The 1000139-nt window shown below is 51.5% G+C and overlaps 3 protein-coding genes, 4 long non-coding RNA genes and 1 other non-coding gene across 23 annotated transcripts; 6 read left to right on the top strand and 2 right to left on the bottom strand.

The window, feature by feature from the left end:
* Nucleotides 1-3538: 3538 nt before the first annotated feature.
* On the bottom strand, nt 3539-51448 carry CLN8 (CLN8 transmembrane ER and ERGIC protein). 8 transcript variants are annotated; one of them, XM_045451682.1, is made up of 4 exons: nt 51337-51448; nt 37825-38495; nt 35891-36024; nt 31097-31245 (listed from the first exon to the last, which is right to left on the bottom strand). In XM_045451682.1, exons 2-4 carry the CDS (start codon nt 38365-38367, stop codon nt 31212-31214), a joined length of 711 nt encoding a protein of 236 aa, XP_045307638.1. In that variant the 5' UTR covers nt 38368-38495; nt 51337-51448; the 3' UTR covers nt 31097-31211. The 8 variants fall into 8 exon arrangements, with proteins under 8 accessions (XP_045307579.1, XP_045307600.1, XP_045307590.1 ...); XM_045451623.1 differs by lacking the exons at nt 31097-31245; nt 35891-36024 and adding an exon at nt 3539-5108; XM_045451644.1 differs by lacking the exons at nt 31097-31245; nt 35891-36024; nt 51337-51448 and adding exons at nt 3539-5108; nt 45216-45303.
* Nucleotides 45721-52173, top strand: LOC123584148. The gene is made up of 2 exons (XR_006705192.1): nt 45721-45959; nt 51369-52173. It is a non-coding gene; the product is annotated as an uncharacterized LOC123584148 (long non-coding RNA).
* A 2423-nt stretch (nt 52174-54596) lies between these two features.
* LOC123584031 lies at nt 54597-70394 on the top strand. Its single transcript, XR_006705124.1, has 4 exons — nt 54597-54857; nt 65610-65691; nt 68935-69099; nt 70288-70394. It is a non-coding gene; the product is annotated as an uncharacterized LOC123584031 (long non-coding RNA).
* A 25-nt stretch (nt 70395-70419) lies between these two features.
* LOC123584027 lies at nt 70420-71263 on the top strand. The gene is made up of 2 exons (XR_006705121.1): nt 70420-70534; nt 70711-71263. It is a non-coding gene; the product is annotated as an uncharacterized LOC123584027 (long non-coding RNA).
* DLGAP2 (DLG associated protein 2) lies at nt 71066-857357 on the bottom strand. Of its 9 annotated transcripts, XM_045451288.1 has the most exons (16): nt 857149-857355; nt 757291-757396; nt 670230-670284; nt 416114-416146; nt 238672-238737; nt 187490-188559; nt 175503-175714; nt 138083-138230; nt 128216-128435; nt 101749-102098; nt 100725-100766; nt 94656-94741; nt 91978-92393; nt 82015-82106; nt 75775-75927; nt 71066-72316 (listed from the first exon to the last, which is right to left on the bottom strand). In XM_045451288.1, exons 2-16 carry the CDS (start codon nt 757303-757305, stop codon nt 72098-72100), a joined length of 3177 nt encoding a protein of 1058 aa, XP_045307244.1. In that variant the 5' UTR covers nt 757306-757396; nt 857149-857355; the 3' UTR covers nt 71066-72097. The 9 variants fall into 9 exon arrangements, with proteins under 9 accessions (XP_045307244.1, XP_045307236.1, XP_045307275.1 ...); XM_045451280.1 differs by lacking the exon at nt 757291-757396 and having other exon boundaries at nt 857149-857356; XM_045451319.1 differs by lacking the exons at nt 100725-100766; nt 757291-757396 and having other exon boundaries at nt 857149-857357.
* On the top strand, nt 239136-249048 carry LOC123584034. The gene is made up of 2 exons (XR_006705127.1): nt 239136-240676; nt 246506-249048. It is a non-coding gene; the product is annotated as an uncharacterized LOC123584034 (long non-coding RNA).
* On the top strand, nt 428867-428951 carry TRNAQ-UUG. The gene has a single exon. It is a non-coding gene; the product is annotated as a tRNA-Gln (tRNA).
* Nucleotides 857358-862872: 5515 nt separating the features above from the next.
* Nucleotides 862873-919298, top strand: ERICH1 (glutamate rich 1). The gene is made up of 6 exons (XM_045451078.1): nt 862873-862977; nt 883967-884113; nt 892169-892321; nt 911486-912000; nt 914187-914382; nt 918772-919298. Exons 1-6 carry the CDS (start codon nt 862956-862958, stop codon nt 918837-918839), a joined length of 1101 nt encoding a protein of 366 aa, XP_045307034.1. The 5' UTR covers nt 862873-862955; the 3' UTR covers nt 918840-919298.
* The last annotated feature ends 80841 nt before the right edge of the window (nt 919299-1000139 follow it).

Here is a 1000139-nt window from a genome sequence, read left to right as displayed (position 1 = left end):
TGTCCTCCCCCAAGCACCCATAGACAGTGCTCGCGTGGGCCGGGTCGTGGGCAGGACCCCTCAAATCACCTGGCCCTTCACGAGGATCCTTGGGCTGTGCACGCAGGTGCGGGGGCAGGACCCCCCCCCCCCCCCCATACAGACACCTGTCCTTCTTGAGGACCCTTGGGCTGTGCCTGGGCAGGGCCCCTGGGCCACAGACCACCCCCCAGAGCACCGCCCCTTCCTTCCAGTACTGGTCCAGCCTGCAGGGCTGTCCTGGCCCCTCAGGAGGTCAGCTGCTCTCAGACCCGCCAGGGCTTGGGCCTTAGGAAATGCAGCGAGTTCACACGTTTCCCAGCCAATTTTCAGAGGCAAGGAGTAGTGCTCTGAGAGACACAAGTGCGCCTTCTGCTTCCGCCCCCCAATGCACAGCGCGTCCTAGGCTTTCCAGCCTTCGCAGACTTTGAGTCCATCTGTGGTGGAAAACGGGCGCACGCTGGGTTCCGCAGGGAAGCGTCCAGCCTGGACAGGAAGGTCGCCCCCGTGCTGTTGGACTTGTTAACCAGCGGCGCCTGTTTCATCATTTACAAAGAAACCACTATGGTTACCATGACCACTGAAGGGAGGAACTGGGGACCCAGATGGCTTTAACCAGACTACGAAGAAACCCAACTCGCGGCTGGAGGATGTTCCCTGGTACACGGGCCTCACAGGTAGCACGGGTGTTCTTGTTTTTCCAAGACCTGGGCTCCTCCCCTCTCCTGCCCAAATCCCTGAACCCCAGAAGCGATTTAAGGTCGGGATTTTACAGCTGCCAGACATCTCAGAGATCTCTGGCCCCACTCACTTGGCTTAGAGAATAAAACCAAGCAGCTAATTGTCATAATTAATTGAAACATTAAGTGCCCCTACAGCTTGGCTGCTCTAAGTTCATTCGCTGACAGTTTTGACTAATGTAAATCACGGTCCTAACACACAGAGACTGTGGTGATTAGGAAGTAAACAATAGTAGGTCAGGCAATATTTTAGCAATATTTACTTTTTTAATGTTTCTTTATATTTGAGAGAGAGACAGGCTAGGGTGTGAGCGGGAGAGGGGCAGGGAGAGAGGGAGACACAGAATCCCAAGCAGGCTCCAGGCTCCGAGCTGTCAGCACAGAGCCTGACGTGGGGCTCAAACCCACGAACTGTGAGATCATGACCTGAGCCGAAGTCAGACACTCAACCGAATGAGCCACCCAGGCGCCCCTAGCAATATTTATTATTAGCATTTGCTCGTTTTGTAGAATAGGCTGAGCTATTTTTAAATCCTATTTCAGACCTGTCTTACTGCACGCTCTGAAGATACTGGCGCCTGAATCAATGAAAAAACATATTTCCTGTCAGTGAATTAATAACAGAAAAATATTATAATGTCTGTATTCCTAGGGTTCTTTCAGGACCTTACTCAAAGGTCTTCTACCCAGACAATTACCTTATTGGTCATGGTGAACAGACGTTAAAAGATGAACTAAATTAGTTTAGTTTGCCACACAGCAAGAAAATCCTGATGCTTGTTATGTTTCCGGATCAAGAAGGCCAGCAGTAAGAGGGAGATAGTAGCATGTATAGAATAAACAAAGGATCTGGAGTCCATTTGGGGGATGCTATTCTGGTTTCTGACACTGAGAAAATCCTGTGACTTACACAGTCTCTAACCATATAAAAATGTGACTAATAATATCTACATCACAGCTCAGAAGCTTAAAGGGAGAACTTGGGGTGCCAGCGTGGCTCAGTCGGTGAAGTGTCTCTTGATTTCGGCTCGGGTCATGATCCCAGGTGGTGGGATGGAGCCCCGCATTGGGCTCTGTGCTGAGCATGGGGTCAACTTGGGATTCTCTCTCTCTCTCCCTCTGCTCCCCCCCCCTTTCCTTCTCAAAATAAATGAACATTTAAAAGGGGGAACTCTACAAAAAGGCACTGGGATGTCTGGCAAGAGCAGGTGCTCAGTAAGTCATAAAAATTATTTGGGTCTATTTCTTTCCCCAGAAGAATGAAAACATATTGAATCAACATTTCTAATAGATGGCTCACAAGCTTACTTTCAAAAACTTAAGGACAATCACAAAGCTACTATTGTGTCATATTTCACTCGGAAATTGTGTTCAGGGACCTATGAGGACAATGTAGTAGTCCTGTCGTAACTAGCAGTACGGATTGGAGTTTCCCATTTCCAAATGGTGGTGTTGACACTGTAGCTCGGGGCCGCCAGAAAGGGCATGTGGGGGTGGGGGGGGGGACCACAGGGCAATGCGCCCGGCGGGGCTGGGTCAGGCGGAACTCTGATTTAAGGCTCCAATCCTTCTAGCTAGCTCATTCCAGTGTTCCTCACAGATGTATTGCCATTTTCTGTGAGCCCTGATATGGAAAAGGTTGCGAATTTCCACTGAGATTTCTTCTTTGACCTTTAGTATATTTAGAAAACTTCGGTTTAATTTTTAAACATTGAGAGACTTTTTGGTTTTCTTTTCATTATGACTAAGGCTTAACTCCCCTGTGGTCTGAGCATATAATCTATATAATTTCAGTGTTTTCAAGCTTGTAGACTTGCTTCATGGCTCTGCGTATATAGTCTATTTTGGTAAATGCTCTATGAGCACTTGAAAAGAATGTATTCTGCGTGTATTATGTAATGTTCTATACGTGTCAGTTAGGTCATATTTGTTACCAATTTCCGGTCTGCTTTTTCTATCAGATATTAAGAAAGGTGTATTGAAATCTTCAAACGTGCTATTCTATTCAACATTGTATTGGAGAATCTACCCAGTGTTATAAGGTAAGAAAAACAAAAAGTATGAAGAGAGGAAAAACTTGATTATTGACAGATAATATGATTGTTTCCACAGAAAATCCAAAGTAATGTGCAAATAAACTGTTAGAATTAAAAGGGGAATGGAGACATTTGAGATGGATCATAGCCTTAAACTATAAAGTTTCTGGGGAAAAATGTAGAAAATATCCATCTTAGGGTAGAACACAAAATGCACTTACCATTTAAAAGGATTCAATGGGGGGCGCCTGGGTGGCGCAGTCGGTTGAGCGTCCGACTTCAGCCAGGTCACGATCTCGCGGTCCGGGAGTTCGAGCCCCGCGTCAGGCTCTGGGCTGATGGCTCAGAGCCTGGAGCCTGTTTCCGATTCTGTGTCTCCCTCTCTCTCTGCCCCTCCCCTGTTCATGCTCTGTCTCTCTCTGTCCCAAAAATAAATAAACGTTGAAAAAAAAAATTAAAAAAAAATAAAAATAAAAGGATTCAATGGGACTTCATACAAATGTGACATTTATCTCATGATCATTAAGAAAATGGAAAGGCAATGGAGCGCCCGGGTGGCGCAGTCGGTTGGGCGTCCAGCTTCGTTTCAGGTCATGATGTCACGGTCTGTGAGTTCGAGCCCCGCGTCGGGCTCTGTGCTGACAGCTGAGAGCCTGCAGCCGGCTTCAGAATGTGTGTCTCCCTCGCTCTCTGCCCCTCCCCCACTTGTACTGTGTCTCTCCAAAAAATAAGTATACAAATAAATATTAGGATCAATTTTAATAAAAAAGAAAATGGAAAGCCACAGCCTGGAAGTTAAGATGTGCAATATACATACTGAATTCCTACACATCAGCAATAAAAAGACAGTCTATTCAAAAATGACTATTTCACAGAAGATTTACTGATGACCAAGAAGAACCAGAAAGGGTACTCAACAGTGTAACTTTCAGGAAAATCCAAATTAAAACCACAATGAGATACCATCACACCCATGCAAGGACAGCGAAAATCAGACTGACCATAGCAAGTGTCAGTGAGGACAGTGAGCAGCGGGGACAATCGTGTCTGCCGAGTTCTCCAGGGACAGAATAGATGGGAGACACATCTGCAGAGTCAGAGGCTGTCCTCAGGCCAGGGGGCCCCGACAGCTGCCTCACAGCCTGCCCTCGGGACTGCTGACTCCCGGTCATCCTGACACCCCGCCAGCCAAGTGCCTACAGCCAGTCTCTTCATGTGTCTCCTAGTGCCTGTCCCTGCCCCTGCCTATGGGCGGGGTTCCTGGGCATGTTCCTCAACTCAAGTTGGCGGCCACTGCTCTGGGCGGGAGGACAGAGCAGGCTTTGGAACCAGACCGCCCAGGCTCAATCTCTGCTACCTCCCAGCTGGGTGACCTTGACATGTTCTGGACTTCACTAAGCCTCAGTGTTCTCCGTGTACGCAGGCTTATTCTCGGTCCCCAGCGTGGGAGGCCCTTGGGAGTGAAGATTAACTGTGGCCGTGGGCACAGACCTGCCCACACTGCCCAGAGCTAGGAGTTCTAGTGTTTGCTAACGGTTATGTCAGTGGTCAGGGGACAACGTGGTGTGATGGGAGAGTAGTCAACCAGGGGGATCAGAGCCGGTGCCACCGGCAAGGACCAGGAGAAGCCTGGGGGTGGCCGACATCGCTGCAGGGAGCTTGCTAGGGCAACGCCAGGGTCTGATGTGGAACAGACGCAGAGGACACACTGCTGGTTTAAGGACAGCTCCCTCCGGCGCCCAGGCTGTGCTCCGCTAACTGAAGTCTTGGGCCACCAGTGCTCCTGTGTGTCTGCTTCTTCCCCTGCAGGCTCTGAGCCACGGGGGTGCTCCCGCTTCTCCTGGGCCTCCCGACACCGAACACAGGGCCCGACAGACGCCACTTGTTCAGTCAGCGTGCGTGCGACAGTATACCGATACCCTACGTGTCCCACGTTCTGTCCACAGCCCCACCTCCTTCCATCCCCTCCAGCCACCCCTCCTCCCAGGCCGGCCCCTCCCAAGCCGTGTCCCAGGGACACTGCTCCCCACTGTGTTTGTGCCCAGTCCCCCACAGGCACTCCGACCCTTGCTAGCCGTGCCTGGCACGCGATGGGTACGCGGGACCCACTGGGGGACAGTCCGGCCCGTGTGGGCCACCAGAGGATGCACCAGGCTGATAAGAAGGGGCTGTAGATGAACTTGGGGCAGCCACTCCTGGTGAAGCACATCCCGATCCCTGAGGACAGAGTCAAAGACACATAGTGAGGCGGACCGCTTTGCAAACCATGCACGGTTCCTTTCCAGTCAACTGATCGCTGTGTCTTTATAAAGTTCTGAAAGTAAAATGAAAACAAGCAACTAGGTTAACACACACACCGTTCAAGAATCGGCCAGGATTGGCTTCTAGGCGGTCCTAGTGGGGGAGGGAGGCTGTGCTCACTTTCCTGACTGTGGTGATGGTTTCACAAGTGCGCACGGACGTCCAAACTCACTAAATTGTAACTTTGATTGCACACAGTTTATCGTACGTCAGCTATCCCTCGACAAAGCTGTTAGACGCAGATCAGCGAGAGCTGGGAGCAGCCTGGCCTGAGACCCCTTGGCTTAGGTCTCACACACAGCAGGTGTGCCCTCTCTTGATTTTCCTGGGGACTCCAGTTCCTGTGCCCACATGTTGGACGGAGTTGGGTTTTAGGGTCAGATGGTCATAAACGTTTTCCCACTGATGTGGCGGCCCAGTAGAACACCGGGGGGCCGGCGGTGTGGGGTGTCGACAAGCCCTGCCTCAGGACTACACCATGATTGCACAGATGGCAGGATGGCAGGCGTCCCTGGCCTCCACCTGCTGAACGCCCCACACTCACAACAGGACATTGCCCGCCTAGCTCCAAGGTTCTCTCTAGCGGCCGTTCTCTCCTTGAGTTGGTGTTGGGGAACTTTCTGCTGCTTTTGCTCCGGGAAGCTGCCTCTAGGGCATTTGGAGGTTACTGGTCTTTGCAAATTGGCATTGCATATGTCCATGGCCCACGGAACATGTTTGCAAAACTTAATTGGAGGAGACAGTGAGGAGACAGAGCCAGATGCAAAAGATGGGCCAATGGCTAGGTGGCAGGTCTCCCGATGAGGTCCCCAGTGAGGCTGGTGGGGAAATGCCCGGCACCTGTTTCCCACAGGACGGGGTCTGCCCTCCTAGCTGCAGACCTGGAAGACCTAGAACAAATTCTTTTGCTCAAAACCGTCTGTCCTCCCGTGCACAGATGACCAATGGGGCGCGTGTGTGGACGGGCTAACTGGGCCCGGATCCCGTCAGCTGCGCCACCCATGCATGTTGGCCAGTGGAAGACGGCCGTCAGGAGAGCAGGAGAAGGGAGATGGTCACGTGGACCCCCCAGCGGGGACGTGGCCTTCTCTCCGCATGCCCTTCGCAGTGCTGGCCCCACACAGCGGCACTTCCCACCCCGCCCACCGGTGCCCCCTTGGATGGATGGCGGGCCAAGTGGATGACTTGTGGGGGGAGGGGAGGAGAAAAGGGACAAGAAGCCCAGCGGAGGGTGGAGGGGCCTGGCGAAGCTGGGGGTAACACTGCCCCTCTGTTTCAGACGGGTCGCTAGAATCTCGTGGGGAGAAGGAAGCATTGTTCCAGGCGGGGAACAGGAACGTTTTTGTTCCCAGAGAACTTGCAACAACGACTAAGCTGTTTTCTTGCTTTGCGCTACGTCCAGTGGAGGAGAGGCCGGGGGTGGGGGGTGGGGGGGGGCTCTCAGGACAGCAGGCGGCTCCATGTCCAGACCCCTGCGGCACCGGGGAGGGGCCGGTCACATGCCACGCGTCCATCTAAACGCTCCAGGTGGCTCCTGGCTCCTGCGGGGCTGACCTCGCAGTCCTGAAACCCATCCGCAGGGCCGTGCCCCTCCTCACGCAGTGCGCACGGACCGCGCAAGCTCTTTCCCTCCCCCACGCCCTTCCTCGTCCTCCCTCCCCCACCTCCAGACCAAGCCTCTGGAAGAACAGTTCCAAGCTGGAGGGGCTGGAGCTGGCAAGGAATGTTGAAGAAGGGAAAGAAGAAGAAGACTCCTGTGGATGATCTAGAAGGTTCTTTTCTGTTCCGGGAGCCATGGTTCTGCCCACAGCAAGCTGCGGTTCTCAGTGCTGCCGAGTGTAGGAGTCATCCGTGCCTAGCGAGACACACGGCCGGGACAGGCCTGCGCCCCAAAGCTGTCCCCTTGGCCTGAGGCCCTCCATTAGTGGGAAGCAGGGCATCTTGTGCCCCAACCATGCGCACTCATACTGATTCTGTGGTCACCCCGGTCCCCGGTGCCGTCTGAGGGCCGTCCGGAGAAGCACAGGGAGAGCGTGGTGCTGTGTGAGCCGGGACAGAGGAGGCCAGGCCGTGGTGCCCGCCACGGGCTCCGGGAATTCAGTGCCAGGAGGCCGCTGAGCGCAGAGGAGAGACAGCCGTACCCACGGCAGAGGCTACGGGAAGCGTGGCTGGAGCGATCCCACGCCTCGCAAGAGTGTGCTCCCCGGGTCCCTCGGGTGCAAGCCGCACCGCCCATGGATGCAGAGTTTCCTTCCACCAGGTTCACGGACGCTCCCTCCACGGTGACTCCTTCTTCCAGCAACCGCATGGGGCTGACCGGCACCTTCCCTCTCCTCCCATCTTATCCAGGAGTCCTGAGGCTGGGGGGTGACCTCGCTCCGCCCCTTCCCATCCACACGCAGGACATGTAGTCCTTGGCTCTGACCCGGGACAAGGTGCCCCTGCTCCTGCCCAACCCCATCTTGGCGACTCTGTTCCCCAGAGTTCAGCCTTGTAGTCTGGCTCTATTTCAACACACCAAACAGGCCAATCCTCCTGACCCCACTTACCCTCACTCAAACTTGCAGACGCACAGCGAGGGCAGGCGGGGTGCAGCCCAGCTCCCCAGGGCCCTTCTGGAAGGCAGAACCCAACCGAGGATGTGTTCTCATTCCCAGCTGCCCTGTCTGCTCCCCCACCTTTTCCGACGTGGTTTTTGTTACACTTCTGCGATGTAATTTTTAAAAAGCGTTCATGTATCTGCTCCCGATTCCTGACACAGAGCTCCAAAATTCCTTGCACTCTCCTGGGTGGTAGGAACACATTTGTTCCAATGAGGTGACCCGGCATAGCATCAGGGCAGGGGCTGGTCAGCGGCAACACGGGGCCACGATCTGGGCCCTCCAGCCCCACCCCCACATCCCGAGGAGGGGACAGGGGCCCGACACTGGGCTAACGACCATCATGTCTATGTGAGGAAGCCCCCATAAAATAGTGTCTCCCACTAGTGGGGGGCTCGGGGAGTTTCCGGGCGGGTGTACGTGTTACGTGCTGAGAGGGTGATGCCCTCCCCACCCCCACCCCGGCCACGAGGACAGGAGCTCCCAGGGGCCCTCCCAGACCTCAGCCCACGTGCCTCTTCATCTGGCCATTGGTCAGCACCCTTTGCCATCCAGGTAAGTAGCATCTTTATGACAGAACAAACCAGTGCGCACAAGGGGTTTCCTGAGTTCTCGAGCCGCTGGGGCAAGTGACTGAAAGCCTAGGCGGGGGGTGTGAGAACCACGCGGGTCAGAAGCACAGGACAGGATGGAGCCCTTTAGCCGGGGGATGTGACACTGAACGCCAACAGGCTGTAGGACCCCGGGCTGATGCTGGGAGAACTGGCTGGTGCAGGGACTCCACGCGTGTGGTGTCCCAAGTGCTGGGAGTAGAACGTTGTCCTTTGACATCCCTCTGCCGAAGCATCCCCCAGGGACACCTCGGGGTGCCACGCTCCCCCTCACGGTTTGTCTTCCTCTCTCTACTACAAAGCAATTCTCCCTCTGCCACGGCCACGGCCCTGCGCCCTCCTGAGTCAGGCTTCCCCAGACCTGCCCTCCCCTGGCGCGCGTCCCCCGACCTGGGCGGAGCCTCCGAGATCGCCAGCCCGGGGGGTTCCAGGAGCGCCTTCCTTCTGAGCGCGCTCCAGTCCATCCGCACGCGGCCAGCCTTCATGCAGAGCACGCGTGATCTGACCCGACTCCCAGCTACCCGCGGGGCTCCCCCTGCTTCCAGCACATTCAAGCCGGGGTTCTGCCTCGTAGAGATGCGAGGTTACGGGATTAACAGAGGCTTAGGCAGGAGGGAGGCGGTCTGTTGCTGTTCCCGTCTCCGGTGTTTATCCGCAGGCTGGAGACCAAGGGAGACTTGACTGGGGTAGCGCCTCACACTGCGTTTTAGGTATCGCCATTATTCAAAAGCTTGTCCCTGAAAGAGGTATTTCTCGCAGATTTCTGGGATGCGGGTCATTTCAGGGCAGCAAGGCAGTGGTTGATGAGACTTTGATCAAACCGACCCAAGGGAGGTGGTGTTCGAGCTGGCCAAACAGTCTCACCTGGGCCGATGGCTGCCTCTCATCCCACCTGCTCCAGAAGGTTCAGCTCCTGGGCCAACCCTCCAGCCGGCAGGTGGACAACCCCAACCCACCACCTTCCCAGGACGGCTTCCGCTCCCCCAGAGGGACCCCTGTGGCTGAGGAGTCATTTCCCCAATGACCCGAGGACTCCCTCATTCCCGTGCGCCTCTCTTCACTCTGCTTGTGACCCTCTGGCCCTATTCTAACTTAATTAAAACGAGGTGGGGGCTCCCGGCTGGCTCAGTCCATAGAGCATGCGACTCTTGACTTGTGAGTTCAAGCCCCACATTGGATGTAGAGATTACTTAAATAAATCTTTAAAAAAAAAGAAATACAATGAGGTGTGAGATTGAGAATGCGGTGAAGTCTCCAATACCAAGTGCCGACAAGTCCGTGGAGAAGGTAGGATGGTCACACGTGATTACAGGAGCCCAAACAGTCCATTTAACCCGCAGCACTGGGTGCGGTCTGTCACACATCACGCCTACACTCACCGCCGACCCAGGATTGCCACTCTTGGTGCTTACCCCAGCTAAATAAAAATGTGTGTGCACAAAAGTCTTATAGAAGAATTAGCCTGGAAGCTTTCTTCCAGAGAGCCCCCGGGTAGAGACAACCCATCCATAGGTGAGCAGATAAACAGATCTATCTGGTTATATTCAGACAACGGCACGATACTCAGTAATAAAAAAGAACAGTATTGATAAATCTCCAAACATTATGCCAGACGAAAGAGGTCAGACATGCGGGAATGTGTCTTCCCACTGACACGAAGCTCTAAACGGCTGACGTGGCCCGGGGGAGCCGGTGAGTTGTCTGGGGAGACATAAGAAAATCTGGGGTGAAGGCGGTGTTGTCTGTCGTGGTTGGGGGGGCGCATACATGGCATATGCATTTTTCTCAACTCATCTGGCTGTTAAGTGAAAACGGGTACGTTAATTTTATAGCAGGTAAATTGTACCTCAAGATGGTTCATTTTTTTTTAATTTTTTTAATGTTTATTTATTTTTGAGACAGAGAGAGACAGAGCATGAATGGGGGAGGGTCAGAGAGAGGGAGACACAGAATCCGAAACAGGCTCCAGGCTCTGAGCTGTCAGCACAGAGCCTGATGTGGGGCTTGAACTCACGGACCGCGAGATCATGACCTGAGCCGAAGTCGGCCGCTTAACCGACTGAGCCACCCAGGCACCCCAAGATGGTTCATTTTTAAGTTGAGTGGATGACACAGAAAAGAGGTACAGTTGGAAGAGTTTTACATAAACACTGAGTTTTAAATTGTCTTTCTTTTTCCTGCTTTCAGATTCTCAAAGCACGATCCTTTGTTTCTCTCTAGTTAAACCTACATCTTTTGGGGCATCAACATTTAATGTAAATTTTAAATAATTTTACAGTCAGTTCTATTATTTTCTATCACTTTTTAAAGTTTTTTTTAAAATGTTTATTTATGGGGCGCCTGGGTGGCGCAGTCGGTTAAGCGTCCGACTTCAGCCAGGTCACGATCTCGCGGTCCGTGAGTTCGAGCCCCGCGTCAGGCTCTGGGCTGATGGCTCGGAGCCTGGAGCCTGTTTCCGATTCTGTGTCTCCCTCTCTCTCTGACCCTCCCCCGTTCATGCTCTGTCTCTCTCTGTCCCAAAAATAAATAAACGTTGAAAAATAAAATAAAATAAAATACAATAAAATAAAATGTTTATTTATTTTGAGAGAGAGAGAGAGAGGCAGAGAGGGAGAGGGAGAGAATCCCAAGCAGGCTCCTCCCTGTCAGCAAGGAGCCCAACTGGGGGCTCGAACTCACAAACTGCGAGATCATGACCTAAGCCGAAATCAAGAGTCGGGCGCTTAACCGACTGAGCCACCAACGTAAAAAGTGAGCCGATGCGTCACAAGCCGCCTTCACAACAGGGCAGCCAGCGCCCTGGTGACTGCCCGCGATCGCCCTGCTGCCACCAGGACCATCAGCTTCCCCGCCTTGACCCCGAGTCAGACCTTTCAGTTAACTCTGATCACTTTGGTTTTTTTTTTCAGTTTTCATCTAATTGTCCCCCAGATTATTTCTGGCTGTGTTGTTTAACAAGCGGGCTACCGGGAAGCTTCTCTGAGACACAAACAGCCCCGCCCTTCCTGGCGCTGAGAGCTGGGCCCTGCAGGGTTAGGTCCGGCCAACATGTGGAGCATTTGTAGATATGACTCAGCTATGGTCACGACATTGTTGTTTTAATCCCTTTTCTTCCTTCCTTCCCAAGTGATACTTAGACAAGACGGCTATGTTGGGGAAGATAAGCAACAATGACGTCTGAGGGGAAAATGGTACCGTTTTCTAAAATCTCCTAAGCAGTTCTTCTTCTGAAGACAGACATTATTAATTGAAATAACAGGCCAATTAAACAGCATTCGTAAGAAGCAACATCCCGCAGTAATAAAACATGCATTTGGCTGCAAAGGTGTTCGCCTTTGTCTTAGCCATGCTTCAACTCGCTGGATGACTGTGTAAAACGTTTAACTCCCGGGGTCTGTGGGCTGGGTTACATTACCTCCAAGTCCCCACCCGTCTACAGTAATGGGCAGATCACAGGTTTGATTACACAGAATTCTGCTGTTTTGACCGTCTGCCATTCGTTCCACATTAGGCACCGCGTAGGTTTATTTCTACTAAGAAACAGAACAGATCAGTACCTCCTTTGGGACCCCTTCCCTCCCAGTGGTAACTGAAGTTACCTAATGTTGTATTTGTCATTCCTTTGCTTTAGTTTATTGCTTTTTTTTTAACTTTTTAAAATGTTTATTTACTTTTGAAGGGGGGTGGGGGAGAGGCAGAGAGAGAGAGAGACACAGAATCTGAAACAGGATCCAGGCTCCTAGCAGTCAGCACAGAGCCCGACACGGGGCTCAAACTCATGAGCCGTGAGATCATGACCCAAGCTGAAGTCAGACGCTTAACCCACTGAGCCACCCAGGTGCCCCTGAACCCTGTCATACAGTTTAAACACACTGAGATGTTTTCATCACATGGCCGGGCTCAGGATTACGCAGTATCGTGTTTCTTACATCATTTAATATTGGAAAGAAAGGATAAAATGGTATCTTTCCCATCACAAAGTTGACCGACGCGTTGGTGCTGAGATTTCACAGGGACCAGAACTGATCCCCAGTCTGGCCTCCCTCACCCCCCACGACTGGGTTTTCCTCGGAGCGCCATCAAGTTCTGATGAGAGGCAAATCACTTAGCCGACATCCTCAATGCGTCCACAACCACAGTATCTGTTATCTTATGAATTACCTGTCAGAAAACAGGGCCTGAGGAACCGAAATACTGGAGGAGAAAGGGAGGTTGCCTTGAGCAGAACAGCTCAGTCCTCCAGGCGCTAAGCAGGCCCGCTTTCGGTATAAGGCCGGCAAGAAAGCAGTACGAAGGAAGCAGGCATCTTTTTTAATGTTTCTTTATTTTTGAGAGAGACAGAGACAGAGAGAGGGAGACCCAGAATCCAAAGCAGGCTCCAGGCTCTGAGCTGTCAGCACAGAGCCTGACGTGGGGCCCGAACCCACGAACCGTGAGATCATGACCCGAGCCGAAGTGGGCCGCTTAACCAACTGAGCCCCCCAGGTGCCCCGTCTTTATTGTTTTAATTACCAGTCCTTCGGGCCCTCTCTCAATCTCTCATATACTGCTTAGATTTGCGTGTTCTAGGTATTGTACACAAACATGTATTTTCCTGAGACTTTCTTTGTTATCCTACACGCAGTTCACTCATTTTCACTACTTTGCAAAAATTAAGTTCTGAATACATCTTACGTGACCCCCAGGGGGCGGGCGTTCTGGACACGCTTCCGCGGACGTTCACGTGCGTGTCTGCCTTCCCTCGGAGGATGGACGCCCAGGACCGGAGATGCTGGCTCACAGGGCACACACATCTTCAGTGTCACTAGGTGACCCAATCCCTTCGCAAACAGATGCACCAACAGAAACTCCCGCCAGCTGTGCTTAGCCTCCTGGGGTAATTTTTTTTTTTTTTCCTATTTCATACAAGTGTAAATGCCTTTTAGCAGATTAAGGAAGTTCACTTTCACCCCCACATGCCGGGAGTTTTTACTATTAATGGGGTTTGAATTTTACGAAGTGTCTTCCCTGTAGTTATTGAACGAGCATGCGGTTTTTCTAGTGGGGATGCAAAAGTAATAGATTTTCAGGGCGCCTGGGTGGCTCAGTCGGTTAAGCGTCTGACTCTTGATTTGGGGTCAGGTCGTGATCTCATGGTTCATGAGTTCCAGCCCCACGTGGGGCTCCCTGCTGATGGTGCAGAGCCTAATTGGGATTCTCTCCCTCCCTTTCTCTGCCCCTCCCTCGCTCATGCACTCTCTCTCAAAAATAAATAAATAAACTTTAAAAAAAGTAATAGATTTTCTAAATGTTAACAATCCTGGCTTCCTAGGATAAAGGATTGCTAGATTCATTTGCCTGATTGTCTCAGGGATTTTTTTAAATCTAGGTTGATGAGATTGGAATTTCGTTTCTCACACGGTTCTTATCAAGTCTAACCTCATAAAATACATGGATTCTGTCCACTCTCTGGGACAGTTTAAAATTCGAATTCTCCCCAGGGCACCTGGGTGGCTCAGTGGGTTAAGCATCTGACTTCGGCTCAGGTCATGTGAGTTCAAGCCCCGCGTGGGGCTCTGTGCTGACAGCTCAGAGCCTGGAGCCTGTTTCGGATTCTGGGTCTCCCTCTCTGCTCCTCCTCTGCTTGTGCTCTGTCTCTCTCTGTCTCTCAAAAATAAATACATGTACAAAAAAAAAAAAAATTGAATTCTCTCTTCCTTGAATATTTGGTAGAACCAGTCCACGAAACCGACTGGAGCTTCTATTTTCTTGCCAGAAATTTTTACTTACTCAACTTTTTAAATGCCATTTGGGGGGCGCCTGGGTGGCGCAGTCGGTTAAACGTCCGACTTCAGCCAGGTCACGATCTCGCGGTCCGTGAGTTCGAGCCCCGCGTCAGGCTCTGGGCTGATGGCTCAGAGCCTGGAGCCTGTTTCCGATTCTGTGTCTCCCTCTCTCTCTGCCCCTCCCCCGTTCATGCTCTGTCTCTCTCTGTCCCAAAAATAAATAAAACGTTGAAAAAAAAATTTAAAAAAATAAATAAATAAATAAATAAATAAATGCCGTTTGGACTTTCAGGTCTTGTCAATTTCCTTCAGTCAGTATTCCCAAGTTAGATTTTTTTTTTTTTTGAGGAATGTATCCACTGATTCTAGGACTGTAGAGCTACTTATGATGTGGTCCTGTTATGGTTTTAATCTCTGCCACGTGCACAGGCTTAGCCCCGCTTGTCATGCCCGCGTTGGTCTTCTACTGCTCCTGTGATACAGGATCACACAGTGAGTCTGAAAACAACACAAATTTAGTGCCTTATACCTCTGTGGGTCAGACTGCAATACGGCTCTGGCAGAGACACGATCAAGATGGTAGAGGGCTGTGTCCCTTCCCGGGGACTCCGGGGACAAGATCTGCCTCTCGCTGTGTGCAGCTTTAGAGGTCATCCGCATTCCCCGGCCCGATGCCCTCCCTCCAGCCTCAGAGCCAATGGCAGTGAGCAGGGTCCCCATCACACCGCCTAACTCCAAACACTTCTCCTCCCTCGGCCAAGACTAAGGACACTGGAGAATACTTTAGGCCAGGATAACATCTCCATCTCAAGGTCCTTGCCTTAATCACATCTGCAAAGTCCCTATTGCCATGTGACGTCACGGAGTCCCCAGCTCTGGGGATTAGGACATGGACACTTCGGGAGAGCCTAATTGTGCTACCACAATGTCTGAGATTATTTATTTATGCCTTCTCCCTGGCTCCCTGGCCCACCTCTCTCTCACTTTTCCTTTGATCGGTTTTGCCGGGGACTTTCATTTTTTTAGTCTCTTTGTGTTCCGTCTCTGTGGTGTTATTATTTTTCACTTTATTAATTTCCACCCTCTCATTTTTCTTTTCTCCCTTCTCTTTACTTTTGGGATGTTCTGTCATTCTATTTCTAATTAGCTGACGTTGTAGAGCCAATAATCTTGCCCCCCCCCCCTTTCTTTCTAGTTAAAGCACATAAAGGTACACACATCCCTGGAATTACTGCTTTAACTGCATTTCACGCTTTTTAAAACAATTTTTTTTCAATGTTTATTTTTGAGAGACAGAGACAGAGTGTGAACGGAAAAAGGGCACAGGGAGAGGGAGACACAAAATCCGAAGCAGGCTCCAGGCTCTGGGCTGTCAGCAGAGCCCAACACGGGGCTCAAACTCACGAACCACAAAATCATGACCTGAGCTGAAGTCAGCCGCTTAGCCCACTGACCCACCCAGGAGGCCTTGTTTTGGTTTGTTTTTTAAGAGAGAGAGAGTGCTCAAGAAGGGGAGGGGCAGGGGCGCCTGGGTGGCTCAGTCGGTTAGGTGACCAACTTCAGCTCAGGTCATGATCTCACAGTTCGTGAGTTCGAGCCCCACGTCGGGCTCTGTGCTGACAGCTCAGAGCCTGGAGCCTGTTTCAGATTCTGTGTCTCCCTCTCTCTCTGACCCTCCCCCGTTCATGCTCTGTCTCTGTCTCAAAAATAAACGTTAAAAAAAAAATTTTTTTTTAAAAGAAGGGGAGGGGCAGAGGGAGAGAGACAGAATCCTAAGCAGGCTCCAAGCTGTCCGTGCAGAGCCCGACTCAGGGCTCGATCCCAGGAGCGGTGAGATCCTGACCTGTTGACATCAAGAGTCAGATGCTCAACCAACGAGCCCCCCAGGCCGCATGCAGGCAGGTGCATGTTCTCACACCATCTCCTCACCCTGCACATTGTTCTCTTGCACACACAGACCTCATGCCCGGTAGACAACACTCAAAAACAGCTGTTGCTCAAGTTGGGGGGCGGGGGCGGCCCCACCCGCAAACACACCCACAGAAATCACAGCTCAGCCACAAGTGGCTGGTGGTGAACCCAGCATAGGGTGCACCCCTGCAGTACCTGGTCCTGAGGGCCAGGGGGCAGCACACTCCGCCTGCGCAGGAGCTCTGCACAAGACTTCAGCCTTCCAGGCCAGAAGACAGCTAACTCCCTGCGGTACACAAAGGGTAGGACAAAATCTCAGAAACTCAGAACTAATCTACACGATAAAGAGTTCAGTTTCTGGAGCAGTGATACTCCGGGAGAAGGGGAAACACGTACGTTTTTAGGTAGTAATTATCTTCATCCTAAAGCAGATCAATAACTTCGTCTTTATAAGAAAGGAGAAATTATTGTTCTAAACACTTCAACGCATCAACCGCACGTGGCTTGAGCGGGGTCTGGGTGACTCGGGCCTCCAGGCCCTCACCTGGAGGCCCCTCCTGCACAATCCTGACAGCCCTTACCACTGTCCCCGGGCACCCTGCTCAACTGGGGGGGGGGGGGGGGGTTGCTGCTCACGGTCCTATACCTGCCCTGTCTGTACCCAGGAGACAGAGGCGGGATGGGGTGCTGGTCACGGTGCATCACCTGCACTGTGGGTGCCCAAGAGCGCAGGGGACACCCTTCTAAAGTTGGGGGGCTGCCTGTGGTCCTTTTCCTGGGCTGTCTGTGCCAGGGGACACCAGCACTTCGCTCCAATGGGGGCCTGCGTGCGGTCCTCTAACTGCGTCGTTCCTGGGGAACAAGCGACACCTGGAGCTCTACACGCCCCGTCCCGCAAATCTTCGGGGGGGCGGGCCGCCCGGAGTTCACGGATCGGTGGGAGTTCTGGGGGCCCGCCCTTCAAGGACCCCGGCCTTCCACCCTGGCCCGCAGTCAGCACGCCGCCTCTCCCCTGGAGCCACAGCATCCCTCTCCCCAGGTACCCCGCCCGCGCCCCCAGCCCGCGCTGGCCACCAAACTCGGACCCCGCCCCCTCCGCCTGGGGACCCCAGCCTCCCCACCCCGGGCCCGCATTCATGTCCCCGCCCCAGGACCCCCGCCCCAGGATCCCCGCCTCTCCTGGCCCGGAGCCGCACTCACCTGGCAGGTGCCAGAACTTGCCCTGGGTCTGAGAGCCTCTCCAGCCGCCCAGCCTCAGCGAGCTAATTGCGCGCCCCGGCCCCGCCCCCAGGGCGGGACCACCTCCACGCCGCGATTGGCCGGCCCAGCCGGGGCCGGGTGCCCATTGGCTGACCGTTCTCGCCGCGCCCCGCCCCCGCCTCGGCACCGCCCAGTGGCGGCCGGCTCTGCCCGGGACTACCAGCCCAACGACCTGCCGGCTGCGCACGCGTGATCTGGGGGACGCGCCGAGGCTCACCCGAAACCACACCTGTCCTTCCTGAGGGTCCTTGTGCTGCGCAAGCCCAGGCGGGGGCCCTGAACGGGACGCCACCCCCCAGGGACACTGGCCCTTCCTGAGGACCCTTGGGCTGTGCACGCGGGGGCAGGACCCCCCCCCCCTCCTAACTCACCCTCACCCCGCCCCACACACCTGTCCTTCCCCAAGCACCCAAAGACAGTGCACGCGTGGGCCGGGTCGTGGGCAGGACCCCCAAGTCACCTGGCCCTTCACGAGGTCCCTTGGGCTGTGCACGCAGGTGCGGGGGCAAGACCCCCACCCCCCTATACAGACACCTGTCCTTCTTGAGGACCCTTGGGCTGTGCCTGGGCAGGGCCCCTGGGCCACAGACCACCCCCCAGAGCACCGCCCCCAGCCCGATGAAGAATGAGATTCAACAGTGAATTGTCTTTCAGGCCTGGAATCAAATTTGTCTTTTAAGACTGTGATTTTTGTGGTTTTAAACTTGCCTGTTTCAGACATGTAAACATCATCAGTGCATAGAAACACTGGTCTCTGGGTACAACGGCCTGCTCAGGGGAAGGGAGGGGATCCACCTCATGAAAGGAAACTAAATAACCAGAAGCCCCTGTCTAGACACATCCAGGTACCACATGGTACTTTTATGCTACTCGAAACAGTAATCATCAAAGCTTTTCCTACTGGCCCCAAGATCTCTTGAAAAAATTTCCAAGGAATTCACACTGTACCTTTCCTGCCTCTTCTAGTTTTAAAAACTGACATAGTGTTGTGAAATAAAATATATAGAAAATTCATGAATCGTAAATCGAATGCAAACGTAACCAGATAAGAAATTGGAACGTTGGTGGCAGGCAGCACAGACGCATCAGCTCCCACTCTCATCCCAACCTTCTCCCGACTGGGGCATTACTTTCATTTGCAAGCTAACCACAGCCTTGCCTCATGTTCTGACAAAGTCCCAGAGCCAGAGAACACAGATCCGCTCAACTGATTTTATTTCTTTATTTTTTTAAGTTTATTTTGAGAGAGGGAGAGAGTGTGGGGGAAGGGCAGAAAGAGAGAATCCCAAGCAGGCTCCACACTGTCAGCACGGAGCCCGACAGGGGGCTCCATCCCATGAACCGTGAGATCACATGACCTCAGTCCAAATCAAGAGTTGGACTCTTAACCGACTGAGCCGCCCAGGCGCCCCCCAGAGGTGACTTTTAAAGCTCATTTGGGGGCACCTGGGTGGCTCAGTCAGTTGAGCAGCTGACTTCGGCTCAGGTCATGATCTCTCGGTCCGTGAGTTCAAGCCCCGCGTCGGGCTCTGTGCTGACAGCTCAGAGCCTGGAGCCTGTTTCAGATTCTGTGTCTCCCTCTCTCTCTCCCTCCCCCATTCATGCTCTGTCTCTCTCTGTCTCAAAAATAAATAAACACTAAAAAAATAAAAAAAAAAAATAAAGCTCATTTGTGTGGTGTTTGGAAAGAAATGTAAAATTAAGTAAAAAGAAAGTGTCAGTTGCCTGACACTAAAAAAATATAAAACAGGCAACAGTAAAGGTGAATTCAAGGTATTTCAGAAAAGTTTCCCAATGAATTCAAAGTCATCTTGCCAAGGCCAACCCACAGATGGGTACACCTGTTATATATATAATATTTCATATAATACATAAATAATATATCCATTCAGATTTGCATATGCAATAATGAAATGCGTTTTCTCTTTTTGCTCTATATGGACCTCCTCCACAAGAGATGATGAAAGGTTAGAGCTGCACTTTTAGAATATAGTAAGAATGTCATGTTCTCTTTTTTTTTTTTTAAGTTTTTAAAAAATTTTATTTATTTTGAGTCAGAAAGCATGAGTGGTGGAGGGGCAGAGAGAGAGGGAGACATGGAACCTGAAGCAGACTCCAGGCTCTGAGCTGTCAGCACACAGCCTGACATGGGGCTTGAACCCATGAACCGAGAGATCATGACCTGAGCCAAAGTTGGTTGCTTAACCGACTGAGCCACCTGGGCGCCCTGTCTTATTATCTCATTAGAGTCAAAAGACAATCTCCATTTTAAAAGTAAATGCAAACAGCAAAGCCAGAAAGTTAGATGGAGGGGGTTGCCATTGTTTTCCGGCCTCCGGGGGGAATCTCTCATGTAAGATTACTTTCTCCCGTGACTTTCTAATAGAATTCCATTAAACCCTCTGAAAACACGTTCGTGACTTTGGTTGTGTGGATTTTCAGGCCACTTCATTCCCGACATTCTGATTCTCTGAAGTGCTGGCTGTCACCTTAAACTAAGAGCTAATTTTGGGGAGGGGAGTGGACGTAAAACACTGTCCTCAAGGGCCACACTCCAACCTCGCACACTCATGGCGGGCAATCAGCATGTCTGGGCTGATGTATTCCTGTAGCCAGTCTCATTTCTAGAACCTAGTTCTGAGTCAAAGGGTGGCAGCACCTTCCTCTTGAATTCTGAACTGCCAGAAAGTCTCCACGGGATGGGACGCATCACCGCACGACGGGCCCCCGAATGCTCTGTCCTCAGAAAGCCACTGGCAGGAAGGCCAGTCCAGCAGTGTGACCTGCGTCCTGATGCACTGGGGCTTCCCAGGTGGTCCTCGAGCGCTGCCCAGAACTCAGAGGCAGCTCGGGCTGGCCATCCTCCTTCCTCCCCCTTCCTTCTGGTCCACAGCCCTTCCCGAGTGGGAGGAGGCCGCGGGCGCCCAGGGCACCGGACTAGGCCACTGGCACCGCATGTGGGGATCCAGACCCCTCCTTGGACGGTGAGGAGACAGTGACCCAGACGGGAACCGTGCAGATACGGGCCAAGTGAGGAGCAGGGTGAAGCCCGCTGGTGCATCAGAGCATACAGAGGGCAGTCCCAGGGGGCACAGTGAACCCACTACCTGCACCTGACATCACCCGGCCTGAGGGCCCCTCCCTGACACCTGCCACCCGCCCTTCGCTGAGCCTCCTCCTTTGTCTGTCTGTCCCTGCTGGACCACGCAGGTGTCCTACGGGGCGTGCTCTCTGCTGGGTGCGGAGGGCAGAGGCCACAGAGTTTCTACACCACAGCCACAATGCTAGGGCCGCTGTTCCCTTTCCTGATTCAGATGCTGCTTACAAGAGAGCATTTGCTTTGTAAAAATTCACTATTAGGTCACAATTATTGTCCTTATCTTCCCTGTTTAATGGGAAAGGAAACCAGGGCTTGGGGAGGTTGAATAATTTGCCTGAGGGGGGAGAAAGAAAAACGATGTCACTATTAGAATCACCGCTGTTTACACATGAAGAGGAGAAGCCTCAGTAAGTCCATGCAGCCAGCGAGGGGCCTCTGCTGAGGTCTGTGCACAACGCCTGACAGGCTCGTAATCTAGGAACAGAGGGTCATGTTCATCCCCGGGCTTTCCATATTAAAGAAAGCGTTCGTGGGCTTGACTGGATGGTGAGCATCTGAGACACGGGGCTCCCTTTCCCTAATTGTACACTTTTGAAGAAAGCTGTGGATTTCATATTGAAATACGTATGCCTGTGGTTTCTATTGTTTTCCAAGCTCTGAGAAAACGGGGCAGCCCTAACATTGACATAATTGAGTCACCTGTGATGCCTGGCGATTGGGAAGGATGTGCAGACATTACAGAGGTGAGGCCCGATACTGAACGAGGACCCCGCACTCCGCAGTACTCGAGTGTGACGACATCTAAAGCTCACGGGACGCTATCCAGCACCTGTTGTTTTCACATCCTGGGTAGTTCTGGGCACGGGCTGCCCCTGTGATTGGCAGGACGGGAAAGTAGACCTTACACTGCAGTCTGGGCCCCCACAGCACGGGGCCACACTGTTCTGAAAGGAGGAACAGCGGACAGCACCTGTGAGCACCAGCGCCAGGGTCCCTCGAGGTCGGAGCAGCTGGCTCCTGATTCATCTGCGGGCGGGCTGATGGCCTTACATGGGCCCCTGGCGTCCCCGGGGCCCTGGGAAGTCGGCAGGCAGGGCAAGCAACCGTCAGGCCAGAGGGCAGACTGCAAACCTGAACGGGAAGGGCCAGCTCCCGGAGCGACCTGGCCCAGGGGAAGGCAATGTTGACGGGGCCTCTGCAGAAGGAGCCCCCAGGGTGCAGAGGGCAACCTGGCCTGTGGCACAGGAGGACCCTCCACCAGGGCAGAGGTTTGTGGGGGGAGCAGGGCACGGGATACTGATGCCCAGGGCCGAGGAGGGTGCTGGCTGCGGCGTGGACTTGCTTTTTTTCTTTTCTTTTTTTTTTTTAAGGTTTATGTATTTATTTTGAGAGAGCTAGAGCGGGGGAGGGGCAGAGAGAGAGGGAGAGAGCGAATCCCAGGCAGGCTCCACACTCAGCACAGAGCCAGATGTGGGGCTTGAATTCATGAACCGTGAGATCATGACCTGAGCCAAAACCAGGAGTTGGGCGCTTAATGGACCACGCCACCCAGGCGCCCCTACATTTTACATTTTAAGCATGATTTCATTTATCAGAACTCCTTGGTACACGGGGACCATGGGAGACAAGAAAGAGGATGGTCACCATGGGGTTATATGCACAGCCACAGTTACCCCCAAAGCCCTCTTAAAATTTGAACTTGAGTTTTCTCCTTTGAGTCACTTAAAAAACTTGCTGAGACCTCTATGCAAATGAAGTTGGAAGCTTAGATGAAATGAATACTTTTCTGGAAAAAAAATTTACCAAAATCAACCCCGAAAGAGCTACAAGGCTTAAAGGGACCAATTCCATAAAAGAAACTCAGATATTCATCAGGGAGCTACCCCCCCCCCCCAAAAAGCACCAAGATGGCTTCATGAGAGAGCTCTACCGAACGGTCAGAGGCCAGCTCACCTAACACCTCTCACGATACAACATACATGCCCGTGGTTCTTCATTGACACGTCATCTATCATTGCCAGCACACCGGAAACTATCTAAGGCCCGAGCATGGGTGATGACAGAACGAAGGATAATTGACATGTAGGTCGTGTGGAGAAGTGATACGGGGCTTTCTGGATGTAACGCATCCAGGAAAAGAGTAAGTGTCTGTGCAGTAGGAAAGAAGGGACAATAAGAAAACATATGCATGTGCCTACCTCTGATGTACAGATAAACCACATCCCGGGGACACAGGGTGCCTACTGATGAGTGCGGTCTCTTCTGGGTGATGACAGTGTTGTAAAGTGGACTGTGGTGATGGCTTCACAGCCCTGTGAATACCAAAACCCGCCAAACCGTACGCTTTAAGATTTTATTTGCTTACGTATTTATTTTGAGAGAGAGTGTGTGCGTATGTGCAAATGGGGGAGGGATAGAGAGAGAGAGAATCCCAAACAGGCTCTGAGCTGTCACCACAGAGCCCGACGCAGGGCTCAAACCCATGAACCGTGAGATCATGACCTGAGCTAAAGTCGGACGCTTAACTGACCGAGCCCCCGAGGCGCCCCATCACATCTTGATTTCTAAGTACCAACCCCAGTGAAGAAAACCAGGGTCCTTGGAGAGATGGCTGAATCCAATACAGGGACGATACGGAGAAGGGACATCCTGTTGCAACAGAAAATAAGGACGCACTCAAAAGCAATGATGGGGCAAAGGAAAGGACCCTGGGACCAGTGCGAGGGGCTCCCCCTCACAATCTGGGGCAATCTGAGCATCAGAAGGTACACGGAGAACAGTGCATTGTAAATTACCGTGAATAAACTCATAGCACAAAGAAGCCATGAGCCCATGTTGATCATGAACACAAGATGGGAAGAAGGTTAGTCTCTTCTTCGAGACGGATTTCTGGCAAAGGACTACAGAAGGAACAATGGTGTCAGGAGATTAACAGTCTGCAACCATCACGGTAAAAGTGGACTCGGGAGAGCAAGCATCGCATTGGCATCAGTGGACAGTAAAGCCAGAGCGAGAGGCGGTGCCGTGGAGATACAGGACACACACGGTCCCGACCCATCCCCGCACGTCACCTGAGACAAGGAGGGCGAGATACGACGTGTGTGGCGCAGCCCAGACAACACCGTGATCGGGTGACCAAAATTAACGCTACCAACAAGGGGCCGACCGGTGCCTCCGGACCCGATGTGCCAGAAGGACAGCAACATGTACGTGTTTCCCAGCCAGAAAGGTCTGGTCCGATCCTGACATCAGACCAACCCGCACGGAGGCGTCCTCTAACATAAATGCCTGCCGGTCCTCACAAATACCAATGTCGTTAAGGACGGGAGCAGGCCGAGCGGCCAGCAGAGCCGTGTCCCCGGCCGTGTCCCCAGCCAGGAGGGGTGGCGGGAGAGGGCATGTGGGGGCAGCTGGCAAGGCCAGGATGCGAACGGCAGATCCCTAAAATGCGTTCACTGTGCTGAGCATCCTGGGGGCCTCTACGGCGGTCACTTCAGACCAGACCCCTATTCTGAGGAATATCGCACCCTGCAGCGTGGGGCTGAGGGCTGTGTGGTGAGGCAGGGAGGAGGGACAGCACACAGCATTTCCCCAACTTTTGTGTAAGTCTGAAATTCGTTCGAATTAGAAAGTTAAAAATAAACATGAGGGGAGCCTGGGTGGCGCAGTCGGTTAAGCGTCCGACTTCAGCCAGGTCACGATCTCGCGGTCCGTGGGTTCGAGCCCCGCGTCGGGCTCTGGGCTGATGACTCAGAGCCTGGAGCCTGTTTCCGATTCTGTGTCTCCCTCTCTCTCTGCCCCTCCCCCGTTCATGCTCTGTCTCTCTCTGTCCCAAAAATAAATAAACGTTGAAAAAAAAAAAAAATAAACATGAACTGAGTAACACACGTGAAACAAAAAAGCTTCTTTCTGGAACCGTGGCGTTGGGACGAGGGGCTCAGGCGCAGGGCGCCTGCCGTCTCTCCTCCTGTCAACAGGGATGATTTTGAGAAAGGTCTACAGTCTCACACTGGAAATGTCTTCCCACGAGGGCTGATTACACCTGTTCGCTCGAGCCCCAGATGAAGTCCAGACACACGGGTATGGACACTCTGAAGGTTAACGCGTGAGCAGTGTCCCCTGGCTGACCCGCTCTATCGGGACGGCAGCTCTGGGGCTGACACAGCATGTCTGTCTCACCTGACATGTGATCCGGACGCAGGTGGCCCGGGGCCGTACAGCAGCGAGAGGCCACAGGGCTGTCTGTCCCGCCGTCCCTGGTCCGCGTGCCTGTCCCCTCTGTGACAAGGGCAGGTGCTCCTGTGGGATCATGACTGCACTTGAGGCCAGCAGGAGGCAGGAAAGGGGCGAAGGGCCTCTGCTCTCGGGGCTCGTGTTCACCTGGGAGGGAAATGCCCAGACTGAGGTTCACGGGGACGGGGACAACCCACAGTCTCTATGACGGACTCTGAAATCAGAATGTAGAAAATCGCTTTTGATGAGTGAGGTATGTTTCTGAGCTTTATTTTTTTTAAGTGACTCCATGTTTTAGATCTGACATACTCAAGCAATCACCAGAAGACGTAAAATGGGGGTCCTAGCGTGGTGGGCCTCCAAGTTTCTAACCTCGGCTATCTACACACAAAGTGCCCCTGGCCCCAACGTTGTGCACTCTGGGTTTGCTCGGCATGGAAATAAAATCTCTGGGGTGGACCAAACGGGCTCAGGAATTTCTTGGGCAAGAACCGAGGGTTATCTTAATATAAACAAGTGAAACTGTGGCTGAAACGTGCCACCTGACGATGCTGGTTTTGCTTTTTATAGATTTTTGCAAGTGGGCAAGGTAAATACTGAGAAAGTTACAAGGTGCTGTAAACGTTTTCCATGTTATGGGTCAGCAGGCAATTCTGAGATTGAAGGCGTTGACATGGAATAACTGAGGACTCTAACTCTGGCTTAATTTTTTACGTCTCTCGGCTGCTTCGGGGCTGCAGACACGAACCACTAATGTTGACGGGAGGCCCAAGCGTCTAGGTCAGCTCTGGCTGCTGTGACCGATCACTGGGGACCAGGAGGCTGCAGTCCAAGGTCATGGTGCTGGCAGACTCCGTGCCTGCTGGGACCACTGCCTGTCTTCCCCTGTACCCTCACCTGGTGAGAGCAGGGGAGGGTGTCAGAAGGTCTATGGAAAGACGTAACCACTGCCGGGTGACCTGTGAGCTGGGCGCTCGGAGGCTCCTCGCCCCCACCCTTGCCCTTGGATGTGGGTTTTGCTTCCCTCCTGCTCCAGGGACACAGCCTGAGAGAACAACGCGGTGTGGTAACAGCTGTACAGTAGGCATACGTGACCAGACCCACTTAAGGCCCCTCTCGATAGAAACTTAAGACCTGGCTGGAGGGAGCCCGAGTGGCCTGCCTCTGTCCTTGGTCTCTCTTGCGCTCCTCGTACGGGTGGCGGACTTGGGTGGCACCCGGGAGGGTCCCGAGGGAGGCTGGTCTCTTGACTCTTCAATAAGCGTCCTACTCCCATCACGGAGGCTCTGCCCCGGTCACCTCCAAATGCCATCGCATTGGGGGTTCGGGCTTCACGCAGACATGCTCCGCAACACGAAGGCTTCCACGGCACGGAGTGAACACCACCCGGTACAAAACAGCACGGCGCTAACGCCAAGAGCTACACAGTGAGCAGAGGCCTGCACTCCCCTGGCGGGGCTCCCAGGGCGGAGGTGAGGCTCCCATCTCGTCCAACGGTGTCTCCGCGAGGCCAGGCGCCTGTGCTCGGGGCTCCGCGCTGTCCTCAGAAGGAACGGAGCGGCGTCTTTCACCTCCACGCTGGCACTCGGGCAACGCGAAAGGAAGGCTACCAGACCCTGGATACCTGGGAGTCGGTTCCAGAACATTCTGTGTTCTGAGTCAGTAGGAGGAAGAAAACAGAGATTCCCCAATTCCTCCCATCGCTGTATTCTAGTCAAGCTGAAAAGAGCACATATCACGTGTGTTTTAGTTCCTGACGAAGGGGAAACTTATTTAAAAGGAGAAATCCTGAACCAGCAAGCTTTCCCATTAGAGCAAAACAGATTGAGCAAAGACAGAGGTGAGGTGATTCACCAGAGTCTGGGGACCCTTAACGTGTACTCACCCTTAGGTGGGCGGCACCCTCACCGTTAGAAACCAGTCTGCGGGCGGCAGGCATCGGCCCGCATGTGCGCCCTCCGTGTGCACAGCCGCACCCCTCCTGCCAGCACAGGAGCTCCAGGAGTTCGGTGTGGCAGGGACAGAGCAGGGTGAGCGCGCAGCGGGCACCGGGTTCAGGAGCCCTGAGGACGGAGGTGTTCGGATCCCCGACACCAGGGGCGGCCCTCTGACTGGGGGCCGGCCCCACTCACCCCTGCAACCTCCTCCTGGGAGGCTGGGGGGTCACGTGCATCTGAAAGCAGTTCTAACAGGTGCCGCGTCCCTGCCTCACTGGGAATGGGAGGCTACGGGGTCAGGAAGGGACCGAGAAGTCCCCAGGACACGTGACGGTGACCTGTAGGTCAGGGCCATCCTGACATCTGACCGCATGAAGGGAGGATGACGCAGGTTTCTCCGTTTTGCTGTTGTCTGTTCGAGGGCTCAATGGAATAGGGAAGGTTTTTATCTGCTCGAGGGCTCACACGATGGAATAAGGGAAAGTTTTTCGCCTTGCAAAACACTTAGATTTTTTTTTTTTTTCAACGTTTATTTATTTTTGGGACAGAGAGAGACAGAGCATGAACGGGGGAGGGGCAGAGAGAGAGGGAGACACAGAATCGGAAACAGGCTCCAGGCTCCGAGCCATCAGCCCAGAGCCCGACGCGGGGCTCGAACTCACGGACCGCGAGATCGTGACCTGGCTGAAGTTGGACGCTTAACCGACTGCGCCACCCAGGCGCCCCGCAAAACACTTAGATTTAACACGATTTCCGTGTGCCATGAAGCAAGCTGACACAGACACACTGAAACCAACACCCATGAGGCAGAGAGAAGGCTCGGGGACCCTGACGGGTGCCGCCCCCGGGGCCTCCACGGGCTCCGGGAAGCAGGAGACCCTCTCGCAGCTGAGCCAGCTTTCGTGACGGGTTCCCCACCAAGAATGTCCCCTAGGGCCACCGGCCTTGCCAGGTACCTCCGAGCTACCTCCCAACCCTGCCCTTCCCACGAAGATCCGCCACGACCCGTCCCGCAAGCTGGTGAGCCCTTCTCGTCCACATCGGGCTTTGTCCCCTCCCTGGCTCCCTGTGGCCGAGCGGCTGGCCCACACCAGGCACCGCGGGGACATGCAGTCAGCCGTGGACGGACACACACAAGGACAGCGTGAACACGGGACAGGGCTCCATCAGGGGCTGTCCTACGCTCTGAGCGGACCGCACGTCGACGAGCCTCGGCTCTGACACCAGAGGAGTGAGCCCCAGTACGGGGAAGGCTGTGTCCCAGCCCGTCACCTACCAGCAAGAAGGCAGCCTCCGGGACTCAGGTGCCTGGCGTAAATAGGACCACCGGCACAGGGTCGTTCGCGCAGGGACGGTGAGAAGCTGCAGGTCACTCAGCACAGCACCCAGCACAGGGCAATGGTTGCCGGCTGCGGGGAGACCCTGGGGTCTGAGGAGAGAGGAAGGGGGCGGGGGCTCGGCCTCCCGGCCTGCAGGGTCCTGGGAACACACACTAGCAGGGCCGGAGCCGTCTTCCTTCCACAGAGAAGACGCTCGCTGGCCCACTGTCCTTCCCTCCTGCCACCCCTCGGCCAAAGCCGTTCTGAAGAACACGGCCTGTGCACAGAGAAATGTGTCTACGCCAAAGCACGGAGTGTGGTGACAGGCGATAATTGATAGTACTTAACCTCCCCACGGGCCACGCTGGAGGGCACAGCTGGCTCCTGCCTCCGACACCTGCGGCAGGTGAGTCCAGGCTGCTGCGGCCAGATCTTCCCATTTCTCGAGGTTCCAGGATTTCTTTTTTAAGGTTATTATTTTTTTTATTAAAAAATATTTTGTTTTAATGTTTATTCATTTTTCGAGAGAGAGAGAGAGAGAGAGAGAGAGAGAGACACAGAGCGTGAGCAGGGGAGGGGAAGAGAGAGAGGGAGACACAGAATCCGAAGCAAGCTCCAGGCTCTGAGATACCAACACAGAGCCTGATGCGGGACCTCAACTCACAAACTGTGAATCGTGACCTGGGCCCAAACTGGAATCACCCAGGCGCCCCAGTTTTTTTATTATTTTTAAAGAATCTTTTACTTATTTTTGAGACACAGGGAGAGAGGGGACGGGGGGGGGGGCACAGAGCGGGGGAGGACAGAGGGTCTGAAGCAGGCTCTGTGCTGACAGCAGAGAGCCCGACGTGGGGCTCGAACTCACCGACCGTGAGATCGTGACCGGAGCTGAAGTCAGACAATCGACAGAGCCACCCAGGCGCCCTGAGATTCCAGAATTTCTGGCTGCTACGTGCACTCCCCCTGTCCAGCGCCCACCCGCCCTCTCTGCAGACGGCGTGGGAGTCACACGGGGCTCCCCCGCTGCACGTCCAGCTGCGGATGCCTGTGTCCTGGCAGCCTTGAGCCACGCCACAGCCGGTGCCGGGTGGCCTGGCCTGGCGCGGAGCCCGGAAAGCTCCCTACAACCCGGAAGGCCCCACCAGCCCCTGGGCAATAAAGGTGTGTGGGTCCTGGATCAACAGGGTTCAAGAAGCCTCTCCTACGCACACACCTGCCTTGCTGCTCCTTGTGGGAAGTCCCTGGTCAGAGGGAGCACGAATGTGCGTGCGGGCCAAGCTCTCGTGCTATCTGGTCCTTCCCTCTCCACACACGACTACTGCGTCGTTATAAAGACGTGGGGTGTAAGGGGGGAGCCCTGGGAAGGTCAAATCCTGATGTGGGTCACGTAAAAAGTAAGCCAAATATTTCGTACTTTAACCTGAAGTGTGAACAGACATGGGTCATCACCCGGTGTCTCCAAGACAAGCGACTCACACCGACCAAACAGTATGGAGAGACAAGAACGGACATCCTTTTGGGTCCATAAACGTAAGTTATTTTATTAAGCTTCTGTGCCATCGGAAGACACCAGCTACGTCTGTTCCACAAGAAGGGCGGGGGCCGCAGGATCGTGAGTTAGTCATCTTTGCGGGGACGCGGTTTGCGGGGTACCTTTGAGGCTTCAATCACTCCTTACGAGGAGATAAACGGGTGTTACGGATCTTGACCTAAGCATAAAGCCGAAGCAGCAGTAACCAAGATTGCCGCCGTGAGCGCCCTGTCACTTACACACGAGTTGGACGTTTCCGTGACCAATTGACACATGTTTTTTGCAAAGACGTCAAAGAGGCTTTCAAAAAAATAAATAAACAAACCTAATTTTAATTGCACACCCCAGGCCAGAATCAAATGTCTGTACGTGTGTCCCCCACTGCCCACAGTAGGGCGGTCCCCTGAAACCTCTCGTGAGCTGGCATGACCCCCTTTGCAGCACTTTGCTGTTACACAAGACCTACTGGGTGCCTGTTCTCGTGGACTAAAGGAAGTTGGGGCGGGGGGGACCCTCACTTTCACAGGAGAGGCCGTTACTCAGCGGACACATCTCTGCTAACAGTGGAGGCACGCACCTAAGTGAGCTTTGGAAGCGGGGGGCCCCGGACGTCCCCGCACACGTGCTAGGCTGGTGCCCGCCTTCCCGAGGAGGGGGCAGGTGAAGGCGGCATGCTTGCCCCCCCAGCTCGCAGGGCAGAGCGCCCAGTGCCCGGCCCTGAAACCCTCAGGAACGCCAGCCACGGAACGAGGGTCTGGTTGGGAAGCACACCGGCAACTCGGTCCGTTGAAAACGGCTCTAAAATCCAGACAGGTCTGATTACCGAACATTTACCTTATTTTACCAAGTGACCAAGAGAGTGTGAATACACGCTTCTGGTTTTACTGGAGATCCCCTGCTGCGCGACCCCACAGCCTGCACTGGAGCACACGCACCCACCAGGCTGGCTCCGTCCCCCAAGGGGGGGAGGGTCACTCCTGCACGGGACCCGCCCGCGGCTTCGCCACCAGATGGCGCGACCGCAGCCAGGCTGGCCTCTCCATCCACGGAGATTCTAACAAGGGGCCCAAACAGGACCCCTTCTGTCCGAGGACAGTGCCCTGCGGCTAAGAAGGTCACCACCACCAGATAGGACACACAAACTGCTGACCGTGTGACCGGACAGACCGGATGCTGACGGCCACAGCGGCGGGGGAGGGGGGGGCGGGGGAGGGTTGCTGATGCCAAGTCACGCCCGGCACTGGGAGCGCTCCCTCCTCCTGCACAGGTGGCCCGGCCGCCGCCGCAACACCCTCCCTGATGGTCGACAGGGCCGCACACGGTTAGGCGTGCAGGAGCAAACCACAGCAGGCGACAGGGTCGCGACGGCAAAAATGTGCCCCCAGAGGCAAAGCGGGGCTTTGCACACCCTGTGAGGGAAATCAGCACAGTCCGTGTGACTCGGAAAGAGCGCCGGGGACAGCGCGGTCCCTGCCTCACTCCGCGGGAGTCTGCGGCGGGGACCTCACGGAGTCCGTGGACAGCAGCCGCTGCGCCCCGGGGCCCTGGGCTCCGAGCGGCTACTGCCCCTTCTTCTGCGGCACCTGGCCATTGGCCCCCGCGGGCCGCCCGCCTCCGGGCTCCGGCTGCGCGAAGTTCCAGTCCACCGGGGTCAGGAGCTGCTGTGTCTTCTTATGGGTCCAGTAGGGGTTGAGGACAAGCGTGAGCAGACCCAGCCCCACGAGGAACAGCGCCAGGTGCGGAGGGTGCAGGCTGCTGCGCAGGCCGTCCCAGTGCCAGAAGCACACCCACCACATGTGGTAGGTGAGCACCATGCGGCAGTGGAACATGTGGATCATCAGCCACTGGTTCAGCTTCCAGAACAGGGAGTCGGAGCAGCCGGCCTGCGGGACAGAGCACACGCGTCAGGACACGGCCACCCACATGTCACGCCCACCACGAATTCACCACCTGGGTGCGCCCAGCCCCCGTGCCCGCGACAGCCGTGCCCCCCCTCCCCCGCTCCCCCTCCCGGGGGCATCGCCCCGGAGCAACGCCACCCGTCCACGGCCCGTCCGCGCCCGGATTCCTGCTCCCAGGAGCCAAGGCCAGACCTGTTTCCGGTCTCACTTCGGTCTCCTTTCTAACCCTGAGTCACACACACTGGCCGCCAGCAAGCCCTGGGAGAAGGGCCTCTGGGGACAGGGAGGCTGAGGATGATATACACTTACCTCCTGGTTTGCTCTTGGGTCCTTTACCCCCGGAGCCCACGGACGCAGGCACAAGGGGACTTTCGTTACAATTACTCTAACTTTACACTAAAACCAGTTTCTAAGATTTGTAGCCAAAACCGAACAGAGAACTTGAAGGTGGCCCATCAGATCCTGGACACGAAGGCGGGACCTGGCCAGCACCAGGCCATGCCGGTGCCGGGACGGTGGGCGCCCAGCCAGGTGACAGAGGACATCCAGCACCCCCGCATCCCCGCACCCCTCAGACCTTCCACACACCAGCTTCTCCGACCTCGCCTCCGTTGACCCCAAGCTGCACAATCTCCCTCGGGAGCTCCGGGCCACAGGTGGCCCCTCCCCGGGTGGGGACACTGTGTTGCTTCTGCACAAGGAAAGTCAGCAGTTTGAGGCAGAGAGGCCCCGAGAGCAGGCAGCAGAAACGACCTCAGGAAAGGGATCAGGCTTTACTTGAGCCACATCTGCCGAACCCTGAGGAGGATGCAAACCAATTTCCAAGAGTGAGTCTGTTTTTAAAAAACAGGAAAGGAATCCTAACTCTGAGGTCATAAAAGTGTCATCACGGCTCGGACAAAGGAAAAGGAGACTCCGTGGAAATGACGACTTAGGACAAAGAAAGTGAGAAAGACAAGAAATTTCCTTGCTGTCTGAGATACGGTGAGCTTGGCCCAAAACTAACGCCACAAGAAATGTGAATGGCCTCCTACTTTCAGATCAGACACACCCAGGCATGTTTTCTAGCACTGCTAAGAGTTAAGTTAGGCGTAAACAGCGCCCAGAGGAACATTCTATTTATTCCGGCAGAGTTTAAATTTCCTCTAGGTGTAGAGGAAAGCACCTACGGGAAGAGGAGGAGAGAAAAGAATCCGACAGACTGGGAGCCCCGTGGAGGCTCTAGCAGACCGTCCGTCCGCAGGCACGTGGGTTCTTGAGGCCGGAGCCTCGGGCCTCCCGCAGACAGCCTCCCTGCCTCAGTCTCCAAGTGGTGAGTCTTCGCTCGCCACTAAAAGCGGTCTTCTTAAGTCATGAATACTCGTATCACAAACACGAACTCTTCCCCATGGAATAATTAGGTGACGTTTGGAAAGCTCGAAGCTGGGGGACCGAGCGTTCTTTGGCATTCCTCAGTGTCACGAGGTGACGGAGCTCCGAGAAAAGCCGGGGACAGGAACGAGCTCTGTGACAACGCACACAGAGAGGGCTTTGTGCGGCCCCGGCTCCCGGCGGTGAGCACCGCACAGGACACAAGCACGACAGCGACGGTTTCTACCTCACCCACCTCGCGTCACGGGCCGGTGTGTCCTAGATGAACCGTATCACCCAGTGTGCGAGTCCCGTGTGAGTCCAAACCACACTGCGGAATCCCAGCCGAGCGGGAGACGCTAAGAACGGGCCCCTGCTTTTGAGATAGAAACCCGTCTTACACGACGGTGACGTTTTCGGTCTTGATTCACACCCTTCAGTGTGTCATCAAATCAGACCTGGATGGTGGGCAGATTCTTGAACAGGACGCCCAACCGTGCGTGAATTTGGCAACTTTATTAAAAGCTAAAAGGATTTCCACACGTCAGGCGGCACATACATACAGCAGCGTGTGAACTGCAAGGAAACAGCTAGAGTTTCTGACCTAAGCTACCGCGTTTTAGGGCACAGTTCTGTCGCTGGGACCTGCTTGCTCCGTAGAGTCGACACAGCGAATGGTGTTGAGAAGCGACCACACCAAGACCCCCTTCTCCATCCTGCGTACACAGCGCCCGGCAAACCGCAGAGACCGCAGAAAACGGCCCAAACCAGGCCTGTCGCCCGCGCCCCCCCACGGCTGGAGTCCGCCTTCTTCGTGGGGATGCTGGGGACCGGAGGCCGGGCCTCCCGGCACACCTGAGGAGGGAGACACCTGGAGACCCCCAGCAGCCCTGCTCCAGGCGGGGCACAAACAGGTCTGGAAAGACACCGTGAAGCCGTTCGACACCGACCGCCCGAGCACAGGAAAGAGAAAGATTTTCATGTCTTCTTTTCAAGAGCATCCTCCAAAAAATGACAAAAATTTGACGTAGCTAATAATCTATCTTCTCGGAACACGCGAATCACAGCCCAAGCTCGCGCGTCTTGTGGGCTGTGGTGCCGGTCACCACGGGGCACGGTGTCCCAGCGCACGGACAGACGCGGCTCCTTTCGGGGCTCCTTCCCGGGGCTTTCTTCCAGCCACGTCTGCTGTGAAGCCTGGTGTTCTCATGTGTGAGGGGGCAGAGAAGACAGGACGGCTGGGCCACCGCCTGTCTGACCCGCACACCCTCCGTCCACACCCGGCCACGACGCCACCGGTGCCGTGCTCACAGCCAGAGGGCACAGGGAAGCGTCCGCCCTGCCCTCCGTCCTCAGGAGGCCCCGCTCCGTGGGGAGGACACCCACGAGGGCAGCGCCGAAAAGCCACGTGGCGTGAGTGGGCGGGTCCCAAGTCACAGCACCTTACCTAAAATGACCCACACCCGGACCAGCGGCTTCCATGACCGTTCAGAGCTCGGCTGAGTTGAAACGCTCCTTCACTTCATTAACGGTTTCCAGCTTCCCCCCAGATCACTCCTGTCCGAGGACCTCACGCCATCCCCAAGCCTCCCATCCACAAGCAGCTGTCCAGGTGCTTAAACCGCCCGGCTGCTGTAGCGCCCCACACACCTGCCCCGGTTCACCTGCCAGCCCGGCCCCCTGTCCCCCTGCATGGCACCTGCCCCTCTATTGCCACGTCCTCCTGTGGCACCGGTGGGGCGGCCCTGGGGGACGACGGGACTGCTGGGCACGTGGCCAGGTAAGTATGAACAGTCTGCACCCTTACACTGCTAATTCCCTTCCGGTGTGCGTACAGCATCGACCCCCAAGGACCCTGAAGGCAGTGTGGTGTTTCCTACTTCTCTGTTTTCTCCCAAAGCTTACCACAGTGTGCAGGAGTGACACAACCCATGTGTGCTGACTGCAGTAGACGTTTACAAAACAAAAAGCTGTATTTCAAGTTTCACGTAAAACAGGCTGTGAACGTGTCATACGAGATGGCCAGAATCTGTGCCAGGGTAGAATTCTAAGAGTTTAACCTGAACATCTTGATCTCAGAATAAGAATCAAGATGTAGACAGACGACACACATCTTTTAAAAACACGCTTTTAAAAACATAAAGGAAACAAATACACAGATAACAATTCCAGGTCCTAAACAACCTTATTCAGAAACAAAAACACGAGAAAACCATCCCGATGTGTGACAGCCGCCAGTGAGACGGCGGGCAGGAAGCCTGGATCCGCCCTCCCCACAGACACTGATTTAGCAACCATTCACACACACGGTCCCTCCGTGAGAAATGCGACACTGATGGAGAGGCCCCTGTGCAGGAGAGCCCACACTCGCCGCGGCCGGGAGGGGCACTCAGGGCACCCTCCCGCACCACACGATCGGGAAGAGACCCCAGAGGAGGAAGGAGCTGCGGCACGCGCCCAGCACCCCAACTTTTTCGAGGGGCTCCCAGAGGACTGGCCTCGAGCTCGCTGGTCCTGGAGTTCTGACAGTCCGGCAGAGCCCGGCTGCCCATGGGGAGCAGCGGCAATGGCTTGGGTGGTCGACCCCACAGCAGTCTGCTCTGCCCCAGAGCCTGGGGCCAGGCTGACCCGCGGGGTCGTGTCCCGTGTGAGGAGTGTGTGCAGCCTGGAGAGGTGCCCTCCTGGTCTAATGCACAGACAGCAACGGAGCTGGGAGCGGGACCAGGCAAGGGAGCTCTGAACCAAGGAACAAGGAGAACCCTCCAAAAGCACCCCCTGGTGAGACGGGACTAAAGGGTTTACGTGACAGAGAATTACACACAACTATCACGAAGATGCTCACTGAAGTCACGAGAACAACATGCACGACCACAAGCGAGAATTTCAAGCCAGACAGAAGAATGTTTAAAAACAAGTACTAGACAGAAATCAAGGAGCTGAGAACACGGTGAAGAACAGAAAAGTTCACTAGAAAGTTTACCAAAGTGATCTACAGATGTAACGCCATCCCTACCAGAATCGCGATGCTTTTTTACAGAAACAGAAAAAACAATTCTCAAATTCACAGGAAACCACAAAAGACCGCAAATAGTCATGTCACTCTTGAGAAAAAAGAACAACGATGAAGGCATCACACTTCCTGATTTCAAACTCTATCTCAAAGCTAATCAAAGTTGCCCGGCACTGACACGCAGTCCGATGGAACAGAACGCAGAGCCCAGAGAGAAATCCACCAGGTATGGTCAGTCCATTTCTGACAACGGGACAAGGGCAGTACCTTCGACAGGTGCTGCTGGGGAGACTGGACAGCCACGTGCAAAGGAACGAAATGGGACCACGTTCCCACACCAGACACAAAAGGCAAGTCAGAATGGACTCGAGTCTTAAAAATAAGACCCAAAGCTGAGACTCCTGGAAGAAAACATGGGGGAAAAACCTTCATGACGCTGGTCTTGGCAATGATTTCATGGATAGACACCAAGGGCAGGCAACAGAAATAAAAACAAACAACCGGGGCTGCATGAAACGAATATCCTGCTTTAAGCAAAGGAAACGCTCACTGGGGTGAAAACACAACCTACAAAGTGGGAGAAAATATCCGTGAACCACATAACTGATAACAGATTAGTCTTCAACATACATAAAGAACCACAACTCGATCGTAAAAAACAAAAAAAATCAGATTCAAAAAATGGCCTAAGGACTTGAACCGTTTTCCAGAGAGGCCAACAGCTGTATGAAAAGATGCTCAGCATCACTCGGAACCTGGACCCACAGGGAGGAGCCGCCTCGCACCTGTCAGGACGGCTTTCGTCAAGCACACGAGACAAGTGTTGGTGAGGGTGTGGAGAGACAGGAAGCCTCGCAGTGTGGGGAGAGTGAAGATGGGGCAGCCGCTGTGGAAAATGGTTCGGAGGTTTTATTTTCTAACACCGAGCTACCTTATGATCCAGCAGACCCACTTCTGAGTAGTTTTCCAAAATGACCGAAATCACGATCTCGAAGAGCTGTTAACTCCTTCCCTGTGACACACAACAGCTAAGACACATAGACAACCGCAGCGCCCGCGGCAGGCGCACGACACGGAAAGTGTGCTGTACACACAGAACGGAAAACTGTTCAGCCTGAAAAAAGGAGATTCTTTGATATGCAACGTGGATGAGCCTTGAGGACATGATGCTCAGAGTGGCGAGCCCGTCACAGAAGGACAAACACGGCATGGTTCCACGATACGAGTTACCTACAATGGTCAAACTCACAGATCAGTGTGGAATGCCGGGCGCCCGGGGCTGGAGGAGGGCGGCAGGGAGCTACTTATCACCAGACATGAAGTGTCGGCCACGCAACGGGAGACAAGCTCAAAAGAGCTGCAATAATACCGTTACCTAAAAACTGGTTAAAAGGGTAGATCTCAAGTGTTAACATAAGATGAGATAAACATTTCAGAAAGATGTGTGTATTCACATATACACTTTTGGACCTTGTTTCAAAAACATTTGAAAGAAAGAAAAACAAAATCATGTTTTCTGGGGCTTACAGAATACGATCAGCTCAGATCCACTGTTTTATTATGGAGCCAGAAGCTTAAAACATTTGTTTAAAATTAGCAGGGGCACCTGGGTGACTCAGTCGGTTAAGCCTCCGACTTTGGCTTAGGTCATGTCAGAGTGCGTGGGTTCAAGCCCCATGTCGGGCTCTGTGCTGACAGCTCGGAGCCCGGAGCCTGCTTTGGATTCTGGATTCTGAGTCTCCCTCTCTCTCTGCCCCTCTCCCACTTGTGCTGTCTCTCTCTCCCTCTCTCAAAAATAAATGGCATTAAAAACATTGTTTTAATAAAATAAAATAAAATAAAATTAGTGACATGGAAGGGCGCCCGGTGGCTCAGTCGGTTAAGCGTCTGACTCTTGGTTTCTGCTCAGGTTGTGATCTCACGGTTCGTCGGGCTCTGCTCTGACAGCGTGGAGCCTGCTTGAGATTCTCTCTCCCTCTCTCTCAAAATAAATAAATGTTAAAAAAATTAGTAACACGGAATTCAACAAAATGAGCGGTTACTGTGGACGCCATGACCTGGTCTGGCGGGGACCCCGAGCGTGGCGCACAGGGAAGCCGTGGCACGGACGCGAGACGGGAAGGGGGCCCTGCCCGGCTCCCCGGGTCGTGCTGACGAGGGCAGAGAGGACAGGTGAGCCCCACGCCCGCGGAAACACTCACCTTCAGGAGCATCCAGGAAACGCAGGTGAAGGGGGTGCTGACCTCCAGGAGCAGCGTGATCATGGCCAGGTAGTGGCCGGCTCTGAGGTTGACCACCGAGCCGAGAAAGCCCAGGAAGGCAAAGAGGTGGTGGACGACCAGAAACCAGTCAAACGTCCGGAAGAGCACGTTGGACACGTGAACCGCGACGTTTTCAAAGAGAAAGAATCCCGTTGCCGTCGCCACGTGAAACCAGCACCAGTTCTGCTGGCCGCGCGCCTTATCGGCCTGGAGCACGGGGTCCGCCAGCAAGGCCCACAGGCCCGCGGCCGTGCTCTGAACGCCAAAGACCGCGCGGGTGGCCGCCAGGTTCCAGAAGACCTTCTCTCTGGCCACCAGGGAGCGGTAGGTGGCATTCAGGGAGGATGACAGCTGGTGGCAGACGACGAAGACGCCCACGTAGAAGACGAAGCCGGCGACCACGAGCGTCGAGCGGATCTTCCAGGACGTGTAGTCCAGGTCGAAAATGCTCCCTGCTGTGCCGCCATCGCTCACGTGAGTCATCGTCCTAGGTGCGGGGGATTAAAGGCGTCCCAGGACCAATGCAGGGCTCGGGCGCCCACGCCGCGTCTCGTCCCACGAGGCACCGTCCGTGCAGGTGCGTCTGGGCTCGTCATGTATTCGTCTCCGACCTGAAGAAGGAAGACAGGCTCACATGTGTGGACGGGATGGGGGCCCCCCCACTTCTCTGCTCCTGCAGGACACACACAGTGCTGGGAGAGGGAGTGTCACGAGCCCTCTGTCCTCATGTGCTTGCAGACAGGCAGGCAGGCAGGCATGCGCATGGACACACACACACACACACACACACACACACACACACACACGAAGCAGGGAAGCGCCACCGGCAGCACCTGAGGAGGAAAGGAGAGGGCATGGGAGCCGGGAGGTGGGGCGGCAGCAGTGGTGAGACTGATGGCACACACCATCCGGGACTCTGCCGCGGGGACGCCCTGCTCACAGCCTGGGTCACACTCCACGGGGTGAGACACTTAGGCAACCACACCGGGATATGCTTTGTGAAAGCTTCTCACACCCCCCAGGGACAGCCCTGCCCTGCCCTCTACAGGCTGCACACAGTACTGTGCAGGGTACACGCCCCGGCCGGGCTGCGGGCAGACTTCACACTGCGCTCGCTCTCGGCATGCAGAAATCACTGTCGGGAGCACAGGAGCAGGGGCGGCTGTGTAGATGGGCTGCAGTAATGTCTGGCACACAGAAGGTGTTTGCAGGACTCAGCACAAGGATTATCATCGCCCGTCACATCAGGGTCCTTATAAACCAGAGGAAAACCCAAGTCCCCAGTTCTAGTCTGTTAACCTGCCTATGGCGTGAAGCCCGTCCACCCTCCCATCTGAAGCCAGTGCAGGGCCTGGATGGGAAAGGGACGAGGCCACCCGTGTGTGCCTATCCCCGCCCTGGACACCGGGAAGGACAGCGTGTCCCGCTCAGGCAGGGGGCTATGCCGAGTCCTTGCCGGAGGAAACCCACCTCCCACCCTGGACCACATCAGCTCTCAAATGCAAGGTGGGAATTCTGATTCCAACCGTGGAAAACATCCCCCACGCTCGGTACGTAAAGACACAAAGGAGGGTGTGGGCATCGCTTACCACTGCCCCGTTTCCAAATCCTTTTCTCCCACACCAGCGGCTGCTACACTCAGAGAAGATATTACGAACGTACTTACCCACTCAAACAGTAAGTGCAATTGAAATAACCCAATATTTTCTCTGTAACAATGTAAAAACAAAACTTCATTCTTTGCCCAGAAATAAAAAACAAAAAAATATTTCTTCTTTTCACAACCGGCCCATTTGCTGTTGCTGACCTCAAGTCCGGCAGAGTTTGGAGACTAAGAGGAACTTCTGGCTGGATTTCCAATACATTTAAGGACCTTCCCGCCTCCACGTTAGAAGACGGCTGTCATACGTTTTATACTAGTTAGCGCGACAGACTGCACTGTGGTGACCGCTAGAGGAAGGTCACCAAAACCCGTGCTCCTGCCCTTCACATGCGTCCCCGCAGAGTCTGAGCACCGTGCTCCCAGGACGGGGTCGGGTGGTGGCTCTTGACCTGCCCCCCGCCCCACCCGACGGCCCTCCTGCACAGGCAGCTGTTTGAAAGCCCAGCCCGTGTCCCTCACCTCTGGGCTCCTGCTGGCGCTGGGTCCTCTAAGAGTCCTTTCCCCACCCGGCCCCACCTGTCAGCCCTTATCTTTCCGATCTCGGCATCAATGCCTTTTCCTCCAGAAGCCCCCTCTGGAAGCCCGGCCTCCACGAGACAAGCAGCTCTCTGTGGGCGGGGCCGGGCCACCTGCCTGCCGCTGTGCCCCCACCGCCTGATACGGCGCCTGGCACAGAGGACGTGCCCAGGAAACACTTGTTGAATATATGCTCCCGTGGTCACATTTACTTAAGTTTGGACGCGTTGTCTGTGAAGCTGCCAAGGCCAGATTCTCGAGTCCTCAGAACAGGAGGAAGGGACCTCTGAAGCGTTCTGTGTCAGCCTCGCAGCGCGGGACCCCAATGTGCAGGAGGGAACCCCAGATCAGGTGCTAGCAAAGCGGCCAGAGTCCCCCCTGGGTCCCCTCCTGCCCACACCTTCCACATCCCACAGCCCTGCAGGGGGCTCACCAGACAGGGCACCTCCTCAGGAGCGGAGGGCTCTCCCACCCACATCTGGGCAACAAGAAGCAGGGCTGGGCAGGGGCCACGGTGCGTTCCAGCTGTCCATCCTTGCGGAGGTCACCATGTCTAGCTGAACTGCGGGCTGTGAGCCCAGAGCCACAGCTGTCCATTTGTGACTATTCGGCGAAAAGAGCTCCTCTGCCCAAACAGTCACGGTGACCACTGTCGGGACGTAGAAGCACTAGCTCCTTTAACCCAAACCACAGAGGCACCTTTTCTAACTACTGAACTCGTGGATTTGATAATGGTCCTGTAATCAAAGGCAAAGATCACAGAAGCATTTGTCTTCCTACTTCTGAGTGAACCAAGCTCTATGGCAGGCTGGCTCTTTGTGGGTATGAATCGATTCAGGGAGGAAAGACAAAAGCACACACGTACACACACGTCCCCCCGGGAGTCCCGAGTCTGCGCCATCGCCCGTGCCCGTGCCCAGGAGTGCTCTGTATCGGACAGGACTGAAGGCGCCGAGGGGGCTGCGCTGGCCGCTTCACGGACTCGTTCTCTGCTCCTGTGATTCACACACCCCCAAACACACGTACCAGTGCACATGCACACAGGTCCGGTCTAATAGAGGACAGGCTGGCGAGAGCGCCTGGGCGTCTGTGTGCTGGTGTGTCGCGTTTATTCCCCCACACGCTCCGACATCGTAAAAACCTTCCTGGCTGCCCAGCCAGGCCAGCCCATTCTTGAGAGCAAAGCAGGGACCTAACCCATCAGAGCCCTGCCTCCCCATCCAGCCCCTGCTCCTGGAGGCACTACTGCTCTGCCTTGACCGTCCCAGGGTCCACCAAAGCCCACCGAAATCATTCAAGTGAGCCAGCCCTCGCATTCATGCTGACCTGCTTGCCTTTCCCATGGAAACCCCAACAAAGGCTGCAGCCTAAACCTTGTCCTGTCTCCTGACCGGTACTTCCCCATGGGGCCCAGCATGGGGCGGGCAGGGCCCGTCTCCAGGGCCCACGAGTGTGATAACCCTGGTTCTCCTGAGCCTCTGCTCTGTGTCCGCTGGTGCCCACACCTGTCTCATAAAAGCACACAGAACAATCTGGTTCTGGAGAGTACCTCCTAACCCCACAAGGGTGGGGGAGGCTGAAGTTTACAGGTGCAGGTCAACTTCCTGCAGAGATTTCCAGGGTTGGGTAGAAAGGAAGCCTCACCTCCAAGCACGTGATGGTAACCATTACAAGAGTCACCCTGCACAAAACTGTAAACTCTGCTAAACTATGGACTCCCCCGAAGACTTCTTGTACTCTTCCACGAGCCAGTCACGAGGTCTGGGTGACAGTTCCCATTTTGCCACAGTTGCGTGAGTATGCTCTTAGCCAAGGCTCCCAGCTTCTGTGGCTCCTCTGCCCGGGCCTCTAAGCCTCAGGCTCGGCCCACTGGTGAGCCAGGACAAGTGCCGTATCAGGAAGCTTGGGCTCAGGATCGAGGGACCCCAGGGTGCCACGGCCAAAGGAACAAGAACGGTGGAATCCGACCCTGGTTCCACTATTTAGGGCCATGCTTGGCCCGTTTCTGAGTGTGAGAATAAAAAATCTACATAAATGCGGGAGAGTGGGCATTGGGTACTAACAGGAGGCACCTACCACGTGCCAGGCATGGTCACCGATTCAGACTGCACTGGCGTGTGACCAGACGGCCCTCAGAGCCCCGGCCCGTGGTGCACAATCAATCGCCTGCGGTGTCTCTTCCACGCGCGTGGGAGATGCCTGTGACTGGGTCCACCTCCAGATTCTGCCTTTACGGCCCCGGAGGGATGGCCACGCTTGCGTATTTCCTAAGCACGCGGGTGCCCCGAGGCAGGTGCGGAGCCGCTGAACTGGCATGACCTCCGCTCCCCATCTGGTTGTGAAAACCCAGGAAATCTCAGGTGGGGTGGCCCGGTCTCTTCCTTCTTCCAAACAAGGTCAGCGGAACTCAAAGGCAGCACACAGCGGCAGTGGCTTTAAACGTGAGCCACACACAATCCAAGAAAAGCTGATTATCCTGCTGGAAAGAAATGCTCAAAGCAAGCCACTGTGAGTCTCTCTTTTCTACTGCCCCTCCCTTGACGCTCCTGCCCCCCACCAAGCAGCATAGGGACAAGGGGGTCCTGAGGGTCTGGGAGGGGACGGCCTCAGTGTGCCTCCAGGGTGGAGACGTGCACCGTCCCGGGTAAAGGGAACGGAAAAGCGGAGGTTCTGAGACAGGGATCCGCTCACCAAACTCACAGTCCTCTGGAGGATGGTAGGACACAGGCCCGTTCCTGGGTCCACATGTTTCAGAACCACACGCTTGAGTCGCTGACAGTAAGACCACGTGAGGCAAGGACGGAGGCGCAAGGCTCCTGAGGAGGCCCAAGTAAGGCGGCCGGGGGCGGGCCAGCTCTCCACGTGGGTGATGGGAAACTGGCTGCCAGGGCTCAGAAATCCGAGAAAAAACACTGTCCTTTAAGGTACACCACAGAGGGGTGCCTGGGGGGCTCAGGCGGCTAAGCGTCGGACACTTGATTTCGGCTCAGGTCACGATCTCGCAGTTCACAGGATCGAGCCCCGCATCTGGCTCTGTGCTGACAGTGCAGAGCCTGCTTGGGATTCTCTCTCTTTGCCCCTCCTCCCCTCACTCTCTTTCTCTCAAAATAAATAAACTTAAAAATTATTTTAAAGTACACCATGGAAAACACGAGGAGCCTTCTAGACCTTTTTGAGGACAGTATCATATATATACATACGAATATATATTAAAAAATAAAAACAGCTGCAGACAGTAGTTAAGAGTCAGACATCGAAACAAAACAGGAGAGCGGAGCTGAGACAGACGGGTGCCAGCAAGGCAGTGCAGACAGGGTGGGGCCGACCTCCAGTTCTCCTGTCTTTCCCTGGCCTGTCACCCTGCTCACACCCCTCTGAGATGGCACAGAGGACACTAGGGTCACCACTGTCCCATTGCCACACGCCCGCCTCCCAGACTGGAGGGCTCCTTTCTGGGGCCTGAAGTCTAGAGGGTGGTCACAGCTGGAAGTCCCTGTTCCCTCTCGGGGACGGCGGAGGCCCAACAGCTCACCTCAGGCTTTGTTTCCATCTGGAAAGCGTCCAAGTCCAGGTGGCTGAGGAGCTGTGGGGGCCGGGGGGGAGGCACTGGTTCCTAGAGAGGGGCCCAGGGTCCCCCACCCAACTCTCTGCAGCTGTTTTCTTTTGGAAAAAAAATCTACCTACAAACCTCGTCTTTCTAAGATTCGCTGGTTTCAATGGATGCATTGCGCTGGGCCAGCCATTTTTTAAAAATTTAACAAGCATTAGTTTCAGGGCCACAGTGTGACATGTCAGCCCTGTCTCCAGGGATGGGACTCCATGGCCACCAGGACGCTGAGAACTCCATCTGACGCCCACTGAAGAGTTCACCGGGGGCTAAATTGCTAAACTGCCAAATACTAGCAGTTCTGTATTTGGCTACGATAATTGATCCAAAACTTGGAAATGAGGAAGGGTGTATGCTTTCTACATCATGCTGGATGACTGCTTAACAAACCTCGTGAGGATCACTTGACTTGGGAGGTAACTGTCACCCTTTCTTGGGGACCAGCCATTTCAGTCAGAGAAGTTAGAGGTTAAACCATGACACTGATAAGGGGCTATCCTCCCCTTTAGGCCCCAGGAAGAGATAGTGCGCGGTTGTGGTTTCAGTGGGCCCAGACACTCACCACTGCCCTGCCTCACCCGGCACGCCTCTCCGACCCTTTCATTCACTCGTTTTTGAACCGGCTTTTCATCCTGCTGGGTCCACAGTCAAGGAGACCAAAGTCACCTGACACGTGTTCCCTGTCTGTGTGAGACCCATGTGTGTATCACTTTGAGAATGATGGTTTGGTCGTGTGTAAAAATGTTTCTTCCAAAATCAAAAGAAATTCAGACTCCAGGAACAGAACAAAATTCAGAAAATCTGACCAAGCATATAAATACAAAAATAAAACCCTGTAATCCTCCAAGCCAGCTCCAGGCCGCATTACTATTTTCGATTCAATCGATTCACTAAATATAAGCTCTTACTAATTTTTCCCCTAAAAAAGGACCGGGGAAACATACTGCCTGGCGCCTGCTCCTTTCCCGTCCACAATTCTGCCTGCAAAGTTATGTCTCCCCCGCACGGAGACCACCCCGCAGGGTGCACCGGCCCATCCAGCGCCCCGTCAGGCTTCCCGTTTCTCACAGCTCCCCACTGCCAGGCAGTGCACGTGGTCCAGGCCTCCCGGAGACCCCAGCACAGGCGCAGCTCCAGTGTTTAGGGACAGGAAGCGCTCGGCGAGAACGCACAGCGAGCGGGCCCTGGGAGCTGCCTGAGGAAGGCTCACAGTCGCGCCCTGCTGCTTCCCGAGCTCCGCGGCTCCCCAGCACAGGCTCCCCTGCACAAGCACAGGGCTGCCCCGCACAAACACCGGGCTCCCCCGCACAGGGCTCCCCCGCACAGGGCTCCCCTGCACAAACACAGGGCTCACCTGCAAGCCGGGCGGCCGGAGCCCAGCGCAGCGCATCTCCGCCCCCGCCCAAGCCGGGACCTCGCTCCCGGCCACGCCGTAGGGGAGCGCAGGCCCCGCCCCGACGGAGAGGACGCCCACCCCGTCCACGCGGCCCCCGCCCCTGCCCGTGCGCCCACCCGCCCACCATCCTCCCTCATCCCGGCACTCACCGCACGGCCGCCGTCACGACCTCGCCGCAAACACGGCTGCGCATGCGCACGTCCGGTGGGCGGGGCCTATCGCGGGGCCGAACGGAACCACGGGCGCGGGGGCGGGGCCTAGCGCGGACCGGACGGAACCGCGGGGCGGGGGCGGGGCTTAGCGCGGGGCTGAACGGAACCAGGGGCTCGGGGGCGGGGCCTAGCGCGGACCTAACGGAACCGCGGGGCGGGGGCGAGGCCTAGCGCGGAACCGAACGGAACCGCGGGGGCGGAGCCTAGCGCGAACCGGACGGAACCGCGGGATGGGGGCGGGGCCTAGCGCGGGACCGAAAGGAACCAGGGGCGCGGGGCGGGGCCTAACACGGACCTAACGGAACCGCGGGGCGGGGGCGAGGCCTAGCGCGGGACCGAACGGAACCGCGGGGGCGGAGCCTAGCGCGAACCGGACGGAACCGCGGGATGGGGGCGGGGCCTAGCGCGGGACCGAACGGAACCAGGGGCGCGGGGCGGGGCCTAACGCGGACCTAACGGAACCGCGGAGGCGGGGCCATGGGGGCGCGGACCTGGCTCCCACTTGCGGCCCCTGCCCTGCCTGCCCTGTACTCTAGGTTGTGCGCAGACCCTCGCCGCCCTCGTCACGCCCCAGGCTGACCCCGGGAGAGCAGCGGCTGTCTGAGGAAAGGGACCGTCTGACAGACCCCACCGTCGCGGGGGTGCTGGGTCCCCGCAACGTCTTTGTGCCCACCGCCCACGGTAGGGCCCCGGGGATCGCGCACTGCAGAGACAAGCCCGCGGAGCCCCCAACCCCCACCGGGACCTCACGGAGACCCCATGGAGCCCCCCCCCTGAAAATTCACGGAGACCCCACGGAGACCCCATGGAGCTCCCCCCCACCCCGGGGACCCCACCGAGTCCCCTCGGACCCCCCACTGAGTCCCCGCGGAGCCACACCCCCCCCCCCGGGGACCCCACCGCGACCCCAAGGAGCCCCCCCCCTGGGATTTCACGGAGACCCCACACAACCCCCACTGGGACCCCTCCCCCGAAGGCCCCCTCCCCTCCCCCGGAAGCCCAGGGATGCAGCTCACAGCTGGGCCGCAGCTGGAGGCCCCAGCTCCACACCAGCCACACCGGGGTGACTCAGCAATCAGAGGCTTGGAAATGGGGAACATTCAGATAGTTTCACTTCCCAACCGTGGCCTTTGGCGAACAGGGACTTCTCTCGACCCTAGTTTCTGGTCTGCAAAGTCCGTAAGACTGCCCCACTGAGTGGCCTGTCCCGACTGTCACTCCTCCTCTGTGTGTGGTTTTGTAAACCCCTGGAGGCAAACCTTGGGCACACGGTGTTAAAGTCATCCCCTGGGAACTCCTTATCTTCCGGAGAAAGCGGTTGTTTTAGTCTCCCCAGGACCCTGGTTGCTTATGGTGGCTTGTGGTTTCCAGAGCCCCTCTGGGCATGTGATGGATATCCAGCAGGCCCCCTCTCCTGGCGGTGTGCCCCCCACATCACCTCATCACCTGGGCTCCTGGCCCTCAGAATCTGCTTCTGTGAAACGGAAACTAGGACAGCATCCACTCGGAATACTGCCCAGGGAACTAGATGTTATGATGGGAACAGTGGTTGGCATTATATTGGCATTCAGTGCCTGCTACTTAGTCATACAAAGTCATTAACTGTAGGAACTGCCAACTGGGTGTCAAACTCCCCTGTCCTTATCTTCACTGTCCAGGTGAGGCAGCCTCCAGAACGAAGACTTCCGTGGGAAAGGCAAACCTTGCCGGCCTTGCCTGTGCCCCTAGTTTCTCCCATAGTTCAAGAACCAGCCCACAGAAGACAGAGCCCAGGGGCTTAGAATTGGGGGTTTGGTTTTTGAGTGAAGATGGCCAGGCAGCCTGGCCTTGTGTAAACCCCCTGGCTTTGGACCCAGACAGCCCTGGCCTCCGGGACCACCAGCTTCGAGAAGTTGGCGTGCAGCCTCTCAACCCCTGAGCTCTGTTGGAAAATGTGGGAACAGCACCTGGTAGGGGGCTCTGAGGTCTCCAGGGGCACTGACTCATCTGGACACAGCTCCAGGTCAGCACGCAGTAGGGCCCTTGCCCCTGAATATTCCCCTGAAGCCTTTTCTTCCTTAACCACATCTACCACCGCCGGACACTTTGTGTTTTTATGTGTTTGTTTCAATAATTTTTTGTTTTCTGTGTCTTTCAACTAAAATGTGCCCTGCATGAAGAGGGACTTGGCCCTGCTCCCTCTTTTTTTTTTTTTTTTTAACCGTTTATTTTGAGAGAGTGGGGGGGGGGGGAGGGACAGAGAGAGGGAGAGAGAATCCCAAGCAAGCTTTGTGCTATCAGCAGGAAGCCAGACGTGGGGCTCAGTCTCATGAACCCTGAGATCATGACCTGAGCCCAAATCAAGAGTCAGACGCTTAACCCACTGAGCCAGGCGCCAGGCGCCACCCCACCCCCCACTCCCTAGAACATCCTCAGTGACCAGTGACTGCCGACTTGTGAAAAGCCATTTAACCCGCACCCACATGCCTGCACCCATCCAGCCTCCTACATGAGAGGCCCTCAAAAACTTTATTGAACTAAGAATATGACAGATCCTGAGTCACACGCTTTTGTTTTGTTTATTTTCCCTTCCCTGAGATGTGCTGAAGGTAACCACTGCCCATGTACATCTGGGGCCAATGTGGGGATAAAGTGAGGCGTTTTAACTGTGAATGTTCTTTGAAAGTAAGGTATCAGAAGATCAGTCTAGACCTTCAGCACATCAGGAAGACGGTTTCCATTCCCATTCAGGTTTTCAAGTTCAGCGCTTTTTTTCTGGTGTGTGCCACCTTGCTTTAGGTGAAACCCTGGTCCTGAGTGTCACATAAAAATGTAGCTATAGGGCACCTGGTGGCTCAGTGGGTTGAGCATCTGACTTCGGCTCAGGTCATGATCTCATGGTTCGTGTGGTCCAGCCCCGCATCGGGCCCTGTGCTGACAGCTCGGAGCCTGGAGCTGCTTCGCATTCTGTGTCTCCCTCGCTCTCTGCCCCTCCCCTGCCTGTGCTTTGTCTCTCTCTCTCCCTCAAAAATAAGTAAAGATTAAAAAACTTGTTTTACATGTAGTTGTAGTGGTGACTGTGCGCTGGTGCGGTGTGCGGCCTCTCGGGGCGCCTCCCTTTCCTCGCCCTCAGTGCCACCTTATGAATACAGAGCTGAGGCTCGTAGAAACCAAGCGACAACTTGCTCAGTCAGTCTCATAGGCAGAAACCGCCTCAGCTAGAATTTAAATGTTCAAGGACTGTGCCTTTCCACTCTGCCCTCTTTGATGCATCGTGGTAAGATCAGTCATTTGGAAAACAATCCAGGGACAGCCAGTAACAACCTGGTGCAACTCAGAAGACAGACGGCACTGCAGCCTTATTTCTGCTCACAGGGGACCCGCGGGACTGTCCTCCCGGTGAGGCCACAGGGATCCACAGACTGTCTTCCTACTGAGGCCCCTGTGGGCCCAAGCGGGTCACCGGCCCCTCCCTCCAGCAGATGCCACAACATATCTGCTGTGTGTGACACAGCCTGGCAGGTGCTTTCCGGAAATGGTTCATTCACAACCATTTGGCTGGCCTGGCACGTCCTGGGATGCGCGTAGGCATATTCTCGCACTTCCTAGGTGAGAAAGCCAGGGCTCCGGTGTGGTAAGGTCAAGGAACCTGTCCCCTCCCCTCAGCTGCTGAAAGATGAGGCTGACTTTTGAAATTCAAGGCCATGAGGTGTTTGGAGGCAATTGAAACTGATTTTTTGGGGGCGGTGGGTAGGACAGTTTTAATATTACCTTTCCTTTCTGATCGTGTAAGCAATAAGGCTCATTGCTTGCTTAAGAACAAGACAAATTTTTAAAAGACCTTAATTAGCGGGGGTGGGGTGGGTGCAGTGAGATTTCTCCTCTTCTTTTTTCTTTCCTTTTTTTTTTATTTTTTATGCTCACTTCTTTTTGCAACAGAGTGCAAGTGGGGGAGGGGCAGAGAGAGAGGGAGACACAGAATCTGAAGCAGGCTCCAGGCCCTGAGCTGTCAGCACACAGAGCCCGACGAGGGGTTCGAACCCATGAACCGTGAGATCATGACCTGAACAGAAGTTGGACGCTTAACCTACTGAGCCACCCAGGTGCCCCTCTGGTTATTTCTCGGTAAGAACCAAGAAATAAGTGGACAGGCTGTCATGGGGGGAGGGGGAGCTTTCCCCTTTTAAATCCCTGTATTTGTTACCAGAGAACACAGTTAGCTGAGGAGGAGAGATATTCCAAACATTTTAGGGGTGCCTGGGTGGCTCAGATGGTTGAGTGTCCCACTTCAGCTCAGGTCATGATCTCACGGTTTGTGGGTTCGAGCCCCTCGTCAGGCTCTGTGCTGACAGCTGGGAGCCTGCTTCAGATTCTGGGTCTCTGTTTTTCTCTGCCCCTCTCCTGCTCATGGTCTGTCTCTCTCTCTCTCTCAAAACTAAATAAATATTAAAAAAAATTTTTAATACATTGGACCCCAGTTCACGATCTGCAGACCACAGATCAGAAACGAACACGGGATTCTCTGGACACCTGCACTGCCAATGAGGAGGTTCTTGGCCCCGCTGTGATGGAGACGCTCCCTGACCTGCTCTCCTGGGGCTCCTCTTACCCTCAAGGCCCCGACCTTGGGGCTCTGCCCTTGCACGTTCCGTCCAGTTGTGGCAAAATCCCTACCCTTGACACATCTCCTCAGCCTGCTTTGGCAAGAATGCTGTTGGGCTGGTCCGGCGGGAATGCCCCAGCATGAGGCTTCCCACCCACCGGCACCCCAACACGCACCCACCTCGGCTATAACCCACTTTTCCTTGTGGTGGACTTGCCCACTACCCCGTCCCCTACTGCAAAGCCCACCGCGGGGACACTGCATCAATGGCGGTAGTTTCCTGAATAATGCCTGTGTCAGCACTCTTCAACAAGTGTCACGAGGAACATTTCTTCAACAATTATGGCAAAATGAAAGCTTCTTAGAAAGAAAAAAAAAATGCCAGAGAAGAATGCATTCTTTTGGAATCATTCCTGCCTATATGAGTATTCACTGCATCTGACTCTTTTCTGAAAAGTATGTGTTTGAACCACAAACCATGGTTTTGATGGCTCACGTCCAAGATTTTCAGAGGGCCCTGAACTGGGGTCCCTTTGCTTGGGCTGGTGTTGCGACCTGGGAAGGTGGGAGTGACCTTTCTGAGCCACAAACCTACAAGGCTGGAATTCATCTCAAGTGTCTGGGAACATCAAGGCTTCTGCTCCGTGAGTGTCAGCTGAGCCAGGGCGGGGCTCTCTCTGCAGGACAGGATGATCTGGAAGCCGAGGGCTGTGATTATCTTGGCCCAGAAAGAACCATGAGTCTCGGTTGGCCAAACACACAACCAAAACAACCAGCGTTTAAAAAAGTGCCTCGATAAGAGTGTGTTTGTTCAAGGACCAGGAAGCCAGGCTGTTCCAGAGCGGCCCTGCCCAAGCCGAGCCCGGGCTAGCCGACCCCTCCTGGGGGGCACAGGGGGCGCGTGGGACACTTGGGTCTTCGCAGCCGGTGGGGGTGGGACTGAGGCCCTTCCGGGGCAGAGGCTGCTGCACCCACAGACACAGAACAGCGCCCACAACGAAGGCAGGCAGTAATGCAGAGGCTCAGAAACCCTCACCAACTTCGAACTCACAGGAGCCCAGGCTGCGGTGTGCTAAGCGAGCCTTCCCCCCCCCCTCCCCCCCGCCGCAGGTCTGCCCGGTTCCATCCCCTGGAAAGGGGGGCAGAAGGGGCTCATCCACTGAAGGAAGTGGTGCGGCCTTGAGGAATGTTTAAGTCAGAGCCGCAGAGACAGGATCCCTGCGATCCCTTGGGATTTTTTTGTTTTACCTCAGGTACTAGTTTGGGAACAGACTCACAGGCTCAAAAGTCACCCTCTCCCCCGCCCTCCCCCCCCCCCCCAGCACAAAGTATAATGCGACGCACAAATCAAATATCTAGGCACAGAAAAGGAAATGCGAGGCAGTGTGTTTCGACGGTCAGGTCGAACGTGACACGGCAGGCAGATCCCCACAGCAGGTGGGCCCTTCTCGAACCCGCCGCACAGTGAGAACTTACCTGAGTGTTCTTTCTGCTCTACCTCCCGGCAGGTGCACATTTACAGGGAGAGGCAGGTGCCGCCAGAAGCCACCGGCAGGAATCAGGAAACACTCCCCCGGTTCCCGTCTCCCTGTGATAAGTCACAGCCCTCGTAAAGGAGCCGGACCCGGGCCTCAGGCTCGCCCCTTCACGTCTGTTTGCAGGCCCCCAGGAACCAGACGACCTTCCGTCTTCTCTGGTGCTGGCTGCTCAGTGGCCCGGCGCACGGCCTCCTCTGACGGTGACAATTACAGGTCTGAGTCACTGCGGGCGGAACACGATGTCTATAGGGCTCCCGCTGGCTGGGGCTGTCCACCCTCACCCCTGAGGGAAGCTGGTGCGGGGACCTCGTGCTCACACCCGAGCCTTCGGGCAAACCTGGCCGTCAGGAGCCTACCAGCCAGACCGGCCACACCAGGGTCTGACCTGAGCCAAAGCGGTGCTCGGCCATGACTCTGGAGTTGGGGGTCACATGTCTCCACCAGGAGTACGGCCGGACCTTCATTTCGGCACACCGGCCAAGAGGGCCGTCTGCTCTTTTCTGCCAATAAACATTACCCGTGGAAGTCACTTAGCTCTGACTCCCAGGCGTCCGGGAGCCAAATTCTTGCTATTACACAACCTACTGATAGGAGATAACAAAGCGGTACGTGCTGGAGTTTACAGATAGCAGGAAAACAGAGATTACTCTTGGGGCGGTTACTACCTGCAGAAAGCAACTACCCACATATATAACGCTTTTGTTCATGACGCGTGCTTTATAAACATTATTTTACTGGAGTACGTGCTCAAAGAAGATTAAAGTAAATAAACAAACATGACTGTTTCTCTCCGCCTTGACACATTTTAAAGGGGCAGAGGCATTGCTCTAAAATAGAATGTGTTCCCGGGGTGCCCGGGGGGGGGGTTCAGTCGGTTAAGCATCTGGCTGTTGATTTCCACTCAGGTCACAATGTCACAGTTTATGAGTTTGAGCCCCGTGTCGAGCTCTGTGCTGACAGTGTGGAGCCTGTTTGGGATTTTCTCTCTCTCTCTCTCTCTCTCAAAATAAACATAAAAAAACAAAAACAAAAACAAAAAACGTGTTCTCAACTGAGAAACTAAATCTCGGTTTAAATCGTTATGTCTGTGTGGTTTGTGTATCAATCCTGTGTTTTGCTTTCTATGTTTTAGGATGCTTTGATATGTGGGGGCCTCCCTGATGTCACGGGGACTGCATCCCCTAGGGTGGTGATGACACCCCACCCACCCGCCTGCTTTCTCTGGCTCTCAGCCGTGGGGCTCTGACCCCCGGGGCAGCCCCTGTACCCAGAGGAACTGAAATTACTCAGACCTGCCAGTCCCCGGTATGGTCAGCTGTCCCCTTGCCGGCTCAGTCCCTCCTACGAAAACCACAGTAAGGCTTCCCCCCTCACTTCTTCTGCCCCTGACCGACCCCGGGGCCTCCAGGGGGGTGACCTCGTGGGACCTGCCCTGCCTCCTGTGTCCAGGAATCTGCGACCTTCAGCTGCTTCCTTCATGACGATCACTTCCTGCCTGCGTGTCTCACGAGGCCTGCGTCCAGCAGATCCCGGGCATACACCCTCCGCTCAGTTGTGTACCTCCATTTCCAGAAGAACCCAACAGTTCTTTCAGCCCGGTTGAAAACTAACAAAAAACCAAAGACCAAAAGTCGCCTGAAAACAGAACGCAGCTGACAGCAGCAGGAACAAAACAGTGAGTTTACAAGGTGTCTGTGTTTAAAATCCTCGTGGGTAAGAAGATGTTGGGAGACCGATGCTGCTTTCTCTACGTGGCGTCCGAGGCTCAGAGCTGAGGGCCCGATGGTTTGCGGGGCCCACAGTCTGAGGTGGATAAGAACATCTGAAGTCAGCTCCCCAAGGGCTTTGCTAAGAGACAGCAGCCCCCCCCCCCCCCCCCCCCCCCCCCGACAGGAAGGCATGCGGGCCCGTCCCTTGCCTGCCCTGCGCCCTCCTGGTGTTCCCCGACGTGAAGCCATTCGCTGGCCAACAGAGTCTCCGTCGGTGTAGACGGCACCGGAGGCATCTTTGAATTGCGGGGCCCCGCCCGCCTGCCAGAGAGTCGTCGAGGCGGCCGGCCTCGGAGGTGGCCGGTGCCCCAGAGTCGGAAGGGACCCGGCGCGGGTCAGCCGGAAAGACGGCCGCAAGGCTGCCGGGCTCCCTTTCTCTGGCGCTCAGAGGCTGCGACAGACACCTGACCGCACAGGCCGCCCTGTGACACTGCCCAGTCCTTCCCGCCAGCAATGCCAGACCTGAGGGCGGGCTCTTCCAGGAGGAAACGGGCAAGCTTTGTGTCCGGAACGAGCACTCTCGGGGCATTTAGGTTTGTCTTCTGTGCCGCCGGCACTGTCCACAGGAACCTGGTCCACACGGGACCTCACTGTCAGCAGGGCCACTAACACTGGACTTTCTCGGCTGAGTGTCTTCCGCTCCACGTTTTCGACCGGCATTAAGGCGCGTGGGGTGCAGGCTGGCGGCTCTCTCCTGTATCATGCGGTCACACTGTCACCTATAGGTGTCCCGGGCACCGAGGCCCTAGATCAACACCCTGTGTTACAAGAGACGCGGGCCCCAGAGGGACAGTCCCCGGGACACGTTGACCGGAGCCACAGAGAAGCGGCTGGGGCCAGTCGGGAACGTGGGACACTGGGCGGGACAAGCCAGCGAGCCGGGAGTGAGGAAAAGGTGTCCGGCGTCCGTGGAGGTCACAACGGCCCAGCGTGCTGCGTGAACCCCGGCCTGCCGTGACCAACGCAGAGCGCCCGTCTTCCCGGGACTTCCGCTGATCTTCCTGGGCGGTAGGGGGCGTGGTGAGGTACAGGAACGGTCACTCACGGGAGAAATGGGCGGAGTCGAGTCGAGAGTCCATAGCGCCTGCGCCAAGGCTCAGCGGCCTGGGCGGGGCGCGAGCGTGGCCACGAGCGTGGGCGCGAGGGCTGCTGGGTGACTAGCCGAGGTGACGACGGCCGGTCGTCTGGAGCTGTGGGTCTTCGTCTTCTCGTTTAAAATCCTGTTCTGTGCACTTAGCCGCCCTCAGTCGGCGGGAAAACGTACTTGACCGCGAAACCGTTCTCGCAACGCCCGCTCGCAGGGTGCCCCTCGGGCTCCCGAAGACGAGCCAGAGCGGAGGTGACGGAGACGGCGCGGCTCCTCTGTGCGCAGGCTCCGGGCCGGCGCGGGACTTGTCTGCCTCGGTTCCTTCTCCTGGACACGGGGCCAGCGACCTTCCTGCCACTACGCTGCAACCAGGCGGCCCACGGTGCGGCCACTTTGGGTTGCTAAATATCTAGATACTTCCGGCCCGCATTGCCAGGTCCACTAGGCATCCCCGCCGTCCGGTAAGTACCGTCGCGCTGCCTGGCGGCCGAGTCTTCTGCGTGTGGCCCCCCTCACCTCCCGGCCCCGCCGTGGGATCCGTCAAGCTAGAACTTTCCACGAGCCAAGCCCTTGGGACGGCGCCTGCCACCGGATGAACACTCGGTAAGCGTTTGCGACTAGTCGTAAGTGTCTCATTTTTCCAGAAGATTCAATGCGCAGTCTCTGTTTGTTTTATGTTAAAAGAGTAGGCAGGTCAATGTTGAAGTAATTAAGTTCTTAACTGAAGTGCGTAATTAAATATTAATTGAAAAGAAGAGTAGACAAGGTCTGTGAGACGTTCAGGTCTCTGTGCCCCGCGCTGACATGTTACTTGCAAATTCAGGGGGAGAAAGAAAGTTCTTGGAAAGGGGAGCCTGCGTGCAAATGAGTGTGCAGGTTAATCAGGTGGGCCCGTTGCGGGCCACCTGGGGCTGTCACCGTCTGTTTCAAATCCAGGCACGTAGCTCCTTAACGAGGACTTTGGTGAGAGGCGTTAGATTCTCAAGGGCATTTGCAGGGACCCAGCAGGAGATTTGTGGAGCCCAGGAGGCCGCCCTGGAGGCGGGGTGCAGCGGGAGAGGCGGCTGGGGGGCCTGGGTGGGGGGGTCAGGGAGGGCAGGAGGGGCACCGCGGGGCCCCAGGACAAGGGTCCTTCCTAGTTGAGGCTCATCACCGCGAACTGAATCCTGTGAGGTAAGCACTGGGGAATTTAAACACTGGATTGTAAGCTCTGTGTGAAGACGTCTTGAGGCCTGAGAACTGACATGGTGGCAGTGTTGGGGGGGGTCCCTAAGGCACCATGTCCCACTGGTGCCTGGGCCCACCTGTATCCATCTAACAGGCACCTAGTTAGGCCGACCCTGGAGTGGAAGTATGGAATGACCTGGCGTCTTCTTAGCCGCCCGCCCCGCGACAGCTCCCAGTCCAGGAGCAAAAAAGAGGGGTCCCCTCCACCCATGTTGTCCCAGGGAGGTTTCCAGGGACTGAATGTCTGCATCCTCCCCCAAGGTGATGGGACGGTGCCAGGAGGTGGGGCCCTGGCAGGTGATCAGGCCTCGAGGCGGGGGGCCTCATGAGGGGATTAGCATCCTTAGCTCTCTCCCCGCGTCTGCTGTGCCACGGCCCCGTGGGCACCGGGAGGAGACTTCTCACCACACACGGGCTCTGCTGGCACCCGGATGTCCACCTTCCGCCTCCAGAACTGTGAGGAGTGCCTGTGGTCTAAGCCTGCGGCTGTGGTTTTCTTTGCTATGGACGCCCGGTTGGACTAAGACACAGGCGTCCCGGTCATATATGTGCATCTGTTTCTGTAATGACACGGGCGCTGTGTGCGTGACGCATATTTACGGGAGCTCCGAGGAATGACGTGTACAGGCCGCTAGCAAGTGTTGGGGCTGGGCTCAGGCTGGCGGTGCTCGGGGCTGGGCTCTGATGCACAACCTGTGCCTTCCCACGCCCCGGGTCTGGAGGACCTGGCCCCTCATAACTGGGACGCTTGGGACAACAGAAATGTGTTTTCTTGAATCCTGGAGGCTGGACGTCCGAGGTGGGGGTGAGGGCAGGACCGGTTCCCTCTGGAGGTGCTGGAAGGATCTGCTCCGGTCACTCTCCCCGCTTCTGGTGGTTCCCTTCACGTGCCGGCTCCCCACGTGCGTGCCTGCCCGCTGCGCTGACTCCAGATTCCCCTTCGTACAAGGAGAGCTGGCATCCTCCACTCGGAGCCACACTGATGGCCTCGTGTTACCTTGACTACCTCTGTGAAGACCCTATTTCCATAGAAGGTCACATTCTGAGGTCCTGGGGGTCACGACTCCCAACGTACCTGGCTTGGGGGTTGGGCACCTGAAGGGATCCCCCCCTGAGTCCACAACCCATCTCTTAATGGCTAATTCCACTAACTCGTCACTAGATGATGCTCGAGGGTAGGTTTCTTATCCGAAAGACTAGCTTTACCACTGAATTTTCATAGTTGTAGACATTTGGCAAGTTTTAGAAGCATCATTACTGGGTTTCAGTTGTATGAGTTCACCTCCGAGACATTTAACTGACACCGTGTCCTTGGGATATACAGAATTTATACAAATTTAGGGAAGTTTCTATTCTTGGGATTTGTACGTGACATAAAATACACTTTATAAATGCATTTTGATGCACGTTGATACCGGTTGTTGGTATGTATCTGGGCAGTACGTGGTACGTGTCCACAGGGCCCCCCCTGTGCGCGCTTACTCGGGAATATAGCAACAGCCCCAGGAGGGAGCCAGGTGGGAGGGCAGGGAGGGCCAGTGACTCACAGGTCACAAGCCCGGGGGTGGAGCAGAGGAGGAGGGGGGCTGAGCACGCAGTCCTCACAGTCACTGTGCCTGTATTTACTGTGGGGGGAGGGGGGGGACTGGCTGGTAATTCCTACAGATTCAGGCAGAAAGCTTTGTAATAAGTCAGAGAAAACGAGATGCATACCAACTTCAGGGAACACAATGAGGGGCTTGTCCTGTCCCCTGCCCCGCCCCCCCCCCAGTTCACCTTGGCAACCTGATTCTCTTCTTACTTCTCTTTGTTTGGGGGGGTGGGGAGTAAAAACAAGCAAGTGTAGAAACAGAACCTTCCTGAGAACTCAGGGTGCAGGAGGCAGGGGTCCTGGGGGTCCTTCCCCTCAGGACAGGGGAGGGAACCTCCAGATCCCACATGCTAGGGAGGCCCTGGGGAAACTCAGTGTGGCAAGGGCACAGCTCGGCATCGGCCAGGCCCAAATTCCAGGGGGGCAGGACCCTCCGTCCTGCATAGGCATGCCTCATCCAGCCATCCGGCTCTGGTTGCTGTGACAAATCCCACAGACAGACAGGAAGTCCTTGTGGGGCTCTGCTTAGGACAGCAAGGCACCTGGCGTGGAGAGCAGGGGGTCGTGCACGGGCAGAGAAGACACCCCGGAGTTTGGATGATGACAGGTAGGGTGGCCATGGTCACCCTTGTGAAATGTTGGGACCTGGGGAAATCGGGTGTGGCTGGCTTTGTCTCCGTGCTGCAAAAGCATTCGGTCGGACGGAGTTGTTTGTCACGTTCTTGCACTGCAAAATGTGAACGATCAGAACCTTAAGATTTAAACATCCTTAGGCATTCAAAATAAGGACCAGAAGCCACAGACGACATGTGGACTGTCACCTCAGCATTCTGTCACCCAGCAAACCACCAGAAGTGAACAGACACCAGTTTCAGAACTCAGGGTCTCAGGGTAGAAACTTGCAGCTGTGAGATAAGTCAGCCCTCGGGAGGTGGGGGCGGGGGGCCTGAAATCGGGATTCGTCAAGATCCACATGGGAGTGAAAACGCGGTATCTGTCTTTCTCTGCTTGACTTATATCAGCCTCCAGTTCCATCCACGTTGTGGCAAAGGGCAGGATTTCATCTTTCTCGTTGCAAATGGTATTCCCTGTTTATATAAACCACTCATCGGTGATGGACATTTGAGAAACTCACCAGAAGACCATGGGGGAAGGGGAAAGAGTAGTTCAAACAGAGGGGGGCGGCTAACCATTTAAGAGAATGTTGAACACTGAGAACAGACTGAGGGTCGATGGGGGGTGGGGGTGGGTGGGCGATGGGCACTGGGTGTCGTATGGAAGCGATGAGTCCCGGGAATCTACTCCTGAGGCCAAGAGCACACTGTCTACACTCCATGTTAGCTAACTTGATGATAAATTCTACGTATAAAAATAAAATAAAATGTAAAAATAAATAAATAAAGTGAAACCGGAGGACATGAAAATGCATGTGCCCTCAAAAACACAGAACTTACAGATTGAGACGCTGTTTTCCCATAAATGCCTGCTTGACAGGAAGCCGAGGTAATACTAGAATTTTCTCGAGTGACCCTAGTGGGGCTGGTGTCACCAGATAAGCTGAATTGAGCTTTTGTTTGTGTGACTGCGGTGGTTTTGTCGGCTGGGGGAGGTTTCTGGGCTGGTCTTCATTTGTTTAGATTTTAACACTCTGGGTGAACTCTCCCCTCCGGACACTCGCTGCCGCTCACGGCCCCAAGTCCCCATGGCCTCGCCTGCGGCTGGTGTCCCGGTGGCAAGTCCCTGCTGTTCCCAAAGACACTCCTCCTTTTGACAGTTCCGCTTGGTTTGCGTCACTTTCAAGGTCAATTGAGTATAGTCAGCAATAGTCTATGGTAGTCTTAACATTCGCTAAGAGGGAAGACAATTTCTCGTCACATGTGACACTTTTGTAGTACCGAACTTAACGGTGGCCATCCCGTCACAACTGGGCACGTAGTAAGTCCTTCCGCCTGATATACCCAACCTGCAACGTCACATGTCCACCTCAGCTCGATTAAGAAGAAAAATTCGGGAGACGGAAACTCATCCCTCCCGTTACTGTCTTCATGATGGCTCACCTCTGTGCTTGGATCTCTACCTGGGCGGCCTCAGATTTAAGTATCAGCATCAATGGTTCAACTTGTCTCCATCACTGCTGCCCATCTCAGGACGTGGGTCTTTACGGGGAAGAGAGTTTTCCATCCTGGAAAGAACCTGTGCGTTTCATTTTCTAGGTCACAGAGCCCTCCTGCAGATGTTTACCAAGTGCCTTCTGTGTGCCAGGCTGGTGCCCAGTGACCCTGAGGGGCTCTTCCTAAGGATTTTCCTTCCTGGCCCATTATGGGGACGTGTTCATGCTTGGGGCTCACTTCCCTGGGCAGGGGAAGAGCTGGGCCCCTGGGGGGGAAACCTGAGGCCCTGGGTGGGGGTGGGGAGCTGGGCCTCTGGGGGAGGAGATCTGAGTCCATGGGGAGGAGACCCGAGTCCCAGGGTGGGGGGAGCTGGGCCCCTGGAGAGGAGACCTGAGTCTCAGGGCAGGGGTGGGGGAAGCTGGGCCCCTGGGGAGGAGACCTGAGTTCCTGGGCCCCTGGGGAGGAGACCTGAGTCACTTGGGGGGGGGGTGCTGGGCCCCTGGGGGGAAACCTGAGGCCCTGGGTGGGGGTGGGGAGCTGGGCCTCTGGGGGAGGAGATCTGAGTCCATGGGGAGGAGACCCGAGTCCCTGAGTGGGGAGCTGGGCCCCTGGGGAGGAGACCTGAGTCTCTGGTGGGGGGGGAGCTGGGCCCCTGGGGGGAGAGACCTGAGTCCCAGGGTGGGGGGAGCTGGGCCCCTGGGGAGGAGACCTGAGTCACTTGGGGGGGGGGGTGCTGGGCCCCTGGAGAGGAGACCTGAGTCCCTGTGGGGGGTGCTGGGCTCCTGGGGGGGAGACCTGAGTCCCTGGGGGGCCAGCTTGGCCCCTGGGGTGAGACCTGAGTCTCTCAGGTGGGGGGGGAGCTGGGCCCCTGGGAAGGAGACCTGAGTCCCTGAGGGGGGCAGCTGGGCTCCTGGGCAGGGGGGCGGGGGGTAGACCTGAGTTCCTGGGGGGTGAGCTGGCCCCCTGGGGAGGAGACCTGAGTCCCTTGTGGGTGGAGCTTGGCACCTGAGCGGGGGGAAGTCCCTGAGTCCGTGAGTGGGGGAAGCCTGGCCACTTGGGGGGATACCTGAGTCCCTGGGGCGGGGGGAGCTGGGCCCCTGGGGGGGAGACCTGAGTCCCTGAAGGGGAGGAGCTGGGCCGTTGGGAGGGACACCTGAGTCCCTGGCGGGGGACAGCTGGGCTTGCCCTCACTCAGCTTTGGCAAGTTTACTTCGAGGTGCAACACAATTCCCTACGAGGTGTATTGTTCCCCTGTCATAAGAACAAAGCAACTGAATGAAACCTAGGATGCTCCATTGACCTCCTGCTTGAGTCCAAGCCCAAGGCAGGGGCCAGTGTGAACCAGATGATGTTTACCGTTTCCATCGTGTGCATGCAGGTAACCAGGTAACTGGCTTCTGCCTCCCTCCCACGCTTCTCTCCCCCTTCCCTTTCTTTCTCTTGTGTGTAGCACGTTTAAAAGGTGTGAAACAGGAAAGTGGACTGGGAATAATGAAATTGTGTGTTGAAACGAGAATTAAATCTGTAATTATATAACCCGTGAGAGCTACTATGGAAAACTTCCCACGCTCCCCATTGGTGCCTGATTGATTGATCCTCATGGTCTACACCTCCCGACACAGAGCTTCCTGCCAGGGATGCTCGTCATGTCTTGTTGGGCTCATGGCCGTGGAGGAGCGTCTGTGCAGAGGACCCACGTACAGTGACATGCGTCTGTCCACCCGCCAGCAGCAGTTGGCAAGTATTTTGCAAACACAAAAATACCTGGCCAGAGACAGCAATTATTGGTTGATTTTAACTAGGGATTAAAATAAAGAGTCATCACTTCCCGGTCCATTTGTGATGCCAATTTTCTTCCTGAGTCATACCCTGTGGGTGAGTTCAAAGGAGGATTGCTAGTTACAGAACAGAATAATTGCTCTGTGTTCCCAGGGCCGCTGTCATTTTGTGACGGCTTGTGTCAAACTGCTCACGGTTTCAAGTACAGTGTTGTCTGGCCGATTCCTTGAACAAAAATCCACGTGTCCAAACAGCATTGACTCTGTGTGTTTGTTAACTTAAAAATCGGTGTTTAACGATGGTACTTACAGTTGTCACCGTCGGCGGCCAGAGCCGAGTCTGCGAGGAACCAGCTCCCAAACGCCACCCTCTGTGCCAGGAGCTCAGGGCCCCAGCGGTCTCCACCGCGTGGATTCTGATGAGTCCAGTTTCTTTTGCCTGAAGCCAAAATGTCCCCGGGCAACTATAACAAAAGCTGTTTTACTTTGGAAACAAAGTTGTCGCTCAAGTGTGGCGGCCACTTGCGGCTCCTTGTTAATGCCTGAATCTGCACAACACATTTGCCACGTGTCCATTACTTACTTCAAATGAAGGCTCCCTGTTCAATTTCTTTTATTCTCTTTTCTTTTTTTATACTTTTTCAAAAATGTTTATTTTTGAGAGAGAGAGAGACAGAGCATGAGCAGGGGAGGGGCACAGAGAGGGGGAGACACAGAATCTGAAGCAGGCTCCAGGCTCCGAGCTGTCAGCCCAGAGCCCGACACGGGGCTCGAACCCACAGACCGTGAGATCATGACCTGAGCCGAAGTCGACGCTCAACGGATTGAGCCACCCAGGCACCCCAATTTCTTCCTGGTTATCCTGGTGACAGCAGGCTGGCACTCTACAACCGGGTGTGTCCAGGGAATTGTTGGCCTCAAAAGCCCAATCTATATCTCACGTCTGGAAGCTTCCAACAGTCATGTTTCAAATGCAGAAGGAGAGTCTTTCTCAGGGACATTGCTCACTGAAGATCAAGGCAAAAGCCTCTAGTATTTCGGTTTGTTTGCACTATGTCATGAAACCAACGTTTTCTTTGAGTGCAATTGGCCATTTTGGGATGTCTCATAAGTTTTTACCAAATTACAGCCAGATCTCATTAGTGAGTGTAAGATCACTGGGAAAGGGTAGGGGAGGATTTAGCAGATGCCTGGGAAGATTCATTAGGGTTAGATTCCAATGTTAATGAAGGAAAGTCACCTTGGAGTCGGTCCCCATGGGGGCTCACCAGCTCTGGGCAGGCTGACCTGGGGTGCACCCAGCACCTGGGGTGCCTCCCTCCATGTGGCTGGGGTCACAGCGGCAGGGACAGACGCCGCGCTGGCAGCGAGTGCAGTGAGGAACCACACAGAGCGCGGGGCTTCGAGGCAGAGACGGGCAGTGTGGAGAGAGGGTGATCTCTCACTGGGCGTGGGCACCTACGGTCTCTGCAATTTCAGAACAAAATCTCGCAGCTGGCAGGGAAAGACATCCTCTGGGGACTCTTCCCCCTCTGCCCCTGTGTTTGCCAGGTGTGAGAGCCATTTCTCAGGCTGACGCTGGCTGTCGGCAACCCTGAGGAGCAGGTCAGGTCTCCCCCTGGACCAAGAGCAGGTCTTCCTGCTCTCTGTACCTGAGGGCCCCCAAGTGCAGGGATCCCCAGCCGTGCTGCAAACACAGAGCGTGCACGGCCTCGGCCCCCACGGCAGCTCACGGGCCCCTGGGAAGTCGACGGTATGAAGGTTTTCTGATTCCAGGTTCCTACCTTTGACCAGCATGAATGCAGCAGTAACAGGCCGGCTCGTTAGCTTATACGTAAAATAAGAACATCTATGACTTTTCACAGACCAACGACACTACTGTAGTTGAACATAAGTGTGAAATCACAACTCTCTCAACCGCGGTATCTCCAGCAGTGCCCAGGACCTAAGTCGTGTTCTACAAATATGTAGCGAGTCAGTGAACGGCGGATAGGGACACAGAAGACTTAGGTCCCTTCATTCACCCAGATGCTCACCGATAAGTGTGTGTAAGAATACTGTGAGCATGTGGTCACTGTCACATGCTTTTTTTTGGGAGCGGGAGCCAGAGATGGAGGATGTCAATATATTTCTTGTGCTCAGAAAGCTCACAGTCTGATCTCAGGCCAGTGAACAGGTGCATTCTGCTTATGTGGCATATGATGATGGATTAGATGCAAGGTTGAGCACCGTTTTGGGAAAAGAGAGAAGAAAGTGATCAGCTCACTTGGGAAGCATGACGGTGGCCGTCCAAGGAGATGGCTGGGGTCATGTGAAAGTGTGGCAGGAGTCTGTTAAGTCCATGGAGGCGAGGTCCCAGGGCAGAGCTGTGACACTGAATGCTGCAAGAATTTGAAACTGCTGGTGATTGTCCCAGCGGGAGCCCCGGAGATGGGAAGGCATTCGATGATGGAGAGTCCCACCAATGTGAAGAGAAGTCTTCGGATGTTTCAACCAGGAGCCGCCCTTGGGGGATCTGGATCATAGAGACAGCATTTCGGCAGGTGACAGGGAACAGCCCAGTGGGACACGGCGGGAGCATGCGGAGAGGGGGTCCTGGAGGACTGTGTGACTGGTCTGACGGGAGCCAGAGGGAGGGACGCCGGCCATCAGCGCTGCAGAGTGGTGTCCCCGGTGCTTCCGGACAGGGGTCTGTGTTGGGAGAGACAGGGGAAGGCTGGTCGGGGAGGCTGGAGGAAGGGGCTGGGGGGCCGCAGGGTCCCGAGGGATCACTGGTGTTTTGCATGCCAGTGGGGTGTCTGTCACAGGGGCTGGGACAGGACACGGAGGTGCGTGTTTCAAGCATGGCCTGCATGGCCACTGAATCTCGGCTTTGCAAAGTGTGTTGCTTGTAGAAAATTGAATTTTTCACACTCTACGTTGTCAAAGCCCATAGCGGTGTAATGAGATCACGTGCAAATGGACTTTCATTGGCACTGGACTCTAATTGTTCAGAGAAAATCCATCTAGTCCGTTTGAAACCACAGCAGTCCCATGGTGCGCTCCCAGGAACTCGAGGTGGCGTCATTTGGCGGGATGCCAAAGTTTGAAGTCGTGTCTTCCGAAATCATCGCTTCTTTCCTGGTACAACATCTGTGCGATGCTCTTTGCCATAATTGGGAGTCAAGTAACAATTCTCTGAACATACTAAGTGATGCTAACTTAAGAGCTCACGAAACAAAAATAAAAATAAAGAGCAGAAATCTTTCCAATGTCCTGATTTTCAAAAGGCAACTTGTTTAAAATCTCACATAACAGAAAGCAAGTCGAAAACATCCAAATGGTTGCCTCTGACTTTTCCAATCGCCGCTTCTTGTTTCGAGGGTGGTGTTGTTTCTAGTCAATGGGCTGTTTGGGGGGTGCGTTGCGGCTTCTAGGGAGGCCGAGGGGACCAGCCGAGTTCTCACCATCACCCCACCCGCTTCCCTTCCTTTGTATTGGGCTGACTTCTGGGAAAACAGCGTTAAACCACTGTTTAACTGTTAGACTGTTAAACGATTCGTGTGGATCGAAGTGCAGTTTTCAGTCTAATGCCAAGTAAGTGAAAACTTTCACCGAAGCATTTTGGGACTAAAACGCATATATACACAGGAAGCCTCCTTTTTGCTCTTGACAAGTGTTATAGAAACAGGGCAAGTGGAGAACTGAAGTATTAGGTGTGTGCCTTTCTTTTAGAAATGGCTTCTCTGAACAGAAAACTGCTGTAAATGGTGGCGGTTGCCCAGTGAGTTCCGCGGGAAGGGCCCTGTGTGGAGTCAGCCCCATCTCACCCAGCTCCACGTGCTGCCACAGGGTTCCTCCACTGATTGTCACACGCACGGGGTTGCGGGGGGCGGGGGGGGGAGGTTTGACTCAGCGCCATCACCTCACCTACCAACCTCAGCGACCAGGGCAGGGAGAGGGAAGGAAACGGTGCTGAGCATGGTCCCCAGTGACCCCAGGGGCAGGGGTGCCAAGCTGTCCTTCCCCGGGACCTCCGCATGTGCTTCCTTGGGGCTCGGAGGGGCAGACTCGAGAAGGAAGCCCAGGCACGTCTGACCACGCAGGCAGAGGGGAACTGGTGCCTGACCAGCATGGGGGACGGCCCGCTCCACCCCAAGAGACAGAGCACACTGCATCTCTGGCACTGGCTGCTTGGTGGCGGCCAGGGTCTCCTCCAGGCAGGCCTCCACCATTCCAAGCGGGGCCCCCACTCTTCCGGGGTGGGGGGCTGAGTCACTGCAGACACAGCACCCGGCCTCTCTCATGGAAGCCTGGGTCTGAGACTCAGCATCATGACCTAACAACAACGTGTCTCTTCTCGTTGCAACTCAAGAGAGTCTAAAACAACCATTAACTAAATACCGTAGTATTTATTAATTTTAAACTCATTTCAATCTGTGCCATTTTTGCATACATATGAAATCTGTAGCCTTAATAAGTGTCCATTTCTTCTTAGTAGATAGAGAAATCGAGGCTAGTTCAACAATGAAATATATAATGGGGGAAGGGTGCCCTTGTCTGTGATAAAACTCTTTGGTCTGTATCATTTTTTTCTGAGTTTAAAGTAACACGAGAATTCACTCCAATAAAAAGTAAACATTGCTTTTCTCAAAAAATTTAATAGCAGAACTATTTACAAGAGGTGGACATCAGCAATACAGAGATCAAATGAGAGAGGCCTCATCAGAGGGGAGTCGATGGAGAAAACGGTGGGCACGTTTTCCTTATAATCGGCTGAGCGTGGGGAAAAAAAAGTCACGAACAAAGAGAACTCAAATAATGCAACCTGGTGGCGTCTGAAAGAAATGACCAACATCCTGATACGTTATTGACAAGAAGCAAGACGAGGCGGTGACGGACCGCGGGCCGTACGTTCCCGTCGGGTATTCTGCATGCTACTAAACAGAATTTGTCAAAAGAACCATAAAAGCATGAGAGAGAGAAGTACGTAACAGAGCTGGATCCCAGTGAGGTGTAACTTTGCACAGAGCTGAATATTTGGCACTCTGCTCATCCTCGCTGATATGGTTTCATATGTATATATATTTATATATATATGTGTGTATATATATATATATTTATATACTTTTTAAAACTTGAACTAAACAGCTAGTTTCCTGGTTCTCACGTTCCTTGAACTTCTATAGGAGGCATTGAATTTAGTCCTTAGGCCACCCCTGGGTATTTTGGCACGTAACATGGAGCTGGGTATGTGAACTGGTCTCTAGACAGGAAGGACCTGTACAAGAGGAAAGTGGCTTAGCGATCGGAAATCTGAGTTCAAAAGTAGCCTAGGATTGTTTACTACTTGTGGGGGAAACCTTTGAATTCAGCAAACCAGTTATAAGGTGGAGGGAGGGAGACACATGCTGAGCCCTTTTACCGTGATGTGGTCCTAACGCTGGGATGGCAGGGGCGGGGCGTGGGCGTGAGTTGGGGGAAAACCAAAGAATGGTGAGTGGCGTCCATAAAGGACCACAGACAGCCTCTGAGCTCCCTTCACGTGTGTTGGCCAAAGCACAGAGCACACCGTCTACTGGCAAGAGAGAGATTTGTACTTAAATTGGCACAAGAAACCGGGCCGACGTCGTTCGTCATGACCCCTCCCCCACTGAGTACGTGAAAGCTTGGACTCCCAAGCCTTTCAGGTTCGGAATAAGCACCCATGATGAAGAGTCACATAAAATCTAAGAAAGTAGGGCGGTAAGCCTCTGTTACCTTAGTTGGTGTATGTACAAAATCTCTTTAAAAAGTCCTGGTGGAGTAGGTAACTAACGTTTCCTCTGCAAAGAAGTCATCTGTCACGTGTTTACACTGAAACTTGAAATAATTTCTTCTCACGCTGGATAGAAATGCGAGGGTTAGGGTTAGCGATTCATAAAGTTACGGACACGTTGCAATGTTGCAGGGATGAAAAGATGGGTGTTTCTTGGAGCGTTCCCATGGACCACTTCCGCCTTCTCTGAAGCCTGAGCTAGAACAATCACAAAGAGTTGGAATCAGAGGGGCAGATGTCGCAAACCTTCAGCAATTTCGGTCAGTCTGTCTGATTCCATTCTTGATGTGCTCCCAAATTGTGTTCCTTCACCCCTTGAACACTGGGCTTGATAGCCATCCATGCATCTAAGATGCCGCTGACCTTAAGTAATGGCGAAGACATTGCCTAATTCTGGGCGGCATCTGGTTCTCTGAGATATTTATGAACGGACCTGACTTTTGCCAGCGTCCCACACCTGGTGGGGAGGACTGTTGGCCAGAGGGCCCTGGGCCTCATCTTGAGCGGTAATTCAGGCTTTTGCCACCAGTCCGCAAGGAGCTTGGAGGACTTTGGAGCCCACATGACATTGATTTTCATAATCTGTCTGCGAGTGAGACAAGAGACAGGAGGAAACAGACGTGAAGTGAAGTCTGGCTGATGTATGACTGGGAGCCAGGTTGTTTGATGGGTCAGCTAGTGATTTTCCAAAACATTGTGCGGCCACTCTGTGCTGACGGGCGTGTTGTCAGGCGTGTGGAAGGGTACCTCTCCTCCAACACTCGGTCACCTTCCCTGCCTTACTGCGACCGTCAGCACAGCACAGGGGACCCGATGTAACAGACACGGGAGGGGTTCGGAGTGAAGCAGTATGCCCAATGCTTCAGCCAAGCAGTTGAGCGTGTTCCCACTCAGCGGACCACATCCCCGATCTCTTCTGCTTGTGGTTTTCTGATCTGTTTTCAAGTTTTGGCATCCTGTATTCAACCCAAACTTTCAAAGGGTAAACAGATATGCAAATGAAAACAAAAGAGAACCCTCGCGAAGTTCCAAGGGCGTGTGGCTTGGAGACCACAGTCTGCAACTACCTGATTAGTGTGTTAAATTTGCAGTAAAAAAAAAAAAAAAAAAAAAGAAAAAATCAGTGGTCTTGAGAAGAAAGGAGGCGTCTGGGAAAGCAGCAAGGAGTACACAGAAACGTGTCGAATTTGGCTTGAGGCAAGTTTCTGGGGGGACCAGACTCAACACTTGTTGACTTGTTGGCAGGACTGTTCTGGTTTTCAGCAGTGGGGGGTCAGACGCCGCACGCAGGTGCCCTCCCACGTGGGCACACTCAAGTGGGACATGCCCCATTCATACGCTTCCTGCTGACACCACTGAGATGTCGGGGGGCCTCTCTCACGAACAGCAGCCCAGCCACTCTGTGCAGCCTGGGGACGCGCCAGCTCCCAGGCTGACTCCAAACAGCAGCACCCGACCTCCTGCCCAGTGAAGGTTCTGGTAACACGCTGGCTGCCCTTCCCAGCAAAAACCCAACTCGGTGTGGGCTGGTGGTCCTCTAAGAGGCTCCACGGGCCACACGAGGTCCGGTCTGGCTGTACCGGCCTTCTGGCAAAGACCATGACCCCTCTCACCCCTTCCTACTCGCCAGCAAGAGGTCTGGCCCAGAGCAGACAGCGGTTCTGACGGGCGAACACACAGTCACCACAGGAACCTTGGCCAACGGCTGCCGGGTGACGACTTTCCGGAAAGTCCGTGCTGGGTGGGGCTGGGGTGGGGTGTCTGGCACCCCTACTGTGGAAGTACGCAGCCTGGGGTCTTTTGACTGGCGTGCAGGGACCGTGTTGAGAAAGGCAAACATCTAGAGGACACAACGCCAGGGCAACGATCGCGGCCCGTACGTCTGAGTACCCCCTTTGTTGCCTTCCCGCTCTAAGTCTGGCTTCTCCACGGGAGCCAGTGGGGGGGGGAGCCCCCCCCACTGGGGAGGTCACTGACTTCGTGGCTATGTCTTTGTGTTTGCTTTTTTAAACAGGGAGCCTTAGGTGTGATTATTTTCTCTAACGGTACACTTTTCTATTTAATGCTAGAAGTCTTTAGTATTGATCTTGAGGTGAACACATCAACGTTTCCTTTTAAACAAAAGTGTAAATTTTTGGTATCCTACAACAGTTCCATTCTTTATCCGCTGTTCTAGGGCAGTCCTACACGTTTGCGGAGAGGAAGTGGTAATAACCGTTACCGGTGACAACGCAGACGGTGCACGCGACGACGACAGACGAGGATGGGGGAGAGGAGTTATGTGCAAAGTGCTCTTGTTCCCAAGCGACATTCACCTGCTCGGGCTTCGTGGAACTTACGGGTCCTGTTTATCATACTTGTGTTTTGATTCTGAAAGTTAAACTAAAGCCTTCAGCGTGGCGATGCTGCCGTGAGCAAAACGCTGTGTCAGCTCGTGTCTCAACAGTTACGCGGTGTCTTCGGGGAAGAACGCTGTCCGATCTGAGCGTCTCCAGCATACGCAAAATCTCTTACTGAAACTATCTCCATAACGTGGTGAGACGGCCACACTACAGGTCTGTGGTGCGTATCTGCCAGAAGTGCCAGAAATAAGTTGGTTTGATTGACTAACACAAGTATTATAAACAGTTTTATTTTTCGTTACATGTACAATATGTAAACATGGCTTATCTGCATTTCACGGTGGGATGTCGCCTGTGTGAGAAGTGAAAATATTGCACTGAGTCATGGTGGCAGGTGACACTGCCTGGGGGCCGGCGGCAGGCCCTGGCTGTGTGTCACATGACCTTCTTTGGGACTCGGTGGACCGGACAGGGGTTCGTACGCACCCCCCACTGCGAATCGGTGGCCACTGTCACGTTTAGCTACAGGTTAATCTGCTCACCTAGGGGTGGTTCAGGCCAAAACTTTTGGGGGATTTTAAGATAAAAATGAGTATACAAAACATTAAAAAAAAAATCCAAATTCAGTGAACACTTTCATTCAAGTCAGGGTCAGAGAAGCTGGGATCTAGAATAGTTGTTGTCTAATCTTAGAATTTGTTGTTAGACGTTTTGTACAAGCTGCAGGAAATGAGGTAAAATGCATCAGTGGCCAGTAGATTTACATGTGTCAGCAGGTCTGGGCGCGTATGTGCATTTTACATTTCCTCTCCCTAAGGGGTCTACACTGACTTTGCTTTTCTGTGGCTATTTCTAAAGAGCAGTTCATCTTAAATAATACATCATTTTTAAAGTCTAAAATGCCAATACTTGCAAATACATTTGTAACATAGTATAGTGAGTATAGGAAGAAGTGTTGTTACTGTATACTACTCAGGATTTAAATATTTATTTAGGTAGAAAAAATGCTTTGAATACTCTGGGGAAATAGGATTCATTTATAGAAGAATATTTCAGGGAATTTTTTTTTTTTTTGCATTTTTCAAGGATATACATTCGTACTGATTTTTGCTTCCAAATATATTTTAAGGCTGTTTGGTAAAATATACCAGATATGAGGCTCAATTTACAGGGTTTTGTTCTTACAGGGAATTCTTAACTACTCAGCTTTAAAAAAGTAAGACTTGGAAGGCCAACATGCTTTAGTATCAACTGTGCTCCAGTGAACCCCATGCTTGGTTGGATGGAGAGTATGAGGAAAAGAAAACACTGCAGGCCGAAGCAGCACCCCCGGGGGATGACCTCACTGGATGTCCTGCTGGTGTCACCAGGCTGCAGGGGGACCTGGGGGCATGACAGTGCCCGTCAAGCTGAGGAAACAAAGTGCCAGAGGAGGTAAGCCAGGGCCGCTCTGCCAGCCGAGTACACGGTACCTCTCCGGGCGGCCGGAAGGCCCGTGTTTGGGGAGGAAACACCTGTCCCCAGGTGCCATCCTGTTTTCATCTTGCGTTACAGTGGGGACTCCGAGTTTGGGATCCGAGGGAGAGACTTGACGGGCTCTTCTTCTGCAGACGCGTCTGGACAGGGACACAGGAAAGCGATGCTAGGATGACGGTCACTGCGTCTAAGCGTGATTGTACAAGTGGAAAGCCTTTTCATTCGAATCCTTCCTGCTTTGCTCTGGTGCCAGTCAGAATCCTGAAACCTAATTACTTTTCTCAGAGTCCACAGCTGGAAATCACCACATGTGACCTTTTTTTTTTTGTCATGTCTAAAACAGGCAAGAAATATATTCTTGACTTTAGCGATACTGCATAGGACAAAAGAATTCTGGAAAAATACAAATGTAAGCTACATTTCTTCTTTACCATTTAAGCTGAGAGATACCACTCACATTCATATTTCTTAAACTTTTTACATCACAACTGTCATTTTAAACAAGCAAACTTTTTTTTTTTTTTAAGGATACCCTGGAAAGTCAACTGATAGAGCAGTTTGAGAATATATATACATCCATAAAAAAAAAATCACAGGTGCATAAATGGGGACACTTACAGACAAGACTGTGTGTGGTGGAAGTTATGAAGGAAGAAAACATACGATGACTCTTTCATCGGAATAAGGGCGATTATTTTTCTCTTTACATGCCTGCTACAGGCCAGCCAGCCTTCTGTAAGACTCCAACCCTTTTCATGTGTCACTCCCTTGGGTGAATGAACACTCAGCTTATTTTGGGACTGTTAGATGCTGTGCCGGAGATTTCTATCGGGTTCAGACTTGTGACCCACCCCTCCCTCCCCCCGCCGTGTGTTTCTGGAGAACCGCATGGCAGGGAGTCGGGTGGCTGGAGAGATGGCTTCTCATAAACTCTGCACAAGGACCCTGGCGACAGGGGCCGGCTAGACTTGGGGGGCAGGGGGAGGCGCCCCCAGGTGACAGGGGGTGGTGGGGGTCTTTCTTGCCTGCACTTCGAGCTGAAGCAGTTTCCACTGGGGTGTCTGGTGAGTGGCAAGATGCACCCGTATCTAGTTATTTGTTAGTCTTGCCTCGAATTGTCACACGCTTTATAAAAATATAAATAACAAAAATGTGAGCTGGGCTCCATCTCGAGAGGTGTTTCCTGTGATCCTCTGAGAACAGAGCGGATCAGGGAGGTGTCCCCACGCCTAGCTGGCACAGCTGACCGCGGGTCAGACCATTGGAGGGGAGGAGGAGGGGGAGGAGGAGGAGGAAGGGGAGGGGAATGGGGAAGGAGGAGGGGGGAAGAGGAAGGGGGGGAGGAGGGAGGAGGAGCTCTGGCTGGGGCTCCGCGCACGGCAGAAATGAACGCATTCCGGTGCGTCTATGGCACAGAGAACACAACAGGGTGTATTCGGTGGAGAAACGAGACTAAAATTAGCGGGTGGGTGAGAAACTGTACACGCATCTTGTTAAAAAGAAAAGAGGGCGAAGGTGCCCCTAGAGCCGCGTCTGGGCCTCCGGGATGTAGATCTCTATGCTGTCTGCGCGCTCCGAGGCCGAATTCTGGCGGAAGGAGGCGGCCCGCTTGGCAGCCATGAGCCGCCTCCGGGCTTCTTGACGCTGTCTGTCCGGCAGGTCCAGGGACTTTTCTCTCGTGACAGGAAATTTCCCTCTGGGGGGCTTCTTTGGTATTGGAGGGGGGACCTTTCTTTCTTCCTGAAAAGGATCACAGGTCAAAATTGGGGACATCAGAGGGGAACGGTGCCAGTCCATGGGCCTGGTCTCTGCGCAGGGTGACCGCAAACTGCCCGGGACACCACCCCAGTGCCTGACCGGCCTGGCCCCACGCCCCCAACAGTGGCCTTGCCACCTGCCTGCTGGACACCGTGACTTCCCCCACACCCTCCAGGGCAGGGAGAGGGGCTAGGTGACAGCCTTACACATAAGGAACCAAGTCCCACACGGTAACATGGAATGTGTCCTTGGTTTCAAGCTTATTTTCGTGCTGTTGCTAGATTTTTGCCATCTCTGAGCATTGGCAAATATTCACAATTTCAGTCCTTGGGTATCCCAGGTATTTTGGAAGGTGTCACTTGATATCCCTGTCATATGCTACAGACTTTTCAGCAGACTCCGGATTCTAAGGACCTTCATGGAAACCATCTTACATGGGGGACCTATTAGCCAAATTTCCTGTTATGGGCCTAAAACCCCTTGACATTGACTAGATAGATGATAGATTAGATAGATAGGTAAATAGATAGATACATACATAAATATATACATAGATACATAGATATGCTGGCTGGCTGGATGGATAGATAGATAGATATGGTGGATGGGTGGATGGATAGACAGATAGGCAGATAGATATGCTGGATGGATGGATGGACAGACTGACAGATTTGGTGGATGGATGCATAGGTAGATGATAGATAATAGATGATAGATAATATAGATATGATGGATGGATAGATAGATACATAGATATGCTGGATGGATGGATGGATAGACAGATATGGATGGATGGACAGATAGATGGATAAGCAGATATGATGGATGGATAGACATGGATGGATGGATAGATAAACAGATATGATGGATGGACATATATGATGGACAGATTTGGTGGATGGATGGGTAGATGATAATAGATTAGATGATACATATATGAATGGATGGATAGATATGATGGATGAATAGATATGGATGGATGGATAGATGGACAGATATGGATAGATGGACAGATATGGATGGATGGGCAGATATGGATGGATGGATAGATAAACAGATATGATGGATGGACAAATAGATCTGATGGATGGACAGACAGATATGGGTGGATGGATGGATAGGTAGATGATAATAGGTTAGATGATAGATAATAGATATATAGATATGGATGGACAGTAGATAGGTAATAGATATGATGGATGGATGGGTGGACAGACTGACAGATTTGGTGGATGGATGGAAAGGTAGATGATAGATAATAGATAGATGATAGATCATAGACACATAGATATGATGGATGGACAGTAGATAATAGATATGATGGATGGATGGACGGACAGACAGATTTTTCACCTGCTTGGTAAAAACATGCAAGTAATTACTTCTGACCTTTAGCTCATATTCTTAAATAAGTCACAAAAGTAGGTGTAGGCCTTTTCCAGAAGGCTAAATCACACAGTTCTGCAGCAGATGTAATATATAATGTTATATTGCGTCTTTACTGTTTTGGTGAAAGGTCTGTGTCCCCAGCCCTGCCGTGTTATTTAACGTGCATCCTAACTAACAAAGCTGGACCCAACATGGACTGCCCTTCCCAGTGGGTGATGACAGGGCCCTGCATAGCCGACTACCTCCTTCCCAGGGAAGGATGCCTGGCAGAAGGCGCTGGAACCTTTCCTTTCCTGGGCAGGGATCCAGTTGTTGGGGGAAAACCGCACCCCTGTGTCTCCCTTCAGCCTCTGCAAACATGCAAATGGGCCAGACGTGCTAGGACATTGTGGGGAAGGCACAGCTTGGGCAGACACGTGTGGCAGAACCCCACCCACTGGTTTTGGCAGGAAGGTTGTTTTGGTGTCTGACACTTTATTCCCATGGCTTATTTTTAAATGACTTGGCCAGAAGCAATGACTTCTTACTCTTTGGCAGGCATCCACAACAGTAGGGTAATGGGCTTGTTCAAGATTTCATTCAGCTCTTTCAAAAGTTAGTTCCTAAGTTAAGCACATGACTGTATCTACCTACCTATTCTTTTCTCTTTAATTGGTAGCCCCTGAAGTGTGGGGCTGTAAGCAATACACAGGGGCAATTCTTGTGGGAGTCTCCTGTTTAAAGGGACTCCTGGCCTCCAGGTGTCCTGTGGTAGGAGAAGGTTGACCAGGTGGCCTTGAGGATCGACAGGGTAGAGTGGCTCCTAAGCACACGGCCTGGGGCCTCAGCGGTGTGAAAGAACAGTTCATGTCTGCAGTGGGGTGTATACCCTCGGCAAGTGGATGGATAGATGGATGGATGGATAGATAGTGTGTACCCTCAGCAAAAGGCTGTCTTAATTTTGAGGACCATTCTCTCTGCATACCTTAGGTAGAAGGGGTCGTATTAGTTGTCAATTACTGAAGAATGAAAAATAGGAGGCATCATCACAGGTCTCTGGGATGGTTAAACGGGTTCTATTTTTAGTATTTTATTAGAATGGCATTTTCATTGGCGATCTTAGGATCTCCTTCCCTACAAAACCAGACCATAGATAGAACTTGCTAATGTACCATTTATGGCTTACAGACAGCCTACACCTTCCCACTCCCCTCTGCCCCGTCGTCTAGTAAAGAGGGGGTGTGACAGTCATCTGCAGTGGCATCTATGACATCGAGCCCAGAACTCCACCGACACAGTCAGTGGCACCTTTGGAGGAAGATTGAGGATGGCAGTGATGGCTTTTGTTCTAAATATCTATGTAGACATTTTCCGCTATATAGTAACACCACTGCCCTAAAGTGTGTTGGATTAATTTCATCATTTTATTTGAATCGATAATGTCTACCTAGAAGTTCAGATTATGATTACTTAGAGCGTCCTTCAAATGTGTTAGGAAGTCAGTGTATTTGTTGCTGATTCGGACCTACCTGTTAGCCCTACTCTGGATGGTATCTGAAGGGGAGAAAGATCACAGGCTCAAATTTAATGGAACCTTTCAGCCTATTTAAGGGCGAAGGCTGAGAGATCTACAGGAAGTCTAAGTAGAGCCCACAGTGTGTCTTCATCCTCCACTGAAGATAAACCACCAGAAAGTTAATCTGAATGGGTAGTTACTGTAACCAGACCTCACGCCTTCCTTGTGGAGAATCATTTCTGTATAATCCAGACACAGGTTTGATGAAGGCACAGGGTAGGTCCCTGTAAGGAATGAGACTCTCGTCTCCATGTGATTTTCCGTTCGTGTCCCAGAGATACGGCAGAAGGACCTGTTACCTGTACCCACCGCTGGCGGCGTGCGTCCCACGTCAGCTTATCGCCGGCTCCGCATGCAAGCATCTGCACACCTGATCGTGCGTTGCCGACTGGAGACCATGAGGCACGACACAAAGGAGCACCTGCCGCGTTAGGGTTAGGCCCCGGGGGCCCATGGGGAGCAGCGCATGGGGGGCGCGCGGCCCGGGCAGGGTTACCTTTCTCTCCGGAGACTCTATTATCTTCCAGTCTTTGAGCTTCAGCTGGTGCAGCTCGTCGAACTTCATGCTGACGTCCTCGACGGAGAGCTGCAGCATGTCCCAGTAGCCCGCCAGGTCCTGGGACGTGGGCCTCGGCATGGCGCTGGGGTCCTGAGAACACACGGGCAGAACTCAGAGCCATGAACACCCCCAGCTGGCCCAGGGCTCAGGGGGTGGGGGCCCCGCTCCTTCCTGCAGATGCTTTTCAAGGAACCAGATTGGGGGGAAGCCTGAAAAATTCATGCTCTGACAAAACATTCCAGAAAGCCCACGAAGGGCCGCCGACAGTTAACGCATTTGCCGACGGTTAGAGAATGTGCAAAGGCTGCATGATGAGTGACTCCCAACTCTGTGACGGTCTGGAAAAGACACTGTGGGGACAGCAAAAAGATCAGTGGTTGCCAGAGGTCCAGGCGGGGGGATGGATGGACAGAGCATAGGACTCTTAACGGCAGTGAAACCACCCTGCAGAATTCCATGATAGTGGCTACATGTCACTATACGTGTGCCCAAAACCAGACCATGCGCGACAGCAGAAGTGCCCTGATGTGGACCCTGGATGCTGGGTGATGACGCGTGTCGATGCGGGGTCACGGATCGTGTGAAATGCACCTGCTGTTGGGATGTTGATGGTGCATGTGGTGCCACAGGGTGGGTGGGAACTCTGTACCTTCCCTTCAATTTTGCCACAAGCCTAAAACTGCTCCGAAAACATAAAGTCTGTTCAAGAAAATACACTTGGTGCATTCACTCACTGTTTTGTTTTGAAGAGGCTTTCTTAGACCTTGAAAACGGTGGCAAATATTACAGTTTTCAAATGCTTGGCCATTCCTAAAAGCAATAGGGCTGCTGTGGTTTCCGTCTCCCTGTGGGCTGTTCTGCAGCCGGGTGCCTGGGACAGGGACAGGGACAGGGAGGTGGCCATGAGCTTGGGCTTGGAGCCAGGTCTGTTTCTGTTAATTCCAATGCCGTGTATTTTTATTTTTATTTTTATTTTTTTGTGTGTGTTTGTTTATTTCTAACAGAGAGTGAGCAGGGGAGGGGCAGAGAGAGGGAAACACAGAATCTGAAACAGGTTCCAGGCTCTGAGCTATCAGCGCAGAGCCCGACCTGGGCATCCAACCCACGAACTGTGAGATCACGACCTGAGCCCAAGTCCGACACTCAACTGACAGAGCCCCCCAGGCACCCCCCCCCCCCCCGTGCATTTACTTTGCTCCCATGTAGAGGGAGGACGACTTTTATGAAGTCAATTTTACGAAGGTACAGAAAGCTCGCCGACTAGTCCCTGAGCTTAGAAGAGCAGACAATGCCACGGAGCCACAAACTGGCAGTCCGTGAGCTGCGTGTGGCCCAGAGACCTGCTCTGCTCCACACACACGGTGCCCCGCATGCACACGGTTTCAGTGTGTTGCCTACGGTTAAAATCAGGTGACTTCCCAAGGTCCGAGGGCACCTGCCCAGCCCCTTCCCGCACCACCTGTGGCTGGCGAGGGACCGCAGCCCTGGGTCAGACTCTACCTGCCTGGGTCTGCATCCCTGGGGGTGAGCGAATGGGCTTTTCTACATGTGGTTCCTTTGATGCAGTGTGAGGCCATCTCAGATTAAACAGAGACATTTCTGTGAATTCGCTTAAAACGTGCAGCTTTCAGCCCACTCCGTTGCTCACGTTAAGCACAACGTGGACTTGTGTTTGCTTTGTTTCAACTCGCTTTAAACCGCGGCTTAGTCCGCCGGGGCCGCTAGATGAGCCCCAGGGACTGGGCGTTTGCTGCTGGCAGCTCTGGAGGCTGGCCTCACGGCCACGTGCCGGTGGGGGCGCGTTCTGGGGGGCCGCTCCTCCAGCTGGGGGACTCTGGCTGTGTCCTCATGGGGAGGAAGCGGCTGGGGGCTCCCCTGGGTCTCTCTTACAGGGACCCTGACCCCATTTGCCAGGACTCGGCCAGAGGCACCACCTCCTAATGGCATCACGTTGGGGGGTGGGGGGCCAACGTGGTTTTTGGGGGGGGACGCACACATGCAGTGGTTTGACATCCACCTCAAAACGATCACTTTGGGGCCCAATCCCACCTGCCCCGTGCGACCAGCCGGTGGCCTGTGCTGAGCGAAGGCCAGAGGGAAGAGAGTCGCTGCCCCCAGAGGATCCGTGTCCTCTATTCTGTTTTGGGGGGTGGCTCCATCTGGTCCACTAGGCCATCGGATCCCGGGATGTTTATGAGATTGTTTCTAAACGTCAGCGGTGAGCGCCGCCCCTCCCCCAGCAAAGTGGCACGGTGACATCCCTGGTGAATCACTGCCACTGAGAGTTCGCGAGACTTGCTGGCCCGGCCATCGGAGGTCCCCGTGACATGGGCGCTGCTTGTCCCAGGCTCCGGGGGAGTGTCCTGGGAAGGGCTCCAAGGGCTGGGGAGCCCTGGGGGGGCACGGGGGTGGTGGGACTGGCTCCGAGTAGGTGTGAGTGGCACTCAGACCTGGCGATGCGGTGCAGTGGGCCCAGGTGGCCCGTGTGCGCCCGCAGGTTCACGGGCAGATCCTCCCATCGCTCTTTGCATCCTTGTTACCCCGTGAGGACCCATAGGTCCTTGCCTTGCATGCGGTTCACCCGAAACATCTGGATAGGACCCAGCGGGTCCTCTAGGGTCTTTCCTTTGACTTTGAACTGGTTGGGCTGCACCTGAACCTCCCAGCAGCTGCCAAAGCTTCTCTGAGCTGCCAGCACACATACCTGCTTCATCCCAGCACCTCTCTCTGGTCTCAGACACCCCGGCCCCTACTCGCTCCAGCACCTCCCAGGGGCTCAGACACCCCCCCCCCCCGCCACTTCAGCACCTCCCTCCAGTCTCAGATACCCCTCCCCCCAATTCTCTCCAGCACCTCTCTCTGGTCTCAGACACACCCCCCCACTCTACTCCAGCACCTCCCTCCAGGCTCAGACACCACACCCCCCTCACTCCAGCACCTCCCTCGGGTCTCAGACACCCCCCCCCCTTCACTCCAGCACCTCCCTCCAGTCTCAGACAACCCCCCTCTTCATTCCAGCACCTCCCTCGGGTCTCAGACACCCCCCCCTTCACTCCAGCACCTCCCTCCAGGCTCGGACACCACACCCCCCTCACTCCAGCACCTCCCTCGGGTCTCAGACACCCCCCCCCTTCACTCCAGCACCTCCCTCCAGGCTCGGACACCACACCCCCCTCACTCCAGCACCTCCCTCGGGTCTCAGACACCCCCCCTTCACTCCAGCACCTCCCTCCAGTCTCAGACAACCCCCCCCCTTCACTCCAGCACCTCCCTCCAGGCTCGGACACCACACCCCCCTCACTCCAGCACCTCCCTCGGGTCTCAGACACCCCCCCTTCACTCCAGCACCTCCCTCCAGTCTCAGACAACCCCCCTCTTCATTCCAGCACCTCCCTCTGGTCTCAGCACTCCTCCCCACTCTTCACTCCAGCACCTCCCTCTGGTCTCAGACACCCTGCCCCCTTCATTCCAGCACCTCCCTCTGGTCTCAGACAACCTGCCCCCCCCAATTCTCTCCAGCACCTCCTTGTGGTCTCAGACACCCTCCCCCCACTTCACTCCATCACCTCCCTCCGGTCTCAGACACTCTCCCCCCCTCTTCACTCCAGCACCTCCCTCTGGTCTCAGACACCCCCCCCTTCACTCCAGCACCTCCCTCTAGTCTCTGACACCCCCCACCCCACTTCGCTCCAGCACCTCCCTCTGGTCTCAGACAACCTGCCCCCCCCAATTCTCTCCAGCACCTCCCTCTGGTCTCAGACACCCCCCCACCCCACTTCGCTCCAGTACCTCCCTCTGGTCTCAGACCTGCTCCCCAATTCTCTCTTATGGTCTCAGACACCCCACCCCCCCAATTCTCTCCAGCACCTCCCTCCAGTCTCAGACACCCCCCCCCTACACTTCTCTCCAGCACCTCCCTCTGGTCTCAGACACCCCGCTCCCCCCCACTTTGCCTCAGCACCTCCCTCTGGCTGGTCTCAGACTCCCCCGCCCCCCATTCCCCCCCACCTCCGCTGAAACAAAGCCTGCAGATATTTGTTGTGCTTTTGTCCAGTTCTAGATAGATGCCAAAGAAAAGAAAGCAGCGACACCACATATTTCGAAAGGATTATTCTCTTACAGTTGGGATAAAGTGCAATCTGACACGTGTAAGAAGCATCAAAAATATTCGGGTGGGTCATTTAAAAATCCAACGTCAGCTGCTTCTGGGAGCGAGGACACGGGCATTGCATGAGCTTGAACAAAATCTGTACGTTTTTACTGCATGTGGCGGGTGCTTTAGATAAGGGGTTCCTAAAGATCGTGACCACCGGTGCTTAACCCGACTCAGTGTGACAGAGGGTAGGGAGCCCTGCAGCGGCCTGCATCCACTCCTTCAGGGACAGTAGTCAAAGAGATGTGACACAGGAGGCAGGAGCACGCTTGCCCAACATGGTAACTGAGCGTCTCACGGCTCTATGTTCCTTCCAAGGAGCCCTAAACCATTCGGTTCCCCCATTTTTTTAAATTAAAAAATGTTTATTTTTGAGAGAGCACGAGCTGGGGAGGGGCAGAGAGAGAGAGAATGACGCAGGTGCCTCCTTCTGCCAGCACAGAGCCCGACTCAGGACTCAAACTCACAAACCTGGAGATCATGACCTGAGCCGAAATCAAGAGTCGGACGCTCGGGGCGCCTGGGTGGTGCAGTCGGTTAAGCGTCCGACTTCAGCTCAGGTCACGATCTCGCGGTCCGTGAGTTCGAGCCCCGCGTCAGGCTCTGGGCTGATGGCTCAGAGCCTGGAGCCTGTTTCCGATTCTGTGTCTCCCTCTCTCTCTGCCCCTCCCCCGTTCATGCTCTGTCTCTCTCTGTCTCAAAAATAAATAAAACGTTAAAAAAAAAATTAAAAAAAAAAAAAAAAAGAGTCGGACGCTCAACCAACTGAGCCCCCAGGTGCCCCTGTGTCCCCCTTGTTAAGTGATGGTTATAATTTCATGTCACAGGCGACATGGTGGTCACTTTACACATTTCGTGCTGAACTTCAGTGGGGTTAACTGGAAAATATTAGAGAAAACGTACTTTTTAACGACCCTACTTAAAAGGGATGATTTGGCAGCTCTAGTGCTATGCTTCCTCTGATGTGTAAGAACATTCTGTAAATTCACTTCTTGTTGCAATTAAAAAACAAAACAAAACAAAGTCAAATCACCAAGCACCATGGTTACCACAGGCCTAGGACAGACTTGCATTTTTTTAAGGTTTACTTATTTATTGTGTGTGTGTGTGTGTGTGTGTGTGTGTGTGTGTGTGTGTGTGTGAGAGAGAGAGAGAGAGAGAGACAGAGACAGAGACAGAGACTGTAAGGGGGAAGGACAGATTGAGAATTGCAAGCAGGCTCTGCACCGTTAGGGCAGAGCCCGACAGGGGACTCGAACTCATGAACCATGAGATCACGACCTGAGCCGAAATCAAGAGTCAGACACTTAACCGCCTGAGCCACCCAGGTGCCCCCAGACCTACTTGTATTTTAAGGAACTGTTTGCTCTGAAAATGAATGCATGCATTTATAAAAGAGCCTATGCAGTAATGTGAATACTCTTTAGTTATTTCTAGAAGTGATATTAAGCAGATGCTTCGTTCAGTCACAAAGGAAAGTGTGTGTGTGTGTGTGTGTGTGTGTGTGTGTGTGTGTGTGTTTATACAGAAATGCGGCAAATATGCACACCTAAGTATTTACAAACATATGCCCAGGCTTTCCTTCTCTTTGATTCCCAGGAAGATCAGAGCCAAGTTTTAATGCCAACTGTGTTACCCGGTGCATTCATTTCGCTGCTACGGAACATGCAACCCAATTACCCTACACTCCCTGCTGAATCTCTTTAACTGCAGCCGTTTCTGCCTGAGTCAAGCCGCCTCCCACCACGGCCTGCATCGGTGACACCTGGGTGACACCTGTCATCACACCTGCTCACCTCCCACCTGCCTCGTAAGCCTGGAGGGGGATTGGCCCAGAGCTCCGCCAGTGTCCTACAGGTCGGGGGCTATCTTTCCACACCCCCCTCCCTGGCCCCCGCGCTGTGGCCCTTTCTCTGGGCTGCAGCACAGTGACTCCCATTCACTTACTGGGCTGCAAACTCACAGAATGTGAGACGGCCACTGAGCATGCCCTGAGGAACCGGGTTACCTGGGGGTCTGCTCACCATGTTCTGTTGGCACAGCCAATAGAACTGCTGGAATTTCTGGGACATCAGAAGCTGTGCACTCCCCACGGCACTCCGGATCTTCCCGAGAACTGTGAACCAGAAGAAAACCAGCTTGAGACCCGGTCAGTTGAAAAACAGAAGCAGAAGCATTACACAAAGGGAGCAAACTCCAAAAGGTGGGGGCCGCTCCTCCTTTTCCGGAAGATTAAAACCTTGAATTTATTGTGCAGAATATGTCCACTGATGGAAGTTCTTTTCCAATCTGTTCCGTTTCTTTTTTTTTCCTTTTTAAAAAATGCTTATTTATTGGGGCACCTGGGTGGCTCAGTTGGTTAAGCACCTGACTCTTGCTTTCGGCTCAGGTCATGATCTCACAGTTCATGAATTTGAGCCCCGTGTCAGGTTCTGTGCTGGTGTGGAGCCTGCCTAGGATTCTCTCTCCCTCTCTCTCTCTCTCTCTGTCCCTCCCCTGCTTGCTCTCTCACTTTGCACAATAAATAAATAGAGTGAGAGAGCAAGCAGGGGAGGGACAGACGGAGAGAGAGAATCCCAAGCAGGCTCTGTGCTGTCAGCACAGAGCCTGACACGGGGCTCGATCCCACAACCCTGGGATCATGACCTGGGGTGAAATCAAGAGTCTGACGCTCCCCTGACTGAGCCACCCAGGCGCCCTGGCCTGTTCCTTTTCTGATTTTTGAGGGAAACTCAAGGAATACTACATAGTATCAACGATTAGGAGATGACTCTTCAGTGTTAGGAAGAACTAACTTCGGAAAGACAGTCTATACTGCAGGAGGTTTTCCTGTTTGTGGCATCAGGACACTTTTATCATGACGCTCACACGAGCTAGAAGATGATGCAGAAGGATGAATACAAAGACGTTAAGTACTTATTTTTTTTTTTTCAACTTATTTTTTACGGATGCCCGAAGATGAAGGTGTTAATTCCCAGTTTCTAGAAAATCACAGTGACATCAGTTATCGCGTTCAAGTCCCGCGAACAGTGTTTCAGGACTGCTGGTGGCCCCGGGGCGGTGCTCTGAGAGCATCTCCCACAGGAATGCAGGGGACGTGACGGTCTCCCTGCCTCGTGCTCGGTCCACGGCTCCCGCCACCGGCCGCCACCTGTCACCACAACAGGCTCACATCACGGACGTCCGTGGTGATGATGTCCCTCCCACTCCTGCGCTCCCACTGTGATGTGGCCTGAAGTTGACAAATGATTTCTAAGTTGTGGGACTTGAATTAATCAAGCGGCACTTTGTAAAAAGGTGACAGTGGTTTTGTCAACGGAAAGGACTCCTATTAGCAAAGGGCAGGAGCGACCACTTGGGACGGACAGTCGGCAAACAGAAGACTTGGTGTGTGAAACGGGGGGGCCCTGCCGCAGTCCTGTAACCTCCAGGCGCCTCGCCGGCCCGCCCCCCCTCTCACACCCAGTCCATGTAGGTGGCAGCACCACCAAGATTTTGGAGATAATAGCTGTGCTAGATCCCACTCGCAGGCCTCTCAACAGCACTTAGGAGCCCGCCGGAACACGTTTCCCGCTGCTGGACCTGGGCCCGGGGACCTCTACGTTTCGTTTGCCTAGGAGACGAAAGAGAAGTTATTCCCTCGGTTTACACGGATCCACCCGTCTGGGCTGGAGCAGATCGTTCCCTCCCTCTCGCTTTTGTCGTCTCTCTGGCTCTCTCGCAGACTCACAGGACACGGGCAGCGAGGGGCCGACCAAGGCATCTCCTCGGGGTTTGAAAGGGAAGACAGTGGTGGGAGCTTATATTCACTGACAGCAGGTGGCAGGTGGCTAGGGAAGGGGGTGTTTCGCCTTAGCCGGAGATTTGCCCATCGGGGACGAGGAGGAAAGAAACCCCCCCCCACATGTGTTTATGCGGATTTATCTACATCAGGACATTTCTGTGCTGGAGGTTTGTCTAAAGAAGAGGGGACCATGGGGCGCCTGGGTGGCGCAGTTGGTTGAGCGTCCGACTTCAGCCAGGTCACGATCTCGCGGTCCGTGAGTTCGAGCCCCGCATCGGGCTCTGGGCTGATGGCTCAGAGCCTGGAGCCTGTTTCCGATTCTGTGTCTCCCTCTCTCTCTGCCCCTCCCCCGTTCATGCTCTGTCTCTCTCTGTCCCAAAAATAAATAAACGTTGAAAAAAAAATTAAAAAAAAAAAAAAAAAAAAAAAAAGGGGACCAGCACTCCAGCCCACGGTATTGTCCTGACTCAGTTCCTCAGGGGCACCCGGGGTCCCTGGGGCACGCTCCACCATCGGGGCCTCGCAAGTGTCCACAGAGGCGGAAACTGAGGTCCACATTCCCGCACGGTTCCCCAAACGGTAGTGATTGTAACAGGCGCTTCCAAACCAGAGGCTGTGAGACTCACTCAGTGCGCGCTAGAGACAGGCATCGAAGATTCTGACACCCCGACAGCCAGGCCGCACAGGTGCCGTGTCCCCTTCCCTCGGGCTTGCTCTGGAGGAGACAGTCACAGACCAGAGCTGGGAAGGGCCTCAGTGCCCATGTGATGAAATGCCGTGAGGCTGTGGACGCAGATGTCCCACAGGTAAACCCACGGACGTGCCTGGGACACGTTGCAGCGTGTGGGTCAGTCAGCTTCGGGGCGAAGCACAGGGTCCGTTTGCTGAAGCACGAGGACCTGGGGTCCTGCACAGCGTGTTCCGACAGTGACTTTCTCCGGGGTAACACGACGAGCCAAAACACTGTCTAATTAAATTTGTCTGACTTTCTCATCTGTGTACAAGGAACTCAGATTGCCGACTGCCGCTCCCCAGGGTTTTGTTGTTAACGATCTCACACATACAGAAGATCTAAAGAAAAGCATCCGCATCACTTAGAGTCAGTGAGTAACAGTTTGTCACGTGCCTATGTTTGCTTTTCTGAGCCATCTGACAATAAGCCATAGCCCGCCTGTCACCTGCCATCGCCCTGGGCAACCACACTCTCCTTATCCTTCCTAAAGAGTGAGTAATTCCCTCACACAACTAATTCTGCACTGTTTCCAGAATTTTTTTCTTAAGCAGGCTCCACGTCCAGCATAGAGCCCAACAGGGGGTCTGAACTCACGACCCTGAGATCAAGACCTGAGCTGAGATCAAGAGTCGGACGCCTAACTGGCTGAGCCACCCAGGCGCCCTTGCTTCTAGGATATTAAAGAGGAGTTGAACACATGTGGCTTCCCATAGAAGCGAAGACATTGGATAACACTTTGGCCTCCCTTCAGACTTAAAAGTATCGTCATGCGTCTTGCTACCTGGGCCCACCCGTCTTCTGCAAATCCATTTCCAAGAGGGGCTTGCCCACTTCCAAGGTGGGTGCCCACACCCACCTCCTTGACCTGATCTGCCGGGCAGCACGGGAGGAGGAAGCTGGCACCAGGGAGGGGAGGGTGCCCGGGTTCAGGACTGAGTGCCCTGGGGACGGGGGGGGGGGGGGTTGGGCAGGCGTGGGACAAGGCAGGACACAGTGTCTCCCGGGAGGGGTGAGAGCATCCATTCACAGTTGGATCCCCCAAACTGAACACGTCTCTCTGGCTCTGGTCTCACCGCCACCGAGTGGAGGAATGATCTTGAAATGTTGAAGTTCCACCTGTGAACCCCTATCACCTGCAGGACCGATGAGAACATTTAAAGAGACTTGTTTTGAGCGAGCTGTGGCTGCAGGAATAGAAAGAAGCGGTGGGTCCGTGTGCACTCACTGCTCCCTCGGCGGCTAATTACAAGTCAATCCGTTTCACGCAATTTCAAGTCTTAATTCCCAGCTTTCACGGTCTTCTTAAAACGTGATTCAACAGAAGTATTAACGTAAAGCACTTCACTGTAGAATCTTTAGCACATCGTGGAGAGATGGGGTCATACCTTGGTGCTGGTTTAGTGTAGTGAAGAGATAAAGGGCGTATGTGGATTCTTGCTCGGGAGAGTTGGCGGATGTCAAAGAGCAGCTCGCGACGTGATTGCTAACGTGCTCACGGCAGGAGCGCCGGGCGCTTCGGTGGGCCGATGCTCTATCCAGTGCCTTTAATGCAAATAGCGTCCCATACGGCAATGAAATTGAAGTGAAAAATTCAATTTATTCTCTTCCTCTGTCCTTCCCTGATGTTGTCCTAGTTTGGACACTTTCCTTCAAGAGCTACCGATAAGGGCTAATGCTCATCAGAATGCAAATTTACAAAGAACCTTGTATGACGTTTGCCTCTGACGTGCATGGAAATGTGATGAGCTCACTTGCTCCCGTTAAGTTACTTTTCAGTCTACTACAATTTCCAATTCTTGCAAATTCTGGTATGACATGCCAGCAGAACATTCACATGATCCTTTTCTTTCAAAATTTGAGGTGGGTTTTTGTAGAATTTGCAGGTAGTTTGAAATGATCATTTGAATATTTATTCCTCCCTGGTCTCTGGGATCTTCCGTGACTGAGGTCGTGGAGTGGGTGTCGGAAAATCACTGCCCCCACAGGTGTGTCCCCCTGTAAGGTCTCAGCGTTACTGTTTTCATATTTATTGAGCACACGTTTCTGGTTTTTTTTTGAAATCGTATACTTAGTATTTAAAAGTTATTTAAAGAACAAACTGATGAATGGAAAAGTATAATCTCCAGATTAACAGTAGATCACAGTCAACTATAGAATCTAGCATCATTCTCTGTGGATTTGAAAACAAGATTTTTCTTTTTCTTTTTTTTTAAATATAATTTATTGTCGGGATACCTGGGAGGCTCTGTTGGTTCAGTGTCTGACTTCGGCTCAGGTCATGATCTCACAGTTGGTGGGTTCGAGCCCCAGGTTGGGCTCTGTGCTGACAGCTCGGAGCCCAGAGCCTGCTTCAGGTTCTGTCTTCCCCGCTCTCTCTGCCCCTCCCCTGCTTGCAGTCTGCCTCTCTCTCTCTCTCTCTCTCTCTCTCAAAAATAAGAATTAAAAAATATATATACCTTATTGTCAAGTTAGCTAACATGCAGTGTATACAGTGTGTTCTTGGCTTCAGAGGTACAGTCCCATGATTCATTACTTTGGAGCGCACGTTTCGTGTCCATCCAGTTTCACGTGGCTGTGTGGCGCCTGGGATGTGTGGGACCTCCCTGTAGGCGCCTGCCCATGGCAGCAAGGACCTGGACACCGGTCAGAAGGCCGGGAGCAGCGGCTGTCCACCGAGCTGTATGGTGGGCAGGTCCCCAAGGTGCACGTGGCATCTGCCCCCCTCAGGGCCATCTCCCTTATAGCTGATACTTGTCTGTTCTCTTCTCTGTGGCTGTGTGGCATCCCGGCAAACTGAGGACTGCAGGGCCCATGTCCTCCTCAGCCCCGTGTCGTGCTCTCGTGGGGTAGCTCTGAGCAATCTCTCTTCTTCCCTGTGCCTGCCACACTGTCTACGAGCCAGGCGTCGTCCCATCCAGGGATCACGGCCGGAGTCCCGGGGGTTACCCCCCGTCTTCTGGGGTGGAAAGCAGGTCCTCAGATGAGGAAATCGCTGAAGCCCCACCCGCAGCCCCGGGAGTCTGTGCCTCCACACGTCTGACCCAGCGGTGTTTAGATTATCAGCTAATTGGGCAGAGTTGTTTTGGGCAAGAGAACCTGTCAACACCTGTCCGAAGACCCTACCGTTGAGTCCCTCGTGTGGCCCATGTCTCTGTGGACCTACTGAATGAAACTTGGTAGCTTTGCAACAATTGCTTTTACTCAAGAAAAACACCTTATTTGCTTTGTTTCACTTTATGCCATTTACCCGTTGGGCTTAATGTAACGGATACAAAAGTCCCCAAACGCCAGCACAGGAATGGTTTACATTCCCTCGGGAACGTATCTTTGAATGATTTAACAACAGGAAGCCTGCCTGAACACGACTTAACTAAACCAGTATTTATTTGGGCTCATGATACTTTTTATTAATCATAGAGGGCTGAACGGATCTAACTTCGCTCAATCGGTTCAATGAGCTGTGATTATAAAATTACAGTTTTGGGAAGAAATTATTTCGTGTGATGGAAATTTCAATATTTGGAGCTCAGAGTTCTGGCTTAATGAACCACTTAACCTAATCTTTACTTTTTAAAGGGTGCCATCAGCAATAACCCTATACTTGTTCTTAAAATCAGGGCAAGAACCACAGGTTATCTTTCCTGTTACAAATTATTAGGGAAATATCTGAACGTGATTAATAGGGTGCCAGTTTTAGGTGCAAAGTGTACAGAGGAGACACATAATAAATGTGTCCTCTTTGTCCGCAAGAAGATCAGGGCGTCTGGGCAACTTCGGTAAAGAAATTAAGAAACCCACAAGGAGCAGATCCAGTGGATCTGTTCTCTGTTCTCTGCATCCAAGTCCCGCAGCAGAGCAGTCATCTTAAGTCATTACAGAGTCCTGGGAAAACCGCACACAACCCACATCGGTAGACGGTATCTATAGAACGGGGAGCGCCCAGGGCACTCCCAGCCCCTAAGTGCCACCGAGGACCTGGAACTCTAGAGGATCCGGAACTCTAGAGCATTCTAGATGCCATGGTCTTACGAGGCGCGAGGGGGAGCGGGACTGTCCCTGTTTATGAAGACTGCTCCTCTCTTCCCCCGCTCCATCCCCTCTTTCTTTGTCTCCCCTGCAGAGCACATAGGGCTGGGCGCTGCTGGGGGATAATAAACGTATCAGACATGATCACTGCAGCGGGGCGCTGAAGGCCTCCCATGACAGCAGACGGACAGAGCTTTGGGAAAACACAGGGACTGTCCTGTCCTCCAAGAAGAAACACTCGTCCCAGGGTGTGGAGGTGACGGAGCAAAGGGGCTCCTTCCCGCAGGCAGGTGCACGGTCCACGTCAAAGCAAAGGTCTTCTTACAGAGTCTTGGGACAGGGGCTCCTGTGCCACCGCCCTCCCTCTGCCCCCTCTGCTGCTCAGCCAAATCCAACTGCCCCTCGAGGCCCTGCACCATGCCACCTTCTCCATGAAGCATCTTGGAATCTCCCCACTCGACAGCATCTTATACCTCTGAGTTTCTAACGCACCTGCCTGCCTGTCTCCTACTACACATGATGTTTCCCACTCGCGATAGTCTTGTCCTGGTCTCACTTCTCCATCCGAGGTAACTGCAGTCTGGGTCTACACTGTACCCTGGTCACTCTCCACTAGCCTACGTTCTGTGCGGTGGTGCTTGGCTCACGGCACGTATCTGGTAAATATCCGTAGGGTGTTTACGTTAATGACACAGTCCAAGAAGAAGGCCCCAGAGGTTCAAAGCAGGCTTTAAAAAAAGGTGTTTAGGAAACGCAATTGAAGGGCAGGAGAAAGTCACCTTCTGCCATGGTTTGCTGGAGAATGTGCTCTCCAACCGAAATCTAAATATTGTGTATCCTGAGATGATGTAATCTTACAGTTGATTCGGGTCATTGCAGGCCATCAAACTGACTTTCGTATATGGTGCCCTTATGGCACTCTTCCCAGAATTTTCTGGAATGTCTCCTATGACAAGACAGTCATGACTTACTGCGATGCTGTTTCGGTGCTGAAGCCTTTTTTAACTGTCGGATCTTTCGTGTTTAGTTTGAGAAAGAACTTGTGCCCTTTTTTCTTTGCTCTCCTAATCTCCAGTGGCTTATTAAGGATACCCCAGGTCTGTATTTTATCAGCTCAGGAGTTCTCTCTGAGGATAAATGGGTGTCCCGGCCAAAACGGACCAGAATGAAGCGAATGGCCAAGGATGGGACTCAGCACTTTATAAGACACAGAAGAAGATGATCCCCGAGAATACAGATGGGAAGGACGCAATGTAGGGAGGAAGTTTCCAGTAAAAGAATATCGTGATTTAAGAAATTCAGCCAGCACAGCCCTGAAACACAGCTCTTGACAGGAGATGCCCTGACTCTGACACCTCATTCCACCTCTTTACTCTGTGGGACCTGGGGAAAGAGAGTGACCCCGAGCCTTGGTTTACTTTGATAATGGAGACGATGCTCTCTACCCACCACCCACGGTGAGCCCTTGACGAGGTACGTGAAGAACTTAGCGTAAGATTTGGCACAGGATACGTGCTCGTACGTGCTCGTACGCCTTCGTATGTGCTGGCTTAGAGATTTCTTCCTTTAAAAAATACCCGTTTTAAAGCTGATTCTTGGAAAATAATGACTGGGTTAAAAGGACACATGAAATATGGGAAATTCGGATAAGGGAGCTCTTGTGCTGGACCACCTTACAAACATCAGTGGCTGGTGACCCTGGTTGCTCTGCACACAAAGGGAAGCCAGAACTTCTAGGATGTGTCCTGAGGGTGCAGATTCGGAAGATGACAGGATAAAATTGGCGGACGCTCTGTGGAGCTAAGACTGACAACTGTTACCGCTGCGTCTTCCTCCCGTCTCCTCCTCCGCGGTGCTCCGCTGCGGAGCCACGGGACGGGACGGGGGACGTGCGTCCTGACTGACCACCCGGCAGGTCTGTGTGCCCCAGGCCCTGCAAGAACTCACGCCGAGCAACACACACACACAGTGGGGACGGCAGCCCGGCCCCGATTTCCCACCAACACGCACAATTTAGTTTTCCTGTGTCTTTGGGAGAACGACTGTAAGTCCCTGTGACGAGAAAAACAATTTTGCCAAGCCGACGCACATACCAACGAGTGAGAACAACGTGCGGGAAGTAAGCGAGTTTTCAGTACCACAATTGTGAGCAAGCCCTCCACTGAATGTGCCCCAAGCAGACAACAGATTGGGACAAACGCACGGGGACGGTGCGAGACACCAGCGGCCAGAGCCGGCCAGGGAGCAGGTTCAAATGGCTCACCCTGGCAATGCTTCCTCCAAAATACTCAGGGTCTGATGGCGGCCCAGGTAAACAACATGTGGACTTGGATGACTCAGAGAGAAATGTGGGGGAAGGAATTAGTGATTTAAGGGCAATCTCTCTCTTTCCTCATAGGTTAGCACCATAAGTTCTAACAACTAGAGATCCATACACCAATTATTTTCTTGGCTTCTAGGATCCCAGGGCCATTTTACTCTGTACGTTATGTGAAGTCCATATAATTTCATCACTGCATTTCCATTTCTAGATTACTGACGCATTCTATTACGGCAGCCATCTAGACATGTAACGCCAGGGCACAATTCCCAAGGACGTCAGCAATCTTTTTGAACTTGAGAATTTGTGGCGACCTAGCAAATGTACCAAGGAATTCATAGAAAGTGAACAACCACTTTAAAGACAGCATGATTTGTCGAGTCAAGACACTCAGAAATGCCTTTGAGAAACTGTACTGTGCTAAAGACCAGGGGTTCGTTCTAAGTACGTTGCAATTATTCTCATGGTAATCTTGTTCTAAAAACAAAGATGGCGGGTACTTGCTTGGAAGTCACATGCAGTGATTTGTGAAGGAGGCTGCTCTGACAATCCTCAAGATAGGGTTCTTCAGGGAAATGGGGAGGAGGTGGGCAAAAAGGGACGCTGTCCCTTCCTGCACAGAGAGGCAGAGACCCATCTGAGCCATTAAGGGTTGGAGCAGATCTGCTCTGCGGACCCTCATTCAGGAAGGTCAGATCTGCGCGCGGCACTGCGATGGGAACGCACCGTCATGGGGCCGGTTCAATCTCCTATTCGTCTCCAACTTCTCTTTGGCATAAAGCCAACTCCACTCCATGTAAACACGGGACAGGAAGGACTCTAGAAAACACTCAGAGTGCTCCACGTGGAGAGAGCTAGCACGTGGAACACGAGATTAAGGATGCTAACACCACCACAATCAGCACCACCGGGCTCACGACCTAACAAAACCCAGGAGGAGCCCCTGGAACATGTTACCGGTTGCTTTTCTGTTCGTTCTCTTGTCTGTTCTCTTGGAATTGAGTGGGATGCAGTTTCAATTTGCCCAAGTATCAAAGGACATTCCCACATTAATGCTGGCACCTGCCCGTTCATGCTACTGCCCAGGGACGGGGTTAAGAAGCCACTGGAGGCTGTGCTCTTACTTTCCTCCGAGAGGTCATTCTCCTCTGCCTCTCTCTCCATGTCCTTACACCAGCCTTCCATCCTCTTGGTCTCCGTGTGTAGCAGCTTCACAAACCACGAGCCGTCCCTGCGGCACGGAGACATCCTCCCGGTGTCTGCCGTCTCGACGCACGGCTCCAGCCAGGGCTCGGGAGGGGGCAGGGTGGCAGTGTCCACGGGCGCCCTGTAGTCCTCTCTGTAACTAAAGACCCCCTGGGTCCGGACAGTCCTGACTGCCCCGTACTGGGTGGGCGTGCTGGGCTCCGAGTGCCGCTGGAAGGCGGGACCAAACTGCAGGCCCTTGTCCTCCATGGTGACGCGTCCCGGGAAGCCCTCCAGCTCCAAGTCTGCTTGGACGGCGGCTGTCACGCTGTTCGAGCGCTTAAAACGTCCATGTCTGTGGAGGCGGGAAGGAAGAAAAACGAAAGGCTTTCTGAGATGACTTTCTGTGGCACACCTACGGCGAGCTCGCACACAGCACTCCTGCGATGCAGCGAGCCAGCGGCTCAAGGGAAGGTGAGCGTTTTCACCTCTACTGCCGCTGCTCTGGGGTCCCAGCTATGAAAGCACATTGGGTTTCGCTCATAAGCAACCTCTGACGTGCACCCACGTCTCAGTGCCTACGTAATGCCCACTTAAGACGTAAGTGTACTGTAGGGCACAGTGAGGAGAGTGGCCCGTGAGACCCCCCTGCCTTGGAACAGTGACCTCCCTTTGCAAATCCGCCACAAGTTTACGAACTCCCGTGTGTTGCATGCAGGTAAAAGTAAGGCCGCATTGCTTCTTTGATATAAATAACTTCTGTACCCTCTGACTTCTGGGGACACATTTCAGGACGTGAGTTTCTCCTCCTTTCTGAATATCTTAATATCGTCTTCATTAAGTCTTTTATGCAAAATAATGAATCTGAGCTCTGACTTTAGCAGGTGTTTGAAAAACATTTTCATCGTATGTATTTGGAGGCCACCCATGCCTGCACAGCCAATTACCGAAATGATGGGTAGGAAAGGGCTTGTAATTGGAGTCCAGACATTGCTGGGTGAGAACTCTGTGTGTGTGTGTGGGGGGGGGGTACATCCACACTGTACCCTAACTAAACATTCTGGCTTCTCCCCATTTGAACCTGCAGATGGCAATAGCTGTGAGAGCAGCTGGTTAATGAATGTGCCACTTACTTTCTTTGCTGGAGGCAAACAAGAGAGCAAGCCAGGGATGGGACGGAAGGCAGCAAGCCCAGATTCCCCAGTGCAGAAGCCGTCCAGCCTCTGAGAGGTTTATTGGGAGCCTGGGAAGCCATTAGTTTGTGGTCTGAATATCTCCGCAATCAAAACCTTTATGGGTTGGGTCCTAAAACCCTCCAATGAGAATGTCACCCAGGACCTTACCAGCTAGATGTGAACAGAAGTTGCAGATGTAATGATGCTCTCATTAAAATTCATTTTTATGAAATTTATACGATATGTTATTTTAAATACAAAAGAATCATCCTGTTCTTGTTGCAAAGTAACACTATCCTAATAGACATCTCTTAGTCTGTAGTTGAAGTCATGGTGGCTAAGGTCTTAAACATCTTTCCTTCTCTCTCTTTCTTTTCCTTTTGACATTATTAGGTGAGAAGGCATGCATCTGGTCGACCCTCAGGCTGATGTGCTCTTCCTTTGGGTGAAGAACTTGGCTTTCAGAGCTGTCAGATTTCATAGGCAGTAAATTACTTTAGAAAGAATTATTCCCTTGCTTCTTGCAAAAACAAGACACAGGCAGATGCTAATTCATACTTGAACGACATATTGAAAAATATAAATATATGACCCTGTTTCCACGAGAGGCATGAATTGTTGATGGTCAGCATGATCTAGGTGTGTGCAGTCAGGTTTCTAACAGATGGTTCCTGCTGGGGAACCTCATATCCCTAACAGATCCTTCCTGCTGGGAACCTCGTATCCCTAAAAGACCGTTCCTGCTGGGGACATCCTATCCCTAACAGATCGTTCTTGCTGGAGACCTAATATCCCTAACAGGTTGTTCCTGCTGGGGACCTCGTATGCCTAACAGATCACTCCTTCCTGCTGGGGAACCTCGTATCCCTAACAGGTTGTTCCTGCTGGGGACCTTGCATCCCTAACAGATGGTCCCTGCTGGGGACCTAGCATCCCTAACAGATGGTCCCTGCTGGGGACTCGCATCCCTAACAGATGGTTCCTGCTGGGGACCTCGCATCCCTAACAGATCATTCCTGCTGGGGACCTCATATTCCTAACAGATCACTGCTTCCTGCTGGGAACCTCGCATCCCTAACAGATCGTTCCTGCTGGGGACCTTGCAACCCTAACAGATGGTCCCTGCTGGGGACCTCGTATCCCTAACAGATTGTTCCTGCTGGGGACCTCGTATTCCTAACAGATCACTCCTTCCTGCTGGGGAACCTCGTATCCCTAACAGGTCATTCCTGCTGGGGACCTTGCATCCGTAACAGATGGTTCCTGCTGGGAACCTCGCGTCCCTAACAGATGGTTCCTGCTGGGGACCTCACATCCCTGACAGATCGTTCCTGCTGGGGACCTCGTATTCCTAACAGATCACTCCTTCCTGCTGGGGAACCTCGTATCCCTAACAGGTCGTTCCTGCTGCGGACCTTGTATGTTTCAAAGGGGCTGATTACCTCTTCTCATCTTCCACCTGGACGCCGACAGAGTGGTATTCCCGCAGGCCTCGGCTCTCCGTGTCCGAATCTGTGGCTGTTTCCACCTAGTATAACACAGAACATCTTATTTTAGAACCACGACAGGGGACCTGGGTGAGGGACTGTTTTTTGTGTGTGTTCATTTGCTGTAATTAATTGCACATGTAATTAATACAGAGTTGCACTTGACTCAGTAAAAATCACAGAGAGAGGGAAATGCATTGTACTGGTGTAATTACATTGCTACTGCGTTTCATCAAAGTTTACATGACTCCTTGAACTCAGCGTTGTGCTCTGATCTCTTAAACCTATGCAAATACAACTGCTTAGCTCAGCTAAGGCAAGAAAGAGGCTTTGTTGGGTTGCATTATTATAGGGCTGAAAAGCTCCTATCACACCCTACAGTGGAGAAAGTAAGTACAGCACGAACCAGAGAGAGCTTGCGACAACATAAGCAATTTAATGGAAGTATACTGGTGGCGGTATCCACATACAAAAACACACGGAAAGGACTTTCAGTGTGTACCGGGGACACTGAGGCAACGTCTCCGACTGTTCCCACTGCAGGTGTCTCTTGTTTGCTACCCGGACTGTGTGCAGCAAGGCCATGTCAGAACACAGCAGAGACTGCATTTCCCACGGAGTCCTGATCGTGGTTCTCCTTGCCAAAATCTCTCCCAAACCCAGAAAGCATTTCAGGACCACGAGCAGGGACACACGAGGGAACTCTGAGACACTCCGTTTTGTGGAAAACAACAACAACAACAACAACGACAAAAACCTCTCGGTGCGAAAAGTCTGTGAAACCAAAGGTTAGTTTAATCGTAAATATTATCCTGGCTACTCAAACATCCCTTTCCTTTTTCCCAGAAAAGATTACTTCCTATATCAGTAGGATTTTGACCCCAATCTAAAATGCCACAGCTAAGTTGTAAAACACATTTTTTTTCTTAAAAGTATTAATGATTGCCACAAGGGTAAGATATAACCCATTAAACAAACAATTGTGACATTCTCTTCTGTGATGATGAGAGACTGTCGTTGTAATTTGTGGCTGTCCTGTGGCTGAGCTCATACCATCGAGGGCCAACTCAATTTGTGGCAAAGAGAAATGATCTTGATAGCTGATACTTGTTTTAGGCTTACCCCGCACCAGGCACTGTGCTAAGAGCATAGGAAGCATTATTGCATGGAGTGCCCACGATACTCCTGCTGTTACTTCCTGCCACACTGGACAGCTGAGAATCAGAGAAGGTGAGAAACTTGCCCAGGGGTGCACAGCTCACTAGGGTAGAAGGAGGGTTTACACCTGAGTCTCTCTGACTGTAGCACCAGGCTCTTCCTAATTGTTTGCGGCCGGAATAAATCTGGCCGCGTGAAGACTCTGGCACCCCCAAGAATCACCGAGAACACCCCCTCTTACTGCTGGAGTCCCGAACACGTGCACACAGGTCGCACCTCCTTTGTGTCGCGTGGTTTGACATGGGGTGACCCCTGGGGGAGGGACACTGTTGAATCAAAATCCTATCCCCGCTGCCGTCTCTCCTTCCGTCTCCAGTTTTAAGGGGGTCATGGCTTTGATGAAGTTCACCTTCCTGGTCGTGGAGACTGTTACCACTATTATCTCACACAAAGGATCACAATAAAAATTAAAGTATTTGGAACGTCGTCCCCGTCAGAGCAAACAGAGCTGCCTTGTGTCTTATCTGCTTGCTATTCCGTTTTATGAACACGACCTAATTTATCTGTAATCAGTCTTCGCTGGAGGGATAATGTGCTTATTTCTAGTTTTCTGCCATTATTTATGCTGCTGCTATAGATATGGGTGTGCACGTGTGTGTGTGCTTTTGTGACTATTTTCACAGCACAGGCGATTTCTGGGTCAAAGGTATTACTATGCTTGACGATTTGGGTCGATGTCGTCGAATGTGACAGACTCATAATATGGGGGAGATCACTGCGTACATATACTTTTAGAAAGACTTTTGTAATGGAAAGAGCACAGGGTTTTATCACCAAGATGTTCAGAATATTTGCCTCACTTCTACTTTAGGATTTTGGTCTCCCAAATTACCTTACTCTGGCAAACGTGTGAGGCGTTCATCGTAGCGGTAGGTAGAAGGTGAAACACAGCGGGTAGTCATGGAGGAGAACGGTGACATGGGGTCGGGTATGATTTGCTCAAGACACGGAACGCTATGCAGTTGCAACACGGAAGATGCTTATGGTCCAAGGCACACTAGCAAGTGGCATGAACGGTACAGTCGGGAGCTGTGTGCGTACACACGAAACACGCACATATTCACGGGCATGTGAACACGTTGCATAAGTGACTAACGCATACAACCAGACAAGAAGACATTTTCTCCCCTTGTCCCGTCTGCACATCCCCTCTGCTGGACCCCTCTTAACGTTCCTAGCAAATGAGGAGACTACAGCTTCTGGAGTCAGGTTCTGCTACTGCCTGGCCCTGTGACCCTCCGGTGAGTCTCTTAGATTTGGTTGAATCTCTTCTTCCTCGTCTCAAAGATGAGGGGACATCGGACACTTCATTTAATTGTAAAACGCCACAGGAAGCCAGAGTCACGTGTGTCTGCCCACAGCAAGTGTTAACGCTCTGTCTTCGCACCTCACCTGTTAACAGTCAGGTGTGTATGATATGGACATTAAATTTGAGGAATTTCACAGATTTACAGTGGTTGTCACGTGTAACTTTCTTGAGGGAGAAACAGAGTTATCCCTATTTTCAGAAGGTAAAGGCTGAGGGGGATGGTAAAATCATGTATCGCCCGGATGAGCTAAATATTTATCCATTTTGGAAATCCTGGGACCAGAGACCCTTGTATAGATGGAAAAAAAAGCAAATTTAGGACACAGAAAAGGAATTACTACTTTACACAGTGGGAAGGAAATGAAAGGAATGTCTTCCCAAGAGGAGACTCTGGCTAGAAGGGTCGAGTGATCTTAAAAGGTTTGAGAACTATAGACCGATGTTCATTTTCACAAGACGGGCCACGGACTAGGCTTCCAGAGGAAAGCTGTATTTTAAGCGAACTCTTTCTGAAGGGCTCCCTGAGGCACGGGGACAGACGCCTCCCCAGTCACCGCAGTGGGTGGCGAGTGCCGTCACAGAAGACCGTCCTGGCTCTGCGCACCCCGCAGCGGCTCTCCCTGCGTGAGGCCAGAGCACTGGGAGCGGAGCCGTGTGCCGTGGGGAGAGGCAGGGAGGGGGGCTTCTGAATACGGTCCATGCTGTTGCGTGCGTGCGTGCGTGTGCACGTGGGACTGTGTCCGTGTGTGTGTGTGACTGCGCGAGTGTAGCGTGCACGTGCAGGCGTCTGTGTGTGCGTCCACATGCCTGGCTGCACACGGGAGCACACACGTGTACGTGTGACCGTGTGTGCTCCAGCAGGTGCACAGTGCGTCTATGTGAACACACACGCACGAGCGTGCACACAGCACATGCACGAGCATGCTTGCACGTGTGTGTGTGGGTATGAACACGTGTGAGTGTGCGCGTGTGAGGGGTGAGCCCACGGTGCGTGCGTGTGTTGCGTGTGCATGCAGGTGTGTGCAGACACGTAAGCACAAGTGTACACAGGAGTGTGTGTGTGTGAGCGTCCAGGCACACACGTGTGAGCATGTGTATGTCGGGGGGTGAGCTGGACGGGAGGCGGCCCCCGTGTGCCCTGGCCCCCGTCTCCTGCACGTAGGGGTTCGTGGGGAGTCAGCTGACGAGCTGCTGTCTGAGCCCCGCTTCCCAGGACCCAAGAGAAGGGTCCAGGCAGGCAGCCGGAACCGCCGTGGGCCGCGGCTCCAAAGGCGCGTCTTCGGCGGCTAAACGCAGGTCGCTTCCGCTCTGCCTTGGAGACCTGGCGCGCGGCTGGGCAGGCGCACGGTGGCTGTGTCTCCCTCGGGGACCTGTTCCACGTCCAAGAGGGAAACGTGGTCTGCCGGCCTGCCTGCTGGGAGAGGCTCAGCGCAGCTCTGAGAGCAGGTGGCGGTGGGGGGGGGGGGGGGGCTTGCGGGGACGTGCGGCGGCTCAGGCTGGCGAGGGAGAAGTCCGCGTCGGCGGGCAGACCCGCGCTCGCTCAGCCGGACGTTTGAGTGCAGTAACGAGGGGCCCGCATCGACGCCTCCGTCCAGTCCCACAACCCGGGGCTGCAACAGACCGTCACTGCTCGCGCGTCCGGCCGGGACAGCCGAGGCAGGGGGCCTGCGCGTGGAGCCGAGCCGTGGCGTCCGGGGACAGGAGACACCTTGCGAGGACTCACAGACACAGACGCAGACGCACAAGCAAAGAAACCCCGCGGTGCCGGACCAGTTACAGACGCGAACGGAAGGGGAACACGAGGGCGAGAGGCACGCGTCACCGTCGAGTGAGGGGAAGGGGGGCGGGGCGTCACGGCACCGCCTCTCACGCGGCCAACGCTGAGGAAGGCCTGGGGTCCCTCCCCCAAACCCGCAGAAACGGCGGGAAGGCGTCGTGCGCTGTGCGTCGTCTGGTGTCCTCGTGCAGACGAGAGCCCGCCGTGGTTGTGGGAGCGTGGTCGGCGGTCAGGCGGGCCTCCCCCAGGGAGCCGGGCCGAGCGTGTGCGACGCGAGCCACCGTCCTCTACGGGCGACGGGACACACCGGGGCGGACTGTGCTCGTGCACGCGAGTCGCAGGAACCGAGCCCGGTCAGGCTCGCAGAGGGCACCGTGCGGCCCTTCCCTCGTTCCTCCCGCAACGCCCCCCTCCGTCCTTTGAGGCTCACGGCCGTGTACCCGGAGGCAGGTCCCGGACCCCCGAGCCTCAGTCTCCCCGTCGGTAACTTGGACGTGGTAACAACAGCTCCCGGGGGTATGAGGTGACAACGGGCACGTACTGGGGAGCCAGGGGCACGGCGGTGTCCCGAGCTGCGCCTTCACAGCGCGGCCGGCCGGCCGCTCCTCCGTGCCCTCGGGGGTCTGTGGGGTCTTGCCCCCGCTTAAGTGGCCCCCTCGGCCCGTTTCCTCATGCCTTCCTCTTTGAGTGAGCTGCCTCCGCTCCCACCTGTCACTTCTTTGACTTATTTACGCTACGACGGGTTTCTGTGACGACGTGTCCTCTTGGCTCCTCCGTTCTTTGGTCTGACAACTGCCAGGTTACAGGCTCACAGGATATTGTGCATTTTTTCTGCCACAAAACAGAGCTGAGTCCAGCACACGCGCGCACTCACACTGGTTCTCACGGACCACTCGGCCACCGTCACCCGCGCGCCACTTATCCGACATTTACCGAGCACTTGCTATGTGCCAGGCGCTGTGCTAGGCGCTGGGGTGTGAAGAGGGGGAGGGGCAGCCCTCCCAGACACGCGCTCCGGGGGCAGCTCCAGGAAAGGCTTCTGGGGAGGGGTTTACGCGGGAACGCGGGAAGCAGAGAGTGGTGGCAGCGGGAGGAAGGACGTTCCCGCAGAGGAAAGGCGTGCTTGCGAGAAGCACGAAGGGCCACGGGGCAAGTAAAAGTGTGGGGACTTCTGGGGGGGGGGTGAGGCGGAGGCGGAGGCGGGAGGGGGCACTGCCGAGCGGCCGGGTGACCGAACGCGACACGTGTTCCTGCTCTTAGCAGACAGTGTCAGAGGCCAACATGCCCCTCCTTGTCCACGGCTGGCGTGGGCAGCCAGTTGGAAGCCGGTGGCAGGGGAGAAGGCCAGAGGGTGCATGGGCGCCCGGGGGTGTGGAGTCAGCCTCCTTAACTCGGGGACTGCACACGTCTTCCCTGGAGACGTGACTTCAGAGCCAGGACGGCCAGGGACCCCGGAGCCCCACGTCCCGCTGCTGTGGCCCCGGCAAGCCCGTCGACTGCGGCATTACCGGCCTGGTTTGAGCCTCATCTTTGCCCTCATCAAAGTGGCGTTAATTGCACATCACTGGGGAGGCGGTCAGTGGGGAGCATCTAGCATAGCGCCTGGCATATAGAATCAGGACAGAGAGAGGTGACAGAGCGTTTGTATGAATAATCCAAAACAGGGAGAGAAAATAAAAATTCATGCGTACTTGGCTTTGGAGTATATCTTGGTACTTACATCTGACCTTGGGTATGGCTGATGTTCTGGGAATTCAGAATCCTAAACAAAACAATGAAGCCACAGTGTGGAGACCTGGTTCAGACGACCTAGTCGAGCGGGCGGTCTCCCCAGCCTGCTCTCCCGTGTCCCCGGGATGCCCGACACGTCGTGCCCCCTCATGCCAGTGCCTGGCACGCGCGGCCCCCGGTCGGGGCTCCGTTCACCCTCTCCCTGGCGGCCAGGAAGTCCTGATTTTACAACTTCCGGCTGCACACAGGCCGAATGGAGGCGAACTGCGCTTGTAGAGCCTCGCCGTGCGGCAGAATCTTGTGGGGAGAGTCGCCGAGGCAAGACAGGGTCGGCGTGAGGGTGACCTGTGCCCCTGACTGAAAGGGGGCTCCTGGGTCCTCACCACGTGCCTCCCGCCCCCTGCCCGGAGACCGCGGCACCCTGTGCAGGCAGCGCGTCAGGATCTCGGGTGGGAATTGGGGCCTCGGGGTGCCGTGATCCCTCGGTGGTCTGAAACTACGGGCCTGGCTTTGCCTCCCCCACTACAGGCCCAGAGCGCCCCACGGCCGGCGCACAAGCGCCTTCTGGGGGCCGTGACCGGAGCAGCTGTGGGCTCGCCTCAGTCTTTCTTCCTTTTACCGTTTTATTCCCAATGCCCTTTCCCCCCACTTAAGTGTTTGGCCAAAAGACTGAAAGGCTTTCAAAATACCAGGGTCCACCAAAAATACCATCCTTCCGAAGCATCAAAATGAGCTGTCTGCACACTCTCTAAGCGGCCGGTGGCCCCGAGAAATTGCCCTGGGGGGTGGGGGGCCCAGGGTGGCAGGGGCGGGTGTGAGGCGGGGCCCCAGCTGCCCCCCAGGGGGGGGCCGCCTGGCTGCAGACTTGCAGGCTGCGGACAAGCTGGGCCCGGCTCTCGCGTCGGCGGCCCTCAGAGGCCACGCTCCCCGCCAGGGCCCCAGGGCGGCCGGGCGCCATGTGTTTGTCTACGCTATTCTCAGAGCCCGCTGAGCAGGCGGCAGAGAGAGTCTACCTGGATCCCGATGGAGGAGCGCCGGCTCTTGAGGAAGTCCTCCGCCTTGGACACCAGGACGGCCTTGTCGCTGGTCCGCGTGGAGCCGCTCTGGCCCTCGGCAGCGAGGCGCTGGGCCGCGGCCGTCTCCAGGGCGAGGCTCATGGCCTTGTTGCTGTCCAGACTGTCCGTGGAGTTGTAGAGGCCGCGGCCATCCTGGGGCCACGGGGACGCCCTCTGGGCGCGGCTGTCCTGGTAGGCGTCCTGGGTGGACTCCGTGCTACTCTGCGCCGTCACCGAGATCAGGGGCTTGGACGTGGTGCGCGGGGGCACGGGCGGCGGAGTCTTCTTGTAATTCGCGTACGACACGGCTGCGAGGGAAATCAGAGTCCCATCAGCAGAAGCACCTTCCCCTCCCCCGCCCGGAAACCAGGTCCCCCGTCCGCCCCCCTATGACCCGCCGGGCCTTTCGGAACCGTGGCCTAACAAGTAGCGCAAACCGTGGCGGGAACCGCGTGCTCACCGAGTCCGCACAGATACACTCGTAACAGAGGAAAAGGGTGAAGCCCCCCAAAATGCAACAATGGCGACCGGACTAAGGGAGTTCTGACTCAGCAGGACAGACGGCGAGCATCGTGGGCAATGCTCGTGTCTTCGCGCCCCGCTAAGAGGCACGACACGCTAAATTATGTCCAGATGAAGGAGGAATGTACTTCAAAGAAAACCTGTAAACGGAAAAAAATTTAGAAGCACAGAAAACCTTCGCCAGGTCATCACCGAGGGAAAGCGTGGCTGACTGTTCCCTCCTCCGCTTCTGTGTTTGAGGAATGTTTGTGATGAGCAAGTCCTATTCTTCCAACGGACACGAATGTGATCTGAGAAGCTTGCTCCCTGTAAGGACATGCTTACTGGGAGTAAGCATAGGCGTCGGCGGAGAAGGGACACCGGGATCCCAGATCAACCCCCGGCCCAAGCCTCGCTCGCGTGTGTGCCCCTCGCCAGCCGCCCGTCTCCCCCTGTCCTTCACATCGGGCTTCTCCGCCCCCAGCCACAGTCAATCCACCGAAGAATACAGACGCATCTGGATGTGGAGTTACATTAAATGTCTCTGAACTCATTAGACACCTTTGCCGGGCTCAGCGTGTTACTTATTTTTCAAGTGACGACGAACTAGTCCTTTTTCACACGAACGTGTTTTCCATTACAGCTGATGATTTTCCTTTTTTAATTAAAAAAGCAGTTTAATTTTTGAGAGACAGAGACAGAGTATGAGCAGGGGAGGGGCAGAGAGAGCTGGAGACACAGAATCTGAAGCAGGCTCCAGACTCTAAGCTGTCAGCACGGAGCCTGACGTGGGGCTCGAACTCACGAACCGTGAGACCATGACCTGAGCCGAAGTCGGACGCTCAGCCGACTGAGCCACCCAGGCACCCTGATGATTCTTCTTTATGTGGAAAGAAGAGCCCACAGAAGTGCTTCTGAAACAGACTCCTTCACCACGGTGCAGTGCAAAAATGCACGCACGCGGTCCATAGGCAGGTGAGGGCTGCTGTGTGCCCGGCCGCATGTGCATGGGAGCATCTCCTGGGGGGCACTTGGCATCCCCCCCAGGGGGGAGAAGACTGGGCAAGTTTCACCTACGATTTTCAGAAGCTGTCCCGAGTCACCGTCCTGCTGCGGCACTTGGGAGCACAGGATTTCCCCTGTTCTGTTCCTGAGGATTTCAATGCCCTTCCCTGTTCCCTATCCTCTCCCCCAATTACTGCTTAATCTGTGTTAATGGGTTTTCCTAATAAATAAAACCTCAGATGTCATTCCAAATAAAAGTCGGCAAATGACAAAATAAAGCGAGTTTGTCACGTCAGGATGATCTGAGTTTAAAGGCATCAAAACTGCACGTGAAAATTTATGAAACGGACACATTTTTAAACGAATGCATCAAAAGAGACTCTGGAAGGTAGGGAACAGATGGAGGGAGACGGTTTTTGGAAACACAGGCTTTGAACTCTGTCTACACAGAGGAGCATCTAAAATCACCTTTCTTATTTTAAAGATTTCCCCACTGATGTGGATCAAGCTCTAAAGGAAGATTATTGAACACGGACCATACTCGAGGCGTTATTCTAGGAGATTCAGACACGCACGCAATACGGTTCCTGAGCTCAAACACAAACTGCCTGACGTGTTGAATATAAGGGTGCGGGCCTCGGGGGTGGAGGCTGTTGGTGCCTTCTCTGTGCCGCTGGGCACCGTTCCCTGTCCCGGGACATCCCTCGCATCTCGTGTCCTGGGCTCACCTCTGCGGAACCCCTGCCTTCCCTGGAGGGCTTGGACATCCTCCTCCGGGAGTGTCCCGCCCTTGCTGTCAAAGTGGCTGAAGTGGCTAGGTTGGTGGCAGAGGGCTCGGTCTCCATCGGATCTCAGGGAATCACAAGGGCGCTCGCCCCTGCACCTACCCACTGACGTGTGGTGGGTCTGCTTGGGTCTCTGCCTGTGAGACGCTCACTGCAGCCGCCTGCCCTCTCCCGCCCTCCTGTTCCTTCTCTTCCTCTCTGGCTCCCACGGCTTCCCTGTCACTAAACTTCAGAGGCCACCAAGCCCTTGCTCTGCTGGACTTTACCTCCTTCCCCACTCACCAGCCGCCTCTCAGCCCCACGCTCCTGAACCCTGCGTGGCTCCCTCTCGGGTCTGTAGGGATCCACAGGAGGGTCTCTATGGGACTCACCGCAGGTCAGCGGGCAGGTACCTGCCGAGGGCACCGTGGGCCACGGTGGGGCTGCTGCCGGGGAAATCCACAGAAGTGGGCCCGCTGGCCCCACGGGCTGCGGTGTTCAACCTCAGAGCTGCTAGGAAGCCCCTTCCCCCCCCCCCACCCCCGCCCCCAGCTCTGGCCCCGCCCTGCAGTCTCAAGGGAACCCTCTGTGTGCGGGTACCCCCGCCTTGGCTGGCCCTCCCCCCGCTTCCTGGCCGCCCTCTTTAGAGGCTTCTGCAACAGGTGGTCGGCGACAGATGCCTGGGTTCGGACCCCAGTGCAGCCTGCTAGCGGCCGGTGGGACATTTGGCAACAGCAATTTCAACAAAATCTCGCGCATCTGCCAAGTGGGGATAAAGCAGCCCCTGCGCTGTGATTTGTTTCGAGGATAAAATGTGTGAGCACACTGATGGCACCTCGACCGGCCTGCGCCCATGTGTGCGGTCCTCTGTCCCACAGTGTCTGCCTCCTCCCGGAGCCAGCCCGTGCCCCGCCCTTCTCCGTCCTGACCTTCCGCGACCTAAACTTTTGTTCTTGATCCTTAAACAGCCCACTTGAAAGGGTCCATCTCCCCTTGGGAGATCACATCCAGCCTTTGTCTTTACCGTGTCCTCCTGTGTCGCTGCACCTCCCCACCCCCTCACCTGCACCATCTCTGCCCCCCTCACCTGCACCTTCCCCACCCACCGCCCCCCTCACCTGTACCTTCCCCGCCCCCCTCACCTGCACCATCTCCGCCCCCCTCACCTGCACCATCTCCGCCCCCCTCACCTGCACCTTCCCCACCCACCGCCCCCCTCACCTGTACCTTCCCCGCCCCCCTCACCTGCACCTTCCCCACCCACCGCCCCCCTCACCTGTACCTTCCCCGCCCCCCTCACCTGCACCTTCCCCACCCACCGCCCCCCTCACCTGTACCTTCCCCGCCCCCCTCACCTGCACCTTCCCCACCTACCGCCCCTCTCACCTGTACCTTCCCCACCCCCCTCACCTGCACCTTCCCCACCCACCGCCCCCCTCACCTGTACCTTCCCCGCCCCCCTCACCTGCACCTTCCCCACCCACCGCCCCCCTCACCTGTACCTTCCCCGCCCCCCTCACCTGCACCTTCCCCACCCACCGCCCCCCTCACCTGTACCTTCCCCGCCCCCCTCACCTGTACCTTCCCCGCCCCCCTCACCTGCACCTTCCCCACCTACCGCCCCTCTCACCTGTACCTTCCCCACCCCCCTCACCTGCACCTTCCCCACCCACCGCCCCCCTCACCTGTACCTTCCCCGCCCCCCTCACCTGCACCTTCCCCACCTACCGCCCCTCTCACCTGTACCTTCCCCGCCCCCCTCACCTGCACCTTCCCCACCCACTGCCCCCCTCACCTGTACCTTCCCCGCCCCCCTCACCTGCACCTTCCCCACCTACCGCCCCTCTCACCTGTACCTTCCCCGCCCCCCTCACCTGCACCTTCCCCACCCACTGCCCCCCTCACCTGTACCTTCCCCGCCCCCCTCACCTGCACCTCCCCCACCTGCCGCCCCTCTCACCTGTACCTTCCCCGCCCCCCTCACCTGCACCTTCCCCGCCCCCCTCACCTGCACCTTCCCCGCCCCCCTCACCTGTACCTTCCCCGCCCCCCTCACCTGCACCTTCCCCGCCCCCCTCACCTGCACCTTCCCCACCCACCGCCCCCCTCACCTGCACCTTCCCCGCGCCCTCACCTGTACCTTCCCCGCCCCCCTCACCTGCACCTTCCCCGCCCCCCTCACCTGTACCTTCCCCGCCCCCCTCACCTGTACCTTCCCCGCCCCCCTCACCTGCACCTTCCCCGCCCCCTCACCTGTACCTTCCCCACCCAACGCCCCCCTCACCTGTACCTTCCCCGCCCCCCTCACCTGCACCTTCCCCACCCACCGCCCCCCTCACCTGTACCTTCCCCACCCCCCTCACCTGCACCTTCCCCACCCACCGCCCCCCTCACCTGTACCTTCCCCGCCCCCCTCACCTGCACCTTCCCCGCCCCCCTCACCTGTACCTTCCCCACCCACCGCCCCCCTCACCTGCACATTCCCCGCCCCCCTCACCTGCACCTTCCCCACCCACCACCCCCCTCACCTGCACCTTCCCCGCCCCCCTCACCTGCACCTTCCCCGCCCCCCTCACCTGTACCTTCCCCACCCACCGCCCCCCTCACCTGTACCTTCCCCGCCCCCCTCACCTGTACCTTCCCCGCCCCCCTCACCTGCACCTTCCCCGCCCCCCTCACCTGTACCTTCCCCACCCCCCTCACTGCTTCAAGGGCCTCCAAGGACAGCATGCAAAGGCCCACTTCCAAGTCCCCAAGCCTGTGACTGTGTTGAGCCCCATTTCCCCTCTCACATTTACTGTTGGATGACTTCATCCTGTTTCTCCAACACGGCGACACATCCCCTTCCTGGCTTCAACTGTTGCCCCTGAGTGGCCCCAAAGTCACACCCTCCGGAGCTGCAGCTCCCATTATGGACGGGGACAGCTTCTGGCCTGCGGCCCAGTTCTCTCAGACTCAGCACTCAACTCTCTCTGTGGCTCATCTTGCGCAAGGGCACCCCTTGGGTTTGTCCTCCAGACGGGACAGTGATCCTCCCTGGCCCCAAGCCAGTCTCGTGCAAGCTTCCTCACTGACGTCTGTGAACGGACCCTGGTCTGCTCCCCTGGCTTCGCTCCCGCGCTCTTGAGTCCTGAGTGCCCCATCCTTCCTCCTCGTGGCTGTTGCTGGCCTCAGTGATCACCACCCTCTCCGGCCCATCAGTCCTCTGGACCACACACGTGGATGCTCCACAGACATCGCTGCGGGTGCCCCACGTGGCGCCTGTCTCTCTCAGGCTCTCGCCTCCTTCCTTTTATTTCCATCTTGTGTCTCATACGGGAGGCCTTCCCTGGGCCTCTCCTGACTCTCAGGCCCAGGAAATCTCCGTCTCGGCCATCCTGGCCCCAGGCCTACATCCATGGCAGCATTTCTTTGGGCGAATGGTAGATACCAGACTCTGAACTTGTTTGCTCCGGGGAGACGTGTGGTACCTGTGATGCCTGGGGCCATGCCTGGCACGTAACTGGGCCTGGAGGAGCTTATGGAAGAATCCCATAGCTTTAGGACATGGCCATGGTCGCTGGGGAGAAGACATGGCCGAGGTCCCGGGAACTGTGGGGTCCCTCCCCCATCACCAGGGGCTACGTGGTTTCAGAACAGGTGAACTGCAACAAGTGAAACGAAAACCGCAGAAGACCCACCTTCTTCACGAAGCTTATTTTTGGCGATGGAAAAACAAGCTACGGACATGTTTGTGCTTCTCAAACATTAACACAGAGGAAAATAACTTCTGCCGTCGATAAACTTAATTTACACATACCGTACAGGTCCACGGAGGGGAAACACCAGTGGGTTCTGAGAGGAGCAAGGCCCCAGGGCACAGAGAGGCTTGGCCGGAAATCACTTTGAACATCTGGAGGAGTTAAGCTGTGAGATGCAGAATCCCCAAAGCTGTGTCGGGTTGGAAATCCCCGCTGACCCCGCTGACCCAGGAGGAGGCATGAGGGGGCCTGAGAGTCAGGGGCGTGAGGGAGGGAAGAGCAGGCAGGCCTCCTCCCGCCCAAGGAGCACGGGGTATGAGGACTGCCTGCGCTCACAGGGCGATCAGCAGGCAGCATCTGGGAGAAGGGCTCCAGGAAGCGGTCCTGGGGCAGGTTTTTAGCACAAGGGCAAAAGGGCGGAGGTCTGAGTGGGCAGGAAAGGAAGACACTAGTGAATACACTGGCATTCGGGGCGGGACCCCAGGCCCGGGGGAAATGGAGAGTCAGAGCAGCTGGACAGCACCCTCAGCAGACGTCTCCATTTTCTACCTGATGCTGTTGGCGGACGCAGGGCTCAGATGGGACCCGGTCAGATCTGCTAACGGCCAAGGCCCCTGCAGGGAGACCCTGGGGGAGCCCGGCCACCAGGCCTCGGCAGCTGACGCTTGCTCCGGTCTCTGACGGATCACAGCTCGCTCTGGAGGCCGGCGGCACCCACTCTCCTCGGGAGAGCGTGCCGTCCTATGTCAGCGAGCCGCTCCACTCTGGCAGCCACAGGGTCCTGGACCAGGGGTACGGATGCATCAGCCCAGGGGAGGCTGGAGAGGGGCCAGGCTGTGCTTGTCTAACCGTCTGAGCGGAACCGAGGTGCAGCGGAAATGTGCAGAGGCGGGCGCCTCGCCCTGTTCTCGGTTCCATCCATCACCACGCGTTCAGCCGCAGCCGCCTGGCAGTGCTCCGCACGGACCACAGGTGCATGGTGAGCAAGGGCCGTGCCCTGAGGATTCAGATTTGGGGACTCTCAGGTCCCCATGTTAGACACTTCCGTGTGTTAGCCAGGGCGCTCTGCTGGGGCGGCCTGGCCTCCGCTCTCTGCCAGGGACGTGCTTGATGGTGTCACAACTGGGTGGGCACGGGAGGCCTGCTGGCATGTAGCAGGCAGAGGCCAGAAGAGCCCCCCCCCCCCCACCAGCTGTGAATGCCATGGTGCTGGGGCTGCAAGTCATCTCCTGCTTCCCAGCGGGTCTCCTGTGCTCGTCCGTGAGATGAAGGGACGCGCGTGTGGGTGGCTCATCAGGCGAGAGCTCGTCATCTCCTTCTACTTGGTTACCCGTGGTGGCAATCCCGCTTCTTCCCAACCTGGATGAGGATTCAGAGTGCACTCCTTGTCCTTGAGGAATTGAGGCGGCCCAGTGAAACATCGGTTTCTCACGAAGCTTCTCTTCCTACTACTTCATAACGTTGACGTTTCAGGGTACTAAGTGCGGCATATACACACGAATAAGAGAACTGAGCGGGTGAGAGCGTGAGGAAGGCTCCCTGACGGACCATTTCGTGTGACAACACGGACACTGGGTCCTTGCTTCCACGCTGACCCGCCCGGCATTGTCCACCTTCTGCAAGGACAGTCTGTCTGTAATGCCCTGTCCCCAGACTGCACCGGGCCGGCAGAAGGTAAGCACGGCCCCCGGGGCTCTGCGTGACACTCAAAGCACACAGGTGGCTGTGCTGTGGCTCCCGGGTGCAAATGCTGACTGAAGAATTGTCCTGACCTGGCGGTAGCGGGGTAACGATGAAGGACAACAGAGAAACACAGGACTGCGGTTCACAGGCGACGTCGGCTGTGACACGGGCACACTTGTCCTCGCCACGCTGGCAGGAGCTGGAAGGTGCTCAAGAAATCCCCAAACTGGCCATGTTCTGCTGCCGTGTCCATCTCGTGGCGCTCAAGGACCGTGACACCCTGGGGCCACGTTCTGTTGCCGTGTCCATCTCGTGGCGCTCAGGGACCGTGACACCCCGGGGCCACATTCTGCTGCCGTGTCCATCTCGTGGCGCTCAGGGACCGTGACACCCCGGGGCCACATTCTGCTGCCGTGTCCATCTCGTGGCGCTCATGGACCGTGACACCCTGGGGCCACGTTCTGTTGCCGTGTCCATCTTGTGGTGCTCAAGGACCGTGACAGCCTGGGGCCACGTTCTGTTGCCGTGTCCAATTCATGGCGCTCAGGGACCGTGACACCCTGGGGCCACGTTCTGCTGCCGTGTCCATCTCGTGGCGCTCAAGGACCGTGACACCCTGGGGTCAGGCACCACGGAAAGATCCACCCAGGGCGTGGGAGCACAGCCACTCCTGGAACCCACTTCCAGCCTGGCCGCTAAATGGTCACAGTCATCCTCAGACACGTCCTTAACCCTACCCCCAGATGACGAGTCTCCCAAACGCATTGAGTGCCATTTGGCAAACCAACTGGACCTCCCGTGTGGGTGGCCTGTAAATAAAAACGAAGTTCCGGAGTGTTTTAACGTATGTCCACGACCACAGGAAAACCTCACGTCGCACCTTCCCACCTCATGATGCTACAGGGGGTGATACGAATTCTCGAACGGGTTTCTGTGTAAAGGTGCGCAGGTGAGCAACACGCTCCGTTGAGACGCTGGCTAAGGCTGGGCAGTTCTTCCCAGCCTGCATAAGGACCGGGGGCTGCACCCAAGAGCGACTTTCTCTGGGTGGCCAGAGAGAGTTTACGCCGTCTTCACACTGTGTCGTGTGCCCGCACGCGGTTTGAACGGCCGCTGCGGCGGAGGCGTGGTTCGGCGCCATCAGCGCGGTGTGTGTGGAGCAGCGGACCGCGGAGCCGGCTCGCTGGCCGCCGGAGAGGCTCTGGATCGGCTTCGGCGAGTCACATTCTGAGCGCGTCTGGAAGACTCGCGTTCCTCCGCTCGTCAGCACAGCCGACTACCGGGGTGTTCGTTAGGGCTGCTCTCGTCTCCTAGTAAACACCGCAGGAAGTATGTCCAATCTGACGCTTTTCCTGTTGCTTAAAAAAAAAAAATCAACTGCTTCCAAGATAATCACGCATTTTCCCTGTCAGACCACCGAGTTAATTGTGTAACAACAGAGTCAGCTTGAGGTGTTCTATGGATGCTGGGCCCAAGGACACCCCGAAAGCTGGGCCGGGGCAGGGGGTGCAGAGACCTTGCAGTTCCTTCTGTGTGGGCACCGAGGTCACGTGCATTCCAGGCATCGTTTGAGCGGCCGTACTGTCAGATTCAAGGTTCCAGTGAACACTGAGCTTGAGCCTAAGACTCTGGCACCTCCGTGCTCACCATCAAATTGAAGGGAAGGGCAAAAAGACACAGTCGGCACCAGAGCCTCGCGGAAGCCTGAGGACAGACTGACCCCGGGGTGACAGGGAGGGCTTTCCGGAGGAGATGGGCTTGGGTGGGGTCTTGGCGGAAGGACAGAGCAGGCCACGTGGGAAAGGCACAGCAGGTGCGCCCCGAGGGTGTGCGTTCCCCTGCGTGGACTCTCAGTGTTCGATACTGGAAGCCGTGTGGAGTGGAATCAGAATCAGTGGGTCAGGAGTTACCGATAAAACTGCTCTCATTTAAAAGGTACTCTACAGGGGTGGGGTGGGGAAAATGGGTGATGGGCGCTGAGGAGGGCACTTGTTGGGACGAGCACTGGGTGTTGTATGTAAGCGACGAGTCCCGGGAATCTACACTGTCTACGCTGTATGTTAGCCAACTTGACAATAAATTATACTAAAAAATAAATAAATAAAAGGTACTCTACGGTTTACTGTGGCTCTCCCCAGTGGTCTGGAGGCTCTCACTCAGGGGACAAATTGACTAATTACATTAGTTTTCTAGGGATACTATCTTGTTCCTTTTCAAGTGTCAGAGTTTTCTTTGAATTATTTATTTCCAGGGGAAAATATCAAATGGCCATTCTACTGTTCTTTCTTCCCCCAAATGGAAAAAAAAATGTGCTTTAACGTTCATACACTTGCCTTGATACACTTTAGTATTTTATTTTATTTTATTTTTTTTAATTTTTTTTTTCAACGTTTATTTATTTTTGGGACAGAGAGAGACAGAGCATGAACGGGGGAGGGGCAGAGAGAGAGGGAGACACAGAATCGGAAACAGGCTCCAGGCTCTGAGCCATCAGCCCAGAGCCCAACGCGGGGCTCGAACTCACGGACCGCAAGATCGTGACCTGGCTGAAGTCGGACGCTTAACCGACTGCGCCACCCAGGCGCCCCACACTTTAGTATTTTAGTATCTTGACGTAGTAATGCGGTCCTGGCTGGTGATGCTCATAGCTGGGTACCCTAAACTCGCGGTGGCCGAGCAGTTACAGAATCTTGGGACTCATAGACGAGGACACACCGGCATCTCTCCCACCAAGATTTCTGCAAAGGGAAATTCCGTTTCTAGCTTCCGTTCCGGTCTACTAGAGCTGAACTAACTCTTCCTTGCTTCTGACATACAGTTGGGTAACCGTGTGATCTTGGACAAGTTAAATTCTCTCGTCCTCAGCCTGCTCATCTGTGAAAGGGACTACTCAGGATGTCTCCTTTTGTGCTGTTGTGGGGATGGAAACACACAGAAGGCACGTGCAGACGAAAGCGGCCAGAAAGGGCGGCCGTTGTAGCGTCCGTGCTCAGCGGACAGAAACAAGTGCTAACAGCCACCGCGAACTGGGTGCCATCCCTGCTTTCTCTGCAGATTGTTACCAAGTGTCCATACGGATATTCAGGAGATCTGACCAGGGGTGTGCGCCCGCAAGCAGCCACAGCTGGGGGAGGGGGCTGCAGCAACACCACGCTGAGCACTTCACTTCTCACGCAGGCTTCCTGAAACCTCGCCAGGTAGGCGGCATTTGTCTTCCCATCTCCCAGATGAGAACACAGAGGTAGGTTCCAATGGGTTGAATCGCTTCCCCGAGGTGAGCCAGGAAGCCGGTGGCAGAACTGGGAGAGAAGTCCCCCTCCAGTTACTGGCGGTAACGAGCCTTTTTTCTTTCTCGGACCACGTACAGAGCCGTCTGATTTCTCACGGCTTGATCTGATTTTATTCCTCCACAGTGCATGGAAGCCCACTGGCATCCTTGCCCATCGCAAAGGGGACTGGGAGAATCATTTATTGTTTCAGCAAGAATTTCCTCTTAATTTAGTCAGTTCCAAATTTTCGAAAAAAAAAATCAAAACACGTTTGGCATCGGAAGACATTGTAGATTGTCTTCCCACTCCGTGATGCAGATTGTTTGGAGGGACTGTTAACTAATGGGGTTAAGACCCAGACAGAGGAAATTAATTGTAATTATCTCTCAATTCTTCAAGTGATGGGAACCAGTGAAAACTATTTTTGGGAAGAAGGCCTCTTGTATTTCCTTCATCGCCTAATGAGAGATTTCCGTGGTTCACGGGAAGTTCGGAGGGGATGCCGAGAACGTTAGAGCGTCCACATCACAGTAGCGTGGGAGCACAGCCACGCGCAGTTGTTTCTGCCCTCCGGCCAGTCACCCTTCTGGCAGAGCACGCAGGTGTGGCCTCCTATTCAGAACTGAGCACGGGAAAGTTTCGCTCCCTGGTCTAGCTGAGTAACAGTGGTGTTTAATGACTGTCCCGTCTCAGCACCGACCGGCCATCTGGATAGAGGGAGATGATGCTGTCATTCTGCTGGCACGTGATTTGCGGTCACAGGGCTGGGACAGCAGGTGCCACTGCCGGCCGAGAGACCCAAGCCCAGCCAGCTCAGACCACAGCGTTCTTTGCTGCTTGAATGTGAATAGGAAAAAAAAAAAAAAAATCCTTGAACGCATATGAAAAGATTTCTGTTTGCACAAAGTTTTTGTGGAAATAGCTCACATTTGATAAACTTTTACTAAGCCTACACAGTATTATTATTGTTGATGTGGATCACTGTGTCTAATCTTCCTGAAGTCCTAGGAAGTGGGAACGGGTTGGCAGCTGTCAGCCCCACAGATAGTCAGTAGATCCCCGCGGCCTCGCTGCTGGACTTTGTGAGCAGCCATAGCGAGGGGGGCGTCTGCCACCCTCTGGGACCTGCTCCGCGAAAGTGCCCATGGTGACTGCCTGCCAGAACATCACTTCCCCCAGGACATCTAGGATGGTTACCGGAGGACCCGGGGAATGTTCTGGGGGAATAATTCAGGATCTGAGGAACCCACACCCCCACGCAGAAGAGACACATGCGCTGGTGGGACGTTGTTAAGCCCCTGAAAATACTTATACTTGTCCACGTGATTCCTTTCTAAGGGCGCCATGAGAAACCCAACACAGACTTAATAGAAATAAATGGTACTTAATGTTTTGAGAATAACAAATACTGTATAAATTAATATCATATGAGGAAACAGATTTAGAAATACATTTAAAAACTTGCAGGCACCCAGATATCAGACTTATTATCACATGTTAGTACGGAAGTCAATGAGATTTGCATTTTAAGGCATAAGATAGGCCTTTCGTGTGCATTTTCAAAGTCCCTACAGCCGCTCCTAGTGGTTCTATACCCATATGCGTGTTCCCCCAGAGGGTCCTGAATGGGAAGTTCAGTATTCAGAACAATAAGTTGCTTTTATATTCCTGGTTAATTGAATGCTTTTTAATTTTATAAGTTAAAAATTACCTATCAGTCATGAGCTTTGGGTAAATAAAACTGCAGTACATACAATATTTTAGGTAAATAAAGTAATATTGAGACAGAATTTTTTAAAAATGGAAGTAAATCAGTGTTTTCATTGCTACATCGATCTGCTGTAGTGACAAAGATTTGTTGGTACCTACGATCTTGTGGGCTAGAACCGTGTGTCCTAAATGGTGTGTCGCAGTGAGAATTAGAAGCTTGGAAATATCGTCGAAGATTTAAAATGATCATCGGATCATGTTACTTTACCGTCAAGAATTACAATAAATAATTAAAGAAACAATCTTAGCCACTCAAGAAAAACATTCAATTATTCAGCTGGATAGTCTGGGGATAATAATCGACTCTGTTCCGTGTGTGGGAATACACAATTAGAATATACTCACCGGAGCTAATAATTATTAATTATGGGCATTGTTACCTATCATTTTCTATATGTATGTCAGGCAAACCTTAAATACAACTGAAAACTGAAAATTTAATTTAGCAATACAATTCTGCTGAATTCTCTGCCAACAGAGAAAGGTTTCCAAACAACCACAGAAGATTTATTTAAATATAAGTGACCAAGTAAGAATTTTGAAATAAAAATGAAATGATTACTTAACTTAGTATCTTAAGGTATCTGAAGACCTGACTAGTCTATTCTTTTAAAAAATTGAGTTCAGGCATGATGTCCTTTTGTGTTTAAAAGCCTGTCATGGATTTCTTTCACCACATGCATAACACTCTGAAAATCTGTGGTTGTTGTTCAAGTGGCTTCCTAAGTATAGGGAGAGAGGTCACTATATATGTTTTCTAATCCAATCACCCGGTTAGTTGGGTTTTGCTCATGTCCCAGAGATCAGGTGAGTTGGTGAGAGTCACCCCCAGACGCGGGGGGCCGGGGAAGGAGGCTGCCCTGAAGTGCCTCCCCTCCCGAGTGCACCGTGCCAACACAGGCCTCTGTGCCACGCAGAAGAGGCTAACCACCTGATTTAATATGGAAGGAGCCATGCATATAATTTCAGTAAAATTCCATTAAATGCAAGTAGTGAGGCCTGATGGAGATTGCCTCGGGTGGACTTGTTCTTCCTGCTTAGAGGTGAATAAACGAGGCGTGTAAAAATGTACTTTCCCAGATACATTTGGGGTTGAGTTAACCTCATTTGGAAACCCTTTCAAAAGGGACTGCCCAGAGCCCTGGGTGTAAACGGCGGTTAGCAGGGAGGAGAGGGCAGCGGCTGCGGTGCTGACCCTGGCAGGTGGCGGGGGGGAGGGGCATGCCCACCACACCTGTGTCCGCAGACTCCTGGCTTCCCTCTCGGGCGGCCACATGAGAAAGGCTGCGTGCCAGCCTGCTGCGTCCAACAGCACAGCCACTAGCCACTTTTAAGTGACCTAACTTCTTAGGGCGCCTGAGTGCCTCAGTCGGTTAAGCATGTGACTTCGGCTCAGGTCATGATCTCAAGGTGCCTGAGTTCAAGCCCCTTGTTGGGCTCTGTGCTGTCAGCTCGGTTACCGGACCCTGCCCCAGACAGCACAGCTTCGGGACATGCACACTGGGCTAGAAGATTTTCGCCCCGCAAAGTCACGTGAGTATGCGTGCAGCTATCTGTTCAACAGATGACTTGAAGCAAACGAAATCGGTCATCAAGATGTGCCCTTAGGTCTTCAAAGTGTTGGCTTAGCAAATCTCTGGAAGGAGAATCTGGGGAAAACACCTTCCCGTTGAGGTCCGCTCATGAAGGAGATGCCCTACACTGTGGTGTGGCTGCTGAGTCATCTCAAATGTGGATACATCGTGACTCCAAACACATGCCTACTGACCCACCCACACCTGGCGTCCCCCACACCGTTTCCGAATGCAAGCCAGGCAGGCCATTTGCAAGCCAAAAAGGAAATTTAGAAATTAGCTTTCTATCGTGTAAAGCACAAATACGTAATCAAGATGAAGTATATCCCACACGGCAAGCAGCACCAGTCTGTCCGAACGTAATAGCCACACTTAAACTCACCGCCCTCCGTTAATTAGAGCTTCAAAGATAACAGCATAAAAAGAATCACAGCAATCAAGTCCATGAATGTCTAAATGAGAGTCTGGATGTTGGAGAAACTAAACTTTGAAGGCGAAAGATTCAACATAAAAGATGAAAGCTATTTTGACACTTTAATTAATGTCAGTCTCCAAACATAAGTGTAAATCCAACAGGACGCAGAAGCCATATCCACACCCACAGACAGCGGTTTCCCTGAAGTTACCAAAATGATGTGGGCCGCCCAAGTTCTGGGGCAACGTTGATGGGCTGGCAGTGAAGACATCTATTTCAAAAGTGTTAATTGGCAAGAAATTATAGTCTAACCAGCACTTAACGTCTCGTAGACAGGAACATAGTGATGACAGCCGTGTCACTGTCCAAGGCACTTCCTGTGTTCGTTTTAAATATTTAAAATTCACATTACATAATGAGAACTTGGATTTTCCGCAGAAAATGTGTGTGTATTCATTTCCACTTGGGACGTTTAATTGTGAAAGCCGTCTACATTAAAGTCGCACCGGCATGACATTTTTACTGTCAAAATTTGGAGAGCGGGGAGAGATTCTCAGACGGCGTTTTGTTTGACGGTGAAATCGTGGCTTTTCACACCTGCACGTGGAAACAATGGTGTGTGGCTGACGGCCTATCTCAGTTAACATGCCCAGAGGCGCTGCTGTCTCTGTTCAAGGAAAAGGAAACGACCTTCCATGAAAAAGTTACTAAACCGATAAGGCAAATGCCATCTGCAAGCGTAAAAATAATACCTGACTTGTGACTTGCTCACACTTGTGGGTGCTCAGTGAACACGTGCTAAACACTGCCCGCTTCCCCCCAGAACGGTTCGGTAAGAAAGTCGGAAGGCCCCCACTGCATAGGTAGGGGTGACATACTCACAACCTCAAGGTGACTGTAAGGAAATACGGTCATCCATCCTGAAACACGGGCCAGGCATCGACAAGTGCCTTCTGTGCTTGTCTCGTTGACAGTGAACGGTCAGATGGCCGATGTCGGCCGTGCCAATAAACCAGAGCTCCCCGGCCAGGGAGCTTCTTCGTGAGCTTCCCAGCTGCTGAAATCCATCGGCAGCATTGGTGTGAGCTAGCCGAGCACGCACGGCGCGTGCGGCCAGAGAGCTGGCGGGGCACAGGGCACTGAGGGGGATGGTGAGCTCTGTCGCCTGAGCCGGACCTCTGTCCGGCGGCTCTGTCCGGGGGAACAGAGTCTGGGGGCTCTGTTCTGGCACCACCGTCAGGAGCCCAGGGGCTTCAGGGCGTCCCAGTCGCCCGACAGACTCACAGACCCGGTGCAAGGAACACGGACGGTGCAAACACGAGGTTGTGTGCGAGCCGGTCAATGAAATGCCTGCTCCAAATCGGCCCTGGTACCGGTGCCCTGGAGAGCACAACGGAGGGGTGCCTGGCACAGCCATCTGGCGTCTGCAGGACAGCACGTCCTCCACGGCCCCACGGTGAAGGCACATGGAGAGGAAGGCTGGCATGGAAACTGCCGGAGGAGTCGTCAGGGAGCACGGCCTCCAGACGAGGGCACGGAAGGGAAGGTGTGCAGGGGCCCGAGTGGCGAGGTGCTGAGCTTTCCGGAAACTGCTCCTAACACTTCCTCTGTTTGCCGGCTGACTCCCGTCCCTGTGTCCCCCTCGTGTGTTATCCCTCACTAAGGAGAATAACCTGACCTTGCCTTCTGGAACTGGAGAAGCAGTGATGCGATTCTGGGGTGAACCCCAGAGACGTCCTCCAGGGGAACCCAGGCAGGGGGCTTCTGTCACGACTGTCCCTGACGTGGACACGTCACCTGCAACACGCCAGCTGTCAGGACACTACAGAACAGACTGTGTCCCCCCGTCCCTGCTCTCCTGGTGGCTGCGCTCTCCCAGGGGCGGGGGTGATACGCCGAACCAAAGCAACATTACAAACATACATTAGATTCTAAGGTCACAGACATGACGTCTCCAGACGGGCTCCAAGTGCAACTTCATTAAAATGTTGGAAAACACCACACTGTGTATAAAACCTGGCCTAGTTTTCTGCCTAAACTTAGCGTGCAGTTTAATAGTCCATTAGCACCAGGTGAGTGCAATTATTAAAAAAAAAATGAGAAGCACAAACGTCTCTAAATTCCACACCTGCCTGTTAATGAATGCAAGGCTAGAAACAAGACCACCTTAATTCTCGAAGGAGGAGGGGAGATGAGCGGGCTAATGGGGCCAGACAAAACACAGCCCCCCAGCCCCGGAGGAGGCCTTTTCGGGGAGGCCAGGCTCCCCAAGCGGCCTGTCAACGCTGTCTTGCACCAGGTGAGGGGCTGACTGAGCGTGAAACCCAAGCTCTCCCGCAGCCTGACAGCCCCCCAGAGAAGCAGTCACCCCCCATACTCTCCCCCTGGGGGCCGTGCACCTGTTCGCAGTGAAGAGGGACAGCAGGGCCACCTGTGGAGCCCCCGGAGGCCAGGGCCCCGGGCTGGAGAGGGACAGCTGTGCAGACCACGTTCACGAGGAACTGTGTCCCGCCTGCCACGTGCTGTGGTTCCTGCTGCTTCCACCTTCTGGGCAAGCGTCCCAGCTGGGGCTTCCTGGCCTACACTGTCCCCAGGGCTCTGCCTCTCTGGGGAGGCACTGGAGCCCTGACTGGTGGCCCGGGGGAGCTGGGTTCCCTGACCCAGGGCTTGAGCCGGGCTGAAACTGCCGTTCACACGACACGGAGGGTTCTGGCTCCACTGATGTGGCCACACTCCTCTCTTTTGGACCAGGGGATGCCCATGAAGACGTGCCACATGAGGCTAACGGGCTCCAAGAGTCTCAGCCGCACGCTGGTGCCCTAGGCTCCCGGCCCTTCTGAGAGGGCAGAGGTTGGGGATTCGAGCGTCTGCAGAGTCTGATGACCTTCGTAACCCAGAACGTGGACCTCGGGCTGTACACTGGAGATCGTGAATGCCTTTCCACGTTAGCACCGTTCCCCCAAACACTGGCCACGTGATCCCGAAGTCATGCTGAGTGTGGATTTTCCCGCTGGGGATGCGCGTCTGAAGCAGCAGTATCAGTCCCAACATCTGTACGTCCGCCTGCACCTCTGCAGACGCAGACTCCCTGAGGATCTCTCGAAAGCACACAGTGTCTGCCCCTTGCACAGCCCCAAATGCCAAAGTACCTCATCTTTTTTTAGTGCCATTTTCCAGAAGGTAGGTCTTTTAGGAGTACCCTTCCAGAGACAACCAAATCTGAGGGTGCAAGAAGGAGCAGGAGGGAGCAGGTTCCTGTGTCCTCACAGTTAGGATCTAAGATCCAAGCTCATGCTGCAAATCTTCAGAGAAGCATTCGACTCTTCCATGAATCATAGAACCTTTTTAGATCACTTAATACTTATCACGAGCAAGGACTGAATGCCGTGCAGCCAGTGTTGGTGGCGAAGTTCTGAACACGATCATTATCCTTCCGTCTGCCCACGAGTCTGGACTGTCTCGCTCTGCTTCACCTTCTGTCTCCTTGCACCGCACGAACCACCTCTCCGGTATGTTGCACAAGTTAGACACGAGGTAAATCCTTGTGGGTTTGATTCAGCTGCTGGTGTGACTGATCGGACGGAAGCCAGCGAATGGCCTCCTGGAACCGGTACGCTGGCCAAGAAAGCGCCAGGTCTCCAGTATAGACGGAGACAGTTTCCAGAAGACCCGAACACCGGAAATGGAACCCTCTGGGTCTTCTCCGCGTGTGGTTGCTGCTGGGGCCGTCAGCGGCCCTGTAGGTGCCCACGCCAGCACGGGGCTTCCCTTTGATCCGCTGATGAGTCTTTTCCTTCTGGGTGTCTTCCTTACACTCCTGAGAGCACCTGATCCGATCGATCACTTCAAACCTCCTATCTCTTTCCTCCGCAGCATCCAAAACACCACAATGGAGCCACAGAGGCATAAATATTCCCCGGGATCAATCCGGGGCCTTTCCAGCCCTTCTGTTCATCACTGATATTTAAGAGGCGCAGCCTGGTCCTAGATCCTCATGGCTGTGTCAGGAGGAAATACGGCAATGTGATGAAACATCGTCAAGGGGAATGCTCTACGCACGGGGGCGTGTTTCCTGTCTTCCGTTCGACGACTTCCTCACCACGTGTCTCCACAGAGGCACAAATCTCACGATCCAAGTCCTTACGCCTAAACCCAGTTCACCGTGTGTGTGTGTCTGTGTGTGTGCAGCACTCTACATTTTCAGCATCTGAACAACAGTTCACAGAGTAAACTCAAAAATAATCCACCTCATTCAACCTTTCCTCCAAACTGGGGACCATTAAAAAGAGCAAACATACCCTGTGTGGCCTGATCCCACTACTAGAAATAGGTGATAGGCAGCTAACACTCGCAGAGTTTTGAATGGCTCTGGAATCTTCCTGAAGGCAAAAGGAAGTTAGTGATGGAATTTTTTCTTCACTTAGAAAAATTTTTTGACATATGTGTGTTTCCCTTTTGGCCATCTGGAACTTTAGAGAAAGGTGGTTCCCTCAAATTCGGTTCACATGCCTGAGTAATTCTTACTGTGCAGGGTCACAGGCAGTGTTCTGTACTTAGGGGGCCATGGAGGGCCCGTTCTCAGAGGTGTCAGATGTCGTCTGAGGAAGGAGTCACCAGCACGGCTGCCCATCCTGGAGAGGCCTCTGCTTAGGCCTGCTCTGCACAGTAATCTTTAGGGTATAACTTGCTTGTCTCTCTCCTACAGTCCTTCCCACCACAAACCAGCTCGGGGTTCCACTTCTTGGGGGTTTTGTTGGGGGAAGCCAGCTCCAGGGTAACCTTGGCCTGATTTCTGTGACAGCCTCGATTCAACAGGGAGAGTGCCTGGGGGTCTGGGTGGCGAGGCACGAGAGCAGAGGCTCGGAGGAGGGCAGTGGGAGCCGGGGAGGGGCCCCCGTGGGCCTCTGGGCAGCCGCAGTCCTGACGAGGCCCCGTGAAATCCACGAGACTCGAGGGGCCCCCTCTGCAGGGACACGGGGATCTTGATCAGCTGGCACCGGGATCCCAAGGGCCTTGCTGCCTTGTGGGAGCCGTGCCATTGTTTCGGCCCCGGGCTCACCCCAAAATGACGGGGGCTGTGTTTCTTGGTGTGTCAGGCATGAGGGTGAGGCGCTCAGAACTGGGGTTGGATTTATTTAAGAAAATAAATGACCGTATTACTCCTTGCACGTCTGTGTCGTAGATGGTCGAATCATATGTCACACAGACCATCTAGAGGATGTGTGGGTGCCTGTCAACTGGGGCTGCCCACAGAAGCAGATCTAAAAGAAAAAGACCCATCTAGATGTTGGAGGTAATAGCCAAGTTCATGGGGGGAGGGCTTAAATATTGAATTTAAAATATTAAGTCAGTGCAAACTGTTCATGTAAATGGATTTAAATATTTTATAAGCTGGAGATTCTTAAGTCCATTATTTATGCATTCAGCAAATATCCATGGAGTCCTGTGCCGCATGGGGGTAGATGAGGAGATTGGGGGGCCCTAAATTCACCTGGACAGTCTCCCCAAGGGCCTCCAGCACAGGCGTGGCCTTCGGTCAGTCCTGGGAAGTACATAAACTAAAGATAAATGATGGCCTGTAACTGAGTTTGTGACTGCTTCGGGCAGGATGTCCCAGCTCGTCAGTACCAGTGCTGTTGGAAATAATAATGGGATTTGTGGTTGCCAGCTGGTGTCATTGGAGCCTCTGGGTTGAGCCGGAGACGCCTCTGTGACCGGCTCACCGTGACACAGCCCCGCCACGAGCAAAGCGTGGGCTTCCCATGCCACGGTGCTTTGCTGCCACACTGGGGGTGATATGACACCCGGGACGAGGCATGTCCTGTGAGACCAGCAGTGTCGGGGGGAAGAAACCCACCCCTGAGACTCTTTAGGGTCCATGTTGTTACCCTGGTGTTGGGTGTGACACAGCCGAGGGAAAAGCTGTCCCGCGAGGATAATCTGTGTGAGTCCGACAAATCCCTCCAGCCAAGGAACATGCAGGGTGATTCTCGTGTGATGCATGCAAGCCCTTCTACGTGTGGACCCTGTTCTGGATGTTTCTGACAGCACGTCTGACCACTCCTAACAGGTGCCTGCTCTCATAGCCCCTACGTTTTAGGAGCGTAAGACAACACACAAACAAAAAGCTCTGACAGCAATTATCTACAAGAAAACCAACGACTACAAATATGGAAAACTGAGCATATCTGGCCTCGCTGCTGTGGGGAGAGACACCCCACCGTGACGCCTGGCGGTCAGAGCGCGTCACACCCACTGTGACGCGTGGTGGCCAGAGCAGGGCGCCCGACCTTCCCGCGAGCTCTGACCCCTCAGCAGCGCAGTGCCCATTGACTCCTTTTCAAGATAATGTTTTAACCCCAGAACATAAAATGCAGAGAATTAAAAAGCCTACGCGGAAATACAGTCGTCAGAGTTACCGAACCTTTGCGGTAACGTGCGCACCGGTGCAGTAACGAGACTGGCGTCAGGACTAACAACTGCTGGGATTTCAAAGCCTGATGAACGCAAAGGATGTGTTGAGACAGCGCCAAGAACTGAGGGCTGTCGCCGTCTGAGTCCCGTGCTGACCAAGTCACGGGGAGGTGGGTGTGTTGGTGTGTAACCGAGGGGACTCCTCCAGTCAGAGGTTAGTAAAGATAGAGACCCGCTACTTAACCCACCTACGTTCACTCAGCCTCGAGTCTTGAATGTATTAGGAACGCTTCGGGCCCTGGCCTCCACGTGGGACATCAGCTCTGGAACAAGTGGCCACCAACAGAGCGACAGGGCGCGGCCGCCTTCCTCCTCCCAGTGTGGACACATCCGGGAGAGCGCGACGGATGCTGTGTCCCTGGGACCACACGCCTTCAACCCCGCAGACCTCTGCAGCCCCGACCGCCCGCGCTGGGCGAGCCCCACAGGCTGAGGCTGTGTGCCTTCTGAGCGTCGGGTCGCTTCTGAAGCTTGACCTCTCTCTCCCTTCCCTGCGGGCTCATCCAGCACTCACCCCCGCTTCTCCTTTTTAAACTGGAGCTTCATGTGCCTTCTGGCTCTCTCTGCTCCTGACAGGCCTGGCTGACTAGCCCCCTCGCGTGGCACGCAGTCCTGGTGGCCGGGACCCGATCTCAGGCCCCGGTGTGCACAGCCAGGCGGGATTTCCTTGGCTGCCTGGCGCCCACGGCCGCGGGGAGAGTGTGGGCTCTGGAAGGTAGCAAACATTCGCGCCCCGTCCGAGCCTCGGCCAGACTTTCCCACGGGGAGCCCGTTGTCCTGGAGGCCAGCTCCCTGTAGCCGCGTAACACCTGTCACCTGGATATTTCTGAAATTAATGGGGTTTTTAACACTTTTGGATACCTGTTTATGTCACAAATGTAGCTTCTGGACATCCGTGACACCTTTCACTTTATTATTTTATTTTTTACAGTCTATTTATTTATTTTGAGAGAGAGTGAGAGGGAGAGAGACAATCCCTGTGCTGTCAGCACAGAGCCCCACTCGGGGCTTGATCCCATGAACCAAGATCACGACCTGAGCCAATATCAAGGGTCGGACACTTAACTGACATAGCTACCCGGGCTCCCTGACACCTTTCATTTTAACGAACCCTCCCCTGTCCCCAGCCATGAGGACAACAGTTTCTGATTTAGCTTTTTAGCATCTAAGTCGTGTGCCAGAGTGAAGGGCTGTTGGTGAAAACCCTCTGAGCTACCAGTCTGACCATTTTAACTAGGGAGCCACAGAAGTACGCTGGGAGCCCACTGTATGGGCTGGGGCTGTGTGAGAAAAAGAACCGCAAAGGGAGGTCCATGTACGTTCACCCAGAGATTTGGCGTAAGGAGCCGGCTCACGCAGTATGGGGGCTGACCAGACCCAGGGTGTGCAGGGAGAGTCAGCATGCTGGCGCCCCGGGAGAGTGGGTGCCGCGCTGGCCTGAAGCTGGGGGGCCAGAGACCCAGCAACAGTCCACGTATCAGTTCAAGTTTCCAGGGAGCAAAAAGCTGATTCCCCAATGTGAAGACAGTCAGGCAGGAGGAATTCTCTCTTACTCATGGGCGGGTCAGCTCTTCATTCTAGACAGGCCTTCAACTGATTGGATGTGGCCCACCCGGAGGGCCCTCTGCTTTCTCTGTCTACCGATTCAAATGTTCACTCAGCAGAAAACAAAAAACAAAAAACACACCCTCACAGAAGCACCTACCCCACACCTCCAGATGTCCACATCTAATCTCTGGGACCGTAACTACGTTACCTTACACGCCACCCTTGGGTCGTGTGGGGCCCGATGGCATCGCAGGCCCTTACGTGAGGGAGGCAAGGGTGCCAGAGTCCGAGAAGGAGACGCGGTGGGTGACGGAAATGGGCCATGTGGCTGGGGGCGTATTGGGAAGGCGGTCAGACCCTAGAAGCCAGGACATCTTGGAAGCAGATTCTTACATGCCCCCCTGAGGGACAGGTTATTATTGAAATATAAACAACAGGATAAAAATAAATTTATGGCTGTTTCCTCTGTTCATGCTTTGTATGGATTTTCCCTTTGTTTTAATGACTTCTGGAATCAGCTGTGACACTTGTTGAAAGAACTTTTGACCCAGAGAAAAATCATTATAATCTAATATCATAGCATTTTCCTCCATAATATCAATGACACGCTCTCCCTAGAAAAGTTGGGTGACATGCATATTTAGACAAGTAAATCTTTCTGATAAATCATTTCACCGACGAGAAAGAAACCATGTGTGAAATGAAATTTAGATGTTTTGAAAACCACTCCGTTTAAGGACAGGACACTAATCGATAGGTGTATTCCTTATAATGAAAGACAGTGCAGGAGAAACGTGGTCCACGCCTATCGGGGGTCCCTGGACAGCACAGGAACGGACTCTGTTTCTGCTGAATCTCCACGTGCCTTTAAGGGCCGAGGGAGAAAACAGGTGACATCCAGTCACTCCTAGCCAGCCACCCATTCCTGGTGGCACCCACCTGTCAGTGTTTAAAATAGAATGTCTGACACATATTTTCACATTCTTAATAAACCTTTCATGCACATATTTGATCTTAATGGCTACTAGATGCATATTAAAATCACACGTTCATCCTTGTTCAAGGGGACATAGCCTCATGACAGCAGCTTCCACTTTTCAAGCCGCAAAAAGAAACATATTTAAATACATATTTAAATACATCTGAGACTTCCAAATAATCACTGTGAATGATTTTGAAAATAGCTTGTTTTGGAATTATTTTCAAGAGAGTTTTAGAACCATAAAAGAAAATCAATTTGTCAAAATAATCTGTCTCTCTCTCTCCACACACACACACACACCTACCCATGTAACTAGGAAATGTCAACGTTGCTCTACGATCTTCTAACAATTTTAATATAAAACGACTGAGATCACATTTTGCCTCGAAGATTCAGACACGAAGCTCTGAATCAGATCGGAAGCTTAGCGGGCGTTTACATCCTGTGTCGTTGGATGGTTTTCCCCCAAACTTTTGTATTTCTATGATGTTGCAGGTAAGGATTTTTCATTCATCTTATTAACCAGACAACTGCTGCACACCCTCTCAATTCTATCTGGGAAGTGAGATTATCAATATACGCAGTGTGGGGCACCTGGGTGGCTCAGTTGGTTGAGTGACCAACTTCGGCTCAGGTCATGATCTCACGGTCTGTGAGTTTGAGCCCCGCGTCGGGCTCTGTGCTGACAGCCCGGAGCCTGGAGCCTGGAGCCGGCTTTGGATTCTGTGTCTCCCTCTATCTCTCTGCCCCTCCCCTACTCATGCTCTGTCTCTCTCTGTCTCAGAAATAAATAAACATAAAAAAATTAAAAAAAATATATGCAGTGCTTAGGGTAAAACCGGAAATGGTGGAATAATGATCCCTTTTCCGTGTCTGCAGAATGAGATTCCCAGCAGGTCACCTGTTTCTCAGACCCTTCCCCAAGTCTGCACCCTGTCCCCTCTGGCCTGGAGGAGATCTTGGCTCAATAACTAGGCCAAGGTCTGGTAGAAACTCTGGAGGGAAGTATGTTTTGGGACTTATTTGGTGCGTACATTTTGGGAACTCAACAACATATTCGGGAAAATGACACAAATCAGAATTTTAGTGTGAGTTCTGCACGGGTTCTTGCGTGATCTCTATGAAAACTGTCTTATTTTTATTCTCCCATAACGACAAACACGATAAAGTCATTTTCTGCCAGGTAATTATCGTTTCAAAGCATTTCTGAAGACCGTGAAAGGGCCTGTCACTTGCTTATACGAGACATTCAACAAATATTGGCGAGTAGATCAGTAAAGATCTCCAAAAGTGTACTTTTTAAAGTGCAGTGCTTGTGAAGTTCATTACCTCCCTAAGTTCCTAATGTGGCCATTTCCCACAAAGGCCACGGTGTAGGGGGTGCTCCATGACCTCGCTGCAGGGTGTCACAGACTTCCTAAGATACAGGGCACCTAGGAGGAGGCCCGGAGGCTCAGCCCCACCACCCACAGGCCCCATCACAGTGGCACATCTGTGACAGATGTCACACGGGGCATGCCCATGGCACTGCCCTATCATCTCCACAGAGTTGTGCTTTGGGGACGCAGCACCCCACGGTCCTGTGCGCCTCTTCCGAACACCCCAAGGCTTCACGGTCAAGAAGTGTCACCAACCCTCCACTTGGGTGCCCCCGGCCACACAAGAAGATCACTGAGGACCCACACACACATGCCCTTCGATAAATTATTCACAGCTGCTTCCGAAATCTGGGAGTCAGCAAGTCGACAAGCCTGAGGTGCTCGAGGGCCGGCATCCTGAAACAAGGCTGGGTCCAGGGTGTCCTTTCCCGTCTGCTGCTAGCCAACCACGTGCTGTCCTCTCCTGAGTGGCAGGACGGTGGGGATGCCCCTCCCTGAGCTGCCGCAGCCCGCCCTCCTCCTCACCCTGCTCCTCGTCACCACCACGCCCCCACAGCTCTCTTCTCAGACTGTCCCCTCCCTGCTCCGACAGTGTTCAGATGACCTCGCTCCCCAGCTCTGCCCGTTTCGGACTTTCTCCGCTTGGCCTTTATGTGGGGCTCGGCGAACGTTCATTGATTGCTGTGTTTTATGGTTTCTCCAGGCCATGTATATTCATTATGTTACAGAAACAGTAACAGCGCAGGGAAATCCTGGGCGCTGATATTTCCTGTAGGTGGTAAATTTTCAAAGGGGTGGATATGGTTTTCCAAAAGAATGGAAGCAAACTGTGACACTGAAGGGGACGATTAGTGAATTTACATGAAGGAAGGATCTGCTCCAAGTGGTGAATCATGTTTATGGATCTGCCCACCAGGCGGCACTCAGACGGGAGGAGAAGGTGAGGGAGCCCCGGAGTCACTGCACGTCTGCTCGAGTTTTACTGCAATCTATTAAACCTTGGTATTTAAAGCACAGCCACTTTCTAAATGTCAGCGCTTAAACTTTTTTTCCTGCAGAAAACTTTACAGAAGTTATACCTGATTATTCGCAAGAACTTTGAGACCTAAGAGATTGCATTCTGAGAAAAGGAAAGGTTATCGACAAAAGAAGTGTTTCAAAAGACCGTTGCAAATAGGAAAATGGGACAAATGCAATTTGGGAAAGTTACCAAACGTTCGGAGAGTGTATTGCGTGTGCGGCGAAGGTGGGCCTGCTCCTCTCGGATGGAGACCGCACCCCTGCATGGTTCTCACCAGGAAGGTGGAAAGGGCGGCTTTACCTGCTGTGGACCTGACAGTTGGGGTGGTGTTGGAGGGCGTCATCACGGGAATACATTCGTCGTCCTGGGAGTAACCAGCTTGGATGGCTCGGAGGTAACTGTGGCTGCGCGTCCGGAAGCATCCGGGAAGGTCCAGGGCGTCCATGGCCTGGGACTCGACTTCACTGAAGACAGATTCACACACCGACTCGAACTGCCCGTTCATCTCTGCCTCGCTCATCTGGAACAAGAATGCACAGGTGATGGCGAGATGTGGCCAGGGCACGGGAGAAAAAGAAAGAACAAAACTCACCCTGACCTTGAGGTACTGTCTCTTCAGCAGAGTTAATTTGAACTTGGCCTTGGGGCTCCATTAAGCTGAGGGAAGGGCTTTTACTGGGTTATTTCTCACAAACACTAAGAAAAATGTCACTTCTGAGAGGTTACTGAAATTCTGAGGGCCCCTGAGGGTGGCTGAAAGGGTGGCCTGCTGGAACCGCCCAGGACAGAAGACAGGACGCGGGTGGAGCTCGGCACCTGGGCGGTCAGTGAGCGCACGCCGCTGGTCCCCACTCCGTCCCGACCCCGGTGCCTCTGTCACCATTCCAGGCTGCCCATGGCCCAGCAACTCTAGGAGCTGAGCCTGCCTCTATGCATCGTCGTGGAAACCAAGCACACATCTGGCAGGAAGCCCATCTCCTTCTCCCCAGGGGAGCAGCAGGACCGCGGGTCCAGGAGAGACAGACACGGCCAGCGGGCTGTCCATCGCTTCGTCACCAGCCTGTGCCATGTGTGTCCTGCCCGTGCTGCTGCTCGGCCTGGGATGTTAGGAGACTCACTTCCTTTGACAATTTAGCAGGTGAAGTAATAGTTTTCACGCCTGCAATTTAATTTCCAGGTATAGAGTCACCCTGGGAACCTGAAAGGTCCAAATGTGTTAAGAAAACATCGAGGCTTTGGACAGGCGCGGGATTGCAGGTGCTGGGCACACAGGGGCACGCCCATTGGGTTGGCTAGAGAGACTTTGCACGGGGTCAGGGAGCGCTAGCAGGGACACACTTTTCCTGCCATTCCTAGGTAGTGATCCTTGTGCGTATCCCAAGAGCCAAACCTACAGGCTTCATCTGGGTGCCCAGTGAAGGGAGGTGTGCAGGAGAGCCAGGATGAAGAGAACAGGGTGCAGAGCAGATGAGACGTTAGGAAAGAAAAGCTTAACGGCTTAGCCACTCGTCGGTGAGGACGGGAGGCTCACGGGCCCGCGGGCAGGGCTCTCGGGGTGGGTCACGTGTTAGGCTGAAAGGGACGTTGATAAATGAGCCCTCCCCGGCTACTCCTCGGGGGAATCACGCGTGGGTTAGCACGTGTGCACGGGCGGGAGGCTTGCTGGTGAAGTCCCCGTGCACTGGCCGGGGCTGGGAGGGGAGGCTCAGTGCACAGGGAGGCGGCGAGGGCTGAGGGGGCACCCTGTGGCCTCTGCTGTCCCTCCAGATCGGTCCCCGGCCCGTCCCTCCTGCCCTGGGTGTTGGGAGGGGCCCACGCCGCCCGGGACGTCTGCCCTGCTTCTCAGGTGGCTTCTCCATGCCCAGCACCCCCTGCTGTCATCGTCCTGCCTCTGTCCTGCACCTGCTGTGTCCGCCTCTCACACCCCAATGTCCCAATGTGCTATCCCACTGCCGGGAAGGCCACCCACGACTTCCAGAACACCCTGCGTGATGCTCACAGATAAAGACACCAGCTCAGTACCTGTGCTCTGTTTGCAGGGTGAAAGCGGGTGAGAGAAGCTGATCTCCCCTCCAACAGGAAGGAAAACCTGCTTTCTTCCAGAATCTCTAACTGCAGACCTGGACGTGGCCCTGCCTGGCACCACGTGGGGCTCCTGACATGCTGGGAAACGGCCCCCTTCACAGAGCGAGCATAACCCTCTCTGGTTCTGGAGATGGCGGAGGAAAGTGTGTGTGTGTGTGTGTGTGTGTCGGGGGGGAGGAAGGCAGGCCGGCTGCCTGGCCCCCAGTGTGAGGAGGAGAATCTCTGGGTCGCCTCGACAGAAAAGACCAGAGGAAGGTTTCTGAAGTTGGAGAGGGGCAGACAGATCAGGGTCAGGACAAAGCACGACACTCCCATCGTGACAGCCTCACGTTCCCAGTGACGAAGCTTGTGGGACACATGCCTGCTGGGTTGAAACGTGACATTTTCTGACTACACATTTCTTACACTCTGTTTTCCCTTATGGGGAATTATATCAAGAAGCCTCAGATCGTTTCATGCCATTTATGTCAAAGACCCACATCAGACAGCCTGAAAAGGCCAAACCCTGAGTGATGGCGCCAGCGTCCCCAGCACCCTGGCCGCGGGGTTTCGCGGACCCCCTCCTGCAAACCCACCGTGGGCCAGGAGCTCTGTCCTTGAGGCAGGACACCATCACACCTGCTCGTGCATCTTAAAGGCTAAAATCTCAGCGAGGACCACTTGGCTAGTACTTACAGCTACAGAAGCACATCCGTGAGGTTCTAGAAATGAAGGTGACTCATTTCTCCCAGACAAATAGAAGTCGTTGAGAAGGATCTCAAGACTTGGTCCCGAGAGGCCCTGAAATGCTCTGTCCTCTGAGAGCTGATGCGTTCACCGAGCCTGAGGGGGACTGGGAAAAGTGGGTGTCGTTTTACGTTGGGACTCAAACCACGGCTTGGTCCCCGGGAATCCCAGGAGGGTGCCAAGCCAGTGGGATAAAAGCTGTGGAAAACCATCAGTGTGGCCTGAGGCTTCCTCTGTCTCCCTTTGTGAACCATGAACTCAGAACACAACCGGGCCTGCTTTTGGAACATGTGGGCACGGAACAGCCAAAGCGGGGCAAGCTGGGGAAGTGGGGGTGACAGGGTGACTGTCCAGTCTGTGGCAGAGCCGGGGGTGCGCTCTGCAGAGGTCATGACAGATGGCGGGCAGACATGGCCCCACACGTGGCCGCCGAGGAAAACAGGGTGGCGGTTCTTCCAGAGATTACACGTGGAACCGCTGTGGTCCAGTGAGGCCACTTCGGGACATTTACCCACAGGAACCGAAAGCAGGAACTGGGGAGGACATATGCTTGTAAACCCACACTCACATGGTGGACTGTTATTGTGATGTGGACGGACCGCGAGGCACTTGCCGGGGGAAAGAAGCCAGTCGTGTACAAGGAAAGACGCCGGGCGAGTCCGCTGGCTGGAGGTCCAGGGGACTCACGTCCACAGAGGCACGGAGGTGGTGGCACCGGGGACACCGGCCAGTGTTTGGCAGGGACAGAGTCTGCATTCTGCCAGACGGAAGAGGTCTGGAGATGGACGGTGAGGGGCACTGTCCGAGCATGTGACACCACTGACCTGCACACTGAGACACGGTCAAGATGGAAAGTTCTGTCTCGGATATTTTACCACAATTTTTAAGAATTTCCTTTAAGAAGGAAGCCATCAGAGTGCCAGAGGTTTTTAAAGACGAAGAGAGAAAAGGGGGCCACAAGACAGTGGCGTGGCTGGAAGATGTGGGGAAGGCAAGTGTGCTTCCTCAGCCAGGATGCAGAGGTCCCAGCGATCCCACCACACCGGACCCCAGCACCACCTGCAAGTTCTAGGACACGCCGGACCCCCAGCACCACCTGCCAGCTCTAGGACGCGCTGGACCCCAGCCCCACCTGCAAGTTCTAGGACAGGCCGGACCCCCAGCACCACCTGCAAGTTCTAGGACAGGCCGGACCCCCAGCACCACCTGCAAGTTCTAGGACACAATGGATGCCCAGCACCACCTGCAAGTTCTAGGACAGGCTGGAACCCAGCATCATCTGCCAGCTCAGGGACACGCCGGACCCCCAGCACCACCTGCCAGCTCTCGGATACGCCGGACCCCCAGCACCACCTGCAAGTTCCAGGACAGGCCGGACCCCCAGCACCACCTGCCAGCTCTCAGATACACCGGACCCCCAGCACCACCTGCTAGCTCTAGGATACGCTGGACCTCCAGCACCACCTGAAAGTTCTAGAACAGGCCGGACCCCCAGCACCACCTGCCAGCTCTCGGATACGCCGGACCCCCAGCACCACCTGCAAGTTCTAGGACACGCCGGACCCCCAGCACCACCTGCAAGTTCCAGGACACGCCGGACCCCCAGCACCACCTGCCAGCTCTCGGATACGCCGGACCCCCAGCACCACCTGCAAGTTCTAGGACAGGACGGACCCCCAGCACCACCTGCAAGTTCCAGGACAGGCCGGACCCCCAGCACCACCTGCCAGCTCTCAGATACACCGGACCCCCAGCACCACCTGCTAGCTCTAGGATACGCTGCACCCCCAGCACCACCTGAAAGTTCTAGAACAGGCCGGACCCCCAGCACCACCTGCCAGCTTTAGGATACGCTGGACCCCCAGCACCACCTGCAAGTTCTAGGACACGCTGGACCCCCAGCACCACCTGCCAGCTCCAGGACCCTTCTTCGGCCAGGATGCAGAGGTCCCAGCATCCCCGCCACGCCAGACCCCAGCACCACCTGCCAGCTCTCGGATATGCCGGACCCCCAGCACCACCTGCAAGTTCTAGGACATGCCGGACCCCCAGCACCACCTGCAAGTTCCAGGACACGCCGGACCCCCAGCACCACCTGCCAGCTCTCGGATACGCCGGACCCCCAGCACCACCTGCAAGTTCTAGGACACAATGGACGCCAAGCACCACCTGCAAGTTCTAGGACACAATGGATGCCAAGCACCACCTGCAAGTTCTAGGACAGGCTGGAACCCAGCATCATCTGCCAGCTCAGGGACACGCCGGACCCCCAGCACCACCTGCCAGCTCCAGGACCCTCCCTCGGCCAGGATGCAGAGGTCCCAGCGTCCCTGCCACGCCAGACCCCAGCACCACCTGCCAGCTCTAGGACATGCCGGACCCCCAGAACCACCTGCAAGTTCTAGGGCACGCCGGACCCCCAGCACCACCTGCAAGTTCTAGGACAGGCCGGACCCCCAGCACCACCTGCCAGCTCTCAGATACACCGGACCCCCAGCACCACCTGCTAGCTCTAGGATACGCTGGACCCCCAGCACCACCTGAAAGTTCTAGAACAGGCCGGACCCCCAGCACCACCTGCCAGCTTTAGGATACGCTGGACCCCCAGCACCACCTGCAAGTTCTAGGACACGCTGGACCCCCAGCACCACCTGCCAGCTCCAGGACCCTTCTTCGGCCAGGATGCAGAGGTCCCAGCATCCCCGCCACGCCAGACCCCAGCACCACCTGCCAGCTCTCGGATATGCCGGACCCCCAGCACCACCTGCAAGTTCCAGGACACGCCGGACCCCCAGCACCACCTGCAAGTTCTAGGACACGCCAGACCCCTAGCACCGCCTGCCAGTTCCAAGAAACAGAATTACCCTGATGGTGGACGCACTGAAACAAAGCAAATGTGCAGCCTGAGCAGTGATGAGCTCAGGAGGCTGGGAGGGCATCAGAGCCGCCCCGAAGGTGAGAACAGCTGGGGGTGGGGGGAGAGTGTGGCAGGTCCCCACTGGCTGGAGGCTGTGATTTCACTCCCGCTGAGGTGCCCTTCCTGCACTGCAGCTCGGCTGTGCCTCCCCACGTGTGCCTTCCGTCTGCAGTGAGGGGCCAGGGGGAGGTCTGGGGACCCACTTCACAGCCTGAGGATGAGGAGGGATGTGTCCTTGCAGCTTGCTTGGAGGGGGCTGGGACCCATAAGGAGCGCCCGACCCCAGGAGTGCCAGCATGTGCGGGCAGTGGGCATCTGCATGGCTTTGTGACCCCTCCAGGTGGGACACAGGCCTTCCACATGGGGTGTGGGAAGATGACAAGGTGACACAGGAAAGGAGGCTGCTCGGTGTGGTGGGGATGGAGGGGATGGGAGGGTGGCACAGAGCACGGGGCTGGGGTGCCGTCTGCTCGTCTCCATGGGTGGCCGTGGGACATGCCAGGTGTAGACACGAACCCCTGGTCTGCCCTGGCTGTCAGACAGGTGACTGCTGCGAGACCCAGGGCCTCCCTCGCTGCTGTGTGTCCCCAAGTCTCTGTGCAGCCGGGAAGCAGCTCAGTTCATGTGGCTGGGGACTGCGTCTGCCAGGAAACCACAAGGTCGGGCCCTGCTGGGTGGCCCTGGGTGACAGTCACTGGCAGAGCTCATCACACTGATGGGGACCACACCGCCAGCACACTATCATTTACCAGATGGTGGAGGACTAGGTGGTCTTCAAGCCTATTGCTCCCCGTGCATTTCTGGGAAATGGAGAACGTGGTCATTCTTCCGGGTAAGGTCTAGACCCAGCCGGACAGACATTACATGTGGTGGGGGTACAACCAACAAGCCCACTGTGTTCTCTGAAACCACAGGGATGTCATGCTGAGAATAAGAACAGCGCTGGGGTCCCCTGTCCGATGGGCTGACAAACTGGTGAACCCCAGGGAGATAAGGAAAGGCCAGGGAAGGGTCGGCGCCGAAGCGACGGCCCAGACGGCTCAGGCACACAGCGCGTCTGCACCCAGGTGGCCTGTGTCATGCCGACGCCTCCCGAAACGCAACATGTCAATGTGCGTTTCTAGCGTTTTCAGTGAGATTCCTCCAGGTAAGAACTCTCATAGTTAAAAACAAATTCCATCCCTCAAGCTGGTCACTGGGCAGGTGTAACCGCACGTGTACTATTACCGTCCTGGACGCTCACCGCCGGCAACCCCAGGGCATCATCCCAGACCCTCCAAACGCCTACATGGACTCTTCCCCAGTTCATGAGCTCAGAGAAGCCGGACCTGAGCTCAAAGACTCAAGCTCAACTCACAGCATGGCTCAGAGATAAGCAAGTCTCACAGGGGCTCAGTTAGACTTTTAATTTCATGTTTGCTGCTCGAGAGACGTTGAGTATTAAAGATGATGGGTGAACTTCTGCAGCTTGGCAACCAAGCCAAGTGTCTCAGGGACACGAGGGGTTCACCAGAGGCAGCACCCCAAAGCCATCGTCCTCGGTTACTGGGAACTGCCTCTTCCTCCTTGACTTGGAATGCACTGGCCAGGGTCGGACACACAATGACTATAGATCGGTTCCCACGTGTGAAACGGCCCCACCCACCACCAGGATGCCGGGAGTATCTTAAGGAACTATATGCTTTTTTCAGAATTAAAACGGGAGCGCAATTTAAAGTCCTATCCTAGAACTCAGCAATCGGAATCAAAGTCATCAGAGTCCGTAAAACAACCAACTGGTCTACTATTGCTATTATTTACAACGACGAATCTTTTCAGATACAGAAAGGTGTGAGAGTGTGTTTTTTTTTTTACCGACGTATTTTTGGAAATCCCAGCTTGGGTTCACCAAAAACACACATACTTGAGGGTAGTACATGGCTTATGTGTCTGGAAAATAATGATGAGGAGCCCCAGGGAAAGTGTTTCATAGGAATGTCTGAAGAGGTATGGTGTGCGTTCAACTGGAATCTGTTTGTTGAGAGCAAGTGAAAACAGAGAGAAAGCGGAATCAGACCGATAAACATGGAGAACAAACATGGTTGCTGGGGATGGGGGATGGGGGATGAGGAGGGGGGCTGGGCAAAATGGATGAAGGGGGCGGCAGGTGGGAGCAAATGAGTCACAGGAATAACAGGCATGGTGGGGGGGGGAGGTCATCACATTGTACCAGCAACATAACAGGACACATGGTGAGCTCCGCACAGTGTGTGAGAGTCAAATCACTATGTGTAGCCTGAATCTAAGGTAACATCCTGTTGACTGCACTCCAGAAAGGAAGGAAGGAAGGAGGAAGGAAGGAAGAAAGGAAGGAAAAGAAAGGAAGGAAGGAGGAAGGAAGGAAGGAGGGAAGGAAGGAAGGGAGGAAGGAAGAAGAAGAAAAAGAAGAAGAAGAAGAAGAAAGGAAGGAGGGAAGGAAGGAAGGAAGGAAGGAGGAAGGAAGGAGGAAGGAAAATGAAGAAGGAAGGAGGGAGGGAGGGAGGGAGGAAGGAAGGAAGGAAGGAAGGAAGGAAGGAGGAAGGAAAAGGAAGAAGGAAGGAGGGAGGGAGGGAGGAAGGAAGGAAGGAAAGGAAGGAAGGAAGGAAGGAAGGAAGGAAGGAAGAAGAAGGAAGAAGAAGGAAGGAAAAGAAAGGAAGGAAGAAGGAAGGAAGGAGGAAGGAAGGAAGGGAGAGAAAGGAAGGAAGGAAGGAGGAAGGAAGGAAGGAGGAAAGAGAAAGACAAAGCGTCTGCAGTGCAAACCTGGCCCTGCTGCAAACCTCGTGGGTCGCGTGTGACTCTGAGGCCCTACTTTGGCGACGCGGCTGCTGGAGGCGGAAAGGCCGCTGGCCTCTCAGGACAGGTGTGCGGGCGTGGGGAAGGGTGCCCCTGGGCACAGCCGCTCTCTTTAGCTACCACCTCCCGCCGTCACCTTGGGCTTGACTCTGAAATGGGGTGTGTCCCCGATCAAGTCGATAATTACAGTAGTCTAGTTGCTGTCCATCTGCTGTCGTTACTGCTGTTTTCATTATTATTAGCAGGGGCATTTGAGTTGGGACCATGGCATGACCCTCTGTCCCGGTTCGCCCAGGGTCGGGGCCCGGGGCTAAGGCCGGCACGGCCCCGGTGTGCAGACTCAGGAACGGTCCTTTCCTTGTCATGAGGGGACAAAGGGTCACTGGAATTCTCTCTGCGGAGGATGGAGACCTCATCCTGTGTTTGAGGAGGAATCGCGTCTGAGCTGATTAACGGCTAAGGTCTTTCTTTCTTCGGTTGCAGGACAGGAAAAACCCGGACAGGGTAGGAGAAGAGGTCCGGAGCACGGCTTTCGGACGAGACAACAAACGGCAAGATGAGCAGGCTCTTGCTTTACGAGGCAGCGACAGCCTGGGCAAGAGAGTCTTCGGCTCTCTCGAGGCCCCGGCGAGCCGCCGGAAGCCCGCGGCACGATCCGTGAGCAGGAGGGACCGCGTACTTACTGCCACTGCTACCGTGATCCTGCGGTGGCACTGAGGGCGTCACTTGCTGAGGACTCAGCACGCACCCCTGTCGGTGCAGCGATGCCCAGCACCCTCCAGCCACCGCCCCGCGCGCCGTGCGAGCTGGACTGCCTCTCCCTACCGCCCTGGGTGGCCGCCTTACTCTCCCCACCGACGGGAAAGAAGTTCGCAATGGTTAAGGGACTGCACGGGCTACGGGTGTCAGGGGCAGCAGGCCGCCCTCTCGGCGCCCACCCTGCAGCGAGCGGAAGGAGGCATGTGGTGGAGCCCTCAAAAACTCCGGCACCGCTTTTAACGGCAGCTGAAACCAGTAAGCAACCTGTTTCGTCAAAACTTAGACATGCAATTCCTAGCGATTCTCCAGCACACGGCTCATCTTGCTCTGGCGCGTTCTTCGCACAGCTCAAAGCAGGGCGGGAACGCCTGTGGGGTCCCTGACTCGCCGGCAGCCACACCCGCCGTTCACCCGGGGCCACGGATCCCACCGGGGCCGCGTGTGAAGCCGGGCATGGTCCTCTGAGCCCGACAGACACGACTCTGGGGGCACCAAGCACCCCCCCACCACTTTCACCTCTTCTTACTGGACCCCCAGCGTCCACGGTGGAGGCCAGCACAGACAGCCTGACTGTCATGGCCCTGCCCCACGCGTGTCAGCGGGGAAGCCGCCTGGGGAGAGGACAGTCTGAGCTGAGGCAGCCGAGGCGCCACCCCTTACACAGAGGAGGCCGGCGTAGAGGGCGTGGAGAACCGAGTCTCACAGGGTCCCCACGTCTGCAGCCAGACGATGCCAGGCAGGAACGTCACCTGCGCTCGCTGCCTTCCTCTGACACGGGCGGGGCCGCCGTCCCCCGAGCAGGCGACTGCCGTGAGGACGTGGCCTCAGAGACCGGACCCGAGGGAGAGGGGACGGAGAGGGTTCCCAACCTGGCTCACACAGCTGGCCTGACTCAGGGTGCTGACGGCTCTCATGTAGCTCTGGTTCCGGGAGCGGAATTTCGGGGAGTTGTACTTGGCAGAGGGGTCCAGGCTGTGGGCAGCAGACACGTCCCTTGTGGCTTGCAGGTAGCTCTGGCTAAAAGAGAAAAAGAAATGAAGAGAAAGGCGTTCCGTGAGCATGCACCGAAGGGGGAGAGCAGGTGAGGGGCGTTCCAGCCACCGCCGAGCGGCTGTTAGAAAATTTCCAGCCACGTGTTTGTCTTTTCACGGACAGCTTGGTCTTAGGTTCAGCTACAGAAGTAATGGCGGGGAGGGGGTGGTGCTATTTACAAAGCTTCTTGGAAAGCTGGCTTTTTGTGGCCAGGTAGGGAAGTCCGGATCGTTCCACACAAACGAAACAGGGCGCTGGAAAGCACTGGAACCGTTCACACAGCACAACGGCGGACCTGGCTCCTGAATTTAAGCCCAAACCCTGAGAGTCTCATAAAAATCATGTGAGCTTCTGGCAACTGTACGCATTCGGAAAAATAAAGTTAAAAATGAGGCCAGCCTTCCGTTTTCGCTTGTGCAACGTCGTCCAGACTCTGGGATGGGAGGACAGAAAGAGCAGACTGAGAAGTCAACTGCGTCTCATTATCCTAATGGTCATCTTCCTCCAAATGCTCCTAAAAATCAATGTTCTCTGATCCCCTTTCTTGCTCTTTTCTAAAATGTTAAAAGTATGGGAAGACCGTGAGGGCGTCTGGCAGATGGAAAGGTCGGCTTAGCTTAAACTCCTGGCCAACTGAATTCCCTTTCTTTCAAGTTCTGTTGACAATCTTTCCATAATAAAAACTCAATTTATCTGAGCAAACACTGGAGTAGTAAGAAGGGAATCAGCCGTTCTCCTTTGCTGTGCTGGGTCACACCGGGACACTCGACAGCGCCAGCACACCTGTCTGCATGTAAACCTGTACCCAAATACTGGATTGCCAGAGTCTGGCTCCGTGGCCGGTTAAAGTAAGCGCCTTGCCGTTCAGAGCAAATTCCAGATGCAATTTGTTTTCTCTCTGATTTACTTCTTTCTTTGAAAATGGGACAGCAGACAAGGGCTTGGGCTCGGTGACACGTGCAGATTAAACAAAGCCCATTTATTACAGATTTGAAGTCGTTATTTCTGCTAAAATCAATAACGCTCTTTTATATATAAATAGAATACAATTTATATTACGAATTATTATTATGGTGATTTTTGCTTTAAAACCAGGCGTGTAACATTCCAGCTCCCTTCGCTCAAAACAAAGCAGACAGAGAAGGAAACTGGCATAAGGCAGGTCTGGTGTGGGCACATTGACAGGGACAGCGGCTCCGCCTGGACGCCTCGTGTGACCCCCCTGCTTCAGCCTGGGGATCCACACCCACACCAGGGCGGGCGCCGGGCCTGACCACCAGGAAGACGGGTGAGCAAACCCCCACGTGTGGCCACCCGCTGTGGATGTGGCAGGGAAGTGGCCAGAGTCCGTGGGAGCGGCAAAAAGCCAACAGACGGCAGCCAGGACTGTGTGGGGGCGAGAGGGCCGGGCCCCCTCATCAGTGTTTGTGTGTGTGTGCTGTCCCGCGTCCTGTGTGTGCGTGTGGGCACAGCCTCTGCGCAAACCCCTCACTTAGGCTCCTGGCCTCACTTCTGACTCTGCAAAAATGCAAGCGTTCTGCATTTCTCCCTCCTTCTGTTTCCTTGACATGGCTCATTTCACACCTTGCATTTCTCACTTTCTCCCTATAGGCTAGCTCTCCCCTGTGACTGGCACGACCACCTCGCATGGTGACATCCTCGGGTCTCAGAGCCCCTAAAGAAGGATTGGGGTCTGTCTCTGAATCGGCGCTTTTAGCCCATGCCGGGCGCCGTGAGTGAACACGTGTCCTCGGAATGAGAGCAGATGACCCTTTTGGTGGCTTTTGGATGGCACTCACACATGATTTGGTATATGTTGCGATTCTATGTTTCAAACACGTTTTCTAATTCCCGTGACCTCTCTCTTCCCAAACCGGGCATGCCACTTAGAGAAAAGTTGCCATTGTAGAACGCTGAACACATTCTTTTTTTTTCTTTTGAACAGTGACTCACAATAGTTACCACTGGCTGCATGCTCTTGTGCTGTGATCGTTCCACATTGTAAAAACGGGACACGGCGTGGCTGGAGTAGGCTCACACAGAGCGCATGGCCCAGCCAGACTCTGTGCATGCAGTCTGGCTCCAGAATTCATGCCTTCAGCCCCAAGATCACAGCTACGGAGTCATAGAGGCAGAGAGCCCCAAAAGCATGGTCCTCCATTACTGGAGGACCAACTTCAGCCTCATTAGGCTTAATAGAATATTTTTATTTTTTTTTAAATTTTTTAACGTTTATTTATTTCTGAGACAGAGAGAGACAGAGCATGAACGGGGGAGGGTCAGAGAGAGAGGGAGACACAGAATCTGAAACAAGCTCCAGGCTCTGAGCTGTCAGCATAGAGCCCGACGCGGGGCTCGAACTCACAGACAGTGAGATCGTGACCTGAGCCAAAGTCATGGATGCTTAACCAACTGAGCCACCCAGGCGCCCCAATAGAATATTTTTAATTTTTTTTCATGTTTATTTATTTTTGACAGAGAGAGGGGGGGGGGCAGAGACAAAGCGTGAGTGGGGGAGGGGCAGAGGGAGAGGGAGACACAGAATCGGAAGCAGGCTCCAGGCTCCGGGCTGTCGGCACAGAGCCTGACGTGGGGCTCGAACCCACGAACCGTGAGGTCATGACCTGAAGTCGGATGCTTATCTGACTGAGCCACCGAGGCGCCCCTTGAATTTTGTTTTTATTGTAACGGTTTAGCATTTTATGAAACAGTGTCCCGAGGACCAGCTGTCTTTGTAAATCACAGACCCGGAGGCTGAAAAGCAGGAATCAAGACTAAGAGGCGCAGTTGGGGTTAGAAGCCAGCATCACGTGTCTTCTGCACAGGACATACCAAGATCCCCAGGAACCCTGACTCCAGGACGTTCCCGTTCCTCCCTAGAAACCATCCTCGGGAATCCTATAGCATTTTGAAACCCCCTCGAAGCCCCTTGGTTACTTCCTCAAATCGACAGTTTCTACCTTGGGACGCTCGTTGTCAGGGGTAGAGGTTATTTTCACGCATAGGTTGGCAGCAGCTGAGGAAATGTTAAAAGGAAACTATAAAAAGTTTTCCAGAATAACATGGAGGTATTTCTTCCAGTTCTTTCCCTTCCAAACTACACCCACACTGCACAGTCTTGTGTGCACAGGCACCAGGGAGGCCCGTGTTGGAAGGCTGCGAGAGGGACGGTGACCGCACAGCGGGGAGGAGGCTTCTAGAATTCCCACGTCTCCCTTCCTGCCCGCGGCCATTCTGGGCCCATGGGCTGCATCCCAGGCTGACAAGCCTCTTCTGCGACCTCAGATGCTTGAAACACAGGCTCACAGAACGAAATATATGCTAACCAGGCCTCTGCTTTCAGCTGCGTAGATCCATATAAACAGACTCGAAAATGTAGCCAAAATAAACCACCCCTTCACGTTGGTCTCCTTAGGAAAGTGGTGAAGACTGATTCAGACTGCATGAGGGAGAAATAGAAGGAAGCCATTTTATCCGTCCTGAACGTGTCCCCTCCACGCGCAGAGGGCATCGCTCCACGCTATGAAGAGCTGCGTGGTGCTTCTGTGGTCGTGGATTCATTCTCCTGCTTGGGGCACAGTGTCCGCTGATTATTCGTCTGAGGGGCAGAGAGGTGGAACAGGAGTGAGCCCCAAGGCCGGAGGGTGACGCGGAGCAAGGTCACCGGTCACCACAGGGGAGCAGGGATGGAGAGGAAGGGCCTCCTGGGCGTCAGGGAGCCAGCGAGGCCGAGGCGAGGAGACCAGGCTCTGGGGGCGGCTCTCAGCGCAATCAGGGGTCACAGAGGCCACCGGGGAAATGACTTCGGTGGATTTGGGGCAGAAACTGACCATAGCAAAGACAAGAAAGTGATAGTGTAAGTGGCCATTTCAAACAAGTTGTTGGATTTGTCCATACGGACGACAGCGCCGGGGTCATCTGAGAAAAGTCGTGAGTTCTGGGGGGACGGGTCCACGTGTTTTGGGGAGGTGAGAAGATGCTGTGGGAAGGACACTCGGGCGGGGGGAGGCAAGAGAGGCCCCCGTGTGAACACAGCTCTGCCTGGGAGCTGGGCCCGGGGCAGGGGGCGGAGGCTGGGGGCGGAAGCTGGCCTGTGTTCCCTTTGTTCAACCCCTGCTCCCACGTCCCCAACGATGGGCTCCCAAATCCCGGGAGACGGGCTCCCGCGTCCCCTCAGACGGGCTTCCGTCCGAGTCCTGTCCCCAAGGAGGACAGGCCCCCGTGTCCCTGCGGACGGTCCCTGCTCAGGGAGCGTCTACAAGGTGAGGATCAGGACCTAATGCACAGCGTTCACTGAACAGTGAGGATGTTCTCCACGGTAGGCTGAGAGTGGGGCCCTCACCTGGCGAGCGCCTGGTTAACAGACGTCGCGTTGAATCTGTCCCTCAGGAGGCCTGGACGCGGCCAGGGGGGCCCAGAGTGGCGGCTCTCCATTGGCTTCCAGGGGGTCTGGTGAGGGTGTCTCCTGGGGGCGGGGGCAGCTGATAGGGGAGGGGCTGCCCGGATGGGACCCCATTTTTCCATGTGAGATTTTGCCTCACGTGAACATTTCAACTGTTTGAACAGTTCCGACAGGAAGAAAAAGATTTTTTTCCCTCTAAAATGGAAATCGTAGAACAGAAGTAGAAATACCCACTACGTTTCTATTAGCGGAAGCAGAGTCGATACACAGCAAGATGCACGGGTCTCAAATACAACCTGGGCAAGTTCTGCCTGCCCCCTGGGATCTTGGGTCCCCACCCCTCCTCGTTTAAGCCCCTGTGGCGGCACTGAAGCGCTATCTCCCCAAAGCTGTGCTTCTCATTCCCGCGGTGACCATTTGGGGATCTTCTCTTGCGACGGGACTTTTCAGCATTCCTATTTTAAAAATTGGGTCACTTGGTTCACGTTTTTGTTTTGTGGGGGCTCTTCCTACATCGGGCATTCAGCGCCCTTGTCAGATACGAACGCCAGACGTTTTCCTTCGCTCTGGGGCTGGCCTCATCCAGTTTTTCACCGGTGTCTTCGGACGAGCACAGGTCTCACACCTGCCGGTGAGATCCACTCTCTGGCCACACCGATGTAATCTCTTTGAGTGGTTCTTAACCGAGGGAGTTTCCCCCTCCCGGGGGACAATGTCTGGGGAAAGTTTGGGTCGCCACCACTCGGGGCAGGGGCATGTAATGGCAGCAGCCAGAGAGGAGGCTGCACGTCCAGCAGGAGCACAGAAGGCTCCCGAGGAAAGAGTCGCCTGGCCCCAAATATCAGTAGTGCTGTGGCCGAGAAACCCCGTTGTACTCTTGCTCCAAATCACACTGTCTTCCAACCAACGACAGCCTCAGCCGCACGTCCCTCAAGGGCACACTGCACAGTCACCACAGTAGACTATACTTGGGGCCACGAAACAACATGAACTCACGCTTAGCCCGATGGAGACGCCAAAATAATTTCGGACGTGTGTGTGGTAGCTCTGCCTGCTAAGAGGGACCAGCAATGAGCCCAGGGAGCGCCTGCCTCTTGGCCTCCAAACACCGTTCCCTACAAGGGGAGGGGGTCCTTGAAGAGGTGCTGTGTTCTGCGTCTGGACTGGGACAAAAAGCCAAGAACATGAGTTGTCCAGTTTTGTTCTTTGTCAACATTGTCTGGCTCTTCCCACCTTGTTTGCATTTTGATGTATATTTGAGAATTTTCCTGTCAGTTTGTCCAGGAGCAGTGTTTGTGGTTTCCGGGGTAGAGATTCGATGACGCTGTTGAGATATTTAAAACCCTTTTACAAATAACAAGTGTTGGCGAGGATGTAGAAAAAAGGAAGACCTTATACATTGCTGGTGGGGACATAAGCTGGCGTGGCTGCTCTGGAAAACAGCATGGAGGCTCCTCAGAAAACCAAAATGCAACTACCATAAGATCCCATAATTCCACTACTGGGTATTTACCCAAAGAAACTGAAAACACGAATTTCAGGAATACATGCACCTCTGTGTTTACTGCAGTATTATTTACAATAGCCAAGACAAGGAAGCGACCTAAGTGTCCGTCAATAGGTGACCAGATAAAGAAGATGTGTCTCTCTCTCTCTCTCTCTCTCACACACACACACACACACACACACACAGACATGAAAAAGTATGAAATCTTGCCACTTAGACAACAGGACTAGGATATTACGTTAAATGAAATAAGGCAGATAGAGAAAGACAGCTAGCACATGATTTCCTGCATAGGTGGAGGAATCTCAATAAAAAACAAATAAACAAACAAAAAACAGAAATAGACTCTTACACACAGAGAACAGCTGCTTGTTGCCAGAGAGGAGGGTGGCAGGTGAATGAACAACGACTTTGGCTCAGGTCATGATCTCACGGTTCGTGAGTTTGAGCCCCATATCGGGCTCTGTGCTGACAGCTGGGAATCTGGAGCCTGCTTTGGATTCTGTGTCTCCCACTGTCTGTGCCCCTCCCCTGCTCACACTCTGTCTCTCTCTCTCTCAAAAGTAAAATAAATTAAAAAAAAAAAAATCCGTGTATAAGGGGATCTGCATGGTTCAAACCCATGTTGTTTCAGGGTCAGCTGTATATATTTGTAGCAGATATACAACATATTCCAGAATTTAGAACTGCTTTCTGTAGGAGAGCCAGTTCTCGAGGACTCTTACTCATTAAGTCTTGTTTTTGAAAATTATGTGGTCATGGTGGCATTTGTCCTTTGTCTGGCTCACTAACATCCCAATTATTCCGTTGTTATTCGTTTAGGGAATTCATGACTGTGAGAGGCAGTCTGGCTCCTGTCACGGGACCAAACAGACCCCCTCAGGCTGCGGTGTGGACACATGGCCCACGTTCCTTCAGTGAGATGCGTTTTCCAGAGACTCGAGGTGACGGCTAGAGGGAGCCCACGCTGTTGATGGCGCACGAGTTTACCGAGCAGCTGTGGCAGCGGTTCCCGTCACTGTCCTCGTCCCGCCCAGCGGTGTCAGCTGTGAGGTCTCGCACAAGGGGTTGGAAATGACCGTCTTCACGAAACTACTTGGTGAGGCTCATTCCCCTGGTGCAGAGCCTTGGAGCTGGGCTGCTTGCCCTCTGGAGATTTGCAGAGATGTCCCACGCTCTTTTCAGAAACTTCCTTTCTGCTTAGAGCCCACTTTCGGCATATGTAGGGTGTCCTGCGAGAGTGTGCACACGCTCGTACGAGCACCCCGTGCGACACTGGAGCCTTGCAGCCTGGGCGGTAAGTGCTCAGAGTGACCCCTGAGGCCACACCCGCATTTACAGGGAACGGTGTCTGTAAGGTCTTCTGGGTCTGCCACAAGTCTCCCTCAGGTTCATTTTTACTGAATGATGCTTTAAGTGTTTTTTTTTTTTTTAATTTTTTTTTAACGTTTATTTATTTTTGAGACAGAGAGAGACAGAGCATGAACGGGGGAGGGTCAGAGAGAGAGGGAGACACAGAATCTGAAAGAGGCTCCAGGCTCCGAGCTCTCAGCACAGAGCCCGACGCCGGGCTCGAATTCATGGACCGCGAGATCATGACCTGAGCCAAAGTCGGACGCTCAACCGACGGAGCCACCCAGGCGCCCCCTTTTGGTTTTAATTTTTTTTTAACGTTTATTTATTTTTGCGACAGAGTTTAAGTCTTTAAACTGGTCTTACTGCCAATATTTGTAATAGAAATTGTGGAGTATAGCCAGAATAAAAGGTATCAACTTAATTCCTGGACATTTAACATTTCTGAGGTTATTTTTTAAATTCAATCTGCTGGCGTCCTTCCCTATAATTTACTTTTCTAAAGAGACACAAAATTGAGGCCAGTATTAGTGAACTTCTATAAAGAGTTGACATCAACAGAGAGGAACCCAGAGGCACGGAAGTCAACATCACGGAATGAAGTAAACCCTCTAAAAAGGTTTTCTCCGGCATTAAAATGCTTTCCCCAAATATGTTCATCCATCAAAATGAGTCATTCATCTAACAAACATTCACCGGGCGCCTGTCACAGAAACAAGGTGATTGAATCATTTCCCCCCTGTCCTCAAGGAGCCCAGATGCCACACATAAATTTTAATGGAGTTCGATTTTCTGAAGGATGTATTTAAAGAGACCCGATGTCCTCCTGAAAATCTTGCCTTTCTCCTACTTAAATTGCTTTAGAGTTCAACTTCTGAAATGTATTTTTAAAAAATGTTTGTTTATTTTTGAGAGAGACAGAGCAGGGGAGGAGCAGAGAGAGAGGGAGACACAGAATCCAAAGCAGGCTCCAGGCTCTGAGCTGTCAGCACAGAGCCTGACGTGGGGCCCAAACTTGTGAACTGTGAGGTCACAACCTGAGCCGAAGTTGGACGCTTAACCGACTGAGCGACCGAGGCGCCCCTGAAATGTATTTTAAAGAGAAAGTGGCAAGGTTGTGCAGAGAACTACAAATTAGGTTGCACTCTAAGAAAAGCAGAGAGGTTAAAGAATCAGAGAATGATCAGTATGAAGGAAAAGCTCCATTAATCACTTATCTCCCATGTTATGATTATCAATATATCAATATCGACAGATGTAAATGTGTCAAGATAAACGAAAAAAATCTGCTCTTATTACAAAATTATCTGTCTGTAAACTTTCAGAGATTAAAGTAATGAATATAAATAAGAAAAGTTCTTTTTTAAAAAAAAATTTTTTTTCAACGTTTATTTATTTTTGGGACAGAGAGAGACAGAGCATGAACGGGGGAGGGGCAGAGAGAGAGGGAGACACAGAATCGGAAACAGGCTCCAGGCTCCGAGCCATCAGCCCAGAGCCCGACGTGGGGCTCGAACTCACGGACCGCGAGATCGTGACCTGAGCCGAAGTCGGACGCTTAACCGACTGCGCCACCCAGGCGCCCCGAAAAGTTCTTAAATAAGGGCTCATTTTTACATAACTATATGAACGATTTACAAGTCTAGCGTAATACGTATGGAATACATTGAAACTTTGTATCCTGAAATACTGAATGCGGTGCAGCCACTTTATTTTATTTTATTTATTTTTTTATTTAAAAAAAAAAATTTTTTTTTCAATGTTTATTTATTTTTGGGACAGAGAGAGACAGAGCATGAACGGGGGAGGGGCAGAGAGAGAGGGAGACACAGAATCGGAAACAGGCTCCAGGCTCTGAGCCATCAGCCCAGAGCCCGACGCGGGGCTCGAACTCCCGGACCGCGAGATCGTGACCTGGCTGAAGTTGGACGCTTAACCGACTGCGCCACCCAGGCGCCCCTGCAGCCACTTTAAAAATGGTCTGGAAGTTCCTCAAGAGGTGAAATGCGATTCCACGTGTTCCAGAAATTTTACTTCCAGGCACGTGTCTAAAAGAAGTGAGAACGTGTCCACCCAAAAGCTTGTCCGGGGATTCATAGCGGAATCACTCATCACATCCCTGAGTGGAAGGGAAGCCGACCCAAACGTCCGTGATCGGCGGACGGGTGCTCACGGCGTATCTGCACCACGGGCATCACTCAGCCATAAAAGGAGACGAGACACGGACAGACTCTACCTGTTCATAGGCGTGAACCTTAAAAACACGATGCTCAGTGCAGGGAGCCAGACACGAAAGGCCACATATCACACGATCACATTTATAGGAAACTCCCAGGCCGGGCAAACCCAGAGGCAGAAAGCCGATGGGCAGTTGTTCGGGGCCGGGCGAGTGACTGCCAGTGGGTACGGGGTTTCCATTTGGTGTGAAGAAACATTCTAGAATTGATCGGAAGACACACAACTCTGAATATACTAAAAGCTATTGAGCTGTGTGCTTTGAACGGAGGAACTGTGAAGTGTATAAATTGTATCTTCATAAAGCTGCTAGAAATCAGATATGAAAAGTACTGTATTAAGTTTCACATAATTTGTAAATTGAAGTGAAACGTGTGTCCATCGTGAGGATGTGGAAGGAATTTGCAAAAACCAACTGAGATCCCACGGGGGCCTTTGGGTCGTAGGCTCTCAGCAGCGCTCAGAGGAGACGCGGTGCAGTCAGCAGTGAAAAGGAACCTTCCACAAACGCTTCTGCTGTCCTTGATGCTGGATAGGACTCTCCGAGGAAGGTGTGACAATCAACCTTGTTTCATAAAGGGGTCTCGATGGAGGGGTGACAGGTTGTCTACAGGTCGCAGAGCTGTGATTCAGCGAGATTCAGGGACAAAGATCTCAACACCCCCCAAGTGTACGTATGTTACTTTGTATCATATATAAGCATTTCAAACAGTTGCAAAGGATTGTTACAACCACTTGATAAGTTAACAGCCGAGATGCACAAAAAAGCTGTGGGCGGTCTGTTTCCAGAACAGAGAGCTGCCTCTGCGGGGCTGTCACTGGCTTTGGGGTCTCGTGCACCATCTCCCCGTTAGAAATCAGAACGTGAAGTCATCCGGGGCCCTGGGTTTGCAGGGGGAGGGGATGGCCACTGATACGCGCAGAGCATAAAAGCCTTAAATTGCTAAATAAAGAGTCCTGTACCAAAGGGACATTTTAGGCAGGCAAAGATGGGGAGAGTTTGCAGAGCTAGTGTAAAAAGTATGGGCTGGTCTCAATAGATGGTCAAATTCGGGCATTCGGGAGAAATTCTCGCCGCCGTCCACTTTCGGTCGTGAACAAGGAAAACTCGGGAATGTGGCGACAGTCTCGCTTCTCAGGGATGTCCTAAATCCCACCCTCTGAAAGGAACAGTAGTTCACCATCCACAGGAAGGGGGGACAGAAATGCCAATTAAGTGTTTCTACCAGCTTCCCCTTAAGTTACTCAGCTCCCTTAAAGAGGGAGGGGATAGATGTTGAGAAGAGCAGATTTGAAGCCTCAAGACCTGGGTCTCAAGTCTGAATTCCATTCGTGTGCGTCCGTGCAGTGGGGGGCCGGGCAGGCCACGAGTGTCCTCCACATAGACTGTCTTCCTTTGGCAATGAGGCCAAGGGCTGCGCCTTACTTCAGGGGCTCGCTCCGAGGGTCCTGTGAATTCGGGCAGGGCAGGTGCCTTCCCCGGGGCAGAGCAGGGAGGCTCGCTGCTGTGTGACACTCCCCTGCCCACTGCTGTTACTGGGGCTTCTGAAGACACATGTGGCCCCGCGATGCTCATCCTAACCAGGTCACAAGACCCCCACGGCAGTGCTGGGCGAATGCTGAGCTCAGGGCCTAAACAGACAACTACTCTGTGCCCGGGTCCTTTCATTGGTGTTCCTTCTTCTTCACCTTCTTCTATGTTTGGGCTTTTCTTTAAAAAAAAAATTTTTTTTAATGTTTTTATTTATTTTTGAGACAGAGAGAGACAGAGCATGAGCAGGGGAGGGGCAGAGAGAGGGGGAGACACAGAATCCGAAGCGGGCTCCAGGCTCTGAGCTGTTGGCACAGAGCCTGACGCGGGGCTCGAACTCATGAACCACGAGATCATGACTGGAGCCGAAGTCGGACGCTTAACTCACTGAGCCCCCCAGGCGCCCCATGAGATTTTCTTTTGAAACCAAGGAAGTAGGTTTTCTTTTTATAAAAATTTCCGACAGTTACTGGTTGATATTTAAAGGCTGGTGTCAAGGCAACGAGAACACATCCATTCAGTGGTTTTGCAAATGTTAACCTACACCAAAATCCCCTGGGTGCTTGTGATAATGCACATTCCTAGATCACGTTCCCGGAGACGGGTTTAGAATGCCTAATAAACAAACTAGGTGGTTCTGTCCCAGGTGGTCTGTGGACCAGACCACAGTTGAGAAACACACATCTGCTTGGATAGAGAGATAGGGGACCCCACCGAAGCACCTTTCGAAGAATCTGGATTTGTATCCATTTCATCCACAGACAATAAAGCCACTCATGAGGCGTCTTTCCTGTGGTGTTAGGAGGCAGGGTCCGTATGTGCATCAAGACCTATGATGCATTTGCAGCACGTTATAGACCATGTTTCCTAGAAAAGAAGCCTCCAGACGTAGGCACTGGCCACGGGAGAGTAGAGTCAACGGCGTCTGGAAAAGCACGACGCAAGCTTTGGTTACTCGTCCTCAGGCACGTGTTCTGTGCCCCCTTCACTGCGGGCACCGAGAACCGGCCGCACAGCTACGGGGTGGCCGACATCAGTCACGACGGAGACGTGGATCGGGGGCCGCCCCCGGACGTCCCGAGTCGGGATAGAGAGGCAGGATCGGGAACACTTCTCTCCAGGGGGACCTGCCTCGAGGAATTTGCACTGGGCCTCACCAGACGTCAAACAGCCGCATACTGAGCAGCAGCATCCTGCCCGGAGAACACCGGGACACTGCAGAGGCTGGCTCAGAAGTGCCCTGAGCCTCCCGCAGGCCGGGTCCCGCCGACAAACAGTCACCAAGACCGGAAACACCGATGCTGGGCTCTGCACCGGGCACGGCGCCCCACCCCCCGACGTCACTGGGCGCCCCAGGCAGACCTCACTCCGCACAGGCCAGGATGTCAGGGCGAGCCACTCAGAGAGGCCCCTCCCACTCGGGTACTGAATGGGCCGTGCTTTCCAGACACGAGATTTCTGAGTCCCCGCAAGATAACGCAAACGTTCGGAAGAAGCCTGACGGGGAGGACGAAAGGAACAGTGCCGGCCAGGCCGACCGGCTGATGTGGCTTATAAGCAATAATGGCTACACTAGTGATTCATCACAGGAAAACACATCAGTGAATACATTTAATGGACGCATCACCATCAGTTAGCTCGTTGCCCGTTTATTTAACTACTACTTACAGAGCAACTACAGTATGCGTGTCAGTGACCCCGGCACCTGGGAGACAGAGGACGCGGGGCCGGCATGCGTGGGGTTCACGTGACCCAGGCACCTGGGAGACAGAGGACGCGGGGCTGGCGCGCACGGGGCTCACACTCCTGCAGTCAAAGTCAGCTGACCAACAACGAACGCTAACTGGTTCGGATGTGATGACCACGGAAAAGTCAGAGCCTCGGGCAAGCAGGCCTCCGTGATGCAGTGGACAGAAGGAAGTAGGATACGGCCACCCGGAGGATCACGGAAAATCGGAAGCTCCCTGGTGACGAAAGCACAGTGGCCCGCGGCCTGGGAGCCCGGGTCCTTCAGGTTCAGGGTCCCTCTCCGGACACCGGGTTCTGGAATACACAGGGCGGCTCCGGAGAGAGAGCATGGTCGCCAGGGCCGCGGAGGCCAACAGGCCAGGTGAAGGGAGCACATCGGGCCCCGCAGGGACTCAGCTCAGGTTCACGAGCAGGAGCCCCGGGCCCCTAAAAGGTCCCTGTCGTGCCCGGTCAGTCCACAGCCCCTCCCTCCCCGGCCTGTGTCCTCAACCCGCATCTCAGCCTCTCCCCGCTCTGCGTGCCCCGGGCGTTTCCCGTCGCCCGACCTGAACTCCCACCCTCCCAGTGAGACCCTGGGTCCTCATCTGGCCCATCCGTGAGCGACTGAGTCCACACCTGCCCCTCGGAAGACGTGGCACCGGATGCTGTCCCGGGTCTCCCCGCCCACCGCTCCCGCCACCAGGCTCCCCTCTCCATCCGGAATCCCCTCGCCTCTCCGCCCACCGCCACCGGCTCCCCACTCTCCTTCCACCAACCACCTCCCGCCCAGTCTCCACCCCCACCTTCCTCGTGGCTGGAAACGACCACTTCTTCTCTTGTCTTGAGACTTCAGCCCAACCCTCCCTCACAGCAGCACCCATCCCCCGGCCCGCAGCACCTTCTCTGTCGGTCCTCAGCAAAGGCTTCCTCACCATGTGACACGCATCCTGAGTAATTATCCCTCAAACGCTGTTAAAATGGACCCAGATTATGCTGCTCTTGTGCTCAAAGCTTGGGGCCTCCCCTGTCCCTGTAAGTCATACACACTAGAGTTAGAACGATGTGACTTTGGGGCTCGCCCTGCTCTCCTTCCCCACGCTCCTTGCCTCCCGTATCCCCACCTCCCCCTCTGGCTGCTGCTTCTCCTGATTCTGAGGTTTGTTGCTGCCCCAGGCCATTGGCTCCCTTTCCCTCTGCCAGGACCTCCCTCCCCCGCAATATGCATGGCTGGCTCCCTTGTCAGACGCCCCCAGGCTTCACGCGGGATCTCCCGACCGTGCTGTTTTCCGCGGCGCCCCCCCCCCACCCCCGCACACGCCCCACGCCGTTCGTTCGCGGCCCGCCTGACCCCCACCTCGGCTCGTGCCTGCCCCACGGCCCACGGCACCTTCTAATGCACCGCCCACTCCCCTCTCTCATCGCTGCTTTGCTGTCACCCCTGCCGCCTGTCTGCCTGGGCTAGAGCCAGAACCAGCGGGGCCGGGGCTCCTGCCCGTTGTGTTCGTGACATTGGAAAGGTGGCTGACACACAACGGGAGTGCACGAGCCGTCTGCTGACTGAATGTACGAATCAACACGTTGCTGCCATCAATGGAGAAACGATGTCTCTCTCTACCGCGGTCACCAAGCTGGACGGCGTCAGCCTGGACTGGCTGGGGGCCGTCCCGCCACAGCCCGGGGACAGTCTGAACGAAGCAACACCGAGCACAGCAGAGCGGACACGCTGAGCTGACAGTGACATTGTCCGAACCTCCGTGGACTCGGGCTTGCCTCCACACCCAGCCCCGGACCTCTGGTCTCACCCGCCAGTCAATCCCCTACGTTCCTCGAGGCCTTCGCATCGGAAACCAAGGATTCTGGATAACGTACGGTCTCTAAGCAGTGGTTTGCAAACGGATGGCCGAAGTTTTGCAGAAGAGCCCAATTTCAGTGACTTGTGTCAGCCACGCTGTGTCACTAATCCTAAGTGTCAACACGATCTGATGCTTTTTCTAACAAACGGCATTTTGCTCCTTACGCTGCAAAGGGTCACTCGACAGGCACTTACTGAGCATCTAATACACGTTAGGAACGGCGCTGGGCATTCACATTGTGTCTATTCACCGGCTCACTTCCTGGTTTCTTCAACAAGTATTTATCAAATGCTATGTGGCCCGCATTGTCTCGGGACTGAGGGAAGTGGCAGGACGACCCAGAAGGGCTGGTCAGGGACAGACAGACCATCATCAAACAAGAAAGTAGCAAACAGGGCTAATGACCGAAAAGGCAAGTAAGGTTTCATGCAAAGTGATGCATTTGGGGACGAGGAAAAGTCTCACCGAATACATGCCAGTAAGCTGAGAGCTCAGTACAAATCAGCTACGCAGACAGGAGAGGAGCCGTTTCAGCGAAGGAACCAGCAGGTAGCAGGTCCACAGACTCTACCTGGGCGTAAGGGTTGCACGTTTGAAGGAATTAGGGACCAGAGTGGCCAGTAGGCAGGGCTTGATAACATGCACATTCGGGGCAAGTCAAAGGCTCTGTTTCACCCCGAATGTGGTGAGCCTGGGTTACAGGGCTTTCGGCAGAGCAGTGGTGGGGTCTGACGTGTGTTTAAAAAGACCACTCGCTGCGGTGTGGAGACGGGCTGCAGCTGATCAAGGTCGGAAGCAGGGAGGCCAGGCAGCTGAGAGGTGCTGCCACGGTCCAGCTCAAAAGCAGGGCTGGGGGAGTGCGCTCTCGGTGGGGGGGAGCGGGTGCTCAGGACCTAGCCCTGGCTGGACGCAGCGGGCAGGGACAGAGCAGCGTCCAGAAGCACTCGGAGGACCATGCCAAGACTTAAACTGTATTCGTTGCTATATTGGGGGCATTTATTCTTTAGTTTTATTACACTGCGGTCAGAGAATGTGACCCGTATGTTTCTATTTCTTGCAAATGATTGAGCTAAAAAATAAAAATGTAAGTTTTCTAACTCCTTATTTTGCAATAGTTTAGACCACAAAAAAGCACCACAAATATGGCAGTGTTACCTTATACTCTTTACCAGCTTTCCTTAATGTTAGCATCTTAAGTAATCAGAGTACAATGAGACATACAGAGCGGACTAAAGTTAGTGCAACACGCTTAGCTACACAGCAGACTTGTCAGAACTGTAGATTTTCCCACTGATCTTTCTATGGTCCACGGTCCGGTCCAGGATTCCATGTTGCATTTGGTTGTCCTGGCCTCTTACCACCTCCCACCTGTGACGACTCCCCCGGATTCCATCGCCCGGATGCTCTGGAAAACTACTCGTCACTTACTTTCGAAAAGGCCCCTTTGCCGGGCTGTGTGCTGTCTCCCGTGGCCACCTGGCGGTAATGCCTTTAGGGCAAGAATTCCACACAGTGATGTTCAGCTTTCTCACATACGCAGGGTCCACGGCATCACCGAGCCTTAGAGGTTGGATGGGAACCTGCCTAGGTCCAGGAGGGGCCGCCGGGTTTCTCCCCAGTGGCATGTCTACTGCTCCCTTTGCGATGAGCATGCACACAGGATACAGATGCTCTGAGACTACGCGAACGCGCTACTCTTCAGCTCGCTGCGGCTCGTGTGTTGGGACTCGCGCTGCGTCAGTTAAACGCACGGTGCGGGCCTAGTGGTGATTTTCGGCCCCTGTTCCTTCTGCCCTAAGTATTGTGCTTCCAGGAAGAAATGCCCAGCTTCCCCAATTGATTAGTCAATAATTTATTAATGTCAGCATGGACTCAATGAGCTGTGGATCACAACTCAGTATCATTAACCCTTGTCTTGCTGCTTAAATTGCCCCAGGCGTGGCCACTGGCGGCTCCCTCTCTTTGACCTGCCCCCATCCTGCATTGAGTGCTCCTTTACTCTCTGAATCCACTTGATATCCCACCCGGTTTTGCATCTTCTCTGTCCAGGACCGGGGTCAAACATTTCTCCAAAGAACACAGGTTCCTGTTACTGGAGCCTGGTTGTTAGACATCGGGACCTGGGTGCTGCGTACTCCCCTCTCCAGGCACGTGGCTGCTTCCAGACCCTCAGCTGATGGAACACAGACGGCGAGGGTGTGCACTGAGCCGCGGGCAGACACACATGAGCACGTACTTCCCTATCTCCCTGGCTGTGTACGTGCAGGAATTAAAAAGTTCATACCACTGTCTCTGATTCCAATGAAACGCCCCACGCCCGTTTCAAATATTCACCTTTGCTCATTTGTGACCTGGTTCTCTGGCAACGACACACGTACATCTCATCATCCGTCACGTGCTTCGTTATCTGTTCGACCCTAGCACTCACCCACCGTGGCCGGAACCGCTAACCCACGTGCCTGTGGGGAACAAAGGCTCTAAGTGGGTCCGGAATCTGTAGGCTCCTCTGTCTCTAGCCTCGCAGCAGGCAGTCTCTGGCTGGTTCCTGCGCCTCCCCCCGAGCCATCGGCTTTGTCACTCTTCCACTTCTCATAACCTCATCTGCTTCTGTTTGCATTCCATTCTGGGTCCTTGTTGATTTCAGCGAAGCGTTTATCGCTTGGGGTACGTGAGTCATCAGCACGGCTCTACAAATCGGGGCTACCGACAGGTGTGTCCCTGGAGGAGTGCGGGGTCCCCCATCATCCCCACTGGCCGTTTCTGCTCCTCCTTCTCTCCACCACCTCCGGGGGAGGGGGGGTGGACTACTGTGTCCTGTGCCATGATGGGGGACCGCGAACGTGGCACATTGGGAACCCAGAGTTATTTCAGGGCCAAGCGGAATTGAGACGCTTATCCGGCATCTCCATGGAACCATCCCCAGGCAATTTCATTTCAAGTCTGGAACCCAGATAGAAGCGAGAGGTCATTAGGAAAATGTGGGAGAAGCAGCCCAAGATGGTATCTGCGGCCATGCACGTGCATATGGTCATGCGGAAGATTACAGACAGACATGGGAGCGAGGGGCGCCGACGGAGCCCCCGGGCCCTCGGTACTTACAGATCCAGCAAGACGAACGGGTGGAAAGCAGATCAACATCATTCAAGCCGGAGGCTTCATTTGTGCAGAAGAGGGGCGGTTATGTAACACCGAGCCGTGGGAGAAATCCTCCCGTTCAAGCAGGGGGAGAGAAGTAGGGGCACACGGAGACCCGCAGGGGCCGTGGGCAGCTGCCCGTGCGGGGAGGGACCAGGGACCAGGACCCCCAGAGGAGGAGCCCCGGGGGGAGCCAGCGGAGCCCAAACGGCTCGGCACCCCGGCTCGTGTGCTGCGAGCGACGGGGGGAGTGAGGCTGTTCTCTTCACGTGGGAAGAAATGCACCCCTGTCAACACGTGTCCTGTCTCCACTTCCCTGCCCCTGCCGCCCGACAGACGCGTCCCTTCCGTGGGCGTCTGGACGGGCTGACCGCACTCCAGCCTCTCCTGTCTGCCGTCCCCACGGCCACGCCGGCCGCCTCCTGCTGGCTCCGCGCTCCTCCCAGCCTCGTGGGTGACTCCTTCCCGAAAGGTCCATCCCGGCTCAGTCTGCCCCTGGCCCGTCTCCGTGCTGCCTCAGCACCGTCCAGCACGCTCCCCCGGGGACCTTCTCCTCCTGCGGCTGCAGGGGCCCCGTGGCTCCCGGCTCCGGGGCGCTCTCCGCACGCCTCAGCCACGGTCTCCTCTTCCATGTCTCCGGACAGTCCCTGGCAGGCGGTGTTCTCGCTGCCTCCCGCCTCTGCTCCTCATGTTCCTGCTGGGCCTGTGCACCACCCACGTGAATCCATCCCGTAGCTCTTTTCGTGATTTCCCGGTGCACATCTCTGGCCACGTCTGCCGGGACAGGCTACGTGATGTTGCAGCAACCGCTCCAAATAAAAACGGCTTATTCTCACTCACTCCCACATGCCCACCGCAAGCCATCTGGGGACTCTGCTCTATGCCATCCTTTCTCTGGGACGCAGGCTCATGGAATTGCCACTACCCAGAAACTGCCGGTCACCTGGCAGAGGGAAAGACGGTCCTGGGTGTGGGGGGCTGTCAGGTTCATCGAGATGTGACTTGCATCACTTCCACTCAGACTCATTGGCCGTAACTCGATCACATGGCCCTTTAGCCGGAAGGGCAAACGGAGCGCGTCCTCCCCCGCCCGGACCCAGAGGGTGGCAGGTGTTCAGTCGGCAGCGCTGGACCTGGTGGGTCCGGGCCAGGATGACCCATCTGCGACCTCTCTCCTCCCTGGTCGGCAGGACCGTGGACGCCGCTCGTCTCGGGCGTTTCATTTTCATTCACTTATTTTTAATTTTTGAAACTACTCTTACTAACTTATGTTTTGAGAGAGAGGGAGCAAGTTGGAGAGAGGCAGAGAGGGAGGGAGAACCCCGGGCAGGCTCCGTGCAGCCCGCGCAGAGCCCGACTCGGCTCCCGAGCCCACGAACCGTGAGATCGTGACCTGAGCCGAAACCAAGAGTCAGACGCTCGCCCGACTGAGCCCCCAGGCGCCCCTCAGCCACTTGAAACTCGATGTGCCCGAAGCAGGACCGAGCATGTGTGCTCGGCTGTCCCTCCCGTCCCACCCACCAGGGGCACCTCCGGTCCTGCCCAGGTGACAGTCCTCGGGGCCTCCTTTGCTGGCTCCTTTGGGGGACTGTGCACTCACCATGTCTTGGCCGGTCCCACCCCCCAAATGTCTGCCGCATCCCACCCGTGGTCTCTATCTCTACCGCTGCGGCTGCCACAGCCCCCTTTCGTGACTGACGCTTCCTCGTACCCATGAAGTCAAAGAGCTCTTTCCAGAATAGAACTCTCCTGGTCTACTTGAGAGTTTTCAGGGGCTCTGTATGACCTTCAGGGAAAAAAAATTAAGAAAATTATCAGTCTAACACACAAGAGTTCTGCAACACAAAGTTATGGGAACCACAGCACTCTACCAAGGGCTCCCCGGTACTAACAGCAATAACCCCACGTGACCGGCCCCAGGTAAGATTTCCTTAGAAGCAACTCAGGCCCTCAGATATCATGTGAAGCACTACTCTGTGTCAGGACTATTAAGACCCCTTCTCTGCCCTCGAGGGTGAAGTCTGCCGAGCGAGGCAAGCGGACGGCCAGGCGGTTCCCCGCGATGCTCCCTGTGGCGGATCACGTCCCGTCCTTTCGGCAACAGCCACCTGCCTCGGGATTCACCGGGTACCCCCGAGATTACGCGGTGCTTCAGCAGAGAAACCGTGTTTCCGTGCTTTCCCCCTCCATCTTCTTTTTTGACTGTTGGTTTTATAGGCTGAATACCTGATTACCTACCGCTCTATAAAGAGGGATATGCTACTTAACTGCTAGATGTGAGTCCGTCCGAAATGAGAGTAACTGTGTAACAGTTACAAGAGTGTAACTGTGCCCTGTAAGGTATGACAGGTGCTGTGGCGGGCGGTTACGGGGGACAGCACAAAGCAGTGAGAGCACAACGCCCTCCCGCTTGGGGAGGGGGTTGTCATTTAATCAGGAAGCGGACGAGAGCACAAATGAAAGTGAGAACCCCGGGGCGCCTGGGGGCTCCGTCAGCTGAGCGTCTGACTCTTGATCTCGGCTCAGGCTGGCGGGTTCAAGCCCCGTGTCGGGCTCTGCACTGACGCTGGGAAGCCTGCTTGGGATTCTCTCTCTCCCCCTCTCTGCCCCTCCCCCATGTGTGCGCACGCACGTGGCCTCTCTCTTTCTTTGAAAACAAATAAATAAACTTTATTAAGAACCCCAACATTAAATGTGCAGGAAGATGGCCTGTGACAGCCCTTACTGTGGGAACTTTCCAGTCCTTAGAAGTCACCCCACGATGGAATGGGGCCCCGGGGGCATCTGGGGTGGAAAAGCCGGCTTTCCACAGCTCCCCTGGCGGACACCCGGACGGGACTCTGAGACCCGGGGGCAGGTCTGTACGAGGCGCAGCAGTGTGAGCAAAATCCTAGAGCAGCGAGGACCTCCTTGAGCGGACAGACGGGGGGAGATGGGAGGACGCAGCGTGTTCCAGGGAAGCAAGTGCATTTCGGGCCGTCACTGACGCACGAAGATTCGAGAAGGCGGTGGGGAGCAGCACGGGAAGATTGTTCAGGGTGTTCGTGATCCGGGCGGAGATTACTGAACGCAGGGCAGCGGGAAGCAGCAGAGAGGTCTGGCCCGGAAGCAGCTGCCGGCGTGCCCCTGACCCTGCAGCCACCGGAGCTGGGCGCCTGCCACACCTGGGCGCGGGCAAGAGCTGGGGCTCAGAAGAAGGGTCCCAAGCAAACACAGGGTTTGCTTTGTGAATATTTGCAGTGTTCACAGTAAAAGCGGGTGTCCGCTGGGAGAAAGCTGGAGAACGGTCCAGGAGGAGATGTGCTGGACTTCCCGGCCTATTCGAACACGGCCTCCCGTCCTCCCACCACCCGGCTAGCTGGTGGGGCTGGGGGGTGGGGGTCACCACGAGAGCCTGTCGCTTTTGACCGTGTCCTTTTCTGGATATGTTTGCCTCATGTTGCAACCTTCTAGTCTGCATCAGAATTATTTATGTAGAGGCAAAAAGCATGAACTCCAGAATCGCAAGTATTCACACAGTCAGATAGATGGTCCCCCCTCTGCTGGGGACTGGGGAGTGTCCCTCCTCTTCCTGAGGAGCCAGGATGCTTCGGGGGCATGATGCGGGGCCAGAGAGGGGTGGCGGCTGGAGCACCGGTCTGCACCCCCCGCTTTGCTACAGTGATCACGTGCAGGTCAAGCGGGCACTCAGGGTGTCTGGCTCTGAGCCATTTTATCCTTACTGTCCCCCCATGGGGCAGGATCTGAGGACGCTGTGGGAGGTGGTGCTGGGCAGGAAGAGGGGAAAGTGGGTCGTGTCTCCCATGCTGGACGAGGAAGGAAGGAGCAGACGGGCTCGGGATCCTCCAAGGAGTGACAGGTGCACCAGCCAGCAGGCCAGCTGTAAGGGAAGTGACAACCAGCAGATGGGGTCCTTCCATCTTGATGGGGCAGGTAAGGGACCTCTCCCCCTTCCTCCTTCCTTCCACCCCACGGCCAGGGGGCCAGTGTTGGAAGAGCCAAGTGGGGGGCAGCATGTGCGGGGAGGCCCCCATGCTCTCTGCCCTGTCCCTGCAGGCTCCTAGCTTGCCCAGGGTGAGGGGAAGAAAAGAGCCCCAAACCGGAGAATAGGTGGAAATTTCAAAAGAAGGAAGACCGTTGGTGTCCAATGCCTGTGTGTTTAGGGACCATGCTCAGGTGGCCTCAGCCTGCCCGCTGCTGGGAATAGGGGGCAGGGTGGGTCCCACGCACAGCGGGGCCAGAAGCTATGAAACATCCCACGATTACAGCCCAGTGTTTTGAGGACCCTTTGACGCCCCCCCCCAAGACTAGAGTCATGTCTCTTTTGCTTGAGGAGTGGTGGAAAGGGACAGGTCCTGGAGCCCCGAGTGGTGTGAGTGGAGGGGGGGGGGCTCAGGGACGTGCAGGGCAGAGCGAGTCACTGAGGCGGGACGGAGAAGGACCAGGGTCCATCAGCAGGACACTCATTACATGGGTGGGATCTCGGCGGAGCCAAGGGGCAGAGGAGAATTTGGGCAGCTGGTCTCTTCAAGAAGGATGATAAAGTCAGTTAAATATCAAACTCACTTCTGTGTGCCATGTGAATTTCTCCTTGTTTTAGGCACAGTTATTGTGTTTGAAACGAGTCACAGCCAAGGCCTGTGTTAGTTGATTTACACGCAAATCGCTGAGGGAGAGAGAGGAGACCCAGCTGAGCGGTTCGGACCTCGGTGCTGGAAGGCACAATCGCAGAGCTCACCCGGAGAGAGAAAAACCGCTCCGTGTTTGGCCAAAGACGCCAGCATGGAAAAGTAACGGGGGACGGAAATAACTTTCAGAAACAGCGTGTGGCAGTCTCCAATCCGGTCAGCGCTATTTTACGCGTATTTCCTCATCTTGACTACGTGAGGGTGGCCTCTGTCACGAGTGCGACCGCGTCCCCCCCACAGATGGACTGAAGTCCATACCCCCCGTCCCGCAGGGCACGCGACCACATTTGAAAATAGGGTCGTCCTGGATGTAGTCAGCGAGGACGGGATCGTGGGGCGGACCCCCCCTCCAGTATGAACGGTGTCCTTTAAGAAGAGGAGAGACCACGCAAGAGGGAGGCGGCGGCTGGAGTGATGTGGCCCCAAGCCAAGGAGCATCTGGGCCACCCACCGGGAGCAGACGCGGGAGACGCAAACCCTAGATGCTCTGGGGGGGGGCCCGGCCCCGCCCACACCTTGAGTTGGGCCTTCCAGCCTTGGGACCCGTGAGAGGATGAAGCTCTCCTGTGTTAAGCCGCTCAGGGTGTGGTGCTGTGTGAAGGCAGTGTCACAACTCGGCAACTCACTCTGGCTTCTGACCGTTTGGAGGATGAGAAGTCTGAGGTCAAGTCCAAGTCCGAACGTGCAGGCCTGGCGTCTGGTGAGGGACCGGCTCATACGTGACCGTCTTGCCGTGCCCCCACGTGGAAGGGGCGAGGGGCCTCGGCAGCGTTCCTTGAGAAGGACGCTAATCCATTCCAGAGGGCTCGATCCTCGTGACCTCGTCACCTCCTCGAGGCCCCACCTCCTGACACCATCACCTTGGGGTTAGGATCCAACCTGTGGACTTGGGGCCCGCAGACACGCAGTCCGTTGCAGACAGCCCCTCGAGAAATAAAACAGAGGGTGCGCCCCACATGTAAACAGCGAGGCTGGAATCAGCGGGGATCTTCGAGAGCCTCGGTTTAGAAATGCTTGAGGTGCAGCTCGCTGGTGTCCCTCCATCAGAGACAGAGGGGCCCCGGCGACACCGACAGACCCCAACCACTCCCAACGGCCAGCGCGTCACAGGCATCCTTGTCCCACAAGCCTCTTAAAACTGCAGACACGCAACGTGTGGGAATACCGCTGGGAATAATCTCATTTCTGTGGCTTCAACACACGCACAGTTCCGTTTCCACTCATAGCTGAATGTCTAATAAAGCCGTTGAGCATAGATTTATTACTATGGTAACTTTACAACACAAGAATAATTTGCTTTTAAATGCAGTATTATTATGGGAACAACAACACTGAGAGATTATGAGGGCCTTAAACACAATGAAATAGTTTTCAGGATCTTTTCTTACGTCAACACTAACATATACTTTTGCAAATCATTTAAAAAGTATTTAAATGAAAATAAAATTCAGCCACAAAACCACCACCCAGGGGTGATCATTACTAACATTTTGGTGGCTTTCTGTATTCGATTTCTATTGCTTGCCTGGTTACTTGGCTAGGCTGTGGTGCCCGGGTATTTGGTGAAATAGTAGTCGGGGCACCTGGGTGGCTCAGGTCATGATCTCATGGTCTGTGAGTTCGAGCCCTGCGTCGGGCTCTGTGCCGACAGCTCACAGCCTGGAGCCTGTTTCAGATTCTGCGTCTCCCTCTCTCTCTGTGACCCTCCCCTGTTCACGCTCTGTCTCTCTCTTCTTCAAAAAAATAAATAAACGTTAAAAAAAATAATAATAAATAGAAAGAAATACTAGTCTACGTGGTGAAGTGAAGGCATTTTTTAGATGTGATTAACATTTAAGTCAGTAGACTTTGAGTAAAGCGGATTGCTCTCCATAATGGGGGTGGGCCTCAGCCAATCAGCTGTAGGTCTTAGGAGAAAAGACTGACCTCCTCAAGGAAGAGAGATTCTGCCTCCGCACTGTCTTCTCAGTTGGGCTGAAGTACCAGCTCTTCCCTCGACCTCCAGCCTGCCAGTTTGCTCTGCAGAATTCAGACTTGCTCACCTCCAGATTCACGTGAGCTAATTCCATAAAATCGGTCTCTCTCACTACACATGCACACGCACACGCCCTGTTGGTTCTGTTTCTCTGGACGATCCTGGCTAATAACTGCATAACACATTCTCACAAACTTAGTGGCTTCAGGCAACCCTCACGTGTTAGCTCACGTTACAATTGTAGGTCGAGTCTGGCACACGCGACGGGTTCTCCGCTCACGGTATCAGAGTCTGGCATCAAGGAGCCAGACACCCTGAGCTCTCATCCGGACGCTCTGGAAAGAACCCAGGTCCACGCTTACTCAGGTTGTTGGCAGAAGGCTGCTCCTTGTGGTTGCGGGAAGGGGGTCCGCTCTCTTTTCTGGCTGTTGGCCAAAGACTGTCCTCCCTGAGAGGCCGCCTCGGGTTCTTTCCGGGCGGACCCCTCTGAGCCACGAATGGCCCGTCCAATCTTTCTCGTGTATCAGATCTCTGGCTTCCCTTCCTGCCACCAGCCAGAGAAAACTGCTATGAGGTCCAGCCTCGGGGATCAGGTCCGTTTGCCAGATAAAGTCACGTGGCCGAGGGAGGGCTACGTCATGGTACGCACTGGCCACCCACACTCACAGGGAAAGGACGATACACAGAAGAGGGTCAGCTTGGACTTTTGCACACCACATAATCTTCGCAGAGTTTGCTATGACTTTTCCAATGTTGGAGTCTCAGAAATTTTATAAACATAATACCATAACCATTTTGTTACACAATGACAAATTCTTTGTAAACATTTATAATTGGTGACAAATAAGTATCATTTTGCACGTTAATGGATATTTCCTGTTTCTAATTAATTCTTCACTACAAATAATAGCAAACAATTGGAATTTCTTCTAGGATTTCCTTTTGTTGTGATTAACCCTTTTATTGAAATTTGACTATTTCTTTAGGGTTCCATTAAGTGGAATTGATATAAATGTTTTTGATATACATTGCCAAATTTCTCAGCTTCAAACATTTTTATTCTAATGTAAAGTTATTTCAAAAGCAATTTAGTTCCTCAAAATCTCACTTTCTTAGCTCTGTGAAAATTATGTCTGTAATTATTAATTATTTAGTTTCAGGTGCCTCATTAATGTCCTGGTGATACATCTGTTTATTCATTTACTCGATAATTATCATATTTATATACTCAGTCTTCAGCACATACCAATTTATTATATGAATAAATGAACGAATTCATATGTTATGTATCATGCACCAAAGAAGGCAATGAATTCCAAAGAAGAAATTCTCTTTACCACATTGGGGCAGTTATACAGAGTGAGACTTCCTGCGGCTTCAAGTTTAGTATTGGGTTTCATGTTGTTTAATGTTGCCCCCACACCTTACAGACTTGCCTCTGCTCTTTTCTCCTTATTCAGCATGTTCTCTGGAAACAGCCCTTCAGCAGCTGATCGATTCTGAGTTATTAACAGAAATGCTCTCTGACTTGTCACAGGAGCACGACGGATGCTTCTGCGCTGCTAGACATTTTGAAGTCTACAAAAGTGAAGAGAGTTACTCGCGTTCAGAGAACAATGCTTTCAACACCCTTCGCTGATCGAAGGGGAACAATTCTCTGTCCATTATGCTGTCAGAGCTCTGTCACAAGCCGAGAGATGAACTGAGAGAATGTTTGAGTTCCTGAGCAGGAAGGCACACACGAAAGCTAGACGAACAGCAGAAAAGTGCACGAAAATAGCTCATGAGTAGACCGGAGAGTGCATAAGTGCATTTTGCAGCTTTGAGAGTTAGTGGGAATGACTTGACTTTTTGGAAAGTTGAGAGCTCATATAATCAGAAATGGGAAAAATGGCGGAAAAAGGAAAGACGATAACATTTTATCTCTATCTCTAAATCTAGTTTCCTGCCAAAAGGGCTAAGAAGGAAAAGTGACTAAAATTAAAGAACATCCTAAATTATAAAAGTTTGAAAAAGTAATTAAAAGGAAGAAAAAGACTTAATAGTGGCTCTCTTTATCTAGTAAGTGTATCTTTCTTTCAGTTAATTCACTCGGTCCTGATCAAAGTGGGGATCAGAACAAAGCTGCAGAGTATCTATAAAGTAGTGAAAATGAAAGAGTCACATATCAAGGTATACGAGATGCAGCAAAAGACACACTGTTAGGAATATTCGTAGTCTTATTAAACACTTATTACTAAATAGGCATTCAGCTGAAAAATGAGAGAAATAATGAAATGGATCTAAGGAGACAAAAAGGAAAAAAATCAACAAAAGCATAAATTAATGAATCAGAAAACAGGAAAGCTACAGAAAATTGATAAACCAAAGCAAGAGCTGATTGGACAACCCGGCCCTTACAACATTCTCCAGCTGCATCCCAGATGCCCACCTTCTGTTCTCAAGATGACCCCTAATATTGACAATGCAGCCTAAATTGTTTTCCCAATAAGCCAATCCATAAGAATATTCTAAGACCCTTATTTCCTGACGTTTCTAGAGATGCATGGATTGGCAATGGACCTCCACAAAGGCGCCAGTATTTGACATAAGGCGACGGTCTAAATTGGGAGATTCTCAAGGTATTCTTCGGAAGTCTGATCTTTTAATGTGCTGTTGAATTCTCTTTGTTAGCATTTTGTTGAGGATTTTACATTAATATTCATCAGCGATTTCGGCCTGTAGTTTTTTTGTTTTGTTTTTAGTTTCTTTGTCTGGCTTTGGTATCAGGGTAGTGTTGCCCACAGAGAATGAGCTTATAAGTATCTCTCAGTATTCTGGTTTTTGGATTGGTATTTCAGGTGTTTCTGAGATAGTGTTCTGATGTGGTTTTAGAGAAACGCAATAGGGCAGTGTCAGCACAATGACTACCCCTCAGGACTGTGCAGACGTAGATATTTAAACTATTCATAGACTAAGGGCACCAGTAAATGTAAAAGCTAATTTGGAGTTACTGCCATTCTAGTCAGATTCTCCGTAGCCATACTGTGAGGATGCAGGTTCAGAGGCACACAGGTCCCAGGGGATCCCCCCGTGGTGCCATCCCGGCAGCAAGCAGGTGACACCCTCACTCACAGTTACCTTTTCTCTGCACACTACATGCAGGAATGAAAACCCAGAGGCAGTTCCATATATATATATATACACACACATATACACATTATACATTATACGTATACATTATATGTGCATATATACATTTATGTGCACACAAGAATGTCCGGACAGGGTGTGATTGTCAGAAATGGCTACTCCCCAAGGCACGGGAATGTGAGAGAGAGAATGCCGTTCTACTTCATATAATTCTGTCTTGGGGTAGCTTGTTACAAGGAGTACAAATAATTTTGCAATTCAAAAAATCAATTTAGTAACTTAATTAATGGATTGATGGTGTACTCTGAGGCTGGCCCCCGGACCACACAGACACCACTCTCGTCTGGGTCGTGAAGCTTCAGTGTCCCCGGCTTCTCGAGACACAGGCCACTATGAGTGTTTCTCACTGCAGAGGACCACCCAGACCTGCCTTCCTTGTCCGCATCTGCAGTGGCATAAGCAAAATTTGGTTAAGCAGAATTCTGTGTTTTGTAGATTATGGATTTAAATGTGTGGTTCCCCATAAAAGGGCTGGACAAGCCCTGTGCTGCAGCCCACTGGGCTGATGGTCCTCACGGGTTTTCATGAGCAAAAGGAGGCGGGGTCGTAGGAACAGTACTAGTTGGTGTAGGCTGCAAACCAGCTCTCGGAGTCAAACACTAGAAATACAGGAGGAGTAGACGGAATAAACAAAACATGAAATTTTAAGGAGGAACTTTTCACTTGCCTTTCCTTTTACCTAGTTCTTGATTTGACTTTAAAAACATCAAAACAACAGGAAGAGAATCAGAATGAGACCAGAGTCAGTGTGTGTGCTGAAAACCCAAGAGATGAAATCAGGTAAAGCTGGGAACGTACTAGACAAACATAAAATAGGTGAGGATGTGTGAGGCCGGGTCCTTGTTCTGCACGTGAAATGGAGAACTAGAAACGAGCAGCGAAGCTGAGCGCGCCCACCTTCCCCCCCCCCCCCCCCCGGACAGTGGGGTCACTCCCCTCCTGGGTGGGGACCTGGGGGGCACGGCGCCCCCTGGCGAGAGAGGCTGTAGGCTGCCTGGGAGCCAGGAGGCGGGACTCAGGAGAGCAGTGCCCCACAGACGCAGAGCTCCCGGGTTCCTCCAGCTGAAGGGAAGGAACGGAGCCACCAGCCCATAGGTGGCAGTGGAAACCGCGACAGAGGGTGCTTTCTCCGTGGGAGCACATGGTGTCCTGTTAACGGAAGAGGCACAGCTTTAAGGTGTGCGACATTCTCCAGGAGGCTGGCATCTGGTCCCTTCCTGGACTACTGGAAGAGTGTAAGGATCTGGGTGGGCGTGAATCAGCTTTACACACATCTTGCCAACTGAGGATCTTCATTTTTAGAATCTGGACAAACGATTCCTTTGACGGTGCCCTGAGAGCCGCTCTGTAATTAAGCTGATGAGCGAGGATTCCTCACAAGCGGCTCCTGAGGCGTTGGCTTAGCTCACTCACTCTGTGCACGGAGCAACGGCAAGGAGACCTGACGCTTCTCTTGCCCTCACGAGCACACGAGTGGCGGGGGCAGCAAGCGAGCGTGTGGCAGCGGTAAGCACGGGGCACCAAGGGAGCACCCTGCAGGGGCGCCTAACCCGGGGAGACTCCCCAGAGGAGGTGATCCTGAGCTGGGCACTGAAGCATGAGCAAGAGCCCAGGACTGCTGGGGCCCGTGGTGCATTCGGGGACTCTGAGTGGTTCCGGAGGGCCGGAACGTAGACCCAGGAGTTCGGGCCCAGTGGGAAGTGAGGCCTCACAGGCTGTCCCGGGGCTGGACCACGAAGCATCTGCCATGGGACTCGGCTACGTTAACCGGGTGCACGCAGCATCCGAGCTAGAAAGCGGAGGGGGAGGACGGCGCGGGGAATGGGAAGACGGGCTTCCGGGCTGCTGTTTGAGACGTGCCAGGAGCTGAGCGGTCTGAAGGAGACTTTGAGCCCAAATCCAAAACGGGGTCCCAGGATCAGGAAACAGAAAACGCCAAGACTCACGGTGCTGGTGGGAATGAGGGGAGCGGTTTGAGAGACCCCCGGTCACTCTCTCTAGATGGGTTCTGAATATTCCGAACACCCCGTGACTTCTTTTTTTTTCTTTTTAATTTTTTTAACGTTTTATTTATTTTTGAGACAGAGAGAGACAGAGCATGAACGGGGGAGGGTCAGAGAGAGGGAGACACAGAATCGGAAACAGGCTCCAGGCTCTGAGCTGTCAGCACAGAGCCCGACGCGGGGCTCGAACCCACGGACCACGAGATCATGACCTGAGCCGAAGTCGGACGCTTAACCGACTGAGCCACCCGGGCGCCCCTCGTGACTTCTTTCAAAGGTTTCTCGGGTGGGCTCCGCTGTGTCTCAGAAGGGGGCCCGACCCCTCCCCAGTAGCCCAGTGATATCACCGTTTGTCACGGGCCAGTGGATTCTGGGAGACTCACAGAGCAATTAGCCAGCTGACCCACATGACCAGGTTACTGTATGTTTGGGAAAAGGTAGCTTTTCCCAGGCTGATGAGCCGGAAAGGACACCCGAGCCCATCTTCGGAGGCAGGCCACCGGGCGGGCAGGTTCTCTTCCGCCCCTCCCCCAGGTCTCCTCACCCCACCATCAGCCAAGGGGGCGTGAGCAGGGGTCATCTCACACCTCAAGTCGCCCGGACACAAACCCCTCAGAAAAAGGCAGTGAGGCTGCCGTCCATTCGTCCTCTTCCTGTCCCAGAAGAAAGTCCGTTTGTCACCCCAGAGGAACTGCTTGCACAGACTCCGTGTTGGTTCTCCCACTTTTGGTTCAGCCGCCGGGTCTGCGGGTGCCTCCGTTTTGTGTGCAGCTCTGTGCGTTTTGGCAGATCGTGGAGTCACGGCGGGGACACGGAGCTCTTCCTTTCTCTGAGGGTTGCAAGTGTCTGCCATTGTCATAAGACTTCATGCGCCCGGCTCAATGACCTCCCTTCAATATTTCTCGTGCTACTTGTCTGTTGGCAACGGTTTTCCAGCTTTGGTTCTTATAACATAGCCCTTATTTCACTTCCACTCATGAAAGCCATTTTTCTTTTCTTTTTCTTCTTATTTTGAGAGAGAGAGAGAGAGCATGAGTAGGGAGGGGCAGAGAGAGAGAGAGAGAGAGAGAGGGAGAGAGAGAATCCCAAGCAGGCTCTGCGCCATCAGGACAGAGCCCAATGTGAGGCTTGAACTCCCGAAACCGTGAGATCGTGACCTGAGCCGAAGTCAAGAGTCAGACACTTGGCTGACTGAACCAGCTGGGTGCCCCATGAGAGACATTTCTCAGTCTAGAATTCTGGCTGACGGTTTTTTTGTTTGTTTGTTTTGTTTTGTTTTTTTCCCCGTGCTTTAAAGATGTCACTTCCTTGTTTCCCGGCTCCAGTAACTTGTGGTGAAAAGTCTGCCCCAAGTTTTTTTCCTCTGTATGTAGCGGCTTTTATTTTTCTGCAGCTTTCCTCAAGCTTTTCTCTGTCTCCTTGGTTTCTGCTAGTTTGAGTACGATGTCTGCATACACGTGTGGAGTTTGGTTTCTTGTATTTCTCTTTCTCGAGATTTTCTGAGGTTCTCCAATCTGGGATTTGTGTCACTATTTGTGGGCACTCTTGGGACGTGCTCGCCTTCCTCGGTTGCTCCCAGGGTTCCGATCCTGCGTGTGCGAGAGTGTCAGGTATTTTCCCCACAGGCTCCGGAATGTTCTTTTCTGCTTTTTCGCCCACTCTTTTCCCCTCTGAGCTTCTGTTCGGTAAATTCTGGGGACCTATCTTCAAACTCCCGGATTGGTTACTCAGTTACGTTATGTCCACTGATGAGTTCGTCGGCAAGACGCCTTCTTTCTGACACGATGTTTATTTGCAGTATTTGTCTGCCTCTTCCTAGCACTTTTCATCCCTCACCCTCTTCCCCTGGGTCTTTTGTTATGTTAACCAAGCATTTTGAGGTTCTGATAGCTTCACTGTCTCTAAATTCTCTGGGTGGCTCTGCGTCTTGAGGGTGGGTGTTGTTGTACTTTGTCTAAATTCTGGGGGATGCCGGCCACCATATGCACAATGGCAGAAACAGAGGTGAGTAGGGTTCGCGTTTGGGAGCGGACATACCTCGTATTCTGCCAGGTGAGATCCGGCCACCACTGCCTTTGTCTCGGGGTGAGGGCTGGATGTCCCCGCCGCCACGTGCCTGGGCCACTGACAGGGCTTCTATCCAGCTGTCCTCCCTCCCACTGTTTGCTATCCTGTGATGATGGCAGGGGGACGTTCACCGTGTGGAACAGGGGGCCACTAGAAGCCCTGCGTGTCTAATGCAGGGAGGGGGAGTGCTTTCCGGGGCCCCCGCCACCCCTGCAGCAGCTGCACCCTGCCCCGGTCTTGTCTGGGGAGCCTTTCCTGGCCCTCCTGGTGGAAGGACGGCTATTCTGCTCTTGGATGAGGATGTGAGCCAGGACTGTGGGCGGAGGGTTTTTCCGCTATCTTTCCCCTGCGTGTTTGCCCACACCCCCTCTGGCAGCTTACGGCCTTGTGCCACAGGAAGCTGCGGTCCAGCCAGGGACCCCAGGGTTCTACGTGTTCCCCGAAGGTGGGGAACCGCACAGCTGCTCCAGCGGGTGGGGTGAGGGGCTCTCCCATTTCCAGCCCTGTTCCCAACGGCGGAGGGCTGTTGAGAAGAGCGGGGGGCTGTGCACTCCCCGTGGCCCGGGGGTTCCCGTGGATCCACACGAGCAGCTGTGAGCAGCTGCTGACGCTCAGGCCGACACGGCCTCACGAGACACAGCTTGCCAACCCAGTCCCTGCCGGAGGGGCCTGAACCTCCCCAGCTCTGTGGATGGTGGTCTTGCAGGGGTCCCGGCTTTCCTCTAGATGTCAGGGTGGCACGGATGGACTTTCCCTCGTGCCTACGTCCGAGGCGGGACTGGGACTCCGTTCACCTGCGACCCCCCCACGCCGCTTTTCCCATTGAAGGATTAAATGGACATCCTTCTATGCGAATCTGTAGAGACACCTCGCTATGCTGACTGGCTGGCTACCTAGTATCCTGCCATACGGATGAGACAGTTCAGTTCACCTTCTCCTTTTATTTAAGATGCGTCTCATACACTGTTGAGCAGAGCGCACACTTGCATGAGTGATGGCATTAACGCCAAGCAGGGAAGATGGGCACCAGGCTGTTCTCCTGCCCCCACGGCGTCTACTTCCTTCCCTCCGTCCTTAGACATAAACTGTCTTCATTAGTTTCTTATGTATTCTTTCATTGTTTCCTTATGTAATATAAACCTATAGGAATTTCATTCTTCTCCATATTTATTATACAGGAAGTGCGTGTTTTATAACGTGCTACACTTTGCTTTCTAAAATTTATACAACCTGTATCTTGCCACATCAGTACGTGCAAGTCTGACTCATGTTTACGGCTGCATAATGTTCTAGTATATTCTATAAACGGCATTCTAGTGTTGGTATATCTATTACTCAGTCAGTCCGATAGCAGTGGACTGTGGGTTAAACTTTTATGCCCTAACAGCGTTATAAGGAATAGTTTTGCACACATCACTCCTTACAGGAGCGGGTGAGTCAGGGGACAAGTTCTCCAAACTGGGGCCCAATCCCTACTGATGGGTGTTTAGGTGGTTTATAGTTTCTTACGAAGACCTACGATGAAATAGTGAACATCACTGTATTTTTGTACATCTTTGTGTGCTTTTCAGGAATTTCTTTAGAATGTGTCTTTAGATTTCTAGTTTCAAATGGTATGCTAAAATACGCTCTGGAAAGTTTTAGTGATTTCTAAGGTATGTGAATAATCTTTTCCTGGCTTTACCCATATTTACATCATGGTGTTTATTTTTTCTCATTAATTTGTAAGGCATCTCTATGTATTAAGAACACAAGTGTGACACTTAAATGGCAAAACATTTCCCCAGGTTTTAATTATTGTTTCACCTTCACGATGATACTTTTAATTTGTTGGTAGGTTTGTTCACTTTGACTATGAGTCAGTTGTTAATACTATGAATTCAAATCTGTCATTTTCTTGTGGTTTCTCACTGTGGAATAATGTTTGGATACGTCTTCTCCATCTGAAAGTCATAAAACATTCACACACACACATACACGCATACGTGTGTAAGTGTGCACACACACGATACACACCCACATACACGCATAAGATTCTTATGCTTATACCTCATATCCACCTGGGCTTATCTTTATGTATAAAGTAGTTCTTGAAATAAGTCCTTTCTCCATAAATTTAAAATGCTACCCTCCTGAGAGAGGACTCAGAGATGTTCAAAATTATAAGAGCTTTGACTTCTCAATTCAACTAACCAGAAAAGAAAAAAGAAACAACTTAAATACAACTTAAGAACTATCAATGTTGCTTCACAGTCTGGGTGTAGAATAGACCAGAATAGGGACGCTCTATTTGTGGTAAGGGACCGCATATCAGATTAAGTGGACGCAAACGATCCTCGCGGGACCGGGGGCGTCCCCAGGGCTCAGGGCAGGTCCCCAGGAACCACAGGCAGTGGGCACAGGGGTGAGGTGAGGGACAGGTTAATGTTCTCCAGGACGCGGGTCCGCTAATCTGGGGGTCCCCGGCCACCGCTGCTCTTAGGATTCCACACGTTCCTTTGTCCGCTTTCCCGTGACACCCGCTGGTCTCTGGGCGCGTGATCCTGCCATCCACAGGCAAACACTCTCACTCTGGGTGTGGGGTTAAAGCTACTACCTTCATTTTAAACCTGTGGGGGGCACTTCTGTGACATTCGTCACCTCACTTCTCTGAGTCGGGGGTTCTGAGTAGATAGTTGAGCTTTTGTGATGCCACTTAAAATGGCAAGAAATGAAATCACGCCAAAATCTATAAAATTCTAAACAAATGCAACATGGGCGAAGATGCTGCTAGGCAGTGACAGCAATCACTTAATGGATGTGCGTCCCAGTAACAGAACTTCTACAGAAGACGGACTCACGGGGCCTCCACGGACGTGGCAAATCCACAGAGGGCTCCTATCGGGCACGGCACCCTGGGGTCACCTCGCCACACCGCCCTCCTTGTCTTGTTTGCTCCAGGGCCGTGCCAGATGAGGGGAGAGAATCATCCGCACGCTTATGCACGGAACTCAGCTCGGTGCCCCGGCGCTTACTGGAAGCCTGGATGGGGGGACGGAGTGTGGGCAAGTGCACCCCAACCGCCAGGTTATCTCTGTGGCAGTGCGGGTGGCGCCGTGGGGGCCGAGGGCGGAGGTCGGGCTAAGTCCGGAAGAGGGTCAGCGGCTAGGCACCACTGATGACTCATTCCCCCAACTTCTACCGGGGCGGACGTGGCTCAGGCGCTCAGGAACCGGCCGTGCGTGAACGCCCAGCCTGACTTCCACCTGTGGACGGTCCACACCTGGATTGTGATGTCAGGCGGCCTCGGCCCCTTCATGGCTCTTGGGTTTTGGAGGGAATTTTGACTGTTTTGGGTCACGGTGCGGGTTTTACAAATGTAAACTCCTCACGCTGTCTGGTGGGCACCCAGTACCAGACCCCGGGCGGTCTCCACCCGCGGGAGAATGAGGTGGTCTCAGGTCCCGAGGACAAATCCACGGTGGACACGCAGAAGGTCGGGGGAGGGCTAGTCCCCGGGGGCCGGCACGGCAAAGGGGAGGAAAGTCATTAACACGAAAATAAAGTTCATAATTCTGAACACGACCTGATCCCCGCCCACCATTAAAACACAGCCTGCCTTTCTTTTTCTTTCCTGTGGTTTGCTTTAAACGTATGCAATCATGGTATGAATCACAAACTTTCCAAATGCCAGCCCACGCCAGTGGCCACGTGCCCAGTGGTTCAGAGCCCCCAGACCGTGCGTGACTGCCCCCAGCTTGAGCCCCCAGAACTGCTCAGCACAGCGGTTGCCTGTGTGAGTCCTGATGCTTCACGATCATCAAACGTGACCCGAAGCAGCCCAGGGAAACAGCTGGTCGGCTCCCTGCCCTGCTGCGGAGGCCGGCCAGGTTTGCGCCTGGCTCCACGGCGTCTTAAGTCCTGAGGACAGCTTTCCAGTAATGGCGCTGCCTGACTGTGTCTTTGCTTATGCACGCCTCCCTTCCCCGGCGTCCCTCCAGCACATCGGTGCTCGCCCCAAGCTTGTCCCCGACACACCCGACAGTCTTCTCTGTGTGAGGCAGAGCGGAGATCCGCGTGGAGTGAGACAGGCACTCCACTTCCCGTCCGGCATTCCCAACATGGTCACTGACTTCAACCGAACCAGGTCGCAAAGATGTGGTTTGCGCTGGTGAAGTGTGAGATGTGGCTGCAGCTTACGGTTTGATTGTGCACCCTGCACGCTGACGTTAGTGATGAGCTGCGGGGGCTGGGAGGTGACCAGCTGTTTTGCTGGTCACCACGTGCACCAGGCACGGGCAGGGACGACACAGAGATCACACCTCAGTCTGGGGCTTCGTCCCCATGCTCACGGGTTGTGGTGAACGACTCTGCAACACCAGCAAGACACAAAGAAGTGGGTCCCCGGGTGCCGAACCTTCACGTGGGAAACCTACAGCTCGCAGGAGGAGGAGCCAGACAGCTGAGCCTTGAGTAGCACGGGTCTGAACTGCGTGGGTCCCCTTCTGCGTGGATTTTTTCCAATAGATACAGTGCAGCACAGTAAATGTATTTTCTCTTGCTTAGGGTTTTCTTTTTTAAATTCGTTAATTTTTTTAACATTTACTTATTTTTGAGAAAGAGACAGAATGCAAGCGGGCGTGAGGCAGAGAGAGAGGGAGACACAGAATCCGAAGCAGGCTCCAGGCTCCGAGCTGTCAGCACAGAGCCCGACGTGGGGCTCGAACCCACCAACCGTGAGATCATGACCTGAGCTGAAGTCGGACGCTCAACCTACTGAGCCACCCAGGTGCCCCGCTTAGGATTTTCTTAATAACATTTTCCTCTAGCTTATTTTATCATAGGAACACGGTATATTGTACATACATCATATAAATTATGTGTTAATTGACTACTTATGTTATTGGTAAAGCTTCCAGCCAACAGTAGGCTATTAGTAGTTAAGCTTTTGGGGGAGTCAAAAGTCGTACGCAGACTTTCGACTGCCAAGGGGTCAGCGAATCCAAAAGCCCATGTTGCCCAAGGGTCAAATGTGCATCCAAACTTAGCTGCTGGGACTGGACAGACAGAGCAAGGCGAGTGGTAAGGGCCATGTTTTGCACAGTTCATATGAATACCTCTTTCCCGCATAGTTTCCCCTGCTTATATTTTGAAAATCAGTTAAATTTATCAGCCATCTATGTTTGGACAGTATCATAAAGCATATGCTATTGTACTTGTGAAAGTCATACAGGTTCTGTCCCCTCCCCCGCAAACAGAAAGGTTGCCTACAAACGCACTTACAAAGTTTCAGCCGACAGCACAGCCCCTATCGTGATTTTCACACACAGACCACACGTGTGCACACAAATACGCTCCTGGAAAACCAACCCGCCATCACCTGAGAACACAGGATGGATCACACTGGCTATGACAGTGGCTTTAGGATTAACTGACGTAGAAATCACCCAAGTAAATGACCAAACGTATGGCTTTTAAAAGAACTAAACAAAACATTTTTTGAAGGTCTTGAAACTGGTGGCCATCCATCTAACATTCGCAACTCAGAAATGTGAAGGTGGCCACGACGGGCCCACGGCCGGACAGGGAAGCGGGGGAGGAGGGCTTACGTTTGGAGATCTGCCAGTGGCCTCGGTCCGATGGGCTTGAGCAGGGGCTCTGGCCGCACGGCCGCCGTGGGCGACGTCTTGGGGCTGGAGTCGGACTCCGCACTCTCCTCGTCGCCCATGGCTTTGATGTAGCTCCCACTCCTCATTCTCCGGCAGGGGATCTCCTCGTCCTTGCCGCCCGTGGGGCACCCCCCCCACTCGTCCTGAGGCACCTAGGGGAGAACAGACACACGCATGCGTCAGGGGCTCTTCGCGGGGGACAGATGCTCTGTGAATTCTGGAAGACACGCCTCGTATGGCCGCTTGTCACTGAGAGCGGGGCGCGTGAGGACACGTGCTTCCTGGAGCTGAGCCCTAAGGACATGAATGGACAATTGTTGCCTTTCCCCATTAAAAGGCTGATACACAGACACGGAAAAAGTGAGGGCGCATGAGGAACGGCGGAGGAGAGGAAAGCACTTGGAATCCCAGCACCCAGAAAACAACACTGCTTACATGTCAGATTTACTTCCTTTTGGCACAAAAGGAAATCGAAATCGTGTTGAGCAGGCTGGGGGGCACAGAGGCCTCCGGGATATGGAGGACAAGGAAGACTAGAGGGCGGCACAGAGCCGCATTCCTGGGGTTCGCCCCGGGTGCGGGTACAGGAGCCCGTGAGGCTGGAGGTCGAGGGGCGTCGGCATGTGGGATCCTCGTGCTCGCTCACAGACCCGACAGGCCCCACACGCGCCGCCAACTCCAGGCTCTGGGCCCGGCCCGGAGATGGGAGGGCAGGCGGGCACCTTGGGACCCACCTGCCACACCTGGGACCCGAGCACCTCCCTCCGCAAGCAGCGAGGTCCCAGCACCACGGGCGCATCTGCTCCGTGTCGCCAGGGTCGGGCGCTCCTCACCGTTCACCCCGCTTGGTCAAGCACCCTGCCGGCTACTGCGTACCAGCTCGGAAAAGCAGCGCGTTCGGGGGAAAGCGCCTTATTCAGTTCCTTCAAACACCTGACCGTGGCATCGCTCCAGCACATGACGTCTAGCACAGAGAGCCCAGGACAGGACAGCGGCCAGGACCACAGCTCCCCCACGGTCCCTGTAAACTCTGCAGGCGCGGGCATCTGGACAGCCCCGGGGGCGATGGCATACATGGGTCCCGTCTGCACATTTGTTTTTCTCAAACAGCACGTTCCCGAACCGGCTCAGGTACACGGGAAGCTTGTGGAACCACGGCAGGAGCACGAGCGGAGCAGACCCAGACGCTGTGACGAGGGGCGGCTCCAGCAGAAACTTCCAGGTCGTCAGGTCCTCACTCAGCTCTGACCGCACGGCGCTCTGTGGCTGGGGGACTCACACGGGCCAGTCCCTGCGGCTGCAGAACAGCAGTTGGCCGGGTGGCCTCAACAGCCTTTCCAGGGAGCGTCACTAAGCTCCTGTGTGCAGGGCCCCACACGGTGCAGACGGGCATGAGACCATGTCCACAGACCAAGACAGCCGAAGATCTCGGCCTGTTCACGCTCTCTGGCCCAGCAAGTGGCTTCTGTGGAGGTGGCCGCGGACCGTCAGATTCGGTGCCAGGGCTGGTGAATTAGCCACTATGGGAAAGGAGGAAACACAGAGGCATCCCGTGGGAAGCGGCTTCGGTGTGTACCACAATCATACAATGCCTACTTCAGCCCCCAAGATAACTGTGCAGAGGAACGTGTATTCAGCCATGGAAAGAGGTTCACGGGGGAGAAAGAAAGCAGGTTTTAAAATACAGTCTGCACTCAATTTTTTTTATACTTTATAAATAGATACGTCTGCATCATGCATGGAGACACAGCTGGCAGAATGTGGAGTGGGGGTCATCCCTGGGAGAGCGATTATGGGCTCCTCAGTTCTCTTCCTTCTGGTATTTTCCAGATTGACCACTTGGAACATATACTGCAGTTACAACAGAAAATAAACTTATTTTTAATTCAAGAAAAAAAATCGGTCCTCACGGCCCCTGGGTGGCTCAGTCGTTAAGCATCCAACTTCAGCTCAGGTCGTGATCTTGCGGTTTGTGAGTTCAAGCCCCACGTCGGGGTCACTGCTGACAGCTCGGAGCCTAGAGCCTACTTCAGATGCTGTGTCTCCCTCTCTCTGCCTCTCCCCCGCTTACGTTCTCCCTCCCTCTCTCAAAAAATATATACAAAAATCTTTCCAGTATGTTATAGCATCAAACACCTGCACCAGGTGCACAAGAGTGGCCAAATGTCCAGCCACAAACATCACACACCTCTGTGGTTTCCGGCGAGTGAATGCACAGATGGCTGTCTCCTGACAACAGCCACCAGCCTCTGCAAATCCGAAGGTCACTTGCCGCGTCCAGTGACCATCCTCCACCCGCATATGACGAGGAGCAAGGTTGATCATTTCTGAGTAGGTGTTTTCCTGTGGCTGACCTTAGGAGCCTCCTGTTTTTGCTGCAAGGATACTTCAGCTCCGCGTATTAAAATACATCCTCCCTTCCTTCCAAGCAGTAAGACACGGGTGAAAGGGCCCAGGGCTCTGAACAATGTTCCCTTTCAGGTGTTGAAATCAAGGAAGAAAAACAGCATCGAACGCTGTGTGTCCTGCAGGGAAATGTCTTCTTCATTCAGTCGACAAGTTTTTTGTTTTAAATGTGTACCAAGTACTTTAGCCAATGGGGATATCGTTGAGAGCAAGACAGTTGGGCTTCCGAACCCCGGATTTCCACTGTACAGGACTACAGCTCTACGTGGGGGTGGCCTCCGGGGGCCATCATGGAAACATGGGACAGTTGTGACCGTCACACACTTGGAGAGCATCACAGCATCCCAGGGCCAGAGATGCTAGTTTTGGGGAAGCACGAAGCAATCTCACCCAGTGAAGACCGGGCTCACGTCCTGTATGACTCTGAATGTCTCTTCCCATCTAGTTACTTAAGCCTTGAATCTAACCCTGTGTGGTATATACATCAAAGGGGTTTTGTGAGTGTGTGTGCGTGTGTTTGCAATTTTAATGAACAATGAATTCTTCAGGACTGCAAGCAACCAGGTAAATCAAGGGAAGGGAGAGCTTTGGTTTGATGTTTCACCAAGAATTTTTTACCATTTCCAAAATCCCCGCCAGGTGGGCGAATCCGGTGTCTTTATAAGTGCCCCCACCGGTCTAACCGGTAGCCCTAAATTCCGGTGAATCTGCAGCCAGGAAGGAACATGCTTCCCAGCACTCCAGTCTGAACAGCGCTTGCCATTAGAATTCACTCTTTCTGATGAAAGTGATCCTCCCTTTATTTCTGTCACGTTAGCGTTTGGGCACTTAAAGACATGCGTGTCTCAAGTAGTGTGTGTAGATCACAGTGTGTAAGTTCAGTTTACAACAGTCGAGGGGACATTATGAAACTTGTTATAAGTGGGACACTTGTTTTGCTGAGTTCGTGAGCCATCGTTACGGACAGGAAAGCTGTTTGAACGATTACACGGATGCGTCATCAGTGCAAGGAGCGTGCAGAGAAGGTGGGGAGGTCATCACGATGGGTGCAGGGAGTGGTGCAGGCGGACCCCCTGCTTGGTCACCAGCCCGGGGGAGAGAGCGGGCAGCTGAGCATCCCAGGTCCCTCTGCCTCGTGCCATCTGGTCACACGGATGCTTCTCAGCTGGAGGTCCCTCTGGGACATTCGGCAACATCCGGAGACAGGTTTCTGTCTCCAAAATGGTGGCACTGCTGGCGGCCGGTGGGCAGAGGCCAGGGATGCTGCCCAACGTCCAGGTGCACGGGCCACCGCACAAGAGAGACAGCTGTCCAGCCCGGCATCGGCCCACCGTCAGCCGCGGAGAAAATCTGGAGGCCAGGGTGCTGCCTGTGCTGGGCCACGTGCATCCTGCCAGGCGAGGCAGGGGCGAGGCAGCCCGGATCAGCCCCGGGACCCGGGTCTCCTTAGCGTGGCTGGGGACTGCCTTTTCGTTGGCTCACTCCTGTATGTCCATTTACCCTGTGCGCCACCGTTCAGTTGCTGAGTTCATTTTCTTCAGGCCACCGCGGTTTCCGTTTCCTTTGCCGAGACCAGGACAGACGACGGACAGAAGCCAGACACGGCCGGGAGTCCTGGGCCACTGGCCAGACTCCGGCCCGCCTGTAATCATGCTGCCCCGAGGGCTGGGCTCAGCACCCCCTCGCTCACTTGGTGAATTCCCTGCTGCCGCCTGCAGGCCACCCTTCCGGACGCCCTGTCCCGGGAAACACGCGGGCCGGGCCGGGGGAGGCCCATGCCCGCGGGTAGGGAAGCAGAACAGAGAGGGACCTCACCGCACGGAGGTGCCCGATGGCACCGCACGAACAGTCTCGCCTTTGAACCCGAGGAGCCTGAGACCCCCGGGCCCTCCCACTCAGGCATGACTGCTCTTTGACTTCCTGCTGGAAACGCCACAGTGGCCACGCGTCACGTGGGTGACGTCACTCCTAGCTGCAAACCTGGATGAAACAGAATGTTCGCTCAGGCCGCGGCGTAGGCTAACGACCCACGATCTTCAAGGGGCTCGTGCTTTACTGTCAAATCTAACCGCAAACTCTGACCAACACAAAATCAGCCTCAGGGCCGGCAAACACTTGAAACCCCAACTTCCTCCCACGAAGAATTCATCTCAACAGACATTTCCTGAAAGCTGTCACTGTGGGACGGGACAATTCCAGGTACGAAGGCTGATGTCCTGCCGTGGGACCCGGTGCTGGTGGCCGTTCTGTAGGCCTGTTACTCATTATTCCTGCCCCAAGGGTGGCTGGAATGGTGCTTGGCTCTTTCCGGCTTGGGCTCTGGGGTCGTCAGGACTCTGCCTCCTAGGGGTCCCGCCTCCAGGTTCCGTCTCCCCAGACCTGCCCGGGGTGGGGTCTCCTGTCATGCGGCAGGCAGCACCCCCACAGCCCCGTGAAGAAGCCCTCCAGGTGAACCCTTCGCAGGGGATGCTGTTGCTCCCAGACTCGCCAGCCTGGTCATGGGGACACTGCACAGGACAGGAGTGACACAGCCTGCCTAGAAACTGCCACATGCGTGAGGAGATGCGACCTCTTGGGGGAGTGGGCCAGGAAGCACATGAAACCCCGTAAGAGGCAGGGGATGGCGAGGGGCTGGGAGAAGGACCAGCCGTTTCCACCAGGACGAGGGGGCAACAGATACGAGCACAGGGCGCACGTCACCAGGGACACAGCAGCTCAGCAGGTGCAAAAGTGGCCCGAACAACCGAAATTTCTGTGTGGCTGCAATGCCAAGCCGTTTCCTGTGGTGATGGGTCGCTGGGGACAGCCTTGGGGGGGAACCGGTTGTAGGGGCAGTCACGTGACCCCAGCGGCCCTACAGTCCCTGAAGCTCCTGTGGACGGTCCCAGGCAGATCACGTGCTGCCCACGTGTGGACAACACCCAGGAGCTACTCTAAGTGAGCCCACTGATGGGGGGCCGCAGGGAGATCCAGAACCGAAAGGCATGACCTCTCTGGCCCTTTCAAGACTGTGCGTTCACGTCCAAAGTGGCTTCGGGCACGCCTCCCGGCCTGGTATTTCATTCCAGCCTTGGCAATGAGACGGCTGCCTTGGAGTGACCATGACCTAAGGTCTTGAGCAGGTCCCTGGCCAGGTTCCCAGACTGGAACCTGCCTCCGGCACCGTGGTGTGCACACACTGAGGGCAGAGTAGCTGAGCGTGGGCTCCTCCCGCCGGCCACACCAGCTGTGCTCCTACTAGAACCGAAGGGCCTTCCGTGAAGCCTGTGGGAATAGCCGCTTTCATGAGGAGGCAGGAGTCCAGCGAGAACATGGGGTCAGGGGCTCGCCCACCCTCCGGTGCTGGGATCAGCCTCCTCTTGCTCAGGGGACACCGGGCAGCTTCCTTTCATGGTTTCCAAGTGTCCTCCGCGATGTCACGGGACAGGTGCACCTCTTGCCCAGGCGCGAGGTTTCTGTGCCGCATCAGGGCCCGGCCGCAGGGGGAGGGCGGTCTGCCGACTCCAAGCCTGCAGCCTGTTGGGCACCCGGGTCACAGACAGCCGAGCAGACGAGCACAGACCGAGGGGCAGACCGGCACGGGGTGTGGGAGTCAGGCAGGAAGGAGACACACACACGGTCGGCAGCCGCTGGGGAAGGGGGTCCGGGGCGGGCAAGTCCTGAAGGAGCGTGCACGGCCCCCGGCCCTGAGTTACAACAGACCCTTCGCCTCCGATCGTGTGGAAGCCGATGGCTGGTAGTGAGACTCCTTTCAGATGCTTGATGAAGAAACAATAAACGGGCTCTCTTTGGAAAAAGACGGGTGGTTTCTCTAGACCCCGTAACAGGACCCGGAAACAAATGCAATTGGGAAACGTGGCATTAAAAATTTTTTTTTAATGTTTGTTTATTTTTGAGAGACAGAGAGAGACAGAGTGTGAGCAGGGAAGGGGCAGAGAGAGAGGGAGACACAGAATCGGAAGCAGGCTCCAGGCTCCGGGCCGTCGGCACAGAGCCCGTATCCGTGAACTGCGAGATCACGACCTGAGCCAAAGTCGGACGCTCAACCGACTGAGCCACCCAGGCGCCCCACGGGAAACGTAGCATTTTTAAGAGGCACTTTTGTGTGCATGCTTGCTCCTCCCGCTGAACTTTTGCCGGGAGGCCAGACCCCCAGAGCCCGGGGGAGGGAGTGTGAGGTGCTCCCCGGCCGTGTGCAGACGACTTCACTTCATTCTGCCGCGACTTTTCCCTGGTGGCTTCCCAACACATCAATATGGAAGCGCTTCCTGTGTAGACGCCAGACACCGTGGCCGCCAGATCTCCGAGGCCACCGATTCACCAGGAGGGACCCACAGGCCGGGTGAAGACACCCAAGAGGGGAGACAGGGGGCGGGAGGGGGAGCCTGGGAGGGGAGGGGCGGTGGGGACGCTGCAGCCATGGGTCAGGGGCCACGGAGCCACGGGCAGGCCAGGCCCACATTCCTGCCGGGGAAGGCAGGTGCGCCTGCCGTGACTGCCCTCCCCCAGGCACCTCCCCCTTCGCGCACGGAGAACTCCCTGAGCTCAGGGCTGCTGTCAGCCCCCAGTCAGCGTGACATTCATTAAAAGTTTGACCTTAGGTGCTTTGTCTGCAGAGGTAGAAAAGACGAAAACATCTGTTTCAGAGCATAAAATGCATCCCAATTTTCTTTCAGTCCTGCCTATTGTCTGCTTCGACCGACTCAGAAACACAAAGAGCCTTCCTCTGGCACGAACTCGGCGTCCGTACGGACCGAAGGTGGAGGAAAACGCAGCTCCCTCTCTCAGCTCCACGTCTGCCTAGTTTTCGGGGGAACGAACGTGAGCAGAACTTATAAGCGCGTATTCCTCCCTTCTTGTCTCCTAAGTTTTATTCTGCAGGGTCTGCAGACACATTCCTCCTCTTCCCCAGCTGTGGCTGGGAACGAAACCTGGGCTCACAAGGGTCCACAGATTCACGTGTCCACAGGAAACGTAGTACAGTCGGCAGGGGGAGACCTGTGTGAGGGCTGGACGTGGGTCCGTGACGTCCCGGGACAGCAGGACAGACAGCCTGGGGAGACAGGGGCATCGCTTGTGAGGTCACCGCCATATTCGCCAGAGTGACCCACAGTGACGGAGCAGATGATGGCGGGACAGGAAGGAAGTGCTGAGCTGCGTCCTCCAGAGGGCGCTGTCCCCGCCCTGGGCTCACCTCTGCTGTAGCACAGGTGTGGGTCTGTGCACCGAGACACAACTTCTTGAGGTCCTGGTCCTCCTCACCACCCGCCACACATCTGTGTCAGGACCGCGTATCCCAGGGGTCTAGAACTTGGCCAGGGCAGCCCCTGCTCACCTTCACCCCTGAGGCACCGGCTGCACTGGGGAAGCTCTGGGAGGGAAGGGGGAGGACGGCTGAGGAGTGGGTTGCATGAGCACATGAGCAGAGGGACCACAGGAGCCCGAGGGGGGGACAGACGGGCACCTGCACCGACACCGTGAAGCTGGTGCAGACGGAACCAGACCGAGGGACGCCGCTCCTCCAGAGCTGGTTCCTCAACAACACGCACGCACACACACACACGCACACACACATGCACACACACACCCACATACACACGCACATACATACATGCACTTTAAGGAAAGAGAGAGAAAATGGAGAAGGAAACAATGGGCTTTAAAGAGACAGATGAACCGGTTTCCACGTAGCCCCTTATCTGGATCCAGACCCAAACCGTTAAAAAGAAATCGGGAGCAATGGGGACAGTTGAGTACTGAGCACACGTGTGAAGCTAGCACGCGATCGGTATTTCCTGATGTCTGAGGACAGTATTGCAGTTACGCTTCTAAAGACACAGCCCGTATCTTCTGGTGTGGATCCTTCACAGGCGAGTGCAGGAACGGGTCCTTGGGATGCGGGCATTTCCTTCCATCCGCGCGGGCGGGCGAGGGGTGTGGACGGGACAAGACCCTCTGGGAACCCACCTCCCTGAAGGGAGGTAGTGAGCATACAGGGGTCACTCTATTACACTCCTGCCTTTACAGGGGCTTCGTATTTTCCATAATGAAAACAAATTAAAACCAGCAGCTGGCGGACAGAGAAAGGATGTTTGGTCAAGGGCAGGAAGAACCCAGGGTGTGAAGCACCACAGAGGACGTGTGGCAGGAGACGTGTCCCGGAAAGGGGCAGTTTTCGGAGGCAGACACCCGGGGGCCCACACACCGGAGACACAGCTTCACGGTGAAGTGTCCAGGAAGCCGCAGAGAGAAGAGCGGGAGACTTTGCATTTCCAGCAGGGGCCGGCACGAACCCTGAGTCTGTTTGTCACGTTCCTTTAGACGGGCAGGTAAGACTCGTACGTCATACAGGACTGGGGCTTGCTAACCACAAGCAAAGCTGAAGTCTCTCCCACGGCTCTACAAACAACATCTCACCCCGCTACCAACTCGTGTCTTCGAGTCAATCTGCGTGAAAGTGACTTGTTAGCATTTCCTTTCAAAACAGAACCGCTGGCTTTTAGACAGTGTGCCAGGGTGGCATCTTTGCAGCCACCTGCATCCTGGAAAGGCCCACAGTCGTCCACCTGCTCCGTGAGTCCACTGCCCGGTGACTCAGCTAGTGTCCACCAGCGTCCCTCATTCTAGGGGTCGGGTCTCTCCAGGCGCACAAGGGACTGGGAGGGGAACACCGTCCCGTCCCCACCCAAGACAACTCTCCCCGTTCTGAGCTCTGCTAAGGGCACCGGCGGCCGGTAAGAGGGATTGGGAGGCATCTGTAGAGGAAGCAGGCGCCTCCTCATTGTAAGCGTGCTCAGGGATGGTGTCAGGAGGAGGCAGACACTCAGGGACGTCACAGAAGCATCCCACCGTGAGCGGCTCTCGCCCTTCGCCCCGTTCACTTGTGTGTGTGTCTTTGCCCGCCCCGGACATAGGCCCAGAGGCCGCCCCGGAGGAGCAGATACGTGTTCCGGGCACGCCCAGTGGTGCTTTAAGGCTCAGACACACTCCAGTTGGGAGAAGTCGGGGGGCCCTGCTGGCTGCAGGCCACCTTCCAGGGAGGGAACAGACCAGGGGCTGATGTGCTTTGTCGTTGGGGCCACATCCTCCAGCCCTGGAGGCACCAAAGGAGTGGCCCACCGCGCTTGGGGCTGAGGACTGACAGGGGTGGCATTGGGAGGGCCTCAGAGGCCAGCCCACCGCGCTCGGGGCCGAGGACTGACGGGAGGGGGGATAGGGGGTGGCATTGGGAGGGCCCCAGAGGCCAGCCCACCGCGCTCGGGGCCGAGGACTGACAGGAGGGGGGGAGGAGGGGGTGGCACTGGGAGGGCCTCAGAGGCCAGCTCACCGCGTTTGGGGCCGAGGACTGATGGTGGGGGGGCATTGGGAGGGCCTCAGAGGCCAGCCTACCACGCTTGGGGCTGAAGACTGATGGGGGGGGGGGCATTGGGAGGGGCTCAGAGGCCAGCCCACCACGCTTGGGGCCGAAGACTGATTGGGGGGGGGAGGGCATTGGGAGGGCCTCAGAGGCCAGCCCACCACGCTTGGGGCCGAAGACTGATGGGGGGGGCACTGGGAGGGCCTCAGAGGCCAGCCCACCGCGCTTGGGGCCGAGGACTGATGGGGGGGGGCACTGGGAGGGCCTCAGAGGCCAGCCCACCGCGCTCGGGGCCGAGGACTGACAGGAGGGGGGGAGGAGGGGGTGGCACTGGGAGGGCCTCAGAGGCCAGCTCACCACGTTTGGGGCCGAGGACTGATGGGGGGGGGGCACTGGGAGGGCCTCAGAGGCCAGCCCACCGCGCTTGGGGCTGAGGACTGATGGGGGGGGGCATTGGGAGGGCCTCAGAGGCCAGCCCACCGCGCTCGGGGCCGAGGACTGATGGGGGGGGCACTGGGAGGGCCTCAGAGGCCAGCCCACCGCGCTTGGGGCCGAGGACTGACAGAGGGGGGTGAGGGGGCGCCCTGGGAGGGCCTCAGAGGCCAGCTCACCGCGCCTGGGGCCGAGGACTGACGGAGGGGGGTGAGGGGGCGCCCTGGGAGGGCCTCAGAGGCCAGCTCACCGCGCCTGGGGCCGAGGACTGACGGAGGGGGGTGAGGGGGCGCCCTGGGAGGGCCTCAGAGGCCAGCTCACCGCGTTTAGGGCCGAGGACTGATGGTGGGGGGGCACTGGGAGGGCCTCAGAGGCCAGCCCACCACGCTTGGGGCTGAGGACTGATGGAGGTGGGGGGGGCACTGGGAGGGCCCCAGAGGCCAGCCCACCGCGTTTGGGGCCGAGGACTGACGGGGGCGGGGGCACTGGGAGGGCCTCAGAGGCCAGCCCACCGCACTTGGGGCCGAGGACTGGCGGAGGGGGGTGAGGGGGCGCACTGGGAGGGCCTCAGAGGCCAGCCCACCGCGCTTGGGGCCAAGGACTGATGGCGGGGGGCATTGGGAGGGCCTCAGAGGCCAGCCTACCACGCTTGGGGCCGAAGACTGATTGGGGGGAGCATTGGGAGGGGCTCAGAGGCCAGCCCACCGCGTTTGGGGCCGAGGACTGACGGGGGCGGGGGCACTGGGAGGGCCTCAGAGGCCAGCCCACCGCGCTTGGGGCCGAGGACTGATGGGGGGGGGCACTGGGAGGGCCTCAGAGGCCAGCCCACCGCGCTCGGGGCCGAGGACTGACAGGAGGGGGGGAGGAGGGGGTGGCACTGGGAGGGCCTCAGAGGCCAGCTCACCACGTTTGGGGCCGAGGACTGATGGGGGGGGGGCACTGGGAGGGCCTCAGAGGCCAGCCCACCGCGCTTGGGGCTGAGGACTGATGGGGGGGGGGCATTGGGAGGGCCTCAGAGGCCAGCCCACCGCGCTCGGGGCCGAGGACTGATGGGGGGGGCACTGGGAGGGCCTCAGAGGCCAGCCCACCGCGCTTGGGGCCGAGGACTGACAGAGGGGGGTGAGGGGGCGCCCTGGGAGGGCCTCAGAGGCCAGCTCACCGCGCCTGGGGCCGAGGACTGACGGAGGGGGGTGAGGGGGCGCCCTGGGAGGGCCTCAGAGGCCAGCTCACCGCGTTTAGGGCCGAGGACTGATGGTGGGGGGGCACTGGGAGGGCCTCAGAGGCCAGCCCACCACGCTTGGGGCTGAGGACTGATGGAGGTGGGGGGGGCACTGGGAGGGCCCCAGAGGCCAGCTCACCGCGTTTGGGGCCGAGGACTGACGGGGGCGGGGGCACTGGGAGGGCCTCAGAGGCCAGCCCACCGCACTTGGGGCCGAGGACTGGCGGAGGGGGGTGAGGGGGCGCACTGGGAGGGCCTCAGAGGCCAGCCCACCGCGCTTGGGGCCAAGGACTGATGGCGGGGGGCATTGGGAGGGCCTCAGAGGCCAGCCTACCACGCTTGGGGCCGAAGACTGATTGGGGGGAGCATTGGGAGGGGCTCAGAGGCCAGCCCACCGCGTTTGGGGCCGAGGACTGACGGGGGCGGGGGCACTGGGAGGGCCTCAGAGGCCAGCCCGCCGCCCGCGACTGCCTGTCTGCGAGACCGTGCCGGGAGGCGGCCCGGACCCCTTACCTGCAGGTAGTGGCACGGCCTCAGGGCGGGCTTGGCGTCCTGGGGGAGCAGAGGCTTGTCCAGGTTCAGCGAGCTCTTGCGGTAGGCCTCCTTGGCCTGGCTCACGGTGAGCGTGGACCAGGAGCTCCGCTTCATGTACTTGGTGTCGGGCGTCACGGTCAGGCCCTCGCAGGCCGAGCACTTGACGTCGCTGTTGCTCTTGGACGTCTTCAGGGACAGGTCCCCGAAGGGGCCCGGGAGCACCTCGGGGTAGCAGTGGGAGACGTGGCCCACGTGGTGCCTGTTGACCACGCTGGACGTGTGGCAGGTGCTGTCGCTGTCCAGGTTGTCGTCGGAGCTCCACCAGCTGCTGGCGCCCGACCGCGGCTTGCCGTCGGGCTTCCGCTCCTTGCTTTTACTCCTCTTGCCGTGCCTGGGGTGGTGGGTGTGGTGGTGGTCCTCCGCCCGGCCGTCGCCCTTGGTCCCGTTGACGTGGCCTTTGGAGGGGCCCTCGAGCGAGTGCGACTTGGTGAAGAGTTTCTGCACGGAGTGCACGAGGTGCCGTATCCTGCCCGGGCTCTCGCCGCGCTGCCCCGCGGCCGCGGACGTCCTCTGGTACTGCAGCGTGTGGAACCCGTCCCTGTGCAGCGGCCCCTGCTTCTCGAACTGGTCCAGGAGGTTGGCGGGGATGCGGTTGGCCCTGGCGCCGGCGTGCGGCACGGCGCAGTCGTCTCTCGCGTCGTAGTGGGAGCTGTAGTGCATCCGGGGGAAGGTGCTGCTGGACACGTGGTCGCCCAGCACCACGGGCATCATCATGCACTCCGAGTGCACGGAGCTGCCGGGGGAGCAGCGGTGGTGGTCCAGGGGGCAGCCGTCCACCGGGCTGAGCAGGTAGGGCTGCCTGGCCTCCTGCACGTGGTGCAGGTGGTCGTGCGCGCGCTCGCAGTCCTCGGGGCCCGCGAGGCCGCAGGTGTGGGCGGAGCACAGCGGGGCTGGGGCCCGGCCCCCCGGCAGCCCCTTCATGTTCCTGGGAGCCGGCGAGTACCTTCCCTCATTGAAGTGCTGCGTCGGGGACCATGAGTACTGCTGGTCTGTTGAGAGAACACACAGAGCCGTTTCAGCCGCCACCCTCACTGACGTGCTGGAAGAGTCAGTTAACGGGCACCCCACGCGGTCCTCAGGGGTCAGTGTTGGGCACTGGAGAGGGGAATCATTTTTCCCTATACGCCGACTGCTCCAAAGTAGGAGCCTATTAAGGAGCACGAACTCTCAGGGCACCCGGTGGCTCAGTCGGTTAAGCGTCCAACTTTGGCTCAGGTCGTGATCTCGCAGTTCGTGGGTTCAAGCCCCGTATCGGACCCTGTGCTGACAGCTCAGAGCCTGGAGCCTGCTTCGGATTCTGTGTTTCCCTCTCTCTCTGCCCCTCCCCTGCTCGCACTCTCTCTCTCTCTCTCTCTCTCAAAAATAAATGAACATTAAAAAAAAAAAGAAGCATAAACTCTGGTTATCCCTAAATATAGTTCTACAACCACAAGTATGTATTGTGCGAGATTCATTGGGTCTCTGGACAGCAAGACTTTGTGCTATTAAACAAATCAACAATTTGGGGGCAAAATGAGTTACATTTCAATTAGATTTGAGTATTGTGGTTCAGTTTCAGAAGTTTCAAAAGTAACATTTGCTATTTAATTAGCAATATTGCTCAGTAAGCTCATGTGATATGCACTCATGCATCAATCCTGAAGGGTCTAAAGCCACGTCCTTGCGGCTCAGGGGGAGAAGAGGTGGCTTTCTCGAGGCCATCTGTCTGTGTCAAAGCAGGACTAACACAGGATGTCCTAATTTTCATGTCAGATACTTGCCTTTCAACTGTAAGATTCTACCCAGGACAGAAAAGCATGGTTTGTTTATGTGAGATGCAATATTGTGCACAGGTAAGTCCTAAGGAGTCATCCCTCAGAGGGGGCTGGCTTTGTTTTCAGGCAGGTGGCTACGTGCTGTGGACATGAGTCCGGACACTGAACCGTTCAGGTTCAGGCCCCAGCTCTGCCACCACGTGGTGTGTGACTCCACAGGCCGGTGAGGCGGGCCAGCCACACTCACTGTGCTTCTGTTTGCTCCGTGTGACGGGAGACAAGACGTTGGCAAAGCAACAGGCAGGGCCTCAGGAGGAGGGCACTCTCTGGTGCCATCCATTGTCGGTGTTGTAATTATCGTCCTTTTACACGCTCTTGGGTCAGCATCTACAAAGTTCTGGGTTTATTAAATCTAAGTGATTGGATTCCAGGATTCCTCAGAGAAGCCTCTCCTTCACCCCTGCTTCCTACTGACTCAGTGTTTCTGCTTCAGACTCAGTTCAGAGCTTGCTTCCAGAGGTCTCCAAACAGATGCAACAATAGACTCTGTTACAATATATGACATACATATATGCATATCTGGTATACAATATGCATGTTATAGATGGGAAATAAAGACTATTATAGTAATATCCATACATTATGTATAGTTCATGTATACATATATAACATGCATATGTGGTATAAATATGCACATAACCTATGTATGAAATACAAACTCTATTACAATATATAATATGCATATATAGTATGCATATACAATGAACCTGTCTATACATAATATATGTATATAATGTAGATATATCACACATACAAGAAATATAGACTCTATTACAATATACAATATGCATATACAGTATGTATATATAATGCATATACCCATATATAATATATATATATTGCATGTAATATCCATATGCAGGAAAGAGAGTCTAGTATATTATATGCATATATGGTATGTATATATAATACATACATCTATATGATATGCACATATACTAATATGCATATAATATATGCACGAAAACAGACTAGTATATAATATGCATACACAGTATGTATAATGTCCATATACATGTATATAAATGTATATGTAATATATGGAGGAAATACACTGTTACAGGATATAATAGCGTATATGTCAAGTATCTCTAATACATATATCCATATATGATATATAGCATATAATATTCATACAATATATGCAGGAAATAGTCTAGTATATCACATGCATATATGGTATGCATATATAATACATATATCTATATGTGGCATATACAAATAATATTTAATACGCATATAATTTATGCAGGAAATAGATCCTACTATAAAATATGCACATACAGTGTACATAACATATCCATTTATATGTATATAACGTGTATGTAATACATGCAGGAGACACAGACTATCGCAGTGCGTAATGTGCATATATAGCATGTATACGTAAAACACGTATCCACATGCACACATACGCTACATAATATGCATATAATAGAAGCAGGAGACACAGACGGAAGCTGTCTGTCACGGGAACAGGTGGGAAGGGCGTGAGAATGAGCACCGAGCAGAGAGACACTGTGGGATAAGCCCAGACAGGATCTGAGGGCCCCAGCCTCCTCGTCCCACTGGGGGTGCCCAGACAGCTCTCTGTCCTGGGACAACGGAGACCAGCTGGCTCCCTGGATGGGCCTGGGCTGTGTCCCTCTCCACAGCCCCTGCCACCTTCCCCACAAGGACATCAGGGTGCAGGGACCGCTCAGGCTGCCGTGTCACGACACTCGACCCCGGGGTGGCCGGGCGCCTTCTGCTGGCTGTCCCGGAAAGGCTCTCAGGGGCTGGGAAGCCCCGGAGGCAGACCTGCTGGCTCTCTCCCGGCCGTGCCCTCCAGGGCTGGCACTTGCTCCCGCCTCCTCCCTGCCCTGGCTCAGACCCTGAGTGCCCGTCGCCAGCCAGAGCCACAGCAGCGGCCTCCTGCCTGCCTCCCCTCCCCTTGTCCTCATTCCTTCCCTCGCTTGCCCGTGCACATGCCAGCCCGCTCCTCCCTGCTCAGCGGCTCCCGGCTTACTGCTGAGTCCTCACTCGTCAGCCTGTATCCAAGCGGCCCCGGGGACGGCCTGCTCGGGGGATGGCCGTGTGCCAGCCCGGAGCGCGTGCCGGAGGCCATTGCTGACCGGGTGGGCTGGCCAGGCCCTCCCTCCCGCCCCTCATTGTCGGTGAGGCATGCTGCTTTAACCAAATGCAACAACCCCTATTTCTGGCCATTGTTCTGTGGGCTCCTTCCCAGGCAGCATGCACTCTGCAAGAGCCCCACAGTCCAGGCAACCCCGGGGGAGGCGGTCCCGCTGTGTGTCGTCCTGGAGGCAGGACAAGACTCGGGCTTCCGCGAGGCACCTGCGCGCCGCTCCCTCAGGGAGGAAGCTGTCTGCTGTCCCCTTGCTCCCGCGCTGGCCCAGCCCCCTCCCGGGGCTGCTCCAGCCTCAGGCCAGACCAGTCAGCCCGCCCCGCCCACCCGTCCCGTCCCCGTCCCTGTCCTTGTCCTGGCAGCTCCTCACCTGGGAGGTGCCACCTGCAGCCTGGGGTCAGGGACACCCGACAGCAGACGCCAAACAGACATTCGGGGCAATTGTGGGAAATAGGAAAGAAACCTAAGAGATGCCAGTCGTCTCCTACATCATTTCTGACCAATTCTTCTGGTGACTGACGTAAGGAAGCATCCTCCCCTGCGAACATCTGCCAAGTGCCTGGTCCCAGACATGGATTCAAAATGTCCCCTCTGCAGGCTCTGGACCGCCACCTGTCCAGGCCAGCTAGACGCGGACACATCCTACAAGGCAGAGGCACAATCTCGCAGATCCTGAAGGAGTCGGGGCATGACTTACCCTACTGGGAGCGACGGACAGCGGCCGGGACCGGACGCTGAGCAGGGGCGGGGCTGTCTCCTAGGAAGGGCAGCACAGGGGCTTCTCCTGCACGTCCTCCGGAGCAGGGACCCCTTGTCTCCAAAGAGAGCCTGACCTCACTGGTGTGAGGGGCGCCACCGCCTCATGGGAGTGTCTGCCCTGGTAGAGCTCCTGGGCGCCTTCCTTTCTCAACAGCCAAATTATAACCAGAGCACTTTAATATATTAGGAGAGGATCGTGTAGATTATATTATGTTTTAATATAATTAAAAGCAAGTTTTCAAAGGAAATTCAATATCCAGCTGATAAATAGCAAAACTATGTGCTGTAATCTAGACTTTACAGCAGCATAAAGTTGTCATCCTATTATCTTTTGCTTTATTTTTCCATTAACGTGTAATTTAATACAATTCTAATCTTCCTCTATATTAAAAAGCACAACCATTATGGCTCCACTCACGTATCCTATTTCTGCCTCACGTTCGGCCCAGAAGCTACATTATGAATGTGGCCACATGAAAGATCAGTACAAAAGATAAAAGTTCAGCCGTAATGAACTGAATTTGATTATGTAACACGTCGGTACACATTCTCATCTCTGCTCTTCGGGACTCAGTGCCTTGACGTAGGCATGGAAACTGACGCACTGCCTGGTAAAAATAATATCACTCCCAACGACAAACAACAAAACAATGTTCTGTAAACAATGGCGATTCTAAAACGTGCATTAGAGACCTATATTACAGGTTGTTGTTGTCTTAAGTCTCTGGAACACGGAAGAGACACTCGGGGGCTGGCAGTCTCTCTGTGCTAAGTGAGGTAACAGACACAGAACTTGGGGGCACCTTAGCTCCCTCATTGCCCGCTACTCGCTGCACCATATTTCGTTCTGAGGCAAGAGAAAGCGGCGGTCTAATCCTCCTTATCCATTAGCTGTCTCCCCAAATTCAAACTACAGGGTAAAGGCACATTTTACTGTGGGATTTCACAAGACTGGTGGTATTCTAATCTGAAAAAGTATGTTTTGAGTGTAGGGATAAAAACTTTAAAAAATACGCACGCTGTCTCTGGGTGCGGGCACCCTGTGCAGGGAGCCAGCGCTTTTCACACGCAGCTGAGGAAGCCCAGGCTGGAAGGACAGGTGGGGAAGGTCGCTGAGGTCGTACAGGCACGCAGACCTGCACGTACACGCAGCGTGCGCACAGCTCCAGGTGGCCTGCTGCCAGCACCAGCTGCCCCCAGGTGGGGGAAGGCACTGGGTGAGGGCCCCATGGGCCCTTTCTCATTAAACCGGCTGCTGGTTGCACGCCAAGCCCAGGCGTGAGCCAGCCAGGCTGGGCACACGTTGCGGCGACGGGCTCAGGCCCGAGTCTTGGAGAACGCGCGGAACCGCCCCTGCACCCCAGCCCTGGAGGCAGGCACCCCTCCCCGAGGTCCCGCCGCACTGAGGACACCAGCTGTGTCTCCCGGGGGCCTGAAGCTCACCGACTCAGGTGAGGTGCCTGCCTGCCTTTCGTCTGATTTTATTCCATGTGCCCACCGGGCAGACGTGTTTCCCCGTCATCGTCACCGCACTTGCCGTGCACCCGAAAAGGAACATCCTCACTAAAGGCAGAAGCTAAGAGTAAAGAGCAGCCCGCACAAGATGACACCAAACAATACGGACTTGGTGAGCGGGCTGTGGAGCCGCTTGCCGAAAAGCGAAATATTCTGCTATCGTGTATTTTTCCCACACCAGTTCCGCTTACCATCGTGTCTTCTGCCCCCGTGCAGAGCTGTGAGGTGCCCCCACTCCGTCCCTGGGGTTGCCCTGGCTCCCTTTCTCTTCTCTGCTGCCTTCACCCCTTACACACCCACCCATCCTTCCTGCTGAGGCACCTGCCTCAGCCTCCTTCTCTCGTAAGTCTTCAGGCCCACGGTCTCATCTGCATCCGTCGGGACCTCACAACATACGCATGAGCTGGGGGGTGTGATAAGAAACAGCCATGTGAACCTACTCCTGTATCTACCACGTGAAGGTAGGAAAGATGTCTCCCGCCATATGTTAAGAGGACCCTACCTGAACCCCCATCAACAAAGGGTTTCCTCAAAAATTTAACAAAAGAGTACAACGTAAGTATGTGGACCACCGCAAAACGCGGCGGGAGGAGTCCGTGATGCTCTGGACCAATGGACAGGTGTCCCTTATTCGTGGAATGACTTAGCACGGTGAAGGTGGAGACACTTCCCGAACTGATGTGCAGACTCCACACAACCCCTATCAAAATCACAGTTGGCTTCTTTGTAGAAATTCAAAAGCCGACCCTAAAATTCATACAGATGGAAAAAGAAAACTATGTGTGAAGCTAGAGGTAGGAAGGAGATAGTAAAGCTTAGAGCAGAGATAAATGAAATGACGGAGGGAATCGACGAAACCAGAAGTTGGTTCTTTGAAGAGACCGATAAAGTGACAAGCCTTTGGCTGGAATGGAAGAGAGACCGCTCGAATGACTAAAATCAGAAATGAAACTGGGGAGTTACCTCTGATGACATAAATAAAAAGGATTATGATACTATGACAACTTACACTAAAAAACAGACAACGTAGATGAAATGGGTGAATTCATGGAAATACACAAATGATTTCCAGAAGAATCAGAAAATCCGATCAGACCAATAACAATAAGGAGACTCAATCAGGAATCAAAACCTCCCAACAAAGAAAAAGCCCAGGACCCGATGGCTTCACTGGTGAATTCTGCCAAACATTTAAAGAAAAATTAATGCCAATTCTTCCCAAACTCTTCCAAAAAGTTGAAGAGGTGGGAACACTTTCTAGCTCGTTCTATGAGGCCAGCATAACCTGATATGGAAGCCAGATCAACGTATCATGAGGACAGAAAATTACAGACCAATATCTTTTATAAACACAGATGCAAGCATCCTCAACAAAATCTAGCAAACCTACCCAGCAGTGTATTCCAAGTATCATACACCATGACCAAGGGGATTTATCCCGGGAATGCAAAAGAGGTTCAACATAGAAAAATCAACATATTACAAGAGAGTAATAGGACCAAAGCAAAAACACGTGACCAACTCAACTCAAATTCAGAAAAGGCATTTGGGAAAATCAAGCAACCTCTCACGGTAAGAACACTCAGAAAACTAGGAACATAAGGGAATTTACTCAATGTGATAAAAGCATTTATGAAAAACTCAGTTAACATACTCAGTGGTGTAAGACTGAAAGCTTTTGCCCTAAGATCAGCACAAGACAAGGGCTTCTGCTCTTGGTGTTGCTATTCAACCCTGAACAGGAAGTTCTCACCAGGGCAATTAGATAAGAAAAAGAAATAAGAGACATCCTAATAAGAAAAGGAGATGTATCTATCTCTATTTGCAGATGACATATTCCTAGAGAGAGAAAATCCCAGAGAATCCATAAGAAAGCTATTTGAGCTAATAAACAAATTCACCAAAGTTGCAGGTTACGTGATCAAAGCGTGCAAGTCAGTTATGTGTCTACATCTCAGCCACGAACAAACCAACAATGAAATTAGTTGAGCAATTCCATTGACAGTAATGTCTTCGAGAATCAAATGGTCAGGACTACATTTAACTGAGGAGGTGAGACATTTGTATCTCAAAAACTAGAAAACATCTCTGAAAGAAATTAAAGATTTAGATAAATGGTGGGGCACCCAGGTGGCTCAGTCAGTTGAGCATCTGACTTCGGCTCAGGTCACGATCTCGTGGTCTGTGAGTTCGAGCCCCGCGCCAGGCTCTGTGCTGACAGCTCGAAACCTGGAGCCTGCTTCGGATTCTGTGTCTCCCTCTCTCCCTGCCCCTCCCCCACTCATGCTCTGTCTCTCTCTCTCTCTCAAAAATAGACATTAAAAAAAAGACAGATAAATGGAAAGACATCCTGTGTTCATGGATTAGATGACTTTCAATACTACCCAAAGTCACCTACAGACTCAACATGATGCCTTCAAAATTCCTGCTGGCTTTTTTGCAGAAGTGGAAAAAAATCAGTCCTCAAATTCATGTGGAGATGCAGTGGGTCCCAAACATCCAAAACAATTTGCAAAGCAAGAAGGAAGTCGGAGGGCTCAAAGGTCCTGTTCCAAAACTTACTACAAAGCTATGGTAACGAAAACGGTGTGGCACTATCCCAGGGATATACATATAGGCCCATGGAAGAGCGTTGAGCGTCCAGACATGAAACCACACATCTGTGGCCAGTTCAGTTCTGATAAGAGCGCTAACACTGTTAAAAGAATAGCCTCTTTTATAAATGGTTCTGGGATAACCCAGTGGCCACGTGCAAAAGAACAAAGCTGCACCCCTTATACTATATGCAAAAATGAACTCAGAATGGATCAGAGAACTAAAAGTAAGGAATAAAAGCATACAACTCTTTAAAGAGAAAATGCACATCTCTCCTTGGTCATGTGAATTAGAAGAGGTTTCCAGACATGCCATCCAAAGTCCAGGAAACAAAGAAAAAGACAAAATGGATTTCCTAAAATTAAAAACTTCTTGCTTTAAAGCAAACTACCAGGAGAGTGAAGAAACAACCCACAGAATGGGGAAGATTCTTGCAAATATGCATCTGATAAGGAAATTATATGTAGAGTATATATAGAGAACACTTACATCTCAGTTATAAAAAAGGCAAATAATATCCAAATAAAAATGGGCACAGTTGCTGAACAGATATTTCCCTGAAGAAGATACGTAAATGGGGGGCTCATTTGGTTAAGCAACCAACTTTGGCTCAGGTCATGATTTCATGATTCGTGGGGTTGAGCCCCGCATTGGGCTCTGTGCTGATAGCTCGGGGTCTGGAGCTGCTTCAGATCCTGTGTCTCCTTTCCTCTCAGTTCATCCCCCTGCTTGTGCTTTGTCTCTCTCTCAAAAATAAAGAAGATACCTAAGTGGCCAATAAGTATGTGAAAAGATGCTCAACGTCATTAACCATCAGGGAAACGGAGCTGAAACCAGTGAGATACCCTTCACACACACCAGGATGTCTGTAACAGATGGACGGGAACAAGGGTTTCGAAGCACACAGGGAGGTAAAACCTGACACACCACTGGAGAGGGGAGAACGTGAAATGGTGCAGCTGCTGTGGAAAAGTCTGGCAGTTCCTTACATGACCCAGGGATCCAACCTGCAGGCACACGCCCAACAGAGATGTAGTAAGCCTGTGTCCCCAAAGCTTGTGGACTTCTGTTCTCAGCAGCACTGTCCACAACACAGCCCCAAAGTGGAAACAACCCGACTGTCTATCACCTGATGAATACACAAAGGGCCGTATCCATTCAGTGGAATGTTAGGAGGCAATAGAAACCAAGGACTGAAACATAATCCCATTTCTGTGCAGCGTCCAGGACAGACAGGTCCTCAGGGACAGACAGCAGCTTGTTGCCGGTCAGGGGCTGGGACAGGGAGGATGGGGAGTCACTGCTAAGGGTATGGGCACTAAAAATGCTCTCAGTGGATGGCACTGATGGTTGCATACGTCTGTAAGTACGCCGAAAACCGCACGTGGATGGGCAAAGTGTACAATGTGTGTACGTCCCCACAAAGCACATCATGAATAAACACCTATAATGGGAGGAGACATAAACAAAAACATGAAGTTGAACACATTCAAACTTTAATTTACAAAATTTTCTCCGTGTGTTAGAACCCAGCAAAAAAAAAAAACCCTGCTTAGTGAAATTTAGGGAAGCAGTAAGCTTGTTGGTTTGCTCCTTAATGGCTTCTGTCTAGGGCACAACACGTGTGGTCGAAACCGTCAGGCTCAGAGGCAAACTTGGGGCTCAGTGCAAAGGTCCTGAGCATGTTCACATGCATCCGCCTTTGTCCCCCGTCTTTGCCTTCCCGGATCACGTGTCGTGATCACATTTCTGTTCTGTCAGGATATTTTACGTGGTTTGGTTATTCACTGTTCTGTCTTCTTACAAAATCAGACAAATCTGATGACGATGGTTCAAGTTGTGCAGTGAATGGTAGCTTTTTGGTGCATCGGGAGCCCCCTGCTTGGGGACCGTAGGGGGCACATCGGGGCAGCCCGTCTGGGGACCGTGGGGGTCACATTGGGGCAGCCTGTCTTGGGACCGTGGGGGGCGCATTGGGGCCCCCTGCCTGGGGACCGTGGGGGGAGGCGCATCGGGGCAGCCTGGCCGGGACTCCGTAGGCTTCACTGAGTCTCCTGCGGGGACAGCAGCCAGCACCTGTCCTGGGACACTCACATCCCTCACATAGCAAGGCTCTGCCTTTATCCACCCAAGATTCAAAGGTCTGGACACCAAGGCTTCACACCAGAGTCACTTGGGGAGCATTTCAAGGGCAAATTTCCGGGCGCAGTCCCAGGCGTGGTGAGACTTCATCTCAGGATGTGGGTCATCAACCTGCAAATACCTCCGTGGCCCTCGGGTCCGTGCCCCTCACTGCTGATTTGTCACGCGCGGCATCATGTTGCCCAGCTGGCCTCCCGTCTCTCCAAGTCGCTCCCCGTAGTTAGTAGAGTCCCTGTGGCCACCGTGGTGCATCCTCCTTGGTGTCGGGCCAGCCGGTGACTGTAGAAGTGAGCGACACTTGACCACACGCTGTGAGCACTCGTGTCCTCCCAGGGGTGGGGGCCGCTTGTGCATCTTGCCGGATGCCAGGCACACTCGTGTCCTCCCGCACGTTCCCAGCCTGCCATCGCTCAGGAGAACTCCTCGTCTTCAAGCGCTCTGAGCCCCTTTGAAGGAAAGGTTCTGCAGGAAAGGCCTTGCTGCGTCCTGTGAGGCCCTGGGCTGAGTTCAGTGGAAAGCATCCGGCTGAAGCACTTCTCTTCACTTCCTGTGCTTTCCTTCTTTAGATGTCCTTTTAAAAAGATCCTAGTGTTGTAACATCAGGGCTCCCGCTGGAAGAAACCCTCCACGTTTGTGCGGTTTCACACCATTTTCAAAAGCATGAGTGTGTTACCCACAAATGGTTCCAGCGTGGCGGTATCTCTCAGTTCCACAAGCGAGCACAGAGGGAGGCCCTGGGAGGAGGCACGTGGCTATAGCGTGTGGCCGCTGCCTGACCGGGCTCTGCAGCTTCTGACACGAGGCCGCCCAAGCGCGTAGAGTCAGTCAGAGGCTGTTCTTGCCACCGCACGGCGTGGCCTGCCGGATCGTCATGGGGTCCCCACCGCCCCCTCTGCAGATGAAAGGCTCGGGGACAGCACCCAGTCAGTGTGTGCAGAGGCCGCTGAAGGGTTTGCACACCCCACCTCGTTCTCGCACTGCTGGTGAGGTTCTGCCCGTCGGCACACAGCGCGAAGGACCTGCTGGGAAGCACGTGCTGTGGGGTGGTGGACAAGACCGTGGGGACAAGGGAACAGGCCCCATGCGCCTCGGTGGTGACAGGTACTGGGAAAGTCAGGTGGGCTTGCTGGGAGGCCCCGTGGGGCAGAGCCTGGGTGAGGCGTGTGCAGGCCGGCCAGCGTGGGGTTCCCCGGGGACTTGCTCCACTTCCAATAGATCGGGAGGTCTCGGGGGCAGGAAGTGGCCGGAGAGCCATAGGTTGAAGGGATCTCTGTACTGTGAGCGTAGACAGGGCGTCTGGGGCCAAGGCGGGGAATCAGGAGGGGACTTCGCGGGGATTCCGGCGCTGGTGCCAGTGGCTTCCACCACGTCTCCCCGACGGGATGGTGACAAGCAGTGCTGTGCACTGAGTGTCCCCCAGACTCACAGGGCAGGGCCCCAGCCCCCGTGGGACTGTGTGGACACAGGGCCTGGAGGAGGAGACGGAGGCTGAGTGCGGTCCCGGGCGGGCGCGCTCACAGGAAGGGACCCGGCGCGGGCTCTCCACCCGTGAGGACACAGCCGGACGAGGATGCGAGTCTGCCGGCACCTGGACCGTGGACGTCCAGCCTCCAGTGTGTGAGGGACGAGCCTGTGGCTTGAGCCGGTGTGTGTGGTGTTCCGTCTCAACAGTCCGAGGGACAGAGACGAGCAGTCAGTATGGACATGAGTGCAGCGCGTCCTGTGTGGACAATGCTTCTTCCACGACACAGTCTGACCCGCAGAGCAGCCCTCGTGTGGTAGCCGTCAGCACCAGCTCTTCCAAACAAGGAAAACGGGGTCAGGGGGCAAATGGCTTGCCCAAGGTCAAACAGCCCCAAAGCAGGACCCCAGCAGGACTCAAAAGACTGCCGTGTCCCCTCTGAGGTTTGCTTGGGTTCTAGGTACAACCACATTATGACCCCTGGGGCTCTAGGTATAACTATGTTATGATCACTGTGATTCTAGGTACTACTATATTGTGGCCCTTGGGGTTCTAGATATGACTATACTGCAGCCCCCTGGGGTTCTAGGTATGACTACATTGTGGCCTCTGGGGTTCTAGATATGACTATATTGCAGCCCCCTGGGGTTCTAGGTATGGTGACATTGTGGCCCCTGGGGTTCTAGATATGACTATACTGAAGCCTCCTGGGGTTCTAGGTATGACTACATTGTGGCCCCTGGGGTTCTAGGTACAACCACATTATGACCCCTGGGGCTCTAGGTATAACTATGTTATGATCACTGTGATTCTAGGTACTACTACATTGTGGCCCCTGGGGTTCTAGATATGACTATACTGCAGCCCCCTGGGGTTCTAGGTATGACTACATTGTGGCCCCTGGGGTTCTAGATATGACTACATTGTGGCCCCTGGGGTTCTAGGTATGATGACATTGTGGTCCCTGGGGTTCTAGGTATGACTATACTGCAGCCCCCTGGGGTTCTAGGCATGATGACATTGTGGCCCCTGGGGTTCTAGGTATGACTACATTGTGGCCCCTGGGGTTCTAGATATGACTATACTGTACCCCCTCTGGGGTTCTAGGTATGATTACATTGTGGCCCCTGGGGTTCTAGGCATGGGTACATTATGACCCCTGGGGTTCTAGGTACGACTGCATTGTGGCCCCTGTCGATGGGATGGTTCTCAGTCCACAAACTGTGCGGTCTGCGATCCGAGGAACGGCCCCTGTTTCAAGTGTGCGGTCCCTCCAGTCACCACATGGTCGGGTCTCCTTCTCTCACCAGCCCCTCCCTAGACAGCTGGAACGATCGTCTGCAGGGCTGTGACTGGCTCAGAGGCCCACTCCCACCCCCTTTACATGGAGTTCACCAAGGGCCCTGGAGAAGGTCACTGTTTTTAGTTCCGGAGGGTCTCTTTGGACACATGCTGCTTGTCGCTAAACAAACACACAGTGAGGGTCAGCTCCTATCCTGGGGCTAAAAGATGAGCGACCCCTTCCACAACAGGGGCTGCACAGTGGGGAGGCTGTCGTGCTGCACACCGAAGCAGCCACCGGAGCCTGAAGCTTCGTCCCTGTGACAGCTGTAGGTGACTGTCATCCTCGTTCCCTGGGGGACACATCCAGGGCCTTCCTCTCACCGGGAAGTAGGCTGAATTATGACGGCAAACCCCATTCCTAGAAAAGCAGGTCACAGAGCTCAGAAAGATAAGCCGTGGGGCCTCCTGGCCCCCAAGGAGGAAGAAGGGCGACCACACCACCTCCCCAGCTCAGGACGCGCACCTGCACAGCATGAGTGTGTCAGCCTTCGGCTCCTCTCGGATGTTTTATCTTATCACACAGCCACCCGGCCGAGGGGCCGAGTCTCACAGAAACCAGCCCAGGGACCTAAAAGGAATTTAACATGCTTTTCTTTCCCCTGCACTCAACTCTGGTCGGGTTTCAGGGACTTCCGTGTTTGTGAGATGTGTCTGGAGGTTAGATCGGGCCAAGTGTTGCTGAGGCGTGACGGGGGGATACACCGATCGCAGCAAGGAGTTTGGGGTGCGTCGCAGAGATGTGAGTTGGCTAGGGTGCGTATTGGGGTGGATCTTGAAGGAGATAAAAGCAAGAGAGACTTGAGGGTGAACAGCAGGCAGACGGGCAGGAAAGGAAGAAGGGACGAGAGAGGGGAGCAGCCACGGAGGCGGCCAAGTGCGTTGCTGGCAATAGCGATGCTCCTGGCTCCCCGGGAGCGGCTGCAGGCCTGGCGTCCCACCGCCCAACCTCCACCCCTCTGAGCTGCAGCTGTTGAGGCCACGGTGCCTGAGTCCCAGCCGCAGCGAACCCCTCTCTTTCCTCCACTGCCCCTGTGCCCACTGCACGGTTTCTCAGAGCTTAGCCGCCTGGCCTGCCAAGACCCTACCCTTTACAAGGTCCTCTGCTCCCCCAACCCCCGGGTGCCCTGAACTCTCCCACAAAAACTCAGTCTGTGCCTTCTCCACACAGGAAAGAATGCTCTAGCTGCGCCTTTCTACCCACTCATCGTGCCCCACCCACCGGTCCTCACACGCACACGCCGTGCATTCAGTGTCTGCAGTGCACCATGCTGGTGTCAGGGGTCAGGTGTTGGGAAGGAAGCAGATGAGACAGTCCCTGTTCTGAAGAGGCAAGGTCTGAAACTCATGGTCTAGTGGGAGAGACAAGCATGGGGACCAATCACTGGGGCAGAGCGCGTTCTGTGCACAGAGAGGCGTGTGTGGTACAGGCAAGCGTCAGGGGCAAGAGGGCCAGGGGGCGGGCTGGGAGGTGATGCTGGGGGAGGGAGATGGGGGTGGGCCGGGAGGTGATGCTGGGGTGAGGGAGATGGGGGCGGGCCGGGAGGTGATGCTGGGGCAAGGGAGATGGGGGAGGGCTGGGAGGTAATGCTGGGGTGGGAGGGCCAGGGGGCGGGCTGGGAGATGATGCTGGGGCGAGGGAGACGGGGGTGGGCTAGGAAGTGATGCTGGGGCGGGAGGGTCGGGAGGCGGGCCGGGAGGTGATGCTGGGGTGAGGGAGATGGAGGCGGGCTGGGAGGTGATGTTGGGGTGAGGGAGACGGGGACGGGCTGGGAGGTGATGCTGGGGTGAGGGAGATGGGGGCGGGCTGGGAGGTGATGCTGGGGGAGGGATATTGGGGCGGGCCAGAAGGTGATGCTGGGGTGAGGGAGACGGGGACAGGCCGGGAGGTGATGTTGGGGCGAGGGAGATGGGGGCGGGCTAGGAAGTGATGCTGGGGCGGGAGGGTCGGGAGGCAGGCCGGGAGGTGATGCTGGGGCGAGGGAGACGGGGGCGGGCCGGGAGGTGATGCTGGGGCGAGGGAGATGGGGGCGGGCCGGGAGGTGATGCTGGGGCGGGAGGGATGGGGGCAGGACGGGAGGGAGGTGATGCTGGGCAGGAGGGATAGGGGCAGCTGGGAGGTGATGCTGGGGCGGGAGGGACAGGATCCTCGCCTGTAGCCCTTGCAGTCCTGTCCTGCCTGCCCACCTCCTGGGTGAATCCGTCATCTCCCAGTCAAGTGCCAACAGTGGTCTGACTTGCAACCCCATGGGAACACGGACAGGCTCAGCCACCTGCCACCTCGGTGTGTGGAGTGGAGGTGATGAGCATTTTCAGGACTCAGCTCCTCTCCAACACTGTGACTGTCTTGTTCAGGTGATAAAACAACGGTTTTGTACAATCGCGTCAAGGAATAGCGTCGGAAGCACACCTTAGAAATAACCCCAAATTTGCTAAAGTAAAACCGAATCTCTGGCGTATTCTCCGCATCACACATATTTGGACGAGAGCTTGAGACAACGTGTGTGTCCAGCAGGCACGCCTACCTGGCCTGGTGACCTATGCACATGCCATTATCCTGCACCACAAACCCTGTATCCCGGTGGTCCTTCAGAGGAGGGGGATCGAGGATGGCTCCTGGTCCATCGCGGGACCATGTGCATTGGCGACGGAGGGAGAAAGTGCATCCTCTTCCTTGGGGAATTTGAAATCCAGACACTCAGGGACAGTGGTGCAGGAACAGCAGAGAGGGGAACGCCTCAGCTGTCACATGGGATGACCAGGGCCCAGGGCACGATGACCAGAGTCACAGGGGCCCCACCTGCAGCTGGTTGTAGAGGCTCCCACTCTGCCTGAATGTTCTGGTCACAAGCAGCAGTCAGGCTGATGCTGGCAGGTCGCCATGCACCTGTCCACCAAACCGCCCCTGCAGGCGGCCCACGGCACCTGTCCCCTGCAACCAGAGAGGGCTCAGAGCGGGACCACGTGGGGACAGAGGCGCACACTTCACCAGATGGAGCCACGTGGCCAATTTGGAAATGGAATTGATGGAAGGAGGACTGAATCCACTCAGACCACAGTCTCACTGTTGACTCTTGTCACTGGTTCCACACTGTTGAGTACACACAAAAACAAACCAGACGCTAGGGATTTAACTTGGCTCCTTGACCAGCAGTAACAGTAGCATGATCAATACTCCGTAAGACGCACAAGTAGCTTTTTCGTTGTTGTTCTGACTCCCACTGATTCCACGCAGCGTATGTAGGTTCTAGTTTAAAAGGAAGGCTGCACACAGACGCCTCCGATGTGACATGTGGATGTGAGCTCTGGGATCCAGGCTCAGTGCTCCCGTCTTTAGCTCTTTCACAGATTTTCATCATATTTTCGATGAAGCATTTACGGTGAAGACATTTGCAGCTTGATTGCACTTAATTACCAAGTGACTTCTTATTTATGGGCCAAATAAATAGCTTTTAAACCCATCTTGAGTCTATCATTCACAAACAACGGCTTCTAAAGCACCGAAGAAGATCTCTATTAGTTGTAAACCTAATCCCGTTATTCAAGAAGCCAAGTCATTTCTGGCACTTTCTGTCCTACAACATCTGCCTTGTGAAATACATGGTTAGCCTCACAAAGCAGTTATAATTTTTTCCCAAATCTCTTTCTTCTAAATTTCCTTTGGTACAAACCAGAGAGACTCCTTGATAAATAAATCTTTCTTACCTTCTCTATAGGTGATTATCTCATAGGTTTGCTTTGACAGAAATTTATAACCTGTCACAAGCGTCTGTTGCCAATTCCCAAATGCAAACCTCAGAGTCTTGTAGAAGAATGATTGTTCTATGATTTTTGAGAATCGTTTCATGAGCAAACATAATTTTCAAATAGGAACTCACAGTAATTTTTAAAGTAGTATCAATGATGACTTTCACATTTTATGAACTTGAAGTTTAATGAAAGTTAAGTTAATTTTAATATTTTAGGTGATGGAAACTCATATTTCATCATTTTATAAACATTTTAATCTATATATTTTTTATATATTTATTTTTTATTTATATACATATTTATATATTTATTTAAGGGGGAGAGAAAGACAGAGAGAGAGAACAAGTAGGGGAGAGAGACGGAGAGAGAGCAAGTAGGCGAGAGAGAGAGAGAACAAGCTGGGGAGAGAGACAAAGAGAGAGAATCCCAAGCAGGCCCCATGCTCCGCGTGGAGTCTGACGCGGGGCTCGATCCCATGAACCATGAGATCATGACCGGAGCCAGAGTTGGATGCCCAACTAACTGAGCCACCCAGGCGCCCCAACATTTTAATTTAAAATCCATGCTACCTGGGCACCTGGGTGGCTCAGTCGGTTGAGCATCCGACTTCGGCTCAGGTCATGATCTCACGGTTCGTGAGTTTGACCTCCGTGTCGGGCACTGCGCTGACACTTAGAGCCTGGAGCCTGCTTCGGATTCTGTGTCGCCCTCTGTCTCTGCCCCTCCCCTGCTTGCTCTCTGTCTCTCTCTCTCTCAAAAATAAATTAAAAAAAAAAGCAAACTTAAAGTCAACATATTTCTGCACATTTCTTTGAATCAAACAGGTCTGTCAAGAATCAACATAAGCTGTTATAGTTAAGACGTGGTAACGTGAATCCCTTACTACTTGAGGGCGCTTATAAATGAGCATGACCTCCTGAGAAATGAGTGAGCCAAGTCTCAGAAGGCACAGAAGTCTTTATCCCTGTAGCCAGGTAATTAGAGTTTCGGTGTTCTATGTACAGAACAGTCTGGAACGCAGAAACCACTTTTGCGTGAGGATGTCTCTGGCAGTATTAGAAAACCAATCTCTCCTTTGCTTGTTTATTTATATGCTGACATGTTCCAATAAGGACTTGGCTTGATTTATAAATACAAATGAGAAAGTAAGGTAAATAAAAATTAAATATAAAGCGTAGGGACAAAGCACAGACTGCCCCCAAGATGGGCCACTTTGGCACGATCATGATGGTGAGTTAAAGGCGATGAAACCCCAGCACGTTCAGGAAAAGCTCTTCCCCTCGGAGCCCACCGCCTAGACTTACGCTAGAAAGCCTGACCCCGGAGGAGAGCTATTAATAACAGACTCCTCTTTACCTAAGAAACCTCTCTGCACAACAGGGCCACCTTCGTTCTCCAAACCCCTCCTCTGACCTTCCTGCTCATGGCCTTCCTCCCCTTTGTAGCCCCACAGGATGTCACAGAAGTGTCACGTTGTCTGAGGAATTTGGAATTCTGGCTGTCTTTGGAATGTCCATGTCTGCGTGGATTCCCCACCCGTGGCTCTCACACCTGATTTTCTCCTGTTCGTCTGTGTCATGTCCACATGACTCTTGGTCAGCTGGAAGGACCCAGGTAGGGACAGGACATTTTTGCTTCATGACAGAAGCGAGAGAAAGAGGCGTGGAATGGTATGAAGCCGGAAGGGAGGCTCATGACTCCCGTGAATTAGCTACAGGCGGTTCTCACACCCACGCAAGGGGAGGGACAAACCTGAAGCGTCCATAGGCTCAAGATGCATTGGTCACAAAAGTGCAATTTCAAAATCAAAAGAGAATTTCCCTCTCTGTGTCTCCTGAGAGAACATTTTCTAGCTGTATTGAGAAACAACTGACATATCACCTTGCGTAAGTTTAGGGTATCCCACACGATCTGGTAAAATGAAAACAATTTCATAGACACAAAAATACAAATCGCTAACAAAAGGTTTTAACCTCACAAGCAACTTTAACCACCAAACTATATGAATAACATAGATCCAGGCACAAAACAAATGAGCCAAGGAAAAAAAGAGAGCGTGGCAAACCACTAAACAGACTCCTAACTCCAGAGAACGCTGGTGGTCACCAGAGGGGAGGTGGGTGGGGGACGGGGGTTATTACCCAGCATGCTAACTAACTGAAATGTAAATAAAAACCTAATTAAAAAAGGAAGCACAGATGTTTCACCAAGAAATTTACCCAAAAAGGAGGATGGGCTCTTCTCAACATCACCAGGTCAAGAGTATGAGAACATATGCACACACACCCGCACCCTACCCACACACTCCCATACCGTAGACCACACACACACACACACACACACACTCTCTCTCTCTCTCTCTCTCTCTCTCTCTCTCAAAAACAAAAAGAATAATTGGAATAAACTTCCAAGTGAAACGTGTCGGAAAACAAATGCTGGTCCCTAACCAGCTATACTGTAATGCAACGATGTCCTTCCGAGTGGGCACGTTTCTACCTCCCGGATGGTAGGCCCCGTGGGTGTGCGGTGAGGAAAGGCCCCCCTGCCCTGAATGCTCACCGCTGCCGTCCGGGGAGGGACACCTGTGCTCGCAGGACACCATCGTTAACAAGCGCCACAGCGGTTTCTACACTGGCCAGGCAATTCTTGGACATGCTTCCTGTCTGCTCAAGGCACAAGTATTTGCGGGTTTTCCACACAAGCTCGTCTGGATGCATTTAAATGCTCGGCAAGCCCGCGCGGCTGGAACGTGCCCGGGCCCCCACCTTCCTTGTGAGAACGCTTGGGGACTCGCATAGCACATTCTGGGTAAGAAATGTTGGACTTAGTACTTCTTGTCAATGCAAATTTATCTCGGCATTAGATGAACACCTTGGGCTCTACCCTGTTGTGTTTCTTCCAAAGCCTGGGGTCCATTTCATTGCCCACCACTGAGAAAGCCGACAGAGTGGAGCGCATAACAGAAGTGATTTTCTGCCATCAAACTTTTATGAAAGCCGGGAAAGTTAAGTCGCACGAACACTGGAGGGCATGGTGGGATCGAGAGTGTGTGAAGACTCTTTCTGAGCCTGGAAGTGACCTAAGAAATTCAAGCTTCTGTTCGTCTGCTTCTTTTAAACATTTATTATTTTTGAGAGACAAAGAGACAGAGCATGAGTGGGGGAGGGGCAGGGAGAGAGGGAGGCACAGAATCCGAAGCAGGCTCCAGGCTCCGAGCTGTCGGCACAGAGCCCGACGCAGGACTCGAACCCACACACCGTGAGATCATGACCTGAGCTGAAGTCAGACACTTACCTGACTGAGCCACCCAGGCGCCCCAGTCTACTTTCTTAAATGGAGGCCACATCCTGCCCTCTTCCAGGAGACCACAGGCCACTCCCCTCCTGGTTTTCTGCCCCTCTTCTCTGCCTCCTCCTCCATCTGACGGGAAGCCTTGCTTGTATCCCTTGCTCTCAGACCCTGTGGGGCTCCCTGCTGCCCAGAGGACGAAGGCCCACAACGGAATCTGTGCATGCTCCCCCATCTTCTGGAAGATTCTTTCCTGCCCTCCTGGCTCAGTTGGCTCCTACTGCCCTTTCCATCTCTGATGGCTGCCTCCCGGCTGACCTCTGCCGAGCTGCACAACTCGCCCTCCTCAGAACGCCTGCGGGTCTTTACATGCCTCCCACTCTGGTGGCTTCGAGCAGATTTCTCTCACTGCAGACTTCTGAGGGAGAAGCAAAGCATCAAGGGTGCAGGTGCCCCATCCAGGACCACTTGGCCATTGCACTTTTGCTTTGATGGAGGTAGTGATTCAATTCATACTGGTCACTCCGGTGAGACTATGAGCCCCATCAGGACGAGGGTACCTGTGACAAATTCTCTCCTTTCCAGACCCCGTGAGGCCAGCCCGCGCCTCTGCCCATGAGGCATTGCCCCCCCGACTGTAAAGATGTGAACAAGCAGGGACAGAGGCTCCAACAGCCCAAGGCCACACCCCTAAGGGACCCCAGCACCCAAAGTGCCTGCCTGAGAAAGTCCAGCTCCAAAAAACTGCCCATGTGTCCAGTAGCACCTGGGGACACCCATTTCCTAGCCTTGGTGGCAGGAGCCTGACTGCTAGGAGCCCCATCAGCAAACCCACCAGGGAGCCCGTACACCTGCCCTCCTTGAACCCACCCTCCCTGCACCTGCCTACCAACACCTGTCCTCAGGCACTGCCCTCCCTGCACCTGTCCTCTGGCACCTGTTCTCCCTGCACCTGCCGTCCCAGCACCTGCCCTCCCTGCACCTGCCCTCCCAGCACCTGCCCTTTCCCTGCTCTGTCTGCATCCCCAACTACCATTCCTGAATGCCTTCAGGAAGGAGACGGTGCTCCATCATCTGCCCACAGGCTCTTTGGTGACAGAAGCTTTCACTTAAAAAATTGGCTGTTGGGTTGAGTAGTGTTGCGAAAGTGCAGCAGAGAGGAAGGTATTACAGAGAAGGAGTGGCGCTAGGTCATGGCCGCGGCTCAGGCAGGGTCAGGTTTCTCGTTCCCTGGGGAGGGCATGGGAAGGGACTAAGCACAGAGGGGGTCCAGGGAGGGGATGCTCTGAGGCCACAGCCCTGAGTGGGCCTGCTAAAGGAGCCTCATGGAGGGGGGGATGTGTGCAAAAGAACACAGGGTTCTCTTCCAGCTCCCTCAGTACAGACCCAACTGTGTCCCCCAGTCCGCATACAGGAACCCCGATTTCTAGCATGTCCCAATGTGGCTCTATCTGGAGACAAGGCCTCCACACAGGGGATTACGTTCAGACGAGGCGGCTGGGGTGACACTATTCCCTTAGGAGTGGTGTCCTCATAAGAGATTAGGACACAGACACGCACAGCAGGGCCACCACATGAGGACACGGGGAGAGACATGTCTACAGGGCAAGGAGAGAGGACTTGGGAGAACTGGCCCTGCCCACACCTGGATCTCAGACTTCCCGCCTCCAGGACTGGGAGAAAATAAGCTGCTGGTCCCTGGTCTGGTTACGGTGGTTCGGGCAGGAGCCATTCTCCGGCAGGTGGCAGGCGTGCAGGTGTGGGGAGGGCAGGTGCCAGAGGACAGGTGCAGCGAAGGCAGGTGACAGGAGTGCAGGTGCGGGAAGGGCAGGTGCAGGGAGGGCAGATGCTGGAAGGGCAGGTGCGGGAAGGGCAGGTGCAGGGAGGGCAGATGCTGGAAGGGCAAGTGCAGGAAGGGCAGGTGCGGGGAGGGCAGGTGCGGGAAGGGCAGGTGCGGGGAGGGCAGGCGCGGGGAGGGCAGGCGCGGGAAGGGCAGGCGCGGGGAGGGCAGGCGCGGGGAGGGCAGGTGCTGGGAGGGCAGGCGCGGGGAGGGCAGGTGCTGGGAGGGCAGGTGCGGGGAGGGCAGGTGCTGGAAGGGCAGGTGCAGGGAGGGCAGGTGCTGGGAGGGCAGGTGCGGGGAGGGCAGGTGCTGGAAGGGCAGGTGCAGGGAGGGCAGGTGCTGGAAGGGCAGGTGCGGGGAGGGCAGGTGCGGGGAGGGCAGGTGCAGGGAGGGCAGGTGCAGGGAGGGCAGGTGCGGGGAGGGCAGGTGCAGGGAGGGCAGGTGCAGGGAGGGCAGGTGCGGGAAGGGCAGGTGCAGGGAGGGCAGGTGCGGGAAGGGCAGGTGCAGGGAGGGCAGGTGCCATTCAGTTCTTGAACTATCATAGGCATCTGACGACACTCGGAACCACTTTCTCGCCCTTGTACCCGTGGCGTGAACCCAGCGGTGCCTGATGCCTCCACTGCCCGGTGAAGAGTCTGCCAGCAAGAAGCCACTGTGGGTCACCCTCCTCATGCCAGGCTCAGACAGGCCTGGGATGCGAGGCTGAGAACAACCCTATCCTTCAGCGGTTTCCCCGTTACAACTCACTCTGACTCTTCTGCATGGGTTCTGGGATCCAGAACACAGATGCCACCACACTCTGAAATTGACAAACCGGGTTGTTCCATCGTGAGTGTTTGCGGGCTCTCAGACCACAGCGTCCCCGGGGATGGAGGCCGGCTCTCAGCCTCGAGCGTGTGTTCATTCTCCTGACGGCGCCACGGTGTGGACTCCCGTGAGCCCTGATCTAGGGGCCATTCGCCCTGATTCACAAGCGAAATTCAGGTCAGTTCCTGATTTCAGTCAGCGCACTCCCCAGATTTGTCTCACATCCCTATTATGTGTAAGAACTGCTGGGAGGTGGGGGTGGGCCCCCGGGGGGCTTATCTTTCCAGCGCAGATGTGGGCAGGGGGAGGGGGCGTGCGGGAGCACTCTGATCCAAGGGTGTCAGGCCAAATCCAATAAAAAGACCGAGGGCCCACCAGAACTCAGACCACCCGGGTCCTGCCCTGCACACCCGCACGCCTCCAGGGTTTGGAGCAGAGTCTGAACAAAATCGAGGCTTCTGCCTCAGGCTTGTGCGGATGGGCTGGCACTGAGGAGTCCTCCCCATTTCTGACGGCGGCTGTCTGCCGTGCAATTTGCGGGACGGCCCCAAGACTGCCTGGGACTGTGGGGGGGCATACACCCCCATCTGTGTTGTGAGGCAAGGAAAGGACGTGGAGGCAGGTGGAGGGTGGAAAGCGGCTACGGGCCGGTGATGGCCACGAGTGGGGCACCTGCAGTCCATCCCTGCACGGGCTCCCGGCTCCCTCCGTGCATGGAAAGCAGGAGAAGCACTGCTTCAGATGTTTGCTGCAGGGTTATGTCTCGCGGCATGGTCCCCTGGCAGCACCACAGACTCTGGGCACCGACCGACCGGGACAGGCGACCTTGGACGCACAGCCCCTCCCCCAACTATTTTACAGAAGGAAGCTCCAAGGTCTGGGAAGGTCGTCTTCAAGGCCATCCTGCTGGAGTCTGGCCTGGCCGGACTGGACACCAATGCTGGCCACTCTTTGGCCAGAGGTCTTTGCACCCCACCCGTCTGGAGTCTGGTGGTCGCGGTGAATACTGGACGCAAGAAGGCGAAGGCGTCCCCTCTGTAGTGCACACGACTATCCCCTAGTCTTTGTCCCAGGATTTGGGACATCGCATTTTCTCACACAAGACAATCAGGGAGAAGAAAAGGGCACTGTTGGCTAGCCAACCTCATTTATCTGCTCGGGAAGCACTCGGTGCCATAGAATTTGAAAGTGTTTTGAATTATAGTCCAAAAAAGTAATTTCCAACTCCTACTTTTGCTCGCTCACTTTTTTTTCCCTTTCTGCTAAAACAGCAGCTTCTGCGTTAAGCCTCTGTGTTTCACTGGCTACAAACCAAACACTACCTGTAATCTTAATGGTAGCCATGCTGGGAAGGCACTGGTGTCCCCACCGCCCTGATGACAACGCTAGGGGATAAGAGGGATAGATAAGAGACTCACTGATGGCCGCATGGCCATAAAGTCACAGGCACAAATCTTAACTCAAGATCCGTGACCACGGTTCTGATAGGGGTTCTTGGCAGCCGGCACGAGACCCACAAATATTTTCCAGCTGAACAAATGGTAGGTCCCCAAGCCACAACTGCCGTGATACCCGATCTGCTCCCCACCTGCCTCTGAGCCCACCAACCCAATGTGGTCAGCTGTCCCGTGTGTGCAGGGGCTCCAGCTCACTCTGGGGGGAACTGGGCACACTGAGGAGGCCGGTACAACGCAGTCTCCTGGAAGAGACGACCGGCCCATCCCTGGAGATCCCGTGCCGTGGAAGCACGGTGAGTGCACGGCAGATGGCATGCAGCCCGGCCGGCATTAGCATCCCACGGCTGTGAGCGGCACTCTGTGAAATGCTCTATGTTCACCCGCTTGGTAAATTCCACCTGAGCTATCACCCTGCACCTTAGAGCATATCGGTGGTTCCGGGAGTCTTGTGATGTCCCTGTAGTGTGTCTGCACTGTCCCATCGTCCTGCCTCTGCCGTGGACCTCCTGCAGCCCCTGCTGGGGTCCCCACTGCCAGCGGCCACCGCGCCCCGGCCATGGCGGGCATCACGGCCGGCGTCCTCTCCCCAAAGCACAGCTCCGATATTACCAGTCCTTCAAAGGAGGGACAAACCAACTCCAAGGTCTCTGAATTGTTTCAGTGTAAAACCCAGACTCTCCGGGCAGACAAAGCCCTTTGGAATCTGTCCTCAAGGACTTTCTTCCACATTTCTGGGGCTTCCTTCGGTTCAACCTACCCCCTGCTCCTCCTCAGGCAGGGCCCTGGAGTCCTGACCACTGGCGGTGCTTTCTCTCTTCCTTGTGTTCCAGAGCCTTCTCTATGCCTGGTCCCCACCGCCCCCACGTCTGAATGTCCGAGTCCTTCTGTCAGTCTCCTGTGGACACTGGGGCAAATCATGGCAGATGCAGGTCCTTATTAAAACAGCATTAGACTTCTGGTTCCTGGCCTGGCCAGCGAGAGCCTGGAGGTACACACTCCACCTTCACAACAAGCAACCAGCTGAGCGAACTCAAAGTCCACAGCTCCCCAGACGCAGCAGAGGACCAGGGGCACAAGGCAGACCACGGCTCCCCAAACTGCAGATGCACACAGGAGGAGACAGAGAATCAGCCTCACTGGGCAGAAACCAGTGCCCAATGGGAGATCCTAACCTGTCGGTGGGAAATTACTGGAGGCTCAGCGGGAAGGAGTCTGAGAATTAAGAACTCTGGGGGAGCCACTGTCAGGGCCCCACACACTTCGGTGGGCTACACCTGTAGGAGCCCCACCAGGCTCTCACGGCGAAGCCTGGAGAAAGGTCCTGTGTGATTCCAGAGGGGGGAGAGGAAAAATGGCCATTCTGAAATATTCCAGAGCACTCTTCCTCTTAACAAGGCCTCCCTCAGGGGAAACTAGTGAACCAGAGCTAACTTACTTCGGTTTTATCAGAGCCTAACTGACCTAGGAGAAGGGAAACACTGACCCCAGCCCCTGCTGGCAGTTTTGTTCCACCCGAGTGTGGAAACAGAAGCAGTGTGAGGTCACAGCCAGGGGCACAGGTTCACTGGAAGCCTGAGACCTATTCACAGGCCCACAGAATGCCTCCCCTCCCCACACCAAGGGGCTCCTGCATATCAGGGACAAAACCAGTCATCACAGGACATTATAATCTCTGATGCCCACAGCTTCAGCAAACAGTAAACACAGCCCAGCTGCCGGTGAAAAAAATATGAAAACTCACACTGAAGACTTTTACTAAGTACATCATGTCCAGCTTCCAGGGAAAAACTGCAAGGCATCCTTAGAGACAACACAGTCTGAAAAGACTCAGAACATCAGGACCAGGGTCAGACATGGCAGGAAGGTTGGGATGATCATACTGGGAATTTAAACAACTAGATTAATATGCTAAGGGCTCCGATGGACGAAGTGGACAGTATGCAAGAGCAGATGGGTAATATCAGCAGGGGACAGAAGCTTTCAGACAGAATCTAAAAGAAGCACCAGAAAAAAAAAAAAACCCAAAAACGCTGTAACAGAAATTAGGAATGTCTTTGATCGGCTCGTCAAGTAACTAGATGCAGCTGAAGACAGAATCAGTACACTTGAAGAAGCGTCGATAGAAACTTCCAAAATTGAAATGTAGAAATGAAAAAAAAAAAATTTAAGAGGCAGAGCAGAATACCCAAGAACAGAGAGACAATTACAAAAGGTGTAAAATGCTCATCACGGGAATACCAGAGAAGGAGAAAGAAAGGAACTGAAGAAATATTTGAAGCAATAACGGCTGAGAATTTCCCCAAATTAATGATGTACAGCCAGAACAACAAGGAGGATAAATGCCAAAAATCTACTCATAGACACATCGTATTCCAACACTGGAAATCAAAGAGTGTGAAAATTTTAAATAAGCAGTAGGGAAAAACCCTTCCATAGAGAAGCAAGGGTAAGAATTGCATTGGACTATTCTTGAGAAATCTCGTGTGCAACTAGAGAGTGGAGTGAGATATTTAAAGGGTTAGAAGAAAAACAAAGAACCCCATTCACATACAATTCTATGATCAGTAAAATGAGAAGTAAGATAAGGGCTTTCTCAGACAAAAATTGAGGGGACTGGTTGCCAATAGACCTGTGTTGCAGGAAATTTTAAAAGAAATCCTTCAGAAAGAAGGAAAACGACATGGATGAGAAACTCATTCTAACAACGGAAACGTCATTTGAAGATGAGTAAATAAAGGCATAATAAAATCAGTTTTGAATTCATAAGTGATCTAGCAGACAACAGTTTGCTCGGAATAATAATAGCAACAAAGTACTCAGCGCTCACAGCTTACGAGTACGTGAAAGGCAGGACATGAGGGTAGGACAGGCACTGGGAACACTCTTGTGAGGCATGTGTCTTGCACGTGAAGCAGCACGGTGCTCCCTGGAAGGAGACTTGGATTTCTTGTAAATGGATATTGCAAACTTTTTAACAAAACAAGAAAGGAAGCACAGTTGATATGCTAAAGAAGGAGAGAAAATGGAATCATAAAATATTGAGTTAAAACCAGAAAAGGCAGAAAAACAGGGGAAGACTAAAAGAAAGAGAAAAGGCAAAATAGATAACAGTAACAAATATAGTAGAGAGCAATCCAACTATGCCAGTAATCACTGTAAATATCAATGGTACATGTGGCACTGGGGGGCTCAGTCGGTTAAGCATTCTACTTTCAATTTTGTTTCAGGTTATGATCTCTCTAGCTCTCGCTCTCAAAAACAAACAAATAAATAAATAAATAAATAAATGGTATAAATATGCTAATTAAAAGACAGATTGTCAGAATGGATAGAAAACAAACCCCAACTGGTATATTGTCTACAAAAAACTCACTTTATATTAAACGTAAATATAAACAGGTTACAAATAAAGGGATGGAGAAAGAAATACCATGCTAATACTGATAAGAAAGAAAGCTGTCTTAGGGGCACCTGGGTAGTTCAGCCAGTTGAGCATCTGACTCTTGATTTCGGCTCAGGTCATGATCTCATGGTCCATGGGATGGAATCCTGAATTGGGCTCTGCACTGACAGTGTACAGCCTGCTTGGGATTCTCTCTTTCCCCCTCTCTCTGCCCCTCCCCTGCTCGCACCTGTGCTCTCGCTCTCTCTCAAAATAAATAAATAAACTTTGAAAAAAAGAGAAAGCTGTATTAACTGTGTTAATTTCAGACAAAGTAAATTTTCAGAGATAATGAGGGCCATTACATAATAAAAAAGGAGTCAATCCTCCAAGAAGACATAACAATTCTTTACATGTATGCGCTTAACAACAGAACATTCAAAACACACAAGACAGAAACAGATAAATTCACTATTACAGTTGCAGACTGCAACACCTCTCTGTCAGAAATGAACAGATCTAACAGGCAAAAAATCATAAGGGCATGGTTGAATTGAACAACTCTCTCACTCAGTCTTCTGGATCTAATAAGCATCTGTAGGCTAATTCATTTAACAACAGCAGAATACATACTCTTCTCTAGCTCAAAGAGAACATTCATCAAGACAGATCATATTCTGAGCCATAAACTAAACTTAATAGAAATCATACAAAATATAATCTGAAACAATGGGATCTAACTAGAAATCAATCAGTCAACCGATCAATAATTACTTACCTGGAGATTATACAACATACTTCTAAATAACACAGATCAAAAAAAAAAAACCCCTCAAAACAATTTTATAAGTATTTTGAAATAAATGAAAATACAAATCAACATTTACAGACCATAGCAAAAACAGTGCTCAGAGGAATGGTCATAGCATTGCATATATTAGAAAAGATATGAGATCTAAACTCAGTAATCCAAGCTTCCACTTTTGGCAACTGGATAAAGAAAGGAAATTTAAGTATAATGTAAAATCAAAGAAATTATAAAAATTAGAGCAGAGAAATGAAAGGGAAAGTGGGAAATAAGATAAAATCAATGAAACCAAAAGGTGACTCTTTGAAAAATCTATAAAATCAATAAACTTCTAGTCTTTTTCACTAAGAAAAAAAGAATACACAATGTGATACCATCAGAAGTGAAAAATGGGGCCATCATTACCATGGATATTGAAAAGAGAGAAAAAGAAAATTACAACTTTAAACCCACAATTCAATAACCTGGATAAAAATGGACTAATTCCTTGAAACATATAGTCTACTAAAACTCACACAAAGAGAAATAGATAATCTCAATAAACCTTTATTTATTAAAGAAATTGAATCGGTAATTAATAACCTTTTAAACAGAAAGCACCAAGCTCAGGTGAGTTCACTGGAGAATCCTACCAAACATGTGAGGAACAAATTATACCAATTCTGTACAATCTCCTCCAAATCAATATAATCAGTGAATATACTCCCTTAAACCTTCTATGAGGTTAGTGTTACGTAATATCAAAACCAAAGACATTACGAAAAAAGGAAAACTACAGGTCAATATCTCTCATGAATCTAGATCAACAAAATATTAGCAACTTGCACCCAATAATGTATAAAAAGGTTTGTACACCATGACCAAGTGGCATTGATTCCAAATAAGCAAAATGGATTCAAAATTTTAAAATCAATGAATGTACTCTATCACATGAAAAGGTTAATGAAGAAAAGTCATATGATCATATCAACAGATGCAGAAAAAGCGTTTGACAGAATCCAACATCCATTTATGGAAAAAGGAAACTTTCACCTCGTGGTAGAAAGCACTGGCTGATCACCTGCAGCTGTCATCATACTTACTGGTGAAGAACAAGTTGTTTCCCAGCTAAGATCAGAAACAAGGCAAGGGTGTTCCCTCTTAGCACCCCTGCTTACCACCGCACCGGACGTCCTGGCTAAAGCAATAAGACAAGAAAAAGAAGTAGAACATATACAGACTTGGAGGAAAGAAACAAAATTCTCATCGTTTACAGATGACATGACTATTTATATGGAAAATCCAAAAGAATCAATAAAAGATTCTTGGAACTAATTAATCGTAGCAACATTGCAGAGTTCAAGGTCAACATACAAAAGTTAACTGCTCTATTACTTTTTTAAACATTTTTTAAAGTTTATTTATTTATTTTGAGGGAGAGAGAGAAAGTGCATGAAAGCACACACATGAGCAGGAGAGGGGCAGAGAGAGAGGAAGAGAGAGAATCCCAAGCAGGCTCTGCACTGTCAGCATGGAGCCTGATGCAGGACTCCAACTCATGAACTGTGAGATCATGACCTGAACCAAAATCAAGAGTTGGATGCTTAACCAACTGAACCACTCAGGTGCCCCTTAACTGCTTTCTCGTTGGCCAGCAGTGAGTGATTAAATTTGAAATTAAAAACACAAAGCCATTTACATTGGTGCCAAAATCTGAAAGAAGTATACATCTGACAGAATCTGTGCAAGTTCTGTATCAGCAGAACTATACAATTCCGATGAAAGAAGTCAAAGAAGATGTGAAAAATGAAGAGATATTCCACGTATATGGATTTGAAGACTCAATATGGTCAAGACATCAGTCTCTCCCAACTTGATCTATAGATTCAAAGCAATCCTAATTATACTCCTGGCAGGTTATTTCATGGATATTGACAAACGGATTCTAAAGTTCATATGGAGAGACAAAAGACTGGTACAGCCAATACAGTACTAAAGAAAAGGCAATGGAGAGTGACATTACATGCCATCACACCCCACTACAAAGCCACAGTCATCAGGACGCTGAGGTCTAGCACTCCAGCTGCTCTGAAGGGTTAACTTGCTTCAAGTGAACACACTCCTCCCTCGCAGTAACAACTCATTTACTCTCTGTGAGGTTATCAGACCAGTGGCCTTGAGGCAGAGAAGGACCAGAATGTTCCCAGGCTGCAGAAGCCAGCAGGACCGTTTGAAGCCGCCTCCGCCTGATTAGCCCAGCAAGTTTTTAGCAAAATGTTTTTCTTTTTGTAGGTCACACAAATGACTTTACTAACCTCTCTTTGTTCATCTGTAGACGTGGCCCTCCTTTGCAGAGAGAACAGAGTCCTCCTGTCCATCATGAACCAGGAACCACACCCCCTCACACAACCCTCTCGCACCAAGAAAACGTTTGCAGCTGGCAACCGTGGAATCTGCATGAAATGGAGGAAAGTTGTAGACCCCTGCATTCCCTTTGCTGATTAACTGCCCTAAACCCCTTTACAAACCCCTGGGCCAGGCAGAGACCTCGGGGTTGGCTTTTGGACAAGAGTCTGTCTTCTTCCCAGGTGGCCGGCCTCCTGAAGAAAGCTCATATTCCTTTCCAACCAAAACTCGCCTCTTGAGTATTGGCGTTTTGAGTGATGGGCAGTTGAACTGGGGTTCGGTGACAGTATTGATGAAAGAAGAGACAAATAGATCAATGGAACAGAATAGAGAGCCCAGAAATAGACCCAAATAAACAGTCATTTAACCTTGGCAAAGAAGAACAGGCAATTCAATGGAGAAAGGACAGTTTTTTTGTTTTCTGTTTTTGTTTTTGAAATGGTGTCAGAATAACTAGATATCCATATGTTAAAAAAAAAAAAAGGTGAATCTGGATATAGACCTTACATGTTTCACCAAAATTAACTGAAACTAGATTAGATCACAGACCTAAATGTAAAGCATCAAACTATAAAGTCCTTAGATGATAACAGAAGACAAGGTAGGTGAGCCTGTGTTTGACAATGAGTGTTTAGACGCAACACCAAAAAGCATGATCCATGAAAGAAGAAAAAATGGATTGGGTAGATTTAATTAATATTAAAACCTTATTCATTATTCTTAAAACTTGGAGGCAACCAAGGTGAATGGATCAACATCTGGGCAGCGGAATATTATCATTGAGTGACAAAAGACACGCGCCCTGGGGCCACACAAGGACACAAGGACAGGCGGGAACATCAGATGCGTATCACTAAGTTAAAGAAGCCAGTATAATAAGGCTGTGCAACAGGATTGCAATTATATGACATCCCAGAAAAAGGCAAAACTATAGCAACGGCCCCACGATTGGGGTTTCCAGGCTTGGTGGGGGAGGGAGGACTTCCAGAGCAGCGAGAACGCACATGTGATGGTGGGCAGATGACACCAGACGTCTGCCGAGATGCACAGAATACACACCACCAAGAGCGGGCATGAGCTCAAACCACGGGCTTCAGCCAAGGATACAGGGTCCACACCGGCTCATCAACTGTAACACGTTCCACACTAATGCAAGATGGAGCAATGGGGGAAACTGCGGTGGGGGACTCTATACTTTGTCTGACTTTTAAATCCACCTAAAATTGCTCAACGTGATAAAACTTACTAACTGAAAACAAGCCCCTCTCCCCAAAACCAACACACACATTCATCTCAGCAGTGGAGCCCAGAAGTCTGACAGATTTCGGGGGTAAAACAAGATGTCGGCAGCACTGGGCTCCTTGGGACAATGGTTTTCCAGCATCAAAGGCTAGCTGCATTCCGGGTTCCCAGACACAACTCCGTCTTCAAGGCTGGCAGTGGCTGGCTATGTTCCTCATATCACTTCTCTCTATTTGGACCCTTCTGTCCCCCAGGGACCTTTATGACCACACTGGGCCCACCTCATGGTCCAGGACAATCGCCTAACTTTAAAGTCTGCTGATGAGCAACCTTAAAACCCCTATCCGCGTAACCTGACGTGTTTGCAGGTTCTGAGGACAGGACAGGGATGTCTCTGCAGCTGTCATGCTGCTGGCCATGTCACTGTCACATCATTGTTTCCACTTACTTGCAAACACTTTCTATGTCCCTCTATCCCTGCATGACCTCCTCATGCCACAATTCTTCATTGACACGTTTATGTCCCTCCCTCCACCCTGAGCCTCAAGGGAAGGGTCTGGCCCTTGTTTGGCCACAGTATATGACTAATCGGCACATGAATTGCCAACGCATTCAGACGTGGCCAAAGGGTTTCCTTGCATAAATCCCATACATGTTCATAAGATTTGCAGCATCTTGCTGCGCGTCCGAGAAAATCCAGGACAGAAGACACCAGATCGTTTCCCTGTGTATTTGCCTGGTGCCCAGGTGTCACAGAGGCACAGCATGACGGGGATGGTCCAAACCCAACCTGAAGCACTGGACTCGAGTCTGGGATCTTGGTGCCAGCCCAGCTCAGCCCCCACCCCCGATCTGTGTAAGAACGACCTGTCATGCAGGCCAAGGGAGTAAGCAGGCATCCTGGCAGCTCCCAGGACCTGCTCCTCTAGCCTGAGAGGCAGGCAAGGCATCCCACAAGCCACATGCAGAGCATCTTGACAGTGAGTCTGCTCGAGGTAAGGCTGGCATATGAAACACGGGGAGTGAGGCAGGGACTCAGCAAAGGCAGAGTGAGGACCCAGTGGCATCCCTGGCACAGAGGACTCAGGGCGGGCCTCTCTGGCCACAGACTCCACTTAAACATGAAATTAAAATATCGAGCCAGAAAGAGACTTCAGCAACCTTTCCAACTTCAAAACTCAGGGTCCCTGAATCCCGAGCCTGCCTCGCCCACTCCAGAAATTGGGTTAATGAACCTCGTCACGCACGACACCAGAATTGAGCCACCAAGTCCACCTGGAGCCATTGTTCGGCTGGCCAAGCGTAGGTCTTGAGATTTGAAACAAAGATTTCCATATAGACAAGGATTCTATTTTTGACAGTTTGGTTTTTGGGCGTAAGATGGAAACAAGCCGCCGAAAGCTAAGTTAACTTCTGCGTTCTTTAGTTTACTGGAAATCTGCTGTCCACACGTCACAGGGGATCTGCTCTGGACCTGGGACAGCTGAGAGACGGATCTTACCATTTAAACGTCCACATCCCTTCCCCAGACGGTGAGCCTCGTCACAGCAGGAACACGTGCTGTTTGTCTTGGCTGCTGTCGCCCGAGTGCCTGGCAGCTGGTACAGAACTGAATGGCTTTCAGATGCAGGTGACCTTCCAGCCACGGTTGGTCTTGTTTGAGTGATTCTAAGTACGTGGTGATCGTCCAGCACCGGAAGTATGTACATGCACACACACACACGTGCACACACACATACATACAATAACTAAAAATTATCTTTCGTAGTCAAAAGAGGTGACTAGAATAAATACGGCTCACTTTGGCCTAATTTGGTCCTCAGGGCTGCTGCAGAATTCACATGTGATTGTGACAATATTTGGAAATTAAGAAAAGGAAGGCTCAGAGATTCAATAACTTACTTAAATCCATGATAGACAGCAGGGAGAGATCAAATGTCTATTATCTGACCCCAGATCCACTGGAAACCCTAATGCTTCCAAGAGCCCTGGGTCCACACCATGGCTCGGTCATTTATTAGCTGATCCGTTCGTTGACAATTCACTTGACTGTTTGAGACTCAGTTTCTGTATTAGAAAACGGAATACTACCCACAGCTGTCATGAGTCTCCAGGGCAGTGACAGAGCCTGTCAGCTCTATTCCACGTACCTTGTGTATGTATAGCACCAAAACGCGCATTGCGTGATAATTCGCACTTTCCTTTTACAACGCGTAGTTTAAAAGTCCATTTTAAGCACATACTTGTCTGCCACACCAAAGAACACACAATCTGAAGACAAAAGCAAACCCCCAACCCCCCAGAGCTAATATCCTCTATCCCAGTAAATACGAATGAAGCAGACAGATCTCATTATGAGCAGAACGCGATCTGGGACAGTGGCCCATCCTGCTCAGGCCGAGCGTCAGCAAACTTGATTTCCTGCCCCAGAGGAAGACTAAGGGCTGAGGACAAGTCACATGAGGACGTAACACTCAATATTCCAGACACGTCCACGGGACCGCCCCGCGTCAGCACTGTCTGAGATACAGCAGCCTCTAATCTGGCAGCCGCTATCGGCAGTCATCACTTCTAAATTTCTCCACAGATGTCATTTTGACAAAACAGTCCACAAATCCGCCTGGAGTGAAATTCAGTTAGTGTGTTGTTACCAATGACAGGCATTCATTCTGGCAATTTCCACGCCACGGCACGGTCATTTCATGTAGTGCTCCCCGAGTCCACGTCTGGGCTCCACCCCTGCCTCAGGGACACATCAGAAGGCCAAGGCTTATTTTTGAAAACGAAACACATACGCGCATCTGTGGCTCCCAGAGCAACAGGTGGACGGGCCCGGACTGCTTGCCGCGTCTGCGCTCCTGACGACGCGAGTGTGAGCGCATTGGCTGCAGGTTGGCACGGCCCCGCCCCGGGACCCACAGCTCCCACCCCGGGCCGGGTCGCTTCAGCAGGTGCATGTGCGCACGAGGACAGGGAGAAGATCTGAGTGTCTCTGCAAGAGCAGCCGGGATTTCACCTTACATTTGGTTGAGAGGGCACAGGCCAGGCGGGAGGGGCTCCCTGCCCCGGGTGGGGGGGGCAGCTTGTGTGCTCCATGGAGGGGCTCCCTGCCTGGGGGGTGGGCAGCTTGTGTGCTCTGGGGAGGGGCTCCCTGCCTTGGGGCAGCTTGTGTGACCTAGGGGATGGGCTCCCTGCCCGGGGCGGGGGGGGGGGGGGGGGGAAGCTTGTGTGCTCCAGGGAGGGGCTCCCTGCCTGGGGGGTGGGCAGCTTGTGTGCTCTGGGGAGGGGCTCCCTGCCTGGGGGTAGGCAGCTTATGTGCTCTGGGGAGGGGCTCCCTGCCCGGGGTGGGGGGGGGCAGCTTGTGTGCTCCATGGAGGGGCTCCCTGCCTGGGGGGGGCAGCTTGTGTGCTCCAGGGAGGGGTTCCCTGCCTTGGGGCAGCTTGTGTGACCTAGGGGATGGGCTCCCTGCCCGGGGCGGGGGGGGGGGGGAAGCTTGTGTGCTCCAGGGAGGGGCTCCCTGCCTGGGGGGTGGGCAGCTTGTGTGCTCTGGGGAGGGGCTCCCTGCCTGGGGGTAGGCAGCTTATGTGCTCTGGGGAGGGGCTCCCTGCCCGGGGTGGGGGGGGGCAGCTTGTGTGCTCCATGGAGGGGCTCCCTGCCTGGGGGGGGCAGCTTGTGTGCTCCAGGGAGGGGCTCTCTGCCTTGGGGCAGCTTGTGTGACCTAGGGGAGGGGCTCCCTGCCCAGGGTGGGGGGGAAGCTTGTGTGCTCCAGGGAGGGGCTCCCTGCCTGGGTGGGGGGCAGCTTGTATGGTCCAGGGAGGGACTCCCTCGCCCATCGCTGCAGCCGTGGCTCCACTCTGGGTGTCCTCCCTGGCTTTCGGCCCTCACGGCCAAGGTTGGGACCTCCTAACACGCCGTCCTGTTCTCTTTCCTAACCTCCAACCCCCACAGAGCCTTCTCCCTGGCCGCCTACCGCTACAAACTGGGTGTGTGTCCCGAGTCACATGTTAAATCCTCACCCCAATGAGAGTGCTGACCTCGGGCGGTGTCTACCTGGAGAGGAATGTGGTCTGTCCCTGCTCCTCACAAGAAACCACCTGCGCCGCGTGCTCTCAGCAGGGTCTCTCTCGCAGTAAATGGAGGGAAGGCACCATGCAGCACCGACTTCCGTGCCTCTGGTGAGTCATTAGTCACCCACACAGGTACATGACCCAGGCCCTCTCCAAGGCTTTCAGCGTTGACCTCTCCCCTGCTGGATCCACGTCAGGCGTCACCTTCCCCACCTTTGAAACCCCGGCTGACAGAGGGCTGCGGAGAAGAGAAGTCACACGCTCCCAACAGGGCCTGGAATGCAGATGTGCCTGGGAAGTGGGCACACAGATTCCGTGCACACTCCCACCCGAACCACGTTTTCAGTAGTCACTTGAATATCAACGCTTCGTACGCTGTCCTGTTAGACTCTTCCATACAGCACAAGCTGCTTCCCCTGTCCTCTTGGTCTGGTTACAACCCAACTACATTTTCCATAATTTCATGGAGTCTTAAAAATGGAGTTTCAGCTACACTTGCAGATTCTTTACCAGGAGTAAGAGAAGGCAGAAAGCTCATAAATGCCATTTAAAAATACCTAGGCTGCTCAGAATTCACTTCATTCTGTAGGCTGGAGGTGGCCTCCTGGGAAGACTGGCGAGCGAAGAAAACATACGAGGGATGAATGTAAAATCCGGGGAGGAGAGGACATTTTCTGCTGCACGGAGCATCTCATCTGAGACTCGCGGCGGGCACTGTATCCCTTCCAATGCCTCCCACCTCCCTGCCGGCTGCCTCATTAGGTGCTGGGTCTCATGCCTCCCTGACGCCGTGCACACGGCCGTGTGTGCTCTCAGCAGACGCCCGCCCGGCTCTGCTCTGCACGGAGGCGCTCCGATGCCTGTTAGTTAAGGCAAACCTAAATGCTCTGCATGGCCTAAAACAACCATTCTGAAAGGAGCTGGAAAGAATACACAGAGTTCTTTGCATCTTTTGGCTCAAAATCTACATAGCGTTTTGTGGAGGCGCCCGGGTGGCTCAGTCGGTTAAGCGGCCAACTTCAGCTCAGGTCGTGATCTTGGGGTTCATGGGTGAGCCCCGCATCGGGCTCTGTGCTGACAGCTGGGAGCCTGGAGCCTGCTTTGGACTCTGTCTCCCTCTCTCTCTGCCCCTCCCCCACTCAGACTCTGTCTCTCTCTCTCTCTCAAAAATAAAAAACATTAAAAAAAATTGTGTTCTGTGCATAGCAGGGCTTTAATAAATACTTGAATGAGCAAATGCATGGCTGGGTGGCTGGGTGGCTGGATGAACAAACGAACGAAGGAACGAATGAGTGAACAATGGATCCTTGAGCCTTCCGGTCACGTTTGTAGCGTGAGACATCCCGCCAGGTTTATTTCCATGCCGTCTTGGGAGTGGGATCCTTTCTACGACTTCCTATGGATCTGTGATGGTTTACTGATAACTGAGGAGCGGGGTACACTTGGGGATCTCTACGTGAGGAGGGCTGTAGCACCTGGGAGGGGAGGGGTGGCTCCCACGGCTCCCTGAAGGCTTGCATGTGCCAGGGGCTAGGGTGCACACAGACGGCCCCTGTGACAACACTCCCTCCTACACTGCTGTAGTCCGGGAACACACAGGCGTGCATTTCCACCGTGACTCTACACAGGCCGGGCCCGGCCCACGGGGACCCCTGAGACGCCCCACATTCTCAGCAAGGAGGGCATGGCCACACGCCAGGTCCCAGGCCAGAATTCCCAGCACCGGAAGCACCGGAGACATGTGGATGTCACTTTTCTCCAGGAATGTGGGCGATGTTCACACGGTTTGTCCGACTAGACTTCAGATCAGTGAGGAAGAGGTGTGAGGGCTGGGGACCTGTGCCGGGCGGGTGCTCCCAGGCGTCCGTCATCGGTGGGTTTCCAGAACCCTCTCCCAGGAGGACTGCTCCACTGGACACACAGCCCTGTGCTCTGTTGTTCGTTGTTCCTGGCCTGCAGCGTGGGCATTTTGCTTTGCTGCCAGCTGTTGCCTGCGCTCAAGAGTATGTCCCGGGCTTCGGGACTCTGATTTCCTCATACCAGACATGAAAGTATCAAGGCGCCAAGGCTTAAGAGAGAATCACCACACACTCATGGCTGAAGCAGATACGCTTTCACCTCCGTCCCTAATACCTCTCGTAATTTATATCACAATTTGTGGGAACAGCGACATTTAATTTCATTGGTGACATCCTGCTTAGGAAATGATGTCAAATAAATAACTTTGATTACATTGTCGGGGTGAGTATAACACGATTCCTGGGTTACTCTTGAGTTTGGAGGGTGTTATTTTGTTAAGACCTTCTGTGTATAAGCGCATAGTCCTCTCCTATAACGTAACGATGTGTTTCGCGTCTGTTTGCGAGCAGCTGGCCGTCCGCTACACGTGTAACGAGTTTTTCTGCGGTGTCTGGACCCAGTGCTCTTCCCACTGGGAGCCTGGGGACCACCGGGTGCGTGCGTGAGTCTGGGGCCTCTGCCCTGCCTGCGTGGGCTGGCACCAAACAGGTCTGAGGGGCCCTGATGCAAGGGAGCTGCCTACAATGTCATTAGCTAAACATTTAATGCGAATTATAGCCAGTACTCATTTTATATCAAATGTATGATTTGAAACATTCATGTTTTTTATTCTACCCCAATAAGACTTGGGCCACATCGCTTCTGTTTTTATTACTAAACAGATTTCGAGGTCCTGTTCTGCCTGTGGACACACTGCCGTGACCACGGCCACCCTCCCCATGGAAGGTCTGTGTCCACATGGACGTGTATGTTTCAGTTCCACATCGCAGTGAAGAGGGCACACTTGTACGAGAGGAAGGCTGGGCCCTGAATTAACTGGTGGCCTGGGTAACAGGTGCAGAGAGGACGAATAAGTGTGGAGGAGGCTTCTACAGATTAAAGGGGGGAACTCCCCTTGCTGACATCAGAAAGGCGTGCAGGTCTCCAGAGAAGACGTCCAGATGGCCAACGCACAGATGAAAAGATGTTTAACATCACTCACCATCAGGGAAATGCAAATCAAAACCACAATGAGACATCACCTCACACATGTCAGAACGGCTAAAATCAACAACACAACTGGTGAGGATGTGGAGAAAGGGGAACCCTCTTACACCGTTGGTGGGAATGCAGACTGGTGCAGCCACTCTGGAAACAGTGTGGAGGTTCCTCAAAAAGTTAAAGATAGAGCTAACCTATGACCCAGCAATTGCACTACTAGGGATTTATCCAAAGACTACAAAATACTGATTCAAAGGCATACATGCACCCTGATGTTTAGAGCAGCATTATCTACAGTGGCCAATGGAAAGAACCCAAGTGTCCATTGACCGATGAATGGCTAAAGAAAATGTGGTGTACATACAACGGAATACTACTCAGCCATCCAAAAGAATGAAGTCTTGCCATTTGCAAGGACATGGTTGGATCTAGAGCGTATTATGCTAAGTGAAGTAAGTCAGAAAAGACAAATACCACAGGATTTCACTCACATGAGAAAGTTAAGAAAAAACCAGCAAAGGGGAAAAAAGAGAAGAGAGGCAAACCAAGAAACAGACCCTTAGCTATAGAGAACACACTGATGTTGTATCACCAGAGGGAGGTTGGTGGGGGGATGGGGGATATAGGTGATGGGGATGAAGGAGTGCAGTCGAGGGGAGCCTGGTGGCTCAGGAGGCTGAGCGCCCGACTTCGGCTCAGGTCACGATCTCACGGTTCGTGGGTTCGAGCCCTGCGTCGGGCTCTGTGCCGACAGCTTGGAGACTGGAGCCTGCTTCAGATCCTGTGTCTCCCCCTCTCTCTGCCTCTCCCCTGCTCATGCTCTGTCTCTCTCAAAAATAAGTAAACATTAAAAAAAATAGGAGTGCACTTGCTCTGATGAGCACTGGCTGATCTACGGAAGGGACGAATCACTGTATGTACACCTGACTCAAATACAATACCGTAGTGGCATTAACATAAAAACGTAATAAAACGGAGTGCAGGCCAGTTAAGCAAATGGACATACGCTCATGTGCATGCTAGCCCGTGCTTATTCGAAGTGCAATTTGTTACTATTTACCTAACACTTAATTCCATCTCAGGTGTCAAATGCACGGTATGCCTTGTGTTCGAGTATTCGGTACACGGGGCCAGACGTGAGGTCTGTGACACATGGGGTCCTCCTCAGGGAAGCGGGACCCAAGCTGCGGGATGACCTCACCAGGCTCGGCTCCGTTCGGACAGAGTGGCTGCTCCTCACCTGCACGGAGACTGGCAATCAGGCAGCTTGGCCAGGAGGCCGACCCTGTCGCCCGAGGGGCGGGGAGCGTGGGCAGCAGGTGCGTGGAGACAGTCCCTTCCTGTCCCGCGTCTCCCGCACTTCTCTGTCCTCTGACCTGCCAAGCGGCTGGCACCCCCTCACTCTTGAAGCCACCACCACAGCCATCCGGAGTTGGTAAAATGCCCCGAACCTCGTGCATCCTCTGCTTCTCCTCTTTCTCACGCTGCCAGGTTCCCCAGCTGCCTAACATTTGGTCAGGTGACCCCCGACAGTGGACCTTTCATACACTGGGTCCCGGAAGCCGTGCTTCACCACCACAGGCTAACCTCCACGGGAACCGGGGAGATTCCGCCGTTCTCCAGACCAGCCCGCCCCACTGCCACCGGGTTCCCCCACCCAAGGACTCACACCTCCTGGAAGCTCCTTGCCTTCAGTCCCAAGCACATTTCCAGCACGCAAGCACTCCTAGGCGTCACGTGCACTCAAAGAGGCAAACCTCCCACCCGAAAAAAAGCCTTCAGAATCTGAAAACAATCCCAGAAGTCCACGTCTCTGTTACTGAAACTTGCAAATGAATTTAGTACTCGTGGAAATCCTGTTCTGAAATGGCAGCAAGGAAAGCCCGGGGCCTGCCCGGAGCGTCTCGCCCGTCCTCCCTGTGTGTGATCCCTGCATCCCCCCGGATTTCCCAAACTCATTCTTTTTTTTCTTTTTTTTTTTAATTTTTTTTTTTCAACGTTTATTTATTTTTGGGACAGAGGGAGACAGAGCATGAACGGGGGAGGGGCAGAGAGAGAGGGAGACACAGAATCGGAAGCAGGCTCCAGGCTCTGAGCCATCAGCCCAGAGCCCGACGCGGGGCTCGAACTCACGGACCGCGAGATCGTGACCTGGCTGAAGTCGGACGCTTAACCGACTGCACCACCCAGGCGCCCCTCCCAAACTCATTCTTTAATACCCGGGTTTGGTTTAATAGCAATGAACATTGCAATAATAAGAATTATGGTAGAAGCTAATATTCATCGAACACTTACTGTGATAAATCTTGCTAAGGTCATCAGATTGAATCTTTACCATCTTTTAATCTGTTATGAGGTAGGAAATAGTCTTACTAGCTGCCCCTTTTCTTTAAAAAAATAAACAAACAAGTATTTAAGGGATCAAAGTCACAGGGAAAAGAGGCGAATTGCCTGGGCACTGGGGTCGGCCCTCAGAGCCTGCCTCGGTATCCCCGCCCCACAGGGCCTCTCGTTCCCAAAAACTACATGTGGCGCAAACGTAACATCCTCTCTTTCTACCACCCTGGTTTTATGCAAGACAGTCTTTCGGTGGCTGAACTTTTTGCAAAAAAAAGTTTTGTAAAAACAAGATGTTTTATACCGGAACCTAATACATACACACACACACACACACACCCACACACACACGGTTTCCTTAAGTGATAGTTGCCCTTATTGTGTCTGATGTGCGTTGATTCTGTTCATTCTACACGTTCCATACATTCCTGTCCCTTTTTCTTTTTCAGTTAAAAATTACCGATGAGGGGCGCCTGGGGGGCTCAGTTGGTTGAGGGTCCGACTTCGGCTCAGGTCACGATCTCACTGTCCGTGAGTTCGAGCCCCACGTCGGGCTCTGTGCTGACAGCTCGGAGCCTGGAGCCTGCTTCGGATTCTGTGTCTCCCCCTCTCTCTGTCCCATCCCCACTCATGCTCTGTCTCTCAAAAATAAATAAACATTAGAAAAAATTTAAAAATTGCCAGTGCACTTGAATTCATGGCCTATCAGCGCATTGCAAGCCACTGTTTAAAAACCAGTGTTGAGTCAATATAGATGAGGAGACACAGGAAATGAAGCGAAAATCTCTCACTGAATTAGGAAAAGGTCAGACGAGCCACATCTTCCTTCATTAAACACCACGTCTGCCACCTTATCTCTGCCCTCCTGATCTATTTCCACCCACGATCACTTCACTTGGTGCGAGGCCATCACACGTGGATTTTAGACGTTGCTGGCCCGAGGTGCTATTACGGAGAAAGTGGTGTCTCGGAAGGCGCAGCTCTGAAAGGTGAGCTGAAGGCTTCTGCGTGTTGTTGCTTCCATTCGCAAGCGTGTGCACACGTGTGAGCATGTGTGTGCTGTGCAAATACACGTATGCAAGTAGCTCGCTTCCTTATGGATTCTCTGTGGGAGGGACCTGCTGGGCAGGCTGTGGCAGAGCCTCAGGGAGGGAGGTGGGGGGCTGGCCCCCCATGAGTCTGGAGGTCCAGACGGGGGTGGAGGGGCCCCCCACGAGTCCAGCCGGGTGTCCGGAAGCGAGGCCCCTGTGGGGAGCGTGGGCGGGGCTGCTGTCCAGTCTGGCTGTCTCTGCACCTCTGGTCGGGCGCCAGCCCCCTCTCCTCCCTCACATCCCCGGTCCCTGGTGCCCACTACACGTGCTTCTGGGGATCATGAGGCCAGAGTCCAACACGATTCTGCTTTTGCCGTTAGCCTCATGTTCGGATGCTTATTTTATTTAGGAGTTCATCTAGCTACTTTTTGATTAGTACTTTGTGGGATTTTTTTTTAAATGACTTCAAAGCTAAAATAGAATCTTGTGAGTGAAGTGCGTCCTTGTCTTCTAATAGAAACCCCCGGTTTCGGTGCAGTGCAGGGGCAGGACAGCGGTTCCCAGGGAGGGAGGCTGGGCCCCCAGGTGGCATCTGGCGATGGCTGCAGAGAGCATCTTGGATGGCCACACATGGGCCTGGGCATGTGTGGGGCGTCTCATGTGCAGGGACGCAGATGCCGGGACACAGCGGCCTCCCCGTGGGGGAGTGTGACTTCCTGGTGTGGGTGACATCGTCTCAACGGCCGTGGGCACGTCGCGACCCTCAGGCCCTCTGAGGCCATAAGGTTGGAGACAGCGTCTTCCCTGTGAGGGTGACATCGTCTCAATGGCCGTGGGCACGTCGCGACCCTCAGGCCCTCTGAGGCCGTGAGGTTGGGGACAGCGTCTTCCTGGTCTGGGTGACATCGTCTCAACGGCCGTGGGCACGTCGTGACCCTCAGGCCCTCTGAGGCCGTGAGGTCGGGGACAGCGTCTTCCTGGTCTGGGTGACATCGTTTCAACGGCATGGGCACGTCGTGACCCTCAGGCCCTCTGAGGCCGTAAGGCCGGGGACAGCGCCTTCCTGGTGCGGGTGACATCGTCTCAACGGCCGTGGGCTCGTCGCGACCCTCAGGCCCTCTGAGGCCGTAAGGCCGGGGACAGCGTCTTCCTGGTGTGGGTGACATCGTCTCAACGGCCGTGGGCACGTCGTGACCCTCAGGCCCTCTGAGGCCGTAAGGCCAGGGACAGCGCCTTCCTGGTGTGGGTGACATCGTCTCAACGGCCGTGGGCATGTTGCAACCCTCAGGCCCTCTGAGGCCGTGAGGCCGGGGACAGTGTATTCCTGGTGTGGGTGACATCATGTCAACGGCATGGGCACGTCGCGACCCTCAGGCCCTCTGAGGCTGTAAGGCCGGGGACAGCATCTTCCTGGTGTGGGTGACATCGTCTCAACGGCCGTGGGCTTGTCGCGACCCTCAGGCCCTCTGAGGCCGTAAGGCCAGGGACAGCGTCTTCCTGGTGTGGGTGACATCGTCTCAACGGCCATGGGCACGTCGCGACCCTCAGGCCCTCTGAGGCCATGAGGTTGGGGACAGCGTCTTCCCTGTGTGGGTGACATCGTCTCAATGGCCATGGGCACGTCGCGACCCTCAGGCCCTCTGAGGCCGTGAGGTTGGGGACAGCGTCTTCCTGGTGTGGGTGACATCATGTCAACGGCATGGGCACGTCGCGACCCTCAGGCCCTCTGAGGCCGTGAGGTCGGGGACAGCGTCTTCCTGGTCTGGGTGACATCGTCTCAACGGCCGTGGGCACGTCGTGACCCTCAGGCCCTCTGAGGCTGTGAGGTCGGTGACAGCGTCTTCCTGGTCTGGGTGACATCGTTTCAACGGCATGGGCACGTCGTGACCCTCAGGCCCTCTGAGGCCGTAAGGCCAGGGACAGCGCCTTCCTGGTGTGGGTGACATCGTCTCAACGGCCGTGGGCACGTCGCGACCCTCAGGCCCTCTGAGGCCGTGAGGCCGGGGACAGCGTATTCCTGGTGTGGGTGAGGCTTACACGCCATGCGCCCTGCTGAGTGCAGTGCATCTCTGCGGGATGGACACCTGACCTCACAGCTGTGCTTCACTGACTCTCGCCTTCCAGAAGGAGCCCCACCCGCACAGGCCGGTGCTGGGATCCTAATCAGGGCACACTTTTTCTACTCGGGTTCTTTACCCGTTCACACGCTGATGTGTTTTACGCCCCAAGGGCGGCTGTCGGATTTCGAAGTCAGTGTCGAGAGCGGGCTCATGCTTTGCTCCCGGATCAGGAGGGCTGAGTGGCAGGTGCACGCGCGGCCTGTCCTCCGGTGGCCCCGCCCCACACGGCTGCTGAGCTCAGGCCTGGCTGCGTGGCTTCTCTCTCACCTTCTTCACCCTCCTCTCTGGTTCTTTGCTCTGCACTAGTTTGACACCTGTTGCATTTTTTAGGGAACGTTGTCAGTGCCTCTCTAGCTGTACTGAACTCACTTTCTTTAGCCTATACAGCAGCCTGGTTTCTTTTTTTTCTAACTCCTCCACCGAGTGGAGCTAAGTCAGGGAGCTTGGTGGTCGTCTGCATGGACGTGGGAGCACCCTACGGGGCAGAAAACACTGAACTTTGTCACTTGAATGGATGAATGAATGAATGAATGAATGAAGGCTGCTACAGTCTGAATGTCTGCATCCCCCAAAATGTATACATTGATGGCACTGGGAGGGGGTCCTTGAGGCGGTGGTTAGCTCATGAGAGATTAGTGCCCTTATTTAAGACACCCCAGAAAGCCCCCTCACCCCCCCGGCTGGGGACTCACAGGAAGACGGAGTCTATGAGCCAGGAAGGACCCTCACCAGACCCCAAATCCCCAGCACCTTGATCTTGGACTTAAGCCTGCAGAGCAGGGAGATATAAATGCTGCTGTTTACAAGCCACACAGACCGCGGTCATTTGTTACCGTGGCCTGAACAAGCTAGGACAAAGGCATGTGTGCATGGAAGCATGAATGAGTCAATAAAGATTTGCTGCTTGAGGAAGGGGGCTGGCCCGGGGAAAAGATACTGTAATTCACTTGGTAACAACCAGGCTCGGAAATTGTGCAAGTTAAAAATTGATATTTAGGGGAAAAGCTAGGGAATGCAATTCAGAAATTTAGATGTAAATTCCTAACATCCTAATTTCCACAAATAATAAATATTAGCAATTTTAAAACTGATTTTGGTTTCTTTGTATAGAAATAAAGTTTTAACATGAAATGGTTATATAGTCTTTTGGATGCTCTCTTGACTGATGTTTAACCTTTCCCCCTGTCCTGCTGCATGTGATGGTAACTGTGGATGTCACACCCTGGGGAGGATTCTTGCCCCTGTGGCCTCTGGGCTCCCACGGGTACTGGTGTGTGGGGGTGAAGGACAAGGGGAGGACAGGGAAGGGTGCAGAGAGGGCTTCACAGCGCTTAGGGTGCAGCAAATGAACACACTGTCACTGCACAGAAACATGGCACCATTTCCACTATTTCTAGAAACTTCTAGGAACTTCCCTTAAGGAAATAAGTGTGGATGTCCATCCAGTTACAAAGCTACATGTCTACAAGATGACCAGGGGTGTTTATAAAAGGACACAAAATATAAATCTCTAAAAAGGGAGTTTAAAAAAAAAAAAAAAAACCATTTTCCTTTAGAAAGAGAGAGCAAGCATGTAAGTGGGGGAGGGGCAGAGAGCGAGAGAGGGAGAGAGAGAATCCCTAGCAGTCTCTGTGATGTCACTGCAGAGCCCGACCCGGGGCTCCCTCCCACGACCCTGACATCATGACCGGAGCCAAAATCCAGAGTAGGACGCTCAACTCACTGAGCCACCCGGGCGCCCCATCTAAAAAAGGGAGTTCTTTGAAAATAAGTTTTGTGTAATTAAATACTGTGTGACGTGCATGTGGTTAAATGGTGTGCAGACCAGAAATGATAACGGGGGGGTGGCACTAGACAAGACTATATCCCCACATATGCACCTGCCCCACAGAAGGCTGTGTCGGTAATTATTGCTTCGACATTCAAGTACTTTTTCAAATTGCACAGTGCACCCCTTTTCCTTGTGTCGTGTTGCATATAATACGTACCTACTCTTCTTTGATCATTGAATCTCGCTTTTTAAAAAAAATTTCACTTTGCGGCTGACTTACCAGCGTAACATCTAGGCCAATACTGCAGTCCTCATAAATGCTTATAAACTGGCAAGTCTCTACAACTGATTTAAATATAACGTTCAAGAGAACGGTGTCACGAAAATGACCGGCAGAGACAGCAATCTGATCTCACTGTGTCTGAAGGTCTTCCCTCAAACCCTTTCCCTGGGAGAAGTGGGCTCTTCTCTCGTAGTCATTGAGAAGGTGCTAAATCAATTCACTTTTACCGCTGACTTCAGATTAATTCTAAAGCAACCTGCTTTATCTTCCTACTTCCATACGCTGCATTATGTGAGCTCTGCAGCACGCATGCACCCTTAACGGGGCTCAGGAGGAGCCGGAGCCGATTCTCCTATTTCTTTACCAAATTGTCTGTCATGAAGGACAATTTTAGGATTTGCAATGAGTGCCGCTCGCCCCTCCTGTAACCTCACCGCTGCCCGGTTGTAGCCCGAGCTGCCCTGAGGAGCGGCCACACGTTTCGGAAACGATACGTCCTCCTTCCACAGCCACGGCCGTTAACGTGGATGTGGGGCAGGAGAATGGGAGAGCCGTGTGTTCAAGACAGAAGACCTGTAAAGACCCATCTGCTTCAGGGGCTACAGGCAGAGGGGATTTGAAAAAAAGAAAAAGTCTACGAGTTGGCATTTGTTCCTGATCAGCGACTCTAGCAGCAGTGGGAACGTGACTCAGCCCTTCCCCCCTTCCTCCCGCTGAGCCGCCCTAGCTGCCTTCCTTGCTGTCGAGTAGAGTATCGTTTGTGCCCTTGACACCAGCGTTCCCTGCCCCGGGCCACACTCGAGTCACGCAGGGAACCCTCAGAGGCAACCACGCATCGGAACGTCCCGGCGCGGGACCGGGTCTGCATATTTCTAAATACTCCCCAGGTGGCTCCGGCTAGTGAGAACCACGGTGGACACCCAGTGTTTCCGTGAACGGGCTGAGAAGGATGGCCGGACCCACTGGTGCATGTCCCCGACCGGGGCCACCTCCGCGTGGGTCCAAGTCACGCCACGCCTGCTCGTTCAGCACCCCGCGTGGGAAAACTGGATGTGTGTCTGCGAGCTCCTTGTGGCCGACGCTCCCCAGATCCTCATCTTTCTTTCCGCCTCTAAAATCCAACTGTCTTGACACGCTTGTAATTGTCATCCCCTCACGGCCAGACCGCACAAGCAGCTCACCGAACACTTTCTGTCCCTAAACAGTACGGAGGTTCCTCAGAACAAACTTAGATTGCAGCAATTCTAAAAGACAAAGGCAAGGTCCTGAAGACATCCTGTGCGTCTGACAGCATCACGCATCGTGGCCTAGAGGTGGAGGTAACACACGTGTCCATTAAGGGATGAAGGGGCACACTGGCTGTGGCCGAGTCATACGACGGAGTATTACGCAGCCTTAACGAGGAGGGAAGTTCTGTCACGTGCTACGATATGGCCGAATCCTGAGGGCATTCTACAGAGCGAAAGAAGTCAGTCACAGAGCAACAGACACTGCATGACCCCGCTCAGACCGGGAATCTAAAGTAGTCAAACTCACAGAAGCAGAGAGGAGGATGGGGTGGGGGGGGGGGGGGGCGGGAAGTACCTGCTCCTGGGTGCGGAGTTGGGTTTGGGAAGATGGAAGGAGATCTGGGGACGGGTGACAATCACCCTGTCGGGTGACTGTGAATGTATTCCACGTCCCCGAACACACACATTGAAAAGGGGTCAAAACGATGAATTTTACGCCGTGCGTATTTTACCAACACGACAAAATACCTTGTGTCTGTACAGCGCAGCCCATGTCATGCTGCCAGCGAGACGCTCTGACCCCTTCAATCCCTGTACTTACCTCTCTGCGCTCCGTTCGCGTGACCAGGAACGTATTTAAACTCCCCGTCTGGGACTCGGCAGTAAGAACACGGTGGGACCTGTGCTTCCGGTGTGATCCCCGCAAGCTTTTGGCTTTGTGCCGCTGCTTGGTCATCTACGCCCCTCCGGGACGCCGTCCCGTGTTACACGAGGCCCAGCGTGCCGTGATTTAGCCGAGAAAAGGCGTCTCCCCCAAGGTGGACCAGCTCTCAGGGATGCGCCCTGGCTCTCCCCTGAGTTCCTCCTGGCCGCTGACTGTCGGCACCAAATCCCTGCCGGCCACAAAATGTGGCTTAAAGACGCACACCCCTCCTCCGTTCTGGCCCACGTCCCCTGTTCTGAGGCGGTCACAGAAAGGAACCGGCACCACAGGCACATGGTGATCTAAAGACGTCCAGACACAGCACGAGTGCAGGTGAACCGCCAAAGTCCCAGTGACACAAAAGTTGACGGAATCATACATTCACCGGACGCCTCTTTACACCTGCTTCCTGGTGATTGCTCGGGGTGATGGAGAGCGCCACCGAGTGGAACAAAAAATAATGCACGCCCATCCACACGAGCCAGTTCGCTCTCTAGTAAGAAGTAAAGATAACCTGGTTTGCATATTTCTGAGTAAAGAAAGGCTTGTTTAGAATGGCAAGTTAGAAGTAAATTTTGAACTTGATCACAGTGGAAAATAGTTACTCTTTTACAACTAAATCTGTATTTATAATCTCATTGAAAAGAAAAATTTTTTTGCTTCTGATTTTCTTTAAAATTTTCTTTTAATACTTATTATTGAGAGAGAGAGACAGAGTGTGACCAGGGAAGGGGCACAGAGAGAGGGAGACACAGAATCGGGAGCAGGCTCCAGGCTCTGAGCTGTCAGCACAGAGCCCAACGCGGGGCTCGAACACACAAACCACGAGTTCATGACTTGAGCCAAAGTCGGACACTTAACCGACTGAGCCACCCAGGTACCCCTAATTTTCTTTAAAAGAAATCACAAATGGCCTCTTTGACTTTCCAATATTATTCTTTAAGCCAATCAAACGGGCAATAGATTCACTGGCTAAAGGTCTGAAATAAATTAGGAAAAATTCAAATTCAAGCATAAACCATCCTTATGTTCCATAATTCAGCCCCGAGGGCTGTGACAGCCCAGGACCATCGGTGACCTGGGAGAACACCTTGGCATCTTTTAGGCCATCGCACAGCGTGGGGCAGACATCATGGAGCCACGGGTAGGGCGTATTTTCTCACTTGCTGTTGGATGTTGAATTTATTCAACACTCCACATGTCTTACAGAAATACTGGCTCCTTTTCATGTAAGCATGATCCACGTCAAGTGACGATGGCCAAAGAGAGCACTGGCTCGATTGTGTCTGTGATGTGGCATAAAAAGAAAATCTCCACGGGAAATACGCTGTGACGGTAATTTGGAGCTTACGGGCAACAGGGCACATGCCATACTCAGTCAGCATCCACACCCTGGTGCACGCTGGGCTGGCCCGCAGTAATCTGCTGTCTCAAATGGGGTGAAAGAGCTCGTAAGAACCATAAATGAGGAGCTCTTCCCTTCCTTAGATCCACTGAGAGCAAGTTCTAGTCACAAGGGAGCAAAGGCGAGAGGTGCCATCTCACACACATATCAATGATGCCAACAGCTTGATGATTATTAATAATAGTTAGCTGCCTCAGCGATTCATCTGTGGTGATTTGGAGCAAACGTGTTCTCACCTACAGCTTCTGTAATGTTTACAAGCTATTTAAAATGTTCACCACATCTTACTCCGTTCTTGAAATTAGGACGCGCAAAGTCACACGCTTGCTTAACCCGTTTTTGCGGTGGGGATCCCGTCTGTGAGGTGCAGAGCGCCACCCGGCCCGGGGCGTGCCCGCCGTGTCTGATCTGTGCAGTCACCGGGGCCGAGCTGTGTACTCTACCTAGATCCTCCTCTGCCGGCCCCGGAAAGCTGATGCCCGGCTGGACCAGGTCCCCGCCCTCTTCCTCTGCAAGAGAGAGAGAGAGTCACTCTTTAATACATTTCAGGAGTAGATGGCAGTTAGCTCAGCGCGTCCCCAACACGCCGCACCCCCAATGCCCAAACACGAGAGATTCGCGCCTCTTTGCTCCAAGGGCACTGCTCAGAGGCCCCTGCCAAGCTGTAACCTTGGCACGGGCACCCCCTCTATGAACACAGCACTGGAACGTGGTGCATGGCTGTCCCGTGCAGGTGTCCACCCGGGCAGGGCGTCCGTGAGTCTCCGCTATACCCTGGGTTTAATAAATAACAGATAAGAAGTCTGAGCTCTTCTGCAGATTTATTAGACTTCGTCTGCAGAGTCGGCCACACTCTGCTTCCATCCCCCCCCAACCCCCCGCCACCTCCAGCCCCTTGAATCCTGGGTGAGCGTTGCACTGCCCAGGATGACACTACCTCTCTTGTCCATAAAGTTCTACACTGAGGCTCCTTCAGCAATATTCAAAGCCTGCAGTTACCGTGTTCACGCCTAACGTTAGTTAATCTTAAGGTCGACATCCCAAACATGAAATCTGTCTCCTTCTGTTGGGAGAACATGTCAGGTCACTGGCACTGATTTCAGTTGCTCAGTGGCATATACTGCAAAAGCAGACAGCATGTGCCTGCAGTGACATCATCACGTGGGGGTAAAAAGTCTTGGGGGTCATCTAGCACTGCCCTTCCTGCCCAGATGGGATGGCAGGGCCAGGGAGATGCAGGGACCGGGGTTCTTTACCCAGCTGGCCCCTGGGGCACCAGATTAGAGCAGTCTGTTGCCCTAGCCTCCACCTGGGTTGCCCTAGCCTCCACCCGGACCCCCACACCCAGTCAGAGGTGAGAGGCATAGCTGGCTAATCTCCATACGGAGACAGGCAGCTTCAGGCGAGGGCTCTTCTGGCAATACATTACGTATGTAGTAAATACATACTTTGGCACATATCCCATAAATATAATTTTTCCACGTGCACTTATGCAGGCTTCCGGTGTTCATGAGTAAGTTTTAAGGCAAATAAATATTCCACGCTTAGATCCTGCTAGTAATATTAAATATGGTTAACCATGCTGTTGCCTGCAGAAGGATTCATTCTAGTACATTGTGATCAAACCCACATGGGCTGTCACCATCTTCAGTTCAGCAAATCAGCATTTTCCGTAAGTTTCCAGGACGTTAAGAAAGGCAGATGCAAGGCTGGCAATGAGAGATGGTCCCGAGGCGACGGGCACTTCTCACACAAACCTGCAGTGGAATTTCATGTTATGGGATCTTCCGGCCATTGCTTTAAAAGTGACATGTGTCATACTTTTGTATATGAGTAGTGTGTGAACTGGGTCAATCAAGTATTTACAAGACAGCTCATTAAAGTCATTTAACGTGATTCGACCACGCCCCATTTTCCCACAGCAGCAGCCACTTTGCGCACTTTGGAGCTGTGTCTTCCTGCTCGTGACTGGTCTGCTCCAGAGCTGGCCCGTCAGATGACCACGTTAGGTATAACATTAGACCAGACACGGCTGTGCCTTCGTCTCTTTAGAACTAGAATGCAACAGAATGCACACTTCTAATTAAATACAGTTGCCATGGCGACCGTGGTCACGCAGCCCGGGCGGCCAACTTGCAAGCAGTCTGCATTAGTTGGGGAAGAATGGAATTAGGAGAATAAACCAAAACAGCCAGCCTCCGCCTGCAGACCTCGTTCGCCTTAGCTCAGACACACACGTACACAGCAGAAAGCAACAAAGGGCAAGCTTCCGCGGAACGGACTGGAAGGGTGAGTGGACGCTGAGCCGGCTGTGGAAGTCAAACGCACGAGAGGCCGGCCTGCAAACACACCAAGCACACGCAGGCCGCCGACAGAAAGCTCACAAAGCTTTAGCCGCAGCTGAACACGGGCCTGTCGCATTATTTCGAGAACATTCCCCGGATGACGGTGAGTGGGTTTGAAGGTTGGTCCTGACTTTTTTTTTTTTTTAACATTTATTTATTTTTAAGAGAGTGAGAGCACGAGCAGGGGAGGAACAGAGAGGGAGACACAGAATCTGAAGCAGGCTCCAGGCTCTGAGCTGTCGGCACAGAGCCCGACTCGGGGCTCGAACTCACAGACCCCGAGATCATGACCTGAGCCGAAGTCGGGCGCTCAACTGACTGAGCCACCCAGCGCCCCAGTCGGTCCTGACTTTTAAAGGTGGGAATGATTAACTGCCGATTTTGCCTCTGCTCTTGTCCTTTATCAGACCAAAATTGAACAAGGCCTAGAAGCAGGTTAACCAGGCGAACCCTTCACAGTTAGAAAACTAGGATACGGGTTGGGGGTAAATGCATTCAAGCTTTCTGGCTCTGGTTTGCCTCCTAGCTGATAAGGCTTCGCTTCAAGTGTGTGTGGGCACAAGCAGTGGCTCCGTCCCGCCTCACCCAACCAGGCCTTGTCTTTCAGCTTAAATGTGTTTTCACCGTATCCGCACCATCTCCCAGCCGGAACCTGACCCAGACAGCAGTGCCGCGGAGATGCGCGGGCAGTGCCTGTGTGCCCGCCACCCTGCCGTCCCCAGCATCTACCCTGGGCGCCATCGGATGTGTGACGGACGAGCTAAGGGGGGCGGGCCACACCGTCCTGCTCGGACACCCGCTTTGACGGGCCTTGGCTTCGATCCCTGGGCCCGATCCAGGGACACCTGCACGCACATTCTCTCGGGGATCTTTCTTCTGGCCCCGTCCGTGCTCGGGAAGGGAACCTTCTGCCTCACCAATGTCACTAAGGCAAATGTCACCTGAGAAAGAATCATGGGCAGCGTGTTGGGCCAGCGGCTCTGCTTGCTCTGCACCGACCTTCTGAACCTGGTGGCCGTGGGCCGCCTTGGCCCAGCGTCCTGGCTTTGTGCCTTCCGCGGCCAGGAGGGGCCGGAGCGGCACACGCGGCAAGAGTGAGAGTGGTACTCAGTGCTAGAAACGAAATGCCCATCTGACATCAAGTGAAAATGTCCATCGCGGTTTCTTAGCAAAAACAGAAATGTGCCATAGACTGAAAAGTTTTAGAAGCCCTCCATCGACATATTTACACGCATGTAATGAAGTCGGTCTTCACTGCCATGACCCCTGAAGGGACACCCGTAACTTGGGGCTGTGAGCCTACAACCTCTCTGACTAGACTCACCTCATGACTTATTTTTCTGTCATCCTGAAACCCAGATCAGTGCCATCTGACACGGGACCCAGTTTCTGCTGCCCACCTTGGGGCGAATCGTAATCAGGCCTTTGTGTGACCCTGTGTCAGTCACGCTTCTCCAGAGCCAACACTTAATTCTGCGTGCACGAGGCGTGTGTCTAAGATGAGCACCCCACGCGCTTGGGTGCGGCCACTGACGCAACGCGACACGGGCACGTTCCCTCACGTCCCTGGGATCACCTGCGGACAAGGGAGGGGTCTGAGATCATTGGGGGTGACACTCAGTAAAACACAGGGCATCATGGCCATTCCATCAGGCATCATGGCTTCTACCCCCCAGTCACCGCAGGAGTGGTGTCAGCACCGTAAGACTTGCTGGAAGGGAAACTGAGGCAGCACAGCATCTGCCCACAGCCAGTCCTCACAAGCAAGGTCAACTGCTCGTAGCATGGACATTTTCCAACAAGGAACATGAGGCCCAGAGAGGCTGAGTACGTGACCTGAGGACACACAGCCCCCGGCATCTCCGACTGGTTCTGCTCTCTCTGTCATGTCTCTGGGTCCCTTCATGCCTCCGCCATGACCTGTGTCTGATTCAGAGGGGCTTCTGCGCTGACCTTCCTCAAGAGGAAGCCCACTGTCTTGAACTGGTATTGGAATGAGGTAACCCCCCTGAACAAAGGGGCTGAAGAGGTGAGAGAGATGATTCTGGGCGGGTGAGGGACACTTAGGCTCAAGGGTGCCCAGGGAGACAAACTTCAAGAAGTCCAACATTCACGGAAGTCGGTGGACACCTGCTCATTTCTGTTACGATGGATGCAGAAATCGGGGTCTGGGGAGGGTGGGTGATGTCCCTGGAGAGTCCCGTTGAGCCCAGCCTCTGGCTCTGCAGTTCAGGGATCTCTCAGGCCGCGGCGTGGGGGCAGCTGGTTGGAGGCGTGAGCCATGAGTGACCCTTCATTTCATAAAGACCTGACCTGTGAATTCTTACTGTGAGGCTCAGAAAAGACACATGCGTTCAAACTCTGGGTTTTAAACCCGTGTAAGCACAGGTACAAATTACACCTTTGGGGAAGGGAATAGTTGTCTCTGAATCATGCTAACTCGGAATCTACAATAAGGAACAGGAAAGGCTTCAAAACAGTAGGTAGAAGGGAAAACAATGTTTGTATATGAAAAGGGAAATTGCTCATAAGAAAATATTGGATTTCTCCGCATAAAGGAATCCAATACTGCATTACCTCATAAACAACAAGGAAACAAAATACCACGTTTTTATCCACTGTGCTTGGCACTCTGCCCCATCTCCCACTCCGTGCAGTGTGTGTGTGTGTGTGTGTGTGTGTGTGTGTGTGTGTGTGTGAGCCCTGCAGCTCCCCAGTGGCGGCGGGAGGGCAGACGTGTGTCCTGACCAAGCTGACAAAGGCCCAGAGCAGTGAAGCAACCCTCCTGTCCTCACCAGAACCGTGACTCCATGCTACATGTTGGAGCACAGCCCTTTGGTGGGACAGCCTCATTCCCAAGTGTGACCCATGCAGAACCCCAAACTACAGAGCAGCACTGGGGTGGGAAGCACGTGAGGAGGGCTGTCCGCTTCTGAGCCCTCTGCGCTGAGGCCCACGAGGCTCCTCTGCACAACCACAGGGTTGAAGGGCACATGTGGCAGCCCAAGAGCAGCCAGACATTGGAAGCTGACTTCATCTGAGTGTCTGAAGAAGACATTCACTTTCTTTTATTGCAGGGACAGGAGGCTTTGCTCTGATGGGAGTGGAATCGGAAGACGTGCTGTTATGTCTAGGTTTCAAACTCTGGCTCATGTCCCCAAAGGCCATGCGTTGCCCCCACACTGTGCTCAGCTGACCCCAGGTCTTCCCTTGGGGTCAGCCCCACTACAGGGCTGTTCTGTTCCTTCTGCAGCCCAGGGGCCCATCCCAGCTCACAGAGGCCTTGTCCAAGTCATGGGGCGCCTTGCCCTCGGGTACTGCTGCCTCTGTCCATCCAGAGCCTGCAAACTTGTGCTCTCTCACTGTCTGCCCCCCCCCCCGCCTTCTCCACCCCACCAGTGTCAGCCTCCCTCCGGAACGCCACCCGCGCATTGATTAAGGGATGGGGCCAGGCGAGGAGGCCGGCGGTCAAGTCAATGAGTCTCCCTGTGAAGCTGAGTTTCCTGGCCATGTGGCTGCGGTCAGGAAACTCCTCATAGACAGAAAGGGCACAGCACAGGGCCTCGCAGAGTCACTGGTGTTACTGGCACGGGCGCAGTGACACCCCAGAGTGCGAGGCGGCCCCAGGCTTCAGGCATGACAATTGGCAGCTGCTTCTAGGACCCCGTGAGCTCCACTGAGAAAGTGAAGTAACCACAAAGTTCAGCAATCCAACAGTCCGCCCAGTTTCCAGAGTCTTCCAGTCTTTAAAAGTTTACTTTAAAAAAAGCATACTCAAGCCTACATTTTAGCCGTTTCCCTAATGACAGGATTTGAAGGCTGCTGAAATTAAGAATTCATTTCTGCTCTGTTAGGACAAAGACACTGATTAGCCCGAATGCTCGCTTCCCCTTCTTCCATTCACAGCTGTGCCATCAGCCGCTACCATAGTGATTACTAATGGCTTTTCTTTGAAAGCCATAGAAATGCTCACGATTTTATTTTGGACCAAGGATCAAGTCTCAGCAGAAGCTGCCCCTAAAGTCTGCAGAATTTTCACTAATAGTTACATGTCACCTAAGTCAGGCTAAGAGAACAACTCAAAGTCACTAACAAGGCAACCCCAACTCTGCCCGGGATAATAAAGGCTCTCAAAGCAGGAGGCAGCTGAGCAGGCCTTGTGTGGGTATTAGCACTCACAGCCCTGGCTTTCAGGCCTGGAGGCTTATCAAGTTAAGTTCACCACAACCCCACCACCGTGCACTCACATAAATCACAAGACCATCTTCCAAGGAGTTCAGTTACGACCAACTACAACATCCACTTAACGTTTGCATTTCCCTGGACTTGGGGGGAAAGATTTAAAAATGCTGAAGTGAAAAGCAGACTGTTTCTTATTTAAATATCTGAAGGCTTTGAGATGAAACTATACCTGTCTGCTGTGAAAGTTGAACATTACTCACTTCAAAAGTGACGTTAATTATGTTTTATATAGTATGTTTGAAGTCTACATTCCAAATGCATGCGGAGTTAAACCTTTTGCACCACCTTCTGTATTTAATAAGGTTTTATGCCAAAGTTTGCATGAAGATTTGTCCATCATGTTTAAACTGGAAATATTGTTTTATAGACAGAGTGGGGGGCATTTTTACAAAGCCTAGAAAAACCTGGCCTTCCTCCCTCAGGTTATTGCTGCCCATACCTACATTACATGAAAGTCTCAGAGACCAGCATGAACACTGTGGGGACCAAAACTTGTTCTTTGTCTCTGACGGGCAGCTCATTCTGACGCTGGCTCATGAGGAGTCCCTAGCCAGGGCCGCCGCGTAATATACAGGACCCCCCGTTACATTTGAATTTCAGATAATCAAAGGGTAATTTTTTTTGTTGTTCTGTCCCATGCAGTATCTGTTGTTTATCTGACACTCAACTTTACCAGGGCACTCTGTGCTTGCATCTGCTAAATCTTGGCTTGATTCCCCCGAGGGGCTTGTAGGAGATGCTCAGCTAATTCCTATACTTGTAACTATTGAGACGGTCAGCTTCTTTATCCAACCAGTAGCCCTGGCTGTGGGACTCACAGCTAACTTACTGAGGGCCACTTATTAACCCACTGAGCCGGCGGGGCCACCCTAGCTCCAATGAACATCAGTACCGCTGTCGCCCTCATTATCTTCGCCACCTCGTTTTACCAACAACCCTGGCATTTGCTGTGGCCTGAATTCCAACCTATGTCCTCACCCTATTAGTAAGTCCATACTACATAACAACATGTAATGACCCACCAAACCCATGCACACCACAGAGTTAACCCAAGTCCATGACCACTCACAGGAGCCCTTTCAGCTGCTCTAATGACTTCAGGACTGGCAGGATGATTCCACCTCAACTCAACGTCACCATTGAGTCTGGGATTAACAACCTATCTATTAACCCTAAATCAACGATGACGAGATATCATCTGAGAAAGTACATTCCAAGGCCCGGGCGGGTTCATTTCATGGCACCAGGGGCCGGTCTGGTGGGCAGGCATGGTTGAGAACCACTAACTTAGTGGAATGAACAAAAGTAATTCATCCAAGGCCCTGTTCCCACCCTTTCCTTCTCCAACTAAAGCCAACAGAGCTGGCATCCAACCCCCCACAGGTCAGCTGTGGCCAGCGTTCCTGGGCTGCAGGGATACCCAGCCCAGCCCCAAAGTGTGCAGGTGCTCCCGGAATTATTGGCCTCGTGTGAAGCTGGGGAAGGGGATCCTCTGCCTGTTACCACCTCCTCTCCCTCTCTTTGTTACACCACCAGCTGTCGGGAGAGGAGTTTTCTAGGCATTTTAACATTAAAAGAAGCCATGATATTAACTTCCAAACACTCTTAGATTGTGTATTTGGCATGTTGTCTTAATCTTCGATACCGGGTGACTATCTGGTGTCTCGCTTTGCCTGTTCACCCCCCGTAGGATGACTTCCACGCCAGCTGGAATGTGCTGTGATGTGCAGGAGGGGTGAGCAAGGGGTCTTTGCCCTGGGTTTTGCACGAGGGACCGCAGGGAAGCAGTGACACTCGTTTCTTCTCTAAAAACCTCGGCAGCCTTGGCTTTTGGGTATCTGATTGCAGCAGAACGGTTCACTATGGCACAAAGTGTAGACCGTTAGAGACCTTGCAAGTACTTGAGAGATTCCTGATGTAACGCTTGCGGGAGAAGCATTGCGCAAACCCAGTGTCCTTCGAGGTCCCCGCTTTGCTCAGAGGGCAGACTGGAGGCAATTTACCATGATGCTGATTGGGACCGTCGCTGACTGGAGGGATGACAATAGTGGCATTCTGTCGTCCTCTAAACCTCCTGGGCTTTCCAGATCTCGTCCACCAGCCTGCAGTCTTTTATACGTACGAAAGAAAGGATAAAGATAGTTGCTGTTCCACAGTCTCTGGTAAAGCCTACGTCTGAATTTCTCTTTGTTCACTGGAACGAGATGGTCTGGACTGAGGACGGCAAGGCAACAATACACAGCTTCTGTCCTCCTCCGTCAAGCACCGGTGTCTACTCAGTGCCGTCCTTCGTGCGTGCGGTGGGAGAATCAGTGCTCAGGAAGACGCCCACAGAGAGCGAGCCACTGGTCCGCTCGGCTGGCCGGTCTGTCTCTGAGCATCTGCCACGTGTGGCCGTGGAGCTGGCAGCTCGTGTGGCTCCTGTCGCCACAGCTCTCTGAGGTGCCGGCCCACGGTTCGGCACAGAAAACTGCTTTCCAGATATTTACAGTTTGTAGGTAATGTGAAAAAGGAGTAGTTTTGTGTGTTTTCTTACCTTCTGTCTGCAACACACACGTAGGGCGTCCTGGCATCTAAGGCAGCAGCTTTTGAGCACAACTCTGAGAATGGGTGCGCCCGGGCTCCCTGCAGACCCTGAACACAGTGCGGGGTGGGGGTGGGGGGGAGCAGAGATGCCTCACACTGTGCATCGGCTCAGCCTGTGGCACCTGCCCCTCGAGCTCCTTTCCAAGAAAGGGGTGAGGTGGTAGTTGCACGGATGGCATGCCCGTGGTCCCTCACCCACCCCAGACTGGAAATCCAGGCCCCCAGCCCCTGGCGCCCCTTTCGCCCGTTTATCTCAGACAGTCAGCCTGCTGTCTCACTCACTCTCTGCCTGCAGTTACCTTGCCTTAGAAGAGGGTGCTTGTTACCTGAACACGGAAATGAGGAGGGTGATCTTTTGGGGTTTTCAGTAACTAATCTAAAACCCTATAAGGCACGGCTGACATTTAACATTGTATTAGCTTCAGACCCACAACGTAGCGAGTCAATATTTGCACGCGTGGCCACGTGGTGGCCACGGTAAGCCCCGTTAGCAGTCGTGTCACCGCACGCCGTTGCAGAAGTTCTTTCGTGAGATGAGCACTCGTACGAGGTGCTCTCTTAGCGACTTTCAGACACGCGACACGGTGTGACTGCCCACGGTCACGGCGCCGTGCCCGCGATACCTCAGCTAGAACAATCTCACGACCACTCTGTGTGAGTGCAGAGACCAGACAGTCCCCACCTTTCTCTCTGGCTCTGAGTCCCCCCTCCCTGTGCTGCATGCCAGCATCAGCCACCTGTCTGTCAGCCTGAAGCCATGCAGACACTTGGGAAAATACTGGGGAGACAAGTGGGTACTGGCACTACCTCTCCCTGGCTTCTGTGCTGTTCTTAGGCGTTCATGTGCCCACAGCCTTCAGTATCATCCTTAGGAAATTCCTTTCTGGAATCGAAATCCGGGCTCAGAAAAGAGCTATGCCCAACTCGTTCATACTAAAATGTAAATGGATGCCAGGAAGCCTTCCCTGAATGCTTGCTCTGCATGCAGTTCTGCCTGTGGGAAGCACCAGGAATTGTGTCCTTCCCCAGAGCCACCGGGCGTTGAGTGTAGCCTGTGATGCAGTGGCCTCGAGTCTTCAGCCACTTCCACCCCACCCCACCCCGCACAACAGCCACGTGAGGCCTGGGCCCTTCGGGAAGTCCTCCCCCTGCCAGAGGACCAAATACCTCTAACCGCATCATGTGCTAGTCCTACATTATTAACATTCCCCCAAAGCATCACTGAAGAGATGATATTTTCATGCGTACTCTTTCACCGAACTGAGTATTTTCCGTCAGCATTGCTGCCTCCTTGTTATGTACGAACACAGCACCTGTGGACCTTTGGGGCCGGAAATTCCCACCCAGCAGACACCTGCTGACTGACACTGAGAGCTCGGGGCCACGGTCTGGAGGAAACTCACACAAAAGCATGACTTCTCTACAGTGAAGGGAGTTCAGAACCCGCTGATGCACCAGCGGGCGTCCTTCACGTGGGCACGGGACGGTCGGACTTCACCGGGAGAATCACCGTAAAAAATGCACTGTCAACTCCAGTAACGGTTCATGATTTATTATGTTTCGTTGTTACAAAGACTTGAATAAACCCATAATTGCATGTACAATTTATTATATAAATCTATACATTAAAATATTTCATAGCCAAAATGTCATATTTATTTTTATTTTCTGAAAGAAAGCAATTTCAAAGGTTTGATTTGTGGGTGGTTGTTTCGGACCCCGAATCTTTGTAAATACCCGCTTTCAGGACTACTTAGCCATAAAACTGAACTTTGATCTACAGCCCCAGGCCTAGCCGTTGTTCACTATCCCTCTGGGTATTAATAAAAGTGAACACCGTTTGTTAAAACATGAAGATGAGACGGGTCACCTATTACTCGCTGACAAACTGTGCCGAGGGCATCGTTCCTCCTGTCCGAATACATCCCGCGTCACGGGGATTAGCAGGCGGCCTCTACCACACCACCGAGGTGGCAACTCGTTGTCAAAGCCTCGGCTTCCGGATCGGTTCCGGTTTAGCAAACTCTGTGGCCCCTGACCTGGGACTAGGCACAGAAGGACGGGGTCACGCTGTGGCGGCCTGGTCACCCAGTGTCATTCAATCACCCAAACGGCCGGTCCTACGGGCTCCCCGGCGGCACCAGGCAAGTGGGGCAGCGCCGACAGCCGCCGGGTCCGTCTGTCCCCTGGTAGCGCATCCCAGATCAGCTGCCACAAATGCGCGTGTTCTGACACCGTGCCGTGGAGGGACGGTGCTCACACGGCGGGCTCACGGGCAGCGTGTCTGCCTCAGCAGTTTATGTCCTCTAATGGGAATCTGGAACACGACAGGCTTCCTCCCCCGAGGCACGGAAACCTCAGGAGCTCAAAGGCTGAGCAGCCAGCAGACCTGAGGTTTCTGTCTTCCACCTCGGGGACTTGAAGCTCCACCCGCCTGGGTCCAGGTGTGCAGTCCGCACTCCCACCTGGGGGCACGGCTTCCCGGCCCCTGTGGGGTGAGCGCAAACCTGCCCAATCAGGAGGGAGCACATCCCAGCCTCCATGACCGGGGTGAGTAAGCTGAGCCTCGGTCCCCTGTCTGTAAGATGGGGGCAACATGAATGTCAAAGGGGTGTGTGATTTTTATTTTTATTTTTTTAGTTTATTTATTTTAGAAAGAGAAAGAGAGAGGCAGAGTATGAGCCGGGGGGCGGGGGTGCAGAGAGAGAGGGGGACATAGAATCGGAAAAGCCCCAGGCTCCGCCGAGCTGTCAGCACAGAACCCGACGCGGGGCTTGAACCCACGAACCGTGAGATCATGACCTGAGCCGAAGTCAGGCGCTTAATAACGGCAGACTGAGGCACCTCAAAGAGATGAAGTGAGAAAAACCTACATAACATACCCGAGCAGAGTACGCGACACTAACGCACCCTCAACGTTCTGCCTTCTCCATGAAAATCCAAACAGCTCCCGGGAGAGGCTATGCCCGCGTCCCTTCCCTTCCAGCATGACAGCTGAGCCACCGAGGGAGGTCTCGGGCCACAGCACGGGGTCTGGGTAGTGAGGACCAGGGGACGCTGGAGGAGCAAACAGGGAGCAGAGATCCTGAAGATAAAGACTGTGTATTTGCTGATTTTCTACAAGACGCTCGAGCCTTTAAAGGCTCACTCTGTCCCTTCATCTGCGAAATGGGCCAGTGTTTCAGACCATACCCGTCCGTCAGGAGTTGAACGTGGGTGCTTTCAAGAAGGACCAGGGACGTCCCAGCCCCTCTGCCCTTGGGACACGGGACCGCTGCCAGGTTTCGTTAGCTGTCTCCACCAAAAAAGCGTTTACTCATACAATCTCCCACTCAGCTACATGCTGTCCTTCTCTTCTCCTCTGAGGTGGCGGGGTCCTTGTATCTCTCCACCACTCTCCCGCAAACTCTCGAGAGGTGTGACCGCTCTAGGACACGGGTTCTGCACTTGAGGAACAGCCGCGTCCTGCCTGTGCTTTAAGGCGCAAGACCTCAGGAAAAGTCTGTGATTCATTCGCTGTGTTTATACTGCAGAGCAGGTCTGGCTAATCAACCTGATCTAAATTATACTAAAAAGGCTTATGATTAACTGTCCAGATGAGAGAAAAGGAGGACAAAAATAAGTTTTCACTTACTTTACAAAAATAAGGATAATGGGGCCACTGCGTTACAATCGTCCCAATTTCAAGCTCCTTTCTAAAGCCTCCCGGCAAGGCATAGTCTTCAGTGTCCACATAACCCCTACGGCTCCAGACACGAGACTGTGGGAGCGTCTGGGGTCAATGTATAACGTCCGCCCCAACTTACTCTGTGTCACCAACACTCGGCATACCATTTCCTTAAGGACACGGCAGCCGTGGCGGCAAAATACAGTTGCGACGGGGCAGACGTCATCCAGGGTGCGCGGTGAATCGTGAAGGGGACCCACCTGCTTTCTGGTGCAGGGAGAGTCTGGGTGCAGTCTGCAGACCGGGGGTGAGTGCCAGAGTCTCGGAAACCACACCACCCTCCGTTACTGCCCCGCTCCTCAGATGTATGGCCAGGTGGGGCTGGGCTCACTTGCCATCGATCTCCTGGGAGAGGTTATGGACCAACAACACCATGAATGTTTTTGCATCAAACCGACGGTCCCTTGAGAAAGAAGTCCCATCAGCGCACAGCTCATGTCTGCGTCTGTGTTACCAGCCGGGGTGTGCATGAGGCCCCAAAGACCCCCAGACGCCTCACATGTGCATGGAGGGCTCCGTGACCCCCAATCACTTCACATCTGCACGGAAGGCTCTATGGCCCCCAAGCCCCTTGTATCTGCACAGAGGGCCCCGTGACCCCCGATCACCTCACGTCTGCACGGAGGGCCCGACGACCCCCAAACACCTCACGCCTGCACGGAGGGCCCCACGACCCCAATCGCTGAAAGTCCTCTGAGTTTCTGGACTGGGCTCTCCACTACCACCCAATGGTCTGCCCTCAGATAAGAAATGCACGTTCCACGAAATACGGCCGAAGTCCTCTGGCTTAGGGACACGGCCTACCATGTGTAGGGCTAAGCCACCAGACTTTGAGTTTCTTCCAAGCGTCTCTGGGCAGTGAAGATCTACACAACTCATTTTGGAGCCTTCCAGTAATCACCACCGGACTTTCCGTTTCAGACCTGCGAGTGCTGAATTCAGGAGCTCGTGAGGGCTGGCCGGGCCGGGCCAGGGCGAGGCTGCAGGGGTAATGCTGGGGCATGGAGACGCTGTAAGAGCTGTAACGGTGGCAAACGTTGCCAGGCAGCTGGTTCCGAGGCCCACGGTGTCCGTCAGGGACCCCCGTGTCTGCTCTCCGTGTGGCCTCCGCGCTGCCTAGGCCCAGACGCTCCAGGGACCGGGCCTCCCCCTCCTCCTCTCCTTCCGGTGCCCTCCTCACCACGCCAGCCGCCGAACTGGGCACAGCCTCTGCTCCCCATGTGGCGCCAGCTCCGTACGCAGGCATGTGGACGCCGACCTTTCCTTTAAAGGAAGGATCTTAGTTCTGATCGCTGGTAACAATTGCTGCTTTTGAATCTAACAGGCACTACTCAGTGAACGATCTTGAGCAAATGATGTTTTCTAGACCCACAGACACGTCCCGCTCCGTGACGGCGTGTGGGAACTCTCTGGCCTCTCTGTGTCCGTCCTCTGGAGAAGTCCCTGCACGCCCACCCCCCGGCCTCCCAGAGGAAAGGGGGGCGCCCGGTGCACACGGCCTCCCGGCGGGCGTGCGGAACTCTGAAAATGTGCAGGCGGCCCATCCACGTGTGGCTGGAGTTCTGCCCGTGGTGGCCCCTCCCCCACTCGGGTGGCGCGGGTCCAATGTGATTCGTTTCCAAGTTCCGGTGCGTCATTTCCTCCTGAAAACCCTCTGAGATTCCCACAAATGTGCAAGTCCCCAGGTCATCACACACGAAGCTTGCCCCCTACTGATGCCTTGGAAACGCCCCAGGCAAGGAGCCACCCTCCTCGCTGGTCCCTGTGCCCCAGGCTCTGCAGGCTGGATGGGAGGCTGGCTGTCCCTGCAGGTGCCGGGGACCCACTGGAGCCAGAGCCAGGAGGGAGGGGGGTGTGGATGCAGGAACCCAGGCCAGCTGCTGGGGGACAGATGGTCCCAAAGGTGCCTCACTCCTCTGCTGGGTGACCATCCCCGGTTTCGTCCACACACTGGAGGGTGTGTGGCCGTGTGGTGGCTTCCAGGAGCCATGGGGCTGGGAGGAAGCCCGGACAAGGCAGGCAGACCCCAGGTGACTTGGCCGTCGGAGTTAAGTACGGAAGCGTTAATCTCGTGGAGCCCTCCTTATTAACTACAAGATACTTTATGGGGCTACTGTGAGCTGTTGTGAGAATCATAAAAAATGATATAAATCGCTTAATAGAGCAGACATTCCATAGACTCTACCATTATATCTATAAATTCTTTAAACAGTAACGCAACGAGTTTCAGCACGTGCCAAACTACCTTTTAGATATAAAAACTTCATAAATGAAGCACCAAAACCAGGGTTGAGAACCACAAACATCATGCAGGTTCCTAACAGATACTAATAACTGACGGTAACGAGCCTCAGTTTGGGCGTGTCTACAGGAAGAGGGGAAGCTGGAGCCCAGCTGATGCTCGGCACACGGAGGCGCCCTAAGATGAGTGTAATTCTCTGGGCCAGCTGAAGAGTTGAAGCCTTTAAAATTCATCTTCTAAGAGTTTAGTGCCTTACAAATAAAATCCTGTAAAACGTAATCTAGTTTTGACCTTTCTTCCTAAGATTTTTCTGGAAGAAGTCTTTGCCAGTGGAAAGAAAAGGATATTTCCCGTCAGGCCTGATGCGGGAAGGGCCTCGCCACCCACTCAGCTGCTCGTGTGCTCGCGCGCCTGTGCACGGACGGTGTGGGAACGCAAGGACACTAGACCCCGGGCGGGTTGGAACACACCGCTCGGCTTTTTAACAACAACTCTCTTATTTGGCAAACCGTTTATAAATGATGCTACGGGCAGCCACAGCACCAGCTGACCTGGGTATTCACTTCAACAACTATCTTCTCTCCTGGTTTAAGTCGTTTCAGAGCAAGGGGTAAGAATGCATTTGCCCCGTCCCTGTTTGTGCATAGTTACTGCTCTGTAGTAACACGTAGCTGAACACAACGGGGGGATGACATCCGTCTCCTGGTCTCTGCCCAGGAAGCACGGGGCAAATTCACCTAAGTCACGTGCCGGCTCGAGAGCCAGAAAGCCCTACATTTTGAAGACTTGGAAACCCCCGCCCCACGTCACGGGGCTTCTCCCATGATCGAACGGTCAGCAGGGAGAGACGCGGGCTTGGCACGGTTTTGCTAAATGTGCAAGTTAAGTGCCTGCTCACCGCAGAGCGTCCTTGGGAAATTACCGTCCCCACACCAGCACAACCCAGTTTAGACAGGGACCCGAGATACTTCCACAATAAATCCCAAGCAAATAAGGACAGCTTCCAAGCCTTCCTTCCAACCAAAGTTCTGCCGTCTGCACCACCTGACTGCAGAGCACCACGGAGCGCAGACACCCATCAGCGTGGGCCGTGGGAGCTGTGGATGAGGCCCCAGGAAGAGACTCTCGCAGAACCAGTGACTGTCTCCATCTCAGGGCTGGCCAACCCGGCACATGATTGGAAGGATGAGGGGGACAGAAATCAATGATTTACCAAAACGATGATACTGTTCGTGGCTTTCAAGAATCAATACGCGGTGGAAGGCACAGCTTTCACTTTTGCTTCATGAAGCACGTCCCCATGGAGTCAACTCTGTCCCCACCCCTTTAACGATGGGTCTGCTTTTCGGTCACCCGTTTACAGTTCCTTAATGGCTCGCGGTGCCTCAGAGTTCTTGCATGCGGGTGGCAAATCCTATCAGCTACTCAGGGCAAAGCTTCCTCCTGCAAAAATGTGTTTTCGTCCAGAAAACAGCTGGGGCACAGGTGATCTGAGCAGGGGCTAATTATCACTCGGACCAGCTTCTTATTACATGTGCCCCTTACAACTCCCATTTGTGGTTTTTGGTGACTGAGCAAAGCTTAGGAAGTCCCTTCGGTCTGTGAAACGGAACCTCATTTTAGACCCATTGACTCTGACACCGCGGTCACCCAGGTCACCGGGAAGAACCCTCCCACTTACGGGCGCCCACCTCACCGGGAGCATCACTGGTCTGACTTCCCCTTGGGTTCTTGGGGCCATGACTTGGTACTACAGGTCCTGGGAGGTCATGGAATTCATCGTCCCAGCGTCATTTGTGGATGCGGGTCAGTACGTATCGTCTGGAGGGTCTGCTCTGTGAGTCCTATTTGGGCTACAGTGCGTCTGATGCGTCTGACGCTCGATTTCGCACCGTGCCGAAGCTGTCCTTCCTTCATCTGTACCTGGATAGCAACTCATCTGTGCTGAGGAAGATGGAGGGAGGAGGGATCAGGCCTTCCTGGTCAGCCACGTAACCGGGCAGGATGCACGTACGTGGACAGAGAAACAGAGTGAGCAGTCTTGAGGCGGAAGTGGCCAGGGATGGTGGGCAGCTGAGGGCTCACCCAGGCAAGCTAGGAGTCAAAGCCGTGGTCTCAATGTCTTGAAGAACCTTTGAAAATCTTCTAGAAACCACTCGCTGAGAAAACAGGCTGCGCCTGCACACGTCACATCTCACATGAGCTGAGGAGGGTCTCACAGCTTGCTAACCCCTGCTTGTATCCTCCAGGATGCAAATCCCCAGGGGAGGGAGGCCTGGAAACCGCTCCCAGGATGCCACCTGGAGCCCCCGGCAGAACAGGAAGTACACGCTGTCGGCCCTGAGTCTGTGAACCCGTCATAATCCACATACGTAAACGTGAGAAAGGAAACGTCAGGGTGGGAAACGAGCCAGCTGTTTGGGGTCCACGGCCCCCCGTGCACATCGGTACACGGGTAAAGTGTGAGACACCGGATACCAGGTCAGACGGGTGCTTGGGACAGACTGCTGTGGGCCCTGGCGCTCCAGCTTTCAAGCCGTGTGTCTGAGCCAGAATTTCAACACAAGAGCCCCACTCCTCAGTTTAAGAGCAAGTGGGGTAGGGGATCTCACGGGGGATGTTTACAGACGGGGGTGGGGGTTAGAACAGTGTGTGGGTTCACGTGCAGCAGGAATGTGGGGGGCAGCCAGCGTCCCCCAGAATACCCGCCATCCACACACTTACCACAAAGTGGTCAGGGGAGCGGCATTTCTGCTACATCTGTCTGGTATTTTATGTTGTGTTTGTACCTGTCGCTCGGTCCAAATACCCAATCTAAGCAGATAGGCTGGGTCTCCGGTCATGCCTCCCGTGGGCAGATACGTATGCGTCCTGCCCCTCAGGCATGAAGATCTGGGAACCCCTTTCTCCACCCCACACCTCCTCCAAGGAACCTGCCCAGTGGAACGAACCAAATCCTCCTAGAGGCAACAGGCTATCAGTCTAGTACACGCAGGAGGAAAAAGGCAAACTCTGCATACAGCAGGTGCTCTATTCTGCACGAATTACCTAAGACTAAGCCAGTGTTCATGTATATTGGCTTCCTGAGCACCACCAGAAGCAAGCACATTACGATGCATAGTGTCACTTAGGAAACATGGGCAAGTAAGTTGGGTGAGAACACACAGCCTTACGAATAGGGTCCTCCTCAAAGGCACGTCAGTGGGAGGCAGACTGACTTCTCTGGAGTGTCACTCGGAGAGTAACGAGAACAAATCTGCACCAGGGGAGGGATCAGGAGGAAGCGTGTGATCAAAACACCAAGGCTGGTCTCCGTGGAAATTAGCTGGACTCAGCCAAATACACGTGCTGGCTCAGCTAAACTATACAAAATTAAGGAGGCCATAAGGGAGTAGATCAGGGGACATTCTGAAAGCACAGAGGACAGAAGGCCAATTATTCACATTATAAGAGTAGATTTGTCTCTCCATATGGGGTTTACTTCTATTTCAATTTTTTTTAACATTTGTTTATTTTTGAGAGAGAAAGACAGAGACAGAGCATGAAAAGGGGAGGGGCAGAGAGAGAGAGAGGGAGAGAGAGACAGAGCATGAGTGGGGGAGAGTCAGAGAGAGAGAGGGAGACGCAGAATCTGAAGCAGGTTCCAGGCTCCAAGCTGTCAGCACAGAGCCCCACACGGGGCTCGATCCCACGAACCGTGAGATCGTGACCTGAGCCGAAGTCGGACGCTCAACCGACTGAGCCACCCAGGCGCCCCTCTCGATATGGGTTTAAATGTGTAAGGGGATATTATTAGGATTGCACTGTTTTTCTCACATGGGTGTGTTTGTAAGTAAGGCTTCAGGATGATTTTTAACGAGCACCTGAATGTCTCCTCAAAACCTCACGATAACGAACCAGAAGCATCTTATCCCAAGACACAAAGGCACAGCGTGCACTCACGGGAGCGTGTCCCGCCGCGAAGGTCGTGAGAATGGCTGTGGCACAGAATGGATGATGCTGCGGTGTGTTCTTTAGATGCTGCTCGCGCTGCCCCCGCCCGTCACAGCTGGAACCGAGCGGCGACACCCCCTTTTGAAGAATGCTTTGGGCCCCTAGTGCTTCCATTATTCCAAAGGAAGATCGACCAGCTCTGTTGACTGCGAGATCAGACTTTGGAAGAGTAACTACAGACAATATTTTTCTTTTTAATGAAGAAAAGGGACTGCTGAGATTTTCTGCAGAAAAACAAAAGGAACCTGCAAATTGAATCTTTCCACTTGGTTAGCAAAAGTAAAAGTTCTATAAATCACACTCTAGAAATATCATCAAATAGTGGGTGAAAGTAATTCATTTTGGGAAACATTTCCTTGACTTCCCGGTGCCAGCGGAAGGCCACCCCCCGTTCTTCCATCGGACAAGAGGGTGCTCTGGACGTACCCCTGCCTGGCTTGCTGGGGTGGATTGGAGATGGCCGGGAGCCCGGCAGAGACTCGGGACGGGCAGAGACTGTTCAGGACTCGGGCGTGGGGGTCCCGCAGCGGAGCGGATGGGAACTCACCCCTGCCCTCTGTCGATCCACCTAGAATATCCAGCAATCCATCGGTGGCGCTCCTTTCACACAGAAGGCTGGGGCAACAAGGACTCCCGTCACTGACTCACCCTCGATACGCTCTGCTTTGCACAGACAGGACATTTACTTGTCGGGAATAAAGCAGCATCAGGCTAACCTATATGATTTCTCGGAGATGCCACCGAGTTCGCCGAAACCGACTCTCTGAGTTAAATGCATTCGGCCACAGGAAGCCACTGTTTATTGACAACTAAGGGGGGTGCGTGTAGTAGACGGACAGACCAATTTGTACTCAGTGAGTTTATACTCTGGTAGCAGGATGAGGCCGGGACGGCGGCACCCGACACAGAGCTTCACTGTGTTACCAGGGCACAGATACGGTGTGACGACACACGTCTCCAAGTATGTAAACATGTCTGACGGGCTTCGTGCTGCTGAGGGAATTTCTGAGTCACAAAAGAGATCATCCAGACTTTGTGTGGGTCTGGGTAAGTGGAGAGCAGGTGCCCCAGGGCCCCTCTCCGAGGGCTCACTCGCAGCCTCGGTCCTGAGATGCTCTCCAATGGGCTGTTTTTAAAACTGCGGCCAGTGACCCCCTAGTGCACGTTCAATTCTGTGGCCTGTGGCCAGAACTGTGTTTAGAAGCAGAGCACAGAGCAGGGCAGGGAGGAACAGAGGGTCCCTCGTGTAGTGAAGGCGACTGTTGTTTGCGGAACTATTCCCCTCTGTTCTGGGGACACAGGTGTCCTGTGAGCTGGCCCCTGCTGGTGTTCTGGGTCCTCGGGGAACAGGCGTCTCTTAGCATGCGCTGCAGACCAAAAAGCTTAAAGGCTGGGGCAGCTCCGAGAACACGGGTTAGGTGCCCATCACGCAGGGTGGCCTCCAGCCCGGTTCGGGGGTCCCTGAGGGGCGCGTGCAGACGCTGCGCCCAGTTCTGCACCCAGAATAAAAGCGGCTCCTATTTCAAAGACATCCGTGAATCAAGTCCACTATACTCAACACGTGGCTGTGACCCCACTTAACACGGGAAGAAACCTGCAGTCTGGAGAGAGTGGTGACGCAGACAATTGTCAGGGGCAACCTGGCCCCAAGCGTGGCCCTCCTCCTGTGCCACAGGCCGAACCCTGAGCAGTCTCTTCCCGTTCCCGGGGCCTCTGTTGGCTTCTCTGGGCCCCGACCATGAGGCGAACCACTTCTCTGCTTCCCTGGCCAAGAATACAGTGCGTATGCGTTCCCTTATTTTTGAGGAAATTATCGGGAGGAATAACACGGTTTCTTGAGCATAAGATCGTCAAGGCGTAATCCGCGCAGAGAGCAGCGCACACAACAAAGTCACCGAAAGCACTGTGATTGGGACAGGGTGCCCTCGATCACCCCAAGAAGTCCCTGGGCCCCCGCACTGACCTGCAGCCCCCGGCCAGCACGGATCTGGTTTCACCTTTTAAAGATTGCAACATAGATGGGACTGCACGGCGTGCGCCTTTGAGTCTGGCTTCTTCTACCACGTGCGTGAGGCCACGGCCACGCGTGTGAGGCTCACGCTGCTGTTGTGCGTGTCCCACGCTCCCTCCTCTCTGTGGCCGTGCAGGATTCTGCCGTGTGGACAGACCCCAGCTTGTTAGCCACTTGCCCAGTGAGGGACACATGGGTGTTTCCAGATTTTAGCTGTTACGAATAAAGCTGTTATAAGCTTGTGTATCACGGATGTCACGTGGACCCAGTTTTCACTGGGTCAGGGAGGCACCCAGGAGAGAAAATGCTGGGCCGTGTGCAACATGTGTGCTTGGCTTTTACCGGACCGACTCCAGACGTGGCTGCCGCACGACGTGCTCCACGAGCGGTCAAGCTGCCCCCACTTGGTGGCGACGCATCCTAAGAGGCTGGGACGAGCGTTCCTTTTCGAGGAGAATCTTAAACCGTTGGGCACCTTTCAGGTGGCTTTCAAGACGTGGTCACTAGTCCCACATTTGCCTGATGCCATGGGAGCCCCTGGCTTGTTTCTGGAACGGCCTTACAGACACGCATGAAGCTGAGAACCCGTGAGCCGGCCTGACCCAAACCTGGGGGTGGCCGGGCGCTAACACTGCTGTGAAGGACGCGGCTCGAGGCAGCAGCAGAGTATTCGTGCTTCCCCTCTCGTCAAATCCGCACTGCATGCTGTGTGCTTCTCAGGTGTGTGCATGTCAGGTGTATGAGTCAGGTGCTGCTCTGCCCTCAAGGATGAAAAGCAGTGAGCACAGACACGGTCTCCGTACTGCTGGTGGCCTCTGCCGTGGCTGGTGGTCCCAGCAGGAGAAAGCAGGGTGGCTCCTGGAGATGGCCTCCAGCCACAAGCTGGCTGTCCTGCCCTACCTTCTGTCCCATTGTTCTTGGAAGCAGGGCCAGCCTGGCCGGGGTCCTGGGGAAGCTGAGAGCCTGTGTGTGGCTTTCTGCAGAGTCTTCAGCTGGACCCTGACCCACCTCTGCCCCCTGTAGACAACACGTGTTGGGCCTCACAACTCCGACACCTTGCACGACGGAAACAACTGTTTCGATTATGCGTCCTGCCATCCTGCGTGATGGGATCACTTCTTAGCCTCTAGGACACCATCCCCAAGACGGCGTCCTTTCTGCCTCAGCAGCTGGGTCTGACCTTATTCTCCCTATTTTTGCTGCATCTGCTCTAAAAAATAAAGTTAGAGAGGTTCTAATAACGTGTAAGTCAGGCGACGCCGTTCCTTGCTGAAGACAAATACCAGATATCCCAAGTGATGTCCAGTGATCGCGGGGCTGACCTCCCCCATCTGCACCTGCTACCCCCCCCACCTCACCCTCTAACCCACCTCCAGGCTGGCGCCCTCTTGGGGCACAGCTCCGCCCCAGGTCCCCACGCGGCTGCTTGTGGGGTCTTCTGCCCACCAGCTGCCCGTGGCCGGGTCACCCGCCTACAACCACGCTCAGCTCTGTGCTTCTGCGGTCCTCTCCATGCACCCCACTGCACAGACCGGCTGTGGGTTTGCTCCTCCCGTCCCTCGTATGGCTCCTGCCCTAAACTATAACTTGCCATGAAAGCAGGGAGTTTTTAAAGTCTTTTGTTCCCTGTGTTACGTTCGGGTTCTGGCACAGAGCGGCTTGCAAGTACACGCTTGTGAAATGAAGTTTTAATGAAGGAGTTCACAATGTGGAGCTGGACACAAATGTGGGTAAAGTGGCAAATCTCCAGAGAAGCTCATTCAACCGTCACAACCGGTGAGGCAGAGGAAGAAGGGGAGGGCTGGACAGTTGGATTCGCTCACGTTCACTGAGCTGTAAACCACAGAGGCTGAATTTGGACCCGGAGGTGACAGGCACACGGGGGTCACCTGAAGCCCCCGGCTTTCCCCTGAGCATGTCACCTGTCACATCTTGCCGCTCTGAATGAATCCCTTCCCGTCCAGAGGAAGAGGCTTCTTGGTCTTCGTAGAAGGGACGGGGAGGACTTAAGGCTGGGGTGGGGCTTCGGGCTCACCTCGTCATGGGGGGCAGGGGTCGGCCGCGGTGTCCGTGCGGGGGGGAATGCAGCCTCCAGCGAGGTCCTCCGACCAGGCGCTCTACGCCCTCTGGGGACACGCGCTGGGGACATGGGTCAGGAAGCGGCAGAGGCCTCGCAGAAGGAGGGGATGGCCGCCAGCTGCTTTTGTCACAGGACACTAGGACACTAGAGTGGAGCTGAAGCTAGTGAAAATGGCAGATGGTGCTGGAAGGTTAGTCACTTCTGCTTTGATTCTGCCAAGCTTTTTATTCCACCTCTGGAGGATTTGTCAGGCATCAAATATTTTAGAGAAAGCAGAAGAAGCTACCGACCGATACATGCGCCTCCGTTCGCTACCAATCCACTGCTTTGGCCACCTCTAAGCTACTCTTCAGAGATAGGAAGGAGGGGACACACGACAAAATATTACGTTTCAGCAGAGGTGATATTAAAAGTATTTGTCAAGTGTTATGTCACAGCCGCGGCCGCTTAGAACGAACTCCAAGTCCCGCGGGGGTGGATGTGGGTGGGAGGAACCAATGAGGTCATCTTGGGGAAGCGTGGGGGACGGAGTGGACTTGGGACAACATCGCCGCAGAGAGACCCAGCCCACCGCAGGAGCTGAACAGCACATGCAGCCATGAGCTCTGCCTTTCAGTAACCAGCTACGACGCAGTTTCTTAGGATTCCTTACTGGGGCGATGCCTAGGGAAATAATCGCGGGCCGTCCCTTACGGAGCAGGGTCACAGATGACGTCTCTGGCTCGTTCCTCATGCACAGCAGCCATGCTTCGATGGGGCCTATTGTGGGTTAGTCTTATTCAGGGCAACAAATCTTAAGTGTAGTTCAGTCTAGAACTCCCGAGTAGATGCCTCGGACCCTGAGCCCAGCCCAGGGGGCGGAGCGGAGCCTGAGAGCATGCGAGGGAACCTTGCTGCGGACCCTGCAGTGACAGAAGTCAGAGGTCTTCTGAGGGCGGTCAACCTGGACGACAAAAAGATGAGGCGAAAGCCCCAGTAGCAGGCATGAGCCCCGGGTGCTGTCCATTAGTCCTGAATAGAAACGGTTTGCTGTATGTGGGCGGCCGTGCTCCTGTCTCCTGACAGGGGAGGCGGGCTCTGCAGCCATGCTGGTGGGAACCCTGTGATGCATCCTTCGTTCGTGGACGGTTTTTCCGTCCAGCCACCAGGCTGTGTGTCTGGAGCCGGCGAAGCTGTCGGGGGCACGGCTCTCCCGTCCTGTGCAGGGCTGCTCACGAGGGCAGGGCTGTGTGCCTCGTCCTCACATCCCGGAGCCTGACGTGCAGGACGTGCTCTCTCCCTCGGAGGATGTCACAGCGGTCGCCGTGCCCCCCGGGACCCTCACGTCTGACCTCGGTCTTTGCAGATGCGGTGAAGTTCAGATAAGGAAGGGGCCCCAAGTGCAGTGACTGGTGTCCTGACACGGAGAGAGATTTGCACAGAGACACAGGGAAAGGCCGCATGAGCAGCAGGGGGGACCAGGGGACCGGAGGACACGTCTGTGAGCCAAGTGACGCCGAGGACTCTGTAGCCACCAAGAGCCGGATTCTCCCTAGAGACATCAGAGGGGGCCGGCTCTGCTAACACCCAAGTTTGGAGCTTGTAGCTTCTGGACTGTGGGAGAACAAAGTCCCTGTTCAGGGCACCACTTCAGTCACTTGTCACGAAGGCCCCAGGAAGCAGATCCTGCCATGAGGGCGCTGGTCCTGGAACACCGGTCTTCCTGGGGTCCCTTTGCAGGACCGAGACCACACTAGGGTCCTGACCTGTTGGGATGAGGCATCTAAGGCTCATCTAAGGTTCAAAAGATCCACATCGCTTGAACGGATGTGGTGATTCTCAGAACCTACCGAGAGTGCTAGAGAAACACGGGACCAGCCCGCATTTACCTGCCATTCTGACCCTGGGTTGACTCCTCGGGCCAATTATCTCTGAAGGCAGCTCTGCAAGGGGTCGAGCAGTGAGCCAAAGCAGCCACCACTCAGCACCTCAAAGAAGCATGTGGGCAGTACGTTCTCTCTTGGGGGGAGGGTGGGCGCAGGTGCCGGAAAGATTAGCGTTCCTCCAGCTGGGTAATGATTTCCAATAATTTTTAACAGCAGGATTCTGATTGTGGTGGCTCTGAGGCCTCAGCACCACATTAGGTCTACACTACCGAACGGAACCCTGGGGCTCCACGGAACACACTTTGAGAACCATGGCAGTGTCCCCTCTCTGCCTCTTGACAGTGAGCTACACAGAGCACCACCCCCCCCCCCCGCCCCCTGCCCAAGCCCATTCTGTCAGGAATTCAGAGAACGTCAGGGCATGTGCATACGCAGGCCACATGTGGCACTGGGCCTAGGACGGAATCCCTGGGCCTGGGCTTGTCTGTGAGCGGGAGCGACGGTGAACAGGTGAATAGAAGGCCAGCACCCACGCCTGTCTGGGGCTCCAGAAGCATCCCGAGCAAGATGCGGTGACGTGGGTGGCTGGGGCAGGGAGGAGGGGAGGTGAGGAGTGTGGACAATGGCAGGTGGGGCCACAGAAAGGAGGTGTGGGGGTCTCAGGAGCAGGTGCATGGGTTGGGGGTCGGCTTGCAGAGCTGGGTGGAGCTTCGGCTGTGCAGACCAGGCTGCAGAGGGGCCTGGGGTCTGTTAAGTGGGGGAAGCGCTGAGGTCACACCTGGCTGAGGAGGCCAAGTTCAAGGGAAGGAGAAATCCAGGAACCCATTACAAGGTCCCCACACAGCCCTCCTCCTCAGCCGGACGGTATCTCTGCTCTTCCCTTTGGACCCAGAGCCCATCTCTCACTTGTTGCTGCAGAGTGTTAGACCAGCCCAGGGTACCCCCAGTTGACATAAGCTTCAAAATGTCTAGACTTCTCGTCACCCTGTAGAAATCAGTGGGAACGTGAGCAGATGCAGCCTCTACGGAAAGCAGCACGGAGCTTCCTCAGAGATCCGAAAGCAGGAGGACCGCGTGACCCAGGACTCCACTTCTGAGTATTCGGCCGAAGGAAACAAAATCAGTATTTAGGAGAGACATCTGCCCCCCATGTCCACAGCATGTCAGTCACAAGAGCCAAGACACCAGGCCCACCTAGGCGTCCGTCGACGGAGGGACTGGAATGGAATGGGATGGCATTCGGCCATAAGAAGAAGGAAATCCCGCTGTTCCAACAACATGGATGGACCTTCAGGGCGTGAAGCTGAGTGAAGTAAGGCAGACAAACACAATTCTTGGTGACCTTACTAATACGTGGGATCTAAATTAGCAGAATTCAGGGCGCCTGGGGGCTCAGTCAGTTAAGTATCTGACTCTTGATTTCGGCTCCGGTCATGACCTCACCGTTCATCGACTCAAGATACATACACACACATGTGTGTTTCTGACTGGTTTTCCATAGAACTCAAAAAGTGTGCTCCAGCTTAAATCGAAACGTGATAAAACACGGGTGGCTGATTACCAGAAAAGCAACTTAAGCCAGATGGTGTAAGGAAACTCTACCTTTTTTTTCTTTTTTTCTTTTCTTTTCTTTTCTTTTCTTTTCTTTTCTTTTCTTTTCTTTTCTTTTCTTTTCTTTTCTCTTTTCTTTTCTCTCTTCTTTCCTTCCTTCCTTCCTTCCTCCCTTCCTCCCTTCCTCCCTTCCTCCCTTCCTTCCTTGTTGTAAAGCATCCTCTAACATCTTCCCCTGAAATTCTTGCTTAAAAGCCATCAATTATTTTATACTATAATTGTCATCTCTCTGCTATTTCTGCCATTAGGCTTGGACGTCTCCCTTAAAGGCCTGGAAAGTATGAGCTCTGGTAGCATGCTGTTGCAGGTTCCAAAGCTTGAGTCGTGGTGTGCATGTGTTTGGGGTGAAGAAAACAGGGGTGCTGTGAATGTTCCAGGAAGCCCACTGGCCCCTTCCTGGAACCCCCTCCCCCACTGGCCCCAGCCCCATCCCCTTCCTCAGTCTCTGGGGACAGGGACACCACAGAATTATTCAATTGTTAAATAACTGCTCAATTACTGTTCTGAGAAGGTGGCTCTCACTGACACTCAGCGGCATCTATACCGACTCACTGTTTTCCTGTATGACACTGGGGTGTCTCTAATTATCACACGGCCTGAAAGAGTTTTTACTATTTCCTCACAACAGCCACCAGAAGTACCCCTGTGTCCCTGGGATGATAACAGCCCCTCTGGAATTCCGAGGTCACAAAATGGAAAGAAAAAAATCGCAAGAACTTGGTGAAACAGCTCCAATCGTGGCATCAGACCCATCGCTGAGGACGTGTCTCTTGCTTCTGCCTGCTTTCCCCTCCTCATCCTGGGTGTTCCAGATGTCCCCGTGAGGGGCTGTCTCAGCGGGGTAGGTGCTCACACCAGGCTGGCTGCTGTCACACTCACTGCAACACTCATTGGAATGCCAGCAACACTTGCTGGGAAACACAAGCAGACTTGGGCATCCGATGTGACGTGACGCCTCGCGGGTCCAGGTCCTGGACTGGGGCTAAGACTCCTGCACCCACCCAGGTGGTGCCCAGACCACCCCCGTCCCCAGATGGTCACTGGGGGCAGGAGCATCAGCAGGGCTGGCCGGGACCTCTGTGACCCGGCACGGGACGGAGGAGCAGCATGGCGGGCTCCCAGAGGGTCCCGGGGACCACAGCCATCTTTTGGATGTGGAAGAATGACACTGGCACTTGTCTTCACGCGTGGCTTTTACAGAACACACAACATAGCAGTTCCTACTGCGTGTTGCCGTTAATGAATAAAACCAGGTGGGGCCTCACATTGAGTCTGTGGTCCACTGGACTGTTACTGTCGCTTAGAATTTCTCGTGTGACAGGATGAGGCGCAACACCGGTTTGAGTCATTGGCCGGGAAGTACCATTTTCTTCTTGGATCAGTCCTTTGACAATAAAATGGATCTTATAAATCCTATGCCGCTGGGCCCGTGGGGCAGGGGGCCTGGCGTGTGTCACGGAGATAAGGTTTCTCCGGAAAGTGGCCCAGCCGCTCGCCCGCCGGCCATCGCTCAGTCCTGCTGCCTCCAGCTCCCTGGGCACCTGTTGCCAAGCAACCCATCCTGCCGGAGCCAGTCCTAGGGGCTGGACCACGGCAGAGGAGGAATTAAGTTAATTTATAGCTGCCTGATACAACAACAGCAGGTGAAAACTGTTTTCTTTCCAACATGGACTCGGCCGGCTCCCTTCCTCCTCCTTCACCAAGTTCACCCAGCGGGTCACTGTTCTAGTTCATGGAGACAGAAAGCAAGAGCGGGTTTCCAATTTCGATTCTTTCCCAAATATTGCCTTGCCTTTCATGTTCTACAGAGCGTGTTTTCTGTGTCCCTGCGAGCTCGAAGACTCGTGTGGAAAGTCTAGTGAATGAGAAAACACACTGGCTATCCAGTTCCCGGGGAGGGGGGCTCGCTGCAGCCCCCGCCAGAAAGCGGATTGTCCGATTTAAAAAGCTGATGCTTTACTCTTCACTGCACCTCACATTCGCCAGGAGACGCTACCACACAAGGGTTTCATCGCTTTACAGTTGGGAAAAGGCCGCCCGAACCCAACGTGTTAAAAGAGGGAGGGAAATTATCTACAGACTCTAGACAAAGGAGTAAGACTCATCATCCCCCTAAGTTAAGAACCCGACATCGAGTCCCCTCTTGTACAGTGCAGAGCCGGGGCGGGGCGGGGGGAGGGGTGCTCCAAATTTCGGGACCCTGCTCGCCTTGTCGGCGAAACTCTGTCCTCTTAATCCTTAGGGGCTGCTGTGAGGAGAATGTAAAACAAGACAGAGCCCTCACGAGGGTGCAGGTCAATATTTGTTTCAGTCCCTTTTTTCAACTGAAAAATTAAAAAGCCCATTCATATCTGCTTAAAAAAATCAGAACTTGAAGTGTGGTTTCTTCGCACGAATTCAGTTAGAAGCCACCTGGCTACTGGGAGATAGGTGTGGTGTGTTTGGGTAAGTGTCCTCAGATAGAAAGTAACTGTAAGTGGACGGACTCTGCTCTTACACGCATGGCTCTGGGTTTCCAGGGAGCAGCGACAGGGAAAGACGCCCAGACCGTGGGAACCGCCTCAGGTTGGGGTTAGAAGGTTCTGGAGGGTCTGCACCACTCCTGCCACCCCCTGGTCGCCTGGGACCCGCACCACTCCCCCACCGTCTGGTTCCCTATCAGACGCCCCCCCCCCCCCCCCCGCAAAGAACCAGGGGGTGACAGTGCTTACTGACTTCAGGCCACAAACGCGAACACGTGTCGAGATACTAAACCTCTCTCGGCACTTTCTGCCCCCCCCCCCCCCATTAAGGAAACAAAAGAATTTAAAATGCCAACAGAGAGGCACTCACTGAAACAAGCAGATTCTGTCAGGGTGATAGGCTTGTCTAGACGCGATTAATCAACTTCACAAATAATACATGCTTGGTATTGACAGCTAATTGCTAATGGAGGGCAGAGATGAGCCCAAGTCCAATGAGGCTCTCCTGACAATGACAAACAAGTGTTCTCAGAACAGAACATCTTTCAGGGATACCTGGGCTGCGATATTAATTACGGATAACGAAGATCATGCCTTCAAAAGAGGAACGAGATCTGGTGACCAGCGACAGTCTCCCAGCACTTACAACACGGAGTCTCAGCAGAGCACGGTGACCTGGCCCGCGTGTGCCTGAGGCAGTGGGGTCTCTCTGGGGCACAGTCTGCTGGGAGGGGGCCGGCCCGTGTCACAGGGCCCGGGTGCACTGCAGACCTGAAGACGGCTCTCTCCCTCCCCTCTGCCTGGGAGTCCCTTCCAAGCGCCCCTCTCTCCTCCCTCTTCGTGCCTGGGGCTCAAGAAGCCAGCCAGGTGCCCTTGCTAGCCTGCACACCAGCGTCACGTCTGTGGGGCTGAGTGAAAACCCTGCCTTCCCATGAAACACACCCGTGACCTGGAGCCCTGACACGCAGCGTCCGGGCCCGTCCGGGTACGTTGTGCAGGAGAGTCTGAGCTTGCTTAGAGACTGGCGGGAAGTCACAGGCTGGCACACCGCTTTGCAGAAAGGGCTCCACCGGTGCCCAGATGCCCAACCGCTGTCTGCACTGCCACCTGGCAGACCTCGTCGGAACGTTCTGGGTTGAGCCACGGGACGCGGCTGCTGCAGAAGGTTAGAAACAGCGGGATATCGGCTACCTCATCCGGCTCAACACAATGAAAATCAAGTATAATACACATGGGAGTGACTCTCCCCTAAAGCCACAGAACAGATTTTCCAAACTCTGGGAAAACACTCTGTCACTTAGGACAGTAAGCTCACCTGAATGACAAGGTTACTAAAAATTCAAAAATTCTCTACCTTTCGAAGCCATTCTAGGAAGAGCGCCCAGGACTTATTAAGACCGGAGAACAGAGCAAGTGTCCAGGACTGCCCAGCTGTGCCACTGAGTTTAGAGCCATTGCCTGAGCGAGAGAATCGCGCGTGCGCTCGAGAACGGGACTCAGGACGCAGTGACAGACGGGGAGGCCGGCCAGGCTGCAGGGGTCGGCCGTGTATCGCCGTCACCGGGACAGACGGAGGAAGAGTGAGCCCTCAGGACGGAGACATGGGGTGCTGAGGGACTGCGAAGTCGGCTGCTCGCTAAGGCAGCTAAACTTCACGTTAGCAGCGAAGGCAAAACTGGCAAGTAAGCTCGGAGTGGAGCACCTGTACGGAAGATGCCATTTTTAGTAAATATCGGATATCAGTTTACTGCAAAGCGAGGCTGCTCGAAGCTCTGTTTGCAGGGGACCATCTGTCCCGTCAGAACGGAGGCTTTGAGTTGCTGCCATTGGCTTTGCCTATTAGTATTCAGAACGGTTCTCGCAGCTACTAATTAAGGATCCAAACCTATGTTTCTAGGAGACAGGGCACACGGAATCACGGGCGGGACCACATCTCTCGTTCCGTTTTCTCTCTTCGTGGCAGAGGCAGCCCACACGAGACGCAGAGTACCACGTCAGAACCGGAACCGGGAGCTCGAAGCTCTGGTTTTCTCGCTGCAACTATTCTCGGGGCTCCCGGCCCGTGACCGTTTTTATGGGCTGGAACTATAACTTGAGGGCAAGCTTTTGGATTTAGATTAAAAAAAAAAAAAAAAGTAAATAAGCAAAACGAATAAAACGGGGCATAAAAGAACGCAGGAAAAGTGCCTGATGGAACATACTTAACCTGCTTGTACACAGGACGCCCCTAAGAATCTGGCAACTCCACCGACATGAGAATTTCTACATGTTCCCAGGGCTCAAGAAACCAAGACCACAGTTTACATACAGCTGGGGGGGATCCAAGGCCTCTGGGCAGAAGGAAGTGGGGGCTGAGCGTAGACACCTGTCAACACACCCTGCCCGGCACCCAGACTCCTCCAGCCTGACCCACAAATTCCTGACGTTCAGACACACCCGTATCGGGCAACTTTTAGGCCCATACGCACTCTGGATCATCGCATGATTTGTCTCATTTTTATTTTGAAACAATGTGATTTATGTTTCTTTGATGGCACTATTTTTTTTTAATTAAAAAGCATACTTTGCTGAAAAACAGTGATGCTTCTGGCAATAATTTTGAAAGTAGTTTTGACCATTAAACCAGCCATTTCCAAGAGTAGACCGTAACAATCCCAATCGAGAGACCCTTATTTACAAGCAACAAAGTAGACGCTGAAGTCAGCCCGAACAGTTACATGACCCCGAAGACACTTTGCTGTACCACCCGCCAGACGCTTTTCCTTTAGAAAGACTGACAGAACTTCAGTCACGTTGAAAAGGGCAAAATGAGCATCAGCCGCTCGGCAGCTGGGAGGAAGCCTGCATATGGAAATGTTTCCCTCTAGCCTGCAACAGTGTCTCCGATAAAAAGACACACCCTTCAGGGTAGCGGAGTGGCTGCTGGCACATGGTGCTTCTACGAGATGAGAAAGCTTCCTATTTGCAAAATACTGCGGAGTCTACAGCTTTCTTGGGAAGGGCCTGTTCCAAAAGCCATCAGGTTGTTTCCAAATGAAATGCAAGCTTCATCCCTGGAAAACTGCTAGGAAAAACTACTTCGGTCAACAGCAGCCTCCTCACAATAAAGCCGAAGAGTTACAGTCAATACAGAGCGTTGTTCCTGTTTTACGGTTGGGGACCAGTAACAGATCTGAAGGCCTCTGGTCTCTAAGGGAGCCTTCGAGCTGGCACCCAGGGGGGGGCCATGAACCAGACAAACCCGCCACCTGCCTTCCTGGCACTGACTGTTCACCTGGGACACTCAGACCCAACAAGAAGTAGTGAGGGGTGCCCGGCGGGCTCAGTCCGTAGAACACTCGACTCTTGGTGTCAGGGTCCTGAGTTCAAGACCCGCCCACTGGGCCTGGAGCCTACTTAAAATAAAAGATACTAAGGTGGGTTTCACTAGGAGGATATTTTGCACACTCACTCGGCAACTCTCCAGGTGAGTCTGCTTAGGCTAGGGGTGCAGAAATGCTTCCTTGGGGAAGTGACATTTAATGAGACAAGAAATGGGTTCTGTGCTGTGGGGGGAGGGATGGCCCAGGCAGCGCACGGGTCGGGGGGAGTGGGACACAAGGGCTCAATCCATCCCAAGACTGCCGGTGAGGAGGGAGGCAGGTTGCAGGGAGGGGTGTGTCTTGGGAGGAAGACGTGAGTGGTCATATTATTCTAGCACCTAACTCCTCTGTGCACCTGTAATCAGGCCTCAGTATGACTGTCCACAGACTCACATCTTGTTTTCAGCTCTTTTCCCCAAATATGGGATCACAGCAGGCAAAAGAGGGGTCTGGGTGTGGGGTTACCTTGGCTCTTTGCCCGCCACCCTCCCCTGTCACTTGTGGGGTTGGATGCGCACGGGCCGTGGAAACCGGCTCTCCGCACGCCGAGCCTCCACAGGCAGCCCTGCCCCTGCCAGTGTCCTCACCCCTGTGCCCTCCGCCTCTCACCGCTGCCCACTGTCCTGACCAGGCTGGCAGCCAGGAGCTGAGCACGGCACAGTGCCTGGGGGCTCACCCTGCGACAGTGTCCCTCCTGCATCCGAGGACCCGAGCTTCTGCACATACACGCCTTCAGGCTGCACCTGGAGGCACGTCTCTGCGTCCAGTTCAGAACCCTCCTTCCCCAGACTCGGACTACGCGAGAGTAGTCACTGAGGCCTGTGCTTGCTTTTTCCTTTAAGTTCGTTTGCTTATTTTGAGAGAGAGAGAGAGAGAGAGAAAATCCCCAGCAGGCTCCGCACTGTCAGCACAGAACCCAACAAGGGGCTCAATCCCAGGCACTGTGAGATCGTGGTCTGAGCTGACATCAAGAGTCGGAGGCTCACCTGACCGAGCCCCCCACGCACCCCGTGATGGCTGTGTTTTCTGAACACCTAGCGGCTCCAGAGAGGGGCAGCCCCCGGCGGTCCTGGTGCAGCTTCTGTGACCAGGAACACCCAGTGCCCCCGGGACCGGGGGACCGGGGGACCAGGGCCAGGACGGGTCCACCGTGGACCGCTGGCTTCTGACCGTGCTCCGCTCACTCTTCTCACTGTGTTCCCGTGACCGCGGGCCTGCTCCTCGCTGCGCGCCCCAGAACGGGGCCAGCCCGCCAAACCCACGGCCAACACCGTGGAGACGAGGTGCAGTGAAAGCCGCCCGCCCGCGTTTGGACAGGATCCACCTCCTGGAGCCCAGACACGTGTAGGCGCTTCATCTGAGAAAGATCCGGTGTCCGTGAAGTGGATGCTCCCCCGGGCACATCCCCACGCCCCCGGCGCAAAGCCCGCGACGCTCTGCCGCTGCGTCTGACGCTCCTGGTGCTGAGTTGGGTTCACTTCACAACTGGGGCTGAAAGCCAGCAGGACTGTCCCCGGGGGCGAACAGCCAGCCCCCGTCCTCCTGAGACGAAGGAAGCGATGTTTTGAAGGCAAAGAAAATCTTTGCCTTCGGCGCACCTAGCAAAAGGAGGTTTTGTTCTAGTCTAAAAGGAAACGAAGGCAGCAAATCCCCTCTGAAGACCACCCTGTCTTCCATTACGCGGCTCAGGACACGGGCCCCAGGTCCTCGTGGCGGAGATGCTGCCGACGACCCTGAACAAGGTGTCCCGCTCACGCCTCTTTGGCGATGTGTTTTTCACACACACACACGTTCGCGATGCGCACACACGCATGCACACACGTGCACGCGCACATATGCACACACACACACGTGTCAACACTTGGTTTATAAAGAAGACTCCAATCCTCTCCCCAGCCGGGAATGTCAGACCCGCCCGTTTTCAGGAAGTTTCCACGCTTTTGTCACTCTGCAGGTTCAACTCTGAATCTGCCACTCGACAGTGGCAACTTCTGCTTCTGTTTCTCACACGCGTCTCACTGCCCAGCGTGACACGTCTCCAGACCATGTCTCAGACACTGGATGAGGCATCTGGCTTTTTGTTTCCACACATGCCCAAATTCCAAGACGTATAAACACTCCCAAAGACAAAAATATCTTAACGCATCTGAATATCCCGTCTCTATGGAGACTGGAATCAAAGTGAGCTGTCTAATGAGAGGGTTTTTTTGGTTTGTTTTTGTTTTTTTTTTTAATAATTTGAGCCTGGTGCTTTACAGTTTTGGAGCGGGCTGAAATGTCTGCAAGCCGCTTATGGTTACGAACACATACTGCTAATACGGAATCACATATTGTAATGAGAGTGGTTGCTGACAGCTAATCTCCATTGCTGTGCCCTCACTGACCCTCCCAAATGCTCTGATTACATAGTCAGGTGGTGGTTTCAAACCTGTGTGCTCTGAGAAAGTTTCGTTCCTTCTCAGGCCTGGACATGATGCTACGGTGGGTCAGGTGGGGGCCACAGACACAGCTGAGATTATGCTTGCTCCTTCCCAGGGGGACCCAAGAGATGTCCTATGAAGTGTCACTCAGTTCGGGCTGCCGATGGTGGCCCTCTGGAATAATCCACCTAATTTCTGGGTCTTTCATTCAGAACACATAGCCATTTTCAAAGCAATCACACACGCAGGCTGGTGTACATTCAATTTTGTCACTCACGTTACAGGCAGTCAGACTGACCTGATGAGAACCCAGTTAGAAGAGTGGGTTTCATTAAGACCCGTGCTCTCTCGGGGCTGAGTGTGGGGGGGACACAGGGAGGGCCGTCTTCACGGTGGAAGGTACCACAGTCTCTGTCACACACGGACGGTACTCACACAACGCCTGCATGTGTTTGTCTCCGGGTCTCCGGTCTCGCGGACCTGGAGCCTCCCCGCGCGGTCCCACGTCTAAGCTCAGCCACAGACGACTCACGACTGCCCTCAGTTCCCCGAGGTAGCGGGGCGCTGCCCATCCACGCCCATGCCCACGCAGGCCTCGCTGCAGACGCCTGCACACATCGGTCCGGCCTCAGCGGCTCGGCCCCAGGCTCATCCCAGACAGGACCTCCGACTTGTGGCTGGCCTGCCTCCGTCTGGCAGCTTCCAACACCGTACGATGTGCGACTGTGTCTTTTCTCCGAACGGCGGACGCCCATGCCTCCCTCACCTTTGAAAGCCGTGCCCAAGCACGCTGCCTGGCAGGTTTTGAATCTCTACAATCTGTGGCACACACAGACATGGGCACCCACTGAAAATACATCCAGCCACCCCCTCCTTGTACCAAAACTGGTTCTCAAACCTGAATGGGTCCCCTCATCAGGGAGTCTGACTCAGAGGGATGGGAGATGGCCCGTGAACCTGTATTTCCAAGATGCTCACAGGTGATACTACAGTTGCTGGTCTAATGGTCTAAGGGAAACACCTTGAGAACCACTGACTCTAAACCAGGGCTCAGACCTGCTGCCGTGACCACAGCTCGGCCTCCAGCTCAGAATCGGCAGCTTAGAATCAGCAGTGCCTTTGCTGGGACCGTCCCTTGTCTCCTGCCTTCTAGTTTGTCTCAATGCGCCAGATGCAGGGGCCACTGGGGCAAAATTAGTTCCAGATTCTGCATGCTGCTGGGTGAGTCATAATGGGATGCTATGAACCCAGCTCCCCCTGCAGAGGGCTCATGTGACTCCCTGTACAGAGGGCCTGTCTGACCCGCATGCCATGCGGAACTGGCCTCCCTCCTCCAGCTCAGCCATTGTGGGGGTGCTGGGGGACAGATGTGGAAACGGAGGCGCAGGTGCGGGATTGAGCTCCCGTACTCCCTGGCCCTGGTGGAGGCTGCCTCGGGTTTGGTCCGGGGGAGCCTACGTGGTAAGACTTTCAGACCCGAGGGGCTCCCCGCCGACAGGGGCACGTGAGCGCGCCTGTGGCTCCTTCCGTCAGGAGGCCGGAGCCTTTGCAGAAAACAGGACACGGTGAGCGCGTGACTCGGGTGTTTCGTCACCACTAGGGTCAGCCTGCAGCGAGTGGGTTTCGGCGGTCTGTCATGCTTGTTTACACCGCCAAGACATACATAATCCTGGATGGCAGACGGTGTTGGCTGGAGCCCCTCCGCGTCCCCAAACCAGGGCTCTCAGGCCAGGGTGGTGGGGATGATAAATTCAGGGAGGCCTGGGCTGCTGTCACAGAGTGGCCCGCAGGTAGGTGACGGGTCCCCGTGGTCAGGTGTCCCTGGAGGTCAGTCATGGACTTGGCAGGGGGGAGGGGCAGTTCTGGAGCTGATGTCAAACTCTGGATGTTCTCCACGACGGGGATTAAGGAAGCATCAGTATTACTGACGCAGAAAATCTAATCTCGAAAGGGCTCCAACTTGTATATAAAATCATGTTTCAATAACTTCACCTCAGATGATAAGGACCCAGGACTCAAAACAACAAACAGATTACTTCGCAGACACTGCGCTAAGCACATACTGTTTATCCCACTTGATCCTCAAGGCAACCATGAGTGCGCTTCTGTTCTTGTTCTGGTTTTGTTGAATTTAGGACTAAAAAGATTATGAAACGTCGGTCCCTTCCCCCAGGTGGAAAGTGACGGAGGGGGACACCCTGAGGCCCTCCCGGATGCACTGGGACACGCAGGGGGGTGGGGAGCAGCGCGGGTTCGGAGCCAGCCCTCCCGGGTGTGGCTCGGGGTGGGGGGGGGGCAGGCAGGCGGTCAGCGCCCCCATGCTGAGTCCAGGCAGGACCAACGTTGCTCAGTTACGCCTGAGGTCAGGTGAAGAAAAGGCAAACGGTGATCTGCTTGTTCTTGCGCCCTTCAGATGAATAATTTCGATTCTGAGGTTAAGTCCTTCTTACTCACGGGAAGCGTTCAAAAGGAGTCAAACAACGCAGTCTAAGGAGAACAGGCACGTCGACCGGCTGTGTTTATCTAAACCCGAGTAAACAACGCTCTCAGAGTGACAAGCTTCCCCTCCTCTGGGTCAGCACATGTTCTCTAACCTCCACGGGGATTCAGCAAATCTCACGAGAAAAAGCCCCAGGGCCTCTCTTTCGCTCCACGTGATGCGTGGGGCGCCGTGAGGCTGGGGGTGGTGAGGTTGACAGCAACCTGGAGACGCTGGTCCGTGCCTTCCTCGTACCGTGACTGCCCCTCGGCTGCGTGGGACAGAAGAGCCTGCCGGCGGGCAGCGTGCCCCTCGCCATAAAGCCCACCAGCCACAGGAAAAATGTACGACAGAAGGGGAACCGGTGTCTGTGGGCCGGTCTCACCTGGATGACCTTACAAGTGCGAGGAGGAAAGAAGTGATGTGAGGTCAGCTCCACAGGAGCTCCGCAGGAAGAATGGCCTATGAACTCCGCTTCTCCAACAGGAACTCAGAAACACCAGCTCCTCAGACATCTCAACAACCAGCCTGCTCAGTCCTTCTGTCAGCCAATTCCCAGCACACACAACTGAGCGCAGCGTCCTAGGACCAAACAGCGGGTGGAGTAGAGACAGCCCGGAAAGCGCAGTGGTTAAGGGCTTTGAGTCAGATGTGACTTGAAAGGATAGCTCCTCCGTTCATCAGCCACCTAAACTTGCAGCTCTGTCTCTGAGCGCTACCTTCGCTGGATGTAGAATATTGACCATCACTAAACTTACTTTGATGGGTGATCAAAAAAATTAAAAGAAATAATGCACATAAAGTACTGCGTATGAACTGTTAAATGAGTGTTGGGTATTAAGATCATCAGTGATTTAGAAAGGTTATCTTTAAAAAAAATTTTTTTTAACATTTATTTATTTCTTTGAGACAGAGAGAGACAGAGCATGAATGGGGGAGGGTCAGAGAGAGAGAGGGAGACACAGAATCGGAAGCAGGCTCCAGGCTCCGGGCTGTTGGCACAGAGCCCGACGCGGGGCTCGAACTCACAGACCGTGAGATCATGACCGGAGCCGAAGTTGGACGCTCAACCAACTGAGCTATCCAGGAGCCCCAGAAAGGTTATCTTTTATAACCAATGTCCACTTCCTGGCATAAATGACAACCAGTGCAAAGCTTTTATGTATATGAATATACAAAGGCTAAGATAAAGATTTAGCAAAATATTAACAGTGGTTATCTCTGGGATGTGGGAATTTGAGCAAACTTTTTGCTTTTTTTTTTTTCAAATTAAAAAAGAAATCCACAGAGACAATGGGAAGTAGTCTGTAATTCACAGACACTGGATCTTTCACATCAAATTCACAACATGAAGGTATGATGAGCTTTCAAATAGAGAAGGAAATTACACAAACATAAATCAGCACTTTAGCTTAAAAATCATGAGAACATGTTTTACTAAGCAATTTTTAAAGGACTGGTTATTACAGTGTTTCTTTTAAAATAAAAATTATTTTTTTACTTTACTAGTTCCAACACTCTTTCTTCTATTTTCTTAAATAGCATTTTTTTTTCTGTCTCTCAAGCTTTTGAACATGTGAGCATAAAGACACAAACATCAGAGGAGGGAAAATTTTTCTTTGCTGTTCAGCTGCAGTGACAGCTGGCATCCTCATACAGCTTCATTTTGTAGCATTTTCCTCATCCCAGAAACTTGGTACATCCATTATTTAGAACTGCAGTGTCAGATAATTTTAGCGAGAGAGAACCATCAGTAGGAAAGACAAAGTGTGGAAGGGAAAACAGGCACCAAGATAAGGATGGACATGAGGAAGTGCTCCCTAATGACTCTGAGGAAGATGGACATGAGGAGGTGCTCCCCAATGGCCCTGATGAGGACGGGAATGAGGAAGTGCTCCCAAATGACCCTATGAGGATGGGCATGAGGAAGTGCTCCCTGTGGCCCCGATGGAGGTGGAGATGAGGAAGTGCTCCTAGATGACCCTAGGAGGATGGACATGATGAAGAGGTCCTGGAAGTCCCCGTGAGGATGGACATGAGGAGATGCTCCCGAATGGCCCTGATGAGGATGGGCATGAGTAAGTGCTCCCTAATGACTCTGAGGAAGATGGACATGAGGAGGTGCTCCTGAATGGCCCTGATGAGGATGGGCATGAGTAAGTGCTCCCTAAGGACTCTATGAGGATGGGCATGAGGAAGTGCTCCTAGATGACCCAATGAGGATGGACATGAGGAGGCGCTCCCTAATGACTCTATGAGGATAGGCATGAGGAAGTGCTCCCTGATGGCCCTGATGAGGATGGGCATGAGGAGGTGCTCCCTAATGACCCTATGAGGATGGGCATGAGGAAGTGCTCCCTGATGGCTCTGATGAGGATGGGCATGAGGAGGTGCTCCCTAATGACCCTACGAAGATGGGCATGAGGAAGTGTTCCCTGATGCCCCTGATGAGGATGGGCATGAGGAGGCGCTCCCTAATGACTCTATGAGGATAGGCATGAGGAAGTGCTCCTAGATGACCCAATGAGAATGGACATGAGGAGGTGCTCCTGAATGACCCTATGAAGATGGGCATGAGGAAGTGCTCCCTGATGGCCCTGATGAGGATGGGCATGAGGAGGTGCTCCCTAATGACCCTATGAGGATGGACATGAGGAGGCGCTCCCGAATGACTCTATGAGGATAGGCATGAGGAAGTGCTCCCTGATGGCCCTGATGAGGATGGGCATGAGGAGGCGCTCCCTAATGACTCTATGAGGATAGGCATGAGGAAGTGCTCCTAGATGACCCAATGAGAATGGACATGAGGAGATGCTCCTGAATGACCCTATGAAGATGGGCATGAGGAAGTGCTCCCTGATGGCCCTGATGAGGATGGGCATGAGGAGGTGCTCCCTAAAGACCCTATGAGGATGGGCATGAGGAATTGCTCCCAGATAGCCTCTGTTAACCCAAAGGGTGAGTACAATAGCCTTAACCACCCCTACTTCGGTGGGTCTTTCCAGCCCAGCATGCCTGCATCATGCCATTAGATCTTCATGACGACTTTGTAGATGAGGTGTTATGTCTGAGCAGCTTTCACATGAGAGCTGGCTGGGCTCGGGGCTTCTCACAGTAGGAGCCTTCACAGTGAGGCCCGAGCAGGGTTGCTGAGTACGTATCCATGCGAGTGTTCCCTGTTTCCACCGTAGACTGAACACCTTTCCCTTTCAAAGTGCTGTTCCAGGACCTCACAAGCACTGCCCGGGGGCTTGTTAGAAATGCAGAGTGTGACTCAGCCCCAAGGGCTCAAGGCCCAGACTCTGCCTCGACAAGAGCAAAACACGAGGAGCGCTGCTACAAGCGTGGGGCCCGCCCCAGATCCATGCACGGGCCGTGCTTTTCCTTTGCCGCCTTTCCTGGTCAGTCTTCCCGAAATGCCGAACTCCACACGGGCTTTGTCAGTTTCAGTCCCCCTGGAAGCCTGGCCTGCATCTGTTCTGTGAAACCCTCTCTGATCATTCAGGCTGAGCCATCCAACCCACCTCAGCGCCCTGACGCACCTCGCTCGTGGCACCGCTCGTCACACTGCTCATTATACTGGCTCGCAGCCCTGGCTGCACCTGAGAACCATCTGGGAGCTTCGAACACCGTCTGGGCCTGACCCCATCTCAGACCTGTCCACTGGAATCTGGGCTGAGGGCAGACCCCCATCCGCGTGAAAACCTCCCGGTGCTTCTCAGGCTCAGCCTGGGCTCTGAGCATCCCACTCCACTTCAGGGCTGGGATGACTCATTTACTTTCCCTGTAGGGCAGTCGGGAGAGGGGAGGGGCAGGAATGATTACCACCCCAGGACAAAGGCAGAGCCAGACCACCCTGGGAGTGGGGGCCCTGTCTGTGCTGAGACCCACAAGATCTCTGCTCCATTTTCAGTCCACATATCAGCTTGTGAACAGGAGGAGGCACTCTCTGAGGGCACACACCCTGTTCTGTTCCCACCTTTGATGCCCAGCACCTACCATGATGTTTGAGGTTAGTGGACACTCCAAAGATATCCGAGCGGTTTACACAAGGCAGCACACTTGTAAGTCAGGTGCACAGAACCCCGGCTTGCCCTGTGCCCCTCCCCCCATCTTTCCCTTACTATCTCAGGGTCATGAACGCAATGCACTCAGCCTGAAAGCTAGTGATTGGGAACAGTAACAGTAACGGAGAAAGTTGCATCTCTAAAAACAGATTTAAAAAGAACAGCAAAGAAATGTCCAGGTTTTCAAGACAGATGCTCAGAAGTTTATTATTTAAATGTACTTCCTTTGAGCCACAGTGTTTATTTGAGCTTGTGAGTATTAGCGGTCTGGAGGGTGACCGTGAGGGGAGTCCACAGGGCGTGGGGTAAACACACAGGAAAGGAGACTGTCACTCAAATCACGGCGTCATGGGCCTGAAACGTGAGAAGGAACACCCACATAAGGGTGACAGTGGAGACAGGACGGAGGGCTTCTCAACACGCTGATGACGGGGCTCTTTGAACTCAAGAGGGAAGGCGCAGTGCCAACATAGAAATGATGCCAGATGAAGGATGTCAAGCAAAACACGAAGAAGGAAGGCATTAAATATGCAAACGGTTGAGACACCGATCTCCGAAGATAGGAAACCCCACGATTTCCCTTTAAATAACGTAAGGATTTGATAGTGTTGTGGCTCACGGCTGAACCCTCGAATACAGCCTGAGCGTCCACTGACACGGGCGTGGCTGAGCCTGCTGTGTCCCGGCCCCACTGCCGGAGGGGATGGGGATCCCGCAGATGACACAGGGTGGGGGGGTGCGAGGGGCCGTGCCCTCCCCAGCCCCCCGCACACTGCGTGGGCACAACCATCACAGGCACGGGGAAAGTCACAGGACTGTCAGAAGTCCGTCAGCCATGCAACTGGCCCACACCTCCATTTGATTGAAAATGATCAAGATAGGCTTTTGCATTGAATTAGTGCCACTCCTCCCTGATCTGACCTCAACACTTTAGTCGGGCTCCCTGTGTTGCAGAAAGAGATGCAGTGATATGAAAAGAAATTCGTAACACAGTGAGCAGTTACATTTGGAGCAGAGAAGAATGTTGGACGCTTACATATGTGTGTGGGAGGGAGTGGGGGCGGGAAGAAGGACACCCAGCGTCCACCACGGTCATCTCTCGGAGGCGGCGTTACGTTTTAGTATCTTGCCTATAATGACCGTGAATTGCTGTTGTGACATGAGAAAAGCTCTAAGTTACTTTGTAAAGTTTAGAGCTACCCGTATATCTGCAGTATTAAGATGATAATGTCATTCATGGTTGTCTAGCAGAGAGAAATGCACGAAGTGTTAAATAAATGGTCAAGAGGTTACTTGACATGACAGAAGAGTAACTTCCACCAATGCAAGTGTTGCTTTCAAACACTACCCCCCCCCCCGGGCCTTCATTTTAATGGAAAGAGCCTTAGGCATATCTGTCTGATAAAAATAACCAGATGCAGGATGGTCTGGGTTAGTGGTATCATAACAATCACTGAACCAGTCAATAGCACACAGATCAATGTGTTGATAAATCACCTCTTTGAGGAAGCTGAGAAAAAGCCACATGTCCATCCACAGTCCCGGTAAGAAAGTTCCCACGTGTGGACAGCTCCCCACAGAAACCGGCCAGGTAGTGAAAGCCCGCTTTCGCCATACGTTATAAACTCGGGAAGCCAACTTCAGCTACGACAGTGACCGCGGACGGGAGTTTCACTTTGCACGAGGTCTTAAGTAAATCAGTGTCTGACAGAGCAGACACTTGATGGCAACGGAGGCGAGAGGACATTTATATTATTTAATCAGCGCAGATGTTCAGAAAGGTGGTAATTTTATGCAATTTTATAATACAATGGTAAATAGCATATCCATAATTAAATCTCTAGAACTTATGAACATTCAGAATGCATTTTAATGAAGAGATTAGCACTAAATAAATACTACACATCAATTATATTAATGCATCTTTTCATCCAAGCTTTACTTCCTCAAAACTTTGTTTTTTGGAGCTTGATTTTTATTCTCAGATTACATTCTAATATAGAATTTTCTGTTCTTTTCACATGCTTAAACTGTAACCACGGAATATTTCATTTTTCTGCATAAGCCCCAACCATTTGGCTACAAAATCACAGTGCTGGGAAGCTTGTAGTGTAGACTTAGTGCTTTTACATTCGGCTCCTTTTATATGAGGTATTTCAGAAGGCACTCCCCCAACCCGGGCACAACCATAGCCATTTATTTATTTATTTAAAAAATTTTTTAGTGTTTACTTATGTCTGAGAGAGAGAGAGAGAGAGAGAGAAAGAGACAGAGATAGAGAGACAGAGAGAGAGAGCATGAGTGGAGGAGGGCAGAGAGAGAGGAAGACACAGAATCTGGGGCAGGCTCCAGGCTCTGAGCTGTCAGCACAGAGCCCAACACGGGTCTCAGACTCACAAACCACGAGATCATAACCTCAGCCAAAGTCAACAGTTAACCTACTGAGCCACCCAGGCGTCCCTGTAGCCATTTAAAACGTCTAGTTATGTGAACAGTTATCAACATCTGTGCTATAAAAGAGTACTAAGCACTTCGATGAATTCTTCAGTTAGAAGCATATTGAAAGAACTACCCATCACTATAAATCGATGACTGCCTAATACCAAATCTACAGAAATGGGTTTGTTGGTTGTACAAACGAGACGAGATCTCGCACAACCATGGGAAGTGTCCAGCCCCCCCAGGACCACAGAGGGAGCAGCCCCTCTCCCCGGTCCAGTCCATGTCGACGGGTTCAGCCACCTGTTTATTAGGAATGGCTCATGAGCCTCTCTGTTTCTGCTGTTTCCCCCACTTTGGTCCTACATTATTCTCGTGGGAAATTCACGCAGTGTCACGTTGGTATAGCTACCAAGTTTCTTTCCCCCTGTTCTCCTTTCCTTCCTGCTGAGGGGCTTCTAGTACTTTCTGCATGGAGGCCAGCCCCACACACAGTTAAGCAAGGCTGTGTGCCATGTAGCTGGTTTCTACGCATACTTTGGAAAAGCTGAATGCAAATTCAGGGCAGAGTATATTTATAGAGAGAGTATATTTGGTCGGGTAAGCCCCCTTACCCTCAATCAGTTAAGCCCCCCAATCTAAAGTTAGATTAAATGGGCCTCAAGCACAGAATTTAAAAGTGTGCTAAAAGGGAAACTCAACTCAAAATAGGAACCCACTTTATACCACAATTTGGGATGCTGTTTTTAATCTATATGGTGGGGGGAGTTGTCCTAGGGTTTTTCCCCCTTACTCTAACAGACTTTTCCTTCTTCGCTTGAAGAGACGGAAAATCCAATTTGCCACTTCCGAGAACAATGACGGGAGAGGCAGCTTTGCTCGTGGTTGAGAACCAGCTCTGAGCCACGTGCTGGTCTCCATCCCAGCCCCAACGACCAGGTGTTCCATCCACAGTCGCGTGACCAACCTCAGTTTCCCCATCTGTTCCAAACAAGAAGTCTGTGCAGCTTACACTTTCTTTAAAAAACTGTTTCAGGGGCACTTGGGTGGCTCAGTCGGTTAACCATCCGACTTTGGCTCAGGTCATGATCTCGTAGTTTGTGGATTTGAGCCCTGTGTTGGGCTCTGTGCTGACGGCTCAGAGCCTGGAGCCTGCTTTGGATTCTGTGTCTCCCTCTCTCCCTGCTCCTCCCTTGCTCATGCTCTCTGTCTCTCTCTCTCTCAAAAATAAATAAACATTAGAAACAGGCGCAAGGAGGGGCGCCTGGGTGGCTCATTCTGTTACACGTCCAACTCTCGGTTTCAGCTCTGGTCACGATCACATGGTTCGTGACTTTGAGCGCCAAGTCAGACTCTGCACTGACAGCGCGGAGCCTCCTTCGGATTCTCTCTCTCTCTCTCTCTCTCTTTCTCTCTCTCTCTGCCTCTCCCCTGCTCATGCTGTCTGTCTCTTTCTCTCAAAATAAATAATAAAAATAAAACAAAGAAAATTAAAAAAGTAAAAAACTGTTTTAGTACCTGACCCTGGCCCACATGTCAATAAATTATCGGAGATGATGTTGTGAAGTTTCCCGACTGGCTCAGGTAACCATTACCCACTCAACCCTCTTGCTGTCTCCACCTAAACCGGCCCTTCCTTTAGAACCAGGGATGATTAAAAAAATTTTTTTAACGTTTATTTATTATTGAGAGACAGAGCATGAGCATGGGAGGGGCAGACAGAGGAGGAGACACAGAATCTGAAGCAGGTTCCAGGCTCTGAGCTGTCAGCACAGAGCGCAACACGGGGTTTGAACCCATGAACCATGAGACCATGACCTGAGCCAAAGTCTGACGCTTAACTGACTGAGATACCCAGGGGCCCCTAACCAGTGGTGGCTTTTAAGTGGCTGACTGTGCTGGAACAAAGCGTCCCTATTTTCATGTTTGTATTTAACAATTGTGAAAATGATGCTGTTTCTGAAAAGGAAAATTAATATTAGGGTATCAGTATCAGACCCCGCTCAAATCCTGGCTAGACTGGGCTCATGAAACACTCGTGAGCCATGGTTCCCATGGCAACAAGCAACATATTTTTAGCGAAAGCGGTTCCTTCCCATTCTCTGAAAGAATCTCCGGACAGCACTGCCCCGTTAACGCTCATCCACACAGAACACTTCTCATTTCCTCCTTCGTTGCTAGTTTCACTAAAATATTTTCTACATAATTAGTTCTTTTTAAAAGGACAAATTAGGGGCGCCTGGGTGGCGCAGTCGGTTAAGCGTCCGACTTCAGCCAGGTCACGATCTCGCGGTCCGTGAGTTCGAGCCCCGCGTCAGGCTCTGGGCTGATGGCTCAGAGCCTGGAGCCTGTTTCCGATTCTGTGTCTCCCTCTCTCTCTGCCCCTCCCCCGTTCATGCTCTGTCTCTCTCTGTCCCAAAAATAAATAAACGTTGAAAAAAAATTAAAAAAAAAATAAAAATAAAAGGACAAATTATTTGGCTGAAAGTGAGTGGTGAATCACCACTTACATGTATGCATAGTGAGTTTGCTTCACAAACCACCGCTCGATGGGCCTTGAAACCGACGGTTAGGGTAGGATGACAATGTTATGTTTTTAGGAGAGCTCTCTCGGCGGTCCATGAAAATGGCCTCCTGACTACAGCAGGGGATCCAGGAGGGTGACACAAAAATGCCAGCTGTAACTGGTCTTATGGTTTTAATTCTCAGAGACAGAAAGACTAACATTCTTCCTTGCGGTAACGAAAGGGCTGGGCCACAGAGCCCAAGCTGCGGGGGGGGGGGGGCAGGGGGGGGGAGGACAGAGAGAAACATGCATGAAAATACGTATCAACCCCGTCAGCCAGGGCTTCTCCCCCTGCACGCAGGGCTCAGATGGGCCCCTTCCTCCCGGGGCCTGGTGGGAGGGGCATAGTGGTATCCAAGGACAAAACAAGTATTTTCAGAGGGGAAACACTTAGCTCATAATTTGGCAGATACTCTGCACAAAATAGGTATTTTAACCCAAGCTTCTTTCCCCACATCCAGCAAAAATGCCCCTTTTCCATGTACGAGTGGGGTGCACATGCACCAGAGGAGCTGACACGTACCCGGCGCTGCGTACCCCCCCACACATCTATTCCTGGCAAGCGGGCAGCCCCCACCCACTGTGGGCTCGAGCCCCACCTCTCAGGAACTCGATGAGCTCACACAGCGAATGGGCAGAACCTGGGGCCTGGACTCAAATGTCCTGACCCTGCGTCACGCCTGTTTCTAGATAAGAGACTTGAAGGGCAGTGGGTCGCTAAGTCAGAAACGGCCTGAACGCCTCGTAACAGGCAGGAAGACGGGGGCGGACGTGGTCCTTCCATGTTGGCAGCGCTGACGTCTTAGAGGAAGAGGAAAGGCTACTTCCTGCCTGTGCGTCTGGACACAGCACATCAGGACGCCCCTGGTGGCGGCTGAAGTGGGCATGGGCGGGCGCCTCTCCCCGCCGCTGGAGCCTCTTGGTGATCGGGATGCCCGTGGGACGCTCCATGATCCACACAACTCACGCTTATAGAACATTTTCTATCTGTCATATGCCTTCCCTTGAATTTACCGAGCAGTGTTTTCTGCGGCCCCGGGACGGATGTGGGCCAGAGCCCTGAGCCCTCTGCCGTGCACAGAGATGGACGCTGGGGTAGGTTCCGAGCTCCCGCCTGACGTGGAGCCCTCCCCACATCTAGTCTAGTTTCTCTGACCACCCATCCTGGCAACTCTCTGGAGACTGATAATTTTCTAGGGAAGCTAAATGCACTGTGCTCAGAGACACCCTAGAATGTTCCATGTTCACCAAGAGAAAACAGGCCCAAAGAGCAGTACCAGTGAGCTGCTGAGGTCTGACTAATCCCCCAGAGCCAGCAGAGATGGGCACATCCCACGCTCCCCACGGGGTGGCCCCTCCCCCAGAGCAGACTCCCCACAGGTGCTGGCTCTCCAACGGTCTGCAAAAAATGTTTATTAGGGGGGAATGGATGGGCCCCATTTCCTTTTCTTCTCTCAGATAATATTTACATAAAGGATCTTGGTTTGTGGTTTTGACAGAGGTATTATTCTCTCTGTTTTTGAGTACTTTAAGTCCCCTGGGGATGGAAGGAACATTTGTTAAACCAGATTCCATATGCGTGGAGAAGTTACAACAAATAAACAGACATTTATGTAGTTTAATAAAACCCGGATTCCTACAAATCCGACCTTCTACCATGCAGGACCCCAGCATTCCGGTGCCTGTGTTCCCGGATCTAAGAAGCCGGGCTTCATGCATCTATCTCTTTACTGTAGCGTCTAGGACCTAATGGGGATCAGTGGGTTGCCGAAAGCATGTTTGTGGACACAGGAAAATTGCCAGATCAGATGGTCTGCTGGTCTCGCTACCCAGTGTTCGGTAATTTTGCCATATTGATTATGACTGAGTTTCAAACATGCCATCTAACGGATACTCCTGGGCTGGCTCACCCAACGGTGCAATTCGTTCACTCCAACCAACAAGCCGGCAAGAGCCAAAGCAACCCTACAAGCTCAGCGACAAGTCCCTTTGCAAAGGTTTATTTCCAAAACATGTTGTTATTCAAGCACTCAGCCGTCTGTGCGTAAGGAGGTCACCAATTGTTCGTGCCCTGCCACGGATCACGTGCATTCTGCGACCCACCGTGTTTTACCCCAAGTGGTGGCTGGGCTAGTCTGGGAGCAGATCATTTGGAGAGGACTCCCAGATGGGTTCTGTCACCAAAATTACAGGAGGTGTCTTCAGTGATTTATTTTCAAGGCAAACTCCCTGGAGAGCTCATGGAACGCAGCAAGCCCAGCAAATTTTCCAGAGGAGATGTGAGCTGGCTATTACAGCCCTCCTTTATCTGCTGGGTTCTGACGCATCACAAGCGGAACACGTGGTCAGCCAAGGTAGTCCCAAGGCGTGCTGTCAGTCATCTTCCCACTGCCCCTTGACCGAACGCAGAACAGAGAAAGGGCCGTCGGGGTCCCAGATGTGGGAGTCCAGAGGTCTGGCTGGGTGCCGCCTCCTATGGGGCCACGATCCCTCTAGGTGGAAATGCTGGGACTGAGGCCGTGGCCCTCTGGATCTTCCACGAGGTTCTGCACCTGCGCTCACCGTTCCCACGAACACACGTCTGCCTTCACCTGTCTTCCCTACACTCCCGGCCTCAGCCTGAGCAGGGGGTCTAAGCTTCGGGACCTGATGGCTCAGGGTCCCAACACGGAACGGGACCAGTCAGCTCCCTCTGAACCCAGCTTAACCAAAACACACTTGGAGGGGAATTACGTGTGCTCCCTGGGCTGACAGCCCAGGTGTTTATTTCCAGAAGTTCATAGCATGCAAATACGACAGACGTAGAAATGAACAGCTTTGTATAAGTGCTTCCAATGTGAACTTTTCAAATGCATTTTTACTATTAATAAAAAAAAAATCCTGACTTCCTAGAAACAAAAATAAAGAGATAGTTTCCTAAATTCAATACCCAATGCACTTTAGACCATACCCCATCCTGTCCCCCTACCCCCTACCCCCGGCAACAATTTTGGTGGCCGTTGGATGAGAATATGCCCCATGAACCTTTACGGGACAATTATAAATAAACATTTAGACAAAACTGCACTTTCCTTGGCTGGACCAATGTCCTGACTCTTCACCCCTCTGACTCAAGTTGGTGTCTCCTCGTCTCTACCTCTTTGTTAAGGCACGCAGCATTTCTGGAACGCAAACACAGTCTCTCAGATTAAATTTGGCAGCTGCTTTTGCAGAGAAAGGGAAGCGAATCAATGCAGAATTTTAAATGCTATGATCTTGATCTTGGCAACTGGCCTTCGCAAATTGTTGACTCCAGTGGAATATGGAGGGGGAAAAAAAAAGCAGAAACACCTGTTCCCATAATGAGTATGTGGTGAAACAGCACCAGATGGTCCAAACGTCGTGTCCCAGCCCCCATGATGACTGTGCTGGTGACTAGCCAGCGCGAGGCCGCTGCCACTGGCCGCCGACTCGGGGCTGGATGCTGCCTCAACGCAGCCTTCGGAAGACGTTATCTCCATTCGCACCAGCTCCAAGGAAGGCAGATTAGGCGAGCGCCTGATGTCCCCGCGAATGTGGACAGGGACCAGAAACCCACCGTGCGCCAGGCAGGAGTCAGACCCAGCTGCCAGCCCCATCCCGTGAGCGGCGTGGTGGCCCAGAGGTACCTTCCGGGGGGGAGCCTGACCAGCTCTGCCTTCAGAGGGACAGCCTGTATGTGATGGGCTGGAAACACCTTTCTTCTGCCTCTGTTTCCACCCCTCTTCGTACTAATGTTACCATGGGCTCATGGACGGAGTCGCTTGCCTGGCAGATGGGGTTCACACCCAGCAGGGGGGTCCCACCTATGAGGCATGCAGTCAAGGAATAACGAAATCAAACTCTTACTCTGCTCATTACTAAAAAGTTAAATTTAGTGATTGTTCAGCCTTTAAAAATTTTTTAAAAATGTTTTAGAGCTTAAACACCATGATTCTAATCCTGTGTGAGACTGACACGAGATGTATTTTTATTCCCGGCCTGTAACACCTCCAGGGCAGCTCCCTTCAGTGATCTACACACTGAGAGCAAGCATTTCCTGGAGCTTTGGGAACAGAGACCTTTGCGTGGCATTCTGTGGTTTACAGGTTCACCTCTAGATTTGTCTAGAATATCTCCCTTGCCCCTCGTGGTGAGCGGGGCGGCCACACTGGCTTCAGGCTACAGAGGCAACAGCTGGGGTGAGCGGCCAACACAGGCTTGCGAGCCCCAAGGGTGGCAATCCGCGGAGGCAGGATGGGAAGCTGGCACTTGTCAGAATCATCCATTAATCCTCAGCCCGAATATGTAAGAAGTTTCTGTTCCTTTCTTGGCTGACTGTTGTCTTTTATTTTAAAAACTAATAGCTTTTTTTTAATGTTATTTTTTGTAACTCTTTATTTTTATTTCGGAGGGAGGGAGGGAGAGAGGGAGAGGGAGAGGGAGAGGGAGAGAGAGAGAGAGAGAGAATGAGAACAAGCAGAGGAGGGGCAGGGAGAGAGGGAGACACACATTCTGAAGCAGGCTTCAGGCTCCGAGCTGTCAGCACAGAGCACGACACGGGGCTCGAACTCACGAACCCTGAGATCATGACCTGAGTTGAAGTTGGACGCTTAACCAACTGAGCCACCCAGGTGCCCCTAAACAGCTTTTTAATAACCATTAAGTTTTTTTTTTTTTTGATACGACAGTTTAAAGCTGTTTCTGAGTAGAAACAAATCATGATAAGAAAAATACATCAAATGATTAACTTTAGTTTTTCTTCAGCACATTATGGGAGGCAGGCTGCCCTCTTTTCTTGATCTCATAGATGATCACGTACTGAGAGCCACAGTCCAATGCTCGCATTAAGCACTGACGTTCTGAGGCCGGGAGGTGCTCTGGGCTGGTGGGAGGCACCAGCCACGAAACACGTGGGACACCAGCAGCCCCAGGCTCCTTCCACCAGGAGACTTCCCACTTCCCACAAAGGGGAGCCTGGGTGGCTCAGTGGGTTCAGTGTCAGACTTCGGCTCAGGTCATGATCTCATGGTCTGTGACTTTGAGCCCCGTGTTGGGCTGTGTGCTGACAGTTCAGAGCCTGGAGCCTGCTTCGGATTCTGTGTCTCCCTCTCTCTCTGCCCCGCCCCCGCTCATGCGCTGTCTCTCTCTCTCTCTCTCTCTCTCCCAGAAATTAAAAACAAAACAAAACAAAAAACAAGTTCAGCGTCCTCTGCCTCTTACGGTTCCACCCAAACTAGCCACACAAGAGACGTCTGCCTGGGCTCCTTGTGTTCGAGAAAGCACACGTATGTTCACATACATGGCATAAACACGCTATATTCCTCCAGTAAAAGTAATGAAGGCTCTTAATATTTAAAACGTATTGTGATTTTATTAGTTGTAGCAAGAATGATTTCTAATGCTTATTTCCAATGCAATTAAAATCGAAGCAAAGGAATCTCGGGCCACTGATGACACAGGGGATTAAACTCTCTTTGCAGAGAACGCCCTCTTCAAAGTGTGACCAAGAACCTGTTGAGGAGTCATGAGATGATCCCACCAGGCAGGTCCTACCGCCGTCGCTCAGTCTGCCTTACTGTAACGTGATCGTGCTCGCCAAGTACGGGTTGTATCTTCCCACGTACGTTGTCTGTCCGCCCATTTGTTCTCATTCCACGGCGCGGTGTGCCGCACAGCTGAGAATCATCTAGAAGGGCGTAAAGAACACATCTGACACGTGTTCTGATGCAGTGGGCAGGGAGTGGTGCACAGGACGGAGACGTAGACAGCACTCCGTCATCACAGTCATGCTGGCCGACAGACCAGAGCTTCGTGATTCCAGCCACTGAAAAGAGGGTCATTACGTCATGTGATAGAGGTGCTAATTATCGCCACAATGTCCATCGCCACGATTAACAAGGGCACCAAATTAACATGTCCGATACCGCAAATGAGCATAATGTTCCATGTCAAACGTATCTCAGTAAAAATAAATAAACAGATAAAATGGACTCTGAGCATATACTTCTGACTCCATAAGTAAGGGGTGGGGGGGGGGTCACTGAGGCTGAGTTATGGGAGTATTGCTTGAATTTTTTTTTTTTTTTTTTTTTTTTTTTAGTGAACATGAAAACGCTGCTGTTCTGCCTTAGAGGGAGTGTCCCAGGGAGGAGGCATTGCCTACTTTCCCTTTATGGAGGGAACACATGACAGACTGAACCGGTTGGGAGAAAACTCAGGAGGAGGACTCCGCTCTGCGTTGACGCCTGCTGTGTGCGGCTGCACACCCGTGTGACCTGTGCCAACAGCCTGGTTTTAACCACATCCATCTACTACACACTGGGGCATTTTTCTCTAGTCATCTCTGTGGCTACAGACGATTGCCTTCAGGAAGCATTTTCTAGTAAGCTGTTATTGTAGGAGCATTTCACAAAAGGGCAGCGTTCAGCATCACGGACTCATCTGCTTGCACGTTATCAATAAATCAATGCAGCCCTTCATTCTATCCACACTCCCCATACACTCAGTACCTCACTTCCCCAGTATCTTGCCAAGTCCTGAAATCACAGAAACGAATAAGACTCCGTCCAGGACCCCGTGAGTGCACAGTGGGGACCATCAGGGGTGCCTGGGTCTCAGTTAAACAAGAGGAGGGTCAGGCTGGGCAGGTGCTGGCCCTGGGGAGCGAGTGACAGCCCCCAGGGAGCTTCTGGATGGCAGCCCTCAGCGCCTGGCATTGGGGCAGGTAATACACCTGTAGCACAGGCACCCACTCGTCTCCTGTTTATAAAGCTTTGCTCTGATGCATTTTCTGTGCCCAGCCATCTTTCCCTTCCCGAGATAACCGCCCCCCCCCCCCCGCGGTCAAGAGTGATCACCATGAGAAAACTAAGACTACTCCTATGTATTGCATAGACACCCTTATTTTATCCTATACCACAGTTTTCTAACATCTGGCTATTTCCCATCTGTGATCACAGATAAAACGAATTGGTAATCTTCTTCCCTTGTCTTGTCCTCGGCTTGTTTTGGTGCCAAGAAAATACTACTCATAACATTGGCTAGCTTTTCCTTTTTTAGTATTTTCTAAAATATTTGCCTTCAGCTTTCCTTCCTTTTCTATTTATATTTTTCGCCTCCCTCCCCACCTTTCTCTGCCCCCCTTAGTCTCTCTAAGAAGATGGGAGTTGGGGTGCCTGGGAGGCTTAGTCAGTTGCGCGTCCAACTTCGGCTCAGGTCATGATCTCACGGTTCATGGGTTTGAGTCCCGCTTCAGGCTCTGTGCTGACAGCTCGGAGCCTGGAGCCTGCTTTGGATTCTGTGTCTCCCTCTCTCTCTGCTCCTCTCCTGCTCGCACTCTGTCTGTCTGTCTCTCTCTCTCTCAAAAATAAATAAACGTTAAAAAAAAAGAAGTGGGAGATGCAATTTTTAAATGATGGATCCACTTACAGATAACCGGTTTATTTGGTTTCTCAATTTATTCTTGAGCCAATTTTATTTTTTTAATTGTCCTTTTTATCTAGATTTTAAAATTTATTATCATGGAATTACTCGTGTTGTATTAGGATTTTTTGAAAAACTGGATTTTTAAATTTTCCTGATTTATCTTGATCAATTCTGATAGAGATTTTTCTATTTTCAAGCAACCAGCCATTTCTGCTTTCCATTTTGATTTCGTTTTTCTTTGATCTTGATCATTTTCTATTTAGTGCAGCACTGTGACCCTTTTCCTAGCTCATTTCACTCTTTATATAACTCATTTACTTTTCAGTATCCTTGTCATTTTTCAATAAATGCATCTACGGAGTTTTAAAATTACAATCTAAGTACCGTTTTTAGTTCTGTCCCCACAAATGCTGATATTAGTGTGTGTGATGTTATTTACTCCAAGTATTTCATAATATTCATTGTGGTGTCATCAAGTCATGAATTACAGAGATATTTCCTTCTGGCATCTGATTGTTCCTAAATGTACAGATGTTTGTTCGTGTTATGGTTTCTAATTTAATCGCATTACATTTAAAGCAAGTAGCTTCATCATATTCATTCTTTAAAATGTTTGTGGTTGACTTCTGTAAATGCTGCACGTGTGCTTGAAAATATTTATTCTCTATCTGTCGAGACACAGTTACATTACCTCTGTCACTGCATTCTTCAGATAATTTATATCCTCATTACTTTTATTTTGGTCAGCTGGAGCTACTTGTTTCTAGAAAATATGTTAAAATCTATGAATGTAGACTTGTCAATTTCTTTTTTCTTGCTTTTTTCTTGATTTTTTTGTGATATTTCAAGTATAATGAAAGGTTGAGTTTTTGTATAGCTGACACTATTATTATTTCACAATAAGTGATTTTCTACGTAGACATGAAAGTTTAGATGGGGGTTGCCTGGCTGGCTCAGTCAGATGAGCGTCCGACTCTTGGTTTTGGCTCAGGTCACAATCTTACGGTTTGTGAGTTTGAGCCCCACATCGGGCTCTGTGCTGACAGCATGGGAGCCTACTTGGGATTCTCAATCTCTCTCTGCCCCGCCCCCCCCCAAAAACAAATAAACTTTAAAAAAAGGTAAGTTTCGATGGGAAGTAATTTCTCTTCAATACTGGGAGCTCTGACCTCAACCATTCTTGCAGGACTCCATCGTGGGTCTGAGCCTTATGCCTGGGGAGACTGAATTTCCAGCCGATGGTAAGAGTTGCTCTTGGTGTTGGACAGCCTTGAGCTTAACTACAGGCTGTTCAGGTTGGCATTCTGGTCCTTGCTGGTCGTAGCTGCAGGTTCCGTCTAGTGACAGAGGATGTCTCCTGGTTACTTCCCGGCCACCACTCTCTGGCCGCTGCTTCCTTGTCATTTCCAGGAATCTTTTCTTCTGGGATTCCTGCTCTACATACGGATGAGTCTCTAAATGTCTCCTCCTTATTTCTTGGTCTCTGTCCGTGCTTTCCACTATATTCTGGTCAACAACTCAGAATTTCCTCCCCACACAGATCGAGGGTCCAGAGTTTACCCTGCCTAGTGCATTATTTTTAAGTTTCAGTGACCATATTTTAAAAGTATTTGCTTCCTCATTTTTCATGAACATCTGCTCTCGATTCCTATCTTTTCCCTTGTCATTTGGATGGATAGGTATCCTTCTTCTCTTTTCTTTGTTTTACTTCCATGTGGCTTTTGGCCGGATGTATTCTAAAACCATCCTGTGATTGTCCTGTGACTTGAGGGCACCTGCAGGGCATTTCTCTTCCGTTGGTGAGTCTGCCCGCTCACCACCCCCCTCCCACCTCCCTGTCCTATGGCCCCACGGTGCTTCCTCCCGGGACCTTCATCTGACAGGCTGCCCCTCACCAAGGTGGCCTCAAGCTGTTGGAATGAGGCCATCGACGCCTGGCGTTCAGCTCGGAGGCCAGGCATTTGCTGATCCTGTCTGGAGGAACCCGCCTTAGCTGTGTCTGCTATGTTCCGTTTCTCGGTCTGTGTTCTCTCCAGGTTTTGGACACGGGTCTAGGTTGGCGCCTTGGCTCGCATCCATGTTCCTTGCCACGCCCTGAACTTCTGGCTGAGCTCCCGTGCCTTGGGTCTGCACTGCAGGAGTCCCCTGGCCTTGTCCCCCGCCGTTAGCGCACTAGGGGGTTATCTTCCATGTGTTCATGGAGACTCTTATCCCCATTCAATAGTCCACAAAGGCCACTTTCCAACACGGGGCAGGAACCCCGGCTTGCCGTCTACACAGCCCCTTGTGTTCAGGTGATGCTTCAGGTGTAGAGACATCCCCCTCGGGTGCCCCCAGGGTCTGCCAACATCTCATGGTAACACTGCACATCTACAGCTTCCTGGGTCCTGGCAGGGGCGCGCCCACTGACCAGTGTCACCACACTCAGGAAAGAGCCACGCGTGCTGTCCCCAGCAGATGTTTCTCCCTCCCTCAGTTTGCCAGCCAGGCTCACTGGTTCCGATACTGCCTGAAAACCCAGGTAACGTTCTGACACTTATGAAGTTTCCAGGGGATGACAGCCAGACAGTTAATGCAAGGCCACATTCCCACCTACCAGGGAACAGGGATTTGCTCGTCCTCTATGGACAGGGGGCACAGCTGAGCCATCACATTCTTTTTTTTTTTTTTTTTTAATTTTTTTTTTTCAACGTTTATTTATTTTTGGGACAGAGAGAGACAGAGCATGAACGGGGGAGGGGCAGAGAGAGAGGGAGACACAGAATCGGAAACAGGCTCCAGGCTCTGAGCCATCAGCCCAGAGCCCGACACGGGGCTCGAACTCACGGACCGCGAGATCGTGACCTGGCTGAAGTCGGACGCTCAACCGACTGCGCCACCCAGGCGCCCCATGAGCCATCACATTCTTTAATACACACACATGTACAAGCTTTCACTGACATCGGTTCAAAGGCTGAATTCACAACGTCGTCACATCCAAAGCTACGCGGTTATGTATAATTTATATTACCTTGTTCAGTGCCAAAATACAATTAAAAAATTAAGTACCTTATTTTTCAAAGTGCTGTAAAGACTGTGGAAAACAGTAGGGACATTCCTCAAATTATTAAACAGAACTGCCATGGGATCCAGCAATCCCACTTCTGGGCATTCGTTCGAAGGAAATGGAAACACGAACCCCTGTGTTGACGGCAGTGTATTCACAGCAGTTGGTATGGGGACACAGCCTCAGTGTCTGCCGATGGATGCGTGCACAGATAAGAGGACACTTACACGTGGGCTATTACGCAGGTATAAAGGACTCTATCTGTGACAACATGGATGGACCTTGATGGCCTTATGCTGAGTGAAGGAAGACAGACAGACAAAGACTGCACAGCCTCACTTATATGGGGAATCTACGAAGGTCAACCTGATACAAACAGGGAGTGATGTGGTTGCCAGGGGCTGGGGAAGGGGACTGGGCAGGTGTTGACCGCTACGAGCTCGCAGCTGGAGATAAGTGAGTCCTGAGAATGAGCGCACAGCATGATTACGGTCAACAACACTGTCTGATGAACGTCATCGTTGCCAAGGGACTGGGTCTCCATTGTTCCCAGCACAAGAGAGAACTGATGATTATAGGATGTGATGGAGGTGTTAGCTAACTCCGTGGTGGTGATCATACCGTAACATATAAACCTGCCAAATCAGCACGCTGGACACCTTAAACTGACATAATGTTATATGTCAATGCATCTCATTAAAAATACACAAATAAATGCTTTAGTTTGCAAAGTGCTACACAAGTTTACTAAGAACTGAACATTCAAATATTATTTTAAAGTTTACTTATTTTTGAGACAGAGAGAGAGACAGCGTGAGCAGAGGAGGGCCAGAGGGAGGGAGACACAGAATCTGAAGCAGGCCCCAGGCTCCCAGCTGTCAGCAGAGCCTGATGGGCTCAAACTCACAAACGCTGAGATCATGACCTGAGCCAAAGTCAGACGCTTAGCCGACTGAGCCTTTAAATGTGGTAAACTACACATCACATTCCAGTTACCATCTCGCCCATTTTTAAGCGTCCAGTTCAGCGGCATTAAGTCAGAGTCATGCTGTGAGACCATCACCACCGTCTGCCTCTGGGACCTTCCCATCTTCCCAAACTGAAGCTCTGTCCCCACTGGACACTCCCCCACCCCTACGCCTAGCCCAGTGCCCACTGTCCCCGTCCTGTCTCCGTGGATGTGGCTGCTCTAGGGACCACCCGTAAGTAGAAACACACAGTGCTTGTCTCTGTGTGTCTGGATTCTTTTCCTCAGCATTGAGTTGTCAGGTCCATCCCTGCTGTAGTAGGTGTTAGAATTTCCTTCCTTTTTGAGGCTGGCTAACATTCTCCCGTGTGGATATAAAGGACTGACCATTTTAATTTTCATTATTTCCCTTGGAAATCACAAGCACCCTCTATCTCACAGTGTCAGTATGTTCTGGCTGAAGGAAAACGATGTAGGGGTCTAATACGGCCCCAAGCACTAAAAGGTACTCAGTACATACGTGTTAGTAAAATTTGTGGTCCCCTTTAAATTAGGAATTAGAACACAGAGAAAAGAAAAGGCCTCCCTAGGCTTTAACATACTTCTTACCTGTGTCAGACAATCAGCCTAAGAATAGCTAAATGCCCCCAATTCTCTACATTTGGTCAAAGAGAGAAATACTTAAAAGCTACACTACATTTCCTCTCCAGGGGCTTCTGGGCACCTGTCACCCTCCTGGACATGCACATGGGGTGGTTGCTGCCATAAAGTAGATCGTTGACGGGAAAAGCTCTGTCCAGTTGGCTACTTAATGTGTTTTTTAATTGTCTGGCTATTATTTTTGTTGAACTCATTGAAATCACGGTGTTTACAGCAAAAGCATGTCTATTTTCCAAAACTTCTTGGTCATTTCAGGTGAGTTTGGATGCGTTAGATTCTTGTCTTCCTAACCCTCACTCTGGGGAGCATCACGTACATGCAGATCTAACTTTTGCAGAGATTAATTTAGGATCAACGATAATCGCTCAACAACCAGAAATAGCTCAAACGGCGTGGCTCCTTGCTCCTGCGCCAGCTCTGCCCATCCTCCCCGCCCCCGCTCCGTCCTCCAGAGCATCTCGCACACTCAGTGCCTGCGAATGCGGTCTACAAGAGACCAACGGGGAGAAGCAGGTGCCACCCACCTCCACTACGTGAATTCATGGTCAGTCGGCTCGGGGTTAGCACTCCGAGACGGTTTCGGAGCCGAGACGTGGACGCTGACATGTCCCAGGGCAGGGAAGCCGATAAAGGAAGGAAGGAGCAGTCAGCCGTCAGTGCCATGGTTATCAGTCGTGTATGGGCACAGGGGTGGCCAAAAAAGCAGGTCCCATCCCTCACCCACCCCAAGGTGGGGGTCCCCAGGGATGGGCACCCCCAGGAGCTCCATCTCATGTACAGACACCCTGGGGAAAGGAAGTGACAGAATGCACCTGTTGACATGAAAACATTAAATCTCTGTCGATCGAACTCAAAAACACACGTTAAACCACCAACTTGCCACCTTGGCATTAGCTGTTGACATTTATGGACTCGTTCACTGTCCCGAAAACAGATCTCCCTCTCCCCCAAAAGACACAATGAATCTATGTTGTTAGGGTCGTCTGTCCCAAACATTTCATCTTTTTTTGTGTCTCAAACTCTTGCCAGGAGGGTCACTGGTTTCGGTGTGCTATGATGTTGCTGTAGTTACCCACATGCTTAGGCAATTTCCAGCTCTCCCTAGAGATGGCCATCTGCTCATCCTTCATCCACAGGGGGCACGGCGTAGCCATCCACATTCTTTAACACATACACACGTACAAGCTTTCACTGACATCTGTTCAAGGACCGCGTGCCCTCTGGGGTTCTCTGTAACTGTACCACTCATATTACAACAAGCTCTCTCAATTTCTTGTCTTATAAAATATATAATAGTACTTTCAGCTGGCATTATCTGGAAATGAGATCTTCCTCAAAAGGGACCTTACCACATGAATAAAGCAAATACTATAAATCAAGGAATCAAAAATTCAGAATTCAAAATCTTTGTATCTACAAAAAAAGGAAAGGTTCTTCTTAACAGTCAGAAGCTGGCTAATAAATCTAGAGGAAATGGCCCAAGTAGAACAATCGCCATTTTCCAAAACAAGTGTAATAACCGAATCAGGCAAGGACCTGCATGGAAATGCACAGGGAGGTAAACCATCACCCCGCGTGTTATTTACTGACTGAAGATGGGGAGACACCCCTTTGCGATGGAGAGATCAGTCACTCACACTCTGATGAGAAAGTTTATCATCACCTGTAGTGAAACCACGCGCCACATGTGCCTCGAAATGGGATGTGATATGAGGGACGCTGTATCCCCCAAAGAAGACTTCTTGCCAAGTGGCCTAACGTGAATCTACCCCAGACATACTCTCTCCATTCATGGGCCTCTCTCGTTCCTTTTCCTTCCCATCGGCCTTCCCGTCCAAGGGTGATAGCGGTTTCGATGCAGATCCCTCAGATGCTGTGGCCTCACCCGGTCCTCCCCGGCCTCCGTGTGGCCCTGGTGGCCCTGCAGGTCTACACTCTGCTCCAGGACCTCTCCGGCTCCCTAGCAGCCCCACGTCTCTGTCCCCATGGCAGTCACCACTAACCTCCATCATGCTCCTCAGTGGTGGGCCGTGCCCCGATGTTCTGCAGTGACCTTGCCCCACAAACTTACAAGTTACCTCCTCCAGGAGGCCCCAGCTTCACAAGATCTGGGGGCCCGGCCCTGTCCATGGTCCTGAGCTCTGTGTACGTCTAGGGCCACGGCTGGTTCCCTTCGGGGCGCAGCGGAGTCCCTGCCTGGCGCCTGGAGGGTCATCGGTCCATGTGTTCAGGAGCAAGGGGAGCCAGCTGCCCCACCTCCTGCAATGTCATTCCAGTTCCTGCAAGGGTGTGCTGTCATGGATGGAACAGCCCCAGCGCAGCATTTCACAAACCTAGTTGGGCTCACTCTGCCTTCCAGCCGCTCATTGCATCACATGTCTGCTGACTCGACACTGTCACTCACCTGACTCCCAGACAGCGGAGTGTGCGTGTAATCCCTTGGCATTTCTCATGTTTGAGCACATTTCTGGGCTGAACTGTTTCTTCAGCTTTCCCCCAATTGATGATGGAACACGTGCCCCCACAGTTCTGGCCATGTGCACATTTCCTGAGTTCCCTGGAAACTTAACGAGCACTTACTGTATACTCCACAACGTGGGGCAGTGAGCACACACCAGCCCACACCCTTCCAGCCACAGGTGATTCAGGCCCTCAAAGCCCCCCTAATACCTGGGGACCCTTCCACCACCCGCCCCTCTCCTCCCAGAGGAAGTCTTTTTCAAACACTTCTCTGTCTTCATGGAATCAAGACACAGATTTGTGTTATGTCTATAAAGACAGAATTGGAGTTTCTCTGAAATTATTTGATCCATACTCAGTCACAGACGTCACTGTTTTTCTTTCTAAACACTCATCCATCACCTGTGTCCTTGAAAGTCTGGTTGTAGAATTCTGCCTGCAATAAACAAGGATTGCACCAGAACATAATGGATTGTTGGAATCCATTTCTTTCCTGTGTTGAAAACCAGAATGGTATTTCCTACCCTAGGTCTTCTGGCATCTTTTCTATTTTCCAAAACTTCTCAAGAATTACTGCCAGCATGTTAGCGATCATATATGCAAGTGCCTTCGCTTCCCTGAGACGGAGTTCATCTGGGACTGCAAATTTAAACTAATTTAGTGCAATTATGTTCTCACCCATCCCAGACTTCATTTCTCTCCTCAAATATGCGTGCTACCCTTTTTGTCAGAAGATCACTCTTCTTGACAGAGAAAATGGATTTAAATAGATTTGAATAGATGTGCTTTCTCTTTGCCATGCCTCAGCAAGAGCAGCAGACCCAAGCGTCTCTATCCCCTTGTGTCAGATTTCCAGAAGTCAGCAAAGCCTCATCTTTGTGCACCGCTCTGATTCCAGCCTCTCTGGTCTCAATGTCAGGTGTGCGGGTGGGTCTGCCCAAAGTTCATCTCCAGGAAAGTCCCAGCTGCTGTCACGGTGCTGATGTCGAGCGCTGAGCAGGTGGTCTCTGATGGAGTCTGTGTGTGGGGTGGGCAGTGGACTGAAGGAGACTGTGGCCGCAGGACTGTGGGTATCAGTGAAACCACCCCTCAGCTATAGCCACCCACAATTCTGCCCTTGAATCCTGGGAAAGAAAGGGCACAGGAAAAGCAAAAAGAGCCACATTCCAACACTTGGTGGGGAAAGGTACTGGGACATGCCAGGAAAGCGCCGCGTGGCTCAGTGCACGGGGCCTCCACTGGGCCCCCCTGAGGGTAGGGGAGCAGCCCCCACCACAGCCTCAGCAGACGCCGTGCTGGTGGCTTTGGAGAACCCTGTAGTTTGTTGTTGGAGCCACAGGAAGCCTGCTTCCTATAGATGGGAAGTCTCTCCTTCCAAGTGGCCTTGCAACCTCCGGAAACTCCATCAAACCTCAGCTCTGCCACCTGAAAACCGCGGGGGGCAGGGGGGTTCCTACTTACCCTATCGGGGTGTTCTGAGGATTACATGGAATAATGAACGCAACCTTACCGTCAGCTCCTGGTACATATTAGGGGTTCGGTAAATGTCAGCCATCATAACTGCTAATATTTTTATATGCCACATTTATTGTATGTACTAAATCTATATGCTTGCCTCTTGGTCACCATTAATCTCTATTCTGCCTTTTTAGTGAACTCAGTCTATGGAAATACAATTTTCATAATATTCGCAGCTCTAACAGGTGAAGTTTTACCCACCTTCAGTGGAGTACTGTGACATCATAGTAAGACTGAAAGTATAGCATGAAACTGATCCTCTCTTTCAAGCCTTGTTGGCCTCTGTATTAATGCTGTGTAGACTGCTCAGGTGTTCTTATTCTGGGAGTCGTAAGATTTGATGTTGATTGATGAACTGCGGTCAAAACTATATTCTAAACACAGCTGCCAGATGCTAATACGTGCACGACATAGACACATATTTTTCTGTTTAAAAAGCACTGGATAAAAGCTCCAAGATGAGTGAATGGCAGGCCGTGTCCCCAGATTATCACAGACCGTATTATACGGCACGAACTAGCTCTCTCCCAGGGAGAAGGAACCAGGTTCCTTCCTCATGAGCCACGGCATTCAGACGTCTGAAATGCACGCTTTGTTATTTTGCCATGTTTGGGTTGCCACTTTTTGGAGGGGCTTCCATTTTCTCTCGTGTACTCTCCTGAGCTGGACAGGGTGTGAGAGAGCACACATCCTCCTCAGGGGAGTGATCGCCCATAAGAAAAGAATCTTTCCCTTTGGAAGCTGACATCCAGGCTGGCCTTAAGGCAGCCACTCAACTCACTAAAACCAAGATGGCAAAGTTCTCTGCTGGTGACAAAGAGAGCACACAGCATGGAGCTGTGGGAAGAGTACCGGCAGCTCTAGACCCAGATGTGTGGGAGGCTTCAATCAAGGAAGACGCGGGGAGGGCCCTGTTAACCAGATTAACAAAGAACCAAAGCAAGCAAGTGATATTTGGGAAACAGCAAGCGGTATAATTTGGTTAGAATAAAGGGTGTTTTGGTAGAAAGGAATGCAGTTGGAAGGACAGATTGAACCCAGAAAGTTTTGAGTTCAAGGCGAAGGTACCTAGCTAAATATAGAACTTAATAATTTTTATATATTCAGGATATACTACTGATAACTTACACGGTTCTGAATCGGGAAGGGATGTGCATGAAATTGTAGTTCAGGATATTTTACATAGAATGAATTGGGATGGAAAGAAATTCAAAATGTTGAGATGGATTGGGATGCTTACACATGATGGGGGCGGGGGGGGAAATGATCTTAAAAAGGTTAACAGAAATAGATTTATTTTTTTCAGGTTCATTTACTTAAAACACTGTGAAAGAAGACTTAACTCACGGGATTTGGAGCTTGACAGGAAGAGGGAAGTCAACAGGACCATCCATCAAGCTACGTGACTGGAAAAATAATTACTTTTCCAAAAAATCCTAGAATAAAATCCACTCACTGTATTTCTAAAAATGACCCAAGAATGTTCTAGAACTTAATAGTTTTCAGGTGTCACACCATTTAAAGGGAGTTTATATAACTTTTTAACGCCACATAACCTAACAAATGACTTAGCTATACCTACTGGATATCCATTTCTTCAATATCCAGCAGTGGAGACCTTACACAATAATTGGCCAACCAAGATCACAACTTCTGAAGATGGATTTCAGGCAGAATATGGTGCACGTGGCTGCATGACTGGAGAGGCTTCAATTACCGGTGGAACAGACTTTGGATTGTCCCTGCTAATGAGGTCGCAGTATTCTTGGGGGCATCTGATGCTGCACTGCCCACACCTGGACTCAACTGAACACATTCTCCCCACCCCCTGAACACACGATGATCTCAGACACTGTATTCTTCACTTCACGACAGATGAGTGTGAGTGGTAGCTACGCTTGAAAATGTAATATTTGGTGAGAACACAGGCTCCTGGTGTTCAAACTTATGGGCTGCGAACCTCTGAATTCTTGCCAGGAAGGATGAGGCAGTAATTGAATCCTTCAAATGCATTAGCTGCACGTGGGTGGACCTTGATCGATTTCTCTGAAACTGTTCCAGGACGCCCAGGGGTCTGTTCAAAGGCCTCCTTGGGTTCCTCTGCACAGACCCTTGCCAAGTGCATGTGGTGGGCGGCTGCCCCACCGAGCAAGGGGAGGTGGGCCGCCAAGCCAACATCATTTCTGCTCTGTTTCATCCACCCTACATTTCTTTCCTCTTCTCCTGCTGTCTCCCTTTTTCTGCTTTCTCTCCTCCCTTCTGATTATGTCCATGCATTTACACCTATAGTTTGTCTGCCGCACTGACCCTGGCCAAGGGACCGTGTTCTAAGCCTTCACGGCAGAAGGACAGAAGGACGTGAAGCCAGAGACAAGTTTTGCTCACCTACCTGCACCCCAGATTTCTGTACCAGCACTAAGGCAGCGATAATAATGCTCGATGCAGGGTTTTGGAGGAATGAAGGGAGGAAAGGTGGGCAGAGCATTTGCACCGAGCAGATGACAGGTATGAAGTGCATGTGTCTCTCCCCTGCTCCCCCCGGGGTTCCTTGGTTAAGCTAGCATCATGGACGTGAGAGGGGGATGGGGACGTGATCTTCTGTGGCATAAACTGCATGGAGCTCTCCAATGGCAGCCCCAACAATGGCAGTCCCTGGAGTCCTGCGGCATCAGAGCCGGGCGGCTCTCTAACCAAGCAAACCTATTACTTGGAACAAAAGCACATGCTTTATAACTCCACGAGCATTTGCACTAACAGGCTTTGTGCAGGGATGGATTCATGTTCACACTTCGGAATAAATACCTGAAGGGAGACAGGACGTGCAGAAAGCGAGCCTAGGGCTGCCTGTTTGCAGAACAAAACCCAGCTGCTAGAAATGTTCGTTGTATGCACACGTCTGACCGGGACGCTGCCAAGTTTTTAATTCCTCTTTCGCTTATCAAGCTGCCTGACAGGTGCTTGACTTAACTGCAGTGCTGTTTGTCTCTCTGTCCACATTTTCACAGAACGGGGCGGGTGGGGGACGGAGACGATCTTCTCGACCTTGGGAGGAGCATCCGGTGTTGCTGGAGCTCCGTCTCCTCATCCACAGGACACCAGTGACAGAATCCGACTCTGTGACCTCATGGGAGGATCACAGGTAGGAGAGAGTGCACTACACCACACGAGCGTGGTATCCGGTACAGTGTCGCTGCCCTCAAGACGCCTGAGACCACATGGGCACAGAGAAGAAGGCATTAAGCACAAACTCATCAGTTTCCATGGAGGTCATGATGAGAACCTAGGAAATGCCATGCCTGGCCAAGTGGGTAACCATCGTGCATCCAGCATGGGCGTGGGAGGGTCATTTGGGTACAATACGGCTGATGTTCAAAGGGAGCATCTGAAATAATTTGAAAAGAACCAATAGTCCATCTGGCTTCCATTATGCAATGTCCATGCTATATCTACCACGTAAAAAACATCTCAAACTCCTTTGAAGTTATTTTTACTTTGAACCTTTACCACATTTGTGGGACATCGTTTCAATCCCGCTGAAAGATCACACAGCACCCCATCCACACTACTTCCCCTTTTTGCTCAGCCCATCTTCCCAATGTAAGCCCATTCCTCTTAGCTGCTTCTCAACAGACAACTCCTTCCAACACTGAATATTTTGGTTTTCTTTCTCTGACCGGCGTTAACTGGCTTTACAGAACCTTGCAAGAACATCTGTTCCCAACAGAGGATATGGCAATGTTTTCAGATACGTCACCAAGTTTTCTTCATGGTGCCCATATTTGGTGGAGCCTTTTGATTATCTGCTTTAAATCATAGCATCCTATCGGTTGGTGCCTTTGGGGAATGGCTTATTGTGACTTAAGGTTCTTTTTGGAAAACAGTGACAAACACAAACTCGTCGTTAGTGACTATATAGTTGCAGGCGTGCAACCTGCAGGCGTGTCCTGCCCCAGCCTCCTCCCCGAGTCCTCTGGACGCACTCACACAGCCTCATGAGAACCTCATGTGATCTACCTGTACTGTCTCCATTGTCTGCACCAGACAAGAACTCCAGCGTTGGAGACTTTGTGGTGCCTTCCTAATTCAAGATGATTTATAAAAGATAGTGAATGCAGTCACTGATTACTGGGGATTTGAGTCCCTGTTTTATAATTTCTCCATCCAGAGAAGGGCCTTGAGACATTTCATAGTTCCTGACTTCAAGACAGTATTTTTGTGTGATAAACATTTGTTTTCATCTCCACTATAACTATACTTGACAGATTTAGTGGGAAATAGTCAACAGCTCCTTTGAGAATCTAAATAAAATATGCATAATGATTTTTGTTGGCCCTTATATTTACCTGAGTCATCTTGGAAAAATCTTATTTCCATGTTATTTCCCTCCTTCTGATAGGTTAACCTCATTTATATCACAATGAAAAGGCATTCCTACCTACGTCTTTCTCCTTTACACCCATCCATTTATTCATTCTTTTTATGGTTCTTCTCTTATTTGCTTTATTTATTTCCAAATGCTATTCGCAAGTAGGCAACAGCAGAGGTACTGAACACAGCAAAGGGCGGCAAAGATAAAGAAGACTTGCCATTAATTTGAAGAAGCCACAGTCTAGGGAAGAAGACAGATGGGTGAATGGGACCCAATGTCATAGACGCTCAATCGAGCAAGGAGACCGACGGGGGGTCAAGCACAGGACCAAGCAACCACACAGGAAGGGCAAGGACTTTCCCGGAAGCACAGCTTTGAGGTAGCTGTTGGAATTTCCCCAGTTGGGGAGAGGGAATTCATGGGATGGAAACAGCATGAAGTCCTGTGCATTTGAGACACATGGGTCGTATAGGGGGTGTTGGGACGTGGGAAGGGGGTATTAGAGCCTGAAACTTAGGGTTTTCTCTCATGTGCCCAAGAATTGAACCAAGGATTCAGTAGTTACCTGTGTGAACTCATTTGGTCTTCACCAGGAACCCTGAGGAAGGATCACTTAGCAGCATTTCCCAGATTAGGACACTGAGGCAGAGAGAGGTGGGGGGACTTCACCCGGAAACTCACAGCTGGTCAGAGATTGCCCGGGATGTGCAACACCAACCGAGGAAATGTCTTGTCCACTTGACAGGTCAAGAGCAGCACACCAGCACAACAGAGAGCTGAGATGTAGGCGAGGTTCCCAGAACCCTCCAGAACCTCCAGGTCTACCGAAGATGGACAGGAAGAGCTGACGACAGAGGGAGGGTTAAAAGAGACGGTGGTGGATGGGGCCAGGGAGGATGTGGCCTAACGGGGAGTTCACAGCAGAGTCTAGGCCGGCTCCCTGGGAAGCAGGGCAGGACACAGGCGAGATCGGGGGCAGGGAGCACGGCCTCCCCGAGGATGTGTGCGGGAACACAGCAGGTGGCTTCACAGAGAGGGCAAGGTCTCACCAGGACACAGGCCCCGGATGTGCCGCAGGCAAGCCCGGCCCCTGCACGTGGCCTGCGAGAACGTGGACATGACAAGAAGCAGGTAGCACTGAGGTGGCCACGCACACAGCACACTTCGGTGCCTGAGGATATGGTCTGTCAGGACACAAACACATCTCACGGGTTAGGAGGGCAGAGCCCGTCGCATAGGGCTTAGCTTGTAGCATTCTGTGAAATTCAAGTTCCAGAAAGTTGATGAAAATAATTCTGGAAGCTGCTTAAACGGAAGCAGGTGCAGCCCCCTAAGGTGTGCTACGGGCACCGTTGGAGGTGTAGCACAAGGTTCAAAGCAGGAAGGAGGTCAGAGGTGTGGTGCACAAGGCCAAGGTGAGGGCCTTGCCAGCCTTCCACAGCCCTGGGGTCTGGTACTGGTCACCTTGTGTGACCCTCCAAGGCTGGTGGAGGGGAAATAACTGGGCCAAATTTCCAGAGTCATTAAGTGCTGGCTCCAGGGGTCAGCCCATTGTCACCTGGCCTCCGGTCACCTTAAGGGTCACTGTTTTCTTTTTCTGTAGTTTCAAGTAGAAAGCCTGTATTCATGAACACTAAAATTCACTGCCTTTGAAACCATGTAAACGCTCTGATTTTTGGATTATACCTGTTTTCTGAAAGCTATAATAGTATACACTTTGGCTATCGTGCACGGTTACTGTACGTGGTTGAAACACATGATGGGCACTGATTTTTCAATCAAATGCTGGAAATTGGCCGAGATGCTTCTCGTGGGCCGGCACTGGGTGGCAGGCCTTCAGTATATGTTTCTCACGGCTCGGGTCACGCTTGGCACACGTCTGCCATGCTGAAGGTCGGCAAACAACAGCTTCGTGTAGCTGCTGAACCAGATTAATTCATGATAGCATAGAATTACAACAAGATAATTATTAAAACACCTTAAAATAATTATTTCTACGTCTCTGCTAGCACTGACTGTTCCTTCCAGGAAAACACTGCTTAGGACAAGAAATGAAGAAACCGGCTGGAGAACGCGTGCCCGGAGGCATGGGAGGAGTGGGGGCATCTTGGCAAAGCCCTGAATAAAATACAGGTGGGCTGCAAATGAGCAGCTCTTGGTCTGTGTTCCTGCAGGCAGGTGGTCAATGCTGATGCTATGGGTACCGCGGGGTGTGACCTCTTCTTGTTTACGAGATATGCAGGGCGTTTACAAAGGCGACTTGGCGAAATTCATCCCAGCGAGAGAGCTGACTCAACACCTGACTTACAGCACGTCCGGAGCCGACCGGCTCGGGAAATGCGGCATTCTGCGGAGACGCGCCCCCAGGAAGGCATCCTTCAGCCATCTCGTAAACTGCAGGACGTTAAAGTAAGTCATTTCCACAGAGGTAGTTGGCGGGGGCGGGGAGAAAATAAAGAGGATGCCCCTGTTCTGTGTCTCCCTCTCTCTCTGCCCTCCCCTGCTCACACTGTCTCTGTCTCTCAAGAATAATAAAACGTTAACCAATTTAAAAAAAGAAGATGCACCTAAATAAATAGTATAAAGGGATAAAAGTTGAGCAACCCCTGAAACACACCGTATTTGCTTCGCCGTGACCTCTTTCACCAAGAGGCTGGCCGGACCACAACACAGCGCTCTCGTGGTTTGTTTTCTGTGTCCCTCCTATCGGTACCCTCATGGCCACCTCCCTCCATGGGCAAGGACTCTGTGCCGCCCTGATGCAAGCAAGATTCTGACAAACCCCCAAGGACAGTCACTGGGTGAGGCTCCCGGTCTCCACCGGACGGCGTGTCCTCTGTGTGTCGCAGTCTGAGTCATCCGGACCGAGCGATGTCTGGCTCACAGAAAAGACAGATTTCTTAGCTGGCCATGGTCTGCACGCTGGGTGACAGGCACACAGAAAGAGGTCCCTGCACACCTGACTTGTGCCTCTGCCTTCTGGAGCCAGCACCGCCGAGTTTCTGAAATGGGTCTTTATTCTGGATCTCAAGCTATCCCAGACAAACAGGTGCGCGTGATAATGACCCTTCAGATGGGAAAAATGCTCCCCGTGGTAGGGGGGTGCTGGATAGCATTCCAGGGGGGGACTGAATTCTGGAAATGAGACCGTGGATTTAGTTTTCAGACAACTGGCTGATGCTTTGCCAATAGACACAAATAAAATGTCCACCTTCGCACACCAGTGACCCTGAGAGACCAGGAGGCCGTCAGAGTCAGCACTGGGACCCATGGCTGCCACTCACTGCACTCAGAGCCTTTACAATCTTAGCACGAAGACGGCCAATCTGGCCGTCTAGTTAACACAGCAAAGTGGCCACAGCGCACAGATGAATGGCTGCTCCGTGTTAGCCTCCCGGGATAGGCTGACCAGCATTTCCTGGCTTTGGTTTCACTGGAAAGTGAAATCACATGGATGTTTACAACCTAATGATGGAAGGTCGTCACGTGTCTGAGATGCACTTGCAAACTCGTAAATGAAAAATGTCGGCTCTTCTAGGCAACAGGTTTAAGACTTTAAGATGCTGAAAGGTCAAAAGTGTTCATGTCTCTGCCTGAAAACACTGACGTCACAATGGAAAGCAGCAGCCTTGTCACCAGGACCCTACGACTAGAGGAGAAGCCACCAATGCCCTCATTATATCATACCCGGGGCCAGAATAGTGGGGAGAACAGATGGGGAGATCACAGTCCTGGAGACCGGAGGGAAGCCTAGGGTGTGGGACAGGCTTATCAGCCAAAGAGATCGTGGATATGTTCCCAAGGGCAAGTGGAAGCCATCAGGAGCTCTTAAGAGGGAAGGAACCTATCCTGGTTACCAGGAGGGAGAGCTGACTTTGAAAATGGCATTAAGGAAAACTGCATCTGGGCTGGATGGTGAGGCAGATTCTGTATGAGCACAAGGGTTCCTGGATGAAAACTTTATCGGCTCGGGAAAGAAAGGGTGAATTGGAGAATTGTCTGGATTGTAATAAAGAGCAGCCATTCTACGGGGGCATGACTTGCTCCCCTGGGCACATCTGGCTGTACTGGAGATGGTCTGGACTGTCATTTAGTGGGTGGGGTCCAGGCCCTCTGTCAAACAGCCAACACACCAGGCAGGACGGCCCTTCCCTCACCAACACAGAACTATCCGGTCCAAATGTTAGTGAAGCCACTGTTAAGAAGCCCTGAAATAGACTACTCAGTACCCAGCAAGCCCGCTGCCAATCATTTCGGATGACAACAGTAATAGTACCAGGAGATTCTGACAAGCCCAAATGCCTTACTCTTCCATATTTGCAACAAGACCAGTCTGTCTGCATTTTGGAGAAATTATTGTGCAAAAAGGGGCTTATTTAACGAACATGCAAGCCCCATTCAGATGCACACGTGTGTCCACTTTGACCGCATCACATCAGGGACGCCCAGTGGCACCAACCACATTCGTCCACAGTGCAGAGCAGGATGCACGCGGCTCACTTCTGCGCAATTACGGGGCCCGAGTGCAGCCTATCTCCTCAAATGGAAAGTGCTGACCAAGTCACTTGCTGAGTCCCCAGAGCCGCAGAGAAAACCTACCAGTTCATTAGCCGGGCTGTGCGACTCTCAACTCTCAATGCCACATAAGATGACAATTAAAATGCAAAGATATTATGAAAATAATCGGTCGATTTTAGGCAATCTGGGACAAGGACTATTTGCTTTCACTGCATTGCCCCCTCACATGTGGCAACAAAGCACAGGGGGATAACGCTGCTGAAGAGAAGGGCCAGACGCGGTAGGGTCAGCAGGGGGAGTCTGGATTCCCGCTACCCAACAGCAGATGGGAGCCAGCGGGGGCTCCTAGTGCCGTGAGCTGTCGCCTCCTGAGAACACAGAGGAAAAGCAGAGCCCGCAGACCTATGTCTCTACAAATCCAGTCCCAGATCTGACCGATGATGGCATGATTTGTCTCCTTGCCCCCCCCTCAAAGGCTACGGGGTCAGCGAGCCAGGTGTCCCCACCAGTGGGTGCGGGCAGCCTGGCCTGGGGTCAAGAGCCTGCCTTCCAGACCCTTCCACACTTCTGGCTTTAGTGCCTGTCCTGTGGAGACGCAGAGGCCTCAATAAGACTACAAGCATCACTCTTCATGCTCCCAGACCCACTGTCTGTGTTTTCCCAAAGACCTCAGTGTTGGTGCAATCTGTGAGCCATTTTCCTCACAAATACCCAGGGCTGCACTGGCCCCTCACGGCCCTCTGAGGTGGACGTGTGACGGGCGTGGAAGAGTGGGTAATGCGGCCACTGCATCTGCTGGTAGAAAGGTTACTTCCAAACTAGACCAGCTGGCTTGAGAAGGGTCTTCAGGTCAATCCAGGAAAAGAAATTCCTCTACTACGCGAGCTCCTTAAATAATGCAGTGAAAGAAAGAGCAGAAAACACGCCAGCAGAACCACCCCCAGATGCCATTTCTGACTTCATCACCTTCCCTCCTATGGGGCGTGGCGTCTGGACCTGTGGACGGCAGCGGCTCCGCGAGACTGGGCGCAGACCCTGTGCAGGGCAAGTTCTGACCGCCGGCAACGCGGGCACTGCTCTCGTGCGGGGTCAGGGCCCGCACTACCACTGTCCTTGGTGCCCTTCCTTCTCCGTGCCTCTGTGACTTGTGACTCATGGTGCCTGCACTTGCATTCCACCCTGGAATCCCGGATGAAATACACATCTCTGCCCACAGGGAAACTGGCCGCCTACGTCTACACTCGCACTACCTCTAACCCTTTGTGCATTTGATGCCACGCCTAAACGTCTCTCGTTCCCTCTGCTCCAAACCTTTAATATGGTCCCACCGCCCAACCTTGAAACTCAGAGCAGACAGCCTTGGGTTCACAGCCCCAGACAACCGGGCCCCCCGGACAGCTCAGGAGTTCGGTCCCGGACAACCAGGCCCCCCGGACACCTCTGATTTTCTCTCTCCCAGTTTCCCAACGTGAACATCCCAATCTAGTCGGTGGAAATTCTCGTTGTCCCCAGACGTTCCTGCCCTAAACGTTCTTCCTGCTCTTGGAAGGTGTTCCCTTTTATCCTGATTATGCCTAATGCAGCTGTTTTTCAAGGTCTAGTGTAAGTTGACCTGTGGGTGCTGCTCCACATACTCCAGCTGCAGCAACGGGGCCCTTTGGTGTCCTCTTAAACATTTGCTGCCAGTCCACCCACCACAAAGCGCCTACTATCTGCCACCTGCCTTCCTAGTTGTGTTTAAATCTGTCCCCTAGGTCCCGGCTACATTGGCCATTTATGAGGACAGGGATGTTGTTGTAGATTTCTATCTCTCTTACAAAGAACAGTATGTTTACGTTCACTATGGGCTCAGTCTGTTGCTGATAGCTTTGGATAATAGGTTTGTAAAAGGGGTTAGGGTTTAACCCTGCCTCTTGACCTCTAAGGCCAAGTGTCAACATCCCTGATCACCACATCCAGACAAGAGCCCCCGGACGTGGAGGGTGGTCACGGAGAGGAGGTGAAAAGGTGGGCAAGAATGCAATTAAAGGGCAGAAACCCAGTTCCCTCGGCTAGCGAGGGGCGGAGTGAGTCCGATGCCCGCGCAGAGGAAGGAGCACAGTTCAGACAAATCATAATCTTGTAATTGCAGTGCAAAACGCAGAGGTCCCAGGACGAACAGCAGGGTCTGAGGTGGGCTCGCAAATAACAGTTTAAGTTCATGGCCAGCTGCTTCGTGGTAAGCCTCCACACAAATACATTTATTTTGTCCGGTGGATAGGATCAGAACAAATAAAACCACAATTATTCTAATAGATAAAAGGAGATTACGTGTAGGGTTTGATAAAGGAAGTGAGACGCCATCACAGCACGCAGGTGATGGCACATCATCTGCACCTGCTACAGGAGTGGGGGGGTGCGGGGGGGGGATGCCTGTGTCTGGTTTGTCACCCACGTGACTACTTGTAGCACAGAGTGTTCCAGATTAAATTGGCTGACATCTCTGTAGCCCACTTACTGATTCTGGAATAGCTTTTCCTTTAAACTACATACTCCACAAAGGGTACCCTGAGCCCCGATGCAAGTGGCTGCTTGTCCGTTCCTGCTTTGAAACATTTTTAGGCAAAGTCAGTCTGGGTTTGCTCTGTGCTTAGTCTAAAACGCTGTGGCTTTGTTGCCAATGCCTTAGGGCTGTCCCTGCCTTCCACGACTTAGTGCCCAATTCTGTGTGCTCCCTCACTCTCTACCTGAGTGCAAAGTGGGTTAGTGTCTTTTGGCAATGATGATCAAGGTTCCTGATTTCCAGAAAATGATGCCACCCAGAGGGCATAGCTGCTTTTAACCCCCAGGGGACCTCCACTCTGCTCTTGGCCTGCCCGGTAAACGCAGACCCCCTGCTATCCTGCTGTTAACTAAAGGCAGGCCTGGAAAGCTGGCATCCACGGAGAGTGTTCTGGCAGAGAACATGTCCTTGTCTCTCTGCTGTGCCCACTCTCCACACTCTTAGGCCTCAAGGCCACACTCTGCAGTCACTCGAGGTTTCCTCTCCCAGTGGATGAGGCCAGCTCAGATAAAAGCTAATGGACCACACAGACCAGAGTCACTAGCAGTCTGAGCCTCTGAGCCCTCACCGTCCTTCATGCCGTCTCCCTGTCCATCTGTGTCCCTGCGTCCACCCTGCCTCACACACTGAGACTCCAAGTGATGACCTCTCCCTTCTTTTTCCTTTTTTTTTTTAATGATTTATTTATTTTTGTGAGACAGAGACAGAGACAGAGTTTGAGCAGGGGAGGGGCAGAGAGAGAAGGAGACACAGAATCTGAGCAGGCTCCAGGCTCTGAGCTGTCAGCACAGAACCCGATGTGGGGCTGAACTCACGAACCACGAGATCATAAACTGAGCTGAAGTCGGATGCGTAAGCGACTGAGCCCCCCAGGCACCCTATGATGGCCTCTTCCTTCCGCAGTCTTCCTTCTGTGGATCCTTCCCATGCCTCACCCACCAGTGCCCCTCTTCCGCTGCGTCCTGTCTGAGAGGAGGCCACCTTCCAACCACTGTTCTCCCCCTGAGGTCCGGCTTTCCAATAAAAATGTTCACACTCTAATCCACCACGAGAAAAGCATCTCCTCCCATCACCCCTCCCTCGTGTTCCAGTGAGAGTTCTTGCCCACCGCGCACCCTGACTTCTCACAACCCAGCAACCTGGAAACCACAGACGCCCAGACCCTCTCCCCGAGGGTGCCTGCCTGGCCTCCTGGGCTCCACCATCATCTCTGGGCTGGCGGCCTCCCTTTACGTTTCTGCTCAGCTGGACTCCTGACCTGGCTGGGCCCCAGAGCTCGCGTGCAAAGCAGCCTGCTGCGCGATATGTATGGATCTGCTTGAATGTGCCCTCAGTGGCTCCTTACAAAGCTTGCTCCCTCCCCAGGTTCTTACTGCAGCGAAAGGTCAGACCCTCTGCCCAGGTGCCCAGTGAAAAACTGGCACTCTTCCCCACCCCCACTCCCGAGCCATTTCCAGCCAGCCACCAAGCAACTCCAGCTGAAACCCACTGACTTTTGTCCTTTCTTCCTTCCTTCCGACATTCAATCAGATAGCCCGTCTTTAAAAAACAATTCTGGGGGGCGCCTGGGTGGCGCAGTCGGTTAAGCGTCCGACTTCAGCCAGGTCACGATCTCGCGGTCCGTGAGTTCGGGCCCCGCGTCGGGCTCTGGGCTGATGGCTCAGAGCCTGGAGCCTGTTTCCGATTCTGTGTCTCCCTCTCTCCCTGCCCCTCCCCCGTTCATGCTCTGTCTCTCTCTGTCCCAAAAATAAATAAACGTTGAAAAAAAAAATGCTTTAAAAAACAATTCTGGTAAAAGCTACCACTTGACCACTGAGCACACAGCGCGGTGGTATCAAGTACATTTGTGATGTTGCGCAACTACCACCACCGATTCTGGAACTTTCCCATCTCCCCAAACTGAAATCCCGCACCCGTTAAATCAGATATCCAGTACTGATTTTTCTAATACGTTTCTTGCAGATATTTTAAAAAATTTTAATTTTTATTTACTTTTGAGAGAGTGAGAGAGCATGAGCAGGGGAGGGGCAGAGAGAGGGGGAGACACAGAATCCGAAACAGGCTCCAGGCTCTGAGCTGTCAGCACAGCTGAGATCATGACCTGAGACCAAATTGGGACACTCAACTGACTGAGCCCCCAGGAGCCCCCCAGATATTTCAAACCCACCCCTTTCACTCTATTCCCAGTCCCACTTGCCAAGGTCTAGGTGTTCCCACTGTCTTCAAATTTATTTCAATTTTTTCTAATAAAGACTGCATCTTTATAATATCTTGATATGTAAAGTTTTATGGAAACCAAATACCAAAACTCTTATTAAGAAAATTTGCAACCCTGGGCCCTGCCCTATTCTCGTTGTGAACACTCTGTCCAAAAGCAGCTACTGTCAACTCTCCCAGCTGTTTTCCTTAATATTATCCTCTTTATTTATAGCAACCATGATTAGAACACTATTTTGGTATAATTAAATGTTAGCCTTTGAGCTACATCTGTAATACCTACTATACCTACTTTCCTCTTCTCCATTTTTCCAATATCCCAACATTTGTTAAAATCAATTTAAAAATTTTTTCATGTTTAATCATTTTTGAGAGAGGGAGAGAGACAGAGTATGAGCTGGGAGGGGGAGACATAGAATTTGAAGCAGGCTCCCGGCTCTAGGCTGTCAGCACAGAGCCCGACGTGGGGCTCAAACTCACAAATGATGAGATCGTGACCTGAGCCAGAGTCAGGTGCTTAACTGAGCCACCCAGGTGCCTCCAAATCAATATTTAGCATAAACATTATTTCTAGGTAAACACTGTTCACAGATAACTTGTATAATAAGCTAATATTACATTTCCTTTGTTAAGAAACTTTTTGCTTTCCCTGGAGTTATTAATTACTTTTCAATGTGTGGAATTTCTAGGTTCCTCTTATTAACACAGTCCCAAATTCTCAACATAATCATAATTTCCTCTCCATGAATATGGTCAAACCAATCTAAACACCCACCAGATGTTTCTCTTTATCTCTTTAGATCCCACCTTCTTGCTTTCTCTGCATCAGATGCTGTGTGAACTTTCCTCCACTATCCTGAGCATCACCTTTGCCCTTGCCCATGTGGAATCTTGTCTCTAGGGTTCCCAGACTTGCCTGTTCATTGCTTTCCTGTCCCATTTTTGGATCATCACATGTTCTGACTCTTCTTCAGAGCCTGTACAACAGAAAAGACACTTTGGAAGTTTTGCATGGCTGAGTGTTTTATTCTGCTCTTACACCGGGCAGGTAGTTGTTCTGGGTATAGAATTCTGGACTTGATCTCCTTCTCCTCAGAACATGGAAAGCAATTGTGCATATTCTTCCAGCTGCTGGTATCACCCTTGAGGAGCATGTTGTCATTTTGTGTATTCACCTGTCTTTTTTTGCCAAAACCACGTGGGCCCCTCTGTTTATGCCCAGTGCACAGAAATCTCTTGGTTGGCATAGGTCTGTATTTCTTTCATTGTTCAGGAAAGCTGATATGCCATTTAAATCTGGAAACACATATATTTTGGGTCTGGTCATTTTTCTAGAATTTTTTTTTGGGGGGTGGGTATAAGTTCCTGCTCTGTTTTCTCCATAGTCCCTTAAGAACTTTCTGGTCATATATTGGAGTTGCTGGAAAGATACTGTACGCATGTTGTCTTTTTATTCTTCAATTATTTTGTCTTATCCTACTTTTCAGGAATTTATATTTCAATTTTATCTTCCAAATCTTATGTAGATTAAACCATATTTTTTGCAATCGTATATTTAATTCATAGGAGTTCTTGCACATTCATGAATATTCCTTTTTCATAGCATCCTGTTCATGTTTGAGGATTTTTCCATCATTCTGAGTTGTGGTGTTTGTTAGTGTTGCTCTGCAATTTCAGTTACTCTTAATTGTTTCAGTTTCTGTTTCAGGCTCACTCAGTTCATTAGAGGCTTTTCTCAAATATGTGGTGGGAGCTACAAGCTGACTGCAGTAAGCGTTGGAGCCACAGGCACCGAGCAGTTTCCACCGGGTCTGCAGCCGGTCAGTCGGGAGTCCCTGGAACCTCAACTGAGGATGGGAAGGTGCTGGCCTGCTTGTGCGCCAGGAGAAGGGGGCTGGGCAAGGCTGGCTCACAGCACAGCTCTTCTCCTGATTCCTTTTGTTACCATGGAATGCTCTGCTCCTCCTGCCCCAACCCTGCTCGTCTGCAGAACCCGGATCTTGGGCAGATTATTCAGCCGCTGCAGGCCGGGCAGGGCCTCGCTCCTGAGCGAGCTGGGATGTGGGGTCCAGCTGCTGTTTGCCGACATCCCCATCCTCCTGGCTGCCTGCTATCTTCCATTCTGGAGTCTTCCAAGGGAGAACGTCCCCCAGGTTTGAATCCCTGGCTTCTTGTCCATTTCCCTCTGCTGGCTTAGCATTGATCCTGCCGCCCACATCTGCTAATTCCCACTGACCTGCTTCCCTCCTTCCAAACTGCCGTCATCCCCACGGATGGAGCAGGGATCCACGTGTGTATGAAAGGCACACACTTGGCCCCCTTGCACACCTGAGCTACATCACTTGCAGCCAAACTCATTTTCTCATGGGTTGGTTTAAAATGCAAATCAAGGAGCTTCTCATTTTTGGGTCAGAATCCTCTAAAAATGCCCCATGTGTTCAGGATACACCTGAACCTTCCTCTCATCAGCCCCCATGCCCTGCTCCACACACCCTCACCCTGCCTGAAACTCCCTCCTCTCCTCTCTCACCCCTGGGTGGGGGCAACGGTCTCCCACTTCCCTCCCTGAGCAGCATGAATGTCTTCTCCTGGAAACCCTTTCCCGACCTCTGTCCAGCTTGGAAATCCCTCTGGGCACCATAGCGGAGACCCTTCCTTCTATTTCCCGGGGCCCTCAGGAGACCACAGCTCTCGGACAAGCAGGCCAGGGGAGCATTTATTGTCTGGTACTTTCAGTTTCCACCATAATGTCAGATGTACAGGAAGCCTCACTGGAGTGTTTTGAATGAATAGATGAAGTTTTTAGTTGCTGTTGGCTTTGCTCCTTCTTTAGTCCCACTGACGTGGCCTCCTGCAAAGATGGCTTTTGAGGACTTGCATTTGGACATCCTACTCTTGCTGGGAATCGAGGGCAGGGGCTGTAAGAACCTTCCCCCAAACCAGCTGCAGTGTTTATTCTAAGAACAGATGGAGGGGGTTTCTGATAACATGGGGCTGTTTCTCTCTCATGAATTCTGTGTAGGAAATTTCCTTATGCCTCAGAGTCAAGAAAACCTTTGTTTCTGTTGAAGAACCGCCATGCTTTTTATGAGAAGAGGCCGTAAACAGTTTGTGATTAAGGGTCGGGCCGCCCCTCTCCTGTGCCCTCAGACTGAACCGCTGTCATATCCGGTTAAACCCTCCTGCCCTGTCCACATACCCACTTCCTCTCTCCCAACTCTATCCTTTGTAGTGTATCAGTCCCATGACCAGTGAGAATGTTCTTCCTCTACGCTGCCTCAAGTGGTCTGTGTGATGAGGTAGACAGGAGGCGTTGCAAATGCTGAGGCAGGCCTCCCTCCAGGGCCTCCAAAGCCAAGTCTGGTGGGACCCCGGCCTCTGTAAGGGTTGGGGTCTCACGTGATGACACACGATGTGGATTCCTGCCGGGGTCTGATGCTTCTGAACTTGAATGTGAAATAGCAAAACAAAAGCAAGGTTGCAAACCTCACCCCTTCCCAAGGACAGGGCTGTGGGCACTGGTTCTCACGGCTCCAGTGTGGGGAGCGGGCCCCCGCACGCAGTCCTCGTGGGGGACAGGGGCAGATGAGGACACCAGCCCCAGCCCTGCCATCCGCACTCACACAGCCAGGCTTGTAGCCACGAACCCTACTCTTCCCCAAACAACAAGACCCAGGAAAGGCCACTTCATCTGACGTTCACGGGTCCATAGGTGGTGGTAGTCATGGTCACATGTCCCTTTTCACAAATACAGACTCGGAACACTAGTTTAAGGATTCTGATCTAGTCCTTTTATTAATTAACACCTGGATCAGAGTATTTTCTTTCCCAACATCTGAAAGCGCCAGCGAATGGCAAAGACCCTTTCCCCTCTGTTCACACATCTCCTCACCACGTGCAGACGCTGGGTCTCGACACAGACCGGGCCCCTCTTGTGTTATGAACATGTTACATCAGAACCACCCCCTGCCCATCAGAATCTGTCGTCAGAGGCAGCAGCCGCTAATGGGCTCTGTCATCCGTGAAGAATAAATAGATTTATTAGTTTACTCAGCTGGAAAATGCTTGCCGGGAACTGCCAATGGCCATCTGACCACGAATTTAACTCCTACTTCCTGCCGCCACGAAGCCAATATAGGTTCAGAGACTGAGTAGCACCCAGCACAAAGGAGGGGCGGGAGAGAGCACTATTTTTTTTTTTTTAAAGGAAAGCATTTGGCAATTACTGTAATATAATTTGATATAAAGCTATTTAATTTCCTCTGGAAAATCAAACCTCCCAGACATCAACCTGAGGAAGGCTACCAGAGCCTGGGGACCAAGGTAGACAGCGGGGACCCAGGTCTGGGGGGAAAGGCCCACGGACCCCACGTGGAGCAGACCCACACCCGTGTGACACCCGCACCTGCGTGACGGAGGGGCGGGGCGGGGCGAGGCCCATCCCATTGTCTAGAGCAGCACTATTGTTTGAATAGTTTTTCCACATTTGAGAGTTTTAAGTACTTTATTCCCTAAACCACTCAGTAAGCACTTCATTATTTTTTCAAAATAAAAATAGCCTATTTTTATGGCTACAAAATCCATGAGTATACATGATAAAATAACTAAGTCTGCTAAAATACCAAAAACATGTCACAATCTCACAAACTAAATATGGCATGGCTCATGCTGTGATTAACACTCTTCTGTTTTATGTATATATAGATGTTTAGATTCATGTTTTACATAAACAACACCACATATGCTTTTCTATCAGATTAACATAATATCATGAGTGTAATTTCTTATCGATTAGAGTCTCCCTCGTCTCTCCACACAAACACATGTGTGAACACACACATCCCACATACATATGTCCCTCCATAATTTCAACTGCCCACAAAGAAGCTTTACTTTTTTGGAAAAACTGAAGTTTATTTAGTTAATCCTCTTTGATGGGACATCCACAATGCCATCTAATTTTTTGCTATTATAAAAATAAACTCGGGGTGCCTGGGTGGCTCAGTCGGTTGAGCGTCCAACTTCGGCTCAAGTCATGATCTCACAGTTCGTGAGTTCCAGCCCTGTGTGGAGCTCTGTGCTGAAAGCTCAGAGTCTGGAGCCTGCTTCGGATTCTGTGTCTCCCTCTCTCTCTGCCCCTCCCCCACTCATGCTTTCTCTCTCTCTCTCTCTCTCTCTCTCTCTCTCTCTCTCTCTGAAAAATAAATGTTAAAAAATAAAAAATAAACTCGGGGGCGCTCAGTCGGTTGGGCAGCTCACTACAGGTCAGGTCATGATCTCGTGGTCTATGAGTTCGAGCCCCACGTTGGGCTCTGTCCTCAGAGCTCAGAGCCTGGAGCCTACTTCTGATTCTGTGTCTCCCTCTCTCTCTGCCCCTTCCCTGCTTGCTCTCTGTCTCTGTCTCTGTCTCTGTCTGTCTCAAAAATAATAAAGAATAAAAAAGTTAAAAAAAAAAAACCTCTACCTATTTCTGTACATGCATCTATGTATATTTGTTTTTTCCGGATTCCATAAATATATATGTGATGCTTCTTTGTATTATACTATTCTAAGAGTTGGACTGCAGAGGCGAACAAGAAATTTGTATTTTGCATTTCCTCATCATACATTTTTTAATGTTTATCTATTTGTTTTGATATATATAGACACAGTGTGAGAGCAGGGGAGGGGCACAGAGAGAGGGAGAGACAAGCAGGCTCCACACTGTCAGCGCAGAGCCCGACGCAGGGCTCCCTGCCCCATCTAAACCTGGTCACCTCTCACAGCCCCCCTCCAGGACCATCACACTGGGGGTTACAGGCATGTTCAGGGCACACACGTTCAGTATATCACAAACAAGATCACTAAATATGGACAAAAATCACATCTTGGTAAGGTGGATGTGGGCAGATGTGTCTCCAAAGGGAACACAAACTTGCCGCAGACACCCAGGCTGCACGTGATCCCCGACGGGGTCTCCGGACGAGGCCCTGAGACAATGGATGCTGTCTGCTGGGCTGCAGGCTGGGATCTGAGAGCCACAGGCGCCCCGAGCCCCCCACCCTGCAGCCAGCGGACGCGTCGGTGCATGGACCTCTCCGGGAGCGGGTAAGCCCCCCAGCCCCCACTGTGCCCCACCTTCATGACCGCAAGCTTGCTCTGTGGGATGTACTCAGACCGCGTGATTGCTAAATCAAATGGAAGTCACTGCTGACGCTCAGACGGGCACAGCAAACTGTCTCCTTAAAGGGGTGTCTGTGTGCAGACCACGTCCCCTGATGTGTCACGGGAAGCCCTCCCACAGCACAGAGGAAAATCTCCAGGAAAACCACAAGGACAAACACAAATCTGGTCCTAAAATACAATTAAAATCTGCACCCCACTATTACCACGCGTGCATTACCATTTCAGTTTACGGGTAACTGCGTGCTTCTTCCACAGAAACGTTTAATAGCCTACTCAGAATAGCCGGGAAGAACGTTTCCATTAGGCTCCTATGGTTCCACACCAAAGAAGAAAACACACATCAAGGAATTCCTATGCTGGAACAGATTCTGACTTGGTCATCTCGACCTCCGTGTTCACTTGGGACAAAGTACGGTCTCTAGTGCGATGCAATAAATACGAAATGCATCATAAAAATATAAGAAATACTGTCCTCTAGCTCCTCCCACCTGCCCCACCCGTCGTCCGCGAAAGCGTTCAGACACTTAGAAGGTAAAGACGTCTGGCTTCAACACTAGCCCTCCACTAACAGCTCTGGGACTTGAAACCTACAGAACTTCTCTCTCTCTCTCTCTCTTTTTTTTTTTTTTTTTTTTTTTTTTTTTACAAAGTGCTTCTGGGATGTCACGGGCAGAAGCCAGGGAGGCTCCTGGACATGCTCCAGGGCGTGGACAGCCGCCACACGGAGCACTCGCCACCCCGTGTCAGAGCACGGAGCTGAAAGCCTGTTCCAGAGCGTCCGTCCCCCCACCGCCAGGAGAGGGCCGTGCGCGGGGCAGGGGTGCGTCGGCTTTGCTCACCTGCAGAGACAGCACCAAACCGATGCGTATAGAATGGCCAGGGCTCCCCCACTGGTCCTCCTGTCCAGACTTTCTGTCTGGAAAACCTATCTTCAACAGGGAAAACGGACCGTTTCAAGTGCAAAACGAACCCCATCGCTATGTTACTTAACCCTCGGTGCTCACTGCCGGGAGTGCTGTTTGCCAAGTGGGGTCCCCGGACCAGCAGCACCAGCATCAGCGGGGAACGAGCTGGCCGCTGAGGCCCCTCCCCTGAAGCACAGGGTCTGGAGACAAGGGCAGGGCCAGCCGTGTGCCACATCACACCCTTCCAGTGATTCTGATGCTCACGGGAGTCTGAGGACCTCTCACTGGAGGCAAGGGCTAGACCCCGATGTCTGTCTCCTCCCTGCCACCGTGTGGTTCCCGCCACGTGTTCTAACGTCAAGGGCCCACGTAGCACGATGCCTTTCTGCCCTGCGTGTGCTGTGCTCTCTGCCTGAAATAGTCCTGCTTTTTTTCTTCTTAGGGAATCCCACCTTTCTTTAAAGAGTGACCCCAAAAAACGATTGCTCTTTCTTCTAATTTCTTGTATTTTGCTTTGCTCTAACATGCTAAAGTGAAGGCACAAAGGAAAACCACATAGGGTCAAAATTACTTTTGTAAGTCCTCTACCCTGGCACCCGACATGCAGGCTCCCAATGTAATTCAGGCAGTCAGATGACAGACACGCATCTACAGGTAGATATTTAGATTTAGAGGTGGATACATAGACATGACAGGTACAGACACACACGTGGCGCTCTCCATGAGTCTGCCTCTCTGGGAAGGACGGACACAGGAAAGGATGAAGGGAAGGAGAGATGAAGACTTCAATAAATATCAAGTTTAATCGGGCGGCTTTTCCTATTTAGCAGCTATATCTATTCACGATCTATCGTGCACAAAAAATATTAAAAAGAACCACTCACCTGAAGTATTTAGGAAACGCACAGCAAATGAGCCCTAGCAGACGGTTATTATAATTTTTAGTTGGAAGAAGGGACGGTGGAGGCTGCTGGCGGGGGGCCAGGTCCTGGAGCTCCCGCAGCTGTGGCCAGGTCACCCAGCAGCTCCCCTCCTCGCCAGGGGTCACACTGCCTCACCTGCAGGGTCAAGGGGCTGCACCAGCGAGCTTACTTGTAGGTTACACGCCAAGTCTATGTTTGGAAGAAACTCTTCCCTGCTGTCACCTGCTTCCTTTTCAGAGCTAAGTGGCACTTTCGAGGCAATACTGTGCTCTGTCACCAAGCTGTGCGATTCTCTGGGGCTCGGTTTTCTCAAACAGAAATGCAGAATGTCTTATGAGTTGGTGTGACGATGGCACGATCCACAATAAAGCATTCAGAGTATTGGAAATAAAGTCTAGAGAGTAAGAACAAACACCCGCTTCCCTTTTCCTAACCTGGCGGTGACCCATCAGCTGCGGACTCCACACGCAGTTGCATTCTTCCCGCGCGGAGCCCTGAGACCGCCTGTTAGCAATGATTTATTCACCTCAAATTTCAACATCCAATCTTATTACCATCAAATTTAAGAAAACACACAAGATCTTTAAACTCCTCCTTTTCCGAGCAAGCCACACTAAGTGGAAGAATAATGGAGTTCAGCTGAAGAGATTTCCAATTAGGAAACCAAACTCCCGCGGAATCTTAACCCTGTGGTGGCCGGGCAGCGGACGTTTGGGCAGAACATCAGCCTGAACCATCTCGCCCGTGCTTCCCGGGTTTCTGCTGTGAGTCCAGGAAACGCACAGTGGGACCCGGCCAGCATTTCAGGCCGGGGACAGGAGGTCAATGAGCAGTCCCCAGGGGCTGCTGCAAAAGCAAGAATTAAGTCAGTTCCGCTTGGTGCCTAAAGGTCACCTGGTAGATGTTGCACCGCTCTGGGCACGGGACAGACAGAGAGAAAAGCACGCCTTCGTTCTCCCTCAGGAGCTGACGCACACAGTAGGGAGACAGGAAATGCACGTACAACAACTAGAAATAAGGTAAGTCAGTGCGTAAGCCAACTTTGCTTCAGAGGACAATTGTGGCAATAATAAAGTGAGAGACGGGGCTGATGTGCGGTGCTGGCCCCTGGCAGCGTGCATGAGCATTCAGACTAATTCGCTTAATCTCAGAACAATCCCATGTCCTGGGCCACTCGCCTTAGCCCCATTGTAAAGGCAGGGAAGCCGAGGAACGGAGCGCTTCAGTAGCTCGCAAAGGCCAAGCAGCTGCTGGCGGGCAGAGCCTGGGTGCCAGCTCTGTGCGCCTAGCTTACGAATGTGCGGCAAAGACAGACACAAGAACAGACGGAGACGGAGGTATCCTGCGGGAACGACCCAGGGACAGATGCGCTCCGGACGGCGTCCACGCCTCGCTCCACGCGCCTGCTGTCTGCGTCCCTTCTGCCACAGCCACCAGCGATGGCCCGAGGCCGCTTTTCCTCTTTTTAATCTTTACCGTTCATATTTTTAGCCAAGCAAAGAGGAATAAACATGTGGCTTATTCCTTGAGTAAAGACATTTACTGTTACTAGAAGGGGAAGGAGAATTCCTCAGCACCACAAGTTTGTGACTGCATGAAGGGGAAGGTCCCTGGGGAGGGGGTTCTGCCAGGCCCAGCTGGTGGCAAGCCCCGGGGAGCCCACCCACCCATAGCGTTGGGGTGACGCGTGTGCGCTGACTCGGCAGGGCCTGTCAGGGCCGGCTCGCCTAGAGGCCTCACCTGTTTTCTGGTAAGGGACCGAGCTCGCCGGCTATGCTCTGGATGGCAGTACTGAGAATGGGAGGGGGAATTCAGGGCAAGTTTGGGGTCAGCTCCAGGCAAAGCTTTCCACTCGGACAGCCCGGAGAGGGGCTGCTCCAGGACTGTGCTCATCACCCTGGAAACGGCCAACAGGCCCGGACCCAGATTTGGAAAGGATGTTGCCCAACTGGCAAACCCAAGGGGAAAACTGGGCGCAGAGAGCGCTACGGCCCCTCCACCCTGAGGGCCAGGGTCTCATTCTCCACGTCTGGTCCTCCGCTCCCCCTCCCATTACCATCTTTGGTCTATGATGTGTGTGCACCTTTCTCCCTGTTCTGTTCTGCCTTATGATTTCACTTCTGTCCTGTTTGTTTCTCTCGTGCTTCTTCACTTTGGGAAGTCAGGTCTTACACCTTCCTCCGGGCACAGAGTACCCGAGCGTGGATCACATGCCCTGTGAGAGCGCGTCGCTCAGTAAATGGGGTTAAAGGGACGCGGCGGGTCGAGTGTCAAGTTCCCTCCGCAGACCTGTGGTCGGCTGTGTGCTGGGTCTGAGCCTCGGGACCTGGTCTCCCCTCTGGCTCATGTCTTGACCTCGTCCAACCGCCCGTTGTGGACACCTAAATGTCCGGACGACCAGGGCACTTTCTTCCGTCACTGCCTGATCCGTGCAGATGCCGGCGTTAGAGGGGCTCAGAGCATGCCGGACTTTGTGTGGCCGGGGAGAGGCTGGGAGAGGCGTTAGGACATAACGGCGCAGAGACGGGAGCGGGCCTGCGGGAGGGCAGGGGTCAGATAAGGGAACAGGTGCTGCACACAGTCAGCCCAAGAAGAACACGCCAGCGCGATGCGGCTCCATGCGGTGTCGGCACTCCTGCAGGGAAGCCCGATGCCAGACAGAACAGACGGGGGGAGAAAAGACACCACAGCCTTAACCAGCTGCCACGGACTGAACCGAGTCCCCACCATCCACAAGTCAGGGCCCCAACCCCCAGGACCTCAGAATGTGACTATATTTGGCTTTTAAAGAGGCGATTCAGGAAAAATGAGGTCACTAGAGTGGTCCTAATCCATTAGGACTGGTGTCCTCATCCAAGAGATGGTGAAGGAACAGACATGCCCAGGAAGACTGCCGTGTGAGGAGACGAGGAGTGAGGGCGTCTGCATGGCAAGGAGGGAGGACTCGGGAGAAGCTGGCCCCGCCCACACCTGGGTCCCAGACTTCCCGCCCCTAAGACGTGAGAGATGACGGCCTGTGGGAGGTCCTGCACAGCCAGCCCCTCAGGCAAAGTAACACACCACCTGGCACACTTGGATGAGAATCCATGTTACTTTTTGGGTGTTGGAGGTGGGGTTCTGGATCGTCAACGAGCCTTCCTAGCAATCAGCCAGTTTCCACTGTCCATGCAGGCAGGGGCTCCGTGTGTAGGACCCACCTCAGTACCTATCACAGGTTCCCCGTGCTGGGTTCTCTGTGCACGTGGCTCCGTGCTCGGAAGCCCCTAGGATGTCTCAGGGGCCAGTGCCCAGGGAATGAGTGGGTAAAGCACCTGCAGAAGCCACATGAAAGGGAAGGGCAGCTGGAGCCTCTGTAGGAAAAAAGAAAGAAGACACAGAAGGAGCAGATGCGTCCTGGCCAAGGGAAGTTTATCCAAACGCTGAAAAGGAGCCTCGGGCCCCAGGGCCGGACACACCAGCACGGGCTGCCAGGGGCGTTGATTTGGACTCCCTAAATAATATGTAGTCGCGCCACAGCTTCTCACGTGGTTTATGCGACATTAAAAAGAAAGGTACGTGTGAGCTCACAGGAAAGATGAATAGGTTAACGAACATTGCATTCGTCTTGAAAGATTTACCTGTTTTCAATCATTAACTGTCCCCCAAACAGGCCCATGCTTACTACAGGGAGGGCTAGAGTGGATGCCACGTGTCACATCCTCCTTGGCCGTTCACAAAGGACGCCTCGGGAGAGCTGGCGGGACTCAGGTGCCAGCACGTGGACGCTGGTCTGCAGTCCCGCCCCAAACCTGCCCGACCAGAACTTCAGTTGGACCAGAGCCTGAGGTGAGGTTTGCACATGGAAACGGCAGGGAAATAACCAGCGACACAGAACACTGCCACCCCCTCCCGACGGCCCCCACCCTGGGCTCCAGGCTGCTCACGCTCCTGGTGGAAGAAACCAGAGAACATCGGGACGGACACATCTCCTTCCCGCACCTGGCTTCTCTGCCTCCTCCCTCTCCTCCGAGCACTTTATAAATAATTTACGTACAGACGTGGGCTCAGCAACTTGGCATTTCTGATGGAAACTTGACATTTAATCTCGATATGCTGTAAATACTTGCACAAGTGAGCGGTCATCTGAATCACAGCGAAGAATGCATAAATCACGGCCCATGTTGTTTCTTTTTTTTAAATTGGTGTTGAATGAGATATTCATTAAACCCTCTTTGCTACGGGACTAAGGTTTAGCATAGTTTCCGAGCACAGCAACAAAAAACCTACCTTCCAAAATGCTTTTTATTAGCAATGTGTGAGTTACCTACACCTTTCTGGACTGTTTCCTAAAAAATGCTTATTTATTCATTTGAGAGAGAGAGAAAGCAGGAGAAAGGCAGAGAGAGGGGCAGAGAGAGAATCCCAAACAGGCTCTACACGGTCAGCACGGAGCCCAGCATGGGGCTCGATCCCACAACCGTGAGATGGTGACCTGAGCCGAAATCAAGAGTCACCCAGGGGCCCCGCCTTTCTGGACATTTTAAGACTGCAAGAGCAGCTGGGGGAGGGGAAGAGTGGCAGTGATCCTACCTTCCCGGGTCACTCCCTGCCTGCAGGTGGGCCTGGACGTTGGGGACCCAGGCTGGCCGGGGCTCTGAGCCTGACGTGAGGTTCAGTGAGTCCCGAAGCCCCAGAACAGGCATGCTGATTTTTTGTGTTACTGGTTGATCTGCAAATTTTCCCAGGCAGTAACATGTTTTCAACAGATTCTTAAAGAAGCTTGGGATCCAGTAGAGAATCCAAGAGAATGGTCTTTAGACTTCAGCTCCTGGAGGGAACGTCTGAGCTCACGCACTCTGTGTGGCACTGGTGACGGAGTCTCACACGCGAGGACCCCACAGCGGCCGCATCCTCACACATCGGCTGTACAGCCACCCCCTCGTTCCTTAGGAAACCGTTTATCAAAGTGTGGCTCACAGTTAATCGATCCCACTGGTAACTAGGTTCCACGGTCCAGCGAGCATGTGGGGGATTAAGTTACATAAATTTCGGTGATTTACTATCGAATCTCGACCATCTCGAAGACTCAACCCAAACCTGATTATTTTGTTCCTATTCGCAGGTGTGTGCTACAGGAACCTGGGAGGCAGTGGGAGCCTCGGGTGAACGTCGGTCTGCCCTCCAGGCTGTCGGGAACCCAGGGCCCTTCCCTCCTAACTTCTTGCCTCCCTGGTCTTCAGTCCTGTTTTGGCTGAATCCAGTGGTCCCCAACTCCCTGCACATGCCACTGGGTCACTGCTCTTGCCCCGTCCTGTGCCTGGAGCGTCTCTATGCCCACACACACCTCACCGGCCCACTCTCTTCACCTCCTCCAGGCAGCCTTCCCTGATTTCTCCTCCTGCAGGCTGGGTTCTGTCTACCTGCAGAACACCGTGAGCATTGTTCCACCACGACAGGCCCTCGCCAATGCCTACTGACCAGTCGCCGGGCACACAGCCCCCTCGGGAGTGTGAGTCCCTGAGGACGGGACACGAGGCTCACATCTCTATCCCGTGGCACTGACCCTGCTACACGTTAGGTGGCAAATATTTTATGAGGAAATAAACGTGAATATTGACAATTCAGGAAATGACTTTTTTAAAAAAGAAAAGAAAACAGGAAACTTCTAAACAGTGTGCGAGCTTCATGGATTCCCGGAGCGGGATGCCCTGGTCAGGCCAGCCCTCAGGCGGACTCGAGTTCACGGGCCGCTCTCACGCGGACGCAGGCACACAGCTGCTGCACAATGTCTCGGCCGCATCCCACACGAAGCTCTCGTCCCGCGTCGCGCACGTGGGGCTCCTGCAGCCCATTCCTCCTCCTGGACAAACATCTATCCTGGGCTCCATCCGAGCCCCTGCCCCGCGTGCGGTCTCCTCGGCATTCCGGCGGAGCGTGCACCTGTCCCCGTGTGCCTGACCGTGGCTCTTCCTCCCGTGGCCTCCTGCAGTCTGTGCTAATTCAGGAATGCTGGTGGCGGTGGCTCTGGCTGCGGGGACTGGAGGGTGATTCTGCTGGTGTGGCTGGGGGTGTGTGCACGCTCAGTGTTCAGGTCAGCGCTGTTCATCGACAGAACGCTCAGGTGGCGGGCTAGGATTGGCCACGGTTGTTTCAGCGGGGGCGGGCCTCCTGCACACGCACGGGCGCCTGTTCGGTGGTGTGCACTTTCTCCCCGAAGACGGGGAATGCATGCGGCCCGCCCCTGCCTGGTCCCCAGGGCCCCCCACCAGTGCCTGGATGAAGGGGCAGGACTTCTGTCTGTGCGGGGAAGGGTCTCATCTATCAGACCCCAGGCTGCGGACCAGAAGGAGCTATCCAAGCCAGCGGTCATCTCCCCTCAGCTTGACCAACCTCTAGACAGGCGTCTTCCTGACACTGGCCCCCGACTCCCGGTTCTCAGAACCTTCACTTTACACACTTGTCATTGGCGACCTCTCCCCTGTGACACGGGACGGCCATCCCTCGGAAAGGCGCCCCTCGCAGAGATGGGGGCGGCAAGCAGCCCAGTCTCGGCCGACACCTGCCATCCTGCAGGGACCAGAAAGCCCACTTCCCTCGGCTGCAGCCAGGGGTGGGGGCAGGAGGAGCCTTTGTCCCTGTGCGGCCCACTCCCTCCCAGCCTGTGGCACAGCCTCGCCCAGTCTGCCTCTGACAGCTCCTGCCGGCCTCATGCAGCTGCCTGCACGACTCTAGGGGGCAGTGCAGTGGCCGTGACGCAGAGACGGAAGTTCCCTGGCAGGCGCCTGAGCTCCGTGGCCGTGGCCTTCCTGCCATTCCCCGCCTGCGGAGCTTCTCGGGGTGATGTGCTCAGTGCCGCAATCCCACGGTGAAACCCACCCACGTCTCCCACTAAGATTTGTTCCCGTGAAAAGAGGCATCACTGGGGAAAATATCTGGGAGGGCAAGACAGCACTCGGTCCCCTTTCCCACCCTTTCCCGCAGGTCCAGAGAGGGCAGCTGTGAGGGACAGAGGGAGGCCCGCTGTCCGAGGACGGTGAGGCTGTTGCCCGGGGCCCAGGCCCCCTGCCCTGTCACCTAGCCTGCTTTCCTCCCTGTGGGGAAGGCTGGAAACCGGTGGGCTGGCAGCCAGCCGTACCTGCTGACGGGATGTGTTCAGCTCACACAGCATTTCTTCTAATGAAATTCTTGCCAACGTCTAAAAATGAGAAGATTTCAGACAGAAACCAGATTTCTGGCTTCTCCAATGCTTACAGGATCTGGCAGCGTGGAGCCTGAATCTGGGTGGGGCCCGGGCCATCCCTCTGGGTGCCGGCCCATCCGCCGGGCCTCTGCGGTCCCCCCTCCCCAGATGCGAGAAGGTGGCACCATAAAGAGAGTTTGGAAATGAGAAGAAAAGTGAGACTCCTTATGTATACTTTCAAATTTCACACTGAATTATTAGAAATTTAGCAACTCACGGGATCATGTTTCTGAGACTGAAAGGAATACTCTTGAAAGAGCTCATTGCTTTGCTCAAGACGAAGGTTTTAGCTTCCGGACTGGAGACACAACCCGGCAGAGGACAGACTTGAATTATTTCAGCGTTGGGCGGCACCGTGAGGAAGCAGGTTCCCAGAAAGCCAAGGCCGCACCTGTGCTAGCCTGACGTTAGACCCGCCATCAAGGGACGCACCCACCGTAAGGGCGCACCGGCCAGACCGGCTGCCACCCATCTGCGGGGATTCCGACACGGAACGGGGATGACCAGGAGCCCAGCGCGCTGATGGGGCAGCTCCCGAGGAACTCCAGACCCTGCGATGCCACAGTGACTGCACTCACACTCCGACAAAGCCGAGCTCAGAGACATTGGGAGCTTTGCCTCAGGTCGTGGGGCACAGCTGGAGCGTCCAAACCCAGGTCACCTGCTTTGAGGGCAGGACACCGCCTTCTCCGTGCAGCCTGGCCCGCGGACGCACACGCAGCCACGGTCTGCAGCCTCGGGCCGGCCTCACGCCTGTCACAGTGCACGGTCTGGTGGTGGGTCTTCTTCCTAATTCTTCCAAACTTCAGCTGGGACGCTGAACCTGGCCACAGAAGCCGAGAACAGCCCACCCACCCGCTTCCTACCTGCGCCTCCCTACGGAGCGCGAAGGAGGCAGGAAGAACAAGAGACCTCCAAAAAGGCGAAGGAGGAGTTGCCTGCCTTCACACTCACGTGTCAAGAAATTACTCCTTGGAAAAACAGTGCGCTTTTAAGAATTTTATTTGAAGAGGCAAATTCTGGCAGAATACTCCGTCTTGCATTAGATTTCTTGATACGAGTTCAGTCACAAACTAAGTTGGCTCCCACCCGTGCCTTCCACAGAGAAGATGCTTAACGCATATTGATTAACCCGAGAAATCTGAGGAGCGGATGCAGGCAGCCTCTAGACTGATTTCCAGTTCTGTGTATTGAGTCAAGAATACGAAGCCAAGGAACGAAGTTCGTTGGATACCATTCACCTGAAACAATGGTGACCACACAGAAGCTGCAGGATGTCTGCGTGTCACAGAGCCGGGCGGGCGTCAACGGAGCTGCGCACTAAACAAATCTTGACGATCACAGCAGAAGAAACATCGGGAGAAACACAATCTTCAAAGACAACGCATAGGTTTCTTATTGTTTCACCTTTAGAGACTGAAGGAAATCTGTGTCCTTTCATATAATCTGAAGTAAAGGCACAGACAGGTCTTGGCACTCGGAAGCCTTGCCTGGGGACAGTGGGATCCACCAACGTCAGCCCAGAGAGTCGGCCCCCTGTCCTTCAGACGCCGCCCCCTCAGAACAGCCACTCCCGGGCAGTCGGCGGGTCGACGCGTCGGAGTGCGCGTGAGGCGCTGGCAGGACCTGTCATCAATCTTGCTTAGCATGTCCCCGGGGAACTTCTCTGCCCCATTACTAGTATGAACCCGGGTTCCGGCCCGAGACACAGGGGACCACGCATGCTGACTGACGGAGGGGCAGACGGACGGCCTCCTGCCTGTTCTCAGGGTGAGGTTTTCAATCTGCCCATTTTTTTTTTTTAATTTTTTTTAACGTTTTATTTATTTTTGAGACAGAGAGAGACAGAGCATGAACGGGGGAGGGTCAGAGAGAGGGAGACACAGAATCTGAGGCTCCAGGCTCTGAGCTGTCAGCACAGAGCCCGACGCGGGGCTCGAACTCACGGACCGCGAGATCATGGCCTGAGCCGAAGTCGGACGCTTAACCGACCGAGCCACCCAGGCGTCCCTCAATCTGCCCGTTTCTCGTTGCTGCACGTGCCCGCCGCCCTTCGAGGCACAGCTTGTGCGTGTGCAACACGTGTGATTGGTGGGAGACACGAGGACGCCCTCCTGTCCGCTGGGGCCGGCCCGCACCGCGCCAGACTCGCACAGGAGTATGGGCTGTGAGGCTGAGAGCGGTGCCAAAGCCGTCCTCTCTGCCAGTCACTGGCCGTGTGTCACGGGCCTGCATGCACGGTTCCACACTGACAGCACGTCTCTGCCCGGCCCCCACACAGGAGAGAAACAAGTCAGCTATGGTCCAGGGACTGTCTAAGCGGGAGAAGGTCATCTGGGTCCCCTTCCTGACACACACACCTACACACCTGGCAGTCCGTGCCATCGGCAGCGGTGGGAGTTGCGGGGATGGCCTGGAGCCCTGCTGGGTCCTCAGCCCTGCCCTCCACGGCCTCTGCCACACCAGACCCCCTGGGAAGCCGCCAGCTTCGCCCCCCCGCCATGCCCTTGAACGGCACGCCCCCCCTTCCCCCCCCCCCCGCCATTCCCTGAACGGCACGCCCCCCCACCCAGGGATCTCCAGAACCTCCCCTCCCACCCTCTGCCTATGCTTCCTGCCTCCCGGTGGGGAACCTGTCAGCAAGGGTGACTAACAGTAATGTGTATGCTGGATGGAAGTGGATGGGAGGGGGGTGGGGAGACAGGAGGATGGGCAGGATGGACAGGCTGGGGGAGGACAGGAGGGCAAGGAGGGAGGGCCAGCGGGCTCCCTCACACTGAGCAGTGCACAGTATTAGGAAGCCACTGAAGTCACTGATAAAAACGGGATCGAGTCATTTAAATCATGACCACAGAGGCAAAGCCCAAAGGCATTTTCAGTAACAAACTGGGGGGGGGGGGCACTTTATCTTCATTCAGCACTCCCCGGACTTTTGCTGGGAATGCAGATTCCTGGCCCGCCCCAGACCCACCGAGGGGAAGTTCTGCGGGGCCCTGCATGCGATGCCGCAGCACCAGGAAAGCCAGGGCCCTGCTGGCCCGGCTCTGCCCTCTCATGTGCAGTGAGGAGGAACCCCGTCTCCGCTTGGATCTGGCGCCTGCGTGGGACCCCCCCCCCCCCCACCGCCGGCCCGCCAGCCCCCCCAGGCGGCCTCGTCCCTCAGGTGCGTGGCATGAGCACACGGGCCTGACGGGAGTCTGCACGCGGACCCCCAGCCCTGCACGGTGAGGGGAGCGTGAGCCTTGCCTGGGGACACACTGCCCGTCACCACTTCCTGCACAGCTACGACCTTCGGGTTGGACCTCTAGCCCCCACCGCAGAGACACCCAAGTGCTTTTCTGGCTCCGGCGCCGCATCAGACATACTCCCAACAGAGGCTGCTTCTGGGGAAGGAGGAGCCGGACGGATTTAATGAAAGCGCGAGATCTTCGTGGAATTCTGAACAAACCCTCCGAAGCATTCCTTTACACTCCATTTTACTGCACCTGTCTCCGTCCTTCTATCTTGTATTTGAAAAGCGACTTAAAAAACAGGTCAGTGTGTGTTGTACGTGTGTGTAAGTTATGTGTGTGCAGTCGTGTGCGCGTTTATGTGCACACGTGTGCACGGGTGCACTTGTGCGTAGCCGTGTGCACACGTGTGTGTGCACGTGTCCTCCCTCTCTTATTTGGGCTGTGGTCTCCACCACGTTTGAGTGACCCCCCTCCCCAGAGGGTCAGCATCCCGGGCCCGCACACACTGCCCGTCTTCTCCCTCCCCCACTGACTGGCTGTGCCCTAGGGTTTTAACCACGGAGCAGAACCACACGGCTGACACGAGTCGCCCCGAAGCCGCGACCCGGTTTGCGCCCAGGTCCCGTGTGCAGGGGCGTGCGCTCCCTTCGGAGAGGCACCTGAGTGTCTCCTGGTGCTTCTGAGTCCAAGAACCTGAACTGCAAAGTTCCCACGCGCCGTGCTGGGCAAACAGCTGCCACGGGCGGCTGCGAGCACGGCGTGTGGGCGCCAGGCCGGTGCTAGGAAGCTGTCCTCGAACAGACAGAGGTCGGGGCCAGGAAGCGCCGGGCTCTACCGCTCGGGAGCTGGGGTGGGAGCCGAGGACTGGCTCACATCTTCTCCGTGAGACCTGAAGACAGTCAAAGACCAGAGTTGGTCTTTTCTTGCAGCTATGTGAGAGTTTATCAGGTGTGCTCTCAGGGGGGACACAGGATGCTTTCTCCACTCACTCAACAGCAAGGCCGCTGAGAGGTGGAGCCTCTGCTGTGACGGATACTTGGCTATTATCACTCTTGCCAGTAGCTGGAACAGTGAAGGTGACCAGGCCGTGAAGGACTAATGACAATCACTGTGACCGCTGTGACAGCAAGCTCAGAAGGTCTGACCCCGGCAGATCCCCCAGGAAGGGGCTGCGTGATTCCGTGGGTGCACGGTGGGCATGGCCACGACCCTCCGGTCCACAAGCCCGACTGCTCTCACCCCAGGAGAATGTCTGCCAAAGCTCGCTCCTTCTCAGAGGACCACTCGCATCCCACGCCCCACACCCCAGAGAACATGCGAGGCCACGCCCAGACTGGTGGGCCCCGGGGCTCCAATGGGGACAATGCGTCTGCCTGTCCCCCAGGCCACCGGTCGGGGCACATCTCATTGCCCTCAGACGACATTCCCCTATATACTTGTTTGGATTGCCCATTTTTGTTAATGCCACGAATCAAACTCAGGTTGTACAGGAAGCTCTCACTGTGAGATACCAAAAGGAATGACTATGTCCTTCATCAGATCTGGGCTCAGGACCCCGTCGCCCCACCGGCTCCCAGCCCCGGCACATCCCACCGGCGTTCGCTCCGTGCGTGTATGCCGAGTGAGGCGCAGAGGCCGGGGAGGGTTACAGGCGGCACCTCTGTTTGGACGTCCCTTACTGTTACCCGTTCTCTGCCGTTCCAGTCCGCCCCTCACCTTCTGTTTCCAGCACTCGCCGTGTTCACGGGGCTGACGCCTGGGCCCTCCACACCCTGCCCGGCCTGCCTGGTGCCGCGTGCCCTGTGCGGGGCCGTGAGGACTGACGCCCCGCTGCAGGTTTCAGGCCCCTCGTGAGGCCACGGCAGGAGCCGGAGGCATAGATACAGCTGGAACCTGGAGCCCTGGGGAGACGGTCCCTGCTGACTGCTCAGCTACGATCCCCCTGAAACCTTCTCTCTCAGTTTCAGACGCCTTTTTTTCTCTCTTTTTGTATTGATATTTTGAACTTAATAAGGTTTCAAAATCTAGAAAAAGAGACTTTGTTTCACTGCCTGTGAACATCCAGTCTCTGAGGCAAGCAGATGAACGTGTCTGTGTCACCTAAAATAATTTTGTTTTCGTCTTAAACTACACACGTGGGCTTGGACGGACAGACAGATCACCTCCTCCAACCTCCCTGGGGACAACCTCTGTGAGGGCTGGTGCTGCGTTACAACATGGGTTCTCTCCGCACAAACCACACGTGGTTTCACACAAATGCGATCACATGGTCATAATTCTTTCTACTAAAAACTTCAATGTACATGTTTCCACCCTATTCCGCGTCCATCTACAACATCATCATGGTGGCTGTGCTGGATGTCATAATATTTTCTTTTACTTTGCGTGCTGAGAGAACTTCCTTTTATGGAAGATTTCTAGAACTAGAATTTGGGGGTCAAGTCAAATGAACATTTTTAGGGCTTCTGATACATAATTGTCCTCCAGAAGGCAGCATCAATATTCATCCTCCATAAAAACTGATGGCCGCTGTCATGCAAAAACCTAACAGTATGATAAGTAGCAACAAAAACTTTTTTTCTAGTTTTTTTTTTCAATTTCTACTTATTTTGTTGCTAAGAATACTGACATTTTTTTCATAAGCTTATTAAAGCTGTACTTTGTGAAATAATTGTTCATTCCTTTGTTGATAATATTACCTCGTGTTTCCCAAACTGAACTGAGATATTGTTTCCTAAAGTTTTTATGAAAATACGTTGCAAATATTTTTCCCATTGTGTTTCTGTCTTTTAATCTTGTTTATGACTTTTTTGACCTATAGAAATTCGATTCTCATGTTAAGTCAATTATTTGTATTCATGAAAACCCCAGTGTTCAGTTTCACATTCATAAAGGCTAACCCCAAGAGTTGCCTCAAGTTTATCATAGTGCTTTTGTGTGTACATGCCTAACGGAAACCTCTCCGTGTGCCAAAGGTAGGCGATAACTACAGAAAGCCAGATTGTGCGTGAAGCTCACAGACACACTGGGGACACATGTCCTTTTTGTCCCTGACAGGAGGGCGCTGGGCAGCACCACACACTTCCCAAGGCAGCTCACACCACAATGGGACAACGGCAGAGGCCAGGAGGCTCCCTGTCCACGGGGCAATTCCCACACCCTGCTCCAGGTCAGAGCTCTCCACCACGCGGGGTCTCCCAGCCCTGCTGGGGGTTGGGCGGGATGCGGGACAGCGTTCCTGCCACCCAGCTGAGATCCCATCCCCGGGATATCCTAGCCCTCCACGTCCTCCTCTCCCCGAGACCCTGTCCACCTCTCCGCGGAACTGGTTCCTAAGGTAGGGAGATGGAAAGCTGCACAGATGGTAACATGTCAGGGCCAGGGTGTGGCAGGTAGGGGCGTGCGGGGGAACTTGCGTCCAGGGTCCAGCGAGGGGACCACAGACTGGGCAGAGGACTCGTACAGGAAGGACCTGCAGAGAAGGTCGCTGGACCAGGGTCAGGGTTTGGATCCTCATCCCAGCCACAGAACAGAGAGCGGTGGAAACTTCTACCTTCCTGGAGCGACAGAATTGCTAGTGAATTGTTATAACATGCGTGAGTCTGAATGATACTCCAACAAACATTTAAGAACATGAACATCACAGTGGAGGTACCAGGATCCATCTGGGTGGAGAACCTTCAGGAAGAAAGGGAAACAGGGCACCAGGAGCACAGTCCCCCTGCGGAGAGACCGTCCTAGGCTGGGAAGCCGTTTGCACCAGGTACGGGGATCACGGGCGCATACTTGGAGAATTTCCCGTCTGTTCCCTCACTCGCAGCTCTGCTGTGAATGTGCGTGCTCGAAGGAAAGCCACTTCCCTGGGACATCACACCAGCTGCTCTGATGGCTGATGCATGTCCAGTAAACCCAGACAGATGGTGGGGAAGGTGGAGACGGGGTGGTGAGATGGGGCAAGAATAACCACCCTGCCCTCCAGCCCTCACAAAGCCTCCTTTACTAACAGACAAATGGCCCACAAAGAGCTTACAGTTTCAGTGAGAACCTGAGTCAAGCTGTGTGGCCGGGGGTGGGGGCTGCGTCGGGAGGGCCAGGGAACCACAGAGCAGAGCAGAAAGGGCCAGGCACAGGGCACCCTCCAGAGAGGAACCGCGGCAGAAAGCACAGCCTCCAGGAGCCGCGTCCTGGTCCTTGACCGCACATCACAAGAGCACAAGGAGGCTGCGCGTGCCGTTGATTTCTCCCTGTGTTTTAAGAACCAGCTGGGTTTACACATTCAAAGCAATCGTTGCCACTTTACAAAGGAACCGTTTTCGATACGAAAGCCACATTTTCCCCATTTATATTCACTTTAAGATAATATGTGTTTTGGTTGCTGGCAAAAAAAAAAAAAAATACATCTATAGGCAATTGTGTTTGGAATAGTATACAACTATGTAAAGAATTACAATTTAATGGGTCTATGGAATTTATAATAGAGCGATACAAAGTTTTGAAATGGTCAAGGTGTGTCCTGACTTTATGCTCCTGTCTACGGCATCTGTGGAGCCACGGCCCAGGGTACTCCGCGTGAATGCAGACGTGGGCAAGAGGCTGAGCACGCGGTCCCTACAGCAGCCCTATTTCCTTAACTTCTAGTTCACAAACCCCAACTATCTTAGGGTTGAGGTTTAATATTTAAAGGCACAGCATACGGTGTCGTCACATTCTGCGGATGCCACATCGGTGTGAGGTGACTGGACGGAAGAGGGCACCACTGGACGCGTCAGCCCTTAAAAATGGTGCCTCTAGGGATGCCTGGGGGCTCAGTCGATTGAGCGTCCGGCTTCGGCCCAGGTCACGATCTCACAGTTCGTGGGCTCGAGCTCCGCGTCAGGCTCTGTTGCAGACAGCTCAGAGCCTGGAGCCTGCTTCCGATTCTGTGTCTCCCTCTCTCCGCCCCTCCCTCATTCATGCTCTGTCTCTCTCTCTTTCAAAAATAAATACGCATTAAAATTTTTTTAAATAAATAAAAATAAAAACGGCTACTCTGGTCGGAGTGGTGCTTCCTTCAGGTGGCCTCACGGGAGTGAAGCATCACATAACCGCTTTCCGTTACATCTCATTACGGGTTCCAGAAACAGTAAATGAACACCAATGCTATGTCTCCTATTTCCACCTATTCTTAAGCCAGGTGACAGACCTTGGCAGTCATCTTCCAGGGCAATTCAGGGTAAATGCAGAGGCTCACCCAGAGATGGCTCCACAGATCCCGGAAGAAGGGGCAGGGGGCCGGGGGCACCAGCAGAGAGGCGGTGTAGGGAGAAGTTGGCACGTGCCCGCGGGACAGAAACCCGCAGCGCCCATGGGCTGTGCTCAGAGCCTCTCAGGTCCTTCTGCAGCCACTGTGTGTGCATGGCGGCTGAGACCGCGGACCTGGCCCGTCTGCAGGACGCACGACGGGAGCAAGGACGGCCCAGGCTGGAAGCTGCCCCCAGAGGCGGCCCACGTGTGCAGGCGGTCGGGAGCACGTGCCCTCTCCACACCCAGCTTCCTTCCTGGAGGGCTGTAACCGCCACGAGGCCAAGTGCACTGTGAACATGCTCTCTTCATTTCACTGCATCCTCTGTAGGGATGACAGCATCATTATACCAGCAATAACCAAGAGGCTCGGGAAAGCCAAATACTTTTCATTTGAGGCACCTGTCTGGTTCCGAGGCCTATGGCCCTAACCATCACGCTGTCTGCCTCTTTATGAAATGGAAATTATCATCTGTCCACTCTACTTCCCAGGATTATTGTGCACAGATCAAATGAGCTAATGCACATGGAGAGCTATGAAAGCCACAAATTATATAAATGCAAAGTGCTATGTTTTAGCTACAATTCTACCACTAAGGGAAAATATGCATTTGTTATGTTTTTATAATGTTTATCTATTTTGAGAAGAGTGAGCGGGCACGTGAGTCAGGGAGGGGCAGAGAGAGAGGAGAGAGAGAGAGAGAATCCCATGACCTGGGGATCAAGAGTCAGATGCTCAACTGACTGAGCCATCCAGGTGCCCTGGAAAATATACACTGAAAAATAATCAGGTTAAAAATGCATAATCTGTTTTCTTGAAATAGTTGAGAGAGCTTGTCATGTCAAAATGTATAAAACAGGAGACTTCATATAAAAAAAATGGAAGTACTGCCAGAAACTACTTTCAAGGAAGGGAGAGACACTTTGATCTGGGTGAAATGTTTTTTATAATTTTGAACTAAATGTAACCTCTTTAGATTTTAGCAGCCCAAAGGAGGGGAAACTATATAATGTAGTTTTCTGTGGCTGATGAAAGAAATCTAACAAGTGTATCTGTAGAAGAAAAACAGAACAAGCTGACAGTCTGCTCGGGAGGAATCGTACCTGCATGCCCAAGGAAGGGGTGCCAAGCATTCCCCCAAATTCCATTTCATATAAAGCACACTGAACCCCAGCGAGTTCCCTTGGTGTAAACATGGCATCAAAACTCAATCACTCGGGGCGCCTGGGGGCTCAGTCAGTTCAACGTCCGACTTCGGCTCAGGCCATGATCTAGTGGTTGGTTTCGGAGTTCAGGCCCCACGTCGAGCTCTGTGCCGACAGCTCAGAGCCTGGAGCCCGCTTTGGATTGTGTCTCCCTCTCTCTCTGCCCCTGCCCCGCTCATGCTCTGTCTCTGTCTCTCTCTCTCAACATGAGAAAACAATATAAAAAAACTTAACGGCTCATTTTCAGGGGCAGCTAAGCTAAGTTCTCACAGCGAGGATCTCTTCAAAGAGCTAGGTAAAATGTGCCTCTAAATTGTTCTCTGCAAATCAAATCGGGAAGCCGCTAAATGTGATTACTCAGAGGTGAGCCCTCTTAGGATGTCTGATGTGCTGAGTCATCTGAACCAAGAACACATCCTCGACTACAACATGTAACCCAACAGAGAGCCCGGCCTTCATTCTTTGGTCTCTTCTTTATTCATTCAACAAATGTTTGCCCTGCGCCTGCTTTGAACCAGATGGCAAGCTGTGCAGAGATGCACACAGACCCAGGAGCCCTCAAGATGGATGGCTGTGACAGCCCAGCCAAGGTCACGGTGTGGAAGGAAGAAGAGTCGCTAACGGGTACGAAACAGACACTCGGTCTCTGGCATGCGCTGCCTCACTGCATCCTCAGGACAACCTCATGAAGGAAGCGTGAGTGTTCCCATCCTACAAATGAGGAAACTGAGGCACAGCATGGTTTGGTAAGTTGCTCAAGGTCCAGCAGGCCAGTAACGTGCTCAGGGTCCAGCCACTAGTGGGTCCTGAAAGTCTGAGTGCAGAATGCAGACTTTGAGCTGCACTGGAGCCCGGGAGAGAGGGCGGGCTCAGCTCTGTCTCTGTGGTGACAGGAAGAGCTTCCCGGAGAGGATGTCAGCTGTCCCTGAAGGACAGATAGCTGCGCCCCAGGCATTCACACAACGTGAGGGGAATGTGGGCTGGCACATGGGGAGAGTAGATATCAGAACGGAGCACAAGGTGTGAAGGGCTGAAAATGTCAGGAGCCCCCATGGTGAGGGGGAGGTGGCTGGGCCGTGCTGAGGCCAGATTTGTGCATTTCAGGAGCAGCCCATCAAAGTCCCCTATGTAACGGGAGCCAACGTAGGGTTATCAATGTCTTATTTTGTTAAGGAATAAAATAAAAACAAAACCACCATTTTTATATTAATATTATAAAATATATAAAAATGTGGAAAGGAAATAATCTCAAAATAAAGACCAATCCTTTAACATGAATGCATTGAGCATTTTGTTTTTTAAATCTTACCCCATGATTGCATCAAAGAGAACGAAATACTTGTGAATAAGTTTTACCAAGGAGGTGGAAGACTTGTATTCTGAAAACTGTAAGACTTTGAAATAAATTGAAGACAACACGAATAAATGGAAAGATATTCCATGCTCATGGTCTGGAAGAATTAATATTGTGGAAGTGTCAATACTACCCAAGACAGTCTACAGATTCAATGTAATTACTTTGAAAATATCAAGTCGTTTTCACTGAATTAAAACAAAGAATCCTAAAATTTGTATGGAACCATAAAAGACCCCGAAGAGCCAAAACAATCTTGAGAATTAAAAACAAAACTGGAGGCGTCACAATTCCGGACTTCAAGCTGTGTGACAAAGCTGCAGTGATCGAAACGGTATGGAACTGGCACAAAAACAGATACCTAGATCAATGGGACAGAATACAGAGCCCAGAAAGAAACCCATATTTATATGGTCAAGTAATCTGACAAAGGAGCAAAGAATATCCAATGGGAAAGAGTCTCTTCAATGACCGGTGTTGGGAAAACTGGACAGCAATGTGCCAGAGAATGACCCTGGAGCAGTCAAGGTCCACCACCCACAAGAACAAACTTGAAGTGGATTAAAGACATGAATGTAAGACCCGAAACTATTAAAGTCCTAGAAGAAAACACAGGCAATAAGCTCTGTGACTTCAGTTTCAGCAACATGCTTCTGGACCAGTCTCCTCAGGCAGAGGCAAGTGAATCTCAAATTAACAAGTGGGACCTCTCCAAACTCAAAGCTTCTGCCCAGCAGAGGAACCATCAACAAAGGGAAAATAATGAGAGAAGATAATTGCAACACATACATCCAAATAAAGATAAATAATCAAAATATGTAAAGAACTTAGAACACTTACTGGTCAAAAATCAGTCCAATTTAAAAATGGGCAGAGGACATGAACAGACACTTTTCCAAAGAAGACCTCCAGATGCAACAGACCCATGACAAGATACTCAACATCACTCATCATCAAGGAAACACAAATCAAAACCACACTGAGATACCACCTCACACCTGTCAGAGTGGCTACAATTAACAACTCAGGAAACAACAGATGCTAGCGAGGGAGTGGAGAAAGGGGAACCCTCTTGCACTGTTGGTGGGAACGCAAACTGGTGTGGCCGCTCTGGAGAACAGCAAGGAGGTTTCTCAAAAAGTTAAAAATAGAGCTACCAGTATGATCCTGTAATTCTACTTCTGGGTATTTATTTGAAGAAAATGAAAGCCCCAATTTGAAAACGCACATGCGCCCCTATGCACAGTACAGCAGTATCTACAATATCAAAGCTGTGGAAGCAGCCTGAGTGCCCACCAGCAGATGAATGGGTAAAGGAGATGTGGTGTGTGTGCAGTGGAATCTTGTCCAGTCATAAGGAAGAGACCAATCCTGCCATTGTGACAACACGGATGGACCTAGTGGGTATGGTGCTCAGAGAAAGACAAAGACCATCTGTTGCCATCTGCATACGGAATCCAAAAAAACAAAGGAACAAACAAAACAGACACAAAAAGTAATGCAAACACAGGGAGCAAACTGGTGGTTCCCAGAGGGGAGGCGGGCACAGAGGGGGTGAAATCAGTGACGGGGGTGAAGAGCTACAAAGTTCCAGCTACGACATAAGCAAATCATGGGGGTGGAAAGTCCAGCACAGGGAACATGATCAGCAATACTGTAATCACCTCGTGTGGTGACAAGACAGTGACGGAACTTTCTGTGGGCATAATTTCATAAAGTACATGAGTACTGAACCACTGTGATGTGCACCTGAAACTACCAGGATATCCTACGTCCGTTACATGTCCGTAAAAAACCAATCACTCAGTCTCCCCACAGCGCCCTGGTTTCTGCATCTGCTACAGGCCGGTGAAAGCTTTGTTACAGGTGGCCCAGGTCCCGACCGGGGCCGGACGCTGCTGCTGGAAGCAATGTGCCGTGCAGGGGAGTGAGGGGCTCATCGAAACTGGATTGCTGTCGTGAGCCGGACTGTGGCCCCTGAACTCATGTGTGGAAGCTCTCACCGCAGGACCTCGGAACGAGACTATTTGCAGACGGAGCCTTGACAGAGGTGACTTAGGTCAGAGGAGGCTGTTCACGTGGCCCCAGTCCAACTGCTGTCCTTCTATGAAGAGGAGGAGGCTCAGCACACTGAGAGACCAAGGACACATGAGGACGAAGGAAAGACCAAGTGAGGACACAGGGCAGGAGGTGTCCACTCGCCCAGGAGAGAGGCCCCAGGAGGACTCAAGCCCGCCCACGCCAGGGTCCCCGACTTCCCGCCATGGGAGTAAATGTCTGTTGTCTAAACCACCCAGTCCATCGTCTTAGCCCATTCGGGTGGCCAGACACACACCACAAACAGGGGAGCTCATAAACAGGGGCATCACAGGGCTGGAGGCTGGGAATCCCACCTCAGGTGCTGGCACGTTCCCTGTCTGCGGAGACTTGCCTTCCGGGTCACGGATGGGGTCTCCTCCTTGTCTTCAAGTGGGGCGGGGGCGGGGGGCAGCTGAGGGAGCTCCGTGGGGCTCTTACAGAAGCACTAAACCCACCATGAGGGCTCCAGCCTCATGATGTTATCATGTCCCAGAGGCCCGAGCTCCTTTGACCATCACATTGGGGTTAGATTCCAACATACGAATGGGGGGCCACGGGGTCAGTTCACGGCATGTGGCACTTCATCATGGCAGCCTGGAAACTAACGTGGCCAACCCACGTAACGTAAGTAACTGCAGCTGTGACAAGAGGAGAGCACATGTGGTCCCAATGAGCTCCCTTGTTCCTTGTTCCTATGGTCACCACTGCCAGACACAGGAGCCAGCACCTCTAACGCCCCATGACTAGCGCTTCCTCATTCACGTGACTTTTGCAGGAACCGAATGACATAAAAATGGACATGTGCTGAAACACGCGGGAAACGTTTCTAAATACAAGGTCGCTTGTCCCTACCGTGTTGCCCTCACTCCGGCCACGGCCTGCAGGGAGCTACGGACGCTGACCGGCTGGGAAACGGTACTTGTGCCAAGCAGGGTGAGGCATGTGAACACATGTAGAGCTGGAACCCAGTCCCTTGGCCATGAGCTTGAGGACGAAGCACATGATTTTGTGCCCAGTGCACAGAGAGACCTCAAACAGCAGTTCCCCTCTCCCCCACAGCATCCAACACCCCTCTTCGGGCACAGCTGCTCATAAAACATAGATGTGCCGAAATCCTTGCCTTGGGATAAGCCAGGCATGTGGTGGGTGTTCAGTAAGGGGTTAACTTGGCAGGTCCGGGAGCTCCAACCCCACATGCTCCAGAGAAAGGCGTGGCCCTTTACGGCTCCTGGGAGTCAGCCTCTGAGCCCTTGAAACGTCCTGCCCGGTCAGAGCGTCTGTGTTTATCTGGGACTGGGCTGCACTAGATCCTTGATGCTGACAGTGTGATTTATGGTGAATGCCTATTTTTGTTTGTCTGGGCCCCGGGCCACGCGGTGCCTGTTTGACCTCTGCGGCTGGAGGTGGGGTATCTGGGTCAGTCACATGAGTGCCCCACGCCTTCGTTACCGGCCCCCCAGCAAAGCCCCGCACACGAGCCGGGTGAGCCCCCATGGGCAGTACGCTGTACGTGTCCCTCAGGGCTGGTGCTGGACAGTTATGTGCCGTGGCTGCACCGGCCCCCCCGTGTCATCTGGACTCTGCCCTGTGCAGAGTCTAACGGTTACCCTTTTGCTGATAAAACGTAACTATGCACCTAACAGTTTTTCTGGGTCCTTCTAGAGAATCATTGAACCTGAGGGTGGTCCTAGGACACGTGAATAATAAATACGCTATCATCGACCAAGAACTGGTCAAGGTCTATGTCTCAGTTCAAGGAACATGAGGAAAAAGAAGAAAAGCGAATGTGGTAAGAACAGATTTCTCAATACTCTGTGAGCTCCTCAGTGTGAATGCGTGCCAAAACCTGACATTTAAAGGAAAAGAAGGAGCAGCTGGGCCCTCAGCACCTGTTTTCCCATCTCAATTTCAGAGCTAAGGCGGCACTTAGGAAGTAGCTCAGGATAAATGCATACAGGAGGAAAGAGTCGCGAACGGTATTTACACTATTGCTGTCCCTTCATCCACGGAGGAGAAATGCCACATACAGAGTGGATGACACTCGCTGGCATTTCAACAAATATGATGTGTGTTACAGGCTCGCTAATTTCCACCGTGAAGCTCCATTTGGTCACTTCGGCTAATGAGAGGACAGGGAAATAAAGCTAGAGAGGAGCGACCTCGTCTCAAAGTTCAGCGTTCCTCAGTGATGAGGCGCTGGCTGAAATTCTAGCACAGCCTGGAATCCACCTTTCTGTACTTGTACATATCAGGAAGCAAACCTAATGCTGAAGCTCCAAACATGCCAGCCTATCTGAAAAAAAAAAAAAATGCAACACAAAACCACAATAGAAAAAACAAAAAACCCCTGAAAACTCAATTTCATTTCACTCATCAACGCCTGAAAATCACATACCAGGTAGTGTGGTCCTCAGTCACAGTCCCAACTTCCGAGCAGGATTATCTTTTATCTTTTTTTTTTTAATGTTTATTTATTTTTGAGACAGAGAGAGACAGAGCATGAACGGGGGAGGGGCAGAGTGAGAGGGAGACACAGAATCGGAAGCAGGCTCCAGGCTCTGAGCCGTCAGCCCAGAGCCCGACGCGGGGCTCGAACTCACGGACCGCGAGATCATGATCTGAGCCAAAGTCAGACTCTCAACCGACTGAGCCACCCGGGCGCCCGTCTTTTATTTTTTTTAAGTGAGAATTGTGAATATGTACAGTGTACAACATGACGTTCTGAGGGCCGCACACAGCAGAATGATTCCCGCGGCCAAACGAATTGATGGCTCCTGTCCTCACGGTCAACTGCGTGCGTCCTGAGAGCACCTGAGGTCCGCTCTCCCGCTAAGTTCCGGTATTCAATACAGTATTGTTCACCATGGTCACCGTGCCCTGCAGGAGGTCCGGGACTGACTCCTCCCCCACGGCTTTGCCCCCTTTGGCCAGCGCCCCCCCCCCCCCCCGTCATCACTGTTCTATGCTCTGTCTCCATGTATCCGGCGCTTTCAGAATCCACATGTCAGTGAGATCCTGCAGCTTTTTTCCTTCTTTGAGTGACGTATCTCACTCAGCATAAGGTTCTCCGGGTTCATCCGTATTGTTGCAAATGGCTAGATTTCTTTTTTATGGCTGGGTAATATTCCATTTTATATAACCGTTTCTTGTCTTTGACCACTTGCTTTTCTCCATTCAGGCAGGAACGTGTTTTCTTCTGTCCCTGCCCAGTCTGTGAAAGCAGGGACCACCTTGGCGGACACTTAGTGAGTTGTGGGATCCATTTGTCCCACCTCGTGTTGCCATCTTGAGTCCGTAAAGGAGCCCGATGGCTGCACGACGGGCCCACAGGACCGTCCACCAAATACTCACTGAGCACCGACAACATGCCGGGTGCGTGCTGGGCTGTAGGGAAATGGGAAAAGACCCTCGTCCTCCCCCCGCCCATCCCAAGCTTGCATCCTGTCTGAAAGAAATTGGGACGCTGATGGGGAACCAGGTAGCTAGGTGGGCGAGTACTAATTTTTAAAATTTATATTGGGAGAGCTAGAGATCCTCGTAGGTGGAGCTGAGCCACGTCTGCTCTTGACCCCATGCTTCCGCTGCCCCAAATCAACCCGTGAGTGTGAGGTCTGGCCTTCAGCCCCTGCTCTGGCTGACCTCCTGGAGCGCCTCACTCACAATGGCTGCACTTTCTGCCGATGCTTCTCCTTTGTGGTCTCAGCTCCCTTTCACAGGCAGTGAGGTCACCGAGTAGGACCAAACAATTTTACGAAAGTTAATTAATTGCAAGGATCAGTTTGGTTAAGAGAAAATGCTCACAAAACTGTGTAACTTATCATTATTTCGTTGTTGCTACTCCCAGCGCTCGCCATGCAAAGGGCCACGCATTTTCAGCCCAGCTCCCAGCACGTCCGAGTCCTTCCTGCATGACGCTGGCCTTGCCACTGCCTCAGTCCACGCCCGCAGCGTGCAGTATTATTCCAGGACCACCTCAGTGAACAACCCCAAGGGAGGACAGCCACAGCATGTTAGTAAATGGCCCCTGGTTAGCACACCTTGTTCATGTACCCTGAAGCGGTTACAAGATGAGCCCCTGAGGGCCACCCTGATTCACCTTTGCTTCTCTGGGAGTTCTCCTGGTCAAGCCTGGGCTATCGGATGGCCTGTGTGTCCATATTTACCTGCAAGCTTCTGGGAATGAGCACACGGCACAAATTCTTTTAAAAGGTCAGCGAGACTGATACTCATTCTCCCTGTCTGCGCTTTCTGAGATACACTTTAACTAATACAGCAAGCCTATCCTGTTTGCAGAGCTGCTGACAGCAGAATCCTATTTAATACACCTATGTGTATTGCAGAGAAGAGTGATTCAGGAAGACAGTGTTCAATTACAATTTGGCTACAAAGTATTTTTGCGTAAGAACAATCTAACAAAATCAAATGTACTGTAAAACGAAAACGTGCCAAAAGAATTAAACAGAGCTCTCCTGGAAAATGCTCGTGGATGCAAAAGGCATTTAATTTTTTACATAAAAAGGAGAATATTAAAAACTTACTTTGTAAACACCTCTGGATGTTATCGCGTCTGCACCTCAGGAGTCTGGGTGCTTTTCCATCGTTACTTTAAACCAGCTAACGTGACACTGCTTATGCAGCTTCCTGCAAATACATAATCTGTCACTGAATCATGGGATCCCAGAAGATAAAAAATAGGTTCTACTTTTTATCGATTATCACAACCTCTTCTACAGAATTCCTTCCAACAGTGCTGAGAGATTAAGTTCCATATTTTCCAAAGCACTGAGCCAAAGAGGCACATGCTCGTGGGGAAGAGCACTCTGAGCTCAGGCTCACTGTATTCACCGCGTCCCCATCACCTGTGGATGGCCTTGTCACTTAACCCCCTGAGACTCAGGATTCTCATACACCAAGGGAAGGTGACAGCGTCTTCCTCCTAAGGTCATGAGAAGCATTAGAAGAGATAATGCGTGCGAAGCTCCTCTTCGGGGTTCTGTACCAGTGAAACAGACAAAGTTGTGTGCGCTGAGCCCTGAAGAGTACACGTGTCTTCATGAAGCCTGGCTCATGGCAGGGGCCTCCACGCAGAGCTGACATTCTAGAGCTGATCCCTGAAAGACTCCTTTCACCAAACTCTCCAGGTCCCTTGAGGCCGGTGTCCAGAGCACCTTCTTGTCCTGTTTCCGACGCGGATGGAATGGCTGCCTCGTCCTGATATCTCGGTGCTCCCCTTATCACGTCCTCGTGGGACGGACCCTGTAGTGTGGTCTATTGAGGTGTCCAGGCCCCCGGCTGGAGTGGATGCTCTTCATGCTGCACGGATGTCAGATTTTACTCCGTTTGCTTGGCCTTTGGTCCGTTTGTTTAGATTTCTTGAATCGGGATACAATGAACGTGTTACAAGCTGCGCTCCTTCAGGGTGTGCGATTCAGCAGTTTTAGTATATTCCCGAAGCTGTGCTAACGACCGCTGTGTGGGTCGAGCATGTCTGCATTGACCCTAAGGTAGCTCTGCACCTGTTACCCATTACCCCTCACCCAGCCTGCCCCAGACCCTGAGGGGTTCGTCGGTCTCATCTAAATGGAACCACACACTTTGTAGACTCTCAGGCCTGGCTTCCTGCTCTCGGCAAAAGATTTTCAGTGTTCGTCCACGGTGTCACGTGACTAAGAACCCCGGTCCTTCCTTGGCTGAACAGCATTTCGTTGTGTGGATATGCCTCATCTGTTCATCTGTTCGCCAGTCCATGGTGTTTGAGTGTTCCCACTTCGTGGCTGCTACAAAAAACTACAAATACCGCGTTCGTGCACAGACATGTTTCAATTCTGTTGCGCGTGTACCTAGACTTGGAGTTGCCCAGTGACAGCAGCCCCGTGTCTGACTTTCCGAGGAATCGCCACACTGCTCTTCGAGGTGCCTGCATCACCCTGCATTCTGGTCAGAATGTGGGCGAGGCCTCCGGTTCCTCCCCGTCACCGTTTGTTGCTGTGTTTGCAATCACAGCCACGCTAGGTGAGCGTGAAACCGTGCCTCGCGGTTCTGACTCGGATCTCTCCGATGACCGATCACGCTGACCTTGTTTGCACGTGCCCGCTGGTCATTCGTGTATCTTCTTTTCGAGAAATGTTTATTTCAATTCTCTGTCCACTTCTAAAGTGGGCGGTCTTTCTTGTTGGGTTGTATAGCTCTTTATATATCCTAGATAAAGGGTCTCCACCATATACCGTTTGCAAATATTTCCTACATTCCATGGGTTACCTTTTCATGTTCCTGATGGATGATGTCCTTGGAAGCACAGATTTTAATTCTGAATCTTTGTTTTTTGTGTGTCTGTGTCATTGGTCATATTTAAGAAATCATGGCCTATCCATGGTCACAAAAGTTGACAGCTACTTTTTCTCACAGGAGTTTTCTAGTTTTCTCTCTTAGATTTAGATCTCTGATCCATTTTGAGTTAATTCTGGCATACAGTGTGAGGTAGGCCCCGTTTGCCCCCACACACCTGACAATACTTCATACAGGGCCAGCACACCGGAGTTGCTCATTCTTGTTGGTTGAATAAACGTGCGTGCATGAAAACAGAAAGACGCACAGAGTCAGTTTTTATGAGATCTGTGATGTGTTTTAAATAGCTTCACCGACTTAGGTTTTTGAGAGTTTACAACAGAAAACACACGTATCCAAATTTACTGTTGATGCATAATTGCGTTTCCTCCCGGTAAGCCGGTCCATAAGTGCACCGGCGCTGATGAGACGCTTGCTTAGCACCGGACAGAAGAAGCTTCCTCTGATGATCCAGCCTCACAGACGCCCTTGAGGGAGGTGATGTCACTCCCATCTTCTGGGTGGCGGGGAAGGGAAGTTGAAGAACTTCCTCCGTGCCTTAAAAGTCGAACACATACCCAGGCGTCTCTGGCAACAAGGGCAGGAACAAAAGGCTGCTCTCTTGCTAAGCCCTTGTCATCTTCTCAAATCCCTCCGTCCTGAAGCCGAGGGCGAGTGTTCGCAACCTCATGCCCGGAACCAGGGAAACCCGCGTTCACCACGGGCACGGGACTGAACGGCCTTGAACACACGGACGGCAGGAGAAAGGAGTCTGAGAGGCGATCAGCCTAAACGCCAGCGATGCTTGGGACGGTGGCCTGCGCCAGGCAGGGGGCTGTCCCCTCCTGTGGGCACCGGTCACAGCCCCGTCATCTGTGAGCGCAGCTCCCCCCAGGGGTGTGCACTGGGCACGTGGCAGCCCCAGGGCCCGAGACACACGGAGAGACCCCAGGGCTCGTTCTAGGGGGCGGCGTCACGGGGGAGGGTCTGGGCACACAGCAGCTGGAAGTGGAAGTGTCGAAATCAAGTGGTCCGAAGGCGGTTTTATCCTGGAAGGAATTCGCATTGAGAATCCTTCGCATCTCTGCTGCTTTCGGTCTACACGGTTTCAGTTTAATGGTGTATCGTCTCCTGGAGGACAAGCCAAAGGCGCCTTTCAGTTTGTGGTGAGGTAGGAGGTGACCTGAGAGATGGGAGGTGACCTGTGAAGTAGGAGGTGACCTGTGAGACAGGGTGACCTCTGAGGTAGGAGGACCTGTGAGGTAGGAGGTGACCTGTGAGGTAGGAGGTGACCTGTGAAGTAGGAGGTGACCTGTGAGACGGGGTGACCTCTGAGGTAGGAGGACCTGTGAGATGGGAGGTGACCTGTGAGACGGGAGGTGACCTGTGAGGTAGGAGGTGACCTGAGAGGTAGGAGGTGACCTGTGAGACGGGAGGTGACCTGTGAAGTAGGAGGTGACCTGTGAGGTAGGAGGTGACCTGAGAGACAGGAGGTGACCTGTGAGACGGGAGGTGACCTGAGAGACGGGAGGTGACCTGAGAGACAGGAGGTGACCTGAGAGGTAGGAGGTGACCTGTGAGACGGGAGGTGACCTGAGAGACAGGAGGTGACCTGTGAGACGGGAGGTGACCTGAGAGACGGGAGGTGACCTGAGAGACAGGAGGTGACCTGAGAGGTAGGAGGTGACCTGTGAGACGGGAGGTGACCTGAGAGACAGGAGGTGACCTGTGAGACGGGAGGTGACCTGAGAGACGGGAGGTGACCTGAGAGACAGGAGGTGACCTGAGAGGTAGGAGGTGACCTGTGAGACGGGAGGTGACCTGAGAGACGGGAGGTGACCTGAGAGACGGGAGGTGACCTGAGAGACAGGAGGTGACCTGAGAGGTAGGAGGTGACCTGTGAGACGGGAGGTGACCTGAGAGGTGGGAGGTGACCTGTGAAGTAGGAGGTGACCTGTGAGACAGGGTGACCTCTGAGGTAGGAGGACCTGTGAGATGGGAGGTGACCTGAGAGGTAGGAGGTGACCTGTGAGGTAGGAGGTGACCTGTGAGATGGGAGGTGACCTGTGAGGTACGAGGTGACCTGAGAGATAGGAGGTGACCTGTGAGGTAGGACGTGACCTGAGAGGTGGGAGGTGACCTGTGAAGTAGGAGGTGACCTGTGAGACAGGGTGACCTCTGAGGTAGGAGGACCTGTGAGGTAGGAGGTGACCTGTGAGGTAGGAGGTGACCTGTGAGACGGGGTGACCTCTGAGGTAGGAGGACCTGTGAGATGGGAGGTGACCTGTGAGACGGGAGGTGACCTGTGCTTTCCTCCTGGTGCAGTTCCCTCCAGAAAGGGGGTGAGACAGCGCAGCCCAGCGAGCTCCCGTCGCAGCGCGGTGAGGACGGCAGGGGACGGGAGGGGACGGGAGGGGACGGGAGGGGACGGGAGGGGCGGGGAGCCTCTCCAGCTCCACCCAGGCCTACCTCCCCCGCCCACCTGCTCGTACTCACCACCCTGGCCCCGCATTTTGCCTTCAGCTCTTCTCTGCAACTTCTGTCTCCACGCACACGAGTGGAAGCCGGACCCGCCTCTCAAGCCACAGCCGCCGCCCAGACGGGACCCGCAGCCCGCCCGGCCGCCTGGACCGCTGGTGCGGGACCCCGGAGGCCTGCCGTTACGTACGATGACGAGGATCCCTTCAGATCGGAGGAACCCGTCCCCCTTGTCTGGGGTTCACGCCCTGGGAGTTATTCCCGGGACTCCCTCGTTGGCCGCGAAGAGCTCCCTCTGAGCGACAGACGAGTCACCTGCTGCGGTTTCACCTACGACTCACCCAGGAGCCAGCACACGCCTGGGCGCGTCACCCGAAAATGCCGGGGGCTACTGGAAATGATGCCTCTCCCTGCACCCACGCCGGCCGGGTGCCGTGGCTCTGCTGACCGCCACCAGGGCTGCAGGCTTTGCGGGTCTCTAACCCTGTCGTGGAGCGGGCCCAGCCGTGCTCCCAGGGCGTGGCACCAAAGCTACTGACACCAAAAACACTTTTTCTCGTGACGGACGAATGAGTGGATAGACGGGGAACTCAACGTGCCTCCTGGGCCAGACTGACTCCCGTGTCTTCCGCAGTGAGGTGTCGCGACAGCAACAGACCACGGCCTCCCCTTCCTGCCGCGGCGACTGTCAGGACCAGGTAGGTCTCTGGTTTCCCGCGAGGCTGCTGGCCTTTGTCATAAAGTCCCCTCCCCCCCATGTTACGTTGGGCACACGATGGAAACGTGGTGGTTTCTGAAAATTGTTGTTCTCTAGGAGAGCTTTTAACATTTAAGTGCAAATAATATTTAAAAGAAAGGGAGAGCAAAATTTACATTCCCATTCGGGAGAGGCCGTGCTATTTTCCCCATTTCCACTATGTTTCTGGAACTAAGGCAAGGCAAAGGCAAGGAAAACAGAACTAAAAAGAAAACGAAGCAGGGGCGGCTGGGTGGCGCAGTCGGTGAAGCGTCCGACTTCAGCCAGGTCACGATCTCGCGGTCCGGGAGTTCGAGCCCCGCGTCGGGCTCTGGGCTGATGGCTCAGAGCCTGGAGCCTGTTTCCGATTCTGTGTCTCCCTCTCTCTCTGCCCCTCCCCCGTTCATGCTCTGTCTCTCTCTGTCCCAAAAATAAATAAACGTTGAAAAAAAAATTAAAAAAAAAAAAAGAAAACGAAGCAAACCGAAGAAAGCAGCGGTGAGGCGCATTACCGGCCAGGTGGCCGTGGCTTTGTCACTCCCGGGGCCTGTTAAAAAGGGGACCGCAGGCCCCAAGCAGTGCTACGTACCCCGAGTTTCCAAACCAGGGGGGGATGCTCCATTCCTGTTCCACGCGCAGCTGCAGCCCCTCCCCAACCCCTTGCCAAGCGCAGTCTTCCCGGGTCGGTCGGGACCCTTACTCGGCCCACTGAGTCTGCCCGTGGGTCCCCACCGTCCTGCAAAGCTTGGTGAGGTCACCACAGGGCAAGACCCCTTGCTCCTCCCCGAGGGGCAGCATGTGAGCCCGGAACATTTTCTCTTGCTAATGACTTTCCTGCACCCCCCCCCCCCCGCCACTGCCCCGGCCCCGTAAAAGCCTTCCGCTTGGTAGTCCCGGAGCCCCTCACATGTTAGCTGGGGGCTGCCAATTCATGAACCACGCATAAAGCCGGCTCCGTTTGTGAGGTTTTTTGTAATTTAATGACTGGAGGGTGAAGGGCACTCCTCACATGGCTGCGGACAGGAGTCAAAGCTTCTTCACCTCCCGGGCATGTCCCTGAATTTTCTAGCAATTGCACATTACTCGCATTTTACACACTTGAGAGAAGAGCTCGGAGTGCTGGTGGGCCCCAATCCTAGGTCCCCACACTTCTTCCCAAGGGCCGGGTGCAAGAAAGCACTTAGTGCACAGCCTCGGGAACACTGTGGCCCCGCCCGTCAACCCTCCCCTGGGGCTCAGGAGGCGCGGCCATCACCACTGTCACCATCTCCCTCCTCTGCCGCCAGCCCTTGACCCCAGCAGCCACCGGCTACCACGCCCTGACCCCCGAGGACTGGCCGGGACCCCCACGAACAGCTCGTTCTCAGCGCAGCCCCATCAGTGCTGGGCGGTCAGTGACCCCTCCATGTCGGGATGGCCGCACGAGGCTCTGGAAAGCTTCAGTGAGTTGCTCAGGGTCATTTTTTTTTTTAATTAAAACCATGTTTTTCTGACTGTAGAATCTACACTTTTTAATGACACTACAAATTTTGACCCTGCAAGAAGATAAGAGAGACAGTATCCCTACGAAGCGAGCGGATGCCAGCACCTAGTGGCGCGTAAAGAGGAGCGACAGCCCATCACCCTCCACATCAGCTTTGAGGCCACCGTGGCCATCACCTCCTTCAGGGGCTGGCCCAGAGGTCTCCGTGTCATGCCTGCAGGGTCCCGGGCTGCTCCCGACCCTGAGAGGTGCAGAGGCGGGGGGCGGGGGGCGGTGGTGGGGTAGCTGCTGGGGGCACAGGGCCCCATGGGGACTGTCAGCCAGTGACAGGATGGGCTGGACCGAGTGCAATCTCCCCTCCCTGGGCATACTTGGCCTGGAGAAGCGTCCAGAATAAAGGCATCCGACAGGAAGCTGTCCACACAGCAGACGTCTGCCTGACTCTGCACCTGTCGCTGGAAACTATGTGTCCCCACTGTCTTCCTTCTCCCACCTCCCTCTCCCCAGAGGGACGAGCACCTCAGAGCTCAGCTGATTCTCTGTTCCCACACCAATACTGAGCCGGTGTCTTCAAAAGAAGTCTGGATAATAAGACCAGCAGTGACATGCTTGGAGTCCGTCCTTTGATGCTGGGAACACGTCCTCCAAGAGGAGCGGGAGTCATCCCGACTTCATCCCCCGGGCACGGAGGCAGAAGGGCTCGGTGCCCTCAGGATCTGGGATCTGGCTTCTGGAATCGTCCCGGAGCACGGGGGCAGAAGAGCCGGATCGCAGGACAGGAGACCGGCAGCATGGCTCGGGGTTCAGGGGTCACTTTATCAGGTGACGTTTCTTCCCCAGAGGCTTGTTCATCCAGAGCTCGTGTGGGACTCTCCCGGCAGCTACACTCCTGCTCCTGACGATGCTCTGTGTGCATCAGTCACTTGAGGTTCCCTCCTTCTGGGAGCCTGAGTAAGAAATCATGTTCTGTGGGTCACCTTTGACTTTCAGGAGTACTGGGTTTTCCTTCTTTCTCTAGTCTACTTTCTGCTGAGCACTTACCCTAATTTCTATAACACCGGCACCGTCTTCTCCAGGACCCTGGGCCCCATCGGCAGCAAGCACACAGAGTTCGTGTCCCCGTGTACATGTTTACGTGTGCTCGGTCCACTCTGGGCTCTCCCTCAGGGGCCCGGGGTGACGCTGCGGGAAAAAGACCAAGCCTCGTCCTCAGAGGAGCGTGACCCACGGCCTGGCTCCCTCCTATTTCCTTTCTTTTCTTTCCATTGCTCCAGTTTTCTGATCTGAAACTGGTTTTATTTCACTGCAAGAAATCCTTTCTGGAACAAGACAGGATGAAAACAAAGGGGGCAACAGAGCACACAAGGAACCCCGGGGCTCGCGAGCATGGCGCGTGCCCTCCAGCGGGCACCGCGTCTCCCTCCTGGTTGCTCGGCAACTGCTCCTTCTACTCCGTCTACCAGGCTCCTGCTCATCCACCGAGACGTGCCGTGAGCGTCTCGCTCTGCCACACCTTCTGTCCCCGGAGGTCAGGTCTCGCCTTCTGGGTTCTTATGGCCCCGGGCACACCTCTCTGTGACAGCACGTTTTAGGCGGCATCATGACGGTTCACTGACCACCTGTGTCTCCAGGTGAAGCACCACATCCTCTCCGCTCTGGCCCTCCGGGTGTCCCATTAAGGTGGGTCAGAGGGGCCACACGCACACGACAACTGCTTGTCCGTGCCCGAGAAATCCACAAGTCCTCTGGGCGAGGGGCTCCCACGCACAGACACGTCATTGTGTGGTCCCGAGGACTGGCTGTTCCTTCAGATTTGCCCCACGTGGGAGACACCTCAGCACTAGCCAGAATCTACCCGGAAGCTCAGAAGATTTCTGCCTTTTCAAAGTTGAGTGAAGCATCTGCGAAGTCTGGGTCCTGGGACTCCATCTGATGGGGGCGTGGGGGTGGGAGGGGCAAGCCAATGCCCTACAGCAAAGCGGGGAGAAGGCTGAGGGCACAGGAGACACAGGGAGGCACAGGACAGGAAGGGACATGGGACAGGAGGGGACACGGGGAGGCACAAGAGTAGACAAGATGGGACAGAGAATCAAGGAGGAGAAGGCAGAGAAGCGAGAAGGGGGCGCAGTTCGCGAGGCATCTTTAGCGCCCTTTTTCTCTCCAACCTGTGAACACACGGTCCGTTTCAGACCACTGCTCCCCGGCAGTGAGGGCATCGGCTCTGGTCCGGAGGCAGAACAGGCAGGAAGCAAGGGCGCCGAGGAAGCCACAGATTTCAGACTGCACATGACGTGGACGAGTCTGTAGGAAGCAGCCTTAGGGGACTCGGCGCCATGTCTCACACACACGTGTCCGCACGCTTTCTCACCGGAAAGCCACTTTCTGGCCGTACTTTTAAAGACTGAGCACAGGGGCGCCTGGGTGGCGCAGTCAGTTAAGCGTCCGACTTCAGCCAGGTCACGATCTCGCGGTCCGTGAGTTCGAGCCCCGCGTCGGGCTCTGGGCTGACGGCTCAGAGCCTGGAGCCTGTTTCCGATTCTGTGTCTCCCTCTCTCTCTGACCCTCCCCCGTTCATGCTCTGTCTCTCTCTGTCCCAAAAATAAATAAATGGTGAAAAAAAAAAAAATTTAAAAAAAAAAAAAAAAAAAAAGACTGAGCACAGCAATCGAGTAAAAATGGCGAACTCACGGCCGCCTGCGTGCCATGTCCTCAGACAAAATGTGATTTTATCCCCGGAAAGTCTCCACATTTGGAGGCAGAGTTTGCAGATGTGGTCGAGGGGGCGGGAGGTGAAGGAAGGGCGCCTGGTGAGTCCTGAGTCCTGCCGGTGTGAGCGGCTCGGCGGCTCCGCGGCTTTCTCAGCCGAAACGACGTGAGTTTGCAGCTGGAAAGCTGCCGGCTTTTCTCATGGGCAAACTCTTCCTTTGGTTCAGCTGGGTGGCTTGTAAGGCAGCCCGTGGGAATTTGCAGAGCAACACCACGGAGCCCCGTCCTCCGACCCTGGCACCATGCTCAGCGAAGTCGCCTCCCGCAGGTGTGGCTCCCTAGGCGGGCACGGGCCACAGGTGCCGGGGCCGGCGTGGCGCACAGGACACCCATGCCGAAGGTGCCTCGGGACGCGGCCTCAACCCACGGGCCCCCGGGCCCCCTTCACAGAAGGAACCGTTTCCGGCGGTCGTGCTGACTGCTCACTGACAGCACGCCAGCCTCTGCAGCTTCCACAGCCCCGGGGGGCCAAGTTCTCGGACGGGAGGCGGGAGGACTGGGTCCCGTGTCGCCCACGTGGCTGTGGAGTCTGGGCTGGGAGGTCCTCACTCTGGTCTCCCCTGCTCTCAAAGGGAGTCCAGGCTGACCTCGGCTGGGGCGGGAGGGGCGCCCGAGCCTGGATTTATGCTGAGGGCCACAGACGTGGTTCACGTTCCCCTGCAGTGCTGCGAACACGCCCGCTCTCCAGCCTGGCAGCCTCGCCTCCTGCCTGTTCCACCTCACGACGTCACGATGTCCACTCCGTGGCGGGTCCCCGACGGGGCTGATGACACATCTGGACGGCAGGTAGGCCGTGGGGGCATCACGCAGGGAGGAAGAGAGGCCCCACCCGCGGCTGGAAGACGAGGCAGGCGGGAAACCCCTGCGCACAGACGATGCCCTGCGCGCTCCGGGACCCCAGTGTGCACGCCTGGCTCCCTTCTGACGCCCGGGCCAGGCGGTGAAGCCACAGGTGGCCGTGCCGTATCGTGGGAGGTCAGCCTGGCTGTGCTTTCCTGGTCCAAGCAGAGACATGTGAGCACGCGTGTTCATGTGTGGACGTGCTCGTGCCCTGACACACGCACACGCTCCTACATGCATCTAAGTAGCGCCACGCCCGCCGGTCACGTTTCCACATGCTGCGCCAGCGTGCCCACGGAAGAGTCTCTCCTGGTGAATGGTTACTGAAGCCACGATGTTTCATCTGCTGGGAAGCCTTCCTGTGGCTTTTACAGCAATTCTCTCCGTATGGCGGCACGTGTCCAGGGCTCACCGCCCTTTCTCTGTCCCCGTAAAAACCTGAGCGCCCTGTCCTGACCCCAACCCTGTCTTCCCTGACGCAATGCCTTCCTCTTTCTGAGGCCGCCAGGAAAAATACACAAAAAGGCTTTCTTTGTTGGGTGGCTCCGGGGTCCCGGGCAGAGGGAGGGAGCTTCTAGCACGTTCCTGCCCCCATGAAAGTTCTCCGTAACAGTGCGCTGACTGACTGAGGGTCTTCTCCGCCCACGCTCACTGGGTCTGCAAGGGCTGAATACTGTGTGTGGACAGCACCACCAGGATGCCGGGTCTGCTGGGATTCGGGAGGCCAGGCCCCCCGCGATTCCAGGGCTCTGTGTCCTGGGTCTGCACAGTCCGCATCTTAAACACACACCTTTGTCCCGTGACGTTAGCCAGAGTTTTGTTCCAACACAAATGCAACTGCATGACCCTTCCCCCCACCTCCCGCTGGGTGCCCCCCTTGGCTGTGTGTGTCCCTGCCCTTCCCATCTGGGCCGCAGGGCATGCTTCCGGCAGCCCCTACTGGTCAGGCTAGCTGTCCCCTCACGTGGCTGTGACTTTCCTAGAACACACACTCTATGCAGGAATTTGGATGAAGGTCCGCCGCTCTCTCAGGCAGGAGCCTCCACGGGCAGGGACCACGGCTCCTGTGCATCCCGTGTCCTCGGGACCTCCCGGGATGCATCTGCTCAAGAGCAGGATGGGAACACTCACGGCAGCACAAGCTCGGCGCACGTGATCTGCCGGCACTGCCGTGAGCCATGGCCTCAGGAGCCCCGGCCAGGGACCTGCTTCATGAATCCGTGGCAGTGGACACCCCTTATTTATATAAAGTGGCCATGCGTGGAGCGATCGTGGGGAGCACAGCCGTGCTCCGATTGTGTGTGAAGTGCCCACTGCCCGGACCCTCATCACGGACTCACTCCGAGTGGCTCCCTTTACCACCTCTCGCCTTCTCCCCAGAGACCTCACCACTCTGTGCAGCCAAAATGGACATTTTCCCCCAGATTCAGCCCTGAGTCTGCACACCCTTCTCATCTGCAACAGTTGAGGATTTGTCCAAAGAACGCGGCACTGCCGTGACTTTGCCCAATACCCTATGGGAGCCCCTGCCGGTCCCCAGAGTCTGGCCGCGCCCCTAGCGGGCCCACACCTGCGCCTCAGGCCAGCCTCAGAGGCCCCTGGGGCCCACACACAAAGGCTGGGTTCTTGGAATTGATTTTGACTCCTTGTTTCTTATTTCCAAGCAATTTCATCAAGTTCAACAGATTTAACCCAAAATTAATACCTCAACTTTTTAAATTATTTTTTAAACATTTATTTAGTTTCGACAGGGAGAGAAACAGAGCATGAGCAGGGGAGGGGCACAGAGAGAGAGGGAGACACAGAATCCAAAGCAGGCGTGGGGCTCAAACTCATGGATCTGTGATCATGACCTGAGCCGAAGTCAGATACTTAACCACCCAGGTGCCCCAATACCTCAACTTATTCACAAAATTGATTTTAATATTCCACGTTCCTTTCCATTGCAACCCAGATTACTGCATTCTGCTTTTTAAAAACAGCTCACCGGGGTGCGGCTGATCTATGCAAGACTGTGCGTATTTAATACACCCGCTGTGATGAGTTTGGTCACAGGTGTCTGCCCGTGAAGGCATCGCAGCAACCGAGGGAACAGACACCCCCCCATCACCTCCTCAAGTCTCCTCGTGTCCCTGTGCTTCGCAAGAGCGTGTGCGCACGCGTGTGCACACGCCTGTGTGCAGTAAGAGATGCTCACATGACACCCGCCCTCCTAACGAGAGTTAAGTGCCCAACACGACACTGTTGCCCACGGGCTCCACGCTGTGCGGCCAGCCCGGAGCCCCTTCGTCCTGCGTGACTAACGTCCAGCTCACTAGCTTTTCGTGCATCGCCCCCCGCCCCTGTGACATCCAAACTGGGCCTCTTGTTCAGACCCAGTCATATGTGGCTCGGAGCCAGGGCTGCCGATGGTGATTGTGGGGAGGGCAGGGCCTGTGGGGACAGGCATCTGGGGCACAGACACACGCAGATCCCCTCCCGCTCAAGGAGGCAGGGGAGAGCCCGGGACGTGCACAAGGAGGGCTCGGCATGAGGCTAAATAAAAGCTACCAGGAAACACTGGCGGCTCTCGGGCCCTGCGTGGTCCGACCCGCTCTCCCAGAGGGCACTGCGGTGGCCCAGGAACGCAGCTGCAGATCCCTGCACCTGCCAGGATGTGATCTGGAAGGTTCCAGAATATTCTGTGACTTCTTTCACGTTAGCTCTGCGTATGGAGACCTGTCTGCTTAAGAGGAGCAGACACCCACTCCTTGAAGGGGTCTCTGTCTACACAGGAGGCATGCTGGGGAATGACCTCAGAGGTGCCTTTGCACCGAGTAAGATGTGACACAACAGCCCCCACGTTCCTGCAGCTGCACTTGACTCAAAGGGCAGTGGGTGTTGCTGCTGGGTGACGGGTGCTTTGGGAAGGAAGGCACTGCTGGGGGTCCTTTTAGGAAAACAGCAACAAGGCTGCCTGATCTCGCCCACGTCTGGCAATTTTCTCCAACCCCAGCTGCTGGCTGCACCAGGCACGGAGCTGGCGTCTTTCTGCAGCCACGGATTCACGCCTGGCCACGAACAGCCCTGGGCTGTGGCGAGCCCTGAGACGGTCACTGGTCCATGCTGCTCAGGGCGTGACAGTGAACAGACTGTCTTACCAAGCACCTCCGGTGCTGTGACAGCAAGGACTTTAAATGCAAGCAGGGTTCACGAACGTGGCAGGACCACGGACATCCCCGGCCACCAGAAAAGGCTCCAGGGGGAAAGAGGAATTGAGAGTTCACTGAGAACGTCGAGGGACGAAGGCAAACTCAACGTGGGAAGAGGAGGAGCAAATACACTGCGGGCGGCAAGCTTACAGAAAGCACCGCTGTGCCTGTCACTGGGTTATGAACAAGTGTGTGATTATCCACCAAGTGGTGAGCCAGCCACGGTGAAGAACAGCTATTCCAGGAGGGGCTCCCTGCAAACGGGCTCCCATCCTGATTCCCAAGTCCCAGGGGTCAGTGTTGTGCACTGGTGCCCGCTGGCTGCCCAAGCACGACCGTGTCCCTAACTAGTCAGAGACGCATCTCCCCCTGGAGACACGTCACTTCACAAGCCAACTGTGGCCGCAAATGGCCACAAGGACCTCCAGACATGGCATGGAATAAAGTCGCTTCAGGAGAGCCTGTTCTGGCCACGGGAGAACGAGTTGGACACCAGATGGATTAGACCAAGAGGGGAGGTGGCCATGTTCTAGAGCAAGATCACCTCCTTTCTCAAACTCACAAGAAAACGGTCCTTGGGGAGAATACATTTACTCGGCAGAAGCCTTTGTAATCTGGGGGAAAATAATGAGGATGAGACAACATACCCACGTTCTCCAGGCACTGGTGGGTGCCTCCTAAGTTCCAGACATCGTTTCGGGTGCTGAGAACACGGCAGCGGAAAAAGTAACCCCTGTCCTTTCATGAAACTACCATTCCAATAAGGAATTTAGAAAATTAGCTATGCACCTGCTTGAATATGTGTATGTGTGTGTACACACGCCTGTGTGTACAGGTGACCCCGGAATAACCAACCGCCCTCACCGTGCACTCAAAAATCCACATACAACTTCCGACTCTCCCCAGACTCAACCACTAATAGCCTGCTGTTGACTGGAAGCCTGACCAGTCGATAACCAAGTTGATTAACACAAACGTTGTGTGTCGCAGGTATCACATATCGTACTCTCACAATAAAGTAAGAGAGACAGAGGAAAATGTTACTAAGACAATCCTATTAAGGAAGAGAAAATGCATTCATAGTACTGAACTGCATTTATCAAAAAAAACCCTGGATGTAACCAGACCCGCATACTTCAAACCCGTGTTGTTCAAGGGTGAATTGATCCCATTTGCAAGATGGGATCGTTTCCACAAAGGCAAATAAGGCAGAGTGGCTTCACTGCCCTAAAAATCGCCAACACTCTGCCAGTTCCTCCTTTCCCCCCACACCAGGGGCATCACTGATGTTCTCACTGCCTCCATAGTTTTATTTTTTCCAGGATGTCATGGGGTTGCAATCATACAGTATGTGGCCTTCTCAGAGTGGCTTTTTTCACTCAGTGATACGCATTTAAGTTTCCTTCATGTCTTTTCATGGCTTGATGGCTCGCTTCCTTTTAGCTCTGAAGGATGTTCTACCGTCTGGATAAACCAGTTTATTTACCACTCACTTACTGAAGGGCATCCTGGTTGCTTCCAAATTTTGGAGTTCTGGATAAAGCTGCAGGTTTTGTTTGGACATGGGTTTCGGCTCCTTTGGGTAAACACCAAGGCACATGCTCCTCAGTCACTGGTAAGACTATTCTAGCTTTGTGAGAAACCACCCAGTGCCTTCTCAAGTGGCCGCGCCGTTCTGCAACCCCGCCAGCGGTGGGAGTCCCCGTTGCCCCACATCCTGGCCAGCACTTCATGGGTTCCGGATACTGTTTGCTTTGACGCGTGCGAGCTCTGAGAGGCATGCTGACATCAAGCAAAGACCAGGGGTAGACTGCAGGATGTATGTGCTTGGGGCTCGAGGGGACATTTAAGAATCAGTTAAAGAATCATCAACGTATACCCTTCATTTAAGGCTACGAGAAGGATGGGGTGGCCCGGAAAGTAAGTGCAAATCCAGGAAAGGTCCAAGGATGCAGCTCTGGGCACCAACACATTTAGAAGCTGCAAAGACAAAGAGGCCCTGGGAAGGAAACTACAAATACGCAGCCGGTGATGTGAGAAGGGAAGAGACCACCATGCGGGTGGTGGTCCCACTGCGGTCTGGCTGTGACCACCGAGCGACTGCTTGCGGGGAGGCGAGGGGCAGGTCAGTGGCAGTGGGGAGGGAGGCCCCGAGAGCCGCATCACTGCGGAGAGAGGGCCAGTGCACCAGGCGCTAATCTCTGCACGGAGAGGGAGAGGGCGGGCCTACAACATCAGCCACATGCTGTGGCCACTGAGGCAGGTCCCAGCCTCGAGGGGCTGGGGCTTTGTGTTGTTATCTGCTTTAAGAGGGGCTGTGATATTCGGAGGGACTCTGTCATCTTCCAGGCCTACTTGGTAGGAGACACACGGGAGAAAAGACAGCCTCAAGTTAACAGGGCTCACGGGGGTGCTAACTCGGGTTCCAGGAGGTGCCAGCAGCCGCTTGGCTGGTGCAGGATCTACACTCTGCCCACGACCCCCAAATCCTCTCTGTTGCTCAAATGTGACCCCCTCTCCTTACTCCCCTGACGTCCCCAGGACCTGGCACAGAACTGGCCTAGAGGAGACATTCAGTGAACACCTGCTCAACTGGCATTCCCTGGAGCCCCAGAGTAGACCCTGCTAGGTCTTCAATACACGCGCACGTACGTGCACTTTTAGGAAGGACAGAAATGTAAGATTTCATAATCATTATACGTTGGTCTAAAATGAACTTTCAAAAATAGAGCTGGCTTAATCCAACTGATTTATAGACATTAAAAAGAGAGTATTGATTCTAAAATGAAATACCATTTAATCTCAATTGGCAAGGATTTTTGGAGACTGGGGCATTCTGGCATACTTCCGTGACTAGTTAAGAGCTAACTTCTTAAGGGAATTCCAGAAATTAAAAGTATCTTTAAAGACTGACTAGAAGAACCTTCTTCTTCATTTTCTTTTCTTCCATAATCTGCAAAGGTTTCTCTATCCCTTGAGCCCTTGGGGCTGATCTGGGCTCACTCTGGGCTGGAGACTGGCAATCCAACTTCATCACATCACTAGAGTCCCACTCCTTCACCCTTCTCGGGACTTTTCCTCTGGCCTTCTTGCTTGCGTATTTAGCCACGTCACCACAGACGTGGGTTTTCTAGCTGTCCCGCTGTGCTGCCTCTAAGCCTGAGAGGCCACCTTTCATGCAAATCTGCAGCAAACCTACCAAGCCACTCCAAGTATTAATGTTTAGATAACCAGACACTTCATCCTTTATTGTATCTAATTTCCCAAAAGCCTCCAGGAGGCTTCTCAGCCAAATCACTCAAGTGTTCACGGCAAATATCTATTTTCTATGTTTCCAAGAAATGTCTCGAGAACACGAAAATCCAAATATTCAACTAGTATTCTGACATTTCCATTGTGTTTTCCATTATCATGGGACATTTATTTTATTTTGTTGGTGTTCTGTCTTTTCCAATAGTTTTTAAGAAGACGGAACGATAGTGATCATTCAAGTTACAAAGGAAATATGCTAATTATAAAAGGTTATCATAGCAAAAGAGTCTCCTGTTCCCCCATAAAAGTCTAAAGGGTCTGCTATATCCTATGCACATCTCAGGTTCCTAACCAGAAATCCCCGTATTTATGTATAGTCTAGGTAAGGACACGCACAATTAAGAAAAACCTGCAGAATGGATGTTTGCAATTTTAACAACCAAATAGCATCTTAAAAATCTTGCATTCATGCAAACAGGCATGAATATAAGGTGTGATCACACTAAAAAAATACATAAAAAATTATCTTGTACAGAATGCACCATTCTTTAATTTTTTTTTCAACGTTTATTTATTTTTGGGACAGAGAGAGACAGAGCATGAACGGGGGAGGGGCAGAGAGAGAGGGAGACACAGAATCAGAAACAGGCTCCAGGCTCTCAGCCATCAGCCCAGAGCCTGACGCGGGGCTCGAACTCACGGACCGCGAGATTGTGACCTGGCTGAAGTCAGACGCTTCACCGACTGCGCCACCCAGGCGCCCCCAGAATGCACCATTCTTACCAGGCCATAATTTGCAGGGCTAAGAGCAGAATGAAAACGGAGGTCCCCTTGTTCAAACAGCACGAGTGCAGCCTTAAACCAAGCACAGAGCCCTCCTGAGTGTGAGGCCCTTTGCACCGATGGAATGCCAATGACTGTGGGCCAGTGTCCTGGGGATTGGGGCATGTCCTAAAGGAAGATGCCTCCTCCAGCATAAGAGACCCCACCAAAGAGATAAACTTCACCTCCTGCAGGTAGTCTGATTCAAAATGATCAAGCCAGAAGTCTTAGGCTGGTCGGCAGCAAATTTGTTATTATCCTACTAACTGAAGTCATGTAAATTTATTACTAGTTCTAACCTATGCTCAAAAACAATGGATATAGGACTTTCAAATAAGGTTCAAGATAATTTCTACTGGAATTCAGTGATTTTTCTGTTGCTAACAATGGTCCCATGGTGAGGGGAATGTTTCCTTTTACTTCAAACACGAGCATGGCCATCTCTCCGCATCCAGATTACTTTTATGTATGCATAAGAGCAGGTTATACTGAAATATCTCATTTTCTATAATCATGTATTATAGCTACTTTGTAAACACATTCATTCAAATTTGTTGTATTTTTTCTTTTTATTTTCTTGGGGTTTTTTTTTTAACTGATGAATTTGCTTTGCCTAAAGCTTTTATATCAAATTAATTCAATTTTATGATATATTTCGTTTGCTTTTTAGTTACCAGAATTTACTGAAAAACACTTTCAGATTTTGCTTACCTAGTGCTGCTATTATGTTAGAGGGTGTCATGTACCATTGTATTTCTTGTCTTTGTGGCCAATATTTCCCGGTTGGTATACACTGAATGTTTGCGTCTCCCTGCAAATTCATACGTTGAAACCGAACCCCCAAGGTGATAGGTGATTTGGGAAGAGATGAGGTCATGAGGGTGGAGTCCCATGATGGATTTGTGCCCTTGTCAGAGACCCCAGAGAGCTCCCAGCCCCTCCCAGAGGCAGAGGTCCTCACCAGACCCTGGATCCCCTGAGCCCTGATCTCAGACATCCAGCCCCCAGAACCAGGAGAAGTAAATGTCTGTGGGATACAAGCCACGCAGTGTGTGATATTCTGTTATGGCAGCTCACATGGATTGAAACCAGTGTTTCGGGATTTTTATTTTTTTCTCTGTGTGAATAGACAATTAGAGTCTTAAGTCTAGGTGGTCCTCCTGAACTTCAGCTACCTCAAACAACACGTAAGTGAGGAAAGCACGTCTATGCACAACACGTCTCGAGACCCACTTCCAGTATGGGTGATGGAAATTATCCTCCAGACAGGGATGTGTCTGAGGTGGCACCCAGAGGCTGTGCCATCGCTACGGAAACCAGCAGCCCTCCCCCCTCCCCCTGCCAGGCGCCAGCCAGCCTCCAACAGGCTTAAGTTGCTGAGCATCCTATGGATGCAAACCTTTCCAGGGGACTTAGCGACAGTCCGTTCGATGTTCTCATGTGTTCCTCCGCTTCATTTATTTACCCACCCCTGCAAATATTTAAATTTTTCAAGAAGGTCAAGTTCAGTTACTCTGATCGATTTTTCACAAACTATAAGCTGGTGATAAGCAAGTGAGTTGGTGCTATTCAGCCAGTAAGACAAGAGAATAAATGATGACTTTTGCATAAATAGGGATTTTGCACTGGAGGCAGCACCGCACCATGTAAAGTTAAAGAAACCGAGTCGGTTTGGGGCAACGTTTCCACTGTTCTGGCAGAAAGAAAACACACAGGCGTATATTGTAAAATTTCAGCCATTCTGCACTGAAGTTAAATGCTCTCTTATTTCCATGTAAAACTGTGATGTACAGCGTAAAGAAGGTTGGTAAAGTTCACGCTGATGGTTACAATTTACATTTTTCTTTACTCGGGATGACATTACAGAGCAAATAAACAAAACCACGACTGAGGAGACGGGGAGGAAATGAAAGCCTTCATATTTTAATAGCACTTCTTCCTGATTATTGAACAAGGGCCCGTATTTTCGTTCTGCACCAGGCCCTGCAGATTCGGTCTCTGGCCCAAGGAGCAGCTGACATTCTCATGGGCCTACAGCTCCCTGGGAAGATGGGGATCTGCCTGTAACTTGTACTGGTAGGTGTTACAAATTGGCAGGATTGGGCTTTTGTGGCGGAATGTGTCTGGGCAGCTGAGTCTACAGGGAATCTTTGGGGAAGACTGCAGGAGCCTGGGATAACCCCAGCACGGTAATTTCACACTTCACCTTTCTCAAGGGAACAGATCGGAGTTTGGCCATGTTTCGAGGGCAAGGCGGACCTCCCTAGACTGCTACCCACTTTGCAGATGCCACTGCCCACAAGCACAACGAGCAGCGGGTGCAAACCCTTGGTGGAGCGGCTCTGTGCAGGTTCCCTTTCTGTCTTCTTAACCGTGTGGGGAGAGGCCCCTGTTTTACCCCAAATTTGAAAGAAATGTTAATAAGATTTAACTTATGCTGGGCTACCAATTTGTATATGAAGTCTGTAAAATACAATAAATTCATCAAGCATCCCACATCTTGAAACCGCAGAAGATCACGAAAGCTCACGTAAATAACAGCTCCCGCATTTCCCGCAGCAGCCTGGCTGCGGTGTGGCGGGGCCCACACCAAGGACCAGTACCGCTGGAGGCTGGAGAATGCCCGGCGTGAGGCAGAAGGCCGCATAAAGGGTGGTCCCCTCTGTAAGTGCCTGGGCCCTGCCCTGGGAAGGAAGTCAGCTCCTCACTGTGCTGGGCTGTTGGGCAAGGTTTTGTTTTAGGTACTGAAGTGCCTTCTTCCCTCTTCATTGGTATCTTTGGGAGAAAGACAGGGAAAGAGCAGTGCACCTGCCCCAGCATCTGGTCCCTGTCGGCTCTCAATGAGTAAAGGGCCAACACTTGACTAAGACTCATGCAGTACAAAGAAGGAGGAATTAACCTCCAAAAAGGAAGTTTTGATTGGGTGACACTTTTTGTTCCCCTTATCAGACGATCTGGGGAAAAAAGCTTTTATGGAAAATGTACATAACACGGTGCCTCAGACAACTGTACATTTGGAGCGATATGGTAATGACCTAAGATCATCTCAGAAGAGCCTGCTCGCTGTGGACACTGAATTATGCAAATGTGAGTTGTGGAATAATTACCGACAGTGATGGAGACATAAAATCATATTCAGCTTGAAAAGGGCAAATGGACCAGCAATCCAGTTTGCTTCCGATTTTGTAAAGTCGGAGCAGGGCTGGGTTTATAATACATGCAAACACCACGGCACAGAACCCACGTGTGCTCTTGGGGATAAGCGGTCGGTGGATGCACCGAGACTCTGCTGTTACTGACTTACAAACATCGACTGGGTGTTACTGAGCCCAGACAGTGGTTTGTTCTGATTTAGAAAACAATAAATAATGCTCAAAAGCAGTTCAAGAGCAAAGGATACATATTCAAAGTACAGAGACCACAGTCATGTCTTGCCTCCCTCAATTAACACTTCTCATTTGATGAACCCAAGAACCCCAAAGATTAGACATCATTTCCAATCTCTCCTGTTGGATATTATGGCAAATATGTACTTTACTTGATAAATAAAACTGAATCCATCCACCTTAAGGAAACATCAAGTCCTTACTCTACTGAAACCACCCTGCAGTGCTTTCTAGAAAGATGCACAGCAGAAATAATAAAATAATTATGAAAATCATCATCATCATCATCATCATCATCATCATCATGAAAAGCTGTCTGCTCAAGATAGGTGTGATTAGGAAATGAACCAGGACGTGAAACCTCTTTCTCCCTGAGGAGCTCTAAGGCATCCGAGATGTCAGACAGCAGCCTGATCATCACAGCAGACGTGGTGTGCTGGGTTTCATGGACAACTTTGTGATTGCTCTAGGAAGCAAATGAAGATGAAAATATGATAGTCCAAACCCTTTGGGATGCAGCAAAGGCAGTCCTAAGAGGAAAATACATTGCAATCGAAGCCAATCTCAAGAAACAAGAAAAATTCCAAATAAAAAATCTAACAGCACACCTAAAGGAACTAGAAGCACGACAGCAAAGAAACACCAAAGCCAGCAGAAGAAGAGAATAAATATTAGAGCAGAAATAAACAGCATAGAATAAAAAAAAAACAAAAAAAAAAAAAAAAACCAGAACAGATCAATGAATCTAAGAGCTGGTTTTATGAAAAAAATAAAATTGATAACCCCCTAGCCAGACTTCTCAAAAAGAAAAACCCAAAGAGATAAAATCACAAATGAAAGAAGAGAAACCAACATCACAGAAACATGAACAATTATTAGAGAATACTATGCAAAATTATATGCCAGCAATCTGGACAACCTGGAAGAAATGGACAAATTCCTAGACACCCACAGACTACCAAAACTCAAACAGGAAGAAATAGAAAATTTGAACAGACCCATAACCAGCGAAGAAACTGAATCAGTTACAAAAATCTCCCAACAAATAAAGAGTCCTGGGCCAGATACCTTCCCGGGGGAATTCTACCAAACATTTAAAGCAGAGTTAATACCTATCCTTCTCAAGCGTTTCCAAAAAAAGAGAAACAGAAGGAAAGCTTCCAGACTCATTCTATGAAGCCAGAATTACCTTGATTCCAAAACCGGACAGAGACCCCACTAAAAAGGAGAACTACAGGCCAACATCTCTGATGAACATGGATGCAAAAATTCTCAACAAGATACAAGCAAATCGAATTCAACAGTATATCAAAAGAATTATTCACCATGATCAAATGGGATTCACTCCTGGGCTACAGGGCTGGTTCAATATTTGCAAATCAAACAATGTGATACATCACATTAATAAAAGAGAGGATAAGAACCATATGATCCGGTCAATAGATGCAGAAAAAGCATTTGACAAAATTCAGCATCCTTTCTTAATAAAAACCCTCAAGAAAGTCGGGATAGAAAGAACATACTTAAACATCATAAAAGCCATTTATGAAAAGCCCACAGCTAATATCATCCTCAATGGGGAAAAACTGAGAGCTTTCCCCCTGAGATCAGGAACACGACAGGGATGTCCATTCTCACTGCTGCTGTTTAACATAGTATTGGAAGTACTAGCCTCAGCAATCAGACAACAAAATGAAGTAAAACACATCCAAATTGGCAAATAAGAAGTGAAACTTTCAGTTTTCACAGACGACACAATACTCTACATGGAAAACCCGAAAGACTCCACCAAAAGGTTGCTAGAACTGATACATGAATTCAGCAAACTCTCCGGGTACAAAATCAATGTACAGAAATCAGTTGCATTTCTATACACCAATAATGAAGCAACAGAAAGAGAAATCAAGAAATTGATTCCATTTACAATTGTACCAAAAACCGTAAAATATCTAGGAATAAACCTAACCAAAGATGTAAAAGATCTGTATGCTGAAAACTACATAAAACTTATGAGAGAAATTAAAGAAGACAGAAAGAAATGGAAAAACATTACATGCTCATAGATTGGAAGAACAAATATTGTTAAAATGTCAATACTACCCGAAACAATCCACCATTCAATGCAATCCCAATCAAAATTGCACTGGCATTCTTCTCAAAGCTAGAACGAACAATCCTAAAGTTTGAATGGAACCACAAATAAAGACCCCCGAATGGCCAAAGTTATGTTGAGAAAGAAAACCAAAGCAGGAGGCATCACATTCCCAGACCTACTACAAAGTTGTAATCATCAAGACAGTATGGTATCGGCACAAAAACAGACATACAGACCAATGGGATAGAATGAATTGGACCCACAAATGTATGGCCAATTAATCTTTGATAAGGCAGGAAAGAGTATCTGATGGAAAATTGAGAGTCTCTTTAGCAAATGGCACTGAGAGGACTGGACAGCCCCATGCAGAAGAATGAAACTAGACCACTTTCTTACACCATTCACAAAAATAAACCCAAAATGGATGAAGGACCTGAATGTGAGACAAGAAACCATCAAAACCCTAGAGGAAAATACAGGCAACAACCTCTTTGACCTCAGCCACAGCAATTTCTTGCTCAACATGTCTCTGAAGGCAAGGGAAATAAAAGCAAAAATGAACTACTGGGGCTCCGTCAAGATAAAAAGCTTCTGTACTGCAAAGGAAATAATCAACAAAACTAAAAGGCAACGGACAGAATGGGAGAAGATATTTTTAAATAATGTATCAGATAAAGGGTTAGTATCCAAAATCTATAAAGAACTTACCAAACTCAACACCCAAAAATCAAATAATCCAGTGAAGAAAAGGGCAGAAGACAGGAATAGACACTTTTCCAAAGAAGACATCCAGATGGCTAACAGACACATGAAAAGATGCTCAACGTCACTCCTCATCAGGGAAATACAAATCAAAACCACACTGAGATACCACCTCACACTGGTCAGAGTGGCTAAAATTAATAACTCAGGAAACAACAGATGTTGGCAAGGATGGGGAGATATGGGAACCCTCTTGCATTGTTGGTTGGAATGCAAACTGGTGCAGCCACTCTGGAAAACAGTGTGGAGGTTCCTCAGAAAATTAAAAATAGAACTTCCCTGTGACCCAGCAATAGCATTGCTAGGTATTTATCCAAGGGATACAGGAGTGCTGATTCATAGGGGCACTTGTACCCCAATGTTAATAGCAGCACTCTCAACAATAGCCAAATTATGGAAAGAGCCTAAATGTCCATCAACTGAGGAATGGATAAAGTAGATGTGGTTTATATACACAATGGAATACTACTTGGCAGTGAGAAAGAATGAAATCCTGCCATTTGCAGCAATGTGGATGGAACAGGAGGGTATTATGCTGAATGAACTAAGTCAGTCAGAGAAGGACAGGTACCATATGTTTTCACTCATATGTGTAACAGAAGACCAGGGGAAGGGGGAAAAACAGTTACAAACAGAGAGGGAGGGAGGCAAACCATAAAAGACTCTTAAATACAGAGAACACACTGAGGGCTGATGCCGGGAGGTGGGTAGGGGAAGGGCTAAATGGATGATGGGCACTGAGGAGGGTACTTGTTGGGATGAGCACTGAGTGTTGTATGTAAGTGATGAATCGTGGGAATCTACTCCCAAAGCCAAGAGCATACTGTCTCCACTGTGCGTTAGCTACCTTGATGACAATAAATTTCACACAAAAAAGAAAGACAATGGCACCCAGAAGACAGTTTCAGAAAAAGAACATCAGGGTGGCATGATAGCACCCCTACCCCCAGCCCACACTGCATCTGTGTCCTCGGCATAACCGATGCGGTACTGAGGCTCACCTGCCCCATGCAGATGGACCAGGACAGTCAAAAGGGGCACAGAGCACAGGTGTATGGGCCCCCCCCCCCCCGAGGGATGAAGCTGTGTTCAATAGTCTAAAAGGGGGGTCCTGGGTGGCTCAAAGCATCCAACTTTGGCTCAGGTCATGATCCCACGGTTTGTGAATGTGAGTCCCACATCGGGCTCTTTGCCGACAGCTCAGAGCCTGGAGTCTACAATGTTTTTAGTTTAACACAAGCAATATTTAACAAGTACCTATTGTGTGCAGCATGGAGGGGACAATGTTTTTTTCATATTTGTTTTTTTTTAAGAATGCTACATTGCAACATTCAAGGAATTCCTAGTCTCCAGGGAGCTCTCCCCGTGAGGCCCCACGTGGCTGTTTTTCTGGCATGAAAAGCCGATCCTCCCTCCAGATCACATGTTACTGGCTTTCCAGTTGCCTGGGTCTCCAGTTCTCATGTTTGTACAGACAATTAAACTGGAGTAAACTGGGGCGCTTGGGTGGCTCAGTCAGTTGAGAGTCTGACTTTGGCTCAGGTCATGATCTCACGGTCGTGAGTTCGAGCCCCGCATCGGGCTCTGCGCTGACAGCTCAGAGCCTGGAGCCTGCTTCGGATTCTGTGTCTCCCTCTCTCCCTGCCCCTCTCCTGCTTGTGTGCACATGCTCTCTCTCTCTCTCTCTCTCTCTCTCTCTCTGTCTCTCTGTCTCTCAAAAATAAATAAACGTTAAAAAAAATAAATAAAATGGACTAAAGTTACATTCAAGGCAAGCCATTTGGTTTTCCTTTAAAAAGTGATAAATGTTGACATTAATTGCTAGATGGAGTCGGCCTTGCAGGCTCAGGCTGCATTTTGGTGACAGGAGAGCCACTTCCCGCAGCAGAGGCTCCGGAAGAACGAGGTCATGGGCAGCTCTCACGCACTGGGTGAGTATGGCGGGTGACAGGACTGGAGAATCAGCCAAGTGCCGTTGACAGCAAACCCAGAAAAGTGAGAGCAAAGTGATAACCCCATGTTCCTGGTCCGTCTAACCCCCAAACCGCTGTCAGGTTGTTGCTCTGGTTTCCGGAAATCAAAGACTGACAGGAGACTGACCACGAGTTACCAGAAAACAAACAGTAGAAAGGATGGGCACTTCCAGCCTCCTGTGTGGAGGCCCCAGTTTTAAAGGGGTGGCTTTCTCTGGTGCTGGCGGTGACCCCGGCTAGTTCCCGACTTGCTTCAGGGAGTTCCGCTCATCTCCAAACGTTACCCACCGCAGGTGCTGCGTTTCCGACACACAGCTCACAGGATCTGGAAAATGGCCCGGGGAAGCCATATTCCACAGCAGTGCAGGAAGGCATCGCTGCTGCCTGCAGCTGCCCCGGGAAGCCCGCCTTCCACGTGGCGTGCCTCGTCCTTGGCAGGATCCACAGGAGACAAAAAAGTAACCGTCTTTTTCTTCAACAGGCTTGGAATTTACCTGGAGAAGTCCAGGGGACACTTGGAAGTTGACGGCAAGTTCAGCCATCACCGGAACCATGATGTTGTTCCCCAGAAATACAGGGCATGGCGGTCAGAGTCAGGGGCAGAGGCAGGCTGGACCCTGACCGCCGAGCGTCGGCTGCTCTCCTGAGCTGTGCTGGGTGCCCTGAGGGATGCTGTTCACTCCCTCAACACTGAGTAAAGTCAGGAGGTGGTCTTGGAGGATTCAAGCCAGAAAAGGGAAATTATGAAAAGACAGCAAAGCAGCCGAGATCTCCCCGAATGTGCAAAAAGATGTGATTTTTGAAGGAGAATCCCTCAAATTATCAGACAACGGAAGGATCTACAGCGTCCTGATTTTGACAGATTAAAAAAATGTATGACTCGTGAGTTTCTACCACTCCAAAATGTAACCCTTGAAGGCAAAAAGCTGCATAAGGTCACTTCAAGGCTGAAAAATGAACTTGGCCTTCAGTGTGAGGAGAAGGTCTCTATTTCCTAAGGGTTATTCAGCAAACATATCGCACATGGTTAACTTACTAAGAATTACATTACAATAGGTGATCAAAAAGCTTGTGTTGCTACAAATTCTAAAGCAAATAAATGTGTTTCTTACATTACATTTTCTTGTTCTTATTTAATTTTTAAAGTCTATAAACAAATAGCTAAGTTTTACCATCTGATGTGGGAAAGCTACATTTCGGCAGTTTCAGGAAATGAGGTGGATTAGGAGCCCTTCTCTGATGTAACGAAGGAACCGGAGGGAACAAATCATTATTTGAGCTTAAACTTCAGCGCCGACTGACCCCGGGCTTTGCCCTCTGTGTTCCCATCCTCTGATCGGAAAATACTTTGCCTCTTGGGGGACTGGCCAGTCAGGCCAAGCCACCACACTGTGGGAGGGACCAGGTGCACCCGTGACCCCTTCCTGAGGGCCTGTCTGCCCAGGATCCCCCCTCCTCCCCACTGTAACACGACGGCTTTACTCAATTCCATCTTTCTTCAATTCTAGTAATGTTTTGCTTTACATGTGTTAAGACTGTTTGGTGCACATATTTTTTAAATTATTATAATTTCCTGGTGAATTGACACTTTCATCAATATATAAATACCCTTTCTCCCTCATTTCTTCCATTACTGTGTTTGTGTTTATTATTTGATTTTTTTTTTGTAGTGAATCATTTTGATTTCTCTTTAATTTTCTTTTGTGTATATATTTGTAGATATTTTCTTTGTGGATATATGTAGGGTGTTAGGGCTACATTTACCATCTTAAAAGGTAATAACAGTCCAGGTCAAATTGATACAAAATTGACTTCAATGGCATGCCAAAAAGTTCTCGTCTCCTTCTTGTTGGTTTTCACAAATTAGACCTTCAATAACATCGATTTGTAATTAGCTTTCATGTAATTGTCTTTAATCACTGTAGGAGACAAAAAATGGAGTTACGAGCCATCCGTATGATAGGTCAGCTTTCATATTTACTTGTATATTGACATTCCCTGGTGATCTGTTTCTTCATATGCTTTGAGTTACGGTCCCCACCCTTGTGTCTACTGGATCTCCCGCAGTATTTCTTGTAGGACAGGTCTTGTGGTATCAAACTCTCTCATTTGTTGCTTGTATGCAACTGCTTCATTTTGTCCTCCTTTTGGAGGGCAGGTTTAGTGGATACAGACTTTCCATGTGACACTCTTCTCCCAGCACTTTACATATCATCCCCTGCCCTTCTGCCACACGGTCTCTGATTAGAAGGTGGGTGATAAGCTCTCACAAGTCCTTTGCAGGAGATGAGTCGCTCCTCTTCTGTTTTCAACATTTTATTTTGTTTTTTTGTCTTTCAGTGGTTTAATTGTAGTGTGTGTCTGCGTGGGTCTCTTTGTGTTTAACCTACTTGGAGTTCATTAATCTTAGGTTTGTAGATTTTTTTTCCCTCCAGAATTTGTTTATTATAATTTCTATCCATTAATATTCTCGTTGTGTTCATATACTGTCTTGCCAATTGCCTTTAGCTCTTTGAGAATATTTAAGACAATTGTTTTAAAAATCTTTGTCAGTAACTCCAACGTCGGGGCTTTCTAAGGATCTTTTCTTTCCATTTACTCTGGGGCTTTGAATGGGTAATATGTTTCTGCTTCTTTGTAGGCGTTGATTTTTTGTTGAAAACCGGACATTTGAAGGTTATGATGTAACTCTGAAAAGCTTTCTCCAGGGTTGGCTGCTTTTTCTTTCTTTTGAAGGCTACAGTAGTCTAGTTGGTAACTTTAACGACTTTTATAAGGACTGTCTTCTTCGTGGTGTGTGGTCACTAGAGTCTCTGCTTCAGCTTTGTGTTCAGCTAGTATTTGACAGACACTTCCTGGAGTGACAGGAGCTAACAAACAAAAAACCAAAATGCTAACAAACAAAAGCACTTTCCCCAGCCTTTGCAGGTGTTCTCTGTGCTAGGGCACCCTTCACCACTTGGACAGGGCTGACATGAGCCTGAAGCGAACATTTATAGTCTCCGTAGGTCTTTCATGAACATATGTATTGATCTGAGTACACATGGGGCTTTCTAAACTCTCCATTAAAGATGGGTGTCGTGTGTGTGTGTGTGTGTGTGTGTGTGTGTGTGTGTGGTGGTAAAATACACATAGTGTAAGGTCTGGTGAGCGCGTGGGGTGAGGACAAATAACACTTCCACAAATATTTTTTAAATTAAATTAAATTAGTAATAATTATTTTTAAGTTAATTGAATTTAATTTTTTTCCATTTTAAAGGTTTAATTAATTAAATTAAGTTTTTTACCGTTTTAAAGTCGCCCTCTGCTTGATTCAGCTTGCCTGATAAGCACTAAGCTTGCTGTAAAAGTCTGACTATTTTGTGAGGTTCCATTTACTTTGCTGTTTCCACAGGTAGGCAGGTGCTAGGAGCTGTCACCAGTTCCTGTCACCAGTGTGCATCTTAAACTTCCCTTCAGAGAAACTACATCAGCCACGGGGGGAAGTATCTCAGGCCTTCAGCCTGGTGCCTTAGAAATATTTAGATCTTTGTCAATTGGATGGGGGGGAAAGCACCTCGTAAAAACTTCTCTTTCATCGTTAAAAAGCCGGAGTATCTCTTCATACGTAGAAATCATGGCTACAAATCAATACAGTGAGATATGCACCACTCAGCAATCTAGCTAAGCGCAGTGAATGTACAAAGACAATCACGGAGCCTGGGGCAGGGTGTGCTGTCGCACCTGCCTCATACACCGGTGACTCTAACGTGGGCAGGGGGTGTGGGCGCAGGAGGGAGACCCAAGGGCAGGAAAGGGCTCTCGCAGGCACTGGGCACAGCCTACACAGAACGGGAGAAGTCCCCCTGAGGCAGGGGCACGTGAGGAGCCGGGTGAGTATTATTTAGACTCACAGCTCATTCTTTCAGCCCTGTTTCATCTGACTTCTACTGACTTCTTTGACTAGAAATTTTAAAGGGTGGATTAGGGCAGAGTCACTGTCTGTGGCAACTGCCTCCCACTCCAGCTGAGAACCAGTGTGCAGAGTCATAACATGAGGTAAGGGGGTGTCCTTACCGCAGAGGCTACTTTCTCCGAGATACAGAAAGGAAGGTCTCAGTGTCTCTTGAGACAGCAGGGGACGCACCCGCAGGACACGGTCCCCTATGTCCTCTGGCGAACTGGACTTCCAGTGTCTGAGGTCAAACCAGTGACCTCTTCAGGCCCGTTGTTGCAGCCTCGAGTGTGGTTAGGGTTTGCATGCCGTCGCCCTCATGAAGGGTCTGAGCTGCCACCTGAGTGCTTTAAAACTGCAATTATCCTTGGAAGTAACTTGTAAACGCTCATGACATGACTCACCAGCAAACAGTTTGATCTAATGACTGTGCCCCAGTGACACGGCAGCTATTGGCCATAGAAGCGAGAAAAGACACAGAACGATCTCTGAGCCAGTGAAGAAGACCAAGTTCCGGGATAATTTGCTAACTTCCTGGTCATGATCAAGAAAACTGAATTTAGAAGTTAAAAACTCTATTAAATAGCAGTTCTGAACACCACTTAATTGCACGCTGCTTCGCCAGGATCTGGGAAGAGTCTGAGGAAAACAACACGCTCTCTTTAGAGGAACACAAGCAGAGTTTGCGACGTGCTCACAGAGAACCCCACGTGACAGCGCTGCCCGTGGCCAGTCACTCGGGCCACGGTACACGCCAGACACACGGACGTTCTTTCATGCAAATCTTGTACGGTACCCATTTCCGGAGAGGAAGCTGAGGCCTAGGGAGGTGAAGGGCCAGCAGAACTTGTCAAGGGCACAGACGGAATCTTGGCCGGTTCTTGCTGAGGCCCCTGCCGCTGTTTCAAACAAAGTTATTCGGTTATATTATAGGCTTACCCACCAGGAAAATCTTGAGGGCCCACTATTTTAAGTAAAGCGTGAAATAAACATACGATTTGCATGAACTCACAGGGCAACGCTGAAGGGCTGAGCCTCACGACATCAGAGAAGCAACGGCTACTGTGTCCTGAGACCGCCGAGGCCTGGGCCCCTCACACCTCCTCAGATACACAGATTCTGTTCTCATTTTTTAAAAATTTTTTTAAGGTTTATTCATTTTTCAGAGACAGAGCGTGAGCGCGGTAGGGGCAGAGAGAGAGGGAGGCACAGAGTCTGAAACAGGCTCCAGGCTCTGAGCTGTCCGCACAGAGCCCAACGCGGGGCTCGAACCCATGAACGGTGAGATCAAGACCGGAACTGAAGTCAGACGCTTCACTGACTGAGCCACCTGGGCGCCCCTGTTGTCATTTTTTTTTTTTAATTTTTTTTTTTAACGTTTATTTATTTTTGAGACAGGGAGAGACACAGCATGAACGGGGGAGGGGCAGAGAGAGAGGGAGACACAGAATCGGAAGCAGGCTCCAGGCCCCGAGCCATCAGCCCAGAGCCTGACGCGGGGCTCGAACTCGCAGACCGCGAGATCGTGACCTGAGCTGAAGTCGGACGCTTCACCGACTGAGCCACCTGGGTGCCCCTGTTGTCCTTTTTAAGGAAGGACACTAAGCGCAGGGTCGTTAGATCCCTTGCCGCGGCTACCTCGCCGACTGGGAAGCCGCAGGGCAAGCTTAAACCCCAGGCTGTCCGGCTCCAGAGTCCAGGCACTTCCACCTGGCCGGCGTCCCACGGCGTCAGCCTGGCTGGGACTGGAAAGGACACGGTGTACCCTTGGGCTCACCCCTACGGCAGAGCGCCTGCCACGTTCCACCCTCTGTCTCACCGCTGAAACGGAGGACACCGCTGAGGACCCCCCACATACGTGTTCTGTCATAACTGCCCGGCTCACACGCGTCTTCCTTCAGGTGGGTCTGTGTGTGACTGTCACCTCGCGCCCATCTCTGCGTGAACGACATACGACTGCATCAAATGTGATTCCGGGGCTGTGCCTTTCCAGCGTGTGCTTGTGGTGCCGGGGGTGCTCCGTGTCTGTTGGTTAGTACCGACGTGATCCACAGAATACTGGTGCACACGTATAGGCCCCAGCGTTACGTGGCTTTCAGTAGCTCATTCCCCTTGAACTGACATAACATCTTGCTTCCTTATCTCTCCTGAAGCTCTGTTGCTCTGTTAGAATTATTTAAAGACTTAAAAAAGATTTAAAGTATAGTCATACGGAGTTAAATTACTTTATTGAATTAAGAAAAGAACATGTGCCACTGGTCCCTTCCCTTGCTCTATTTTATTCTTCCTTTTTTTTTTCTTTAACATTTTTTAAGTTCATTCATTTTGAGAGAAAAAGCACGTGCAGGGGGGCGGAGAGAGAGAGAGAGGGAGAGACAGAGAATCCCAAGCGGGCTCTGTGCCGTCAGCACAGAGCCCAACGTGGGGCTCGATCCCACAAACTGTGAGATCAGGACCTGAGCCGAGTCAAGAGTCAGACATTTCACTGACTGAGCCCCCCAGGCGGCCCCTTTCCTTCTTTACAACAAAAGCAGGTCATTAACGTTCTCGGTTGTTAGTGAACTACCACTGTGCTCCTCTTCCTCAGATGTTCTACTTCAGCCACGAGCTCTTCGTTGTTTGGTTTCGGTGCAGATGTGTTGTCGTTATTTTAAAAACCCTATTTACTACTTTCTCTGTGAGGAAAAGCCCAGGAACCTCAAATTTCTCCCCTATTGCATCATGAACAAAGGTCTGCCTACGGGAGTGACCCTTATCCCTGCCCAGTCCTGACGCGCACCTGCCACGGCGGGTGGGGCCCGCGGGCGCCAGCGCTGTGTGATCCGCCAGCCCGCGGCCCCGCTGACCCCTCTGGCAGGGCCCAGTGGCCGACCCTGCGCAGACACGTCCTCCTTCCTGTCTCGGATACACTGACGCCACAGAGGTGGCCTTTCTCTGGGCTTCAGCTACAATTTCAGGAACGTGAAAATGGCCTCTGCATGGAACACACACACGAAAACTTCTCTCGATTCCACCTGCTGAACTTTGATAAGTTGCTGCGCAGTCTGAGCGGTGAAGGCATCCGCTGGGAGTTGTCTCTCTCCTCGCAAAGGGCTAATGGCCACTTTCTTTCAGAGTGCGTTAGCTCTTGTCTCTATTTAGTGGGCTCACAGACATGCCTTGGAATCCCAACCTCTCAACTTCTGTGCGGTTCTAGTGAAGGAAAGAGGCCATTGGGGAGGGTCAGCAGACGTGCCTTACGGGACAGTCGGGGCAGACCGTGAGCGCCGGAGATAGGGCTTAAGGAGCCCACGGAAGAAACAATCCCAAACCCCAGAGACTGGGCAGGAGAGCAGAGTGGCCTGGCCCTGGGGGTCTCCCTTCTCCTGGGGTTCCTGCCTGTGCTGGGAGTCACCACTACGTGCTGTCTGTGGCCGTCTGTGTTTAAAAGCAGAGAAGCACTTTCCTCCCCGTTAAGAAAAAGTTGGGCCTTGTAAAGGGAAAAATAAATCCCTAAAGCTAATGAATCCTACAAGGGACTAAATACCAAGCGTAAAGATCCGGACACTTAGCCGTTGAACACACTTTGTTGTTCAGGTCACGGGTCCTTCCCCTTCACGTGAAACCCTGACCTTCCTTTTCATTCCACGGGCTGCCCCCTCCTCAGGGACGTGTGCTCCCCGCTGAAGGTAGAGCCAACTGACCGTCATTTAGTTACAAGAGGAACATTCTCTAGCCCAGCACAGAGACAGCAATGACAGAATTCAAAGGACATGGACACCTTATGTTGAGTTTACTAAAAGCATGGCAGAAATGAACTAACTATAGTCAGAAGGTCTGGGGACAGATGATCAGGAGTATAGTCTATGAAGGTGGGTCGATGTCAGTGGGGTTTCCTGGGGTGTGCGGCCCTGGGGATGGTTGGGAAGAGCACAGGCTTTGTGGTGACACCTGCCCGGGGCCCCGGGACCCACAGCCACTGGTGCCTTTGGAACGGGACGGCGTCACTGTGTACTTTTGTAGGACCGTGATGAGCAGAGGAGGAGCTCACTCACGGAAAATGTTTAACCCAGGCTCTGGCAAGTGCCCCACCAGGAGAGCTGTGCCCCCTGCTCTCTCCCCTGCGTGCACACACACGTCTGTGTAAGTTGTGGGAGACAGTGTTGAGGAAAGACTACGTGGCCGTTACTTAACAAAAGGAATTGTTCAGCTTTGGTGAGGTGTAACTGAAACACACGACACTGTACGTGCGAAACGTGGGCATTCCGATGAGTGTGGGTATGTCTACACCCCTCCAGAAGTGTCCTTGTGTTTTTGTAAGTTTGTGTTTGTCTTGGTGACAGCACATGAGGAGATCTCTCCCGCTAATATATTTTATTGACAATGCGCGGACAGTGTTGTCGGCTGCAGGTGCTCTGCTGCTCAGCCGGCCCCTCAAGGACCCACCCATCTTGCCAACAGAGCTTTGGACCATGGAGCTGCCCCTTCCTCTCCAGCAGCCCCCAGCAGCCACCCTAGTTGTCATTAATTCCTTGCAAACTATGGTTTAATGATGACCTAACTGTTTAGACCAACGCGGGAGGCTTTGCTAAAACACCCTTTCCGTCCCTTCCCAGCCTTCCCCGGGGCAGCGCCGTAGCCATTCAGCAGACGGGTGTCTGAGCAAGACTGGCTTCCGTGGGGCCAGACGCACCGATCCAGGAAGGACACAGCTCTGGCTCTCTGCTGATGCGGGAAGGGACCAGGCGAGACGGGAACACACACAGTGCGATATCCCAATCAGACGGCTCTTTCTGCCTCCTCTGTAGTCCGTGGCATTCGTTTGTGATAAGGGGGCATCTTCCAGGTCCTGGCTTACACTCCACATGCTCCCCGGCATAGGCAGAGGTGTGTGGACCAGGATGGAAGGCAGATCGCTGTGACAGCAGCACAAACAGAAAGCCAGCACCGCTGTCAAGCATGGGACTCCCCTGGTGGCTCTGCAGACATCTGGACTGTCACTGTCAGTGAAGGCTTTGATGAGAAAGAAAGGTGGAAAGAAAGAAAGATTGCAAAGCTTGCTCATCTGCATAAGAGCACAGCCTGGAGAAGAGAGCAGGGTCTACTGGGAAAAAATGCAGAGGCTTTCCAGCCTGAGAGAGCAGTGGGGAGGTGGGGACCCCCGTGGGAGGGGGTGCAGAGCTGCATTCAGTGGGCAGGCAGCATGGCCGGGGGCTGTGGGCCCCCTCCTGGAACTGGAGCACATCAGGGGCAGGACCAAGCCCAGGAAAGCCACTGAGCTGGGTCCGTGTCGCAAGTACACCTGTCCCGCCTCCCCTCACACCTCGATGGGGATGAAATCGCGCGGGAAACAAAACCACACCAGAATTTACTGCTGGGGTTGTAGGGCCTCCTCCCCCTGTCACCTTCTGTTTCCCCAAATTTGAGGCCTGTGCTGTCCATGGTGTGACCCCAGAACGGAGCAGACTCTCCTGGTCAGCACTCAGTAAATATCTGTTGTATAAATGAGTGGTAGTCACCTTTCTTGTACCCTGGGCCAGTGCTGGCAGCTAGGGTTCTGGACACCAGGCAGAACCGTCCAGAGACAGCTCCCTTTTCTTACAAAAATTTCCCCTGCTCCCCACTCTTACATTTAGTGAGCAAATATGTGTTGTGTGCTGACAACGTGCCAGACTGAACAGGATGGAGGTACCTCCACCTGTCAGTCAGTCTCTGGTGCAGCTGGAACAGGGCTCTGTGTTTTCCAGACATTTGGTGGTGGCAAGGCACGGTGAAGACCCTGTGAGTCATGTGGCAGGTGCGGAGCCCTGTCTCAGCAAATGCCAGTGGAGGGGGAGCACTCTCAGTGGCAGGAGTCCAACACAAGGTCCTGACTACCTTCAAAGGCCCAGATATTGCCCATGCAGGGGCCAGCTCGTGTACAGGTTATGGAGGTATTGCTATTGAAGGCTGCAAGGGACTCTTCATATATTGATGACTAACCTCAATGTAGCCAATGTGGAGACGGGGGTTTCGGGGGGTAATTGGGGTTAAGGGAAGCCAGGAGCGTGGGGTCCTGATCAGATTAGCATTGGTGCCCCATAGGAAGAGGCACAAACCATCAATCTCTCTCTGTCTCTGCCTGGTGAGGACACAGACGAGGTGCCCTCTGCAAACCAGGAAGAGTCCCCACCAGGAACTGAGTCAGCCGACTCCAGGATCTCTGGCTCCGGGATCTCTGGTTCCGGGATGGCCGGCTCCGGGATCTCGGACGCCCAGCCCCTGAGCTGTGAGGAATATGGGTCCCTCTCTGGTGTTGTGTTAGGGCAGCTGAGCGAAGACCAAAGTCATCTGAACAGCCAGGACATTTTTACTTACACAAGAAGGTCTCTCTAGACCAATTCTTGACCTACTTTCACAGCGCAGCCCAGCGGGAAATGCAGATCATTGTAATTATGATGTCATTCTGGTTCCATAAGGACTTTTCTTCTGAGGGCCTCACATTATTTAAAAAAATATTAGGTAGGAAATAGCGTTATTACTCCTAATTCACAACCAGCATCGGAAGACAGGCTTTCAAGTAAACATCCTAGTAGGAACAAAGCTGTTGGTCGCTGAGGGAAAGGTAAAATCTAATCCTTAGAACGGCGGTTTTGTTATTATGGAGTACTTCCCCATATGCTTTTTGAGGCTAAACTGGTGTAGTTTTGTGTTCCGCCAGTGGGGTCAGAGGCAGGCCAAGCATGTCTGAGCCCCAACACCCTGTGGGGCCCATGGTGGCACACAGCCTCCCACTCTGCACTTTGCAGCCACCAGGCCATCTACCCCACACCACGGAAGGATCACGGGACGCATCCTTTGGATGAATCCAAAGGGCGCTGATTCATCAGGTGCTTTCTTTTTAAAGCAGGAGTGAAAAGGCTGTTCTTTGTTCACAGGATTTGTCGGAGTTAAGCATTCAGTAAGACTTCACACAGACTGTGAGACCAGCCTGCATGCTGCTCCCGGCATATGTTTACTTATGTAGAATCTCAAAAAGAATTGAATACAATGCACGCTTGGCAAGAGAGGCCACGGCGAAGATTAGCAGACGTTCAGATGTGCACATAGACAGAGGCTGAGAAACGTCCGATGAGGACGCCTGCCTCTGACCTTGACCATCACTGAGGAAATGTTCCTGGAAGGTACAGAGTGCGTGCAGTCAGAATTCCACAGGAGGTTGCAGGTGCCTAGGAAATCTCTCCCAAGCACACGCTGGGACGCATTCGTGTTTGTAACGCTGCAGCTGAGGCTCTTGGAAAGGACTCAAGGTAGCCCGAGACCGCAAAGCTAACGTGCGTTCAGGAGAAGCGTCGGATGTCACGGACATTTTCCCTCAGGCTCTCGCTCATTGAGGGTCCCAGCCCAGCTGCAGTGTAGGGCAGAAGCCACAGGTCCACGGCCAGCTTATGTTGGCCAGAACCCCATGCCCCAGGCGTATCCTTGGGGAAACTGATACTTACAGGAAAGGTGTAAAACCCTTGTGCTAACAGCAGACGAAAAAAAAACCCCAAAACCAAAAAATCCCACAAAAGGCAGATACGTTTCCAAGGATTTCGTTAAGTCATGGGGTAACCTTCAAAAGCCTGGGCCCACTCCTCTGCAGGGCTCTGCCTACCAGCCAAATTGGGATATTTCTCAGCTAGCCCATAGGCACATTGTGATGCGTCCTTAATTAAGGCTCCTAAAATGGTTTTAAATTCCCAGGTGGGTACGTGGAAAAGGTGTGTAACTGATGGATTTTGCTTTAAGCAAAACGGCACACCTCTCTTCTTGTCCTTGGAATAAAGGCGTCAGCACACGGAGGTGCCAGGACGGCCCTTCTGCAGAGTCACCTGCCATCAGATCGATGCCTGCGCCAGAATAAAGGCGGTGCGCCATGACAAGGCTTTTTCCCCACTATTTTCAACAGACTTAACTGTCTTTTGCAAAAACATTTCAGTCCTTGGGAGATGTGTATGTGTGCGTGTATTAAAAATGTGCACGTATACATATATATGAATATCGATCTATGCCATACACACACACAGATGTGTACAGAGGTCACTTTTAAACACAGTAAACAGGCAAAGCAAAACACATGTGGTCTGCACCATAACGCTCCAGAAAGCACCCACAGGGTAATAAACTCTTCACCTCGGGTGTTTGGTTAAATGCAGTAATAACGGCCCCCACAGTTTCTAGGAACGGGAAGGAAAACAGGTGTTCAAGAGCTCACCCATATAAACGACTCACACACCAAAATATCTTCTGCAAAATCAGCTAGTCCAGGGAAAGTGCCTCGGAGACTCACAGACCGTGGGCGGAAGCTGATGCGGCCTGCAGGTGGCGGGTCAGCCCCTGGGGGCAGAGTGTCTGTGTGCAAGGACCATAGGAAGGTGGCACACCGCCTCCCCTGCAGGGCCACCCTGGGCCACCATTGCCCCATTCCCTCTAGTCCCCTGGGGCCAAACCACCGGTGTTTACCATTGCTTGGGGGCACAGTGATGCGTGCCACTTCCCGGCCGAGGTGGCCAGGACCCAGCGTGACTTTACTCCCGGGCAGAATGGTTGCCGGAGGAGAAGACCCCCAAGGCCACGCGGCGGATGGCAAGGCCCCGTGTGCCCGGCTTGGGGGCTATGTGCTCTGAGGCCCATCAGGACCCGGCCTCTGTCATCTTCTGCACGTGGCTTCTGAGGTCACCGTGTGTGCCTCCATCTTGCCAACAGGCGGGAACCACACAGACAGAGGGTTTGTGGGAGGTCACGCACCGGCTTGGTGGTGCCGTGTCACTGCCAGGGCTGGCTGCGGGGAGGCTGGGGACAGGGAGGACGAGAAGGGAGTCCGGCGGCCAGCTGGCCGGCCTCTGCCTGCTGTCTGACCCTCCAAATCTCTGGTTTGAGGTCTGCCTTTCCCAACCATTCCTTTCACTTGTGTGTACTAACATCTCCCTCCAATAGCTTTGGTTGTTGGGTTCTTCCCTCTCACATGGATTAAGTTAACTGTGTCCTGGTAAAGTCTCCATGTATGTCCTACTCAATGTATAAATTACATATTGCTGCATAAACTACTCCAAAGCTTAGTGACTGAAAATAAAATGAAACTTCTATTATCTCGCACACACACATACGCACACAAGTACTTCAGTAGGGTGGCCTTGTATTTTAAAAATTTGGTGACAGATAGTAAACAGCTTCTCTACTCTCTTAGTTTTAAAAATTCAAGTCGACATTGACCCAGTGGCTTCTGTGTTCCGGGCATCACGCGGGCGGAGGTGAAATGCACATCCCTCCCAGCTACACTTACAGCCAGTACGCAACAAGTGAAAATGTCTTTGGCACAAGGTCCCATTTACTCATCGGAAAAATGGGGAAACAGCTCCCAGAAGGAGACGCCATAGCAACATCACGGCGGTTGTGGACGACAAAGGAGGATGGGAGACACAGCTGAAGTGAAGAGGGTGTTTCCTGCCACCAGGAGACACAGCTCACTAACCCGAGCGTGCAGTGGGCGGCCTGTGGGCCCTGCCGTGCGCGTGGCAGGAGGGGATGGGTGCTGACCCGAGGGGTGGCCGGCTCCTCCGTGTTGCTCCGTGTGGACCCCGGGGAGCGGGACGAGGCAGGGAATTCTCCTCCTCCCCCTGGCGGGGCGGCCCTGGGGTAGCAGGCATGGGAAATTCCTCTTGTCTGAGCCGGGGTTAGCAGCCACGGAGGTGACGACAAAAAAATTCAGCACAAGATAAAACGGATAAACACGTACATTATTTCAGGAAAGATTCCAGACCCGATGGGAGATAATGGGGAAAGTCCCTGCACCATCAATGCTGCTGAGATAAAAAGCACATAATGCAAGAGAAGGCAGGAAGCGAGGAAGGAAAACCAGGGAGAGGTCTGTCCTGTGGGAGAGAGGTCTGTCTGTCCTGGGAGAGTGGTCTGTCTGTCCTATGGGGGGGGGGGTCTGTCTGTCCCGGTGGGGGGGGCGTCTGTCCATCCCAGGGGAGAGAGAAGTCTGTTTGTCCCGGGGAAGAGAGAGGTCTGTTTGTCCCGGGGGGAAAGAGAGAGGGGTCTGTCTGTCCCGGGGTCAATACGAGGCTGGAGGACAAGCCAGGAGGACGGGTGGTTCTCTCTGTGGCAAAGGGGCGCCCTGAATAAGTTAATGCCACTGAACTGCACACTGACAGTCAAAATGGTAAATTTCATGTCTCGTGTATTTTGTCACAATAAAAGAAACTGATACCATTTCTCTTTGCCTGCAACTTTTTGTGTGCTGATAACAAGCCATTCAGGCCGGAGCATGAGCTCGAAATCTTGTGAGTCCACACTATAAACCTTAATCTCAGGAAACACAGGAAAGCAGACAGGAGAGAATGACCTCCGACCCCAGAGCTCTCCAGCCTTCCCGTCTCCCACCCGCGCCCCCCTTCGTCCCGCATCAGCACCTGCCGGTGAATGCTGGCTGCATGTGACTTTTCCCCTCCCTTAACAACTAACTGTGACCCATTATAAAGGGTTTAGAGCCTCGCATGGTTACCATATTCAGAGAGAGGTGAAAAACTTTTGAAGAGAAGGAAAGTCTGGGAAGTAGTTTTGTGGGACGGGGGGAGCAGAGATTGACTGGTCAGACAGTCCTAACTCAACCCGTTATCAGTAGTGACAAAAGGCGTGTGCTTGGCAAAATGTTAACTGCTTCTGAGTCTCGCTCTCCTCGTCTATAAAGTGGGGACGATAATATTCAACTAGCGGTGTGTTTTTAAGTGGCAATCAAAGAATTCAAAAGCAAAAAGCTGAAGACAGTACCAGATGTGGTAGACGTGAACTCTACTGTGTGAGTAATAACGTGGAACACCAGTGGTCTAAATGTACAAAGTAAAAGACAGAGGTTGTCTGAGCGGATCACGAAACAAGACCTGATCATATGCTGCCCACAAGAAACCCATTTTAAATACAAAGACACAGATAGACTCAAAGTAAACAGATGGAGAAAAATACACCATGGTAACAAAACGCAAAGAAAGCAGCCAGTCGGAGGGACTTCAGAGCAGGAAGGTCATGAGGGAAGAAGGGCATTCCAGAATTCTCCAAGAAGACACGGCGTTCCCTCATGCACACATCTAACAACAGGACTCTGTCGCTCTCTCGGAGGCAGAAACCGATACAATTGCCAAGAAAAGTAGATCGGCCCCCGATTCTAGTGGGACACTTGAACACCCCTCTATCAGAGACGCTCCACAGGCAGAAAATCAGTGAGGACACAGTCGACTCCACAACACCCTCCATCGAGGGGATCTCACTGGCATCTCTGGGCCACTTCACCCAAGACAGTGGGGTACACCTTGTCCCCCCCATCACACTGACCACGACAACCCCCATTCCGAGCCGTAAGACACATCCTGACAGGCTGAGGTGAGAAATGGAGCTGAGCACATGCAGAAGCCCACCCACAGCCTTCCTTCCAAGGCTTTCCGCAGCTTTCTTGTCTCCATGGCTTCTTTTCACTAGATCCGCCTAATTAAATCTGCTCTGGGGAGGTATGTGGCCACTCAGATTAAACAGCCGTTGTCTCCTGTTTCCCCCAGTTTCTGTATCTCAGGTAGGAGTGAATTCCCAACATGAACCATGTCAGTGAACTATTATGATTGGGACCCTAAAATCCGGCCATAGAACACTTCCCCTGCTCCCACCCCATCTGGCTCGGTCCCTGTATTAGGTGTTATTATGTCACATCTTCTCTCCCCCAGAATCTATCATGTCATCTTTCTTGGGTATCACAGATGGTCAAGAAATATGTAACTGAATAAAACCACTTTAAAACCATCTCACCTCTCTCAGGCGAGAGGCTCCCAAGTTACGCTTGCTACTGAAACTGGAATACGGATTCGGAGCTCTTCCCTCGGGTCCTCGGTCAGCACACGGCACAGGCGTGATGCCCTGAAACCACCAGGGTGGGCACACTCTGCTGGGGTCTCCTGATCTCGTGAAATCTTAGCTCAGGCAGGTACTTTTGTAAGAACGCTGCATGAGGGGGACTTGGAAGTCTGTCCTGAGGCATCAGGAGGCGGGGTGTATGAATAGAAATCCGGGCAAACCCCACACGAGCAGGTGCTCCCAGGGTGTACTGGGAATGGGGTGACGTGACAAAGATCGGCCGTGGACACACACTCTGACTTTAAGTCCACAGGCATAAAAATGGTGAAGTATGACCTTACGGCTCTCAAAATAAATAACTACATAAATAAATAGTTTGTATTCGATGCCGTCCCACATGCACGGGGGCCTCCAGGGTGTAGAGAGGGTAACCTTGTGAAAGAGGCAGGCTCAGCCGCTTGCAGCCGTAACAGCAGAGTTAAAATGGCAACTCCAAGTCTCAAACCCAAATCACCATTTGTCAAAAATATGACTTTTACATGTCATAATATGCTAATGACTTTTATTTCTTCCAACTCGTTAAAAAAGGAGATGTTTCCATCTTTAACAATTCTATGGCAAACGTACTGCTCTCTTCACCTCACCAGTCTTCCCCTGCTTCCCAACAAATCTTAGCTCCTAACACCAGTTACTAAGACACACACACACACACACACTCGGATCCAGAAACGAGCTCCATTCAGGCCAGGAATGGTCGGGATCTCACCTCCAGGAGCCTGCCGAAGGGCGTTTGCGTCACTTGTACCAGAGCAGAGCAAGAGCGGCTGTAGGTCAATGTCAAAGAGAGAATGATTCAAAAGGAATTTTGTTTTCCTTGGAGGCTTTTTTTTTTTTTAAATTCAGCAACTCTAATGCATAGATGGCTAGAATTTTCTAAGTCCAGATCTTCATGTTGAAAATCTTACATGATTTTCCAAAAAAGAACCCAACAAGCAGCAAAATTCATCTGAATGTTAAAGAACAGTGAACATCCTACAAGATCTACCCCTCCCTACACTAAGAGAGCTGTATGTGCACACACACGTGCACACGCATGCATGCACACGCACACACGCACATGTGCGTGCACACGCACACACACGCACACACGCACGTACACGCACTCACATGCACACAAGTGCACGCGCACATATGCACATGCAGGAATGCACTTGTGTGCATGTGCACATTCACACACACACGTGTACACACACTCACACAAATGCACACAAATGCACACACATGCAGTCACACGCGCATACATACACATGCACACCCACACACGTGCACACTCACAAATGCACTTGTGTATGCGTGCACACTCGCACGTGCACACGTACACATTCATGTGCACACATGCACACTCACACATGTGCGTGCACACACATGTGCATACTGAACCCAAACACAGGCAAACAATGTGTCAGGCTATTAGTCCACATTTTATGACCAACGTTTCTAAGTAATTTACTGAGGTTACTAAGTGTCTCAATCAGTCACCAAGGGTTAATGGAAACACAGGCCCCCATTGTGAGCATTCGATAGTCGTGTCGGAGTGGAGAACGAATGGTTTTCCCCCAGAACGTGTTTGTGTGAACCAGGGCACCTTCATCATATTGCCTACGGCCCCTGGAGTCCACCGGAAAGGGGACAAGCCGGGAGACTCGGGGAGGTGTCACGGCGCACAGAGGATGCGCCCTGTGAGGGACGGACGTCAGGCTTCTGAGACACGGTCACGTTCGCGCAGGACTGCACGCGGCCCCTCACCCGCGAATGCAGCCCAGGACCGGTGGGCCTTCACCGGCGAGGGGATGGAAACAGAAGGCCGGCGACCCTTACTGAACACCTGCAACCACGGCCCCCCACCCACGCGGCTGCTTTCCTCCAGCTCAGAGAAGAGGAGACAGACTGGGAGCCCAGCTCTCCCAAGCGATGCCGCTGGGCAGACGTTTGAGCCCTGAGCCTCTCCCTAAACCTTTTTGACTCTGACTCCTACCTACGGTTTGCTGACACATAAAAATAACACGAGCCGACAAGTAAAAAACGGGAATGTCTAGGGCACATTTATCGCATCTCACTTCTTTAAAAAAGTTCCTGTTTACAAGTTTATTCTTCTCTGTTTTAAAAAAGCAACGAATCAGAGAATTGTGTCCTCAGAAAGGTAGGTCTTGTTGATGTCACGGGACACTTGGCCGTGGTTCACCAGCAGTACTGAGGTACCAGATATTTACGTCGCAAAGTCAAAGCCAGTCTCCTATCATCTCTAGGACGATTTCTACTTATAAGCGTGTTCCAGTATCTTGTTTTAAAGTTTATTTATTCATTTTGACAGAGCGTGCACAGGTGTGTGTACAAGTAGGAGAGGGGCAGAGAGACAGAATCCCAAGCATACTCCTTGGGCACAGAGCCCAACGCAGGGCTCGAACTCATGAACTGTGAGATCGTGACCTGAACTGAAACAGAGAGACAACCCACTGTGCCACCCAGGTGCCCCTCAAGTATCTTCTTTAAAAAAAAAAATTAATGTTTATTTTTGAGACAAAGAGAGAGAGCATGAGCAGGGGAGAGGAAGAGAGAGAGAGGGAGACACAGAATGGGAAGCAGGCTCCAGGCTCTGAGCTGTCAGCCCAGAGCCCACCATGGGCTTGAACCTACAAACCACAAGATCATGACCTGGGCCGAAGCTGGACTCTCAGCTGAGCCACCAAGGCGTCCCATCCCTCAAATATCTTCTTAAAGTGACTCTAAATGCACAATGTTACATTCATCCGTTAGTGTCGTTTTGAAATATGATTGAACTTACTGAGAAAAATGAATCACGAAACGTTGTTTAAAAATACACATATCAGCTGCTTTCCAACTATGAATACTGAGACAAACCATTCAGATGGTAGATGTCAAGAAGTTTCACCTAACAATACTTTTTTCATCTATTTCTATTCTTATCCCACTACGGAAACTACTGAAAATGTGATCGATGAAACAGAACACAGACATCTACTTTGAAAACATAAGTTCTCATGACAAAATTTCAGGGGGAAACTGCCTTATCTGGTAGAATCTGTGCCATACATAACTGTAGCAAAATTTTGGCAAAACACCAAAAGCAAGATAAAGCAATCTGCAGGTCATTAAGTCCTGGGACTCTGGGCAGAGAGATGCACAGGCAGAGATTAATAGAAGCGTGGAAGGTCAGGAAGAAAAGGACAGAGTTTTCTTGAGAAAAGGGGAGACTTTCTTGAGAGAAGGAGAGGAACGAGCAGACACAAATAGGGGTGAGTTGATATTCCTTCACTGGCATCAGGACATTATTTCATCTTGGAGCAAATCCCTTCTTTGTACTGACGCAGCGAACGGTACCAGGATGGGTTCGGTGAGCCTCATTATACCGAGAGGATCATTTTAATGGGCTTCTTTGAAGCAATTCAGAAAATCTCCCCTCGAGTGCCAGCCTACAATGGGCCGCTCATGTGACCACTAGCAGCCACGACACCATTTGTCCTGGGGACAGGGCATTTCACGGCTTAACTGAAGAAGCCGTGTATTCAGAATGCATGCAGTAAAACTGCTGGTCTGAGGTCTGGGCAACAGCAGACTTTAAATAGTATTTCCTGTGACCAGAAAGGCCACAAACCAGTTACAGAAAGTTTAGGATATATGAAGGAGGAGGAGGAAAGCACAGGAACGTAGAGCTCTGTTTTACGTTCGCATCTATGTACCTTCTCTATGGGATGGCTTTGTGGCGCTCGCAAACAGGTGCTCACTGCAGCTCGCCCCGCAGTCTTCGAAACGTAACGCATCACATCACAAGGCTGCAGAGGATTTCGTCACATGGGAGATACGTGGTTCAATAGCATCCCCTTACTGTCAGACTTAAGGCCGTTTCCAAGTGTTTGCTTGTATAAAGTAAGTTGCAAAACAAGCCGGTATGGGAGCTTTTGCTAAATTTTTACTTATTTTCACAGAGGGAGTCTCAGGATTAGAATTATAAGACCACAGTGTACAGGCATTTTCAAGATGATGGTTAGGTAATAAGAGAATTTGTTACTAAAAAAAAAAAAAGTTGAATATTCAATAAAAGTTTTATCAGTATCATCACTATTCCTTTTTGGAATTAAAAAAGAAAAAAGAAAAAAGAAAAAAACAAAACAAAACACAACCCCTGGGGCACCTGGGTGGCTCAGTCACGAAGTTGGTGTCCAACTTCGGCTCAGGTCATGATCTTGCAGTTCATGAATTCAAGCCTCGCATCAAGCTTTGTGCTGACAGCTGTGAGCCTGGAGCCTGCTTCGGATTCTGTGTATCTATCTCTCTCTTCCCCGCCCCCGCTTATACTCTCTTTTTCTCTTTCAAAAATAAATATTTAAAAAAATTTTTTAGGGGCGCCTGGGTGGCGCAGTCGGTTAAGCGTCCGACTTCAGCCAGGTCACGATCTCGCGGTCCGTGAGTTCGAGCCCCGCGTCGGGCTCTGGGCTGACGGCTCGGAGCCTGGAGCCTGTTTCCGATTCTGTGTCTCCCTCTCTCTCTGCCCCTCCTCCGTTCATGCTCTGTCTCTCTCTGTCCCAAAAATAAATAAACGTTGAAAAAAAAAATTTTTTTTAAAAACACCTAGCACAAAACCAGAAATCAGAACAAAGCAAAACAGCATCTGGGCTGAAATAAACTGCCTTTTGCGGCCACCAAATAATTCATGTTTTTAGTAGAAAGGAAGATACGTTAATATTTTATTTTAAAATAACTTGTATTCTGTAAATAAAAACAAACATGTTTTACTCAAAAAAAATCATGCCTTCTCTTTTGTACAGTGAAAGGTCTGGGGCTCTGGGAAGGGAAGCAGACCAGATGATAGATCCAGGGCGACAGGTGCGGAACCCTGTGTCTGTCTGGAACCTTGCAGCCCTGGTGTGCTCACCAGTGACCACCTTTAGGGACCCTCTTGTCTTTCTCAGGTTTCTCCAAGGGAAGGTCAAAGCAAAGAGTGACAGAAACAGAACCTCTTCTATGCCTCTACTACCGTTTCACCCCGTGGACTCCTGGGACAGCCTGGGGAGGGGGCTTCTCCCAGGTCGGTCTTCCTTGTGGTCTCATCTGTATGTGGACACAAGGGGTGCTCACAACTGCTCAGCCCTGGGATGTACCTCTGTTCTTGGATGCCGGCTCAGCCCTGTGGCCCACCTTGTGTGGGGGCTGACGGGTGATAGTCTGCAGCCGGGACGGGAGGGCTGGGAGGGGGTGCAGGGGGGACTGAGCATCAAGCCGGGAGCTGTCTGGGAGTCTAAAGGATGAGGAACCATTCAAGATCACGATGATGGGAAAAGCCAATGTATATACTGCCTTTGCCATAAACTAGGGACAGACGCAGTTGGCTCAAAACCCAAATCCAAGACTTGGCAAGTGTGTGCTTTCTGGGGGTTGCTAAGTCAGCACTGCTTAGCCATTATAGTATGCAGACTAACTGGGAAAAAAATTTGTTTTTTATATTTATATCTATTTGGACTATTACTCTGTGTCGGGCATTACGATAAGGACTTTACGCACATGGTCTCATTTGACGCTGACAACACTTGGAGCTGGGGACTGTTACTGTCCCACGTTTACAGGGAAAAGTCAGCAAGGCCAGGCCTTGCCCAAGGTCACAGAGCTATCCGTAGGCCTCCCTTCCATGTCCCATGGGCTCCCCAGGCCTCCCTGCCACGTCCCACAGGCTCCAAACCTAAACTCCCCTGACAGCTTCGAAACATAAAGGCAATGGATCTGTTCCTGAGACAACCACACACAAAACTAGGAACGTGATTATAGGGTAGACTTCACTTCAAGACACCCTGAGGATGTCCTCGACAGTTCACTTAAGGATCTTGAGACTACCACTGACATCTGCAGACGTGAAGGTGGCACGAAGACCTGACCCCAAGCCGCCCTCTGGCCCTGTCGCCCAAACGCCCCTACGCCCAGCCAAGGACCACACCCGGGTGCTCCTTTCTCCTCGGTGTCTGTGACTCGTGGTTGACTCCGCAGTTTCTATCCCTTCTCCGCTGAACAAGATCCTCATCGCTCACCACAGGCATCAAGTGTCACTTCTGCCAGGAAGTTTGTTGTTTAATCTTTCAGCTACAATCAACCCTCCTTCCTTTATATGCCTCCTAAATATCACCTTCTCTTATTAAATCCCTTCCAGTCTAAACATGTAGAATGGGTGTTTTGTTTTTTGTGCTGTTGGTTTGCTTGGTTCAGGGAAAATCAATCTATTAACTAAATGGATATAAATAAACATTGTGACACAGGCAGGTGTCTTGATTCTTCCCAGTTAAATACTAACGGGTCACTCTCGACCACAAGCAAAGAGATGGGAAGGGGACAGGAGCGTAGACAGATTGCAAGCTCAGAGCACTGCGGCTTTCAAGTCAGTAGCCGCAGACCTCACTGATATTTGATCCAGAAAACTGGCTGGCAGACGGGAACCCCTGGAGGGGTCTAAACTGGCTGTAAGCAACTACCAGAGGTAGTCATGCCCACTGTGGAATCAGAAAGAAGACTCACATACAGAGGAGTCAGAAACCGCTGAGCCCTGCGTGCCTGTCAAGGTCACTAAACCATAAGCTTCCCAAAGCAGAGAAGTTCTGTTCAGGCTGTTTCTTGACCCTGGCACGGTGGACAGAATCTAGGTGGCGCTGGGTGTCTCCACATTCTGGGGGTCATGCCTCCGTGGGACTCCCTCCTCTTGCAGGCAGGACGTGGCCCTAAGCAAGGCCACGGTGTCATTCTTGTGACCGGGTCCCTTAGGAGGACCGTCAGAGGCTCTAGGCTCTCTGGCCCCACTGTGGGCTTCGAGGAACACCACGGCCCCAGGAATCCTGCCACCAAGCTCAGTGACCCTGGGAGCGGGCGCCCACTGACACAAGCTGACGAGTGAGAACACTGCCCTGGCCAACACCTTTCCTGAGGTCTGGTGGAGATCCAGCTAAGCTATGCCCAGACTCCTGACTCACAGAAATTGTGACATACTAAATGTGTGTCCTTTTAAGGCATGTGTCTGCAGTAATTTTTCATGCAGCCCAAAGCTAATATTCCTAGAATTCCAATTTCCCTCCAAAAGCATGCTCTCTATATACTCATTAGGACCCTGCTTCTCTCTTGACTCAAGGTTCTCAACATGTCTAACTTTTCCTATGTTTTGATCAGTTCAGTTAGGACGGGCCTCACGTTTATAGGTCTACACGTTCACACAGACAAAAGCGCAGAGTAGATCTTCACCGACAGCAGGTATAAAATTCTATAAACTGAAATTGAGTTGAAGAACATTCTAGAGCACAGAATCAGTGAGTTGGCCAATCCTAGTATCCAGATAATCAAAGGACTTTCAAGTTGTTTTCACAAATCGCTTTTGAGATAGGGAATTTCTAATTAAAAATTGCTACAGTCTGGCTGTCAAACCACAGAGATGTCACACATCTCTTACTGCAATTACACGCAAGTCCCAATTAGGAAAGTATCTGCTTTTCCAGGCTTATTGAGATCTAATTGACAGGTAAGAATGTGTAAGTTTAAGCTGTGCAGACGGTGATTTGACACACGTAGGTACTGCAGCATCATCACAGCCAACATTCACCACCTCACGGTTGCCTTTTTTCCTCTTTGTGACCAGGTCTACTCTCTTAGCAACTTTCAAGTAGGTAATGCCGTATTTTAAGGCGCACTCATCAGGCTGAACACTTGAGCCCCGGGACTCGCTTGTATTATAACTGCAACATTTCCCAGCCCCTCCCCTGCAACCACCATCTACTGTTGATGAGTTAGGCTTTCCTAGATTCCAAATGTAAGTGGGATCGTACAGTACTCAGCGTTCTCTGACTTACGTCACTTAGCATAATGCCCTCGGGGTCAATCCATGTTGCCAAAATGGCAGGACTCCCTTCTTTTCTGTGACTGAATAATATACATAATGCACACATATAAAATAGCATCTTTATCCATTCATCTAACAGTGGACACTTAGGTTGTTTTGCTATCTTCCCTCTTGTGAATAAGGCCTCAGTGATCATGGGGACGCAGGTGTCTTTTTAAGTTAGTGTTTTCATTTCCTTAGATAAATACCCAGAAGTGAATTTGCTGGATCCTATGCTAGTTCTGTTTTTGTTTTTCTGAGGAACCTCCACACTGTTCAGAGCGGCCGCACCAGTTTGCCTCCCCACCATCAGGGCAAGAGGGTTCCCCTTTGTCCACATCCTCGCCAACACCCGTTGTTTCTGGTGTTTTTGATGCTAGCCATTCTGACAGGTGTGAGGCAGAATCTCATTGTGGTTCTGATCAGTATCTCCCTGATGATCGGTGATGCCGAGCATCTTTTCATGTGTCTGTTGTCCAACTGGACGTTTTCTTTGGAAAAAATGTCTGTTCAGGTCCTCTGCTCATTTTTCATTTCAACTGTTGATTTTTTTTGGCCATTGAGTTATAGAAACTCTTTACATATGCTGGATATTAGCCCCTTATCAGATATGTGGCTTGCACATACGCCCTCCTACTCTGCAGCTTGCTTCATCATTGTGCTGATGGTTTCCTTTCCTCTACAGAAGCTTTTTAGTTTGATGTGGTCCCACTCGTTGATTTTTGCTTCTGTTGCTTGTTTTGCAAATTTATGTAGTTAAAATTGATTCCCTGTGGTGAACAAAGTTTACTTCTTCACAACTGTTGTTAATTTTCTAGATGCTCTTTCTCCCGGTGTGAACAGGAAGAAATCACGTCTGCACAGCGGGCATGGGTTCATCGATGTGAAGGGCACTTCTGCGTTAATAGATCTCCTCCGAGAAGACTGGAAAGTGCCCGTCTTTTACTCAAATGAATGACTGAGGCATTTTCATGGCTTTATGCCTCTCATTATCCAAGGGCTCTTCATCACATGACTTATGTATCCCATGTTATAACCACGTGTACATAAAATATAAACATAAAATTGACTGTACCAGTGATTAGGGAGAGAGTAAGATGAAGCTTTTTCCCTTATATACAATCAGCTATACAGGGATCTCTTTTCTCCCATAAACCCTTGGTTTGACTACAGAAATATATCATCTTTATTAAAATCTGAATTTTAAAGATTCATGAAGTTACTGACAGCACTAGTAAGCAAATAAAATGGCATGAGGATCTCTCTTTTTTTTTAAGTTAGCATAAGGATTTAATTGCACTGGAATTCATGTATTCTTCCTGGCATTTATTCCTTCTGCCAACAGCACATAAAGTAATTGAGTATTGACCACATTCAGGATTACGTAGGTGGCCTGAAGAGCAGAGTCTCAGGAGTTCAGCGCATCGCGGTCAAGGATCACACCTCTCACCTCTGCTCTCTCAGTCACACAACTATAAGGCTCCAAGAGGTCATGCTTCTTTTTTATTTCTGTACATAAATAAATTGAGAGCCCTGAGGATTAAGTGTCTTGTGCAAGGTCATCCTTCCCTTTGGTGGCAGAGAAAGAACTAGAACACAGCACCTGCTCTGCTTGAGTGTGGCTCCTGTGAGAGACCTGGTGTGGGTATCTTCCAGAATGACCATGTCTCCTGCATTCTGGAACTGAAAAAGGCCATTCAAAATGACTGTTGACTAAGACAAATTATGAATCGTCATTGGTTTGTTCTGCAAGCAGTTTGATGAGTTCCCAACCCTGTCAACCTCCCAACACCCAGTTCAGAACCACATTAAATTAACTGAGATTCAAGAGAATTTTTCCCACACAATTTTTTATAACCCACCAGACATCTCTATTTGACTTTCTTTCTGTATTATTGGCCCCGGCAGCTTGGGGAGATGCTCACCTTAAATGAATTTGAGGCAGGGGACAAGGGTTGGGAGCAAACTGACCCTGACCACTGATTTGATGTGACCCCAGTGAGTTAGCTCTGCTGGTTCCTGTCCCTGAGTATTACAATGGTACACCCTGCCTGGAAGGCCCCCACACTTGGATACCTTTCACTACTGAGTTGAAGATTCACCTCTCTTATAATAATTTTTTATGATTCACCTGCTACCTGATAAAGCTGGCCATTCCCTTTGGACACTAAAAATCTACAATGGTATATACTTATTTTATATATTTCTTGATATATGGATTTTTTTCCTACAAAATCTCCCTACTCCATTACTTTCTGTATCCCTAGTGCTTAGTATAAAGTCTAGTGAAAACAGGTTGTCTGGATACCTGCAAAATAATAATAATAATAATAATAATAATAATAATACAAATTAAAGTTCCCAAACATTTGGTGAGGTGATCATATTTGCACAGATAAGTCTTCCCCTTCAGGATGGAAAGGAAATATATGATATGAATCACTCCTGTGTTCCAAAGATTCATTAAGAAAGCAACCACACTTTGAATTAACAATTATATTTCTATGACGTCTAGAATTTACCCCAAGGAAATAATCATGAATGAGCATACAGATAAAGCTATGAATATATTCATGAAGGTATAATTTATATTCATAAAAAGATTAGAAACAGCTTACATTTTCATTAAAAGGGAATTAATCCAATAAATCACAGTGGACCAAGACAATGGAATAATACATAACCACTAAAAATGATATTTAGAAGCATATTTAATGTTATGGAATAGAGTTCACAATTCATAGCCAAGCAAAAATGCAGATAATAAGGAAAGATGTGTGGTATGATTCAGTAAACAAATACATCCATTCCTTGGCTAGGACATTCCTGAAAACCCTGCTACAAAGTGAAAAGCCATAAAAAGAAAACTTAATTTTATTCATTTTAATGAGCTAAAATTATATCTTCTTCCAATCCAAGGTATACAAATAATTTTCACCTATAGAAAAACGTAACAATTAAAGGATCCAAACAAGTTTATGTTTGTCATAAATACTACAAAGTAAACCAACAAAATTGTGCCACAAAATGTGAGTGACACAGCTTGCTACATTCAACAATGTGGCCTTGCTGTGAGGGTGTGAGGGCATGCTTCTGTGGAAGGCGAGAGAATGTCAGAGAACCAAGCATCTGATATGCAACGTTTGGGCTCCCAGTTTTCCAGCACCTAAGATGCACTTAAATTACAGCAAGAGAAACATGTTCAGGGCAAAATGAAGGACCAACATGTGTCAACAACACGGTCACACAGCAAGGTGAAGGGTCACAGCAAAGTGACCTCGGCACCCCTCCCTTCTCAGGATGCCCCAGCAAAGCTGGGCAGGCTCGCCGAGACGTGGCATGTGGGTCAGATCTGATCCACAAGCCACTGTCTGACCGTTACCGCTCCGAGTGAACCGACGTGTTAGTCCAAACTCTGATGTTGAAATATCACTTCTCTTAGTGTTTTGGGGGTGAAAAAGCAGTTGCATGATTTTTTTTTTTAGAAGCCGTCAGAAAGAGATGCCACATTTCAAGAGCCACGGTGGTGGATGGTTGTTAATCAGAGTGTCGAAGTAAGAAGTCTGTGAATGCACACAGAGGAGAAGCCCGAACACACCGGGTCCCGGGGGCAGTCAGATGATGGATGGTTTCTGTTTTCATTTCCCCTGGTTATATTTTATTGTTCTCTTTTGTAATAAGGCCAAAATAAAATGATGAGAAAAATAAAAAAACAGCATTTATATACGACAGATCTAAATTGATGGATGCTTCTAAAGAGTAATATTGATTTTTTACAAAAAGCATATTTTATTTTAGTCCTTCTACAGTTCTCTAAAAATCTTTATTCTATATGGAATTTCCTTTGCTCTTCTCTTTTTGGATTGGGGGTGAAGCCCCAGAATGGCAGTCATCCACTCTGACCCTTTCTTTAGGAACTTACCATCAGCAGAGGCTTTGCATGACCTTTCTGGCCTCATGTCTCCATAAATATCTGACAAGGAAACATAATTTCATCCACACGAAAATGATGCTCTGATGACTTTCACGGTGCATGGAATTTAGAGTCTCACAGAATCGAATCGGCGCTACTGTCCAGGCATCTCGGTGAGCATGATGTCCGCACGCTCCCTGCGGCATCTGGGGCACAGATCTATCACGCTGTTGCTTTTCTTGTTCCACATTTTCTGCCACAAGCTACAAAGTGTGCTTGCTTCTACCTGCTCCATGAGCTAGCACTCTGACTTGCAGCTGGCACTTTGCCTTTCGGAACCCATTTACTTACTGAAAACTGAGGGGTTTGGACCACGTGATCTTGAAGGCCCCCCCTCTCCCCCATCCTTAATACCATGACCAAATTATGTGTGTATGTATCACACCGCAGCTGCTTCTGTGTGATTCAGAAACATATCAGAGCCTGGTGTTGTAGTCAGAGGCCTCCAGATTCAGGTCTGATCTCTCACAGGTTCATGTAAGACTGAGCTGGCAACTTTACTGATGTATTTATGATGGCAAGTAAGAAGTAAACAGAGAGGAGCAAATCAAATAGGTGGGCATTCTGACCACGATACAGCAGACAGCACCCAGTCGTGGCTGCTACAGTTATCATTGCTGTAGAAGGAAGGAGTCATGGAAAATATTTAATAGAAGTTTTCTAATGAAGAAATTAAAGAAATACAGAGAATTTTTAAGTTAGAAAATTAAGAGCAAGGGAGTTACTTCTCTGCTCTTGTCAGGAGCCTGAATATTTGGTGTAAATTCTTAGTTTTAATTGAGCTGAATCACTGTTTTAAAAAATAAAAGTGGGCGCCTAGGTGGCTCAGTCGGGTCAGCCTCCGACATCAGCTTAGGTCATGACCTCACGGTCTGTGGGTTCGAGCCCCGCGTCGGGCTCTGGGCTGACAGCTCAGGGACTGGAGCCTGCTTCAGATTCTGTGTCTCCCTCTCTCTCTCTGCTCCTCCCCTGCTTTCTCTCTCTCTCTCTGTCAAGAATAAACAAACATCATAAATAAATAAATAAATAAATAAATAAATAAATAAATAAATGTAAAAACAACTACCTCAGAAAATAAATCCAAAGACACTCATCGTATGTTTTATGTGTTTACAGATGTTGCGCTATTCCTGTTTACATGAGCGTGTGTGTGTGTGTGCGCACGCGCGCGCGTGCATGTTCAGCACGCTGACATCTGGGGAAAGAACTGTTCACTTTTAATCTACTCTCTTACATAAATTAAAACATAATTCAGAAATGCACTCTCCATAAATGTAAAAACACACGTAACTCATGTGGAGCGGGAAGTGACGAGCAGGACTATCATGCTGGGGCACCACAGCCTAGTACGTGACTTTGTCTCTCATGCTTGAGAGCTGGCTGCTGACTGACGGGTTCCCAGCTGATTTCCAAACCAGAAGTTGTCCTTATAAGTTGCTGCCCTAAACCGGAAGTTGTACTGATAAGCATGTGCCCCGAAACAGAAGTTGCACTGATTAGTATCTGGCCCACAGTCCAAGGTCAGAGCAGCCTCTCAGTCTCACACAAAGGTATTAACAATTCGTCGCAAGTTTCCCACTTGGAATCACATCCATGTCTCTCCAGCCTCATCTTTGAACAGAACCCCGTCTCCCTCACTGGGGATTCTACAGCACGTCTATCTTAATTTCGCATGCGGTATACATCCCAGCTCAGTACAAACAGCTTCTGAGTGGACACCTTCACACTGGCTGGAGAACCTGGATTAAAGTCACACGCAGACCGATGCCTTTGCGCAGCGGACTCCAGCGTCCATGCAAAGCTAGGGTGCCTCCGGAAAGGACGGCGGAGCCACGGCGAGGCTGCGAGGCCAGCACGTCACCGCTCTCCCGCGCCACCTGCCCGCTTCCGTCTGCGCTTGTATCCACCCGTGGTGGCTGGATGGGCCGGTCCTCCACCTCAGGTGTAAACCTAGGTAAGTGGCACCAGGTATACTTAAAGCCAGAAGACCAGTCGAGCAAGATCAAGATGGGACACCGTCCAGGACCCCGTGTGTCGCCACAAGCTGCGGCGCAGTGTGACACGGGAGCCCCTGATCAGTGCCTCACGCTCCCCAGGCAAGCACTGGGCAGGTTGGTGACTGCACAATCCAGGGAGCTTCCTGTTGCTGCCTGTTAGTCCTCGCCCGATTCCTCGGAACCGGAGTTAATCAGGATTTGGTGTTAGGGTGAAGTCCCGTCTCTAAACTCACCCAACTGTACCATCCGGCCTGGCAAGTCCCTTCCATGCATGCGCTGCCCACCCCCCCCCCCCCCGCCCCCGCCTCCGCAGCTCTCCGGAGCTGTCATCTACTCACTCTTATCATAAGGGCTGGCCCTGAGTAGGAATCCAGAAGCAGAACCAAGGTCACTTCCCAGGGGCCAGGTGGATTTTGTCAGAGACGAAACCTGTAGCACTGAAACGCTGATAAACTGTGATTGTTCCTTCCAGGTTTCGCTGGAAAGAGCAAGAGAGCTGTTCTTTTTACCTTTTCATGGTCCCAAATCTCCTTGAGAAATTGACAAAAATGGTGTACCCTTTTGTCCCTAAGGAATTTACAGACACTTCCAAAAGTTCTGCATATAGTTGTGGGCTTGTGACAGGCCTATGGCTCCTGGTCTGTCTTTAAGAGATGCAGGAAAAAAAATCTGCAGGGAGACATGGAAAGTCGCCCCCCCCCCAAACCTGAGTCCCACAGACCCCTCAAACCTCAACACCAAGCTTCCCAAGCCTTGTCTTCTTCTGGGGTCCAGCTCATCATTTATTTCAGACACTTTTCCCACATCCAGCGCTCATCATTTGATGACTCCTTCCCACAGTGACATCATTTACTTCTTCTCCGACACTACTCTAACACAAAGTTTAAAATGGTATGGGATTTATACGACGCGCATGCCTTTCTTTCTCCACTAGACGTCATTGGTCTGAAGCCCTCGTCACCTGGCTCACCTCCCTCACACATCAGACACTCTCCGTATATTGATCTACGTGAACTTAGCGCTTCAATGGCAAAACCTGGGAGGAAATGCTAATCGCACACATATGATACATCTTACATTGTATCTTAAACTGGGATGTTTCAGTAGCATCTGTCATCACATTAACTTTCCTTTTTTCGCCTTGCAATACCTAAGCAACTATTTTAGAATTTGGGAAAATGGAGAATACCAACATCGTTATAATTTCATTGTTCAAGAGCAGTAAGACGCGTGTCTGTTGGAAGAGCCATCTTAGGTCAGCTTTCTGTATATAAGCCACTCAAATTTGTCAGCAGCAACGTGGAATCCATGTCAACGCTCTGGAACACTCCTCAATGTTGGTTTAGTTTGTCCCTCTAAGGACTGCTCTTAATTATATTCCCAAGAATTCCCACCGAATCATCCCCACAAAGACTCAAAATAAAATTTACATTTTGCTCAGGAGTCCTGAGCAATTTCTCAAGGCAAATCGTGACCCTGTTCTCTCTTCCTTCCAGTCGCCTCCCCCCGTATACCTCTCCCAGTTCAAGCACTCGTGACGGCAACGCTGAAGGGCTGGTACAAGGTCCACCCGCGTGTGAAGATTCTCCACTTCTCTCTCCAGGCTTTAACAGAACCAGGATAATGCACCTGGGAAGTACCTACTCTGCACAATTCCCTGTGCTCTGGTCAGCGAGTCAGTGGTGTGTTAGCCTGACCGCGAGTTCACAATCTCCTCTGTGCTCCCACTACCTGCCAGGCACTAATGCAGACACTGCAGGTACAGTGACGTACCTATCGGCTGTGGGCTCTTAGTTTCCAACTGGGATGAGAAACTGTCATTGCAGACAGACAAGAAAGGTTTCTACAGCTATGTCTCACAAGACTCCTAAAACGTGAAAGACAAAAAAAGAGCCCTCCCTCTCTCTTCTGTTCTCTCCTTACCCCAAAGTCCCTCTTTGCCTTCTGAGCCAAAGAAGCCTGGATGGAAATCATTCATATGCAAAGTCTGACTGCATGCGAGAACCACTTTTCGCAAGACCGCACTGATTATCATTATGGCTACAATGCCACTACCGGTGTGCTTGTAACTATTACGACTATCGTTTTAATTCTTACGTTTTCTTTAGATGCATAGCCGGGCACGTCCCCGATACCTAGGATAGTAATGCCTGGCGGACACCAATGCAAACCACAGAAATGGAATCAACAACTGAACAAAGAAGTAAGCAGCAAAATACAGCACACGCCTCCCTGAGTCCCCACTCTGCACCAGGCACTATGCTCAACACTGTCATTTTCAGAACGGCCTTGAGATGAGGGTACCGTCTTACCCACCCTATACACGAGGACTTCAGACTCTGTGACGTTACATGATTTGTTCAAGGTCTGCAGGTTCTAAGGGGAGACAGCAAGATTTGCACGAAAATCTGTTTAGTTCTAGTTCTGTCTTCTTAACGTATGGTCTTCTTTAACCTCTTCACACATTTGCATTTGTACATTTCTCACTCGTTCATTTAATTGATAACTTTTTACTCCGGTAGCAGGTAATCTGCCAAAATTAACCACCGCGGACTTTGCAAAGATGTGGGGGAGGAACGTGAGTGGGCATAACGGGACATGGCTCATCCCTCAACACAATTTTGAAAGACTGGTTCCCATCTGCCTTGTTCGCGTCACGTCTAATAATAAAACACAGAGTTTCGCTAAACAGCAGGTCAATGATGCACAGCGTCATGGAAACCAACTTGTGCGTATGCAGAGCACCCAGAAAATAGCAGCCAGCCTCTGAAGGCAGACTTCACTGTGCAGGCATACACACATGTGCAGACACACAACCGTAAGACGCGGAGCGTTTCCGGGTCAGAACTCGTGCCCACGGGGTTGAGTGCTACTGAAAGCCCACACTCCGAATTAACAACAAATGCTGGGACAGGGGCTCCTGGTTCCTGCCGACTCCCTTTCTACCAGACTCAGAGCCTCGATCTCTTCCCAGAAACTCAGTAACCTTAGATAGAAGGCAGGAGTCCACATAGTAGACATGTATTTCAAGACTATGTGTTAGAGCAAAAGCAGTGATTTTGTATCTTATTAGTCGATAAAGTCTTGACAATGAATAACGTATGCACTGAGGTGCCACACTGTGTGTCCACCTTTCCATACATTTCTAGCCTGACAGATGTGTTCTGACAAGTGTGACTTCTCCCGACCAAAGTCACCTTGCACGTACATCCAAGTAGTTGGTTCCCAGTCCTGTGCATCCGGCATCCCGGCCCACACGCCGCCGCCCATGTTGGGGAGTCGAGGCCCGCATAATTTATAAACTGTAAAACCACTCTTGCTCCCCAGAGGAAGGCTTTGTATGAGGCTCCGCTGTGAGCTGAGCTCAGAGGGGACGAGGGCCTGTCTAAGGGAGAAACGGGGAAAGTCCATCATCTGTGGCATGTTTACAGGTGAGGCTGTTCCTGAAAACTCTCCCCAACCCAGAAACACATGGGTTTTAAGATCTGCAAGTCCTTCCACACGTGTCATTTCACGTGAGCCCCTCAACAACCCCACCAAGAAAGAACTTCGGCTCATTTCTTTTCAGAAAAAGGAGTCCTAGACCCAGCTTGCTTTTGTGCTTCCCAGACCGCTGCCGGCCTTGCCACGGTGACCTCATCCTGGGCAAGCACCCTGCCCACGCCTGTGGGCCCTCAAAGCACGGGGCTGACGTCCAGACCCACAGTGAGCCCTGGGCCATCGGATGGGAGGCTGGGTGGGGGGGGGGGGGGGCGCACACTAACTGCATGTCGGACATTCCCCTCCGAGGCTGGCACACGGAGGCCGATGCTGCAAAATCCCCAGGCATTTATGATTCATGCGTAGCTAATGAGATGCAACAATCAGAGAGGAAAGCGAAATTAGGAATACATATCACTAACCATAACAAGGGCTTTCGGAGAAAATGGTTTCTCCTTTCTGTCAGCCACTTAAAAAGATGCGTGCTATCTAAAACCCAGTCACGTGTATGAGCTAGAACACGGGTGTGTGCAAGAGAGGTCGCCGGCCTGACCTGGGGCTCACATCCCCTCCTTTGGAGACGCTGCGGACAGACAGGCTGGGTGACAGCCTGCCCAGCAGGAAGTGAGTCGGAGGTCCCAGAAGTTGAGGCCTGGTTGTATCAAGGGTCAGGACCCCTCTCAGGCCGACAGCAGGGCCGCACTGCAGAAGGGCGCATCTACACGGGCCGTTGGCCCACGAAGCTCTCCCAGCCCGCAGGCGCAAGGCACACAGATGCCTGCTTGTCCGTGGGCCGTGGTGGTACCCGCCAACCCAGAACGAGCCTCCCCACAGCATCCCCACCATGTCTGCCAGGGGCTAGCCTAAAGCACGCGGTTAGCCACTAGGGGAAAACGAGTAATATGTGGAGATAATCTAACCTCTGTGTGGACATGTCGTTATCGGGACCGGGAGCCACTCAGCCTCTCATTCCTGGAGCTCCAGGAGCCGCAAGGGCTCTCGGGGACACGGGGCTCGAGGCAGACCAACCCAAGACACCGCGTGTAGGGTATTTCATGCCCACATCATGAGAGCACGGACGAGACTCAAATCTGACACCAAACTCTTCCTTTCCAACAGGCAACATCCCAACGTGGAAGATGAACGGCGGACCCTGTCCTCGTGTGAAATTTCTCTCGCTAGCCCTTCTCCGGAACTGAAGACGACCCCCTTTCAATTCCAGGGGGCCCCAGTCGGCTCGTCCTCTACGTCGGCTGCACACGTTCCATCTGTACTTTCTGTTCCGAACGTGCTTCAAAATGCGGCCAATAGTCATGAGTTTAGCAACAGGAAAATAGACAGTACTTTGCCTAAACATACTAAATCTGCAACCTGATATTTAAATTGGTCGGTGACCAGAAAGATAGAGCATTTACTTATTCCTTGAGCACACTAATGAGGTAAAAGTGCTTCAGCGCCAGCTGAATGCCTGAATCTCAGATATTGAATAATCTAAAAAAAATAGAAATGTGCAAATTAGGGTTCATTTGTGCATTTTATATCATTCTGCATAAATGCATAATTGTGACCGAGTCTCAGACACCAGATGGTCTATGTAACTCATCCCCACGTTCACTCTATTTTATCATATTTAGTAGCTGTGGCTTCACCTCTGATTCTAAGCGCGGCTGACAAAACTGCCTCCGTTGGTAATGAGACCAGATATCGGAGTGGTCAGTTTTATGCATTTGGCTCAGAAACACACAACTGTGAAGTGCACCCCCGGCTGTGGAGATGAGAACGACACGGCCCCTCTGCTCGTGGTGCCCCGTCACAGGCCCAAGGCACATCAGGCTCTGACAGGCATCCGTGGAGAAGGACCGTGTACGGAGCATAAGACGAGGCACAACAGAGGGTGTCTGATGGGAAGGACGCGGGGCTTATCGCAGATGGTGCTGGGGCTGACCTTCAAGTCTGCTCCTGGACTTCTCTGTCTTTAATAAAAAGTATCACGTGTCCCCTCTCCCCCCCATCCATGCAAACCCTAACTTCTGCTAAGATAACAAACGTAGGCCACTCCTCGTGTCTTTTTCCATGTTCGCCTCACACATGCTCACGCACACACATATGCACACGTACAGATATATATAGGCACACATGCCCACACACACAGACACACACACACACGTGCATGCTCCCCACACACTACTCTCCTTCCTCTGCCCACTGCACTGCAGAAACTCCTTCCACGTCCAGAATGAACTCACGGAGCCCTAAGTCCCCAGGTAGGGACCCAAAAACGGGTATGTGTTACCTGTCACAAACATGGGTGGAAAGGCACATTGTGGCATGTTTGAAAGACTCTGCATGTGGAGTGCACGCAGCGCACGATGAGGGATTCTGACAGCATCTGAAGCAGGAGAAATACAGTCTGACACGGGCTTTGGGAGCAGATGTTCACAGCTGGCTATAAACGCTGAGAGGGGAGTCTGGGTTCTCTGAGCGCTTGGAGACCCAGTGAGGGGACAGCAGAGACGCTGCTTCCTCCTTCACACCGTCCGCACCAAGAGAACGTGCTCCAAGTGAATCTGTGTCCATCTAGAAACCAAAAGGATCCTACATTTCTGCAAATACTTCCAATAAAAGCATGGTTGGTTGCATAAACACCTGCGGAAACAGTCACAAGTGTAGGAGAACTGTGGCTGAACAAGAGTAAACTTCCTGAACGCGGCAGGAACCCCTTGGCAGACAGTAGGCGGCGTTCCCAATCAGGGTGCCTGGGCCACAGGACCCCCTGTGAGTGCTCGTCTGCTCTCCCCTGGGTGATCAGCCCCCCAGCACGACCCTGTGCACGGAGACAAGGGCTCTACTACTGGGGTTTGGGTTTGTCACCTTCTCCTGGCAATCCCCAATTTATTTCATTGTTTTGCTTTCCATATTTTGAATCTATTCTAAAGCAGATGATTGAGCTTTTTGGAGTATCTTTTTTATTAATTTTTTTTAACTGTTCATTCATTTTTGAGAGAGAGAAAGGGACAGAGTGTGAGCAGGGGAGGGGCAAGAGAGAGAGGGAGATACAATCTGAAGCAGGCTCCAGGCTCTGAGCTGTCAGCACAGAGCCCGATGCGGGGCTCGAACTCACAAACCGCGAGATCACGACCTGAGCCGAAGTTAGACACTTAACTGACTGAGCCACCCAGGTGCCCTGGAGTGGGTATCCTTTTATCAGTAAGTAGTGACTTTATTTAAATCCTGGGTCATTTCCATCTTGTGTTTTGTGGTATCAGAGCCTTTTTCCTTCTGTCTCTCCTCTCCTCTTTTATATTCCACTTTATACTGAGCATGTGGTGTTTTTCTGACCCCCGTTGATTTTCTCAGCAACTTTCAGGTGTTACCCAAAGCCATCCGGCATCCGTGATGATGAGGAGAAGCCCCCTGGGAGTCTCTGCAGTGTAAGTCCTGTAAGTCATCTATACATTCTCTTCGGGGACATTTAAGACTATTTGTCTCTGATACTCCAAAGTTTCACTTCATTGGATGTGCACGTGTTTCTATTTGCCTGGTTTAGCATTGGAAGTCTTCGGATCACAAAGGCACAACGAATTTCTTCAGTCCTAAAAAAAAGTCTCGGCCTTCCCTTAAGAACAATGCCTGTCCTGTCGTCTTCATTCTCTTTAATTTCTCATTCAACTGCAGACGCGTGTTTGGTTTCTCAGGCATCTTCAATCTCGTTTCCTATCACCCTTTATGTTTTTATGTGACGTTCTGGGTAATACCTTTACCTCTGTTTTCTGGTTTGCTCATTCTCTGTTCAGCTCTGTCTAATCTGCTTTACAATAGACAGACACAGCAGTGAGTTTAAATGGCATTTCTTGTCTTTAGATATGCTGTTTGTTCTTTCATCGTTTTGTTGTACTAGGTAGTCATTTTCTCAGGACTTCTGTTCCTTTTCGAAACCTGGTTAGTAATTGAAACACAGCCAGTATCTGTACAAGCCCACCCTTCTATCCGGTGTTCTCATCCCCTTAAGCTCTCTTTATGTGGGTTAAAATCGTTTTTTGTATGCTTGTTTATCTAAAGTGGGTTTTTTGGTTTGTTTTTAGGAAAGGGGGAGTCCCATGTTGTCAACGATTCCGTAGATAATTTGTGATTTTGATCCCACCGCGGCTCTCAGGTTCTGACAGAACCGTAACCGATTTGGGAACGATTTTCACATCTATTTCACCAAGCGGCCTTCTGTGGCACACAGGCGCGGGGGCTCAGATCTCACGCCCACGCCTGGAGTGTGCATTCCTTGCTGGTAACTTTATACTCTTCCCATGACCCTGGAACCGTGCTGGGCTTCCTCTATGCCTTCTAGGTCAGGGTTCTCTAGTCTTCTCTCACACGGGGAAACCTGTTGAGATTCTGCAGTTTCACTCCGGGGCAGGGTCCCAGCACCTGCACCCCACACCTGCCAGGCTGTTCTGCCTCCACCCATGCCAGCACCCACTTTGGCTTTTATTTCTCAGGGGCTACTGCGGCTTGAGTCTTGCCTCTCCTCTGGTTTAAAAGTGTTTCTTATCTGGGGCCCAGAGCTTTGCCTGCCTCCACTCAAGCTCAGGTGCACACCCAAAGCAGCTCTGGCCTGCTGCACAGTTTGGTGTGTTTACGGCATGACGAGAAGAGCTCCTGCCACCCTCCATCCTAACCTGGCGAGACCAACAGTTTTCCTTCTTGTATCCTCAACAGTATGTTCTGATTTGTACTAAAACACTAACCATTCGAAGGTCCCAGAACACAGATCGGCTGGAATGGAATTCTGTTTTCTCTCAAAAACCAGTTGAATTCTTCGGTTCCTAAGCAACGCTAATTTTTTCTCCAGTGCCTGGCACATGTTCAGAACTTACTAAATGCTGGTTATCTTCCACAAACCTCCAAGAATAGCAATCAGAAAAGACCATTTTTACCCAAAGCATACAATTAAAGAGGTCTGATCTGCACACGAGACAGGGCAGCAGCTACAGGTGAGGTGCTGACGCGCTCGGCTTCCGTGAGCGCAGAGGTGGGGCCAAAACATTTCTTTTCAAACCTACGATGCCCAGGCCTTGAAAAGCAGCCTTCCTATTTTTCTCCAATTGTTGAGAGATCCCAAAATCTTAGGAAGATATCTACTCAATTACAGCGCAAAAACAGAATGGAAGTTTTACGGTGTTTGGAGTCATCTGGGAGGCAAATCTTCAACACTTATATTAAAAAATCAAGAACAGGGGCGCCTGGGTGGCTCAGTCGGTTGAGCGTCCGACTTCAGCTCAGGTCATGATCTCACAGCTCGTGAGTTCGAGCCCCACGTCGGGCTCTGTGCTGACAGCTCAAAGCCCGGAGCCTGCATTGGATTCTGTGTCTCCCTCTCTCTCTGCCCCTAACCCACTCGCATTCTGTCTGTCTCTCTCAAAAATAAAATAAACATTTAAAAATAAATAAACAAATACAAAATCAAGAACAGAATGCTAGTAAATCCAGGAAACACTTTCTACTTTTTCTTTGTCATGAGTGAGGAAGAGAAGAGGTGGCTTGGGTTCTGATGAGGGAGCCTGTGGTGGATGGAGGACAAAGTACAAGCTAGGCCCACCACCCCCACAGGTGGGATGTGTGTGACATTCCTCAGGCTCTCCTCGCTGCCCAGGGACAAAGGAGAGGAAAGAAAGCAAAGGACAAACCGACAGAGATCACAGGCAGGCAGGACGCGGGTCTCCACAGTTTACAAATATCTTAGTAAATCACAAGAAAAAGGCAATCTGATCAACAGCCTCATCTCCAGAAACCTACAGACTCAGTTTCCTGGAGCCCCAACATCACCCTCCATAGTGATGTGGAAACAAAGGCAGAAGGAAATGGCAGATAAAACTAAATGTCCTTATAACCTGCAGCCCATTGATAGATACTCGGGGGCCGGCAGAGCAAAATGTTTCTCCAGGAACTTAGCATGTCTTAATGCTAATCTCTGCTGGAGGGAAAACAACCTTAGCTTGACAATAACTAGGCATCTGGGATCCTGGGAGTCTTCTATAATGTGTGAAAATCTCATTGCAAACTTCCCCTGGACTTTATTTCCATTAGTATATAACCAGCCTCTCTTCAGCGTCCCAGGGCAGCTCTTCCTGTCCACAGGTCCTGTCCCTGTGCTTTAATAAAATCACCATTCTGCATCACAAATGTCTTCAAGAATTCTTTCTCTGGACCCCATCACCCCACCATCACCCCAAAACCTCATCAGGTTCCTTCTATTCGTAGTGAGATATAATAGTCTGTATGTCTATCCAAAATTCTAAAAGCAGTATGCAATTTGTGTCCTGAAATGATCAAAGTAGAAAACAAAACAGATTTTAAAAGAAAGTCTCTTATTTTGTGGGGTTTTTTTTTTTTTTTTTGAACTTGAATTTTGCTCTGGGACCAGAATTTTTATAAACAACATTTTCCAAATAATCTACTATATATCGATGCCTCCATAAATGGTCTCCTTTGGCTCTTAGGGCAAGTATCGCTAAAAGTCTTTCAGGCTAAAACCCATCCAAACGTTTGTGTAGCATTATTCCTTTGCACCAAATTTACATTAAGTAGCTCAATTTATTCCTTAGTTTTAATTGGGTTAAGTAATGTACATGGAAGGCACTGTTATTCCATTGCAGGGGTCTCTAATCAGTCTTCCTCAACCCTTGTAGGCACCATTATCTGTCTTCCCATATCAGAAAATCTATTTGCTAGGAGAGCAAATTGAAGCATAAAAAAGTAAACAAACAGGCGTGTCCAGGAATTGACGTCTGTGGTTCTAGGAAACGTTCCCTGTGGTCTGGTTAAAAAGCAAGTGTTATCATGTGTCCGTCAATAAAGTCTGAAAGGATCATATACTCTTCAAGTATTTTCCTGCATCAAACTGATGGGTTGTATCACACGAGGCCCTCTGTCATGTCATGCTTACAGCATCAACACAGACCAACCGCGTGATCTTGCCAGTTAAAGTGCAGTCACTCCCGTGTCTAAAGACAGCAGGAACCACTCAGAACACGATACAAATCGGGACAGTCTTACTACTCAAGGACTATCGCTAACTATTATAACAAGAATGCCCTTAGCAGATTCTAAACGTTGTTGTTTTTTTAAATCGGTCTCTAGTGTGGCCAAACACTATGGTCACCGTCTCCCCGCCCATGGCACGGTGAGTCTGGCTGAGTCAGGAGCCCCTCCACCTTCTCGCAGCCCCTCCTTGCAGCTTTCAGACTTGAACTGTCTGTATATTCTTGGTAGGAAGAAAGATACCCACAAGTAACAAGAAATTCCATTAAACATTTTCCTGTTGAGAACATAGTCATCCAAATTTCAGAAACCTTGCAAGGTAGAAAGTATAAGCAAATTTGCATACTGAAATTGTGGTCTACATTTCATGTACAATTACAAACGTATGTTCTCTGAGAAACAGGGATCCCCAATCGTGGCATCCTCAGGTCTCCAGGACCCCATAAACTTTGTTCCTAGTCTGGCAGCCTGACAGATATGATCATCTGAGACAATGCTAATTATTCAATCTGAACCCAAAGAACTAGCTTCCTCCAAGAGAACTCATCATTAAAATGCAAATAGGTGTTTCCCACTTCACTGGTTTAGCAGAGAAAGACTGTTAACAGCCTTCTGACAAGAAAGAGAGAAGCTTAATGAGTTGATGCCTTAACCTCGCGGACGGAATGAGCGCAGTGCACCCCGATCCGACTGCGTTCTGCACCAGCCTCCGGCTCTGATCCTCTCTGTGCAACAGCCTTTATGAGTTAACTCATAGAAGCTGCAAGAAACTACGGAACAAAAAAACTGATTTCGGATTCCACTCACTGCACTCAGGCAGCTCTCAGACTAATTACTTAAACGATTTAGAAATGTATGAATATGCATGATAGCGCCTTGCCTTTCAAAAAGTAAAGCCCAGCTGAGACCATGCCATCAAATCTTCCCTCCCTTTCTCTGATCCACGGATACCGTGCTTGCCTATCTGAGACGCTGATGGGCTGCAGAGACTGGGCTCCCAGAGGAGAAGGGGACAGGCGGCAGCCTGTCCCATGGCCCCACAGGCTCGGCCTCAGCCTCCCTGCCCCTCAGTCTCCTGGGGTTGGACAACTGGGGTTGTTCTTTGAGTAAAGCAGGTCTCGTTTCACATCTACAGCTGGAGCTGCCCCCAGACTAAGGGCATATCTCTTCCCTCTTCTCCCGACATCGTGACACCTTGGGTGTGCATGGACAATGTCTGTAATGTGGACGTGAGGCAACAGCAGGCTGCTGGGGGCACAGCGGCGACTGTCCAGGACGGGCAGACACAGGGCTGATGTCGGACAGGGTGGGGCTGGGACGCTCCAGGTGAAGGACCCCACCCCAGCCCGCAGTGCCGAAGGCCCCGGCGTGGAGGTCAGCCCCGGGGTCCCACGACCGGGGCGTCCACAGAAACACACAGACACCTATCCCTGAGCGAGGACTCCCACCTGGATTCAACCGCACCCTCCCACGTGAGCTCTACCGATTTGTGGCAACCGAAATCTGCTCTCTCAGGACAGCGCGAAGCAGCAAAGAGCTGAAGACCACAGGACGCACACAGACCGCAGACGACAGACACTGTGAACAGGGCCAAGCAGACGAGAAAGCATGATGCGGCGTGGACAAGCCACGAGGTACAGCTCTCTTATGTCTCAGGGTTTCTCCAGAGCACGGAGCACGCGGAAAACGTTCAGCAAAAAGCGCGTATGTTGGGAGTGGGCAAAGGGAGTGCACAGGGAGCAGTCGCGTGACACGCACGTTCCCGGCGTGGGAAAGCCAACAGAAATTGTACAAGGAGAAGGAATAGAATCTCCGAATGCCGGAAGGACACAGACACGCTGGAGAACGTTGTCGGCACCCACCACACCCTCAGCACCTGGGAGAGGGGTCCTGGGAGAGCAGTCAGGAGGCAGCCGCTCTCATCAGGAACCTGCCCCGGAGGGCCCTCTGCGACCCCCGACTCTGACGCCCGACTCTTCTGTGACCCTGGAAACACCAGGGGTCCAAAGTCGCGTGTTTTCTGTAACAGTGACTCTTAAGACTTTACACTTTAACTCGGTGCACTTTGTCATGGCCGTATCCGTGCGTAAGAAATTCCATAAACAACACAGCAAGAACTCTGAAAACTTAGCCATATCTCAACCACAAAACTGAAGAAACAAGAGTGTTGGATGGAATTTCCAAGTTAACCCAATATTCACTTTTTTTTTTCAGCTTGTGGGTAAAAATCTTCCCAGTGAGTATGACTACACTTACATAGCTCCGTGCACTTATCACGGTCACTTTGGGGTCGTGGACATACTTCAGAGGCCATCGTGAGGCTTCTGCAGTGCGCCAAGCGAGAAGTTACTGCTCTGACCCCGGAAATCAATCCCTGATGAGGTCAAAGCCCCCATTAGCGGAGGTCCTGTGCTGACCACATTTTATTTTTTATGATGACACTGAAAAATGTGACAGATTTTGGCCTTAACAATTTTGGAAGGTAGTTAAATCATATAACCAGGAGCTCTACTTTGAAAAGTATTGTAGACACATAAAATTCAAATTATCATACATTGTTTAATATCGCTGATCACCAGCAAAGTTCATGCTGTGTCTCTCAGGTTTAGTCACTAATACTAAGGAATGGTTTTCTGAGGTCCTATTTCCTAGGAGGCTCATCAGGACTTTTGCTAATATATCGAAAGCCAAGAAATACGTATTTCTAATGCTGGCATTTATTACCCGGAGAAACCGGATGAAAATCTCTAAATCCAAAACAAAAAGGAAAAATGCTGTAATTTGGCCGTGATTCCACTTTCCTAGGGAAATTACCTCCTCCCTACCCTCATCCCATACACCACACAGATGATTTTATCCATTTTCCATCAAACACCTTGAAGAATGCTTCCAATTTGTAACGCGCGCTTGGGCGCGCCTCACCGCCGTCTGTCACCGTCCAACACAACATATGAGCCACCGTGGAGCCCCCGCCATGCCCGCGGGAGGCAGGGGTGGTCAGGACGAGTACACTCACCTTCTGGCTCCCCGCAGAGGGTGCACTGGGATTCTGCAAACAGAAGAGAGAGAGAGAGAGAGGCCGTTACTGAGGGGTCTCCAGCTGGCGCCACAGGTTGAACGACACAGCAATGACAGAACCGCCCGCTGGAGAGACGGGTGCCGTCCAGCTGCTTCCACCTGCCTCACAGGCATGGGTGGCCATCTCCACGCCCACAGCCAGCACGGCTCCCGCACCTGAGCAAACTCCGTTTTAGAGAAACTACCGTAGCAAATACTTCGTATGTTACATTTTAGCAGAATACCGATCTCTCTTTGTCATATGCACATGCACACATTAAACATGTTTTCATGACTGTGTATGACTCAACACAAATCACTTAGCTGAAGTAAATGTTATGTTGTATCACCTAATTTAACATCTAAACCTTTACTATGATTACAACTCTCGTATCTGCTTCCAGGCACACACAATTATGAGCAAAAGGATGACACTATATCTCAGTAAAAACACGAAGCCTAGAAGCACTGAGTGTCCTCACTGAGCAGGACCATGCCTCTGCGTCAGGCCCTGCAAAACACACCAAGACACTTGGGGGTTGCGGCATTCACGTAGGGAAATGACCGTAACAAACACAATACAGTAAATGTAGGTGCAAATGGCTATAAGATATTTGTCTTTTGGAGGAAGAGGTCAGACTTTGGCTCCAGGTCACTGTCCACCTTCCTGAGTAACTCTGGGCAGGTGACTCACCCCCGTGGCTCCAGAATGGGGACACTGGTATCCTCCACGCAGGGACGGGAGGGCTGAGTGACAAATGCGTTCATTCAGCCCATCAGGCACCGGGCACTCGGGGGAATGTGGCCTCCTTCCACTCCAACCCCAAGGAGCAGCAAAGAGCTCATGGAAGAGACCGTCTGGGCCGAGTCGTGAAGGACACGTAGGATTTTCAGTAGAGAGGAATATAGCACAAGAGCATCCAAGTCAGAGGACAGGCTTGGGAGAAGGCAGACGGCCAGTGACAAGTGACAAGTCTGGCTGCAGGACAGGACAGGGCTGGCGGGCATCAGCATCAGATAAGTGGGGAGGAGACAGTTTGGGAAGGGAACTGAAAGTCATAAAAGGAGCGGAGAGGTTTTGTTTTTTTTTTTCTTTTAATGTAAAATGAGAAGCCTGGAATGGTTTCTGAAGTGGGGAGTGTGGTGTGTTCATCAGTCTGTGGTAGGACCACCTTGGTGGCCAGGACAGGCTGGGCGGGGACAAGTGAGGGAGTCCAGAAAACGGGGGAGCCAGAGTGTTCAACGGAGAGGCCACAACTAGGTGCAGGGGCCTCGCTCCCTCGGACACCACGCCAAGGTCTAGAAGCACACAGACGTGGGCTCAGGACTTAGGCCTAGGGTTAGGACACAGGGCAGCTGGCACAGCACTGAGGCCACATCCCTGCAGCCACAGGAGCGGACGCCAGTGATCGATGCAGAGATAAGCAATGAATTCACAGCACCACCGATCGGGGATCCACAGGAAACAGGAAGTAGGGACCTCTTGCCCAGTGCCCAGCGACACCCCAGGAGCATCACTCAAATCTCAAAAGCCAGGCCCCCCTTGCACAGCGCTATCTGCCTTCTCCGTGGCGCACCATGGCTATGATGCCGAGCACACCCCAGATGATGCTGGAGACCCCTTGTTGCCTCCCCTGTGGGTGAGCTGCCTGCACTAAGGGACCTTTTCCTGGCCACATGATGACACAGGAGCCTGATGTCCCCCGGCCCCGGCTCTCCTCACGGTGACAGGATAGACAGAAATGGAACTTCTCCTGGGGCCTCTGGGAGGCATGTGTGTCTATGGGGGAGAAAGAGGTGATGGCTCAGGTCTCCCTAGTAGACCAAGGAGCTGGGGAAGGGGACCAGGGAGGCGGGCAGCCTGGGGCCAAGGGCAGCCGTGAGTTCAGAGCCACTCACATGGGAGAGCCAGATTTACCTCTCAGCCCAGCCTCAGCCAAGACCTCTGTCCACCCTTCCTTCCCCTACAAGAGACCGGAACTCAACACCAGGCTGCTCAAGTAGGACGTAGTTCAGACACTGGCATCCCCACTCATCCCGAAGTGCTAATCTGATCCAGGAATATAGGATTTCTCAGTACATCTAATCCCCACCACAGGTCAGGTGTCAGAATTATCCACCAAGTTCAAGGCACAGTGATCACACAATAATGATCAGAGCACAGTAACTGACAGTGAATTCAATTCTGTGAATCAAAGATCACCAGGCGCCTGGGGAAGCATGTCAGTTTGACCACGGGCAACATTAACTTCTCCAGAGTCCAAGGCTTAAGCAAATGCCATTTTGGAGTTCATCATTAATGCATCTAGGCCTTATCCTTAAAAAAATTATTTCCAGCAAGATCACAGGTAAGAAACCGTCATCCTCTGTGTTCTAAGCCCAGGCAGGACACAACGTGACTAACTCGTCACTCTTTGGTATAGTCCAACTATTTCCTGTAAAGCTCTGTCGTGGGCCTTCTGCCGCGAGCTGCAGGGACTGTTAGCAGGGTGGTGAGGCCTTCCATTTGTCTGTGACAAACGCATCCCTGGGGGACCCACTGCCACACTGATGAGAACGACCCCAGGGAGCACCGGAAATTCCATGTGCCCCGAGTCTCAAGCACAGGTTTTCACGTGAGGGAACCAGCCAGCCTGTGTGTGGAAGGCGGCTGGGGCCCAGTGCTGTTCCCCACTTTACATGGATCATAGACATCATCATCCTCCCAATCAGGAAGATATTCCAAGATGACAATTTAAGCTGAGACCAGTGACCCCTGTCAATGGTGGCCTGTTGACCTCATCATAATGACATTTCCTCCTAAGTCCCTGACCGTCAGGGCACCAGACTCTCCCCTCCCTAAGTGCCCTGGGAGCTGACTGTCCGGAAACCCAAGGACAGCAGGCCTGCCCAGCACTGGGGACTCTACCTGGACTCACGCAAAGCACAGTGAACATACACGTTACAACCATTTTTTCTGCCGGAAATGCACTGGGGAAGTTTCACAGAAAGGTGAGCTGTTTGATGAGCTTAAGTATTTACCCAACGTGGGTGGGAGGGAGGAGCATGTGATCTACGCCAACCTGTCTTCCCTCAGGAACACCCATTAAAAAAAGAGACACAATGTAGAAGGGAATTAAACTGGATACACTGTGAATTCATCATCATTAGTACAGAGTCTCATTTAAATTAGGAGAAGACTACACTAACTTATGCTAATTGACATAAGATAGAGAAATCTGCCTGATGATCTTATGTGCCCATAATCTATACCTGAACCAGACGCAGCCCTGGAAGGATCGGCGTATTCCCCAAACTACAAAACATGAACCGTGAAAGCCTAACCCGCTCTTGCTTTGGCATAATCTTCCCAAAGTGAGGGACGGCTACGTCTCCCGTGTGAGTCCGTAAGGCATTTTACGTGTGGAGGTTACTCTAAATTGCTACACGTGTTTTCAGAGCGGTGGCTTTCAGTGTAAGTGTGAAACATGCACACATGTAGGGTCTCTCCCGCTGTGGGCTGGACAGCGTGGGTGGTGCTGGCCGTGGGCTGGGCGGTGTGGGTGGTGCTGGCCGTGGGCTGGACAGTGTGGGTGGTGCTGGCCGTGGGCTGGACGGTGTGGGTGGTGCTGGCCGTGGGCTGGGCGGTGTGGGTGGTGCTGGCCGTGGGCTGGACAGTGTGGGTGTTGCTGGCCGTGGGCTGGGCGGTGTGGGTGGTGCTGGCCGTGGGCTGGGTGGTGTGGGTGGTGCTGGCCGTGGGCTGGACAGTGTGGGTGTTGCTGGCCATGGGCTGGGCGGTGTGGGTGGTGCTGCCATGGGCGGTGTAGGTGGTGCTGGCCGTGGGCTGGGCGGTGTAGGTGGTGCTGGCCATGGGCTGGGCGGTGTGGGTGGTGCTGCCATGGGTGGTGTGGGTGGTGCTGGCCGTGGGCTGGACAGTGTGGGTGTTGCTGGCCGTGGGCTGGGCGGTGTGGGTGGTGCTGGCCGTGGGCTGGGTGGTGTGGGTGGTGCTGGCCGTGGGCTGGACAGTGTGGGTGGTGCTGGCCGTGGGCTGGGCGGTGTGGGTGGTGCTGGCCGTGGGCTGGGTGGTGTGGGTGGTGCTGGCCGTGGGCTGGACAGTGTGGGTGGTGCTGGCCGTGGGCTGGGCGGTGTGGGTGGTGCTGCCATGGGTGGTGTGGGTGGTGCTGGCCGTGGGCTGGGCGGTATGGGTGGGGCTGGCCGTGGGCTGTGCGGTGTGGCTGGACAGGGGACAGCAGACCCAGGTTGGCAGCGGGAAGGCAGGCAGGGGCAGTGGAGGGCCCGGCGTTGGGCTGCTGTGCCAACTGTATTTTTTTTTTTAAATGTTTGTTTATTTTTCAGAGAGAGAGAGACAGAGTGTGAGTGGGGGAGGGGCAGAGAGAGAGGGAGACACAGAATCCGAAGCAGGCTCCAGGCTCTGAGCGGTCAGCACAGAACCCGATGCGGGGCTCGAACTCACAGACTGTGAGATCATGACCTGAGCCGAAGTTGGACGCTCAACCGACTGAGCCACCCGGGCGCCCCTGTGCCAACTGTATTAATTTGCCGCTCCTCACATACTCCCCTGCCTCCCTCCAGCTGGGGCCGTGACTAACAGGGGCCAAGACCTCGCAGCTTATGTCTGTCCTCCCGAGTCTCAAAGCTGCAGGAGACCCCATGGCTCTCATCCCGGGGAAATGCTGTAGCACAGGGGCCACCAGAGGTGGAGTGCGAAGCCATCCTCTGGATGGGGGGTGGGGAGCGAGTCAGACCTGCGGGCACCACGCGGGCAGAGCAGCACTGTCACCACTAGTGCCCCCCAAACACGCACACAGTGTGAACACCCTCCACAAAGATCACATGAACAGGATCACCCGTCCACACGCTTAATGGGACCGGGACATGGAACTCTATGATTTCACGGCTATGTGATAATATGATGGCACAACAGCTCAAGTAACCTATTCATCTGCCAAGGAACAGCTTAACTGGGTCACGACCATTGACACCAGGGGTCTTAGGAGCTAAAATGGGAATATCTCAAACATTCAAAAGTAAAAAGAGGAAAGCATAGAATATCATATCTCATTTCCATTTTTGAAAGCGTGTTAATATTTTTCAACATGTAGAGAGCCTACTGTGTGCCAGGGCTGCTGATACGCACTGAAAATGCTGTTATGATACACTGGGTGCTGTACACGGATAAATGCAGAGCAAAGCCGAGAATGACAAACAGTGGATTTATATCAGATGATTTCTAGGGATATGTGGCAACAGGAGTGAAAGTATGGGTTACGGACAAGGAGTATAACCTGAAGCTCTCAGCAAACTTAGGCTAACTTTTCATTTGAAAAGCATTTTAAAAATGCAAACAGGTTAAGTATAAAGGAAAAAAAAATTTGTGGCACAAATCCAGTCCCTAAATATTAGCTGTTAGTATGACAATCATCTGAGTTTGCCCTCGTTCCAATTTCAAAATAAACAGGACACGATTACACTATCTAGGAGAGTAATAGATTCTATTCCAAGGGTGTTCCAAAAGTAAATGGGATAATCATGAAGATGCCTTATCCCCAAACCTAGCACACGGTGATCAGTCACCAAATGTTAGCAGTTCAGTAAGAATGTTCACTGATCATTTTTCTACAAAGATAAGAATCACCTCACGTGGGCAGACACTGACGATAGGAGCCAGTTACGATACTGTAAGAGCTGTGCCTGAGGGAGGAGAAATGTAGCAATGCACATGTAGCCCCGGAAGATGGGAGCACTTGCAGGGACAGCAAGAGCGACCGGGGCTTTGAAGGATCAGTAGGAGTTCTCTAGGTGAGGTGTGGCCCTCTTGGGAAAGGAGTCTGCATACGCGTCTGGGGAAGGAAATTATGCAAGTTCTATTTCTAACCATTTTCAAAGTGTTCCATTAAGCAGAATATTGTTCCATGCTATCTCTTTCTCATCTCTTAATGTGCACCCCCGTTAAATCTTCAATACTTGAGAAACACGAGAAGAAATCCCACGAGAAGCCATGTAGCTGGGCCACAAGCTGGCTGCACGTATGCCCCGCTGTTAAGTGGTGACTGGAGGGTAGGACCATTCACTCAATCAAATAATTGAATGTCAACAGAATTCCAATGAGATTTTATTATACAAAATTTAAAAATGTGAAGGCAAACCCAGAAATCAGTAGCTTTAATAAAGCAATAGGCCATAGGGAACAAAATATAAAGTCCACGGACAGATGTCTGGAAGCCCCTGTTTGCTGGTCATCGACCTCTCTCCACTCTGGATCCGTCATAACACATACGATCACAACTTCAGGATAGCGCTAATGTGGGATGCTCACATATCTCCAAGGACGCCTCCCTCCGTCCCTCCCCTCTCCCTGAGGACACAGTTGTGACCAGAACAGCAAACGGCTGTGTGGAGCACTGGACCGTCCACAACTGTGGGAGCGGCAGGCACTCAGCAGGCACTCGGCAGGGCCAGGAGGCCCTCCAGCTGCCTCTGACCTGAGTCACCTGTGAGTGCCTGCTATTGCCCCTCCCGTTTCCAGCCGTCATGTCCCTAAATGTCATCTTTGACTCCGGAATGCTTCTGGGGAGCTGATTCACCTTCAGAGTAAGTTTGACTTAGGAAAGTTAAATAATCGACTGGGATCTCTGAGCAAAACCAGGGTCCCGACATCACTTGCTGGGATGCACGCTCACTGCCGGCAGAGGTACGCCGGGGTGAAGACTGAGCTGCAGAGTAAATGGCTTGTCTGCAAATAATCCAAGGGTCACTCCGTTCTGTGCCAATTTTACCTACGAAATTTCAAGCTCCTCATGACTCCGATCTTATTAACTCCTGTGACAACTACATGTAAATACCAGCATTATTATTTCTTTCATTCAGTCAGGAAAAGAGAAGTCTAAAGAAATGAAGTCACGGGCCAGCCATGCAGGCAAGTTAATAGCCAGGACCAGCAACTTATTTCAATTTATTTGTGTGAATTGCTCCTGAAATACATCCATGGCACCCACGAATGCTGAACATGATGTGCTCTTGGCATTTCCGTTCTCGCCAACAAAACATGCACAAGCCGATCTCCCCGTTAAATCAGCCGCTGTCCCTGCAACCACATGAAGGAAGCTTGTGTCGAACCTGATTTCTGGTTCCCAAGGATGTACCCCAGTACAGTGACTGTGACATCACAGCCAATACAATGGACGGCTCTCCTAAAAGCTAATGCCCCCAGGGTCCTGCTCTCGGTCCACTGGTGCCTCATCTTCCGTGGCCTCTTTGGGGGAGCTCCCCAAATTCATGGCTCAACTGCCACTCCCTTATGCCAACAGCCTTCCCCGAGCCCAGATCTGCAGACCCCAGGCCCAGCAGCGGCCGCTGAGACCCACCGTTCGGGCAGAGACGCCCCCCGCCCCTCAGTCTGGGCCTGAGCAACCCGGCGTTTGCCTTTCCCCCGTATTCAACCATACCCACCACATACAGCGCCATGTCCCCAGCGTCCAAGTTCTCACTCTTGCCCAGCACACCACGGCCTCCCAATGGGCTGTTCCTGTGGATCTCCAGGGGTTCTCACAGTGCACGGAGGGTCTGTGCTCCCTCACTTCATATGCTAAGATCCTAGCCCCCAAGCTCAGCTTACTGGGCACAATGTCTTCACGACTCGTCCACGTGTAGCCTGTGAGTGAATTTCCTTCCTGTTTAAGGCTGACTAATGTTCTACTGCAGGGACAAGCCACTATTTGTCTAACCGCTTGCCCATCCTTGGACCTCTGAATCACTTCCACCTTCTGGCTACTGTCAGTAATGCTGCCGCGAACATAGTGTACCAGGGTCTGGGTCCTTGCTTTCATTTGTTCTGTCCGTATACTCAAAAGTGGGGTTGCTGGGTCATATGTGCAATGGACTCATTGTCTATGTCTCCACCCCTGCCGCCCCCTAAATTCATATGCTGAAATCTTACCTGCAAGGTGATGGTATTAGGAGGCCAGCCCTTTGGAAGGTGATGAGGTCATGAGGGTGGAGACCCCACGATGGGATCAGTGCTCTTATCAAAGAGACTCCAGGGCTCCCCTCCCTCTTCCAAGTGAGGACACCCCGGAAGAGGTCCTCACCAGGAGCTGACCTCACTGGCATCTGGTCCCAGACTCCCAGCCTCTGAAACTATGGGAAAACACATTTCTGATGCTGATAAGCCCCCCAGTGTGCCGTACTTTGTTATAGCATCCCGAACGAAGAGAGTCCTTCATATTGCCACTAAAGTGAGCCATCAAAAGTGCAGATGATTCTACCACAGATAATATGACCCATGAGTGACCTTCTCTGCATGATGACGCCAAGCTGATCCTGCCTGTTGCACAAGCCCAAACTGTAAGAACCACGTAAATCCTACCAATTAAATCTGCAACATGTGAAGACAGATGGACTGGTTGTTTGGCCTTGTTTTATTTTGTACAGATTTTACTTTTTAGAGCCTGTTTTAGTTTCACAGCCAAACTGAATGAAAGGTGCAGAGACTTCCCTTAAGTCCCTGCCTCCCCCGCCGACACAGCCTCCCCCTCCACCAGCGTCCCCGCCAGACAGTGCATTTGTTACAGCTGATGAGCCCACACGGACACGTCATCACCCAGATTCTGCAATTTACATCAGGGTCCCTCTTGGTGTCGTACATTCTACGGGTTTGGACAAACGCACCATGTCTTGTATCTGCCGTTACAGGATCCTACACAGTAGATTCACTGCCCTAAAAACCTTCTGGATGCACAGGTTTTCACTCAACCTGGAGAGTATGTTTGGGTCCCTAGCGGTCAGTATCTCAAGACTTCACTATCTCATCATGATCCACATAGTTAATCAAGGCTAAAATATAGGTATAGTTTTTGATGATTTCCTTTCCCTCCTACATCCAATTAATCATTAGTTCTCTCAAATTGTAACTCCAAAATTCACCATGAACCCACTCCCTGCCTCCATCCTAACTGCCAAGACCATGTACCAGAGCTACCCGACATGCCCTCCACCGGGGTGAGCCTGCTGGGTGCTCCTAGGTCCAGCCTGGTGTCCAGCATGGCAACTCCACAGCGTAAGTCAGACCATGCTGCACCCTCTGAGAGCCCTCTGGTGGGTCCCCCTCACACTTAAGAAAACAGCTAAAGTTCTCCCAGTGCCTGAGAGGTTCTGACCCCTGTTCCTTCTGACATCGGCACTGGCTACAAGGCTCTGTCCTCAACGTACTGGTGGCCAGGAGGACTTGTATCTGATGTTCTCTCTCAGGAATGTTCTTCCTTCAGACCTTACCACAGGGCTGCCCCCTCTGCTCTGAGAAATTCATCCTTAACAAACTCCTCTGCTGTTGTCTCTATCCAGTGCCCTATCTCATGTTCATCCTCAAACTCATTACTGATTTATTTGTGCATCTGGTTAAAGACTTGACATTCATCTCTTTCCCACCCAACAGAATGCAAACACAATGAGAGCATGATTCTTGTTTACTGTGTTCCTCTATCACCAGATCTAAAATAGTTCCTGTCACACAACAGATACTCGATGAATGTGTGTTAAATAAATCACAACACTCACGATTCTTATCACCATGAGGAGTTTCATCACCAAAATGCACAAAATGTACATAATAATATGTACCAGGATCCATTAGCCAGCAGCAAAGGTGGTACCCTTTGCAGTATCTCGGGCAGGACACAAGTACCCGTTATGCCCCACATTAGAAGATGTGCCAGGTATGGGTACGAGGTAAAACAGGAGGGTGGGAGCCATTGGAACAAACATGGCAATGGACCAGCTGCCACGTGTGATAAGAGACAGAACTGGGTGAGGCAGCACCCACTGAGAGGCCACTCGGTCTGGCCAATATGTGACATCCCAGAACCAATATATGCCACACTGACTGCTCGGCATCTCTGCTGGGAACTCTGCCCCCTACCCCGAGGACCAGCCTCATGGAACGCAGCCCTGGCTGGCAGTTGCCACCAGTGCACCAGGCAGAAGCACTAGTTTCTGCTTCTTCCTTTTGGATCATGAAGTTCTTTACGTGTGAATATGTGGCTGAAGTGGTGTTCTCTCCCCTCTAGACTGGGGGTGTCCAGAGGCCAAGGCTGGGTCTCCCCAGAACTTGTACCCAGATAGGTTTCAGCATCAGAGCAGTCTTTGAACACAATTCCCCCTCTGAAAAGGAAGTGTCCCTAAGATTTACATTGTACTATAAATAATTCCAACTATAAGTAATGTCAACATTATCTTGTCAACATCTCTTACACATTTTGTGCCATACTGACTACATTCACACGAATGTATAGTCATTTGCCTACTATTTCCATAGGGATCTCATTATAAATATACAAATACATGTATAGATACATATAGATATATAAATATTCAACCACAAATGTAAATACATAAAAACATACATAAGCATATGCATGCTTCTATTTATATGCCTCACACACACATCAGCACAGATATAAGACTCATACGCAGAAGTATGTGTGTGCAGTGTGTATCCTTCCAATGTGGCATGGCATGTCCACAGGTGCTCATGTTTTTAAAAATAAGCATTCATATTCCATATATATTTCTGATAATCATACACAGAGAATAAGTATTAGCCTCAGAGGACTTGGCCTAATTTATTATCGCCAAGTTCACGTAAATCCATACAAAATGACAAAAATACCACACAGTCTGCAATACTGGGATGACATAAGTAAACCCAGGACAAGAGCCTTATCAAAGCCCCATGGGTAATGGAAGGTCCAAGATTGCTTCAGGGCTAACTTTCACTTCCACAAGCCATAAATATTTCCACTAGAGCCTTTTGTATCAAATATCCTTTCCCTGGCATCAGTATGTCCTTGGTTTGTTCAAAAAGTGTCAGCAAAATATCACTTATTTTTAAGCCTCTTTCTTTGTTCGTGGCAAGGTATTCACTTATCATAGCAGGATTCACGAGAGTTGATACGCACGGCGTTATTTAGTACCATGGACAGCGGCTGTTATTTATTTGACATGTCTGGGATCATTACTCACACTGCTGTACAGAAAGAACTCCGCTGTAAAATTTAAAACAATATTCGCTAGGTAGTGGCTGTCATACTTTAATTTTACTTGAATTTGTATTTTCTATGTTTTGACCCATCATAACCTATTTCTTTTCCATTTATGTCACTTGTAGGCAGTGGATGAAGTTGAAAGGCAGTTACACCTACCTGACAAAGTATAGGGTCTTTACAAATGTTTTTGAATTTATCTTGAATTTATTTTTCGAAGAGAGTAAGTCCTTGTGATAGTTCAGACTATATGAAGTATTACCTTGAGTTGGAGCCAAACACAGCTACAGTGGAAGCTTGGTCTCCAAGTCTGAAAGTGATTTAAAATATGGACTCCTAAACTCATACTTTATGATGAAATCCTGTCTAGAACAGCAGCAGTGACCCCCGAATTCAGAAGGTCAGCTGAGGTGAAATGTGGCTAAGAGATTCATCAAGATTTTGGCAGCCGTGGACAAGTTGTATTAGTAGAAAGGCATGGAGAGTATTGAGGGATGAAAACCTGAAAAGCAGTAATGTAGCCGAAAGCATCAACTCAGTTTCTCATGGTCCCGAGCGGAACTGTTATAGGTGAGAAACTCATTTATACAGTTCCAGATTTGGCTGACAGCTTCTAGAACTCTTCCAGATTTAGGATAATTTCTCTCCTTAATTTATCAATTTTGGGATGCCTGGGTGGCTCAATTGGTTAAGCCTCCTACTTGGTTTCAGCTCAGGTCATGATCTCATGATTTCATGAGTTTGAACCCTGCACTGGGCTCTGTGCTGACAGTGCAGAGTCTGCTTGGGATTCTCTCTCTCCCTCTTTCTGGCCTTCCTCTGCTCACACTGTCTCTCTGAAAATAAATAAACTTAAAAATATTTTTAAATTATTGATTTTATTTGGGCGAATTATACACATCCTGAACATGAAAGTGACCAAATTTAACAGGGTGACTACAAAGTGTTTAGAAGACACAGACAGGGACCCTATCCATAACACATTTACTATATTTATGGAGACAAATGTGCTCATTTGAGTTGAAAGGCAGTCATTGATAGTACACAAATAACAGGAACAAAATTCAACACAAAATTTTAATGCGAAAGTTAAAAGTGTCATTACTCCTCTGCTCTGACCTGTCAGGAGACCGATTTCCTAAATTATAACAGCCTTCACTTCTCAGCGAGGAATAGAAGGCACCTCTCCCACCCTCCGCTAGGCTGCACTACACCCACCCAGGACCACACAGCCCTCTCACATCAAGCCAGGCTGTTGTGTAGCCCTGGGTCTTTGCACACTGCATCATTCATGAGTGCGTCCTTCTGCCCTTGTCTGGCAAATGACTACTCCTCCTTTTTCCTTAGTGATTTTTAGAAATAACAGCTCTGGGAGTGCCTGGTGGCTCAGTCAGTTAAGTGCTGACACTTGGTTTCAGTTCAGGTCCAAGCTCATGGTTCACAAGTTTGAGCCCCGCATCAGGATTTGCAATGACAGTGTGGAGCCTGCTTGAGATATTCTCTCTCTCTCTCTCTCTCTCTCTCTCTCTTTTTCCTACTTCTCTGCTTGCTTTCTGTGTCTCTCTCTCAAAATAAATATATAAACTTAAAAAATACAAATAAAAAAATAACAGCTCTTTTCAGATACCACTTACATACCATACAATTCACCCATTTAATGTGTACAATTCAAGGGCACCTGGGTGGCTCAGTCGGTTGAGCGTCCGACTTTGGCTCAGGTCATGATCTCATGGTTCGTGGGTTCGAGTCCCACCTCGGGCTCTCTGCTGACAGCTCAGAGCCTGGAGCCTGTTTCGGATTCTGTGTCTCCCTCTCTCTCTGCCCCTCCCCTGCTCATGCCCTGTCTCTCAAAAATGAATAAACATTTAAAAAATAATAATAAAATAAAGTGTACAATTCAGTGGCTTTCAGCATATTCACAGAGATGTGAGACCATTGCCACAATCAATCTGAGAACATTTCCATCCTCTACCCTTTAGCAGTCCACCTCCGGTCCTCATCTTCTCAGCCCCCGGAAACCACTCTGCTAATTTCTGTATATATTTGCCCATTCTGAACAATTTATGTGACTGGAATCCTATATGCTTATAATATGTGACCAACTTCACTTAGCAAGATGCTTTCAAGGTTTATTCTGCTATATAGCATGTGTCATACTTCCTTTTGATCATTAAATAATATTCCAATGTATGGATATTCATCATTTATTTACCCATTTCTTGGTTGTTGGATACTTGGGTTGTTTGCACTTTTTGACTCTTATGAATAATGCCCCTCTAAATATTCATGTTCAAGTTTTTGAGTGGACTTATGTTTCACTTCTCTTGGATATACACCAAGGAATGGAATTTCTGGTCATATGGTAACTCTATGTTTAGCATTTTGAGGAAACACCAAACTGTTTTCACAAGTGGCTACACCATTTTACATTCCCAAACAATAGTAGAGTGTGAGGGTTCCAATTTCTCCATTGTCTGGCCAACACTTGTTACTAGCTATCTCTGATGAAAGCCACCCTAATGGGTGTGAAATAGTATCCCAATGTGGCTTTGATTTGCATTTCTCTGACATACAGTGATGTTGTACCCCTTTCCTTGTACTTATAGGCTGTCTGTATGCCTTCTTCAGAGAAATATCTATTCAAAGTCCTTTGTTCATTCTTTTATTTTTTATTTATTTATTTTTTTAATTTTTTTTTTCAACATTTATTTATTTTTGGGACAGAGAGAGACAGAGTATGAACGGGGGAGGGGCAGAGAGAGAGGGAGACACAGAATCGGAAACAGGCTCCAGGCTCTGAGCCATCAGCCCAGAGCCCGACGCGGGGCTCGAACTCACGGACCGCGAGATCGTGACCTGGCTGAAGTCGGACGCTTAACCGACTGCGCCACCCAGGCGCCCCCTTTGTTCATTCTTTTATTGGCTTATTTGTCTTTTTAATATTGAGTTGTATATATTATATGATTTGCAAACATTTTCCCTATTCTGTGGGTTTTCTTTTCACTTTCTTGATGGTGACCTCTGAAACATTTTTAATTTTAATGAAGTTCAATTAGTCGTTTTGTTGCTTGTGCTTTTGGTTCCCTAAGAAACCATTACTTTATCTTCTTAAAACTTTTATTTATTTATTTTTAGAACGAGCATGCACACACACACAAGTGGGGGAGGGGCAGGGAGACAGGGAGAATCTTTAGCAGGCTGCATGCTCAGCACAGAGCCTGATGTGAGGCTTGATCAAGAGATTAAGAGTCAGATGCTCAATCATTACTTAATCTAAAAGCTCAAAGATTTGTGTTCATTTTATAATTTTGGCTCTTACGTTGAAATCTTTGCTGCATTTTACTTTAATTTTTACATATGATGTGAGGTAAGGGCCCAACCTTATTCCTTTGTGTGAGGATATTCAGCACCATTTGCTGAAATTCTATTCATTCTTTAAGATGCATTGTAAATGTCAATCCTTTCAGGAAGTTAGCTGTAGGGCTCCATAATGAATTAAATGGCTCCTTCTCTGTGCTTCTGCAGCAACTTTTGTAATACTTGAGTCTCATTAGAATCGTCTCTCTCCCTCAGGAGATTATATATACACACACACACACACACACACACAAATTGTATACATATGTATAAGTATATATAATTGTATAATGAATATACATGATTATATATGTATGTGTGTATACATATATGTACACACACACATACATACATACATACGTATGTACATATATGTACACACACACACATATATATACATACGTACGCACAGCCTTTAGTGCACATCTACAATCCACGTTACGCAATGTTAAGTGAAAATGGCCTATGATGCATCATTTGTACAATGATTATTTGAGCCCCCGGCTACAGTGTCCAACACGGGCTGCGAACTGGAGTACAGAGTCAGTTGTGCAGAAGACGCATATGTGCACGAATAAATCCACCCTGTACCTGCATCATGTCCTCTGAAACAAGAACGAGCCTCCAGCATATAGGCAAGCCTAAAGATGGCTGGGCACATCTGAAGCAGAGCTTGAACCAGGAAGGGCAGGCAGGGTCACATTCTAGGGGCCTAATCGGCTTGCTTAATTTGCTTAATAAAAGAATAAGTCCCAGGGGTGGGGCTCCACCCTCGGGGACAATGAAGCTACTCAGGGGTGTTAAGCAAGGCTGCTACATAAACAAACTTGTGTTTCAGAAAGACTTCTGTGGTAGCAGGTGGATGAGCATCTGGGAGAAGGTGCAGAGGTAAGACAGTGACTGCTGAGGGCTCCTGGAAGACAGGAGGAAAGCAGCGATCGTGGGACGGAAGGCCCCACACAAGTAGGCTGTGGAATACGAGGAAATAATGCCCAATTGGTTTGTTTTAAATCCCACTGAGGAAAGTAACAGGGCCACACAGGGAAAATCCAACGAGTGATGCCGTTACCCAACTTCTCAAATTAATGTGAGGAAAGTGGAAAGTAACTGATTTCATGACTTATCATGAGAGGGAACCAGAAACCTGAGATGGGAATGAGCAGCTCTCAACAACAGAATCACCATCAGAGAAAACAACTGCAGGGAAGAACAGAAAAAAACAGGAGGAGCGCGGTCAGTTCCTGGTCCAGCAAACGCTGGGCGTGTGCACAGGCCTCCTCGCCAGATGGGGCGTTGGGCGCTCCCTCTGAGAAACATGGGTACCTCTGGGTCCTTCTTCCCAGGGTGGTGGCTGCCAGCCCCCACCCCCGCCCCCCACCTCTCTGACCACCTGTGTTCCTCTTCTCAAGGTCCAAGACTTGAAAGTCCCCAAGTCACGTGGCCAGCCAGTGCCCAGTCTGCTTTGCCCCAAAGCCAATGCTCCCAGCTGGGGCTCTTTGTCCTCCACAATCCAGTCCCCATATCTCATGACTCAATGTAGAGTCCTGGGCAGCTCAGCAGTGGAAACGGCCATAGTCTGCAAGGATGTGGGTTTATGGGTATTTGTGGAAAGGGACGTAGTGCAGCTTTAGTAAAATATACAGGTGCCAAGGCCTGGCAGAATCCCATTTCCTCCCCACAAAAGCTCTGCCGGCCAGTGGGTTCCCACTTTGTGAAACTCAGCACAGAGTGTATCTGTGTTAGGGTTTGGAGGCTCCCACCTGCTCCCCGCTCATTGGTCGCCCCCTCTTCATTTAGTGCGAAGATTGTGAGAGCCCACCGTGAGGCAGGCCCCACGCTGAGTCGCTGAGTGCGAGGAGCCCATGTCCGTGGAGGAGGGAACATGTACGCACAATGAAATACAGTAATGGAAAGTGGAAAATAGGGTTAAGAATGCTGGAGTTTGCCTGGGGACAGGTCAGGAACACGTTTGCAGAGAGCAGAATGCTTGAGATGATATTGAACCAGCCGGGGAGATTTTCCTTCCTTCCTTCCTTCCTTCCTTCCTTCCTTCCTTCCTTCCCTCCCTCCCTCATTCATTCATTCACTCATTCATCCATTCATTGCAGGTTTCTCTCCCCCACACCCAGGGCTTCCCTTCAAGTAAGGGAGGCATGTATTAATCAGGGAGTCCCAAGGACAAATGTAACATGCCACCTGTGGTCAGTGCGCCCAAGGAAAGCTGCACAAGACCGGAAAGCTAGGACCTACCTCTCTAAGTGAGGGCAGCGCCTTTGAGCAAATGACCTTGAGCAATGTTTAGAAGGAAACAGAATGAGGAGGCATTCCAGAGGAGGAATGTTCTCTAGTCTACAGGTGATGTCGGCCACACAGGCCCGTCCCCACCGTGTGGATGGGAGACAGACAGGTGATACAGGGAGCCGACGTTCCGGCTACAAGGTCAGGGCCATGCCCCTAGCTGGCGACCTCATCTGGGCACCAGTGCCTCCTCCAATCTGTGGACAGTAGGCTTCACGGCCCCTCTCCTAGCCCGCCAAGCCTCCTCTCTGCCCGTCTCCTCCACCCACCTCCCAACACAGAGCCTCTTCCCCTCAGTACCTCAGTGCCCAGAGCTCTGCCAGCAAATTGGATAAACTAATTAGTGCTTCCATGTTAATTAATTTTCCGTTGTTTATATAAGCTATGAGATTTCTGTTCTTGTGTTGGTCCCTTTAGGTAAGTTTATCTACAAATAAATTAAATCCCATTACACCAAATCACACTGAAATGCCAATCATCAAAGCAAGTCTTAAATGCACATCTTTCCCCACAGAACTCTCAGAGATAATCTCGTATCATAAAGAAACATTTACAACAGAGGTAATGCTCATAATTGATGTATACTGTCATATTAAAACTTCAAAAACATTTATTAGAAAAGTCACTTGAACAGTGTGACAGCTGTATTTTTCTCTGTATTTCTAGGTTGTGAAAATTGAATCACCAGATTTAACAGTGTAGGTAGCACTGAACTATAAAATTAAATAAGGACAATCTGAATGTTTCCAGGATTGATTACTTTTTTTTTTTTTTACCACCTACATATTTTTTGCTGACCTGAAATCTAAATCACATTCATGCTCTGAGAAATTAAAATTATGCAGTTAGTACAAGTCATTTCCGTTAGTTAAGATGAAGCCCATTACAAATGACTAAGCCCAATGCAGAGCTAAAGATTTTAGGAGCTGACTGTTCCCCACCCAGGATGGAAGTGCATCAGAGGACCCCCAGATGAACCAGATTCTACTTCCTGCAGTGTTCACGTAGGTGGGCATCGGCAGGGACCACCTGTAATGACTCCAAGGAAGAAATGAGGGGTCTCCTAAACCCAGTATTATATTAACAGAACATTAAAAAGTGTCCACACTGCACCTGCTATAGACATTGTGCCCTTACTCACTCAAGAACATACACAGAGCCCCAGGCCAAAGATCTCTTCATTCTGGGTTAATTCTCACCATCTCACACTTTATGTCAAAGTTAAGTAAAAAACCAAATTCATTAGCAGTCCCAAAATCAAATTCAGATCGAGGGATATAATTTTAAGCCTTGTTTTCAAACCATTCTCTGACATGGGATTTTAGAATTGGAATCAAGATTGAACTATGGCCTTCAAAGCTCACATGTTGAAACCCTAACTTCCCCACCCCCTCCCTGCCACACCTCAGACCAGGACTTTATTTGGAAATAGGGTCACTGCAGATGGAATTAGTGAAGTTACAGCGAGGTCATTCCAGGGTCCCTACTCCAGTATGACTGGTGTCCTTATACAGAGGGGATACGTGGACACAGAGGTACAGACAGGAGAATGCCGTGTGAAGATCTGCTCAAGCCAGGGGACCGCCAGGGCAAGGAAGGCCTGTGATGGACCCTCCTGTGGCTCAGCAGGAGCTGCCGCTGACCCCTGGGTTAGACTTCTGGGCTTAGAATGTGACGCAACAGGTCTCTGCAGTCTGAGCCCCCAGGTCCATGGTACTTTGGTACAGCAGCCCCAGGGAACCAATACTCCGCCTATGACCAGGCCCATGTAGTACCTTCCCCTTGGAAGGAGGGGAGAGCCCCTTTTCACTCAGTTTTTCTCAACCATTTTAGGCTCTATAGTAATGAAGAATTTCTCTCTGACGTTTTGTCTTTGAAAACATGTAGATGTTCATTTGGGAGTTTCAATAGTGTCATCAGCGCGCACCAACTGATCAATCACATTAGAATCACCCCAGTGGAGGCCCTTGGGGCATATTGAGTCCCTCGTTTCACAGGGATGATTTTTATAGTTCACATGCATCCGTAGGACACCGTCTTGTAGAGGACACAGAGCACATAGCTTATGCCGCAGTCCTGTGGGTTAACACAGCACTTTTCACATCTCCGGTTTGTAACATACTTTGTCAAGTAGGAAGTGAGATCCTTAAGGCGACCTTATGTTCTCCCTATTTTCCTTTAGTTGCTTAGAAAGCCACTGGACAGGTACTCAGTAAGCTCTTGTTGACAAGATCATCTGTTAATAACCATAAACTGGAGCAAAATTAGAGTAGAGCCTTCAGACATGGGCTTCAGAAGTTCCGAGGCTGAGTCCTGCCTCAATGACTTCCTAACCTCAGGTTCTCTTAAACGCAACCCAGATGCTTTGTGACCCCGCTGCTACCCACCCTGCACTGTTTTACACTGAGCTCAGTCACACAGCCCCCCACCCAGGGTCTCCTGGAGATCCTGATGTTACGCAGGACATTCCAGTAATTAATGACACAGTCACAGGGCCTGTTTTCATGGGACCACAGCTTACCCCATTAAACGGAGGACTCCTTCAAGCAGAGGCAAGACCAGATCTACTTTTGTAAATATACCACGTGGCACAGGGTGAGCCAAACATGCAACAAAAGTTAGTGGAACACATACAAAACTCACACAGCAGTATTCACAGCATGTGGCTCACCAGGGCCAAAAAGAAGACACAGCTCAAATGCCCATTACTCGATAGATGGACAAACACAATTGAGAATATCCATACAGTGAAATCGCATTCAGGCATGAAAAGAATGAAGTTCTGATACATGTTACAGCATGCATAGACCTGGGAAGCACTGTGCTGGGTGAAGGGTGCACAAAATGTTGACCACTAGTCCCGTAGCATTCACTTTATCTGAAACGTCCAGAGCAGACAAATTTGTGGACACACGGAGCACAACAGTGGTTGTCCAGGGCCAGTGAACGGTGGGCGTGGAATAGGAAGTGATGCTTAATGGGCCTATGCCCCCAAGATTTCTTCTGTGGGGGACAAAAACGTGCTAAAACTAAGTAGGGGTGGTGATGGTTTCACAACCCTATAAATACACTAAAAAACTCATTAAAATGTATGCTTTCAAAGGGTAAGTTATATGGTTTGCTAATTACATCTCAATAAAGCCGTTCAAAAACGTTAGTGGAAAAAAGAACAGATGAGTGAGTGGCCTCAGGTAAGTTCCTGAACATGCTGCATAAATTCTTTCTCGAAGAGCGATCATCTCCACTTTACAGGAGTTTTGAGAGAGGAAAATGAAATGCTATATATGGCAGCACCTTGTAAATGAAACACCCAATAGACACAAATATCCGTAATCAATTGTAAAGGAACGAATTATGCCTGAACATCACAGTCCCCACCTTATTACACCTCATACCAGCCCACTAACAATCCAGCCTCGGACATGCAATTCAAGGGACAAGACCAGTTGGGGCAAGGTCAGGTGACCCAGAGAAGACCATGCTTTCCTCTTCGCCACCCACAGGTCAATGTGGCAGTCACGACCATGAGAGGGTTGCAGAAAAGCCCAGAAATTAAGAGCCCGAGAGAAGGGAGCAGAGGAGTGTTCACAGCTGGCAGAGAAAGTCAGGTTCCAGGGGCAGGGCTCCTCAGAGTCCTTAAGGAGAGGAAGGACATCCCAACGTAAAGGCCAAGCCACCAAGCTCCGGCCTGGAGTGCCCATTCCTGATGCTAGCTCCTCACTTCGGTGGACCGGCTCCCACAGCCTGGCAGCCCCTGGAGGTCAAAATGGGACGCCTTATCTAGTTGACTGGTCAGCCACCACCACCTGTAAAAGTGACGATGCTGCATTGTAAATGTCCTAAATAAGCATTCTGGACTCTCCTTCAAACCGAAGAAAAAGTAATTCAAAATTCTGATTCCTTGCTTCTGTAGATACTTTCCAATTCCTATAGCAGTCCTTTTGTATATAACGTAATGCAGACTAGGAACGGAATGAGGGTTTGGATTAAAGACTGGACTTCATGTCCCTCTGTAGCTACCCCAACAGCTTTAGGCTCACAAACAAGCTGTTACGACACACTGGGTCTCAGAGCCCTTGTCTTTAAAATAAAGGTAGTGGTCAGTCAGAGTGCTTAAAATTAACAGCTCCGGAAACAACAGATGCTGGTGAGGATGTGGAGATACGGGAACCCTCTTGCACTGTTGGTGGGAATGCAAACTGGTGCAGCTGCTCTGGAAAACAGTATGGAGGGTCCTCAAAAAATTAAAAATAGAACTATCCTATGACCCAGCAATAGCACTACTAGGGATTTATCCAAAGGATATAGGAGTACTGATTCACAGGGGCGCACGTATCCCAATATTTATAGCAGTACTTTCAACAATAGCCTAATTATGGAAAGAGGCTGAATGTCCATCAGCTGGTGAATGGATAAAGAAGATGTGGTTTACATATACAATGGAAAACTACCTGGCAATGAGAAAGAATGAAATCCTGCCATTTGCAGCAACGTGGATGGAACTGGAGGGTATTCTGCTAAGTGAAATAAGTCAGTCAGTCAGAGAAAGACAGATATCAAATGTTTTCACTCATATGTGGAATGTGAGAAACTTAACAGAAGACCATGGGGGAGAGGAAGAAGAAAAAAATAGTTACAAACAGAGAGGGAGGGAGGCAAACCCTCAGAGACTCTTAAATGCAGAGAACACACTGAAGGTGGACGGGGGGTGGGGGAGACGGGAAAGTGGGTGATGGGCACTGAGGAGGGCGCCTGTGGGGACGAGCACTGGGTGTTGTATGTAAGCGATAAACCAAGGGAATCTACCCCAAAACCAAGAGCACACTTTACACACTTGACAATATTAGCCACCTTGACAAAAAAATAAAATAAAATAAAATAAAATAAAATAAAATAAAATAAAATAAAATAAAATAATATAAAGGTAATGGTGATTACATGTCACAAAGTCAGCTTTCTGGGGGATTACGGGGGATAGCTGTACTGAGATATAATCACATATCACACAGTTTACTCAATTTAAAATGTACAACTTGAGGGTTCTGGGTATATTCATAGATACATGCAACTGTGACCACCATCAATTTTCGGACATTTTCATCACATCCCAAAGAAACCCCATGCCTTTTAGCAGTCACCCCTCCCAACTTCCTTATCCCCTCAACTGTGGGCAACCACTCATCTACTTTCTATGAACATTTGCCTATTCTGGGCATTTTATAGGAATAGAATCCTATAACATGTGGTTTCTGTGTCTGGCTTCTTTCAATGAATGTAAAGTTTTCAAGGTTCATCCTTGTAGTGTGTGTTCAAATCCCATTCCTTGTTATTGCTGAAAACTATTCCATAGTAGGAACAGTGCAATGTATTAATCCATTCACCCGTCAGCTAGTTGATGGCCATCGGGGCTGTTTCCACACTTTGGCTATTATTAGTAACACTGCTTTGAATATTTGCATGTAAGTCTTGTGTGGACATTTATCTTGGGTACATACCTACGAGGGGAAGGATGAGCCACATACTAACTCTGCGTTCGGTCACCTGAGGAACCGCCAGACTGTTTTCCACAGTGGCCGCACCATTTTGCATTCCCCTCAGCAGTTTACAAGCGCCTGATTTCTCCATGTCTTTGCCAACACTCGGTGTTGTCCGTCTGCCTTTAGTATGGACACCGCGGAGGGTGTGAAGTGGCGCCTCATGGCTGTGCTAGTCTGCGTGTTCCTGACGATGAATGGCGGCGAGCACCTTTCCATGTGCTTCTTGGCATCTGTGTATCTTCTTCAGAGCGAGAACTTTTAAAAACTGAATTGGAGGAGGTCTGTACATACTCTAGATAAACCCTTGTTAGATGACGTGCAAATATGTCCTACCACTCTGCAGGTTGTCCTTTCCTTTCTTGATGGTGCCCTTTGAAACACAAGGTTTTGAGAATATTTGGTGAATTCCAATTTATCTTCTTTTCTCGTTGCCAATTGAGCTTTTGGTGTAACCTCAAAGAGAGCATCGCCTGTTCCAAGGTTGTGAAGATTTGCCTCTGTTTTATTAATAGTTTCAGCTATTAATCTTTAAAATTTGATTCCTTTTGAGTTACTAATTTTTGCATATGGTGTAGAGGAGAGATTTTGCATGGGGATGTCCAGTTGTCCCAGCACTATTTGTTGGAAACATTATCCTTTCTCCACTGAATTGTCTTGGTGCCCTTGTTGAAAAGCAACAGATCATAATTGTGAGGGTTTATTTCTGGGCTGTCGATTCTGTTCCAATGATTTATATGTCAGTCCTTCTGCCAGAACTGTACTATCTTGATTACTATAGATCTGCAGTAAGTTTTGAAATCAGAAAGTGTGAGAACTTACCAATTCTTTTTTTCAAGGCCATTTTGGCTGCTCTGAATCACCAAGTGAATTTTAGGATCGGTGCATCAATTTCTGGGGAAGAAAATCAGCCGGGATCTTAATAAGGATTTGTTAAACTTGTAGACCAATTTGGGAAATACTGCCAGCTTAACAACATCAAGTGTATTGATCTGGTCCATGAACTTAGCATGCCTTTCCATTAATTTAATCTTTAATTTCCTTCCACGATAGTTTATAAGTTGTCACAGTATAAATTCTGTACTAATTTCATTACATTTTGCTCATTGTTGGCTTGTTCATGGGAAGTCTACATAAATGAAATTAATTTTTGTAAATTGATTTTGTTTCCTGTAGCCCTGCTGAACTCAGTCATTATTTCTAATATTTTTTAGGGGATTATTAATGTAATCTCTCTCTTTCTTATAGGTCTATTCAGATTTTCTATTTCTCACTGAGTCAGTTTTGGTAGTATGTGTTTAGGAATTCATCTCTTTCTGCTAACTGATATTTACTGGCTTACAATTGTTTATAGTACTGTCTTAAAATTCTTAAGTTTCCTTTTTTTTAAATTGAGGTGAAATTCACGTAACATAAAGCTAACCGGAACAATCCAGTGGCATTTAGCACGTCCACAAGGCTGTGTAGCACCACCGCTGTTTGGCTCCAAACATTTTTATCGTTTCTGTCAGAATATCCTCACATATTCTGGATGCTACCTTGTAATTTTTTTCTTTCTGGAGGTTGGTTGTAATGTCTCTTTATTCACTCTGGATTTTAATAATTTGAGTCGTCTCTCTTTTCTTTCTTCAACAGTTAGCTAAAAGCTTAACAGTTTTGTTGATCTTCTCAAAGAACAAAGTTTTGCTTTCATAGACTTTCTCTATTGTTTTTCTCTTCTGTATTTCATTAGTTTCTGCTCTATTATTACACGGGGTTTTTGGGAGGGTGAAGTGAAACCCTAGATGTAAAGAGGCCTTAAAAAATGAACTTGTGGGGTGCCTGGGTGGGTCAGTTGGTTGGGTGTCCGACTTCAGCTCAGGTCATGACCTCACAACTCGTGAGTTCGAGCCCCGCGTCAGACTCTGTGCTGATAGCTCAGAGCCTGGAGCCTGCTTTGAATTCTGTGTCTCCCTCTCTCTCTGCCCTTCCCCCCCCTCATGCTCTGCCCCTCTCTGTCAAAAATAAATAAACATTAAAAAAAATTTTTTTAAATAATAAAAAAATGAACTTGTGTATAAATATTTATTAATTCATTAACTTCTTATTGGACACTTTGTACCTGCCAGGCAGACTGTGTCTTAGGTACTCAGGATATGGCAGAGAAAATTCACTCCAGACTGCAGTACTCACAGCAATACTCAGATGTACTGCTTATGTGGAAGAACTCTGCCTTATCCATCTTTACACGCTTTCTCCCTGGCCCCTGGGAAATGCTCCATGAATGCCGGGCAAATGCCAACAGGAAAGTAAGATAAGGTATTGGAGAGTAGAAACCCTATTTTAATTATCCTTGTAATCTAAACTCTGCCCACCGTCATGCCTCAAACATATCACCCTAAAACGACCATTTTGATTGGTTAATTTGGATCTGCCCTCATATTAATTAACAGTAAGGAGACATAAAACAAGAAGAAATCAAAGCTGACAAAGTCATATAGTTAAGGTTAAGAAAATATTCTGAGTGTTTAAAAAAAATTTTTTTTAACGTTTATTTATTTTTGAGAGAGACAGAGCCTGAGCAGGGGAGGGAAAGAGAGAGAGGGAGACACAGAATCCGAAACAGGATCCAGGCTCTGAGCTGTCAGCACAGAGCCCCACACGGGGCTCAAACCCATGAACCATGAGATCATGACCTGAGCTTCCTGAAGTCGGAAGCTTAACCGACTGAGTCGCCCCACCCCCTGCCCCGTGCCCCCTGAGTGTTTTTAATGACAAGGACTATGCAACTTCTTTCCTAGCTCATATGTTGCTCACCAGAAATGAGCATACAGTTGGTGCTCAATCAGTATCTGCCTATTGTTCAACCGATTTTGTTCTTAGAATTCCAGCAGGTAACTGTCCTGCCCCAGTTAGGGAAAATTAAACCATCATCTCAAAACCCTCCATAATGACAGCAGGGGATAACTTAACCATTTGGGGGGGGGGGGTTCCCTTTGCAAAACAATGTCCTTCCATTTGGAAAGTCTTACTGTGGGAACCAGATAAACCAGTGTCACTGACTCTATGCAGCCATCTCTGGTGTTTGAGCCACACTGAATTTTAATAAATCATATTTTAAAATGGTATCAGCCTGTCAAGAAGCAGTTAATAAACATTATTTTAACTTGGACTTCTCTCCTGCTTACAATAAGAAAGGGGAAGCAAGGATCAGCAATTCTGGTCATACTATTTTTTTCAAGCAGCCCTTATTATGCAATGATTTTTTTTCTTCAATGCTTTAAACTTTCACTAGTAGTCTGGTAAAGGAAAGAGAAATGTCATCCACCCACTAATTGGTTCAAACTCATCCTTTTCCTTCCCACCCTCTAGTCACTGCTTAAAAAACGCAGAGGTATTATCCTGTTATGTCTCACTGTAAAGTGACAAACAGCACCTTTGGTTGAAAAAAACGTATCCTCTTTACCTTGATTTTTCATTACCTTCCATCAACCAAGACAGAACAGAATTTATCCTCTAATCATGTTACCACTGCTTACATCATACTGTTTACTTTATATCCAATTCAGGGAAAATATGAGCGTTTTGGTGGGGAAGACAGGATGATCTATGCACGACGGCAAGACAGAAGGTGATAGCTGGTAATGTGAAATTACACACTGCAGTTTAAGGAGGGAATTGAATTAAAAAAATGTTATCGGTGGTTCCATAACAATTAGGACAGAAGCCTAATTCACTCAAGGGGTGATGTGCCTTTCCAGAATGCCAAGGCTTCCAGGAGGAGGCGAAAACATGGCTGCTTATAATTATCACTCGTCCTTTGGGGTAATTGCGACTTTTTTCATGCAATACCTGAAAACTCCAATCTGACAAGGCTGGGCGCCCTTTCTCGATCCCCATGGATGGATAGAAGTCTGAGACGCACACACCCATCTACTCATGCTCCTTAAGACCAGAAAAAAACAGTGAAGAAACTCCCTTCCCAAATGAGAAGGAAATCACCCTCTGCGAAGGAATAGCACCAGGGTGCTACATGTGACACAGGCTCCTTCCAGGACACCATCCTTGGCGTGTGTGTTCCCACACACATCAACCTACTCATGTACACATATGCATCGTGTGGGGTCCCATCAGGGATGGCAACCTGTCAAGAGGACAGCATCACATTAACTCAAAGTTCTGCTCTCCCCTCACGAATTCTTTGTCTTGATTCCCACTTAGGTGTCGTGATCCCGTTCTTCTCACTAAAACTGAGATACGCTGTTCTTGATTTCCTTCCACTCTGCCTCTTTGCCCCACGTTTTTATTCATGGTACCCACTGTTTCCTACACCGGCACGGCCCTCTGGGTTTCGCCTACGTCCACGGAGCACAGCAGGCAGCAGAATGTGGGGGCGAGGCTTCCACGTGTGGATTGCACGGCGACTCTAAGTGTGAGCTCTAGTGGGTTGTAGTCGGAGGAGATGTGCGTGTGCCCCAGTTAAGTTCAGATATGGCCACGCACATGGAAACAACAACGGCACCAGATGGTTCTTAATTCATTAGAGAATATTGTGTGTAATTCAAGGCTAATTAGAGGGTCTCGATAGTAGCAAGAATAGCAAATATTTATGCACGTATCCACTGCAGAGATGTCTCGAAAGCCTCCCGGACGTGTGCTAAGGACCAGGTATGCAGCCCTGAGTGAAGACGCCGTGCCCTCGCTGACGTGGGGCGCGAGGCCTGGCTGCAGGTGCAGACATAAGGAGGACCCCACAGACCTACGAGTATCTGGAAGCGGAGGAAAAGGTGAGGAATGAGTGAAGAGGGGGCCGGGTAAGGGGACAGTGGAGCCCCCAGGATCAGATTCCCAGGTGGCTCTCTGCCTCACTTCTCTGCAGAGCAGACATGGCAGAGTATTAATAGGGCAGGTGGCAATGGAGCCCACGTGACGTCCCAGCATGTCCTCCACAGCGCCGGTCCACATGACGCCGCTGGTTCTCCTAGTACAGCCACCATTCCCTCTCAGGAGCAGCCTGGCTGGGGGGACAGAGGATGCCACCACCAGCCCCAGATGCTGGCTCATGTTAGGATGCACCCCGACCCCGAGACGCTGGCTCATGGTAGGCACTGGATACACAGTGTTTATCGCCACTACTCTCACTCAGATTGGTCAGGAAAAGCTTCAGGACATTTAAAACAAACATTGAGAGCTGGGTGAGCTGGGGCTGGGGGAAGTGGTGGTGAGGAGGGCAGGCAGGGGCAGGGAGGAAGGGGGTCTGGAGAAAGCACAGAGGACCAAGGGGTCCCTGGCAGCCTGTGTGGAAGCCGTGTGCCTTCCAGCTGCGGCCGCGGCAGGGGGCTCGAGAGGGCAGCAGGAGATAGGGTAGACAGGAGACCAGGAACGATGTTCGTGGGGCGGGGCGGGGGGACGCCATCTCCCAGGGAACACAGATGGGCCAGCAGGGCAGGTGAGGCACGTGTACAGTCCGGAGACTGAGCGTTTGCTCTGTGCTCATTCTCCCCGCCAGCAAGGATCCCAGAGCTGACTCAGGGACAGGCAGGGGCTCAGCCAACCCAGGGCTGTGGGAATGACTGGCCTCAGAGTCCAAGGTCACCGCAAGAAAGCTGAGAGTCACAGGCACACTTACGGTAGTGTTCTCAGGGGTGAGGGGAGACATCATTCCCGTACCATTTAAAGTGCACAACACAGGGGAATTCGCCTGGGACACTGGCTCACCACGGCTACCAAAACCTGAGGACCGCATCACGAGAAACTTACATACCAATCTTACTCACAGATACAAATTCCTAAGTAGGATAGAAGCAACAGAAATTTACTGATACATAAAATTAGTAATGCCACTAACACAATGGTGATTTACTCTGGGGAACTCAGAAAGCAATATTAGGGAAATGACGAATGTCATTATTTTCATAAGTTAATAGCAGGATACGGCAGATTATCACTGCAATGCAGAGCAAAAAGATATTTGACAAGGTTTAACTTGCAAAATTGATCAAAACTTCTATGAAAACCAAACAGATATAAGTTCCTTAAATGAGCTTCAAAATCTATTATAAAGTAATGATCATGAAGCCTGCTGGTTATATGTAGATATGAATCCATTTATGTAACAAACCAGTAAACGCTACGTCAGCTGGATAGTTAGTATCATTCAGTAAACAAAAAGGATGCAAAACCATTACTCAGATGAAACGATCTTCTTTCTAGAAAAATCAAGAGATCTCAGAAAAAAATGAATAGTTTATTAAGGTGCTGAGTACACACTGTTGGGTGGCTTCCCAAATTCCTACCGTGAAACAAATGAGACAATTTAAAGGAAAATATTCTAGCACAAGAGCAACAACAATACATTATAAACAGGAGTAACCTTCCAGTGGTTTCAGATGAAAAGTTGAGCAAACTGAGAGACACAAGGTATGGGAGGGAAGAGTACAGGCTGTATGTGTGGTCCTTCTCAAGGGTTAGGAATTGAGAACTTTGATCAAAATGCCAACTACAGGAAAAGGATAGGTCTGGACAAAATGACACTGGAAAAGTAGAGACCTCAGAAAATGTCTTAAAAGAAATGCAATCAGGTGTGGCATTCCATGCTGGCTGGCACTTGTCCTTTACAGCCCAGCTCTAGGTGACTTCTCCAGGCAGCCCTCCATGATCGCACCCTGCCTCTGCCTCTAAACCATACGGGGAGGCACATGGTCACGGAGATTCTGCCCATCTCATGTCCTTAGAGCCAGCACCCTGTGGCTCAAAAATGTCCGGTACAAGCTGACCAGACACTGAACCAATCTTTGTCAAGTGAATGAATGAGGTGAAAATGTGAAGGATGGTATTGTTTGCCATACAGTCTGAGATGCCTGTTTTCATGCTCCCTGGGTGTCAACCAGAGAGAAAGGGGGCTTTCTTATTCTGCCTCTGCGGAGGAAGCAACATTCCCCAGCGGCACGTTCTACTGGCACTGAAATCTGCTGCAGATCCCTTCCCTCCCTGAGGTGGTGGCAGGGACCCAGACGCCCCAGAAATGACTTCTAGTTTCTAAAAGACGGTCATCGAGGGGCGCCTGGGTGGCGCAGTCGGTTAGGCGTCCGACTTCAGCCAGGTCACGATCTCGCGGTCCGGGAGTTCGAGCCCCGCGTCGGGCTCTGGGCTGATGGCTCGGAGCCTGGAGCCTGTTTCCGATTCTGTGTCTCCCTCTCTCTCTGCCCCTCCCCCGTTCATGCTCTGTCTCTCTCTGTCCCAAAAATAAAAAAAATAAAAATAAAAAAATAAAAGACGGTCATCGAGACACAGTTCCTGTGAATTTTGAGCATACGTCATTGTGCTCATTCCACTGCCTTCGTATTTTCGCACCGTCTCTCAGTCATCATACCCCTAAGTCCAAGCTCTTTTATATATGCAGAAAATAACTACCGCCCGCCCTGCGGTTTGCTCCAGGGCTGTGAGTCAGGTGCACAGCGGAGCAAACCAGGCTTCCTCTGAGCAGCCTATGGGGCCTGGTCTACTGCGAGAGATGAACACTGATGAACTGAAGTGGTAACTTACGAGCACATCACCAAGCTGTGTACGTATCCCGAAAACAGCAATTTGGATAGGAGAGTAATTTACATCGTGGTTACAGAATTTTTTACGAGTTTTTGATCTGCTTCCAACCCTAACAGCTCTAGGTTATAAAGTAAAATCCTTTTTTTTGCGATGCAAAGATCCTTTATACTGTTGTTCTCTCTTTTCAGCTTTATTGAGATATAATTGAGGGTAGAACTTTTCTATTCAGCTATTGTATAGAAAACCAAAAGAGCCCAATGGGGGTGTTTATCACCACTGGGAAACCCCTTCTCCTGTCCCACTGACCAGATTTTTCGCTTTCTAGATTGTTGTCTGCACTGCCGCCCGTCGGGGCCCTCAAGGGGAGAAGCCAGTGGATGTGGGCCCAGCCGTGCAGGAGCGGGGGTTCACTGAGAATGCGTGCAAAGTGAGCAAACACTCCTGTGTAAGACCCAGCTTCTCATAACCCCACTCCTACCCAGGACATAGAGGAATCATCAGTGTATATTCTACTCTGTTCTGTTCACTTTTGTAATCTCAACACTTCCGTGTCCTCACTGATCTCAAATAACCCACCTGCCCACTGTCTTCCTATTCCTGTTTTAGGAGCCGGCCAAGGGTCTCAGTTCTAAGACATGCCCGTGCTGGGTCCTGTACGGTTTTAAGGTCTGGTGCCGGCGGGTGGCCGAGGCTCCGCGAACAGTCTTCTGGATTCCCAGGCTGGTTCTGGGGGTCAGGCAGCCACGTGCGGTCCCGTCATGACTGTGACACACGGCCCGCCCTCCCTCCCTCCCTCCCCAACAATTTATTCTATTTTTCAATCTCATGAGGTGACCACCCATCTGGGGAGAAGGGGGCTCCCTTTTCTTCCTGTTTTCCCCCCACAAAACACGATGCCACATTCAGCTCACACGTGCGCGTGTGCGGGCAGAGTGAGCCTTCAGGGAAGGGAGAGAGGCTCCAGAGGGAAGTGGAACATTCACACCAGTGAGCGTGGCCCCAGGCCCTGGAACGAGACGCGCCCCTGCCCATGGAGGGTCTCGCTTGGTGGTAAAGGAGCCAGCCATGCACACAGAGCATCCCCGCACGACCCAGCACGTGCTGTGCCCACCCACACGCGACACTGCGGGTCCCACCGAGTCTCTCGAGATTAAGCCTCAGCTAGACATTGAAGGATGGGGACAACTAGCTCCCCGAACAATACAAGACGTTTTCCAGGCATGAAAGATAAACCCGACTAAAGCACAGACATGTGAAGATAACGTGGTGCGTGTGGGGAGAGATGGGCAGTTGCGTGGGGGTTGCAAAACGGGCACAGGAAAGGATAAACCGGAGAAGTAGCTCGGGAGGCGTTTTATACCGTGCTCAAAGCTGGGACCTCAGCCTACATACTTAACATTGCTTTCTCTGGCACACTTGAGGGGGTTTAGGACGACACCTCCTGCGCCGCCCGCGTCCCCGCCAGGAGTGGGGACGCACAGAGGGGCTGGGAGGTGGCTGACGTGGCGCTTGGGGCGACGCAGACGGACCTCGCCAATCTGCGCGTCCCTGGGGAGGCAGCTCTATCCTCCCCAGGAACCTGCCTGAAGTCACCGACCCAGGATCTGCGGCACTGGCAGTGACCGCACAGGACTCTTCGTTTTAACACGTACACTCGATTTGAAGTGTACTTGGTCTCCGTGTGAACCTGGGAGTTCTTCCTGCACTGTTTCTGTCACAGACTTTTATACTTCCCTTGAATAAACTCCACGTGCATTAAATCCACCCCCCTCTCTCCAATGAAGGTTGGTCAGAAAATCTGTCTTGAGGCGCGCCCGGGTGGCTCAGTCGGTTAAGCGTCCGACTTCCGCTCAGGTCATGATCTCGCGGTTCGTGGGTTCGAGCCCCGCGTGGGGCTCTGTGCTGACGGCTCGGAGCCTGGAGCCTGCTTCGGAATCTGTGTCTCCCTCTCTCTCTCTGCCTGTCCCTGCTTGTGCTCTCTCTTCCAAAATAACTAAACATTAAAACAAATTTTTTTTAAAGAATGTTGTAAATCCTCATGCATTAAAGTGCATATATGTTTAACACAACGCCAAAGTAAGAAAGTAGGTAAGATATACATGGGACAGTCATAGTGGAACCTGAAAAAATGAGTATCTCGACGATGGTTATAAACGATTATTGTTGTTTAATGTTTTTTCCTTGTTGGTGATTTTTAAAATTTTTCTCTGCAATGAACTTTGTATGAAAACAAGTAGAGCTGAGTGTCCCGGACACTGATGTCCCTGAAGGGAGATAAGCCGGCCCTAAGTCCACAGGGAGAGGGTGCGTCTGAAGCTCTTTCAGGACCCGCCCCGACCTCACCCTGCACGGGTCCTTTGCAACAATCTAACCATGAGTTTCAGTGAATTATCAAATCCAAGGGACACGGCGGCCTCCATATCTGCAGCCAGCCAGGGGCAAGCTCAGGGGACTGGGAGCCTGGAGTGTGGCAGCCTCGTGGGGACCACGCCCTTCCGCCCGCGGAGTCAGCCATGTGTCTGCCAGGTCGGTGCTGAAACCAGACCGTGGCGCGTGCAGCCGGGCTGGGGTGGAGACACAGCGAGAGCTTCGTGGAAAGTCCGAGGAGCGTGTGGCCAGCCGTGTGGGCTCACAAGGTGGAGGAGGAACAGGTCCTTAGAGACAGGAAGGTGAGCCCCGATGGCCACTGGCCGGGAGTTCAGGGCGCACCCCTTCAGCATGAAGTAGGCAGATTCAGGAAGTAAGTAGGCCCAGTTAAGCGTGAATTTCAGATAAACCACAAACAAGTTTGTAGTGGGAATCTTTCCCATGCACACTTGGGACCTAACACTAAAATGCCACGCGTTTACCTGAAATTCAAAGCACACCAGCATCCTGCGTGGAACGGGACGGCCTTCCACGGCGGGCTTGCCCTCGCCCCGCGGCATCCGCTCCCCACCATTTTGCTCCCAGGTGAACACAGGGCAACGTGGCGCCCCCGCCTCAGAGGGGCTGCTGGTCCCTCCCGGAGCGTCCTAACCAGTGCCTGCGGTTCCCCAGCTTTGCGGGACCACTCACAGGCCTGACCTCTCAGGCGGACAGCCACGTCAGTTGTAAAATAAGGACACCTGTAAAAAGCTGCTTCCCTGAGCCCTGCCCGCACCCCCAGGCCCGTGCAGCCCCCGGCTGCCTCCTCGGCGCAGCCCCAGCTCTGCGGATGGCACCCCCAAGCCTGTCCAGTGCCTGTCGCGCCCTCGTGGTCAAGCATACTGAATGGTCACCAGTCGTCTTTCCTGCGCTTGTGATTTTAAAATGCTTCTGTCCAGGATACGGTGAGGTCAGCATCTACCGTGGGCCACCACACGCCACAGGCCACGTGCAAGGCTCCGCCAGGCACTGATGGGCACAGCCGCCACGTGGTCTGGGTCCCGGCAACCCATTTCCACGGCACAGGAGGCCCGAGCTCAAGAAGCACACGCAGCCTGTCCACACGGAGCCTGGAGCCCGAGCGAGCCTGCGTCCGAGGTCAGAGCCGGGGCCTCGAGGGGAGGCCGCCTCCTGCTCCCAACTCTGCCAGCAAAACCCAGGAAAGAGCTCGGTGGGCGTCTCCCTTCCTTTCTAAGTTTATTTACTTATTTATTTAGAGACAGACAGAGGGTGGGGGAGGGGCAGAGAGCATCCCAAACAGGCTCCACACTCAGCACGGGACCCCATGTGGGCTTGATCCCACGAGCTGTGACATCATGACCTGAGCCTGAAAAGACGCACAACAAATACGCTGTGACCGTGACAACAAATACAAACGACAACGCCATATTACAATTGTGGATGCAAACAGATAAACACCACAGATGGACACTCCCATGGGTTGGGGTGGGAGGGATCCTCGCTAATTACTTCTCTCTCTTTAGTTTAAAATTGTGAATTATTGCTACGATGCTGGCCTCACTTGGATGATCATGTGGGGAGAATGGAAGCATTTCAGGGAGGGGATCTACTCTCCCGAGGGAGGAAGCCCCGGACACCCACCCGCAGGGGAGGGTCACCAACGAGCAGCCATCTGCCTCCCCGGAGATGTTCCCAGGGAGGGACACCACACCCTCTCGGGACCCGCCGTGGACGGGGGCACAGACCTTGCTCTTTGTGAGAAACACACAGTTGACAGAAATGTGACCCGAGGGTCAGCCCTAACCTAGCCTTCTAGCACCGGCGACCCAGTCAGTGAGCACCCCCACCCCCACGACGCACAGTCCCTAGGATTTCAGTCATTGGTCTGCGCACACTGAGTGTCACTGTGTGTATGGTGGGGGTGGGGGTGGGGGGCGTATTTTACTCGGGATGGAAAGTCCGGCCCCCTTCTCCGGGTACCACCTCCTCCCCTCTCTAGACCTGCGTCCCATAGCTGGGCTGTGGCCTGAGCAAGTGGAAAGACGCGGGCTTTGGTGCAGGCAGCCCGTGCCTGTCTCTGCTTGCTACAGGACGCAGCCTGCTCGTCCTGGGCGAGGGAGCCCAGCAGCACGTCCAGCACAGCTCCCTGGGCGGCTACGACGTCAGGCTCTTGAGACAACACTCCTCCGTGGACGCCGTCCCCACCTCTTCCACGCACGGGGCCGTGAAGCCCTGGGAGCACGGCGGCCTGAGTGTCCCAGGGCCACAGCCCCAGATGAGTCCACAAGGAGCTGGGCGCCATTTCTGCGGAAGGACGTAGCCAGAGTGGCTCCCGTGAACCAAAATGTGAGCGTTCGGACGGTGTGCAGCTGCCGCTGAGCGGCCGCCTTCCCTCCCCTCCCGTGACAGCAGCGCCCAAGGGCAGAGGGCAAGTGACAAGAGGAAGGACTTCCCTGAGCAAGCCCCACACGGCGACCCCGGTGTCTGGACTCGGACAGCGGAGCACGCTGGGCACCAGGCACGCGGCTCAGTGCAGGGCCCTAGGGGACGGCTGGCCCCCGGGACCAGGGGCAGATCCACGGAGCCTAAATCCCGTCACCTCCCACCCCTAGAACCGCCTCCAGAACCACAAGACACGCGTTCATAAGACGAGGACACAGGACTGACTGCTGTCGTGACACCACACCGGACTTTTGGGGAGCACTTCACAGTTTATAAAGGCCTTTAGACCGAAACGGTAAACAGAACGGCACCAGGCAGGGGGAGGCCTCATTGTCAAAACTTTGCATTTACTAGGGCAGAAATTGATTATTAGTTCACTGGATTTAATCAGAGTTTCGGAAGCTGACCCGAGAAATACCAATTGGACCCCTGCATATACTCTGTGCCTGCACACAGCAGGGCGCTGCATCCACCGTGATACTGACGCACCCACTCCCGCCTTCCTCAAGTTTAACACCTAGGGAGGAAGCAGCCGAGAAACCATGAACCACCCCTGAGTGAGAGTTTGGGGCATGGCGGCCCTGGCAGAGGGAAGGCCCAGGGTGCAGCAGTCCCGACAAGGACGAAGGAGCAGGTGTGCCACCAAGGGAGGCCCTGTCCTGGGGAAGGGACGAGCACGTGTAAGAAGCCCCAGGCAGGAAAAGGCGTGCCGTGCTCAGGGTCCAGAGCGAGGCCAGGGAGCAGGAGCCTCAAGGAGAAGCGGAGACCTGGAGCAGAGCAGACGGGCAGGCGGGGGGCCTGGTGGCCAGCCCTCCAGGCGTCGCCAGAGAGGGAACCAGGTGATCACCCCCACCCGGGACCCTGAGCGCTGCCCAGGGACAGTCAACCACAAACCGTGGCCCCTACGCACCTGTGCGTCTGCCCCTCACTCACGGGCCGCCGCCCCCTTCCCCACCACCCCCCGGAATCGTCAGAAGCTCAGTCAACACCGCTCTGTCCCCACTGCGCTTACAGGACTTCCGGCTCTCCTGGGCACCCTGGCTGAGACAGCAGACGGACTTCTAGCTCCCACGTGCCAACAAGTCCCCAGGGCCACCCCTCCTGTTGGAAGGGAAAAGGACCGATTTCGTCGGTCCTCCTGAGGTGAGCCCAAGCTCTCCATGGCCGCCCAGAGTCGAGTCACAGCACAGCCAGGCTCCCCCTCCCCAGTCCAAAGGACTCGATTTGAAACCAGAGACTCTGAAAACCTGTTCACAGCCTGATGATGCCTCTGTCAGCTGCTCACGGCCTGGCCTCCCGAGGACCTGGCGGGATCCCACATGTGGCTCACCACCGGAAGCGGTGGCTTCTCCACGAGGACCCCACCTGGCCTGTGGGAGGGGTCTGGTGGCCGCAGAGGGTCTTCCTGATCCCCAAGTCTCCCACCCCAACTGCCGAGTGCACGATTCCCACGGCGTTCGGGTCTGTTCTGGCAGATTCTGCACTTCGGGATCCATCCGTTCCTCCAGCAGCCGAGGCCGTCACAACTGTCAGCCCCACGGGGATGTCAACCCCACTCTGCCCCGGTAGGGATGCACCTCGACGCTAGCCGCCACAGGGATGCCTGCCGTGGCAAGTCTTTGGACACATCTTCACGCCCACAAGTCACAGGAAGAATAAAAGCACTCCCCTTAGGCATGAACGGTGGGATGCGTCAGGGTGTCTCCCCGGGACCAGGGTGTCAGCCGGTGACATGCTGGTGGGCCCGTGGCTCGGTGGCCGGGAAGCACACGAAGTCCAGCGACATCCTGATGTGGACAGCACACGGCAGACCCTGCAGGCTGCAGTCACGGGCCTGTCTCACCCACGAGTGACAGGAGCTGCCAGACGGCCCCCTTCTTCCTGCTGGAGGACCACCTCAATCTGCTGCTCCCTGTTGTGGGCAACATGGCCCTCGTCGGCTCTGAGACGAGGTCCAGGCTTTGGGAGGGCTGGTGCCCAAGGCCATGTACACTGTAGTTCAGTCTCGTAAACCCAAACTTCTCTTTCTCCTCTGTGCCCACAGACCCTCTCATCCTGCCTCGTCTCCCACCCGGCTGTCTCCCCACCTCATGCGCTCACAGCCCCCTGTTTTGCTGGGCGAAGTCAGGTCTTGCCCAAGGGCAGGGGAGTGTCTTGTACAGAGTTTATGGGACCAGCCACACTGCGTGCTGGCAGCCCGCACATCGTTCAGGACCCAGAACCACAAACAGATATGAGGTACAGGATATAACGTTACATAAACGTGTATACATATATGTGCGTGTATATATAGTATACACACACACACACACATACACACACACACACAGGAAGCTACCTCTACCGCATCTGTGCATACACATGATGCACGTATACAGTAAGCTAACTGTACCGCATTTGTGCATACCCACAGGATGTATATCACATGCTGGATGGTGTGTATATATACAATATATACACATATAATACATATATGCACATACACATATACCTTTTATGTACATATCTTTGTTCTGTTTTCCCACAGGTAAAAACTAAAGTCAACTACATAAAGTAACTTGCTCAGTGTTGTTGAAATAACCCATGAAATTTCACTTTATTCCAAGGTCCACAGCATTGTTGTTCCTTCTTTATTCCCAAATACTGCATTGCTCCCACACACCGGCTCCACAGTTGTCCCTCCCGTGTAGTTCTGGTCCAGACTCTGTATTACAGTATTTTTAATCTCTCATTATATCGGATAGTGAAGAACACACAGCGGAAGCTAATCAAAATATGTTGAGATATTCTCTAATAAATGTTATTAGCTTCCTTGCTATCCAGTGCTGATCCCCAGATCAGCAGCACTGCCATCAACTAGGGAACATTCTAGAAATTCAGAATCTGCATTGCACTGGAAACACAGTAGGTCCTACCTCAGACCTACTAAGTCAGAATCTGCATTTTAACGAAATCCCTAGGTGATTCATAAGCAAGTAGAAGTTTGAGAAGCAGTGATCTAACTTATATTTTTAGTTAAAACAAAACCTTTTTCAAAGGCGACCAATTTTTTGAAAATGTTCATTTTGATAGAGAGAGAGAAAGAGAAAATATGGACACCGACAGGGAAGGGCCAGAGAGAGGAACCCAAGCAGGCTCCAGCTCAGCACAGAGCCCCCCTGCAGGACTCGATCTGGGGAACCACGAGATCGTGACCTGAGCCAAAATCAAGAGTCGGACGCTTAACTGACTGAGCCACCCAGGCACCCCAAGTTGACCAGTTGTTTGACCCTTCCTGGCAGGCCTGCGGGCAAGTGAGGACATCACTGAGGTCAACATATCCACTCCTGGCACGAGTGAGTGGCAGGTCCGGTCTCTGTTCAGCCGGCTCCCTGCACGGGGAAGGTGGGGGGACAAGGAGCTAACTGTTGGGTGAAGCTGGTGATGTGAGGATTAGAGTGATGTTTCCTTACTGCGAAGAGAACAGCAGCCATCTGTAGATAGGAAAGGGACAGAAAAAGGGATTTCTGTAATCTTGACTCTTGGCTCGGTTCTCCACTCCTCCTTTGATGTAAATACAACTCCATGTGAAGGTAGGGGCGTGTTCCAAGGACACAGTACACGGAGGAGTGGGGGAAACCCCGGTAGAGGACACCCTGTAGACACGTCTCTGCAGGGGCCACTGGGAAGGGCGTTCCTACTCAGGACGCGAGAAACACGGAACGGGGAGTTCAGAAAGGCCTTTCTTCCTTGAAATCTCAAAACCTCAGGATGAGACATCTTACAGGTTCCAAAACAGAGGTACGGACAGTTGCATCACTGAATGACACACACGGATACGTGTAAATATATTCGAAGTGTAAGGCATGCGTGTGCTCCAAGGGCCCGCTGACCAGTACTCCTCCCGACCACAGTACCTGACACCGAGTCAGTTACCCAGAGGGGACAGTTGTGGCTCCAGGAAAGTCAGGGGCTGACCCCACACCACAAGCCCCACACCCCACATCTGCAGCGTCACCTGGATGCTGAGTGCATCCTTTACTGCCCACCTATGGAAGGCTTTGGGAAAGGATTTCCACCTTTGCCTGGAATCTCCCCCAAGAATGAATAAATCCAAGAAAGCAAAGGCCACCCTTGCTGATAGGATCCGGGAAGTCCCAGCCTTCCCGACCTTACAGATCTGGTAGAAAGATGGGGATTCTCCCAGCTCTGGGCGGGGGGCTGTGTCCGCTGGAAAGGGGTCACACACAGCCCCACTGCGGTCCATAACGGCCCCGAGACCAGGAGAAGCAGCATCTGGCTCCTGGTGGATCCTGATCGCCTCCTGAAGGGACAGCAGGCCCAGTGGGAGGTGTGGGAGCAGAGGGGACAGGCCGTGTGGGCACAGTGAGGGCAGCAGGCAGACCAGGGCAGGAAAGGAGGCCGCCAGCATGGTTCTGGGGCCACTGGAGACCACCCCTCGTGTGGGCCTGGTGGGGCGCGTGGGCAGTGGTGTTGGTGGACACGGGTGCACGTGGAGGCAGCAGTGGGCAGGGCACACTGGCCACTCACAGGTTCTCCACGAGGCACGGGAGCTGTTGTCCTAGGACCGCAGCCCATTGGGCTCATGCAGGGGCTTGGCTGCCCGGACGCACGTGCAGGACATGGTGGGAGGGACCAGCGATGCTCTCCCATCCAGGGCATCGTTGTGCGTGCCTCGGCCCTGAGAGCTGTGGGCATGAGCCTCGGACCCCCACCTCCTACAGCCTGTCACCACCTCCAGTCCGGCTACTTCCCGGGGAAGCTGCACATTTCCCAGCGCCGGGAATCCCTATGCATTCAATCAGTAGGTTTGGAATACATTTCCTGAAAAGCAAATTTGGTGTGTCTGACATTTCCCTCTCCCTCTGAAGGAAACATCACAACTTCCCACGATCAGTAAACCCCAATTCAAGATGTTAGGTTGAATCTTGCCCGACAGGTCCCAGCTTCCAGCCCTTTACTAACACCGCTCTCCATGTCTTCCTGCTTTCCCCCAGACACTGAGTTCAGGTTTCTCCCCCGTGATTATGTGGTACTTACGCCGGCCAACACCATCACTGCTGCCTTCCACGGGCTGTCAATCACCATGTGGGGCTGCATATGTGTCCCCACCTGGGCCCTGGGGTCCGCGGGACCAGGTGCCTCTGGAGCTTCCACAGCCATGAGCCTCTGAGCACACCCAGGATACGGTGTGTGAGGGACCAGAGAATAAGGGGGAAACCTTCCGGTAACATTAGTGGGCAAGCATGAGGCCCATGACGGCAGGGATGCAGGGAGGTGCCCTTCCTCCCACTCATGGAGCACTGTAGAAATGTGCTCCCTCCTATGGGCCAGAAGGCACGTGAGCGCATACCCAGAGACGGGCCCGACGCCCATAACCAACCAGCCAGGAGATGCTGACTTCTTTCCTTTCAGGGATGTGGCTCCTAGAGTCAACACCGCACACAACACTGAGCACCGGCGAGGGTGTGCAGCCACAGGGACCCCACTCCCTGCTGGTGGGAATGCAAGATGGTGCGAACGCCCTGGAAGACAGGCTGGTGCTTTCTTGCAAAACTAAACATACAACCCTGGTATTTACCCAAAAGACTAGAAAACTTACGTCCACACAAAATCTCGCACACGAATGTTTACATAGTTGCCAAAACTTGGATGCAACCAAGGTGCCCTTCAGTGGTTGATGGATAAATAACTTGTGGTCCATACAGACAATGCAATATTATTCAGCCCTAAAAAGAAAAGAGCCTTCAAGCCATGAACAGCCGTGGAAGAACCTTACATGAGTCTTACCAAGTGAAAGAAGGCAGACCGAAAAGGCTACTCACTGTATGGTTCTAACTCTATGACCTTCTGGAAAGAATAAAACTACACAGACAGCAAAAAGAGGAGTGGTTTCCAGGGGCCGAGGATGGGGAGTGCGAACCCACAGAACGTACGACACCAAGAGGGCCCTGATGGAGACTGTGGACTCTGGGCGATGACGACATCATCAGTTGTAACAAACGCACCGTCTGGTGGGGGTGCTGGTGGAGGGGGAGGCTGTGCGTGCCGGGGGGTGGGGGAGGGTATGAGAAATCTCTGTACCTTCTTCTCGATTTTGCTATGAATCTAAAACCGCCTGAAAAAAATTTTTAAAAAATGCACTGACTGTACAAGGTAAGAATAAACACAAGAAGTCCCCTCATCACACCCTCCCTTGGGCGGATGGACAGTGAGACAGAGCGGGAGGGAACAGGCTTGCCAAGGCCCCCAGGGCAGAGCTGGGGTCACCGGCCCTGCCAGGGCCCTGCCAGGGCCCTGCGCTCACAAGCACTCTGATGACAGAGCTCCTGGTTGCACCTGCTGCAAGGTCTTCAAGGCGAACTGAACATGGGAGGCAGTTGGTGCACCTGCCTCTCCTGACACGGAATCGGTCCCTTGCACGTAGGAAATTTTAAGACCACCTAAAGGTCCTCGTGCTGCGGCCAGGTCAGCTGAAGCCTTTGGCGTCTACCATTTACTCCCCACAGCAGGAAGCCAGGCTTTACTTCCGTTATTTAAAAGGAAAAATGTTTTATTACATCCGAGGGGTGCCTAAAAGTTATCGGATTCCGGGTTTTTGTGTCTCCACCGGCACCATGAAGACCCATTGGTTCTGTGCTGAACACCAGGTGAGTGTGACGGACACCGGGCCAGTGCACAGGTGTACCCACTAGAAAGGAGACGGGCATCCTGGGCGTCCCGAGATGGCATCTGTAGACAGCTGACCCCCAGGGCAGCCGGACAGCTCCAAGGGTTGCAGAGCACCCCCAGAGGGGGAAGGCAGAACCACCCAGGCAGGTGTGAAGTCAGGAAATTTAAGAGGCTGGATGATGAACCACTAAATCCCACGGCCCTCAGGAAGGAGGACACTGAAGGTAAGCCGTCTGGAGAGCAGGAAGCAATGAGCGGGGGCTCAGCGTGAGCGCGGAGGCGGTCAGGCTGACTTGACCTCTCCCTCTGGGATGGGGTCTTCGGGGCCCGCCTCCCCGGAGCTCATCTGCCTCCCTGCATGACGCCAGACATCAGCCTGTAGGCAGACACGAGGGGGTGATGGCTGGGATGATTAATTGTGCTTCTTCTGGCTCGGTTAAGGGTAAAGGACACAGAATCATCATAACCCAGACCTAGGAAGGTGCAGGACCAAAGAGGAAAACCACTGCCCAGATCTGGCTGTGGTAAGTCCACGGTCTTCCAGGGAACTCTTCTGGGGAAAGGGGCCACGTGTGGGGACCCAGGGGACACAGACCAGCACTTGGTCACTCCTGTGTGTCAGCATTCAGAAAACCCTGGTGGCACAGGAAAGTGGATTCAGTAATACTGAATGACCACTTGGGGTGTTTGCACAAGTAAGTACCACAGAGGGTCTCGACACACGGGAAGAGCTTGTGTGAGAAGGGGCTTCACTGAGGCTAAAGAGAACACAATTCACATGCCTGCAGGGTTCCCATGTGCACGGCCATGGCAAAGGGGGATGGTCACAGGCTCCCCTAACGAGTGGTTCTCAGGGAAACAGACCGAATGAAACAGTTTCCTATGAATCCCCTCTAAATCCCTGCCAGAGACCCAGCAGTTAGGGCTGGCTGACTGTTGTTTTCTGTTTTTCTGGTATTTCATCAGGGTGAACCTCACAATGTCTCTTGGGATTACCAGAGCGCCTAGCGCAGCATCTTAAGCTATAACAAAAAGACGGGAGTTACTCCTTTCTTTGCCATTTCAACTGTAAAAATACGTTTAAGCCAAACATCATGGATCTGGTTAATCCTTCCTTCCCATGTGTCCTGGGGATGCCTTAGTCTGCCCTTCAGAGTGGGGCGTCCAGCTCTGACTCCTCAGTGGGGACCCCACGGGGCTCTGAGAGCAGCGGGTCAGACAATCTGGCCCCGACTGTGCATGGATACAACATACGTCCCTTATTAGCAGCAGGGGGTGGTGAGTTCATGATTATGAGGCCGTAATGAGCTTACAAAACATCCTTAAATGTAGCGCATCTTAAAACTCAGTCCTAATTTAGGATTAGAGATTGAATTATGCCTTTAAGAATGAAAATGGCAGCGTCTACTTAACAGACACGTTTCCAGGCCGGCGCCATTCAAGCCAAAACCACCACCCGGGTGCAGCTCATGTCAGACGCGCCGAGCACAGCCTCAGGACACCTAGAGGCGGCCCAGGACACAGCGATGGGGAGACAGCAGCTGCCACAGGTGGGCATCCAGGACCTCACACAGGACAGGTGCCTGCGTGGGTCCTGAGGGCCCCAAGTGTCCTGGGATATTTACTCCAGACGAAGGCCCAGCTCAGCAAGGGGGTGGGAGGGGCTGACTGTGGCTCAGGGCGGGTGGGCCGAGCCGCCTCTGCTCCGGGTCTGGTCCTAACCCGGAGGTGGGATTCGGCAGTGGGGGTGGGCGGTGCAGGGGAAAGGGGAAGCCGAGGGCAGGCGCTGCAGGGCTCTGCAGGAAAGGCGAACCCTGGCAGGGACGGGGACCAGGATGGAACGGACGGGGGTCCACACTCCCACTGGACCTGGCTGCCTTTCTGATGGCTCAGCCCCAGACCCTGGACCAAGGTCATCACTGGCATTTGCTCTCAGCTGGTTCTCACTTGTATGGAATGTTAAAGGAGGAGGAGAGCCCCCAGTGGGATTTGTTCAAACCTTCTACCCGCACGAAGCCAGCTGTGGGTTCCAGCTGTGGCTACAGCCATTCTATTGGTCTCTTTCTGGTTCCACAGCTATGGCAACAAATGCTCCAAAAAATAATTTGGGTCACAGGATTTGTGGCTATTTCTCCCCCAGCTTCACACCTCCTCTGACCAGGACCCCACCCCAGGGCATCTAGGGCAGTCGTTTGCAAGCACAGAAACCAGCCCGTCTACCCTGATGAACCTGTCCTATGCTTATGAACACCATCCATCCACCACCACCTGCTGACGGTGAACTCAAGAGCCGTCTGTTCCTTGGCACGTCCTGCCTCCTGGTGGGATCTCCCAGCAGCAGAAGGACAAGCACAGGGCGTGGCTCGCATGGACCTCGACAGAAAGCCAGCTCCCATCAGCATGACACGTGACTCCAGCAGTCCATGGCAGTGGCACTTGGAGAGCAGGCCCAGGAGGCCGCCAGACTGTGTGAAGGTGTGCAGGGCAGCGGAATGGGGAGGCAGGGGCGCGGGTCCACTGTGACCTTCCATGTGTTTCCGCATCAGCCTCCACATTCTCTTCTGCACCGCGAGCGTGGATCTTCTTTGTCCCCCACTCGCTCCCCCGCCCTCTGTGACTTGGGCCCGGGGTCACCGCATGCTCGTCAGCAGTCCACCGACCTGGTGGCAGGAGGCTACAGGCTGGAGGCTGGGAGTGACCTCCCTGTGCTGCAGGACAGCTGTGCCTGAGTCTCCCCACAATGAGAACTTCGTTGGGGGCCGGGTGACAGCTAATTGTAATTGTCAACATAACTGAGCCATAGGGGGCCCAGCCATTTGGTCAAACATTTTGGGTGTGTCTGTGAATGTGTTTTGGGGTTAACGTTTAAATCAGTGGGCTGTGCATCAAGCCAACTGCCATCCCCAGGATAGGTGGGCCCTGTCCAACCAGTTGAAGGCCTGAAGAGAACCAAAGAATTCCCCCATCTGACCGCCTTTGAAGAGGGGCTCAGCTCCTCCAGCATCTACGGCAGCCCGCCAGCCTTCAGAGTCGAACGGGGACATCGGCTCTGCTGGACCTAGACTTGCCAGCCTCCGTAACCATGTGAGCCCACTCCTGTACATAGATTCCTGAGGTCTCTCGCCATGGGCTCCCCAGCACTGCTCCTTTCCCCGTGCCTCCCATGATCCTGCTGCTGCTGACCTCTGGGTGCCTGAGCATCCCGCTGGCCCCACATCCTCCTCCAAGCGGTCGCTTCCCTGAGGTCGGGTCCCTTACTGGGACAGGACCCTGGCAGGTAAACATCATGCCCCTGCCATGCCCGTGCCATTAGTGCAGTGCCGCGGAGCTCCACATGCGGCTACTGGGTGGAACTGAGCCGCACCATCGCTCGGAGCCGAGGGCTGGCACAAAGGTGCACTCGGCAAAGATGCGCACGGATGGAAAACAACGCTGAGGGCACTGTTCTCTCTGAGTCCTCCCGAGGCTCTGGTCCCGCACAGGCAGGAAGCGTTACAACAACAAAAGCACTGCATTCTGAGCCCAGGCGCCCTGATCTCCTGCATCTCTAGACAGACCCAGGTTGTGAAGGTCAAGTGTGCAGGCTTCCCCGAGGGGCCAGCACGACATCTGCATCCACGGCCTCACTGAAGGGGATGCTGTGGAGGCCCCTGCACGTGGCACGGCCCCCCAGGTCTGAGAGGGTGAGTGCCCCGAACGTGTCCGCCCGGCAGACCCGAGGACGGCCACGTGACTCCAGCAACACTGTCCCCGAGGAGCGAGAGTCCAGATGGATAGTTTTATGATGAATGAGCATCCTGGTAGGAATGGAAGCACAGTGAATCATTTGAACATCCACTGGCTACTGTCCTTGAGGACAGGAAATGAAAAGCATCGTTTTAACAAGCACCAAAGATAAACTAGGAGGGAGGCATAGGCCGCGCTCAACGATAAATACAAGCAGGAGCAAGAGACCAGAAACGTGTGAAAAACACTCACTGCAAATGGAAGGAAAGACACCAGGGGAACACAAGGAAGGCAGAGCTGCGGCCAGTGTAGATGGCTAGCTGCACAGCCTGCCGGGTTCCTCGGCCTTCCTGGCACAGAGCGCTGCTCACCGGACTCCTCCAGACCGTCCCAACTTCCCCGACCGCTTCCAGGAACCGACCGCGTATGAACCAAAGAACCTGTAGTGCCACTAAAGACCAAGTGCCACGGAGGAAGGAGGAGACTGGGCCCTGCTGGCCTCGATACCACGAGTTTTCCAGGACTTCCTGTTTCCTCTTCACCGACTCTCCACCACACCCACCTTCCTCACACAGAGCGCTTGGCGCTTCCGTGTCTTGGCTACGAAGAGCCGTCGCCACACGCGGAAGGTTCCCCACCAGAACGCACTGTTGTTCACTGCAAAAGATGGGATCGCCTTCCGGCACTAATCTGACCGAGGTCAGTCTGGGTCATGAAGACGCTTCTCCCAAGACCTCATGACCTTTCCAAGCCAACCGTGAGTCTTCAGACATGGCGGCCTGACAAACAGCTGACCATCTGAAGACCACTCCCGCATCTTTCCATACCTTGACTCTGCCATATGCGTACCTTTTCTGCGTTCCTGTACCTCGGCTTTCATCCAAAATTTTAATACAATGTCTACTCGTTTATAACATGTCCTCACTTTTATTTTTCTCGTAAGAGAACAAGAAATCGCTACACAAATAAATGGCGAAAATATATTACAAAGGAAGAGCGTAACCTGCTCAAATATTGCTATATGCTTATTTATTCATTAAAGCAGGTTCCTAAATGGTATCTGTTCAGCCGTGCTTTTAATTATTCCTACTCGGAGTGAAGACATTAAAATTTTATTTCTAGAAAATTACTCAATAGTCCAGAATGCTTTCCAGTAATTCAGACTATTGTGTGTATAAGTATTTAAAGTTTTCTATAACTGCTTTAGAAAAGAGTCTTACTATTTCCGGTGGCTTTGCAGTGCTCCTAATGACTGGAACGTCATCTTTATTCTGTCCCCTGACATGCTGTGAAAAGTGGCAGGAGCAGATCTGCAACAGCTCCAACGATTAGCCCGTTTCCGGCACAGGCGTATGTGGAGAGCTGAGTCCAAACACGTGTTTCCACCTGCTGAGCTGCTGGGCACCACCAGCGTACCCACTTCTTTTCTGTACCCCACCTTCCAAAGAAAGGACACGGGGTGAACAGGCACTGAGTGCTGGGCGAGGCAGACGTGCCCACCGCCACCCATGATGTCACAGCAGGAGCCCTGATGTCACAGCAGGAGATGTGATGTCACAGCGGGAGCCGTGATGTCACAGCGGGAGATGTGATGTCAGAGCGAGCCCAGCGATGTCACGTGTACTGCGGTGGCCGCCATGTGGAACCCGGGCCCGATCTGCTCTGAGCAGCAGCTATGGATCTAAACGCGCTCTGGCCACCGACAGCCCCATGCAGTCAGTAAGCCGCCTCTGTCCTGTGGGCCTCGCCTTTCTCAGGGGAAAACAGGGATCGCGGTGTCTACCAGGCGGCGCTGGAGTGAGGATTAAAGGAGAAACCACACAAAGGGCTTCATGCCGCGTCCAGGCCCGGAGATCGTCCGTGGCGGCAGCAACAAATGCTCCAAGCGGAAAACTACAGCCATTAGCAGGATTCGTAGATTTAAAGCAACAAAATAAAAATACAGCAACAGCAAAACTGTCTGAAACATGGTTGAAGGAGACAACGTTTTCTGCAGCTATTTCCACCGTATTCTTTGGCAACACGGGTGTGCCGAGGGGTGGCCCTGAGGCCTCGGCAGACACTGCCTCCACGCTCCATGTTCCTGCGCCCCGGGTCCCCATCATTCCCTTAGCTGGGCTCACACTGCCTGCAAATAACTGAACCGAAGGTCCCCGTTGAGCCCCAGTGGCCAGCAGAGTAATTTTTATCCATACTTAAGCCAATCAATTGTCCGTAAGTGGATTAATCAGATAGAAAAGGCAGACCTCCAGTGAAATCACTTTGCAACACTCAACGGTAACCAGGCTGTGCTTTTCCCACGTGACTGTGTGTCCAGGAGGCTTGGCCTTGAAAGCACAGCCTAGAAGTACAGCAATGGCTCTGAGAGCCCCCGTAGGGACCTGGAGGGGCTGTGGGGGAGGGGAAGGGCAGGCAGGGGCAGCCGTGAAGCCATCTTCCTCCCTCCCGACACACCTCCACCTCTGCTCTGTCCAGTCCCTTAGACGACTACTCCTTCTGGTCCCTTGCAGGGATGACAGCCCAGTTCTGTATGATGCACTTTGCACCTCAATCTCATGTCCTTCTCACTGGCAAGGTCACGGCCTCATGGTTTTGGAGGGAGGACCAGGGTGCACTTTCCTACTGTGACTTGTCCTCCCTTGTGCATCTCTGCCATGCACCATGGGTCTGTGTCCCCAAAACTCTTAGGTTGAACCCTCATCCCCAGGGTGATGGTACTGAAACTGGGGGACCCTTGAGGGTGATGTGGTCATGAGGGTGGGGACCCCACAGGATCCCTGCCCCTCCTCCGCAGGAGGACACAGCGAGAAGATGCCCTCGTGAACCAGGAAGAGACGTCACGAGACACCACACGGCTGGCGCCTTGATCCCGGACGCCTGGCCTCCAGAAGCGCAGGATTCATCCCTGCTGTAGATGGGCTGCCGGGCCTACGGCACTGGGTGTGCGCGGCCGGCCATCTGTTCTCGCCCGAGGGGCACGGGCGGCAGGGGGGTGCTGCCTCACTCGCTCCTGGGGAGCTCCCCGACTGCCACTTGCTGGCTGGGGCTGCGGCCGCCCTGTGCACCTGCACCTCTCCCATCTCCACTCATGGCTGGTGGGAGTCCCGTCCTCGCCTGGAGCCAGTCGGTGGGAGACGGTGTGTCACTGCCTCTGTGCGGGAGTGCGTGCTACCCCCCCAGCCGGCTTCTTGCCCTGTCCCCCTCTCCCACATATCTCTTCTCCCAACAGCTCTGGCCCAAACCGAGCCTGGGCAGAGAACAGGTGCCACCCCCACCACAGAGTCCGAGTCCTGAGTCTCCCTTCCCCCAGCTCCCCATCCCGCCTGACGCTGTCTCCTCCTGAACAAGGCATAGGGCCTGGGATGAGTGGAGGGGAGCAGAAGGGAGGGGAGGGGGCCTCAGTGGCTCAGCTGCTGCTGCCACCTCCCCCCGGGGTCTCTGTTCGCAGAGCAAACCTTCCCATCTGCTCTGGGCCACCCAGCGAACCGGGCTTTGTGCCCACGGGCTGTGACCCTGGCCGCAAGGTGTGACTTTGCGGATCCTGGGGCAGAGCTGAGGGCTGGGGGCAGTGCACACAGAGCTTGACCCCTCCAGCCTCTGTTCCCGCTGGCCGGCTGTGCCCCTCGTGAGTGTCCCAGGCCAGGTCAGGGCACCACCCTCCAGAGTGTGGTGGCACAAGTTCCCCAGAGCCCCGGCACTGAGGCTGCAGGCATCGCTTCAAAACAACAGGAAGTGTCCCCGGGCTGGTTTTAAGTCAGACGACAAACTGGACGCTTATAAAAAAGCCTTTTCCCTTTCAGGGTGATGGGCAGTTCACGGGGTTGGATGGGGGACGTGCTCACTAAAATAAGTCAACCCGTCCAGATGCGCATGTGAAGGTACACGAGTTTGTGCGTGTGCGGCCTGCGTGAGCATGTACACGCACACACGCACACAGACAGCCAGGCATGCACGTTCCCAAAGCTGACATCCGTGTCTTCGTGGAGGTTCTGGGGACACGTTTCCGCCCTGGCAGCTCATCCAGACCAGCCGCTGAGCAACATACTAAGCAGAGTCCGGGGTCCGGCCACCTCACCTCTGGGACCCCGCCTGGACAGAGGATGGCAGGTGGGCACTCTGCTCTCAGACACTCCCGTCAGGGGTCCCTGTGCTCCCAGAAGCCCCCGGGCTCACTCCAGCGCCCGTGTGGTCCTGGCCATCTGTCCGTCCATCTTGACCATCAGCACCACCAGGTCCACTCTCAGACACGACACATCGGGCTCGGGGTATAGGAGCTGCTTCTCCCACGGCTGGGAGGCTTGTGGTTTTGTTTGTGTGTTCCCACCCTTCAGCTGTTCCAGAATTCCAGAAATTCCAGCCATCCCCTGGACGAGCGCGTCTCAGACTGTGGACCAGTGTCACCGGGAGCCTGCTAGGCGCCTGTTCCTGGGACCCCTCCACACTCCTGGGCCTCCCCCTGGAAGGAGGTGGCGCTGCTGGTCAAAGACACCCGGAGGAGAAACTTCTGGAGTTTCCGGGTCGGACTGTGCGTTACAAGGATTCATAGGTTAAATCCCTGCCAGCCGCCTACTGAGCCAAGCTGCACCGAGAGCAGGTGCTCTCTGCCCCGGGTCAGAGGAAGAACAATCAAACCAGCAGAGCAGCAAACGAGTGCAGTCGCCCCATGGAACCCAGTCCACTGACTCGTGCTAAGCAGTTCCGGGGCTCAGGACACGCACGACGGTGAGAAGCGCCTGACCCGCATGCCTGCCTCTCCAGCCCCAGCGACTCTCACACGCAAACACAAGGGGGGCTCTGGAGCTCTTCCCAAGGCCGGCTTGTTGTCCGTGAGGGGATGGGCAGGGCCCCACCCAGAAGTGGGTTCTAGACGGTTCTGTCATCCCTGCAGCTGCCCCCCAGTGGGGCCTTCCGAGGGATGAGGGCTCATCAAGGAGGTGCCTGCAATCAAGAACAAATCAACTCCCCAAACTCGTCTTTTGGCAAGACGTCCCACGATTTAGAAATCAGCCCTGGAGTTAAATCCAGCGCCGCGAGATCCAAGCGCGATGAGCCTCAAAAGCCTGGCGGTGGTTCTAAATTCCGTCTCCACACCCAGTGCAGACTGTGGGGTCATGGTGGTGAGCCGCAGCCCAGGCTCGGTCTCCAGGGCGGCCACACCGGAGGGAGGTGAGATTCTGCCCTAGAGGGCAGCCTCCCAGGGTCCCCAGGTCACCCTGGTTGTCAGGACTGCTCCCCAGAGCTGCCCCTGCTGGGAACCTCAGGAATGTGAGGTTGCTGTATGCAGACAGGCCTGAAATTCCCCCAAGGGGGTGGCAGGGGGACAGGGCACAGATGGTGGGAGACACATGACCTCTGCCAGACCCCAGCCTCCTTCCTCAGGAGACCTTAGACCTCCTGGGTGGAGCAGAGGAGCCCAGGAAGGCTTGGAGGCATGAGGCTTTCACGGGCAAAGAGCTTGGAGCAGAGGCCCGGGGCTCGCGGGCATCGTGGTGGGGGGGGGGGGGGTCTCCAGAGCGTGGCCTGCACAAGTCAGCCCCGGGGAAGGGCAGGCCGCGTTCGGCCATCCTGTCACCAGGACACATCGGCCACCTGTTTCCCATAAGCTCATGTCTACCCAGCATGTGACATAAGGGCACGTGGCTGCATGTGTTTCCATCAGCACCCCCGCTCTGGGGCCTCTCCAGCATGACCTCAGGGGGGTTCCTCCTCCCCAGGGCATAGATGCGCATCCCCTCTGTGCCTCCCTGTCTACTGCCCTCCAGCGCTATCATCCGCATATCCCCCCGCCGCGTGACGGTGCCTGTGTCGGCCAAACAGCAAACTCAGCACTATCAGGTGAGCAGCCCACCCACGCCTTGGGCGCCACAGAGGGACGTCACCGCCCACCTGGACCACCACGCAGGGACGTCACCGCCCGCCTGGACCGCCACGCAGGGACGTCACCGCCCGCCTGGACCGCCACGCAGGGACGTCACCGCCCGCCTGGACCGCCATGCAGGGACGTCACCGTCCGCCTGGACCGCCACGCAGGGATGTCACCGTCCGCCTGGACCGCCACGCAGGGACGTCATCATCCGCCTGGACCGTCACACAGGGGCGTCACCGTCCACTGGGACCACCACGCAGGGATGTCACTGGCCACATGGGCTGTTGCACAGCCCCTCAGTACCTCCTGCATTCAAGGGTCATCCAATCTGATTCTACACACACAAGGACATACACAGATTCTCCATCTGTGTCAAGCTCCGTGATGCAGAAGACACGGTCCAGGCCGGAGGGGGGAGTACAACACAGCACGAGGCGTTTGGGGTCTACTTTCGCAGCTGAGGAACCACAGGGGAAAGGGCCAGCCTCACATAAGTCGGGAGGCAGAGCCGTGTCCCTCAAATTCCTACATTGGAGCCCTAAACCTAGCACCTCCCTAAGTGACTAGATGGAAGGAAGGCTTTTAAATGGGGTTAAGGTAAAAGGGGGCCGTTGGAAGGCCCCAACCCGACTGTGCTGTCCCCGCAGGAGGAGGTGAGGACACAGAAAGGCAGAGGGACAACCACGCGAGGACACAGGACACACCATGCCTGCAGGGCACCAAGAGGCCTCAGGAGGAACCGGTTGGCCCACACGCGGATCTCAGGCTTCCCACTGCCAGGACGTGACAGGTGCAGGTCTGGGATTTAAGCCACCCATGTGGGGTCTCTGCTACGGCGGCCGAGCTGACAGAGATGCGCATCATAGGAGAGGAAGACGCTCCCTTTCTCCCCTGGCCTGCTCTTCCCTGCTCTCCTTTCTTCCTCTGCTCACGTCACTGACACCCTTGCGTTTCACGTTTTATATTCTCCTAATATTCACTTTCCTCGTCAAATTGTGACTCCACGAAAACAGTTGCTTTTGGGGAGTGGAGCCACAGCCCTCGGCCTGGAGCAGCTCGTGGCCCACTTGTAAGAGCTGACACAGCCCCGTGAACAAGTCAATGAGAACGGGACACTTTTCCGTCTAGGACACACCTTCACCCCGTGACACTCAGAGCACCAGGTGACTGAAAGCCGGGTCCGTGCTTGCTGCTGTGTCTGGGAGCCAACCACCACACTCGGGCTGCCACTCTGCCCTTCGGCCCACAGCCCGGGAGATGAGGTTTTGCTGGCGGGACGCACTCACAGCAGCCCTCTGCGACCTCCAGAACACGAGACTGCTTTCCCTTTCCAAAACCTGCCTCTGCCATTCAAATCAAAGTCTGCACAGAGGGCTGTGCTCCAAAGGTCCACCCATTCTGGCACCAGGGACAAGCCCTGGAAATCCAGTCCACTGTAAGCAGATGCTTCTGCCTGTCTGGGCGAACAGCCTGTGCTGAGGGACCACCACGAGGGGAGTGTCATGCCGTCGGGAAAACAGCTACCGCTGCAAATGTGTGTGTGCGTGTGCACACGCTGTCCTCTGTGCAGATGCACCGCACGCACGTGCACACACACTCAAGGAAACTGAGCCCGTTACAAAAGAATTTGAGATAATTTACAAAACCAACAAAGCAATGCTGAGACCCACTATCTAAAAGGTGACCAACAGCACAGAACGGTTACGAAGAGGAAGAAGTGACAGGGCCCTTACTCAGCAGCGACGCCTCAGTCATGAGGAGACGGCGAGGGCAGGGCCTCACCTTCAAACTTTCTCCTATTGTGAGAGCTTCTTCACACCAGGTTAGCTGAGGCTCCCACAGATGCCTGGTGGAAAAGTCCAGAAATGGAAGCAAATATTAATCAGGCTGGAATGAAACATGCTTGTGCTTTATGGGAGAATCAGAAATGCTAAAAGCTTCCCTGAGCCTATTGGACTCATTTGGAAGCATTTTCACTGAATGACACGCGTCCCTTCAAACCTGACGTGGCGGTCCTCGGGACAGCAGGAAGGGTCAGACGTGGGCACCTCCCATAATTAAAATGTAAGCAAAACACACCCGCCTCTAACATCTGACAAGATGCCTGTCAAAAAGTAGAATCGAATCCTTTGGAAGAGATTTTACAAATGTTTTTCTAGAAATGCCTTAAGAAGAGTTATTTCTTTTGAGATTGCTGTCAATTATAAAATAAGCCAAGTCCTAGGGATGTAAGGTGACTCTGTTGATCCCACCATACTGCATAGTTGAAAGTGGTGAAGAGAGTCAATCTCAAAAGTTCTCATCACAAGAAAACGACGTGTGACTACGTGTGGTGATGGATGTGAACCAGGTTTACTGTGGACACCGTTTTGTAACACATACAAAGAGCGAATCATTCTGTGGCATGCCTGAAATTAGTCTAATTCTATATATCAATCGTACCTCAATAAGAAAAAGAATTACTTCTTAAGAAGGTACTGTATGACTCAGATATGTAGAAAGCATTTTTCTTAGTGCGATACTTAAAAAAAAAAAAAAGCTTTCTGTCCTTATATGCCAGGCAGCCCTAGGATTTATTAAGGCTTCCCTTTAAAAAACACTTCACAACGTTTTTATTAATGATATAACTCTGCACATATCAATATAATAAATAAATAAATCCATACGCTCTGATGCTATCCTTCAACCCTAGGTGATCGCATACATTTTACCGCCGTCACACTTGGTAGAAACACCGTATCTGAGGTGCGCTCTTGCTGCTTTGTGGAAGCTCACTTGGACGGGTACCTCACAGGCAGAGGCAAAGGGAGAACCACGGGCTGTGGACCCATCTCGAAAGCCCAGGCTGAGTGAGGGACGTCTTCCCTGTGAACGCTTCTCCTCAGCCCTCACCATTCTGGTGCGTGTGCTACGGCTGACACTTCCGTGGGCACCTGCCAAAGGTACCAGCAAGGTGCACGCGTCTGGCTGCGGTTTGCTGGCTCACGACACGGTGGCGCTCCCCACCGTGGCTCCAACGGGAGAGGGAGGGATGCGGAACTCCACAGATAAAGACCTCTGGAACTTTCCCCACATAAGGACACAGGAAGGCCCCGTACACGGAGAAGGGACAGCCTCGTGCAGCACGTGGGGCAGCGCAAGACCAGAAGCCACGGACGCCCTAACGTCTGGGCGGGTGACAACCCCACGGCAACAAGGACAGAAAATAACCACCAAGTGCAAGGTGAGCACGTGCAGAGAATGAGTGCATTCCGGGACAGTCACCCTTCACAGTGGTGGCCCGGAGCCAGAAAGGGCAAACATAATTATACAAGAGGATTCTTTGAGAAGCAGAGGATTCTAAGTTATAGGTCTAAGTCGTTCTATTTTGTTTCTAGCAGGATAAAACAGCACCTACTGGGGCAAGACCCTGCACCTGCCTCTAGGAGTTTGTTGGCCCACGGGGCAGACCAGACAGAGCCCCCGTGAGCTCTGGGATGTGTCCTTCTCAACACAGCCACGCCAGCGGCCAGCAGCAGGGCACTGTGACACACGTGGTCTCCTGCACAGAGGAAGGAGGCCCGGGGCAGGATCTGGAGGACCTCCTGGAAGATGTTAGCCCTGGCCCCACTCTGCCCATCTCCCTGCCTCCGCACATGCTCCCCTGCCTTCTGGTTAACCACTCACCATTCAAAGCCCAGGCAGATGGCCTTGACCTCGCACCTACAGCCTCCATCTGTCCCCTGCCCTCGGGCTGCATGACATTCTGGCTCGTCTCCTTACATGTCTGTCTCCCTGTTGGACACGGGTCCCGAAGGGGTTTGTCGCTTGGTCACAATGGTCCCCTCACCTCATCAAGTCAGACCGGAAAAGAGCTTGTGGGATTTTTAAGTTGCCTCTAGATTATTAAAAGTGTAAATCCTGAACCCTAAAATGTTAGTTCTATGCCAAGGACCAACAAATAGCATTGCCTACATCATCTGAAGCAACTGCTCAGACTCTAGACTCCGTTTCAGGATCCCAATCCTCTCGCCTTGAAAAAAGCAGCTGGCAGGATGGGACAGATGACAACCCCTCCCTGCGATTATTTCCAGTCTCTCTTGTCTGCGGTTTTTGCCACCCACAGTCCCTTGCTCTGTGGCTGCTGCTCCTATCCACCTGAGAGGAAGCATCCAGGAAGAGTCAAGATGCTCCTTCCCACTCGTAAGGGAGGACGTTTATCAAACAAGGTGTGGGCACTGAGCCAGGCCCTGCGCATCTCGCCCAGTTCCCATTTTCACTCCTTAGACCCCATCACACAGTGATACTGCTGTCAACCACCGTCCCGTCTCACAGACAAAGATGCTCCGGCTCCAGGATGGGCGGGCAGGCGGCCTGGCCAGCACCCCTGAGCACAGGCACGCGATGACGCCCCGCAGGGGGGAGTCCGGCCGCTCTGCATCCCAGAAGCATCCGGGCAGCTGTGTCCCAGACACCTGCCTGACACAGCACGTGGGAGCATCCTTGTACGGCAGCGAAGTTGGCCGTGGCCACAAACCGTGGAGGGAGGTCTGTCCCGTCGTTTGCACGCCCAGACTGCCAGACACGGCGCCGTCACACGGCATCACCACGCGTGCCTGAATGACCACAACCACCGCTTCCTCATTACTGGAGGTAAAAGCTTCCGCTGGTCTTTTTCTAACGGCTGCAGATTGCAGTGAATGAGCGCAAATGAGCGGGACGTGACGTCGTCTGTGTGCGGAACGGGGTCAGAAACTGTGAGGTGCCCGCTGGGGCTCTGGGACGAATCGTCCCCTTCCCCCAATCTCTGATAGGCTGACCGTCCTGGGTAAACGTTCCCATCTTAACTCCTAGCTACGGGCCTGTCTCACCTGTGCTCACCTTGGGAGTTCCCGTCCCCACCACAGGCTGTTGGGTGTCCGAACGCTCGTGCGTGCCACCCTCACTTAACGCTGGCAGAAACTTCTGCTCAGGTTTGAATCCTGTGTGAAATGAATTCACACAGTTGAGAATACCTTGACACGTGACCCACAGGAGACTATCCGTGTGACTGAGCATATTTGGTGCCATCTATCCTTGGAGGTCTGTGATTTCGCTGACCGTTTGGAGTGACAAGTTAGTGGTTCCGAAGGAGGTCCCATCCTGACGACGTGGCAGGGGACACCCCCAGGCCTTTCTTCACGGCACGACACGGAAATGTCCTTCCCGACGCTGACGGCTCAGACACCGTACCAACAAATTACGGCCCAACTGCTTGCCAAACGGGGAAGCAACATATACTTAACTCCCTCGGGCTTGCTTGTAGGGTGAGTCACTGGGCCTGTTGGGAGGTGCTGTGAAATTTCACGAGGCCTCCAATGCTGTTATTATCGTCCCTGTTTTACATGCAGTTACCACGTGGCCTGTGCTATTCTGGTGACACGATGGCATCTTCAAAGTTCCTAAAGAGCTACCCCTGCGGCTGCATCTTGACACAGCTGCTGAGAATAACTGCCTTGCACACCGAGACCACGACCCCCCAAAACCCACTCCTGTTTTCTTGACTGTGGCCGGAGCTTGCTCTGTTTGATTTGGGAACAGGCTGAGAATGAAAGGAAGACACACAACGTCTCTCGAGTACCACGTGGTATCTGGGGCAAACTTCTAAGATGCTGGGCTGCGGGCCGCGGGGTGGGTGCCGCAGGCAGGCGTGGAGGCTGGAGGAGGAGTCACGTCCAACATCACAGGAAGACTGGGATCAAGGGCAGTCCGGGGACCCTGCGGCTTGCTCCTCAGAGAACCTCCAAGACGACGTCGACCCCTTAGGGCCAGTGCAGGGGACGACTTTCAAAACTGCCCTGCAGACATGCTCACGGCAATTCCCCCGGGACTTTCCTTCTCCCTCAGGGTTATTGTGAAGCTCCAACAGCTAAGTCTGTGGGCGCTGCTCTAAGGCCCACATACTGGTTACAGTGCGTGTGGCCGAGAGCATGACCGCGTGCACAAAAAGGTGATGGAGAAGCACCCCAAAACTCCTTCTTGACATGGTCACACTTCTGCCACTGCAGATTGTGATAATAACAAGGAGCTACGTTTGCTACTCCAAGAGCCCCCATATTTTCCAGATGCTCTGACATCACGGAACCCGTGTGAATAATCGCCACGCCACGTGCTCCGTGGCCAGGCACTGCCCTCAATGCCTCGGACACATCGATCCATTTTAATCTTGACACCAGCCCTGCCAACGTGCCCTCCCCAAACCTTCCATCTGACAGATGCAGACACTGAGTCACGGAGGGCAGTGGTCCGGGAGGTCACCCAGCTGAGAGGTGGCCACGGCAGGACTTGACCCCAGACGGTGGTCTCCAGGGTCCCAGCGCTCAGCCGCCAGACCCTCGTCAGCACAGGGAAATGGGAAAGCAAGTGCTGGGGTGGGGACCCGCATCCGGGGGCCATGGTTGAGGGCAGGTCCAGATGGAGCCAGGACTCCGTGCTGTCTGGTTCCGGAGCACTGTCCATGGCTGGCTTGAGCCTGTCTGTGACTATTTAAACTATGCACTGGGTCTCGTGGCATTTCCTCATGAGCTAGTTGCTGATTTTTCTCCCATGTATCTTGTATTCTACTGCTTTTCCCTGTGGTTTGGTGTTTTGTTTCCACCATCCTATTCTATTGAAATAGGGATCCCGTAAGTGACCGACAGACGTCGGGATGTTCCCCTCACGATCGAACAACCTCTATATCAAAAGACTCTCACAGCCACTCAAGTGTCCTGTCTGCCCGCGTTTAATGGAAACGTTTGATCTTACGTTCGTGGCACCGCTGGGAGTCACCCGTGTCTGCGGGAGACCTAGTGTTGCTGGAAACGCCGTGGCGCCGAGAACGACTCAGGATGACGGCACTGAGAGAAACTCAGCGTCTCACAAAGCCGCGCACTCACTGACCCGCACCCCGTGGTCTGGCAGACAGAGCCTCAGAGGCCCCTGTGAACTGAACCACATCACAGGAAGCCACCTCTCGCAGGTTTGTGTAAGGACACGTGAAGTAAGAGGACGGCAGACAGAGTGTGGCTCACAGGAGGCGCTCGGCAAACTGCAGCCACCACTGTGATGACGGACGGCAGCGCCCTGGTGTTTTCCTGGGAAACCAGGTCGCTTCGGGACCCGCTGGGCCAAGCCCTTCGCTCTGCTCTGGCTCCAGACAGACGTTTACCTCCTTTCCACAGCGTACAGGGCTCTTGGTGATGTGAGGGGGACACGCGTAACTCCTGCAGGGGATTCTGGCGCACAGGGAAAGGCCCAGTGCGTTTGGATTCAGAGGGAAGAGCCTGGGTCTGTGTCTGCCTCCTCCACGCTCAGCTCTAGGATTTGGGGCCAAGCAGGCAACTTCCGCGACGGCACGAGCACGTGTCTAAACGGAGCAGGGCCTGGAGCTTGGCCAGCACTCACCACCGTGGGGTGTCTGTGGCGTCACGCGGCCCTGCCTCTCTCCCAGACTTCGCTCGTGCCATCTCTGCTCCTGCACCGTGCTGTCTGTCCCTTCTATACTGTATCCACTCAGCCCCTCTCACTGCCTCCAAGGACTGTGCAGCCCACCCCCAGCCTAGGGCCCAGCTGGAAAGTCCTCACTTACTCTCCAAGACTCAGTCAACCCTGCTCTAGAAAATGCTCATGCACGACATCCCCCCCACCAACTGCCCAGAAGGAGGGGGACACTTCTCCCCATGTGTCCCGCGGGCTCCAGGGGGCAGTGGTTTCGGCCACACCATCTGGTCCTGCGTCCCACACAGCAGCCTCTGCTCAGACAGCCCTGAGCGGTAAGGGAGAGAGAGCCCAGCTGAGACATGACAGCACGACGTCCCATGAGCTCTCACACTCGGGGTCACATTCATCGTGCCATCCACCTCTGCCAGCCGTGCCCATTTTCACGGGGTCTCCCATGTTGAACGAAGGAACCTCAAATGCCTCGTATCTTAATATATGATGTCATCACTAGTTTATCTTGAGATTTAAATTTTCAAGGACACATTCTAGTATAGTTTTAGGTTGTGGAGTGAGTGATACACGCCTCACAGGCTCCTGGATAGCGTGGCGAGGTGGCGCAGCTTCAAACGAAACGCAAACACACTCCATTTCAGTTCGATGCCCGCCACATAACAGTGACGTGAAAAATAGCAAAGTGACATGAATTAGATGCTCTTATTTCTACTTTATGAGTAAATAAGTAAAGGCCCGGAGACGTGAAATAAATTCACCCAAGGTCACACAGCTAATAAATGGCAGGGCCAGGACTCCTGTCTCCTGGAAGGCTCGCAAACGTTCCCTGTTCTGTGCGTCTGTTAATAATGATGCCATAGCGTGAACAGGGACTGAGTGCAATTTGCTCTTCCTACCTCACAGGGGGCCCAGGGCCTCACTGCAAACCCTCCCTCGGCGTGCCGCCACTCCCCCCCCCCCCCCCGCGTGTTGTTTACTGTTTTGTGTACGACAGGAAGGTACCAGCGGCCTCTGCCTCCATAGGCTGCTGCCATCGCTAAATCAGGAGTATATTTTTAGCACTTGGAATCCGTTCTGGTGCATAAACGTTGACAACTGTTTTCAGCAGTGTGCTGTGTAGACCAGTGGAGCCCACTAATTAGATCAAATGTTCCTATCAGGAAACACACTTGCACACACACACCAAACACCAACCAATCTGCGATCTAAAAATAAATCATTGGGCAGGTTACAAATTGGCCATCTTGGCCATTATAATTATTTTCTTTGACCTGTGAATTAAGACGGCTCTGGAGTCCCTGCTCTGCCGAAACCCCACATCTTGTGTGGCTTTCGCCCTGGGGAGCCCTCCGTCCTAAGCCCCACAGGTGCTCCTTGCTGGGTCCCCAGACCACAGCCACTCAGCCAGCACTCTTCCACGTCCACCACAGACGTCGTGTCTGCCCCCATCTCCACTTGTCTCTTCAAGGACATCAAGCCTGAACGCTCCCTGTAGCCTCACTGCCCCTGCCCCGGGCGGAGCCCGGGCTCCTTGCACCGACACCTGACCATGGCCACCGCGAGCTCCGTTTCTCTCCAGTCGCACCCTGGCAGGTGCACCAGAGAAGTCCTGCACCTGTGCACTCACTGATCCCGAACGTTCCTGAGCCATGACCTTTCCTACTTTGCTAATGCTGTTCCCACCAGTCTGTGAAACCCACTCTCCCCTTCCACCCTGCCCAGGGTCACTGCTCTTGGGACTGAAATTGTCTCTGTCTCTGGCACACGCTGAAAGCACATCACATGCTCCGTGGCTGGGATCACTGATTTCCATCTTACTCGGCTTCTAATATTATACACATTACTTTTCCCAACAGACTGTAAGATCCACGAAGATAGGAACTTGACCCTGAAACATTTCTTTAAATTTCTTTAAAAACAAAATACTGTCTCATATATACAAAGTGTTCCCAAAATGTCTTTTTCCCCAAAATAATAAGACAAATGACCTAAGAACATCTACAGGAGGCCTGCAGGTTGGTTACCTGGGACGAGCTGGGTCAGGAGCTCGGGGAACTAGCGTGGGTTTGGACAATGATCAGCTGTATCCTAAGGACTGTGATGGACTGTGGTCACATCACATGACACAGCCACATTTATACGTGTGGGGATGTCATGTGGCTAAATACTAAAGCACCATGGTGTTTCTGGATTCCAACTCAGCACACTTTAATTTGGGGCTACGCCAATGTGCACCCTGTATTAGTAACGCTGTTACACATTTCTAGAACCAAACCAGAAACCTGAACTTCTCTTCATTCATGCCTAGCCCACCCACTAAACCTCCTCAGCAATCATCACCTGGGCAGAGCATCTGGAGACTGGGGTCCAGCTTGTCCATAGGACAAGGTCTTCAGTCTTCCCTCCTGATGGTTGACTGAGTTGTCAACTCAACTGAGGCACGGGGAACCCAGACGTGTGGTAAAACACCCCGTGGGTGTGTCTGTGATGGTGTTTTTACATTAACATTGGATAGGTAGACTGCGCAAAGCAGACTGTCCTTCCTAACATGGGTGGGCCTCGTCCAATCAGATGAAGGCCTGAAAAGCACAAAAAGGCTGAGCCTCTCTCCAGTAAGAGAATTTGCCCTGCCCACCAGCCTTCAGACTGACGCTGCACCATCGGCTGTCCTGGGGCTCCAGCTTGGCGACTCACCTTGCAGATCTTGGAGCTGCCTCCCTCCATAATCGTGTGAGCCAAGCCCTTAGAATAAACCTCCTTCTAAATATATACACTTGCATGCCCTATGGCTCTGTTTCTCTGGAGAACTCGGACTCGCATGCTACTCCACGGCTCAGAGAACTCAGCAGACACGTCCATTCTCATAAACAGTCGGCTCTACAGTAATGACTTGTCTGCTGCCATCTTCCTGCACACCAGCTCTCAGATCCGGGTCAAAGCCTTGTTTTCCTCTCTCAGCACCCATGCGGAGCCAGCATCCGACACACACGGTTGTGCAACGGGCAGCTGCCTAAGCAACCAGAAGCCTCTGAGAGCAAGGACTGTGTCCTATAGACAACAGTCCTCTCACATTGTTCTAGCTGGCCCTCAAATACCTGCTTCCCCAGCTGCTCTCCCCCAGCATCACCGGCGAGCTGGTTCAGGAAGGCCAGCCAGGGAGCCGGGAGCCGATGCCACGCGTTCCAAGTGCCCGCCTCCCAGCCTGGCCGCTCCCCCACAGTGTTACTCCCTTCCCGCCGGGCAGAAGGCCAGCCTGGCTGGAGGCGGCTGGCGTGGTGTTGTGACCTGCACAGCACCACTCTGCTCCCCCTTGAGCTCTGCCTTGTGTGGCAGCAAGACCCCAGTGGCCTGTAGGGAGGGGGAAATGCCCACCCTGCCAAGCAACAGCCATGAAGTGAGGGCAACGGCAGCCTCCTGCTCAAGTCAGCGTCCAGGAGCTCAGCGGTCTAACTGATGCTGTGTGTGTGAGGAGGACACTCCGTTCCATTTGCCACAAACAATCAGGGGACCTCAAGGGACTAATGTCAGGTGCCCTTCTTGCACATTTGTATCCAGAACAGGGGGATTCACACACGCTTACACGGTACCTGGAACAGGACCGTGGGAGGTCACCTCCGTGAGCAAGGCACTAAGGGCACATAACCTAGCATTGCACGTGCAGAGTGCCACACAGAAATGCTTCTGAAGATCAGCTCCTCGCCCAGCACAACCCAGCAGGGGGATGACTCTCCCTCCCCCACCTCTGGCCCCCAGGATGCATTCATGAACTTGCAGCCATGGAACTCCTTCCTGTCCTTCAGCCACATTCTTCCACAGTACCTACATTCACCTAAAACGTGAACTTGTATCAACTCATCGCACACGAGGAACAGGAGAAATACGCTTTGGGTTGCACAGGAAGTGCCAGAGTCATGGGCCACCACGCGGCCAGGAGGAGGCAGAACCGAGTGGCCACAGTCCCTCCACATCGGCCCATGGCACTCCGGCCACGACCCGTCAGCAGCTTCCTGCTGAGGACGCGCTTTCCAGAGCTGCGGCCCATCTTCATGGAAGCAACGGGCTTCCTCCCTTCAACGTGAGTGTTTTCGCACCGTGCATCCTCGGGACCGGGTGATGTGATGTAGCTTTCATTCATCTCACTGCAGACCACGAAAACAGTAGTAGGACGCCTCCCGCATGCACCTGCGCTAAGTGAAGGCTCGCTTGGGGAATCACAGCCGGCTCATCCGTGGTGACCAGAAGGCCCACGCCGGGGTTTCTGGAGTGTAGACAAGCTTGGCACCATGACTAGTGTGTGTGTTGTGGGCACAAGCACAGCCAGTATCTGAGCACTTTGCTGGATGTAAACTACATACCACTAAACAGAGTACATTTGGCTTTACAAGAGAAATGTATCATAATTTCTGTGCTCATTAGTTTGGAAACAATGAAGGACATTTATGTCACTGGGAAGGCATATCTGTTTTGATTTGATTATTCAACTTATGGAACTGATAGGAACATAATCTCAATACTCAATAACCCTTTGTGAGTATTTCTCCATTCAAATCAAAACAAACGACGTGATTCTTCACTTTTATTTTGAGAGAGTGCATGAGTGCAGGATGGACAGAGAGGTAAAAGGGAGAGAGAGAATCCCAAGTGGGCTTGGCACCATCAGCACAGAGCCCGACACGGAGCTCAATGTCACAAACCATGATGACGTCATGACCGGAGTCGAGTCGGGCACTTAACCGACTGAGCTACTAGGCGCTCCGTGATGTTTTCACTTTTTTTTTCTTAATGTTTATTATTTATTTTTGAGAGAGACAGAGCACGAGCAGGGGAGGGGCAGAGAGAGAGGGAGACACAGAATCTGAAGCAGGCTCCAGCCTCCCAGCTGTCAGCACAGAGCCCGACGCGGGGCTCAAACTCACGAACCGCGAGATCGTGACAGAAGCCGAAGTCGGGCGCTCAACCAACTGAGCCACCCGGGTGCCCCTCTTTTCGCTTTAATTGGCTAGTAACAAGCACCAAATATCGTAGTTGCATTTCCTCAAACAAGAATCCAATCTGTATTTCTAAGGGGATGCTTCAATTTTCCATCCACCAGTCACCGTTTTCACATACTGATGTGTGCGCAACAGCCAGAATTGCACGTGGAGGGATCCTTAGCCTATTTATTCTTGGCGATCGCAGGGTGCACATTTAAGGGCATGCTACAGACCCAAAAATACTTTTCGCATTCAGCTGAGAAAATTTCATACGCACACTTACATTGTATAAAACTATTACGACTGCCTAAGTGTATGCTAACGTAGTAACTGGCATTCTGGTATCATTTCATGTATTTTAATAAAGCAAACTCTGCTGCAAGAGACACAGGAAAGCAGAATTATTGAAGACGATCCTGCATAAGCACCTTGGAGAGTTAATTACACAATACTGTATTTATTTCACCTTCCTGAATTAAGGAGAAAATATATTTTTAATATTAATAATACCAAATGAATACTGATAGGATAGTAAAGGTGCAGAACTCATTCTGTCAGGGGACTCCTATGCAGCACCGAGACTTGCAGAATCTTGTTTAGAATCAGGGGAAGGTGTGAAGAATGAGCTGTGGAGTCCTTGGAAACAACAGGCCATGTCTTCTCACCAGAGCTACCAATTGACGTATTCCCTCAGGTGTTACGTGCTCCACGAGGCCTGGCAGGAGAGGATCTCTCTGGAAAGCTGGGTTCCCATCCTGACGCCGGGTGTACCTTCTCTGAAATATTAAGTGATCACGGCAACAAGGATATGCATTGCCTTTTGCTTTCTTTGGTCATTCAGGGGATTAAGAGAAATTAAGTATAATAAAACACTCTAGGCTCTTTGGCACAATACCAAGGTATAGAAAAGTCACCTGATATTACTTTTTACCACCAGTTTAAGCCTGTATTAAACTTAACTCCTGACATAAACTGGCAGTTTTATTCAGAGGCTCAGAACAAATCTATAGGGACATCTGGCAGGTGAAACGGAGACCTAAGAGCAGGCAGGCATGTCTGCAGGAGCAGAGGCTGGCTCGGGCAGTGCAGACCACCCCTCCTAATATAAGGAGCAGTGCCAGGGGACTCTGGAGGGCTGGGCAAGCGGGGAACTTCCTGTTTCTCTTGTAGCTAAGGACCAAGTGCTGACAAGGGTACACCGTGACCCAGGGTCTTTCCCAGAATTAACAAAGCAGGGTCACAATAGGATTCTTGGTCACAGTGGAGAAAACTCACAAGCCTGAAGTTGCAAAGTGTCCCATTTTGTACCTTTCCCCAAAACGATTTGAGGAAGTTGGATGGCAACTTAATTCGTGTTTAGAATCAGGGCAAATGACGTGGTCCTTAAAACTCTACCTGGAGAAGAACAAAGGCAATGCCCAAGCCTACATAAGTGTTTGTCTCTCTCTAAATGCCACACGAAACCCCACGCTGTTCTGGTCTAACCCCATCACTAACTGGTCTGCACGTCTGGCTACGTCAGGAAGGGCCTCCACACCAAAGCAATGGCACAAAGGCAAAGTGAATGGGCATCTGCCTGTGAATCCACTCGACCTGATGGAGGCTCACCCTCTGCAGGCCACCAGCTGCTCTAGGGATGGGCAGGGTTGTCCTAATGGGAAAAGGGTGATCACAGTCCTTGATGGCAAATGCCAGGAAGTGGCAACTCTGTGAATTACCTCTGAGAAATCACCTGGGCATGCACTCCTGGGCAAACCATCTCCCCCAAATTCACCTTCTGTCGCCTCCGAGCAGCCCTCTGGGGTTCACGATCCTCTCCAGTGAGGCCCTGGATCCCTACTTCGGTACGCACCCCCGATGCTGATATTCGCTGGTCCCTTCGCTGGCATGTGGCCCACGTGCCCTGTGATGAGATGCCCGGGCCCCAAACCCTAACCACAGCCCCTCACATACAGACATTTCCCTTCAAGATGCAAATCACCGAAGCATCAGGTAAGCCTCTAAGGGCTTTATCCGTTTTCTCTCTTTGAGACTTAAATGTAATGGAAATAAACGTTGGCCAGGAGGAAAGGCACAAAGAAACAAAGCCAATATTTGCCAATAAACTGCCAATATTTGACATCACCATCCTGCGTCCAGAAGTGCGTGGCCACGGGCACGGACTTCGCTTTGCATGGATATCGGGGGAGAGTGAGGCTGCCTCCTGGCGACAGATGGTACAGCTTGGCCAGGAGAGCATGTATTTCTCTATCTGGACCTGATAAAACACCGAGGTTTGCCGATGTAATTCCTCCCCGGAGCAAAAAATACTCCAGTAACATACGGAGAACAGATAAATAAATATGTGGCTTTGGCAAAGGATCCAAACTAAAGTGCATTTGTGGGACACGAGGCATCCAAACAGCTGAGCTAGGGGAGAAGATCTAAATGCACCCATTCAAACTCTTAACTCACTGAGCAAAGATCATTCACAGGACCGGGGCGTTTAGACGAAATAGACATACATATAGTTACCAGATGATAAAGGACATTTTCAATGCTCCAATGTTTGTGGGCCCTGCTCCTGGGCTCCCACGGAAGCCAAACTCCAACATTTACCAAGGTCAACATGACTCGGCAAAACGTCCAGGCACGGGCTCCACTGGTGCCCTGAGCACATACCGTGCATCCGCTTCGTTAAAGAAAATAACCAAAATGGAGCGTTCTGAACACATAAGGTAAGGAAAAGGAAGACATTTCCCAGGGTCCGTAGGATTAAAGCACACAGTCCTGCAAATACTAGAAATGGAAGGACTGCAACTTTCCCAAACACCCTTTGTGTAATGATTTTTAACCTTTTCTGGAAAAAACTGTATCCCCCTACACCAATTATTCCCTTTCTGAAGCACTCTCCTCCTTGTGACGGTTGTCTTCTGGGCAGCTGTCCTGATGGGCTCAGAAGGAAGTCCCTTCTGTCCTTTTAGAAATTCTAAAAGGTTTGTTTTTCATCAACACAGATGTAATTACTTATATGTAATCACATGTGATTATGTATTGGACTATTACATTATATAGATTATATGTGATATAATCCTACATGTAATTACATACTATTTACATACAACTAGGTCATCAGACTAGGTTGACTATATTGCTATACGCCTAGGAAAGTAAGATTATAAAACCGTTAATACAAGGTCAGCATAGTCTCCAGGGCTGACTCCTCCTAGTTTCTACAGCCTGCCCACCACGTGTGTGAACCTGACCTGCGAGTAGGTCCAAGAACCCGCCAGGTGGCGCCCTGCTGGTCAGCTTTGGAGATGCTTGGCCGCATGTGGTTCTGCCCCGCGTCTGGTCTTCCTGCCCCTGGTATCTCATAAGGATGTGGGTGAACGTGGCCACCATATCCATCCCAGCTCAGGGAGCCCAAACGGGACTGGGGTGACTGTCACACACCCCACTTTCTGTCCTGCTCTGCACGTAGGCATCACAGACACCTCCGGGCCATGTGTCCTTACTACTCTCAGCTTCCAGCCCCTCGAAGCAGCCCCAGAGGAACCAGAAGGGACACAGAGTTTTACAGGGTCTGAGCTCTGATTATGTCACTAAACCAGTTACCTTCACGAGGACCCTGGGAGGGCAGCATCTCGGAGAACCATCCCTTCCAGCTAGAATGGCTTATCGCTTCATCCGTCCATCTGCGCCTTAAATACTCGGAGCAGTGTGCAGAGCGTGACCTCACGGCTCGCAGTCCGGAAGACACGCTGAAACCAGCTCCCCTGGGGTGATGCGTCCTGGTGGGCTCTCCCACACGGCCCCACTCACAGCTGTGCCGGCGGGAGCCCGCCACACGCCCATGTCCGCACGATAGCCCGCGTGGATGCCGTGTTTGCAGGGATAAAGGCTGGAAACATGGTCTGAGGCTAAGCTTGTCTACACCCGAAGTCCACGTGCCTCACAGGCCACCACACGCTCAATGACCGTAATTCCCGGCTCCCGTCAGCACAAAATCCGGGGAGGACGGCACATACCGTTCAGCACGACCTCAAGGTGGACCCAGTGCCAGGTTCTCAAAGGTGCCCAGCTTTAGCCACACACACGGTCTCCGAGAGCTTGACAAAACGAAGTCACGGCAAAACACGGGGATGGATGTACTACCAGCACCGTCTAGATCTCTCAGTCCCCCCTCACCCCTGCATTGAGGGACTCACAACCAGACTATCAAGTCCCCGCTCTTTACGGGAGCCTAAGTGACACATGACATGCCACTGTTATTGCCACGAGTACATCAGGTGATCAAATTAAGTTTGATAATAGACTTTTCTTCTGTAAGTGAAGCCCGTTTTCACCCCCAAATACAACGCTAATGCGATTTTTACAGCTGTTGCTGTTCACCCAGGTCCCTGGGGAGACGTGCCACAGAGACTCGCAGAAGCCACGCCCCACACGCACACGCACGCCTGGGTCTGTCTTGACACGCCAGGGCTGAGCCTCACTCTGCTTCTGCAGTTTAAAAAAGTCAAGGACACAAAAACATTTCCATGCTCATCCTAGGTTGCCAGTAAGTAATTTATGGCCCGTGGCCTAAGTGTCATTACAGAAATTTCCATAGTCAACAAAACAGATTCTCTGAGACCTACAGGCAGGAGGTGTTGAGCAGGTTATATGGGGGGGCGAGGGGGGGCCTTGATTGAGTTCATGAATTTATTTTTGTGCTTTAATCTGAACTGTCTACTGTTATCTGGCTACTCTGTGGAGAAAACAATGCAATTTCTGTTCCCAGGGAAAAGAGAGACATTGATGTACTGGTCCCCACAACAAGGGTGGGTGGGCAGCAGGGCTCTGAGCGCCACCTCCTGTGAGCGGCCACAGCCTAGTGTCCCGCCCGTCACCCACGAGGGCCCCCTGCCGGCTGCGCACCTAGAGGAAAGGGGACAGCGCGCCGGGTCTCCCTGATGTGTGGAGAGTCCGCACCCCCCCCCCAGCCCACCGCCGCCCCGAGAATGCACTTCTTCCTCACGTTGTCCCGTCCCCCTAGATTTCTGGAAAACCTGGTTCCCGATCAGCCTTCCACGTAGCTCAGGGCCCACTGGGTCTCCCTGACCCGGGGCCACTGTGGTATTCCGACTGCAACTCTGACCCCATGCGGCCGAGGAACGTCTCCTGCACCAGCGCGTCCCTCGAGACGGGTGCCCCGTAACCGGCCCACCGCAGACACACACTCCATACCCGACCTGGCGCCCCAGCCCCGCATGGCGGACGGCGGAGGTCTGTCAGGTGAACGGACAGAAGCCTGGGAGCCAGCAGCTGCAGACGTCCCTGGACCAGGAATTCAGTCACTTTGCACAGCAAGTGCCCTGAAGAATGCCACCACCATACTTACAAGGTAAGCTTAAATTATGTCCCGTGTACTTTTAGGTTATCAACTCAGCGTGGGTCATTTAGAATCATCTAAGACCAAGGAAACAAGGTCGAGCTTCATGTGGAGGACGCCCGGGGACTGCACTGTGCTCGAACGCCAGTCACGCAGCCCGGCTGGCTGAGAGCCGGGCCTGTGCCCTCTGCTGCCCGGCTGGGGCCGTCTTGCTCTGCCGCTCCCCACGATGGCCCGGCAACGGCACGTGTGCGTCTCCGTCCGCGGCCAACACTGCGGTGGCCAGAATGACTGGAGGAAAATGGATGGGAGCAATCGCTTTCGAGTGCCTGTGTGTGTCCGACTCCAGCAACCCACGTGTGTGTTCCAGCTCCTGAGATCTCTGGCTTATGATCAGTCTCCTGGAACCAAAACCTTCGAGTGATAGCTCCCGGCATAATCGACGTACATCAGGAGGCTTTCACAAATGCTTCTTCTTTTCTTCAAAACTCAGAAGCTGCTTAAATACCATCATCCATTCATGGAAAGTGAGGAAACCATCCTGATCATGACCGGAGACGTTTTGTTTTTGACCTGAAAGATTGCACTGCCGTATGATATCCTGGAACCTAGTGTTCCCAGAAAAGATAAAATAATGAAACCAGACACCAGCAAACGGGAGCAATGTTTCTTGTGAGTGTTCTCGCGGTCTATGAGAACGCCAAGGCAAGCCATAGCGTGAGGCGGTTCCCCCCGCCAGACGAGACACTCTCCTGTGAAGTCTTCCCCCCACTGCACATTCAGAGATGGGAAAAGCCAACAGTCAGAGGGTGAACCACATGGTGAACTCCAAAATCAAACTGGCCCCGGGCACAGGGCCGGGTTCGGGCCGAAGAGCAGGTCTACAGGCAGGGGCCCTATGAGGGGCAAAAGCTGGTGACCTCGCCTCCAGCCCGGCCCCCTGCGGGGAAGAAGGTGGGGATACAGGCCGTGCTTTAATCCAAACAAGTCCTGGGAAGGGTGCCAGGGACCCCGGGCAGCTGCCTGACCAACAAAACTGCGGGGTGCCCTCCTCAGACGAAGCCCAGACAACAGGGGGTTCATTAATTACCTGGGGAAATCCCTCGGGAACGTCTTCTCCCGGACTGGCCAGAAGGAGAAAACCCACAAGGACAAACCCCAGGACAACAGTCACAGGCTTGCCCGATACAGTAGGTTGCCATCTACAAAGCAGAAGAAGTGTTAAACTTTCCTGAAAAAAATTCACTTTCTAAAATGTAACAGAGGGAGATACGGCATTTTAGAACTGAAAACCACACAAGAAAAATCAAAGTAATAAGAGCTAGAAGTTGTGAAAATCCGTCTTTTTTAAATAAAAAATATTCACGATATTGTTTGTAAAATTTGCGTAGGAAATAACTTCGCTAGAAACATAATTTTGACAAATAAAAGTGAGAACTTTAAATGAATGAAAGTCCTGGGGTGCCTGGGTGGCTCAGTCGGTTGAACATCCGACTTCGGCTCAGGTCATGATCTCACAGCTCGTGGGTTCGAGCCCCGCGTCAGGCTCCGTGCTGACAGCTCAGAGTCTGGAGCCTGCTTTGGATTCTGTGTCTCCCTCTCCCTCTGACCCTACCCGGCTCACGCTCTGTCTCTCAAAAATAAATAAACATTAAAAAAGACAAAAATGAAAGTACTATTTAGTGCCAACGTACAGCATCTAAGTGATCCCATTAGGGCAGGGCTCACGTCCTATTTCCTGCGCTGAGACAGTACCCGGCGACAAGGATGCACTTGAATAAACACCTGATGAATGAATTACTGAGTTAATTTAATTAGCACAATGCAGTTCAGGCCAATAACAAGTGAACAGACGGACTCTATGAGAGTTCACAGTGGCTGTGCTCTAAGTCCTGAGCCCACAGCACACCCGGTCAGAAGGTTCTGGGTCCCATTGGCTGCGGCCGAAGGAGGAGGCCCCCACAAGAGGAGCTGGGGCGCAGAGAAGAGTGGAAATCAGCCCGTCCAGACTGCTCCTTGCACACCTTTGTGCGAACCCTGCAGGCCCAAGGGTTTGTCAGGCTGAGGATTTGCAGCTTTGTCCTTCCAGAAGCCAGGGATGGGTTAAAGCAGAGGGCAGGCTGGTTCTGCCCGGGGTGGGGAGGTCCCACTTCTCCCCACCTCCACCGCACCTGCACTGTATTCTGGCCACCAGGAGTCGGAATGAAAACCTTTACAAGATACGTGGTGGAGATGCGCAGACTTGGGACCTAGCTTTCAGGTCGTGTTGTGGGCAGACATGCGTGGGTCATTTCCTTCCCTTCCCCTCCCTTCATCCTAACGTCCAAGTCCCTCTGTCACTCAGGCCCTAAAAGATGCCCCATGGACAATTTGGCAGGACCCACGGCCCCCTGTCACCTGGGCTGGCTCTGTCTGTGGAGACCCCTCCCACGGGGCTGTGCCCAGCTTCTCCACACATACAGGAGAAGCTTGGGTGGTTGGAGTTCTGGGCTCCCACAGAGGACGTGGCTCCAGGGGCCAGTGGGGATGGAGTTCCTGGGGGAAGCATCTTGTGAAAGGACAGCACAGAGTAGTAGCTGATGAAGTGAGGGTGGGACGGAGCTGAGGTCCGTTCGGGGCGTGCAGCACAGACAGCACCAGTGCAGAGCAGATCCGAAGCCTTCCTGGCTGTCGTCCGTCTGAGCCTCGTCTGCAGGAGCACTGATCCCCTACTCACCCGGCCACTGAGGGACAGAAGGTGGAGTAACCCTGCACCTGGGGAGGCCACGTCACTTTCACAGATGGCATGAGATGTGCATGGTCTGTTCTGTGTCCCCCGCCAGGCCCTCCTGCTGCCCGCTTCTGGCACTCCCTGCTCACAGAGCGCCCTCCACCGGGACCACTCCACACATCGGGGTCACCCTGCATCCCGAGTACGTAACTCCCGCTCACATCTGGAGCTCGCCCCCACGGGGCAAAGTGCCCAGGCGGCTGTACAGAGACCCGGCCCTGGGAAGTATTACGGGACTGGCCCTGGGGAGGGCGAAGAGGCAGCAACGTCACTTGAGATTCTCCGGTTCCAAAAGTTTAGTATCTGACACTTTGATCCCAATGGTAAGAGATCAGACCACTGATACCACGAAATCTGCCATCAGCACTTTCCAGAGGCCGCCACAGGTCCATGTCAGCACCCAAGTGAGAAATTCTGGCTCGTGGGCTCCACTTTGGCAGATACTGTGCATAATTCAGCCGTACAAACCACACTCAGACCGTTACGTCAGAATCAGGTGCTTCTGCACAGATGTTCGTTTCCTAAGCTACATTATGTCTCTAATGTCACAAAATAGAAAAGAAGTAACACGCTAGAAAGTCACTGTAAGCTTCGTGAGCCCTAACACGGGGCTGAAATGTGTGTACCCTCATATTTCAGATTTATACTAAATATCGCATATGATCGTGAGATTATTGTATGGTTTCTATTCTGAAACTTTTAAAACTCACTTAATCTTTCCTGTATTGCGGGTTTCCTTTCCTAATAACACAGGTGAGTGAGTCACGTATTTTTCTTCAGTAAAGAGGAAAGTGATCGCTGTAATCGATTGGTTTTCCATCGATGAAAACACAGCTCCTCTCCCTGATGTTAAGGCATCTCCACCGTGGTTGTGGGCGTTTCGGCCATGGCTGGATTTACAGCCGTGGCAAATGACGCCCGCCCTTGACAGACAAGCTGCTGTACAGATGCTCTTCCCCCAGAGCGGACGACCCGCAGCCTCCTCTCCGCTCTGCCCCTGTCACCCGTGCCACCCCCGACACGCGGAAACTGTGGCGTTAGCTCAGGCACCGCAAATGCTGCCTCCCGCCTTGCCCTGGGGCGCGGGGTCAGCACCTGCAGGGCAGGCCGGCCCCATCACAGTCTCGCGTACCTGCCTGCGTGTCTGCCCACAGGCTGGCACCCCGGAAGCATTGACGTTCGGCTCCCTGCAGAACAGTTTGCCCGTGGGCAGCACCATGTTGGCACAGGGCTGGCTGGTGGGTTTTTCAATGTGGATTTGAAAGTGTTTCCACAAGGGGGTTGGTCCTTCCGTGTGTCCACACCCTGACCCTACCAACCTCACGCTGAGGCCACCTGCACCGTCTCTAGCAGTTTTGTGGGTGTTCCTGCTTCTGGATCCTATTACGGACAATCTCTGATCGTTAAGCTGAGAGGCTCGGCAGAACTGACAGCCATGACCCCACCGGCCACCCACGCCCCAGCAGCACCTAGTGCGTGCCGGCTGCATCTCAGGCCCCGGGCATGTGACGTCACTTCGTACATCTATGAATCAGCTACTGGTCCCTCCACAAGCCCATCTCTGCACAACGGGGGACACAGGTGTGCTGACAAATGGCCATCGTGCCGACCATGTGTCGAGCTAAGACCTGATTTATTATTACTGACAATTTATAACCACCACCATAAAACTAACCCTGTCCTCCCAGGCCAAGTAGAACCCCGATCACTTCCTTGAATGCCATCAGTAAGATACCGGGTAGAGATAAACCCATCAGATATTCTATAGTTATAGAATATCTGATACCCCAAGTGAGAATCCTAATACCGTTGTCTATTTTTGTGATAACACTGGGGAAAAAAAATAACGTGTCAAGTGAAAAACCTGGGGTGTTATTCAACTTACCTGGTTGGTGGAATGAAATTCAAAAACAAACGTGACCAAAATGGAAACAAAATCAAGGCTGGTCCTCAAGACTGTGGAGAAAGTCAAGCCTCCGTGCTTCCCAGAGAGGTTTTGTCGTGAGAAGCCCCAGGGCTGTGTGTGGCTTTGTGCTTTGAAATCTGTGCCACGCTGACTTCGAGCCTCTCACAGCCCCGTGGCGGGCCTTCTTCAGCACAGACTGAGGCAAAAACTCACGATGCCAGGTGGAGAGCCACCGTGGCTTCTGGAATCTCTCTGTGTAAGAACTAAGTTGTTGCCTCAAAACTCATAAGCTGAGGAGTGTAAGATCCAAAGCAAAACACATACGTACTGTATCCTTCTCGGTTTATAATACAAAACAATCACAAAAGATTCCCCTGCTGGAAAAGAAATCTCCAAGGCCGGACAAGATCTCTCATGTCCACTTCCCAGAAAACCTGGAGGCACGGCCCAGCTCCTCCTTGGCCTGGACCCCGGAGGGTGGCTGCCCCGTGGTCATGCACAGAACAGGGGCTTGGTGAATCTGGTGAGGGGAATGGCCATCATCGGACTCCCCAGAGCACGGGGGAACCACTCTGGTGTGTCAGGAAGGGTTCCCTCCAAGGTGACACACGTCTGAGTGAGTGCTTGGTACAACCGCCACCCCCCAAGTGACAGCCTCCATCTATGCAGCCACATGGTGCTCGATGGCAGGAGAGGGCGCAGGGCTCCCGGGGGCTGGCTGCACTGCGTCCGGCCACAGGAGGTGGAGGCTGTCTTGTGGTCAGGCCCACGGGGAGCCCTGCCTCTGTTATCATCACAACAGACACAACGTGAGAGGCACGCCATTCACTTTTACACACTTCCACACTCACACAATGCGCTTGAAGACTTTCCAAGTACAGAGGCCCCATCTGGGGCCAATGGCCCCTGACGCCTTCACAAGGGAAGGGTGGCGCCCTCAGTCCCACTAGTCCCACTGTGAAGTGACACGGGGCATCTCAGGTCCAGTGACCCACAGAGAGGCCCGCAGAAACTGCCGGGGCCGGGACACTGCTCACTCCTGTCTGAGGTCATCAGAAACCAGAGGGAAAGGCTTCACTCGTTTGCTGAATGCTTCACTAGAATTTCCAATTCATGACTGAAATCGTGTACGCACAGCTCGGTACAGCTGTACTGACCACGTGTACGATGACAATGTATTTAAAGTGGACAAAGGATATTCCCAGTCCCATCTTGGAGGACTATGGATGCTCGTGAGTAAGCCATTTCCTTCACTCAACCCTAGATGGGACACTGACCATGCAGGAGCTTGCTGGGTATGAGTGCTTTAATTATCACCTACAACTTACTAAAAACTCGGATAAGGAGAAACGCTGAGTCACGTAAGCTCTGCACACAATAAATTCTTGATAACTTTGTGCTGATTGGTTTGCTGGCAAGTGACACATCCCAGGAACCGAGACACGTTCTCCTTCTCACAGAACAAACCAATTCTGGAAATAAACAATCTCCTTAAAAACTACTTCATTTGGGGTGCCTGGGTGGCTCAGTCAGTCAAGCATCTGACTTCGGCTCAGGTCATGATCTCGCGGTCCGTGGGTTCGAGCCCCATGTCGGGCTCTGTGCTGACAGCTCAGAGCCTGAAGCCTGCTTCAGATTCTGTCTCCCTCTCCCTCTGCACCACCCCCCCCCCACCAGCTCATGTTCAGTCTCTCTCTATCTCACATACACACAAAAATAAACGTTAAAAAATTTGTTTTTAATGGTATCTTTTGTTTTAATTTTCATTTCTCTGGCTGCTCAACATTTCAAGGTATTAAAACTCACTCTCAGGGTGCCTGGGTGGCTCAGTCGATTGAGCATCTGACTTCAGCTCAAGTCATGATCTCACAGATTGTGAGTTCAAGCCCCACATTGGGCTCTGGGCTGACAGCCTGGAGCCTGGAGCCTGCCTCAGACTCTGTGTCTCCCTCTCTCTCTGCCCCTCCCCTACTTGCTCTCTCTCTCTCTCTCTCTCAAAAATAAATAAACATTTAAAAAAAAAAAACCCAACACCTTCATTATTCCTGATACCTTTTCTTCACAAAGTTTACCTGTGACATTTTCTTTAAAGGGCAAAAGAATAAGAGACATTCGAGAAACATAAAGTGACCATTTCATTTCACAGATGGAATAAAAACCAAGAACAATAAAAAAGTCCAATTTACAATAGTTTCACAAGTAAATTTAGGGAACCCCGACATGTTCTGTGCTCTTGATATTGGATATCTTTTTAAAAGTCATACACGTCCCTTGAAGGTATAAATGACAGGTCTACGTCCTTCCCCCGGAGGGTCCCGGCACTGGCTGCCTCTCCCGGAACAGACCGCTCGCACCAGTGCCAACACCTGCCCGCTCCCTCACGCGCACAGACACACAGACAGGAACACGGCCTCCGTGGAGAGTCCCGTACCTTTAAACAGGGTCAGTCCGCGCAGGTTGCCCTTGATTTTAGTTAGCTTCAGCTCCATGGGGCAGGCCAGACTTTCCGCTCATGTCCTCTGTTAAATGGGAAGGAAACGTTCCACTACAGTGACCCCTAAAGTGATTGATACACAAGAAAATAAACTTTACAGTTGTCGGCGTGGACCACATCATGACACACTTTCAGGGGCTGGTGTGATTCTGAGCCACTGGCCCCCACGCGGCTGCTCACGCGTGCAGGGGCACAGGGCAGTGCCACCGCCCTCCGTGGCATCGGCCAGTACCAGGCACCAGGGACGGGCTGTGGCTTTAAGCAACTTGGCAAAGAAACGGAGTGACTTCTATAGAAAGCCAATCTTTAAATTGTTGTTGTCCAAAGTCACGAAAAGAGCAATTTCTACGTGTGAAAATGTATTTCTCGAGTAGCTCATACCTATCCCCTGAAATGTATAATCACATATGAAAGCAACCAATTACCCAAAGCAACCAGGGTGTGGTGGTATCACTTGTAAATCAAGTATCAATTAAAAGTTGGCATTCTCAAGCACAAATAAAACATTCGACACACGTTATCAGGGTCACAACGGGTTACACACACACGCGTCACGCACACACGTGTACGCGTGCATACACGCACACGATGTCATGGGGCACCTGCTTTCTGCTCAGTGTCATGCAGCCTGGCACGGCCAGTCTCGTGCAGCGCCTCATGTTTTAAATTCCAAAATGTTGGCGGCAGCCACAAAATAATCATATGGCTTGCGACTGGGGACTCAGACTGACCAAGCATGGCGTTAGCAGCTCGGTGCCAACAGCGCGCTGGGACGCAGCAGCAGCACAGCCCGTTAGGAGGAAAAGGACACAGACTGAGTCGGAGCGAGTGTTTGAGCCACGGTCCTGCAGCTCCATCCTGGGTGAGCTTGGATGGCAATTTAATTTCTTTAGCGTCCAGCGTCCTCACCTGTAGAAGGGGAACCTATCCCCGTGCTGGAACCTATCTCCCCTGAAGACCGAAAAATGTGGAGGATAACGTTTCACCCCCCAGAAAACCGAATGAGACTGAACTTAAAGGCACCTAACAGAGGCCCGGGACCCTCCACTCGCTAATAAATAGGAGGCCCCGCGTCCCTTCTTTGATAGAAATGTGGTTTTACGGGACGTGTCTCGGTTACGAAAGGCCACGCACGTGCTGGCAGCTGGTACTCTCTGCGATGCCGTTGTGTCACCTTTACTAAGAACCTGTCATTTAGCACCTTTGCCAAAGAGAACCGGCCTCTGGGAACGGCCGACACAGATGTGGTGAGCGCGCGTCAGCCCCGCCCCAAGGGCCGAGGTTCACAGCAGAGCCAGCAACCTCTCTGCGACCTCCACGAGAGTTACTCTGAAGCGAAGATTGGTCAGTGGGGCCTGGGAGCGAGTGGAAGCAAACTGTAGACCTAAGGGGTTGACAGCGCACCAAGTTGGGATGCCTGGTTTCCGATCATGACCCCAAAAGTGACACTGAATCTCTCTAGACACACCGCGTCCTCGAGGGTGGGGCCCACGGCCATCTCAGAGATTTCTCTAGGAGCTGGTGGGTGTCAGCGGAACCACCAACCGACCTCACAACCGCACTACGCTGTTGGACGCGGGCGGTTCATCGTGTGGATGCACCGAGTGTGAACGTTCACTGGGCACGCAGTGCCGGCTGGTTCTCCTGCCCCCGTGTGTGTGGCCTGGGCCCGTCACAGACCCAGGAAGACCTTATTTTTTGCTACTCTCAGTAAATCCAAAAGCCCCGGAAAGACTGAAGGATAAGCAAAGTGTGTCAACACGTACTTGAGTAACTGAATGCCACCAAGGTCTTCCGCAAAGCCTCACAGACAGGCCAGAGCAGCATCTGGGTGCGGCCACAGCCGGGCCTGGACAGGGTCCGGGAGGTGAGAACCCGGGAAAGGCTGTCAAGTTGGCTGACGATGACAGAACAACTGGCCCACTCGGGACCTGGAGTGAACACTGTGACCTTCCTGAGACTCAGCGTCTCCGTGCTGAGGATGGCAAGCGGGAGGCCTGGTCTACCAGCACGCTGTGGCTTCACGTCTACACCGTGTGGCTCTGAAGGAGGCGCCGCGGTGAGATGGTCCCGGCCTCTCTCAGCAGCACTAAAGCTGGGGTGCAAGGACCAGATCTCAGGACTCGGGGGCAACGTTTTCTCCGAAGAACATGGGATAAATGAGCTCTACCGCGGTGCCGTGGGGAAAAGAAATGTGCTTTGGAAGTTGGTACACCTGCCCTCTGCTCCTGGCTCTGCTGGTCACTGTCTATGCAACTGGAAAAGTTACTGCTTTTCACCAGTTACAACATGGAGACGAGCCCACGCAAGCCATGGAGCCAATGTCAGGATAGAGGACATTAAGGTGTAGCGCGCAGGCCAGTGATTGACTCAGGGTGGGGACTGGTCCAGAACACATGGAGGCACGTGTGGATGCCGCCTGTGCCCTCCTGGGAGGAACCCCACGCAAGGAGCATCCTCCATGGCCACTCTGGTCTTCTCAGTTAGGCAGGGCCGAGTGGGGAAGGGGAACAGACACGGAGCCCCTAGAACTCGCGGGAACCTGGTGAGGTCAGCTCCCAGGGCCCTGCACAGCAGGGCTCCCCTGGTGCCAAGTAGGATCACAGGATGGAGATGTCAAGGAGGGGCGCTGTTTCCCGGCGTCCGCCTGGATGCTCCTTCTGGTGGAGGCTCCAAAGACAGCCCTTCACACCCGCACGGCCGCCCCCTTCAGAGAGGGCTCGGCTATTTTAGGAGTGTGACTCACTGAATGGAAGACGAGTAGTCAGGGCTACAGACGGCGAAGAACCGCAGCTGGGGAAACAGCCCCGGGCCATGCGAGCTTCCGGAACCAGGGCGTGGGAAGGCCACAGACTGCGGCTTCCCCAAGTTTCTCCCCATCGGGATGTGGCCAAGGGGACAGCCCCAGCAAAGGACTCAGGGGCCTGTGTCGGCTTCCAGGACGTGATCCTTCACGGCCACACCCTTGGCCACCACCTCTGTGTCCTCTAGTCCCTGCCATGTCTCTCACGTGCCCCAGCCACCTGGCCCAAATGTAGAAAGGAGAGGACTGAATGCAGGAGACAGAAGGGGGAGGAGGAGACAGAGAAAGCAGGAGGAAGCAGGGGAGGTGGGAGGGAAGGGACAAGGTATGTGCAAGGGGGCCGTGGTAACCCAGCACGGAGACCCCCAAAAGGGGCCATGCGTGTGAGATCGTGACTGGGACAGGAGGCACAGAGACGTCAAGAGGTGTCTTATGGAGCCAGAAATGACCCTCTGAATGGCCTCTGCAGAGCCGGCGACCTCTGAATGGACTTTGTTGCATGGCTGGGTGGCTAATTCTGTGAACACAGGGGTCTTCGAGGGAAGCCTGGCAATGTGGCTGTGTGCGGGCCATGTGGGCCATGCGGGCTATGTGCACACGAGTCGACGTGCAGGAGGCACCGGGGTGAACAGGGTGCCGGCCAACTTCACTACGTCTTATGGTTAGCAACGGAGACGGCCACAGACCTAACGTGACCCTCAAGATGCACGTTGACACCTGACTCCCCCGTGTGCCGGCGCTGGGAGAGGGGCCTCTGGGAGAGGATGAGGGTGGGGCCCCCGTGACAGGACCCCACAGCCCCCGGCCCCGCCTCCACGTGAGGACACAGTGAGAAGACGGGGTGCGTGAACCAGACACGGAATCTGCCGGCGCCTCCGTGTCGGGCGTCCAGCCCCCAGACCGCGGAGAAGCACGCGTTGTTGAAGCCACCCATCTGGGCTGTTACAAGACTGGGCTCGAGGGCCGAGCCTCGGAGATGCTGGTGGGCACGCGGTGCGCGCGGGAAAACGGTGAGTGACAGCACCTGTCGAAGGCAGCCTGGCACGTGGACGGAGGCAGACGGTGTGGATGGCGGGGTGAGAGGAGAAGACAGCGGGCAGGCCAGCGGGTCTGGAGCTGAAGCAGCTCCAAATCCAGGTGGAGGTGCTGGCTTTGTCCTCGGGCCGTGACAGGGGCCACGGCCAGGCACCGAGGTTGGAGACACGTCTCATCCGTGCCTACGAGGAGCTAATAACAGGGCCGCGACAGTAGGAGAGCAGGTGAGCTCACCCGGGAGCAAAAGCAGAGGCTGAGAACATATCGCCAGGGAGCAGCTCTGCGCAGGGGACAGAGGCGGAGAGAAATACGGGACAGCACAAGCCGTGCAGGGTCACAAATACTGCACCCTGACGAGGAGGGATAGTCCGTGGAGACCCAAAGGGGTGGACGCCGGAAGAGTCTCCAGATTGGCCAGAACCTCCCAGATGACCAAACGGAGGCAGCTCTCACAAGCAAGACAGAGCGCCAGGTCAGGGTCAGACAGGAAGGTGAGGCAGAGAGCTCACTTGGGGACCGGCTTAGGGACAGCCAGCCTCCTGCCGTCCCACCTTCGTCCTGAGCCCTGATGGCCCTGCCACAGAGCCAACTCCGCCTCGGCTGTGGGGAGATGCTCCCAGGTGCACAGGGCCCCCACACGCGACGAAGCCTCCACGGGAGTGTGTTAGCAACAGAGCCCCTCTGAGCGGCCCGGGAGACGGACCGTCACATCCCAGGGAATCGTAGGAGCCGGCGTTACACGGCCATTCTTAAAACTGGATTCCGCGAACTTGCAACCAAATACACTACGTTTAAACAGAGGTAACAAACCCTCACACTCACACCCCCTCGTTACTCCGCATTTTACTGCTGGCCGCACCCCGCGGCTGTGTACCCCAGTGTGCCCATCTGTGCCCGAGCCGGTGCTCAGGGAGGCCGTGCTGTTGGCCGGAAAGCGGCAAGGGCGGGAGTGTTTACACCACAGAAAACGGGCAGAGTCGGGGCTTTCTCCATCATGGAGACACTTGCTCCGGGCACGGGGACCCGAGGCCCGTGCAGCTCTGTGGCCAGCAGGGAGCTCAGGGGACGCTAGGAGACACAGCCAAGTTTAAATTCCGCTTGTCACACAGGGATTTTACAGCCTGAAAAGCAAGGCCTCCTGGCGGGGTGTCTAACCGCCTGCCACGCAGAGGTCCCACCGGGTCCCAGGGATGCCTGGCCAGGCCCAGGGACTCGGTGCTGCTTCCTTCCTTCTCTGCTGATTTCAGCCCCGCTTGGAGGTGGTTGCCTAGCAACCTGCCTACACCGCAGTGCAAATCCAGTGCCTTAAATAAACTCCTGCAATACGTGCTTTTTTGGAAAGTTCCGCTGGACGTTTTTAGAATGATTTGCCTACGGTTTCTGAATGACATCACGGGTGCTGTAGGAAGTGCAGGTAATGGTACCCGCTCTGTCTCTGGTCTGAAAAAGCCTGGAAGGCCACCCCATCACTTGTCCTCACCGGCCTCACCCGGCAAAAGCCCGGTGACCTCCTGGGGAGACAATGTCCCAGGGAGGCTGCAGCAGGGCCAGGGGAAGAGTCAGGGGGGGCTGAGGACAATCTGCTGGTGCACGCGTTCGCTCCCATGTTCTCAGGACATGTGCTGGAAGCCAGGACACTGACCCGGGACCGGCAGAGCACACACTTGGGGTGCACGTGGCCGGTGCATCTCCCGAATGTTTAGCCAAGGGGGCTCCCCAGGGGCAGGCCTGGGGCAGAGCCCGGGGGTGTCAGGAAGGGCACCCAAGCCACAGGACACGGGGTACCCATGAGCAGAGTCGCGAGGGCTGGACTCTGCTAGAGAGTAACAGGCTGTTGAAGGGCCGCGGTGGCCGCCGCGTACAGAGACCCGTTGTGAGAAAGCCCAGTGGGCTTGCCTTTCTCCCAGTGTGTCAAACTAGCCATCTGGGGCCTTGGTAGGTCAGCAAGCTTCCCCAGAACCTGATGAAAACACCTCCCTCCTCTGCCCTCCCGTGGATGTTGAGACCTAATAAGAACGAGCACTCTGCGACCTTGAGAGAAGGAAAGCCAGTCCTCCAGGGCAAACGACGTGGGCTCTGTTTCCACATGTGATGGGGGGACATCCTAATGTCCCTCAGAGACGTTGAGGACAAAGAATACACACCCTTAGTGTCACCATTACAAGGTTCTGGCAGCACCGGAGGAAGGCGCTATGGGGCAGCGTTGCCCAGAGCTAGATGCCCCGGTGAGAAGTTCCCAGGAGGCCAGTGCTGGGCAGGGGCCCCGGGGAGCAGAGCCCTTGCCTGCCCACAGGCAAGGGCACCTCCTGGAGGGGCTGCATGGGTGCCATGGCAAAAGACACTCTGTCACTGACTCTCTGTCCACCTGCATGGACCCAGCTGTCTGAGCGTCGGGAACGCTGTCTCCTCCCCATGCAGGGCCCCTCGACGGGGCTGGGGGCCCTGTGTGGAGCTCCCGAGTGGGGTCGGCACCTCGGGTAAGGGCCAGAAGTGCTCCACTGAGGGGGGACAGCCTGGGCTGTGGCACCCACCATGCACCCACACAACCCAAAGCCAAAGCTGGCAGGACCTGGTAACCACCAATCATGACGTCAAGGGATAGGGGAATCCTGGCTTGTCCTACCTACAAAACTGCATGGAAGGGAGGCCGCTGTTCCAGAGATAAGACACGGAGGTGGGGGGGAGGGCGCGACAGGCAAGGAAAATCTCGAGTCTGCCTTCAGACACATCAAATCCCACGTATGGCACCCAGAGGAGAGGTACCAACAGCAAGGGCACAATCGCACTTCACTCCTCAAGCCACGTGCCAGGGACAGAGCGGCAGGAATCCCAGAGCAGACCCTGAGGAGCTGACTCTGCTCACAGAAGCTGAGAGACCAGATGGGGGCCAGGAACTGCCTCATCGCCCCATGTGCTGTGCCCTCCTGCTTGGCCACATAGGCCCAATGCGGAGACAAGCTCTAGTCTTGCAGAAGAAAAATGACATTTCCAGGTGCCCGAGCCGCAGAGGGCAGCTGTGCGACCAGGTTCTAGGCAGTGGGGAGTAAATACAGCAGTGTGTGGAATGTTCCAGAAGTGATCAGAGGCGAGGATGTGCCATCGGGGACATGGATGCAGTGACCACAGCTTGGCCACATCCTGGCCCACTGGGGCCACATGGATGAGGGCCACTCCCTCAGGCAGCAGCACAATCAGTGTCCACGAACAACTAACTCGCCCAGCCTGGGGCGTGTGAGTGTAAAACTCGATGCCTTCGCTACTGTTAAAATGAGTTTTCCCTCACAGCCAGCTAGTAAGGGCAGCCGGTTTGACATGCGTCCCTAGATTCTACGTGTACGGATGAAAGCCCCTTAGTGATAAAGTGCGTACCTAGATTCACCACGTACAAGTGAAAGCACGTTGGCTTAGTGCTTCTGACATCACAGCATCCGACAACCAAGAATGAATTACAGAAACAGTGATTATTTCTATCTCTGAGAAACAGAGAACTGACATCAAACCTGCTAGGCACTGCCACATACGCTCTGAAAATGTCTTCCAGTCAGGGAACAAATACCAGGGTCCTAGTCATCCACCCAGGGGACTCTGGGCCTCTGGATCTCAGGAGACACTTTCCCGGAAGATTTGTGTACGCAGCGATACAAATTAGAGCAGTCCAAGGTATATGTGTGCGTGTGAATGCCTATGTGCACGTGTGTGAAAGCAGGAACGAGCATGTGCATGTGTGTGGGTGTGCGCTGTGTGCATTAAGTGCGTGCAAGAGTGTATGTGAGTGTGGGTGCATACGTGCATGAGTGTGCAGGTGTGTGTGCATGCGGGCAGGCATGCATGTGAGTGTGCACATGTGATAGCGTGCATACATATGTGCACGTGAGTGCGCATGTGTGAGTATGCATTATGTGTGTGCATGTGTGTAAGTATCAGTGTGTGAGTGTGTGTGTGTGTGTGTGACTGGAGCGCTCACCCTATTGGGTGGTCATCTAGAGGCCGGCGTGGCCCCGGGCAGTCTTGGCCTCAGCGCCTACACCCATTCTGTACGGGAATGGAGAGTAGCCAACCCCCCACTCCTTGTAGCTCATGTGGGGCCGCATTGCTGGGCTTGGAAAGAGGCAGGTTTGACAAATGATGGAAATCACCATGAGGAATCGCCTGACAATCTTGGAGAGGCAAGATTCATGTCTCCAAAACAAACTAAATTCAGTTGAAAAATGCTCCGTTTGTACAAGAATGTCAGAAGAGACTGGAAGACCCCAGGCGGCACTCAGGAAACACCTGGAAACCCACTGAAGATGCAAGCCGAGCTCTCAGGATGGCACAAGCACCCCGCACGCAGCACTCCTCACGGGCCAGGGGCCACAAGTACCCACGTGATTCTTCGCGGAAAAGACGAAAGGCTGTGACTTTCCATGACAACATTCATTCAGACCTCCAGACCTCCTCCCGTGGTCAGAAACTTCTGAATCCCAGCGGGCTTGCTGGACGTAATAGGAACGGTCATGGAACTGTCCTTCCATGGAGGCAGAGAACCCCCCACGGGTGGAAATGCGTCTGCGTACCTGGGGCTGCCTTACACACTCACCCCACCTTGACGTGATTCAACTCTATCAAAGGTGGCCAACCCTGACCCGAAGGGGAAGCATTCACACTAGGGGCGATCCACAACCAGGTGGCATATTGGCGCCCTTTGAACAAATCCATTCTTAAGTGTCATAAACGCAGAGTAATTGGGCCCATGTAAAGGTAGGGCATGCCCAAGTACAGCTTTGATGACCTCTGTTTACGCGTCAGAAGCAGAGGGAGAGCAGGACCAGCTTCTCTTTGGACAGAAGTCTACTGACCCGGCTTACCTTCAGCAAAAGCTGAATATTCTAAATATCTACATGATCCTAAATATGTCCTCGTATTAGACAGGACCAGTTCTAATGTCACTTATTGGCCTTTCTGCGGGAGTGTGTTCAGCTTTATGCACCAACAGGGGGAAATTCTGATTTCATCTGCCTTCTTTACCTATGATCTCCATGCCATTCACGTGTTCTCACCGCCACCCAAGCATCTGTCGCTGAACCAGTGCCTATCTTCCTCCTGGCACTGCGACCATCCTGCTCCCGTCACTGGCATTTTCTGCACGCATCACATCAGAGGGAACCAGGCAAAACTGCTCGAGCAGAATTTTCGCATGCTGATGTTCCCGGCCTTCCTGAGGGGGACACATGCCGCTCTGGGGGCACCCACCCTTTTCTTTTTTTTTTTTTTTTTTTTTTCAACGTTTATTTATTTTTGGGACAGAGAGAGACAGAGCATGAACGGGGGAGGGGCAGAGAGAGAGGGAGACACAGAATCAGAAACAGGCTCCAGGCTCTGAGCCATCAGCCCAGAGCCTGACGCGGGGCTCGAACTCACGGACCGCGAGATCGTGACCTGGCTGAAGTCGGACGCTTAACCGACTGCGCCACCCAGGCGCCCCGGGGGCACCCACCTTTAAGAAGCGTCATGAAATGTGGCAAAGAGCAAGAAAGCTGACAGGAAGCGGGGAAAGACTGCATGTGGAAGAGCGATCAAGTGTACGCTTCGGAACAGCAAGCTCCAGTCAGGCAGACCCAGCAAGTGAAGCAAACCACTGCTCACGTCCACGGAGGACCCGCTGGTGTCACAACGAAATAGAGGAGAATGGCAGCTGTGATTCAAGCCCCGCAAGTGTAACACAAAGGCTAATGAAATGTGGCTTTACTGCGGACATCTCTCGAGAGCCAGGACTGAAGACTGGCCACCAGCCACCAGTGCCTCCTCGGCTGTAATGCCAGGCAGCGATCGTGTCCCCGAGCCCCAGAGGGCAGAGGTCCCTGGTGCCTCCTGATGCCGCTACATTCTTCTCTGTCACACCTGCTGGGATCAACATCCCTTTGCCCTATGGTCCGAGTCCGTCTGACTCCTGCTGATCTTCTTACACACAACAGCAGGGGCTCACAACTTAAATATCAAAGAAGCAGAAGCATTAGGATTTCAGAGAAGGCTTTGCTTTAAACTGGATATTTCCAAATCATAGCAACAATTGATAAAAGTGAACTACTCTGGATCCCCCCACTCTGAAGGATGATGTCTTATTATGCATTGAAAAAGGAAAGAAGATTGCAGTCACAGAAGACAGAAACAGATTCGCCATCTATGAGAATCCAGTAGCCGCGTGCCTTTATAAGGTTCAAGGTGTCTTTCAGTGAGGAGTACCCCACAAACCTCTACGATATCAAACCAGATGGCTGCGTCTGGACACTTTAAGGACTGAATGCATCAAAGCAATGTGCGGGGTAATTACCAAGTCATTCGATCAGCATAGAAAATGCACAACAACAAAGCAAATGACAGCAATCCTGGGTTTAAAGACACAATTCTCACCGCGGACCTGGTTTATCAACTTCCCTATTTTCTCTTGACCAACACCTGCCTAAGACATCTGGACGTATTTGCCCCCAAACACATCTATCAGAACATTATCTTTTCGCACGTTCCTCTGTTCTGATCAAAACAGCAGGTGCGACTCACCTGTTCAATGAGTTATCTCCACATGATGAACTTCTCCGATTCCCAGACAAGGCAAAGAAAACTAATCAGAAGAAAATGGACTAAAATACTCAATTAAGCACATTTGAACTTTCTGGTTTCCTTTTTCTGCTTCTGGCTTATTTCTTTCCTTCTTTTCTTTCTTTCTCTCTTTTCAAAGGGTATTTTTTTTTTAAAGAAAACAAAAGAAGAAAAGCACAAGAAGACAGGACGGCTGGTAACATGGAGCTGGCCGTGTGCAGGGAGAAGACAGAGAAATGTATGCAGTCTCTCACCAGTTGGACATAATTTCATACCACTGACATCTTTAAACCTTGTGTTTATCAAGATTTCACTCTGGAGTTTTATCATTGAAATGGATCTGAAGAACATTACTCTGTTTTTTAATAATTACGACTGTAAATGTGTGCTATTAAGCAGAGCTAATGATGTTAAAACAATGGTAATGGTCTGGCAAACAAGAAAAGCCTAATTTTGATGGATTGGTTCTCATTAGAGTCACATTCCAAAATGCCTGTGAAAAGTTAAGATCAAAGATCTCAGTTTGCGACCTTCACTTACTATTGTTTGATACTTTCACTCATGAGCAAAAAGGAAAGAAAATGAAACGCAGGCTAAGTAATTCTGCAGGAACCAGACATATCAACTTTTCTAGAATGACTCTGTGGATTCGGTTAGTCGCGGAAGAGGGTTTGGTGATAATCACACAACTGACGGGCTTTCCGCTCCACACACGGAGAGAGTAAACTAATATGTTCTTTGCTAATTAAATCAATGGCCATAAAGGAGACAGACAGCGTGTTGTCCAGAAGCCTGGCCTGACCGTCTTCAAAGGCCCGAGGTACACAAGTTCTGCTGTAGACACTGCCAAATCAGAGGCTTGATTTTTCCTTCTGAAGAAGATGGTGATCATCTGAACACATTCTACATTAGGACCAATGTCTGTCTGCTGAGACAGAGAGGCACCAGCTAGTCTGGCTAATGTCCCCGTGACCCTGGAGCCTGAGCAAGAAGGGCCCCTGCCCCTCAGGCACAGAGGGGACAAGAGGAAGACAGCCTCAGAGCAGAAAAAGGAAGCATTTTGTCCAACACAATACTCTTGAAATCAAATCTTCTAAAAAGAAGTTTGAGAATGAGAGTCAAGGAGGTAAATTTCATTTTTAACTTTCTTTAGAAGACATGAGTTTTTGGTGAGTGCCAAGTATATTATCAAGGAAAAATGTTTGAGTGGGCATGCATCCATACTTTAAAGACATGCCAATTCACTTACGTTGTCATCTCAGAAGCACAGGCAGAGCGAGAAGGACGGCCGTCCCACGCAGGCACACAGGCCCTAAGAGACAAGCAGTGATGGAGGCTGGCTGCCGGGTTTTGGATGGAGCCACTCATGTCCTCACCAGGGAGAAAGTTGGTGCTGTGTGAGCATTCAGTTTACAAAGACATAGAGAGATGGGTGACGGATCTCTTTGCCTCTCAGTTTCAGATCTGCCTGTCCTCCTGGTCACATCCTCCTGCAAACCCTTCCTGGATGGAAGATGTCCAACATCCATCAAACACTTCTTGTGCTCAACCATGGCCTTGCTCACTGCTGTGTATTTCACATGTCATTCCAAGAATGGTGTCAAGGGCAAGTAGCAGAAGATGCCACCCCAAAATAGGACTGTAGGGGTTTGGGACACAGCACCGCAAAAGTTGCCACTTGGGTCTACTGATTATTTTGAGCTGAAGATGCTGGAGAACCAGCAGGTGCCTGGAGGGGCTTTCTCTGAACAACTCCCATCTGCTTGCACACAGACTGCCTCCCCCAAGGAAGCACTGGGAACCAATCACGTCCCTGGAGTCTAACCAGCTGGGAGGATGGACACTTGTCACAGGACCCACCCCAGACTTTGTCACATGACTCATGGTCTGTCCTGTGTGCCTACGAAATGTGCATGTTAATAAACGTCTGTGTTTCTCTCTTTGTCAGTCTTTTATTACAGGGATCTCGGCCAAGAACTCAGAAGGGGAGAGATAAAATTATTTTCTTCCCCACAAGGGAAAAAAACAGAAGACATGGTTTCCTGTTTCACCAGAACCAGGTAATAGAATACAATAGAAATCATTCTTATTCAGCTTCTGAGACTCTATTTTATTCCATTTGAACATTTATTGTTTCTTTGAGGCGAGATGATTCATTTACTTTTGCATTCTTAGTGCTCAGGAAAAAATGGTGCATTCCAGGGGATAGGTTAGGAATATATCACCATTCATATATGTTAAAAATAATATTTACATAATAAAAAGACACAAGGGCAACTGAAACATTTTGAACAATAGAAATTATTAATATCAACATTTTACAAAGAACAGTTAGAAAACAGTAAAAAAAAAAACCCATTAACACTCTGATGGCAAAACAGGTAAACGTTTGCAAATAAACTTTACAAAGGAAATATAAATAGCCAGTAAATATTTGCACACGCATGTGCCTCTCTAGGAAACAAAGGGATGCAAATTAAAACAAGATACAATTCTCACATTTTAATTTGGGAAAGCTTAAAAATGAACTACAATTTAAAGCTAGTGAGATTGCAGTAGAGAAAATGCTCAAAAATTTCTCAGGAGCGGCATGTGTTCAAATAATCAGAAAAGTAATTTGTCTTTATAGATCATGAGCCTTAAACATGTTTGTGACATTTGACCCCGTAACTTTACTCCTAATAGGGCATTCTTTTAATAAAATTTTTAATGTTTATTTGAGACAGAGAGAGAGCAAGCAGAGGAGGGTCAGAGAGAGACAGAGGAAGAGACAGACAGAGAGTGAGCGGGGGAGTGTCAGAGAGAGTGGGAGACATAGAATCGGAAGCAGGTGCTGGGCTCTGAGTTGTCAGCACAGAGCCCAACGTGGGGCTCAAACTCACAAACCGTGAGATCATGACCTGAGCTAAAGTCAGGCACTTAACCAACTGAGCCACCTAGACGTCCCTGTTAGTTTCTGATAATTTAAAGATGACTCTGGCAACTCTCGGGAACGCCACCAAAGGTGCAGCCGTGGGACGTGCCAATTACAAGTCAAGAGAGGAAAAAGATGCCACAATAAAACCAAGTCTCGATTAACAGAAAAAAGGAGGGGAAACAACATAAAATGGGTAGTGCAGAGTATGAATCCCCAGATGGCAGATTTAAATCTGAGCATACCAGGACCTGGATTTAACGCAAATGGTCAGACCAGGTGAAGATAAAAACCAGCATGTGTGCAGAGAGAATGAGTTAAATATAAGAACAGATGGAAATGATGGAAGGAGATACCCTCTGCAAATACTAACCCCAAGAAAGCAGATACATACTAACATCAAAGTAGATTTTAAAGCCAAAATCACTGGCAGAGATAAGAAGGGTATCTTGTAACGATAAAAGGGTGAGTCCACAAGAAGATAAAGCAGTCAGAACTTGTATGTCTCACTACAGGACTTCAAAATATAAGAAACACAAGCTGGTAGAAGAGAGAAAAAGAAATACGTCTAGGTAAATTTGACCGATTAAGTTCACAGATTAAATGAAAAGCACCATAAGGATTCAACCGACACATCGGAACAAGGGGATTAATAATCTGGAGCTGCTGACAGTTGCGGAGCCCTGAATCCAAGGATTAAATAACTCCACTTGTAAGGGACTGTGCAGCACAATTGCCAGAACTGTCTGTACGTGCTGAACCTGAAGTCAAACCCCAGCAAACCTCCACGACTGAGGACCTAGAAGACGCTCTCCAACTACGGAGCACCTGAATGTGAACTTGGTTATAAAAGAGCTAACAGTAAACGGACAATGAGGCAGAAGGAGGTAGTACGCTTCTAAAACTTCCTAGCTAAAGAAAGAGTCAAGTGGAAATTAGAAAACATTTTGAGTAGAAGGCTGGGGAAGTCTACACATCGAAACTCAGGGGACACAGCGAGACTGAGCGCCAGAAGCGTCCATGCCTCCAGGGCGAGCTGCACCAGGGACAGAAGGCCAGGCACCAATGGTTTCTCGCAACACCACAGGACGTTAGCCTAGCAGATGGAAACCAAAAGGAAAGTAATGAAGATAAGGGCAGAAGTTAAACAGAGAAAAACAGTGTCACGAAAATTCAACCAAGTCAAAGAATCGTTATTCTTTAAAGGCTAATACAATTCATAAAGCTCTGTTAGGTTTCATCGGGAATGAAACAAAAGAGGGCTTTTTCAACGATGATACCAGAAAAGGAGAAGAAAATCCGCCCCAGACTGCGCAGGCATTAAACAGTTCTAGGCCAATGTGAGCAACTGTATGTCCCAATTTGTAAATTAACTGAATTGGAAAAATTCCTTGGAAAACACAACTTATAGTAACTGCCATAAGAAGAAATAAAACATTTCAACAACTCTGTGTCCAGTAAAAAAATTAGATCTGGAATTAAAATCCTTCACCTAAAAGGATCACCCGGAGCAGATGGCTTCTCCAGAAATATTTCCAATGTTTTAGAGAATAAATAGTCCTGAGAGTTTGTGTTTGGAGGTCAGACTAACATTCATTCCAAACTAGGGGGTTAAAAAATGAAATCAGGCAGTTGTGTTATGAACAGACAAATGTGTCGTAAACTTTAGCACGCAAAAGTAGTAAACAAAATATTACCAATTATTATGCGGTATTTCAAAGGATATAAAAACATCACAAAATATTGTATTTATTTCAGGAATGCAAATTTCATTTATCATTCAAAAATCAATCAATTTAATACCATATTAAAGAATAAATTGGGGTGTCTTGGGGCTCAGTTAGTTAAGCATCTGACTCTTGTCTTCAGCTCAGGTCATGATCTCACAGTTCGTGAGTCTGAGACCCACATTGAGCCTGCTTGGAATACTCTACCTCTCTGCCCCTCCCTGTTCATGTTTTCTCTCTCTCTCTCTCTCTCTCTCTCTCTCTCTCTCTCTCTCTTTCTCCCTCCCTCCCTCCCTCCCTCCCTCCTTCTCTCTCTCTCTCAAAAAACAAAACAATGGGGCGCCTGGGTGGCGCAGTCGGTTAAGCGTCCGACTTCAGCCAGGTCACGATCTCGCGGTCCGTGAGTTCGAGCCCCGCATCAGGCTCTGGGCTGATGGCTCAGAGCCTGGAGCCTGTTTCCGATTCTGTGTCTCCCTCTCTCTCTGCCCCTTCCCCGTTCATGCTCTGTCTCTCTCTGTCCCAAAAAAACAAATAAATGTTGGAAAAAAAAAAAATTAAAAAAAAAAAAAAAACAAAAAAACAAAACAAAAAACCCAGAACAAAAATAAAAATGATATAATCTTCATGATAAATAAGAGTAATAGATAAAATTAGATTTATGAAACCGACTTTAAACACACCAGAACTAGAAAGAAGTTTTCTTCACCTGACAAAAGGTATATACACACCCTACAGAGAACATCATGTTTAATAAAGAAATACTAGAAGTTCTCCACCCCTAACTGAATTTAGGAATACGACTTGGATGCCCAATGTCACCACATCTATTTAACATGACCCTGGAGGTCCCACTGGTACAATAAAGCTAAAAAAATGAATAAAACACCTGGAAAAAAAATAAAACTGGCATCTGCAACCAACTTACTTTGGATGTACAAGGTCTAAAATATCTCCAGAAAAAATAAATTAGAATAAATTAGTAAGTGAATATAGCAATGTTACTAGAAACAAGGTTAATGAAAATTTTATTGTTCTGTAACAGCAATAAACAATTAGAAAATTCCGTTTAATCTGTGTCTTTGAGAAACTGCCAATCCAGTCCCCGTGAATTATTCTTTGCAAACTAAATCTCACATGGAAATGCAGAGCGGTGCGAATGGAAAGGCGTCCACATAATGGGTTGTGCTCGCTCTGGCTCTCCCACAATTTGCCCCCCTGGAAACTCAAAGTCCTTTTCTTTTGTCTGGTCACCTCTGTTCAATTCAGTGCTACTTGTTCAGAGCCAGCTTTAGCCGGGTTCCAGCCACTCCTCAGAGTTGTCTCTGTGCCCCTGTGTGCGTGGGTGACACACATGGTTACTGACTCCTGTTTGCGCTGCTCTTCCTGATCTGTCTTCCGTCCATGCAGTGCTGTAGGACCCCAGCCGGAGAGCCTGATATGGGCAGAGGAAATATACTTCCCTCCCTGACACGGATCGTTTGGACATCCTTCTGGGAAAGGGACAAATCTAGACCCTGACCTCACTCCCGTGTGCACACACACACACACACACACACACACACACACCACAGCCCCAGGTATATCACAAATCTAGATATAAAGGTAAACAGTAAGTTTCTAGAACACAACAGTAATGCGCTGGGGCTACATTGCACTGAAGAACCCAGACCATCAAAGATGCTGTTAGAACAAACCCCACAGAGTAGGAGAAGATACACAAAAAACGTGTCCTTTAAAAGGTCTCCTTTCTAGACTAGTTTAGAAAAAATCAGAGAACCTATAATAAAAATGGTAGGAGGGGGCTCAGTTGGTTGAGCATCTGACTTTGGATTTCAGCTCAGGTCATGATCCCAAGGTCATGGGATCAAGCCCTTGCATCAGGCTCTGCACTGAGTATTGAGCCTGTTTGGGATGTATTTTCTCTCTCTCTCTCTCTCTCTCTCTCTCAAATTAAAAAAAAAAAAATGGCAGGAGATTTGCAGGCATTTCCTAAAAGAGGCTGCCCTGATGGTCAATAACGACAGAAAGAGGAACTCGATGTGACTGATTGTCAGGGAAACCCATCTTGCAGGCACAGTGAGGTGCCATTTGAGGCCACCTGGAGTGGCCTGAACGGCAAGGTTAACATCAGGCACTGGTGAAGGAGTGGGCAGGGACTCCACCCTCTGTGTGCAGGAGTGCACACTGACCCCGTGAGTGTGAAGCCTGCCGGTGGGACGCCTCGGAGCTGGACGTGAGGACGCTGCAGCCCCACCCCCACCCACCGCAGAACGCATTGGACTCACTGGGAACATGCAGGCGATAGGCCCAGCAGTGCTGTTTGCCAGAGTCCCGAGCCAGGAAAACAGGCAGAGGATAAGGAGAAGGTATAAGGAGAGGAGGAAAGGAAAAGGCATCCAGTGACCTCACAGTGGGTGACAAGGACCAGTGCAGCCACACGCCTACAAGGACACGAACAAGCTGTGCAGGATCTCGACACAAGGAGGCTCACACGGCAAATAGCAGAAGCAAACAGCTGTGCCCAAGTCTGCGCTTGAGGTCCCCCGAGGCTGGGAACACTAAACTGACAGGAGACGAACTACAAGTGGCTACTCTTGGGGACAGTGTCCGGGGGGTGCTGATAAATTTCTATCTTATGGTTCACACTGTGCATACACGGCTGTGTTCACTTTATCAAAATTCCTACGTCCATAATCTGGATGTTTGAATTCTTCTGTTGGCCCTTTTACTGGAACATTTACTTGAGAGTAGAGACAAATAGAAACGTAAGGTAGAAAAAGAGAAAAAGCTACATTTGTTCAAAACAGACCACCTGTGAGCTGTCACAGAAATGCTTTCCTAACACAGTCTGCAGACATCTGAGCTGGAACGCCCCACCCCTCTCTGGGACAGCGACGGAAATGCTGGGAAATCACATGAACGGCGTGTCCAGGAGAGACACAGTGTGGAATTTCAAATCATTCCTTGACAACAAAAGACCTTCAGATGACGTCTGTATTTACAACAGAAAGGAAAGAAAAATGGGAGCAGTGGAAATAAAACTATTTGGACCTAATTTTACTGTATCTGTGTGGGAAAGAGACACTCATAGGAAAAGGGTCTATTATCGTATAACGTCTGAATTCGGCCACAGGGATAAAGACAGGGCAAAGACCCTGTACTGTGATGGATGTGAAATACAACATCTGGTCCAAGGAATACACAGACTCGGAAGAAGCCCTTGGAAGTGGAGAAAAAAATGTCTCGTGAAGGTTCATTGTAATCTTCATTGATCTTTATAGCCTTAATAGCGTCTGCGTTTCCTTACAGCGTCCTCTGAACACAATTCCACCAGACCTCACCGCAGAGCCTCTCTGGCCCCATACGCAGTCATTTTACCTCCTGATTTGTTTTTCTCTTTAATCATCCACTCGAATGCTCCACTGCACTTTCTATCTGTTTTCGGAGGGTGTAAGTTTATATTCATTACCTTCATAAACGCCTTCCCGGCGCATGGCCACAAAAACGCGCCCCGCTGGAAATCATCTCCCCTTTTCTCTTTTTGCCTCATCTTCACTCTTCCGTGACCTCCTTCGTTAATTTGCTTGATATAATTGCTCCTGTTCTGGGTGTCTAGGAAAAAGCGTGAATGCTGGTGATGCTCCACAGAACGCCTGCACGAGAATACTGCCCCAATGCTGAGTCCTTGGGAATGCCGCCTGATACCCTTGCGTCTCCTCATCTGCTCGGGTCTCCGTACGGCACTGGAGTGGGCCCTCCGAGGTAGACCACTTCAGCGTAAGGACTGTTTCTAGCTGAAGGGAGACGGCAAGTACCAGGAAGGACAGAGGTCAATCGTGGGGGATGCCGCAGACCCTTCTCGGCCGGAGAGGAAGTGGCACCAACAGAATCCACATAACGCACTCTGCTGAGCGTGGCCCTCATCCCCCACCACGTCTGTGTGTACTTGCCTTCCCGCCGTTTGTGACCCCGGACGCCCAAGGTCCTCTTTCTGTGTGCTGTCACTTCTGTACAAAACACTGGTGTTTGTTCAGATGCGGCTCGAGCCGGATCCCCACCCGCCCTGTGCATCCTCAAGCTCGCATGATCCCGCGTGTGAGCAACGCGCGTGTTAATAAACGCCTCTGTGTTTTTCTCGCCAATCTGTCCTTTGTCCACCTAATTTGCCCCTCCCAGACAGAGGGTAGGAGAAAGAAGGACGTTTTCCTGCCCCTTGCAGGCCCTAGTCGCCGAGCCGGGAACTGGAACGAAGCTGGATGCGCACACAGCTCCGCCACGGCGCTCTCGCTGGCGGGTCCAGAGAGGCCACACGGGAGCGCCGGGGGCTGCGGGATGGTGAGAGGCAGGGCCGCAGACAGTGTGCCTGAGGAGACACAGGCATGCAGTGTGCCCACGAGGCCACACCCAGGGCACAGTGGTGGGAAGGCGCTGGTGAGGGAAAGCAAGCGCCCAGAGTTCCCATCCTGCTGCAGGCGCTACGATCTGAGACCCCAGGGACTCTCAGCACCACTCACATGTCACCAGGACTTTCGCTGAAATCGACTGCATACTTCCTTCCTTTTCTAATCCCGTAATCACAGACGCCACACACTGGATGTCTGTGTCCCCCCAAATTCATATGTTAAGCCTCCACCCGAGTGATGGTGCCAGGGCGGAGGCTTTGGAGTGATGAGGTCATGACAGTGGAGCCCCCACAATGGGATTAGTGTCCTTACAGAAGAGCCCCCGGCCCCTCCTCCACATAAGGATGCAGGGAGAAGACACCGTCTGCAAACCAGGAGGAGCCCCTCACCAGACCCCACATCACTGGCACCTGCATCCTGGGCTCCTAGCCTCCAGAACTGTGAGAAACAGAGATCAGTGGTTTATACGCCGCCCCGGCCTGTGGTCCCCCGGCTGTGGTCCCCTGGCCCAAGGTCCCCACCCAGTGTGTGGTCCCCCAACGCATGGTCTCCCAGCTCATGGTCCCCCAGCTCATGGTCCCCCCCAGCCCGTGGTTCCCCCAGCCCGTGGTCCTCCTAGCCCGTGGGCCCCCAGTGCATGATCCCCCCAGCCTGTGGTCCCCCAGTGCATGGTCCCCCCAGCCCATGGTTACCCAGGCGCGTGGTTCCCCCAGCCCATGGTTCTCCTGGCCTATGGTCCCCTCAGCCTGTGGTCCCCCAGTGCGTGGTCCCCCCAGCCTGTGGTCCCCCAGTGCATGGTCCCCCCAGCCTGTGGTCCCCCAGTGCGTGGTCCCCCCAGCCTGTGGTCCCCCAGTGCGTGGTCTCCCCAGCCTGTGGTCCCCCAGTGCGTGGTGCTCGGTTATGGCAGCAGTGCTCTGACAACTAGGTACGCATCCCCTGCAGCTTTAGGGAGACAAATCTTGAAGCAAAAACACAGTAGTGTGGTGATGATATGAAGTGAGAGAATCACAGTGCTGAAGCCATGGATTCAAAACAGGAACTCAGGAGGTTTGGAGACACGGTCAGTCCAGCCCACCCCCGAGAAACACCCACTGAGGGCACTGTGCTCCACCACGGGGGCTCAGAGCCGCTTACAGAAACTTCCCGGCCTTTCCGGTGCCTGTGTCTGTGCTTTCGCTCTCATAACAACGTGTGCAGGGAACAGTGGCGGAGAACAGGCGGGGTGATTTTCCCTGATTTACTAAGGAGGAAGGCACTGGCTTAGAAGGTGGGGAGAGCAGGTGTCTCAGGGGAACACAGGGCTCCGGTGGCCTGTGCCGGGCCCCGCACTCCAGCCGTCATCCCCAGTGGCTCAGGGAAACAGGCCCTTGCTTCTAGCGGATCTCCACATTTCTGAGGAAAAGCTTCCAGTGGGAAGGGAAGGACCGTGTGGAGGGGAGCCTGGCCTGCACCTCCCCAGCCCCTCGCCTGCCAGCCTGTTTCTAGAGGAAAGTGCGGCTGTCCACACGTCATGGCATCGGGGCTCCGAATCCCCAGTGCACCTGCCGCAGGCCCAGCAGCCGCCTGACCCCCGCGGGACAGGCACACAAGCGTCTAAGCCCCCCAGTGTCCGGCTGAGGCCATTTGAGGGCCTGCAGAGGGCCCCGGCCCCTCACCCAAAAGTCCCTCTGCGCCTGGAGATAAAGGCGCTTTCCGCCATCTGCCCCGCGGCTCCAGCTCCGAGAGTGGCCGGCGGCATCTCCTTACAGTCCTTTGGCAAGAAGGCGCCCTCCCAGACTCGTCCTGAACAGCGCAGGACCCCCCCACCAAAGTCAGCAGAGAGGACTACGTGTCTGGGCACCTGGGCACCTGCTCTGCCCCCGCTCTCTAGGCGGGGACTTGCTGAGCAAGCCTACTGCTGTGGTGGTTATTACATTTTAAATTATCAGGCATGGACGGCTCACAACCCATGGCTTATTTATTGTACTTTTTTTCATAAAAGAAAGAAAAACTTGTATAACCTTTCAACTTACCGGTGAACTGCCTTATAATTCTTTCTTTTATTATTCAGTTAATATAAATCTCTATGGCAACCCCCCTGAACTTCAAAGATCTTCAGAGCCTTAAATTTAAAAAAATAATAATAAAGCTATTACTCCAAGGTTTTGAAAAGCTTCCTTGTGTAGGATTCTTGTCTGAATTGGGAGACCACGGCAAACGAATTACACGCAGAGGCAGAAAGTGGAAATGTGTGTATCTCCTTGGCAACGTCGAATTACTTTGTGATACACTTTTTTGAATCTTTTTTTTAAATGAAAAAAAGCTAATTATAAATTCTTCTATACAAAATGTTTATAGGATGCTTACTAATTGTAAGGTTAGTATCCCTTCATTTTGAAAACCATGGAGAATATTCTTAGAAAAAGAAACAATTTAAAATGCAAAACAAGTATCAGTCTTTTGTCTTCTTTATATTCAGCCTTGAATCTTGTATTTTTCAGTTAACCTTATGCCCTAGCCATTTTACTCATACTATTAAATATTATTCAAAAATAATCTTAGCTGCCAACCTCTGGCACATAATTCATCTTACGTTCCTCTATTTTAAAATTTTAAGGTTGTTTCCAAAGTTTGGCTGATATAAATATCCACCCATGGCTTTGATTATATCCACAGAAAAAATATTCTGGAATAGGTGTATCTCTTACAAAGGTTACAGCTCACTGGATTCCCACTGATCCCGTAAGAAAGATCCCATCAGACCTTATCACCAATACTTTGCAGGACTTTTGCTTTTTCCATTCACGTTTGTTTCCTCTAAATACCAGCACGTCCTGTACCTGCCAGTGTGGACCTGTGTGCCTCAGGGGCAATCTCCTGGTGGATCTGAACTCCCAGGTGTCTCCCATTATGTTTCTAACCCGCTTGAACCATTGCCAGAACTTCTGGCTTCTTCTCTTATACATTCCAGAAGCCCAGAGTAGCCTCCTGAGCTTGGGATACACCCAGGTTGGATTGGGAGGCCATGCTGCCAGCTTGTGGGCTACTGGGCACCTGCAAGGTGTGTCTGCCAACGGTGGTAGGCAAGCCTCCCAGCGCCACTCACACGGGGAGGGAGGCTCAGTGTGGCCAGCCCCCCGCCCCCCCCCACGCCCGGACCCTCTTCCCCTCAGGCCCAGCCAGACACTCACTTCTCGGGCCTTGGGCTCTCCTGGGAGCCCAGGGGTGAGCAGACCCCCAGTGTGGGGGCCCAAAGGGACACCAGTGTCACCGTGGCTCCCTCCCAGGTGACACGGGACTCTCGGCAGGCCACAGAAAGCCCCCCGGAAGATACACTTGCCAAAGCAGGGTAAGAGTGAGCTGGGAGTGCCAGAGGGAACCAGACACATGACATCAAATCCTAAACCCATTTTCATGAACACTCGTGAAATCTAAGTGATGGAAACTGTCCTCTCCAGCATCTGACACAAGGGTTGTAAACTTCACTCCAAGAATACAGCCTTGGTAGTTCTCATTTTCTAATGGAAAATGCTTCCACTTGGGCAGTTCACACAGTAGAAAGAGCACTTGTGGAAAGCTGAGGCCGGTGTTCTCAGTTCAGATGGCTCATGTTCTCAAAAGTTAGGTTATCAAGAATGCTAAATGCCATGAAGCATTTAAACAACACGATATTAGGAAAGCAGTTTTATTAAATCAAATACCACGTTAAAAATTACCCACTGTGCTAATTTAGAAGGTTTTGCTCTCAGGTACCACGTACTACAATACAAACCTCTAAATTATCTATTAAATTTTTAAAACAGATTTTACTTGACCCAATATATCCAAAATATTATCATTTCAACCTGTAATCAATATAAAAATTGTGGGCTGGGTGGCTCTGGACGATGCCTGGAGGTCACGGGATTCCTACAGTGACGGGATAGTGAGGAAGGCCGGAAGCCTCACCAGTAACAGGATTCTCGGGATCTTGGTCAGGCCTATGGTTTAGTGGGTGCTATGGACTGAAATATGTCCCCAAATTCTTTTCTTTTCTTTTTGTAGTGTTTATTTACTAAGAGAGAAAGAGAGAGAGAGAGAGCGAGCCAGCACTAGCGGGGGACGGACAGAGGGAGAGGAGAGAGAATCCTAAGCAGGATCTGCACTGTCAGCACAGAGCCCGATGTGGGTCTCAAACTGATGAACTACGAGATCATGACCTGCACTGAAACCAAGAGTCGGACGCTTAGTCGACTGAGCCATACGCCCCATGTGTCCCCCAAATCGAAGCCACAATCACAGCGTGAATGTGTTTGGAGATGGGACGTTTAGGGAGGCATTACGGTTACATGAGGTCTTCAAGGTGAGGCCCTGGTGTGATAGGACTAGTGTCCCTATAGGAAGAGACACCCGGGGGCACTGGGGTCCATGTGCACAGACGAATGACATGTGCGGCCACGGCAGGAAGGCAGCTGTCAGCCACACAAGGAGAGAGGCTTCTGGAGAAATCACCCCTGTGACACATTGACCTTGGACCTACAGCCTCCCGAGTGTGAGAGACGAATGTGTGTTGTCCCAGCAGAACACTGGGCGACCTCCGTTTCAAAAAAGAGCCACAGTCATCCAAATACTCATTTCTGTTCTGATCATTAGTATCATCAATCTACGTAGAGAAGGCCAGGCGTGTGCATCAGGGCAGGAACCATACCACCGCGTGGGGCCTCAGATTTCACAGGTGTCACGTGCTAGCCTCAGGAATTTCTCAAGTCCCTCTGCAGAGAGCTGGTGAAATCCCTCTTCTGTTTGCAGAACATGGAGAAAGTAGCTTTTGTTGGTGGTAAGTTCGGTTTTGTTCATAGCGGTGGACCTTCTCTGTGCCGGAGATGGGGTTGGGCGCTCCACACGTTCTCCGCATAACCACGCGGGGCACGTCGATTCCGCACACCAGCATGAGCAGGGAGGACATCCATGCTGTTCGTCTGCACATCTGGTGTCCTGGCAAGGCCCTCAACTGGCCTAGGTACCTGCCAAGGCTGAAACCTCCCACCGCAGCTGGAGACAGGCTTATAGGAGACTGAAGTCTGACAGCCCCAGAAACGGAGGCCAGGCCTCTGAGGTCTACGGCCGGGCCAGAGCCGAACAGATCCCTCCACTTCCACATGACACCGTCCTGCTCGGAAACACCCCTGGAGGAGGGCAGTGGGGGTCCTCACACTACTCCAGGGGGCTTTGTGAACAGGTGGGAAAGGTTGGTTTCAGGTTCAGAAAGGAGATGAGACTTGAATCAGCTGGGATTCTTGGGGCGAACAGCTCATTGGTCCGACGTGTGTGGCAAATTCTAACTCAATTTCTTGGAACACTGGCCTGTGTATTAAGGGACCGACCTTTGTCTCTCTCGAACCAGCTGGGCCTGCCCATTTCATCATGAACACATCCTTCTGTGGTTTTCTATGAGAAATTAGGACTGTTTCTAACCACGACTGGAAACGAAAGTGGGAGCCTACACATTCATGGTGAGGTCCAGCTTTTTTAAACCAAAAGCTTGGGGTCTAACAAGCCATTCGTGAAAACAGTTCCCAAGCCCCGTCCCAGGGTCGTGAAACATCCGCAGCATGTCGCTCGTTCACCGTTACTTTTGGGAAGTCGCATTTTTGAAGCATCCTCACACTCTAAGCATCTAAGACCTAAGACCCTAAGCATCTCCCACTGCTTAGGAAATGGGCCACAAGGAAAACACTCCCTTCCGTCATTCAAGGTGAGGAATTTGGAAGTGATTATCTCTACGTGGTTCATAAAAGCCACTTCAAACTCTATCAGCCCACTGAAAGGCCTGTCACTTGAGACAAGATGTTCGTTCGCGGCTGTTAAGACTGCTCAAGGCACAGACTCCTCTGCCCAGCTGGCTTCTGTAGCTGCCTTTTCATTCTCGCAATTGGCTTTGGAGCTAAAGGTTTTGCTCAGGTGCTCCCAGAAAACAATGACTTACATCTATTCATTCAAATGCAAAACAAAACAAAACCCCACTCCTTTGCCTAGGAGAAGCTCCCGCATTAAGGTTTGGTTCCAGCTTTGTTGAGCTGTCTTTGAAAAAAAATCGTGCATATTTAAAGTGTACAGCATGATTTAATATGCATACACACTGTGAAGTGGTCGCCACGGCCAGGTTAACTACACACCCATCACCCTCCACGGTTACCTTCCTGCTGTGGTCTCCTCGTAATGTCTACTCCCTTAGCAACGTGCAGCTACACAAGGCAGCACTGGGGTTTCAACAGTCCCCAAGCTGAGCGTAGATCCCCACATCTCATCCCGTAGCCTCTGGCCAACACCTCCTGACCCTCTCCCCTCTCCAGCCCCCGGAAACTCCCATCCCCTGATTGTATGAATCCAGCTTTTTAGATTCCACATGTAAGTGAGCTCATACAATTTGTCTTTCTCAGACATATCTCACTTAATGTTAACACTCTAGCCCCATCCACGTCGTCACAGATGGCACGATTTTTGTCTTGCTTATGGCTGAGTCATATGTCACTGTGTGTTTACACCACAGGCCTACAAGACCACGAGCAGGAATAAAACTTTTGTAAAAAAGAAATGCAAGAAAGCTATATATGTAAAGGTGCTAAAATCACTGGGGAAGGAAATCTTTTGATGCTGGATTAGGAAAAACAATGGATGGTCAAATCAAATCAAATCAAATTAAAATGAGGGATTACAATAATTTTATGAGGAAGTTCTTTAGTCCGAAAAGTCATAATCAAAGTGTAATCAAACAGAGTTCTTTCCTTTCATTTGATTTAAAATTCTATCTTACAATACTCTAAATTTTCTTCACTGCAATGCGGTTAATATAATTTCTGACATTTGTGATGCTGGAATAAAATCTGGGTAACAGACCAACTATATATAAACCACATGACTTTGTCATCAGCATGACTGGGTCCAGGCCCTTCTTAATCCCAAATAAGCTTTATTTTTTAATGTTTATTTACTTACTTTGAGAGAGAAAGCACAAGCAGGGGAAGGGCAGAGAGAGAGGGAAAGAGAGAATCCCAAGCAGGCTCCGTACTGTCAGCGCAGAGCCCAACGTGGGGCTCGATCTCACAAACTGTGAGATCATGACCTCAGCCGAAATCAAGAGTCCAACACTTAATTAACCAACTGAGTCCCCTAGATGCTCCTTGAATCAGCTTTATAATTTGGGAGGGGCAGTCACAATCCCAGAGATCTATTTTTTATTAAGTTGGACTTAATTTTTCCAGAAAGTAAATATTTATTAGGTGTCAGCCTAAATGCCTTTTATAAGAAAAAATAAAACATTTTTTTTTGTTTATATATGAACACATATTTCTCAGGATGACTTCTCCCATCGATAACACACAGAATGTTACAATCATCCTAGTTCAGCTTCCTTTTACAGAGAGATGGCTTTTTTTTTTAATTTTTTAAATGCTTTTATTTATTTTTGAGACAAAGAGAGACAGAGCATGAGCAGGGGAGGGGCAGAGAGAGAGGGAGACACAGAATCCAAAGCAGGCTCCAGGCTCTGAGCTGTCAGCACAGAGCCCAACGTGGGGTCCAAACTCACAGAATGTGCGATCATGACCTGAGCTGAAGTCAGACACTCAACCGACTGAGCTACCCAGGCACCCTGCGAGATGACTTTTTTAGTAATCTTCTAAGTATGCTCTAATACGGAGAGCTACACACATATAAATTACGTGTATAAACGTGTTGCCAAGAAACCCACCAAATCGGTATTGATTGCTGAAACCTGGAGGTGTTTGGATGCCTATTAGCCTTTTACTCATCTTTGAACCACCAGGAATGTCCAGGAACTTACTGTACTGTCAGGACCTGACAGTAGGACTAGCTCCACCTGTCCACCAGAGGCTCCACACCGTGATGCAGGAGGTCCAGGATCGGGCACAGGCTACAAAGTCAGCTGATTATACGAGATCCTGCAGTAAATACTACCAACAAGAAAATAAAGATCCTACGAAATTTAAAAGTCAGTTGTCAAAAGCACCACTTTCTATTTCTACAACTTATGTCTTTTAGATACCACAGTAGCTTTCTACTCTAAGGCAAATTGCTTGTTGCAATAAACACATAATCAAAAGCTGTCCTTCACTGTGAGAGATCACTGTACTACCCTTCTCACATCATCTGGGAACAGCTATTCAATCCTTGTTTTAGTCTATGTTGACAGTTAAATGCAACCAATATTCTTTAATTGTTGGCCAAGCTTAGATACAACTGATACTCTCAAATCCACAACAATCTGGCTTCTGAACAAACATGGAAACATTCTACATAAAATATTCGTCAATCAAAACCAGTAGGCTATTAAAAGAGCATCATAACCAAGTAGGGTATGTCCCAGAGGCAGAAGAATGATATGGCATTAAAAACAAAACAGCATAATTGATCAATCAAGGGGGAAAACATGCTTCTTATAATAGATGGTCCCCGAGAAGCATAAAATTCAAAACATATTCTTGATTTAAAAAAAAACAAAACAAAACAGAAACCTCTTCGCAAGCTGGAAATCAGAAGAAACGTCTGCAACAGAAGGGTGACCTACCAGAACGCCAGCAAGTGCTACGTTTAACGTGAAACGCTGGGAGCAATCCTCATGAAAGCTGCTCACTTTCCTAGAAGCACACACATGCACGTACACACACACGTGCGCACGCCAATGCGCATACTCGTGCACATGCACACGCTACCCCTTACTCAGTAAAGGCTGCTGAGGGAACCTCTGAGATCCAAGGGAAGCAGTTGAAAAGTTCGATTTTTCCCTTCCAAGATTGGATTCTTGCTTTTATTCTTTTACAGGATGAATGTATTTTATATTTCTTACATAATGAAAATACATAAATTGCCTCAAAATTAAGGAAATCAGTGTGCACATCTTCTTCGGGAATCATGAGCCGGTGCAAACATGCGGTGCGAAGGTCTTGGGAGCCCTGTGAAGGTCACGTCCCAGGGCGGCAGAGGCCCGGCAGGAAGTCCACCCACCCAGAGCCTGTTGGCAGCGCTCTGCAGGGAGCCTCTCCGAGGGATGCGCGCAGCCGGCCAGAGCCACGGGGGTCCATCTCCAGTCTCCTCAGGGTCAGAAGGTGCTGCTCCTGCCTGGCTTCTCCCCAGAGTGGCCGCAGGGATGTCACCAGCCTATCCCGGGCCACCGACTCAGAGAAGATTCTGGGCCCCTGGCTGCCATGGTTACAGCCACGCTGATGTGGGTCTTGGCCCTGCAGCACTTTACAGCTCCCAGGGAAAACCCAGCGGGGATGGTCCCTGCTGGCCTTGCAGCCAGGTGTGGCTGCTCTCCAGGGAGTTACTGGCGTCCGCTTTTACATAAAGGACACAAGGAACCACAGAACTGACCCTGTCTCCCTACCCGGTCCAGGCTGGATTCATCTCAAACCAGCACAACGTTCTGTCTTGTTAGGTCAGTTCTGTCCATCTCACACACTGTTTCCCTTTGAATGTGAACCCTTATCTCTGGGTTGTCCTTTATTACTTTTTGCATAAGGGATAATTAAAAAACAAGTAATGTGGTATAGCCATACACATATAGAAACGGTGTAACATTAAAGCTCCCGTCATTTGAAAATCTGCTTCTGCAAGTGATTCTTTTTAAAGCAAGGGAGAGAAGGGTACACTCGCCAACTATAAATATTAATCATAGGTAATTCACTGGTTTCGCTCTGTGCCAGGAAGACTGCTCCCTGTAAATCTCGCTGGACTCACATGAAGTACTCCAGACACAGGAAGCACAGAACACAGGTTGGCTATGGTTTCAATTAGCAACGCTGTGCGATGGATATTCTCCCCTTATTTTACAAATGTGGGGTTCTGAGGCTCAGGGAGTTTACGGCCTGTTGACCTCAGGGTCAGCACGGAAATCGAGACTGCTCTGACACGTGCATCTGTCCATCGCAAGGGATGTTTCTCTCCTAGCAATCAGGCAGGACAGCCGTCCTCACGTAAAAACATGCACACACAAACATGGGAAACACAAAACATGCCAAAACCCAAATGTGCCCGTGCTCCCAGTTACAGACACAACTGTTTGGTTGATCTGGGAAAACAGAGTACAATGAAATCAATGGCACATGTGTTTACCCACCCAGGTGCACTGACGATGTCTGCACACGGTAAAACAGGACCACTAAGGCAGCGACCCTCGGCAGTGAGAATATGAACAAGATGTTTCCCTGCAGTAATTCACGAAATTTCATTAGAATTATAGGTGCAAATGTTAGTGATGGTCCCCGAGTTCTAAAAAAGCACAAAACTGCCTTTAATTTTTAATCACTTTTACCTTCTAAGAGGAACCAAAAGAAACACTTGACTCGAATTTTCACATCTGCGCACAGAGAAGGCGGGTCAGGAGGTGGACTCGTGAGTTCACTCGGATCTGCTGATTCTAGAAACACGCCTCTGAGGCTTGCCCAAACCCTGTAGCATCATGGGGGGCCTTGGCATTGCTTACCTGCACGTAGCCTGGCCAGACTCGCGGTATTTCCAGTATTTCTACCCAAGAGCAACCTACATTATGCTTTCAGGGCCTGTTTTCAATAATGACTGAGCAGGAACTATGAAAGCCTCGGTCCCCCACTCTTTAAAACAGTTAACTCTTAACGCTCTCTTTTTTTAGACAACCTCAGGAGTGTTCAGTATTCAGGACTCTGGAAAAAGTCACTAAATTCTAGTGTTCCAAGGTCTCTGACACACACCCTTAAGTGTACAAAAGAGCAAGCAGCTAAACATGAAGACTGGGCCGCTCCTTTCTAAAGGGAAAGCTACCAAAACAAAGAAACTGGTTGTTCAAACAAAAGAATGATGATATTTTGAAATGTTTTGTATGGTTTATTCATTATTGAAAGAGTCAAGGGGTGCCTGGGTGGCTCAGTGGGTTGAGCGTCCAACTTTGGCTCGGGTCATGATCTCATGGTTTGTGGGTTTGAGCCCCACATCGTGCTCTGTGCTGGCAGCTCAGAGCCAGGAACCTGCTTCGGATTCTGTGTCTCCCTCTCTCTCTGCCTCTCTCCCATGCTCTATCTCAGTCTCTCTCAAAAACAGATACACATTATTAAAAAAGAGTCAAAAAAAAGAATTCATATCTTTTGACTCAGCTTAGACTCCATGGAGCCTCAAATGATGAACCCACCACCCCACTTCCTACCTGGGTGGCCCCCCGGTCATGGACAGGAATAGTCTGCCCAGCTGTCCCTGTCTCAAGTCTCACTAGGTCTGTTCCACACTGCCAGCCTCCCCATGCCCAGACCCCTGCAGACCAGCTGCCTTGGACTGTGCGGCCCCCAGCCTTCCCCCAGCTTCCAGAAGCTCCCGGCCAAGGTCTCCATGCGGGGAGACCATCTGCAGTCCACCGTGTGCGGGCTTTGCTTCCCGTGATAGGCAGGATCCTGCACACAGCACGCATCCATCAGTGGCGTTTCTCATTGATGACCAGCTCTCCCTCTGTCCTGGGGGTGCCGTGAGAGCCGGCGGTGGCCAGCTCTGCACACAGCTGTTGCCCAGCAAAGTGCTTACAACACGGAGCTGCTTAAAGAGTTTATGGCCAAACTGGAGACGAACTCCACCACCACGGAGACAGGACTGACACCCGGGAATTCCATCTGCCCAGGGACTGAATGCTTTTCAACAACATGCAATAGAGCCTCTGTACACACTTGTTAGGAGAAGGAAGGGAGAAAGGAGGATGGATAGATGGATGGATGGCAGGAAGGAAGGGAGGGAGGGAGGGAGGGAGGGAGGAAGGAAGGAAGGAAGGAAGGAAGGAAGGAAGGAAGGAGGAAGGGAGGGAGGAGGAAGAGAGGGAGGAGGGAGGAGAAAGGAAGGGAGGAAGGGAGAGAGGGAGACAGGAAGGAAGGGAGGAAGGAAGGGAGGGAAGGAAGGAAGGAAGGAAGGAAGGAAGGAAGGAAGGAAGGGAGATGTCCACAGAGAACCTGGTTTGAAAACATGGGTCCTGATTCTTCAGGACAACTGTGAACATGTACACTACACGTAGGGACTGGGTGGGCTACTTTTGCTTTTTGTTTTATTTTCCTAATCCAGCATCGGGTGTCAGACCAGAGCCCTCATGATACAAGTTACAACTGCATATAACAAAGTCCAGAGGCGAGCGGGAGGTGGGATCAGTAAACAGGACCACGTCACCAGGCATCCCCTTGTGCTGGTGCACGTGGAAACTGCTGTCACGTGTCCTGCACGTGTGTGTCACTCAGTGGCTATCCATAAAGAGACGTCATATGTGGAGAACCTCAGAAGACCTCCATATTTTAAAGATCAGCATCTTTTTGAGAATGAAGAAACCATGTGGTGAAAATTCATGGGCCTCCCATAGCCATGCATGTCTGAGTGGGCAGTTCTTCCAGCTAAACACGGAACCCATGGCACCACTGGTGCCAAGAACTTGTCAGCTTGTATCAAACATCCACACCGACAGTCAATTTTCTTTTCTTGTTCATCCTCAGACGTGTAAAATAAAACACGGACCTGTAGAGCTGGAAGGATCCGTGAACTGAGAGCAGTATCTGGAGAAGGGTGCGGTGGGCGGTGGGATGCCGTCCTAGCTCACCCGTCCCGCCCCTGCCTGCCCATCCATCCAGGCCTTGCAGCCCGCACACAGGGCTGTCTCACTCCCTGCACTGCTCTGCCTGCAGATCTCCAGAGACTTACAGGTGAGGCAAAAAGGGGATGCCTTGCAAGTTTAAAATGTGTAAATGGATCAAAGTACATTCCACATACAACAGCCACTGTTTTATGATCTTTATCTGATAACACGTAAAAACATAAACTACTTTGTTTTTATACTAGATTTGAATGAGACCGGACAAGAGGAAACGGTTTTTTCCAGAGCTGAGCTGGCTTCATTTGCATATGATTCGGGACAAGGGGTTCCGCTGAACCCCAAGACAATCTAGGGCTTGTGATTACTGTGCTGTATGCAGTGCCTAACACTGGCTGGAAAAAAAGTGTAATTCTATTATAGGAAATCCACTTCAAGTAATGGAAGAAACTCATTTTTCCATAAGAAAACGTTTGATCAAGAGCTGAGTATTCATCAGGGATGCAGTTGAATTTCAATTCCAAAGCTGTCACCATAATATTCCGGAGCCTTGCAGCCCCAAGTGGACACGTACATTTATAGATCTTGCGGGGGATTTTGCAAACCACAATGGTAGTAATGGACGACGCTCGCGGGAGGTCATAAAGGAGCTCAGTGTGGTCACGGCCCAGGTGGGATGTAGTACCACGGAAACGCTAATGCCCATCTTGGGAAAGTGGGCCCCATGTGCCAGCAGGGCAGCCGGTGACGGGAATCCAGGCCAGCAACCGGGACATGCGGACAGGAGACGGTGAGAAACGGCCCTTTAGCAGGCGGGCCTGAGGACGGGGACCCGGCAGCATCACCGGGAACGTGTCTGGGGACCAGGGCTCCCGCTCACTCTTTCTAAGGGGCTGTGCCCACGTCACAAATGACACAACATGGCCAGAGGAATACAACATGCGGGACACGCAGGTGTTTCACGTGACACGGATGGAACCCATGAGACGCACACGATGTTTCAATGATGAAACCCACACGCTTGCTCACAGTAACAGCACAGATCGGCAGGGCAGGCTCTGCTGATGGGGGGACACCGCAAGATGACAGGGTCAGACGATCCAGCTCACAGCTACACACGGTGACGACTGAAAGCTGGGGGGATGTACTAGTAATTGCTCGGTGAGCACAGCCCACTTTATAGGCCCACCTCTCAAACACCTATGGGGGGCGTCCTGTTTCCGGCCCGCTGGGAAGCCCCTGGGAGACTGATGATGTCCCGGCCACCCGTGAGGCACAGTGGGGGCGGACGGACGGACGGACACCCAGGGTCTCCCCACGTAGACACCTGGAGTCCCGCATCCTCAGGGCTGGCACCCCCTTTGTCTCGGCGCAGGATGACAACCCGGGGCACCTCCGTCCTCACGTGTGTGGGGGTCAGATGAGCTGTGGCATGTGCTTTACAAGTGTCAATGCTCAGACTCCAAAGGCAGAGAGGCCTGGAGACCCCGTTACCAGTTATTAAGCAGCCAGGGGAAATCAGTGCTGATGCTGTTAAGCGTCATTGCCTCTCTCCAAAAAACAAGACGAGAGAAACCGTACCTTCCCTCGCTCTACCTGGGAACATATTTCCTCATTATATGGTCTTCATTTCAGAGGAAGAAAGCTCCTTATAAAAGAATAATTTTACACACAAGAGAGAGAATAGAACCAGTGTTCTGAGGAAAAGGTGATGTTGATGCTTAACACTGTTATTAGGGGGGGGAAAAATCACTATCATTAGTGACTGTTAACACATTCACAAAGTATCCAAAAGAAACTCTTTTAGGCTGTATTCTAAAAGACGTGGAGAGAGACACAGGGACCCAGAGAGAGACAGAGACACGGAGAGACAGAGGGCAGCAGAGGAGAGAAAGAGAACAAATACAGAACTACTCCTACTATTGTTTTTTCTTTAAGGAATGAATAAGAGGTAATTTGCAAAGTACTTGAAAGGCTCACTCAAGTTTACGATGATTGTTCTCGCAGGCTTCAGTGCAAATATATGACACATGCTATCTTCAGCTCGGAGTCGTGGGGGATCGCAGGCGGCCGCCTGGCCCACGCTCTGGAAGACCGTGGAGCATGTGCACCTCGCAGGGGAAGTGCCCGGGCTGTGCCTGTCACCCACCCCACGGGGACAGAAATCACTGCTCGCTAACTTTTAAGTTAGGCTCTGGAATACAAAACACAGTTCTGATTGAAATGGGTATAAAAGCAGATTAACGGGGATGCCTTTTGGTCCCCGGTTCATAGAACCATCAAAAGCACTCGTTCAAAGATTTCAGGTCAATACCTCTTTCCTGTTGGCCAGTTTGGACAGAAAAGATTCAAATCCACCTGGAACCTCTGGCCCCACCCAGTCTGCGCAACACAGCAGAGGGCACAGGTGCATCAGGCTCACGCGTCTGTCCCTGAACCATGAAAACTCCCCGGTGTACTGAGTCCTCCAGAGTGGCTGTCACTCTTGTCCCCGAGCTCCCCCCAGTTCAATTCAGAACCTGACAGATGTTTGCAATCACATGTGAGGGGACGGCTGGTCAGGGAAATAGAGAAATTCTGTTTTCAAGATTGAATTAAACTTAAAAAGAAAGTTTCTCAAAAAGGCGGGGGGGGGGGGGTCCCACTATCTTTTACCCAATAAACACTTGTCACAGAGGATTAGTAGCTTTGGTGAGAGGCAGAAGCCAGCCAGGCGTGTTTTTGAGAGACGAGGGGACCACATAAAGCAGGGAAACACACGCGAACACACGCACCAGGAGCAAATGTTTCCTATGACAAAACTGTCAGAAAGGGAGAAAAAATATTTTTCTTGACTGTAACTCAAATAAGCAATTCACTGTGGGGCAGGGAGCCTGATCTTTGTGTAGGATCCATCCCTGGCAGGTGGCTGTGCAAACAGGTTCCCAACGTGCCACCTTCATTCTCTTTCAAACGACCCACCAGTGAGGACCGGCCGCTCAGGAAAACAAGCCAGAATCTGCTATGTCGCCTGCCATCCCAAGGCTTTCGCTACCCTGACCAAGGTATCCGATCCCTGACCTGGGGGGAGAGACCAGGATGTGTCATCTTTGTTATCAGAATTTCATATTCCTTCTCTTTCTGGAAAAGCACGAACATGCGTCGTTTTCTGTACACACGTGCGTGAAAAGAGCAGGCACGTGGGCTTCAGAATGCCGGGGGAGGCCAGTGCCACCATGGCGCGGACCCCTGTCCTCAGCCCACTGAGCAGAGGAGCCAGGCTGCCATGGTTTACAGGGAGAGCCGGCACTTCATCACCACTGGACGCTCTCACGCAATGCAATGGAAGGGGCGACGTGGGCTCGTCCGCTGTCCCACTGGGATCCTCTCTCTGAACTGAAAGTCCAGGATTGAAGGCAACGACCCCTACGGCCGGAGCACCGTGCACGTCCGGCCTGTGACAACAGCAGTGGGGGGGGGGGGGGGGCAGAGGGTGCGACTGGAACAGCTCTGTGTCTGGCTCAAAGCTGAGCCCCGGGAGCCAGCCTCTGGCCCTGTGCGGGAAGCCTTGCTGGAAACGGAGCATTCGGCCCCTAGGCGGTCAGGCCTGCTTTGCGACCGATTCCGGGCCACCCACCAACACCCGATGGGCATCAACAGGTTCTGAAGGGAGGCCTATCACGTCCTCCTTGGCCGTGGTGGCCGCCAGGAAGGGAAGACGACCCCCGCGTGGGGTCCGGACGGCCCACGTCCCTGCAGGCCAGAGAGGCCTGCGGAGTTGCCTGACCCCGCAGAGGGTGCGTGGGCCGGTCCCCCCCCACCCCCTCCCCCTCCCCCTCCCGGGGGGCTGTGTCAGCGCCGAGCCGGCAGCAAAGACCAGCCGGGCTGAGAGTCGGCAGGTACGTTCCCCTTAGGGCCACTATGCCAGCAGGGCTCCGAGGACATGGGCCCTCACTTCTCGCCCCCGGGAGGGGACAGCGGCGCCCGGGGGAAGGAGCCGGCCGGCAGCATCCAGTTCTCCCCGCATGGAGCCTCAGCCGTGGCCGCAGCCGTCGCGGGTCGTGTCGCCTCGCGGGCGCAGCTCCCCCTCACGTCCAGCACGGGTCCCGTGGACTGCGCTCACCACACACGAGCCTCCGCGAGGACGCGGAGAAGCCGGCGGCACCTGGGGGGACAGAGAGCCCGGTGGCGTCGGGGAAGCCCCCCCACGCGTAATGCCGCTTCCGACTCGGGAGCTCCCAGGAGACAGCAGATGGCGGCGCGCGGAGACTGCGGCCGTGACTGTGCCGGGGGACATCACGCCACGGGCACGTCCCCGGCCCCTCCCTCGCTTCCCACCCGACGCGCCCACGACGCGCAGGCCGGTGGGACGGTGCCAGGCTTACTGCCGACTCGGGAAGCGAGGAGCGCAGACGCCCAGCAAGGCCTCGGCGGCACGGACCCAAACGGGCACGTGCTCCGCGCACCAGCGTGGCCAGGCATCGTCCCTGCGAGGCGCGGGTGAGCAGTCGCACGGCTGAAACATCCGCAGGTGACTTGGGACCCGACCGTGGCTCCCGCATGCCATCTAGGCACAACCGGAACTCGGTGCAAAGAATCGCAACATTTGTAATGGGACCGATGGCAAGGTGTCAGAACCGCTGACTGGACCGTTGTCCCTCACGCTTTGTCTGTTACGTGGGGTCAGACGGCCAGGCACGTGCATAGTCGCTTACACGGCCTTCGCGAATGGTTATTTAACACCCGACCAATTCACCTCAGTAAATGGGAGTCGATTCCTCACGAAATAAAACTCACTGGAGATGTCAGTGTCGCTTCAAAGCAGATCTGGCTACCGCGGAAGGCAGCGCCGTGACGAGCTCACCCAAGGACTGGCTCCCGCCATCTCGTCCAGGTGAGGATCAGAGAGGGTCTCGGTCCCCAGGCGGCGCACAGCTCCTCACATCCGACAGCCCCAGGGCGGAGCGTGGCTGCGGTGAAGGAGGCTGGGGATCCGTGGACTCGGGCCCGGGGAGCTGCTCTCCTGTGGCTCCCGTGGGCTTGTGCTCGGGGCTTGCAATCCCGCCCTCCTGAGGAAGGAGTAGGAAGAGGTCCTGCCCCCCTGAGGAAAGACCAGGAGGCGGCCCCATTCTCCTAAGGAAGGAGCAGGAAGAGGCCCCGCCCTCCTGAGGAAGGAGCTGGAAGAGGTCCCGCCCCCCTGAGGAAGGAGCAGGAAGAGGCCCCGCCCTCCTGAGGAAGGAGTAGGAAGAGGTCCTGCCCTCCTGAGGAAAGACCAGGAGGCGGCCCCACTCTCCTAAGGAAGGAGCTGGAAGAGGTCCCGTCCCCCTGGGGAAGGAGCAGGAAGAGGTCCCGCCCTCCTGAGGAAGGAACAGGAAACATCCCATCCTCCTGAAGGACCAAGAGGTGGTCCCACCCTCCTGAGGAAGGAGCAGGAAGAGGCCCCGCCCTCTTGAGGAAAGGCAAGGAGGCGGCCCCATTCTCCTAAGGAAGGAGCAGGAAGAGGCCCCGCCTTCCTGAGGAAGGAGCTGGAAGAGGCCCCGCTCTCCTGGGGAAGGAGTAGGAAGAGGTCCCGCCCTCCTGAGGAAGGAACAGGAAACATCCCATCCTCCTGAAGGACCAAGAGGTGGTCCCACCCTCCTGAGGAAGGAGCAGGAAGAGGCCCCGCCCTCTTGAGGAAAGGCAAGGAGGCGGCCCCATTCTCCTAAGGAAGGAGCAGGAAGAGGCCCCGCCCTCCTGAGGAAGGAGCTGGAAGAGGCCCCGCCCTCCTGAGGAAGGAGCTGGAAGAGGCCCCGCCCCCCTGAGGAAGGAGCTGGAAGAGGTCCCGCCCTCCTGAGGAAGGAGTAGGAAGAGGTCCCGCCCTCTTGAGGAAAGGCAAGGAGGTGGCCCCATTCTCCTAAGGAAGGAGCAGGAAGAGGCCCCGCCCTCCTGAGGAAAGAGCTGGAAGAGGCCCCGCCCTCCTAAGGAAGGAGTAGGAAGAGGTCCCGCCCTCCTGAGGAAGGAACAGGAAACATCCCATCCTCCTGAAGGACCAAGAGGTGGTCCCACCCTCCTGAGGAAGGAGCAGGAAGAGGCCCCGCCCTCTTGAGGAAAGGCAAGGAGGCGGCCCCATTCTCCTAAGGAAGGAGCAGGAAGAGGCCCCGCCTTCCTGAGGAAGGAGCTGGAAGAGGCCCCGCCCTCCTGGGGAAGGAGTAGGAAGAGGTCCCGCCCTCCTGAGGAAGGAACAGGAAACATCCCATCCTCCTGAAGGACCAAGAGGTGGTCCCACCCTCCTGAGGAAGGAGCAGGAAGAGGCCCCGCCCTCTTGAGGAAAGGCAAGGAGGCGGCCCCATTCTCCTAAGGAAGGAGCAGGAAGAGGCCCCGCCTTCCTGAGGAAGGAGCTGGAAGAGGCCCCGCCCTCCTGGGGAAGGAGTAGGAAGAGGTCCCGCCCTCCTGAGGAAGGACCAGGAAGCACTGGCTCCGTTTGCTTCCATCTGCACAATTTTATGTTTTCCTGACACTGCTTTTGGATTATAATGAAGCCATTTGTCCCAGGCAGGAGTTTTGCCCTGAAATGAATTATGCTTTTTTTGACAGCTGAATGAGCACCGTGAGCCGGCAGAGCCCCCCTCACTGCACCCAGACGGCCGTGGAGGAGCCTGAACAGAGATGAATAAAGCAGACCCCCCGAGGCCTGCACCCCACCCAGCCCAAGACCCCCCAGGGGACCCTTGCCTGCACCGCTCGCAGTCCACTTACGTGGAGCCGCTCCTCAGAATCCACAGCCCTCACACATGTGTCAGGGATGCATCTTAGGGAGCAATGCAAGGTCCACCGAATTGTGGTTGGGGTCCTCTCTCCAAGCCCCCTACTCGGCCAGCTGAGCCTTAACGCTGAGGGCTGAGAGATAGCATGAAAATCAAAGCCACTGAAGATCAAATTAACCCATTATCCTTTTCAACATATATCAAGATTAGGGAATTTGCTTTATAATTTCATTGGGTCTATTCCATCTGGAAAAGGGTATGTACTCATTAACCTTGATTTTAAAATGTTTTTTCCATGTTTGCATTCTTGATGTTTATGTCTGCCTTTCTAAAAAAACAACTTCAAAATTGAACTGAACAAACGCTACCCACGACGGTGACCTGGGATGTCATGCGCTGAAATGGGTGCTGAGGGGCTCAGGTAATGACCGTGCGCACCTGCCCTCGTGCAAGTCATCTGCCTGGAGTCGCCGTGTGCACAACGTGCCCCTGGCTCTGCTCAACGCCCTGCCCTCACTCTGGCAACCTCACCGGGAAGAATTACAAAGCCCCGGAATCCAAGCCCACCCTACACGGACTCCGTCCAGAACACCGGTTCCTGATTTTACTCTTACCTACTTGGCTCATGCGTTTATTGCTAGTTCCTGCCACCTTGTGCGTGTGTGCTCACCTGTATTCTCTCTGGGTCTGACACTTGATAATCCACGTTTTATTACATGTTTCCAACCTTGAACTTCGGAGCTCTTGGTGGAGAGAAGCCTGTGAATCCTAACATTTCAGTAGAGGCATCCCCACATTGCAGGACGTTGTCACGTATCTGCTCAAGAGCACGTGGATGGCTTCTGCCCTGGGAACATTCCTGCAGCACCATGCTGGAGCCGGGCTGTGCTCACAGGGCTGCTTCAAGAAAACAGGTCAAAGAGATGATGTCAGGTTTTCTGAAATCTCTTCTTGATGATGGGCATCAAGAAGGTAAAATGGTCGTGCTGAATTTTCAAACCCCGTAAAACCTTTTAGATCCTGTGGGAAAGCTCCGGGTTTATTTGAGGACTATACAGCAGGTTTATATTTCAGCTTTCCTTTGGCAAAAGAAATCCTGGCATTTCCCTTTTGCATAATAAGCCAAAAGCTACTGGCTGCTGATGGGGTTTGCTTTGGTTTCTGTGTCTTCCCATCAGCCATATTTAGATTCAACTAATTTTTATTCAGTTCCTAGCATGTCCCAGATATTTATTGGATATTTTCAAATACACTATCTGCCCCATTCTCACTGTGGAAAGGGAACTAAAAAATAAGGCAGTATTCAGAGCCTCCTGTCTGGTGCACGGCCCCCAGATTGTAAAATTTAACTCAAACCCAGGCTTTCTGACTCCCAAGTTTGCCTCATCCCCAATCCACCAGACGCCCATTGGAATGACATTGTCGACTCACAGAAGCAAGACAGTCAGTGGGACATGTTGTGAAGCTGCAAGGGGAGAGAGGAGCAATCACCCTGCAAAACGGCGGCAGGTGCCCCTGCGCACCACACATCACACACTCTGCGTGCAGGCCCGTGATGCTTCTGTGCGGGGCTGGGGACCGCGGAAAACTGTGTGTGGTCAGGGACCGCAGAAAACAGTGCGGGGCTGGGGACCGCGGAAAACTGTGTGTGGCTGGGGACGACGGAAGACCGTGAGGGGCCGGGGACTGGGCGGGATTCGGGACCATGGCAAACCATGCGGGGTCAGGGACTGTGGAAAACACGGCCATCTGCTGACAGGCTCAGATGACCTGAAGGTTCCCCCATCTCTCTTCAGTTGAGGCCGAGGCTGGTGTCCATCAGTGGACATGTGTCCCATCTGGCAGCTAACGGACTCCCCTACTCAAAGCTGTGCTCTCGGGCACCACAAAGCCCAAGCAGGACTCAGGCCTCCGGCACTTCCAAGAGCACTGCACAGTCCTGCCGCCTGCCCGTCTGGGGAGGCTGATGATTCCTTCGGTGCTGTCCACACAGTGGTTCCCTGGCACTGAGTCCACAGGTGACACTCCCCAGGGGGCTCTTCTGGGATGTCTGACCCATCGTGCCCCACTCTGAGAAACGGAAACGTTGAGCACGCCCAGGACATCCTGCGTAGATGACGGGGCCACAGATGTGACCGGAAAAGGACCCAGGTCAGATCCCTCTGAACAGAATGGTAACGGCATAGTTTTTGTCATAAAATCTCAAAACCACCAGGTTGGCCACTGGCTTGAATTCCTATACAAGGAGCACCAGCCCTGATTAAACGTAGCCAGTGGTTCTCTCCTGGGAGTCTCTGGGAAGCACGTGTATCTCAGAGTGGCTCGTGCATTTCCTTAATTATTTGGATTCTATCACTGCCCCCAGGTAGGATTCCTAAGACCTCCCCTGTACTTGTAGCATTTTACAGAGTTTCGAATCGCTCCTGCAGGCTTAGGTGCTGCTGCAAGCTCTCTGCACACACGCACTGCCTTAACCCTCACCACCACCCGGAAGGGCAGGACTCTAGTCCATCGGGCCACGGGCCGGGTGGCTCACAAACAAAAGAAATTTGTTTCTCGCAGTTCTTGGGGCTGGAGGTCATGGGGTGAGACCCTCTTATAGGCGGCAGACTCTGCCTTTGTCCTCACATGGAGGAGGGCCTGGGGCTCTGCCGAGGTCTCTTCTCTAAGGACACTGATCCCATCACGAGAGCCCCACCCTCACGACCTCATCTTCCCCCAAAATCACCCCCTCCTGACACCATCACATGGGGGGCCCCACCCTCACAACCTCATCTCCCCCCAAAGCCCCACTCCTGACATCAAATGGGGATTTAAGATTTTTTATGAATTTTGTGGAGGCATAAACATTCAGTCTATTACAGGTTACTATTATTATCCCAATTATCAGAAAAATCAGAGTCTCCCAGAGGTTGAGCAACTTGCTCAAGGTCACATGGCAAGGAAATGGTGGCAGGACTTGAACCCAGGTAGCCTGGCCCCAGGATCCATGCCCTTCCCTCTCTCCTACGCTATTCCTCCTCAGAACTGAGGGAAATTCTTTCCAATATTGTTCTGGGGAAGCAAATGGGCACTGAGACCAACACTGTGCCAAATCCTTCCACGTTTTCTTTATGCTTAAATCATTTTGCACAATTCAGTCACCTCTGTGTTCAGAGTGCCTGCCATGGACGGGTGCGGGGACCTGTGAGGCGCAGCAAGACAGAAAAGCTGTGGGCACTCATTCCGAATGAGCTGAGCCTATTCAAGGGGCTCCCCTTCCAGAAGGGGCAGCTCTGCGGTGTTGAGACACATGCACCAGGACCGTGATCCAGAACCTGTCTCGCTGGCGGTGGGACAAGTGTGCTCAGTGAGGTCCTTCTCAGCCGGCGGACACGTGAGCCAGTCACCTGGCCAGCTGCACAGCCACCAAGCCTCATGCACCAGGGAGACCAGGGGCGGGGTTGTGCCCGTGCCCATCCCAGGCTCAGACAGCAAGGCGTGAACTTGTGGCTCGTCACACCTCTTGGCAGTCACCAGGAGAGGAAAATTGAAAGCTACAATGAATAAGCCAAGTGCCCAAGAAGGTTCCTGCAGAACCTCAGTGGAATTCAGCTGAGAGTCTTCCTGAACACTGAAAGCAGGTATTTGCCATTGTCTGTACTTGTCACTGTTTTCCCCTAATTCGATGGACACCACGGCTGTCAGCCTCCTCGTGTATCAAATGAAGACTTTTCAGACACGTGCTCACTCACAAAATCACCTCACGCTGCCACCGTCAATTACAAAACTCTGTCGTAACAGACTAGTGGAAAAGACTACTCAAAGGGTAGTTTTAAAACGGAAATGCTTAACTTTTGGGAAAACTCACTTTACTTTCTTCTTCCCGTTTCCCCATCAACTAGCAAAAAGGCAGAAAACCTCACCATGTCCTTGAGTTTGGGGACCACCTGGCGGAAAGTGTCCAGACATAGATGCAATGATTAGACTGAATATTTCAGCAAAGTCACCCCCTGAAATTTCTTCAGTCCCTTCTTCCTGCCTGAAATCCTGACTCTGCATGGTGTCCACAGCTGTCTTACAGACCCATTTCCCATCTTCTATTGTGATAAAATACATATAACAGCTACCACTGTAGCTTTTTTTTTTGCCGTGGACGGCTCGGTGGCAGCCATTTCATCAGACTGTGGACAGCTGCCACCGTCCATCCACAGAGCTCATCTTGCAGGACCAGCCCACCTCCTCCCCAGCCCTGGCGCCCCCTGCCACCCTCTCTCCGTCTCTGCAGATGTGCCTCCACCAGGGGTCGCCTGTGGGTGGAACCACACCGTGTCTATCATCCTGTATCTGTCCATTTCCCTTGGTGCAATGTCCTCGAGGTTCAGCCCTGTTGCAGCGGGTGCCAGGATTTCCTTCCTTTTCAGGGCTGAATACCAGTCCACTAGGCATACACACACATTGTGTTTATCTATCCACCCTGGTGAACACAGGCGGCTTCCACACCTTAGCTCCTGTGCACCACGTGGTTGTGAGCGTGGGTGTAATGGACACCCTTCATACAAGTGCAAAGGATGGCCTGACATTAGGGCTGTTTCTTCAAAACACAGCAATAAACGGGCAAGAAAATCAAGCTGGGCTTTACGGCCATCTTCAGAAAACTCTCGAGAAGCCACGATGCACTCGAAGTTCACCCCGTCAAGGGGGTCACCTCCGGAAGAAGAGCAGAGCTGAGCACTGGTTCTGTGGGCGACAGCCCAGGTGCTGAGCTTTACAGAAACCACAGCAGGTCGCCCTGCAGGTGGCCATATGGCTCTGGCCCCCTCAGGAATGTGGGGTCTGGGTCGGAAAGCTTCTCTCCAAACCTGGCGAGGGGACAAAGCCATACCAGAGGCGTGGAGGGGAAGCAGGGTTCTTGGCACAATTAAAGCAAAAAATTGCAAATAATACACGTGACCAACGAAAACAGCCACCCCAGGAAAGAGTCAAGGGAGAGAAGCCTGCATCAGAGACCATGTCCTGCAGAAAGCTCACTCAACAGCAGACTCACCAGTCGGCGGCCTTGGCAATCCCACCTCACATCGCCTCTCGAAAAGACTCTCAGGGGACCATGAGAGTTTCCACACCACGGACGCACTGACGGTCGCTGCACAGGGCTGCAGCTTTGCCAAACCCCAGTTCAGACGCGATCCACACAGGATGACAAGCCTATGCCTCCGGGCTCCTAACGGCCTTGCTGAGCTCCGCACAAGGGGGCACTTGTGCCAGGCTGCCCCATCTGATGGGGTCTCAGCAATAGCAAGGATGCCTGTCACAGCACCTGGATGCCCACAGGGCACATGTCCCCAAGCTCTGACCCTCCTCTTGGCCTTTAGTGAAAGAGGCCATTGGCCCAGGGTCAGCACTCTGCGAGGCACAGTGACGGGCACCCTCACCAATGACCCTCCTGTCATAGATTGTCTCCATTTCACAGATGACAAAATGGAGCCAAAGCCACAGAATGGTCAAGCTGCTCCTGGTCACCATGCTTTAACAATACCGCAAACTTTTATTTTTGAGGCGCGTGTGATAATTCCCCAAGCTGAACACTTTATTGGGAAGGAAAATCCATTTGGGGGCACATTTAGCTCTGTGTTCTGGATGCAGTGAACAGATCTGGTTTGATCGACGGTCTGCCCTCATTCTGCCCAGAGGCCAAGACCCGTCCCAGAAGAAAAGATGTCTGAGATGTTGAAGAACATGTGCTTCAGGAACCTCCCTATCGTATTCACCGTGGAGTCCCCATAGCTGTGTTCTCATTTTAAAGCTTCCCCCTGAACGCGGCCCTGACAAATGACAATGGACAGATGCTGCAGTGATACCCTCCAGGACAGGTATGTTCTAACCCCGCGTGTCCCCCCACCCGCCACATCCAGCTCCTGCCTCTGCAGTTCCCTCCAGTGTCCCTGAAGTTTGCTAGACAAACCACAAAACATGAGTGTGGCAGTGCACAAGATGACCTTCTGCACACAAACTACTTGGAGACTCAAGAGCGAGAGGGAGGGCACCATGGACGAGTCTGTCCCACGGCCTCTGTGGTCGCCCTGGAGGATGCCTGCAGGGCACTGGCATCTGTAACTGCCAATTCATTGATGAATTAGAAATGCTGTGAGCATTTTTATATTAGCTACTTTGACCTCAGAGAATGATCTGACTTTCTAGGTTATTTACAATTAAATCTTATTCTCTGTCTAGAGAATTAAAAAAAAAAAAAAAAAAAAAACCCTCTCAATCTCATTAAGAGTTAAGAGAGTTATCTATCTTCTGGAACCGGGTAGGACGGAGTGGCCCTCATGCAGCCACCACGGGTGCAGTGACAGCCCCCTCCCTGCTCAGGAGCTGGGGAACCGCCTGAAGTCACAGATGATGGCACAGAGCCGGGGACCACAGAACGTGCCCAGGTCCTCCAGACGTCTTCAATGCAGATCATTACTGGATGGCTCCCAGGCTGGGGAATTCAGGGTGGTCCTGAGGCACAGTCCACGGGCAGGGCGAGGACACTCAGGCCCGGGTGTCTGGGTTCCAGTGCAGACATAGTGGGAGCCTCTAGAGGAACCCCCAGTGCCTGGACAGCGGTGGGGAGGACGGGAGCCCCCCGCCTAGGAGCCCTGCAGAAGCATCGCTATATGGAGTGTGTGCTCATGTGAAACATTCACACAATTGCACTCGGCCTTGTGTGTACAGAAGGTCAGCGTGAAGCATCCCCACAGGCACTTGGTGAATAAACAATTCTGTTCGTTTCACTATGTGTGTGCCTGCCAGCAGCCCCCCATGCAGGCAGTGTTCCCTCTCTGCTGTTCTCCCTTGGCCACAAAGTGCCCGGAACCAGCTTCCCTGGGCTTTACGGCATAGGAAAATGGCAGCGGTGCCTTCCTCAGGCTCAGGACTTCTCAGCTCCACGTCATAACGGGCAGTATCATTCCCATGGGGAAGGGCTCCCTTGGGCAGTGTGGCTGACGTGGGTGAGCACAGGGCCGTCCGTCCATCTCAGGGTGAAATGCGGGCACGGCCAAGCGTGGTGGCCCTCCAGCACGCCTGCAGCCCCGCTACTGTAGCCTCAGCCGCACCCGTGACCTCCTCTCCCGCCCTCCCAGGTGAGCCAGCAGCGGGGACTCTCGCTCCGCCAAGGAGGGAGCCCTCGCTGGTCTTCAGAGACCCTGCAGACGGAGGAGGCACTAGATGTCTCTCTCACTCTCTCTCCAGCAAGGGATGCATCCTAATTAAGGGTAATTAATCCAGCAGCAGACACGGCTGGTCCCTGAGGCCACGTCCCCGGCAAGCCTGGCCTGCACGGTAACAAGACGTGGAAGGAGATGGCACTACGGGCTTCGGGATCGGTGTCTCCTGAACCCCATGCCCTCAGCGCGGCCCATCAGCCCTGGGCCTTTGTGAGGCACAGAGCTCTGTCAAGTGGCCACGTGTGATGCCCTCCTAGAGGGGTCTGGACTGCTTCCCAACCGGGCACGCAGAGGCTCGGGAGGCCAGAGCACGCGGTCCAGATACCGACGTGCTCAGGGTCAACTAAGTGATGGCTCAGGTCCCTCTGACGGCGCTCCTGCTTCCACACGCACCACGAGCCTCCGTGGCCACAGGGACTGTGTGACTCAGCCCACCCTGGTTCCGGACGGGACCCACCACCAGCCACTCTGTTCTACTTTCAGGGCAAAAACCTCCCCTTTCATCCAACAAATAGGCCTGATGGTGTAACAGCGGCTGCAGGTTTTTGTGACCTCTGGGCAGGGAGGTGCCGGGGCCAGGGGACTGCCCGCCTTACCTGGCTCGGAGGGCCTCCTCTCAACAGCCTTAGAAAGGAGGCTCCGGGATATGAAGGTTTCAGATTCCGCAGACAAGTTGTCACACGAAATGGCGTCGCTCAGAGCACGTGATACTGCATTTCCTGACAATTTTATCAGGACCTCACAGAAGGAACACGTTCCTGTGCCTACCCTTCAGGAGAACTCAGGTCTACAAGACGTCAATAGCAACAAAACTTTCGAACAGTAATACGGTGTTAAGAGAAATGATTCACCATCTCTGAAATTATACTTATGGCTCATGTTGTCATTCGAGAGACTCCATTTCCCTTCCCTGATTTCATAGCTGACACACCGACCACACTGATGTAAGACAGACACCTATCTGTTTCTATATGTAATATTTACCAAATACGTGGTTTTATAATAGATATGACTTTATAACATATAATTTTAGAACATGATTTTACATAGGGATATACATTGTTTTTTTTACCTTTTTTCTCAATTTTTTTGACAATTCAATTATTTCTCTGTCATGTGATACATGCTGGCTATTTTTGTTTGTTTAGTTTTGCTCCTGAACACTTTGTGTGTGTGTGGTAAAATATACACAAAATTTGCCATGTGAAGCCATGTTTAAGGGTACAGTTTAGCGGCATTACGTACATTCACACAGTCGTGAGACCCTCCCCACCATCCATCCACCTCCACAACTTTTCCATCTTCCCGAACTGAAGCTCTGTCCCCCCAGACATGGACCCCACCCCCATGCCAGCCCTAGTGCCACCATCCCCGTCCTGGTCTCTGGGGACGTGACTGCCCCAGGGACCGTCCGTGAGTGGAACCAGATAGACTTGTCCTTCCCTGGCCTGTCTGTCCCTGTCCGGTTTATCTCACCGATCACAACATCCTCACGGCCCATCCGTGTCACAGCAGGTGTCAGAATCCCCTTCCTCTGCAAGGCGGAGTAATGTTCCGTTTGTCAAGACTGGCTTTTAATGCCCATCCCATAGACACGGACATGCCATTTTCTTACCCAATAAAAGAGAAACCACCTTTGAAAAGCACTAACATTAAATGTTTAATAAAAACCCTTCACAGGAGCTTTAAGAGGAAGCAAAGTGTCAGTGTTGGCCCTCGGGATTTCCCGACAACGGAAGAATGGCGCGTTCGCTCATTCAGCACTCACAGGTGGGCAACCCGCCCCAGACAATACAATTCCGCCGGTCCCTGGCCTGGGACCTTCCGTGCCCCCTGCCGGTGTGCCCAGCAGCCCCGCAGCCAGCCCCTCGCACACGTCAGCTCACTCGGCGGGAGCATCGTGCCGTGGCAAACCAGGGCAGACCCCGGCCCTGGGGTCCGAGTGACAGCCACGTCTGTGCTCCCGCCCTCAGGAGGCGGATGCGCTGACTGACACTCGGGAATCCTAGAGATGCCCATGGGCAGAGCCAGCACAGAAAACCGCCCCCATAGCAGCGGCCACCGCAGACGGTGCAGGGAAGAGAAAACGTTGTTTTGTGTTGCTCAGTTTTAAAACAAAGTTCACACCGACAGCTGTGAAGCAATGGAAACATTTTGGTTAATATGGGCTGCTTTAAGAAATTGATTTTTATATGCTATTGCCTGTAAGAAATTTGAATCATTTTTCAAATTTAGTCTGTCTCTGCAGAGCATGTAATTCCTCAAATGCACATCTTTGTGGCCTCTCTCCTGCTTAGTCACATACAAGCAGAGGACAAGGTCATGGGAGCCAAACTACTGCGCTTACCTCCACAGGTTACTACACCTGTCAACCGTGATGTCTAAGCACTACCCTCCAGAACACGCCCTCTGACTTCCTGCTGCACCTTTGTTTTCTTGTATCAGTCTTGTGACAGGGCATAAGCGATATATTTTTATTGAAATAAGGGCCTTGAATGCAAGTCGATGCATATTAGAAAGACATTATCTAAGTTTAAGTGAATTATCTTCAGAATGCCAAAGATCAGGTAATGATACAAGACCTGCACTATTGCTAAATACCCTATGCGCTAATCATCACTGTCTAAATGTCAGGCTACCTTTGCTCAGTGAACCGACTGATGTAGAACAAGCTCTCTGCTCAGTTCCTATGGGAAGCCCAGTGGCAGGCTGGCAGATAATGTTCTGCACCCCTGGAGCCTGCCTCCACGTCTCACATGGAAGCATTTCATCAACCTATTCCTTCGTGTCCTTCTGGAGTTCTCTGGGGAAGGGACAGGGTCCCTCCCATCAGGAGGAAGTGCCACTGTGAGCCCATGGCAGCCTACACCGTAAGCTGTTTACCAACGTCATCTCCAGTGTAACCCTCGGCATACAGCAGGAGCTCAAAAGTAGACACGGCTTCAGAAGTGACCAAACACCCCGCTCTGCACAACACACCAATCACTCCTTGTTTGCTTTTTATCGTTGTGAAGCTTTTCATGCTGCTAACAGAAAATATTAATTCCCAGAAGCACTCGGGGAGAATTTTGTAGCAGCTACTACAAGGTCTAAAAGAAAGAACAAATCGAATGAAAATTTCAAGGCACATAAGAGCTTGAGAAAGCTAGGTACCAGGAACGTCAGCAGTGCTAAGAACTTATTTTCTTAAGTTTTTGGCTTCAAAGAATCTCTTTAAAATGTCATACTTATAGTATTTTCTACAATGCGCATTAGCCCCAGAGGAAATGGTCATGAAGTGTCCCCCTCTCTCAAATGGACAGCTGTTAAAATGCACGCCCTCCCACCTACACACTAATCCACTAAAATCACATTGTTGATTTCTATAATGTCTGGAGCAAGAGAAGAACAAAAAGGTGCATGTGTACAGACTGGAGGCAGGTCACGGCAGGTGCAGAGGCTGTCTCAGTGTGCTGAGACACTTCTCCCCAAGGGCCCGCACGACCCTGGCGCCCTTCCACACTTTCTGTGCCTTGGCAAATATTCTCAAATCTGTCTACGAGGGTGTGAAAGTGCCTCCCTGCGTGAGATGCCCTTTCAACAAGGAAGGGTAAGCCAGAGGCACACCCCTGATACCCCTGCATGTTCTAGAAGTCCAGTCTAGAGCCGGAGCCGAACGAAGATTGCGCTGGCGTCTTGTCTTATTTACCGTCTCACATCTGAAATGACTTATTCCAATTTAGTTTTCTGAATCTCAGAATGTTTTTGTAAACAAATTGGCGTGGGGAAGTTTCCCTGAGGCAAGCGCAGAACAGCTCTGGCATTGGGCTGGTCTCCAGGGCCTGTGCGCTCCCGGGAGGGAGGGGCTCCTAGAATGTTCCAGATGGTGTTGGTTTAAAAGAGAGCCAGATCTCCGTTCCAACATGAGTGTAAGTCATTGAGGGGTCTTCAGGCAAAAGCCAGTGAGAGCAGCGAAACAGGAGGCAGGAAGGTGGGAGGCCAACTGACTGCGTTACTACCAAGAGCTCGGCCTCTGGCCAACCGGAGAAAGAGCGTGGCAGCGAATACCTGCTCAGGTCTGTGCGTTTCATGCAGGCTCCATTCTGTGCATGACGCGGGCTTGGCTGCACCAGGAGGAAGCTCTCCAAGACACAGCGGGTGGGCGTTTCTGCTTCACCTCTTGTGCCGCGTAACACGGGGACTCCCCGAGCTCCCGACGACACACGTGACCCAGAACACACGGGACACATGGGCTCTGTGGAGTCGTAACCCAAGTGTCCGGGGAGGAAGTCTGAGTTGACAATCTTTTAATCTTGTAATAAGCGTCCCAGGTGATTCTTATGATACGAGTTTGGGAAATAATCAGTCTACTCGTTTGGCAGCAGCCAAGGAAAGTCGGCCAGGATGCAGAGTGGACAAAGCGCCCACCAGCACCCCAAACCCAGCACCCCCCCATGCCCTCTGTGTATTAGGGAGAAGAGTCAGGGTGACATCATTTCCAAACAAACCTGTTTTTAAAGAAAAATGTGTCAGGGCGTCTGGGTGGCTCAGTCGGTTGAACGTCCAGCTCTTGACTTTGGCTCAGGTCATGATCTCACAGTTTGTGAGTCCGAGCCCCACATCGGGCTCTGTGCTGACAGCTTGGAGCCTGCAGCCTGCTCCGGATTCTGTGTGTGTCTCTGTGTGTCCCCTACTCCCAATGTCTCTCTCTCTCTCTCTCTCTCTCTCTCTCTCTCTCTCAAAAATAAAAAAATAAACATTTATTTTTGTTTCACGAAGCATTTTCCTCATTTAACATCCAGATCTTGATGACTGAAAAATAAACTTTTCTTTTTCAAAATATGCAAAGTTCTCTGAAGTTGTTACACATTCTTGGTGCCAGACTCACCTGGAGCACACTCCCTGGGAAAGGCAAGCAAATACTTGTTCTACAGACACTGCTTAGACGTCTCATGCTTAACATCCATACAGAAGAATGAAGTAACTCTTACTAATGTATGTAATCGCTTTCTTGCCCTTTTACTCTGGATTCCAGGATTAGAACTTTGTTTTTAATACTGAAAGAGGAAAGAACATTGAAGAATGTAGGCCCGTGAGTCTCCTTCCTCAGCGTGGGACGATTTTGCCTGGACACCTGATAAAGGTGCGGATGGCAATACTAATCCCAGCTTGCTGTGTGCGGTCACATGGGGTGTCCTCAGCCATCTGACCTCCAGAGCTATCTTCAAAGGTGGGCGCCCACACCCAGTCCTAAAGTCTAAGTACGTGAGACTCCCAGGAAGAAGTGGCCAGGAAACAAGTTCCAAATTGTTTTCTATTCAGGAACCCCTGTGACATCAGCCCCAGAGCCCTGACAGAGGACCCAGCAGATCCCCGACCACCGGAGGCAAGTGTGAGCAGTGAGTGGGGGCGGGGGGAGTCTGCCATTAGACACAGGTCAGGTGTCAGTGAGTCCAGACAGAGGGGCAGGGCAGAAGGACATGTGTGTCCTCCCCTCCATACAGGGACTCCGATAAGACTGTTCCGTTCTTCCTAAAATTGGTCCAAAGCCACCATGGCTTCTGTTCCCGTACTTTTGTGCCCATTGTCTATAAAACACCAAGAAAAGGAGGACCAGGAGCCCATCTCTCTCCTGAATCAATGCCAAGGTTACCGCTTAGACGGCACGCCTCTGCCCCCAAATCCGTGTGTTGGACCCTAATCCCCAGTGTGATGGTATCAGGAGGGGGGCCCCAGGGAGAAGATGAGGTCATAAGGGTGGAGCCCCTACGAATGGGGTCAGTGTCCTTGTAAAACGGCCTCCCCTAGGAGGGTCTCACCAGAACCCACCCACGCAGGCACCTGAATTTCCACCTCCAGCCCCCAGAGCTGTGAGAAGAAAACGTCCGTGTGGATAAGGCTCTGGCCCGTGGGGTCCTGCCAGTCTCCCCAGGGGACTACAACAGCAGTCTGCAGATACGTCCTCACAAGGTGGCCGCAGATGGGGGCTGACGGGCCCACGAAGTCCCTGCTACGTCCCAGGGGACCCGCAATTCTTTCTTCCTGCCCCTTGTGGGTCAGCTCCTCCCATGTAAGACAGAACACTCACAGAGGCACAACAAGCAGAAACACTGGAAGGGCCAGGAAACGTGGTGAGACGGGGCTGTGGGGGCTTATCTGTCACGTTCTCTGTCCTAAGATGAGCACCTGCCTGTGGAGGGGGGCACGGTGGCCCCACTCAGGGGGTGCGCGTGCAGACGGGGCGCTGGCCACCCGTGCGCTCACCCAGCGCTCCAGAAACGCACGCGGCGGGGATTTCTGATGCTCTGGACAGAGCCCACAAGGAGCCTCTGCTGTCATGGGCCAGAGCGCCAGGCCACGGCGCACACGGCCATCGCCATGGAAACCAGACTTGTCGGAGGAAGGGATGTCGTCAAAGGACTAAAAAATTTAAGCCTCAGCAGAAAACAGAGAAAAGCGCTTGAAAGATTTTTTTTTTTTTTTTTTTTTTTTTTTACCCAGAAAAACAAAATTAATTATTCATTCTCTGTTCCGGAAGCGTCTGGTTTCACCGTAACCGATTTGTCGTGGACCCACCTTACAGCTTCCAGATGCTGCTAGAGGGCTGCAAAGAAATCCACATAATTCCAGTAAGGACTCCCGATGTGATTCAGCCTTCAGCTGTACAAGGTCTCGCCCTTGCTGCCACCCCGGAGTCTCTCTGGAGCACAGATCTGCCAGTCGGGACCACCTCCCCGTGGGGACCATGTCGATGGGGCCTCAGACACCACTCAGCCTCAAGCCTCATTCAGGCGTAAATGCTCCAAACCACAGAACAAGTACTGCCCACGATGGTCACGTCCACATGCCTGTGTGGCTGGGCCCCGGTACCCAGACGCTCCCTCAAGCACCCGTCTGCATGGCTGGGCAGGCACCGTTTAGAGGGAATGATCGCTTAAGCTGGTGGACTTGGCTAAGGCAGAACCCCCTCCCTGATGCAGGGGGTGGGGGGGGGGGGCGCATCCAGTCTGCGTGGGACAGAGCTGGCACAGGGACCCAGCCACAGACCCCTCCTTCTGCAGGGACCCCCTCACCAGAGCCACCTTCAGCTCCTGGGACTTCTAGGTCTTCCCCTCAACAAGACCACGGCTGAACAGAGAGCAGTGAAGCCTGGTCGTCTGCCGGGCAGGCTGGCTGCAGGCACTGACAGGCCTCAGGGTGCCAGGCCAGCCCACAGCCCATGCAGGGACCCTAAACGCCACATCCGCCAGACTGGGACAGGATGTGTGAGACCCAGGAGAGAGGAAAATGCGTGGGCTCCTTGTGGGAAAATTGCTGGGACGTGTGATAGCAGAGCCCCAAGCCAGGCACAGGTGGCGAGCGAGGCAGGATCAGCACCACAGGACAGGTGCCCACAGGCAGGGGGGGCCCCTCAAGGCTCGTGTGATGAGGCTGGCCACGCGTGTCTCTAAGGAAAGAGGACACAGAGGCTCGACCACTGGTGCGGATGCACTCGCTGCGCTCCGAAGCCACATGTTCTGTCATCACAGCCGAACAACCAGCAAACAGACCACGGCGGGGAAACCACGGTGAGGAAGCCACGGTGGGGAAGCAGGCATAGAACAAAACGTCCAGGAGCATCCAGCGTGAGGCCCATGGTCTCGGGCAGTTGAGGAGGGAAAGAGAAGGGGCAGGTGGGGAAACAATGGGAGGCTGGGGGCATGGCACCGGAGGGGAGGGGGCTCTGGCACGAGACGCAGAACCAACACAGCAGCTCTTCCACGAGAGACTCCCACGGAGCCGCGAGTTCACATCCAGCGAGAATGGTGGAGCCAACAATCCACAATTCCCCTGTGGTCTCGACGTTCTGATGCACATGTCACATAACACAGAGGGGGATGAGGTGGGAAAGAAAATAAAACCCTATTAACACAGTTCGGCGGATTTTCAAAACTTTTGTTAAAAAGCAAGCACGGAGGGGCACCTGGGTGGCTCAGTCGGTTGAGTGCGTCTGACTTAGGCTCAGGTCATGATCCCACGGTTCATGAGTTCGAGCCCCATGTCAGGCTCTATGCTGACAGCTCAGAGCCTGGAGCCTGCTTCGGATTCTGTGTCCGCCCCGCCGCCCCCCCCCCGCCCCCACCCGCTCCACCCCTGCTCGCACTCTGTCTCTCTTTCAAAAAGGAATAAGCATAATTTTTTTTTTTAAAGCAAGCATGAGCACATTCATGCACACATGTGAAGACATCCAAGCATTAGCAGTCTGGGCAGCAAACACGGATGACCTTTCTCGTTTTTTTCCTTCCCACTTCCTTTATCTGTTATGCTTTGTAACAACTGGCTGTGTCTCTAACCAGGAACAGACAGGAAGCTACAGCACCAATAAGCCCGTCCCACGCCTCCACCCGTCCCACACCTCGCTGATCCCAAATTCAGCACTGCATTTGAGAATCTCTGTAGATTCTTATTATAGACGGTTGTGTGCACAGGTTGAACCCTTACAATTACCCCTTCCGAACCTATTCTCTGGGCTTCCAGTGATCAATGTGGCCCCAGTATTTCCAGAGGTGATGTTTATGACACCGGAACAAACGCGCTGGCTCGCAAAGACAGCCCACGTGAGCTCCAGCCTCCCTGTTCACCATCCGTCAGGACGGTCCGGCTCCCAACGCTGCCCAGGAGCCCCAGCCCTGTAAGTCACGGGCCGAGGGGGAGACCCCGAGGGAACCCCGGCCAATATCCAGTCCTTGAGGCTACAATCAAGTGACGTCTTGGCAAAGGGAGCTTGGAATTCCAGAACAGGAAAACATCCTTCAGAGGCAGATGGTTGAGATTAGTGCCCTGGTCACCAGAATGTCTAATTTTGAACCGATTTCAATAGGAGTATGAATGGACCTTCACACAAAATCCATTAACAAGAGCCCTCAATAAAGACAGAATTATTTCCCCCACCTTCAGATTTAGTACAAAACGAGAAACACAAATCAAGAGAACGAAAACAAAAAGCCAGCTCCACAGTGCCCTGGAGTCAACACACATTGTGCTGAAGAAGCTCCCCTGCTTCTGCCTCTACAGCTGCCTCCTGGCGCCTGCGGGAGCTCCGGCAAAGCCCCCGCGCGGGCCTGCAGCCTTCACACCCTCCCGCCCAGGCCTAAACTCCCAACCTGCTGCTGGGCCTCCGCTTGGGGGCCGCCATACACTGGCCGTGCAACTGGGACAGAGGTCAAGGGTGCACACCCTGGCGGAGGGACAGGCCTGAGGGCAAAGAGGCCGCCGGCGAGTGCCCTGGGCCCAGACTGGCCCTCGCCCTCTCCCTCTTCCCTCCCTTTACCACCAGAATCACCCCAGGCAAGTGTCCGACGCCTCTGGGACCCAGCACAGTGTCAGTGGGGCATCTGCTCCTGAAGGGAGAGCCTGCCTCACGTCGTCGTGAGCTCCAGGGCCGGGTGGAGAGTCAGGGCTCCACACAAGGCAGTAAATCAGGGCACAGGACTCCGTGAGCAGCCTGGCACGTGGGGACGTTCTCCACACTGCGCCAGAGAGAAATACTCCATTATACATACCAACTCTTTCAGCTACCCATGATACGTGACAAATCCTAAACACAGCACGGCTCCTTTCTTCTGGGCCCTCTCTCTGCTTCCTCATTCTGCTAATTCGGTATTAACAGGAACAGCATTTGTGGGCCTGGAATCCACACAAACGCCAAACCTGGGTGAGCAGGAGGTGCCAGGGAAGGTGGGTGAGGCCCCAACAGCAGAGGAAAAGTGCCATGGTTACCGTGGAGGGCAAATCCCTCCAGGCATTAGCGGGTGTCACAGGAGACAGAGAGACATTTGTTTCAATAATGAAATGCTCCCCTGCCTGGCAAACCTGGCAGGGCCTCAGACCCTCGTCCAGAGGAGGCCGCTGACTGGTCTCAGGGGCTTTGGGTTTTATTTTCTTACTGCCCAGGGTGGCCACGGCCGCTGCACGGGAACATCCGTGGAAGAGGGCTGGGCGGAGTGAGCGGGTGACATGGCTTGTTAGCCCCAGAGGAGGCTGGACTAAATCCTCACAATCTTCAAGGATGCACTCACGCCCGGGACCTCACCACTCCATCAGGTGTAGAAAACAGACTCAACACCCAGCTGCTGTCACACTGTCCAACAGTATCACTGGTCACCTGCTGTGAAACTGGAAATAAGCCAACGTCGCACAGAGGAGAAGGAAATGAGATTTCACATCTGGGTTAGAAGCTGGCCCCATGTGCCATCCCAAGCCTCCCCACCAGACAGAAAGATGCAAAGCATCCAGGGCCAGCCTGGAGCAAGACCACAGCCACCTACCTGTCATCTCTGTGCCTCCTGCCGGTGACATGGAACCAGAGAAGCCTTGCAGCAGGTCCTGGGGGATAACATCCTCAGTTCCAGAGCAGCATGGGGAGGACTGTGCTGGGAGGGGCCGGGAGGCCATCAGCGGACAAGAGGCTCTGTCCAGCCCAGGTCAAGGTCACAGGCAGCACAGAGAGAGGTGACTGAGGAGCACAGACAAGAGACCAACCACGGGGACAGGGCTGGGGAGAAGCAGGGTTTTGAGCTTCAGTGTCTGAACATGGTGGGGCCTCAAAGAGAAGACTAGACCAGGGGTTAGAAGACAGGATGTGACAGATCGTACTGCACTGACAGGTCCCCAAAGTGACATCGTCCAGATTCCAGAGCAAAGCTCTGGCCATCTGGAGACACGTCAAGGCTGCCACTGACCTTTGGGGTCCAGCTTGTTGAGGTGACAGCAGGAGAAATGAGATGAGAAGGAAGAGCCAAAGCAGAGAAGACAGAAGGGGAAGAGCAGCCAGAGAGAACACGGAGAGGAACCTACACTTTGAATGCAGAGAGAAAGAGAGGCTGTGCAAATAGCTGACCAAGCCATCGTCAATCCCGCCAGCTGCTACGGGACTCAACGAGAGTCAAGCTGTGCCCACCTCTGAGCGGGCATCTGTGGTCCAAGAGGGAAGCTCGCTGAGGAGGAGAACTGTGCAGAGTCTACACAGAACAGCGGGGGAGGAAAGGAAGATAGCCGATCAGGGGAAAGAATCAGGATCTCATGTTCGTGAGAGCAGAGGGCTCTGTCGCGGTGGAGACGGTAGAGAGTTAAGAGCTAAAAATGCAAACGTGGCATAACTTAAGGTCACAATCCCAGGTGGCGCAGGGGAGAATGACCATCCAGAAGAAAACTTTGGGCACTAGCTGGGAAGAGCATGAGCATTATCTCCACTACTTTCATGCTCATGACATGATCAGGAAGACCTACATAGAACATGCCGGCAACCATAGATGCTTAAATATATATCTAAGTTCTTACTTATACCAGGAAGACTTCCGTGAAGTAGAAATGCTGCTTTATTTTACAACTAAATATGATGCTTTCACCATTTACTAAAATCAGACCCCATAAGATTGAGAAGAGACCTCAGAGTGTTAGGATTTTGCATTTTGCCGGGAGCACACTCCTTTATTAGCCACCGAGATACATGAGTCACTTTCTATATTAGGAAAAAACTCATTGTGGCACAAAAGAAGACGTTCCTTTTCTCTTGAAGGTACATTCATAGTTCTGATTTCTAACTTTAAGAACTCGGTGTAATTGGTAAGTCATGTGCTGATGCTTGCACATGAAATTAATGCTCTTAAATTTTCTCTTTAATGATCTACTTTAGAAATGTGTGCCCTAACAAAAGACTAATAAACACCACACAAATTGTCCCAGCTCAGTCAACCAATGAAATCTGATTATCAGTGATTCGTGATGTCAGCCTAATTATGAGGGAAGTAGCCATTTCTAAATTCATACATAAGACATTTATAAGACATTAATAGATGTATACTTTTCGGAGCAAATGAGCTAAATTCCAAATATTCAGAGTATGAATTTGGGTAATGAAGTCAACACAAACTGAAACTTCATACAAGAGCTAAAAGGACTTCAAAATCCCCTATAATATCTAGTAGTTCCTGAAATGGAGCAAAGAATCGAAAATAAAGAAGATGGCTGCTCTCCCCTCCACAGGCTCTACACAAGGGCTGGGCTTCTGTGGGCCACAGAGAACCCTTACTGACAGAGGAGCCACGTGTCCACGGTCGGCTGTCACTGAGGGTCTACAAGGCACAGGAGTGAGAGAACGGCCTGAGCCCTTGCGGAGAACCGATGTCTGTGTCCCCAAAAGCCCTCCATATAACACCCTACGTGGACCAGTTCATTTAAAATTTAGCATACTCCCCTCCAAAAGTGACTTCTTTTGAGGAAGAGAGAATTATATAATTGACTACATTTCTACTAGTAAACATACAGTCAAATCTCACAACTAAGTAATTAGTTGTGCTTGACATAGATCTTTTTTAATGAATGCTGATATATATTTTAACACTTCAATATGATGTAGCATAGGCCCATAACAAACCCTTTTAAAAAGAACTTTTATTAAAAAAAAAGGTTTAAATGAACCAGACTAGGAAATAACACTGGAATTCTACCCTGCCCTCATTTTAAATGGTTTCAGGGATAGCCTAGTTTGAATTCTGCTTTTCCCAAATCAAATTCGTCACCACTGATTATCTCCCCAATGTGGCATTTTGTTCCTACCACGGTTTTTAGTCTAGGTAAAATCCTACAAAAAGGAAGGAAAGTATGTACACTGCTCTTGCATGATGAATGCTTCTGGTTACCCAGCAGTCCTTAAATAAGCCATTTTAATCTTTTCTAGGAGACAACCCATGGATGGAAACAGATTGACACAGCTTGGAGCCAGCGTTGTGCCGAGCCTCACGTGTGCCAAGTGCTGATTCTTTGGCAAGCATGTTTCAGGGGCATGTGCCTCTCCTTTTGGGTGTAATTGTCCATGAGCATGTGATTAGCCTGCCCCGGAGAGCCACAGTGTCCCTCAGAGTAGACAGAATATTTTCTCCACCAGTATCCCAGTTTGATGTTCCCACCCCAACCAGATCCACAGAAACTATTACCACCCCCGCCCCTGTAAAGGACATTTTTTTAAAAATAAAGAGAATGTAGAAGTGTGAAGACCAAAGTCAAAGAACAGAAAGAAAAAAAGTTTACAAATATTTTTTCTTATTTTTGCAAAATGTCCACAAAATTGGTTTTGAATTACGCACACAACACACATAAGTATAGTTTTGAACCTACTACTTACTTGAATTCTATCTCCAAAGGGTTAAAATAAAAAGCAACAGGGTGTTTATGCAAACCGTACAAGACCCGATGTGGAGGGCTCTCGGCACAGAGCTCCACCCTGCACACTGCCCCTTTTGCAAGAAGGGAAGAAGGTCCCCTTGTCTTCTTCTCTTTGCAGTTCGTCTTCTGACACAACATGGAGGTGAGTGAGCATTCACTCTCCTGTCATCCTGATCGAGGCTGGAAAGCCCTGCAATGGCTGTGGAATCCACTCACTGCTGTGGAGACCAGAGTATCTTTGCTCACAATTCTTTTTCTCTTTGATACCATGGATGAGACTAACTTCAGATGCGGCGGTATTTTCAACTTTACAAATTCCTAGTGCAGTGGGCAGCCTGCACACGGGAAAGGTTCAACTAACCATGAATGAATAAAATGGAACCAGTAATGACAGAAACATACTAGCAGTGAGTTTTTTCTTAAAATATGTACTTATCCTATAATGAATCAGAAATTTCGTAACAAATAACAATGGCTAACAATGATCACTGAGTTTTCAGTATGTGAGGGAGCCTATGATTTTTCCATCTTCAAAACCATTCTAGATCTAGGCATTCAGAATTCCAGTCAATATATTACTCCCTGAAAGCAATACTTAACACAATATATTTCCACTACAGTAAAATAAACTGGACAATTCCTCAGAGCACTGTATAAACGGATGTGGCCTAATATAAATTCACCACTTAGGAGTTATGTCGTTTAACCTTGATAATATTAACATCTGTGATTCATAACTGGAACTGAGGAAAGTGGACCCCAGATGCAGCATGAGCTGAACAAGCACCTACTTCCAGGAGCCTTTACCAGGCAATTAGTGCACGTTCAGCACCATGGACAGACCTCCATGGGCGTGACCTTTCTCTTGAGACTCCATGTTTCATAGGACACCAGTTGTTACCTCCTTAATATTTATCTCGCTGTGGACACGCTGCTCCACGGCTGATGGCGATTTTCCAAGCATGACTAGTCTACCTTCCTAAACACATCCTTCATAAGAGCCCTGCATGGAAAGTGGACCTATGAGCTTTACAGGGCACTTGAGGAAGGGGACCGGCCCCAAGGGAAGGGCAGCTCTGCCTCGCTCAGATCAAGCATTTGCCTCACCTCGTTGAGAGACTCTATGCTTGCCTCATGGCAAGCTCAGCATGTTGTGGAGAGCAAAGCTGTAAAAAACTCTATTGTGGACGCCCACACCTACGACATGGAAGTGCCAGCCTGCCATAGGAAGTATTCAAGGCCACGTGGTAATAAGGTGCAGAAGTTGGTTCATGCACTCAAAACCTGTGTTCTTAACAAGTCTCTCTCTCCCTTAGGCCCCCATCTCTCCATCAGTAAAATCAGAATAATAATATTACAGTATTGACAATAATAACAATAATGCCAGCCCACACTAACACGAGGGGAGAGATGATGCATATGCAAGCCTTTGTTAAACTGTCATTTAGCCACCTCCTGGTCCTTCACAACCCCAAGCAGTAGTGAACACCTTCCCCAGTGTCTTTCAGCTTGAAATGACTTCTTTCAATTCTGGTATAAAAATGCCAGCTGTACTTCTAAGTCCAATTGAAAGCTGTTCCCTGTGTGAAACTGTCACTGATCCTTCAGACCTAATTTAAACTGACTTCAGAGCCCATGTTCTTGTTGCATTTATACCTTTCTTTTGAACACTTTCTTGCTTGCTGTGTTTTCCTATTTATGTCTATGACTATCTTCCCAACTGGATTACAACCTTGTTCAACATATGAATCATATTTTAATTGTCTCTGTATCTCCATCACCTAGGAGAATTCCAATTCATGGCTCATAGTCAGTGAATGTTCAAGAAATAAATGCATGACTATTAGAGCTTATACCTTTGTTGGGGGTCCTAACTATAAGAATAAAATCACAAATAACAGAAGACAGTAGCTTATAAAAGCTAAATGAGTGCTTAACACACCATCTGTTACTCAGTAGGTGATTGATAACTTCTGCTAACCTGATTTTAGATATTTTGAAACAGTTTCAATAATCTAGAAAAAACTAAGGCATTATTACTTCTTATAAATACACACACACACACACACACACACACACACACACACAGTACTGAAGAGAATGAAAACAAGTCACAAAATCAGAAAAATAAAATGTTTGCAAAACATGTTAAAGGACTGGTATCCAAGGAATTCTTAAAACTCAACAAGAACACAAGCCAATTCAGAAATGTGCAAAAGACCTGAACAAACACCTCACCAAAGAATGCACACTGATGGTAAATACATACTATGAAAAGATGCCAACATCATATACAGAGCTACTTTGGAAGACAGCCTGGTAGTTTCTTGCAAAGCTAAGCATACTCTTACCATAGGATCCAGCAATTACACTCCTTGGTATTTGCCTAAATAAGCTAAAAACTTATGTCCACACAAAAACCTGCACACATATGTTTTCAGGAGCTTTATTTAAAATTGAAAAAACCTGGAAACAACCAAATGGATAGGTGATGGATAGGTGATGGGAGGGACACAAGGTGATGGATAGGTGATGGATAAATAAACTTCAATAGGTGATGGATAAACTGTGCTGCATCCAGACAATGGCTATTACTCAACACTAAAGAGAAATGAGTTATCAAGCCATAAAAAGACATGGAGGAAATGTAAATGCATCTCATTAAATGAAAGAAGCCAGTCTGAGAAGGCTACACACTGATTCCAAATCTATGACATTCTGGAAAAGGCAAACTATGGAGACAGGAAAAGGATCGATCAGTGGTTGTCAGGGTTGGGTGAAGGGAGGGATGAACAGGTGGAGCCCACAGGGTTTTAGGGCAGTGAGACCACTCTGCATGATACTTTAATGGTGGATACGGGTCTTCATACATTTGTCCAAACCCATGGAATGAACACCAAGAGTGACCCTAATGTAAACTATGGGCTTTAGACAATAATATTGTATCAGTGCTGGTTCATCACTTGTAACAAGATGCACACCAATGCAGGATGTTCAAATAAAGAAAACTTGTGGCACCTGAGTGGCACAGTTGGTTAAGCGTCTTTTTATTCTGGTTCAGGTCATGATCTCACAGTTTGTGGGACTGAGCCCTGCGTTGGGCTCTGTGCTGAAAGAGTGGAGCCTGCTTGGGATTCTCTCTCCCTCTCTCTCTGTCCCTCCCCACCCTGTGTTGTGTGTGTGTGTGTGTGTGTGTGTGTGTGTGTGTGTGTCTGTCTGTCTCTCTCTCTCTCAAAATAAATCAATAAACAAACATGAAACAAAAATAAGAAGAAGTGGATGTTGGGGGGATAGGTAGAAACTGCACTTTCCGCTCAATCTTTCCATAAATCTAAAACTGCTCTTGAGAAGAGTCTATTAATTTTAAAAACCAGTGCCAGCTGTTCTTACTATCATTATTAATATTATTCAGGACGAACAGATGTTCTGAAGTAGGAGAAAATCCCTGATGAGCCAGCATGTGGACAGGGCTGGCAAGGTGAAAACCTAGACTCATCCCCATTTCAAAGTTCAGGAAAAGGTGGACAGAGGGTCACCTGCCCAAGGACCCAGTGGGATTCAAATTGATGTAGGCTTGACCTTCAAGTGCAAATTCACCCCCTGAGTGGGTAGCGGCCAAGAAGAGTGCTGTGTGACAACTGCCTCTGGGTTTGTGAATGAGTCTGCTGTGTGAGGAGATGGGGAAATGGTCATGAGCCCACGTTTATCATGTGGGAAGAACCACCCAAGCAGATGTGTGTGGCACTCGCCTTTTGTGGAGGAGGCAGTTCTGAGACATCGAATCATCCAAGATAGCAAAGCAGCCGCTATGTGAGGCCAACCTCTCCACAGAGACAGCCGAGCAAAAATCTGAAAGGTTCACGAGACCATTTTTAGGACACAGCTCAAATGTGAAATTCCAGCATGTTTCCCAATAAAGTTGGCACAACAACGGTCAGCTCTCACGTGAGCACGCGAGTCAATGCTGCCATCATGATTACGCTGGGATGAGTGGAAGGGGCCCAAGAGGGACAGTGTTTATCCAGAGCCTCAAGCCTGGAAAACAGAGGAGCCAAGGGCTGAACCTGGATCGAATGACCTTCTACTAAAAGTGTAATATCGCAATGACACTCACAACCCAGATCGTGAGTGGCTTCACAGCAGAGGCCCTACCACCACCACCGCCACCACCGTCACCTGGCTCCCAAAAGCCATGGCAGCCACAGCACAGCCACATCCTAAGACCAGTTCTTACTGAGTGTGATGGCAGAGCTGTGCCCCCAGTTTATGTGCTGAAGCCTTAATCGCAGCCCCCTAGAATGGGACCTGGCGTGGGAACAGGTCTTTGCAGATGTAACTGGTTAAGATGAGCGTCCATCCATTGACTTGTGTCTGCATAAAGTGAGGAGTGTGGAGGCAGTCGCACAGGGAGCGCACCGGGTAAAGATGTAGGGATGATGCCCCCACACACCAAGGACACCAGCAACCCTGGAAGCTGGGAGGGAGCTCGCTCCACTGACACCTTGATGGTGGCCTTTGAGCCTCCAGAATGTGTGTCGCTCAAGCCTGCTGTCTGTGGTGCTGTTATGGCCACCCCAGGAAGTTAGCACACCAAGGGGGAATGGCCTCTAATGGCAAGGAGGGGCTACCATTTATTTCCCCACATCTACCAACTGCTCAGAAGGAGGAGACAACAGAGCTTCCAAAACGCATCCCAAGTAAAAGCTGGAGGCTGGGGGAGGGGGGGCACACACAGTTCTGCACCCCTCACCGACAGGGAGGGCTTGTGGGCAGCCAGCTGTCTGCACAGGGGCCAGCAGGTGCGGGATGTTCAGTCCACCTGCAGGTTTTCAAGAGAGCACTTCTGTTAAAACCTCCTCCTACCTTTTGCTCTTTGTAGGAAACACTTCTCCTCTTCAAGAGGTGCACTTCAGATCAGTCCTCAAGCCACTCTCTGGAGGAGCCCCACAAGGCCGCAAATAAGGACTTGGCCCAGACCCTCCTCTTGGGTAGTTTATAAAGGTGTAAGTGCCAGACGCGGAGTGCTGGGGGGTCAGGGACCAGCCTCTGCCTCCAAAAAGCACTTACAAAGTAAGACTGAAGGTCCCCAGAGCTCATTTACCTCTAACGCGCCCCTCTGACTCCACTGGTGTGCAGAGCTCCTGCTGTTTATACAAACTTCTGTCCCCTCCCCCACAGGAGACGAGATGGAACAGTAGGGGGACGGGCAAAGGACAACGTGTGGCTGGGTCACACGTGCCACAAAACCCACAGGAACATGTGCTCCGCCGGGCAGGAGGAGACCGCCTAGAAACCGCTCCCAGCCTCCAGAGAGTCAGGGGCAGGCCCCCCCAGGCCACCTGTGGCACCACACACGCCGGCCGGGGCAGTTCCCGTGGAACATCCCACTTCAGTGCCCCTTCCCACGAACACTTCAGCAAGGTGACCCGACTGATAAACTAGGCCAGAAATTCCCCCGAAGTTTGCACAGCCCTCTCATCTGAAAAAGACTCCTCTCTTTGCCACGCCCACCAGGATGCATGGCCTTTTCTTGCTAAACCCTGGGTCTTTTCCTAAAGGGAGGATGTCTTTCGGGTCTGAGGGCATCAGTGGAGAGCAGCAGAGGAGTGACAGGTGTCCAATGACACAGCCACAAGGATATGCTTGGCCTCTGAGGCCCCCAGTCACCCAGCCACAGGGTAATGGCTATGGGGGGGTGGGGGTGGGGGGCGCCCATGTGCTTCTCACATGCAATGGACCAGAGCACGGCTTTGCCATTCTGAGTCCACACAGGATCCCAGTGACAACCCATTGGTCACTGGAGGCGGAGGTCCCTTTGCTCGAGAGAGTTGAACCTTCTCAGGTGGAAATGGACCAAGACAATTTAATCCCCAAGAATGAACCAGATGACATCTCAAAAATCACCCCGCGCCTTACTTATCTGATTACCACAAGGACAAGCGCGAGGAACCTCTCCTTCCTTTCCCAAAAGCCGCCTGCTGACCATCCCCCGTGGAGTCAGCAGCAGATCCAACAGGACAGCTCTTTCCAGCAAAGGGGGTCCCGGGAGCAGACACTTGGCCTGGTTTCCTCGTGGTGAGGGCGTCAAGGCACAGGGACATGGGGCCAGGAGCCACGGGCTGGCCTTGAAGTGGAGGGGGGCTCTCACCCACCCCCCTACCACGCCACATTTCTGACGTTCAGCAGGCAAACTGCGGGCAAATGGTGAACGATGCAGGCCAGAAAAATGCCCCCTTTCCTGCGTCCTGTGACAGCCAATCCCAACTATGGATCTGGGTGCACTCGTGTTCACCCTGAAGGGTGACTGTGTGGGTGATAACTAGAGCTCCATGTGGCAGACGATGAAACCTTTCCGCATGCACAGAAGGTAACGGGTCTAGGTAAACCTGGTGCTCTCAGGATTAGTAACTACGTGTGTGGGGTCCACGTAGGCACAAGGCTTGTGGGAGCCGTCTGCCCGAGGAACAGTTCCAGCTACTCCACAAACTGGCCTGCAGGTACCACACACGGGCCCACGTCCCACCACCTCCTCCAAGGAAAGAAGACACTGCAGCTGTCTGCAGTGAGGGGACAACAAACAAAAGATCTTTAGGGAACTGAGACGTAACACATGCACGGTCCTCAATTCTGAGCTCAGGGGCCAATGTTCACCTGCTTCTGAGCCACTTACTCCCATCTACAGATTCTAGCACTGGTATAAAAATGTTTTTATTATAGAAATTTCTATAAACAAAGGTCTCATAATCTCCGTGGTCATTAGAAGGAAATACACTTTAAAGTGATGATTTCTTGATTGCATTAGCTAAAAAACTGTACAATTCCACACAATTCAATAAAGCAGATGATGTGGCTATTTTTTTTAATATCCGTTATGGCTTTTAGAATTTTTGATATTCATGGTAACATTTAGAAGGGAATGTGAATTGACACAGCTCAAAGGCAGGAGAGAAAAGTGATCTGGGATGTTTTTCTAGGGTTTCTACTCAAGAATTGTTTTGGAAGGCTGAAAACCCACCTTGAAAGTGGGTATTGCCTTAACTCAAAATAACGGCTTTGTTATTGGCCTCAACTGTGGACTTCTCCCTCCTTAGGTAACGTAAGCGTCTTTCTGTGATGATCCTGATGATATGAGCTCAGAGGTTCAAGTGGAGAGTGATAATTAATGGAACAGGATTAAAAGTCATAATGTGTCACACACAGAAACTCCCTAATTGAATTAATACTGCAACAGCACATTCCCTGAGAAATCACTGCCACTCAGCCAGCAGAGAACACCTTCCAGACAGCTTGCTGGTGCTTCCGCGGCTGTTTTCCTTCATCTCCAGCACATGCCTAACACACGCCGTCGGTCACCTTACACGTGTGACATCAGAAGCCAAGATTCCCTGCGCTGGCCGGAGCCTGCTGGTGCAGACCGTGTGTGTGTTCTGATGCACTGTTTATGACAATCCCTCTTCTCCAAGACGGCACAAGGGCTAGGACGTTTGTTGGCTCTGATATGTTGCCCGAAGGAAGGCAAGGAGAAGTCACATCGGCGCACCTGCTCAGACACACTGGGCACCCAGCTGGTGGAGGCTGGGGCCCACCCTGGAGCGATCCCTGGGGAAGCCTGAATATTAACGAGGACTCTGGAGTTCAGCTTTGAAAAACACTCCTACGTTTGAGGACACAAACGTTGATTTCAGTACATCGGGTGGGCACTGGGCGAAAGCGTGTGGGACACTCCCGGCAACGAAGGCTTAATAGTGATGTGGACGGAGACTATTACAGCAGGCTGTTTCCTCTCAAAACTGACACATACCACACAGGTCATACAGGAAATGGAGAGGAGGAGGAGAGAGCACGAATAGGCACCTGGGACCGTCTCCTCTGGACATCGCTGTTCTCCAGTCCGAGCACCTGCGCCACCTGCCTGGGCCGCAGCAACGGCACGACCTGAACGGTAGCACGGCACCTCGAGGATCCCACCCCCCGCCTGTGTGGCTCCCAGCAGCCATTCCTGCCCTCAGCACCCATGCAAGCGCGCAGACGGACGGGTGTCCTGCACCCCAGCAGGAATCGACACCTCCCTGCCGGGTCCACACCTAGCTCCCTGTGCCCACATGCCTGCCACCTCATTTGGCTTCTGGAAGAACATCAGAAGAGCACCCCGCTTCTTTGAAGAATCCCTTCCTTGGTTAAATACGTGGGTGATTCACTGAAGTCTGCATGTATATGGAAGATGAATAAGGAAAACATATCTAAAGTACACGCACACGCACACACCTGGAGCCTGTATGCCACACACTGTCCTAGAAGGCTGGGAAATGTTCAAAGTTCTTTAAAGAGGGATGAATTTTAAAATTGGAATAGGTGCAAAAGGAGGTGGAATAAGAGGAACGGGAAAACGAGACGCAGTGAGGAGGGAACAGGACGCTTGTGGCTCTATTTGTGGAAAGCGCCTGACGGGGAAGAGAATCTGAGGGGCTCCTTCCTTGCGCACATCCAGGAGCAAATGTTCTGCTGAATCGGATCCTGGACGACTCATGCTTGGCCCACGTGATGCCCTGCGGCCTCCAGAAGCAGCCGCAGGTGGGTCAGAGAGGGCAGGGCGGAGCCTCCCACGCCCACCCACAGAGAAGGGGTGTCACTGGGAAAGTCAAGGGCAGTGGAGCTTGAGCAGAGCACTTACTTGTGTTAGATTTCTCCAGGCTTCAAGCAAAGGAGTGGATGCTTCTCTTCCCCGCCAGGAGAAGGTGATGGGTGGGTTCAGTTAGTGCTGGCTTGCTCCAGAAGATGACAGCTGTATCATCACACAAAAGCTGAACTGGAGACCACTGCTCATCACCCCCTCCACCTCTGCTGTGCAGCTGGGCCACGGGCAGTGGAAAATGGAGGCCATGCACGGCCAGCCCACGGTGCCCGTGAGAAGGCACTGTGCCTCGCATGCAGACCCACCAGGATGCTCGTCGCGTGAATGACATCCTGACCTTGACTTCCCCTGCAATGCACTGTCTGCTAGAGTGTCTGTGATGATTTTAGAGGCGTCCCTCTGAATATCAGCTGAATTGCAAAGGGGTGCCCACGGTCCTTGGTGCCGGGACAGCGCACTTCAACACTGAGCGGCGGGTCCCGGCTCCTGGGAGTGATGGCACACAGTTCCGCCCGGCCTGGCCCGTCGCGAGCTGCAGAACCGTTCCCCTCGCAGGAAAGGTCAAAGCCATCCTTCCTGGGATCACGTCTGTTCACTCACCCTGACCTCAGCTGGGGGGACCAGGGGGAAGACAGTTACAGGCTAAGTTCCCCCAGCCCCCATTTCCTTTCCTGTGAATGAAGGGAAATTGAAACAAGAGAAGAGACTTGTGCCTTTTCCTCCAGACTTTTGTTCAGACTGTGAGGAACCAGAGCCAGAGTACAGAGCACAGCCTCAGCCTGCCCTCCGGCCATCTCCACGGCTCACCAGGGACACGAGCCTAAAGGCCACGTCTTCACCGCAGATTTGCAGGGTTCCTGCCAGCAGTGGGTGGCAGGGGAGGGATCGCCCCCCATGCTGGCGGAGAATCCACACGGCTTCGTCCACAGCAGAGCACGCTCTGCCCCGTGGCTGGGCTCGTTCCCCCGTCGCTGGGACTTCTCAGCCCCATTTTTGCAGTGTTGTGTCTCCTCCCTGGAATCTATCACCAGTTAAGGAGGAAGGGGAGGCTCTCCCCAGGAGCCCTGAAACCACCTCCAGTAAGTCACCTCCTCCCCCAAATCAAGGACACAACCCAGCAGGAAGGCCAAGGGAAGGACTGTGTGGGTGCAGAGGCAAGACAGGAACCAGCTCATGACATGAAGTGATTTCAGGAAGAAGCTTCTGGATTTGCAAAGAGTACCGGAACAGGCACAGGGTCAGAAAGACACATTATCGAGTACAAGAAGAAAACCTCTGCAAAACTAAATGTGTGTCTATTGTACTTCGACTTGAAAACCCTTGCTTCCTTCCCACGGCTACAACTGCGTGTGTGTGCATGTGAATATGTGTGTGTACATGTGAGGTATGCATGCACGTGTGTGTGGATAGGAGGTGTGTGCATGTGTATGTGTGTGTGCGTGTGTGAGGCATGTGTGTATGTGTGCATGTCAGATGTGTGCATGTTTGGGTACAGGTGAGGTGTGTGTGTGCATGTGAGGTGTGTGTATGTGGGTGTGCATGTGTGTGCGTGCGCATGTGAGATATGTTCATCCGCGTGTGTGTGAATGTGCACGTGAGGTGTGTGTATACGCATGTGTGTGTGCGTGTGTGTGTGCATATGAGGTGGGAGGTCAGTCTGGCAAAGAGGCTGCCCAGCCAAGGTCACGTCTTCCCTGAATGCTGGTGGGCTCCCACTCAATCCTACATAAATACCGAAAGCGCCACATCACACGCCGTGCCCTCGGGCAGCACTTGGCACTAACCAAGCAGCAGTGAGTGGAGAGCTGGTCGTTCCCGTATTGATCATATTTACGGTACATAGTAGCCTATTAAATGTAAGGCTCAAAATATGACACATCGCTATGCACGAACGGCGGTGTTTTTAACAAAAGACAGGGCCATGGCGAAAAAACAGTAAACCTGCAGGGAGGAGAGAATGAGGCTCGGTGTCTCTCCAACACTTTGATCCCATCATTGTCTCTCTAACGAAACTCCAAGTCCACAGTCACTTAGCCTCACCTTCCCCAGTCCCTCCAGCTCCAACAGGCTGGAAGATGGACCGCGTTCTTCTCCGTCCTTTGTGGACCCTCATCTGGACAGACAAGCCTGGGGGCTGGGAAGGGGGTGTGGACAGTGTCTGGGAGGCCGGCGCGTGCTGGGAGGGGGGCTTCCCGCCATCCCGGCGGGGGCAGGGTCCCCATGCGCCCTGCTTTCTGTGTCCTCTGCTCACCTGCGTGCCCACACCAGCCTCCCCCCGTCCCCACGTCACCACCCTCCATCAGCAGGGACAAACCAGCACAGCGTCCGGAGACGGAACTACTGCTGCCCAGTGATAAAACATTAGGCCGATCGAAGGGGCCTTGGTTTTCTTGTCTGCAAAATGGGCACGGGCACAGGGGTGGGCAGGACTCGTGGGTTAGCAGCTGGGTGACAGCGCAGCATGACTTTGCCATCTCGGGATGGTCCTCCCACAGCCACGCATGGCCCCACTGCCCTGTCCACGAGACGCAGTGCCCCCGAGGATGGACCCCACACACGTCACCTCCCCTGACGAAGGCGCTAGCTGGCCTGTGACAACTGAGGAACCCTGATTCACCAGAAATCCCACACTGATGGGGCTGAGCTGGCTGCTGTGACCTGACTCTCAGCGGGCATCCCGTCCTGAACCCTCACTTCTGCATCATGGAGAATACTGAGGGGAGCATCTCGGCCGTCTGGATTGACACCTCTGGCAGGACACGGAGACGGTGTGTGGTCCAGCACACCCAGAAGGTCAACAGAGAGAGGCCCCATCAGAGCCATCCACCCGCTGTGGACAGGACAGAATGGTAAGGGGCGAGACGTGACGAGCCCAACGTAACCGCCACACAAAGGCTGGCGTGGGGCATGGGGCGTGATGCAGAAGCGACGGAACCACGGAGCTACTGTCGAGAGAGGCTGGTGCGGTCGAAGCAAAAGAAGTTTGCACGTTTCACAGGCTACAGAGTGGATGGCGCGTGTGGGGGCAGAGCTCACCACGGCCCGATCGGGACCTGCCAGGGACAGTCCCCTCCCTCCCCCTGCAGCCGCTGCAGACAGCAGCTACCCCAAACCAGCTGACCTGCAGCCTTCCCAGCGGCGGGGACACAGCACGCCACACGTGCGGCCTGAAGGCGAGGTGGGGTGTGTGTCCTTCCCCACTCCATCCTGACGGGGAGCCAACGCACAGAGGCGGGCCCCTGGGCAACCCCAACTGCAACCGCGGGGAACACCGCCTGCACACAACACCCATGGGAGCCTTTGAGGCGGATGCGACACCCCAGCCGAGCCCGCCCGCCTGCCCCTCTGGGTTCTCAGGAAGGAACCCCACAAGGCGCCACCCTTTACTCAGACCAGGAGGACGGCTGACAGTCTGCAAAAGTGCAGAAGTCTGGGTTCCCTGGGGAACCCTGTGAAAGCACTTGGGGGCTCGGATAACAAAGACTCTGTAGGAACAATCAGGTCCTTAAGAGGAGAGCCAGGATGGAGACAGAGGGCGGTCTGTCTGAATCTGGAAAGTGTCTGTGAGTGTCTGTGGGGCAATTAGATAAAGACAAGGCAGACTCGAAATCCTTCCCATGATCCCCCGTGCACGTCGTAATTAATGAGAGGAGCGTTCTTAAGGCACGGGACTGCAACCCCCAGAAGCCCTCCTCCCCTGCCACCAGATTTAGAAGCAAAATGCTTCATGGAGTTCGATAAATGACAGAAACAGAAGATTCCTGCCAAAATACGTCGCTCTCCCTGAATGCAGTGCGTTTTTAACAAACCTATGTGGACAAGAAGGCCATTTCACAATTAGTTTTCTCTAAATAGAAATGTTGACTTTTTTCCTGAGGCGAGTCAGATGAAGATTGCTAATTTTACTACCAGTGATTATCCCGAAATAATCACGAATAAGATAATGACCCCACGATCAAATTTCTGGCAACTGCTGTATCTTTGAAAATAACTTCCTGAGTCAGAGTTTCAGACGCAAGCCTTGCTGAGCACTGGCTATGTGCACAGGTGCCAGGAATGAGTAACTTTGCGTTTTAAATGCAAAGGGTGCAGAAAGGAAGCCCCGGGTAGCATGTGGATGTGTGTTTATTCAGAAATACCCTGTACGTGTTGTGCACGCTGTGTGGAGGTGTCTACTTTCAACTCAAGGCCCACACACACCACGAAGACGGTGAATCCATAGCACGCTTTAGAACTTCCTTCCGCACCTCCTGGGGCGCGTGCAGGGCTGTCCCGGGCGCTCAGCCCCTACTGCCCCATAGCTGGGGTCTCTAAACGCGGTGCGTGGACGTGTGTGCAGGTGCGTGCGTGGTCATTTTATTCCCCCTAATAGGCATTTGTGCCACTGCAGCATACGGAGGCTGAAAGGAGAGAGGAGATGTTCTCCGAGAACCGTCCATGCGGCTGGCGTCGCAGCAACCACATCCCAGCTGCACTGACACTGTATTTTCTGGAGACTGTCAGTCTAATCCACTAATGCAAAGACTCACTCACTTAAGAAAGCTACCAGATTAAACAGTATTGAAATACAAGTGACATTGCTTTGGAAAACAGAAAGTGCTTTGAGGTTATTGATGCTGGTTTAATAAAATCAGAGTGGAGAACTAAAGCTTCTCTGCCAAAGCACACTACCCCCAAACGGCACTCAAGTTGGGGAAGATCTGATGCGGTCACCTTTAGGGAACTGGGCGTCCATCTCGCAGTGACGTGTTTCCAATCTGAACACCGCTACATGGCTTATTTTTAGGTTATTCGCTGTTGCCTTAGCCGTAAATAAATTGAAGCAAGTTGTTTAAAAATGCGGTATTCGATGCTTGCAAAAACTTACTGGATTAGCGCCAAGGATGGGCCAGGGTCAGGCTGGGCAATCTCCTCAGCCCCGGGCAGCCGTCTGCTCTCCCTGACTGAGACCTTCCCCCCGGTGCAGCCACTGCCAGTGAGAGCCCCGCTTCCTTGCTGTGTCCGGGGGAAGCGTTCCACCCTGCGTGCGAAGCCCCCGTGCAGTGACGAGTGGTCCTGGGCAACTACCTGTTGCTAAGTACAGCATGAGTCACAAAGCCAGGGAAGTCCCACTGATGGGTTCTCTTGTCTGAACAAATTAAAGGGCACGAAATCTTCCACATAACACGAAGTCTGAGCTTTGGGGGCAGAATTATGAATGAAGAAGTCAACATTCACCTACATGTGGGCAAACCAGTAACATCTGAGTGGACATGCTCAGTTCTGTAGGGAGTATAACACCCACAGAGTAGGCGTCGTGGTCATTTATGAGAGGAACTTTCAAAACCAGCTACTGCCTCATGCCCGAGTTAATAACATACCCTTTATGGACGCTCTCTTTCACTAGGAAGGAGCCGGCCCCTACTATTTAGAGGTGTGCGCGTTTCTGCACAAGGTAAAGAAAGCACATAAAAAAAATGCTAGCAAAGCAGGACAAGAAACAGAAGCAGCAGCAGCCCCCTCAGGGGACAGCTCGAGCCGCCCGCTCAACGCGCTCGAGGCACGTAGTCCCCTGGCTACAAAGTTCCCTCTGGCGAAGCCTCCTCGGGGGTCAGGGCAGGAGGCCCAGGGGCCCGCAGGGACCCCGGTCAGAGCGCGTGCCCGGGGGCCTCCTCGAAAACCTCAGCAATTCCCACCACGGTCCAACGCCGTCACCTCTGAGCGGACGCGGGACCGCTACCTGCTCGGCACTAAACGCCGGAGTCTCCTGCCTTTGAAGAGGTTTCGGTTTTCATGGCACGCAGGGCAGCTGCCTAGCACCTCCCGGAAAGCTCTCTCCTTCTCTTCCAGCCCATTGAATGCAGCTGGTAAGCGGCACAGACCCTCGCTGCGCTAGGCATCACAAAGGAAGCTGTCTTCACAGGCTTCCTTCTCCCCCTCGCTTGCACACGAACGCACGGGTGTTAACAACCACAGGTCCCTGGATTCGCTCATTCCCAAAGGGGCGCTGAACCAGCGGCGAGACCGATGCGTCCTTGCTGTCATAAACAGGGGCGACCAGAGTAGTTCCTGCATTACAAAGTGCTCTGGGGCTCAGCCACGACGGGAATAATGGGTACCTGGAGACTGAACTCGCGCTCTAGGATTACAGCGGTGTAGTTGTGGACTGCTGGGCGAGACCTTTCCCCCACACCCTCCGTGCCAATTAAGACGCTCCCGGGATGGCAGCGACTGTGTCCCCAGCTGCTGCCGGCACGGCAGCCGAGAGACAGGAGCATTTTACTTATAAAGGCAGGTGCAGCCCGGGGCCCGGAGGGAGGGCAGTGAAAAGCCGTGGTGCGAAGTACGGAGAGGCGAGCCGCTCCCGGAGGTGAGCCACCACATCCGTGCAAGCACACAGCCAGGCAGGAAAAGTAAGAAATGAGTCATCCTGGACTTACCGAGGCAGGGTTCCCGCTGCTCTGCTGGCCGCATCCAAATGCAAACAGCAGGCGGCTTCTCAGCAAACGGGGAGACGTGCGCTCGGAGAAAAGGTCCGAAATCGCCGCCACGGGAGAAGGCCAGAGGCGACGGAGTGTGTGTCCGGGGACCCGGCCAGTCACAGCCGGGGCTGGCCGGCCACAGGGCTCTGCCAGACAAGTGCACTGCAGCACGGTGGCCTAGGGTTGCAATGCATGTCCCATATATTCAGGCATAACAGAAAACACGGATCTGGAGTGCTCTGCATGTGGATGTGGGGGCCGCCTGGCACACAGCAGCAGAGGGAGGCTCTCTGCTCCTAACGGAATTAGCCACGGAGATGGACGCCTTAATTCCATGCAGTGCTATCCCCCAGGATATCAATTACAGAAAGCAGGTGCCTCTATCTCCTGTTTTTTCAGATAAATGTCTATAATCTCATTTCACAAATGATCCCTATTTAGACAGGAGCCACCTATTGTGATGATATCATTTGCTCTAGTAGCCATAAATGGACAACTTCCTAGGGAGCGTCACTGCTCTGGCGACACGGGTCTTTATAAACGTGAGCGTGCGTGGCGTTCGGAGGCCCGTCCGCCAGGCAGCTTCTACTCCTGACGCGGAATGCTCCCCATCTCCAAAGTTATAGCAGGAGAGGAGAGCCTCCCCTCAAATGGCTTGTGTGCCTCTGGCCACCTCCTCCCGGGGGACAGTGCCAGTTCTGGCAGGGAGGGGAGGGGTGGGCGTGGGAGGGGGCATACCGGCACCTGTCTGTCACACGACCCCTCCACCCACCTCCACGACAGCCCCCGACAGAGAGGAATGGGCCACTTTCCGCTGCAGCAAAGGTCTGGGCCCCGTGGCCGGTGCCCTTTAAGGCACCGGGGCCGTGTCCTGCTTGGACACACCTCACCCTCCGAAACTCCAGTCAGAGGTGGGATCGAAACCCGGAGAGGTAGTGTCCAGGGAGGCTGAGACCCCTCCAGGATCCATGCACGGAGACGATGTCACTAAAGCCGGGTTCCCACCCCGCCAAGCGGCTGTCGGGGAGCGTGTGGAATCGCCCCTGAGAGACTATTTATAAAAACCTTCGGCTTCGTCATCACGTGTGCCCACAAAGAGAGGATGGCAAGAATCCAGTGCAAAGGAAGATGCCCGAAGCTGAGTGGCCACGTGGAGATAGTAAGGGAGACGTTCAGGCAGATTTCATGATACAATCTCCCGAGATTTCCCCTGCACTACTCTGGAGACAGGGACAGGGCAGCGGGAGAAGACAGGGTTTGCACCACACTGTTCACCGTTAATAAGACTGATTAGTGAATGAAGACCTCAGGTTTACTAAATTACACCAGCATATCACTGCAAAACGTCCCACGGGCCAGCGTGGATGCTCTCGGGTGCCAGGGGTTTCTGTCAGCACGAGTCCTGACCAACTCCCAACCCAAGTCTCCAGGGATGGAGACGGAGTGAGCCTGCGGTGGGCCTGCCTGTGCCCCCGGGAGGCAGCGCTGAGGGTCCCACAACACAGGGGTGTCCATGATGCCGAGTAGGATTACAGGATTACCCAAGTGGATCAGGACTGAGCCTCCTTCCCAAACGAGTGAACCCCCAGTAAGCGAACCCCACCAGAGTCTGCTCCAGCAACGTGCCAGGATGCCTCAAGGAGCAGCAGCGTGGGGCCTGACCTCGGCGCGTTTCTGGAGCCTACATCCAGAGCCGGGAGAGCCCTGCAGACAGAGGGCGGCCTCCACGGCTTACTGACGTGTCGACTGAATCACCCTGCGGGGACATCACCTGTACCACTGGGAGGGCTGGACAGCGTCCCCCAAATCTACGTCCACCTGGCCCTCAGAATGTGGCCTTATTTGGAAGTAGGGTCTCTACAAATGTAATTAAGGATCTTGAGATCCAGTCACTGTGTATTAAAATCCACTGTGCACTACATGCCATGGCAAGCAGGTGGGCATCCTTCCTAGGGAAGAGAGGACACAGAGAGGAAGGGACAAGCCAGGGGAAGGGAAAGCCTGGTCCTCCCCCGGGGCCTCAGCAGGAAGCAGAGCCGCCCACACTGTGACCCCTGCCTTCAAATGCACCCATAGGAAACATCTGTGGTTCTCAGTCCCAAGTCCCAGCCTTGTTAGGGCAGCCCCAGGAAATGAAGGCAGCCGCGTATGTCCTGAAAACACTCCCAGTGTTTACCCTGCAGCCGGTTCCTGACCCAGAGCCTTGATCGCTGATGTCCTGGGGGGGACTCTGCAAGCCCAGGCCCGGGACCCCACAATGGAAGCTGCCCCCTGGATCACCAGAGGTCCCAGCAGCTCTGCCGGCTGTCCAGCTGTCTTCCCCGCCATCTTGCTGGCCCCCCAAAGCCTGTAAACACCTTTGAAAACTCCCACTTTGCATACAAGCGATTTATGTTGCTAATGCCAACAGAATCATCGTGACCCGTGGTCCCTGTACCTGTGTCCGCCAAGCCCCTATGTCCCCACCGGTTACAGAGGCGAGTCCACAGCTCCTACATCAGCACAGGGAAGCACGTGGCACTCAGGTGAGGGTCTGCAGCCCACTCCCGATGACACACACAGAGGGCACATCACATGCTGGGACAGTGGTGCAGATGAGGAAGCAGACAAATGCTGTGGCTCTGTGGACAGCACGGCCTGAGCTGCGCAGCCACTCACCCGCAAAGTTTCTACAGTACTCTGTGAATGTGTCTTCTCTTCCACGTGATTTTCTTAATCCCATTTCCTTTTCTCTAGCTCACTGTATCGTAAGAAAACAGAGCATATGATATATACAGCACACAAAATATGTGTTCATCGGCTGTTATTATCAAGGCTTCTGGTCAATAGTGAAATGCTAGTAGTTACATTTTGGAGGAGTCAAAGCTGTATGTGGGTTTTCGAATGCACAGGGGCTGGTACCCCAGCCTGCGCACTGATCAAGGGTCAGCAGACGTCTGCCCACAGGCTGAAGTGGGAGGGCCAGGGCAGCTGGCAGGGCAGCCTTTGGGGCCAACGCTGGGACCACAGGAGATGGGGTGGAGGGAACATCACAGGGTGACAGATCGCCCCCAGAAGCAGATGGAGACAGGGGTCGAGGACGGGAGGGGAGTGTCCCAGGTATCTCGGGGCTGGTCAGGGCCCAGCCCGGGGCACAGGGAGCCCTGTGGCAGTCCCTCCACAGGACAGGAGCTCTGTGTGTGTCCTCAGAAGGAGAGGCTGTCTTGAGTGAGGCCGTTGACTGCCAAACGAAGGCTCGCCGCAATGGATTTGTAGTTTCCGACTTTATTAGCGCTTTTGGGGTAGACGCAGGTGGGATCGTTACCACGGGAAACGGGCGTCCAGCTGTGTTAGGTCACCTGCATGCGGCACAGCCAAGTCTGAGGAGGGGTCCTTAACTGCCACGTCTAAGGCCATACGATCTTACATATTGTCCGAACACCGAGCTTTGTCACAAGGGACTAAGGCACTGTCATCAAGACCCAGGTCAAGGACAGGTCGAACCCCTGCACATGAGGACTAGGAAAGTCCGTGTTACCATGCCCTCTCCATCAGCGTGGACTCGCCTTGATGGAGCACACATGGCCACCAGGTTGTGCCAATGCCACCCGAGACGTGAGAACGGCCGTCCAGACGGACGTGCGGAGAACGGTGCCCACGGACCCAACTGGATTTCATAACCTAATGTGGGCCACACTGCCAGTCTGTGGCGTGTGGCTAGGCTGGGGCCTGTGTTGGCCAGCACTCTCCAGAGACACAGAGCTGGCAGAGAGAGACAGAGATGTGGGGATAAGAAGAACAGATTTGTTACAGGAAGGGCTCACGTGGTTATGGACGCCTGGAAGTCCCACTGACCACATCTGCAGATGGAGAAGTCAGCCCGAGTCTGACGGCCTGGGAGCCATGGGGGGCGGGGTGCGGGGGGGGGGGCAGGACAAGGTGGATGCTGCCCCTTCCTCTATGTTTCAGTCCTATACAGGCCCCCAGCAGGTGGGAGGCCAGGGAGGCTTCCTCCGCACAGACCACCGATTCCGGCACTGGTTTTTCACAGACACTGCACAGCAGGCCCAGAAACACGGTCTCACCAGCAAGCCCGGTCCCAGGCAAGGTGACCCATGAATCGAGCTTCACGGGTCCATTCAGGAAGTCAGGCCTATTCCCTAGCTAGGAGGAAACAGCAACCACCTTGGACAGCACCAGCTACATTCCAAAAGGAGGGATTTAACAAAACACCAGAATGACACCCATAGCCAGTCAGTTAAGCCAATGCCCCAGGGCAGCCTGCGCCAGAGTCACTCCCTGGCCCCACGGGACCCTGACCGTGCACACAGAGAAGCTATGTGTGCAGCTCTGTCCTCTCAAAACTGCCACGGTTACCCAGAGCACGCCCTCCCTGGACTTCCCTCCACAACCACACACTCTGGAGCTTTACGCCCGAGTCCTCACGAGGAGCCAAGGACCCAGAACTGGGAGAGCAGCGAGACTGGCTGCTTGTACCTCTTCTGCTTCTCCAGCCTCCAGCAGCAAAGCGTCACAAGTACTGCGTTTCACCCCATTAAATGAGAGGTTATCTTTCCTTCTGTTTCCTGTGTAGTGCACGTTAACCCCTGGTGTTAGTATCAACCGCATGGTCACAATTCTCGAAGATGAAAGGACACCAGCCGTCTGCAAACCAATGTCACTCAGAGCCAATCAGACCAGAGGCTGTGCTGTGCGTGGCCCCAGCCACCACCCCCAGGGCTCTGCTGGTATTCAGAACAGAGATGCCTCATCTTCTTTCAGAGAGAGACACAGGCCGGCTAGCAAGTTATGGAGACAACAGAGACACTGTGGAGTTTTGAGGCACGTCACTTATGTCCACAGAAGGGAAGACTGGGCCATCAATGATTACACTCTTGTCTACACAACGGTCATGACGGACGACAGTTCAGCCAAACTGAAAACAAAGGCAGAGCCGGGACCTCTGGGTTAACGCGAACCTCCACCCAGATCACCCCGTGAGGGTTCGAACCGTAACTTATTCCTGTTGTCCAGTCAGCTCTGCCAGCGCAAACCGCTGACTTCGATCTGTCTTCCTGCACGTATGCCCACGGGGGACTCTGCAGCTCCCGGGTGAAGACCTGCACAGGCCCGAAGGTGAAAGTCTGCAGTGATAATGTCACAACTCCAAGGCACTGTCCCGGTGCAGACACAGCTCCGGCAGCCACTTATCACACGGGATCTGGACGATGCTCCCAGGCTCACGAGTTCTCAGCTTCAACAATCACATCATTCGCCTCTTCAAGGGGATTTGTCCTCATGACATTTTACCTCCACGCTCTGGTCGTCTTCAGTAGAAAACGGAGGCACAAAGGATTAGTCAGGGATTACAGTTCACCTCCTAGGTACCGTCGGGCGTCACGGCACAGCCAACATCGGCACAGGATTTCTGAGCTACGGGGGCTGGGCCCCGTCAGAGCTCAGTACTTCTGGAGGGCCTGTCTGCCACGCTCCACTGGACTCCAAATTCAGTGTCAACTCCAGCACAACACTCGCAAGACTCCCACCGTCAAAGCCGGGGCGGCGGGGGGCGGCAAGGGTGCTCAGCGACCTGGAGGCCGCTGCGTCATGCACGTGGGGGTCCTGCTCACTGGGAGAAATGCAATTCTTTTCCCCAGCTTGGAAACAAGATCTATTTGGAAATGGTAACATAAGTAGGAAGTGATCATCTTAATGGCATCTATAAAACAAGTTTTCTTTATCTGGGGGAAAAAAAAAAACAATAGCCTTCACAACACGGTTATTTCTCGGGTGTTAAATCGCCAGCACCAATTTAACTCTGCTAGCACTATAGCAAATGGAGAACAAAGAATAACTCCTTGAAGTACATATCAAGACACAAGAAGATCCTAAAATTAAAACAAGAAAAATAAATACACACACACACACACACACACACACACAAAACAGGATGGGGCGCCTGGGTGGCTCAGTCGGTGAAGCATCCAACTTCAGCTCAGGTCATGATCTCACAGTCCGTGAGTTTGAGCCCCGCGTCGGGCTCTGTGCTGACAGCTCGGAGCCTGAAGCCTGCTTCAGATTCTGTCTCCCTCTCTCTCTGCCCCTCCCCTACTTGCGCTCTCTCTCTCTCTCTCTCAAAAATAAATAAACATTAAAAAAAAATTTTTTTTAAACAAGAGGAAAGGATAATGAGAGACAGCTGTAGTGGGCAGAAGAAGGAAGGACAGACGGAGGCCCCAGAGCCCCGTCCCCTCCTTAGGCACGGGGGTAGTTGAGTTAAATAAAACTCAAATGTACAGACTCACAGGAGTGACCCATAGGGCCTCTTGTAAAATGATTCCACATAACACATTTGATTGAAGCCACTTAATCAAAAAATTGTAACGCAACACAGTACGGGTAGATTTTCTTAAAACATGAATTCGAGTTTTTTTAAAACCTCTAATGTTCTAACAAGCTGCCTGAGGAAGCGACTGCATTGTGATGAACACTCCCTCCTGGCCGGAGCAGAGCCCATGTGCCCCCAGGGCCCCAATGCCAGCTATCGGCTCACCAGGATCACACCAACCGGCACCCTTGCCCCTGACCTTGAAATATGAAGGAACTTAGGTCCGCGGAGAGTAAGTATTTCACCTAAACCCAGGATGTGAGAGTCTGGACTCAAACCCGATTGTGTGAGACTCTGGTGCCATCCCCCCCGAGCCCCCCTCAGTGGAGCACTGGGACTGTGGCCGGCCAAAGGCGAGAACCAAAAAGGGGGTTTCTAAGGGTTGTAGGAGAATATTTGGCGTAGGGAAGAGTTTTGACAGGAATGTCTGCCAACAGGACTATTAAATAATGCATTACGGAATCTTAGCAGTGAGTACAAAGTGGAAAAGTATATTATGTGACTCGAAAACTAAACCAGATAAAGCCCTAACACATCATGGGTGCAAGAGCTGGGCCGTGTCACATTCTACGTGGGGAAGAGGAGACTCCGAGAGAACGGACGACTCTAAATCACCACGCTTACGGCTGAAGAAAGAGAGACACTGGTTTGCCAGGGCAGCAAGCTGAAGTCCTCGATAGCTCACCGTCCTCTGCCTGCCCTGAAACCCCCATCAGTCCCTGACGCCAGGAGAGCCGCCCTGTGCCCACAGACTGCCAGAGCCCCATCAGGTGGCAGGCCTGGTCCGCGAGCCCCTCAGTGAGCCCCATCAGCGCCCCTCTACATGTTCTGCAGACCGGATTCTTGGTAAAACGTTTTGGGAAGCGGATCCTTACAAACGGCTCAAGCGCACGTGCGTCGTGTACACGTGTGACTGTGTCTCCAAGCGCATGATGCCTGGGAGCCCGGCTGTGGGAGCTCACCGCTCAGGTCCGTGCGTGCAGCTTAACGCTTAGTGAAGGAAAGTTGGGGTGTCATGGGCTAAGGACACTGGTATGATTTTGTTCTGGTGATTTTGCGACACAAAACACATTACTCAAAATATCTGATAATGAAAAATCTTTCTAGGTCAGATGGGTTTTCCTCACCATTTGATTACTTGGGAGGAGTTTACTCTCTGTTCCCAAAAGAGTTTTAAAATCTTGACCCTAAATATAATAGTAGAAAACTAACATAGCACAAAACCATAAACCCAAATGTTCTACATAGTTTTAGTGTCTGAGGAGAAAATATTTAAATTAATAAATTAAATAAAATTTAAATTTTATTTAAATTAAGCAGTCATCATGATCTGATCGTTCCCAGGCAGGCAGCCCAAGAGGGGAAGGCCAAATTACTGTGTGTGTTTTATTATTCGTTCAGGAACTCCTTGGAAAAATACAACCATGTGCAGAAACACATCTTCTGACACGGTGACTTAGACAACCAGAGTGATAGCATTGATAGGAAACTCTATGCTTATGAGATGGTAAAACAAGGCCCAAAGGCCTTACGATGCACCAGCCACACGCCTCACACTCTTGTTAAGAACGGAAGTCGGTCATTTAACACAGGAAAACAGCAACACGGTCTGTCAGCCCTGCGCGGGAACGTGCTCACGGGCGCGGGGGGGGGGGGGGGGGGGGTCTATGCTCTGGTTTTTCTGTGTCTCTCTGGGCGCTTGTGTAGGTGTTCAAACCGGGAAAAGAGAAAAAATTAATCAATACAGAAACCTTCCAAGAAACAACTTTGCAGCAAACTATCAGCTCCCGATGTTGGCACTTTTGATGATGAACAGGTCCCAGGAGTCAAATGTTAAACCTGAAACCAGGAAAACATGGAAGTCTAACACCAAATTTGTTGTAGCACCAACCACAGGCTTCTTTACTCACAAAATCCCAAATCAAAGTTAAATCCCTCAAAAGGACTCTTTTCATCTTTTGGAAAATACAACCCCAACAGCACTTGGCTCTGAAAGCCTCGCGGAACAAGTTTCTACAAATAGAACAAGAGCCTATCCTGTCACGAAGGGGAAACTACGGCAACAATAACGAAAATAAATTATTAAAGTTTTGCTTCTTAAATAGTTTCCTAAATATCGTAATGATTTTTTTTGCTGCTTGTCAGCCTGCTATGGCTATTCCTTGGTTGCTATGGCGACATCCCGCTAGTTCCCAAGATGTTCGCAGAAAGGCTCTGTGCCCTTTACAAGTCCACCCAGGGGCTGCCCTGCCTCCCGGTGCATGTGCATTAACCGGCCTGCCCTCGGTCAGCGGGGCCCCGCGTACTGCTCCTCTGAGACAGTGTGCATCCGCGATGGGCCTTCGGGACAGAGTTTAACGTTTGCACTCACCCTCCAGACTCCCTCTGGGCAGGTCGGACTTGCACAGCTGCTGATGATCACGCTTGTTTGGAGGATGTAGGAACCATTTATGTCACCTCGACCCTCACCAGAGTTGTAGGATGAAGGCATTTTGTAGGTGAGGAACCTGAGGTCTCAAAATACTAAGTAATTTGCCCAAAGGGACTGGCTGGTCAACAGGAGAGAGAAGATCCCACGTCAGATGTGATGTGGTTCCATATCATTCATGTTTCTGTTTTTAGTTTTCCGAAAAAGCCAAACTCACAAAACAAAACATAAAGCATCACTGTGCTGTTGCAAAAATGCAAACAGCAACATACATTATGTATGTTCCCTCATGTCTGTAAACATACACACGTAGAAAGCTGAGGCTTGATCAAATAATAAGTCTACAATGAAAAGAAACACAAGCAAATTTATTGATTATGTCAATTTACATTTCTCTTAATAGGTTCACATATTTGCTTAACCCAGGCACTCCTTGCTTTGCTGCACAGACAGGCATGTGAGGAAAGGCACAGTTTGAATACAGAAATTGGATGAATTACAGCAGTTCCAGTTTCCTGCTGGACCTGTCATCACTCAGGGTTTCACAGGACGCCTCCCAGAAATGCTAATAGCCTTTTGGAAACTGGCATTGCACATTTCCAAGTCCATTACATGTCCCTGAGGCCACCAGGGCGCCCCTCCCTGTAAGTAACCAGGAGAAGTGCCCATGTTGCCCGTCAATCAGAAAAGGCAAACCTCCCTAACACCCAAATGGTGGTTCCCAGGCGAGCATCTAGTCCCCTCTGCCACCCTTCAGGCTCTTCCCTATGACCTCCGACCCTACTTCCAGGGTAAATCTCCTCCACGAGGCGCCCCCGCCCGAGTTAGTCCTTCCGCACAACACCTGGGCTGGGGTCACCGCCAGTGCCGTCCTCTCTTCCTCTCTGTTCCCTCCTCGAGACCCTCCTGCAAACTTTCCATAACGGTACACCCTCCACTGCTGGGCATCTGGTCGCCTGAAAAGTGATTTCCCTCTCCTGTTTTCTTTGAGGTCAGGGGACTTCCCCCAGCATTGGGCATGCCCCCTCATGCAACCTAAGTCCTTGGGTGTGTGGAAAGGAGATGGAGGAGAGGCAGAAGAGAAGGGAACAAAAGCAAAGGACAGAATTCCTCGGCGGTCGGGGGGCCTGTCAGACACCCTGGACAAACTCTCTCCTATAGACTCATGGGGGTAGGGGTGGAGAGCCAGCCACATAGGTGCAATGGGTTGAGGGGACCAGCGCTCCCTCTGCCCTCACTAGGATGTCCCAGGAGCTCCGTGCCCCATGCAAGTACTCCAAGCTGAGTCACCAGGCTCCATGGACTGGGGCCCGGCCATTATTTGCAGGATGTATGTGTTGGGGGTGGGGGGTGGGCTGGTTTCTCCCTTTGCCTCCTTGGGGGGGTGGGGAGGGGCACCTACCTTGGATAGGAGGTGAATAGTGAGCATCCCATGTCACAAATAACGTAACAAATATATTTGTGAACCACTTGCTTAAGCTCACTTGCTTTCATGAAAACACAGCTTGTCCGAATTAAAACACAAAATACCCGGGGTTCCTGGGTGGCTCAGTTGGTTAAGCGTCCAACTTCAGCTCAGGTCATGATCTCACAGTCCGTGAGTTTGAGCCCCGCATCGGGCTCTGTGCTGATGGCTCAGAGCCTGGAGCTTGTTTCGGATTCCGTGTCTCCCTCTCTCTCTCTGCCCCTCCCCAGCTTGCACTCTGTCTCTCTGTCTGTCTGTCTCTCTCTCTCAAAAAAATAAACATTAAAAAAAAATTTTTTTTTAAAAGAAGCAAGCATCACCTGGGGCGCCGGGCGGGTGGGGGTGGGGGTGCTCAGTAGGTTACGCGTTCAACTTCACAAAACTCGGGTCATGATCTCACAGTTCGTGGGTTCGAGCCCCACGTCGGGCTCTGTGCTGACAGCTGGGAGCCTGGAGCCTGCTTCCGATTCTGTGTCTCCCTCTCTCTCTCTGCCCCTCCCCGGCTCGTGTTTTCTCTCTCTCAATATCTCTCTCTCTGTCAAAAGTAAATGAACACTGAACACTAAAAAAAATTAAAAATAAAAACAAAACAAACTTTAACAGCCTTCAGGCTGAGTCTTCCCTGTTCAGAAGTAAGTCAAGGCCCAGCGAGCTGCAGGTTTGCTCAGAGGTCCTGCTAGTGCCTGAGCAGAGGTGGCCCCCAAACCCCTTCTGTGTGTGTGTGACAGCAGCCTAAAATTCTCTGTTGTCCTCCTAAACATTCTTATTACGCCATCTTAGACTGAACCGTTTTAACATAAAACCTGCGCCTACGCTTTGAAAACCGCACGGATTCTTCTGCATGTGCCTGTGGTGCGTGCCCACCTTATCCCCGAGTATAAAGACTCTCGTGTCAAGAGGGGAGGAGGCCGCATCCAAAACAACACAGGCAAGTGCTTCTTTCAGCTGAGTGGCACTTGAAAGTGCTGTCTCTACATTCCCAGAGCAGCCGGACTCTCTGGGAGGAAGAGAGTTGTAAGAACAGCAGGCGCCCTGTGTGCGGCAGTGCACAGCCCTGACATCCTCCGGGGGCCGCGGCTGCCATGCTGCCCACGCCCGCCCTGGGACTCCTCTTCCTCTGAAGCAGGGGTGTCACCGTCACCTCTCAGGCTGCAGCACAGTGTGTCAGAAGCACATAAAAATGGAAGCCTCTTGCCATCCCCTCCGCGGACGTGCTGAGAAGTCCCCAGGAACCTGCACTTTAAAGGAATTTCTGAGAAAGGAGTGAGGCATTTCAACACAAGTGTGTTCTTAGATGCTGTTACTCAGAACAGCGAAAAACCGAAAGCAATTTAAATATCAAGAACAGGGACTGGGGTGAAAAAAATATTACCTGTACATGGAATACAAAGTAGCTACTAAGAACACATAAAATATTTGCAGGTATACACTTACATGATCCAGTGTAAAAGTTGGTTAATATGACATGCATTCCAGAAACTCAAGCTTGCTTTCTGAAAGCGTCAGAAATGCCCGTTCATGTCCCTGTGTCCACGCACATCTGTGTCTGTGGCTGTGTGCGCAGCGGGAACGAACGCAACAAAGTATCGGCAGTGCTGTGTTTCAGAGAGGTCGGAGAGGGAAGGCCAGATACACTGCTTTTTCTAAATATCCCGTATCTCCCAAAGGAAACACTATTTACATAACCTGAGAGACAAACACAGTTAATTTAATTTGAACAAACAAAAGAAGAAAGTTAAGTTCCACCCTCTTGTGGCATTGGGTGAGGTGATGAGAGAGAGATGGGCGGACGTCTTTGCTGATGGCGTCCTGACCGGGGACGCTGCGGAGAAGCTGTGGCAAAAGAACGTCCAACTGGGAAGACACGAAATTACGGAGGAGAACATGCCTTCACATTCAACTTTTACCTTTGTTTAATGTTAGTTTGCTTGTTTTGCAGGGGGTGAAGGGAGGAGAAGGGCAGAGAGAGAGAGAGAGAGAGAGAGAATCAATCCCAAGCAGGCTCTGTGCTGCCAGCACACAGCCCAATGTGGGGCTCAAACCCACAAACCGTGAGATCATGACCTGAGCCGAAGTCAGACGCTTAACTGACTGAGCCACCCAGGCGCCCCTCAACATGTACATTTTCAACATTACTCACAATGTCACTACAAGTTTTTCCTAGTAATTTAAGAGACAATGAATATAAAATCCTTACAATATAAAAATTCAGAGACACTTGAGAGTCTTTGAACGAATCATTGATGATATCCTGCTTCAAATCGTCCCCCGAGGATACATTTGTGAGAATTTACCCTGAAACAGGAGGGACTTGATGATGACAGACACAGAACTCTGTCAATCTCCTATCAATCTCATTCAGAATATTCTACGGTTTAACGTACTTCCTGAAAAACTGAGTTCCAATCGTGACTCAGGCAGTAACACCGTTGCTATTTTTCTACCTCTCGGTCTGTTCGTGTCATTTCAATACAGTCGTGAAAATCACTTACTCGTATTTACGGGCACATTGAATTTTAAAGTCAGAGAGAACCTAGGGAAATACGTAACCCAAGCTTCTCATCTTATAGAGAAAAGGGAAAGCAGGCAGGACCGAGCACCGAGGCAGGGCCCCTGCCGCTGTGACAGCGTCTCAGAGTGCTCCCCCCATGGACGTGGCCCAGCACGTCCATCACTGCCCTCCACTGGCTACAGTCATGTCCGGCAGAGACGGTGGGACACCGCCCCACCTCAGAGGGAGAATCATGGCTTTCCCTTCTTCCTTCACGCTCAGGGGGTAACTAAGCAGACAAGGCTCACGAGCGTGAGGTCTCAAAGTCAGCGGTCACTGTAACAAGAGGCCCAGGGCAAAACACAGGGAATAGTGTGGAAGTAGACTCAGATTCTGCCTGCTTGGCTTCCCGCGTGATCCAGGACAACTATTTAATTTCTGTGAGCTTTGTGTCCTGCTTTATAAGGCAGAGATGATGACCTCACGTGAGGAGTCAAGTCACACGCAGTAGGCACATTCTGAGCGATTTGCACACACGGCATACAACTCCTCACTTAACATCATGCCTACCCTTTTAAGTGCATTTCACTTTGTAGATGAAGAACTTGACCCTTAGGGAGCAGGACAATCAGACCTACAGTTTCTAGTGGAAACATCACCCAGGCAGGTGGGCCCCTGACCCTGAACCGCACACGGTAGAACCCACCCCACATGCCTAAAGGGTCTGTGATGTTCAAGCACAAAGGTGAGGTTTCATCTCCTTACACAGGATGGATGTGTAGTAGATCAATGGAATAAAACTAAGCCTGAAAATAAACCCCTATAAGTGGTTTTTAACCAGGATGCCAAGACAGTTTTCAGGGGAAAGATGAGTCTTTTCAACAAATGGTGCTCCGACAACTAGAAATGCATGTGCAGAAAAATGAAGCTAGATCCCTACCTCACACCACATGTAAAATTAATTCAAGGTGGATCGCAGACCTAGCATAAACTCTCAGAACACAGTGTGGGAGCGGTCTTCATGACCATGGAGTCGGCAAGGTTTTCTTAGGTATGAAACGAAAAGCACAACTTATAAAAGAGAGAAATAGGTCAGCTGGGCTTTGTCAAAATTCACAAGTCCTGTGCTGCAAACATACCACCAAGAACGTGAAAGTCAATCCACAAAATGGGAGCAAATATTCACCAATAACAAACCGGCAAGAAACGTACCCAGACTATATCGTTCTTACAACCCAATAACAAAAAGACAAATCACCCAACATGTTAAATGGGCAAAGAATCCGAATAGACAGATCTGAACGAACACGACATTCAAATGTCCAGTAGGCATGTGAAAAGATGCTCAACGTGAGAGAAATGCAAATCCAAGCCACAAAAAGACACCTGTTTGCAGCCATCGGATAAAAGGACACAGATGATAGAAGCGTTGGCAAAGATGTGGAGAAATCAGAACACGGTCACGTTGCTGGCAGAACAGAGAATGATAGTACTCTGGGGATTCCACAACACAAGAGGGATTCTATGACACAGCCATCACACCCCCGCTCACACCCAAGAGAACGGAAATCGTATGTCCACATACATGCTGTCCAGAGTAGTGTTGTCTAAAAACGCAACGTCCATCAGTTGATAAATGCATAAATAAAGCATGGTATAGCTAGACAATGGAATTTTATTTGGCAAGAAAGAAGCACTCACGTATCCTAAAACACACGTGGGCTTCGAAGCCTTACAAAGTGGAAGAAGCCAGACCCAAGACCACGTATTGCATGATTCCTTTTGTACCAAATGCCCGAAACAGGCTACGTTGTGGAGATAGTATGCGGGTTAGCGGTTGCTGGGGGCTGGGGAGGGGATAGCTACTACTGGCCCCCAGACTTGTTCTGCAGGTGACGAAAATGTCCTGGAATTAGACACTGGTGATGGTTGCCAAGTCTGCGGATACGCCAAAATCCAGTGAACTGTGGATCGGAAATGAGTGAATCTTACAGCATGCGAATTATGCCTTAGTACAGCTGTTGTCAGAAAATTACATATGGCTTTAATAAAGCAGACAAGCAGATGCAGAACAGGTCTTTCCAATCTCGCGCACAGCACTGCACGCTTGCTCTGGACGAGGCGCTGACACCGATGCTCGGGCGGGCCCCCAGTGGGGGCTTCAGGTGGGTTCCACACCCGGCACGTCCCACGTTCCACAAGCCTCTCTGTTCGTCGGGAGCCGCGGGGAGGTTAGGCCGCTTTTACATCCGCAAGCTGGCTTCAGGCAAGGCACTAATGTGAGGTGGAGAGGCGGTGGCTCGCACGCCTGTGGGCTCACCCGACACGCACTGACGCGCTGGTTACTGCGGTGGAGAGAGAGTGTGCACGGCAGGCACCAAAGCGTCAGAAGCCTGCGCTCAAGTGTGGCATGACTTGGGACCTCTGCAACGTTTGTTACTTTCTTTAGCGTTTTGGCAGAGGGCGTTTCAGCGGGCCGGCGCCGTTCCACAAAGCCCCTCGGAATCACACCTGCACAGCAGCTGGGGGACTGGGTGGGGCGTTGGGGTCACAAACCCAAACCAAAAAAAGAAACTACTTCCCGCCTCGCCACGAAACAGAGCGTACACCATGGTCAGACACAAAGTTTGACATTTTTATGGAAAACAGCAGAGCAAATGTTTTTATAATGCACAGATTCCATTCCGCAGAATTAGAGATTGCATTAAAGGCAAAGCAGAAATGAAAGCGGTAAGGAAATAAAGGTAATTAAACTCACATTATGCTTCAAAAATAATGTTTCTGTTAATAAATGCCTGGTTTTATTCTATTTGCTACTAATTTACTAGTAACTGGACAGCTTTTATACTGCTGGGTTGCTTTTCATTATTTTTAAGAGAAAAACCTTCAATAAAATCGAATAGCATATTATTGCATACTCTCGTCTACTCCCTCCTTACCAGTTAAAACCAGTGAGGGTTTACCTCTCGCACCCCTCCGCCCTGACATGTCCGGAACCCAGCACCATGAAGCCCGGGTCACACACTCGGTCGGGCCTGACGGCGACTGTGCAGCTCTCTGCAGGATCCTGGGCCGGCGAGCTCTCCCCGAGGGCCCCAGGGTGCCTCACACGCCTTCTTCCAACAAGGATCTGTTGGGCATTTATCATGCACCTCTCTGCTGGGTGCTGCACGGAGAAGGGGGCCAAACAGAAAAGGCCTGTCCGGTGGAGCGGACATCCATTTGAAGGAGCGACAAACAAAACCAACCCGCTCACTTCCTCATGGGCAAGAGAGAAGACGCTGACACCCGCTAGCATGAGTCAAACAGCGACAACAGCATCAGAAAGGAAAAGTGAGTGGCATGCAGACCGGGGCTGCACGTGGTGTAGACCAGAACACCTGTGGTCGGGAAGCGCTCACGTGTCTTTCAAGATCCTGGGACAATGTCCTGTCCGTGGTCTCCTCGGACTGCGCTGGCAGCACCCCGGTCTCTTTCCACAGGAACACCAGGGCCAGGGACCAGCCGAGCACACCAGGCTGGAGAAACACTATGGAAGCCGGGTGCCTGGAGCCCAGTGAGAAGGGAGGGGGCACCCAGGTGAGGGTGCGAGCCGGGTGCAACCGTATCAGCCTGGAGGACGCTGGCCGCTAGTTTCTCTAGGCTTCTTCACGGGAAGCCGCTTGGGTTTTATTCAGAGGAGTGTTAACCCATCACACAGTTGAAGGATCCCAGGGCTGAGAAGCCAGGGCATCAAGGATCTGGACCATGGGAGGAGCCAAGTGGCACGTGGACAGCTCGAAACGAGGTCAGACGGGATTTCCTGATGGGCAGGGTGGAAGGCATCCAGACTTCGAGGCTGTCCTTGCGTAGTTAACCCTGGTTAGTTAACCTGGGTTAACCTTAGTCAACCTTCGTTAACCTTAAACTTGGTTAGTTAACCTGGGTTAACCTTAGCCAGTCAATCTTATTTAACCTTGGTTAGTTAACCTCAGTTAACCATTTAGCCTTGCTTACTTAATCAGAGTTGATCATAGTTAACTTTATTTAGCCATGGCTAGTTAGCCATAGTTGGCTAACTTTGGTTAGCCATGATTTGCTAACATTAGTTAACCACAGTTAGGTGGTCAAGTCAGAGACATGCCGTTTTGGGAGCCCCAAGCCAGTCTCCGCCTGGGGCGTCTGCATCATGCTGAGAGAAGTGTGTTGAGGAGAGTCCGAAGAGTCAACTCTGACTAGAGTTAATGCCACACGGCCGGGCCCATGTCAACAGGGGAGAGCAAGCAAGAGCGGGTAGGAAGGGGCGAGGGGAGGGCCAAGCGCTGAGGCCGCGGCAGAGCCCAGAGAGAAGGGAGCGACAGGGGTGAGGGGCAGCAGGACCCCACACGGTGTCAGATGGGAGCCAGTGGGGATCACGTAGGATTTAACAAGAGGGAGACCTCGGTGACCCTCAGGGCAGGTGGTGCAGGAGTGGAGGGACAGGAGCCCAAGAAGCAGAGAGGAGGCAGCAGGAGTGAGGGCCGGCTGGTCCAGAGAGGTCCTTCCAGACTGACCACACGTCGGCGGGGTGGTGCAGTACAGAAGGCAGACCTGAAGCTTCACAAGCGGGGGCTTGGACGTCTGGGAATCTGCGGTGGGGGGCGTGCAAGCCAATGTTCCAGAGAAGCACGGGAGCCGGTCAGCTGCTGTGAGGCTGCATTTAAGGCTGGAGGCCACATGCACAGATCTGGGCCCGTCCCAGCCTCAGGCAGCTGTGTGGGGGCAGGGGCCGAAGAGGGGCTCGGCTCACGGGACTGGGTTTTGCCACACGAATATGATAAATCCAGAGGTGGGGAGCCTTGCCAGAAGGGTGTGCAATCTTGGACACCCCTGAGCTTTCACAGTCGTAGGGACTCCGTTCTCTTGGGATCACACCAAGCTACATAATTTAAGGGCTTTCTGCATGTCAGGTTCCAGGACCAGCAGTCTGTCCGACAAACTTACGTTGAGCCTCTACTCTGGGCGGAGTGCTGGTGGGAAAGGGACACGTGATGAGGCAGAGTCTGACCCTCCTGAACTAGAACAACACGGACAGAGGCCCCGGAGGTATACAACGTGACTGTGTAATGCAACGGCCACTGCCCACAGGACATCCATGGCCAGCTCTGTCCTCGTGGCTTCAAGGAAAAGGGGAACAAACAGCCTGGCAAAGCCACGGTGGTGAGTGGTGGAGCCTCTCCCCTGACATTCTCGCAGCCCCGCTCCAGACACGTGCCTTCCATGCATGGGCTTGTTCTCGGGCGACTGCACCGGCCCGTCATGTTGTAGGGGCAGGAGCATCACGGGCGCAGAAGACACCCAGTGCCACTGAGCACCTGAAACGCAGGCATGGGCACACCTCACGCCTGCTCCCGCGACAGGCTTCTGCTCTGGCCGTGCACACCTGCACCCGCCAAGCCCTCCCTGCAAAGGAACCCGCGGCTGCCCCCTCACGTCCCTGCCCACCTCGAGCAGCACCACTGGCCACCACCCGCTGGGGCTCCGCTGGCCCGAGACACTTTCCCCTGGGGCCCCGGCAGCCCCGGGGGCCCTCGCCCGCCTCCGACACGGGGCTCCCGTCATCCGTCTGTCCGCTCCACCTCCTCTCCCATCAGTCGGGAAGCGCTCACGCGTCTTTCAAGATCCTGGGACAATGTCCCGTCTGCGGTCTCCTCGGACTGCGCTGGCAGCACCCCGGTCTCTTGCCCCCATCGAGCAGCGTGCTCTAACACCCCGTCCACTGCCGTGAGAAGGGCCCGCGGTCGCCACCTGTGCGTCCGCCCCGTCCACACCTCCTGGGGCTCACTGAGAAGCACTCCCTCGTGCCGGCTGGGCCTCACCCAACGGCACCCCAGGGTTTTCCCCTCGGCCATCCTCCACACACACCGCGCGCAGAACACCCCTTGGAGGGCTCGCTTTTACCGGAGAACAGGTGATCTGACAGGGATTCAAGGTCAGAAGTGAAGCCCTGCGCAGGCCGTGAGCCAGGAACCCGGGATCCAGCACAGATGTGGCTCTCGCAGGAATCACGCTGCTGGTTTGCTACCGCACGGATCACGACCTTGGGGACATGGTGATGCACACGGTGGGCACTGCATTCCCCACCGGCCCTGACGTCTGGAGCCCCTGCCAGATGGGCTGTCGGTCCCAGGTGGCGGATAGGGACAGACTTCGCCCACGTGGGGAGGTCCACACCTGGGAGGCACCGGATTCCCCACGGCAAGTGAGTGCAGACCCACGCCGGTCAGCGTCCGCCCAGAGTCTGCAGTGTGCGGGCACCCAGGCCACTGAGACCCTGCGTGACATATCTGGGTCCCCACACTTCACAAGGCAGGGGGACGGCTCCATCTAGGGGACACGTAGACACTTTAGCAGCTAACTCTCAGAGGATCAGCTTTCCATCCCTGAACTCCCACAGACGGTGCTCACTCTGGGGCCGGGCGCTGACATCGTGGAGATTCTCCCTTACTTGCGAGGGCCCAGCTGCACCTACAGCAAGCTCCCCTGGGGAGCAACCAAGGGGCAGCAGAAGACGCGCCCGCCCTCCAGCAAGGGAGAAAGCGCGTCCCCCCACAAGGCCCCGCCTGCCAGCCAGCACTTCCCAGCTCTGCCCACTGGCTGCTTCAGGGAACCTCGGATGGGCACCTGCCACCGAGGCCTCCGCTCCCAACTCAAAGGCCAGGGCTGCGGGGGAGGCACATCTCTGCTCAGCCACGGCCGTGATGGGTGTCGCTGGGGTGTCACGCTCAGCATCACTGTCTGCTTGTGTCACCCACGGCCAACGTGGCACGTGGAATCTCTCAGCACAACAATGGCAACAAGAAAGGATGTCGAGTGTGAGCGGGAAGCCAGACACGATGGACACACAAGGTCCCCAAGTGTGGCGATCGGACAGGGTGGCCAAGCCCCCGACACCTTCACAGCCACGCTGTCTAACCCTTCCGGACTCCGTGTTCTTACGAGACGAGGGGACGAGAAGGGCTTCACAGATCTAAGGGAGGCAGTGTCTGTGCATCAGGATGGGGGTCAGTCCCGAGCTGGCCAGCCTGGGGGGCGTGTGGAGACGGCTCCACCTGGCCTCCCCCACAAGCGGGCACAGAGGGCCTGACCCCACCCATCCCCGAGCACACACTGGGGGTCCAGAGATCAGCAATGAGACAGGCCTCGCCAGGAGGAGCTGGACAGGGTCACGGAAGCAGCATTTTCTTCCCCAATAGATCAAGTAAATGAGATGCAAATGCTATCCTGTTACCGCCCCAAAACTGACGTGACCCCACGGTTGCATTTAAATTTTATTTTAAATGAACCGTAATCAAGGGTCAAGGATAGATTTCTCCCTCAAGAAGACAGATTAGTTCTGCTCCATTCCCAGATACAGGGAAAATTCTGCTCTCTCAGTGTGTCCCGAGTGCAGAGTAAGTCAAGTAGAGGCTCCCGTGTCCTGACCGTTTACTGTCGGAGGCGTCACACCCCTTCGCACATGAGACGCACACGAGTCACGAGCAGGCAGTTGGCAGAAGGCAATTCGGCCGGGACAGAAAAGGCCGGTCCTGGAGTCGGGAGGAAGGGCGGGAAGCGGGGCTCCTCGCGGGGCTCACGTCCTTCCTGTCCGAGGGTGACCCCCCGGCACACAGCACCTCCAAGCCCTGCCGGTGGCCGATTCCACGCGTGTTAGTCACACGGGTTTCAACCCAAGGCAAGCGCCGTGTTGAGTGCGCTACACAGGCGTGATTATTTCTCTTCATGGAGGAGGAAACCGACTGAAACACATTTCTGGAAGACCCCAAGTGCTGCACCCTGAGACCCCTGCCAGCCTAGGTCCTCAGGGGCACAGGGCTGGACGCAGCCCACACAGACGTGCGCGTCCCGTGCAAACGCGGCGGTGTGCCGAGACCCTGCCTTCACGGCAGCCGCAGGACACGGCAGCTTGCCACGTTCACATGCAACAGCATGATTTCCTGGCCGAGAAGCTGCTGATGGGTGAACGAACACGTCTGGGGTCGTGTCCACACACACAGTCCTTCTTCCACCTGCACCGACGCCGGCCCTCACCTGCTTCCGGCCTTTGTTGGAATCACAGGATTCCTTCCACGCGCTCCTCAGAACAAAAACCAGAGGGACGGCAGCAGTGAGGTTAAACCACTAACCGCCTCATCCCAATTAGCACACTCAGAATAGGGTTACTTTTTGGAATCATAGCCAACTTAGTATTTATGGCCCATAAAATGCTGTTTAAGAATTCTCTCGCTCTCCTGCTTCAGATTTTGTGTCTCCCTCTCTCTCTGCCACCGCCCGCCCCACTCGCACGTTCTAAGACGGGTATTTAAAAAAAATTTTTTTAATAATTATCTCACTCTGCCTCTTGATTTCTGATTTGGTGTCTAACAGAGGCCCCAGGGGAGGCGAAAATCATAATGCCGCTGGAGCCTACGGCATTTTTCTGGTTTCTTTTCCTCAAGTCCAGGGAGCGGTCACAGTGGCACTGCTTCCCGTCACGGCAAATCCCACCCAGCTATCCAAGGTCACGCTTGAACAGAACACCCCAGAATTGAGCCCAACAGCGTGGAGGGGAGACACCGTCCGGCACAATCACCTACACAGTGACCCGCCCACAACATGACAAGAGCCTCAAGCGTCTGACGAAGTGACCTTGGACACATGCCGGGGGCCAGCCCTGCACTCGAAGAAGCAGAGCACCCCCTGCACGTACACGAACTCACTCACCACGCTGGACACAACACGCACACAGCTCATGACGATAACAGAGCCAAGCTGCCTATCCAAGCCCCACACTGGGCTTCCCTCGCCTCTGAGTCAACTCGCCTGATTACTACGTACGCGGGAAACAGGCCACCATGCTGTCTGCAAAGCCTGGGCTCACACCCGTGGCTGCCAGTCGTGGCCACTGGCAACGTCAGCGTCACCTGGGGACTCCTTGCAAATACAATCAATCACCTCCCCGCCAAGGCCCCCACCCCGCGCCTGGTGAATCAGAAACCCGGGCAGAGGCGGTGATCCGACTTATGAGAACATCTCCCAGTGTTCGTCACGGGAGCAGAAAGCCTTCAGCTTGATTATTTTAATGGCCTGAAGTGGCCACCAAGGGGCCACGTCTGCACATTCCCCTCTGGCCAAACTCAGGGATAACACGTCTTCGAGGGAAGAGATACTCCCCACTGCTCACTGTGTGCAGCTTCCAGAATTGCGGGCCTTGAAAACACCATATTTTGCGGGGTGCAAAAGTGCACCAAATAACAGAGCTTGGAGAACAGGGCTCCCCCGACCCCCAGGCCCGGGTGTGGACCCTGACGTCACTGGCACCCCTTCACCCACCAGCAACACAAGGACGTGGACGCTGACTGACAGTGACACCTGCATAAGGTAGGTGAACACACATTCTGATGTCCAACAAACGGAAACTGTTTTTCCACAGACAATTAAGAATACGTGATCTTCTACTATTTTGAGGGCACTAAAACTTTACACAAATTACTGCATTACCCTGTTCCCACCTTCCTTAGCGACCTGGCTACCGTCCCGGCTCCTACCACATGCCCCTCCAACCGGCTGTCTCCTCTCAGCCAAGATGGTCATTCTGCAACACAAGCCCACTGCCCCCTCCCCTGTAAACGGAGCGTCCGATGGCTCCGTGAGCACCAGTGGCCGCTAGGAGCGTGCCAGGCCCAGGCCCACAGCCCTCCTCAGGTGCCCTGGGAACAGCCGTCCCAGACACACCTGCCAGTCCCCAGGCGGAACACCCTCGCGCTCACTCACATGCCTCAGAATATCATCCACCCTCCGCCATCACCCCAACTCCGCCTTTAAGGGGGAGCCTGTCCTCCCTGGGGGCCCCAGCCGGTGCAGGGTCCTGGGCACTGGGCACACTGCGGCGCTCTGTTGGTCCACCCAGGGCGGGAGGGTAGCATTTTCACTTCCCCAGCTTCCGTCGTGGTGTTCGTTAACCCCCATAACTGATGCATGAATGTGTGGGTTTGTCCCAGGAGTGCAGAGTCTGAGTGACGGGCTCTGCCCGGCCCCAACTTCAGAGCTTCGTAGTCGTGTGGCCTTGGCCGGGCCTTCCTCCTCCCCTGCTGACCCGTGTTTGCTGTGGAAGCAGGTTGACATGAGACCTTCTAAGCCACAGGGATGCACACTCGCCATCCTTGTAACCGGCTGCTCCTCACACCTGGGGCTCACCAACACCATCCACCCCCGTGTGTGTGTGGGACACACCCCTCAAACGCACCCAACGGACACAAGAGCACCTGCCACAGCTGTCGGAACACAACACACGGCAGCAGATGGAGGCACGGTTGCGTTTTAATTGCCTTAAACATCACCAGCTTCAAGCACAGCCCCGTGAACAACGCCTCTCTACTGTCCGACGCCTGTGTGGTGACTCAGGGTGACGGTGGGGACCGTGGCGCTTTGGGGACAACGGGGTGCTTCCCAGAGAGGTGCCCTCCGCTAAGGCACTGTCCACGTTCAGCGGCGATTCAAGAGCACAACCAAAGCCAGAGGGGTTCACGGTGGAGAGTGAGCAGCTCAGGCACACGTGGGCTGTCCACTCCAACACCTCACCTCTGGGGCACAGTGACATCTTTCGGCACAGGCCTAAAAGAACTAGACCAGGAAGCGCTTACATCCACAAAAGAAAATCGTGCGGTGAGTCTCCGTGCCGTCAGCCCTCTGGTGTGAGCTGAACGGGTGAGGACGTGAGGGTCACTGTTACCTTGTCTGGCTCGGAATGACTCAGAGGTGCCCAGATGCTGGTCTGGACCTTTGTTCAACAAGGAGGGAGTCTACCTTCCAGGAAAACTGGCCCATGTGAGTCCTAGGATTTGCTGTTGGGCACACGGGCTGCGTCCTGCATGCAGGCGCCTGCTGTCCCTGCACAGCCATCAGGGATGTCCCCACGCCACAGGCACGCCCTTCACCGTTTCAGTAAATGAGCTAAACCTGACGCCAGGTCTGTGCTGAGTCAGGGGGCAGCCCCCCTGCAGCTGGCCAAGCCCCCAGGACATGACATGACCACCGTCAGCACAGACCTCTGGAGACGGCTGATGGACTCGAAGCTGACGGCAAACTTGCTTCCTTGGGGTTAAAGATTTGGATTTGGGAAACAGCCACACGGTCTAACGAACTTCGGCGATTAGGAAACTCGTTTCTAATCGTGATGGACTGTTTTAGGAGGGCTGGTTTCAAATGTAGTGGAGAAGTCTATGAGTCGTGACGTTTTTTGTTTTGGTAAAATTACTCTTAATAATAACACCTTCGCTGAAATAATTCCAATCTAATCGCACCACCTTGTACAGTATGGGATGTCAGCATGCCGGACTCCAGGGTTCTCAGCCGGCTGCTGGGACGGGTCGGACAGGAGGCCCGGCCACCACCAGCTGGCACCCTTAGGAAGAGATGCCAGGGCAGCCTCTGCTCAGAAAACAACACCGGCTTCTCCACCAGTGTCAGGAGGGCCCTGAAAAATCAGGAGGCTGAGGACCGTGGCCACGAGGGAGAACCACCTTTTGTAAATACTACTGTTTTTTCAAACAAGAAAACAACTTACACACAGCGGGATGCCATGGGGGTGCGACAGCAGACATGCTGGGACCACCGGCCCTTTCTTGGACTTGTCTTCAGGGCCTCTAGCGCCCGAGGCCTGAACCTTGTTCTGTTTTGACTGTTTTCCTCCAGGAGAGACTGAAGACGCCTCATGTGGCCGCACTGCCGCCATGGGCAACTTCAGTGGACATTAGGTGAACAAACAATACCTTAACAACGTAACCTCTCTAGATGCCGCCTTGCTTTCCGCCACGTGCATGGTGCCACGGCAGCTGCTTTCATACATTAAAACAGCAAAGAAACCAAAACAAAATACAGAGTAAGTGTCCTGAGCTAGTCTAGGGACCCTCTCAACAGCACGTAAATTAAGTCACTGGAAGCACACAGTACTGCAGATTAAAAATTAAGAAGTGTTTTTGAAAGAACATTTGAGGGTAGGAGTTGTAAAAATAGCACGAGTCCACATTCTACAGACCGAAAGAGGACGTAGTATGGCGTAGCCAAGACTAAGAAAGCCTGTGAATCCAGCGAGGGGACATCTATTTCAGCTGCCCACATGTTACAATCTCATTTCCTGCAGCCAGCACCAAATTTTAAAAGTGTTGGTATATTTTGATCAATGTATTTACTCCTGAATGGCATCCCATGTGAACATGTCTATATAAACACTTTCATAACACGTCAGGAAGAAATACAAGAGAACTACAGAGTTTGGGGACTGAAGCGTGGAACACACAACTGTTCCGTTACCTCTGGAAGGGGCCACCGTGAGCGGGGACCCGCATGTCAATAGGCCATAAAGGCCTGCTTTTCCCCTTTATGGGAAAGGCAGGTGCAGGGCCTGAGAGGCTGGGGTGCGTATAACAGACTGTAAGGAGAAGGAACGTGAGCCATGAAGACGATTATTCCACGTGGTCAAAGTATCTCTTTCAGAAAAAAGAAACGACTGAGTGGACTTTTTAGATTTCTGAAGTTGAATAAAAATGACGGGCTAGCCCCCCACATTACGACGACGGCCCGCCTCAGCCTTCCCACGGCATCGTATCAGAGCATCTGCCAGCCTCCGCTCTGGCACTCCATCATGGTCTTCACGCTGGATTCCACCGGAACTCAAACAAGCTCCCACTCGTCCAATTCGGAAACACACCCCTCCTCCCCAGCCCCCCACCCCCGCCCCTGCCCCGAGAGCCCCCCGCACCTTCGAGGACAGTGCAGTTTGTGCAGAGTGGGCACAAAGGCGACCCTTGTGTGCCAGCCCTCCCTCCCCTTGAGTCGACTCTCAGTGGCGTCAGTGAAACTGCTGTCACCAGGGTCTCCTGCCACCTCACCTGGTCCTGCAACATCATCATGCCACAAAGAAGGAAGGGACCCCCCAGCAGTGGGACGAGATAGCCACAGCATCCCTCCAGCAGCTTCCCTGACACCCCACTCCCCTCTCACACCGATTCCTTCCCAGCATCCCTCCCTCCACTTCTCCCTGCCTTCAACGATGGTCTCCATGGAGTTTGGTTCTGGGCCTCCCCTTTTCTCACCAGAGGACTTTCCCAGAAAATCCCAGCCCCCCTCCCACCCAAATTAACATCCAGATGTGAATCTGGACTCACCAGGATGCACCTTCCCAAAGCAGCCCCAGCCCAGACCCTGTCCATGCCCCACGGCCCCACCTGTGTCCTGGATGCAGATGACCCATAAGCACCACATCGGCACCAGAACCAAGAGGTCATACGTGCACCTGTCCCCGGCCTCGCGGCTTGTGTCCTGCTAGCACAACCCTCCCGATGGCTCAAGCAGGACCCAGCAGCCAGCCTGGGTCCCTCCCTCTCCCGACCCATGCCCGCTTGGCCGTGAGGCACCGGTGACTGTTCCCCGCTGGACACACCTTCCCAGGACTCCCTGTCTCTGCTCCTCTCCAAGCCAGCCACCACCCGGGTCACAGGGGTCTCACAAGCCTCCCCTCCCTCGCCCTCCACTCACACCTATCGCACACGCCCTGCAGAAGCGGCCCTAGGGAGCCGCCACAGTGCAGGTCTCTGCAGAGGACTCCCAGCTAATGACCTGCCACCAGGGCCTTCTTGCGGCCTTCCACTGCCCGAACCCTCCTTGTGCCCCGGCGCACCCCAGGTGTGGGGGCACGTTGTGCCGTCCCACGCCACGTCCGCTGCCTAAAACCGCTGCACCAAGCACCGTGCCTGGGCCCTAATGGGTGGGCCCTCCACCAGTCCTGGAGTTAATGCGTATTCACAACCCGCTGGTTCGTGGTCATCCCCTTGTATGAGTCATGTAACAGTGACATGGGCAAAGTCTCCGTGTCCTCCTGCCTTACTACCCTCGCCCAGAAGTAGCTCACACTGAACAACCGTAACTGAATTCTGCAGCTAAAGAGGAGGCCTGTCCACCACAGACACACACATCACCTGCCACAAAACAGTGTGGGTAATAATCACCTCCAGCTTCTCAAAATAGGATCCTTACTGGGTAATGTTAAAGCCCAAAACGTGGATGATTCTTAATAATTTATACAGAGAGCATACATAAAAGACAGACGATATTCCCAACGTTCAGTGATAATCTTTTAATTTCAAAAATAAAGAGAAATGAGAATGTATTTGTTATGGGAGGACTGGTTACAACATACTTTAAAACCTGTCATTAATCTTGTGGGCGTGTTCATAAATAGATAAAACACCTAAAAATAAATACACATGACTAAATACACACTGTATGCTAATTTATACGTAAATATAAAGACTTATAGGTAAATGTGATGCTTTTCTTGGACGAGAAATCTGAGCCATTATGAAACCAGTGTAAGTGCCCATCAGTAGATGAATAAAGAAGAGAGAGTGGATGTGTAAATACATATTTACACACACACACACTCACACACCCCAGCATGGTGTCACTCAACCCCAAGAAAGAAGGAAATCCCGCCATTTGCAGCCCCCTGGATGGACCTTTGGGGGCCTTACGCTAAGTGAGGTGACAAGAGAAAGACAAATCCCTCAGTATCACGTGTATGCAGAATCTAAGAATCTACGACACAGCGGCACAGGTCAGCGTCCCAGACACAGAGCCCTGTGGCGGGAAGAGGGCACAGGTCAGCAGAAAGCCACAAACCTTCAGCCGTAAGGTGAACAACGCCGCGCATCTAATGGCAACACGGTGGTCACGTCAGTGACACGAGTGTGTGATGGAATCTGCTACGGGAACAGACCTTAACCGCCCTCACCGCAGCTCTGTGACCTGACGGATGGTAACCAACCAGATGGTGGGGACCCTTTCACGACACATGTGCACATCGAAAAGAAATCCCAGTCGCACCAAATGTTTCGTATATGTTTAATTTCAGTTTTAACATTTTGATACAAAATGACAGAATAACTAAACAGCGACAGAATTTCCTGAGTCCTTCTGCCATTGTTGTGAACTGTTTTCAGTTTTCAGATACAGAGCTGTGTGTGGTGACAAACCGTCTTCTGTAAGCGACCTGTGAAGAAAGGGAGATTGTTAGGAAAGTCTGCGCAACAGCAGTGGTTTAGGACACGGGCAGGGTGGCCAAGAGCGCACCCACCGCCGGGGCCCAGGGCGACCACACCACGTGCGTCGGGAAACAGCATCGCCATCCACGCACCCAGGGAGACATCAGCCTGTCCCACCGCCGGGGCCCAGGGCGACCGCCCTGCGTGTGTCACGGGGGACAGCACCGCCATCCACACACCCAGGGAGACATCAGCCAGGCATGGCTCCGGTGGGGGCTGGGGGGATGCCCCATCCTCGCTGGTGCAAGTGCCCATGGTGGAGGACTCCACGGATGCGCGTGCCAGTCACTTAAACCAGAGACTCCCTCCCGAAACCATCCTGACAGCTGTCTCCACCCTGGACCCATTCCTGTCACATGAACATTATTGTCTAGATAGCCCTCTTCCAACTAGAAAATGAGCTCCTTTGGAAAGGACCGTATGCTATGAATCTCTGCCATCCCAGTGCCTGGCACACAGCGGGTTTAGAGTGAAGATTTGCTAAACAGACAGGAATCCAAGAGAAAAGCATCAAAAAACAGCCTGTAGACGCGGGTCTGTCTGCCGCCATAACTGCGCAAGAAAACACAGAGATGGGGCCAGGAACGGAGGTGAGGACAGGAGCTGGAGGACTGCTGGTTAGAAAGTGGCATGGGCCATGCCTGGAGAATGTTCTAGAAGAACCCAACAAGGGCAGACATTCTGATGAAAATAGGTTCTCCCAGGGACACAGAGCCCACAAAATCAGGATGCCACCTCGGGCGCTTTCCAGTGTCTGGGGATTGTAATTATGGCTGCACGTACGCACACAGACGTGGGTTACATGCACACATATGTGCATAAACGCACACACACGTACAGTAACTGCATCTCTGTCCACACGCGTGTGTATGCACGCGCGTGTGTGTGTATGCGTCCACAGAGAAGGAACCGCTGTACATCTGGAAAGAAGCAGGACCTGATAAAATGTGGCCAGCTACATCAGCTGCATTCTGAATCCCACTGATCTGCCCAGGCATCCAAGCACATTCCGGAACTCTGCTCTGGCTTCTCCCTAACTTCAGGGAGCCACGCCCCAGGTCGGGAAGCAGGGTCAGTCTTTCACCTCGACCATGGGGGCTTCGGGGATCATCTGGCCTAATCCCCCGAGACACAGGATACTTGCAAGGCTCATCTTCTTGCACAGGCAAGCTGGGCTTCTGAATCACTGCATGGCCCCCCCACCCCTTCAGCGTGAAGCATCTGTGGTCTCATGAACACAGAGAACACACCCACACCGCCGCCCCCCTCCCATCAAGGGGCAAGAGCATGGGTCACCCCTTTTCACTTCGGCTCTGCCCCAGCAGGAGAAAGGGATTCTGGTCAAGGCAACCGGGACCGCTGAGGTGCCCACGTCACGGCCGCGTGAAGGGAGAAGCCCCTGGTCCAGAGCTGTGTCGCCAAGGGGAGACCTGGTGACGTGGGGAGGAGCTCAAGCATCTCCCACGGGCGCTCCTTTTCAACCGGAGCCCCAGCCACGAGGACCTCGTCCTGTCCAGGTGGGACGTACACTGCCCCTGCCACGTCATGTGGCACCTGGGTGGAGGCAAATCAGACTGGCAGCCGCAGACACAGACGCAGGAGGTGGAGGTGAGGAGAATCCGGAACAGAAAGCAGGCAGCCAGGGGTGCAGAGCTTTTGGGCAGCAAACTCTTTACCCAAGCTGTGAGGTTGAGCACTCATGGGTGGAAGGAGGGAGCACCAGCTGGAATCAGGAATGCAGACACGGCTGCCACGGGAAGTGGCATCTCGCTGCAGTCACGAGAAAGTGGAGAACAGGCCCCGAACAGAAGAGACGGGGCGGGCGCGGGATCTGGCTACAACAGAACCAACAGGCCCCTGAGCGGAAGGACTGGAACCCGCCACACGCACACATGCAGTCACACACACACGTGCAGTTACACACAGACCTGCCACACACACACACACACACACACACACACACACACACACTCCAGAGCCTGGGCTGTATTTCCAACGGGTCACTCTGTCGAGTATGGACCAGCCTCAGGTCCATTACTGCAGACAGGAAACTGTGTCCCACGGGATGTGCCCGGCAAGCTACAACCACAGAGCCCGGGCAGCTGGGAAGGAACACCTTCTACCAAACATAACCAATAGGACCCTGCTTTCTATCTTAAAACATGCTGACCTTTCTGGAGGTGAATCAGGACAAACTTTTGGAAAGAATCATCCAGAACTTCAAAGAACTCTTTATCTGTAAAAGCTGAAGCTGCACTTCGGAAACGTCCCATCTCTGGCGCTCTGCTAACAACCTCATCGGCGGTCCCTTCATCCCCGGGCATCTACACAGATGGTAGCACTGTTAGCGGGGCTGTGTCCTTGCAGAACCCGACACCTGAGAAGGAGCTGCCGGTGTCCTGGTCACAGTGATGGTGTGGACACCACGTGGGCTCCTGGGACTTCACCGGGGTGCGAGTTTCCTGCTCTAAACCTAAGCACATCCAGCACAGACCAGAAGGTCGCTACAAGTCTGCCACGGTGACAGCCTCTGATCCCCTCCACAGTGGGACGGGCACACTTCTGGTCGACCTTTACTGCCTGTAGGGAAGGGGTGTCTATTTCCTCATCTGATTCTCTGCCCTGGAGGGTGAGGGGGACGGGTGGGGGACAGCACTCAGCACCTCGTGCATTGTTCTGGATTTGCCCCCGCACATCTCGCTCAGGTTGACTCCCTGGGATCTGGACGGCTCCCTCCTACACCCGCAACCTGGCCACACCAGCTGGGACGTGAGGAAGGAGGTGTGCCCGGAGGCTGCCTGGAGGGAGTGCTGACCTGGCAGGAAGTCAGAGAGTGACAGGTCCACACCACCCGTCACAAACAGAGGACACCCCATGATGCCCGGGCATGTGACAGATAGATGGTCAGGAGACACAGCAGGAGAGGACCCTGGATCCCTGGCCTCTCCCTGGGAAATAAACTCTGGGTAAAATCATTTGAATTTAAGTCTTGTGTAGTCTGCAGCTGAGTTCTCACCAATTTAGGGAATTACTTTGTCTCCTTCCCTCTTCTTATCATATGAATAGACAGTCCGTCCAGGCCTCTGACTGCCTGAGATCAGGACGGCCAAGACAGGTTTCTGCCTGCCCCCAATTTGTGGTTCTATAATTAGGGGGAAATCAGTCTGGTAACTGGCCCAGAGATGTTAGCCACACTCAGCACAGCTAATCCACCCCTACAAGCAACAACGTCTTTGCTGGAATCCAGACAAGAGGACGCCACAGGCTCCCCAGCCCCATCCTGTATCTCAAAGACCACCTCCATCACCAGGACATGAGGTGGGTTCAGTGTTCTTCTCTGAGCAAATACGAGATACAAAATATATGGCATTTTATGCCTGGTTGCTTAATGATCTTCATGCCTGAGAAAAATCAGCAACTCCACACGTCTGGATCTCCTTACGAAGCTTCTAGTGGGAAGGGCGCGCTCATCTTCTCAGGACCTAAGGTGCTTCACCTCGGCTGGTACTGTCTGTCCCCAGGAACACAGTGGAGGTGACACGGATTACTCTAAACACATGTGGCCATCACAGCGGCACACAGATTTCTACCCTCAACCTGACACTCGCTGATCAGCTGACTTTTGGCAAATCATTTCCACCTGCCTTTCAGGGTCTCCATCTACGATCTGTGGACAAGAACCGAGCCCTCCTGCAGCGGGATATTGGATACCGTTCCGCCTGCTCCCAAGGACCATGACCAGCAAGCACGTGGATGAGGAGTGAGGAGGGTAGACGCTGGTCTCCGCTGAGCCGGACAGACTCGCTCTGCCAGGAATCCCGAGTCTGCAGACTGACCACGTTCAGCCTCTCAAGTACGGACCCTCAGTGAGGCAAACCCAGAGCTGGACGATAGTGCCGTCCGCCATGCTCTGGGTTCGGGAAGGTCTCTCCCAACGGCTGGAGAACCAACCTCATTTTGGCCTGGGACACTCTGATTGGGTTTCGGCTCCTTTGAAACCCAAGGGGTCCTAAGCTCAGGGGGTCACACGTCCCGTATCATCCGTACAATCCCAGTTGGTGCCCACCGTCCTGGTAACTCTGGTTAACACGTTGCTCTCACTCTCAAACACACGCTGATTCAGCTAACAAATCATGTGGTCACAACTCCAAAGACCTCGACCTGTTCCGAGTATAAAACGAGGTGAGGTGGTTGGTACATGTGCAGACCTCGGAACGCCGTAGCACTGTTGCGTGCAAACCCTCGCTCCTCAGAGAAGGTTCTGGAGCGCTACACTCAGAGAAAGAAACTGGCAAACACTTGTTGACTGAGAGAAGCCAGTGTTCCTGCCGGCCAGGGCCTGACGGCTGGAAAACACACGTTCTTTCGGGCCTCTAACCTGCCTCCTCGGTTCACATCAGAACTAGAGCTCAGCATTCTTTTAGGAACAGGATGGCCCCCTTGTACTTCGAAAGCAAATAAATAAACAGGTCGCCTAATTGCAAGACCATTGACCAAGGCTGCTCTATGACACAAATACGCGAACGACTGTATAATGTATCCGTCCCTGGAAAACGATGCATCGACTTTACAGAGACAGGCTTACAGCCATCACGCCTTAATACCCATGTCTGCTTCCTCGCGTGCGTCTTACTTGCTGGCGACTGCAATACTGAACCAAAGCTCACAGAATAACTTTGCTGCGCTCCCAGAAAAGCGACTCCCGTGCCTCGCTCCCTCCCCCATTCCTGCACACAGGCTACGCTGGAAGGGGCCCAGCAGTCCACGCTGTCCCTGTAAGGCATCCATGCTCACACCCCAAGGCCGGGCGTCACTCAGTTTACCCTATCCTGGGCCAAAGGCTGGATCACCGACCCCACATGCGTCCCTGACAGATGCCAACAGCTAAGAGAATATGGCCAAAACAGATCCTACCCATAATCACAACAAAGCAAATTCTAGAATAGTCTGAATCGGAAGCAAAAGAAGCCACATTCCCTGCAAACATAGGATTACTAAATGCTGTGGGAACAACTCACCTTCAAACCCAGACACGGCCTCCACCACCAGAGGACGCTCATCTTGAACCCTGTCCACAGAGGGCAGATGTTACACTCAGGACACAGAGAGAATTCTCTCCTATAGGAGATTCTGGGTGAAAATCTTACTTTGTGGAGTTGTCCTGGGTGGTGACTCTGCAGCGGAGGCCCGCTGGTCCAGGTACTGTCACTTGGTACAAGCATCTCGGTACAGGAGGGGGACGGGTTCCTGAGCTCCAGCAGCGAGCGGCGAGCTGTGCACGAGCCACCTGTCGTCCGCGGTGTGTTTCTCGGGTGTGAAGAGTGCTTCGTGCTCACTAGGAAAGAACAGCGCGTGCGTGAAAACAGCTCTAACTCGGAGGGTGGCACATCACACACAACAAAGGACTCCGCCGAACAGGACAGGCCAAGAGCACTTTCACAGCACTGACCTTCTCAGCTGCTTCCTCCCGTGCCTCGAGGGTATCAGACGGTGGCCGGTGGCCGTCACCCGCAGAGACGCATCTGTCTCTGCTCCGGGAGCGCAGGACTGCCTTCCGACCGTCCTTCCCAACAGCCGCGTCAGCTTGTCATTGTTATTGGATTTCAGGGTTTGGAAAGGAAATCACATGCAACGCGGCACCAAATGTTCTTTAACGGACAAGAAGATGAAATCTCAAACGGTGATGTTTTAGTTGAAGTGACAGTTGAAACGTGTCTCCTTGGAATTAACAAAATACTTCCAAGAATAGGGTCTAGAATTAACGTAAAAATTACGAACTTTGGTTAAATATCACGAGTTAGGAGTCTTCAACACGATCGTGAGGGTGAACGGATTTTAATTTCTGCCTAGAGGAACATGTGCGGGGCAGGGCAGGGCGAGAAACCAGGGTCTCCAGGCGCTGGGGCTGCTGGGGCTGCTGGGGCTGCTGATCAACCTTGGTGCGAGCCCATATACCTGCAGGGCAGCCGAGAGCCGCTAACTAGCAAGACAGTAAAGGTGATGTCTTCGCAGAGAACGTCCTGACTTCATGCAAAGCAGAGTCACAGGAAGATGCCCTGTGGTCACATTAACTACTCCTGCTTCTTCTTCAAAGCCCGGTTTATTTTTGCTACCCACCACCCTAAATCAGTGAGAAAGCCCTGACCCTGTGTCTGGACCACGCCTCCGCCCGCCCACAGCAAAGCACGGTAAGGGTACAGGGACAGTGAGGGAGGGACCATTCTCCACAAAGGCAAGGTAGAAAACACAGAAGCATTTGAGGAGGACACGTTCTCTGCCACAACTGTCACCGCAGCAGGACAGCAGCCCGGGGAGGACGGAGCAATGCGGGGGGAGGGAGCTGTGTGCTGATAAAACTTTATTTATAACAACACGTGGTGGGACACAGACTGTGGTTCACTGGCCTGAACTGGAGCCATGCAGGGTCAGGACGGGATGAATGTGCAGGACGTCCCCTGCACGCCAGAGACCCTGTGGAGAGTCAGGTCAGGACTGCAGGGCTCCAGGGTCAAGCTGGACACCCTGTGCTGAGTGAGGTCAGGACCCTGATGCTCTGGGGTCACCCTGGAGACCCCGTGCAGAGTTGGGTCACAACCCCGGTGCTCCGGGGTCACTCTGGAGACTCCGTGCGGAGCCAGGTCAGGAACCCAGGGCTCCGGGGTCATGCCGGAGACCCCTTCGAGACCCAGGTCCAGCGCCAGCCCCAGGGCACACATGGTGAGTTCTCCATCCCGAAGTCTGCAAGATCGCAGCCAGCACACAAGCCTCTGCTCTCTTCCCCTGTTCTTTCATCTGCGTTTACGCTTTTTCCTCATCAGTTTACAGGAGGCTAAAAGGCCCTACTCTATCCTGCATGTGGGACGGTACACAGCAGGCACTTAACAGACACTTGTTAACTTTTTCACACCAATGATTTAGTTCAAAGTTCAAAATGTATACAAAGAGCTCCTGACTCCTCACAAACAGGAAGAGAATTAGTAGCAGGGGTCTGTCAACAACCTGGTATGAACCCATGCGTTGCAGAGAGAACACGAGAGTGCGGGGGGGGGGGGGGGGGGGGAGGGGGGCAGCAGGACCCAGGAGCATTGCGACTCAGCATTTATTACCCCCACGAAGATGGGAAGTGTCTTCCCAGCCCAGGCTTCTTCCTGTGTAAAGTTGGAACGACACTGGCAGGGGCCCCCCATGGGGCCTGGGGGTTAAATAAGACACACGTTTAAAGCATCAGGCATCTGGGGCGCCTGGGGGGCTCAGTTGGTTAAGTGTCCGGCTTTGGGTCAGGTTATGAACTTGCGCAGAGCCACGTCGGGCTCTGTGCTGACAGCTCAGAGCCTGGATCCTGCTTCGGATTCTGTGTCCCCTCTCTCTGCTCGCCCCTCCCCAGCTCACGCGCTGTCTCTCTCTCTCTCTCTCTCTCTCTCAAAAATAAAGATTAAAATAAATAAATCAGTCGTCAGGCATTTAACAAGCACTTGGGTGTTAGCCTGAACTGCACCGTGAGGACGTGGCGGAGAGAGGCTGTGGTCAGAGGAAGCTGGGGGACACACAGCGCCCACCCAGCCCGGACACAGCTTCCCAAGAACACAGACACAGAGCTCCCGGGAGAACCAGCCTCGGGAGCCAGGATGCATGTGTTTTTATCCCAAAGATAGTATCAGTTTTGAAAAAAGGCTTCATTCCATCAGCGTTTTCTTTAATTCCAGGAACAGAGACAACTCTGTGGAGAATACGGGCAGCCGTTCAGGCTCGTCAGGGACCAAAGGTAAATGATGTCAGAGGAGCAGGTCACAGGATGGCAGCCGAAGATCCACGTTCAGGACGCCACAGAGCTCAGCTCAGAGGTGGATCTGAGGGGCCTGGCAGAGGGTGCGAGGTAGACAGGCTTGCAGGGGCTTGCTAAGCGCCTGGCCCTCGTTTGCAGAGCCTATGAAAAGGTCCCCAGGCCACTTCTCCTATCAGAGTCATGCTTCCTGGTCTGAGCCAGGAACCGGTCTGGAGCTAAGAACATGTTTCTGTGTCCACCTACACATGACCAGCAAAGGACAGAACGAGAGAATTCCCGTGACAAAATACACAAACCCCTAAGCAAAACCGTCTGTGCCCGGCTCCTGATTCCTTGGTCAGTGAGGGACCCAACCCTGAGGATCACTTGTCTAGGCTCATTCTTTTGGGTCCTGCCTGCACATACACCTTGAGGGAAATCACAGCAAAACAATGAACAGTGTAGATTCCTAAGATGTGATCCAAGTGTAACTGCAGGGGGTTAAAACAGAGTCTCCCAGACCCTCAGGAATTCATCTTCAAAGGAAAAAACCCAGTAAGTATGGCAGGAAGTTGGGAAGACAATTTTCTCAGGTCCCTCAAATCACACCCCTGAGGTGGCCACCTACTAGCTAAGCTGCTCCCAGTGGCTCAGATTTTTTTTAAAGCTCATTACGCTCCACTGAACGTCTTTAACAGAACAGGAGTTGCAGACTGCCTGTAAGTCAGGGGCACCACTGACTTTTCGGACAGCATGTACACATGTGTGTCTGTGTTTGAATGCGTGCGTGTGTGTGCACACATTGTGTGACATGTGTTTTCATGTATGTTTGTGTGCCGTGTGTTTGCATGTGTGTGTGTGTGCGTGCATGTGTCTGCACGGGCATATGCATGTGTGCATGTGTGTGCATATATTGTGTGCCGTGTGTTTGCATGTTTGTGTGCATGTATGTGCATACGTTGTGTGCCGTGTGTTTGCATGTGTATGCATGCATGTGTGTATTTTGGGTGTGTGCATGTATGTGCATGTGTCTGTGTGCACGTGTGTGCACGCTTGTGGGTGCACACGTGTGTGTTTATACCTAAACAGCTGGTGACTAACCAATTAAAAGATATTCTTAAAACAACAGTCTGGGGGGGCCTGGGTGGCTCAGTCGGTTGCGCATCTGACTTCAGCCCAGGTCACGATCTCACGGTCCGTGAGTTCGAGCCCCGCGTCGGGCTCTGGGCTGATGGCTCAGAGCCTGGAGCCTGCTTCCAATTCTGTGTCTCCCTCTCTCTCTGCCCCTCCCCCGTTCATGCTCTGTCTCTGTCTCAAAAACAAATAAACATTAAAAAAAAATTAAAAAACAAAACAAACAGTGTGTTGAATCTAAATAATTCTTTCGGTCTCTGAGAGTAACCACAAGAACTGCAATGAAGCCCTAACGCTCATTTTTACTTTATTAAAGCAGTACCCAGAAACCTGTTTTGAAAGACAAATTACACTAGTATTCTTTAGTTGCATGAGCTCCAGTGTGCAAAAACGCAAGCAGCCCAGAGGCTTGTTAGTGGCAAACCAGGTCTGGTACAGTGTCCCACAGTGCTGCCATTGACAAGACGGATGGGCCTTTGCTACTGATTATTCTCTAGTTTAGATAATAATCTCTCAAGTCAGTCCCACCTGGCTTTGCAAAGCGCCAGGGTTACGTAAGCAAGGACTACACACCTCAAGACAAAGGAGACGTGGCCCATTTTGCACACGGGGCGGGTTGACATGATCAGGGGCATCTCTGGTCCTTGACAATGCAAATTCGTAGCAGAATAAAACACCCGAGCTCTGTCAGGGTCACGGACTCCGCTTCCTGCTGACACAAGGCATGAATACCCTACTTCACCCCCTCCCCAGGCTGGGCACTCAACCTGGGAGAAAGCCCACCAGGGAAAGCTCACGGCCCCACTCACATTTAGACATCCCACTTCATCCTCCACACTTACGAAGAAACACATCAGCACATCTGTGAAGGTCTGTTCCAGGTATTAACTCTGGATGACAGCCGAATTCTCAACAGCTAGATCCTCCTTCAAAAACTCGGTGTGCTCCTTGGGTGAAATAAGCCATTATAAAGACAGCCAGTCCTGCTCGTTACACAGTGAGCTCACACAAGGTCCACGAAATTTCTAATAAAATGGAAACTGGGTATCTTCCTGCTATGCATGTGGACTGGGCCTTAATGAACAGAAGTTCAATCTACTTCATGAAGGCCAGGAGGATGAGCATTAGGGAAAACAGGGCTGTGCGGGCAGTGAAGTCAAGTCGGCATCCGAGGGCTCTTGAAGAGGCAGCACGTTTTATAATGAGGACGGCCGTCTGACCAAAGTGAAGAACAGGATCCTGGACGTGGCCATTCAAGCCCAAGCCTGCAGCAGGGCCCCAGCGTCCAGAGGACACGTACCCCCTAAGGTCTCAGGTAAACAAGGCATGACATCACAGGGCGTCTGGGAGGTTTGCCGGCAGAAGCCGCAAGGACGGTCTGGGGACAGAATGCACGGGGGGCCTCTGCACCCTGCCCTCCCCTGCTCCTCACCGGGGCTCCGGCCAGGGGTGGACTGGAGGTTGTGTGGCTAGTGGTGTCACCCACCTGGTCACCGGCATCCCTGCACGGATGGATGGGTGGGACAAGACTCCCACAGAAGCAGGCAGGGAGCAGACCCACTGTGCCGACATGTCACAGGTGGCCAGGCGCCCAGCAAGCTGATGGTCAGGAGCACGCGGTCCATCACTAAGAGTAGCTAGTGGCTCCCTCGCTCAAGATGCAGGACGCACGACCAAGGGGACAGCAGAGCTGCTCCACTAACCACAGCCACATTAAGCATCTGGTAGGATTTCAAGTCATGTTTCTATGCGTTAAACTTTACTTCATGTGGGAACAGTCACCCATCTAAGTTACTGTGAATCAGTAAGAAAGTATGATTTTATGTACAAATATTCACTGTTCCCTTTTCAAGAACATAATTCCTTTTAAAAATTGTTACAAATTAGAATATGATCACAATTATGTTAAAATCACACAACACGATTGGTATCAATTGTCACTATGTCATGGCCTTGTATATACTATTTGAAGTATAAATTTCCAAGCGACCTTTTTAAATTTTTGCCATACTTTTTTTTTTTTTTAAGTTTAGTCATTTTTTTTTTCAACGTTTATTTATTTTTGGGACAGAGAGAGACAGAGCATGAACGGGGGAGGGGCAGAGAGAGAGGGAGACACAGAATCGGAAACAGGCTCCAGGCTCTGAGCCATCAGCCCAGAGCCTGACGCGGGGCTCGAACTCCCGGACCGCGAGATCGTGACCTGGCTGAAGTCGGACGCCTAACCGACTGCGCCACCCAGGCGCCCCAATTTTTGCAATACTTCTAAGTGGCAACTGACATTTACTTCCTGATCAAAATCTTGACCCAGAATTTAAAATTTTTCCATTTAATGTTTATTCATTTCTGAGACAGAGAGAGACAGAGCACGAGTGGGGGAGGGGCAGAGAGAGAGGGAGACACAGAATCCAAAGCAGGCACCAGGCTCTGAGCTGTCAGCACAGAGTCCGACGCGGGGCTCGAATCCACAGACAGTGAGATCATGACCTGAGCCGAAGTCGGACGCTTAACCGACTGAGCCACCCAGGTGCCCCTTGACCCAGAATTTTAAAAATACTTTCTAATTTCAGAATAAATATGTCTGATGGTGAGATAGATCAGGATCTGGCTTTTCTAATCAATTTTGGTGAAAAATAGGAAATACTTAAAAACTTATTCTAGCCTGGAGAATATATGTCATTTTCGACTACATGAAAGCATATATCCGCAGCTTCTGTAACCCGTCAGATTAGAGAGGACACATCTGCTCCCATGCACAGGGCATTTTATTGTCAGGGACACAATGCTTCTTCAGAAACCCAGCACCAGAGAATGGGTATAACCCTCTCCCCCATTATAGCACATTTTCTCTTTTAAAATACGTTTGCTATAAATCTGAGAAACACAAATTCTCCTATTTCTGAGCTCAAAATAAGCCAAAAACCCTGTTCCTAAAATCAAAACTTCAGTTAAGACACAAAACAGATTTTACCAAATGAAAGCCATAACCAAATCATCTGCCTGCCTATTTGGGGCTCCTATGACACCGCCAGGTACTGCTCCCGCTTACGCCCAGACGGCGTTGGAGCCGGCCAGTCCGTTAAGTATATTTTGCCCCAAAATACCGCTAGCATCCCAGAACACCACTAGCATCTTTACAGGAAACACCCTAGACATAAGGCAGCCACACTGACCGCACGGATTCAAGGCAGACCGGGGGGCTCTGTGTCCTTAGGCACAGCATCTGCCTAGCGGGACGTTTTCCCTTCTGACATGTAAACTAGTCACCTGACTCTGTCCACGACTAAGATGTCTAGTGAAATCGATCCTGAGCTATACCAACATTACAAGACAGCATAGTATCAACTTGTCGAATCCCTACGTTTACACCTGAAACAACCGTAACGTTGTGCATCAAATGTACTAAAATTTAAAAAGCTAAAAAAAGAATTGCCCCTAAGAAATAGAGAAATAAAATGCAGCATGAAAATGCCACTTCTGTCCCTTCACCCCGCCTCAGTAAGCTTGCAGCCAAAGGCATGCGAGCAGGACAGGGTCCTCAGGACAGCCACCGATCACGTCCCCCCGTAGTGTACCTCCAGAAATCACACAGCACTGGAGACAATGAAGTGAGAGCCGAGCATGCCCCCCACCCCCGGCCCCGGGACGGGCTGACCCAGGGCCTCACACATTCCGACACACAGCTCACCAATGTTACCCTGCTGCCTGTGATCTCCACGAAACCCGGGTTCTCACTGTGCTGGCCAGAGACGTCTGGAGCACACTCCCAGAAAACACCATCTGGGACCACAGTCCCAGAGAGGAGCTGGGTAAGTATGTGACGAGAGAAATCTTCGAAGCTGTAGGGAAGGAAATTCCTGCCACATGGGCACCGTTTCAACATCAGGATGTGTAGCCAGCACAGTACAGGCATCAAATATTTGAAGGGCTGCCTTACAAAGAAGGAGGCTGACTTTTCCATGGCATCCTTTGAAGATAGAACTTTCTGGGCGGGAGTCACAGGATGACAGCTTCACTCCAAGAAAATCAAGGTCAGCAACTGTCCCCTCAAGACCTCGAGCAAACACCCTGTGAGGGAGTCAGCAGAAAGGATTCCTACCTGCGCGTGACGTCAGCGATTTTCAACCATGTGCTATGAACTCCTCACAGAGCTGCCAATAAGACTGTTCTTATTTTTAAATAACTACAGATGCACTTGAAGATATAGGAGAAGTACAGAATGGCCCTGCGTACACCTCCCCCAGTGTGGACACCTTATTCAGCTGTAGGACAACACCACACAACACGTGCAGGTGATTGGCGTGGGCACACTCTGTGGACAGTTCTACCACCATATTTTCAGGCACACACACATTTTTGTAACCATCACTACAGTCAAAACACAGGATCACTCCCCAGGGCGGTGAATTTTGTGCGCTATGTGATATTTATGTTCTCACGCAGTTGGAGGATATAAAACACGACAGCATGACAATTCACGCACAATATCATGTCAAGTGGATCTTACAAAGTAGAGGACAGAACAATGTGGAAAAGGGTTCAATCTGCTGGTATACCGTCTAACTGGCACCAAACAAAACTTCTGCATTTACTGGAACATGGTCATAAACCCATCTGATAGTGAAATTAGGTTGATAATTAGTTCTCGCCATAACTGGCCCACGGGGTCAGCGGGATGACTGTGGACAGACTCTGACTCCTTCAGGCGTGCTGCCCTCTCCAACACACACGTGTCACGGGGCTAGAAGGGTGAAAGCACGCATCCGGATTCCAGAATAGTGCTTACAACACATGCCCTCCAGTTCTGTATGAGCTAGCCCTAACCCGCAGGTGCAAGCCAAGTCAACAGCAAAACTGCACGCATGTTCGGTCAGCCAGAGCCCCCCTACTTATGTCACAAGTAACCATAATCTCAAAATGCGACTCAAAGGAATAGTGACCCGCTCCTTTAGCTTAGCCAGTTTATTTAGACAGGAGACAAAACGAAAACGAGCCAATGCTGGGGAAGCTGCTACAAAGGGCTTGCTGGCGCTCGCCCGTGGAGACATAAATCTGTGCCGCCCCGAGGGGAAGCAGTGAGACGCGCATCAAGAGTCACAAACACGCGATACCTGCAGCCAGCGCCTCCATTTCCAGGGACGGTCCTAGGGAGATTTTCATTAGCACGGGTCAATTAGAAATGACGGTTTTAATATTCTAGAAGCCAAAAAATTAAAAACAACTTATATGTCAGTTCTGTTCTCACAGGTGCTGCGTGTCAAGCATCTCCACGGGAATAAAACACGGGGATAAAAGATTTAAAATATGTTCCTGGTACTTGAAAAACTTATAACGGCAAGGATGGGCACCAAATAAAAAGATAGTTTCAATACAACACGACAGTAAAAACACACCTGAGAAAATCTTGAGTGGTCTGTGCATCGCCCCTGATGGCTGTGCAGTCACTCGGCAGTCCCACGCGGAGCCCGGCTGCACCAGATGGCGCTCCCCGGAGGAGCCAAGGGGTCAGGGCAGCAGCCCTAAGAGAGGGGGGGCTGCCAGCCCCGTGAGCGAGCATCTGGGCCATCCCAGCCTCCACAGAGTCCGGCGACCACAGGCCCATCACACGGCAGGGCTAGGAACCAGCCCACGGAGCCCAGCTCTCCCTCAGCCTCTGGAAACGATAAATGTTGGCTGTGGTTTCGAGGCATTAAGCTGTGAAGTGGTTTGCTACACAGCCATCCGTCAGCACCAGAGATGACTCCATTAGAAAGTGATGTGGCCAGAGAAATGCTCCATCCACCCGCAGACACGTCAGAGCGGTCACGCTAGCAGCCGCCGACTGTGACATCTGTAACGGGATTCACGGGCCCCGGGCTCATCCACAATGTAACCTGTGAGGTGTTTGCAGGGTCTTTTTCCAGGCTCCCATCAAAACTAGCATCCAGGAGCGCCAGCCGAAGGGGAGGCCGCGGTGAGGCCTAAGTACGAGGAGAAGGTAACGAGGGCAGTGGGATCTTGGGCGCACGGCCCCTTTGTGTGCACCTGCGGCCCGCTCCCCCAGCCGTGGCCACACAGAGCAGCTGCTGGGAGACGGAGCCCGCCCTCCAGGGAGCCTTTGGAGGCCACGTGGGCTGAAGCAGGGGTGGAGGCGCTGGCTCAGGACCGGGTCTGCCTACCCACATGGCCAAGTCCCTCCAGCACGTCCCTTGGGAGCACACAAGAAGGCCGACTTCAAACTGGGATTCCCGGTCACGATAAAAGCCCGTGTGCCATAGTGGGAGCACAGAACATACCGTGCTGAACAGCGAGTTAGCTCCATTTACCAGTTGTGGCTGTGTAGACGGGTGGGGGAGGGGGAGTGGCATTCACAGGAGCCACAGCAAACACACCCTCCCCTGTCACCTGCTGGGTGCTCCTCAAGGCCATGCCTCCCTCTCAGCCACTGGGCACTTCCCTGTGTCATTTAGGACCCATCTTGTTTTTCTTTGTCCCTTTTAAAAGTGGTGATGGGGGTGCCTGGGTGGCTCAGTGGGCTGAGCGTCCGACTTCGGGTCAGGTCATGATATCACGGTTCATGAGTTCAAGCCTCGCATCAGGCTCTGTGCTGACAGCTCAGAGCCTGGAGCCTGCTTCAGATTCTGTGTCTCCCTCTCTCTCTGCCCCTCCCCTGCTCATGCTCTGTCTCTGTCTCTCAAAAAAAAAAAAAATAAATGTTAACAAAATTTTTTAAAAATGGTGATGGACTCAGGAATCAGGGGACACTGCTGGGAACAAGTGCACTCAGGCTCTAAGACCCACATCCCAGCCCCCCACAGGGCACCCAACCCCATGGGACATAGAGCCCCCCCCACAGGGCACCCAAACCCCATGGGATACAGAGCCCCCCTCACAGAGCACCCAACCCCCATGGAACACACAGCCCCCCCCACAGGACACTCAAACCCCATGGGACACACAGCACCCCCCACAGGTCACCCAAATCCCATGGGACACACAGCCCCCCTCACAGGGCACCCAACCCCCATGGGACACACAGCCTCCCCCACAGGACACCCAACCCCCATGGGACACACAGCCCCCCCCACAGGACACCCAACCCCCATGGGACACACAGCCCCCCTCACAGAGCACCCAACCCCCATGGGACACACAGCCCCCCCCACAGGGCACCCAAACCCCATGGGATACAGAGCCCCCCTCACAGGGCACCCAACCCCCATGGGACACACAGCCCCCCCCACAGGACACTCAAACCCCATGGGACACACAGCACCCCCCACAGGGCACCCAAACCCCATGGGACACACAGCTCCCCTCACAGGGCACCCAACCCCCATGGGACACACAGCCCCCGCCACAGGGCACCCAAACCCCATGGGATACAGAGCCCCCCTCACAGGGCACCCAACCCCCATGGGACACACAGCCCCCCCCCAAAGGACACCCAACACCCATGGGACACACAGCTCCCCCCACAGGGCACTCAATACCCATGGGACATAGAGCCCCCCCCACAGGACACCCAACCCCCATGGGATACAGAGCCCCCCCTCACAGGGCACCCAACCCCCATGGGACACACAGCCCCCCCACAGGGCACCCAACCCCCATGGGACACACAGCCCCCCCCACAGGGCACCCAATACCCATGGGACATAGAGCCCCCCCTCACAGGGCACCCAACCCCCACGGGACACACAGCCCCCCCCACAGGGCACTCAATACCCATGGGACATAGAGCCCCCCCTCACAGGGCACCCAACCCCATTGGGACATATAGCCCCCCCCACAGGGCACCCAAACCCCATGGGATACAGAGCCCCCCTCACAGGGCACCCAACCCCCATGGGATACAGAGCCCCTCTCACAGGGCACCCAATCCCCATGGGACACACAGCCCCCCCACAGGGCACCCAAACCCCATGGGATACAGAGCCCCCCCTCACAGGGCACCCAACCCCCATGGGACACACAGCCCCCCCCACAGGGCACCCAACCCCCATGGGACACACAGCCCCCCCCACAGGGCACCCAAACCCCATGGGACACACAGCCCCCCCCACAGGGCACCCAAACCCCATGGGATACAGAGCCCCCCTCACAGGGCACCCAACCCCCATGGGACACACAGCCCCCCCCCACAGGGCACCCAACCCCCATGGGACACACAGCCCCCCCCACAGGGCACCCAACCCCCATGGGACACACAGCCCCCCCCACAGGGCACTCAATACCCATGGGACATAGAGCCCCCCCTCACAGGGCACCCAACCCCCATGGGACACACAGCCCCCCCCACAGGGCACTCAATACCCATGGGACATAGAGCCCCCCCTCACAGGGCACCCAACCCCCATGGGACACACAGCCCCCCCCACAGGGCACTCAATACCCATGGGACATAGAGCCCCCCCTCACAGGGCACCCAACCCCCATGGGACATATAGCCCCCCCCACAGGGCACCCAAACCCCATGGGATACAGAGCCCCCCTCACAGGGCACCCAACCCCCATGGGATACAGAGCCCCACTCACAGGGCACCCAACCCCCATGGGATACAGAGCCCCCCTCACAGTACACCCAACCCCCATGGGACACACAGCCCCCCCCCACAGGGCACCCAACCCCCATGGGACACACAGCCCCCCCCACAGTACACCCAACCCCCATGGGACACACAGCCCCCCCCACAGGACACCCAACCCCCATGGGACACACAGCCCCCCCCACAGGGCACTCAACACCCATGGGACATAGAGCCCCCCCTCACAGGGCACCCAACCCCCATGGGACATATAGCCCCCTCCACAGGGCACCCAACCCCCATGGGATACAGAGCCCCCCCTCACAGGGCACCCAACCCCCATGGGACACACAGCCCCCCCAACAGGGCACTCAACACCCATGGGACACACAGCCCCCCCCACAGGGTACCCAACCCCCATGGGACACACAGCCCCCTACAGGGTACCCAGGCCCCCCACAGGGGCACACAGCCCCCCCCACAGGACACCAGCCCCCCACAGGAATACACAAGGACCCCACAAGGCACCCAGGCACCCCACAGGGCACCAAGGCCCCCCCAGGACACCAGTCCCCCCAGGACACCAGGCCCCCAACACAGGGCACCAGGCCCCTCCACAGGGGCACACAGCCCCCCCCAGAGGACACCAGGCCCCCCACAGGAACACACAGGGACCCCACAAGGCACCCAGGCACCCCACAGGGTACCAAGGCCCCCCCAGGACATCAGTCCCCCCAGGACACCAGGCCCCCCCACAGGGCACCAGGACCTCCCCAGGAGACCAGCACCGGCCCAAGTGTATGTATGCCCCCTCCCCTGCAGGCACCTGACCCATCCCCCACCCCGAGGGGCCTGGCCAGGGACACTGCTGACCACACCCCTCCCACACTCAGAAAGGGAAAGCAGACAGGCTCCCGTTACCTTGCTGACCTTCCTGATGCCGCCCCTCAATGCCAAGGACTGTTCCTAAGTGCTACTGAATACGTGTCCTACGAAACCCTGGCCTTTCAAAGCTTGGCTCTTTTTAGTGCAAACCACTCATTCTTGTCGACAATTTCCTCAGCATGGGTTTAGTTAAACCCGTTCGCTGTGACCATCTCACTAAGACCTCTCTCCCCTTAATTACAACAGGTCACAGGACTGTAAGGAAAGGTGGAAAAGGTTTGAAAACCAGCTAGAAACACTGTGTTTGTGTAGTAGTGTTTTTTTTTTTTTTAATGTTGTGACAAAGAGCCCTGGGGTCTGACGGCCAAGGTACAGAGCCTGTCATCACGCCTCGTTAGCTGTGCAGCCTCCGCAGGGACCGTGCTCAGCACCTCAAACTCTCCATCTGTAAAACGGGGTGATGACAGCAGCTGAGGCAGGTGCACAGAAGTGCTTAGCAAGGTCCCCAGGATGAAGGGGAAGGGGAAGGGCCATTACGGTTTACCACACAGGGAAATGAGCACCTGCCACCATGGTGTCAACTCACTGGGTTCTTAGGGCCGTGTTTTAAGCTCAAACAAGTTCTTACACGGATCACTTTCCCAGCCAAGGCTAATGTCAAGCCCAAGAGCATCAGCCGATTGTCCAGCCTTCAAATCTGCTTCGGTGAAGTTCCGAATCAGAGACTTTTTCTCGCTTCTTGGTGTTGAAAGAGTGCCAGAAATTTGGAGGGAGAGTACCACTTGCATATACTCTAGAGGAATCGGGAAAAGATGGCTTGCTTCCTGCCATGCTCATGAGCCCAGGTAATGCTCAGAGCTTCAGCATTATTTTGAAAGCTAAAACCAAACAGTGATGCTTAAATCAATTCTAAAATATTACTTGTGCTTTCCCCTTAAGAAAAGTTCAGCTTTCCTCCCCTTTGTCTCTAGAACTTACTTTAGAAATTTCAACAAACTTAATATTTTTTAACAGAGTACCTTCTAAACATAAGCACTTTCGTAAGTAATTGTGTGTCATAAAAGCAGTTGTATACGGAGGAAATATCTGAAAAACTATAATTATTATTTAAATATTTTGTGGCCAAAGGTTGGGCTACAAATAATAAACATTAAAGACAAACCCATGGAAATAACATGAAATTATGTTTTTGTCCAAAAGTCACTCAGCAAGCTTCTGGCTGGACCACCATCAAGTGATGTGGCCTCTGGACCCGGACAGAGGAGAGGCGCTTTCTGGCACTGTCCCCTCTGGATCTTAACAATGTGAGAAGAGACGAGACGGAGGCAATCGTTCCCTTGTAAAAAAGTCAGAGGAGGGAATTGAACCAGCATCACGGAACCAAGAAGTCAGTCGGGACGAGCAAGCAGGCAGAGATACAGGCAGAAACCACGTTCCTGCCATGGAAGAGTCAAGGTGAGCAGAGAGAAATCAGAGAGGAAATGAGATCAGACGACCACGCACAGGCCGATGCGGGTAAGCGGCTCGGCTGGAGAGGAAGCGCCACACACCCTCACGGGAAAGCAGAAACACACGGGGCCGAAGTGACCCCCGAGACCGTCGGAGGAGGGGCCTCTGCCGCGAAGGAAGCACCGCAAACTCCAACAGAAAAGGACTGACGACACTCGACGCCATCCGTACACAGTACAAGAAATGCATAGGTAAGATTTAAGTCTAAGATTTAAAAAAAAACATCAACCGTGCAGATGTGATACGACACTAGACTCTGGCAGTTCTGTGGGAAACCGCGGCCCGAGGACGCTGGAGGCAGAAAGGCTGTCGTCGGCCCTCTCCACCGCCAACAACTCAGGGAACACGGCCTTGTGCACCTTGGTGGCGAGCACGTCAGCCGCGTCATAAAATCTGGCCATGGAAAGGAAAGGGGAAAGGGCCAGGTGGAGGAGGACGGAATGTCCAGGGCAAGACAACGAGGGAATAGCGTCTGGTGAGCTCCCAGAAGTCGTACAACCCAGGAAGGTGAGATGAGCCAAGTGTTCCCTGGAGAACGAGACCAGGAGACAGACGTTCTCATCCAGGAGGAAAAAGCCGCAACCCCCACAGCCGGTGCTAAGAAGAACCCCTTCAGCCAAGCAGGAATCAGAACAGACCTGGCCAGACAGAAAGGCCACGGTGGAAGGGGTGGTGGGGAGCACCGAGCCCATGCAGAACGGAGAAGTCTCCGCAGGGCTGGTTCCATGGCACAGACACGTGCGTGTGCACAGGTGCACGTTCCAGGTCTTGAGACAAAGGAGAGACTATAAAAATACTACTCATTCTCTCAAAGCTTCCCAATGTTGGTCAATTTTTTTTTTCTTTTTTTTTATTCTTAGAAGGCCTTTTAAGGGATTAAATCTGTTGGGACGAAGAAACATTTGTGTCAAGAATGGCAATGACTTCAGCATCACATCAACTTACTGCTTCTGTTAAGACTGAATAGTTACATGGGGCGCCTGGGTGGCGCAGTCGGTTAAGCGTCTGACTTCAGCCAGGTCACGATCTCGCGGTCCGTGAGTTCGAGCCCCGCGTCAGGCTCTGGGCTGATGGCTCAGAGCCTGGAGCCTGTTTCCGATTCTGTGTCTCCCTCTCTTTCTCTGCCCCTCCCCCGTTCATGCTCTGTCTCTCTCTGTCCCAAAAATAAATAAACGTTGAAAAAAAAAAAAAAAAAAAAGACTGAATAGTTACATTTCATATTTTTGTAAAATGGACCAAACAGAATACAATCTCATTTACTCAAAGTATTCCTAGAGTTTGCACTATTTGGACTTGATGTTTAATGGTGGTTATTTCCCAGAGGCAGGAGTTCTCACGAACACCTTCTAGTTTCCTGTAGTGGTTCAATGCCTTAGAGCATATATATATATTACTTTGCTTTTTAGTAAGATAAACTGAAAAGGAAAACCATCAAGTGAAAATATCCAGATTTTCCAGATATTTAAACAGTATTTTGAGATTTGTAAGATTTGCTTTGTAATTTTCATGAACTAATTTCTGTATTTGAGTTCATCTTCCACGTGAACTGATGGGGACCAATCCCTCAATCTGAAAAACCAAGTCGTACAGCATGACGCCTCGAAGTACACGTTCCTCAGAAACAGCTGAAATATGGGGCGCCTGGGTGGCGCAGTCGGTTAAGCGTCCGACTTCAGCCAGGTCACGATCTCGCGGTCCGTGAGTTCGAGCCCCGCGTCGGGCTCTGGGCTGATGGCTCAGAGCCTGGAGCCTGTTTCCGATTCTGTGTCTCCCTCTCTCTCTGCCCCTCCCCCGTTCATGCTCTGTCTCTCTCTGTCCCCAAAAAAATAAATAAAAGTCGAAAAAAAAAAAAAAGAAAAGAAACAGCTGAAACAGTAGCCAAAGTCACGAGACAGTTTCACAAAATGAGGATCATACGATCCGGACTCTTGATTTTGCCGGGGTGATTTGCACACAGTGAACAAAACAGTCCATCGCAAGGGTTCTGCAGGCCACCTAACCACTTACTTCTGCTGAAGAACGCAGCAATCGATACCTCCGAACGTAAACTCCACCCAGGTCAAATGCTACTCCCTCTGGATAGATTCCAGGCCCACGAAGGGTCCCAGAGAGAAATTCTGGAAAGGGTATAAAACGGTGCGATTCCCAGGGAGGCGACCCCTTTTTATGTCAAAGTTCCAGGATGCTTGTTTCAAGGGAAACCGGGCACAGTACTGTTTACATACACCCCGGGAGGTGTGCTTGACCTGCCCTTGGGATTTTCTTCCTCTCCCTGGAAACTACACAGGCTGGAGGAGTGGGTATCACAGTGCGTGGCACTCTGGTACGAGTATGATCAGCTCGTGCAGATCAATGTCAGGCAGGTTCTTTCCGGAACACCCCTGAACCCATACACCTTCTGCGAAGACCCGCCTCCACGTAATGGCTGGTAACAAAGCTCATCTTTCCGGTGTTCTGAGGAGGGGCAGGCTCGCTCACAGGAGGCACTTTGCTAACGTGGTGAACCGTACGTCCCGACACTCCGGTCCCCGCGAGGGTGCCTTCAGCACCCAAACCAGTCTCCACGCTGCTGCCCAAGTCCCCACGCTGAGGACACAGGACCCCAAAGCCTCAGCCAGATCTCACTCCTCCGTTCCCATCATGACCCCAGACCACCCAGGAAGAGCTCTGTGTTCTCGGATCCCCCTAAGCAGCTGGGCACTCTCGGGGAGACCCCAGCCAGCGCCGGGCGAGAGGAGCGGGAGGCCGTGGGGCAGGGGCCAGGGAACCTCCACGAATGGACTGCTTCCTGGCATGAAGCCTGTGTGCACCTGCCAACAGGCAGAGGCGGGAGGAGACTGTGGGTGCTGGAAGGGGCCTCCTGGGTGTCAGGTCTTCAGCGTCCACACGGGGGGTGACAGCTCTGGCTCTCCAGGGAGACAGACAGACTCCTGTCTGCCATCTCTCCAAGGATGGCAGTGCTACTGACACCTCCCTGAAAAACAAGGACTTGAAGAGTCTCCTCACTGCATCGTCACAGCTGAGCCTCATTTGCAACACACCACTCAGACTTTTCATCAGTGATTCGAGTTATTTCAGTATTTTCCTGAAAGCATCGACTTTGGCTCAGATCACGATCTCACGGTTCTTTAGTTCGAGCCCCGCGACAGGCCCTGGGCCGACAGCTCAGAGCCTGGAGCCTGCTTCTGATGCTGTGTCCCCCTCTCTCTCCGCCCCTCCCTTGCTTACATTCTGTCTCTGTCTCTCAAGAATGAATAAACGTTAAAAATTTTTTTAATAAAAATAAAAAACCGAGTGTGCACAGAAACACCAACACTCATAAATGAGTACAATCCCCTCCCCAATTCCACCCTGACTCCCACCAAACTGTTCTCTTATATACTTAAATCTGGTTTTCTACATTAACCACATAAAAGTGTGTCTAAGGCAATAAAAGTGCTTTATTTTTGGGGCGGCTGGGTGGCTCATTCGGTTAAGCATCTGACTTCGGCTCAGGTCATGATCTCACAGTTCGTGAGTTCAAGCCCCGCGTTGGGCTCTGCGCGGACAGCTCAGAGCCCAGAGCCTGCTTCAGATTCTGTGTCTCCCTCTCTGTCTCTCTGCCCCTCCCCTGTTCATGCTCTGTCTCTCTCTCTCTCAAAAATAAATAAATGTTAAAAAAAATTTTTTAAGTGCTTTATTTTAATTGCATGTAATACTCTTCATTTTTTCAATCATTTCCAGGCACGTTTATGGACTTTGAGATTATTGCACAGAACAAAGCCGCACTGGACTTGTCCTCAGCCCCTCGACAGAGGAGTTAACGGGTGTCTACTTCAGGTATAAATACAACATGAGCCATGTGAGACCAACCACCCCATCGTCTCATTTGCTTTAGACATTCTGTTTCCTAAGTCGCTACAGCAAAATGCACTCACATGTAGCATAAACTGGTCGTGCATACAGTGAAACGGGATGGCTTTTGAGGTCTGGTGTCACCTGTAACAAATATACATTTGGCCAGGCTTCAGCACGCTGTGATCTCCTCTGAGCTGTGACTATCCTGGGCTCCCCAGTCCTCCAACCATCCCTGAATGCCAATGGAGATACGGTGTCTGCCCCGTGTGTAAATGCAGCTTGCGAGGCAACCGTAGGGCTGTCCAAAATTCACACACATCCACTCGGACTCACAATGACACAGGCATCAGAACTAGACAAATAACGTGGGATCCTGTCCTTCAGGAACTCAGAGTCTTTTAGGAAACTTCCCAAGGCACATGAAGGAGGTTTAGCTGGGGGAGATGGGGTGGGGGAAAAGGAAGGGGGGATGGGGTGGGAGGGATGGAGGAGGGATAGGGCAGTGGATGGAGGGGGGATGGGGTGGGGGGATGGAGGGGGGACGGAGTGGGGGGCAGAGAGAGGTGGAGGGGGGCAGAGGGGGGACAGAGGGGGGACAGAGGTGCTTATGGAGGGGGCGACGGTGATGGAGGGGGGATGAAGAGGGGGCAAGGGGGATGGAGAGGGGGTGGGAGGGACGGTGATGGAGGGGGGACAGAGGGACAGTGACAGAGGGGGGAAGGAGGAGGGATGGAAGGGGGATGGAAGAGGAAATGGGGTGACAGAGGGGGGTGATGGGCAGATGGCGGGGGGATGGAGGGGGTGATGGGGGAGCAGGTGACGGGGGGGAGATGGAGAGGGGGCAGGGGGGATGGGGGGACGGAGGGGGTATGGAAGCAGGATGGGGGGGCGGCAGGCATAGGTGGGAGGGGATGGGGGCAGAAGGGCGGCTGTGGAGAGGAGATGCATAACTGTTTGGGAGGTAAAAGTTGCAGTGCTGGTGGGCTGTGGGGTCCGAGGACAGACAAGTGGGGACAGCGGGGTCCTTGGCACAGTTGGGAATGAGGCAGAAGACCAGGACTCGTACAGCTGGGGCCGGGGGAGGAGGGAGCAGGGCTGACACATGACCCTGATGCCAGAGGGGGCACATCAAGCTGGAGGGTCAGAGCCCAGACACGGCGGTATCTGAAGGTCAAGAGGAGGCCAGGCAGGCAGTGTCCAGGAGAGAAGGGGGTGCGCCTGGCCCAGGGGACACCAGCTTCTGGAAGGACTTTGAGGCCACAAACTATAGAGGGGTCAAGCCAGGTCAGGACAAGAGAGAGATGTACGAGGAATCTGTTGATGATCTCCTGTGTTGCCAAAGACGTTTTGAGACCAAGAAATCACATTCCTAGTCCTTCACGCGGAATGAGCAGCTAAGAAATGAAGTTAGGTAGTAACTTACTTACTTACTTACAGTAACTTGGAGCAAAGAATGAACATTACACTTTGCCAAGAGACTTGGAGGGCCTCAGTCTGTGGACACGGATATTTCCGGGTTTCACGGTGACCCTGAAGCTGAAATCGACATTCTCATTAAACACACACATTCATAAAATCCCAGTACACGTTTGCAGGTGATCTGGTGCCTACTTTTTGGTCTGGATACTAAGGGCACCAAGCAGGTAAGAATACTTAGGGCAAGAGAACATACTCGACCTGAAGTACCAACACACGACACCGTGAGGCCACAACGCACGGGTCATGGCAGAGTCTGCGAGAGCCAAACGGGTCCGGGACCCTTCTGGAGGGGTTCTTCCTACAGCTGTGGGCTGGCTTCCGCACGAAGCCATATCGAGGGCCAGAAGTCCTTCTGAGGAAGCTCGCTGCAGCCACAGACAACATCAACTCCTTACCATAACACACACTACGTGTGCTGTTACAACACCATACAGGTGCACCGGGGATTAGCAGATAAACATTAGGAGAACCCGTCTATCATCTGCTCATCCACACTGGAAGGAAGCCAGCCTCAAAGCACAGCCGAGCTCCACGGACATAGCAGCAGCGTTTGCAAGTGGAAATGAAGCTCATTGTCTACTGGGACCGATTCCCAGCCCCAGCAGGAAAGGTGAGGACAGCCTCACGGGGAAGACAGCGAAATTCCCAAGGTCCACAGTAAGACCAGGGAGCAGAACATCTGGGCAAACATGGAGTTTGCCCTGGTTGTCTGCTGGCAGGGTTTCCGGGGCAACCACAAAAGCCCACAGTTAGACACTAGATGCTGGGAAGTGTCGGGGGTGGGGGGTGGGGAGGAGGAGGGAGTGCAGGGGTCCCCAGGGTCTTCAAGGTGGCTGTGGGGAGGGAGTGCAGGGGTCCCTCAGGTTTTCGGGCAGTGGGCTTTGCTTCTTGCCTGTGTGGTCACTGGAGATGTGACCTGCATGGGGCAAGGGGGGAGGGAGGTGCAGATGTGGAAATGTCCCCTGCTAAGACCCCTGCAGGTTTGCAGAACAAGACCTCCCTCGTCTTCCTGTCACTCAGAAAAGACACCGGACACAGGGATGCCTTTCTGTATCGTGACGCCCTCAGAGCCAAGTGCCAGGGGCATGTGCCACCCGGGTCACAGCCAACCCCCAGGAGCAGCTGCCCAGCAGGGACAGCAGCTGAGAAGATCTGGAACAATGGGAAATGTCCAAGGCACGTGCGGTAAGAAGACCTGGAGGGCTGAGGCAGGACGAGAAATAGGGGTTTGATCCCGATTTCCCCATGTACTTGCTCGTGATTGTAAACTCCCTCCTAGGGTGTCGAGACGTTACGCCCCACAGTGCGGGACAGGCCGCGGGGCCTGACGGATACAGGGCCCTTCTTCTTTCCTCCAAATCAGGTCACCTAACGGCTGTTCGCTGCTGTGGGGACAGAGCCCCTTCGTCTCCCAACATTTGGGGGAGTTTGGCTGTAAATTGTCCCTGGAGAAGGAAATCCTCGCCAATGCCACCCAGGAGACCAGGCAGCCGTAGGAAAGCCACATGGGCTGTCAACACATGGACCATGGATGAGGTCGGCTCCTGTTGGCGTCAACCCGAAGGAAATCCGCCTGGAAGGCGTGTGGTGGAAAGGGCCGTGCAGACTCCTCCCGCCAGCCCTGCCCAACCCCACGTCCTGGGAGGACAGCACCAGGGCAGGGTTTGATCAAGGTGCTAAAACACTTGGGGACTCATGTCAGGGCACCCATGGACTAAGCTCCAGGACCCTGACCCACATGGCTCCTGCCCGTCATGAACATGCTTCCCTCAGTCCCACATCTGGGGACGGACAGGAACCATAAGGCAGAACAGAGCCATCTCAAACCATCTTCTCTTGACGGATTATAGATTTTCAGGGAATTTAACCAAATTCTGCCATTCAGGATGCTTGTTCTCAGATACGCTGTAGGCTTTATTAGGGTTTCATTTTATGAAACATCATAAAAAATCCTATATAAATTTGATTGGTCTACTCTCCTTTGAAACATTTCTCTCTGCAAAATTTTCTCCACATGAATCACCTTGACTCACTCCGTACCTGGGGAACGGACAGGGAAACTGATGTTTCAGAGATGACCGTGTGCTAACCACATGCATTACTTCGTTTAATCCTGACAACGCTGTTCTCCACCCATGTAAATTAAGGTTCTAAGGGATTAAATAAGCGGTCTACACAGCATTCCATCTGAGGCCCGAGCCTGACTCTGAAGCTCATGTACCTGCCCCACCCATAACCAACACTCAGCACTAAAACGTAATGAAGGGACAGTCAGGCCAGGCAGGCCTCCTGAGCCGGTTGCAGAATACCCGTCTCCCGGATCAGAACGAGAGCCCAAACGGCGCCATATTCCGCCAGCGTTGGCAAAAGCCCAGACCGGCCTCAGCGCCGCCACGGCTGTGGCGGAGATACGTGAAACGTCACACAGAGTACGAACTCTGTAAATACGTGCTTTACTTCCCTCTTACTTGGAAGCATGTCTGGGACACTTGGCGGCTGCTCTGTTTCAGCTCAAAGTTTAGACACACGCATGCAGTCAGCATCACGGTGCCGTGCAGTCTAGCAGCCTGCCCGGGGTCAGACGCGGCACATTCAGGCTGTTGCTGTTGTAACGGCCAATGAAGAACACGGGCACTTGTCTTCACGGCTTTCGTTTACTTCTCACATCGGTCACTCACACCACACGCGGCGACCCAAACTAAATAACAACGACGATGAAAACTGACCCAACGGTGGCAGCCTGTTTCCGAACACCCCTGTGCTCGAGTGAGTCTGCACGCTGGCTGGGTCCCGGGGTGCTGACGCTCGAGTTGAGCGCCGTCCGCACTGGCTCTCTGGGTCAGGCCCTTCCTCTGGATGGTCCACACGGGCAGTCCCAGGTCGGCGGCTTGGGCTTGGCTGTGGTCTGGAGCAGGGCAAGCCGAATCTGCACCCACACCCTCAGAAATAAGGGGGAGGGCGCTTCCCGACGGGGTGGGGGAGGCTTCTGGTCTCCAGCTGCCAGCTGGGGTGTTTCTGCTGTGGATGGTGGACACGGGGTCGGCACAAACTGACACCTGACAGAGGCAGAGAACGTCGGCATCGGAAGGCACCAAGCCCCCGTCCACCCACCCGCCTCTATGTGCGAGGACACGCAGGCTGGCGGTGCCCTGGGCCAGGACCGAGGCCGCCAAGTCTGAGCCCAGGGCTCTCTCCACTGTGACTGTCAAGGACATGCTTCCGACAAAACCCGGAAATGACTTCTACCCCCGGGTGGGAACTGACGCCCCGAAGCCACCTGTGGGACACGGGGTGAAACGGGCGCGCCCGGCGCCGGACGGCCTGTTGCTGCCACTTCCTTCCATCCAGCACAGGCTTCTGTACGGAGGAGACGCCCTTGTACGGCTGCGCACCTACCGTGCCCTCAGAGCCTCGGGAACGGAGGAGGAAGCTGAGGCTCAGGGACGTGCAGGCGGGTCCAGGCAGCGCGGTGAAGTGTCTGCTTCCACGCCCGGGGCTCCGCATCAGCAAGCTCCAGGTCCATCGGCAGCTGGGTGTTGAGGGGACGTGCTAACCGTCTACCGCGTGCACCCCAACCGGCCAGACCCCAAGGTCCACTCTCTGCGCTCCGAGCCACAGTATCAGTGAGCCGCAGCTCTTGTTTTCCAAACAACTCACTGCCTTAAAGGAAAGGTGTAGCCAGAAACAGGAGACTACAGCAAATGTATCCACCTGACAAGTCCGTCTTGAGACGGTTCTCGGTGTGAAGCCGGGGGAGGGTCAGAGCCGCCTGTAAGGGCCCCACAGTCACGAATGGACGTGAGTGAGTAGTCGGCTCCCAGACCAGGCGTGCCGGCTCTGACGCTGAGTACAAGGCCACACAGAAGAAGGATGAGGGTGCCCCGGGTGCCTGACAGAGTCCCATGTGGTTTTAAGTGTTAGCAGGTCTTCAGTACTCACAGGGGTGAGGTGCTGAGACTCAGAAATCCTCAAATTTGCAAACACACCCGTGGCATTTATTTCTCAAGATAATTCTACATTCTAGCAAAGAATCCTCGTTTTCTTAAACCTCCTGGCCTTCACTTCCGTCGAGAGCACCGCTGGTTTTCTTTATAGGGCTATATATTTTTTTCCCTACAAAGAGACAATCTGTATCACTTCATAAAAATCCTTTATAAACCCTCCGTGGAAAAAGCCCCTTGCAGTACAAGCACGAAGCAGTAATTCACATCCTCGGCTGACTGCTGAAAACTCTTCACACCTGGGGTAAAAGAACTCGGGAGACAGTACAAACGATCAATGCTTCCTCCAGTCCGACTGAATATAAAAAACACCTAGGTAAAAACAGCAGCAACTATCGAGTGCTTACTGCATACGGGGTGGAGCTCTGTGTGCTGGTGTGCAGCACACCAGTAACTTGCACACGCCCCCCATTAGGCGCCACCACGCCCACTCCGCCAACCCTGCGGCTGAGGCAGAGGCAGTGCCCATGGGAGCCACCCAGGAGGTGGGGGTCCGCTCTCAAATGCTCTGTGCACTCTCCGTGCAGAGGGGAAGCGGTCAGACAGGACCAGGCAAGCTGAGAAGGGGGGCAGCTAACTTCTAAGCAGCAGCAAGGGACACGCCTGGACAAGAGAAAGAAGGCTTTCTGAAGAAGAAACACTGGTGTCTGATTGGGCTGAATATGGCAAGAAATAGATAAGAAATTTGGGATATCAAGACTTACTATATTTCTACTCAATAATAAAATCCAGCCTCCTCATGAAAGACAGTCCACGGAACGGGAGAAAATATTCTCAAATCATCCGACTGACTGAGGAGGGATTAATATCCATAATATACAAAGAACCCCTACACGTCAACAAAAACAAAGCAATTCAAAAATTGTCAAAGGGCTTGAAGAGATATGTCTCCACAGAAGACCTACAGATGGCCAGTGAATACACGGGAAGCCGCTTAGCACCACCTGCCTAGAGAACACTAAGTCAAAGCCACCGTGGGACCGCCTCACATCCACTTGTTCAAAAGAACAAGTAACGAGTGACGTGGACAATTGGAAGCTGTGTGCACAGCTAGTGGGAACATAAAACGCTGCAGCCACAGTGGACAATTTCACCGTTCCTTAAAAAGTTACACACGGGATCAACCTATGATCTGGTAATGCCACCCTGGGTGTAGAGAGCCAAGGGGGTGAGAGCAGGGCCTCAGGTGTACCGGGGCCAAGAGGTGGAAACTCCCCAAACATCCACTAGAGAAATGAACAAGATGCAGGGCACACATACACAGAAACGTTATTCTGCTGGAGAAGTGAATGAGGTTCTGACTCCCGCCACAACACGGATAAACCCTACAAACGTCATGGCACATGAGATGTGTGGACACAGAAGGGCGAACACCATATGACTCACTCGGGTCAAGTAATGATAATGTGCCTGGAATGGGCAAACTCATACAGAAGAACATAGAGTGGGGTCCCCGGGGCTAGGGCGGCTGTGTAGGGTCTCTGGGACTACGAGCAAGATGAAAATGATGTTCGCACAACTCTGTGAACGGACTTCATGCCGCCGAGCTGTAGACTGAAGAATGGTGAAGAGGTACATTTATGCACACTTTCCACAATAAAACCCTGAAACTCTTCAACAGAGAATTCAGTGCCTCCCGGATCTTAAGCACCTGCCCGTGGGGCCTTCCGGCCATGAAGGTCCCTTCCGCCAGCTGACCCACACTCGCACCCGCCCTCTCTGCGCCGCAGTTCCCTCCACCCGCTGACTCCAGACCTGCCTTCTCCACGGCGTCTCCTGGCTGCTGGCGGTCTCCTCCCTGAGCCTGGCTGAGGGGTGCCCGAGGGACCCCCAGAGCTCTGTGCTTCAGACTCTACCCACCGCCAGCAGCTGCAGAGCCAAAGCTCCGCCAGGGCCCCCCGTGTGTCGAGTTCACCCAGGGGCAGGCACACGGTGCATGTGCCATAACCGCAGACTGCACGACTCACAGGGAGACAGTGAAAGTGTTAGCATCACAGTCCCCAGACTGTGCTCCAGGGCACCCTGGGGGACAAGGCCACCAGATCACCTAAACTTTCAAGGAAAACAGACCAGTCCTCAATATCTGTTGGGCCACCTAAACCATCACCTTAAGAGAGTTCAGTTTCTTCATTAAGTTGTACTATGTTCCTTCCAATGGGTCATATCATTGTGAGGCTGGGTCTCTGGTCAGCCCTTCATTCAAGGCCCAAGGAAAAAGTCAGTATGGGAACAGGAAATAGCAAGTCGGGGAAGCCGTGAGAGCCCACGGGGATACGTGTTCCATTAGTAAGTGCACACGGCTGTTTGACAATGAGATGTGAATATCTTTGTTTCAGTTTATGTGCATTCTCATTGAGGTACAACTGACATATAACATTAGTGTCATGTGTACAACCTAACAGTTAGATATCTTTATATATTGCAAACGGTCTCCACAATAATTGTGGTTAACTTCTGTCACCACACGTAGTCACTATTTTTTTTTCTTGTGATGAAAACGTTAAAGATTGAGTCTCTTAGCCACCTGCAAATATACGACACGGTGTCATGAACAACAGTCACCGTGCTCTATCTTCCACCCTCAGGACTTACTTATAACCGGAAGTTTGTATGTGCAGTTTTTAAATAACTACTACTACGTTAGCACCGAAATACTCAGCAAATTGTTCAAACCTAACAACCTGATAAAATGAACAGGTAGGCACTTCTGGCCAGGGGCACTTCGAAAACCCTACTGAGACACTAAGGTGGATTTCTGGCTTAAAGAAAATTTCGAGGAGGGTTGGCCTTACCAACCAGGCGGACGGCTTACTGTTCCTGATCACAGAGATGGACCAAAAAATCAATATACAGACTTCAACTGATGCTGTCCGTCAATCAAGGTGGGTAAGGCCAGAGCCCCTTCCTTTTTCTGCGAAACAATCTTCTGACTCGATGTTGGAGTCATTATGCTGGTTTTCACTGTGCATTTGTCGAGGGCATTCGATGGAGCAGATGCGTGGAAGTGCACAGTAGCAACACACTGAGGCAGAGCCCGCTGCACACGCGGAGCCCACACGCAGTCCCCTCCGCATGCCAACTGTCACGGCCTGTGGGAGTCCAACCAGAATACCTGCATCAACAGAGCATCTGAAAGAACAAAACATACCAAGGAAGTGGTACACGGATGTCAGGCGACGACCGTGAGGTAAACGTCAGAATATACTCCTCACGCGAACCAGCATTTCTTAACCCTACGGTCTGATGGCAGGTGACCCTAACGCACTCATACGCATTCTCTCAAGATCCCGAATACGCTATGCAGACTTTATAGAAATAAGTGTGAATTATTACCACAAGCGTATATAGGTATAAAGTAATTTTATTCTGAAACAAATAGACAAAAACATTACGTAAGATTTTTCTGAAAATAAAAGCATTTGATTTTTGATCATTTTTACGGGTTCTTTTTTTGAAGTTTGAGAGGTGGGGCCTCAGGCCTGGCCTGTGCCAGGCGCTCCGGTGGCCCGACACCTTCACCTTCAGGAGGAACGGGCTCACCTCGGGGCAATGCCAGTTCTGCCTCAGACGCCATAAAGCAAGTCAAGTGAATTTTTGGTTTCCCGGTACACATAAACACGTTTACACTACCCCGTCTCACGTGTGCAATACCATCACATCTGCCATAACGCACAGACTCGAATTCAAAATACTTCATTGCTAAAAAATGCTAACCATCACCTGAGCTTCTCAGTGAGTTGTAACCCCAAACACAGATCACCATAACACATGTAACGGTAATAAAAAATCTGAAGTATGGGGAGAACTGCCAAATGTGACACAGAGACACGAAGTGAGTTCATGCCGTTGGGAAAACAGAACCTCCACGGGTAAAAGCACAAAACCCGCCAAGCACGATCAAGCAAGGGCACCTGTCCTCAAGTCCCTGCACCTGGCCTGAAGACACCTGGTCTTCAGATCAAGTGTCAGCAGATCCTGGTCCTTCCCGATGCCGACGGGGCAAACACAGGTGACGTGACAAGGGAAGACCGCCATCACCAGGCGCAAGCATAAGCCGCTACTGCAAAAACCAGGAGCACTTCCTGCTCAAATGTCAAAGCACAACACCTCCCCTCCCCGGCCGCAAGTCAGGTGCATGCTACTAAGAGAAGCGTGACGCAATCACCTGGTGACAGCACGTTTTTGGGAAAGAACGCACACACAGATCTCCTACGCCTGCTTCCGTGAGGCTCAAATACCATTTCTTTCCTCGTGGGGGATATTCGGTGGGGTTCTTGCTGGTCTTAGCTGTTCTCCCAACTATTTGGAGATCAGTATGTTTAATGCTCTCATCTCCATTTGCTTAATGCTTTTATTATTTTGTCATTATAATCCCATTAGAGGAGACTCTTGTTGCCATTAGGATCCTTTGTGGAGTTGTCCTGACTGCTTTTTGAAGGATTTTAATAATACCGGGCCCACCCAGATGCTGGAATGGTGATCACCACACCCAGATTTAAATTTCTTCTGCCTCAAGAAGTCACATCTGCTGACTCCCCCTCAGACGCCAGGGAGTGCAGGAACTGGGCCCTCACTCATCACGCTGCCCTGGGGAACACCACTGATTCTATGTGAACCACAGGCTCACTGGCGGGGGGCGCCGGCTGCAAAGTTATTTTTGTAATAAGACGTCTTGTACACTTTTTGTTATTAACGTTTCAGAGCTGCGTTATTCTCATTTTGGAACGTTTAAAGAAACCTCGTTCAATAAAACACACAGAAGTTAAGCTGCCTTGCACAAAGCCTTTTAAACGTTAGGAAAAGCAAATACAGCTTTGAGATGCCCTGCCAGACAAAGATCCATGTTGAATTACGACCAAGCCAAGATGAGAACCCGGCTGTTCCCTCTCTTCTGGACCACCCTCCCCATGGCCTTGAGACCCAATAAACAGTCTACAAAAATGAGAAAATGTTCTCTGTATCCTGTAAAGAATAAAGACAGTTTTACAGATTTTGCCAGATGTGAATGAAAATATGCACCCCCTTCCGCAACAACTCAAAATAACCCAGCAAAGGCAGGAGCTCAACAGTGAACGTGTAAAACCAACTGGCAATAACCTGGAGCAGCAGCTTGAAGTGCGCCCCGTTGGGGAGAGAGGTTTCGCTCCATCAGAACGTGTCACATCGTGGTGCCAGACACCCGCAGCGTTGACAGTGTCACCCTGACGGGAGCCATTTGCAAGACCACCCCCCCCACCCACCCGCGCGCAGACTCGGCATCCTGCAGTCAAGAAGCAGGTGTGGACATAGGTTGTCACCAGAAACACTAAAGGTGGGAGGTATTCTTCAGGACAAATCTCCGGGGGTAGAATGATTTCGTTTTCTCAGCACCCAGAAGTGGAGTAGAAGAGGGAGGAAGCCAGTAGGCCTCTACCCACTCTGGTCCACGGGGAATGTTTACGAACCACCGGCAGAAGAGGAGACGAGACAGGAACACGCAAAACTGCCTCGCTGTCACGGAGAGGGTCTGGCTTTTCGGCATACAAGTCATAGATCACGGCCACCTATCCAAGTCATAAGTCATGAGTTTTTAACAGGTTTATTAAGAAATAACACACTGACGTAAAAAACCACTCACTCAAAGCACACACTGGTTTTTAGCACATTTATAGACAAGGGCAACCACCACTGCAATAATTCTAGAACACTGACATCACTTCGAAAGGAAACCCCACACCCAGGGACGGCCATCCCCGTGCCCCTCCACCCTGGACACCGCGTGACCTCCTGCCTCAGTGGGTCTGCCTGCTCTGGACGTTCCCCATACACACACTCACAATACGTGACGTCCTACGTCTGGCGTTGTCGGAGCACCGTGCCTTCGTGGTCCATCCACGCTGTGGAGTGCGTTAGATCCCTTCTTATCCCTAATTCCCCACCGCACTGGAGTGCCACGTCTTACCCCTCCGTTCACCTCCTGACGGACACCTGGATTGTTCACACTCTTTGGCTGCTGAGAACGATGCGTGTGAGGACATTCCAGTACAAGTTTTGCATGGATGTGAGCTTTCCTCTCTCCTTGCTGGGTGTGCACCTCGAGAGGAACCGCCGGGCAGTACAGTAATTCACCTACTGAGCGACCGTGAGCCGCCTTCCACCACGACTGAGCCTTCACACTCCCACCAGTAACACACAAGGGTCTCAATCTCTCCACACCCTCACCAGCATATGCTATTTCCCGTGGTTCTTCCTGATCCCTATAGGCACCCTGGTGGATGTGGGGTGGCACTGGACCGTGGCTGGCACTCACTTGCATTTCTCCAGGGGCCAAAGTGTGGGGCATCTTTCCACATGCTTGTTTGACATCTGAGTATCTTCGGAAATCTGTTTATTCAGAATCTTTGTCCATTTTTACAGCATTTTTAGGCTCACAGAAACACTGAGCATAAAGTACAGAGACCCCCGTGTCCCCGCTGACGTCCCCTATGCCCCACCCAGCATCCCCGTAGTCAACATGTGCACCACTGGGGTGTGTCTGTGAAAACTAACAAACAGCACTGGCACGCCCTTATTAAGCCAAGGGCACCCCTCACTGCAGGGCTCACTCGGTTGCTCTGTCGTACGAGCTCTGGTAAACACATAACGTCATGTGTCGACTATCACACGTACGCCAGTCTTTTGTAACTACCCCATGGGGCTTGGCCGGCCTGTTCCTTTAGTTTTCATTCTCTCTGCCCTTGATTTCCAGTTGGGTAAGCTTCCATGGACGACTCCTCCAGACCACAGATTCTTCCCTTGGCCGTGTCCAGTCTTCACCCATTACGGAACTTTGATTTCTGGCATTTCCTTTTATTCTTTTGCTGACTTTCCATCTTTCTGCTGACACCACCCTGTGCGGTTCGCTTTTTCCACCAGAGCCCTCAGCCCACCCCATCTGATACTCCACAACCAGCTGAACCCAAGTCTGCTTCCGACACACGTCTCTTCGGACTGTGCCTTCTGCCTCTCGGCATGAAGGCCAGAGCCCTGGACAGGCTGTACCAGGTAAGGGCTTTGACAGGACGGCTGACGCTCACCTGCACAGGAGTTGGGCTGTTCCGTGTCTGCTGCACCTTCAGGCCGGGACGCTAACATTTCCTCTGGTGTTCTGGTCTCTCCTGCTATCTCTGGGCTTCCCTCAAGACTCCTCCTCAAGCAGGGCCTGGCAGAGGCAGAGGCAGGCCTGTCACCCTGCAGAACCCCACTGCTGTGCCGGGAAGGCATGCGGTCGGGGAAGCCTCTAGGTGCCGTGGCTCCGTCTCCGTCTTGCTCTGAGCCTGCGTTCCTGGGCTGCGGCTTTCTGCCATGTTCCCCATACGTGGCAAAGGAAGAGGAGACATGCCAGGGCTGGGTATCCCCTCAGCCACGTCATATGTGATTTGCAAATATTTTCTCCTACTCTTTGGGGGTCTTTTCAATTCCATGATGTTGTCCTCGGGAGCTCAGAATTTTCAGTCTGGATAAAGTCCAATTATATACAGAAGTCCTGAGTCTCGACTGACACTGCCTGGTTCTGAGATAACCATTTAAGACCAAGGCAAGATCCTGACATAGAAGGAAAGACACATCAAGGGCGTGTACAATTTGAAGTTTATGGTTAAACATGCTGAACGTGGGCAAAAAGAAAATAACTTGCTCATACCTTAAAAGAATTTTGCACTAGAATTTTATATTTGCTTAGGAGATTTTAATTGTATTAAAGTCAGGGCACTCTGGGGTCTGAGATCTATCATAGAAAATGCACTGAAAATCTCAGGTGTGTTAGTAAGCCTGGAATCAAGGCCACAGAACATACTAGGAACTCAGCACAGCTCAGGTCTAGAATACCACTGATTTAATTGAATAATTAAAGCATTTTCATATACTAAATTTTGAGAGCATTTTATTAAAGTAATTATATCTTTTCAAGGACATAAAAATCACGTATTCCCATTTCTTAGTCACAAGGAGAAAGCTCTTCTTGGTTCGACAAAACAATGACATACTTTTCCTTGCAAAGCTTTTCTGATAAACATCCTTTTAAGTCTAATCCAATCGCACCTATTTACTCCAGTCCAAACAACAGTCCTGTTCTCTTCTATCACAGAGAAACACAACTAAGGTCAAACAGAGGGGTGTCTAGGTCCCCAAGCTGTGGGTGCCAGTTAGTGTTTAACAGCTGCTTCTAGGGGGTGTGGGGGGAGGCTGTGTGACCAACAACCGTCACCACATAAGACCACAGAGAAAGGCTTGGTTGCAGCCTGATTCGCCAAAGAGCTCCAGTGCCACCGACAAATGAGTGTGGCTCCAACGTGAACGTTGGTGGGTATTTTTGCTTGTGTTAGCGAGCAAGACAAAAGAGGATACAATGAAGACGTGTCAGAATCTCCCTCGTCTGTCAGTGATGTGAGCAGCTTCCTTGCTGAACCACGTAATGGTGTCTGAACATTAAAAGAGCATTTCCTCCGTGTTTGCGCTGTTTACAACACGCTGGTGAGACCCAACACGCTTTCAAGTTTAATCCACACTGGTAACAGTTGTCGGCTCACACAGTTGATGAAGCAGTCGATCAGGCCCTGATGGGATGCGGTCAGTTCCCAGGGCAGGGACCCCCCCGACACTCTGATCTCACACCACTGAGAGGGCATCACTGACCAGGAGCCCATGTGCAGGACCCCCTCCAGGTGCCACAGACACAGCTTCCAGAGCCCAGGTGACAGTAGATGGGACATGTGTTCTGCACGGTACCTGTGTGATAGTGTTCATGGTTCTGAGTTCACATCATCCATACCTTTCAGCCCAGTTTGTACTCTAGGGCAGTGTCAGGTTCACGGCAAATCTGAGAAGGCACAGAGACGGCCTGTACCCCTCTGGCCCCCACAGATGCACAATCACCACGATCAGCGTCTCCACCGGAGGGACATTCGCTACCACTGATGAACTTGCACGGACACATTGTCATCACCCAGAGCCCACGGTTTACGCCAGGGTCCCTCTTGGTGTTGGGCATCCTGTGGGTGTGGGCAAACGTATAGTGACATGTATCCACCATTACAGTATCACACAGGGTAGCTTCACTGCCCCCAAATCCTCTGTGCCCCACCTGTTCATCCTTCCCTCTCCCGACCTCTGTATCATTTGATGTATAAACTGACACGCAAAACGCCTGCAGAGGCAGCACCTGCCTCGCAAGGGCGGTAGGAATCCACTCCTGCGCACGGCGGCCCTGCTCCACTCCAGCCCTGCCTGCGGCCCAGCCCAAGACCTCCACCAGTCACCGCAAGCGTTTTCCCCTGGACTGCAAAGGGAAGGTGGGAAGGCGGGGCTGCTCCCCGCCACCAGGCTCCCTGGTGGGGGCTCCGGTGCCCAGGCCTCTCCCGGGGGGGACCCTCAAGCAGGCGCCTCAAGGGAGCAAGCAGAGCCGTGCACTGGGTGGGGGCGGGCTCCAGAGGCCCCCATGTGGGGCTGCTGTGAGCTCGTCCACCTCTCACCGAGTACTTCAGGGGCTCTGCCTGTGCTGCGCTCCTGCTCCATCACACACGTTCAATTATTCCGCCAACTGTACACTTCCTATGGAATTAAGTGAGTCAGCACGGCACAGCCATTGGTAAAGAGCCTGGGAGGAGGTAAGCACTCAATAACCACCGCTGACACCATTATTCCGTTCTTTTTACTGCTTATGTGGGGGTTGTATTCAGTAAAAAGCCTGCTTTTCCAAGTTACGATATAAACGAAAGTTGCAATTCAGATGCTGTCTGAAGTCACCGAATTAAGATCAAATACTCAAGGATTATCGAAAGAAAACGTGAGTAAGACAAATGAATTTCGGGGTGTGTGTGTGTGTGTGTGTACATGTCTGTGTGTATGCAGATGTGTGCAGATGTGGGTGCACGTGTGAGTGCAGGTGAGAGTGCAGGTATGTGTGCATGCAGGTGTGGGTAGGTATGTGCATCAGGCGTGGGCAGGTATGTGTATACAGGTGTGGGGGCAGGTGTGTATGAATGCAGGTACGTGTGTACCGGTGTGTGTGTGTATGCAGGTGTGAGCAGGTGTGGGTGCATGTGTATGGGTATGTGTGCAGATGTGAGCACAGGTAAGTGTGTGTGCAGCTGTGTGTGAGCTCAGAGGTGAGTGTGCCCCCATGCGTATGTCAGCAAAGAGACTAAATCAGACTCAATCATACTAAATTGGAATAAGGAAGCCTAAACAGAGAACATATATGTCCTACTCATCATGAAAAACCACCCCCATGTTGAATATACCTTTTTGGATTCTTCAGGATCTTACAAGCTAACAAAACAAACTTCCCTCAGTGATTCTGTGAAGCAGATCCATACAGATATTTGTGCCTCTCCTCAGAAGTACATCCCATCCAAGAAAAAAATCCAGCCTAAGACAACTGTGCAAATTCTAAAGCACCTCTGCCAAACTTTGAATCTTTGCTTGTTTCACACTGAATCACAGGCTATCCCACCCTGATCTTTCCATACAACTATTACTCACATAGAAACCCAGAATTCGTGAAGGTATCCAGAGAATTAAAGACATTCTCTAAGCTTCAGCAACCAGTGACTCTTTCTCAGATGAAATGCATAAGAATAACCCACTTACTCTCAAAATCACAAAGACTGAGAACACAGTTGGCACAAATTTCTCAAGGCTGTGTGGTATCTGAACCATTTTAAAAGTGAAACAGACCCTGATCCGGGCACACCCCCACTTGCTCAAGGGTAGGATGCACTTTAAGAAACACTAAGCTTGTGAAGAGCCTGACTGCCATCAACTCAGGGTGGTAGGTAGACCACGCACCATCACAACATGGCACAGGCAGTGAAATCAAGGGTGTCACCTGGTCCAGCCACCTCTCCCAGAACCCACCCGCGAAGGCACCTGCATGACAGGGAGAGACGAACATCCCGAGAAGTTTATTTCAGCATCACTAAAGAGGAGATTGTCTAAGTGTCCACGATAAAATGTATCATGATGCATCACAAAACACATGGTCCTCACCTCTGGAAAGTTAATTTTCTTTGTAATCATATTGCCTTCTGAAATTACATTTTCACGTGATGCTACATGTGGACTAGGAGGTAGCCGCACAACATCCCTTGCCCTCTGGCACTGAATTTAATCAAGTGACCATCTCCCCTGAGACCATTCTGTGCTATTCCTTCCCCCTGCTGTCTGCTGAATGTGTGTGTCCCCAAAATCCAAGGTGATGGGTTAGGAGGAGGGGCCATGGGAATGAGATGAGGTCATGAAGGTGGAGCCCCCATGATGGGATCAGTGTTCTCATCAGAGATTCCAGAGCCCCCAGCCCCTCCTCCATGATAGGACACTGTAAGAAGATGCCATCTATGAAGCAGGAAGAGACCTCACCAGACACTGGATCTACTGGCATCTTGATCCAAATATCCAGCCCCCAGAACCATAAGAAGTAACTATCTGCTGCTTATTGTAAGCCCCTATCTGTGATGCCCTGTCACAACCGCCCAATGGACCCGGACACCTAGGGTTGGACCCAGGACACTAGGATTGGACTCAGGACACTTAGGATTGGACCCAGGACACCTATGGTCAGACCTGGGACACTAGAGTCGGACCTGAGACACCTAGGGTTGGATCCAGGACACCTAGGGTCAGACCAGGATACCTAGGGTCGGACCAGGACATCTAGGGTCAGACCGGGACACCTAGGGTCAAACCCTGTGTTCAAAAATATAAGTTTGCGGGTGTTCACTGCTGTCCTGTGATTCCAATGCCTGTGCCATGCACTAGCACCTGCAGCCTAGCCATCATCCTGTAAAAGGTGTTGGAGGGTGTTAGAAATTAAGTGTGGCCTGTTCTGACAGCCACCCTGTTCATCAAGTTCAGGGACTGTCAAAGTAGAAGGAAACCAACCTCCTTGAGGCCAGAAGGACAGGCCAGGAGTTTCACCTGCGTGTGCTCAGGTCTTGTACCCTGTACACCTTCTACAGTGGATGGGAGCACATTTACAAAGACAAGCATGAAGACTGTTGATACGCAGACTCTTAAGATTCTGTTTCTAGGGGCGCCTGGGTGGCTCAGTTGGTTAAGTGTCCGATTTCAGCTCAGGTCATGATCTCACAGTCCGTGAGTTTGAGCCCCGCACTGGGTTCTCTGCTGACAGCCCAGAGCCTGGAGCCTGCTTCGGATTCTATGTCTCCCTCTCTCTGCCCCTCCCCTGTTCATGCTCTGTCTCTCTCGGTCTCAAAAATAAATAAAAACATTAAAAAAAATAAGATTCTGTTTCTAGGCTCATAAGACCGGTTGCTGACAGCGGGTAAATGCCCTTTACCAGACGGTGTGGGGTCCAGCATGTCCACGACTGTGCAACTCAGGACAACCATGGGCCCAGCCTATGACATCACGATGGGTCACATCTCCACAGAGGATTCTGCTCTCCTCCACCTGACATTGCCACTGACTGTGACACCTGAACGGAGCCACCTGCTTTGTCGTACTTCCTCTCTCCTCACCTCTGCCATGCACAGCAGGCAGCCTTTCGAAAGAAGGGATGGGAAAGCTCCCCATAATGGCTGCAGCAGGAACGTCACCCGTGGGCAAGGGCTCTGCACCCACAGACAGGCTCACAGTCACCTGGATGCTTTACAGCACAGGCAGATGACCCCCAAAACCTGACTGCCGACCAAAGTCAGGGTGAGAAAAAGTATGAGGCCAGGTAGAACCCATGAGGGTACTTCAATTTTAGGTAATGTTCTATGTTCTTTTTTCTTCTAAAACCACTTTATCAGGGCATGATAGACATGTAAGAAGCTGCATGTATTTAACATGTACAAATCCATGAGTTTGGGGAAAATACAGCCATGAAACCATCACGACCACCAAGGCCACAGTTTGCTACCAAAATGTCCTGCTGGCCCCCATTACAATGAGGAGCAGTGTGTGTGGTTAAGAACGTCTAACGCCGATCTACTTTCTTTGTGGATCTCAAGCACACAGAATGGTGTTGTCAGCTGCAGGCAGCTGGATCCCATAGCAGATCGCCAGAACCTACTCATCCTTCATGACCTGGACTCCTTGCCCTGTGACCATGACTTCTGCATCCTCCTCCCCTGGCAACACGGGTCTGCTCGCCACTTCTCCCGGGCTGTTTGAGATTTCCCATTCAAGCGAGACAATGCTGTTTCTGTGTCTGGCCCATCCCATTCAGCATGACCGTCCATGGATCCCACTCAGCATGACCGTCCACAGATCCCACTCAGCATGACCATCCACGGATCCCACTCAGCATGACCGTCCACGGATCCCACTCAGCATGACTGTCCACAGATCCCACTCAGCATGACCATCCACGGATCCCACTCAGCATGACCATCCACGGATCCCACTCAGCATGACCTCCCATGGATCCCACTCAGCATGACTGCCCACAGTCTGCTGGTCAGGAAAGGGAGCCTGTTTCCTCACTGCTCTGCCTGTCCCCATCCTCTAACTGTAACTCTGCTAACTGGAATGCAACACTCTCACTGGTATCTTGTTCAACAAATCCCTCAGAATTTAGTAAAAATATCCTACGAAAAACTCTCAGCACAAATTACAAAATAATGAGCCATCAGGGGAACCTTAAGTATGGCAAGGACTGGAATAATCAGAAGGAGTGCACTCACAAGTATCAACCTCAGAAAGCTCATCAGAGCCCACATTTAAGTTTCAGTCATTCAAACTACCCTGTGTCTGCGGACAACACGGTCTCCAGTGACAGCAGCCTATTGGCCCAGGTGAGGATGTGGAGAAGTGGCCACACACGGGAACTGGCCTTGCGTGCACACCATCCTTCACACTGATCAAATGGCACAGTTTCTTTACCGAGTCTCATCAGTTTCCATGATGACACAGTTATCTTCATAGTTTCAGTAGGAATCTGCCCTTCCGCCTCCCAGGATAAACAGAAGCATTTGGATAAAAACGTATTTGTAATGTTACCAATGTTGGAATCTGGAGATCAATTTCTTCCTCCAAATGTTCCATCACTGTGAGGTAGTTGCAAGTGAAAATGTGAAAGGGCAGGGAAATACTGAGCGCACACACCGGCGGGCAGCACCGTGGACAGCTCCCGGCACAGCTTGGTCCCTCAGGGGGTATCTACTGGATTACTGAACACGTTAGTATAAATCGGGACAAATTCATGAATATAATGAAACCACACGAACTACAAGTCTGCTTACCCTTCGAGTCAGAAATGCACTACTTACCCATCAGTCTACCAGGGCATCCTGAGGACATAGGAGATGCGCAAAGACATTACTTGTGGTACTTTTTCTTAGGTAGGGAAGTATCAGAAATAAGGTAGAAATCCTACAATTGTTGAATAATTCTTCAGGCACACAACGGAATATTATAAATAATACATTAGAAAAGAGAACCACAGGAAAATATTTACAGTACATTAAGGAAAAGAAAAATATTTACAGTACAACATTAAGGAAAAGAATTACGGAACAGTATGCATAGTCTTCTGTTTATATAATTGACGTACAGAACACATGAATAAAATGAGAATCCAAATAATAACAGTGATTCTGTCTGGGAAGAAGATGTAGACGAGTGTTTCCTTTGGCTTAACTTAATCTCTTAGTATTTCCACATGGCACATGTAGAGTTTTGGTCAAACGTACAGATCTGGTTTGGATTTACTTTTTCCTCTGCAATTTACCAGCCCTGTCCTATGTCTCCTCAAACGTGTTTTCTCAACTATATAACACAGAAAAGGCCCCTATCACAAAACTGTGCTGTGAAAATACAGGAGATGATTGAAATGAAGTGCTCAATAGTGTTATCTTTACGTGTTAGTTGTATAATTTAAAAGTTGATTTTTAAAAGGTTATTAAACGTTTTCCTCCGGAAAGCGCCCCACTGAAAGTCTGTGTCCCTGTCAAATTCTATCACGTCAGAGAATAAAACAAAATTGGCCATGTCGTATTCCTTCATTTTTGATAACATGGCATCAAAGAGCCCCATCTTCAGATCACAAATCACGTCAGCTGGGCATGGAACTGGAAATCCAGCACGGGAGCACCATCCGGGGCCAGATCGCTGACAGAACGATCTTCCGTGCAGCCACATGGACGCTCGAGGGCATGGAGGCCCTCGTGGAAAGCTGGGGTCCTCTGAAGAAACCATGAGGGAAGACACTGCAATGACGTGTCCGTCTGCCTTGGTTACAAGATGCTATGAACGCAGCTGTGCCAGGAGAAGTATCTTCCATGGCTCTGTTTTGCATTAGCAGAAAAGCAACAGTTCCTAGTACTCTGCACCTGTGGGGCTGGCCAGGTGGTCTGCAGGTTCGGACACCAGAGAGTCGTCACCTGTACTGTGTGCCAGCGTGCTCTGCTGAGCCCAGCCCTTCCTGACCGAGAGCCCCCTCCTCCTTCAGTCCACTCTGCACCTGTGGTGTGGCGTGGACCATCTGCCCACAGCCCTGAGGTGATCCAAAGATGGTCCCAGACATGAGACGCTGCTCCCTGGGGATGGGTGGAGGTCTCAGGAGGACACTGGGGCAGAGAGAGAACCTGCCAGAAAGAACACAGCTAAAGGAGGCTGAGCTCCGGGATGGGAAACGCAGAACCAGACGCGTTCCGTGAGTGTGAGTGCACACCCGCACGTGTGTGCCTGTGGTGTGCACAGCTGTGTGACCTTCTCCCGCCTGGCCCGGCACTGGGCCTCCTTTGCTCCCCTCGGCCTCCTTTGCCGGATTTCCTCCATCCTCCTGAATTTTTTGGCCCCAGGGCTCATCTCTCAGGCCTGTCTCTGCTCCTCTCTACCCAAGCTTGCACACTGGGGCCACCCAACCCCTCCTCTCTACTGGGGCCCCACTGGGGCCACCCAACCCTGGCTGCAGACACCGCCTACATGCCGACAGCCCCCAGGCCCATCTCCAGACTCACACCGGTGGTGTGCCCTGCTCTTATGCCTGAGCCTCTAACAGGCCACTGAGTGCAGTGAGGGCCAACACTGAATTCCGGATTCCCACCACCCCTGCTCCTCCTCAGGAAATCGTGAGTCTGTGTTTATGACAGCAGGTCACCATGAAGGTCTTGGGGAGTCCGGGGAACCTCCCCACGGGCCTTAAGGGAGGGCTCCAGGGTGCAGACCCTAGAAGCCTGATCTGTGGGGAACCTCCTCTCCAGGCTCCTCCCCTCCCTCCTCCACCTCCCACACATGCCACTGCCACCAGCAGCAGGTCCTTCCCCCAGAACATGCCCCCCCAAACCCTCACACCTGCAATTAATTACACACTCACCTTGCGGACCCTTCCGTGATCATCAAGGTCACAACACGAGCTCACGCCCTTCCTGCGCCTGCGGCTCTCACGGGCTCACCTGTGCCTGAGTCTGAGGCCACGGACAACATCCGCCCTCCCCCAACCCAGGCTCCCTGTCTGGCTTCACAGACCCGGCTCCTTCTCTACCCGCCAAGGCGCAGTTTAAATGGTATCTCACAGAAGACCACACCTGCTCCAAGGGTGACCCTCCACGTGATTTAAGCCAGGAGAGCATTAACACTGAAATGCACCTAGACACCAGCATCACCAGGGCCCCGCTGACCAGGAGCTGGCCCTTCAGGGAGTGCTGACTCCACCAGAGTGTGGACGCCATATGCTGGACGTCTGTCCTTCCTCCTGTACTGACCACACAGAGCCTGTGTGCACACTTTATCTCCTTCCTCAGTGTCCATCCTGTTTTCCCAGGTCCACAGCATCCACAGGAGAGCAAGGACTGAGTACCGGTCCTGGTGTGGCCCAGGAGTAGAACGCATGATGGACAGCGTCAGTGCTGGTAAAGTGGCCTAGGCTGGGTTCTGGGAGTCACGGAAGCCAAGGTGAGGGGTGACCTTTAACCCGCAGATCAGGACTCCGCAAACTGCATATAAACTGCAAACCTGCTTTTATATAGTTTTATCAGAGTGCACTCACACTTATTTACACGTTGTCCTCAGCTACAGGGGCAGAACCGAGGGGGCTGAGGGGGCCGAGGCAGGCCCGGTGGCATCACGGGTGGATGAGGACACGTGGCCCCTTCTCCCAAAATTAAGAATCTCGAGGTGGCGACAGCAAAGCCTGCAGCCTGCATCTCGTGTGACAAGGGGGAAAACGCCCGTGTCTGGTGTCAGGGATGGGGCCCCGGCGTCTCCCAGCAGAACACCTGTGCCAGGGCTCCGTCCTAACCCTACCAGGGTTTTCTCCTTCCTATCGGGTGTCTGCTCGCCAGCCACAGGCCCTCGCTGTCTTCCAGACACGTGCAGGAGCTCATCTTGGTGAGGAAAGCACCCTAGAGCAGGGGGCCCCTCGGGAGCACAGGAGCGGGGCTGGGAGCTGAAGATCTCCTCCTGGCTGGGCACCTGCTCCTGTCCCTCCCGCCACCCGGCCTCCCATGCCCACCAGGTGGCGCTGCCATGCAGACCTTGCAGAGGGGCCCTGCCTGGCCAGGGCTCAGGTCCCAGCCTGCAGGCCAAGAGGGGTTCCTGCCTCTTCCCTGCATTTCGGGGAACTGAGGGACCAAGCCTCAAGACTAAGGGTCCATTCCTGCCCGGGAAGGGCGGTCACTCAGAAAACCTGCTCGATGTGGCGCTCTTCCCGCGAGGCTACGATTTCTCAAACCAGACACAACTCAGCTCAGACAGAGGAGGTGTTCACCCTGCAGGGAAACCATGGCAGTCTGCTCGGCTTTTGCGTGCGTTTACTTTAGGTCCAGGAGGCCCCCGGTGTGACCGCAAGAGTAAACCAGGCTAGTGATGGGAAACTTACAGATGCCACCAGTGTTTTCAGATTCACCGGTAGAACTTCAGCAAATCCCTGCACACTTAACCCCGGCCACAGAAGCTCCTGTCTCTTGGCATCAGTGTCTCCGTATCCCTTCTCCTTCCCTGAGGCTCTGACTCCCGCTTAGCGGCTCTCAGTCGGGGCTGATGCCTGCTGCCCACGTGGGGACAGCGGCAGTGGTTGGAGGCTTCCCTGCTGGGTGACTGGGAAGGTGCCAATTGAGCACCCGTCACACACGGGACGGCCACAACCACAGTTATCCCCAAATGCCAACAAGGCATGGCTCGCAAACCTTGCTCCAGAATCTCCAATTCCCCATTCTTTCTTATTTTCTGGAGGGTTAAAATAAATTAACATGTGCGAACCATTTAGATAATTGCGTGCAACCCAGAAAATTTTCAAAACATCGCAGTTATCAATGGGGATATAACATCTAACACTGTGTTTGCATTTCTCCCCATGTGCAATTGAGGTTGTGAGATCGTCAACAGGAATTGGCTCTGGGTCTGCGGAGTTAACACCCAATTCTCGAAGACCATTAAGGAGGTCACATCTACGGACGCTCGGGATGCTCACACAGCTTATGAAGCTGTAACCACTTCAACCACCTGTCTTTCTAACATTACCATTTCAAAAATTCATTTAAACTAGGAATCACAGCAGAAAGAAATCCTGTCTTATCATTCATCGCCTTGAGCACTGTGTGAGCACTTAAAAAAATACCGTTTTTCTCAGAGAAGGCTTTCGTCATTCAGGCAGAGCCCGACCAGAGCTTCAGGGCATCGGACACACTGTCAGCCAGAGGACGGCATTCTGCAGGCCTCTCCCGACCCCCAGGCCACGAAGGTCACACACAAGAGAGCACCTGCACCAGCTCAGAACCTGAAGGCACGGCAGCCACAGACCCGGCTGCATGGTGGCAAGACCTGCGTGTTCATGTTCGGTTTGGCCACCCAGCGTCCCGGGGCCCCGGCACATGTGGGAGGACCCCCAAGGAGGCCAACAGAGGCCTACTTCCCATGACGGGGACGAGACGGTGCAGAGACGAGAGCGCACGGGGCATGCTTACTGACTGACCTCCCGTGTTGTCCCCCGACACACGGGAGTGTCAACACTGATGTCACAGACCAGACGCCACGGGAGTGGACGTGCCTCAGTGGCCCTTAATGGAGAATGTGGAAAACAGCATCCGTGAAGTTCCCATCAAAGACGCCGCTAGAGAAAGGCCTCGGAATGGCCACTCCTTAAACACATGACCCGCAAGGTCACTACAAGTCTTCTTGGAAAAACGAATCCTTCACAGAATTGAATGCACTTTACACATGATGCTGTTCACTCCTCAGGGGAACAGGGAGCAGGACAAGGGGGACGTGGTAGGCAGCCACGGCCCCGTGCGGCAGACACCCCACTGTCCCGTCTCCTGTGTCTCATGCTGCAGGAAAATGAGGAAACTTCAGGGTGTCACAATAATCACCCCATGGCACGACCCACGCTACTCAACGTCAAATATGCCACTTTCAAACAGGGTCTGGAAACATACTCTCTCTGCAGGGTTTTGACCGGAAACAGAGGAATGCTTCCCGAAAGGGAGGCGGAGGACGCAGCCCCAGGCCAAGGGCAGGAGCGAGGCGACCCTGGAGGGAGGATGGTTTGCGAAGGAAAGCATGTCAGTGCTTGGTGACGCGGCTCTGAAATACGGCTCAGACTTCACATAAATTAGCCAGATAAAGGAGGTCACGCTCCTAACAGGGCATTCTGTGCGCAAAATCCTATTTTTTTAGGGTTCTGCCGAGGAACCCCGAAGGACCTGGATACGATGAGAAACTGGACAATTCTGCCCCCAAATGAGTCACCTGCAGGTACAGGGGGTGTCAGGTTGGCTCCTGCCCCCACACCAGCCCCAGGGTCCCTGCTTATCAGTAAGCAATCCTGTTACCTTCCCAATTAGGGCAAATTATGCAACAGAGTTCAACACCGTATGGTATCTGGGCCCAAATAAAGCTGTGAGGACAGAGTTGCATCTATGTCTGGAATCCCAAGATTAGTCCTTTGCACGGAGGTATCACTGTTTTCACCTGGGGATTCAACACAGAGAATCAGACACAGAGGCTGATGTCCTGGAGGTCAAGGTGCGAAACATAATAAGCACAGAGAGTTCAAATATTTTCACTCAGCGTTGACCACTTAATCTGATCCATAATTTCTCACCACACGATATCTTAATTTATGACGTGCCGCCAGCTCTCCCACGCGCTCTGACGTGAGGAGACGCTCCCCCATCCATGAGCCTGTGCATGCACACACAGTACACCCGCTAGGCTGCTGCTGACTGCCGGCATGGCTGGTCCAAACGAGGCGTCCCACAGGTGGAAATGCACGCCCGATTCCACACACAGCACGCACACAAAGCGTAAAGGTCTCCTTAAACATTTTTCTATCGGTCACGTGCTGTGCAGGAAGGCGTGAGCCCAGCATGTTGAGGCCGCCGTCTTCAGAAAGGCCTGATGCAGAGATGACCCTTGCTGGCATCTCGGAGAATGACTGGGAGACAGTTCCCTCCCCCTTCCACTGATGGAAACTTCCCTAAATGGAAGAGTCGCTGGCTGTGCCCATCCACCTCTACAAGCATTGTGTCTGCCGAACACCTTCTTTCCTTCCGGGAGTCCGGGATCTGAGTGCCTGTGGTCAGTCACACGGGCACGATGTGGCCAGTCCCCGGTCAACACTCAAGACTCCTGGCTCAGGCGAGCACTTTTTTTTTAATTTTTTAATGTTTATTTATTTTTGAGAGAGACAGAGCATGAGTGGGGGCAGAGAGAGAGGGAGACACAGAATCTAAAGCAGGATCCAGGCTCCAGGCTCCGAGCTGTCAGCACAGAGCCCGACGTGGGGCTCGAACCCACGAACCGTGAGATCGTGACCTGAGCCGAAGTCAGATGCGCAACCAACCGAGCCCCCCAGGCACCCCTCAGGCAAGCACTTCCGACACACAACACTCACCGTTGCAGGGATTAAATGTGTCCCAGCTTCACTGGGAGAAGATTCTGAAACCCAGCCCTGGTTTCTCCCAGACTTTGCCCCTACACACCCTCCTCTTTGCAGACCTTATGTACTGTTTCCCTGCACCAAACTGCCTCTGGAAGACCACATACGGTGATATCATGACCTGGGCTGAAGTTGGACGCTTAACTGACTGAGCCCCCAAGGTGCCCCGGGCACAAGCTTGTTTTAAAGGGACAAAGGAGCGGAAGGGCCAAACCTCAGATGTCTGGGAGGCTCCTGAGTCACTGCGGGCAGTAAACAGCACCTCAGCCGTCATCCCAAAGGCCAAAGTCACCGACTGAATTCAACAGTAAAAGGTCCAGACCCAGGAGAGGGTGCACTGGGTGCCTGGAATGTTCTCGGCTGCACTGGCTGATGCAGGCAGGACAGCACAGTCCCGGTGATGCCTCTGGGTTTTGTGCTCTCCTCCAGTGGGGGGAGAAAGACCTCACACATCCCTCAGGTGAGCCTGGAGGTGCCACAGGTGTGAGGCCCGTGTTATGCTCTTTGTCAAGTGGTAATAAGAATGAAGGTTAAATCAGGTCCCAGAAATGTATCCAAGGCTTAGAAAAAAACAGGAAAACAGGAGAGAAAACACACCCACTGTTGCTGTGGCCTCCCCCTCCTTCCCGGCCAGGACCCCCTGGCAGTGCTGCCCCTGTAGACGCTGCCTTCCAAGCCACGGATCTGAGGAAACTCTCGAAGAGCATTCTGACTATTAGGAACATAACAAATCTGCACCACTGATGACAGCTGCCCTAATCTTGTCCGTTGGAGCCCACGGAAAACGGAGACAGGAGAAGAGAGAATCTGCAGTTGGGGACACACTTTTGGAGTTTTGACAAGTGGTTTTTAGCTTGCTAACAAGCTGTCTTAAATCAGAGGTCTCCCTTAGAGCCTGATGTGCATACTCCTCGGTGGTGATTGAGATCCTAAGCTGGGCAAGACAAAAGGGCCTGGGAAAGGGCTATTGCCACTCTGGCCTGGGACACAGCCACCCGGCCACCTCAGCTTTGTGGCTTCCTGAGAAAAGCCACTTTTTTTGTTTGTTTGTTTGTTTGAAGTAAATCTTGGAGTCACAGATTCTGGTTTTAAGACCTCACACTAAGCTAAAACCTGAGGGTCTGCTGTGAGCTGTTTCGTTCTCAGAACTCACGGTATTGGGCTAACACCCAGCAAAATCACAGCGGGTGGAAGACGGAGTCTGCAGGGGCCTGAAAACCCGGAGGCTGGGTACACGGCCAGTGTCCCCTCCCTGCCCATAGGAAAGGGCTTGCTCTCCGGGGGGCGTCCGGCCTGCTCCACATTTTACCACACGGAGACCGGCTGCGACCCCTAAGTGCGATTCCTGCAAAACCTGACTGGGGCCTTCCGCGCACTCCTGACACGTGGTCCCCAAGTCCCTGGGACCTGTGTTGGGTCTGAATCTCCCTCCCTTGACTCCCACTGGTGCAACCCCACCCGGGCAGCCAAATGATTAAAAGGCAGGGGCCTTTCCTAGGATGCTTACTCAATCAGCGTAACAAGAGGGGTCAGAGTGTGCAAAGCTATTTTAGACTTCCATAAAAGATCAGGAAGTTGCCCTGACCAACTCCTGAAGGGGATGTCCTTTCTGGTTACGTTGTGTAAGACACACAGTGTCAACATGCATCTGTCCCCTCTTGCTCCCGACTCACCCTCACAGAAGGTCTGCACGAGAATAACAAATGACAAAATGTGCAGAGTCAGGATTACAAAATGGGCCGCGCTGATCCTGTGATAATGGGGAGAAGCCCAAGCCCGGCACCTGGAGACACACGGGGAGCAAGGAAGTCCTTTCCAAGCCGCTCCCTGGTGCCCTGGGTTCACCAGGCATGCCCAATGCACCAGCAGCACTGCCCACATAGAACACACACGTCCAGCCCACCTTCCACGAACACCACTTCTGTCTGATGTTGCCTATACTCGTGAACTCAGGTGCCACGGTCAAGGAACACGGGAGCCGACCTCAGGCAGCCTTGGAATCCAAGCACCAAGCTTACAGGTGAGGACCGGACAGGGTGGGGTCTGGGGGAGACCATGCAGGGCTGCTACCCTGACCCCAGGCATCAACTGCATGGTGAGAGTGTGCCTTCCTGCTGGGACTCAGGGATTGGGGCACATGTGAGCAGAGGGCAGGAAATGCTGGCTCCCAGGCTCCCTGGTGGATGCTCCGCTGTGTGGCTGCAGTCACGTGCAGCCTTTGTGACCCCGGGGACAGCTGGGGAAGCCTGGCTTCCTCGGGCTTCGCTGATTATGCTCTGTGTCCTTTGCTGTGATAAATCACTGCCATGAGCACGACTGTGCGTCAAGCCCTGGGAATCCCGGTGCCTGGTCAAGCCTGGGGGTCCACCTGAAGACCCCAACACACATTCAGAAATGACGTTTTTGGGTACACGAGGATAGGTAAAGCGTATTACCAGAGTTGGGTCTCACCCTGCACCCCTCTGGCATGACCACTAGCTGGCTAAAAGTTACACGTAGCTCACACGAGGTGTGCACCTAGGCTCTGTGCACGTGGGTCCCGCCCTCCTGCCCACCACGTGGCAGGGTGCCTGATGCTCCCGCAGTGTCTCCGTGCCCCACACACTTCCTGTCTACACGGCGGGGGAAGATGAGGGCTCTCTCCTAGGAACACTAAGGGTTAAACGTACTTATGCACACACGGCTCGTTGAACAGCACCCGACATGCGGGAAGCCTAAATAAATGTGGTCGTTGTTAGCATTCCTGTGTATTGAACCGAAAAAATAAGAGCCACAACACTGACCGCTTCTCACGGCTAAAAGTAGGATCTGAACCCAGGTTTGATTCCAAAGTCGTTTCTTAAAAGGCACAGCCAGGGGCGCCTGGGTGGCTGAGTCGGTTGAGCGTCCGACTTCAGCTCAGGTCACGATCTCGTGGTCCGTGAGTTCGAGCCCCGAGTCAGGCTCTAGGCTGATAGCTCAGAGCCTGGAGCCTGCTTCGGATTCTGTGTGTCCCTCTCTCTCTGCCCCTCCCCCGTTCATGCTCCGTCTCTCTCTGTCTCAAAAATAAATAAATGTTAAAAAAAAATTAAAAAAAAAAAGGCACAGCCAGAGACTTAACTTTTTTCATTAGTATTTTTTTCTCCATTAGAGCATCACCAACTCCTGTGGAAAATGGGAGCCACTCCACAGTGATCTTCTGAAAATTATTTTTCAAACAAGCATTCGCCCCGTTTCATCAAAAGCTCATGGTTCTCTTCCTAAACGGTGTTATCCCGGCAAATATCCATTTGACTGGAGAATTGATGCTGATATTATCTGATGGTGTGAAAACTTGTTTCCACCATTATTAGGGATCTACTGACAAACACGATGTGCCGCCACACGCATATACGCGCCCGGTGCGTATTCGCACTAACCCCTCATGGTGCTTATGTACCACGTAGCGAATATATGTACCGTATGCAAGTGCATATACGTGTGCATGACCCCCATAGGTACTTGTACTACATGATGGATTTACACGCAGACGGCACCTATGTATCGTATATAAGTGCATACGTGTGCATATCCCACTCAGCGTATACATGTGCACAGCGCTCATGTGTGCTTGTCCCACACGGCACACGTACACACATGTAATTCCCTGCGTGCACGTGTGCAGAGTGCATCTATGTGCCCGGACTGCACAGGTCATACCCGTGTGCACTGCGCACACACACCTCCACTGCACGGTGTATGCACGCAGGTTCACGTGTAGGAACGTACTGCATACACCCCATAGATGAGGGAGCAACAGAGCCCACGGGGCACCTCAGGGTCATCAGTGAGCTGCTCACCTAGAGCAAACCTGGCTAGGGCCCGGGTCTGAGCCGCTGTGTTCCATCCCGGTCCCGGATCCCCAGACCCACCGAGCCACCGTGAGGCACACCTATGGCACAGGAAGTGTCTTATCTGCACTCCCTGTTCACGTCACTCAACCACTTTCGCTGCTGCTGCTGCTGCTGCTGCCGTACCAATTTGAAAGGTGAGATGGACAATCCGAGAATTTAAGTAAATGTCAGAAGACTCATAAAGTGAGCGGTGAAACTCAAACAGGAAGCCCCATCTTTAGCCCCAGGCCCAGAGCCTTTCCACGGCTCTCGTGGCCTTCATTTAAATTCCAAGCATGCTGTTGCTCCAATACCAGCCAGAGGCACTCTTCATCTTCAGGATGAAGACCAAGAGTCCTTCGCTGGTGGTTGCAGGGCCCGGCCAGCGTGTGCTACCGGTGAATCAGCATGCGTGTCAGCGGCCCGGCACGATCTCCGCCGTCGCCACCACCTGGGACCCCTGTGTTGGCCACGCACGCTGCTCAGCAGCAGGGTCTGGGAGCTGGGGCGTTTCTGGGCACGATGGGTGCAGGTGTGCAGGACAAATGTCACTGCCTCTGCGCCTTGTTCCTCATTGAGCTCCCGCCACGTTTGCTCACATCTTCCAAATCCGCTCCGTGGCCTCTGCTGTATCCTGTGCTCATTCACCCTGGGTGCCCGTGGGGGCCTCCTCCTCTGACAACCCCATGGGCCTGAGGCCAAAGGGAGGAAGAGTGGGACAGACCCCTGGCCACGGCTCTGGGGTGGCCTCACGGCCGGCTTACAGCTTCTGACCAGAATGGCCACACAAGCCACGTAAGCTCCTTCCCTGCAGTGTGCCGAGGAGGTGGAGGCTTCCTCGCGCAGCACCAAGGGCCCTCCTGGACCCCATCCCGGCCCACCGACCCTGCCTGACCACACAACCCCAACCTCCCTCCCTCCACAGCTCGCTTCCCGCCAGAGAACGTCTGTCGTCCTCAGTCCTCAACGCCTGCTGGACCCCCTGGGAGAAGGTCTGTGAGTGCTCCAAACACGAGTAATTCCAGGGTCCTCTGCTCTGCCACAGCCACCCCCCATGCCCTGTGCTTGAGGGAACTGCTTCTGTTCCGTCTCCCCGATGGGCCCTGTGTTCCTGGAGGACAGAAGCTGCCCTGTCTGCTTCTGCTTCCCCAGACCCTGGGACAGCACAACACACGTAATTAAAACTCGGCCTAAACTTACAAACACGAACTGAGCTCCCCACAAGAACATACAAATCTCGCCCTGGCGGGTCTGCATCTCGACATGGTCCGAACTACAATGGGCTTTGCATTTTCTCGTAGAATAAACTGAGTCTAATGACTCAATTTCACAATAATCTCTGAGAGGAAATGCAGAGAGATGCTCCCCAGGGCCCCTGCCTCCGGGGCTCTGTCCCCCGCACGACCACAGGGTCCTACGGGGAATCCACACACCTGGTGCTCTCGGCGGTGTGACATTTGTGACCTTCAGGAAAACCTGTATTAGTGAGCGTCTCTTCAAAGCAGCTTTCCTTAGGTAGCCATGGAGAAGACAGTTTTTTGAAGAAAACAAATTAACAACTAGACCAGATTTTTGAATAATGAAAATAATTAAAGACTTAAAACACCGCTTCTGTTTTGACCTTAATAAGGCTTTGGTTACAGAAGCGCATGTTTCTGAATCAGTAATAAAGACAAAGCACACGACCGTACCGTCACCTAGAGGCAAGGTACGGACGGTCCACCGGCCAGTGACGTGCCCTGCGCGCCCTGCTAGGCACAGGGGCACAGCGGGAGGAAAGCAGCTTAAGCACTTCCTTGCCTCCCTGTGAGTCGCTGCCCCATAAACCAGAGAACCGTTGTAAGGATTAACATGTTTTGCAAAACCAAAACAAACAGGAGCATCACCCTGAGGTCATTAAAGGCTTGAAGAACATGCCTAGGGGGTCTTGAGGGAACAGCACAAAGGGCTGCACCAACTGCTGTGAGTGACTGATGTCCAGGGATATTCGCGGAGAATGTCAGCACGCCAGAAGCTGCACCATGGTCTAGGAAGCCTGACTGGTGCTCGGGGGCCGCAGGAAATTTAAAAATGAGTTCAGACATTTAGAAAGGGCAGTATTGATGGGCTGGCATCACGTGAACACTTAAATGGCCTGAGCTGGCGGGAGCACTGACAAGAGTCCTCCCAGACACAGCCGGGGGGAGCCCCTCCTGCCGGGACTTTATTCTGTGGGAAAGTTGGTGGAAAAGCTGACTGGGCGTCCTCTCTGCCCGTCCCCAGGAACCAGCAGACTCTGCACTGATGCAGCAGCTGCCTCCACGACATGCAGACAAGTTCGACAAGTGTTCTGTAATGACCTCCAATGACCTCCAACCCCTGCACCTGCAGCCCAGTGACTCTGGGAACACACGGGGGTGGGCACGCCTCCCTCCCCGGCTGTGGTCCTCGGGAAGTAAGAGCATGCCCACCCAGCAAGTTTGCTTCTGGGTTGCCCCTGGGTCCTTCAGCCCTTCCCTGGGAAACACGGGCACCTGTGCAGAAGCCAGGGCTCAAAGCAGGAGAGGAAGGGAGGAGGGGGAGGGGAAGGAAGTGGGCACATGCCAGTGTGGCTCCCCTGTGCTCCGCTAGGCGCCAACCACCCAGGACTGAGATGGTATATGGGGACCGTGTGAGTGTCAGTTCAGAGGCCAGGGGCGCGGGGAGAAGTGTGGCACCAAAAGACCCACCCCTGGATCACAACCCAACCAGTCTTCGTGTGCAGCGAGGTACGCACGAACCACCTGCGAGCCAACGCTTTGCAGAGCAAAGGGACGCACCCCCACCAAGCGGCTCCTGCAAGAATGAAGTGGAGACAGTCTTGTGGACGCCCTCAGAGGCCGACACAGAACGATGCAGTGAAAATACCAACTCCTCCCCACATCCTCCATGAGAGGGAAAAACGCCCTCGCCGTGACAGTCCCAGAGTCCTGCACCTTTGCCCGAAACGGTCCCAGGTCAGGCAGAAGGATCAGAAAACAAGGCCGGGTGGGTGACGAACACTGATGGCATTTCTTCCAACCTAGCAGTTACCCTCATTGTCTTCATCCTCCTACTTTTTAACTTTTAATTTTGCAATGATTTCAGACAGACAGAAAAGCTGCAAACAGAGGGTCTCCAGATTGCCCCCGCATTACGTTTTATTACGTCTGCTGTTCTTAATCCGTCTTTCACGAGCCTTAACCCGTCTTTTCTGAACCACTGAAGACTGGGTTGCAGACAGAACAGCCCTTGGTGAGCCGGCATGTTTCCTAAAACCAGGGGCACCTCTGTGATCACCACAGGACAGCCGTTAAAATCGGGACACGAAACTGGCAGGCCTCAAACTTGTCACTCACCTCCTCCTGTGCATCACAGGAAAAATCCCCGGTCCGAGACCACACGTCTCGTGTACCTGTCACATCTCTGGTTCTAACCTGGAAACATTTCTCAGCTTTCCCCTCTACAGCCTGAGAAATTTCCCCCTTAGAAATTCTAAGAGGAACATCACGTCTGCACACCGCTCCCGTGAGTGTGAGATCCCAAGCTGACCCTCACAGGCCCCTGCCATCCCAGACGGCGTGCAGCGGTCTGGGTCAGGCACTGAACTCATCCGTTCACCCAAAAGTGCCCGAGAAGCCACAGGTGGGTGGGTCCGCCGACAGAGAAAAATCAGGAAAACCTGCTTGCCTCACGCAGAGATCTCGGGCTGTGTGTTTTCCTTCAAGTATTTCCTAGAAGGCATTTCTGGGAAGCGAAGGCTCCCAGACAAAAGACAAATTACAGAATATGGGCAAGGTGTATAATCCCGTAACTGCTTCCCACCCACAGGGACCAAACGGAGCTCCTCAATCTTTCTCTCTGACCAGACCGTCCACAAGGATTCCGGTGAATGGAATCGCAGCCTTAACAAGTGCCCGTGGCTGGAGGAGAGAGGCCACGTTTAGGCTTTTACATACACCTCACCAACCAAGATGCCTAAAAAGTGGACATGAGCGGTATAAGGGGATTATAAAGGTCGTTAAAGGAAAGCAATGCCAAGCAAGGCCAGTTCTCCTGGATGCACACAGCGTGGTGCTTGGGGGACCTGGGGCGGCTGCACGGCCAGGGTGAGGACAGGCCCCACACTCAGTCCCAAGTGCAGCTGGCGGCAGGTAGAAGAGGGGAGGCGGCACGAACACCAAAGGGAACCCGGGTGTGGGCCGATGGCTGAGCCGGGTGACGAGTTCTAACAGCAGGATGAACGTTCTCAGGAGCCGCGGGATGTGGGGTCCTTAGGGAGCCATCAGGAGCCCCGGCGTCTCCGGGCAGACTGGGAGTTCAAAGAGTGACGAGGTGCTATCGTGCTGCCCGTGCTGGTGACTCTTCCCAGAGCTGGGAGGCAGGAGAGGGGCCGCGTCCCCACAGACCCCAGGTGGCTGGTGTAACCGTCACGGGAATACGCCTGCCTGGTGTCAGGGGCACAGGCCGCCCTCCAGCCCTCACACACGGAGTCGGCTTGTCCCCAGGACCCAGGTCCAGGAAGCTCGAGGCCCTCGCCCCACCGCCCGCGGGCACCTGCTCACACAGTTTCTGTCTGTGCACACAGGGTTCTGTGCTTTTGTCCCTGCCCGCTCCCCGGGAGGCCTTCCACAGGGAGAACTCTGTGACCCTGCGGCCTTTCCGGGGATGGCAGGAGGGTCCCTCTTCCATCCCCCCACCACGGGCAGAGTAAGCCCCCTCCTTCCATCACATGCACCAGACACACGTCTGAGCTCCTCGTCTTCACAGGTTCTGCTCATCCACGAACGCCTCCCCGTCACGGCCACAGCTGCGCACGTCTCTACCGCTCTCGACCCCACGAGGCTGCCATCCACACCGACTCAGACGCCTGCTCTGGATATCTCTTCCCCCTCTGCACCCCACGTGAATGTGCGACAGTGGAGCCCCGAGTGAACGACTGCCCTGAGTGTCTGAGCCCACGGGGCTCCTCCGGGACCTGGCTAAGCTCCTCCTCACGTAAAACACCGCTTCAAAGCGTCCTCTGCCACCTCCCGCGTGGCACACTTTCGCAGCCTGGCTCCTGACCGGCATCAGCACGTCCCCGCTGCAGGCCCAGAGCACGAGGGCTCATCGCGGGCACAGGAGCATGTGCTCCCCAGCCACCCGCCAGAGCACCGGGACTTCCCCAAAGCAGAGACGAGGTCCCGCAGCAACCGGCCGCGTCCACGGAGCGCCGCGCCGGCTCAGGAGCCATGTGAAGATCTACGGGACGCGCTGCGCCGTTGTCTCCATTTCCTTCAGGAAGGGAAGGGGCCGTGCGGCTTCAGTTTGTGCAGCCACCTCCGTAAATGCTACAGAAAGGAGACGCCAGGGTTGGCCTGTGTGCCTCAGAACCTTTGGCCTTCAACCCCAAGCAGATGCATCCGGCGGCCTGTCTCAGGTGGAAACACGCAGGAAAACCACGCTGCAGAGCACACGGACCCACTTCTTGGAACACGACACGGAAAATCAGAATTGCAACAGAAGCAAAGATTAATTTCCAGGGGAAGACAACACCAGGCAGAACAAACTAATTGGCTCAATGCATCGCACTCACGTGGGGCACAGACGCGTCCTTTCACGGCAACCCACTCGAGAGTGGAAACAACTCACCGTAGAAACCGCGGCAGCCCCCGGCAACGTCTCCCTGCGGGTGTAAGTAGACCCAGGCCTCAGAGTCACCGGACGGCCGCGGTGAGTCAGGGCGAATGCCGGAAGGATATTCACGGGTTTCTACTCAGGGAGTCAAGTCTGAGGACCGGGCTGAGGGCAGATGGCACCCGCGGCCGCTGCCCCCACGTGTGCGCAGGGAGCTGTCCGTGAAACCAGCCTTTGAGACAGATCCCGTTCAGGGCCCTTCCACATCTGGCGCCCTGTGGCTTCGGGTTCGACCTGTGCTGAGGGGAGCGACTCATCTAACCCTAGGCCCACACGTGGAGACACTCGCGCTGGGTGCGAAAGGGGCGGAAGGAGCTCTTCGAGCCTCGTCACCAACCGACACCTCCGTGTGTTTGCGCAGGTTGTTTTACCGGCTCCAAGTGAGCGTCACGCTGTGATGTGAGTGTGTCCCACGCCGCCCAGATGCCCTTGCCACAGGCATATGGCACCAAGTCAGGCCTGTGAGCATCTGCTGAGCACCAACACACCTGCCCTCCGCTCCTCCTCCACGAAGCCCGCCTGCTCGGGGCCACGCCAAGGACCTGTAGATCCGTCCCCATAACGCCCTGCCGCGTTCCCCCCAACCTCCTGACCTTAGCAGTGCGAGAGCTCACCCCAGACGTGTAACGTGGTCAAGCAGACCCGACCTCTGGCTTGGGGGCCGCGCACGTGGTGCGGTCCCAGTGGATGACCAGGATTCCCCGACAGACCCCAACACCAGTTCCTTCACTCGGCCACCAGGATGCGAAGGCGCTGTCCTAACCACAGACCCCAATGCACCCAGCTAGACCACACCTAACGGCAACCCGGGGAGATGGCCAGGACTCAGGAGCAGCAGCTCACAGCCCCGCAGGCACCCGGGAGTTCCAGGGCCACCCTGCCCTCCCCACTGGCGGGCACAGTCACAGAAGGTCCCACGGCCAACGGCCACCCCTTCTCACTGACTTGCTACGCCCTGAGTTACACTGAGCCCTGGGCTCTGAACAACAGTCTGGAGGGTGTGGTCCACTTACAGAGACTGCTGTTCACTAAATACAGCAGTTCCCCGCCCCCCCCTTAGGGTTTTCCTCAGGACATTCTCTTTCCTCTGGCCCCCTTCACCGTGAGAATATGGTACGTAATACACGAAACCCACAAAATCTGTGTTAACCAACTGCTTATGTTACTGGTGAGGCTTCTGGTCAGACGCAGGCTGTTAGTAGCTAAGTTTTGGGGGAGTCAGAAGCTATACGTGGATTTTCGACTGCACGGGGTGTGGGGCGTCTCTAACCCCACGCAGGTCCAGGGCCCGTGGATCCACACGCACGACAGATGCAGCTGAACCTGCCCCCTGGCACACATGTGCTCCAGTCCCGTAACCGTGCAGACTGTCTTCCTTCCCTCAACTCCACCTCCATTTCTCGCGCATTTCTCAGAACGGCAAACCCTGACCCCGTGCTCCAGTGTGCGACAGGACCGTGACCCGGCATGGGTACAGCAACCACACGCTGCAGCCTGCCCTTCCTCGTCACAGTGGTGGGGCCCACGACCCCCTGAGAAGCACACAGAAGGGACACTGCTGTTCCACTGATGACGAGGATGTCCGGGCCGCAGGACGGCTTTCCCTCGGTCCCTATCAATCAAGTGACCAGTGGGTTCTGAGGTACCCGCTGTCCTGCCCAGACTTCTGGGCCAGGACTCAGCCCGGCCGGCCTCCTGTTCCCCCTGCTCCCCCTCGCCCAGCCCAGCACTCAGGGCTCTCAGTCCTCGGGGACACAGAGGACTCCCCCCTGGGGCACACCCCATGCTCCCTTATCTGACTTCAGAGTTTCTTGAGGGGCAAGCCCGAGGCCCTCCTGGAGGAGGGGGCCTCTTCTGATGCCCTGCCCCCTATACCAGGACCCTCATGCTTAATTTCACCTCTTGGCAGGGCCCTGGCCCCACTCTGGCCCCACGGCCAGCACCCGCTTGCCTGACTGCACCCAGCCCACCTGGGACTACTTCTCGTCCCACTGGCCCGCCCACCCCCACAGCACCTGCTCTTGGAGGAGAAGCAGAGCCCACACACCTGGCACTGGGAGAGTGTGGGGCCCAGATTCTGCTTGTGTCCAATACGCCCAGGATTGGTTTTAACCAGGTGTGACAGACATGCAGACACAGAAGTGAACCATCCTGAGGACAACGTTTATACCCACAGATTCCTGGACACGGGGGCATAAGGGCCACATGGAGAAGCACAGGGTCCGTCCGCAGGCAGAGGGAGAGGAGAACATGGGCAAGAGCCTTCACTGTGGTTTCCTGGGAAGGAACAGACGGGGCTGGGGAGGGGGCAGCCTTGGGAAGGGCCAGCGGCTCGATCTCAGGGCCTGTGCTGAGCAGGGCAGGTGCTCGGTGGCCCAGACACAGGAGCCCGTGGAGGAGGGGGTCGGGGTGTGGGCTCTGGGTCTGCGGGCCTAGGAACTGGTGCCCCAGGAGGCACGGGCCCTGCAGAGCACACAAGGTCCCAGATGTCACAGCCTCAGAAACAGAAAAGACACAACTAATACCTGTCCCTCCCTCGGAGCCGAGCCCAAGTGGCTCCATGGGGTGAAGGCTGTGACCTCAGAGGGGAGGAGACTGCTTCCTTGGCGCATCCTGCTTCTCTGACCTCCAGGGTCTCTGCAGGGTAAGGCTCCCCATGAGGACGCTGCCAGCAGAAGCAGGGAGCCCGAGCTAGGTGAGCCCCTCCATGCTCCAACCTCCATCCCCGCCCAGCCAGGCTTGTGACCTCACCCAAGACCACCCTCCACCTTATAGGGAAGCAAACAGTAATCTATAGTTTATATTGGCAAAAAATTAACCGCAAGGTGCGTTCTTTCAAACACAAAGCAGGACCAGCTGAGCTGGGCCTTCTGTGCTCAGTAAATTTCTCCTGGACACTGCCCCGTGCCAGGCAAGCCCATGGGTAGTGGAGGCCCATCAGGGAACCAAAGAAACAACCTCCCAACGCACAGAGTTCAGATCCCACGTATGTTCCTTTTGGTTTTGTGGACAGAGCCCAAACTCCAGACCCAAAGGGGCTGGTCTCAAACGCAGTCTTCACTGCTTGTGCGTTTGTTGCAAGCCATGCGCGTGAAACCAGACCCACCTCCCAGGCTCCACGAAGAGACCAGACGACCTGTGAGTCACAGGCTCACGGGTGCACACGTGGCAGTCAGCAAGCGAGGGAGACAGGTCTGTTTCCTGTCCCTCACCTGTTCTACCGGTGAGCCCAGCTGCAGACTTACAGGAGGAAGAGGCCCGAATTTGGTCCAAGATGGCAAACTCGGTCTGACCCCAGCACTTGAGCAGGTGCCAGGGTCTTCCGGTCTCCTCACCAGATGGTGCCCTCTCCAGATGGGCAGGTGGAGCTTCCACCACTTGGCTGGTGTTGGGGGCGTGGAACGCGTGGCCTCGGCACACCGTGAGCGGACGCCTTCTCGGCCCCAAGAGCCTGCGTCACAGCTGAGCCCCGGGGCTGGTGCTGCCCACGGGCCGCCCCCCTGGCTCCTGCCTCAGCCCAGATGTCTGGGCTCCCAGTGGGTCCAGGAGAGCTTGCTCTGGGCTTCCACTGAAGGTGTGTCCTGTGATGGTGGATTTTCTGTGTCAATGTGACTGTGCCACTGGGTGGCCTGACAGCTGGTAAAGCATTGGTCTGGGTGAGTCTGGGAGGGCACTTACAGATGAGAGTAACATCTGACTTGGTGCCTCGTCAAGGCACTCTCCCCAGTGTGGGTGGGCCTCATCCAATCAGTTGAGGGCTGGACCAGAAGACAGAGAGGGGGACTGCACCTAACTCCACACTGGGACCCCGACTCTCCCTCTGGGACTTGAACTGAAACATAAGCTCTTCCTGGCTTTCTGGCCCGCCAGCCTTCAGACGTACGATGCCATCCAGTCTCCCAGGGCCCCAGCGTGCTGGCTCTCCCTGCAGATACTGAGACCTGAATGCTTGCGTTACCGCACAAGCACATGCCTTGTACCCCAGCACTCATGCTCCCTCTGCCGTGTGGATGTGTCAATGTGTGTGTGTTTACATGCATGTGTATTCATGTTTGTATGCATGTGTCTGTGTACATGTGTGTGAACGTTCACATACAGGGTGTATGCATGTATCTGCATGTGTGTACATGTGTGTGCATGTGTGCACACACGTGTTTGTGTGTGTGCGTGTGCATGCATATCCATGTGTGCACACGTGTGTGCGTGTATGGGTCTACACATGGGTGTGTATACCTGTGTGTTTGTGTGCACGTAAGGAAGCATGTGCTCACACGTACACAAGTGTGTCCGTGTGCGTGTATGTGCACATGCCTGCATTCACGTGTATGTGTGTGTATATCCACATCCTGCTGGTTCTGTTTCTCTGGAGAACTCTTAGACAGCTTCAGACAGAGGCCACAGAACTGCTCCGTGCACCACGTTTACAACCTAGGACTACTAACCGAGCTCTCTGCCCATCTGCGATGCTGCCCGTAACTGACTCCTGGGCCACCGCAAAGCCTTCCCGTTGCCGCACAAAGCACAGCGTCCTTCCCTCGACTTGTGTGACCCACCTCCACCCAGAGAGAGGAGGCAAGCTCGTTCCGTAAATAAAATCCAAGTGAGTACATCCACAGCATTCCAAGTGGCCATCTACATCACGCTCCTCTGTGACCATCATTGTCAAGACAAGTATAAATTCACCTGCTGAGGTCTTTAGAGAGCCAGAATTTCACAAATCACTAGGGACAGTTCAGAAGGAACAGGCAGTGACCACATCTGGAGGTCTCTGAAACACACCCGCATGACCGCCCATCCACACCTGTCCAGGCTGGCTCACCTCCGACAGTGACCGCAAGCCAGCCCCTCCTCAAACCACCCGGACGGCCGCCACCACCGAGCTCTGACCCAGGCTCCCAGCCCCTCTGCAGCCCCCCTTCCCCAGCTCGTGGGCAGTGATGACCTACCTGGGAAAACAGGACCCCCACAGACAGGAGACCCCATTTTTGTGCTCTCACTGCCAGCACAGCACTGCCCGCAGATGGGACGGAATCAGTGTCCCGCTTCAGAACACACACGACCACTGGACAGCTCGGGACAGATCGCTAACACTGTCCCCAATGAACACTCCATGTGTCACCACACACTGCAAAGTGCAGCAACACTGTGTGAGCCCCTCTCTCCAAACCCGGGTCCCGGTGCTTACACCCTCCCGTCTGCACTGTAATCCCTTGTGCGCTGGCACCCCCGACTGAAGCAGCATCACCAGCACCGCTCACTTACCGTAGGGCACTTAACTGTCGGTCTCTTCAGAAGAGAACGTTTGCTGGAACGGATCTGATGTCACCTACAGGCCGTTGCTGCCTGCCGTGCAACTTGTACACTACTTGGGCATGCAGCTAATGAACTTGAGACCTTTGGCAGTCTCTGACTGCTTAACTATTTTAAACGCCACTCTCTAAGACATTTCCCTTTAATTAGTTATGCTTTCCTCCTCTGTCACTTCCCCCGTAACAGGGCAGCAGCCGTCTAATAAAAGCCAACGTTAAGTTCGATTTAAAACTTGCTTTTACCGACTTGTCCTCTGTGTAGCCTGCATGAGAGGGGCACCCAGATTGGTCAGGAGTGCTCCTGACCCAGGGGAAGCCCCCCCACCCCCAGGGGGGCATCACAAACCCATCATGGCCCTCGTCCAGCAGAGAGGCTTTCTGCACATCAGCCCAGAACAATGCTGCCATGGGACCCGGCCCCAAAACCTGGGTGCCACCGTGACGTAGAGCCAATCTCTCACTCACGGACCAAGCCATTCTGACGTGTGAAGGACGTCTGGCTTCCTGCAGAGCACAGGGCACACCAGCAGCCAGCTCTGGTCACCGCACGTGGCCCTTGTGTGTGGCCCAGGTCCCTGGCTTCGTTTCCCCAAAGAGGCACTGTCTTCCCTTTCTTTCATCATCTGTGTGCCGGTTCCTAATATCCCCACACATTAGCCGCCTCACACCCGAGAGAATGACTGCTATAAATCAAGTCGCCCAGCATGATTTATGTCCCACCTGAACAGCTGTTTAGCAATGAAATTGCACTGCTAAATAAGCAAGCCCTTGTTGGAAAACTCAGTCACTGTCCTTATTGGAGGTGTTCATTCCACTTTAAGACAAGAATATTAAAATACATACTAAAGCTATTTCTATTATACATGGCTGTGGGTGCAGATAATAAAAGGTTCTCAGACATAGAGCACAGTGCTTAAACTATTTGGGCAGTGCTTAAAACTTTATTTTTAAAACTGTGTAGGGGCGCCTGGGTGGCTCAGTCGGTTAAGCATCCGACTTCGGCTCAGGTCACAATCTCGCGGCTCATGGGTTCGAGCCCCGCGTCAGGCTCTGTGCTGACAGCTCAGAGCCTGGAGCCTGCCTCAGATTCTGTGTCTCCCTCTCTCTCTGCTCCTGCCCGGCACGCTCGCTCTCTCTCTCTCTCTCTCTCAAAAATAAACATTAAAAAATATTTTTCAAGAAGAGAACTTAAAGCAAATAATCATGTGGGTTAACACAATGGTCTTCCTGAAAACAAATCTATGGCAACTGCCAGTTTATCCGCCAGCTGTTATCACCAAAGTACTTGCTTCAGAGAACAGGAAGGCCCGCCAGGTGCTGGTGCACACCACAAAGCCAAGCGCACCGTCCTTTCCAAGAACCCTCACCCCACCCAACCCCCGTGAGGACACTGGCACGAGCTAAGAGCAGGCTGTCCTTCAAGCTCATCCACCGGCACCGGATGACCAGACGACTCTGTAAACCCTACTTTCCACTAAGGTGATGAAAAACTAGCAGTCCTCTAAATTACAAGGAACCACGCTCCTTACAACCAGCCACGCTCAAATGGCAGAGGCACATCTTAAAACAGGAAACTGAATCAAAATTGTTGACTTCATACATCTCACGCACAGGCACACACAACACCGGCACCACTCAGAGACGGAGACGTAAAAATCTGGAAAGACCAGGAACCTTGAGAAAATTCACTCGGATTGTAGGCCCGTGACTCCCAAACGGCAGCACCAAATAGCTCAGCTCCACATCACCTGCAGCTTTAGATCCAAAAGTGACCTGAGGACTCGTCCTGCACACGAGGAATCAACAGTGACAGGTCCCAAAGTCAGGACAGTCACACGGTCATTCTGTACGGACTCATTTTGATCAGGGTTTCTTCACAAAGAGCACACCTTGGAGACGTCCCACGACAGAGATAAGACAAAGGATTGCGGTGGGAGTAAGGTTTCCTGGGGAAGCACGCTTTCCTGACACGGGAACTGGCTCCAGGTCAGGTCCTCACAAGGAGGGTACCGTGCTTGGTGCACAAGGGACTCCAGTGAGTGGCGATGGCCCCTTCTTCCTGAGGACGGCAGTGGCCACTACTGATGCCCCACATGAACCGATGCATCACAAACTCAAGGCTGCTTGCTAGTTTGCCAGTACCTGTGCAAGGGCACTGGGGCCCTGCCCGGGCCCCACCCAGCAGTGGGAAGATCCCAGGTGGTTTCACACAGGCACCCGGCAGGCACAGCCTTTCTCCCCGTGATCGCTCACCCTCTGGAAGGCTACCCCAGGCTTCTAAAAATGGCCACGTCCAGAGGCCACGCTCAGAATTAGGACAGTATCATTTCCACCGGGTTCTATAGGTCAAAGCCAGCCGCAGAGCCAAGGCTAGTCTGGACTTGAGGGGTTGGGAAACAGACCCTCCTCATCACGGGGAGGGTCAAAGGTTGTTGGTCAGCCGGCCCCGGTCCACAAGAGAGCTTCTCTCACTGGCGGGTTTCTCCATTGGCAAAGACCAATAACCCCACCAACCTTCCGGCACTTTAAAGACGAGAATTGGGGCGCCTGGGTGGCGCAGTCGGTTAAGCGTCCGACTTCAGCCAGGTCACGATCTCGCGGTCCGTGAGTTCGAGCCCCGCGTCAGGCTCTGGGCTGATGGCTCAGAGCCTGGAGCCTGTTTCCGATTCTGTGTCTCCCTCTCTCTCTGCCCCTCCCCCGTTCATGCTCTGTCTCTCTCTGTCCCAAAAATGAATAAACGTTGAAAAAAAAAAATTTTTTTAAAAGACGAGAATTAACGGTTTCAAGGGGAAGAGCACATTTGGTTAAGTGTGCAGGAGCTCCAAGCAGGATTGCTACAGACCAGTAGTCTGTGCCCCCAGGACACTCTTGTATTGACACCCACCCCTCAATGTCGCAGTGTCAGGAGGGGGTCTTTGGGAGGGGACTTGGTCATGAGGGTGGGGCCCCCCTGCTGGGGTCAGTGACCTTAGCAAAGAGGTACAAGATCATGTCCCTGCTCTGTGCAGGCGAGGGCACAGCAAGAGGGCAGTGCCTGCCGGGGCCTTGCCCGCGGACGTCCAGCCTCCAGAAGGGCAAGAAGCCCTCGACTAAGCCCCGAATGACTAACACAAGGGGAGCTAACGCTCCTGCGGAGAAAGGGTGCCATGATCGTATCAGGAATGCAGGCGCACCTGCACCGGGCACCCTCCCTCCACCTCCCGCTCCCTCCTCGGACCTACGTGTGGGCAGCAGCATCCTGGGAAAGAATGTGCCCGTCCAAACCTGAGTGTTCCGGGCGGGCAACAGACAAAACCTCTTCCGGATCTCACTCTCAAAACGCCGGCATACGCGGCTCACTACGATGCACTCAGAAGAACGGTGGACGAAGGAAAAGCTGGCAACCCCACAACCCTCCAGCCATCCTCTGCCCGGCAAGAGACGAACCCGGAGGGGACTCTGCAGGCCAGAGGAGGGCCTAGGGCACCACCCGGTTCTCACAGGGATGGCGAGCCTAGGGGGAGGGTCCAGACCCTCGAATCCCCCTCAGCATCAACCCTGACCTTGATCCAGTTCTTCAGGACCTTAATTCCTGGCTTCCGGAACCAGATTCCCACAGCAAGAAGCAAAGACCCTGGGGCCAGGTCACCCGTCTTGGTGCCACACCAAGTCAGCACTTACAACAGCAACTCGAGGGAAGCTTCAGGCCTCTCCTCCTTCAGTTCCGGTGGCTGAAAGGGGTTAGGTTGGATTTAACGATCAACCACAGACTGATACCTGCCCGTCAGTTTTCTTTCTGTACGAATGCACGTGCGTGCTGTCTCACGCCGGAAAGAACTGAAAGTCGCTTACGAATGACCTGCCTTGCATTTGCTTTGGTGGCAGCAACATAAAATAACAACAGGGCAGGGAGGACGTGGTAAAGCAGAGGTGCAGGTGGACAGGACACATGGGGCGGGGGGGGGGGTGCGTACCGCGGGTAGATGGACACACAGACAGGGTGCTGGACAGACAGCAGCTAGACATGTACCTTCGCACATGTCCTCAGTCAGGAGCCCCGGAGCCCCTGGGGAGCAGGTGGGCGGTTCACACTCCAGGAACAAGCACCAGGCCTGCTCAGTGGACACGGGGACGTGGGGCAGCTGTGCACTCACAGTCACACAGTGCACACACAGGGCTCTCGAGACGCGGGGGCAGACGTCAGGGCCACTCTGATCCGGCTTCCCCCCGCGGGGCTTTGGACACACGGCTCACGGCATGAGCAAGGTCACACCGCTCGGCACCGGGAGCCCTCTGTGCTCCCGTGAAATGCAGTCCCAGGGTTAGTGGGCAGACGAGCCCAGAGCCGTGAAGACGCTCCCAACACCCCCAGGGCACGAACCTGCTCACAGGGCTGAGCATTCCCCGTGAGCAGTCATTTCAGGTCCCCTCGCCCCCCCAGACCAGTACACACAGGGCGGTCCCAGTAAGTTTTCGGGGGATCTTGAGGCCCCCGGTGGAGACACATCCAGACCACGTTCAACCCTGAGCCACAGAGCTGGTGTCCCCACATTAAACTGCCACTAAACATAAAACTCAGTCAGTAAATACCTCCACCTGCTCTGCACAGAAGCACCTGCTCCCGGGGTGAGCAGAGCAGGAACCCTGCTTCTGTTCATTTCCATCTCGCTTTCCCCAAGGGGTGACATTTTTCTACTTGGTGCAAAGATGCCAGCTAGGCTAGAAGCAGGCCCTCAGGGTTAGGAATAAGCCACGTGGAAAAAAAAAAAAACAGTTCTGGCCTTAAAACTATTGATCCATAATCTTTCATTCTGTTAGCAATTAAATAGCATGACTTGGATTCTAATAAAGTAATTTTCAGTTTATGAAATAAAGCCCTTTTTGGCAGATGAGGATTTTTGTTTTTTGTCTTCAGTTGGTGGACAGGGAAGGAAACGTGTCACTAGGCCACGGAGACACAGGCTGGGGCGTCACCAGGCCACAGAGACACAGACTGGGGGGTCACCGGGCCACAAGACACGGGCTGGGGAGTCACTGGGCCACAGAGACACAGTCTAAGGTATCACTGGACCCTGCAGATGCGGGCTGGGGCGTCACCAGGCCACGGAGACACAGGCTGGGGTGTCACCAGGCCATGGAGATGTGGGCTGGGGCATCACCAGGCCACGGAGACACAGGCTGGGGTGTCACCAGGCCACAGAGACACAGGCTGGGGCATCACCAGGCCGTGGAGACACAGACTGAGCACAGAAGGCTCTTCCTGGCTTCTCCTCTGTCGTTCCCGCCGTGCGAGCCACACAGCAAGGCACCCCATGTGCACACCTCAGGTTGTGTAAATAATTTCAGTATCTGGGTAAGAGAAACTTATGAAATATTTGGTCCTTGAAAGAAGTGACATTTTACCCTTAACCTAGTCTTCAAACGCCATTCGCCTGACATTTTGAAAATGGTTAAGCATCCTGTGGAGGTAAGTTTCCCACGTAACTGGACATCTTTTTGGCAACAAAGCCATCTGGAGCACTTGCCCACATCATCCTGAAGCTCCACGGGCCAAGCTGGTCTCCCTCCACTGGCACCCTGGTCCATACTGCTTGCCTGGAACCGTATTTGGTAGGGAAGTCTACACACAGGGTCACTGTGGTGTCATGTGCTGACTTAGAGGGAAAACGGGTACCTGCGTCCCAGCAAAGTAGTTAGCAGCTGTGTGACAACACGTGAAGTCACATGTACCTTGGCTCACCCGCAAAATGGCGCCACATTCCCTATCTCCCAAGAACCTGCAAGGACTCCCCAAAAGTTACCGGGATCTGAGAGACTTTTAAACCGAGACACCTTAGGAACACAAGGTGCGACGCCCACGGTTACCGCAAAGCTTAAGTTTAACACTGGTGACATGGCTGCATGCAGAGCTTTGGGGAATCACGCCCGTTGGGTGTGAAAATCACAAACTAGAGTTTCACTCCCACTCGCAGACCGTGAGCCTTCTTCTGCCATCAGTTACTGGGAACCCTTTACTCTTGAGACAGGTCTGTGGCAAACACAGCAAACTCACTCACTGATTTTCCTGTATGTGCCCATCACGAAAATAAAAGCTTTTTAAGGGGCACCAGAGTGGCTCAGTTCGTGGAGCGTCCGAGTTCAGCTCGGGTCATGATCTCACAGTTCGTGGGTTCGAGCCCCACATAGGGCTCTGTGATGACAGCTCAGAGCCTGGAGCCTGCTTCCGATTCTGTGTCTCCCTCTCTCTCTGCCCCTCCCCCACTCACACTCTGTCTCTCCCAAAAATAAAACGTTTCTCAAATTCCACATGTGAGTGAAAACATAGGACATCTGTCCTTCTCTGACTTATTTCACTCAGCATAAGACTCTCCAGTTCCATCCATGTTGTTGCAAATGGCAGGATTTCATTCTTTCTCATTGAGAAACTTAACAGAAGACCTTGGGGGAAGCGAGATAACAAAAAAATAGTTACAGAGAAGGAGGGAGGCAAACCATGAGACTCTTAAATACAGAGACCAGGGGCGCCTGGGTGGCTCAGTCGGTTAAGCGGCCAACTTGGGCTCAGGTCATGATCTCGCGGTCCGTGAGTTCGAGCCCCGCGTTGGGCTCTGTGCTGACAGCTCAGAGCCTGGAGCCTGCTTCAGATTCTGTGTCTCCCTTTCTCTGACCCTCCCCCGTTCATGCTTTGTCTCTCTCTGTCTCAAAAATAAATAAAAACGTGAAAAAAAAAATACAGAGACCAAACTAAGAATTGATGGGGGTGGGGGTCAGGGGGAGGGAAAAATGGGTGACGGGCACTGAGGAGGGCACTTGTCGGGACCAGCACTGGGTGTCGTGTGTAAGCAATGAATCACAGGAACCCCCAAACCAAGAGCACACTGTATACGCTATATGCTAGCCACCTTGACAAGAAATTATATTTTTAAAAAAATAATAAAATAAAATAAAACATTAAAAAAAATTTTAAGCTTTTTAAACCCTTGGCTCTGAAGACACCGGGGATTTAGATGGAGCAAACACAAACGCTCCTGCCATTTCGACAACTATGTTCCCTCTGCCATTTGAGCTCAGTATGCAAACGACCCCAGCGGGTGTCCATATTCCAATAGCCTTACTCACTGAAGAGTTCAATAATGTGTAATTAAGTCCACCACCCCATAGGCTTCTAAAACCTTACGTAATAGTGCATTTAGACTCCACATCCAAGTATACAGGATAAAGATATTTGTCAACCTAGGTAGGTTTGGTAAACTAAACGCCCTCTCACAAACATTAAGCTCAATCCAAGATTCTATTTAGCCAGTACACAACTGAACACATGGACCCCTGGCCCCTGGATAAGACACCTCGGGAAGGACGCATGGGCACAAAGGCAGGAACTGGTGGGAGAGCAGAGCTAGCGTGTAGCAGCTGGGGAGGGCAAGCAGCTGAGAAGTCCTCGTGGACCCACACTCACCCACAAGAGGGGTGGAGCACGTCCGGCACAGACACCTGGGCCTCCTGGTCCCTCTCTCACTGTCAAACACTGACCAGCATCTCACTGGCATGGACCCAACAACAACCAGAGTCAGTAACCCTTATGGCCTCAGTGAATGACACAGTACGTATTTGCAAACCCAAGAATCAGTTCCACAAAATAACAGAAATACTTAACATCCTTCCACCCCGATTTTTATACACAGATTATTTCACATCTTCCATTCCGTCGAACAGAGGCATGACGCAGCCCCCTCGCTTGAGGCTTCATGACGTAGGTGTTACTACCAAACTTGGTGTGGGTGCAGCCACTGCTTCACTGCAAACCCAATTCATTCCAGAAAGTTCTCATTAGTCTTAGCAGTGGAATGGGATGTCTCCTGACCACACAGGATAAATGCTGCGGGACAGTGGAGCTCGGAATACCAATCCCTGCCTGCTGTGTAGCCTGAACAAAGGAGAATGTGCCAAGCTCACGACTCCCCGAGTGGCGTGGCACTTCTGAAGCAACCACACTGATCAAGGTAAGGAAGCCCAACTGTCCAAGAACTACACATCTCCCAACCTCCTCGCTGCTCAAATCCTCACTGTTGGGGAACCCTCTGTCACGGAGGGTTGCCCCCGGTGCGTCAGCCAACGATGGTTAGGGGTCAACCGTACCCTCACGTGATGAGACATGAGATGCTGTCAGAGAGGTAACGGGCAGCTTGGGCTGTGAGTCACGCACCGCAAGGAACGAACGTGCTGACGTCCGCCAACCTCACAGCGGAAACTGCCTATTACAAAGTAAAGACGGGTTAACGTTAGTGCGGAAAATAGCCACTCATGATAAAATGATATTTGTGAAGAAGTCACTGCTCAAGTAAGATTCCAACCACACAGGATTGAGCACCACCTCGGACTACCCTAACTGCACAGCGTCCGGGGGTCCCACCAAAGACCAGCCATCTGGGGTTCAGACACAAGGGTTCCAGACCCTGCTGAAGGGAAGCAGACCATAGCATACCTGCCCTCATTCCACATGCGGGTCAGAGGCAGCTCCCCATACCGGTGCTGAGAGACGGAGGGGCCCGCGACACTTGGCGGCCACTCCAGGAGAGGCTGGTAAGGGAGCCGAGTACCAGGTGCTGCTGCTGTGCCAACCGTCCACCTGAGTGGTCCGCCGGGCATCCGCCACTCCTCCCCAAGCCGGTCCCGTCCCCCCGCAGGTGCTGGATCCGCACACACGCTCCACAGAGGGAGCACACCGAAGGCAGACGAAGGGTCGAACAGGGGCCCCAAAACAAGAAAAGAGAGACTGGGTAGAAGCAAAGCTGATGTACCAAAACACGAAAGGGCCTACGGGCGCATTTGGTTGTGCAGGCGCGTCCCCATCACGACGTGACACACGCTGCCTGCCTCACGCTCTATTGAGAGCAACACGGAAAATAAGCCAGTTTGCAGAGCTGGTCAAAAGAATTCACTCAGCTCTGCATATCACCGGCCAAAACTATCCCAAGGAGTCGAAACACAAAGAGAAGATAACGTCTGTCTTTCCTGTTTAATCCAGAGAAGGGCGAAGTGTACCATCCGATGTTACTCCTCGTGCTTTTCACGCCCAGTTCTGTTAAGGACATCAGTTCCATGACAATGACAAACACCTGAAAATATGTGCATCTTCTTCCGGGTCTGCAGCTACAGAATTTCTAAAATAACTAAAAAGCAAAAAGCAAACAACATGACAGCCATGGCTCATCCCAGAGCTGTCCAATTTTTTAACTGTGGCAAAACACACATAAAATTTACCATCTTAACCATTTTTAAGTGCAGAGCTCAGTGGCACTGGGTGCATTCATGGTGCCACACACCCAACAACACCATCCAGAACATTTTCATCTTCCCAAAATGAAACGCTTTCCCCATTTCAACACTGACTTTAATCAAAAATGTGGAAACGCTTCTATACAACTACTAACACTACAAAAATACCCATTCAAGTTCATAAGGAACCTGTAGGTCATTAAAATGCAAAGCCAATAAACCATTCCATCTGAGTCTGAAGAAATTTCCAAACAACATCTCCTAAATAATTAAGCAGCTTCAGACATATTGGATCACGTTACATGGTAAAAACCAGAATTCACACATCTTTCAGCTTTGAATGAGCTGACACTTTGAAAGAGTTATAATTTCAGCCGACTTTTCTTTCCTCTCATTTGATACAATTCCTTCCGTTTTCCGCACCTAATGTCATAGCCTTGGGTCTTCAAGAACTGACTTCTATAATGTAAAAATCTTCAAAAGAAAATCCCCTAACAAACGTTCTCAGTATTCAGGTCTTACTGAAGGGGATGCTTTCTGGGTTCTAAAGGCTAGTTCCTTGGATTCTTACAGAAAGCAAATAAAACATCTCAATTTGGCAGAATCTCACATATTAACTTGAAACTTCTTATGTAACAAATGGTCTAAAAATACAGAAAGCTCATTTCAACACTTAAAATCCAGTTAGATTCCCAGAGAATGGTACTTAGCCTTTAGCGAATTTTATCATTATTTTTTGATGTGGCTCAGAATCAGAGACTCGCCTGGAAGACATAAACTAATGTGCTAGAATTAATCACTCCTTCTTTACCTTGTGTGCCACTCACTATTGCTGATGGACACAGTTTGCAAAAATCTTTGTTCCTTCACGTGGGACCTGTTCGTATATTTTTGCTACTAACCAAGACTTCTGAAATATAAAAAGAGGCTCAAAAAATACGTAGCCACATTCCGGACAAACTCCCCTGTAAGTAAGTGTGCTCTAAGTCACAACCAGGGTATATCCAAATGGGTGATAACAAAACAGGGACCACTCCATGGACTGTTTTTGAAAAAGAATACAGGTGGTGATACAGTCTGTCCATGATCATAAGTAAAAAAATAAATAAAGATCCTATTTTCCCCAAATACTCGGTGTTTTACACTGGAATGCATAATATAAAACAGTAACTCATTGATCACTTAAGAATGAGACTCCAATAACCATACTAGCTGGTTAATATGCTGTTAGAGTATATCCCAACACGTTAAATTCTTCTGACTCTCAGAGAGTCCGTTATGGCTCATTTTGTTAAAGCTGTAAACCCTAAGGGGACGGCAGCATGCCTCCATTCCGTACCCAGCACCAGCACCCTGGGATGCAGACATATCTGACGGGACACAGCTTATCCCAGGAAGGAGCAAATTCTCACAGAACTAGCCCTGGGAGGAAAGACAGAGCATTCTGTATCTTATCCTCAGGTCCTGCAATTTCTTTGATGAAAATGCTCTAAATTAGAAACCCCACCGGGGAGACTAATTAAGACAAAGACCCATAGGACAACATACTCCGTCATGTGATCTTCATGTCTGTTCCTGAACTTTAAAACTATTAATAAAGTTCCAAAGGTTTCTTTTCAGGATATTCCCCCCCTCCATCATGTTTCCTAAGAGTAATACAAACCACCTCATTTACAACCTCCAGACGCCAAATCTGTGAGAAATCACACAACACACAATCTCCCACGGCAAGACACCCAAACTTTGTCTTCTCATTGAGACCCTCAAGGCTTTAAGAACAGAACACCTGGCCAGTTCCTAGCCTGGCTGCAGCAATGCCCGGACAGCAGACTGACCACAAACACGTTCTGTGCCTGCCAGTCCTGGCGTTCTTTCTTAGTAAGTACAACCAACAAAATAAACCACTTTGAAACTCAGGTATTCAACTTTAAAAGACAACCAGCTTCCCTTAAAAGCCTAAGACAACAATCATCTAAATATATTTACTTTGTCAAAGAGAAACAGATCTCCGAGCTCAGGCTGTAACTCACCGCAAAACTGAACAATCCAGTTTTTCGCTTGTTTCAGTCAATATACAATCTTGCACTAAAACCACAGCTAAACACACAAGGTGTCTAAATTATGCAATCATATTTCTCAAATTTTCCACCGAGAGAAAACCCGTCAGCTCACATCAGAAGAACAAAATATATTTACCTGTATTCCTGTCTGGTAAGATACAGCAATGCTTCTGCAGAATGCCAGGCAAAACCTGTTTCAAAACATACAAATAAGATACATCTGGTTATCACTCAGGTGGAGAAAGGTGTCTCATTAACTGTAGCAGTGCTTCTCTAATAAGGTCGCTCAGTGTCGCACAGGGTCATCACGCCCAGAACGATCTAACAAATTAAACAATTCAGAAAAATTTTGATGACACACATTCTTCATCAAAAAGGTTAATCAGGTAGGTGTGCTGATTATATATGCTGTTCCAGAATGGTAATGCAGTTCTATTTCATGGATGCCCCTAATGGGTCCTGAGAGGATCTTGAAAGCTGCACTCAAGGGGCTCCTACAATAAGGCAAATGGGCCCACCAATTTTTGTGATGGCTTTTAAAATATTAGGTGCAATTAGAGCCTGAAAGTGGAGAACCATACAGCGGCAGTATATGGAGCCTGTCTTGTGGGATCCAGGCGCAGACGCTTTCATCTCGGGTGAGTCACTAAGAGGAATGTGGGAGAAAAGGCTCTATTTACATTCATGGTTTGGTCGTAAATGATGAAGGAAATATCTTATTTGATAAGTGAAGGGAAGGTGAAAATAACAGAAAATAGCTTTCTCCCCAGAAAACAGCAGTGTAAGGCGACGGCAAAGCACAGACTGAAAGAAGCTGCGCTGAAGAGACCATGTGGGGATTTACGACTCGGTGTTCTAACTCAATCACAGTAAAAGCTGGGCTTCCATCCTGGGTTTTCCACCGATGAAGCTGCAACCATTCCTCAACCCTCTGTGATTACACCCATCCAAGACTCTCAGCCCAGAAGCAGGCATTACTTATCTCGGAGCAATTACTTAGTGAAGAGAGAGGGAGAGGCAGGGAGGGGGGACAGGGAGGGAGGGAGGGAGGGAGAAGCAGGGCAGGTGGGGGGGGGGGAGTTAGGCAGAGAGGGAGGGGGAGAGGCAGGGAGAGGGAGGGGGGAGAGGGAGGGGGAGAGGGAAAGGCAGGGAGAGGGAGGGGGAAGGCAGGGAGGGAGGAGAGGCAGGGAGGGGTGAGAGTGAGGGAGAGGCAGGGAGGGGGGAGAGGGAGGGAGGGAGGGAGAAGCAGGGCAGGTGAGGGGGAGAGTTAGGCAGAGAGGGAGGGGGGAGAGGCAGGGAGAGGGAGGGGGGAGAGGCAGGGAGAGGGAGGGGGGAGAGGCAGGGAGAGGGAGGGGGGAGGGGGAAAGGCAGGGAGAGGGAGGGGGAAGGCAGGGAGGGGGGACAGGGAGGGAGGGAGGGAGGGAGAAGCAGGGCAGGTGGGGGGGGGAGTTAGGCAGAGAGGGAGGGGGAGAGGCAGGGAGAGGGAGGGGGGAGAGGCAGGGAGAGGGAGGGGGGAGGGGGAAAGGCAGGGAGAGGGAGGGGGAAGGCAGGGAGGGGGGAGAGGGAGGCAGGGAGAAGCAGGGCGGGTGGGGGGGAGAGTTAGGCAGAGGGGGGGTGAGGCAGGGAGAGGGAGGGGGGAGAGGCAGGGAGAGGGAGGGGGGAGAGGGAGGGGGAAAGGCAGGGAGAGGGAGGGGGAAGGAAGGGAGGGGGGAGAGGGAGGGAGAGGGAGAAGAGGGAGGAGAGGCAGGGAGAGGGAGAGGCAGGGATGGGGGAGAGGGAGGGGGAAAGGCAGGGAGGGGGGAGAGGGAGGGAGAGGGAGGGAGAGGGAGAAGAGGGAGGAGAGGGAGAGGCAGGGATGGGGGGAGAGGGAGGGGGAAAGGGAGGGGGGAGGGAGAAAGGCAGGGAGAGGGAGGGGGAAGGCAGGGAGGGAGGAGAGGCAGGGAGGGGGGAGAGGGAGGGAGAGGCAGGGAGGGGGGAGAGGGAGGGAGAGGCAGGGAGGGGGAGAGGGAGGGAGGGAGGGAGAAGCAGGGCGGGTGGGGGGAAGAGTTAGGCAGAGGGGGGAGTGAGGCAGGGAGAGGGAGGGGGGAGAGGCAGGGAGAGGGAGGGGGAAAGGGAGGGAGAGGGAGAAGAGGGAGAAGAGGGAGAAGAGGGAGGAGAGGCAGGGAGAGGGAGAGGCAGGGATGGGGGGAGAGGGAGGGGGAGAGGCAGGGAGAGGGAGGGGGGAGGGGGAGGGGGAGATGGAAAGGCAGGGAGAGGGAGGGGGAAGGCAGGGAGGGAGGAGAGGCAGGGAGGGGTGAGAGTGAGGGAGAGGCAGGGAGGGGGGAGAGGGAGGGAGGGAGGGAGAAGCAGGGCAGGTGAGGGGGAGAGTTAGGCAGAGAGGGAGGGGGGAGAGGCAGGGAGAGGGAGGGGGGAGAGGCAGGGAGAGGGAGGGGGAAGGCAGGGAGGGGGGAGAGGGAGGGAGAGGGAGGAGAGGGAGGGAGAGGGAGAAGAGGGAGGAGAGGGAGGGAGAGGGAGAGGCAGGGATGGGGGGAGAGGGAGGGGGAGAGGGAGGGGGGAGGGAGAAAGGCAGGGAGAGGGAGGGGGAAAGCAGGGAGGGAGGAGAGGCAGGGAGGGGGGAGAGGGAGGGAGAGGCAGGGAGGGGGAGAGGGAGGGAGAGGCAGGGAGGGGGAGAGGGAGGGAGAGGCAGGGAGGGGGAGAGGGAGGGAGAGGCAGGGAGGGGGAGAGGGAGGGAGGGAGGGAGAAGCAGGGCAGGTGGGGGGGAGAGTTAGGCAGAGGGGGGCGGTGAGGCAGGGAGAGGGAGGGGGGAGAGGCAGGGAGAGGGAGAAGAGGGAGAAGAGGGAGGAGAGGCAGGGAGAGGGAGAGGCAGGGATGGGGGGAGAGGGAGGGGGAAAGGCAGGGAGAGGGAGGGGGAGAGGGAGGGGGAGAGGGAGGGGGGAGAAGGGGGAAAGGCAGGGAGAGGGAGGGGGGAAGGCAGGGAGGGAGGAGAGGCAGGGAGAGGGAGAGGAAGAGGGGAGAGGCAGGCGGAGGCAGGGGGCACCGAGCCCAGGGTCTGCCCTTGATCGCCTTGCGATCCAGTCAAGCGCACAGCCCGTTGTAATAGGTGGAACTAACTGTCACAGGAGCTTCGCTCTGAAAGAGCATCGGCCTTCTCTTCCATGCTGCCTGCCATCCCTCCACACCAGGGAAGGAATAATTCACGCCCAAGTATCATCAGCTGCAGACAAAACGGTATTCCCAATTTCCAAGTCTAAACAAACCTAAGAGACACCACAAGTCTGTGGTTCTAGGCAGTGCAGGAACCAGTGGGAAAGACCGCAGTGGTGACAAGGGCTTCCTCAGAATCCGTGATTCCCGCCTGGGGTGGGGTTGGGGGGCGGCACGCTCCACAGGGACTGTCCACAGATGGGAAGACCCCCTTCCAGGCCCCGATACGCTAGGGCAATCACACCCCACTGGGGTCCATCCTGTGGCATCTGTGTCAGGGAAGAAAGACCTCGAGAGCCACACAGATGTCCACAAACACACGTCAGCTTATTAGACGAGTGATTCTAAAAGCAAGCCACAGGAACTCCCATGCATAGCACCCACACACACAACTAAGCCTCAACAGGCCTCTGCACCCGACCCCGCAATTCTCCCCATTCCAGCCCCCACCCTAGACGCTGCCCCACGCGGCCACCAACTGGCATGGCCACTTGCTCATTCCAGGGTCCCACTGAGGCAGCGCTCAGCCCACCCTGGCCACCGCAGTCTCTGTGAACAAGCCGCGTGGCTCTTCTCACGTGACCCCAAGCAAGAGAACATATGGGTCCAGAGAAATCACAAGCAGCCATAGAATCCACTTGTGACTTTCCTGAGGGCAGACCATTTGAGTTCAAAAACAGCACCCATCCCTCATCTCAACAAGCTCCTCCTCGCTATGGCCACAGGTGACACAGGTGCTCGATCCCGGCAGGCGCCACAGCCTCACGTCTCTTCCTCACCACCAGCTCGGGCTGGGCCAGGGACCCCACGGGAGCCTCGCTCCCCCGCTGAAGCCTCCGCAGAAAACAGCAGAAGGGAATGAAATCACCCTGCCTGCCCAATGGCACTTGTCAAGGCTCAATGCCACTAACCTGCCTGTGGCAGGAGAGCATTTACTGCGGAGAATACCTAGGGGACACCGTGCTCTGCACCCCACGGAACACATCCACGGGCACCTGCCCACGTCATCACAAGCATGACACCCACAGCACATGCTCTCGGAAACCGCTGCCGCCTACGTCCTCTGCATCCTGTGTCCAGAGTCTTCCGACTGACAATCCATTCCCCGAATGTCAAGTTCAAGCCTTCACTCCTCCCTGCATCCTGACTCCTGGTGGGGCCAACCTGAGCAGGGTTTACCTAAGGCGTCAGGTCAAGAGAGCCAGAGCCTCAGATCCAGTGCTGCTGACCCAATACGGCGCTGACTGGCCACACGGGCGAAGTTAAGTGAAAATAAGTGAAGTCAATTAAAATTCGAAATTCTGGTCCTCGGTCGCACTGTCCACATTTCAAGTGCAAGCGTGGCTGTGGCCGCCGTATTGAATGGCGCAGACCTCAAATATGTGCATCATCTTTCAGAAGAAAACAAGGTCTGGAGGCAACATCCTGTGTCAACTGCATTCATATTTAAAAATAAAATTTCTCAGGGGTGCTGCTTCGTCCTCGCCCCTTCTCCCTCCATCCAGGCAGAAGCCTCTCCATCCCCGTGTGGTCACGAGAAGCTGGATGTGGACTCAACGAGCCACGTGAGCTGGAGGCCCTCGCAGCCTTACTTCCTACGGCCCAGGTAACGAGCTAGCGCCCTTTACATCTGCAAAACAACACCGTGCAGCGCAACGTGCTCCACGGGGCACGTGAGCCTCAGACACGTTCTGCAGCGTGGGGAGCACGGGGTACACCAAGCTGCTCAGGCCCCTCTTCCCGGCCGATAACCGTTAGCCAAGAGCTGCAGGCAGGTCCTGACAAGAAGCCGTGTCCGTGGCTCTCACAAAATGAGACAGCCAGGCTCCCGCGTCACAGCCGGCGCCACGGATCTGCACACAGATTTACACGTGGCCCCCGCTTCCCAGCCAGGACCACGGATCTGCACACAGATCTGCACACGGCCCCCACGTCACTGCCAGGCCCGCGGATCTGCACACGTCTGACAGGCTTTCTCTCCTATGCCTCCCTCCCAAGGGGAGCGGAGCAGCAGTGACCAGCTTAGGCACCTGCTGCAAGGCACATGGCCACACAGAGGCTGGCCCCCGGCCCCACACTTGCCCTGGGGCCCGGCACACCTCCCGTGTGCTCAGTCGAGCCCCGTGCCCGTGGCGGCCCCTCGCAGCAGCTGGCCGGGGAGGCGGCTGCCGCACACGCACCATGCCCGTCAGCTCACATCTCCAAAGAAAACACGTTCAGGGTGGCTATGGGGATGAAGGGAGCTTGCACGCACTCCCACACTGGAAGGTGGACTGGAAGAGGGGGTTCACAGACGGAGACGTCCCTATTCCTAGTGATACAGGCCACTGTTACACCCTCAGGGCACACGCACGTGCACAGGGCAAGCCTCAGCCACCAGCAGCCTCGATGGTCACATGTGAGTGGGGCAGGGGTGCGTCATCACACTCTGCCTGCATCAGCCCCCCCCCACCAGCCCTGCACTCACCCATGTTTCCGGGCTGGAGGAGGAGCTCGGGAGGCCTGTGCACACGCAGCACCCGCCATCCGCGATGCTATGCCGAGCTCCTGGAATGTGTGCAGGCAGATGGTATGTGGGGGGTGCCCACCACACCACGAGGGGGGGCAAGGGCACTTTGGGAGGCGATGGCCACGTTCACGGCCTTGACTGTGGGGGTGGTGTGTGTCCACATCCCAGTGCCTCAAACTGGAGTTTTTGTGTGTCAATTATGCCACAACAAAGCTCTGGGAAAAGATTTTGTTCCCAATCTTCAATAAATCTCTCCTATGCCTTTAAACACACAGGTGCACGGACACACCCAGAATCTACACTTCTACTGAGCTCCCAAGCGACACTGATGCTCCCTGGACAGGAAACACACTCGGCGAACTGAACCAGCCCAGCATGCAGTTTATGCTGTGTAAACACAGCAACACATTCAATTAACCCGTCCCTTCGACACACACAGACATGACTTTAAGTCGGCAGAGCGGCTGAGATAAAAACTCACACACAAGAACCGAGTGTCTGAGCACGTACGGAAAGGATTTCAACAGGTGCCTGATAGATAAGGAGCAGAAAGGGGCGTCTGGGGTGGGGGGCTCAGTCGGTTAAGCATCTGACTCGTGATCTCAGCTCACATCAAGATCTCACAGTTTGTGGGTTCGAGCCCTGCACTGGGCTCCATGTTGACAGCTCAGATTCTTGGGATTCTCTCTCTCCCTCTCTCTCAAAATTAACAAATAAACTTAAAAAAAAAAAAGATAAGGAGCAGAAAGAGGAGAGCCATAAATCTAGGGTCTGACTGTCCAAGATTTCTCGGCAAGGACTCAGCACCAGAAGTTTGGGGCTCAGAAGCACATTGTGTCTCCAGGGAGGGCACAAGCAGCCACGCCGGAGTGTGTCGTGCCCAGGCCCCCCTCCCATACCCAGAGACATGAACCAGAGGGGGGAGTGATCCCGGGGCTGCACAGAAGCGAGACACAAAGCCGGCACGCCCAGCGGTTCTGCCTCCCACCTGCTTCACCTTCTTCCAGAAGGAGAACCCTGGCCTGTCACCTGCCCCACCCCCGTCCTCCCCAAGCAGGAGACCAGAATGTTCTCCTCTGAAAAATGAAAAAGGCCAAGAGAAAATACCTCCTATTAACGTAGGCTTTCCAATTAAAACTGGCTTGCCACCAGATCTGTGTGGAAAATTCCACCAGCCAATAAGCCCCATTTACTCACCAAAAACCAACTCCACATAAATGTTTAATGTCTTGCACTTAATGAAAACTCACAGCTGAGGATTATCATGCATTTAAAGAAACCCCCCACTCTGACAGTGACTAAGAAAAACAAAATCAGAGGAAACAGAAGCATTACCAAAACAAGAGAACATTTTAAGATAATGATAATTAACATTGCAGAAAGACGGAGGAGAGATTTTGTCCGTGACCCAAGAACAGGATGCTATTCTTATAAAAGGGAAATCTACAGAACAAGAAACAGCTTTTGGAAATTTAAAAAGAAAACAAAAATGAATATAAAATTTTAAAAAATAGTTGAAAAAACAAATTCAAGGAAGTCTCCCAGAAGGTTTAAAGAAAAATTATATAAAGAGGGGAAAAAAGGAGAGAACAGAGGTTATGTGGCCATCCCGGGGGCACACCGTTCTGGCCAGTGGGAGGTCCAGAATGAAAGGCCACGAAACAATAAACAGCATCACAGAGACGGTCATGATCCACAGGTCTGAACGACGTAATTTCGGACTCAACAGGCCCACTGAGCTCCTGGCACAGCCAGCACAACGTGACGAGCCTAAGATTCACCATCATGAAAATCCAGAACAAACAGTCCCAAACTCAACCAAAATACTAAATACTGGAAGCTAGAATATGCAGAAACGGTGTTTTAGAAATTCCAAGGGAGAAACAGAAGACACCATGAGACAAGCAAGGCATAAAATGGGTCACTTTCTAAAATGACCCCACGAGACCTGTGGCAGGAGCAGACAGAGAGCCCGAGAGGCCACCCCCCCACCCCCCCCCCACCCCCGGGGAGGCAAGGGCCACACTCAGGTGGAGGGTCCCCACGTGACACCCGGCCATGGCCCCAGGGAAGGAGGGAGTGCGGAGGACAGATGCAGGCTGAACACACAGGAAAGAAGGATAAAAATGTTAAGACAGTAAAGAATAAGGCAATTAGCAATAAAAGATGTTACCAAAAAAAGAGGTGTGATCCTATAAACTGAATGTGATCGAAGTACTGACCATCGATTTACCCAAAAATCAGGACACAAGGGACACTGAGCACAGGGGGAGGGGCCGGAGAGGCCACGTCTTCCACACACGCCAGCGGGGCACTGGGAGGGGACAGGGGTCTCCAGGCAGCAGGACAGCGCGGGGCCGCTCTTCACACACCTCCTAAAACCACTTCACTTTTTATAGTGTGTACATGTAGGATTCACGTGATAATTAAAATTAACTCACATAAAATAATGTACGGCAAGTCTGCACAATGATTTTTACAATTATAGGAAAGCAGTATTAAATTGTCCTGAAGGATGTTTATTCGTTTAATGTTTATTTATTTTGAGAGAGAGAGAGAGAATAAGTGGGGGAGGGGCAGAGAGAGGGAGAGAGAGAATCCTAAGCAGGCTCCACACTGTCAGCACAGAGCCCAACCTGGGGCTCAAACTCACAAACCGTAAGATCATGCATGACCTGAGCCGAAATCAAGAGTTGGACGCTCAACCAACTGATCCACCCAAGTGCCTGCCCCTGTCCTTAAGGGCATTCAAAATGACAAAAATGAGCAAAACACCTATTTGGAATTAAAGTGCTCCCACACATTTTTATAGCTTTCTCATTATACGTCAGACACACCTGAACTCAGTCGTTACCTCATACAAAACCCGCATCCAGCAAACCCGGATAAGGCAAACACTAGGAGCAAGAACAAAACATGAGCACAGTCTGGCCCAATCCAGAGTCTCTTCACGATAAAATGTTTACGAAGGGCTGTAAGAGAAGGACTCAGGTCAAGTGCTTCTATTTAAACACCAGTCATCAAGGCAGCATGGTATCAGCGAAAGAACAGACAGACCAGTGGAACATAAGCACAGACAACTCTTCTCTGGCAAAGGGACCCCAGCAACATAGCGGAGCAGACGGATAGTCTTCACGACAAAGGCGTCCACGCGCAAAATGATGAATCCAGACACAGAACTTGCAGCCTTCACAAAAAACAGCGCGAAGTAGATCACAGGTTAAACGTGAAGGACAAAACTATGAATCCCCTAGTGCATAGCACAGAAGAAAACCCTGGACGCACTTCCTCAGGGAGACGCCCTTTTAGGTACAACACCCCGGGCACGAGCCATGAAAGAAAGAATTAGTAAGCTGCACCTGATGAAAATTACAATCTTCTGCTCTGTGAAAGGCACTGTCTAGAGAAGACACAAGTCACAGGCTGGGAGAAAATACCCGCATAAGACACACCTCATAAAGGACTACTATCCAAAATGCGCACATAACACCCAACGAGAAAACAGACAACTCAAGCCGTGGGCCAAAGACCTTGACTGACAGCAAAGAGGCACGTGAGAAGACACGCCACATCCCGTGTCATCAGGGAAACGCAAATTCAGACAAGGAGACGCCACCCACACCTGTGAGGACAGCCCAAACCCAGAGCACTGAGCACGCCAAGTGCTGGCGAACGACGACGCGGAGCAACGGAAGCTGTCCCTCTCCCTCTGCAGGGGACGCAGGATGGCTGTTTCTAGGGGACGGGGGGTGGCTGTTTCTACAGGATGCGGGATGACTGTTTCTAAGGGACCCAGGGTGGCTGTTTCTACAAGACGCAGGATGGCTGTTTCTAGGGGACCCAGGGTGGCTGTTTCTAGGGGATGCAGGGTGGCTGTTTCTTACAGAACTAACCATACTCTTGACGTACAATTCAGAAATCCTGCTCCTTGATATTTCCCAAAGCAGTTGAAAACTCACGTCCATGCAAATGCCTGTACGCAGAAGTTTACAGCAACTTTATCATAATTGCCCAAACTTGGAAGCCCCTCAGCAGACGAATGGATAAAATGGTCCATCCAGACAATACGATGTCGTTCAGCATGAAAAAGAAGTGAGCTATCCAACCATGAAAGCATGCAGGAACCTCAATGCGCATCGCTCAGGGAAAGAAGCCGATCTGGAAAGACTACTTACTGTGTCATTCCAGCTCCAGGACGTCCTGGAAAAGGTAAAACCACGGACACACTGAGAAGATGAGAGGCTGGCTGCCAGGGGTTGAGGGAGGAGGGAGGACGAACAGGTGGAGCACAGGGGGGCTTGGGGCAGTGAGGCTAGGCTGGGTGACACCGTAAGGATGGACACAAGTTATCGCACATTTCCGCAAACCCACAGGATGCATGACACCAAGAGGGACCCCGGTGTAGACTGCGGACTCTGGGCGACGGCGACATCATTAGGTGTGACAAATGCACCGTCTGGCGAGGGTGCTGGGGGAGGGGAGGGTGGGAGAATGCTCATCGATGCTGGAAACTGGAAACTGGCTTGTATTTCACACAAAATGCAAGCATGTCCGGGGGACGTAGGGACTTCACCACACAGTGAACATGAGCCTCCTGCAGGTGCCCCACCTGCCCGCTGAGGGCGTGGGGAGGGCAGGCTCTCTGGCTCTGTGCCCACGGCTGGGCCTCCTTGGACCCTCCCTCCCTCCACCAAGGGACTGTTCTGCCGGCAGAACGGCTGTCATCTGTCACACACAGGAGACCCGGGTGACCGCACGCCTCTCCTGGGAGGCGGGTGCATCTCTGCTGGTAGAAGCATTACCACAGAGCACGGGCCGCACAGACGACAGCCCCCAGAGACACTGCACGGGCAGGGTTCGTGCGTGCACATCGTGCTGTGTGCTGGAAAGATGGATGTCAACACAAGGATTAAAACTCAACCCGCCAGACGGCGTTAATAGCCCCTCTTCACTGCTGTGGTGTTCCAAACAACAAAACCGCACTGAACGTTCCTTACAAACCACAAAGCATCACCTCCGTGGCAACAGACACACAGCTCAGGGCGTCCGTACAAAGTGAGGTCAACGGTCCCCTCCTCTCAGTCGGGTGGCTGGGGCGACAGCTGAGAAACACATGTGGGGGCTGCCCCTGCCGACCCACAGCAGCCCTCAAACCCTGTCCTGGGAGCTCGTCCAGATGGGCCCTTGCAGGAAGGAGCCCGTCACGGTTCTGATGTGAATAAGCAAACCCCGTGACACCACTGGACATGGCCACGCGATGAGAACGTCAAAATAAAAAGCCGTGCTCAACGCTGTAGTGCAAGTCTCTCGCTGAAGCCAAACAGGTTCTGCCTGTGATTTCAGGGGGAAAGAGGGAAAACCCCAAAGTCACCTAGCTGCAGGGACCCCTCGCTGAAGTGGCACTGGATGGGCAGAGGCCACACGACCAGAACCGCTGGCCGGTCAAGTTCCACACGGCTGTCCTCATCGGTGATCCGCCCGATGTCGCCGCACTGGCACCCAACACCCCGGAGATGGAGAGGCCACGACTCCAAGCCCAACGTCACACCCGAGTGAGGCAACGGGGGAACCACACACTGCAGCTGGTGAGCTCCCCACAGCCGCCAGCTCAGGGGGCCTGCGGGGCACCCAGCACATCCACAAACTGAGGGGCGATGTTCGAGGCCGAGAACCACGTACTGAGCGAGCTGTGAGGAGTGTTTGCAACGATAACCACCACTTCTGAGTGCACGACGTAGGTCACTGCCCAGCCTTGCGAGAGCTGTTCTTTGAAACAGGCCAGCAGGGAGCCAGCCTCTGCACCCTCGGCAGACAGCCGGCTGAGAGGCACACGTCAGCACACCCGCCACGTTCGGAAACGAGAACAAGTCGAGCAACGGGCTGGCAGGACGGCCGTGGTCAGAAACGCCGTCTTTGCTCCTCGACGCCCTCAAACCCCTTCCTCCGGGGTGCTCACGGCCGTCAGACCGCACGCACGGCCCACCGTGCGCCCCCCCGGCTGGAGATGCCCACCCCGCTGGCTCTGTGCCGGCCACGGTTAACTTCGTGCGTCCCGAGGCGTCCTTGACCGGCCTCAGGGTGCCGAGACGAAACGCCGTTTCTGGGCGCGTCTGAGGGTTTCCAGAGCACAGACCACCTGCGCCAGCAGACCCGGCACCAGACCGGCGGCGCGGCGTTCTAGTTCAGTCCCCTCGGGGCCTGAGCAGGGCCAAAGGGGAGGAGGAAGGAGCTGCCCCCGCTTCTCCGCCTCAGGGCGGGAGCCGGCACCACAGGGCACCTGCTGCCCTCACCCTGGGAGATGAGCCGGCAGCTGCCTGGTTCTCGGAGCCCCTGGGCCTCCAGCCTGTGGACGCAGCCTCCGTGATGCGCGAGCCACTTCCTCACGACAAACATCCTGCCACAGAGACACAGAGAGGGGGACAGACGGACACACCCGTGAGCCCTGAGGCTCTGTGGCCCTGGAGCACCCTGGCTGAAGCCAGAGACCGGCACCAGCCTCCTCGGCATCTGGAGGCCCAGAGCAGAGGTCCTCGGCCACGAAGCCTGGCGCAAACCTCCCGCGGGGCAGCCCGCGGAGACAGGACATCGTAGGGCCCTGGAGCGGGCCCAGCCCCTGCGTGCCGTCAACACCAGCAGGTGACCACGGGAGCACCGGGGTGAGGGACCGCCCCGGCGGTTCTCGGAGAGGTTCTCCTCAACCAAAGATCTCCTGCTGCACCCCCGTGTCTGCACGGCCCAGCCCGGCTCGCAGCGCGGTGGGGCTGCGCGCAGGGGGCCCTGGCGACTGCCCGGGACCACCCTGTGAGGACATCCTCTCGGGCTCTCCCCGGGACGGACGGGGACACAGGGGAGGCAGGGGAGGGGCCAAGCCACCACGACAGGGGTGTGTGCTCTTGAGCACACGTGGCTTCCGAATTGTTCCCCAATTCGCACGGGGCGACACTGAGCATCTGAGTCCTCGTTACTGTGGGGAGGGGCCCCCCCCGGGGAGAAGGACGGGGTCCCAGTTACTGTGGGGAGGGGCCCCCGCCGGGGAGAAGGACGGGGTCCCAGTTACTGTGGGGTGGGGCCCCCCCCGGGGAGAAGGACGGGGTCCCAGTTACTGTGGGGTGGGGCCCCCCCCGGAGGGAAGGACGGGGTCCCAGTTACTGTGGGGTTGGGGTCCCTGGGAAGGACGAGGGGTGGGGGCTGCCCAGGGAGGAAAGGGTCCTAGTTACTGTGGGGCGGGGTCCCCCCCGGGGAGAAGGACGGGGTCCCAGTTACTGTGGGGCGGGGCCCCCCCCGGGGGGAAGGACGGGGTCCCAGTTACTGTGGGGCGGGGCCCCACCCCGGGGAGAAGGACGGGGTCCCAGTTACTGTGGGGCAGGGCCCCCCCCCGGGGAGAAGGACGGGGTCCCAGTTACTGTGGGGCGGGCCCCCCCCCGGGGGGAAGGACGGGGTCCCAGTTACTGTGGGGCGGGGCCCCCCCCCGGGGAGAAGGACGGGGTCCCAGTTACTGTGGGGTGGGCCCCCCCTGGGGAGGAGGTCCCAGTTACTGTGGGGCGGGGCCCCCCCAGGGGAGAAGGACGGGGTCCCAGTTACTGTGGGGTGGGGCCCCCCCGGAGGGAAGGACGGGGTCCCAGTTACTGTGGGGTTGGGGTCCCTGGGAAGGACGAGGGGTGGGGGCTGCCCAGGGAGGAAAGGGTCCTAGTTACTGTGGGGCGGGGTCCCCCCCGGGGAGAAGGACGGGGTCCCAGTTACTGTGGGGTGGGGCCCCCCCGGGGGGAAGGACGGGGTCCCAGTTACTGTGGGGCGGGGCCCCCCAGGGGGAAGGATGGGGTCCCAGTTACTATGGGGTGGGGTCCCCCCGGGGAGAAGGACGGGGTCCCAGTTACTGTGGGGCGGGGCCCCCCCCGGGGGGAAGGACGGGGTCCCAGTTACTGTGGGGCGGGGCCCCCCAGGGGGAAGGATGGGGTCCCAGTTACTATGGGGTGGGGGCCCCTGGGAAGGACGAGGGGTGAAGGCCGCCTGGGGAGGACGGGGTCCCAGTTACTGTGGGCTGGGAACCCCCCAGGGGGAAGGTTGGGGTCCTAGTTACTGTGGGGCGGGGCCCCCCAGGGGGAAGGATGGGGTCCCAGTTACTATGGGGTGGGGGCCCCTGGGAAGGACGAGGGGTGAGGGCCGCCTGGGGAAGACAAGGTCCTAGTTACTGTGGGGCGGGGCCCCCCCGGGGGGAAGGACAGGGTCCCAGTTACTGTGGGCTGGGGACCCCCCAGGGGGAAGGATGGGGCCCTAGTTACTGTGGGGCGGGGCCCCCCAGGGGGAAGGATGGGGTCCCAGTTACTATGGGGTGGGGGCCCCTGGGAAGGACGAGGGGTGAAGGCCACCTGGGGAGGACGGGGTCCCAGTTACTGTGGGCTGGGAACCCTCCAGAGGGAAGGATGGGGTCCTAGTTACTGTGGGGCGGGGCCCCCCGGAGGGAAGGACGGGGTCCCAGTTACTATGGGGTGGGGGCCCCTGGGAAGGACGAGGGGTGAGGGCCGCCTGGGGAAGACGGGGTCCCAGTTACTGTGGGCTGGGGACCCCCCAGGGGGAAGGATGGGGTCCTAGTTACTGTGTGGTGGGGCCCCCCCGGGGAGAAGGACGGGGTCCTAGTTACTGTGGGGCGGGGGCCCCTGGGAAGGACGAGGGGTGGGGGCTGCCTGGGAAGGACGGGGTCCTAGTTACTGTGGGCTGGGGGCCCCCTGGAGGGAAGGACAGGGTCCCAGTTACTATGGGGTGGGGGTCCCTGGGAAGGACGAGGGGTGGGGCCCCCCTGGAGGGAAGGATGGGGTCCTAGTTACTGTGGGGTGGGGGGCCCCCAGGGGGAAGGACGGGGTCCCAATTACTGTGGGGTGGGGGTCCCTGGGAAGGACGAGGGGTGGGGGCTGCCCAGGGAGGAAAGGGTCCTAGTTACTGTGGGGCGGGGTCCCCCCCCGAAGGGAAGGACGGGGTCCTAGTTACTGTGGGGTGGGGCCCCCCCGGGGAGAAGGACGGGGTCCCAGTTACTATGGGGTGGGGGTCCCTGGGAAGGACGAGGGATGAGGGCCGCCTGGGGAGGACAGGGTCCTAGTTACTGTGGGGTGGGGCCCCCCAGGGAGAAGGACAGGGTCTTAGTTACTGTGGTCTGGGGGCCCCCCAGAGGGAAGGATGGGGTCCTAGTTACTGTGGTCTGGGGGCCCCCTGGAGGGAAGAATGTGGTCCTAGTTACTGTGGGCTGGGGGCCCCCCAGGGTGAAGGATAGGGTCCTAGTTACTATGGGGCGGGGGCCCCTGGGAAGGACGAGGGGTGAGGGCTGCCTGGGGAGGACGGTGTCCTAGTTACTGTGGGCTGGGGGCCCCCCCGGAGGGAAGGATGGGGTCCTAGTTACTGTAGGGCGGGGCCCCCCAGGGGGAAGGACCGGGTCCCAGTTACTATGGGGTGGGGGCCCCTGGGAAGGACGAGGGGTCGTGGCCGCCCAGGGAGGATGGGGTGGGTCCTTGTTACTGTGGGGCGGGGTCCCCCCCGGAGGGAAGGACGGGGTCCTAGTTACTGTCGGGTGGGGCCCCCCGGAGGGAAGGACGGGGTCCCAGTTACTGTGGGGTGGGGACCCCCCGGGAAGGACGGGGTCCCACTTACTGTGGGGTGGGGATCCCCCAGGAAGGACCGGGTGCAGGGGAGAGGCCCTGTTATGGGAACAGGCAGGCAGGGCAGCCATATGGAGGGTAGAAGCAGTGAGACAGGGTGTCAGGGTCAAGCCCTAAAGCCAGGGAAGCCAATGGACTTATATTCTGCTCAACAAGAAAGTCGGTGGGGCGGGTGCTGGAGGGCTGGTCCCACACTGGGAGAGACCCTCACCAACCACCCCGGCCCTGCTCTCCCTCAGGCATGCACTGCACTCAAACTTCCAGAAGCTTCCCTCAGTGCTGCTGTCAGGAGAGGCCGACCTCGGGATGGGGGTACCTCCTCATACCGTCCCCTGAGTCCATCCTTGGTCTGCAGTGAGGACCTCGAGCCCCTCATGCTGCCCCACCCCAACGGCTGGCACAGAACAAACGCCTGTGATCTGGAAAGGTGACCCCACGCTCACGGGGTGTTCACAGGGTCCTGAGGATTTAGAAAACTAAACCCCCTCAGGACAGCCTGCCTTTCGGGTCTCATGAAGGAGTCAAACACCTCATTTCTGAAAGTCAAACGATATACTTGTATCTTGTAGACGGGGTGGGGTGGGGGGGGGCACGCCTGGAACCAAGAAGTGCCAGCACACACACTGCACAAATTGTACCCGTTACAGACAGAAAAGGACCAAGAAAAGTTGCAGATATTTCCATTCTTATAGAAGAGACCATTTAACTTATTTTTACAGAACAGTTATCTAAGTTTAAAAATAGCAAAATTGGCATGTAATGAGTTTAGACTGGCTGTTTCACAACGCTGGCCCACACACTTGTTAGTCTAAGTTTCAGGAACTATTGATTGACAAAGTTAAGAACTCAGGAACTAATTAGGAGCTTACAGTCCTATGAACAGCTTTGAAAAGGCGTAACAACTTAAATTACGAGAACAAACATCATTTCTCACTTTTTGTAAACAAATCATCGGAAAAGCAAAGAGCGACTTAAATCACAGGTCATCCAGCCTCACCACCAACGGGCTGTCCCTCCTGACTGCAGGGTGAGGGGTCCCGGAGACTTCAGTCCACAGAGGTGAAGGGACGTGGGGGCCAGTGACGACCCACAAACACTGGCGCTTTAAAGAGCTCTGTTATTCGCACAGAAACGCTGGTAATTGTGTCAATTGTGTTCTCTGAAAGTTCAAGAACGGTCAACGCCTAACGCTATAAAATAAGCACCTTACCCAACACCCCACTCCTGCCACGTGCGCCCCCAGGAGATGTGAGTGGAGCACTGAGGGTCCATGCCAGGACCCCACAGAAACGCTTGGTTCCACGTCACCTGTGAACCTTCCCCTTAACCGAGCCTCCGTCTGAACTCATGCCCTCTGACAGCACAGGAGGGCCCCCGCCTTGGCTTCCGGCTCCTTCCCAGTCTCCTGTGCCGAATCCTCGCCTCGCCTCTCAGCTCTGGGTGCCGAGGACACGGCTTTTCTCCATCACCACCCGGGCCCTGGTCCAGAATCCCCGAGCCCCGCACACTCCCCTCCCTGGATCTCAGGGCCACACGTACAACTGCCCACTTGTTACCACTCAGACGTCCAGTGGGATCTCAAAATTAACGTGTCCCCCTAACAAACAACCTCCCCGTCCACGCGTGACCACATCTCTGCAAATGGTGCCAGCACACTGTCCCCGGCAGGGGCCTCAGACCTCACTTGGAAGCCTGCATCAGACTCAGGCAGGGTCTCTCGCCCCCCCTCCTGCCCCGGCCGTGCTACCACCGGCCCGATGAGTCCAGCATCCTCCTGACTGGCCTGCCTGCTTCCACTCTTGTGGCCCCAAAACTGGTCTTCACACACAAACCAGTCTGACCTTCTAAGCCAGTCTGGATGTCATCGTTGGCCCAGAACACTGACGCATCCTCAGAACACTTGGTCCCTAAATGCCCCAAAGCCCCCAGAGCTCTGTGGCAAGAGCTACTGATCTCAGCCCCCTCAAGAGCTCCAGCCGCTCGGGCCCTTTGCTGCTCTTCCACCTGCCAAGCATCCCCCAGGGCCTTTGCCCATGCTGCCCTCTGCTGGCAAGCTCCCCTCCAGGACGTCCTCACTGATGGCTCCCTCCAGATTCCCTGCGAGGTCCCTCCAGCCTTCTCAAGGTCATTTCTCTGCACCCGCTCCTCCGCTCTCCCCACACTGTGCTCCCTCATAGTTTACACGGCCTGGTGCTACCTCCTGCTTCTGTGCACTCTCCCCCTGCCCTGCTAGAGCAGGAGCTCTGTGCAGGCAGGACGGTCTGTCAAGGGGCCGTGCTGTGGCCCCAGGGCCCAGAGCCAGGCTTGACGTGGGCCCTGAGTCAGTGTCTGTTGAGGTACTTGGTACAGTGACACATGCGAGAGCAGTCATCAGCCTCAGACCACTGACCCTAACAAACAGCAGGTGCAGGGGTCTGTGTCTGAGTTGTGGGGTCCCAGGACACCAAGGGCTCCTTTCCCGCTGCTCCCAGCAGGGCCCACGAGGCGGGACTGCCCCCCAGATGAATACAGGGCGTGGCAGCTGCAAGCAAACCTGTGGATATCAGGATGCACAAATCCAACAGCACTCGCTGTCCGGGCCTCGGGCCACATGCTCGCCTGTCGCGCTCTGATTCCATATCCGTGGCGATCTCAGGAAACCTGCCATGATTCCCCCACTTTAGAGTAAACTGAGGAATGGAGATGTCATGGGACTGCTGGCCATTTCACAGCTCAGATGGACCCTTCCGGCTTTAGAAACAGAACTTCCACCACTGTGGCGTGAGCTGACCTGGCCTGGTGACTGCCCGTCAAATGCCCACTCACAACCGTGGCTTCAGAACCCTGCACAGAACATGCAAATGCCCTGGTCGTGCCGTAGCGGCAAACAGTCCCCCGGTGCCTGGGTGGCAGACACAAAGATGAAGCTCGCTGACTGCGTCCATTTCAGGGGGGACACACGGAGACCACTGTCCGGAGCCCACGGCCACGGGGTGGGGGCAAGCAGTCACCCACTGGCTCCTCAGGGTCACCACAAGGAACGCAGCGTCTCCACTGGCATCTCTTAGGTACAAAGTGCAGTCCCCCGGCCACCCCTGTGATGAGAAGCACATGTGGGCAGGAGGCAAGGATCACTTTAGCACCGCAACCACGCCATCCACCACGCCACCTACCATGCCACTGACCATACCATCCCTCGTGCCACCCACCACGCCATTGACCACACCACCCATCATGCCACCCACCATGCCATTGACCACACCATCCACCACACCACCCACCACGTCATTGACCACGCCACCCACACCACTGACCACACCATCCATCACACCACCTGCCACGCCATCCACCATGCCATCCACGTCACCTACCACGCCACTGACCACATCGTCCACCACACCACCCACCACGTCATTGACCACACCATCCATCACACCACCACCATGCCATCCACCGCACAACCCACCACGCCATTGACCACGCCACCTACCACGCCACTGACCACATCGTCCCTCATGCCACTGACCACGCCACCCACCACACCACTGACCACACCATCCATCACGCCACCCACCATGCCATTGACCACACCATCCACCCCACCACCCACCACGCCATTGACCACGCCACCCGCCACACCGCTGACCACACCATCCATCACGCCACCCACCACGCCATCCACCATGCCATCAACTGACAGCCAAATCTCCAGCACAGCAGTCAAGGAAGCTTCAAGGCAGCATTACACAAGCAGGTGGGATCCTCTATGACTTAGCACACGATGAGGGGAACCCCAACTTCCAGGAGCGGTGGACCCCCGGGCAGGTGAGGAGGCGGGCCACAACCTGGCCCCCGCTGAGGTCCCTGGGGAGGGACGCAGGGGACATGCGCTGTGTCACTGACAAGCTGTCCCCGAACTGCGGCACCTCGCACAGAGGGGACTCGATACACATTCTCCCCAAAGACAGACAGAAATGAGCGCGGAGACAGACACACAGACAGGCGGGCAGGTGCTCGGCCACGACCACAGCGTCCCCCCTTCGAGAGCTGAATCCACCCAGGAGACTCCTGCCACAGCTCCCCGGGGCCCTGAGGCCACGTCAGCCCGTCTTCATCCAAGACCGTGGGGCCGTGGCCTCCAGCAGCCCTCTCCTCTCACGTTCCTCCTGCTTCTCTGCTGTAGACAAGGGCGCATACTGGTTCCATCCATTTAATTAAATTTAATTAAATTTATTTGCAGCGTAAGAAAATTTGAGTGCACTGAGCACATGTAACTAAGATAAATCACAAATGCACGTTCATTTAATCGATCATCTCGGCATGGTTAAGATGCATGAAACAATTCTTCCTCAGGATTATTCCAGTTTTTCTTCCTGTCTACTGAACGGAAAACGACGTTGTCGTAGTTGGGAGTCTCTGGAGAAACGCTGCACCTACATAACAGGACACACACGTACACACGTGCACGCGTGTGGACACACGTGCGGACACATTTCAGCCCCTCTCTGCACAGGAACACACCTGCTGGCTGCCGTGAGCACAGCCGTACAGGACCCAAGTCCCTGCTTCCGCCAGGAGGCGTGTACACTTAGTGAAATTCTGGCCCCGGTGGTGGCGCTCTTCTTACCTCTCTGGACCTCCACATGGCTGCAGGACTTTGCATTCCCACCAGCAGGACACAAGGTGCCCCTTTTCCGTGTGCCCTTGCCCGCATCTGCTGTTCTCTGGGTTCTGACAGCAGCCAGCCTGGCGGCCGTGAGACCGCCTGCGGCAGGGCTCGTGAACAAGTGCGCATGCGCTACCACGTGCGTGCGCGGCGCTCCCCAGACCACCGGGGGCCCGGGCTCTGCTCTCCACCCCGGGCGGGCGCGATGCTCCCCAGACCTTCTGGCGGCCAGGCTCTCCGGAATGTACCCTCCCCCACGTTTCCGCGGGCCTTCCCGGCTCCTCGTGGATGGCAGCCGCGTAGCACCTGGCGTATCATGTGTGGTGGACGCTCCCAGGCTCACAGCAACCGCCACGTGCGCCCTGAATGGTCTTCTTCCAAGGTCAACCCTACGCCTGCTTGCACAAGGACTCACACGCACAGAGAGACCTTTCTTCACCGTGTGCACCCTGCGCAGGCCTCCCTCGCCTGCGTTTGGCATAACAGCAAAGGGCTGCCCTGTGGAAGCTTTCCACCCACGGCCACCCAGGAGCACAGTCATGGGCGAGCGGGGCCAGGCCTGTGGATGCTCTGTCCCGCCCAGGAGCACGGTCACGGGTGAGCAGGGGGCGCCCGTGGGTTCTCTGTCCCGCCCAGGAGCACGGTCACCAGGAAGCAAGGAGCACGTGTGGGTTCTCTGTCCTGCCCGGGAACACGGTCTTGGGCGAGCAGCGGGCACCTGTGAGTTCTCTGTCCTGCAGGCACCAACCAAAGGCAGCACTGGGTATAACCCTCTGCAGCCTGACCTTTTGGACATTCAGTTCCTCAGCCCTACCCAGTGACCTTTCTTCACTTTCCTATTGAAATACTGTTCCAAATTAAGTTTGAATAGAACACCCTCCTTGACTCCTTCATGCCACAAACGCCCCGTTCACCTTCAACTTTCAAAGGCTGTCACCTGCCAGCAGTGCCTCACACCATGCCTGGTGACAGGTGCAGCCCCCGCGGACGGGGTCATGTCCTTCTCACAAATCTGCCCCAGAGCATCTGATGGGAGGAATAAGGCAGACACCCCCATGCCTGCCCCCAGAAGTGCACCACGGGGCCGGTGGGCTGCAGACCCACAGAACCCCAGGTACAACAGTGGGAGGGGGGCAGATGCCAGCAGAGAAGCGTCGGCTTCGAGGGCTCTGCAGAGCTGAACGAACAGCGGGTTTTTAGGCACAAAGTCTGAGGGGACAGGCCGAGCGGTAGGGGCTCCAGAGTCCATGGCAAGGCCGGGGCAGACCTGGTGGAGCAGGCAGGAAAGAGCGGTCACGTGCTCACAAGCAGGGGACAGGGTGAGGGGAAGCCCCGAAAACCTGAGACCACAACCACATGTGAGCTGGGAACAGGCACCTAGGGAGACAGGGGGTGTGGGCAGGGCGGGAGCGCAGGGAACCACATGTGACCTGGGAACAAGGACCAGGGAGATAGGGGGTATGGGCAGGGTGGGAAGGTCCCGCCCGGTCACATCGCTCTGTGCTCTCGGTGTGGAACACACGCCGTGGGCTGAGTGAGGCAGCAAGGTAGGGACAGAGCACAGGACACAGGAACACACATGATCTTAAACAGAGCTGAATACAGAAATAAGACAGGAAGCGTATTTACCCAAAGAAAAGATAAACACTAATCTGAGAAGATACATGACCCCCTGTTCCTTGCATCATTATTTACAGTAGCCAGGGCGGCTATCCATCCATATGGAGCGTGTCCATCCGTCCAGGGTCCAGCCATAGTGTCCACCCGTACACAGTGTCCATCTGTCCGTAGTGTCCATCTGTCCATAGTGTCCATCCATAAATAAGATGTGGTAAAATATATATGCAACGGAATATTAGCCATAAAACAGAATGAAATCTTGCCATTTGCAATGACATGGGTGGAGCCAGAGAGTATAATGTTAAGCAAAATAAGTCGGCCAGAGAAAGACAAATACCCCATGATTTCACTCCTAATATGGAATTTAAGAAACAAAACAAGCAAGCAAAGGGGGGAAAAAGGGGGAGACAGAGAGAGAGAGAGAGAGAGAGACAGAGAGAGAGAGAAAGACAAGCCGGTAAACAGACTCTTAAGTCCAGAGAACACAGTGCTGGTCACCAGAGGGGAGGTGGGTTGGGGATGGGGAGACAGGTGATGCGGACGAAGGGTGCACCTGTTGTGATGAGCACCGGGTGTGATGAATCACTATTATCTACCTGAAAGTAACAGAAACAGTGTTGGTTAATTATGCTGAAATAAACACAAAAAAACCCCACAGTTAAGATTTTGAGGTGACTCCTATTTCTAATCTTCAATTAGGCTTGAACTCTGTTTTCCAAATACTATTTCCATGGGGAAAAAGAGAGTTTCAAGGTCAAAGAACATGAGGGAACACTAAATATCAATCACACACTCATCTTGGTGACTGACGACAATTAGCATATTAAGGACTCTAAAAAGTCCTGCGCAAAAAAGGTCGACCCTGATGTGGGATGTGTGTGAGGTACATGCTTTTTTGTTTTTTAATTTTTTTTAATGTTTATTTATTATTGAGAGACAGAGACACAGAGCGTGAGCAGGGGAGGGGTAGAGAGAGAAGGCGACACAGAATCCGAAGCAGGCTCCAGGATCCGAGCTGTCAGCACAGAGCCTGATGCGGGGCTCGAACTCACAAACTGTGAGATCATGACCTGAGCCAAAGTCAGTCACCCAACCAACTGAGCCACCCAGGTGCCCCGGTACATACTTTGTTATTGGTTAAACTTAGGTAAATTTCCTTAAATGTTTCTATCAGAAACTGTCTCAGGACCACTGGTCTCAATTCCTGCACAGCCGAGTGGTGGACATGGGGTGATGGTCACGGTGGCCCAGGCCAGGCCAGCCCCGCCTGGCTCCAGCTCCTGCAGACAGACACGACACCCGACAACGGGTTTGTGAGAGGCAAGCAAGCGGCCCAGGGCGGCTGCAAGGGCACGGCCTTTGGGCCAGGGGAGGGCAATGCCATCAAGGCTCGCCCGACGGTGGGAACAGGGTCCTGCTCAGACCACAGCCTGGAAAGCTAATTCTTCTACAAAGAGGAACAGAATGAAGCCACCCTATCAGCACGGTCTACACCGCTCACAAAATCAGCTAGTAACACGGCAACACACACGAGACGGGGGTTAAAGAGGGCCGTGCGACACAGCCATACAGTGGCTGACAAGAAGGAGGGGCAGACCCCGGCACCACCATCTACGAAACTCGACTCAAAGCATCACTTCTGAGCAGCTTTTCTCCTACAGACTGAGGCAGAGGCGCTGACAGAAGTCACAGCTGCGAGCCAGGGCGGGGTCACTGAGGAGGGTGGCCGTCGGTAACCAGCGAACCGAAGGAAATCAGTCCTACCGAGTCTCAGTCCATCTGCCGCGGGCAGCGATACTTGGGTTAAGTGAAAGTCTAAGTCCACGTAAGTGCATATATGCATACGGGTGTTCAGGTAGGCGTTTCTCCCTCAAAATTTCTTTGACTGCCTTCACTAGTTTCTCCATTAAAGAACCATCTCAACCATTCCAGAGAGATGTCTAGACTGCAGGATATTACTTGACTAATGATACCAAGATTTCAGTGCCCAGAATGGGCAAAAAACAGGTCAGTACTTCTCTTAAGTAATACTTACACCACGAGGAGTTTGCATATGGGATGAACTCAAACATTTCTGCTGAATAAACTCAGTCAGGGAAGGGAGGAGGGGGGATGCATAACTTGGGAAATGGGGAACAGAAGAGAAACCAGATACTGTGGTGAAGTATCCTACAACCAGCCAAATTATAGGGGACAAACGTCTCATATAAAACGGAGGGACAAATGAGACTCATGGTCACGTTAAGCCCATGTAGACCTATTACCACTGGAGAGAATTTTATAGCTCAAATAAAGATTGTCTATTAATTTTCTGAAAAGTTAAAATCCCCATTCTAGGTTGTATAACTTTGCTGAATTGTTTTAAAAAGGACTATTCTACTTTAAAACATGTAAGATTAAATTTATGACCGAAGTCACACTGCATGTAATTTCTGCAAGTTCTTTAGAGCTTTAAAGAGCACCCTGCGAGAGCGTGCCGTGGCACAGGTCCTGCAGACAAAAGCTGGCCATCCAATTAGAGATGACATGGTGTGCCGGCCACAAATTAACACCATGCATGCTGTTCTGGAGCAGCGTTCAGAGCATCACGGCCACGCTTGAAGAGCCACGTACCCCAGTGTAGGAGGGAGGGGCTTCTCCGAGGAAGCTGGGCCTGTGCTCCAGAGAAGGTGTCCAGATGAGGGAACACTACCCTCAGCAGAGGCCCCTACGTGCAAAGTCACCAGCAGGACCGACCATGTCACCAAGACTGTGGAGTGGTCACACATGTGACAGTCACCACGGACGGAACCCTCTGCCTGAGTCTGAATGCTATCCTGGGCATGGCTGACAGAGTCTCACGCAAAACACAGGCAGGTCTGTACCTGCGGAGCACAAATCCGGCGGCAGATCGCAGGAGGAGCTTAGGGAGGAAGGACACTAGAAGCGCGGAAATGGGCCAAGAGGACGTGGTAAAATCCCATCAGAAGGAATGAAAAGAGGGAACAGACCTGATGCAGGAGAGGAGCCAAGAACACAGTGAACAGAAAACCCCCTGGCAGGAAGGACACATCCCCCCCCACCCTCCCAGAGTGAGAGCACAGGAGGAAAACAGAAGAGCAGCCTGGGGACAAGGCACGAAAAGTGTTTCCTTTGACCTCTGTGTTCTTTGTGTGAAATGGAGCATGTTGCTTGCGGAGAGTAAATGAGTAAGGAGGTAGGTGGGGGAGCCTGAGGAGGGCTGAGACGCGGAGTCCCACCACAGGGAGAGACGGGGTGGGAGAGCAGAGGGGCGTCTGGACAGGGCAGAGACGAGAAAGTGCTGGTAACAACATGGGCGCAAAGTGGAGACCGTTGCGGTGGTGGGGGGAGGGGTGCTGAATTTTAATCAGTAGCATCAGCACAGATATACGGTTTCCTTAGCAGAAATCCTCTCAGGTACTGAGTGGAGAAGTTCAGTCATGGAATTAACCCACACTTGGAATCTTGCCAAGGAGAACAATGACAGACCAGGAAGAGAGAGGGTTGAGGAGGGGCAGCCAAAGTCACGGAACAACAGATCCGCAAGGGCCTGTGTCCCTAGGAATGGCCCTGAAGATAAGAGGGGACCGATGGAGGGAGAAACCACAGGTGTCCAAGGACTGGGTTCTGTGTCAACAGAGAGTGTCTCCCAACCAAGTCACAGCTGCTCCTGGGGCAGGAGGAGGGCCGCACAGGACAAACTGAAAGTGGAGGACAGAGCACCTGTGTGGGGCAGGCAAGGGCTGACAGGGAAAATCACAGGCTCACTGAGGGGACCTCTGGGCACTTGGGTGTCCATCCTGGAGCACAGCCTGACGCCCTGTGAACATTCCAACGACACAACGGCCACCTCCTCAAAGGCTGACAATCATGTAACCAGACTCTGCAAATGACTTCTGGGAGAGTGAGGAGTTCTGCACCCAGCAGCCAAGGGGGAAACAACTTAGGCTCCCCCGGACATGTTCCTGTCCCTCAGCGAATCAACTCATCAAACCCACACTGAAACTGACCTACATTCCCTGTGGATCCTACATAAAATGTATTCAGATGGTATCTATGTCACTGTAAAATATTTTAAATTAAATTTTTACACATTCAAATTCTTTTTAACACATAACCTTGCCAGATTTGGTCAGTCAAGACACAGGAAGCCCCTCAAACTATTTTTTTAGCTCTATTGAGGAAAACTGACAAAACTGTATATATTTAAGGGGTACAACGTGAGGATTTCTTATACACCTATACTTGTGAAATGATCACCACAATCCAGTTAATGAACATATCTATCATGTGGCTTAGTTAACTCACATGTGAGCATATGGTGAGAATGTGTAAGATCTACTCTCAGCAAAGCACCCAGTACAAACATGCTCACAGATAATGGAAAACCATGATTGAAGAAATAAAAGAAAGTATGATGTCAACGCTAGAACAGAGAACAAGAATAAAGAGAAAGAAATTTTTTTAGTATATGTGCTGCTGAAGCAAGCATGAGAAAGAAATTTTTTCAATAGAAATTCTGGTGCTAAAAAGTGAAATGACTAAAATAAAAACTTACTCGAAAAGCACAACAGCAGCCCTGAACTGAGAGAAGAAGGAATAAACAAACCTGAAGATCCATCAGTAGAGATGACACAAGCTGAGGAACACCGCACAGCCTCAGAAAGGTGAGACGCCGCCCAGCTTTCAAACACATGCAAAACAGGATGAGAAAGAGAGGAGAGGAACGGAAAAGATACTCAAAGAAACAATCACTGAAAACCTCCCAAACTTCTTGAAAAACAACAACCTACATATCGGGGAAGAACTCAAAGAGATCCACAAACAGGCATAGCAGAGTTAAAACTCTGAAAGTGAAAAGACAAGGAGAAAATCATGAAAGCCCCAAGAGAAAGGACTCCTTACTAACAGAACCCCGTAAGATTAACACCTGGCTTCTCAGCAGAAACAAGAGGGGCCAGAAGTCAGTAGGATGACATATTGAAAGTGCTCAAGAAAAACACAATCAAGAATCCTATGTGCAGCCAGTAAGTCTTCAAAAGTGAAGGCAGGGGCGCCTGGGTGGCGCAGTCGGTTAAGCGTCCGACTTCAGCCAGGTCACGATCTCGCGGTCCGTGAGTTCGAGCCCCGCGTCGGGCTCTGGGCTGATGGCTCAGAGCCTGGAGCCTGTTTCCGATTCTGTGTCTCCCTCTCTCTCTGCCCCTCCCCCGTTCATACTCTGTCTCTCTCTGTCCCAAAAATAAATAAAACGTTGAAAAAAAAAAATTTAAAAAAAAGTGAAGGCAAATGAGGATCTTCCCAGGAAACCAAAAAACTGAACGAACTTATTGCTAGCAGGCCGACTTCACAAGAAATACCAAAAGTTCTTCAGGTTGAAAACAAGTGACCTCAGGTAGTAATTCAAATGCATATGAACAAAATGAAGAGTGTGGGTAGTAGTGGTAATTATGTAATTATAAAAAACCCAGTATAGATGCACATTTTCTCCTTTCTTCTCGTAACAGAATGACATATATTTTGTATAAAACATATATTTTATATACATATACTATATATAAAGTATTCGTGGGCCTGTAACATAGAGTAACATATGTGTTAAGATATTTGCCAATAACAGCACAAAGAGGGTGGGTGGGAGCAGAGCTGCAATGTGCTAAAGAAACAAATAATTATAACAATGTGCCGTGGAGTTTGTAAGGGGGAGATGTAATAGAGCTACAAAGGAGTAGTGTTTCTATATATGACCAGAACTTAATTGGCATAAATCTAAAGCTGATTCTAACAGGGTACTGTGCACAAGGCAAGCCCCAAAACAACCACAAAAGAAATAAAGCAGTAAGGAGGAAGAGCAGAATGTAAAAGACTCAAGACAACTGAAAACAAAAAGTGGAAGGGCAGATGGAACCCAACCATGTCAATAACATTAAATGTGAATGGACTAAACCACCCGGTCAAAAGCAGAGTGTGTCAGAGGGGATTTAGCAGAAACAAACCATGATCCAACTTAACACTGCCAGAGGAGACACACCATAGATTCAAAGATACAATAGATTCAAAGTGAAAGGATGGAGACTATATCAAGCAGACAGCAACCGCAAGAAAGCTAAAAGTGGTTACATCGATCTTAGAGAAAGCAGATTAAGACACCAAAGTGTTACTAGAGATAAGGGGACATTTTATAACCAAAGAAGGATCAATCCACCAGAAACATGTAACAACTATAAACACATATGCAACTTAACAACAGAGCACCAAAATCCCTAAAGCAAAAACAAACAAAAATGAAGGAAGACATTTGACAACAACAGTTGGAGCCTTCAACATTTCACCTTCAATAATAGGCAGAACATGTGGACAGAAGATCAATAATGAAACAGAAGACAAGAACAACGCTAGAAATAAACTAGCCCAACAGACATCTGTACAACATTCCACCCAGCAATGGCAACAGAACAAATGATGTTCTCAAGTGTACATGAAACATTCCCTGAAGACAACACATGCTAAGCCATAAACAAATCTCAAAAATGTGAAAGGAGAGAAATTATATAAATTATGTTATTCAATCACAATGGAACAGAATTGAAAATCAGTACTAGGAAAAAAACTGGGAAACTCACAAATATGTGGAAATTAAACAATGCACTCCTAAATAACCAATGGAACAAAGAACAAATCAAAAAGGAAACCAGAAAATATTTTGAGATTAATGAAGACACACATACCAAAACTAAGTGGCTGCAGCTACAACAGTGCTTAGAAACGTAGAGCAGTTAGTGCCTTTATGAAGAAAAAAGATAAGCTACTCTTCCAACATAAGATGCTGGAAAAAGAAGAGCAAACTACCCCTAAGGCAAGGAGAAGGAAGGAGAATAACAAAGATTAAAGCAGAAATTTATGACACAGAGAATACAGAAACAAAAGAGAAAAACAAAACCAAAAGCTAGCTCTTGAAAAGATCAACAAAACTGACAAATTGAAAATAAGAGAAGGTCAAATTACTAGAACCAGAAGTGAAACTTGGGATAGTGCTACAGACCTTGCTACAGACATTACAGAAATAAAAAGATTTATAAAGGAATACAATAAACAAGTGTATGCCAAAAAATTACATAGCTTAGAAAAAACAGATAAATTCCTAGAAAGACACAAACTACCAAATCAGACTCAAGAAGAAAAAGACAACATGAACGGACCTATAACAAGTGAAGACAGTGCATTAGTCATCAAAAAGTATCCACAGACTCTGAAGGCTTCTCTGCTGATTTCTGCCGGAACCTTACAAATTAGTGCCAACTCTTGACATATGGTGCATCTGAACCCCTCTGATCTCACTGCAGTGCACTTCTGTGCGTCCTTTTCTCCTATAAAATCTGTGGACCAAGGCCGGGATTTTGTGGAGAATATCTGTGCAGCTGCCATGGATTGCCCTCCATCCTGCCCACCCCCCAACCATAGTGACACCGAGTATACTCTGTGTCAAATATACCGAGTGGCCTGCTTCGGTTTCCAGGCTCAAAGTGCCTTCTCAGTTTGGGAGGTACTTTACTGTCCCTCCTCCACCTCCTAACATGTGATCCTGTATATAAAATAGTCTAAGAAATCCACCGAAAACAATTAGAATAAATTAGTCCAGCAAAGTCAAAGGATACAAAATCAATATTAAAAAATCAATGGTAATTCTATATACTTGAGATGAACAATCTATAAATAAAATCAAGGAAAGAATTCCGATCACAACCGTATCACATAGAATAATATACTTTGGAATAAATTTAACAAACAGTGAAAAACCTACACTCTGAAAACTACAAAACATTGTTGAAAGAAGTTAAAGACCTAAAAAATGAGAAGACATTCCATGTTCATGAGGCAGAAGACATCAAATGTTAAGGTGGCAATCCTCCTGAAACTAATCCACAGATTGAATGCAATGCCTCTCAGAACCCTACCTAACTTCTTTGTGGAATCAGCAAGGTGATTCCAAAATTCACAGGGAATTGCAAGGGACCCAAAATAGTCAAAACAATCCTGAAAAAGAACAACAGAGTAGAGGACTCACGTCTGGACTTCTAAACTTATGACAAAGCAGCAGTAACCAAGACTGTGGTACCTACACAAGGACACATCAGTGTAATAGAACTGAGAATCCAGACACAAACTCATATACTTTATGGTCAACTGATTTCCAACGAGAATGCCAAGACCATCGAACGCGGAAAGGAGACTTCTCAACACACACACTGCAACGACCAGAGGGCCACACGCCGGTGCAGGAAGATGAACTCTCTGATCTCAGGCCAGACACAAAGACCACCTCAATATGGAGGAGAGACCCACGTGTGAGAACTAAGCCTGCATAGCCCTTAGAAGGAAAGGCAGCGGTGAAACTTCCTGACTTTGGTGTGGCATGAACAGAGGACAAAACATGTCTACAAAAGGACAGAGGGGACGGCTGCATGATAAGGTGAATGTACTTCATGCCGCTGAGCTGCACACTTAGGAACGGTTAAAATGGCCAAATTCCAAATCTTTAAGGCTGGAACAAAAACCACTTACAATGGCAGATTGTATGCTATACATATTTTGCCACAATAAGAATATTTTTTAAGTCTTTTAAAATTAAAAGAAATAGGAATTTTTAAAAGGAATGGCGTTCTGACACATGCTACTTGACGAATTCAACCTTGGATACATTTTTCCAAAGTGACAAAATCCAGTCACCAAGGACCACGTGTCTTAAGACCCCACCCACAGGAAATGCCCGGGACCCAGGTGGGTGAAGGGGCGCCTCAAGCAGAGGCAGGGGTAGAGCTTGGGGGTGATGGCAGAGGTGACAGGATATTCTAAAATTGGCCATGATGATGGCTGCATACAGTAAAAGCCACTGGGTCATAAACTTAGTGAGTAAATTGTGTGCCGTGTGAATTATATCTCAATAAAACTGTTTTTATTTTAATGAGAGGAAACACTCCTTGGGTAGAAAGACAGTTTAGTCGTGGTTACACGTGTGAGTATAATGTTGTTTCTGCGTCTTTCCTAACAGTAATGGTTTTGAAACTGAATAATCAAGAAACACAGATGTCAACCTATCATTTAAAATATAATTTAAAAGCAATAGAATAAATCCCTTTAAATTTCTGAGGAAGAATGAGAAGAAAGCACATAAAACACACAAAGTATATAAAATATTTTTGAGTTTTTAAACAATAAAGGCAATTAAATAAAAATAAACAAGAATAACACGAAACACATGCTACATTAAATAGGATAAAATCACCTAGAAAGACTCAGATTGTGTCAAAAAATAAAATCTGACTCTCAGGTCTCCAAAATAAACAGACAACAACAAGAGTTGAGATGTTAATGCAGAACAGTGTTGAGTCTGGGGCGAAACTGTCAAAAACAGGAAGGAGATTTCATCACGGGTAAACAGTCAGAGTCAACATCTGTCATGAATCCACACGCGTCAAAATGGCTGAAGCAAAAAGTGGAGAAAATCAAGAAGACAGCGGGGCCCGGCAGTGGGAAAGAACATCCACGTCCCATCGTGGGTCACACCGCGGAGGCGGAACAGGGAGGGCGGGAAGACTGTGGACACAGTAGTGCTAACAGATCACCACACGCATGTTCAAGGGGATGAAGACGTGCACACCGCCACAGGGCAGGTCAACACCCAGGAAGCACCAATTCTTACCGACTTTGTCTGCAAATCCAACGTAAGCCTGGTCAAAATCCCAAACATAAATGCTCTTTGGAAACCGGAAACACGATTTTAAGGTTGATCTGGATGGACAAATGTGTCAACAAGAGGGGATCACGCCATCAGATGTTACAAAACAGTCCTATAACAGTAAGCTGTTGCCACAGTGATGGAAGAAAAGAAAGATCCAGGAATAAACCAAAGTGAGCATGGAAATTCAGTGCATGCTAACAGATCTGTGTAAAGCTTGACTGACAAGTGCACAAAAGACAGATTAATTGGTTAGTTTAGGTGTGAGATAAGTGGGGAGCCACTGGAAGAAAACCACAGTGGGTCCTGCTGCTGGCCTGTGGCCTGAGTAGAGGTGGAGACCTGAGGAATCCTGTTTCCGTGGGGAAGGGATACTGATAACCCAGGGCATGGGGCGGAGAAGTTCCTCAAATTATCCTAGACACTTAAAATCCAGACTCGGTTGAAGAAGGGGCATGAGGTGACTCCATATTCTCTGCCACAGACCATCCCGGAGAAAATAAATGGGGATGTTTGGCCACTTCTGTTTACTCTGAAGGACGTAAGGAAAGATGAGGGGCTCCGGTGGTGCGTCTGCACAGTTGGGGAAGCAGCCCAGGTGGGTCCAGGGACCTACTGGGCCCTCCAGGTAGCAGGCTGGCCTGGCCACAGGGCACTGACCTGCAGCCCCCGGCCCGGCCCCCACCTAGGTCTCTCTCCTTCCCGGTCCTTGCGATGAGTACTAAAGGCACAGAGGCAAGGCCATAGACAGAGACCCCACCAGAGGCAGGCGGGGGTGCCAGAAAGCTGAGGGCGGTTCTGGAAATCTTCCACCAAGAAGCAGTCGGCCAAAACGCCAGATATGGGCCCAGACTGGGGCAATGACCACGGCAAAGCAGAAGAACAAGGCATGAAGACAGGACCCCCGGACGGGCTGGGCAGAGGGTGCAGGAGGGGAGAGCAGGGACACAACGAGAGTCTCCCAGGGCTTGCGTCTGCTGTCACGGAGCCAGGGTAGAGGGACAGAGGGGCAGAGGAAGAACGCGGTGGTAAAGGTGCAGGGCAGCTCCGGGAGACTGCCCACGTGGGAGAAACACGGTTATAAACTCTGAAAGACGTGCATTTGGGGGGAAACTAACAAAGAAACAGCCACGGAACCAGGAAAACCAGGGTCGTGTCCTCCCAAAGCCAGAGAATGTTTTCATCACGCCTAGAGTGAAGACCCGAAAACCAGGCCCAGAATTTCACTTTCCACGTCAAATCTGTTTTGTAAAATGGTAACAGTGTCTTCCTCACTGGTGCCCAAAACCCTCTGCTCCACTGAGGAAGCCGCCACCCACCCCACACTCTGTCATCAGCCCCTTCTCTGGAGTGGCCCTGCTGTGGGGACACGTCTGGCCCACCGGGTGCCACCCCGCCCTGCACTCTGTCATCAGCCCCTTCCCCGGGACGGCCCTGCTGTGGGGACACCTTGGGCCCGCTAGGCGCCACTGGGGGCCACTCGGCGAGCAGAGGCCCGCGTCCAGACAGGGTGACCCAGACTCCTGAATGGCCGTCCACACCACCACTGCGGATTCGCCGCCCAGACCTTGGTCCCTTCATGTTCCAGCAGGACTGAAAAGGACATGTGCACATTCATGTCAAAGACAAAGGAGCCTTTCGGTTTCTTATTATGTTTATTAAGTCCAACTTTATCCTGCCACCGGCCTGGGAAGAGACATGGAGGTCTTGGCATAATTAAAAAGCTGGTGCTGGAGACATGCTTTTCCTCCTAGTGATTAACGGTGACTGGCTATCCCTTTCCAGAGCAAAATCAGGAAGCGTCTATTTTAATCACTGACTTTCAAGCTCTCAGAGCACAGACAGAAAGGGCATTTTGTTTCTCTAAAGAAGGAGATGTGCAGCATTGGCCTCAGTGAGAGAAAGAGGGCCCTGAACAAATGAGCAGGGGGGCAGGGACAGGGTAGGGAGGGCACCACTTCTCCGTGAGAAAGCAGGGGGGTGCGCTGGGAGGGGGGGGGGTGCACCGCAATCCAGTTCGGTGCTGTGGCCGCTCTGAGGGCACCAGAGGAACAACCGTCAACAATAAAAGAAAGGTTCAGACAGTAACTCCCAAGCTCACAGGAGCTCGTTGGGTGGCTCATTGCAAACCAAAGGGAAAATAATAAGCTGGTCCAGGATTATGCAAAGCTGCACACGTACATGAGGCAAGAGGAGGCACAGGAGGGCCCTTAAGGCAGAGAAGATGCCACCAGCAGTGGGACCCGGAGGGCAGGCGCACGGCCAGGGACCGGTGTTCACCCCGTACTCAGCCGGCCGACGGGGACGTCTGCAGAGGGGCCAGGCACCTTCTCCTGCTTATCAAATTCAGACCAAATGGTAATCAAAACTTCCCTAAGGGGGAAATTCCTTCAGATTCTTCTGTGCCACCTTGATCACGGGGACCCAAAGTACCAGGAGGCATAGTGGCAGAAACTATGTGAAAACCCCCTTGAACACCATTTCCAGACTGACTGGTCTAGTCCCCAGTTATTTACTCCTCAGGGCTTCCAGACTTGGGATGGCGTTAGACAGACACGTCTCCCACCCAGAAGGGGGACAAGGTGTTCACGAGGCATACGATTGGAGATGGTAAGCTGAACGTGTATCAGACATACGGAAACCTACACGTGCTTCCCTCGGAGCTCGTGTCCTCGGGGAACAGGCTGACAGTCGTTATCGTATTTCTAGAGCCCTTCTTTATAATCACCTTCAGAAACTACAGCACATTTTTCAGATTATCTGCCATGGGGACCAATCTTGATTCTCTCCAGCAGCTTTGATCTCCAGATAACTGGGAGCGCCGTGGGGGTTCCAGAGCCATGAAATCAGGTACCTGTTTCACGTGGCCGTGCTTCGTAAGGGTTTCAGAAAATGAGTCAGATGGTTTGTTTTTCTGTAGGTAAGTGTCTTATGGATTCACAGTTACTAGACTTCCTGAGTCAAACATTACAACAGGAATATGCAGTCTTCCAAGTACAAGGGCGCAACACATGAACCCGTGAGCACCCCCACTAAGGAGGGCAACTACAAGACAAAACACCTACACCTAATGGGGAAGTCCCGTGGATATGCAATCACACAGGTGACGACGCCTCACACAGACAAAAATAACGGCCTTCGGGGTAAACAAGAACCATTTTCTTTCTCTTTATGCCTTTTCCCATGGTATTCTTATCCCCAAATATAAAGAAAAAATATATAAAAATGTTTTTAAATTAGCTGGAAATAAATCACATAACCATCTTGAAAACTGACACCTTTAAATAATTTATACACATTTGCATTTGAAGCAGTGGATGTCTGACCGATGTAAGTGATAAGAAATTTTAAAAACAAACTTGAAAACTTAAAACTATCTTGCCAGGTGCTAAGTTTTTTCAAGTGAGTAAAAAATTAATTCAAGTGTCACAAGAGAGTAAATATGTTCATAATAAATATGAGTGGACACAAAACGTACCATTTACTTAAAAAATGCTGGGCTCACATTCTAGAATTTGACTCAAAGCAGTCATCACCCCCGCCACACACACACCATGAGAAACGAGTGTGAACAGAGATACGTGGTGGAAAATCTGAGGCAGCCACCCCGACATAAAGCACAGATGACAGGGCAAAACAGAATCTCACACGAACAGCACTAAAATACAGCCAGCATCAGTGTGATTTATTCATACTCATTAAAGCCCAAATCTAAAACTCTGCAGATACGTGTATATCACTGAAGATTACGATCACCGGGTTCAGTGTGAATATGAAAGAGAACAATCATGTGACGTAACTGTGATCACACTGTACCTCTGCTGTCCCATAGTTTGGATATCAAAATGAAGTAACACCTCCACGAGACTCAGCACCTGTTAGAGCTTGTGTGGGACCCCAGACCTTCCCCCTGCAACTGCTCCTTCTCCTTCCCACCAAACAGGAAAATCAGAGCTCAGAAGCTAACGTTTGCTAATGAAAACTAGCAGGTGCATGAAGTTTTGATAATTAAACATACGTAAATTCCACACATTCCAACAACAACAACAAAAAACTATGAAAAAAAAAAGATGCTTTGTAGACGGAAAACACACAAAGAAAACACAGTGTTTCTTTCCCATGGAACACAAGCCCAGCCCCGGTAGACAAAGATAAAATTTAATTTGCAATTCTGCCTTTGAACCCAGAAGCCAACTGTGACTTTATCAATGATGACGGCAGGTAAACAGCATATAAGTTGGAGTCACACGGAGTTAACAATCCACAGGTGAACACAGGACAGAACATCAGAATTTCTTCACTCCTACTTCTCATCGGTCTGACCTGTAAGGAGAACGGCCTTCATGCTGCACAAGGAACCAAAACAAACCATAAACAAGCAATCACAGCACCAGGTCCCTGAGACCATGAAAACCACGAAGACGTGCTTGGCCTTCAGACCCAGGGCGGTCCCCTTAGCGCTCTGGAGCAAGAGGGGAAAATCGTCCCTGAGCGAGTTCTTCCAAACACTCACATGGGATAAGGTTACGATCCAGAACACAAAGAATAGCAAAGTCTAGATTAATTCATAGGAGGAAAGGGCACATCCTAGAAATGAACGGGATTTATTAATTCGATGTTCATACTTAACAACGCCTGGGAAACATACTTAGAATCCATGGTCGCGATCACCAGGAGCTACACCAGGCTCTCTATGAACAAACCACAGCTAAACGCACCTGTTCGGACGGGCTGTGTTAGTAAAACTCCATTTTCTTGGGCACACAGAAGACCCACTATCAGCGCTGTGGTCTGGTGCAGACAAGCCCCGTGGGAGCTGACGGAGCAGGTCTCAGAGAAGCGGGTTTGTCAGAAGACGAGGGTTGGGCAACCAACTTATGTGGTTGGGAATGAAAAACGCAAGCACCAAACCGGCAGACAAGACGGACGGATGCGCTGTCCTGGAACTTCTGCAGGACCCCTCCCAGGCCTTGTGCCCCTGCTTCTGTGCCCCCCACCCGGAGCGCACACACAGCCGGCGCTCCAGGCACCTCCTGGGTGTGTGTGGCACCGGTGCAAACACCGTGAGCAGCAGAAGCAGCAGGCAGAACGAGCACCACAGGTTAGAGCAGGAGCAGTGAGATCCTGGAGCCACACTGAACGACTCTGGACAGCACAGGAGAAGCCTCACCAGACACTCATGTCCAATTGGGAACAAGGATAAAGGGAGGAAAAGAGTAACCGACCACCCTCCCTCTGCCAGGAACGCCAACCCTGCTGCAGACGGGGCGAGTTCTGCAATTAAGTAAACACTCTAGGCCCCAAAATACGGTCCTAAGATCATATTTTTTATTCTATATAAAAATTAAGAAGAAACCGCAAGAATACGTGCACTAGAAGATTCTACCCTCCTAGGTACTTCCTCAACCTATCGTCAATGGAGACTCAACAGGGAAGGCCAGAAATTTTAAAGCTGCTCTTGTCTTAGGGATCAAATTCAACTGTCTGCACACAGACCCCACCGCTCCCTGAGAGAACACACACAGAAGAACCGGGAGCTGCAGAGACCAGCTGAGTTCAGGAAATACCAGTGAAAGCCCCTCCCACCGGGACAAAGGCCTAGAGACCCACGGAGGGGCACTGGCAGCAAGCTTTGTAGAAAGAGCAGAGCGTTGTTAAGGCAAGCAAGCTGTTCCCATGATTATAAAGCCCTATTTAACCAGGACTTCCTCCCTCCCCACGAATAAATACCACATACAAATGTATACCGGTGAGCGAATGCACACAGTTACAGACGGAGAGTCAGGCGGGGCATCAGGGACTGGAGTGCTCACGTGGTGGTGTCCACACTGAACCCCGCCCGAGGCACATGAATCAATCAGATCAATACAGAAAAGTGTGAAGCTTACAAGGAAGTCTGGATACAGAACTGATGGTGCAAATCGAGACGAGTCCCAGAAAGTCTAACTTTAAAGTACAATCTTAAAATCAATCTTAACGGCCGGAAGCTAATATAAAAGCATTAGGCTGGGAGCATGAGCTCAGCATTTGGAAGCAGTAATAACTCCCCAGTGGCCTTCTGTATTATCCGGACTCCAACAGGGACGGCCAGAAGATCCGCGGAGGGAAATTTCCACACAGCAATCGAGCTGCAGCAAAGCGACTGCAGACGGCCCACGAACTGAGGGCGAAAGCTCATGCCGCCGTGCCTTCAAGGGGCTCCGCTGGCTGCCCAGAGGTCAGCAGAGTGAGAGCACAGAGGGATCGGGGCCTCCCCTGTTGCAGGAATACTGAAAACTGCCATTTCCAGATTGGAGAATGGATGCCAGGCAACTGTACCTAGAAGAGATTCAGCTTTTCAACAAGTTTATATTTGAGATTTCTAAATCTACTTTCCAATTTTCCTATGTCTGGGAATACATACAACTTAAAAATTCAAAAAAGGAAAGAGGTGTTAAAAGATATGGCTGTTGAATTGGTTGTATCATCCTAAATGACAAGAACACTGCCTAATATAAATTTGTATTTTAAAGTGCTTTCCATGGGCCTTCACTTTATTGCTGGACTGCACTTCCCAGATGTTGCTTTTTTAGCAAACGGGAGGTTCGTGGCAACTCTGTGTTGAGCAAGTCTGTTGGTGCCACCTTTCCAACAGTATTTGCTCACTTCATGTCCCTGTGTCACATTTCGGTAGCAGGTGCAATATTTCAAACTTTTTCATTACGGTCACATTTGTTATGGTGATCTGTGGTCAGCGATCTGTTCTACTGTAATCGGTTTGGGCACCACAAACAGCATCCATACGACCATCAATTTAATCAATACATGTTATGTGCGTTCTGACGTCTCCACCCTCAGGCCTCCCTATACCCCCAGACACAACAATATTGATATCAGGCCAATTAATTACCCTACACCAGCCTCCTAAGTGTTCAAGGTCTGTCACGTTAAATCGAGAGCTAGAAATGAATGAGCTTCGTGAGAAAGGCACGCTGAAAGCAGAGACAGGCTGAAAGCTAGGTGTCTTGTGCCAAAAAGTCAGCCAAGCTGTGAATGCAAAGGAAGAGTCCTTGAAGGAAATTAAAAGTGCAAGTCCAGTGGACACATGGGTGATAAGAATGTGAAGTGAGGGGAGCCTGGGTGGCTCAGTCCGTTAAGCGTCCGACTTCGGCTCAGGTCACGATCTCACGGTTCATGGGATCCGGCCCCGTGTCGGGCTCTGTGCTGACAGCTCAGAGTCTGGAGCCTGCTTAGGATTTTGTGTGTGTGTGTCTCTCTCTCTGCCCCTCCTCTGCTCGTGCTCTGTCTCTATCTCAAAAATAAATACACATTAAAAAAAAGAAAGTGAACTGAAACAGACCTATTGTAGATATGGAGGTTTGTATGGTCTGTATAGAAGGTCACCATTCCCTTAAGCCAAAGCCTAATCCAGAGCAAGGCCCTGATTCTCTTCAATTAATTCTCTGAAGGATGAGGGAGGTGAAGAAACTTCAGAAAAACATCTGATGCGAGCAGAGGATGGTTGGTGGGAGTAAGGAAAAGCAGTCGTCTCCAGAACATAAAACTGCAAGGTGAAGCAGCGAGTGCTGATACAGAAGCTGCAGCCAGTTATCCAGAGGATCTGGCTGAGACAATTCATGCTGGTGGCTGCACCGACCAACAGCTTTTAAGTTGGAAAATCTACTGGAAGCCTTCTGTCGGAAGAAGATGCCATCCAGGACTTTCAGAGCCAGAGAGAAGTCAGTGGCTGGCTTCAAACTGCAAAGGACAGACTGACTCTCTTGTTAGGAGCTAATGCGGCTGGTGACTAAGTTGAAGCCAATGCCCATGTACCATCCTGAAAATCCTGGGGCCCTTAAGAATTATACTAAATCTACCCTGGCTGAGCTCCATCAACAGACAACAAAGGCTGGATGATAGCGCATCTCTTTACAATGTGGTTTGCTGAGTATTTAAGCCCACTGTTGAGACCTACTGCTCAGAAAAAATAACCTTTTCAAAATATCACTGCTCATCGACAATGCATCTGGTCACCCAAGAACTCTGATGGAAATGGACAAGAAGATTACTGTAGTTTTCATGCCTGCTAACACGACATCCATTCTACAGCTCAAGGATCAAAGAGTAATTTCAACTTTTAAGACCTACAATTTAAGAAATTCATGTCATGAGCCTCCAGCTGCCGTAGATGATGATTCCTCTGATGGACCTGGGCAAAGTAAATGGAAAACCTCTGGAAAGGATTCACCATTCTAGATGCCATTAAGAACATCCGTGACTCAGGGGAAGAGGTCAAAATATCAGCATAAATAGGAGTTTGGAACAAGTGGACTCCAACCCTCATGGATGACGCTGAGGGAGTCAAGACTTCATGGGGAAGTAGAGGCAGACGTGGTGGAAGGAGCCAGAGAACGAGAGTCACAAGTGGACGAGGGGCCGCGTCTCACGATCAAACTTGAACAGATGAGGGGACGCTTCATGTGGACAAGCAAAGAAAGGGGTTTCCTGAGATGGAATCTAGTCCTGGTGCAGATGCTGTGATGGTCACTGAAATGACAACAAAGGACTGAGAACACGACATAAACCGAGTTGAGAAAGCCGCGGCAGGGTTTGAGACGGTGGCTCCAAACCCGGAAGAAGTCCCACTGTGGGCAACATGCTGTCAAACTGCCCCGCGTGCTGTGGAGAAATCGTTCATGGAAGGAAGAGCCGACCCATGTAGCAAACTTCCTCGTCGTCTTATTTTAAGAAACTGTCGCGGCCACCCAGCCTTCGGCAACCCCCGTCCTGGTCCATCAGCATCGAGGCAGACCCTCCACCAGCAAGAAGATTACAACTCACTGAAAGCTCAGATAACGATTAGCATTTTGGGGCAATAAAGTATTATTTAATTAAGGTATGTATATTTTTGAGATATAATGCTAATGCACACTTAATAGGCTACAGTATAGCGCAAACATAGCTATTTTTAATGGGAAACCAAAAATTCATTCCACTCACTTTATTGTGATATTTGCTTCACTGCAGTGGTTTGGAAGCAAACCACAACATCTCCGAGGTATTTTATTTTAAATGATCCTTTTTTAGAAATAAACTATCAGTGTTAGTGCAGGCCTTGGCCATTTGTCACTAAGTGCCATGAGCTCCCAAAACACAGATAACACTCACCATTTTATGACCATAAAATATTTACTGAAAAGAATATTGTTTGACTACCATCGCTGAATGCAACATTTTATCGTCCTGAACTCCCAGTGGGTAGAAAGACATTAATTTAATCGAAAGTAAGTTAGAATTGTGTATCAAAGCATCCTAACAAATGATCAGAGTCTCTCCTGCAACCACTACATCAACCCTCATCTGCTTTTCTAGCCAGAACCCTGAGGCATTATTTCCAAGACATATGGACACTGGCTGAACGCTAGAACATACCATGGCACAGGATCATCTACACTGAAAAGAGGGTTAAGAAATTACTCCTCATAGAGAGCCGAAGGGCATCAGATCTTAAACACTGGGGATTTACCCATCATTTGTTGTTCACACCAATCAAGCAGTCAGTGACATGGGGACTGGTTTGGGACCAGAGCACCCAAGCCAGAGAGAAAGTGACGACACTGGCATCACTACATCCCTGGGTGGCCCCAGTCGCCACCGAGGGAGGCAGAGTGGGACCACTCCTACCTTCACTCCAAATCCCAACACCCACCTGACCAGTGAACTACACTGTCACTTCACTGTTCTGGGAGCAAGGGGAACCACGCCAAAGAAGCCCCACAGGAGCTGCCGCTCAAGTATCACAGCACGTAAATAAGCAACTCATAGACAACCACGCCCAGCAACTCATAGACAACCATAGACAACAGTGCACACCTGAACGGTTGCCTTGTTCATATCTAAACATGCGACGGGACACACACTGGCTCGGACTCTCGGACGACAATGGAAAGCACGCGGATTAATTGCCCCAATTTTATCAGTTATATATAACAGGTAAAATACAACGTCAAGTGACCACTCACAGTCTTGTACCGGTGAGCACGCCAACACCAGACTCCTGGAAACATGAAAAAACTGAGGCGTCAAATTCAATGTGGATTCAGAAGCAACCCTGGACTGATCCATTCTAAGTCACTTACTTACAGATGAAGAAACTGAGGGAAATTCCCAGGGCAACACAGCTACTTCCAGAACTAAAAATTGGAGTCCAACACTCCTGATGTCCACTGTTCCCTCCAGATGCCCAAGAGAAGGGCCAGCAGCCATTGGAGGCAGCGCTTCCTGCCCAGAATACTACAAGAGGCGATGGCCCAGGCTTGGGTGCACCCTGGGTGTAGAGTCTTCTCCTGCCCACAGCATAGTCCTCTGTCCTCAGCCGTTTGCTCTGATTATAGACAGAGACGAGCTAGTCAATGTCTCAGCACGTCCGCCTCTCAGCACCCATGTATCACACATCCCCACGGTTCAGGCAGTACTCAAAGGACAGGTTCTCATTTATTTCAAATTCGATTATATCTGGATCCACAATCATGATAGGTTCAGAAAGCTGTGAAATTATTGTTTCTACATATATTTCAGAAGAATTATAGAAAACTGTGTTGAAAACATTGATGCAGGAGGCTGGAATTTCTTTCAAAAGTCTGCTAATTTAAACAGTTGGTGGGATGAGAATTTATACATAACTGCCTTTTGAAATAATTTCCTAATGATTTGAAAGAAGACAATTTGCATTTATTTACACTGAGCCAAACAGTATTATCTGAGGAATAAAATGGCATGCGAATTATCAGCAGAGAATAATCTCCCAGCAAAACAGCAAAGCATCCAGCAGCAAACACGTCTCCACTTGGAGGGTAGACATACCCTCCTGTTCCAGTGACACAGATGCAGACCCGATGCCACTCCATCCTGTGCCAGCACGGAACACTTATCAGGCTTGCTAGGTCAATATTTTTAACGAATGGTTGCTATGGTTAAGACTGTCAAATACATTTCTCGTAATTTTCCGAATAATTCCCCAGCTTGTTTGGAATTCTATACTTAGCTTCACATGAAATGGTGCCAGGTTTGCAAAATTCCTATTATAATAAAAGGTGACCAGCTATCTTTGAACTTACTTATCATTCTTTCATTCAACAATACCTATTGTGTAGCAATGAGGATTGCTGCAACTAGAGATACAGGAAATATTTGCTCCTTAAAAGAAATGTCCAAAGCAAGTTTGGAGTTAAGGCTTCAAACTTCTCACACGAGTATTTAGAAATTCCACTGCAAGTGTGAAGTCCACGCTGTGATTATAAGAGCATGAGTGACAGTAACAGAATTAAGTACCCATCCCCAAGTTTTCCTTCATTTTCAGTTCTGAGCACAAAGATTACTTTGGTCATAAAAGCTGCCTCCAGAAGAGCAAGGTAACTATACCACGTAAGTCGTGCCCACGTAAGAACAAAAGAGCAGATGGCCAATTTCTTCCTCTCAAGTATCTGTGTACTAACTGAAAGTGAAAAAGCAAACCTTCTGTACAGCAAAAACATTAACAGACTAGAATTGATACAAAAATATGAGGACAAAGAGATAAAATTTATTTTGCAGATAATGAGCCACATAGAAGATCCAAGAGAATCGACTACCAAACTACAATAGTTGCCAATATTGCTTGGGCAATAAATCAGTAATAAAAACCTGGTAGCGTACATAACACGAGGAATAGCCAACTAGAAAAGGCACGAGATATTTTTTTAATCTCTTTTAGGAGCTAAAACTCTAAGATGATTTTCTGAGTGTAAGTGTAACCTAACCAGAGATGCCCAAAATTGAAATGGAAAAGATAATATTCTTTAGAACATAAAAGAAATCCTGAATATATGGACACATATACTGTGCTTGTAACATAGAAGACTAAATACTGTAAAGCTACCACTTCTCCATTAGTTAATCCATAAATTCAAAACGATTTGAATCAATCGTGTTTTGGAAAATTTAATAAGCCGTTTTCATGTAAACAGATAAATGGCCTAGAATAATTAAAATAATTTCTGAAAGAAAACTGGGAAGATTTACTCTACACCAAGTATTTTGTTTTGAAGATGTAATAATTAAGAACATGAATCATTACCAAAAGTTTTAATAAACAGACCAAGGAAACAAAATAGAAAGCCCTGGAAGAGACACATACCCCATGAAACACTGCCATGTAACAGTGATATATTTCAGAGTGATGAGAAATTTATTTACCCAGGAAAACAGATTATCCGTATTGGAAAATAAAATCAGATCTCTATCTCATCCCTTACCGAAAAACCTAATTCTGTGCAAATTAAGCATGTAACGGTGAAATGCAAACTTTAAAAATCTTTAGAAGAAAACAATTAGCACCCTTTATATCAAGGTGTGGAAGTAATTCTAAAGCAAAAATAAAAAATAAAAACTGTGAAACAGAAAGTAGGTTTTAAATTTTAACTAAAATTAATGTTTTTAACACGACGGGTGACAAGAGACACTATAAAACAGGTTACAAAAGAAGTCATAAATGACAAGGATTAGTATCTCAAATATATAAAGAACATCTATAAATTAATTGGAAAAAAAGACAAATACACCAACAGAAAAATGAGCCAAGGATATGAAGAGGCAATTAACATGAAAGGAAATATGAAGAATCAATAACCCTTAGAAAAATATGTGCAATGTCATTAGTAATCAAGAATTTAGAAACAAACAGAAATGATGAGGGAATACCACAGTTTATATCAAACCGAAACTAAAGTCAAGTTGAAGATTCTCTTACCCTACAACTCATAAATTCTACTTCAAGATATACCCTAGAGCAGATTCTCAAACTTTAGCTTAGATCAGACTCACTTGGGGTGCTTGTTAAAACCCGGGTTTCTGGGCCTCAAAAGCAAAGTTTCTGATTCAGGAGGTCTGGGGCAGGGCTCAAGAATTTGTATTTCTACCAAGTTCTCAGGTTTGAGAACCGCTGCCCAAGAGGGACACTGTCTAAGCAGAAATGGGAGCTATTCATTGCAGCTCAGCTCCGCAATACTGAAAACCCTGGAAAAAAACCTAAGTGCCTTAAATCAAGCTGAAGAAAGATAAACAGAGTCATTTTCAAGAATCCAAGAGCCATGCAGCAGCTTAACATTTAAGCTAAACACAGCCATACAAATAGACCGCCACCTGCAAATACCTGCAGATTATCTGTGGACACACAAAGATGTCATCCACAATACCGAAGACCTGGGAACATACAAACCAGAGACGCGACAGAGACCAGCCCCAGGATGCGAATGCAGTGATGGGATTGAGGAAAGTAGAAAGGATCCTTAAGGAATCACATCCTTAAGTGCTTTCTTAGAAAAAGTAAAATATGAAACAGACTTGGCATGACATTAATATTTAATAAACATGAGTGGTACAGCGGTGAGCATTATATTTTTCTCTATTCATAGGTGTGCATTTGAAAGAGTTTATAATAAAATGAAGAACACAGTACCTCAATATTAACTGTTTAGGAATTAACTGTGCGTAAGTAGATGAATGCTTTAAAGAAGCATTTTATTCAGATAAAACCTTATGTCAAAACACCAACACTTGGACTTGGCAGCTAACGAAGACTTTCTCCACCAGTGACTCCCTCATTGGTCAGCAGCTAGACCTTTGTTGTCTGTGAGGCACCCGGGGCCCTGGCCCTCCAGGAACTCTGGTGTGTCCTTAGCCAGGTGGACCGGGTGCTCTGGGAGGTGGAAGCTTGGGGAAGAACTGGGGCACACTTACAAGGACGAGCTTTCAGTTGAACTTGAACAAAGAGGAGAGATTGTTGTCAGGTCAAAGGGGAGATCGGTGACCACCCGCAGAAGAGACACGCTGTGCACAGCGGTCACGGAAGGGGGAGCTGTGCACCTGGAACCCAGATTCTGATCCAGGGACCACTGGGATAGACAATGGCAGGTGACATAGCAAACTAACAAAGACCATCGGCAAAGTCGCACCGTTTACCCAGCTGTCAGGCCACAAACCCCAGGGTCACCCACGACTTCCCTCTTTCCGTCACGCCAACATCCCATTAACCCATCATTCAATTCTGCGAGCTCTACCGCCAAGACGCCTCCTCCAGCCACACCTGCTGTAAACCATCACCTCGCCTCTGGATTGGCCAAGGCCGCTGTCCGGCCCCTGGGTTCAGTCCACTACTGCCTCTGCTCTGCAGAAAGCAGCTGAGTGATGCTGCCCAATGTGAATCAGACCGCGAGCCCAAAGCGAGCCAACAGCTGCCCATCAAAACGAAAACAAGACTCAGCATCTTTCCTGTGGCCTGGAAAACCCTGGGCCACTTGCCCCCTCCCCCTACTCGCTCTACTCCAACTGTTGTCTGGCCACATCATACGCGATGCCGCCTCAGGGCCTTTGCACCTGTGGCTCCCTCAGTCTGGAATATCCATCCACCATGAGAGACGTGCAGGTTCCCACCCAGGACTCTGCTCAATGTCACTTCTGCTCAGTGAAAGAGGTCTTTTTATCTACAATAATACCCACCCACCCCCCCATCACTCTCTTTACTCCTTCTCCTGTGTTAGTTTTTCTTCCTGGAAAGTACTGTTTTATATAGTATTATCTCATTGTTTGTTTACTTATTTTTTGTCTCAACAGCTAGACTTTACACAGAGATTTTTACCTGCTGGGTCTCCATGAAGCATGCCTGGGACATAGGTGAGACAAATATTTCTGGAATGAACAAACGAGTGAATGAACATTCATTGTGTTTACATTTTTGCGAAGAAACGAGGGCGAAAAATGACTTAGACACAGGGTAAGGGGTTAAGGATTGAGTGAAGAAGGAAGAACATGCATTTACCCTAACTCAATCACAGAGTGAGTGCTTGGCAAAAGGCTTCAGTGGCTCCCTGAGAAATACAGATCTTTTCCAGGTTCACCACAAGCCTCACAAAGCTATTTGTTCCTTGACAAGCAGTATTTATCCCATTAGGATGGAAAAGCCGAGGTGATAAACAGATGGAGAATCTTGGAGAAGTCTGTGAAGTACAGGACTCTCTTTATTTTTAAGTCACAGCCAATCAGTCAAGAAGATTTGCTCTTTGACGGTATCAGTGGAGTTCGCGGCAGCAATGAGTTGTTGGTAATTAAAGTGATTTTTCTGCAAAACCTGGGAAGTCGTCCCAGAACCCCATTCTAATTTCTAGGCAGAGGCTTTGAAAATTTACCTAACAAAGGTCACACTCGAACTGTGGTTAGGGCGACTTCAGGAACAGTGGAAAACTCCTGCAAGTCATTATAGAATCTGCATCAAAGGGCAAAAAAGAGAACAAAGAAAAAAAAATCAAGGAATATTTACCCTTCCTGGTTTCTTTCTTTAATTGGGAAACAATAATCTAAAACAGAAACAAAATCATCTTGGCTAACGATAACTTTAATCTGTTTTTATCACCATTAACATTAAAAAGATGAAAAGGCAAAACCTCAACATTGGGAAGTCTCTGAGAAGCGCCTTTCAACCCCCCTCCCCCTCCCCCCCCTTCCTGCGTTTACATGTGTGACAGGACCATCTTGACCCCATCTGAGCCACGCGCCCTTTCTGCCCCGGCATCTACCGCCACTGGAGGCTAGGAATGAGCCCTCAGTCCTGCTGCTGAGCTCCCAGGACCCGCTGGACCACAGGCCGGCCCAGCAAACAGAGTAAGTTTGAAATCTCAACATCACTGCGGTCTTGTTATTAATGCAGTTCGTCACTTGGGCGGTCACGTGCCCTGATGCCAAGACCTCATCACAAGAGCCACACGTCCAGGAAAGTAAAAGCATTCACGGGCAGAATGCTTACACACGCGGTCACTGGCTAAGACTCCCGTGCTGCAGAAGGCGTGCTGAGCCCTGAGGTCAGGCCACCTTTGCTCAAACCTCAAGTTCTGCCATTAACCAGCTCTACTTTTTTGGTAACCAATTTTTTTAAGAGATAATTTTTAGAGTAGTTTTAGGGTCACAAAAAAATTGAGGAGAAAACACAGAGTTCCCATATAACCCTTCCTCAACCTCTTCTAGTTCCCCTTTCATTAACATCTTGCACTGCTGTGGAACATTGGTTATGTCTGCTGAGCCCATATAGATACATTATTATTGACTAAAGTTCCTAGTTTACATTAGGGTCACTCCTGGTGTTGTACATCTTATGGGTTTGGATAAATGATGACATAGTATGACACAGAGTTTGATATACAGTGTCATAAAATATCATAGAGAGTATGATACTATCAAAATCACACAGAGTAGTTTCACTCCCCTAAAAAACCTGTGCTCCCCCTATTCATCCCTCCCTCCCCTCAACACTGGCAACCACTTATCTCTACTGTCTGTGTACTTTTGCCTTTTCCAGAGGCAAATACACGATATAGCGTTTTCAGACTGACTACTTTCACTCAGTCATATGCATGTGAGTTTCCCCCATGTCTGTCCATGGCTTGATGGCTCCTTGATCTTTAGTGTTGAATAATACCCACTGTCTGGATGGACCAAGGTTTCTTTATCTACCCACCTACTGAGGGACATCTCAGTTGCTTCCAAGCTTGGGCAATTAGGAATAAAACTGCTATAAAAATCTGGGTGCAAATTTTTGTGAGAACACAGGTTTTCAACTCTTTTGGGTAAATACTTTAGGAGCAGGTTTATTGAATCAGATGATAGAGTATGTTCAGTTCTTTCAGAAACTGATAAACTGTCTCCAAAGTGGATGCCCTATTTTGCATTCCCACCAGCAGTGAGTGACAGTCCCCAGTGCTCCACGTCGCCACCAGCACACCGTGTGGTCAGTGCTCTGGATGTTGGCCATTTTCACTGGAGTGTGGTAGCATCTCATTGTTTTAACTTGTGTTTCCCTAAAGACATATGATGAACTTGCTTTCCTATGTGTTTCTACCATCCATATACAGATGTTTGTTCAATTTTTGCCCATGTATTTCTCCTTTAATATAGTATCTGTTAAATCTTTTGCTCATACTCATTTTTAAATTTATTGTTGAGTTTTAAGAATTCTTTGTATATTTTAAACACTAATTCTTATCAGCTGTGTCTTTGGCAAATATGATCTCCCAGTCTGTGGACTGTCTTTTCATTCACCTGACACTACCTTTCACAGAGCAGAAGTTTATTTTAATGAAGTCCAGTCTATCAATGAATTCTTTCATGGATCATGCCTGGGGTGTTATGTCTAAAAAATCATCAACATAGCCAAAGTCATCCGGAGTTTCTGTTATCTCCCAGGTGTTTTTTTAGTTTTGCATTTTACATTAGGTCTGTGGTCCATTTTGAGATAATTTTTGTAAAGGATGTAAGTATGTGTCAAAATTCATTGTTTTTACATGTGGACATCCAACTGTCCAGCACGGCTCATTAAAAACACTATCTTTGCTCCGTTGTAGTGTTTTTGCTACTTTGTCAAAAGCAGCTGAATATATTTATCCAGGTCTGTTGTGGGCTCTCCATCCTGTTCTACTGATCTATTTGTCTGTCCTCACGCCAATACCACACCCTCCTGATTACCGCACCTGTATTTTTAATAAGTCTTGAAGTCAGGCAGAGTAAGCCCTGCAACCTTGTTCTTCTCCTTAATTCTTGCACCGGCCATTCCAGGTCTTGGGCCTTTCCATATAAATGCCAGAAACAGGGGCGCCTGGGTGGCTCAGTTGGTTAAGCGTCCGACTTCAGCTCAGGTCACGATCTCGCGGTCCGTAGGTTCGAGCCCCGCGTCAGGCTCTGGGCTGATGGCTCAGAGCCTGGAGCCTGCTTCCGATTCTGTGTCTCCCTCTCTCTCTGCCCCTCCCCCATTCATGCTCTGTCTCTCTCTGTCTCAAAAATAAAAATAAAAGGTTATAAAAAAAAAAAAAACGCCAGAAACAGTTGTTGATATCCACAAAGTAACTTGCTAGTATTTTAACTGAGGTTGCAATGAATCTACAGATTAAGTTGTCAAAAAATACCATCTTAACAACGTTGAGTCTTCTTATCCACGGACATGATGGAACGTCTCTCATTTATTTAGTTCTTCTTTTATTTATTTCATAAGGGTTTTGTAGTTATTTCGATATAGATCTTACATATACTTTGTTATATTTCTATGTATTCCATTATTTGGGGCTAAATTAAATACTTTGTTTTTAATTTCAAATTCTGATTGTTCATTGCTGGTATGTAAGAAAGCAGTTCACTTTTTTTCTATTATCCTTGTATCCTGCAACCTTGATATAATCACTTATTAGTTCTGAGAGGGTTTTTTGTTGTTGTTGATTCTTTGTGATTTTCTACATCAACAATCATGCCGTGTCAAAAACCATCTTACTTTATCCTTCCCAATCTATATACCTCTTTCTCCCTTTTCTTGTCTTATTGCATTATCCAAGAATTCTAGTATGAAGTTGAAAAGGAGTGCAGCAAGGGGGCATCCTTCCCTTGTTCTTGATCTTGGAGGAAAAGACTCTCCTTTATCACTATTACATATGACATCAGTTGTGGGGTTTTTGTAGATTTTCTTTAGTGAGGAAGCTACCCTGTATTCCCAGTGTGCTCAGGGTTTTTACTTATCAGATGTTAGATTTTGTCAAATGCTTTTTTCACTACTCATAAGATAAGACTTTTCTTCTTTGGTGTGCTAATGTGATCGATTCCATTAATTGATTTTCAAATGCTGAACCAGTCTCCCATACTTGAGATAAATCTTCAATTTGTTACGTATGCCTCAAAAATTAGTAACTAACGTCCTTCCTTCTGCCATTCCACTCCTATCCCCAATCTAAACAAACCTGCCTTTCCTTTCAGGCACCTGAAAGGACCTTTACATCTAGGACCTTTACAGTACCAATTTCACAGACACTCTTCATTATCCTCCTCTTGCTAAGTCTATCACTGGAGGCATTAGTATGCATCTCTGTCTTCTTCAACTTGTCTCTGGGCTTCCTCAATACGCCAACTTCCTGGTTCTCCTTACACCTGTCTGGTCACTCCTTTTTCACCCATTTATTCATTCAACCACCATTTCTGGAGTTCATACTAGATTTCAGCCCATGTCAAGCGTTAGGTATATAGTTCTGCCCCAAACATACACACTTTGCTAGCAGAGTACTCAAGTTAGTGGAAAACAGAGGCATTATAGACAGAATGCTTATAACATGGCTCTATGGGTAATGTGCCCCCCCCCATACCAAAGTATACTAAAGTCGTAACCTCTGATACTTCAGAATGTGATGTTATTTGGACACAGGGTCTTTACAGAGATAGTCAAGTTGAGATGAGCATGAACCCTAATCCAGTATGACTGGAGTCTTAAAAAAGGGAATGGACATTTGAACAGAGACAGACATGCAGAGGGAACAAGAGGTGAGGAGACACTGAAGATGGCTATCTATAAGCAAAGGAGAGATCCTCTCTCACAGTCCTTAGAGGAACCACCTCTGATGACTCCTTGATCTTGGATTTCCAGCCTCCAGGACTGTGAGACACTACATTTCTGTTGTTTACACCACTGGCTGCGAGGTGTTTCATCACAGCAGCCCCAGCAACCCGGAGCACATGGAGAAAGGCACTGGGGCAGAGTGATAAGAAAGTGCAAAGCCCTGAGGCCACAACAGGCTTGTCACTGCCATCACACACAAGTGCTGGTCTCAGGGACAGAGGATGACGCCCCGTGTCACAAGACAGCACGCTAGGCGTTTTAGGTCCTGGCGGTACAGCCTTTTGCTGAAATCAATCATAGCTGTTGAGTTCAACCGTATGCCGAGTGCTCCCACTGAATCACTGAACCCGGGGGCTCTTGGGGAACCCCCCCACAGCTGAAGCGTTCCACTCCAGCCCCCCACTAAGCTGTCACGAAAGCTCTGAGCACTGAATTTCCTCTCTGTAGCAAGGACTTACCCATAACAGTGAATGTGTCATCACCACGACATCTCTCCGGATTCTTAAACCACATGCCATCTACATCTGGCGACCTGGTGCCCAGCACTAAGTCTGTACACAGCAGACACATGACAAGGCTCACCAATGTTTGCCGTGGAGATACTTGAATCAACCAGCAGACTCGTGGATGAAAAGAGCACACAGGTCAAGGAAGCCTTCGGTAAAAAGCAGCAGGTGCATGTGAGGAGGCAGTTTCGCTCACGGTAAACTCGCGGCCCTCGGGTTTCCAACGAAAAGCTCACCAGCAAGCCCACGAAGCCACAGGGCTCTGGAGGGTACTTTACCCTTTACAAAACTACTGCAGTGTCAGAGAGGCTGACGTGACAGCAGGTAATATAATCAGCACAAACCCTGCTCGCTGGGAACATAATTCTGTTGGCAATTTATATCAAAGCCTAAGAAGCCGACGGATTTTGATTTGCTTATTCATTGTAGGCAGACAATCAATTAAGCTGGCGGGAGAAAGATGAAAATGACCCACAGAATCTTAAGTAGAATGAAGCTGATAATCCATTACAATTTACGGCCAATAAACAGATAAAGGGGAAAGTATCGTGACGGTTTGATTGGATTTGCCATTAGTCTTATCTTCTTGCACGAGGGCTAAGGACTGAGTGAGAAAACCCGATCCGAGGTTTCTGACGGGAGGTCATGGTGACTTCATTACACGCAGGACGGAGGCAAAGGAAGCAAGTGACAAAGCCCAGGACCGTCCACAGTGCCTTCTGTTCAAATTCCGAGACCCAGGTGCACAGAACAGAAAGGAGGGTGGTCAGTGGGACAGAGCCGGCTGGGGGAGAAAGGCGGCTTTATCACCCCATCAGTCGAGTCAAACCCCAAAACCGTAAACTGCCGAGATTGGCTTTAGGCACACAGACTCGCTGCACCTGCTGCCAAGAGGTCCCACCTCCACCCCATGCAAATCACCACGGTCTGAAGGGGGTAAACTGTACGTGTGCAGGCGTCATCAGCAGTCAGTGTGGTTGTGAGGGGCTCAGGCTTGGAGCCAGGCCCACCTGCCCTAAATCGTGGCTCCCCACACAGACAGAGTGGCCTGGAGAAAGTCAGGGGAGCCTCCTAAGACTCAGTGTCCTTGCTAGCAACAGAGCGGAGGCAGGAAAAGCCCCGCCAGGCATGCACACAGGCTCAGCAGCCCACCCACCACCAGCAGACACCCAGCCTGCACCGGACACTCGCAAACCGCGGCCCCGCAGAGCCCAGCATCTGGTGCTGTGTGACAAACAGCGTGCACTCCACAAGCTTTGTTCAGTGAACGGGGAGATCCACACATCCTCCTGTCCACTGCCACCGACGGTAAATAAACCTCTGCTACAGTGAACAAATCAGGAGACTACAGATGCCGGCGAGGATGTGGAGAAACAGGAACCTTCTTGCACTGCTGGTGGGAATGCAAACTGGTGCAGCCTCTTGGGGAAACAGTGTGGAGGTTCCTCAAAAAATTAAAAATAGATCTACCCTATGACCCAGCAATAGCACTGCTAGGAATTTCCCCAAGGGATCCAGGAGTGCTGATGCATAGGGGCACTTGTACCCCAATGTTTATAGCAGCACTCTCAACAATAGCCAACTTGTGGAAAGAGCCTAAATGTCCATCAACCGACGAATGGATAAAGAAGATGTGGTTTATATATACAATGGAATACTACTTGGCAATGAGAAAGAATGAAATCCTGCCATTTGCAGCAAAGTGGATGGAACTGGAGGGTATTATGCTTAGGGAAATAAGTCAGAGAAAGACAGATACCATATGTTTTCACTCTTATATGGATCCTAAGAAACTTAACAGAAGACCATGGGGGAGGGGAAGGGGGAAAATAGTTACAAACAGAGAGGGAAAGAGGCAAACCATCAGAGACTCTTAAATCCAGAGAACACACTCAGTTGATGGGAGGGGGAAAGTGGGTGATGGGCATTGAGGAGGGCACCTGTGGGGACGAGCACTGGGTGTTGTATGGAAACCAATTTGTCAATAAATTATATTTAAAAAATAAATAAATAAATAGGGCGCCTGGGTGGCTCAGTCGGTTAAGCGTCCGACTTCGGCTCAGGTCGTGATCTCGCAGTCTGTGAGTTCGAGCCCCGTGTCGGGCTCTGTGCTGACAGCTCGGAGCCTGGAGCCTGTTTCAGATTCTGTCTCCCTCTCTCTCTGACCCTCCCCCCATTCATGCTCTGTCTCTCTTTGTCTCAAAAATAAATAAACGTTAAAAAAATTTTTTTAAATAAATAAATAAATAAATAAATAAAAGTAAACCTCTGTGAACCTCCTGGGAGCACGTCTGAGTATTTCAGCAGGAGTGTGAGTTCATGCCACAGAGTGCTGGGCTGACTGGTCGCGCGAACCCACACACCTTCAGAACGGTGTTTGTAAATGCATGTGACACAACACACACAGAGCGGTTATACTGAAACCATCAAATACGTTCAGTCATGAGGTAGTAACGCAGGAGGCTTGTTACCACATCACGTGTGTGATCCACTGACACTAACTTCAAGGCACGGATGAGCTCGCTCACTCGTGCCAAGGCAACAACACCGACCTGGTATGAGCAGCTCCCTCCTGTCCCTACTGGTGAGAGGCCACAGTGCTGTCACCTACGCTGGGGTGTGTTGCCTACACTGATACTGACAGGAAACGTAAATGCCCATCAGAAGCAACCGAAACAGGCTTCCTATTCGAGCCTGCGGGGCCATGCGAGCCCTTACCCGCCAGCCCGTGAGGGTCCACACACCCCGTTAAGAACCTCTGCTCCAATTACAGTATGACGTCTTCATGCTCCCGGAAACGTTTCACAGGATGTGAACAGGCAGCTTTGTGTCCCATCTTCCTTCAGGTTTTTCACGAACGTCACCACAAAATCGTAGGTATCCGCCAGGGTCCCGCGAGCTGCACGGAAAGGTGGGGGCAGCAAGAAGAAAGGGGCACCAGCCTCGGACCCGGGCGGACAGCTATGCAATCTCAGATTCCATATCTGCAAACGCAGGGATCAAAACAGGTGGTGTCCGTGGGGGGCACTGCGGGGTGCTCCTCAGAGGGCGTCTGTGACACGTGGCAAGGTCTTCAACGACCCCTCATGCCTCACTCTGTGGTTTTTTTTTTTTAATTTTTTTTTTTTCAACGTTTATTTATTTTTGGGACAGAGAGAGACAGAGCATGAACGGGGGAGGGGCAGAGAGAGAGGGAGACACAGAATCGGAAACAGGCTCCAGGCTCCGAGCCATCAGCCCAGAGCCCGACGCGGGGTTTGAGCTCACAGACCGCGAGATCGTGACCTGAGCTGAAGTCGGACGCTTAACCGACTGTGCCACCCAGGCGCCCCTCACTCTGTGTTTTAGAAAAAGAGCCGAATTATGTGGATGACAGACAGATGCAACACACACACAGGACGTCAGGGCAAGTTTCCGGTAACACGCCCACCTCACAAAACCCACAAAAGGGGAGGCTCCAGACGCGGATTCCTAGAAAGGGTTTCTATGTTAAAGCTACCAAAGTATCGGCCACCACGCTCAATCACTAGTGGCTCACCCAAAGAAACAGCATTTCTTAGAAGTCTCTACGCAGCCAAGGCCTTTGAGATTTACGTCAACATTAGGAACGGACATCCCTTTGGAAAACTACCGCCTATCCTACCAAGCGTCTTGATGGTTTTTACTGACGGACATTTAGCAAAACCAGCAGCTCCTCTGAGTGTCGCTGTAAACAAAAATAACACCACAGCCAGTATGTTACAAACAAACCTCTTACGATATGTGCTCTGAAAAGAACTTTTCAAAGTATTTCCAAATCTGCTGAAGGCCCTGGAGGAAGCGAACGTAGAAAGATGCAGGACGTGTGCAGAAATACCAGGTTTACCACGGGAGGGCTGCAAACTCCACTTCCCAAGGGTGAGCATGAACTAAGATACATGAACTTAAACGGGGAGGGGTGGGGCGTGGCTCCATCAGTTAAGCATCCGACTCTTGGTTTTGGCTCAGGTCATGACCTCTCGGTTTGTGGGTTCAAGCCCCACATCATGCTGTCAGCACAGAGCCTGCTTGGGATTCTCTCTCTCCTTCTCTCTCTGCTCCTCCCTGCTTGGGCTCGCTCGCTTTCAAAAATAAATAAATAAACTCAAAAAAAAGAGTAATCAGAAACCTAACCAAAGCAGGAAGACTCTCTCGTCACTGAGCCGGCACCAGATATCCTGGGCTGCTGCAAAATACAGTAAATAAATGCATCCAGCCCAACTAATCACTCAGGGAGTGGAAGAAAGGGCACAGGAGTCAGTGATTGACTCTCTCCAGCTTTGAAATTAAAACCTTGGCTGGGTCACCAAGATTAGTTTTAATATATGCATTTACACTTGCCTACGGTGGAAAGCCACTGTCCTGTGACAATCTCCACCCTATTGGTTTTTTTATTATTAAGGCAAGGAGAAAGTTGGAAAAAAAATTAATAATAAGAGTAAGTTCCAGAAATGTGTCCTGAGAACCAAGTGGGGCATAAACTTATAAACCTTTTTGTGAAGAAAAAAAAAACAAAAGCCCTTTGGGCTCAAACACAATAGGGGGACTTTAAAAGCTTTTTCATTAGGCTTCCCTCAAATGCAAACATCTGCTGCAGAGAGATACAAAGAAGTCAATATTTTTAAAAATGTTGTTTTGATAAAGAAATGCTTCTGGAGTCTGGAAAGTGTATCTCCTATCATTTGCTCTTATCTCCCAAAATTTAATAACATGACTCTGTAAATTCTCTCTTCACAAAGAAATGTGCTAATGGTATAAACCTTGGTTATTTCAAGGATGAAAAGATAGTAAAAGATGACACTGCATGAGAAAAAAAACTGTTACCAAGTTTTGTTCACTTATCTCTGAACTCCTTAAACGGAACAAAAATGATGTTTAACGATCGCTTTAGCATCACCAAGACAGGTTTTGTTCATCGCTAAGCCACACCACCCTACAGCACTACAGCACTGTGGGAATATGTCAGTATTACAGTAACAGTGGTCAGTGCCACAGTATTTCAAATTTCATGCTGCTGTAAGATCATTTTCAAAATAGATAAAGCCTGGGGCGCCTGGGTGGCTCAGTCGGTTGAGCGTCCAACTCTGGCTCAGGTCGTGATCTCGTGGTTTGTGGGTTCGAGCCCCGTGCTGGGCTCTGTGCTGACAGCTCAGAGCCTGGAGCTGCTTCGGATTCTGTGTCTCCCTCTCTCTCTGCTCCTCCCTGGCTTTCTCTCTCTCTCTCTCTCCCTCGCTCTCTCAAAAAGAAACATTAAAGTAACCTTTAAAAAAAAATAGATAAAGCCCAATAATTATGCACATGTTGGTTTCCGTTGGGAGTCTAATCTCATTGCTTACATATAATAAAAATGCCAACATCCACCTGGGTTATAAAACAACAAACATATTTCTATATGTGCACATACCCACTCGTATATGTACATATGCAAATATCAAAATGTTCAAATATTAGCTGCCCTATTCTAAAATATTCTTACATATTTATCTTAAGCTTTCCCCGAAACAGTAAAAACAATGTAACTTAAAAAATTAAATTAAATTAATTAATGGTAGAATGAGTCTTTCAGGATGGCAACAGCAACATTTTACTTCTACAAGCAACAGGTTAAAAGTTTAAAACAACTGCTGACCCAAATTCTTCATCACCTCCTTTCAGGAAATCAACCCCGTCTGGAGAAGTAAGACAGTTTGACCGAGACAATATCCCACTGACAGAGGATGGCAGCCACTTTAAAGAGTGACAGACAAGAGTGACTGCCCCACGTTCCTGCTGCACATCGCACCAGTTCCCTGGGACTTTTCTTGGGCTCCTGTCAGAAACCACTGGCACTGTTCTGGTAAACACAGATGGAGGGCTTGCCGCGGACGAAACCACACAGCAGACACAAGTCAGGTGCAGAAAAGGGCAGGTCAGTGAAGACATGACCAAGCTTACAATCTCCCTTGTCGACTCACTCTTAACTGGGAGCATCCAGCAGCCACCTGTACCCTCTGGTGCTCAGATTGGATTCTCTACTGACAGTGTCCCCACTTCCTGAGACAAGAAAACATCAGAACACACGGGAAACATACTGTTGTTACCAGAATGCAAGAGTGACCTCAAAGGTCAGTTGGGCACTGTGCTAATATCACAAAGAGCCAACATGAGGTAGGGAGGGGGGGTTTTCAGTGAGCCATCAGGAGATCAAAAATTAATAGGGGTGCCTGGATGGCTTAGTTGGTTGAACGTCCCACTTTGGCCCGGGTCATGATCCTGGCTCATGGACTCGAGCCCCGCTTCGGGCCCTGTGCTGACAGCTCAGAGCCTGGAGCCTGCTTCTGATTCTGTGTCTCCTTCTCTCTTTCTGCCATTCCCCAACTCACACTGTCTCTCTCAAAAATAAATAAATATCCTTTAAAAATTAATAATAATGATGATGTAAGTAGAAAAAGGGAAGTCTATATAAAAGCCTGATTTGATAATGAAATCCAGGCAGGAAGAATTAATAGTGTTTTGAGAATACAGTTGAAAGACCACTGTGAATGTATGAATGCATCAAAATACCCACCTGTTGATTAACACAAAGAAACAACTAGGTGTGTGACGATACCGTGTTTCTTCTGGTAAGCATCAGTCTGTTCCTACTGTCTAATTTCTACTAGTCTTGATTCTATCTTTGACAGCAGAAAACCAGTAACAGTGTAAGGCAAGCCGACCCTGCCAAAGCAGGGGCCACAAAAGAACAGAAAGGATCAGCCAGCAGGGATCATATAATTCACCAGAAAGGCTCTGATGATTTAATGGGGACGAGCTGTCTCAAAAGGAGGTTTATTCCAAAACGATAAATTAGTCAAATCTCCTAAGGGAAGAGCTAAGTGCACAGACCCAGCCCATCCTAACGAAACCTCCAGTCGTCCCACTCAGAACCAAAGTTTTTAAACGAACATACAGTTTTAGCAATAATAACTAACCAGGTCAGTAGGTCATAAGAGATACAAAATTCCAAACCTTTAAAAAAAAAAAAAAAAAAACTAACAAACAAACAACTCTCTTCCTGGAAGCAAAACCAAATCTCCAAAAATCTACCATGAAAAATAGAGGCATTCACGTCGACTGACACAAAAGATAATCTCTTGATTTTGTAGAAGGGACTCACTGGGTTGGACATCAATGGTTGTGCCTGAATGGTTCTCATCAACAGAAGTGGTCCCCACACACCCAAATCCAATATCCCAATATCTGCCATGGTGGCTCACGGGAGACAAGATGCCTTCCTCCGGGGCCAGGAAAGAGTGTGAACATTGTAAAGGTTGTAGGGGCATAAGTTCCAAAATTATAGTAAGTAGCGAACCTAGAATATATAGAAGAAGAAGGATTTTCTTAAAATGTTTAATTGAAAGCATGACGTTTTACAGTAACTTAAAATATAAGGGTTAACAGTTTTATAATCACCGTGGTATTTTTGTCTGTGTTCATTAATAAGCTCAGTTAGGAAAACGGAGAATGAACTTAAATGTTCATAAACAGTTAGACACTTTTTAAATTGGCATTTAAATGTTCAGAAACTTTTCTTTGTTAAACCCATAGTGCAGTAATTAACTATGCATATCATCTCCAAGTACGTAAGGAAAGGTTGACTATTCAATGCTAAAGTAAAAGTTATTTAATAAATGCACAAAATCAGTTAAGCATTAAACCAAATAAAAACTGAGTGAAAATAGGGGCACCTGGGTGGCGCAGTCGGTTAGGCGTCCGACTTCAGCCAGGTCACGATCTCGCGGTCCGGGAGTTCGAGCCCCGCGTCAGGCTCTGGGCTGATGGCTCAGAGCCTGGAGCCTGTTTCCGATTCTGTGTCTCCCTCTCTCTCTGCCCCTCCCCTGTTCATGCTCTGTCTCTCTCTGTCCCAAAAATGAATAAACGTTGAAAAAAAAAATTTTTTTTAAAAAACTGAGTGAAAATAGGTCTCCCTCAAAACTCCCTGAAACATGAAAGAATCCATGAAGAACTCGGGAAGCTTCTCTTTGCAATAATAAGAGCAGCCAGATGCTGTAACTACATCCGTGCTGGAAACACGCGTTCAGGGTAAAATAACTGTGCACGTGTTTGGAAATACACTGATGGGCTGAAAATATTTTTTAAGATTGAAAAAGCAAGTGATTGACAATGCACAACACAAGCCTCGACAAATCTGACAACTTCCTCAATGACAATCAAAAATAGCCAAAAATAGTTGAGAGAGTTAAATGTAAAATTTAAAACTATAAAACTTTTTTTAATGTTCGTTTATCTTTAAGATAGAAAGAGAGACAGAGTGCGAGCGGGGGAGGGGCAGAGAGAGAGGGAGACACAGAATGTGAAGCAGGCTCCAGGCTCTGAGCCATCAGCACAGAGCCCGACGCAGGGCTCGAACTCATGAACCATGAGATCATGACCTGAAGCAAAGTCACACACTTAACCGACTGAGCCACCCAGGCACCCTGAAACTGTAAGACTTTTTGCAGAATCACAGGACAAAGTATTTATGGCCTTGGGGAAGGCGGAGTTCTTAGAACAACCCTAAAACCATAATCCATACAGGAGAAAAATGATAAACTTCACATGATTGAAATTAAAATAGTCTGTTGTCCAAAAGACACTTTAGAAAAAAAAAAAAAGAAAAGAAAAGAAATAAATTCATACCTGAAAGAACAGATCTGCAAATCACAGGTCTGAGAAAAGACTCATACCCAGGATACATAGGGAAATCACAAAACTAAACATTAACATACAAACAGCCCGGTTGTTTAAGTGGATGAAATATTCGAAGGCACCTCATCAGAGAATTAAAGATGGAAAGTAAACATACGAAAAGGGGCTCGATGTCATTAGTTATTGGGGAAGTCTGGTAAAACCCTGAGATAAGCCAGGAGAAATACAACCCCATTTACGACACCCATCAGCCCAGCCAAGCACAGTGGGCAGACCCCAGGCCACAGGCATCTGCACGCACTGCGAGGAAGGCCGAGGTGCAGGCGGGAAGAGAGCCTGGCCGTTTTTAGAACACCACGCACATCCTGCATGTGAAATGAAGACCTGCTTTCACATAAAAACCTGCACATGACGTTTCCAGCAGCTTCCTTCATCATTGCCAGAAGCTGGGAACAGCTCACATATGTGTCCACACGGAACGGATCGGGACAGGAGTGCATTGACACGACAGAACGTTACCCAGCAAGTGTTCCTATATGCACTGTGGGTGTGCACGGCAGCGTGGGTAAGTCTCGGAGCCCAAGTGAACGAAGCCAGGATCAGCAGGGAACATACTGTGGCATACACAGCATTCTGGAGAAAGCAAACATGCAGGACAGAAAAGAGGCCAGCAGGTGCATGACACGAGCGGACACAACCCTCAGAACAGAAGAGGGTTACTGCAGTACAACTGAAATAACGTCTTCACGGAAGTTTCCATCCCTTGAACGTTCACATTACTGAAAGCAGCATAAATCAACAGGCTGGGCACCCAACCTAAAATGCTACAAAGAAAGAAAAATGCAGAAGAGAAAGGAACAGAAATCAAATAGAAAAAAAAGGGGGGCACAACAGAGATGATCCAACAGCAAAAAGACTGGTTGGTTGAGAAATCCTGGCCAGTTACAGAGAATAAAAGAAAGAGTCTACGAATTATATCTCTTTTCAAAATTACACTACAGCTCAATTAAACTGGAATTAGAATTGTTTTTAATTTTAACTATTAAAAATAAAAGGCACTAAGAGCCAGTATCAAGGAAAAGGAGAACATAACTGAAAACAACACAAAGATCGAACGGCTCATGAGACACCGGAAGTCTGTCAGCAAATTGAAAAACTAACATGATATGGATGAGTTTAGATACACAAAGTTTCCCAGAAGTGTGTCAAGAAGCAACAGAAAACCTGAATATTCCTAAAATTATTACGGTTATGGAGTTAGTGGTTTGAAACGTACCCACAAGGAAAACTCTAGGTCCACACGGTTTCAATGAAAAGTTTTACCAAATATCTAAGGTAAAAGACTTCCAAATGCACAGAAACTATTCCGAAGTAAATAAAAATCAGCAACTTACGACTCATTTTATGAGGCTGGCACAAATGTAACAGTAAATCCCAGCGAGGAACATAGGAGAACCAATTACAAGACGGTGTCCCCCACGGGGCATGGACAAAATAATCCTGAACAAATAAAAGCCTAAGAAAAGGTCAAGAAAACTGGTACAAATTGAGCCACATCCAAAAAATGCAAATCTGAGATTAGAAAACACAAGAATATCCACCAGAGTAACAGACTAAAGGAGAAACGGCACAGCTGACCCATGAATGATGCTGCACGGTCCACCCGTACATGGAGTTTCTGATAAACAAGGTAACCATTCTGTACATGTATTTTCTCTATTTTATGGTTTTCTTAATAGTATTTTCTTTTCTCTAGGTTACTTTATTTTAAGAATACAGTGCATGAGGGGCGCCTGGGTGGCTCAGTCAGTTAAGCGTCCGACTTCAGCTCAGGTCATGATCTCACGGTCCGTGAGTTCGAGCCCTGAGTCAGGCTCTGTGCTGACAACTTGGAGCCTGGAGCCTGCTTCCGAGTCTGTGTCTCCCTCTCTCTCTGTCCTTCCCTGACTTGTGCTCTGTCTCTCTGTCTCTGACTCTCTCTCTCTCAAAACAAATTACAAAAAATTTTTTAAAAGAATAGAGTGCATGATACACACAAAACACAAAACACGTGTTAATCCACTGTGTTACCAGTAAGACTTCTGGTCAACAAGTCACTGTCAGCAGTTAAGTTTTGGGGGAGTCAGAAGTTATATGTGGATATTTGACTGCGTGGAGGGTTGGCAAGGGCCAACACACTGTACTACAATTCCAACAGACAAATAAAAACCATTTGTAAAAATTTAACATCCGTTCAGGATTTTTTAAAGTACTTAGCAAATTAGGAACAGAAAGGAACTTTCAAAACAGTATTTTACGGTGACAAGAAACCACACAAATGTGCCCACGGACACCACTTCTTTTCACTAAAATAAGAAAATGAAAAAAAAAAAAGCTTAAGAAATAGATTCCAGGTGCTTAAAATCAGGTAAAAGGTATAACAGGGTACAGCTTCAGAAGACAACACGACAGAACACGCGGCTGTTCTGTGTACACGGTGCACACACACCCCCACCTGAGCCACCCGCCCCGGAGCTGAACTCTGGGGACTCCACCCAGGACCCCCTTCCCTCTCCTTCCAGCAATGTGTCCATTTGACCAAGATCAAATGCAGGGAGACAGTGGGGTTGGGGTTTCACGACCCTGTGCCCTCCCCGTGGACAGTGGGAAGGCAATGTTCAGGTTCCAAACAAATTTTGAGTTGTTCAAAATGGTACCAACCACCATGACTGCTACCTACAGCTCCCTTCTGACGCATGCACCTCTCTCCCTCCAGCCGGAGCAAGCAGTGGTTTCCTGGAAGCCTGCCACAAAGTGCTCCGTGGCCCCCTTCACCGGACCCCTCAGTCACCCCACACAGGGTGCCATCTGTCTCCCAGGCAACATTCACGGGCATAACCACTCACCAAGAAGAACGAGACCAACGGATGGACTTGAGCAAATAGGAATGTCCGCTCATTAAAATGAACTGTAGAGAATGTGGAATGACATACCCAAACTGGGAAAATAAATTTGTATCACATGTAAGCGACACAAGGTTTGAGTCCAAAGTATTAAGAACTCCTTTTTTTTTTTCTTATTTATTTTGAGGGAGAGAGAGAGAGAGAAGAGAGGATGTGCAACAGAAAGAGGGAGAGAGAGAGAGAATCCCAAGCAGGCTCCAGGCTCTGAGCTGTCAGCACAGAGCCCGACGTGGGGTTTGAACTCACAAACCTGATCATGACCTGAGCCAAAACCAAGAGTCAGACGCTTAACCAACTGAGCCATCCAGGCGCCCCGAAAGCATTAAGAATTCCTAAAAAATCAGCAATATAAAGACAACCAAAAAGAGAAACTGACAAAACTTTTCAAGAAGTACTTACCTCAACAGGAAATACGTATGGTCAACAAACATAAAAAACATCCAATCTCATTAGAAATCAGAAAAACAAAAGTTAAACGAGAGATCACTTCACAGCCAAAAGACTGGCAAAAATATTTCAATCTGACCATGTCACCTACTGCCAAGGACTGAGGAAACCAGCCCCTGACACAGGGCCAGCGGGACTGAGCCAACCAGTTAGCATCAGCTCACGATGCTGCAAACAGTCTTCCACAGGATGGGGGCCACAGACGCGCACGCTCAGGGACCCGAGGACTCTACCTGCAGAATCCCTGTTGGAGTAACAGACCTGCAAACAGTGCACATGTTCACGCAGAGGAGGAGGGAGAAACAAATCGGGCCACGTTCACATAGTCACGAAACCGCGATCCCTAACAAACGAAGCACCGCCGAACTACTAATGAAAGAGAGGGAAAGATGGCAGTTCTGTGAATACAAACTTCAAATACTTATAAAACTAAGCAGTGTTTCCTCTGCAGAATAGGAACATTGTTAGTGAAATTATTTTTTAAGGTGTCTTTTTAAAGGCAACAGATTACCTCTATGAGGCTCAAAGAACCAAGCCCCAGAGAGAACTTCAAATGAAATCATGAAGGGTTTTCATCATAGTTATTTTTCGTAAACAATTTTAAATGAAAAAGAACGCTACTGCCACTGCAAAAAACATCTTAACAACCAAAAGCCTGGCGTCAGTCCCTACATGAGAACCTAACACCAGTTAGAGGGGAGCACAGGTTTCCACCATTCTGATTTCTTTCATGATTTATCACGAGCAGGAAACATTGTTAACATCCGAACAGGTGATGCTGCAAGTTCTGCCCCTGTTCAAAGCGCGATGCTAACTAGCTTCCCAGGCACCACTCAGGGAGATCAGCGGAGGCAAACGGAACTCAAGCACAGGAAGAGAAACCAGAGTGGAAAGGGGTGGGCCGCATGGCACGGTTCCTCCAGGGTTCTGAAAACCACCCACGGCCAGCGGCTGCATCCTGGCCCGTCTGGGGACGGTCCCCTCGTGAGGTGGGCACTTAACACGTGCAAGATCAGTGCCTCGCGACCAGGTCCTCAGTGGAGACGGACTGTGGGGAGCTGGGAAAATTGCAACGACTGGGGTCTTTACCGGAATTTAAAGAGCAGGACCAGAGACGTCAGGTTTCCAGTAACGCCCAGGACATTCCTGCACGACACAGGACGCTCCTGCCTCACACCCCACTTTGAAATGTTCTGCCAGCCACTCATGAAACTCAGTCAACCAAATGCACAATTAGCTGAGCTAGAACTTGGCTCTGCCATTAAAGAAGAAAAAAAAAATACTTGTTATGATGCAGGCTCACATACATACAAGTAGGACTGCAGCTCTGTTTGAAGATTTAAGCGTCGTTTTTTGTTGTTGTTTTTACTATTTTGGAAAATCATTTCATGGTGGATAAAACATTAACATGGTATTAGAACTGCCAAAACAGCTATATTTATAGGGATTCTCCAGACATACGAGCTACCCCCATGTAGCCCTTCCCTTTAAATGTCAACTATAAATGTGCCATTAACATTTACTTGAATATGAACAAATGCATCCATTTTCAGCATACACAAGCACCTGCTGTTTTCATTAAGCCATTGACTGTGGTCATACCTAAGCATATACTTAATAAAATACGTATTATTTTTTTATTATAAAGTATTTTCCTTTGTTTCACCTTCATATCAGAAGTGGGCATTACATCAGTATTTAATCGTGTGTATAGGAAAGTTACATTAGCTACAGGTTCCTTTCCAGCATTAAGAAAAGAATGCAGCGAAATGCTTATTTGGCAACAAAAGAGCAAAGCGTTGAATTACTACCGGTTGGGGGCGCCTGGGTGGCGCAGTCGGTTAAGCATCCGACTTCAGCCAGGTCACAATCTCGCGGTCCGTGAGTTCGAGCCCCATGTCGGGCTCTGGGCTGATGGCTCAAAGCCTGGAGCCTGTTTCCGATTCTGTGTCTCCCTCTCTCTCTGCCCCTCCCCCGTTCATGCTCTGTCTCTCTCTGTCCCAAAAATAAATAAACGTTGAAAAAAAAAAAAAAAGAAATTTGAATTCCTACCGGTTGGAGACCGTCCTCCATCTCGTGTGGCCACGCTGCTCCTCTCTACTAACAGCTAGACTTGCCTGGATTATTAATTGTCACCAGCATGCTTACAGACACATCTTAAATACATTCCTAACAGACTGCATACACAAAAAATATTGTATTATTCAGCTTGGTGTAGTAGAAATACGACCGATAGAATCAGGAACCTGTGCTGCGAGCGGGAGTCCAGCACAGGCATGGACGGACCCAAGAAGGCAAGGCACGGCACTCGCGGCTCTCCCTCTGGGCCATTTCTCAGCACCGTGGCTGCACCAGAGCCATCTGGGGGGCTGATGTTTCCCTCTGGGACCAAGGATAGATGTTCTGCTGCTTGAACTAAAAGTGGGGGTTCCACAAGCTCTGTCCCCCGGGTGATACCTGAACCCAGTGCGTACGCAGCAGTCACACACACGGTACTTCAGATGTAAGTAATGAAGTCATCGCTCTGAGCCAGTAGCACCTGCCTTCTGCCAGCATCTGTGACACGCTAACAGACAACTCTTATCAGCGTGTGAGAAAGTACAAGCAAATGCCAGATCCAACCATGAGGTCCAAGCAATTTGCTTGCTCTTCACAATTTCCCAATCCATAAAACGGGGAACGTGCTACATAAATCATACATGTAGTGTGTCTACCACAGTGTCGTGACAGAATATGAAGCCACAATCACCAAAGCGTTCCCTGCTACTTAAATTAATGCTTCTGGGGCGCCTGGGCAGCTCAGTCGGTTAAGCATCCGGCTTTGGTTCAGATCACGATCTCACAGTTCGTGGGTTCAAGCCCTGCGTCGGGCTCTGTGCTGACAGCTCAGAGCCTGGCACCTGCTTCAGATTCTGTGTTTCCCTCACTCCCTGCCCCTCCCCCACTCATGCTCTCTGTCTCTCAAAAATACATAAACATTAAAAAAATAATGCTTCTAATTTGGAAGCAGGACTTTTCAGAGTAAATTCACACATTATTTGTCAGATCAACTCTAGAATGAGAGCAAATACAAATGAAGAAAGTGAAAAAAAAAAAAAAAAAAGGTTAGAAGACAACCTAGGAGGTCATCTTAGGACCTTGGAGTACAAAAACACTTATTAAACAGCATAAAAAATAATGCTAGCTTACCAAAAAAGATAATTTAATTGTATTAAAATTGCAAATGACTTAATATATTATTCAGAAAGTGAAAATCACAATGGCCAAAAAAATGGAATCAAAGATAGATTTACAGAATATATAAACTATTACTACATAATTTTTCTAAAAACCTAAAGACAACTCATTAGAAAAATGGGTAGAACATTTGAATAAGCATCTTGAAAATGAGTCAAACAGCCAAAAAACATATATAAAGGTGCTAAACTTCATTAGTCATCAAAGAATGCAAATTAAAACTATAATAAAGTACCATCATAAGCTCCCCAGGATGCCTGAAATGAAAAGCACAGAAAATACTGAGTTGGCTCAAACAAGAAGCAGGAATTACCAAATCCTGCTGACGGAAGTATTAGCTGGTAAAACCACCTTGGAAAACTGGAAATTTCTATTCAACCTGAACACAGGCAAACCTAGGAACTGGCCCATTCCAGGAATGCACCAAAGAAATGCAAACATATGTTCACCCGGCGACAAACAAAACAATGCTCAAAGCAGCACTACCCGTAACAGACAAAACCTGTAAGCCAACCAGTATCCACCAACAAGAGAATGAGGAAATAAGTAGTGAAAAAGCCGCACGATAGACTACTATACAGCAATGAGGGTAAGCAGTCTAGCATTAATACAACACAGCTAAATGTTAAGTGGGGAAAAGCAAATAAAACAGAAAAAATTCTAGACTTATCGTAGGAATGAAAACTTGGTTTAATATCCAGAATTAAATAATGTAACACACCGTATCAAGAGAATAAAGGACCAAAACACATGGTCATCTCAATGGACAGATGACAAAATTCAACATTCTTCATGTTAAAAACACCGAACTGGGGGGGCGCCTGGGTGGCGCAGTCGGTTAAGCGTCCGACTTCAGCCAGGTCACGATCTCGCGGTCCGTGAGTTCGAGCCCCGCGTCGGGCTCTGGGCTGATGGCTCGGAGCCTGGAGCCTGCTTCCGATTCTGTGTCTCCCTCTCTCTCTGCCCCTCCCCCGTTCATGCTCTGTCTCTCTCTGTCCCAAAAATAAATAAACGTTGAAAAAAAAAAAAAATTTTTTTTTTTTTTTAAAAAAAAAACACCGAACTGGGGCTCCTGGGGGGCTCAGTCAGTTAAGTGTCTGACTTCAGCTCAGGTCATGACGTCACAGTTCGTGAGTTTAAGCCCCACGTTGGGCTCTGTGCTGACAGCTCAGAGCCTGGAGCCTGCTTCAGATTCTGAGTCTCCCTTTCTCTCTCTGCCCCTCCTCTGTTTGCACACTGTCTCTCTCTCTCAAAAATAAATAGACATTAAAAAAATTAAAAAAAAAAAAAAAAACAGTGAACAAACTAGACATAGAAGGTAATTCCCTCAACCTGATAAAGGGAAGTTATGAAAACTCAAAAGACTGACTGCTTTCCCCCTTAGATCAAGAACAAGGTAAGTCTGTTCTCACCACTTCCATTCAACCAGGACAATTAACTAAGCAAAAGATACAACAAATATACAAATTGGAAAGGAAGAAGCGAAATTATCTGTCAGTGGGTGACACAATTTCTACAAAAAGGAAAGCCTAAGAAATCCATTTTTTAAAATGTTAGGATGGGGCACCTGGGTGTCTCACTCAGTCGGTTAAGCCTCGGACTTTCGCTCAGGTCATGATCTCACAGTTCGTGAGTTCAAGCCCTGCATCAGGCTCTGTGCGACAGCTCAGACCCTGGAGCCTGCTTTGGATTCTGTGTGTCCCTCTCTCTCTGTCCCTCCTCCGTTCATGCTGTCTCTCAAAACAAAATAAACATTTTTTTTTAATTTAGAATGCGTTTAGTACATTACAGGATATAAGATAAATCAACAAAAATCAATTGTATTTCTGTATACTTGTAACAAACAGTTAAATAAAATCAAGAAAACTCTATAATGGCATCTAAAAGAATAAAACACTTTGGAATAGTTAATAAAAGAAGTGCAAAACTTACACTCTGAAAACTGTATGACATTGTTGAAAAAAACAAGAATCTAAATCAATAGAAAGGCATCTCATGTTCACAGATCAGAAGACCTAGTATTTACAATATGGAAATGGATCTACATTTTAAATGGCATCACTGTCAAAATCTCAGATGACGCCTTTGCAAAACCCGATAAACTGATCTTAAAATTCGTATGGAGTTACACATGACTCTGAACAGCCAATCTTGGGACTGAACAAAGCTGAAAGATTCACATATCTAATTTTAAAACTTACTACAAAGCTGTATGAAGTACCCAAAACAGTGTGAAGCTGCCATAAGAGAGACTTATAGATCAATAGAATAAAATTGAGAATCCAGAAACAAAGCCATATATTCAGGGTCAACTGATTCTCAACCAAGGTTCTAAGACGATTCAGTGAGGAAAAATAGTCTTTTCAACAAATGGGGACAAATGGATCTCCACATGTCAAAGAATAAGGTTACCCTTGTACAACATACAAAAATTAATTCAAAATGGATCTAAGACCTAAAGGCAGAAGTAAACAAAATATAAACCTCCTACAAGAAAACACAGTACAAATCTTCATGGCCTCAAGTAGGCAACGTTTTCTTAAATACGACACCAAAAGCAGAAGTAATGAAAGAAGAAAACAGATAAACTGGGCATCATCAAAATAAGAACTCCTGTGGTTCAAAGAACATATCAAGAAAGTGAAAAAGATAATTCACAAAACAAGGTAAAAATCTGCAAACCACGAATCTGATAAGGAACTTGTTTCCAAAATATATAAAGAGCTCCTTCACCTCAAAAAGAAACAACCTGGTTTAAAAACAGGCAAAGGATGTAAATATTTTACCAAACAAGACACACAAACAACCACCAAGCACATGGAAAGATGCTCGACCTCGTTAGCCATCAGAAAACCACAGATGTGGGGCGTCTGGGGGGGGGCTCAGTCAATTAAGCATCCGAACTTTGGCTCAGGCCATGATCTAGAGGTGAGTTCGAGCCCCACATCGGGCTCTGTGCTGACAGCTGGAGCCTGCTTCAGATTCTGTGTCTCCCTCCCCCACTCACTCGCTCTCTTAAAAATAAATATTAAAAAAAATTTTTTTAAGAAAAAAAAAACACAGATGGGAACAACAAGGAGATAAGTGTGACAGGGATGTAGAGAAATGGGAACCCGCATACCCAATGGCCGGAATGTAAAATGGTGCTGCACTTTGGAAACCAGTGTGGAAGCCCCTCAGCGTGTGTAGTTCCCCACGATCCAGCAGATCCACGGTTGGGTGCACACCCAAGAGAGTAAAGATGCACATCCACACAAAAACTCTCCACACAAATGTCGGCAGAATTACTCAGAAGAGCCAAAAGGTGTATACCTGCCTAAAGCTTGGCGACTCGTGACTGGATAAATGAAACGTGGTCAGCCGTACAACTGAACGCCATCCCGTCATGAACACAAAGGAAACGCACGCTGCCAAGTGGGTAAACCCCGACAGCACTGTGCTAAGTAGAAGGCGGACACAAAGACCACGTCTCCTAGAATTACCTTCGTATCAAAAGTCCAGAAGGCACATCAGTGAGCGGGAGGACGGGAGGGGGGCGGGAGGGGGATGGCTAAGAGGCGTGCCGTTTCTTCTCTGGGTAATGGAAGGGTTCTGAAGTTGGCTGTGGTGACGTGCCACATCTCCATGAATATCCTAAAAGCCAGTGACCTGTGGCCTTTAAAGAGGCTCGTTGTGTGGGATGCGAAATCGATCTGAACCGAGTTGAACTGAATCACTCGTGATTCCGGGCACGTGAAGGTCACACATAAACAACACTCTTGTATGCTGTTGGCAGTCAGCCCAATGGTGGCCGTCGGTGGGAGAGGAAGAGTGTAACGTCAGCACCGAGGAAGGGGCTCGAGGGAGCCTCGTGCGCTCTGGGAATATTCCACTTGCCGAGGCAGTTGCTGATCAGAAGGGCTCATTCCCTTCACGAAAATTCAGGGAGCTGTAAACTTAAGAATGTACAATTTTCTGGAGATACACTGTACTTCCATCAAAGGTTCCTTTTTAGAAAGGTAAGCAGACTCAGACAAGGGCCAGCCCTGTCACTTCTACTGACTTCCTCTTCCTGACCTCTGGACGCACCTCCTTCTAATTCACTGATCTCCGTGGACAAGCCAAAGATGCGTGAGCATCCAAGCTGCACCACAAAGTGACAAAAAACTTTAAACAAATGAGAAATATGGATGAATACTCAGCATCAAATACCTACATCAACTGGAACCTGTAACTGTCAAATCCTCTTTAAAGTCATTTGGATCTGACGTACCGAAACCCATTACCAAAGTTTTAAGACATTTCCTCTACCAAATAATCCACTAAAATAGGTCTAAAACAATCCAGGTAAAAATCAATGTTTAAATATATTTTTAAAATAAAGTTCCAGATATTGAAAGCTCTTGTTTTTAAAAGAACACATATGAAAGACATACAGACATTATACCGCAAGGACATAGGGGACTGGAATCAAGGCTATTGGGTTTTAAAGCTTCCATATGAAAATGCGTTAATGCCCTGTTACAAACAGATGTGCGGGAAACACAGCAGCATACTTTTCACCATTCCCCAAATCCCCACACCAAAAGATACAAAGTAACAAGCTAGCCAACAGGCACTCATGAACACCATTTGCAAGGAAACTGCATGAGGAGGCAGCCCCAAGAAGCACAAAACTCAAATAGGGAAAAGCACGAATGCTGAGAGGAGCCGCATGGCACCAGGGACGCAGGGACAGGAAGCCAAGCCAGTGGGCACTCCCTGCACACGTAGGGGGCCAGCCCAGGCACAGGGGCACCCGTTGCAAACGTGGCAGGTCAATCTGGGCACAGGGGCACTCCCTACAAATGTGGGGGGCCAGCTGGGCACAGGGACGCTCCCTGCTAATATGGGGGGGGCAACCCAGGCACAGGGACACTCCCTGCTAACGTGGGGATCCAGCCCAGGCACAGGGGCACTCCCTGCTAACGTGGGGGGCCAGCACAGGGGCACTCCCTGCTAACATGGGGTTCCAGCCCAGGCACAGGGGCACCCCCTGCAAACGTGGCAGGTCAATCTGGGCACAGGGGCACTCCCTACAAATGTGGGGGGCCAGCTGGGCACAGGGACGCTCCCTGCTGATATGGGGGGGCCAGCTGGGCACAGGGGCACTCCCTGCTAATGTGGGGGGCCAGCCCTAACACACAGCCACTGCAGCAGAAGGGATCCACCCAACCCCAACAGCCAGGGAGCAGGGGGTCTCAGGGCACAGCCCCTACACTCCAGAGACTGGTCCGCAGAACCTCCCCTCCGGGACAGGGCCCCACAGTCAACACTGAGCAGGATGGGGAAACTGAGGCTAAGGGAAGAGAAGGTACAGATCAAACTGGGGAACGGAAACAGAGCCAAGAAACCTCAGAAATCACGCTGTTGTATTTTTAACTCCACATGCAAACAACAGCAGGCAGAGCTCATGGGGTGAGAAAAGCCTCCTTCAGACGCTCAGCAAAAGCCAGGTGACAAAAATGAGCAGTGGAAAAGCATCAAGGTCAGGCCCGACAACGTTATTGAAAGAGGCAAAGGAGCACTATCTCAATAAAACTGAAAAAACAATTCGTTTTTTTAAAAAAGGAACAGAATGACACCCCCACACAATGACAGCACCAGAAACGCAGGCCCACAAAGTAATTCAAACCCACCACCCACTATGCTAAACACGTTATAACCCATTAAGAAAGTGACATGACACATAAAAGAGCAGGCAAATCAAAGTTAGAAGAACTTAGGAATGAGGAGACAGAAATACATGATAGTTCATTTCAGAAAACCATGAATCTAGAAACAAGAATAAATAAACATAATAAATGATGCATTGAGAGAGGTGGGAAGAAAAGGAAACTTCAAAACAAAAAGGGAGTTCCAAATATTAAAGGCAGGCAAAGAAAATGCAAAAAAAGGGACAACGGAAGTCTGCAAAAATGAAAATTAAAGCCATGGAACAGACATAATTCATGAAAAGTTTACTGAATTTAACCAAAAAACGGGTTTGGCTACATATTGAAAGAACCAGAGAAACCGACTCAGAACAGCTAATGCCATGATACATAATTCCATCATGGAACACTGAGAACACTAAAGCCCTCTGGCATCTGGACAGAAAGATAAGAGACTTGGAAAGGAAAGAAGATTCTGGGCCAGCGGCCTCCACAACAGCACCACCAGTGGAGGAAAGTGGAATAACACTGTAACACCTCCGGGAAAAAGTAAACAGATGCCCACTTTTATCTCCAGCAAAACCGCCCTCCGGGTATAAAGGACTCGGGAAAACTGGTGGCGACACAGACTAGCTCGAGGATTGTAGTTTCCGTGAGCTTCCTGCTGGACAACGTGCTGCAGGAAATCACGACCGGAGAGAGTGAGGCAAAGATAGGCAGCCAGAAGTAGCACGTGACGCGGAGAACAAAGACGGAAGGAGGGTGGGAAGAATACACTGTTTAATGGACAGGTGTGCCGGCAATACTCGTCATCTAAAATGGAGAAAAGTGAGAGCTTATGAAAAAGACTTTCAGTGGTGTTTGGCAGTCATGATGGTGGTGGTATTCACCTTGTTGTTTTAATACTGCTGTATGTACGGCATGAGGTAGAGTAGATACTGAATTATAGGTTATTCTAACTGTCATCTCCTGTGCTCTTGGAAATCAGGACTCTCGGCACGGAAGAAAACAGATACGTGTGCAATACAGAAGAGGCGTAGTAAACATTCCAGCGTCCCGAACTTGAATTTTAAGTCTCAGTATGAATACACAGGAAGTCTATCATTACAACTTAACACATCCGTCCGAGCTTTGCCCCTACAAACCTGAAATGACTAACCTATAACCACAGGCATCCTGAGAAGACAGTATTCTCGAAATGCCACTTTCCCTAAAAAAAAAAAGGCTCCTTAGACACTGGCTAATTCCAAGTCTGGGACAGAAAAGGGACAGCATGAACATCTGTCAAAGACTACAGAATTAGGTATTTACCCAAAGAATGCAAGGACACTAATTCCAAGGGGCACATGCACCCCTGTGTATACAGCAGCACTTTCAACAACAGCCAAACTCTGGAGAGAATCCAAATGCCCATCGACTGATGAGTGGATAAAGACGATGTGCTGTATATACCACATATGTATACACACCGGAATATTACTCAGCCATCAAAAAGAATGAAATCCTGCCATTTGCCAGGACACGGATGGATCCAGAAACTATAAGGCTAAGCAAAATAAGTCAAAAAAAAGACAAATACCATCTGATTTCACTCCTATGTGGAAATTAAGAAACAAAACAAATGAGCAAAGGGAAAATGGAGAGAGAGGCAAATCAAGAAACAGACTCTTAACGGTACAGAACACACCGATGGTCACCAGACAGGAGGTTGATGGGGGAGGATAGATGACGGAGGCGAAGGGTGCCCCTGTGAGGAGCACCGGGTATGGTGTGGACAGGCAGAATCACTACATTGCACACCTAATATTACACTGTTAACTGGAATTTAAATAAAATTTAATTTTATTAAATTAAATAAAAATTAAATTAAACTAATATTACACTGTTAACTGGAATTTAAATACAAACTTAAAGATACAGACTCTGGAGTCGTGTCAAAGGGCTCACAGCCCAACCTGAAGAGGTCCCACTCACCCCAGCCAAAGACAGGGGAGTCCAAGCATCTCTAAATCACCACAACAACTGAAACACATGACATGTGTTTAATCTGTGACTTTATAACATTTCTTAAATGCAAGTTAGTTAACATACAGTGTAGTCCTGGTTTCAGGAGCAGAACCCGGTGTTTCATCATTACATACGACCCCCGGTGCCCATCCCCACAAGTGCCCTCTCCGTGCCCATCCATCACCCAGCTAGCCCGTGCGTGGGATCCAGGCTGCAGGACAGAGCCTGGGTTGAAGGGCCCCAGAAGAGACGTGTAAGAGAGACACGGAGACTTCTCGAGGGAGAAGAGGCCAGGGCTCCACTGCAGAGTGCAGGACGCACAAGTGGAGGCTGACCTGAGGGACAAAGGAGACAAGCTTACAAGTCAGGACAGTGGTCACTGTGGGCAGAAGGCATGTCACGGAACAAGGAACACAGCAGAGGCCAAAACATCCTGGTAATTGTCTCCATAGGGTAATTCTTCGAACCATATTTCTGCATGTTTATCTTCTGTAGCCTTCACTTTGCCTCTGTCGTTCTGTTCACAGTGTGGTTCCGACAACTTCCTGATCGTTACGCCATCGGTGGACCTCAAAGCTTTATTGACATACAACCACGTGCACTTCCTATCATACCATCGAGGAGGACAAAGTCTGCACCAGGCCAGTGAAGGGAACGCGAGCTTTCCCAGTGACCCCAGGGCTGCGTACATCACGGCTGGGCATTTCTCAGCGGCCAACGAGACAACGAACCCCAGCTACTGCTCGGCCTAACAGCAGCACCAGCCAGCAGCCCGCTCCTGCTCAGGAAACTCAGCAGCCACGACCACGGCCCCTGCAGCAGTGGCCCCCATCTCCGCTGTGCAAACAAGACCCCTGCTCCCTCTTGGTGACAGTGTTTCATGGCTGTTCTTCCAGGTTGTAAGTGGTCCCTCAGTGCTCACCCCAACTGTGACAGCTAAATACAACGGGTCAACAGATACATATTTTCTTCTTTTACCTTACGCTTATCAAACACTGTATATTACAAATTAAATGAAATTCCCAAAGATCTCTATTTCATTCGTGTGCGGTGGGTTCACAACCCTCTTTTTTTTCAAGTTCGTTTATTTATTTTGAGAGAGAGACGGAGAGCGAGCATGAGATGGGAAAAGGCAGAGAGAGCGAGAGACAGAATCCCAAGCAGGTCTGAGCTATCAGCACGGAAGCCGATGCAGGGCTCAAACCTACAAACCACGAGATCCTGACCTGAGCTGAGATCAAGAGTTGGACGCTCAACCAACTGAGCCACCCAGGCGCCCCCTGCTCTAGAATTTGCAAGGAGGTATCAAACATGCGGATGCCGGGGCCCCACCCCACGACAGGTGAACCAGAATCTGTGAGTTATTCTGCCCTCACCATGGGACTCCTGAACACGGTTAGGGTTGAGCATCGCCAACGCAGATTCGGGACCACTTTTCCTATTAAAAAATCAGCAACTACTATAGAGTAAGAGCCATAATTAACATCAGACTTTAGCTGGACGTCAGGGCCTCTGCACGTTAGTTTGGGGGAAACTAACACAGGAAAGCAGTGCAGGAGGAGAAGGACAAGGAGACGTGACCGTGAGTGTAGCCTAGACTCTACCGAGTATATCTGGGATCCCTCCAGGGGCCTGCGTGAGGCTGGCTGTTTCCATCACCCGCCACAACACCATCTCTACGTGAGGGAAGCTCTGCTAACACATGTGCAACACACACACACACACACACACACACACACACACACACTGAATTCCCACGGTGTATGTGGCTCTTCTCCGGCAGGGGAAGGAAGGCACGCCAGGGGGACGTGGCTCAACCTCAAGCCAACTAAGCAAGTAAAACTCGGTCGCACAGCACCATGTTCTTAGGGGGAGTGATGATAAACACGCGGCATGCATTTTGCAGGAAGGACCCTCAGACGTTTAAATATTACATTCTCCAGTGTGTTCATGGAGTTTGAGTTTGTTGTCTTGGTCGAAACTGGTGTATAATAAATTTAATGAGAAGATTTATGGCGTGTCAGGCGCCAGGGAGAGTGCCAAGGATACGAACACAATCAAGTCCAACTGTTGTCTTCGATGAGCCCGCCCTCTCATTCTGCGGGAATCCTGGTTCCAAGGGAGCGACAGAGTGACCCCAGGACAAGCTGGTAGAGCTTCAAGGGAAGGTGTCAAAACTTGGAAGCAGCAGCTGGTTCCACAGCGCTCGACAGCATTATAGGAGCCCTCTAGACGCTGTAGGCTCACTGCCTCCACTCCCCTGACAGCACCCCCATCTCACAGCCACAAACACACGGCAGACAGGGAGCTGGGGGTTCCTGGAGCTCACACGTACACATTCGCTCTCGGGTTAACTGAGCCCCACGCAGGCCCGATTCCTCCCCCATGACTCAGAGGAGTCCCTCGGGCACCTGCTGCCTCAGTGCCCATGGGAGCACACGGCCCGGGCACGGCTGGTGAAGGCCCCTCACAGGGACTCCCCCAGGGTCCCCTCCCCACACACTGCAGATGAACCTCCCAGCAAGAGGCCTGGAAACACAGCCCACGTGTCCGCGTGTCTGTCTGCACGTCTGCCGTCTGCACTGAGCTCCAGGCAGGACATTAATCAAAGTATATTCAGGGCAAAGGCCTGATCCAAAGTCTCTTTAGTGACGCCACCCACCATCTACACTCCAGCAAACACATTTACCAGTCCAAACAGCAACCTACGGTGACTGACCGGAGGCCAGACCCCTCACAAGTGGAAACTTCACAACTGTTATCATTCCTAGCGACGTGACAGGTCACAAGACACATCTCAGGATGCCGATGGCTCTGCTGTGAGCGGCAGGACCGAGGGACGGGCATGTCGCACACTGGCCACCCCACAGGAAAGACAGGCGAGGCAGAGGCCGTCCGTCTGCCTCGAGGACTGTGGGTTCCAGGAGCATGAGCACCATGGCATCTAGCTGTGAACGCGAGCCGCGTCAAATGACCACAGGGCCGGGCTCCTGCCGTGTGTTCCGTTTCCTCCCAGTTAGTGTCTGTGGGGTAACTGTGTCTAAATTTAAGACCAGAGAGAAAAGTTCTTAAGAACAACACAGCTGTTGTGTTACTGGTCTGTTCTGTTGTTACAGATGGTTCTTTAAATCTAGGTGTTTATTTTCTTATGTAAGTACAGACATACTCGTCCTGCTGGAGACAGAGTCGTCAGAGGAAGGAAACGTGTCCCGAACAAAACGAGAGCAGGTCTGCGGCTAATACACTCACGCGGGAAGTGCATAAACATCGCACGTGAGCACCGTGCACCAGAACGAGTCTGGGGCGTCTTGTGCAGAAGTCGGCCTGGCACAGGGAGGAGTGTGTGCAAGCCACAACCACAAACGTGCTGATTATCTTATCGTTCTCTAAGCATCTGAAGAATCTGGCGACTCGACCAAGCATGGAGACAGGAGCTCTCAGTCCAAGCTCACACATGGCAAACCCAAAGTTCCTGGGAAGAACCGGCACCGACCACATCCGGAAATCAAACCAAATGACTCCCCGGGAGGAGCCACGGCTTTCTTAGCCGTGCGGGCCAGAAAATGCCCTCTGCCTGCTGCAGGGTCTCAGGGAGGCAGACGTGAGGACGCGGCTCTACGTCACTCATGTGACAGACACACGGGGAGAAGGCAGTGGGGAGGGGATGCAGTGGCCAGGCGAGGGCGTGGCCAGGGTCCTTTAACATCACCTCGATTTTTCATCTATTTCTCCAGAATGTGTCTGCAGAATGACATTTCAAGCCTCACACACCGCTTACTAGACTTGAGAAGTAAGCAATATGCAACAGAAGTAGGGAACACTTGAAGGATTTAAAAAAAAAATTGAAATGCTTACGATACTAGCTAATATTTTAAATACATTCCTCATGTCACATGAGTACTCACTTGTGTGGACGAAGTTCATCGTATACTAACGGCCCTGATCAGAGATCTCGCGCCTGTCCTCATGGTGCACACGCATGTACACACACACACACCTGCTCACACAAACAGACACACAGCTGTTCACACAAATATTGACATTCATACACAAGGATACATACCTTCTCACACAAATACACAAACACACACAACACTGAATGTGACAGCGATGCCTGAGTTAATCAAGTCTCAATCTTTAAGTTCTTTAAATCTTTTTTTTTTTTTTTAATTGAGAGAGAGGAAGACAGAGAGCAGAGATAGGGCAGAGAGAGAGAGAGAGAGAGAGAGAGAGAGAATCCCAACCAGGCTTCATGCTAAGCGTGAAGCCCGATGTGGGGCTCGATCCCACAATCCTGGGATCATGACCTGAGCTGAAATCAAGAGTGGGAAACTCAACTGAGTCACCCAGGCACCCCAGTTCTTTAAATATCTTTAGAAAAATAAAGGAGAGCACATCTGGGAAGAACCAACAAATAAAACCATCAGGATGATAGTGTTCTAACCCACACAGGCAGGAGAACTCGGGCAACAAGGATATGATCCCAAAGCTGTATTTCTGAAAGCTTTTCTTTCTTTACAGCAATTTGGTAGAGGAGGACAGATCTTTTTTTAAGGCAAAAAGACCCAACTCCTCTAAAGACACAAGCTAAAATGCAGATACACGGCACAGAGCAAGGAAATTTACAACCATTTTTTTAAACTAAGAATAGTTCGTTCGTTCCAACAACAATGTCCTGAATAACATGTTCGTGGCGTTAGAAAACAAGAAAAGCGCCCCTCAGCCTATATCCGCCCAGAACCACTCACAGGCTTCCTAAAACGAGACTGGTTTGTTCCTCCCGTCTGTCTTTTTTCTCCGCTGCTCGTCTGCTTGCACTTGAAGTGCCCCACATGTGCCTGCAGCTCTGTCAAACCCAAGTGGCAGGCACCAGCCCAGAACGTTCCTTCAGTACCTAACACGCTGTTCGATAAACATGTTCCTGTCCTGACTCCTCAGCCTGTGCTCCTGCGGTCGATCCAAGAGACTGTTTTGAGGGGCAAGTGACAAAATCACTAAATATAACTCCATCCAGAGATGGATCTTCACGTGCTCACCAACCTTGATGGATCGGGGGCAAGTAATTCACACCGGAATTCTCTTTAACATTAATGAATTAATGTTCATTAAAAACATTAATGAATCCTATCCTTCAGTTATTTCATTCTTAATCAGGGCAACATCTTAATTATGTCTATACATGTCACAGAAAAAGGTAAGCCCATCACACTGATAATAAAATTACAAATCAAGGTCCTACTGAAGGATCATCAGCCTCAATGAACAATTTTTTCTATTACTTTAAAAATGCTAAAGGGGCACCTGGGTGGCTCAGTTGGTTGAGCGTCCAACTTTGGCTCAGGTCATGATCTCACGGTTTGTGAGTCCGAGCCCCGCATCAGGCTCTGTGCTGACAGCTCAGAGCCTGGAGCTGCTTCGGATTCTGTGTCTCCCTCTCTCTCTGTTCCTCCCCTGCTTACACTCTGTCTCTCTCTGTCTCTCTCTCTCTTTCAAAACAGAATAAACACTAAAAAAACTTTTTTAATGGTGAAGAAGGTAACCTTGTTACATCCTGAAAATAAATACAGATAAAAGATAAAAAACTTACACTTTGCAACTATTTTTCCAGGAAATGTAGCAATTTTATTCAAGGTCAAGGTAAAAAATAAAATCTCCAGAGAGGAAAGTGAAGCACAAATTTAAATTACACATAAATATCATGGCAACACAATGATGGCCCCAAAGACGCCCACAGGCTAATCCCAGAACTTGCCAACATGGTACCTCAAATACAAAAGGGACTTTGCATGTGGGATTCGGGGTCTTAAGGTGAGGACATAATTCCAAGATAATCACAGGCGTCCATGAGAGCAGAAACCGTTTCCTAGCTCAGAGGACCAGAGAGAGGGACGTGTGAGAGGTGTGAGGCTGCAGCCAGCAGGCAAGAACCAGGGAGTACATGTGGGTGCCTCTAGAAGCTGGAAAGTGTAAGGAATAGATTCCCCACTGGAACCTCCATAAGGAGCCCGCCCTGTGGACATCTTGATTTCAGCCCAGCGAGACTGTGCCAGATGCCTGACCTACAGAACTCTGAGACAACAGATTTATGTGTTTTAAGCCAACAAGTTCGTGGTAATCTGTTACATAAAAAGACCCAAATTCTCTCTGGATAAAGGCAATAAAATGCTTACTCTAGTGCTATGCCTCCCCAAAAATCCTATGAGTAATTTGGCCATATCACCGCTACAGAACACTGTCAGGTATCTGCGTTGATTACACATGTAGCATTAGAAAAAGAAATATGGTAAGAAGTACTCTCACGTGGACCTGTCTAATCCCCATCTTGCCTGCTGCAACTACAGGGTGGCCATCGAAGATGCCTGTTGGGTCTGTTACTGTGTCTACATCAACCTGAGGGTCGGGCGAACGCCCTCACATACAACACTGGAGCGAGGAGGTGCCCTGTAGACGTCACTCATCACAAAGAAGTGGCTTCAGGAAGAAAGAGAAGCAGGCTCCTCCAAACAACATGATCACACGGTGTTGTCACAGTTAGGATTTTCCCAAAAGCCAAACACCATCTTTCAGGGATCATCGTTACAGTTGTTGTGAACTCAACAGGCACTTTGCAAACAAATAAACAGCTTTAACATAAATGTTTACCCACAGAGGTCAATGGAAAGGGGATAGTGATAGAAGAGTCTACCTCATTAGCATTCTCCCCAAATACAAAGATAATCCGGTATGAGAAAACGCAACAGCATCGTTTCTCAGGAAATTATATTCCAATGTCTGGTTAGCCACTTAGTGGCAGATGTACTGCCTTCACTTTATACGGAAACCAAAATAAATCCAGAAGAATTAAAGAATGTAAAAGCCGAAATAAAACGTGAAAGTGAAATATGGCTACATGTTTATGCAAATTTTGGCAAAGAAAGGCTTTTTCAGTGTTCCCCAAAGACAGAAATCATAAGGGAATACATTCAAAGACATGACTGCATGACAACTTACTCTTGTATATATATAAATATATATATCATAAGAGTTGAAGGTGAAATGGCAATGTGAGAAGCAAAAAACTATTTGGGGTGCACCTGGGTGGTTCAGTTGGTTGAGCCCCAACTTCAGCTCAGATCATGATCTTCTGACTCATGGGTTCCAGCCCTGCATCGGGCTCTGTGCTGACAGCTTAGAGCCCACTTGGGATCCTCTGTCCCCCTCTCTCTCTGCCCCTCCCCTGCTCATGCACATACACGCTCACTCGCTCGCTCGCTCTCTAAAAAATAAATAAAATTTTTAAAAAGTTTAAACAATATTTGGATCATAAATACATAAGAACAGTTAATATCTCATGGTTTGGATTTCAAAATAGACATCCTAATAATACTGGCATGAGTAAAATAAACATCCTAGTAATACTGGCATGAGGAAAAGACCCTATGCCGTGCCATTTACACACCAACCAAAAGGGAAAGTAGGAAAAAAAATACGTGCAACAGAGCCGCTAACCTAAGTAAACAAACTGCCAAATGCAGATCACCTGTCAAGCCCGTAATTATAAAGAAAATGTAAAAAGCAAACGTTGTTGAGTGTGTGCTCTTGGGAGAGGACATACAGGTGTGTTTTTGTAAATACCACATTTGAAAGGTATGCTGAAAATCTTTAAAATCTTCCCACCTTTGGAAACCTTTTAAGTTCACAAATTTATTCTAAGAGAATAATTAGGGGAGGCACAGTAATTTGTGCCGACCTTATTTACGTGACCAGAGAACCGAACACGTCTGCCGACCTGAGGGGCTGCTTGTACCATGGCATGCTTCAACACCATTGAAATATTTTTAAATATTGTTATAGACAAGGAGAGTTGCCAATAATACACTGCATTAATTTGTTAAGACATCTGCTATTGAAATAATTCGTACAATCATTTTATTAAAACAAATTGTGGTTACATACACATAAGGACATAGGAAAATATGAAAAGTAAACCAACATGTCAACAATGACCATCTCTGAATTTTTGTTTTACTGATGCTAATTTTATTTATGCCAATTTTTCCATGGGAAGATATATTGCTGGCATCGTTTTTAAAAAGGAAGAGACAGGGGCACCTGGGTTGCTCAGTTGGTTGAGTGCCCAACTCTTTTTTTTCATTTTTATAAATTTTTCTTTTACATTTATTTGAGAGAGAGAGAGACAGAGCATGAGCAGGGGAGGGGTAGAGAGAGAGGGAGACACAGGATCCGAAACAGGTTCCAGGCTCTGAGCTGTCCGCACAGAGCCGGACGCGGGGCTCGAACTCACAAACCGTGAGATCATGACCTGAGCCAAAGTCAGACGCTTAACCGACTAAGCCACACAGGCGCCCCTTGAGTGTCCAATTCTTGGTTTTGGCTCTGGTCATGATCCCAGGGTCGTGGGGATCAAGCCCCATGTCGGGCTCCGTGCTGAGCATAGAGGGAGTGCTTGACACTCCCTCTCCCTCTACCCCTCTCCTGCTTGTGTGTGCACATGCTCTCTCTCTCACACACATAAATTTTTTTTAATTAATATATAAATAAAAAGGAAGAGACAAATACCTTAAAACAATTTACAATTATGGCATTCATAATTTCTACAGGTAAATCTCTGAATTAGCTAGACAGAAGGTACTCCCACAAATAATCTGTATAATTTATGTTTAACACAAATATACTTGCTGAACTAAGAAGGTGAAACTAATAACAAAAGTGCTAGATACTCATCATCCATGTGTGAAATCCTGGCAGGTGTGTGATCTGACTGTGAGAACTGAGGGTTCCAGCCCCCCAGTTACAGGAATGGTGAAGGGGGACACACACAGGAGGGGAGTCTGCCACAGACAAGGAAGAGTTATGGACGAATCTGAACGAGAACCTGGGTTTCCCACTGCCAAGCAAACACTGGTCACCTGTCCACACCCCGCCTCCATTCACCCTTACACCAGAACTGGATTCTCCACCAACAAGACAGGGGATACGAGTGCCCTCCTGGCTTTCTTGCTAATAAGGGAGGAAGGAAAGAACAAACCAGTAGGTTTAGCCCAGTAAACAGTTAAACCAAACTGAATCCATACGCTTAATAAAGAAAAACATTGGTTAACCAAAACCCTAGCTAAAAACCGATAACTCTACCCAAAGAAAACGAATAATGCTTTAACAGAGGGCTGTTTTGTGAAGCATGAGTGTACTGCATATACACATTTAGGACCATTTTGCTTCCCTTCCTATAAATCTTTGTCTCAGAGCAACATAGATCTATTCATAGTTACCTTGAGAAGAGTGAGTTTTCTTTTGCAAAATAAACTAGATTCCTACATTCAGAATTACTGTGGCTTGATTCAGCAGCAAAGCTAAGAACCCTTTCTATAATTTTTCCCTTACTTTAAATGAGACAAATATCAAACCACAGCCTGCTCTTGTCCTTGTCTGAGAACAACATAAATGTAAATACTGTTCCAAATCCTGCGTGAGGGTTGCAATAGTTACCAATGTCAGGGTTACCGATGTGATTACGCGATTACATGATGAGAAGATAAGCATGTTAATAATTCCAATAGGTTGTTTCAAAAAAAATTTTATTGTTATCCCAAAAAGTCCGAATGTACATTTTAAATATAATATATCTACATGAATCTGCATGCAAACCGATCAAAGTCCTGAGAGCTCCTGAGCAAATCCTCCCCCTGAAGAGAAGCGGTTCTCCAGAAGACCACATTATTCATCTCCTTTAACATTCAACCTCTCAAAGACACCTAAGTAGGACAGGTTAGATCATAAAAGTAAAGCGAGGTTCCTGAACCTTGTCTCTTACGACGTTTGGACCAAAGCAGTCCTCATGATGCACTGAGGGATGATTATAGCATCGTGGCTTTGACCCACCAGATGCCAGCAGCACCCTCCCTGTGTTGTGAACACCAGAAATCTCTCTGGACACTGCTAATGCCCATGGCCATGGGGGCAAAACTGCCCTACCTGAGAATGATTGATAAAAAGGGAGGCAGAGGCCTCCCCGTGGAATTTGGAACGGCCACCTGGGAGGGGACACAAGTCTCTGCACTGGCAGAACAGATCAGCTGAAAAAGACGGGACCCAGGTGGGGAGGAGGAGTCCCCATTTGGCTCCCTCTCCTTCTGCAAATCCATAGAAAGGCCAGGGGTGGGTAAAAGGGAATAAATCCCAAACACAGCTGGAAAACAAGAACATTCCACCTACACAGCAAAATCATTAGGAAATTCTAAGAACACAGATGGGAGCCACATGGCCGAGTGAAACCCTAGGCCCAGAGAGTGGACAGTGGGCAGCTCATCCAGGCCAGGGCCAGGCCAGTCCCACGGAGGGGGCAGGGGAGAAAGGGCTTCTGACAGCTCACCCCGCAAAACCCGAAGCGCCATATTCTTTCCGTGTGATTCACCACCTCTCAAGAACATTTATAGAAATACAATCTTCGGTGCCCAACAAGGTAACATTCTCAGGGAAATTCACAACACTAAACGTCTATCAGGGAGGGAGGAGTCTCAAATCACTCACTGCATCTTCAATCTTTAAAAAAGAAAAAAAAAAAGCGAATCAATCAAAGCAAACTGAAACCAAAGTAAGTAGAAGAAAGGAAAGAATCACAACCAGAAGGCTTATGGGAGAAACAGAACATATAAAAATAATGCTGAAAATCAATGACGTAAAATCTGGTTCATTGAGATCATTAAAATTGGCAACATTGATTGGGGAGGACAGAAGCAGAGAACATTCAAACTCACGGCATCCCTAACAGGAGCAACACACAGTCACAGGTGCTCAGATACTGAAAGCAAGATGAGGGAAGGTTATGAACTACCTGACTCCAGCAAACCCGAAAACCTCGGTGCTTCTCCATGGGGTGGGAGGGGAGGGCCGCCCCTCAAGGCCACTCGGCAATGTCTGGAGACAGTTCTGTGTTCACGGCTGGAGGGAGAGTGCAGCTGGAGGTCTGGGATGCTGAACATCCCACCACACCGCAGGACCGCCCTGACCACGAGAATTACCTGGTTCAGAATGCAGAACTGCCCCTTAAACATCATCACTGCACCTGTACGGGCTCCCAAGGTTAGAGCTCTGCTCTCTGAAGCAGAACCCACGAAAACTACCTCATCTAGCAACCAGGTGCCTTGGCTGAAGGCACGTGAGCCACAAGCCAGTGTGGGTGCTGGTCTGATGGCATAGGCGGCAGCAGCAAAGGGGAGTCCCAGGGAGGGAGGAGCCCTGGCAGCTCCCTCACCCCCCGTCCCGTTTGGGGATGAAGGCTAGTGTTCTCACCTCACATGGGAGAAGCGCACCCTTAAGGCAAGCCGCTGTTCCTTGTAGAACGGGGGTGGAGGAAGGTGGGGTGGGCAGGCAGCCAAGTGGCTCCAAACCCACGTCTCAGCAGCTGCCCTGCACCTCCGAGAAGCCCACGCTGTGAGTGACCCCTCCCCGGGAGCAATGCCAAGACACAACCACCGACGTCAGAACTGGTTTTCAAGCTTCCTGGCGCCCACGTTGAGCCCACGTGGCCCTCCCCCACTTGGGGAGCGCGCGTTCTGGGGGAGGTCTCCTTGTCACGAAGGGTCCCAGCGGTGGGGCTGACAGCCTTTATCCAGCCCCATGTAAAGGTCTGTGATGGCCTAATATCCTTTGTAACAAACTCCTTTTCTGCTCAAACAGACCAGAATGAATTCTGTTCTTCAACCAAGAACCCCAGCTAGCCCACAGAGGAAGGGGGCACCGCCTGTTTTGAGCTTCAAGGACTCTAACAAGTTAAGAGCCCTGAAGAGGCATCATGGATGGTCCCTGTGGGAGCAGAGGGACAAGTAGATTTTAAGGGGAAAGCTTGAGGCACCTGGCTGGCTCAGTCTAAAGAGCGTGCAACTCTTGACCTCGGAGTTGGGAGTTTGAGCCCCATGTCAAGTGGAGAGATTACTTATACCAATAAATAACCTGTACAAAAAATAATAAAAATAAAAATAAAAGGACAGGTTCGCCTCATGTGTCCCCAAAGGCTCTTACACAAAACTGAAGTCCCACCGCAGGGCAACCCGTGCTCCTGGCTGTGAAGACTGACGCCCAAAGGCAGCACGGTCTTCTGAGAAAACCACATAAGCAGAAGAAGATACTAGCAAAGGGAGATGTGAACATGATAGGCGCACTGAGTGACACACGAGGGGACAAAGGAGCGTCATGGGAAGTGCCAGCCACACTTCCATGAGCCACGTTCATCCAGGCTCATGTCTTGTGGACAGAGAGACGAGACACACTGCATGCACCCTCTGTCCCCAGATCAGACGGAAGGCCCTACTAGGGGGGCTGCAGCTGACGGTGTGGTCTACCCGCTGGCCCTGGCAGGGGAGGGGGGGCTCCAGCTGATGGTGTGGTCTACCTGCTGGCCCTGGGGAGGGAAGGCCACAGCCCTGCCCTCACGTGTCTCCAGCCGTGTCTGCAGGCAGGTACGTGGTAGGTGTGGCCGTTGGGGAGTCCTGGAACACCGTGAACCGGGGATTTGGGGATGTGAGGCAGTCCACATGCTGTGGTTCGGACCTGTGTGGACCTGCTCACTGTCACCTGCTCTGTGGACCTGCTCCCGGGTCCCTCCACACACACACACAAACGCAGAACCACCACCACCGATGCCACATGAAGGCGTCCACCAGGAACCACTGCGAAGGAACCGGAGCCCTGCCGGGGAAGCTCCATTCCAGAGGAGCTGGCTTCCTCCACGGCCACCACTTGCTCATGCGGGACACAGATGCGCTGCTCTGAGGCCACACTTCCAACAGGCCTGACCTCGTCAGAGCACTCACCGCGTCCCCAGGTACGACAGAGCAGCCACCCATGTGCCTGGAGCGCGTCCTCCCTCCCGCCGCCCGCCCAGAGGACAGAGGACAGAAGGAAAGCAGGAACATTACCTGAGCGGTCCCCATGGCGGCCGGGCTGGGTGCAGGCCGAGCGTCCCAGGGCAGCTGTGCTGAAACCGGGCCGGGCTTACGGCCGCGCCTCAGGTGCAGGGAAGGCCTAAGATGAGGAACGGATAGAAATGGGGAAAATATGATAAAAAAAAAAAAGATAAGCAACCTCCCCCCTGGAAAAGAAAATACATGGGAAGTGCCTGGAAAGCAAACCACTGAGCAAAACTTCTATCACCTGAGAACAGCACTTTGGCAGAGAAGCTACATATGAAAAATGACACAGGATCCCAAAATGACACGTCGTGTAAGTGCAGATGTAGGCTTTCATGACGAAAAGTATTTCATTTCTCAGTCGGGGCCCGAAATTGCGATACGTCAGCTTTCCCCACTTGAAAATACGCAACCAGAAATAAGGCAACGTACTCCGAATCAGAGGAATGATCTCTCCAATAGCCCAATGGCAGAAGCAGCATTTGCAACCTTGGGCTAGCTCCGCAAGGAACCAGGCAGATTCCAAGAAACAAGAGCAGTACCAGGAATATTAACAATTGCTCATCCTCTTTCCAGGAAAAAGAAAATAGCACTATGCCCCAATAAATATGAGGGCAGCATTTAAAAATGCTAGAACATACATTTTGATAATTCTAAAATTCTCTGCTTTTTTTCATCGCACATGGACACATGAAATGACTATTGCCCCCAACCATCACCACCAAGTGAATCAGACGAAATAGGAAAAGGAGCCTCCAGAGGAGACTTGTTTATACCATCACGCCAGAAAAACACGCTCGCTTTTTCTCTTAGTAAGCTACCATGACCACAAAATACTTATCTATGTATACTTGACGTGGCCCTCAAAAACCCTGATCAGGTTCTATAAATTTCCACGAAGGCCAGAGCTCCTGCTCAGATGCACCCCATCTTCCAAAACTTATTCTGTCACCAAACTCTGGCCAAATGGTCACGTTACAAAATGCTGTACTTACTTTCAAATGTACGAGTCCAAGAAGGTAAGAAAATCAGCTGTTTTTTTACGTTAGCAAGGACAGTCTGCAAATACAGATAATAACACACAAACTGAAAATTAACCCCTGGTTTCCGGGAATCACTTAGTAGATGTCTGCTGTGACTGTCACCTAAACTGTGTATTTATTTCCAGGCACTTCCTGCTGAAATTCTGCCTTTCCAGAACTGACACACTGCTGTTCACTCACTCGCTTCCTACCCCAGGATCTCTCCGTATTTTCCTGCCTGAACACTCACAATGACCCCACAAACCCCTTACTTTTGGGCATCTGGGTTGTTTCCAATTTTCCCCATTTGCTGAGAATTGTGCACACATTTTCATATGCTTCGCAGTGCGTTTGTGCAGAACAGATTTCCAGGAGTGGAGTCCCCGGGTCACGGGACTTGCACGTTTTTAGTCCACGACACTGCCACGCGTGTGCCAGTGCTCACATCACACGTCGCCAGGTTTTCTGCATGCCTCTGGGGGAAGAAAAGCTTCCCGCTGTTTCCGTGGATTTGGAAGAACTTTTGTTATGATTATTGATCAAACTTCTTTCCATGCAAACTGCCTGTTCTATAGATTTGTCCACTTCTTTGGGGGGAAATTCCTAATTACCATGTAGTATCTCTTTACATATTCCAGACCGTCTGTCTGCTCCATAGGCTGCAACGGTTTTCCTTCTTTCTCACGCGTTAACTCCCTCGGTGGTGTCCTTCCAACAACCTAGGTGCATTTGATAGAATTTATGTCCAAACCTACCAATCCCTTCTCTAAGGGCTTCTGTCATTACCCAGATCCTCCCAACTCCACAATGTAAAAAAACACATTCGACTAAATTTTGTTTTAGCATTTCTACAACTATTTCTAACAATTAGATCATCGATGTGTTTGGAACTTTTTTGAGTTGCCAAGTAGAATTGTTACTTTCTTTCCAACGGCTAACCAATGATCCCAACAAATTTGCCTAATAATCCATATTTTATCCACCAACTTGAAAATGCCACTCACGCAGAAAAGACTGTCATACAGATCAATTTATCTCCCGCAGCATTTGTACATGTGTTTCTCTCTAGCAGACCAGAACTCCCACTACACAGATCTTCTTTAAAACTTTACTGGGCACCTTGTGAATTCATTCTTCTGTATTAACTTTATCATCCCTTAATCAAATCCCACTCCCCACCTCCACTGCACCCCCCCCGAAACAGGTTTTGACTGAAGTTCTATCTCTCTCTCTCACACACACACACACACCTGAAGTGAAGTGATAGGTTTTAATACTAAATTTGCCATTAAAGTGTACTTCCCTACCAAGCACTAGGTAATGTTTTACGTCCTTTCCACGTATTTCAAAGTCTGGTTGTTTTCCCCCCTATAGACCTCAAACACTCCTGTTTTCTCCCAAGGTGTTTTGAAGGGTTTATTGTTTCTGATACCGGACCTATTTTGCCATTGCTTTATCACATACAGTTCAGTTCGTGATTTTTATTTTACTGATCTTGTATTTGTTCTCCATAATCCATGTTCCTACTTATCTAATAGATTTTGTATGGTCTCTTCCTTTTTCCACTGAGCATTTCTAATATTTTGTCCCTTTTACTTTCCCACATAACCTTAACTGGAGACCCCAGAATAAGAGGGATTAATGGTGAGAATTCCACACTTTAGAATTTCCCAGTAACTGCTCTGCTTGCTTCCGGGTTTCGGATTATGTTCTGAACCCTATTAAGGAACGGTCCTGCCATTACTCCCTCTCAGAATTTTATCCTAAGTGACTGCCATATTGTTTCAAGGTCCTTCAGTGTTTATGATACCTCCGTGGTTTTTTTTCTTTTAACATGCTCATCCTTCAGGTTACTAACATAGAGACGCTATTATTGAAAGAATCTTGCTTTTACAGACTAAGCCATTTGGCCATATTCAAGGTACAATTAGATGCAATTTGCCAATATTTCGCTTAGGAAATTTATATGTATATTCTTAAGTAAAATTAGCCTTTTTCTACTATATTATCAAGTTTGGTAATTACTCATTAAAAGAGAGTGATGGTGGGCGCCCAAGTGGCTCAGTCAGTAAAGAATCCAACTCTTGATGTCAGCTCAGGTCATGATCTCACAGTTCATGGGATCAAGCCCCACATCAGGCTCTGTGCTGATAGCATGGAGCCTGCCTGGGATTCTCTCTCCCTCTCCCTCTCTTGCTGCCCCTACCCTTCCTTCTCTTTCTCTGTCTTAAAAAAAAAAAAAAAAAAAAAAAAAAAAAAAAAAACTCAAAAAAAAAGAGAGTAATGGTTATAACTCTGAACTAGTTTAGATAACAGAATTATCAATTTGTAGATATTTGTATAGAGTTCACCTATAAAACTGATCCAGCATCTTTCACAAAAGTACATCTAAGGAAAATTTTAATTTTCCCATGGTTACTAGTCCATTCACATTTTCTAGCTTTGTCAGATCAACTTATTTCACTTATATTCACCAAGAAAACCAAACATTTCATCTTGATTTTCAAATTTCAGCAAAAAATTTCTGCTGATAATATGGTCCTTTTAACTGTGATTCTATCACATTCTTTATCCTTAACTCTTCACACTGTTAAATTTTTTTTTTAATTAATCTTGCACAAGTTTATTCGCAAGACATTTTTTGCATCTTCTTCTTTGTTGTTGAATATTGAATTAATGCTTTTTTGTATTTTTAATTGAAATATAATAACATGTTATGTTAAAGACCCACAGGATTCTGTATTGTATTCAATCTGATCTGACCGTTTTGTTTGTAATGTCTAAGTTTCACCCTCCCATGTTTATTGTGATTACTGATAAACTGGGATTATGTCGTCCTGATAGTTCGTGTTTCATTTGTTTTTCTTTGTACTTTATTCTTTGCTGCCTTACAACAGGACTTTTCACTACTTTCTCAGTGCCTATACGTCCTATTTCTCCCTTAACAGTTTTAACGTAGGCAATTAAACATGTATTTTTCTAGCAAAGCCACTGATAAAACGGTATCTCCAATATCCTCTTGAAAAGAAGAACTTTAGGGTGCTCACACTTCCCCCAAAGTCCAGAATGCCCTCCCCATACTGCAGTTGCTCTGATATTACTACTGTGTGGATACCAAATACGATTGCTCGTTAAACAAAAGAAAAGAAGTTTCTTATTCTGAAATTGATACTTACAAATTAACGTGCTCTTGACCTCTTTGCTACCATCCTCTGGGTTCATCTTTCCTCATGCTCAAAAATACCTTCTTGTTTTTCTTTCAACACGGTCTCTGTGTGGCAAACTTTCCAGGTCCTTATATGTCTGAAAATGTCTTTATTTTGCCCTCAGGATTGAATGACACTTACAAAAGTATGGAATTCAACAAATCCAACAGATAGCTTCAGGCATCTGTTGTTACCTTTGAGAAATTTCTCATCAATCTATAAGCAATTTCTGTTCTCTTAACTAATAAGTCTTTCAGGATTCCGTCTTTACCCTGGATACCGCTGTGTTTTACAAGGATGGCTCAAGATGTGTGTCTTGTTGGCCTATTCTGTCCTGGAAGGTGGTACAAGTTTTCTGTATCCATTTTTTCACTTAAATTCCAATTTTAATTTTTCATTTAAATTCCAATTAGTTAACATACAGTATAATAGTGGTTTCAGGTGTACAAATAGGGATTCAACACTTCCATACAAAAACCGGTGCCCATCACGACAGGTGCGTCCTTAATCCCCATCACCTGTTTCCCCCATCCCTCACCGACCTCCCCTCTGGTGACCGTTGGTATGTTCTCCGGAGTTGAGTCTGTTTCTTGGTTTGTTGTCTCTCTCTCTCTCTTTTTCCCTTTGCTCATTTGTTTTGTTTCTTAAATTCTACATACAATTGAAACCCTGTGGTATTTGTCAGGCGGTACAAATTTTCAATCTGAAAACAGTTTTCCTCGATTTGGGAAGATTATTGGCCATTTTATCACAAATACAAACTCACCCCTACTATTTATTTCTTTAGCTTCTATCAGATGCATGTGTTGCCTTTTAGATCTATTCGCTAACTGTGGTTTCTCATCTGCTCTCTTTTTATGCTTAATACTAGGAAATTTCTTCAGCTTCATCTTCTAGTTCACTACTTTTCTTTCAGCTATGTCTGATCTGTGAATATTTACTGAGTTTTATTTTCAAGGGCCATAATTTCTATAATATTTCTAACTGGTTCTTTCACATCATCTCCTCCTCTTTCTGTACAGCTGTCCCACACAGCACACGGGCTAAAAACAGGGATCTGAGCACAACCGAATCCGGGATCCAGTCTTCATTAGGAACACTTCCTCAGAACGTCAGTTACATAAGCACTTTGTGCTGTTTCCTAATGTGTAAAATGGAGCTAACGACAGGACCGACGACATACGGTAGTTGTGCGGCTTGAGGGAGTCCTTCCTGTGGAGTCCTCAGAACACTGATGGGAACATCTTAAGACTCAGCACATGTTGCAAACATGGTCTCTGGGAAGAAAGTGCTCATCCACAGAGTTTACACCCGGTGCACCTGTGGGCCTGTTACTTCAGTCACTCACACTGATCCAAGTGTGCACGATGCCTATTCTAATCTCCACTGCTTCTAACTGGAAGGAAAAAGAAAACAAAATCTTGTTCTACAATTCTCCCCTTTTCATGGCCTCCCGCTCCTAGTGTACAGATGAGCCTTGGCATCTTTTTCTGAATCTTCTTCCCGTTTATCCTTTAAATTTACTTCACCAGGAGGCTGCCCTCTGTACTTCAGTGTGTCCTGTCCTCCAAGCGATGACTGCATTTCGATGGCCTATTTTTCCTCACCTGTTCATCCTCCTCTCTCACACTCTAAGCAGCCAGGAGTCGTTCTTCTGGGGCTCCGGAAAGCCGAGAAGCAGGGTGACAAGCATCTCCTTCTTGATTCACTGGGAAAATGTGGACTCTCCATCAGTGAGGAAAGCAGGGACCTCAGACTTTTAGGCTCTTCTGAGGATGTAGAGCTGGGGTGGCGGAAAGGCCTGTGCTCCCCCAGCTCCCGAGGGAGAACGTTCCGGGGGCAGGCCCCTGGGTGAGGGGCCTCTGAGCTTTTTAGGCCCTCACCCTCCTTTAGGACCACACTGTGTAACTGTAATATGCATTTAACTTTCCATTTTTATTCTTCAGTGCTGAAAAGAACAGGTTTTAAGAAATCACATATACACACACACAGGCCTCAAGGATGCAAAGCAGAGCAAGGTCCCTATTTACATTTTACATGGGTATTTTCCCAAATAAAAAAAATTTTTTTAAAAGACAAAATTATAGGAATCTACTTTCAAAATCACAAAACGTTTTCCTGATTATAGCATACATATACGAATGTAAATATTACACCAAATATTACCTAATTTCTCATATCTACAACTATTTTAATTGACCATCCCAAAATATCTCAGGTACTTTTTATCTTTCAAAAAGGAACATGAGCCACCATGTTATATCCTGGTGATAACAGGAACTGAGCTCACCATATGTTTGCTGTACTGCTCCCTTAGTATTATGAGAAAATATAGACATTTCAAATTCTATTTAGTTGGCTGGAAGGTAATCAAGTCAATAGCATAAAAATGTCTTCTATTATAGTTAAGAAGTGCTTATGGCAAAGCATAACCGAGTAATGCAAAATAATTCCACACGCAATTCTACTGATCTCATTTTGCCACTTAAATGATACACAGAGATCAATCATTCCCTCACCGGACCCCGCCAGCCAAAGCAATCATCATCCCTATTTTCCAGCAAACATGAATTAACCACTTTCCACATTTCCACACACATGGAGAAAAAGTAGAATGTGTCCATAAAGATGTGTACAGACCTTCACCTTGATGTGATTCTTCTACTAAGTATCATAAATTGAGGCTCAGGTCCGAAAGTATGAACAGAATGATGAACAACTTGAAAATAATTTATTCAACATTATCAATTCAGGTAAGTATTATGATAGCATCGTTTTTCCTCTAGCCACTAAATTAGAGGTGCCCACGTAATAGCAAGCTTCTATGTTTACAGAATGAGATTGTCTAATAAAATTTTTATATACAAAAATATCTACTCAAAAGGACTATTAAATTCCATCAATATGTTGTAAATTCGAATTTCACTGTATGCATGTCAGCATAATCACTATTGTTCCTTAAATTCAACTTTTCCCGTACTCCAGAGTTACATGTCTTAATTTCAATCTGATTTCTCCACCCAGATTAGAAACTTAGTTCATATATTCATTTGTCTTCTAAATAGTTAAGTTTATTTTTTTAGTCATCTCTACACCCAACGTGGGGCTCAAACTCATGACCCCGAGATCTAGAGGTGGATGCTCCACGACTGAGCCAGCCGTGTCTTCTAACTGGTAGTCTGTCATCACCATCTTCATCAATGTCTGCTGAAATTTCCTCAGCACCAAAACCAATGGCACACGGTTGACTTAATCCCATCTGATTCCTCTATAACATATTACTCTAGGACTACAGACTTTTTAATATTTATTGGGTAGTGGGGGTGGGGGGGGGGCCGAGAAAGAGAAAATCCCAAGCAGGCTCCATTCTGTCAGTGCAGAGCCCAATATGGGACGAGGCTCAAACTCACAAACCACAAGATCATGACCTGAGCTGAAATCAAGAGTTGAACACCTGACTGAGCCACTCAGGCGCCTCTAGGATTATAGATTTAACTGAAATGTCATAGGCATCTCATTATTAAAAAGAAATCAAGGCTAAACTGCCTTCTCTAATACATGACATCTCGACACAAACTGATCTTTCCTTCGTCTGAGCACCTGCATCCTATCACCTGAGCTGCCCCGTCTTCCACGTCAGACTCCTCTGCAGGAAGAGAGCAGAGCGGTCACTGTGAGCCCAGGGCAGCAGGCGGCCAGAACACAGAACATTCCTACCCACCGTCCCACAGCCGCACGCAGTGCACATGACACACGGCGGGACAGGGACACATACCATCATTTGGAACAAAGTCACGTGCACGGGCTGAGGCTTGGGCTCAGATGGCCTTCAGGCTCAGGCCGCAGCAACCTGTGCCTGGTCTCTGGTCTGGCAGGCTGCCTGCAGATTTCAGACGTCCAGTCTCTGCAGTCATGTGAGCCCACTTCCTGCATCAATCAGTCTCTCTCTAGATGGAGAGAGAGACACAGGTAGAGATACACATCCTATCAGCTCTGTCTTAGCAGCAATCACATTGTGTCTGGCGGCAGGTAACAGAAAAATGAAGTCAGGGCGCCTGGGTGGCTCAGTCGGTTGAATTGGCTCTTGATTTCAGCTCAGGTCATGATCCCAGGGTTGTGGGCTGAAGCCCTGCGTCAGGCTCTGCACTGAGTATGGAGCCTGCTTGAGACTGTCTCTCCTTCCCTCTCTTTCCACCCACCTGTGCCCCTTGCCCCTGCTTGTGCTCACTCTGAAAAGAAAGAGAAAAAGGGAAGAAAGAGAGGAAAGAAGGAAAGGGAAAGGGAAAAGAGGAAGAACTCAAACTCACTTAACAATAAAGGCGATTTATAGGCTCACAAGGCTGCACAGTCCAGAGCTCAGAACTGGTCTGACTGCCTGGCACCATGACCCCAAGCACTCGGAAACCCTCTCTTCCCCTGGTATCTTGTGATCACAGCTTCAGCCGAAAGCTGATGACACCTCACAGAGCAGGAGGGCTGCTCAGAGCTCCCGGAGATTTCTTGGCTCACTTCCAGGGAGTGTGAGTTCCAGAAGAGGAAGCTTCTCTTTCTCAGAAACCGCTTTTCCAATTTCAAAGGCTTGGGTCAGGTAACGTGCCCACGTGATGGACCCAGCTTCCTCCACGGCTCCTGGGCTGCCGCGGGACACTGGGAAGAGCGGCGGTAACGCAGAGGACATCGCAACAGACATGAGCGTCCTCATCAGGACAGCAGAGGTAAAGGTGTGGGCAGTTCCTGCTCACACTTCGAGTCCTCCTCCCCGTCAGCCCCTCACTCCCCACAGGTGTTCCAGCAGGAGCCCAAGCCCGCAGCTACCTACATGCCGTCACTAACGGAAGGTCCTCTAATCACGTTTGCTATTCCATTTAGACACGTGTCCCTAAGCGAAACAAGTACAATTCTAAGCGCCGGACCCCTTTCAGGTGGGGACTGAGCGAGTGCCGCACAGGTCGGCACAGCGAGAATACCCACGCACGGCAAGACTAAGACACGGGTTCACGAGTCACTGTCAGCCACCTTCCTTCTGCCTTCAGTTTAAAAAAATCTTCCATAAACAAACTGGATAAGAAAACTCAGACCTTTTTAGATTCTTGTGTTGAAAACGGTGTTAAATTTGTTTAGTAAACAAAGGTTCTGGAAAACTGTGATGTAGCACATGTCATAGATTAAGAACTCCACAACGGTTTACAGTGGAGTGATGTTCATTTGTACAATGTACTTCGAGAACAGTAGGTGGCAAAGGGCTTTGTGTGAAATCCAATCATCGGAGCATCAGGCGTTTACATCTTCTTATCTGCAATTGTTTTATAATTGCTGTGTTGCCATTAGCGTACGATGGGTAATGGTGTGTACCAGACGAGCAACTCTGTATTTTGCTTAATATTTTAACTAATGACCAAAGAGGAGAATTCCATTATAAAATGCATTTTGAATAATATTGAATGATCACGTGTTGCGAGAACCAGAAGAACTGGAGGAATTAAGAGAGGTCAGAGGTGGAGACAGTAAGCTGCGTCCGGTTCACGGTGAAGTCCAGACACTGCACACAGACAAGGCAGACCTGGGCTCAGAGACGCCTCCTCGGTCACGAGTAGACGAGTGAAAGGGTCTGAGAGTGCATCACGGTAAGCCCCAATTTTACTGAAGGACCCATCCCTACTGAGGAAAAGGGTTTTATCCCACACATCACCACCCACAGAGGCTCACAGCGGAGGTCTCCTCCAGGGCATCACAGACCAAAGGCCAGCACCATTTTCCTGGCAAGTCAGAAGGACAACCAGCCAGTACTTCCCATGACAGAGTCCATTCCAGAGAACAAAACAGGACAGTAAGAGGAATCCTGACAAGCCCTCCTCATGCTTGAGGAATGACAGGCCTTCTGTTCTCTGGTGGTGCCCTCAGTGACATCCAGGGTGAGACCACCAACGAACACACCTACCTCATATTAACAGATCTACTCACAGGAAAAATGCCTCCATTTTTGACTGAGGTCAAGTTCACTCGCAGCAGTAGACGTGTTCTAACTCGTAATAACAGGGAGCCCTCCTATCCATAGTCCCGTTTTTCCCAACGCTCTGCTCTGAAGCACCCCCTTCAAACCAGGCAGGACTGTGCTGGGTGGGAGAGAAGCTGGAAATGGCTGGGACACCTGGGGGGTGCATGAAATAAGCCGCCAGCACACTGTGTGAGAGGGCACGTGTGTGCCCACGCTCAGAAATGGACTTCCTAAGCAGGAGAAGTTTAGATCACATCACAGAGCCATGAAGAAGAGAGAAGATCCCCAGACAAACTCTCAGATGGTGAGAGAGGACCTCACACGGGGACTTACAACCCTTTCCAGGCACTCTCTGATTCAGGGAGTCTCAGCACACCCGCAGAGGTGGCCCCACATGAGGACACCACAGACACATACAAAATGGGAAGAAGATAGTCTAGTTTGAAAGGCGCCATCTTGAAAGGTACTGAGTGTTAAGTACGAATGTTAGGATGGGGTAAATCAGGTATTTATTTATCTAGGGTAGGGTAATATCCACTACAAACTTACAGTAGCCTGTGTACCTCTGGTGTGGAGAAATCATACTGCCTCTTACCTACCCGTGCACCCGTGTGGACAGAAGGCCGCTCCGCTGGGGCGCTCACTGACACACCTCAGATCGCACCTGGGGACCACTCAGGGGTTAGCTCTCCCGCCCACTCCCCGTCCCCCCGAAGGCACAGGTCCCAATCAGCAGCTCTCTCCTATTCTCCTCAGGGAAGGGGTGAAGCGGCCTCCCAGGGGCCCATTCCCTCCCACAGGAGAGAGGAAACCTCCCTGGGGCTCAGCACACCCAGGAACACATTCTGATGACCAAGAAAGAGGAATAGACCTCATACATCTCTGCCTCTGGGCCCTTCCTCCCTCAGTGACATTCACCATCACACACAGGCCCTTCCTTTAAGATCCACGCGCACAATCCCAACCCTTCCCGTACCCAACACCTGCACACAGAAGGACGTCACCAACAGATAATGTTCAACCAGCGCAACTCCTATCTGTCAACCCTGGTGACACGCAGCCTGAGGACCCCTGTGTCACTTTGTAACACATGGAGCACGTCATCTTCTTAGGGCTCCACACCAGCCACTGGACAGGCAACCTTGAGATGGATCAGCACAAAACAACACACTTTACAGGAGCCACAGCCAGGACTCCATTTCCGATCTGACTTCAAGTCAGTCATATGTTCCAAAGCACCTACGAAGTCACCATCCACTCTCTGCTTCATTTTACAACAGAGCCCAGGTCCTACCTTCCCTCCTGAGGCTCCCTGAGGCTCCCCCGCCCCCCCGCCCGGGGCTGTCTGTACCGCCCCCATCCTCTGCTGCTTATTCCCTGCCCTTTCCCCTTCCTTCATTTCCTCTTAACCACTGTCCTCTGCATTTCAAAAGGAGCTTTATGTTCAAAGGGAAAGAGGTAACAGGAAAGATGGCTAAGAAACTGCCTTTTGGATATGGGGGGAAAGAGATCAGATTGTACAGAAAACAGACCTACCTTAATGGTAATCTCTCTCCTCGGGCTTTTGTCCAGCATAATACAAGAGAGCAAGAGCTTAGTGTTTAGGGAGGAAGCATGGATGCTTTGTGCTCCCAGCCCAGAGGGAAACCGGAGGTAACCAAAAGCCATCGCAGAGGAAGCAAAACTCCAAAACAAGACATTTATGAGAAATAGGACATCTGAAGGTACTGGAACTCTCGGAGTCGAGAATTATCTGAGGTCCTCTGCCCGAGCCCGGAGATGCACACATTACAACTAGGTGCCTCCACTCTGGGGCAGCATGGGGATCACACATCCCCAATCCTACCACTGCGTCACGAAGTGTCTCTGCTTCTCGTTCCTGCCAGTCTGGCCCTTCAGCATCCTGGCCATGATGTAAGGGGAATAATCTGGCATCCGTCCTTTTACATAGTGCTAATTTATAAAACCTCTTCAGAAAGAGCGATGTAACACTGACAGGTGTAGCTGAGTAGGACCACCCACTGCCTCACTGACTGAAGGCTACAGGCACAAAGATGCTTCATCACCCATGATTTCTCTGAATTGCACAAGAAATGGCTGACAGAGTAAATGGAGCTCTGGCTTCCAAGTCAAGCATCTAAAACTGTAGCATGTACCACAGTGGACAAGAAGTTAAAAACAACCCACACATTTATTTGTCTTTGCCTGTGGGGCACCTATCCCTCATCCCCTGGCTCTGCCTTGATCCTCCTTTGGGACTAGCCCCCACCCCCATCAACCCACAAGGGAACCTGCCCTCCTGCAGGGCTGGGCCCACGATCCAGACCCGGTCAGGCCGTGCAGTCTGCCCCCCCACACACGCAAGGTGTCCAGAGCTGTGCACGCTAGTCATGGACCAGAGGATAGTCGCTACTATGGGCTTTGGTGGAATGACTGGGCACGACTTCCAAGATAATGTAAGGCTGCAGGTGCCACAGGCTACCAGGTGGAGAAGGCCACCGGAGAGAAACCACAACGGCCTCAGGCAGGGGACAGAGAATCCACACCCTAATGCCATCATCTCAGCCCTTAGATCCAGCCTCCACTTACATGACCCTGTATACAGGTCTCATACACACGCTGAGTGTTTGTAGACCATAATGAGCTGAGAATCTGTCACCTGTAATGAAATGAACCCTACCTGATTGAGGAAGCTACACGTCTATCATAGTAAAATGTTGCCTCACATCTTCTGGTTCTAAGATCTTACCTTATGCCCAATTTTCCATGGGGTTTCCAAATGGTCTTGGCAAAGTAAATTAGCAAAATATAGCATCCTGTCTTTTTTGTCTTTAAGATGGAAGGGCTAGAAGGGGAAACCCAGCAAGAACTAACAGTCCAGGTTGAAACCTGAATGTAGTTTCCCACAGAAATGTAATTATAAGTGTTGGTTAGGTTCCCAGCTCTGTTCGTGTCCAAACAAATGAGAAAGGATGAACTCAGAGTGGTATATAGGACATGGGGAACTATAGCTTAAAAAAAATCATACTGCAGATCCTTCTGGAACCCTAGAAACTGCAGGTGGTTTTGGAGTTCAAGACAAATAACACTAAGAACATACCAAAACACGGCCCTCCTGAAGCTGGGAACGACCAGCTCCAAATGCACTCCCCCCGCAAAGACCCACACAGCTTTGGGGGAAACCACAGAAATGGCTTCCCAGACCTGGGAAAGTACCCTGATGAGATGAGACAGACCTGGGAAGGACCACAGGGAGCAGTGAGGGGGCGAAGGTTGGAGCTGCCATTTCTAAAGCTCCACTCCCGCTACAATTCCACCAAGATGTTTATTCTTGGCATTTAAAAGGGGGAAAAATGGCACCTCGGTGTCTCAGTTGGTTAAGCATCCAACTCTTTTTTTATTAATATTAAATATACTTTATTGTCAAATTGCTTTCCATACAACACCCAGTGTTCATCCCAACAGGTGCCCTCCTCAATGCCCATCACCCACTTTCCCGTTTCCCTCACCACCCCCCCATCCACCCTCAGTTTGTTCTCAGTATCTAAGAGTCTCTTATGGCTTGCCTCCCTCCCTCTCTGTAACGTTTTTTTTCCCCTTCCCCTCCCCCTCGTCTTCTGTTAAGTTTCTTAGGATCCACATATGAGTGAAAACATATTAAGCATCCAACTCTTGATTTTGGCTCAGGTCATGGTCTCACAGTTCATGAGTTTGAGCCCCGAGTGACAGACAGCACGGAGCCTGCTTGGGACTCTCTCTTTCTCTGTCCCTCCCCTGCTCATACTCCTAAAATAAGTAAATAAACTTAAAAAAATAAAAAGGAAAAAGGTAACTTTTGACAACTGCAGTTCACTTAGCAAATCCCACCCACTGCAAATTACGGGAGTGTCTGAAGGTTTAGCAAAAGGGAGACAAGTTTATAGAAATTAGGACACGCAGGGCCCTTTTGGGGCAACTTAAGCTGAATTACAGTGAAAACATTCCAAGAAAGTGTCCAGCATCCTGAGCGATAAGGAAGGAAATAATTAACTTCACACCCTCAAACACATTCATGTCAGACTTTTCCTGGAAACCTTACAGGCTGCTGAGGCAGCGTTCATTCCTGCAGCTGACCATAAACTGGGAACTGTAGAGCACAGGACCAACGAGGACACACGCTGCCCCCCGCCCCTTGCCCCCACACTCCTGGGATTTACTCCGAAATGGAAAGACATATGTGTGTCAGGAGTGGCTTCCTGAGACCCACAGAGAATGTGATCTCACTGCAGAACAAGCCGGAGGGACAGAACATCTGCGGAAATTTAGCACAAACACAGACTCCATCACTGTTCACCTTCCCTTGAATGTACGCAAGAGTCTGAAACCAGAGGCACACCTAAGACAAAGAAGAACGTGGTTTCCTTAAAAATCCCAGAGTCCTGGCACTAAAGCAGACTGCAAGGAATCCTCTAGAACAGCTCTGCCTTTAATTCAATAACCCACTGTTAAATATGTGACTGTCTCCTGTTTCTAGAGATTTCTACACAGGCAAGTCCACGTGTATGCTGTGTGTGGAGGGCTCTGGCGTTCAATCACCTACAATGTCGAGACGATGATTTCTTATTCTGAACCAACAGCCCCCCTGCTGCCTCTTAAATTCACCACAGACACCCCTCCTAACCTACTAAGAAGGCCACTTAACACTCACATTAGAGCTGGCAGTCAGATGGATTCAAGGATAAGCCTTTTTATCCAGACTTTAACTTCAAATTTAACTTGAAGGCCGTGGAGTTATATTTTCTTCCCAGTGTTTGAAAAACACTATTTCCAATCGATAGCACAGTACAAATACAACATGCTCAGTTATGATGCTCAAAATTCAGCATGGGTACTGCAAAGTGGGAACATGAGATTCAAAGGGGCGCACTTCTCTGGCTGAAACAGGACAAGTCCCTGTGGCCCAAGTACTTCTATTTTCCAGGAAAGCCTAATCTATTGAAATGGCCTGTGGACACTAACTGTATAATGGGATTTGAGTTTCATAAAAGGCAGAATTGACAACTAACAAAAAGCAAAGTTCTGGATGTGCACATCGCATGGCCCTTCTCCACCAGCCCTGCTGGGCTTCCACAGTCCCATCCTCACGAGACAGCGAACCACATGCCTCAAAGGTCCCTTTCACCTTCAATCAGAAAGATGCATGTGCAGGAGTTACAAAAGCAGATCAGATGCTGATTATTTTTAGACAGTCTACACTCTGTGTAGCAAGGAATAAACCATGAGCAAAAAACCCACTACAGCAGCAGGAATACACTCTGATTCTAGGAACAGAGAAAGGGATCAGTGGAAAGTGAGTCCTAGGTTGGGAGACACAATTCTGCGCTGGAGAAACATGGAAAGTTCCGTATGGAGGATGGGACATTTGGGCCAAACCCACTGAGACCTGAACAGGCAGGTCCAGGGACAGGGGCCAAGGTGGAGCCCTGACAGGGTGAGTGTGCAGGGAACAGCCAGTGTTCCCTGCAACAGTGAACAGGAAAACCGAGGAGGAGAGTGGATTTGCGAGGGTCGCGAGGACACTTGAGCCAGGAAATACGGACTTGTTCCAGGACCAGAAGGGACGCAGTGATGACTAAGTCCAACAGTGAGGACGGGGCCAGCGTGGAGGCAAGAACAGCACAGAAGTCAGGCTCAGTGCAGGGCCGGGGACAGTGCAAGGGGTCAGCACGAAGGTCTGGGTCAACACAAAGGTCATGGCCAGCATCAGGGTCAGCACAAGGATCACAGTCAGCACGAGGGCCAGGGCCAGCACAAGGGATCAGCACAAAAGTCAGGTTCAGCATGGGGGCAGGGACAGCGCAGGGGGTCAGCACAGAGATCAGGGTCAGTGTGAGGGTTGGGGCCAGCACAGGGGTTGGCATCAGGCGCCTGAGTTACAAGGCAGATTTGGAAGGCAGGAGGCAAAGCGCCAGCCATGGCCGTGGCTGGAGTGGAAGGCGCAGTACAAAGCAGACAGCCTGTGGCACCCGCCTCATCCCTTCCTGGGGGACAGGCAGTGTGGAGGCATCTGGGCTCAGCCACACACAGAGCTGGGCTGGCTAATGGCTCCAGAACGGCACTGGTTCTTCCAGGTCCACGGTCACACTGCGCTGGGCCGTGCCCTCCAGCACACTGTCCCCAAGCCCCGGAGAATGACCCAAGGCCAGCACAGAGTTGGGGCCGCAAGAGCTGGGGCCCAGGTTCTCACGGGACCACCTTCTGAGGAGCCTCCTGTGGGCCGTCCCCTAATTCCCACGGTGTCCCCCGCCTCTCTCACCTCCTCACACCCTGCAGAGTACTTAGCGCCCTGCCGTAGCCCTACCTTTTCTTTGATGCCTTCCCTACCTCCTCCGATCCCGCGCATTTCTCCTCGCTCTGAACTGTCCATGTTGGAAATGACAACAGCGGGTCTGGCCTCCGCTCGCGGTTGCCAGCGTCTTAGTCTCCAGCCTCCGCCTCTCAGGGGACAGCGTCAGCCCTTCGGGGTCAGCGCTGCTCCCACCCAGATATTACAGCGGTTGGAGAGCCTCAGACACCAATCTGCAGTCACAGGTTCACAGAGAGGCTTTCGTGAGCTGTGAGCTCGCATAACAGCTAATGTCATCCTCACCTGGACCCCAGAGCTCGGCACAGAGCTGGGCACGTGTGAGGGCTGGAAAAAACACGTGGACAGGTCAACCCCCACACGGTCAGCACCTCACAACCAACGCAGAGAAGGAGGTGAAGAAAACACGGCCCCAGAGTGGCCATCCCCCAGACACTGTCCTCCTGCGATCAGGTCACTGGCTAACCGCAGCTTCCGCCAAGGGATCCTGATTCAGAACAGAGGCAGACACCCCTCCCCTAAACCCATTTACACAACGCTGTGCTCAGCAAGGCCCGTCGTCCACGGCAGCTCCTCTGAAATCATCCGTCACTGACATGACGTGCGAGGTCAGTGCGTCCTTCAGCATTTCGCAAACGCTACCACTCACGTCCTTAATTTAACGTGTGCGTATTCTCCAGTGTTTACACCCCTTCCTAATTCAGGGAAGAGATGCATCCTGCAGGGATGAGACCCCAATATGCCTCAGTTTCTCTTCACAAAGGAGATAACGTACATCTAGAAATCAAGATTGTAAGATCCACGCTTAAATTCCTCCAACTGCTTCCTCTTAGAGATGCTTTCTGCTACATTATTTTCCCAAACAGCTTCGTTAATTCAATAAAGATATGTTAATAATAACTGCTGTTTAATGGCTGCTTCCTGAGGGTCAGAACTATGCATAGTCACAACCAAGCATGTGCCCAGAGTTGTGGGAAGGGAGGAAGAAATGCCCAGGAGAGGTGGTGACGATGTCACATCAGTAACAGGTTATTTAGGTAAAGTCAAGGGTCTGTGGGGGGAAGAGCTGGCAGGGAAAGGCTTCAGGAGAGCCACAGTCGTGACCCAGCTTCGTGGTTCAGGCAGGTAACACAAAGACAGGAGGCCACCCAGGAAGAGAGACAGGAGGAGCAAAGCAGGGAGGGGGAGGTAGCAGACAGGAGGAGTGGGCAAGGGTCTGCACCACGTGGCAGAAGAAAGAAACAGGCCTGCCTAGGAGAGGCAGGACCCCTCACTTCCAACTTCTTGACAAAGATCATCTGCCCCAAGGCACAACCCACTGCGAGAAAACACACGTGCTTTCACACACGCCTAGAGGAGTGCACACAGATGTGCATACCCAGACTTCACCTATGCACACACACACATATGCACGCCTACATGTATACATACCCACATGTGTGCATGCACATGTCTGCGTGGATGCACAAACATGCACACACGCACACAAGTGTGTACACATCTCCGTGCAAGCACACCCACACACATGACCACGAACATGCATATGCACACCCACATGCCCACATGCATGCATTCGTATACATGTGCAGACTTGTTTTGGCACACATATAGACATGTGCACACACATGTCCATGCACACCTGCATGACTGCACACCTGCATACGTGCGTGCGCCCACCTGCAGCCGTGCACACCCATGTGCGTGCGCCCACCTGCAGCCGTGCACACACACACACACACAGTTTCTCTACTGTGGACACCGAGCATCTTGTCATGTCATCTCAATCTCAAGCAGCAGGACGGTGTTCCTCCCCCTGGCCGGGAAGGTGAGGTCCGCTCCCAGCAGATGCTGCTGCTGTCCATGTGAGCAGCTATGTGGGTCCTTCGTGGCAGCTTCATGGTTGTGTACAGCTGTGGGACCTCCGCGAGCAGTTCCCAGGTCCAGCTGATTCCCCTTCCAGAGTCAGCACTGAGCTGAGATCAGAGGGTTGCCTAAGTGTGTCCAACATGCCACCTTATCGTCTTTAAAGAAGCAGTGTCCTGAACACCTTTCACACACACTTCAACAACTCAGGCACTTTCTAAACGCAACACAACACCCCTCACAGGTCTGGGGCCTCTGCAGCGTCTCCTGTCTGAGAGTAACGTAATGAGATCCTCAGAAGGTCAAGCTGGCCGCGCTGGGGCAGGAGATTAGTGTGGGCAGACACAAAGAACAGGCTGAGGTGGTTTCCCTTAAGAGTGGACCTGCTTTAAGAGCTTCAGAAACATCACCCAGAAGTGTGATTTTCCCAATGTGCTTCTTCTGTGTAACCACAGTGCTAATTACGGCAAGCAGAAATGCTTACCCAATTACTGTAATTACAACATTAATTCACAATGCTTAAGTGCTTTTAATAATCCAAAGTGAGTTCACAGTTAATATCAACTATTTGGTATGCATCATTAGCAAAATGCATTTTTGCAAAATATGCCTTGTCACCACGTTGGCTGTGTCAGGTACACAGAGCCAGCCCCAAACATAATGGGAAGTAAGCTGAATTTGAGAATTTCCTACCTATTTTCCAGCTCTCACCTCGGCCAATGGCAGATTTCCTCTATTCTGGAGCTTCTAGTCCCAAATGCCCAGGACCTTCCTGCTGCTCATGAACTATTTAAACACTCCCACTACCACATGAGCCTTCTCTCCGGCGCCCCCCCCCCCCGCCCTGCCCCAGACATCCACCTGACCCTTCTCCACACCCTTCTCCCGCACCCCCTGGACCTCCAGCATGGTGCAGCCACACCCCCTGAGCACAGAGTGAAAGCAACAGGTGCATCTCCGGGGAAGGGACCTGAGAAGTGGGTCCAGGATGAAGGGGACACTGAGAGAAGGTGTTGGTGTAAGCTCCCCAGAGAAACTGTATTCAACGGCAGGACCAGCTCGCCTGAAGGAAGGCGATATACAGTGCTGGGCTGTGGACGGGTGCCTCTCCCTGTAGGGCTCCTCCAGGAATCCCAATCCCAGCACACTCACCTGGAATCTGAGGTCAGAGCACACCACCAACCCAAGATTCTTAGCAAAGCGTCCGGGGGAAGCCAATCAGGAACATGCACCTTCATCATCGATGGAAACCAGTACCTGCCATTTGTTCAGCATGGGGCACACACTACCAGAAGCCCTGAGTATGGTGTGGGGACAGCACCGAGAGACCCCATCTGGAAAGTTTCAGAACTAGCAGACAAGATTCTGACTGAAATAACCACATGGAGACAGAACAGGGCCCCCGGGAGAATCCCAAAGGCAAGCACCACAAATGTGGGTGGGCATCTGGAGACCTAGAGTCTCGGACACAGCTGGCGGGGACACAGACACATGAGACCACCATGCAGGACACTGGCAAACTTCCTGAAGAGTCACACCTACATATGTGGTCCGGGAACCACCCGAGAGAAATGAAAATATATGTCCACCAAAACATGCCTTACCCACGAGAGCCAAACACTGTTCATGACCCAGGAGTCCTTCCACAGAAGAACGAACAGACAGAAGTGTGGGATGTGCATATTCGTACAAGGGAACACCAACCCAGCAATCACGGGAAACAAAGTACTTACATGTGCGACAACAGGAATAAACCTCAGATGTTCAAACACAATGGAAGGCACCAAGCACAGAAAACTACAGAAGACCGGACTCCAGTTTGTTTCCAAGAACACGTGCAACTATTCCACGAAAGAGAGGTCAGGAGTCACCTCTGGGGTGGGTAGGGGACTTCCCAGAAACAGCACAAAGGTTTCTGGGATCCTTTGTCCGCTGTGGGGTGATGGGGACACCATTACCTGCACCTGTTGAAACTCACTGACTGTAACAGCTAATGCCTGTCCATTTTATTGTATGTAAGTTATTGTTATTCCTCCATACAAACGTACATAAAAAAGAGGAATACTGGATGCCCAGACGGAAGCAAATTTAAGTTCAAGACAGCATCTGCAGACAGAGTTCCTAGCAGTTAGGAAGGCTTCACAGGCAAAGGGATCCCTGACCCGTGCTGTGAAATGGTAAGTAGGTATTTGCCATCAAAAACACTGTGGTCAGGAGGGAATATTTCATATCAGGTGGCTTCGGGGGAAAGGAGGCTGGAGAGAGACGATGGGTCCACAGAGAGTAGGCATCCGAGAGGCTGGAAGAGGGCTGAGCATGGGCAGGGGGCAGGCCAAGGAGTCTGTGCTGTCCTACTGGAGGCTGGGAGCCTCCCGGTGAAGGATTTTAAATAGGAGACATCACAATGGGACCTGTACTGTGAGGCAGTAACAAGAGGTCAGGCCAGCTCAGAGGACAGGAGAACAGTGCTCTTAGACTGGAACAGCCACCAGGGAAAACCGGCCAGAGTGTGAAGTCAGGCAGCAGCTCTGGGCATGAAGAATCCAAGGAAGAGACTGCTCCTTCCACATTTCGTCCTCCCCAGACCCCAGACATCATGTTAAAGATTTCTTCAAGAACACCAGAAGCCAAGACAGAGTCCCATCAGTTGTACAGAAATCTTAAGGATTTCCTGAAAATCAGAGGTCAACAGGGACAGAGGGGAGGCCACGATAAAATCACTCCCAGGAGTGGCCAAGGCGGCCGCAAAGACCCTGGGATGCAAACCAGGAAACACGGAGTCCAGAGACCAGGAGGGTGCCAGGCAACGACAGCCCACCCTCATTGTCGGGGTCCGTGTGCATGCATTCACCTACTTGCCATGGCTCATCCATACCCCACAAGTCAATACACACATCGGGGCTGTTTGCAGAGTGACAAAAAACATGGTCCTCAATGCACTCGATTGCAGCTCAGGTCAAAGAAGACCCGCACTGCTTCTGTTCCAACTCCTGGGCTGTAAACACATCTGTTCATGGCATTTTTTGCATGTATCTCTACTGGTGGTCTCACTGTTCAGAATGCCCCCAGGCCAAGTGCCAGACTGCTGCCCAGTGCTCCTAAGGTCAAGAAAGCTGCAAAGTGCCTCACAGAGATAACGTGTGTCAGGGAAGCTCTGTTCGGGTGTGAGTTCCATGGAAACGAATCAGTCACGTGCAGTAAATGACAGGTCTTTAAACACACACACAGACAGGAGGAGGCTGTGTACTGACTGGTTGATGAACATGTTGTAGCCAAAGGCTCACAAGCACCTGACGTGGTGCTTCTCCGGGAGCAGTGGTTCAACGTTCACAGACGCTGAGGTCCAGGGGCCTTACAGAGCCCAGGACAATGAATAACGAGAACCAACTGCAGTGAGACGTTTAAACGAGAAAATGCACTGGGGGTTTCTAAAGCGTGGCCGTTCCCCTCCCATGGGTGCTATGCTAGGTCACAGGTGGTGCCAGAGAACCTGAGACAGGAGGCAGTGGAGCGGCCCCAGTAGCCAACGTCACCCAAGGCAGGGGAAAGAGTCACACCACACCACAAGTCACCGGCACAACAGGTACCCTCTCTCAAATCACTACGAATGAATTCTCGTGATTACAAGCAACTGCGCCTGCCATCAGGCCAGCTGGACTTCGGAAACAAGGACAGACAGATAACTAGAATCGTCCCGCTGGGGAAGAAGGGCACCCAACTCAACCAACAGAAAAAGCCACAGACAAGCAGCCTGCATACAGAAGCATGGTCGTGAGAAGTACCGGGAAACGCTGGCCTGGAAAAGAACTGCGTGGAGATGCACACTAACTGTCATGCAACAGAACGGGCTGAGCATGCGCGTGATCACGGAGGAGCAAGTCAGTGGCTGTAAGACCCCGTTGAGGATTCTACTAGAAAACTGCACAAAATGCAAGGACGGGACAAAGGTTAAAAGACATCAAGAACTATTCCAGGGAGCTCAAGTGTTTCCAATGCGACCTTCGGAAGAAAAACCAGAGAGAACGCGGAGGAAAAAAGAAAGAATAAAAATTCCCCAGAATAAAGGAAAAGCAGCAGCTTGAGCTCGGTGGAGCCCACTGAGCACCCAGCGGCAAGAACAGGAAAGCAGGCCACAGCAGAAGGAAAAGCTCACGGGGGCACCCTTGTGCGGAACCGGGTGGGGGCGGGGAGGAAACCCGACCTACGAGTCAGGCCCGCGGTCAACAGGACTCCGCTGGTGACGCCACGTACGTGTCAGTGGTTTCCAAGGAGAGTGGTTACAGATTTTGATTCCAATGCTCAGTAAAATTAGATTTTATGTGGGAATAAACATATTTTTAGTCACCAAGGACTCTAAAAGCTTTCCCACTCACAGATGTGAACAAAGAGACTGTTTAGAAGAGACACCAGCAAAGGGAAAATGAATAAAAGCTGAGGAGGAGACATGGCAGAGGAGCCCGTGTGGCAACAGGGGACACACAGCCAACGGACCCACCACGTACACCCGGGACACATCCGCATGGCCGATGCGGCGGGGGCGGGGAGGAGGGGTGGCCTGGGGGGATCAACCACGTCCCAGATCCTCGACTGGGACTCTGACAGAAAGGTGCGTGTCACACGTGTCCGATGTGAAGGTACTCTGCCTTGTGCAGGGAAACGCAAAGATCTCAATAAAATATTAGCACACTGAACCCTGCAGCATGTCACAAGACGACACTCCAACTGGGAAATGGATGAATGGTTCAGTATGAGAATAGTTACTACCTCGTTCCAAACGTATTGAAGACGAGACCTCTTCATACAGATGCTGGCTAAGCGCTTGATTAACGTCAACACCATCCCTCATCTCTTATATAATGTGAACATTAAGATTAAAGGGGAATTTATTTCTTTTGTAAAAGACTGTTTACCTTAAGTCCACTAGTGATTATCTTGGTAATTAACACCACGCTACCTGTCCTAAGCCATGCAATAAGACAAAAAAAAAAAAAAAGGGGGGGGGGGGAATATGGAAAGGAAAAATAAAATTTTTATTTATTACAATTACAATTTGTCCACTTAGAAGACCCAGGTTGACACCAAATTAGCAACCCTTCAATAAGGAAACAATACAACAGCACAATTTAAAAACTTGGAAAAGAATATGAAAATGTGACTTATTTATTAAATGATACCAACGCATCCTACAAATAAAAACTTCCTATATGCAACCTCCCTAGTCGTCTTGGAAATTTAATGACAACGATGGTACAATGGCTCCATCAGAGTGCTAAAATCTGAGTTGGTAAATATGATGTCTGTCAAAGTCATACATGAATACTCACTGACTCAGCAATTCCACATGATGAGCAATTGCACATATTCAAAAAGACGAGTATGCAACAAAGATTATTACAGCAATGCCTGCTCTAGGAAAAAAAACCACCTAACCTGTGTGCGCAACAACAGGGGAACGGTTACCCAGACGATGACGCATCCACTGTGAAACATGGGACACACGCAATACAGTGAACTAAGCAACTGAGCAACATGGTAAGTATGCAATTCCTGACCCCAAACTGGAGTCTCTGCAAAAGGGAGACACGACATAAAACACACTACCGGGTCAACGGACAAAATCGGGAGTATGGAAGGTACAAGAGATAAACACATTGCATCGGTGTTAGGTTTACGGGTGATGATGCACTGGGACTAGGGAATGAACACCCACGTTCATAGGAATACGCACAGCAGAACACAGAGGTGAAGAGCACAGGCCCGTGCAAGGTGCTCCATGTGGGTCATGGGAACGTACCGTGTGCACATGTGTGCAAAGGGGGAGGGAGTGCAAGTGTGAGCTCAGGTGATAAAACAAACAGGGTGAAACAGCAACGATGGGTGAATATACACACGACTATTCTCTTCTTGAAACTTGCCTAAAGTCTGAAGTTATTCCCAAAAAGGTTGTTTTTAAAAGAAATGCAGATTTTTATACACATACATTAAAATACAAAGATCTATTTGGCTCATTCAGTGAAAAAACTAGCTGCAGAACTCTTTGTAGCCTGATCTCAATTATGTTAGAAATGTACACAGGGGCACTTGAGTATATATTCAGGATAAACACATTTATCCATATAAATGCACAGAAGCACCAAAGTCTCATACACAGCAATAGCCAGGGAGGATAAGAATTTTGAGGGTTAAAATTCCGCATTCGACTATGAATTACCTGCAACATTCTAAATCTTTTAAAAACACGTTTCTTGTTTACGTTGTTTTTACTTGGGTATACCAGCAGGAAGGGAGGAGAGGCCAACATTTCCAGGGAAAGTCACCAATCTCGAATTCTCCGAGCTTCTCAGTATGGGGAATCAGCGGGCGGTCCCACAAATCATGGGAAGCATCCGTCACTCAGAAAACATGACAAAATACCAGCAGTGGTCACATGTGGGTGGTGGGGTTATGACCCATCGCTACTTTCTTCGTTTTGCTTTTCAGTACTCCTCAAGCTTTCTACAGTGTGCTTGTTATTATCCTCAAACTCGGGGGAATTATATAAATAATGTTTACTTTACAAATTTAAAAATCCAGTGTTAACAACAACACGGAATGGTTGGAGAATGTGTGTCCGATGACAGTGAAGAAGTGGAGAATTCACTGTTTTGTTTCCCAGACAGAAACAGACACGGGGAAAGAAACAGCTTCCTGCCAGCACTGACCGAATGTATTTCCTTGCAACAGAAAGGCCCTTCTGAGTTTGGTGTGGGGATGATCCGTGCACAGCTACTCAGTGGAAAACTAGGAGTAGCTCTATGTGACACTGTCTGCAGACCATGATCTGCGACCACGCTGGACCATGCACCTGGAACACCCTCATTCTAGAGAGACCCACGACCACATCCGTGGGCCACATCTGCAGCCGCTGGACCACTCACCTGGGACATGCTCATTCTAAAAATTTTTTTTTTAACGTTTTATTTATTTTTGAGACAGAGAGAGACAGAGCATGAACGGGGGAGGGGCAGAGAGAGAGGGAGACACAGAATCGGAAACAGGCTCCAGGCTCTGAGCCATCAGCCCAGAGCCTGACGCGGGGCTCAAACTCACGGACCGCGAGATCGTGACCTGGCTGAAGTCGGACGCTTAACCGACTGAGCCACCCAGGCGCCCTGGGACATGCTCATTCTAGAGAGACCCACAACAACACTCACGGGCCACAGCTGCAGCCCCATGACCACCCACATCCAGGCAGGGTCTGAGTCCGGTTCACCTTTCACGCAACAGAACAACTTACTCCCAAAGGGCTGGAATGCAGCAGTGACAACGTGTATCTGATCAATGACGTGGTCTGTCCCACTCTGGGGGACATCTAAAACACCACCGGTGTGTTCCTGAAAACACAATGAGAACTACCCTCTTGAAGATGTAGCCTTCTGCCACCGAAAGCCAGCTTCTGCATGAGAGACTGTTCAGAGAATAAAAGGCAAACTACAGATGGGGACTCTCTGCAGTTACGTATCTGACAAGGTTTTATGTGTCCAGGACATATAAAGAACTCCGGAAGCTCACCAGGAAGAAAGCAAACCTCCCACGCTTGAAATGTGGGGAAAAACTAGAACAGTCGCTTCACCCAGGAAGATAAACGGGAGCAGAAGGTCTGTGCGCACCTGCTCTGGGTTAACAGACCGGGGCCCTGTGTCACTGGTCCACAGACACAGGACTGACCGTGCTCATTCCCTGAGGCTCACAAGCGTTTCACAACGAAGCCACACTGAAAACAGGAAAACTAGAGGAGGGGCACCCGGGGGGCTCAGGCGGTGGATCGACCAACTTTGGCTCAGGTCGTGACCTCACAGTTCATGAGCTCGAGCCCCACAGTGGGCTCTGTGCTGACAGTGCAGAGCCTAGTTGGGATCCCCTCTCTCTCTCTCTCTCTCTCTCTCTCTCTCTCTCTAAGAAAAAAAATAAACTTTAAAAGAAAAAAATGAAGGGGTGTCTGGGTGGCTCAGTCAGTTGAGCATCTGACTTTGGCTCAGGTTACGATCTCACAGCTCACAGGTTCAAGTCCCGCGCTGGGCTCTGTGCTGACAGCTCAGAGCCTGGAGCCTGCTTCGGATTCTGTGTCTCCCTCTCTCTGTCCCTCCCCTGCTCATGCTCGGTTTGTCTCAAAATAAATAAACATTAAAAAAAATTTTTAAGGCTTCTTATTGAAATACTGCTAGGAGTAAAGGAAGGATGCCTGATTCGAGGATAATATAGCTTCTGCTCCCTGGTGGCACCTCAGGTCTCGCTGTCCGCTCACGCACTCTGTGCCGTCGGAGCCTTGTCCTCGGCTGAGATACTTCACCTGGTAACATCGGGTTTATCAAAGGTGTAGGTGACGTGTACACAACTTGAATCTCCTCCATAAGACACAAGTGTGCCCCTGAGTCCCCACACGACACTATCGGGAACAGTGTGGGCCCAGCAAACCGGACCCAAGGGGCTGGGACACCAGTCACCTGAAGACTGGCCCCCAACACCCCAGAAACAGCCATTTGTCTACAGGACAACGACAAAAGCTGCCATGGAAAGATGTAGAGTTCGATTCAGGAACTGGGGCGGCGGGGGGACACAAAACCCTCAGATCTGCCCGAGTACAAGTACAACGCACTTCATCACCAGTGACCGCGCTTCTAACCAGACGTCACCCCACTGACAGAGAGAGATGTAGTCACTGTGAAACATGGCGTGATGTCTAATACGATCCACTTATACAGAGGGGCAGGCAGACCCTGACATCATCTCCTCGAATGAACATGTCACTCCGTACGCACCATCCAAAATTCTGAACCAGCACATTTCTGGGTTTCGAGGTGATGACCTCTGGTTTCACCAGAGCTGAGTGGCTATGGCACCCAATCGGGCTGATTTGGGGCAGTAAGACTCAAAGCAGACAGCCCCCACCTCACCTCACGAGGCCCCCTAGCTTCACAAGCTGCCCGGGATGCCCAGGGAGCCACTGCAAACCCAGGCTTCGCGTGCAGACCCCACCCTGGCACGTTGGCCCCCAGGATGTTCTTGTGAAAACCCACTCCTGTGGCAGAAGTTCTCATGCAGGCTGTCAGCCCCATCTTGGTCGGCCTGGGCTCCTATGACCAACTTCTCACTGCTCTGGGGCTGGGGCCCAAGATCCCAGTGCTGGGGAAGGCCTCTTCCTGGCATGCCGATGGCTGCCTGCTGGCTGTACCCGCCTCTTCCTACAAAAGCACTGATCCCATTGTGGGGCCCAAACCTCATGACCTCATCTAACCTTAATTATGTCCCAATGGCACCACCTCCCAATTCTATCTAGCTGGGGTTAGGGTTAGAATTTTGTAGGAAAACAAACATTTGATCCATAGTGAGTCCCCTGATAAAATCATCTACAATATTAGGACAGAGCCATCTGGCAAGACAGGGCCTAGGGCACAGAGCAGCCAGGTGGGGCCGACCCACGGAGGAACACAGGCCGATCGGACCCCACACTGCGCCGGCTCCCAGCTCCTGCAAACCAGCCCCTGGTGCCAGGTTCACCCAAATGAGGGGATGCGAAGCAGGTGGAGCAGTGTCTGTGAGCAATTCCCGCCCTGAATCCAAGCCGGTTCCAGCTGAACGGCCACCTAACGACCCACCCCACTCTGCCTTCGAATAAGCACAAACCTGAAGAAAGGGTTTTGGTTTTTCTTTCTTTTTTTTTTTTTTCAATTTTTTTTTTTAATGTTTGTTTATTTCTGAGACAGAGAGAGACAGAGCATGAGGGAGGGAGGGAGGGAGGGACAGAGAGAGAGGGAGACACAGAATCAGAAGCAGGCTCCAGGCTCTGAGCTGTCAGCACAGAGCCCAATGCAGGGCTCGAACTCACGGACCACAAGATCATGACCTGAGCCGAAGTCGGACGCTCAACCGACTAAGCCACCCAGGCGCCCCGAGGGGATGTTATCTTTGAAAGAGAGAGAAGAAAAAGAATTTGTCTTTCTTTCTTAAAAACTACAAGTGTGTTGTCTTACAGCTCTGAAGGTCCCAAGTGGAAACTCAGTCCCACCGGACTACAGTGCCTGTGGGGCTGGCTCCTCCCGGAGGCTACAAGGAGAAATATTTTCAGGACTCTTCCTCAGCTTGACGTGGGCACGGCTCATTAGTGGTTGGTGACGGGCACTTGCACGGGGTTCCTACCAGTCTCAGAACGTAACTACCGCCGCGGCACAGAAGGAAGGAAGACACACACACCCATCAGGACTCTGGTGTGCTCGCGGATCCTACAGAGATCTGAACACAGGCAATGCAGGAGACACTTTATCTAAAATCTTCAAAGGAAGAACCCGCTCGTACAGACGGGGTAAAAACTCTATCAGGCGGGAACAGAAAGCAGCAAGTGAGATGTGATTTGTGGAAAAAAAAAAACAAAACAAAACAAAACGTGAGCCAATGAGATCAAAGAACCTGTTTATCTAAAATAATATCCAAGTTCTATAGCTCCTTTGATAACAAGAAAAAAGGAACAGAAAGAAAGGAAAGGAAAAAACTAAAGAGAAAGGCACTGTTTATGCTTATGATCTGACAAAGAGATCCCCAAAACATGCTGTCCACCCTCTGCTGCAGGCAGCTCCGGGGCAGAGGCGGGGGGACAGGGCTGCATGCACACCTTCCGCTCACTGGCTCTCCCTGACGAAGCCATTTCTCACTGGCCTCACAGAGACGGTGTTAAGAAAATTAAGATGAGTTTTATGATTTTTTTCAACATCAATTTTTTAAGAGCATAAGCTAAGCAATCGTCCACTTGAAATGAGCTGATCCCATGGAAATGCTCTTTCTCAGGCATTTCTGATGCCTCGATGTCAACCCACAGCTGCTCCTCAGAACCCCTCGCGCGGTCTGTGCAGTAACACCCCCGTTTTCTGAGAATTGGTGGTTTGTGTGTGTCTACCTTTCCTGAATGGCACACACATCAGGGATCACATCCACCTCGCAGGGCCTGAGAGTCGGGTCAACGTGCCCAGAAAGCGCCCCACGTGTGCAGGTGCCGGAAGGTACATCCACATCTGGGCTGGAAGACAAAGCTTTGGACCCTGTCGCAGTTTCCAAATCCTATGCTAACCCTTCTAGAGTTCTTTCAAGAATCACAGCGTGGGGTTCAGCCCAGGAAAATACACCCACGAGCAATGGCACGCTGGTGACTCAGCTCAGAAGGTGGGGGGCTTGATCCATGGCACCTAACGCAGTCCACACTCCACCCAGCCAGACGACTGTGCGCAGCCAACGTGAAATCATGGAACGTGAGATCTTGGAACCTGAAATCACGGACTGTGAGATCCTGGAACGTGAAATCCTGGAACGTGAAATCACGGAACACACAAGCAAAAGACCGGCCTGGCTGCCTCCCTGGAGCTCGGGGGAAGAGACCCCACGCCACTCAGCCCACCTGACAGCACAGTGAAGGCGACAGGCTGCAATAAGCGAGACAGAGATCTACTAGAGAAACAACATCCCGCCACCGAGCGAGGGAGAGCCACGCGTCTCTCACGCAGGTGTGGCCGAAGCTGGGGAAGGAGGGAGGCAGCGAGCTCACCGCACGGCCGGCGGTGAGGCGCACTTTGCAGACAAGCATGGCGCTGCCTGCAAAAGCTCCGGCTCCAAGCCGCATCATTCCTCGGTTGGGTCAGTCTTCGCTGAGCCAGGAAAGGCAGCGAAGCCCATGCAGAAGGGGGAACGTAGCAGGAAAAGACCCGAGGTGATGCAGGAGGGGTCTGGGCAGCGGGACAACGGGGGAGGGCCCACGTGGCACAGAAAGAGAGCGCATCTGCCTTTCAGCTGAGGCAAACCGAGACCACGCAGGGCCCCGAAGACGGCACACAGGCCCGACACTGAACAAACACACTCGGCCTCCCTTCGTCTCCTTGGTACGTCACGTTCCCCAGATAAAGTACGTTGTACGCGGTCAGCCGTACCCTCCCCACGCCGGGTGTCACAGTGCCGTAATCAGAGATGCAAGGTGGACAGACGGCTCTGGCCCCCAGAGATATTCATCCACCGGTCTCCCATAGGGCTCAAGATGGCCGTCGCACGTACGTGTACTCGTACGCGCGGCGGGACCACCATCACACGTACACGTGGCAGGACGACCATCACACGTGCATGTACGCGCGGCGGGACAACGACCACACACACGTACATGCAGCGGAACGACCATCACACGTACACGTGCAAGACGACCATCACACACGTATACATAGGCGTGGTGGGACAACCATCGTACACACGCGAGACGACCATTACACAGGTACACGGATGCACGGCGGGACGACCATCAATCACACATACATGTAAGCACGGCAGGACAACCATCACACGTATGCGTGGCGGAATGATGCACCTACCCGTGGCAGGACAACTATTATACGGTACACCCATGCGCAGTAACGCGACCATTATATACGTACACCCATGTGCAGTGACGCCTAGAATCCTTGTCTATAAGTCTAGTGGTGGCACACGACGTAATATCTTGTATAATTTACATGGAAATTTTGAGATAAAACTTTTACATCATCCCCTCTCACATGTATCAACAGGAATATAAATGCCACACCAATTGTACGCCAACCATCATCCATCATCCACCGGAAAACATATGAACAAGTTCATCTTAAAGGCTTAAAATGTTACATTTTGCATTTTTGTCCTTAAATTCTTATTTCCATTCTACCTTCCCCCACAGAATTGTATCCTACTGTAAAGCATGTTTAGGTTTAAAAGACTTCTCTCTTGGGGCACCCGGGCAGCTCCATCAGTTAAGCATCCAACTCTTGATTTTGGCTCAGGTCATGATCTCATGGTTCATGGGTTCAAGCCCCTCATTGGGCTCTGCGCTGACAGCTCAGAGCCTGCTTGGAATTCTCTCCCTCTCTCTCCCTCTGCCCCTCCCTCATGCTCTCTAGCTCTTTCACAATAGATAAATAAAGCTTTTAAAAATAAATAAATACAAGATTTCTTTCTTGGGTGCCTGGGTGGCTCGGTTGGTTAAGCATCCAACTCTTGCTCTCAGCTCAGGTTATGATCTCAAGGTAGTGAGTTCAAGTCATGCTGGGCTCTGTGCTAGGTGTAAAGGGTGCTTAAAAAAAAAGACTTCTGTGTGTACACACACATTCATGTGCTTATATACTTGTATGTACGTAAAATCATAAATGTAATTTTTAATTTTCTGTGGTAAAGATTCTAAATGATTAAAAATTCTATTTGACCAAATTATCATTACTCTTAGAGGTACATAACGGAGCCTAAAATATAAATACACTAAAATTTTTGTTAAGTATTAAATATTAAAATTCAATTGGAAATACATCTTTTAGTGAGATGGATAGAGATTTTTCACAATCCTTAACGTGTCCATGGGTTAATATTACTTGCTAGTGAAGAAGACAGCTGAGTGCCAATGACCTTTTACTGCTATAAGCACTGAGAAACTTAGATTACATTTTAAGTGGATGATGAAGTAGCATCTTGTTATGGCAACAACTCTCAACTGTTGCACCTCCTTCAGAAAGCAGTATCTGTCACCAAAAAGTATTATTAATTGTCTTATTTCAGTTGTGTTGAAAGCAAGAAATTTGCAACCAAAAATTTTAGCTATTCATTACAGCCATCAACTTCCTCAACAGCAAGTCCCACACAAGTACTGCCCTTTTCTCTTCGAGCCGCTTCTCACCTGTTCAATGCACCTCGGGAAGACTCACGATGGGGCCCCATATGCACACATGCATTTTATAAAGTGGAGGAAGTGGGGCAGGAGAACAGAGGGGAAAGATGTAAAAACACAACTCGGACACTTTCTCGGAATAATAGGTCTTAGGTGGGGCGCTCAGTAGGTTAAGTGTCCAACTTCAGCTCAGGTCATGATCTCACAGTCCGTGAGTCCAAGCCCCGTGTCGGGCTCTGTGCCCACAGCTCACAGCCTGGAGCCTGCTTCGGATTCTGTGTCTCCTTCTCTCTCTGCCCCTCCCCTGCTCACACTATCTCTCAAAAATAAAATAAAAACATTAAAAAGAAAAGAATAATATGCCTTAGGAAAAAGCACACGTGAAACGTAAGATCAGGGAATTAATCTCCTAAAAACCATCTTGTATCACATGCTCCAGAAATGGTCTTGATGCTCTAGAAGAGTAAGCACTGTGCTTTGAAGATTCATATTTAGATAAAGCAATAAAACAGAGTCCCTGTCAAAGTCAAGATATCAAGAAACTGTATCTCTTTTGTACCCAGCTTTTTAAACTCAGAAAATGATCATATTCTCCCATGTCCACAAGATCGTGACATTACTTTCAAAATTTGAAAACAAAGACTGAACCAAGATAGAGAAAGGAAACATCAACACACATTTTAATTCCTTTACCAGTGTTCTCTCTGAAACAAGGGCTCAAGGGCAGAGTGTGGAGACAAACCATATTCTACACTGCCTCTGAACAACTGAAAGTGCTGGATTGTAACAATCCTCACGGCCGCTGCAGAAGCACATTGTTTAATATTTGGGGTATTTCAGGAGGAAGTTATAGAAAACATCTGCAAGCAAGCAGTGTTAGGACCTGCCTCCATCAAAGGATTCTGTCACTGTTAAGTTATGTCCTAGGGGGGGCGCCTGGGTGGCGCAGTCGGTTAAGCATCCGACTTCAGCCAGGTCACGATCTCGCGGTCCGTGAGTTCGAGCCCCGCGTCGGGCTCTGGGCTGATGGCTCAGAGCCTGGAGCCTGTTTCCGATTCTGTGTCTCCCTCTCTCTCTGCCCCTCCCCCGTTCATGCTCTGTCTCTCTCTGTCCCAAAAATAAATAAATGTTGAAAAAAATAAATAAATAAATAAAATAAAAATTAAAAAAAAAATAAATTATGTCCTAGAAAAAGCGGACACTGTAGTCCACAGTCACTCCAGTGAACTGTGTGCAGCTTTACTTAATCATGGAAAACCGGAGAACCTCCCCGATTGTTACAGGCATCACGCTGTGCTCATGCTACTCTCTGGAATAAGGTAGCGGAGCCCATCACAATCTCTGTCGCTGAAGCGTGCACTGGGATGTTTGGGGCGCGCACCTCGTCTCTGGTCGTCTGAGAGCTGACCTCACAGTGAAAGCTAGAGAGGCTCCAGAGTGTCCTTGAGGAGGACTATATCCAAGACATATTCCTAAAAGAGTCAAGGGAAGCATGTGACTGGCAGACAATAAATCCTCATGAGTTAATACACTGTAAGCAGCACAAAGAAGTCAGAAGCCATAGGCTAAGAAAAACAGTTGAGAAAATTAGTGCCCCGGAGGAGCTCAATCACTGGGGATAGAAGCCACAACTTCAGGGGCTCCTGGATGGCTCAGTTGGTTAACTTTCTGACTCTTGATATTGGCTCGGGTCATGATCTCAAGGTTGTGTGAATACGCCCCGCATCAGAATCCCTGCTTGCGATTCTCCCTCCTCTTTCTCTGATCCTCCCCCACTCGTGTGTGTGTGTGTGTGTGTGTGTGTGCACTAGCTCTCTCTCTCTCTCTCTCTCTCTCTCTCTCTCTCAAAATAAATAAACATTAAAAAAAGGAACCACAACTTCAGTGTGCTGACATGTATTGAAGTTGCCATAATAATTTAACCCAAATTTCTCAATTCTATCAAGAATTAAACTGTTTTATTGGGCATTAAAATTAAGTGGTGCAAGGAGATTAAGAACTAAGGATGCTTAGCTTTAAAATATTAATTCACATGAAATAACACAAAGTATCTTAAATTACAGTATTTAGGTATCCATACATAATTGAAAGTCTGATGAGACAGAATATTTATGATTTGTCATCAGTTCCAGAGACAGTGTGGGACTTGCACAGTTTCAAAGGAGAATGTAAGCTAAGTCTACCCATGTATCAGCACTTATTACAAGTTACTTGTGGTATTCCACAGAAATGAGCAGAAACCAGTGTATCCCATCTTTTGAATGACAGTGACATTATCTCCTAAATGCATTCAACTTTTTAACAAAAGAAACAAAAATTACAGCACAAAATTTGGGTTAAGTAATTGTTGCTGCAGAGAACCCTAACACATCAAGAAGAGAGGTCTAGTTCCCATAGCAACAATCACACAAGTCTTTAGACCAATTCCGTACCTACCATTCTGTGGCTCTAGAAAGGAATTTAATTCCTTACCATGTCATTGAAGTGTTCAGCCAAAACACTGTGTCCCATTGAATTCCTTTTTCCCTTTTGTGCTAACGATCTTAGAACCCATTAGCACCTTCATTTTCTGTCATTCACAGTATCAATGTGGTACTTTGGCAACACTCCATTTTTAAGAGGGCTGTAAACACTAAAAATATTAATTACAGAACTTAATCATTGTTGTAGTGAGTCTCAAATGTTTTCATATCTTCATTCATTGTTTGCATTCTTAAGCTATTTCACACACACACACACACACACACACACAAAATCCCTGAGGTAATATTAATTATTTTCTTGGATGTTCTTTACTCTCCTGTGAGTATCATTCAAACCGGTTTATTACCTAGACCCAAGAAATAATTACAAAATATGCTAACAGCATTTAAACAATGGAGAAAATATAAGCAAAAATTCTGAACATGGAATTTTAATATCTAATTAATTTAATGCATTTATAAATTTGACACTATTAGGTGTACTGTGCCCAGCAATATATTACTTATTAATAATAAAGTATTACTACAAAAAAAAGACTAGTAGAAATCCTTAACAGATACATGATTTACTTTTATTTAAATAAGGACTGCACAATAAAAGTTAAAAAAATTGTGCACGCATTCATTCTTATGGGCTGAAACAAGGCTAAAAAATGTTTTAAAAATCACGAGTCACTACACAGCTGCATGGAGAGAACTCTAATTTCTCCCCAAAGGCGAGTTTCCTCACACAAAGTTTAATACTAGTGAACTGACCTTGGTATAGGCTGGGGGTCTCCTCTGCTACAGGAGCGACGCCTTCTGGGTCTGGGAACAAGGTGTGATGTTGTGACAGAATAAGAAATACTTGCTTCCCAGCACCAGAACTCCCAGAGCCTTTGGGATTCCTGACTGATGGGGCGAGAGGGGCATCTGTTGTTATGCCTACAAACCCCTTTCAACCGCACCAGAGTTTATGCTAAGGAGGTGACCAGTTGCAGGGAGGCTCAGGCTGCCAGAGAAACCTACCAGGGGACTAGAGACTGGGAACATTCAGCTCCACCCCCACTTCAGAGGATGAGAGGGGGAGGTGGGGATCCAGCCCACAACCAATGGCTACTGATTTAATCACAACATAAACCCTCCAGAAAAACCCTAACAGAACCTCCGGGAAAACTGTCACCTAAGGGGTTTGGAGAGCTTTGTGGCTGGTACACACACAGTGCTAGGAGAAGGTGCGCCCACCGGGAGAGAGTGTGGCAGCTCTCCCTCCACCCTCCTTGCCCCTGCATCCCCTCCACCTGGGGGCTCCTGAGCTGTAGCCTTCATAATAAACCACAAAGGTAAGTGCCTTCTTGATTTCAGTGAGCCATTGCAACAAACTGTGGAGGGTCCTGGGAACCCGAATTTGTAGCGGGTCACTCAGGAGTACAGGGGACAATGTGGGGGGGGGGGGACCCTATGGGCTGAGCCCTCAACCTGAGGGCCTGCGCTAACCCCAGCAGCTGGTGTCAGAACTGGACTGAACTGCAGGACATCCACTGCGTGTCCAGAAATTTGGGAGAAGTGCCTGGTGCTGGAAACCCCTGCATATTTGGTGTCAGAAATGCTGTCGGGGGCAAACAAGGGATCAGAGGTACGAAAATGAAAGCAAAGAGGAACAGAAGGCTGTGCAAGACACAGAGGAAGAAAAGTAACCCCGGTGGAAACATCTCTGGCTGCTAGTGAAGGTTTGCAGACGGTTGTACGGCCCAGGATGGCAGAGATAAGATTCTGGAAACCAATGACCACAATCACAACCGGCTTGTTAAAACAGCAGATCTATCAAAATGCATAATGTGTATTCACCTTCACCCATTATATATCCGCAGATATTCATGGCTGTGCTGCTGCAACACCAACGAACCAGAAACTCCCTGAACGGTGTGTGTTAACAGCCAAAGAAAGCAGTGTCTTGCACGGTCTGGGCTCTCGTACTGTGCAGCCACTAAAAGGAGAAAGAAGACCCACATGCACATACGTGGAAACCCCGGCCACGTATACGGAAAAGCGAGCAGAGTTACTCGGACACATAATCTCATCTACGTTGCAAAAGCCATTTGTGGGTAAGGAACCAGGTCCAGAACTGCTTCCCAGTATGGTCCCCAGTAACCCCGTGCTTCCTGAGCAGCTGGGGTGAGTGAGCTTAGTCCAAATGAGACGGGATGCAATGGAAATCATGTCGGATTTTACAGCCTCTTTTACATGTAAGATACTTTAATAATTTTATAAGAATTCTAAAATATTTTAAATATACTGTCTTAAATAGGCTGTTCAACATAATTTCACCTGTTTATTTTTACTTGTTTCAATGTGAGTACTGGTGAATTTAAAATCAAGTATGGGGGCGCCTGGGTGGCTTGGTCGGTTGAGCGTCTGACTTCGGTTTAGGTCATGATCTCACGGTCTGTGAGTTCGAGCCCCGCGTCGGGCTCTGTGCTGACAGCTCAGAGCCTGGAGCCTGTTTCAGATTCTGTGTCTCCCTCTCTCTCTGCCCCTCCCCTGTTCATGCTGTCTCTCTCTGTCTCAAAAATAAATAAATGGTAAAAAAAAAAAAATTTTTTTAATAAAAAAAATAAAATATAAAATAAAATCAAGTATGTGCCTCCCCTCCTATTTCTGTGGGACACTGCTAGATAAAGGAAACTACCCCTGGATTGGACGGGACTGACTTGGCTGCACTAGGTGGGGGGATTCTCATTTTTTATATACTTGTGTACAGGAAATGTAAACCACTCCCCTAACTTTTAAACAACATGACTTTTAAAAGAAAAAAAGGCTTTTGAAGATAAATCTGTTTCCGCCAATGCTAGGACAGGTCCACGGAGGCAGCCAAAGCTGTGCTAAGGTCGGCAGTGGGGGCAGGTGATGCTGGTGTTACCATCACCACCACCTAAACTACACCGATTAGAGTAGTACTGAACACCTCTGAATTCAGGACTGGGAGAGACCCCTATCATCCACATGTTCGCATAGGAAGCAATTAAATGGCAAACACCCAGTGACAACCAGCAAAACCGTTCTAAACTCTCCTACTATGGGCACCAGGCCTTGAGACAAACTGTGAGGGTTTCCCAAAGTGTTCTCTGCTCAAAAGGGAGACCAGCATAATGGTCCTAGGAAAGTGATTTTGATCCAGGTATTAGCAGAGACTCTCCGTTCCTTTTAGGAGAAGCAGTTGCCAAACATGTGCATTACAGAGTTACACCTTCGAGTTTTGAGTGTTTGCACGACAGTCTTCGGAGGCACTGTCGAGGAAATATGGCCAGAAAAGGAGAAATACACATGACGAAGTCTTTAGATTATTTGGAAACTTAAGGGATTTTGCCATAGCTAATCAATGCTGCCACGGATGCAGGAGGAGGGAGTGACCAGCCCCTCCATCGAAAATGAATGAAGCGCTGGAGCAGGACGAGAGCCAGGGCAGAGGGCAAATCCTGGTGCTCTCGACTACACTTGTATAATCTCCTGTGCTGGGTTCACATCATAATGCTTCCCCGATAATACCTATCGACTTTGTTCAGAGCCCCAAAGCAAACAGACCATCTGTAGGTAAGATGTTTTAACAGTCCTCACTTAGGAATGCCACACAAAATACTGACTCAACTTCCATTTGGGCATGAGAGAGCCCTTGTATAATTATTCATATAAATTGTTGTGCTTTCTTACAGAGAATCGTTTCCAAATCACATTAGGCTTGTGAGTCAAATGTTATGTTCCACGATGGGCAAGAGAAATTAAGTCCTTATCAAACCATATGACAGCTGAGCCCAGTAACCACAAGCTGCCCCACCCATTAACTGCTCTGATGGCGCGTATGTTCACGAAGCACACACAATTCGGTGAACTTGTCAAAAATGTCAGTGTTCGCCAACTTGGCCAGTGAAAGGACTTCCACATGGAGAAGGTCCTCACAGTCAAAATGGAGACAGAGGTAGAGGCCCAGAACGTTTTCAGAGTCCACGGAAATTGCTAAGGAAGCACCCAGGGCGCTACAAAATCAGCCGAGGAGAGCACAGGATGTTAGTCTGGTGCGGCACCACGGAATCGGAGAACACAGGCCTTCCCGTGGTCTCAACGTGCAGCTTCCATAATGAGAAAAGCCTTTTGGTCACCAGTCAGAAAACCTGCAGTTGTGGACAAATTGCCACTGTGTGGGCTGTAATTAAATAAATCAGATGTGTGACCTACTTCTCCAGGTTAGGAGGCAAAGGTCACTGTGCAGGAGCAGCTGTTCAACAGCCAGCTGTATCTTTCCTGTCCGTGTGCTGGGATTCACTGTTTCCACGTGAGTGCTAGACAGCTCAGCATTAACTCCCTGACTCTAGACAAATCGTGAACAACCCTGTGCTGGGGAAATTAATTTGAATAAATTGGAATAAAGCATGTTTCTTGTTTGCAATTACACACAAAATAGGGAAGATCTCGAAGGTACCAGCAGGAAAAGGATACACAAATATCATTCACACCTGCAAATGTTTGCCTTGGTGGTTTGCTAGTGTAGACGCGGAGGACACTCTCAGCGTGCGGAGCTGCGTTCGTGACTCAGCGTCGCACGCACACCTGCTGCTGTGGAAGCCCCCTTGACTTCAGCCACATTCCATTAGTGAGGCTTCCCCACGTCCACTGTGTTTTGTGTAACAGCCACGAGGCTGCCAGTGTTACCTGTGGACGCACAGAGCGTGGCTCCTGCTGCCATTGAGCTGCCCTATCTGATGGGACGAACTCCACTGAGTATGACGGACTCTTGTCCCTACAAGGATATGGAATGGAAACACCAGTCTTTTCGCTGTCCCCAATCTGGATGATCCCGCAGTTCATGGTGGCTGTCCAAACACACTCTGTAGAACCTGAGGGTTAAGCTTCATCTAAATCATTCAAATTCTGGGGGCGCCTGGGTAGTTCAGTCGGTTAAGTGCCCAACTCTTGGTTTCAGCTCAGTCATGATCTCATGGCTTTGTGGGTTCAAGCCCCACGTCAGGCTCTGTGCTGACAGCATGGGGCCTGCATGGGATTCTGTCTCTCCCTCTCTCTCTGCCCCTCTCCCACTCATACAGTCTCTGTCTCTCTCAAAATAAAAAAAATAGGGGCGCCTGGGTGGCTCAGTCGGTTAAGCGTCCAACTTCGGCTCAGGTCACAATCTCGTGGTATGTGAGTTCGAGCCCCACCTCGGGCTCTGTGCTGACCGCTCAGAGCCTGGAGCCTGTTTCAGATTCTGTGTCTCCCTCTCTCTCTGATCCTCCCCCGTTCATGCTCTGTCTCTCTCTGTCTCAAAAATAAATAAATGCTAAAAAAAAAAAAAAAAAATTTTTTTTAAATAAATAAAAGATAAATCAAATTCTAATAGTTTCACTCTAGATATCTGTAACTCATCAAGATTCTGGATGAATGTCAGCTGAAATTTACTCCTCTGCTCCTTCCCAAACTTCATGAAGAGCTACTCACAAATTAAAACACAAGACCAATATCAAAACACGGAGGCTTATGAAGAGTATCTACTGTGTCATTTCACTAAACAAAGTAGGTCACGGTCTTCCTGCATTTGAGGTCCAGGGATACACTTCCTACGTCAGCCAGTTTTCTCCCTGTAGGACTGACACCTACCAATGGCCTATAAACAAGTTCTTTTCAACATTCTCTGCTGGGTATCTGCATGGAAGTCCCAGAAGCCAATACTCCTTGCTTCTGGGATCCAACACCACAAATACTCCATAAATCTTCATTTTGTAGAAGCTTAACTTCAAATTACTACAAATTACTCTTTGATATTTTGCTGTTTATCATTATTCGTTAACCTTAAGAGATTTTTATGCCGATTTCCTTTTCTGGAGGGTCTAGGTGATAGCACTTGCCATTCCTGATACGGACGGACTGCCTGCGAGGTGTCAGGGTCCACACCTAGCCATCCACGCACCATCTCCTCAATATTCAATGCTATTCCTTTGGTGTCACCCTCAGTTTATAGATGAGGAGGCCTCATCAGAGAGGGAAGGAGGGGCAGTCCCCATTACAAGTTCAGCAGATGCCTGGGTTCGGACTCCATCTCACCTGAGGCCAGCATCCTACAGGCCCCACAGACCACTTTCCTCCCGCTCCAGACACAACCCAGGACATAAGTAACAACACAAGATGATTCATGAATTTTCTATTTTAAAAACATCTTAATTTTAAATCTAAAGTTTTCAAATCCACGTAGGTCTTAAGTGGTTACTGGTGCTAGGTTTGCAATGTTGAGGTGGCTTAGTAAGAGGTTATACCAACGTTACCAATGCATGTCATTTCTGGCTTCAGGGCTAAGTCACTATAAACCGATAAAAAATTGTAGAAACATAAAGTAAATTAACCCAAATAGCAATGATTTGCCTGTGTTATTGTAATCGTCAACGGGGATGATGCCACCGTCACACAGTGGTTCAGAAGTGAAGCCCACAGAAGATCCGGGCCTGCAGACAAGCTCCAGCAGGGCTCCGCGACTGTGACCGTGACCCCCTCTGAGAGGTGCACGTGGCAGACCACCTCCCATAGCTGCACCCGGTGCGTTTACGGAACAAACGTCCACTCCACCTTCCCTAAATCAGGTGACAAGAAGGGGACCTCCAGAGGACTGAAACACGCCCACAGTGATAGGCACTGCAGCTTTACTCCTGACTGCATCCCCAGAGTGGGAAGGAAACTAGAAACGGAGAGAATGAGCATCCCCAAGTCCAGGTGGCACGGCATAAGTACAAGTCAGGCCAGCAGCGTGTTTCCAAAGGTATCAGTGTTGGATCGTTTCTTCCGTTGGAAAACACACTTTAAATAACCATCCTGTTTATTTTATTACCACGGGGCACCAGGAAACGTTCTGCTACCAGAAATGGCTCCCAGATGATTGAGTTCACAGAATTTGATAAAAACTTTATAGGGACACCTGGGTGGCTCAGTCAGTTAAGCATCTGACCCTCCCCTGCTCGTACCCTCTCTCAAAAATAAACAAACATTAAAAAAAATTTTTAAACTCATAATCAGTTGTTACTATGAAAACTGTTCATCAGTAGCACCCATCCCAAAGCTCTGTTTCAGTTACAGAAAATGTCCTGTGTTTCCTGTGTTCTCCACGTCTACTTTAAAGATACTTTGCAATGTCTCGTTACTCTTACAACTGACGTGTAAGCTCCTCACAGGTACAAGAACTGACTGACTAGCCAATTGTATCTGTGCATTTCAGCCTCCTTGATGCCTGGCCTTACTCCAAGGACAAGGTTTGAACATGCTGCGTGTCCTTGTCTCCTTGCTGGGAATGAATCAAAGTTTGTCGAGAGAACACGCACAGTCAGTTCCAGGAGCAGAGTGGGGGAAGGTGTCCTGGCAAGGGTCAAGCGTCCTTTGGGAAACACAATTCACAAACAGGAACACCCACGTGAAAAAGAAGAAACACAGCCAACAGAAGGGGCCTGACCAAGCTCCTTGAACTTAATATCTCTTTTGTGGAAGCTCAAGTGCCCAGGAAACTTCATCATCCACAACCTCGCAGCCCCGATGCCGGTTCTCATCGGCCTGCACACGAGTCGTGGCTCCAAGATGAGGAAGGACTTCTCCCGAATCACTGGCCTCTTGTGTTCCTTTGCTACAGTCTCCCCTGCCGTTCACCCCTCACAGTCTGGGCCATTTAATTTACTGATAAAATGGCACATAAATAAGAAGCTCTCGAACGCTTTCCAGTGAGCCTGCAGGAAGAAAGCGTCCATTCCCAACTGCGTCTGCGAACGGTCCGAAAGCAATCAGCGAGTTTCGGGATCACATAGTTCTCTGGAGCCTGAGTCTGGGAGGGCAGAATTTGGTTGGTTAATTAATGAATCTCGTCCTCCACAGAACCGCAAGGTCTCCACCATCACCTGAAATGACCACTCCAGAATATCATGCCTGGTTCTCCTCACCCAGGAGGAAACGTGCACCTGAAAACCTCAGTCCACGCACACAGCATATGCAGACAAAAGACTAACATACAAGATGGTCATCAATCCACGATCAACAGATATTTGCTGTGCAGATTCAGGTCATACCACGGTCCAATTCTGGAGGTCATCAGAGTCATCTATTTGACCTCAAGGAGTGCTATGATCACCTGGAAAAGGATGTCCAACATGACCGTGAGTTTACTGTGCATGAGTGTTTGCATGGCAGCCAGCCCACCTGATCAGCTAACTGGGAAAGGACTGTGTTCTAGATCCCATGCCCTGGGCGCGTACGTGCATGTGCAGGTGTAGGCGTGTGCAGGTATGCAAGCTTACAGGCCTGTGAATGCGTGTGCATGTGTTTACACACACGTGTACGCATGCACTGGTGTTCGTGCAAGTGTGAGCATACAGGCACGTGCCAGAAGTGAGGACGAACAGAAGGAATTTCTCCCCTAAAGTTACCCCTCCTACTTCCTCAGCCTCCTCAGCCTTCACAAATATAGTACAAATCCACCACCCCTTAATGCAAAAGTCCAAAATTCAAAAGGTTCTGAAAATCACAAGTGTGTTGGCATCTCATGTGGCAACAAAGCCTCACTTTTCTGCCCTTCCCAGAAAGGCAACGACTGATGGGCACTAGTGTGAAGGAACGCATCTTTCTTCGCCCTGCTTAGCACGAACATCCAGGCTCCAGCGCAGAAATGTTAACGTGTGGGACAACAGGATACTGCCCCAGTCCCCATGCAGCATGGGCGTGACACACTAGAAAGGTAAGTCACCTCCGAGGGGATAACTGAAGGGTACCTGGACCATTTCTCCTGAAAGAGGAGCCCCTACGCTCTCGTGATACTATGTTCCTGACATCCTTTTGTTCACAGCATCTCTACCACCTGACCTATTTACCTACGCACTCGTTTCCTTACACTCCTGCCAAGTGGAAGCTCCCCGTGGACAGGAACTAGATTTGGCTCACACTGTATTCCCAGAGTTTGGTGCATGGCAAACACTGCAACCTCATCAATAGCTACTGACTACGCTTTATTTAATCCAGAGATTTAAAACTACACAATTTTTAAATTGGCTTACAGTCTATACTACCTAAAGAAGAAAACATGCAATATAGGAATAGAATGTTCCCATGTGTAGAAGGATTCTGAATGAGAAGATCTTCTCCTGAGTCCTGCTTCCACCAAATTTCACCTGTGAGTACTTGAAAATGTCACATGACTAACGTGGTCCTTAGTTTAAATAAGTATATTTATTTAAACATCACACAGACAGGAAAGGATATTTCAAGCCTTAAAGCAGTACAGAAATACTACTCTAGTCATTTGTGTGATATAGTTGGAGGGGAACATCAGTTTTTTGAAGCCCCAGGTGCTTAATTTCAATATTTGCTACATGTGGCTTATTTAAGCCCCTAGTCTATGACAATTTGTTAATGCAGCACAAACTGATGAAGACAGAGCAAGCCAAGAAGGCCAGATGCAACTGTAGCTGCCCGCATCTGGCCCATAAAGCAGGCACGTCATGCAGAGACGATCAGGCCACCCCACTCCCAGCTCTGGAGCTACAATTCACGGATTTTAACCAAAGGGAGAGGCAGTCCATAAGAACAGAAAACCCAACGCTCTCCCCAAAGGGAGTGGCTTTATTTGAAACAGTACGAGAAGTTTAAGCCCAAGAAGACTCTCAGACAATGGCTATTTAGGAGGAAACCAATTAAGATGGGAATGGCAGCTCTAGGAAAGCACTAAGTTAAACTCGAGGCAAACAAGCACCAGGAAGAAGCAGAGAAACACACAGCTAAGAAGAGCCCTTCCGAGGGCAGACAAAATCCCAAAGGCTGGCGCCAAAAATGATCATGAAAATGGGGTCCAAACAAAATTGGATCAGACTATTGCGCAGTTTGTACCCCTGGGCATTACACAAAACAACAGAGCAATTAGCTGACAATTAGTGGAGCCCAACAGCTCTGTGTGATACCAAACGAGGCAGAAAAAGAGACAAAACAAAGAGTACTGAAACCACTCTTATCCAAGTGACCGTGTGCAAGGCTGTGCACTCTAAAGAGCAACTTAAAAAGCTTCACACAAGAGGGGTGTAGACTTCATGAAAATGAAGTTTTCAAAAAATTAAACAAGCAAAGAAAAAAACAGAAGCAACCCCCAGAGGGAAGATGAATATTCAGGGCTGGCACAACACATTATCTGAAATATCCAGGTTTTAATATAAAACTATGAGACATGCAAACAAGAAAATGCAATGTATACACAGAGGGGAGAAAAACAGACAAGACAAACTACCTGTAAGAGACCTAAATGTTAGATTTAACAAAGACACCAAGGCTTGCCTTACAAGTTATGTTCAAAATATTTCTAAAGGAAATCATGCTTAGGGACTAACAATGCCTCATCAAATGCAGAATATCAAAAAAGGCACAGAAAATGTAAAAAGAAAAATTTTTAAAAAAGAACTAAGTGGAAATTCTTGACTTGAAAAGCACAGTAAGTGCAGTGAAAACTTCAACTTCAGTGTCTCAACGGATTTGAGCTGGCAGAAGAATAAGCAACTTTGAGACAGGTCAAAGGTGATAATGCAATCTGATGAGCAGATAAAAAAGGGAACATGAAGTAAATGTAAAATGAAGAGAGCCTTACAGAGATGTGGCACATCACTAAGTAAATCAACAGATGTGTTATGGGAGTACCACAAAGAGAAGGCAGAAACAGAAAAAATACTTGAAGAAATAATGGCTGGAAACAAATTTCCAAATATTGATGAAAAACTACTTACACAATCAAAAAGCTCAACAAAACTCAAGTAAGATAAATGCAGAGATCCATATCCAGATACATCATAATGCTAAAAGCCACATACCAAGAGAAAAATGATTTCAGATACAAGGAACACCAAAAAGAGGAGCAGCTGAAATCACATCAGAAACAATGAGTTCATGAGGAAATGAAATGCCATTTTCAAAGTACAGAAAGAAAAAACTGTCAACCGAGAATCTTCCATTCAGGAAAAACACTTTTATTTCAAGTTTATTTGAGAGAGAGAGAGCGTGGAAGGGAGGGGCAGAGAGAGAGGGAGACAGAGAATTCCCAAGCAGACTCTGCACAGTCAGCACAGAGCCCAATGAAGGGCTCAATCCCATGAACTGTAAGATCATGACCTGAGCCGAACTCAAGAGTCAGATGCTTAACCAACTGAGCCACCCAGGCAACCCCAGCAAAACTACTTTTCAAAAATTAAAGTAAAAGAAAGAATTCCCAAATAAATAAAAGCAGAGAATTGATTGCTAGCAGAACTGCCTTAGAAGAAACACTTTTCCATCTAAAAGCACATGACCCATGCCAGTAATACAAATATATGAAAAACAAAGCAAAAACTACCAGTATGGTAGGCAAAATTACAGTTCCACCACACACACACACTCAAGTCTCCACATCATAACATCCAGAACCTGGGAATATGTTAGCCTATATGGCAAAGAGGAATTCAGGTTGCAGATCAAATTAAGGTTGGTCAGCTGACCTTCAGATGAAAGGATTATCCCAGATTTTCTGAGTGAGCCTAATATAATCACAAAAGTGTCTAAGTGGAAGAGGGAATCAGAAGATAGAGAACTGGAGAGATAGTACTGTGAGAGACCTGGCCAACACTGCTGGCTCTGAAGGTGAAGACTGGAGCCATGAGCCATGAGCCTTCTAGAAGCTGCAGAGAGCAGAGAAATGGATTCTACTCCAGCATCTCCAGAAAGAACAGTCTTGATTTTATTGATTTTAGCCCAGTGAGACCCCTTTCAGCCTTGTGACCCCAGAAATGTAAGATAATGAATTTGTGTGTAAGCCACTAAATTTGTGGTAATCTACTACAAAAGCAATAGAAAACCAAACCATCTAAAGAAGATAACTATGTAATTATAAAATACAGTATGGATACATATTTTTCCTTTGATTTTAAAAGAAACTGCACAAAACATATGTATATAAATATATATATAAATATTTACACATACAGTTGTGCACACACACAGGGTATACACATACAACTTATCTGCTTTTTCTTTTGCTGTGCTTCTGGTGTCCGATGCAAGAAATCAGTGAGTAATCAAGAGCCACAAAGATTTATGCCTAAATTTTATTCCAAGAGTTTTGTAATTTTAGTTCTTGTATTTAGGTCTTTGATTTATTTTGAGTTAATTTTTATATACGCTGTGGGAGAGGAGTCCAACATTGTCTGCTTACATGTGCTGCATGTCCAGTGGTTCCAGCACTATGTGTTAAAAGACTGTTCTTTCTTCATGTAACTATCTTTGCACCCTTGTCCAAAAAAAACAAAACACACACACACCTTGTAATTTTGGCATACAGACACACAAACAGACCAGTGGAACAGAAGAGAGCCCAAATAGAAACCACATCCAATGATCTGTGACAAGAAGCTGAGACTACACAACTGAGACAGTTTCTTCAACAAAGTGTTGATAAAACTGGAGATCACCATGCAAAAGAATGAAGCTGGACCCTTACCTTACACTATCTACAAAAATTAACCCAGAATGTCTGGGTGGCTCAGATGGTTGAGTGTACAACTCTTAATTTTGGTTCAAGTCATGACTCCAGGGTCATGGGATCGAGCTCTGTGTGAGGCTCCATGCTGAGTGTGGACTCTGCTTGAGATTCTCTCTCTTTCTTTCTCTCTCTCTCTCTCTCTCTCTCTCTGCCCCTCCCCTGCTCCCTCAAATAAATAAAACAAAAAATAAAAAAATTAGTTCAAAATAATTAAAAACCTATATGTAAGACCTAAAACTATAAAACTCCTAGAGTAAAAAATAGGTGCGAAACTTCATGACACTGGGTTTGACATGATTTCTTGGATAGGACACCAAAAGCATACGAAACAAAAGCAAATACATACAAATGAGAATATGTGAAACTTGGAAACAACCAAGATGTCATTCAGTAGTGACCCATCCAGACAATGGATTATTCTTCAGTGATAAAAAGAAATGAGCTATCAAGTCATCAAAAGGCATTGAGGAAACTTAAATGTATATTACTAAGACAAATCCAATGTGAAAAGGCTGCATACTGGATGATCCCAACTATACAACATTCCAGAAAAAGCAAATCTATGGACAGAGTAAAACTACCAGTGGTTGCCCAGGATTAGTGATGGTGAGGGGTGAATAGGCAGAGCACAGAAAGTTTTTAGGACAAATGAAAGGACCTTGTGTGATACTATAATGGTGAATACATGGACGTTGGGTGATAAAGGTGTGTCAACATAAATTCATTAATTGTAACAAATGTAACACCCTAATAAGGATGGTGATAATTGGGGAGGCTATGCATGTGTTGGGGCAGTGCATATATGGGAAATCTCTGTAGTTTCCCCTTAATTTTCTTGTGAATGTTAAATTACTCTTAGAAAATTTTCTTAATTTTTTAAAAAACTCTTTATTTTGATTTTCTTAAAAAATGTTGAAGCTAATAAATGCATTCAATAAAGTTCCAGAATACAAAATCAAAGCATAAAAATCAGTTGCATGAGCAATCCGAAAAATTAAGAAAACAATTCCATTTACATTAGCATCAGAAAGAATAGTTAGAAATAAATTTCATCAAAAAGGCAAAAGACTAGTACACTGAAAAAAAGAAAACACTGCTGAAAGAAATTAAAAGAGATTTAAATAAATGGAAAGATATCCCATGTTCATGGAGTGGAAGACCCATCCCCAAAGTGGTCTACAGAGTCAATGCAAACCCTATCAAAATTCCAATGGTGGGTCTTTTTGCAGAAAGAGATAAAATCAGCCTATAATTTCTGTGGAATCTCAGAGATCCTGAATAGCCAAAATGATCTTGAAAATGAAGAATGAAGCTGAATGACACACACTTCCTGATTTCAAAACTTACTACAAAGCTGCAGTAAAAAAACACTGTGGTATTGGCAGAAAACATACAGACAAACGAAACAGAAAAGAGTCCAAAAGTCATCCCTCACATATATCATCAACTGATTTTCAACAAGGGTATCATGACCATTCAATCCAGAAAGGCTAGTCTTTTCAACATAAAATCCTGGAAAACGGAATATCCTTATGCAAAATAATGAAATTGGACCCTCACTTTATACCACATTCAAAAACTAATACCCAGAATGGACAAAAATCTAGAGTTCAAAATGTAAAACTCTTAGAAGAAAGCATAGGGTCAAAGTATAAAACTCACGTATCAATATACAATATCAAAGGTGTGAAAAAAAAACCCACACAATGGGAGAAAATACTTGGAAATCATATATCTCATAAGGGATTAATATCCAGAGTATATAAAGAACCCCCAAACTAAACAAAAAGACCAAAAAACACACACAAAAATGGTCTAAGAACTTAAATACCTATTTCTCCAAAGATGATATCAGATGGCCAAAAAGAGCATGAAAATATAGTCAACATCACTAGTCACTAGGAAAACATAAATCAAAACACGATGAGATACCACCGCACATCTACAAGGATGGCTATTTTCACTCCTGGTTACACACACATTATCATCGCTTCCAGGTACATACACATTAAGAACGGAAATCAAGGACTCAGAGAGATGCTTGTTCACCCATATCCACAGCAACATTTTTACCGATAGCCAGAAGGTGGAAACCCAAGTGTCCAACAACAGAAGAATGGATTAAGAAAAGCAGTAGCGGGGCGCCTGGTTGGCTCAGCTGGTTGAATGTCCGACTTCAGCTCGGGTCGTGATCTCGAGGTTTGTGAGTTTGAGCCCCATGTGGGGCTCTGTGCTGACAGCTCGGAGCCTGGAGCTGCTTCGGATTCTGCATCTTCCTCTCTCTCTGCCCCTCCCCTGCTCGCAGTCTGTCACTCTCTCAAAAATAAATACACATTAAAAAAAAATTTTTTTTAAATAAAAAAAAAGCAGTAGCTACACAAAACAGAATATTCAGTGTTAAAAAGGAACGCAATTCTCAGACATGCTACAACATGGATGAATCCCCCAAACATGCTAAGTGAGATAAAGCAGACAAAAAAACACAAATATCAAATGATCCCATTTATATGATATAGCTAGATTAGGTAAATTCAAAGAGTCAGAATGTAGAATAACGGTTATCAGGGGCTGGGGGAGGAGGAAATAAGGAGGTAGTGTTTAATCGGATACAGTTTCTGTTTGGAATTACTTTTTTAAAGTTCTGAAAGTGGATAACGGTGAAGGCTACGTACTGAACTGTACACGTAGAAATGGTGAAAATGGTGAGGTACGTGGGTGGCTCAGTCAGTTAAGCATCTGACTTCAGCTCAGGCCACGATCTCACGGTTCATGAGTTCGAGCCCTACATCGGGTTCCGTGCTGACAGCTTGGAGCCTGGATCCTGCTTCAGATTCTGTGTCTCCCTCTCTCTCTGCCCCTCCCCTGCTCTCTCTCTCTCTCTCAAAATAAACATTGAAAGAATTTGTTTTTAAAAACGGTGAAAATGGTAAGTAATATGTCATGTATATTTTACCACAAGTTTTAAAAAAGGACTAAGGTCTGATCCATTGTACAACATGGATGCTAACTGAAAGGAACCTATCACCAAAGACCAAATATCATATGATTCTATTCCCATGAAATGTCCAGAGTGGATAAATCCATAGAGACAAAAAGTACATTCGTGTTTTCCAGGAGATACTGGGGATGGAGTGACTGCTAATGGGTATGTAGTTTCTTTGGGGGGTGATGAAAATGTTCCAAAATTTACAGTGGTGATGTCTGCATAATTCTGTGAATATACGCGCAAGCATGGAGTTGTACACTTTATTTATTTTTTTTTCAACGTTTATTTATTTTTGGGACAGAGAGAGACAGAGCATGAACGGGGGAGGGGCAGAGAGAGAGGGAGACACAGAATCGGAAACAGGCTCCAGGCTCTGAGCCGTCAGCCCAGAGCCCGACGCGGGGCTCGAACTCACGGACTGCGAGATCCTGACCTGGCTGAAGTCGGACGCTTAACCGACTGCGCCACCCAGGCGCCCCATACACTTTATTTTTTAAGTTTATTTATTTTGAAAGAGAGCGCACGCATGCATGAATGGGGGAAAGGCAGAGAAAGCGAATCCCAAGCAGGCTCCACTCTGTCAGTGCAAGCCGCATGGGCAGCTCGAACTTACAAACCGTGAGATCATGAGCTGAGCCGAAATCAAAAGTCAGACGCCTACCCGACTGAGCCACCAAGGTGCCCTGGGATTTCCACACTTTAAATGAATTGGATGGCATGTGAATCGTATCTCAATAAAGCTGTTATTTCTTTAAAAAACGAAAAGATATGCCCAATCTATCCTGAGTGTTTGCATATTCCCAGGACAGCGTTGTGCACATGGTTTTTGCACACCAGCTGAGAAGCACAGAATTCTATCATAATTAATAACAGCTGGTGTTAAGGCATGGCATCAATCATATGCTCCTTGTAAAGTTGATATTTATATGGCCCTGTTTCACCTGGTGTTAAAATACGATCACAGGGAAAACAGTGTCTAATCAATTCTTGGTCTATTAGTTGTAGGTATATAAAGACCTTTTATGTTCAGAAGGAGATTTTATAAGGTGCCTGCATTACCTCGTGAAACCAGCCAGAATTACGTGCTTGGTCCCAGGTGGGAATAAGCAGTTAAAGATCTGTGATTAAGATTCCCAGCCTATTTCACTGAAGTCCATGGTACAGATAACAGCTTTTTTTTTTTTTTTAAATAAATGAAGAACAGGATTTCAAAAACAAAACAAAACCCCAGAAGACCACCTGGTCTCCAACACTAAACTCTTGTACCTAACTGGAGGCTTGCTCATATTAAAAAATGAGCCAGCTGTGGGGCGCCTGGGTGGCGCAGTCGGTTAAGTGTCCGACTTCAGCCAGGTCACGATCTCGCGGTCCGTGAGTTCGAGCCCCGCGTCAGGCTCTGGGCTGATGGCTCAGAGCCTGGAGCCTGTTTCCGATTCTGTGTCTCCCTCTCTCTCTGCCCCTCCCCCGTTCATGCTCTGTCTCTCTCTGTCCCAAAAATAAATAAACGTTGAAAAAAAATAAAATAAAATAAAAAAAAATGAGCCAGCTGCATGCACACCTGATTTAGGCACAGCCTCCTGCAACCTAAAAACGTCATTTTTATTTGAAATTCTTTCCTGTGCATATTGCACAAGGCCACCTGTGTTCCAATTATACTCAGCAACTCTATCTTTCCACCACACTGAGACTCTATCGCCACCACTGAGTTCTCATCTTTCTACTTTACACTGGAAGTGTGTGTCCTGGCAAATTCATACATTGAAACCATAACCCCCAGTGTAATGGTATTGGGATGCGGATCCTTTAAGAGGTGATTAGGTCATGGGGGTGGTGATGGGATTAGAGCCCTCGTGAGAAGAGACGCCGGAGAGCTCCCTCACCCCCTCCACCAAGTGAGGACATAGACTGAAGAGGGCCTCATCGTATACAGAATCTCCTACTGCCTGATCTTGAACTCCAGATCCACATCTATGCCTAACCTATGGCATTATAAAAGCCTGAAAAGACTAAGCCACCTTGTCAGGGCAGAACTAGCCTAATTTCTAAAACCTTTCTCTGATCTATAACACACAGTGTCAATATTTGTTGAAAAACCGTAAGAGACTCTTGAATACAGAGAACAAACTGAGGGTTGATGCAGGGAGTTGGGTGAGGGATGGGCTAGATGAGTGATGGGCATTAAGGAGGGCACTGGCGGGGATGGGCACTGGGTGTCGTATGTAACAGATGAATCCCTGGGTTCTACTCCGGAAGCCAAGACTACACTGTATGTCAACTAACAAGAAAGAAGAGAAAGAAGAGAAAGAAGAGAAAGAAAAGGAAGGAAGGAAGGAAGGAAGGAAGGAAGGAAGGAAGGAAGGGACGGAAGGAAGGAAGGAAGGAAGAAAAAGAAAGGAAGGAAGAGAGGGAGGGAGGGAGGAAGAGAGGGAGGAAGGGAGGAAGAGAGAGAGAGAGAGAGAGAGAGAGAGAGAGAGAGAAAGAAAGAAAGAAAGAAAGAAAGAAAGAAAGAAAGAAAGAAAAAAAGAAAGAAAGAAAAATTCTTTAACTCTGTATTTCAAGATGAGAAATCCCACTATGGATGCCAGGATCTAACAATCTACTTTCAATGCGGCTCCAAGACCCACACAAAACACAACTAATTTTTAGCTTGACCCTTCCAAAGGACCGAGGCTGAAGCTGTAGGCATCCGCCCACCACATCTGGAATCCTGCCAGCTGGGCCAGTGACACCCCAGTGTGTCCTAGGCAAGTGGAAACCAGGAAGTTCTGCTTTGACAGTCATATCCAATCAATGCTCAGAGGACCCCAAGAGACTTCTACAATAGCTGAGGCTTCCTCAATAGGTTTCCTGTGGTGCAGGCTTTGGGCTGCCCTGGGTGTTTCATTTCTCAGGTCCTCGCTGCCTGCCTCTCTAATGAACACACTGGCTCCTGAATTCCCCCAGAGAGAAGACCTTCGTTTGAATACTCCTCTCTTGACTGAGGTCCAGAAACTCGTTTCCCTGGGTTTCCCCGAGACTTGCCCACTCCCAGATATACTCAGCAGTGTGGCTGCCTGATTTCTCAGGGGAGCCCCTGCCTCCTGATAACTTCCACGCTGACGGCAACCAGCTGCTCTCTAGGACGCGTCCGGGCTCAGGCAGCACCGAAGCTTTGCCTGGATGCCCACAGGATGCCCACAGGACCCCTTTCCTCACCAGGAGTCGTTCTGGTCGTCTTCCCCTGGAACCGACTCTGAAGAGGCAACAGGAACTTCTCTCAACTCCTTCCTTCCGGGGAGTCAGCTGTGGGCTTTCACTGGCCTCAAATCCTCTGCCCTCCAGAGATTCTGGACCGAGTCACAAGAACCTGCCTCCCCTCCCACAAGTAACGGGATCCTACAGTCAGTGGCTGTCTTCCCCCCACCCCTCCCTACAGGAGGCAGGGCCCCTACCTCCCCCATCCTGCTTCCTCCTGCTTAACCTAGATTCCCGGTGAGACCACTCACACATGCTGCCCAGCATCTTCTGCACAGGAAACTTGGCTGAGGGGCAGCCCTTTATCCTCCAGCCTCTAAGTTATAGGCTCTGAATGAGAGCACAGATTAGCACTGGAGTAAATCAAAAACTAAGACAAAGAGAGGAAATCCATAAGTAGACCCAAACCTCCAAGAAACAGAAATTTCACCGTAAACCACTGTCAGGTGTTGAATTTTGAGAACCCACAGTTTACCCAATTAGACCCCAGAAGCCTTCGCTCTGAACCGGAGTTATAACGACTTCAGGGAGGGGAGGGGTTGGCAAGGAGGAGGGAGAGAATCAAGGGCAGAAGAGATGTGGCCACGCACCCCGTCGTGGGACCTGATGGGGCAGGCAGGTGCCCGAGAGAGGCGCCGCCCAGAGAAGGAGAACAGGGCTCACGAGCGGCCTTCGTCTGCCGAGCCACCAAATGTCCTACCACCGCGGGCGCAGCCACTAGTGAATGTGCAGAATTTTTAGATTTGTTCTCCAATCAATTTTTAATGCAAACCTACTGAGACTTGGGTAGTACTGAGATATCACTTTGAATTCATGAATCTATTTTTATCAAACTTTGAATAAATAAGCATCCACTGCTTAATGCCTCATAACAGGGATGCACTGTTGTTTTGCAGAAGAGTGAGGTCTCCCACCTCTCGGCGGTATCTGCCCTTTGAGCTGTGTTCTAGGAACACCGTAAACGACCCACAGCCGTCTGCATCCTCTTACCTGGTCTCCGTGGAAACCAACAGCTTGTAGAAGCTTGTCTTGTTTGTCATAAATTCTGCAACACGCCTCTCCTTGACACCCAGACAGAGGTGCAAACAGAATGATACGTACAGAACAGGACTAGAGGTGCCATATTATGAAAGACAGATGCATAATAGATAAAAAGAATTCACTTGAATTACAGTATTTCTGATGCTAATTTTAAGGTACTAAAATTGGGTCTTCTATCAACACATAACAGTACCTCCCTTAGGTGAGCTTGGACAAGAGGCAACCTCTCTAAGCACTGGTTCCTCTTCCATAAAGAGGGGGAAACAGACGGACATCAAACAGAGCTACTCCTCAGGTACCTGCCATGTTAGTGAACAGTCTAAACACAGTAGCTCTCTGCTTGGTTGTCCTTGAAGATACTGAGTAACACCCAAGGCTAGAGACACAGTCTACGGTTTTGAAATATCTTCTCACAGAAATGAGCTAGCCTCTCTGGCATCTCACCTCCCAACCTTTTTAATCATGTGCATGATGCTTACGACAGCTCAGCTAACTCAGCCAGACAACACCTGTAAATTGAAAAAACTTAAAAATAAAGGCACCAGGGGCGCCTGGGTGGCGCAGTCGGTTAAGCGTCCGACTTCAGCCAGGTCACGATCTCGCGGTCCGTGAGTTCGAGCCCCGCGTCGGGCTCTGGGCTGATGGCTCAGAGCCTGGAGCCTGTTTCCGATTCTGTGTCTCCCTCTCTCTCTGCCCCTCCCCCGTTCATGCTTTGTCTCTCTCTGTCCCAAAAATAAACGTTGAAAAAAAAAATTTTTTTTTTAAATAAAAAAAAATAAAGGCACCACTGCTTGTGAACTTTGCTATGTGTGCATGTGCTATTATTTTATAAATACTTCTGCTGAAACACAAGATTCAGCAAAGTGGACCATGACAAACATACTTGTTTATCCACAATTGAACTGAGTAACAATTTAAGTTGCAAAAAGATTTACGTGGATGTTGTAAACAGCAGTATGGCCTGAACTGAGTCCCCGCAATCCATACAGTGAAGCCCTAATGCCAGTATGACAGTATTTGAAATGGGGCTTTTAAGGAGATAATTAAGGTCAAATGAGGTCATTACAGTGGGGCCCTAATCTGATGGGACTGGTGTCTTTATAGGAAGAAGAACTGACAGCAGGAGCAAGAGTGTGCAGAGGAAAGGCTGCGTGAGGACTCAGTGAGAAGGCAGCCGTCTGCCATCCAGGAGGAGGCCTCCCCAGCCACCAACCCTGCTGGCACTTTGCCCTCAGACTCACAGCCTCCAGAACTGTGAGGAACAAATGCGTGTGGTGTAAGCCCCCAGGCTGCTATCTTTTTACGGCACCCCAAGCTAAGACAGCCAGATAAAAGATACACAAATACACACCCCCTTATGTAACCTCCCTCTGCAGGGAAATCTGAAACACCCTGCTTCGAACAATTATGTACTAAGAACAAGTGAAATCTGGAAGGACAAAGTGAAATTGTTATTCGAAAAAAATATTAATTTTATTATCATGTTCTCAATTATTAGTTTTTTCTCAAATTCTGTGCCCAAATCACCATAAGGCAAATAGATTGAGGATCACTTGAAAAGCAACCTCACACCTTAGGCCAATAAATGCAGTTTTGCATTAAGAATTAAAAATATTTTGGGGGCACTGGGTGGCTCAGTTGGTTGAACTTTCGATTTCAGCTCAGATATGATCTCACTGCTTGTGGGTTCAAGCCCCGAATCAGGCTCTGTCCTGACAGTTTGCAGCCTGGAGACTGCTTCAGATTCTGTGTCTTCCTCTCTCTCTACCCCTCCCTTGCTCGCTCATTCTCTCTCAAATATAAATTTTTTTAATTAAAATTTTTTATTAAAAATAATTAACAATGTTTTTTATATAAGCTTTTATAGGTTTCAGCATATAGATCTTTTACCTCTTTGGTAAAGAAAGAAAATGAAGAAAATACAAAGAAATGGAAAAACATCCCATGCTCATGAATTGGAAGAACAAATATTGTTAAAATGTTGACACTATCCAAAGCAATCTACACATCCAATACAATCCCAATCAAAATAACATCAGCATCTTCACAGAGCTAGAACAAACAATCCTAAAATGTGTATGGAACCACAAAAGACCCCAAATAGCCAAAGTAATGTTGAAAAAGAAAACCAAAGCAGGAGGCATCACAATCCCAGACTTCAAGCTGTATGACAAAGCTGTCATCATCAAGACAGTATGGGACTGGCACAAAAACAGACACTCAGATCAATGGAACAGAATGGAGAACCCAGAGATGGACCCACAACTATATGGTCAACTGATCTTTGACAAAGCAGGAAAGAATATCCAGTGGAATAAAGACGGTCTCTTCAGCAAGTGGTGATGGGAAAACTGGACAGCAACACGCAGAAGAATGGACCTGGACCACTTTCTTACACCACACACAAAAATAAACTCAAAATGGATGAAAGACCTAAATGTAAGACAGGGAGCCATCAAAATCCTAGAGGAGAAAACAACCAACAGCCTCTTGACCTCAGCCACAGCAATTTCTTATTCGACACATCTCCAGAGGCAAGGGAAACAAAAGCAGAAATGAACTACTGGGACTTCATCAAGATAAAAACCTTCTGCACAGCAGAGAAAACTATCAGCAAAACTAAAAGGCAGCCCACAGAATGGGAGAAGACATTTGCAAATGACATCAGATACAGGATTAGTACCCACAATCTATAAAGGACTTATCAAACTCAATACTCGAAAAATGAAATAATCCAGTGAAGAAATGGGCAGAAGACATGAATAGACACTTTTCCAAAGAAGACATCCAGATGGCCAACAGACACATGAAAAAATGTTCAACATCACTCCTCATCAGGGAAATACAAATGAAAACCACACTGAGATACCACCTCACACCTGTCAGAATGGCTAAAATTAACAACTCAGGAAACAAGACGCTGGAGGGGATGTAGAGAAAGGGGAACACTTTTGCACAATGAAAACTGGTTCAGCTGCTCTAAAGAACAGAATGGAGGTTCCTCAAAAAGTTATTAACTACTCCGGGGTACCTGGGTGGTTCAGTCAGTTAAGCATCCGACTCTTGGTTTCAGCTCAGGTCATGATCTCAGCTTCATGGGTTCGAGCACAGAGCCTGCTCGGGATTCTCTCTCTCCTCTCTCTCTGCCCCTCTCCCACTTGTGCTGTCTTAAACAAACTCAAAAAAAAAAATAGAACTATCCTACAATCCAGAAAATGCACTACTAGAAATTTATCCAAAGGATACAAAAATGCTGATTCAAAGGAGCACATCCACCCCAATGTTTATGGCAATGCTATCAACAATAGCCAAATTATGGAAAAAAGCCCAAATGTCCATCAACTGATGAATGGATAAAGAAGATGTGGTATCTATCTATCTATCTATCTATATACATATATATATATACACACACATATGCACACAGACACACACACACATACATACATACATGTATATACATACACACAATGGAATACTACTCAGTGATTAAAAAGAATGATATCTTGCCATTTGCAATAATGTGGAAGGAACTAGAGTGTATTATGCTAACTGAAATAAGTCAGAAAAAGACAAATATCATATGATTTCACTCAAATGTGTAATTTTTTTTTCAACGTTTATTCATTTTTGGGACAGAGAGAGACAGAGCATGAACGGGGGAGGGGCAGAGAGAGAGGGAGACACAGAATCGGAAACAGGCTCCAGGCTCTGAGCCATCAGCCCAGAGCCTGACGCGGGGCTCGAACTCACGGACCGCGAGATCGTGACCTGGCTGAAGTCGGACGCTTAACCGACTGCGCCACCCAGGCACCCCTCAAATGTGGAATTTAAGAAAGAAAACAAATGAACATAGGGGAAAGGAAAGAAAAATACAAAAAACAGAGAGGGAGACAAACCATAAGAGACTCTTAAACACAGAGAACAAACTGAGGGTTGCTGGAAGAGAGGTGGGTGGGGGTTGGGGTAAATGGGTGATGGGCATTAAGGAGGGTACTTGTTGGGATGAGCACTGGGTGTTGTATGTAAGTGATGAATTTTCGGGTTCTACTCCTGAAACCAATGCTACACTGTATGTTAACTAACTTGAATTTAAATAAATACATTTTTTAAAAAAGTTATTTTTTACACTCAGATAAAAAATGACAAGGCCCATTGCTAAGTGCTGATCTTAGTGTTGAGGCCTTTCCCTGCACTGGTGGGACGTGGAGGAACTTGCTTTTAGGCAGTAGAGGGCACCAAGATGTCACTCGTCACCTGCTGGAGCTCAGACATCCCTGCCCCTGGTTACACAGCACTCTCACCAAGATCACAGGTGGTCCAGCTGCACTCAAGGGCAGCTTGACCCACAATAACGACAATGCAGTCCAGTAGGTAAGGGTTGTCATTTATCAGGATTTCCAAGGTTGTCACAAAGCATCACTCAGTAAGTACCAAACTTGAAAAGAGAGAACTTGCAAATAATGAGTTAGTGTATGTTAAAAATGAAAAGGTGAAATTGGTATTTCTGAAATGTGGCTTAATCCAAATAGAGTGACGGATGCCACTCGTTTTCAATTGTATGGTGGCAAGAACACTCACCACGGGATCTCTCTCTTCACAAATTGGTAGGTGCGACACAGCATTGCCGACTATGGGCACAATGCGGTACAGAGCTCTCCAGAGCGTACTCACCTCAACTGGAACTCACGTCCACCAACCAATAAGTCATCGTTGCCTCATTTCCCGCCCCAGCAGCCACCATCCCACTGTCAGATTCCATGGGTCTGACAGTTTAGGTAGCCCGTACACGGGGGGCCATGCAGTGTCTGTCCTGAGACGTGAGCACAATGCCACCTTAGATGCCCCCTGTCTCCAGGCTTCCTTTCCCCGGTGGGCTAACGGGGGCCTGATGGTGAACAATCGGCCCCAGCAGGGCCCAGAGGAGACGTCCCCTGTGGTGTCCATAGTGAGGGTGTCACCTGCACCAAAGCCAACCCTTCCTACAACTGGGGCAACGGGGGAAGACACAGGGACACGCTCCACCCACCCCTGCTTATTAGTCAGTGTAGCTCGCGGACACGTTGCTCCCACCGGAGGTGAGAGATGCACTGAAGACGAGCTGGGGGGGAGGGGGCACTGGTGGCTCCTGACCCAGGCAGCACGTGGGCAGGGGCTTCTCCGGGTCACCTGGAGGTGGGGGTAGGGTCAGGGTCACCCTGCTGTGTATGGTGTGATCACATTACCTCCTGGTCTGACCTGATGTTGGTAATAATTTAGAGTTTAGAAAGTCAGTTCTTAAGTGGAATGAATAGTGTTTCATGATGTTAACACCCTATGTCTAGGAAAGATAATTTGCATATGACACTTATGTATTCACGTTCTACATTATGTCCCATTTCTGATATAATTTAAATCTAAGAAGCTTCAATTATGATGAAACAAAGTTGAGCACCTTGTCAGCACATATGCCGCCGTGTTCTTGAGGGTGAAAGATGACACGTTGTTTGAGGAAAGTCTGAATGTACCTCATTTCCGGGCGGCTCGTTCTCCCTCCAGAAGGCGCTTCTGACAATCCGTCTTCCCCAGCATCACAGCAGACACTGTCGTGGTGGCCATGCCTGGGACGCTTCTGGCCCCTGCTACGACGCGCACTGACCACGGAGGGTTTAGCGAGAGCGTACCAAGGTGTCAATGATGAAAGCTATGCACCGTCTCGCACACGATCCAGAAACAAAGAGCTGATTTCTAGCTTCTCTTCGAAAATAAACAAGCAGGGCGCCTGGATGGCCTCCGCCCCTCACTCACGTGTGCCCTCTCTCTCTCTGTCTCTCTCTCTCTCAAAAAAAAGAAAATAATAATAATAAAAAGCCAACCAGACAAACGTAACAGAACATGGCAAATGAGTGTTGTGGCCTCAACACAGCGATGCCGTCAGCTGGAGAAGGGAGAGATGGAAGGAAAAATGGGGGGCCCGTTTCGGAGCCCATGCGGAGGACCGAACACCCAGTTCTTTCATCTCTCGCTATAGCCTGTGAAGTGAGTAGGATTAGGGTCCTTTGCAAGCAGGGAAACCAATGTTTAAATTAAGTGACTTACGCCAGGCTCTTAAGGCAGTAATCTGTAAATCTGAACTTAGTAAATCTGAATTAAATCTAAATTCAGCAAATCTGAATCCGATTTACATGGTTTATGCCCATGTTCACCACTCTTCTTCCCAAGAGCTTATACCGCACAAGGACACGGTGTGTCACTGACCAAAACAGGTCTACAGAGGGTCCCCAGCCCACAGGCTCTGACCGCTGAATGGGGTTAGAAGTGGTGGGACAAGAGACTGTCTGGGAATGGGAGGGGAGAATCTCCAGGGAAGGCGTCTGCAAACAGAAACCAAGATGCTGGGGGATGCTCGTTCTCCACGTTAGGGCACAGACAGATCCTTTTCCACTTTATTTTTAAATATAACAGGAAAAGTCTACGTGGCAAGAGTCGCCTGCCCTCATACTCACTTTACATTCTGCGCTGCGGTGGACGAGCTGGGATTACTGTTCCCCTCGGCCTGCAGCACACAGCATCTTAATTAGGTCCACATTATTTCTGGATCTCCAGGCAAGAAGGACCCACAAACCCATCTGTGATAACACACATTCAATGTGATGCTGTGTGATGTACTGTGTGTGAAAAAGTACTTAGAGACTACAAGGCATACATTTTTTAAAATTATTTTCATAATTAAATGCGGAAGGTCCCTAAAATGGACGTATGTCATTAAGCTGCAAGATCACGTGAAGAAAACTTATTTGAGGAGTTCCAATATACCAACAATTATGTATTTTAATCCTTTAAAACCTAAGACATAATAGGAAACATTAAGTGTCCCACTCACATAGCCTCTTCAAAAATCTCCACCTGTCATCAAAAAATTGCTACAGTTATTATAAATGACAGGTGCAAAGTACTATCTTCAAGAAAGAGAAAGCATTACTATGTTGGCTTTTCTGGTATCAGTTGAAAAAGAAAGTCTATTATTCAGGAAACCATACACTCAACATCTATCTACACGCTTTGTATTGTGGTAAAACAGACATAACATAGTGGTGCCTGGGTGGCTCCATGGGTTGGGTGTCCGACTTTGGCTCAGGTCATGATCTCACGGTTCGTGAGTTCATGCCCCACGTTAGGCTCTGTGCCGACAGCTCAGAGCCTGAAGCCTGCTTCGAATTCTGTGTCTCCCTCTCTCTACCCCTTGCCTGCTTGCACACGCATGCGCTCTCTCTCAAAAGTAAATAAAAATTCAAAAAAAATTTTTAAACATATATAACATAAAATTACCATCTTAACCTTTTATATATGTATATGTACGTATGTGCATATATACGTGTGTGTGTGTATATATACACACACACACACACATATATATATACACACAATTTTATCTCCATTTTTTTTAAGTGGGCTCCACACCCAACATGGGGTCTGATTGAGAGTCACGGGCCCTACCAACTGAGCCAGCTGCCTGCACCCCATCTTAACCCTGTTAAGTCTACCATTCGGTGGCACTAAGGACATTCACAGCATTGTACAACCATCTCCACTACTTACGTACTTTTTAAGGTATTAGTGGCAAAGAGGTTCGGCACACACAGGAATAAGAACACATCAGGTACAATCCTAAGCACCTCCATTTCTGTTAAGATCACAGGGACTGCACCCAGTGTGGATTCAGAAAGCCTAGCCTCTCACGGTAGCTCGAACCGGAGCTGCGAAACAGGTAGCACTGAGCCTCCTCAAAACAGCCAGGCCCTTCGTGCCAGCTCCGTGACCCCGCCTGCTGCCCACCCCGCTCCCCCACACTGCTTTGCTTTACTCTGGTTTCTACGTCGTGTCTCTGCTCGTCTACAGGCCCCATGGCTGCGACGAAAACGTGTGAAGACCGAGTCCCTACCTCACCCAAGTTCTCCACGTCTCCTGGTCTGACCAGGACATACCGCTGTACCCAGGCCACACTCTCAACGGCCTTAGAAACATGTTTTCCTCCTACAATCCACTGTACGTACTGATGAGCATCAATGCATTCCCAACGACACAGAGAGCTACCACCTGGCAGTTACACACCTGTGGCAAAGCAGCGCTAGGACACCAGCGTCCTTAAGAGTCTCACGTCCCACGTGACTGGAGGCCACAGACCAGCAAGCTCTGGTTTTCTTCTAAACACACCCTCCTCTCCCAGCTTTACTGAGATATACCGGACCTAGCACACTGTGCAAATTTGTGCACAGTGCGATCATTCAGTATGCGTGTACCCTGTGAACTTTGTGCCACAATAAGGTGAGCTAGCACAGCCTTCAGTGACGTTCAAGCACACGACACGTGTGAGGCCAACTATATTAGCACTGCCGACTGTGGTCACCATGCTGGACTCACTCACCCGTAAGCGCGTGTCGGTTCCCTCAGACCAGCACCTCCCCGGGCCCCAGCCCTGGTAACTACCGTCCCCTCGAGTTCACAGCTTTCGCGTCCACATACAAGCGAGACCATCCTCTGCCTGCCTTGCCGCACCTAGCATAGTGCGCCAGGGTCCGTCCTCCTGGGTGCACTGTCAGAAATGGCAGGGGGCCTTCCTTCTAGAGGCTGCCCACTGTTCTGTTGTGTGCACGCCCTTCTTAATCATCGGTCCGTCGGTAGACACACTGTCGTGTCCATGTCTTGGCCGCTGTAAATAATGCTGCAGTGACCAGGGGAGTGTGAATACCTCCATGGGACAGTGATTTTATCTCCTTTGCGTATGTACCTTGTATCTTTTTTTATTCTTTAAAAAAAAATGTGGGGGCGCCTGGGTGGCGCAGTCGGTTAAGCGTCCGACTTCAGCCAGGTCACGATCTCGCGGTCCGTGAGTTCGAGCCCCGCGTCGGGCTCTGCGCTGATGGCTCGGAACCTGGAGCCTGATTCCGATTCTGTGTCTCCCTCTCTCTCTGACCCTCCCCTGTTCATGCTCTGGCTCTCTCTGTCCCAAAAATAAATAAACGTTGAAAAAAAAAATTTTTTTTTTTAAATAAAAAAATGTGTATGATGCAAATATGCAAAAAAAAAAAAAAAACACACACACACATTTAAAAATACTGCCAAATTGGGGCGCCTGGGTGGCGCAGTCGGTTAAGCGTCCGACTTCAGCCAGGTCACAATCTCGCGGTCCGTGAGTTCGAGCCCCGCGTCGGGCTCTGGGCTGATGGCTCAGAGCCTGGAGCCTGTTTCCGATTCTGTGTCTCCCTCTCTCTCTGACCCTCCCCTGTTCATGCTGTCTCTCTCTGTCCCAAAAATAAATAAACGTTGAAAAAAAAAAAATATTGCCAAACTAACAGGACATTTGGGTTTTTAAAGAACGAATAGTAAAAGCATAGCTATTATCATCCAAGGCTCTAAACTTTCTAACGTTGTCATTGCATGCTGCTATTCAAAAGGAACTGACACACCTAAATAAATACTAATATAAATAAGTATTTATTTATTTATATTAGTATTTCAGTATTATTCAGAAATATTTAGTATTTCATCTAAATAAATACTCATAGGGCAGACATTATCAGAAGACTGCTGAGTGGCCATGGGGGGATAGGAATTTGTGGAGGCATGGACACTTGTCCCCTAGCACCCACTCTCTTTTTGTCCTTAGTAACACAACCCGAGTTTAACTTCTTCATTGTGCTGGTGGCAAAATGTAGGTAACATAAAATTTGCCATTTTAACCATTTTAATGATTTTTAGGTAAAATCATTATATTCACAATACTGTGCGGCCACCAGCACGAAATCCAAAATTTTCCAACACCCCCAACAGAAACTCTGTACCTAATATGAAGTGAGACCCCATGCCCTTCCCCATCTCTTGACAGTCCCTGTCATACTGTCTTTATGTATTTTCCTGTTCTACGCATTTCACGTAACTGGAATTGTACTGGAAATACTTGTATTTCACTGACTTATTTCACTTAGCATAATGCTTCCTTTTTTAAAAAATTTATTTATTTTTGAGAGAGAGAGAGAGAGAGAGAGAGTGAGAGCATGAGTCGGGGAGTGGCAGAGAGAGGGAGACACAGAATCCAAAGCAGGCTCCAGGCTCCGAGCCGTCAGCACAGAGCCTGACGTACGGCTCAAACCCACAAACCGTGAGATCATGACCTGAGCTGAAATCGGCGCTTAGCCGACGGAGCCACCCAGGAGCCCCACATAATGCTTGCAAGGTTCATCATGTTGTGCAAAATGTGCCAGAACTTCACTCTTTTTCAAGACGGAGTAATATTCCACTGTGTGGATAGACCACACTGTATTTGTCCGCTCTTGCATGGGTGGACACTGGGGTGTTTCTACCTTCGGACTACTGTGAATAAGCATCTGTTAACATTTGCATACAGATATCTGTTTGAGTTGCTATTTTTAAATCTTTTGGGCATATACTTAGGAGTAGAATTGCAGGGTCATAGGGTACTTCCACTAACTTTTAGAAGAACTTCCAAACCTTTTGGCCGTAAAAGGTGAACCATCTTAAGATTCTCACCAGCAATGTATAAGGGTTCCAATTTCTCTTAACCAAAACTTGTTACCTTCCTTTGCTGTTGTTTTGGGGGCTTCTTTTTGTTTGCTTGTTTTTGACATCTTGGTAGGTGTGAAGTGATATTTCATTATGGTCTTGATTTGCATTTCCCTAAGGACTAACAATATTGAGCATCTCTTCATGTGTGTGCTCACCATTTGTATATCACTTTTAGAGAAGTATCTGTTAATGTCTTTTGACCACTTTTAATTGTGTTGTTTACCTTTTGTGGTTGGTTGTAGGATTTATACATTCTGAATATTAAACCCATACCAGATATGTGATTTGGAAATATTTTCTCTTATTCATGGACTTTTTATCTCAATAGTGCCCTTTGTGCAGGAAACAAAGCCCAATTTATCTTTTATTTTGTTGCCTGTGCTTTTGGTGTCAACATGAAGAAACCACTGTTGTCAAATCCAACGTCCTAAAGATCTGCCCTTGTGTTTTCTTCTAAGAGTTTTCAGCTCTTACAATGGTACTGATCCATACTGAGATAATGTTTGTATATGGCATGAGGTAGGGCTCCAAATTCATTCCTTTGCATGAGGACATGTAGTCTATCAGCAACACTTTTTGAAGGTCCACTTCTCCCATTGAATAAACTTGGCACCCTTGTCAAAAATTAATTGGCAGTAAACATCAGGGTTTATTTCTGAACTTGCAGTTCTATCCCATTGATGTATATGTCTATCCATATACCACCACCATGTTGCTTTCATAACAGTTTTATAGCAAGTTTTGAAACAGACAGTATAGTCCTCCAACTTTGTTCTTTTTTAAGGCATGTATCTTAGATATGTGGGCATCACTGAAATTCTATATGAATTTTAAGATAGATTTTTCTATTTCCGCAAAAAGGCTGCTGAAATTTTAGTAGGTATTTCACTGAATCTGTAGATTGCTTTGTGTAGTGTTGTTGTTATAATAATATTAAGTCTTCCAACCCACGAACACAGGATATCTTTCCATCTACTTGTGTCTTTATCTGTTTTAGCCATGTCTTGTAGTTTTGAATGAACAAGTCTTTTGTTTAGTTAACTTAATTCCTAAATACTTCATTTTCTTTGATGTTACATAAATACAATTGTCTTAATTTCCTTTTTAGATTCTTCATTGTTAGTGCACAGAAAATACAACTGATCTTTGTATGTTAATTTTACACACTGAAACTCTGCTAAGTTTATTTTCCTAGGTTTATCAGCTCCAGCAGTTTTCGGTGTGTAGGTTCTTTAGATTTCTTCTTTAAAATTTTTTTAACATTTATTTCCTTTTGAGAGACACAGAGAAACACAGCACAAGCAGGGGAGGGGCAGAGAAAGAGGGAGACATAGAATCTGAAGCAGGCTTCAGGCTCTGAGCTGTCAGTACAAAGCCTGAGTCAGGGCTCGAACCCACAAACTGTGAGATCATGACCTAAGCCAAAGTCGGAAGCTTAGCCGACTGAGCCACCCAGGTTCCCCTTTAGATTTCTACATGCAGCATCACGTCATCTAGAAATAGATTTATTCCTTTCTGATTTGAGCACTCAACAGAAATGATGGAAGCAGGTACTCTTGATTTGCCCCTGGCCTTAGGGGAAATTTTCAGTCTTCTTGCCACCAACTTGTTAGCTACAACTTTTCATATGTGACTTTTATCATGGTCAGGAAGCTCCATTCTATTCTTAGTTTAATGAGTGCTTTTATCATGAAAGAGTATTGGATTATTTAAATGCTTTTTCTGCATCAAGATGATCATTGGGCTTTTTCTTCATTCTATTAATGTGGAGTATTACATTGATGAATTTTCACATCTTGACCACACTTGCATTCCTGGGATAAATCTCATCCGGTCATGGTGTAAAATTCTCTTACTGTGCCAAGGAATTCTGGTTTGCTAGTATTCTGTGGAGTATATTTGCATAGATATTCTCCAGGAATAGTTACATATAGTTTTCGTGAAGTATTCTTGTCTGACTGTAGTGTCAGGTTAATGTTGACCACATAGAATGAGACAGAAGTGTTCTCTCCTCTTCAATTTTTTGGAAAAATTTGATGTTAACTCTTCTTTAAATTTTTGGTGGAATTTACCAGTGAAGCCATCTGTTCCTATGCTTTTGTTGTTGTTGTTGGAAGGTTTTACTGATTCCATCTCCTTACTTCTTACAGGTCTATTTAGGTTTCCTACCTCTTTACATTCAGTCTTGAGAGGTTACGTATTTCTAGAAATTGATACTTCTGGGTTATCCAATTTTTTGGCATACAGATAGTTCCTGATTTATGATGGTTCAACTTATAACTTTTTGACTTTATGAAAAATAGTGAGAAACTAATATCCATTCAGTTGAAACCAAATGAACGTCAAGTTATATTTCAAACTTACAAGGGGTTTGTTGGGATAGAATTCCACCTTAAGTCAAGGAAGACTGGACAGTTGCTCATAGTATGTTATCTTACAATTCTTTTTACTTCTGTTAAGCCACTAACATTCAATTTCTGATTCTAGTAACTTGAGTCTGTGTTTTTCTTAGTCAAGCCAACTAAAAGTTTATCCATTTTGTTTGTATTTTCAAAGAACCAGCTTTTTATTTCATTGATTTTCTCTATTGATTTTCTTTTTTTTTTTTATTTTTTTTTTTTTTTTAATTTTTTTTTTCAACGTTTATTTATTTTTGGGACAGAGAGAGACAGAGCATGAACGGGGGAGGGGCAGAGAGAGAGGGAGACACAGAATCGGAAACAGGCTCCAGGCTCTGAGCCATCAGCCCAGAGCCTGACGCGGGGCTCGAACTCACGGACCGCGAGATCGTGACCTGGCTGAAGTCGGACGCCTAACCGACTGCGCCACCCAGGCGCCCCTCTCTATTGATTTTCTATTCTCCATGTGTTTATCTGTACTCTAATTGTCATTATCTCCTTCCTTCTGCCTACTACAGGTTTAGTTTGCTATTCTCTTTCTTGTTTCTTAACACGTACAGTGAGAGTTATCAGGGAGATGCAAATCAGAGATCACCTGATACCTGCCAGAATGGCTAGAATAAAAAGGACAAGAAATCACAAGTGTTGGCGAGGATGTGGAGAAAAAGGAACCCTTGTGCACTACTGCTGGGAATGTGAATTGGTGCAGCCACCATGGAGAATAGCGTGGAAGCTCATCAAATATTTAAAATACGATTACCATGTGATCCAGTAATTCCACCACTGGGTATTTACCCAAAGAAAACAAAAACACTACTTTGAAAGATATATGTGCCCCTGTGTTTACTGAAGTATTACTGGCAACATCAAGCTATGGGGGCAGCCCAAGTGTCCATCCATAGATGATGGATAAAGAAGGAGTGATACATATACACAATGGAATACTACTCACCATAAAAAAGGGATGACATCTTGCCATTTGAGACAACATGGATGGACCTAGAGGATATAATATTAAGTGAAATGACTGGAATAAAAAAAACAAAAAGCAAAATCAGACCTATAAATACAAAGAACTGACAGTCGCCGGGTGGGGGGGGGCGGGTGCAGAATGGGTGAAGGGAAGCAAGAGGTCCAGGCTTCCAGTTAAGCCATGAAGAAGCCACAGGATGAAAGGAACAGCAGGGAACAGTCAGTGGGGCTGTAATGGCCCTGTGTGGTGACAGACAGCAGCTACACTCATGGTGAGTTGATCACTATGCTGTACGCCTGAAACTAATGTAACATCGTGTGTCAATGGACAACTAGGTGACCGATTTGAGATCATTTTCATTGTGAAATGTAGGCATTTGAAGCAGTAAGTTCCTCTCTGAGTGCTACTTTTCCTGCATCCGATGAGTCTGGGCATACTGTGGTTTTCTATTCATTTGTCTCCTGGCTTCTGACTTCCCTTGCAATTTCTTCTTTGACTCATTCGTTATTTAGGAGTCTGTTGCTTAATTTCCACACTGTGGTCTTTCCTTTATTTTCCTTCCATTACTGATCTCTAGTTTCATTCCTCTGTGGCCAGAAGTTACTCATGTTATTTCAACATGCTGAAATTTACTGAGGCTCGTGCTGTGGGCCTACATTTGGTGCATCTGGAGAGAGTCACATATACACCTGAAGAGGCTGCGATTGCTACCGGATGGCGGCCCTGCACACGTCTGTCAGGCCTCCTGGTGTTCAGTGTCACTCAGGGCCCTGGCCCCATATCGCCCTCCTGCATGTTTGCTGTGCGGAAAAAGGGTCACTGACGTCTCCAAGTATTGTGGTAAAACTGCTTATTTCTCCACAACAGAATATACGTTTAATTCTGTCACGTAGTCTTCATATATTTTGGGGATCTGTTGTTAGTTGCCTGTATGTTTATAATTATTACCCTTTTTGAAGGACTGAACCTTTTATCAATATGTCATATCCTCCTTCGTCTCTAGACCCGCTGGGTTTCAACGGGATTCGTGGCGCTCTAGAACGAGAGCCCAACAAACTCTGACCAGCAGGACAATTGTTACAGCCTGTTTTCATAGGACTCTCAAGCCGAAAACGTTTATGTTGTTACATGCTTGAAAAAAACATTAAAAATAATAATATGACATGACACATGGAAATCATACGGAATTCAAATTTCAGCGTCCATCATGTTTTACTGAAATACGGCAACGCTCAGTTACATGCTGTCTGGGACTGCTTTCACGTGAAAATGGCAGGCATGAGTGCTGAAGAGGCCATGTGGCCTGCAAAGCATAAAATATTTATCATCTGACCTCGTACAGAAACCGCGAGTGTGCCCCTGCTCTAGGATAAAAACTACCTCTCCCAGTTACCCGGAAGACAGGAAGAGCCCCCGGACTAAGTTCTGAACAGTAAGATGTCAGCAGAAACATTGTGGGTGACTCCTGAGATATGTGCTCAGCGATAGGGGGAGTGCACATCTTCGTTCCCTCTGACTTTGCTTAGAAAGCAGGTAAGGTGGCTGGAGCTCCAGCGTCCAACCCAGCCCATGAGATAAAAACACAAGTTCAGGATAGCAGAGCAAGAACACATAAGCCCGTACACTTGATGATGAGGGAATTCTTACAGAGCCCAGCATAGCCCAAGTGTGGCCCTTGCTTACATTATGGAAAAATTAATCACTCTGTAAGTCACTATTTCATTATCTTTTTTGGATATGTTAGAACCTCATCTAGATGAATATTCACCTGCTTCTAACTGCTGGTTTCTTTCCTTTTTTTTTTTTTTTTTATGTTTTTATTTATTTATTTTGAGAGAGAGATGAACAATCAAGCAGGGGAGGGGAGGGGTGGGGGCGGGCGGACAGAGGAGCCAAAGCAGGCTTTGTGCTGACAGCAGAGAGCCCCATGTAAGGCCAAAGTCCGAGGCTTAACCAGCTGAGCCACCAGACACACCCCTGCTAGTTTATTGCAAGGTCAATGGCATGGCAATTCACCCAATGTCATGTATTTTGGCAAATAATTATTTGTTCCTAGCACAAAAATTAACAGACACTACCTCTACCAATGATGGGACCCACACTATTGGAATCACTTGGTGAGGGATTTCTTTCCTTTTTCCATCCACTCTGTAACAGATCTAAGAATATTCTCAACGATCTATATACATACAAAAGGAAAACAAGGTCTTTACCAAAAATAGTACTTGAAATTTATCTATTATCGTATCATCTTAGTCCTAGAAGGACGCTTGAAAATCATACTGTTCATGTTACCACTTGTTTTTTGCCGCTGAATTATATTTTAAATAAACTAGTACACAACCCACCCCACCCCACCCCCCCCGTCATAGAAAATACAGATAAAAGCAGAGACGTTCACAGTGAAATCTAGGTAAGGAGGCTGGAGCACCTACCCACTGTGGCTCCCCCCTGATTCCTAAGTCCCGTGTGCAATGCTCAAACACTCCCATGACACCTGCTCACCACCCCTAGTCACTAGTGCATTAGTAACAGCCACAAACTTTACTTCATCTACTTTGGTTACTGAGAAGTATTTTTTCCCTTCTAAAGTTTCACTCTTCTCTGAATAGGTTAAATCACCAAATATCTAGACCTATAGATGGATTTTAATACTATTTCTTTTCAAGTTCTGTGTTTTGTACTGGTGACAGAGGAACTGCTCACAGTCCGGGTCATGCTCCTATCTCCGAGGGGATCTGTGATGTGTAAGCACCAGACTCACCTGCTGAGCAGACAGCACTGGTCACTGACCTACGGTTACCAACAGGCTGTGTGTCAGGGCCCTGTACTATGGAGCATGTGGGACAGGTCATCCTGTGTGGAACTGGAAAAGTAACCGGCCAACAGCACGTGGCTGAGCATTACTGCCTAACGATAAAACAGAACAAGCTGAACTCAGGTAGCGACACCAGGCCTCGACAGCACCGGGGCAGCCCAGAGGCTCCAGCAGTCACTTCCTAGTCATTCTTCTGTCAGGGGACATGCTAATATTTTTAGAAAGAAACTCACAGTTCTTTCTTTAAACACCAGCATGGCAAAAGTATATGGTACATGTTTATGGACCTTTGATGTCATATCTTTTCCCAGATGGACTCACTCATAGGAAGTAAAAAAAAAAAAAAAAATATTAAGGATTCAAAAGGCATTGTGATTAGAAGTAATTCTCTAAACAGAAGCTAAAATAAAAATCTTGCACCACTCACTTGCTCATTTTTCTGCAGAGAGAACCCTTTCAACACTGTAACCTTAGTCCACACCTCTGACTCGTCTTTGTCAAGATGAAGCGAAGGGATGGCGACTGCCTGCAGAGAACAATGAGCCCTAGAGCTCTATTTAGACACCATGTCAGGATTTCTGGAAGAAGGGGTCATGACTCAGTATCTTGCCAATATATTTAAACCATAAGAACTAAATCTGTTTATAGATTAGGAAGCTGTAAGACATCAATGTCCTATTGGAATGAACTCCCAGGCTCTCAAAAGTGAAGCTTTCCACTTAAACGCTGGAAGCACGGCCAAATAAGGTATAAATCCTAACATTCCAAAACCACTTCATTTACTTTATGAGACTGTCATTTTTGTTTAATTCTCAATGTTGTTTTACATAAGGAAATTATCAGTTAAAGTTCAAAACTTCAATTAGAAAGAATTTTCTTATTTCGATGTCCCTGACTCTTCTTACTCTCTTCAAATCCAGCTCATGAGTCTTGAGTTCTCTGTGTCTTACGTGCACGCAAGGCAGCATGGTCAGCATGGATTTTCCCCTGCAAGAGCACATCTGTCTCTCTTCGAAAGCATATACCAAACACTCTGCTAAGTAAGCACCTGTTCCTAACCAGCATCCTGTCTCTGGATTGCTACTGACCAGCCACCATCGGCTCATGTGCCTAAATCATCTCTGGCATTCACCATGGATTCATATCATTATAAATTTTTTTTAACATTTATTTATTATTGAGAGACAGACACAGAGTGCGAGCATGGGAGGGGTAGAGAGAGGGGGGCAGACACAGAATCTGAAGTAGGCTCCAGGCTCTGAGCCGTCAGCACAGAACCCAACGTGGGGCTCGAACTCATGAACTGTATGATCATGACCTGAGCCGAAGTCAGTCGCCTAACCGACTGAGCCACCCAGGCACCCCGATTTGTATTCATTATAAATGGTCACTCCTTAACTCTTATTCTCCATAGATCCTTTTAGGCAAATTCTACTAGGAATGGTCTATAATGTGGGAATCACACCATAAAACTCCATTTCAAGATGCCATTTACACGCCATTCCTTTCCAATGTTCCCTTCTGAACAATCCCTAATAGGACAGTAGTGTACTCCAGAGGGTCGAGTACAGCCCTTCAGATTCAGGCGATTTCTCCAACGACACCTGAGCAGAGAACACTTATCTTGATAACAAAACTATTACTTAAGATGGTAATACTGTACTCTGCTTAAATGAGATACCACTCCTTAAAACTTAAGTTTCTCAAGTAAGTATCATAAGAGCACGCAAAGAGAAGTGCGTGTTAAGCCCGGGCCTGGGGTGGTGAGGCCATCCCTCTTGCTGCACCACTGACTCTCCACCCTTGTCCCCAGGCATGACCAGCCTGAGCGGGATTTCCTGGTGTTCCCTTGTATCCTCAGCCTCAGATTCCTGAAACGGCCAGATTTCCTGATTCCACATTCCCTAAACTAGTGGTTCTTTCACATTTGTTTCCCCACTCAAGGGGCCCTTTGAAGAATTTTGAATAACTACCAAAGCATTGCAAATGATTGAATTCCTGGAATATTGTAACAACTGCCATTTTAAACTAAACCACTAGCCTGTTCTCTTAAGTGTACCCAGTGGCCTGGAGATGGCCATGTCCACGGGAGGCCCCCACCCTCAAGGCCGAGGAGATTGGACAGTGCCCCGGGGCTGCTGGCGAGGTAGCAACTAAGAATCAACTCTCCTTAAATGGTGAACCAAGCAGTTAGAAATCGTACATTGTTACTTTTACTCCTCGACTCTTAATTCCACTCCATTGACCCCGGAGACTTTCATCCTCAACTAATATATTTTACACAAGAAAGTTTTTACTGACTACTGTTTCATCTGTCCCTACAGCAAAGATTCTATGTGAGAGAATTAAAGTATATGTTTTAAGACATCCCGTGCCCATGAGGTCCAGGTGTTTACACAGATTTGGTGTTTTTGAAGTAAGCACGAGAAACTATTTTTGCAGAGACAGCGGTTTGTTATAGTAATGTCACCCCGGCCATGGATTCCCATGATGTCACATGCCAAAGCTGACAGCGATCTCTCACCTGTTCTCAGTGATCCACCAAATGGCAATATGATTAGGTTCTCCCTCAGTTTTGTTGAAAACAAAGAATTCAGAACAACCTGATACACAGCAAGACCTTACCTGGTCCTTAGAACGGACTCTGTCACTTCTCACACCAGTGTTCTGAGTTCCCCACAGATGTGCCCACCAGGGGCAGGTGGGGACGTGTGACAAGAACACTGTGACGATGGACTCCTCCACCCGAGGCTCCTTCTCAAGCATTACTGCTAAGGCGCCGAGACAACATGGGAATGGGGAATGTCGTGCGTCTTGCTGAGCTCTGTTCTGTGATGCAGGACCCTCACCGACGTGTAACACAGGCTCATATAAGCAGAAGGAAGTCTCTGCCCCCCGGGCTTGCAAAAACGCCTGCTTTCAAATATGACAAGGAAACGCTCCCCACGGCAGACACACACACAGGACTTACTGCTTCTCTAGCTCAAAGCCATCAACACTGATTTTTCAAGTATGTCCGTGTCTACTTGTGAAATACTAAGATCCACAGATTTTCGTAAACAATGCCCTGGAGAAATAAAATAAAAAAAAAATGATGATGATCTTACAGAATTTGGGCACAGACCTCCCAGAGCGATGGAGGAAGGCCAGCATTAAGGAACCCACGTGAACGGTTCACAGCATGCCTGAAACACAGCAAGCACTGGGTGCCAGGTAAAGCTTAAAGCATCACTAGGGACCTCATATCCCTCCACATAAAATGCCTATCAGCCTAGCAACCAAACTCACAAAACAGGGCCATTCTTTTTCAAAAATAAAATTAATTTACTCTAAATGAAGACCTGAATTCTAGAATTTAGGGGTTCTCCAGCAACATGGCCCACTTCTGCCCATCACCCTCAGGAGAAGGCCTGGGTGATGAGTTCTGTTTGCAAACTGAGAGCTAGAGCCAAAATGAACAGAATGAGCAGCCCAGGGCAAAGGAGGAAGTTTAGAGGATAAAGTAGCTATCTGAACGCCCACCCCCCAAAAAGAAGGCAAATTAGACTCCACGAAGAAACCTGAGATGGGCGCCTGGGTGTCTCAATTGGTTGAGCATCCCACTTCGGCTCAGGTCATGATCTCACGGTTCACAGGTTTGAGCTCCACGTTGGGCTCATTGCTGTTGGCCTAGAACCCGCTTCAGATCCTCTCTCCCTCTCTCTGTGCCCCTCCCCAACTTGCACAAACATGCTCTGTGTCTCTCAAAAAATAAATAAAACATTTTATAAAACAGTAACCTGAGTAGATATTGGGTCATTCAAAAAATGTTTCTGTAAAAACAGAAATAGAGATGTTTTAGAAAATAAAAATAAATTGTAAAGATTAAAATTTGATTAGAAATGTTAGAAGACAATGTTGAGAAAATCTGCCAGAAAGTAGAACAAAAAAATATAAAAGAGACCTAAAAACATGTAACAAAACACACAAATCAGAAAGAATAGATCTAGGATGAGTTCCATATCCAAATAACAAGAATTTGGAGGGAAAAAACAAACAAACCAGCAGGAGAAAAAAAAGCAGATGGGAAGAGATTATCAAACAAACACTACATGAGAGCTTACAAAAGCCAAAGACACATAACTTTTAACCAGAAGAGTCCACACAGGCATCTTGACTGAGAGGGGAAAAAAACCTACACCTGTGTACATCTTCATGATTTTTTTAGAACACAAAGATAAAGAGAAAAATCTATTTGCAGAGAGAAGAAATCACTTAAACAACAAACAAACAAGAATCAGACTTGCCAGCAACAACACTGAATTAAAACAAAGGAAAAATGCCTTCAAAAGTCATACGCAAAATTATTTAGAGTGTAGAATTCTATACCCAGCCAAACTTTCACACATATGAGGGCAGACAGGCAAGATCAAAAAATTTACCTTGTACTTTTATTTTCTTAGGAAATTACTCGAAGACGCACATTAACAAAGTGAGGGTGAAAATAGAGACAGAAAAAGGCAAGAAATTTACCGAGCAATAGGTCTAGCCAGGAGAGAAATGAAAGAGACGTAAAGGGTGAGGCTCACCCTCATGGCTGGAAGGCAATGAGTTTTGAGTGAGCAGAGCTTCAGGAAGTAGCCCTTATAGATGGGGGAAATGAGGTGGTTTCAGGAGAAAAATGGACACTACCCCGTGAGCATTTGGAACAACTGTAAAGGCAATAAAGAAAGAAAATGCAAGAAAAGTGAACACCATCAGAAACTTCAGGCAGAACAAGCAACCACCTGAGAAAGAAAATAATCGACGTGCACCAGGCAGCCCTGCCCTGAATAAGATCTCCATTCAGATAACAACACACACTCCTTTATTTTCAACCTACTGAAAAGCACCAGACGTAACCATGATCACTTAACGCAATTTAACGGTGTCAGTGATGGACACGTGTCAGCTAAGTGAAACGGGAAAGGAAGGAAGTATCTCCTCATTACAAACCAGGCTGTCGATCTGGCAACCTAGAGTTGACAGGGTAAGAAGTAAAAGTGGAAGCTGTTAATTAAGCAAATGAGCGAGCTAAGAGAAGAATCTAAAAGGAGTAACTTCCTTAAGCTGAGAGAAGGGGCAGATGTGGTGCGTGGTGAGTAATGTCTAAAGTGGATTAGTCAGGACCCAAGGAAATCACCCTGCAAAGCCCTGAAAACACAGCAACAGCTAAAAGCGAGTCACACGGTGAAAATACTCTGGGGGACACCACAATGGTGGATATGCGCCCACCCCATTCACCAGACCCAGAGAACACACCACACCAGGAGTGACCCCAAGGTCCGCTGTGGACTCTGGGTGATAAGGATGTATCAGTGCAGATTACCTAGGGGTAACTACTGTCAACAGAGGTTGATACTGACGATGGGGGGAGGCGGCCATGGGGTCCATGAGAAATCTCAGCATCTTCCTGTCTACTTTGCCATGAACCTAAAACTGCACCAAAAAACAAAGTCTATTCAACAATTCTGAGTTACTCGTGATTCTGCCGGGCCTGGTGACAGGGAGAAGCGGAGCAAGATGCTATGGCTTTCACAGTCATTCCTTCCGTGCTGAGTTTTTTTTAATTATGTGCAAATGTTACTTCAAAGTATATGCAAAGATATACATTAACATTAAAGCTTTCATATCGAACAAAAGAAACAAGTGTTAAGGTTTTTCCTGACCTAAAGAAAGGCCTTCATTATTGTTTCAAGGTTTATGCAGAAAGTACCAAGACACAGATGATTTTTAGGAAGGAAACACTTGGCAGGCCTTCAGTACAGCCAACCTCAGTACGGCATCCTGCCTCCCCATCCCTCCCAGCTCCCACATCCTCAGAGCAGGGCAGACCCCATCCACCCCAATCTGCTTTGAACCTTTGGGCAGTGATAGTCTGTGGCTCTGGTTCCCTCACGGTTGAACCAGACTGATCACAGAGATGCAGCCTGTGGCTCTCTTTTCCTGTGGGATCTTGTCTGGCTTTGGTGTAAGGTGATGCTAGCCTCATAAAACGAGTTTGGAAGTGTTCTCTCTGCCTCCGCTTTTTGGAAGAGTTTAAGAAGAACTGGTATTAATTCTTCTTTGAATATGTGGTAGAACTCAGATGTGAAGCCATCTGGTCCCAGGCTTTTCTTTGTTGGGAGACTTTGATTGCTATTTCAATCTCCTTGTAATTGGTCTGTTCTGGCTTTCTCCTTCTTGACTCAGGCGGGATAGGCTGTGTGTCCAGGAATTTATCCATTTCCTCCAGGCTACCCAAAGTGCCGGCATGTCATCACATATGATACTCCCACATGACCCTCTTATTTCTGGACTTCCAGGATAAGGTGTTCTCTTTCATCTCTGATTTACTTGAGTCTTTCTCTCTGGTAGTCTAGCTAAGGGTTTGTCAACAGCAGGACGGCTCTCACAACGACATCATGGAACTCAGCGAGCTGCTGTCTACACAGCATCTAGCACCATGCCTGGTGCACTTGCTCAGGAAATGGTAGCTTAACCTCTACTATCTTTAATGGTCAGGGTAAGGTGGCCCTTTAAAACACAGTGATTGGGGCACCAGTCCCCCTGTGCAGTCTAAAATTCACATATAGGGAAGCCTGGGTGGCTCAGTTGGTTAGGCGTCCAACTTCAGCTCAGGTCATGATCTCACAGTCCGTGGGTTCGAGCCCCACGTTGGGCTCTGTGCTGACAGCTCAGAGCCTGGAGCCTGTCTCAGATTCTGTGTCTCCCTCTCTCTCTGCCCCTCCCCTGCTTGTATTCTCTCTCTCAAAAGTAAATAAAATGTTTACAAAAATAAAAATTAGGGGCGCCTGGGTGGCTCAGTCAGTTGGACGTCCCACTTTGGCTCAGGTCACGATCTCACAGTTTGTGAGTTTGAGCCCCGCGTCGAGCTCTGTGCTGACAGCTCAGAGTCTGGAGCCTGTTTCGGATTCTGTGTCTCCCTCTCTCTCTGCCCGTCCCCCACTTACACTCTGTCTCTCTCTCTCCCTGAAAAATGAGTATTAAAAAAATTTAATAAATAATTAATAAATAAAATTCGCATGTAGCTTCTGCCTCCCCAGAAACACAGCTACTAATAGCCTACTTTTGACCAAAAGGAAGTCTTACCAATAACACAGTCCATTAGCATATTCTGCATGCTGTATGTATAATATACTGTATTTCTAAAATAAGGTAAGCTAGAAAAAAATGCTATGAAAATCAAAGAAAAATATATTTACAGTATTGTAAAAAAAAAAATAATAAGGGGCGCCTGGGTGGCGCAGTCGGTTAAGCGTCCGACTTCAGCCAGGTCACGATCTCGCGGTCCGTGAGTTCGAGCCCCGCATCGGGCTCTGGGCTGATGGCTCAGAGCCTGGAGCCTGTTTCCGATTCTGTGTCTCCCTCTCTCTCTGCCCCTCCCCCGTTCATGCTCTGTCTCTCTCTGTCCCAAAAATAAATAAACGTTGAAAAAAAAATTTAAAAAAAAAAAAATAAATAACATATTAGCAGACCATGCAGTTCAAATCTATGTTGTGCAAGGGTCAAATGTATAAGTAAACCAAATAAAATCCTGAACAATTAAACCCAAATAAATACAGAAGTAGAGAAATTGATGTTCAGAACTGAACTGTAGAAATTACCTAATCCAGGTCCACATACTTAGAAATGGGGGCCGCAGAGCTAAGGCTGATGTGCACATAATCATGGCTGTTTGGCCGAAGAGGCAACGGCAAAAGGAATGGGGATTTAGTGCTAAAGTCAGCGACCAGTAAAGTCATCAATGAATGCATTATAGGAGAATGACCTGTAGGCACAAAAGAGGCATGACTATCAGGTGGACAAGCTGAGTGACTCAGTTCTCAGGGGACACCCAGCAGGACTTCGCTATGACTCAGAGAGACTGTCAAGAAAACAGTGTGGACTGTCTGCACAGTGGCACATGGCCAAGAGGGGCCGACCTGCGATCAGGTGTAGCGGGGGACTCACCTGGAAAAGACCGCGTGACAACGAAGCTGAAGGAACCAGACAGACGTGACATGAGGTTAGCGTGGAAAGCCGAGGCTTCCCCCCCCCCGCCTGCTCCATCTCTCTGCACACGGATGAAGTTTATACCAGACACACACACAGCATCTGGGGCGACCAATCGAAGGCAGTATGAGTAATTTGTGGTTAATCCACCTTCGTTGCCTGTGTGCAAACGGAGCTGGCCAGGATGCTACATGAGGAGGGACACAGAAGGTTTCAGTCAGGTGCAAAGACGCGGGGAGGGATGTCAGTCCAGGCTGCACTGAACCCCTGGCTGGTCATCCAGGCTCCTCGGACCTCGGGACCCTCAGTTTCGCTCTGCTCTCCATGCACGTGTGCAGAAAGGATGAAGCCATTCCACGGAGAAGATGACTGAAGCTCAGAGACACCGTGATGGGGGCCAAGTGCGCTCAGCCAGGAGGCCAGGAAGCATCAGAGCCACTGCCGACATCACCCACTCCCCACCATGCCCCGTGGTCACCCCACACTCATGAACGTAATAGAGCTGCGGGCCACCCGCTCCTGAGAGCACCTGGTATAGATGGTCTGACGGCTTTGAAATCCACAAAGAGAGCAGACTCGGCCTCTGATTACATAGTGAAGTTCACAGAGTTTCTGGGGAAAGGCACACAGCTTCCCACCACGTTCAGCACTATCTGCGCTCTGCTGAAATACGACTCTAAAATGGGAAAATCAAAGACATCTGATCTTAGATACAGTAGTGTGGGGTCCACGACTCCACCGGGGCCCATGGACCACACAGCCTGGGAATCAGCACCATTTCCCAATTGACAAGAACAGCACAGGATGCTGAAGGAGACACTCCCAGGCCCAGATTAGCCACGACCTCATTCTGAGGAGGGTGCTGGAACATCCTGTCAGCCAGGAAAACACAGCTATAACTCACATCCCTTAAAACCTGGTGTGAAATAAATCTCATGTCACTGCACCATTGACAATACATAATGGAAACAACTTATTTAAAGCAAGCTCATTGTGGGGTATCACCCTGTATAATTTTACAAATCTGGCTAGCCGTTATACGATGCCTGGTTTGCAGATTAAGATATCTTGCATAGGACATCTTCTGCAGGTTATAAGCTGAATAAATAATTGCTAAAGGGAACCACAGAGGACAGGAAAGACTGAAGGTGGAGGAGGGAAGCATAGGAGTTCCAGGATAAAAAGGGTCTCAGAGTCAGATAGCAAAGAGAAATGGACACAGATCAAGGGAGAAATGTAACACAAGAAACAGGCTGATACAGAATTTTCCAGGTGGGTGATATGGCATGTGCAAAGACCCAGTGGCAAGCAACAGTAAAACATGAACAGGAATCCCACAGGAGCAGCACCCTGTGCAAACGCTCCATAAAGCCTCATGTGGCATACTGTAGGAAAGAGGCTCTGAGAGCCAGAAGGCAGAAATCTGGATTTGACAAAAGGCAACAGAAAACAGCATGCAGAGAAGTGACATGATAAAAATGGCCTTAGAAAGATGATCCCAGCAGCTGTGTGTAGGATGGTTTCAAGCCGAGGGAGACTGGAGGCGGAGATCTGCTAAGAGAACGTTCTACTAATTCAAGCACAGTGGGGGCAGGGTGTGGTCAGGGTGCAGAGCCTGGCGGAGGGAAAGAGCACTCCTATGGAAAGGCCATCCTCAGTTTCTCCATCTGTAAAATTGGAGGCTTGGCCAGACGTTTCATCTAGAGCACTTTGATATCCAATACGTTCTAGACGATCCAAAAGGTAAGATCTGCAAGTGGGCCGGATAGGAACAGGGATCGGGGGGGGGGGGGGGGGGGAAGAAAAGCAAACCCCGAGCCACAGCTAAACAATGAGACCAGTTTGGCAAACTGAGTTCTCGAATTCAGTACTCTCCTAAGAGCCTAACTATACGACTGCATCCCACTACCTCAGAGCCGATGAGGGAACGTTCGCAAGTAGGGGGTTAATGGTTCCAACCTTACCAGACCCTCGACATGGCCCAGGATGGCACCATCTTCCACTGGCTCAGGCAGAAGCCACAGAGAGTCCTTGATGCTGCCTGCACATCCTTTCCTTGGGCCAGAAGACAATTACCTTTGCCACCCTAACAGTGCTCCTAATTCCTACTTGGTCTTCAGAACCCGCCTGAAATGCCACTTCTGCCCCCAGGCTCCAGGCCACCAAACATCAACCAATGCTTCTCCTTCAGAGCAGTCCCCAGGGTAGACTTGGAATTGTAATTGCAGACACACTCCTAGGAATCGTTATATATTTATTTAACATTCACCTCCCTCCACAGACCTTTGCTCCAGCAAGAGCTGTCCTGTTGACTAAAATACACATAATGCTGAGCACGGCGCTTGGCCCATTGGGAATTCAGAAATCACCACATCAAATGAATGCATAGACTGTAATGTTCTCTCTTGTACCCACCAGACATGCCCCAGAAAGTACCTTCCAAAGGACCACATAATCACCAAATGTCTAGAAATTCAGCCTGAGTTCTCCAGATTATTACAATCTGCTAGGAAGATTTACCAGACGGAATAAAAATACATATCCTGCTGGCAAAGACATGTGTCCATTCTGTGGCTGCAGACATCGAATTGCTGAGTATTCCCTTCTCTGGGAACAGAGACTGCGAATACTGCAGCTCTGGTTTCTAACCTCTGTTCACTCGACCCTCCATGAAAGGCTTCCACACACACACAAAGAGAGCTGAGACACGCAGAAATCCACACTGAAAGTTTCTTTGGTGTGCAATGGCCATCCTCCTGAACGTGTGATTCTCTGCTACTTAAGGAGATATCTTTCCCTTTAAGATACAGTGAAAGGTGCCAAAGTCCAGTGGAGCTGCGACCTGGGGAAACTCCACAAGTGTTTGCAGGTGGAGCTGGCAGCTCGCTACGGTAGACATCCATCGGGGCCCCAGGAGAGCTTGGACGTATCATTCAGACACTGCCACCGAGAGCTGGCTGGGAAATTCCTGTGGGACCAGCCCACCTGCTCCTGACGCACTCGTGCCATAGCTCAGGACCATCTCCTCCCAGCACCAGGGATTGAGGGCAGCAGCTCACTGGGGCACTGAGCCCGCCCCTCAGGAAGAGGGCTGGAAACAATGAAGGCTGTTACTGGGGCATCACTTTAAACAGGGAATCAAAGTCTATACTGTACTGTCTCCATAGCTCTGGCTCTCAGGAGCCCTGAAATGCCCACCCCCCTCACAGTCACACGGACAGGGCCACTGTCCCTCATTTGCAGCAGACCCTACAACCTGCCATGCTTTCTCCATCATTCATCTATAGATACCTCAAGGAAAATAACGACTATTTATCTCATTTTATTATCTTGGATCATCTTAGAGGTCACACAACCATGTTTCAAAACTGCTAAATCTCCATCTGGTGCATTGATAAATTCTTTACGCCTACAATATTTGAACAGATGAACAAAGATCTCAAAGAAGTTTCTGGGCTCATATGCTGACTGCACCAAGTACTAATCTCCTCTATTCTCTCTCCGTGACTCCCTTCAATTTTGTGAGCACCTTCCACCCTCCCTATTCCTCTGGGGTTGCCTCACCTAGAACTTCTCACTCCTCACAGACCTGCCCATAATTTCTGAAGACCTTCAGTGACACCTGCTATCTCACAGATATTCTTGACTCTTCTTTCCTACAAGGAAATGTTTACTGAACATACTGACGATTTAAATAACTTTTTTCTTCCCAGGCATTGAATGCCCCCATTTTCCTACAGAGAAAGCTTCAGTATAAATAAATTGGGCCATATTCCCCCAGAAGTAACACTAAAGAACACCGAGACTTGAATCCAACAATACGTGAAAAGGGTCATTCACCACAATCCAGTAAGATTATTCTAGGGTTGCAAGAATGGTTCAATATCCTCAAATCAATCAGTGTGATACAACACATTAATAAAATAAAGGATAAAAGAAACACATGACCACCTCATGGGATGCAGGAAAAAAAATTGACAAAATTCAACATCTGTTCACGATTTAAAAAAAAAAAAAAAAAACCTCTCAACAAAGTTGGTTTAGAGAAAACACACCTGAATGTTATAAAGGCCATCTATGATGAACCCAGAGCCAATATCACACTCAATGGCGAAAAACTGGAAGCTTTTCCTCTAAAATCAGGAAGAAGACAAGGATTCCCATTCTCACCACTTTTATTCAACACAGTACTGGAAGTTCTAGCCACAGCAACCAGACAACAAAAAGGCATAAAAGGCATTCAAATTGGTAAGGAAAAGTTAAACTTCTGCTATTTGCAGATGACTTACATAGCAAACCCTAAGGACTCCACCAAAAACTATGGAATTAAAGAATTCAACAAAGTTGCAGGACACAAAGTTAACATACAGAAATCTGTTGAGTTTCTATACTCTAATAATGAAGTAGCAGAAATAGAAATAAAACAATCTCACGGACAATTGCACCCCCCAAAAAATAAAATTCCTAGGAACAAACTTAAACCAAAGAGGTGAAAGACATATACTTTGAAAGTTATAAAACACTGACGAAGAAACATGGTGACAAGAATGGAAAGACATCCAATGCTCATGGACTGGAAGAACTAATACTGGTAAAAAGTCCATAATACCCAATGCAATCTACAGAATCAACGCAATCCCTATCAGAAGATGAAAGCATTTTTCACAAACCAGAACAAATAATACTAAAATTGGTATGGAACCACAAAATACCACAAAAGGCTCAAAGCAATGCTGAGAAAGAAAAACAAACCTGAAAAACAAACAAACAAAAAAAAAAAAAAAAAACAAGAAGAAAACAATCACAGACTTCAAGAAATACTGCAAAGCTATAGTGAACAAAACACTATGTCACTGGTAGAGAAACAGTCACATAAATCAATGGAATAGAATAGAGAGCCAGGAAATAATCCCACGCTTCCATGGTCAATTAGTCTTTGACAAAGCAGTAAAGATTATCCAGTGGGAAAAGACTGTCTCTTCAACATGTGATATTAGGAAGACAAGACAGCAACATGTAGGAAAATGAAACCGGACCACTTTCTTACATGATACACAAACTCAAAATGGATTTAAAGACCTAAATGTGAGACCCGAAGTCATAACACTTGTAAAGAGAGCAGAGGCAGTAATTTCTCTGACATCAACTGTAGCAACATTTTTCTAGATGTCTCCTTTGGCAAGGGAAACAAAAGCAAAATTCAACTATTGTGACTACACCAAAATAAAAACCTTATGCACAGCAAAGGAAACCAACAATGAAAAAGTAACCAACTGGATAGAAGATATCTGCAAATGATATATCCAATAAGTGGTTGATATTTAAAATATATAAAGAACTCATCCATCTCAATACCCCAAAATAATAATCCAATTAAAAAATGGACAGAGGACATGAATAGACACTTTTCCAAAGAAGACAAACAGATGGACAACAGACACATGAAAAGACGCTCAACGTCACTCATCATCAGGGAAACGCAAATCAAAACCACAATGAGACACCACCTCACACCTGTCAGAATGACTAAAATCAACAACACAAGAAGCAACCGGTGTTGATGAGACTGTGGAGAAAGGGGAACCCTCGTGCACTGTTGGTGGGAATGCAAACTGGTGCAGCCGCTCTGGAGAAAAGTATGGAGATTCCTCAGAATTAAAAACAGAAATGCCCCATGATCCAGCAATTCCAGTACTTGGTATCTGCCCAAAGAAAACAAAAACGGTAATTCAAAAAGACACACAACCCCTATGTTTATAGCAGCATTATTTACAATAGCCAAGATATGGAAGCAGCCCAACCATCCATCACTAGATGAATGGATAAACGTATGATACACACACACACACACACACACACACACAATGAAATATGTCTCAGCCATAAAAAAGGATGGTATCTTGGCATCTGCAACAACATGGATGGACCTGGAGTGTATTCTGCTCACTGAGATAAGTCTAAGGAACACAAATATACAATTTTACACATATGTGGAATCTTAAAAAAAAAAAAACAACAAAAAAACAAAGAACTAACAATCAAAAAGCAGAATCGGCCTACAAATACAGAGAACAAACTGATGGTTGCCAGAGGGCAGGTGGTTGAGGGGATGAACAAAATGGATGAAGAGGAGTGGGCAGTACAGGCTTCCAGTTCTGGAATAAGTTAGGGAGGGGGGGCGGAAAGGCACAGCACGGGGAACACAGTCAGTGACGTTGGAACATCTATGCTGACAGACTCGGCTGCACTTGAGGTGGGCACAGCATGCCATATAGCTGTCCAATAACGATGTTGTACATCGGTAGCTAATTAACATTGCGTGTCAACTATACTCAAATTAAAAAAAGGAAAAAACACCGAGCCTAATATGCCCTGCTGTCACTCACTGTTCCTCCCGAGAGGCACGTGTCAAGTCCCTACTCTGACCCACGGGGGAACAATGCGGCACATAGGGAAACCTCTCCCCACTGCAGTCACAGGTCCTCGGCTACACCCCTGCTCCCGGACTAAGTTTTCTGGTCTGTGTCCCACACTGTAAAGGACTCCAACTTTCCAAAGACACTGTTTGCATGTTTGCAAGAGAGGCACGATAACACTTGACCCAGATAAGTCAAGTTAAACACGCGCTCTCAGCTTGCAGTCTGTGCTCTTCTAAGGTGGGGGGTTCAGGAGAAGACAATCAGAGTGGAGTGACTGTGGCTTTTGCCTATATTTCTAAAAATAACCTTGAGAAACAAGGTAAGCAGGAGTCTCCTTGAACAAAGAAATGCAAAATTCGAGAGGAAGACTGTCCTGAGAAGCCCAAGAGGCAGGCCGCATGCAGGGAGGCCAACAGTGGGGCGACTCTGGGCTGTGGGACGAGGGGACCCAGCCAGCCAGCATCCCACTCCACAGAGGCTTAGTCCTGAGGTACCTGCCACCCATCAAACTCCACATCTGCCTGACCCTTCAGGGTCCGCTGCCAGAGGCTGGGTGGGTCTCTATGGATCCCACGCTTGCTGGCCACCACTGCAGCCCCCCACTCATACACTTCAAAAGGAGATCCAGTCCCCCTTACAGTGGCACCCGCTGTGTTTCTTGCTGAATGAACGGGCCCAGAGCGTGAAAGCAGGAAGACTGGCAGGAGGCACAGCTCTGGGCACACACCTGCAGCCTCAGCCCACGTTCCCGCGCGACCACACCAGACGCATCCCAGACAGATGCTCAGCAGGCCCCACGCGCACCTGACCCCCTGGGGTCCCTGCACCAGCTGTCTGCATCAGATGCCATTGCTGAGTGCCATTCAAGGACCAGCGGTACTTGCTATCCCGTTTCCATGGCTCCCACCAGACTGGGAGCCTCTGGAAGGCAAGGACCGGGCCTCACGATCCTCTCCGACTGCAGCACATGACTCGACACAACGCATTTCACAAAGGACAGCCAGTGAGTGAAGTGCATCGGGAGGAAATAAGAAGCTCGAGAATGTCAGATGAAGCAGAATTTTAAACTTGCCCTAAAGATCAGGAGTGAGTTAGGAAATCCAGGAAAGAGCTGGTGTGTTTTAAACCTTATAGTTCCTTTTTGGGGTGCCTGGGTGGCGCAGTCGGTTAAGCGTCCGACTTCAGCCAGGTCACGATCTCGCGGTCCGTGAGTTCGAGCCCCGCGTCGGGCTCTGTGCCGACAGCTCAGAGCCTGGAGCCTGTTTCGGATTCTGTGTCTCCCTCTCTCTCTGCCCCTCCCCCGTTCATGCTCTGTCTCTCTCTGTCCCAAAAATAAATAAACGTTGAAAAAAAAAATTTTTTTTTAATTTAAAAAAAAAATAAAAAAATAAAAATAAACCTTATAGTTCCTTTTTGGGGCGCCTGGGTGGCGCAGTCGGTTAAGCGTCCGACTTCAGCCAGGTTACGATCTCGCGGTCTGTGAGTTCGAGCCCCGCGTCGGGCTCTGGGCTGATGGCTCGGAGCCTGGAGCCTGTTTCCGATTCTGTGTCTCCCTCTCTCTCTGCCCCTCCCCCGTTCATGCTCTGTCTCTCTCTGTCCCAAAAATAAATAAACGTTGAAAAAAAAAATTTAAAAAAAAATAAAAATAAAAATAAACCTTATAGTTCCTTTTTAAAAGTCTTCACAAGAGAAAGCAGCAAGGACGAGTAGGGAGGACGCGAGCTGGCAAGTTAAAGAATGGGGCAGGAGAGAGACCCCTGAACAGGAACCAGAAACAGCCACCAGACACTGTATCCCACCAGACATTTGTGTCACAAACTAAGGGAAGGGACAAGACTGCACAGCACACAGATCCTTCCAGGGCGCGGTGGCCGGGACACCATCAGCATCACTAACAGCACCTGCCTGCCGGCTGAGGTTCCGGGAGGACCGAACTTCCAGGCTCCAGCACCTTCGCCGGCTCACCTTGTCCATCAAGACAGTGCAGCCCGTCCGACAGTTCAGAAAAGGTCTATTTTGGGGCTGGACATTTTTCAGACACTAAATTTAGCCAGCTTGAATTCTTCTTAAAAAAATGCTATCCCATTCAGCCTTTTGAAACAGGAAATCTACATTTCATTATAAAGTCGGAACACAGTGTTCTCTGATCAGCTGTGGAGCGCAGGGGAAAGCGAGCGTTAGGGACGGCACACTTGGCAGATAAAAATGCCCCACGGGGGTATTTTGGGAAAGTCGAAGGCATACAAACTAATGGGCTCATGCTCAGATGCCTGATAATCAAATATTGAAAATGTGTGGCCATTCATCATTTTTAAAATAATAACCTATTTTGCAAGTTTAAAAGAGTGATTTTGAATTTACCTTTTTGTGACCTTTTATTAGCGAGTTTGACCACTCTTGAATGCTTATTGACACCATGAACTCCTTTATTAACTTCCTGCTAATCCTCGCCCATTTTTATGCACCCATGAAAATAATCTTTATATATAAAGGATATTAGCCCATTAAGGATGAGATCAACATGCTACCAAGCTCAGCATGGTGAGCACCGAACTTTTCTGATGTTCCTTCCCTTGGCTCTCAGGGCTCTTAAACTTGCACGGCCCTGTCCTGAGCCACAGTCAGCACATGCTTGCCCCCTTTTCCCAGAATGTGCTGAGCACTCAGGCCCATGCTGGTGGGGGTACTCGGCTCTGCAGGGAGGGGGCTCCACTGGCTGGAAACTGGTAGCCTGCCCTCATTTAGAAGCACATCTCTGAGGGTGTGATTACACTGGGGACCCTAAGATGAGGCAACACTCCTGGGTCATCTGGGTGGGTTCCAGATCCGATGACAAGAGTCCCTCAAAGAGAGAGACTGGAGAGAGGCAGGAGTCACAGACAAGAAGCCACATGAAGACAGAGGCAGAGACTGGAGTGAGGGGGTCTGTGCAGGGAGCACAGCTCGGGGATGCCACCATCTCGGACTTCTGGTCCCCAGAAATGCAACAGGACACACGTCTATTTTAAACCACTAGCTTGTGGTAATCTGTCACAGCAGCCCGAATCAACTACAAACACCCTTTAATCCAATCATTCATTTTCTGGGAATTTACTAGAGGAAAATTACCTAGATTTCCGGAAAAGATCAGAAAAGCTATTAACTGCAACATAATGGCCAAAATTTTGGGGAAGCCACTTTAACAACAGGGGAATATCTGAATAACACTGCACACTGGATTACTACACTTCAAATAAAATCAACTCAAAAAATGTTTTGAAAATATGGGCACAGTCTCAGAAAAGAGTATGAAGTGAAAAACATGCTATAGCTCCCAATTTTGATTTAAAAAACGGTAAGATAGGGGCACCTGGGTGGCCCAGTGGGTTAAGCGTCTAACTCTTAATCTTGGCTCAGATCATGATCTCACCATTCGTGAGTTTGAGCCCCACATCAAGACTCTGTGCTGACAGCGCAGAGCCTGCCTGGGATTCTCTCTCTCTCATTCTCTCTCTGCCCCTCCCCCACTGTCTCTTCTACCCCTCCCTCTCTCTCTCTCTCTCAAAATAAATACATAAACTTGGGAAAAAATAAAGTTAAAAAATAATAAGATGGGAAGGAAGCATATAAGACAAAGACAATGATTGTTTCTAGGTCACGGAATTATTGGTAACTTTTAAGTCATTAATATGTGCTTCTCTAAAATTTCTAAATGTTTATCCTAAATTATCCAGTGACTGGAAAAAGAAAAGAGAATGTATGAATGTCACCCAGCCAGCCTCCAATTTCTCCACCAGCGGAGGGAGAGGAGAGCCCACATCATAGTAGAGGTTTCAAAAAGTGGTAGAAATGTAAGAGATAACAGCATCCGGCAGCCAAGCAAACACGTCACTGGGGTTGACGATAAGACACTGGCCCCTGGGTTCTGCCTGTGCTTGCTCCCCGAGAAAACCCTACATACTTTACAAAGAATAGCCTACATCTCAAATAGAGGAAAGCTCTGGGGCCCCTGGGTGGCTCAGTCGGCTAAGTGTCCGACTTCAGCTCAGGGCATGATTTCGTGGTTCATGTGTTCGAGCCCCGGGTCAGGCTCTGTGCTGACAGCTCAGAGCCTGGAACCTGCTTCGGATTCTGTATGTGTGTGTCTCTCTCTCTGCCCCTCCCCCACTCGCACTCTGTCTCTGTCTCTCAAAAATGAACATTAAAAAAAAAACATAAAATAAAATAAAATAAAATAAGGGGAAATTCTAAAGTGCTGGAACGAAAGCTCACAGGCAGAGCCAAAGGACAAGACTGTGCACTGCTGCCAGTAATCCAAGGCGTCCTTAGTGACACTGCTCACGTGTCACTGCTCACCCTCATTCGACCCAAGGTACCTATGCAGCTATGTGTTGTAAGAGGTACAAGATCTTAGGGGTCTCACCTTCTCCGCAGTTTGGACTCCGGTGATTTATGGGCAAAGGCCAGGTCTTCTCCTTGGCGCAAAGAATAGGACAAGATGCACTTGCCTGGCCGGCGTTCCGCATGGTCCGCGGCCACCCCAATCCAGGGGCCTGCATGTGCCCCGGGGGAGCTGCACGGAAGCTCCATCCTGACAACTAGGCTGCGATGGGGCCCCACAGATCCTGCTAGTGAGCGGCCAAGGCTCCTGTCTTCCTGAAGCCTGATTCTCAGCTTTTCTTAGGTCTGTAAACCGGTCCAGGTCCTTCCAGTGGATTCTCTCCTGCTTAAATTAGCAGGGGTTTATTTCCTGTACTTGAGAGCAGAGAACTCTAACTGGTAAGTCCACTGTTGAATGAACATATGATCGCTGACCAATGACGGGCTAGGTCCTGTGGCGTTAGTGGCTTTTCGCAGGGGGCCTATCGTTCCCTACTTGCAATCTTTTACTGGACAGACGCATCGAGAATTCCTCTAAGACACTATTCTACTACGCAAGTGTTATGGGGAGAAGCTATCGAGTCAGAAGAGCGGTGTATTTGAGGCTGTGCGTAGAACACGGAACGGCCACCCGCCTTCCTGGTTTCTGGGGGAAACCAGCTTCCTCCCCCAACCTCCCCCATGTAGCCTCAGAGCAGCCAGGTGCAGCCCACCCCACGATGGGCAGGGTTGGTGTTAATCCAAGTGATGGCCCTCCCATTCTCTCCAGGAACTGGTCCAGAGGGGCCTGGAGAAGAGGTCAAATCTTCCGGAAACCCTCCAGGCAGGATCTCTTCAGTCAGAAAAATGAAGCAAGGAAGGGGTCTCAGAAGTGGTCAGCTGATCACAAGAACTTCCTCCTCTTTCTGGCCCCTCAGGGCTCTGCACCCACCGCCAACCTTGCAAGCGACCTGGCAGGTGACAGAGGCCAAGGGGAAGGAGAGGTGGCAGGTGGTCTGAGGCCCTGCCCCCCAGCTGTGCCCCACGAGGCCCTCCGGGCGCCTCGCTCTCCTGGTTACATGAGCACAGAGACCCTGGAAGCCTCGAGTGAGGACAGCAGAGCCACAGAGAGAACGTGGGTCCAGAACCCCCGGTCTGGGGAAAGCGCTCACGGACCCGGAACCCTGTTCTGACCTGACCTGAGCTAGAAGCCAAGCTCTGCCGCAGAGCTAACGAACACTGTCACTTTGTGACAGCGGTTGGCGGGGTCCCCAACGGGGGGGCCAGTCCTCTCCTCCCACCAGCTGCGGTCACACCTGGGAGTGACGGCCACCTTCACCATTCAGGCTCAGACCTACACAGTGAAGACCCCAAACAGGACAGGCACAAAGCAGGATCTCTGGCGACATGCTGCCCGCCACCCCTTGTGACAAGAGAGACACACGTCCTGTTTCAGTCATTCTGTGTGGGACTGTCACCCGAGGCCAAACGCAATCAGAAAAAGAGAAACCAAGAGGTCATCAACCCAGGCGGCATCACGGACGACAGTCAGAGCTCTGATCAGGATTCACCTGTCAACGAACACGGAAGGAGCAGCAGGGGACAGGGCATGTCAGGGGCTCGGGACACCGCGGTGACCAAAATTCACAGGACCCTGTCCCCTCACACACCCCCGTCCCCTCACACACTCCCATCCCCTCATACTGCGACCCCGTCCCCTCACACTGTGACCTCGTCCCCTCACGCACTCCTGTCCCCTCACACACTCCCGTCCCATCACACTATGACCTTGTCCCCTCATGCACTCCCGTCCCCTCACACACTCCCATCCCGTCACACTGTAACCCTATCCCTGCACACTGCGACCCCGTCCCCTCACACTGTGACCTCGTCCCCTCATACACCCCTGTCCCCTCACACACTCCCGTCCCCTCACACTGCGACCCCGTCCCCTCACACTATGACCTTGTCCCCTCACACACTCCCGTCCCCTCACACTGCGACCCCGTCCCCTCACACACCCCCGTCACTTCATACACCCCCGTCCCCTCACACGCCCCCTACCTTCGCAGAGCTGATATTCCAGCAGAGGCACGCGGGAAGTGTCCAGCTCCCCGGCTCCGCCACACCACACATGTGACCCTCGGCACGTCGCCTGCCCTCCCTGCCCGGGTCTCCTCACGCACCACGTGCGGGCGCCGACCTCCCGGGACCAGAGCAGGGAAGACGGGTCCGCGTGTCACGCGCTCCGCACGGACTCGGCACTGCTGGTTGTGACGGGTCGGGGAAAAACGCCCCAAAAGAAAGAACTCACAGCGCGTCGGACGGGAACTAGGGAGCACTCCCTGACAGGGCGCCGCGCGGGGAGGGGTGACCGCCGGTCCGGGAGCACAGGGGCAGGGGCCGAGCTGAGGCCCCGACGGCGGGACACGGCCCAGCCTGGAACCGGGCAGAGGGGTCCGGCGTGAGCAGAGCAACGCGGGGCGAGGACAGCGACCCGGAGGGCTCACCGAGTCGGGCGGGTCTGCGGCGTAGATCGGAGATCGCAGTGGGCAGCCGCCCCTCTCAGGACAACCAGAGCTGAGAAGGGGTGAGGCGGGGCCCCCCGCCGGGGCCGCTGCGCGTCCTTCCCATCCTTTTTCTCTGCTCGGGCCAGGGACGCTTCGGGGACACGGGGCGACGGTGTCCCCATTCCTAATCCGCCTTCTTCACTTGACGTGCCACGGACGCCTTTCTGTGGTCCCAAGTACTCACTTTCGTCTTAACGGGTGCTGACTTTTCTGTCCCGCGACGGTAACATAGCGAATCTATCTAATGTCTTAGTATTCCTGTTTTCCAACATTTGACCATGAAACGAAGCTGGAGTGAACGTCGCGTAGCTAATTTCCTAGAAATCCATGACTATTTTCTTAGGATATGTTCCCAGAGGTGAAATTGCTGGCACTAGTTATACAAGAAAGAAGTTTTTGTTTTAAATGAGGGCCGTGACTGTTAATAAAATATCATTAGAGAAACAAGTGGATAAATTGAACGCTAAAAAAAAACCGTCAGGTGGCTCGAAATACCTATACAACCCGTCTTTCGCAACAAAAATAAAACTTTTGAATCTAATGACAGCGATGACCTAGAACGTTAGATCATACAGCCAGGAATGTTACGCTAAAATAGCCACAATGGAAGTCTGAAGAGGCAATATTCAACTGTTTATGAAAATCTCTAAGTTATCACACCATATATATTCCACACTTAAGAGTCAGCAAACAGATGCTCAAAAGTTTTGTTCAGAAACTGCCAACTACAAAGAATGTCAGAAAAATGGAAATTATTTTCGAAGAGCCAGAAGTTTCACTATTTTGTCAAATGAAAAAGATAAACCAATCCACTGATGTGTGTGTAAATTCCCCAGCTTGGTCAGCCTCATACCCTCTGAGAAAGAGGATGGAGCCTCTCCTGCAGGGCACCAAGGAGGTAACTGGTTGTGGATTCACTGACTCAAGCATCTATCGAGCGACAGGACCTAAAACGCCCTGTAAACCGTGGCGGGGGGGGGGGGGGTCCAGATCCCCCCTGTGTACTGCTTCTCCTCCACACCAAGGACAGAGCTGGGCAGCTGGCACATGGAAGCACGAGGAGCACAAAGCATGGTCTTCCATGAAATAATCCCTAAGAGAGGCACCAAGAACCACAGGGATAACTTGCTTCCAGCATCGAAAGAACCCGTCACCGGGGAAGCTGCAGTTCAAGGACACCTGAAAGGATAAATCGAGGACAGCACACAAAAGAAACAATGGTTAAGTGTGGGCAGAAGCCTGGAGCCATTCTGCTCAGGGCCAAGTCAGGAAAGGGGAAACCAAGCAGTGACGGGATCTGACAACAGAGCCTCAAAACCCATGGGAGGAACCATGGGGATGAAGGAAGAGAAAGAGACATAAGGTCAGATCTGGGACACCCGTTGTGCCAGGCTGGGTCCCCTCATCGCGCTTTCAGGCACCGTCACAGATGGCTAGATAGATGGGGAGGCAAGGACGCATGAGACCAGCATCCTCCTTCAAAAGCTGTCATTCTGGAAGGGAAGTAAAGGGTTAATCACAGTGCAATCTGAGGTTTACTATAATAGTAGGTGCACAGGGAGAGTTAGCTAGCCGATGTCATAGGGTCAGGAGAGTTACTACAATGGCTTCTAAGCTCTTACATGGAGACTGAGTACCACTCCCCAAAGTGTGGGAGGAGGACAGAGACAGGAAGTGGCCTTGGGGTTGGAGACCATACCCACGATGACCCCATTCACCTGGGGTCACATTTGGACAACACAGTCCCTCATCTTTGACTAAGACACGTTCACTGGGCATGTCTATGCAAGTATGAAGATACGGAAGAGCTGAGAAACCTGAGATGTCCACAGGATATTCAACCCACAAACACTAAACGACAGCAGGTTAGGGCATGAGGCAAAGTCAGGCAGACATGGCTCCTGAACCCACACCTCTCCTCTGGTCATGGAGACAACGTGGAAATACTGGAGGTCGCTGTGGCCTCCTGTAGGTCAGGTCTGTACATTCTGCTTTCCATGTCTTTCACGGTCTACTGAAAGACACACTCATGAAAACACTTCTGTATCTGTACAACTCTTACATCTGGCACAACCTCGAACCCTTGCTGTAAAGTCTACCAGGAGAACGTCATGATTTAGCACTAAGGACAATACTTTCTTCACTGAAAAACAAGTATGCCAAGTCCAGCCCATAAGGCGATCATGTGAGGTCCTGTATTTTCTGGTTTTCGTTGACTTGGTATAAAGGAAACTCTGTCAAATTGTATGCCCAAAGAATCATGCGAACCTTCGTAGTTGCCACACTTGTTTGCTCTAATTGTCTATCAGTATTTTTAGCCTTGTCTTTTGTGGTTAACTCAGGTGAAAACATTTTGGAAATAAGTAGCAAAATAGATACACAAGTAAGAGTAGAAATAATAAATACCTAGGTTATGGGAACTCAGAGAGTCGCTTGATTGCACCCAACAGAGGATGGTGTGAACTGGGCTCCACTGGGACTTCATGACCCGAGCACTGACAGCACACCGTTCTACGTGCTATACGGCCATCAATTCCTTCAAACGTCAGGACAGTCCCACAGAGTTACTTGCATCTGTCCCTCTCTTAGGGACAAAGGACTGCCGTAGACTGAAGTCAAATCAACTGGCCCTGGGCTGCCCAGCAGGTGGGACTCCAGAGCCCACACTCTTCACCACCATGTACACTGCCAACATGGACCCTGTCGGTCGGTGCCAAGCTAAATCAGTAGGACCCACGTTCCTTAAGCACGAGAGGATGAGCTTATTTGCCCGGCTTATGTTCTCTATGGACCCCAAAGGGATCATTGCAGCATGGCTGTTTTTGTGCAGAGTATGTACATCGTCGTAAAGATTATGACCAATTACATTGACTAAGTTACTTTTTAAAATATTTGCTGCAATTTTATGGATGGGTTGACTGAAAAGCTTACTCCTCTTTGGCAAAGATTTTTTTTTTTTTCCCGTGGATACACATGAAAGGGTCTATCAGACAAAAATATCACCTCAAGATGGACCAATCTTACACCACAAGGAAAGCTTTAACATAGACATTTTGGAGAAACTAAAAAATCCTCACATCTCATCTTGTAGTCAGGGACAGAAAACCCGATTCAAATTGGGGTAGATTTCCTGGTTTATATAACCAAATATCAAGCAGTAATGACACCTCATGCACAATACGCTCTTGAGACCAAGCGGTCTCCACCCACAGCCAGAGCCCTGCTGTCCCTCACAGACTGGTATTCCCTGCAAGGTGGCTTCCTTTTCAGAGAGGCCACCCCTCCAGGTTGTGAGTTTATGGCAAGGACTCCAGGGCCCACATGTTTTTAGCTTGGCTTCCTAAAGTTTCCCACTCCTCACAATGCATATGCCAGTTCTGGGCTCAAAGGAAAGGTCAAGTTCCACAGGGATGCTCTTTCTGCTGAGGCAGGGCTGGGGCTGTGACTTCCTTTAGGCCACGGGGAGCCCACCTCTAAACAGAGGGCAGACCACCCCAGCCAAGCCCTCAAAGTGGGCACAGGGGACCCTCCAAAGGAAATAGACGGCCTCACGGAAGGGTGAATTCACACCGCATGGCAAGCACAACAGAGGCTGGTCTAGAGAGTTTATCTCCTTCAAGATGCACCCAGAAAGACAGAGAGCTCAAGGTCCAATGTGACGGTTTAGATATCCGCTGGCAAACACTCGCGGAGAGACACATTCTCTGAAGCGCTTGGTGGGAACTGTCGGAACAGCCAGAGAAACGGGCAGGCACCGCTCCAGGGCTGAAAGTCAGGAGACGCCAAGGGGCCCACGGGAGGCTCACCGCCAGCACCTTTTTCGGAAGCCGGTGAAGCCAGCACACACGGGAATGGCACTCACAGAGAAGAACACGGTTTCACTCACCATGTCCACTTGCCTAGCCAAGGAGACAGATGCTGACGACATCTGTGACCTGGCCCAGACAGCACGCCCAGGGAGGGAGAGGGGGCTGGAAACGTAAGGGCTCTTCCACGGGCAGATGCAGGAGGCAAGCGGGAGGCAGTACACCCTGCAACCCCACCCTCTTCACCCAGAGCACACGGGCCGGCTCCCTACACACGACTGCTCTGGTCACGAGTGAACACGGAGCACCGGGCCCATTCGCTGTTGTCACAAGCACCTGCCAAACGAGCACACACACGTGAGAAGCTGGTGTTCAGCTAGGACCACGGTGAGAGGACACAACACACCCATAAAACTGTGGTGGACGAAGAAGGACTTTCAAGTTCCCGAAGTGTTTGGCCCACTAGCTTCCTGTATGGGAGCCTATAGTTCTCTTATAACCAACATACTGGCAATGCTCTAAAGAGACTCCCATCTGTCCAAAACGATGAATCACAATTCTTTTTATTGTATCCACCGAATGACCCTGGCATATCCATTCCAAGGGCCAATAAATAATACTTTAAATTATTTTGCCTTCAAAATCTATACTCCCAGTATTCATCACTCAGCTTCTTCAGTAATCATGAAGTCTTCCTCACGTAGGCACAAGAGGTAAGACAATCTGCTAAAAACAGACATAAGAAAACCCCTAATGATATTAATCATATGAGAACACTTTTGTTTCAGACCTGGTGTGGTTCTGGACATCTGGGATCCAACGAGACCCAAATGCTGCAAAGCATGTTTTTGCTCTTAATATTTAATTTGGAATTTCCCCCAATTTCAAAAACAAAGTAGACAAAAATAAGAGAAGAGATTGCCATAGAAGGACATATTTCTGTCCCTGGAGAGATATAATGCAAAGTGTCCTGAATGCTATAAAAATAAACGCTTCTTAATTCATCTAAATCATCAGGACATCAGCCATGCCAAACCAGTGGTGAATGAAGACATGTTTCCTTCTGTCTCGGGCAGAACTACTTTGGACAACTCTAGCGTAAGTACCAAGTTTCTTGGAAGGAAAGGGAATACATGATTAACAGAATGAAAAGTTGGCTTAGACAGCTTTTCTGAGCAAACATCTCTGTGGTGAGAAAACACTCATTTGAATCCATGGTCACCTTGGATTACCATTTGGGGCAGTATCTGGCTCGCTCAGCGTACCCTGTAACTGACAGTGATCCTGCAGATGTGACATCACTAGAGGAAGTCACTCAGGGCTTACTGACTTCTTCACCAGGAACAGAGGGTTTCAGGAGGAGAGTTCATGAAGGGGCAGAGAGGCTCACAGACACAGAGTGGGTCTCCCCTGACAGGTGATTGGTGACAGTAAACCACGCTTTACAGACCTTCTCAAGCTGGACAAGACATCCGCAGTGCTCTAGAAACTGGCAGTGTGCTTTAGGACAGGACTTCCTCCCCTACCATCTTCGTTCATTAGGTCCGTACTTTGCCCAGATGTGCCCGAGCAGACCGTACTCCCCAGTGCCGGCTAGTCGTGTTCCCTGATGTGAGGCATAAAATATTCCAATTTGTTCTCCTCCAAGCAATGAAAAAGTCACATCATCTAAAAGGACGTGGTACACGCTCCACAATTATGCTGGAGCCAAGTCTGTGAGTCACCCAGTGCCTGCACAAGACAATTTGGCTACTGGAAAACCCTGATTAATGGCATTTTTTGAACACAAGAATAACAGCATGACCTGCCAACAATCACCAGTTTTTCATCAATTCACCATTTTCTGCCTCAGTTATTACCTATTGCCTTACCCTGAGACTATTTAGGAAGCAAAATGAAAATGGCATTGTAAGGCATATGAACCTCACATGTAAATGTGGCTCCTTCCAAAGTGGGGAGAGGGGGTGTGTGTGACGTCAGCCTTGTGACTGGAGGAAGAGAGTCCCCGCTGGAGGAGGTGCATGGACTCCCCTAGGCTGTGCTGGGAGCCTGGGGATTCTCTAGTCACTAATACAACTAATTTAATTCACCATCTGCAAATAAGTACCAGGTCCCCGAGTTCCAACCACATGCCATGCTCCCCAAGGACACACTGCCAGCAAAGCCCAAGACCCCAGGGATGAGGCCCCCAGAAAAGTCCTTGTCTGAAGTCCTCTGAGCTCCCCTGCCTTGGCTTCCAAGGGGACAAAGCACTGAGTTTACATTCCGAGCTCCAAAACCACACCAGCCCTCGCCCCGCAGCCTTAACACCACCAACGAAGAATTCATTCGCTACCCATCGCTTGATTTGTAATCAATACAAGACAGCCCAGGCTGAGAAGTCACGAATTCCTGATTCCAAGCCCCGGCCGGGATCGCCATTCGTTAGGCAGAAGAGACCACAGGCGGCTGGAATCACAGCAGCTGACAAGTGTGGAAGAGCGGCTGCTTGGAGTTTCCCATGCAGATCTCCAGCCACCCACAGGCTCTCTCCCCTCTCCACCTGCGCCCCCTCCCATCTCCACGCGCGCCCTCTCCACCTGCAAGCCCCTCCCCTCTCCACCTGTGCCCTCGCCCCTCTCCACCCACAGACCTCTGCTCTCGCCACCTGCAGACATCTCCTGCCTCCACTTGGGCCCTATTCTCTCTCCGCCTGCACCCTCTCCCCTTTGCACGTGGCCCTCTCCATCTACAGACCTCCTTGACCTCTGAGACACTCTGCCCGGTGGCCCCCTCCCGACCTCTCCTAACTCTTTCTCCTAACCTTCCCCCGCCCCCGGTCCCCCGTCCAGCTGGCTCCAAGCCTCTGGGCGCAGCACGCGCAAGAAGGGCTGCCAGGTGGGCTGGGGCACCCTCCCCAGCCCGGCCCCACCTGCCCGCGCACGCAGAGCCCGTGCCTGCCGCCCCCACCCCTGGCAGCGCAGGATGCAATAATTACATCCTCATTATTTCTCTGCGATCGTTAGCGAGCGAGCCGAGAACAGCAACAGCCGCTGCCGGGGGAGGCTTGGTTACAAAACCCTGCGCCGGGAGCTCCGCGCTTAGCAACCGCCCCGAAAAAAGCCCGGTGCTCGCTCTCCCACTTGAAGAGCGGGGCGGCGGCCACCCCCTCCCCGCGCTGCAGCCGCTGCGACCCGGCAGAAGTGGCCCCTCCGCCCAGCCCGGCCCGCGCCCCTTGCAGGCGCAGCCCGGGCTCCCGGCCTCCCCCACCTCCGACCCTCCCTAATCCCGACCAGCGACCCCCTGCGCCCCGGTGCCCTGGCCGCTGCCCCGCGGGAGCCGGACGCCGCCCCCTCCTCAGGCTCCCGCAGCTTGCCGGCCGAGCGCAGCCCGTCCCGCCTCCGCGGTGCCCGCACCGCACCCACACCCCGAGAGCCCAGGGTCCGGGGACCCCCGGCCACCGCCGGCGACGCGCCCAGCCCAAGCGAGGGACGAGGCCGCCCGCGCAGCTCGGGACCCCGTGCCCAGGCTGCCCTGGGGTCCCTGCCCGCGCCCCACGCAGAGCCCAGACCCGCCGGTTCGCACCTTCCTCAGCGCAGACATCCTCGGGCGCTCAGAGTTCAGTAGGTCCGGGGCGACATGGCGCGTGGCCCGTCCGTCCGCCCGTCCGTCCGCGGGGCCGCTGCCGCCGCCGCCGCCGCCGCGCGCTCCGACCGCGCTCGAGCCCGGCGCACGGTCGGAGCTCACCGCCGGCGCCTGCGCACTGGGCGCCCGGGGAGGCCGGGCGCGCTGGGGGGCGGCCGGCGCGCGGCGGCATCTGGGGAGGGGCCAGGCCCGCGCCCGGGGGAGCCCAGGCCCGCGCGCCGCGCCCCCGGCCGCCCCGCCCCGCCCCGCCCCGCCCGCCGGCGCGCAGGCCACGCCCCGGACGCCACCTGTTGCGCCGGGCGCCCGCGAGGGCTGCGGACGCGAGGAGCTCGGCCGGCGGTCCCGCGGTTCCGGCGCCGCCCGCGGGAGAGTCCCCGAGCGCCGCGAAGTTAGCGCGCGGATCCCACACGTGCCTCGGCCCCCGGCGAGCAGCACCACGCGCTCCGGGTCCCGAGGAGGAACGCGCGCCCAGGTGAAGTCGGCTCCGGACCCAGATGCTCCCTAGCCTGGGAGGACTCGGGAGAACATGCGTGCTCCAGCTGCTGGCAAGGGTGTGTCGCCGTTGTGTCCGTCCTGCGGCTGGGGGTGCCCCGAAGCCGAGCCGCCTCCTCCCTCCGTGGGCGCACTGTCCTGTGCAGTAACTGTGCGTGGTGTCCGCAGGGAAGACGGGGTGCACCATGGCGGCCCCAGGAACAGCCTTCTCTGTAGTAGGAAACCTGGGCGCAGAGCGGCAAGCATCATCCGTGGGGTCTGGCCGCCTCCGTGCGTTTGCTCTCAGCAACACCGAGAAGACAGCGGCCAAGGGAGGAGGAAGGATTAATTCAGCACAAGTTGCATCGACAACCTGAGCGATCTGGACAACTGAGCGACATTGGCCGTGTTTCGATAAACCTTCATTAAATACGCGGGAATGCCTTTCCAAGACCAGATGGCCGGCAGACAAGGAGGGTCACCCGCCAAAGACCTCTCTGCTCCGCTGGGAACTGGAGGCCAAGTGTTCTTACTCCCCTTTGCGCCCTTGCGGTAATGTGCCTGGAGCAGGTCAGGGGGGCCCCTTGTAACGCTTCTGAAAGAACACACCCCTCCACATCTCCCCCTGGGTTGTCGGCAAGTCTGAGCTGCCAGAACAGTGGGGCCGGCAAGATGAAGGTTCATAGGAAAATGGACAGGGACCAGAATAGGAAGCAGGTGATCAAAAATGTTTGGAGAGGGATGAACCAGCCTTTTCCACAAATTCCAGGACCTTTAAACAAAAGCCCTGTCTCCATAAGAGTTCTTCTTCATAGAACTGATCACTCCTGTTAATCCATTGCATTTTATTTGACAGCAAAGTTCCAACTGCCAAGGGTTGTGGATACAAGATGAATCAGAGAAACCTGTTCACAGTCGCATTTCTCTGCAGTGTTTCTAGCATCTTCCAATTTGTCTCTGCAGTCAAAACCCATGAATCTTGTGTGCCAATCTCTACCAGAAGTCTAGATTCTACATCAATTTTTTAACAAAAAAAATTTCCTTCCCTCCTCTCCATATTTGTCCCCAACCGTTCCTCTTTTCGAGATTCATGTATTCATTCATTCATGCTACAGCAACAACAAAAATAACGACAATGTGCTGAGTGTCTGTCATGTCTCCGTACGTGAGCCAAACACAGAAACAGCCACTGGTCCTTGGAGCTTGCGGTCCAGGGAGGGCGTCAGTTTTTAAAATTGAACAGTAATATCATTACAAATTACAACTTCTCAGAAGGACAGATGCGGGGTGTTGGTGGAGAAGGTAAAGAGGGCAGCTCCTACAGCGTGGGGTGCCAGGGAAGAACTCTTTGAGGAGGCCACAGTCGGGTTCAAGTGTTACTTTGCCCCGGGTTCACCCGCAAGCAGGTCCTGAGACATGGATCCGGGGTGCAGGTAGTTTATTTGGGAGGTTGGTCCAGGAAGCTGGAAGAGAGCACGTCAGGGAGGAAGGGAAAGTGTACAGGATACGATACCTAGCCGGCCATCCCTGTAGACGTCTGGGGCTCAGTCTGGCTGGGGTCCCTGGGGGAACTCTCTGGAGTGCACCTCAGAACTGCTCGACCATGGCTTGGAGTGCTGGACATGTGTTCATCTGATTTCCATCCCCCAGACTCAGAACTGCTTGACCATGGCTTGGAGGGCTGCACATGTGTTCATCTGATTTCCATCCCCCAGACTCAGAACTGCTTGACCATGGCTTGGAGGGCTGGACATGTGTTCATCTGATTTCCATCCCCCAGACTCAGAACTGCTTGACCATGGCTTGGAGGGCTGGACATGTGTTCATCTGATTTCCATCCCCCAGACTCAGAACTGCTTGACCATGGCTTGGAGGGCTGGACATGTGTTCATCTGATTTCCATCCCCCAGACTCAGAACTGCTTGACCATGGCTTGGAGGGCTGGACATGTGCTCATCTGCTTTCCATCCCCCAGTCCTACAGTTCCATCCCCAGTGGCCTAGTGCGGGTTCCTCTGGCCGAGCAACTCCTATGCCTTCTAGAAAGACCGAGCAGTGGGTTTGGGCTGCCAGCAGGTGAGTGCTGGGGACTGTGCAGCAGAACCACAATCCAGAGGACTGCTTGTGCCAGAGCCTGGGACCAGAGCAGGGAAGGGGCTCTAGGAAGGAGGAAGAGCAGGGAGGTGGAGGGAAGGGCAGGTGGGTCGGTGCTCTGACCGGTCAGAGTGAGGGGGACAAAGTGAGCAGAGGAAGAGTGGTGTGAAAGTGGGAAGAGGGTGAGTCCGGGGTTTAGAAAACCTCTTAAGGTCTCTGAATTTTATCCTGTATCCCTGGTCACATTTGAGCGGGGAAAGATACTCTCCATCGACCGTCATGACATTTGTGGATGAAGCAGTTTTATCTCTGCCTTCCCAATCTGTATACCTTTTATTTCCTTTTCTTCCTGCATGAGCCAGGACTCCGTCCCGTGCCGTGTGAGAGAGAGTGTTGGGAGGGACACCTTTAACCATAGGGTTAACATGACCTTAGCCGCAGGGTTTCCATGGATGCTCTTTATGAAGTTGAAGAAGTTCCCCTTAGTTGCTTGTCTGATGAGAGTTTATGTCATGACCGAATGTTGGATTTCGTCAAGTGTCCTTTCTGCATCTATTGATAGGATCATGCAATTTCGTACTTCGGTTTCTAAAAGTGATGGATTACCTTCACTGTTTTGAGTGGCAGTGAGGGTTTTAAAGACATTTTGGCTGCACTGAGAAGAGACGGACGGAGGTGAGAGTGAGGAAGAACGCATGGAATTGGGGAGCTCGGTCTAAATACCCGGGGGGGTTCCAGTGAGAGATGGTGGAGACATGAAAGCAGGGAAGGCCAGAAATGCTGCAGGGAGAACATCCTTGGCTGGTTTTCCTGGGCACGTTATAGCGGGGAGAAAGAGAGGAGAAGAGGCTCAGCGATGATCCCACGCTGGGCTCTGCACGGGGGCCGATGGCACTTCAGGGAGATCACCGAGTGGTCAGGCTGCATGGGCAAATGGGTGACCTGGGGTCCTGTGACATAGGAACAGGTGCAGCGAGGGTGGTGGCAGAAGACACGCTGCATGTGGCAAAGTGGAGGCTGACATCGTCATCAATTCTTTCAAGTCTGGGTGTGAAAGACATTATCACCTTAGGACAGGAGGAAACTCTGGTTTCTGGGGAGATTTTGTTGTAAAGCCACCATGTCCAGAGTGGGCTTGAAGTCCGGTGGGGATGTTGCCAAAGAGAAGGAAAAGTTCAGGATGCAGCCTCATTGAGGACATGATTCCTGCACACATCCCCTCCTCCTGCACCAACATGTTTTACTTTATTTCTTGGAGCAGTTTCGGGTTTACAGCAAAATTGAGGGGAAGGTACAGAGACTTCATACGTACTGCCTGCCCCCCCCCACAGCCCCCCACTGTCCACACCCCCACCAGATGGTGCCTCTGTCAAAACAATGAGCCCACATTGACCATCGTCACCCAGAGTCATAGTGAGCCCCATCAGGGTTCTCTCCTGGTGCTGGACACCGTGTGGGTTTGGACAAGACCCACCATCTCCTGAACTCGAAAGTCCTATTCAGCTGTTTAACTGATGCCTACATTTCTGTGTCTCGTGAGCGTCCAACCTCACGTGTCCCACCCCACAGGCCCCACCCAAGGGTGCTCCTCTTGGATGTTTCCCGTCTCCTCAGTGCAGCTGCAGCCTTCCAGTTTCCCGAACAAAATTGTGTAGATGTGTCAGTCTCCTCTTCAGAGCCCACACTGGTCAACACAAAAATCTCTTGCTCTGTCGTCAAATAGATCAGAAATCCGAGGACTTCTTCCTGCGAGCCCAGATGCTGCCGCCCTGACTCTGGCCACCAAGGTCCCTCTAACTGCAATGGCTGACACTGGTCTCCCTGCTTCCTCAAGGCCCCCCTGTGAGATATATGTCATATATCACACCTCTGCTCTCCCGGGCTGATGGTTTTCCTCCCTCGCTGGAGAACGCAAAGTAGTAGGATCCCCTCTGGGTCTTGTCCCAACACTGAGGCCTTTTTCCTGACAGATGGCATCAGTCCTTCTGCCCCCTCAAGAGTCTCAAGGGACATTGCTGCCCTTCTGCTGAGTGATCTTTGCCCAGCTATCACCAAGCCCTGCTTCTAGCCTGGCTCCCACGACCTTCCTGACCATCCGCTTCCCCACACTTGTGTCCGTGTGACATATGACATGCTGTGTGTCTCACTTCATCCTCTCCTGTCTGCTGTCATCAGGCCATTCACGACATGTTCTCAGCATCTTGAACAGTGTCCTGCATTGACAGACTCTGGGGAATATATTTTCCAAAGAGGTAAATTCAAGAAGAGGAGAACACAATAAATCCAGGCCGCAGAGAGGGTGCAGTGGGGTTGGACAGGGTGCCCAGGGAAGAAACCCACCTGGGGGAAGTGGACTGGCGGGGAAGAGGACAGCAGAGGGCAGGGGTCTTCCCCACATCAGTCTGCGGGCTCTCTTCCTCCCCTTGGCCTTCACACCCCTAGTGCTGGGGTACCTGTGGACACCTGGGTGCAGGGTGGTCGCTAAGTGGACCCCTGCACTGCCCCCACCCCTGCAGCACTGGCACCCCTGATTTGGGGCCACAGAACCCCAGGTGACACCTTAAGTGGTCACGGAGCCACAGGAGCAAGGGGCCCCTCCCGCTGAGTCTCCTCTCCCCTTGACCCCCTCCTGCTGACCCTTCCCGCTATCTTCCTATGACCACGTCCCTATGAACTCCTTCCCATGACCCCCTTTCCGTAGCCCCTTCCCCCTGAACCCCTACTCATAATACCTCCTTAAACTTACAGTGTTGTATTTCAATTATATTTTAATAAAACTGGGAAAAAATAAAAACTTCCATTTTTTCATTTGAATATTGATAGTTAAACGGTAATAAGGAGAGGATATAGTTTAATAGGCTTTATATGAGACTGGAGTTCCCTGCATCTTCTGACTTTCTTCTAAGGCACCAAAACCGGGAAGCCGGCTCACCCAGTAGTCAGTCATTTCCCTCTGAGCATGCTCCAAGCACTAGCGCCCTTGGTCACGCCCACGGCACCCGCAAAAACCAATCCACAGCCGGGACTCCGCTGATTGGCATCCAGCGGGAAAGACCCTGGATCCCGATTGGGCACGCCTATTGTTGTGGGTGGGCATAGAGGGTCGGAATCCGGAAGCGTCGCAGCGCTACTTTGGCCCTGAAGCTGTTGGCGCCGGGATAGAGCTGTGGTCGCAGCATCGCCATGGCAGCGCTGAGAAGGCACGGTATGTTGGGTAGGGGTCTGGGGGCGCGGGCGGGGGGCGCAGGTGGGTAGTGGGGAAGGGGACGCGGCCCTCCCAGTTCCTGCTCTCGGACCCAGACCCCGGACACCCGGCCCACCCACCGCCGGGAACCCAGAGCACGGGCCACCTCCTTCCGGGACCCCCAGCCCACTCTCCGCCCGGGCTCCATAGCCCTCCCTGTCCACCTCTCTCCCGAACCCCCGGCCTACCCCCCGCCCGGACCCCAGAGCCCTGTCCACCTCCCTCCCGGACCCCAGAGCCCTGGCCACCGCCCTCCCGAACCTCAGAGCCCTGGCCACCTCCTTCCGAGACCCCCAGCCCACTCCCGGCTGTACCCCAGAGCCTTGTCCATTTCCTTCCTGGATTGGGACCACCCACCACACAGACCCTAGAGCCCTGTTCACCTCCCACCCAGACCTGGGACCCCAGCCTACCTCTAGCTCGATCCCTGGCCCACCTCCTACCTGGTCCCCAGACCCTGACAGGTGTTGGGGAGGGTGGGGGTGGAGAACGGGGATCACTGAGGGCCAGAAAGATCACCAGGAGCCAGGAGGACCCCCCCACCCCCACCCCCTTTGGGTCCCCGGTGTCTCTGGGATCCTCATCGCAGCCCTGGGTGTCCAGGGGCACTGGGCAGAGGCAAGGAGGCCTGTGGGACCCCAAAGGAGCGAGGAAGGAGCACATTTCCCTGAGTGACTGTGGGATTGCAGGGTGGAGATGGGGCAGTGGACACTTCCGAAAGCCGATGCAGGGACCCGCGGCTCATACTGAGCAGTCTGCTTGATAACTGGAATTCCTCCCTGGGAACAGGTCAGAAGCCTTTTTGAGCCTCATTTTCTTCACCTGTAAAATGGACATAATACTCTACCTTGTACCCAGACTTTGTTAACTGATAATATTTTCAACCAGCACTCAAGGGGCGCAATACAAATGTATTGGTTAACATTTTGGAGTCTTAGAAACTGTATCTTCTCATTACCACTTAATCCTCAGCATTCAAATGACAAAAGGGAAGGTTTTGTTTATCCCCAGTTTTTATGAGATATGATTGCCATTCAACCCAGTACCTGTTCCACGTGGGCAGCACAGTGATGTAACGTGTGTGGACGCTGCCAATGGTCCCCGTAAGTTAGCACCTCACGTAGTTTCCTTGTGATGAGAACTTGTAGGATTTCCTCTCTTAGCAACTTTCAGCTCTACCACAGAGCATTGTAAACTCTGGTCGCCGTGCCGGACGCGACTTTCTGGGAGTTACTAGTCCTACAGGACTAGAACTGCAAGATCGTACCTTCTGACCGGCTTCTCCCAATCCCAGTAACCACCTCCCCTTCTCTGGTAACCACCAGCCTGTTCTCTGTACCCGGCAGTCTAGGGGTTTTTTTAGACGCAGCAGATAAGTGAGATCATGTGGTATTTGTCATTGTTTGACTTATTTCGTTTAGGGCAAGGCTCTGAGGGTCAACCTATGTGGTTGCAAATGGCAAGATTTCCTTCTTTCTTCATGGCTGAATATACCATTGCGTGTATACACCACATCATCTTGATTCATCCATCCTGGAGGGACTCTTAGGCTGTTCCATGCCTTGGCTCTTGTAAATAGCACTGAAATGAACGTGGGGATGCAGATACCTCTTCGAGCTCCAGATTTCATTTCCTCTGAATAAATATTCGGAAGTGGAGTTGCTGGATCATAGGGTAGTTCTGTTCTTAATATTTTGGGGAATCCGCGTTCTGTAGTGGCTGCACCAACTTACATTCCCGCCAACAGTGCACAGGGTTCCCTGTCCTCCACGTCCTACTATTTGTTATTCTTTGCCTTTTTGATCACTGCTGTTCTAACAGGTCTCTCACTGGTTTGGATTAGCACTTGGTAAACAGTGGTATTGAACATCTCTTCATGTGTCCTTTGACCATCTTTATGTCTTCTATAGAAAAATTTCTATTCAGATCCTCTACCCACTTTCTTTTTTTTTTTTTTTTTTTAATTTTTTTTTTTTCAACGTTTATTTATTTTTGGGACAAAGAGAGACAGAGCATGAACGGGGGAGGGGCAGAGAGAGAGGGAGACACAGAATCGGAAACAGGCTCCAGGCTCTGAGCCATCAGCCCAGAGCCCGACGCGGGGCTCGAACTCACGGACCGCGAGATCGTGACCTGGCTGAAGTCGGACGCTTAACCGACTGCGCCACCCAGGCGCCCCCTCTACCCACTTTGTAATTAGGGGGTTCGCACTTGTTGATTTTGGCTTTTGTCGCATGCGCATCAGGTGTCATTTCAAAAAAATCACCAGGGCCGTCACTGAGAAGTTCTTTCCCTGTGTTTTCCTCTAGAAGTTTTATGGCTTCAGGTAAAAGTGAAGGTTTTTGAGACATTTCTTATGTTGCTTGGACTGGTTCAGGCTGTGGTTATTTTTTTCTTCTTTTCTAAGTTTAGAATGGCTGATTGTGGTTTTGCCCTTTGAAATGAAAAGTCAAGTGTCCATTATGGTTAATAGGTGCTTGCTTAAAGTAAGCAAAGGAAACTAATTTCTCAAAAAGGCAGAATATGGAGAGTACTAGAGTTCCCTTCTCTGTGGCTTCCTTTATGGGAAAACACCATGCTGGTGCCTCCCTACTGCACCGCATCCTGCTGAGTTTTGACTTCCCCGTAGTGAGCTCTAAAAACAGATCATCACAGGTTAAGATGACTTAATTTCTAACCAGTCAGATGTTAGGCTGCAAAAGGAACATTAAAACATCTTAATGAGTACTCAAAGCACTGTTTTTACACACGCACGCACACACACACACACACACACACACACACACACACACACACACCATAAGTAGGACTAGAGAATCTGCAGGTTAAATTGAGGTTCTTGGGAGCAGTCCCAACCCAGGTGGCCATTGTGGTTCTTCGCGGTTGGCTGATAAGCCCTGAGGGTTTCTTCTCCCTCACACAGGAGTCCTTCCTCTTCTGCTATGCGTCTACCCCTTCTCTTCATACCTTCTCACCCCGTGTGTGTTTGTGACCCTTCCAAGCCTCACATTGAATGCTGTTCCCTCTGCAAGAAATCATGGTCCTCTCCTGTGCCTAGTCAATCGTAGAGGCCTTACTCAGCTCACTGAAGAAACCCTTCATTGTTTTCCGCAGTCAGGAGTCTTCTCTGAAAAGACCTCCTTTTCCCATTGGATCGGTGATAAAATTGTCAAACAAAGTTAGGTTGTTTAAGACGTTGCGGTTGGAAGGGTGGATTAGTATGTATTAAATGTAAGTGGGAAACAAAATATTAGCTTTCTTGAGTCTTTTTAACGAGATCACTGAAGAGCATGTCTCTGGGATAACACTCCCTCTTCCAGAAACACTTACGGGAGATTATAGTTGGAAAAACGTCTAAGCACTTGTAAATTGTGGAAGCATACGGTTTGGGAAGTGTGTGGTGCATGGAGAAGGCCGGGGCCGGTGCAGACTTGCGCTGGCATCCCTGCTCTCTCGCCGTCCAGCTGCCCTTCAGAGACACTGCTTCCCACAGTGGCTGCATCAAGTCAACTTCACGCAGAACTCTTAACACTGGCTCGCACGGCAAATGCGTATTGAGTCTGCTGAGTGTGTGTGGCATCTCGTTCAGGCACTGGGGACACAGCAGGGAAGCAAGTGCTTTGCTTCTAGGGAGGTTCCAAGCTGTTCCCTGGGCTAGGGTCACGGTTGCTGATGAGGACACATCCCAGGAGAAAGGTACTCAGCTCTGGCACGTGACACGGGCGGGCTGGCAGTCTGTCTGAAGCGGTGGTCCTAGGGTTCTTCTCTGAAAGGTTGCTGCCACTGGGCTGTGTATCCCCCTGATGCCCTAATTTCCCCTCAAACAGCATGTCGCAGAACTCTGCGGCATTCAGGGGGACGATGCTTTGCCTTTGCAACAATACTACTTGAGTAATTTTTTTTTTATTTAATATGCTCTATTTTATGTGGGAAAATGTGTGAGCAGTACGAGCAGACATCTCCAGGGCCAGACTCCGCATGCCTCTGTGAGTGAGCAGACAGACATGAAATGCACAGCCCTCCATGACTGACGTGAACCGCACGGAGGCCCGCACATCCTATGTGGTGGCTGGAGTGGCTTCCTCCCTGCTTGGGGAGGGCGGGCGCACACCCAGCAGGGAACAAAGTGCTAAGTCAGGTGGGGTGGCCGTGCTCACGGGAGCCGGTGTTGGAGGAAGCCGGAGGCAGCAGGACAGCACTTGGAAGCCGGGAGGGTCCCGGCGGATCGGGGATCGGGTAGTAGCTGCCCTGAGGGCCGGCTTCCCCGGGGAAGAGGTGTGCGGCGGGCGAGCTGGGTCCCCATGTCACACAGCGCCGCCCCTCAGCAGCTGCACGGTTAACCCTTCAGATGAGGGAGCAGGGTGAGTGTTCCGCCACCTGCCTGACAGGTGCCTGTTCGTACCGTTCCAGACAGCTTCTTGTAGCAGGTGCGCAGTATCTCAGGAGGCGCCTCGTCCATCTGCAGAGCACCTCACTGCTGCACTGTCCCGGGTACGGCTTTGCTGCTTGGAGTGTGTGCGGTGACGATGGCGCCTCCCGAGAGTCTAGAGCGCCCCGTCCTCACCCCTCCCAGCTCATACTGCGTGAGGCTGTGCGGGCTTTGGCCCGCGTCTTACGGGAGGTGAGCTCCCCTGGCCCCCAGGACAGGGGGTGCTTACGTGTTGGGGCAGGGCAGCCTGGTGAGAGTGTGCTGTCCATTTTGGACCGGGAGGAACACACTCAGCTCCTGTCCCTCACTCCCTGCCGCTCACGACCGCACCGTGGACGCCCCTGTCCCTCCCTGCTCCTGTACTCACAAGTGAGTTGTAGGTGGAGAGGATTAAAGGAATGGATGCAAGTCAAGACCATGGCAGAGTGCCTGTCCCCCAGCAGCGCACCTGTCTCTCATCCAGCACCCCACCCTTCAGTTAATTTTTGTTAATCCTAAAATGTCTCATCAAGATGAAACGGTCATCTCAGCCTCTCATGTTATCAGGATTAAGTGAGTGAGTGCCCGTGGCCCTGGCTTCCCACCTGCACGCGCTTGTACGTTGGTTGGGATCCTGAACCTGGCCCTGACCTGTCTCTGCCTGCACCTGCCTCCTGTGTTCATGAGGCCGACTGCCAGGTTGGGGAGTGCGTGTGTGATGCAGATGGTCCATTGCTTTTTTTTTTTTTTTAACGTTTGAGAGACAGAGCACCAGCCAAGGAGGAACAGAGAGACAGGGAGACACAGAATCCAAAGCAGACTCCAGGCTCTGAGTCGTCAGCAGAGAGCTTGACACGGGGCTCCAAGTCGTGAACCACAAGATCACAACCTGAGCCGAAGTTGGGTGTTTAACCAACTGAACCACCCGGGCGGCCCTCCAGTTGCTTCTTAATAAGAATTTGTTCCCGCCATGACTGGTCTTCTCAGGGCGCGCCTCGCTCAGGAGCCAGGAGTGCGAGCCACAAGATCCTTGTCCTCCAAGGACTCTCCTTGGATGAGATCTGAACTGTGGTGGCCTCAGTTCCAGATGACCGAGCTCTTGTCCTCATCCCTGTATCCATGACTCTGTGGGAGGGCTCTGTGGTCAGCATAACCTACCCCTCACCGTGGAGCTCTCTGTGGCCTGGGTGCTGAGGATAGCGTTCCTAGACCAGCAGGACTGGGATGGGGCGTCTATGTGTGCATGTCTGTGTGTGCACATGTGAGTCTGTGCGCATGTGTGTCTGTGCTCGTGCATGTACATGTGTGTGTCTACCTGTGTGCATGTGTGTATCTCTGCATGTATGTACACATATGAGTCTCTGTGTGCATGTGTGTGTCTGTGTGTGTATCTCTTTGCACATGTGTGTCTGTGTATCTCCGCGTGTGTGTCTGTGTGTATCTCTGCACGTGTGTGTGCGCACATGTGTGTACACATGTATCCGTGTGTGAACATGTGTGTCCATGTATGTGTGCCTCTGTGTGTGCGCACGTGTGTCTGTGCATGCGTGTGTGCATGTGTATCTCCACTGTGCACACACGTGTGTCTTCTGTACGTGCATATCCACGTTGTGTGCACATGTATGTCTGTGCGTGTGTATATCTCTGCATGGGTGCGCACATGTCTCTTTGTGTTCGTGTGTGTGCACGCGTGTATCTGCGTGTACATGTGTGTATCTATGCGTGTGTGCACATGTGTGTCTGTGTGTGTGTGTGTTCATACACCTGTGTGCACGTGTCTCTCCAGTCATACCTTCAGCCTTCTCAGTGCCGACGAGGTCCTCTGGCATCTTAGAACCTCAGGCTCTAGTTGGGTTGCATCTCGGTGGGAAGGAGCCCCCCGTTTCTTTGGGGAGCTGCATGCTCGGTGCCAGCTGGCACAGGGTGACTGCTGGGGCACAGCTTCATCCTTATGCCTGTGATGCTTCTACAGGAGACATGGTCTGGCTTTACTGATCACAGAAATTGCCCAGGCCGGAGCCAGCAAGGCTGGATTAGCACCTCCACCCCAGGCGCCACCTCCCCTGATGGCGTGCTCCCTCCATCACACACGGCTGCCTTCTGCATCGTCACCACCGGATTCCTGTCTGAATCCTTCTACCAGGCAGGCTTCCTGTGCTCAGTAAGCATTTCCTGAAAGAACGAATGAATGAATAAGTGTGCTCAGTAAGCACTTTCTGAATGAATGAATGAATGAATGAATGAGCTTAGTAAGTACTTCCTGAACACGTGAATGAATGAGTGTGCTCAGTAAGTACTTCCTGAACAAATGAGTGAATGAGTGAGCTCAGTAAGTACTTCCTAAGCAAATGATGAATGAACTCAGTAAGCACTTCCTGAATGAATGAATAAACTTAGTAAACACTTCCTGAACAAAGGAATAAATGAATGAATGAGCTCTGTAAGCACTTCCTCAACAAATGAATGAATGGATGGGCTGTTAGTACTTCCTGAATGAATGAATGAATGAGCTCAGTAAGCACTTCTGAAATGAATGGCCCAGCGCCCAAATGCACAAATGGCTCCATGTAAACCAAGGGGGTTGGGTGAATGCTGGGTCCTGGCCGCCCAGGGCACCTGTGCTGAGGGTAGGGACCCTGAGCTGCAGGTTTCAGGCACCACAGGGATAGGCATTTGCTTCCATTAAAGACCCACCCGAGACTGGACAGCATAACTGTGGGAAGGGGCAGTTACAGTGGCAGGAGGGCCAGCTAGCGTGTTGCTGGGGGTTCGTGGGTATGTGGAGACGACGGGGAGTAAGGCAGCAGCTGCGGGGGACAGAAGCTTCCCAAAAACCCTGGATGTGGGGACTGACCTTGTAGGTTGGCAGTTACAGACTACTTTCTTCAGGATCAGACACAGGTCCGGTTGGGGGGTGTGGTGTGTGGACAGCAGGTTCCATCCCCCAGGGTGGGACGCTGCTGTTCAGAGGGTGGCGGGCCCCTGTGATGGCACTCCCTGTAATCCTCAGTTGTCCCCTCCGTCCGTGGGGGCCGTCCGGGGTTCTTGCGTGACACGGCCAGTCAGGTGCAGCCACAAGAGGACCCGGAGCAGAGGCTCAGGAAAACCAGGGTTGTTACACTCCTGGGTCCTAGAGACAGGGGCACGACATGGGGATGCCCCAGGAAGGCCAGGAGGCAGGGAAGGATTCACACCGTGAATGGGCTTTGTTGGGCTTGGCTGGGACAGGCCGGCAGGGCATGGTAAACAATTTAGGACCGGCTAGTTTGAACAATTTTGGTGAGTTTTGAGCAATAAAGGTGGCCTTTCTTGCCTTGCACCAGGGCCCAGGATGATCAACGCTGAGGGTTGCTGCCCCTGGGTGCAGGATCAGACAGGGGAGGCAGGGTGGAGGGGTGCTGCTCCTGGAGACAGGGACAGATGGGGGAGGCAGGGCGGAGGGGTCCTGCTCCTGGGGGATGGGACAGATGGGGGAGGCAGGGAGGAGGGTGCTGCTCCTGGGGGCAGGGGGCAGGGGGACAGATGGGGAGGGAGAGTGGAGGGGTCCTGCTCCTGGGTACAGGACAGATGGGGGAGGCAGAGTGGAGGGGTGCAGCTCCTGGGGGCAGGGCAGATGGAGGAGGCAGGGCAGAGGGGTGCTGCTCCTGGGGGCAGGGACAGATGGGGAAGGGGAGGCGGAGGGGTGCTGCTCCTGGGTGCAGGATCAGATGGGGGAGGTAGGACAGAGGGGTGCTGCTCCTGGGGGCAGGGGGCAGGGGGACAGATGGGAAGGGAGAGTGGAGGGGTCCTGCTCCTGGGTACAGGACAGATGGGCGAGGCAGAGCGGAGGGGTGCTGCTCCTGGGGGCAGGGCAGATGGGGGAGGCAGAGCGGAGGGGTGCTGCTCCTGGGAGCAGGGCAGATGGGGGAGGCAGAGCGGAGGGGTCATGCTCCTGGGGGCAGGATCAGACAGGGGAGGCAGGGTTGAGGGGTCCTGCTCCTAGGCGCAGGGACAGATGGGGGAGGCAGGGTGGAGGGGTGCTGCTCCTAGGGGCAGGGGGCAGGGGGGCAGATGGGGAGGGAGAGCAGAGGGGTGCTGCTCCTGGGGGCAGGCCTGGTGGGGGAGGCAGAGCGGAGGGGTCCTGCTCCTGGGGGCAGGATCAGACAGGGGAGGCAGGGTGGAGGGGTGCTGCTCCTAGGGGCAGGGGGACAGATGGGCAGGGAGAGTGGAGGGGTCCTGCTCCTGGGTACAGGACAGATGGGGGAGGCAGAGCGGAGGGGTGCTGCTCCTGGGCGCAGGGCAGATGGGGGAGGCAGAGCGGAGGGGTCATGCTCCTGGGGGCAGGATCAGACAGGGGAGGCAGGGTTGAGGGGTCCTGCTCCTAGGCGCAGGGACAGATGGGGGAGGCAGGGTGGAGGGGTGCTGCTCCTAGGGGCAGGGGGCAGGGGGGCAGATGGGGAGGGAGAGCAGAGGGGTGCTGCTCCTGGGGGCAGGCCTGGTGGGGGAGGCAGAGCGGAGGGGTCCTGCTCCTGGGGGCAGGATCAGACAGGGGAGGCAGGGTGGAGGGGTGCTGCTCCTAGGGGCAGGGGACAGATGGGCAGGGAGAGTGGAGGGGTCCTGCTCCTGGGTACAGGACAGATGGGGGAGGCAGAGCGGAGGGGTCATACTCCTGGGGGCAGGATCAGACAGGGGAGGCAGGGTTGAGGGGTCCTGCTCCTAGGCGCAGGGACAGATGGGGGAGGCAGGGTGGAGGGGTGCTGCTCCTAGGGGCAGGGGGCAGGGGGGCAGATGGGGAGGGAGAGCAGAGGGGTGCTGCTCCTGGGGGCAGGGCTGGTGGGGGAGGCAGAGCGGAGGGGTCCTGCTCCTGGGGGCAGGATCAGACAGGGGAGGCAGGGTGGAGGGGTGCTGCTCCTAGGGGCAGGGGGACAGATGGGCAGGGAGAGTGGAGGGGTCCTGCTCCTGGGTACAGGACAGATGGGGGAGGCAGAGCGGAGGGGTGCTGCTCCTGGGCGCAGGGCAGATGGGGGAGGCAGAGCGGAGGGGTGCTGCTCCTAGGGGCAGGGGGCAGGGGGGCAGATGGGGAGGGAGAGCAGAGGGGTGCTGCTCCTGGGGGCAGTGGGACAGATGGGGGAGGCAGAGCGGAGGGGTGCTGCTCCTTGGCGCAGGGCAGATGGGGGAGGCAGAGCGGAGGGGTCATGCTCCTGGGGGCAGGATCAGACAGGGGAGGCAGGGTTGAGGGGTCCTGCTCCTAGGCGCAGGGACAGATGGGGGAGGCAGGGTGGAGGGGTGCTGCTCCTAGGGGCAGGGGGCAGGGGGGCAGATGGGGAGGGAGAGCAGAGGGGTGCTGCTCCTGGGGGCAGGGCTGGTGGGGGAGGCAGAGCGGAGGGGTCCTGCTCCTGGGGGCAGGATCAGACAGGGGAGGCAGGGTGGAGGGGTGCTGCTCCTAGGGGCAGGGGGACAGATGGGCAGGGAGAGTGGAGGGGTCCTGCTCCTGGGTACAGGACAGATGGGGGAGGCAGAGCGGAGGGGTGCTGCTCCTGGGCGCAGGGCAGATGGGGGAGGCAGAGCGGAGGGGTCATGCTCCTGGGGGCAGGATCAGACAGGGGAGGCAGGGTTGAGGGGTCCTGCTCCTAGGCGCAGGGACAGATGGGGGAGGCAGGGTGGAGGGGTGCTGCTCCTAGGGGCAGGGGGCAGGGGGGCAGATGGGGAGGGAGAGCAGAGGGGTGCTGCTCCTGGGGGCAGGGCTGGTGGGGGAGGCAGAGCGGAGGGGTCCTGCTCCTGGGGGCAGGATCAGACAGGGGAGGCAGGGTGGAGGGGTGCTGCTCCTAGGGGCAGGGGGACAGATGGGCAGGGAGAGTGGAGGGGTCCTGCTCCTGGGTACAGGACAGATGGGGGAGGCAGAGCGGAGGGGTGCTGCTCCTGGGCGCAGGGCAGATGGGGGAGGCAGAGCGGAGGGGTGCTGCTCCTAGGGGCAGGGGGCAGGGGGGCAGATGGGGAGGGAGAGCAGAGGGGTGCTGCTCCTGGGGGCAGTGGGACAGATGGGGGAGGCAGAGCAGAGGGGTGCTGCTCCTGGGTGCAGGACAGATGGGGAGGCAGGGCTCTGGATGGAGCAGTTTGCACATGGACGTGACTGCCCTGGTTTGCTGTCTCTTAAGAATGGGCTGCCCTGGGAGGGGTGGTCTCCGCAGCCAGAAAGTTTTAAGATGTCAGAACATCATCACCCAGCTCATCCTGGAACAACACGGGTTTGAACTGCATGCGTCCACTTGGACGTGGGTGTTTTCCGGTCAGAACCGGCAGTGCGATGAGTGTGTTGTCCCTTCCGAGCGACTTTCCTAATGACCTTCTCTTCTCTCTGGTTTCCTTTGTTGTGAGAACGCACGACAGGATACATGTAGTATACAAGGCAAGTGTTCATCGACTGCTATTGGCCAGTCGCTTGACTTCTGGTCAAGTTTAGGGAGACTCACAAGTTCTCCTGACTGGGGAATTTCAAGGACACAAAGGTCCGTGCCCAAACCCCACATCGTTCAAGGGGCAGCTGTACCCTGAAGGTGAACTGCGCACAGCGTGTGGTGACGCTGGCCTTATCCTAAGGGCTCTGTCGGAAGGCACACGCGAAGTGCGTGGTCCACAGTCACAGCCCGGCTGACGGTGACACAGAGCAGCACCGACAGCCAGCATGGGAGGGCATTGTTTGGGGGGAGGCCCACGCGTGCCCGGCTCGGGGGCTGGAGAGGAGGCTAGAGAGGAGGCGCCTGGAGGAGGCCCAGTCCCCAAGTGGAGGTGGCTTTAGGGACACCCGTGGGGTAACGTTGGGCCAGTGGAGGGAGCGGGCACTCGCCAGTCTGCTTTTGCGCAAGGCAAGCGGTTAACCTACCTACTCGTGCCAGTGACCCGCGGCCAGTCTCACCTTGTGCGCTTTGGGCAGAATTCGAGATCTGAGCGAGGAAGAGCCACTCTTCGTCGAACTGGGGGCGATAAAAGTTCTGGAGTAAACGTGACGGGTTATCCTGGGTCCCCAGGATGTTGAAGCAAGTTTCTCAAGGCCCTTGCTGGGCCGCGCCCTGGTCCGCGGCGTGTCCTTCGGGCTCCCGCGTGGGGCAGGGCTCCGCCGTGCTCACTGGTGGCTGATCCAGTCAGTGATGTTGACACTCTGCAAGAATTAGAGACAAACTTTGGACTTTTCTTTAATGTGAAAGTTTGGGAGAAAATGAATATTCGGTGTACATCAATCCTTACACGGGAGAGCACGTGTCATGGTGTACGTTCTAAGTACGTCCCATTTGAGAGCAGTCTCTGGTTTTATTTTGAGTACTGTTTCCCTTTTAATGAGTATTTCAGAAAGCTTGCCAACTCTTGCTTAAATCTTAGCTAATCATTCTTACATTTATGATTCTATTATGAAACTCATTAAGAAAGTATCATTTATTAAATTAACATATTATACTGAACCTTTCTATCTTGTGAAGTGATATAGTGCTATTATCAATTTATTCCTTTATTCCTTGATTACAGACAGTGGTTAAATACCTTGCTTCATTATTGGGATAAAATTATATTGGGATAAAATGGAAAAATAAAACATTGAACATTGTTGAGAAAGCTATGGATAGGCTGGCAGGTACCAGGCAGGCATTTGAATGCAGTCTTTATGGCAAAGATAAAATTCAGAACATGAGATCCCAAGAAATACAGTAACCGTGAGAAATTTAAATTTAAAGCATCTGTTAAAACAAGATACTCAGGGGCGCCTGGGTGGCGCAGTCGGTTAAGCGTCCGACTTCAGCCAGGTCACGATCTCGCGGTCCGGGAGTTCGAGCCCCGCGTCAGGCTCTGGGCTGATGGCTCAGAGCCTGGAGCCTGTTTCCGATTCTGTGTCTCCCTCTCTCTCTGCCCCTCCCCCGTTCATGCTCTGTCTCTCTCCGTCCCAAAAATAAATAAACGTTGATAAAAAAAAAATTTAAAAAAAAAAAATAAAAAAAAAATTAAAAAAAATAAAAAAAAATAAAAAAAAATAAAAAAAAAAACAAGATACTCAGAAGTCATCCATTTCAGGATGGAAAGGGGGGATGGCTTCACCTGGCATTTGCTGAGATGGGAGATTTCTCCCTTCTCGCTGGAGCCGTGACTGGTGCGTGTGTGTCTGTCACTGGTGCACTCTGGACGGTTTTCCTGGCATCAGGCCAACGTGAGGACAGGGCACGGTCTCTCGGCCACGGCCACCGAGCTTCTGTTTTCAGTAGCAGTGTTTCTTGAGTATGATTTCAGGAAGCCTGGCAACCGTCAAGTTCTAGATGATCACTTTTCCACATGTAAGTGTGTTCACCAGAAACCTAGAGAGTGTCGTAAACCTATTCTATGTTTTCCTCTCAAGCGTTTTGAAGTTATGTGGATATTTGGGGTCCCTTCCATTTTTGTGTCGTTCCAGTGAGCATGTAGTCTCGTTGGCCGTGCTCCTTCCCAGTAATGTCCACCCTTTAAAAGACTGCTTTTGAACTAATTGCCTTCCTCATGTCCCAGACTAGCCCCACACACGTTTTGCTTGTCCCCTCAGAGTCCCGCTTTTCCAGGAGACCGTGGTTTGCAGGGATGAGAACATAGGTTCTGACAAATTTGCCTGCAGAATCACAAATGAGTGAACACTTCTCATCCGCACCAGACAGCTCTCCAGATGTATGGCGTATACTTAGGAGGACTAAATGCACAGCTGCTCCCCCACTTTAAATAAAGTAGACTGTGAACACAAATATTGAGGGGAACCTGTATTACTTGGTGATCCAAGTGAACTTTTTTAAGAGAAAGAAAAACATTCCTGATATTGATGGGGGGGGGTAACTTCCTCAGTGGTGTCAAAGGTCATGGGGTGCTTTTTCTATGCCACCTTTTATAATTCTCTTTTGCTTTTTTCAGAATGGAATATTCTAAAAGAAAATGTTCCTATTTCCTTTCCTTTTTTCGTAAGAGCTTTTTCAAATGGAGCACACAGCCGTTTTCCCCTATTGTGAGACTGCCTGGCTACGAAGTGCTGCAGAGTGCAGCCAGCTGTCCTGCAGGAGCTCACCTGGGGGCGAGGGGGGACTCACCTGCGGGGGCTCACGGGGGGGGGGGGGTCACCTGGAGGAGCTCACCTGCAGGGACTCACCTGCGGGAGCTCACCTGGGGGCTCACCTGGGGACTTACCTATGAAGGCTCACTTGTGGGAGCTCACCTGCGTGAGCTCACCTTCGGGGGCTCACCTAGGAGAGCTCACCTGCGGGGACTCATCTGTGAGGGCTCACCTGGAGGAACTCACCTGCAGGGACTTACCTGCGGGAGCTCACCCGGGGGCTCACCTGCAGGGGCTCACCCAGGGGACTCACCTGCAGGGGCCCACCTGTGGGAGCTCACCTGTGGGAGCTCACCTGGGGGGCTCACCTGCAGGAGCTCACCTGGGAGACTCACCTGCTGGAGTTCACCTGGGGGGCTTACCTGCAGGGGCTCATCTGGGGGACTCATCTGTGGGAGTTCACCTGGGGGGCTCACCTGCAGGGGCTCACCTAGGAGACTCATCTTCGGGGGCTCACCTGGGGGAGCTCACCTGGGAGGGCTTACCTGCTTGCCCTGCAGAAGCTTGCTGCACACCGCACGCATGGCATTCTCGGGCTTCTGCTCTAACATCACGGCAAATGGGAAAGCAATTCCTTGAAATGCTGCCGTTAACACCTTTGTTAAAAATGGAATATACTCTTCCCTTTTTATGCCCGAATGTGAGATTTAAACCCAGTAATTGCATTGAAGAAGAGTTAACATTTGTAGTGAGTAAACACACACACACACACAAGGTCAAAAGGTGCATTTCAGCAAACCAGAGATGAAAGACTTTTTACAAATGATGCTTTGCTATGTACCAGCATCCCGGAAGACATAATGATATGGTAAAACCTTGGTTTGCGAGCAAAGATCATTCTGGAAACATGCTTGTAATCCAAAGCACTTCTTCTACGTGAAAGTGAATTTCTCCAAAGAAATGATGGAAACTCAGATGATTCGTTCCACACAAAAACATTCATATAAAAATGATTACAATACTGTAATATAATACAAAATAATAAAAATAAACCAACTGACCTGCACTTATCTTTGAAAACCTTCATGGCCAGCGTGAGGAAGACCGGAGAGAGGAGGGTTACTATGTAGGATGACCTTCACTGTCACTGACAGAATGACTGCCATCTGTTGGCTCAACGGAATCTTTTTCTTTTCGTGCAGCTTTAACAAGGAACCTATCCAATGACACTTGCTTTTGCCTCCTTTTGAGGATTTCATGGAAACGTGACATTGCATTGACGATCATGCACAATCCTGCAGCAAGAGTGAGAGAGAGAAGAACCATCGGCTCAGTTGTGATCATGTGACGTTTGTTGTCACATACGGCTTGTATTGTAAGACCTCACTCATTTATCAAGTTAAAATTTATTGGAAATGTTTGCTCGCCTCGCGGAACACTCACAGAACAAGTCACTCGCAATCCAGGGTTTTGCTGTCCTTTCTTTCCTGCTCTGCTTTTAACATGACTCACTAAGTAGATTTGGCCAGTTGGAAGACATGCTTTGTTTACAGAATTAAGTCCATATTTGCAGGAAACCATGAAGCGGTTCGTCGAGTACATGTTTCATTCATAACTCCGTAGGCTCTGAGTAGCAGTGAGAGTTTAAGTGGCTGTACAACATGTTGTTAGGCCTGAAATAGCTGGCTACTTCTGTCTAAATAAACTACGAACTCTTTTAGCAACAGGAGAGTCCACGTGACCGCTTCCACGCACCGTGGCCACATTGTCCCCTAGAACTGCAGTGTTGCTCTGTGTGTGTGGTGGACCGAGGGCTTGTTTGTCTCAGCACAGCTGTGCGGACCTGAAGGTCAGGCACCCCACAGAGTCTCATTCCCGACTTTATCGTGTAGTCTCAACACTGAGATAGAGTGAGGCACGTGACTGAATCTTCCAGCAATATTAGTTGCCAGAAAGTAATTGTTATTTTGTTATACATTGCTCTTTAAAGCTGATTTTTTTTAAATTAAAGTGATATTTTTACAAAGACGTTATGCTTTAAGTTCTGGCAATTGAAAGCATCAGATGTGCATTTATTAGCAAAATGATTTCATTCTGAGATACCTGGATAGTTAGATTGGGTTCAGATTTATTAGTTAAAATTCTCATTGAAGACAAAACTCCCCCTTGACATTGAGACACCCATCATGATCTCTTAGATCATCTGTTCTTGTGCCTATTGATGGTACACTTTGTAAGTAACTCATGGATCATGAACAGTAGGACATAAAGCCAGCATTTCCAGTGTTCGGTATCCTCGTCAATCCCAACGACTGTCAGGAATTGTGTACCAAGTACTCATTCTCCTGTGACAGTGCTGTACCAAGGAGCGGGGGTAGGAAGGAGTCTCTCGAGCACCTCCAGCTTCTGGAGAGCCAGCGTGCCATGGTGCAGTAGCCAGATGCCAGCCTTGTCCTGAGAAGCACCTAGTCCCGCGGGAAAGGACGTTTTTGCTTATGAGGTTTTAACACCTGCTAGTGTAGGAGAGAGATCACGTTTGCCACTTGGGTTTACAAGATTCTTAACCCAGCTTAGCTTAGGGTGCTGAAAGGTTTTCTTTCTGTTCTGGCTGTTGGACCACTGGGTTGAATTTGTTTGTTTGTTTTTAGTGTTTATTTTTTGAGACAGAGAGAGACAGAACATGAGTGTGGGAGGGGCAGAGACAGAGGGAGACACAGAATCAGAAGCAGGCCTCAGTCTCTGAGCTGTCAGGACAGAGCCTGACACGGGGCTCAAACCCATGAACCGTGAGATCATGACCTGAGCTGAAGTTGGACCCCTAACCAACTGAGCCAACGAGGTGCCCCACTGGGCCCAGTTTTAAAGGCAAAGTTAGGGGAACCGTGTCTGTCATTTGCTAAAATGTAAACTGAACAGACCTTCTCGACCTTTGTGAATCGGCACATCTGAATCTGCACTGTTCTCCCTCCACCTCCACATGATCGCATGGGATTTAAAGCTGAAGTGCAGAACTTTTATATTTAAATTGTGTTTGTGTTTACATTTGTCTTCAAGCCTTGAGTACACGGCCTCTTTTCCTGCGATCTGAGGTTGTCTGGAGGCTTGTTCACAGCGGCTCAGGTCACTGACGATCACCCCAGGTTTCCAGCCGCCGGCATCCTGGACAGACGAGGTGCACTGCATGTGCCCCTGTCCCTCACAGGCACGCCCAGGCCCTGCCTCTGACACCGGCTGCTTGTACACGATGAGGCTGGAGCTGCTTGTGGTGTCTGGAAGTGGCCCTGGGCATACAACATGGGGTGGGAAAGGCGAGTTCAGTTCTGCGTCATTGAAATAACAAGTGCTGTGTGTAAACACCAGCGTGGGTGTGGAGGTTCGCCCTTTAGTGGCTGGTGGGAAGTGTGTGAGGGGGAGAGGCACCCCAGAGAGCCCTACTCGTGGGTGAGGTGGGAGGGCCACATGTGGTAGGTGCAGCCACATCTGTCACACAGCCATGCCTGTCTCAGTGCTGCCATGTCGGGGACGTTTCTGCCCATCTTGTGATGGGAAGTGTTGGGGCTCAGCTAGCCTTAACCCGGGGTCCTACCTAACAGTGGCAGAACAGAACATTCCTCTCTGCCCTTTAAGGAATCACACGGTGATGGAATTTCTAACTGATACATTGAGTACCACGGAACATTTTTTTTTTTAACGTGCAAAACAAGCTGCTTCTCCCCACAATCCAGTTTGGGTGCTGCTCCGAGACACCCTGCCTGTGAACGTGTTCTGCAGAAGGCTCTGGGAACACTTCCCCTCAGCAGATTGTACTGGAAACACGCTTTGTGCCAGGTCCTATGCCAGTGAAGATTTTGTAGAACATTCAACAAAAGTGCATGGGGAATCTTTTACTGCTAGGACCTGTGGCCTTAAATGGTTGTGTCACTAGCACGGACGGTTTTCCTTCCTCCCTGGGAGCCACCAGGCTGCACAGGCTCCCAGTGCCGGCCTGGTTTTAGTAGATTATCTGAGGAGCCATCAGGGTGGAGGGCACCCTTTCGTATTTTTAAACCCTAATTGTGTTTTTATAACTCGGCCAGGTCAGTGGGAGTCATTTCTAGTAGGGACACTGCCTGAGAGTGTGATGAGATTGGGAGGGTCTGTGACTTCAGGGTTCTGTCCCTGCCGAGGGCCACCCACTTCCAGTCCCCATGCGCCCAGCGATGGAGGGATCTGGAAGCTGGCCTGCCTGCCCCGAGCGCACTGACTCTGCCTCTGACTGCTGGCCACCCCAGAGCAGCTCTCTCCTTCATGCACCCGTTTCTACATTTACCAAGGTTAAAACAAACTTACTTTATTACGCTTTCCCTCACCTCTTCCAGGATGCCGTTTTGAGATTCAAGCCCGTTCTTTATCCACATTATATCCGGACAGAAATGCTTATTCATTATGACAGCTTTCTCCCCGGTTAAAGCAGAATGTCAACTAAAATAAACAAAGTGGAAAATCTCCCTGTACTTGCTGGAGCCAGGCTTGTCTTCCTAAGCGCAGCGGGGAGTGTGTGCGGATGCACTTCCCCAGGGAGTGTCCTGTGCTGTGGACCACCCCCCCACCCCGGGCCCTGCTCTGTCTGCCCGGCTCCACCCCTCGCCCCGAGCTATTCTGTGTGATCCTGTCTAGGGGGACACTTTGCATCCAGGACCTGGACCCCAAATTCGGAGACTGGTTCAGTCTGTACTTTACACAATTTCAAAGAGAGAGAACATTGCAGGGAAGAAAGACTACTTGTAAACCCAGTCATAAACACCTGAGTTCCTATGCTCCACTCTCCAGGCCTGCTGCCCTCTCTTCCCAGCCTGGCTCCTGTCCCCACACCTGTGGACATCCAGGCTGCTGGTCCTGTAGGGAGTGGGTCCTCTGATGGACCAAGCTGGGGGTCCCCTGATGGAGAGTGCTAGGGGCCCTTGGAAGATGGTGCTGGAGTGTCCTCTGATGGACGGTCCAGGGGGGTCCTCTGATGGACGGTCCTGGGGGGGTCCTCTGGTGGACGGTCCTGGGGGTGTCCTCTGATGGACGGTCCTGGGGGGGTCCTCTGATGGACGGTTCTGGGGGTCCTCTGATGGATAGTGCAGGGGGGTCCTCTGCTGGATGGTCCTGGGGGGTCCTCTGGTGCATGGTCCTGGGGGGATCCTCTGATGGACGGTTCTGGGGGTCCTCTGATGGACAGTGCAGGGAGGTCCTCTGATGGATGGTCCTGGGGGTCCTCTGATGACCTCTAATGACAGTGCAGGGGAGTCCTCTCATGGGCAGTCTGGGGGGGTCCTCTGATGGACAGTCCTGGGGGGGGGTTGTCTGATGGACAGTGCAGGGGTTCTTCTGCTGGAAAGTCCTGGGATTCTCTGATGGACATTCCTGAAGGCCCTCTGATGGATGGTCCTGGGGGTCCTCTAATGACATCTAATGACAGTGCAGGGGGGTCCTCTGATGGACAGTCTTGGGTATCCTCTGATAGACGGTCCTGGGGGAGTCATCTGATGGACAGTGCAGGGGGTTCCTCTGATGGACGGTTCTGGGGGTCCTCTGATGGATGGTCCTGGGGGGGTCATCTGATGGACAGTGCAGGGGGTTCCTCTGATGGATGGTCCTAGGGCATCCTCTGATGGATGGTCCTGGGGATTCTCTGATGGACAATCCTGGGTGGCCTCTGATGGACGGTCCTGGGGGAGTCATCTGATGGACAGTGCAGGGGGTTCCTCTGATAGACAGTCCTAGGGGCATCCTCTGATGGGTGGTCCTGGGGGGGGGGGTCCTCTGATGGATGGTCCTGGGAATCCTCTGGAGGACGGTCCTGGAGGTGTCCTCTGATGGGTGGTCCTAGGGATCCTCTGATGGACAGTGCAGGGGTTCCTCTGATGGGTGGCCTTGGGTGTCCTCTGATGGATGGTCCTGGGGTGGGGGGATCCTCTGATGGACGGTCCTGGGGATCCTCTGATGGACGGTCCTGGGGGTGTCCTCTGATGGACAGTCCTAGGTGTCCTCTGATGGATGGTCCTGGGTGTCCTCTGATGGACAGTCCTGGGAGAGTCATCTGATGGACAGTGCAGGGGTTCCTCTGATGGATGGTGCTGGGTGTCCTCTGATGGACAGTCCTGGGAGAGTCATCTGATGGACAGTGCAGGGGGTTCCTCTGATGGACAGTTCTGGGGGTCCTCTGATGGATAGTGCAGGGGGTTCCTCTGATGGATGGTCCTGGGGGGGTCCTCTGATGCATGGTCCTGGGGGGATCCTCTGATGGACTGTTCTGGGGGTCCTCTGATGGACAGTTCAGGGAAGTCCTCTGATGGATGGTCCTGGAGGGTCCTCTGATGCATCGTCCTGGGGGGATCCTCTGATGGACAGTTCTGGGCGTCCTCTGATGGACAGTGCAGGGAGGTCCTCTGATGGACGGTCCTGGGAGGGGGTCCTCTGATGGACGGTCCTGGGGGGACCCCCTGATGGATGGTTCTGGGGGTCCTCTGATGGACAGTCTTGGGGGGGATCGTCTGATGGACAGTATAGGGGTTTCCTCTGATGGACAGTCCTGGGGGATCCTCTGATGGATGGTCCTGGGGGAGTCGTCTGATGGACAGTGCAGGGGTTTCCTCTGTTGGACAGTCCTGGGGGGTCCTCTGATGGATGGTCCTGGGGATCCTCTGATGGACGGTCCTGGGGGTCCTCTGATGCATCGTCCTGGGGGGATCCTCTGATGGACAGTTCTGGGCGTCCTCTGATGGACAGTGCAGGGAGGTCCTCTGATGGACGGTCCTGGGGGGGGGTCCTCTGATGGACGGTCCTGGGGGGACCCTCTGATGGATGGTTCTGGGGGTCCTCTGATGGACAGTCTTGGGGGGGATCGTCTGATGGACAGTATAGGGGTTTCCTCTGATGGACAGTCCTGGGGGATCCTCTGATGGATGGTCCTGGGGGAGTCGTCTGATGGACAGTGCAGGGGTTTCCTCTGTTGGACAGTCCTGGGGGGTCCTCTGATGGACGGTCCTGGGGGGACCCCCTGATGGATGGTTCTGGGGGTCCTCTGATGGACAGTCTTGGGGGGGATCGTCTGATGGACAGTATAGGGGTTTCCTCTGATGGACAGTCCTGGGGGATCCTCTGATGGATGGTCCTGGTGATCGTCTGATGGATGGTCCTGGGGGAGTCGTCTGATGGACAGTGCAGGGGTTTCCTCTGTTGGACAGTCCTGGGGGGTCCTCTGATGGACGGTCCTGGGGGTCCTCTGATGGACGGTCCTGGGGATCCTCGGGGAACAATGCTGGGGGATCCTCTAGGGGATAGTACTGGGGGTCCTTGAGGGGACAGTGCTGGCAAGGCTTCAGGGGATGGTGCTGGGGGTCCTCGGGGGACAGTGCTAGGTTGTCCTCACGCACATTCCCTTTTCTCTCTGGTGGTAATGTCAGGCTTTGTCTTTATTTTAGGTAAAATCCATTTGCAATTTAAATGAACCCCCGTGAATAATTCTTTCTTCTCTTTTTCACTTGTAGTGTTCGTGGAGAAAGTTCTGAGGAGGCTTTTCCCTAGTGTTCCCTGTGGCCAAGAAAAGAGGGTACCCGTGGCTCCAGCTTCTGGAAACCCAGCCGAGAGGGTGGCCACTACGGACCTCAGGGGCAGGAGTGCCCCCACCTTGACAGGTGAGGGGCTTGCGGGGGGAGGGGAGAGGGGTCAGTGACCTGGCAGTTGTCATGTTTTGCCCTGGAGCAGGCAGCTCTGGCCTGGCTGTCAGGGGTGGTGACCCTGCACGTCCTGTATCTGGCAGCGCAAGGTCACTGTGCCCACACTGTGGACTTCAGCGTGCTCAGTGCGGAGAGAAGCCGGTGCTGGCACCTCCGTTAAAGACCAGCTTGAGTTCACTGTGCTGGGCAGAGACTGTCCTCGTCCCGGTGCAGGTACAGAAGCAGTGTGAAGAGCTGTGGCCGGGGCGCGGGGAGGACCCCTTGTGAGAGCCAGGGAGCACGGGGCAGTGGCTGGGGCGCGGGGAGGACCCCTGGCCATTTCCATGTCGTTGTCCACACCCAGGAGAAGTGAAAACACGTGTTGCACAAACGTTTTCACGTGGGTGTTCGCAGCAGCAACGTGTCCTTACCGTTGTCCGTGCCACCGTCCACACTGTTGTCCTCGCCATCGTCCACGCCCTTTTCCACGCCATTGCCCACACCACTGCCTGCACCGTTGTCCACACTGCTGTCCGCGACACTATCCAGCTCCTGCGCCAAGCAAGTGCCCAGGGTCCTGCAGGCTTAGTTTGCTCAGCTGCTGGTCCCCCATTTGCAAAAGGAGGACCTACCAGGCATAGACACCACCACGGTGTGCCCACCAAAGGGATGGTTGGGAATACTGGTCTCACAGAAAGAAAGCGAATTATTCTAAGGACACACAACACATCTCTTTCCAAGTCACGTATTTGACATTCCTTTGCTTTCAGCAAAATTGAAGGAAATAGTTGAGTTATCAGCCGATCGTTAAAAATAGCTTTGTGAAGGGGCGCCTGGGTGGCGCAGTCGGTTAGGCGTCCGACTTCAGCCAGGTCACGATCTCACGGTCCGTGAGTTCGAGCCCCGCATCGGGCTCTGGGCTGATGGCTCAGAGCCTGGAGCCTGTTTCCGATTCTGTGTCTCCCTCTCTCTCTGCCCCTCCCCCGTTCGTGCTCTGTCTCTCTCTGTCCCAAAAATGAATAAACGTTGAAAAAAAAAAAAATAGCTTTGTGAAGGGACGCCTGGGTGGCTCAGTTGGTTAAGTGGCTGACTTCAGCTCAGGTCACGATCTCATGGTTCGTGAGTTCAAGCCTCGCATCAAGCCCTGTGCTGACAGCTTGGAGCCTGGAACCTGCTTTGGATTCTGTGTCTCCCTCTCTCTCTGTTCCTCCCCCACTCACACTTGGTCTCTCTCTCAAAAATAAATAAAGATTAAAAAAAATAGTTTTGTGAAGGGGCGTCTGGGTGGCTCAGTTAAGCATCCAACTCTTAGTTTCGGCTCAGGTCATGATCTCACAGTTTGTGGGTTCAAGTCTGCTTGGCATTCTCTCTCTCTCTCTCTCTCTCTCTCTCTCTCTCTGCCCCTCCCCTGCTCACGCACTCTCTCTCTCTCTCTCAAAATAAATAAACTTTAAAAATCTTTAATAAAGAGTAATAATTTTGTTTGATGATGGATTTCTCTGTGATTTTTGGCATATTATTTACAAAGAATTCAATGAATCAAGTAGTATTGCTATTTTAAAAAGCCACATGCTGTCTTCTACCTATTTTTGTGTTCAGAGTTTCTGAGCAGTTACCTCTGTAAAATGAAAACGGTAGTGTTCCTGTAGGGCCCTGTCTCGTAGCAGTGACACATGTGCTTCCATACTCCTTCCCTCTCAGCAGAGAATCTTGGCCCAAGGGACTTGCTCTGTAGTGGGTAATGATTAAAAGCAGTAATTGTTACTTTGATCAATTGCCTTTTACTAATTCTAATAATGTAGAAAAAATTATGTTTACCATCATAGACATTTTTTAAAGAAGACGGTTTATTTGAGAAGCATGATGCGATAAAGTTATTATATTAGGGCAAACCTGTGGGGGAGTTGGAGTTCCAGAGGACAGAAGGGTGAATGAGCCAAGAGCTTGATCACGTACCTTATTTAAGTGGCTGTGGTGCATTGGATCCCCCTTAGACACAGCACAAGTAAGTCTTCCATATGGTGACTCTCAAGCTCTATAACTTGTATGTACAGAGGCACCAGTTTTAGAACTTGTTTTTAGGGAATACGTGTGCCAGAGCAATGCCCACCTCCATGCTGACAGGCGGGCTAGCAGGTGGCTGGGCGTCAGTCAGGTAGGTTCGTGCTGTTGAATCTGGGCTTTTTGTGGGTCCGTGAAAATCACTATGTGGAGACACATCTATGAATGCCGGGAGATGTCATGAAAATAGACAAGGCTCTTTGGTAAAAACTGCAGTTTTCCATTAAGATGTGAATATTTTCTTATAAAATCTTGATGATACGACAGATGTCTCGGAACCCCTGCTACCCAGGTCTTTTACTTCTTAACCTTTGCCACTTCCCTGAAAGCCTGCTGTTGTATAAAAAAAAATGTAACAAATGGAGCTCAAGGGCCTTATACCCAGTGAGTAAGTCAGGCAGAGAAAGACAGGCACAGCATGATCTCACGTTTCCGTGGACGCTGAAAACCTCAAACAGAGAGAATGGACAGAGGTTGCTGGGGGCTGGGCTGGGGGATGGGGAGATTATGGTCACGGGAACCGACCTACAGTTATAAGGGGGATAAGTTCTGGGGGCTAATGTACAGCGTGAGGACTACAGTTAGCGATTCTGTACTGTGTACCCAACAGTTCCTGAGAATAGATGTCGTACTTATGTGAGGGGAGTAGCCATCACCTTGCAGTGTTTAAGTTGTCACATCAGTACATGGTACACCCTGAGGTTTCACAGCATAAGTGAAGTCTTCGAACACCCTCCAGCCACGTCTCCCTCTCGTCTCCCTAGAATTTGGAAGCCCTGGTTCCCATGTAGTTTCATGCTTGCTGATACAGTGTGTATACTTTAGTATATATATGTGTGATTCCTAGGGGGCTTGTGAAACTTTGTATTAATGATGACGATTGCTGTCTATGTAGCCACTGTCCTGTGCTGTTGTGTGACTGTATCGGGATGTACCCCCCACCTCTGGTGTCTAGCAGTCTGAGTTTTCGGAGCCTCGTGTGGTTTCCTCCACAGCTCTCCTTCGAGTTTCTGAGCTTCTTGGGTCTCTGGAGTTGTGATTTTCATCACGTGGGGAATGTTCCCTAACTGTTTCTTGGAGGGCTTCAAGTTCACATACGAGGCCACCTGACATTGCCCCACAGCCTACAGATGCCCTGTTGGTCCCATGCCTTGTCCTTTTCTGTGGGTTTTGTTGGACTTCCATGGGGCTAAGATGTTCTTACATCTCGGCCGGCTGGGTGTGCATGGCCAGGCGGCAAGGCAGAAGTCCACGTGGCCACGGAAGCTGCCGTCTGTCATCCAGTGGTGCCCCATGGAGGTCAGAAGGGGCCACCTCTCCTGTGCTCCTGCCCACCCTCCCAGCTCTGTCTGGCCCTTCCCTGAGGTTTCTCTGCCCAGTGCCAGGCTGTGAGCCCCAGCACCTGCCTGGCAGCTCCTCACAGGGGCACCCACATCACGCTCAGCAGAACACGCAGGGGTCTCCCCCTAGAGCCCTGGGCTCGCTCGATGCAGCCCGCTTCTCCCGAGGACGCTGCCCGTGGCCTGCAGGCGTCGGGCCTCCCTGGACCCCAGCTGCCAGGCCCCACCCCCAATCCTCGAGCTCACTCCGCCCCAGGCCAGCATGGCCACAGTCTCATGGCTGGTTCCCTTCCTCAGAGATCAGCATCTGGAACTTGTTTCATCAGGTTGGCCTGTCTTTGTGGTTGTTCTGGGCAGGATGGTGCACGCTTCCCACCACCCCGTCTTGACTGGAGAAGCACATCGTACGTTCTTCTGGCTTTTCTAGAAGTAAGGATACGCTGAGTCACCATCGACCTCTGCTTTGCACACGGGCGTTTCCCAAGCACGTGTCCCCAGAGAAGTAGCTTCAGGTTTATTGTTCATTTTGCCAACTTGCCTATCAGACGCGCACCACTCAAGTGACCTGCTAGTTCCTGTTTCCCCGGGTCCTACTCAACAGTTATTCCTGTTGGCTCAAGCTGACCCTTGAACGAGCCAGGGGTAGGGATGCCACCCTCCGGGCAGTTGGGACTCCCAGAAATTTACCTACTGTTGACCAGAAGTCTTACCAATAACACAGTCAACTAACACATGTCTGTCTATGTATTATATACTGTATTCTTACTACAGAGTCAGCTAGAGACAAGGAAACGTCATTAAGAAAATTATAAGGAAGAGAAAATCTATTCATGTTCTGTACTGTACGTATCAAAATAAATCTCCATATCAGTGGACCCCAGCAGCTCAAACCCATGGTGTTCACGTGGAGGGAGCCTGCACCTCATTCTACTGATGGTTAGTGAGGTAAAGAGCTCGGCGGCTTGCGCAGGTGCGTAAACCATACTGTTTGCCCGTTTTCCTCTTGGGTTTTTTTTGGAGTTTATCTTACAGATTTCATTTCTTTTTGTATTCCAAATCCCAATTCTTGGCCAACTGTACACCTTCTCTCTGTGGATTCTCTTAATTTTTGAAAACAACAATGTGTTCTATTGTTTAGAAGTTCATAGAATGTGGTTTCTCAGTCTTTAAGTCTGTGGTTTGTGCTGTTTGTGTCTGGCTTAAGAAGTCTTCCTTGTGGCGCCTGGGTGGCTCAGTCGGTCAAGCGTCCAACTCTTGATTTCAGCTCAGGTCATGATCCCAGGGTCGTGAGATGAAGCCCTATGTCGGGCTCCGTGCTGGGCGTGGACCCTGCTTGGGACTCTCTCTCCCTCTCGTATGCTCATACAGCATTATGTCCGTGGCAGACACTGCCCCGTCCCTCCCCATCCCTATAAATGTCGAAGCCCAGAGCTCGTCTCCCTTCTCTGCTCTGTGTAGGTACCAGCCATCAGCCCATCCTGAATCTGACCCCTTCCCAAAGGAAATCATTTGCTTGACTGATGTACTTCCCTTACCTCTTAGGAGGAAAGCCTGCCTGAGTTGCATGGGCACAAGTATTGGTGGCCCCGAGACTTCCAGAAAGGGTAAAAGAACTCTATTTGAGGTGCAGGAGGAGGGGCCAGTGATACCAAGATGGCAAAGATTGTGCAGAAAATGATCTGACCCCTCACCCAGCCTCAAAACTCCATTAAAATAGCTCAACTATTGTCCACATGAAACCTGCAACAGATGTTTACAGCAGCTTTGTTCATAGTTTCCAAAATGTGGAAGCAGCCACGACTCCCTGCAGTGGGTAACGGGTACACTGAGGTCAGTTCAGACCCTCCAGCGGGTGGCAGGTTTGCTGAGGTCTGTTCACACCCTGGAGTATTTCATGGCCTTCAAGCCGTGAAAAGATACAGAGGAGCCTTAAATGCAGATCTAAGTGAAAGAAGGCTGTCTGAGAAATCTACAAACTGCATGATTCCAACTACATGACATTCTGGAAAAGGCAAACCAGGTAGACAGGGAAAACGTGAGTGGTTGCCAGAGGCTGGGGGCGGGGGATGGCCGGGCGGAGCACAGAGGGTTTTTAGGGCAGTGACGTGAGTACAGGGAATCCTGCATTGTCCAGACCCACAGAATGCACAACACCAGGAGTGACCCTCACGTGGACTGTGGACCCTGGGTGATGACAGTGTGTCCATGTCAGATCTCTGACTGTAACAGACGTGCCCTCTGATGGGGGTGGGGGGGTGCCCATACTGTTGGGGGGGCAGTGTGTGTGTGCAGAGGGGTATACGGGAAATCTCTGTACCTTTCTCAATTTAGCTCTGAACCTAAAACCTCTAAAAATGTGAAGTCTTAAGTATTTTCTTAATTACTCAGCTCTCGAGGTGCTTGGGGGTGAGTGGACAATTTGTAGAAAAGGAGGATGCTGAATTTTGCGTCTGGAATGAGGGACAAAGGAGAGGTGGGAGCCGGGCCCAGGACTGGGGCCAGAGCAGGGAAGACAAGGTGTCCCCTCCAGGACTCGTGGGGGCTCTAGGAGGGCTCTGGGCCGACAGTACCGTGTGGTCGGGGGTCAGAGCCAAGTTTCGATCATTCTACCAGAGACAGGAAGGCGGAGCTTACAGCCTGTTACTCGTGTGGGGGCTGAGAGTCTGAAGTCTGAACACCTAATGGCCACACCTGCTGTGTGTGTACTGGAAGGAAGGAACTAAACCAGTTTTTGATGGTGGCACGTGGTGTGAGGACACCGTGACAAACGTCCCTCCTTCGGCCAGTGACGGCATTTACTTGAACGTTTCAAGCCCGGCTGTGCTGCTGGCTCTGTTCTGAGATGCTGGGTCGGACACCCGGAACCGGCTCGCACGACCGCGACCACCTTTAGGAAATACAGGGGTCAAGTGTGCAAGCTTCTGAAAGCGCGTCTCCGTTACGGACAGGCCGAGGGGCCAGGGGACCCTGTAGGGACGCCTGTACATCTGAGCTCCTGTCCCGAACGCATCTTCCTCCTCACGAAGTCTGTGCTGCTCCTCAGGCACAAGACAGAGTCATGGCCCCGGGCCTCTCCTCCGGCCGGCTGCCCCTGTGTCCTGTGCTCGTTTCCCTCGTGGCTCTCTGTGTGGCCATGAGCACCGCGTTACTGGCTCCCTCCCGGGCAGAGATGAGGCTGCCGTGTATCACACTGTCCAGTGCCCCACGGGAGGGGCTCAGTGACCTCAATGTGAGCCACTCCAGGTCTGAGTAAGGAGCTAAAAGGACAGGATGACCAGGCACGTGTTGGCGACCACCCCAGAATGCGCTCCACTTGAGTCACGCGGGTCCCCGGAACTCCCCCCAACTGCACCACTGCCCCCACACTCTCTGCTCACACTCCGAGTTTATTCAGAGTTTGTACCTGTGCGTGGTCCAGTGACCGAAATGACAGTGCAGCACGGGGACCAGGGTCCGTAGTGTCATACTGCCGTGTGCTGACAGATGGTGACCATGCCTCTGGCAAGAGCAGGGCACTGTGGGTACAGCGGTCGAGTCTGTGTGTGGTACGCGTGAACGGATACAACGCGCTCTGTCAGCTGTACACGAATCAACTGTGGCCAATGCCACCCGATGTCGGAAAGAGCATGGGAAGAGGCGGGGTGGTGGGGATGCCGTTCTGGACCACGTGTATCAAGAGCCAGCAAAAAAGGTGCTCATTCTTCAGACCAGCAGTTCATCTCCAGGACTTTGTCTGAAGGAACTCCGTGGTCAAGTGTGCAAAGTTTGTGCAACAAGGACGGTCGTAGAAGCTGTCTGTGATAATGAAAATTTAGAGTCAATCTCCATGTGCAAAATCTAGGACAATGGTTGAATTATAATTAAATTATAATTTGCCAAAACGTGGCATATTATGTAGCCGTTAAAAGATCGTGTAGATGTAAATATATCTTAATATATTTCCTCATCATGTTCTCTTAACTTCTGAATGATATGATACACGTAATATACAAATGTGTGATTATCAACGTTTATTGATTTTTGGGACAGAGAGAGACAGAGCATGAATGGGGGAGGGGCAGAGAGAGAGGGAGACACAGAATCGGAAACAGGCTCCAGGCTCTGAGCCATCAGCCCAGAGCCTGACGCGGGGCTCGAACTCACGGACTGCGAGATCGTGACCTGGCTGAAGTCGGACGCTTAACCGACTGCGCCACCCAGGCGCCCCCAAATGTGTGATTATCAAATGCATGTGGCAAGATCCCATTAAGGTGTGTGTGTACACAGCGTATGTGGGTTGTTTGCAAACCTGGAGAAATCCCAGATTGTGCACCAAAACATCAAGAGATTCATGTTGTAACAGTGGAAGGTATGCTATGAGGAATACTGTTTTTTCTGCTTAGTTATACTTTTACATCATTATAAAACACAGAGGTTAGTTAATCACGGATCCTTCCTTTTTCCTGGCTGGATCTTGGGCTCTCCTGCTGCTCTGGCCAAGTGCTTGGTGTCCTGAGATCAGTGCTGACAGCAGTGGCTGGGCTTTGTGACCTGTTGGGTTTCATGTCTCCAGTGGATGTGGTTGGGGAAGGGCCAGGGCCAGTGAGGGTCTCATCACAGTATGCCATGTTCACAGCCCCCTTGTCTCCTGCAGGTGGAGACTCCAAGGTCCCTCCTCGAAGGCGGCTCTACACGGCGAGTTTGCCTCCTGAGGGGTACGTCCCAGCCCCCCCAGAGCCGCAGGCCAGCCCGGCCTCCGAGGACAGCTCGGGCAGCGATGACGTGGGAAAAGGATGCCCCCTCTCAGGTGAGGCGTGATTCTGCAGCTTAACTTCACCCAAATTTACCGCGACAGGGCCGGGGGAGCAGGTCACTGGACGGCTACCCAGTGGGCTGGTTTGTGTCCTGCAGTCATTAAAAGTGACGTCACAAAATTCATAGCGGCAGGAAAACAGACTTGAGGCAGGAGGAGATTTACCTGGGACCCGACTGTGGCCGTAATCACTCGTGCTGCTATTAAGTGCGTCACACGTTAATGGTAGTTGTTGTGGTTTAAGTAGAAGTTTTTTCTTGATTTTCCCTTTTATTCGGCATTTCTGAGATTGTATATCAATTTTGTAATGATGGAAATAACTTGCTTTGCCTCACTTTTGTGAAAGAATTGAACGTCTGTCTTGCTTTTGTGGTCGAAGGTCGCGTGAACAAAAGACATACCTGCTTTGGTGGATGTGCCGATGTTACGTTAAATCCGCAAATGAGAGGTTTCACCCAGACGAGTTTCAACAAGTATAAACTCAGAAACTCCACCCTACAAATGTCAAGAGAATGTGGTTTCCTTGTACATTGATCTTTCCGAGTCTCTAATTAAAGGACCAGAAACCATAAAACCAAAAATGGGGTAGGTGAGGGTTTCATCTTTTCAAACCCTGTCGAAAATCTTTGGAATGTGATTAGTAGATAAAGGGATTGTTTCATTAGGAAATTTAACTGTGTTCTTATGAGGATGAATTACTTTGGGGAGCACACTTCACCGCGTGCTCAGTCTGTTCAGTAAAAACCACGTGTCCCGTGCTGCTGTGCTCAGTCAGTTCTGGTTCACCCACAGACGCACACAGTCGGCCCTGCCGAGGAGGCCAGCACGGGCGGGGCCACGTGAGGGACCCCAGTGCCAGAGGCTTGAGTCTGTCCTGTGACCGGTAGGCTCCGAGCTGTAGGGCTGCCCTCCTAGGAAGTCGAGGTGTTTGCACGAGGTGGACGGAAGCCGGCCAGCTGGCCCTGTGGTGCTGCCCTGACAGCTGTGCACTCATGAGAGCAAAAGAGAAAAGACCAGGGGACCTGAGGACCTGGGATGCATTCCTTTTAAGCTCCATGGTCACCTCATAGTTCAATGCAAATTGTAGACCGTTGACTGAAGCGTTATCACAGGGCGTGTCTCTGTGAGGTGTTTGTCAGGAAAATTTGTTCGTTTGTCTCTCCCTCTGTTACCTGTTGTGGGCGTGGCCATTGTGGAGAGAACCTTCCGTGGGTCTTCCTTTCCCCGGGAAGGGAGTGATGATGTGGGGGATGGTACTTGGCCCATCACCCACCAAGGAGAGAGTGGACAGGTCTGTACCCGAGATCAGTTCTGTCCACGTTGCTCTGTCCACTGAGACTCACCCTCACCTTCCGTCTGGGCTCCCATCGACTTGGGCCCTGATGCCGTGTGGCCGGCCGTCTGCCACTCGGGTCTGCCACTCGGGTCTGCCACCCACCTCCACGGGGACCACGGCTTGGCTTTAAGAGGCGGCTCTTTCTAGAGGCCCTGTGAGTCCAGGGTCCTATGTCCGCTTTTCCAGAAGAGCTTTGAATACAGATCCAGCCCTGGGAAGTCCTTATCTTTCACTTTGAACACTTGTAACTGACGTCTAAATGTTTCCAACTACTTCGTTTACTGTTCATCAAATATTTTCTCCCTGTTCCTTGTCAGCCCAGGAAGCAGGGTGTTGGAGGTGGTAAAGTTGGAGAAGGCCTCCCACCAGTGGTCTCTGAAATGAAAGGCCACGCTGTGCTGTGCGCTGGGCGTGTGGGCTGAGGTCTCGCCGAGGCCTGGGGCCCACGCCGCTGCACAGCCACACCTAGCTCCCTGTGGGGCCAGAGGACGCGCCAGGCAGAGGTGTGCAAACCTGGAAGCTGGGAGGAACCCTGAATCTTTTCATTTGCGATTTTAAGCGAAGAGAACATGAGAACTGAGATCGGAAAAAGAAGAAAAAGTGAAATCGTTACTGTTTTTCAAAGAACCACTTTAGACCATTGACTTCCATTGTGAATGCCCAGGACCAGTAAGTCAATGACATAGTGACTTAGAGAAAACTTAAGGAGAAAAGGGGTGACCCTGTCTTGCCTTTGTGCCCACTTGTGGCCGCTGGGCCTGCTGCTGCCTGCATGCTCTGGGCACCCTCACCAGGACTCCTGCAGGACAGAGCTTCGGCCCAGAGCACACGGGAACCGAGGCACGTCCGGGCGTGGTACCGGAGCCAGAGTCCCCAGGCCGCCTGGGGAGCTGGCGGGAAGCCCTGGTCCTGGTCGCCCCACACCGCCCTTGGGAGCACTCGTCAGGGTCACCCCCCACTGGCTCCATTGCAGGTGTCCCCTGCCCCCGGAGTAAATCTGACTCGGGGCTTGTGAAGTGTTGTCATTAGATCTGTTCCAGGCACACGTGTTTGCTGTGGAGACAAGAATGTGCTCTGGTCAACCCAAGTATCAACTGTGTGCTCCTTGCTCTCTGTGCGGCCTTTTTCTGTCCTGTAGGTAGTGTCTGAGTGTAACAAATACAGACTTGGAATTCTTTTAGGCTTAATATTGGTTAGGAATGGGCGGGTGGGTGGGAGCTGTCGGGAGAGGAGGTAGTGTAATCAGACTAAATGCGTACCGTCGGCCTGTAGGATCCCCTTGCATGTGAGTCACTTCAGTACCTTCTACAGCTTTAGATAAAAAGAAATCCGTGCTCCCTGTGTTCCTTACTGCCTTAGACACCCCAGCTCTTCCCGTCTTGCTCACACAGCGTTGCATGTTGTTCTCAAGAAGCTGGTAAACGTGTCCATTACCCCTGGAGCGGCCCGCCGTGTCCCGTTACCCCTGGAGCGGCCCGCCGTGCCCCGTTACCCCTGGAGCATCCCGCCATGCCCCGTTATCCCTGGAGCAGCCCGCCGTGCCCCGTTACCCCTGGAGCATCCTGCCGTGCCCCGTTACCCCTGGAGCGTCCCACCGTGCCCCGTTATCCCTGGAGCATCCCGCCGTGCCCCGTTATCCCTGGAGCAGCCCGCCGTGCCCCGTTACCCCTGGAGCGGCCCGCCGTGCCCCGTTACCCCTGGAGCATCCCGCCATGCCCCGTTATCCCTGGAGCAGCCCGCCGTGCCCCGTTACCCCTGGAGCATCCTGCCGTGCCCCGTTACCCCTGGAGCGTCCCGCCATGCCCCGTTATCCCTGGAGCAGCCCGCCGTGCCCCGTTACCCCTGGAGCATCCCGCCATGCCCCGTTATCCCTGGAGCAGCCCGCCGTGCCCCGTTATCCCTGGAGCAGCCCGCCGTGCCCCGTTACCCCTGGAGCAGCCCGCCATGCCCCGTTACCCCTGGAGCATCCCGCCGTGCCCCGTTACCCCTGGAGCGTCCCACCATGCCCCGTTATCCCTGGAGCAGCCCACCGTGCCCCATTACCCCTGGAGCATCCCGCCGTGCCCCGTTACCCCTGGAGCGGCCCGCCGTGTCCCGTTTCGCCTGGAGCGGCCCGCCGTGTCCCATTACCCCTGGAGCGGCCCGCCGTGTCCCGTTTCTCCTGGAGCGGCTCGCCGTGTCCCGTTACCCCTGGAGCGGCCCGCCGTGTCCATTACCCCTGGAGCGGCCCGCCGTGCCCCATTACCCCTGGAGCGTCCCACCGTGCCCCGTTACCCCTGGAGCGGCCCGCCGTGCCCCGTTACCCCTGGAGCGGCCCGCCGTGCCCCGTTACCCCTGGAGCGGCCCGCCGTGCCCCGTTACCCCTGGAGCGGCCCGCCGTGTCCATTACCCCTGGAGCGGCCCGCCGTGCCCCGTTACCCCTGGAGCATCCCGCCATGCCCCGTTATCCCTGGAGCAGCCCGCCGTGCCCCGTTACCCCTGGAGCGTCCCGCCATGCCCCGTTACCCCTGGAGCAGCCCACCGTGCCCCGTTACCCCTGGAGCAGCCCGCCGTGCCCCGTTACCCCTGGAGCGTCCCGCCATGCCCCGTTATCCCTGGAGCAGCCCGCCGTGCCCCGTTACCCCTGGAGCAGCCCGCCGTGCCCCGTTACCCCTGGAGCATCCCGCCGTGCCCCATTACCCCTGGAGCGTCCCACCATGCCCCGTTATCCCTGGAGCAGCCCGCCGTGCCCCATTACCCCTGGAGCGTCCCACCATGCCCCGTTATCCCTGGAGCAGCCCGCCGTGCCCCATTACCCCTGGAGCATCCCGCCGTGCCCCGTTACCCCTGGAGCGGCCCGCCGTGTCCCGTTTCGCCTGGAGCGGCCCGCCGTGTCCCGTTACCCCTGGAGCGGCCCGCCGTGTCCCGTTTCGCCTGGAGCGGCCCGCCGTGTCCCGTTACCCCTGGAGCGGCCCGCCGTGTCCAGTACCTGTGGAGTGGCCCGCTGTCCTGTTCTTGGTTGTTTGTGTCGCTGTCCCAATGCTGAGGACACCTTCCCCAGCCTCAGGACAGCTGGGGCCTCAGGGGAAAGGGCCCCAGGTCTGCAGCACCACGTCCTGTGCGAGGGATCCTTCTGTCCTCTGGACTCACTTCCCTCACTTGCCTCATGGCGGTAAAAGCCCGGACTTGTGTGCCAGTTAAAGTGGGTTTACTGAAAAATTGCGCCAACATAAGCACAGCCAGCTTTTGTTCCCCGCGATATCGGAGCCCGGACTTGAGTCTTTAGTCAACGTTGGGAGGTGAGAGCAGTAATTACTTATAGAAACTGCCCGTGAGGAAAGTCTGCTCTCCGAGTCCATAATCACCAGTGGTTTCGGCCATATGGACGTGGTTTTGTTCAGATGAATCTGCAAAGTCGTTAACATTAAGTCTTGTGATCATTATTCTAATAACATGCACGAAAGGAAATACTGACCTCGTGGCTTTTGGAAGCAGGAGCTAACTGCACGGTTCCCTACAGACTCACTGTGAGCCAGGCATCTGTCCCTTCCGTGTATTGGCAGGTGGCTTCAGACTTGTCGCCTGTGTCTGGGCTGAGGGAACCCCCACCCCCTGGCTTCCTTGAGGCCTCCGAGGGCGTCACTGTAGCACGTAGCCCAGCGCCCCACCTTGTTTGACAACCAAGTGCAGTTTTTACCAAATGCAGATGGAGGCCAGGGGGAGGCCTAGGAAGGCACTTGGCCAAAACCTGCTGACCGGGGGCCCCGTCCCACCTGCTTGAGGGTGTGTCAGGTGGCTGGGAGGGTCAGTGGAGGTGGGGTCGCTCTGCTGACGACCTGAGCACCCTCACCAGACGTGAGGTGGAACGAGCTGCCAGCCCCCGGAAGGCTTTCGTGCATCCTTGGGCCCCTGAGAGGCTGGAGCTCTTGTGCGAGCTCACGTTGTGTTCCTCTGCTGTCTTACCAACGCACCTGATGCTCTGGGTCCCTCCTCAGTGAAGTGAGCCAGCACAAACCTGATGAATGTTTGGTCATGGGCCCCGTGGCACAAGATGTCAGAGTATTATTTTGAAATCATGTGCTGATGCACTCAGTTCACCTCTTCAGCCACGTTTGTTCTGTTTGCCCTTAATTTTCTTAAAGTAGAGCCACTGACTTTCCAGCCATCATTGGCATATACTCATAAGAAATTTGGATTAGAGAAATATGTAGATTTCTACTTTAGCTTCAAGTGAATGCATTGTAGTAATAGAATGAATTGTAAATACTTTTATTAGATATTGATTAATAGTTATTCACCTAATAAACGTTATAGAAGGAGACCCTGAGAAAAGAAGGTAGGACATTATTTCAGACAAGGACATCTGTTCTCACACCACATGTACTCAACACAGCATGGGAAGTCCTGGCTAGATCAGTCGGCAAGAGGAAGGAATAGAAGGCATCCAGATTGGCAAGGAAGAAGCGAAACTCACTATTTGCAGATGACATGATATTACATAGAAGAAATCCTAAAGGCTCCACAAAAAAATTGTTGGAACTGATAAATTCAGTAAGGATGTAGGATACATAGTCAGTATACAGAAATAAGTTTCGTTTCTATACATTGACGACAAACTGTTAGAAGTAGTCAGGGAAACAGTCCCATGTACACCTGCATCAAACAGAATAAAATATCTGGGAATAAACTTAACCAAGGAAGTGAAAGGCCTGATAAAACACTGATGAAAGAAACTGAAGACAAATGGAGAGACCTCCACGCGCATGGGCTGGAAGATTAATATTGTTAAAGCGTCCGTACTGCCCAAAGCGGTCCACAGAGTCAGTGTCAACCCTATCAAATTCCCAATGGCATTTTTCAAAGAAATAGAACAAACGATCCTAAAATCCATATGCAACACAAAATACCCTGAAGAGCCAAAGCGATGCTGAGAAAGAAGAAGAAAGCTGGAAGCAACACAATTCCAAGTTTCAAGTTCTATTACAAAGCTGTGATAGTCGAGTCAGTGCGGTACTGCCACAAAACAGACACGTAGATCAGTGGAACGGAACAAAGAGCCCAGAAATCAACCAGCTTAATGGTCAGTGAATCTGCAACAAGACAGGCAAGAATACACAAATGGGGAAAAGACCATCTCTTCGACAGATGGTGTTGGGAAAACTGGACCCCTTTCTTACACCATACGCAAAAATAAATTCAATATGGATTAAAGACCTAAATATGAGGTCTGAAACCATGAAAATGCTAGAAGAAAACATGGGGGGAAGCTCTTTGACATAGTTCTTGTCAGTGATTTTTTGGATTTGACACCAAGCAGAGTCAATAAAAGCAAAACATAAACTATCTGGACTATACCAAGATAAGAACCTTCTGCACAGTTAAGGAAACCACTAACAAAACAAAAAGGCAGCGGAGGGAATGGGAAAAATATTTGCAAAGCCTGTGTCCAATAAGGGGTTAATATCCCAAATATATAAAGAATTTACACAACAGTAGCCCAGAAACGAAAAATCTGATTAAACAACGGGCAGAAGACATGAATAGACATTTAGACACTCTTCCAAAGAAGGCCTCCAGATGCAACGGACCCATGACAGGATGCTCAGCATCACTCCTCATCAGGAAAACACAAATCAAAGCCACAAGGAGACCCCACCTCACACCTGTCAGAGTGGCTACAGTTAGCAACTCCGGGAACAACAGAGGTCGGCCAGGGTGCGGAGAAAGGGGAGGCTTCTTGCTGATGGTGGGAACGCGAACTGGTGCGGCCGCTCTGGAGAGCAGCGTGGAGGCTCCTCACACGATTCGAAGAGCCACGTACGACCCAGCAATTCCACTTGTGGGCGCAGAACCTCAGGGAGTGGAAACAAGGTCACCGAGAGAAACCTGTCCGCGTGTTCACTGCAAAAGCGACACGTGGAAACAGCCCCTCGTGTCTGTGGAAGGCTGGGTGGACGAAGTCGCCGTCGTGTGAACGTACACTAGATGTTGATCAGCAGGAGAAAGAAGGAAATCCTGCCATTTGTGACCACATGCATGGACGTGGAGGCGAGTGAGCCACGTCTGAGGGAGAACGTGAAATCCCACATGGCATCCCTTATGTGTGGAACCTAAACAAACAGAAGGCCAAGTCCTAGAAAGAGAGCACCGGGGAGGGGTTGGGAGAAATGGGACAGGCGGGTAATGGGCACGGATTGCAGCTCTGACAGGAGAGGAGTCCGGGCTGTTTGAGAAGAGGACGGTCACACCCCATGCGGCAGGCAAGGACAGACACAGGGCGTGCAGTGACGGTGAGCAGGACCACGTGAGTCCCATCAGAAGCCCAAGCACCGGCCCCACCAGTGCATGCCGAAGTTTCCAGAGGACAGCCACGCCTCTGGGCCACGCCTCTGGGCCACGCCGGGTGTCCGGGCTGCGGCATCCTCACCTCTACCAAGCCCACAGCCTCTACCAAGAGGGCTTGCGGAGTTCTCCATGCACGAGGTCACAAGTCCACGGCCAAAAGGAGGGTTTGTGCTGCGTTCCCGGTCAGGGCCTCGCACGGGCCCCGTCTCCCTCGGGGCCGGGATCCCAGGCCTGTCTGTGCACAGAGCTTCGATAGCGGCAGCAGGCGAAGCTGGGGTGTTTGGCCGCCAGTGCGGGAGGTGCCAGGAAGAGGGACGTGCGGGGGGTCTGAGGCCCGAGTTCGCCAGCCCTCTCAGCCACCCGACCGGCCTCCTGACCGTGGGGGTCACGTTTCTCTCATCTGTGTAATGAGGGGTTTGAACTAGACGGTTCTCTGAAGACTCTGCCACTTTGAAACGTTAGTGCACTTGTATTTGCTTGAATTGACTGTCCTGTAAAGTAATAACAGATGACGAGTAGCCATGGAAATACTTTTAACTCTGAAGCAGCGTCTGGGAGCCACCAGTGAGGGGGTGTGCCAGCATAACACGTGATACCGGTGGACAGGGGGCAGACTGTTCAGCAGACAGTGTATTCTGGGGAGACCAGCATCAGCCAGACGGACAGCGTGACGTCGGAGAGCAGGGAGCGAAGGAAACACGAGGCAGCACCGGGCTGAGCCCCGTGGGGCCACCCTTCACTCAGCACGCGGTCCCTGTAGACTGACAGCTGGTCCCCCGCCCGGCCCAGCTGTGGACGGCAGGGTCCCCACCCCACTGCCTAGCCTGTCCGCACACGGCAGATGGTGCTGAGCACTGTCGAGAGGTTTCCTGAGGCTTCAGGGAAGTGAGGTGCAGACAGACCACGTTCTCTCGGGTGGCAGCCTGGGACCTTCCTGTAGCACCAGCCCCCAGGTCACTGCACTCTCCCGTGTCTACACGGACACAAATTTGGTTTCACGGGGGACTTCACAAACCCTTCCTAAGAGCAGTTGACACCTTCTTCTAAATTATTCAGGAGATCGGGAATGAACAGTAAACGGGGACAAGTGTGTGTGGTTGTTGCAGACTTCAGCCCAGGTCATAATCTCGCAGGCCGTGAGTTCAAACCCCACGTCAGGCTCACTCACTGCTGTCGGCACAGAGCCTGCTTCAGACCCTCTGCCCCCTCTCTCTGCCCCTCCTCCGCTTACACTTTCTCAGAAATAAAGAAAAGGTTAAAGAAAAGTGGTCTTTTGGAATTAAGGATTTCCATAGCTCTGCCGTGCCCTGAAACAACAAGGCAGCACGAGGACCCCATGAATTCTGAACGGAGGTCCCATTATATTCCCACGCCTGTCCACTCTCAATCTCAGCGTCCTCGGACCCTCAGGAAACACGAGTTTGCCCCAAACGGGGGCTTGTGAAGGAGCAGGTGGCCGCAGAAGAGCCAGTGATGGCTCCACCCCCCGCAGCGCGGAGGACAGTGTGGAGACGCCCCACCCCCTTCCCCCGGGTGCTCTCGTCCGTCTTTGGGTGGCGTCTCTGAGAGTGTCCCAGCCATCTGGACCCTGAGACACACTAGCTGGTAACCCAAGGAACCCCTTAGTAAGCAGTTAAGGAGACCCAGATCTCCTCCCAAATCCACCCTAATCACTCTGATGGAGAGAGAGAAACCCCGGACAAGAGAGCACCTTCCTGGTGTGGGATCAAAGTGGACCACAGGCCACGATACTTTGGGCTCCAAAAGACAGTGGATTCATAAGAGAAATCACGACTTTTGCTTTTGACTTGGAGGGCGCAAGGAGATCTGGCCTCCCCAGTCTCCTTACTTCCTCCTCGAGGCAGGATCTGAAACACGAACTGTTTGCTGAGAACCTGGAACATCAGACACAGAGAGACAAGCGTGGCCGAAACACAACCCTCTCGCGTGTAGGGCCCTCGGCCTAGTAAGTGGAGTAGAGCCTGTGACGAGTTTTGTCCTCACTTGCCGATGTCGTTAGTGGGAGGAGAGCCCTGGGGTCACAGGTCTGAGCCTGGACTCAGCAGTAAGAGAAGGCTGGCTCATAAGCAGGAAATAAGTTAGTTTTGGGCACAGGGAATGAAGAGCCATAAAAAGGCCTGGTATGTTGATGTGAAAAATGTTGTAAAGGGTCAAATTTATCATTTCACCATTTTTTTTCATTGTACTTTACTCAGAGCTCTGCACATAATGCGGCCAGCAGCTACATTCTGTCCTTCTCGGAAAAATGATGACGTTCATTTACGTGTAGTCATTGCCCAGTGGACACAGGCCACAGGTTATTCTGGAAATGCTGACACCTAAAACGATGCTTATATCGCTTATGTTGCCTGCATATCAGATCTAATTACTAACGTGCGTGACTCTTTTTCAAGAGAAGCGAACCGTGTCTGGGTCGTATGAGATTTGCGAGCTAAGTTGCATCAAGACGTTACCCTTAGGAAGCAAACAGGATATGTTTCCTTGGGCGAAACCATCCCCGAGCCCGGCAGCCGTGCTGGGTGTAAGCGGTCAGCTGACAACATGGGGTGGGCTAGTTCAGTCTCCCCGCAGGGACCGCTGTCTGCCATTGTAAAATGGGCACAGGACGCAACACAAGACCTGGCCTCCACGGGCTGCCGGGGCAGAGAGTCCTGTTGGCTTCAGGGAACGAGGCGGGAGAAGGATGCGTGTCCTGGGAGCAAAGTCCTCACGCTTGGCACCTCATGACCAGTCAGCCCCCTGGAAGCTTCTGTCTTCAGAGAACAGGTTCACACGAGGGCTGAGACCAGGCACTGAGCGAGTCTGCGGACGTGCGTTCAGAAGCCGCCGGTGCGGAGTCTGGTGGACAAGGATGGACGGTGACCCCATCCACCGTCGGGTGGATGTGTGAGGGGCTGAGTCGGGAGAGGGTTGGTGTGTCCACACGGGCCCTTCCACACCCAGTGCCCTGTGTGGACGCACACAGGCTGTCAGTGCACACCCGGGCTTTGGCCTGGAGCCCGCTGGCCCTGCAGCCCCGGCTGAGTGTCCTGGGGGTGGAAGGCAGGTGCCCAGTGAGCCCACAGCTTGCAGCCCGGCGGAACCTGTGGCAGGGACCACGTGCCCGGCACACGCCTGCCTGCTCGGCCTGTGACTCCCCACCCCCTCCCCGTTCTGTTCTTGGAGAATATATTCAGTCCATGGAAACCTTTTATCACTTTGTATTTACTGAAAATTGAGGTGTCTTTTCCTTATTTATGTTTTCATCACTTTCCTGACTTCCCATCCTTCAAAAATCCCCCTTCACCTAATTGTAACTTCAGTGAATCGTGTTGGTTTTAACCTTTTATTTAAGGATGTAGCATTTTGTGTATTAAACCATTTATCTTTTTACTTTGAAATTTTCACCATTTTATTGGTCATTTTATTGAAAGTTATCATAGGGAACTAATGTGAATTGTTTAGAGAAGAATGTATCCGAATCTTTTTGTGGGTGAGGCCATCCGTCCACTAAGCACCTGTTCCTCAGTTTTCAAGACCCAATAAATGGACATGAAAAGTAGTTTCATTTTCTGAAAACATAGAATTTAAGCCTGTTGGAAACTAACCTAGAAAATTTGGAGATCTTTTCAGTGTGAAAACCTGATTCAGGAAAGAACACAGGAAGTAATGAGGCTGAAGATTATTAAATGTGTACGTTGACCACGTGTTTGTTACGTTCTTGCAAAGTCAAAGTCGATACTTATATAGTGGCAACAGATGAGAACATCGTTGCTTATCAGAGCAAAGTTCATCAGCTGGCCATAGGCATACAGACTTAGAGTCATGAAATATTTATTATCTGGACTGGTGTTTTAGCCAGCCGCCCTTTCTGTGACATGCAGGTCTCGTGCGTTCTTTCAATTTTATTTGGAATTAAAAGCTAAATTATACATTGGGACCCAATTGAAGCTCAGGCAGAACTCTGCCCTGTTCCAGCTGTCACGGCTGCTTCCCCCACCACCGCCCCCCCCCTTTGGAAGTTTCTGCTCTAGATACCCAGAACCAATATAACAGAGAGAGAGAATCCGTTTTTAAAGTTACAGGGAACTCTTACAGTCCCCTTTGCCCAAGATGCCTGCTGGGCTGTGAACCCGTCCCTCCCTGGTTCTCCCAGCATTCCCCTCCCACACCCCCCGTTCTCACCTGGCTGGGCGTGTGCAACCGGCACAGATTACTACCCAATACTGTCCTGAGTTTTAGGCACCCAGAGTATGAAAGTGACCAGAAGCCGCTCATACCTCTATATCTTCACAATGACTTTGATGTAAACGGGGTCGTTGAGCACTAACTATAAGCTCACTGCTTGGCACTTAGCGCTTAGGGACATTGACCGCTGAAGGGTAATTATCACAAGTGTTTGTAGCCTTAGCTTTGAGTCTAGAATAAAACTCACATTTCCTTTACAATATTTAGCCCTTTTCAAGCATTTAGCCCGATGCAACATGATACGCTGTGAGAACTGGAATAATCTGGAGACTATGGCTATTTTTAGTATCTATTTCTATTACAGCAGTTCATCAGGATGTTGGTACCAAATAGTAGCTGCAAGAATTCGGACCAATTGTGATTATTTTTAAAATTAGCATGTCTGAAAGGTATGTTTTGGGGATGGCAGCTTTTCAACATTAGTGTGCTTCTCAGAGTATAAATAGTCAAGCCACTGGTTCCCTAATGTAAATGTTCCTATAGCTTTAATTGTGGGTGAGGGTTTGAAGAAGGCAAGATGGTAGGCATGTAGTGGGCCCATGAAGATGGAACGTTCTAGAATCCATGGAGCAGCACGTTTGGAGAAAGTCACTTCGAGGAGCTGCACCTCAGATTGTCTTGTGAAACACGAGGTCGAGGTGGGCGACGTAGGTAGAAGATGAGCATTGATGTACTTTCCATTGTAAAAGAACCTTGTTTTGAGGGCAGGGACCTTTAAAGAATGGAACAGCGTGATAAGCTGCGGAGTCGAGAGTCTTCTCGCCGGGTCCTTGTTGTGACCTCCCTCCGCTGAGCCCTGCGTGGGCGTTCCTCCACCAGCCTGAGCCCCGGGGGACGCTCACACCAGGAGTCTGTGACGGACTGTCCCCACTGTGTGACGACTGGAGCCTGTCGGCCAGACTGGGGGGCGGTGGCCTTGTTCTTGAGGGCCTGGATGGACCCTTGGACCGTGCTGGCCAGCTAGGAGGCAGGAAGAGGGGCCAGCCCTGCATCACAGGGCTGATGGTGGCCCTGTGCGCAGCTCAGAAGGCCCTGCAGACCAGGGGGCAGACCTCGGTCCTCCCGCCTCCATCCACACCGCTCCTGGGTCCCCAGGGCGGGCCACGTGGGGGCCGCACCCGTCCTCCGGGGGTGATGGCAGCAGAGGTCCTAACCTTTATGCTCCTCGTGCTCAGCGCTCATCTGCCTCGATGTCCGGTTGGTACAGCGTACTCCTGATCGCCTCCTGCCAGGGGCCGGTGCTGGCGTTATGCCTGCAAGAGAAGTGACACGTGGCGGGATTTGGGGCCCGCGGTGGACACCCAGGCGCTCGGGCGACTGGTGGGACGCGCTAGAGCACAGGCTGGGCGAGAATGTGGGGCCGGTGTGCCCAGGGCCCTGCGCTGGGACAGGCCTGCCCTGTGCGGTGTGGGCGCCTTGAATCGGGCCGTGGCGTGCCTTCCGTGATGCGATTTTTGTGTGTCGGTTGCGCCTCAGCAAACCGAGAAAGGAATAAAAATAAAACAGGAGCTTGGGGCTATGAGGCCTCTTTTCTTTCTGCCCCTTCCCTTCACCTCCATCCATCATCCTTGGAAGCCCGGGAGGTCGCCGTGCATGGGAGCCGCTTACAGGTGTAACATGGGAGCCCGCGTGTGCAGTTGTCACGTTCGGGGCAGTGCAAGGGTCCTGAGACAGAGACACAGGGGCACAGAGACAGGCACAGAGGCAGAGACACAGGGACACAGATACAGAGACAGAGGGAGACAAAGATAGAGACAGACACAGAGACACAGAGACATAGAAGAGAGACGGACACAGAGACGGAGACACAGAGAGATAGAGACAGACACAGAGACAGTCTCTTACTTGGTACGGCAACAGCCGCAGAGCCCTCCCTTTGGCCGGCGTCCAGTGCCAGGGTTTCAGGGTGAACAGGCCCAGTGTGGCCTCCACGAGTACATTACGTGTCACTGAAGTAAAATAAAAAATCCGGTCACGCTGGCCGTTCACCGAGTGCCCAGCCTGCAGTACAGTGGACATTCCCCTTGGCAGGATGCTGTGGGGACCACAGCATCCAGGGGCCTGTGACGTCCAGTGAAGGCACACAAGAGCCCTGTCTGGTCCACAGGGTTGGGGAGGCCGCCTGAGGAAGGGCCTGTGTAGGGCCGAGGGGCGCTCAGCCGTGGACACCCCCCAACACAGCGGGCAGGTGGGGCCAGGCCATGGGCCCCGGTGCCCCAAGGCACAAGCACTTCAGGTGACGGAGCTGTGACAGCCTGAGGACAGGGGTCGAGAGATCAAGAGGTCAAGCTCGAGGTGCGGGGTGGGGTGGCCCTAACGCGTCACAGAGTGAGTGGCCACCATGAGCAAAAGGGGCTTCCTTCTATCAGCTGCCCTGGCCGGCGTCCCCCGGGAGCTCGCGTCCCCGCCCAGGCGTGGCCTGTCCTGCCTGCACCCCCTCCTCTGTGTGCCCTCTCTCTGCCCCTCCCCCACTCACTCGTGCTCTCTCTCCCAATGATAAACTTTAAAACGCATACATATTTAAATCCCAAGCCAGAGGCTGTTAGGATTCTACATGCAATTTATGTCAGTTCTTGTTTCGGGAAACTCATCGTTTAGAGGAGAAGGCAGCTACCACAGACTAATTTAAAATTTAACTGCCACAAGCCTTCGGTGTCTTAGTGCCAAATAGTCTTACTGTCCACTGTTCTCTGCTAACACTGAGGACATCATCACGGTCAGCCCAGCAAAGGGGCTCTGATGAAACCATGAGGTGTGTAAGCCGTGTGTTAGGTGTCTTTCCGCCAAGATGGAAATGCAGCTTTGTCTAGGAGATGCTTTCTGCCCTGGCAGGAAGCCAGGCAGGGTGGTAAAGACAGGCTGCGTCTGTCCCGTGCCCCTGGCAGGGCACACTGAGAAGGCCTCTCTGTAGGTTACACTGGAGACATGACTCCGAGGCCTTATCTGATTTCCTTCATCTGAGTCATGACTGCCCCTGCGTGTCCAAGAGTTTGCATTTCGCTGGTGGTGTTTGTTTTTTTTAATTTATCTGCTTTGAGAGAGAGAGAGCACAAATGGGGGAGGAACAGAGCGAGAGGGAGAGAGAGAGAATCTGAAGCAGGCTCTGAGCTGTCAGCACGGAGCCCAGGGCGGGGCTGGAACCCACGAACGTGAGATCATGACCTGAGCCGAAATCAAGAGTCCGACGCTCAGCCGACTGAGCCACCCAGGCGCCCCTGCTGATGGTGTTTTTTAACTCCAACCCCCAAGGAAATTTTCCTCCATCTCCTACGTGAAAGTTACTCACAAACGTCTTTTCTTCTCAGTCGCCAAATATGTGTGCCTGGGTGTGGTAGCTCTCACAATCTGTGTAGCTGTACAGGTTGTCGTTTGTTTTGCCTTTCAATGTTTATGTTTAAGCGAGAGGGAGAGAGAGAGAGAGAGAACGCGTGGAGGAGGGGCAGAGAGAAGGAGAAAGAGAACCCCAAGCAGGTTCTGCACCGTCAGTGCAGAGCCAAACTCGGGGCTTGACCCCACGAACCGTGAGATCACGACCTGAGCCGAGATCAAGGGTTGGACGCTCAACGGACTGAGCTCCCCAGGCGCGCCCCCCCTCCCCCCGCTCGCCCCCCTCCCCCCGCTCGCCCCCCTCCCCCCACTCGCCCTCCCCCCCCCCCCCCCCCCCCCCGTCTAGGTTTTAAATACGGCATTTAAATAAGCTGTGTTGTTTTCCTGTATCAGCTCCTACAGAAGGTGCCCTGCCCCACACTTCACCTTCCAGAAGGTTAGGAACTCTTTGCCGCCTGGTGGCGTTACGATCTAGGAGCGTGAAGCAGCGTGCGTGCACAGACGCGGGCAGGGCTGCCTGAGCATCACCCCAGCAGTTGCCGTCTGCACCCTGCGCGGGCGCCCCTCCTCCACCTGGGTGCTTCACGGTCTCCCGCAGGGAGACCAGGGAACGGCGTAGGGGTGGAGGCCCGGCGTGGCCGTCCTGCCCCAGCTCCGTACCGTCGTGAGACCGCGGTCTGCGTGCCCTAGCTCGCCGTCACAGTTGTGTGCTGTTTGCTTCCCCGGTGCGCAGGGATCCGCCCCCCCGCCCAGTGGAGCTGTGTGCTCGCGTGCGCAGGGCAGCCCATCTGCGCGGTCCCACGGGTGTTCTGTGTTTGCACAACCGCCGTCTGTCGGGGCGTGTGCCACTTCTGTTACGCCTTCCCTCCCAGCTCCAGCACGCAGTTCCTCGCCTCACCGCCCCACCAGCATCTCCAGCAGGCGGCGTCCCACACCCTTCCCGACCTCAGAAAGGGCGTCTAGGACGCCACCCCACGCACTGGGCTCACTGTGGCTTTTCCGTAGCTGTCCTGTGTCCGATTCAGAATGTTCCAGTACCGTTTCTGCTTTGCTACAAGTTTTTATCGTGTTTCCCTGGAATCTGTTTAGTAATGCTTCGTGTAGGGTCATGGGAGGGACTTCCCGCGGCTGGCCCCTCTCTGAAGGTCCCCATCAGGGTCTGGAGTGAGGACAGATCTCACTGTCTGTTCTCTGGAAACGTCTATGTAAGTTGGGTGTCGTTTTCTCCTTATATGCTGAATGGAAATAACAGGTGAATCCACATAGACCTGAAGTGCTTCCACAGGATTATTTTTAACTAAAGGTTCCATTTTTTAAACAGAGACAGAAAATTCTCTGTTTCTTCATGTGTCCATTTTCTCAGGATCCTGCATGTCATAAAATTAATTAGTTGCATAGACTTGTTCAATGTCTTTTTATTCACTTAAACGGTGCAGGTGCACGGTCACCTACACCTGTCACGCCCTGGCTGGTGACTCATCTGCCTTCCCTCGTCAGCCAGACCTGCCAGCTGTTTGAACTTGTTGACGTCTCTCTACCGCATTATTTTCTTCCTTTATTTTCTGCTCTTATGTATATTTCTTCTGCATTCATTGTGTTTAATTTGCTGTTGTTTTTCTAGCTTCTTCTGGTGAGTGTTTACATCATCGGTTTATAGCTTCCTTCTTTCCTGATACATTTAAGAGTATAAATTCCCATTTAAGTAGAATTTACTGGCATCCCATATGTTTTGAAATGTTATAATTTCACCAAATTTAAAATGAGTTCTTTTCTTACGGCAAAAACAGTATCTACTCACTGCCCTAAAGTTGGAAATCAGGAAAATACAGCAGGAAAAGCCAACCTATGCTCGCACCTTCCAAGTTACACCGTTAACGTGCCGGGTGTGGACTCACGCTATCATAATGTGCGTCGTTTTCCTTTTTAAAGGTACGCACACAACGCATGCACGCCTGTGTGTGTGGAAGAGTGTGACGTGCTGATCGTTTCACGGCCTCTTCTTTCCTGTTACTGTTTCATACTCTTAACACGGAGAACCGATAGCGTGCTTGCACTAAGCACCCAGAATAGGAAATAGGCCACCAGGTACACGTGTGGCTTCGCCAAGACCCAAGGGAATCAGTGACCAGCTCTGGGCGCAGCGCGGCTGACAGCGAGGACGCCCCTGGTCACCTGCCTTGTGCCCCCCCCCCCCAGGCGGCTCTCCTTTGAGATGATAAGATGATAGTAAAACACAGTTTGGATCACTTTTCTCCAGATTAACGAAGGCGAGCACATATATTTTGAATAGACAACAGTGAGGAGAAATTTATGTATTCGGTTAGTTAGTTTAACCGGACCTGGGAAATCAAAAATGAAAACAAAGACAAAAAACAAGGACTTCCATAAGCAGCGGTCACCTCTCAAACATTGACATTTTGTAAGACCAGCTTTGGTCTGTCAGCCATACCTCGCAGGTCCCCTGCCAAGGCACACTACATCAAACAGAATAGAAAAGTACCGTGTTCAGTTACTCCCTGGTGATTGAGGGGAGAAAACACACTGCTCGTGGGACTGGACAGCCGTCTATGTCATGATTTCCTGGGGAGTGACTTTGGCCCCATGCCAAGTTCAAGGTATGGCCATCATGTGTATCACGAGAAAGCTGCCATTCAGAAATCAGCAGTGACTTTTTTCTCCTGTTTCCAGGACACGGAGTCTAATTCGGCTAGGGCACAAAGCTGGCAGGGTGGGGGCATCTGTGTCGCCTGAGAGAGATGGGGACTCAGGCCCATCTGGACAGACGCTTCCAGCGAGCAGTGTGGTGTGGCCGCCCAGCCGGGGACGCGGGGTGTCCGGAGCGCCGGAGGGAGTGACCTGTACTGTTGAGGCGCCCACAGTGCCATCACCTGCCGGTTCGTGTCTCTGACGCCATCAAAGGGCTCGTAGGAAAGCCACCCGAGGGACCGCCCCGTGGAGCACGAGGCAGACATCTTGTGCCCAAGTTCAGAGGTCAGGGTGGACGCCCTTGAGTAGAAAGTAGAGGGAAAGAGATTTTTATTCAGCCTACTAATCGTGTTGATTACAGCAAATTTCAGCTCAGTAAAGTTGGCTCTTGTGCCGTGTGTCACCAACTTCACACACACTGTCACTTCCCACCCGTAATCCGTCACAGGCAGTAGAATGCTGCTCAGACAAATCTAACGAGAACTGGCTGAACAGGAGACTTTCTGGCAAGTGTTGGGGTCCCAGGTCTGCTCAGGCAAGGCCTGCGGGGTGCTTAGCTGGCCATGATGCACTGTGGCCATGACATGGTGCGTATGCACTTGTGGGCTCTGTGTTTGCAGGATTTCCAGGGTCGCGGTTTCCGCTCGGTGGCCATGTCCACCGTCAGGACGCTTCCAGCCAGAGACCCAGTTGCTAGCACTGTCTGCCCACCACCGACCCATTTCTGCAGACCAAGAGCCCAAACGGAATACCTCTTGCTGATTCCCACGGGCAAGGTGCCATTATTTATTGTTTATTCTCACATCCAGTGAACTCTTACAAGGCACCAAAGTAAGATTAAAAAAATAAATAAACAAGAATTAATGTTTTTTCCCCCAAGGCCACAGTACTGAAAATTTACTCCCAGTAAAATTGCAACAACTCTTACATCCTTGAAACCTCACCATTTATCCTAATTATAGCAACAGTCAATGCGTGTGTGTCTGTATCTATACAGGACCTTCTAGAAGAACACGTCAGCTATTCATTTAACGGTAAGTCCCAGGTTCCTTGATCACATAATTAGTTGAGATAAAGTTGAGAATCACTGAAGTAAATGTTTTAAAGTCCTTTTCTACCGAATTTGCAAGATTCCAAGCGAAAACTTTTTTAGCCTCATCCGTCTGTTACAGCTCCATCCACAGAAAGTGGTTGTATTTGAATTTTTGTTTTTATAGATCAGGATTTTCACGATCAACCAAAGAGAAGAAGAGCTAGAAAGCATAAATCAAAGAAAAATTTTAAAGATCCCAATAATATTCATGGAGAACAAGAAGAATTAGAGAAACAGCAGAGTCTTTTGCAAGAAAAATTGCAGCCCCAGTGCACAGATGGCCCCACCATCAGCAGAAATAAAAAAAGGAAACTGAAAAAGAAACAGCAAATTAAAAGGAAAAAAGCAGCCGGCGTGATCACCAAAGCTTCTGGCGTCAACTTCCTGTACCAGCCTGAGCAGAGCGACAGTGAACGCGACGTCGAGCAGCAAAGTGATGGCGAGGACGGCGCAGACGCCCGCGGGGGGGATGGCGCAGACGCCCGCGGGCACTGCAGTACAGACGCCGGTGAGGAAAACCATAAAGACAGCAATGAGGAAGGTGTTAAAAGTATCAGTGAAAAGACGGCTGGTATCCTGAATTTTCTAAAGTCAACACAAGAAATTTATTTTTATGACGGTATGTTTTTTCTGTTCTTTTGAGTCGCGGCATCCACTTCTTTGGAAAAGTAAACAAAGAGGGTAGAATATTTAAGTGTTTAAAATACAGAACGTTAAGATATTCAATAGTCAAAATAAATCATTAGTTTCGAGGCAAAAATGAGAACATTTAAGTTCCCTCCCCCAAAGCTGGGGAGTGGCCTCGTCCTCGTGAGGCAAACGACAGAAATGGCAGAGTCCTGGCAGGGCTGTGGCCCAGACATAATTGGCCTCGTCGTCCCGATTCCTCTAGAGCCCGATCGCAGAGCAGGGTGGCATTCTCGGCTGTATTTCCCAAGCAAAGGCAAGTCCAGACTGCAGTCCGACGAGCTCACGTTCCCTCCATCAGCTCAGAGGGAGGGCGGGAGGCATGGCCGGCTCCTCTAGGACACACTTCGTGTCACCCCCCGCATGTGACTTGCTGATTTGTGATCCTCGGTGAGCAGCTCTCTGTGTTGACCGGGGAGACGAAGGACGAGAGCCGATATATTCTCACGGACGGTGACTCCTCCCACTCGTGTTGGGGTTACCGACAGCCGACTTCCGGACCGGGAAGGGACAGGTGCACACGCAGAGCCCCGTGTTCACACCAGGGACAAAGAGCTCACAACGAACCGTTGCCTGAGTCAGGGCCGGGGTGGTTAGTGCTCCCCGTTCCCGCGAGAATCTGCCAGTGCCGATGCACGAGGTGCAGACAGACCGGCTGTGTGATGACCTGGGAGGCCAGGGACTGATTTAAGCAAGGATGTGGAAGGACCACTGTCAACAGAGCAGCGTAACCATGTCCCCCCGTTAGCACGTGTGTCAGTACTTTGTACGAACAGGTTGAAAACATACTTAACAACCGTCCAAATGATGCTAATAGGAAGACCCTGAATGCAGTGCAGAACGGGAGGCTGGAAAGCTCTCCGTCCAGGATCTGTTCCATGTGTGGGACAGTGTGTGTGGCAGGCAGCCTGTCCTGCCAGGGAACTGGGACAGCCAGGTTAGGTGCACAGGGCATCTGCGAGGTTCTGGGGAAAAGCGCCTCAGGGGACAGATCCTAGAGGACATGGCAGCAGGTGAGGGTCGAGCCAGCATGCCACAGCCGCCCTTTCCTCCAGGCAGCCTGCCAGGTCTGCACATGGGTCCGAGTCTGCTGAGAAAGGGGAGCGAGAGGACCACGCGCTCTGTTGGTCTCTCTCAGAATCTGCCAGACTGCACGCCAAGGGATGCGAGGTGGCCAGGAGCACAGACGTCTTGGCAGTTTTGAGGTGCAGACGAGGGTGACCAGGGTTGACCCCTGGCGCACCACAGATGGCCACGGGTAGGGCAGAGGACAGGAGCGTGTGGCCAAAACCACGAGAGAGGAGAGCAGGGGTGTGTCCACAGGCGTGGAGGGCACGGATGTGACCAGACAAGGATTGCAGAGGGCTTGATTAAAGAGCTCACAAAAATAGGGGGAAATGGAGAAAAACAGTGAAGAATTAGAGAATTTCACCAGATAATTTTGGTCTGCGAGGATAATCACACGGAAATTCTGAGGACCAGAATCGCTGAAATGACGAACTCCATGCCGGGTGTAAACAGCCCTTGGGTTCAGCACAAGAGAGAAGTCGCAGCTGGAAGCAGACCGGAGCGGTGTCCGTAAGGGAGGGTGGGAACAGCAGACAGGAGCGCACTGGGTGCCGGGGCCCGGGAGAAGGGGTGACACTTGTGGCTGGCGTCCAGGCCGGGGTGCAGGGGCCGTGTCCACACGACAGTCGGGAGCTCTTCACAGAGAGCTCAAATGCTCGATGGCTTCAAAGGCCATCAAGTCATAGACTCGAACGGCTGTGTGAACTCCAAGCAGGACCGAGGCAGAAAACACCACACCCAGGGGGCCGTGGGGTCTGACTGTTTGCCGCTCAGCACAAACGGGGGGGCCTTTGCCCCGGGCACCTCGGCCACCTTCAGAGCTCGGCCGTGTCCCTGCGGCCCAGCTGCGTGTCTGGAAGGTGTTGCGTGAGACCCATGCACACAGACGCCGGCCCCCACCGTCCTTCAGCAAGTAGCGTGTTGTGTGCGGGTCAGTGCTCTGCTCTGATGCTGGCTCCTACATCCCAGACGGCTCGTTCCAAGTAGAAGTGGGTTACACTTGAAGCTTTCCTTAGGAGCCGAAAGCTTACCTTCGGTTTAAAGCATAAACCTAAAAATGTGTCTCTAAGTGCTTCTGGCTTCGTTTAGGCTCCGCCGTCCTCCTGGAAACCACCCAGGAGCTATTTAAGCATCTGGACAGTCACGGCCTGTGCCCCTCAGATGTGCTCCTGCTGGACCACATGAAAAGCCTGTTACTTCTGCAAGACACCCAAGGGCTGGAACGAGCCCTCGAAATGTTCCCGGAACGCTGCACACTGCCGGCAGGTATGTATTGACCGCTTAGTCCTTGTGCTGCTGCAGATGCTTGTGTCCCTGTTGGTCCCGAAAACTTACGCTCCACCAGGGCGGTCAGGAATCAGAAAACGTGAGGACGCACGTACGGCTTGGGAGCATAGAGGAGTGTGGTCCTCGTGTCCCTGCTTGCTGTAAAAGTGATTCACAAGTCAGGGGCGCCTGGGGGGCTCAGTCGGCTAAGCGTCGTGACGTCACGGTTCCTGACTTCGAGCTCCGCATAGGGCTCTGTGCTGACGGTGCAGAGCCTGCTTGGGATTCTCTGTCTCTGCCCTTCCCTCGCTCATGCTGTGTCTCTCAAACATAAATAAATAAGCTTAATAATAATAATAATAATTCGCATGATAGATGCAGAAATTGCCTGTGCAACCTGATTTTCCAGGCTTGTGAGCTATGAACAATAGTTTATTGGGGCCAAATATTGTCAGAGAAAATTTCTCCTCTCTTTCTTCCTTCTCCACCACTGCATTGCTAGAAGGTAAATTTTTTCTATCCTCTGAACACCTTGAAGAAGGATGAATTGTAGGGTTTTCCCTGGTTACTCGCTCAGCCTCGATTGCTGATTCCACACCAGCTATTGGGTGCAGGAGCCACCTGTGCGCAAGTGTTCCCGACACCATGGTCGTGACTTCTCGTTAGTAGCTTGAAATGGGCTGAGGTGGGGACGCTAGGCCACATGAACGTGCAGATAGCAAACCCCAGAAAATCGGGGTCTCTCGAGCGCCCCTGCCGTGCACACCCCAAACAGGCGCTGGACACGTGTTCAGACGCATGAACGAAAAGGGGCCTGCCGATTTCTTTGCGGGAGTGCCAAAGTAGCCGTGATGGCGGTCCCACCAGAAAGCTCGAAAGCTCGGCTGCACCCCGGAGCCCAGACATCCCATCAGGAGAAAGGACAGGCGAGTGCAGGGAGGCGTCTCCGAGGTCAGGTGAGTGACGGGACCGCGAGCCTTCGTTCTCACGTTGAGGGGCTCGGTCACCGAGCCCCGGTCCTGGCAGAGCTGGCTGCTGGAGCCCCTCCCTGCCCCTCTCTGCTCCTCTCTGCTCTCGGCTGCCGCAGCCTCAGAGACCTGGGCAGGCGAAAGCCCGCCCTTGGGCACGGTGTCCCGGCACGGAGACGAAGACGGGATGAGGACGTGAAACACGTCATGTACGCACTGGGGCCGCAGCCGGCAGAGAAAGAAATCCGCAGGAGGGGACATTCTTGCAGCCGAGGACAAATGCGCGGGGATGGAGCGTGTCGGGCGCCATGTGGTGGGAGCAGGTGGTGGCTGTGGACAGGCAGGAGAGAGGCCTGCCTGGCCGTGGTGCCGGCCCCGGTGCAAAGCCGAGCCAAGGCACGAGCAAGACCCCAGCTGTCGGGTTGAGACCAGAGTGAAGTGTCCGGAGTGGGAGGCCGGGGGCTTTGATTGTGCTCTGGCTGAAAGAGGCCGTCCGGAGGTGTGGTAGGTTCAGGTCGGCTGTGCAGGTGGAACCCACAGCATCGCTGGCCGACCAGGCGTCGGGCCTGCACCCCCGGAAGAGCCTGGTGGCCGGTCATGAGCTGTGACGCTCGGGGTGAGACAGGGACCCTTGGGAGCCAGGGTCACGTGCTGGCTGGACACCCAGCTGGGGGGCTTAGGATGAGGCCCTTCACAGAACAGAGAGGGTGGAGGCTGGAGACCCCGCCCAGGGCCACTGCAGGGGGAGGCCAGGGGGAGCCTGAAGGGAGGGGTTTCAAGCTGGCAGCATCGCAGCGGAGGAGAGGCTGACAGACCCCAGGGCCCTTCTGCTGAGGAGCCGGGCTCGCGGGGCGCGGGGCGGCCATAGCTTCCTCGGAGAGCTCAATCCAGGGTCCGCATTCATTGTTGGTTGTCCTATACTGAGCATTTAACTAATTTAAATTTCCAGAAGTTGTTTCTCAAATTGTGAAAAGCCAGTTTTACTAAATTAAATATGAAGTTTTTGTGAGACAAACATAAGTCACTTAAAAATTTTTTAATTTTGGGGGGCACCTGGGTGGCTCAGTCGGTTGAGTGTCTGACTCTTGATTTCGGCTCAGGTCATGATCCCAGGGTCGTGGGATCGAGCCCCAAGTCAGGTTCCATGCTGAACGTGGAGCCTGCTTGGGATTCTCTCTCCTTCTCTCTCTCTCTCTCTCTCTCTCCCCCTCCCTCCCCCTCCCTCTGCCCTTCCCCCACTCCCATTTATACTCTTTCTTTCTCCAAAATAAAAAAGAAGAAGATAAACTACATTTAAAATATTTTTGTTACTTTTTTTTGTGTTTCTCTCACAGAGGCCTTTCTTATGCATTGCTCTGAAACGTGTCAGAAGAGTTTTCAGCAGTAATTGGGGATTTAGCAGAAATGTTTCTCTCGGTTTCTTATACTGAAACCATCAGACGTGTTTTGTCTACAAGTGCACTTACTTTAAGTGATTGGCAGAACTAAAACTTACATATGAAGCACTTTTCTTAAAAATGGATTCCCTTTTGTGTATGTAGGATATACATTTAATTTTTTTTTAAGTTTTTAATTTATTATTAATTTTTTTTGAGAAAGAGAGAGTGTGAGCAGGGGAGGGGCAGACAGAGGGGGGAGAGAGAGTCCCAAGCAGGCTCCATACTGTCAGCACAGAGCCTGACGCAGGGCTGGAACTCACAAACCGTGAGATCCTGACCTGAGCCAAAGTCGGACGCTTAACTGACTGAGCCCCCAGGCACCCCTGCATTTAAAATGTTTCTATTTCAAGCTATTTTATTAAAATTAAGGAAAAAAAGAAGTGGGGTGCCTGGGTGGCTCAGTCAGTTGAGCGTCCGACTTTGGCTCAGGTCATGATCTCACGGTCTGTGAGTTCGAGCCCTGCATCGGGCTCTGTGCTAATGGCTCAGAGCCTGGAGCCTGCTTCTGATCCTGTGTCTCCCTCTCTCTCTGCCCCTCCCCTGCTCGTGCTCTGTCTCTCTCTGTCTCAAAAATAAATAAAAACATAAAAAGAGGGGCGCCTGGGTGGCGCAGTCGGTTGGGCGTCCGACTTCAGCCAGGTCACGATCTCGCGGTCCGTGAGTTCGAGCCCCGCGTCAGGCTCTGGGCTGATGGCTCAGAGCCTGGAGCCTGTGTCCGATTCTGTGTCTCCCTCTCTCTCTGCCCCTCCCCCGTTCATGCTCTGTCTCTCTCTGTCCCAAAAATAAATAAACGTTGAAAAATTAAAAAACAAAAAAACAAAAAAACAAAAAAACAAAAAAAAAACGTAAAAAGAAAAATATAAAAAAAGAGAAGTTGTAAATGGCGAAGCTTTGTTTTCAAACACGGCATATGTGTCCCCGACTTTTCCCTGGAAGTAGCGTGGGAAGCGTGGGGAGCGGGTGTTGGTCTGTGGGCTGGGCGCGGGTGGCGGCGTCCTGGAAGCTGGCGCAGGGTCCTCCCCCACCAGCTCAGTCATTACTGCTCCTGACGCTGGGATGTCTCGTGTGGCCAGGCCCTGGACAGTCTCCTCGCAAGCTCGGTACGCGTGTTTAGTGTGCGGACAAAGCACATCTCACCATATACGCGTGCACACGTTACCACCAATATCAGCTGCCACTACTGTGTGTCTGTCACGCACCCTGCTTTACGCCTCGCAAGGGACTGAGGGGCCAGCATTGTCACCGAGGAGACGAGGCTGCAGGGGTCAGGCCGCCGTCCCAGGCAGAAGGGCGCCTTCAGAATGGCCTTGGCCGTGTGCCTCTCTTTGCTCGAAGCAGCACCTCCCGGCAGCCCTGGCTGCGTCCGACTTGGCCTGCGGGGGGGATGCTCCCTAGGACGGCGCCTGCTTGGAGAGGGTCAGCGGGCCGCTGTGCGTGGCGGCCTGCGACGTGTCAGAGCGGCTAGGAGGCCTGGCACTTGTGAAGAACCTGCACTGGAAGACGGACCAGCCCTGAGGCGGGAGACGGGCCCGTGGAGCCAGAGGCAGGCTGGGCGCCAAGGTGTATGGGCCGGCTCCCGCGTCTCAGCACCTGTGTCCCCGCGTCCTCACTTAGGATCCTGCTTCCCACCTGCCAGCAGCCCCTCACCTGTGACACACGGCTGTCTACACTGGGTTCCAGTCTGCCTTGTGGTCTTCCTGGAGCCCGGGTGGTCAACATGATATTGTACCCGGATGTTCTGAAGGTGCGACAGCTTGTAGACCAGCGGGGCTCTCACCCACGTGAAGTTCAGACGTCCAGATGTGCCGTGTCCTGTGGGACTCACGTGCGGCATGTTCCTGCCAGCACTGTTTTCATGCCAGAGTTGTGCTGTTTTAGGCCCATCGCAGGTTTTATGCCTGCAAAACGATAAATCACCATTTTTATTCGGGGGCTTTCTTGTTTGGTTTTATTTTTGGTTTTGTTTTGTGTTTGCTTTGCAGACCATGCCAGAGTGCTCGTGGCCTTCTTTAATTACTGGATCACACACGTCCTTCCTGAGAAACAGTGAATAAAATCGGTGCGTCTATTTGAGAAGAGCTAACATTTGGCCAGAAAATGTAAAAGGCAAACATGAAATCGACAGAGACATGATTCCTGCGTACAAAAAGACGGAATCCCCTAAGTTTTCTTCGCAGCCCAAGTGGAACGTAGCCCAATGGGAACGTTGAAGACCTCACCGCCGTGTTATTTATTCATGTGTTGTGCACAGCGGGCAAGATGCGATCTGAGACTTTAAGTGAGAAATTGGGATAAAATGGAAATTTTTCACCTATCTGAAATTGCTTGTCTCAGATTACTACACAGTGATCCTGTTTTTCTGATTCTGCTAAAAATTGAAAACGGATTTTCTGTTAAATAAACTACAGTTTGAAGTTGTTATTTATTCTTATAAAGCTTAAATTGCTTTATATTTGCAAGTCTGTGTTCTAAGAACACCTTGTAGACATTAAATGCTCTGGTTTCAGTAGCTTGGCTCTAGTTGAATTTGTTATTTTCTTCCTCGTTTCCTCTTCTCTACTTTGAGAAAATCCCGAACATCATCCTGCTGTTTGATCATTCCTATTGTTCTGGGGACAGTCACCTATGTTTAGGATTACGGGGTTTTTTAAACATCTGTCAACTGACACACTTTTTTTTTAATTTTTTTTTAATGTTTGTTTATTCTTTGCGAGACAAAGTGTGAGAGGGGAAGGGGCAGAGGGAGAGGGAGACACAGAATCCGAAGCAGGCTCCAGGCTCTGAGCTGTCAGCACAGAGCCCGACGCGCGGCTCGAACCCACAAACTGCGAGATCGTGACCTGGGCCGAAGTCGGATGCTCAACCGACTGAGCCACCCAGGCGCCCCATCAACTGACACACATACTAGGAAATCATTGGCTCTGTCTATGAAAAACTATTTTTTATTGTGGTAAAATAGACACAAAGTCACCATATTAGCCATTTTTAAGGGTAGGATACTCAGCCACTATTTTAAGGCTGGATAACGCCCCACTGCATGGATACACCGCATTCTGCTGGTCCGTCATCTGTTGATGGACATTTGGGATGTTTCCCCTGTTCCTGTTGTGAATGATGCCGCCCTGAACATCACACACACAACCGTGCGGACACTTGTCTTCCCGCCTCCCGGGGGTAGAAGTGCCTGGTCTGACGGTCACTCCGTGCATGACTTTTCAAGGAACTACCAGTCTGCCGCCCACAAGGCTGCACCGTGCCACATCCACTAGCCCCTCGCCGAGGCACCATGGTCTCCACATCCTCACCGACACTGTTACTTCCTGTTTCCTTGATAGTGGCCATCTGGACAGCTGCACAGTGTCTCGCGGTGGTTTGGGTTCACATTTCCCTAATGTTGAATGCTTCTCTTGCCCTTGTTGGCCATTCTCTTTTTTGGAGAAATACAGTTGATATCATTGTCCATTAGTGAATGGGATTATTTGTCTCTTTGTCATTGGATTATAAGAGTCCTTTCATATTCTGGATATTAATCCCTCATCAGAGAAATGATCTTGTTGTGTTTCTTTCCCATTCTGTGACTTCTTTTCTCTCTCTTACTACTGTTCTTTGATGCACAAATTGTTTACATTTTGATGGAGTCTAACTTAATTATGTTTTATTTTGTTGCTGGTGCGCCTGGTGTTGTATCCAGGAAATAACTGCCAGACGAGTATTATTTTTCCCTCATGTTTTCTCCCAAGAGTTTTGTAGTTCTTTATAACTCTTACATTTAAGTCTTTGATCCGTTTTGAGTTAATTTCTATACATGGTGTGAGGTAAGAGTCTAATTTCATTCTTTTGTGTGTGGATGTTCAGTTTTCCCAGGATCATATGTTGAAGGGATTGTGCTTTCCCCATCGAATGGTCTTGCACCCGTGTTGAAAATCATTTGACTGTGTATGTGAGAGTTCATTCTGGGCTCTCTGTTCGACTCCATTGGTCTGTGTGTGTCCTTATGCCAGGACCACACTGTTTTCATTACTGTAGCTTCGTAGAACGTATGGGATTAAGACATGTAAATCCTCCAACTTTGTTCTTCTTTTTCGAGATTGTTTGGGCTATTTGGGGCCCCTTGAGATTCCATGTGAATTTTCGGCTGGGTTTTCTATCTCTAGGAAAAACACCTTTGGTATTTTTATAGGGATTTCATGGGATCTGGAGATCACTTGGGGTGGTATGATCATCTGAACACTGTTATTTAAGTCTTCTATTCCATGAACATGGGACATCTTTCCATTTATTTCTCTACCTAAATTCCCTTTACTGATGTTTTGTAGTATTCGGTGGACTAGTCTTTCTCTCCATTAAGCTTATTGCTAAGTTGTTTTCTTTCTGATGCGATTGTAAATGCAATTGTTTTCTTAATTTCCCTTTCAGATTGTTCATCACTAGTACAGACTTGCAGCTGGTTTTTGTATATTGGTTTTATATCCTGCGGAATCCATACATTAGCTCTAATCACGGTGTGTGCACACATTCTTCAAAGTTTTCTGCGCATGGGATCATCTCATCTGTGAAGGAGATCATTCTTTCTGTTCCTTCCCTTCCAGTTTGGATGCCCCCATTCTCCAGAGGTCCCCTCCCCTCACATCCCTCATGTCCTTCAGGGACACCTGTTCCACTAAGTAGAACCTTCTGGAGGCAGACCGGGACAGCCAGGATTTGCTGCCAGTTCTGGAGCTGCATCAGCTTGCAGGTAGCTGCCGTTAAGCTCCCGAGCTTAACAAACGTCAGTGAGCGGAGCCACCGACCAGGCCGGGACACCTGCTTGGGCCCCCACACCCTCGGTCAGGAGTGTCACCTGTGTGGGCGTCCCCCCCAGCCCCCCACACCCTGGGACAGGAGTGTCACCTGCTTGGGTGTCCCCCACCCCACCAGGGTCACTGGTGTGGACCCCCCACACCCTGGGACAGGAGTGTCACCTGCGTGGGTGTCCCCCACCCCAACAGGGTCACTGGTGTGGACCCCCCACACCCTGGGACAGGAGTGTCACCTGTGTAGGCATCCCTCCCCTCCCCTCCCACCCTCCGTCACCAGCATGGGTGTCCCGCCCACCCACTGCATCCTCTCCCCCTGACACCCAGGAGCCAGGCCCCTTCCTGCAGGGACAAGGGACCTCTCAGCAGGTGGGTGTCGGCTGCTCGCCTTCAAGGACCTCGTGGCCAGCCTCAGGAAGCCTGACTTTCTGGTGTGCCGTGTTGTAACCCTCTCCACAGGCCTGCAAGTTAGTAACTGTGTCTTCCAATATGAAAATATGGACAAATTCATAATTTTCCTATTAATTCTCGACATCCAATTTGTGTCCTTTAATAATGAACAGTTTACATTTAACATACTACTGATGGAGAGGAAAACCCTCCAACTGGCAGACAGGGCCCTTTACTTGGTTTCCTGCTCCACACACAATCCCTGTAGACTGTCCCCCACCTCCTGCCACACCTCGCTGGGTCTCACGTTCTGTGTGCTCCTGACCACACTCGGAAATGCAGAGAAGCAGGGACAGAATCTGACAGGTGGGATGGTCAGGGTCAGCCAGCTCCGTCTCATTCTAATTCCAAACGGAAGAATGCCTCTTCCAGAAAACAACAGCAAATAAATCCCGTCTCTAATGTGTCGACATAAATACGATAATCTGTTTATCCCCATGGGGCTGAAGTTGGTTAGTAATTAGGTCCATTTATCTTTTATGATGGTGCACAGTATTCGTGGTGTCCATGTAATTTGTTTTCTGTGCACCGTACCCATCATGGCAAAGAGAAGGAAGCTCCCAGGAAATGGGAGGCATATTTATTAGCTCGTTAATATTGAGACAGTGGCGCCTGGGAGAAAAGCCCACCCACGCTTTCCTGCAGTCCCGAAGCCCGAGAGCCTAGAGGAGGCCACGACGTGTGCGTGTGAGCACTTTTGCCCCCCACGACCCCAGGGCTGCGGTGTTTTCAGAGAAAGGCTGTCCTGAGTTCACCTGCACCCACCTAGCTGATTCTGGATTTTTCTTCTGTGTCCAGCACTTAACTCCAGGGAACGGGTCTCCTCATGTGGGCCACTCACTCTTCAGAGAGTCTGATGAAGGCATCAGACCATCTCCAAAATGAGGAGTATTCACACATTTCCACCCTGCCCACCCCCACACACAAATACCGTGTGCAACTTTAAAGAGGCATCTTCTCCAGTGTGGTAATGTTCTACTTCCGCACGACAAACTACCACAAACCAGGGGCTTAAGACAGCATCCATTTATTCCCTCCCAGTGTCTGCAGGTCAGGGGCCTGGGCTGCCTGGGTCATGTGCTCCAGGCCTCACTGGACCCGGACTGTTGGCAGAGCTCTGTTCCTGTGGTTTAGGACCAAGGTCCTGGTTTCCTTGCTGGCTGTTGGCCAGGACATCTCTCAGCTCCTTGGGGACCCCCAGGTCCCAGCCACAGACCCCTCTGAGTCCCTCCGAACCTAGCAGTGACCCCTTCGACCCTGGCAGAAGAATCTAGGAAGAGCTGAGCTTTCTCCAAGGGGCTTCCCCTGACGGATGCAGCCCCACCCCCCCTCCCCAGAATGCTCTCCCTTTTGACCAATTTAAAACTGATGATTGGGGACCTTCAGGACACTGCAATAAATGCGAGCAAGGCTTTATCGTACCGACGACTGCCCATGGGGCACCCTGCCGCTTCTCAGTGACCGCCACACAAGATGCCTGGGTCGTGCACACATAAGTCACAGAACACATGGGTGTCCTGTGTATACACACACATGAGTCAGCACACACGGGTGTCTGGTGGGTACACGCATGAGTTGGCACATGCAGGTGTCAAGGACTGTTGTAAAAATTGTGTGATTAACCCAAGGGAGGCCCCTGTCACGGAACCTGCTGCAGAGCGGAGGTGGAAAAGAGTGTTTACTGACCTAGTCCCGGGAAGTTGAGATCAGTGAGTCGGCCTGGGCAGGTGGTGTCTCTTATCTGGGGAAAACACAACAGCACTCCAGTTCCCTCAGCCCAGATTTTTAAAACCCTCCACAAATGAATGTCTTTCTTACACTCCTGATTTTATCTTCCTTTTGGCTGTGTAAATACAAATTTCCAGAAAATAATGTTATCATCAACACGGACTCCAAATATTAAACCCTCTTCTTCCCCTTAGTGGGTGTTTCAGGGAATACATTCCTAGAGGACAAACACCCTGTGCAAAAGCCCCTTGGCCCCACCATGGCGATGCCACCCTCCCGGAAGGGTCCCTGTCACGGTTACCGCCTTCCTGCGCGGCTGGCTCACTGGGCTTCCTTCCCTCCAGCCCCCGGGCCTCGACCTTTGCCCTTCAGCACTGGGGGCAGCCGTGGGTTCACAGTGACTGTTCATACTTGGCACGGAAGGGGTCCGATGCAGAACATGCCACCCCAAACACGGCTCTGGCATGTCAGCCGCCGGGGGCCAAAGGTGCTAGAGAGGCAGCAGACGGACGGACGCGCTCCCTACCTCCACCTTCCCCCCCCCCCCCCCACGAGGCAGGCCGTGACATTTCCTGAAGGAAGCCACCCTCCCTGCACCAGGGAGAGCAGAGACTTCCTGTCACCAGAGACCGGCTGACACCCAAGTGCATGTGGACAGACACCCCCAGCAGCCCGGTCGTCCCCCCGTGTCTCCCCGTCTCTGCTGCCTGCTCACCAACCCCCCCCCCCCAGCCGTCTTCATTTTCCCGCTGCAGACTCCACGCATGCATACAAATAAATACTAACACGCGCGTCAGCCTAAGTCCTGGGCAGTGTGACCGTCCACAACCAGCCAGAGCAGAGACGGAGGCCGCAGGAGGTCAGAGCAGCCACGAGGAACGTGAAGGGTCGCGCAACACACGTTCATCGGGGCCGCTCTCAGTGTTCTAGCACCTTCTGGGCCAGGAGGATGATGTCTGTGCTGCTGGGTAACAGAAAGTCCATTTTAGGCAAACTGTGAGTGGCATCAGCCATACGGGACAGTGGGTGCCACACAGAGGGTGAAATAGCGGGGACGAGGTCTGAGGAGGGGTCGCCAGGCCTCACCCGGGTGGCCAGCAGGCCGAGGCCGCTGAGGAAATGCTGTAAGCAGTCCCCATAAGATGCCTGGAAAGGACGGTCATCTGTCAGCCGTTGCGACGGTCGGCTTTACAGAATAAATAGCCCACGTCAGTTCTTGTGACATAAGAGCTGCTTTTAATGGTCTTGTTATTTGGCTGCCGTACGCTTGGCAAACTGACAAAAGACAAATGGGACTTTCCGGCATGTTCTATCCATTAATAAAATGTGGCTTGTGTCTCACGATTCCACTGAACTTGACTCAGTGTGGATGCGCGGGCGCGGGCGCGTGGCGAGAGAGAGGACGCCCGGGCTGGAGTGAGGAGGCCCGTGGGGTGCAGGAGCAGAGCGGAGGGGCCTCCGGAGGAGGCCAGCAGTTAAGGAAGAGGCGAAGGAAGAGGGCCCCACGGGGAAGGGCTCTCAGCCTCTTGCTGTCCCGGCCAAGACACCATGGCAGGGAGGCCGGAACAGGTGTCTGTTCCTCACAGCCCTGGCAGCCGAGGTGCGGCTGGTGTGCGGTGAGCCCTCGTCCAGGCCTGAGTTCAGGCACAGGGGCTCTGTCGTCCCTCCTCTGCGCACGAGGACACCAGCCCAGGGGCCCCGGCCCCACCCTGTGACCTCACTCTCTGGCTCCTCAAAGACCCCACCTGCAAATACAGTCACACTTGGGACGGGCCTTCAGCGTGGGCTTTGGGGGGCAGGGGGCAGCCCGTAGCGGGCGGAGAACAATTGGAGAAGAAAGAGGGCTGGTCCGAGGTGCCGAATGGCCAGAGACCCAGGAGAAAGCTCCGCAGGGGCCGCAGGCGCCTCCCAGCAGAGGGGACGAGGGGCAGCCGCCACATCTCTGGTCTGTGAAGTATGGAGCCCCCGCCCTTGGTGCGTGGCTGAGGGTGGCATGTGGAGCTGGCAAGGCTCACCTCCCAGGGGCCACGTCGTGGAGCTGTCGCAGTGAGGAGGTGCCTGCGGTGTTCAGACCCTGCCGGGGACACTGACCCTTGCGTCAAGACCAGGACGACCTCGTGCCCGCGAGATGGGTGGAGCAGTGGCCCAGCTGGGCGGGGCCTGGGTGCCGACCCAGGTGCGGGGAGCCATCCGGCTCTTGCCACTGCATGCGGTGTGCTGGGTACCTGCACGCACGGTTGGGGGGGGGGGGTCTCCTGACTCCCGCGGGACCCCAGCGCCCCGCCCACTCACGTGCTGTCACCTGTACAGGGCAGGCTGCACTGAGTAAGCTCCTACTGTGTGCTCGCCTTTGGAGGTGCTGAGACCCTGAGGGTTGGAGGCAGGATGCCCGTGGTCATGCGTGACCGTGGGCTTTGGTTTTCCGTCTTCCTTCCACTGAGGATTGTCAGGTGGGACAAACTAACCCAAGCGCAGAAACGCTTTGGGTCGGACTTTATACCTTTACAATTTCATGTCTTGTTTTCTTCAATGGAGAAAATAAAATGTAGCGAGAGGCTCAGAGACCCATGGGAGGTCTAAAATGGACACAGGGGATGCTTGACTGTCCACGCAAATGTGCCCCTGAGAGCAGGACTTTGTGCAAACATCCGTGCGCTGGGGGCAGGCGGTGCATGCGGCCTGGCAACGGGCTGGCCTCTGTTTCCTATTTTGTCCTGACTGGGAGTCCTTCCACAGAAGGTCACCTGAATGTCTTCAGTGCAGGTGGAAAGGAAACTATGAAAAATATAATTGTACCAGTTTTTCTGTTGGTTGTCCGGGAGGGAAAAATACACAGAAGGAGCAGTTTGCTCGAACCTGATTGCCACTTCACAGACCGGACTGGAAAGAAATCAAAGAGCTTCACAAAAACAAAGCTTTGATGACGAGCCTTTGGAATCACACAGCACGGCCCCCGAGATAATCCAGAAATACCCAGCAAACAGCCCCGCGTTTACTATCTGGCCTGGCCTCTACGCTTCCAGGAGTTCATCCTGAATTTACACCTCCAACAACCGTTTTAGCTACATCTCCACACACACGTACATGTTATGGACTGTGATACATAATTACGTGTGATAATGTGTAATATGCAATGCACACGGACAGTGTGTGTTGCTAGTGATAAACTTCACATTTTCACCTGGAAGCTTGAATTTTGGAAAACCTGTATCCATCAGTGTTATTGACATGGTTTCCTATTCCGCTTTGCAACTGACTTGTAAGAATCTGCAACTTACTGGGTTTTGCTGTTGCCTAAAATTATCCATAATTATTCAGAAAGGCTACTAACATACTCCTCACCTTTCCCGTTCTATAGTAAATTTGCCAAAGAGCTTGCTTTTGAAAATGAAAGTTACTTGTCACTAAAATGTGTTATTTGTGTTAACATATGATGGGTTTGTTATTCTTTTAAGTTAACTAACATATGCTTTGTATCTCCGTTGCCATTTCTAGCCTGGTGAATACTGACGGCGTCCACACATGCACACAGCACAGCCCACCGTGTTCCTCACGAACTCTCAGGCCTACGTTCAGGAGCCACTGCCCTAAACACATCTGCATCAACTCCCCCAGACTCCTTGGAGAAGGGCTGATTCCAGGCCCGGCAGAGGTACCCGGGGGGTCGGAGTTTCTTGTTCCAGGAAGCACGTAAGGGCTCAGACATTGCAAAGGACTCATCAGAGTGACACAGAAGCCAAACTGGGAATCAGGGAAGCACCCAAGACAGCAATGACCTTAGTGGATCAAACAGTCGGAGTTTGGGGAAGAGGGGGGTCACGTGGCCCCTGGCAGGCCACCCCCAGTCCCACAGTAACCGCCAGTGGGGAGGCGGGAGGCCGGCCCCCTGCTGGGCAGAGCCGACCCTTCCCCAGATGGACTGCAGCCAGTGGCTGGGGGCTCCCACGAGGGGGCGTTGTTGGGGGGAAGGAGTGGGCCCCCTGCGAGGTCCCAGCGAGTCCACGACACCGTCCCCAGGGACGGCGGGGGTGTCCTCGCTCTCGGGCAGTGTCTGCTTTTCCATATGGCTCGGGAAGAGGGAAGGCATGTGCGGTGGGGGAGTCCAGGTGAGAGGCGCGCGGTCTGTTCTTGCAGCTTCTCTGCGGGAGGGAGCGCGTTCGGATCCGCGGGAGGGGGAGCGTGTTCAGACCAGAAGCTGGGAGGGAAAGGGGTTGGTTCACTTACCCGGGGCCACATGGAAACGGCGGCGCCACACAGCTTGTCGTCTGAAACAAGCTGGGCCTCCCCGGCTGGTTGCCCTGCTGGGAAGGGCGGGTTCGGAGCCCCCCGCCCCCGCCCCCGCGCGGTGAGAGGGGCTCCCCAGGCCCCTCCCCTCAGTCGGAACCTCCCGCGTCAGCTGCCTTCCCGCCAGCCCTGGGGCGCTCCTGCCTTCCTTAAGGGCAGTGGGTGGCGGCCTCTAGGTTCTGGTGGGGGAGACGCTCCCTGGCACTCCCATCCCAGGGTGGGGGCGGCCCCGGGGAGGGGAGGAGCCCCAGGGTGGGGGGCGCACCGCGGCCCACCTCGAGCCTCAAGAGGTTCCTCTCGCCTGGCATTCCGGGTCAGCAGCCCTAGCAGGAGACCAGCCTCCACCTTCGCGTCTCTCCCTGACCCTCCTGCTCGGGAATCGCCACCAAGGCCCTTGGGCTCAGTGACTGCCCCGTAAGGGGGCTTCTTTAGAGGCATAAACTCACAACTCACGATGATGAGGAGAAGGAAGAGGAGGCAAAGCCCTTGGGCAGATCTGGAAAATCAAATCCTAGTCTATTGGTACCAAAGACAATGAGCAAGAGAAAAGGCCGTGTACAGACTGAGTGTGGTCACATGGGAGAAAGTGAGCAGCGTGATTAATTCAGCAACTGGAGTCCAGGAAACAAAAGAACAGCAACCAACCGTGCAGCCAGCCACACACGAACCAACCAACCGGACCACAAAAGAGCAAGCTACCCAACGTGGTGGGTTGTGATTTACAAGCGCACTCCCAGTTTGAGACGCGAAATCTGCTTTTCTGAGACTTGGAAGTCTCAGAGAAGGCAAAAGAAAACTAATGAAATGCGTATCAGATTTTTTAAGTGTCAGCAACTCCGAGAGAACCCTGGACGTGCTAATACACACACACAAAGCTCTGCACAGGCCTAGTGACTATTTGCTGTGTCTGCTTCACCGACAGCCTGTTGCTCTCGCTGTCTGCACACAGGGTAGAGGAGACTTCGGGAAGGCACGCCGTCTGCGGACGACAGCAGGTGCCAGACCTAGACGAGGGGCGGAGCCCAGCACCACCGCTCTTCCCGAGACGCCCACACCTGTGCCTCGGACTGGGGCGGCCGCTGAGCCCCGCTGCGGACCCAGGCTCTGCGGAGACACTTCCGAGGACACGGCGAGAGCGTGGCTCCTGGTTTCCGCCCGTTGACGAAGCTTCCGTTGGGAGTGTGGCCAATAGGCGTTTCTAACTGAAGAGAAGGTCCCCAAGTTGGTGGAGCTGGAAAATCGTTTACTTTTGTACTAAAAAGCTCCTTCAGACACTCACTCATGATTTTACCATTGTATCCTCTCTCTTCCCGATAGTAAGATGCATTTATCTGCGCGCATGCCATTTTCCATTACGAAAAATGCAACATTTCTTCATAAAATTATTAACCGACATTGAGAAAGGGGTTCAGGGAGGCACATGTCAGGAACAGAAGGAGAGGGGAGGCAGGGGACGTTCCCGAGGATCCCCCACTAGGCGGACCCTCTGCAGCTGAGCACCGGTGCCGTGAGCACAGTTGGAGCCTGGACCGGGCTGAGGCTCCTGTGGGACAGACTCGGTATCACCTGCTCACACTTCCCAACACCCCACAGGAACACCCTTAGGATGCCCGTGTGGAGGGTGGAGCAAGGGGAAAAAGCTTCTCCCCCACCCCGGCTTCCAGGGGGGGCCCTGAAGTTCACCTGCGGCCACACCGCGGCACGTGCGTCTCCCCCCACCACCGGGTTCTCTTCCCTCCCCTCCGGGTTCTCTCCCCGCCTCCCCCCGGGGTTCCAGGCGGGGCCCTGCAGGTGCACATGCGCCCACACCGAGGCACGTGGAAACCCCGGAGTCTGCTAGCAGGTGGAGGGCCCCCCATCGCAGGAGAGGCTCCTGGCATTGGGACCGGCCTCACCAGCACCGCGAAGAACAGAACGTTGGCAGCGGGGTGGTGACCCAGAGGGAGGGACTTGGGCTTTTAGGGCAGCAAACCTGGAGGGTAGAGGTTGGGGAAACCAAGGAGGTCACGGTGCCCACAAGGGCGGGCAAGGGTCTAGCACGACCCCTCCTCTCCCTGGCCCGGGAGAGGAGGGCCTTTGCCCACGGCATTTCTGTCCTTGTTCTAGGCCCACAGGTGGAGCAGGGAGCAGCTGTGTCTCGTGTGTCTTCTCAGCCAAGTGGCCTGTGCTGGGGTGGGTGTTGTGGCTTCCAGCTCCTTCCAGGGCCGACCAGCGGTGGTTCAGGGTGCCAGTGGCCTGGCATGACACTCGGGAAGAGCGGGCCAGGGCTTGAGGGGGGAAACACGGCGGAGCGGGTGGTGAGTGGAGACCCTCGGAGGACCGTGGGCAAAAGACAGAAACATTCTGTCTCCTGGGAAGGTCACAGCCGAGGGCAGCCTCCTGGAGGAGAGGCGTCCTCGTTCGCCACGGTGTCGCTGTCGTTTCCTCATCTTAGCTGGTGAACAACCGGAAGCACCGACTGCGTTCCTTGCCCTGGAAGGGCGGGCAGGAGGGGCGGCCGCAGGGTCAAGTGCCTTTCTGGAGCAGAGCCCGCATCTGCGTGCCTCCCCCGCGAGAAATAGCCATTCAAGTCCTTCCCGCATTTGTTTGTTGACCACACGTTCTTATGAATCAGTTCTGTTTCATCTGAGCCTCGTGGCCCTGGTCGGACGAGGCCGCTTGAATTCCCCGGACCCAGGCGTCCTCGGGGAATAAACACCACACCCTCATTTATCCCTAAGAGAATTAACAGTAATCCCCTGATCTCCGAATGACTGCATAAACCGCCTGCCACGCTCTGGCCCTGTGGGACAGCAGGCAGGCAGCAGGCCACCGCGGTCACCCCCACCCCTGCTCCGTCCACAACACGTGCCTTGGCCTCCCAGAGACGCCGTGCCCCAGGACCTTCCCTCGGCATCTGCTCTGGAGAGACGGGTCAGTTCTTCCCAGGGTGGCCTGTGGCCTCCGCCAGGCCGCTGTTTGCTCACTTCTGACCCTGTACTCCCTGGGGCTTCTGTCTCTGCGGTCAGCAGGTAAACTGGGTGACACTGCTCACCTGCGGTCATTCTGTTCCCTAAGCCTCCCCGAATTGCTCACATTGTCTGTGACGCTTTCCTGAACCAGCTGCGAGAAAGGCCTTTCCCGTCACCCTCAGATGACCACGGCTCCCCTACGAAGGCAGGGGAGAGTTCCATTTATCCCCTATCCGGTAGGAGCCAGCTTCCGGGTGGAGACTCCACGGGGACAGCTAGGTGTGTGTGTGTCCGTCTCTCTAGCCAGTTAGGGACTCGCAGATTTTCCTGGGGCCAGCGGGAGCCCCCCGAAGCTGCCCCTGTGTCCTCCCACTGTGCTGTGTTTTCGAGTTACCATTGCTGTCTGAAAGCAGCAGATGGGGGGTGGGGGGGAGAGCCTCACACTTCCTGTGCCCAGAGCTGGGATCAGCCGTTTCTCCAGGGATGGGTTCAGAATCAGAATCAGTATTTTTCAGAATCCTTCTTCCTCACAGACTCCCCCTACCGCCACCGCCCGTGTGGTTCATAACATCAGGTAGGTTTGGGGTACCTTCACCCCTATGAAACCTGGCACATTTCCTGGTACGTAGAAGGTGCTGAATAAAAAAAAAAAAAAAATAGAATGTCAGTTTTCTTCTTGCCCCTAGACTGACAACCTGCATGAATTTAAGCCCAAAATAACCCACATTGACTGGCAGTGTCTCGCTCAACGTGATTGTCAGCCTCGGGGGCGCCTGGTGGCTCAGTTGGTTCAGCGTCCGACTCTTGGTTTCGTCCCAGGTCCTGATCTCGTGGTTTGTGAGTTTGAGCCCATCATGGGGCTCTGTGCTGGCAGTGTGGGGCCTGCTTGGGATTCTCTCTCTCCCTCTCTCTCCGCCTCTCCCCCACGCACAATGTCTCTCTCTCATAAACTTTTATTTTATTTTATTTTTAATGTTTATGTATTCTCGGGACAGAGACAGAGCGTGAACAGGGGAGGGGCAGAGAGAGAGGGAGACACAGGATCCGAAGCAGGCTCCAGGCTCCGAGCTGTCAGCACGGAGCCCGACGTGGGGCTCGAACCCACGAACCATGAGATCGTGACCTGAGCCGAAGTCGGACGCTCAACCGACCGAGCCACCCAGGCGCCCCTCTCTCATAAAATTTTAAAAAGTACATCGGCTTCGTATCGAATCTAGCCATTGAAAAGAAAACGTGGTAAGCGGCTCCCAAGTCGTGAGTTTTCCGGAGATCGCCCATCTTCCTGTGAGCGCGCCCGCCCGGGACCGCACTCAGCCTCCGTCTCCTCCTCCAGGCCCTGTGTCCACACAGTCCCACGGGGGCTGGGGCCCTGCCCTGTGAGTCTGGGGGACACTCAGTGCACGGCACTGCTTGTCACCATCCCGTCGGGGAGACGTGGTGGAAGCCACTGGCAGCAGCGCCGGAATCCCCGCGAAGTCCCCTCCTGATTCCCCGCCTTGGCCCCAGACGCCCCAACGACACAGCCGGAGTGCCCGCCTGCACCTACGTGTCCGCGGACTCTGCCCACCCACACCTGCTTGTCCGCAGACTCACAACCCGCACAACTGTGCTCTGCGTGCTCCCTGCCCACGAGAACGTGCCCTCTGTGCCGTCAGAGTCTGCCTGGGCCCCGGTACCCGCACTGCTCTGAACAAGGCTGTCAGGACAGGCGGATGTCCCCCAGGCCCACCGCCCGTGCCACACGCTCCCGCGAGCGTGTGGCCAAGTCTCACCTCCTCTTTGGACCTCGCCCTGACCTCTGGGGCACCCGGAGAGACCCCAGCGTGTCGCGTCAGCTCTCGATCCCCGTGTGTCTGCTGTTAGCTGGGCCTTCCACACACCCTGCACCCCCAGAAGGGCCCCTTGCAGCCCAGGGTTGGCCAGTCCACACGCTCCAGGTGGGTGACGCCCCAGGCCCGTCTCCCAGGCCGGGAGCTGGCGGGTCTGAGTCCACCTTCCTGTGGAAGGACTGTCTGGCGATCCGGGGCTGGCTCCCGGTGCCACAAACGGGCTGACCTGAGCTTCTCGGGTGCATGGCTGCCACCGGGCTCAGCTCTCGCCCGGGGGACTCAGAACGTTCCACAGACAGGCAGGGCGCCCCTGTGGGCGCTCTCTGTGCTCGGCCTCGAGGGGGCAGAGCACAGACGGGAGGAGCTCGTTCCCAGCCAAGAAGGCGGCTTCCTCACCGAACACAAAAGCCACTTCGAGTTGTGCTATTTTCTCCGTAAGCTCCGCTCACTGTGCGCGTTGTGGTAGCAAAACACCTCGGTGCCCGAAGGAAGCTCCGTCTTCCGATCTCCCCAAACCTTGGGAGACAGCAGCAAAGCGCTCTGGAGAGTTCAAACCCCCTTTGTCCTCACTCATGGGGTCAGTCACATGCGGCCAGTGCTTGTGCACGTGTGTGGAGACTCGGGCCAGCGCTTTCCAAGTGATGCGCTTACCGCGGAAATGCAGGGGCCGCTAAATCTTTCTGCTGAGCTTTAAATCACGTGCAGCCGCGTGCAGGTTTCCAGAACAGACTCAGCGGAGCAGGTCCACTGGGACGCGGCAGACCTCGCAGGCATCGGGCACGGGGGGGCCAGGCTGTTCCTGCTCGCTCTGCTCCGTTCCACGTGAACCCAGACCAAGGGCCACGGCCACCCGGCGCCGGGTCAGCCCAGGGGGGACAGGGAGACCCAGAGGGCAGCGGTCACCCCTCTGCGCCCTCAGCTGCGGGGAGGACGTGTCCCGCTCTGCCCCGGGCAGGGCCCCGCTGCGCATACCTGAGCGTGGACACTCGGTAAATGTGCGGTGGTGTATGCATACAGGGGGCTGGTCCTCGGCCGAGGGACGCTGTCACATGGGGAGACCGTGGTGGCGTGCTCGTTTCTGTTCATGCCCTGTTTCTAAGACTGAGACGTCTCGCTCTTTGCGCATCTAACCGCGGATTGCAGCCGCCGTCCGGTATTCCACAGTCTGAGCTGACGGCCCATTCCGTGGGCCCCACGCCCCCATCTCCCTTCCCCGGTCAGTAACGGGTTTGCTCTGACCCGCTGGGCCGGCCGCGTAGCTGTGTTCTGACGGCGAGGCTCCTGGGGGCAGCGAGGGGCTTCACTCCCGGGCCTCACGAAAAGACCACGGTCGCCACATTCCGTGCCTACCTGGAGCAACCTGACGTGGCCACACACCCCGGCCTCAACCTGCAGGGGCTGGGTCAGGTGGTGGCAGCATGGCCGGAACGGAAAGGAGGAGGAGGTCTCACCAACCCTGGGGCCCGGCCACGTCTCCCTGGAAGGTGGGCTTGAGGAAGCAGGCGGCCATGCCCGTCCCCACCAGCCCACTCCCCACGTGGGCTCGCCCGACACAGCACAGCACACCCAAGGTGCGTGAGGCCACGTGCATCTGGGTCTGTACAGAGCAGGGCCACCCCCTCCCCGCCACCCTCTGCCCCCCTGGCTCCAGGATGCCCACCCCATGGGCGCCCCCACCTGGCGCACACGCTCCTTGCCGGCTCCCCCTTCGGATGGGTGTCTCGTCCCCTCTGTGACTCGAGCAAGTATCCTCGCACGCTTCCGCGGGGACCGCCCCTGCGGGATCAGTCCGTCCCTCCATTTCCTAGGGTTCTGTAGGGATTCCGTTGTCCTCGAAGCCTGGTGGGAATTCGCTGAACGTTCTGGATGCATATCCCTCCTCCGTGAGGACATCGTAAGACCCCTCCGGCATCTCAGATGTCCGTTAGCCGTGCTCGGTGCATCCTTACTGAACTGCCCAGTCTCCCCCAATTTCCGACCCATAAAAAATCCTGAGTGGTGCCATGGTCTTCGTTTGTTCGCCAGCAGTTACTGGAACATGTGGCTGATTTATGGATACATTTTCCTTGTTCGTGAACCCTTGCACTGACCCTCACTTGTTCACAGTGCCCAGTCTCCTCGTGGTCACGGATTCGGTTAGTCAAATCTTCACATTCACAAGCGAGGTGGACCATACTTCCCTTGCTGTCTTCCCACCGTGGCCACCCTGCCTGGGCTGCTCCCCTGACAGCCTAGTGTGACAGGAGACCTCTCCCCACCCTGCGGGGCTGTCTCCTGTTCTTCCTGCCCTTCCTCCTCCTCGGTCTCCGGTCGTGGCTGTTAGACCTACGTGATCTGAAGCTCCCTCTGCTCACCCCCTGTTCTTTCGCCCCGTGTTAGGGTTGAGTTGTGCTGAAGTCCTGATGTCCAGGCCTCAGAAGGTGACATTTGGAAATAGGGTCATTGCGTATGTGATCTGTTAAGCTGCGGTGAGGCTGTACTAGAGGAAGGTGGGTCCCCAGCCCAGTGTGACTGTGCCCTTATAAGAAGGGAAAATATGGACGCCGACATGCACATGGGGAGAAAACCACGTGAGACAGAGGCAGACGATGGGGTGATGCATCTACAAAGCCACGCAAAGATTCCTAGCCACTGGAAGAGAAGTCGAACATCCTTCCTCACAGCTCCCAAAGGAGCCACGCCCCCTGGCACCTTGATCCTGGACTCCCAGCCTCCAGAACTCTGAGACAGGTCATGCTTTCTATTGTGTGGGCCTCCGGTTCTTGGCATTTCGTCACAGCGGCCTGAGCAAACTAACACACTCTCCATCCGTCACACACGCCTCTGGTCCCTTCCTGGCGTCCGCTTTCTGAGGACCTATGCAGACGCACCGGGACTCCACATGACAGTGGAGGGGAGGGCACTCACGGGGTGGCCCAGCGAACATGCACACAGAAGTATAAACAGATCTGCAGGTACTGTCTGATGACCTGCATGAGTCCTGCTAGTCTAGTGCAATGACAGGGAACCCTGTGAGGGGCTGGAATTTTCTTTGTACCACTCACCCAAAGAAAATCTCAGTTGAGGATTCATGTAATCAGAGTAACTTGAGTTGGGTTTTTACTTGATAAAACTGTGGTATATTCAACCTGACTGCCTGCATTATGGTTCCCCAGAGAAACAGAACGATAAGAGATATATAAAAAAATATTTAGCGTAAGGAAGTGCCTCATGTAGTTGGCCCAGCAAGTCCAAAGTCTGAGGGTAGGTGGGCAGATTAGAGACCCAGGACAGCCCGTGTTCCAGTCCAAGTCTGAATGCCACACCCTGGAGAATTGTCTTTTGCTCAGGCAGAGGATGGCCTTTTTGTTCTAGCCAAGCCTTCAACTGATTGGATGAGGCCCACCACAGTAGGGGGGGCACTCTGCTTTCTGGAAGTCCACTGATTTAAATGTTAATGTCATCCAAAAACCACCTCACAGAAACTGCCAGAATAACGTCTGATTAAATATCTAAGCACTGTGGTCTGGTCACATGCACACATAAAACTAGCCAACACACTGCATTTCCAAGGAATCAGAGAGGATTCCGTTTCCATGCGATAAGGACAGTGGCAAACAGCACACAAAACTGTGTTTTAGGTGTTGTCAGTTTGGAGATGGAGACGGGAGGGTGGGGAGGGTGGGGAGGAAGCCGACGTTCTCCGAGGTGAGGACACGGGACCCCGGGGTGCATGACTTCCGGCCATCAGTGCCACCCTGACAGGTCCGTTTTGTTCGTTGTTGGTTGTTCGCCTCGGCCATGCCAGCCTCTCCCCTTGAGGGGAGGTTGAAATGGTCATGTGGCTGTTGGGGGTCAATGTCATTCGTGTACCCGGTGAGACCCAGTGTGGACAACCCATGCCTGCATAACTACTGACAAATGGAAGTCAGCTTTTAGGGGCTCCCATGGTTTAGCTGCACAGCACTTACCTGAGTTCAAGCTGGAATCGGGCCCAACGTCACGCTGTCCGTGATGAGCCTGACACAGAGGAAAACCCAGCTGGCCTCTTGGGGCCCTGATTTCTACCCTAAACTGAAAACCTTACTGGCAGTGCTAATTCCTGAGGTTTGCTTTGTGGGTTGGCACGGCCCAGACACGCCCAAAGTGCTGGCAGGTGGGCAGTGCTCAGTGCTCAGTCTCTCCCGGGCTGGTGGGTGGGCAGTGCTCAGTGCTCAGTCTCTCCCGGGCTGGCGGCTGAGCAGTGCTCAGTGCTCAGTCTCTCCCGGGCTGGCGGGTGGGCAGTGCTCAGTGCTCAGTCTCTCCCGGGCTGGCGGGTGGGCAGTGCTCAGTGCTCAGTCTCTCCCGGGCTGGCAGGTGGGCAGTGCTCAGTGCTCAGTCTCTCCCGGGCTGGCGGGTGGGCAGTGCTCAGTGCTCAGTCTCTCCCAAACTGGTTGGGCAGACACAGGCGCCGCTGCCCTGGCCACGTCCCAGCTGGCTGAGCCACGTTCTTTCTTATCTCCGTCCGCCTCTTCGACCTCATCACGAAGCAGCTCCCCAGGGCTGTGTGTCCGCATCTATCCAGGCTGCGCCACGGGAGCTCACCCTGTGTTTTCACGGGCGGTGGCCCGCTGCATCCCAGAGGCCGCAGCAAAGATGACACATTCACCCCCGAAAGGAACAGAGGAGGAACACCGCCCTCTGTCAGGAGTCGTCGCAGAGAACACGGTGTCATGTGACTGGCAACGTAAATTATTGTTGACAACCCGGAAAGCGTTTGTAACAGAGCCCATCGGAGCTTTTTAAAATCCTCGTAAAACACTGGAAACTGACGAAGGAATACGTGTGACCCGTGTGACCCCTCCCGAGTGTCCTGTGGTGACCGATGTGTGGAGACACCCAGGCTGCAGTTAGGGACAAACAGCAAGGAAAACGCCTCTTTCAGCTAATTGTTAAGGTATTTAATGTTCCAGGCAAAGTGTTAAAGTTCTCAGGGTTCGGTAAATGACGATGGCATTTTTCGCACTGAAAATGCTGGAGCAAATCCTGTTTATGCTCTTTTTTCAGGAGGCGGGTCGAAGGCTTTCTCAACAGTGGGCCAGTGGTTTCGGGGAGACGAGGGTCGGCTAACGGCACAGGCGTGCTTTCTGCCGGTTGCGAGATGTGAGGTCGTGACGTAACGGCCACTCGTTTATGTCCACGAGGGTCCTCGGTGAGACGCGCGTTGTTCCGCTTGGTCTTCTGCCGGATCAGCCTGAACGGTTTCCCCGGTCCTCCTGCAGGTGCTCTGTGTCCAAACCTGGCGTGGGCTCAAGGTCAGGGCACGTGAGCCAGAGCCCTGGGCGCCCACGGGACTGGGCTTCCCTGCGACTGTGGAGCTCAGCCCTCAGGCGATGGCCGCCCATCCGGTGGCCTGTGCGTCACTGCTAGGGGCTGTCCGGGTGGGTGTGGCGGCATCATCAAGGCCCTTCTTAGCTGGAACATGTGTGACCCAGAAGAGCTGACCCCGCGTGGTCAGCTGGGGAACAGACACCCCCGGAGACCAGCAGCAAGTGGCCGGTGTGCCAGCGGGGCTGCTGGGGTGTTGTGCCTCCGGTTCCTCGCCCAGGACCAGGTGACAGCGGCAGGACTAAGGGAGACAAGCGCCTTGTGTCCTCAGGAGGCCAGACCGCACCTCCGGGAGCCCTCACGCGGCCAGCGACTAGGAGGCAGAGGCGGGTTAACTCCCTGCCCACGTTGCTGCCGGTAAGTAGCCTGAGGCACCGAGCTCTCCTTCCTCACTGTTTCTCTCCCAGGCAGGCGGTGTGGACGTTGTGGGGGGGGGGGGGGGCCCGGGGCCCCGTGTTTCCTGGCGGAGTGGCCCCTCGAGGAAGAGTGGGGTCACGGCAGTGGGGGGACGGGGCTCAGGGACAGAGCCAGCAGTGGGAAATGTACCTACTGGGACCAGACATCCTTGGAACAGAAAGCACTATGCAAAACCAAGCTGGGTTCCGTGTTTCATTAAATGTCCATTTAAATTGTTTTTTTAACGTTTATTTTTGAGACAGAGAGAGACAGAGCATGAACGGGGGAGGGTCAGAGAGAGGGAGACACAGAATCTGAAACAGGCTCCAGGCTCTGAGCCGTCAGCACAGAGCCTGACGCGGGGCTCAAACTCACGGACCGTGAGATCATGACCTGAGCCGAAGTCGGAGGCTTAACCGACTGAGCCACCCGGGCGCCCCTCATTAAATGTCAATTTAGGCAAATTTCCCAATTTTAGTCTTCGTGAGACCTGAAGATTTTGCTGGCACGTTCTCGTCACTCCTGATGATCTTTTTCAACCTGTGGAGGATTGCTCTGAATATATAAGGTTGCTGTGATAGGGAAAAAATTCTAATTTTTCTCCTTTTAATTACAGCTTTGAATGCAATATCGATTTTGCTCAAAGTCCTTCTAGCCTGTAATTTAGTAAAACTAATCCAAGTGAACACAGACTTCTCCCCGTTAGGTCTCATAATGGTTCGTGAAAGTCTTAATTAAGCATCTGCTAAAAGGTAAATGAGTTGCGAAAGTGAGCATGGCTGTCACTCTGGACTAGCTACTACCAAACATTTGAGAAAGAGCTAGACTAACTCCTGCTTTAATTAAATGATGAACATCTCTGCATTTGACTCTGTATGGGAGTCACCTCGTGTAGGAGGCCGTGGGGACACTTGAAAACGAGGACGGCCCTGTGCCCAGTCACCGGCGTGCAGTCTGGCGTCCAGAGGCGCAGTCCACAGGTCACGTGCAATTCAAAGCAGCACAAGGCGACACTTCCCCAGCGTAAACCAAGCTTGACTTGAATCATAATTGGAGACAGAGCTACAGTAAGAGACACCACGAGCCAGTGTTTGAAATATCCGGATTTTCCACTGCTTCCTGCGTGCACGTGCCCGAGCACCCACGTGCCACCGAGGTCACGCAGCGGACGACGCAGGGAATCAGGGACGAGAAAATGCCCCGAGATCCCGGGAGGCCTTCGGTGGAGGCACCGGCAGGGAGCAGTCTGCTGCGGGAAGAGTCACGGGAAGGGTCCCCGTCGCAGCTCAGGGAGCGCACGGGTCCCGCGAAGGAGGTGCTGACACGGACTTCTCCTGAGGCCAGCGCCTACCTCTCCGCGGGCAAGCGGGGGCCGTCTGTCTGCTGTTTGCCCCCAATCTTTGCACCTAGTCGGGCCTCTGGCACAAGAGGGGTGGTGGTTGAGCCGGCCGGCGGGAAAGGGGCAGGTGGGGCCTCGCGGTAACACGGGCCACTGCTCTGTCTCAGAGGAAGCCAGTGCCACGTGTGGTGTCACGGCTCCCGGCACGTGTGTGGGTCCTGTGCAGAATACTGGGAAGGGGACACAGGACTGAGTCCAGGATGTGTAACATGCAGGTGGCCGATCGCTTTCAGGGGAAAGCAAGCCGTGCCAAAATTAGCGCACACGCACGCAGAGACCTGTCTGGGAGCCCGGGAGACCTGCTTGGGGAGGACGGGAATGTTGGGACACATCGGTGACAGGTGCACCGCGGAACACGTCGGACCAGATGTTTTCTTCCCAAGAACAACAGCAGCGAGAATGCAGCCTGTGCCCGGCCCCTGGGAAGGCATGGGGCCCTGCTATCATGCTATCGTGCCTGCCTGGGGACCCCAGTGACAGACTGAATGTGCAACAGCTGGGCCATGTGCAATAGAACTCTGACCCAGCCCTGCAGCCGCCAGCCACAAACCAGCCTGTCTTCCAAGGTCACCAGCCCTGGGGGCCCAGCCCATCCTCAGAGGTCACCAGCCCTGAGGACCCAGCCCTGTCCTCAGAGGTCACCAGCCCTGGGGGCCCAGTCCTATCTTCAGAGGTCACCAGCCCTGGGGGCCCAGCCTGTCCTCAGAGGTCACCAGCCCTGGGGGCCCAGCCCTGTCCTCAGAGGTCACCAGCCCTGAGGACCCAGCCCTGTCCTCAGAGGTCACCAGCCCTGGGGGCCCAGTCCTATCTTCAGAGGTCACCAGCCCTGGGGGCCCAGCCCGTCCTCAGAGGTCACCAGCCCTGGGGGCCCAGCCCTGTCCTCAGAGGTCACAGCCCAGAGGCCCAGCCCATCTTTCAAGGTCACCAGCCCTGGGGGCCCAGCCCTGTCCTCAGAAGTCACCAGCCCTGGGGGCCCAGCCCATCCTCAGAGATCACCAGCCCTGGGGGCCCAGCCCTGTCCTCAGAGGTCACCAGCCCTGGGGGCCCAGCCCATCCTCAGAGGTCACCAGCCCTGGGGGCCCAGCCCTATCCTCCGAGGTCACCAGCCCTGGGGGCCCAGTCCTGTCTTCAGAGGTCACAGCCCAGAGGCCCAGCCCATCTTTCAAGGTCACCAGCCCTGGGGGCCCAGCCTGTCCTCAGAGGTCACCAGCCCTGGAGGCCCAGTCCTGTCTTCAGAAGTCACCAGCCCTGGGGGCCCAGCCCATCCTCAGAGGTCACCAGCCCTGAGGACCCAGCCCTGTCCTCAGAGGTCACCAGCCCTGGGGGCCCAGTCCTATCTTCAGAGGTCACCAGCCCTGGGGGCCCAGCCCATCCTCAGAGGTCACCAGCCCTGGGGGCCCAGCCCGTCCTCAGAGGTTACCAGCCCAGGGACCCAGCCCTCTCCTCCGAGGTCACCAGCCCTGGGGGCCCAGTCCTGTCTTCAGAGGTCACAGCCCAGAGGCCCAGCCCATCTTTCAAGGTCACCAGCCCTGGGGGCCCAGCCCTGTCCTCAGAGGTCACAGCCCAGAGGCCCAGCCCATCTTTCAAGGTCACCAGCCCTGGGGGCCCAGCCCTGTCCTCAGAAGTCACCAGCCCTGGGGGCCCAGCCCATCCTCAGAGGTCACCAGCCCTGGGGCCCAGCCCATCCTCAGAGGTCACCAGCCCTGCGGGCCCAGCCCTATCCTCAGAGGTCACCAGCCCTGCGGGCCCAGCCTGCTGAAGCCAGACGTGTCTCTAGGAAGTCAGACCTCTGTCTCTAGCAACCCATCCAGGAAGCCCAACAATCATGCTGGGACAGCTGTCCCCACAGCCAGAACTTGATCAATAACTGACAGCTTCCCCGATTTTGTCCCCACTTCCCTCTTAGGACCAACCACAGAAAGCCAAACACGTTCCCCAAACCAGTTCTGAGGACGACGCTCCAGGCCTGCCCAGGCCCGACTTCATGGCGCCCACAGCCTCCGTCAGGACACGGACCTTCCTCCCCCTCCCCCTGGCGGAGGCCCCGCTCCTGTGCCTGCCCGTGACCTTCTGCCAGAGGCAGGTGAGCCGGCTGACGGCCCTGGGACAGCAGGCTCTGAGTCAGCAGCCCCTGCCTGTCCTCCCGCGGTGCGTCCCGGCTGTTTCCACACCAGCAAAGAGCAGGACCTCACGTGTTGGCGAGGCCACCAAGCCCAGGGTGTGTGCGTGCGCTGGAGGAAGCCCATGCCCCCCGCATCGTTCCAGGAGCCCCTGCCCTCTGCTGAGGAGCCCTCAACTGCCTGACCTGGGTCTGGGCACCGGGCGTGAAGAGAGCGGTGACTTCCTGGAGCTCACAGGTGTCCGCAGACTCCTCAGGCCCCTGGCCCTGCTCCCCACATCCCCCCTCCCCCCCCAGCGCCCGTGCGGGCCTCCCCTCTCTCACAGCTCGGACTCTGCTCTTCAGGAACGTGGCCCAGACGCTGAATTCTCTCCGGCTATTGTACAGCACACAAACATCCCTGAACCGAACAGCTTTGACGGTTTGGGGTCCGCAGAGGTTATCCAGAGTACAACCTCGGACCAGATGCACCTTCTTGGAATTCCCTTCCAGAAGGTCCCCAGAAGGCCGGAACGGGGGTGCCTGCAGGTAACCGTATGGTGTGTGGGCAAACTTGGGAGCAAGGCTGGAAATGAGAAGGGTCAGCCCTGGCCCCCCTTCATCAGCCCTTTGGAACCGGTGCTGGGGAGTCGGCTGGAGCTCCTGAAAAGCTGTGTTTCTCACCACCAGGCCAGCCTGCTGCAGCCCAACCCCCAGACGTGTGCAAGGTGGAGCCCCAGACAGGAGCTCCCGGCCTGGCCCTCCGCAGAGGAGGTCAGGAGCACGTGTGTCCCAGCCTCTGGCCCCCTGCCTGTGACCTTCTGCCCCGGCTGCGTCTTGGGATGGCAGTGCCTCCCTTGTGCTCAGCCTGGGTGGGCTGGTTGGAGGGGTAACTCTGTTGACCTCCTCCAGGGCTGCAGGATGAAATGAAACAATGTGTCCTCTGAGAGCTCCCTGCCGCTGAGTTCTGGGTCGAGTGCTGACTCGGGTTGGGGCTCCCGAGGGAAGGGGGGCTGGACGGTGGCTGCAGCGGCTGAGAGGAAGCCAGTGGCCCTGGGGTCGTGCCCATAGGCATCCGGAGCCTCCCCGGTTGTCATGACCCTCCTGTCTCCCCCTCCTCGTTCCCCAGATGCTCCAGATGATTTGCGCCATCCTGCAGGCGCTGGGAACGGATGGCGGACGGTGAGGCACCCCTGCAGTTCTGTTCTATTGAAGGGGTGCAGAGGCCCCACACAAACACGCGCTCGGGCACATTGCCAACTTTGAGCCGAAGTCATCGGAGAAGCAGAGCAGGTGGGCTGTCTGACTTTATGTGAAAAGGTGGATGAGGTCGGGGACTGGTGAAGTTTTAGGGTGATGGGAGTTCACGGGGTCCAGAGCCGATGGCCAAGAAAGAATTCTTGAAGACGTCTTTGGTGCAAAAAGGTGATTTTATTAAAGCAGGGCACAGGACCCATGGGCGGGAAGAGCGGAGCTGGGGTTGTGAACAGTGCCTGGTTTTATGCTTTGGAGCTGGGGGGTCAAGTCAAAAGGGTCAAGTCACAGCCCCCAGAGGGACTGTGATTCCGCGAAGCAGGACTCAGAGATGCCAGAGGCCCGGCTGCTGAGGAGTTCAGGTTGTTTTCCCTCCAGGAGGCATTAACACCAGGACGCTAGGGCGTCCTGGAGAGATGTTCTGCTCCGTATTTGCCACAAGTCTGGTCGGTGGGCTGCAGGTTATGAGGGCATTTAATTTCACCCGCCACTTCCTTCTTGCTTTGTTCCCACATCACTATGGAGGGTGATGTTGGGGCTCCCGGAAACTGACTCTGTAGGCTTCTGGAGATGAGGCTATTGATAATCGTGCCTTTTCTTGTAATTTACTAAGATGTTTATAAACCGATGGAGACTGGTCTTACAGGATTGTGATCTCTATCAGGTAGCCACGTGTCTTTCCCTTTTCTTTGTTCTTGGGCAGCCTTGAGTGCCTGAGGAATGTCACACGTACCCCACCTGGGGGGTGGGGGGGTGTTAGCTTGTGTTTTGCCCTCAGCTTGCCCCAGGCCCTCTCATCAGGGACGCAGGGGTTTCTGGGGCCTCCCTTTCCCCCTGCAGACTCCACACTCAGTTCTCAGGCAGCCTGTGCCCAGAGGGCAGGGGCAAGCTGGTTTCCTGGTTCCCTGTTTGGTGCTGATCCTCACACCACTGCTTCTCCTGTAAGGGAACAGATGGGAACCATGGGAACCACGGGCCGTCACCCAGAATTTTCAGCAGCGGTGGAGGCAGGCGCCCAGCAGCACAACAGGTGCAGGTGTGGACAGGGCGCCCCCCTGTGCAGGTGTGGAAGAGGCTCACAGGGGCCGTGTAACCAGCTGACGGTGGTTTTTTTTCCACTCACAAGGGTGACTCAGCAGAATTGCCCGATTCTTGTGTCTGGGGGCTTCCTCACCTCTAACCACGCGGGAGAACCACCTCTGGTCTGGCTCCACGGCGGGAACTGTTCCTGTGAACTGGGTGGGGCTGCTGCACGCGGCCCCAGAGAGCAACAGCCGCTTCGCTCCACCACCTGACACCCGACCCTGCGGACGGGGACACGTGAGCTCGCTCGAGCTGACCGCCTCTGAGTGGGACTCAGACATCAGTGGGTCAGTGATCTCAGACCTAATTACAGCGCAGTCACGGGAACTAATGACTCGGACACAGGCAGCTGTGGTTTCTGTAACTAAAGCAATGACTTGCTGACCTTGATCTTTTTAGGGAGTTCTTATTAGCACGCCCTCTGCCAAGGTGAATGAAGGGAAGGGCACACGCATGTGGGCCAGGTCACAGCTTACGTATTTGGCTGCACGTGCCGAGCTCCAGCATCTTACCTGCCGGTGTGATGTTCCCCTCCCAGGACAGGCTGTGCGGAAAATACTCAAGTAACGTGGCAGATACCTAAGTGGTGATTTTTGAAAACACACACACAGGGGGGCGCCTGGGTGGCGCAGTCGGTTAAGCATCCGACTTCAGCCAGGTCACGATCTCGCGGTCCGTGAGTTCAAGCCCTGCGTCGGGCTCTGGGCTGACGGCTCGGAGCCTGGAGCCTGTTTCCGATTCTGTGTCTCCCTCTCTCTCTCTGCCCCTCCCCCGTTCATGCTCTGTCTCTCTGTGCCAGAAATAAATAAACGTTGAAAAAAAAAATTTAAAAAAAAAAAAAAAGGAAAACACACACACACACACACACACACACACACACACACCCCTTCCTTGTACGCATGCTCGAGTGAAATCGTCTGCGTGAGCTTTCTCAGCTTCAGAAGGTACGTCCCGCCTCACAGAATTACGGGCTCACACACGACGCCCTTCTCCCTGCACAATTAATCTGAAAATATTATTATACTATCATGTGAATGATCTTTGAAGAAAGGTCTTGCAGATGTGGAGCGAGAGGCACCTTTCGGAAGACGCCTTGGGGTACAAGCTATTAACCTTTACCAGGCTAATTAGAGCCATCCAGAGTTGCAATTGTATGTAATGTAACTTTGCCTTACATCAGCTTCCTTCCCCAGGGTTTTAGGGGGTCTTGGGGATTTTTCTTTTTTAATTTTTAATTTTGCAAAGGATGCCCTGCCCATACCATTTAGTGTAGACACTCAGGGACTTGCTAAACAGGATGATTGTTGTAAAGGATGTTATTTAATCCTTTCAGCATTATGAAGTATACGTTTATACCATCCTGAAGACGTTTCCTACACAAGAACTCGTTTAAGGAAATTTGAAACATAAACTTGGGCAGGTTCTGACCCAAACTGCCCCATCAGTTTCCATAGGTCCGTGTCTTTACAAGTACTGACTGGACTGACTTCGGGCCCCTGCCCCCACTCGTCCAGGGGGAGAGAGGGAACGCCGGCCACGTCCACACATAAGGGGCCAGAGGGGCTCTCCAGCGAGGCGGAAAAAGCAAGTGTTTTGTGGAATTTCACATCTCCCTCAAAACTCACTGACCCATGTAAGCAGCACCTCCTTGGGGCTGAGGTGGGCGTGCCCTGTCACACTCAGGAGGACAGGGCCAGTGACACGTGCCCTGGATCTGGTAGTTTTTCAGAAGCACAAGCGAGATGACTCTACAAACGGGGGGAGCCCTGCTCACGCCCAGGGTGTTTGCGTACATTGCTTCTCGGGAGGTGAGCTGGAAGAAAGAGAGTCGTCGTGGCCACGGAGGCGTGCTGGCCTGGGCCTGGGTGCAGCCCTCGGCGGTCACCCCTCAGCGGCTCCAGACAGGAACTAGAAAGTGAAAAGTTCCCCAGAATACTAAGATTTCATAATTTTGTTACAAAAACAGGGCACTGCTGCCATTTCACGAGCACCCACCCTGCGGGCTCTTTAAGGGAAGTTTTTTTCTTTTAATGTGTATTTATTTGGGCGGGGGGGGGGGGAGAGCAGAGAGAGAGGGAGACACAGAAGCTGTCAGCACAGAGCCCGACCCGGGGCTCGATCTCACGAACCCGTGAACCGAGAGATCACCTGGCCACGCGGGTGCCTGATCTCGGACGTCCGGCCCCCGAGCGGTGAGAAGGGGTGGTGTGGTTTACAGTCCCAGGCCACGGTGCTGTTAGCCGTCGCCCCAGAGGGTGAGGACTTGGCCTTCTGGCCCCTTCCGTGGGGTGATGGGCAGCTGGGAGAAGCCATCCGTTGTCTGCTGTTCCGTCACCTTGCGCCCCAGAGGCCAGGGCCCTCCCGCCCTGCTGCCATCTCGGTCTTCCCCCTGAAACAGGGTGCTGTCGAAAAAACCCACCAGACGCCGAATAGAAGCGAGGCAGGATTTTATTCACGGCCGGGCCAAACCTGATCTCCTGATCTTAAGGAGAAAAGTGCAGAGAATGGCCCCGAACAAAGGTAGCAGTGAGCTTCTACGGATTTTAGCAAGTCAGAATAGGTCATTATTTAGTTAACCAATTGCAATTTACAGCATTGCATGGTAGCCATATTGTGACACACAGACGTTAGTGTTGGCGGGAACCTATCAACTTAAAGCTCTTTGTCCTAAGAGGTTTAAAATGACCAGTCGTAGTTAGACTGGTAAGATACCGTGGGGCAGCGAGTTGGTGACTTTTTACGTGTTGGTCTTGCCTAGGCCAGATCTTGGTGGAAGGGGTGGGGGAGCGTTTTGCCACCTAAGTTATCTGTTTAGCAAGCAGGCGAAGTTACAGAAGCGAGATAGGGCGGTTAGTAATTTCTGACAACCCTAATAGGGAACTACATAAGCTTCTATCTCAATTATTCATGAAAGGTGAGTTTAAGCCGAACTTACAGACAGTAAGCTTTCTGATATCTTGTAGGTTGACCTGTGACACAGCCACCTGGCCGGACCCAGCTGGTGCTTCCGGCACCTGTTGAAGATTGCAATTCCACTCGCCCGTGAAATACTGTAACTCTTTTTGTTCTTGTTTGGGGGGGTGGGGGGCGGAAGGTTTTCTTTTCAGCTTTGCTGAGATACAACATACGTGGTGATGTGATACACAAACACATTGTGAAATGACCACTACCGGGTAAGCTGACATGCCCATCACGTCACAGAATTGCTATTTCTGTGTGTGGTGAGAACACACAAGGTCACTCCCTCCCCACCTTCCCGGTGCACGTGCAGCACAGTCCTGTTCCCTGTCGCCGCCGTGCCCCCCGCTAGGTCCCTGGGACTCATTCATACCCAAGCTGACAAGTTGTGCCGCTTGACCAACGTTTTCCCGTCCCCTCACCCCGGCCCTGGCCAACCCCGCAAACGCTCCTCTGTGAGTTCAGCTCTTTTAGATTCCACACGTTAGTGAGGACACACAGCTCTGGTCTCTGTCTGGCTTATCCCTCCCTCAGGCTCCGTCCACCTTGCTACAATGGCAAGGTTTCCTTCTTTTACGCAAAACAATAGGACTTTTTTTTTTTTTTTTTTTTTTTTTTTGCTACTGCGTTGTAGTAACTCCTTATACATTTTCTTTTTTTTTTTTTTGCTACTGCGTTGTAGTAACTCCTTTTACATTTTCTTTTTTTTTTTTTGCTACTGCGTTGTAGTAACTCCTTTTACATTTTCTTTTTTTTTTTTTTTTTGCTACTGCGTTGTAGTAACTCCTTTTACATTTTCTTTTTTTTTTTTTTTTGCTACTGCGTTGTAGTAACTCCTTTTACATTTTCTTTCTTTTTTTTTGCTACTGCGTTGTAGTAACTCCTTATACATTTTCTTTTTTTTTTTTTTTGCTACTGCGTTGTAGTAACTCCTTTTACATTTTCTTTCTTTTTTTTTTTTTTGCTACTGCGTTGTAGTAACTCCTTTTACATTTTCTTTTTTTTTTTTTTGCTACTGCGTTGTAGTAACTCCTTTTACATTTTCTTTTTTTTTTTTTGCTACTGCGTTGTAGTAACTCCTTTTACATTTTCTTTTTTTTTTTTTTTTTGCTACTGCGTTGTAGTAACTCCTTTTACATTTTCTTTCTTTTTTTTTTTTTTTTTTGCTACTGCGTTGTAGTAACTCCTTTTACATTTTCTTTTTTTTTGCTACTGCGTTGTAGTAACTCCTTATACATTTTCTTTTTTTTTTTTTTTTTGCTACTGCGTTGTAGTAACTCCTTTTACATTTTCTTTCTTTTTTTTTTTTTTGCTACTGCGTTGTAGTAACTCCTTTTACATTTTCTTTCTTTTTTTTTTTTTGCTACTGCGTTGTAGTAACTCCTTTTACATTTTCTTTCTTTCTTTTTTTTTGCTACTGCGTTGTAGTAACTCCTTATACATTTTCTTTTTTTTTTTTTTTGCTACTGCGTTGTAGTAACTCCTTTTACATTTTCTTTCTTTTTTTTTTTTTTGCTACTGCGTTGTAGTAACTCCTTATACATTTTCTTTCTTTCTTTTTTTTTGCTACTGCGTTGTAGTAACTCCTTATACATTTTCTTTTTTTTTTTTTTTGCTACTGCGTTGTAGTAACTCCTTTTACATTTTCTTTCTTTTTTTTTTTTTTTTTTGCTACTGCGTTGTAGTAACTCCTTTTACATTTTCTTTTTTTTTTTTTTTTTGCTACTGCGTTGTAGTAACTCCTTATACATTTTCTTTTTTTTTTTTTTTTTTGCTACTGCGTTGTAGTAACTCCTTATACATTTTCTTTTTTTTTTTTTTGCTACTGCGTTGTAGTAACTCCTTATACATTTTCTTTCTTTCTTTTTTTTGCTACTGAGTTGTAGTAACTCCTTATACATTTTCTTTCTTTTTTCTTGCTACTGAGTTGTAGTAACTACTTATACATTTTCTTTTTTTTTTTTTTGCTACTGCATTGTAGTAACTCCTTATACATTTTCTTTTCTTTTTCTTTTTTGCTACTGCATTGTAGTAACTCCTTATACATTTTCTTTCTTTTTTTTTTTTTTTTTTGCTACTGAGTTGTAGTAACTCCTTATACATTTTCTTTCTTTTTTCTTGCTACTGAGTTGTAGTAACTCCTTATACATTTTCTTTTTTTTTCTTTTGCTACTGCGTTGTAGTAACTTCTTTTACATTTTCTTTCTTTTTTTTTTTTGCTACTGAGTTGTAGTAACTCCTTATACATTTTCTTTTTTTTTCTTTTGCTACTGCGTTGTAGTAACTCCTTTTACATTTTCTTTCTTTTTTTTTTTTTTGCTACTGCGTTGTAGTAACTCCTTTTACATTTTCTTTCTTTTTTTTTGCTACTGCGTTGTAGTAACTCCTTTTACATTTTCTTTCTTTTTTTTTTTTTTGCTACTGCGTTGTAGTAACTCCTTTTACATTTTCTTTTTTTTTTTTTTTGCTACTGCGTTGTAGTAACTCCTTATACATTTTCTTTTTTTTTTTTTTTTGCTACTGCGTTGTAGTAACTCCTTATACATTTTCTTTTCTTTTTCTTTTTTGCTACTGAGTTGTAGTAACTCCTTATACATTTTCTTTCTTTTTTTTTTTTGCTACTGACTTGTAGTAACTCCTTATACATTTTCTTTTTTTTTCTTTTGCTACTGCGTTGTAGTAACTCCTTATACATTTTCTTTTTTTTTTTTTTTGCTACTGCGTTGTAGTAACTCCTTTTACATTTTCTTTTTTTTTTTTTTTGCTACTGCGTTGTAGTAACTCCTTATACATTTTCTTTCTTTCTTTTTTTTGCTACTGAGTTGTAGTAACTCCTTATACATTTTCTTTCTTTTTTCTTGCTACTGAGTTGTAGTAACTACTTATACATTTTCTTTTTTTTTTTTTTGCTACTGCATTGTAGTAACTCCTTATACATTTTCTTTTCTTTTTCTTTTTTGCTACTGCATTGTAGTAACTCCTTATACATTTTCTTTCTTTTTTTTTTTTTTTTTTTGCTACTGAGTTGTAGTAACTCCTTATACATTTTCTTTCTTTTTTCTTGCTACTGAGTTGTAGTAACTCCTTATACATTTTCTTTTTTTTTCTTTTGCTACTGCGTTGTAGTAACTTCTTTTACATTTTCTTTCTTTTTTTTTTTTGCTACTGAGTTGTAGTAACTCCTTATACATTTTCTTTTTTTTTCTTTTGCTACTGCGTTGTAGTAACTCCTTTTACATTTTCTTTCTTTTGTTTTTTTTTTGCTACTGCGTTGTAGTAACTCCTTTTACATTTTCTTTCTTTTTTTTTTTTTTTTTGCTACTGCGTTGTAGTAACTCCTTTTACATTTTCTTTCTTTTTTTTTTTTTTTGCTACTGCGTTGTAGTAACTCCTTTTACATTTTCTTTCTTTTTTTTTTTTTTGCTACTGCGTTGTAGTAACTCCTTATACATTTTCTTTCTTTTTTTTTTTTTTTGCTACTGCGTTGTAGTAACTCCTTATACATTTTCTTTCTTTTTTTTTTTTTTTTGCTACTGCGTTGTAGTAACTTCTTTTACATTTTCTTTCTTTTTTTTTTTTGCTACTGCGTTGTAGTAACTCCTTTTACATTTTCTTTTTTTTTTTTTTTTTTTGCTACTGCGTTGTAGTAACTCCTTTTACATTTTCTTTTTTTTTTTTTTTGCTACTGCGTTGTAGTAACTCCTTATACATTTTCTTTCTTTTTTTTTTTTTTTGCTACTGCGTTGTAGTAACTTCTTTTACATTTTCTTTCTTTTTTTTTTTTTGCTACTGCGTTGTAGTAACTCCTTTTACATTTTCTTTCTTTTTTTTTTTTTTGCTACTGCGTTGTAGTAACTCCTTATACATTTTCGAAGTTACCTCTTTAGCAGATCCTCTGTGCAAGTTCTGTTGACGGTCTCCTCTGCTGTGCGGAGGAATTTTAATTCCACGTGGTCTCACTTGTTTGTTTTTCTCTGTGGTGTGCTTTTGCTGTCCTCTCCGAAAAGTAACTGCCAGGACCCGTGTCAAGGAGGCTTTTCCCTATTTTCTTCTGGTGGTTTTATAGTTTAACATCTTACATTTAGTTCAAGTCAAATTAATTTTTTTGTGAATGGTGTAAGATAGGGGATCCGTTTCCTATTTCTGCCAGTGACTACCCGGTTTTCCCCGCACCCTTTATTGAAGAGACGGTCATCCCCCCACTGTTCATTTCTGACTCCTTCCTTGTAAATTAAGTGACCATACGTGTGCGGGGTTACTCCTGGGCTCCCTGTTCTGCCCACCGAGCGAGGTGTCTCTCTTGTGCCGGTACCACATGGTTTACATAACCCCACCTTTGCCGTAAAGCGTGATGCACTTTGTTCTTTCCCAAGACTGATTCTGCATGAACCTCGGGATTGTTTTCCACCTCGATGAAAAATGCCACTGGAGTGTTCAGAAGGATCGCATTGCGTCTAGGGATGACTCTGGGAAGTGTGGACACAATAACAACGTTAACTCTTCCAGTTGACTAGCACGAGGGATCTTTCCACGACTTGTGTCTGCTACAGTTTCTTTCATCAGTGTCTTGCCCACCTGCTACCGCCTTGGCTAAATTTCTTCCGAAGCATTTGTTACTTTTGATACTATTGTAAATAAGATTGTTTTTTTTCCCAATTTTTTTAAAGCAGGATTCATGCCCAGTGCAGAAGCCGATGCGTGACTTGAGACAGACCCAAACTGAGATCGAGAGTCAGACATTTAGCCGACTGAGCCCCCCAGATGCCCCTGAGGTTGTTTATATGTCTTTCTCAGATACTTTGTTCTTAGTGTACAGAAATGCAATTGATATTTGCATGTTGATTTTGTATCCTGCCACTTTACTAAATTGATTCGTTTTCACAGTTTTTTGTGTGTAAACTTTATTCCAAATATAAGCTCATCTGCAAATAGGGATAATGTTTCAAATCTCTTCCTCTGTGATTCGCATGCTGTTTATTCCTTTCCTCGCCCGGCAGCTGTGGCCAGGATGCCTGGTACCGTGGTGGATAGTGGTGGTGAGGCCCCCGTCTTGTTCCTGGCCCGAAACGAGCAGATTTCCACCTGTCACTGAGCGTGATGTTGGCACGGGCCTTCATTATGCTGAGGTGGTTTTCCTGTAGACTCAATCTACTGTGTCTTTATCAGGAAAAGATGTTGGATTTTGTCACATGCTTTTTCTGCACCTATTGAGATGATCACATGACTTTTACGTCTCGTCGTATTCCTGTGGGGCATCGATCCCGTGTACTGATTTGTGGGTGTGGAGCCATTCCTGCATCCCAGAGACAGGTCCCTCTTGCCCATGGTGTATGATCCTTTTAACGTGCTGCTGAGTCAGTCTGCTGGTATCGTATTGAGGGTTTTTGCATCTGTGTTCGTCAGGAACGCCGGCCCGTAGCTTTCTTACAGTGTCCTTATGTGGCTTTCGTGTCTGAGAAATGCTGGCCTCGTACAATGAGTTTGGAAGCGTTCCCTTCTCTTCCGTTGTTTGGAAGAGGTTGGGGAGGACCGGCCCTCCGGGGCCTGCCTGTAGATTGGGTCTGGGAGGCCGGTGTGGCGCTGGGGTGGGCCAGGAGCCGAGGTCTGGGGAGCTCAAAGCCTGGGTTCACGGTAGTTGGCCTGTTGCCGGACCCAGCGGGCCTGGGTTCGGGGGAGCCCAGAAGGAGCCTGGGGCTGCGGGACCCAGCCAGTGCCGGGAGCCTGCGTTTGCTGGAGTCCACGGGTGCCTGGTGCCACAGGAGCCCCCGTGGGCCAAAGGAGCCAGTGGCATCGTGGTGGGGGGGAGGCCTGGGTTCATGGAAGCCCACTGGGCCACAGGAGTCAGCCTGGCGCGGGGTCCCCGCTGAGATCGAGCACCCACTCCCGTAATCGTTAAACTCAGTACCCGCACAGTGGCTGGCGTGGGAGAAGGTCCCCGCGGGTCCACAGGAATGCACGGAGTCTGTTCCCAGGGAGCCCCTGCTTAAGCCAAAGCTGCAGGTGGGCTTGCCGAGAGGGCCTGAGAGACCCCTAAGTGCTTGAGAGAGAGAGAGAGAGAGCGGGCCCCTCTGTCAACACAGCTGTGCTTGGCGGTAAACCAGGGCTTAATGTAAAAAGGACCGGTCAGGTCTACATAATGAAATTTGACTGCTAAGGAAATAAGCAGTAAGCAGCAAGAAGGCAAACGTGATGGATTTCTGTCCTGTGTGTTCTTAGACTATGGTCTGGTGGTCAGACACACGCATTTAGAGCGCATCCAGCCTGCAAGCCTGCAACCATCCTGCCTCTGAGTCGTCCACAGGTGGAGAATTTCTTCTAAAGCACTAATGTTGGATGGGGGGCGGGGGGCAATGCTTGAATCTCATGAAAAAGTTTCCCCAAAAGGAAGCAGGTCTTAGAGAACTGATGTCCTTACGGGAATCACTTAAAACAAATCACTTTCAGGCACCTGGGTGGCTCAGTTGGTTAAGCATCCAACTCTTGATTTGGGCTCAGGTCATGACTTCACGGTTCATGGGCTCGAGCCCCACCACACTGGGCTCTGTGCTGACAGCTCAGAGCCTGCTTGGGACTCTCTCTCTCTCTCCCTCTCTTCCCCTCCCCTGCTCATGCTCTGTCTCTCTGGTTTATTCTGCAAGGGGGTCAGTTAGATTCTACCCACGGGACTCACAGATGGAAGAGAGACCGTCAGAGGGGAAGGACTGTTACCCAAGTGACAGTGTCAGGGCCACTGCTGGGGTCGGCAGTCCGGGGCTGCTGGTGACCCCCGGTCCAGCAGCAGATCGCATGAGGAGGTGGAACAGCCTGGTGCCTTTGGGAGCGATCTGAGGGACGCTGATGGGTATTTCCTGGAGCGAAGGAGCCAGAATCTACTGCTGGAGGCACAGCATCCCCGGGAGCTGGTCCCAGAACACTCAGTCACGTGTCTGTTCCAGAGGCCAGCTAGGGCATTGTCCATTTGTTTGTTTATTTAATAAACACATATAAGGCCCCTACCTGGCGGCAGGCCCTGGAGACAGAGGCGAGCCTGACCTGCACCACCTCCGGGCTGACGGGGGAGGGCAGACAAGAGTCAGAACTTACGGCACACACCATGGTGCACGCACAGCTCCCTTGAGAAGGACACGTGGCGAAGGCACATGGAGTAGGTGGGGAAGAGTAAGAGTCACTCAGGGGGCAGCCTCTGGAGAGGGATCAGCCTTCGGGAGAGCAAGGAGCCCCCTGGTGTCAGGGCAGAACTGCTGGGAAGTCGCGTCTGTTCAGCAGGGCTGGGCAGTGCTAAGGCTGGCAGCTGGCAGAGGGACATCGTGGGGCGGGAGGACTAAATATTCAAGTGACAGGAAAGCAACTGCATAGGGCAGCCAGAAAATCACGCAGAAATGTGTCTGATAGCAAAGTCCTAGAAGCCCCAACCACACGGGACTGTTTTGGTCTCACCAAGAAGTTGATGAGTAGGTGACCTCTTATGCTGGTTTAGCTCCTCAGCAATGGCACTGGGGGACCCAAACCCTTCATGGATTTCTCTTCCTCTATCTTTAGTATGTTGGCTCTTGCTTAATGCTTCATGGTCACAGGGTGGTTGCTGTACTTCCTGCCATCACATCTGCATCCCAGACAAGAAAAATGAGGAAGAGCGGTTGATCCAGGCACACCCACCCTCTTTTATCAGGAACACCTACATCCAACTGGTCTTATGGTTCTGTTAGGGAAAAATCTGTTGTATGACAGCAACAGGACTGATAAGGGAATTGCAGTCCCTGCCTAAAGGCTTCCCTTCTGTGTTCCTGTTCCCAGCCTGCTTGCCTCAGGCGCTAAATTACTCCTAATGAGAAATGCGGAAGTAACAGACTATAAATTGTCCCCTCTGTAGATGCTCTGGGCTCTGATCTCTGGAGAATGATCTCCTCTGGGCCCACCCGTGTAAATACACCTGCTGCTTGGTTCTTCTGCCGGGTGATCCAGACCAGTTTCTGTAACAGTTCCACTGGCCATATCTGGGTCACATGGCCACCCTTAGATGCAAAAGGGATCAGAATGTGCCACACTACAATATGTCACTTTGATATAGGAATTATTATAAGCTAAAGACAATGGCAAAAAAGCAGACACCGGAAGAGCTCTCTGTCCTCTCCTTGTGTCCCTAAGAGCAGAGCATATATTTCCTTTGTCCAAGTGTCCCCCTCCTCGATACCAGAGAGAGGAAAACAGCCCTAATCACTGGAGGTGGTACCAAGATGAGTCACATAAAGAAACTTTCCTAAACTCTCCTTAACTACCATTAGTTTCCCGCATGTTTTTGTTAGCCATCTTCCCATAATTTATCAGCCCGAGAAGTCCAAGCCTCCTTTCCATTGTCTGGTCACTTCTCCACAATGTACTGGCCTTTGTTAAGATGGTACTTTTGAAAAAAAAAAAAAATTAAAAAAAAAAAAAAAAAAAAAAAAAAAGATGGTACTTAAGTCCCTGAGTCTAACCTATTCTTTGGGGTTTTCCCTTCTTTGCTGTGAAGCCCCCAGGTATATACAAATATTAACAAAAATTGTATGCCTCTTCTGCTGTTAATCTGTCTTTTGTTGGTTTAATTTGCAGGCCCCAGGTACATTACTAAGAGCACAGAGGAAAAGCTTTTCTTCCCCCTGCAGCTGCAAGGGAAGCTGGGAACATTGAGAACAGGTCACTGTGACTTTCTTAGACCAGTTACTATCTACTAGTTAGGTCTGGGCGCAGTGCTGCTCCCATTTCTAACAAAAGGGGGGTGTTGTTTCAAGAAAGAGAGGCAGCAGAGGTGCTTGGCAGCTCAGTCCATTGGGCGGCTGACTTCAGTTCAGGTCATGACCTCACAGCTCATGAGTTCGAGCCCCTCGGCAGGCTGTGTGCTGACAGCTCAGAGCATGGAGCCTGCTTTGGATTCGGTGTCTCCCTCTCTCTGCCCCTTCCCTGCTCGTGCTCTGTCTGTCTCTGTCTCTCAATAGTAAATAAATGTTAAGAAAAAAATAATTTTTTTAAAGAGGGGAAGGACGGGTATCAGGAAGGCACTGAGGACCTTTTGCCTGCTATGACGTCATGCCAGGAAAATCCTATGCAGCCTCGCCGTTTTATAGAAATCTAGGAAGAACAGAGACCTAGCTCACAATTCACAAACATTAAGCCTGCTCGTCTCTCAACTACACTTGGCTCGGCATGCAGGGCCCTTGCCCGGGCAGGGGTTTGCGGGCCAGGCTGCGCGTCCGCGTCGGGACCCAGAGACTCGCGCAGCTCCGAGAACCCCGCCCTCAGGCAGCGGCTCCTTGCTGTTTCACCTGCAAGGATCCGGGAGTTCCCTGCTTCACTCCACTGGCCCCATATTGTGCGAGAGCCACCCACCAGACGGAGAAGTGGCGTCCCCTCTGGAAGGACGAATCTGCAACTGACCAGACCCTCACATCCAGACGCTGAGCCGGATCACAATACGCTGGGGCGGTAACGAGGCCTCTCGGGGAGCGAGCGTGCGCTTACAGGTGTGCATGTGACTTGCATCAAGCTTGTTAGGATCGGTGCTGCCCACTATGGTTACCATTAAGTTCTCCGTTGCTACTGACTCAGTTGCCGGAGCCTGGATTCCCGGGTTCCTCTCCAGCCGCCCGGGTGCCTGTGCGCACGCCGCCCCCTCTCCAGCCTCCCGGGTGCCCGTGCGCACGTCGCCCCCTCTCCAGCCGCCCGGGTGCCTGTGCGCACGCCGCCCCCTCTCCAGCCGCCCGGGTGCCTGTGCGCACGCCGCCCCCTCTCCAGCAGTGGTCCTGCCGGTGCGCATGCCGCCCCCTCTCCAGCCTCCCGGGTGCCAGGGCGCACGCCGCCCCCCTCTCCAGCTGTGGTCATGCCGGTGCGCACGTCGCCCCCTCTCCAGCAGTGGTCCTGCCCGTGACCACCCCGCCCCCTCTCCAGCCTCCCAGGTGCCCGTGCTCACGCCGCCCCCTCTCCAGCCCCCCGGGTGCCAGGGCGCACGCCGCCCCCCTCTCCAGCTGTGGTCATGCCGGTGCGCACGTCGCCCCCTCTCCAGCAGTGGTCCTGCCCGTGACCACCCCGCCCCCTCTCCAGCCTCCCAGGTGCCCGTGCTCACGCCGCCCCCTCTCCAGCCTCCCGGGTGCCCGTGCGCCCGCCGCCCCCTCTCCAGCCTCCCCCGTGCGCACGTCGCCCCCTCTCCAGCCTCCCCCGTGCGCACGTCGCCCCCTCTCCAGCAGTGGTCCTGCCCGTGACCACCCCGCCCCCTCTCCAGCCTCCCAGGTGCCCGTGCTCACGCCGCCCCCTCTCCAGCCCCCCGGGTGCCAGGGCGCACGCCGCCCCCCTCTCCAGCTGTGGTCATGCCGGTGCGCACGTCGCCCCCTCTCCAGCAGTGGTCCTGCCCGTGACCACCCCGCCCCCTCTCCAGCCTCCCAGGTGCCCGTGCGCCCGCCGCCCCCTCTCCAGCCTCCCCCGTGCGCACGTCGCCCCCTCTCCAGCAGTGGTCCTGCCCGTGCGCACCCCGCCCCCTCTCCAGCTGTGGTTGATGCCGGTGCGCACGCCGCCCCCTCTGCAGCCTCCCGGGTGTCCGTGTGCACCCCGCCCCCTCCCCAGCCTCCCGGCTGCCGGTGCGCACGTCGCCCCGTCTCCAGCCGCGGTCCTGCCCGTGCGCACGCCGTCCCCTCTCCAGCTGTCACCTCCTCTCCTTGAAGGTGAGTGCGTTGAGGAAGACCTCGCCCACACACCGTGAAACCCGAAGACGGAAAAGTGGGGAAGAACATCTCGGTGTGATGGTGGGCACTCCGCCTGCCTCCCTCCCTCTGCTCGGCGCCAACTCTGACAGGCGAGCCAGGGCGGCTCAGGGCCCGGGTCCCAGGCCGGCACGCCGTTCGGGCAGTCACATGTCCGTGCTGCATCAGGGAAACCTGAAGCAGCGGAGGGGCGTGCTTCCCAAACTGGGGCAGCTCCGTGGGAGCCCGCCCTGCATCTCGGACCCCTGCTGCCTTCTTCCCTCCCACTGCCGTCTGGCTCCCGATTTCGATTTCGTATGAGCCCCGCGACCCTGAACAGAGCAGGTGTCCCCAGAACTGAGTTTCCTCCTTGCATCTTGAGCCGAGATGTGAATTTTTTCCTGCTCGTTTGGGACTGTCAGAGTGGGATGTCACCTCAAATGCTTGCAGGGGAGAGAGCCTGAGACAGACGCACAGACACCCACTCTTGCAGAAATGCTCCTTTTTAGACAGGTTGCTCTGGCAATCCACATGTCAACTTCTGGGAGTTTCTGAAGCCTTAGGCCGTGCTGAGCCCAAACCCCAAATGCACTTGGAAGCAGTGAGAAGCAGGTGGCTGTGGGACAAAGCCCCAAAGGCTGCTTTCTTCCTTCTCCCCACTTCCTTCCCCAGAGGAACCCCAAAACCACATGTGGCCCTGGGGCCAGGGTGGTTCCTGAGGGCCCTGGTGGGACCCATTCTGTCACCCGATTCCTCCTGGGTGCAGGCCACGGAGCTGCTGAAACCTGAGAGAAAGAGCCTTCGTCCTCCCTTGCTTCCCCCGCTCTGCGGCTGGTTAGTGGGACGGCGCATGCGGAGGGCTCTAAAGGCACGGGCTCTTTCCTCTCTTTCCTCGCGGGGGAGAACTGCTCATTGCACTTGTGGCCTGCCGGCGGCCAGCTGGGAGCTCGCTGTGTCCAGCCCCGTGTCCGTCCCCATGCTGATTTCACTGCTGGGAGCACAGGTTCCTCCTCAAGCCCTGCGTCCTCCCTCCTGCACACAGTGAGCACCTGTGGCCTGCCTGGGACCTTGCTGGGTACTGTCGGTGAGTCAAAAACAAATGTGCTTCAGAAGCTGCCAGCCCAGCACGCCTGCGCTTGGTATACGTGGCGTGTACGTAATTAATATCCCAGAGAGTAGAAGACGAGCTGTCTCACTCCCCCTGGGCAGCCCCCACAGGACACCATAGACCGGGGCTTCTCACGGTTCTGGAGGCCGGACGTGCAAGATGGAGGCGCTGGCGAGGTGGTGCGAGGTGCTGCGAGGCCTCCTCCTGCTTGGTAGACGGTCTTCTCCCTGTGTCCTCGCTGTGAGGAGCGGCCATCCCAGTGGGTGTTAGGCGAGCATCTTTCATGTGCTAATTGGCTGTTTGTGTGTCTTCTTTGCAGAGATGTCTATTCAAGTTCTTTGCCCATTTTTGATCAGGTTGGTTGTTTTTTTTTGTTGAGTTTTAGGAGTTCCCTATAGATTCTGAGTATTAATCCCTTATAAGATACACATTTGCAAATATTTTCTCCCATTCTATGGGTCGCCTTCTTACTCTGTTGATAGTGTCTTTTTTTTTTTTTTAATTTTTTTTTCAACGTTTATTCATTTTTGGGACAGAGAGAGACAGAGCATGAACGGGGGAGGGGCAGAGAGAGAGAGGGAGACACAGAATCGGAAACAGGCTCCAGGCTCTGAGCCATCAGCCCAGAGCCCGACGCGGGGCTCGAACTCACGGACCGCGAGATCGTGACCTGGCTGAAGTCGGACGCTTAACCGACTGCGCCACCCAGGCGCCCCGATAGTGTCTTTTGATACACAAAATTGTTCAATGTGCATGAAGTCAGTGTGTCTGTTTTTTGTTGTTCCCTGTAACTTTGGTGCCCTATCCAAGAATAAATGTCAAATCTGGTGTCATGAAGTTTTTGCCCTATGTTCCCTTCTAAGAGTGTTATAGTTTTGGCTCTTACAGTTAGGTCGTAGATCTGTTTGGAGTTAATTTTTGTCTATGGTGTCAGGTGAGGGGCTAACCTCATTCTTTTGCATGTGGACATCCAGCATTCCCCGCGCCATTTGTTGACAAGACTGTCCTTTCCCCTTTGAATGTCCCCAACACCCGTGTCAAAAGTCAGTTGACTGTATATGTGAGGGTTTATTTCTGGGCTCTCTCTTCCGTTCCATTGACTTAGAGGTCAGTTTCACACTCTTTCAGTCACTGTAGTTTTGTGGTAGGTTTTGAAATCAGGGGCTCTCATTCCACGAGCTCTTTTGTTTTCAGGATTGTTTGGCCACTTGGGTTCCTTGATTTCCTGTGTGGATTTTAGGATGCATTGTTCTATTTCTGCAAAAAGTATCATTGGGATTTTGATAAAATTTTATTTTTTATTTTTATTTTCTTTAATGTTTATTTTTGAGAGAGAGACACACACACAGAGTGTGAGTGGGGTAGGGGCAGAGAGAGAAACAGACACAAAATCCCAAGCAGGCTCCAGGGTCAGAGCTGTCAGCACAGAACCTGATGCGGGGCTGGAACTCATGAACTGAGAGATCGTGACCTGAGCCTGAGGTCAGACGATTGACCGACTGAGCTACCCAAGTGCCCCGTGATAAAATTTTAGATAACATTGTTCTTAGGGTTGTAAAATGTCCTATAAATGTCTTTTTTTTTTGGCAGATGTTAGCACTCTGATCGTGGGATTCATCCATGTTGATATGTGCGTCCTACTTTGCTCACTCGGATGCAATACAAAGTTACACGAATGCATCCTCCTTCTCCCACTGATGGACGCGCCAGTTTTCATTTCTCACACAGCACTGCATGAGCATTTTTAACCGTGTCTCCTGGTGCCGGAGTGAGTTTTTCTAAAGTATAAACCCCAGTGCAATTGCAAGGTCATAGGGTGTGCACATCGTCACCTTTACGAGACAGTATCAGTCGGCACCTGTTCACAGTCCCACCAGCAAGTCCGATATCCACACTGATCTCCATCGCCTCCTGTGTGCCTCAGGATTTCTTATCCCAACACTGTTAACGTTTCCAGTGGGCTAATTTCTTGAGGGCGTCGCGGGCGTCGCGGGCCTCCACCCACTAGATGTCAGTTGCACCTCCCACTCATGACAGTCAAAACTGACTCCAGACATCGCTGGATGTCCCCTGAGGGGCAATGCCACCCCACTTGAGAACAACCAAAGATCTTACTTTTGTCAGCTTCGTGCGGATGATGTCACTCACCTCCCTTTTCCTCTCTGCAGGCGCCAGTGAGATGGAGCGCCGCCATGGCCTTTGGCCGCCATGTTTCCTCTTCTGTGAATTTACTGTTCACAACTTTTGCCCATTTTTCTACTGGGTTTTTCGGTTTATTCTCACCAATTTATATATCTTTATTTTGGATGCTTGGTTTTTTGCTACTTATTCTAATGGTCTTTCTGTAGCAAAACAATGTTCGTAAATTTATCCTTACAAAGATGGGAAATATAAAACATATTGAGTTGATAAAGCATCGTCTAGTTTTAAACAGAGGAGCTTTAAGAATCTTTGGTCAATTTCATTGCTCACTTTCTTTTAGTCTTAAGCAGGAAGAGACGGGTTTTTTCAGAATTTCTTTCTGGTTCGGCATTTACCTTTCACTCGTGTTGTGCTGCTAATTAGGAATCAATTTGGCCAAAATCAGTCATAGCGTGAGAAAAATTATCTCACGGATGTTTTTCTCTGAAAACACTAGCTAGTGAAAGTTATTAATTAACTCAAAGTGTTACACATTTTTCTGTAAGGATTTTGGCGGGGTTTTTTAACTGAATTTCTTTTATTCCTTTCAACAGAGATTTACTGAGGACGCGGATCTGTTCCAGGGAGGACGCCATAGACGCGATCAAGTTGAACAAAAAACAGTCTCCACCTGAGCAGTTAATAACTCGTTGGAATTAACGAGTTAATTGGGGCTGGGACAAAAAAAACTCTAACATCAGGATTGAACAGCTTGTTAAAGAAACACCACCCCCCTTGCAGCCAGATGCCAACGTTTACGCAGCGAACCATGTCTGTCGCAAGGATGGAATTCTGTCTATGCCTCTCGGGAAGTCCCTGCTCCGTGGAGGGAATCACGGTGTGTGTCCCCCGGATGCAGAGATGCGTCATGTCATTGTAAAGCTGTGGGAAGTGTCCAGAAGCAGGGAGCCGCCGCCCCGGCCCTTAAAGAAGAGGTGGGTGTCCCGGGAAGAGGGAGGTGGGCATTTGGGGGCTCCCCACAGATTGTGGGTGTTTGCTCACAGAAGCAGTCGTGGCACTGACCCGGGGGAAGGCCCATATGGAAGCCACACTGGGAATCACCACCTGGGCCCGTCCCCCCTGAAGTGTCCCGGCAGCCTGTCCCCGAGGGCCCCATAAAGTCAGCCGGTATGGCACGTATGAAAATAGCAAGTCTCGTGTGGTTTTTAGGAGAATGCAAAGAAATGTGTTTCTCTTAATCACCCACAAATTAAAACCCAAGGAGCCAATTCGTTATCTGATGAAGAAAGAGCTATAGCTGCTGGGTGTTGAAGGGTCCCTTTAGAGGAAGTCTGATCTGGACATGCTGTGTCTGTCTCTCCGTGTGTCTATCTCTCTGTCTCTGTCTCCCTCTTTCTCTGCATCTGTGTCTCTCTCTCTGTCTCTGTCTTTCCATGTGTGTGTCTGTCTCTCCGTGTGTCTTTCTGTGCCGTATCTCTCCTACCCTCCTTTCCTCCCTCCCTCAGGGTCCTGGGTGCTGGCATGGAGTTTACTCTGCCCTGGACGTTGGGAGTAGCTGAGTGAGGTGTCTCTCCGGTGAATTCCAGGGGGCAGGAGCAGGTGTCCGAGCGGCCACACAGGGGGGCCAGAATGGCAGGCACCGAGCCTGGAAGGGCCAGACGCAGCCCCCAGTGCAAGACCCCCCCAGCCCCACCCCGGGCGGCCGGACCCCAGCCCCCGCTCCCCAGCCGCACACGGTCTCGCAGCTGATTCAGAAACAGGATAAGCAAGGAGCGAACCCTGAAGGGAATCTGGCGAGGTTTTACAGGGGAAGGGGCTGTGAAACTAGTATTTTGGTTTTGTTTTCCTTTTCAAGGAAAGCTCCCCAGTGGGATCTGGGTTTGGTCTTGACTCCTATGAGAGACGCAGGTGAACACCTCCCCCCTCACCCCTTCCCGCGTCCGCAGTGAATCTGCCACCAGCGTAATGGTGGGGGGACGTGCTGGGCTCTGCCCACGCAGGCTGGTCACAGTGAATGTGCGGCTTCGGGACCAGCGGCCTCTGGGCACCATGAGTCCCCCGGGGGCCTGGGCAGCCAGCATCTGTGGCCGGAGCAGTGGACGAACAAATGTGGTTGGTCCACACGGCCGGCAGGAAGGCAGTCCTGACGGGCCGCGGCCTGGACGAACGGGCCGCGCGCGGTGCCTGGAGGGTCCAATCCACGGAGGACGGGGTGGGCGGGCGGGTGCAGGGGTGGGAGGTGTCCAGTGTGGACGGAGCTTCAGTTAGGGATGACGGAAGGTTCTGGAGGTGATGGTGGTGAAGGTCGCACAACATCGTGAATGTGCTTCATGCCGCCGTACCGCGCCCTCAGAAATGGCTCAATGTTAGTCGTTTAGCAGAACGCATGTGGGAGGCTGTTGCAGGACTAGGACCAGGAGCATAAATCCGGCCTCGTGGGCTTCCCGCCCAGTGTCCCTGACTGGAAGCCACGTCTCCCAGAGACCAGCCTGGAAGCTGAAAAGTCTGGGTGCTTCCCCGAAGTTCCTGCCTGACTCGTCCCCAGGGACCCAGAGCAGTGGGGACAAGGTGGGTGCCCTCGTAGCCTGTGTCACACCCGGAGGGGATAGTCTGCAGGGCAGATGGGCAGATGGGACCAGAGAGCCATGTCCCCTACTCATCTGCAGAGACCCACGCTCCAGGGAGGCAACTGAGCCCAGGTCCAGATGGCCGGGAGCTGAACCGAGCAGGAGGTCCCCACACAGACAGTGGTGGCCTGCCCCCCCTGAGTGTGCCCATGACCCGTGGAGCCCTGCCTGTCACCTGCCCCCTGAGGGGCACAGGACCCATGTAGCCCTGAGTGTTGCTGAGAAGACCTCAGCCCCCAGGTGGGGATCCATGAGCATTGGGCCAGGACGTGGGGCCCTGGCTATGGCAGCTCACAGGAAGGGAAGGGGCCTTGCCAGGACCCCACCAGGGACCTCAGCCTGCACCATGGGGCCCTGGGGCCGTTGTCCACCCTACGCTGCCTGCTGCCCCCCAGAACAGAGGATCTCGGCTCCCGGTCAGGGGGTCGCCCCAAAGGGCAGTTCCAGGCCAGCAGCTGCCTGACAGTGAGCTTGGCCTCCTTCAGGGCCCACCTCCCCGCCTCACCTGCTGGCTTTTGGGGGGTGATGTGGGGTTAGGGAACCCAAGTCTGTGGAGGGTGGGACGCTGCCTGGAACGTGTGCTTCCCTCAGCTGCTCTGCCTCCCGGGCTCTTTGCTCAACCCTGCACGGAGGGGGGGGCCCCCCGACTCTCTTCCCCCTGGGACCCCAGGGTGCTCTACCAAGGACACAGCTGAGGAAGGAGTGTCGGGCTCAGGGAGTGGCCGGTGAGATGGTCTCCAGGGGCTTTTCCAGAGCTCATTAGAGACGTTTGAGAAAGACAGGCGACTCCGCACTGCGTCCTGCCCTCCTCCCTCTGCAACCGCCGCAGCCCTGGGCACCTGCTCGTTCTCTGCAGGGCCTGGCCTGGCCTGTGGGGGCGGGGGGAGGCGTCACTGCCTCTGCCCACCTGCCGGGAGGCCCCGGGGGCCACCGGAGCCACAGCTCCCCCGGCCACACGAAGGGACACCTGATGACGTGCTCTGCAGAGGGCGGGGGCCTGGCTGCCCGGGGCCAAGGCAAATGTGGTGGGGCAGGGCCTGGTTTGCCGTGAAAGTCTTCTTGTTCGCTAGCAGTTTGGTTTTAAGCAAGTTAGTGAACTGTTCTAAAACTGACTTTCTCTGTGTGAAGAAAGCGGGGGCTCCTATACCCTGCCTCAGAAGGGTGTGATGGAAATAAATGAAATCACTCAGTGCGAAGGCCAGGCCCGTGGAAGGGAGGAGGGGAGCAGGAACGACCACTTACCCTCACGTGCTGTGGACGAGGCCCTCACGTTGTTCTCCTAGATGAGTCTCCTTTGTCCTCGTATCGTCTCCAATCTTTCTGAGAGATCCGAGGCTCAGAGAGGTCGAGTGAATTGCCTAAGGGCACGCAGCAAGGAGTGAGCAAATGTGGATGCAGGCCTGGGCCTGTGTTGTCTGTTCTGGTCTGCCTGGTACCACGACCTTGACTGGCCCCTGGTGTCCAACAATGCGTGTGTCCCTGTCCAGCGGGAGCCCCATAACATACGAGTGTGGTCCCCCAAGGAGACCAGGTGTCTCCAGGCTGAGTGCTTAGGAACTACTGAGCTGAATTCCTCTTACCACCTCCGGAGCGGATCCGAGCCTCGTTTTGGCCTGTCCCGGAGGATCATGTATCGCCCTTGGGAAGGACCACAGGAGCCGAATGCCGCTACGTCTGCTCCGGACGATCTCCCAGCAAGACCGGGACCGCCATGTGAACGAAGGTTTGTCTTTGCCTCAGATGTTGGCTCCTCGGCTCGGAGGCTGGGAGTCTGGGATGACGGTGCCGGCGGGCTCCGCTCCTGGTAAGGACCCCGTCCTGGCTTGGGAACGGCACCTTCCCTCCGAGTCCTCATGTGGCGGGCAGAGAAGCGTCTCCCCTGGTCTCGCGAGGGCCCTGCTCCCATCGCAGCCCGACCCTCACGCCCTCACCTGACCCCAGTCACCCTGAAGCCCCCTCCCAACAGCACCCTCTTGGGGTTAGGGCTCCATCGTGTGTCCCGGGGGGCCCACACGTCGGTCCCTAACAGCTGGCCAATGTAGAAAGCGGGACGGAACAGAACACCTTCCGGGACTTAAAGCTGAGTCCGACGCCACTCCTCGAGGTGGGCCCGGCCTGGAGGGTCCCCAGGCAGGGCAGCCGACCCCTCAGGGCCACGACTCGGCCGTGCCCACCGAGTGTCATGTCTGACCCCGTGACGCTGCTCAGAGCGGCACCTTCTCAGCCCCCGACAGGTCGTCCAGTGACAGTTTCGTCCTTGCGTCTGAGCAGAAGTTCCGTGTACTTCCTCGCGCACACGCTGTCCAGTGGCATTCAGAAGCACCCCGCGCCCTGCCCCGCGCACGCAGCGGGGGACCCGGAGTCGCCGGGAAGGAGGGCGCGAGGTCTCCGGAGGAGCGACTGAGGTCCTTCTCTAAACTGTGCTGAAGTCCCGGACGCCTGGCTCTCAGAAGATGGGCTTTTCTAAAATGTCAGTTTCTCACCAGACACAGACGGAATTACAGGCAGTTCGTGCGGTGAACTTGAGCCGCGCGTCTGCTCAGATTCCCTGAGACGACGTCGAACCCAGACCAGCCTGCTTTCCCCGGGAAATCTCTCCGGGAAGGCCGAGGTGGGTGGGGGGGCTGTGGAGGTGGTTTGCACGCCTGCAAGATCTGTGTGCAGGGGCGGGGGGCGGCGGGGAAGTCTGGTTGGCACTAAACCAGCGCCCGATGGGCGCCTCCCCCCCCCGCCCCCACAGGCCAGGCACAGACGTTTCTAAACAACGCGACTGATGGCTATGGCATGGAAAAGTCTGCGTCGGTTTTCTTGTTCAAGGGCATTTTTGGCCCCAGGCGACATCCACGAGGCCTGACTGGAAACACAGGGAGAAAGAGCCTGTCCCGGGGTGAAGAGAAGACATAAGTCCGTGAGTCTGGAAACTTGAGGAAGGGGCCTAAGGTGATGCACAGCTCAGAGGCGGGTTTTACACACATCTGTCCCCGAGTGTCCCCTGGGCTAAGGGAGACGTGTGAGCGCCGTGTTCTGTTCTGCAGCGCGTGTTGGCTCCTTCGCTCCAAATCCGCACCTCGAAGGCTCCCCTGGAACCACCGCGTTGTGCAAACACTGCCTGACGGGGTTGAAAACGCTTGTGGCCCCCGGAGAAAGCCCGTGGCTCCGAGACTTTAGCACCGGCCGCGCTGTCTGCTCACAGCCCCTGGCAGCCTCTCCTCTACCTGTGGGTCTGCGGACGCCCCCCGGGGTGGGCCCCCTGTGGTCCTCCGGCCCGGCCGCGCACCTGCGGAACATGTTCAAGTTTCCGGTGGTCGGCCCCTCATCCCTTCCCAGGCCGAGTGACGCTCCAGCGCGCACACCGCAACCTCAGATGAGGGACGCAGGCCCGCCGCCACCTGGGGCCGTTAGGAGTGATGCTGCTGGAGCGTGCACGCTCTGCTGTGTGGACACCGCCGTCGCTTCTCCCGCCGCGCCTACACCGGGAGGGACGCGCACACCTGTGGGTCACGGGGCCATTTTAAGTTCAACTATTTGGGAAACTGCTAGACTACTCACCCAAGCGGCGGCACCATCCTATTATTTTTTTTAAATTTCTTATTATAAATTTAAAAAAAACTTTTTTTTAACATTTATTTATTTTTGAGAGAGAGAGTACGAGCAGGGGAGGGGCAGAGAGGGAGGGAGACACAGAATCGGAAGCAGGCTCCAGGCTCTGGGCCATCAGCCCAGAGCCCGACGCGGGGCTCAAACCCACGGACCGCGAGATCGTGACCTGAGCTGAAGTCGGACGCTTAACCGACTGAGCCACCCAGGCACCCCTACATTTATTTTTTTTTTTTAATTTTTTTTTTAACGTTTATTTATTTTTGAGACAGAGAGAGACAGAGCATGAACAGGGGAGGGGCAGAGAGAGAGGGAGACACAGAATCTGAAACAGGCTCCAGGCTCTGAGCGGTCAGCACAGAGCCCGACGCGGGGCTCGAACTCACGGACCGTGAGATCATGACCTGAGCCGAAGTCGGACGCTTAACCGACTGAGCCACCCAGGCGCCCCTACATTTATTTATTTTTGAGAGAGAGAGTGCGAGCAGGGGAGGGGCAGAGAGGGAGGGAGACACGGAATCGGAAGCAGGCTCTAGGCTCCAAGCTGTCAGCACAGAGCCCGATGCGGGGCTCGGACTCACGACTGGGAGATCGTGACCTGAGCTGATGTCAGATGCTCAACCAACTGAGCACCCCTCCACCCCCACCCCGCACCCCGTGGCAGCACGATTTTACGTTCTCGTCAGCAATGTGTGCACCTTGTTTTTCCGTCTCAAGGGCTCCAACCTCCGCGCGCGTCTGACACTCCATGTGGTCTGAGTCCTTGGTTACAGCCGTCCTGGCACCTTGGAGGGACATCTCAGTGTGATTCTGCTTCGCATTTACCTGGTGGCTGCTGAACTTGAACATCTTTTCGTGTCTTATTGGCCATTTGTATGTCTTCTTTGAGGACATGTTTATTCAAATCCTTTGCTAATTTATGATAGGGTTTTGTGGGGTTTTTTGCCTTTTTATTGTCAGGTTAAAAGAGTTCTTTATATACTTTGGATGCCAGTTCTAGCTTAGATCTTGCAAATGATTTGCAGTATTTTCACCCACTTGCAAATATTTTCTCCCATTCTTCTTCGGTTGTCTTACTTTGTTGACACGACTTGCAACAAAAAGTTTTAATTTCAGTGTGGCCTAATTTATCTATTTTTTTCTTTTGTCACTGGGCTTTTGATGTTGAATCTAAGAAACCATCACTGACCAAAGGTCATGAAGACTTACGCCTGTTTTCTCCTAAGAATTTTACACTTAGGTCCATGGTTCACATTTAGTTAGTTTTGTGCGTAGTGTAAGGAACAGGCCCCAACTGTTGTTCCTTACGGGAATATCGCACTGTCCCAGCACCACTGGTGTGAAAGACTGCCCTTTGCCCTTGGACTTGTCCTGGGACCCTTGTCAAAAATCACCTCACCAGACATAAGAGTCAGGCTGCGGAAGTTTCCTCGTACTGTAGTCTGGCGAGCCTTTTTGTAATGGTGGAAGGGTGATGGGTTTTGTCGGGATTATTTTCTGCATCCATTGAGATGCCCGTGTGGGTTTTGCCCTTTATTCTATTCATCACACGGGGGATTCCATTGATTGCTGTTAAGCCAAACGGACACGGCTGGGTAAATCCTGTTTATGCATGTTGTGTCATCTGCCTCCGTGCGGCTTTCCTCTGTGCCGGTGAGCAGATGGAGATTCCGTGTCTGTGTTTCTAGGGGACATCAGGCTGCACTTTTCTCCTCCCCAGGGGTCCGTGCCTGGCTTTGGTGTCAGGGTGGTGAAGAGCTGGGAAGCATCCACACCTCTGACTCGTTGGTAGAATTTGGGAGGCGTTGACGCCAATACCTCTTAGATGTTCTCGGGAAGTCACAGAGCAGCTCTGTGGCCTCGATGCTCATAGCAAGTTTGCATTATGAATATTTCTACTTGTTTTATATCTTTTCAGAGTTCCTCTTTCCTCTTGAGTCTGTTTCAGTGTTTGTGTTTTCCTAGGGTTTATCCACTTCAGTGAACTTTGCTGATAGCACTCAATTCTAGTCTTCTATTATATTTATAAGGTCATTATTTTTATAAGACATCCCCCCTTGTTCCCGATTTGCTAATTTAATCGTTTTCTTTTTTCCTTAGACTCGTGAGAGGATTGTCATTTTATCTGTTTTTTCAAAGAAATATTTTGGATTTGTTGGTTTCTCTATTCTCTTCTCTGATCCATTTTTCTGCTTTAATCTGAATTATTTTCTTCCTTCTGCTGGATTTGGGCGTGCTCTTCTTTTTCTAGTTTCTCAGGGTGAGAAGTTATTGATTTGAGCTTTTTAAATATAGGCATTTATAGCTATGATTTTCCCTCTGAGTGCTGCTTTAACCACATACCGTAAATGTTAGCATGCTCGCTGATCTCAAGGGTTTCTAATTTCCCTTGGGATATACTCTTTGACCCAGGATGTGTTGTTTAATGTACATATTTGTGAATTTCACAAATTTCCTTCCATTATTTATTTCATATTTAGTTCCACTGTATGCAGACTGCATACTCTGTATCGTTTCCAGCCTTCTAAATGTACTGGAGTGTGTTTCATGGCGCCTGACACAGCACCAGAGAACGTCTCCGTGTACTTGCCCACGTCTTCTGCTGTTGGGTGGAGCATTCCCTGGACATCGGTTAGGTCTAGTGGGTTTGAAGTAGGGTTCCCTTGTGCTCGCTTTGGCAGCACATATACTAAAATTGAAGTAGGGTTCCTTCATGATCTCTGGCCTGCCCGTCCCGTTAATTATTGACATTGGGTATTGAAGTCTGCAACAGCTGTTGTTAAATCGTCTATTTCCCCTTCAATTCTGTCAGTTTCATGCACTTGGGGTCCCACTCTTCAGTGCATATAAATTTAAAATTGTTATGTCTTCTTTATGAATTGACCCTTTTATTATTATAAAATGTCCCATTTTATCTCTAGTAACGTTTCATGATTTATTTATTTATTTATTTACTTATGTATTTATTTTTGTATTAGAGCAAAGTAATTTTTCTTTTCTTTATTGAGGTATAATTGACACAAAATATCAGTTAACAACATGGTGATTTAATATTTGTGTACATCACAAAATGATGATTAGCACAGTGAGTCTACCTCTTGTCTCCGCCATACAAAATGATTACATATTATAGACTACATTCCCCATGCTATACATTACATCCCCATGACTTACTTATTTTATATTAGAATTTTGTATGACTTGATCTCTTTCACTCATTTAACTGCCCCCAACCACTCTCTGACAACCACCAATCTGTTTTGTCCCTAATAGTATGCGTTTGGTTTTGTTTCTTTGTTTCGTTCTGTAGATCACACCTGTAAGTGAACCCATGCGATCTTTGTCTTTCTCTGTCTGACTTATTCTACTTAGCAAAATAGACTCATGCATGTTGTTGTTGCAAACAGCAGATTTCATTATTTTTTAGGACTAATATTCCATTGAATACTAAACCACATCTTTTTTATCCATTCATCTATCAAGGGAAACAGTTTACTTCTAAATCTTTACTATTGTAAATAAAGTGGCAATAAACATAAGGGTGCATATATTTTTTCCAAATTAGTGTTTTCATTTTCTTTGGATGGATAACCAGCAAAGGAATTGCTGAATCATATGATAGTTCTATTTTTAATTTTTTGAGGAACTTTCCTACTATTTTCCATAGTGGCTGTACCAATATACATTCCCACTAACAGTATGCAAAGTGTTCCTTTTTTTCCATATCCTAGCCAATACTTGTTATTTCTTGTCTTTTTGATAATAGACATTCTGACAGGTGTAGGGTGATACCTCACTGCAATTTTGATTTGTGTTTCCCTAGTGCAAATGACTAGTGATGTTGAGCATCTTTTCATGTGCATGTTGACCATCGATATGTATTCTTATGAAAAATGTCTATTTAGATTCTTTGCCCATATTTTTAAAATTTTCAGTTCAAGTTTATTGTTTTATTTTATTATGTATTTTTAAATTTGCATCCCAGTTAGTCAGCACATGGTGCAACAATGATTTCAGGAGGAGATTCCTTAATGCCCCTTACCCATTTAGCCCATCCCCCCTCCCACAATCCCTCCAGTAACCCTCTGTTTGTTCTCCATATTTAAGAGTCTTACGTTTTGTCCCCGTCCCTGTTTTTATATGATTTTTGCTTCCCTTCCCTTATGTTTTTCTGTTCTGTGTCTTAAATTCCTCATGTGAGTGAAGTCATATGATATTTGTCTTTCTCTGACTAATTTCACTTAGCATAATACTCTCTAGTTCCATCCACATGGTTACAAATGGCAAGATTTCTTTCTTTTTGTTTGCTGAGCAACACTCCATTGTATATATATACCACATCTTCTTTATCCATTCGTCCATCGATGGACATTTGGGCTCTTTCATACTTTGGCTATTGTTGATAGTGCTGCTATAAACATTAGGGTGAACGTGCTCTTTCAAAACAGCACTCCTGTGTCCCTTGGGTGAATACCTAGTAGTGCAATTACTGGGTCATAGGGTAGTTCTATTTTTAATTTTTTGAGGAACCTCCATACTGTTTTCCAGAGTGGCTGCACCAGTTGGCATTCCCACCAGCAGTGCAAAAGAGATCCTCTCTCTCCGCCTCCTCGCCCATATCTGTTGTGCCTGAGTTGTTAACGTTAGCCATTCTGACAGGTGTGAGGTGGTATCTCCTTGTGGTTTTGATTTTTATTTCCCTGATGATGAGTGATGTCGAGCATTTTTTCATGTGTCGGTTGGCCATCTGGATGTCTTCTTTGGAGAAGTGTCTATTCATGTCTTTTCCCCATTTCTTCACTGGATTATTTGGCTTTTGGGTGTTGAGTTTGATAAGTCCTTTATAGATTTTGGATACTAACCCTTTATGTGATATGTGATTTGCAAATATCTTCTCCCATTCCGTCAGTTGCGTTTTAGTTTTGCTGATTGTTTCCTTCACTGAGCAGAAATTTTTATTTTGATGAGGTTCCAATAGTTCATTTTTGCTTTTGTTTCTCTTGACTCCAGAGATGTATTGAGTAAGAAGTTGCTGCAGCCAAGGTCAAAGAGGTTGTTGCCTGCTTTCTCCTCTAGGATTTTGATGGCTTCCTGTCTTACATTTAGGTCTTTCATCCATTTTGAGTTTATTTTTGTGTATGGTGTAAGGAAGTGGTCCAGGTTCATTTTTCTGCATGCCTCTATCTAGATTTCCCAGCACCATTTGCTGAAGAGACTGTCTTTAGTCCATTGGATATTCTTTCCTGCTTTGTCAAAAATTAGTTGGCCATATGTTTGTGGGTCCATTTCTGGGTTCTCTATTCTGATCCACTGACCCGAGTATCTGTTTTTGTGCCAGTACCATACTGTCTTGATGAAACAGCCTTGTAATACATCTTGAAGTCCAGGATTGTGATGTCTCCAGCTTCAGTTTTCTTTTTCAGGATTGCTTTGGCTATTCGGGGTCTTTTCTGGTTCCATACAAATTTTAGGATTGTTCTAGCTCTGTGAAGAATGCTGGTGTTATTTTGATAGGGATTGCATTGAATATGTAGATTGCTTTGGGTAGTATTGACATTTAACAAGATTTGTTCTTCCTATCCAGGAGAATGGAATATTTTTCCATCTTTTTGTGTCTTCTTCAGTTTCTTTCATAAGCTTTCTATAGTTTTCAGCGTATAGATTTTAAACCTCTTTGGTGTATGGGTTTATTCCTAGATACTTTATGGTTTTTGTTGTAATTGCAAATGGGATTGATTCCTTGATTTCTGTTTCTGTTGCTTCATTATTGGTCTATAGGAATATAACCGATTTCTGTGCATTGATTTTATATCCTGTGACTTTGCTGAATTCATGGATCAGTTCTAGAAGTTTTTGGGTGGAATCTTTTGGATTTTCCATATAGTATCATGTCATCTGCAAAGAGTGAAAGTTTGACTTCCTCCTTGCTGATTTGGATGCCTTTCATTCCTTTGTGTTGTCTGATTGCTGAGGCTAAGACTTCCAATATTATGTTGAATAACAGTGGTGAGAGTGGACATCCCTGTTGTGTTCCTGACCTTAGGGGGAAAGCGTTCAGTTTTTCCCCATTGAGGATGATACAAGCGGTGGGTCTTTTCATATATGACTTTTATGATCTCAAGGTATGATCCTTCTATCCCTACTTTCTTGAGGGTTTTTATCAAGAAAGGATGCTTTGTCAAATGCTTTCTCTGCATCTATTGAGAGGATCATATGGTTCTTGTCCTTTCTTTTATTGATGTGATGAATCACATTGATTGTTTTGCAGATATTGAACCAGCCCTGCATCCCAGGTATAAATCCCACTTGGTCATGGTGAATGTACGGTTGGATCCAGTTGGTTAGTATCTTGTTGAGGATTTTTGCATCCATGTTCATCATGGAAATTGGTCTATAGTCCTCCTTTTTAGTGGGGTCTCTGTCTGGTTTTGGAATCAAGGTAATGCTGGCTTCATAGAAAGAGTTTGGAAGTGTTCCTTCTGTTTCTATTGTTTGGAACACCTTCAAGAGAATAGGTGTTAACTCTTCCTTAAATGTTTGGTAGAATTCCCCTGGAAAGCCATCTGGCCCTGGACTCTTGTTTTTTTGGCAGATTTTTGATTACTAATTTGATTTCCTTACTGGTTATGGGTCTGTTCAAACGTTCTATTTCTTCCTGTTTCCGTTTTGGTAATGTATATGTTTCTAGGAATTTGTCCATTTCTTCCAGATTGCCCATTTTATTGGCATATAATTGCTCATAACATTCTCTTATTATTGTTTGTATTTGTGCTGGGTTGATTTTGATCTCTCCTCTTTTATTCTTAATTTTATGTGTTTAGGTCCTTTCCTTTTTCTTTTTGATCAAACTGGCTAGGGGTTTATCAATTTTGTTACTTCTTTCAAAGAACCAGCTTCTGGTTTCATTGGTATGTTCTACTGTTTTTTGCTTTCAATATCATTGATTTCTGTTATAATCTTTATTATTTTCTATTTTCTTCTGGGTTTTTTTTTATTGATTTGCTGTTCTTTTCCAGTTCTTTAAGGTGTAAGGTTAGGTTGTGTATCTGAGTCCTTTCTTCCTTCTTTAGGGAGGCCTAGATTGCTACATACTTCCCTCTAATGATCACCTTTGCTGCATCCCAGAGCTTTTCATTGGCTTCCATGCACTTTTTAATTTCTTCTTTAACTTCTTGGTTAGCCCATTCCTTCTCTAGTAGGATGGTATTAAGTCTCCAAGTATTATTTTTCCAAATTTTTTCTTGTGGTTGATTTCAAGTTTCATTGGTTGTGATCTGAAAATATGCACGGTATGATCTCAATCTTTTTGTACTTGGTGAGGGCTGATTTGTGTCGTAGTATATGATCTATTCTGGAGAATGTTCCATGTGCACTGGAGAAGAATGTGTATTATGCTGCTTTAGGATGAAATGTTCTGAATATATCTGTTAAGTGCATCCAGTCCAGTGTGTGATTCAAAGCCATTGTTTCCTTGTTGATTTTCTATTTAGATGATCTGTGCATTGTTGTAAATGGAGTCTTGAAGTCCTCTACTATCAAGATATTATTATCAATGAGTTTCTTCATGTTTGTGATTAATTGATTTATATATTTGGGAAATACACATTTGGAGCATGAATATTTACAATTGTTAGATCTTCTTGGTGGATACACCCATTAATTATGTTATAATGCCCTTCTTCATCTCTTGTTACAGTCTTTATTTTAAAATATAGACTGTCTGGTATAAGTATGGTTACTCCAGCTTTCTTTTGTTGACCATTAGCAGGATAGATGGTTTTCCATCCCCTTCCTTTCAATCTGAAGGTGTCTTTAGGTCTAAAATGGGTCTCTTGTAAACAGCGTATAGATGGGTCTTGTTTTCTTATCCATTGTTACCCTATGTCTTTTGATTAGAGCATTTAGTCCATTGACATTTAGAGTGAGTAATGAAAGATATGAATTTATTGCCATTATGTTGCCTGTACAGTTGGAGTTTCTGGTAGTCTTCTCTGGTCCTTTCTAGCCTTTTTTGCTTTTGATCTTTTTGGGGGTTTTTGTTGTTGTTTTTTTTGTCTTTTCTCCCCTCAGAGAGACCCCTTAAAATTTCTTGCAAAGCTGGTTTAGTGGTCACAAACTCCTTTAATTTTTGTTTGTCTGGGAAACTTTTTATTTCTCTTTCTATTTTGAATGACAGCCTTGCTGGATAAAGAATTCTTGGCTGCATATTTTTCTGATTCAGCCCATTGGATATATCCTGCCACTCCTTTCTGGCCTGCCAAGTTTCTGTGGATAGGTCTGCCATAAACCTGATCTGTCTTCCCTTGTAGGTTAAGGACTTTTTTTCCCTTACTGATTTTATAATTCTTTCCTTGTCTGTGTATTTTGTGAATTTTGCCATGATATGCCTTGTTGATGTTCAGTTTTTGTTGAATCTAATGGGAGTTCTCTGTGTTTCCTGGATTTTGATGTCCGTGTCTTTCCCTAGCATAGGAAAATTTTTCTCTAGTATTTGTTAACATAAACCTTCTACCCATTTTTCTCTCTCTTCATCTTCTGGGACCCCTATGATTCTGATGTTGTTACTTTTTAATTAGTCACTGAGTTCTCGAATTCTTAAATCATGCTGTTTTGCCTTAGTCTCCCTTTTTTTTTCTACTTCATTATACTCCATAAGTTTGTCCTCTATATCACTGATTCACTGCTCTGTTTCATCCATCCTTGCCACCATGGCATCCATTTGAGATTGCAGCTCAGTTATGATATTTTTTATTTCATCCAGTCTAGCTTTTACTTCTTTTGTTGCCACAGAAAGGGATTCTAATCTATACTTTCAACCCCAGCTACTATTCTTATTATCATGATTTTAAATTCTGGTTCAGACATCTTGCTTGTATCTGTTTTGGTTAAGCCCCTGGCTGTCATTTCTTCTTGTTCTTTCTTTTGGGGTGAATTCTTTCATGTAGTCATTTTGAAGAGAGAATAGGAATTAATAAAGTAAAAACAATAAAAATTTAAGAAAAAAAGGAAAAAAGAAAAAAGAAAAAGGACATTTGAAAATTTGAAAAAATGAATACAATAAAATAGAATGAAATGAAATGATGAAAGTGGAATAGAATTTTAAAAATTTATGAAAAGGTAAAAAAATAGAAAAATTAAAGAAAAATCTTTTTAATAAAAATGGAAAATAAAAATTTTTTTTTCTCTTTCTGTATTCAAGAAAAACAAAAGAAAAAGAAAAAAATTGAATAGACAGACCAGTGAACAGAATGAAGTATGATTGAAATTATATCCAGTTTCTTCTAAAAATTGAACTATCAAGCACTTTATAGTCCATAAACTAAGCAGGCAGAGATACTTGTGGTGTTCCTGAAGAGCGAGGTTGGCCCAGTTGGGCGGGGTTTATTTAGCGTAACAGCTCCATTCTCCACTAGATGGTGCTGTTTAGCTTACTGGGGTGGACCGTTCTGCCAAGCGTAGGTATGTATGTGCATGCACGTGAGGGTTGAAAATGACGTCACCCAACTACCCAGTCTCTAGTATCAGAACTCTGTGCTCTCCCCCACCAGCAATCGAGCACTCCTCCTTTGTCTCCAGCTTCTGTCCACTCACTACTTCTACACTGTCCCTGACCAAGCCGTCAGGCTGCCAGGCAGCACCTCCCTCCTGAGTTTTATCTCAGATGTGGCTGTGTTTCCCAGCCCCTCACTTCTGAAGGACTGTGTCTTTGACCCGTTCTGACCCTCTGGGGGAGGGTCTGGCTGAGCAATGGCTGGGTGCCGGCCTGTCCCCAGGAACATTCGCGAGTCTGTGCCACTGCGGACGCCCAGACACTAGCCAGGTGCCGGCCTGCCCCAGAAGAAGTTCACACGATTGTGTAGCAGCAGCATTTCAGGGATTGCGGGAAATCACAACATTCATCTGGAGCCAGGCTTCCCCTTAACGTCCTTGTTCCAGCACCAGCAAATGTGTTGTTCTCCAGGGTCTGCTGGGGCCTTTGCCTGTGGGATGGCCACACAGCCTCTACCAACGGTCCTCCCAGCAGGGGAACTGCCTCTCCCCATGTGGCCTGAGGATCCCTAGACCTCACTCTACTCCTGGGGATTTGCCTTTGCCACCAGAGCACTGCCAGGTATCGAGATGCAGAGTTTCAGACTCTGCTCTCCTCCTGTGTGTAGAGTCTTACTGGAATTTAAACCCTCTCCTTTCTCCTTTCTCCCTTTTCAGTTCAGTCTCCATGGCTGTTTCCACTCTCCCCTTTCTCTCTGGCTGTTTTTCGGGAGTGGCGGGTGCTTTTCCTGTACCCTCCCCCCATTTCTCTGTCCTCTCTTCACAGAAACACCTGCCTACCCTCTGCAACCTCTCTCTCCCCCAGTTCACCTCTCTGTGCCGTGTACCTGCCGAGTTCTGTGGTTCAGGTTGGGCAGAGTGTTGTGTTAATCTTCCACTCAGTTTTTGAGGTGTGCAGGATGGTTTACTGTTGATCTGGCTGCATTTCAGGGACAAGAGATGCAAAAAAAACTTCCATGCTCTTCCGCCATCTTGGCCCCTCAACTTTTTCTGTTTTAAAGTCTATTTTTTCCTGATGTTAGTATGGTGTCCTCATCTCTCTCATGGCTGTGGCTCACATGGCCATCTTTTCCCGCTCCACACTGGCCTCCTGTGGACAGTGTGTCTGTGTGGACGTGCGTATGTAGGCCCAGTGTGTGCAGTATAGATGCACGTCTATGTGTATACGCTTCCCTTTACCCAGTCTGATCACGTCTGAGTCCTGAGGAGCCATTCCAGTGATTCACAGACAGCGTCACGGTTGGTGTAGTTGGATCCACATTTGCCATTACGCTCTGTGCTCCCTGTGTCCCGCTCCTCTGTCCATCCTGCACCACCTTCCATGCTCAGTGGCTCTTTCCCGGTACGAACGTTTCCATTCCTTTCAGACTTTGTACTGTACTATTGAGTTGTTTTCTTAGTGGTTGTCCTGGGGCCTACAGGATACATGTTAACTTCAGATGTGTACTGAGTACCCATGAGATACAGAAATGTCACCCTGCACAGCAGCTCTCGTGACTGCATTTTCATGCTGTCGCTGTTGTCTTCGCCAGTCTGTGTCTCAAATACAGTGACACATTGTCATAATTATCATTTTATAGAATCTTAACTTCTTAAAGAAGCTGAGGGAAGAGAGAGCGGGTATGTATTTACAAAGTTTGCTAAATTCAAGTTCTCATTCGCCATCTGACCCTTCGCCCCTTCCTGTGGGCAGGGGCACCTCTGTCACCCCGTTTCTCCACTGCCTGCCTCCTCGGTGCTGTTTTCACATGTATTACATTTCTCTATGATACAACCAAATATTACAATTGTACACGTACTGTCTTATGCGATTATTCTTAAATCAGTTAAGAGAAGAAAGGGGGAGAAACAAGCCTGTACCATCTTTTTTTAAAAAAAAATTTTTTTTTTTTTTTCAACGTTTATTTATGTTTGGGACAGAGAGAGACAGAGCATGAACGGGGGAGGGGCAGAGAGAGAGGGAGACACAGAATCGGAAGCAGGCTCCAGGCTCTGAGCCATCAGCCCAGAGCCCGACGCGGGGCTCGAACTCACGGGCCGCGAGATCGTGACCTGGCTGAAGTCGGACGCTTAACCGACTGCGCCACCCAGGCGCCCCAAAAAAAAATTTTTAACATTTATTTATTTTTGAGAGAGAGAGTGCTAGCGGGAGAGGGGCAGAGAGGGAGACACAGAATCCAAAGCAGGCTCCAGGCTCTGAGTTGTCACCACGGAGCCTGGCGTGGGGCTCGAACTCACAAACTGCGAGATCATGACCTGAGCCGAAGTTGGACACTTTAACCGACTGAGTCACCCAGGTGCCCCAAGCTGGTACCATCTTTTCTAATTATAGATGCAGTAGCCTCTGTTTTACCACATGCCCTTGAATTACTCTCTGGAGCCGCTTCCTTCCAGCCCGAAGAGCCTCCTAGTGTATCTCGTAAAGCGATTCTGCCAGCGACAGGATCTGTTTATCTTCATTCGCGGCATTTCTGAAAGACCGTTTTGCTGGATGTGAGATCCCTGACTGACGGCTTTACCTTCAGCACGTGGGGTGTGTCCTTCCACGGCCTTGCGGGCTCCTTTGTCCGCTAACCCAGCTCTTGGCCCTGTTGGGGAGTGTCGGCGGCCTCGGGAGGGGAACGGGACGGCTTCCGAGTCCAGATCAAGTGCAGCCTGGTGCTTGGGGCTGCTTCCTGCCAAACAGAGACAGAGGAAACACGAACACAGTCTGAGGAAGACGAGGAGGTGACGAACCCTCTAGCGTGTCCCAGCCCGTGGCAGGGTTGCCCCGGCCTCGCAGGCTCAGAGGAGGCTGAGGGCTGGCGTTGGTGCCCAGGGAATTTTGGCCGCTTGACCTCAGCCGGAAGGCAGAAGTCCTGCAGTGGTGGTGCTGTCCCCAGAGGCAGGTGCCTTCATTAAAGGCCCCGCAGGAAGTGGGGACCCGCCAGCACTGGGGAAGGTCCCCGAGCGGGAGAGCCCGGAGTGTCTCCTGACAGGCCTTTTAGCCTCAGTTCCTAAAATAGATGCTCGTCCTACCCTTCCTCAGGCCTACGCCTCATCCTCCCAAATACGAAAATCAAGCGCTACCCGGATCTGTGCCTCCAGACCCAGTTGGATGCGGAGAAACCGTCGTTAATCATCATGTCCTTAGTGTAGCTACACTCGGCTAGTTATTTCCTCCATTGGCACCCTTACGTGTGGCGTTTAGGACGTATGAATGTACCCACGCAGAGAAGAAATTACCAGAAACACGACGTGGACGTCCTGGACTTCCTTCCTGTGCGCGTTCCTGGACGTGATGTAGAACTAGTACCAGCAGAGCCGCTCACAGGTGCCTGGTAGCTCCTGAGCGTTTACATCTTTGAGAAAACAACATTCTACAGCCATCCGGACCATCTGAACTTGGTCACTGAAGAGGATAATTTTCTTAGCTTCTCTTTATTGCATGGGACTGCCGCATCCTCGTGGAAGAGGAAGACTAAGGATCGACAGAAAACAGGAGTTGGAAATCCGTAACAAGATGAAACGTAATTTTCTGTCTCCTGCAAGCTGCTACCACACAGATAACAATGGGCCCTGCCTGTCGTTTCTCTTAATTCACACCCGAGTGGACCCCAAAGCCGCAGAAAAGATGTTCTCTTGCCGTGTGGACCGCAACACTGACACAGCATTCCCAGGACACACGCGTCTGGCTGGCTGCGTTGCCATGGAAATCATGGGGACCGCTTTTTGAGCACAGCCTTTTGCAGGAATGGCATCATCCTACCCAATGCTTGTAGCGGTTAAGAGCCGCCCCGGATGCTGTTGGAGTACTTGGTCCTGTCATCATCCTCACTTTGTGGTGGAGGAAATGACGTTTAGCAGGACTGACCTTAGGGTCCCTTCCGCCCCCGTGGTCAGCACCTGTCTGTGGATCAGTTAATGTGGAATTAAAGCCGAGACAGTTCGTATTCCCCAACCAGCTATTTCTGGGAGTCCCAGGCAGATCTAACACCGACACAGTAGGATGATGACGGACGAAGGTAGCAGCGAATTGACTTACAGAGCTGACCTCGGCTGTTTCAGGTCAAAATCGACACTGTCTTCCTTTTGCTGAAATTATTCTGTGTAATGAGTAACTTTCTTAGGAAAGACCCAGGAGCCCAACACTCAGCGATGCAGGGACTTACGGGCAGCTGAAATCTGCTGTCCTTCTGCCCAACGTGGTGTGAACGCAGGTGCGGCTGTAGTCCTTCTGACTGGAAGAAAGCCCACAGCTCAGACCTGTCCCTTGTCCATCTCCCGATACGTGTGATCCACAGACGATCTCATGCAGGCGAGGCACTCTACTGGCTGCGTGGGCTTCCTCCGCCCGACTTCCACCCAACCTGAAGGATGCCCTTTTCAGATTAACCAATCTCAACGTCTAAACACCCCTTCCTACTTTTTATTTAGTCCCATATGAAATCCAAAAGGAAAATAAATTCCAGCCCTTACCGGAAAGCACTTGGAATATGGAAGGGGACACACGCGGCCATCAGTGGTGTCGGCAGGTTACCGCCAGCAACGTGCCAAATCTGGTAAGACGCTGCCTGAGTAGCCTTGCATCATCCACACTAACGCAAAGGGGGCTTTGGCAGAACCGGAGCCACATGACCAAGCGCGCGAATGTTAACACGATCCCAGACCGGAGGAAGTTAAGTGTCTGCGGGCATACGAAGCCTGACCAGATGGCCCCCTTCGGCTTTACAACAAGGGGGTGAGTGCTGCTCTGTATTTCTGAAAGGTGTGGTCCCAAATCTCAAAGCAAATGAGTTTCCAAAGGATCTGACCGTGTTCTGCGCACCCGTTCCCCAGCCAGCTGAGAAGCCACGTACAGGACGCAGGTGAAGACAGGCCCACTGCACTGTGGCGGCAAAAGGACAGCTAGAGACGGTGGAGAGGGCGGAAGGCGAGGCATGGAGTCGTCCCAGAGAAACGTACGACCGTCCACAGGTTCTCAACAGCAAGCAGCCTGTGGTTTGCAGGTGATTCGGGGACAGAAAGGCGCCGGTGTTCACACGCCGACTGAGCGGCCTAGAAAGATGTGCACCGACATTGGCTCAGCTGCCCCTGTTGCCTTCCTGCCTTCTGTCTGTGCTGTGGCGACACTGTTCCTTCTGGACACACTGCTGGAGAGAGCCGGGCCTGTCCTCTCCCCCAGGGACACACGCCTGACAGCCACCACCGCCCCCACTCGCCTGCACTGCTTCAAGAACTTGATGAATATTTAAGGAATAAATGACCAGTCGGGGCGCCTGAGTGGCTCAGTCGGTTAAGTGTCTGACTTCGGCTCAGGTCATGATCTCTCGGTTTGTGAGCTCGAGCCCTGCTTTGGGCTCTGGGCTGACAGCTCGAAGCCTGGAGCCTCCTTCGGGTTCTGTGTCTCCCTCTCTCTCTGCCCCTCCCCCACTTACTCTCTCCTGCTCTCTCTCAAAAATAAACAAACATTTTTTCAAAATTTAAAGAGTAAATGACCAATAAACCAACTCAGCATAGATTTAAAATTTTTCTAGCCAATTTGGGACTTAGATCACATGTCAGAGAACAGAGGCAGAGAGAAACGAAGGAAGGCCTTGCTGATCTCCTCAGTCAGATCAGCTTTGACCAGGATTTCATCACTCACTTCACTCTCCTGTTCCTTAGATCGAGTCTCGCGAATTTTTCATTTCTCCTTAAAAACATGTGGTTGTGTCTGCATATGTGAAATTCAACCAAGCAGACTTAAATTTTCTCACACGAGATGACCAATGCAATTAAAATACGCTTGGGCGGGGGCGCCTGGGTGGCGCAGTCGGTTAAGCGTCCGACTTCAGCCAGGTCACGATCTCGCGGTCCAGGAGTTCGAGCCCCGCGTCAGGCTCTGGGCTGATGGCTCAGAGCCTGGAGCCTGTTTCCGATTCTGTGTCTCCCTCTCTCTCTGCCCCTCCCCCGTTCATGCTCTGTCTCTCTCTGTCCCAAAAATAAATAAAAAAACGTTGAAAAAATAAATAAATAAATAAAATAAAATAAAATAAAATACACTTGGGCGCAGTATTTCGGCCATGTGTGCGCCCATGCTTTTGGGCCACACACTCCATTTACGGTCATGTCGTTTTAAGTAAGTATTGGCAATTACACGAAAATAAGTCTTTTTACTTAGGAGAGTGATCGTTAGTGGAAGATGTAACAGATCTGCAAAGATTTTAGTCGTCCTGGGAAGCAGGCCCCAAATGGCTGAGCTGCGTCTTCCAAACACTGTCGTTTTGCCTTCTGCCAGTGCTCACCCTCCATCTTCAAAGTCAGCATTAAATTGTGCCACTTGTGTGTCATCAGTTCTGTTCTCAGTCGCCTTTGAGTCTCTCTGCTTAGAATAGGAAGCTCGTACTTGACATTGACTGGAAAGACCCAGTCTGGCTTCTCTGATTGACCAACACTGATCTCGATGCCTCTGCTCCTGCCTCTACTGATGGTAAGAAATGGAGTTCAGAGAGAAAACAATGATAAAACATAAGCTTTTCTTCCCTGTTTTTTAAGAGTGAATTTCTGTGTGCTACAGAGAAATTACCCATTGTGTACATCTGTTGGGATTGGTGATTGAAATGGATCGGGAAAGTTTCATTCCTGTGAATTCAGTCATTTGGTGGAAGTTCATGGCTGTAGACTGGCCTGACCTCGGATCATGGCTGCAGGGAGCTGGAATCCTTCACACCCTGGATGGCAAGCATCACCCAGGCTGCTCTGAGGAGCTTGGAGGGAAGCTCAAGTTTGGAGGGCTCTTGAGTGCCCACCTGTCCTCCAGGATGCGGCCCCTGGGGTCCTGTGGGCTGTTTGTTGTGTACAAAGATGCCTGGGGGCCTTATACGCGACACAGACTGAGCCCCCATGGTTCTGGAGGCTGGAAGACCAGCATCAGGACACGCTGGCAGGTCCGGTGTCTGGTGAGGACAGCGTCCTCACTCGTCTTCCTGGGAGCCTTCTCGCTGCCTCCCCACGCGGTGTGGGTGGGGGATGGCCAACCCTCATGACCTCATCTCCCCCCCACATCACTCAGGGAGTTACTTTGTGGGGACACAGACATCGGGTCCATAGCAGCCTTGAACAAGTCAGTGCACTCCACTTTCCATAACTGTGACGTGGGGACGGGACCAGAGGGTCTCTAGGAGAGTCCCTTCCGTGTCATTCCTGCCAGGACTCTGTTTCTTCAGGGATAGCAGATGCCAGGAGTCCCACCAGGTCCATTGCTTCCAGAAGCGACAGGACGTCGTCAGTCAAAACGTAATGACATTAATAAAACCAGCTGTGTGTAGGCATCTTCATGACAAGACCGTTGTCTAACACGCGTGCCGGTCTGCACCCCTGTCACCTGTGGTCACCTTTGGAAAAGCCCTAAGGCCCTGCGACCACAATTTCCCATGTTTTGCCGATGGGAACATTGAGCAGCCGATTTGAGCGTCCGTGTTTCCTTCCTTTGGATGGACTGACGGAGCATATGGTGGAATGTGGAACCCAGAAGCAGAGCCCCCAGGGCCCCGGTCTCTCTTCTGGGTCTCAGGCCCCGAGCTCCGGCCTCCCCCGTAGGGAGGTGCTGACGTGGGCCTCACTTGCGGTGACTTTCCTGTGGGGCTGTCCGTGCCGAGAAGGCGGTGTCCTGGGAATAACACGTCTGGGGAGAGCCCACGTTCGCCCCGGGGGTGTTTGGCGCCCGAGATGTGAACGGTAATTGCCCGCCCTGGTCCTGGCGGCAGAACCCACCGCGGCTGCGTGTCAGGTGCGGTTCGCGCCACGGGTCTTGTCTCCAAAACGGACTGGTCTCTAGCGCTCACACGCCTGAGTCCTAGAAGAAAAAATTCACGTGAAATAAACAGCCATTAACACGTGGTTTCACTAGGCCCACAGAAAACAAGAGATTAATTTTTCTCGTGTCTTTTTGAACCAAACAAAATGTCTGTTGGAACAGTGGTAGCAATGTCTACGATCTTGCAATTAGGCAAATGCTCGCTGAAATGTCTCCAGATCGGAAGAGAGGGCGCCAGTGGCTCTTCCAATTAGGGCACCCAAAAGGATGTAAAAACTAATGTCTGGAACCTGAACGCGGACACGATGACACTGACTGTTCCAAGGTGAAGTAGCCCATTAACCTCCTTTACAAACATTCATTTGAAGACGAAATAGATGAAATTGGCCTCACGGAAGCCAGCGCCCACAGTCTGAGTTCCGGACCACAAGCAGGAACAGCCGAATGTGTTCGTAACTGCAGGCCCTTTATTTAGGAAGTGACAGCCACACTTAGCACTTGCTCTGTTGCCCAGAAAAGAGATGTTACAGTATTTTGGTAACGGGGTAATTTTTGGAGAAAAGTTTTATATTATTTTTAAAGCATTTTTCAAACAGATGCTAGTTCTAGAAAAAAACACAAATCAAGTAGAAATGAGACAGTTTCTGTTTTGTTGACAAGGCAGTGACCGATTAATTTGCCGTCTGTAGACAAATGTGATGCCAATCATTTATTACAGTCCATTAGAAACCAAGTCATTAGTTACACTGAACAAGCACAGGACACCTGGTGGCTCAGTCGGTCGAGCATCAGCTCTTGATCTTGGCTTAGGTCATGATCTCCAAGTTCGTGGGATCGAGTCCCAGATGGGGCCCTGTGCTGACCGTACAGAGCGTGCTTGGGATTCGCTCTCTCCAACTTCCTCCCTGCCCCTCCCTCACTTACTACATGCACTCTCTCTTTCTCTTTCAAAATAAATAAGCAAACGTTTAAAAAATTTAAACTGATCAAGCACAGATGAATGTCACTAAGATTATCTCCTTGATGTGCTCACGTTCACCTGCTAATGGTTTACGTGTCCTGGAGAACTTGCAGCTCTACAGCCAAGGGGCTCATACAATAGAGCTCGAAAGGCACCCCTCCTCCCCCATGACCTCCGGCCACTACTGTCACTGACAAGTGTTACATAAAATGAGGGCACTGTGCTGGTTTCTTTGCTCCATCCAAGGGGCTGCAGTGAACCTTCATGAGCCTGTGAAGAAAGCCGCGTTGTCCCCACTGGCAGTTAAGTCTCAGTGACCCTGACGGCAAGGTGCTAGTGAGTCACGGAGGAGAGGGGCAAGTCAGGTCTTCTGATGCATGCGGGGCTCCTGCCAACCCCATCAGCCACTGAAATCTGCCCATCGGGGGTCTCTCATCAAGTTCCTCCCCTGAGATTTTCCTAGACCGTTAGTTTCCACATCTTTACGGACAGATGAAGACCATCCTCCACATAAGCTATTCAGACACCTTCTTCATGTGCCTTTATGCTGTTGTATTTTCCCCCAGACAGTCAGACACCTTCTTCATGTGCCTTTGTGCTATAGGATTTTTCCCCAGGAAGTTGAATGAGGTTAGTATTTTACTGATTTTAGAAAGAATTGGCTTTCCTTGCATACCGTTTGACTTAAACAAGGAACAGAAGTAAGCTCTGACTGTTACAAACAAAAAAGGGACTTAGTGAAAAGACACTGGGAGCCTGAACCAGAACCACAGCCCAGGGAGGCCAACAGAGTTACTGGGAAGTAAGTACCCCACGGCCCCCCTGTGAGACCAGGACACAGGGCGACCACTCTCTGGTCCCCAGAGGGGCGGCAGATTCAGAGTCCCAGCAGGGCTGGGTCACTTGCAGCTCTGTGCACCACCCCCATCACTGGACTGTAGTGTGGGAATTGCCCGGTGGAGGTAGAAGGACGGGGGTTGCACGTGCAGAAACTCCCAAAGAATCAATTCAAAAAAACCCCCAAAACAAAACCTCCTGCAACTAATAAATGATTACAGTAAGACTGCAGGATGCAAAGTTTATGTACAAAAGTTAATTGCTTTCTTATATACCAGCCACAAACCAGTAGGATTTGAAAGTAAAAACACAGTGCCGTTCATTCATATTTTCACTCTCCAAATTAAATATTTAGGTATGAATTTAATGAAATGTGTGCCAGATCTATGTGAGGAAAACTATTAAATTCTGATGAAATCAAAGAAAAATACGTGGAGAGGCAATTCATGTACATGGTTGGAAGGACTCCATATTGTAAAATGTCACTTCTTCACAACTAGATCTGTAGAGCCAATGCAATCCCAGTCAAACCCTGTTATTTTGTGGGTATCAATGAACTAATTTTAAACCTTGCACGGACAGGCAAAGGAGCCAGAACAGCCAACACAGTGTCGAGGAGGAAAACGTACTTAAGTAAGTGACACTGCCAGACTGGAGTACTTCCCAGAGCAGTAGAGTAACCACGACCACGTGGCATCAACAGAAGAGCAGACAAGCGTATTAGTGGAGCAGAATAAGGGTCCAGGAACGGACCTACGCAAATACAGTCCACTGATCTTTGACAAAGAAGCAAATGCAATCCGATAAAGGATGGCCATTCAGCAAACAGTGCTGGAAGAAGTGGACATTCACGTGCACGCCAGTCACTCTGGACAAGAACTTTACACCCTTTACGAACGTTAGCTCAGATCCGAGACCTAAGTGGAAAATGCAGAACTACAAAACTCCCAGAAGAGAACATAGGAGAACCAAGCTGCCTTTGGGTTTGACAGTCCTTTCTTAGATATGACGCTGAAAGCATGATCCATGAAAGGAAAATGGACAAGTTCATTAAGATGAAAAACTGTGCTTTGTGAGAGCTAGTGTTAAGAAAATGAAAAGGCAAGCTACAGACTGGGAGAAAATCTTCGCACAACACCTCTCTGATAAAGGACTTGTATCCAAAATATACAAAGAACTCTCAAAACTCAACAATAAGAAATCAAGCAGCCAAATTAAAACTGGACAAAAAAACCAGACAGCAGATAAGCATATGAAAAGCTGTTCCACTCGTATGTCACTAAGAAATTGCAGACTGAAAGCATGAGCTACCACCGTGCACCTATTAGAACGGCTAAAATACAAAACGTTGACGGGGCGCCTGGGTGGCTCCGTCGGTTAAGCGTCTGACTTTGGCTCAGGTCACGATCTCGCGGTATATGAGTTCGAGCCCCGTGTCGGGCTCTGTGCTGACCGCTCAGAGCCTGGAGCCTGTTTCAGATTCTGTGTCTCCCTCTCTCTCTGACCCTCCCCCGTTCATGCTCTGTCTCTCTCTCTCTCTGTCTCAAAAATAAATAAACGTTAAAAAAAAAATTAAAAAAAAATACAAAACGTTGACAACATTGCATGTTGATGAGGATGTCGAGTAACAGGATATACACAACAGAACACTACTTGGCTTCGAGAAAGAATGAAATCCTGCCGTTTGCAGCAACGTGGACGGAACAGGAGGGTGTTATGCTGAGTGAAATAAGTCAGTCAGAGAAGGACAGACACCATATGTTTTCACTCATATGTGGATCTTGAGAAACTTAGCAGAAGACCATGGGGGAAGGGTAAAAAATAGTTACAAACAGAGAGGGAGGGAGGCAAACCCTCAGAGACTCTTAAATGCAGAGAACACACTGAAGGTGGACGGGGGGTGGGGGAGACGGGAAAGTGGGTGATGGGCACTGAGGAGGGCGCCTGTGGGGACGAGCACTGGGTGTTGTATGAAAGCGATGAACCACGGGAATCTACCCCAAAACCAAGAGCCTACTTCACACACTGTATGTTCGCCAATTTGACAGTAAATCGTATTAAAAGTAAATAAAAAAGAAACGTGCCATCAAGTCTTGAAAGGACGTGGAGGAAGCTTGCATGCATATAAACTAAGTGAGTCTGAAAAGGCTACACATGGTATAATGCCACCTATATGACCTTCTGGAAAAGGAGAAACTCTGGAAACCGGTTGACCAGAGTTTGGAGGAAGGGGGGTGAGTAGGTGGAGCACCAGGGACTTTTAGGGCAGTGCCACTACTCTGCGTGGCACCATAATCATGGATATGTGTCATTATACATTTCCCCAAAGCCACAGAATGCACAGCACCAAGAAGGAAGCCCGGACTACTGTCAATAATAATGCGTTAGTGCTGGTTCATCCACTGTAACAAGTCCCCACACTAATCAAATGTGTACGTAATAGGGAAACTGAGAAGGGAGAGGTATGTGGGAACTCTCTGACCAAGTTTTCTGAAAACCTAAAACTGCTCAAAAAAAAGTACTGTTTCTAAATGCAGTAAACAAAACTGCATACATAGAATATGATCCAAATGGTATGTTTAAACATGGAAAAACATGCTACGGTGTTCATTACGGTTGCTGATAAATGGTGTTTATGGGTTGTTTTGATTTTCTTCTTTATATTTTATGCATTTTCTTATTTTTAGGCAATGAGAATATGATTCTTTAGTAATTAAAGAACAATAAAAGTAGCTCATCTTGTTTTGTTTAAATGGGATACATGTAACTAAAATCTAAATTTAAGAAAAGGGGGAAAGATAAATAAATAAGTAGGATCCACAGTCCCACAAGTGTAACTATACCTTGGGGACAGTGGCAAAGAATGTTTGAAATTGTTACTGTCCCAGAAAATCCAGGGACAGTGCTTCCTGTTATTACACGGACCACTCACATCCATCGTTAAGGAGCTGACACTAACGTGAGAACAAATGTTGGACAAACCGGTGTGTCTCTAGCTAGTTCGAGGCGGTCAGAGGTATCCAGGTCGTTGAGAAAAGGATCTGCAGCAAATTCTGACTCCACTCAACCCCTAGCTCATGACCTTGAATAAATCCCTTCTCCTCGTGGAGCCTCAAGTAAAACGAGGGGTTTGGATTGGCTGAGTGGTTTTCAACCTGTTTTCTGGCCATACGACCCTATGTTTAAATGAAGTTTAATTACACAGAAAACCAACCTGGAAAACAGATAAAAGAGGTGTGGTGTTCCTGGCACCTTGCAGCCCCTAATAGGGCACACGTAGAACAAAATCGAGTACGCCTCTGTCCTACGAAGCCTAAATCTACTTTAATCTGTAACACGTCACGTGGAAGAACATCTCTGCCCTAGGTCAGTCCGTTGGCTTCGGCACCTGGCCAACCACATACAGTTTTGAAAAGTTAAACTCTCTTCATACTTACTAGGTATTAAGAGTCACAGCTGGAACAGGAGATAAAATGATAACTAGGATCAAAGCAGAGGGACTGGGTCCTAACCAACCACTGCTGCGGTGTTCTGATATTGGACAAAGGGCTTCGGCAGTCGCTCTGTGATGAGGACGCGATACCCCAGCTGCTAACCCACAAGTCAGATGACGGGGAGGGAGCAGAATCTGTGAATGGTACTGGGTACGTTCAGCAATGATGCTGGGTACATCAGAGGGAAGTGAAGAAGTCCTTCAAGTATGGTGTCAGGTCTGATGTGGCCGTCATAACATCTGGATAGATGTACTGGCTTTATTTATAACCCGAAACGCACCGTGCAAGACACTTCACCCGTGAGTTTAAACTGAAGCCTTATGGATCGTGGAAGAGAAACATCATGGAAAGCTGCTTCCTGCAGAGGATTCTATCTGAGATCAAGACTGCCTGGCACAAAAGCCAAAAATAAAATATTTACCGTTCCTGAAAGGTAATGTCCTTTATGACATATTTGTGAAAGTCCCTCCACTGAAAGGGAGACAGCTCTGATTTCTTTCCTTTCCGCGGAAATGACCGACTAAGGAGGCGCCTGGGTGGCTCAGTCGGGTAAGCGTCCAACTTTGGCTCGGGTCATGATCTCGCAGTTTGTGAGTTCGAGCCCCACGTCGGGCTCTGTGCTGTCAGCGCAGAGCCTGCTTTGGGTCCTCTGTCCCCTCTCTTTCTGCCCCTCCCCTGCTTCTGCTCTCTCAAAGAAAAAATAAGTAAATAAAAACACTGAACAATAAAGAAATGCCCGACTAGGACTTGTGCTCGTGGGAAGGTGCAGTAGGCGTACTTGTCTCCGTTCTTCCCACAAGTGCCAGGAAACCCCACACTGTGTGTCAGGGAAACAAGTGAAGACTCTGAAAGACTGGCTAGGGCCATGACAAGGGTCTTCCTGTTGTCTTGGGGACCTCGGCCTTGGAGCTGAGGAAGCCAGAAGCCTGGACACACCAAGAATTCGGCAACAGGAGCCCCGACAGAGCTGCTCTCTTGACCCAAGGACCAGGGAGGGGGAGCCCAGAAAGACAGAGCTTGAGGCAGAAGCTGCCAGTCACCTATGGAAAGGGCCGTGGCCACAACCCTGCCCCCCGCCCAGCCAAGGACGGGGAAGGACACCTGCAGGTGACAGAATCCACGGACCTCCACCAAGACTGACAGAGAAACAGAGAAGACCCAAGTGACGGATACCAGGATGGAAGGGGGGGGGTTCCATCCTGCACACATCCAGACGACAGGTAGCAGGAGAACGCTGTGAGCACCTCTAGACACAGACATTCGGCAGCTTCGAGAAACGGACCAATTCTTCAAAACACAGAATACCACACCTCAGCCAGTATGATAGAAGCATTTGAGTAGCCCTATCCGCCATTAAGGTAAATTGAATTCATAATTTAAAATCTCCCCCAAAAGAAGTCTCCAGGCTCAGATGGTTTCACTGGAGAATTCTACAAAACGTTTATAGAAGAATTAACACCAATCCCACGCAACGTTTCAGAAAATAGAAGAGGGAATTCTTCCTAATTCATTATATGAAGATAGTATTATCCTGGTGCAAAAATCAGACAAACAGCGCATAAAAAGAAAACTACACACTACAGCCATGGATATAGGTGAAAATGTTTAAAATTATTACTAGTTTAGTTTATTTAAATTCCATTTAGTTACCGTACAATGTAATATTAGTTTCAGATATACAGTATGTAACTCAACACTTCCATACAACGTGCCCATCACAACAGGAGCATCCTTCACCCCCATCACCTCCCCCCAACCTCCCATCTGGTGACCATCAGTGTGTTCTGTATAGTTGAGAGTCTGTTTCTTGGTTTGTCTCTTCTTTTGTCCCTTTGTTTTGTTTTGTTTCTTAATTTCCACGTATGAGTGAAATCATATGGTATTTGTCTTTCTCTGACTGACTTCACTTAGCATAATTCTCTCTAGCTCCATCCACATTGTTGCAAATGCCAAGATTTCATTCTTTTTATGGCTGAGTAATATTCCATTGCATATATCTACACACATCGTCTTTATCCATTCATCAGTCTATGGACATTTGGGCTCTTTCCATAATTTGGCTATTGTTGATAACACTGCTATAAACACAGGGGTGCATATGTCCTTTTGAATTAGTGTTTTGTGTTCATTGGGTAAATACCTAGTAGTGCAATTGCTGGGTCATAGAGTTCTACTTTTTTTTAAGTTTATTTATTTTTGAAAGAGAGAGAGAGGATGCACAAGAGGTGGCGGGGGTGGGGGGGTGGGGGGGGGCAGAGAGAAGGAGAGACAGAATCCCAAGCAGGCTCTGTGCCATCAGCGCAAAGCCCGTTGCAGGGCTGAAACTCACAAACTGTGAGATCATGACCTGGGCCAAGATTAAGAGTCGGATGCTTAACCAACTACACCACCCAGGTGCCCCTAGGGTAGTTCCATTCTTAACTTTTTGAGGAACTTCCATATTGTTCTCCAGAGTAGGTATATTAGTTTGCATTCCCACCAGCAGGGGGTTCTCCTATCTCTACATCCTCGCCTTGATTTTAGTCATTCTGACAAGTGTGAGATGGTATCTCATTGTGCTTTTGATTTGCATTTCCCTGATGAGGGATGTTGAGCATCTTTTCATGTGTCCGTTAGCCATCTGGATGTCTTCTTTGGGAAAATGACTATTCATGTCTAATGCCCATTTTTAACTGGATTATTTGTTTTTGGGGTGTTGAATTTGATAAGTTCTTTAGATTTTGGATACTAACCCTTTATCAGAGATGTCATTTGCAAATATTGTCTCCCATTCCATAGGCTGCCTTTTAGTTTTATTAATTGTTTCCTTTGCTGTGCAGAAGCTTTTTATTTTGATGAGGTCCCAGTAGTTCATTTTTGCTTTTGGTTTCCCTTGCCTCTGGAGACGTGTTGAGTAAGGAGTTGCTGCGGCCAAGATCAAAGAGGTTTTTGCCTGCTTTCTCCTTGAGGATTTTGATGGCTTCCTGTCTGACATTGAGGTGTTTCATCCATTTTGAGTTTATTCTTGTGTCTGGTGTAAGGAGGTGGTCCAGGTTCATTCTTCTGCGTGTTGCTGTCCAGTTTTCCCAGCACCACTTGCTGAAGAGACTGTCTTCATTCCACTGGATATTCTTTCCTGCTTTGTCAAAGGTTAGTCGGCCATACGTTTGTGGGTCCATTTCTGGGTTCTTTATTCTGTTCCATTGATCTGAGTGTTTTTGTGCCAGTACCATACTGTCTTGATGATTACAACTTTGTAATACAGCTTGAAGTCTGGGATTGTGATGCCTCCTGCTTTGGTTTTCTTTTTCAGGATTATTTGGCTATTCGGGATCTTTCCTGGTTCCATACACATTTTAGGGTTGTTTGTTCTAGCTCTGTGAAGAATGCTGTTAGAATTTTGATAGGGATTACATTAATTCTGTAGATTGCTTTGGTTAGTGTAGGCATCTTAAAAATATTTGTTCTTTCAATCCATGAGCATGGGATATCTTCCCATTTCTTCATGTCATTTTTTTAATTTCTTTAATTGGTTTTTTAATTTTTTTATTTTTTAGTGAGAGAGCGAGAGAGCATGCACATATGGGGGAGGGACAAAGGGAGAGAGAGGGAGGGAGGGAGAAGGAGAGAGAGAGAGAGAGAGAGAGAGAGAATCTTAAGCAGGCCCCATGCTCACCATGGAGCTCGATCCCACGAACCTGGGATCATGAGCCAAGCCAAAACCAAGAGTTGGATGCTCAACCAACTGAGCCACCCAGGTGCCCCCTTTCGTCATTGTTTTATGGTTTTCAGAGTAGAGGTCTTTCACCTCTTTGGTTGGGTTTATTCCTAGATATTTTGTTATTTATGGTACAATTGTAAATGGGGTTGTTTTCTTCATTTCTCTTTCTGCTGTTTCATTATTGGTATATAGAAATGCAATAGATTTCTATATGTTGATTTTAAATCTTGTGACTTTGCTGAATTCATTTATCAGGAATAAATTGTGTATGTTTGTATGTATTTTTTAGAGACGGAGAGCAGGGGAGGGGCAGAGAGAGGTGGAGGGAGAGAGGATCCCTAGCAGGCTCCATGCTGTCAGTGCAGAGCCCAACACGGGGCTCAAACTCATGAACCCTGAGATCATGACTTGAGCCAAAATCAGGAGTCAGAGGCCTAACTGACTAAGCCACCCAGATGCCCCAGACTTCATCAGAATTTTTAAACTTTTGCTACGTGAACGGTCTTGCTAAGAAGATGGGAAAACAAGCTACAACGTGGAAGAAAATATTCCCAAATCATGTTTCCAACAGAAGACTGGTGTCCAGAATATAGACAGGAAGCTGGCAGTTCAACAGGACAAATGAGTAGAACGGAAGAGAACTTCAGCAGAGGATCTACAGATGTGCCCCCTTGTTAGCCGCGAGGGAACACAAATTACAACCACAGTGAGAGATTCCCTGTCGGAATAGCTAAGATAAACACCAGTGACAACCCCAGGGGCTGGGAGGATCGGGAGTCATCCTTCCACAGCTGGCGGGAACGTGAGGGGGCGCAGACTCTGGAGAAACCAAACGTGCGGCTCCCCTGCGCTCCAGCACCTGCCCGCCTTCGCATTCTTCCCAGAAAAACGACGACTCCTGCGCTCACACAAACCCGCATGCGAATACTTACAGCGGCTTTATGCACAGATCCCATCCTGGGAACTGCACTGGAATCCTGAAGAAGGTAAAGGGCCGAACAAACACAAACATTCCTCAGAATCCCACTCGTGGGACGGGGATTGAACACGATCCAGGCCACAACCCAGATGAGTCTCCGGGCAATCGTGCTGAGTGAGTCACATTAGTCCCCAGAGGTTACAGAAAATGTGATTCTATTTATATAACGTTCTTGAAATGATGAAACTGCGGAAGGGGAAGCCAGATGAGTCATCGTCAGGGCTGAGGACGGTGTGGGGATCCGAGGGCCACATGGAGGACCCTTTGGTGGCAGACGTTCTGTGTCTGGGCCGTGGGCGTGTTCACGACCTTGTCAAGGCTGGACCACGCTCAACGAAGCACACACTGGGCCATCTGTGTTACTTCTTTTTTTATTATTCTTAAATGTAAAACATTTTTATTTGAGAGAGAGAGTGTGTGCACACGCACACACATGAGTCAGGGAGGGGCAGAAAGAGAGGGAGAGAGAGAATCCCAAGCAGGGTCCGGGCTGTCAGCACGGAGCCCAACGTGGGGCTGAAACTCATGAACCATGAGATCACTGCCTGAGCCAAAATCAAGAGTCAGATACTTAACCAACTGAGCCACCCAGGCGCCCCTGTATTATTTCTAACCACTGCATGTGAATCACCAATCACCTCCAAAATTAAAACTTTTTTATTTTTTTTTTCAACGTTTTTTTATTTATTTTTGGGACAGAGAGAGACAGAGCATGAACGGGGGAGGGGCAGAGAGAGAGGGAGACACAGAATCGGAAACAGGCTCCAGGCTCTGAGCCATCAGCCCAGAGCCTGACGCGGGGCTCGAACTCACAGACTGCGAGATCGTGACCTGGCTGAAGTCGGACGCTTAACCGACTGCGCCACCCAGGCGCCCCCAAAATTAAAACTTTAATTAAGACGCTAAATGGCCAAATCTCTATTTATGAAAACGTGTCTCACCTAATTCTGAAAGCAAGTAGATCTACTGGAAACATCACCTACACTTCCTCTCTAGAATGTTATGTATATTTCTTTACTCTGAAGACCTTAAGGTGCTTTAGGGGTCATCACTGGGAACATCAGTTCTGATACCATTTTTAAAATAATAAGTAATAATGACAATAATCCTGAGCTTTGTGCTGCGTCAGAACTCACGTAAACAAGGCGGCCGTATCCCTGGTGCCACGGAAGCTAGAAGATCCAGCAATCCATTTCTCCGTGGGCTCATGTTTGTCACGGTGAACTGTAATGGATGGAAGCATCTTTAAAACCCACACACCACCCTCACCTGGAATGTGCCGGAAGGCAAAGCCATCTCAGAGGAGACACACTGTCCCCAAGTGCACACAGGGCCGTCACAGAAAAGAGCCACCTTCTTGCTGCAAATGGGGGGGAGGGGGCGAGGAGAGGCAGGGGGCGGGGTTCACAGGAATGGAGATGTTTTCTTCTCCAAACAAGAAAGCTTGGCACAGCGAGAGCAGCAGCGGGGGACACGAGCTCACAGCGAGCGAGGCCAGGGCGATGGCGCTCTCACAGCCCCGCTGTCCCCGCTCCCCGGCCTACACCTGTGCTCCTGGAAACCTCAGCAGCCAGAGCACTACTGTCCGTGGCCACGCTGAGAGCCCCAAGGGCAAGATCCGTGTCTGTCTGCGGGTCCGCCTCAGGCTCCTACACTGGGTGTGTAACTGGGCAAATGTTATTTCTGCCCCCGAGAGTCCTATGCAACACCCAAGTCGTGGCCTCATGAGCGCGGCTCCCCCCACCTGCCGGCCGGCTCCTCTCCCCTTTTCCCCGAAAGAGGCAGGCATTGTCCACGGGAGCATCTCCGAGCTGGTCTCGGGGGTCTGTCCCCCACCCTTAGTTCTCCGCCACCCTCCCCAAGCGGCGCTCACAGACACGCGCCTTCCATCCAGCAAACACTGTCTCGCTGTTAGGGTGCACCCATGATGCCGTGTGGCAGTCAGGATGGCGAGGTCCGAGGGGCTGGTACACCAGGCCCCCAGTGCGAGACGTGGACGGTGCCCGGTGTGGCCCTGCAAGGAGACAGCGGGTGCGACCCCAGTGTTCTCTGGCGTGTGCGGGTTCTGCTTGTCACGGGCGGATGACGCCCCACGTTCCTCATAGGATCAGGGGACGCGTCCCACGAGCTGACGCAGGTAAGGGTGTTTGGGACGAGACCCGGAGGGCAGGTGGGCTGTTGCGGTGCAGCCGGAGGGCTCCACGCGCACAGACCCTCGCCCGTGGGCTCTCGAGGCGACACAGTACAGAGGTAGCCACAGGCCACGCCGGAAGCCTCGTGCTGTGGTCGGAGAAAGCACCTGGCAGGACGGGGCCCTGGGCGGCGATGCCGACAAGGGCCGGGCAAGGGCTGGACGTGTCGCCGACGTCTTTCCGCTGTGCCAGGGCGGCGATCTCGTTACGAACGCTGGTGTCCATTGCCTTTCCGGGGAGAGGCTTCCAGAAGGCTCGTGTTACCGTGCTGGTAGGCGATCGATTCAGGGCTGGACTTCATCCAGCTCTCCGTTCGCACCCCATCAGGCTTTGGTCAGAGCCCCCGTCAGGCACCTTGAGTGGAAACCAGCCAAACTCAGAGCCGGGCTGTTCAGACTGTGGGTCTTGCCTGGCGTTTCTGAAATACTAGACCGAGCAGATGATATGAAAGTACAAGCACAGCTTGTGGTAGTTACACCGGGTCTTGACGCGAAACGGTTTTCGTGGCGTGCTTCGCGGCCAAGAGGGTTTGAAGCCACTGCTCCAGGCTCGGAGTGTTTATTTAGAGCGGTGTCTCTGCGGCTGGTGTTGGGAAACTGCCCGCCCGAGGGCCCACCCAGAGTTCCCGACGCCCTTGGAGCTGCGACAGGGATAGGGTCACAGGGCTCCCCACCCCCGAGGTGTCGAGCGGGTTCCCCGTCAGGGTCCCCGACCTTCCCAGTCCTCCTGTCCCTGCTCTCCTGGGTCCCGGGGGACAGCCCTCCTTCCATCCACAGGTGATGGAGAGGCTGTGGGGCTTTGAGGGACACGTCTCAGTAGAAACCTCGTGCCTCATGATGCAGCCTGGGGGGTGGGGGGACGAGGACAAAGTGCTTGTGGGGTGAAGTGGGCTGGATGCTCAACAAAAACCTGTCCTGTTGGTCTCTGCAGCTACAGCTTAAGTAAATGTCACCGCTTGCTCACCTGTGCATGGAGGGCTCCATCTAAGCCCTCCCCCTTCCTGCCCTCCCACACCGCCTCCTGCCGAGCCCTGCCTCTGTCTCTTTGTCTCTGTGTGTCTTGCTGTGACCCCCTCAGAGCCCGGGGCAGGGCAGGGGACCTTCACCTCCGTAAGTGTCCCTGTGAGCCTGCCACGCGGCCCCTCCCGATGCCTCTGTGAACCTGCAGGGAGGGGGCCACGGAGCGCGTTCTCTCCTGCCTCATTCCCTCTGGGGGCACCGGGGGTGCCGTGTCTCCTTCCCTCAGAGCCAAGGTCGCAAAGCAGGAGCCTCGCCAACTCGCAAGCCCCCCAGACAGCCCGGCCCTGTCCTCCCACAGGGCGCGCTCTGCTGCTTTTTCTTCTTTACTTCATTTGCTCGCTCAGTCATTCAACAGACGCTCACCAGTCCACGCTGTGACACGCGTCCCGCTCTGGAGGACGCCACATGGTGGGGAGTGGGCGCTCCTACATGGACTCCAGTGGGATGTGGTGGTTGGGGAGGTGGGCGCAGACTCGGTCCCACAGGAGTGACTCCGGAAGACCCCAACCCCAGGCAGATGCTGGCAACCGTCAGGATGCAGTCTCCTCAATTCCCAGCCTCTTGAGCAGGGCTCACGGTGACACCGATGGTCCCCAAGCCCCGTCACTTTGCTAGGAATATGTGGCCCCTCTGGTTTTCCTGGACCCTCTCGGGGTCCCTGGCTGGGTCAGAAAGTTAAATGACAAAACCAGATCAACGGGAGAGAAGCGCCCACATCTTACTCAGTTTGGACGTGTGCACAAGGACGGTCGGGGGGGACGCGGCCCCGTAGGAGAGGCCTTCAGACAAACACACACTAAATCCGGGAACACGTTACGGGCGGGGTTGGGGCTCAGCCTGGTCAGTGGTCGGTGGTCAGCTAGGAGGATGAGGGCCAGGTCAGCAAGGTGAGGCTCAGAGGTTTCTGGCGCCCGTTTCCCCGTCTCCCTCCTCCTGGTCCAGGCTGGCACTTCCCCGGGGGTCACGACTGGTTTCCAGGTGGTGAGAGGCACCTCCCGCCTCTGTTCCCTCACACTCCTCCAGCTTCCGACACTCAGTGTCCCAGGCGCCACGTCCTGAGCCCCTCCACCTCTCTGCCCCCTTTGCCACGTTCCACTTCCCCGTGTCCACTGACAAACGGCCAGCACAGGTGCCCCGTGGGGGTTTGCTGCCCTGGACGGAGGAGGGCCGACGGGAGAGGAGGGAAGGCAGGCGGGGAGAGCTGGTTCGGGGGCGGGCATGACGGTACAGATGCATTTTGAAACCTGAAAACAGAGAAAGAGGCATTTCTGGCCGCAAACAAGAGGTGCGGGCGGTGATAGGAGAGGTGGTGCTGGCGGCCGAGGCGGCCCGGAACCCGGCCCGGGTTGTAACCCGCCGGTCGCCGGGGCCTTTCTGCAGCAGGTGGGTGGAGACCACCGGCCGTCTGCGGAGAGGAGGCAGGCCCGCCAGCGGGGGGTGTCCTCCCCAGAAGCCGCGAGAAGGACGTGGGCTGCGCCAGGTCAGAGGTGCGTGGGCTGTGCTGTTGGGAGGGGCCGCGGGTGCTCGGTGGGGGGACACCCCCTCCGTCTGTTGCTCTCCTTTGTGGTCCCGCGGGGGACGGGTGCGGTGAGGGCGACGTTGGCAGGACGCTGACTTGCTGCCAGACGCGACTGACCCGGCCCCACGACCTCCAGCAACTCCCCGAGTGCGACCCCGCCAACGTGAAAACTTCCACGAGGTAGGAAGCAACGTGGCCCCGCTCGTTACTCGTGTCTTAAGTAGAAGCTTGGGAAGTAACGACCACGATCCCGCACGGGCACCGGCCGCCGCCTCCCATTCCGGGCGATGCCGAGCGGTTTCACACGTGCAAACCCAACCACGTGCTGCCACTTAAAGCGCGACTGTGCGTGTCACGCTCCTTCAGGTAAGACTTCTGAAAGCCCGAGGGGAGCTCCAGGTTTATGATGAAAGATGGCTTCCTTATTGTCAGTGTCTGCTCCCCGCTGTTTTAGCGGCTTCCCTCCGTTTGCTCCGCGAGGCTGAAGAACATGTGGCGTTTCGTGGTGTGTTCACGTGGACACCTCGCCCGCTGCTCTCCCGGGAGGGAGCAGAGAGGCCGTCTGCAGGGC

This window comes from Leopardus geoffroyi, chromosome B1 (assembly GCF_018350155.1).
Source record: "Leopardus geoffroyi isolate Oge1 chromosome B1, O.geoffroyi_Oge1_pat1.0, whole genome shotgun sequence".
In the NCBI taxonomy this organism is placed as follows: Eukaryota; Metazoa; Chordata; class Mammalia; order Carnivora; family Felidae; genus Leopardus; species Leopardus geoffroyi.
Note: the sequence above shows the minus strand (reverse complement) of the source record. Positions and strands in the feature narration are given on the sequence as shown.

Excerpts from the sequence above, each read along its gene's own strand:
- CLN8 (XM_045451623.1), bottom strand. The coding sequence starts at position 38,367 with ATGACTCACGTGAGCGATGGCGGCACAGCAGGGAGCATTTTCGACCTG. Across the intron at positions 5,109-37,824 it reads TTTCCTGGATGCTCCTGAAG|AACTTTATAAAGACACAGCG; the intron begins GTGAGTGTTTCC and ends TTTTACTTTCAG.
- DLGAP2 (XM_045451280.1), bottom strand. Across the intron at positions 102,099-128,215 it reads AACTGTCAGGTCCACAGCAG|CCGTGTCGTACGCGAATTAC; the intron begins GTAAAGCCGCCC and ends TTTCCCTCGCAG. Across the intron at positions 72,317-75,774 it reads TAGAGTCTCCGGAGAGAAAG|GAAGAAAGAAAGGTCCCCCC; the intron begins GTAACCCTGCCC and ends GATCCTTTTCAG.
- ERICH1 (XM_045451078.1), top strand. The coding sequence starts at position 862,956 with ATGGCAGCGCTGAGAAGGCACG. Across the intron at positions 884,114-892,168 it reads GAGTGCCCCCACCTTGACAG|GTGGAGACTCCAAGGTCCCT; the intron begins GTGAGGGGCTTG and ends TGTCTCCTGCAG. Across the intron at positions 914,383-918,771 it reads ACGCTGCACACTGCCGGCAG|ACCATGCCAGAGTGCTCGTG; the intron begins GTATGTATTGAC and ends TTTGCTTTGCAG.